Here is a 1153433-nt window from a genome sequence, read left to right on the forward strand (position 1 = left end):
CAATGCAAAAGAAGTAGCAAACACCAGAGGTCGCATAGCTTTGAATGCTTTTTTTAGCTTCACCAGAGGTATGCGTCTTGTAATTTTCAACTCCTGAATTTTCCTTTCCTCATTACAAACCTCACACTTCCTGCCTCGTACTGGGTGATCCAGGAAGCAGTTGATACACTTCGGAGGAAGTGTACAAGAATAGCCAGATTCGTCAGCTAAGCTTCCACAATTTCCACGCATAACCGTCCCGTTACATGCCATAGTAGTAAGACCAAATTTTTGCCTTTTGAAGTATCGCATTGGGTTGAGAAGAAAGTTGGAAACCTAAGAAGGATATAGCCTGCAGTAATATGTCCAGGCAATTTCAGAGTGTTGAACGCTAGAGTAAATATTGCAGTTTTTTTCTAATCTGCTTTAATTTTCCTCATATAGTTCTGCACTTCCAAGGCACCCACATTTTTCCATTCTTCACGCAACTTCTCAAAACCCATCTCCTCTATATCAGAGCAGGTAATTACGCCTTTACAAAAGTAAAGAGGTGTGTACAATTCAGCCACAACAGGGTACTTACCTAAGGCCTTGCATCCCAGAAGTTTGGATACTTTGTTTGATGTGGCAGTTTAAACTAGAGGTGTTCTGTTACGAAGTCGTTTAACAGTTCTTAAACAACCAGCAGTACCATTCAGTGCCTTGTGAATATAGAAGGGGAGACTTTCTCAAAGGTTCCCTTTGCTCTCTAGATTGCAATGAAAGTGTTATGGCGGGCTGGTGCTCTATTACTGCAGTTCTGAGACTACTTCTCAGTCAGACTGACCAACCGAGTTCTTTGTTGGTTGTGAGTCGGTACTACCAGACAGTACACCTGTCCCGTCAGGACCAGATGTTAATTTGTCGTCGATTCATAAGGAATCCAATGAGCCGTTATAAAAACAAATGACAATCCAGACAGACTCCTGCTTGACTGAGCAAGCCTTATACAATTGGACGGGGAGGGGCGGCAGGTTCCCCAGTGGTTGTTCACAAGAGATTTTTACCTCAGCAGACACTCACCTCCTCACCATGTAGCACACCTAGAGGTTGAGAATTGTTTTACAGATGTGTGTGCCTTTCTCACAGTCCAGGTATTGAAATTAAATGATCGTATGGCATTGTTGGCCAGGAGGCCCCATTCGGGGAAGTTCGGCCGCCGTATTGCAAGTCCTTTTTAGTTGACGCCACTTCGCCGACTTGCGAGTCAATGACGATGAAAATGATGATAAAGGACACACAACACCCAGTCCCCTGCCGGGAATCGAACCCGGGCCCCCTGCGTGGTAGGCAGTAACGCTACCGCTACACTACGGAGGCGGACAGTCCAGGTGGTGAAGCCAAGGTCCCCCTTCTCGGAAACACACAAAGTTCTACCTCCGCGCCTAACACTGGGCTATAAAGTATGCCCACAGTTTACAGTAGGAGAGGTCTGGTGGCGCTTGCCAATCCTCAGCTTGGGAAACAGAGCAGCTGTGTCCATACCCAACCTTTGCTGGCAGAGCCCCCTGGAAAAATACAGCCCCCCCCTTCCTTAAGTTTTGGGATTCTCTTCGTCAGGCCCCTATGCTGAGGCCTTTGTTGCTTTGGCGACCCTGTCAGTAGCTATGCTATAGGCTCCACAGCCCTCAGCGTCACTTAGGAACACAAACCCTCCTGCCCAACACCAAAGGTGCCCACACTACGCTAAGGTGGTGTCTCCTGGCAGATCGGAGATTATGGTCCTTCCTGCAGTCGACACAGGCACTTGGTAGTGTGCATGTTTAATGTCCGTGTAGAGGCCGATCTCCACAAATCAAGTCCTGTGTACACTGAAAGACACAAGCCTGAAGCACTGGCATTTACAGAACCTTACGGAGGAGGAGAAGTGCAGTTTTACATTCCAGCGGTAAACCACGATTTTCACTTCCTTTCGAAAAAAATCGCCTCAAATATAGGGTGAAGACCTGGTGTTAGCTTTGTTGTTTGACAGGCGTCGACTAAGTCAACAAACAATATCCGCCTAGAGCGTTAAGTGCTGGTGAAAAATTAAACACTGTTCATGTTTAGTTTCTTATGGGGTGTTTTGGTAACAGAACGATACTAGAGTGTAATTAGTAGTGATTTTCTTTTCATCAGTTTTGTAGCTAGTTGTTACAATGATATATTTAAGTCTTTCACGGAATATGACCAGAATCATTGATTGTTTAAATTGTTTAAAAGCGCGTAATGACCAGGACCGGACAGGACTGGCCATCTTAATTAAGATGGGATCACTTCATCATTTATTAAGAGAAGAGAGTTCGCCAAATACGTTTTCAATATTCCCCTCAAAAACATTGGCTTACCAGAGCACTGAACTAGCATTTGGGAGGACGACGGTTCAATCCCGCGTCCAGCCATCCTGATTAGGTTTTCCGTGATTTCCCTAAATCGCTCAAGGCAAATGCTGGAATGGTTCCTTTGAAGGGGCACGGCCGACTTCCTTCCCCGTCCTTCCCTAATCCGATGAGACCGATGACCTCGCTATCTGGTCTTCTTCCCCAAACAACCCAAATGACACTCCACCTGTTTGGGTACGTACCAGTGAGTGATGGCAGTACATGTCCGCTTGTTACATGGTTTTATTTACCTGCCATGGCGTGGCGAAGAAGGGAAAGTTACCATTATCTTAATGATCTGCACTGAATTGCGGTCTGTTTGAAGAGATTGCCGGAGCCTCGCGGCCACCGGCCACTTTGGTCGCTTCATGACGTCAAATGTCCGCCATGATGGCACCTAGTCCGAATGAAGCAGCCCCCCTGTCCGTGCAACGTTCTGTGCCATCCTGCTCCATTGGTCAGAGACTAGCAGCAGCCAGACTAGGTCCATGAGTAGGCTGCCCTTAACACCAAAACACAAAAGGCTACATTTAGAGTGGTGCTGTGAGCGAGTAGTATGAATTGTTGATGAATGGCGTCGTATTGTGTTCAGTAGTGAATCGTGGTTCTAGACAACCCAGTCTTCCAATGTTTGGAGAGGACAGCAGTGTTACTTCTAGCGTCATGGTCTGGAGAACTATCTGGCCCGACTTCAAATAATAGTTGGTAGTGATTAGGATAACTCTGACGGCACAACAGTACGCCATGGATATATGTTACGCCTAATGCGACTGTATCATGGTGCCATTTTTCAACAGAACACTGCACATACGCTTACGAACTGTCTGCTTAATGCTGAATTATTTTTGTGGTCAGCAAGATCCCCACATCTGTCCCTATAGAACGTGTGTGGGACAAGGTCGAATAAACTCCGTCGCACCTGCAAGTATCGAGGTTATCAAGTACCATTTACAGCAGTTGTGGGTCACATCGCTTCAGGAGAGGATACAATGGGTTTATAAAATCCTCGATGTATGTCTATAGAAACGCATTAGCACTGACTGCCTCTTGTCCGCAACATAACCCCTTTGCCTGACTCATCTTATTTTGTAACTGATAATGACTTGTCACGGACGTTAACAGCCAAATCCAGTGGCAGACGCCGCAAGAGAGGCGTGCAAAATGGTGTGGCATGTGGTTTACCGTTCAAGTTGCAAGAATACACATTCCTAGTAGGGTCAACCGATGAATCGCTCCATGACCATGAAGATAAAATAAGAGACATTCGAGCTCACATGGAGGCTTACCGGCAATCGTTCTTTTTTTACTGGTCTTCAGCTTACACCACACCGACAGCTCATTCTTACGTAAAATATACGGGTATTGACAGAAAATTACTGTTTCTTTGTTTGCTCACACCGCGCGCGCGTGTACACACACACACACACACACACACACACACACACACACACACTTTGTAGATACAACATGCATAGTTACAAAAGTTACAAATAGAGCTTACAAATAGAGCAGCACATCAATACAGTATAATCTCGTTGAAAATGCAGATGCTATGGATCTCTCTTGTAGTTCATTGTCTTCGATATGCTGGTATTAGACACATATCTGGCGACAGTGAACATGTACAATGCGTTGAAATGTTTGCAAACTTGTGTTGCTAACAAAACCACCAAGGAGTTTGGCAACGGATGAGCAAACTTAACAAGTTCTTGTACAAGGTTTCTAGTACTTCCATGTACGTAGTCTGGTGAGTATAAAGAAAAGATTATTTGCAGCCTCTTCATCATTAGAGCAGTAAGCTGTCTCTGCGATGTGCAGCCTGTGAGTATGTTTCTGGAAACATCAGTGTTTAAATATTAGTTTTGCTAATAGAGAGGCGAGATGGCCAGGCACAGATGCGTACGGGATTCCATGGAGTAGCGGGTCGACGGCATACTTTGTGCCTTTGTGACTTCTGATTTCCTCCGATTGCCAATCGACAATCCGTATATGATACGGCAGTCCTCATGGAGTGTCCTGAGTATAGCTGGTCACAAGACGGTTAATCCATTAGTCGTTAGTTAACGAAGTTAACTTTTCGAGTAACAGTTTAACTTATAAGTTCATTAAACACGTTTATCTGGCAATGTTGCTCTCAAGCAACAACAGAATTGCACTCTGTTTTCTGCAACATGTTTCAAGTTCCATTCTTGGATGGTTAATGGTGCTCCCAGGTAACATTTAAGTTCTCATATACAGCAATATTCTGTTGCCTCTGGTGAAAAGTTTCTGAATAGTGTGCATTTTCAGCGGACATCTGGTTATTTTAGTTACCGGTACAGCAGTTTTATTCGCTTTTGCAGAGCTGCTTCTTATTGTGCAATGATGAAAACTGCTCATAAACGAAAAGAGGAAAGCTTGAAGGTGAGTTATTATACAAATGTGATAGCGAAATACTACATGGAACACTTCAAATGGACTTATCTTTCGTTAGGAGAATTGTATTTTATTTATTTACAAGTCAAGTTCCATAGGATCAAATTGAGGAGCAAATCTGCAAGGTCATGGAACGTGTCAGTACATGAAATTGCATCATAAAAATAATAATAGATAAAAACAGAATGTTTATGAACCCCGAAAAAAGTCAGCCCATAAGTTTAAGTAAACGCAATCAACAATACAACAAGAATCAGCTTAATTTTTCAAGGAACTCCTCGACAGAATAGAAGGAGTGGCCCATGAGGAAACCCTTCAGTTTCGATTTCAAAGCACGTGGATTACTGCTGATATTTTCGAATTCGAGTGGCAGCTTACTGCAAATGTATGCAGCAGTATACTGCACAACTTTCTGCACAAGAGTTAAGGTAGACTAATCCAAAAGCAGGTTTGATTTCTGTCGAGTATTAACTGAGTGAAAGCTGTTTCTTCTTGGGAATAAACTAATATTGTTAACAAGAAATGATAGTAAGGAATTTGAAATAAGAACACCATAAATTCATTGTCCCAGGAAGGGGAAACTTATTTGACACATTCCTGGGGTCAGATACATCACATGATCACACTGACAGAACCACAGGCACATAGACACAGGCAACAGAGCATGCACAATGTCGGCACTAGTACAGTGTATATCCACCTTTCACAGCAATGCAGGCTGCTATTCTCCCATGGAGACGATCGTAGAGATGCTGGATGTAGTCCTGTGGAACGGCTTGCCATGCCATTTCCACCTGGCGCCTCAGTTGGACCAGCGTTCGTGCTGGACGTGCAGACCGCGTGAGACGACGGTTCATCCAGTCCCAAACATGCTCAATGGGGGACAGATCCGGAGATCTTGCTGGCCAGGGTAGTTGACTCACACCTTCTAGAGCACGTTGGGTGGCACGGGATACATGCGGACGTGCATTGTCCTGTTGGAACAGCAAGTTCCCTTGCCGGTCTAGGAATGGTAGAACGATGGGTTCGATGACGGTTTGGATGGACCGTGCACTATTCAGTGTCCCCTCGACGATCACCAGAGGTGTATGGCCAGTGTAGGAGATCGCTCCCCACACCATGATGCCGGGTGTTGGCCCTGTGTGCCTCGGTCGTATGCAGTCCTGATTGTGGCGCTCACCTGCACGGCGCCAAACACGCATACGACCATCATTGGCACCAAGGCAGAAGCGACTCTCATCGCTGAAGACGACACGTCTCCATTCGTCCGTCCATTCACGCCTGTCGCGACACCACTGGAGGCGGGCTGCACGATGTTGGGGCGTGAGCGGAAGACGGCCTAACGCTGTGCGGGACCGTAGCCCAGCTTCATGGAGACGGTTGCGAATGGTCCTCGCCGATACCCCAGGAGCAACAGTGTCCCTAATTTGCTGGGAAGTGGCGGTGCGGTCCCCTACGGCACTGCGTAGGATCCTACGGTCTTGGCGTGCATCCGTGCGTCGCTGCGGTCCGGTCCCAGGTCGACGGGCACGTGCACCTTCCGCCGACCACTGGCGACAACATCGATGTACTGTGGAGACCTCACGCCCCACGTGTTGAGCAATTCGGCGGTACGTCCACCCGGCCTCCCGCATTCCCACTATACGCCCTCGCTCAAAGTCCGTCAACTGCACATACGGTTCACGTCCACGCTGTCGCGGCATGCTACCAGTGTTAAAGACTGCGATGGAGCTCCGTATGCCACGGCAAACTGGCTGACACTGACGGCGGCGGTGCACAAATGCTGCGCAGCTAGCGCTATTCGACGGCCAACACCGCGGTTCCTGGTGTGTCCGCTGTGCCGTGGGTGTGATCATTGCTTGTACAGCCCTCTCGTAGTGTCCGGAGCAAGTATGGTGGGTCTGACACACCGGTGTCAGTGTGTTCTTTTTTCCATTTCCAGTAGTATATATATATATATATATATATATATATATATATATATATATATATATATATATATATATATATATATATATATTGAGAGGCCAATGTCAAAATACCCAGACTTGTTAACAGTGGTCGACAAGAGGTTCGCGAACTTACACCATTTAGCCGGCCGGTGTGGCCGTGCGGTTCTAGGCGCTTCAGTCTGGAACCGCGTCACCGCTATGGTCGCAGGTTCGAATCTTGCTTCGGGCCTGGATGTGTGTGATGTCCTTAGGTTAGTTAGGTTTAAGTAGTTCTAAGTTCTAGGGGACTGATGACCACAGAAGTTAAGTCCCATAGTGCTCAGAGCCATTTGAAACTTACACCATTCATTGCCCGAACCACCCGTTTCTGATCCAAAAATATCCTTTTAGAATGGGAAGAGCTACCCCAAAATAAAATACCATACGACATAAGCGAATGAAAATAAGCGAAGTAGACTAATTTTCTTGTCGAACGATTGCTCACTTCAGATACCGTTCGGTAGTAAAAAGGGCAGCACTGACTCTGAACAAGTTTCTGAACGTGGGCTTTCCACGGCAGTTTACTGTCTATCTGAACACCTAGAAATGTGAACTGTGCAGTTTCACTAATCACATGCCCATTCTGTGAAATTAAAACGTCCGGTTTTGTTGAAGTATGTGTTACAAACTGTAAAAACTGAGACTTACTATGATTTAGCGTAAGTTTATTTCCTACAAGCCATGAACTTAGGTCGTGAGCTGCACTATTTGAAACCGAGCCAATGTTGCACACAACATCCTTGACTATCAAGCTGGTGTCATCAGCAAAGAGAAATATTTTAGAGTTACTCGTAATAGTAGTGGGCATATCATTTATGATGATAAGGTCCCATACTCCGAGGAGCGTAGGAAACGATGCGGGATACTCGCACCGGCGACTAGGCAAGGTCCTAGCGGAGGTGCTTTGCCATTGTCTTCTCCGACCGTAAGGGGGATGAATGATGATGATGAAGACGACACAACAATACCCAGTCATCTCGAGGCAGGGAAAATCCCTGACCCGCCCGGAAATCGAACCCGAGGCCCCGTGCGCGGGAATCTCGTGGTCTCGTGATGGCGTCCTCGCTTCCCGAGCACGGAGGAAGGCAATGGCAAACCACCTCCGCTAGGACCTTGCCTAGTACAGCGGTACGGGTCTCCCGCATCGCCCCCACGCTCTGTCAAGGAGTATGGGACGTCAGCATCATATCATTTATATAAATAAGGGACAGGAATGGCCCCAACACTGATCCACTCCCCCACTTGGCCGTACCCCACTCAGACCCCACATGCCGAAACTGGTAGCACATAGAAGTTCACAAAATAAAATAAACTTCTACAAATCGTACGGCTGTTGGTAAATTATTGCCACAAGAAGAGGCAGGTCTTGTTGCAACTGTACATCCTCGTGACCACCGTAGCCAGCAATCGTGTACAGTGGCTACATTTCTGCCAAGTCTTTCTGAAATGTCACAGAAGGGACATCCAGCATCTCGTAGTCCTATTACACACCCTCGTTCTAGTGAGGTGCTGACAATGGCGTCTTTGTCGCCCTAAAAACATTCTTGACAAACATCAACTCAGCGCGTCCAATCTAAACGGTAACTAACGCTCATGACCATTAGAGCGTGTACTGTGTTTAAAGCAAACCTGACTTCCATCCTCATAGAAGCACTTCTAGCACCACTTTTATGCGACTGGCGCGAAATTGGAATAGATATCATAATTCGGATGAAGAAACAGGCCCAACAACTTTATGTCGCACAGCTTCTTGGTATTGCGAACTACAGCGGTCATTAGGGCCCAGACTAAATTACGAATGCACTGCGAGGCACAATGTTAAAACAGTAACTAAAAAGGACAACACTATAAAAGGTACATTAACAGGCAAGGTATTAAAAGAAAACAGCATAATGAAATGTCCTTAGACAGGTTTGTCAAGTGGATAAAACGAAGAACGCGAGCAGCTGCTCCTGGGTCATCCGCTAAAATTTCATCCAGAGTATATGGCAGGCCAATATCAATGCGCAGTGTATTAAAATTCGGACAGAACGTTAAAATGTGGCGTACCGTCAGCAATTGCCCACAAGGGCAGAACGGCGACGGCGCAGCCGTCAGCAGATGGCGGTGGCTGAACCGACAGTGTCCAATCCGTAACCGGGCCAAAACGACCTCCTCCCGCCGAGAAGGGCGTGAAGAGTTCGTCCAAGCAATGGGGAGAGGTTTCAAGGCCCGAAGCTTGTTTTCAGTAAGTGTAGACCAATCGGCATGCCACATCGATAAAATGCGCTGACAAATGACCCTGCTACAATCTGATGAAGGCACACAACAAGAAGCTGTCCGAGGCTGGAGGACCGCAGCCTTGGCCGCGGCATCCGCAGCTTCGTTCCCAGGGATACCGACATGGCCAGGAACCCACATAAAGGTAACCGGAGAACCGTCGTCCGCCAGCTGCTGAAGAGAGCGTTGGATCCGGTGCACGAAAGGGTGAACCGGATACGGATCACTGAGGCACTGCATGGCACTCAGGGGATCAGAGCAGATGACATAAGCAGAACGTCGGTGGCGGCGGATGTAAAGAACAGCCTGATAGAGGGCAAATAGCTCAGCTGTGAAGACCGAACAATGGCCATGGATCCGGTATTTGAAACTGTGTGCCCCGGCAATAAAAGAACACCCGACACCGTCATTGGTCTTAGAACCATCTGTATAAATGAAGATCGTATTAATGAACTTCGACGAAGTTAAAAAAAATTGCTCTGAGCAGTATGGAACTTAACTTCTGAGCTCATCAGTCCCCTAGAACTTACAACTACTTAAACCTAACCTAAGGACATCACACACATCCATGCCCGAGGCAGGATGCGAACCTGCGACTGTAGCGGTCGCGCGGTTCCAGACTGCAGCGCCTAGAAGCGCTCGACCACATCGGTCGGCGAACGAAGTTCGACAAACCGCGACCGTTATACCGAAGCTGGGGAACCTCCTTTGGGAGCGAGCTGAGGTCAAGGTGAACGCGAACCTGAGTGTATTTTTGAAGTAATAATTTCAGCTTTGTAACTATCCTCACGCACGGCCTTGTGGCTCTATTGCGTTCTTTTCCTTCAGATGTATTTAATACTGAGGGGTTTCGGTTCGAACCGCATTCCCCCGAGATACGAGTCCGGTGTGGCATCGGTCAGATTACCGCGAGTGTCGATTATAGATCCCGGAGGGGGCGCGAGCAGGTGGTCGCGGCTCGCCGCGGCCACGTGAGCGATAGATAACACGGCCCCTCCAGGACGCCTGGGCCGCGACGCGCCAGCCGCAGTAGCCAGCTGCGCACAGACAGCGAATCAGTCGCCAACATGTCCAGCCCGCGAGCGCCCATCGTCTTCGGCTCTGTCGCCGCACGCCTGTTGCACAGCTTCAGCCCCGCATCCGCGGCCGGCAAGGTAAGGACGGCACGAGGAGTGCCGCTGACAAACGCTGCGCCCCCACTGAACCCCCAAGGATCCAACCACAGAGCTAATGCCGGCTGTGAGTCAGGGTATTCCACAGCCCCCTTACTATTATAACGCTCAGCACTTCGGCACAACTGCAACGGATTACGATCACGCAAAAACCTACTCGTGCTCTTCACTCGTCACTCCCCACAACCAAGGAAAGAGGTAACCAGATTCTTTCTACACTTGTATCGTGACGAAATGATGCGCCAGCATTACTTATTTTATTCAGACCACTACCAGTATCGGATCCATGCTTTTCTTCAGTCGACTAGAATCTCGTGTCTCATGTTATACACCAATTTGCACATAGTATGACGTCAGTGGCGCGTATTTGTGTTGAGAACTAATCCAGTTTTCGACTCTGCATCCCTCCTCCTGCAGCACTGTTCAACACGAAAGCACACGCAAGGCCATCTCTTTACTCGAAAGCGAGAACAAACTTGAGATTTCACAGACTGTCGCAGCGTGATTGCTCGATGATATGTGTGTGCGATTCTAGGAGAGATGGCGATAACGTTTTATTCTCCATATTTTGACAACTTACCGAGTCTTCGTCTGATGTTCAGAGCAAAAGTCTTACGGGTGTCCGGAGCAAATGCAGAAGCCGTTTAGCCGAGCGGTCTAAGACGCTGCAGTCATGGACTGTGCGGCTGGTCCCGGCGGAGGTTCGAGTCCTCCCTCAGGCATGGGTGTGTGTGTTTGTCCTTAGGATAATTTAGGAAAAGTAGTGTGTAAGTTTAGGGACGGATGACCTTAGCAGTTAAGTGCCATAAGATATCACACACATTTGAACGTTTTGTTGAAGACGTCTAGATTATTTGTCCAAATATTGTTCACAAAACAGAATAGTCCAAACACGAAAACAGATCATCAAAGCGTTACCTTTTGTAGGACATATGTTGGACGCAATGAATAGCGAGAGAGCATAGTTATGAACTGTTTCTGACTGTCAGACGGAAGCAAGTTCAAACATTTTGAGCTACTTTCTTGTCTAGTGCGCGTTTTCGGGAAGACTCGTGCAACGGAAGTTGATCTACAGAATCGGAAACTACAGTCCACCGTAGTGATATAGCATCTGAACCTTTTTAACATCTTTTAGCGGGTTATATAGCCAACAGCTGTAGGAAAAAAGACGCGCGGTCATCGTCACACAAACGGTCCTGTGGCGTGTAACATGGGAACGTAGCCATCTGAAGATGGGCATAGGTGGTCACAACCGATAACACCTTGAATAAAAAATGGTATATTGTCAAATAATAACTGATGGGATTTTAATTCCGTCATCACATGGGATTAAAACTGTAACCGAAATTCGACAAAATGAATTTGTAGAGTTTCAAAAGGCTTTTGATATAATACTACACCAAACTAAACGAAGCATATTCATACGACATGCAAAGCCACATTTTCGACAGGGTCAAAGACATCTTGATAATTAGAAAGCAGCACGTTTTTCTGGATGGAGAATGCTCCAGGGGCATGGGTTTAATTTCTGGTGCGCTTCACGCAAGTGTGAATGGGCTATTACAGTTCATGTTACGCACGGTGTACTAATAATGTGGAACCCTTCGCTAATATTCTGTTGTTATTGCAAGAACGAAACAGGCACAGAAAACGGGAGGGGAGATATGTTAAGGTATGAGTAACGATGTTGGCTTTTTTATCTGTCGGTAAATTAAATATATTATCAGCTTCGTAAACACTTGAAAAGGAGAGTATAGCGGTATGAAAAATATTAGGTTTCTCGTAAAGAAGGAAAGGGAGGGGGGGGGGGGGGGGGTGCTACATACGGTGTCTCAGACTGCAAGTCAGTCAGTTCCATTCCGTCATCCATTGTTTATGAGGTTGAACTGCATAATTTTTGCACACTTGTGTCTCATAATCCCCTCCATATTGAATTCTTACTGGACTCTTATCCTGAAAGGCCAAATCTTGGTCCAGTCACCCACATTTATATTCCCCTAAATTACTTCAGACCAATGCTGGGACAGTTCCTTAAACTAGATCATGGTCTATTACCTGCGTTACCCAACACTAACTTGTGTTCTGCATTACTGGCATTCACGTCGACGGTGCATTAAACTCAGGTCTTCCTGAATGATGAATGAGTGGCAACTGGCACAGTCTAGTCGCACAAATATCTGGGAGCAATGAGCCTATGAAGTGGAAAGATAACATACAATTAGCTACAGATAACGCAAACGACAGGCTCCGATTATTGGTAGTTACCAGAACACGATATTACTGCATTTGGTCTCGCGTGGCCGTTGCCGCAAACATGCGGTGACGTTACAGTAAACAAACGGAGTGGTGACTAAGGAAAACGCTTCACACTGTGAAAGACTTCTAGACAGTTGTGTGTATGCTGTAAAGTGTTTCAGCGTGTCATCATGAAATATCAGGACAAAAATTCGCGATAAGCCGACCGAAGCGGCCTCTCTCCCAGGTGCAATAATATTGTGGTCGACTATTAGCGGAGAACAGCGGCGTGGCCACGAAATGGATTGCTTACAAAACACGGTGATTGTTCTAGAATACTAGTCTAATGTATGGGCTCCATATCAGGTTGGACTAGCAATGCAGAATGAACGTTTACAAAGAAAGTCGACGCTAAAAATCTCCGGCTATTTCATTTGCTTGTGTAACAGGAATGCTACGAAACGTGAACTGGTAGACATTTAGCGAAAGACATCTAACATCCTTCGGAAAACAACTTCCAGAATTATAATACCAGGTTTTCAGACGTGAAATCCGTATATAGTTTTACCACACCTACATGTCGCTGCCATAGGGACTGTAAATGTAAAATTACGCTAGTAGGGGTATGGAAGGAGAATAACAGTAAGTAGTTAATTATCCTCGACGTGCATGAGTGTGATTTTTCGGAATCTAACTTTACACATAGATAAACAGCTTGGCATGTAATATTAACTGTCACGTCAGCTTTCATACATATGGCGAAAATACCTAAAACAAAAATTATATCCAATTTACCGACATCTTAACAATAGCTGAGCCTTGTTGGCTGAAAAATAAACGTACATATTGACAATTATAATGTTGTACTACTTTATAAACGAAAAAAATCGTTGCTTTTGCCTCGAGAATCAATGGCGCGAAATCAAATCCATCGCCTCGTAGCCATACACTATGTGATCAAAAGTATCCGGACACCTGGCTGAAAATAACTTACAAGTTCGTGGCGCGCCCCATCAGTAATGTTGGAACTCAATATGGTGTAGGCCCACCCTTAGCCTTCATGACAGCTCCCACTCTCGCAGGCATACCTTCAATCAGGTTCTGGAAGGTTTCTTGGGGAATGGCGGCAGCCCATTCTTCACGGAGGGCTGCACTGAGGAAAGGTATCGATGTCGGCCGGTGAGGCCTGGCACGAAGTCGGCGTTCCAAAACATGCTCTATATGATTCATGCCAGGACTCTGTGCAGGCCAGTCCATTACAGAGGTGTTATTGTCGTGTAACCACTCCGCCAGAGGCCATGCATTATGAACAGGTGCTCGATCCTGTTGAAAGATGCAATCGCCATCCCCGAATTGCTCTTCAACAGTGCGAAGCAGAAGGTTCTTAAAATATCAGTGTAGGCCTGTGTAGTGATAGTGCCACGCAAAACAACCAGGGGTGCAAGCCAGTCTCCATGAAAAACACGACCACACTAGAACACCACCGCCTCCGAATTTTACTGTTGGCACCACACACGCTGGCAGACGACGTTCACTGGGCATTCACCATACCCACACCCTACCATCGGATCTCCACATTGTGTACCCTGATTCGTCACTCCACACAACGTTTTTCCACTGTTCAAACGTCCTATGTTTACGCTGCTTACACCAAGCAACGTGTCGTTTGGGAGCAGCCGCTCGACCATGAAATCCAAGTTTTCTCACCTCCCGCCTAACTGTCATAGTACTTGTAGTGGATCCTGATGCAGTTTGGAATTCTTGTGTGATGATCTGGACAGATGTCTAACTATTACACATTACGACCCTCTCCGAATGTCAGCGATCTCTGTCAGTCAACAGACGAGGTCGGCTTGTACGCTTTTGTTCTATACGTCTCCCTACACGTTTCCACTTCACGATCACATCGGAAACAGTGGACCTAGGAATGTCTGGGAGCGTGGAAATCTAGCGTACAGGCGTATGATACAAGTGACACCCAATCACCTGACCACGTTGGAAGCCCTTTGAGTTCCGCGGAGCGCCCCATTCTGCTCTCTCTCAGGATGTCTACTGACTACTGAAGTCGCTGATATGAAGTACCTGGCAGTAGGTGGCAGCAAAATACACCTAATATGAAAAACGTATGTTTTTGTGATGTCCGGAAACTTTTCATCACATAGTGTATGTTCTTGGGAACACGAAGTGGACAACTTTATTTTCTACGATAAGCTGTTTACAATTGAGTTTCTCCTATCAAATTTATCTCGTACAGAACTCTTGTAGTGTATAATGCTGGACTATAGTGCTTGGAATTTGTAACAACCGTTTTTAAGAGGTACATTGAAAGAATTTAGGTGATGGGCACACCATGTCTGTTCGTTGTTGGTCATATGGAACACAAACGACAGTGAGCTTCGTTTTATTAAGTGAAGTTAAACATGACATATATTCGCAACTCAGTGGTGTAATGGAATGAAGTGACAACAGTGAAAAGTGGTGCCGGACCGGCGCTCAAACTTGGATTTCTCGCTTTAGGCGTTAGGTCGCTTCGGCTATCCGTGCACAACTCACGGCCAAATTTCCACACGTCGTAGTTCAAACGTTGGAGACTGCAGTTGTGATTCTCGTACACGACGACATTTTAACTGAACGCTGCTGTCTGGGTCAGGGGATAAATACGATACTGCAGTGCCTGCGTTGTTACGAGGTACGATGCAATGCTTCTTCGGACATGCGTGCATTCATAAGTCGGACTAGAAAACGCGGAGAAAAAAGCTTTTAAAAGTGGTTGTACTTCATTGCGCTTGCCGTCGGTTGAATGGTGCGCTACCCAAAAGTTTTGGCCGGCCGATGTGGCCGAGAGGTTCTAGGCGCTTCAGTCTGGAACCGTGCGACCGCTACGGTCGCAGGTTCGAATCCTGCCTCGGGCAAATATGCATGTGATGTCCTTAGGTTAGTTAGGTTTAAGTAGTTCTAAGTTCTAGGGGAGTGATGACCACAGCAGGTAAGTCCCTTAGTGCTTAGAGCCATTTGAACCACTTTTATTTTTATTTTTTTTTCCTTGAAGGGCAACAAAACGGGGTGTAGAATATCGTCGGCTGTATTGTAAGGGTATCACGGATGACCACCAAAGCGTTCCTGGTCTGAAATGAAATGGCACTCCAGACCATAACTCCTACCTGTCGGGCTCTATGACGAGCGACACTCAGATTGGTATTCCATCGCTGTCCGTCGCGTCTCCAGACATGTCTTCGGCCTGGAATCTCATTATATGAAGCATAATATCTCGGGAGATGAGTCCCACTTCGAAGTGAGCCCCGATGATCAGTGAAGACGTGTCTTGAGACGTCCTGGTCAGCGCTGGGATACCAACCTGACTGTCGCCCGCCATACGGCCCGACAACCAGGGGTGATGATTGCCATTTCTTTTCATTGCAGGACTCCGTTGGTAGTCATCCGCGGCACCCCTACGTCGACATGTTCTGTGCCCCGCCTTTTTGTCCTTCCTGGTAGACTATCCTAGGCTTATATTTCAGCAAGACAATGCCCGCCCGCACACGGCGAGAGTTTCTACTACTTGTCTTCGTGCTTGCCAAACCGCCAGGATAGCCGAGAGCACTAACACGCTGCGTTCTGGACTCTGTGGTTAGACATTGGACTCGCATTCGGGAGGACGACGGTTCAATCCCGCGTCCGCCCATCCTGATTTAAGTTTTCCGTGATTTCCCTAAATCTCTCCAGGCAAATGCTGGGATGGCTCCTTTGAAAGGGCACGGCAGACTTCCTTCCCCATCCTTCCATAATTCGATGAGACCGATGACCTCGCTGTCTGGTCTCCTTCCCCAAACAACCCAACCCAACATCCTGGACTCGGATAGGTGCGACGGCCCGGATCCAATCCGCCCGGCGGATTAACGACGACGGCCGGTGTGCCGGCCAGCCTGGATGTGGTTTTTAGGCGGTTTTCCACATCCTACTATGTGAATACCGGGCTGGTCCCCATATCCCCTCTCAGTTACACGACTTGCAGATATTTAAACCACATTCACACTATTTCACTATTTACAGTAGACGCATACAGCTGGGGTACACTAATTCCGTCCCAGGGGGTATGGGGTGGCAGCAGAAAGGGCATCCAGGCACTCCTTAAAAGTTCACCATGCAAATCCGTACTTAGCCCTGCCGACCCTGCGCACAATTCGTTAAAGGCAGTAGCAAAAGAAAAAGCTGCCTTGGCCAGCAAAGTCGTCGCATCTCACCGCAACTGAAATGTTTGAAGCTTCATGGGCAGAGCCCTCAAACCAGCTCGGTATTTTGACAATCTAACGTGTCAACCGAGCAGAATTTGGCAAGTTATCCATCAGGAGGACATCAAACAACTCTGTCAATCAATGCCAAAATGTATGATAGCTTTCATAAGAGCCACTGGTGGACCACCGTGATATTGACGTTCACAATTTGTGAAGCTCTTTCTCTTGAATAAATCATCCAATTTCTGAAATTGTAACGCCGGCCGCGGTGGCCGAGCGGTTCTAGGCGCATCAGTCCGGAACCGCGTGACCGTTACGGTCGCAGGTTCGAATCCTGCCTCTGGCAGACACTGTATAATGTCCTTAGGTTAGTTAGGTTTAAGTAGTTCTAGGTTCAAGGGGACTCAGATGTTAAGTCCCATAGTGCTCAGAGCCATTTGAACCATTTTTGAAATTGTAGTTATTTGTTTGTCTGTACCTGTACGTCTTGTCTATCGATTTCCGCCTCATTCGGATAATTCCCTCGTGTTGCGTCTTTTTTTTATCTTAGAGTGTATTATAACTGCAAAGAAAAATATTGGTTAATCTCTTTGCCTTCGAAGCTATTTTAGTATGCAAATACTTTCACTGAAACGATTACCTACACTGCGGCATTGGAGTTTATTAACAGGTCATTTGTGAAAAAAACGTGAATGTTTCTTCACTACATTTAACCAATGAGGTGCACATAATACGGTGGCGAGTGTTTATATCGCTTAAAATGTGGACATCTTAGTGTGGGAATCGTTCTTCGATAAATATCAGCAAGATTCCAGAACGAGATTTTCACTCTGCAGCGGCGTGTGCGCTGATATGAAACTTCCTGGCAGATTAAAACTGTGTGCCGGATCGAGACTCGAACTCGGGACTCGCGAGTTCGAGTCTCGGTCCTGCACACAGTTTTAATCTGTCAGGAAGTTTCATATCAGCAAGATTCTTGGCTGATCTAGCATTCAAATTCATAAAAAGGCATTTCTGTAAAACGTAAGCAGAAAAATGTCGATGTCTTTCACTTATAACACTGTAGACCATCCAAATCCTTGCCTTTTTCATTTGTAAATACGGTGTATTTCTACCATTAAAAAGGAAGGTCAGCGTTGGCCGTAATATTGATGGTTTATTGATAGCAAAATCGATTTTTAATCACATAGTGATCATCTTCAGCGCTGTGGTGTACAAATTAAACTCATAGGCACTGGTATCAAGTTATCAGTAACCAAAACTGAGAAGCGATCACTGAGTTGTTGTGATCGGTTCTCAGTTTTGGTTACTGATAACTTGATACCAGTGTAATGAGTTTAATTTGTGCACCACAGCACTCAAGATGATCACTATGTGATTGAAAATCGATTTTTCTATCAGTAAATCATAAATATTACGGCCAACGCTGACCTTCCTTTTAATTTACCATATATGGTCGTTGTTCACACAGCACTCCACGGAGTCGCCAATCAACAGTTTTTCTGCCAGTCAGCAACGGAAGGATCAGTTAGTGATAAACACAGAGCAAAGTACACTTTGGGGGAGGGTGGGGGGATTTCGTAGAACGCCTGGATGTTCGATTGTTTGTGAATATTTGAGTTATTTTAATTATTTGAAACAATAATCTGTTTCCCACTGCCCATTCGGTTGGAGCTTCCTGTTACGTGATTAGTGATGAAATACTGCACGGCTAGAAACGCAGCGTCACTGCTTTGGACGAACTGCGAGGCGCCATGTGCTAACAGCAGGCGTGTTGCTCTGGCGTTAGTGTGCACGCACTGAAGTTGTCGCTGCAGCTGGCCGTGGCCAGCAGACGGGGGCTTCATTTGCACCGTGAGTGCTGTACGAACGCCAGCCGCGGTGCTTCGTCATCGCTCCAAGTACTTCCTTATGGCGTCGTAGTTCGCGACGCAGTCTGCGCCTTTACGTCCTTTTACAACACATTCTGCCGCCGTGTGGCTTGGCCTCCCGTCGGGTAGACCGTTCTCCTGGTGCAAGTCTTTCGAGTTGACGCCACTTCGGCGACTTGCGTGTCGAAGGGGATGAGATGATGATAAGGACAACACAATACCCAGTCCCTGAGAGGAAGAATCTCCGACCCCGCCGTGAATCGAACCCGGGCCTTTAGGTATGACATTCCGTCGCATTGAACACTCAGCTACCGGGGGCGGACAACACATTCTGTCAAGTCGTTTGTTCTGCGCAGAGAGAAACGTAGATCAAAAGCCTTGGCGGCGGAATTGTTTTGCGTGTGCTGTGCGGTAGTCTGAGTTATAGAGTCGGATATATGCTACTTAACAGAATAGTCTTAATAGAAACCACATTCTTTCCTTACACATAATTTTAAAACTAGGGCAACCATAGCCAAAATAGATACACATATCTGACGAGACTAATTCATTCAGTCTAACAGGTATTTACGCACAGGTGTTAAAACTATTAAAATATAAAACTGAATGAAAAGTCCAATAGTCCGCTGAAGCTGTATTTATTTAAGTCGACTAGAGGCCCACACGATCGGTTTCGCAGCTTTTAAGTCTACTGATGTATATATGTACAGAAAATTTTATAAATTAATACTTTGATAATGGGAAAATGAAGTTATCTGAGGTATCTTAAAGTACGGTACTGAGTGAATAGACTTAAATGAGGAAGAAAATATTATGCATCTAGTTATGAAACTACGTGTGGATCACATACGGCCCACAAAGAACGAGCCCGTGTAATTTCATACCAAAACAAGGTTACTTACAAATGCTATGGCATATGTTATATGGTTTTGTTACAGAATCCCGCAAAGTAACAGTAGCCGTGGCTAGGTAACTCTTCGTAACAACGCCCTATACCATAAGACATACCATTTGTACGTAACCTTGTTTTGGTACAAAATTACAAATCTTATTTATTAAATACCTACAAGCGCGTTCTTTGTAGGCTGTACGTGATCCACTCCTAGTTGCATAACTAGATGCGTAATATTTTCTCCCTTGTTTAAGACCATTCACTCAGTCAGTGCTTCAATATATCTCAGACAATTTCATTTCCCCAATATCAAAGTATTAATTTATAAAATTTTCTGTACAGATATACACCAAGAGATGCAACTTAAAAGCTGTGAAATAGTTTATGTGGGTCTCTAAACAACTTAAATAACGACGAGTACAGCTACAGGAGACTGTTGGACTTTTCATTCACTTTTATATTTTAATACTTTTAAGACCTGTGTGTAAACACTCTTTCTTCCTCCCATACAGAGTTAACTACATACAATATCAAAACACTAAACAGCTACCGAAAATGAATTCAGCGCACCAACAGTAAACAAACTAAACAACCAAATAAAAAAGCAAGCCGTGGACAAACTACGAGTCACAGCAAAGAGGCAGGAAAACCAGCAGGTGACAAACACACAAGACAAAACAAGAAAAGAACATTTTACCAAAAACAGAGCTAGGCACATACCAATCTACAGTAACAAAATGTCGACAGAATGCGGAAAATATAACAAAAACAATATCTCCAAACAGCGTATCGCACGAACAAGACACCATCGAAATTCCCCATGATAACAAGAAGTCAATTTTACAATGTCTGCGTCCATTAGCTAATTTGCGGTTGATGTTGGCTATGTCTATTCCTCAAACACGTAGATGTTGTAAGCTATTGACCTATACAAAAAACAGTAATACCGCAGGAGAAGGTGATAAATGAGGATACAACGCTATGTTATAAAGTACTAAACATTTCTTTTTATTTTAGGTAATCACATTTAGAATTTTATAACGATCATCATCGGTTCCAGTGATACATTGGCCGTAGGTGAATTTTACAGTAGTAAAACAAAATCTAAATTATAAACAATATCAGGTGTAAATCCAAGCATAATGCAATATAATCATTATTTTAATCTAATTCACAGTAGCGTCTTATGCAATGTGTTTTACAATTCCTATTACAGTCTTCTATGGGTAGAACAAGGGACTTAGTAGAGAAGAGTTTGATAGGAAACCCATGTCCGAAAATGGAGTATTTTAATAGAAAATAAGTCTGAATATCGGTTCCCCTTAAATCTCTCGCTTCACGGTACACACACAGAGGAGACAAAGGGCTGTAGCCAGTGGGCTCTACAAGGGCAGGGTTGCGGGTGCTCGTCGTTGGGTACCCGGACATGGGTTCCTTATCACACCTTCATCTACAAAATCCCTCTGCAACGACTAGAAGCCTGTAATAGGAATTGGGAAACAACCCGTATATTTTTATATAGGGTATAAGAAAACTACTCATACAAAATTTTAGACTGTTGGAGGAGATAAAAAGAAGTACGTTTTTATGTGACATGAATGTTGTTTTAGAGATGTTTACATTAATGCACAACAGGCATCTGAGAGCTAATGACTGTCTAACACACTCAAAAAAACCAAGTGTCTCATGAATAAAGGCTGCAGCTTAAGCAAAACAGGCAACTAGCCCTGCTGTAGTCTATGAGTTTTCTCGTACATCAAACCCTTCATCTCCCCCAACAGAACGAAATCTATACGTATTCAGCAACATATCTAAAACAATACAACCACATGGCACTTTGAACATCGTCTCTGAACATCACCATCGTCAAAATATTCAGGACATCAAGTGGGGAAATGGAGCGCCTGTGACATTTTTAACGCATAAAAAAGTCTTTTTTAATCTCTTCAAAATACTTCGGAATTTTGTATACATAAATTTTTACACTCTATACATTGATTCCTCAGTACCATTCTTACATTTAGTAATACTAAACATCGTATGATAATACTTTCTCCATCAAATGTCACCTATGACCGAATATACAGTGTGTTCACGTATGACGCAAAATTTGTGTCCATCGCCGCGTTGTAACTTTAAACTAATCTGCGTTAGTAAATGATTTAGATTCTGAAATAAACGAGCTGGTGTTACCCACTCATCACCTCAACTAACACATTTTCTTATTACCTATTGTACCATTCAGAATTTGGCCACTGCACACAACAGAAACACTATCGCATTGAAATAACAACGTGCAGTATTTCTGATTATATATCTTGAACAATGGTCGCCTAATCATGGGAGAAGTTATATGAAGCAGCGTTTATTAATGGAATTCGATTTCACAATTATCAAACTTTTTTTCAAATTTAAAAAACAACGTGATATCTTGACGCCATGATCCTCCTGAAAGCAGTGAAAAACTACCATGAAATCGGTACAAAGACTGAAAGAGTAACAAAATCAGCCTTCCTTCTCTGATCAGCTGACATTTTCAAATTAACAAGAGAAATAAGGAAAATGGACTCCGCATCCAAGACGCACAAAGAACCAGTTAAACGTGAGCTGCTCAGGGGGGAGGCCATGCGCAGGATTGGATGGACAGGAATTTTGTGGAGATGGTACGAAATTTATCTAGTTTGAAGGGTGAACAAAGAGAGTGGGATTCTTGTTGACATCCATGCTGAATAGGTACTTGTCACATATATACATTTCCGCCTACATCTACATCTATATTATTATTCTGTACGTCGCAATTAAGTGTCTGGCAGAGAGATCATCGAACCACCTTCAAGCTACTTCTCTGTCGTTCCACTCTCGAACAGCGCGCGGTAGAAACGAACACTTAAATCTTTCCGTGCGAGCTCTGATTATTCGTATTTTATTTGATGATCATCCCTCCCTATGTAAGTGGGCACCAACAAAATATTTTCACACTCTGAGGACAAAGTTTCTGACTGAAATTTCATGAGAAGGTCCCACGGCAACGAAAATGTCTTTATTTAAATGATTGCCACCCCTAACGGCGTATCATATCCTTGACACTCTCTCCCCTATAATACAAAACGACCTGCCGTTCTTCGAACTTTTTCGATGCCCCCGTCAATCTTATATGATGTGGAAACCATGCCTCGCAGTAATTCCCCAGGAGAGAACGGAGCAGAGTACGTTTGGCAGTTTCTTTAGTAGCCATGTTGCATCTTCTAATCTGCCAATAAATCGCAGCCTTTGATTTCCTTTCCCCACTACATTATCTATGAAATCGTTCAAAGTTATTCGTAATTGTAATCCCTAAGTATTTAGTAAAATTTCACAGCCTTTAGATTCATCGTGTAGTCAACGTTCAGTGGATTCCTTTCAGTACCCATGTGCCAAAAGGCCTTGCAGCAGAGGTAACACCGGTTACCGACTGATCACCGAAGTTAATTGCTGTCGGGTTAGGCTAGCAGTTTGATGGGTAACCGTCCAGTTTGCCGAGCACTTTTGGCAAGCTGGGTGCACTCAACCCTTGTGAGACCAATTCAGGAGCTACTGGACTGGGAAGTAGCCACTCCGGTCACGAAAACTAACAACGGCCGGGAGAGCGGTGTTTTGACCACATGCCTCTCCATATCCACATCCAGTGACGCCTGTGAGCTGAGGATGACACGGCGATCGGTCGGTATCATTGGGACTTCAAGGCCTGTTTGGACGGAGTTTAGTTTATAGTACCCACGTGAATGAATTCATAGTTTTCATTATTTACAGTTAGTTGCAGTTTTTGCACCATTGGCTTTAATCGTTTGATAACTTTATAAGCGGTCAGATGAATGCATCATCTACAAACAATCTAAGAGGACTGCTCAGCTAAATCTTTTATATAAATTAGGAACAGCAGAGGGCCTATAACACTTCATAGGGGAACGCCAGATATTACTTCTGTTCCACTCGATAAGTTTACGTCAATTACTATGAACTGTGACCTTTCTGATAGGAAATCACGAAACATGCCGCTCAATTGAGACGGTGCTCCGTAAGCAAGCAACTTAATTAGAAGTTCAAAAGCCTTCAGGAAATCTAAAAATATGGAGTCAATATTTGACATCCCCTGTCAATAAGCTCTCATCACTTCTTGAGAAGTAAAGAGCTAGTTGTGCTTCACAAGAATAATATTTTCTGAGTCCGTGTTGGCTATTTGTCAATAAATCGTTTTCTTCGAGGTAATTCATTATGTTCCAACACAAAGCATATCCTCTAAGATGACGCTATCTGCATTATAAAAAACTGACATTGTTTTGTACATGTTAAAAAAACTTACAAGTTCAAGTTCAAAAATAAATTCTTTGTACTAGCAACGTTTTCAAATTATTAATAAATGCCATGTCTTGTTTTCTACACTTAGACAATGTTCTGTTTATTTATGGAAATTAGTGCTTTGCTTCGAGGTGGAAAACCTTATAACAACGCCTCACTACCTGACACAAAAAGTTTAGCTTTAGGTTGACGAAGGCACCAAAAGAGATGGAGCATAAAGTCGGATTGGTAAAGGCTGCAGCAGGAAATAAGCCGTGGTCTTTTCAGAGGAATTACCCCAGCATTCGCCTTAAGCTGTGTAAGGAAACAGACGTAGTTTTGGAACACCTATCCTCCCAACTGCAAGTCCACTGTTCTAACCCAGCTCTGTAATATAATCGGGTTGCTGTATAAAACAGAACCGACCAAAAGAATGACTAGAAGTTTTTGGCCTGTAGAAGTTATCAAAGATTACTTTCTGCCTTAGTGTACAAGCTTCTAGTCAACCACTGGGAGCTTACGTCGAGGTCGTATTCTCACCAATGGTGCTGTTGTGTCTAGAAGAGGATACATCGTAGCTCAGACTAAACGGCACCTTCCTTCGAAGAAGCATCAGCGTGAAAAAAAAAATAAAGAAATAAAATTTCTTTCGATTATTGTTGTCAAATTTCGAGTTCGAATTTTTGTTTTAATTTCGTAATCTGTTTTGTCTTGTGAAGTTTCGCGTTCCGGCCTTCGCTTTACAAGTAGGCAAAAACCACAAAACGTCTCAGTCGGAACAGTTACTTGTTATTCTTGCGTGCTTGTTTTCCTTAATTTCTGTTCTGTAGTATTTTAAGAAAGTTTATAAAGTTTCCCTTAGATTCCTCCACAGTATCAAAAGGTAGAAATGAGGATTAAGGTTAAGCAATCCGTCGACGATGAGTGATTACAGACAGAGTACAAGTTCGGGTAGGGCAAAGATGAGGAAGGAACAGGGAGGAAACAGCCCGGCACCGGCACTGCTCGATATGGAGAAGGCACGGAAAATTTAAATCAGAATGTTTGGAGTGGATTTCAGCCTAGCTTGTCCACTTCTCCAAAACACTCTTATTCATTCAGTTTCTGCGTGTTTCGCGTCTTCTGGTAAGAGTTGAACTATTTCTTGTGTTACGATATTCTTAGGAAGCGGATAGTGAAATTTTGAAAAATTTTGTTTCATTAAATGCTATTAGAGGCTTTTACGATATCTTCCAAAAGTACACATTGCGCAAATTTCTCGATTATTTCTTTTAGTTGGGTTACTGTTCTGAGTTTAGTGTCTGTTCTCGGTGTGCCGGTTTAATATGCATTCAGTGTGGAGACTTCGGTCAACTGGCACCTCTAAATCGAGAACTCATCACTCACACTAATCGTAAGCTTTTGTTTGGGTTTTTATGTGTTACTCGTGATGTGAGTGATGTTCTTTGTTTGACCACGAAGAGATGTCGTCTGGGCAACAATGCACTGACGACCGAGACAAAAGCAGGGGACTGCTCGACGGTTGTATCCGCGGCAACCGTCAGTTCATCATCTACCGGCAGCGCTCGCAACAGCCACAAAATGTCTCCTTACGGATCTCTAGCGAAGCTGAAATTTTCGTCACGATCTGCCGTGGCTCAAATCCTTATCGGCAGCCATTGGCGACTTCAGAATCGGCATCCGTTATCTCAGGTACGCTAAGATACTATACTTGCGTAACGGCATTTTGTCTTTAGATGTGTGCGTCTTCTTGTGCTCTTCAATAGAACTGACCAAGCTGTGCGCGAGAAGTGTAGTTCGTGGAAGCGGTAGCGAGAATGCAGGATTGCACTTCCTTGAGCTCTTCGTATTCAGCTCATTAAGAAAATTGCATCAGTGTATTTTCAACATCAAGTATTAATGAACGTAGCAAATGTTATTGTTCCAAAGCAATTGCATCTGTATACGATCTTTACTTCTGACTCAGTAATATTTTCTATACTTGTCTGTTTAATAATTCTCCCTCCAATCAGAATTTTCAAAAATGTTAGGTCCTAATTCAAGGTCGTCCTGGTGGTCTTCATTCCTCTGTGAATCCTTCTACCACAATCTTAGTGAATCTGCTTTGTATTTTCATTATACGACCAATCTACTTAGTCATCTCAGTTCCTTTTAGTTTTGCTACATTTTCAGATTGTCATTTGTCATAAAATGTTTTCCTTTTTAAGTAATCACCGGGTCCCACGTCTTACTCGGATAAAAGCCGCCGTCACAATTAACAAGATCTTCCACCAAACATATTCCCATCGATTCCTTGATAACTCAATCCCAGAAGGATCTCATCGAGGCCAAGATTTCCGTGGAAGAATAATCCATGGAATGTCCAGTGGAGATACAATGGTTGGCTATGGTTGCCTTACTGGACTGCGATAGGCGAGTCGGTTCTAGGCGCTTCACTCCGGAACCGCGAGACTGCTACTGTCGCAGGTTCGAATCCTGCCTCGGGCATGGATGTGTGTGATGTCCTTAGGTTAGTTAGGTTTAAGTAGTTCTAAGTGCTAGGGAATACACTTTCCGCATTGTCTGGCCAATGTAGGCTTTGCCATAGTGCCATGGTAGTCTGTAGACTCCAGCCCTCCTTAATCCCAATCCGTCCTTTGCCGAATCGAGAAGAGCACAGGTAGTCATAGGTGGGAGGAACATTACTTTGACTTGATGTTTCCATAAGATTTCCGGCAAATGGGAGGAACGTCCTGAACTTGAACCGCTCCATCTCCTTTTGCTCTTGTGTGTGGTCACGTTTCATTCTTCATAAAGCTGTGCAGATAGTTTCAGCTCACTTGCAAGGCTGTATCCATCAGACATAATGTACCCGGTGCACCAACTATCGAAGGATGTCTGTAGTTTGTGAAGGGTGGTGATAGCTAGACGCCTACAAATACAGGTCTGTATGTATAATGCTCCAATGAACCATCCACTTTCTGACTCACCAAGACATCCAGAAACAGCATACAATAGCGCCTCTCCAACTCCACCGTAAATTTCATATTCTCGTGGACCGAATTCAGGTGCTCCAGAAAGCGTCACAATTCTTCTTGAACGTGAGGCCACACAGCATAAGTATCATCTATACAATGTGGTCCATTGATAGTGACCGGGCCAAATATCTCACGAAATAAGCATCAAACGAAAAAACTACAAAGAACGAAACTCGTCTAGCTTGAATGGGGAAACCAAATGGCGCTATGGTTGGTCCGCTAGATGGCGCTGCCATAGGTCAAACGAATATCAACTGCGTTTTTTAAAAATAGGAACCCCCATTTTTTATTACATATTCGTGTAGCACGTAAAGAAATATGAATGTTTTCGTTGGATCACTGTTTTCGCTTTGTGATGGATGGCGCTGTAATAGTCACAAACGTTTAAGTACGTGGTATCACGTAACATTCCGCCAGTGTGGACGGTTATTTGTTTCGTGATACATTACCCGTGTTAAAATGGACCGTTTTCCAATTGCGAAAAGGGTCGATATCATGTTGATGTATGGCTATTGTGATCAAAATGCCCAACGGGCGTGTGCCATGTATGCTGCTCGGTATCCTGGACGACGTCATCCAAGTGTCCGGAACGTTCGTCGGACAGTCACGTTATTTAAGGAAACAGGAAGTGTGAAATGTCAACCACGATCTGCAACAAATGATGATGCCCAAGTAGGTGTCTTAGCTGCTGTCGCGGCTAATCAGCACATCAGTAGCAGACAAATTGCGCGAGAATCGGGAATCTCAAAAACGTCGGTGTTGAGAATGCTACATGAACATCGATTGCACCCGTACCATATTTATATCACTAGGAATTGCATGGCGACGACTTTGAACGTCATGTACAGTTCTGCCACTGAGCGCAAGAGAAATTACAGGACGATGGCAGATTTTTTGCACTCGTTCTATTTAGCGACGAAGCGTCATTCACCAACAGCGGTAACGTGAACCAGCATAATATGCACTACCGGGCAACGGAAAATCCACGATGGCTGCGACAAGTGGAACATCAGCGACCTTGGCGGGTTAATGGGAGGAAGGATAATTGGGCCCCATTTTATCGTTGGCAATCTAAATGGCCCAATGTATGCTGATTTCCTACGTATTTTTCTATCGATGTTACTAAAAGATGTTTCACTGCATGACAGAATGGCAATGTACTTCCAACATGATGGATGTCCGGCACATATCTCGCGTGCGGTTGAAGCGGTATTAAATAGCATATTTTATGATAGGTGGATTGGTCGTCGAAGCACGTTCACCGTATATGACGTCCCCGGATTTCTTTCTGTGGGAAAAGTTGAGAGATATTTGCCATCGTGATCCACTGACAACGCCTGACAACATGCGTCAGCGCATTGTCGATGCATGTGCGAACATTACGGAAGGCGAACTACTCCCTATTGACAGGAATGTCGTTACACGTATTGCCCAATGCATTGAGGTTGACAGAGATCATTTTGAGCATTTATTGCATTTATGTGGTATTTACAGGTAATCTCGCTGTAACAGCATGAGTTCTTAGACATGATAAGTGCACAAAGGTACATGTATCACATTGGAACAACCGAATAAAATGTTCAAATTTTAATTTAAAAAACCTACCTGTAACCAACTGTTCGTCTAAAATTGTGAGCCATATGTTTGTGACTATTACAGAGCCATCTATCACAAAGCGAAAAAAGTGGTCCAACTAAAATATTCATATTTCTTTACGTACTACGCGAATATGTAATAAAACATGGGGGTTCCCATTTTAAAAAACGCAGTTGATATCCGTTTGCCCTGTGACAGTGCCATCTGGCGGGCCAACCATAGAGCCATCTGGTTTCCCCCTTCAAGCTAGACAAGTTTTGTTCTTTGTAGTTTCTTCATTTGACGCTTATTTCGTGTGATATTTGGCCCGGTCACGATCAATGGACCACCCTGTATATCCACAGAAAACCTTTGGTTTCAGATCTGCCGAATCAAGTGCCCTCTCCTCAAAGTGTTCCATAAAGAAGTTTCCGTCTCCTTGTTAGCTGTGTTCGCACATTCGTTGTACCACACTTTCCGTAGCGCGTGTCCCATTTACAATAGTGGAGAGCTGGAACCGTCTGTTGTGGAGTTATCAACAACAAGACTGGAAGACTATACGCTTAACAGGTGGTTCTCGACCAAGGTTTCTAAATAATTTTCTTTCCCACGTTCCTCTAGAGCAGAAATGGGCACACTTCGTTATTTGTGCGTCAGTTCCAGAGTTCCTAGCTATGCGGGGCCCATGTAGCCAGAATCAGAGAACGACGAATGAGGGGCAGCTCAGCCCAGACAATGACGAAAATAGTAGTCAAGGTTTTGTTTTCCAGGGCGACAGCTGGATTACTGGATTAAAGGAGGAGCAGTGATTGGGGGTGGCAACTGGGTTGACGTGTGCCTTACTAAAGTAGCAAAGCATAGTTCAAGAAGGATTGAAGATTAGGGTCTAACGTCCCGTCGACGACGCGGTCATTAAAGACGGACTACAAGCTCGTATTGGGGAACAATGGCCGAATTTGAATCGCTTGTTTCCGTAATACTATTACTGTGTCCTAAAACTACGTGTCCTCGCTCGGTAGCTAGCTTCAAAATTTACACTTCAAGGGGAAGGGTGGTGAAGCTGGCCACAGCTACTGCCACCGTGTCAGACCTATCAGCATTGTTGGTTTTTCATTTTACTCGTCTTCATTACTCTGTTATTGGCTACCACTAAACAGTGATTCAGAAAAGACGTTCATGAGTTCGTATAATAGAAATGAGTTTTTACGAATATAGGGTATGAACCGCAAAAAAGTACTGAAAAACTAACGTGCTTAGACCCAATGGCTGGAGATCAGGAACTTTACTACACCACCCCTCCTTCCCTTTGTTGGAAAGGAAAAAGGAAAATTGCCAATAGCGCGTCACCCATTGATGTTTACACGAGTCCGTTGGTAATTACCATAGAGTAATTGTTATATTTTTAACGCAAAACCATTCAAAATCTGAACGTTGCTTTTGCGGGCGCTAGAGATATGCACGTTAATCTACCTAACACGACTTTGTTATTGCTCGCTTTTGTCGGAGAAATACTTTACTTCTGCTTCTGATTCCATAAGACAAAAGGGAGACGAAAGATCCCAAATAAACTAGTTCTTAGTCACTTGACTGAGTTATTGCAGAATGTAAATTGTCATAAACATGGACAGTAAGTTGCCGAACTGGATTTTCTTTTATTGTAAGAGCGTTTGTTAAAAATATGGCTCTATCTGAAAATTTGGAATTCAGGCGCGCCATTCACGAAGGAAAGGACGCATTAGTGTCAAAACACGCAACGTGCTGAGAACGAGGAAGTAGCGGAAACGGCAGTGACGTAGCTGTTAGGACTCCGCTGGCCTCAACTTCCTGCAAATAGCTGTGTCTCAATGAGAGCGTGTATGCACCACGCGAAGTGTTTTAAACGGCCAAGGTAATATTTCGAAATTATAGGTTATTTCAGATAAATAATGTCGCAGTATCGATTCCCGGTGACTGCCTCTGAAGTTTTCTAAAGGGAAAATGTGGAATGTAGCTTGAGTAAATAGAGCAGGGAAATAGAAATGCACTATGCCGAAGTATCCTGTGTGAATGAGAATCTTACAGCTACTAGGTAGTCATACACAATTTACTCCTTTTTTTATCGGGAGGTGAAGGTTGATGCCATTCCTATTACCGATAGCCACTCAGTACATTTACATCTACGCTGTGTAGGTCATTATGAAACTTGTGGCATAGCTTATCTCTTATTGTACCATATATGTAGTTTATTTGGCAAGAACCACTGAATAAAGAGTTCAGAGGTGCAATACGTTGTAATGCTTTACACCTCGAAATGAGTAGTACTGCAATCCAAAGTGAAATTAATCCAGAAACATCAGTGACAAATGCAAGAATGCCGGGAAAATACGTTTAAAGACGTCACATATAGATATAAGGGGAAATCAGACAAAAAATACTACCATCGACGATGTTTTAAATGTCTAAAACAATTTTTATTAGTTGCGAAGACAGATTTGAATACTTTTAATAACTGTGAAGCATTTACAGACACTGAAGCCCCACAAATGATGAAAATAAATGAGTGACTACGAAAATAGTCACACCACCTGGAGCATATAATTAAAAATGGCAGACATTACTGAAAAATTGCCCAGTCACGCACTGATGGTTCCCTAAAAACTATATATGTAGACAGTTCATACAGTCCAGGAATCGAAGATCTCGACGATTTTTGTCTGCTGTCGACATTTGTTCTGGCAAGATATCAGTTCATCAATTCCAAGACTTTCGAGAATATTTTGATTTTATGTTTGGAGTCGGATAACAAATAAGAAAAGAAATTTTTTCTGCGATGTAATTATAGATTAACAATTCTCTTTTTTTCCTTTACTTATACTGTGAGACCATACTTCTTGCCAAACTTCATGATACTACGTCAAGGGGAAGTACCTTATACGTTTTAACAAGTAAGCTTGGGAGCATCAAACAACGCGACATAAATCACCGTATCTTTTGGTTGCATTGGCGTAAAAGCCTAAAAGTTTTGCGCCACCAAAGACTGTTGACCACAGTAAGCAACACAACTTTCAAATTGAAGGACGACCCGTTCCTGAGAAATGGAGCGCCAGACAGACTGTCAGATAACGAATGACACAATTTTTTCGGGTGATATAACTGCAAATTAACGACATAGGTTTTTTGCCTTGACTTGTACAGTGAAACCCTGCTTCTTGCGAAATTTCATGACTCTAGACCAACGGAAAGTACCCTACAGGTTTTAATGAGTGGGTTTGCGAGTGTCAAAATATGTGGCATAAACGACCGTATATCTTGATTGCCTTGACTTATTGTTAGAAACTAACGTTTATACACCGCCAAGGGACCATAGCCCTTAGTACGTGACAAATGTTTACTTGGCATGTCTACTCGTTCCTGAGAAAAAGGGGCCTTAAATGTAGTACTGTACACTCATTTGGGCCTAGGGATTTTTAATTCGCCGGTCTGGACATACGGATTTTTAATTTGTCGTAATTTTTTTTACCAATTGTATCAGAAGTGTCTGTTTATCAAAATAACACATCTTATTCATCCATAGATACACACATTGTATGGCTAGTTTCTAACACAGCCGTCCTCTCTCACTTTCTCTCACCCTTCCCCAATCCAAACAAACAAGCAAAAACACAACGCACGCACACACACACACACACACACACACACACACACACACTAACGCGCGCGGCTAGAGCGTGATACTGGACCCACCTCGTAATTTTGTTGCTGTTTTGCTAACAGGCTGTCTGTATCGTAGCCCGAGGTCTAGATTAGGTTAGTAGGTGATCCGAGGTCTAGATTAGGTTAGAAGGTGATCATCTGTTTAGAGTTGGTGAAGCCAAAAAATGTGAATGCCATATAAACGTTATAGTTAGCGCCACATTTAACGCACTTTTTTCCATAAACATATTTTCAGGCAAATTCGAAACCCTGTCTTTGATAATGGGAGAATATTTTGATCAATAGCCTATTATGTACGTAAATCGCACATGAAATACGAAAAATGCGAGGGGAGTCCACTATGTAACTTTTACCGAGAAATCGCGGAAAATATCAAGTAGGATGGCTGGACTGCGATTTAAACTTCGAACTTCACGTATATGAGTGCAGTAGCCTACCTTAATCTAGTTCGATAGTAAACCGATCAAGCATATATCACAACTATCACTAATGCGTGTTAGTAGATACTGGAACTTACTTGCCGGTTCCGTCTTGTCCAGTAACCTGCGAAAAACCTTCGGAACATATCTGCAGTTTCAAAACAAAAATTTCAAGACACACTGAAACAGTGGTAAATATGCAGTGCAGTTTAGAGTGTAACCGTCAACGATAATAGATAAACGCATATGACGTAGCTTCCTTGGAAATATATAGCGCATTTAACAATTTTGTGACTTCATCACTCATCGAAAACGCAATCTTTAAGAAGAATGTCTGAAACGAACTAAAACAAAACCATCACAGTTTTGGATACAATTTCAATTAAAATTCAGCCAGACGCCGTGAATTCGAATATCTTCCTCTTCATCTTCCTGAACGGATCAGCGTGAAACGACATTAGGCAACAAATGGAACGAACGAAGAAACCCGTATTATACACAAAGAGAGAAATATAGAGCTTGAAGAGACACTTAGTTTCGTGCTTTATTTGTTATTATGAAATCACTGATTATTGACGAATGTTATTGTCTACACGTCCTAAAATTAATGACGTTACTGTAGATAACGTTGCTGTTTGCACGTGGCTAAGATGAATCACAGACAGATCTTCAACTAAGGCTGTATATGATGATGAAACTGGAATGTAAGCCAATTTCAATATGTTTACGAATAATACCGAAATAGTGCCATACAGAGACGGTGAGATATTCTGGCCTTAGGTACTTGTGCTACTGTAATCACTAATGAACAACAAGTCAAAACAAGGAGCAATGAAGCTGAACAATCGAAAGGCAGACCAAGATTTCAGAGGCGGAACATGCCAGAAATGGTTTAATTCTTGGCTACGATGATGAATACACAGATATTTGTAACTCAGCTTATCCCAGTATTCGAATTTGTAGCACACATTCCGTACTAATTTACGGAAATACTTTCCTTTGTTCTGTTGCGTCTTCCAAGAGGATATAAAAAATCACAGCAGAACATGTGCAAAAAATTAGTCAGCATGATAACAATGTATATAGGCGTATTTTACGGAATAGCTTGGGTTTCCAAAGTTACTATTGCAGTGAATATTTCAAGTGATAAACTGTACAAATTGTTCATTGTAATTTAGTTCCTGTGATCAGAATTCTCCAAATAAATGTACTGAATCCATACCACTAAAGAGCTATACCATTGCTGGCTGCCTATCTAACGGTATCCAAGAGCAATAAAAATATGATTTTCAATATTTCGCGTAATTATTGACCGCATTGAAACTTTTAAAATGCTGTCATAATCTACACATTAAGATGTTAATAGTTACAAGGTTAATCCAGTAAGGCAAGTACGACATTTAGAAACCGTTTTTTTTGAGGCAGCGTAAACTGACGGACCGCAAATATCAATACTTGAGAATGAAAGCACTTAGCGACGTCCAATACACTTTACACAAAATTTCCAACCTTTACGAATTTTTTTCTCGATGACCCCCCCCCCCTCCTCTCCCACCTCCCCCATAAAAACAATGAAACGAAAAAAGTTCATCGTTTATTACTTTTCTCTGTTCGTGCATTCAGACTTCAGCATCACGCATTAAGTTTTAATTTATTATTTCTTCTCTGCCAGCTCTAGGTCACGTGACTATATCTAGGAGTGTTAGTTTTGATTTCCCATACTCATTTAACAAACAAAATACGTTCCGAGGAATGAAAAATGCTTCCTCTCTCTCTCTCTCTCTCTCTCTCTCTCTCTCTCTCTTTCTCTCTCTCTCTCTCTCTCTTCTTGCGCCGTACCTCATAGGTTACTTTGCTACCTAGGTAGCAGACTTCCTTAACTTCATCTACTTCGTGTCCTCCCCCGGTAGCGTGACGGATTGTCAATCCTCTGGGCCCGGGTTCGATTCCCGGCCGGGTCGGGGAGTTTTCTCCGCCCAGGGACTGGGTGTTGTGCTGTCCTCATCATCATCCTGTCATCCTCATCGACTGCAGGTCGCCGAAGTGGCGTCAAATTGAAAGACCGGCACCCGGCGAACGGCCTGTCCGACGGGGGGCTCTAACCACACGATTAAATAAATAAATAAAAATCAACTTCGTGATCCCCAATTCCGCTATTAAGTTTCTAGCTGTTCTCATTGCTGCTGCTTTTCATTACTTTCGTCTTTCTTCGATTTATTCTCAAATCATTCTCTTAAGAAATCTAAACTACTGCATATAATTTCTTAAGCAACATAATATGAAAGCATTTTCTTAAATAATATTGTACAGGATGTAGCTATACCGTAGTATCTTCAATACTCGGCTACAGCGGAGTTATTCTTGAATAAAGGAATGATATTGGCTCTCAATTCTTCGTGGGATATTCCTTCCTGTTTTGTAACCACTTTCAAACGACTTTGCATGTTCAAATGGTTCGAATGGCTCTGAGCACTATGGGACTTAACATCTATGGTCATCAGTCCCCTAGAACTTAGAACTACTTAAACCTAACTAACCTAAGGACAACACACAACACCCAGTCATCACGACGCAGAGAAAATCCCTGACCCCGCCGGGAATCGAACCCGGGAACCCGGGCGCGGGTAGCGAGGACGCTACCATACGACCACGAGATGCGGGCTTTGCATGTTCCCAACGTGTTTCGCTGCACACCCAATACCGGTTAGTTCCCTTTATTCCTTCAGATTCTTTTTTTGACTTTCCCTCAAATTTTGTAAGTCGCCTAGTCCTTCTATCGAGATCGTCCCATAAATTTCCTGGGAGTCAAGGTATCCTGACTGGGGTGCCATCTCAGTAACTTAAAGCCAGTTATAAAGAAGCAACTTTTTTAAAGATGTGATGTATGCTTCAGGTCTTTACCTTGTAAATGTTCGAATGTAGATCTAACCATCAACGGTTCTGCAGTCCTGCGCAAGTTTTGCCTTAGGGTGTTGAGATACCCTTCCTCGTTTAACGTGTTTTCAAGGAAAGCAATTCGTTCCACATCAGTTGAAGTAACACAGCTACGTTCAAAACGCAGTCTCCGCAGTGTTTTATAGTAGGATGCAAATGTTGAACCTGCAACTCGTCTTCTGTTTTTTGTCTCACCACTGTATTTCAACCGTCGAAAAGACGGCAAATATAACGTCACCCCACATTCTGACCTTTTCAATCTGGTCCCTTGCGAAATGGAGCTTTTCCGCCGGGTCGCTCTGTTCACGGATGTCTTTTTCCGTATCTCTCTTCCGTTTTACAGTTTTTCTGCAATAACCTTCCCGATAACTTAATGGTTTACTTACTTAACACTTTCTTGCAGCAGCTGGAATGCAATTTTAGGCGACGTTCACCGAGTATTACGCTTAATCTTATTTTCCATGAAAACACTTTAAACTAGGACGGATAAGTCAACAGCATGAGGCAAAATTTGCGCAGGTGGACAGAAACGTTGAGCATTAGGTCCGTGCCTCTTTTTGACTTAAATTCCTTGGCTGCCGTTTCCGAGAGTCAGATTCTGTACCATCCTCCTTCCTTAAATCGTTTTACAATATATATAACCGCACCTTTGGGTGTATTCAACAAACGACGAATATCTATGTCACTGTGAACTTTCGCACGGTGGATGACGGCAAGTTGTCGCCGTTCGAATTTACGTTAGTTGCTTTGCGTCCCAGTGCGACCTTGTTGACTTGTTACATAGGTCATGCGACAGCAAGGAATAAAAAGCGAACGGACCGGCAGAAACAGTATGTATACACCACACACAACGCGCATTTACAAAATGAAACTCGAACCATTGTCTTACATGACCGAACGTTGAGGTTTCAGTTCTTTATTGTGGTTCCTAAATAACTCTTTTCAAAAATATGTTTATTCACATTTTTGAATGATTCAATTACGCTTTGCTTTTTAACACCCATCTTTCTACTGATCCGGCCTATTTTCATGTAAATTTAACGGGTAATTAAGTAAATGATATTGAAAATGTTTAAAAATTGTGCCTGATCGATTGTTGGCAGACTCTGTGCCTGCGCCCACAACCATTCGCAGGTGCGCTAGCAAAGGCCCTCTCGCCTTGAACGTCACCAGTAGCAATAAGCCTGCCCTTGCCATATTGTCTGACAGTGCTCATAGGCTTTGCTGGGCACGTCTTGCGTGGGCGGTGGTCTTTATTTTCGTAGCACGGTCGCCAGCGAGTCATTCGCGTGACATCTGAGTGTCTGTGGTTCACGCAACTTGACGTAGCCTTCCACAATAGCTTTTAGGAAAATGAGTGCTCGGCGCGGTTTCCAGTTTAGGGACAGCATGTGACAGTTTACAAACGTCGGTATCAAATGGAGGTTGCTTCTTCCGTTGCTTCTCGCCGTGAAGTACTGGCCTGAACAAAACGGGCTGTACTGACAGATTCAAGCTAATTTTACCAAAATTGAGCTATAAATCATTTCAGGTCCCTTGAACTCGACATTGCATTTCTCTCTGAGCCGGAAATGACTTGGACGGTCAGTTAAACAGAATTAATGGTATTTTAAAAAGAGGTTATAAGATGAATATCAGCGAAAGTAAAACAAGATATATTCGATGGATGACATGCCAGGCGAAATGGCTGACCAGGAAAGCGGTGGTACCCGTCGTTCTTCGAAGAAGCCATGCTACGAGGGTCGCTCCAAAAGAAATGCACACTATTTTTTTAAAAAAATCATCTTTTATTCTACATGTTTGAAAGTTTTACAGTGTGTAGATACATCCTTTAGGAACAATATTTTCATTTCTCCACATAATTTCCATCCCTCTCAACTGCCTTACGCCATCTTGGAACCAGCGACTGTATACCCGCACGGTAAAATTCTGGACTAACCTGTTGGAGCCACTGTTTGGCAGCGTGCGAGCATCATCTTCAAACCTTGTTCCACGAAGAGAGTCTTACAGTTTCCCAAAGATATGACAGTCACATGGAGCCAGGTCAGCACTGTAAGGCGGGTGTTTCAGTGTTGGCCATTCGAGTTTTGTGATCACTTCCATGGTTTTTTGACTGACATGTGGCCGTGCATTGTCGTGCAACAGCAAAACATCCTGCTTTTGCCGATGTGGTCGAACACGACTCACTCGAGCTTGAAGTTTCTTCAGTGTCCTCACATATGCATCAGAATTTATGGTGGTTCTACTTGGCATGATGTCCACAAGCAAGAGTCCTTCGGAATTGAAAAAAACCGTACCCGTAACTTTTCCAGCAGAAGGTGTGGTTTTGAATTTTTTTTTCTTGGGTGAAAATGCATGACGCCACTCCATTGATTGCCTCTTGGTCTCTGCTGAAAAATGATGGAGCCATGTTTCATCACCTGTCACAATTCTTCCAAGAAATTCCTCTACACCATTCTCCTACTGTTCCAAAACTTCGCTGCATACCGTTTTTCTTGTTTCTTTGTGAGCCACTGTCAACATCCTGGGAACCCACCTGGAACAAACCTTTCTTAACGCCAACACTTTCAGTATTCTGCAAACACTTCCTTCCCCTATCCCAACGTAGCGTGACAATTCGTTCACTGTCATGCGTCTGTCAGCAGTCAGCAATTCGTTAACTCTCTGCACATTTTCTGGAGTGTGACCAGTACGAGTCCTGCAGCTGCGAAGACAATCCTCAATATTGCCGTGCCTGCTTTCATCACGTAACCTGCTTTCCCACCGACTAACTGTACTGCGATCGACAGCAGCATCTCCATACACATTTTTCAACCTCTTGTGGATATTTCCCACTGTCTCGTTTCCACAGCACAGGAATTCTATGACAGTACGTTGCTTCTGACGAACGTCAAGAGTAGCAGCCATCTTGAAGACACGCCGTCACGGCGCCACTCACGGGAACAGGTTGAACTAAGTTTGAAAACAAGCGGGAAGGATGTATCTACATACTGTAAAACTTTCACACATGCAGAATGAAAACTGTATTTTTACAAAAATAGTGTGCATTTATTTTGGAATGACCCTCGTACATTCCTCGTCACATGCGACCAAGCGTTATTCTGCTGAAATATGGCATGTGGAATGGCCTGCAGGAGGGGCAGTGCCTAGGGCTGTAAAGCCTCCTTGATGTAGCTGTTCAGACGTAGGAGACTGCATGTTATAGGCCATGGCACCTCAGACCATCACACTTGGCATTTGTCCGTTATGCCGTTCAACCATACAGTCTGGCCGATTGTGTTCACCGCGGCAGCGTAGAATGCTTATGCGGCCATCACTGTAGGATAAGTTGAAGCGGGACTCATCCGAAAACACTGCATTTTACCACTCAGCACGTCAGTCTTGTTGTTATTGGAGTCTGCGGCGTTGGTGAGTTCGATCGGTGGAAGCCGGACGCAGTGACACGAGTGCCACCAGTCCAGGCCGCAGAACAGAGCGTCCAACCGTCGACGCAGAGATGTCCACGCCAGTTGCTGTGCTCCAACACCGTACAGACACTATGGACGAAGCTGTTCTGTCCGCTACGGCCAAGCGGACACGATGGCGGTCATTTTGCGCTGTGGTCACACTGTGTCGCCCAGCACCCCGTCAGCGCTTGTTCCACATCCGCCTCACTGTCGAAGCAAGGTTCCCTGTACCAGCCGCAATGTCACTGACCCGCCTCCTGGAGATCAGTCATACTGCTCCGTTCGAACGCACTCACATGCCTCCACCCTGTGGTGTTGGCGAGGCGTAGTGGCACTTGGTTACACGTCTCCAAATTGTATGAAGTCTTCCCTCCGACTGAGCGTTGCGTAACACTGACGTGTCCGGTCACGCAAAAGAAGGCGCTGTTGGTCCTACGTGCACATCCCCTCTCTGACTTTTAAATCGCTTATTATGGTTCCCGTGTTGTACACGTCCTCTTATCGTGGCGTGTTACAGCCTGCTGCTGCTACTGAGTGTTTCACTTTTTACAAACAGTAGTGTAGATGAGATTCGCTGTTTCGTCAGCATAATAAATGATGACGGTAGAAAATGTAAACTAGGAGTAGCAAGAAAAGCTTTCCCGAAAAACAGAAATGTCTTAACACTGAATTTAAGTCCGGAAGGCTTTCCTGAACTTATTTGTCTAAAATGTAGCATTACTTGGAAGCGAAACGTGAACGGTAAACAGTACATGAAAGAAGAAAACTGGAAGCTCTGGAAATATGCTGCTACAGGAGAATGCTGGAGATTAGGTTGGCAGATAGGATAACTAATGAAGAACTACCAGTCGAATTGGAAGTGAAAAAAATCGTAGTGGCACATCTCTACGAAAAGGAGTGATAGCTTGTTTCTTAGGACTTGCTCTTAGGTGTGAAGGAATAGTTAATTTAACAACGGACGCAAGTGTGGGGGTATACAAATTGTAGAGGGAGACTAATCCTTGAGAACAGTAATCAGGTTCAAATGCTCGCACGTGGCAGTAGTTTAGGAGGGACGGAGAGACTTGCACAGGAGAGAACACGAACAGTAGTTTACAGAGTAAATCATACATCTAAACAAAAATGGACTGTGTAATGTGTTGGAAACTGAAACCGTGCAGAACAGACTAATTTCTCAATTTGTAAATCATCCATAAGCGTAACAACGCAGCTGACAACGTAGCTGAACTAAAGCGTTTCATTCAATTTAAACTGTAGTTTTCTGTTCTAGGCTGCTGTTTATTTCTAGTGGGAAAACAGAACAGTAATAGAAGAAGATTAGTGTTTAACGTTCCGTAGACAACAAGGTCATTAAAGACGGAACACAAGCTCGGATTAGGGAACGGTGGAGCTGGAAATCGGCCGTGCCCTTTCACAGGAACCAACCTGGCAGATGCTTAGAGCGATTTAGGGAAATCGCGGAAAGCCTAAATCAAGATTGCTGGACGTGGATTTGAACCGTCGTCCTCCCGAATGCGAGTCCAATATGCTACCCACTGTGTTACCTCGGTCAGAGGGGAACGGAATGGTTTCACTGTCTTCTATTTCATCGTCTGAAACCATTACACTTATAAATTCTGACTCGTGTGAGAAGTGCAAACTACGTGCTGTATGTTGTCAAAATTTAACGACTTTCCATTTGGCTTAAACCACATGCTCATATTTCCAAATATTTCATTACATTACATTACTCTATCAAATTCAACAATCAGCCACAGTCGCTGTATTTCTTCAAGTAGTTTAATCGACAGTCATGGAGTTCAACCACTAGTTCTGATGGCTAAATTAATGTTACATTAGTTCCTCTAATTGTAAAACAACCATGCAATTCTTAACGTTTTACTTACATAGTCTCCAAAATTACCGAATATGCATCCGGTGACAGTGCAATTGGAAGATCATTAACATATATCTTAAAAGTGACAACTTGGAACGATCATAGAATTGAAAATATGCTCATCTATTCATGTTATACATCTTCTGTTGAGAAATATCTAGAAACCTAATAGTAAACGTTAATGCGTGGTGCGTCCCCCCTTCGCCCTTGTGACAGCTTGAACATTGCTGGAGACATTTTTAGTGTGGTGTCTGAATGTCTGAGGAGGAATGGCTGGAGCAGGCCAATCTGTTTCAGGAATGTTGTTGTCCACATATCATTTCGTGAATGATGCTGCTATATCACAGAGTGCATTGTCGCCCTGCTAACAAACGATCATCGTATCCGAACTGTTCCTCTCCTATATCCAATAAAAAATTCTGTAGCATGTGCTCATATCCTTCCACACTTAAGGTTTTCTTAAACACATCCTAACGACGAGAAACTTCAGCGTACCGTAACACCACCTTGTTCGTACTTCACTTATGGCACTGCATGTACTGGCAGATAACATTCTCCAGGCATTCCCCAAACCCAAACCCTTCCATCGGATTGATACAGAGTACAGCGTGATTCATCACTCCAAATCACTCGTTTTCAGACATTCGCGTCTCTCTTTACGCCACCTCGAGTGTCGCTTAGCAGTTAGTACAGAAATCTGTAGCTTATCAGGTGCTGTTCGACCACTGCATCCAAACCTTTTGGACTCGTTAAGCACAGACGTTGTGCTAACGAAGACTGTTGATGTTTTTAAAAACGTCAGGAATTCGATATATCGATAATTAAAAAATTATCACTACCGGCTCTCGGTACATGGAAGAAAAGTATCGATACATAGACGAAAGAAATATCGATGACTACGCTTGGCGATCACCGTTTTGCTAACGATGGTAACTGCATGAAAGTGCCTCAATAAAAGGTGTCCGATATGTCCGTGGTTCGGTTTCATCACATATCGTATTTGTCTGGAACACTTCTTGCCAACTACCCAATTTTCTACAAACTCCAGCGACCTAGCAGCTGTCGTGTCAAAATTGCGCGATGAAGTTAAACGTCTCAGTTTCTGTTGGTAGCGCCAAACGCCGATTAAGTCAGCATATCCCCTCACACGCCTCCGCCCACCGCGTAAACTAGTCTTGTAATTTAGATTGTGATCCTCTTTCTGAACAACTGTTCTTGAAGAATGCCGATATGATGAAATAGCACACTAGTTGCATTGAAATTGTTTTTAACACAACTGGTGTGCTATTTCTCCACATCGTAAATCTTGTTGTTTCCCTCACACCGCCACCCACCTTAGCAATCGCACTTCTTCTTTGTGCCACCTATCCTTACTTCACTCAGAGAGAAAGATCAGACATGATGGGAGCTCAAAAAGTAGAAAGATTTCTTCACACAGTGAAAGTAAAATTATGTTCTACTACAATTTCAAAAGAACAATTTCATAATTTACCGAAACTGGGAACAAATATAATATAAAATAAAAGTATCGACATTTCGATATCGATATATCAGTGAAGAAAATATAGCAGATATACACCGATATTTTCTTGAAAAAGTATCGATATTACGATATTTTGTCGACAGCTCTAGCTAGCTGGACTGCTGGTAGCACTCTGGAATTCGCGAATGATTCGTTCCGCTGATTTGGTGTGTTTTTTTACAACCACTCACCGCATTGCTCGATATCCCTGTCTGTCAGTACATGTAATCTCCTTTAGCTTCATTCTACCTTCCACTTCACATACGCATCACCAACCGTTGAGTTGGCTAGCTTTAGAAGCGTAAAATGTCCCTGGTGGATGTGTTAGTTAGGTGATATCCAGTGAATGGTCCACTTTGAAGTAACTGAGCTCTACTGACTAATACATTCTGCTGTTACTGAATGTACACTATGTGATCAAAAGTATCCGGACACCTCGTGGCGCCCTCCATCGGCAATGCAGAAATTCAATATGGTGTTGGCCCACCCTTAGTCTTGATGACAGCTTCCACTCTCGCAGACATCGTTCAATCAGGTGCTGCAGGCAGGCATACGTTCAATCAGGTGCTAGAGGTTTCTTGGGGAATGGCAGCCCATTCTACACGAAGTGCTGCAATGAGGAGAGGTGTCGATATCAGTCGGTGATGCCTGGCATGAAGGCGTTCCAAAACATCCCAAAGGTGTTCTGTAGGATTCAGGTCAGGACTCTGTGCAAGTCAGTCCATTACAAGGATGTTATTGTCGTGTAACCATTGCGCCATAGGCCGTGCATTATGAACAGGTACTCGATCCTGTTGAAAGATGTGTAACACCCCACCCGTCCCTTAGTTGGTTTTGGCGTGTATTCACCCCAACTAAATGACTAACAGATCAACAGAGAGTGCAAACTGCCGCAATATCGGATAACGCAAAAAAGTAATATGGCCCTGTGACTCCTGATTGAACTGCGGTGGCAGTGTTGACATTAATTTATTCAGAACTGATCACTTTTAATTAAAAAGGGGTGCACATTGATGTTTTATTCAGCTATTGAACACCAGATGCAAATGTGGAACATAAAATTAATTAAGAAAGTGACTTTGGATTTCAACTACTTGATTGAAAACAGATGCACTGGATTAGCACAAATTTATTTTAACTCAAGACCTTTAATCATGACATTACAAGACTCTCCTATCAGGCAGTGGTAATAAATTGCGTTTGCATGGAGTAAAGCACAATACTCAAAAGTAATTCCTATCGACTGACCCAGGCGTAATGCGAAGTGCGGGAAGAATTCTACAATACACGGCCAATGAAACCCTCATGGAAACTTTGCCCACGTGACCCAACAAATTAATCAGTGGCCAGAGGGGCGCAATATTACCCAATACAGCATGGCGGAGCGTCGTCGTTGTGTGGACGTCGGCCGACCTCGTGGTGCTGCAAGGCTGCGCTCGTCTATTCACTCCTAGCTATTTTGCTCAGTACATAGCTGAACCAAAACCTCCTATTTCCAAGCTCAATCGTTCCCTTTGCTAAGTCCTAAACTGCAGAGATGCTCACTCTTTCTCAGGCAAGCTGAGTCAACAACGCCACGTCCGCGCTCTAGGCAAGTTGGGAACAGAAGACCTCTACAGAAGACTTCTCACAGTCCGCTCTTCACGTCGGTTTCCCCTCCAGCAAAATCACTGACGCCAATTGCAGCGCAAGTCGCATTAATTATGTGTCGCTTCCCAGTGCTGACCTATGCCTGCTCTGGGAAATGAACAAATTCCCACAAAATTTCCCTTCTTCTCAACTTCTGCTATATAGCTCCTCCCAGGCCACCCATCAAGGTTAGTGTCTGCACAAACACCAAGTTTTCCGGAATACGAGATGGCAAGAACTGTGCCCCTTACATGAAGTCATTAAAGATCACCTAACTCACGTTGAGCAAACAGTACTTCAAATGAGAGTACTTCAAATTCCTTGGTCCTACGTTCCCATCGGAGGCCGGCGTATTTCATTCTGTCACTCTTCACCTGATTTACTTCAGACTCTGTGGACCGTGAATTCAGTGTGAAGTTGCTATAGTCCCGAACACGGATATTTTGACCTCTGTTGACCGCTCCACCATACCTTTGCACATGCTTTCTTGCATGTTTCACACGAAACGGGACGACAGACATTTATCAACAGGCGTACAAGTTCTCCTTCTGTTTGCCGGTACACACGCATGGAGTCGGGGTCAACCACCCATGCTGTCACTCATGTTAAGGCGGCTGGAGGCCGCGCCGCGTTACCGCTTTCTCAGAGCTTGAGCCGCCCTAAGCTGCCTATTGTCACTTCCCTTCGCCGTTCGCCATCCGGCCACGGTCAATTCTAAATACTTCCCAGGGGTAAACTAGCGTCCAGTAAATCGACTTGTTTCCACAAAGTTTTCATGTCGTGTCAATTACTTTAAAACCATCACCCGACATTAATTATTCCACTACGTCCATACTATACCCTCTACAAGATGCATTGTGCCTTGTCAGTCATTTTGTTCAGCCCTACTGTTTGCTCAACGTGAGTTAGGTGATCTTTAATGACTTCATGTAAGGGGCACAGTTCTTGCCATCTCGCATACAGACGTATGACACAAGCGACACCCAATCACCTGATCACGTTCGAAAATCACCTGACCACGTTCGAAGTCCGTGAGTTTCGTGGGGCATCCCATTCTGCTCTCTCAAGATCTCTAATGACTACTGAGGTCGCTGATATGGTGTACCTGGCAGTAGGTGGCAGCACAATGCACCTAATGTTTTTGGGGGCGTCCGGATACTTTTGATCACATAGTGTATGTCCGGACAACTCTGCATTGTCCTTCTGAACAGCAAAGGCACTGCAACATCGTATTTATCCACCGCAACCATGCTAGCGACTTTGAATTAAAATGTATCCCCCGTAAAGGTATATTCAGGGTGACAATTAATAAACTAGATGAAAAAAAATGTATGTTAGCTGCACACACTAAATATCGCTACAGTTATTCAGATTTAGGTTATGACATGTTCGATATGCCTGTCATCATTGGCGATGATGTAAAGCAGACGAATAGCGAAATTCTGTATGACCCGCTGAAGTGTCGAAACATTGATGCTGTCGGAGACCTCCTGAATGGCTGTTTTCAGCTCAGCAATGGTTTTGTGGTTATTGTTGTACATCTTTAATATACCCCCTCAAAAATTAGTGGCATGCGTTCAGATCCGGAGAATATGACGACCAATCGAGGCCCATGACAGTGACCTCTGGGTACCTCACAGCCAGAATGCCGTCCACAGAGTACTCCTCCAGGACATCAAACACTCTCCTGCTTCGATGGGGTCGAGCTCCGTCTTACATTAACCACAACTTGTCGAAATTAGGGTAACTTTAGATAATGTGGATGAAATCATCTTCCAAAATCTTCACGCACCGTTTGGTAGTCATCGTGCTATCAAGGAATATCGCACCGATTATTCCGTGACTGGAGATTGCACACCAAACAGTCATCCGTTGAGGTCGAAGAGACTTTTCTATCGCGAAATGCGGATTCTCAGTCCCCCAAATGCGCCAATTTTGGTTAATGACGAACCCATCCAAGTGAAAGTCACTACCCAAACCATAAGCGCATTATAATTCCCACTAACGGACCGCGGCCGATTTAAAGGCTACCACCTAGCAAGTGTGGTGTCTGGCGGTGACACCACAAGTGTATCTTATCAGAATGCACTACGCAGCATCTTGTCGTTCTAGGAAAGTCCATTTTCGAACCATATTGTCTTTCTCATCGACAGAGTACCAGTTGTTGCGCTGTATCTTTTCCACGGATTGTCTATGAGAACTCCCAACTGCGCCATGATCCTCATTCACGACTCTTCATGCGATTCCTCCATGCTGACCATGAAGCCACGGAGCTGTACCTTCAGCCATGACTTCCAAGGAGCCTCTGAGAGAGTTACCGGCAGTTGTGGGTCTAGTGGTCTCTGGTAACGATCAGAAAGCCGATGATTTTTAGTACGAAAGACTTCATGAGGGCCCTTCCATATCTCTTATACGGAATGACCCGACTAAATGCCGGATTTTGTTTAGGAATATTTTCTGCATGTTTTCGTGAAAGGGACTCCGGTGGTTCGTCAAGAGCAATTGCATTTCGCTCGATTTGTTTCCCCACAGTGAAAATTTCAACATTATCCGCTGTGAGAAACAAACTTGTTTCGTTCACTCACGATATTTGCTTTTTGTTCATGTATTTTCTATTTTTCATCATCAGCTTCCATTCCCTATTTCTCGGTTCTCTGTCGGGTTTGTTTTTCCAGCAGTGAAGGCTGTACGTTAACAGCGACACACAGCAGTGTGGACAGGTTTACTAGTGGTGAGTTGGCGCATGTGCACCTCATGTTTGGGTTCGCTGAACGAAATACAAGAGAAGCACATCGACGCTATTCTGAGCTGCTCCCGCAGGGACGGCAGCCCCAACACAGTCCACGTGCACATGTTCGTACTCTGCGTTTAGAGTTGTAGGCGTTGATGGTGCATATTACAAACTTTTCCACTGTTGTGAGCGTACTTTCACAGAAACAATGATAATTGGATAATTAACCGAATAAATTATTCACTGACGCAACAAAATTGCAGCACCAAGGAGTTGTGCGACATAAACGAAAGTTGGTAGGCGTGTTTCTACACTTGAAAGATGATACCTATTTAAATTTCGCGCCAGTTGCATAAAAGTGGCTCCAGTAGCGTCACTATGAGGATGCAAAACAGGTTGGCTTTAAATACAAGCTGTAACGGTCGTGAGCATTAGTTACCTCTTACATTGGACGTGGTGAGTAGACGCTAGTCGAGAATGCCTTTAAGAGACAAAGACTTAATTATCAACACCTCACTGAGTTTGAACGAGGAGGTCCAAAAAGAATGAGCGCCAGACGGCTACGTGGCATTACCGAGAAGGAAGACCATCATGTTCGGCGTATGGCTCAATTTATCATACTGCATTTGTAGCAGTAGTGTGAGCAGCAATTGGCACCACTGTGACAAAACGGACTGTTACACATTAGTTACTTAAAGGGCAGCTCCGAACCAGACGTCCTGTAGCGTGCATCCTACTAACCCCCCAACCATCGCCACTTGCGACTTCAGTGGTGTCAAACAAGAGCTCACTGGAGGGCAGGATGGCGGACCTCTGCGTTTTCTGACGAAAGCTGGTTCTGCCTAGGTGCCAGTGATGGCCGTGTGTTGGCTAGAAGGAGACCAGTTGAGGGCCTGCAACCAACCCGTCTGCGTGCTAGACACACTGGATCTACACCTGGAGTTATGGTCTGGGGTGCGATTTCGTATGACAGCAGGAGCACTCTCGTGTTTATCCCATGCACACTGACTGAAAATTTGTACGTCAGTCTAGTGATTCGACCTGTTGTGCTACCGTTCATGAACATCATTCAGGGGTTGTTTTCCAACACGATGACGCTCACCCACAGTTCGCTGTTGTAACCCAGCATACTCTACAGAGTGTCGACATTTTGTCTTGGGCCCCTCCCGCCAGAGGTTCAAGTCCTCCCTCGGGCATGGGTGTATACGTTGTCGTCAGCATTAGGTTAAATTAAGTAGTGTGTAAGTCTAGGGACCGATGACTTCAGCAGTTTGGTCCCTTAGGAATTCACCCACACACATTTTTTGTCTTGGTCTGCTGATCACCAGGTCTGTCTCCAGTCGAGCACATCTGAGGCATCATCGAACGACAACTCCAGTGTCAAAATTGTGTGCCGGACCGAGACTCGAACTCGGGACCTTTGCCTTTCGCTGGCAAGTGTTCTACCGACTGAGCTACCCAAGCGCGACTCACGCCCCGTCCTTGAGCACTTGCTCGCGAAAGGCAAAGGTCCCGAGTTCGAGTCTCGGTCAGGCACACAGTTTTAATCTGCCAGGAAGTTTCATAACCGCGCACACTCCGCTGCAGAGTGAAAATCTCATTCTGGAAATATTCTCCAGCCTGTGGCTAAGCCATGTCTCCGCAATATCCTTTCTTTCAGGAGTGCTAGTTCTGCAAGGTTCGCAGGAGAGCTTCTGTGAAGTTTGGAAGGTAGGAGACGAGGTACTGGCAGAACTAAAGTTGTGAGGACGGGGCGTGAGTCGTTCTTGGGTAGCTCAGTTGGTGGAGCACTTGCCCGCGAAAGGCAAAGGTCTCGAGTTCGAGTCTCGGTCCGGCACACAGTTTTAATCTGCCAGGAAGTTTCATAATAGCGCACACTCCGCTGCAGAGTGAAAATCTCATTCTGGAAACTCCAGTGTCATCCATAAACAACATTAATCGCCCCTGTAACGTCCGACCAAGTGCAAGAGGCATGGTACTGCATCGCACAAACTGAAATCGGGCACCTGTACAACCCAATGCACGCACGTTTGCATGCTTGCATTCAACATTGTGCCGGTTACACCGGTTATTAATGATTCAGCATTTCACGTTTCCAATAACATATCTCGCGCTTACATTAATCTCTGATCTTGCAATGTTAAGCACCTAAGTATGATACCTACACAACGTACTCCCGAAATTTCATTACACTACATTAACTTATTTCTTATACTGCGATTTTTTTCTGTCAGTGTAATTACAATATCACTCTGTAATGAGCTATTCGAGACCATGGGTCCACAATGCTAAATACTCAGAAGTACACGTGAAAATCCTCCGAAATTTGTCGGTGGTATACGGTTTCACTCTGACCCTTATTGCCGCGACTGTTACGGTTTTTCGTTTACGACATACACAGGCTAGCCGTTTATTGAAAGAACGTGCCAGCGCGAGACCGCTAATGACGCGTCAAGGTGACGGTACTGGTGGGAAGCTCGGCTGCTGCTACTGCGACCGTCTGCCCAACACACACGTTTTCCGCCACATCACAGCTTGTGCAATTCTCTAGCAGAGTTACGAGCGGCTTTTACGCGCTGTGGCTTCTTGCTTACCTCCATCTCCTCTCGGTCATAATGACCTCTACATTCCGTATTTTAGCAAACTGCTGTTTCTTTTCAGAAGAAGAGGCGATGAAACAGTGATTTCGTTTCCAGATGCGCTCATACACAATGGAGCATTTGGCCGTTTGCAGGCAATCGTCTTAAATTGTTCATTATGTTATTTTATGCTCATAACATGCTTCTTTTCCTCATGAATTTTAGTATTTAAATACAAAACAGAAACAAAATACCCATATTTGAAAGCCCACTAAACGCTCCATTTGGGTCAGGTGACACCTGCCAAATCAACTGGCTAGCTGCTGCTACTGCCGTAAAGCCCATTCAAAGTGATATCTTCTTTTGGAATTTACGCTTTGAAAAATAGGTTATAAATGCTATGTAGTACCACGTTGTACAAATTGCGTCCATACCCTCTTGAAAAAGGTTTTTAAGTGTTCCAAGGAGTGAGAAGAAGTGTAAAATTTGGTTGCAATGCACTTGTAGAGATCCAAATGGTCACTACTTGTGTTTATTTATGTGAATGGCCCTGAGCACTATGGGACTTAACTTCTGAGGTCATCAGCCCCTAGAACTTAGAGCTGCTTAAACCTAACCAACCTAAGGAAATCACACACATCCATGCCCAAGGCAGGATTCAAACCTGCGACCGTAGCAGCTGAGCGTTTCCAGACTGTAGCGCCTAGAACCGCTCCGCCACATCGGCAGGCTTACTTATGTGAAGATCCTTTTGATATAAGTAGTGACTTCCTATGAGTATAATGTCGCTTGAAATGTAATAGGTAGTGTGCTTGCCTACAAATGCAATATTCGCGAGATCGATCCTCATTCGAAACGTTCCTCCCCCACTCCCCCACCCCCGCCTCCACTGTCCTGTTCTATTCGCTTAAGTTAACTTTATTCGCAATACGGTTACGTAAGGACTTTAAATTCTATATCATATTACATTCCAATATCAATATTCATTTGTTAGCTTCATTTTACACCTGAACAATTTGAGATTAATCACAAAGCTGGTGTTCGGGAAACAGTATCTCACGCCTGGACCTGTCGTATCCCTTATTCTGAAGCATCTGGGAAACCATTTAACTTTCTGCTACCACAATATTCTTCCCAAACAAATCGTTGAGTACAACATTTGCCACTTCCTACTACCTCCACAGAGAGTATTGCAAATCTCTATGACTCTGACGAAGAGAAAAATTGAACATTGCTTGGAACCTACGAGGAAATGTAAAAAGATCAGGGCAGTTGGTTCGTCCTCCTTAATCAGTTTTAAATAATAGTGTTGCAGCAGCAGTTAAGTATGGTTGGTTGGCTAACTGAGGGGAGGGGACCAAACAGTGAGGTCATCGGTACCACCGGATTAGGGAAGGAAGTCGGCCGTGCCCTTTCAAAGGTAGCATTCCTACATTTGCCTGAAGCGATTTAGGGAAATCACGGAAAACCTAAGTCAGTATGGCCGGACGGGGGTTTGAGCCGTCGTCCTCCCGAATGCGATCTAGTCTGCTAACCAACGAGCCATCTTGCTCGGTTGTTAAGTATGTAGTAGAACAACAGATACCTTAAGGTTCTGCTGCCTCAGCTGCATATTTGATACGTATAATTTTCTAGTGGTTTAAATTAATGATCTGAAGGAACAGAAAAATTGCAATGTTTAAAGTTGCTTGAAGGCAAACACGATGATGCACCACAGTCCACCACGAGTGTTACTACGCTGCCGAGAAATACGAAAATTGAGAAAAGAGGTACCTGGAAAACACTAGCAGTTCTGACAACGGCCACAGAAATTAACAGTCAGAATTATCTTCTGAGTGAATAGGTTTCCACTGTGTTTTATTGTGCAGATTTTGTCAGGTTGCCCTGGAAAAACTTTCCAGCATGGTCCGAGCAAATAATCCAGTTCCAGATTCCCTCAGTTTTAAAACTGTTCTGTGACTTGTTACTGTGTCAGGTTACGTCCGTCCAGTCGCCGTGCGATGCAGTTTTCGAGTTTCATTTTCCCGGAACATAAAAATCTGGGTTTTTTTCAAAAACGAAGGGACCACAGCTGCATGAATTTCGGAACGGTTCTACTATTAGCCTTCACAAAATTCCTTTCAATTATTACTTAAAATATGTAAATGCGTTTTCCATGAGAAAATAACTAAACTGTTTGCTGACAAAGTACGGAAAAACACTAGTAACTTCGGCTAACACTACTATAACAGGTATAGTTTCGTCTTACTCCTAGCCTGTGACGACGCCACAGCTTCAAACCAGAAACAGAGCGTTTTCGATCACATGACCAAATCTCGAAATTTAATGATTTTTTAAGCTTTAGTTATAGAAAAATAACATATTTTGTGAGAATAATGATCGAAAATGCTATTTGAATCTTATATCCATTCAGAATAACAACAATCGGAACAATATTTTTAACATAAGAAAATAGCCTATTTGGGCCTTTGTTTTTGTGAACGTTCCTAGGTTGTCCGTTCATTCTATTCAATACCTCCTCATTAGTTATGTGATCTACCCATCTAATTTTCAGCATTGTACTGTACCACCACATTTCGAAAGCTTCTATTCTCTTCTTGTCCAAACTATTTATCGACCATGTTTCACTTCCATACATGGCTGCACTCCATACAACTACTTTCAGAAACGAATTCCTGACACTTAAATCTATATTCGATGTTAACAAATTTCTCTTCTTCAGAAACGCTTTCCTTGCCATTGCTAGTCTACATTTTATATACTCTCTTCTTCGACCATCAGTCATATTGCTCCCCAACTAGCAAAACTCTTTTCCAAATCTGATTCCCTCAACATCACCTGATTTAATCCGACTACATTCCATTATCCTCATTTTACTTTTGTTGATGTTCCTCTTATATCCCCCTTTCAAGACACTATCCATTTCGTTCAAATGCTCTTGCAGGTGCTTTGCTGTCTGACAGAATGACAATGTCATCGGCAAACCTCAAAGTTTTCATATTTTCTCCATGGATTTTAATTCCTATTCCAAATTTCTCTTTTTATTCCTTTACTGCTTGCTTAATATACAGATTGAATAACGTAAGGGATAGGCTACAACCCAGTCTCACTTCCTTCCCAAACACTGCTTCCCTTTCATACCCCTCGACTCATAACTGCCATCTGGTTTATGTACAAATTGTAAATAGCCTTTCGCTCCCTATATTTGACCCCTGCCACCTTCAGCTCCGTAGGGTCAGTATTGCCTCACGTGTTCCAACATTTCTACGGAATACAAACTGATCTTCCCCGAGGTCGGCTTCTACCAGTTTTTCCATTCGTCTGTAAAGAATTCGTGTTAGTATTTTCATAATACTAAATTATAAGGGGCTTGTCACGAAGCAACAGCTTAGCGTGCGGGGTTCAGGCATAACGTTACAGAAGTTAGGTTGATAGAGAATTCGATTCCTGCTGTATCTGAATTTTTTTAACGTTAGCGTTCTCTAAAAGGTTATGGGATTTTCTTGTTATTGTTGTCATCTTCAGTCCAGAGACTGGTTTGATGCAGCTCTCCATGCTACTCTATCCTGTGCAAGCTTCTTCATCTCCCAGTACCTTCTGCAATCTGCATCCTTCTGAATCTGCTTAGTGTATTCATCTCTTGGTCTCCCTCTACGATTTTTAACCTCCAGGCTGCTCTCCAATACGAAATTGGTGATCCCTTGATGCCTTAGAACATGTCCTACCAACCGCGATCCCTTCTTCTAGTCAAGTTGTGCCACAAACTCCTCCCCAATTCGATTCAACACCTCCTCATTAATTATGTGATCTTCAGTCCATCTAATCTTCAGTCCATGTTTCACTTCCAGAGATGGCTACACTCCATACAAATACTTTCAGAAACGACTTCCTGACGCTTAAATCTATACTCTTCTTCAGAAACGCTTTCGTTCCCATTGCCAGTCTGGATTTTATATCCTCTCTACTTTGACCATCATCAGTTATTTTGCTCCCCAAATAGCAAAACTCCTGTACTACTTTAAGTGTCTCATTTCGTAATCTAATTCCCTCAGCGTGCCCGACTTGATTTTTCTTAAGAGATTAATAGAAATAATTTCTATAATACCTGATGTTATCAGGTTAGTTTTTTAGATTTGGTGACCTTTTTTAATCTGGTGTCCTTACTGACTAGATGTACCTTTTCGTCTTATTACATGTTCACGGGTATAGGACTTTTTATTTATGTATACCACAGACAGAACTACATGACTAGCATATGGGCATGGTAGGAAATGGGCGTTTAATAGAGCTAACTCGTGGATTGTACTTGCGCCGTTTTCGTAAACAAATTATTGTTTGCGAGCCAAATAAAGTCCTGCTGTCGGAGAGCACTGAGAGAGCAAAATCGGGTAAACCAGAGCGTCCTGTGTGCCGGCGCTGTCTCTCGTGACTTTGGATATCCAATCTGCGTGCACATCAACGTTAGCCGCCTCGTTCCGCGTGCCGACGACTTCAGACAAAAGTGATTATACCACTTTAGATCTCTTCGCACTAGTAGTGTAGACAAATTAGACTTTTGCTTCAAAGTTTACATCGGTTCAGCAGTTAGACCACAACCGGTCGTCAAAGATCGGCAGCGTTTACCAACTTGGTGGGCAGGTCAGATATGCTCGTTCTCCAACGGCTGTATTTTACGACTGTTGTTGTTGAGACTCATTTCTCGCCAATAAACCTTTCATTCAAATAGGAACAGCTTGGAACTAAACAAGCACCGACATTGTGTAATGGGTGTGGTTACTTGCGAGGTTGTGACGAATATAGTGCTGACAACGGCAATGTTTCATTCCCAAGAAAATAAAATAAAATAAAAATGAAAATGTTCTGTAGTTTCCTTCAACAAATGTCGCACTTTCTCCACGTTTACGATATTCTTGCTTGAAAAGTGTAACCTATATTCAGAGTCCATAATATATGGACTCATAGATTGCTAGTAAAGTTAAGGTATGTCTGCAGCAATATGTATATTCTGCATCCCATTCGTGTATTGTGAGTGGGAGGAAAGGCTGTCGACAAATCCCCGTATAAAGCTGGAATTTCTTCGACCTTACTGGCGAAGTAATTTCGCGGGATATTTATAGGTGGAGAAAGTACGTGTTTTAAATTTACGAAGCGAGCGATCTCGAGTCTCAATAAAGAACTGGTATGTCGGAGAGCTAGAGAACTGCGTGGGAGCCTATCGACAGGCACTGTGCGGCTATCGATCCCAGTGTTCTCGTGGCGTCATACCCCAGACAACAGACAGCGAATTACTGTCGCAGACTATCGTCCGGCCTCGAAGAGTCTGCCTCCTTTGGCTTCACTATCTAATCGCCCAAAAAGCGCGTGCGATATGTAATCAGTACAGGAGGGCAGAAGGCACACCAGGAAGCTGGGAGCTGTTTCACTTAGAGTCTCTAGAAACATAGGGCTTTACCCGTTGTTTAAGAATCGCATTAAGAGTGTACTGTTTTAGTCTTCAGTGGACTACCTTCAACGGAAGTGCGCGGCATAATCTCGGATGAGCATTTTAGCTGGGGAGAACAAACTGTCGTGGCATTTTGGAAATCTCTCCCTTCCCTGTATGCAAACAAAAATTGGGGAAACTTCGTCCACGCAAAAGTAAAACAAAAAATAGTCCAGTCTGCAGTCTTGCCGAATCTTTACTACTGTGATGAAGATCGTCATGGCAAAAATTGCGAAACTACAGACGACTCGAGCTAGCCATGAATGCTTCGTAGGATATGTGTGTAACATTCTTTGATCACCTCAGTCTTTCCTATGCTCAGTGTGAGAGATACAGGATAGGCGACCAGATTTTCACTCGCTCTGATTTCTTCATCAATTTCTTAGTCACTAGTCTCCTCAATATCTGTGTCGCACATCAGACACCCATCGTAATTCAGTTACTGTAATACATCATACGACTTGGCTATACTCCTATGAATAATACCAGGTCTTTCAGCAACTTTCAGCCGCATGAGTCTGGAACAAACAACTATGTCATCATTTTGCTACCCAAAATAACTATGTATTCAACAGGAGGTTAATGTTTTACATGTTGTCATTAGCCAAACCTGCCTCTCGCCATAGCCCATCCGTCTACGTTGTGTCCAACAGTGAGCAAGTTATTTCCCTCACGTTGTCAACATTACCCACGTTTTCGTTGTCTCTGTCTACAGGGTGCGTTAAAACATATCACACAGGACGAAGACTACATTGGTAGCTTGGTAGTCTTGGCCCGTAGGACAAAGTCGTATTCAGAAATATGACAGGAACGATCATTCGAAGCGCAAAAGGTTAGTACACATGAGTTCTAAAATGCGGACCTTAAGAGGTATGAGCACTTATTCATCTTTGACACTGTGAAACAAACCTCTTCTACCACAAGGACTTTGCTGTCCATATTTTGAGAAGTGGTATTATGGACCAACACAAGAAAAATATGTCCAGGAAACATGGGCTCTATAAAGTGCTTACCTTATAAGGTATGCATTTTAGAGCCAAATGTTTACTAGACTTTTTTGCTTCGAATGATCATTCCTGTCACATCTTTCATTACTATTTTGTCATATGAGCTAAGACTACTGAATCACCAGTGCAGACTTTGTCCTATGGGACATAACTTTTGAAGCACCTTGTATTTCTGTTTTCTTTCCTCTATCTGGTCTGCATACCATACATCTCTGTTAAATGTCGTCACTAGCATGCGAAAAAAACATGACTATGAAATTACTTAACACACTGTTCATCCGACTGAGATTCCTGGAGGAAATTTTAACTCTGCAGTGTAGTGTGCGCTGTTTCGAAACTCCCTAGCAGATTAAATTTGTGTGTTGGACTGCGACTCGAACCTGGAACCTTGCTTTTCACGACCAATGGTCTTAGGCTGAGCTACATTTATTTATGATCTTCAAAGGTCTTTTGTTTTGTTTTTAGAGAAAACAAGAAAAGAGGGACCTGTTGAAGTAGAAGAGGTTCTTTGCTCCTAACAGTTTATTGCTGCGAACTGCAATGGAAAACTGATATCCTCTTGAAAAATGAAACTCAAAATATCCTAAAAATCTAGAATCTTTTGTGTTAATTGTACTCGATAGCTAAACTTTAGAAACGAAAATTCCTCCTGAAGCTAAAATCTGGTGAACTAGCGAAATTATTTTAAAATGCAGCTAATATTAATCCCATGGCCGTTTTTAAGAATAATTCTTGCTGACACCGCTGTTCTTGAAAAACTAAATCTTCTTGGACGCGAAAATTTCGTCTTGAAATATTAAATTAAAAATTCTTCTTCAGTTCAGGAGTGCACAAAGGCGTAAAAATCCTTTGAAACCTTCGCATACTGGCCAATAGAAAAGTTGGAAAAATCCCCTGTGTGAGTCCTCTTCTCATAATTAAATTTCCTCGTTTCGAAAAAGTTCCTGTAAAATAACTCTTCCACGTCTCGTTAACAAGGATTCCATAAAGAGGAATATCTGCCGTAAATTATCTTTTTATATGTAAACGTCTGACCGTCTTCGTAGCCCAATGTAGCCGGCGCATTATCTCGGCGTGTTCGATCAGAGGATTGATCACCATCCCTAATAAAAAACTAAGTGACATTCTACTCGACAGAGTTTTGAAGGCACTGAACCACTGACGAGAAACAACGAAGAAATGAATCGAGAAAGAAAAGAGACGAAAAAAAAAAGTTTTGCGTCGCTGGCCGCGGGCAGAAGGACCGGGGTTCGTTTCCCGGTACCTCCTCAGACTTTTTTCTGAGGTAGGGAGCTTTCGTACGGGGTCCACTATTCGCTTGTGCGGTCAAATGAGGAGCTGCTCGAATAAACAAACAGCGGCATCATCAGGATTCATCTGCTGGCAATAACGGCCGGTGGGATTGGTTGCACGCTGGTCGCATGCTCATGCCCGTAGATCGCACCTCGTAGTGCCTTGTAGGCAGGTGTCGGCTAATCGGAACAGGCCTAAGCTTAATCTGTGAGTGGTGTTTGCGTATGAAAGTGCTCATGTATCCTGTCAGAATGTTGCTACGTTCCAAGATGCTACTCCGAGCGGGTGGTAATGAATGTGCGCAACGGAAAATACTGAACGCTAAAAATGAAGATTTGGCCCTGTCTGACTACCCCCTGAAGCAGATCTTAGGATCTCTTAATGATGTTATCTCCTCCTTCTTGCTCTTTAACTATAAATTACAACATAAACATAAATGGATGATTAAGGGAACTAGTAACCATAAAATGGTAAATGCTGTTTCTGCTTATACCTTTATTGTAGATTAAAACCCCTTTCTTACAGCTGTGTATATGTCAATGTCCAATGGACATAAAGAGATACAAATTAATTTCCTAACTAATACGATTGGTCAATTGCGTAAATCTTCCCCTTTCTACGGTTACGCGATCTAATATAAATAACACGAAATGACTGACATCACCCATGTACAAAACATTAGAAGACACTGCTTTCAGAGATGATTTACAGTGGGTTGCAACCTCAGTGGAAATAAAATGTACGCGATCACAGCTGTTTAGATTTATAGCCCTAATAAGCCGAAGCAATTAGCAATATCACCGTATGTACTGCATCCGGTGTGTCGGAGTGATGGTTCTCGTGCACGTCTGAGACAATGGAAGAACTCCAGCCGTAAAATAAAAACTCTTTCGATCACTAGGACGGCAGAAGGCGGTCCTCTGACTAGTATGATCTAATACTGTCTTCTCCTCTCTGTATTCTACAGACAAGAAACGCGAGTTCCCAGCCGCAAGGACGCAATTCAGATAACGTCTCTACATGAGTATAGACAAAGGAAATGCTCTCAATCACTGAACGATCATACTCAACGACGACTCCCTACCCAGAGGCGAAGTCCAGAATCATATAGGTTCGCAACAGTACAGTGCCTAACCATTCTAAATATAAAATGTCCTGACGGCAAAGACAGCACGTCCGTCTATACCAACAAAAGCTGACATTGAGCGACCGTCCAACATGGGCGCTCAAAACGGAAGACCTCTTCTTTCCACCGCTGGCTTCCCAGCAAAACTAGGCTTCCCTCTCTCGTAACTGCGGAAGGCCAGTCCTATTCTCGAAACCCAGGAATATTCTCCCTCTCTACAGATTCTTCCGAACGCCGACCATCCATATTTTAGTCTTTCGTCGACCAGCATGGGAAGTTTGCGAGAAAAAACCTATACTCATACAATGGTATGCTTCTCTGAGTAAAAATCCTTGGAAATAATTTCTGAGGTGACGCTTCCTCGTTCCTCTCTGTTGCGGCCAAGATTTTCAGAGTTTCCGAAGTATTATGCGGTTATCCTTCGGCCCCAGTACAAAACACGCCGGCCGCCGCTGTATTGTGCTTCAGCGCTCAGGTGCCCCGACCGTCCTCCGTCTTGTCTACTTCCTGTGTTAAGCAGAACCAAAACACCCGCGCAGGCTTTTCCACCCAGGGATTGAGTTCCACTTGCCATTTCATTTCCACTGGCGTTCCAACCTCTACTAGCATAGACAATCATTCATTACTCCGTTTTGCACCCCGTCACCTTTCATGCAATAAGCATTACCAACTATTTACAAGGTGTGTGTGACAATGTCAGTCTTCTTTAAATATTGTGTATAAGATGTACAGCCTACCAAATGACACCTAATTCTGGTTGTAAATCACGGCAAAGTACGTAGATGAGTGTTTGTAAGGTGTGAAATTATAGGCAATTTACAATGTTAACACCTCTGGAAAGATGACAAATTCAAGTATCCATCGCCTTGTAATTTCCTTTTCCTCATGCTTGCCTGCTATAAATTCATCTTCCGTAAGTCACTCTGTATCCACCGCATATAGCAGTAAATTGCCGTAACGGCATAACTTTGATGTCGTTAAGCTTTTTGATTAGTTCCTTATTGCCTTATGTTCTAACTCTATTGTTACTTAGACTCAAGGACCAAACTAAGGAATTTGTGAAAATGTTTCCTGATAGGAAGGGCTGAATGCCGCTGATTAATGTAGTCAAGCTATTTGCTTACAAGCTCGAGATCCTGTCTTTAGGTTCAGACCATAAAGTTCCCCAGTATCCATTCAAGTGCATTCTTACTTGCCGTAGTGAAACGCATCCCATGCGATATTAGAGGTGCCTTCAGTTTGTATGTAATTCCACGATGTCCTGATAATTAATATCAGTTTCACACCCGCCACTGATTCCGAAAAATAAAAAGAAGCGCTTTTGAAACTATCAGATGGCATTCATTACATATTGGGACTCTACCAGACGTATTTAAACCTTTTTTCCTTTGGCATCTTTTATTCTGTTTTTACCTGGAACCTTGCCTTTTACGGGGCAACGCTGTTACCGACTGAGCTATCTACACAGGAGTCACCACCCGCCCTCGCTGCTTTACTTCTGTCAATAAATATCCATCACATTTCAAATTTCACAGAAGTTACCCTACATAGCACTCCTGGAAGGAAGGATATTGTGGAGCTATGGCTTAGTCACAAAATAGGCGATTGGCTCCAAAAAGAATCTTCCGCCCCGAAGTGGAGTGCGTGCTGTTCTGCAACTTCCTGGTAAATTAAACCTGTGTTGATGACCAGGACTCGAACCTGCGACCTTGCCTTTCCTTGCTCAGTACATTCATAAGTCACACTATTGGTAAACTGCCCTGATTCCCGTGAGAACAAAAACTAAACAACAGACTTCGTGCCCTCTATGCCATACTGAGTCGAAGGCTTTGGCTACGTCAAGTAACACTATCCCGCACTAGCCTGTGTGGTTGAAGCCCTCCGTGGCTGCTTCAACCACTCTCATGATCTGTGGTGGGGTAGAGTGGTTCTGCCGGAATCCGAATTGGAAATCCGGCAGAAGTTGCTCTCTGGTAATGTGGTTCTGCATGTGTATTAGCAGGAGGCGCTCATAGATATTGCTGAGAGTTGGCAAGAGGCTAATAGGCCTGTAGTGCTGCGGGAATAGAGGGTCTTTCCCTGGTCTGTGTATCGCGGCCGCTTCCGCGTAGTTACGGAATGTCAACATTCATCGTGTTTGAAAGTCCTTGTCGAACTGAATTTCTCTCCATCAGTTACACGGCCATTCATCGCAAGTCATTACGAGTAGGTCCAAGGAAAGAAACTTCCTTAGCAAGACAATACTACATCAGCTCTTCTTTCATCTTCTTCTTCTGAATTGCGTCAATAACTTTGATCAACCTTTCCCATTATCCTCTAGGAATCTACAAGATAATTCCAAAAAAAATAAGTGTATACTAATATCGGCATACTTTAAACAGGAAAAAGTAATGGGGCCAGTTTAAGCAACGAGGGGGTCTAGTTTATGCACCTGTAGTCTACATTTGTAGGCTTTTAGCCCAATATATATGAGAAATATGAAAAACGTAGCACAACACAAAAAATTTTTCCATTCTCGAAACACGTAGCGGCGAAAATATAAGGAATTGACGCAGACGGCTTGTGCACTCCGCTACAGAGCGGCAGAAGCCTGAATTGCTGTTTGCACTTGGTCCCACTAGTGTTCATGGTAACTTGTGGTCTCATTTCCCATTGCATGCTGTTTGCAGTGCTGAGCAACAAACTGCATATTTTACTGGTTCTTGTATATTCTCTGTAGCCATATTGTGAAGGGCGAAGAAGAATTTTTGAAAAGGGTAGAGAGAAGAATATGGAGAGTTTTATTTGCTTTGTATCGAATTCACCAAAATAAACACGCACCTCCCATATCAATAATATTTTACAGTCGCAGTGTTCAACAATCCATTATGAATTAAATCAGATTTCATTTATTCATCATAATCATCTGACGAAATAGCCGTGTGCTTGTACGCTGAGTTTGCGTCGGAATTACATCTACAGTAAATCTCTCATATAAACAACGGACCCAATCTAACTTAAAATTACTTCTGTTTGCAAGCAGATAGGAAAAAAAATGCGTAAAAACATATACTAATATCATTAAGGTCTGTCTACTGCAATTTGAAGAACAATTTCTGATATGGAATATAATCATGTACGTAGAGAAAAAAAATACTTTCTCTCTAAAAATCAGTACGCGCTAATGCAACACAGCTCGTGTGGAACACAGGTTGCGCCTTTCATACTTGATATTACAAAATTATGGACGAACGCGAAGAGACAGATTAAGTATTCCGAGGTTTCCAAACCGCTTTCAGCGTTGTACTTCTCTGTCGACAAATGTTTGACGAAGCAATAGTCTGCACGTTATTACTAGCACATAAATTGTAAGTTGGTATAAGAAGTTATACACAACTGCAGAAAACATGTACATGTGACAAAATTAGCAGAATATACAAGGTGATTCAGCTGCTGGCCCTAACGCTGTCGTTTTGTGCAACCATCTATAAACCATGCACGAAATTTTCATATTCTCTCTCTTGCCAGTCGCAAACTATTAGTCCTACAGAAAACAAGAACAGAATTTTTTTTTAGGAAATTTAATGAACGATAGTTAAATTTTGTACTGGGATACGTTTTCGCTAGAGGCCGTACTTTTCAAGTTATTTAAGGAAAACGTACAAAAATTACCTCGAGACGCACTCCCACTCCTACACCCAGCACCCACTGGTCGGGGTTTCTAGTATGTTGTTCATGCCATTCCATACTACCACTGCACAAAATTTGCGACTGAAGAAATTATTTCCAATATTCGACTTTTTCCGGTTTTTCATTGACTGCCACAGGCTTAGTGGAGCATTCGCAAATTGTAAAACGGGCATTTACCAAATTTTACCTCACATTTTTGCGAGTTTTAACAGCATAAAATAAACAGTTACATCGTTACATTTGTCAGAGCTTCCCACGACGAAATTTCTGTGCTTGTCAGAGTTGAGTTCGAATCGAATTTTCAACGTAATTAGTTTTAGCGTAACGTTTACAACAGTTGTCTTTCGTTCATTATCCACACGGACACGTTTAAATTAATAATATTAACGGGGTATCCCTTGTGCTGCTGGCGCAATAGCTCAGTCAAAAGAAACCAGAAAAGGTCGAATATCGGGAACAACTCTAGTCAGATATTTTTGAATAGTGGTAGGACGCAGTGCCACCAACAACGTACTAGAAATCCTGACAAGTAAGGCTAGAAATCCTGACAAGTAAGGGAAGACTGGAGGTAGTTTGAAGGTCACGTTTGTACTTTTTTCTTGAGTACTTCGAACACCGCTAGCGAAAACGAGTCCCAGTACATAATTTAACCATATTAAATTTACTACAATAAGGTCCTGCTCATTTTTTTTCTGTACGGCTAATAATTTGAACATAGCGAGCGAGAGAATATGAAAATCAGGCGCATGATTTATGAAGACCAACCATAACACTGTGGGATGCATAAAACGACAACGGTAGAGGCAGCTGAATGACGCAGTATAGCAATTTAGAATACATTTAAAATGTCAATGTAATCAGTATAATAAGTGCAAATAAACTAGGATCGGTAAGAAAGTGTGGGAAGGACAGAGAAATGAGAGAAGTAGATGAAGACCAAACGAACGAAAGTAGTATGATTAGACTGACTGCCTAAAATTAAGTGAGGGTTCTATGACAGATGTTTGTTTACCTCAAGGACCTCCATGACAGCGTGTTTCCACCCTTAGTGCGCCATATGGAATGCAGAAGACTGTGCCTGATAGATATGTCGTGCATACCTTAGCCAGTTTAAAATTGTGAAATTCACAAGCATTTACACATGCATGGATTTTTTTGCTGTCGTTGCAAATGCGGTACAAAACAACATTAGTCAGTGTCGTGTAGACTATTTTGACAAAAAAATAACGTTACTGTAGATAAATGCCATCTACATCGGCAGTGTAATTATCTGTTGTGTCTTCCTACCCCATATTGCCACAGCATGTTGTTTACTATGCTGTACTGAGCTTACACGAGTATTACACTAAGTGTGTAAATTATCCATACTGGTACGAATTCCGTAGCCACACCGACAAGAGAAGAAACTTAGTTAGTGACCCTCAAGGGACATCAATCCATTACTACTTCTAACCCTGATGATGAGTAAGAAAGACCGCAACTCTCTTCAAGAGCGGAGGGGGGGGGGGGGGGGGGGGGCAGGCGGCATTCGATAAGTAATGCAACACATTTTTTTTTCTGAATACAGGTTGCTTTTATTCATGATTCCAACACACCATATTATCCCCCCCTCTTTCGAATGCAAAACTATTTTCAACTTAAACTCCGTCCAATTCGCGCTTACGCCTCCTTACTGGGAAAGCCTGTCCGCTTGCACGGTACCACTCTACTAATCGACGTCAGAGCCAACGTCTTGCTGCATCAACAACCTCCCCAACATGCACTTGCTGCTTCCCGTCGAGTGCATCCATCATTGGGCTAAACAGATGGGAGTCAGAAGTTGCGAGATCCGGGCTGTAGGGTGGATGAAGAAAAATAGTCCAATGAAGTTTCGTGAGCTCCTCTCCGGTGCGCAGGCGTCTGTTAGGCCTTGCGTTGTCATGGGGAGGGAGAAGTTCGTTTGTATTTTTGTGGTGACGAGCACGCGTAAGTCTTTTCTTCAATTTCTTGAGTGTAGCACAATATAGTCCGCAGCTGGTGGTCTCGCGTAGCGTTCTCGCTTCCGGAGCACGGGGTTTGATTCCCGGCGGGGTCAGGGATTTTCACCTGGCCCGATATGACTGGGTGTTGTTGTGTCGTCTTCAACTGCATCATTCATCACCATTACGGTCGGGGAAAGGCAACGGCAAACCTTGCCTGGTACGGCGGTTCGGGTCTCCCGCATCGTTCCTCTACGCTCTGTCAAGAAGCATGGGACTTCATTTCCATTTCCAGCACAATATACTTCAGAGTTTATCGCTGGACCACGAAGGAGGATGGCAACGGCAAAGCACCTCCATTAGGACCTTGCCTAGTACGGCGATTCGGGTCTCCCGCATCGTTCCTCTACGCTCTGTCAAGAAGCATGGGACTTCATTTCCATTTCCAGCACAATATACTTCAGAGTTTATCGCTGGGCCACGAAGGAGGATATCAAACAGAAAACCGCTCTACAGGCCCAGAAGACTGTCGTCGCCATCCATGACTTCATCGGTTGAAGCGCGGCTTTGAATGTTTTCTTCGGAGTGCAGGTGGTGTGGCCCTTCTCCACGGGTTGCCGTTTTGTTTCCAGTTCGAATTGATGTACCCATGTTTCAACGCCAGTGACGATGATCGACAAAAACTGGTCACGATCAACCTCGCACTTCCATACAGATGGTCCTTCGTTGTTTTTTATGATCTTCTATTAGGCAGTGAGAACCCAGCGGACACACACCAGCTGTTGGACGAGTGTGTCAGCACTACCAATAGAGACGTCCAGTTGAGCAGCGCGGTGTTTGATTGTGATCCGTCAATCACCTCGAATGAGAGTGCCCGCACGTTCCAGTATTGCAGGGGTCACAGGGAAACGAAAGAGAAGCGTAACTAGACAGAAATGCAAATGGAATAGCTGTAAAGATACAAACACCTGAGAAAAAAGAGAAGACAAAATCCGCAAAGAAGATCCGTCCACACAGAAATCAATGGTTTATTCGTTTCTCGTTGTCGTAACCTTACAATTGATTCCTGGTCTCCGCTCTCGCTACGTCTCAGATTGTTTCTCTCTCGATTACTCGTTAGACCGTAATTGTAGTACCGTCTCCGCTTGTCCAATTCCTCGTTCTTGTCTTTTTCGTTCCCAGTCAGCGATCGTCTGTTGATGGGTCCCGACTGGAAGATCCAACCTCACTGGGCTTCTCTCGAATCAGTCGGGCAAATCCCCACAGTGATTGGCAGCGAGGTACAAGATTGTCTAAGTACCATAAAAGCAAAGCTCGTGAAACTGTTGGCACAGTAGAAGCAGCAGCTGCAACAGCAGCAGCAGTTGCAAGATCCGTTCCAACTCCAGTTGCAGCAAAAGGAACTACATCAGAAGGTTTCTGAGTTGCCCCATCAAGAAATACAGTTTTCTGAAGGCTCGACTGCAGACACAAGGTGCCCACTCAATTCACTCAGAGGTGAGGCTGGGGTTGGGCTGTTTGGGGGAGGAGACCAGACAGCGAGGTCATCGGACTCATCGGATTAGGGAAGGATGGGGAAGGAAGTCGGACGTGGCCTTTCAAAGGAACCATCCCGGCATTTGCCCTGGAGCGCTTTAGGGAAATCACGGAAAACCTAAATCAGGATGGCCGGACGCGGGATTGAACCGTCGGCCTTCCGAATGCGAGTCCAGTGTCGAACCACTGCGCCACCTCGCTCGGTGATGCTGATGAGGACTGGCACACATATTTACGGGGCGATACACCATTTTGACGCCTAACCATAGTCTCCTACACTCATTCCCCAATCTTGGCCTTCAACAGAAAAATTTTTCTTACTAATGAAATTGGCTTCTCTCTCGAATACAGTCGCCCTCGCCGGCCGCGGTGGCCGTGCGGTTCTAGAGGTGCAGCCCGGAACCGCGGAACTGCTACGGTCGCAGGTTCGAATCCTGCCTCGGGCATGGGTGTGTGTTGTCCTTAGGTTAGTTAGGTTTAAGTAGTTCTAAGTTCTAGGGGACTTATGACCTAAGATGTTGAGTCCCATAGTGCTCAGAGCCATTTGAACCATTTGAACAGTCGCCCTCAAAGTCGAAGAAACGTGCACGTTACTTTCAAATTATTATTCGCATCGTGATTCGTTTCTTATCTGTAACATAAACTAGCGTGTCAATTTTATCTCTCCTGAATGACTGATTCGCAAAGATTAAGTCATTAATGTGATTTAACTTGTGCAGACCCAGCACGGAAAATCCCATAACCAGAAATTTTAATTAGAACCATAGTTCTCCAGTTGGCTCCCGATCTGGAAGTACGCATTTCAGCCCTCAAACTACACAACTAATCATGGGAGATATTCTGACAATCGCGCACTCTTTCAAAATAAGGCAGAAACAGACGATCACGTCATGAGCCAACTGGTACTAGCAACGTTCCAGACGCTACACTGCGCCCCACGATCGCGAGTTACCCGTTAACCACTTCCAAGATGGCGGCGTCGAGATTCATCAATGTCAGCTATGTTAGTGTGTGCAGCGGAGATTCCATTATGCCCAGACCATAACACTTACTTATACTAACACATCTGAAATTACGTTAACATATTGCATTCTACATTCATGCCAATTCGTGTGCCACATTTGGTCTGTTCTTGTATATGGATAATACAAGAAAATAGCAAGTAAACAAATGCTTCATAGCACACGCACGTGCAGAGCGACTAGATAGTTAAGTAAACTGAACCCATTGTGGAAAATGTGAGCATCTCGAAATACTCTGCCATAAACTGACAGGACGATCAGATCCAGTTCCCCGCATGTATCACGGGATGGTGCATGAACTCAAGGCAATAGCTCTCCAGACGATCAATCAGCAAATTAGCAGTTGCGAACAAAGACGTCCACTTACAGGAGGACACAGAGGCCACAACGTCCACTGTAAACCTCCAAACATATGCTCATGTAGGTTCCCCAGACCTAGCTCCACCCTCCTTCACACTGATAGCTTACGAAGACAGTTTGATTGCGGGCCGGAATCACTTAACAGTCGCTGCAGCTTATTAGAAAGTCAGAGCGTTCATAAGACTACATGTTGCCGATACTCATTCAGGCCGGCATGTACCAGATTCCGTGCCAATGTGGGAAGTATTATATTGGACAGACAGTACGCACCATCGAAGATCGTTGCCGAGAACATCAGACGCACACTCGACTTGGATACTCCAACAAGTTTGTCCGAAAATCACGAAATGGACTACCGACATACCAGGGTCTTGCCACAGACATCTAAATACTGGGACAGCGTCGTTAGAGAGGCTATCGAAATTCGTACCAGGGACGGACTCATCAATCGAGATTGCGGCTAAAACCTCAGCAAGACATGGTAACCAGCATTGAGTCTAATTAAAAAGACGCTCAGCAAAGAAATCGAACAGATGACCAGGGCGGATGAGGCAATTACACCGCCGCTACTACAGACGCCGACGGCAGCGTCTCAGCGACCGCTGGCGCGCGAGCGCGGACCGCGGAGAGAACGCCTCGTGAAGGGAGGGGATTTAAGACGGCCTCCCGCTCTCAGGAGCTCAGTTCGTCAGCGCACCTGACGGTGGCGACATGTCTGATCGTCGAAATATTGTTTAGGACATTATGGACAAGCAGTACACCCACGGACTGACCGAGCAAGAAATACGCCGGGAGAAACTGAAGAATCACATTTTCGATCTGGATGTCCTGTCATTGTTTGGATTCTCCATCAATGGTGAAGGGCAGTTCTCCTTTGATACAGTTCCCTATCAGGAACCTGATCACTTATGTACCACATTCGCACCTACACTCCTGGAAATTGAAATAAGAACACCGTGAATTCATTGTCCCAGGAAGGGGAAACTTTATTGACACATTCCTGGGGTCAGATACATCACATGATCACACTGACAGAACCACAGGCACCTAGACACAGGCAACAGAGCATGCACAATGTCGGCACTAGTACAGTGTATATCCACCTTTCGCAGCAATGCAGGCTGCCATTGTCCCATGGAGACGATCGTAGAGATGCTGGATGTAGTCCTGTGGAACGGCTTGCCATGCCATTTCCACCTGGCGCCTCAGTTGGACCAGAGTTCGTGCTGGACGTGCAGACCGCGTGAGACGGCGCTTCATCCAGTCCCAAACATGCTCAATGGGGGACAGATCCGGAGATCTTGCTGGCCAGGGTAGTTGACTTACACCTTCTAGAGCACGTTGGGTGGCACGGGATACATGCGGACGTGCATTGTCCTGTTGGAACAGCAAGTTCCCTTGCCGGTCTAGGAATGGTAGAACGATGGGTTCGATGACGGTTTGGATGTACCGTGCACTATTCAGTGTCCCCTCGACGATCACCAGAGGTGTACGGCCAGTGTAGGAGATCGCTCCCCACACCATGATGCCGGGTGTTGGCCCTATGTGCCTCGGTCGTATGCAGTCCTGATTGTGGCGCTCACCTGCACGGCGCCAAATACGCATACGACCGTCATTGGCACCAAGGCAGAAGCGACTCTCATCGCTGAAGACGACACATCTCCATTCGTCCCTCCATTCACGCCTGTCGCGACACCACTGGAGGCGGGCTGCACGATGTTGAGGCGTGAGCGGAAGACGGCCTAACGGTGTGCGGGACCGTAGCCCAGCTTCATGGAGACGGTTGCGAATGGTCCTCGCCGATACCCCAGGAGCAACAGTGTCCCTAATTTGCTGGGAAGTAGCAGTGCGGTCCCCTACGGCACTGCGTAGGATCCTACGGTCTTGGCGTGCAACCGTGCGTCGCTGCGGTCCGGTCCCAGGTCGACGGGCACGTGCACCTTCCGCTGACCACTGGCGACAACATCGATGTACTGTGGAGACCTCACGCCCCACGTGTTGAGCAATTCGGCGGTACGTCCACCCGGCCTCCCGAATGCCCACTATACGCCCTCGCTCAAAGTCCGTCAACTGCACATACGGTTCACGTCCATGCTGTCGCGGCATGCTACCAGTGTTAAAGACTGCGATGGAGCTCCGTATGTCACGGCAAACTGGCTGACACTGACGGCGGCGGTGCACAAATGCTGCGCAGCTAGCGCCATTCGACGGCCAACACCGCAGTTCCTGGTGTGTCCGCTGTGCCGTGTGTGTGATCATTGCTTGTACAGCCCTCTCGCAGTGTCCGGAGCAAGTATGATGGGTCTGACACGCCGATGTCAATGTGTTCCTTTATCCATTTCCAGGAGTGTTTATTCGAACTTGGCTTGGAGTGTACCACAGATCTTCAAGCGGTACCACAGATTTTCAAGCTCATATCTCCTTGTGGCCAGACCGAAAAGAGACCATTTCCGTCTCCTTTCAGACTGCCATTAAGCAGGAATTCTATCGATTCCACGAGGCTGTGGTGATTGGACCAGTTAAGACAAGCGCTTGTTCTATGCCTCTGGTGGTGGTGAAGAAACCCAGTAACTCCTGACTATGCAAAGACTTTAAATCAACAACCAACGCCCAGGCACAAACAGAAACCTACACTACACCGCGTCCAGAAGCCCTGCTCACAAAACTTGTTGGAGGATAATATTTTTCTAAGGTCGACGTTGCCGACGCATATTTGTAATTATAGGAGGGTCACAAAACATCGCAGTTATCAACACTCGCTTCCGTTGTACAAATACAAGTGTTTGCCTTTACGGATCTCTTCCACTCCCGCAGTCTCCCAGAGATACCTAGAACAGTTGACAATGTCTGTTCCTGCTTTCACTAACTATCTGAACAACTTAACTATCATGGGATCTATGTATCAGGAACAACTGCGTAGCCTTTACACACTATTTGCTACATTACATGATGCAGGGCTTAAGTCTCGCTTAGACAAATGTCATTTTTTCAGGGGAAAGTGGATTTAGTCAAGTACTTACTAAACAAAGAAGGGATCCAGTACATTATCTGACTGTAGCAGCTATGACTCCCTAGCTAGCCCCAAAATTTACCAGAGCTGCAAACTTTTTTGAGAAAGGTGAAATATTATTCAAAGTTCATTCAGTAAGTGACCCACATCATACAACCACTAAGCCAGTAATGGAAGAATGGTGGTCGCTTCAGGTAGACAGCTGCCTATCAGCACGCCTTCACACAGTTAAAAGTGCGTGTAGCGCTCAGCATCCTGCCTTCCACCGCGTTCACCATCGTGTCCATTGAATTTGTCTATGGATGCCTCTCCATCATGGCAGTGGTACAGTACTGGACATACGAAGGATGAAGGTACTGAAAAACTCGTCTGCTTTGCGTCCAAGATGCACGCAGCTGCACAAAAACAGACTACTCAGAGATACAAAATGAGTCGTTACTTATTGTACTTACAATTAAAAAGTTTCATGGCAACAATTCAGGACAAAATTCACTTCAATCACGCACCATATATCGGTCCACACTTTGGACACCAATCAATTAGTTACAATCCAACAGCACAACACGCAAAGTGTCACTGTACCTCGCCTTCTCGCAGGACCAGTCCTGGCCTTTGACCAGTAGAAAATCTCATGTTCCCAAATAGATGCAGAAGGATTACCCGTAATTGTTGTATGACTTGCCGCTGATATGCGACTTGACTCGATCTTTCGATAAGTCGTTCATTAAGTGCTCCATGGGTGGCACACATACATTTTGAAAAACAAAAATCAAGAGCCCCAGACCCGGTCTCCCATATGATATCGCCTTTCAGTCATCAACAATGTCTTCATAATAGACACTGAGGCAGACGGACATCGTCGGCACTGGGAATGTCACGGTTGAAAGCACTATTGAATCGACTCACATATTGGTCAACATTGAGCAGGGATGTGAATGCTATAGTATGTAGCTGTTCAGTTAGTGCATGGCATCAAACAGTACCACCCCAGTCTGTCGTCCCTGGTTTACCCCCTCCCAACCTTGGGACCACATTCATTTGAACTTTGTGGCCCATTTCTGTGCTCTATGTGCGAAAAGTCGTGCATGTCTATTCCAAGTGCCCTTATGTGGTAAGAATGGCGTACAACCACAGCAAACGACAATAAACGCGCTAGTCCATATTCTGCCATCAGAGGGCTTCCTAGAACTATAGTATCGAACAATTCACAGCATCGGCTTTCAAACATTTTTAGTCCTCGATTTCATCTATCCTCTAACAGCGAAGTGGATTGTATGGTGCACCTATTTAAGGAGCAAATGTTGAAAGTGGTGGGAACCACCACTACAACAACACACATGCTGTTGCTGAGCATATACAGAACCACATCCATATAGCATGACTGCCCAGAGGTGCTCCTCCATGAGAGTGAACTGTCAATCCTCCTCCCACACCACAGCCAACAGCGCCTACATCACCACGTCACTACACGGTGCCAGATGTTCCAGTTAGGCACACCACCCAGTCGATTTAAGGGCCAGGACACCAACTGTACCACTAGTCCACCTACTGAAAAATCATCAAGGACACTTCTGGCCACGCGTGCTCATTTCCAGGAGCGCCACTGAAAACCTGTCAGAAAGCATGGAACAGGACCTCGGTCTCATGAGTCACCTACAGGACAAAACAAAAGACATAACTACACTGAAGAGCCAAAGAAGCTGGTACACCTGCCTAATATCGTGTAGGGCCCCGTCGGGCACGCAGAAGATGTCAGCTAATGTCTAAAGTAGTGCTGGAGGAACTGACACCATGAATCCTGCAGGGTTGTCCACAAATCCGTAAGCATACGATAGGGTGGAGATCTAATCTGAACAGCACGTTGCAGAGCATCCCAAATACGCTCAATAATGTTCATGTCTTTGATGCCTGGGAAGTTCGGTGGCCAGCAGAAGTGTTTAATCTCAGAGGAACATTCCTGGAGCCCCTCTGTGGCAATTCGGGATGTGTGGAGTGTCGCATTGTCCTATTGGGATTTCCCAAGTCCGTCGGAATGCACAATGGACATGGATGGATGCAGATGACCAGACAGGATGCTTACGTACGTGTTTTCTGTCAGATTTGTATCTAGACGTATCAGGTGTCTCGTATCACTCCAACTGCACAAGCTCCACATCATTACAGAGCCTCCCCAGTTTGAACTGTCCCCTGCTGACATGCAGGTTCCATGGATTCATGAGGTTGTCTCCATACTCGTACACGTCCACTTTCGAATTTCAAACGAGACTCGTTCGACTAGGCAACATGTTTCCAGTCATCAACAGTCCAATGTCGGTGTTGACGGACCCAGGCGAGGTGTAAATCATCGTTCGTGCAGTCGTCAAGGGTACACGAGTGGACCTTCGGCTCCGAATGTCCATATCGATGATTTTGCGTTGAATGGTTCTCACGCTGACACTTGTTGATGGCCCAGCATTGAAATCTACAGCAATTTGCTGAAGGGTTACACTTCTGTGGCGTTGAACGATTTCTTCAATCGTCGTTGGTCATTTTCCGGCAGCAGCTATGTCGGAGATTCGATGTTTTATCGGATTCCTGATATTCACGGTATACTCGTGAAATGGTCTTAACTTCATCGCTACCTCGGTGATGCTGTGTCCCATCGCTCATGCGCCGACTATAACACCACGTTCAAACTCACTTGAGTCTTGATAACCTGTCATTGTAGCAGCAGTAACCGATGTAACAACTGCGCCCCTCCCCCCCCCCCCCTAAACAAGAGGTGGAGCCCCTCCACGCCCACACCGGCATGATGGCCAACTCAATAGGTCTACTGCCATCTCTGCATCAGGGTTATTTTTCACTGAAGTGAGGTGTCGCAGGATGTGGGTACTGCGATGTTTACGTATGTCTGGTTAAGGTTAACTATTAATAGGCGCTCATCTGGAGGTAGATTGGGTCGAAGTCGAACGAAGGGTAGCGGTTTGAAGGGCAGGAGAAAAAAAGTGTCAAGGCAAGAGCCAAGGGGGAAAAAAAAACCTACGATAGTTAGGTCGGGTGGTAAGAGCAGTAGCGGATGTCTTGCTTCCTGCGATAGGTCGTGCAAGGGTAGGCTTTGTTAGTAGTGGGTATCATGCATGTCGATACCTTGGACGTTTTGCGGTGGTGTTGCTCGGAGGCTCCCGCTGGGTGCCGGTGTAGAGCTCTCGTTCAGCGTCAGCAACCTGCAACAGTTAGGTTTGTTATCGTTTTTGTGTCCGATAGGTCATGTATCGGATGCACAGTGTAAGGTAATGTTGGCGGTTTGTTTGTGCGTCAGTGGGCGAGCGCGTCGGTGTCCCTGCTGTGGCCTGTTGATCGGCTCTAATAGCGGCTGGTAGTTACCAGCCAGTGTTGCTGATATGCAGGAGCTTGCCGACGTTTGTCGCTTGTTAGTGTATGTTAGTTTACCATAGGTGGCTATGCCCTAGCTAGTAGTGTCTTTGGCCGCTTGTGCTTCCACCTATGGTTGCGATCGTAGTTTCCCAGAGTGAGTATGAAAGGATTGTTCGCGTGTCTCGAGTTCCTGTATAGTCGTGTGGAGTGTTTTTTGAATACTTCCTTGAGGGAATCAAGGCGGTATTCTTGGTGAAGATCCACGGTGCGTGTGTAGCGTGGAGCGTTGCTAATGATTCGTAGCTCTTTGTTCTGTATGATCTGCAGGCGGCGCAGTCGTGTAGGAGCTGCATATCCGCCGACGCGAGCTGCGTACGTCATCAGAGGTCTAATCAGTGTCACGTATATGTACCTCGACACCTTGCTATTCAGTGTGCTTTCCCTGTTGAGCATTGGGTAGAGCTGTTCGAGCCTCGCGTGCGCTCTGTTGGCAAAGTACTCGACGTGGTCCCCCCATGCAAGTTTCCGGTTCAGCCAGACACCAAGGTTCCTGACTTTCTCTGGGAAAGACACTTGTTGTCTTATATAGGCGTTGCCGGCGGCAGCGCCGTATTCTGCCTGTTTATATGTCTCTGTACTTAAATACGCACGCCTATACCAGTTTCTTTGACGCTTCAGTATAGCAAGAAATGTAACATGAATCGGAGGAATAACTGCAAGGCTTAAACTCCTAAAACGAGAGGGACGAGAAAATCCCAAAGTACGTCCGTCTGCACAGGACTTAGTGGTGTATGCGCATCGTTTCCATAATTTCACCATTGGTTCCTGCTCTCCGCTTTCGCTACATCTTAGCTTCTCTCTCTCCAGATTACTCGCTGGGCTTTGTCTATGAGTAGTTCTGTCTGTACTTGTCCGTTTCCTCACTGTTGTCTTTTCTGGTCCATTCGGCGATACGAGACTGACGGTTCTCGACTGGTCGTTCCAGACTCGTCGGATTTCTCTCGAGTCGTTCGTGACACGGTCAAATTTCAGTCACAAAATTATTTGTATGAATGCAGAGTCTCGTGGCGACAATTGCTTAAATTGCTTAAATTGCTTAAAAACTATACAAGCTTTCGGCCAAGCACTCCTTGGCCATTGTCAAGTGTTATGACTGCCAGTGGGCTCTTGGTGCGCCCTTATATACGCTAGCTGCCGGCTGTGACGTCACTGGTGTCCGTGACATTGCCATGTATGGGCATATTTTGAGTCGGCGTTCGATGTGCTCTCTTCAACCGCGCGATCGCTCGATACCACGCAGCGCTGAGCTGCTAGCCACCGTCTCTATTCAGGGTGTTTGCGGTAATTTTCATTTCAATAGCTTCCTTTATTAAACTGTCCCAGAAGACGCTAGTGCAGCCACGACAGAGGTATCGTCAAATTTTATGTGGAGACCCGTTTTCTGACACATGCTCAGCTTTCTCTGGATAGCGTAGGCGATAATACCTCTCATGATCTTTACTGGGTTGTTCTACAATGCGCACTGTTTGTCCGATGTAGGGGGAGTGGTCCAACCCACAAGGTATTTCGTAGACTCGTGGTGTTCTGAGACTTACTGCGTCTTTAACTGGTCCCAGTAATTGATTTGACCTTGTGTCTTTTCAACAGGCGGCTTATCTTGCCCGACAAAGAGCCACAGAATGTCAGTAAAGCAAGTTTCTTTTCCTGCTCTTCGTCGGTGGCCTTATTCCGATATTTCCCCGAAATCACTTATTTCACTTGATGGGCGCTGTAGCCATTATTCCTGAAAACCTTGCGTAGGTGGCTCAGTTCATGGGGCAGGCTATCGTCGTCTGATATTACTCTTGCACGATGCACCAATGTTCGTAATACTGTGCGCTTCTGTGCTGGATGATGATGGCCGGTGGCGTGCAGGTACAGGCCTCTGTCGTGGCTCGCACTGACGGCTTCTGGGAGAGTTTAATAAAGGAAGCTATTGAAATGAAAATTACCGCAAACACCCTGAATAGAGACGGTGGCTAGCAGCTCAGCGCTGCGTTGTATCGAGCGATCGCGCGGTTGAAGAGAGCACGTCGAACGCCGACTCAAAATATGCTCATACATGGCAATGTCACGGACACCAGTGACGTCACAACCGGCAGCTAGCGTATATAAGGGCGCACTAACAGCCCACTGGCAGTCATATCGCTTGACAATGGCCAAGGAGTCCTTGGCCGAAAGCTCGTGTAGTTTTAAGCAATTGACGTGGTTGGAACCCCGAGAACATTTTATATAAAATTATTTGTTCTTGCCACACTGATGTGTGGATCTTGACGTGCTACGTTCATATACCATATTTCACTTGGATGATACTAGACAATGCCAAGCGCACTCATTTGAAAAATTACAAAAAACAGCCTTACGGAGTAAAATGGCTTCATTCAACAAATTTGTAGCAACTTTGGGCCCAAACATAAAAAAGACTTTGGGAAGAGAGGACTTGGGAGAGAACTAGCGTCTCAGGGCTGTTATTTGCTTAATATAAGGTTGAACTGCATAACTATGCAATCTCTGAAGACGGAAGTGGACACCGTCGGTAGTGGAAAAACGTAACGAAGCAAAATTTCGAAACAGAAATGGTGAGTGACTGGTTGTTGAAAACCTTCACCAGCAAGTGGAATCTGTTTGAAGATGGCTGCGGGGAGTGAATGGAGCAACTGATGGCGGTCATTAGCAACGTCTGCGGGCTGAGCGCGGGGGAGGGGGCGACGTCCTCGTGGCGGGCCGAACGTATCGATCGGCGGCGCGGCTTCGCGTAGCACGTCGGCCGCGGAGGGCGTGGTCCGCCGTGACGTCATCTGCCCGGGCTTCCCCGCGCGGCTGTCTCGCCGAGGAGCGACGCAGGGCGGCCGCCGTCTTCCCCGCGGCGCGGCAGCCCACCGCGGGGTGCAGTGGTGGCCCGGATCTAACCACAGGACGTGGTTTCCATGTTGGAAAAAAAGATTAAAAATAACGATGATTCCAAAGCCTACGTGCCCGATTACTCGTACTTAGTGGTCGTTACGCTCACTTAATGTTTGTAACAGAAAGGTTGCTAAAATCAGGAGTAAACTGACGCGAAAGCATAATTCCTATTTTAGAGCACAAAAATAGAAAGACACTCTGTGATCCAAATGTGGCTGCGTACTTATTTTCGTCAAAAAGTCAATAATATGTCGTCGTTTTGGTGATCAACCCTGAGGTTGGTTTGATGCACCTCTCCTGTTGCCTGCCAGCTATCCTTTAAATTCAGCGTAGTTGCTGCAATCTAGATCATTCACAGTGTCTCATATACTCATTTCTTGGCCAGCCCCTCCGATTCTTTCCCTTTACTACTCTTTCTTTCTTTTTTTAGGAACGGTTCAAGTCATAACATGAGTCTAATCATTCTCTCTCCTCCTTTCATATCGTACTTTATTAGGCATTTTTTCTCGTCACAGCACGTCTTCGTTTCTGAGTCGATCAATCTATCTCATTTTCAACAGTATTCTGTCGTTGCTGCCTCTGCATCACAGGGCCCCGGCTTCGATTCCTGGTCGGATTGGGGATTTTCTCTACCCACGGACTGGGTGTTTGTGTTGTCCTCATAACTTTATCATCATTCGTGAAAGTGGCGAGATTGGACTCTGTAAAGATTAGGAATTTGTAAGGGCGCTGATAACCGCACAGTTGAGCGCCCTACAAACCGAACATCATCAACAGTAATCTGTACACCTTTTTCTTGTTGACTCGTTGGAGCACGTGTTCGTTACTTACTCGATCAGTCTATCTGATATTCAACAGTATTATGTAACACCACTTCTCAAGGGCTTCGTCTTATTATTCTTCTTCTTCTTCTTCTCTGAACCTTGCTCTCTTCAACAACTCTCCAGCAGATATCACGAAACAACGCTCGAGCTTTCCAATTCCTGTGGCCCATCTTCTGCAAGTCCTCCATGACCCCACCTATCCATCTGCTTCTCGGCCAACCTCGTCCTCCTCGATGCCCTGAATTTGCATCTTCGTTTGAGCCACATGCCCCGCTCCTCTCGGTTTGGCTGATTTCATTATTCAAATGGCTCTGAGCACTATGGGACTTACCATCTGAGGTCATCAGTCCCCTAGAACTTAGAACTAATTAAACCTAACTAACCTATGGACATCGCACATATCCATGCCAGAAGCTGGATTCGAACCTGCGATCGTAGCAGTCGCCCGGTTCCGGACTGAAGCGCCTAGAACCGCTCGGCCCACCGCGGCCAGCTTTCATTATTCGCCTAGTAGGTGTTTATACACAGGGTCATCAGAAACAGTCTGAAAAGTTTGTAAGGGTGTGGCATGGTAGACTGTGATGAGAAATAATTGTTAAGAAAAAATGTGATACGTTGCGCCGTTTCAGAGTTCATTAGCATTGAAGTTGGCCAATCAGGTCGTTGCGTGCGCAAATTCAAGGGGCCAGCCAGAGACGCACATGCCAAACGAGTTCTTCTTTTGGTTTCCTAAAACCGATAAGAGAGCGATACAAAAATTGGACGTGGGACCAAACTCGAGCCAAAGGCTGGGCAGTCTCGTGCGCTGCGATCTATTCTGTGAGAACAAATGACACCTATTGTAAGCGTATCTAGCGGGTCGCTTGAATATGCGCGCTCAACGGCCTGGTTGGCTCACTTCAGTGCTAATTTTCTTAGCAATTGTTTCTCAGCACAATCAACCTGCAACACCCTTACAAGCTTTTCAAACTGTTTCTGACCGCTCTGTGCAGTGTACAGATCATCGTCCTCCATCTTCCACTTTCACACGGTGGGCCAACGATTCTTCGAAGTAGCTACCTCTCAAAGGCATCTAGCATTCCAATATCCTTCGGCGTTAATGTCCAAGTTTCCGAGGCGTTTGTAAGCACTCGTCTTATAAGCATTTAATTAATCGTTCATCTGGTGATACGAGCCTTGAGAAAATAATTTTTTAATGAAAAACAGTCGCTGTTGGGTGCTACTAATCTCTGTTTAACAGCTTCTGACCATTTCATTTCCCACTGTTCACATCCCATGTTCCACATAAATACGAAGTTATGCACCAAATATAACCTTTCCTGATTGTAGTTCTGGTCACACTGTTTATGTTTTTGGGTAGTAAGAGTATTTTTTTTAACAGAAAGCCATTTTGTGTTGAACAGTACTTACATCCTCTACACTGTTTCTGAGAAAACAAAATTCGTCACCCACTTCACGAGTGTGTTACCCAATTTTAACATTTGGGCATCCAACATGGCCACTTACTTCGCACACTAGTGCCTTAGGCTCCTTTTTGTTTACGTATAGATTTTATGCATCAGTCTGCACACGATACTTCTCACTAGGCACCCGACTCCGTTCCTATTCAATGAATTATATGTGAAAAGTTTGATACAGAGTCAGAATGAGACATAATTTGGATGTTTCTACTTACCATTCTCAGTGTCTGCAGCTCAGTGATCAGTGTCTCGCCAGTATGCGTAGGATCCAGGTTCGTTTTCGGTAGCACTAGGGAGTTTCCCCTGGTGTGAGGACTGGAGCAAGGTAAACTCAGCCTTGTGATGCCAACTGAGGAGCTGCTTGAGTGAAAAGTAGCGTCTCCAGAGTCAAGAAAGCCCACAACAGCTGGTAGAGTGATGTGCTGTCCCCGCTACTTTCCATAACACATCCAATTACACCGTTATCAGAGGATGATGCGGTGGTCGGTCGATCCTGATGATCAGATGATCTGATGACCAGAACACGAAGCTTTGCTGTTTCATCTTAGCTTTTATGTCGACCATTGACATCTAATTTGTATTAATGAAGCACTTCAGAGTAAGTTACTAGAAGAAGGAAGAAACTGAGTAACATTTGGACTTACCGATATCGTCAGTATATTCTCTGTTGTAATAATGGGACACTCAGATTTTCCATTATATACTCGAAGAAGCACGTTCTTAGCACTGGTAGAAGACAAAAAGATTCGTGTGACATTGTTCTAAACATTTTTTTAGTATTGTCTTGAGTATGTAGAGATTTTACCTGCAGGGGAAACGTGTTAGGCCTGCTGGCGACAAGCAAGTACAGGAACGAACCAACATTGAGATCGTCTTGAAGAGAACATCATTTCAGATTGGACAAGGATGAGATAATATTTTGGCATGTCATTTCCCAGTGAACCATCCTGCGATTCGTCTTATGTAACATACGAAAAGCTAAAACTAAATTCCCACACGTACTACAACAGAGGGGGAGTAAAAGTCAGGGTTTAACGTTCCGCCGTTAACGACGGGATCATTGAGGATGAAGCTCAAGCTCGGATGCGACAAGGTTGTAGAAGGAGCCAGTCGTGTCCTTTTCAAAGGAACCATCCCGGCATTTGCGCTGAGTGATTTAGGGACCTGATGGACGGGTGGTGATTTAACTCCTCCCAAACAGAGGTGCTCTGCCGTAACCACTACAGCATGCATGCCACTGTACATTCATTGCGCGGAGAGGGATCCTTATGTCAGTGATATCTGTACCAGAGATCCAAATTAAGTCACGTAGAATAGTTGTCCAAGATGTCTGACGGTTGGGTAATACAGTATGCATTTGAATAAAGCGGTCCCTGTCTGGTACTTTATTTGGCACAAAAATTCAAATGGCTCCAAGGAGTATGGGACTTAACATCTGAGGTCATCAGTCCCCTAAACTTAGAACCACTTAAACCTAACTAAGCTAAGGACATCACACACATCCATGCCTGAGGCAGGATTCGAACCTGCGACCGTAGCAGCAGCGCGGTACCCGACTGAAGCGCCTAGAACCGCTCGGCCGCTATTTGGCACACCAGAGTAGGTTTACTGTTGCAAGGCGTTTCCACTTCACAATAGCAAGGGTAACGTGACGTAATGAGACGTGACGTGACGTGACGATACGTAATTTGCTATTAAATCTGTCTAACGGGAGGCCCGCACTACAGCCATAACTGTTCGATGTTATCCAGTTTTCTACGTCGACTTGTTTTTACAGAGACATCGTCTATGATGTTGACGAATTGTCCTACATTTATATAGCCTACGAAACGTGGAAAAGTACTGATGTCTCGTAGAATGCTTTCAACTGGGTGTCTAGAGAGTTTCGGCCACGTACGATATTTCGAGGTCTCAGAGTTTATGAATGCATGGAGGAGGTGCGCGCAGCGATTAGAAATGACTCTCCGCTTTGCTCTGTACACTCTACTATAGATAAATCTTTGAGAGAGCATCGAGGAGGTAACTTCAATGTACAGGACACAGATCGCCAATGGCGATCTTCTGCATCGGCCGGAGACTAGAACAGGATTACCAGTGTGTACACCTCCAAACAGAACAAACTGCAATGTTAACATTTCTGTGCAACCGTTTTAAAGTGAGCAAGCTATGTTCATTGTGTTGGTCACATTGGAAGGAAGAAAGAAAGGAAGATTTGGTTTAACGTTCCGTCGACATCGGGGTCAATAGAGACGGAGCGTAAGCTCGGATGTTGTCAAGGATGAGAAGGGAATAGGCCATGCTGTTACAAAGGAACCATCACGGCATTTGCCTGGAGCGATTTAGAGAAATCACGGAAAACCTAAATCTGGGTGGCCGGATGCGGGTTTGAACCATCGTCCTCCCGAATGCGAGTGTCACATTGGCGAAGAAGCGAGAAGATAATCGGCCATGTCCCTTCCAATGCAGCCTCCCCTACACTTGTCTAAAGCGATTTAGATTACTTTACGTGACTTTACTTATGTGATAAACTGACGTGACAGTATATCGTTGCTTACTTGCTACCTATACATCGAAATATTTCGTTTATGAACTTATACGTGACTGGTTTCTCAGACACATCTGATGACAGAACGCTTATTCCTAAATCAATGTGTGAAAAAACAACTTGAGTTAACGGTATCTTGAGGAAGTCTGAGATCTTCCACACAGTAAAATCCATTGCGGCAGCGATGGAGAGATTGAAATTTTCAATAGTTTCGCAATCGATCCTACTCACGGCTTATGGCCTCCTGTGGAGTTTTTCTCTACCCTAAAAGTAAATGGGATACAAGAGCACTTTGATTTCAGAACGTAAATGAGATGAAATATGGAGCACTACGCCATAAGTCTTCAGATTCTTTAAAAGCTGTTGCCTCTAGTAGCAATAGTCCTGTTGGACATTATGTAGAAGATGATGGAACGTCATATATGTTGTGAGAGATGCAAAATGTGTAGCTCAGTAATTATCGTTACGTTTTGATCATTCTTTGTCCGAATCGAAGTAACACAATACGGCATCGCTAACCATACACACCGTCGTTTTCAGTCGCGAAATCTTTGTTATCGACGCCCAACGGAAGGGTTGGTTTCATTGACACCGTTTATGGCTCCCCATGATGCCTTTCCGTGTCGATGCTAAGCGACGGTGTATCTGCAATGTTTTTCTTGGACGCCCATGAAAAACTGAGTGATTTCAACGCCGGGCGTTACGGTTCTGACCTCCACCGCGGAGACGTCAAAGGAGTGGTGAAATGACGGTAAGAAAGGGGGGGGGGCGGTGACGACCTTCTCATCGTGTGACACTTTCACGGTGGTACTGGGTGGAATTATGGTGAAATTTGGTGCCAATATGACATCATTAATCCGTCTTATACCTCACAAGAATTTCTGAGCTCTGGATCTTTTTTTTTTTTTTACTTTTTTTCCGCGTGTACCGACGCCTTGCTGTTTGAAGGGTTATCGTGCCCGAGAGTGAGGTTCAGGACGCCACGCTTTTGCACGCTTGCAGAGGAAGGTTCTAGGGACCTTTGAGATAAATTTCTTGTTAAGTCATCAGAGTATCAGAACAAATCGCAAAATGATTTACACAAGATATCTATACGGTTCGAAAAGTGACCATTGACTCTAAATAATGAAAAGTATGAAGTCATCCACGTTGTTGATGTGGTCCTCAGTCCGAAAACTGGTGTAATGCAGCTCTCAATGCTACTGTACCCTGTGCAAGCCTCTTCATCTCCGAATAAGTACTGCAACCAACACTCTTCTGAACCTGGTTACTGTATTCATGTCTTGGTCTCCCTCTACGATTTTTACCCGCCACACGTTCCTCCAATACTAGATTGGTGACCCTTTGATGACTCAGAATGTGTCCTATCAAGCGATCCTTTCCTCTAGTCAGGTTGTGCCACTAATTTCGTTTTTCCCCAGTTTCATTCAGTACCTCCACGATAATTAAGTAATCTACTCATCCACTTTTCAGGAAGTTATCCACATGAGTACGAAAAGGAATCCGCTAAATTTCGGTTAGACAGTGAATCACACAAATCTAAAGGTTGTCAATTCAACTAAATTATTACGGATTACAGTTACGAATAACTTAAATTGGAACGAGCACGTAGATAATCTTTTGTGGAAGCCAAACCAAAGACTGTCGCTCTTCTGGAGTATTGGTTTGCGGTGTGGAATCCCATCAGGAGGGTTGATGGAGGACATCGAAATATATTAAAGAAGAGAAGCTTGTTTTATATAATCGCGAAGGAGCTGAGAGAGTGCTACGGACATGGTAGGTGAATTGGGGTAGCGCTCATTAAAACAATGGCATTTTTCGTCTTCGCAGGATAATCTCATAAAATTTCAATCACCAACTTTGTCCTCAGAGCGCGCAGATATTTTGTTGGCGCCCACCTACATTGGATGAAATTATCATCGTAATAAAATAAGAAAAATTAGAGCGCGCACGCAGAGACTGAATTGTTCGTTTTAGAGAAATAGCTCGAAGGTGGTTCGATGAACCCTCTGCTAGGAACTTAATTGTGAACTGCAAGGTCAGCACGTAGATGTAGATGCTGTATTACGAGGTTCCAAAGAAGCGCACCTTTGTGTTGTAAATGACCCTATGGAAGGCTAGACAAAAGTGGACGAAAAGGATGATCAGATAGAACAAAACAAAGAAATACGTTGCCCTCAATGTCAAATGATTTTACAGGGATAACCTGCGTCAAAAATGCAGTCGTCAGAGGGTGGAAACGCATCTTCAGTCTCTGTCTACAATTAAGGTATCGATGGACTGCAGTGCTGTACTCGAATGTTTACATTTAATTAACTGTAGAGATCTAATTTCAAGTAAATCGAATTACTCGGGAAGAGAGTTCCGAGGAGCGGTGCAGCAGGCAGTTGCTCGGCAAGCGAGGACAGCAGTTATCGATAGTCAGTCAGCGAACAAAGAGGAAAGCCCGGGGCCGAGGGGACCAGCTGTCAGCAGTGTGTGATCTATGTAGCCTCCGTCACCGCGCAGCCGCACCTTTCCCTCTTCCCTTCCGGGAAGTCGGCTACTATGGCGGAATCACGCACGGGCAAACGCCTCATCCCGAGACGTGGCGCCTCTCCTGCGGACATTATTCTAAAATACGAGCAATGACTGTGGCTTTCCACAGGCAACTCAACATTATTCAGTTTTCCCGTAGTTTCCTTGAATCGCCTAACGCGAATGCCAGAACTGTTCTCTCGATATGCAACAGACGATTTCCTCCGCCATTTGTATTCATTCTGAATTAGTGCATTGAAACTGATATTAAGAGAACGAACGACGGTAGAGGTTAATATAGCCACCGAGGTATTTTCAGACTGAGAAGCAGCTCGCAGTGGCAAGAATAGCAAAGTTCAAAGACAAGTTTATGCAAGAAAACGGTGGAATGGCTAACTCCGGATGGTCGGACATTGATTTGCAGCCCAACTGTATTACCCACTCGACACTTAACTCGGCTGCAGTTACTATCAGAAAATAAATGAGTCACCCCGTGTTTCCTGGACTGGTTATCACTGATAGAGGCCTACTCAGAATTTAACGTTTATATGAATGATATGGCAGTGAATGCTGGAGGTACAAGTCTGTCAGGTTCCCAGTGTACACGGGGTGGTAGTCCAATCTGTAGGGCTCTGTTGTTTTCTATGTTACACATCACTTCTCTAAATTATCTAAACATCTAACAAGGAAAACACACGGTACGTGAAGTTCAGAACCCAAATACAGTGAAGTCACAAGGGTCATAGGATGGCGATATGCACTTGCACATATACCAGTAGTATCCCGTACACAAGTTGTAAGAGGGCAGTGCATTGGCCGAGCTCTCTTTGGTATTCGGCTGATTTTTGTGGAAAGGTCTGCGACTTAATCATGGGTGCACGACTAGAATTAACAGACTCTGAACGCGGAATGGTAGTTGGAGCCACACGCATGAGACATCCCTTTTCGGAAATCGTTAGGAAATTCAGTATTCCGCAATCCCAAGTGTCACGAGAGTGCCGAGAAAACCACATATCAGGCGTTACCTCTGATGACGGACAACAGACTGCCCGACGTCCTTCACAAAATAACCGAAAACAGCGGTGTCTGCGGAGAGTTGTCACCACTAACAGACAAGCACCATTGCGTGAAATAACCGCAGAAATCAATGTGGGACGTACGACGAACGTATCCGTTAGGACAGTGTGGCGAAATTTGGTATTAATGGCCTATGGCAGCAGACGTCCGACGCGAGTGCCTTTGCTGACAGCACGACATCGCCTGCAGCGCGTCCTGGCCTCGTGACCATGTCGGTTGGACCTTGGACAACTGGAAAACCGTGGCATGGGTAAGAGCTGATGGTAGAGTTCTACTGTGCCGCAGGTATCACGAAACCATACACCCAAACTGTCCAAGCCGGTGGTGGCTCCATAATGGTGTGGGCTGTGTTTACATGTGATGGACTGGGTCCACGGGTCCAACTGAACCGATCAGTGACTGGAAATTGTTATGTTCTGCTACTTGGAGACCATTTGCAGTTATTCATGTGCTTCATGTTCGCAAGCAACGATGGAATTTTAATGGATGACAATGCGCTATTTCACTGAACCACACATGTTCGCGATTGGTTTGAAGAACATTCTGCACAGTTCCAGTGAATTATTGGGACACCCATCGAACATTTATGGGACGTAATCATTAGGTCAGTTCGTGCACAAAATTCTGCACCGCAACACTTTCGCAATTATGGACGGCGGCAGAGGCAGCACGGTTCAGTATTTCTTCACGGGGCTTCCAAAGACTTGTCGAGTCTACTCCACGTCGAGATGCTGCACTACGCCGAACAAAATGAGGTCCGACACGATATTAGGAGATATTCCATGACCTTTGTCACCTCAGTGTATTCTGAAATGTGAGCAATTACTCCAGCTTTGCACAGGCAATCCACCCTCATTTAAGTTTCTCACAGTTTTCCAGAATCGCCTAAGATAAATGCCAGAACTGTTCTGTCTGCCACTGCCTATATCATTCCTAATTACTATTCATTTTGAATTAGTGTACTGAAACTGATATTAAAAGAAAGAACAACGATACAGTTTAACATCCCCGCCAAAGCAATAACAGAGTGATAAGCAGTCAGGAATGACAAGGATAGGAAGCCTACGGGCTCCGAAATTTTGAAAGGAAAATTCGTTCAAGGAAACAGTGGAGTACTTAACTCTAGGTCGCCAGACGTTAGTTTGGAGCACAGTTGTATGAATCACTGCCACTCACTTTAGCTACAGTTAATCAATACACATTGTAAAAATCTATGTATGTAAGTTCGCGTTTGTGTGTGTGTGTGTGTGTGTGTGTGTGTGTGTGTGTGTGTTCGTGTGTGTGTGTTTGTGTGTGTGTGTTCCACATCGCCTCCTAAACCACTGGACAGATTTCAACCAAACTTGGTACACATATCCCTTAATGTAAGGCAACAATCGCTGTGGGGGTAAGAATGATCAAAAGTATCCGGACACCCACAAAAACGTACATTTTTCATATTACGTGCATTGCGCTGCCACCTACCGTCAGGTGCTCCGTATCAGCGACCTCAGTTAGTTATTAGACATCGTGAGAGAGCAGAACGGGGCGCTCCACGGAACTCACGGACTTCGAACGTGGTCAGGTGATTGGGTGTCGTGTCGTACATCTTTACGCGAGATTTCCACACCCCTAAACATCCCTAGGTCCACAGTTTCCGATGTGATTGTGAAGTGGAAACGTGAGGGGACACGTACAGCACAAAAGCGTACAGGACGACCTCGTCTGTTGACTGACAGAGACCGCCGACAGTTGAAGAGGGTCGTAATGTATAATAGGCACACATCTATCCAGAACATCACACAGGAATTCCAAACTGCATCAGGATCCACTGCAAGTACTATGACAGTTAGGCGGGAGATGAGAAACCTTGGATTTCATGGTCGAGCGGCTGCTCATAAGCCACACAACACGCCGGTAAATGCCAAACAACGCCTCGCTTGGTGTATGGAGCGTAAACACTGGACGATTAAACAGTAGAAAAACGTTGTGTGGAGTGACGAATCACGGTACTGAATGTGGTGATCCGACGGTAGGGTGTGGATATGGCAAATGCCCGGTGAACGTCATCTGCCAGCGTGTGTAGTGCCAATAGTAAAATTCGGAGGCGGTGGTGTTATGGTGTGCTTGTCTTTTTCTTGGAGGGTGGCTTGCATCCCTTGTTGTTTTGCGTGGTACTTTCACAGCACAGGCCTACAGTGATGTTTTCAAAAATGGTTCAAATGGCTCTGAGCACTATGGGACTCAACATCTTAGGTCATAAGTCCCCTAGAACTTAGAACTACTTAAACCTAACTAACCTAAGGACATCACACACACCCATGCCCGAGGTAGGATTCGAACCTGCGACCGTAGCAGCCCCGCGGTTCCGGACTGCAGAGCCAGAACAGCACGGCCACCGCGGCCGGCCATTGATGTTTTAAGCACCTACTTGCTTCCCACTGTTGAAGAGCAATTCGGGGATGGCGATTGCATCTTTCAACACGATCGAGCACATGTTCATAATGCACGGCCTGTGTCGGAGTGATTAAATGACAGTAACATCCCTGTAATGGACTGGCCTGCACAGAGTCCTGACCTGAAACCTATAGAAAACTTTTGGGATGTTTTGGAACGCCGACTTTTTGCCAGGCCTCACCAACCGACATAGATACCTCTCCTCAGTGCAGCACTCCATGAAGAATGGGTTGCCATTCCCCAAGAAACCTTCCAACACCTGATTGAACATATGCCTGCGGGAGTGGAAGATGTTATCAAGACTATGGGTAGACCAATACCATACTGAATTCCAGCAGTACCGATGGAGGACGCCATGACCTTGTAAGTCATTTTTATCCAGGTGTCCGGATACTTTTGATCACACAGTGAACCATAGTTCAGGAGATATGACGTCATAAATAATTGCCGCATCATGCCTGACATTTTAATTTATTACTTTTGTGGTACTAACTCCATTCGCAATAAATTTTGCAAACAGTACCCCCATATGCCTCTAAATGCACCCATAAAATTATGCCATGGTACAGCACTTACTTCAGGAGGGAGATATGACGTCAGAAACACTGAGATGCGTGAAAAACTGCGGCATGATGCACGACGTTTAAATTTATTACTTCTTGTTCACTAACTCCGTTCGCAACATATTTCGCAGACTGTATCCACATACGCTGCTAAATGTAGCTATACAAATTCATCATTGTACGACACGTATTTCAAGAGATATTACATCATAAACACTGAGATGTGTGAAAAAATGCCGCAACATGTAAGAAATTTTGATACATTTATTCTTCACTACAAAGACATTCCTCTGTCGAGTCAAGTTAAGAAAATGCCTCTCACTTGTCAGCACTTTTTTCAGCTTTCCACTGCGAAGTGCAAAAGGCTGTGGGCGAAAATAATAGACGTCTATAGAGCTATGAAGAGGCTACAAAAACAGTTCATTTTTCGTTTACGTTTCTAATACAAAATTGCCGAAATGAATACTCGAACAATGCCAGGTTTGTCAGCTAGTATCAGAACAGAAATGAGTTACACCGTGTTTTCTGAGCTGCGTAATACTGGTAGCGGCTTACACAAAATTAAATGTTTGTGTGAATTATATGGTACTGAATGCTGAAGGTACAATTTAGACAGTTCCCCAGTATTCCTGGAGTAATACACCAATCTCTAGAAATATATGTGTTGTTTTGTATGTCGCATATGACTTCTTGTCAAAATTTGAAACACATCTAAGTATGTTTTTTAGAAAGTGGTCAGATGTGATAATAAGCACTTGACTTATGGCTCTCAACCGCATTTAGTGATACAGTAACATTGATCAGGCTAAAACCGATGCATAAAATATCCGTTATAATAGAATTTCATGTATCGTCCTTCCGACCACACAGTGGTCAGGTACTGTTTGTTTTATTCCATGGGTTTCTTGGTTGTTGTTATGATATCTTAAGATTAAGGTCAATGCAACTCGTTTCACGAAGTCTGTAAGCCGGCCGCTGTGGTCGAGTGGTTCTAGGCGCTTGAGTCCGGAACTGCGCTGCTGCTACTGTCGCAGGTTCGAATCCTGCTTCGGGCATGGATATGTGTGATTTCCTAAGGTTAGTAAGATATAAGTAGTTCTAAGCCTAGGGGACTGATGACCTCAGATGTTAAGTCCCATAGTGCTTAGAGCCATTTGAACCCTTTGAATTTAAAATCTGTATGTAGTCAGGAGTTAGGCACTTCAAACAGGGCCGACCGATTCGTCTTGTTACTAATAATTTACTCTCCGCTGCCGCTTTGTAGCTGACTTTCGCATATGGTGTTCAGAAGCCGTTTTCCCGCCACGGAGACGTGATTCGTGGAGAGATGCGATGCGTCACGTCGAAATTTCTTTATCGTTTATACCTGACTTATAATTATTGCCACTGGAAAGTATCTAGAGGTACAAGGCCACTTTCGCACTCGGAGATCGTGCATCTAGTTGCGATAAGCCACTTCCTGCAGCTGGTCTATTGCGCACACAGCCCGAGTCCCACTCACTCACTGTAGCTCAGAAGTTAAGTGGTAGCTTCCGTAACAAATAAACAATTGTACAGCTACAGTATTTGCAGGCCACCAGATTTTAATACTGCTATAGTCACCGAATCTTTGCATCCTGTAAAAATTAAAGTCCACAACAAAATACACCGAGCACAAGGAACTGGCACTTGTAGTTCCAGGAGTGCAGTGTCTTATCACACAGGGTCCAGCCAGTGACACCTGAGAACGACGTGAGTATGCACAGAGTGTTCCACACGTAGCACAGATATCCGGAGGAAATGTTCCCGAGTCCACCACCTGCAGCGGAGCACTACTGGCAGAGTCAAAGTCGCGCTTGAATATAGCACACAGAGTCAAGCAAAGCGGAGCGATGTACTCAGAGCCCAACGGTAGTGGCATTTGTTGTGTCCCCGCCAGACACCACACTTGCTAGGTGGTAGCCTTTATATCGGCCGCGGTCCGGTAGTATACGTCGGACCCGCGTGTCGCCACTATCAGTAATTGCAGACCGAGCGCCGCCACACGGCAGGTCTAGAGAGACTTCCTAGCACTCGCCCAATTGTACGGCCGACTTTGCTAGTGATGGTTCACCGCCTACTTACGTTCTCATTCGCCGAGACGATAGTTTAGCATAGCCTTCAGCTACGTCATTTGCTACGACCTAGCAAGGCGTCCTATTCAGTTATTATTTATATTATGAATCATGTACCGTCAAGAGCGACGTTCGTCGTTAATGGATTAAAGTTAAGTATTCCACCAGCTACGTCCGTTTTTCTAAATTCTAATTTCCTGGTCCTGTTCCAGACCTCACGCCAGCCTACGTGAGCTAAAACGCGTGCCTTTCGGCCTCCTCTAGTAACACGGTGTTGGCTCTCCTGCCAACCACAACAGCATTAACTCCTAAGACAATCATCTTGCGGTAGCTGCTCGAAGAAAACTCACTTCCATACACCTTCTCTGTAGTCGGTTAAATTTCCATTTCCGTAGTTTCTCAGACAGCCGACTTGTCTGGCCGGCGTTCACATCATGTAATCACCGCTTGGTGTGATAGTGCCGCTAAACGTTCAGTGTCGTCGCTCTCTGCCGTCAACACGTATTCATCCATCTGCAGCGAAGATATAAGATACAGGAGGTGGCATGTGAAACCGGCCCGTCGTAGGCAACGATAAATGTTCCAGTGCGTGTGCGAGCGTCATTAGTAATGGAAAACGATTAAAGAGGCTCGTGCAGACGACAATGACAAGAACTCCTTGTAAGTCAACCAGTAGATTGAGGCAATAGGGTCATGCGAGTGAGAGAAGTTGCAGAAGTGTTTTGAGGGTAATGAAGTTAAAACAGTGCCGATAAATTTAAGCAAGAACTGAGGGAGTCTGACCTGCAGAAGAGGGTGCATTTCTGTACATGGCTGTTGAGATATGTTGCCAGTGGTGTCTTTGATCCACTAAGGCTCATCGTAAGAGACGATCTCAAAACAGTCAGTATTGGTCGACAGAAAATCCGCAAGCGATCCACTAGGTACCCTTGCGTGACGAGAGGATTGGTGTGCCACTTCCGCCACACGCGTTATGGAGCCTATATTCTCCGAGACGGCAGTGAAAAATGGCGTGTATTTGGAATTCTGGAGTAGTTTTATTCAAACTTGACAAAAGTGAAAAGTCAGTTACTTTCAGCAGGATGGGGCATCATTGCCCCGTGTGCCCGACATATTTACACCAGTGAGGACAATCGCCAAAGTCCTGTGGCCTCCTCGGTCACCAGACTTGTCCACTTCTGATTTTTACTTGTGGGGACTCTTAAAGGGGACAGTATACGAAACAAACCCACACAAAATTGAAGAACTCAAGACCAGGATCCAGGATATCATTAATAGCATCACAACAAAAGAACTAACAAGGGTGTATATGAATCTCCTCAAGCGTGCTCACGTGTCTGTTGAAGTGGACGGAGGACACTCTCAGCACCTACTGTGGAGGTGAATCAATATAACACATTCATTTTTTGTTTATGTGTTGCCTTTAAGGGCAGATTTTATGTGCTGTACCCGGTACCTCTTCTCCATGACAACGAGTACAGCTCGAACTCTGCTCATCCTCTTGCTATTTGCATGTCATCGATGTGGCCTAGGGTCTGGAGCAGCTACTGATAATTGCTAGTGTTGGTACATCTTCCACCTTGGGGGTGACGGCCATCGTGTGGTTGCTTCTGTCATTTCTACGTCTGGCAGTGTGGACAATTCACATGGTGCTGTGGCTGATGGGCTGACTTCTGTGTCTGATTGTCCTGCTGGTGGTGGTAGTGGATGTCAGGCTGTTGCTAACGGGAACAGTAACTCAAGGAGCCTCTCAACAGGGTATCTCGTTGATGTATCACCGAACCATTCCCACCTGGTTTGTACTACGGTCATTGTTGTACCCTCGAGCTTGAAGATGGCGCCCAGGAGCCAACCAATTTGACGCCCGTGCCCACAAAGAAGGACTCGATGTTGTTCTCTGAGGGCATGCTGGGCTTGTAGTGATTTTTTGTGCGCTTCTGGCTACAGGAGTCCTTGGTTGTGTTCTATGAAGCAGTTCTGCTACCATTTTCAACTGATTTGTATCTTATCACAAGGTTGTGAGGAAGAAAGTAAAAACAATTTTTGAGTATTTATTTTTATTTAGTATTTCAAAAATTGGGAGTCCTTCCAGAAGGACATCAGGACAATAAGGTAACTCTTTTTTTATTATTTTTTTTTAAGAAATGCAGTGACAATTCGACGACGTCAGATGATCTATGGGTTCTTCGTTGTGCGTGTAAAGATCCCAGACATTTTGCTCTGCAATGACTATAAAATGTGCAATGATTGGGAAATACCACTTTTTCCCTCTTACAGAGCATCTATATAGGGATACATTTTGCTCAGCTCGATCTATGCCTCCCATATGAGTATTGCAGGAGTGTAATAAGTTAGGTTGAGGCACGCTAATCCTTTTCTTTTGTTCCCTGGAAAATATTGCTACAGAGCGTAGTGGTTGCACTCTGTCAAAGTTGGTGGCTACAGTAACAACATTGTTGTCATTCCAACGCACAATGGAAATCCCGGATGCTGAGTCAGAAAAAACTTCATATGATCCTCTATTTTCTTTTTATCATTTTATCTACAGATGATAAAGTACAATTCTTAGCTGTTTCCTCTTATTGTTCCTGTTGCTTCCACGCCCCTCTCTTTTACGTCTTGTAGTAGTTCAACGCTGCTAAAAAGGTTATCGAAGTATATTCGATATGGAACATGTCGAAGTAACTGGTCAACATAAGTCATTACCATACCGTACCCCATACCTTTCGTTTCATAATCCTTACTACATGTGCCAGCGTTAGGTATTTCCTCGTCTTTTGATTCTAACATGTCCAAAAGTTCCATCGGTGTACATCATTTTCTGTGAATACAAAATGACAACATATTGCCCTGACGTCATTCTGGAAGGACGGTTGAAAACATTATTGAATTACAACTAACGAAAACTTTCAATCGTAATATGAACCCGTAAATAATACAGGTTAATTCTTGAAGATATTATATGACAAGTTTCAGAATTATTAATGCAATATGAAAGAAAATATACATACACATCGATGATGAGGTCGGTCAGTTCGTCCATGGTAAAATAGGCCCTATTTTCAAGACAGTTTCTCACTCACTATGAACGACAGCGTGAAACTGACTAGGCCTACTTCATATAACAATGCGTCACAGTCCATTGCAACAATGCGTTATTCGCAAAAATAAATCATTTCAACAGTGAGTGACGCCGTCCTTCCAGAAGGACATCAGAGTTATCTGGGTATATAGTTGGTCAGTCCCGTCCCCATTTATTCTCCTTACATAGCGCGCCATGTGTGTATGTCATATCCACACCAGATGTTCCTCTGTAGCATTGGAAAATGGGGAAGAAGGGGTGGTGGCAGGACGTGTAATGGGGAAAATGAAAGGTGCTGTATGCCATGAGGGCACAAAAGTTTAAAAAGAGACCGGAACCACTTGAAACGATAGCTTTAGGGAGGCCTTCAACAGGAGATATATGGAACCAGTAATTGCGTTTGTCAAGATGGAGGACATTTGTTCCACATGTAATAAACATGGCATTCGTTACTACGCTTGACGTGTGAGTTAGTCTTAAAAATGGTCCCCGAGAGTCCATGTGGCGGCGATACTCGGGACCTTGCAACGGTCGCCGTGAATGGAATTCGCTGCCGTGTTATTGACTGGGATGTGGTGCACAGCCGGCCACAGTGGCCGAGCGGTTCAAGGCGCTTCAGTGCGGAACCGCGCTGCTCCTATGGTTGCAGGTTCGAATCCTGCCTCGGGCATGGATGTGTGTGATGTCCTTAGTTTAGTTAGGTTTAAGTAGTTCTAAGTTCTAGGGGACTGATGACCTAAGCTGTTAAGTCCCATAGTGCTCAGAGCCATTTTTTGTCGTGCACACCTGGAGACGGGCAGTCATCTCGGTGGTGTATTGGTTTTTGTGATGCCAGTGTAGATCCGGACGTGCAGTTGTCTGGGTACGCCCCAATACTGTTGATGGAAGAGTTCTAACACCTGTGTCTTCAGGTCTTCTGCAGTAATCACTGAGAGGCATTCTGCGGTCGCCGGTAACAGGAGTACTCATTGACGTACTTTAAGTTGGCCGCCTGCTGTCTTGATAGAAACCATGGTTGACAATCATTGCAAGTGTAAACCCTCATAAGTCATAAAAGACTGTATTTAGCCCCCGCACCTGGTGTTTGTATTGCTGGTGGTTGGTTGTCTATTTGCCGACAGATCTGTGAAGGGGGGGGGGGGGGGGGTGAGGGGGGAAGGGAGGCGTCGAACGCGACGCCAAGACGCTGCTGGTAATCGGGTTAAGGCGCCTGCACTGGCTTGGCGAGTTGTGGATCTATACGTAGTGAGCTTATATTTGTGAATACTCAGAAACAGGGACAAAACTAGGCGTTCAAAAGTGCATACTGTCATACTGACTTTTCTGTAGAAAGCTGAAATGATTCTTAAATTGGATTCCATTATGAAGAAACGTATAGATATAAAGTGGAGAGTGGGTGTGACGTTGAGGAACATACTAAAGACATATAAGTTTTAATTAGAATTGCATTCAATTGTTTGTGGCAAGTATAGCAAACACCAATTAGAGTATATAAAAAAAGTTTTTTTCTGAATTATATAGCTATCAGGATACGGCATCTATTAAAAATCAGTTTTTTCAAACACTCGAAGTTGACGAAAGATGTGTTGCGTTTTCGCTTTCTGAAGTGGGCACCGGGTCGCAGTGTGCACAACGTGCGGGAAGCGGAACACTATAGCGGCGATTCACTTGACGAGCTACACGACAACTGAAGTGAATCGAAGACGGAGGTTGCTTGAGATGATAGCTTTAGGGAGGCCGCGAGGATAAAAGCGTTTTAAAACGATTGGGACCGGAATCGCTTGATAGGTAGCTTTAGGGAGGCCTTCAACTGGAAATATATGCGCTAACGCTCCAGTAGCGGCCTTTGTTGAGATGGAGGACATTGTTTGTACATGTAGGAAATATGACATTCGTTACGACGCTCGACGTATGAGTAAAGCGGAAAATTGTCCTCTAAAGTCCATGTGGAGACGAGACTAGGGACCCTACGGCGGTCGGCAATGAAAAGATACGGCCATTTACGTCAAATATTTTGATATTCGCAAACTCACTCACCAAAACCTATAGCGTACTTCCAGTTGATCTAGATCACGAAATTTGGCAAAAATTCGCAGTGTAAGTAACGGGAAAAAGGCGAAAATTGTTAATTTTTAATTACATAACACGAAAAAAATATTTTTTGTAATTTTTTGTCCGTCTGTCTGCCTGTCCGTCCGTTAAGACCCCTTTTTGTCAGGAATGGGTGGGTATATTTAGTTCAAATTTGTCACGTACTTAGGTCTAAAGTCCCTTGCAAGTGTAAAACATTTAAACTTCTGAGTCAACGCAATAAAGAATGCGCTGTCGTGCTGTGAAAGGGCCGGTCGGTGTGGCCGTGCGGTTCTAGGCGCTTCAGTCTGGAATCGCTTGACCGCTACGGTCGCAGGTTCGAATCCTGCCTCGGGCATGGATGTGTGTGATGTCCTTAGGTTAGTTAGGTTTGAGTTGTTCTAAGTTCTAGGGGACTGATGACCACAGATGTTAAGTCCCATAGTGCTCAGAGCCATTTGAACCATTTTTTTTTTTTTGCTGTGAAAGGACGTGTAATGTTCTAATATGAAGGGAACTGCTTCGGCTATCTGCAGCTGTATGCACGGTCTCCTGTGTGAAAAGGCCCTAACGCTGCTGAAAACCAAACCCAAACAGCTTGGAAGAAAAACAGAACATGTTAGTTTTGTAAAATAGCTACAGGAATATACGCTATCTGATCAAAAGTATCCGGAGACCTATTAGTGGAGATTAAGAACGGGTGCTTCCACCCTTTGCCTTTACGCCGACTTACACCCTGCTGGAGACACTTTTAACGAGGTCTCAGAATGTCTGTGCAGGATTGGCAGCCAGGTCTCCCTCAAAAGCCGAAATCAGAGAAGGTAATGGTGTTGGACAATGGAGTCTGGAGCGAAGTCGACGTTCTAAATCATACTTAAGGTGTCCCATTGAGTTCAGGTCGGAAATCGAGGAAATTCAGTCCAGTTCATGAACGTTATTACCCACATAACATTGCCTCACAGATGCTGCTTTTTGATACAGATCTTCCAAGCGCTCATCTACTATTCGTGGTACATAATGCTGTAAAAATGTGTTCATATCTTTCCGCTTTTATCGTTTTCCTAATCCACCACAGACGGCAAAAAACACCCCGACACCTTAAACACCACTTCACTGCACACCCAAATCGTCCCATCGGATTACCACAGGGTGTAGAGTAATGCATCACTCTAAATCGCTCTTTTCCGGTTATTCACTGCTGTTTACATCACCTCAGGCGCAGCTTAGTACTAACTACAGGAATGCATGGCTAATGAGGAGCTGCCCGACCATTGCGCTCCATCCTTTTCAGCTTCCCACGCAATGTCCTTGCGCTAGATGGATTCCTAGTAGCACTGTGCAGCTCACGCTTATTTCATGCAATCTTTTTACGAGCACTCATCACAGTGCATTCTGTCAGTACATGATGTCCGCCTGGTCTCGATTTTGCTGTAATTGTTCTTTCGTGTTTCCACTTCATAATCACATCACCAACTTTCGACTCCGGCAGATTTAGAAGTGTTGGAATGCTCCTGACGGACTTCTTACTCAGTCCAATGATTAGTGCAATTTAGAAGTCACGGCCGACTCATTTTCCTGTTACTGCTTCTCTACTGACAACACAATAGTTCCTGCCTTTCTTTATCCTGTCAGGTGCGTCTCTTGTGACATACACGAGGGGCGTTTGAAAAGTCCGTGCAAAAATAAAAACTACGTACGTGTTAGAGGTAAACCTTTTTTATTTTTCGACATAGTTTCCTTTTAGACTTAATACACTTCGTCCAACGCTGTTCTAATTTGTTGATCCCTTCCGAATAATAGGAATTGTCCAAGTTTGCAAAATAGCTACTAGTTGCTGCAATCACCTCCTCGTTTGAATAAAATCTTTATCCCGCCAGCCATTTCTTCAAATTGGGGAACAAACAGTAGTCCGAGGGAGCCAAGTCTGCAGAATAGAGGGGATGTGAAACGAGTTGGAATCCTATTTCCATTAATTTTGCGACCACAACTGCTGAGGTGTGTGCTGGTACATTGTCGTGATGGAAAAGGACTTTTTTGCGGTCCAATCACCGGTGTTTTTCTTGCAGCTCGGTTTTTCAACGGTCCAATAACGATGATTAATATGCAACTGTAATAATGTTACCCTTTTCCAGATAGTCGATGAGGATTATTCCTTTCAAATCGCCGGCCGGTGTGGCCGAGCGGTTCTAGGCGCTTTAGTCTGCAACCGCGCGACCACTGCGGTCGCAGGTTCTAATCCTGCCTCGGGCATGGATGTGTGTGATGTCCTTAGGTTAGTCAGGTTTAAGTAGTTCTAAGTTCTAGGGGACTGATGACCTTAAGAAGTTAAGTCCCATAGTACTCAGAGCCGTTTTGAACCTTGCGAATCCCAAAAGACAGTTGCCATAATCTCCCTGGCCGAAGGAATGGTCTTCGCCTTTTTTGGTGCATATTCTCCTTTGTTTAGATTGTTGTTTGCTCACAGGAGTACAGTAATATATCCATGTTTCATACACAGTGACGAAACGACGCGTAAAGATATGCGGATTCTTCCTGAACAGTTTCAAACCATCCTTGCAACACTACACACGATTCCGTTTTTGGTCAAGCGTGAGCAATCGCGGAACCCATCTTACGGATAGCTTTCTCATGTCCAAATGTTTATGCAATATATTATGTACCCGTTTATTTGAGTTGCCCACAGCACTAACAATCTCACGCACTTTAACTATTCTTTTATCCATCACCAGATCATGGATTTTATCAATGATTTCTGGAGTCGTAACCTCCGCAGGGCGTCCAGAACGTTCAGCATCACTTGTGCCCATATGGCCACTCCGAAAATTTTGAAATCACTTCTAAACTGTTCTAATCGAACTGCAGAGTCACCGTAACGTTTATCTAGCTTCTCTGTAGTCTCCTGAGGCGTTTTGCCTTTCATAAAGTAATATTTAATCACCACACGAAATTATTTTTCGTCAATTTTTGACAATCACTGGACTCCCTTGATTCACACGAATTCCAAACACAAAGAAATAGACCAATATGGCTGTAACTTGGTGTGCTTTCTTTCCAAAGATGGCACTAACTAAGCATGACCTCGATAAGCGCCGGTGGTGCCATCTCTCGGACTTTGCACGTACTTTTCAAACGGCCCTCGTAGTAATCAATTTCACTTTACATAGGGGTGTCTGGATACTTTCGATGTGAAAGGGTTGGTCCCGTTACAGATGGTAGCTGATATTCAAAGGATGACTTTCTCACGCTCTAAATTGAGGTCGGTAGTTGCCTGCAGTCTCCATTTCTTTTGTTTTTATCTGGGAGACCGTCGGCCAGCAAGTGTCGCTATGACATTAGAGAAAAATCGATAGCACAACCTTTGCAGCCGGCGTTGTACTGGCCCTCTCCCGGCTGCTCTAGAAATCGTGCGTGATTACTGAAACCTCCACTGGCGAGCGAGGTGGCGCAGTCGTTAGCACAATGGAGTCGCTTTCAGAAGGGGCGGCCTTCAAACCCCTTACCGACCATCCAACTAAATTAAGGCGAATGGCGGGATAGTCATAATCAACATGGCACGGCCGGTTGCGTCCGCCAAGCTCTCCACTCAAGAGATTCTGCCCCGTTCACAACGACCACGTCATGGACGGAAAGTTAAAAACTATTTTTTAGGGTTCCCTACCTCAATTGGTAGAATCGGAGCCCTTACAGGATCAATTTGTTGTTTGTCTGTCGATCTGTCCGACTATTGAGAACCTATATTCTGAGGAATGGGTAGAGCTATCAAGTTGAAATTTATGTCATAAACCAAGATTTATGGTCCTTTGGTGGTGTGAAAAATTTAAGCTTCTAAGTCAATGAAATCAAAGGACACGGACTTATGTGCCACATATTTTGATACTCGCAAACTCAATCGTCAAAGATGCTTCCCATTGACCTAGAATCATGATATTTGGCGAAAAGCTTTGCTTAACGGCGTAGGTAAAGGGAAAATATCCGAAAATCGTTAATTTTTAATTATATCGTACGCCGCGAGGTCTTGGTCGTCTTGTCACGGTCCGCGCGGCTCCCTCCGTCTGAGGTTCGAGTCCTCCCTCGGGCATGGCTGTGTGTGTGTCGCCCTTAGCATAAGTTCGATTACGTTAGATTAGGTAGTGTGTAAGCTTAGGGACCGATGACCTCAGCAGTTTGGTCCCATAAAACCTTACCACAAATTTCCATATTATATCACACGAAAATTTTTATTTTTATTTTTTATCCGTCTGTCTGTCCGTCTGTTAAGGCGCCTTTTTCTCAGCAACGGGTGGCCGTATCAAGTTCAAATTTGTCACGTACTTAGGTCTACAGTGCCTAAGCGGTGTGAAACATTTAAGCTTCTAAGACAATGTAATAAAAAGTACGGCCATTTATGTCACATATTTTCTTATTTGGAAACTCACTTGTCAGAACCCATACGGTACTTCTTACTGACTTAGGATCATCAAATCCAGGAAGAAGCACGGTTTTACAGTTGAAGTAAGGAAAAAATCAGAAAATTGTTAAATAGTAATTATATCATACAAAAGATATATTTTTGCCATTAGAACTTACATCGCACCCACATCATGCGTCAAAAGCATAGTAGAAAAATATTATTGTATGCAAACATAAAATCTAAGCTGTAATCATGTTTTAGTAAAGAAATAAAAATATTTTATTGAATCTCCTCTCTGTACATATACAGGGTGTCTCCCCTAACAGCCATCAGGTGCTTTTTCTCTGGTGCTTCGGCAGATGCATGCAGTTTTGTTTTTGCTACGTGCAGATGGTGTCAGCCCACACAATAGCAGTCATCACTTCTGCCGCGCGACTCCCAGCGCCGGCGGAAACACCGTTACGAACAAAATTATATTTAAAGCGAAATTTTACACGCCCATGCGGTAGAGCGGTCCCACATTACTTTAGTGCGATATTTGTTTTATCGTTATGAATTACAAGGGACAGCAAAAGAGGAAGAATGACCAAAATACTCTCGCAGCGCCAACACCACCACGGCCGGCCACCTTGCAGGAGCTCTCCTCACTGGCTGCTGGCGTACTGGCTGTTCTTACAGTTTTACTGTCCCTGTGAACACGTGTCGATAAAAAGTATCGCACTAGACTCGTTTGGAACAGCGCCATGGCACGAGCCTGTAAAATCCTGCTCCAAAAATCATTTTATATCAACGGGAAATAATCCGACTTCGCATAAAAAACGCAGTGAGCAGTATTTATTTGGGGTGAGTCCAGATACACACCGAAGAAAACGAAATTGCATATATCTGCCTAAACACCAGAGAATAAGTGCGTAACGACTCTTAGGAGAGACACCCTGTACAAACTAAATCCCCTGCACTTCTTTTTGTGTGTGCGTATTAGTCTCACGAACTACTGTAGAGATTTTGATATGGTCTAGGAAATTCCGGGATCGATATCATGCCAGTACCGGTATTAATAACAAGCGAAAATTGTCTAGATTCTCGATTCCCGGGATAAATGTACTATTTATATATTTAAGTTAGTACGAAACCCTCAATGCGCCAGTCCTATTCGCATTTGACCAACCTCTTTTTATTTTATTTTTTTTTACTGCCGCTTTGGGACCGGTAATGTTTATAAAGCTGTAGTCACAGTTAGTTTCTTACGAGAAAATGATAAGCACATTTGAGCAACTTTACCCGAGATCTGAACTTCTGTGATGCCAGATTCAAGTGAAAGACCTTTATTCCTCCACATACAATTATCACTTTCCACGCGGTGTTAGAGGCTCGTGCCAATCGTTCAGACTATAATGGATGTGTTTAAGGGGAGGTTTACTATCTTTTGGTTTAAAAAATCGATTTTTTTTAAATTGCATTTTTGGATCCATAAAAGTGTTTTGAATCCACCCCTGAAACGGTTTTTCCGAATACGGAACGGAAATGTTTGTTATTCGCGGTTGAACAAAAAAAGGCACCTGCCTGAAATCGGCCTTTTTCACGCACCAGTTTTTTCAGGAATTTCGACATTGTAGCCGTGAAAAATTATTCTATCTGCTTGCCCATGACTAAAACTGATAAAGTGATCAAGGGGCTTACGACGTACTACCGCTTGACAATCCGACGGCATTCCAGTTCGGTGGAACAGGTGAAGAAGGCAATTTGGGCAACGTATTTCCACAAGTGTTCGACGGATGACCACCCACAACACCAAAATGGTCCGGCTGGGGAAACTAGTTGGTGCAAGTGGCGCATTGCAGAGGCTACCGGACATCTGGACGAATATCAACACGACGAGCCGCTCTCCAAAGAAGTTCAGAAAGTGATTCATCCGATCAGCGAGGCCCTTACGCAGGACGAGTTATTGTACCAGTGCTTGGGAGGAAACACACAAAATTCAAATGAAAGTTTGAACGCGTGTGTTTGGAAGTTAGCCCCCAAGAATTTGCATTCTGGTGCGAAGACTGTGGAATTGCGAGTTTCCTGGCAGTGAGCAGCTTCAACGAAGCGTATTCAGCAATTCTGAAGACCATGACAAAGATGGACGTCATCCTGGGACTCTATTCGACGCAGTTCGCCAAGCATTCGGACGACCACCGGATTGAAGCGGCCGAAAACCGCTTGTCACCGGCAGTACGAGCGGCTCTGGAGCAGCGCAGGATGGCCCAGATCGAGCAGAACGCCCTCTATGAGGAAGAGGAAGGACTAGTTTATGGACCCGCAATAGCACATTGAACGTACGTTGCATAATACTGCATTTATATGTAGTCAAAACTTCCAACACGTTTTTCTCGAAATGACTTTTTTTTTATCGCGCGGTATGATAACTTCAAATCTACTAAACCGATTGGCATGATTCTTTGTTTCCGACGAAGCTAACTAAATTGTCTAGGAGTTGTACCACTTTTATTCCGATCCATCAACTATAAATATTTTTACGTGGCCGACCAAGTCGAACAATCGATGAAAAAACCCTTTTTTTTTCAAATGCTCACCATTTTGTTTCCTATGATCCAAATAACTTAAGCGAGGTACAACTCCTAAAGAATCTTCTATACTTCGCTAACGTCAAATCAATTTTGCTTTCAGACGAGCCGGCTGACTTGTGACATACCGCGCGTGGAGGTCAACATCGAAATTTTGTTTCGTTCCGACAGCAATTCCGCCTTTGCTCTTCGACATTGCCGGTCGAAAAAATTCCATTTTTTAGAGGAAATATCAATAAATATTTTGACCAAATTTGACATTGATATGGTTCAAATGGCTCTGAGCACTATGCGACTTAACTTCTGAGGTCATCAGTCGCCTAGAACTTAGAACTAATTAAACCTAACTAACGTAAGGACATCACATACATTCATGCCCGAGGTAGGATTCGAACCTGAGACCGTAGCGGTCGCTCGGCTCCAGACTGTAGAGCCTAGAACCGCACGGCCACTCCGGCCGGCTGACATTGATATCTATAACACATTCCGAGAAAAAAATCTCAAAGAACATGCTTTTTTCGGGCCAAAGATAGTAAACCTACCTTTAAAGTCTGGTGTCACGTTTTTGTTGTACTATGGTGAGAGAAAGCAGGCAATGAAACTGCGTGCGTAAGCCTCCTGGCCGCTGATCTTAACATCCCTGTCTGATGGAAGCGCCGTCATCAACAGTGTCACATATGCTCACTGCATGACAAACTGCGGAGACATTGGCAGTTAATCCAGAACATTAGCACAAATTGCAGCATTCGGAAACTTTCTGTCACCATCCATCCTCAGATTGCCAGCCAAATATTGATGATGAAAATGATTTACACCATTAGAATCCGAAGTGGCTAACTCTGAGTGAAACTCAATCCACAGGCGTGCGCAAGCGATGTCGAATTCAGAGGCGAGTTTGAGTGCGAGTGGTTACATTTGACCTATACTCAAGAAAACCGGGTTTCAGATGCCTCTGTCAGTTCGGAGTTAGGCTTCCAGTAGTTTCCTGTCGACAACGAATTTCTGATGAGTGGTGGGATGGTCCTCCAGCCTCCTCTGTAACTGAATGACTGAGCAAGCGGTGGAGGTATCAAGCTACAGACAAAATGGGACACGTATTGCTAAACAACTAATACGGTGCATATCCCAGTTGCAGATTGGTTACATAACGACTACCAATGGTAAAGAAAATTTTATTTCCTATATTTCATATAGGTTTTAAGTTGTAAGACATTTCCAGGGGCAGATGTGGACTCTGACCACAATCTATTGGTTATGACCTGTAGATTAAAACTGAAGAAACTGCAAAAATGTGGGAAATTAAGGAGATGGGACCTGGATAAACTGAAAGAACCAGAGGTTGTACAGAGTTTCAGGGAGAGCATAAGGGAACAATTGACAGGAATAGGGGAAAGAAATACAGTAGAAGAAAAATGGGTAGCTCTGAGGGATGTAGTAGTGAAGGCAGCAGAGGATAAAGTAGGTACAAAGACGAGGGCTGCTAGAAATCCTTGGGTAACAGAAGAAATATTGAATTTAATTGATGAAAGGAGAAAATATAAAAATGCAGTAAATGAAGCAGGCAAAAAGGAATACAAACGTCTCAAAAATGAGATCGACAGGAAGTGCAAAATGGCTAAACAGGGATGGCTAGAGGACAAATGTAAGGATGTAGAAGCTTATCTCACTAGGGGTAAGATAGATACTGCCTACAGGAAAATTAAAGAGACCTTTGGAGAGAAGAGAACCACGTGTATGAATATCAAGAGCTCAGATGGCAGCCCAGTTCTAAGCAAAGAAGGGAAGGCAGAAAGGTGGAAGGAGTATATAGAAGGTTTATACAAGGGCGATGTACTTGAGGACAATATTATGGAAATGGAAGAGGATGTAGATGAAGACGAAATGGGAGATACGATACTGCGTGAAGAGTTTGACAGAGCACTGAAAGACCTGAGTCGAAACAAGGCCCCCGGAGTAGACAACATTCCATTAGAACTACTGACGGCCTTGGGACAACCAGTCCTGACAAAACTCTACCAGCTGGTGAGCAAGATGTATGAGACAGGCGAAATACCCTCAGACTTCAAGAAGAATATAATAATTCCAATCCCAAAGAAAGCAGGTGCTGACAGATGTGAAAATTACCGAACTATCAGTTTAATAAGCCACGGCTGCAAAATACTAATGCGAATTCTTTACAGACGAATTGAAAAACTGGTAGATGCAGACCTCGGGGAGGATCAGTTTGGATTCCGTCGAAATGTTGGAACACGTGAGGCAATACTGACCTTACGACTTATCTTAGAAGAAAGATTAAGAAAAGGCAAACCTACGTTTCTAGCATTTGTAGACTTAGAGAAAGCTTTTGACAATGTTGACTGGAATACTCTTTTTTCAAATTCTAAAGGTGGCAGGGGTAAAATACAGGGAGCGAAAGGCTATTTATAATTTGTACAGAAACCAGATGGCAGTCATAAGAGTCGAGGGGCATGAAAGGGAAGCAGTGGTTGGGAAAGGAGTGAGACAGGGTTGTAGCCTCTCCCCGATGTTATTCAATCTGTATATTGAGCAAGCAGTAAAGGAAACAAAAGAAAAATTCGGAGTAGGTCTTAAAATTCATGGAGACGAAGTAAAAACTTTGAGGTTCGCCGATGACATTGTAATTCTGTCAGAGACAGCAAAGGACTTGGAAGAGCAGTTGAACGGAATGGACAGTGTCTTGAAAGGAGGATATAAGATGAACATTAACAAAAGCAAAACGAGGATAATGGAATGTAGTCAAATTAAATCAGGTGATGCTGAGGGAATTAGATTAGGAAATGAGACACTTAAAGTAGTAAAGGAGTTTTGCTATTTAGGAAGTAAAATAACTGATGATGGTCGAAGTAGAGAGGATATAAAATGTAGACTGGCAATGGCAAGGAAAGCGTTTCTCAAGAAGAGAAATTTGTTAACATCGAATATAGATTTATGTATCAGGAAGTCGTTTATGAAAGTATTTGTTTGGAGTGTAGCCATGTATGGAAGTGAAACATGGACGATAACTAGTTTGGACAAGAAGAGAATAGAAGCTTTCGAAATGTGGTGTTACAGAAGAATGTTGAAGATTAGGTGGGTAGATCACATAACTAAAGAGGAGGTATTGAATAGGATTGGGGAGAAGAGAAGTTTGTGGCACAACTTGACTAGAAGAAGGGATCGGTTGGTAGGACATGTTTTGAGGCATCAAGGGATCACAAATTTAGCATTGGAGGGCAGCGTGGAGGGTAAAAATCGTAGAGGGAGACCGAGAGATGAGTACACTAAGCAGATTCAGAAGGATGTAGGTTGCAGTAGGTACTGGGAGATGAAGCAGCTTGCACAGGATAGAGTAGCATGGAGAGCTGCATCAAACCAGTCTCAGGACTGAAGACAACAACAACAACAACAACAACATATTTCATATAATTACTGACCGAATTCAAAAATTTAAAATGCTGTCATAATCAGTTCATTAAGATGTATAATCTTAATTTGAAGTTTTAACAAGTCACGTACTGTATCAAAGTTACAAGCTGTATACAGTATACGTTTTGAGGCAGGATAACTCACAGCACGCAGATTGCCCAGACTAAACTCATCCAGTACATCTACTACATCTACGAGGTGCTTGAGAAAAGTAATGAGAGTGACTTCGCTGCGAGAGATCTGGGAACACTGTTTTTTTCTACTTCTGTAGACCGCTGCGCTCGTCCCTTCCATAAGATCACTCGGTGTTTCAGTTCCGTAACGCCGTCATGTGATGTTTGAGAGCGCCATCACTGAAGTTGTGTTTTCCTTGTGTGTTACAAAAACGGAACAACGGAATTTAGAGCAACGTTACGCAATCAAGTTCTGTGTTAAACTTGCCGAATCCGCGAGTGAGACCTTTGAAGAGTTGAAACAGACCTATGCGGAACATTGCTTATCAACAGTGCAAGTTTTTCGACGGGAAAAATCATTTTTTGGAAGGGGTAGAACACGTTGAAGAGGGACTCGCTCACGGAGACCTTCAACTACAAAAACTGACAAAAACGTTTCCTGAGAATTTGTTCGTCCAGGACAATTCTCAACCAAGGTTTTGCAAAGATGTCCTAGAAAGGCTCAGGAAAAGGGTGAATCGAATGGGATGGGGCACTGCAGACAAGTGGATGCTGCATCATGACAACGCCCCATGTCGCACGACTACTTCTATCACGGAATTTTTGACCTCAAAAGGCATTGATGTCGTTCCACAGCCGCTGAATCCAACTGATCTGAGTCCTTGTCGCTTTTCGTGTGCAGACATTGAAAAATGTCTTAAAAGGACGTCATTTTGGGACTTTGGAGAACATTCAAAAGAATGTGATCGTTATGTCAAAGGCCCTTCCAGTTGAAGCCTTTCAGAGCTGCTACCAAGACTGGGAACGACTGAGCCAGTGTGTAGCTGCGAAGGGAACTAGTATGAGGGGGACAAAATTGTTGTTGGAAGAAAATGAAAACTTTGGTACATAAAAGATCAGACGCATTCCTTTTCTCACGCAGCTGGTACACACATATACCGTACGTTGCGTGGCGAAGGGTATCCTGTAGCAGCTCTCGTCATTTCCCTTCCTGTTCCACTCGCAAACAGAGGGAGGGGAAAACGGTTATCTATATGTCTCCACATGACCCCTAATTTCTCGTATCTTATCTTCGTGATCCTTATGCAAATCGTGTGTTGGCGAATGAGAACATTAAGCGACTTCCAAAAAACTTTAATGTCAAACCTTTTCGAATTTTTTTCTAGCTGACACCCCGCCACAAAATGATGAAAAACAAAAAGTTTACTGCTTACTACATTTTCGCTGTTCGTCGACTAAAGCATAAGGCATGACGTTTTAATTTATTACTTTCTTACTACTAATTCTATTCACAACACTTGTTTTCAGAAAGTATCCACACATACAACTGAATGTACCACCAAAATTATATCATTGTATGATTCACAGTTCAGGTATTACGATGTCATAAGCACAGAAATGCATGAAATTCACTCATTTGTTAAGTCATCAGCCGTTTGAAGCTGTTTTATAAATGGGCCACTGAGGGTGTTCATAAATTGAGACCACTTCTGCTACTCGGCAGGTGGGTGGTGCTGTAATTTAACTTCATTAGCTGTTATCTAGCTGTTGACGGTTTGGTCTTTTTGGACTAGTTACACACTAGTTGGGCAGTCAGTTAAAGTGGATAATGCCACGAGTTAGTGTGAGTGCTGGCAGGAAAATGGTGAGGACTAGGTATTGAGTGGGTCTTTTAGGAGTGGTTGCCGGCCGTTGTGGTCGTGCGGTTCTAGGCGCTTCAGTCTGGCACCGCGTGACCGCTACGGTCGCAGGTTCGAACCCTGCCTCAGGCATGGCTGTGTGTGATGTCATTAGGTTAGTTAGGTTTAATTAGTTCTAAGTTCTAGGTGACTGATGACCTCAGAAGTTTAGTCGCATAGTGCTCAGAGCCATTTTAGGAGTGGTTGCGCAGTGGAAGGTGTATTTCCATGATTGGCAGTGGCAACTTCGCCATGGGTGGTAGTAATGGAGTTGGCCGTTTGGTGTAGAGTTTACAAAGTCGTGCATATAGATGGTGGCCTTGGAGGAAAGTTTTGTTTGGGCAGGTAAGCATGGACATTGTGTTGTGGGAGGGTATGAGTAAGAAAATGTTTATTGTAACGTATGTTTTGGTACAGGACGTTGACGTCCGTGGGGCTTTTTCGAAAAGCGTTTTTTGCTTGTATGTCTACGTTCTTAACCCTCAGACAATTCGGTGCGGGTCGGATGCGACCCAAAGTTCAGTTTTCTTCTACACCGCTCTACCCACTCAGCGCAGGAAGTCAAGCTGACTAGGAACCCTTCTAGCAAGTCGTGAGGTGACTACTGGAGTGACTGTAGTCGTAATCTTTGGTTGTTGCGTGTATCCCGGGTCGTATCAGACCCGATTGCACCAGTAATGTTACTAATTTTACGATGAATCTTTTTCACAATTTTGATACGAAAACGGCTTGGAGACAACTGTTACACACACCTGAGGCAGTTCTAGCTACGTTAAGCCGCTAGGAGAATCCTGACCCAGAGGAAGGTGATCCTGACCTGGAAGACTCTGCCTCAAAATCTGACGATGGAAGTCTTACGAACAGTGATATGGAAGAGGATGTTTCCGAATGTAATGATGCAGGTGAGAGGTAGAGGAGTGAAGAAGAAGGAACAAAAGACAGAAATCTTGAGTAGGTTATAGACGAGCAAACAATCTGGACCGACAAGCTTTCAGATTCAAAACATTCACGAACTCCTTCTACAAATGTGATTACTCACCTTCCTGGACCTAAAGTGAAGGAGCGAGGGGTTACAAATAAAACACCATTATTTTCACTTTTTATGACCGGTGAAATGACAGAAAACATTGTTCGTCAAACTAAAAACGAGGTAGGACTCTCATAGCTCAAGTACAGTGACCAGAGCGATTCATTGATCTCTTTTTTCAAGAGTGATGTCTTGAAGGATTCTGGCTTATTCCAAGATGATATGTTCTCCGAGATCTATCAAATGGCTCTGAGCACTATGGGACTCAACTTCTGAGGTCATTAGTCCCCTAGAACTTAAAACTAGTTAAATCTAACTAACCTAAGGACGTCATACATATCCATGCCCGAGGCACGATTCGAACCTGCGACCGTAGCGTTACCGCGGTTCCAGACTGCAGCGCCTAGAACCGCACGGCCACTTCGGCCGGCGAAATGCATTGACACCGATCTTTCTTTGTGCTACGAGGCAGAAAAGATTTACATTCCTTGTACAGAATTTGAGATTCTATGATAAAAATACTAGAGAGACGAGAATAGCTAAACATAAATTTGCCGCGATTCGGGAACTATGGGATACTTTTGTAAGCCATTGTTTGCAGTATTATAGCCCCTCAGAGTATTTGACGATGGATGAAACATCACTGAGTTTCCGTGGTCGGTATCTCTTCACAATGTTTATATAATCAAAACCTGATAAGTATGGTCTAAAGATAGTTTAAATGTGTGACACCAGAACATTCTATTTCATTTCAGGCATCCCGTATATTGGAAAAGAACAAACAAACATGAAATATGAGTTCTTCATATCGACTCTGTATGTTCTTACACTAGCTGATTCAGTGACAGGGAACAAAAATGGTTCAAATGGCTCTGAGCACTATGGGACTTAACATCTGAGGTCATCAGTCCCCTAGAACTTAGAACTACTTAAACCAAACTAACCTAAGGACATCACACACAACCATGCCGGAGGCAGGATTCGAAACTGCGACCGTACCGGTCGCGTGGGCCCAGAGTGTTTCGCCTAGAGCCGACAGGGAACAATTGTAATGACGAAACTGATAATTACTTCAATTCATATGTGCTGGCAGAGAAACTGTCTGAAAGAAAACTTCCATTAATCGCTACACTACGTAAAAATTAGCGTGAGATTCTACTATCCATGTCGTCAATGGCCTCAGCTGGAACTGTATGGTTTGTCTATCAAAACAACAAAATGGTGGTTTCTTTCATCCCTAAAAAGAATAAAAAGGTATCCTAATGCCAACAATGCACAACGGTGGAACAATACGCGATGAGTCAAGCAAGTCAGAGATTGTTGAATTCTATAACCTAACAAAAGGTGGAGTAGACGTGTTGGACAAACTTTGCAAAGACAAGACTACCAAACGAAAAATCCGAAGACAATGTACGAGCACGGGCCATGCCCCTAAAAAACCCACGTTGCCATGCCCCTAAAAAACCCACGTTGCGTTTGACCAAACCCATGATGGAAAGAAGAATGCCCAATCCTCGTATTTCGAGAGATTTTCTTTTGACAGTTGTAAAAGTATTATGAAAAACAGGAGGATTCATCAACTGTCATAGACAATTAGAATTTGCAGACAAAACGAAGAAGATGTAACTTGTGTGATCCTTCGAAATGAATATTGTGTCAGCTGCAGTTCATGCGTATTGTATGCTAGGTGTGTGACTGATGAGTCTATCGAGGGAACGGATGTATGATATTCCTTTCTATTTCTGGAAACATTTCATTTTTTCTTTATATTAGTTTGTGTTTTGTCAGAAATACAGGAACTGTTTTTCATGTTGTGTAGGTGCCTTGATTTGGATTTGACCGCCACTAAGTGCTAACGGGTGTGTGTTATGTCTACGAAAAGGAATTTTTTCATATAACATGTTGTTGTTGTTGTTGTGGTCTTCAGTCCTGAGAGTGGTTTGATGCAGCTCTCCATGCTACTCTATCCTGTGCAAACTTCTTCATCTCCCAGTACGTAATGCAGCCTAACCCTTTTGAATCTGCTTAGTGTATTCATCTCTTGGTTTCCCTCTAAGATTTTTACCCTCCATCTGCCCTCCAATACTAAATCCCTTGATTCCTCAAAACATGTCCTAGCGACCGATCCATTCTTCTAGTCAAGTTGTGCCACAAACTCTTCTTCTCCCCAATCCTATTCAGTACCTCCTCATTAGTTATGTGCTCTACCCATCTAATCTTCAGCATTCTTCTGTAGCACCACATTTCGAAAGTTTCTATTCTCTTCTTGTCCAAACTATTTATCGTCCATGTTTCACTTCCATACATGGCTACACTCCATACAAATACTTTCAGAAATGACTTCCTGACACTTAAATCTATACTCGATGTTAACAAATTTCTCTTCTTCAGAAACGCTTTCCTTGCCATTGCCAGTCTACATTTTATATCCTCTCTACTTCGACCATCATCAGTTATTTTGCTCCCCAAATAGCAAAACTCCTTTACTACTTTAAGTGTCTCATTTCCTAATCTAATTCCTTCAGCATCACCCGACTTAATTCGACTACATTCCATTATCCTCGTTTTGCTTTTGTTGATGTTCATCTTATATCCTCCTTTCAAGACACTGTCCATTCCGTTCAACTGCTCTTCCAAGTCCTTTGCTGTCTCTGACAGAATTACAATGTCATCGGCGAACCTCAAAGTTATTATTTCTTCTCCATGGATTTTAATACCTACTCTGAATTTTTCTTTTGTTTCCTCTACTGCTTGATCAGTATACAGATTGAATAACATCGGGGAGAGGCTACAACCTTGTCTTATTCCCTTCCCAACCACTGCTTCCTTTTCGTGCCCCTCAACTCTTATAACTGCCTTCTGGTTTCTGTACAAATTGTAAATAGCCTCTCGCTCCCTGTATTTTACCACTGCCACCTTCAGAATTTGAAAGAGAGTATTCCAGTCAACATTGTCAAAAGCTTTCTCCAAGTCTACAAATGGTAGAAACGTTGATCTGCCTTTTCGTAATCTAGGATACAGCATACTATGAATAAACTTTATTATTCAGTAATAATACTTATTATGTATCTCTATCCACACAAACCTCAACGAAGTGGGAGCGTTTCGGATCCGACCCGATCGTCCCGTGTGAGAGTTATATGCAAGGAAGGTCCGTAGTAAGGGCGGCTCCCATGATCCGAATCTGACAGGAACGTACTGCAGAATAAAGAAATAAATTGTAGAACGTCTGTGGAAGCTGTCGCAAACAAGAGCGAAAAGTCTGGGACGTTTTGTGTCGGAATAGTTGGGGATGAGGTGCGCATAATTGCGTAACTCTGCTCTCGAGCTTCAGGCTCTGCTGTTTACTGGATAAATACTCGAAGGGCGTCGGCGAGGGGAGCAAAAACCGTCAGTTTGCGCGCGCTGGCCTTTTCTTGGACCCCCGCGGAACTTGACATGCATCGGAAGGCTACGGAGTGGGAGTAATGAGCCTCGGCAACTTTTCTAACGAGCGCAGCGCCCGGGGCAGCGCCTCTTAATTTGGAGCCGGCAGCCGGCAGCCGGCAGCCTCCCCCGCCGCCCCCGCCGCCCCCGCCGCCCCCGCCCAGGGAGCGGACGGACGCACCGCAGCCGCGGCGCACTTTGCCGGCGTTCTCGAATTAATGAGCGGCCGACGGCGGTGCGAGCGGTGGCGCCGCGCCGCGGCGGCTGCAGGCACTGCTTCGCGCGCCTTCTGATCGCTCGCCTAAGCATTTAACGTCGGTGTAAGGCCGAAACCTCTGGACGTTTCTTGACTACCTTCCACCACCAGACGGGAAGTCGGTTTCTGGACTGGAGGATCCCCACTTGCTGTGTCTGCACCTACACAAGTACTCTGGACGATACAACGGTGCATCGGCGGAAAGGTATTAAACACGCTGAGCGGTATCGGAACAGGACTACTGCAGATTTTTTTAGAGTGGCCAGTGGTGCAATAAGCGCGAGGTGGAGGGGGCGCCAAATTGCGGGGATTCAAATGGTTCAAATGGCTCTGAGCACTACGGGACTTAACTTCTTAGGTCATCAGTTCCCTACAACTTAGAACTACTTAAACCTAACTAACCTAAGGACACCACACACATCCATGCCCGAGGCAGGATTCGAACCTGCGACCATACGGGTCGCGCGGTTCCATACTGTAGCGCCTAGAACCTCTCGGCCACCGCGGTCGGCCAAATTTCGGGGACCTCCATATCTGGAGGCTTTCAGGACGGGAACATTTTTAATCAAACCCAAATCAATGCCAAAATATCATGGCAGTTGCAATGGATGTATTCAGCGTTTTCAGAATTTTTGTAAAAAGTTGCATCAAATTTAAAAACTGTAGAATGATAACTCGTTGTCTGCTAGATGCAATTATTCTACATGAAACGCTCTGGCTGTAGCGCTGAAGAATCTTGTAGAAACTTACGATAAATTTCATAAGAAGTAGGTGCTGCAAGAAATCCTTCAATTATTAGTTAAATGGGACTTCGGTGAATCAATACCCTATACAACACTTACAACCGAACGGTTCTTGACCATTTACGTTTCAGTCGCATCACGCGAGAATTTTTCTGAACGGAAATTAATAAAAAATTGTCCTTGCCCTACGATGAATCAAGAATGGTTAGCCAGTCTGTCCATTATATCAAATGTTCAAATGTATGTGAAATGTTATGGGACTTAACTGCTAAGGTCTTTAGCCCCTAAGCTTAAACACTACTTAAGATAAATAATCCTAACGACAAACATACACACCAATGCCCAGGGGAGGACTCGAACCTTCGCCGGGATCAGCCGCACAGTCCACGACTGCAGCGCCTGAGACCGCTCGGCTAATCCCACGCGGCTCCAATATATCAATCGAAAGAAAAGTTTCAGATGAAATAGATTTCAGTAACGCTATTGTGACTCTCAGTAAAACGAAGACATGAAGCCGGCCGGAGTGTCCGAGCAGTTATAGGCGCTACAGTCTGGAACCGCGCGACCGCTACGGTCGCACGTTCGAATCCTGCCTCGGGCATGGATGTGTGCGATGTCGTTAGGTTAGTTAAGCAGTTCTAAGTCGTAGGGGACTGATGACCTTAGCAGTTAAGTTCCATTGTGCTCAGAGCCATTTTGAAGACATGAAAAGATGTACAGTACTATAATAATATGAACATTAACTACTGTCTCTACTAAAGTTATGAAAGTATCTTATATTAAAACTCTACAAATTTTGTTTCCAGACTTATAAAGTATTTTTTGAAGTCTACCTGACTTCTTGTGACATATGCTGATTCGTATTATAAGTTTCTCACGTATACTGTATCTTCAAGTATGATTTTCCTGTCAGCCATCGCGTGAGCTTTATTATTCATTTTTTACAAACTTACAGTACAAACGCATCAATTTCTAATCAGACCGCAGACCTCATTTAGTTGCACCGCCATGGGCCTCCAATAGACTTTTTCCGCCACTGGCAATAGTATTTAAATAATCTACGTCCACCTTATTGCATCCCTTTTCATCCAACCACCCACGCTAAGTAATCCTAAATAGCACGAATTCCCCCCTTTTCCACCTCACTGTAGGTGTGCCTCAAAGTTCTATCCTTTCTGCTCTCCTTTATATTCTGTACACTACTGATATAACCCCTCCTCCTGTCTACCTTCTACATCTACATCCATACTGCGCAAGCCACCTGACGCTGTGTGGCGGAGGGTACCCTGAGTACCTCTATCGGTTCTCCCTTCTATTCAAGTCTCGTATTGTTCGTGGAAAGAAGGATTGTCGGTATGCTTCTGTGTGGGCTCTAATCTCTCTGATTTTATCCTCATGGTCTCTTCGCGAGATATACGTAGGAGGGAGCAATATACTGTTTGACTCTTCGGTGACTTTAACAAAAGCAAGTACCGAGCTACTGAGCGCCTCTCCTGCAGAGTCTTCCACTGGAGTTTATTTATCATCTCCGTAACGCTTTCGCGATTACTAAATGATCCTGTAACGAAGCGCGATGCTCTCCGTTGGGTCTTCTCTATCTCTTCTATCAACCCTATCTGGTGCGGATCCCACACTGCTGAGCAGTATTCAAGCAGTGGGCGAACAAGCGTACTGTAACCTACTTCCTTTGTTTTCGGATTGCATTTCCTTAGGATTCTTCCAATGAATCTCAGTCTGGCATTTGCTTTACCGACGATCAACTTTATGTGATCATTCCATTTTAATTCACTTCTAATGTGTACTCCCAGATAATTTATGGAATTAACTGCTTCCAGTTGCTGACCTGCTATTTTTTAGCTAAATGATAAGGAATCTATCTTTCTATGTATTGTCTACATTGAGATTTAATTGCCATTCCGTGCACCATGCGTCGATTCGCTGCAGATCCTCCTGCATTTCAGTACAATTTTCCATTGTTACAACCTCTCGATACACCACAGCATCATCTGCAAAAAGCCTCAGTGAACTTCCGATGTCACCCACCAGGTCATTTGTGTATATTGTGAATAGCAACGGTCCTATGACACTCCCCTGCGGCACACCTGAAATCACTCTTACTTCGGAAGACTTCTCTCCATTGAGAATGACATGTTGCGTTCAGTTATCTAGGAACTCCTCAATCCAATCACACAATTGGTCTGATAGTCCGTATGCTCTTACTTTGTTCATTAAACGACTGTGGGGAACTGTGTCAAACGCCTTGCGGAAGTCAAGAAACACGGCATCTACCTGTGAACCCGTGTCTATGGCCCTCTTGAGTCTCATGGACGAATAGCGCGAGCTGGGTTTCACACGATGGTCTTTTTCGAAACCCATGCTGATTCCTACAGAGTAGATTTCTAGTCTCCTTCCCCAGTACGCTGACACCACCAACTTCCTGGCCCTATGTCCCACTCTACAGGAATCCCAACGATATCTCCAACTCAATCTCAACCAGCCTACCTCCTGGTACAGCCAGTGCATCCTCAATATCGATCTTTTCAGGCTCCAAGCGATAAATGTATCACGAAGTTCTCGTAGCTTTCACCTCTATGACTTCTGCCTTACCATTTAAACCTTCCTATCCAATTAACTACGACATTAAAACACAAGTAACTTTCTGGGGAGAGCATACACAGTTCAGAAACATTGTGGATAACTATAAAAAACACTCATCACTTAGTAACCATTCAAATAAACATAAAAATTAGAACAATAAAACAAGTCGAGAATTGTGAAATATTTCCAAAGCTTCATAAATATATGAAGGTTCTTTATTCGCAACTATGGGTTTCACGTTAGTACAAATGCATCTTCATGTTTATCTGTCAAGAATACTGATCGTTATGTAAAATTTTTGAAATGGTGGAAATACAGAACAGCAGATAGTGCTGGAATCAACAAAAGTACTACAATGGTTATATTTCAATGACGCGAGTTTTGAAAAACCTTTTCATTCTTCTGTGCGGCCGGTCGCGGTGGTCTTGCGGTTCTAGGCGCTCAGTCCGGAACGGCGCGACTGCTACGGTCGCAGGTTCGAATCCTGTCTCGGGCATGGATGTGTGTGATGTCCTTAGGTTAGTTAGGTTTAAGTAGTTCTAAGTTCTAGGGGACTGATGACCACAGATGTTAAGTCCCATAGTGCTCAGAGCCATTTGAACCATTTTTGAATCTTCTGTGCGGCTGGTCCCGGCGAAGGTTCGAGTCCTCCCTCGGGCATGGATGTGTGTGTTTGTCCTTAGGATAATTTAGGTTAAGTAGTGTGTATGCTTAGGGACTGATGATCTTAGCAGTTAAGTCCCATAAGATTTCACACACTTTTTTTTCATTCTTCACTTTTTTAAGTGTTATAATTTTTATCATAATGTGAATTGTTATTGAGTTTTCTATTGTTATTCACACGCTAAAATACCTCGGACTAACCTCTGAACGTACGTTAAAATGGGAACCCACCTATCAGCCATACAACGAAAGGCTAAAAAAGACTAAAACTTCTGATTGCCCAAACACTGCGATTGCATCCTTCCAGGTGCCTACGCACAAATCCTTATCATATGATAAACGGAAAACCCCTAATGCACCATTATTAGTGAACGGTATCGGGCCGTCTGTGTGGCGAGCAGAAGCAGAATCGATCAAGGTTAGCAAGCAGAGAAGTGATCTTGTGCCAGAGCAACGCAACTACTGTCACACAGCTTGTCGAATAGGCTAAAATAAGCGTGTTTGGCTAGGATGAACTGTAGTTGTTCATCCTCTCCAGATGTGGTCTCAGCTGTCTATTTCCTTTTTCTTAAGCTGAAAAAATGGCTTAGCGCTAGGAAATTTTCATCTAAAGACGACGCATTATTCATCATTATGAAGAACCTTCCTTCTTCGTATGCTTATCCTTCTCCTTCTTTGTCTTTTTCTTCTGTAATTTATCGATTAGACTTGGAGCATATTATACAGTCACAAAGTGCCTTTCCTATGTTCAAATGGCTCTAAGCACTATGAGACTTAACATCTGAGGTCATCAGTCCCCTAGACTTAGAACTATTTAAACCTAACTAACCTAAGGGACATCACACACATCCACGCCCGAGGCAGGGTTCGAACCTGCGACCGTAGTAGGAGCGCGGTTCCGGACTGAAGCGCCTAGAACCGCTCGGCCACAACGGTCGGCACCTTTCCTATGTCTCTTGTTCCATTTGGTTTCGGGACCTTTCATTGTCTATGCCACGTGTTCATGAAAGCTGTTGTGGTACCTATTTATTTCTCTTTCAGTTGCATACACTTCCAGTTCTTGACGCTCAGTTTTGATTCTTGTATAACCGCTCTAGAATGCCTCTCTTCTTCTCAATAAAGTGACGTAAAAAAATCGGACCACCAAAATATTAATGTACAGTAATGAAATGTCGGGAATAAATTTTTCTAGGTAACATAGATAAGTGATTCACATTGCACGATCAACAGATTAATGTAAGCGAGAGATAAGATATTGCAAATGCAAAATGCTTGTACGTTAATAACCGGTGTAGCCGCCAGAATGTTGAATGCAAGCTTGCAGACGTGCATGCACTGTGTTGCACAGGCGCCAGATGTCAGTTTATAGGATAAAGTTCCGCGCCTGTTGCGCTTGGTCGGTCAGTACGGGGACGATTACTCCTGTTTGTGGATGACGCTGGAACTCTCGTCCCATGATGACCCCAATGATGGCAGACTGATCTGGTGATCGAGCAGGCCAAGGCAAAATGTAGAGCATGATGAGTTACAACAGCGGCATGTGAGCGAACGTTATCGTGTTGGGAATCATCCCCTGGAAAACTGTCCATGAATGGCAGCACAACAGGTCAAATCACCAGATTGACATATAAATTTGCAGTCAGGGTGCGTGGGATAACGAGAGCCGCCTCCTAACCAACAAATCAGCTTTCAACAGAAAAAACAACAGACCTCCACCCTGCCCTCCAACGAGATCTTGCTTGACGCAACTAACGTCGCAATTGGCGGTGGTTTGGGGTCAGTCGAATGCACACGACAGGACCTTTGACTCGGAGCTGGCCTTTCAACAGTTCGTTGTGCCACTGTGGTGTCTGTTGCTGCTCAGTTTGCTGTGCGCCAGAGCCACATTCCGAACACCCTCTCGGTAGTGTCCCGGCGGAGGTTCGAGTCCTCCCTCGGGCATGGGTGTGTGTGTTTGTCGTTAGGATGATTAAGTAGTGTGTAAGCTTAGGGACTGATGACCTTAGTAGTTAAGTCCTATAAGATTTCACACACATTTGAACATTTTCTCTCGGTATGGCCAGGTGACCGTCCGGAGCCCGTCTTCCTCCTACCACATATTCTCGTGACCACTGCTGCCACCAATCATGTACAGTGTCTACAGTCCTGCCAATTCTTTCTGCAATATCGCTGAAGGAACATGCAGCTTCCTGTAGCTCTATTACACGTCGTCATTCAAACTCAGTGAGGTGTTGATAATGGTGTCTTTGTCGCCTGAAAGACATTCTTGACTAACATAAACGTACTATGTCCAATCTCGAAGGCAAGAAACGCTCGCTGCCAGTACAGCGTATATTTAAAATAAATCTGATTTGCATCCCCATAGAGGCGCTAGTAGTAGCACTCCTATGCGACTGGCGCGAAATTTGAATAGGCGGCATCTTTCAGCTGTAGAAACACACCTGTCGACTTTCGTTTATGTTGCTCAACTGCTTCTTGGTGCTGTGATTTTTTTTTTCGTCAGTGTATCTTTGTTTCTGTTATCTGTAATCTAATCAATGTCTCTTTGCGGGGGCCTAGCACTTGTTACTACGCAGAAATAGTTTTATAAAACTTTATTACTATTTCCTGTTCAATCCTGTTCTTTTGATTGTAGTGGATGATGCAGCTCCCCCCGTCGGAGGTTCGAGTCCTCCCTCGGGCATGGATGTGTGTGTTGTCCTTAGCGTAAGTTAGTTTAAGTTAGCTCAAGTAGTGCGTAAGCTTTCGGACCCATGACCTCAGCAGTTTGATCCCATACGACCTTACCACAAATTTCCAAATTTATGTACCCATAAAAAGCACGAAAAAATATCTCCCTACACATATTTGATCATTATCTGCAGTATTTATCATTTCTCAGCCACCCTGCCATCATACGAAAAACTGATATACAAATTTGTCCCCTCACTAATCACTGAAATTCCTTAACTAATTTTTAGCCACAGGTCCTACATTTTGTTTAGTATAAGTGGTTCTAAAGCTTTATCGCAATCCACTGATGGTGTGGCACCACAGATACTGCCCACAGACTATCTTCTGTACACGCTTAGGTCGGAATGGATAGTCCGTAAATGCGTGCCTAGTGTATTAACTGCTCGGTGGAAATTACTGTACATCAAAAGGCTTCCATAAGTAGGAAATGCAGCATTCATGAGAGCGCCATTGTACAGAGCCTCGGTTACACCTCAGACAACACTTAGGCCAGTAACGCTCGCTGCTAATGTCCCTAAACTAATCATTCTGTAAAGAGAATCGGGAATATGGAGCGGCATTTGCGGTGCACTGCGGTTCGCCAGGATTAGCGCGCGCCTCCGCGCCAACCGTCCGGGACCAGGCCAGCTCGTCTGGATGGGCGGACTCGCAGCGCAGCACAGCATTCCAGCTTACCCTCTGTCTGCGACCAGCCACCGCCGGTGTTTACGGAGGCTGTCGCACGGAGTACCACTAATAGTGAGCTTTCGGGTGTTCAGCTGAGTTGTCGATACCATTTTGTGCACAATATGGTTCAAATGGCTCTTAGCACTATGGGACTTAACTTCTAAGGTCATCAGTCCCCTAGAACTTAGAACTACTTAAACCTAACTAACCTAAGGACATCACACACATCCATGCCCGAGGCAGGATTCGAACCTGCGACCGTAGCGGTCGTGCGGTTCCAGACTGTAGCGCCTAGAACCGCTTGGCCACACCGGCCAGCTGAGCACAATATTTCGACGACTCACCTAGTCATCGTCTTCTGGTGCTGCGAGCCGTGTTGCCATGCCTGTTCGTAGCCTGAATCCAGTAACACTGTGAAGCATAATTATAATTCCAACTACGCTGCTAATTTTGATTACTTTAATTTTACTATAGGCCTGTTTAGGCTGAATTGCCATCATCAGGTTATCTGCAAGTAAATGGCACGTAATTTTGGTACATATTTCTAGTTTTACAGGTAATGGATTCGAATATTACACATTTTACCTATGTCTGATATCCGTGCGATAGCGGTGGGGCAACGGCCTTGCCGCAGTGGATACACCGGTTCCCGTGAGATCACCGAAGTTAAGCGCTGCCGGGCGTGGTCGGCACTTGGATGGGTGACCATCCAGGACCCCATGCGCTGCTGCCATTTTTCGGGATGCACTCAGCCTAGTGATGCCAATTGAAGAGCCACTCGACCGAATAGTAGCGGCTTCGGTCAAGAATATCATCATAACGACCGGGAGAGCGGTGTGCTGACCCACGCCCCTCCTATCTGCGTCCTCGACTGAGGATGACACGGCGGTCGGATGGCCCCGGTAGGCCACTCGTGGCCTGAAGACAGAGTGCTTTTTAATGCGATATCGGTGGTTTTGTAACTTTCTGTTTGCTTGTTAGTTACGTTCCTTTGGTGTTTTTGTAGCAATAGTGGTTGGTTATCACCTTCTCCGAGTTATTACCTCATATAGTTGTCAGATTATAAACTTTATATGGGTATTTTTTGTGACAGCTTGTTTTAGGAGATAATTCAGCGATATTGTAAAGATACAGGCAACACTGTTTGTCATGTACTGTGTGCATGTTTGTATGGCATCGCTGGATGTGTCATGCAAATCAATATCTACACAACAGCAATGATAAACAGTACTGTCTACAACCATAGAATGTCGCTAGATTATCTGTCAAACAACTGCCACGAAGATACCGACATAAATAATGTAATCTGTCAATTACATAAAGCAATAATTCAGATAAGGTGATAACAAACCATTATTAATATAATAATACCAACGGAAGGTAACTAACAAGCAAATGGTGGCACAACCACCGATATCGCCTGGATGTCAAGATCATCAGACGTTTGTAAAAATGTATCATAATGAAACCTAATAATTGCCTATAAAATTAGAAATAATGAACCAAAATTACGTGCCATTTACTTACAGATAACCTGATCATGTCAATTCATCCGAAATATACCTATTTTAAAATAACAGCACTCAAAATTATTAGTGTACGTGGAATTATAACTTATAATTAATAATTCTTAAAACACATATACTAGCAGAGGGCCCAAAAGAATACACAGTGTGAAGCATTGATGGAATCATGTCGCTATTTCTAACAGACGATACACCCCATTTAGAGCCCGTATTATCCTTCCACGAAACGCGCATTCTCTCAGCGTTTTCCAACTCAAGTGGATGAGATATCATGCGAGACATTACTGTTCCCATGATTGTGATTATATTCGGGGCAGTTCTCGTATTTTTAGTCGGCTGTGTCGCTGATGTCTCTTCCTCCTCTCCTCGACTGTTCTAATAGTTTGCAGCACTTAAGACATGCCTTCGCACGGAATGAGGTCAGCACCCGGCATTCGAAGACCTAGATCGTCTTCATCATTAAAAAGGCTTTTTACCTTTGTTGTCTGCTGTGAAATACACTGCTTTGCCATGTTTCCTTAGGTGTCTACCGATCTTTCCGGAGACTGAGGCAGCATGAAACAGATAAGCCATCTTTTCTTCCTCAGTCTCAAAATATTTATCAGGCATTGTTGGTTTTATTAACCTGCGTGTCTGGGCGAACAGACACTGATGACACGGATATCCCACTTATGGCGAGCGGTCTCTTTAATCATTATGTTATCCGTGCACGCCTACCGGACCGATCCAATCTTCCATATGACACGCTGCCTACCATCCCTATGACTACACCGTAGTCTCCTACATGTCTCACATATTGAAGGTTGGGTCGGTCCTGCAGCAGTTCACGCATACCTAATGGTTAAGCCGACTGCTGGCGATAAGGGAGCAATCTACACTCCTGGAAATTGAAATAAGAACACCGTGAATTCATTGTCCCAGGAAGGGGAAACTTTATTGACACATTCCTGGGGTCAGATACATCACATGATCACACTGACAGAACCACAGGCACATAGACACAGGTAACAGAGCATGCACAATGTCGGCACTAGTACAGTGTATATCCACCTTTCGCAGCAATGCAGGCTGCTATTCTCCCATGGAGACGATCGTAGAGATGCTGGATGTAGTCCTGTGGAACGTCTTGCCATGCCATTTCCACCTGGAGCCTCAGTTTGACCAGCGTTCGTGCTGGACGTGCAGACCGCGTGAGACGACGCTTCATCCAGTCCCAAACATGATCAATGGGGGACAGATCCGGAGATCTTGCTGGTCAGGGTAGTTGACTTACACCTTCTAGAGCACGTTGGGTGGCACGGGATACATGCGGACGTGCATTGTCCTGTTGGAACAGCAAGTTCCCTTGCCGGTCTAGGAATGGTAGAACGATGGGTTCGATGACGGTTTGGATGTACCGTGCACTATTCAGTGTCCCCTCGATGATCACCAGAGGTGTGCGGCCAGTGTAGGAGATCGCTCCCCACACCATGATGCCGGGTGTTGGCCCTGTGTGCCTCGGTCGTATGCAGTCCTGATTGTGGCGCTCACCTACACGGCGCCAAACACGCATACGACCATCTTTGGCACCAAGGCAGAAGCGACTCTCATCGCTGAAGACGACACGTCTCCATTCGTCCCTCCATTCACGCCTGTCGCGACACCACTGGAGGCGGGCTGCACGATGTTGGGGCGTGAGCGGAAGACGGCCTAACGGTGTGCGGGACCGTAGCCCAGCTTCATGGAGACGGTTGCGAATGGTCCTCGCCGATACCCCAGGAGCAACAGTGTCCCTAATTTGCTGGGAAGTGGCAGTGCAGTCCCCTACGGCACTGCGTAGGATCCTACGGTCTTGGCGTGCATCCGTGCGTCGCTGCGGTCCGGTCCCAGGTCGACGGGCACGTGCACCTTCCGCCGACCACTGGCGACAACATCGATATACTGTGGAGACCTCACGCCCCACGTGTTGAGCAATTCGGCGGTACGTCCACCCGGCCTCCCGCATGCCCACTATACTCCCTCGCTCAAAGTCCGTCAACTGCACATACGGTTCACGTCCACGCTGTCGCGGCATGCTACCAGTGTTAAAGACTGCGATGGAGCTCCGTATGCCACGGCAAACTGGCTGACACTGACGGCGGCGGTGCACAAATGCTGCGCAGCTAGCGCCATTCGACGTCCAACACCGCGGTTCCTGGTGTGTCCGCTGTGCCGTGCGTGTGATCATTGCTTGTACAGCCCTCTCACAGTGTCCGGAGCAAGTATGGTGGGTCTGACACACCGGTGTCAATGTGTTCTTTTTTGCATTTCCAGGAGTGTAGTTCGAGTCCCACAAATTTTCATATGTCACTTATAGGTTGTACATCTACTATATACTTAACAGAGCTGACGCCAAATTATTCGCATCCAGACGATTTATTTCGAATCAAATGTTAATTTTGACAGCAATGCCCGCTCAGCTTGTCGATTCGAGAACAGCTTCCAAGCTCCGCGTACCGACCACCCGCTGTGTCATCCTCTGCCAACGCCGACATTCGGATGCGGTATGTGGGGCCGTGGAGCCAGCACACTGGAGCCTGGAGCCGTAGGCCTCCGTGAGTAGCTCCTCAACAAGCATCACGTGGTTGAGGACAGCCCGTTCCAGTCCTCCTACCGAGGAAAAATCCTAGCACTGCTGGGAATTGAACCCTGTCGCTTCGCTTAGCAGTCATTCATGTTAACCACTTAGCTACTGAGGCGGACATTTTTGTACCATATTGTGCATAAAGATGGAATCAACAACTTGGCAGGACACCCGGAAGGACACCATTAAGCGACCACGCCGAGAAAACTTGAGAGATCAAGTGGAGTGGCTGCAAAAAAGAGTTATGGTACCGTCAGTTATCTCACCATCAGACTGAGCACTAATGTTGTGGGTTTTATCTTAGACCTCTCCGCAGTGTGTCATGGGGTGCGGCTATTTGACACGGCTGAGTGAGTTTCATCAGCCTCTCTGACTGCCATTTGGGAAGCATCACGCTATATGTTGGCACCGGATTACGCCATACCCCTTTCTCTCGTTTCACACGTGACACATTTACGCTGCACAGGTAATAAGACATCTGCCAGGAAAGGCGCACCTTTAGCACCACTGCACGTAGCATCCCCCCACCCAACCTTAATATGCCGTGGAAAGGAGAGATCCCGTCGAATTGGTCACCGATACATTAGGAAGCGTTGGAGATTTCGTTTGCTGAGGCGAATCGGATTTTTTTCTGAGAGCTAGGAAGGAAAATTAACCAGCTGTTAATCACCTTCTATTCTGGTAACCCGAGACTATAAATAACAATATGCAATTACAGAATACTATTCAACAGCATACGGTAACGTGTGTTGTGTGCACAGAGAATCTGTTCAAATTCCCAACAATGTGGGCGCAAAAACATGCACTGCGCCTAATTACATATCTTTGCTTCCAGAATCCATTCTTTATTTTCAGCGTGGCTCAATGTTTGAAAGGCTTTCTGTTGCACGACAATTCTGTTGCTTACATGTCTAACATATCGGACGTGTAACTATTCTAGTGAGGACATCTCTGAAGAGTGCGCGTAGAGTTCGATGTCGTTTTTGTGAAGAGGACAAACAGACGGAGAGGTGGTGACGTTCTTTGTTGGCGTCGAGCTTGCTCCACTCGGGCAGCGCCAAAGTGGTTGGCATGTTTTAGATTCCCATCCCATGTATGGAGGACTGTCGACTGCTTGATATGTCTTCATTCCGTCCCATTCGAATAATTCCTTCATGGTACGTCTTTTTTTCTTTTCGTTTTTTTCTTAGAGTGGCGATTACAATAGATATGCAGGGATCTACATCTACATCTCTCCGCAAGCCACCTGACGGTGTGTGGCGAAGAGTACTTTGAATACCTCTATCGGTTCTCCCTTCTGTTCCAGTCTAGTATTTATAGAAGAAAGGTCCGAGCAGCTGTTGAAATTTCTAAGAATGCCTCTAATTTCAATAGAGAGGACGGCTATAGGCTTCCGGCATCATGGCTCTCCGCCATCAAGAAGTAAATAAGCAGCCGCGGTGTAAACAACGCGCTGCAAGTCACCTCGGCAAACAATAATTTTTGGGTAAACATTCCCCCTCTCTAGCTCTGTCCGTTTCCAATCTAGCCACTGATGACGCTCAACCAATAGCGGTAGCACGCATTCCAACGAATAACACTTCTCCAGCATAAGTGTGGAATAGTGCCTTTCTGTCTAATGACGATGACCGCCAATGGTATCCACAGGAGATGAGCTACCAACACCCCTTCTTCTGCATTAGCCTATGACTACGGCCCACCAATGGTAGTCATATGAATTTTAACCAATAATATGCGTACTCCAGCACGAACGCCAGAAAACTCCCCCTTTATAAGTGGACGCGACACTCGTCTCTGACAGTGTTCTAGCAGTAGTGGACACCAAAAGATCCTGAAGAAGATCCCAGCAGAGGGAGTCGAAACGTCGACCATTTTGAAGAAAGATGACGCGGCTTAATAACCCAGAAGATTTTAACTTCAAAAATGGGATTTAACTGCTGAGGTCATCAGTCCTCTAGAACTTAGAACTATTTAAACCTAACTAACCTAAGGACATCACACACATCCGTGCCCGAGGAAGGATTCGAACCTGCGACCGTAGCGGTCGCGCGGTTCCAGACTGTAGCGCCCAGAACCGCTCGGCCGGCTTTTAACTTCAGATTTCCCAGTACCCGCAATATTGTCAAATGCCCCTGTGGTTACCGCAGATTCGAAATCCGTGTGACGGATAGCCCTTTGGTAAAACTACCCTTCGCTAAGTGGCCGCGGACAGTTCCCGCAGCTGGAGCCAGCGAGCACGGTGTGTGTAATTCGCGGAATGCCGCTGCCGCGGGTGCGTGGTGCCGTCACAGCGGGCGCCGGCCACACAGCACTCCGCCTCGCCTCTCCACGGCGGCTGCGGCCGGACAAAGGCGGCGCTATCTGCGGCTCCGCGACTCGCGTTTCCGGAAAGCAGGCCGCTGCGACCGGCTCACAGCGCGCCACACCTCCCACCTACCTGCCGACGCGCGCGCGCCCACAAACATCGCTAACGTAGGGTGGCGCGCGAAATGTGTTACCAATTTTTTGTTTCGCAATTTACGACGCACATTAGATATCCCGCTGGGATCTCAACAGCAGTACCAGCACAGCTTGGAAAAAACAAATGAGCTACGAAATGACGTGTAGGGGAGAGTGGGGCACATTGAGCCATAACAAATATTTCTCCATGTTACTCACCCAATAATTTTATTACAGAGTTGTGATTTACAGATGTTACAGTTTAATCGTTCAAGTATCACATGGCCTTATACGATTGCATTGTCATTAATTGTTTTTTAGCTGCAGGCCTTTGAAGAAAATTCGGTAAATGGTTCATTGTGCCCCACATGAGGGGTACAATGAACCACTTTAAACAGGTTCGTTGAAAGAACCTATTTAGCATACAAAGTAAGTGTAAATATACTTTAAACATAATGTGTACATATATTCCACGTGTGAATCATACAATTAAATCTGTAGGCACACAATCATGTTACTTATTTTGGAATTACCGAACATCAATGGACTCGAAGCTGATTCCAAATTTGAAATGTTATTTTTGTTTCTTTGGTTCAAATGGCTCTGAGCACTATGGGACTCAACTGCTGTCGTCATTAGACCCTTAGAACTTAGAACTACTTAAATCTAACTAACCTAAGGACATCACACACATCCACGCCCTAGGCAGGATTCGAACCTGCGACCGTAGCAGTCGCACGGTTCCGGACTGCGCGCCTAGAACCGCGAGACCACCGCGGCCGGCTTTGTTTCTTTGTCACACCATCAGTAGCAGGTCGTGGGAGCACATAAAGTATGTTGCTATCTGGAACAGAAGCTTCATCCTTTACCTAATTCTTTCTCCTGCTCCACAGAAAATACCTTACGATTGTCATAGTTTGGTGTCAATCTTTCCCTGGAACCACATTTAATGTCTTGAACATATTAATGAAGAGTTGGGTAAGGTATTAAATGAGATTTAGCTGCTTCGTGAACTGCCATGCCCTTATTAAGAACATCCTGTACAGCTTCTTGCATAATGTAATGGTCAGTTTTACCTCTGTCCGTCTTCCTGCTGTATGAAAGAACCATCTTCAAACCTGATAATATAAAACAGGACTGCTGAACGTCTGTCATTTAAAAGCCTTAAATTCCTACACATATGTTTTACCCATGCTAAGGAAACAAAGACAGAGTGCTTGTATTGGACACTTAAAAGATTCCTGAGGCATAATGAACCATGGCGCATTGTGACCGGGGGAGCTTGGTTCAATGTGCCCCAACAGTACATATTTCAAACAAAACTCATGTGATGTTATGTATGAACATTGTTAATATAAGAAGATCTATATCATTAAAATACAGTATTGATATCGTTACAATGACTAACTTTCTCAAAAATTTGGTGACAATGGATTGAACAAAATTCAATCTATCTATGTCCCCTGAAAATTACTTCACTGTCGCGAAACTAACGTATCACCAGTACAACATTAATGGCGGGAACTAGATCCTGCAGAAAACAAGTGGCAGTTGGTAGAGCACTACTGACAACATACGCAAAGAGGAAAAAATAATTTACCACCTTATACTGAAATTATGCTACCTGATTCATTGTGTCCCGTGGTTCAGAGTGTCCCACTCTCCCCTAATTCACGATACTGCCGCTAGGAGACTAGTAAAGGCCGGTATGACACTATCAAATTTCTTTGTCAAATATCTTTGTCCAATATCTTTCTCAGGTTCGAATCCTGTCTCGGGCATGGATGTGAGTGATGTCCTTAGGTTAGTCAGGTTTAAGTAGTTCTAAGTTCTAGGGGACTGATGTCGTCCAATTTTTGATCAAATCCAGGGCCTCGCTGTAGATTTGATCAAAGAAGTCGCTTGTCTTCTGTTCACTGCAAAGTGACATGTTACCAGATGGAGCGGTAGCATCGCTGCATTCTGTCGTCTGTAGTGTTTTTATAAACATTGCGGGTAAATACAATTGGTGTGTGCTGACAACTACAAAATTAATAGAGATATATGAAGCTGATGAGGCGCTTTACAACGTGAGGCACGCTGAATACAAAAATAGATTAAGAAGATTGGAGACCTGACCTAACCTAACCTAACCTAACCCTCTTCTGTAGCAAGGAATCGGAGTGTTACAGTGAGCCTGTCTTCCGCAGATGTAGCAGTTCTTAAGTGAATATTGTGCTTTGTTATATGAGGATACGCTTCATTGAGCACATACAGAAAAGTATGCTCATCCATTCTTAAGTAATTGATGTACGACTTGACGTCCTTCACTATAAGCTCACGTAACAAGTTTTGTTGAATGCTTTTATCGTGTCGTCGTAAAACCCACGGCTTCATCCAGGTATGTATCCTTCCCCCCTTCTCCCCCCTCCCCCCCCCCCCCCCCGCTTCTCTTCCGCATATGCACACAGTGCAATTGTGGTACATGCAACTGCTGCGGTTAATAACAAGTTGTTGTTGCCAGCCATCTTGAACTTTGACGTAAAATACGATGACAGTGTAATACCCCTTCTAGCGCTACGTCAAAGATCTTTGTCAAATATATTTGACGGAATATTTGATCGCATCTTTGATCAAATCTTTGACAAAGAAATTTGATAGTGTAATACTGGCCTATAAGCAGCAATGGCTGTCAATGGAAGACTGACGACACAGCAACGATCGGCAATTGTGTTACTTTTTTATGGAACGAAAAGCCTTGTTGTGACTCAGAGGCGTTTTCGACAACAGTTTAACACACGATGGGTCCCTTGCAAGAAGACCATCCACAGGTTGTACGATAAATTTGTACAGGAAGGAGCAGTATTGGAAGCGAAGCGCCCTCGGCCTAAGCCTCTTTGTTCGCTGGGGAACATTGAAGCGGTACTAGTTACTGTACAGACAAGTCCCGGGAAGTCGTGTAGAAAGGCAGCAGTGTAACTGGGGATATCCAGACGCTCCGTTCAACGCATTCTTAAAAGTGACCTCCATATGTACCCATACAAGATTACCTGTGCACAGAAGCTCACTGAAGAACACAAGCCGGCATGTGTGGCCGAGCGGTTCTAGGCGCTGCAGTCTGAAACCGCGCGACGGCTACGGTCACAGATTCGAATCCTATCTCGGGCATGGATGTGTGTGATGTCCTTAGGTTAGTTAGGTTTAAGTAGTTCTAAGTTCTAGGGGACTGATGATCTCAGATGTTAAGTCCCATAGTGCTCCGTGCCATTTGAACCATTTTGAAGAACACAAGCAGCAGAGACTACTGTTTGCTCAGTGGGCGGAGGATAGGGAAGAAACTCTCAACAACGTTTGGTTTTCAGACGAGGCGCATTTTCATTTAGACGATGTGGTTAACAAACAAAATGTACGCTTTTGGGCCACTGAGAATCCACAAGTGCTTCATGAACGACAACATTATGCTCCGAGGATTACAGCGCGTGCAGCAATTTCCAGTCGCTCACTTACTGGACCCTTTTTCATTGAAGAAACTGTGAACAGCGAGCGTTATTTGAGCATGCTTCGCAATAGCTTCATTCCACAGCTTCTTGCTGCTGCCTTGTCCTTCAACACGCAATGCTTCATGCAAGATGGAGCAAGGCCACATGCTGCAAACATTGTGTTGGAGTTTTTACACGAGCATTTCGACATGCGGATCATTTCACTCAGGTTTCCAGGTCGCTTCCATGATGGACAAAATTGGCCCCCCAATAGTCCAGACCTCAATTCGTGTCACTTTTTTCTTTGGGGGTACCTAAAGGAAAAAATTTCCCGAAACGTCCACGTGATTTAATGGTGCTCAGAGGACTTATTCTTCAAGCTTGCAGTAAAATTACGGAAGACATGAGCTGTAGGATAATCACTAACTTCAGTGTTCGTTTGAAGGAAGTTAGGAAACGAAATGGTCGACATATTGAGCATATGCTGAGTTAGAACAAATCTCCATGGACGACTCTTCATTGTAGCATATGTTCCTTTCAGATTGTATGACAACAAAGTTTATATTCAGAAACAAAATGGTAACACATTTCGTGCGCCACTCTTTAGTATAAAAACTATAACTGGCCAAGTGCGAGTAGCACTTGCGCTCTGAGGATTCCGTGCAAACTTAATTATGGTATGCGGATAGTTCATCTATCCTAGGAATCGAGAATGTCGGCGACTTTTGCTTGTTACAGATATCGATACTGGTAATATATCAATCCCGTATATTGCTCGTTTTTAATAATGTTTTAATTTTCATTTTTATTGTAAACTTTTTGTATAATTTTGCATTCGCTATTTTAATTCTTGGGAAAAAGGGCGCTTAACAGGCGGTCAGATAGACAGACAGTCGGATAACAAATGACCAAAATAATATTTTTTTCGTCTGATATAATTACGAATTTTTTTCCATTGATCCTCCTGTGAAACCTTGCTTCTTACCAAATTCCATGATTCTAGATCAACGGGAAGTACCGCGTATTTTTGATGAGTGAGTTTGCGAGTATCCAAATATGTTGACATAAATGGCCGTATCTTTTGACTGGGTTCACTAAGAAGCTTAAATCTTTTGTACCGACAAGGGGCTGTAGACCTCAGTTTGTGGCATACATTTACACGTGATACGTTTAATCGTACCTGAAGAAAAGAGTCCTTAATAGTCCGACAGAAAGACACACAGACAGACAGACACACGAACAACAAAATATACTATAAGGGTTCCTGTATGTCCGTCTTTTCAGAGATGGTTCCGGGACTCGGCTGTTCGATACTGGAGAGCAAATAAAACACCTTTCAGTCGTCTAGTTTCCAAACTTATTTTATTTGGCTATCAGTTCCGGCCATTTACTACGCCATGTTCAGGCCGCTGACCGAAGTGTAGGAAGATGATGGTTGAAGTAATCGCTAGAGCAAGCAGAAATCTACTAATATCAGTATTGCTGGCCCCTGTTTTGATCAGAACCGAGGTGGAATCTTCCTACAGGTCGGTCAGGGGCCTGAAGATGGCGTAATAAATCGCCGAAACTGGTAGCCAAATAAAATAAGTTTGGAAACTAGACTGCTGAAAGTTGTTCAGTTTGACATCCTGTAAGGGTTTACTTATAGACGGTCGGCAACCTAAAAATAACGATAACAAAAGGCACAATAAGGATACCTGTATCAGCCTTCAAAGTAGTCTCAATGGTCATAAAAGAAGGCATAAACTTTAGAAATGACATCATGTAACACCGTGAGCTCATCTTAAAGGTACACAATGTGATCAAAAGCATCCAGATACCTACTAGTGGACGTTAATATGGGGTGGGTCCACCCTTCGCTTTTATTACGGCTTAAACTCTGATGATGACGCTTTTAATGTGTCTGAATGTCTCCAAAGGAATGGCAGTCCATTCTTCCTAGAGACCAGATACCAGAGAAGATAGTGATGTTGACCGCTGAAGACATTCTAACTCATGATAAAGGTGTTCCATTCGGTTTAGGTTGGATCTCGGTGCAGGACGGTCCATTCCATGAAAGTTACTGTCCAGGAAACCTTGCCTCATAGACGCTGTTTCAGACGGAGTGCATTGTCATGCTCATACAAACAGTTAAACAATTTACATCTCCCCTTATATTGTCACTTTTACCATTGGCATAGCACCCCAGCACTGGACGTAATGGGGAAGTGCTGTGCTACATGTGATCGTATAGATCTTAAATTAAATTTTCTCTGAAACATTTAAGTCTCTAATTTATGTACGATAACGTTGGTAGCTGAAGAAGTGATTAAAGTCTGTGCTGCAGCCAGGACTCGAACGCAGATCTTCTTGCTTACTAGGCAGATGTCCTGACCATTCACCACCACCACATTATAGTCAACATACCTGCACGAACTACCCAAGTCAAATACCCTACCCAATTTAACTCCAATTCACATCGCCCCTTATATTGTCACATTTACAAGGGCTCTCCGACATTGGCATAGCACCCCAGGATAATTCTGGAAAAGGTCTTATACCCTTCCACATTTAGCGTTTTCTTAGGCCCGTTAAGGTGACCACACGCTAACCATGAAAAAACCTACGTGCTTCACTGTTGGCGCTGCATGTGGTGGGTGACAACGTTCTCCACTGTTTGCCAAACCCATACCTACCACTGGTTTGCCACAAGATGTGGCGTGATCCGTCACACCAAATCACTCGTTTCCAGTCATCCACTGGCCAGAGACGTTGTTGCTTATACCACCGGAAGTGTCGCTTAGCAGTGACTACACAAATGTGTGACTCGTAAGGACCGCTTGACCATGGCAACCCATTCATTTTAACTCCCTACACACAGGCAATGTGCTAGCTGAACAGCTACTAGCACTGTGCAACTCACGAAGCATTCCCTCCACTGATTTAATGTGATTTTTTTTAAACCAGCCAACCCGGTGCTCCACGGCCCTGCCCGACAGCACATGAGTTATGCTGGCCTTGCTTTAGCTGTGGTCGTTCCTTCGCGTTTCTACTTCCCAATCACATCACCAACAGCCGTCTTAGGCAGCTTTAGAAGGATTAAAATGTCCGTCATGGATTTGTTACTTAGGTCACGTCCAGTGAATACCCATGTTCAAGTCACTGTCCTCTTCTGATCGACCGATTTTGCTTTTACTGTTTCTCTGCTGACAACACAAAATTCGCCGCCGCCTTTTACAGTATCGAGTCCGCCTCTGGCGACATCTACATCTACATCTGCATCCATACTCCGCAAGCCACCTGACGGTGTGTGGCGGAGGGTACCCTGAGTACCGCTATCGGTTCTCCCTTCTATTCCAGTCTCGTATTGTTCGTGAAAAGAAGGATTGTCGGTATGCTTCTGTATGGGCTCTAATCTCTCTGATTTTGTCCTCATGGTCTCTTTGCGAGATATACGTGGGAGGGAGCAATATACTGCTTGACTCTTCGGTGAAGGTATGTTCTCGAAACTTTAACAAAAGCCCGCACCGAGCTACTGAGCGTCTCTCCTGCAGAGTCTTCCACTGGAGTTTATTTATCATCTCCGTAACGCTTTCGAGATTACTAAATGATCCTGTAACGAAGCGCGCTGCTCTCCGTTGGGTCTTCTCTATCTCTTCTGTCAACCCTATCTGGTGCGCATCCCACACTGCTGAGCAGTATTCAAGCAGTGGGCGAACAAGCGTACTGTAACCTACTTCCTTTGTTGTCGGATTGCATTTCCTTAGGATTCTTCCAATGAATCTCAGTCTGGCATCTGCTTTACCGACGATCAACTTTATATGATCATTCCATTTTAAATCACTCCTAATGCGTACTCCCAGATAATTTATGGAATTAACTGCTTCCAGTTGCTGACCTGCTATTTTGTAGCTAAATGATAAGGGACCTACCTTTCTATGTATTCGCAGCACATTACACTTGTCTACATTGAGATTCAATTGCCATTCCGTGCACCATGCCTCAATTCGCTGCAGATCCTCCTGCATTTCAGTACAATTTTTCATTGTTGCAACCTCTCGATACACCACAGCATCATCTGCAAAAAGCCTCAGTGAACTTCCGATGTCACCCACCAGGTCATTTATGTATATTGTGAATAGCAGCGGTCCTATGACACTCCCCTGCGGCACACCTGAAATCACTCTTACTTCCGAAGACGGTGCGTTACATCAGAATACAAGTGGCTATCACCTACCTCATTTTTGGTACCTACTAACACCAAGTGTCCTCCTTCCCATTACCACAGAAAAATAAAATAACGATAGTTCTTCTATAAGCTAGGTACTTTCAGCTAGGTACTTTTTATTTCAAGTTTTTAAAGAAAGAGTATACGCTCTAAGCTACACACAATCACACTTTTCTTTTAGCATTATGATCAGTCCATTACATACATGTTCGCGTTACGAAATCTACACTCCTGGAAATTGAAATAAGAACACCGTGCATTCATTATCCCAGGAAGGGGAAACTTTATTGACACATTCCTGGGTTCAGATACATCACATGATCACACTGACAGAACCACAGGCACATAGACACAGGCAACAGAGCATGCACAATGTCGGCACTAGTACAGAGTATATCCACCTTTCGCAGCAATGCAGGCTGCTATTCTCTCATGGAGACGATCGTAGAGATGCTGGATGTAGTCCTATGGAACGGCTTGCCATGCCATTTCCACCTGGCGCCTCAGTTGGACCAGCGTTCGTGCTGGACGTTCAGACCGCGTGAGACGACGCTTCATCCAGTCCCAAACATGCTCAATGGGGGACAGATCCGGAGATCTTGCTGGCCAGGGTAGTTGACTTACACCTTCTAGAGCACGTTGGGTGGCACGGGATACATGTGGACGTGCATTGTCCTGTTGGAACAGCAAGTTCCCTTGCCGGTCTAGGAATGGTAGAACGATGGGTTCGATGACGGTTTGGATGTACAGTGCACTATTCAGTGTCCCCTCGACGATCACCAGAGGTGTACGGCCAGCGTAGGAGATCGCTCCCCACACCATGATGCCGGGTGTTGGCCCTCTGTGCCTTGGTCGTATGCAGTCCTGATTGTAGCGCTCACCTGCACGGCACCAAACACGCATACGGCCATCATTGGCACCCAGGGAGAAGTGACTCTCATCGCTGAAGACGACACGTCTCCATTCGTCCCTCCATTCACGCCTGTCGCGACACCACTGGAGGCGGGCTGCACGATGTTGGGGCGTGAGTGGAAGACGGCCTAACGGTGTGCGGGACCGTAGCCCAGCTTCATGGAGACGGTTGCGAATGGTCCTCGCCGATACCCCAGGAGCAACAGTGTCCCTAATTTGCTGGGAAGTGGCGGTGCGGTTCCCTACGGCACTGCGTAGGATCCTACGGTCTTGGCGTGCATCCGTGCGTCGCTGCGGTCCGGTCCCAGGTCGACGGGCCTGTGCACCTTCCGCCGACCACTGGCGACAACATCGATGTTCTGTGGAGACCTCACGCCCCACGTGTTGAGCAATTCGGCGGTACGTCCACCCGGCCTCCCGCATGCCCACTATACGCCCTCGCTCAAAGTCCATCAACTGCACATACGGTTCAAATCCACGCTGTCGCGGCATGCTACCAGTGTTAAAGACTGCGATGGAGCTCCGTATGCCACGGCAAACTGGCTGACACTGACGGCGGCGGTGCACAAATGCTGCTGCCATTCGACGGCCAACACCGCGGTTCCTGGTGTGTCCGCTGTGCCGTGCGTGTGATCATTGCTTGTACAGCCCTCTCGCAGTGTCCAGAGCAAGTATGGTGGGTCTGACACACCGGTGTCAATGTGTTCTTTTTTGCATTTCCAGGAGTGTAGTTATTGCGTGATGAGTTTTTCCGATGTAAGCAATTCATATACGATCGACGACAATAGAAATAGTCATGTACTTCAATGGTTGATGCGCGTACGCGAAAGTATCACTCCGCGTTCTGTAACTGGTGATAAACTCGTAATTATTTAGAAATAGCTTCCTGAGAATGCGTACATGTTTCTTCGGCTCTAACACTTCTTCAAAAATCCACGGAGCGGATAGAATAAAACTGGCCAGAAAAATATTTACAATAAAGTTGACGCGGGAAAGAGCCACTTTGACGTTCTATGCAGCACTGTGCTCGATTTATCAAACTGTTCAAATGTATGTGAAATCTTACGGGATTTAACTGCTAAGGTCATCCGTCCCTAAGCTTACACACTACTTACCCTAAATTATCCTAAGGACAAACACACACTTCCATGCCCGAGGGAGGACTCGAACCTCCGTTGGGGTTATTTATCAAACTGTGAGACACAAGTGGCAGCTCTGCTTGAAAGATTGAAGCGTTGTCGCGTTTAGTGTTCTGCTGTCGGTAGCTCTTCCAGTGTGTGATGTTTATTTGAGCACAGCTGACGCTTTAGTCTGCCCCACACGTGAAAGTCACAGGGAAAAGGATGCGTTAATCGAAGGGGCCACGAGTTTTCATTGCTTCTGCTGATCGTCCTCTCCTCACCGAACACCTCAGGCATTCGTGACAAAGTCGTCAACGCTGTGTGTACAGTCGCTCCGTCTTGCTGAAAATATCGATATAGTCGTCCGTCCGCTCTGAGCTGATCCACATGTGGATTAAACAGTTTCAGAACATCCTGGTTGGCATTAACGACTTTTCAAAATACTGATGGGGATTTTCTGACGTACAGTGGCAACAGTTCTGTGGGTTCATATACGTAGGTTGGAACTTAGGAGTCTGCTGTTGTCGCTGACAGCACACGTTGTTGACATACCTACCTCACCTCTGAGCAAATGGATTCTCCCGTCTCAAGTCACCGGCGTGCGCACAATACAGGGATACGCAGTCACTCGTCAGCGAGCGGTCTAATGTAACGGTGTCACTATGTGTTCGAAACGGGAACAACGGAGTTGGATCAAGATACAGGGTGTTTCAAAAATGACCGCTATATTTGAAACGGCAATACAAACTAAACGAGCAGCGATAGAAATACATCGTTTGTTGCAATATGCTTGGGACAACAGTACATTTTCAGGCAGACAAACTTTCGAAATTACAGTAGTTACAATTGTCAACAACAGATGGCGCTGCGGTCTGGGAAACTCTATAGTACGATATTTTCCACATATCCACTATGCGTAGCAATAATATGGCGTAGTCTCTGAATGAAATTACCCGAAACTTTGACAACGTGTCTGGCGGAATGGCTTCAGATGCAGATGAGATGTACTGCTTCAGCTGTTCAATTGTTTCTGGATTCTGGCGGTACACCTGGTCTTTCAAGTGTCCCCACAGAAAGAAGTCACAGGGGTTCATGTCCGGCGAATAGGGAGGCCAATCCACGCCGCCTCCTGTATGTTTCGGATAGCCCAAAGCAATCACACGATCATCGAAATATTCATTCAGGAAATTAAAGACGTCGGCCGTGCGATGTGGCCGGGCACCATCTTGCATAAACCACGAGGTGTTCGCAGTGTCGTCTAAGGCAGTTTGTACCGCCACAAATTCACGAAGAATGTCCAGATAGCGTGATGCAGTAATCGTTTCGGATCTGAAAAATGGGCCAATGATTCCTTTGTAAGAAATGGCGGCCCAGACCAGTACTTTTTGAGGATGCAGGGACGATGGGACTGCAACATGGGGCTTTTCGGTTCCCCATATGCGCCAGTTCTGTTTATTGACGAAGCCGTCCAGGTAAAAATAAGCTTCGTCAGTAAACCAAATGCTGCCCACATGCATATCGCCGTCATCAATCCTGTGCACTATATCGTTAGCGAATGTCTCTCGTGCAGCAATGGTAGCGGCGCTGAGGGGTTGCGGCGCTTGAATTTTGTATGGATAGAGGTGTAAACTCTGGCGCATGAGACGATACGTGGACGTTGGCGTCATTTGGACCGCAGCTGCAACACGGCGAACGGAAACCCGAAGCCGCTGTTGGATCACCTGCTGCACTAGCTGCGCGTTGCCCTCTGTGGTTGCCGTACGCGGTCGCCCTACCTTTCCAGCACGTTCATCCGTCACGTTCCCAGTCCGTTGAAATTTTTCAAACAGATCCTTTATTGTATCGCTTTTCGGTCCTTTGGTTACATTAAACCTCCATTGAAAACTTCGTCTTGTTGCAACAACACTGTGTTCTAGGCGGTGGAATTCCAACACCAGAAAAATCCTCTGTTCTAAGGAATAAACCATGTTGTCCACAGCACACTTGCACGTTGTGAACAGCACACGCTTACAGCAGAAAGACGACGTACAGAATGGCGCACCCACAGACTGCGTTGTCTTCTATATCTTTCACATCACTTGCAGCGCCATCTGTTGTTGAAAATTGTAACTACTGTAATTTCGAAAGTTTGTCCGCCTGAAAATGTACTGTTGTCCCAAGCATATTGCAAAAAAAAAGGTGTATTTGTATCGATGCTCGTTTAGTTTTTATTGCCGTTTCAAATATATCGGTCATTTTTGTAATACCCTGTGAAATGTGCCAGAGGTCGTACAGCACGACGGTGTCATCAAGATGTTCAAGAGGCGTGTGGGGAATCTGCTTTGCCGTACAGAACAGTGGCATGTTGGGTAAAAGCCTTCAACGAAGGTCGGCAAACTGGCAGACATGCATCGGGAAGGTCGTCCTAGCGTCTCTGAAGAAGTGTATGCTGTTGCCGCGTTAGTGGACAGTGATCGACGCCACACGATTCGTGAGCTCGCCCACGAAACCGGATTAGCGCATACGACTGTGCTTCGCACCCTGAAGGAACGCCTGGGCATACGAAAAATTGCATCACAATGGGTTCCGCATGAATTGACGGAAATACAGAAATGGATGCTTTACGACGCTGCTGACACGCACTTGGAGCGCTTTGAGCGCGTAGGAGAGGCTTTCTTACGCCCTATTGTAACACTGGATGAGACATGGGCCACATAGTACGAGCCAAAACTGAAACGCCAATCCAACGAATTGTGTCCTTACGAGTCGCCGCGGAAGTCGAAAGTGCGTCAGAGTTCCAGTATGGTGAAACTTATGGTGATTCTCGTGTACGACTGTGATGATGTTTAACTAACGCCTTACGTTCCTCCACGGCAGACCGTTAATGCACAGTATTACTGTTCGTTTTCGGAGCATCACCTGCGACCAGCTTTGCGAAAGAAGCGGCGACACTTTCTGCACAACCCACCCATCCTTTTGCACGACAATGCGCGGGCGCATACAGCGCAAGCTGTGGCTGCTCTCTTCGGTCCACGAGACTGGAAAGTAATGTACCATCCACCATACTCCCCAGACTTAAGCCCTTGTGACTTTGATTTGATTCTGAAGATGAAGGAACCACTTCGTGCCATTCGCTTCAGAACTGTTCCAGAGATTCGACAGGCAGTAGACCGCTCCATTCGCACCATCAACAGAACAGGATCTGCTAACGGTACACTACGCCTGCAACATCTCTGGCAACCGATTCTACACAACGCTGGTGACTACATTGAAGGACAGTAACAGATGCAAACATGTAAGTCTTTTGTATCGGTTGTGAATGAATAGTAGCCACTATTTAAGTTCCAACCCTCCTACCTTGACAGCTGAAATAGACGTCATCTAAAGAAATGAAAAATTAGTGATCCAAAAGTCCTGATTGTACTTTACTCAGAAACCACCGGCGGAACTCAACACCCGAAAGTTCGTCTGGACGCTTCAACTCATGCACCAAAAGTAAATTTGTTAGGTCCTTTTTGATAACATTCTCACACGGTGCTCTTTAAGTTCCCATTTGCACCGATAAACAGCGTTGACACTTCGTGAAACTTTCTTCCAGTCTTTCATCCACGTGAAGAATATTTTCTTGTGTTCGAACTCTTTCGGATGGTTACGATTTTTACTAGCCACAGAGCTCGTTTCGAACAATTTTGATGCTAAGTTTGGCATTGCACTCTCTGCTGAACGTTTTGCCGAAACGCTTCCAGTCGTAAACCCTGCCACATATATGTCCGCACAGATTTTCCAGGAATTGTGCTTCGCTAACACTCAACAATGAACAAGTATTATTTTATCGGTAACACCATTTTGTCTCTGCGCTGCTCCTCTAGCTTATTCAAACGTATTAAGGCAGCGAAGTACTCCGTCCAGAGCACGCGGAAGATGCGAATGCGCAAACAGGCGACAGCAGCCAATTGACACATTGAAATCACAGGTTCCATTATTTTCCGTGATGAGCAGTTCTCCTGTTCATGAACAACGGTCAATTCCGCGTCAGTCTTATAAATATTTTCCGAGCCAATTTTATTGTGCCTAACCCACAATTTTAACTCTTCTCCGCACATCTGGCCGCAGCCCAGCCATCGTCTCGGACATTTCTCGCTGACTATCGCTCTCCCAAATTCTTAAGACCGCGCGCAGTCTGCACTCGACAATACCAGCGCTAACTGCTAACGTCCAGAACGTGCTTGAAGACCAAATATTCCGCTCGCCGGAAGTGAACCGGTGTGTTGATCGTTGGTAGGGGTATTGATAACGTTACTCATATTAGGTGAAAAATTGTGTTTCAAAATCTAGCAAAAATACGAAGGTACGTGCAATAAATACCGCGCAATTTTTTCTCGGAGTGTATACACTGAACAATCAAAGAAACTGGTACACCTGCCTAATGTCGTGTAGTGCCACCGCGAGCACGCAGAAGTGCCGCAACACGACGTGGCATGGATTTGACTAATGTCTGAAGTAGTGCTGGAGGGAACTGACACCATGAATCCTGCAGGGCTGTCCATAAATATGTAAGAGTACAAGCGGCCGGAGATCTCTTCTGAACAGCACGTTGCAAGGCATCCCAGATGTGCTATATTGTTCATGTCTGGGAAGTTTAGTAACCATCGGAAGTGTTTAAACTCAGAAGAACGTCCCTGGGGGCACACTGAAGGAATTCTGGACTTGTAGGGCGTAGCCTTGTCCTGCTGGAATTGCTCAAGTCCATCGGAATGCACAATGGACATGAACGGTTGCAGGTAACCAGACAGGATGCTTACGGACGTGTCAACTGTCAGAGTCTTATCTAGGCGTATCAGGAGTCCCATATTGCTCCAACTGCACACGCCTCACACCATTACAGAGCCTCCACCAGCTTGAACAGCCCCTGCTGACATGCAGGGTCCGTGGATTCCTGAGGTTGTTTCCATACCGGTACACGTCCATTCGCTCGATACAATCTGAAACGAGACTCGGCCGACCAGGCAACATGTTTCTTTGGCGTTTCAGTACATAAGTCTTTGTAAGAATCAAAAGTGCAAGAAATAATTTTTCCATGCCTCCATGATGTAAAACAAATAGGTAATCGGACAACGCTGAGTCATAAGCTATTAATGTAGATACAGACTTAGTGCCACTATGACCTGTGTTTAGTAGCTGAAGAAGCATGTTGACTATCGGTATCTGTTGCACCTTGTGGCGGAAGATAATTTTGAATATTTACGAAGCGGCGACGTTCTAGAGGATTTCAAATTCCGAGGGAAAATGTAGTTCATTGTAGCAGGCATGTAAGCAATGAACTGCTCTATCCGACGAGAAAGTTCATTGTCGTTAGTAGCTCTAGTGTGGAAATGTGTGTAGGGTACTGCTATTGGTGCACATTCTCGACAAATTATTATTCTGTACTTCACTGGCCCAAAATGTGAATGTGAAAGTTATCAGGTAGGAGATGAAGTAATGCCGGAATTAGAGTTGTGAGGGAGGGTTTGGCCCTGATAGGCAGAAGTTCTAGTTTCGAGTCGCGATCTGGCACACAGTTTTAATCGGCCAAAAAAATTTCAAATCATCACACGTTCTGCTACAGGGCGAAAATGATTCTGGATTCGATCACGATACTCTGCGGGTTCCAGAAAACTCTTAGCACAGATGACACGTCTTCTGCCATACTCGTTCATTACCGCCTGTGGCTCCGCGTTCACAAACGCCAACACTACAGGCTGGATTACCTTAAACACCTCTTGGTGAAATCTCTTCTTGGGCTTCAGGCACAGCTATTGCGACGTAATACACGTCCCTCCGAATATTTAGCAATGCGGATGACTCCAACAGCATCGCGCAGAAAATGAAAGCGCGAAGACTAAGCCTGACGGGGCACGTTACTAAGAGGCCAGACACATGCCGGGCAAAAGATGTGCTCACGAGAAACCCGAACGGAACTCGACCAATCGGAAGACCAAGGAAGCGATGGGTGGATGAACTACAGAAGGACCTTCAGGAGCTCGGTGTCCATGAAAACTGGGTCCAAGGGGCACAAAATCACCATCAACAGAGAGCATTGCAAGGTTGACCCATGATCATCTCGGTCCATGATCGCTGATATGTATGGGTGCCGCCAAAGTAGATTTATAACATAAATTTCCAAATATCTGAAGTTTATATACACTCCGGGAAATGGAAAAAAGAACACGTTGACACCGGTGTGTCAGACCCACCATACTTGCTCCGGACACTGCGAGAGGGCTGTACAAGCAATGATCACACGCACGGCACAGCGGACACACCAGGAACCGCGGTGTTGGCCGTCGAATGACGCTAGCTGCGCAGCATTTGTGCACCGCCGCCGTCAGTGTCAGCCAGTTTGCCGTGGCATACGGAGCTCCATCGCAGTCTTTAACACTGGTAGCATGCCGCGACAGCGTGGACGTGAACCGTATGTGCAGTTGACGGACTTTGTGCGAGGGCGTATAGTGGGCATGCGGGAGGCCGGGTGGACGTACCGCCGAATTGCTCAACACGTGGGGCGTGAGGTCTGCACAGTACATAGATGTCGCCAGTGGTCGGCGGAAGGTGCACGTGCCCGTCGACCTGGGACCGGACCGCAGCGACGCACGGATGCACGCCAAGACCGTAGGATCCTACGCAGTGCCGTAGGGGACCGCACCGCCACTTCCCAGCAAATTAGGGACACTGTTGCTCCTGGGGTATCGGCGAGGACCATTCGCAACCGTCTCCATGAAGCTGGGCTACGGTCCCGCACACCGTTAGGCCGTCTTCCGCTCACGCCCCAACATCGTGCAGCCCGCCTCCAGTGGTGTCGCGACAGGCGTGAATGGAGACGTGTCGTCTTCAGCGATGAGAGTCGCTTCTGCCTTGGTGCCAATGATGGTCGTATGCGTGTTTGGCGCCGTGCAGGTGAGCGCCACAATCAGGACTGCATACGACCGAGGCACACAGGGCCAACACCCGGCATCATGGTGTGGGGAGCGATCTCCTACACTGGCCGTACACCTCTGGTGATCGTCGAGGGGACACTGAATAGTGCACGGTACATCCAAACCGTCATCGAACCCATCGTTCTACCATTCCTAGACCGGCAAGGGAACTTGCTGTTCCAACAGGACAATGCACGTCCGCATGTATCCCGTGCCACCCAACGTGCTCTAGAAGGTGTAAGTCAACTACCCTGGCCAGCAAGATCTCCGGATCTGTCCCCATTGAGCATGTTTGGGACTGGATGAAGCGTCGTCTCACGCGGTCTGCACGTCCAGCACGAACGCTGGTCCAACTGAGGCGCCAGGTGGAAATGGCATGGCAAGCCGTTCCACAGGACTACATCCAGCATCTCTACGATCGTCTCCATGGGAGAATAGCAGCCTGCATTGCTGCGAAAGGTGGATATACACTGTACTAGTGCCGACATTGTGCATGCTCTGTTGCCTGTGTACCAGGCGAACGGTCTACCCGTCGGGAGGCCCTAGCCACACGGCATTTCCATTACCTGTACAGCGCAAAGCATTCACGCTTGTGTGTTTGCATTCAACATTCTGTGTGTTACACCTATTATTGATGTATAAACATTTCGCGTTTGCTACGGCATATCTCGCTCGTTCTTTAACCTGTGATCTTGCAATGTTAATCACTTAAATACGTTACCTAGACAAATGTATTCCAGCAATTTCATTATTCTGCATTAATTATTTTTTGTTGTTGCGATTTTTTCCCGTCAGCGTACATACTCTTCTGTCTCATATTCACTTCAATTTCCTACCGACTTCATCTGTTACCGGCCGGCAGGAGTGGCCGAGCGGTTCTAGGAGCTACAGTCGGGACCCGCGCGACTGCTACGGTCGTAGGTTCGAATCCTGCCTCTGGCATGGATGTGTGTGATGTTCTTAGGTTAGTTAGGTTAAAGTAGTTCTAAGTTCTAGGGGACTGATGACCTCAGAAGTTAAGTCCCATAGTACTCAAAACCATTTGAACCAATCATCTGTTACCGAGTAACGAATAATTAATAATAGGTTAGTATTTAAATCAATTTAAATTTGTTAGGTAACTAAAAACTGAGTGTCATCTCCCACTAACTATTAACAGATTATCTGCGCGTCATATTCGATTTCATTCCGCCATGCCATGTTTCTCCTACGCGACCCCTTCTGCGTCTTTCTAGAAAGCACGCCAGTATATTTTTGGATCTTCTTTTCACCATTCTGATAACATGACCACAGCAAAGCAATTGCAGATTTATCATACACTCTACGATGATGTGACTAACAAGTAACAGAGTCCTGTTTTATCCGTTTATTCCACTGTATAGTGTTCAATATTACTGAATCTCTTTTACTTATCTTATGCTTTTCAGCATTACAATGATCTCTTTCGTATGATTTGTTACGAACCATCAAATACCACGATTAGCAGCAAGGTATATTTCTAACCTTGTCGACCTGCTTGTCAAGCGTCACACAGAAGTATCCGATTTCGATCGCGAGGCGTCCGCTATCTCCTGAAAGCTGATAAGCCTTATCGGTTACGCAAAGAAAGGCTCGTTACGCGAAGAGCAAAACTGAAAGGGCATGTTCGTAGTCGGCCCAATACGGTACTGTCACTCGTGCAAGTCATCGTTTCCATACATTCCTTAGCGGCTCAGCTGTCTTACTTGTCAGACCACTAACCCAATGGTACCACAAGTTTCATGTCTCTTTAGTAGATTTTTTTTTTTTGTGGCTCTTAAAGAACATCTTTCACCTCTCACAAACTTTGAATTATGTGGTTCATACATTATGTTAAACATTTTGTTTCCGTCATAACTATCTTGGTAAGCTGGGTTTCGTGACTCGACCAACAGAACCATGTCCAGTAAAGCACTGTAGCTCGGACAACAGTGCTATTCTTAAGTAGATAGTTTGCATCTAGCGTACTTAGCATACAGAAAAGTCACAAGAAGTGGGACTTTCCAACGTCGCCGTTGGCAGTGGTGGATGGACAGGGCAGCCCGTGGCATGTTTGAGGCAATACTACCGACGATTCAGTGGTTACAAAACATCATTAACTCCGTGTGTGCAACCTTTAAATTATGACAGAAACTATAAGTAAGTGACACGGTAGTGCGGTTGCAGTATCGCAGCCAAGTCTTACGAATTTGGAGAGACATTTTATTACTTTTATCCTCCAAAGCATATTCTGACGGACACAGTGTATGAATAACCAAACTTTCGATCATATCATTCAAAACGGAAAAACCTCCCTGCGACCAGACGGTTAGCCCATGGGTAGTGTAATCTACTGCGTATTGCTTGTACCTTATTACTCTAAAGATCATGGTGCAGCAGTGGCCGTGAGGAAGCAACGCTTGTTGGTTCGAACGGGATAGTTCCATACCTACACGTCTCGACGCTGAATGCTTGTGTTGGAGATTGAAAATCTCTTCCATCAGGATGAGCACGGATTTCGCAAACAGACCATGACATCTCGAGGGCAGTAGATATCGTAGCTCAGGTTGATGCCGTTTTCCTGATTTTCCAGAAGACGTTCGATACAGTTCCGCACTGCTTCTAAGACAACCAAATAATTGTCAGTTTACCGAATATCGGGCCAAGTATTTGACTGTATTCAGGACTTTGAAGCAGTCAAAACTCAACTGACGTTCTCAAGGGGACGAAATCGTCCGACTTAAAGGAACTTCGGAAGTACCCCAAGGGAGTGTTACACGCCCGTTACTGAAAATTACACTACTGGCCATTAAAATTGCTACACCACGAATATGACGTGCTACACACGCGAAATTTAACCGACTGGAAGAAGATGCTGTGATATGCAAATGATTAGCTTTTCAGAGCAGTCACACAAGGCTTGCGCCGGTGGCGACACCTACCACGTGCTGACACGAGGAAAGTTTCCAACCGATTTCTCATACACGAACAACAGTTGGCCGGCGTTGCCTGGTGAAACGTTGTTGTGATGCCTCATGTAAGGAGGAGAAATGCGTACCATCACGTTTCCGACTTTCATAAATGTCGCATTGTAGCCTATCACGATTGCGGTTTATCGTATCGCGACATTGCTGCTCACGTTGGTCAAGATCCAATGAGTGTTAGCAGAATATGGAATCGGTGGGTTCAGGAGGGTAATATGGAACGCCGTGCTGGATCAACGGCCTCATATCACTAGCAGTCGAGTTGACAGGCATCCGCATGGCTGTAACGGATCGTGCAGCAACGTCTCGATCCCTGAGTCAACAGATGGGGACGTTTGAAAGACAACAACCATCTGCACGAACACTTCGACGACGTTTGCAGCGCCATGGACTGTCAGCTCGGAGACCATGGCTACGATTACCCTTGACGCTGCATCACAGACAGGAGCGCCTGCGGTGGTGTACTCAACGACGAACCTGGGTGCACGAATGACAAAACGTCATTTTTTCGGATGAATCCAGGTTCTGTTTAAAGCATCATGATGGTCGCATCCGTGTTTGGCGATATCGCGGTGAACGCACATTGGAAACGTGTATTCGTCATCACCATACTGGCGTATCACCAGGCGTGATGGTACGGGGTGCCATTGGTTACACGACTCGGTCACCTCTTGTTCGCATTGATGGCACTTTGAACAGCGGACGTTACATTTCAGATGTGTTACGACCCGTGGCTCTACCCTTCATTCGATCCCTGCGAAACCCTACATTTCAGCAGGATAATGCACGACCGCATGTTGCAGGTCCTGTACGGGCCTTTCTAGATGTAGAAAATGTTCGGCTGCTGCCCTGGCCAGCACATTCTCCAGATCTCTCTGGTCAACGGTGGCCGAGTAACTGGCTCGTCACAATATGCCAGTCACTACTCTTGATGAACTGTGGTATCGTGTTGAAGCTGCATGGGCAGCTGTACCTGTACACGCCATCCAACCTGTTTGGCTCAATGCCCAGGCGTATCAAGGCCGTTATTACGGCCAGAGGTGGTTGTTTTGGGTACTGATTTCTCAGGATCTATGCACCCAAATTGCGTGTAAATGTTGTCATATGTCAGTTCTAGTGTATTTGTCCAATGAATACCCATTTATCATCTGCATTTCTTCTTGGTGTAGTAACTTCAATGGCCAGTAGTGTATATACTGCCTGACAAAAAAGTGTAATGAGAGGAGAAAACAAAATGAAATTTCGCCGGCTGAGGGAGTGTGTCATGTTACGAGGGGCTTTCAATAGATAATACAGCACATTTCTTTCTCAGTCAGTTTCGACTGAAAAAAATCGGACTTTTATTGTGGGACGTTGTGGAATATTCCCGCTTCAGGCCCTATAGTTTCATGGAGTTCCGACAGGAGGTGGAGCTATGTGTAGCCTTCAAAATGACGTCTGTGACGGAGGTGCGTTCCAAGCAGAGAGTTGTTATGTTTCTTTTGGCGGAAAACCAGAGTAACCGCAGATATTCATAGGCGGTTGCAGAATCTCTGTGGATATCGGACAGTGAACAAAGGCGCAGTGAGGCGATGAAGGAGGCGTCTATCATCATCACAACAAGACTGCTAAAACCGATCCGATCTCCCACGTACCAGCCGTCCTCACACAGCGTCAGGAAACTGAAGAAACGGCTTCAGTGTCTATGTCGCCACAAAACTTCAAACTAACTTCTCCTTGTCCATGACAACACAAGGTCTCACACAAGTCTGCGCACCCGAGAGGAGCTCACGAACCTTCATTGGACTTTTCTTCCTCACCCACACTACAGCCCGCAAATCGCACTTTCCAACCTCCACCCGTTTGGCCCAAGGAATGATGCACTCCGGGGGAAACACTACGTGGATGATGGAGAAGTTACTGATGCAGCAAGACGTTGGCTCCGACGTCGACCAGTAATGGAGTACTATGCTGGCACACAGGAAATCCCAGTAACGTAGCATAAGGCCGTCGCATTGAACGGAAATTGTGTTGAAAAATAAGGTTTTGTAGACAGAAGAGTGGGGGAATGATATGGTATACTGGAATCCTAAATAAAACAACCTGCTTTCAGAAAAAAGTGTTGCATTACTTACTGAACGCCTCTTGTATTTCAGTGATTACAAAAGCGAGTTAAATTTGCAAAGAAGTTCGAGGTATGAGCCCACTAATCAGTATGACGTTGCACCTCATCTGGCCTGGATGCATGCCCTGATTTGGTTGGGAAGGTAGTCATAGAGCCATTGTATCCCCTCCTAAGGTGAGATGGCCCACAAATGTCGTAACTAGTCGTTGCTGTACTGTAAACTGGCATCGGGACAGTGTTGGAATCCGAGCTTGCCCCACACATGTTCCGTCAGGGACTGATCTGGGGGATTTTGCTGGCCACGTGAGTACCTTAATAATACGCAGACATTTCCTGGAGACACATGCCACGTGTGGATGAGAACTGTCCTGTTGAAAAATGGCACCACGATACTTTCACATGAGAAGTAATAAATGATGATGCAGGCCGTCTATGGCGTACGAGGGGGAACCCAAAAGAAACCGGACTCCGAGGGCGCTGTCACTCGTAGACGTACTGCAGGGTTCTCACGCTAGATGGTGTTAGTAAAGACGTTCATGAAGCAGCTGTGCAGACGGCGTCAGTGTAGAGCTGAACGTGCAAGTGTGGTATTGTGTTTCTCTGACTGTTGGCGGGTTACCTCTGCGAAATCGTTATGGCAACTTTAAAAGAACAAAGAATGTGTGTGAAATTTTGTTTCCTGCTTAAAAACACTGCAACGGAGACACACGAAATGCTTCAGGAACCTTTCCAGGAGGACGCTATGAGCCGCACACAGGTTTTCGAGTGGTTTGGGCGCTTTAAACGTGGTGAGAGGTGTGTTGAAGTGCAAGCTTGTTCTGGACGCCCTTCAACATCGCGAAATGAGGAGAACATTGAAAAGGTCCGCCAAAAGATCAACGAGGATCGTCGCCAAACGATCGACCATATTTCAGCACAGACGGGAATCAGTTGGCGCTCGTGCCAGTGGATTTTGAGTGAGGATTCGCACATGAGACGTGTTGCTGCTAAATTTGTTCCACGCCTTCTCACACAGGAGCCTAAAACCATCCGTATGAATGTGTGTCAGGACTTGTAAACAGAAAGTGCATGTGATCAAAACTTCTTGAACAAAGTCATTGCAGGGGATGAGAGTTGGTGTTACGGGTATGACCCAGAAAAAACCAAGCAAGCATCAAGCCAGTGGAGGACTCCAACTCTCCCAGACCAAAAAAAAAAAAAAAAAAAAAAAAAAAAAAAAAAAAAAAAAAAAAAAAAAAATGGAATTGTGCATTGTGCATCGAGAATTCGTACCCCATGGCCAGACTGTTAACCAGCACTTTTACTTGGATGTTTTAAGGCGTCTGCGAGAGGATGTGAGGAGCAAACGCCCTGAACTTTGGCGATCAGGTGACTGGTTTCTGCATCACGATAACGCTCCAGCACACACGGCCTTACGAGTTACCCACTATTTGGCATCTCAGGGGTGGTCTGTCGTTCACCACGCTCCGTATTCGCCGGACCTAGCCCCCTGCGACATTTTCATATTTCCACGAATGAAAAATAAGCTAAAAGGAGAGCGTCATGACGATGTGGAGGCGGTAAAAACAGCTTCGCAAAGGGCACTGGACAATATCAAACTTGAAGAGTTCCAAACATGCTTCCAACAGAGAGATAAGAGACTTGACAAGTGCATCGCATGTAATGGAGAGTATTTTGAAGGTGACTGAAGTAATTTTGTAAAAAGGTTCATTAACTATTTTTTTATGACAACAATCCGGTTTCTTTTGGGTCGCGCCTCGTACCAGTATGCAGCACAATATGATGCGATTCATCAACAGTCCGTGCTTTCTAGTCACGGTACCCTTCCAAATGAATCCATTTGTGCCGTGACGTTAACGACAACTGAACCGTGGGAAGGTAATTCCCAAGTCCAGCTGCTGACCAATGGTGTGGGATGACATGTTGCAGGGATTCCATTACTTGTTCTTCAATGGCAGTTGCAGATGTGAAGGTGCACAATATGGCGATTCGCCCTTTCGGTGGTCAGAGGTGGTCAGCCGGAACCTTGGTGACAAGTATGCCTTCACTCACATTCCCATGCACGTCACTGGCACATCTGAATGCTCCAGAAATCTGGATATTACACGATTCGACCATCTGTCCACATGGAGGCCACATTCAGAGCCCATTCAAGCCGTAAACAGTACAGCAGTACGTGTCATCTCCATGTATATCACAGAGCCCACGCTACATCTGATGCTGTTGATGACCTTTATAGAATGAAGATCCAAAGAACTAAGACACCTACCTAATATCATGAGTCACACAAAAATGTCTAAGGTGTACGTTTGGCGTTAAACAAACTGTTCTACTCAGTGTGCATGGGTGTACAGGTGTCATTATGTTACGTAAGCCCATCCACCAGGGCAAGGTCATATTACATCGGATGGGAAAAATCGGTTTTCAATTGTCCTGAGGCCAAAAACTGCATAAAAAGCATCAAAATCAAATCGGTTTATTAATTTCCGAGTGACTAGTGCAAAACATGTTGCAGAGAACGGTGGACAGCATATTGAACAAGTTTAAATCGAGAAACAGCATGTTCCGCAATTGATCGAAGTGTTTCCATGATCACGTTCAGAATGTGTTGCGCAATGCCAACCTTCAATGCACCTAAGTTTGCGGTCGGAACACTGAACACAACATCTTTCAGATAGCCCCACAGTCAGAAGTCACACGGATCAAGATCAGGTGATCGGGACTGCCGTGTTATACGGAAATGGCGTCTGATAATTCTCGCATTTCCGAAATGGCGCTTCAGCAGCTGCTAAACTGGATTTCCAAAGTGCGGAGGTGCGCCATCTTGCATAAAAATGATCCCATCCACACATCCATGCAACTGGGGAGCTGGAATGACGTGGTTGCGCAAAAGACACTCATAGCGCTTAACAGTAACCGTACAGTTAACAGGTCCGGAAGCACCAGTCTCTTCGAAAAAATATGGCCCAATGATAAATGATGCCGTAAACCCGCACCACACAGTGTCCTTTCCAGGATGCAGTGGTGCTAGTTGATTTGCGTGTGGATTTTCCGCGCCCATTCTGTGTATTGACATAACCTGTTGGATGGAAGCGGGCTTCGTCTGTTCACAAAATCTTCCACGGCGAATTTTTGTCCACTTCACTCAATTCTAAGGCAAAGTCTCTCTTGCTGGCAGGTCAACAGGAAGCAACTCGTGCAAATGGGTGATTTTGAATGGATAGCAAAGAAGGATGTCTCGTAGGATTTTACGCGCCGTGTTCGCGGGTATGTCCAATGTTCGGCAATTCTCCGTGCACTACACGTCTCCTCCTGCACTGCTGTGGCCACTGCTTCCACTGACGTCTAATCAATTCGTTTCCTTCCTCTACCAGGTTGCACACCAAAAGAACACGTCTTTTCGAACTTCTGAATCATTTTCTCCAGGCCCACGGCAGTCATCGGGCCATCGCCCTTTTTCAAACCCTTCGGCGTCCGGAACTTCTGCAGAGCGCCGTGTGCACAGTCATCATTTTTGTAATACAGCTTTACAAGCAGAGCGCGAGCCTGCATTGAGATAGTCATGGCGAACGTCGCAGCTAAAGCCGTGTAGCCGGCGTGTTTATACCAACTTCAGTGGGTCGTGCGCGTGACTTGTGTTTTCATTTACGTATTCTGACACATACAGCGCCATCTATTGATCAATTTTCATACTATTTTTTTCCGTCATTCGACAGGGTTGTAGCCTACAACCGATGTTATTCAATCTGTATATAGAGCAAGCAGTAAAGGAAACAAAAGGAAAGTTCGGAGTAGGTATTAAAATCCATGGAGAAGAAATAAAAAATTTGAGGTTCATCCATGACATTGTAATTCTGTCAGAGACAGCAAAGGACTTGGAGGAGCAGTTGAACGAAATGGACAGTGTCTTGAAAGGAGGGTATAAGATGAACATCAACTAAAGCAAATCGAGGATAATGGATTGTAGTCGAATTAAATCGGGTGACGCTGAGGGAATTAGATTAGGAAATAAGACACTTAAACTAGTAAATGAGTTTTGCTATTTGGGGAGCAAAATAACTGATGATGGTTGAAGTAGGGAGGATATAAAATGTAGACTGGCAATGGCAAGGAAAGCGTTTCTGAAGAAGAGAAATTTGTTAACATCGAGTATAGATATAAGTGTCAGGAAGTCGTTACTGAAAGTATTTGTATGGAAGTGAAACGTGGACGATAAATAGTTTAGACAAGAAGAGAATAGAAGCTTTCGAAATGTGGTGCTACAGAAGAATTCTGAAGATTAGATGGGTAGATCACATAACTAATGAAGAGGTATTGAATAGGATTGGGGAGAAGAGGAACTTGTGGCACGACTTGACTAGAAGAAGGGATCGGTTGGTAGGACATGTTCTGAGACATCGAGGGATCACCAATTTAGTATTGGAGGGCACCGTGGAGAGAGATCAAGAGATGAGTACACTAAACAGATTCAGAAGGATGTAGGCTGCAGTAGGTACTGGGAGATGAAGAAGCTTGTACAGGATAGAGTAGCATAGACAGCTGCATCAAACCAGTCTCAGGACTGAAGACCACAACAACATACGTATTCCACCTTCTCCGATACTATTCCATTGCAAATCGACATCATTCTGACCAATGTTGTTATTTCTACAGCGTTTATGGTTCAAATGGCTCTGAGCACTATGCGACTTAACTTCTGAGGTCATCAGTCGCCTAGAACTTACAAGAAGACGTCACGACCCTGGGGTCCGGGATTTGTCCGAAATTTTGTGTGGTGAACGAGGACCCCTAACACCTCACGTGGTTATAATATTAGGACGCACTACTAGGAAAATCCCGAGAAAAATCGATCCAAAGTTTCTTAGGTGCCTTAAGAGTATAAAATGTTAATCCATTGCCGACCCGCCGTCTGGCCTACACAGTTAGCAGTCGGACCCTCACGACAGAGGTCTCGGGTTCGATTCCTCCTCTGACACTTTTTTTCCTTATGTTGCTTGCAAAATTGCAGCGCATTGTTACAGGAGAATCGTGAAATTAAGTCCAGAAAGACTGTATAAAACTTCATTCTATAATTCACCATCAGTTATCGTCACCAATATTCTGAGACATGATTCAATATGCCTGGTTTGGCTCAAAATTATCAGAAACTCAAAACATTTTCGTAAATGTTAATGGGGCATATTTTTGTACAGATTTATTGCAAACGCCGTGTGATAGTAAAAAAAATCCACTTTCATATGGTGCGCAAGATGTCGCAAAACTTATTGCTTTGTTTGTTTTTACGATAATTACCACTGCGGTTCTTGTTTATAATTATTATATGTATAAAAATTGAATGTTTCCCAATCGAATTTGTTATTCTGACTAAAAACCCAATGATCCAGCTTATATACTTTACAATGAATAATGGAAAACACACCTCCATGAATTGTGTTGTTGGACAAAAAGAAAATAATTTTTGTTCAATAATGTAACAAATTTGTTAAAGATAATGTAGGTTTGGGAAACTTTTTGAATGAAACGGAAGAGAAAAAAAGTGCCAGAGGAGGAATGGAACCCGAGACCTCTGGCGTAAGAGTGCGAGCCCTAAACATCTAGGCCAGATTTTTTTTAAATATTTAAATCTCATTTTGTTCGCTTTTGTTCGTTGAATCTGCGTGGGGCGGACGTCGTAAGACATCCGTTTACGTTCGTTGGTGATCGATTAACTCAGTTTTTTTTTTTTATTATTATTACAGAGAGCAGCTAACCCTCTGACCGAACACGCTGAGCTACCGTGCCGGCGTCAGACGGCGGCTCGGCGATGAACTAACATTTTGTACTCATAAGGCACCTAAGAAACTTTGCATCGATTTTTCCCAGTATTTCCCGGGTAGTGTGTCCTAATATTTTAACCACGTGAGGTGTTAGGGGGTCCTCTTTAACCACACAAAATTTCGGACAAATCCCCGACCCCACGCTCGTGCCGTCTCCTTGTTAGAACTAATTAAACCTAACTAACCTAAGGACATCACACACATCCATACCCGAGGCAGGATTCGAACCTGCGACCGTAGCGGTCGCTCGGTTTCAGACTGTAGCGCCTAGAACCGCACGGCCACTCCGGCCGGCTTACAGCGTTTAGAAAGTTTAACTTTAATTATAACCACCCTGTATCAGTGATGACTAAAGTCTCTGTTATGTCTATCTTTGTGTTGATTAAACCTACGGAAAAAGGCTACGAACTTATGCACCAAGCCAATACATAATTAAGTTCGTAGGGAACTCCCAGAACGCGAGTCCTACTCGCAACCAGCCTATATATATTTTAATTCGGTGCAACCTCTCTATGGATATTCTGTGGTCATAAGCTGTGATGGAGAGAGTTCTGGTTTGGGATGCGACGCTGAGTTTTAAGCCATTTCTGTGGGGTGTGAGGGCGACGTGGGTCAGCTCTGGCAGCGTTCTGCAGCAGGGTGGGGCGAGCAGGAAGCGGGCGCGCTCTGGCTGTGGCCGCGGGCTCGGCGCGCCGTGATTGCCGTGCTAATTCCGCCGCAAGTGTCCCGCTGTAATAACCACTGTATCGGGGGACAATGGGCCAACGGCCTTTGTGCCGATGATCCGCCTGCGAGCTACGCGGGACAAAACCCGACCACGTACGTTCAATCAGCCGGCACTCCCCGTACCTCCTGCACGCCGTGTTTCAGCCGAAATGCTAAATACGTCGGAAGGCAGTGTCGCTGACAATTTTAGAGCAAAAAAGGAATCTAGACACACTGAAAATCTGACACCTATTTCAGGTCGACAGGCCTGGGCCCGTAGCATTTCAACATGCGGGAGGATAGCAATGATTTTATAGCTACCAAAATTTTTATTTTTTTTCAAACAACAGTATCAAACTAAACTGCTCCCGAACAGGCCATGACGGCACAACGGTACCTACCGGCCACCGTGTCATCCTCAGCCCACAGGCGTCGCTGTATGCAGATATCGAGGGGCTTCTGGTCAACACACCGCTCTCCCGGCAGTACATCAGTTTACGAAGTCCGCCCCTGGTAGCTGAGTGGTCAGCGCGACAGACTCAATACTAAGGGCCCGGGTTCGATTCCCGGCTGGGTCGGAGATTTTCTCCGCTCAGGGACTGGGTGTTGTGTTGTCCTAATCATCATCATTTCATCCCCATCGACGCGCAAGTCGCCTAAGTGGCGTCAAATCGAAAGACTTGCACCAGGCGAGCGATCTACCCGACGGGAGCCCCTCGTCACACAACATTTCATATCAGGTTACGAGACCGCGAACAACAATATTGTCCCCTTAAAAGTGTTCCTTTCGGCAGCTGCGCACAGGGGGAGATGATGTCCTCCGTCTTCGTAGTAAGACTGAAGGACTTCAACCGGTAGGGTCTGATCCGCGCGGGATTAGCCGAGCGGTCTAAGGCGCGGCAAAAAAAAAAAAGGTTGAAATGGATCTGAGAACTATGGGACTTAACTTCTGAGGTCATCAGTCCCCTAGATCTTAGAACTACTTAAACCTAACTAACCTAAGACATCAGACACATCCATGCCCGAGCAGGATTCGAACCTGCGACCGTAACGGTTCCAGACTGAAGCTTTCTCTGCCTCGTGATGACTGCGTGTTGTGTGATGTCCTTAGGTTAGTTAGGTTTAAGTAGTTCTAAGTTCTAGGGGACTCATGACCATAGATGTTAAGTCCCATAGTGCTCAGAGCCATTTGAACCAGACTGAAGCGCTTAGAACCGCTCGGCCACTCCGGCCGGCTTAAATGTGTGCCCCGACAGGGACGGCCTAAGGCGCTGCAGTCATGCACTGTGCGGCTGGTCCCGGCGGAGGTTCGAGTCCGCCCTCGGGCATGGGTGTGTGTGTTTGTCCTTACGATAATTTAGGTTAAGTAGCGTGTAAGCTTAGGGACTGATGACCTCAGCAGTTAACTCCCATCAAGTTTCACACACATTTGAACATTTTTGGTAGGGTCTGTAACCTGTCAAGTTACATTCTTTTTAATGTTCTCCAGGGTCTCAGACATTTTTCAATTTCAAAAAAAAGGAAAAGAAATGTCACAATGATTCTGGCCAAGTGAACATAGGGAATGCCTTTTGACGTCAAAAATTCCTCGGTGGAAGTGGCCGTGTGACATACTGCGTCGTCATGATGCACCATCCACTTGTCTGCAACGTCCGGTCCTCTCGATTCACTATTTCCCTGAGCCTTTCAAGGACGTCTTTGTAGAGCACTTGGTTATAAGTTTGTCCTGGACGAAGAAATTCTTTATGCATGATAACCCTGCTGCGGAAAAAGCAAATCAGCACTGTTCTGATCTTTAATTTGCTCATTCGAGCTTTTTCCGGTCGGTGAGATGTCTCAGTGTACCACTCCTCACTTTGACGGTCTGTCTCAGGATCGTACACAAAAATACAGGGTTGATCACGTGTCATCACACGACTGAACCATTTGTGGTCATTGCCATTCTTCTCACGATCAATACGTAAGTTTCTTCGAGTGTCCTTCTGCTCAGTTGTGACGTTTTTCGGCACCATTTTGGCACAAACCTTTTGCACAGGCAAAACTTTGGTCAAACTATGAATTATTACGATGTGTTTAACAGGTCACCTATCATCCTTATTGTTAAACGTTGGTCCGATCTCACAAACACACACACACACACACACACACACACACACACACACACACACACACACACACACACACATTCGACGTTTTCGTCGGATTTTGAAATCGATGTTCTCCTTGAGCGAAGTTCATCCTCAGCCTGTTGTCAACCTTCCAAAAATGATTTGTGCCAGTAAAAACTGGTTCTCTTGATAATGAATGTTCCCCCTTGACCTGTTTCCCCACGTTTAACACGAAAGTTATTGGCATAACGTTAGTCTAAATCCCGCTGCTCCATTTTCGTAACATACATAAAAAACACACCTTCACTGCGCCCTGGAAAGTCACGTTATGGCTGTACGGAGTTAAAACTCAAACTGAGCAGTGTAAGGGATAAACACATCAGTCGTCACAACCAAAACAACACGGCGTTGCCAGTTTGCTCAAAGTGTTCTCAGTCTCATTACTTTCCTCACACTTCGTAAGTGTCAACTAAGACAATATACAGGGCGTCCCATTTAGCTAGACCACCCCAACCAACTTTTCATCCGGAAGCAAAATAAAAACGTATTAAAAAAAACGTTTAGCTACCAGGACATTAACCAGCACGATCGCCTTTTTTTGTAACTTTGTTCGATACGAAGCTAAAAAAACAGTAATACGTCTTTTTGACGAAGCGCCCTATATTTTACATTTGGCAATTTACTTGAGTAAGATGGTTTCACAATTCCTGGTACAGTCCAACGCCATACCCTAATTATCCCAGGCTACTTTCACTTTCAATCTACCGTCCTAACCCAACCCACACATTCGTAAATGTACACTGCCGGTCAAAAGTTTCCGATCACCCATGATAAAAACTATATACTTCATTTCAGTGCACAAACACATCGTACCGGGTGGTTATAATTAAAGTGCAACTACTCACAAAGGTCCTGTAGGGGCTGTAATTATCGTATGGCAACGATGCTTCGTAGATATTCTAATACGGGACGGGACTGATTTACGCTGGAAAAACTACTACCAATTCTGGCCATCAGATGTAAATCTCGCGCTGTGAATGCAAGAAAAACGTACAGAAATGTTTCCATATGGAATAGATTAGCAACGGGAAGTGGGCATAAAAGGACAAACAAACGAGAAGGCGTAATTTTGATTTTATTACTAACCGCCCTATACATTATTTGTTCAATATCAGGAACGGAGACGTCGACAAGATGTTTTACAGCACCAGATTGACACCTGGTGGCCAAAATTGGAACTATTTTTTCTAGGGTAAATCGGTTCTATATTAACACATTAGAATATCTACCAAGTTTCTTTGCCACACCATAATAACAGCCTACACTGAACCTCCACGAGTGTCTGCACTTTAATTATAACTGGTGGTTAAAATAAATAGAACAATAAAAAAACGTATTCTCTATCAAACAATATGATTTGGATTTTTAACCTCTTCAAAGTAAACACCTTTTGCCCTTATAACACCTGCACAAACTTTTGGCATTCTGGAGATATTTTATAGCGTTTTTGCAGATAGTACAATCCAATATATCTAAATTATTCCATAGATCTTCAACATTACATTACTTCAGTTTTCAGATCTCCCTGTCAATTTCATGCCATAAGCGCTCAATGAGATCTGAGCTGGGTAACTGACTTGGCCAAATAGTATTCTGTAGTTGCCCACATTTAACTTTACTAATGACATGTCTTCTGCACGATTTAAAAGCGTGTTTGGGATCATTGTCCTGCTGTGGAACAAACATGCAACCAGTAAGTCTCTTGCCAAATGGATCAGCGTTGTTGATCAGTACCCTGTAATATCCTTCATTTTTTAATGTTCCATTAATTCTTACTACTATCCCCACAGCCGACCCTTGGCGCCACACTGACTCTTCAAGTCAACGAACAAACAATCGGTAATGGCTTCCAGATACTACAGACTTGGATTCGTCCGTGAACAACGCTTTGGACCATTGCTGCACGCTTCAGTTCTTGTGTCGCTGTGCCCTTGGCATTCTGTTCACCTTATCCTGCATGCGCAATAAAGGTTTTTTGACCGATGTGTCGTCCTATAATCCCTGTTCACAATGACGGAGTTGTACTGATGAACAGAAATAGCAGCTACTCCCATACTAATTACGTCCTTGCAAATTCCAGGTGCAATAGAAGTCCTCTGATGTTCACTTTGCACACATATGATCTGATCTTCGCTGTATGATGTTACTTGGGGTCTTCCAGATCGTGAAACACTTGCAGTGGTACTACACCACTGCAGATTGGCTACACCAAATTTTGTTGCTACTGTTCTACCAGGACACTCTTGCTGATGCAGAGCTATCAATTACAGCATGTTTTTCAATTCCCATCCTCTGCTTCGGTCCCATTAGAAGATAATACGGTAGGAACCTGATCAAGTATAGAAAAGCATTACTACACACATCAAAAAAAGTCCTTTCCTGCCTGCTGGTTGTGTAGGGGGTAGCTTCGCCTCCTTAGGCGAGAGTATGATGGTTCGTTGCACAGTAAGACGTCGATGCTAACTTGACCTTGGGCGACTTCACAACCTCATAGCCAAATTTCAGGTCGCATGTCTGTGTGGCAATGTCTTTCACGGGGCGAGAGGTAACAAGAACTGAACTATAGGTGCCAGACGGGAGAACACAGGGTTTGCGACTAGCCAGTAACTTGGGGGGCTACTGGGTAAGGCACTTTTTCCTATACTCAAATCTCTTGAACAGCCCACTCATCTAGATGCAAAGGAAAATCCTGGGAGGATGCGGCATGGTCGCCACCCTATAACGTCACAAGCTTACCCATCTACCTAAATTAAAAACAGCATTAGAACCAGAAGGCTCTGTGTTTGAGTCCCGTCATGTATAACTTTCAGTTAAGTTCCACGAGTTGAAGTCAATGTCGTAGCACAACTGGAACTATCGCATAATGCTTCTATGTCAGTATCTCCAGGTCCCAGCCCTGTACTTGGAAAGTTCAGGATTCACCCCCCATCATGTTCAATGTTCTTAAATTTCATCCGATACCCTCCAAGCAGCAGTAGCAGTTGGATTGAGCGAATGGCAAATACAGTATGTAGATATTGTTACTACTGTGCTCTTTGCATTAGACGTTAATGCCAAATTTCACTTAAACTGGATAAAATTTAATAAAATTCAACATGGTAAGGGTCAGACCCCGAACCTTCCAGCTATAGGGCTGGAGGGGCACCAGTGTAGATGTATTCGCATTATTGCGCTAGACCAATTATACTACGACACCGACATCACTTGTGAAAACTTGTTGAAAATTAATAGTAATGCGACTTGAATTCAGAGCCTTCCAGCTTCAATGCTGCTTCCAATTTGTGGTAAATAGGTAATATTGTGATGTCGTGGGACGTGACCTTGGATTGTCTTATGACCTTTGACTGTCTTAAGGCCAACTGTCTCACATTGTGAGGTGGCGCAGTGGTCAGCACACTGGACTCGCATTCGGGAGGACGACGGTTCAAACACACGTCCGCCCATCCTGATATAGGTTTTCCGTGATTTCCCTAAATCGCTGAAGGCGTCTGCCAGGTTAGTTCCTTTGAAAGAGCACGGCCGATTTCCTTCTCCACACTTCCCTAATGCCAGCTTGTGCTCCGTCTCTAATGACCTCGTTGTCTACGGGACGTTAAATACTAATCTCCTCCTCCGCCAACTGACGCAAAGTGAAAGTAGATCGAAGTAGTAAGTGTGTAACCTCTAACTGGACCAGAAATTGTGAAAACACCATATGATGTGCATTCAAGTAATAAGGCCTCCGATTTTTTTTTCTAATTAACTACTCACCCGAAATCGATGAAACTGGCGTTACTTCTCGACGTAATCGCCCTGCAGACGTACACATTTTTCAGACCACTGGAAAATCGCTGAGGCAATAGCAGCACGGCTGGTGAATGTGCGGCCACGGAGAGTGTCTTTCATTGTTGGAAAAAGTCAAAAGTCACTAGGAGCCAGGTCAGGTGATGTGAGTAGGGAGCATGAGGAATCACTTCAAAGTTGTTATCACGAAGAAACTGTTGCGTAACGTTAGCTCGATGTGCGGGTGCGTTGTCTTGGTGAAACAGCACACGCGCAGCCTTTCTCGGACGTTTTTGTTGCAGTGCAGGAACGAATTTGTTCTTCAAAACATTTTCGTAGGATGCACCTGTTACTGTAGTGCCTTTGGAATGCAATGGATAAGGATTACGCCCTCGCTGTCCCAGCGAGCACTGGCGGTTACCCGATACTTTTTTGGTGGCATTGAATCTGTGCGCTTCCATTGAGGTGACTGGCGCTTTGTTTCTGGATTGAAAAATGGCATCCACGTCTCATCCATTGTCACAACCGACGAAAAGAAAGTCCCATTCATGTTGTCGTTGCGCGTCAACATTGCTTGGCACATTGCCACACGGGCAGCCATGTGGTCGTCCGTCAGCATTCGTGGCACCCACCTGGATGACACTTTTCGCATTTTCAGGTCGTCATGCAGGATTGTGTGCACAGAACCCACAGAAATGCCAACTCTGGAGGCTATCTGTTCAACAGTCATTCGGCGATCCCGCAAAACAATTCTCTCCACTTTCTCGATCATGTCGTCAGACCAGCTTGTGCGAGCCTGAGGTTGTGTCGGTTTGTTGTCACATGATGTTCTGCCTTCATTAAACTGTCGCACCCACGAACGCACTTGCGACACATCCATAACTCCATCACCATATGTCTCCTTCAACTGTCGATGAATTTCAATTGATTTCATACCACGCAAATTCAGAAAACGAATGATTGCACGCTGTTCAAGTAAGGAAAACGTCGCCATTTTAAGTATTTAAAACAGTTCTCATTCTCACCGCTGGCGGTAAAATTCCATCTGCCGTACAGTGCTGCCATCTCTGGGACGTATTGACAATGAACGCGGCCTCTATTTAAAACATTGCACATGTTTCTATCTCTTTCCAGTCTGGAGAAAAAAAAATCGGAGGCCTTAGAACTTGAATGCACCTCGTACTATAGCGTAGTATTCACGTAAACATTATGTTACTAAAAAACCGTGACCCTCCTGTATTAGCATACGGTGCAGGTACCTGGGGTACCATTAATTCGACCGCTTTGGAGATTGCAGCAAACAAATGGTAACATACGGAAATTGCACAACAGCCATCCAGTCAATAGTATTAATATGTAAATTGAAGGGCGAGGGGAGAAAGGAATGGAAAGGGAGGGGATTATTGATGTCAGCTGCATCATGGAATCAACGGCGACGAGTGAATATGTGTGTCCGACTGGGATTCAAACACGGGATCTCCTGCTAATTAGGCACTTGCATTAATCACTGCGTCACCCAGACTAACTCGGCACCCCTCACTCCCACGTCCTCCATCCTCGCCGCGAGGCGAATCAATGATACGAGTGTGTTGTGACTGTTCTTTCGGCTAGGGGGCCTTCGTCGCCCGCGCCCCTCCCCCCAAATGTTTGGGGTTCTCTACGAAGGAAATTTTCTAGTACCAAAATGTTTTCTTAATTTTATTCATTCTTGATTACGACAAAGTCAATTGAAAGGAGTTTCATGTGTACAGAATTTAATGAAAAACAGCAAAGGAAGAATCACAAAACTATGTTAGGCTTCAGCTCCTGTAAAGCAGAGTAGATAGTGAACAGTTTCGTAACATTACTAAATCTGTATTCCCGTGAATATTTCCGTATGGTTGAGAATAAATCGCCCAAGGGCATCTTTAAGCTAATTACCTTCCTGTGTGCCGGCTGGCGTGGCCGAGCGGTTCTAGGTGCTACAGTCTGGAACCGCGCGACCGTTACGTTCACAGGTTCGAATCCTGCCTCGGGCACGGATGTGTGTGATGTCCTTAGGCTAGGTAGGTTTAAGTAGTCTAAGTTCTAGGGGACTGATGACGTCAGAAGTTCCATAGTGCTCAGAGCAATTTGAACCGCCCTTTGTCTCCAGTCTCAGTGCCACACTTAGCCATACAAAGAAAAAAAATTTTAAGTGCGACATGGTTGCGTCTGGGTATTTCGGAACAGAATAGAATAGACTAGACTCAAAACTTGTGTAAAGTAATTAGACTCTTGCACGTTAACGTCAACCCCACCGCTATAACTGACATTTTCGCTACGAAATTTGAGCTATTGACACTTTTGTGGAACATTCAAGAAGAATGAAAACAGCAAATCGATTCTTGTCCGTGTCTCTGACCTATTAAAAGGATTAATACTACCTGTATTTATGCTGCTCAACACAGTAAAATATGCATCTGCACATGCTTTCCTTTCAAACATCTCTGTCCCCTTCCTATTATAGTAACCTACAACCCATTCCCTTCCTCTTAGTATTATTATTCACCTGCTTCTTCTACCCTCCCCCACTTTTATTGCCTGCCATAAAACTGCATCTGGCTGCCGTAATCACGCCTCTGCCTAGCAGAGCTTACCTCGTTTCGGTCTTCAGAACATCTGTAGACACAGCGAGAGCAGAGTGGGTGCTGGCATTTTTTCGAACCCGCTGCCTCGCCTCGACGGCGCCCAGAGGCATCGCTCCCTAATGTATTGATCCCGGCACAAATACTGGCCGAAGCTGACGCAACGGCGTCGAACACGCGCCACGCCACAAACCACACAGCTATGTTATTTTCACGCCTGCACGGCGGAGTACCTGTGGCTGAAATGGGGAATTCCTGACAAAGGCAAAGCACCAGTCGCTCTACAGTCAGCAGGCGCGGATCAGTCGTCATCCTTATCCTTCTCCTACTTTAAAAGTCCAATAATTCATCCTCCATTAATATAGACTAGCACTAGACACCTGGCAGGCAAGTGAATCGAAATGGTCGCAAAACAACAGCATTCCTGGTAATGATAGTAGGAAGGACTGTTAAGCCATTCAAGTTGAGTGACACGTCTCGGCCAACTGATTTCGTGCGCGGTGGTCCGACATTACTGTCGGACACGGCGCACGAAATCAACGTTACATGTTACAACCGTAAATAAATCACTAGTTGTACACTACTGAAGATATAGATTAGTGTAGCCCTCATCTTACATCTGCACTCGGTAAGCCACCTTATGATGGAGGGTACTTCTGGTTCCATTATCACTTCCAGTTTCTTCTTCAAGGATTATGGGTGAATTTCCGTATGAGCCCTAACTTCACAGATTTTTTCTGTCGTGGTCATTTCGTGAAATTTTTGTTGGAGGAACTGAAATGTCGCCCAAAAATTTCAACAGTAACGTTCCCCTGATACACAACGCTTCTCTTCTAGGGTCTGCCACTGCAGTTCACTGAGCTTAGCGTTCTCGAGCTCGCTAAATGACCCAATGCTGGAAAGCGCCTCTCTTCCTTTGGTTTTATCTATTACTTGTATTAATACTACACTACTGGCCATTAAAATTGCTACACCACGAAGATGACGTACTACAGACGCGAAATTTAACCGACTGGAAGAAGATGATGTGATATGCAAATGATAAGGTTCTCAGAGCATTCACACAAGGTTGGCGTCGGTGGCGGCACCTACAACATGCTGACATGAGGAAAGTTCCCAATCTATGTCTCATGAATAAACAGCAGTTGACCGGCGTTGCCTGCTGAAACGTTGTTGTGATGCCTCGTGTAAGGAGAAGAAATGCGTACCATCACCTTTCCGACTTTGATAAAGGTCGGATTGTAGCCTATCGCGGTTGGGGTTTATCGTATCGCGACATTGCTGCTCGCGTTGGTCAAGATCCAATGACTGTAGGAGAATATGGAATCGGTGGGTTCAGGAGGGTAATACAGAACGCCGTGCTCAATTCCAACGGCCTCGTATCACTAGCAGTCGAGATGACAGGCATCTTATCCGCATGGCTGTAACGGATCGTGCAGCAATGTCTCCATCCCTGAGTCAATAGATGGGGACGTTTGCAAGACAAAAACCATCTACACGAACCGTTAGACGACGTTTGCAGCAGCATGGACTATCAGCTCGAAGACCATGGCTGCTGTTACCCTTGACTCTGCATCACAGACAAGAATGCCTGCGATTGTGTACTCAACGACGAACCTGGGTGCACTAATAGCAAAACGTCATTTTTTCGGATGAATCCAGGTTCTGTTTACAGCTTCATGATGGTCGCATCTGTGTTTGGCGACATTGTGGTGAACGCACATTGGAAGCGTGTACTCGTCATCGTCACACTGGCGTATCACCCGGCATGATGGTATGGGGTGCCATTGGTTACACGTCTCGGTCACCTCTTGTACGCATTGACGGCACTTTGAGCAGCGGACGTTACATTTCAGATGTGTTACGACCGGTGGCTCTACCCTTCTTTCGATGCCTGCGAAACCCTACATTTCAGCAGGATAATGCAAAACCGCATGTTGCAGGTCCTGTACGAGCCTTCCTGGATACAGAAAATGTTCGACTGCTGCCCTGGCCGGCACATTCTCCAGATTTCTCAGCAACTGAAAATGTCTGGTCAACGGAGGCCAAGCAACTGGCTCGTCACAATGAGCTAGTCACTACTCTTAATGAACTGTTGTATCGTCTTGAAGCTGCATGGGCAGCTGTACCTGTAAACGCCATCCAAGCTCTGTTTGCTTGAATGCCCGGGCATATCAAGGCCGTTATTACGGCCAGAGGTGGTAGTTCTCAATACCGATTTCGCAGGATCTATGCACCCAAATTGTGTGAAAACGTAATCACATGTCAGTTCTAGTATAATATATTTGTCCAATGAATACCCGCTTGTCAACTGCATTTGTTCTTGGCGTAGCAATTTTAATGGCCAGTAGTGTACGTGGTAACAGCCCCAGACTAATGGGGAATACTGAAGAGTGTTGCACAGATGTTTTATTAGCATCTCTTTTGTGGAAGAATTATATAAGCTTAAAATTCTCACAACGAATCTGCCAAACATCTACGTTCCTTTTTATGTAGTCACGTTAGATCACTCCTAACGATTAGCTCTAGGCATTTTACGGTTGTATTGTACTTTACCTGCGCATCTACAAGATACTCCGCAAGCCATCGTACGGCGTGTGGCGGAGGGAAGGTACCCCGTACTATTTCTATAGTCATTTTCTTTCCTGTTCCACTCGCAAATAGAGAAAAGGAAAAAGGACTGTTTATATGCCTCCGAACGAGCGCTAATTTCTCGATCTTAACTTCGTGGTCCTGTATTTTGGCGGCAGTAGGATCGTTCTGCAGTCAGCTAGAAATGTCGGTTTTCTAAATTTTCTCAACGGTGCTCCTGGAAGTTCGCCTGCCCTCCAGGGGTTCCTATCTGAGTTCCCGAAACATCTCTGTGACACTTGCGTGTTGATCGAACCTACCGGTAACAAATCAGCCCACCTCTGAATTGCTTCGATGTCTTTCCTTTAATCCGACCTGGCACGGATCCCCAAACACTAAAGTAGTATTCAATAACAGGACGCATTAGCGTCCTACATGTGGCCTGCTTTACAGATAAACCATATTTTCCTAAAATGCTCCCCATAAATCGAAGTCGACCATTCGCCTTCCCTACCACAATCCTCAGATTTTTGTTCCATTTCATATCACTTTACAACGTTACGCCCAGATATTTAAACGATGTGACTGTGCCAAAAACTACACTACTAATGTTGTATCCGAACATTACGGTATGTTTTTCGCAGTCATTCGCATTAATTCACATTTTTTCTACATTTGGAGTTACCTGCCATTTATCACACCAACTGGAAATTTTGTGAAAGTCATCCTGTATTCTCCTACAGCCACTGAGCTTCAACACCTTCCCTTAACCACAGCATTACCACCAAACAACCGTCAAATCATTTATGTATACTGAGAAGAATAGCGGTCCTGTCACACTCATCTGGGACACTCCTCACGATACTATCGTGTCTGATGAACACCCACTGCCAAGGGCGACGTACCGGGTTCCGTTACTTAAAGAGTCCTCAGGCCACTCATATGTCTTATTTCATATGCTCAAATACCTTCGTGAACAGCCTGCATGGGGAACCTTGTCAAATTCTTTTCGGAAATCTAGAAGTGTAATCTGCCTGTTGCCCCTCATTCATAGTTCACATCACAAAATGGCAAGGTGAATTTTGCGCAAGTGATTTGTGCCAAGAAAATTTATTGCATACGAAGTGAGAATATGTTCAAGGAGTCTGCGGCAAAAAAAGTTCGGGATATTGTTCTGTTAACTAATGGCAATGAATCCCTTCGACAATTTATGGGCGTACTTATGCTTCTTTACTTACAGTGTCAACCGCCAGTCTCTGCACCAATTATCGATAAGTTAAGAGTTTGGACTCGTGGCTTTGCAACTTTACACAGCATCGACAGCTAACAGTCTCACGCTGCTTCAGACATTATCCACCAGATCAGTGGTCGTGACACTACTTTGCTACAGACCCATTACTGAGGTTGTGGGAGTCCCCAATAGAATAGACAAAGTAAGGGCGCGTTAAACTGTACGCCAGCTCATTGATTTAATTTCGTAGTCCTTGCTATAAGTATGCACCACATCTGAAGACCAACGCTATTATGCGCATTCACGAATCCAAGTTATTCCCATTTGAAATTTATAACATAGCAGCTAATCGGTGAGAATTACTCATGCCCCTGTGTTGTTAGTAACTAAAGACAATGACCGGCAACATTACTTATATCACTGACGAATTCAACGTCAATTACAATTGAGCGCGTGTGAAAATAAGAGGACTACTTGGAAATCAAGTTCCGATCAGTCACGAAATGGAAACCACTGTAAAAATCAAGATTGTTTTATTTGCAACAGTTAGCTACACCTTCCAGTTACTTCTCTACATAGTCGCCACTCTGGTTTAAGACATTTGTCGTAGCGTTGTTCCAACTTTTTAATAGTCTCCGTCATAGAAAGCGCCAATACTGCACCCCAGTATACAGCTCGTTGACTGTGCGAAAGTGCAAAGCCAGCAGTTCATTTGAGCAGAGATGAAACTCAGTGGCAGCCAGTTACGGGCTATATTGTGAGTGCTCAAACACTGCCCATCGAAAACGCTGCTGGCGTATCTTCGACGCCCCTGCAGAGTATGGCCGAGACTAATCATGGAGGAGGAACCGCATGACAGTGTGATGTGGGCTGCATGACATCAGGCGAAATCTCTCACTACGCCCTCAGACTAGCCGGGAGATGCTATTTCCTGAGCATCTTCAAGTGTTCACTGGGCATAACTGAAAAGAGCGACGTGACGCGATCGATGGACATACGAGAAGCATTGCCCAACACATCTGTGGAAAGCTTCGTCGGATTTGGACAGTAGTTTCCATTTCGCGACCCACACTACCAAACTGCCTGTGATCGAAGGTCAGCAACACTAACCCCACGACCACCAGCAGCTAATGCATATCAGTAGCTTTATTCTGAACAGTGATGATCGACAGTATTAAAATAAAACGTGGTTCTCCTAAAAATAGTAAATAGTGTTAAATTGACAAAGAAAACAATTTATAGTTCGGCTCAGCTTAAATTTTATAATCCTTGTACGTGCAATGACGTTAGCTGCCCTCATATGTCTACCTGATGCCCGTGCCTGGGCTTAGACATCAAACGTATCTGGAACTACAAGAGACACATGACGCTCCGTGGCTAAAATGCGAAGGGATTGTGACTGATAATAGTATTTGAATATCGATTAAAAGTGTTTGTACAAGAATTTTATTCATTACAATGAATCTTATGAAGAATATACCAAACGATAAAGCATTTATACAAATATGACGCAATTCAAAACTATCAGGAAATAGCTCTTTTAAGTTGAAATTATTCTCCCATATCTCACGTAATATTCTTCAAACCGATGAATAGTATTTATAATATGTATAATACGGCTGTGAAACTCAGGCTGCATGGGCAGGCAGTTTGACGACTATCGCAGTAGATCCTTTGAATGATGGTGTGCTATGTGAATGCTCTGTAACACTTCACCGATATAAACGTATATTTGTTTGCAACCGCTTCCCTCTGAGTCAATTTTCACCACATTTCTGCGCAGAACTGATTGTACAGTATGAATTCATTTCGACGACGTTGAGTAGTTGGTACAGGTTGACAGCCTGTCCGGAACTCTCACATTGCAGTTCTGCAACAGAATGCCCTTTATAAATTAACTGAACATTTACACTATACGTCGCTATCTTGTAAGAACAGATTACACTGATACTTCCATTTTCGTGAAAGCCTTTCCAAATTGGGAAGGTCGGTAAATTATACCTAGGCTATTGGATTTTCGTTGTATCATTTCGAAGTTGCCCAATGAACTGATGCTCAGATACAAGACCAAGAACACAAGAAACTATATTCAACTTAATAATTAGGTTGCAAATGTACGCACTACATACCTAGACTTGTCTGCCAGTTCTCGGGTCAGGAAACAAATACGACTGTTTCGTATATCCAGAATGTAGCTGACATTGTGTACTGCATATCTTACATGCTATATTCTCTTTCTGGCCTTTTTACAGTACCTTCACGCTGTCAGTGTGTTAGCCTGGCTTCGGCGACGTTAAAGGGTGACCCAATGCCCTACCTGTCGCCACGCACGCCCCCCCCCCCTTTCTCTCTCTCTCTCTCTCTCTCTCTCTCTCTCTCTCTCTCTCTCTCTCTCTCTCTCTCTCGTGGAACTGATGTGACATGTGACATGTGGGTACCTGCCCAATATTCACCTAGACCAGTTATCGTCAAACGGACCAAATTATTTGTGTAGACCGCGGTTCTCAGTCTCTGCCGACGTCAATTAACCGTAAGAGCTTCTCAAGAGCAAGTGTTCTGCTCAGTAAGGAACGAAAATACTGAGTCATATTTTAGAATGTGCTTTATTTTAAGTAACGCTGGTGAATTCGACCGCTTACTTCATAGGCAGAGGGGTAAGTAGAGCGACCACTGGGAGGCTAGAGGGTGTGGAAGGGGGAATGGCTTATTGTCTGTCTTGCATCACTGACAATTCGCGAGCGTGTGCGACAGCTGATATGGAACAAATTTTGACAAGGAACAGAAGTAAGATTGGTTCATGAATGTGCTTTACAGAGATGATCATCTTTAGATGCGGTACCTAAATGTAGCAAGGCTGTTGTAATACAATGCACTGAGTAAAAGAAAAATTAAATTCAAAACATTTAGTAAACAGTTATGACCGTGTCTCATATTGCTTTTAATGGTAAGAACTACTGTTAATCAGTAATCATCTAATCACACAGACAACACAACAGCACTTCCTCGGGAAAATACAGTGTCACAATGTCGGGATCGCTGACGGTGAAACAGAACAAACGACACTAAGTGTTCTTAATGGTGCCGACTTCTAACGATCAGTACTTGGAAACCACCGGTCAATTTATCGCGCCCTCACTGTAGCTCGTTTATCGGGGCTGACAAAATGCTAACTTACGTACTTTGCCTATTATTAATAAGATCGGTACATATGGGGCACGAGGTGCCGCCCCATCGGTGTCAGTATTGGCTCTTGAACAAGGAAGTTTGACGACCCCGACCTAGTGGGATGTGGGGAAACCGCATAAATACATCCACGCAGACTCCTGCCCTTGCTCTTAATCCGCTGGGCGGATTCGATCCGGGCCTGGTGGCCTGCCGTAATTCCGAAAGCGCCGTGCTAAACTGCATCGGTATCTGGATGGATCATACCTCACATGCATTCGTTTTAAAATTTTGTATATGCTGTACGTTGTTTAGTAGTTCTCTCATGGGTCTACACGGTCATCGACAGTCTTCTTCATTACAACCCTTTCAGGATTCAAGCATCAATCCTAAGAACACATCCAAACCATCAATTTTAAGTAAACGTACCGTGAGGGAATAATAAACACACATGCAAATAAATTTTACTGCATCTCAGTTCACATCCTCAGCTACGTTTCAACAGTTGGCCAATACCGATCATCCGTATTTTCACTCTATACGATGTTCTTGCAGTAGTCAGATGCATAATTCCGGAAGTGACAGGGGCTTCGTTGTTAGACTACCTTACCTAATCATTTAGGATGGTTGGTTGATTTGGGAGAGGAGACCTAACAGCGAGATCATCGGATGACAGAAGTATGGGGAAGACGGCGGTGCCCTTTCGGAGGAACCATGCAGCATTTGCATGAAGCGATTAAGGGAAAACGTGTAGAAACTAAATTAGGATGGTAGGGCGCGTGTTTGAACCGTCTTCCTCCCGAATGCGAGTCCAGCATGCTAACCACAGCGCAACCTCGCTCTGTTCCAATCCGTTAGCTAGGAACTCATTTAAGGCTGAACAGACATAAGGGGAACGTGGAGGCGCTATATTCCACATTGAATACTGTCTTATGCCCAGTTACGGCTATCAAACGGTTTTCATGCGAAACAAATTTTATGTGAATTGGGATGAATCAGTCCCATTAAGTTACTCTGCTATGGGGGAGGGAAATTGAACATCTCATCTACTATCATGTCTTTAGAGACCGCGAGGAAAGGATGTGGAATGAAATCGGCCGTGCGCTTTCAATGGACCCGTCTTGGCACTTAAGCGATTAAAGGAAATCACGGAAACCTAAAAATGTGGCCTGAACAGTAGGTCTCCCACATAACATGTCTTTACCACACACTCCGAAGAAGACAGGTCTAACAACGCAATCGTGGAGCAGGCTACATCGCTTTCGAGGGACCACGAATGTGAGGGTGAGTTTCACTTTATTGCTGCGCTCTGAAATGGTGACATCAATTTCCCCTCCGGCTGAACCATACGTGCCGTACACTCTTATGAAGGATATTTTGAATATTAGTTTTTGCTACACCCAATGATAAACTACGAGCAGTCTACTTTTCAGTGCGTCCTCTTATCAACTCAGACTGAACCTACAGTGATAAAAACGCTGCTGAGCTAGTAGATGTGAACCAACAATCCTATTCATTGCACGGAGGGAAAATTTATAACGTTTACTAAATTTGAACAAAAGTTCAAAAATGCATTGTAAAGTTACGTTGCGTTGACATCCATGTCTATCACGTTCACCACACATGAAGTAGGTTTTAGGAAGATACTAATTCACTTCTGCACCAACGGATGTTTTATGTAATCTTACTCCGTTTATTAACATCTGAAAGCGTATTGTGAGGTAGCAGATATCCACCAACCAGCACCTCATGATTTTAATTTACTCGTTTGAGTAAGTGTGTTGGAAGTCTTTGTAGTTGAAGTCACAGATTTCGATATGCAGTGAGCGTAACTAACTTTTTTTTTCCTTGTTTAATTTCTCACTAAAGTTAGTACTGATCAAAATAAGAAACCAGTCTATAAACATTTGTTAGAAATGAAAATTTATGGAGCATCCAGTAAAGTGTCTATGCGGCCGATTGTTGTCGCACATAACGCCTTTAAATCTTCTCCGTGCCTCTCAAGTAAAAATATGGTTGGTTCTACCAAAGCACTCAAATGTATGGACTTAGTAAAGCCGTAGCACGCATAGCAAATGAGAGGATCCATGGTCTTCCAGCATTCATAATCGTTGCTACTTTCTTCGAGAGTAGCATTGTACAATAGGGTGTGTGCAGCGCACATATATATATATATAAACAGCGCTTGTCAATGTCGCCGGTTATCTGCATGGCCCAATGAATCTGTCAATTGCAATTGCTGCCCATACGTTGCTATTACAGCGAAAGCAATGTCTCAGGTCTACTCGCTTATTCTATGCTAGTTCCGCCTCATTCGTGTACTAGGAAACAGGGCAAGTATTGTTATGGCAATATGTTACCAAATCCCTTCTCGTCCCCTTCCCACATTGAACCACAGACAGATTAGTATGCTACAGTCACTTGTTCTCATTTCCCATCAATGCAGCTATCTTCGAAAACACGCGGATGTTTAAACACACCGCCTCCCCCCACAGCATACTGAAGGGAGACAAACTCTTGATCTGTCGAATTTACGGTAGCAAGCTGACTGGGGCTAAGGAGCCGTGTACAGCTATCCGTCCAAGCACATATGTGGGGAGGGGGGGGGGGGGGGAGGGGGGGGGAGAAAACCTATGCAATGAGGGTGTAGGTGCAAACCACAACGGAGGGGTATCTGTTGAGAGGCCAGACAAACGTGTGGTTCCTGAAGAGGGGCAGCAGCTTTTCCAGTAGTTGCAGCGGCAACAGTCTGGATGACTGACTGGTCTGGTCTTGTAACACCAACCAAAACGGCCTTGCTGTGCTGGTACAGCAAACGGCTGAAAGCAAGGGGAAACTATGGCCGTAATTTTTTCCCGAGGGCATGCAGCTTTAATGTATGGTTAAATGATGGCGTCCTCCTGGGTAAAATGGCCCGGAGGTAAAATGGCCCGGAGGTAAAATGGCCCGGAGGTAAAATGGCCCGGAGGTAAAATGGCCCAGAGGTAAAATGGCCCGGAGGTAAAATGGCCCGGAGGTAAAATGGCCCGGAGGTAAAATGGCCCGGAGGTAAAATGGCCCGGAGGTAAAATGGCCCGGAGGTAAAATGGCCCGGAGGTAAAATAGTCCGGAGGTAAAATAGTCCGGAGGTAAAATAGTCCGGAGGTAAAATAGTCCGGAGGTAAAATAGTCCGGAGGTAAAATAGTCCGGAGGTAAAATAGTCCGGAGGTAAAATAGTCCGGAGGTAAAATAGTCCGGAGGTAAAATAGTCCGGAGGTAAAATAGTCCGGAGGTAAAATAGTCCGGAGGTAAAATAGTCCGGAGGTAAAATAGTCCGGAGGTAAAATAGTCCGGAGGTAAAATAGTCCGGAGGTAAAATAGTCCGGAGGTAAAATAGTCCGGAGGTAAAATAGTCCGGAGGTAAAATAGTCCGGAGGTAAAATAGTCCCCCATTCGGATCTCCGGGAGGGGACTACTCAAGACGATGTTATCAGGAGAAAAAACTGGCGTTCTACGGATCGGAGTGTGGAATGTCGGATCCCTTAATCGGGCAGGCAGGTTAGGAAATTTAAAAAGGGAGGTGGATAGGTTAAAGTTAGATATAGTGGGAATTTGTGAAGTTCGGTGGCAGGAAGAACAAGACTTCTGGTCAAGGTGAATACAGGGTTATAAATACAAAATCAAATACGGGTAATGCAGGAGTAGGTTTAATAATGAATAGGAAGATGGTAATGAGGGAAGCTATTACAAACAGCACAGTGAACGCATTATTCTGGCAAGATAGATACGAAGCCCACACCTACCAAAATAGTACAAGTTTATATGCCAACTAGCTCCGCAGATGAAGAGATTGATGAAATGTATGATCAGATAAAAGAAATTAGTCATATAGTGAAGAGACACGAAAATTTAAGTCATTGCTGACCGGAATTCGGTAGTAGAAAAAGGGAGAGAAGGAAACTTAGTACGTGAATATGGATTGGGGCTAAGAATTGAAAGAGGCAGCCGCCTGGTAGAATTTTGCACAGAGCACAACTTAATCATAGCTAACACTTAGTTCAAGAATGATAGAAGGCTGTACATATAGAAGAAGCCTGGAAATAATGGAAGGTATCAGATTATATAATGGTTAACACAGATAATCAGGACCCAGGATTTAAATTTTAAGACATTTCCAGGGGCAGGTGTGGACTCTGACCACAATCTATTGGTTATGAACTGTAGATTAAAACTGAAGAAACTGCAAAAGGTGCGAATTTAATGAGATGGGACCTGGATAAACTGAAAGAACCAGAGGTTGTACAGAGGTCCAGGGAGAGCATAAGAGAACAATTGACAGGAATTGGGGAAAGAAACAGAAGAATGGGTAGTTTTGATGGATGCTGTAGTGAAGGCAGCAGAGGATCAAGTAGGTAAAAAGACGAGGACTAGTACAAATCCTTGGGTGACAAAAGAAATATTGAATTTAATTGATGAAAGGAGAAAATATAATAATTGCAATAAATTAAGCAAACAAAAAGGAATACAAACGTCTCAAAAATGAGATTGACAAAAAGTGCAAAATGGCTAAGCAGGAATGGCTAGATGACAAATGTAAGGATGTAGAGGCACATATCACTAAGGGTAAGATAGATACTGCCTACAGGAAAATTAAAGAGACCTTTGGAGAAAAGAGAACCACTTGTATGTATATCAAGAGCACAGATGGAAACCCAGTACTAAGCAAATAAGGGAAAGGTGGAAGGATTATATAGAGGGTCTATAGAAGGGTGATATTATTGAGGACAATATTATAGAAATTGAAGAGAATGTAGATGAAGAAGAAATGGGAGATATGATACTGCGTGAGGAGTCTGACAGAGTACTGAAAGATCCAAGTCGAAACAAGGCCCCGGGAGTAGACAACATTCCATTAGAACTACTGACGGCCTTGGGAGAGCCAGTCATGACAAAACTCAACCATCTGGTGAGCAAGATGTATGAGACAGGTGAAATACCCTCAGACTTCAAGAAGAATATAATACAACCCCAAAGAAAGCAGGTGTCGACAGATGTGAAAATTACCTAACAATCGGTTTAATGAGACACAGCTGCAAAATACTAACAAGAATTCTTTATAGACGAATCGAAAAACTGGCAAAAGCCAACCTCGGGGAAAGATCAGTTTCGATTCCGCAGAAATGTTGGAACACGTGAGGCAATACTGATCCAACGACTTATCTTAGAAAGAAGATAAAGGTAAGGCAAACCTACGTTTCAAGCATTTGTAGACTTAGAGAAAGCTTTTGACAATGTTGACTGGAATACTCTCTTTCAAATTCTGAAGGTGGCGGGGGTAAGAAGCGAAAGGCTATTTACTATTCGTACAGAAATCAGATGGCAGTTATAAGGGTCGAGGGGCATGAAAGGGAAGCAGCAGTTGGGAAGGGAGTGAGACAGGGTTGTAGTCTCTCCCCGATGTTATTCAATCTGTATATTGAGCAAGCAGTGAAGGAAACAAAAGAAAAATTCGGAGTAGGTATTAAAATCCATGGAGAAGAAATGAAAACTTTGAGGTTCGCCGACGACATTTTAATTCTGCCAGCTAGCAAAGGACCTGAAAGAGCAGTTTAACAGAATGGATAGTGTCTTGAAAGGAGGGTATAAGATGAACATCAACAAAAGCAAATCGAGGATAATGGAATGTAGTCGAATTAAGTCGGGTGATGCTGAGGAAATTAGATTAGGAAATGAGACACAAAGTAGTAAAGGAGTTTTGCTATTTGGGGAGCAAAGTAACTAATGATGGTTGAAGTAGAGAGGATATAAAATGTAGACTGGCAATGGCAAGGAAAGCGTTTCTGAAGAAGAGGAATTTGTTAACATCGAGTTTAGAAATGTCAGGGAATCGTTTGTGAAAGTGTTTGTATGGAAGTTAAACGTGGACGATAAATAATTTAGACAAGGAGAGAATAGAAGCCTTCGAAATCTACTGCTGCAGAAGAATGCTGAAGATTAGATGGGTAGTTCACGTAACTAATGAGGTGGCATTTAATAGAATTGGAGAGAAGAGAAAGCCGTGGCACAACTTGACTGGAAGTAGGGATCGGTTGGTAGGGCATATTCTGAGGCATCAAGGAATCACCAATTTAGTATTGGAGGGCAGCGTGGAGGGTAAAAATCATAGAGGTAGACCAGGGTGTAGGTTGTAGTAGGTACTGGGAGATGAAGCTTGCACAGGATAGAGTAGCATGGAGAACTGCATCAAACCAGTATCTGGACTAAAGACCACAATAACACCGTTGGAGATTTTTTTTGTCAATAAATTCAAGTGTTATGAATTCCGTCTTCGCGTAGAATTTTAAATTTGCCCTCGAATAAGTTCGTAATTTTTACTGTTTCGAGTTCTGTGTTGATAGATTATGTAGGCCATTAGTAGCAATGTTTACTATTCCTTATTACTTACACCACTTTGAAATTGGATTTTACAAAACGGCCTCATTTATCATTGCAACGTCAACAATCACGAACAGTTAAGTCCTGGTTTTGACTGATTTTTTCACTGGAGCCATTTTTTTACAACGCTTAGTTTCCTTTGTTACCGACGTATTAAATGTTTCAGTTCTTAGATTTTTTAAGTTAAAAGTTAATGCTGCTTCATTTTTAGTATCAATTTTTCCGAATGTCCTGATCTAGTTTGCGTGCGGTGCACTGGCATTAGTACATACACCTCCCGGAAACAGCCGTTTCGTCAGCTCTTAAAGGCGATACCTCTATGTTGCACGTCATAAATACATGTAGCATCAAAATGTGGTTCTGCTTTGGTCTGAGATGCTCCATCACTTTCAGCATCTACGTATACGGCAACAGTGCTGCGTAGAAACGCTTAGCAAACCACTTACCTTCAGGTCTTGTGTTTCTTGTACAATCAAAATTTTTTGTGGTATAATAATTTCTTTACAGCCAACAGTCCGTAACTTTCTTCATTTTTCCCTTCCTAGAGCAGTTCAGTTCAAAAGTCATGGGTCCTTAATTTCGGATTTGACATCATGGCTCATGTCAGCGTCCATGGTTTACGGAGGAAAGGTAAATATTATAACAGAAGTAAAACAATGCTGTTACACGGCAGATGATTCCTTAGTTGGAGTTTCGCGTTACTGAATCCTGGAGCCTAATCACACGGGACCAAGATGTGCCCCCGCAAACTGAAGTCATTAGGAGAAATTGTCTGATTCGCACTCTGCAAGTTCTCGGAACTGTTCTGATGACGATCTGGTGTTCGTGAGAGGATCAGCCATAACCGCATCTTTTCCTTGTGGGTTAACTATCGCTTGGGTGCACGAAGTTTCATTGAGGGCTGCTGCCACTTCCTCTTTCGTTACACGCCAGAACCTTTCAGTGCTCTGTTCGTTTGCACGTAGAAATTAATACCATGTCTGCCTTCTATGGTAGTTTAATTAGTTTCCAATTACTTGGCCTGCCCCTTTGCCCACTAGGTCTCCAAAATTTCTACTAAACTTATTCGTAGTACCCTTTTTCCGCTTACAAGCCTTTGATGGGCAGATGTAAACATCACATGGCAGATAGGGGGATGCTAGCTGACTACCTAGCTGTATCTGATGTAACAGTCGAGCCTCATAATAGTAAACCCACGTCTTTTTAATGATGTGTAGGTAGTAAAGGCTGCATTACACTGTGAAATTTGGCTAAGATCTCTTATAAAAATTTACTGTGCACTGGCTTGCTTATATCACTTTGTAAATTTGGAGTGTGATCGTAACTTCATAAATGATTCGTGAATGATCTAAAACAGTAATACTAATATTTGAAAACCTTTTAAGTAGCGACTTCACACATCTGAAAGTGACCATTCACTGAGACTGCTATTTCACACTGCAGCTGCTCAGAAAATAGCTAAATGTTCTGACTCCATTATGGGAAGTTTTGGATCTTAAGAGATCTTGCACCCAAGAAGCACAGAACCCCATTTTTCAGATGGTAATGGAGCAAGGTGGATCAAAATTCACAGACCCTAACAATGATACACTTTTGCTGGTTTATATGACATACCAACAATACCTAAGACCAACTCAAGAGTGGTGACAACAGTATAAATCTAAGTGCCAGTTTGCATCAGTAGCAAGAGCAGTTATGTGAATGATTTTTCATTCTACCGGATCTACTCTAGATAAGTCACATTACGTATAGGTATAGGTACAGGCACATAGACTATGTTCACCTTTTTAAGTAATACTTCGCAAACCTTTGGTATGCATTAATATGTCTGCTACCATTTACAATAGTAAAATTCAGAGTTCTCACAGAACTGTAACTTAGTGAAGGTGGTTTTCCACTGTTCACAGTGTATCTTACCACTGCAGGTTAATAATATCATTCAGTTTTTCTTCACATACTGGAGAAGCTGCCACTGCCAGTTCTCGTTCCTGTATTTGAGGATCAGTGAGTGCCATCATCACGCCTCAGCAAAGTATTTGAAAAGCAACTGTACCAGAATATTCATTACTTTAAAGAAGATTAACTATCCTTGGGCTTTGTCTAGGAATCTGAAGTAGTTCATGTGCTAATACGATGTCTAAAGCACTACTTCAGAGATAGCTGTAATTTAATTACCCAGGAATACACTACAAAGGGCTACTAATGACTTCACAATTACCACAATGAGCCCGTCCTGTGTGATGCTGCATTCGTTGACAGCCAGCCAAGTTAGTCTCCAATTACTTCTTCAGAGTGGTGGAAGAAACTATTCCGGTATCTAAGTACCATACAGACCTGATGTGTACAGAAGGCTGTGACGATCGCGAAGAATACACACAAGTCATACTTGCAACTGTGCAGGCACTCATTTTTGTAGAAGTATTCTGTCATTTCTTGCAAAATAGTTTAACTTGGCTGAGTAAATTTGACTGGCAAGGTACAAAGCAACATAAAGCCATTAAAAATGGCTGTGTTCCTTGCTGCTTATGCCTCACAGGCTGAAAAAACAATTCAGGATATTGCAAAGGTAACAATATCCCTGGAAATTCCAAGTTCACTGCCCAACCTTGTTTGCTTGCTTCCATAGCTTATGTAAAGTAATACAACACTTATATAAATACGAAATTACTTTGAAACTGTTCCAACAAACTTTCTTTTCCAGCAACTGCGCTTTACGGGCAATATTATGCAGCCTCTAAAGAACACTAGGACCTTTACAATGAAGAGCATGTTGAAGAACTATGGGGTAAGTTCAGGAATGACCACTGCCTACTGACAATAGAATCTGCAGTAGTATCTAAGGACATTTGTGTTACATTACATTGTCACAAACTATTATCATCATCATCATTATTATCATTATTATTGAGGAGGAATGGTCATTCAGTGATATGACAGGATTGATAATTTGAAGCAAATGTCTCAAACATGGGCTCTGAAATGCATTCCACATAAGCTATAAGCACTTTAGTGAAAACTGTGTTACATAGTAGGTTAAAATTAACCAGTGTTCATAGCTCTTAAGGTATGCATCTGATCCCACATTTACTACACTTTTGCTTGAAATTATTGTTCCTATCGTATTCTTGACTAGTGAGCATCCCTTCTGGGACACTCTGGATTTAGGAGAAAGTTCATTTAAAGGTGTCAAGCTAGACACCACATGGGTTACTAAAGCAGTATGTTTTGTGTATAATGTTACTAGTTACCTCCTAATATGTTGTCTGTCCTTTGTTCTCCCACTTTATGAGTCGTTTCCAATCAAGACATCCTTATTTTAACACTACATGTCAACTTAAAAAATACTATAAAAATATAAACTCACAGACATACAAGATGTAACAAACTTTAGGACAGTGAGCATATCACAACGACGCAACTGAAGTGATTAGCATGGGAACACACACTTCTGAACGTCTAAATTATTTTTTTTTTAATACAAAATGCTACATAAAATATGTAAAAGATTAACACTGTAGTAAAAATCGATCATTCAGGTGCAGTCTTAATTTAGTGTATAAATTTTACAACTTTAAGATTCTGCCAATAAGTTTGAAACACTATCCTTCCTTTCATCTTTGATGTGAAAGATTCTGGAAACCACCTAACAACTTAAGTGGACCAACTATTTGCAATTATATACGATGTTTTTAACATCCTCTCTCTGGCCAGTTGTTTGGATGAAATATACCAAAAACCTCTCAATAGAGAGTACATGAAGAACAACAGGACACCTAACCACTTAAACAGATAAGTATGATGTAGCTACTTTGAGCAGTCTCTCAAGTTCACTTGCACACTGCCTGTGTAGATTAATGGTCTTACTTGCTCCTGACTACAGGTAACATTTTGAAAGGAGGTCAAATGTGTGAAGGTTGTTACCTCAGGGACAGCTTTCTTATAAAATTTGGATGCACACACACACACACACACACACACACACACACACACACACACACACACACACACACACACACACACACACACACACACTAAATTGTTGGGGACCATTTTGAATTTCGGGGCGTGTGAAATCCCATGTAAGGAAAAAGTACTTGAATAAAATATTATAGATAAGTCGAGCAACCTACTATCAAGGAGAGTGGTCAATTTTCATGTCTCAGGTCTTGGTACAAACTAGTCCAAAGTGAACCCACTTTGGACGGAAGATATATATTTAATATGTAAGGTTCTGAATGTAATGTTTTCACTCACAATTAAAATTCCACAAGTCAGTGAATTGAATATCTTTTATCCTCCACCTGAAGGGCACTCCTTATAACTTATTTAATAGCATTCAGTGATTGAGCAATATATGAATGTGTCATCAAAATCCTATAAGAAAAGGGTGCTAGCCATATCAGAATACACCTCAGTGAATGAAAGTTCTAGTTTTCATGATAGCAAATGGAGAACAATGTTTGTCAATTGAACTGTGGTTCACTGAAACCAACAAGTCTGTTTAAGTTAGTGATTGACAACATGCCAGGAAAATAGTATTGGGTCATCTTACACAATACTATTGAGTCATACAATTGAATCTTTCATTTAACCATGAAACAAATCTAAACCATCAAATAAGTTAGCAATTGGGATGTACAGAATATATGCAACACTAAAATCTTAACACCACAAAACAAATTTACTAGTGAGACTCTAAGCAATGACAGTTATGCTCCAAATTTTTTACTGGTGCACTTGCTTTGAAACCTAGAAGATAAACACATTTTCTTTGTGATCCTGTTAAATAATTCAAGTGATTGTTGTCAACACACACTGAACTCTATACTAACATATCACCTAACAATGCTCAAAAGTAGCAAAATATTTTTGTGAAATGCAAAAAATGCACTGACAAATTCCATTGCATACTAACAAATAACTATACACCAGGTATCATCAAATACAATACTTTGAAGTGTAGAAGCAAGTTAAACATTATACATCGCCTGGAAGTAATATTTTTAACTTGCTTAAAAAAATTCACCGAAGTTAACTGATGAGTCGCATAATTTTCTTATTTTTTAATGTTGAGCAACAGAAATTACAGAAATGTATGTTGAAAGCTATATTTTCTCGATAGTTTAATTTTGCTAGATAATTGAAGACATTAGAAACACTCTTGATAGCCTACACTCTTGATATCTTATAATTAAGACTGCCCTTTCACAAAGTTATGTACAACCAGGCCACGGCGTTGCGAAAGTACTGCTCCACATGTGATTACAGATGCCGAGAAATAAATATTGAGACATGCTATTTTGTCTAAACTGACATGATGAGACCATGGCTGTGTACAATTAATGTAGGTTAATTCTTACAAGAAGACTACTACTTTGTAAGAATTAACCTACATTAATATTAAGACAAAAATTTGATACATGGCACAGAATCAGAGTTAATTAGCAATGAAGTTAGCCACTGACCACTGTCCATGCAAATTCAATCGACCTGCCAGGTACAATTAGTATCAGTAATTCCCCTCATAGTGTAGATGATAGGCCACAATAATGCTCAGTCTCTGGTGATAATGCTCAATCTCTGGCATGGGTTCATTTCTTACTGCCATTCCATGTCCAATTTTTTATTGCCCTCTTGCTCAGTTTTAGGAAACCAAATGGTACTTTAATTTGCATGCCCAAAGGTCTGATTGTTTAACTTCAATGCTAATTAACCTGCATTGAAATGTTTTCTTAATTATTTCTCAGCACATCATACCCTGCAATGCCCTTACAAGCTTATCAGATTTTTTCTTACCACTGTGTGTATTTTCTGTTTCCAACCGATGAATAAGTCCACAGTTGAATGAAACACACTACAGCAGAACATTTTGTTCATTGTCTACAACTGCTCAACTATGTGTATCAGGTCTCAATGACCTAAATGAGGGCTAGTTTTCCCATGAATGGAACATTTGCTGTTATGGTGGCTAAAGTGTTCCCATCTGTCTCAACTGTGGGACAGTGGTAAAACCAACTTTTAAGGAAAATTTCCCACTAAAACTCTTACATCCTAGCTATTCCTAGCACACAGTGCCAGAATAGGATAAATCTGATTCAGTATGTCCCCGTCAAACACTCCTCCACTTCAGATTCCAGGAGACAGGACCAAGTGCCCATGCTATGCCTGACCCTATCGCCTCAAGGACCTAGACTTCTGTAGACACCTGTGACTGTAGCATATGTTGTCGAGTGCAGCTCTTACACATCAGCTTTTAATTCTGTGAACACAAGAAGCTGTTGCTTTCTTGATGTGTTTCACAAGCAAATTCTCGACGATGCTTTCTACCATTATACACTTTTCTCTCCCTCCCAATGACATTTATGTATCTAAATTATTTCACTGTATTGTATAAGTTTAAACCATGTAACTAAGATATTTACATTGCTTAAAGGCATGTACAACTACATGTATGTACTACAGATGATACTTTACTCCTCCCTTTGTCATGAGCGAAACCCATTTCTGAACAATGATGCAAATTTGGGTAAGCATTCAGATTTTTATTAAAATAAAATAAAAATCAGCTTCATTATAAGTTTGACAAATTTAACAAACTGTTGAGATCACAGGCTGCAGTGTTGTATTTTTGCAAGACACTACCAGCTTACCCAAAATATCGATATAAAAATCACTAGCATCTCTTGCTTCATATCAAGAAAACTAAACTTATCACAGTATCATAGACTGTCACTGTTTACTTACTGTTGTTCAACTGTTTAGACATATTTTGTGCTGTTACAACTTTAAGGTTCTTTGAGGCATTAAAATTGTCTTAATTAGGTATTAAACAAAACCCATTTTCGAATGAGGCTCTTTAGTGGTGTGTTCTTCAGTGTTATGCCATAAAATTCAGTCACTACTATAATAGTTTGAGATTTTTTACTTTGACACATATATGCCACTATTTTGAAGTACTCTTCAGCTCCTCACAGTTTACAGGGGAAACTGATTTGGAAATCCACTATTTGCAATTACAAACTGTGTCATATTTAAAGCTGCAGGTGCCTTCCTCAAACATGGTAGATGAAGAATTTAGTTAGCATTACGCACACACTTCATTGTCAAATTAATATTCAGATTTCAATAATAAAGAAGGTGATTAAAGTTTTATTGTTATGCAAACAAAGCAATCCTTGAATGTAAAATGTTAGTAGTTATTCGACCATAAGGGAAACTATAAACCAGGATGACCAGACATGCATTTCAGCGTATTCCTCTTCAGTGCGAGTTGTGTCTCTTGACCATGTCTTTTGTAGAGCTGGAGTTTATTACTAGCACCATTCGTACATCAAGACACACAACTGTATTCCAACACCATGGAAAACACATACTATGTAATATAGTGTTCCTGCACGTAAGAAACATTATAACACATTGGTCCTGCTGGTAACAAGTGTAGTGTTCTGTCAGTTTTCTTTCTTAGAAACTTCACATTTACCAGCATTTAAGGAAGAAATAAAGTTAAGTTGATAGAACACTTCAATTACACACACAATATGCAGAGTAGAGGGCACTAGCTGTAGCAGGCAGTTAAGATGAGGATTGTGCAGTCTGGATGTCTTCATCAAATGATCCAATAGCAGTCCCAAGATTTTATTACAAAACATCCCTGCCAAATGTAAATTTGAGCATTTTCGTACATATTCTAAGTAACTAATACAGAAACTGCGAAAACTCCCATTTAATTAATTTTAGAACATTACATAGAATTATTTCAAATAATATTTTCTTCATACTGATAAATTTTACAAAATGCTGTCAACAGATACACAAAAGTCCAGCACGTTGTACTCATCATACATTAGTATCATCCACAGTATCACTGAGCAACCATCTAGCTAGCGAGCACAATAGTGCTAATGCTATTATAGTGTTAACATAAAATACTCCTCCGAACCAGAATATTGTCGAGCACAAACAGTATTTCACCTGTATAAAACAAAAATATGATTCTTCATATGTACATACATAGGTGAATTATTTATGCGATGTGAGGTCAAAATTTGTAGTGCAGAAATGAAAGATTGAAGAAAAAGACTCCCAATAGTGTGCTTGTAAGCATCATCCTATTACTTATGAGCATTTAAATCCAGTCATGAAATTAATCGTGCAGGTCATAAAATATTCATGCAAGAACAAAAAATCCCACAAACTCTTCAATATCTAACAAAACTGTGTCTCAGGTTGTAGAACAGTAAAAAATGTGTAAACTAACAATCTTAAAATTGTCCTTTATTCTCTCACGAGTGGTATGTAGCTATTTCACAATGAAACCGTAATAATGATTGCTTAAGTACTTCAACCCAATCGTTGCAAGGACTTTCCAATAAGCAACAACTTCTAGTGCATTTCATTCCAATACAAAAATGTTGAAAATAACTGCCATGTTGTTTCTCTGTGAAAGCGTGTGTTTTACATGTAATACGTATATATTTATGTATACATTCACTCACCTGAAAAATGATAAAGCTGACTGAAGACACTGCAGATGTGATGCACCTGTACAACTGTTCAGTTGGTGGGGATAGGCAGGACCAAGGTCTGCTGGCTACTGAGGACACCTAGTATTAAGTCGTGCACCATGCATTTAGATACGAAACATCACTATATCCACCTTCTAAAATTACTGCTCATAAACTATTACACTAATACAGTTCTCTCTATGACAAGTTATGTGCCAGTCTGGGTTTAATACTTTAGAGATGAATGTCATTTAATATATGTATTAAAAAATTAAATATTACTTAGTTTAAGTGGTATTTCTGTTATGTGAGAAATTATCAAGGGCATTCTAATTATGGTCCCACCTCAATTATTTGCAGTACAATTTTAGGAAGACAGGATTGAATACAGCACTTATGGTCTCGAATTAACATTAAAACATTCACAATTTGTACACAACAGGTTCAAGAGTTAAAGTAGGTATTGCATGGGATATGTATATGATCTAAAATATCAACATCAGATATCACATTTTAGTATACAATCACAAGACAGTTTTCTTTTTAAAGGTTGTAACGCATCAACAGACTATTTCTACGTAGGTTGCCTTCACAGCAAAGTGCCTTCAGAAGGTGGTGTGTTGCATTGCTCACAAGCCTCTTGGAAGACTTTACACATTTTTCACGTCTGATTTTACACACATCAACTTCCTTTTTAAGATTTCGGCTACCACAGTTCTAAAGGTGTGTGTGGAACAAACAGTATTCATAAAACTAAGTAAATACTAACCGGATAAAATAAATATCTGTGTTAGTTGAAAGTTGCACTTTTAAGGCCTGTGCTCCAAAAAGTGTAATTCAATGAGCACACCAGTATCTGAAGAAAGTTATCAATAATGTTTCCAAAACTCCTTCAAAAATAATCACAGTACTGTCACATTAAAGGACTACTGGACTAGAGTAGTAGACTAGAAACACAGGGACACCTATTTTAGGCCACATGCAGTTAGCTGCTGACACCAAAGTTTTGTATCCCTTTTTTTTCCTCTTCAGAAGTGATTTCATACAAACCACGTTTCTGCTGTAATCATTATAAATATCTTCCATCTTTCATGGAATTATTTGCTTCTGGGGCCCTTTAACAAGCTTGTGTCCCAAGATATTTTTTATATCTAAAAGATGACAAAGAATTTTAATCTTAGGCCGAACTCTTGGTATTAAACTACTCCCAAATTAAAATTTCAGTCTTAAGCCAGGTACTACAACAGCAACTGCTGTGTACCTTCTTCACTAAATGTGAGTACTTCGTGTTTTTTTCCCCCCAGATCAACACATCCAGTGAACACTTTTGAACTTTAATCATTTTGTTATGTATATCGAGTTGCGTGTTCCATGAGAATTTTTCATTCTACACAAATCAATTTCTAAGCTTTAATTATTCAAGCTTCTGTGTAGCTCAACTATAACTGCACAATACTTCCGATTCACTACAAACTACACTTAACAGGTAATACTAGATATTTATGTATTTCCTAACAGCCTAAATGAGATCTATTACTACGCTGACATGCACAACAAACAGCAGTGAAATTCTGACAATTTAATGTAGTGGTTAACAACGGTTCTCTCCTGTTTTACGAGCTGAAGCTTATTACTTAACCACCAACAACATCCCACACCCCCATTTCTTGTATAGCAGTCTCTCATGCAAACAATGAGCGCTCTTTGTTACGCAGTAGCCAAAAACTCAGGCTGACATGTTGAGACTGTTATGAAAATTACACTCACTTCTACTAAATATGGATGTAGAAGCTGTGTTCTTACTAATGAGCTTAATAAGTACAGCAGTCCAAAAGCTTCTCTGGTCGTGCACATCAACGTAGCATTGTAAGACCTGCTCTTGATTTGCAGGTTAGCATGTATGAAGCTTAACTTGTTGATTGCCCATTGTTGTACTCCATTTAATAAACTAACCTAATAACCGATTAAGTTGTGAGCAAGTTATACTTCAAATAATCAGAAATCTGTACTCTTTAAAAAACATAAAAGCATATCAAAAATTTAATTAAAGTGCTCTACAGGATTTCCAGCAATAATGGGAGCAGCAATAACAAAAATTCATTGTGCTAGAAAAAAATATATATGAGAAGGTGCAAGAAAAGTGTTTGAAGCACTTAACAAAAAACGTTAAGTGCTGAATACTGTCACACTTAGTTTTTACCCTCAGCTACCGTGTAGGGTAAATGAATGTTTAAGTACAGCAGTACCCATACTGCAATTGTAATCCCCTTCCCTGCGTTTATTATACATGCTACCATCAACACATACACTGCATATTTTGCTGGCAATACTCGGGTCTACTATTTTACAGGGAGAACCCCTATTTGCCAAACGCAAGTATTTGGAAGCCAGGTTTAGTGAGGTTTTGTAAAACTAAAAGCAGTACGCACACAAAGGAAAACAAAACTATCCCCGAAATGACAAGGCTTGAAAAACAAAGTACAGCTACTATCAGTACAGTGAACAACGCACACATGACACCAGGGATACTCAAATTATTTTATGTTAAAACTGAGTGCAAACTCCGTGTCGAGATCCAACTGCGGTACACGCCATCCATCAATAAATTAATTCTCGCACACCAAAAAACTTTATAGGAAACTACAGTTGCCGAGTGCATCCAGTGAAAAATTTAAAAATTTTGTTGGAGTCGAGTGTTTCAAGGAGTTTTATCAGGATTAACAAGAGGCATCTACTCCAGGATTAGCACATGCCTGCTGTTATCCCTGAGCACATCTCAGCAACAGGCAATTTACGAAGACACTGCACGATTTCTTTTAAGCACTTAGTGAAGTCACAACAGGGATATTGCTTTGAGGCTGCATGTGAGAAACATATACACATTAGTTTCAGATCCATGTTAGGCATGCTCCGCACTTCAAAACCTACACAAAAGATTAGTTACAACAGGATGCAGGTTTTACACAGAGATGGAGGTCATAGCTTAATTGCACTGAGGATCTGACCCTATAATCGATGCCATGCATATTTGTCAGTACATCTTTGTAAGGCACTGAACCAATGTATTTTATTACACATGTTTTTGGGGAGCTACGACTGGTCGTCCTCAGCTGCAAAAACACTAATGCCATACACATAGAAGGAGTGTAGGCAATGACTTCTGTCACAACATCACAGTAAAGCAGTGATTGGTTAATAGCAGTAACTCCTTTCAACCACTCTCTCCCCCAACTTCCAAAGCTGAAAACAGTTAAGTTCCAGGCCAACCAAGCAAAAATACAAGTAAGGAATAATACCATCAAGCAGCTGGTCTACTATGAAACTACTTTATTCAGAACTGCTCTACAAGTGCAAGTATTTGCTACCAGATGGCAGTCCATCCAGCCCCACTACTACTACACACAGACTACAAAAAACATCTAACACTAAGGAACTAGTAAAGTGTACTTATTACTACAACTTTTAAAATACGACAAACCACCAAAAACAGAAATAACTAGTAGAAGTAAGGATAAGGAGTACATAGTTCTGTTTTTTGTTGTTTTTTCTGTTTTCAGACCAACCCTCTCTTTTAAAATATTTTCCTTCATTGTGGTGCCTGCATGAACACCACAAGAGAGACTTTCAAAGAAAAAATACAAACTTTATTTGCTCTTATCATTTAGAATTAAATACAAAAATAGAGGGTTTCATCCTTTCTTTCCTTAAAACACTTATTGCTGTTTTAATATTATAAAAGGGTATTGTCACCCAAGCAAAAGGAACATATGAACAAAGAGTAGATATAACCATTAATATCGGAGTTATGAGCATGGTAAATGGCACCATGGAAAATAAATTTAACTTTTAATGATAAATTAAAATTACTTGTTAAGCTTAACAAGCTTATAAATTATATCACAAATGCACTCATATCTCCCTTCTGCTTGGGATTAATTCTCTGCGAAAACCCTTTATCTTACCCTATGAAAGCTGGCTGCTTGATTAGCATCCAGTCTTACATCCATTCTAGGATACAAACAAAAACTTCGACTATACATATATTCGTAAGAAACACCTGCCTCAGTCTTTGAATTATCACTACAAAAGAACATACAGAACGCTTTTTTCTTTAAAGAACAAATTACATTACTGGTCACACTTTGCAAGAGAACATACATATCATCACAACACAACCTGACACAGAAAACAATGTATTACATTGTTTATCTACACCTGTAAAGCTAACAAATGAAGTTTTAAGTTAAACCAAAATTGCTGGTAAGTTTTCCTATAACTGTGATCATGGGCTGTGGAAGTCCATGTCTTGGGTTTTGCAGAGAATGTTCAAAAAGTACTTCAGAGTTGGGAAAGACTATCATGTATACACAGAGTAGTAATACCTGCAGTTCCTGATTTTCATGTAGGCAGTTGTATCTACAGTATTACAAAAGGATTTAACACTCAAAAAAATTTTAACCTCTATAGAGGCAAAGCACACTTGTGACCATACATTTGTGACCTGCAGGCATTTCAAATTATGCCTACAATTTCCACTGTCATCTTATGATGCAGGCGAAACTAAGAGCAAACCCTACAAGCACTGGGAACATCAAACATCAGTTCAGTAAAAACAAAATGGTAGGAACTTAAAGTAGTTATTCCGCTTTTCAATTTGGCGACATCTCTTATCCACATACTTAAAAAATTTAAAAAATGAACACAGGAAAATAAAATATATTCTTACAAATAAATATTAGTAACCTTAAAGCAACTAGTAACATTTCAATACCTGCCCTCAGGGAACAGACAGCTTGGAGATATTACTCCCAGGGGAGTAATAAAAAGGCAGCATACATGCTCTTAGTTTCACTGCAGGAACAGTCGGAGCTCCTGTTAATTATTGGTCCGCAAATCTCACATGTTGAAAAATCGATGCATAATAATGAGAGATACACAAGTCCCTCATGTAATTTTGACATGGTACATGAACTATGGAATGTTGACAGGTGAATGAACAAATGTACGTATGTAAGATTTTTTACATTTGAACAACAAACAATTTCGGTTGGTACATAAATAATACTCAGTCCTCCAATAGAACTATTCTACACTAAATTCACTGTGGAACATCGATGGGACACATTACAATTACAATTACTTATGTTTAGATGAGAGATAATGTGGGAAGTGCGAGGCCACTTCAGCCTCCTGACTAGATACTGCAACTTGCAGTTCTTTCAAGGGAAACAGTCTCATTTAGCAAGATTTATAAGCTGCAGCTGTTGGGTCAACAGGATTTAAGTTTTTGCTGGCACAAAAAGTTTCAAAGAAATTTCAAAACATGCCCCCACAGGTAAATGCATATACTTTTTTGTTATGCCACTGTGCCTCTTTAAAGTGGCAACAAAGAACAAAGACTTCTCAAGATCTGTTAATACTTCTCAAATGGAAGAATCTATCACGATGGAGTTTTAATTTTTACTCAAAAGATAGTTATTTTTCCTATCAAATTTAGCGATAGTAATTAATTACCATTGCACATACCAGACCCTAAACGCAATTTGACACTGAAAAGCAGCCTTTAACAAGAGTTATCTTACAGCCCATAATATGTGGGCTGCTGTCACTTTCATATCAGAAGACATCACTCCTCCGTTACAGTTCTGATATCAAATTTTGGGCTTTGCCTTGCATGCAGACTGTGTTCCATAGGAGGATTCTCCATCTGAATCAGTTACAGAGGAAGATGTTTATCAAGACAATAATACTGCTTATTGCAAGTTATTGCTTAATGCTAGGGATGCTCATCAGTCCATGTTGGAACAGTATTGTGAGCAAGCGGGCATGCAATATTGTGCCTGTAACAAGAAGGAATCTGGGTAGGGTGGAGTGGGGGAGGGTACTAATAATTTTTCTACTTTTTTCCTAGACCAAAAGTGGCACCACTATTCACTTGCTATTCACAATTTCTTCTAAAAAAAAGATTAAAGGTTACAGGATAGGGAGCTGACGCTCACAAGTCACACTCGCACTACAATTTTACAAAACCTCCTGTAGCAAATTGCAAGGAATGGCACACTTCAGACGTACATTCCCATTCCGTACATGGACCCCCAGTCCACACCTTGGAAGCTCGACATATCGACGTTGGTCAGACTGTAGCCCTGGTAGGGGTTGGCTGGTAAAGCAGTTGGAGGAGCCAGGGCCGGTGTTGCAGCAGCAGCGGCGGCTGCAGCTGCAGTAGTAGGAGCCGGAGCAGGAGCGGCTGCGGCAGCTGGTAAGGGATACGGAGCATAGCGGTAACTTGCCAGTGCTGGGTATGCTCCGAAGAGTTTTCCATAACCAGCCAGGGCTGCTGCATTCTGCACTTGGGCGGCAGCTTGTACATGAACCTGTGCTGCAGCCAGCTGTCCAGCAGGGGTTAGAGGTGGTGCTGCACCTACCCGGACACCCAGAGGACCCAAAACTACTCTCTTTCCCAGTAGAGCACTTTGAACAGCTTCTTTAGGCTGTGCACGTTTGCATTCTACTTTCTTATTTTTGATGGTATGGAAGTGAATCTCACAGACACGGTCTACCGTGTCTTCGTCTTCAAACGTGACGAAACCAAATCCTCGGTGACGTTTTGTTTGCTGGTCCATCAGCATTACAGTTTCTTCGACTTTTCCGAACTGATTGAAGTATGCTTTCACTTCATCAGATGATGTGTCTTGGCTCACACCACCTACAAATATTTTCTTGGTCCGGTTGGTGACTTTGCCCCTGTTCTTCGGTGTAGCATGTTTTGGATCAATCTTTTTGCCATCCAGTGTATGTATTGGTACTTTGAGCACTTTCTCAACAGTCTGTGGATCCTCGAATGTGATGAAACCAAAGCCACGGCTCCTCTGTAACAAAACCCGAATTTATGAAGGATCAGTCTTAACTGTTGCATTTAGTACAACATTTTAACTAGTGCCAACCAAACAGTAGTAGATTTTATTATACTTTGAGAGCCTACCTGTGTCACTGGATCTTTCATAATCAAAACATCTGTAACAGTTCCAAACATCCCAAAATATTCCTTCAGCTTTTCTGATGACGTCTGCCAGCTGAGACCTCCAACAAATAGCTTTCCTGGTGCTGGATCACCCCCACTGCCACCGCCACCATTTGGCGATGACCTTCCAGAGGTTCCATTCTGATTTCCATTCATTGGTACCAATCCGTTGTGAATCTCGTGTTTCAATATACCGTTTCCTTCCATGCCCGTCCTGCAGAGAGAGAAAGAAATGAAGTAAGATAGTTATAGCAAATACCTTTAAATCATGAAAACAAAACTTAAAATTATTTTACACATTTCTGTTACAGGTTCTCCCACTAGTGGGTATTATGTCTGCTGTACCGGTAGCTGTTGGTGTCTTTTGCATCTACCAAATTGCAACTAGGGATGTGTCGTAAGTATGCAATTATTTGTTAAATATATGACATTTTAATTTAACGTGTTTGGCAGTTCATGTTTATGCATCAATGTAACTAACTTTAAAGGTGTAACATGCAAAATAAACAATTTACATTAAGTAACAGGAAAGAATACTGCGCAAAATGTTTTTGATGTTATATCCCCTCTTGCTTAATTCAGGGTAACTGCTTGACCAACATACCACATTTTTTTTTTTTTTTTTTTTTTTACAATTTTGACACTTAAATTTATGGAAACAGTTTACTTATTTACATTTACACAGTCAGTAAAAACAACTACCATATATTCAATCTATTGAGAAACTCTGAATAAGTATTGTCAGAGTCCATAGAAATACTCCACAAAGTACAGAAAAACCAAATTCAGTTTAAAATTAGTGCTGCTGGGTCTGCTAAACGAAGTGACACTACAGCAGTAACTACGAATACAAGATGACATCCCTCTTCCCTCTCCCACTTTTAAGATTCTTCTAGAGGCTGAACAGCTATTACTAATATACAACACAGCATGAATCTGCATTTTTGTTTGCTTGCTGGCAATGCAAGAGAGATGCGCACGCACGCGATTTGATCGAGGTATATTCAGGAACACGTTGTGGAAGTAAAAATATACTGGTGTTAGATATTTATTATTCATGGGATATAATCAACTTAATAACTTGATATTTTCTGTGAAAGAAACGAAGAAATAAAGTTAATGCCTCATGACAGAATTGGCTACTGGTACAGAATGTTTTCCAGGTGGAAGCCTGATTATATGTATCAGGCTTTCACGTGGAAAATATTCAGTATCAATAGCCAATTCTGTCAAGAGAGACTAACTTTGTTCTTCCCTTTCTTCACAGTAAATATTAAGTTGACTGAATCCCATGAGGATTTAACTCCAGTATTTTTTACTTCCACCATGTGCTCCTGATTATAGTTCTATCATACAACAATTTCCCTTTTAACGAAGCAATGTTACATTAGTTTTAAATGAGTGACTGGTTAAGTTATGGGTGACTCCCTTCCATGTTTAGTGGAAAGGGAAACTTAATAGTTACAAGATGTCTGTAATAAGGATGCTGAGCACAAAATTAAACAGATGGTAGAAGATTTTTTAAACGAGTTCTTATAAAAATCATTGGTCAGAAGTAATTATTTCATATGGTACACATGATTTTGTACAGTTCTTGCAGAATGGAAATTCTTTTGGATTCAAGGAGACAGCTCAATGGAAAGCTGCCAAGTGTCAAGTTGTCCACAAAAACCTTGCTGGCTTTCGGAGTTATCTGTTGACGAAGTGGTTACACATATATACCTCCTCCTTTAAGTCAGCTCTTGTTTATCTTAATTCTTCATACCTGACTTGGTCTTTGTGACACAAAAGTTTACAAGCCTGCCAGCTGATGTCTTTTTGCTACTTCTACAGGAGGGCTACATGAACAGAATACTTCACTGTGGAACACTAGCCAAACATTTTCTGCTTTTCATTTTGTCTCGTTTTGGCCCAATAGTAAATATTATCAACAGTGTAGTATAGCTGGTTTACTTTTGCGATCAGAGCATAGATTGTTATTTTATTTAACTTTTTTATTTGTTAAGCCATTTAATATAGAAGCTAATCAAGTATCTTCAGTGTAAGAGGGTTAAAGAAGACCCTCAAGCAGGAAAGGTTCTATACAAGTCAGCAGATGCTACCATTATTATAATCTACATTTGTTCAAAAATGAGGACAAGGTGTCTCAGGGTATCTGAAATTAAATGGGTAGAGTAAGTTTTATTCCTAGGTCATCAAGATAAAAATCAAAAGTTTCAAGTATTTAATGACAACATAAAGAAAGCCTCAAGGAGATCTGACAGGCACAAATGGATGTTTATTTCCAGCTCTTCTGTGAAGATCAGTTCTATTCATTAATTAGCTTAGTTTATTTTATGTGCAATTATCCAATGGCAGTTTCTTTAGACCACCTTGTACATGAGTAATTAGCTCAATTTGAATATATACAATTCGGGAAAAGCAAAAATATTTAAAAATAGTCACTGGATGATATTTAATGAAGTGAAGATATTTTCAATATATATTTAATCTACCTATACCTCTCACAATCATCATGACAGATTAAATTCATGTGATAAAAAATATTTTTTGATTAAATTTTTTGATCTAAATTTTGTATGCATCCAGCTGTGCATAAAGTATTTTTATAGTTGACACTTTATGCACTTAACCAATCAAATCTTTAAAATTGGGCTATAATCTCTTCCCTGAAAATTTGGAACACTTTTCTAAAAAGCAATATTTCCTATACCATAATGTAATAATTTATTCACTGTAACTTTACTGTGTGGGTGTCTCCAATAGACCTCCTTTGTCAGAACTTAACTGGCTGTTCCAAACAGCCAAGATAAAGAAATGTAATACCATTAAGCCATGAAACCAATATTCTGACAGTGAAGCACAACATACCAATAGTACCATCGATTTTTCCTTCATTTGAGAGAGAGAGAGAGAGAGAGAGAGAGAGAGAGAGAGAGAGAGAGAGAGAGAGAGAGAGAGATGGGGGGCTGAAGCCACCCTCCCCCAGTCTTGCAGAAGGGAGAGCTTAGGGATGCAGGTTGTCGGCTGAGCTCGCCGGGCCAGCGGCAGAGCTTTGTGACGGGGGTTGCACATCGAGGCGCGCTGCGCGGCGAGGGGCAGGGCGAAGGGGGGTTGCCCGGGGAGTGGGGGGTCTCGGCGCACGCGCACAGCCGCGCCCACCAACCCCCAGTCGATACGGCAGCTTTCACTCTCCTGGCAGCAACCGACCGGGCGAGCGCCCTGCTAACACCACGACCGCGCATAACAACACTCCCGTTCGCTTCTGTTCGCAGGTTCAACCGAAAGAAGAAGCCTTCCGTGGAACAGATGGACCTCACGAACCCCAAGTGTTACAAGGTAAGTCCGCAGCGTTTCTACAACTCCCCGAGCAGTGGAAGAGGTGACGGTGCCGCCTAAGCTTGTGGCGGATCTACTGCAGCCTGGTCTCTCCGCTCTTTGGCCGGGGCTGGGATATTGTCCTGTCACAGCAGTACTAAGAAAAAAGCTTACTGCTGTTTCGGGACATAGCCTCAGACCCGGTCGTCCGCAGCTTCTGTGCTATCTGTGTTTTGTGCTTCACTCAGTGGGTGTGCGTAAGGGTGCGCGCGCTTGCGCGTGCGGCAAAATGTGCGAAGTCTGATACTTACATTCAAAATGGCTACCAACAGCGGTGCTACTTCTGCAACTTTAGACTGACGCTCCTGATGCATCTAGTCAAGTGATTCTCGACATTTGTACTAATCTTATTGTTTTATCGAGTGTAGCAGCATTTTAATATAAATCTTCAGGGTATGTACTAATTTCGCTGCTTGTGTTTTATTCGCATACGCAAAAAATAGGTTCTTTCTTCACCGTATAACTAAACTCAAGTACTGTAGAACTATCGCACTATTGCTTTTAAACGTATTGGCCTAAAATGTAAAGAAATAGTACTAGAAATGCCATTTGTCCATCAACTTATCCCTTCCGTATGAACCTTTATTTCTTGCACAGTGTGTTTTAAAACCGCTCCGAAATTTCACTGCATGGGCACTTCCGTTTACAGATCTATAGTTACAAAAGCTTTGTGCATTTGCTATTATCGCCGTATTAATTAGTGCCTAAACTTTACAAGTTAAGCTATTTCCGTGCACAAATGATTATAATCGTCTATTCACAGTACTGGATATAGCTTGTAACACTTTGCTTATATTTTAGATCTTTCGTCGTTCCACGAGAATTTTAATTAGGTCTTTTCCACCAACTTACTTGTTTTACGCGATTACTATTAAAGCAACGATAATCGGAGCTCCTAACCTATATTATTCACAGAAACAGGCATGCAAATAGCTCTTATCTCAGTTGTTTACTCTTCAAAAATATGTATGCTCGTCTGTCAATCCAAAGGAAGCAATATTTTATCCTTTCATTCCTATAAACACCGCAGTAACGTGTAAGAAATGTACTGTACACGCTCTACATTAATTCGAAAGACGTACGTAGTTCTATTTGACGTAACCAAACCCTATGTCCGTCCTTTTATGTATGTCATTTACAGATTGCCGTTCCGTTAACAATTTGTCTTTCTTGAACATACGAGCTTACATGTGGCCCCTAGTATCAGAACAAACAAAATGTTTATCTTGAATGAACACATTCCTTTAGAATCTTAAAGTTTTGGAATAGTCGCTTATTTCCGACTGCCGAAAGCGCTATTGATCTTCCGATTATCCAATGTCGTGTGGACAACAGTTCATACGCTTGCCGCCAGAGGCAGTACTGCCACATGCAGTGGCGGCGCCACGCGGATTCTCGCTGAACTGCGTGCAGACTGTTTGTTAGAAATTTATTGACGAAAAGTAATTTCGCGGGATTCTTAATTGCAACACTGGCAGACTTCCCTAAGACTGTACGGAAATTTTATACTGAATTTACCTTCCGTTACGTCAACGGTGCTGGCGGAACCGCTCTACCAGCTTTTAGTTTCAAGTTAATGAGCAAATAATTATTTAATTATTTCATCATGTGTAGAACACCTACGAAACAAAATCTTTGTCTGGAATTTCAAGGCAGTGTTTGAACCTATTTTCCACAGCATCATAAAGAATAATGTAAGAAATCTCAGCTCAAATTTGCTGTGATGGTAATAATTTCGGAATTAACAACATTCTGGCACACCTGATATCGGCCCAGGCAAGTTTACCGGCAGTGCTTCAAACTATTTCGGATTCCTTTCACCCATTTTCACGGCCGAAGTATTTCCTTCACATCTTAATACTAGAACTAAAGTTACGCTAAGCATCACGGGCACGAAATTTTTAACTGCATGAAGTACTCAATGCAAGCGGTATAAAGTAAAATTTGAGTGCCAATATATTCACATCAGATAAAGTAATTTCATTAAAGTACATCTGCAATAAATAGGTTTGTACACTACGTGGACATATTACGTGGGTTTCTTTTCTTCTGCTTAGCAGGTTTCACGCGGCGAAATTTTTACATCACTTTCTGGCTTCACTGAAATGTTTGCCTTATCTAAACTCCTCAATTTGGTTTCCACTCGCTCCTATATAACTTTACGATGTTTCATATGTCTGCCCAGCCATTATCTTCCAAGAATCTCCAAACATGTTTATTGTTTCACAAGAAATGATTTGTAGAACCATACTCATAAAAAATGCTCGAACCAAGTGTTGTTAAGACTCGTGTTTACATACTTGAACACACAAGAAAACTAAGAATAATGAACCACAGATGACGCAGAACGACATCCTCCTCCTCCTCCTCTCCCCCCCCCCCCCCCCCCACCCAGGCCGTTCCTTCCGTGTGTTAAGGCCGAACTTAAATTAACAAGAACGCCCCCATGCTTACAATAATTCTACCGTATGAGGTCAGTCGCTTCCGATTAAAGTCAAGCAAGAATCTATCAGCATCTGAATGCTTACTCTATCACCAGCCAAAGTTGTTTTTTTTAAATCCATAATAATGAAGCCTAGAAGAGACGAAAGCTTCGAAGCAAAGAAACAACGATGTTTACATTTTTCACAAATACAAGCAACAATTTTACAACGCCGCTCAGCCCTACATATTCTTGATGAAGCAACAAGCAGCGTTAAGTCCTGAGCTGCTCTTCTGTAAAAAGGGGGAAAAAACATCACTAGATTTGAGTGGTCATGTACAATGACTGACTGCAGTTTGCCTCACGCTAGAAAGTTTTATAAAGCCGGCCTGCTCCCATGTGAGTTACTTACATAGTTAGAGGAACAATCTACAATGGCGTTGTCAGCCTGGTCTTCATAAGGACTCAGTCTCCAACCGTCGTCGGACTCCGTCTTCTCTCTTTTTCTTGACCTCTTTATAGGAGTGCTCCGACGTGAAAGAAAATGCTACAAAATAAACCATAACTACGTGAAAGAAGATTTGACTAGTTCCAAGCCGCGGAGATCTGAAATTAGTTTGATATCCCGAAATAAGCAGACGTGGAAGGAAGCCAGTAAATCTAGCCTTTAAAGCTACTGCAAAGCCCCTTTCTCTGATGCTATCAGAAGCTACTAGTAACCACAAGAAATATGTTGTCAATATCTGTTACTGATTTGTATTGGCCATTTGATAAATAACGCTCCAGCATTACTCTTAATTCACAAAGTAAGTCTTCAGCAAGAGATTGATGTATCATTTTGTTTTTTACTTTTATTATTACGTTAAGTGGACGGCCAAAATCCATTGTCTTGCAAAAAACGCAATAACAGTAAATTATTATATTAGGTGCCGAACTATTAAACAGTACAAACAGTAGAAAATGGGCGGGAGAAAGCATGCCACACAGAATACTGGTTTGCATGCATAAGACCTAGGATATGTACGGCTATGAAGAGTTAAGACCTTCAAGAGTTAAAAAGGAGTAACACGTTTCATGCTTGTTAGTCCTTTACGGTGGGCATCCCTAAAGCTAACACACACTGGGCGCAGACCTTCAGATTAAGGTGGAACTCGGAACTCAATAGTTAGGACCGAAATAATGACATACTACCAGTAACTATTATTTGATAGAGACACACAAGTGCGCCTGCCAACAAAATCTACGTAGGAGCTACCATTCATTCCCTAAGTCTACTAAGAACAATGTTTCGACGTGGTCGTGTTAATTGTGCGGGCTATAAAGACGATATCTACGGCTACTTTATTTTACTGTGCTACTAAGTGGCGATACGATAGCCACTGGTCGAACTAGGTACATTATTGAACGCCTGATATTAGTACTGAAGGCTACCAACAATGAATTGAGCCGAACAACGCTGCTGCTGATGCTATAAGGAATACTTTTTGCTAATTCCTTCCACTGTTAGTGTCATTCTGTGCGAGAGGCGAGAGACTAGGAGGCTAGCTAAGACTATGACATGCAACCCAGACCTATGTAAAATTACGTCTATTTTCCAAAGAAATTAGACCCAAAAATATATATAGTACTGCATGAGCATAGATACAAAAAGAACAAGCTGTTTTATGAACTGACCAACGACAACCAACATTTAAAAGTGATCTCTATACATGTAATTCCAGCAACAAGAGTGAGGAAAATGTGTGTAAAAATAAGAGTAACAAAGACTTTATGTACACCAAGTGGTTCACTACGGTAACAAATGTTAATAGTACGAGGAGAAGTGTCCTGCAGTTAGCAATACAACAACACGACGTGTCTACGTTGTCGGGTTGATCGCGTAAAGTGTTACCTGCGCCGACTTCAGAGAACTGCTCGCCAGGCGGATTCCAAGCTCTGCGAAGACCTCCATCGCGGACTCTTCTTCTGGCAAAACAAACGTCACTCAATATTACACACATATCTCATGTGCCGCTGGGCCAACAGCTACTTCATCTACTTAGTTGCGTCTGGTTCTGCTTCTTGCTACCGCGGCCATCCCGTGCAGAGTTAGTTTCGACAAATTACACTTAACTACCCACTACTAAGAAAGAAAAGTAAGTATTTTGCTTTTCGTGTGGCAGCTTCAAGGCCTATTTACAAGGGATAATCGCCAGTAACCATGCCTATTATGAAGAAAAATAAGCATGCACACGAACTGTGAGTAATGTAAACTTTCTGACTAGCGCTTATGCGGCCATTGGCCGTACAGTGTGAAAAAGAGGTAGTATAATAATGTAATTACACCAACAATTATGAAAAATTCTCAAAAATATTCTGTGCTAAAGCTCTATCATATAAGCTTTCTAGGACTAGGCGGAATGACTTAAGTCTGAGGAAAATAAATTTTACTGTATGATCACCATCACCACCACCTCTATTCTGCTCTACACGGTGGTGCAGTTTCTTAAAGATCTTACTACTAATTATTTTTCATTTACTAAACCAATTACTCAAAGTTGTCCACGAGTACTATTTTAATCTTCGTCTAATACATCACGCTTAGGCAACATATACTTTCTATTTAATACAAGTGTCTAAATATACAGAGTGCTACTGTCTAACAAAGAAATAATTCCACTCAGATCACAATTTTCGTTCTTACGTTGGCGCTTAACAATTACGAACGCCATAGTGAATCTTTCGAAGCTTTATTGCTTTAATTGCCGAATGGGCACAAAATCCGAAACCTATTAACTGGGAGGAGTAGGGCTGCCTCCTTTATCTAATGTTTTCCTTCTCTTTTCCTACACTTTCATGTTATGATTGCTAGATGCTTTGATGTGCACAGTGCAAGCCTCTAGGAAAGACGACACTTCTGCAGCTTGCGTACCTGATTGATTAGTTGTGTGATAACGGTGTCTGTAACTGCGCATTCAAGAGCAATACTAGTGTACAGGATAACGTGGTTGAGTCAGTCGGGCTATCAACACACATGTTAATGTTACGTATCTAAGTTTTCATCACATTTTATGCAAACGCTATTAACTTATTCAAGCAGATACGTATGCTGTATTCCACGATTATTTTATTTTGTATTGTAAATGGTTGGTTGCAAATTGTTGCTGAAGCAACAGCGTATCATTACCACGATGTGGTCTGACACGCTAGCTCAAGACGTATATTAGACGTGCGACTTAAGGGAAAAAAAACTGATACGAGTATTGCGTAAATTACACAATTTCACTAGTAGTAAGCGTTCTGATATAAACCAATGACCTGCGTTTACTGTTAGTGATTAATTGTTTGTTTGTTGCAGCTTGTGAACACGAACCCGGACCACTACAAGCCGAATAAGGAGCTAGCTGACTTGCTAAAGGAGATGAGTGAGGCAGAGAAGGCCCAAGACACTTCGCAGTAACCAACTCACGGGCGGCCGCATCTAGTCCACGCACGTGACGTTTGAATTGTCAGTGTAATCAAATTTAAGTCGACAAATTAATAAACGAAAGGTACATAATTGTTATCCCTCTGTACCTGGAAACACTTTCCCCACAATTTTTAAACGAGCTACTATCCTGCTTCAGTAATACCATACAACACATTAAGACAAAAAAAAAAAAACCTTCTCAAGCCAGCTACCTTTGAAATCCAAATGTTAGACTACAGCATTTCGTTAACTTGCAGAGCGTCGACGAACGTACTTTTCGACCGCATGTACGTTTAGGTAAGTTTCAATCACGAAGGGTATCTATTTCCTCGAACTGTATGGGCATTTTTAATGATTGGGTCATGAGAAGACGAACCTAAAAAGTAAACAAGAAGATTGTTGTGCTGCTGTCTAGGTAGGCCAACACTGCAAATAGAGTATTCTGTGATACCACAATCAATTTATACTGTACAGTATTACTAAACACTGGATTTTGCAGGAAAGAGATGGAGGCGCAAGGCTATTAGTTTGCGGATATTCGAAGCAAGTTACTGTCGGCCCTCTGTGTCAGGTTTTTCGAGAAAATACGAGAAGGGAAAAAATACATAGCGCGGTATGGAATCTGTAACCAAATATACTGGAGTCGATACTCGTTTGCCAACTCATGGAGGGGGCACGATTTCCTGGTAAGATTCTGTGAGAATGTCAATTCGATAATGTGATTTAGTAGGTTTAAGTGACACTAGGAAATACATTTCAAAACCATCATCATATAGAAATTTATACGTCAACATTGGTTAAAACTGGACTCAAGTACCTGATTTTTAGACAAGTATATACAGTTTCGTAATCCTCGCCTGATTTTTCAACGTAGCAACGATAATACCAGTTACTACTGTGGATGCTGCTTTGTGATGCCGCGAGTATGTACCATGAACAATTCTTACCAGAGTTTTAGAATAAATTATCTGCGTAGCTTTAAGCTGCTACTAGTCTCTCGCAAAGTTCATGGTTTCGAATGATACTTTCACTCTTTAACGTGCAAGGCACAGACAACCTTCGTAACGAGATAACTGAATGCATAACGAATAATCTTTATTCCTGAATTTCGTGGGCAACTCGAGAAAAGGTATACCTCTTATGGAGGATATTCTGCCCCAAAACTTAGCATTAAAAAAACTGCAGTGTACGTACCGCTCCTGGGATATCAAGCAGTAACTGAATAAGAAGCAAACATGTACTCGTAAACTGGTGGTTTCATTATTTGCGCGACGCGACCTATTAACTTAAGATTAGTACGGTTAAGTCACCAAACAGGTCTAGGGACTGAAGATCAAAACAAAGATTTTCTTTCTTAGAAATTAACGACAAACTGGAAATAAGATTTCCATGAATAAACAAAATATAGAAACACCGTTTCTGTGAATATACTTGGTGCTCCTAAGTTCTGTTCACTTTTCCTACGATGACTGGTTCGTCACAGGCGGCTCGCGACGCATCTCATCGTGCGTGAATTGGATCCAATGGATAGCATGGACAGCTTAACCAGAGTGACCAGGAAAGACGTTTAATCCTAGCCCCAAGGTGAGAACATTATTTACTTTTTTGGATGAACTACACATGGAAATGCAAAAAAGGAACGAAAACCCGTATGAACATGACATTTACAGAAAATTGTTCCGAAATCCTTAATAGTTACATCACTGAACAATAACATGGTCGTAACACTTAGTACATTGTGTGGTGTGTACTATTCACAACTGACGATATATAATATTAACAATTGTCTTTAACAAGATAATGAAATCCAATTGTCTAAATCTCTTAGTACTTTTGCTAGTTATTTGTGACCACATAACTATCAAATCCTCTCATGACTTTTAAACACCAACATGGTTTACAACGAAACCTCGAGAATAGCTTGTTGCCTTACCCAAACTTTGTTTCAGAGCATCAGCCACAGTAAATGGTGATAACCAGTTCTACGTTAGACCAATGTGTTCTTTGTCCCCTTCACAGATCGTAATTGCGTCTCATACTAGCGAGGCAAGATATCCAACGCCAACTGGAAGAGACAGATCCATTTAGGGGGGAAAATGACGCCCTCGCAGAAATACAGTAACCGTGCCATTATAACAAAGAATACTTGCAAATTTAACGATCTGTAGAAAAAAGTAGTCTAACGCATCCGTCATAGCGACAGAAAATATTACACAAATAGAAACGCCACAAGAGCTTTGACACCACAGGATAAAGTGGACAAACTAGTTAAGTCACTTAGAGATATGAAGCGAGAATAGGAACGTCAGTGCAAAATGAAAAATTTCCAAGTACGCAAAATGCTACGAACCCATATAGGACCGAAGACCCACAAGTAGTACCGGAAAAATTGCCATAGAAGAATTTCTTAAATATGTAACCAATGTACGCTATGAACAATAAAGAAAGGACCACGTAGTGGCGGAAACGTATTTAACATATCAGTAGACTACGTATTTGAAAGAAATTAGGGTACTTCCAACAAAACGAATTCAACGTTTTGCACGGATCTGAACTTATAAAGTATACAGAAAATAAACTATTTGGAAACTTTATACTCTTACTCCTAGGTTGATCACTAAAGTCATTACCATAAGCTTTAGTGACACTATGATGAAGTGCTGAAGACTATTTTGTACCTGTATAGCGATTCAGTGAGCTATCTTTAACCTGCACCGGGAAATGTTTAAAAGAATCTATGAACGCTTTTACTGAGCTTCCAATGCGTTGATCAGGCTGCTCTTTGACCACCTACGTAGTACGTTACCGCACATCGTCTACTTAATTCCCGCATTACGCACAGTATTAGCTGTTCATTGTACGCTGCTCTTCGAGAATCGGAAAAAAACTGGACCTTTAGCATCCCAAAACACCTTTAACATGACTTTTCCTGCTGATGCTTTGGTTTTGAATTTTTGCTTGACAGGTGGGTTTATGTGCTTTCACTCCATGCTTTGTCTTTTTGATTCTGGCTCACAATAGTGAAACCAAGTTTCGTCACAAGTTAAAATTTTGTTGAGGGAGTGTTCACCTCTTTCATAACGTTCCAGTAACTGTGCACTCTCTCAACCTTGTTTCCTTGTGAGGCCGCGTAAACTCCTTTGGGGCCAATGTTTCACATGTTCTGCAGTTCTCCAGCTTGTTACAGGTACCATGAACTGTACCAGTACTAACTTGAACCGTATCAGCAATCATTTTCACAGTTGCACGGCGGTCGGCACGAGTAATGTCATCAATTCGACTTTCCAGTGAGGGAGTCGAAACTGCGATTAGTCGGCCCAGAACTGTGTTCGTCAGTCACTGATTCGCGAACATTTTTCAGCTGCTCTACCCACTTGTAAAACTTTGCGCGATTCATGTAACTTTCAACATAAACTTAAGACATTCTACAGAATATATACATTTGTTTCTAGCCTTCAGCAAGTAAAAAAACGGGTAACATAACGTTGTTCAACTATATGGACGTTTCAAGCGGACTCGTCATATTTAAATATATTTTTGAGGTTATAACCAGAACAACGTTGATACATCAGCCTATCAGAGCTCATCCTCGTGAAGCCAACTTGAAGCTGTAAGTACCAAACTTTCCCTACTAACAGTTTTTTCCTCCGACCAATTTGTCTAATTATTGCATGACCCTCGTATATCAAATTTTGCAAATAAATTAACTCGTGGGGTTTCAACTACGGCACATTAGGCCTGCTTTTTTCCCTCTTCATATATACGTTACGTACTTCCGCAGAAACTACTGAATTACAAAAAGTGACATTTTTATTTTTTCGTAGTCTTTGAATTTCTTCGGGCGATCTTCATGTTTGTAAATCAAGTTTTCGCGCAATCACTAGAAAATTAAGTTTGAAAGGAACGACCTCACCATTTGGATATAGTAGTTCAGCGAAAAGAGGGAAGGGAACCGAGTTCCACTGCCAACATTTACAGGGATGTCCCTGTAGTACACATAAACTGTCAATGCAGTATATTTAAAATAATGCGTCAACGGATAAAAATGTACGAGCACTGATCACATAAGGTGCTTTGCATACTATTGCCTGTTTAAGTATTAGATTACACTAGGGCTACGAAAAGGCACAACTGGAAGGTCACCGCTAATCGCAGTCTATTTCACCCAATTTGAATAATTAGCACAGAAGAAACCTTGAATGTAATCATTGCCAAATTGGACTAAAGCGCCTAAGGTGATCATCGCACGATTACTACAAAAATATCTACAATAGTTCACCAACACTCCAAAATCTGCAACTTTACTGAGAATTTCTATGTATATTATGTCGCAACAGCTTTCGTTTGTTAACAAGAGGAATATTTCTGCCTAGTTATGACACCAGCATCAAAAGGAACCCAAAACACGTCTGAATCAGCTTAAAGTGAAAAATTGCAAATATCTGAAATTTAGTTAACAACACTTAAGTACTCCGATAATTGTCTCAAGATCATTTAAAATGAATGTATGCTTTTCGCGGAAGTGTGGCCGGTAGTTTACCTGGGCGAAGAAAAGTTTTTTTTTTTCACGTACCGAGGTGCAACCAAGCATCGAAAGTTATCGGAATTCTTAAAGTCACTTTAATTTTACGAAATCAAAAATTCAGACGGAAGGACCATGTGCCAAGGCCACGCAGTTGTTAATCCTACGAATAAGTTCTAATGTCTGTCAATTTCGGGAGTGTATCGACAGTTTGTAAAGGTGGAACTTTCACATCTAAACTGGTCATATTTTCAGGTGTGAATTATATGTCTCATGCAACAGTCAGTTATCAAATATTCTCTACTTATTGTCATAGATGTGTTACGAATAGGTTATCAGGAAACAATGTCGCATTTGCATTGGCGGGAACGAAGAGCGGCAGCGGAGCCAGCACCGACATAGTACGCGCTGCCGCCGCTAGATGGCTCGCGCGTTGCCCTGGGCAACTTGCGACCACGCACCGTAAGGACCACCGTGCGCGGGAGGGAAACGCACAGTTAACTATATTTGCCACAACCATCACTGTAATACATCATTAGCTTAATATTCTACAGGCTAAAGCACATACTGGTTACAGCTTACCTCCAACAATGAGACAAAAATATTTGCGATTAATAAGGCTCAAGTACCAACAGATATTTCTTACACACGAGTCCATTTCTGCAAACTGTACAAAGCAATTTACATGCTTTAAATTTCTTTAACATTTTAGGCGCTAGAAATTTCATAGCAAATACAAACCTTTAGTACTAATAGAGCGGAAGTAGATATTTACGATGCCTCGGCCTTTTAACAGCACGAGACCGCTGTCTAACTCTACTGGATGTTAAACATTAATCCCATGCAGAGAGGCCCTTGCACCAAGGAAAACTTATACGGGTTATCATGCACGCAGACTTACCGAATGGGCAAGAATGCTGTTGCTGGGTACAGTTTGGCGGCTGCACTATTCCGTCCGTGGAAATCTCCGCTTTCCAGGCTGGTACTGCAACGAAAAGCACAAGCGGGTTACACGCGCCTGCCGAGCAGACGTTCTTTCGCTCACCGTCTTCCGCTTAACTACGGCCAGGCTTCAGTTGTCGCGCACCCCTCCACAGCTGCTCCCCTCCAGGGGCTCACACCAACCACTAAAGCCCCCTTCGGTCTTGTGGGGCTTCCTAAGTTCACTCCTGATCCAACAGCGCTCCGCAAAGTGCGAGAGAATGCGTCACATCACGAACATCGGTTGGATGGATACGAGACGGACACCCCAGACCAGTTAAATTTCGTCCTACAGGTATTTCTACGCGATCACTTCAGTGTGGTGCACCCTAAGTACATGTTGTCAGTGATGAGCAACAAAATAAACGTTAGGTGACTTCTCATGCGAATTTGCAGTTCATCAAACGGCTACTCCTCGAGGTGATCAAACTCCTAAATACTTTCTAGTACTATACACTGTCCACTAAATGTGTTTAGATCTACTTTTTTCTTACCGATGCTCAGAACGCTAGCATGTGAGAAAAACCTTGAAAGATTTTCAGCAATTATCCCATACGCTCTACGCAAACGCCACACTGATTACCACTTCGCTTCAGAACCAACACCAACTTAAGATACTAACACATCCAGAACAGTTCACACAATAAACAAAGATTCCCTCTCATTGGGTAACTGCTGATCTCTCTATTCAATCGCCAAGTGAATTTAGTCTTTCAACAGAAGTACCACAACATGTATGTCTGATTTTTGTACAATACGTTGTCTCTGATACGACGAGGCAAATTGAGAAGAAAACTTACAGGGGAACCTCATTAATCCGGCACTCGATATTCCCGACTTCCTAAGACAGTCTACTACTTGATTCTCCGGAAGTAACAGCGGGTAAAATCGACAAAAACAATCATTAAACTTCAATTCGGCCAACCGCCATCAGTTGACACGGAACTGTATAACAGTGTATCGCCCCCGTTTATAAAATAACAGAAGAGAAAGCAGGTAATAAAGGTATACCGCCGAAGAAAAAGATGCACTGCATCAAACTGATAAATTGTTGCTGAATTTGGTGTTTTATGTCAACGCTGTCAGACCGAACACACAATCCGAAGGAATGTGATTCGTGGCGAAATTTGTATACCTCCGAGAGAACTACGGTAATTGTGGACCTGAGAGCTGAAGGCAATTTATGAGTTTTGTGTTTACGCGAAAATAAATTCAAGGGGGGTAGGCCGTCAAACGGGCCGACTGAGCAGTAGAGTCCCCACAGTACATTTTAATTTCCACTGTCTATACTTCCACAAATTTGTAAAACTGTCAGGATTACCAGGAAGAATTCAGGATTCTCACTCTCAACTGTGGAAGTTCAAAAATATATTTTTTTACTTGTGAAATTTCATCATCTTTTCACTTACTATTTGGCTGCATTTGTTGAAGTAAGAGATTCTTCGATGAATTTTGCACATCATATATATCATACTCACAGGTGTCAAACTCTAGAATATTCCAAATCTATTAAAACTGTGGTAAACATGAATTTTAAAATGTAGCAGTTGATTTCTTCAGACATTAAATAAATTTTAGAGTTTCATGCATCAGAAAGTATAGCTTGTATACTGTGCGAAATTCATCATAGAGTCTCTTAAGGAGAAAAAGTTCATCTATAGCAACAAATGCAGCCGACAGTATCTGAAAAATATGAAATCTCAAATGTAAAAAAAATTATTTTGTTATCTACATCTACGTCCATACTCCGCAAGCCACCCGACGATGTGTGGCGGAGGGTACCCCGAGTACCTCTATCGGATCTCCCTTCTATTCCAGTCTCTTATTGTTTGTGGAAAGAAAGGTTGTCGGTATGCCTCTGTGTGGGCTCTAATCTCTCTGATTTTATCCTCGTGGTCTCCTCGCGAGATATACGTAGGAGGGAGCAATATACTGCTTGACTCCTCGGCGAAGGTATGATCTCGAAACTTCAACAAAAGCCCGTACCGAGCTACTGAGCGTCTCTCCTGCAGCGTCTTCCACTGGAGTTTATCATCTCCGTAACGCTTTCGCGATTACTAAATGATCCTGTAACGAAGCGCGCTCCTCTCCGTTGGATCTTCTCTCTCTCCTTTCAACACTATCTGGTACGGATCTACATCTATACTCCGCAGGTTACCTGACTGTATGGAGGATCCCACACTGCTGAGCAGTATTCAAGCAGTGGGCGAACAAGCGTACTGTAACCTACCTCCTTTGTTTTCGGATTGCATTTCCTTAGGATTCTTCCAATGAATCTCAGTCTGGCATCTGCTTTACCGGCAATTTTTTAACTTTCACTGCTACGAGTGTGAATCCTGAATCCTTCCTGGTCATGTTGGCAGTTTTACGAATTTATTTGTAAAAATATAGACAGAGGAATTTGAAATGTCCTGTGGTGCCTCTCCTGCTCCAAGTCTGCCCGTTTCACATCCCACCCCCACCAACCTATGTGAGTAATTTTTACAGATTTTCCCGATTACTGATAATCCGGAAGACCTATGGTCCCATTAAGTTCGGATTAACGAGGTTCCATGTACGAACTATTTTGGTACTCCCTTGCAACATAAAAAATGCAATGTCACATAAACAATAGACGATATTATTTGGTGAGTTACGAAGAGAGTAAGTGACATTAAGTACTGCGATGCCTCCCTTTTATTTCGATTAAAATTTATTTCCCTTGTAGATCACAAAAGAGCGCACTAGGCGAGAAAAATATATCGCACCAAATCAGTGCCAAATAAAGGCCGTTTTGTCTGTTGGGAGCTGTGTGTTCTAAGCGCTCTTGCGACACCAGCACCACCCTCAAGGTGTAGGTTCGACTGCCATGTTGATAACATCGCCCTCTGGGGGCGCCAAATTCCTTTCAGGTACATCTCAACCTGCGTGACAATCGCTGTGTATCAAAAAGACGGAAACTCTAGTGCCTAAAATGCACACGTATCTGGCAATAGACCATTATCAATTACGTCAAATGTTAACGTATGAACTGCAGCGGATGAGAAAGTGAGAAAGATTGCACCGGACAGGGCGCGTAATGCAGTTAAAGCGTCCGAGGTAATCTTATTACAGTGACTGAGAAGCCCTTCACAGCCACGCCACAAACTGGCTCGAAGGAAATGTGTGACGTATAAAGAAAGTCAATACTTCTTGGGAAGCCAGGTTATGTGACACAGGAGAAGAGGGGAACAGACTAAATAGGTTTAAACATAGACAACTGCAGCCAACTTCCTGAAGAGCACTTGAAGTGAACTTTTGGAAAACTGTGCTGATACGACCTACTATTCTCTAGCAGCACTGTGGGACACCCCGTTCACTCCTTCAAACTTTGGTGAGGTTCTGAGTTTAATCCCTTGTCGATCAAATAGTGACGGTTGGAAGTAACTTCCATCATGGGCTGGTGATCTGGCGTTAAGGGGCGTGCTTAGATCGCACGAATCCCTGTCAAGCCACGGATTTTTAGTCTTCGTTTAAATACAGACTTCACTTCTCAACGATGTGTGGAGCCCGGAAAGTTGTTTTGGAATCTACGTCGAAGTGTAGGTTCCCTTTCCCCGTTTGGATAAATGGGGTAGGTTAGTGACACGCAATTTGCCGAGGTGGCGTCCAATATAAAGACTTGCACCAGGACATAGAGAGACATGAATCTATCATCATCCTTTGTGGAAGATAAGGGGATTAGTGTTCAAAGTACCGTCGACAATGAGGTCATTAGAGACGAAGCACAAGCTCGGTTTAGGAAAGGCTGGAGAACGGCATGTGTGAAGCAATTTAGAAAGCTCACGGAAAACCTTAATGAGGATAGCCGGACACGGGTTTGAACCGTCGTCCTCCCGACAGTGTGTCTCGTGTGCTAACCAGTGCGCCACCTCACTCGGTGTCTGGATTCGTACCAGCGCCAGCCCGCCCGTGCCGCCTACAGAAGTACTGTTACGTGTTTTGAGGCAGTTTTCCAATCACATCCTTGAACTGGCCAGATCTTAATAATGTTCCAACATACAGACTACCGCAATTTGTACGACCGGCCACCTTAGGAATCCAACTGCAGTACTTTCGACCAGTACTAACTGTCCGTGGAAGCTACGCTATCGAGGCAAAACAACTATTGCCTACCGCGACACTGGATCCAATCTGGTGATTAGAGCATGTAACGCATTAGAGGAAGTATATAAGCTGAGCAGAGATGAACAACTAATCATTATAGCAACGATACGGGTCGGTGAAATCCTAGTGCCGTTAAATAAGTGACGTCGGCCAGATTGTTATAGACTAGCGCCTGGACACGATTATCTTTAAATAGTTGAAGTTCATCGGCTGTTCGCGTGCTATTTTATATATGAAGAAAGGCTGAACGGTGAAATTCCGCATAGGTGATGTGCTGGTCATCGGCACATCACAGAATGTGGAGGTAGGAGGCCTGCCCGCGCTGTAAAGCTTAACTGACGACGGAGTATAATGCTGGCGCAAGCTCGGGTGTTCCTCAGACAGTTCAGACCACACGGTTTAACATGTGGTTCCGCAGCAGACAACCCAAACGACACTGTCAATTAAGATTCCAGTGGACAGGAGATAAACGAGATTGAACCGTGGATCAATGAAAAATGTCGCCTGGGCGGATGAATAGCCTTTGTAGTACTAGAACGAATGTCGCGACGAGATACACTGTCATCCAGGAGCTCTGAAACATTCCGATGGGGGCAGTGTTATGTTATGGGGAAATTCATCTGGGTTACCATGGGAGTTGTGGCAGTAAACAGTCACCGTGATAGCTGTGGACTGTGTGAAATTCTTCCTGAACACTTGCATCCCTTCACGCTTTACCTTCCAGCTGCCTAACGATCCCTATGCCAAGGTCAGAATCGTGCTTGCAGTGATTTGAGTAGCACGGTGAACAACCCAAGTTGATACCACCGCCGCCGCCGCCGCCGCCGCCGCCATTGCTGATCATCGTGGCTCCATGAACCAATGGCGCGTCCATCCCGGACGGTTACCAGCTTTTCTCAGACCAGAGATATCTACCCACCCACATGCTCGCTGCTCTTCCCTCCTGCCCTCCATGCTTTTTACTGTAGATCATCTTTCTATCTATTCACACAATATGGCCAAAGGACTGGATTTCTTTTTTCTTGACTGGGTCGCTCAGTAATGGCCAAATTTGTTCTTTCGCTACATTTTATGCGTAGCTTCCTGCGCCAGCAGAAACGCTCAAATGCATCATCAATGCGCTGCTCTCTGGCCTTAATGGCTCATGTTTCGCAAACGTAAAAGACCGGAAATGCGAGTGTTTTAACAAGCCAGACCTTCGTTATGTGCGTTCTGTTTTGACAGATCTTTGCGAACTGCTCCATAGCCAGTCGCCCTGGCGGCGTGATCCTCCTCCTCATATCTTTGCAGCTTCCCGTGTCACAGATAGTTGGCAGGAGACAGGTGAAAGAATGCATGACGACCAGTTCATTTAATCTGTGAGCTGAACCTGTGTTCCTCGATCAGTTACCATGAGTCTGGACTTCCTGAGACTGATGTCTAATCCGTATGATTGACTATGTCCTTCACTTCTGTTAGTAGCTCAGCAAGTTTATTTTCGCTGTTGCCTAAAAGCACAGTAGAATCAGCAAATCAGATTGTTAAGAGGTCTACCATTGAGATGCCTTTAGTCCAATCAAGAGCATTCTTAATGGCATGGTCTGCTGAGATGCTTTAGTTGGGCGACAAGAGCACAACCTTGTGTAACATCCTTTGATACACTACAGATATCAGACGTGCCAACACTTGTCTTCACAGCTGCAAGGTGATAAACAGCACTTATTAGAAGTCGATACAGTACATGTGGCGGGACACCTAACTCTGTCAGAAACTGCCAAAGCTTTTCCTAGACAACAACGTCAAAGTCAAGGAAGCAGATGAAACACACAACTCATTTCTCCATTATTTCCCGTATCTCGAGAACCTCATACGGTTCAAGATGTGGAGCAAATGCTTGCTTGGGATACAAGAGCTATAGTCCGGCAGTTGGAGCAGTTTCTGGCTGACCATTCATGTAGGGGGAAGAAAGGACTTACCAGTCTTCTTGGCCACTCCCCATTTTCCCCATATTCTTTAACACAATGGATGCAGCCTACCAGCCCCATTTCTTTGATCATCTCTCAGATATATTGTTTGGACCATGGGATTTCGAGTTCTGCATATGTCTGGACTGCTTACTCTATTTCGCAGTGTAAGGTTGAAGGTTCAGATATAGGTTGCTAAATTGTTTTACTGTCTGTACTGTAGTTAATGCCAGAATAGAAGTTTTCACAGCATCATCCCTGACTTCGACAACATTCTCATCGTCTACCACCCACGTGAGAGGATTGAAGTTCGTATCTTTACCACCAAATTCCCCCGACCTGAACCCGATGAAACACATGTGGGACGCTATCGTGCGACAGCTCCGAGCCTTAAAACAACAGGCCATCGTTTACAGGAACTGCGTGACCTGTGGGTAGGCATCTGCGACCTCACACATCCAGAAACCTAAGGACTTGTTGAATCCACGCCACGCCAAAGGCTACTATACAGCGTTCCGAAGGTGGAACAACACCCTATTAGGCGGTTGGTCATAATGCTTAGGACAATCAGTGGCCGTTGAGTGCATTTCTTATTTCCAGCACAAGAAGAATTGTCAGTTCTACAATTTACATTTACAGTAAAACAAAAGATAACTTTAGCAGTCGTCGTATTCAGTTTTCGAATCGCAAGTGTTGCGACTGTAGTTTCTGTTGTTCGTAACTACTGCACTGCTAGTGGTTGGCAGCTTATCGTTCAGAACACTTTTGCTTCCTTTTCTATCTATCATGAGTTGCCTCACGAAGTACTTTAACAGTTTTTACAGTGTTGGGGGATGAGGGTTATGCACTCAATGATGGTGGTGACTGAACTGTGATCCCAAGCACGCGAGACGTGACTTATCTTTCAAGGAATTACTAAGTGGGAAGCATTTTATTACTCGCGTGAACAGACGGCAATTTATAATTACTAACACACACACACACACACACACACACACACACACACACACACACACACACACACACACACAGTTCGCCCTCAACAGTACGTACCTCCTCTCCGTATTTGTCGCCATGGAAAAAACGTCAATTAAAATGCAAAACGCATTCCTCTGAACAAGGCAGGCAGAAAAATATTCATGCAGAAAAAAGCAATATCACTGAAAAATTTTTGCGCTGCGAGCATGTGCTAAAAATATAAATTACACATTCGTTCGTAAAATGAATGTCAGTGTCATAAATTCAAAATTGTGTGCTGCCAAGTTTAAAAATGTCAAAACTTTAAAACCATCTTATTTGAACAACACATGTCTGTTTATACGGTAAACAAGTAAAAGCTAAATGCTTACTGAACTTCTTGCAATCACAGACATGCCAGCACACACATCAGCATGCGATGCAAGACGTATACACGTCAAAATTTTCTGCATGAACTTACCTATTCGTAATGGGAACTAGACTATTTAGCAAGCTTACTATTCGCTGGAACAGCTTATTCACCAGTCACACTAGAATGCATTTTGAACTAACCAAGTTGTTCGGTAAGGTTGCAATTACGAAAACAACGTGGTAGTCAATTTATGTTACCTCACCGAATGTGTGAAAATGTCACGATAATTGTGCTCAAGTGTAAATAGTTATGTATACGGTTATAATAGTAATTACGTTTCGCGTCGTCTACTGCTAACACTAACACCACTAACGCAGTATACTGTTTTCCCGAGGTCCGTCCACGTAACACCTGCAGGAGCCCATTAAGGATACTTCGAATGTAATTTCTTCAAAGACACTGATCCAAAAACTAATTACGTTGAGAACAAACTACAACTGGATCCTTGTATGATAAGAGAGAGTGTGGTTAGTACTGCTTGTGTCTCACATTACGGCCTGGCGTGTAATCTCTCTGCTATTACTTTGTATTTGCCTGTTCGACGTATTGTAAATGTTTCTATTTTGCCACGTAGCGGAACTGTTTACGCGAGAGAGCCAACACCACGATCTGAATAATTTGTTTCTATTACTGGTCGCCTAAGACTGTTTCAAACTGTGTCCAGAAAATAACTCTCAGACATATCAAGCGAAAAAATAAGAGTGCGCTGGTATATACGAAAATATCAAAGCCAATATTTATCACAATTTTATCATACTGGTAGTTATTAGACCAAGACTCAAAAATTTATGAACTCTTTTTCATGAACTGCTACCAGCAACGAATTCTTTAACTTCATTGATTTTAAAAAATGCAACATCCTTCGTGTTTTAAACAAGGCAAATAACCGTTAATACAAAATTGTGGAAAAACTCAAGAGAAAATAAGGCTCCGGAACATCTTCCCTTAATGATATATATCCACAGTAGTTCGTATTCTTCTGTGCGTCTAATGTTATCTTTGTTTATTACATGATTGCATCCTCACATACACTGTTCTGTATAAAGAATTCAAAAATCACCATTCTCCAATAGACAAACGCCTCTAAGCTATAATTTGAAGAGATCCATCCATTTAGCTCAGCTACCTGTTACATACGTACTTGTATATCTCCAGAACAAGCTGTTTCCAAAGTTCCAGTTTTTACGTAGAAATTCGTAAATAGAACAGAAGTTTTCCAAGAGAAATGATGTTAATTAAGACTTAAATATTGTTCACCTATCGGTCAGATATTTTCCGTTATTGGGCAAAAGATCAAAAATTTTTGTTGTTGCATACTACCTCATTTCTTAGCCACTGACAGCTATAATAATGGTGTTGGAGGTATGGAAGTCACTGTTAAACTGTTATGGATTATGTATGACGTAGTTCATTTTGTAACGTCGCAGTTAAAATGCCTCGCTCCTTGAAGAGGTACCTACACGACGTCCGTGACTGAATACCAAGTTATTCTTATTGGTAGCTTTTATGCAATAAATACTTATTTTGTTAACTGTTGAGTTACTCCAGAAAATTATTCCATGGGACATTATTGAGTCGAAATACAAAAAATATGTCCAGAGGTTGATTCATTTGTTTCAAAAATTAGCAATTACATGAACATTGCTGAACTTGTTTGAGAATATGCTTTTTCCAATTTAAGTTTTCTTCAATATGCACACCCAAAAATTTGGAGCATTCTACGCCAAATACCGACTCCTGCTCCTGTGCTACATCAATTACTGGTGTGACTCATTGTTGGTTTTCCTTCAAAATTTAGCGATAGTCCATTCTGAGAGTACTAGTTCATTTTTTGGAGAACATCACTTACAATCTTTTTGTTTTCTCTCTAATGGGACTTAGTGCCAATATCGCCTTCAGAAAGCACAAATTCGGCTTGTTGAATGTTGAGGGTCATTCACATGCATAAGGAATAGGAGGAATAGATCCACAACTGGACCCTGTGAGTCTCCGATTTCTCCCGAGTCACTAAAATTTTCTACACTTCAGACATTGTTTGAATTTTTCGGCAAAGCCTGTGGTATTCAGTTTCTTAAATATGATTCAAATTAGCTGTTTTGTAAGTCATTAATTCCATAAAACTTAACTTTTTCTGAGAGAGTAACAAGATCTACACACTCAAACACCTCTCACAGGTCACAAGAAATATTAACTGGCGATATTTTATTATTCACGGCTTGTACAATTTGATGAGTGAATGTAGAAACAGCATTCTCTGTCGAGCAACCCTTGTTGAATCTCAATTATGATATGCTCAATAAGTTGTTCCTACTTTAAGGCTGAGACTTCTCGAGTCCACAGCTTTTCCGCTTTTTCGAGTATTTTGGAAAAATGTCAGTAGCGAAAGTTGTCGGTAATTGTTAAAGTTTGCCACCTTTCCTATGGAGAGGTTTAAGAACTTCACGTTCCATGCCTGTCTGGAAAAAGTTCCTGTGCCAGTGATGCATTCCACTCATCGCTAAGGACATCACTTATTAAGTTGGACTTCAGGTAAGGATACTGGTGCTGTTCCCAGTCGCTTAAAAGTTGTGGAATCACATTTTTAATATATTCTCATGCTTTTTCAACTGAACCATTTAATCTTACTTCTGCTGCTTTTGAAGTCATTAAAAGTGATCTCAACTTATGAATTATCAGTCGCAACACTGTCACTTCGTTTTACTGGCACGGCATCTTCTACAATGACTTGTCTCCCGTCTGACAACATCCGCAAGTTTTTGTCTTATTACCTGCATTGTTTATTCCCGTCAGATGTGTATGCTTTGGACATTTTAATAACTTTCCTTATAATACTAGAGAACTTTCTGCAATATGCAATTACATTTATATAAATTCCCTCTTCCCCTTACACGGCATTTTAATTTCCTTATTTATGGGTCTTCCGGAGAATATTTTAGGAAATCAACTTCAATTTGACATTAGCATCTCATCACTCCTTTCAACATTGCTTTGTATGAACCTGCCTCAGGGCAATAAGATGCCACATTATTTCCATCAATTGTCCATCATGATCAGATAGTCCGTTAATAATTTGGTACAATTTTTTTTTTTTTTTTTTTTTCCAGCATGAGCCCCCTGGCTAAAATGTTAAGAATCAGTGTCCTGTCTACAAGTCAAATACTCTGTTTATAACACCTACCGAACAACATGAGATTCTACAAAATAGGATCTGCAAGTGGAAAGTAATTGGCAGCAGAGAAGCACCAGCACGTCACAACGAAAATTTGTTGTCCGAGACATTTAAATCAGAATCTAGGTTCAACTGAACATACGAAGCATTAGGATGGGCCGTATTATAATTAAAATCACGTTTACGAAGAGGTGAAGAATGAAATTTTGGGGATAAAGACAACCCGGAAAAACAATGACAGTCTGTCAACTGCACTAATCTGCAAACTGATACTCCTGCCAACCAAGGTAGTGGTCGACGAAGTATGTATTTTTAGGTATAGGAGGGTGTACACGGTTTTAATGATCACCTAAAAAAAATAAAGTTCCGTAATTAGTTTGAGGGTACATGCCTGCAGTTTTTGTACGCACTGAAATCCTCACGACGCTCGGTGAGCGAAAATGATATGGCGCCACCAATTCCCACTTTATTCATGGGCTGCGCCATTTATTTTTGCCTTTCTTGCGGTGAGGTAAGGTGCTGTGCTGTGAGGATTTCAATGTGTATTTAACTTTTTTCACAATGAGGTTTACTGTGTCAGCTATAGTGTAAGAAGAACGTACATGCTTTCACTTACAGGCATAAAATATTTGATACCGTAATTATAGGTGTAAGTACAATTACCACAATCAAAATCTTAAGTTTCGCTGATTTATAATTCAACAGCAAGGAATACGGCAAATACTATATTATTGACATCAATTTTAGGGTGCAGAAAACGTTGTCAGGATTACCATCAACACAAATGATATTTATTGCTACAGGATTCTACAGCTTGCATGAGATGCAAATTACGAAAGAAAATGGCGACCATTTACGTCTATATTCAGGTAACGCTGCGGAGAGCCGGTAAAATATCCATACTGCAAGATGGGCCTTATCCAAAATGCTTGTTATTACCATGCACCCAACGAAACAAATTAAATTTGTTCTGAAACAATATGAGAACAAGGAATGTCCGCTTTATAGTGAGACAAAGCGTCGGCATGGAAGACCACGGCTCGTGTTAACTGCTACCAAGCACGAGGAAGGCAAGAACTAACGGTCACTTTCACTGAGGCCGTCCGCAGTGGCGCCCAGAGCAGGCTAGTGGGGCTTCTCGTCTCGCCAGTCTGCGCTGCAAAAAGAACAGGAATATGGGCGGCGTTCCGAGCCTGCTTCTTTATATGGATCTGCAGAGCGGGCCAAAGCTGCAGGCAGAACCTCCCGCCACCGGTCCTTCAGCTGCCACAGCTGGTTATGCTTTTTGGGGAGGGGGTTACTGGGAGATACCTGCTGAAAATGAAGCTACTGGAAAGTGTCATGCGAAACACGTTACCTGAAGGAGGAAAAAACCCAACAACACTGAAGCACCGTGATGATAGTCGGATTTGAATTAACTTCATACACGTACACACCATCGGTTATTCTGTAAATTACTCTTGCTATTCTCTGTAACACGTGGAACGGCCATCATGCATTAGTGCTGTTCGTGTTTAGTGTTTGAGGGACATGAACAGCGTGTTTGTTAATCATTCACTGCACGTCACGAAGATGATGCGTCCTCTTATTACAAATGTGTGTGAATGGGGCCCTATTTTGTATCTCCATTTGGCCGGCAGGTGGAGTCTTGCAATGTCCAGATTTGTGGAGCGTTGGGATGTGACAGTGGACCGACGTTGGACTGCCACATCTGACCACCACAATGCAAAATCGCAATATTATGCGCAAATCACATCGTAACCCTTTCACGGCTGCCCGTCCAATGCGTAGGCTGCAAAACGCCTTAACACAAACGGCTGCGTTAGCAGTTATGTAGTGACCGAGAAGGAAGGGCTGTTTATGAGCGACATCACATAGATCGCGATTCTCCACTACGTTGCCTGACCATTGTCAGCGTGTGTGGGAAACCTGCAAGCGATTCCATTCGTCCAGCCTTTGTGGAGAGGCATAGTGGTGTTTCTCCAGGCATCATGGTGAAGGATGTGACGTTCATGCCCTGTCTCTGTCTACTTGTTATATTTTCATCATTTTACTAGTATGTTTTAATGTACTGTATAGAAAGATTAAGGTCGCTGTAAGCTAGCAAGATGCTGCACGCAGATAGTCGCGGAGCGTGAGAACGATGGGGTGACAAGAAGCGTTGTTGTGGCGGAACCTAGTCACTTTGGGGATTCACCTAAGGGGCATGGCACCAAGAAGCGTATCTTTCATTATTTACATTTACTGTTTGAATGTTAATATGTATCTCCAGCTGTACAGCTGACGTTGTTAAACAATTTTAATAACTCATTTCATACTCAGAAACAAAGTGCAAATTTCATGAATTATTGATAAGGTATGGATAAATGACTGCATCCTCTTGGGAAAATATGGCGGAGGTGAAATAGTCCCCCATTACGTCTCCGAGCGCTGGGGACTACTAGGATGGATATCGTTATCAGAAGAAAGAAATTGGAATTCTGCGAATCGAAGCGTGTAATGCTAAATCACAAAAGAGTAGGTAGGTTAGAAAATTTGAAAACAGAAATGGATAGGTTAAAGTTAGATATAGTGGGAGTTACTGAAGCTCGGTGGCATAAGGAACACGACTTTTCGTCAGGCGAATAAAGAGTTACAAATACAAACGGAACAGACGTAATACAGGAGTAGGTTTAATAACGAATAAAATAATAGCGATGCGGATAAGCTACTATGAACAGCACAGTGAACGCATTATTGTAACCACGATAGACACGAAGCCCGTGTCCACCACAGTAGTATAAGTTTATATGCTAATTAGTTTCGCAGATGACACTAGAAATGCGAGAGAAAAAAAGTATATATTCAAACAACTAAGGGAGACGAAAATTTAATATAGTCATGGGTGACGAATTATATAGTAGGAAAACAAAAGGAGAAATAGTAGGTAAATATGGACTGGGGGAAAGGAATGAAAGAAGAAAACGCCTGGAGGAATTCTGCATAGAGTATAATTTCACCATCGTTAATTCTTTGTTTAAGAATCATGAAGGAAGGTTGTAAACGTGGAAGAGACCTTTAGACACGTAAAGGTTTCAGAATGGTTATGTAATTGTTAAGAGATTTTGGGACTGGATTTTAAATTTACAGACATTTCCAGGGGCAGATGTGGAGTCCGACAACAATTAGTTTGTTATGAACTGTACATTAAAACTGAAGAAACTGCTAAACGGCAGGAATTTAAGATCATGCGACCTGGATACCAGAGGTTGTAAGAGTGTTTCAGACAGTTTTAGAGAACGATTGCCAAGGACAGAGGAAAAGAATACAATTAAAAAAGAATTGGCAGCTTTGAGAGATGAAATAGTGAAGGCAGCAGAGGATCAAGTAGGTAAAAAAAAAATGAGAGCTAGTAGTGATGCTAGGGTAACAAGAGATACTGAATTTAATTGATGAAAGGAGGAAAGACATAATGCAGTAAATGAAGCATGCGAAACGGGATACAAACGTCTAAAGTAGTTTTTGACAGAAGTGCAAATGGCTAAGCGGGAATGGCTAGAGGACAAATAAAATGATTTAGAAGCATATTTCACTATGGGAAAGATAGATGCCACCTACAGGAAACTTTCAGACCTATGGAGAACAGAGAACCACCTGTATGAATATCAACAGCTCAGATGGAAAACCAGTCCTAAGCAAAGATGGGAAAGCTGAAAAGTAGAAGCAGTGTATAGAGTGTCTAGACAAGGCAGTTAACCTTTAAGGCAATATTACAGAAATTGAAATGGGCACAGATAAACATGAGATGGACGCTACGATACTGCGTGAAAAATTTGACTAACCACTGAAAGATCAAAGTCGAAACAAGGCCCTGGGAGTAGACAACATTCCGTTAGAACTACTGATAGCCAGCCATGGCAGAATTCTTCCATCTGGTGAACAAGATATGAGACAGGCGTAATACCCTCAAACTTCAAGAAAAATATAATAATTCCAATTGCAATGAAATCAGGTACTGACAAGTGTGCAAATTACCGAATTATCAGTTTATTAAGTCACGGTTGTGAAATACTAAGACGAATTCTTTACAGAAAATGGAAAACTAATAGAGGCATACCTCGGGGGAGATCAGTTCGATTCTAGAGAAATGTAGGAACACGCGAGACATTACTGATCCTACGTCTTCTCACAGAAGATACGTTAAGGAAAGGCAAACCAACGTTTACTGCATTTGCAGACTTAGAGGAACCCTTTTGACAATATTGACTGGAATACTCTTCTAAATTCTGAGGAACCAGGACTCGCACACAAAAATTCAAGTGCTAGTTTTTCCCGCGCGCCGTTCGAGAGTAAAATGGAAAGAGACATCTTGAAGGTCGTTCACTTAACCCTCTGCCAGGTACTTTATTGTGAATAGCGGAGTAGTCACGTAGATGTACGACGTGCAATCTCGTGGAAAAGGGAATAATTTGTTGGAAATTGCCTTGATGACTTACATGTGCAATCTCATGATATACTATTGCGTGTAGGAGTCTACGATCTGTTCCTGAAGGGGGAGGGGGCAAAAATTAATTATGCCTGTGAATTGTGATTTCGCGTAGTGAAGGAACAATATGTTAAAAGTTGACTAGGAGAACGTACAAGCATGATCTCGAGCATAATGAAACTTTGCTGTGAACATGAGTAGCAGAGTGAGCCATTAGTTTCCTGTCATTTTCGCAGCGTAGGTAGGTTAGAATCCTGCCACTATTATGCGCAGTTGACTGCATGCACCGGTTGCGAGTCGGCGGCCGGCGGAGTGCAAATAAATCGGTACGACGACTACTTGTCACCTTCGCTAAGATACGAGGCAAAGTTGTCTCCAGTTGTACTAAAAGGGATGCCGATGTTACATTCAGAAATCCACTGTGCATGTTGATCTACGCATATCTTTCTGGTGGAATGGTTTAGATCCAAGTACCCAGCACGTTCTCCCTGAACGTTACGATTTTGACGTTTTGGGGAAACAACTAATAGACACTTCTCTTCCGTTAGGAAATAATTTAGCCGTCTCCCTGGATGTTCATAAATATTACTCTTTGCGTACACTCAAATTACAGTCATGTGATAGGATTTCTTGTCACGGTTGGTATTGTGAGGAAACTGACGGCACAACGGGACGTCACGTACCCCCTGGGTAATCATGTTATTACCTGTAAGGTAAGGTAAGTCATTTCTCAATACGATAATGTTCGTCCAAGGGCACGCGTGTGCAATAACTGCCTACGTGATGTTATGCACACCATGGCCAGCAGAGATCCTCAGATCTGCCCCCAATGGAGCATTTATAGGACCAGATCGGACACCTCCGTCACAGAACCCGTGTCCAGGATATCAAAGATCAATTACAACGCTTGTGACCAGCTTGCCTCAGGAGAGTCTACAGCGACTTTATGACACCCTACCCAATCATATCAGGGCATGCATTTAAAGCCATAGTGGGGACGAAGTCATTATGGCATGTGACAAGTTCTTTGTATATTTGAGTATCTGGTAAGCGCTGAATTAACACCACGTATCCTTTAAATCCGTCACAAGTTTATTTCGTTTCCTCCTCCCTTGTGGATGATTCTCACTTTGTCCGACAATGCAGAATGGTTAGAAACTTTACACTTTATGCTCAGAACTATCTTGCTTTTTTACAGAGATTGTTTGATCAAGCGCTCTTCGTTTTGAATGAACATTTTCACCTGTACTATCTTTGTAATCATTGGTCTTATCAAATGGTGATTTTCCTTAACACAGATGGGAGCAATTTGCGAATTGCCAATCGACAAGCTACTACGCTTTACTAAGCATGAATTTCCCCTATCCAATGATATATATATATATATTATTGCCTAATTTCTGGTTTATTCACCTGTTGAGACAGAACGCTGTGTGGGCATGACCATGCACATGACAGTTGACACTAATTTTTTTTAAATCACTAACCTGTGAGGACGTATTTCCCGGACACAACACGCATTATTGCGCTCTGCGTAAATGTGTGTGTAAGCGCAAGATCGCCTTCACTCTGTTTAGGATTTATTCGTGGATTTGTTAGAGTAAGCTTGAAAGTATTAGTTTTTTAGTGTACAGCTGCTGTTTTCTTCTGAATACATAGAATTTATTACTGTTACTAGTATATAGTCTAGTTCATTACGGATAAGTATAATGATAGCAGCGTGTCAGGTATGAGACAAGCTGTATAGGCAGTTTGTTTCACCTCTTCAACAGACAATAAAACCATTCATGGGCTATGTCCCCCGCGAAGTGATGCGTGGTACAAATACAACATAGCAAAATACCTTTTGCCATAGTGGTGGTCTTCAAAGAGACTTTGTAAGATTTGTCAGCAGTTTGACTGTAAGTAGTAGTCCTCATGACCGTTACCAGAATCCTGAAGTCCATTAACTGCATAATCTGGGCCAGAATTTCGAAGACAACGTTTGTGTCAATTACTACACTATATTTTGTTATCTCTGATGCAGCGGCAACGTTCAATGAAGAAAATTTTGCAAGGTGTGAATTCCTGAAAATACTGCTACAACTTGTTGGTGGTTCCACAGTGAAATTCAAAAATTCCTGAAGTTGGTCTTGCTTTAAACTGCTTTTTAGTTCCACGCGCGACAAAAGTAAAGTAGCTGATATTACACAACTGTCTGCAACCCAAAATTGGTAATTTGTTCGACAAATTTATATACCATAGCCTACTTAAAGTTGCTAAATTAAAATTTTATTATTTTCTTTTTTGGGGGGGATGGGGGAGGGAGGATCAGCTAGCAGCGTAGAAGAATGTTCGACATCAAATTGCTGTCCGAAGGGGAACTCTGCGGCCGGAGTGTTTTCTGCAACACTACCGACTAGTCCACAGTTTCCGAAGTATATTTCAGAGGAAAAAAATAAGTGTGTATCATCATCCGTCCTTGCCACAACGTGGTTCTTATGCGCCCGGTGCACACGTTCTTAGTATTTTCTGTGGTCCGACTTACGTCGTCGGGGCCACACACTACCGACGACACCAGATAATCGACAAGTTAACATGTCGGGTACTATGCTACAGGGCAACGGTCTAGTTCGAAATTATGCTTTTCCTAGGCTTGATCTCTGCTGCGTATGCACAACCTGCCAAGTCGTCTGATGAACGAAAGTTCACTACATCATTGTCTATTAGCAGTTTCATTATGAATCACTTAACACACATTATTAACGGCAGCCAACGAAGCTCACAGATTCCGTGAAACACCTTGCTAGCCAAGACGTATCACAATATTTGCTTTAAAGGTCGTTTCAAAATCAGATTGCCTTCTCTAGAGTCTTTATTAGTCATCTCTAAAAGATAACGTCTGTAACTGCAATGTCACATGATTAATATTCGCACTACAAAACGCATCCTGTTGCATAAAAATTACGGGAGTTGTATGCGAAGTGTTATTTAGAGCGACACTATGTAACTAGGCAGGATGAGAGCGATGTATCTGAACACCAATGTAAACACATTTAACAACATTTTGAACAGACGTGCCCAGGGCCAATTTAAATAAAAATATTGCACTAACTAAACGTTATGGGAACCACCACTGACTAGTTCACTTCGGTAATTAAAATTTCTGCTTTAATTGCAGAATTCATTGGTATTGGAACTTCCTTTAAGGCAAACGTTTTACTTCGTTCGTGAGCTTCACTGACGTCTAATATCTTGAAACTTCCTGGCAGATTAAAACTGTGTGCCCGACCGAGACTCGAACTCGGGACCTTTGCCTTTCGCGGGCAAGTGCTCTACCAACTGAGCTACCGAAGCACGACTCACGTCCGGTACTCACAGATTTACTTCTGCCAGTATCCGTCTCCTACCTTCCAAACTTTACAGAAGCAGAAGAGCTTCTGTAAAGTTTGGAAGGTAGGAGACGGATACTGGCAGAAGTAAATCTGTGAGTACCGGACGTGAGTCGTGCTTCGGTAGCTCAGTTGGTAGAGCACTTGCCCGCGAAAGGCAAAGGTCCCGAGTTCGAGTCTCGGTCGGGCACACAGTTTTAATCTGCCAGGAAGTTTCATATCAGCGCACACTCCGCTGCAAAGTGAAAATCTCATTCTGGAAACATCCCCCAGGCTGTGGCTAAGCCATGTCTCCGCAGTATCCTTTCTTTCAGGAGTGCTAGTTCTGCAAGGTTCGCAGAAGAGCTTCTGTAAAGTTTGGAAGGTAGGAGACGGATACTGGCAGAAGTAAATCTGTGAGTACCGGACGTGAGTCGTGCTTCGGTAGCTCAGTTGGTAGAGCACTTGCCCGCGAAAGGCAAAGGTCCCGAGTTCGAGTCTCGGTCGGGCACACAGTTTTAATCTGCCAGGAAGTTTCATATCAGCGCACACTCCGCTGCAGAGTGAAAATCTCATTCTGTCTAATATCTTGTTACGAACAGTGTACCTAAGCAGTACTATCAGCTACGGAATGAAAAGGTATATTCGTTTCCGATTATCAAATAATTCTACACGAAGCAGGAGACAACCTGCAACAAGCTGTATGTTCAATGCAAAATTGTGGCAACTGTTAGATAAGTATACTCTTTGAAAGCAAAGAACGGTTTCTAAACAATATTTCCCAGAAAGTCTTCAGTCTGATCTCTGACTAGTGTCTAAATATCGATAACAGGAATTACGGCATAAACTAGCGCTTAAATAATTATGAGCAACCAAGTTAACGTTTGATGCAGCGTACAGGGTAGAGGGAGACCTATCTGGAGTAATATATCGACTCATTGTGTAGTTGACAACCACGTAGCCGACAGCGTAACTAAGACGAAGGCTTTCAGCTCAATTCAGGACTGATGATTGTTACCTAAATAAGGGCGGCAAAGAGTCGGATGAGATGCATGGAGAGTTGCGAGTAACTTTGACCAGAAGGCACACAATACAGTAGCTGCAGCGCATTCATCACGAGAGCCAGAAGCTCGCCAAAGAAAACTTACAGCGAGAAAAGCAAGCGACGACCTTGGCAACTAGTGTTAATGTCCTCCCGCGCGCCACTGAGGTTGCCTTGGCCGTCTGCTCATTGCCTTTCCTCGAGGAGGCACGCTGCGGTCACTGCGTCCGCAGCCAGGATGGCGCTCAGTAGCTCGGACACAAAATGAAGGCACACCGATTAAGTGTCACTAGTATGACGGTTTCAGTTTCTTTTCCAGTCTACGGTTGTAAAAATGAAGGCCTCCTATACCGTATCTCTTGAGGTTTGAATCAAAAGGCAATATGGTATCGAAGTACATGTGCAACAGCCTTTTGTAGTCACGAAAGTGCTGTTAACGTCGTCGTCGTATCTTCCCTAAGGGCCGATAACGATATGAACGCACTTTGTGCTCTGAGATACATTCTTTTCCACTTTGGGACTGTGATATGCAGGAAGTGGTAGTGATTGTAATGCAACACAAGAGAAGTAACACTTAACACTAGCCTCCAAGCTTAAATGTCAAGTTTTAAAATGAAGCCACAACCTATGTGGAGTTGATCGCCCAGATATATCTATATTGTAATCTCTAACTTAAGCAAGCGAGTGTCCTTATGCTGCCTTGAGCAGGCCTCGGCAAGCAATATTTCGTTTCATCTTTCGCCGAACTGGGGAAAAATACTGACACTGCTAGGATGTGCGTACTGCAAACAAAGAATATGACTACTAGGGGACATTTACTCAGCGAAGTAATATACAAATTTTCGGAAGCAGCAAAATGCTGCAGTTTGAGTGGAAAGTCAACAACTATCATTTTGAAAATATTGTGCCATGTATAATGGACTTCAAAGGTACTTCGGAGAAACTCATCACTTGCGGCAATTTTCAGTCTCAAGTACACCTCTGGCACGCCAACCTCTAATTAAACATGCCCCGCCGGCACATCTGATACAAAAATTCAATGCGAGGGCCCTGGCTGGTTTACGAGCAGCTTCAACGGCGACACACCCATCTGCGAGCTTCGCAAGCTCCTTTCTCAACTCATTAAAAAGTTTGCGCCGTCTGCCGTGAATACAGGTAATGAACGCTGCCTAGCAGCTGCATTCATATAGCACCTGTTCATCAGCAATAAATTATTCCTTCGCAGAGTTGCCAGGAATGCTGCGTGAGAGAACTTAGCAGCCCCGAGCTTATTACTGAACTGGAGCTCAAAGTGAAACAGACTGTGCAATGAAATGCTTTTTCGTTCGCGTAAAATAGTTACAGCTATAAAGAGGGTGCTCACTGTGTGCGAATGAGATTTTTCCATTCAGTTTATTTTCAATGGTGAGAAGTGTGGCAGTTTACAGAAGCCAACCCTACAGAGAGGTCTTTAAACTTGCTTTCGTGTTGCAGTGTGTAAAGTTCATGGAACAACACTGGAGATGAATATGGTACTGTGCACGGCGACGTCTAATAGCGCACAATGATGTTTAGTTTCCCGATGAAATTTAGGCTCTTATTCGTGATGAGTGGTAGGACTGAAGTTTCGGCTAAAAAAGTTTACTTTATTTCAAATGGATAAAGTACTGAACACGATTGTGAGGGTGTTTAAAGAAACGTCACCTATTGAATTCACATTCTCACTTTTAAGTGATACTGGGATACTTCTGTATAGAATACGCGCATATCTGCCATGCCCTGAACATGTGTGCGAGTCAAGAATCGTTAATTCATTGCCTTAAGAAATGAACGCATTAATTAGTCTGACCGCAGCTTTTATGTCTTCTCTTTTTCACGTTCCCTTACCAAATTTTTATCAGCGTGCGCACGACATAAAACTGTTATGAATACATGGATGCCAATTGTTACACACTGTAATACCAGCACTACACCTTATTAACTGTTAGCGTTTTACCATTCGATCCAAAATTTTGTAAAAAATTATTCTACTTCGGTCGTGGAATGAAAAGGTTGAACATAAAGTAGTACGCCGTCGCGGAAGCTAAGATCGTCTCGATGATTTATGACTGCCGTATCTCGCAAAACCATTTCTATACATGGGGATAAACTGATCTAGTCGATAGAGAAATGGTATGACAATGACAACCGTGAAGACAACTATGCAGATGCGTCCACAGAATCTTAAGACATCGTTACAACATCTGGATGTGACACAGTGGAAGGGGAGGAGACTACGGGTCTGCCCCAATCTGCACCTGTTTCCTCAAATTCAAAAAAGTATAGAATATTTAGGAGACAGCTTTCAGACAGTCTTCAGTATTTTCTCACTCTTTTACTAAAATTTCTAAGAGCTCAGTCCCCCTCCCCCCTGCTCTCGCTCTCTCGAATAGAATTCTGGATTGACTGATGTAGGTAGTAAGTAACGCAACCAAACTGTCAGCCAAATAGTTCATATTATGATACGTATTGGAATATAGAATAGGGCGAGCCAAAACTGCAACTGCTGGAAGAAAAAAGTCAACTCCTTATGTTCTATGATAAACATTTCCAATGGAATAAGCGATAATGGAATGTGACACCCTGTGTTTTTTTTAGCGCTTTGCCACAACCACCATGGCGTTTTAAGACATTAAACAATAACGCGATAATTGCGACACATTTTACCGTGTTAGATACCTGCTGTAGCTATGTGAACAGAACAGGTGGAATGAACGAAATATTGTCCGTAAGTTTTCGTTGTATATCATCCTAACGAGGTACAGTGATTCAACTAGGTATTTAAGCGGCTTGCTTAGCTCTGATTTCAGGACTAGCATTGAGTACTGTGATAGTTTCGTATCTCAATAAAATGTGTACAAGTATTACTGACAGAATACCAGAAAACGGTTGTATAAGCGCTATCGGGATTTTGTCGCTGCACCATTCGTGAATTCATTCACAACTTTGAACAAACACGATCTTCAATGTGGTGTTACCATCATCTCCTCGATAGTTACCCCACGGTTAATGCTGTCTGTATCTGCCTATGTAAGGCCAAGGTATTTCACCTTTTTAGCCATTTTTGACATTGCCTTGGTATGTATCTATTACAAGTCCGATCGGATTTGTGAAGTTTCATGCTCGATCGCTGCAGAACACAACGCTTTCGCGGTAATAATAACACCATCTGGATCAGGCAACTTAAACCCGTTTACTGCGTATACATCTTTGTTAAAATTGGTCATCGTCAACGTATGTTTCAAGGTATCCTTGAAAGTGTACATCCTGAGATATCGAAGATTTGTTAATTCTGTAAGACGGGGGCGACGGTAAAATTATAAACGAAGACCAAGGATTGAGTACAGCAAATGGAGTCAATGAAAGCAGGTTACCGCAGTTATGCAGAGATCGAGATTGAACAGGCATTCATACGATTGTCTAGGGTAGAGAGCTGCATCAAAGCAACCATAGAACTAACGACGACGATCAGTAGGAGAAAGTTTCGTTGGCTCTAAGATAATGGTAATACCAATTTTGTTTGCTGTGGAATCTTTCCTGAATTCTGGTGGTTGTGTGGTGTCACCTGTCGTAAAAGCCTGACACTACGCCATCAAAATGTTACACGATGTATAATATATACTCAGGTTTCTGCCGCGTCAATTGAAGATAGAACCCTAAGCTTTCGACTATTACTTCCACCGTCTTCGTCAGGAGCAACTGCCTTTTGTGGCCCCTAGACGGCTTCTGATTGGTCGTTAATTACGTAATGCCGTCGCAGATGGTGTGACCACCGCTCCAGCTGTAGCGTAAACATTGTGACTAATATCTCTGGTTCTTCTCTTCATCAAGAGCTCGCTTCCATACATCGCTTACATAGCATCAGTTGTCACAGCTCACGATTTTCTCACGTTTCTAATTTCTACAGCCTCTGTAATTACAGAACGCCAGTATGCGGAAGTCTGGTGCAAAACTTTTGTTTCCTCAAAGAGTACTTTATGTTTGTTTGCGAAGCTGTCCTCAGCAACAGCAGCAGTGAGCTCTCGATGCAGAGAAGAGCCAGAGGTATTCGTCGCAATGTTTACGCTACGGCCGGTGCGGTGGCGCCACCAGCGCAGAGGTTGACACAATCTGCGAAACAATACGTAATTAACGACCAATCAATTAGAAGCCGTCTATGGCCAAGATAGCAACAGTTGCTTCTGACGAAGACGTTGGAGGTTTTACTCTGAAATGACGCGATCAGAGGTGTGAGAATGTTTTATATAGTAGTGCCGTCGCGAAAGACTTCGTTGTTACGATGCTCGCACAAGAGATCGTTTAAAGTCGGTCGACATGCTAACATACAACCATAATTGGCAATTAACTGTTTCGGCGTGGGATTTACGCAGAGAATTAGTGCGGCTGACATCATTAAGAAGCGGCGGCGCGGCTGCGAGCGCGCTCGGCAGCAGACGGAGGAGCACTGGGGGCTATTCATAGGCTGCGCCGCTATTTATACCGCGCGCAGGCGCCTCCTCTGCCGCCGGCGGACATGCGTGAGCGTCGGCAAGGCACAGCACGCGTGCTGCTCGTCCGAGACATGTGCGCGCGTCACATGCAGCTGACCGAGCTGTCAACATACGTCAGCGGTTTCAGTGCCTCACACCTTGTTACGTGCTCCGCGGTTATTGCTCAACGCGTGCTATCGTACAAAGGCATCTACATTGCCGTTGGTGAAAATCTGTAATACCAATTGAGGTAGAGGCGACTGAAAACATCACTGCGTTTCGTTGGCTTTAGGAATTCATTAAGGTGCTGTCTGACTTGTTAATCGCAATATCATGGGATGTGGGTGGTCCTAGATAGGCTACTGTACAACCCCCACCCGCAGTCAGTTCATAGGCAAACAAAAGGTCACACAGAATAGCTGTAAGAATAAGCTAGCGCTCAAACCATTACATGACGTTTATCCCTACGAAGTTGGGAGCACCGTGACACTGTCGTCAACACTCCTGCATATTACACCGGAGGAATTACCTAGACATACGAAGTTCCAGAGGACGAGACTGTCCCGTGTTAACCGGTCGTGGGAGCCGACAAAGTTCTCCCGAACACCAACCATTCTGCCTCTTGCATTCACATGCTAAAACAGCATCTTTTGACGTCAACTAATCTTACAGCACTTTTTCACATTTCCATGAGCCTAAAGTTCACTGTATGAAGTCTGAATTCACTTAACGGTTTCATTTGGAACTTGAAATTTTCTCAAGGCTTGTGTAGCTAACTTGTGAGAAGGCGCAGTCATGTTATATATACATGGCCATTGACCCAACCTTGAATGGCACTATTGCTTTGAAGCCGTCCTAGGACATTTTTTTTTTCTGTTAAATGACATTACTGCTATCCCTGAACTCTCACAATTAAAATTTATCGCCTCGTTGCATAATGCTACCGTTTGCCGAACCTTTGTAATCCACAGGAATTTTTATCTTTAGAGCAATGGAACGAAGATCCTCATGAAAGAAGACTGTGCGTCACGGACTACGCATAAGAACAACGTAGAGTCGACGGGCAATTTGTGTGTAGTGTTTTCCCTTTCTTACAAACGATTGCTTGTCACAAACTGCAAACAGCCCTCCAAAGAGTAATCTTTCCGTGTTGCCAAGACGGGAGGAGCATAAGAGAAATAGTTTAGTCCGTTATAGACGTATTACGAGCGATGATCAGTGGTTTCCACATCACTTTTTTAACTATCATCACGAACGATTTTTAATTTGGTGTAATTCTGGTAAAGAAAATTAGCTTTCACCGGGAGTGACAACCGAAACAATACGTGCGAGCGAATGAAGAAAGGAAAATACCAATTAACTACGGTATAGCAGTTGTATGTTGCTTATCAAAAACTTATGGCAGTGTGCGTGCAATAATTAAACTCATTTTTGTTATGCACTCAGGCGTCAAGTGGGTGAATGAAAACTTACCGAAAACCTTACTTTCGGATTTACTGACGTTAATATGGAGCCCTGCATGGATCCCCAGCAACAGGGACGGTAATTGCTGTGGAGAAACTGGAACCTGAGCTATTGAAACGTGTGCAAAAAGAAATTTTGACAATGCCCACAATACTTGGTGGAAAAGGCGTAAAAGCCCCGGACAGATATTTTTCCTACAATCGTGGCTAAATGAGTATCGCTGATTTATTATAGCACAGTTGAGGGTACACAGCGAATATAATTGAAATTCGTCAAACCAGGCAAAGTTCAAACCATCTGCGCAAGAAATAATACCAACAGTGTTTTTGGATCAAAGTGGCTTCCATAGAATTAACTGTCTATTTATAAACAGCTGGTATGAGGGATTTTCTTGTCCTACATCAACAGCCGGCAGCAAGCACCCAAGCGATTACGAAGTACAGGGTGAGCTGCACATTAAGGCCAATTCTTTCATGTTTAAAGCAAACGTTTACAGATCGGTATTTCTTTTGCGACTACTGTCTGATGTGGCCGAGGTGATCGTTTGAAATATTACGTGAACTTAGTCGTTTTATCCCATCTCTGTCACAAGGCGACAGAGTGCTTTCCCCAATGCGAATAGGTATGAGGTTAAAATCGTTTTACTGGAGCACGAAGGTGTTTGGGTACACGTCCGCGGAAAAGTGCGATTGTTTCTTTATCACTTAAAATGGGAAAATATTAACCTTTTGGAATGACATGTCACCTACTTCAGTTGCCACTATTTCTGCACACCCTTAAAGGGAGGGTGTGACATGGCCATATAAAACGTGGACGATGTAGTACATCTAATGTCGACGCTTTTATCATAGTTCCCTTCCTGTTTCTTCATGGCCTATTTAATAAAGTCATTCCGAATTTGTCTTTTAAAAATTCGAATGCGATTCCAATGTCGACACAGTCACTGTCGAAACTAACTCTACAATATCAAGTTGTGACATGTCAGTTACACCAAGTGAGCACACGTCATACAGCTAATACAGTAACAAACAGCTAGCATTTTACCGCCCTTGTAATCCATCCACCACACTGGTTAGGGATGGTGATTGTACTTTCATGTTTGCTGTTACTGTATTAGCTACACGTCGTGTGCTCACATGGTTTGGGGAATACCGGATACATTGTATCGTCACATGTATTTGGTTTCCAACAGCTGGGGATAATGTTCCGGCATGTCACTACTTAATGCTATAGAGTGGGTTTAAACGTCCCACGATGCTCGGCAACGACTATATCGAAATATTTTAACAGCCACGTGCCGATTGACTTCATTAAATATTTACAATGAGGCGCAGACCAAGACCACACCATAATAAGGAATTGGGACTGTCTTAAGAAAATAAATACCTAGTGCGAACCGTAAGAAAGAATGCTCGTGACATACGGCAAGATATCGATATTCACGCACACGTTTCACCCTGTAGATCACTGAAAGGGCAAGCAAAATACTTTCCAATGTTTAATGTTACAAAATTTCTGCCCACTTTATGCGGTGCGGTGCCCGGGGCAGGGTGGTAGGGGTACGGCGTGTTCCACCGCGTGGCGGCAGGCAGGTGGAGAGAGGAGCGCGGCGCGGCGCGGCGCGCAGGCGCAGAGACCTGGCAACGCGGCCGCGGCCGCAGCCACAGCAGCCGCGCCGGCCAGACGGCACGCCTGCCCGAGGTCGGCCATTGTCGCGCCGCTGCGGCCGCTGCCACCGCCCGTGCCCGAATTTTCCGCCCCACCAGAACTAAATTGCTTTGACGGCTGACGATCGCGTGTACTGTCCTTCCTAACTCAGCCGTTGCTGTTACGTTTGTGGCAGCAGTCGGCTGGGCAATTCGCAGCTGTGGAGGCAGAGGGTGTGCGGTGATGCATTTCGCTTTGAGGATTTCTTTAGTACTGCGTAACCTAGGAAGAATGTTCAGGGAGTGATTTTCGTTTATATTATAGCCTGTTCTAAAAACAGTACGATATCATAACTCTCAATGAGATTTCTGCAGATTTTTACGGTATGGCAAGGGTTGGAGAATTTAAAACAGAAATGGCAGTTTTTAATAGAAACTATTTCATCGTGTTAAATTTCGCTGAAGTTACTGATGCTCAGTCATGAATTTCATTTGCTGTTCGACAAATCATAGTGGTGCCAGTGACAGCCCTAACAGAATTTTTGTTCAATACTAGGCGTTTCAAAAAACACGCGTTTTAAGGCTCGGTTGAACATTTACTACACTCAACATAGAATAATAAATAAATGAAAGAGCGTTTTTTATAGCTGTGCGCAAGAGGAAAAGTATCCGACTTCTTTAGAAACAGCATTGTTGCAACAATTACTCCATACACTGACAAATGTTTGGGAAGAACTGTGTGTGATAAACTCGCCGTTTAGTGGTAACCCAGCGGATAGCTCGTCAAAGACCAAACAAACATCAAGGATTAAAACAGTGAGAATGTGAATAGAGAGAGAACGTGTGATGTCCAGACCTCTCACAGAAATTTAAAAAAAGGCATGTAACCGGATGTTAACTACAACAAAACAATTCAAGAGTCAAAACATCAAAATCGGAACGCAAGAGTCGTAACATGTGATACTTTTTTACTACGTCTGTAGGTTCCTTCCTTACACCTCGTTGTTGCAAACTTACGTTATACCACAACACAGACAAATTTGAATACAGAGAAACGTCAATGGCCTACGAACAGTTCATAATTTTGTGGAAAAAAAAAAAACCCTAAGGAGATTTGAAAGCGGACCTCCCGCTTCGCAGTCAACACCATGACCATGCAACCACAACGCCGCAGATACGTACGCTCGATGTTGCACATCTTAAGCTTGTGGCGTTCACTGTTTCAAGTTTTCTTTTATCACAGTTCATTATACCTTCTTCCTGTTTCCATGTTTGATTTGTGTACAGCTTCTGACAGGCTATCCGCTGGTCCATGTTACCACTAAATTTGAAGGGTATGCGATGGGAAGTTTCCCTTGTGAAAAAGTTTCCCGTTATCACCGAACTCGGGTCAGAAGTGCGGTGAATTAGCTGAAAACGTGGCTCTACTTACGGGAGTTTCTGAGTATGAGAAATAATACAGCACTTTCAGTTACAGCGTTTCTTCGCTCAGCAGCTTAAACAGTTAAATTTTGCGGGCTGCTCTGAGCTCGTGATATTTGGTCATCGATCGCAGTAAGCAATTTCAAATGGATGTAGCCTGTAGCAGTTATGAGAGGAAGAGGTTCGCACAGGATGGACTAGCGTGTAGCATGGCTTCAAATCAGCCATACTGACTGAAAAATGGGAGAGAAGTAGGAGCGGCAGCAAAAACTGGTGGGCGATTCGTATGTGTTGTAATCACAGATTAGATTACCGAACATTTTACAGAGAGCTAGTTGAATGGTAAGCTGAGAGTGATTGCGTTTTATCTTTTTAATACAATGGTCTGAACTGAGGATTTATCCGACAACTGGGATTGCGAAAGGGCAATGATATTCATGACAGAAAGGCTTTTTTAAACCCGTCTCGCTAGTTTAACGACAGCCTTTTGGAACAACTATAACTAGTACTGCAGTGCGAAGATACAGTTTCCGCAGATTAACAATTCCTCTGCCGACCTTATTGTAATAAGTCTCTCTTAACTGGATCGGGTATGCCGGCAACGCCTTAAGTTCGAGACCGCAGAATGGATTATCACTCACAAAAGGGAAGCAGTTAGCTAAAACTGTACTTTCCTTAGGTGGCGACGAAACTGAGTCGTCACTGCTAGCGCCGGGAACTATTTTTACCAAGGGTGACAACGATGCACCCGAAAACAGTCTCAGTCAGAGTGATTAGGCGGTATGCCGGCACTCAACTTCACATGTAGCAAATTTGTCTGCAGCAATCAACAGTAACGACGGAACTTGGGTCCATTCGCAACTGAATAGTATACGAGTATATAGATCAGTCGCAACGCTATTATGACAGCAGAACACCCAGTCCCTGAACGGAGAAAATCCCCGACCCAGCCGGGAATCGAACCCGGCCCCGTAGGACGGCAATCCGCCACGCTGACACTCAGCTATCGGGGCGGACGTATTGGGCACAAGTAGGACGTAATAGATGTTACTGTTACAAGACAGTAAGATTTAGAGAGTTTAACTTCCCATCGACGGAGCGATCATAAGAGACCGAACCCAGGTTTCCCCCCCTCCTTCCTTTCCTTTCGAATCGATGGGGAAGGAGATGGGTCGTGTCCTTTTCAAAGCCCACTATTCCTGAAGAGATTTACTGAATTCACAGAACACCTAAATCAGGATGGCCAGACGGGGATATGAACCGTCATCCTCCCGAATGCGAGTACAGAAGTTACTGTTGGACAAATAGACTAGTAATGAATGTCTAGACGGAAACCGTTGTATGTATACAGGCATATAAAACCAAAGAAAGCTCGCTATCAAAAACTGTTCGGAACTCTTCCTTTCTGTGAGCCCAACAATTCCTCAGCACATTCCGCCCGTCTTTGGAACCGTACTTCAAGTTCCGACAGGGCACTCATCCCTGCTGTAAACAATGTTGACGAAAGAGGGAAATTTAATTTACCCGTATTCAACACAATCTGTACGGGTACATCCTCATTGACGAGCCTTCTTAAGATCTAAAATGCAGGAAATTGAATAAAAGAGGTGACAATTTTATATTTAAACTTTCATTCTATGATACATACCAATAAAAATTATTTACAGTGTGTATCTGCACCACTTGTGTTTAAATGCAATATGACTTACCGTGAAAATTATCATGTAGCCCACGTGTGTACGCAAATATGGCGTATCACTGGCAACGCTACAGGAACAAGAAAGTAGCTGTATTACGGCTGTCTCAAAACTGGCCACACTATAGCGTTACTGCTACACGAAAATGCTAACTGATAGATGGCGCTACTAACCAATGAAGTTTTCTGAAGTGGTACCACAGAGTCACGTCATGTTAAATATATAACGGTTACAAGGATGGAAGTTAGTGAATAAAATCTTAGTACTTTACACCTAGGTATTTGCTACAGATTGTACTAAGTGATAAGCCATATTTACTTCCACACGGACTATATGGACCACTGCCAATCACTTTATATTTGAAAAAAAGTGTAGCAATATAAGCAATAGAGACGTGGCTAACGTTTTCATTACGTAATCAAAACGATCTACTTGAGCTGAGTTTACAGCTTTATACCATTAATATTTATATTTTTTCAATCTATAAATTTTTTCTGCACGGACAAGGAAACTAAGAGCGCTTCGGCTCAAGATATAACGATTGTAATGGCTGATGGGTGACGAACAATGAATTTTTTTTTTTTTTTTGGCATGTGTCGAAGAATGGAAGCTGAAATATAAAACGAATTACGCTACTATTCACCTCTTATGAAATTTTCTGTATTTTAGATCTGAAAGTGGGTCGCCAATGATCTGAAATTTGTAGTCAATGAAGGAAGCTTGGCTATCTTGACTTAGATTTTTACCCACACATTTTAACTATAATATTTGCTGCAACGGCGGAGTGTATAAAACCACCACTTACTGACTGGTCCCAATGTCTCCTTGAGGCCTATATTCAGGGAGCACTCTAGAAACGAGAGGTGGTTAAGAAGTGACAGTCATTTCGCAGTAGTAGTATTTAGAGCACCCTCCAAGCCAGTCCACTTAGTTATCCGCGGTTTCAGTAAATTACATGGACCTAATTTCGAGACGTTTCCTCTGAAAATACTACGGCCATTTTTCTTTCCATTTCTATTGAGAGCTACGTCTATGGGAACTACGTTCAAACCTTTTTTATCTGTATAATGTAAACTACGACCAGAGTTGATTATTTTACAATATTTGGAAGAGCATGAAATTCACTCCATAAGCTGTACAATGGTTGCTAACTGAAACTCTGAAGTTCTCGCGTCCTCTCCTCCTGTGAGCACATGCAGTAAGACGATCACGAGGAAAGGTCTTCAGTCGCTTCTCCAACGTTCAAAGAAATCGATGCAGATTTTAATATTGGTGTGTGACCTCCCCGTCTCCTAGTACTATTTTGGCAAGGTACATGTACTGAGGATATGTGCATTAATTATTATGTTATGACTTCTTGCAATTTACGCCGTTCTCAACTGAAGATTGAAATACAAATGACCGCCCAGTCTCTCGTCAATGAAACAGTCTCAGCTTTTCTTTTTTACTGAACCATTTTAAGCATCTGTAACGTACGGTAGGATCGTCGAACATTCAGTTGTTCCATTATCTATCCTCTACTAATCTCCCTTTCATAAAGATTATCGTGTAGAAACTTTGGGAGTATGATAAGCGTGACGACTTCAAACTCCCTAATATACATAAATATCTGAAATTCAAATACATTTCTGCTGTTGCTTGTCTTCCTTGAAAGCGTGAAACTGGATCAGAAAGTGAGAGCTCTCTTGAATTTTAGTAGACGTTAAACGACCATATTTTACTGCCTTTCTGTTCTAAAATAGTTACCAATATTATATTTCAGTGGTGGTTGAGCAGCATAAAATAGGCAGATTCGGAATCAGACGTGTGAAATCTACCGTCATTAACATGTGCAATCAATGCAGAGCATTAAAATGCCGAGTCTAACTAGTAAATATCTGCAGCAGGTGTCACAGCCAAGTAATCTGCTTTAAATTGCAGTGATGCAGCCTCCCACGCGAAGGAAACGTGGACAGCTGAGTCCGTGCAACACCTATCAAATGCGGCCCTGCAGATCGAGACCCAGTTACAGCAACGTGGATCAAGGTCAGCCTGCAAAAGCTGGCACGGAACAGCAGCATGCTGTGCCCTCCTTGTTCTTAGCGAGTGCGTTCAGTATGCTCAAGTATCAACACCGCCGTGCAACTGACATACTGGGGTTATTTATTCAGGTATCTATACAGATCATTCAGCATTTCACTGGCAGAAATGGAATCGGCTACATCTGTAATGCATCATAAATACCTAAGTCAAGCGCTGAGAGATTCCAATGCTTACGTAATTGCTCTCTTACAGTACAGTACATTTCATATTGGGATGGGAGGGGGGGGGGGAAAGGAGGAGAGGGGGAGGGGGAGAAACGGCACTCAGGTAATCCCCATACGAACAACTCTTCGGACGGACTTAATGGGACTTGCGGCAGATTTCTTTTTCTTGGAAGGATACTACTGCTTCTATTGCATAAATAGTTGAGCAGGTAAGACAACAGTTTACACCGACCGACAGTGGACCATCTAGAATGCTTTATCCATTACGGATCGGGCCACGTACGTCTCAACAACCCTTGATATTCCGCGCATGAGCGCGACTATCTAGGTCTTGCGATTCGGTGATCGATATACACGCAACAGTGAAGCGCCGGCGGTGACGGAGGAAAGGACGCGATGATTAAAAATACCTGCACGCCGGCCGGGCGCGGCCTCGCAGAATCTGAAAGCGTGCTCACAGCTGCCAGGAATCAGCATACACGCGCCACGCGGATATTTTTACGGCGGCTGCGGACCGCTGACCGGATGAGACGAATGTCGCCAAGCGTCCATCTCGCCACGACGCGCCTAAGATGGCTTGGAAATGAGTTTCCGGGGATGAGAGCTTATTAGCACTGACATGTTTCTATTGCTTCACCTTATAGTAAGAGCGTAATCAGAAATCACACTGTTTGAATTTCGATGACTCTATCATTAGGAGTTCCTAGATACTTCATTCACATCTTTTAGTCGATTTACTTCTCAATTCAAGCTATTCACAGATCAAGTTTTTCCCTTTCAACCTGTTTCTGTATAATTTCCTATTTTTGATACCAGTTTTTTTTCCATTTAAAGATTTCATTTATTTCACTACTAGCCCTACTCTACTGCAATTTTTTTATGACCCACAATAACTTATTTCATAGGTTTGCATTTGATATCTGTCTTACATCATGAGTAATTCGCCACGGGGTGGTCACTTGCCCCCATGACAGTATCGGAGTTCAGAGGGGGGAGGGGGGGAGGGGAGAGAGAGAGAGAGAGAGAGAGAGAGAGAGAGAGAGAGAGAGGGGGGGGGGAATTACTAGATCTAATTATTTAGTTACAGTCGTATTATATAAGGCCTTATGTCTTCTTTAACATAAATCTTTAAATAGCTAACATATTTATCAGGCACGCTAACATGTGAACGAACAAATCAACCGTCCCTCTATGAATTCATTCCGTTCGTAAGCAAAATTTGTTTTAATTCACATTTTGTAGCTTCACTGAACACAAAGTTACATTAATTTTGTTGCGTTATCGTTTGTAGAAATGAACAATCCACTATTCCCTCCCACCCACGAAAGATGTGACCGTAACTAATGGCGTCTGAAATTTCTTTCATGGCAAATTTCCAAAGCCTTGTATTTACGAGCCAGGCAGTCTATGAACTGTATTCAAGGGTCGCCGTAAAATGAACAACGCGCTACCCGCGATGTGGAAGAATGCATTTGCATTTCGCATCCGGCTGACCTAACGCAGAATGCCAACGGCAGTGCGCAGATTCAGACAGATCCGCATTCCGCTGCCAGGACAAATGAATAATCACACTCGGAGGCACCGGCTAGGTCAAACACTATAGACCCCTATTACAAAAACGAGCTTCTGAACAATGCTGAACCAAGTATTTAAGCTATTCACTCAAATCTTCACTGCATTATTACTGAAGTAGTGAACAACGATAAATACAGGCAGATCTTAAACCTCTGGCAATTCTCCGTGTAGTATTACTGCATCCGCTACATAGTATGGTAGAAAGAACTTTCACGGACGTATCATTAAAAAAAGACCGATTTAGTGCAAAATAAGCCTTACAAAATTGCTACTTTTAAGTCGCTTGAGAAACAACCGCGGGTCACCGTAGCTGAAACGAGACGTTTGTTATTTTTTACCTGAAGAAGGCTGGGATGAATGAGGAGATAAGGGCCATGGTTACGGCATACCGCAGTTCGAGTGAGCGGCCGGAAGTTTAGGCTGCTGCATTCAACAAACAGGATGGCTGGCATACAGGGTGCCTTCACTTCTGACGTCACCCAGTTTTATCTTCACCATTGCTTTTAACGGGATGAAAGAATTCTCATGGTGCACTGTAACGACACGCAACATGACTGAGCAGTAACCCGTCGAAAACGCGTGTGTACGGTTTTTGTCAATGGAATATACTTGATAGGCACTGCACTATTTCTCGTGAAAGAAACATTTAGCTGCCGACTTTAGCTAACATAAAATCTGGAGTTCTGTAACGCACACAACAATGACTAATATCAAGTCAATCCCAGTATGATTAAGTGGGTCACACTGTTCTATCAGCAACCTATGAATTCACGAAAACTTAACGAAATGTAAAGGAATTACAAGCAAACTAAAGCGCAACCCTTTTTTTGTAGTAAAAGGTCCGAAGGAAATCAGCAAACCCGCGATTAAGTAAAACAAATAGTGGTCTGGTCCCAGATACGACGATATGAGGACAGAAAATTTTTGAAAAACGTCGCCCTCAGTTCGAGACTGAAGGCAAAAATTTTGTATTATACAACAGTCGCTGATTGACAGTCATGTTAAAATCCTATCCGAGGACAATTTTGAGGCTAAGTCACAAGCTTCACAGAACTCCATTGTTTCACATACCTCCCAGTGGCAAATTCAGATACATGATAATCAGTATTTCTTTCTACAGCAAGCTGGGGATATAACATTAAAACCTCAATATCTACCGACGTAACAATCTAATGTTTTCTCCCCATATCGAGAAATCCTATAACCGTACAAATGAGTTCCATAAATAGGAAGCAAAAGCGTTCTTGTATAGATATGGTAAGTTTTGTTGATTATTTACAGTTTTTGTCGTTACAAATTTGCTTCATTTCTGTCGTCTTTTCAAATTTCCAGTTTGGTTCTTTGTGTATTTTCTTTTTCTCAAATGTCCTTCAGATGGCTAAATAAAACTCAAAATGTTCACAATGTCTAACATTAGCATTAACACAAGCTTCTAACACAGCATCACGTATTGTCCTACTCGCTCCCACAAGCCACGTGTCTGCTGGATGTGGTAAAACCTCTCTTCAACACACTGGCGAATTATGTCACCCTTCGCAATCAGTGATGGATATACGATGTCCTTCAAATGAACCCAAGAATAAAAATCCAATGAATCGAAATCAGATCTAGGAGACCAATATGTTCCTACCCACGACCAATCCACGTTCTGACAGAGATAGTGGGACGTATTCTAGTCTTCCAGCACAGCATTTCAATGTCTTATTAAAAATTCACTGTATATTGATCCAGTCGGAATCCCAAGGAAAATCAAACGATATTAATGTCTTGTCTCCAAAACTGCAGGACGATTCTCATGCATATGTGTATGAATGTTGTGAAAATTCTGCACTCCCATTACGGCGAAATCTTGCTTCATCAGCGAATAGTATGATAGACTGATGTTGATCCTGAGCACACATGCCAATAATCAAGTACAATAAGTTCATCTGGACTGAAAATCTGTTTCAATAAGGTACTGCACTATGAAAATGGTATGGACCTCTCAAGACAGTACAGATAAGGCCCTGTGTCCAAAACGAGTTCTTGGACCTTATTGTTTGGTACATGTCTTTTAGGAAAGCTTTCGACACACAAATGTGCATGTTTTACGAATGTCTGACTTATGACGCAATGCAGTTATCAAGTCCATACAAAGGTGCAGGACCGCCTTAAGAAGTGCTGCCCAGAACACATTTCACACAGAAATGTACAGCACGCACTAGTTCAAAAAGAATGCAGCCGAGCAGAAGTGACGCCCGTGAGTATGTCAGACGCAGAACGTTGCTCTGTTGCTGAGGTTGCTGACTAACATTGTTCGGTGGTGCCGCCCCTCAGCAGATTCAATTCCAGGTAGGGAAAGACACCGGTACACCTTGAACATTGCTCGAATAACAACTGCAGAGTAAGTTTCCACTATTGATAGCGTTCACAATACTAGGAGGATTTGCATATTTTCTAGTACCATGGCAACTATGGTAACCGTAAAAAGACTAAACACTTACAAAAATAAACAACATTTGAAAAAATGCCTGCAGAAGCAAGCTGGAAATTTGAATACAAAATGACATTTAACAAAGTGTTAACTAAAATAATAAAACTGATCATGTGTATGTATTAACATTTTGGTTTCTTTCGAAAATCTTTTATCTATTCCACGTTTGCCGCCGATTATTTGACATGAAGTATATACTGGGTGAACCAGAACCCTACGAACTGACGTTTTGGGATACCTTCCCAGTATTTTGGTATACGGGAACCAAGCTCTCGTCTCTGAAATTAGTTTGGTTTCTTGCCTTAATTAGATTTGCACCTACACTGCGCTGAAAATAGTGTACAGAAATGCAAAAACACACACACACACACACACACACACACACACACACACACACACACACACACACACACACACACACACACACAGAGAGAGAGAGAGAGAGAGAGAGAGAGAGAGAGAGAGAGAGAGAGAATCTCGTAATACGACACGGATAATAGACGATTATGCAAGTAGAGGTTCATGTCTTGAAAACCACATGTCGTGTAGTTAACGAGTGAGGCAACTTTGGCGCATGGATCACGTGAATCAACAAGAATTGGAAATTTAACACTTCTCACTAAACCGCCAAGACCAGCACAAAAAAGCAAGAGGCTCCACACAGAGAATTTGGAATATAATCTGTAACTGTGGTAACAACAGTGACTAAGGAGAAATTGTTAGCTAATAAACGCTTCTTTCAGTGTTTCACATTTAAAATAACTAACCTGGTCGAAACTCTTCATTTAATGTTTGTTTGAAACTGTCACTGTCCACCCGCAGGCAACATGCCTGGTCTACGCGTATAATGGTCAAATGCATGTTTTATTGCACTGCGTGGTTTATCGCCATCAAGTATGTAGTTTTTCGATTTTCACAAAATCCTACCAAGTTTAATGTACAGTAGGCTTTGCCCTGTTTAGCTTTTTTGACTTAGAGAATGGCCACCTGGCTAATGTGAAGTTGTGTTTCCACCCTTAGCGAAAGTGTTGCTACAGCCATTAGAAAACTTAGTTTTCCGACGAGAGCTGTTTGCTTTTCTAGCACTTTGCTATTTCCCAGTTTATGGATATATGGGAAAGGTGAAGTGAATTGAGAGTTACAAACGATGTGCCATCAAACATTTATAACTGACGTGTTTAAATTTTGTTGGTTGTGGAAGACTACAGACTAGAAGTATTCAACAAACTTATCGCAGGCGGCTAGACTGAAAGGTTACCATACTTTCCGCGTGAAAGGCTGGGCATTAGAACAGTTTGCATTGTGTGTCAATGTACAATTTTGATGATAAAAAATTGCCGTGACATTACATTAGAACGCAGAATCAGAGGAAGGTATGGGGAAACACGAAGGTGTACGAGTATATCGCGCAGATGCGCAGTCCCACAATTCTGACAATTACTGATGGGAGTGCTATGGAAAAGTTCTGTTGGTTGGAAATTTGGTAATTAAGCCTGGGACGTAAGGAAATTCGTTTTACAATAACTGCCTACACAGTAGCAACAAATTTATGTAAGTGGGTTGGTTTGATCCAAATTGAGTACGTTACGTAAGCAGATAATTGAAAGTTTTTTTTAAGCTAATTTGAAAATTTGCTTTTATATGAACAAATGTTCATCTACAGGGGAAATCATTGCACTGATAACAGAATTTTGCAGTTTTGTTATGCTATCTGAGAACTTTGGGAACCCTCTGGAGATTGTTTATAATTGTCGAAGGAGATTATGAGAAATGTTTTTATCACACTTCCGGTATGATGCGAAAATATTACTTTTTTTAATTAGAGGAAGCGATAACTTTTAAGAATGCTTATCACCCATAAATTTAAAAGTGTTAACTATAATCGCCGTTCTGCTATACAGTAATCTGGCTTATTGGGCCTGTTTTATGAGATACTACACGAAATCGTTGTCAAATAATGGGATTGTGCCGCCTGCGACCTCTCACTAAACGCTAACTTTTATCTTATGGCGATACGTACAAAATATTTACGTGATGAAGCCACAAACCCTCTCGATTAACGTCCGAAGCACCGTAAGTCAAAATTAAAGCCGACAGTCCTGCGAAAATGGCAATATTCCTCGTAAAGTAGAACAGTGAGGTCTAGAGAAGAGTCAATTACAAATCATCCGAACTGACATGTGATGAATATACTCATCACTGTTGCGCCTGTTAACATTACGGAAGTCCGTCTCAGAGAGCCACAAATATATGTGGTCTCTCGTTTAAGAAAACATATTGAAAATCGATGAAGCACAGATGCTTTGAGCAGTGTCTGTAATATGACCGACGATCACGTCCCGTATTTCCTTTTAGTTATGAGCGTACGATGAGCCCGTGAAAGTGTCTAGATAAAGAGTATCGCCAGCCAAGCAGCCGGCATGGTAGCTCAGCGTATTCTGTCAGAGGGCTGGATGCCCTCTATATTTTATGGAGTGCAGCATTCAACGTTGGATTTAAAGGGTGTCATGTGAGTACCACCCAGACCAAATGAGATTTGGTTAAAGGACGACGACTTTGTTACCGATTTCGTCTTATGTCATGAAGCCCACAAAACTTAACTGACATTCGTTTCTTGCTTCTTGTCAATTCTCAGCCGCGCTCTGCAGGGGTGATGAAGCTCCTGCAGAGTTTTCGATGGGAATGTGTCATCACCCACAACTCAGTCCGTAATAGGTTTCCCCAGTTTTAACTCTGCTCACATGAACCGCTTGTATGAAAATAACATTCTGGCACAGACAACGAGCTGCAGACCAGCTTAAGAGTACTGGCGGAAACGGTTGGCGGCTATCTTCTATGACGGGGCTATTAGAAAGTTGGTGCAACGCTTCGACAAATGTCAAAGATTAAACGGCGAATACGTACAGAAGTAGCTGGAAGATGTAGCTAAGTGTTGTAAATAAATTTACAACAGTGGTTTCCATTTTGTGAGCGATCGAACCTTACAACTTCCCTTCCCTTCCAAATCGCCCTCCAACTACAGATTTGGTGCTCTACACACGCGCATTCAGCTGTTAAATGGAAGTGGGACTTCCTTACACAAACTCAAAAATAAATTGTCGAGCGGGGAATCGTTACATTGTGTCTCCGGGTGTTAAGCGAAGTAGTAGTAGTATACACTTCACGCACAATATTATAATGTTTCTGCGTTGTTTGAACTCGCTGCCTGTAGCCAACGAGACCAGTTCAGCCCAGGCAGCAATTACACATGAGGGATATGCGATGTCGTCCAGTATTATGCTGATTTCTATTTCATCACAGACGTCTAAGCATCAATGGTAGCATCGACCCCAAAACACTGTATTTTAAACACTGATGCTCATTGATGCATCAATAAATACAGCAATAATTAAGTGTGTAGCCTGCAACTTTTCGTATACAGCCTAATCTTCCATAAAATTTTTCCGTTTCAGTTCATCGCGTTGTTGACAAAGAGCTGGCGACCTGGATGTAAAGCTATAAAATTTCGATTCTTTGTATCTTTAAATACGTAGTACCGATGATGTGATCTTGTTCCAAATCTTGAAACAATCTTTCAGTTAATGTGTGTGTGGTGGTAGGTCCGTTTCCGTTCCGGTTTGTAAATTATTCTTTTTTATATTATTTCATAATATTCATTTTATTAAGGTAATTTCTCTGTTTTACTGTAATGTGTCAACGTGTTACCCAATGTCACTGACTGTCTTTTCATCGTCTGCGAGCAAGTTAGCAACATTCCAACTTATATTTTACAGTATATGTTCTTGAATCTGAGGTCTAGCAAATTTAGGGTCAAATGGCAATTACATTTGGATGTTCAGCTGGTATTAACCGCTTTTTTGATTCTATTATGTTTCTCTTCAGATTCTCTCTAATAGTGTGTTATTGTTTGATTACTTTAGTGCTTTATAAGCAAGTTTCACGGGCAGCTCCTTTTACAGGTCGCAGAATGTCACCAAAGTGTGCGACATCTACAATATCTGCATCTTTTGCGTAGATGGAAACTAGCATAGGAGTTAACGGCATCACTAATGGCTTCATGAAGCTCCAGAAACTCTTTCACAAAGGTCATTGACACCCATTTGGTGGAGACTTCGTGAATTGGTCTGAGGTCTGATTCCTTTCTTGTTATCTACAAAAATGGTTCAAATGGCGCTGAGCACTATGGGACCAAACTTCTGGGGTCATCAGTCCCCTGGATCTTAGAACTACTTAAACCTAACTAACCTAAGGACATCACACACATCCATGTCCGAGGCAGGATTCGAATCTGCGACCGTAGCGGTCACTCTGCTGCAGACTGTAGCGCCTAGAACCCCACGGCCACACATTGGGCAACCTACGATTTTTTAAGAATAGGACAACTGTTCTCAGATAAGAACTACATTAATGTTTTTAATGCAGATTAAGCGGTGAAAAGATCCAACTACTTACATGGTGGTCTAATCGACGCACGCTCCAGTTGTTTTGTACTGCAAGAACCGGATCTTTAGCCTTGACTATTCTGGTAAGCTAAAAGGCTCTCAAGAAGTGACGGCAGCAGCAATGGAGTACAAGAAACAATGGCTTCAAGTCTCTGCTTAGGCTTTGATAAGGTAACTAATGAATAGACATGTTTGAATACGAGCAGCATAAACCCAGGACCATAAAATGGTATCTGCAGGTTCTTCTGAAGATAATAGTCTTCTGCATGACAGTATGCTCAAACTATTTCCAGCGCAAAATCAAAAGAGTGCTATAGCCAGTGGTCAAAGATTTACGAGTTTTTTATATTTAACAAAAACGAAGTAACACTGCTGTGGATGGAGCTTGTCTAGTACACGCTTCTGCCGTTAGGCGTGTATAGCGCAACTCAGTTCAGTGCTGCCAGTAGTGTCTGGGTCCGGAAAAACGGTAAGACGCCGACAGCAGTGCACGAGACAACTTTACGGCTGAAAAGGGGAAACCCTGAGCTACAGCCCATGACTGCGTCTTGTGGACGGCTCCCTGTAGGCGACGCTCACCAACACCAATACTGGAGCAGCAGTACGAAATGCTGAAGTAGTCTGCATGCAGAGAAGGTGACAAGAGTACCAGACAGCTGCTGCTAGACCGTTAATGGCCACTAAAAATAGAACGACAGTCAATACAGACCCCTGCGGTACTGCATTCTCCTGGATATGGATGGAAACTGACACGGAAAGTACGGAGCGACAGGAAGTTTTGGATAAAAATCGGGAGCTGGCCCCGGAGACGACACTCAATGTGGCAAGGATATAATGTCGCTAGGTCGTGTGGCGTCGTAAGTCAAAAAAGACGGCAACCAGTTGTTGCCGTCTGGAAAAGGCTGTTCGGATGGCAGACTCGAGGGACACAAGATTGTGAGTGGTTGAGCGACGCTGACGGACGCCGCCCTGACATGGAGCCAGTAGGGCACGTGACTCAGGATCCAACCGAACCACCGACATACCATACATTCCAGCAGCTTACAAAGACCGTTAGTGAGGCTGATTGGTCGATAGCTATCCACATCAACCGTGTTTGAGCAGCAGAATGATGGTGCTCTCCCGCCATTGAGATGGGAAGGCGCCATCGCACCTGATACGGTTGAGCATGAGATGTCGCTTGTAGTGAGACGAGAGATCTTCAATCATCTGGCTGTGGATCCGATCAGGCCTAGGAACTGTGTCGGGGCAATGTGCAAGAGCTCCTACTCAAACGGGGCGTAATACGATTCACTGTAGCGTGTAGTGAAAGAGTACGTTCCCCATCAGCCGCCGCTTGAGAGTGCGAAAGGCTGGGGGTAATTCTACGACACAGAGGCTCCTCGAGCAAAGTGCTCGGAACGCGTGCACGGACCCGTTTGAAGGCTATGAGGTGCTCCACGGAAGAAAGCCGCTTATGCCGGTGTACAGCTCGCCGATGCTCCTTAATTGCTTCAACGACTTCCGGCGACCACCAAGGGACTGCGTTACGCCTTGGGCACCCTAAAGATAGAGGGATCGCGTTTTATGCCGCAGAGACAATTGTAATCACCTGCTCAAACATCACATAGATGTCACCGTGTGGGGGAGATTAAACGGTGACAGCAGAGGTGAAAGTTTCCCAGTCCGCTTTATTTAAAGCCCATCTGTGTTGGCGTCCTAAGGCCTGATGCCGGGGCAGTGACAGGAAGATGGGGAAGTAGTCACAACCACACAGGCGGTCATGTGCTCTCCAGTGGATAGTTGTGAGAAGTTCTGGGCTGAAAATTGATAAATCAATGGCCGAGTAGCTACCATGAGCCACACTGAAATGTGTGGCGGCCCCAGTATTCAAAAGGCAGAGGACGAACTGAGACGTCCCTAGAAAAATTCTCGAAACATCACTGAGATGGCGGAGGTCCCCGCGAGGGAGGGAGGAACAAATTTGCTACGACCGACAGAATGCGTGTCATCCATAAAAAATGGGCACCGAATCAAAAAGTGGCGCGCCGTAAAGGGTTGAGAGCAGTAGGCACAATGTGGGGCAGGTTCGCTACTTAATAAATGGCAGTGACTAAGAAGGCAATTTCCTACACGCAGCAGGGCTAAGATGACCACCCCGCGACGTGAGGGCCCACAAGAAGTTAGCCATGTTACTGAGAGATATTTGATGTCCCCGAGTTGCCCCCCCCCCCCCCCCCGGGGAGAGGAGCATTGTGCACTCCAAAGTGATACTACATGCAGACAGGCAGCGACACGACGAAGATCATCCGAGGGAACAGAATGACTAGCACACCGAGCAAGGAAAGCAGCAGCAGCAGCTTCGTTCCCGCCGATGTGACTAGGAATCCACAGGAACACCTCGTTGGCTCCCCACAGTATGCGAATGGAGGCATTCTTAGGTCCTTTATACTGACTGGGTGAACAAAGTACAGCGCGTTAAGGTTCTGGAGAGCATGAGAGAATCTGAGCAGATGACAATTTGAAGGCCCATTCCGCCGGATGTACTGGGTGGCCTGATAAAGGGCGTACAGCTCCGCACAATCGCACATTGGTCAAGATGCTCATATTGAAAAGGATCATAGCAAAGTACAGACGCACACCCGACACCATGATCGATCTTTGAACCGTCGGTCCAGACGAAAACATTGTCCCCTAGACACGTGCGAGAAACACGCTGCGATGTACCAGGCCAGGAATACTGTCCTTAGGATGCGAACGGAGTCCGAAACGGACAGGTACCGCGGCACGACGCCAGGGAGGTGAAGAGCTCGCGCCCGTAAGCGAACTCCGGGAGGCCACAGAGAAGACGGGCTTAGCCCATACTTGCTGTCACGAGATTCATAAAAAAAGCATAGGATGCATTATCAGGAATAAAAGACAGACGGCTCGCGTAACGACTGAGGAGAACATCCCGCCAGTAGGACAACGGTGAGCCAGCAGCCTCGGCATAAAGACACTCAACGGGAGTAGTACAGAAGGCACCTGTGCATAAACGTATCCCGCAACGGGGGATGGTGTTAAAGACGGACATGGTACCAGTATAAACGGAGGAGGATGGTCCTATCTGCTCTGCACGAGATACCACGTAAAACATGTAGAACACTGAGGGAGCGAGTGAAACGAGCTGCCAGGTAAGAGGTGTGGGCAAGACCAACAAGGTTTCCTATGAAATGCGAGTCCCAAGAGTTTCGTTGTGTTAACGAACGGAAGAAGGAATAGGCAGAGAAGTAGGGGGCGGAGGAAGAAACGCCCGGCGCCGCCAGAAGTTAATACAGACTTGTCAGTGTAAAAGCGGAAGCCGTTGCTGATGTTCCACAAGTAAAGATGATTATGTAATCGCTGAAAGACGCCGCTTAAGTATACGGGTTCGTTGATAGTGGCAACAGACCGCAATGTCATCAACAAAGAGAGAGCCTGAGATACATGGCGGGAGGCAATCCATCACAGGGTTAATTGGTATCGCAAATAAGGCTACGCTGAGTACCGAACCCCTGGGCTCCATGTTCTCTTGAATAAAAGTGTCCGATAGCGCCGGGCCCCACGCGTACTTTAAAAACAAGGTGTTTTAAGTGTCCCAAAACGAAAAGGGCACGCGACCCCGGAAGCCGCACTCTTACATAATACGGAGGATACCCGTCCTCTAGCAGATGTCATACGCCTCCTCAAAATAAAGAAAAAAGAATAAAAAACACGGTTTGGTACTTCCGAAAAGGTAAGCGATGATCAACTTCAGAGCGGTGAGCCTACGGAATCCACACTGGGCGTTAGTGAGGTGGTCATACGTTCAATTACCTTGCAGGCACTACTGGTGAAGAAAATTCGGCTCACGCCAGCGACTGGGAAATGTGCTGTCTGTCCAAATGTGGTTATACGATGGGGCAGAAAGAGTAGGCCCTCTGGAGAGAGCTGTTACAACATCAGAATGTTAATGTCGTCCGGGGCGAATGACCGGGGACAAGCTCCCTCAGAGTAAAAGTATTTTAACATTCATTCACTGGGAGGAGAAAGTTATCGTCCTTGCCTCCGCCGCCCGTTTCAGAGGGAGGAAGGCAGGATGGCAGAGGGTGGAACTAGATGTGTCTCCAAAATATCAGCCTAAGGTGATGGCGCTATCAAGAGGGTCTAGGAGTACATTATTCGCTATGGTCAGACCAGCAACCGTGAAATGAACCGCGGTTCTTCAAAGCCAACGCAGATTACCGCAAACAAGGGAGGAGGCAGTAAGACTTAAAAGAGCATTGAAAAGAAAGTCAACTAGCTTTTTGATATCGCTGAAAATGCGGCGACACTGCGCACCCAGTTCGCCTCCGTGGGATGGCGTTTAAAAATGCCGAGGGCTCGTATCCATGCGCGGATTGCGTCACAATATGCCTCAGTCCATTCGGGGAAGGGGGTACGTCGCGGCGAGGAAGAGGTTGGACGTAAGGAACATTCCGCTGCAGTAAGGATAGCATTTATACGGTATTCTATTTGATCATCAATGTAGGCAACTGGTCACTAAAGTGGCCAGTGAGGAGTACAGCTGCCAGTCAGCTTTGGAAACAACGGAAGCAAAACAAGGATAACGGAATGTACCTTAATTAAATCTGGTGACGCTAAGGTAATTAGATTAGGAAACGCGTCTCTGAAAATAGTGGACGAGTACTGCTGTTTGGCCAGCGAAATAACTGATGATGTCCGAAGTAGACAAGATATAAAACGTAGACGATAGTGACAAGGAAAGCTTTTCAGAAAAAGAGAAATTTAATACAGAATAACGATATCACTGTTGGGAAGACTTTTCAGAGAGCGTTCTTGTAGAGCAGAGTCATGTAAGAAGGTTAAACATAGGCAATAAATAGTTTAGACAAGAGTAGAGAGGTTATTGGAATGCGGCGCTACAGGATGCCGAAGATTACAGGGGTAGATCACGTAACTACTGAGCGAGACTGAATAGAATTAGGGAAAAATAGATCTGTGGCGCACCCTAACTGCAAGAAGGGATAACATCAAGGTATCACCAGTTTAGCACAGGAAGGAACTGTTGGGAGTCAAATTGTCGGGATAGAATTTCGAAAAATAACTCCTCATACGAAGCCTAAAGTATGTGATCAACAATCTCTCGTAAGCTTCAAGCTTCTATTCCTAATGGTTTGGGCTGGTCGATGACGAGTCAGTGTATTAGCCAGGACTAGGGTATGACAACTACGCGTCAACAACGATGCTTCATATAACATTTCACAATGAACCTTTCACTGTGCAGCCCAGTTTGTACTGTTTCGTAGCTTTCTGGCCGTATAAAACTGTGCCGTACCGGGGCACGAATCTGAAACCTTGTCTTTCGTGGGGGCTCCTCTAGATTGAGCTACTCAGACCTCCCCTCACAGCTTCACTTCCGCCACCGATGCACGCGGAATGCAATGATCCATGATAATTTGCCATGAAGTTTCATAAAACATTGTTGGCAGACACTTACTGTTTACGTTTACCCGACTGTTACTCCACTGATCTACCTGCAACCACACGAAACAAGCGTAAGGAAAGTGCAAAGAAGTTAAATACAGAACAGCGACTAGAGAAGACAGGAAATGTCGGATGGCATTCTACGAACAGAGAACGACTGTGATAAAAATTATTCCATTCCATCTTGGCATGGTGGTACGGCAACCACATTATTGCATATATAAAGGGAGAACGAAATTACAAGAAATCGGGCGTGGTCCTGTTCTGGAAACTATAAAAGCAAAATAAGCTTCGAACACAATTCTTAATAAAGCACATTGAGCAAAATGGCTCTGAGCACTATGCGACTTAACTTCTGAGGTCATCAGTCCCCTAGAACCTAGAACTACTTAAACCTAACTAACCTAAGGACATCACACACATCCATGTCCGAGGCAGGATTCGAACCTGTGACCGTAGCGGTCGCTCTGCTGCAGACTGTAGCGACTAGAACCCCACGGCCACACATTGGGCAACCTACGACTTTTTTTTTAAAATAGGACAACTGTTCTCAGATAAGAACTACATTAATATTTTTAATGCAGTTTAAGCGGTCAAAAGATCCAACTACTTACATGGTGGTCTAATCGACGCATGCTCCAGTTTTGTACTGCAAGAACCGAATCTTTAGCCTTGACTATACTGGTAAGCTTGAAGGCTCTCAGAAGTGACGGCAGCAGCAATGGAGTACAGGAAACAATGGCTTCAAGTCTCTGCTTAGGCTTTGATAAGGTAACTAATGAATAGGCATGTTTGAATACGAGCAGCATAAATCCAGCACCATAAAATGGTATCTGCAGGTTCTTCTGAAGAGGATAATCCTCTGCATGCCAGTATGCTCAAACTATTTCCAGCGTAAAATCAAAAGTTCTATAGCCAGTGGTCAAAGATTTACGAGGGTTCTTTTTATTTAACAAAAACGGAGTAACACTGCTGTGGATAGAGCTTGTGTACTACACGTTTCTGCCGTTAGACGTGTATAGCGCAACTCAGTTCAGTGCCACTATTTGTGTCGCCCTGGCTTATTCTGTTCATCTGCAGTGATTGTTTCTGCTAGCCCTGTTTTGTTCTCATATCGTCTTTTACGATCTCCAGTTTAAGTGATCGTGCAACTGTGAAATTTTGTTTTCTACTTGCTAAAAATGCTAATGAAACTTTTGATGTTGAAACAGCTTCCCTAGATGACGCTATAGGGAAACTAGTACATAAGTGGTTTGCTCGGTTTAAAATTGGCGACTTGGTTCTAGACGTTCACCACCTGCTGAATCGATGAAAATATTGAAGAAATTCGAGAGCTTGTGCTGACAGGCCGTCGCCAGACAACTGATCAACTGCCAGATTAGTGGGTTATCTCTAAGCTCGGTTCGGCGAATTTAACGCAAGATTTCGGTACGAACAGGGTTGCTGCCTGGATTGTTCTTCAGGTTCTGACAGAAAAAAAAGGGACGACGAGTTCGTGCTACGAAGCAACAGCTTGAAACTGACATTTTCTGTCAAAGGTTACCACTGGTGATGGGTGAATCATGGTTGTTATATTTACGACCAGAAACGAAGCAACAGTCAAACCACCAGAAAACGTCATCGTCACTTCGTCAAAAAAAAAAAAAAAAAAAAAAAAAAAAAAAAAAAAAAAAAAAAAAAAAAAGTGAAGTCAAATCAAACATCGGAATAGTGTTGATTTGCTTTTTTATTCAAAGGATGAAGTTCGTTCTCCAGGTCAGGCCGTCACTCAAACATTTTATTTGGAAGTTTTGAGAAGACTACACAACAGTGTTCATGAAGACAGACCCGATTTGTGGCAGGATTGGTTCTTCCACTGCGCCAATGCACCTGCACGCACACCGATCTCTGTCAGATACTATTTGGCAAAAAAAAATTCGCATGGTTCCGCTGCCCCATGAATTTTACTCGCCTGACCTAACTCCGTGCGACTTTTTCGATGCATGAAAATAGGCGTGGAAGGACACCGATTTGACAACATTGTAAACAATTTGAAAATATATAGCTTTTAAAATGTAATTTTTTTGTACCACCTCGTATATGCACGTACGCATGATACATTAGGTTAGAAAGCAACAAACACTTCACTAGTGGCTGCACACGGATACTGCAAAGGGTCACAGTAACCCATTTTGCTTATCCTTTCAATTGTTTAAACGTTGCTTCGCAGGACAAAGCCCGTGTCAAGTTTTGTAAGGAAGGTTGTCTATCGCAATCGGCAACTACGAACAATTCTCTAATATCTGGTACTGTCTTATTCCTAGGCTGAGGTTGTCTACTATTCCTGAAAGATGTACGTCGCTGAAGCGCCTAGTATGACGAGTAAACCAATGTACGAAGTGCAGGGCAGACCTCTTTATAAATGTAGCAGTCTGTCATCACAACTGTATGCTAACAAGTATGTCTTAAAGGTTTGTAAGCGCAAAATATTCAGAGTTGCGATATTCGTCATAGGCGTTACAAGCGACGCAGTGCAGTTTGTACAAACTGCCACTCTGACAACAGTGCAGAAGTGGGCAAATTTACTGGTGAAATGGGACTGGAGCTAGCGTATGTCTGCCCCTGCATACCGTAACTTTCTTGCTCTCACTTGCGGACGTTTGTCAAAGAAGACTGTGGAAATCACATTTGAGAGGCGAAGCAAATTTCCTTAAATTGTGAGCTATATACTGCTCAACTAAGCGCTTGTTTAAACTCACCGCTCAATTACTCATGATCCAGGAGTATACTTTTACCGCTTAAATTGTGCCCTCTTAGCTTCCGGCAACGTGAGAAAATTGTGAATATTTTATGCAAAGGGAGAACGTGGGGTATAGAATAGCTACTTAAGAATTACGTGAAGAACTCTGGACCCTTTCAGCCACGCGAAATTTTAAACGCTGACCACTTTTAATTACCTAAACTCAATTTTCTCTATAGTTTCGTAACACTGACTGCGTCTGTTTAATTGACTAAATGTGCTTGTGTAACTGAAAACTATCTACGTCACCTACGTTCGGATTCCTGCTGTTAAGTAATACCGTAAGATGCAGTATTACTTCTTATAACAGCTGGTCGACGAATTTGCTAATTCTTCACAGAAATATTCATCGCAAGTCTATTATTTGAGACAGCCCCTCCCTCTCCGGGGGAGGGCAGAGCTCGGATTGGTGCCATTTTACAGTCAAGATTGCTGGAAGAAAATGCATACTATGTTCCACTATTAAGAGCACTGCTTACATTGGGTATGTTAAATCGAGTACGCCCAATGCATTCAGAGGACGGAGGCAGCGACGTCGATTATTACATCACAGTGCTCTGATGACATCAGTATCTTCATGGCGGCCCTATTCGGAGGAACATGGGAACACTAGCCACCATCTTTAAACCAATTACGCATATACACAGACGTTTACGTAAAATGCAAAAACACAATACGTTTTGGCAGATCAGAACTGTGTACCCGCCTGGCAGCAACTCGGGATATTACAGCTTTACTTCCGCCAATACCTCATCTCCTACCTTCCGAACATAGCAGAAGTTCTCCTAAGAAACTTGAGTCACAGCACTATTGGAAGAAAGGATAACGCGGGTACCTGGTTTAGCCAGTCAGGCGTGGAATTTCACTCTCCAACGGAGTGGACAATGCGGCAAGGTCCCAAGTTAAAGTATCAGTCAGGCACACTGGTTTCATGTGCCAAGTTCCGTATCAGCGGACGCTCCGATGTAGAGGGAAAAATTCCTTCTGGTTTAAGTTTTTTGTCTTTCAGAAGTAAATGAACGCAGCCATTAACGCCTTAGCAGGAAAGTAAGTTATCACAGTTTGACTTTATTAAAAAGCTGATTTTTTTTTTTTGATAACGAGCGGTCGCTGGGGAAGAACAGCTTAGTGAGTGTCAGACTCCAACGTTTATTACATTTCAGATCTGAAGTTTCTCTACTGTTAAAAACGCTGCTGACTGCTGTGGCTCCCAAGGGAAACTCAGCCTTCTTATCAGCTAACGGGGTGTCAGTTGATGGCTGGAGTCATCAAATTAGAATTTCAACTGTTACATGGATCTTAATGACTACAGCAAAGTTCAAGAAGTGAATTTCTTGTGGAATTGCACCAATAACAATAAGTACTTTGTTTTGAGTGCTGCTTAGGTTACCAAATGAGTTCAAGTATTAACAACAGAGTGCTAACGTTCACTTTTCAGTCGCTCTGTTATCTACCGTATTCGTCAAATATGACAATTTCCTGTGATGAAGTTCCCTTGCTTCGTGAGTATGATTACTGCATAATGTATCTGTAAACTAGGAGCTCCACAGTTTTACCTGCAGTCGCTGAATGTTCCGAAACATGTTCTACACGCTAAATATTGGAAGAAAGTAAAAGAAAGCTCTAGACTAAAGCAGTTAAAAGGAATGAAACTTAAAGGCTTATTCATAGGAACCTCAAACGTATGCCTCAGCTTGCACACGTACTTTTGTAGGGTTGCGGCTAAATTTACCTGGAAAACAAAATCGCCTAACATTCTCGCGTGTAACGTATGCTGTAAAGTTTGTCAATTATTTTTCAGTTTACACGCTGAAGTGTGATTCAACACTAGACAATACGCATGGGCTAACAGGGTTAGCAACAGAACCACTTACATGCTTGGTATCGCTGTTGTTCAAGAGAGCAAGACGCGGGCAGGCGGATTTCCGGTTTGTGCGGCTCGTGAATAGCGTTGAAGAGAAGTTACAGAGCGCAGCGGGGTTGTCGTCCTGTTACGGTCCACGGAGAGGCTACTGCGAGGTTCCTTCAAGACCAGCGGGATGGAGCACGAGCCATGCACGGAGTTTTGTTCAGGACATTTAATGCGGAACAAAATTTATCATCAAAGCTGCTCAGACAATTAAAAACTGTATTATACACTCATTAGGCAGTATGTATAATTAAACATTCTACGGAACAGAAGTTCTCAACGCGGTCTTCAGGTAAGCGTACTGTTTTAATTATCGGCATGCCATCAACAGTATGTTTTTACAGTAGTTAAAATGAGCTACTGTAACTTCCAAACATCGCATAGAGAGTGAAGAACTACTTTCCCAAGTTCAATTACTGCTAAATTAGTAACCTAACTTTATCGCAACAGTTACGTTTGAGGTTTACATTAAGTCAAGAAGTTTACAGTATCACTTGTTGCACAACTTATGACAATTCTTTTGCTCTAAATGCTTTGTGTAGATAACGTAGTTACTGCCTTTTGTTTTGATCACAGCCTACGTTGTCTAACTGACTGTTCACGATGGAGAAATACAGGGTAAATATTTTTACCTTCAATTCTCGTTCTCAAGGATGCTAAACAATTTTGTTTGATAACATCTTCATGTGACGTTAAGTATCATTGCTCTTGTCAAACTTCGTACACCTGTAATTTAAAGAGATCCCTTCAGTTTTACTAATTATAGATTGAATTAATTTTCACATCTCGCCTTCCACAACAATACCTTTCTTTTTCAACGATAAGCAACGAAGTATTACTGGCGGTTTCGAAATACAGAAAGCAAAATGAAATTTCATGTAAATCTTGTGATTATTACTCTAGGCAAACGATTTATACAGAAATAGTGATCATATTGTCATCCGCACAAGCCGAAAGTGTTCAGTTGGTGGTTTGAAATGCGATTATGCATTACTACTGTTACGGATATTACTCTTAGTCTACTCTAAAATTTACCTCCTAACACACACACACACACACACACACACACACACTACCGAAGTTAAAAAGCAAATATGAGATACAAAGAATAAATTGTATAATGTGGCCATTATACTGAAACAGTACTGAAATATTAACAGTATAGCTGAAAATTCAATTTTGGAAACTGAATAAAGTGGTGTCTTCCTTTTTTATGAATATATAGGGTGTCCCTGGAGGTATCGTCAGTACTCAGGATATGATAAGAACTATCATTCTAAGGAAACGTACAAAACATGGGCTCTAAAATGTACCATATACCTTACGAGCTATGAGCACTGTTTGCTTCAAATTATCGTTCCCTAAATTTTGACAATTCCTCCTGGCACACCCTGTATTGACGAAACATAGAAAGCGTGGTTTGTATCTTTAGTTATCAGGTTTAACTTCATTTAGCTAAATGTTTTGAACAAGCACTCATGTGCAACCGACTTTAACAACAAGGATTCCACTTATCTATGCAAGTTAGAGACACGAAAATTTAGATGAAGCACTGGAAATTCATACTAAAATTATTAGAACGGATCTGTCACTAATGTTCCCTTTGGCACACCTTTATAGGTAATTGTGACTACTTAATATCCAGGCTGCATCAATCAGAAGACACACAGACACACTATATAGCGGCACTGTGAAACTAGTAACATGACTGGCACCACTGCCGTAGGTAGCATCTGCCAGTTCGGTCAGAAAATTTCTGATTCTGCAGTTCCTGTTCACTCCTTTTCTATGTGGCATCTGTAAGATCCACCACCACCACCACCACCACCACCACCACCACCACCACTGATAATTCAGAAATGTGTGTTTTAATACCCGAATATAATTTTCTCTAAACCCACGATGATCCTGGCCAGATAACTTAGTCTGTCCATCATTTGCCCACGAAAGGCAAGGTTCTTGGTTCGACTCCCGCTCCGTCATGCAGCGCACACTCCGTTGCAGAGTGGAACTTCATTCTTCGAACACAAAGGTGATTAGAAGGAAATTACAGCATAAAAGTAAAGTATTAAATGCGAGACAGTTTCTCGAAAACAAGCAAGAGATTGTCACCATGTTCAATCCATTTGCCTATAAATGAACCATCGTAGCGCTGAAGTATTAAGCACATTGCGTAATACATAACCTGTTGCGATGTCTGATAATAAAGACTTTTGTCGTGGAGCGTAAGATGGTAACAACGAGGAAAGTTCTTGCGTGCAGTTGAGCATTAACATGTACGGAATGAACAACATTTTAATACAGGTTTGCTTAAGTACAATAACAATCGAAGTTTTCGATATACCTTTGAAGATATATGAATATTTGCGTATTTACGACCGTTTAAGCACCTGAAGCCTAAAATAGAAAGGTTTCGACTTCCAATATAGGTAATCTACTAGTTGTTGCATTACACCATCAGGAAGAGATTTGTAATATAGCATATAAATGAGTGAACTATTTACATTAACCTTAATTTTCTGTAAGAGTGATAAGGTTTTGATTTATGGCGCAAAATCCTGACAGCAGAAGTCGATTTAACTCAAAATTCGACAACATTACCAAAATGGGTACACCAGGAAGAACTGGACACATTTTTCTGGAATACGCTTTGTTCGGTTAAAATCATTCATGTTTTTGCTTTATCGAAATTCATAGTCTTGTAGTGGTACTACGGCATGATCTATATTAATACGACACGGTCGAGTAGGTTATCGCAAAGCACAATTAGACGATCTCAGGCGATGGCACGCACTGCTAAAACCGCACTACCTCTGACACGATTGCTGCTGCGCACGCACCGCACGAAGCCCGCACGCGCTGCTGTTGCTGCACACGTCCCACAGATGGCACCGCTACCTCTGGAGCGTTGTTCCGATTAACTCTATAAGGCTGCGACACCGCACAACAATGGATCCCAGTTGTGGGCCGCAGACTGATAACCACCCTTCTTACGTGTCTGGCTTCCAATGCCTGAGCAACCAGCAGCCTTGTGACAAACACTCTTCGTAAGCAACTGGACACAACGTGAAGCCAGATATGAACGTCGGATTTTCTCACTCAGTTTTTCCGATTAATTGTGTGAGAGCTGCTGGCCGAGGCACTCAGGCCAGAAAAACTGTACAGGCACTTTCGGCAGAGCTGACACCCAAATCTCCTGATGTGCGTGCGTGCGTTTTGAACTCGCGCGAGTGAGATTGTAGAACGTTCGGTCTTCGTACCATAGGTCCTGTGTTAAAATCCCACTGACGACAATTTCTTGTAAGTGGACTTTTCGGAGCTTGTAGCAGTGTTTTTTGGCAGTCTGCTTACGCTTCATTAGGTGGACGTTATATACTTGTTGATATTTTGTTTATCATTTATTATCAATACTATTACTTCCCTTGAGGGGTTACTGGTTCCCCATCGGGCGCCTTCCCAGCTGGTGGATAGGGAAACTCATCAGATATGGTGGCTACCGGGGAAATAAAATACCCAGGTCAGACCAAAACCAGCAGCTCCTGCCTTGCACAGAAAGGCATCTCAGGTGAGAACCCCGACAGAAAACTCCCGTGAGCTCACTGCAGTCAAAGGAGCAGCCCTCCATCGAGCTATAGTGTATGGTTCGTGAATCTGAAACCAGAACATCACGAACTGCAACAGAGAAAACCAACAATCGGACGGGCTAAAGATGGCAACCACGGCAATGATGTGACAAGGATAGGGTTCTGAAATGTGAGAACAATGTGGCATCATGTAAACAAGCGGTAGTACAAGAAATGGAACGATACAAATAAGAAATTTTAGGATTAAGTGAACCAAAAGAAGCAAATAGTACGTGGATTTAGAGAAAGAAGAATAAAGGACATATCCTCCTCTATTCTGGAGGTAAGAATGATACCCTCGATGAAGGAGTTGCATTAATACTAGACCGGACATCAAATCAGTCTTTGATAGGGTAGCACCCAATTACAGAGAGAATCCCAGTCGCTCGCTTTGCAACAAGGGTAAGACCAGTGGCCATTGTACAATGTTACACAGCAACGCAAGTGTCCGAGGCTGAAGAGAAAGACAGGCTTTATAGCTAACTCCAAGAAAAACTGCAAAAGTGTCTCAAACTAGGTATCCTCCTTGCCGATGGATGACTAATGCAAAAATTGGGAAGCACAACCATGGGATTGAGCAGATTATCGGGCAACATGAGTTGGTCACCCGAAATGACAATAAAAAACGTGTCAGAATTGTGCGGTATGTTTAACCTGGTTATTAGAACTTCCAGTCACCCCCCCCCCCCTCCCAACAAACGGGGTCACAAAGCGACGTGGATTTCACCAGACGGCAAAACAGAACCAGACAAACCACTTTGCAATTAGCAGGACCGGGCGAAAATCACTCTGATGAGGGAAATAAAAGAGGAGCAAATGTCGGCCGCACCCACCACCTTATGCTAGCAACAGTTCGTCTAAAAATGGCTGCACACAGACATTGCAGGCAGAAAAGGATTAAGTTTAATTTTCGAAAGTTCTCGATCCAACAAAAACGTTTTGCAGTGCTTAGCAGAGGAATCGAAAAGAATGACAATGAGGATCGACGTGATGCAGTGAAAATGACCTATGCACAGACTGCTGAAGAAATTCTTGAAACAAAGGCCCATGGCAGACAAGAATGAATCTCTGACCATACTTGGGATGCAATACAGCAGAGAACGAAGGCAAAACTCGGCTATACTGCGCGCACACAAGGGAAGTAAAAGAAGAAAGCCAACAAGAGCTCTGCATATTGAATAGGATGGTGAAGAGTTTCAGAAAGGATAAGAGAAATTTCTTCAGTGATCTCGCAGCCAATGCGGAGGCAGCACCCAACAGAAGCGATAACAAGACTGTCAAATTTGAGGGTGATATGCCAATCAAGGACAAGCAAGGAAAACTACTCACAAATCGAGATGAACAAGTGCAGAGGTATAAACAACATTTTTAGAACGTTCTAAACCGTGAAACTACATGTGACAATGTAAGAACTCAATGTGGATGGGGAAGGACTTCCGCGACATACGTCAATCAACGTACAATCGCCATCCAAAGAAGAAATCGCTAAAGCAGTTCAAGATATAAGACATGGGAAAGCTCTGGGCCTGGACAACTTCAGTCCAGAGTTACTTTAAGTAGATCCCCTAAAAAGAAAATTTACATCCAGTTTTGAAAACCATACGGATGAATGAAAAAATACGTAACGATTGGAACAGATCGTTTGTTCATCAAGCTCCCAAATAAAGTCCTATCGTTTTGTGATAATTGGAGAGCCATCAGCCTGCTGTAAATTCCAATCAAGATCCTCTCGCGAATAATTCTAATTATGATAAAAGCATATGTAGACAAGAAAACAAAAGAACAAGCAGGATTCAGGTAAGGTCACTCTTGCATTGACCAGATTAACACCTTGAGAATAGCAGCTGAAAATTCGTATAAATACGGAGCTCACGGCACACTTCTGGAATTCCCCCCCCCCCCCCCAAAAAAAAAGGTCTCGTCAAGGGCATATATTATAACTACACGTGCTAGGTTCAACATCTAGGTCTGCTGTCAGATCCAAGAGTACTAAAGCTTGTAATGGCGCAAACAATGGATAAAGTGAGAGTAATAAAATGGAGCAATGGAACACATCTGGAAGACCTAGATTATGCAGATGACCTTTGCTTTCCATCTCTGACATCATGAAAGAGAAAGAAGATATGAAAATCTACAGCTAAGAAAGTCGGTTTGAAAATTATGCCCAAAAAACAAGAGACAGGGCAAATGACAACTCCGCAGAGTTTAAGCTTGGGAGTCAAAGTGGTAAGTTTTGCTATCTTGAAGGCACGATTACACAATATGGTAGAGCAACAGAGGTCATTAACAGCTGCATCAACAAAGCCAAAGGCGCTTTTAAACTCTCCGCTGTATCTGGAGATTGAAGGAAATAACACTGAGGACCAAAATGCGGATATTTGAAAGTAATTTAAAGTCTGTGCTTCTATATGGATGTGAAACATGGAAACTAAGTACCTAATCCATAGGCTGCAGACATTCAACAACAGACATCCGAGAACAACCTGGGGATAAAGTAGCCAAATGTCATCTCTAATGACACACTCTAGGAAAGATCCATCCAGAAGCCAATTGAGCTGCAAATAAGGAACAGTAGTGGAGATGGTTAGGACACACTTAGGAGGCCAAATGAACCTATTGCGAAGAATGCACTCTACTGGATACCGCAGGGACGACGGAGACGAGGCATGCCCAAAATGCCGTGGAGACCATCACTTTAAGCAGAAGGTCAACAGCAATGAATAGGATGAGAAGTGAGAATACTTGCGGAAGACAGAACAAGATGGTGGTATTTTTCGCAGCCATATGCTCCACATAAGGAGTTTATAATGAAATAAAAACTACTTCCGCACGTATGACGCCATTTCTTTATTTTTCTGCTATGCTTGTATATTCTGTGAAACTACAAATGTACTGTACAGGTTCACTACTTTCAAAGAAACGAACCAAAAGCATACTGCCAAAATAACATTGCTGTTAACTCCGGACAGTCCTTTTACATGGCAAAGACGCATAATACATTTTAAAAAAATTGTAATTTGGGTTTGAAACCGGGACGCTTGGCACGAGGGTGGACCGCTCTGGGGATTTCCCCACGGAAGCAACGTGTGTCGCTCACAGCTATGCTTTTCATGTGTTCCGTAGTTCTAGTGTTAAAGTTAACGCTCGTTCTGCTGAACAACATACAGTACGACCTAAATCGTAGTAGTAGCTGATACTTTATCGCCATACAACGTTTGATACCGATCTGAGTGTCCGACATTTGGAAGTTTGGGTGTGAGCGTACTCATAATGGTGAGCAGCCATACTGTGTCCCAGATTCGTGCTGTATTTCATAGTTTGTGCACTACCACATCTTTGTTATCTTTGTTACACATTTTGTCATACTCTAGCACACAATATTAAAGTGCCCACGACACTTTAGTTCTGGAGTTAATGTTACGCAGCAAATAACATAAAAACGTCACAGGCATGTTCTGAAGAATTAAACGAAAATTAAGAAAGTCCCTGAGGAGATTCGATCCCATGTTAACAAGGAGATAGACTAGAACGCTAACTACTACGCACCGTCAACGCTGCAACAAGCTTTCCTATGAACGTGTACCGGCATTGCGGGAGAGTGTAGACGACTGTCGCGGGAGATACGCGATGTGTCGGGGGAAAAAAAAGGAGCTCTGAGAAAAGCTGCCAGGAGGTGACTCAAGACGTAGTTGTGCATCTAATTGGTCCAGGAGGAAAGCCTGCGTTATGGAATGTATAGTTACAGGACTAGAGGAATTTCAGTAGTATGTCAGCTGAAATGGCTACTGACAACTCCATGGAAGAAATTTACCACAATTCAAGAAATCATAGTAGTTTTGTAAGAGATTAACTGGCAGAGTAACAAGTGCAGTTATGTACGAAAACAATCGTCGTCTAACTCTGAGAACTGCCATTTAACTTCAAGTAGCGTAACACAGCTGTATCTATAATTTTATATGCAAACATATTTACTGGTTTTATTAATATATTGGGTGTTTAACAGGCCTTCAGAGATTTACTAGTGGTTCCTGAAGTTAATATAAGTAAAAACGTTAAATATGTACGTCGGGAAATGCTTCATTTATCAGGCACAAGGCCTGTTCGGTTTTTGAAAGTCTTTGCATATCAAGATGAGATTAGAGTAATGTTTCATCGTAATTTTTGTGGTTCTTGAAATTTTCCAGACCTTAAGAACATCGTAAAGTTTATATTCTCGTGGATAGAAGTCAGGTACTGCAGAAAGCGTGACAGTTTTCCTTTACCATGGGGCCACACTATGGAAGTATTGTCCACAAATAGACTGCCGAGCCAATTTACGATGGTACAGGAGAAGAGCGGCTGTCTGCCATTTCTGGACGTTTTGGTCATTCGGCAAGTGGATCGATCACTGGGGCATTCCGTTTAACTCAAGCCCACACACGTAGAACTGTATCTGCAGGCGTCTAGCCTCCACCACCCATCACAAACTGTTGGCATCCTTCGAACGTTTGTGTACTGGGCACATATTGTGGCCGGTGGAGAGAGCCTTGCAAAGACGCTGGGACACCTACCAGCAGTGTTCAAAAATACAGATCTTATCCCCATCTGACCGGCACATCTCTCAGGAAGAAGAAAGTTTACCACCCATGAGATAAAGAGAAGGCCTGGTTCAAGTCCAGCGTGTCTGTTCTGTACGTCAGCGATCTTTCGCCGAAAGGAGGACACATCAAATCAAAGTACGCTTCCGCACATCTAGCAAGGCGTCTGCTCTTCTCCATTCGAAAACGGAATGTCTGGGATTGCAAAAAACCTTGCCAGAGTAGCGAAACTTACATTGGTTAAGCAACGTGGACAGTGTGTGAAACATGCTTTGAACATGGTCGCCACATTCGCTTTTCGCAGCCCAGTAAGTCAGCCACAGCCGAGAACTATCTCCACAGGACATCCCACGAATTATTCTTCCAGGGAAATCATTGCTTGACGATATCCTTCTGGGATTTAATTATTAAGGTATCCATGGAAATACGTGTAGCGTAAAATCTTTTCAATCTTTATGGCGGTTTTCAACTGGGTAAGGCATAAGAGCCTGTGATTTCTTTATCTTGTTCGAAAAAAGTTATGACGAGTTACACATCTAGCTACAATTTTATTAATTCTGACCTCTGAATTTTAATTCTGCTGAATGCGCATTTGGACAGAGGCGCATGTAAGTCACTCATGTAAACGGTTAGCTTGGCGCATATGCGTGTGTGCGCGCGCGCCCCAATGTCTAGTATAAAGCGATGTGAAGTTGCACTTTCCAGTGCAAAACACTCCTCTGAAGATGGTTCAATAGTTGTCAGCCGAAATATCGAGGCAAGATACATTATCAGGCTGCAGTTCCGAAACTTCATAGAATCTTGTTACTTTACCAAATACTGAAGAGAATAAACGTAGATGTTAGAAATAGTGTCACATGCAGTCTGTCTTCAAAAGTAATGGATTTTCGCTTAACAGTATCTAGATTGGTAATTTTGGATCTAACTGCCTTCCATCTCCATCGTTGTCATACTCGTCACATTTCGATATTGTTACGTATTTTCAATCACATGCTATACAATGAGATTCTCGGATGCTCCAAATTCATCCCGCAGCCTAATGCACTCTCTTGTCCAACGCGAACACGGTGGCGTTTATTTAATTAACGGTGCAGCTACAGCCCGACGCTGACTGATCTCTCAGCTCTCACAGGACACTCACCCAGCTATGTATAAACTCTTCTTAAATCTGCTCTCTGAGGACACTCAGAATGTATCCGCAGAGCACTATCTGGCAGTAACTATCACCGAAAATTCGCTCCTAGCGTAAACAATTTTGCGAGTGCTACCCGTGAGTAACGAACTGTCAGAACTCTCACGTGTATCCCAATCCTAACATACTAAGATCATAGGCTGTTACAAGCAACGACATTCTCTAACTGCTCTCCATACCTTATAGACATGTGGGATACACAAATCACGGTTAACACAATATTACTGGTCTTTTATGTTCGACAGTTTCTGGGATGAATTTTGAGCTATTTGTCTATTAATTTTTACAATCATTAAAAAGGTATGTATTTTTAAAAAAGAGGGATCTTCTTCCAATACTGAACAGCAGTCATTAAGTTATTCTGGAAGCTAGATTAACAGTGTGTTTATCGGTTTGACGAAATGAGAACGCACAACTCACTTCCGTCAGCGACCATTTTTAGTTGCACTTTATGGCGGGTCGTGGCCCATCGAACATAGGCCGGTTTGAGGTGGAACCTTACGTTATGCAGTGGTTTTGACTTTGTACATATGTACTGTTTGTGTTTTCCTTTTTTCCGTTTACAAATGTATACCTATGGTGTTCTTTTAATCATTGGCAAAGGTCTTCTTAGGCACTTGTGGGTTTTATTGTTCTGAAGAAGGTGTAGTTATCTATCCCGAAACCTAGGTCAACACTAGGTGCTTTTTTCGCAATCGAGGCGCGTTTCTAGTTTAATACATTTGGCAGGGTCCTGTAAGTGGATGTAACTGCCATTACTGGTGTGACTAAAGTACCACTACTAAAAGAGGCAGTTGAGGAGTTACAGAGCTGTGCGTCGTTACGTCGTGACATCAACGTATGTTGCACGTTTATATCTTCAAAGAGGTCAATACTATGTCAATATCGTTCAAAACTTCATATTCCATAAGAGCTCAATAGGGCAATGCTGTATTTGCATTCATGTCGGTCTGTGCGCATCCCCACTTAGGAATGTGCCAGCTTTTGAAAGAAGGTAAACGTTTGTAGTCTAATCTACGCTAACCAATTTCACTAGATCGTGCACAAGCTCCAACAAGGCACTGACGAGTGCAAGGAAACATTTTATCCGTTACAAAGGAACCACTCGACAATGTTGTTCCAATTTTAAATAAACTTTATAGTTCTGTAAAACGCCCTTCTGATAGTGCGTTTCTCCCTGTAAACGCGACGAGTTGTCATTGTTAAAACAATGTGCGACTGGTAGCAAAATTAATCAATACAATTTATGTCCAGTTTTTCTTTTCACCGAACCGTGTTACGATAAGCCAGAGGAGACGATCTGGGACACTGCGCACGCTTCTGGTGGCGCTGCCGGCACAGCAAGGCCAGGAAGGGCCAACAGATGGCGGCTGGGTGCAGCCTGGAGGCGAACAGCACCCCGTGAGGGTAGCGGCGAGCCGCCGGCACCTGAGAAGAATCTGGCAACTGCGCTGCACCACTATTGACGTTTCTGTGTCTGAACATCTCCCCCGCCACGCCGCTGGCCACGCAGCCCGCTGCCTGCCTGCGTGCCCCGCTTACCCGACAACGATCCCGCTGCCGGCGCAGCTTTATCGCTTAATACGATACACCGTTCCGTATCGGCACCGCGGCCTGATCCTACGATTACCGACCAGTCAGTCATCGGCGACAACGAATTGCGTACATCGGAGACTTATAGCTAAGAATATCCGTCGACTAACCTTGCCAGTAATTTACGCGCACGAACCCAACTCTGCCACCATTTTTTACAATTTTTCAAATTTTATTACGTTGTGCGGTGGCACGAGTTCTAGCACTTATGTAACAATATTTACAAGCTCCTTTTAGGACGTATGCTTTGCAACACGCACTAAAATCCTTATTAAGTAGCTTTTACAGTCTTTCACAGTCTCGTTTGTCGATTAACATTGATTTTATTATGAGTATCGTTAGAAACGGGGAACGCGGCAGCGACCGTGTAAAGCAAAAAACTTTCTTTTCCCCGATACGAAAGTGGCTTTAATTATTCCTTATACGGTACTCACTGATATCCCGTGTTTCCACAAATAGCAGAAGACATCGTCGCCGATTGCTAGAAAAATTTTGAATAATACGCTGGGTTTCCGTTGTACTGGCGAGAAGGTACACTACCTTTACGCGAATCAAATGAACCGGTGAGCACAGGGATTGCAGAAATACGTTGATCTGAATCTAATTTCGCAGACTGTAAATCTGTTTCATGTTTTCAGGTGATGTTACACTATAATAGAACGAAAGATCATTTATTAAACACTATAATTGTTATCTAGGAAGGAAACAAAATAGGTGGAGCAAAGACATCCGTATGTTATAGCTTTCCTGAATATCTGTACTACTGTAAATTATTTCGATGTTCCTGTGACTATCGTCAAAAACTTCCGTCCCAGTTGCAGGGAAACTGAAGACGCTACCACTTATGACCACTCGCCGCGAATCACAACCTTACAACGTATTGCGCCACAGCACGGGCGACACCCATTAGGCTCTGCATCCGTGCACACTACCGTAGTTGCTAGCCGTTATACTGCAGTTCATTTCGAGTACGCATTAACATATCTAATTTTCAACATAGCGCCACCAATTATTTTCACAACTGAACTTCGTCTGATACCTACATAAAATGACAGCCTGTAAGTTAGGTTGTCCACCACAACAGATTGTTGACAGTTGTCTTACGCACAGAGAAGGAACGTCGCGCAAAGAGCCTCTAACAAGAAATCTTCGCTTCAACCATCTGAATGGAGGTAGTATGACATTTCTGTGGCAAGATTTACAACTAAAAAATTATTGCTACTGTATTACTTGGCGCTGATTTTTACCAGAATCTCAATTCTTTTAGACTAGCCTGTTTTATTACGGCTGTACCTAAATCTGCACACGCGATTGCATGTGTAGTACGTATGAAAAACGAAATTAAAAGTACATGTAATGCCATAGTTGCTTGAAACTGATCAGCTATACGACGATTGTTTAAGAGGCGACGAAGCAAGTCTGTCACCGTAGACAATTGTCACACAGTTAACTCTCGGCTCAAATGCTTACAATGACAGCAAAGATGGATATGTGCAATAACCCTCACGTGATGTTTGTTACAGTACAAAATCACTATGATTAATCAGTGTTCGTTGTTTATGCAGGTAGGTGGTGGCCGTTGAATAAAAGTAAGGTAAAATAGGATCTCCGAGCAGTTATCGAGTTAGGTTTTCTATTTTACACCCCAAAAACATGAATACACTTTATGTATCTGATCTGTATTTGTCATAGCCATTTACGTTTGTGCAATGTCTATTTCCAGTATTTAAGGCATTAAAGCATTTCACTACACATACTCTTTGCTGGTCCTTTCTGATAAGATGACTACTGGAGAGCTAGTAGTTACCTCAATGTGACAGTAAGTGGTATATTTACAGAAGACTACCACATGAAAGCAGTGTCACACAATTTGTTTTCTCTCCGAGTGGAAAAACACTGGTTTGTTACAGACAGCGGTGAAAAGGTTATTTACGTGAGGCTACCCGAACTATTACAGCGATAAACAGACGAGTTCAGAAACTACACTGCACAGTTCTACTGTCAGAATAATTATAGTATCTGCTTCATTTCCCCCCCCCCCCCCCCCCCACACACACACACACACACACACACACACACACACACACACACACAAGCGCGCGCGCGAAGAGTTAGGTATAAGCAATAACGGTAAATTTCATCCATTGCGAACATTTTCGGCCTTAGACCGAAAGCCTGCTGTAACTAAAAATCCATTTTTGGATGCTGCACCACTCACGGCTTTAGGCTTCAAGAAAAATGAACCAAACAGCTGACTGTGTTCAGGACGCACGGCGCCTATTTTTGCTGGCACGAGTCCCGCTGAGAACGAGATCAATACACACGCGCTGTAGCCCCACGTTACTCACTTGCGCCCGGGCAGGCACGCCTCCTCCCAACAAATGCGTTGCGTCGGCAAGCAATGCTTTTAACGTTCTATCATGGCAGCTACTTCATTATTAGGCAGTAAGCAGACGACAGATACCCTTTCGTCGATAACAAATTAATCTCTCAATATTACGTTTGGCGTTAACACATCTCTAGATATCTACGACCAATGTTTTTGGTGAGTTCATTTCAGCACTTGCACTGAGCAACTTTAACGTGCGCTGTGACGTCTGATTTCGTACGTAACAGCTTACGGTATGGTAAACAGTTCACTCCCAACAAGCAAATTTGTTAATCAGCAACGACATGGCACTGTACAGGTCACATAACATTCAGTGTCCCGCAGCTGATTCCCGATGACTTCTGGTAATATTCCAAGCAAAGAGATCGCTGGAACCTGTATGGCTACTACTAATAAAATATTTTAATATATCCGCTAGTTCTTTCATATTTAGAATTTGCTGCAGAAATCTCTATGTAACATACCATGGAATTCTATTATATTACTCCATGTGTAAGCTGCTCAAGAACAGTCACACCATCCTCATGTCTTTCATAGTTTGAGCTTGGAGGTGAACGTGCACTTTCTTAGCTGTAAGATATCTGAAGGGGACAATTTAGTTTGTGTGTACTGTTCATTCAGTCTACCTAGATCAATACCAATGTCGTCGGGTTCTCTTCGCCTTACGATCGTCTAAGGTGAGTGTGGCGGCGGCGAGGTACTAATGCCTGTCTGCGACACGCAGTTCATCGACTCAACTGGGAGGAGACCAAATTCTCTCCTTTAACGTCGAATACTACAGTTGACATTTCGACGATAGATTTATCTTTCAGGAGAATAATGCACTAACATACTGTGCGCACTTCGTAAAATACGGGTTCTACACATCACTTAGTTCTCTTTCACACTAATTTCTCCTCATTTTCTGTAAGCAAATCTCATCGTGCAAAACGCCTCTCTTATAGCGTCAGCCACAAGATTGTATTGAACATCTACGTAAAGACGTCTGAACGATCCCGTAACAAGACGCGGCGCTCTTCGTTGAATCTTTGTTCTACACGGTCCAGTCAAATTAATGTTACCACCTGTCAAAAGCCTGAATAACCAACTTCTGCAATGCGAAGGTACAGGATGCGTGGCAACTACGTTCTGGAAAGAACCTACAGTAAAGTGGCCAGCTGCGCTTGGTCTCTTGGTCGAGGCTCCATGGCGGAAAATGTCCGATCGAGGTCGTCCCACAAATTCTCGATTGGATTTATATCGCGGGGTGTGGGGGGAATTCATGGCCAGAGGAGTAGGAAATTCATCCTAGTGCTCTTCGAACCGCGAACGTATACTACAAGCTGTGTAACACCTTGCAGTGGCCTGCTGGTAGTTGCCAGCGTACAGAGGAAAAACGAATTGCATGTAGGGGTGGACGTGGTCTCCAAGGGTAGATGCATACTTGTTTTGACCCTCTATACCTTCCAGAATGACGATATCACGCTGGGGATCCCACGTAAACATTGCCCAGACCATAACGCTTCTTCCTCCGATCTAGACTCTTTCGACGAATGATGCAGCGTGTTTGCTTTCAGACGCTTGAGTCCTTGTTCACTTGAGAAAGTCACCAGTCGCCACTCACAAGTAGAGTTGCAGTCCTGGCGTGTAAATTCCAGCCTTCGTCGCTCATGAACAGCAGTCAGCATGGGTGCATGAACCAAAAGCCTGCTGCAGAGGTCCACACGTGACCAATTCTCTCGAAGCTGGTAGAGGACACACTGTTGGTAGCCCCTTAGATCATCTGGGCGGTCTGTTTAACAGTTTCATGTCGAGTCACCTGCACACATCTCCTGACCCACCATCTATCCCTTTGATCTATGGTCCGTGGTGCACGGAGTCTTTACGCGTGTTTTGGATAGCGCCATTTTGTCATGCACGGTATACTTTGCCCACAATGGCACACAAACAGTTTACTTAGTCTTTTCGGACATACTTCCACCTTTGGCCCGAAAGCCAATGATCATGCCATTTTGGACGTCAGATAAATCGCTCCTTTTCCGCACTGTAACGACTGCACTGTCCAACCCCCACCCCACCCACTCTCTCTCTCTCTCTCTCTCTCTCTCTCTCTCTCTCTCTCTCTCTGATTATATATATATATATATATACCCTCCACTGCTAGTGCTATCACCCGCCGTTTGAGTGGTGATTGCTCGTTGACGTCTAAAGTATGCTGCGGTCAATGTAACTGGATTGCGAATTAATCCAACACGATTAAATTCTCATAACGATGAACAATAATCAAGAATCGCTCGAATGGTGTTTTGTAAGCCACTTCTTACGTGGATAACTCATCATAAGACTTGGCCAACGAATCTGCCTGGTACTGACTTTTTCCTATTTGTTTATGTGGTCATTCCACCTTAGCTCGCTAAACATTGTTACGCCTAGGAATTTAACGATACTTTCTAGTTCACTGATATGTTGCCAACAACGTAACCGGAAATTGGTTGACCTCTTCGCTCACTGACGTCCAATACGATACATCGTTTACGTTAACAGTCAAACGGCAGTCCATGCCGTAATCTACAGCCCCGTTCTGTCTTCTGGGGAGCGACCTTGCATAGATAACAGTATCGTCCGCGAATGTTGCCTCACAGAGCTCTTGACGTTATCTACTAGATCATTAATATAAATTTTATGTATACATTGTAAACAGTGAACTCCCTGGGTGCACTGCCGAAATTACGTTTATGTATGCAAATTTTGTTCCTTTACGAAAGACGTTCATTTCCATGTGCAAGGATGTTCCAAATACAATCAACTCTTGGTTCGATTCATTAACAATGTGTGGAAATACAGGTAGTTAAAACGCGCTCTGCATCGTCGCAGGAACCCTCCCTAACAACTAGACAATCACTGGACGGCTGTCTTAGATTAGTGCGACACGACGTGTCTACCACGTTGTGACAGCTCGCAAAGAAGGATCCAAGCGGGATGCAGCGGAGAGATTATATATTACGTAGCAGACGAATTTGATATATGTAAAGTTATGCACTTTCCACTAAAGTACAAATTTTTTATTTCACAATAAAATATTTTGTAATTGGGTACGTCCAGATATTCAGCTTAGTGTTTCCATTTTATAAACAATATTTAACAAACAGTATTACAAAATATTTTATAATCTAGACTAAATTTAAAAATATTCATATCCGGTTGCTGCAACTGACACCCAAAAATGGAGAACCAACATTTTATACACAGCCGACCTAGTCGTCGTCTTCAGTTGATGCTACTTTTATTTATTAGCGTAATTCTCAGCAGGTGAAGCAGAACACTGAAGTTGGTAGTCGAAATAATGTACATAAAACGAAAAAAAAAACAATAACCTGGAAGTTCACAATCCATCATGCCGAGAAAAACGTTTTTCTTTCATCCCCTGCACCCTTTGAATGTTCGCAGACATGAAGTAGCCACAAAATTATTTTTGGGCACTTCTGTAATATTTAAAGAGCTAATCACATTGCAGCATCTTGCCAGTTAGGTTTTCTAAGTTTTCTCTGTTGGCGCAATTGTCTGTAGCTAATGCAAAGAGAACAATAATCATTTTATTTTCACAGAACACGCTTCTTATCTGCATTAAGTTCAACCAACATTAAACTTAAAAACTGAATAGATCTATAACAAGATACTTGTGCAGTATTTCATAAAGAGTTGCCGGATTCTTCATACGTAAATGGCTGGACTGGCCTAAACCTTCCGCATACGTGGTTTACAAACCACCAAACTAGCACTGAAAAAAGAAAACGCAAAGAAATTTTCTGCCTTTTGGACAAACCTTTACAAAACGAGCGACGAATGGACCACATACCCAAGGGGGAGGGGGAAAAAAAACAATGGGCAAGAAACGTGAAGCCACGAGAGAGTAGCTCTGGAAAGCGTGGCCAATGCGCAAGGCAGTGGAACATTTCCGTTAGAAACTGTGCAGGAAGAGGTGTACAAAAATCTGAGTGTTCTTCGACGTTACCAAGATGTAAGGACTCAGTAGCTGAAGACCGGATGCAGATTTTCATGCAAACGTAGTTCATAGAATGTTCATTTCGGTGCATCAATTATTAGCAACAAAAAATTGCAGTGCAGACAATTGCTAACATTGTTCCTGCGGGTATAAGCTATACGGGGACGACCACAGTGACAATGTCCCATCAGACAATGGGCTTGAGGATATCTGGATGGTTCAAGACGCAATTACTCTGTAGTAGTCATGAAAGGGACAGAAATACACTATAGTTCTTTATCTGGAAGTCCATTGCTTAGGTGTGACTCTTCCAAGTTCGCAGTTCCGCAAATCAATTGTGGATAAAATTATGTATGATAAACAGCAATGTTTTAGAGGCTGAGGTATTCTACCGCTTTGTTAAGTATCAAAGTAGCCTTACAAGACATCAGTACGTCAGAAACCAGAGTTTCTCTCTCAAACGACGCTCCTTCTGGTACCTTTCATTCGGTAAAAACCGTGAAGCTGAACTATAAAACTGGGTACCTAATTTCATTTTGTGTGTCTCATATCTATACGTACGGCGCCAACACCATTAGCCAAAACACACTGAAAAGATGCCTCATCGCTCAATCATCTCTCTTATCACAACACGGCCGCAAGCTACAGACATAACCACGCCATGAATTAAAAGTGGAACTCTTCCGAAACCACCCCACCACTTCAACATGTGTTACGAATTATTCGTATGCAGTCTTCATTCAGAGACGCGACGATCCGAAGAACACACACTCGCTCTCTATGGAAGGGCCAATTTACATGCACTTTTTTGGGCGACATACAATCTTTAGTAATTATCGAAGTATTTGAAAAGTAATGACTTCCCAAACAAAATATTTTCGTTACGAAAAGCTTGTTGACGATTTTAATTTCCTACGAATCTACTCTGTACAACCGTCCTCTTGCAAGCACTTTCTCACTACGTTGTACTGGCTTCAACCTTCTGCACATAATTCTTCCGTCTGCGAGCTGAACTAGCTGACTATAGCCTTCAGCCCTTGCCCGTCAAGCCATCGTTAAAAAAAAAAAACATTAAGTGTGTGAATGCGTGATCGGGAGTGTGGCATGGATGGTGCGCAGACGCTATCTTATCCTCGGATGACGATGACAGTTTCCGTGATATAAATTTTTGATGGCACGTCTCAGTTTGGTAAGCTTTTCGCAGTACTCGTCCGGTGTAATTCTTGGCCTACGATCCATTATGTCATTCTTTGCTCTGAGTTGGTCGATAAATGAGGGGCGCCGGAGCAAAATCGATAAATCCGCTTTGTTGTTAATATAGAAAGTAACAAATAGGTATCTCTAAATGGCTCCACAAGCTATAAAACGAAGAAACACACCATGTCGCGTTGTGCTGAAAATTATTTTGTGGCAGCATGTATTTATTACTCCCGTATCTCCCCCCTATAGCTCTAACACGCGAACGCAGCAAAAGTGGATACATCGGGTTTTGTTCCGGCGCTCCTCAAATACTCACCTTGCTCACAATTTGAGATATCTACGTCTTTGCTGAACAACTGTAATTACTGGTGAGTTCAACATGAGGAAGAGCACTGATTGTCCAAGTTGCAAGATTTCATCGAACTGGTTGCCATGGCTGCCACTGCGCTCTTATTTACGCACATTTGCACGACCACTTTAAACGCCTCGGCACCACTGCGTAACTACTCGTTAAGCATTACTGTCGGCTCTGAAGTTTTAAGCACAAATCCTGACCAACATTAACAGCTTTAAATGACGTTGCACATCAAACTAATTAAAACGTGCATTCTAAAATCAGTAGGTGTAACGACTTTCTAAAGCCACTGTTTGCTTTCGCCCACAATCTAATGATTACTGAGTTTACCTTCACAGGCACTCTATAAACTCTGCTATATTCGTCCAAATATCCCAATATTAAACTGTAAGCAGGCTGCAATTACTTTGCAAATATGCAGCTAGCTTAAAATACTTGTTTTTAGCACTACTATTGTGCTGCCATTTCTGTATGGTACGTACTCATCCCTACCTTGCTCATATTTAGGGATTTTCCGTCTTCTAACGAAGAACTTTTCTCACTGCACTGCCGTTGCTAATAATGGTGTCATTGATCCTGTAAGCGTGAGGACAAAGTAGACGCTACTGAACACAAGGCTCGAATCGAATCTGGGGACTCGAAGCAGGGAGTTAGAACGACATTACCTAACTGTGCACAAACAAGCTAGCCGAACCAACACGCTCAGAATTACTGCGGGCGGAGTATCGTTAAGGTACGCCTACATGGACTGCAACGGCTACTGTCTGCGCTATGTACCACAACGAAAGCAGAAAGCAGTTTTGCTCGTACTGAGTGTTTCTGCGACCCAGATATTGCAGCAACTTTCGCTCCACCGCCCACGCCCCCTACCAGTTAAGCTTAGGTCGGCATGGTCAGTCGGCCGTGAATAATGCGGACCAGCCTCGCGAGAAATCAACCCGGAACAGTCTCAGACTGCTAGAGTAGTTTCATGCCGAACACGATTTATGGAATATCCCAGATCGTTGTGCCTCTGGTCCTGTTTACAAACAGGGAACGAGATGCTTATGAACAAAGCTTGACATCACGAGCTGTATACTACACCTAATAATACTTTGAATAGTAATTTTTACGCAAAGTATGCTCGCCTTTAACAATGGTGATGCATCACGAACTAACGTACAATGGCTGCTAAGTGGATAATTTGAAAAACTAGTATTTAGGAGACAATTTGCACCAGACACTAATTAAGAAACCTTGTTTCATTGGCGGGGGGGAGAGGGAGATGGGGAGAGAATCTACAGGTAAAGCCGCAACTGTTGTAGCACTTATTTCCTTGCTTCTTAAGTTTTGGGGTGATTATTTAGCCGCAAGGGAAGTAACACATTTCTATGCGTTTGTATGTCACAGCCATCTAAGAGAAACCGCGACATTTCTTCTGACCAGCGTGATGCCATCTCTCACTACTGAGTGATTCTTTCGCCTGCATAACGAATGTACCAACGTTTTCGGTAGTGTGCATACGATGCGTCCCACGTTTACCTCTGTTACTCCCTTCATGACTAAGTTAACTTTATAGTTGTCCCAGCCAATACATGTCTCCCACTTGTGTCCTTTTAACGAATCCTTTCCGTCTCTTCCCTTTTCCTCTGAATGTCTGATTTATATCTACATTTCACTCTTAACTGTTTTCTCAGAGCACATTTCACTGTCAGAGCTGTCTCAACTTTTCTACTACATCTAATAGTTTCACCCTTTTTATGCTTTAGTTATTTCGAACACCTGCATTTTTTGTAATTAGTAACAACACTATAATCCCTATGCTGAGAGAAGATCTCTTAAGTGGGAGTGATGTAGCTGCCTTGCACGTAAGGCACGATTAATCACGAAATGGGTGCTGGCGTTTCTGTTATAATCAACTTTTGCTTTCAGTCAGTGTTGCAACAGCACTTACCAATTCATCACTGAAAACTAGAGACAGCGCTGCCACCTGTTAGGAATCTTCCTCACCCGAATACCGCATCATGGCGTTTTCAGATTCTAGGCACATTTGTTTTTATTCTTTGAGTGATTGCTTTTCTTTTCCCAGACAAAATGTGTGATAACTAGGATGCCCATTTCATTCAATAGTCGTACTAAACCATCCTTAGTTCATTCTGAATGGTACTCTCGTCAGCGAAACTTAGCAGCTTTGCCAGCTTCTCTTGTAGCTTCATTCTTATTACAAAATTTATAACATTAACTGCTTCTACGGCATACAAATTAGACATCAGTACAGGGAGTAAATGTAACAGTACCTTCTATCTCTTTACGATGTCTCACTTCAATTTTCACTTCTATTACTCCAACTTTATTACTGTACATAATTTAAGATTGTTCTCATACTTGACTCGTTATGTATTATCGCGAAATAGGGGAGACAGTGCCACAGACGTGATACGAAAATTGGAGTGGCAATCATTAAAACAAAGGTGTTTTTGGTTGCGACATGATCTCATGAAATTTCAATCACCAGTTTTCTCCTCCGATTGCAAAAACATTCTGTTGGCAGCCACCTTCATAGGGAGAAATGATCACGGTAACATAAGAGAAATCAGGGCTCGCACAGAAAAATTTAAGTGCTCGTTTTCCCGCTCGTCATTCGAGAGTCGGCCGGTAGAGAGACAGCTTTAAGATTGTTCATTGAACACTCTGCCAGGCACTTCATTGTGAATAGCAGAGTAATCACGTGGACGAGATGTAGACTACAATTCTACGCGGGGTTCTGCACGTACCACTTGGGATCGTGGAACACTTCGTTATGATTTGTTATGTCCGTAAAATATCAGACATACTTCATTCTGTCTTAGGTCACTAACGGGGAGCTTCCACTTTATTAAATTCGATCAGCGGCAGTGTATGTTCGTCTAGAATTTTCGCCTGATCTTTCGCCCAAATGCAGTGACCTGCCCTGGATTAATATTTGATAAGCACAACTGAAGACATTATCGCATTTCTCGACAGTAGAATATGAGCCAACAAACATGTGATGAAACAACGTTGGCTACAGGAATAAGTAAGAAATGAGGTCTCAGAGCCATGAAACAACAGAAAAGCTCAATGCTGTTAAATAAGAGAAAGCTAGGTTGATTGTGCAAGCATAGTCTTCGGAGAGCCCTCTCGAAAGAAATGATATCATTGTACGCCGGGGAGGGGGGTGTTTTATAGCTAACAAGACTCCGACCAAAGGCGTCATGTACACGCGCAATGGAATTACGCTACTTTCATGTTATGCTCTGTGCCTGCAAGCATAACTATAAATTTCTCTTACTTGGGCAGCCTTTAATCTCCGAAATAACAGCCCACGATGCTGCACCAGCAACGCATCCTTAAACAAGCAACTTTTGCCTCAGCACTGCCATGAAGTATCTAGATTGGTTCACGAAGAAGTCTCCCCCCCCCCCCCCCCCCAAAAAAATTAAAATAGACACACTACATGATTAAAACTAAATTTCTTAACAGTTTTCCCTTCTCAGCTGGTCTTTTACAGGATCGTAGAAACTTAACTGCAAGTCAGCAACTAAGCGTCTTTCAACGATGGAAAATAAGGCGTTGAATTTAATAATTTCATTTTAATGCCAATCATGGCAGGCCTCTATCTCTTCAATCACACAATACCGATTACAATGAGCTATTTACATCATCTCAGTAATAAGCCTTCGCTGAAAGATATCTGGAAAGCCTAACATAGCTATCTAGATGCACTGAAATGAAAACGTGATTAGATTTTTTTGTATCAGTTTTATATAGCAAATTAATACACGGTTACTGTAAATGATACATGAATATGTAACCCCAAGAAGTTTGCATTTTGCACTCTTGAAATTTTATACGAACGTCCTCTGGTCACGAACGGTCATATCGGTAGTCAAGTTCGTTCCGTACCTTATGTAGTAACATCCTGCCAATGGCAATCATGGAACATGCTTTCTCTGACCTGTTTATGTTCTTGTGTGTTGGAAAACGAAAACCCGACCCTTAACGTAGCCCGAATGAAAAAGCCACAGAACCATATGTAAGGTGAACTGCGAGGCTAACAGTACGGACACATCTTACCCATTAAAAATCCAATGCGGAAGCTCTTAGTTTGGGTAGCTACCATCACTAAAGAGGGCCCGACTTGTTGGAAGATTAAATTCTCCGATGAATCAGTCACAGAAACATCCAACCAGAACTGCAACATATCTTGCATATTCCAAATATCTTTTCTTGCTCTTTTCGCCATTACGTCAAGGCGCTGCAATCTTAAGTCCAACTGATAAGCACAAATGCAAACTGAGTGTATGTTCCATTCTGATATCAGTTTAATTTGTAACTAATACTCTGGGAAATATAGAACTGGAAACTAATAAAATCGTTCATAGTAGCCCTGTTTATTTTTAGCAAAGCTTTTATGCTTACAAAGAAATGCACGACTTTTACTAAATTGTTTGAAATAATCACAGCTGGACTTTCACGTCCCAGACTTTAGCACTTAAATTATTACATGTAATATCACAGTAAATCACTATGAATCTAGATCTCAGCCGTTCATAATTTTACACAGTCCTGATTTCTTCTAACTTTTCAATTAACCTTAAAAATTTCGGCAAAATTTAGGAGAATTTCAACGTAAGATACAGCATACAGCACTGGTACATTTTACCTTCCGTATTACTTCAGAGCACAGTTGTGTTCGAATCAAAGAAACACTGCTTGCTGAATTTTTGACTTACACGAATCTATTACACGTAATGAATGGAATGTCTTAACGCTGTACTTTATTAGAGTTTTCAGAGAACAGTAGTGTATAGGAATATTACCAATGACAAGCGTGGAGTATGTTTCACGACGACTTTTAAGTGTGTTAGACAACGATTCCGCAGTACCCATAACGTTTTAGAGCAGTTTAAATTTAAACATAAATATCTGTTATAATAAGTTTAACACCCGAACTTGGTTCGGACGTTACATAGGTATAGTCTCAATAGAACTGGTACCAGGTCTCGGCTCCGGCGCTATGGCAGTACCGGCCGAAACGCTCGACGTAAGCCATCTGGTTTCGCTTAAGCTGTGGCAACGTTGCAAAAGACCACCTCCCCTGTCCTTGGTCCCTTCTGAGCACGTTCGCGAATGTGCTGGTGTTACCTATAATTCACAAGTAAACAGCAGAGTAAGTAACTTCCTGAGATTTTTCATAATTTTCCCCAGAATGTCGAATCCCTGAAAATACGATTTTATTCCATATGTTTGGTTGGGGGCGGGGACGGGCGCTTTGCAACGCCATTACTTTACTAATTTGCTTGCATACGTTTCCTCATGAATTACATTCACAGATATTTGAATCGTTGCATCTAACCTAACCAACTTACTCGTGGTAATAAAGATTTGCATCCCTTTAAATGCACTGGTGAAGAAACTTTATTCGTTTTCATAATTTCACATTATTAACTGATGGATGAACCACCTCCCATTCCATTATGAGCAAATCTCGTGCACGAATTAGTATGTTGCTGGAGAAGCGTACCGAATTCAAAATGAATTATTCTGCTTGAGCAATAGAATCAACTCATTGGCCGGTATGGACACTCACAGAAACAATCCTATCACCCTTTCTGTAACTGTACACTACGCTCTAACCCTGTAGATAATTAACAATAAATGGAAAAATTAGTAAGGCAAATTACTAACTTCGAGACAGCTCTAGGAACATCTTTAACGTCGTCGTGATTACTAAAACACGATACCCTTCCTGGGGAGCACCCAGAAGTGGTGCCCTCGTACAACGCCGGGACAAAATATTGTTTAACATCGTGTATCATTTTGCTGTAGCAGCTGAGGTATTATCCTACTAAAATACCGTAACATTACTCATCCTAATTACACACGAATGGGCGGTGTAATGCAATCGGTAAAATTATTTTAAGAGGGCACTCAATGTGAACGATGTTTTCTATACATGGTGATTCTCATTAACGTTTAAAAACCTCCGAAGTGACATAGATGACGCTGTGCCAAGTAATTAAATGTTAAGACATGGGGTCGCAAATATGGGAAATATCCCGAAAGTGGATGACGAATGTTTGACATGTGCGTCACCAGATGGCGTATCTCGCCGCAGGTGCAGCTGAGCCTTTCTTTCTGTCGCAACTGATAATTCCAAATATTCGCGTCGAGTTTAAGCGCGTGGAGCTCACGGTTCGAATCTTGCGTTTGGCAGGCAGTATTTCTTTCACTGCTTTAGACAATTGTGTGTTTACATTGAAGCAAAATTTATTTTATTTACCGGTTCGCGCGCTCCGCTCGTTGTTTGAAAAACACAGTACAACAGTATCTGCCGTACTGTGACCCAAGTAAATGAGTGTAAGCTCCAGAATTGCGTCGTCACCAGTAAATGGCCGATGTTTTCTTTGCTAAATAAACTCTGGAGGGAAAAAAAGCGACAATACGAACTGGTATTACTTGGTTAGAGCAAGGACAATTTTGTAACATTTTACAACAGATCACATGTACAAAAGGTGTTCGACGTTTGCACCGTTTGCTCAAATGTAAGTACTGTATCGCTCAATCATCTTTTCACGCGAAAGCATAGCCGGGTGGCGAGGCAACGTAATTTCAGTGTCATCTACGTCGCTTCGGAGAGTTTTAAATGGTTAATAAGAATCACCCTGTATAACCTGTCGCTACGCGTTTTGTAAGAACCGAGCTATGTGACAACTTTATCGTGCAATCATGAAGCAGCTGTCTTCATGGCAAATATCGGCTGCTCCCGCCAACTCCACTCACGACTTCGAGCGCAGGTGTCCGCCTCGCCAGTGCCTGCAGCTGACTTTCCCGCGGCAGCAGCTTGCACACGCCTGCCAACCTCTGCACCAAACCCAAACGCCGGCAACGCGTCTCGAGTGCGCTACACGATTTCGTCCAAGTGTTTGATGCTAACACACATTTATACCCTGCAATATCAAGAAGCCCTGAAATTTTGGAGGAAATGCACGTAAACAACGTGCTGGTGCACGTGTTGGTATTGCTGAGGGATACAAGGCAACCAATTCACGACCAATGACGCCTCGCAGGAAACTAATACGTATAACAGCAAGTAAACAACTATGGCATACCTCATGTTGAGGCACAGTTAAAAATGGGTAGAACTGTTTCCAATATTTATGAATAACCAAGTTTTTACAGTTTTCTGCCTACTACTTTCTCTTCATTTTTTTTTTCTTCGATACAGTGGTTCACGTTTAGCCTCTATATAGACGGGGTGTCCACCTTTTTAGCCACTGCCCACTTTTTAATCGTTAGTGAAATTTTCTAACTGCCCACCAGTTGAAAAGTAGTGGTTATTTATATCTGAGATAAGTTACTTTAAACAATATATAAAGCAGAGTTGCCACTACTTTAAGAATATAATAATTACTTACCGAATACTTTGTCAGAAGTTTAAGAAAACCTAATGAAAATGTCCCAACGCACAACCGCCTATCGCTCACCATGAAAGCCGCAACTCCACTAGTAAGCGGTAGGGTCCAGGTTGACCACCACTGATCCAGACTGTTTCCCTAGCCAATTGTCCACATCTTATGCAGATAAGGTAGAGGGGGGCCAGGAAATCGAGCATGAATGTGTCAAGACTGACTCTTGAGTGTCCGAGAGACGCGGTACGGTGAAGCAGGGCTTTTTACAAGCCTGAGGTGGATATGAATAGCTCGTCTACATTTAGATAGCACTGACGCAGCCCAAGGACAGAAATATGTGCCGCCACACGCCTTGTAGGAAGCGAGCTACGCGCTCGTAATTCATAGTCACATCGCGAACACACTGTCAGATCTGTTTAAGGGAAAGAAACGCTCGCTTGCTGAACATTCATTTCTGGAACACTAGATTTCCATTCCACACAGACAACAGATAAGTGACGTAAGTAGTAATTTCATTTTATAACCAAACCATTTACAGTATGGCGCATCTAAAATCGGTAAATACGAAATACAAACGTGCTAATGTTTCGAGGATTATTCTTCAATTAAATGTAGCGTTACTGATCATTTAATATAATGTGCCGATCACCTCGGTCAAAGAAACTTTTCACACGCGAACCTTGTCGAACTTAACGAGCCAGTTTTCTGCAAGCTGGTTCCAAAAACCATGGAACACACTGTAAACGTTGTTCCTTTAAATGTACACATCCATGCAAATGTGCATGCCATACTTATATGTTCCCAATGAATAACCTACTTGGATACGAGTTACAGCAATGTGGTTAAGTAAATGAAGTTGCGGTAGTTTCTCCGTAATATCCGCATTTAACACACCAATAGATTACGCGTAATCAGTAAGTCACAAAAGAACTTTCGTAATTTGGTTTAACATTTCGGCCTTGTCAGCCCCCAATGCTGTCTATTGTTTAAATGACTATGTTCGTGCTAAAAACGTTTGGGATCGTGATTACATTATCGCGAAGAGTGAAATTCAATGCATGCACGCCACTTCTGCATTGATACACTGTAGAATTTATCAGTGTTCAAATTAACCGTAAGTGGCCGTATCATTTAGGCTGAATACGGTATTTTGCGCATATGTTGGTATTCACTACATGAGAGTTCAGAGAACTCAAATAATGTTTAACCCAACTGTAACGGACAATCTAAAGGAGTCCTCTGCGCTCTCAATTTAATAGGTTACAGTTTTTATGAGTGGTATATGAACGACAGACTGCACGTGGACACGGATGGGAAGAGTTCCTCCAGCCGCCGTCACTCCATTTGCCGTGGGCCAAGATAAGCTGCACAGAGGTATCCTTTGTGGAAGGGACTGGCCGATAGATACCAGTCTCGCCCGTGGAAGTTGGCAGCCGTGGCACAGCTGCAGGCTGCAGCCCGCGGACCGAAGGAAGCAGGTCCATTGTGCCGGCCAACACAGCTGTTCGCGAACCCCATTATGCGCCAGCCAGTCCCGGCGGCGACACATGGCGACGGCAGCCGGAGGGGGCTGCTGTTTACGGGGCTTATCGGAAGAAATGTCAATGCCAGCCAATTCCGCTGCCCTTATCTATATTGTGCCCGGTAACCTGTCGAAGAATTCCTGACACCACTCTCGCGATCTTCCTACAGATTCTACCAAGAGAGTAATTGAATTCTACTGACAGGGCTGCCATGTTTCAAATTTTCTAGTTTCTTGCGTTTAACATTAAGATAGCTGGAAACTACATTTTATGATTTTCTACCGTTATTTCTACTCATTTAAGACAAACAACCATCTGTGATTAAGCACTCCAAGTATAGCGGTACGAACGACGCTTGGCTAGCGTGTATCTAAATCTAGCTAAATTACAATTTATACAGGCAATTTAACGGATGGGACTTCAAATCTTATGTTTTCTTAAGGCGCGGGAATTGCCAGCACAAACGAAAAATTAGACTGCGTATCTTTTCTTCACCCCTAAGGAGAAGTGTCTAAGGGAATTTTTGTAATTGTGCAGGTCAGGAGTTGAGAGGGGCTCCAATCAAAAATACTGCACAAAGTGGAAACGCTTTCCGTCGTGTCTCCTACAAGTACTCTCGGACAACAATGACAGCTCCATGTAATTATTAGTTTACACAATCCAAAACGGAAAGGCACTGATGTTCTTAAAACATTATTGTACTTGAATTAGCGACTAAAGTAACAGAAATTCGACTACTACGGCAGTCTACCGTCTTCAAACTTAACGGTCCAATCACCCTGACGTCAGCTCTCCTGCTCTTTTGCTATATATACAGATGGTTCAAGCAGACGAGACATACGGAAGTGAAGCAGAAACGACAAAATCCTAAATTCAATAGCCAGAACATGCATAAATAAGAAATATCGAAAAGATGGACCATGGGGATATTGTCACATTACGTCGTGTACAACGAACAAATACTATAAGGAAAAAATGAAAATTTTTGGACACAGGACGACTCCAGAAACCTGATTACTAAGAAAAATTAGAGAAACATTGGAAAAGGAGACAGCAAGTACGATGGATAAAGGAAATCAAGGAAGACATGAAAGAGCTAGAATTAACCCCAGAATACTTGTAAAACGAAACAGAAAATTAAGAAAACTGAGGAACTTTAAATTTAACCCAGAAAAAAGACGAGAAACGGAAAGGGTGGCAATTCGGAAAGAAAACGTATTGAAGATGACCAGAAAATGACTGACTGTAGTGGTCCAATGAGGCCGTAAAAGAAGTGGGAATCCTATCCACTGCGCTGTCAGTAACCTACATTTTACACTTTCAAACCAAGTCAGTTTCGTGCATCGTTCGTAAAGTTTAGACGGAACATTCAAGCAGTTCAGTTTGTAACATAATATTTTGAGCAGTAATGACAAAAGTACAAATGGTTAGAATTTGAGAAAGGACAGAACATCCAGCTCCTCAGTTATTTACATGTCAGAACAGGTGAACACAATTTTTCGAAACATTCTGCATACCGGCCACGAACAATCTGCCCATTAAGCGCCTTTTCTTAATGTCAGACCAACGAATTATTATATCAGATGTCAGTTCCACCTTTGAGAAAATATGTACTATCTAGTCAACCGCAGTTATAACCGCAAAATCTGTAACTTCTTGACTACTGTCCATCTATTAAAAACGTCCGTGCGTGACACTCCTTAACCCAAGAAGATAGATGAATGACTAAGCTCTCCCTAAAAGTAACTCCGGCCACGGCTATGCATGAAAGAAATGGAAAAGTATTCACTTAAAAAACAATGACAATAAGCAAAAAATCTGATACCAAGTAGGGCGCTTCACAATTTGCGAGTACGAAGTTTGGTCCAGCATTTAACAGCATTTGGCACTTACTGTGTCCTCTTAGAAACTATTGGAGAGCGATCAAAATACGAAATACCGCTCAGCAAACTTCACATGCCATAAAAAGAAACTCCTTTTCAATTACATGGTTACGATGATCTGTGTTGATAAGATTATTGTACAATATTTTAACAAATTTTTCTCAATAGTATACTTACATTTATTTAGAACATGATACTTTTTGACCGGAAGGTCCCCTTCACGTCAATCGTCCGAGATTTTAAGTACAGCTTCTTACCGCTTGCCGCAATGTCACGTTTAAAGACATTTAACACTAACTCTTCAATCTTTCCAATAGGTGCTTAAAAATATTTTTGAATGCACTAAGCTAATGCCATGACGTCAACTTGTTGATAAATTTAAGACCAAGATAAAAGGTATAAGCTACGATTCTGTGTAGGTTGCAGTATTTCTTATTTTGCAGTACATTAACACAGATACATTAATTATATTTAAAACTACCTCTCGTGTATCACTAAGTTACTGTCACGAGTGCTGTTGGTCGCTAATTATAAATCAGGAATTAAAACAGAAGAGAAAGTATATGTACGGTATAAATGTCCCCTTAACAATAAAATAAATCTGCTGAATTAAACGCCAGTCTTAGGGTTGCTGTCTGTCGCTTATCACTCACTCCGTACACCTCCGGCAATGTTTTTGATTCGAACAACGCCGAGTTGCACCCACGTTCGGAGTCCACATTAAACAGTTGATAAGTCAATGATGCAGGAAGAAAACAGCACACCACCTCCAATAAGATCACTACAGCGTCCAAAACCTTCCGATTTTTTAAATGAACACACCCCAAATGTCTTGCTTATTTTCTTTCGACACGTGTTTCAGCCTTTTATGCCATTTTCAAGTGACTGAGTTTATAGTGTAACAGGCTGAAACCTGGGTAGTAATTAAACGACAATACAATCAAACAGCAGTGTGTCCATTTAAAATCATAGGACTGTTCCTCAGCAACATCAAAAATCTTCGAACTGATGAATGCGAACATGAGGTGTCTAAACCTATCTAACGTCCCAGGGCGAGGAACTTTGGGGGAGGAAAAGCAGTGATTAGCAGTGTGTTCTTGACGTTTTAATGGCGTGGAAGCTCTCTAAATTCGCTCTATGCAATAAAACGTTTCGTATATAACCGTGCCTTACTTCATTCGGTAGTTCTAGTTCGCCTTTGTACCTTACTTCCATAATTGCTTTCTTTGTGACTTCAACATTACTTCTGATTATTGCAAAGTAAAAAATTGTCCTGTGCAAATGCACTAGAACTAAAAACAATTATCCCACTAGAACAAGCTGGGACACCTTAGAAAGTAGTAACTTCAACTGTTTCATATAACTTTTCTAATGTGTATTTAGCAGCACTTCTCTCTTTATAGGTGTCTCGAAAAAATTACAGCTGTTCGCAACTTTAAGGTTAGTTTAAAAACCGTGGCCCTTTACTCGATAAGGTCCTGCTAGACATATTTACTATGGCGTTGTTTTGAAGTCACCTACACACCCAGCCTCTGTATGGGGATGCGGTTTATGTGAAACCCACACACACACATTTTATATATATATATATATATATATATATATATATATATATATTATCACTTACATCGCATGATTAATTTATGGTAGACATCTGAAACAAAAATCCAAAACCGCTACTAGGTAGGTTCGAAAGATTATAATGATAGTTTTAAATCCTTTTAAATGTTCGTTGTAAACGACGTCCGACGAACCTATTTTCATATTATTTACCCTCCGCATTACATGTATTTGCAAAAAGCATTAAAATGTGACTAAGAAATCGCTGAGAATCTTAAGGGTAATAAAGTGACATTTTATGGAAGAGATCAAGCGAAATTTTTCGACTCTTAAATCGATTTAGCAATGTATTTATCACAGATGATAAAAAGCGCGCAGGTGTACTGAGATGGGTGATTTTAATGTATTTGTTAGTATAAACGGCCGCCGCTAGATGGCTCTTGCACGAACACTACCTGGAGACTAGCAACGGATCACCAATTCCTTGCAGCTACAAGAGGGATTTTCAATGCCCAGAAGAATGGCAGCGTCGACTACCTGCTCGCCTCCAGTTCGGCAAAGGAAGGAACGCTCACTTTTTGTACAAGAGCGGAGCCGTAGCGACACAAGAGCAACAAAGCCGGCAACCTACTGGCCTTGGGAACGACCGGACAGCCGCCCCCGAGTCGTACAAACCTATCGCGGTGAACTCTGCCCAGAACAAGTATTGGTCCTTATCTGAGCGCAAACACCTACAACGTCAGTTTATGGCTCGTCTTCCTGCATTACCGAAACTTCGGTGCCACATAGCGGAACCATCCGGAACGACTAACACATTTTCTGACAGCTACAACTATTGCAAATAATTACGGCGCGTTGGGCCTCTCTGCAGTCAGCCGGACCTGTAAGTTTTACATATGCACTTTAATTCCAACACTTACATTCCCTTAACTGCTAAATGTTTACATTTATTGGGGTTTTCTTTCTTGAACGTTCAATAAATTTACACATAACCTAGAAAATACTGAAACCTCAAGAATATCTATTGAATGCCGAATACATATTTTGTTTGTTATCTCAGGCTGCGTCACGTAACATGTCTGTACGAGGTAAGACTTTCGTTTATGTCTTACAATTACCACAAGAAGTCACGACGACATAGAACTGCTAGGAACGTAGCCGATACAATCAATACGACGAAAGAACCAAATCAGAACTGAATTTCCCATTACGTCACGTCTCACGCACTCCTCAGATTGTTTTACGTCGTGAGTCGCTTGTTTACACAAATGGAGTGTGAAATAAAATCAGCAAACACCGGCACTAATATTTACTTACAAGCCATGGTGTACACAAACATGCATCCAGCGTTCTCTTAATGTAAATATGAAGGAGTTTGGGGTAATAAACGCAGTAGATTGTGAAATACTGATAACTGAGGCTATGCCATGAAAAATCATTTTTAATCTTTCAGTATACCCAAACGACCTCTTACAAGTGTTTACAACATCGACCCCACCGTTATTTCCAAGCAAGTCGTCGAACGTCAAAAATCAATTGAAATAAACGCCAACAGTGTATTACGTAAGATTTCTACGGGCTACCAAATATGAAGACACGAATTTCAACAACGGCAATTTTTGTAGCAAGGTGTAGAGAAGTTCTTACTCATTACGAAATATCCCACTATTACTCAATATTCCCGGGAGCCGAACGCAAGAGAATGGCTGCCGTGCTTGGTCACCCCTGCGCGTGACTCACGGTCTAACGAAACCGGTGAACAGCTTCCAGGCTTCTACATCCAGTAGGCTGCAGTGGCCAGTAAATCTGAAGTCGTTTCGGTGCAAGAGGCGATGAACAAAATTATCATTTCGGTTCAGTTTCCACTACTGGAAGTTGTTACTGATAAAGCAAAGAATGGTCTCTAGTACTGATAAATCGTCACTACGTAACTCAGGTACGAGACGTTCTAAAATTTTCTTAATGACTCGTTTTCACCTGCAACATCATTTCCCAACATTTACGTTTTTTCGTTATATTTTTATCAAACATTTGTGACGATTTTTGTTTAAATATGTAAGTGTGGACTGACAGTCCTCTTACATAGGAGGGGAAACCACCACTACAAAAAGACAAGTTTAACTGGTGCATAAACAGTACGTCCCAGTCTTTGGTTCAAATTTGTTTTCTTCTACACATAAGCATCATGAATTAACTAGATAAGCTTCACTTATACAAGTTTTCATTTTGTGCAAGTAGTAAACAAATTTACGAAGCAGCACCATGAAAAACGTGCAAAAACTGAAGTGGTGAATTTATTAACAGCGTCAAATGTAATAATCATTTATCCATCTTTACTACTACACAATTGGACTTTCTGATAGATCTAGGTTGTGGAGGGCCACAAGCGCGTAACGCAGCAGCACAGCCGACCGCAGCGTTTATAATACCTAACCGGCCAGCCTACAAGGTCAGCAACAGCGGAGGGTCTTTGTTCGCTGCCGGCTCATACACGGCCGGCTAGCTTCTCCAGCTTGGGCCCGCTAGGCCGGCCGACGCGGCCAACGCCGGCACACGCGCCGGCCGCTATGCCGACGCTGCTGATCAATATGTCTTCGTCAGCGACAGCGGGGAGCCGGCAAACGTACGCCGTGCGTGCTGCACAGACGGCGAGCGAGGACCGAACAAAGACGGCTGGAGGCAAGGCGTGCTGTGCTGCTGCTGGCCGCGACCCACGCTCCCCCCGAGCGGCCCACGCTTCCCTCTGGAAGGCCAGGACGAGTTTTCTTTGTGTTATCGGAACCTGGCCCGCTCTGACAACACAGCCTCGTTCCCCTCCGTCCACACGTGGTCTGCTCAATAGCCTATCCAAACTACTTTGTTTCCTTTTCAAACTCCTGGGCTGAGTCGTACATACTACAAGTGAGCTAACAGTAACACTCAACGTACATTGCTCGCCAAAACTAGAAGGTATCGGTCGTTCTCACAATTTGAATATTCCGCGCATCTGAAATGTTCCGGTTATTACCTAACGTCAGCATATCATGCAAACAATTGCTCATAATAAAAAATCTGAAAAAACTGCTGCTTACAATTCATTATGCGGTTCACAAAATCTCTATGCGTACAATGCAAATTTTGTGTTCGAACATATGCAGATACTACATTCGTATTCTCAACACTTTAGTGCCATTCTTTCCAGCACGATAACCGCAGCTAATTCTTCGAAACAAAAATCAAGATACAGAATATTTATTTGAAATATTAGATTACAAAATACCCGTTAACATTTTACGCCTGGGAATCATATGTGCTATCTAAATACTTTCCAAGAATATTTATATTTACATGACTTCAATCTGTATACACACTTCAGTGTATGGTTCGTTATAGCCTTGCTTGTTACGCGTTTCACGCACGCGTGTCTAATTGGGCATACATTCAGCCGGCTGCCTTGGGAGCCAAGCTTGATAAGACACGTGTTAAACTCACCTGAACAGCTGTTACAGAACTTTGCGAAGAAAAATGTTCCGCATGCCTAGCGACTTAAAGATACATACAACAAACATTCCCGTCAACAAGGAATATTTAATGCTGAAAAGGGTACAAAACATTTGTCAGAAATCTGTTTCGCGTGACCTGACTCCACGGGAGTATTCGTTTGCCTCTTGGCCTTGCCTGCAAAGTGATTCACCACCCTAAAGCAGGAGCTCGCTTGCTATTGATTCTAGCTCCTCCGCGCCGGCGGCGCTCTGCACTGCGTTAGTTGAATACAAACAAGCTACCATGCATTTATAGGCAAGATAGCCAGCGTCAAACTTTCCGGTAAATTGCCATAACAATGTAATACGGAATGAAGAAAGACTAACGTTTCTAAAAACACAGACAGAAAGAGTGAAAACAGGCAAAGCACAAACAAGTAAATAAAAGGCTACTTACCAATACTATAAAGTGAATTGTATCACATGCACCACAGCGCAACGTCGAGTTTCAAACAGCTACCCCTCGTGGACAGACGCAACGGCGTGCACTTCTATAACGATCGGCAATTCGACCTCCAAAAATACTGCGTCACGATAGACAAAATAACAACACAACACCCACTAGACTGTATTGTTGTCACACATGGTGCGTAACCTGGCGATTGTGTGGTGTCTTGCAGAGTTCGCTTGCCCTGTATCCGCGTGAGAGGCTCGCCAGACTGTGTCTGCCTGCTAGTGACTTCAGCAAGCGAGCGGGTGGTCCGTTTCCTCCCTCCTCACTTCTCCCCGCGCAGCCATTCCCTTTCGGCAGACCCCGGTGTTCTCCGAGCTCCACCGAACCGTACCGAAGCGCAGCCGAGGCCACTCGCTGCTTTGCCGAACGCCGTTGTCATGGCAACGCAAGCCGATGCGAGCATTGCAGAGCCGCTAATTCCTGTGAACTATGCTTGAGACTGGATGAATGCACGTCGATCAGTTGATCAAAGTTTTCGTCCCAAATCTTAACATTTACTGTCACTATGATGTGACTATATCAAAACGTATTCGCTAATGTACTGAAGAAACAGAAATAGCCGAAGACTGGATTGTACTACTCTGCACAGAAATGATGGAGCGACCCCTTTTTAATTGTGCCTAATAGTTAACTACTGCTGTATTCCAATGTTTGAGTTTAGCCTCTCTTTGATCTTACAGATATTTCGCCCAACCAGGGGGGGGGGGGGGGGGGAGAGAGACTTTGCGCGTGTGGAAAGTGAATAGTCACGTGTCGTTCCTTTCGTGAAGCACATGCACCGTAAATTGACACATCATCGCTAATGACAAATCGTCAATAGAACGTTCATCATTGATAAATAACAATTTGCAGTGTCGTAGGTATACCATCCATGATAGATTTAGAATGTCAAATTTGTTATTCGTATACGCTACTGCCTGAATCTAGATGATTAGACGCGTACTACGCAACGATCTTTTGCATTTAACAATCAACCTTCCAAATCATCTGTATTTACTTACGTGGTCATGAGAGTCAGACTGCAGAGAGTAAGTTGGAATAAGGATAAAGTATAATAATCTTAGAGAAAATGGCCTCGGCTACAAACGAACATTTAGTTTTGAATACGCAAATGGAGAAATTCAATGAGCATCAAAACCGCTCGCAAAATAATTCTTCATATTCCGAGATAATAGGCTGTAATAAGAAATATGTGACCATTTGAGTATCAATTGTAAAAGTTACAGCGACTGACCTGCGATTCATCCGAGAGTAAACTATTTTTCGATTAATGATAAGCGGCTCCAGTTGCTTTTTTCAGAACTTTTTAAGTTCACTCGTCCGGTTCCAGGCTTTAAATTAGGCCTTTATCAAGTGCATCTGAAACTGACAAGACTTAATACCTAATGACGCGATTACAGATATTTTTGTTTTTTATAGTAGGAGATGGGAGACGATTCTTATAAATGTACAGTACAAGTTCTGAAATAATATACATCTTACTTTACGCTGTAGAGAAGCATCGTCAAATGATGAAAAGAGTAGAAGTCAAGTGGACGTTAAAAATGTTTCGCGCACAAGAAGTCGTGAAAGAAATGCGTGTGCCGTAATTACAAAAACTATACAATCTTTTACTTTAAAACTGTTAATATGGTTTAGCTTAGAAAGAGTTACCAGATGTGTTTCAAAATTACATTGCATGTTTTTCAGATAAAATACTAATAGTGAACCGTAAAACATCGCGAAGATGTAAAAAAGGTTTTGCGCCCAACGTCATGAGAAAATGCATGAGAGTCTTAATTATAAAAACGTACAATACGAAAAACTATTTACAGGCTTTAATTTAAAATTGTGCATGTCTGCCAAATAAAGACTGAAAACAATTATTTGCAATTAATAAAAGAGCAAAAAAGTTGCAAAGAACAACGTGTCTAAGTCGAGCGTAAAAGTAATTATAACGAGTAAACTTTGAACCATCACGAACTGTTGAGGGTTCCGGAGTCTAGTTTACGCTTGGACGCATCGTCGACTGCTTAAAAAAGTATATTTACAAACAAGCTGCGAACTTGTGTATATTCTTTAAAGGAAGCTGTCAGTAACTGGGGAAAAGGAGGCAAGCGCAGATATCCACGAAACCGATGCTCTTTAATGTGCATTGCTCGTTTAGCATCTTGTTCTTGACCTTCTTTCTTCAGTGAGCGCTAAACCTTTTTAAATCCACTTGACTTTTGCTGTTTTACAGTTTACTATTAGCATTTTATCTGAAAATATAGAATGTAATTTGGAAACACATCAAATAATGCTTTCTAAGCTAAACCATTTTAACAGAAAAGTATCGGATTGTACAGTTTTTCTAGTTACGACACGCCCATTAGCCTCATTACGTCTTGGGGATGAAACTTTTTTAAAGCCACTGCTACTGATTTTATCATCTGACGTTCCACCTACACGGCGTAACCTTAAGTTATATTATTTCTGCATTGTTGTGTACATGTATAAACATTCTCTCACGTTAAAAAAATCTATAACCATTGTATTATGTATTAGCATTTGACAGATTCTGATACACTTTGTAATGGCGTAATATAAAGGCAAACCCGATCGTGTGAATTTAGTGAAGTTGTAAGAAAGCAACTGGATCGGCTTTCCATTAATTGAACAAAAGTTGCGGAATCAGCATCATCCAGACATGGAGAATCCAATAATCTACACTACTGGCCCTTAAAATTTCTACACCACGAAGATGACGTGCTACAGACGCGAAATTTTACCGACAGGAAGAAGATACTCTGACATGCAAATGATTAGCTTTTTACAGCATTCACACTAGGTTGGCGCCGGTGGCGAAACCTACAGCGTGCTGACATGACGAAAGTTTCCATCCGATTTCTCATAAACAAACAGCAGTTGATCCACGTTGCCTGGTAAAACATTGTTGTGATGCCTCGTGTAAGGAGGAGAAATGCGTACCATCACGTTTCCGACTTTGATAAAGGTCGGATTGTAGCTTATCGCTATTGTGATTTATCGTATCGCGACATTGCTGCTCCCGTTGGTCTAGATCCAATGCCTGTTAGCAGAATATGGAATCGGTGGGTTAAGGAGGGTAATACGGAACGCCGTGCTGGATCCCAACGGCCTCGTATCACTAGCAGTCGAGATGACAGGCATCTTATCCGCATGGCTGTAACGGATCGTGCAGCCACGTCTCGATCTCTGAGTCACCAGATGGGGACGTCAGCAAGACAACAACCATCTGTACGAACCGTTAGACGACGTTTGCAGCAGCATGGACTGTCAGCTCGGAGACCATGGCTACGATTACCCTTGACGCTGCATCACAGACAGGAGCGCCTGCGATGGTGTACTCAACGACCAACCTGCGTGCACGAATGGCAAAACGTCATTTTTTTCCGGATGAATCCAGGTTCTGTTTACAGCATCATTATGGTCGCATCCGTGTTTGGCGACATCGTGATGAATGCACAATGGAAGCGTGCCGGCGTGATGGTATGGGGTGCCTTTGGTTACACGTCTCGGTCACCTCTTGTTCGCATTGACGGCACTTTGAACAATGGACGTTACATTTCAGATGTGTTACGACCCGTGGCCTTACCCTCCATTCGATCCCTGCAAAACCCTGCATTTGAACAGGATAATGCACGACCGCATGTTGCAGGTCCTGTACGAGACTTTCTGGTTACAGTAAATGTTCGATTGCTGTCCTGGCCAGCACATTCTCCAGATCTCTCACCAATTGAAAACGGCTGGTCAATGGTGGCCGAGCAGCTGGCTCATCACAATACGCCAGTCACTACTCTTGAACTGTGGTTATCGTATTGAAGTTGCATGGGCAGCTGTACCTGTACACGCCATCCAACCTGTTTGGCTCAATGCCCAGGCGTATCAAGGCTGTTATTACGGCTAGAGGTGGTTGTTCTGGGTACTGATTTGTCAGGTTCTATGCACCCGAATTGCGTGAAAATGTAATCACATGTCAGTTCTAGTACAAAATATTTGTCCAGTGAATACCCGTTTATCATCTGCATTTCTTCTTGGTGTAGCAGTTTTAATGGCCAGTAGTGTATGTCAGTTTGGATATTGAATTTTGGAACACCTTGTGTACTGTTAACAAGTTGTTGGCAGTTTAATTTCTGTGTGACTAAAGGAAGAAGCGGCAATCTATCTGTTCTTGATAAGAGTGAAACGTACCGTTACACTGTTACTCCAAGCTAACCGATCAATTGTATGAAATTAAGCACGTGTGCAAATAAATATTAGCGTAATTTTAATTTGATTTATTATATTCAAGAAATATATTAATAAAGTATAAAAAGATAGTGTATGGTATATCTATCAGCAACAGACACGTAAGGTCCTGTACTCACTTTGAAAAATTTAGAAAAAAGGTGCAGAACACAGATGTCAGAGAAGCTGTCTCAATAGATCACAAAATTTGTGACACTGTACCGTACTAGAAGTACCGGATGTAATGTCTAGTGAATAAGTCTAATTTTTTGCAGTACAGTTTTAGGGCAAGGATGTTTCCCCCCAACCCCCACCCCCCTCTCGAGAGTTTGTAATCTATGTAGCCATCGAGAACACATGCTTACAATGAATACAAAAATGGCAAGGCGATACCCACCAATAAAAATATGAGCCCCACAGATTTTTCCCTACACTCTTAAGAAAACTGAAGGTCGTTTTATGCTTTAGAAACCAAAAGAGAACGCGTTGATTGAGGGCGGAGTCTTCAGATATTCCGATCGTTCATTGTTAATCTTGTAACATATCATCTCCTGACTCACAATCACATTCATATGCAGGTGAATAGTAGGTGATTCTATACGGACGTACAGAAAATGAGACATCATTAAAGCGAAGTCGAAGGATGCTGCAGATCGTAGATCGGTCCAAATGCGTCCTCGTACAACACGGCCTTGTAGAAATTTTAGGCTGTAATGCCGAATAATATCGACCTTTCGTTTATTGAGACACATTCCACACCCCTTGCCATTGCTGTTTCCGTCACTCTTGACTTCACGTAAGTAGTCTGTATACGGCAATTTCAAATCGAAAACAGTTCCTATAGACGCACCAGGTCATAAATATACTATTTCTCGTCACCAGTAACGATACTGGGTAGGAATGGGCGGTGTTCTTCACGAGCCAGTTGATGACGAGCAAGCATAGATGCGCATACGGCCAACCGCTGATCTTGGCTTGATGTTGTTAGAGCATGTATACCCACACACCCGATTTTTTAACCTTCCCCATTTCATGCAAACGCCACACGATGACGGAATGATCACAGTTCATCATATTTGCCTGTTCTGGCCCCAGTGACGTGGATCATTGTGGGTTAATGCGTTTGAACGATCTTTATCAAATCCTGGAGAGTCACTAATGCCAAAATTGTCCTTCTTAAAATGAGAAAACCATCTTCTTGCAGCGCTCTGTCCAGTGGTATTATCCACATACAGGGCGTAAATGTTTCCATTTACGTAGTGTCTGTTGTTTCCTCCTTAAAATGAGATTACCATCTTCTTTCAGCGCTCTGTTCAATGGCATTATCCCCATACACGGCGTAAATGTTTCTATATGCATAGTGTCTGTTCTTTCCGGCCTGTCCAAAAGAACAGACATCAGTTTTATCCAGCTATGAATTAAGACATATAGAAATTACAGACTTAAATGCGGATGGGTACTAGTTTAAATAAATGGGGAAAGTTGAAAAGCTATGCCGGACCGAGATTCGATCGCGGGTCTCCTGCTTAACAGGCAGTGCTCTGACTACTGAGCGTACGGCACAGTGGACATCGCGACTGCACGGATTGCTCTAGCACGTCTTCTCAACTTAATGTAGTGCCCCTTGCCCATCATCCACATTACTCGCGGCATTTCGCCGATAGCCGTAAGAGATCGAGCCTGGCGCGCACCCGCACTGAAGACATCTTTGGCTGTCTTCGCCTTAATTATATAATTGAAGAGAGAAATTAGTTCTTTTTAATTTTTTTTTACATTTTTATGCAGCGACAACAACTGATATTGTTTATATAAGAATATACAGCCTACAGTCGCAGGTTAACTTTATCGTTTACCTAGGTTTCGCCATTAGGAATAACGTCTTCTTCAGAACATAAAATATTATTTAAATGTTTCCCTAAAACAAGCTAGGCTGATGTATCAACATAGTTTTGGTTATAACCTCGAAAATAGATTCCAAGATTTATTATTTTCATCATGGCAGTGACAACAGGAACCGTTACGAAATTGTCTCGAATGAAAAACAGCCCACAGTTGCACTAAATTAGGTTTATTCTAAACCTTGACCATGGTTTCTGCTATAATAATGCACCCTTCTCAGGGGACCGTGCGTTCTGGTAATGGAGTTTGAAAGTATACTATGTTGACTTAAGTAGGGTGGACGGCAGCTTGTGCCGAACCACTCTGCTGTTACAGTTATTTGGCTTTGTAGTGATCACTTCATTTCATAAAAAAAACAGTAAAGAAAGGAAAAATTACAATTCCTTTCCGATACATCTGCATAGTGCAACAATGATGTACTCATCATTTTGTAATCATGTATGAAGCAACCATAAGCACAATCTTTTCGTATTATGCAGACGTTTTCTAATTTTATGGATTACACAGCCCAGCCATAGCTGGCTCTTCCACAAAATAGTAAATTTCGAAAGTATTTTGCCAAAAAATGAGTATACAGCTTCTGTATCACTATTTTTTTTTAAAAATGAAAACAGCAGAACTGTATCGTATTTGTAAAATGAAGGTCTTAACAAAATTGTAATATTAACTGTAATAGCAAAAGTTAAATGTTAGTTTCTACCCTGTTTCGATGTAAAAACCGACTCGTGGTTCAAAAATTGATTGTATATAGTGAATGCAATACTAGCTGTTTAGTACACGTTTCAAGGTTATCTAGCCCTTTGAAAGTGTTACCTTTTCATTGTTGTCGCGAGGCAGAGCGTACAAATATCAGCGATGAGAAGAGGAGAAATTCTAGTGTCAGACTGAGCGTGCGAATGCTACATTGACAACTGTCCCATAATTAATGTTTTTCTATAAGGTATATAAGTTCCCGAGACAACAGTGTTGAGAATCACGACTGAAATTTATAATTTACTTGTAAATGCGCGCACCTCCGGTGCCGGAAATGTGTGCACCTTTGGTGCCGAAAATACTTAAAGAATCACGCACTACATGCAGAAACAATTCAAAAATTCGTATGTGAGATTTTTGTTGAGGAAAGATATGTGACGATCGATCATTATTTGGATTATAAAATTTATTTCGTTACCCTTCACCAAATGGTTCAAATGGCTCTGAGCACTATGGGACTTAACTTCTGAGGTTATCAGTCCCCTAGAACTACTTAAACTTAGCAAACCTAAGGACATCACACACATCCATGTCCGAGGCAGGATCCGAACCTGCGACAGTAGCGGTCGCGCGGTTCCAGACTGTAACGCCTAGAACCGCTCGGCTACCCCGGCTGGCCTTACCCTTCACCAGTTTAGTGTTTTCACACCTATCTACAATAAGTGCACACTAAGTACTATCACATGTAACATAATAGGAGCAGTGACATTCGGTCGCATCACTTTTTATCATGTTCTTTATTTTCATATGGGTGGCTACAGCAATCATACAATGCAAATATATACCATTTGTGCGTCCGACATACATGGGATTGCAGAACAATACACGTATTGGACAAGAACAGAAAGTTGACAGGACTTTTTTTCATTATCGACGAGATTATAATTTATCCGATAGACTGCCTTTGTTTGGCAGTATTACCTTTTCTATAAAGAAACTAACTAAAAGTGCAACGTCTGTAGATGGGTGTGAAAATGCCCGAAACTGGTAAAAAATAAAAAAATAGATAAATCCGATAACTTAAATAGTAACTGGTTTCTGCAAATCATCTCTTAGTAATGAACGAAACAGTCACGGTGTTCCTTAATCCGTTTTGGGGAAAAACGCAAGTCTAGGGAGATATTTTTCTGACGATCTCTTTTCATTTATCATCTAATGTTCTGAGTACTTATTTCCTCTGGCCTTTTGAAACAAGTGACGAAAACGTACCTAAAATTCAAGACGGTCTAATTTTATGCAGACTTTCCTAAGAGCCTTGTTTCACAACTTAAAAAGTTTTGTTACATCTTAGTTATTACGTAAAGACAAGGTAAATATGTATTTTCTTGATATCGTTAATATATTTGTCATTTTTTTCAGTAGTATACTTCTTATTACTGGTGTCGTAGACTTAACGACTCGTATCGTCAACCTGGTGTTTTTCGAGGGTAGCTATTTCGACCGAAGCTCGTGCTCTAGTGGTTACCGTTGCTCCCTCTGGATCAGACGGGGGATTTTCTCCCGTGACTGGGTGTTTCTGTTGTCCTCATTAATTCACTATCATATGGGAAGAGCAGCGGAGTGAAATGAGGAGCGCCGGAACAAAACCCGATATATCCACTTTTGCTGTATTCGCGTGTTTGAGCTGTAGGGGGGAGATACGTGAGTAATAACACATGCTGCCACAAAATAATTTTCAGCACAGCGCGACATCAAGTATTTTATAGTGTGTTTCTTCTTTTTATAGCTTGTGGAGCCATTTAGAGATCACTATTTGTTACTTTCTGTATTAACAGCAAATGCAGATTTATCGGTTTTTGTTCCGGCGCTCCTCAACTGTGTTACGGCTGGGAATTTTTAAGGGCGCTCATAATCACGCAAATATCATCATATCGTCAAACGAAGCCGCAACCGTGGGAAACGCTGTGTCGGAAATACCACGGCTCAAAACTGGTTGGTGTTAGCCATTGTTTTTCCGATCGCTGTTCAATGAGCCCTTCATATTTTACCCAGGCTCATGTCTAGCTACGCACATAGTAAACTATGTCGTGTCGGATCCCCTTTTACCCGGTGTAGCGCAGCAACTCGATGTGCCATGGACTCAACATATCATTGGAAGTCCCCTTTAAAAATACTGAGCCATGATGCTGCCTCCATCGCCGTCCATGATTGTGAAAGTGTTGCGGGTGAAGGATTTTGTGAACGAACTGACCTCTCAATTATGTCCCATAAATGTTCCATATTCGTATAGAGCGATATGGATGGCCAAATCATTCACTCGAGCTGTCCAGAATGTTCCTTAAACCAATCACGAGCCCAGTCACATGGTGTACTGTCATCCATGAAAATTACATCGTTGATTGGGAATATTATGTCCACAGCAGCCAAACATAACCGTTTCCAGTCAATTATGGGTTCAGCTGGACCATAGGACCCACCAACAACTTGCACAGTGCCTTGTTGGGGGGGTTGCACCACACTCGAATCCTACCATCGGCTCTTACCAACTAAAATCGGGACTAATCTGACCAGGCACGTGTTTTCCAATCGCTTAGTGTCCAGCCGATATAGTCGCCAGCCCAGGGACGCACTGCAAGCGATGTCGTGCTGTAAGCAAAGGCACTCACGCTGTCCTAACTTGGCCGTACGCCCTACACTGATTTCTGCGGGCATTTCACGCGAATCTGCTTGTCTAAATGGTTCAAATGGCTCTGAGCACAATGGGACTTAACATCTGAGGTCATCAGTCCCCTAAAACTTAGAACTACTTAAACCTAACTAACCTGAGGACATCACACACATCCATGCCCGAGGTAGGATTCGAAACTGCGGCCGCAGCGGTAGCGCGGTTCCAGAATGAAGCACTGACAACTCCACGCGAACCTCGTCAAGCGAGGGTCGTCGGTCATTGTGTTCTCCGTGGTGAGAGCTAATACCTAAAATTTGGTATTCTCGGCGGACTCCTGACACTGTGGATCTCGGAATACTGACTTCTCTAACGATTTCCGAAATGGAATGTCCCATGCATCTAGCTTCAACTACTATTTCGCTTTCAAAGTCTGTTAATTCCCGTCGTGCGGTCATAATCACCTTTTGACATGAATCAGCTGGTACAAATGACAGCACCGTCAATGCACTGCCCTTTTATACCTTGTGTAAGCGATACCACCTCCAACCATGCCAACTTTCAAAAGCGAAAAATCAGGAGAATTTTAGCGCTGTATTATTGTGAATTACAACACGACACTTTGGGGTTTAAGTTTCTGGTTCCGTTCTACACAATGGACACTCTCCTTGTGTTTTTTAGTTTACACATGTTTAAGAATGCTGCATTTCCCGCCATGAACCACTGAAAAGTCACATCTACATACACTACAAAATGCGTAAGTTTGTCCCTTCCTCGATTCACTTAAACATGGAAACTCTTCCTTATATACGTTTCTGAACACTTCATCGTATTTCTTCGCCATCCTGCACAAAAAATAATCAACTCCTCCATGATACGCAGCCAACAACTACTGGAGAGTACATAAATCACGCAGCAGAACCGAGAACACAATGGTCCTACGTTCTAGACAATGGCCATGTAGCAATAATGCCAACCCCGGTGCAACCGTTTTCCCCTATATTGCACTTCAAATTCCCCCTAAATAATTTGTCACACTGTCGGGTAAGTGAGAGGGGGAGGAGGAGGGGGGGGGGGGGTAAACGGGAGTCAACAATGAAATTGTCGAGTGGAGGGGCGGGGAGAGGAGGGTAGTAACCCTAAATATTTTTTTCCCCCTGAAACATTTATCCTTCTAACTTCCCAGGCAGCTTAATTCCCCCTAAATTTAGGAGGAAATCCCCCAACTTGGCAACACTTCCTTGTAGAAAGAGCAACACTAATAACTTCGCTTGGAACTACTATCGGCTACTCCTTGTCCACAATAACTTTACGAGTGCACTGATGCTACCAGAAGTGGAGGAAATTTGCACTGATTGAAAAATATTCATTTGTCTCCGAACGCTGCCAACGCTTCTACACTCCTGGAAATGGAAAAAAGAACACATTGACAACGGTGTGTCAGACCCACCATACTTGCTCCGGACACTGCGAGAGGGCTGTACAAGCAATGATCACACGCACGGCACAGCGGACACACCAGGAACCGCGGTGTTGGCCATCGAATGGCGCTAGTTGCGCAGCATTTGTGCACCGCCGCCGCCAGTGTCAGCCAGTTTGCCGTGGCATACGGAGCTCCATCGCAGTCTTTAACACTGGTAGCATGCCGCGACAGCGTGGACGTGAACCGTATGTGCAGTTGACGGACTTTGAGCGAGGGCGTATAGTGGGCATGCGGAAGGCCGGGTGGACGTACCGCCGAATTGCTCAACACGTGGGGCGTGAGGTCTCCACAGTACATCGATGTTGTCGCCAGTGGTCGGCGGAAGGTGCACGTGCCCGTCGACCTGGAACCGGACCGCAGCGACGCACGGATGCACGCCAAGACCGTAGGATCCTACGCAGTGCCGTAGGGGACCGCACCGCCACTTCCCAGCAAATTAGGGACACTGTTGCTCCTGGGGTATCGACGAGGACCATTCGCAACCGTCTCCATGAAGCTGGGATACGGTCCCGCACACAGTTAGGCCGTCTTCCGCTCACGCTCCAACATCGTGCAGCCCGCCTCCAGTGGTGTCGCGACAGGCGTGAATGGAGGGACGAATGGAGACGTGTCGTCTTCAGCGATGAGAGTCGCTTCTGCCTTGGTGCCAATGATGGTCGTATGCGTGTTTGGCGCCGTGCAGATGAGCGCCACAATCAGGACTGCATACGACCGAGGCACACAGGGCCAACACCCATCACCATGGTGTTGGGAGCGATCTCCTACACTGGCCGTACACCTCTGGTGATCGTCGAGGGGACATTGAATAGTGCACGGTACATCCAAACCGTCATCGAATCCATCGTTCTACCATTCCTAGACCGGCAAGGGAACTTGCTGTTCCAACAGGACAATGCACGTCCGCATGTATCCCGTGCCACCCAACGTGCTCGAGAAAGTGTAAGTCAACTACCCTGGCCAGCAAGATCTCCGAATCTGTCCCCCATTGAGCATGTTTGGGACTGGATGAAGCGTCGTCTCACGCGGTCTGCACGTCCAGCACGAACGCTGGTCCAACTGAGGCGCCAGGTGGAAATGGCATGGCAAGCCGTTCCACAGGACTACATCCAGCATCTCTACGATCGTGTCAATGGGAGAATAGCAGCCTGCATTGCTGCGAAAGGTGGATATAAATTGTACTAGTGCCGACGTTGTCCATGCTCTGTTGCCTGTGTCTATGTGCCTGTGGTTCTGTCAGTATGATCATGTGATGTATCTGACCCCAGGAATGTGTCAATAAAGTTTCCCCTTCCCGGGACAATGAATTCACGGTGTTCTTATTTCAATTTCCAGGAGTGTAGATACGAAGCGCGAGCTACGCCTACTGCCGCTCGCGACAGCCACTGCAGTTATCTTCCAAGTTAACATAGACAAGTAGCTGTCATACATTGTCATCCACCAATATATCGAAGGGGCATGATTTTCAAATAGTAAAGTATTGAAACTGCTCTGAAGATCGGGAGGTCGGTCTTCACGGTCGGGAGACTGGGAGGAAGAAGGAAAAATCGGGAGTCTCCTGCTTAAATCAGGAGAGTTGGCATGTCTGCACCTCCATCCATATATGTCCATGTCGCTATACCATGACTTTTGTCACGCCGTTGTGCAGGGGCTTCTTTCTTTCCACAAACATTTGGTTGTTTTTTTCCGAATATGTTGCGATTTCCGAGTGTGTAGGATAGCAACCTAAGATCACAGCTTAAATTTCTGGGTGTGAAACGAGCAGCTATGCCATTTATATTCTTACTTGTAACAAGGCGTTCATTTGCGAATATGTTTTGGTGTCTCAGGATGTGGTTAAGGAGCAATGACGCTACATCTCTCTGTTGCCGCCCTAAAAAAGCCGCAAAACTGGGGGACGCGCTTGTCGGACATGCTGCGGTGCAAAAATGGTTGTTCGGAAGTGCCACGGTAAGTGCGGCACCAACGAAAGTCTCGGAAGCTCCACTGTTCAAAAGTCCTCGTAGCGTTATTGCTGAGTGCCACTTAAATTAGATCCACGGTCTTACCTACGAAAGAACTTGCAAAAATGGAAAAAGAATATTGGTAGAGACAGTCAAGTAAGACTAGTTTCCATCTAAGCACTAGATAGCAGGTTAGCATCGGACGAGCCTCAACGAGTCCGTGTTATTCGTACCAGGCTGTCTGGCCATTAGCAAAGCCGCTTGTACCAGCAGCTGTGTGGTGTCATCCGTTTGGGGTTGCGACACTTGTGAGGAGCGACAGTTGTGAGGAGCGACACTTGTGAGGAGACCCGGCCGAACAGGTAGCGGCCGGTCTACACGGACACCAAACAGGTAGCACACAGCAGTTCAGTACTGCATCGTCACATCACTGCCGTCACACAGGAGAGCAAAACGATCGCTGCAACGCATCAGGGGAAAAACATGGGCTCTACACAAGATCCGACCGATGGTGCAGGAATATTTCTGCAAGAACATCATTTGCTAATGAATGATGGGAACAAATTTTTACTTGCAGATGACGACAGAGGACCAGATGATAGGATATTGGTGTTCGCCAGCGAAAGGGGGAAATCCTGTTTAACAGACTGCAATTTGTTCTTTGTCGATGGAACATTCAAAAGCTCCAGCAAGCAGTTTGGACAGTTATTTATTGTTCATGCCGACATTTTTAATTCTGAGGAGAAAACAAACACAGTTCCAACCGTGTACGCCTTGCTACCCAATAAAAAGCGAGAAACGTACGATCGCTTTTTCACAACTGTTGAGAGCAACGTACCTGGATGGAATCATACAGCTATCATGATGGAATTTGAAGCTGCACTAATCCAATCAGTAACACATTTTTTTCTTGATGCAAAGATAAATGGCTGCAACTACCATTTCAATCAGTGCTTGTGGAGGCAAGTGCAGAATTGCTTCCTTGTTGCTGCCTACAAGGAAAACGAAGAAATCCGTTTTCACATAAGATTGTGTTCCGCTTTGGTTCACATTCCCCTGGACATGTTAGATGATGGGCGGCACGCCAGATAATGAAAAACTGCAGGACTTTTACGGTTATTTTGTTGAACAATGGCTGGATAATGAAGACATGCCAAGAGGTATATGGAACTGCGCGGGAAGGTGTCACCGCACCAACAGTGTTTCAGAATGATGGAATCGGAGGATAAATACATTAATTTCGAAGGTTCATCCAAATTTTTACTCCTTAGTAAAAATTCTCAGAGACGACGCAGAATATCATGGGCAATGACTAGTTTGTAATCTAGGTAGGAAAAGAAGAAAGAAATCCGCAATTAAGACAGATGAGATAGTTTCTAAGACCCTTACAAGACTCCAAGTTGACGGCAATATAAAATCACTTCTTACTTGCGTGGCTTATGCATAGAAATTACAATGAAAAGGAACTGGCTGAAGCTACAGCAACACTTGTAAATATTGAAAAGGGGTTCAGTGCACGCCAATAGCCCTATTGTAAAAATTGTAAATAAATAATCATCCTGTAAATATTGTAAATAAATAGAGTGCGGGACGAAGAGAGACTACCTCCTCGTGGTGTTCCCTGGAAACGACACAAAGTCGGCTAAATGTCTCTTGCAAATTGTAAAAGATTCACTAATGACGTCTGAAAAGTCATAGCTTTTCTAACAATCACAATCAGTATTTTTGTGTAGAGAATTTTAGAAAAAAATGTCTGTTTGAGTGGATACGATGAATACATCTTGTTTCAATACATAAATTGCATTCCTGAACGCTAATTGCTAGCAGGTCTCACATTAGACTCAGTACACTTCCCTGCGTGGTACGGAAAAATGAGGTTTATTTCGAAATAATTAAAGAAAAAGTTTCTACCGAGAACCAAATTCTTTAGTTGGCTCCTCTTAATATGTGGTATAAGGTTGCACTCCTATCATATCAAATTTTGGGTGAGGGGTTGAAAGATGGAAAACATTTTCGGTTTCTATAGTTTCTGTAAAATACATCGTCAAGTAATGAAAAAGGTCTTACGCATAACTGTGCTGCAACTAATGGTTGACATGATATCTTGGGGCAAAAACAGCTCCGATTTCTAATTTGACTAAGGCTACTCTTCCTTGCCCAAAAAAATTCTGAAATAATGTAACCTGGCTGCACTGGAGGAGTGTGAATGTCTCTCGGCAGCTGCCAGGGCCGGCGCAAGCCGAGCGCTCAGTCACACTAAGCCGAGCAGGTAGTGGCGCAGCATTTGGGACACACCCTGTACCGGTCCCTTAGCATCCCGGATTTCTCACAAGTGTCGCCACATTCCAGTTTCTCACAAGTGTCTACAACTCCATCCGTTTAGCTACACTGGCTGTTTTATGTAAACGATAATTTCGTGAGTAATCTCCCAAGGTGCTTCATTGACCCCAAACCATTGCCGTATGCGACCTCCGTGGTGTCAAGCGAGAGCTCACTGCACGGCAGTGTGGAGGTCTGTTGTGTTTTCTGACGAACGATGGTTCTGCCTCGGTGCCAGCGATATCCATGTATTGGAAAGGAGTAGGCCGCTGAGGGTGTGCACAACCAACCTGTCTGCATGCTAGACACACTCGTCGGGCACTCCGGCCGGCGAAATATGTTTCACACTAATTACTTTTTGGCATTGCTAATTTTTTCCGTAAGTGTCTGTCCTTCCTCTGCGTGTGCGGAGTGTTTCGTGAAAGTCTGGACACATATTTTTGTTACACTCTATACCTCCGTTGAAGCTCCACAGTCCGTATACGAGTGTTACTACTGATGAACTTTGTTGCAAAAGTGTTTCTCCGAACTCCAATGCCGCTGACCGTGACGTATCTCAGTTTAAACATGAAACACAAGAATAACTACACTACTGGCCATTAAAATTGCTACACCAAGAAGAAATGCAGATGATAAAGGAGTATTCACTGAACAAATATATTATACTAGAACTGACATGCGATTACATTTTCACGCAATTTGGGTGCATAGATCCTGAGAAATCAGTGGCCAGAACAACCACTCTCGCCGTAATAACGGCCGTGATACGCCTGGGCATTGAGTCAAACAGAGCTTGGATGGCGTGTACATCTATAGCTGCCAATGCAGCTTCAACACTATACCACAGTTAATCAATATGAACAAGAGGTGACTGAGACGTGTAACCAATGGCACCCCATACCATCACGCCGGGTGATACGTCAGTATGGTGTTGACGAATACACGTTTCCAATGTGCGCTCACCGCGATGTCGTCAAACATGGAAACTGCCGTATTGTGACGAGCCAGTTACTCGGCCACCATTGACCAGACGTTTTCAATTGGCGAGAGATCTGGAGAATGTGTTGGCCAGGGCAGCAGTCGAACATTTTCTGTATCCAGAAAGGCCCGTACAGGACCTGAAACACGCGGTCGTGCATTATACTGCTGAAGTGTAGGGTTTCGCAGGGATCGAATTAAAGGTAGAGCCACGGGTCGTAACACATCTGAATTGTAACGTCCATTGTTCAATGTGCCGTCAATATGAACAAGAGGTGACTGAGAAGTGTAACCAATGGCACCCCATACCATCACGCCGGGTGATACGTCAGTATGGTGTTGACGAATACACGTTTCCAATGTGCGCTCACCGCGATGTCGTCAAACATGGATGCGGCCATAATGATGCTGTAAACAGAACCTGGATTCATCCGAAAAAATGACGTTTTGCCATTCGTGCGCCCAGGATCGTCGTTTAGTACACCATCGCATCCTGTCTGTGATGCAGCTTCAAGGGTAACCGCAGCCATGGTCTCCGAGCTGATAGTTCATGCTGCTGCGAACGTCGCCGAACTGTTCGTGCAGATGGTTGTCTTGCAAACGTCCCCATCTGTTGACTCAGGGATCGAGACGTGGCTGCACGATCCGTTACAGCTATGCGAAAAGGATGCCTGTTATATCGACTGCTAGTGATACGAGGCCGTTGGGATCCAGCACGACGTTCCGTATTACCCTCCTTAACCCACCGATTTCATATTCTGCTAACACTCATTGGATCTCGACCAACGCGAGCAGCAATGTCGCGATACGATAAACCGCAATCGCGATAGGCTACAATCCGACCTTTATCAAAGCCGAAAACGCGATGGTACGAATTTCTCCTCCTTACACGAGGCATCACAACAACGTGAGAAATCGGTTGGAAACTCTCCTCATGTCAGCACGTTGTAGGCGTCGCCACTGGCGCCAACCTTGTGCGAATGTTCTGAAAGGCTAATCATTTGCACATCACAGCATCTTCTTCCTGTCGGTTAAATTTCGCGTCGGTAGTACTTCATCTTCGTGGTGTAGCAATTTTAATGGCCAGTAGTGTATTATTTGAATATAACAAAGATGCCGTCTTTCTGTTGACGCGACAACACTCGACCGACTCACACCGTAATAGGCCGAAGCGTCGTCAGCAGAGCTGCCCTGCCAGTGAAATTACACGTTGTAAGACTAAGAGCTCTCGGAAGCATGACCAAGAAAAACATTTCTGTCTTCCGTTCTGAGCCGCCGCCTAGAGCGGACGCTAAAGGGCTTACTTTCTTTACCTTCGCATTTTCCTTCTCTTTCGACATAGATCTGGTGCTACTGGAGATACTTTCGTTTATCACCCAGGCAGTCCTCACCACGTAATCCAATGAGCAAACGAAACAGTAAGGTTTCTTCTTCCAAAACTGAGTATCACATTTATAACCCCAAACCGCTTTGCAATACTGACTACGCCACAGAGTGGGTGTGCACACCTCTGGGAAGAACTAGAAAGTCAATTTCGCTTCAGACCCCGAGTGTCGAATATCACTTACGTACTCAATTTCAGGTTTTGAGCAAGAACGGACGGCCATTTTCCCGCCGACTTTCAGGCATCTCGTTGAAAGCGTCCACAGCAGAGTTCAAGCCTCATAAAAGCGAACGGTGGACACACCCCATATTAATGTCCACTAATACTTGTCCAGACAGTTTCCATCAGATAGTGTACGTCAGGACCCTTGTACAATAAGCACTGCCACCTCGTGGAATTACCTGTAACTTAATTTTATAACCTGCTGATAACCATCTTTCAGTGAAGTCGATTGAGCTTTTCGAACCATGGACTAAGTATTCATTATCTGCTGAGAGCTTGCACGAGTGTCTCAGAATGCCCTAATTTAAGAAAAATTTCCGCATCTCCACTAAAATCTCAGGTACGGTTCTTAACGTTTTTAAAAATTCATCTGATGTTGACATATTTCTCCATCAGTACTGCGACCGACCGCACCGAAACCGATACAGATACAAGAATTCTCCGACGACCCGTCTCTACTACCGTGTAAGTTATAGGTTGCAGACGTGAACAATACGGCTCTGAGCACTGTGGGACTTAACTTCTGAGGTCATCGGTCCCCTAGAACTTAGAACTACTTAAACCTAACCAGTCCCCTAGAACTTAGGACTACTTAAACCTAACTAACCTAAGGACATCACACACATCCATGCCCGAGGCATGATTCGAACCTGCGACCGTAGCGATCGCGCGGTTCCAGACTGTAGCGCCTAGAAATTTCGGCCACTCCGGTCGGCGGCTCAGTAACAAATCCCGTTTGTTCTCATATCAAGCACAACAAACATGAATTAATAATAGTTCTGAAACCCACTTAGACTTTAAAAAAGGGGGGAGGAGGAAGATCCCATCCACCATGAGCTCATCACAGGAGGAGCGAAAGCACGGTATGTCAACCGTGCCCTTGGCAAAGGATTACGGCATTTTCTTAAGCGATTCTGGCGAAACATAGAAAACCTAACCCTGAATGTTTCAACGGAGACTTGAACAGCAGCCTTCCCGAATCCAGAGTTACCGCTGGCCTTTAGCCGGCATTACCCCACACCTAAGCTGTACAAGTCAGGTGTAGACTGCCTGTCAACTATCGGAAGAAAGGGTGGAGATGCGATTTCAGCAGACGGTTTACTCGCAGGGAGAAACAGGATGCGATTCCTTTTAGCTATACGCAAAATATTCTAAATATTTTTCCGTGAGTAATTCCTTGTAATTACAGTAATAAAATGAATAAAAATTCTTATTTTCTTGTATTTTTGAAATGGTTCATCAGTCCCCTAGAACTTAGAACTACTTAAACCTAACTAACCTAAGGACAACACACAACACCCCGCCATCACGAGGCAGAGAAAATCCCTGACCCCGCCAGGAATCGATCCCGGGACTTGTATTGTTGACAATAGGTCCAAATCTAGTGATAACTTCTAATTGTAGAAAAAGAATGAAATAAAGAAAGTATAAGCGTGCTTATTGAGATATATAACAAGGAAAGGTGTCTATAGGATCTTCAGTCATAATCCGAAACGTGCACATGATTTTATTTTCGTACTTATCATCTTAATTGGTGAAAGTACCACGTGTGTTGATTTCACTGCATATTTTGTATTATTTCAGCGTGCTATGCAGAACAGTGTTGAGGAAATTGCCACAAGAGTCACAGCAGTTTCTGGTGGCCGCGACCAGTAAAGACTGTAAAACGCTGTATTGCATCTCTGGGGTCGCACTATTGTGAAATACCTTCCCTCATTACTGTGTCATCAGCGCAAATCTAGCCGTGTACGATCGACAAGGCACAACCATTCTGAAGAAGTTCCTAAACTCCTGTGGATCTTCGGGCCTCATTAACGGGGAGTATATGTCCCTGCCTTCCGCCCTCTCTCCCCAGCCAGGGTCGAATACAGTTCCTACCCCTGGCATTACGTCGTAGTACGGCCCTTCTCCTAACGACTGAAGCACACAACGTCGTAGCAAATGCTGCACAGGTAACTGCGTCTTCCATGTCTAAAATGTTGTAAAGTATGCAACGATAATCATCTGCTAGTACCAGCATGACATAAAACGAACACACAGTCCATAATTCTGTACGTAATTTCATTGCAGCTGTACGAGACAGCAATAAGTGCTTAATAGATATGAAGATACACTTCTCAGAAGTACCAACGTGAATAAACAACAGCTTTACAAAAACAATAACTTTCACACTCAACGGCGCAACCGACGTGAAGAAGCCTATGGTTCCAATTATATACCCCTGGGGCGCTGGTGCAGAGTTACACGTCAGGCGTATCGAGTAACAGGGCTAACGAAAAGCTGGCAGGTATAGATTTTACGCTTGGGGCCCTGGTGCAGAGTGGTTTAGGCTAATAGAATGAGGCATTGTGGCATGTCTCTTCACGACGCAACGCGAACAACTGACAGATTCAAGACAACACAGTTTTCACAGGTGGCTCCCATAATCAGTTATTCTGTTTCATTCGCAGGCAGGCTCCACTCTCAAACACACATTTTCACTTTTTATGGTCCTGTCTATTTTTAAGTACGATACATGGTAAGTTTCCAAAGTCTCTTTCCCCACCCCACGCTGTCCTCGCACCAAGTAAATTCTAATATCAATGAGTGTATGAGTTACCGTCGTACCAGGAACTCGAGGTACAATAGTCATTAACACCAGTTCCAATCTTCATCACAGAAAAGAGGAAATGGCGGCTTAGGACATGAGAGAATTTGTTACATGAAATCTGCATTCGGAAGTGCTGTACCCAGGTGCAAGGACCACTGCGTGGGGGGAGGGGGTGGTGATTGAGAGAGTTGACCAGCGCTTTTAGAGCAGGGGAGTGCGCGCGCAACGCTCGGGCGATATAGATTATGTAAATGACTGCGGTCGCACAAATAGCGGGCCTTAGCGCCTAATGGATTTCGACTCCACCGCACGAGCGCACAAGTTCATCCGCCTCCTCCGGCACCGGAAAGCCGAGGGCAGCTGCCAAAGAGGGCTGCCCCTGGCCAAAAAACTTTATTGTCGTCTATAGCCCACACGAGTTCTTACCGTGCCAATAACATATTCTCTCATTCTGTTCCGTACGGGCCGGCCGCTGTGGCCGAGCGGTTCTAGGCGCTACGTCGCAGGTTCGAATCCAGCCTCGGGCATGGATGTGTGTGATGTCCTTAGGTTAGTTAGGTTAAAGTAGTTCTAAGTTTTAGGGGACTGATGACCTCAGAAGTTAAGTTCCATAGTGCTCAGAGACATTTGAACCTTTTTTTTTTTTTTTTTTTTTTTTTCGTACGCGGATTAAGGGTGCACATAATGCCTGTCGCTAAATTAAAATGGAATTTTTCATATTTTAATTTTATGAAGCTCATCCGTTAATCCAATAAGGCAGACTGCGTTAAGTTAGATGATGAAATTTTCAATTTCCATCGCTAGGGCGGGTTGCGTGTTTCCTTTGTTTGATTGCAAACGTAATGAAAGAATGACACCTTTGTTCGAAGTTTTACTTGAAGAAAATAGATAACTACAGTCGTAATTTTGTTTCACAATTTAGCTATCAGTTTTGGTGCCTCATTAACACCATCTTCACGCATCTACACTCGTAGTTATATAAGACAGCCTAACGTTTGTGCTCTCATAGGGATCACTATAGCGAACTGGTTTCCGTAGAGTTCACCCCGGTAGACATAGACCCCCCATACCCCTAAATCTGTTGCCGTTCGATGTGCGAAGAGTCCACGTCTACCAAGAAGAAGTCTACAGGAACGAGTTGGATATAGTGGCCCCTATAATAGTACGAGCGTTTGGGTGACATCTCGCTACATGTATTGGGACCTGAGGCACAGAAACTGATAGCTAAATGAAATTATGAAATAAAATTTCGGCTGTTGTTATATATTTTCTTCAAGTCTTCGACCACCCGCAGTGCCATTCGATTTACAAAACATGTAAATACAGAAATTTCGTAAGTTACGTTCCTAGAGAATATAAGGTTACTCCCTTTTATTGCCCTCGTGTAAGCAGAAGTCCTCACCTGACCAGCAATTTCTTATGAGTATTATTATACTCCTGTACCTATGAATTAGAGACATTTGCCAAGCACCATGTGGAAACCATAGTCTTCTTGATGGAGGCAGCTACTCGTCATGGTTTGGATTAAACGAAGCACCGAAAACGGAAGCAATCCTGATCCATGACAGCGGAAGTGAGCGCAAAGCGCACAAACATTCGGTGAGTCCCATACGTGTTCAAAAGAATCGATGTCAGATATCCAGAGGAAGGGGTCACCAGCTCCCTCAAGTCCATGGAGCGCCATTTAACCAATTCTCACTCAAATCGAGAACGATGGGGTGAACGATTGCTGAAACTACAGCCCGCCAGCAAAGTGCTGCAGACAAATAATGTTCTCTTTTGTCTTTCGTAAGTGAGAGACAACGGTAGAGATATCAGTGGTCCCATTGCATCCCTTTTAAATATCCTCCCCGCGATAATACCTCCCATCAGTCTTCTTGAACAGAGACCTGTTGGCAACCAGAATGCGCCACTACGTTTGATTTTCGGGGCACGCACATCTTGACAACTGCACCTAGCTAGTCCAGACGATCTTTCTCATACTCTGAGTCTCTGTTGCTGGCGTTCCTGTGCCCATGCTAAACTTCTGTACCTTGACGTACGGCGACCGAAGGTACGCTTGTGGGAATGAATTCTGTGTCCCACTCAAGGAAATACTTTTAGACGCAATAGTTTTAGGCGTGTAGTTTGCTGCACAGTGGACTGTCCCTCCACTGATACCATCCGTCAACAGCCAGCGCCCTCGGTCATCAATACTTTGTTGGCCACAGTAGTCGACACCCTGGCTGCTGTAGTTCCGCGCAAATCAGACTCCTAACGGGACTCTCCTGGCACGGCGGGGAACTTCTGTTCATCCAAGCGTGGGGAATCCCAGATCCGTCTGCGACGAAACGCGCTCATACTGCACTCTGCTACCTCAGCAGCGCGTAATACAAGGTCTGACGGCTTCCCTCACACGTGTAACAACGAGCTGTTCCACTCGCCAGTACGGCAGAATGTCTCTGTAATTCAATTGTTCAAGGGTGAGCACAAGCTGTTATTCCTGGAGACGCGCCCGTCTCAAAGAAACAGAAAATACTAGTATCTACTGGGTCTACAGGGATCTCCAAGCATTCACCAAACTGACAGTGTCTGATCTCAACTTATATTCATCATTTGTTTCATAAATATAGTGACGAAAGTAACCAACGCCTCTGATGACGTGGGGCAGATCGACCATATAGCCATACGTCAGTGGGCAGTTACTAAACTGTTGTACTATACATGGTGTTGCCGTAAGAACAAAGTGCAAAAATTTAACAGGACATAGAGGATGCTCTGCTGACCAATTTTAAGTAGAGAACCTGTGTCAGAGTAGACAGCTTAAGGAGATAATAGGGATAAAATCACATTACTGTGTACTTTTTTATTTACATTAGCTAACTTCAAATACCATTATTGACACAATGAACGTGCAATTTCTGTTGTATCTTACAAAATATGCTGAAACTGACGGCTGTCAACCTCAACTCAAGCATGACATCGGCGAACAAGATTTTGACAGCCCCTGACAAATATCCGTGGTGTGTTTCGTAGCCGGCTGCGGTGGCCGAGCGGTTCTAGGCGCTTCAGTCTGGAACCGCGCGACCGGTCGCAGGTTCGATTGCTGCCTCGGGCATGGATATGTATGATGTCCTTAGGTTAGTTAGGTTTAAGTAGTTCTAAGTTCTAGGGGACTGATGACCTCAGATGTTAACTCCCATAGTGCTAAGAGCAATTTGAACCAAACCAAACAAGCAACTTCTTTAGTGCCGAGCCTACAGACTGCAGTACAGGCAGTCCTGTTCCTACTTCCCTCTTCGCGTCGGCGCCTTGCAGTGTTGTCGTTATCCTCTTGTATTGCAACATTACCTTCCAATTATACTCTGAAGTAAAATTTTGTACATGGCTGCACGTTCAGAGACAGTGAATAGTTACAATTAAAAGAAAAACAGCCCTCGGTCACTATTTTTACAGAATTCAAAACTGGTTCAAATAGCTCTGAGCACTATGGGACTTAATTTCTGAGGTCATCAGTCTCATAGAACGTAGAACTACTTAAACCTAACCAACCTAAGGACTTCACACACATTCATGCCCGAGGCAGGATTCGAACCTGCGATCGTTTAACGAATTAGCCCGGTTTCAACACTCCTAGCAGTGTTGAAACCGGGTTAATTCGTTAAAAATAGTGACCGATGGCTGTTTGTCTTTCAACTGATACTCTGAAGTGATTAATTATAGTCAGCTTTCCACTCTTATCCAAAGCGTGGCATCACCGGCTCTCTGAAAGATACCTTGATTTCTCACATTATTCTCGCAGATAAATCTATTTGTCAAACTAAATTTTCTATTTTCTTTGGAAACTATATCCTATTACCCACATAAAACGATGAAAATCATGTAATAGTTATTTTATCCTTGTTGGGATCTAGTGAACCTCGCGGCCGTTAATGATAGTTGCTGAATGACGCAACCCATCACATATACTTCTTGAATGTTTCATTTTACTGCAATAACCGCCTTCCCCCCATGAACCATGGACCTTGCCGTTGGTGGGGAGGATTGCGTGCCTCAGCGATACAGATGGCCGTACCGTAGGTGCAACCACAACGGAGGGGTATCTGTTGAGAGGCCAGACAAACGTGTGGTTCCTGAAGAGGGGCAGCAGCCTTTTCAGTAGTTGCATGGTCAACAGTCTGGATGATTGACTGATCTGGCCTTATAACATTGTGCTTTGCTGGTACTGCGAACGGCTGAAAGCAAGGGGAAACTACGGCCGTAATTTTTCCCGAGGGCATCCAGCTTTGCTGTATGATTAAATGATGATGGCGTCCTCTTGGGTAAAATATTCCGGAGGTAAAATAGTCCCCCATTCGGATCTCCGGGCGGGGACAACTCAAGGGGATGTCGTTATCAGGAGAAAGAAAACTGGCGTTCTACGGATAGGAGAGTGGAATGTCAGATCCCTTAATCGGGCAGGTAGGTTAGAAAATTTAAAAAGGGAAATGGATAGGTTAAAGTTAGATATAGTGGGAATTAGTGAAGTTCGGTGGCAGGTGGCAGAAGGAACAAGACTTCTGGTAAGGCGACTAAAGGGTTATAAACACAAAATGCAGGAGTAGGTTTAATAATGAATAGGAAAATAGGAATGCGGGTAAGCTACTACAAACAGCATAGTGAACGCATTATTGTGGCCAAGATAGATACGAAGCCCACACCTACTACAATAGTACAAGATTATATGCCAACTAGCTCTGCAGATGACGAAGAAATTGAAGAAATGTATGATCAAATAAAAGAAATTATTCACATAGTGAAGGGAATGAAAATTTAATAGTCATGGGTGACTGGAATTCGGTAGTAGGAAAAGGTAGAGAAGGAAACGTAGTAGGTGACTATGGACTGGGGCAAAGAAATGAAAAAGGAAGCCGCCTGATAGAATTTTGCACAGAGCACAACTTAATCATAGGTAACACTTCGTTCAAGAATCATAAAAGAAGAAGCCCTGAGACACTAATAGGTATCAGATAGATTATATAACGGTAAGACAGAGATTTAGGAACCAGGTTTTAAATTGTAAGACATTTCCAGGGGCAGATGTGGACTCTGACCACAATCTATTGGTTATGACCTGTAGATTAAAACTGAAGAAACTGCAAAAAGGTGGGAATTTAAGGAGATGGGACATGGATAAACTAAAAGAACCAGAGGCTGTGCAGAGTTTCAGGAAGAGCATAAGGGAGCAATTGACAGGAATGGGGGAAAGAAATACAGTAGAAGAAGAACGGGTTGCTTTGAGGGATGAAGTAGTGAAGGCAGCAGAGGATCAAGTAGGTAAAAAGACGAGGGCTAGTAGAAATCCTTGGGTACAGAAGAAATATTGAATTTAATTGATGACAGGAGAAAATATAAAAATGCAGTAAATGAGGCAGGCAAAAAGGAATACAAACATCTCAAAAATGAGATCGACAGGAAGTGCAAAATGGCTAAGCAGGGATGGCTAGAGGACAAATGTAAGGATGTAGAGGCTTATCTCACTAGGGGTAAGATAGATACCGCCTACAGGAAAATTAAAGAGATATTTGGAGATAAGAGAACCACTTGTATGAACATCAAGGACTCGGATGGAAACCCAGTTCTAAGCAAAGAAGGGAAAGCAGAAAGGTGGAAGGAGTATATAGAGGGTCCATACAAGGGCGATGTACTTGAGGACAATATTATGGAAATGGAAGAGGATGTAGATGAAGATGAAATGGGAAATACGATACTGCGCGAAGAGTTTGACAGAGCACTGAAAGACCTGAGTCGAAACAAGGCCCCCGGAGTAGACAACATTCCATTGGAACTACTGACGGCCTTGGGAGAGCCAGCCCTGACAAAACTCTAGCATCTGGTGAGCAAGATGTATGAAACAGGCGAAATACCCTCAGACTTCAAGAAGAATATAATAATTCCAATCCCAAAGAAAGCAGGTGCTGACAGGTGTGAAAATTACCGAACTATCAGTTTAATAAGTCACAGCTGCAAAATGCTAACGCGAATTCTTTACAGACGAATGGAAAAACTAGTAGAAGCCGACCTCGGGGAAGATCAGTTTGAGTTCCGTAGAAATGTTGGAACACGTGAGGCAATACTGACCCTACGACTTATCTTAGAAGCTAGATTAAGGAAGGTCAAACCAACGTTTCTAGCATTTGTAGACTTAGAGAAAGCTTTAGACAATGTTGACTGGAATACTCTCTTTCAAATTTTGAAGGTGGCAGGGGTAAAATATAGGGAGCGAAAGGCTATTTACAATTTGTACACAAACCAGATGGCAGTTATAAGAGTCGAGGGACATGAAAGGGAATCAGTGGTTGGGAAGGGAGTGAAACAGGGTTGTAATCTCTCCCCGATGTTATTCAATCTGTATATTGAGCAAGCAGTAAATGAAACAAAAGAAAAATTTGGAGTAGGTATTAAAATCCATGGAGAAGAAATAAAAACTTTGAGGTTCGCCGATGACATCGTAATTCTGTCAGAGACAGCAAAGGACTTGGAAGAGCAGTTGAACGGAATCGATAGTGTCTTGAAAGGAGGATATAAGATGAACATCAACAAAAGCAAAAGGAGGATAATGGAATGTAGTCGAATTAAGCCTGGTGATGCTGAGGGAATTAGATTAGGAAATGAGACACTTAAAGTAGTAAAGGAGTTTTGCTATTTGGGGAGCAAAATAACTGATGATGGTCGGAGTAGAGAGGATATAGAATGTAGACTGGCAATGGCAAGGAAAGCGTTTCTGAAGAAGAGAAATTTGTTAACATCGAGTCCAGATTTAAGTGTCAGGAAGTCATTTCTGAAAGTATTTGTATGGAGTGTAGCCATGTATGGAAGTGAAACAAGGACGATAAATAGTTTGGAAAAGAAGAGAATAGAAGCTTTCGAAATGTGGTGCTACAGAAGAATGCTGAAGATTAGATGGGTAGATGACATAACTAATGAGGAAGTATTGAATAGGATTGGGGAGAAGAGAAGTTTGTGGCACAACTCGACCAGAAGAAGGGATCGGTTGGTAGGACATGTTCTGAGGCATCAAAGGATCACCAATTTAGTATTGGAGAGCAGCGTAGAGGGTAAAAATCGTAGAGAGAGACCAAGAGATGACTACACTAAGCAGATTCAGAAGAATGTCGGTTGCAGTGGATTCTGGGAGATGAAGAAGCTTGCACAGGATAGAGTAGCATGGAGAGCTGCATCAAACCAGTCTCAGGACTGAAGACCTCAACAAGAACAACCGCCTATCTTTAGATAGCTAATTTTTTCCTTAAATAGATGTTGGTCAACAGCATGTCGTCTGCTCCGCACTGCGCAAGAAACTTCCTAAAGTGAGATAACCGGGAAGAACACAGGGTACGTGATAAAAATAAATGGATAAACCATTTTATATCACAATTTGGCAATATCAAGAGCACTAATGGTACCTTTTGTAAAGTCGGCTGAACATAAGCAACGGTGTTAATAATTGGGCTGAGGTCTGCTGAACTCCATAGTGCGAAGCATGGACTCCCCACTCAAAAAAGTCTCTGAAAAGAAGCTTCGAACCTCGTCATGCCAGAATGAATTCGATTGAAATACATCCTAAGTGTGCGAAGGAATCAGTTTTGAATCATACATTTTTTCACACGCTCGGCCCCGGCCTGTCACTTCAGTAGCCTCAGCTGCTGTGGTCGAACGACTAGTCCACATTTGTAGCTTTTCTGACCGAACCATACTGCTTTACTGTGTCTCTACTGACAACACAATACTGCTACCCGCCTCCTTTTATACTGATATCTAGTGATCAATTTCGCATATAACATACGTGTGTCAGAAACCTTTGACCATATAGTGTACTCTCTGCAAGCCACCTTAAGGTGAATGGCGTAGCGCACATACGGTACAACTATTACATCCCCACCTTCCCTGATCCACTCACGAGTGGTGAATAGGAAGAACGAATTCCAATGAAACTCCGTATGAGCACCGATTTCTCTCATTTGAATCTCGATCTTCCTTCTGTGTGATTAAATTCCGACGCAATACGGATTATCAGTACGTATAACAAAAAAGCAATTGTAACATTGTAGTGAGACCGGTACAAAAATTTCGGTGTTTGGGTATAATTACACTATCATGTTGTTAAGAAGCGCCATTTGTAGGATTCTGATCAATAACTACGTGCCTCTGCCAAATCAAAGGTCTGTTAAAGTTCAAGTACGTGGTTTAATTTGCCAAATTCCTCTTTATAGTTCTGGATGATATCAGTTACGTGGCGGACTCGTCAATAGTTCAACAAAAGTTTCCACTCGACGTGGAAAACAAAACGTATATTCACTGAGGTTCGCTGTAGGGGCTGGTGGGACGCCAAACGTGCCGACTTGGAGCAGGAGAGGCACCACACGACATTTTAATTTCCACTGTCTATACTTTTACAAATAAATTCATAAAACTTTGTCTGCATGAACAGGAACGATTCAGGTTTCACGCTCACAGCAGTGGAAGTTCAAAAACCTAGCAAAATAAATCTTTTTACATATGAAATTTCATCATTTTTTCACTAACTATTGGCTGCATTTGTTGTTACATGAACACTTTTCTTCATAAGTAAGAGAGATTCTTCGATGAATTTTGCACAACATAGAAATCATACTTACATATGTACGAAACTCTACAGTATTCCAATCTATTGAAAGCTGTGGTAAAAACTGAGATAATGCACTATAAAATTTGAGTTTTTTCTAAACTTGAAGTTTAAAATGTAACAGATCATTCATTTTTCATAAATTAAAGAAATACTAGAGTACCTATAACAACATATGCAGCCAATAGTAAGTGAAAAAAAATGACGAAATTTCACATGTCAAAATAATTATTTTGTTACGATTTTTGAACTTCCACTGCTATAAATGTGAATCCTGAATCCTTCCTTGTCATGCTGACAATGTTTTATGAATTTCTTTGTAAAAGTATAGACAGTGGGCATTAACATGTCTTCTGGTGCCTCTCCTGCTTCAAGTCGGCACGTTTGACGTCCTACCCTCCCTTAAGGAAAAATTCTTTGAATGAAAATTGCAGAAGTATTAAAATGTGATGGTTTAGAAGTTTACCGAAAACACTGACATCTAATTGTCTTCTGCCCAGGAAGATGTTGCAAGAAATGTGTTTCAAAAGTGGTTCAAATGGGTCTGAGCACTATGGGACTTAACATCTGATGTTATCAGATGCACTTAGAACTACTTAAACCTAACTAACCTAAGGATATCACACACATCCATGCCCGAGGCAGGATTCGAACCTGCTACCGTAGCGGTTCGCTCGGCTCCAGACTGAAACGCCTAGAACCGCTCGGTCACACCGGGCACCAAAATGTTTCACAATCGCGTATCTAACGGTCAGAAATACAACTTATCTACGACGACAGTGCTAACGGTATGTACCACAAACAAGGCTGCTATTTCCTTTCCCAGAAGTTGACCAATTGGAGGGCTTTGCTCGGGTAAGAAACAACTGTAACGGCGAAAGGAAGATGAAATAAGATGAGGCTGTATGCACAAAGCGACACCGACGTAAATCTGCATATTTTATCGTTGGCGATATATGTAGCTGTACGTGCTAGATGACACATCGCAACATGACAGCGATGAAATACAGTGTGTTTCAAAGAGAATGATCTCATTTCAAAACTCCGTATGTGTTGATAAAAACATAGCAAAATACCCGCAAAATCTTGAAGTGTTATGTATGCCATTACGAATACTGTATGTATCCACCAGCCGTAGCACGTGTAACATCTAGACGACGGCTAAGTTTATGATAAACTTTACACACTATATCTGCTTTATGTATGTTATGACAGCTTTTATTCTGTTTTTCACCTCTTCTGGATCACAAGGTAAAGGGGATAAGCATGCTTTGCTTCACATATCCAAACAAGAAAAAAAATCACGTGTGGTTATCTGCACAAGGAAAAATTGTATGGGGTATGCCCGGTGATCTTGGAGGCGAAGAATGCAGGGCAGTGTCTCGGGCTCTCGTGCGCCCTGTCCAGCGTTCAAAGCAGCGTGTCGTTCAGAAACACGTGCGTCGCTGTGCCAGTGTGGTGCAGCTCCATCTTGTTGGAAAATGAAGCCTTCAGAGTCTTCCTGAAGTTGTGGAAAAGGCCAATTCGGCAGCAACGCTGGATATGGCGGATGGGAACCGCAAACAGTGCCAGACACTACCTTCAAGGTAGCCAGACATGACCCCATGCAATATTTTCTTGTAGATATGTGTGAAGAAAATGTGTCCATCTCCCCTTTTCCTCGTGACACAGTAGTGAAGAACAGACGACATAAATTCTGTAAAAGCAGATACATTGTATAAAGTTTATGACGACTTTAGCTATCATCTAGCTGTTTTTCGTGATGCTGCTGGTGAACACGTAGAGCATTTGTAATAGCATAGATAAAACCTGAAGATTTCGTGCTTTTCTTGTAATAAATCTCTTGTTAGTATGGAAATTTGAAATCAGGAAATTCCTTTTGAAACACCATGTATGTCTGTGGCGAATTGGACTTGTGTTGAACAAGGAGCCAATGCTGGTTTGACATAGCATATAGTTGCACAAATGAAGCATATAATTAGCGCTGACATGATGTTCGCAATATAGTCAGATGCTGCATACGATGTTCCTGTCTTGTGCTATGGCATGCGAGGTTAGGTTCAAACACGATACCTTGGCACATCCCAACAGTAACGTACAATTCGCCAGGTAATTACCATTACACTACCTTACGGCGAGTAGCTTGTCGGATGATGTAGTCTCTCAATTAGCCGCTTAGTATGCATGATTATATTTCTCTGCTGGAATTGACGACTGGTCGAAGGTTCCAGGCTACATATATTTGCACAATTTTTGCGCCGCCATATGTCGTGATATTTCTCAGCAACGCACGTCTGGTGGTACAATTCATGATTATACGAACACCGGACGTATTACAACGTGTATAAAATAATTACATGCCCATGTATACTGATTTGTAGGCTTCACTTGGAGATTGCAATTGAAACGGATTGATCATTATTTTACAGACGTGTATAAATCGCACTGGGTGCTTTCGGCAAACTAAATTTGGTCGTCAAAGCTTAGCTTCCGATGCTGCTGAACAGGAATGTTGTACAATCAGTTTTGTCTTATGAGAGCGAAATATCTTTGTTTGATGTGAAATATATGCAGAATTGAGACTTTCTGTGCGAGCAGTGTAGATGGATGGATGGATATGGTGGATATGGGCGCTCAACAGTGTAGTCTTTAGCGCCCGAACGGAAACAACAACGGACAAGTGTCACTAAAATGCAGCAAGTGCTAAAATAGGACTAAAATTAAAGGTGAAAGGCTACATAGGCAGTTTGCACGTCAACAGTTGCAAAGTGGAATGCAGCACATAAAGAGGATAACTGCAAGAGAACGTAGGTGAAATGGTTAAAAATGAAACACATAGCACATGTTTGGAACTGGCCTATTAGAAGTATAAAATGGAGTGGTAAGCCACTCGGCAACACACTATAAAAATTCCAACCTAAAATTTTTGGCTGAAGCCCAGAAACATCACAGTAAATTAAAACTTTCTTGACACTCGCCTCGTCATGGGCTAGAATCGAGGGCAGATCCCCACTAATATTAACTTCCGCCCTGACAGAACGATATAAATCACACTCAACTAAAATGTGGCGTACAGTGATTCGTACGCCACAGGCATCACACAGTGGGGGTTCCTCTCGCCGTAGTAAGAAGGCATGTGTAAGAGGACAGTGCCCTATGGGAAGACGTGTAAGGGTCACTTCGTCCCGCCTAGGTGACCGGCACGAGGAACACCACGGCTGGATGGTGGGTTTCACCAACCGCAGCTTATTTTCCCTCACCGCGAGCCATTCCTCCTCCCACAATTGCATATACTTCCGCCGCAGCACAGAAACAATACCTTGCAAAGGAATAGAACATTGTGTCACTTCCGGTAATCTGCAGATGTCCTTGGCAGCTCTATCAACTTGTTCATTTCCCCGTATGCCCACATGCCCTGACACCCAGCAAAAGGACACTTGCTTGCCCTGTCGTTGGAGGATGTACAGTTGGTCGTAAATCAGCTGTTCCAACTTCTCCGCTGGGTACAGGTTCTGCAGTGACTGTAATGCGCTCATTGAGTCAGAGCAAATTAGAAAGTTTTTGCCCTGAGTAGTAGAGGTGCATGTTAGGAACTGCTATTACACACAGGAGAACAAACAAATAGGACAGCAGGAATGGTCACATGTTTGCACACGTGAGAGTGTCACGGAAATAATGAAATACTTGAATAGGCAGGTTCAACTATCCCGCCAACGTTTCAAGAAACTGTATTATACGAGGCATGGCGGGAAAGTAAGAGCAGTTTTGGAAGAAAAGTTCTTTTTTTCTTCTTTTCCCCCAAACTAAAATACATTTTCACAAGAAAGATCATATCTTAAACTATTTTTCTACTAGTTTCCAAATTGTTCAGACATTTTTCAAAGCGGGAAACTGACTTTTATTCGCGCTCTTCAGAGAAACGATGCTACCAGTAAAGACAGCCACTGCTGAACACCATTTTTTTGCGTCATCATCGCTTTGTTGTAGCTGTAAAGCGGGTGCTCGAACTGTTTCCGAGTGAATTGTTCTACGAGGGTTTGAATGACAGTGGGGACGAGCATTCTTATGAAGCAACACAATGCCTTGACTGGACATTCCACGTCTTTTAAACTGCTCCCCAAAAGTTTTCTCAGTGTTTCACAGTATCGCATCGCATTGACGATTCCACCTCTGGGAAGGAACTCAACAATGCCATGTCTGTCCCACAACACAGTGCATATGATTTTTTTGTGCTGACAATGCTGTTTTGTAGTTTTATTTTTTGGAGGATCGTTAAGTGCCTCACTCCATAGCTGTTGTTTTGGTTCTGGAGTGACATGATACCCCAAATTGCATCACCGATCACAATACTGTTTAAGAATTCATCTTCGTCATCGCTGTGCGGGTAAGAAATGTCAAGCACTGCAAAGTCGCTTTCTTTTGTGGACATCTGTGAGCATTTTCGGACCCCAGCGGGAACACAATTTACGAAAATTTAAGCGATTTGTGACGATACAAACAGTTTACAAAATTTGTAGAAACTCCCCACAAAGCACTCTTATCGTGAGCCGTATGTTTTCAAGAATTTTCCCATTAATTTGTTCAAACACACAATCATTGACAATTCCTTCTTCGTCATGAGCACTGGTTCGTCTATCATTGAACTGTCTCGCCCATTTTCTCATCATCATTACACCAGTCAGCACATTTTCACCATACATCTCTACATGTTGACGATGAATCCCAGATGGCTTAACATTCTTTGCCTCTCTCTCTCTCTCTCTCTCTCTATATATATATATATATATATATATATATATATATATATATATATATATATATATATATATATATATATATAAGATTTACAGAGCGCGCTTCAGTCAGCTAGCTCAGAGCTTATTTTAAACATTCTGGACGATCAGTATTATCCGATCCACGAACGTTGGCGGTTCACTCATGTTGATGCACGGAAGGAAGCGGCTTGCATAGTTGACCATTCCAAGCAACAGTTGCGGTACGCGCTTGAAGAAAGCAAATTACGTCTCTTGTTTGCTTATGCAGTATGTATCACTTACTATCAGAAAAAGCGATGACAACTTGCAACAAATGGAATCGATATTCACTAAACAACTTGCTACGATCACGTTTAATGCTCGCATTAGCTACAGCATTCATAGCAGAGCGTTCAGAACATGCTAAACGCTCATTGGCTGTCGGAAAATGCGTGACGTTAAGTGCGCAGAGCAAGTTTAAACTCGACAGCCACCGTTCGTGACTGCAACTATAGCTACAGTGAACACAACACACTCCAGCTGTAATGGCGACAGTGGGAAGACAATGAACGACAGAGAATGTGCCGAACTGCGACACTAGTGCTGCGGTGGCGGTAGAAAGCCTCGTAATAGAAATCTTGGAATATGGTACAATTCCCTACAAACTGTGGTGACAAAGTAAGTCCATTACAGCTATTATAGGAAGTATCTTTTGTATTTCGCTGTGTTTTGCTGCATGGATGTAAATACAGATGAGGGCCGGGCTACAGTAGACGACGTAATTATGAACGTAATGAAAAACGCGGATAGAACACGGACCAAAGAAATTCTTTGCTGGTTCCCAAGAGAGAAGAAAGACCATCGGCTCTCTATGGTAAATTGGTCAGATAACATGGATAAGCAGAGCTGAAGACTGTTATCGATGGAAAAGTCGAGGACATACTTCTATCCAGCGGTAAGGGTGTCAAATGACTGTTACCAATGTAGTAAAAAATAAATAATAAAACAAAAAAATTAGTAATAATAACAAAAATCTGCAGACTTTTCTGTTGGGAACCTCTTGAAATAACTCAAATGTCTATAACAATATTTTTTGCTTCGTGTCATTTCTATCGTCTTCGAGATATTATCTTTTCTTCTACTAACTGTATAGGACAGCCACAGAATGATCTTGTCTTCTTCAACAGTAGGCTAGAATGTCTAATAAGAGTTCAATACCTTTTGTAATCGTCAGATCCAAGAGTTTTCTATAAGCTCGAATCAAAGCAGATTGTGTGTCATACACTACGTCTATAATAAAACCCACATTCGGTTTTCCGTAAACTGATTTCCGAGATTCGCATCCAGCTGTGGTCAAGTAAATACTCCAACATCGATTCCTGCAAGGCGGTTCTGGCTGTGCATATGTAAAACTTAACACCCCTAGAATCAAGGCCTTCTCACATCCGTAAAACCAATTCCTTAAAATAACAGACCATGTTAACAGCTACATGCCGACAGCTATTAAAACGCTCTGTTATTTTAAGAGATTGGTTTTACTGATGTGACAAGCCCTTCATTCTAGGGACATACAAACCATTGCCGACACCTGTCATGTGGAGATAGCTGTACTAACTGAATTGCTAATGTGAAGTTTGTTTGCCCTTCTTAAGAAAAAGGGTTGAAATCCGTTGAAACTATGGTAAAGGTTATTTGAAAACCGCAATCTATTGCAACTGGATGGCTGTATATTAGACCTGCTTAAGATGTGGCTTTAAATTTTCAGAAGGTTTTTAGCCATTCCAAATCTTCAAAACCTTGTAGCATAATGTTTGATTAATTATCATTTCGCACTTTTTACTCAACTCACATGACCTAGAAGGTAACCATAAAACAGTTTCGCACACTTTAACTCTGCGGTTACCACCCTGGGGGTAATTATTCCTTGAAGGGAAAAACGAAAAGGGTTTGATAGTGTTTCAATCGTGAAACCATATTTTTTTAAAAGATTATATTGATTATATAAGTAATCAATAATTACTTTTTCTCAACCAATAGGATTAAGAGTGACACTATGTGGTGGAGGTTACAGACTTTGTGCTTTTTATCATGCATCGATGACGATGAACGAGTCATGGGGGCCTATACGTAACAAACGCTAGGAACATTATAAACTGTCTTCTACAAGTTGTACATATTTCATGCAGCTGACCAGAAATTGCTTCATTACTCACTTCGAAACACGTAAATGGATTAATTGGCAGCATGACACAACAGTAATTATGTAAGGGCTATTGTAATGCTGTACACAGTATTATTATTATTATTATTATTATTAGACACAACGCATTAATAGGCTGCAGTCTTTCAGTTATCCCATTGCAGAAATAAAAGAGTTCAACAATCAAGTGACTTACAAACGATACAATGCACACATTTTAACTTGGTTGATTTCAAACAGGGTTTTGGATGCAGCAAGTTGCCACTAAGGAGAGGAGTTGTGGAAGTGGCAACTTGTTTTGTAGCTAGCGTCTACCCTCGCTGCGGATAGTTGCCTTTCTTATCCGAGGAGTTGTAGCAGCTATCGCGGTGACTGGGAATTGCTTCATCATTCATAGTAAAAACACAGTGCCCCGCGCGCGCGTGCTCGGAAAAGAAGTTCAGCATTCAAAATTTATAGATGTCAAAGTAGGTTTTTTTACTATAACAGTTCATATAACACCAAAGGACTGAATGGATTTGGAACAAGATTTATGATCTGTAGTGACTAAGAAACATTCAAATGTAAAAGGGGGTGTTAGAAACATGCAGTACTAATCGTCTCATTGACTCATAGTCGGTGGCTTAATAAAACACAGAAACTAACTACAATTCATCTTTCGTCATTTCTGAAATAAAAGTATTCAAAGAAAATTCTTTTTCGTACAAAGGTTTAGTTAGGCGCTAAAGCGGATTATGGGGAGGGGGGGGGGGGGACTATCTCATATCTGATCTCACTCAAGGGAATCGTGTATAAAAGGCTGGGAACCATTACCTTAGCTGGTATGAATAAGATTATTAACATCTCTTCTTGGACAGTTTCCCTCTTCTCCTGATTAAATCTCATTGATATCTTTACGGTAATCGTGCTAAGACTTTATTTAATAATGCTACTAAGTTACTGGTAACCTCCAACTCATCAAGCTGGAGAAGTAGGAACAGCTGATCTACGGCCAACAGTCGTGCAAAAAGAGTTGACGATAAAAAAAAAAAAAAAAAAAAAAAACAGTATTTGATCGGGCTAGCAAATTCAGTTCTCGCCTTGCATATCAATAGAAAATAGAAAATCGGTTCGTGAATTTCGGTTTTCGTCTACGCCAAGTTAATGTTGCACATAAACATGGGAAGAGGTAGTCTTACAGGGATCTCTTGCATTGGCGGTGAGTTGGCAGCGTTGTTCGCGAGATGGCGGTTCCACCCGCGGGAAAAGAAACGCTGCCTGCTTCATTGTGCGACAGAAAGAGGCAGGCCCGCTTTCTGGCGTTCCCGGCGGGGCGGGCTGAATGCGTCGTGCCCGCCCCCCTCCTTTTCTTCCTTGTCCAGGTAGTCGGTCTAAGCTGAAACAGGATGCTACCTCCTGCGTCCGGTCCCCTCTTGCTTCTTCATCTGTGATATACCTCCGCTGCAGGCAGGCCAAGTGCTCGCGTAGGCAACTCCTGCAGTTCTTGCTCCACAGCTTTTTGCAGGAGCCGGTACGGCGGGCTCATTGCTACGTACTTCATTTTTCCTTTCTGTCACCTCACCTGTCCTTTCTACGTGGACGCGCGCCTCCTTTAAATAGCACAGAATTAAATCTTAAATAGTTGTTACTTCCCATACTGTTGTGGACACTTTCTCTGCCGGCCGGTGTGGCCGTGCGGTTCTAGGCGCTTCAGTCTGGATCCGCGTGACCGCTACGGTCGCAGGTTCGAATCCTGCCTCGGGCGTGGATATGTGTGATGTCCTTAGTTTAGTTAGGTTTAAGTAGTTCTAAGTTCTAGGGGACCACAGATGTTAAGTCCCATAGTGCTCAGAGCCATTTGAACCATTTTTGAACACCTTCTCTACTTATCCCTTCCAGACCGGAGGAGGCAATTTCCTCTAGCCTACTTAAATTACTTCTCATGTAACTACTTATTTTCCATAAAATGATAATGGCGAGAAAGTGAAACTTCCAGTGCCAATACAGAACAGGAAAACCTGGAGGGAAACTTGATATGATCAGATCAATTTTTTTGTCGTCAACATACACTACTGGCCATTAAATATGCTACACCACGGAGATGACGTGCTACAGACGCGAAATTTAACCGACACAAAGAAGATGCTGTGATAAACAAATGATTAGCTTTTCAGAGCATTCACACAAGCCTGGCGCCGGTGGCGACACCTACACAACGTGCTGACATGAGGAAAGTTTCCAACCGATTTCTCATACACAAACAGCAGTTGGCCGGCGGTGGCTGGTGAAACGTTGTCATGCCTCGTGTAAGGAGGAAAAATGGGTACCATCACGTTTCCGACTTTGATAAAGGTCGGATTGTAGCCTATCGCGATTGCGGTTTATAGTATCGCGACATTGCTGCTCGCGTTGGTCGAGATCCTATGTCTGTTAGCAGAATATGGAATCGGTGGGTGGAGGAGGGTAATACGGAACGCCGTGCTGGATCCTAACGGCCTCGTATCACTAGCAGTCGATATAACAGGCATCCTATTCGCATGGCTGTAACGGATCGTGCAGCCACGTCTCGATCCCTGAGTCAACAGATGGGGACGTTTGCAAGACAACAACCATCTGCACGAACAGTTCGACGACGTTCGCAGCAGTATGAACTATCAGCTCGGAGACCATGGCTGCGGTTATCCTTGACGCTGCACCACAGAAAGGAGCGCCTGCAATGATGTACTCAACGACGAACCTTGGTGCACGAATGGCAAAACGTTATTTTTTCGGATGAATGCAGGTTCTGTTTACAGCATCATGATGGTCGCTTCGTGTTTGGCGCCATCGCGGTGAACGCACATTGGAAGCGTGTATTCGTCATCGCCATACTGGTTACACGTCTCGGGCACCTCTTGTTGGCATTGACGCCACTTTGAACAGTGGACGTTACAAATCAGATGTTTTACGACCGGTGGCTCTACCCTTCATTCGACCCCTGCGGAACCATATCTTTCAGCAGGATAATGCACGACCAAATGTTGCAGGTCCTGTACGGGCCTTTCTGGGTACAAAAAAATGTTCGACTGCTGCCCTGGCCAGCACATTCTCCAGATCTCTCACCAACTGAAAACGTCTGGCCAATGGTGGCCGAGCAACTGGCTCGTCACAATACACCAGTCCCTACTCTTGGTGAACTGTGGTATCGTGCTGTAGCTACATAGGCAGCTGTACCTGTACACGCCATCCAATCTCTGTTTGACTCAATGCCCAGTCGTATCAAGGCTGTTATTACGGCTAGAGGTGGTTGTTCTGGGTACTGTTTTCTCAGGATCTACGTACACAAATTGCGTGAAAATGTAATCACATGTCAGTTCTAGTATAATATATTTGTCCAATGAATACCCGTTTATCATCTGCATTTCTACTTGGTGTAGCAATTTTAATGGCCAGTAGCGTATTACGTTCGTGCAAACGTCCCTGTCGTTTTTGTTTTCCATGTTGGTATTCTAGTTGCTATTGATTTATTTATCGATTGTCATTTTTTATTTGTAGTTCACTGTTGCTATCTGAGTTTACATATAGTCATCTGGAGATAGTACAGCTGTGGATGGTAGAAAATGGAGTGCCAAGTGAGATATTGGAACAATACCGACGTATTCTTCTGCTTGTGTTCAGTAGGAGGGATGGGAGCTGCGGAGGCTGCCAGAATCATTTGCGCAGTGTATGAGGATAATGCAACTTCACAGAGCACGGCAAGAACGAGGATCGTTTTGATATTACTGACTCTCTACGTTCATGAAGATCTTCGGGATTCGGTGGAGGTCGTTTAAACGCATTAATCCATGGCGATCCACGTCAGTGGACTCGAGAACTGGCAAATGTGATGAACTGTGATCGTGCGAAATTTGATGCAATGGGGAAGTTTCAATAATTGGGGATATGGCTATCGCATGCTCTAACAGTAAGCCAAAATCACAAAAATCATCGATTGGCCGTATGTGCATCTCTGCTTGCTCGTCATCGAGTGGCGCTTGAACCACACCGACCATTCCTATCCTGTATCGTTACTGGTGATGGGAAATGACGTCCTTACGGTAACATACGGAAGAGAAAGGAATGGTTGAGCCTAAAGCTGCTACTCCCCATACAAAGACCTACTGGAACACAGGCGTTATGGTGCACTACGAATTCCCCAATGTCTAAAAAATGGCCCTGCGCACTATGGGACTTAACATCTGAGGTAATCAGTCCCCTACTTAAACCTAACCAACCTAAGGACGTCACACACATCCATGCCCGAGGCAGGATTCGAACCTGCGACTGTAGCGGTCGTGCGTTTCCAGACTGAAGCGCCTAGAACCGCTCGGGCACACAGGCCGGCCCCAGTGTGTAACCAACAGTGCTAACATTTATTCTCAACTGAGACGTCTTCCATACGCAAACCAAAAACAAAGATCTGGAAGACTGCATGAAATTGTGCTAGAGTCACAAAAAACACTATAACAGTAGTTGGGTTGGGAAGTAATTCCGCACCCACATTATTCACCTGATCTTGCGCCCTCAGATTTTCATCTTTGCCGCACTCTTAGTATGCTCTGTTACAAGAAAACGTCGGGAAAAGACATATAGGTTCTTAAAAGAGTTACCAACTGCAAATGTAGAATTCATACAGTAATTCTGTTTAAAGTTTGCAACTGCAATTTCTTTTTGGTATAGCTATTCACTCTGTCTAAGCAGACTGCTTCAAGAATCTCTTGCACGAGTATAATAGATGCAAAATGCATATCAAATGCATCTAGGGAAAATATCTGCAATTTTAATTTAGCACCTACACCAATTCACACATTCCCGGACAAAATCAAATTGACATTTATCAACTATCTCGTTAAATGTTTAGTACTGCCAGAAAACGTGTACTATGTTACTATTGCTTAGAGTGAAGAGTAGATTAGCGAGACCACTTTCATGAACTCGACATCGAGATCATTAGAAACTGAGCACAAGATCGAATCGTACCAAGGACGAGGAAGGAAAACGACCGCGCTCTTCCAAAGGAACCATATCGGACATAAGCCTGAAGCGATTTAGGGAAATCTACAGGGGGGCGCACGAAATGTGTTACCATTTTGTTTTTGAATATAAACTTTATTGTCAATACAGCCTGAAAGGAACATATACTACAATGAAGAGCCGTCCATGGAGATTTGTTCTAACTCAGCACATGCTCAATATGTCCACCATTTCGTTTCATAACTTCCTTCAAACGAACACTGAAGTTGGTGATAACCCTGCGGCACATGTCTTCCGTAATTTCACTGCAAGCTTGAAGAATAAGTCTTCTGAGCTCCATTAAATCACGTGGACGTTTCGGGAAAAATTTTTCCGTTAGGTATCCTCAAAGAAAAAATTCACATGGATTGAGGTCTGGACTATTGGGGGAGGGGGGGGGGGGGCAATTTTGTCCGTCATTGAAGCGACCTGCAAACCTGAGTGAAATGATCTGCATGTCGAAATGCTCGTGTAAAAAGTCCAACACAGTGTTTGCAGTTGTGGCCTTGCTCCATCTTGCATGAATTACTGCGTGTTGAAGGGCAAGGCAGTAGCAAGAAGCTGTAGAATGAAGCTATTGCGAAGCATGCTCAAATAACGCTCTCTCTTCACAGTTTCTTCAAAGAAAAAGGGTCCAATAAGTCCGTGACTGGAAATTACTGCCCAAGGTGTAATCCTCGGAGCATAATGTTGTCGTTCATGAAAACTTGGGGGTCTTCAGTGGCCCAAAAGCGTACATTTTGTTTGTTAACCACACAGTCTAAATGAAAATGCGCCTCGTCTTAAAACCAAACGTTGCTCAGAGTTTCTTCCCTATCCTCCGCCCACTAAGCAAACAGTAGTCTCTGCTGCTAGTGTTCTTCAGTGAGCTTCTGTGCACAGGTCATCTTGTATGGGTACATATGGAAGTCACTTTTAAGAATGCGTTGAACGGAGCGTCTGGATATTCCCAGTTGCACTGCTGCCTTTCTACACGACTTCCCGGGACTTCTCTGTACAGCAACTCGTACCGCTTCAATATTCTGCGGCGAACAAACAAGGATTAGGCCGAGGTCGCTTCGCTTCCAATGCTGTTCCCTCCTGTACAAATTTATCGTAGAACTTGTGGATGGTCTTCTTGCAAGGGACCCATCGTGTGTTAAACTGTCGAAAACGCCTCTGAGTCACAACAAGGCTTTTCGTTTCATGAAAGAGTAACACTATTGCCGATCGTTGCTGTGTCGTCAGTCTTCCATTGTAAGCCATTGCTGCTTACTAGTCTCCTAGCGACAGTATCGTAAATTACACGTCATTTCGTAACTCTTTTGTTATTCCAAGATCTGCTGGTACTGCTGTAGAGATCCCAGCGGGATATCTAATGTGCGTCGTAAATTGTGAAAGAAACAATTGGTAACACATTTCGTGGGCCACCCTGTATATAGTCTGAACCGTCGTCCTCGCGAATGCGAGTCCAGTATGCTAACCACTGCACCACCTCGCTCAGTTTCAGCGAAGAATTTACCAGGTCAAGTAACGCTGGGGTCCCAGCTCGACCATCTTCAATTCGTAGAGAATGTACCTAAGAGAATTTCATTAAGTTCTGCCAAGTTGCAGACCTGTCAGTAACGTGATGGAGGTACTGGACTGTTTTCAGGAGGGCCCCTGTCTTCGGAACTGAAAACGCAAGAAAAAATCTCAAGTCTAGCAAGCCATTGTTCCTGACCTAACAAAGCTAGAATACTGTTTCTTGTAATCCTGACACGACAGAATAGTACATAAAGACACAGTGTCACTACTTCTTCTGCAAAGCTCTTTTTTCCAATTTGAAATTACCCTTTTTAAATGAGGAGCCATAAATGGTATTTAATGATGTAGCAATTCCCAATGCATCACAAGTGCTACCTATAGCTCCTTCTCAGAAAAGACAGACACTTGTTACGAAACGTGCTTCCTCTGCGCCACTCCTGTCCCTAGCGAGACACGCGTCACCCAAACTTTAGTAACAAAGTCATAAATATTTACTTATGAATATTATTACACACAGAGCACTCTAGTGAACGCCAAATACTAGTAGCGTGAATAGATACTGCGAATTTTTTTATTTTATTTTATTTTTTGTTAAAGCATGGTCATCTTTGACGACAGTAGTCTGGTAATGTCTGACGTGTGCCTTGTAAGTGGGGTTGCCATACGTCGTGGATTTCGCGGACAGTCCGCGATTTTTTGCTCGAAGACGGGTGTCCTGGACGAAGAGGAAAATGTCCGCGAAAAAAGTGGCGAGTAAGTAAAAAATTTCACGCAACTTTTGCCACTGGCCACCGATCAAGTTGTTCATAACTGCTGCAAACTTGACGATAGCCGTTGAAACCTGTGCTGATATTCCGTGTCACTTCAGAATCGCTCGGCTATTTTCAGAACAGACTGTGGAAGCATTGCAATAATCGATTCTTTGCGATTGTTTCAGCTTTCCGCTGTTGGTTGACAACGTCTCTGCTGTCGGTATCTGATATCCTTTGGTCGTGTAAAGTCTGAGTGTGTGTATAATATAATCTTAGAATTCAACCTTAATGACAGTTTGTGCTTTTGGTGGGGATGATACAAACACTAACTTTGGAGGTGTTGAAAGAAAAGGGGAAAACAATGTATTCAAGAAACTTAAAAACAAACTAAACAGGTCCATAGTAGGGGTAGGTTGTCCAGTTCATGTACTGCATAATGCTATTCAAAGTGGAACCGACATACTTTCACAAGATGCGCGAAGTATAATTATTAAGGTCAATAACCACTTTTTGATTCATATTGTTCGTGTAGCAGCATTAAGGGATTTTTGTGATTTCCTCCATATGACTCACAAACATTTACGTTGGCACGTGAAAACTAGGTGGATGAGCTTATTTCCTGCAATAGAAAGATTCATATACATGTTTCAAGCTCTTAAATCATGCTTCCTGTCTCTCGATAAGTGTCCAAGTCTTCTCAAGTCTTTTTTCTAATGTTTGTGGAGAGATGTATTTACACTTTCTGCTTGCTCAGATTAGTCCATTTCAAAAGGCTATCGCCAACAATGAGAAAGAGGACATCTCTGTGAATGAAGTTAGGTTGGAACTTAAAAACTTTGTGTATGTTTTAGAGGAAAGAAAGAAATGTAAATTAATGACTACGAAAGTAAAAGAGTTAATGTCAGATCTCTCCCAGTATCAGCAGTCAAAATTTCAAGAGGATGTCATGGCATTTTATCAGATAGTTACAGATTATCTGATAAAATGGAGCAAGCCTTTGCCTGATTGGGAAAAAGTTGAATGTACATTGAACTGGATGAAAGAAAACAAAACTTGAAAAGTGGATGAGCGTTTGCTATTTGACCAGATAGTGAAACTGAAATGTTTTCTTACTCAGGAAGATAACCAGAATTTGGAGATGATGCCTCATAAAAAGTGGGTTCAATTTTTTGAGGATTGTGTTTCTAAAGAGCAGTATTCAGAACTGCTTGCTATTGTGCAGTACTATTTCTCCATTCCAGGGCATAATGCCGATGTGGAGAGAGTGTTTTCCCAAGTGAATGCACAATGGACAGAAGAAAGAAACAGGCTAACTTTAACATCAATCAATGCAATGCTCCAAATCCAATATAACGTGAAAAACACAAATTGCACAGATTTTCACAGACTGATTCACAATCGGAGCGAGTTTCTTTCTCCTGCCCAGGGCTCAGAGAAATTTGACTGGTTTAAAGCATAAAGTGAAAGATATATATCAGTTTTAACGGCATGATTATGTACATGTTAATAATCTGTGTTCAGTGCTTCAATTAAAAAGTTATTCAGTGTCAATTGCAATTACTTTTTCATTGATCACTCCTTTATATATACCATTAATCCTTGGATAAATTTTCCTTGTTAATTACAACTTCTTTGCTGACAGAATTACTGTTTGGATTATGCTAATTATGAAGATTTGGCTGACGTGTAGAAAGGTGAAAGGACATTGTGTGATTCCAGGTTTCAACTACATCTTCATAATTACTACTGTAAAGTAATGATGAAGATTCAACTGAAATGCAAACCAATGGTCACTTGCACAACATTTCGGTCTTTGTTTCAACCACATCTTTGTGATCACCGAATTTTGTCCTTGATTATGGCAACCCTACTTGCAAGCCGAAACCTAGGAAATACTTTTCAAGATTATCCTGCTTTCATTAATAAACGCGAAACCGTTGGAATAAACAGTCATAGAAAATCCATTAAGTGATTAATTTTTTATTATAATCGCTAATATAGCATACCTGCCAAAGAACTTAAAGGTTTTCCATGCAATGACGTCTTTTGAATTGTCTCTCCAGTTTAGTATTGCGTTTACTAGTCGTTTCTCTTTCACCGTTTGCAAAAACGACAGAACAGTGAAGCCCTACAGCAACCAGATATTACTTACTGATTACCGAGCGAGGTAGCGCAGTGGTTTCCACACTGAAATCGCATTCGGAAGGACGACGGCTCAAACCCGCGTCCGGCCTTGCTGATTTAGGTTTTCCGCTGTTTGGTCCCCTCCTCCAAATAAATCGAGCAACCAACTGATCTATTAAAATCACGCCCTGGGAAGCATAAACAGCAGTGACCGTCAACTTCCCGTCCTACAGATGTCTCCGCGTCTGTAACACGTGTGACGAATTGTGCTGTAAGCGGACGTAAAGTTACTTATATTGCGCGTTTGATTTATTTTTCCACAACAGTATTAACCCTCGCAATGCGAAGGGTTGGGGGGGGAGGTGTACTTCATACCCAACTTTTGATAAAAATTGTTATCATGTCAATTACTTTATATATTTCAAAATTTTGAAAGAATCTATTGTAATTAATTCTTCTATCTACTCCATATGTGTTTTAAATTTTTCATTTAAACATAACCCATAAATTTCAATGAACGACATTTGCATTTTTAAAATTTTTTTGTTAGTCATTAAGTCGGTACAATACGTTGTTAAAAGTGCATTAATATTGCTAAGTGTGTGCCAGAAGGTATTTTCAGGTTCTGAAACCGACTTACACATTAGCACATACTTGAAAAGTATGTTATCAACATAATTCATCAACAATTAACGACTTTTTGGTACTAAGCATTAACTAGCCTCATTCCTTTGTTAATGCGCGATTTGGAAAATGCCTTGGTATTTCTGGATTAAATCTCTTACACAATGTGCAGGTAGATATCGAAAACTTAACTGGAACTGTAACGAAAAGTTATACATGTCCTTACAATCGCTTTCGAGCTATTCTTCTTTTCATCAAAGGCGATTCGCCTTGTCTTTTTAAGGGTTTAATCCCACTGCAGTGAGCTTAGTGCACCGTGATACTCTTTCAGTGATCTTCGTTAAGAATATACCCTGCTGTGGAGTAGGCTGAGTTTTCAACCCCTGCTGCCATCTAGGGACTCATGTCAAAGCTTGTGCGACTCATCGTTGTGTGAGAAATTCTTTGGAACATACAGTATTTTTTTGCATTTGTACTCGTACTGTACTAGCATAAATGACTTCCACAATCCAGACCCGCTTACGAAAACCGCTGTGCCAGAGCTCGATAAATTAAAGGTGCAGACGACGAAGTTACAGTTCTGGCTGGCTACTGCAGCGGTTCGGCGGGGGCACGCTGATGGCGGCGCTAGAGGGTGCTGGCCATGACAGCTGCCGTCACAAGTGCACCCTGGCGGAATATTCCGCAACTGTGGCCGACCAGGCGCAAAACGCATCAACTGCGAGCAACCCTGTATCAAATGCCTGCTCATTCGCTGCAACCGACTGGTCCGCCACACCACTACATCTCATTTTTTCTTCGTGCTCTTTCCCGTTGCTTCCTCTCTCACCACCCCAGCGGCGACCGCCGCTGATGGGGTTTTCCAAACAGAGTGAAATACGCTTCGGTGACAAGAAGAATAACCGCTCTCATTTCCAGCGACGCGACACCGACCGGATATTAACGCCGAGGCTTAATGATAGCTTAACGCAAATTAGTGGCCCTGCATTCGCAAACGCTACGTTTCGGTACGTGCATCCGAGGGCAGACAATTCGCCCATTGTCACACGCTTGGGACTTGTTTATCTAACAAAAATGAGCTTGTTGATTTCTTTACGGCATGTTTTCTTGTTACCGCCCATGATTAAATGTGAGGCAATATGTTTTGTGAGAGGTCGAATACGTCACCGTAATAATGTGTAAAGTAATTTCGACGCCCGGGATTCTCGTTCAGCGCAAACGAGAACAGTTTCTTGCACTCCTTACCCCTACTGCTAAAAGCTATTACGTTTCGGAAATAAAAACCTATGTAGCTGAACAGTCAATAGATGATTTCACGACTGTGACATGGGTACGTTTAGTTATAATCTCAGATCTGTCAATAACCCAATAATAGAAACAAGCTTTAGGAAATATGGTCAGTTAATTTACTGGTTCACATGTTCTAATTGTAGTTCGAAAATTATTTGCATAACTCATAGAAATTTTACACACGGTTATCTATGTACACCATCATGCTGAACAGGCTACCAGTGACTTACTTAATAATTTACTTTACACTTTGGGGATTACAGTCTGTGACTTCATTTTCTGTGTTGTTCTATTTTTGGACTGGAATACTCTCTTTCAAATTCTGAAGGTGGCAGGGCCAAAATACAGAGAGCAAAAGGCTGTTTACAATTTGTACAGCCTACATCCTTCCTACGCATTCAGATAGCTCTCGTTGTAAGCCCTGCTCAGGATGTTGTTCAAAAATTAAATACTGCTTTATTTACTATAAGAGCAGTATCTGAAATAAGTGGTAGTTCAAAACGAAAATTAGTCTACATTACTTATTTTCATTCGCTTACGACGTATGGCATTAGTTCTTCGGGCTACTCTTCTCATTTAAAAAGAATATGTTTGCCTCTGAAGCTGACAGTTCGAACAGTATGTGGAGTAGGGTCGCGAACCTTTTGTAGACCCCTGTTCAGTACTCTGGGAATTCTGACAATGGTTTCTCAATACACAATATACATTTTTTAAATGTCATTTGTTGTTAAAAATATCAGCTTATTCCCAAGAGTTAGCAGCTTTCACTCAGTTAACACTAGGCAGAAATCGAACCTGCATTTCAAACGCATTTCCTTGATTGTTGTGCAATTCAGTATTCTGCTGCATCCATTTCCAATAATCTGCATCAAGAACTCAAAAATGGTAGCAGTAATCCACACACTTTCAAGTTTAACCAGAAGAGTTTCCTCGAGGCTCACTGTTTTTATTATGTCTAGAAACTCCTCGAAGTATTAAAATTTCCTGTGTTAAGTCGTTGATTACGTTTATTTAAACTAGTGTCCTGTCGTTTTTGTAGGATTCGTTTTATCTATTACTACTCTTTTGTTGTAATTCCATGTACTGACTCGCCGGCCGCGGTGGTCTAGCGGTTCTAGGCACTACAGTCTGGAACCAGGCGAGCGCTACGGTCGCAGGTTCGAATCCTGCCTCGGGCATGGATGTGTGTGATGTCCTTAGGTTAGTTAGGTTTAAGTAGTTCTAAGTTCTAGGAGACTGATGACCTGAGAAGTTTAGTCGCATAGTGCTCAGAGCCATTTTGAACAATGTACTGACTCGTTCCATGACCAAGGAGACTTGCTCCTCAGTTAGGTCCTTCGCAGCCGGCCGAGGTGGCCGAGCGGTTCTAGGCACTACAGTCTGGAACCAGGCGAGCGCTACGGTCGCAGGTTCGAATCCTGCCTCGGGCATGGGTGTGTGTGATGTCCTTAGGTTAGTTAGGTTTAAGTAGTTCTACGTTCTAGGGGACTGATGACCTCAGAAGTTAAGTCCCATAGTGCTCAGAGCCATTTGAAGGTCCTACCGAAGAAGACGTATGAAATATTAAATACCAGGTCCTGTGAGGCAAACAAACCCATGATCATTTTTGCCGCTCTTCATTGTATACCTTCAGTGTCCCCTGTTGGTCCGGGTCCCATACATTTTAGCAGTATTCCAATATGGGATGCACAAATGATTTTTATGCGGCTTTCTTTGTAGACTGACTGTATTTTCCCAGTATCCCATAATTAAACTCCAATAAATCAAGAAATCCATTCAATACAAATGAAGCCTAACCTAGAAACAAGAGTACAAGTACGATTAAGTTATTATCAGTGACTGCCATAGCTAATTACTACGTTTTATTCTTCTGGAGGTCTGTTCAAATGTAGCCGGCCAGTGTGGCCGAGCGGTTCTAGGCGCTATAGTCTGGAACTGCGCGACCACTACGGTCGCACGTTCGTATCCTGCCTCGGGTATGGATGTGTGTGATGTTCTTAGGTTAGTTAGGTGTAATTAGTTCTAAGTTCTAGGGGACTGATGACCTCAGATGTTAAGTCCCATAGTGCTCATAGTTATTTCATTTGTTCAAATGTAGTTCGAAGTCGTATTGAGTACAGGTTAAGTAGAGGCCGGCCGAGCAGGGGGGACAGACAACCTCCGACTACTAAGAGACACTGCAGGCCTTTTTACAAAGGAACAAATACCGGCGCGGGAAGGAGGAGAGCACGTAGAAAGTTCGGACAAGTGTATTGCATGTGGGCTAAATTCTACCAAGGAGACACTATCTCTTAATTGTGTCCCAAACAATGGAAAGCCACTGTATCATGTTTCCAATAAGGATGGTCAATTGACACCCAGGAGATGTGTCACGAGAAGTCAACCTTTCCTATGAAGTACCTAAGAGCAGCTACCATTGGATAATACACTGAAGCGCCAAATAAACTGGTACAGGCATGCGTCTTGAAATATACACACATGCATACAGGCAGAATTCGGCGCTGCGGTCGGAAACGCCTATATAAGACAACAAATGTCGGGCGCAGGTTTTAAGTCAGTTACTGCTGCTGTAATGGCAGGTTATCAAGGCTTAAGTGAGTTTGAACGTGGTGTTACATTCAGTTCACGAGCGACGGGACACAGCATCTCCAAGGTAGCGATGAAGTAAGGATTTTCCCGAACGACCATTTCACTAATGTACCGTGAATATAACGAATCCGGTAAAACATCAAATCTCCGACATCGATGCGGCCGGGAAAGGATCCTGCAGGAACGAGACGAATGACGACTGCAGGAACGAGACGAATGACGATTGAAGAGAATCGTTCAACTTGGCAGATGCGGAGTGGCTGCGCGGTTAGAGGCGCCATGTCACTGACTGCGTGGTCCCTCCCGCCGGAGATTCGAGTCCTCCCTCTGGCAAGTGTATGTGTGTTGTTCTTAGCATAATTTAGTTTAAGTAGTGTGTCAGTCTAGGGACCGATGACCTAAGCAGTTTGGTCCCTTAGAAATTCACACACATACATATAATGAATACATTTATATTGACAAAAAAAGAAAGGGCGTCCTTTAACTGGTAGTTCGGCATAGTAAACTGTATTAAGGGTTGAATCCCGAGGCCAGTCAGTTGAAATGGAATTCTTGAAAGGCAATCGTTTAGCAAACTTCACATTTTCTTTTGATTTAGAGTTTGACATACTGTTTTTTTTTATTTCTGACCTATGACTCATTCGGAGTTAGTTACTTCCTAGTTTGCCGTAGCGTAGTTGACGAATGCCTTTCATGTTCGAGTTTCCTATGCTCTTATTTTCAGCAGTATGTAGAGATTTTAAACGTCCTTTACTTCAGTACCACAGTGTCGATAGTGTACACAGCCAACAGGGAACCCTGTTAACCGCGAACTTCGTTTCCACCTTGTACTGTCGGACCTGCAAAACCTTCGGCATACAGGCACTAGCCACGACGCGCCGCGGACACTCAGACGGTGTCGCAGCTAGAAAGGGCCGGTCAGTGCATGTAGTCAGCTCAGTACAGTGAAATGAAATGTGCGGCTAGGACCTCCCGTCGGGTAGACTGGTCGCCTGGTGCAAGTCTTTTGAGTTGACGCCACTTCGGCGACTTCTGCGTCGATGAGGATGAGATGATGATGATGAAGACAACACGACACCCAGTCCCTGAGCAGAGAAAACCTCCGACCAGGCCGGGACTCGAACCAGGGCTCCTTTTCATGGAATTCCGTGGCGTTGACCACACAGGTGTCGGGGCAGACAGCTCAGTACAGTACTTCTAGGACTATTTACGAAATAACTGGACTGTCGAATGCCTGCTCAGGACTGTCGAGTGTCTGCTCAACTACCGAGAAAGTTCAAAGAAGGGCAGCAAGTTTTGTATCATCGCGAAATAGGGGAGACAGTGTCACTGAGATGATACAGAATTTGCGGTGGACATCATTAAAACAAAGGCGTTTTGTACTATCGCGAAATAGGGGAGAGAGTGTCACTGAAATGATACAGGGTTTGTGGTGGACAACATCAAAACAATGGCGTTTTTCGTTGCGATGGAATGTTCTCACGAAATTTGAGTCACCAACTTTCTCCTCCGAATGCGAAAATATTTTGTTGCCGCCGACCTACATGGAGAGAAATGATCATCCTAATACAACAAGCGAAATCAGAGAACGCACGGAAGACACGCGTGTTCGTTTTTTCCCCCGCGCGCAGTACGTGATTAGAATAATAGACAATTATTATGAAGGTTGTTGGATGACCCTCTGCCTGGCAATTTAATATGATTTGCAGCCCTCTGCCAGGCAATTAAATACGATGTGCAGAGTATCCGTGTAGGTGCGGCTGTGGATGTATATTCATTTCATAGTGACAAATCATAAACTGCCAAGAGACAGTAGAGTTATTTAGACGTAATTGTATCAGGCCTAGGACATCAAGTTCCATGCATCAAATTGTACCAAAGTTACAACATACTATTTATAAGTGTTAATTTGTTATTTTTTATTATGCTCCCACGTCTTCTTGGATAAGTGAGAGTAGAATTGACACGCTGAAGGTTGCGTGCAAGCGTAATTATGTATATAGAGAGTTTATCCATCCCAGATATCGAGAATGTCGACAATTTTTGCCTGTTGTCGATACCGATGCAGGCAAATTACACGTCTACTCATTCGTGACGGTAAGGGAACTTAACTGAAGGGCAGACAGTCGGAGAGTAATCGACAGCAAATATTGTTTCATGTGATGTGAATGGAAATTAATAATTTGCTCGTTTTTTCTTTTCCTTGTACGTTGAAACCTTGCTTCTTACCATATATCGTCATTCTAGATCAATTGGAAGTTTCCTATAGGGTGTGATATGAGTGAGTTAGCTACTATCAAAATGCACTGTCAGCAATGAAAAAATCGAGGCGCCCGTCCTGCAATGTTTCTCAGACGATTTGAAAGGTACTATTCGGTAAAAAAAAACTTTTTCCCTACGTACAGCTTTATGGGTCAGGCTCGTGATGATGTGCCCATATAATCATTAATGGTCTTCGTTACTGTGACATTTAAACGAAAGTGGGACACTGCGCGAGATTCAAAAATGTTTCTCATGAAAAATAGGGACTGCTACGATAATGCGTTTAGTGCATAGTACATAATATGGTGATGCATATTAAATTTAGCTAATATGCTAAATTTTTCATTAGACTTGGGTGGAGATCTCTTTCTGTTACCACTCTTGGGAAAATTGATCTGATGTTGCTCATTCTCTCGCGATCGCTCCGCGCCAGCAATAAAGCCATTTGAGATATCGAAATGAGAATCATTTTGTCAAATGACAGCACGCAAATAGATTATTTTGCCATATGGTTATTAAGCAAAACTTCACTATCTACCATGTTAGTCCACTAATTACAACCTTTTCGATAAAAGAATGTACGTTGTAGGGGCCGGCGATAGCTGGTGGAATGGGAAATGTTATGGGTTTTGGAACAACAGGAGCGAAGACATTACATATTTACTTTGTGCAGCGGATGTGCTTTTTCATAAGTGCACGTGGTAGTGAGGTGACACTGTGTAAACGCCCCTGTGTTTTGAGGTAAAAGAAGCAAATTTTAACAGGGCAACAAGAGAAATGTGTTTGTTTTACTCAAAATTCGCCACTCATGACGCTTCTCTGAAAGTTACAAATCGTTAACAACCCAAGCGAAAAAAAAATCACTGCATTTTCTGCAGAATTCTTTTTAGATCCTAACCGAAGCTGAGGTAACTGTGGATCTTCCTCAAAGTTCACAATGCAAGTGAGGGCGTGGCGGGGCTACATTTAAAATTTACAAATGTGAGCGTAGGCTTCAGTTTAGAACGGCACTTCCCTCAAGCGCTCGGCATTTGTGTGTGCGCTACTGTATTGTATTTTAAAGTTAAAGGAACTGGTTAAAAATCTAAACAGCATTCTCCATGCTGTGATTGTAGAAAAGCAGAAAATTTAATTCCAAAATGTGTTATTTTTTCAAATTACAGAAATGAAATAGTAATGTATTTGTTACATACTTTTTGGTTAGATATTTTCAATGTTTTGGGTATCCCACATCACATTTGTACAACATTTTAAGAGAAACATAGGACAAAGTGTAATTTATATACAGAATACTGTCTTTTCATTTTGCTACCTTGACTAATTTTTGTAATACAGTAACTGGAACGAAACTGTGTCATTCGTGACTGTTATAATATTCAGCACTTACAGTAAGTTTTAAACTTCATTATACAAGACCTTGTGCGACATTACTGAACAAGTTACATTGTTTCTACTTCTTGGAGGGTTTTACATTTTTCAGGCTGTACGTACTGCGCAAACATAAGAAAAATTCCTCTTCAGACCCTCTATAGAAATTTTGTGTTGTAAATACTGTAGGCGAACTGTATTTATGCTACTATTTGAAGTGTTAAGTCTATGGCAGCCCAAAATTTAGAAATGCGAATTTTTTTTGAAAAAAAAAACAAAGCAAAAACCCGGTTTTTGTGACTATCGGCAATAGCGACCGTAAACCGTCGGTCTCTTCGAGGTCGTTATAACTGGTTTCCATTGTAATAGGTTTAATATTATTACAAGAATTTGTGGGGAGAGGAGGATGGTGGGGGAGGGGCGGAAGGGTCTATCACGATTCTATTGAACGGTCAAAAAACGGAGAAAACCGTGACATAGTTAGCTTCAAAATAACTACAGGACTGAATGTGTAGTACAGGATAAACATGAAACTAGAGCTAGCCAAGAGAAATATCACATGAGAAAGAATAACAATGTCAAAGTGAGTGAGTGTGTGTGTGTGTGTGTGAGAGAGAGAGAGAGAGAGAGAGAGAGAGAGAGAGAGAGAGAGACGTCGTTCCCGCTACTTCTAGAACGGAATATGGTAAGTACACAAAATTAAACGGAGCGTAACCAGAAGATGTAGTGCAAAGTCCTGTTAGAAACCTCACACCTTACTACGACCACTCTAACGTAAAAGTTAGAAACTACACAGGAAGTAAGTAACGCAGCTATGTGGTAATTAAGTTTTACGACTTGTAAAATGGCACTGATTGTCGAGGCTAGGGAATACGCAGTTCCTCTGTTAGCTGTGGCTGCTTGGCAACCACAGTCACATAACAGCGCATGAAGCATCAGAATATAGTTCCGTTTCCACAAACTTTGATAATATTCACGTCAAAAACAATGTTCCACAATCGCAGTGGACTCGCGAAACTTTATCGAGATGAAAAGAGAGCTTGCATGTAATTTCAAAGTGTTCTACGAACAGTTGTTGGTGATGGAGTATGGTCATACAGCGCTTACCTTAAGGGGGGTAGGACTTGAAACGGTCCGACTTGGAGCAGGAGAGGCACTACAGGACATTTTAATTTGCACTGTCTATACTTTTGCAAATAAATTCATTAAACTTTGTCAGCATGACCAGGGAGAATTCAGGATTCACACTCATAGCAGAGGAAGTTCAAAAACATAATAAAGCAATTTTTTTTACATGTGATATTTCATCATTTTTTCACTTGGTATTGGCTGCATTTGTTGCTGTAGGTACAGTTTTCTTCATAAGTAAGAGAGATTCGTCGATGAATTTTGAACAGCATACAAACCATACTTACAGGTGTATGACACTCTACAATAACCCAAATTTGTTAAAAACTGTGGTAAAAATTGAGATAATTAACTATAAAATTCGAGTTTTCTCTAAGCACGAAGTTAAAAACGTAACAGCCCATTCATTTTTCCATAGATTAAATGAATTCTAGAGTTTAATTCACCTGTATGTATGGTTTGTAAGCTGTGCAAAATTCATCGAAGGATCTCTCTTACTTATGAAGAAAAGTGTACCTATAGCAACAAATGCATCAAACAATAAGTGAAAAAAATCTTGAAATTTCACATTTAAAAAATATTATTTTTCGTGTTTTTGCACTTCCACTGCTATGAGTGTGAATCCTGAATCCTTCCTGGGCATGCTGACAAAGTTTTATGAATTAATTTGTAAAAGTATAAGTGCAAATTAAAATGTCCTGTAGTGCCTCTCCTTCTCTTGACGTCCTACCCTCCTTAAGATTATGTTGCCGTCAATACTAAGTACACGTAAGATACCCATATTGCGATACTTACACGCGTTTCCTTTCGTGGAGGCTTGTTAAAGCAAATGTACTTACACCAAGGAAGTGGAATACATGAGTAATTAAGATGTAAGAAAAAGTGAGGCTATCGAACTCAAGAAATGAGAAAGCTCGTGGATGAATAGTAATCTGCCTTGCGAAGCTATGGTGGCAAGCATTATTCGAGCAGTGATTATTCGAGATGTGACATCAGGCGATGACCACGCTCAAGTAGGTATAGTACTCAGACTACAGCTGCTAGACGAACTTCATTAACGTGTGCTTGGTCGCTTTTGTCACAATGAAAAGCTTGCATAGCGCAATGAAGCAGACGTGATGAATATTACTGTGTCCTTACTTCTGAACAATGCGCCAGTTCACGTATGGGTCTTCGGAAGGTAACTGTGCACGAGATGGACGTCGAAATAGTCCACCAGACATTCTGCTCTCCAGACAATTACTTCACATGGCTCTAAGCAGTACGGGACTTAGCATCTGAGGTCATCAGTCCCCTACACTTAGAACTAAATAAACCTAAATAACGTAAGGACAACACACACATCCACGCCCGAGGCAGGATTCGAACCTGCGACCGTAGCAGCAGCGCGGTTCCGGACTGAAGTGCCTAGAACCGCTCGGCCACGCGGCTGGCGGACAATTACTTATTTTCTGTTCTTTAATGTTACACAACGCTAGGGAGGGAAGAGCATTCGTCTAGCGAAGAGTGGGCCGTCCATTATTACTAAGGAGACCTTGAAGAAACATTCTAAAGGAAGAAAAAATATTGTGATTGCTCTTGAATAACTGTACTGAGATCAGTGGAGATAATGTGAAGTGATGACTTTCATTTCTGTAAAAATGTTTATTTACTTTTCTTATCGTCCAAAATTTCACTGCTGAGAGTTGCGCAGTAAGATATTTTGTTTTCGTCATTTGTTTTCTGTGACGCTGCTCCCAATGACGTCTGCACCTGGCAGCAGTGAAGATTTGCCATACATTTGCTCAGTGAAGCTGTCAGTGAAGAAGACACAAACCTGCTTAGGGAACCGAGGGGACACCATCAAACAAGAGAATCATAGAACAACAACCACAGAAGACGCTGGAGGAATAGTACTAATGCTTGTACTCCACACATACCAGGCAAGTGGAAAAGAGGGGCAATTTCTGTTGAGATCCGTAAGTGTGTTTTCTGTAGCAGCGTCACTCGGATGACCCTTGACTCCTGTTTATAAAGCGCGCAGTCGCACGATTGGCGACGTGCTGACTCATCCGTAGAGCCGCAGCCACGCCCCCCTCAGGCGGGGCACGAGACGTCATCGCGGAAACGCGAATCCCGCTACACCGCGGCGGACTGACAGTTGCTGCCGGCTGTTGCGTGGGTCGCGCTCTCCACAATGTTGCCACGCAGCGATGAGCGCTTATGACACGTAATGTGACGCGTGGGCTACGTCACCCGGCAAGGACGTTCACTCTCACTAGTTTGCTATTCCGTTGTGAGATTTAGCGCCGTAACAAATATCACGCAACATTTTTCAAACCGAGCGGGATAGCGCGGTGGTTAGGGCACTGGACTCGCATACGACGGTTCAAACCCGCGTCCGGCCATCCTGACTAGGTTTTCCGTTATTTCCCTACATCGCTTCAGGCAAATGCTGGGATGGTCCTTTAGAAAGGGCACGGCCGCTTCCTTTTTCCACCCTTCCCTAATCCGAGTTCGTGCTCCGTCTCTAATGACCTCGTTGTCGACTGGACGTAAAACTCCAACCTCCTACTCCTCCATGAAGAAAGATGCATGTTGAAAAACAAAAGCGAGCAAAGTACGAGGGTAATCCCAAAAGTAAGGTCTCCTATTTTTTTTTTATGAGTACAGATGACAGTTATAAAAGTCGAGGGACATGAAAGGGAAGCAGTGGTTGGGAAGGGAGTGAGACAGGGTTGTAGCCTCCCCCCGATGCTATTCAATCTGTATATTGAGCAAGCAGTGAAGGAAACAAAAGAAAAATTCGAAGTAGGTATTAAAATCCATGGAGAAGAAATAAAAACTTTGAGGTTCGCCGATGACATTGTAATTCTGTCAGAGACAGCAAAGGACTTGGAAGAGCAGTTGAAAGGAATGGATAGTGTCTTGAAAGGATGATATAAGATGAACATCAACAAAAGCAAAACGAGGATAATGAAAATGTAGTCAAATTAAGTCGGGTGATATTGAGGGAATTAGATTAGGAAATGAGACACTTAAAGTAGTAAAGGAGTTTTGCTATTTGGGGAGCAAAATAACTAATGATGGTTGAAGTAGTGAGGATATAAAATGTAGACTGGCAATGGCAAGGAAAGCGTTTCTGAAGAAGAGAAGTTTTTTAACATCGAGCATAGATTTAAGTGTCAGGAAGTTGTTTCTGAAAGTATCTGTATGGAGTGTAGCCATGTTTGGAAGTGAAACATGGACGGACAAGAAGAGAATAGAAGCTTTCGAAATGTGGTGTTACGGAAGAAAGCTCAAGATTAGATTGGTAGATCATAAAACTAATGAGGAGGCATTGGATAGGATTGGGGAGAAGTTTGTGGCACAACTTGACTAGAAGAAGGGATCGGTTAGTAGGACATGTTCTGGGACATCAAGGGACCACCAATTTAGTATTAGAGGGCAGCGTGGAGCGTAAAAATCGTAGAGGGAGACCAAGAGATGAATACAATACACAGATACAGGATGATGTAGGTTGCAGTAGGTGCTGGGAGGTGAAGAAGATTGCACAGGATAGAGTAGCATGGAGAGCTGCATCAAACCAGTCTCAGGACTGAAGACCACAACAACAAGTACGTAACTCTGTTTGGATGGAAGTTGGTCACACTGGTATGAAGAGTGCTTCACGCACTGTCTGTAAACCCGAGCACGCCGCGCTGAGGCGCTCTGTCTTGGCTTGGCAGCCGTTGTGAATGGAGCTCCCGTTGGATGTTACCGCCAAGTGCGACTTTTACGCAATTATTCGGTTTTTGAACGCAAAGGGCACTGCGCCGATTGAAATCCATGGCCAACTGACGTGCATGGATGTCAAAAATGTTGTAAGTGGTGTAGAGAGTTTGCAGCTGGTTGGACCGAAATTCACGAAGGTCAGCTGTACTTGAACTGTGAGTAATCCTAGTAAACTCGATCCCTATCGCTCTATTAGTACCAACAGTGTGAGGCCACCCAAAATACAGGGCCACTATAAATGAGTCATTCGTTTTCAAAGTTTTGTATTTTCCAAAGTATTACATGAACACATTTTATTGATGCATGAATATAATCGTAAACGCACAGTACCTTGACGAAATGGCGACAAAACAAGAAAAGAGTTTTAAAAAATCAACGGTCCGCGAAATCCCCGAACTTGGAACATCGCAGCAATCTGTGTGGAACATCTTTTGACGGCGGTTACATTTCAAACAGTACCGTCTGCAGCTCAGGCAACAATTAAAACTTGAAGATTATGGCAGGCACCTTAATTTTTACATCACGATGCATAAAGCACCTGAGAAAGAACATTTTCCCTCAAGTTAATATTCAGCGATGAAGCAACGTTCCATTTATCTACGGGGGTCGTTCCAAAAGTAAAGCCTCCTATTTTTATTCATGGAATCTACAAGAGATACATAAATTACAATATCACAGCTAATTAGAGTAATATTTCAGCTACAGACTGTCGTTGTTCCACGTAGTCACCACCATTAGTTATGCATTTTTGCCAATCAGGAACCAGAACCTGCATGCCGCACTTGTAAAAATCGGAACCGGCCAAGGCTAACCACTTCATTATAACTTTGACAACAAAGTCCGCCACGTAGTGCATCTTTCAGAGACCCATCGAGATGGAAGTCTGAAGGCGGTAAATCATGACTACACGATGGATGTGATAAGACACTCCACAGCCCAATGTTACAATGAGTTGCATAGTCGCAAAACTGGTGTGGAACCAGGCGTCATCAAGTTGCAGGTGAAAGTTGCTCTTCTTCTCTGGCCTTGCCCGCGAATTTTGGGATTTTTGCTTTGTCAGTGTCGACTTGTAGCGTGCTGAACTGACAGTTGCTCCGGGCTATAGGGCATCCGGGAGAACCACAACCAGGCTATCCCAGAAGACTAAGCACATCATTTTGCCTGCAGACGACTGGGTCTTGAGATTCTTCTTTGACTGAGAATTCGCATGTCACCATTCCATGGACTTTCTTTTGGATTCCAGCTCGCAGTGATGACACCACGTCGCATCTCCGGTGACAATGCTATTCAGAAAATTGTCGCCTTCAGCTTCATATCGGTCCAGCAGGCCCTAACAAATTTCCATTCAATGGATTTTTGTTCTTCTGTAAGCATCCGCGGTACCCATCTCGCACAGACTCTGCGATAACCAAGATGTTCCAACAATGCTCCATGGCATTACAGCCGGCATTCAGGTTTGCCCACAATTCACTGGTCATTATCCGCCGATCAGCTCTTCATTTCGAGGGATGACAGCTGTGCAGGGTCGACTGGACCGTGCGCACCCTTTTCACCATCTTGAAAATGCCGTACCCATAGCCTCACATTGATCGCATCTATTGTATCGTCTCCATACACCTTTAGCAAGAGTCGATGGTTTTCAATCGGCACAATTATTTCAGCAGTAAGGAATTTAATCACACATCGCTGTTTTATACGCTACTTCGTATCAGACTCGATTTTGCAACACTCCTCTGCAGGTGCCAACTACCGCACAACAACGGAACCAGCTGCAAATGAAAGAGGAAGGTTCAAGGATCACCAACCACATCTACTGCGGACATCCAAAGTCACCATTAAAAACTAAAATAGGAGGCATTACTTTCGGAACGACCCTCGTACAAAGATTAATCGCCACAATGTGGGAGAGTGGGTCACTGAAAAGTTCTCATGAAATTGTGGCACATTAACGAGATTCGCCAATGGTTAATTTTTCACTGCAATATCAGAGAAAACTGTATGAGTCGTTTTTCTTCTGTGAGAAGATTAATGTGTGCCTGTTACGATACTATGTTGCAGTTATGGTTATTTCCACAACGGACTGCTGATTCCGAGAATTTCATCTTCCAACAAGGCAGGGCAACCCTCTCAGTAGAGCACCCACGTTCTTGCTATCTAAACGACGAACTTCCGCATCGCTGAGTTGAGCGTAGTGCTGAAAATGACGTAGCTCTGTTGGCTGAACCAAATGTTTCGTGACTTTTTCCTCTGGGAATCCATTAAGGGCCGTGTTTACTACCAAGAACAGTGGAACAACTTAGAAAACGGGTCAAGGCTGCTGTGATGACCACTGACAAGATCTTGTTGCAAAAGGTATTGAACAAACTTGACTACTGCTTAGAAGTGCGTCGGGCGGCCAGGAAGGCACTCATATAGCATTTGTAGAGACAGAAATGCGAAATTAACGAGTTTACGGTGTTATTCATACGTCACTCATATTTGTACACGTAATACTTTGGAAAATACACAGCATCGAAAAAATGATTTATTCAGATTGAGTAAATATACTGAGATGTGGTCTTCATTTTGCTACGGCGGAGAATGTTGCGAATTTTCCGATATACTTAAGTAATTTTTAGGGTTTATAGTAGGCAAATTATGACATAGGCTTGGCTTTTCTATGGAATTATATACTTTTTCTGTGCTTTTGGAATGAGTAGTCGAAGACTTCAACATAACTCGTGCAGAACTTCATCAAATTGTCTCAAAATAACAGCACCGCGAAACTGTTCCGTTTACAAACGTGTGTTCTATTATGAGTAAACACGTACCGGTTGGCATACTTCCTATTGTGACAGTCATATCGAGTGCTCAAAATGTTGACCTTGAACTTTCGTACATTCTACAAAGCGACTACGGATAGACAGTGCAGCACATTGAATTTAACATGGACTCAATCGCAAAAGAGTTTCGTGTTGTAAGGCATTTCATTTCTTCGAGAGAATCATCAGTGTCTGCTCTCAGACATCTTGTTTTAATTTTCGCTGCCAAGAGAAATGTAAAAACGCTAAATCTGGTGAACTTGCAGACAATTTTGTATTTCCCGAACGACCGATCCAACGATCTCCAAATGTTCTGTTAAGAAAGTCTGTAATTAACAGTGCGGAACTTGCGGGACGTCCGTCATGTTGGCACCATGCAAAATGTTTCATGTGCACTGGGGTGTCTTTCATTATCTGCAACAGCCTATTGGTGCGGAACTGTAGATGCTTGCACTTACTTAAAGAGTTCGTCAATACAAGAGCGCATAATAATGCGATTCCTGAAAATCTTGTTCTGCACGTTGGCAATGCAAGATCGTTTATCCATTTTTCTCAGCAGCAATACTGCATATACCGATGATCGATGCGTTAATGGTTTGTAAATAATGTTTCATCTGTAAACAGACTCTTATATAGAAACGCCGCACTACTTTATACTCTTCGTAGCCACCGTTGTTAGAACGGTACCTCATTTTGAAAGCCACTAATGGAGAGAAATATGGAAAAAACGAAGTACGTTTGAGTGTACTATTCGTGTAACACTCCACTGGCTGATTTCACTCACACGATCAACCTGGCTCATAGTGGATTGTGTGTTACCGTTGATAAAATGTTAGTTGTATTTTCTTGTTCTTTTTCGCTGGCGTATTTTATTCTTAACCCTTCCAGTTTTCTGAAACCTTTCTGAAATGTTTGCAAAGACTGATCATAAAGACTTGGCACCATCAGGATATCTTTCATCATACAATTGTATCGTTGCTTCTACAGTTCGGCGAAATTCGCCATAAACGAAAACCATATCCTCTTTCTCGATCATGGTGTACTTTGTGAAGATCTTAATAGCTTCACGAGCAAGTCCTCTGATCGCTAAAATGCTGAACAAACATACCAACCGTTCAGTAGGTTTGGGAACCTCTCCTCTTCAACGGCAGCAAAGTGGTTAGGAGGTGCAATTGTCTTGCTGCTACCGCGAGTTGAATTCCTCCAAGCATCAGAAATTACTTGTATACGTTAGAAAATTTGCAGCCATGTTCGCTAAAACTTATAGAAAACTGCACCTCGTTACAATTACTCGTCCAGATACATTTTGGGAGTCCGGTCTTAGCTGCAAACCGCACTTCGGTATGTGCTAGAGTGCACGCCGTATACCAAACATTCCCTCCAACGCTTTTATTTGCGTAGGTACTGGCTTCGTTAAGGGGAGAAGGTACGTTGTATCTCCACCATGTTAAATTTAACGTTTTCATTATATCTTTTCTAAAGAAGATTTAACAGTAGAACACTACAGTTTTTTTACGTATGTTTACACTATTTCATAACAAGCTGACAACTTTTTAAGAATAAGAATCTTTGTTGAGAATGTCGGAATGAAGATTGAGGCAACTGGTTCCTTGCTTTTCTGTCAGAGTCTTTTTAAGGGGGAAAGTATTCGCCTTTTTGTGCTCCGAGAGGAATCTTTTTTCGCTGGTTCTCTTCTTTTCCCTGCTAAAGCACGGTGCGCTGCTTATATAAAATGAATTATATAGGTTAGCAACGTTTTGACACTTTATTCACAGGCTTACAACTGAGTTCTTTGACACACATAAACAACAAATAATTACGCATAACACGAGGTTAAAATAAAATCGCTTACTTTACATCTTTTGTGAATGCTTTGTTCATTGTTCGCAATTTACTGATAACGTGCGGCTTATGATTTGTGTCTTAAAAAATAAAAATATTATTAGATTTACTGGATTTGCAGTCTTTCCAATTCTACATAATTTTTGGTAGTCATCTGAAGTTCTTTTCAAGCCTGTTAATACCCTTATTAGCCCACTTTTTGTCACTGAAATGTACCATTTTGGACATATTTGTATAGGCGTGAACTGTCCATTGCAGAGATAGCGTGTCACACATAATGTTTTATCGGTTAAAAAACGCTCACTCACAGTTTGGTGACCTCGAAACCTAGTGATGACTCTTGGACTCTTGCCATGTGTTCACTAAGTCAGTTAAAACCATATTTATGCCTCGGATCAGATTTATGTGCATAAGTACAGTAATTTTGAACGTCGAGAAACGTTTCATGGTTCCCGGAGAATATCATCTCAAGAAAAATATGTTAAAAATTTAGACGATTTGCCATGAATAGAACTTACAGAAGTGGCAATCCGCACAACTGGTTTCTCAGTTGTTTTTATTAGCCCCTAAGGTCCACACTAGACCACACATAATGGAAAAAAAATTAAAAAAAACCAATCAATTTGTTCAATTTGCCTGGTCTGTGGGAAGTGTGCAATGTCTAAATTTTGGCCCTGCACTGTAGGATAACTACAGTGTGCCCCTTCTTCTGATAGGTCGCTAGACCAAGGGCTAACTAAAACACTCGACCCCGTCCTCTGTGGTCAACTGAACCCGAGATATGACCGCCTGTACATCATATTTTTCGCCCGCGACTTTATGCACTGTGTATGTGTATATATAGCACTGGAGCTGTATTAACATCTCTATGGTGCTTCGTCGCTTCTTAAACTGTTTTTGGCCACGTGACAAGGCACATTTCGTTGCAGAATAATGCTATCGTCTTCAGGGAAGACAATTTTTATGTACGACTGTACGTAATTTTAAGGATGAATTCATAACCACTTCAGCAAGATACAAATGCTTCAAATGGCTCTGAGCACTATGGGACTTAACATCTGAGGGCATCAGTCCCTTGTCGTCAGTTCTTAGAACTTAGAACTACTTATACCTAACTAACCTAAGGGCATCACACACATCTATGCCCGAGGCAGGATTCGAACCTGCGTCCGTAGCGGTCGCGCGGTTCCAGACTGAAGCGCCTAGAACCAGCCGCTCGGCCACCCCGGCCGGCCAGCAAGATACCTTTCTTACTAATTACTGGTCCAAAGGGTTTCACAGGAACATCCCGAGACCACTGATATGCGCTTATCGTCTAATTTTCTTCCAATGACTGCAAAGCGTTTTATTCTCCGATTTTACTACCAAGCGATTGGGTTCAGATTCGGAGTGCAAGGCAAGCTTAACCATCCAGATTTAGATTTTTTCCATGGTTTCCCTAAAAACACTTAATGTAAATGTCCAGATAGTGTCTTTGAAAAGAACTCGGTCAATTACCTTCCTCATCCTTGTCCAGCCTGACCATGGGTTCAACCTGCAAGGACGATTGCTTTTTCTTTATTTTTTTTCTGTGTTTCTCGTGTGGTACTTCAATAACCAGACAAGTAACGAGCTGTAAGTTGTAAGACATAGGACTTGCATTCTGGGGGGGGACATTAAATCCCCCCCCCCCCCCCTCCGGTCGACTACAGTTAGTTTTTCCATGGCTTACTTAAATCACTTCAGGCAAATAGCGGGATGCTTCCTTACAAAAGAACACTCATGAATGCCTTCCGCAACCTGAGCTTGTACATTACTGTAATGATTTCGTTATCGACGGGAAGCTTAGATTTGAAAAAAAAGTTTTCGATACTGCCAGGCAATTTCAAATTTTCTTCGTCGATCTACTGTCGTTAACATGGGTGCACTTTCGGGATGGCATGAAGCGTATAGAAACAAGGGCGACATGAATGATCTCACGCACGTTGAGTGGCGAGAGGATGTGATAGGTTTGTTGAACAACTGACAGACGGAGATTAGCAAACGATAACGCTATCCTGTTATCTTTCTACCGTATGTTATACACGCCAAGCTCAGGGGCCGAACTGTGCCCTGAGGTATTTGCAACAAAATGTCAACATTGTGGTGACTGAGTTGAGATAGGAACGGATGCAATGCCTGTGGTATCGATAGCAACGCATAGTTTCAAAGGTTGGCACTACCACGAGACACACGACAGCGCCCTCTGGCCGGTGCTGTCGAAGTCCACGAGCTCCGCGACTGCTTCAGCCCATTTCATCAGATGCAACCAGCCAGGTTACTTCGCTTCAGTCTGCTCTCCATACGACGGGTCGAAGACTTCGCATCTGTACAAAGTTACGTATTCTTTCTTGCACCAGTAAACCATTTTTAAACTCACTGGCCGACGTAATTCCCCTGGTGCTCCTTCTCCTAACCACGCGCCGCCTTCCAGGCGGGATACAAAAATGCCTGTGACAACTGTCGTTGTAGGAAAGCTCAAGAGGAGCAGAAATGATTACCGAACCAGTTAACACAGTAAACAGATGGTGTACTTAACTTGTATTTCTCCAAGCATACGAAGCAGCAAGAAACACAATCCAGCTGATACAATAACAGGGTGTATACGAGGACAAGAAAAAAAAAATTCCCGGGTTTTCTCGGATTTCCCGGTTAAAAATACACTGTCTCCGGGATGAAAACACACTTATATCAAGTGACAGTATATTTTCCCTCGGACCTGTAAAACCTATCAGTCCTTTGAATGGTTATGTTCTTATACACGGACGTAGAATTTCCAGGCACTTTAGAAAACCAACCTCAGGGAAGAAAACTCCTTTTGCAAAAATTTTTGATTTGCAGCAATATGTACGCTGCATATTTTCGTATTACGAATGTATAAATTCGAATTCTACCATGTTACTTTCCAAACCATTGTAATCGAGATTGCGATGCGCTTTTGTAAGCCAGTCATAGCTCATGTCACGTGGTCCCGCCAGCCGACGACAGTGGATATTCAGACCAGAGGACACGTGATGTAGTCAGCTGATATCAACATCACTTATGTAGCGCGGATACACAAACAGGAAACTTAATTTTTAACTGTTTTCCGTCTTGTCCTTTAGTTGCTTTAAATTCGTGGAGGTATGTGCCGTCTATGCAACTAAATGAAGGCAGTTTGTTTGTTGCCATACGCGTTTCGCTTCATTTATTTGGGAAGCATCATCAGTGGCCTGAAATACATGTTTCTTTTTATATATACAATAAGCGTATTATCTGCTAGATATAATCTGTTGATATACTACATTTTGTCGGGTTTTTTAGGTTAGAAGCAACTTGTGCTACAAAAGTTGCTTCTAACCTAAAAAACCCGACAAAATGTAGTATATCAACAGATTATATCTAGCAGATAATACGCTTATTGTATATATAAAAAGAAACATGTATTTCAGGCCACTGATGATGCTTCCCAAATAAATGAAGCGAAACGCGTATGGCAACAAACAAACTGCCTTCATTTAGTTGCATAGACGGCACATACCTCCACGAAAGGAAACTTAATGTTTTAAATTAATATACATAGTGTTGCTACAAGAAAAGCAAAGCTTTCACATATAATATTGGTATCTAAGGTTATTAAGCTGCAAGAGAAGCTAAGCTTTCACATATAATATTGATATTTTTTGCGCGTGGTACACTTTAATATATATCACACAAATGTGCCAGTAAAATTTTTAGTCCATTCCAGTGAATTATCCTCAAAGTTTTCCTAAAATAAATTAGCTACCGCAGAGGAGACAGAGTTTCCCGTGGCACTACATCCATTTGCTCATAATGACGACATGAACTCAAAATACTTCTAAATGGTTCGTAATCAAACGCTCTGTGATTTAAGAAATTCATCGTACATTCTCGCACATAGTTCAACTTGCGTAAAAGGAAATCTGCTTTGAAAGTAACGCTTTTCAAACCACCATTAGCAATATTTTCCGGCGACCTGTTAGAAATAGGTTCGTTTCAGTAGTCGTCAGGGAGTGCCAGATAACAGGTGCCACCGCACTTCGGCAGCTGCTATGACGCAGGAAGCCCGTATGTTCGTACGTGTAAAACATTAAAAGATCTTACATTATGTCACAAAAGAAAAAACACATCAGAGGATACTCCAAGAGCATCGGAATTTCGTAAACCATACTGAAATGGCATATTTATTTAAAGTGTATACTTAAAGAACACATTCGTATGTCCAGATTCCCAATGACGTAGGCCTCGACCTGACAGTAAGCTTTTCAGAGTGGGTTTCGGGATGCAAATTTTCTTGGAGTACCAGTACTGTATTATCTCATTTTTTTTCTTTATTATGGCATAATGCCATACGTGCTAGAAGAAGAAAACGTGCACTTGAAATGCAGCGAGCTGTTGAAATTAGCCAATAGTGTGGAAATAAACACTTTGTTTCAAACACGTTGACTGCTTCAGCGTAAAGTATTAATAAAAGCAAAATTTCTTTAGCAAACCGACAAGAATAACTTCATTGTCTACAAGGTGATTAATGCATAGCTGTCAGAAAAGTGGAAATCCTTCCCCACCTCCCAGCCCCACCACCCTCCCTCGTGCGTTTGAGACACGTCAAAAATTTAAAAAATCGAATTTTCAAAAATATTTTCATTTTGTAGCGCACATCTTTCTGAAGAGTCTGATACATAAAACATATATGTTCGAGGAAATGTAAGACATGTTACTTGGTCTTGAGTGTGCCAGAGCGCAGTTCCACCCCTCTTCACACAGCATTCTTTTATCGCACGTCACTGTATTTCGCTCCGTGGGATCGATACGTGTAATTTTGTAGTGGATGCCATCAAACCATATTCAGGACAGTGGAAATTAAAATGTCCTGTGGTCCCTCTCCTGCTCTCAGTCGCCCAATTTGACATAGTGCCCCCCCCCCCCCTTAAAAAAAATAAAACTCGCAGTTAGTACTGGGTGGGAGTACTTGTAACCGGGAGAACAAGAATTCTTCAGAAAATTTTCACTCTTTGTTGCCTATCAGCTAATAACTTTCCGGTTCAAATGGCTCTGAGCACTATGGGACTCAACTTCTGAGGCCATTAGTCCCCTAGAACTTAGAACTAGTTAAACCTAACTAACCTAAGGACGTCACACACACATCCATGCCCGAGGCAGGATTCGAACCTGCGACCGTAGCGGTCCCGCGGTTCCAGACTGTAGCGCCTAGAACCGCACGGCCGCTTCAGCCGGCTAACTTTCCGGTTTGGGTGACATAAAATTAAATATAGGACACATAAAACCAGTAAAGACAAGCAATATAGAACACATTTCTTCAATCCTTAGCTGCTAGCATTGTTTTCTCTCTAATCTTACTACAGCTTTACATAACGTGCTTTCCTTTCTGCGACAGAATCTACTACTTCATCAAAGTTCGTCAAACTTTTTGATACATGAAAAATCGAAATATCGTTGTCTAATACTGCGTAAGCTGTTAATACAAATAGTACCCAAGACTGGTGTGGTTTCTTGATCTGATTACGTCTATTTTGTCACTGTCTGCTAAATAAAACAAAATAGGTCTTTCTAACACTGTAGAAATTGTAACACACACCAAATAAATGAGACTGTTTTGGCACAAATTGTCATTTTTATAACACGTCAGAATATAATTCACGAAGACCAACATAAAATGCCTATTAGGCTTACTACAAACAAAAAGCTTTATGTTAGAAAATAGTTTCACATTTTATTCATACGTTCCAGTTTCTCAAGCATGAGATCGAAAAATAGTAGTACGAGATTTTAATATAAATCGGGAATCGTCATATACTTCCCTAATTTGTGTGATGTCCCTGTTTCTTCTCCTTCCTCGTTCTAACAAAAAACCTTGTCATGACTAATTCTTTGTGAAAACTTATTCGCCGGTTAACTTCACAAACCCTGCCACAATCGCCGGTTTAGTTATCCCTGATTATTCTTCGGTTAGGCGTTGTTATGTTCCTACAAACCACTTTCCAAATTACTTTTTAAAAAAAAAGTTCAAATGGCTCTGAGCACTATGGGACTTAACATCTGAGGTCATCAGTCCCCTGGAACTTAGAACTGCTTAAACCTAACTAACCTAAGAACATCACACACATCCATGCCCGAGGCAGGATTTGAACCTGCGACCGGTCGCGCGGTTCCAGACTGAAGCGCCTAGAACCGCTAGGCCACACCTGCCGGCACGCGTTTTTTCCAGAATAGAACTTAAGCGGCTGCTACATGGGGATTGTACAGCTTGCCCTTACTAGTGTAGCGATCTGACCAAAAATTTTCTGACAAAATTTCATTTTTCTGGATACACTGAGAAGATAATACGTAATCTTTCTTACATGTTATTCCTGTTAGTCGTTTATTTCCACTCTGGTAGTCTGTATATATGTATTTCCCTAGTAATTATGACAACGCTGATCACTCGCAAACCCAATCAATCCCATAATCAGACAGCGATTGGCGTTCACTCGTTCGGCTTTACTCTGCTGGGCTTGTATAGCCCAGTCCCCTTTTGTCTGCAGAAAAGATTATTTCTAGATGTAACGAGGTTTCCCCTGACAGAGACATCACGTACACTATTCACGCATTCAAAAATCAATTTTTTTTTTAAGCCATGGGATCAAACTACTGATGTCATCGGTCTCTAGGCTTACACACTACTTAATCTAACTTATGCTAAGGGCAAAACATACACCCATGCCCGAGGGAGGATTCGAACCTCCGACGGGGAGAGCCGCGCGAACCGTGAGAAGTCGCCCCAGACCGCACGGCTACCCCGCGCGGCTTATGATTCATTCAGAAATCAACTTACAGAGTGTGTTCAAAAACCAACAGGGATGCGCATCAAAATCATATGGGTAATCGATAGGCACGTATGCTGGATGCTAGGCACTTGGTGAAACAACTCTGTTTACTCCTCAAGAGTATGAATTTGGCACCCCTCCCTCATAGTTCCGGGCTCGCTGCGCATGCGTGAATCTGGCGACTTGGTCGCCCCAGTAAAATTTTTCCCGGTTACATTTAGCTGCATGCTGCGACTGCTTACATAGCAGCAGCCACATTTCTGTAGCCAGAGATGGGAGAAGGTACTTCTCATACGCCATTCAACCGCGCATGCACATGAGGCCTCTCATAACTGCTAAAATGAAACAGTTGTGACGTCACGCTCATCGGAGGCAATTTGTTATTATGAAGCATTGCATGGTCTTCCTAAAGCCTTTGACACATTTTGCTGTTGGCAAACGCTTGTATGAGCACTGTGTTCTGTTGTTGTGCATGGCACATTTCCTTTGCAATTTATGTTTTATTTTCATATTTTCCCCCGTTCACGTTTTATTGTTGCAGTATTATTCTGCAGCAGCGGGATACAGTAATATCCTTTATCAGGGTATTGACTCTTTATCAGTCAAAATTACAAAAATTTAACTGAAAACTAAAACAACGAAAAATTTCCGGTTTTCACCTGGATGAAAAAATTCCCGCGTTTTTTCCTGATCTCCCGGTTGTCCCGGCTCGTATAACCATGAATAAAGACAAGTATGAGGCGCTCTGAACTAGAGCACGGATGATGGAGCCGGAGTCACGGCCCATTGCTCAGGAAAACCACACATTGGATCATGTACCACCATACAGCAAGACATTCAGAGGTGGTGGTCCAGACTGCAGTAAACACCGGTACCTCTAATACCCTGTAGCACGTCCTCTTGCATTGCTGCATACCGGTAGTCGTCGTGGCATACTATCCACAAGTTGATCAAGGCACTGTTGCTCCAGATTGTCCCACTCATCAACGGCGATTCGGCATAGATCACTCAGAGTGGTTGGTGGGTCATGTAATCCATAAACAGCCCTCAATCTATCCCAGGTATGTTCGACAGGGTTCACGCCTGAAGAACATGCTGGCCACTCTAGTCGAGCGATGTCGTTATCCTGAAGGAAGTCATTCACAAAATATATACGATGGGGGCGCGAATTGTCGTCCACGTAGATGAATACCTCGCCAATATGCTGCCAATATCGTTGTACTGTTGGTCGCAGGATGGCATTCACTTTTCGTAAATCCGTTACGGCGTCTTCCATGACCACCAGCGGCGTACGGCAGCCCCACATAATGCAACCCCAAAACACCAGGGAACCTCCACCTTGCTGCACTTCTGGACCGTTTGTCTTAAGGTGTTCAGCCTGACCGGGTTGCCTCCAAACATGTCTCCGACGATTGTCTGGTTAAAGGCATATGCGACACTCAACGGTGAAGAGAACGTGGTGCCAATCCTGAGCAGTTCATTCAGCCTGTTGTTGGGCCCATCTGTATCGCGCTGCACGATACAAAGATGGATCTCGCCATGGACGTCAGGAGTGAGTTGCGCATCATGCAGCCTATTGAGCACAGTTTGAGTCCGAACACAACGTCCTGTGGCTGCACGAAAAGCATTATTCAACATGGTGACGTTGCTGTTAGGGTTCCTCTGAGAAATAGCAATAAGTAGGTAGCGGTCATCCACTGTAGTAGGAGCCCTTGGGCGGTCTGAGGGAGGCATGTCATCGACAGTTCCTGTCTCTTTGTATCTCCTCCATGCCCGAACATCGCTTTGTTTCACTCCGAGAACATGAATACTTCCCTTGTTGAGAGCCCTTCCTGTCACAAAGTAACAATGTTGACGCGATAGAAACGCGGTATCGACCGTCTAGGCATGGTTGAGCTACAAACAACACGAGCCGTGTACCTTCTTCCTGGTGGAATGACTGGAACTGATCGGCTGTCGGCCCCGTCCGCCAAATAGGAGCTGCTCATGCATGGTTGTTTACACCTTTGGGTGGGTTTAGTGACATCTTTGAACAGTGAAAGGGACTATGTCTGTGATACAGTATCGACAGTGAACGTCTATCTTCAGGAGTTATGGGAAGCGAGGTAATCCAGAACTGTTTTTGATGTGTGTATATGGTGCGATAAAAGTACTATCAGCCACGCATTTCAGAGCGATTTACAATGCAGAGATGTAAATACATACGTCATCTCCGCACGATCCACTAAATTGTTTTGTTGTGTGCGAGTGTGGCTCTATCGTTTCTTTGTTTCTTAGCATTGCACTATGCCGACTGGTCATCAACACCGTTGCATTCGACGATCGCTTCGGACATCAAGTGAACACGGAGCTTGGCAATTTCCACAATGGGGTCTGTAATCCACTCACGATACAATTTCGCCACGAAGGCACACAAAACAGTTCACAAGTTTCGCCGTTTCAGGAACACTTCTCTTTACGCAGCAAAGCCGATGACCGTCTGTTTTCACCACGCGGACGAAGTGCCTGTTTTATTCACGACAAGGATCAGAGAAAGCCGCACAGACACCCTTTTTTTATCGAATTTGTTTCTGTAGCTCCAAATTATGATCACGTTTTCAATATGTTTAGTAGCACCTTTCATCACTCCCTTTGCAAGAGAGAGGCGGGTTTTCTCAATACCCTTTCCGGTAGCCTTTATGTTCTTTCTATATTTGATTAGATTAGAATGTTGAGCTAAAATGCTAATTTACGGCTGTTAGTTTTGTTTTAATTGTTTTGTAGATGGAGAAAAATATTGCAGTATAATAGTTCAGTGTTATTTTACATATTTTATACGTGATAATTTTTACTGCCCACTGGAAACACCAACGCAACCAGTGCAAAGCTACAAAATTAAAACATCAAAATACTAATGAGGATATGAACAAACTTTCTAAGTAACCAGATCAATGCCATTCTACGTTTAGGGAGGCCATTACGGTTCACGGGTCACCACAGTCGCAGTGTGCTGCTGGCTTCATGTGGATAGTTTAAAGATGCTGACAGGAGCGACCATGGTTGTATTTCAGTCTGGAAATGGTAATCAGATAGTGTTTCGTGTTCGTCAGAGCGTTGGAGCTATCTCTTGCATCTCATGTGCCTGTGCCTTTAATTACCGTGGGTTTCTAAATACAACAACACGACCGAGGGATGAATTGATTTCGAACACTAAGAACACTGATATTAACACCATCAGTGAGCTGTTGTGATCTTCTTCAGCCCTAAGACTGGTTTGATTCAGTTCTCCATGCTGCTCTATCCCGTGCAAGTCCCTTCATCTCCAAATAACTACTGCGACCTACATCCTTCTGAATCTGCTTTCTGTATTTATCTCTTGGCATCCTTCTACGTTTTTCTTCCCCGCACTTCCCTCCAGTGCTAAACTGGTGATCCCTTGATGTCTCAGAATGTGTCCTATCAACAGATTCCTTATTCTACTCGGGTTGTGCCACAAATTTCTTTTCTCCCCAATTCTGTTCAATACCTCTTCATTAATTGCGTTTTTTGAAAGTGTATGCAAAATAAAATATTTAAATAATATATTATCTCACATTTGAAAGTAGTATGTACATAATCGTTGTTTTGGCGTAATTTGTAATTTCCTCTAGATCTTGTGCATGCATATTTTGTGTTATCTGTGAAAGTTCTGTGTGTAGTTCATATTTATACAGTCGTGAAAGAATGTGAAGTTGTATGACTAGAAGATCACGAGGGCTAGACGGAAAGAGACATTTACTATGAGACATCCTCGGCAGAACAAATGTGAACTTCCCGAGCTCATCGCATGCTGCACTATCTGCCGCATTCTCTGTTTCGATTGAATTTCATTAAGATGATGTGCTTTAACATGTTCACAAATTACCAAAGTTCATTATCAAAATTCTTAGCATCGTCTCGTATGAGTATACTACTTTTAACAAAGTATGGTTACGTTAGAGCCTCACAGTGCAGCTAAAACTGCTGTGAGTGAAACGAACAACAACGTTTATTAAAGTTATTTTTTGAAAGTTTTTTACCAATCAGCACCTGCGTTTCCGACGTCATTGTGACTTGAGCTTCTTCTTCTTTTTTATTTTTATTTCTTATTTATTTATTTATTTATTATTATTTTTTTTTGGCGTTGTCCCCTATCGACGCAAGAGTTATTAACGGATTTGGTATGGTTAGTTTTAAGGGGCGGCCGGATGTCCTTCCTATCGACATCCCTCCACGACTGTCTGCGTGCCGTGTTATTCATGTGAAAATGAGCGAAAGTTTAAATGTTTGCGAATCGTGTAACTGAGTTGGGACTTGAGTACCAGCTCGGTATTCACCTAGAGGGACGTGGGAAACCATATAAAAGCCACATCCATACTGGCCGTCACACCGACCCTTGTTAATCCTTCGGGAGGATTCGATCCAGGCCCGACACACCTCACCGTCCTGGAAACGGCGCTTTAGCGTGCAGGACTATCCGGCTGTGTGACATTATGACTCAGGAATATTATTTCTAAATTAGTGTCGCTATTTACATGAAGCGATTACTTTTAACCATTTGACTTGCTTCCTGTAACGGAGCAGAGAACTAATGGCGTGCAGTCTACTTTTTAAAAGGTGATCCTAAATAGCTTCCAGCTTTAGAAAGCGAAATATATCTCACTTTTTAGCAGTATACATATTTTTCTGTGAAAAACGCAATCTAGTGAGAAAGTTTCACCGCACGCTTCAGTTAATTCTATCTGCCTCAATGCTTTGCAGTCTCGCCTTACTGGCCATAGCATGGTGGACTTTCCAGTAAATTTCAATGGAGGTCGCCCCGTCAGGCCGTCTCAGTTTTAAGTTTTGTATATTACTATACGTTTCTTTTAGCATATCATATGGTCATAAGTATCACAAATGTTTACTTTTTGTGTTTGCTGCTAACAGCAGTATTATCTGCTATTCACAACAGCTTCGAAATAACCCATGTAAAGACTTATTGCAGAAAACAAGGCTGAAATATACAGAAAACAGTAACACACACTGTTTACTTTTAATTAGTTAAAACCATAGTATCCCCTTTATCTGCTTGTGCTGCTTCTGTTTACTGCATAGTGACTCATAAATTGTACCGACTCGTTTCATTGGTAGGCTGTGGTAATTTGTAAGATATCAACTACATGATGCCACTTCCTAAGTCGGTCGGTCGCAGTGGCCGAGCGGTTCTAGGCGCTTCAGTCTCGAACCGCGCGACCGCTACGGTCGCAGGTTCGAATCCTGCCTCGGGCATGGATGTGTGTGATGTCCTTAGGTTAGTCAGGTTTAAGTAGTTCTAAGTTCTAGGGGACTGATGACCTCAGATGTTAAGTCCTACAGTACTCAGAGCCATCTGAACCACTTTACCTAAGTCGTTCTTGTATTTACCATTCCTGAATATAGTTCTAACGATATTGTATGTTGTTTTTCATTGGCAGTGCATAACTTACACTAGAATTAGAATTTTTAATTATTAAGCAACGATGTTTGCGAATAAACTTCCATTATTTACACACCTGGCCGTATTATTGCTCGAATATATGTAATACTACATTAAACAGACAACGCTATACTTTAAGTAGTTTTGCCAGGATATATACATAAATAGAACATAACTCCCTTTTAGTGTCAAGCTGTGGCAAAACAGCCGATGATAAGCAATTGAACCCGTGCAGAACAGACAGTGTGAATGAAGACAGGACAGACAGAAGCAGTCCACCATCACACATGTGTGCATTGACACCAACTCATATGATTTTGGTACCATAGAAACCATTTTACTTTAAGTAGGCCTAATTGAATTGTTAACTGAGGAGTGTAACTGTAAGCATTTCACGTACAATATAAAGCTAAGGACACTTTCTAGAAACACGTAGTTTAAAAAACAATAATTAAATGTATGATGTAACTGGTGTGATACCAATAAAAATAATAAAAATTACAGAACAAAACTGGTATTTGCATCAGCCATTTCTTCTTTTGTATATTTGTCTTACAGCAGGGATCAACTGGTCGTTCTCTACTTTTCTCTGTCTTGTGCCTCTTCCTTAATTTGATAGTAGCTTTGTAAATTTCATTCAAGTCTTCTACTTCCTTCCAATCTTTCTATCAGTTCCACTTCGTAACAGGAAATTTCTTCGCAATATGCGTCCTAGTCGAGATGTTTTCCTCTTTCCCATCAGTCCACTAGTTTTCTTTCCTCTCCTTTTCATAGAAATACCTCAAATGTTGCTCTGACAGTCCATTTCACTTTTGGCACTTTCTCCACAATAACATTTCAAAACTGGGCAAGTATTTTTCCTCTTTCTGTTTGTATGTCAATTATTCACTGTCATATATACTACATTCCCGACAAAACACGTGGTGTATCTCTTTTTTTTTTAATGCTATCGGAATTCTTTTAACTGTAAAAGAACGTCTCAGTTTTTCACAAGGTCTTTTATCCACGGGTACTCTACTGGCTATTTCCTCCACACAATTTCCATTTTCTGTTAGCAAACCTCCTAAGAACCAAAAAGAATTTACTTGTTCTTAGTTATTTCCTTCTAAAGATATTTTGACAGAATGTTCACGTCTGCTGATTCTCATCACTCTTTCTTTTCTGTATCTATCCTCACTTTATACTCTTTCCCCATTTCTATTATACCTTCCGTTGTACACTGCAGTTCTTCTGACAAGGCCAATACTGCTCGACCACTTGTACATTAAACTTCCTTTATCCTCGCGTGCTAGTTAATCACCATAAGTATAGAAAAGCGTTGGTTATAAAATGATATCCTTGTCTAATATCTCTTCCAATAACTGATCATCAGTTTCCTCATTGCAATGCTTACTACCACTTTATATCTTGTGCACAGTTTCTCTTATATTTTTTATCGGTCTCACTTCCCCCGAATCTACACCAACGTCTTTCATGGTCTTCAGCAAGGTACTCTCATCAATTCCATCAAACGCCTTTTCCTAGTACACGAAGCATTTGTAAACCCTACACATGCCTTTTAATTATTAGCATTCTTTTTCTCACTTTCTCTCAGACACTCAGTAGCATCTTTTGTTTCTTTTCTTTCTTGAATACAGACTGTTGCCCTCCTATGTGTACCTCAATTTTTGTGTGTAAACTTTTGAGTACAAGAATACATATGGTGGTAATGTGGTATATGAGATATGGTGAGATGCTATTCTAATGCAGTTGGTGAACCTCTGCAATGTTATTCTAGTTTAGAGAGAATACCAGCTGAGCTGAAGCGTGAATTTGGATTGAAGAGGGTGACGTGCTACGGTAGTCCATGCACTTGTGCCAGGGTGGTGTAATGGTTAGCGCACTTACCTAGTGAGCACGAGACCTGATTGCGAATCACTGCCTTGGTACAAATTTTCTTTCATGGCTTCAGTCTACATATATACAACGTATATTAAATTAAACAATTCGACATTATTTAGCGTTGCATTTGTATGGAAACACACAAAAACTATTTCAAACGAATCTTAAAGATCAAATGTCCTAGTCCTATATCCTGCTGAAAAGGTTATCCAGTCCGGATATCACAAACGATTTCTTTACTCTTTCTGAAGCTGTTGAACAGACTTCTCCATGGCACATCTCAATATCTTCGGTCCTCTTTCCAATTCGTCACATTTCAATTAATGCTCCAGTAATGTCTGTAGTGTATGATCTACTTGCATTCCTGTTCTGTCCTACGCATGACGTCATGTTCCAGTTTTATTTGGTATGCTCTGTTTTCCAACTTTTCTTGGATCTTTGTCTGTGAAGTACTTGGCTGTTTTGTAGATTTCTTTTAATTTACTTTCCTTTTTCGGTTCTTCCATCTCCTCACACTCATTCGATCCATCACTCTCTGACCGCTCTATTCTGTATATTTCTTCTAATTTGGTTTGCTTTTCCAGTTCTTCTAACTCCTCACAAGGCATACTTTATTATTCAGCCTTGAATAATGTTTTTTCCGCCTTCTGGATAATGGCCAATTCCATTTCCTACGTTCATCCATTTTATTTAAAATACCTGATGTAATTCACGCCTGTTACACATTTTTTGAAAACACTCACAATGTGTTTTGATGGTTTTCACCCTCGTCTTCACGTAGTACGGTAGATATCTACATAACTTGTTAAGTGCACTTGTATATTTCTTCTGGGTACAGCCAGTCGATTGCTCTGATGCAATGCACCCGTTCACACGTCGTATCATGGATTGCCGAACTTTGACTTACACCATGTTGGCGGGCCACTTGCCTGGGGCTTGTGCCCACTTGCCTGGGGCTTGTGCTAGGGTTCATCTCAATATCCTGCAGAACTCAGTCCTCCAAATCTGGTGTACCCACAGTTGGCCGCTTCCCTGCATGTTCGTCTGTCTGAAAGTACCCGTGATCACACAAACGCCTGAAAATAGATTGAAATGTTGCATGATGTCATTGTTGTCAGTGAGGGTACTTGTTTTGGTATAGCCTTGCTGCCTTTCGATCGTTTCCATCTGCTTGGCCGTACGCTAATACCATCACGGCTTGTTCCCGGCACCATTCTGCTTGTTACAGTAGGCTGCGTCAATCACACAGCCTGCAATACATAATGAACACACGCCGTGTGGTCTGAGGAACCCCATTCATCAGCGCCATCTACCGTGACAATGACGAACTTCCGGACACATGTTCATAGCATCTTTTTCCCTCCATTTCTAATCAGCTCCCATGTGAGGTGTGTGACTAGAGCCTATATCATTGTAAAATAATTACTGGACGAATATTATATTACTACCACTAATATCTGTCAGCTTGATGATGAATCAAGATCTAAACTAGTCGAAAATAAGACAAATTAGTAATATAACAGCTTCTGACGCTTTTCAAGAGTTCTCTGTTCCATTTTATATTGTTCCCTGTTGACGACAAGAATTTTTATAATGAATTCTTTTGCTACATAAGACTTAATTTCTCAACCTTCACAGTTGAAAGAACATACGCCGACCGCAAAAGACTAAAATTACCTAATTCCCCCGAGATTGGAACCATAAATTACAGAGCAATATTTTCGTTTGGAATGACGAGTGTAGCCCGTTTCCTTTACTAGACGTGCACATTTGACACTATGTCCACACTGCTAGTAGCACAGTTCAGGGCACAGGGCATCGATATCTTGTCCAGGAAGCGTGTTTGTAGTCGAGCGGTGGTTCGAGGTTTTTGTAGCTGAAGAGGGGGCCCGCTTGTAGGAAGCAACTCGAGCTAACGGACGGGCGGCCGTCGTGAATCAATGGCCCCTCGCCGCCAGCAGCACACGCCTGCCCCATCGACTTCGCTCCTGCCCACTATTCATGGACGAGCAAGAAAGTTGGCGGAACTGCTGGCGAAATCGGGCACGTCGCAGACAGCACACGTAAGAAACTGGAAAGCTCGGTGTTACTCTGAAGAACACGCCTCCGACCTCTCCCGTTTCATGGAGCCCAATAATGAGAATGCGGACAAAGAATGTGTAGTTCTCGTATGCCTTCGGACTCCATTACTTACAGCATTATACATTATACGAACAAGATTGTTTTGACCGAGGAAATGACTGCGTAAAGACGTTAGAATACTGAAATTCTGTGCGGAATGAGAAAATGTGAACAACAGATAAGCAGGCTGGAGAGTTGAAAATTTCAGTCCGGAAAGGAAAAGGATGCCGCGATTTATACCGAAGCTTTAGTAAATTTCAGTTAAAAATTACGCAGTTTATTAACTCTTACAGGATAATTCCCCATCATGAACCATGGATGGACCTTGCTATGAGGGACAACTCGGCTGCCTCAACGATACAGGAAACCGTACTCTACGTGCAACCACAGCGGAAGGGTATCTGTGGAGAACTAATCCGTCGTTCCTGAAGAGCGGCAAGCAGCCGTTTTTAATAAATGCGGGGGCAACAGGCTGGATGACTGAACGATTTGGCCTTGTAACATAAGCGAACGTGGCCTTGATACAGTGGTACTACGACCAGCTGAAAGCAGGAAAACTACGGTCGTGATTTCTTTCCTAGGGCATGCAGCTCTATTCTATTAATCACGATGCCCTCCTCTTGGATAAAATAATGTGAAGGTAAAATAGTCTTTCATTCAGCTCTTTGGGCGGAGACGACTCAGGAAGAAATTGTCATCAGGAAAACCAAGACTGGCGTTTTATTTGTCGGAATGTCTAAAGTTAGAGCCTTTAAAAGAGGAGATAGTTTAGAGAATTTAAGAAGGGTAATGGACAGGGGTCAAGTCAGATGTAGTGGAAATTACTTAAGTCTGAGGGCAGAACACGACTTCTAGTCAGGTCAGTACAGGGCTATAAACACAAAATAAGATAAGAGGTAATGCAGGTGTAGGCCTAATAATGATTAAAGAAATAGAAATGCGGGGTAGCTACGAACAGCATAGTGAATGCATTACTCTGAGGTGACAATTGTCATGGGTTAGCGATATGCACACATACAGATGGCGGTGGTATCGAGTAAAAGACCAGTACATTGGCGGAGCTGTCTTTTGCACTCAGGTGATTCACGTGAAACGGTATCTGACGCGATTATCGTCGCACGACGGGAATTTACAGATTCTGAACGTGGAATTATAGTAGGCGCGCCGGCTAATGTGGCCGAGCGGTTCTAGGCGCTTCAGTCTGGAACCGCGCGACCACTACGGTCGCAGGTTCGAATCCTGCCTAGTGCATGGATGTGTGTGATGTCCTTAGGTTAGTTAGGTTTAAGTAGTTCTAAGTTCTAGGGGACTGATGTCATCAGATGTTAAGTCCCATAGTGCTCAGAGCTGTCTGAACAATTTTATTTTTATTTTTTATTCTTTTTTATTTTTTTTATAGTAGGAACTACATTCATGGGGCATTCCATTTCGGAAATCATTAGGGAATTCAATATTCCGAAATCCACGGTGTCAAAGAGTGTACCGAGAATACCAAATTTAGGGCATTATATCTTATCACGGACAATGCAGAGGTTGACGGCCTGCACTTAACGACCGAGAGTAGCGGCGTTAGTATAGAGTTGTCAGTGCCAATAGACAAGTGCCTCTTCGTGAAATTACTGCAGAAATCAATCTGGGACGTACGACGAACAAATCCGTTTGGACAGTGTGGCGAAATATGGCATTAACGGGCTGTGGCAGTAGACGACCGACGCGAGCATGACATCCCTGCAAAGCCTCTCCTTGGCTCGCGACCATATCGGTTGGATCCTAGACAACTGGAAAACCGTGGCCTGATCAGATGAGTCACGATTTCAGGCGATAAGATCTGGTGGTATTATTCTAGAGTGACAGCAGACACCATGAAGCCATGAACCCGGGCTGTCGACGAGGCACTGTGCAATCAGGTGACTGCTCCATAAAGGCGTGGGCTGTATGTACATGGAATGAGCTGCGTCCTCTGATCCAACTGAACCCAATATCCTACACCAGCAACATGTCACAAATGTGGACGGCCGTAAAGGCAGGATAGCTCATTATTTCTGCAGGGGTCTTCCATGTCATGTCCGAGTTGCTGCACTATGCCGGCCAAAAGCACGATGTTAGGAGGCATTCCAAGGCTTTTGTCATAGTGTATAGTAGCCCAGATAGACGCAAAGCCAACATTCACCAGGGTGATACAAGTTAGTAGCCTATGTCAAGTACAATCGCAGAGGATGAAAATATTGAACGCATGTCTAATGAGATAGAAGGAAATTATTCATCTGGTTAAAGAAGACGAAAATTTAATTGTAATGGGAGACTGGAATTTGATAGGGGGAAACAAATGGGAGGGAAAATAGTAGAAGATGGACTACGGAAAATAAATGAAAACGGAAGTCACCTAATAAAATTTTGCGAAGAGCATAATCATAAAAGAAGATTGCATGCGCGCAAGACACGTAGGGACACTGGAAGCTTTCAAACTGAGTTTTCGAAACTAGATTTTAAAGTACAAGATATTTCCAGGGGCACATTTTGGCGCTGACTATGTTTTATTGCGTATGAACTGAAGACTAGAACTGAAGAAATTGCAAAAGGATAGGGAGTTTTAAGGAGAAAGAACCTGAATATACTGAAGGAACGAGAGACTGTTCTCGAGCTTCAGATGGTGCTTTGGGCAATGTCAGACTGAAAAAGGAGAAAGGAATGCAACAGAAAACGAATGGGTAGCATCGAGAGACAGAGAAGGGAAGGCAGAAAAAGGTTATACAGTAAAAAGACTACGCGTAGCAGAAATTCTTAGATAGCTCAGGAGGTACTGAATTTAATGGAAGAAAGGAGAAAACGTAGCAACTGATGCAGGCGAAAGGAAATACAGGTATCTAAAAAATGCGACTGGTAGAGAGTGCAAAATGGCTAGAAAACCAATTCAGGGCTGTAGAGTACAGATGCATGCTTTACTAGAGGAAAGATGGATGTCACCTGCAGAAAATTAAAGAGAAAATTGTAGAAGCGAAGCAGCTGTATGAGTATCAAGAGCGCAGATGACAACCCAGTACTAAGTAAAGGAGGGAAAGCTGAAAGATGGAAGAAATACATACACGGAAGTTCTATATAAGGGGAACAAACTAGAGGACAATATTGTAGAAACAGAAGAGGAAGTAGTTGGAGATAAGATGGAAGACAGGACACTGCGAGAACGTCTAAGTGGAAACAAGATCCTTGAAATAGACGTCATTCTCCCACAATTATCCCACCTAGTGTGTGAGACGTATGACACAGGCGAAATAACTTCAGACTTCAGGAAAAATGTAATAATACCATTGCCAGGTGTGAATACTAGCGAACTAATAGTTTAATAAATAGTAACTGCAATATACTGACACTAATCATTTACAGAAGAATGGAAAAAAGTGGAACAGGTCGATATTAAGAAGATCACTTCGGGTTCCTGAACAATGCAGAAGATAGATCAACGAAAGGGGTGTGGTTTTGACAATGTTGACTAGACTACACTCTTTTGAACGTAGCAGGGATAAAATACAGCGACCGACATTGCTTACAATTTGTACGTACAAGAGACTGCAGTTATGAGGAGTCGAAGGCATGAAAGAGAAGCTATAGCTGAGATGGGAGAGAGACAAGGTTGTAGTCTGTCATTGATGTTATTCAATCTTTGCTGTGGAGGAAACAAATGAGAAATTTGGGAAGGATTTTGAAGTTCCGGAAGAATAAATAAAAGCTTTGCGATTTGTCAGGGCCATATTACTTCTGACAGAGAGGCCTAAGGGCCTGGAAGAGCACTGAAACGAAATGGATAATGTCTTGATGGGAGATAAGATGATCATAAATAAAAGTAAACTAAGTACAAATAGTGCAACTAAATCAGGCGATGTTAAGGGAAATAGATTAGGAAATGAGACACTAAAAGTAAGAGATGAGTTTTTCTGTTTGGGACGCAACATAACTGGTACGGCCGAAGTACAGAAAATATAAAACGCAGGATGGCAAAAGAAAGAAACGTATTTGTGAAAAAGAGTAATTTATTAACATACAGTACACATTTTAGTGTTAGAAAGTCTTTTATGAACGAATTTGTCTGGAGTGCAGCCTTGCATGAGAGTGAAACGAGGCCGGGAGGCAATTAAGACAAGAAGAGAATATAAGCTTTTGAAATGTGGTGTTCTAGAAGAATACTGAAAGTCAGATGGGTAAATCAAGGCACTGAAACGAATACGGGAAAAGGAGTTTGTAGCACAACTTGACTAAAAGAAGGAATCGGTTGATAGGACATTGGGAATGGGAGCAAGTGGGGGAGAAACTGCAGTACTAGATAGAGGCTTGAATACAGTAAGCAGGTGCAAATGGATGAAGGCTGCGATAGTTATGAAGAAATGATGAGGCTACCCATGGATACAATAGAATGAAGAGCTGCATCAAATCCACCCTCTGACTGAAGACCAGAAAACTTAGGATAATGTAACCAGTTGGCAGACATACGTAAATTTATGCGATTTGTAGCAACGGCAAATCAGATCAAACGAACTGAAATAAAGAATCAATGCTGTTTATTTTCAACACAAACCTACTGGAAATTATTTTAAGCCTGGGAAAATATGGTATTCAGTACTGTTCGAATGTTATTTTCGCACATTTTAACGCTTTTCACGTTATCATCAAAATTTTGCCTATATATTGTATTGTATTGTATGTTAACCGGGGACCTAGAAACGACGGAAAGGCTCCGTCCCCGCCGCAGCCGCAGTGGTCCACCACCCCACGACGACCACCGCAGTCCACTTCACCCCTCCGCTGCCCCACACCGAACCCAGGGTTATTGCCTATATATAAATGCTAGAGATCAAAGTTCTGCAACTGTGCAGTGGCTACAATTTTAAAGGTCGTGATCTTTGTATACGTTCCTGATACTGTCAGTCTGAGGGGCGATCTGCATTGTATAGTAACGGATGAAAACTTTACACGCCAAGATCGCTAAAAAATCATTTTATTTGATGACTGGTTTCAAAAAAGAGCTAAGCTGTCATCACCGGATCTTATGTTTTTGAGTTTTTGCGTCATATTATCCATCAGTGTTATAAGTCACTTCACACTGCTTTGACATGCCGATGTGTAATGAATGGTCTTCATGGTAGTGAGGTGTACATACGTAATATAAACCGATTTGTAACACTGACGGGCAATATGTTGTAAAAAATCAAATACAAAAGATCCGATGACAGCAGCACAGCTCTTCGAAACCGATCATCCAATAAACGGCTTCTTTAGCGACTTGGCTTGTGAAGTTTTCTTCAGATACAATATGTTGTTTGTGATGATATGATAGATATGAATATAACTAACACGTAGCTACGTTGAGGTTAGAAATGACTGATTTGTAACGAAACAACTTTTCTCTAACGTAGGGCAATGACAAGGCAATCACTGCTTAAAGTCACACTGTTAATGCTGTGACCGTTCCTTGTTGGAGTGCGTACCTTTTTTATCCCCTTACTTTATTTAAATAGATTCATATCAGCTAATGCCTGAGCGCGGATTGACCGCCGGCACTTTATTGCGGGGTCATGCTTACATGGTACGATGTTTCCCTATCCGGGTGAAATGCGTCGTTTTTGAGCCAACAAAGCATTGTGCAACCTAGGTCTGACTTTTTAACATAACATAATATTGCTATACTACCGCGCCACAATGGACTGGAATAAGTCTTATTAATGCCGCGCTATAAAATTAATTTTTGTAAGTGAACGTAACAGGTCAATATACTTAAGACCCTCAATGCATATCTGATACACAAAAAAAGTTTTTCCGCGAAATCTGTTTCCGAAGTTGCTGCTTTTCATGTTTTAGTAACCATACTTGATACGTTAACTTCCGTTAATCTACTAAAATTTACGGGACTATCCGATTCCAAAGCGCAGCGGTGCCGCCTACCACGCAAGGGTTCAAATGGCTCTTAGCACTATATGGCTTATCATCTGAGGTCATCAGTCCCCTAAAACCTAGAACTACTTAAACCTAACTAACCTAATGATATCACACACAACCATGCCCGAGGCAAGATTCGAACCTGCAACCATAGCAGTCGCGCGGTTCCCGGCTGAAGCGCCTAGAATAGCTCGGCCACAGCGGCCGGCCAATGCAAGGGGGCCCGGGTAGGATTCCCGGCAGGGGACTGGGTGTTGTGTGTCCTTCATCATCATTTTCGTCATCATTGACACGCAAGTCGCCGACGTGGCGTCAACTAAAAAGACTTGCAATACGGCAGCCGAACCCAGAAGGGGATATCCCCGCCAATAAATGCCATACCATCATTTCATTTTTTTACGGGACTACACAAAGTAAAAAATGATTGTTCCTATCGAATTGGGAGTGAGTACTTTAATAATGCATGGAATAGGTAGAACGAACCCCCTCTTTTTGTTCGCCTAGTCTGTGCTCATTTTGTAATACAGCATCAGTAAGAGCAAAGAAGGAATGGCACTCTGGGACAAAGATGACTGCATGCATTAAAATGTAAGTATCACACACAAATACAAGATAAACTAAGACAATGCTGCATTACAATCATGAAACTTTTCCATATAGAAATTTACAATAGTACTAATAGGTCTCAAGTGAACATTGGAACACGAATCAACTGTAAATGCATGCAATGGAGAAAATAATTGACAGCAATATTGTTCCTACCTATTCGTAAAGTTGTCACGCTGAACAGTTGTAAACGGGTGTCACATTCAACGATAGTACCAGTCGAGAATTCAGTCTTGAAAGTGGTATTTAGTTGTTGACTGAGATCAAAAGCTTTTGCATTCGGTACGGTAGATTATCTTTCAGCCTCTTCTTTCTGAAGTAATTATAAACATCAGAAAAATACTGAATATAGGCTGCGTTACCCTTCTGTCCCACAGGCTGAATCACGTGGAATTTCCGCTTTATTATATGAATATCTCTGTTCTGGCATTGAAGATAGGTTCGCAGTAGAATTTAACTGTTCTTCCTCTACGAGGTTGAGCAGTCAGGCTATCAGGATTCGGGTACGATTCAAGACATTGCCAATGAGTTTTTCATTCCTTGAGGACAGTACCAAGTTGCCCTTGACCACATGAAGGCATCTAGGGAGGTGTTTGAGTCAGCCCTAGCGAGTCAAAACCAGGCTCACACTCGCCGGATGACTTTCTGGACGCCCTTATGTGGTTAGGGCCGTTAATGTTGGCTAACATTAAAGAGAACGTCATGGCCTCTACTTTTTACTAGTATTTTAAAATTTAAGTTACTCAAAAGCTTTACTAAAGATTGAAATGAAACCTTAACCAAATATTTAGAAGGCCTTTACAGTGACCACTACACGGAAAAAAACCCACACACACACACACAACTGTGAAATACATAGTGAAGTGAGTAGTGATTTTGATCTTACGTACTGAATTACATGTAATTTCTATTTTACGTACACTGTATTTGCACACTATTCAAAATAAATGGTCAAAACAAATTAAATTTTTTAAAATTATTAACTTGTTGAAACAGTAATGCCTGAAATTTGGTATTCTCGGCACACATTCGACATAGACAGCGGAAAAAAATCACAACACAAAAAAACTGTAAGAAATTGCAGAATACTGAAATTTCGGGTATACATTTGTCTAGATAACAAGTGACTAACCCAGCAAGATCACAGCTCAATGAAAGCGCGAGACAAGCCACAGTAAATTTGAAATGCTGATACATTAAATGACCAGTGTAACAGCCAGAATGTTGAATGCAAGCAATCAAAAGTACGTGCAGATGTAAGTTTGTGGGATGCAGTTCCATGCTAGGTGCACTTCGACATTCAATACAGAGATGGTCAATGCCGTTTCCGGGATGACGCTGAAGTTATCGTCCGTCTCCCATATGTGCTAGATTGGAGACAGATCCTGTTATGGAGCAGGCCACGGCAATATGAAGATACTCTGTGGAAAATGTTGGGTTGTGCTGTTCATGAATGGCAGCACAACACACGGAATGACCCGACTGACGTATAATTTTGCAGTCAGTGTGCTTGGGATAAGCACAAGAGTGCTCCTGCTGTCATACGAAATCGCACCCTGGATCATAGATCTAGATATGTCCAACATTCACACAGGTAGGGTGCAGATCCTTAACTGGACTTCTCCTAACTAACACACTGCCATCACTGGCACCGAGGGAGAACTAGCTGTCATCATAAAATTCCATAGACATCCACCCTGCCCTCCAATGCGCTATCGATTGACACCAATGAAGTCGCAAATGGTGGTGGTTTGGGGTCAGTAGGTGCCCAATACAGAGCGTCTGGCTCGGAGCTGTCCTTGAAGTAACCAATTTGTAACAGTTCGTTGTCTCATTGTGGTGCCAATCGCTGCTCAAACTGCTGCTGCAGATGCACTACTATGCACCAGAGCCATACGGTGAATATCAGATGTCCCCTCTCGGCAGTGTCACGTAGTCGTCCAGAGCCCGGTTTTCTTGTGACCGTACATTATCGTGACCACCACTGCCAGCAATCATGTGCAGTGGCTACATTTATGCCGAGTCTGCAGTATCGCAGAAGGTACATCCAGATTCACGTGGCCCTATTACAAGACCTCGTACAAACTCAATGAGGTGTTCATAATGGCGTCAATGTCGCCTTAAAGGCATTCTTGATTACCATCAGCTCACCACATCCGATCTCAAAGGTAACGTCAGCGTGTATTTAAAGCAAACCTGATTTGCATCCTCATACTGGTGCTACTACCATCACTCTTATGTGACTGGCGCGAAATTTGTATAGACATCATCTTTCAGACATAGAAATACACCTACCAACTTTCGTTTATGTCGCACAAGTCCTTCTTGGTGCTGCGATTTTTCTTTCTGTCAGTGTATTACAATACGCGTTTATTCTTTCCTCTATGTACTGTGTGAACTGTGTGTCTATGACAGTGGCACATTCTTGAGCAGTATTGTGCTGAATTTTCGTTGCAAATGTAAATATGAACCACTGCGAAACGAGAGGCCAAAACACAGCATCGGCGAGTAGCTTAATTTTTCGTGTAGGAACGGAACTTAATGTCTCCACGCGATCAAATGTTACGTGCCTCTACTCCATGAGACAATGTGGGAAGGTTTGAGGTCTAACAAGAGTCTGCATGTCATTATACGAGGGTCGTTCGATAAGTAATGCCCCACATTTTTTTCTCAGAACATATTTGTTGTTAAGAGTCAGAATTTGTTAACAATATACATTAACATGTCTTGTCCATGTCCTGTTTTTATACGTATGGTCTCCATACGCCAACGTTGTGAAAGGGTTTGTTTTCCCTACTGGTAAAAGCTCTTGTCCTGTAGGCATAGCCATGTTTTCACTGCATGACTGACACTATCGTCATCTTTAAAGTGTGTTCCCCGTAGAGAACCTTTAAGCGGCCCAAACAGATGTAAGTCCGAAAGTGCCAGGTCTGAACTGTAGGGCGGATGACGCATTGACGTCCAACCCAATTTGGCGACGTGTTCCCGGGTTCTCAGACTGGTGTCTGGGCGTACATTATAGTGTTGGAGAAAGATTTCTGCTGGATTCCTGTCCGATAGAACACGTCGTAAACGGTTCAGCATGTCTGGAGCAGTGGCTGTGACAGGGCGTCCCGAGCGTGGCTGATCATGGTGCTCTGTTTCTGCATTTCCTGAGGCTGTAACTTCCGTTACCCATCGCCCAACTGTACTCCTATCAACTGCAGCATCGCTATACACTGCACACAAACGTTCATGGATGTTCACCACGGTTTCTTTTTCTGCACACAAGAATTCAGTAACAGCACATTGTAACAAGAGTAGTATGTAGATCCCATTTTGATGCTGTGCCACGGCACTGCCATCTGCCAGAACTGTTCGAAACTTCACCGGCGCACAGATCAAACATCAGTATGTGATGCACCCACAAGGACGTTTGTCTACGTATATTAATGGCTTTTTTTTTAATGGGGCGTTACTTATTGAACAACCCTCGTAGTTAAGCTAATTTTGAAAGAATTTTCAAAAAAGTGTGTGCAGTCCTAGGCGTTTATAAGTTTCACTTACGGCCAAACTATTTACCATCAGGATCATCACTATCTTTCTATTTTTCCTGTTCTTGTCTTCTCAATCCGTAGACATTACTGACTATTCTTGTTTCGATAGGTTGTCACAAATTAATTGGGTTCTAAAAAGGTGGTAAATAATATGATTATTGTACGCATAAAATGTAAGAATTGCATTCTATTTACAGTCAAAATGAACACTTATCCCCTGTTATACAACATCATCTTTTTGCTGTGGATCAGAGTGTAGGTATATTTGAATAAATAGACAGAACCAATCGAACACTTGTGACGAATATAGGCTCTCTTTGGTAATGCAACTCGAAGAACTGTTCAACAGAAACTCTTTTTCGTAGCGCTGTTCAAAGATGAAGTTCACAAATACGTGTAAGGACTTGCAGATTAACTGGAAGAGTCTAACTGATTGTCCCTCTGTTGTCGACGGACACAGTACTCTTCTCGCTGCTGGCTGTGGACTCGGCATAGGCTGGACCGGAGCCTCGCGTAGAACTGACCTCGTGTCCGTATGTCGGTCTATTTCAAGAAAGGCCGCCGACGGTGGCGCGAAGAACTTCTCTGGGCGTGTCTTGCTGCTTTCGTCTCATTCATGTGGCCCACGATGCTCCGGTAGCAAAGAGCATCTTTGTGGCGTCGATAGCAGGCGCCAGCCCAACGTCTGTCGACTGCATCACAATTCCGCGTCTGTCGACTGCATCACAATTCCGATCCCAAAAGTATACCCGCTGTCACAAAGGACTCTTTTCCAATTCACTTTGTATTAGCTCTGCCTAGTATTCTGCTCGTTTGCAGATTTTAATTTTTATTATATTCCTTATATTTATTATCTGTTTCAATTTTAATTTTTTGTAAACTTTCTCGTGCCTCTCAAACGTAATTTCTTTTGCTATTCTCCCTTCAATCCCAATATCCCAATACGACTTTCGTGATTCAATACAGTACAGCAGGCAAATTTACAGGTTTCGAAGAATTCAGTTTTATTATCCTCTCTTGCTTTTTCTATTGCATTCCTTTGGTGCGACACGTTTTGACATCAAACGTAATTTCTTTTGCGATTCTCCCTTCAATCCCAATACGACTTTCGTGATTCAATACAGTACAGCAGGTAAATTGTCAGGTTTCGAAGACTTCAGTTTTTTTATCCTCTCTTGCTTTTTCCATTGCATACCCTTGGTGCGACACGTTTTAACATATGTTAAATATATTATTTGCATCATTATTACGTCACTAATGGACACATTATTGTTGTTTAATCTTACGTCATTTCCTTATTTCACTATCTGATTTCATGTCCTCATTGTGTTATCCAGGTGGAAACAATGTTACTCATTTTACTAAGATCTGAAGCTCCTCTGGATGTCCTTCGATGTTTGCGATTTAAAAATTGCGTTGTTTTGAAAATCATTCTTATGCAAACTTAATTAGTTTATTTTTGTATTTACCCAAACATGTTCTAATTTTGAATGTTTCGTCAGTATTGGTGTGACTGCCGGGAGAGGGCTGAATGTGTGTGTGTGTGTGTGTGTGTGTGTGTGGTGTGCGGAATGTGTGTGTGTGTGTGTGTGAGAGAGAGAGAGTGAGAGAGAGAGAGAGAGAGAGAGAGAGAGAGAGAGCTCTGGAAAGAGGGGTGAGGAGGGAACTGAGAAAACAGAAGTCATTTTTTTCTTCCTCTTGACTGTTTGATCGTTACGTTTTATGTGGGGAGGTACCTTTGTATAGTTCATTAAGTGTTCCAAACAGTGTTGCATTTTCATTCACGACGCTCTTTCCTTGTATTATTGCTTTTCGTATGTGGTAGTTCTCCTCTATTGTGGGTTTTTGATAGAGACTGTTGCTTTCTCTGAGGATCTTAAGATCAGTCTGCGGTTTTTTTATGGTAGTTTTCTTGTATAAGATAATCCGCAAAAGTGGAGTGTGTACTATCACTTCTTAGGGCTCTGAGGTGATTGAGCTTCGTTGGAAATTATAAGGTCCTTTTTATTTTAATTTCAGCTCCACTGCATTGACCTTTTTAGTACACGACTTTAGGTATGCCGTTTACTTCTCAAATTGCCACGTTTTCGAAGTCTTAATGTAGCGAAGTAATTTCTTGTAACATACAATTGCTGTAATTCGTTGTAACTTTTTTCGTTAAATTGCTCGCAGAAGAAAATGTCAAAATCCAATTTGCCACTCTCTACCTGTGTTTCAGTTATTACTTTTACCATCCTGTTAAATGTTTCGCCTACTACGTATATCTTTATTTTAGTTAGAATATTAAACACCGTCTAAATGAATCAACAACTCCTAATATAGAGACAGAAAGAGAGAGAAAGGTTGATATTATACGCACTCAGAATTTGCATCTAACGTTAATAATATGAGAGAATTCTAAATGTCTCCCATTTAAAACTGCAGCGTTCATTTAATATAATTAGCCAATTATCTACTTTAATTGTAATACAGACTTCTTCTATTACCCATGACCAATCAATCTACAGAGTTTTTCTAACAGTCGCACATCTACCGAGTTCTTCTTTGTGTGCATACATCGAACAGTTCTCTTATTAACCGCATTATCCGCAAATTAAATATATGCGCCGAGAAAGGAAATTGAATTGTAATATTAAAAGGAATATTCTCGATATTGGCAAGAGTACTTGTAAACGACTGTAGAAATCAAGTTAGGAATTGGAATCACAGAATCGAGAGTGTGTTGTCCGAATATGAGTGCTGCCTGTTGAGACAGCGCAGGGTCTAAAGTTAGGAGAAGCGATAATTACGCCAACAGTTGGCAACAGTCACTTCGTTCGGTAACTCAAGAGGAATGCGTTGTCATCGCTCAATAACGAGCAGGCCAGACCATTGTTCATAAGAAAACGGGCGAAACAGAAATAAATGCCAAAATTAAATTGATATACCGGACACTATGCTCATAAGTGTTCGCAACTATGGCTGAAGTCCATCTAGGTCAGTGTGTACATGACATTTAGGTCATTCTTTGAAGTCGCAGACAGAGACAGATCGAAGTAGACTGGCGCAGAAAGGGAGAGGGAGAGAGAGAGAGGGGGGGGGGGTCTCTAAGTCAGAGCAACAGCCTGGTAGTCACAAGGCGAGCCGTGGGGGACAGACAGCAGAGGGACTGTTTTTTTTTCCCCCTCCACCGTTTTTGATTGCTGTATCTTTTCAACAACTATGTTACGGGCAGTTAAATTGAAAGCTGACCATACTTTTTTCCCTTCAAGATGACCCCCGTCAAGGAGAGACCGTAACTACACATGAACATGTTCATGTAGGTACACAATATTCTATTGTGGGGCTCATTTGCCACAAACAACAAATCGTCGTAACAATAACACGGCTGCTGTTGCACAGCACCTGTTAAGATTCTTTTTTTGAGGAGTACAAGTAGTGCTGATAATGTCATTTTCGTATTCCCTTTTGGCCAGCATCTAATAAATGCGGGAATTTTACTGTACAAAGCTATGCCATCGCCCTTCATGTAAAACTCACCAAACACCTTTTTGTACCCCTATTTAAAATCTTTTAATTCTCTATCGTATAATAAATTAATGTATACCTACTGAACTTTACAGTCCTTTTTGTCATAGTTAAATAATGATTTTAAATACTGTTACTAATCGTTCATGAAATATTTCTTCGAATTATCAGGCGGTTAGAAACGATGAGTACGAGATTTATGAACTCTTTAGTCTCACTATTCCTAGTTCTGACTCGCGTTCGCGCTGATTACATTTCACTAATAATGCAAGTGATATTAAAACGAAGATGTTAGCTCTAATTTAGTACAGACTACTGGGAACTGTTGTGTGCTTTAAGGTAATTATTAATGTTATAAACATTCCAGGTTGTTATCACAAAAGGAAAAATCGTAGCCAAGCGTGTCAGTATATGAGGCTGATAAAACGACAAACTTTTGAGATGTTGGTAAAAGATGTTCACAGACTGAAAGATAGAAGGAAAGAACGTCGACTAGAGCTTAGAGCAATTATTCAGGTAAGGAAGGATGGACGGAAGCCACCGTGTTCAGTTTATGAAATCGACCCAGTGCTTTGGGGAAAGAAGATAATTTCAAAATCTGGTTGGCCCGACGTAGATTTGAACCCCGTTTAACTACCTCACTGAGTTGTGTTTTCACTGAATGGTTTCATAGAAAAAACACAGTGGTTAGTTACAGAGGAAGCGAATGAATACGTCTACAAACTGTTCCTCAAACATTTCCTCTCTCAGACTTAGAAATATGTGCTACTAATATTTTGTTTCGTTTGCTTAGGGGGTTTCAAAGTAGTCATATTGAGGTACATTACGTACACAGATGGTTTGGTGGCGGTTTTGCAGACTGGTCCGTGGAATCGTTTACTTGTGAGCGGCCTTCGGCGACCATCTGGCGCACCCTTCCTGTCACCTGTCCATGTCCTTAGCAGTATACTGAAGGAGGGTGAGTTTACAGTAGACTTGGCGACTGTTTCTATGTTTCGATACAGTGGATCGATACGTGGAACTGATTCAGTGTTTCGGAACGGCTGTGGTTCACTGTTTCAAAACAGTGGTGTCTCATTCCTCTCCTGTCTCGGATAACCGCACCAGATTCGATCTCGAGCCAGACACAGAAACTGTATCGTTGTTTCAAAATAAGGCTGTTTCAGTCCACCTGCGCTTGGAACGGACTAATTGTATCGAAACAGTGATGTTTCATTCCGCTCTGTCTCGTACGAGATTCGGGCTCGGCACAGATACTGAAACACAACATAACACTTCATGAAACACTTTCAAAAGTGTCGAAATCTTTTTGACAAGCAGTAGCATGAAGCTTAAGATATCCGAAACTAAAAAGTTTCGTTTCTAGCTGACTGTCCTATTACGAAATGGCGTAGCATCTGCTTTATAAACACTAACCGAACAATAAAACAACGCATACTATTCACATTCAAAATAATAAATATGTGAAAATCATTCGATTAAATTACATTTCTTTTTATAACATACGCTTCTCTTTTCATGTACAGTAATCGTATTGAGAAACGCAAGTAAGCCTACAACATTTTGAATAAAAAAAAGGCGTAGAGTGACAGTTATTAGACATATACATAAATTTGATCTAGGTATAATTGCAAGCAATCTGTTTGACATATCACTGATATTGTAATTGTGAACGGGAAGGGCTGGGAAGCATGGTGACTTTATGGTAACGGTTCGAAACTCCTTGAAAGACAATTTTTTTGTTATATTTTGTTATTTATTCCAATTATTTGGCGTTTTTAGTGAGTCTATAGTCACTGTGCCTATTATCCATAATTATTCCCTTTGTGTACATGGAAATTAGCAGGATGGGTTATTACCCATACCACGGAATGTGGGAATCCCAGTAGCATATCCGTTGTTTCTGCAGTTTGCTCCTACCTCCAGTTCCGTTCGTGGTGGTTCTTCTGTCTTCATCTATGGCTGTCCTCAGCCAATTGAAAAGTATGAAAGTCACACAACACGAAAGCAGCGCATTTGCTGCAGGAAATACGAAACTGCCGAGACGCCAAAGTGATAGTTTTATACTTTCTGCGAAATGATTAGCGCTCTAGCACCTCATTTGTGTTTATATGGACATACTTATACAGTAGACATCAAGATGATAAACTGTTTCACTGTTTCAAAAAAGTGTGTCGAAACATTACATTGTACTGCTTCATTTGTTTCGCAAAGGTTAAGTGTTGCAGTTTGCCCATCTTTAGTTTACAGGTGAAGGTCTGCGCAAGCAGGTCTCCGCCGAAGGAACAGATGGGGACCGAGTCCAGACCCGAACACGGTCCCATCGTCCACACGCAGGACAAGATCCGTCCGCCAGACGGGGTCATTAGAAATGCAGCTACCAACGACGTTGGATGCTTTCTCCTAGCATGCTACAGTGTGTTCCACAAGCGTGCGTGCATGGCCTGATGTGATCACGTCGATAAACGCTGCGAACGGTTTCTTCAAATAAAAAACGCATACACGAACAGGCACGAACCGAAGAACAAAAATGTAAATGGTCAGCCTGAGGGTCGTTCTGTTACAGACGTAGTATGTTTCACCTGTTTCGGTCATTTGTTCCTGATAACGCAATATTAGTTATAGCTGGCTAATCATTGTTGACTGACATTTCATGGTCACAAGCCTAACATATGAACGTCTAATATGTAGTAACGGTTTACTGGAAAAAAAACTCAAACCATCCAGGAAGCATACCTGAAGAATATGTGACAGTTTGTCGGTGGATTTCATGTACATTAAATACGTTTGCTTACATTTAGACTAAATCAAAATAAAAAAAGGAAGCGAATATAGTAACGTTATCAGCTCCGCGTTCCGGCCCTGGCGAACCACACACTGTCGACCGGCCACGATGTCATCCCCAACCAATGGCGTTTTCGGATGTGATGTGGAGGATGGTCTCTTGGCTGCTGTCAGCTTGGAGCCGCCGCTTCTCACTCAAGTTAACTCCCCAGTTGGCATCACGAGGTTGGGTATACCCCGTTCCAGTCCTCCCGCAAAGGAAAAATCCGTGGCAGTACCTAGACTTTAATTTCAGCTCTGCAGTCAATCACGCTGACCTCTCAGAGACGAAGGCAGGGGTTTTAAGTTTAGTTATCGCGTAGGAATCGTATATCACAAGCACCGTTACTGAGCCGTAGTGAAGATAGTTGATTTATTTGTTGAGAACCTAGCCAGAGGCTCCTGGATCATAAACAACTTCTTTTCTTTGTGTTTGGGGTCCATGGAAGGTCAAAAATACATAAAATAGCGTAAATAATACAGGCTGTTTCCGTAATTAAGGTACAATTGTTCCACTTGGAAATGGGCAACTCTGGTCGGTATACCACTTATTGTGGGCTGAAAGTTATAAGAGAAAATTTCTAATACCGCGTTGGTCTCCTGACATTGACGAAAATAAAGGTAGACACATTTTAAAGTAATATTTTATGCGCAATTTGCACAAAGTGCTACATTCAGAAATGTTGTTCAAAATCGCCGTCCCGTAGACTCTTTGCAGGCAAACCATAATCGCAAAACGTTCTGTCGAACGCATTCGAACAGCCCCGCTGTTGTTCCAACGATGTCACGGAATTCTCAGCAAGAGATCCACGTCAATCTCGGCATGTCACCCGACGAGCGTATTCTTTAAACCAGTACAACAGCATTTCACTAGATATGCAACTTTAGTTCGTAGAACTTCAGTGTGAGTCTCTGGTTTGCCTTTAGAGGTCTAGTTCCTTCGGCATCTACAGGTTGCTTAACTCCCACCCTGAAGCGGCTAAAGTCATGGAATACCTCCTAATATCGTGTCGAACAGCCTTTTGCCCGGCGTAGGACAGTAACTCGACGTGGCATGGGCTCAAACAAGTCGTTGTTTTCGAAGTCCCCCACAGAAATATTGAATCTACAGACGCCCCGAAAGCGTTGCAGGTGCAAGAGTTTGTGCACGAACTGATAATTCGACTACGCCCCATAAATGTACGAATAAATTTCCGTCGAGCGACCTGGGTGGCCAAATGAAATTCGAATGGCTCCAAGCATTATGGGACTTAACGTCTGAGGTCATCAGTCCCAACAGACTTAGAACTACTTAAACCTAGCTAACCTAAGGACAACACACATATCCATGCCCGAGGCAAGATTCGAACCTGCGACAGTAGCAGCAGCGCGGTTCAGGACAGAAGCGCCTAGAACCACTCGGTCACAGCGGCCGGCGTGACCAAATCATTCGCTCGAATGGTTCAAAATGTTCTTCAAACCAATCGCGAACTACGGAGGCCCGTTGACATGGGGCACTGTAATCTATAAAAAAATCCATCATTGTTTGGGAGCATTAAGTCCATAAATGGCTGCAAATGGTCTCCAAGTAGCCAAACATAATAATTTCCGGCCAACGATCGGTTCAGTTGGACCAGAGGACCCACACCATTCCATGTAAACACAGCCCACACCATTATGGAGCCGCCAACTGTTTAAACAATGCCTTCTTGACAACTTGGACCCATGGCTTCGTAGAGTCTGCGCCACACTCGAACGCTATCATCAGCACTTACCAGCTGTTATACGGACTTATCTGCCTAGGTTGCGGTTATCCAGTGATCTAGGGTCCAACAGACAAGGTCACGAGTCCAGGAGAAGCGATGCAGGCGATGTCGTGCTGTTAGCAAAGGCACTCGCGTCGATAGTGTTACCACTGACAACTCTACACTAACACCGCTGCTCTCGGTCGTTAAGTGAGTAGTACAGTATGAAAACATGCTGTCGATGAGAATCCCGAAGGTTAATAATTGCACTCATCTAAATGCCCTTATATATCCCTTTCGATAACAACGAAACAACGTGGTAATGGATATTTTCTTGATACAAATACAGAAAACAGCATCTCACTTTTTTTAAAGTTATTTATTCCATGAACCGGTTTTCGAATTTTCTCAGGCTCGTCTTCAGATGGTGTACAAGACGTTACACAGCTATTCAGAGCGTAACGCTGTAATGACGTTATTACAGTGATTCTGTAAAAGTAAGTGATGTGGTACCAACAGTCCATCACAATAGACGTAGACAAGATTTATATTAACAACAAATACCGTCGCAAACTAGCATCTAGAAATAAGCTTTGTATCCTCCTATACACCATCTGAAGATGAGTCTGAAAAGGTTATAAAACAGGTTCGTGAAATAATAACTATTTCAAAAGTCTGAAAAGGTTATAAAACAGGTTCGTGAAATAATAACTATTTCAAAAGAGTGACTGGTTGCAATTTTTTTGTATATATATCGAATAAACAGTCACGGGTTCATAAACATCCGTAAATGATAAGCGTATTATTTTGCTTAAGGTAATAAGACAACTACAAAAAAATTAGCAACATTAATCGCAACAAATCTTAGATACCTAAAGGCAGAAAAGTGAGTGAGTGAATATAAAACTCTTAGATAGCGAAACAGAAGTGGTATCTGGGGTTCCCAAGGATGTTTTAAAGTCCCAATGCTATCCTAGACCTATATAAATGGTTTAGGAGTCCACCTGAATAGTTCAATTGTTTGCGAATGACGATTGTCATTTAACATCTTGTAAAGAGATTAGAAGATCAAAATGAATTGGTGAGTGATTTAGACACTACATCAGTATGGTGCGCAACGTGCCAATTCACTCCAAACAATAAAAGGTGCGTGGTCCTTTTGAAAAATAATAAAACAAAACAAAAAAACACGTTAAATTTCAGTTACAGGATGAATCACACAACTTTAAAGATTGTCGACACCATTAAATACTTGACAATTGCAACACGAACAACTTCATTTTGGGCCATAACATAGACAATTTTGTGTGAAAGACGGACCAGAGACTATCTCTTATTGGTTGGCCACTGATAAGATACAACAGATCAGACGTCCGTCGTCTTCTAGAGTAATGCTGCGTGGTATGACACCATATATCCTACCAGACAGCACTGACGGAGGAATCGAAAAAGTTCAAAGAAGGACAGCATGATTTGTATTATCGCGAAATAGAGGTGAGAGTGTCACGGACATGATATGCAAGTTGGAGGTGTCAATCATTAAAATACAAGCATTTTTTGTTGCGGCGATATCTTTCCACAAAATTTCATCTACCCACATTATCTTACGAATGCGAAAATATTTAGTTGGTTTCCACCTACCTAGTGAGAAATGACCATCGTGATAAAATAAAAGAAATCAGGGCTGAAACGGTAAGATTAGACTGTCAGATTTCGCCGATCTGTAGCGTCTCTGAATCAATTTCAATGAATTATTGACCATCTAAGCACGCCTACTATCGTTGTGACTAACTTTCAAACATGGAAAGGGAGTTTAAAGGCAACAGCGTTCGCATTGGTTTCAAGGAGAGATAATGGCAGCTGCGTTGATACAATCGGAACCACGGCTTTTTGTAGCTCTGGTGTAACCCACTTCACTTCATGAACAAACTGCCTTGTTCCCGCTGCCCATTGTTCCTTCCAAAGAGCGATCAAGCCTTGCGTCCTTGGTTAGGTATCGCGTACCTCTCTTTTCGGACACAGCTGTTATTTGAAAAGGATTGGCCTGCCGCCATTTAATTCCTATCTTCACATTGATGTTTGATCCTTAAACGCAATATTAGTAAAGTCATATTGTTTTTACTCCTACACCGACGTGACGAAATTATTTTTCTATTTACATCGACTTTTTGCTTCGAAGGAATCAGTCGTGTAGACTATAGATTAATCTCACAGCTGCTACGGCACCGAAGATTCCTTTAACAGTAGCTGTGTGATGTAAAGAGAAACAACGAGTTCTCATCGTCTGTATAACGCATTAATTGTTATCAGTGATGACGAAATATACGCATCTGCCCCTCGTTTAAAGTCAGGACATGGAGTTAAATTGGGCAAAGAAGTTCCTTAGCGATTTATTCGTTGGATCAGCCTAACAATTGCTGCTAATTCAGTTACCAAGCGTACTCATTTAGCACATATGGATGTCCTTCTTTTCATCTGTAGCCAGTTACTGGAAAGTATCACAAATAAATTAATGGTGTACCGCTTCACAGAGAAATGATAGCACTGCAGAATTCCTGAAATTCCGCGTTCACACGAAATTGTTTCATAAAGGTACAATTTTTAGAAATGATGACCACCACATTTATTGAATTTTCCCTTAATACTCGAGTAAAGTGATATAATTAAAAAAAAAACCACTTTCTTAGCGTTCGGCAATTTTTATCTCTCCACTATGCAGTTTTCGGCAGTTCATGCGACAACAGTGTCGGGAAAACTGATTAAAATAACCACGGTACAGGAAGAGATATTCCGTGATACAGATGTTAAACCATTTTAGGTTTTGAAGCTGATCCCACATACACATTCTCCGGAAAATGTAATTTTTACGATAGTGTTATCTCCTTTTCTGATGTAAGCAAAAATGAAACTTATCTCTAGAGGCGCGGAAAACAGCCTACGCTATTACCCTCACGAAAAATTTGATTTATGTGAAATTTAGGGGGATTTATAAACTTTTTGGTGTAAAATATTAATTTAAGATTAACTCCTCAATTTTATATGCCTTAACTTCTGAATCACCCTCGTCTCTGTCCGTCTTGAACGGTTATTTAACGTCTGTTAACACCCTAGTGGGTATAAAACCTATTAGTGAATGAAAAACAACTGTAGCACAACAAAGAGTGCTCATGTTCGGCAGTAACAAACATTGCAGTCATTTAATGTGTTATGTAGATCTCAGGACCAGATAATTTGTGAAAATTCTGCCAACCTGACCAGGACTGCGGTATCAGGCAGCACAAGTCCTGCTTACAAAAAAGATGTGCAGCTGAATGACAATCAACAGGAACGACCCATAAGGTAAGGAACCTATAGTTCAAAGGCGTCCGATGAGATGATATGTGTGTGCTGCAGTATTATTTGTACTTTGTGAGAAGGTCTGACGCATTCACAAACAGAGGATTCAATTATAGCAGTAAATTTATTCAACGTTCAGCTCAGCTTTGTACTTTCAGATCATCAAGGAACTATACTTCTTTAAACTGTCTCTCTTTCCGAGATGTGAGGATCGACGACCTATAGAAAAGTGCATCACAGAAACGATTATTCTGTAAAATCTCTGCAATGAACCAAACGAGAGATACGCTTGTTTATATAGCTCAGAAGCCCATGGAGCGTAGGCGTGAAGTTTCACAGAGACGGGCCGCTTGCGACAGCGAAGACCTAGTTCCTAACTCTGATAAAGCACGCCCGTCTACTACGCTGAGATAGAAAGCTTGCTTGCTGCGTACCGCACGCTTTGCGTGTCTCCCTCTGTTATGAGGGTATGTTCTAAACTGCAGCACGCTACTAGCGAAAGAGTCCATTAGTAAATTACGCCCGTTCATACTTAAACGTAAGTTATATACTAGTATATCCTCCCACCATGAACCTTGGACCCTGCCGTTAGTGGGGAGGCTTGCGTGCCTCAGCGATACAGATAGCCGTACCGTAGGTGCAACCACAACAGAGGAGTACCTGTTGAGGGGCCAGACAAACGTGTGGTTCCTGAAGGGGGGCAGCAGCCTTTTCAGTAGTTGCAGGGGCAACAGTCTGGATGATTGATTGATTTGGCCTTGTAACACTAACCAAAACAAACTTGCTATGCTGGTACAGCGAACGGCTGAAAGCAAGGGGAAGCTACAGGCGTAATTTTTCCCGAGGGCATGCAGCTTTACTGTATGGTTAGAAGATGATAGCATCCTCTTGGGTAAAATATTCCAGAGGTAAAATAGTCCACCATTCAGATCTCCGGGCAGGGACTACTCAGGAGGAAGTCGTTATCAGGAGAAAGAAAACTGGCGTTCTACGGATCGGAGAGTGGAATGTCAGGTCCCTGAAGGCGAGCAGGTAGTTTACAAAATTTAAAAAGGGAATTGGATAGGTTAAAGTCAGATATACTGCGAATTAGTGAGGTTCGGTGGCAGAAGGAACAAGGCTTCTCATCACGTGAACACAGGGTTATAAATACAAAATCGAATAGGTGTAATGCAGGAGTAGGTTTAATAATGAATAAAAAATGGCTACTACAAACAGCATAGTGAATGCATTATTGTAGCCAAGATAGATACGAAGCCCACGCCTACCACAGCAGTACAAGTTTATATGTATAGCTCCGCAGATGATGAAGAGATAGAAGAAATCTAAGATGCTATAAAAGAAATTATTCAGACAGTGAAGGGAGACTAAAATTTAATAGTCATGGGTGACTGGTTTTCGACAATAGGAAAAGGAAGGGAAGGAAAAGTAGTAGGAGAATATGGAATGGGGGTAAGAATGGAAAGAGGGAGCCGCCTGGTAGAAATTTGCACAAAGCATAACTTAATCATAGCTAACACCAGGTTTAAGAATCATGACAGAAGGTTGTATACGTGGAAGACGCCTGGAGACATTGGAAGATTTGAGATAGATTACATAATGATTAGACAGTTATTTAGTAACCACGTTTTAAATTATAAGACTTTTCAGAAGCAGAGGTGGACACTGACCACAATTTATTCGTTATGAGATGTAGATTAAAACTTAATAAACTGAAAAAAGGTGACATTTTAAGGAGATGGGACGTGGACAAACTGAAAGAACCAGAGATTCTAGAGAGAGCGTTAGGGAACGATTGACAAGAACGGAGGAGAGAAATACAGTAGAATAAGAACGGGTAGCTTTGAGATATGAAATAGTGAAGGCAGCAGAGGATCAAGTAGGTAAAGAGACAAGGGCTAGTGAAATCCGTGGGTAACAGAAGAGATATTGTATTTAATTGATGAAAGGAGAACATATAAAAATGCAGTAATTAAAGCAGGCGCAAAGGAATACTTACGTCTCACAAATGAGATCGACAGAAGTGCAAAATGGATAAGCAAGGATGGCTAGAGGACAAATGTAAGGATGTAGAGGCATATATCACTAGGGGTAAGATAGATACAGCCTACAGGAAAATTAATGAGACCATTGAAGAAAAGAGAACTACCTGAATGAATATCAAGAGCTCATGTGGAAAACCAGTTCTAGGCAAAGAAGGGAAAGCAGAAACCTTGGAAGCGCCAACCGTGACAAAACTCTTATCATCTGGTGAGCAAGATGTATGAGACAGGTGAAATACTCTCAGACTTCAAGAAGAATATAATAATTCCAATCCCAAAGAAAGCAGGTGTTGGCAGGTGTGCAAAGTACCGAATTATCAGTTTAATACACTCCTGGAAATTGAAATAAGAACACCGTGAATTCGTTGTCCCAGGAAGGGGAAACTTTAGTGACACATTCCTTGGGTCAGATACATCACATGATCACACTGACAGAACCACAGGCACATAGACACAGGCAACAGAGCATGCACAATATCGGCACTAGTACAGTGTATATCCACCTTTCGCAGCAATGCAGGCTGCTATTCTCCCATGGAGACGATCGTAGAGATGCTGGATGTAGTCCTGTGGAACGGCTTGCCATGCCATTTCCACCTGGCGCCTCAGTTGGACCAGCGTTCGTGCTGGACGTGCAGACCGCGTGAGACGACGCTTTATCCAGTCCCAAACATGCTCAATGGGGGACAGATCCGGAGATCTTGCTGGCCAGGGTAGTTGACTTACACCTTCTAGAGCACGTTGGGTGGCACGGGATACATGCGGACGTGCATTGTTCTGTTGGAACAGCAAGGTCCTTTGCCGGTCTAGGAATGGTAGAACGATGGGTTCGATGACGGTTTGGATGTACCGTGCACTATTCAGTGTCCCCTCGACGATCACCAGAGGTGTACGGCCAGTGTAGGAGATCGCTCCCCACACCATGATGCCGGGTGTTGGCCCTGTGTGCCTCGGTCGTATGCAGTCCTGATTGTGGCGCTCATCTGCACGGCGCCAAACACGCATACGACCATCATTGGCACCAAGGCAGAAGCGACTCTCATCGCTGAAGACGACACGTCTCCATTCGTCCCTCCATTCACGCCTGTCGCGACACCACTGGAGGCGGGCTGCACGATGTTGGGGTGTGAGCGGAAGACGGCCTAACGGTGTGCGGGACCGTAGCCCAGCTTCATGAAGACGGTTGCGAATGGTCCTCGCCGATACCCCAGGAGTAACAGTGTCCCTAATTTGCTGGGAAGTGGCAGTGCGTTCCCCTACGGCACTGCGTAGGATCCTACGGTCTTGGCGTGCATCCGTGCGTCGCTGCGGTCCGGTTCCAGGTCGACGGGCACGTGCACCTTCCGCCGACCACTGGCGACAACATCGATGTACTGTGGAGACCTCACGCCCCACGCGTTGAGCAATTCGGCGGTACGTCCACCCGGCCTCCTGCATGCCCACTATACGCATAAAGTCCGTCAACTGCACATACGGTTCACGTCCACGCTGTCGCGGCATGCTACCAGTGTATGCCACGGCAAACTGGCTGACACTGACGGCGGCGGTGCACAAATGCTCCGCAGCTAGCGCCATTCGACGGCCAACACCGCGGTTCCTAGTATGTCCGCTGTGCCGTGCGTGTGATCATTGCTTGTACAGCCCTCTCCGGAGCAAGTATGGTGGGTCTGACACACCGGTGTCAATGTGTTCTTTTTTCCATTTCCAGGAGTGTATGTTACGGTTGCAAAATACTGGCATGAATTCTGTAAAGACTAATGGAAAAATTGGTAGAAGCCGACCTCGGGGACCATCAGTTTGGATTCAGTCTAAATGTTGGAACACGCGAGGCAATCTTAGAAGTCAGATTAAGGAAAGGCAAACCAACTTTTTTAGCACTTGTAGACTTAGGGGGTGAGACAAGGTTGTAGCCTATCCCCGATGTTATTCAGTCTGTAAATTGAGCAAGCAGTGAAGGAAACAAAAGAAAAGTTCGGAGTAGGAATTAAAATCCATGTAGAAGAAATAAAAACTTTGAGGTTTGCCGATCACATTGTAATTCCGTCAGACACAACGAAGGATCTGGGAGAGTAGTTGAACAGAATGGACATCGTACTGAAAGGAGGATATAAAATGAACATCAACAAAAACAAAACGAGGATAACGGAATGCAGTCGCATTAAGTCGGGTGATGCCGAGGAATTAGATTAGGAAAGGAGACACTTAAAAGTAGTAGATGAGCTGTGCTATTTAGGGAGCATTATAACTGATGATGGTCCAAGTAGAGAGGATATAAAATGTAGACTGGCAATGCGAAGGAAAGCTTTTCTGAAGAGGAGAAATTTGTTAACAACGAGTATAGATTTAAGTCTCAGGAAGCCGTTTCTCAAAGTATTTGTATGGAGTGTAGACATGTATGGAAGTGAAACATGGACGATAAATAGTTTAGACAAGAAGAGAATAGAAGCTTTCGAAATGTGGTGATACAGAAGAATGCTTAGGATTAGATGCGTAGATCACATAACTAATGAGGAGGTACTGAACAGAATTGGGGAGAAGAGGAATTTGTGGCACAACTTGACTAGAAGAAGGGATCGGTTGGTAGGACATGTTCTGAGTTATCAAGGGATCACCAATTTACGAGTAGTACTGGAGGGAAGCGTGGAGGTTAAAAATCGTAGAGGGAGGCCAAGCAGCGTCAGAAGGATGTAGGTTGCAGTAGTTACTGAGAGATGAAGAACCCTGCAGGGATAGGGTAGCGTGGAGAGCTGCATCAAACCAGTCTATGGACTAAAGATCGTAACAACAACAACTAAGTGTATAGGCCCCGTTATAATGGAGGCTGTCACACGATTTTAAGTGGAACTGATTCATGGCACGCTAAACTTGGTTGAAGGCAAGAATGACGCAGTACCATCGCGAGAGAAATTTATGTGATGAGAGAAATAATGTTTACTCTGATGTATCATGGTTGTTCTTTGGAACTATAGAGCGAGGTGGCACAACAATTAAGACGCCGGATTTGTATTCGTGAGGAACGGGGTTCAAATTCGCGTACGTCCATTCTGCCTTAGGTTTCAACACTGTTTGCCTGAGTCAGTACTGGGGCGGTGGTTTCTACAGGGCCTTGAAACTGGGCTGATTCTTTAACAGTTCCAGTAAACAGTCTATAATGATTTATATTACTGTAAAACATTTAATTATTTAAGTTATTTAAATCCTTATGTTCAATTCTTAGACATGCATGTCTATTTTAACATAGCAATGTTCGTTCAGTAAGCTATTAAAGCATAATTTGTAGACATGCACTTTATGACAAAGGTGACGGATACGAAAATGTGTTAAGTCAATTCATCACACTTCAGTTGCTTATATCCCTACTTCAGGACCTATAGCCAAATAAGAACTATAGATGTGTTTGAATCCAGACCAATGACGATATTTCAGTCAAACAGAACGGAATGCCTTAATTTTATCCATTGTTGTCAGCGTTTCTTCCGTCACGATATTACTTTCAAAAAATAAAGAACAGCCGCCTTCAGTCAATGCACGATGCATTTCCAGCTCTGAGGGCTCATCTTTGGTTGATCTGACAGTGTACATAGATTATTTATCCAGATTCAAGTTAATTTTGATCCTGGCAAGATTATAATGATGTATCACAAAGCTGGCACATTCTTAATATAAGTTTTTAATACAAATGTTCCACCACTGAAAACAGTAAGTTATTTTTAAATGTGTATTAATTTATATTCATAATGTGCCCGCTTTGTGAAGCACCATTTTAATGTTACCACGACCAGAATTAACATAAATCTGGAAAAAAAATCGATGTAGACTATCAAAGACCTGAAGATGAGCCCCCAGGGCTGAAATTCATCGCGCCTTGAAATAAAATCACGATTGTGACTCATGGTGCATGCTCTTTATTTTATAAAACTGAATGCGCTTGTTAAAATATTACGCAGTTTTAGTAGACGCACAGAAAGATCTAAAGCATCTTGATTTCTCAGCTACTATAGGCGCCACGGCCAGGCCTTCATTCCTGGAAACAGTATCAGATCACAGATTAGATGTAAAATATGGTCTGTTTCCTTATTTCTTTTGATATTCTCGTAATAACTTCCGTTAATGATATTTGCCAAATTCACAGCTGTATGGAAGCCCTGTGTGCGCGTCCTCTCTTGGTACGAGAAGAAGAGTAACTGAATCCTGTCGCCCAGTAAATTAGTACACGTCTACAAATATATTTCCTAGGGTATTCTTAGACTAATTTTTTAACTATATATTTGTTGGTGAACTTCAAAAATATCTCAGACGAATCCAAACTGGCGTAGCAGCGGTGACCGAAGTTCCCGATGTTTACCGAAGGTGACAAGGCTTGTAGGCATTGTTTTTGAAAGTAAGCTCGCCTTTGATCATCATACCAATAGGCTGACTAGTGAAAGTTGTGCCTTTGAACATAGTGTTCTATTCTTCGACAATTCAACAAAACGAACAATTTATTTTCGTCTACCTTTTCATTATTTATCTCCCCTTGTCTCGTTTGTTGATCATAGTAAGTAATGACTGCAGTAGGATCCGTTGTTACACTGACTGAGGGTGGATCATTTGCTGGTAATATCGCGGTAGGTCCGATAAGTGGCAGTCGATCAAGAATGAATTCTGCACCTGAGAGCTGACCCACAGAACGCTGCGGTGAGCTGTAACAGGCAACAAAACACTGCATGAGCAGAAACTCCACTGCGTTATTAAAAGCCAACTCTTGCAAGTATCGCTATGCAGGTAAGGAGCAGAATGTTGTATAGCGAATATTTGTAAATTTTAGATTTAGTGGACAGTGACAAAATGATTTTCTTCGACATTATATGAGTTCGGTTATTGCCATGGCATATCGGCGATTACTGTCCCTGAGGATCACGGCGTCGACCTTACAGTATTCCTCCATAGAAGGCGATCTCGTGCGCTATGGATCCCCTCTGCTGAAGGATCAGCCTCCCTTCACTTCCTAGTTTAATAACAGAAATTCAAAGCAACCGATGCACTCAACCTATAAATTACACTTATATGTCTCACGTTGAAAGATTTGCTTCTACGGATTCAATTGCAGCAGGCTTGCTGGAGAGACAGGGACGTCAGAAAGACTAGGATCGAAACCGAGCGCGGGCTTCAGTGCAGTTGTGGAGTTTCAGTGAAGTGATTACAACTCAGTGGAATAGAATAGTATGCACACTTCACAAGGGCAATACGTGGATCTTCCCCGGTGTATCCACACTGCAGGAGCCCAATCTCGGAAGCCACAGTGATGACATTATCCAGATCTTTGACACGGGCTGTTTTCCATTTCGCTGGCGTTTCACCACTTCATTAAACTCCGCATTTATTCATCGATGACATATAAAGGGAGTTTCGCACAACAGCAAGGCAACTTACATTTCGGGAAATACGACTCTGTAACCAGTGCATCTGTTAACATACATATCAAGTAAACTTTTAGCTTCTTGCAAGATAATACCTAGTTTATATTTCTTGCAAATATGCTGGCCGTAACTGCCTATTACACGGCATTATTTCTTCAATGATCTAAGTGCTTCTGCACTCTACAGATTCGTCGAGTTTCATTCGTTAATTGTAGAAGACTTACAGATAAAAGACCTAGATGGGTGGTAGAACTAACACCTCTCCGTATTTTAAAATACTTTTTGTTCGCTTTTGGCCGCTCGAGCTGGCGTACCTCCTCTGTAAGACAGGCACAACTGCAAAATCGTAATGCACTGCTATCCTATGTTATGTCAGAGGCGGAATAAATGGTGAAGGAAAGTTAGCTCCGGTATACTATGGTATACCAAAATGCACAAGGCACTAAACTTCAACGTTGCCAGCAGCCACAGTTCACACTGGTATCCTCGTATGGTGAATGTTGTATGTGCTGAAACGGTTTAGCAGTTCCTTCTACCTGTATGTGATGACATAGAGATCTGTTGATAAGATCTAGTACTCGTAAAACCACTCACTTACTAGTTTACACCCTTTGTCATAGCCGCGTACAATCAGCAGGGTAATGTGCTGCTCTGCCTCGAATGCACAGACCTGCAATTACGAGTAAAAACCAGTGGCGCTGTTGTACTGTTGCTTGCTGCTATATGTCGTACTGAACAGTTTCTTGAATACTGATCTGCTGTCTCTGACGTCTAGTAAGTAGGAACGATAAAGGCGATAAAGGTGAAAGAGACCCCCTCCCCAAAAAAGGAAGCAGAGCGTTGTCAGGTACTTCTAGCAAGAACAGAAGTGGCACAGCGACGCTTATCCAACTCTGATGTCGGACTCTACTAGAAAGCTGTTTAACATCACATTGTGATTTGCTGATAATGCATGAGGTACATACAGTCCGGGAACACTTTCAATTATTTATTGCACGAGAACTAAACATTGTGCAGATGTCATACATATTGCATTTTGAAGAGAAATTCGGAAAGGTTTTTTTACAAACATTCGATATGCGAACCATGGAGTGACCCGGCATACGCCAATACGGTAACCGAATTCTTGCCATACCCGTCCCAGCATGGCATCGTCGACTGTGGCAGTCGCTTCCCATATTCTCTCCCGGAGCTCTGCTACATCACATGGTAGAGGCTGCACATACACCAAATCTTTAATGTGTCCCCACAGAACAAAGTCACACGGAGTGAGATCTGGTGATCGAGGACGCCTTTTCATGAAACAGCTCGCTCCGCATCTGAACTCACCAATTTGCGGTAACTATCGGCAAATTACCAAACTAAGCTATAGCGGTACACATGAAATAAAAAAAACTTTCAAGGTTTCTCTTCAAAATGACCTATGTATATCTGTACAATGTTTGGTTCTTGTGCAATAAATAACTGATAGTGTTCCCGGACTTTATGTAAATTCTGTATTAAGAGAACGTGAGTTTCACGAGGAGTCAGGCAAAATATCTCGCGAAATGACTGTCGTAACGGTATGGTTTACTGATAAAATTTCGAGAGTGAATGCTTCAAGAGGAGTGAAACAACATGCCTCGTAAATAACTCGGGCAGTAAAATCAAGGGTTATACGAATATTTTACCTCTAGACAATTCGCTATTGAAAGACGTGCCGGACCACCTTTTGCCAGAGTTGTGCAGCAACTCGGTATAGCATAGCCTCAATACGCCGTTGGAAGTCCCCTGCAGAAATATTGAACCATGCTGCCTCTATGCCCGTCCATAACTGCGAAAGTGTTGCCGGTCAAGGATTTTGTGCACGAAATGACCTATCGATTATGTCCCATGTCGGGCGATAAGAGTGGCCAAATCATTCTCTCGAAATGCCCAGAATGTTCTTCAAACCAATCGTGAACAGTTGTAGCCCGGTGATTTGAAGCACTGTTGGTCTCGAAGTAGCTGAATATAACCATTTCCAGCCAATGATCGGTTCTGTTCGACCAGAGAACCCATTCCATTTCACGTAAACGCAGCTCACACTCGAATGGAGACATCTCCAGCTTGCACAGTGCGGACTCGAATCCTACCATCAGCTCTTACCACCTGAAATCGGGGCTCATCTGACCACACCACGGTTTTTCAAACGTCTAGGGTCCAATCCAACCATCATATTCACGATCCCAGGAGAAGCGATGTGGGCTGTAAGCAAAGGCGTTCTCGTCGGTCGTCTGCTGCCATGGCCCATTAACGCATATTTCACAGCACTATCCTAACGGATGGGTAGATCACATAACTAATGAGGAAGTATTGAATAGGATTGGGGAAAAGAGAAGTTTGTGGCACAACTTGACCAGAAGAAGGGATCGGTTGATAGGACATGTTCTGAGGCATCAAGGGATCACCAATTTAGTATTGGAGGGCAGCGTGGAGGGTAAAAATCGTAGAGGGCGACCAAGAGATGAATACACCAAGCAGATTCAGAAGGCTGTAGGTTGCAGTAGGTACTGGGACATGAAGAAACTTGCACGGGATAGAGTAGCATGGAGAGCTGCATCAAACCAGTATCAGGACTGAAGACCACAACAACAACAACAACATCCTAACGGATATATTTGTCGTACGTCCCATAATGATTCCTGCGGTTATTTGACGCACTGTTGCTTGTCTGTTATTACTGACAACTCTACACTAACACCACTATTCGCGGTCGTTAAGTGAAGGCCGTCGGCCACTGCGTTGTCCACGGTGGGAGGTAATGCATGAAATGTGGTATTCTCGGCACATTCTTGAAGTTTGCATCTCTGAGTGCTGAATTCCTTTACGATTCCCGAAATAGAATGGCCAGTGCGTCCAGCTCCAACTACATATATGCAGGGGCGACTTGGAAGACTATATCTGAAGACTGCAATGCAAATGGCTGATGCTGATCATATTTTCCAGCTTCGGGCGTCTCGAAGACCTTGATGGCGATTGCTCTCATACAGTTTGCATGCGATGAATTTTCATACAATTTTTATCGCACGCTGAACTGTGCACAATTGATAACTCACATGTTCATCCTCAAGACTGGAAGCTGAATTATCCTGTACGACATGCACATGCAGAGACAAATACTTGTCGCAATATTGCTAATTTAACTATTGGAAGCAAAACATACACTATGTGATCAGACGTATCCGGACACCATCAAAAACATACGTGAAAGGGCAACATTTCATTTGGTATACTAATACTTAACTATCCCACATGAAATAACGCATTTTAGTTAGTCAGGAGGCGATTCTACGTGATTTTTTTTTTTTTTTTTTTTTTTTTTTTTTTTTTTTTTTTCGTTCCCATTTTGTGGCGCAGTTATGTGTTATTAAAGGGATGCCGTCTGTCAGCGGCGGCGGAGCATTACCTGTTATACTGAATAACTGTTTCACAGAGAAAATTAGTCAGCCACCTTATAGATCCTGTTGTGCGTTGGCAATATCAATAAACATATAGTGGACGCGTTTCTGCCGAAAGAACGGCACGGAACGCTCAGGAGATTAAAAGATCCAGTAACGGAAACAAATGTAGGATCGAGACGGTCATTTATACGCTCTATAAACAGCAGGGGCTGTCTAGCGGCAATGAAAGAAGAGAAGGAGAAATGAGGTGAGATGGTATCAAGAGAGCGGATACGGGAGTTGCGAAATGAAGCGCTGCCGCTGGCACGTAATGAAGGCGCGGCCAGATTTCTGAAATACTGGCACAGCTAAAACAGGGTTCCCCGCCTCGTCGATAAAATTTACTCCGGGTTATTCCCGGCCAGCCGAGCCAGCCCACACTACGTGGAAGGCGGATATAACGCTTACGTTTACTTTCCGTGTTTATTTCTGCTGCCGTGACAGAACTACACGGAGACAAACTCCTGCTGAGGTTCGGAGCTACGAGAAAATGGCAGAGAGCTGCAGCTGCTGTTGCACACTTCCGCTATTCATTCGAAGATGTACGAACATAATGTAGAGTAACATATGAATAACTCTGCTCGATGAATTTTTTGTCATGCATGTCAAGGCTATGTCATAGACTTCTAAGTGCTTTTCATGTTAAAGTTTAGCGTTATTAGACAACTCTTATAGCCTTGTAGCAAAATACTTCAGCGTTCCTGCCCGTCCCCCTTTTTGCTCCTCTTCCCACGCGTCACTTGTTACGCAGGTAATAAATTTTACACTTGGAATGAAACAGCGCACAAGGCGGAGTTTATGTTTTGAATATTTCGCAGAAGCTTCTCTCAAGTGATGTCAATCTGCAACTGATACTGAATTAGAATGTCTCCACAACGGACTGGCCGGATGTCTCTTTTCTGGAGACAGACACGCCTTCCTTCGCACTCTTTGGGAAGAGGAAGCGTAGTACTTATCTTGCTGTCATTATTACTATTCCAAAATAATTTGTCATTTATCATAAATACGGTACAGGTGTAGCGACTCGTTCAAATCTCTCTGGACTTGGGAGCTTTATTTCCTGTTAGCCGAAAGAAATTTGCGCTCGATGCAAGGAAGGTGAGACACAATCCGTTCTGGGCGGGAGTCAGTAGATGAAAATCCTATGTAAGAATCTATGCTCGGTACCCACACGGAGGATGGTCACCTCATATCTAGGTCTACATTCTGAAAATTACTGCGAAGCGTATGAGATAGGATACTTAGTGTCGTAACATGTGACTTCCCTTTCAATTGAGCGTGAAGAGCATGAAGAGTGACCACTTAAATGCCTCTGAGCTGTAATTAGTCTTATTTAGACTTCATGGTCCTAATGGGAGAACTACTTTGGAGGCTGAAGAATAACGCTGGGTTCGTCACTTAATATTGTTTCTTGAATTTTGTACGTAGGTGCTCACGAGATAATTTGCATCAGTTTTGAAGAGGCTGCCTATTCAAATGTTTCAGTATTTCCGTGACGCTCTCCTGCGAGTAAAACAAAAGTGATCATTTGTGCTGACCTTGTTGAATGGGAATCACGAATGGTTTGTAGTCAGTATAATTTGTAGCATGATTACTTTTTTTCAGTATCCTGTGAATGATCCGGGGTCTGCCACATGCCTTACGTACGACTAAACCTATGCAGAGTGGGCGCAGGATACTGTGATCGATGCGCAGAGACTAAATTTCGTCCATCGTGCTAGACGAGTTCATCCGTTTCGTCGGGAGGGGAAGCCGTCAGCGTTTTCCAGCTTTCAGACGATCAGATATGATAGAACCGAGACGCATACCCTGCAGTCTTTCTCAAACGATTTTACAGAAAATACTCGGTAAAAAAAAGTCATTTTTGCGTTACTTATAGCTTCATATGTCAGGTTTACAATGATATGCTCATCATTTCGTTAATGGTCTTAGTTATTGTGATATTTACATGGAAGAAATACACTGTACGAAATTCGAAAACGGTTGCAGTGAAAAATAAAGGTCGCTGTGATTTTGCGTTTGGTGTGTATTACATAATATGTTGTTGCATATGAAATTTAGCTAACTTACTGAATTTTTCTTTAGACTTGGGTGGGGGTCTCAGCCACCAACCTCGAGAAAACTGATCTGGTATAGCACACTCATTTGCCATCGCGCGCTGCGCTAGTGATAAAGTCTGCGTGTACTATTCACAACATTCATAATATTTCATGAACGGTTGAGCTATCGAAATCAGAGTTTAGCAAATAAAAGCGTGCAACTAGGAGAGTATTTTGCCATTGATTATTATGTGAAACTTGATTATCTACCGTGCTGCTCTACCAACTAATGACTTTTTCAATGAAAGAATGCAATTTTTCAGGGCCAGCGATATCTGGTGACACGAGAAATGCTATGGGTTTTTCATAAATGTGAGAGAAGACTTACACCTTTAATTTGCACCGAGAATGTGTTTTTTCATAAGGTTACATTTTCTCAGTTCCTCACTTAATAAACCACTGTTTTGAATTCTCTCACAACTACGTCTGCGAAATGTGTTAGTGACGTCACACCGTGGTAACTCCGCTGTGTTATGGCAAAAGAAGCAGATTTTAACGTGCTATCAAGGAAAAACGTGTAGCTTTTACTCAAAATTAGCCACTCATGACGCTTCTCTGAAAGGTACAAATAGTTAACAAGCCAGGCGTAAACAAATTGCTGCATTTCCAGGAGAATTCTTCTCAGATACTAAACGAAGCAAATGTGACAGATCTCTTTGAACGGTCACCACGCAAGTGTGACGGCACTTCCCCTCCAGCGCTCGGCATTTTCTCTTACAGCGCCTGCGGCTGCCCCCCCCCCCCCCCTCCCCCGCCCACACACACACACCCGACTGCACATCTATCGGCCACGGTATTCAGTGTGGATTCCTAATCGTTTCATGTAACATACATAATGGTGTTTCACATCCCTTCAAGTTGTTAAACCAAGGTATTTGCATGAGTTGTGTTATTCTGATTGTGAATCATTTTCTTTGTAGTCATAGAATACTACGTTTTTCTTTTCCTGAAGTTCACAATTTTACATTTTAAACAAGCCACTTTGAAATTCTTATCAAGATACGATTCAATATTTCTGCAGCTCTTTCAGGCAATACTTCATAATGGTTAACTGCATCACCTGCATAACGTTTGAGATTGCCATTAACACTGTCTGCCACCTCATTAACATACACCATGAACAACAATTGTTTCCCTGGGACACTCCTGAAATTACTTCTGCTCCTGTCGATGACTGACTATCCAAGACAACAAGCTGTGTCCTTCCTACCTAGAACTTGTCAAGTCAGTTACAAATTTTGTTTGAAATCCATGTAATCATACTTTAGTCAACAAAGAATTGTTTGGTACCGAGACAAATGCTTGTCAAGTGATACTGTATCTATCTGATGGGGTTTCGCTAGATCGACCTTGGTATGGAGGAGTTATTCTGTGCCGGCCGGTGTGACCGAGCGGATCTAGGCGCTTCAGTCTGGAACCGCGCGACCGCCACGGTCGCAGGTTCGAATCCTGCCTCGAGCATGGATGCGTGTGATGTCCTTAGGACAGTTAGGTTTAAGTAGTTCTAAGTTCTAGGGGACTGATGACCTCAGATGTTAAGTCCCGTAGTGCTCAGAGCTATATGAGCCAGTTATTCTGCTCGAGATATTACTTAATGTCTTCTATTTAGCCGGCCGGAGTGGCCGTGCGGTTCTAGGCGCTACAGTCTGGAGCCGCGTGACCGCTACGGTCGCAGGTTCGAATCCTGCCTCGGGCATGGATGTGTGTGATGTCCTTAGGTTAGTTAGGTTTAGGTATTTCTAAGTTCTAGGGGACTGATGACCACAGCAGTTAAGTCCCATAGTGCTCAGAGCTATTTGAACCATTTTCTTCTATTTAAAAACATCCTCGTCGGTTCAATCTACATGATGTTTATCTCCGCGTTCGCGTATTCGTTCTCCAACGAGTGAACGCAGTGTCTATTTTAAAGTTGATATACTTCATCAAGTCGAAGAGAGCCTGTACGAACTACCCAAACCATTGCGCATGACATACATGTGCCTTGCAACACCACTTAATGCATCTACATGAGCAGTACGAACCACAGGAAGATACCTGTCATGATCACAGGGAGGATCTGTACCAAGTCTCAACTTTCCTACAGCGCTGTGTTGATGTTCTTCAGCAGATTCTGGCGAGTTATTTTCAACCGATGAATCGCAGTTCACTAGGGACGCTGCTTCCAAAAGCAGAAAAAAATCTCACTTCAGATGGAGTAAACTATCATGCTTCACATATCTTTCAGCGCATCTTCAGCATCAGTATATGAGCAGATATCAGCAGTTCTAGTTTGATTGGCCTGCACGCCCTGCTGAAAGTTCTGCTTGTAAGTTGTGCCACTAACATTCGGGAAAAATAACGTCATTTAATGTAATACATTGGTAACCCACAGCTAGAATCCTGAAGTTGGACTTTTTTCTTCCTTCAGGACGCACAGTACGTGCTCATTATCAGACAACCTTGCATTAACTTTCACCTGTACGAAAGCACGAACCCATCACTGCCACTTATATAAAATATGCAAATGCCTTTTGCGTATTCGTCTCATTGTTGTCTAAAATAGAGAACAACTTAATGACGCAAATAAATTACTGCCCTCTTTTCAGTATAAAAAATGAATCAAACCAATGCTATTGCAGTTATAATTTTAGTGAAGGGCACACTGTTACCCTACAAATTTTGGACGGTTACAATGAATCAAGGTTACAGAGACGTGCCCGTCGTGAATATTAGGAATAGAGTTACTGACTGACTCGTGCTGAAAGGAACTAAACAGCCGTGTTATTACGTAAAATCTAAATCAGGATGGCCGGACTGGGCTCTGACCCACGGTCCAGTTTTTCTATTCCATATTTTAGTGAATGAGTCGATTTTTATAACTGCCTCACTTTATTTCGGTTTGGCAGATGCGTATTCGCACTCAGTACGAATATTGCCCCCAAATGGCTTTACAACCTGGCTGCCCTTTCGATGTCATCAATATGCGACATACTTACTTCATACTAGCTATTATTGCAATGGTTACACATGGACCGAAAGTGACAACGTAATTGAACAGAAATGACACACAAATGGGCGATGTTGTCGGTGCACACCCAATACGGTTGCAGTTACAACAGCTGCGCAATTCAGTGTTAAATTCTCGTTAATCTACAGAACTGTGTTCACTTTACGGGATCATGACAGCTGAATCAGTCTGCTTCTTGCCATCGCTATTAGCTATAGACATTATTTTGCGTATTATAAAAAAATAGCACAGCACGTGATGAAAAAGAATGATGACAGGCCCGACAACAGCCAAAATTGTTGTCCTCAGAGCAATATGACAACGACGAACAGAAACAGAAAGCGCGACCAAGCTCTTCTCCGGCTGGTTGTTACTATAGTAGCTGCTTTGTAAACGACTAGCTGTCAGTCACTTCACATTCTGACCTGAGTTAGGTACTACCTTATTTGTCGACTATATGCACTAGATACTTATTGCTGGCCATATTATATCAGACATTTTCGTACGAAAGAACGCTAGAATTATAAAAGACTTGGTAACATACGTCTTTGAAATCTGCAGATGTATTTCTAGTTGTGCCTAACACACTGCTATTTTTTGTAATGTTTCAGACCTAATGTAGATACAACAGAAAGAATTGCCATGTATCACATGCAGTTTATTATTCAGTACACTGAGGTGACAGCGAAATGCAAATACTATACAGATGACACTGGTATCGCCAGTTCGGAAATCGTTACGGGGAGTCAATATTCCGAGATTCACAGTGTGAAGAGTGCGCCTAGAATATCAGATTTCGGGCAGTACCTATTACCAGGAGCAACGAAATAGCCGAAGGCATTCACTTAACGAACGAAAGCAGCGGCGTTAGCGTAGAGTTGTCAGTGCTAACCGACAAGCAAACTGCGTGAAATAACCGCAGAAATCAATTTGGGACGTACGACGAACGTATCCGTCAGGACAGTGCGACGCAATTTGGCGTTAATGGACTATGGCAACAGACGACCAAAGCGAGTGCCTTTGCTAAGAGCACGATACGGCCTGCAGCGCCTGTCCTGGGTTCGTGAAAATATCGGTTGGATCCTAGACGTGTGGAAAACCGTGGAGTGGTCGGGTGAGCCCCGACTTCAGTTGGTAAGAGCTGTTGGTAAGGCTCGAGTGTGGCTCAGGGTGCACGAAATCATGGACGATTGTCTACGAGGCACTGTGCAAGCTCGCAGTGGCTCCATAATGGTGTTGCCGATATTTACATTACCTGGAGACCATTTGAAGTCTTCTGGCAAAAGGAGGTCCTCCAGGATATTAGGGAGAATCCCACGACTTTTGCCACCTCAGTGTGAATCATCGGCTAGCATCGACTGCCGGCCGCTTTATACTTTTATCAAACCCTCTTTTTAGCTCTTAGCTTACGGTAAGGAGCAGCAGTGCACTCCCAGTCTAGAACCAAATTGGGACGCTAAAAATGTTTTGGAAAAGATGCGAGAATTCAGTAGTGACGTGAGTAAAGGAACAGACATTTGTCTGGAATAGTTTACTTGGAAAGTATGAGGAACTTATGAATGTGCAAAGGCCGGCAGTTTCAACTATGTTCCTCCTGAATATGAGTCAAACACACTGCTGCAGAATCAGCTCCCTCAGTTTTCACTGAAATATTTATTGTATCATCAGCATCATTATCTTTAACCGTTTCAGCCTCAGGCTGGGTTTGTTTGGAACATAAGCCTTGCCTTCTAGTCCTGTTTTCCTACCATCTTTCTGTGTTCACTCTTGTCCAGTCCTGGCCTCTTTTCATAACACAATCTTCCATACCTTTCAGCCATCTACCTTTTGGTCTTTCTCGTGTTCGTTATTTTCGCATCACTGTTTCGTGTATCGTCATGGGAATCCTCTTGTATTCAGTTCTCTTTTAAGTGTCCATACCGACTTTGTCTACTTATTATTTTGGAATGGATATGCGTTTCAAGAAAGCGAACTGGTCGCTCGGTCTACGCATTACTCGTATTACCTGGAGGCTAAACCTGCTTGAATACAGAAATTCCTCAGAACACGGCTGTGTTTGTGTGCAAACGGCGACGAACACGTATAAATGAGAAAGTACTGAAAAAAGTGTCAAGACAGCTGTTTCATTTTTGGGGCTCTGTAATCCCAACAATTGCAGAAAGGTTAAAATTGTTACACTTTAGTGAATTTTTGTCAATAGGAAACCACAAAAACTAAATTGTTAATTGGTATGATGTGGTGTTAATAAAATTACATGCATACTAATTGCACAGTAAAAGATGAGCAATCTGAAATAACGCTTAAGTTGTAGGTGTATACCATACGAGAATACATATTCCTGTTTCACTGTTTTCTGATAATGAATTCCTACTGAAAATTTGCGTCTAATTTAGTATGCAATTTGTAAAAAATACTATTTATTGTCGAGTCGTCCTTTTTGACGACTTACTTATTCTTCATGTTTTTTTTCTTCTTCTTCTACTTCTTCCCTTCTTTCTAGACTAAAGCCTGTTCCTTCAGCACCCTCAAATCTACCCTGAGGTTGTCGCTACATCTTTCCCTTGGACTGTTGATGTTTCTTTTATCAGCTGGCAATTCACTTCTTACGATTTTCACAATGTTGTTCGTCCTGTCTATGTGTTAGTTCCATTCGTGCTTTCTCTTATGTACCAACCCATTAATGGAATCCAATTTACATCCTTTTCTCTGATGTTTTTACTTCTGTCTGTATCTCGCAGTTTCTTCCCTGCAATCCTTCGCAGAATTTTCCTTTCCGTAGTTTCCAAAAGATTTCTTTGTTTTTTTATGTTTGTGGTCTCGTGTCAGCTGCGCATTTCATAACTGGTCTCACTATTGTTTTGTGTATTCTTGCCTTTACATCTTTTCCTATATGGTTGTTTTTCCAAACAGTATCAGTTAAACACTGTGACACTTCATTTGCTTTTCCTACTTGTTCTCTAACTTCCTTTTCGACATTTCAGCTTTTGAACAGTTCAATATCAAGATGTTTAAATGTCATTGCCTGCTGAATAATTTTTGTGTCCATTTCCAGTTTGCATCTAATTGGTTCCACAGATGTCGTAAAAACATTTGGTTATTTGAGTGACCATATTTTTATTGGCTGCTGCGCTAAATATGTGTAAAAGTTTCTGTAAGTCATCTTCAGTATTTGGCAGCAGAACTGCATCTTCAGAATAACAAATGATTTTTGTTTCTTCGTATCCCGTTGTATAATCATTACCAGCAAATACCTTCTTTATCACCTCGTCCATGACTACATTAAAAAGTAGCGGCCTCAAAGAATCACCTTGTCTAATACCACTATTAACTGCTATGTAGTTGCACTAAAGAGTCAAAGAAACTGGTACACCTATCTGATATCGTGTAGGGCCCCGCGAGCACGCAGAAGTGCCGCTACATGACGTGGCAAGGACTCAACTAATGTCTGTAGTAGTGCTGGAGGGCTATCCATAAATCAGGGGGAGGAGATCTCTTCTGAACAGCACGTTGCAAGGCATCCAGATATGCTCAATAATGTTCACGTCTGGGGAGCTTGGTGGCCAGCGAAGAGCTTAAACTCAGATGAGTGTTCCTGGAGCCACCCTGTAGCAATTTTCGACGTGTGGAGCGTCGCATTGTCCTGCTGGAATTGAACAAGTCCGTCGGAATGCACAATGGGCACGAATGGATGCGGGTGATCATACAGGATGCTTACGTACGTGTCACCTGTCAAGAGTCGTAACTATACGTATCACTCCAACTGCACACGCGCAATACCATTACAGAGCCTCCACGAGCTTGGACAGTCCTCTGCTGACATGGTCCATGGATTCATGAGGTTGTCTCCATACCCGTACACATCCATCCGCTCGATTCAATTTGAAACGAGACTCGTCCGACTAGGCGACATGTTTCCAGTCATCAACAGTCCAATGTCGGTGTTTACGGGCCCAGGTGAGGCATAAAGTTTTATGTCGTGCAGTCATCAAGGGTACACGAGTGGGCCTTCGGCTCCAAAAGCCCATACTGATGATGTTTTGTTGAATGTTTCACGGCACTGATATCTGCAGCAATTTGCGGAAGGGTTGCGCTTCTGTCACGTTGACCGATTCTCTTCAGTCGTCCCATTCTTGCAGGGTCATTTTCCGGCCACAGCGATGTTTTACCGGGTTCCTGATATTATCTGTACACTCATGAAATGGTCATACGAAAAATCCCCACTTCGTCGCTACCTCGGAGATGCTGTGTCCCATGGATCGTGCGCCCACTATGACACCACGTTCAAACCCACTTCAGTCTTGATAGTCTGCCATTGTAGAAGCAGTAACCAATCTAACAACGGCGCCAGACACTTGTCTTATACAGGCGTTGCCGACCGCAGCGCCGTATTCTGCCTGTTATCTCTGTATTTGAATACGCATGCCTAAAACAGTTTCTTTGGCGCTTCAGTGTAGTTAACCTGGGACCAATTTCTTCCTGGATGTAGTTCTTGGAATAAATGTCTTCAATTGTTTTATTAAGTTGGAAGAAATCCCCGAATTGTAGAGCAGGTTTACCACATCTGTTAACTGAATCCTATCGAAACCTTACTGCAAATCAACAAAGACATGCTGGTATTTTTTATTAATGAACTTCTCTAAACCTGTCTAAGAACGAATACTGCAGCTGTGCATGACTTATTGGATCTAATATAGTACTGCTCCTCTGTAAGGGCTGCAATGTTTTTTTAATTTTATTTTTTGTCATTTCTGTTAATTATCCTAATTTATCTAGAAACGAAACACTGCCTTGTTTTCTAACGAACCCAAGAGAAGTCACTTCCACGCAATTTTTTGAAAATTTGGATTTCATTTGCTGCTGACAACGGTGTGCCAAGTTGTCTAGGTTTTCTCCTCGTTTTCAGACGCAAGCAAAATGCAATAAGAGGTGTGTTGATGCTCAGACTACCAGTGTAAACGTGGGGCAGCTCCAACAAAAAACACTGGCAGGCGACGGGCAAATTTCGCTGGCAGGAGCAGGGCCCTTTTTCAAGCAAGACAGTTTAAGCGCTGGCAGCAATCTGCTTACAAGCTTCACTCAACAGGGACAGCGAGCCGGCGACGCTAAAGAACAGCACGCGCGCGCAAAGAACGATTCACAGCGCATCACTCACTGCCAGCACCAGACCCACGCCGGGCCGGCCTTCTCTTTTGCGACGAATACGATTAATCTCTCCTGCTTGCCGGACACAGCTTAATTAACTAACATGACTTTTCTCCTCGACGAAAGTGAACTCAATAAACCAGAGGGTTAATTACACAGTTTACGTCATTTCTGACAACAGAAACACCTGGCAATAATTCTCATTGGATAATTAGTAGGCATACGTGATGTGAGAATATACGCAATTAACCATTACTTCAGTTTGTTTTCCAGCCTGTGCCTCTGGAAACTCGGAATTTAAACAGAAACAATCTCCCTATGTGTATCATGAAATTATTTTTTGCTGCGCTATTAGTTCCACAGTATAACTCTCGTGTTTCAAACAATATTCCACTGGTTTACTTTCGCATTGCGATGTAAATACTGTTATTACTCCAAAAAAGAAATATAAAATCAGCTCCAGTATTCACCAAATAATCGACAACTTGGAGTTAATATTAGGGTGCCTCGGTAGTTAATCCTTAAGCAGTCCAAAATATTTTCTGTAACTTGTGTAAGTCGAAGTTACTCTGTGGTTAATTTTAGGTCCCTCTGTAACAGGCTGCTTGAAACAGCTCAAAGGTTGGAGAAATGGAAAGACAAAACATTCCCAAAGGACCATACCTATTAAAGCACTGGAGTGATCATACTCACGTTCGAGTTGATCTAACATTCACTTTTTAAGGTCCCTTACTGCGTGTAGGTGAGGCACTTTTGGCATCATTATTTCCCACTTTCTACAGGGTGAAGATTATTTAAGGCGACCAACTGTGGGAGGTTTCACGGTACACCGAAACAAGTATTTTTCTCTAGAGTCATATTTTTCTCTGACGATTTTTTAAACTGGTAGAGAGAGTTTTCTCTTGGTAAAACTTAATTAGTTCATCACTCTGAAAGGTTGCATGGGACAATGAGATCATTTTTTTCTGATGTGTTTCCTGTGAGGACAAAAAGGAATGCAAACGATTTTTAATTCTTCCTTACCAAGAGACAACAACATTAACACAACTCAATTACTTCAATTACAGTAGAGGTTAAAAAATGCCTCCACTGTCATGTTCTGACTAACACGGCCAAAGACTGCAGGAGTATCCGTAATTCATACTGCTGCTACTATCCGGACAACGAGATCCTCTTGTTATTCAACAGGGGTTTAGTAAACAAAATTGCACATATTCCCTCATAAAAAAATGTCCAAAGAGGTCAAATCATGGGGATCGGGTAAGAAATTGTAAGGACCACCATTGTCAATCCACTTTCTGGAAACTGTCGGTTCAAGAATCGTCGCACAGGGCGACTGGAATGTGCCGGTGCTCCCTCATGCTCATGTGACGTCTTATAGCGAGTTGCACATCATCCAGCAATTCTGGCGAGGAAATTGTAATCGCCTGTCATTTTATGGCCTAGATAGGGCATACATCTACATCTACATGGATGCTCTGCAAATCACACTTAAGTGCTTGGTAGTGGGTTTGTCGAACTATCTTCGCAATAATTCTCTATTCTTTCACTCTTGAGAAGTGTGCGGAAAAAAAGAACACCCGTATCTTCCCGTGCAAGCTCTGATTTCCCATATTTTGTTATGATTATAGCTCTCCCTATATAGATCGTCGTCAACAAAATATTTTCCCAATCGGAGGAGAGAGCTAGTGATTGAAATTTCGTAAGAAGATTCCGATGCAACGAGAAACGCCTCTGTTTTAAAGATGTCCACCCCAAATCTTGTATCATGTCTGTGACACTCTTTCCCCTATTTCTCGATAACAGAAAACGTCCTGCTTTTCTTTGAACTTCCTCGATCGTTTCTCGTAATGGTCTTATACCGTGCAACAGTGCTCTGCCAATAAAACGAAGTCTTTGATCGCCTTCCCCACAACATTTTCTACGTGTTCTTTTCAATTTATGTTTTTCGTAACTGTATTTAGTCCGCCCACACATTCACATAGAACTGCACTTGATGACTGCGAGTGGCATACGGATTAATCTCACTCGAAACTTGTAATTTGTAGATACTGAAGACCCCCTCGTCCCCGAAAGTTGCTTCATCTGTAAACAGCACAGAGGACGGAAGTATGCGATGCATTTGACACCGTTCCAGGTACCACTGCGAAAATTGTGCTCTGAGAGGACAATCACGTGGTTCCAGGATGTGCAAATACTGAAGTCAAATGGATTAACAACTGCTCATGAAGGACGTTTCTTACATTTGTCTGATTCCTTCCCATGTAATGCACAAATTGCACGAGTGCTGAGAGCGATTACGCCCTGTACCGGATTGGAAAGGTAACTGTGACATTAGAGAAAAGTGTTTGATTTAATGTCCCGTACAACCTCCGAGAATGTGTCGGTTTATGAACTTTTTACCTTGTATGTCCTATTCGTAAATGGTGTATAGGAACGAACGCTAAGCGTCCTTATGAGGTACATTTTCCCTGATTTTCTCGTAGAGGCCGTTTCGCAAAACGTATGTGGAAGGGAATAATATGTTCCCGATTCTTGTTGGACTGTACGCCCTCAAAATTTCATCAGTAAACATCTCCGTGATAAATTGAGGCGTCTCTTGTAGCATCTGTCACTGAAGTTAGTTGACCATCTCCGTAATGCTGTCGCGCTTACGCTGTCCCAAATCGGACGTTTTTCTCATCGCAGCACGTCTGACGTGGTTTTCGTCGTGATAGGTGTACGCTTCAAAAAGTGCTAGCATATCACACGGAACGTGCTCCTCGTCGTGATTTGCAACCGCAGCATTATTTTGTGGCAGTTGTACTGTATATATGGCTAAACAAATAACAGTTTGTTTACGAAAACGGGCGCGCGTAAAATTGCTACGTTAGCTCTATTAAAACGCACTTTTCCACCCTTACCCATATGCTAGCCATGTTTCTCTGACTGTAGTATACATAAATGAAAACTTTAAAATATCCGCCAACATGATGCACCGCAAAAAGGCAGCATTACAAACTGTAGTATACAAATTTATAATAGTCTTCCACATAAGATAAAAACTATTTTATAATTCTCAATTTTTAGTAAAAAGTTGAACTTATTTTGATTAGATCACTGCTTCCACATTAGACAGAGATTAAATTATCACTCTTACTTTTTAGTAAAAAGGCTAAGGTCATTCTTATTACAACATTGGGTTGTACCCGAATTTTTATAACCTGAGAAATACAAGACTTTAAACACGAAAATGAAAAATCTCCTACAGTAAGTAGTGCAACAAGCTTTCTAGAAGAGAAAAACAAAATAAATCTTTTATTCACTCCGTAAACACATCAGGATGTATACACGGACAAGAAAAAAAAAATCTGGATTTTCCCCGATTTTCCCAGCTAATTTTCCCGAGTGAAAATACACTATACCCCGTGCGAAAGCACATTTTTTTCCGTGTTAAGTGGCAATATACTTTCCCTCGGAGTTGTAAAACGTATCAGTTCTTTGAATGGTAAAGGTTTTATTCTCTGGAAAGAACTTCCCGCCACTTTAGTAAACAAAACCCAGCATAACTCATGTTACGTGACCTCGCCATCCAATGACAGGAGGTATTCAGAACATAGGACACGTGATGCAATCTGCCAAGTAACATCACTGTGAAGTAGCGTGAACACAAAAACAGGAAAAGTTAATGGTTCAAATTATCATACATACAGTATAACTACAGGAAAAGCTAAACTTTCACATATAATATTGGTCGTCAAAATTTTTTGCAATTTTTTCAAAATTTTTTGCTACTTTTTCCCGAGGGTGTGGTTAGACAGGATCCTAAGAGGACGCCTTAAGTGGGAGGAACTGAATATTTCTGAAAAGCCCGAATATAAATTTCACTATTGTGCACAGAAAATTTCGTGGGTTACCTGGCTGAATACATGTTCTGTCAAGCGTCTTCAACTTTTCAACAGAAAAGCCAATTGCGTGTGAAATTCCTGAACTCACGTCGCCCTTTTTTTTTTTTTTTTTTTTTTTTTTTTTTTTTTTTTTTTTTTTTTGAGGATAATTATACTTATTTGCCATCTTTATTGCATAACTAAAATAAACTAAATTAAGTATGAAAACTAACCTTTTTAGCGTGTGTTACCCCTTAAGATACATTAAACACAAATGTGTCAGGAAACCTTTAAATAATGGTTCAAATGGCTGTTCTTTTTCTAAGTGGCTGGTCCTCAAAGTGTTAAGATTTGAATGAGTCAGACGTTTCGTGATTTAAGAAATTCATGGCACAATGTCACACGTGGCAAAATTTCATTTCGCTTAAAAGAAAATTTTCTTTGAAAGTATTGCTCCTCAACCTACCATTCACAGTATTTTCCCGCGAACAGTTGTGACGTTCGTTCACCGAAAGGATTTTGTTGTTATGAAGTATTGCAAAGTTTTCGTCGTAAAGCCTTTGACATATTTTGCGATCGGCAGACGCATGTGTGTGCACTGTGTTTTGTCGTTGTAAATGACACACTTTCTTTGCAACTTAAGTTTGATTTTGGTGTTATTCTCTCGTTCATGTTTTATTGCTGCAGTTTTATTCTGCGGAAGCGGGTTAAAGTAAAATTCTTCGTTAGAGTATCAGTTCTCACCAGTCAAAAATACAAAAATTTCAATGAAAATTAAACAATGAAAATACCTGGAATCCTAAATACTTCTCCGGTTTTTCCGGTTATCTCGTGTTTTTACCTATATATTACGTACATCGTATATAACCTAACTAAGTTAATAGTAAGCCCTTAAATGAAATGTTTACAACAAATCTTATCAAGAACGTCGCTTCCTTGATAATTCTTCAGTCTGTAGTTGGCTTGAAACAACGTACTTATCCTATCATTAATACTCAAGTACAATACAAGAAGAAACGAACATGGAAATTCAGTAAGCACCAATACAAAGTTTCTCACCATTTTATTACAAAAAATCGCAGCACCAATGACGCATTTCCGAAAGATCCTCAACGTGCTAGTGCTGTGAGGGAGCATACGTTTATAGGCCGTAGGTTGTAATATAAAACCTACGAAATATTGAGTTTAACTGCTGGCGACGTAGTCCAAGAGGCGTCTCCCGAGTGACGTAAACCAAGATCTTGCATCTTTCTGGGCACCTTTTTCTCCACAGAACAAAAATCCAACTCGTCTGATTCAGTCTTTCACGATTTAGAATGCTGTTTAATGTGAAATTACGCGCTGTGACCTCAAAACTCGAGCAGCTCCTCGTCCACGAATACTTTCACGTCCTATGAGAGAACGGTGTTACTGGACAATCCTGTAATAAAACGGGCTCTTTTATTAATTCAACCCGTAGTAATAGACGGCAAATCATCGAGTAAAACTGAAGTGATATCAGGTGTTCCCCAGGGAAGCGTCCTGGGACCTCTACTGTTCCTGATCTATATAAATGACCTGGGTGACAATCTGAGCAGTTCTCTTAGGTTGTTCGCAGATGATGCTGTAATTTACCGTCTAGTAAGGTCATCCGAAGACCAGTATCAGCTGCAAAGCGATTTAGAAAAGATTGCTGTATGGTGTGTCAGGTGGCAGTTGACGCTAAATAACGAAAAGTGTGAGATGATCCACATGAGTTCCAAAAGAAATCCGTTGGAATTCGATTACTCGATAAATAGTACAATTCTCAAGGCTGTCAATTCAACTAAGTACCTGGGTGTTAAAATTACGAACAACTTCAGTTGGAAGGACCACATAGATAATATTGTCGGGAAGGCGAGCCAAAGGTGCGTTTCATTGGCAGGACACTTAGCAGATGCAACAAGTCCACTAAAGAGACAGCTTACACTACACTCGTTCGTCCTCTGTTAGAATATTGCTGCGCTGTGTGGGATCCTTACCAGGTGGGATTGACGGAGGACATCGAAAGGGTGCAAAAAAGGGCAGCTCGTTTTGTATTATCGCGTTATAGGGGACAGAGTGTGGCAGATATGGTAAGCGAGTTGGGATGGAAGTCATTACAGCATAGACGTTTTTCGTCGCGGCGAGACCTTCTTACGAAATTTCAGTCACCAACTTTCTCTTCCGAATGCGAAAATATTTTGTTGAGCCCAACCTACATAGGTAGGAATGATCATCAAAATAAAATAAGAGAAATCAGAGCTCGAACAGAAAGGTTTAGGTGTTCGTTTTTCCCGCTCGCTGTTCGGGAGTGGAATAGTAGAGAGATAGTATGATTGTGGTTCGATGAACCCTCTGCCAAGCACTTAAATGTGAATTGCAGAGTAGTCATGTAGATGTAGATAAAATTCCCCGACTGATAAGCAATATTCAAGAATCGGTCATTCATAATCTATTTATTTTGTAGATGATTTCTTTACATTTTTTCTAAGTACGCTCTCTAATGTTTAGAGCATCGCTGCATACATGCATCTGAGAGCTGCTCACAAATTATTAGAAGTGCTTGGTCAGATATACGCACTGTGGGCAGTAGCCGCCAGGCGAGCTGTTGTTTCTGCGGTAGTGTGTGCCATTTTATCCTGTGCCTCAAAGCAGACTCCACTGATACCTCGTAGTTTCTGTACTGCCAAGTTACTTGTAGTACATACAGAACGTTGAGCAATTTCTCTTTATTGTACCCTTACGTGGTCCGCCAAGTAGCGAACATGTCCTTATACAGGAAGTCTGTTTGGCAAATACAGTACTGAAGAATAGAAGACCACAGATCCACCTGCCAAGACCCAACTACAATTTTCATCAATATTGGAACAGTCTCTGCAATTAGAATTGATATTCCTCATTTCATTACTGTCCACAATTATCTTGGCGTTCTATATCGCAAGTTTTTCCTGCATGATGTACCCTGGTGGATAATTCGAAAGAAAGCGCCCCCCCTCCCAGGTCATACAGCAATATGGCTTACCGCGGGCCCTCTTGCCAGGACTCTACCGACATCATCACGATGGTCACAGCTGGGCGGTTGTGTCGAGTAATACACGGAGCACGCAGCAGTCGATCATTCCTCAATTAAGTGCTAAATACCACAGGGGCAAGTAAGCAACGACAACATCGGAAATCACATTGTTAATATAGTGTGCACAAGCAAACACTTCACATTAACGGTTATGCTAATGGGTTTCTACTGACCACACAGATGCATAAGGCAATCTGCTGTTTGACTCTCGAAGCACGGAAAACGGTTGCTTATGTGCGTGAATCACAGTAAATCGTAGTTACGAATACGCTGAAGGCAAATCTCTTGCTAATAGGACACAATACTTTGCTAGTTCAAACGGTTCAAATGGCTCTGAGCGCTATGGGACTTAACATCTGAGTTCATCAGTCGCCTAGAACTTAGAACTACTTAAACCTAACTAACCTAAGGACATCACACACATCCATGCCCGAGGCAGGATTCGAACCTGCGACCGTAGCGGTCGCGCGGTTCCAGACTGAAGCGCCTAGAACCACTCGGCCACAACGGCCGGCACTTTGCTAGTGGCACAGTGCCTAACAAGCTGGAGTAATCACAGTCCAGCCATTCTGATCGAAGTTTCCAGCGATTTTCTTTGTAAACAAGAAATATTACTTGAAAAAGCCCGCAGTCGATTTCTTGTCTTATCCTTTCTAATCGACCTTGCGCTTAGAATCTAAAGGATTCGTTGTCAAAGGAACATTAAATCCTCATCTACATTTGCCTTTGTATAGATCATACTATTAAAACGTTTTCCCCTGGTACATCTGGCACAGTCACACCAAAAAGAGACAATGAACTTTCACAGATCACGTTATTTAAGTTCTACACTAGCTTGAGAATTGCCTGTTCAGCAAGGTAATGGAATAGTAATCTCTCCAGAAGTGTGTCGTTGTGTTTTAGCTGCAGTGTTGTCATTCATAAATGTTTCATAGTGATTTATCGATTGTTCCATGAACATCAAAATAATCATTTGCCCACTAAAATCATCTGACATCTGTCCTATTGGACTGATTCGTAACGCAAAAAGGAAAGATTAGGTTCTAACGTCCCGTCGACAACAAGGTCATTAGAGACGCTGCACACATTTGGATTGGAAAGGACAACAGCTTTGTCTTTTACAAAGGAACCATACCATCACAGCGTTTGCCTTAAGTGATTTGTGGGAACCTAAATGTGCAGCACCAGCTGGAGATATAAATTTGCCGGCTGAAATGGGGATTATCTATTTCAATTGATCTTCAGTGTACTAAGAAACTATACTAATCAAAAATTAGTATACAATACGATAAGGGTTTCTGCGACGTAAAACGATGAAACTGAAATGTGGTTTTATATATGACATTAAACGGAAACATTTATTAAGCGAGAAGCTTCGATGTTTGGTTAGAAAGTACTGGTTCCAAAAATTTAAAAAAGTGCTATTCAATTGTTGTCAAAAAATAACGACATATGTTCACAGCTTCACAACTGCTTTAAGCTGGAAGAAAATGCCAATGCTCGTCTAGCGTAGGGGCACTTTCATCTGATTAAGCAAGTTGGAGACTGTTAGCAGAGCTCACTGTTCTACGTAACTAACTTTTTTCGTTTGAATATACATCGAATAACTTGTTTACTGGCCGTTTGATAAGTAGTGATCATTGACTTTACTTTAATAAAAGGCCTTTCAAAGGCTGACGTGATTCCTACAGGCGTATCGTATTTTATTACGGAGACGAATAACAATATATAAATTCTATATAGCACAAACAGGTTCCTGCGTTAAGTTCGTAGCGTTTTTGTTTTGCATGTTGGTATTTCTGTTTCTACGAGTTTATTTGTCAACTCTCATTTTCATTTGTAATTCAGTTTTGCTATATAAGTTTACGTATTGTTATTTTGTATTTGGACACTGGAAAATGGGGTACGAGGGGGAGGAATCGGAACAGTTCCGCATTTGCGTCATGTATGGCGATAATGTTATTGACCACAGGAAGAAAATGATTTTCTCGTTTTGCGGAGATCGTTTTGACATTAGCAACTCTTCACGTTCATGAAGACCATTGGGGTTAGAAGAAGATCGTTTAAACGCATTAATACACAATGATCAGCGTACTCGAGAACTGGAAAATCTGATTAACTGTGGTCACTCCACCATCGTGTAACGTTTGCACGTATTGGGAAGGTTCAAAAATGAGGTGCATGGGTACCACATCCTCTAAGCCAATATCACAAACTGCAGCAGGTGGCCATATGCACAATCTCGTGTTGCTCGTCATCAACTGGCTCGTGAACGACACCGACCATTCCTATCCTGTATCGTTACACATGACGAGAAATGGTGTCTTTATGGTAACATAAGGAAATGAAAGGAATGGTTGAGCGCAAACAAAGCAACAATCCCCTCCCACAGAGACCAGCGAAAATCCAAAAAAGATTGTTATACTGGTGGTGGAACAGCGACGGTACGGTGTGCTACGAAATGCTTCGCCGAGTTGTAACCATCACTGCTGACATTTAGTGTCAATAACTGAGGCGTCGTGCTAACGCAATCCGAGCACAACGACCAGGGCAACTGTGTGAGGTGATGTTACTCCACGATAACGACCGCCCGCATTCTGCTAGACAAACAAAAACACTAAAAGGAGTTGGGTTGGGAAGTCATTCATCTGATATTGCGCCCTCACCTTATCACCTTTTCCGTTCTTTGTTGAACAACCTTCAAGGAACTGCCCCGAACATGGCTCGACGAGTTCTCCGCCTCGAAACCACTTGAATTCTACAGTAGCGTAATCGAGAAGTTATCTCAGCATTGACAGACTGTTGTAAATAGTGAAGGAGAATATATTTTCGATGACTAAAATCTATGTTATGTGCACCTGTTGTGTGCACGAACTTATGCACCAACACAACACAATTATACTCTTGTGCCTTCTTTGTCGACATATGTATCATACCTTTGTCCAGGTTTTTTCTGCACATCTTTCAGTAAATTTTGCTAGGTTCCTAATTGTTCTCCCTGTTTAATAAGCTGTACAGTGTTTCATGACTGCAGCTCTGTTTGATACAGTCATTGTTTAACAAATAACGAGAAGCAGCGTGGGATTAGTCCATTAAAACGAACTGAATGTTAAGTGCTTGGGTTATTTATTAACAACAGAATATCCATTGGCTTACACAGAAACATTTACTTTATCTCCAAACATAATAAGAACGGAAAATGAGGATTTAATGTCCCCAAGACAAAGAGGTCGTAAGATATGATGTACAAGGCCGTACAAGGAACCAGCTGTGTCATGGCATTCACTTTGATCTATTTAGTTAATCCCCGAAAAATCAAAAATTACGACTTCCGGAATGGGACTTGAACTTGCCCCTCCAGAATACAAAATCAGTGTGCTAATCACTGAGATACCTGGCTCGATATTGACAATTACACGTTTTGTTTGGCATCACGGCTTCCTTGGAAACCGCTTCCACGTTCACCATGTCACAGTCTCTCTCTTAAATGACTACCGTAATCAAATTTGGAATCTCACAATAGGAATCATTATATATTCAAAGTTACTATGATCAGGAATAGCATACAGTCGGAAGTTGTCAGTTTAGTGACTGCTCGATGATGTACTACATGCGTGAGGCACCTCTAACGACATGTGGATGCTAGCAGAAACACTATATCCAATTTCTGGTGTACTCGCTACAGTGTAGTCAGAGCAATGGGTTTTCCCTATCGTTAAGCGACCATTGTGTGAAAGCCCTGCGAACCGTATATCGGCCAGTGGCGATAGCAGTTTTCTTTTCTGGCTTTAGACATGCGCCAGTGAGCAGGAAAGGACCTGCTTCGAATATTGGCAGCCAGAGAAAAAAGGAAAAAAAAAAGCGGTGTTGAACCATTCAGAGGTATTGTTTGCACGCGATAGCGGGCGGACGGTAGCGGTGAAGGGACCTTGGAAGTGGGCCGCCAGTCTGTGTATGACACAACAGAACGTGACTGTAAAGTCATGGCGAACTTCCTTATTCTAATAGCTCCCAAACAAAACACGCTACAACAGTCAAACTTTCGCAGCGTAAGAGCATCTCAAACGATTCCGAAAACGGACAGGGCCTCGAATTATGTGCGCTGTTAGTCGATGTAGTAACTCGATCGACTGCTCCGTTCAAGCTGTGACGTATGAACGCTGTAGGGAGAAGATTCAGGTCTCTCAGGCTTCCAAAATTCAAATCAATAACGTGCCCACGTCGTAAATACTACACTGTGTCCCCCCCCCCCCCCCCAACATACTAGCTTTTCCCAGTACGATCAGTGGTATAACTAGACTACGGCAGTCATGTAACGTGACTGGGACGTGGTTTCGTGTGATTTCAACTTTGTAGCGGACTAAAAATAAGAGGAAGGGCGAAATGAAAGGGCTAACAAGAATAACAATAATACGATAATGAAAGGAAGAGGAAGGAAAGGATTTGAGGACAGCAAAGCTAAAAAGATGGTATGAAAGGAAACCTACATCTACATCTACATCTACATCCATAATCCGTAAGCCACCTGACGGTGTGTGGCGGAGGGTACTTTGAGTACCTCTATCGGTTCTCCCTTCTATTCCAGTCTCGTATTGTTCGTGGAAAGAAAGACTGTCGGTATGCCTCTGTGTGGGCTCTAATCTCTCTGATTTTATCCTCATGGTCTCTTCGCGAGATATACGTAGGAGGGAGCAATATACTGCTTGACTCCTCGGTGAAGGTATGTTTTCGAATCTTCAACAAAAGCCCGTACCGAGCTACTGAGCTTCTCTCCTGCAGAGTCTTCCACTGGAGTTTATCTGTCATCTCCGTAATGCTTTCGCGATTGCTAAATGATCCTGTAACGAAGCGCGCTGCTCTCCATTGATCTTCTCTATCTCTTCTATCACCCCTATCTTGTACGGTTCCCACACAGGTGAGCAATATTCAAGCAGTGGGCGAACAAGTGTACTGTAAGCTACTTCCTTTGTTTTCAGATTGCATTTCCTTAGGATTCTTCCAATGAATCTCAGTCTGGTATCTGCTTTACCGACGATCAACTTTATATGATACTCCCAGATAATTTATGGAATTAACTAATTCCAGTTGCTGACCTGCTGTATTGTAGCTAAATGATAACGGATCCTTCTTTCTATGTATTCGCAGCACACTACACTTGTCTACATTGAGATTCAATTGCCATAATGACGAGATTCAGATAGAGCTGCGTTGGGCAGCAGTTCCTTAACACCGCAGTTTCCTTCTGTATGGACAGGCTTCTTCATTCTTTACAGCTACAACATTTCCCATTTTTTGTGATAAAAGTGATTTGAAGAGCTTTTAAGATACATAAATACGTTCCACCCTTTCTATAGATGCAAAATGGGATAAAACGAAAACTAATTTTCTTGTGATGCGTGCTTATGTCGTCAAGATGCAGCGAGTTCTCACAAGGTTTTATGTTAAAAACACATAATTACCACTCAGCGAGGAAAGTATACATTTGTGTAAAAGTTGGAAGCTTCATTGTACACTGAAGCTTCATTGTAACTGATGTCACAAAATCCCTGAGACAGCGATATGTGCATGTACAGATGATGGTAGAATCGAATACACAAGGTATAAAAGGGTAGCACATTGACGGAGATGTCACTTGTACTAACATAATTCATGTGAAAAGGCGTACGGCGTGATTTATTGTCACACGACGGGAATTGACAGACCCGAATCCGGAATGGTAGTTGGAGCTACACGTGTGGGACATTCCATTTTGGAAATCGTTAGGAAATTCACTATTCCGAGATCCACAGTGTCAAGAGTGTGCCGAGAATACAAAATTTTAGGCGTTTCTCACGACGGAAAATGCAGTGGCCGACGGCCTTCACTTAACGACCGACAGCTGCGGCGTTTGCGTGTAGTTGCCGGTGCTAACAGACAAGTAGCATCCCATGAAATAACCGCAGAAACCATTGTGGGACGGACGACGAGCGTATCCGTTAGGACAGTGCGGCGAAATTTGTCGTTAATGAGCTATGGCAGCAGACGACCGACGCGAGTGCCTATGCTAACAGCACCACATCGCCTGCAGCGAGTCTCCTGGGCTCGTGTGACCATATAGGATGAACCCTAAGCCGTGGCCTGCTTAGATGAGTCCCGATTGCAGTTGGGAAGAGCTGATGGTGGGGCTCACGAATTCATGTTCCCAGGTTGTCAGCAAGGCACTGTGGCTCTATGACGGTGTGAGCTACGTTTACCTGGAATGGAATGGGTCCTCTGGTCCAACTGAACCGACCAATAACTGGAAATGGTGTTTAGTTGCTAGAAGACAATTTGCAGCCATTCATGGACTTCACATTCCGAAACAAGGATGAAAATTTTATGGACGACAATGCGCTATGTCTCCGGGCCACAATCAATCGCTCACGATTGGTTTGAAGAGCATTCTGGACAATTCAAGCGAATGATTTGGCCACTCAGATTGCCCGACGTGAATCCCATCGAACATTTACGGGACATAATCGAGAGGTCAGTGCACGCACAAAATCCTGCACCGGCAATACTTTCGCAATAATTTAAAAAAAATGTTTTTGAAGTTGAATGCCCCAGCTTTCTATATTCAATACTACACAATATTACTTCTCTAGTTTTTCACTTCCTGTAGAAAAATATTTCATTATGTTAACAGTATACAAACATTAACTGGTTGTAGGCACACAGACTTACAGACTTTTGCGAGGTTTGTACAAAAGTACCTTTAAGTTAGATTCGAAACACATTTCAGAGTTAATCACATAATTTCACTACAGTTGCCTCACAACAAAAGAATGTGTGGGTCACTTTCAACATCAGGTGAAAATTGCTGATAGTATTAACCACAGATAAAATACTGAATAGATTGCAGATAGTAACACCAAAGAATCATTTTATACATAATCTTCAAAATGAGAGATAGTTTCCTTTTCTTCTTTTTTCCCCATGTTTGACAGCTTTTAATAAATAGTCAGCACTAAAGTTTAATAAGCAGTTATTCGTTTCAAAAGTACAATTTGTGGACCATGTAACAAAATCTAACACTAATATTTTCATGTATAGCAAAATAATAGAAATTCACCTAACTGACTGATTTTGGAGAATCGTGGTAAACATAAAATTGCTTTTGATAGTGGTCCCATGCTCATCCCAAGTTGAAACTTTCAGAATATGTAGATGTAAAGTGTATCTTTCACATATATTTTTTTGAGAATTTTAAAAATACAGTTTTTCAAAATTCGATAAATTCAACAATGTTGTTTTTATAAACAATGTGTATATACATATACTAAACTAATGATGTTTGGTATCATATGAAAGCTCTTTAAAAGAGCTTTCCAATGAAGTAAATGTTATTGTTCTAGCTTAATTAGAACACGAGTTACAAAGAAAACAACATTGTTCCGCGAGTCAAAAATTTGTCATTTTTTTCAATTTTTAATAATCCATTACTCGGTAACTTTTTATCTGATAAATGTGAAAAAAATTAATTTGTGGTACTATTTATGAGTACTATAGGCATACTTAATTGCATTTAAATCCAAGAGGTTAATGTTGAAAATGATGGTTTCATTTGTTGATTTGACATGGAATGACCTCTCAGCATAATGAGAGACTAGTGAGTGGTGAAGAAAGTCAACACAACCCCGAAATCATACTGCACAACAAGAAAACCAAAGCTGCTGTAGATAATGGGGACAAATTGACAAGAGAATACAGTTGTGTTAGAGAAACGAGGCGGTGGCCACCAAGAATCTTCATGGAAATGATAGACGTTGCAGCACTGAATGCATATATTCTATACACTCAAAGATTTCCTGAATGGCAGAAAAATAACCGAAGCCGACGTAAACTCTTCACGACTGAACTGGCATTTGGACCCAGCAAAGGTAACATGGAAGAAAAAGCCAAAAATGTCATTGGTCTTCATAAGGATGTATAAGATGCACTGAAAGCTTGTTGTATTGCAATTCCTACAGCAGTGATCCAGACCCAGTGTTCCAAGTTGCCAACGCCACAAAGATGTCAATATTGCAAGAGAAACGAAGCTCGGAAAACAAGATTCTGTTGTGTAACCTGCAAGAAACCTGTTTGTAATATACAAAGAGAAGAAACTGTTACTGTGACGTGCAAAAATGTACTTCACTGAAAAGTTGAAAAAGTGTTGTGTTATTTTACTGCAGTGACTGTTGAGGTTCATAGATTATTAATTTTCTGTTCATTGAGTACTGAATTTAGCGAAAGGTATAAAAAAGTTTTTGTACTTTGTATCTGTGATCTGATTAAATACTTCTAATAACCTGAAAAGCTGTTTTTCACTTCTAAATAATCCGATTCATTTGAAATAACTAAATCTGAGAACAGATATTACAATAAAACACAATACTCTTTTGGGGTAGTCCAAATATCCCGCTTGGTAAAATAGAGTTGTGAAAAAGCTTGGTAACGGGAAGGTTAAATGTAATTTGGCTGGCAAAAGAATTGGGACAGAATCTGTCACTAGTATTTCGGCTTTAGCTGACCAAGGCGGGGAGGAGACTTCTCCAAGCTGACTAACTGCCAAGTAATCAGTACGTATTACGTATCTTGCAGTTTGCCAATTTCGAGAGAAAGAAAATGAAAATTTAGGGTGGGATGTGGTACAGAGTGAACTATAGCTCAGAAAATATCAGTGTCAGTTTCAAATATCAATGTCAGAAGGCATGAAACTGAAAGTTCTAATATTCCTAGTACATCGTGGAGGGCTTAAGTTCTGATTGTACACTGAGTAGAGTAGGCCACGAACCAAGTACGGAAAAAAATAATAAACTTTTGTATTTGATTATTTAAATGTGACACGATTATTGCTGTTCCTTCTATTCCTCTTGCTGCATAAGTGTTGATGTTAGGTAAATGAAGTGCGCCAGGATTCTCAATATATCTCGACATTATCGGTGAACGAATAGTGTAACATTCCCTAAACGATAGCGTGCTGTGTAATAGTATAGTAGCAACAAGGTTATGAGAAATTCGGCGGAATACTGATTTGTAGGCGAGACTAGGGACTCAGAGACGGAGAAAAATGAGTGGGTGAAGACAGCGGCTAAAAGGGTGGTTGCTACCGTCAATCCGCACAACAGCATTCTGCAGATGTCCTGTGTGCGTGGTCATTGTGTTGCATCGTGGTCTTCAGTCCGATGGCTGATCTGATGCTGCTCTCCAAGCTTCTCTATCCTGTGCAAGCCTCTTCGTCTCCGAATAACTACTGCAACTTACATCCTTCTGAATCTGCTTTTGTATTCATCTCCTCATTCTACTCATCTACTCTTCAGCATTCTTCTGCCAGTACCACATTTCAAAAGCTCCAATTCTCTTCTTTTCTAAAGTACTCCATACGAGTACTTTCGAAAAAGGCTTCCTAACACTTAAATTATTATAAGATGTTAACAAATTACTCATATTCAGAAACGCTGTGCTTGCCATTGCCAGTCAACATTTTTATAGTCTCTCTACTTTGAACGCGATCAGTTATTTTGCTATAGCGAAACTCATCTTCTACTTTCAGAGTCTCGTTTCCTATTCTAATTCCCTCAGCATCACTTGATGTAATTACATCCCATTCCATTATCCTTGTTTTAATTTTGTTGGTGTTCATCATATACCCTCCTTTCAAGACATTGTCCATTGCGTTCAACTGCTGTTCCAAGTCATTTGCTGCCTCTGACAGAATTACAATGTCATCGGCAAACCTCGAAGTTAGAAACTTAAATTCCTACTCCAAATTTTTTCTCTGGCTTCCTTTACTGCTTGCTCAGCGGGCAGATTGAATAAGATAGGGGACAGGCTACATTCCTGTCCCAATTCCTCCTCAGTCACTGCTTCCTATTCATGCCCCTCGATTCTTACAAATGCCGGCTGGTATATGGATAAGATGCAAATAGCCTTTCAGTTCCTGTATTTAACCCCAGGTATCTTCAGAATATCAAAGAGAGTATTCCAGTCAACTCTATCAAAATATTTGCAAATGCTATAAACGTAGATTGTCCATTCCTTACCTTATCTTCTAAGGTAAGTCGTAGGGTAAGTATTGCCTCGCGGGGCCTTGTTTCGACCTAGGTCTTTCAATGCTCTGTCAAATTCTTCTCGGAGTATTGTATCTCCCATCTCATCTTCATCTATGTCTTCATCCATTTCTATAATATTGCCTTCAAGTTCATTTCCCTTGTATAGACCCTCTATGTTAGTCAATTATTGTCTTATGTTCCCTTTCAAACTCTCAACAAACTCTGGTTCTTTCAACTTATCCACGTACCATGTCCCAAATTTCCTCCCTTTATGCAATTTCTTCAGTTTTAATCTACATTTCATAACCAATGAATCTGTCCGCCCCCGGTAGTTGAGTGGTTAGTGCGACATAATGTCAACCCTAAGGGCCTTGGTTCGATTCCCGGCTGGGTCAGAGATTTTCTCCGCTCAGGGACTGGGTGTTGTGTTGTCCTAATCATAACTATTTCGTCCCCATCGATGTGCATGTCGCCAAAGTGGCGTCAAATCGAAAGAGTTGCACCTGGCGAACGATCTACACGACGGGAGGCCCTACTCACAAGACATTTACATTTATTACCAATGAATTGTGCTCAGAATCCATATCTGCCCCTGGAAACGTCGTACTATTTAAAATCTGGCTCCAAATCTCCGTCTTTTCGTTATATAACCAATTTGAAACCTTCCACATGTACAACTTTCATTCATGATTCTTGAGCCAAGTGTTAGCGATGATTAAATTATGCTCTGCGCAGTATTCAACCAGGCACCTTCCTAATTCGTTCACTCTCCCCTCCCCCCTCTCTGTCCATATTCACCTAATTGCCTTCTCTTTCTTTTCCTACTACCGAATTCCTATCCCTCTCCACATTAAACATGCGTCTCTCTTAACGATCTGAATAATTTCTTTTATCTCATCATACAGTTCATAAGTCTCTTCACCACCTACGGAGCTAGTTGGCAGATAAACTTGTGCTGTTGTGGTGGATGTGGGTCTGGTGTTTATGTTTATCTTGGCTAGGACAAAGCGTTCACTATGCTGTACATAGCAGCTTAGTCGCGTTCCTACTTTTTAACCTTTATTAAACCTTCAATAAAAGCAAAACGAGGATAATGGAATGTAGTCGAATTAAGTCTGGTGACGCTGCGGGAATTAGTAAAGTAGTAAAGGAGTTTTACTATTTGGGGAGCAAAATAACTGATGATGGTCGAAGTAGAGAGGATATGAAATGTAGACTGGCAATGGTAAGGAAAGCGTTTCTGAAGAAGAGAAATTTGTTAACATCGATTTAAATGTCAGGAAGTCGTATGGAGTGTAGCTATGTATGGAAGTGAAACATGGACAATAAATAGTTTGGACAAGAAGAGAATAGAAGCTTTTGAAATGTGGTGCTACAGAAGAATGCTGAAGATGAGATGGGTAGATCACATAACTAATGAGGAGGTACTGAATAGAATTGGGGAGAAGAGGAATTTGTGGCACAACTTGACTAAAAGGAGGGATCGGTTGGTAGGACATGTTCTGAGGCATCAAGGGATCACCAATTTAGTACTGGAGGGAAGCGTGGAGGGTAAAAATCGTAGAGGGAGACCAAGAGACGAATACACTAAGTAGATTCAGAAGGATGTAGGTTGTAGTAGCTACTGGGAGATGAAGAAGCTTGCACAGGATAGAGTAGCATGGAGAGCTGCATCAAACCAGTCTGTGGACTGAAGACCACAACAACAACAACAAACCTATTCCTGCATTTCCTCCATTTAATTTTGTATTTTTAACCCTGTATTCTGGAATGTCAGGTCTTAAATGGCTACACAGGATAATTGAAATGTCGTGGTAGTCGGGACAGGTTCCATCAGACTGGAAGAAAGCAGTAATCACACCAATCTTTAAACATGGAAACAGAAAAGATTGTAACAACTACAGAGGTATCTCTTTGATCAGCGTTGTGGGTAAAATCTTCTGAGGTATTGTTGAAAGGAAAGTGCGAGTATTAGTTGAGGACAAATTAGATGAAAATCAGTGTGGGTTTAGGACTCTTAGAGGTTGTCAGGACCAGATCTTTAGCTTACGGCAAATAATGGAGAAGTGTTATGAGTGGAACAGGGAATTGTATCTATGCTTTATAGATCTAGAAAAGGCATATGACTGGGTTCCTAGGAGGAAGTTATTGTCTGTTCTACGTGATTATGGAATAGGAGGCAAACTTTGCAAGCAATTAAAGGTCTTTACATAGATAGTCAGGCAGCACTTAGAGTTGACGGTAAATTGAGCCCATGGTTCAGAGTAGTTTCAGGGGTAAGACAAGGCTGCAACCTGTCTCCACTGTTGTTCATATTATTTATGGAACATATGTTGAAAACAATAGACTGGCTGGGTGAGATTAAGATAGGTGAACACAAAAAGTCATATGCGGATGACTTAGTTGTGATGGCAGATTCTACTGAAAGTTTGCAAAGTAATATTTCAGAGCTAGATCAGAAATGTAAGGACTATGGTATGAAGATTAGCATCTGCAAAACAAAAGTTATGTCAGTGGGAAAGAGATATAAACGGATTGAGTGCCAAATAGGAGGAACAAAGTTAGAACAGGTGGACGGTTTCAAGTACTTAGGATGCATATTCTCACAGGATGGCAACATAGTGAAAGAACTGGAAGCGAGGTGTAGCAAAGTTAATGCAGTGAGCGCTCAGCTACCATCTACTCTCTTCAGCAAGAAGGAAGTCAGTACCAAGACTAAGTTATCTGTGCACCGTTCAATCTTTCGAGCAACTTTGTTGTATGGGAGCGAAAGCTGGGTGGATTCAGATTACCTTATCAATAAGGCTGAGGTTACGGATATGAAAGTAGCTAGGATGATTGCAGGTACTAGTAGATGGAAACAATGGCAGGAGGGTGTGCACAATGAGGAAATCAAAGAAAAACTGGGAATGAACTCTATAGATGTAGCAGTCACGGCGAACAGGCTTAGATGGTGGGGTCATGTTACACGCATGGGAGAAGCAAGGTTACCCAGGAGGCTCATGAATTCAGCAGTAGAGGGTAGGAGGAGTCGGGGTAGACCAAGGAGAAGGTACCTGGATTCGGTTAAGAATGATTTTGTAGTAATAGGCTTAACATCAGAAGAGGCACCAATGTTAGCACTGAATAGGGGATCATGGAGGAATTTTATAAGGGGGATTATGCTCCAGACTGAACGCTGAAAGGCATAATCAGTCTTAAATGATGATGATGATGATGATGATGATGATGATGATGATGATGATGATGAACCCTGTATTCAACTGACCTTAAGTCCTGTTTCGCTTGCCACAGATTAATTCACACTAAAGCTAACTTCGACAAATTTTTTAACATAGGCCTCCCTGTCCGGTTAAGGGATTTTAACATTCCACGCTCCGATCAGTTCTGAACGCCAGTTTTGTTGCTTCTGATGACGACATCCCAATGAGTAGTCCTTGCCCGGAGAGTCGAATGGGACACTACTTTACCTCGGGAATATTTTATCCAATAGGATGCCATCATTATTTAACCGCATAGTAGAGCTGCATGCCCACGGGAAAAATTAGGGCTGTGCTTTCAATCGTTGGCAGTACCATCACAGCAAGGCCGTTTTGGTTAATGTTACAAGGCCAGATCAATCAATCATCCAGACTTTTGCACGTGCAACTACTTAAAAGACTGCTGCCTTTCAACGGATATCCCTCCGTTGTGTTCGTACCTACGACACGGTTATATATGCATACATGGAAGCTAGTCCAGCAACGGCTAGGTCCTTGGTTCAGGAAGGGCAGGATAAAGATATTCCAAACTCATCTACAAACATGCTACAAAGAGTCATCTCAACTGGACTAGCATCGTTGGCGGATACATATTGGGGGGCCGCCCGCATTGCCTCTCGCGCCGTCCTCGCCAGTCAGCCCGCACGCTATTCGTTCGTTTCTTTCGTCAGTCGACTCGAATGAATCGAGTTATCGAATAGTTGTACTTCCCTATGTAGGTCGCGCGTCCGCGTCATCTCATTTTATACGTTTCTGTCTGGCAAATAGATAGCTAACACACATCTACGAGAAAAGTCGCGGCCTTTCTAGTGATCTCGATACGTTATTCTGTCTGGCATTTGTTCGTGAAAAGTCGCAATTTTCTACTGTTTTAATGTACAGAGAACCTTCGATACGTAGCGTTATAAATACGGACTATTCGCCGAATAGGAAGCTACTTTACATTTAGAAGCAGAAATATTAAAACTGAAGAATGAATAAGTAAAAAATCGTAGTTGTAGCACGTGCAAGTGTGAAGATTAGTCAAGAGTGACAGTGATCAGTTGACTGTGAAGTATTAATAATAGTAATTCATAGTAACGTGACAACAGCAATACGAGTTAGGTAAGGGCAACTATCGATGCATAGATCTCCGATAGTAGTGTCTTTCGAGAAGATTCCTAAAAACGCCTTGTTACTATACTGGCCCTCTATCGAACGTACTAGAAAGGAACAGAATCGACAATAAAAGTTCCACACACACATAAATTGCCGGACGTCATCATTAGGAACTCGCCCTTATACGTCACAAGATAGATATTGGCTTGTCGCTTTCACAGTAGTTATTTGTTCACACTCCATAAAAGTCTGGAAGCGAACATTCTGGCAACTAATGTTCTAGATACAACCGAGCCACGTATATCAGGGAAGCAGAGTCGCTGCCAGGTAATCAGTTTGAAAGCTACAATCGTCGTGATAACTTGGAAGTGATGAAAAGTGAACAACTACGATTATTGGCTATTACCACGGAATTCAGTGTTGTGCGGAGTGTGACCGTGTGTGTTTTAGCGCTAAGTGTACTAGTGTTGCATTTTTCAGAGCGAATGAAGTGTTTATTCGAGCATAATTGGCATCTAATTTACCTAATTCGTAACAGTATAATAAAATGAATCGTTATGTAATAAGAAAAAGGTAATCAGAAACATCTTAAGATTTCGGTCACTGTTGTTGTTGTTGTGGTCTTCAGTCCTGAGACTGGTTTGATGCAGCTCTCCATGCTACTCTATCCTGTGCAAGCCTCTTCATCTCCCAGTACCTACTGCAACCTACATCCTTCTGAATCTGCATAGTGTAGTCATGTCTTGGTCTCCCTCTACGATTTTTACCCTCCACGCTGCCCTCCAATACTAAATTGGTGATCCCTTGACGCCTCAGAACATGTCCTACCAACCGATCCCTTCTTCTAGTCAAGTTGTGCCACAAACTTCTCTTCTCCCCAATTCTATTCAATACTTCCTCATTAGTTATGTGATCCACCCATCTAATCTTCAGCATTCTTCTGTAGCACCACATTTCGAAAGTTTCTATTCTCTTCTTGTCCAAACTATTTATCGTCCATGTTTCACTTCCATACATGGCTACACTCCATACAAATACTTTCAGAAACGACTTCCTGACACTTAAATCTATGCTCGATGTTAACAAATTTCTCTTCTTCAGAAACGCTTTCCTTGCCATTGCCAGTCTACATTTTATATCCTCTCTACTTCGACCATCATCAGTTATTTTGCTCCCCAAAAAGCAAAACTCCTTTACTACTTTAAGTGTCTCACTTCCTAATCTAATTTCCTCAGCATCACCCGACTTAATTCGACTACATTCCATTATCCTCGTTTTGCTTTTGTTGATGGTCATCTTATATCCTCCTTTCAAGACACTATCCATTCCGTTCAACTGCTCTTCCAAGTCCTTTGCTGTATCTGACAGAATTACGATGTCATCGGCGAACCTCAAAGTTTTTATTTCTTCTCCATGGAATTTAATACCTACTCCGAATTTTTCTTTTGTTTCCTTCACTGCTTACTCAATATACAGATTGATTAACATCGGGGATAGACTATAGCCCTGTCTCACTCCCTTCCCAACCACTGCTTCCCTTTCATGTCCCTCGACTCTTATAGCTGCCATCTGGTTTCTGTACAAATTGTAAATAGCCTTTCGCTCCCTGTATTTTACCCCTGCCACCTTCAGAATTTGAAAGAGAGTATACAGCCACAAAAACACCACCAGATGAACAGACAGAGCCCAGCACTTGGTCGAAACTTCCACAACAAAGTTCATCGACTGATTGCTTTAATCCCATGGATATTGGCAATTATTTGGATATATTAGCGTCATGAAATATTAGTGATAATGTAAAACACAAGCTCCTCACAGTCCCAAGGAAACCTGAAAAAGGTTATACGAGTATCCTTCCTACTTCCGAGCACAAGAAGAGGGGACGGGTTCAACGCAGACAAGTGCACAATGATCACTTTGAACAGTGTCCATGGCTGGTGTTCTCACAAGTTAAAAAGGGACTTCTTTACATTAATTGTTCAATGTTTGTGAATAATAAAATGGTTCGAGGAAAGAAATCCATTGTCGCCAAGCAACTTGTGACTGACCACTAACAAAGTCTGCCAAATTTACAGGTAAAGATGGTGACCTTGGGACCCACTCTCAGCTTAAGTATGACGTTGAAGCGTCTGCAGATGCAAAATTATTTTAGCGACACGAGAAAACCGCGAACTTAAAGTCATAAATCAATTGTCAAGACAGAGAATGGAAAGCATTACGGAAAAACAGAGACCGTCTTGTACCTATAACAAAAACAATAATATTTTATGGAAAGCAAAATATTCCCTTGCAGCCGGGGCATAGAGGTGATAGTAGTCTATAAGAAAACGAAAACGATCGTGAAAGTACAGTAAGAAACGAAGGAAATTTTAGAGCTCTTCTAAGATTTAGGATTGACGCTAGAGACTTCCAACATTGAGAACATTAAAACCTTGAGAACACACTTACGTAGGTAAAACAACGTGTAACGAACTTATTTCATGCTGCGAAACAGTGATGTTATCGAGAACACTGGAGGAAATAAAATATTCTCGTAATTACAGCATAATCTTCGAAGAGAGTACAGACGTAGCGCACATCGCCCAACTGAGTTTAGCTGCTAGATATGTTGATGGTGACGGCAAATTACACGAAAGATTTTTGGGTTTCGTTGACATCCATAAAGACATGATTGTGGTGGAAACATTGACGTCGAACCTCAAGAGAGCCAAGATGAAGAGCGTAGCGTTACTGGTGAAGTATACGGAATTCTTAATTTTCCATATCAGTCAGCAGTTACATTTCCAACTTGCTCTGAAACTGTTTGTCAGCGTTAACTACAGTCAAATTCTACGTGAATTTAAAAGTTTCCTCATGGTTCAGAACTGCTGAGCACATGCAGTGGCATTCATTCTACAATAAACTCCTGAGTAGTTAAATTAAGTGACACCTATCGAGTATGAAGTCAAGATCCTACGCTGCCGACAGGCGTTGATATACATCAACGAGGACAGTTGAAAATGTGTGCCCCGACCAGGAATCGAACCCAGGATCTGCCGCTTACATGGCAGACGCTCTATCCAGCTGAGACACCGAGGACACAAAGCACAGTGCAACTGCAGGGACTTATCCCTTGCACGCTCCCCGAGACTCACACTCTCAACTTAATGTCCACACACTGCATTCGTAGTGCCCCTACCCACTACACTAATTACTCGCGGCAGACAGTCTTACCGAGTCCCGTAAGAGTTCGGGCAATACGTGTGCATCCAGCACAGAAGGAGGTCAATGGCCGGTTAGCCTTTAACTATATGAAGATATCTATTCTTTCGGGCACACCAAACTTCCACAACAAAGTTCATCAACTGATTGCTTTAATTCCATGGATATTGGCTATTATTTGGATATATTAGCGTTAGGAAATATTAGTGATGATATAAAACACAAGCTTCTCACAGCTACAAGGAAACCTGAAAAAGGTTATATCTTTCCTACTTCCGAGCACAAAAAGAGGGGACGGGTTCAACGCAGACGTGTCCGAAAGAACAGATGCCATCTTCGTATAGTTCAGGCTAACCAGCCATTGACCTTCTTCTTCTGTGCGCATGCACACGTACTGCCAGAACTCTTACGGGACTCGGTAAGATTGTCTGCCCGAGTGATGAGTGTAATGAACAGGGGCACTACGAATGTAGTGTGTGGACATTAAGTTGGGAATGTGAGTCTCACTGGGAGCGTGCACGGGATCGGTCCCTGTAGTCGCAATATTCTCTGTGCCCTTGGTGGCTCAGATGGATTGAGTGTCTACCATTTAAGCAGGAGATCCCGGGCTCGGGTCCCTGTCGGGGCACACACTTCCAATCGTCCCCGTTGATGTATATCAACGCCTGTTGGCAGCGTAGGTTCTTGATTTAATTATCATTTCATTGTAGAGTGCTGCATGGTCACCGATGGTACCTGTTCTTTCGGACATTTCTTCATGTAACTATCGAGTAGGTTGGTAACGGATTTCAAGTTGACGAAGACGTGTCGTGGTTCTCGACTCCACGAAACACGTAACTGATGGAAGTGGGGCGGGTTAATCCTTATTCTCAACGCTGTACAGCAGCACAAAACTTACGGGAACTGATCGCAGCTAAATGCATAGAGCAATAACCCCAGTCTTTGGCTCTCTGATAACCTCTCTAGGACTGGTAGCCAGGGATCACACAAGCATTCGTATGTCCATGAAGTTTTTCTAGAACTATTCCAACACAATTCGGGAGCGATGGAGTGTTGTATTCTGAACATGATCATGCTATGACTAGACAGGACAACAATTGTCCGACTATAACTGTGAGTTCTTTGATTGCTCTTGGAGAGGGTTAATCGAACTACAACATATGAAATTGTAGTTCAATTGACATTAATAAACTTTTCCCTTGTAGTACAATGTTCAACATTTACAAACGTAAATTTCCTCTGAGACTTGAATAACACGTTAGTCCTGTTCGATGAAGTTGCCTGCTTCAGCTGAGGTCACGAACAGGGGCAGACCACTCCCAATCTCGGCTCTATATTGACGTTCGTGCGAGGGTGCTGCTGTATTGAAAGAGAGGGCGTGTCTTCTTCAGCCCCCCCCCCCCCCCCATTCGTCGTTGCGGACTGCAGCGAGACATCGCTAATTTCTGTGGTATCGATGTGCGTTGCCGACTTCCGTGTGGCGCTGCTCTCTTTGGACGATATCGCAGACCAGACAATAAGTTCCTGTGTCATTCGTCAGTGAGAGACCATGACAGACGAATCAGGAGACCCATGTCATCTGATGCAAACTACTTTCACACAAGAATACCTTCAGTACCTGTTTGAACAGCTCGAATGGGGTGTCTGCTACATGTGGATTCTAATATATAAGTATCCAGCTATCTCACTATATGAAAGGGAACCGAGACTCGTTAGTCCAGGGTCTTTTTTTTATGCATCGGGTGTCCCATGGTGACACACTACACTCCCTGCTGTGTGACATGCGGTGATCGGCGGGCCACTGACTTCTATACCCCATAGCGGGGAGGAACTTCTGTCCAGCACTGAGATTCAGAGTGAAAGTGTTATCTGTGGCCCATCTATTCACTATTACAATCGCTAAAGATGACGGTGTGACTGTCATCAACGCGCTGTTGTCCACGGCAGTTGACTCTAGGGGGTACGGTTTTCTATGAATCAAGCCATTCACGATGTGTCCTTAAAATGCTTTGACGCCAAAAGCCCGGATAAAGTGTTCAGTGTGTGAGGTATCCGCGACCTGTCTGTCACGCGTATGGTCCATTTCACTGCTCGACTATCCCGTCGGAGGTCAGTCCACGACCTAACGTCATCGTTGTCACATGACACGCCGCAAAGTCTGTTTCAGTTGCTCATGAGTGTAATTTCCAATGTGCATATGCTTCCCTACCTACAATCGGCATGGCGCTATGGCTAACTTTCGTGGAAGAGCAGATTTGTAAATTCCGTACTGCACTACTATCGGTACAATTGCTGAATGGATTCGACTGCAAGTGCCTGTTCTGGCGCACCCATGTCGTTCCGCAATTCCAGAATCAGGAAACATTTTGCAAAACAAAGGCCCAGCGTGGTCGGCACAGTTTATAGGCAAGTTATGCTCTACAATAAATGCGGTAAATAAAGCCTCGGCATTCCTCACAGAATCTACATTTTGGGGTTTACACAAAAAGTTAAAGTTTCTGGTTCCGTTCTACACAATGGACACTCTCCTGGTGTTTTTTTAGTTTGCACATGTTTAAGAATGTCGGATTTCCCGCCATGAGCTACTGAAAACTCAGAGTGAAAGCCATGGGAACTGAAAGCTTCTTAATGCAAGTGCCAGGTTCCCAATGACCCCCCCCCCCCCCCCAAGTATCAAAAGTCTTTGGTTTAGAGATGAATGAAAACACTTGAAGGTCAAAAATCGACTTATGAAATAGGTAGTGCACTGACAAAGCAAGTTTAACATTTAATGATGCTGGGGCCGCATGCGTGCGCTGTGATTGGTCGACAAAGCTCGCTCCGCGCATGCGTAAAAGGCTTCAGCGCATCTAGCGCCGTGAGCCGGCGACCCCCGTATTGTTGCGAAACAGTCGATCAGAGAAGCCGTATTCTCCGGCACTAAACTGTGTATGCGTCCTCACTTAGGAACCGCAAAGGCTGGTTGGGAATACGACCTGAAGTAAAAGTACACATGTTTTTCACGAGAAAAGTGATGAATTTGATTTTCACATTTTTATTCAATAATTTTACACATTATTTTACACGTTTTGGTGAAAGGTGGCCGCGAACCCCCTAGAAAGAGCCGGCCGACCACTAAGGGGTCCGCGGACCACACGTTGGGAAGCCCTGTTCTAGACAATGGTCTTGTAACAGTCATGCCAACCCTCGCGCACCGTTTCCCCCTATATTGCACTTCAAATTCCTCTAAATAATTTATCACTTGGTCGCGTAAGCAAGCGGGCGGGGTAGTGAGGCGGTAAAAGGGAGTCAAGAATGAAATTTGACGAGCGGGGTGGGGGTGGGGGGTGGGGGTAGTAACCCGAAATATTTTCCCCCCTGAAACATTTATCTCTCTAACGTCCCCCTAGGCAACTTAATTCCCCCTAAATTTAGGGGGAAATCCTCTAACTTGGCAACACTGCCTTTTAGACACAACAATGCTAATCACATCGCTTGGAACAACTATCGACTACTCCTTGTCCACAATGACTTTACGATTGCGCTGGTGCTACCAGAAGCGGAGGAAATTGGCACTAGTTGAAAGATATTCATTTGTCTAACGCTGTCAACGATAATTTCCTTACTTTCTTGTCGATACGAAGCGCGAGCTACGCCTACTGCAGCTCCTGATAGTCACCGCACCAATCTACCAAGTTAACATAGACAAGTAGCAGCCATACCTTGTCATCCACCAATATATCGAAGGCGCAGGATTTTCAAGTAGTAAGGAAAGTATTGAAACTGCTCTGAAAATCGGGAGATCGGGAGGAAGAAGGAAAAATCGAGAGTCTCCCGCTTAAATCAGGATGAGTTGGCACGTCTGCGTAAAACAACTCATGTTTTATTTTCCTCATTTCCCCCAAGTCGCTTAAGACTAATGCCGTAGTATTTTCTTTTATGAGGACCAGGTCGACTGCCGCCCCCTCGTTTTCCGCCTACACCGACCACCCTGGCCACGAGAAGCTGACCTCTAACCTTCCTCTCCCTTCCACGTGTGCCGCTGACAGCTCAGCATCGTCTTCCTCCATCCCCAGAGAACGTCGTATCTGCATTCCCTCTTCTCTCCTTTACTGCGGTGGGTGACTTGCGCCCCGTGTACGACTTTGTGCGCTCTTGCAAATGGCCAAAAGTCTTTTTCCTCACCTTTTTAGAAACTGACCTTTGGCGGAAGTTCGAGACTGGAGTGCAATACTTCCCAGGACGCCGTTGGCCTCCACTCGCTAAAGAGCTGGTTCCAGAACTTTTCGAAGTTACGCCATGAATGAAAAGAACTCTACCGCGTATAGAGAAACTGGACAAGTGAGGCTGAAAACATGAATTAAAAAGGTTAAGTCTTCCATGTTTGCTGTCGTTGCCTTCCGCTTGAGGTTTCAGTTGCTATTTAATGAATAACGTCGTGGTTATTATGTCTTTTGAACTCGCACTGAGTCTAGTTTATGTCAACAAATATGTTCTGCTATGTAGCTTAACTAACGATCTACTGTACTTACAGCTTTCATCTCCATACACTGAAAATGAGTTCTCCAGGCACTCGAGTCATTATTTTTCTTCACACAGGACACATACCGCACAGTACATGCTTTTATTATTCTGCTGTAAAACGTTGCTAATTACAGCAACGAGATTATTTTCTTCTTTATTCCCGTGTGTTCCGCACGAGTTTGTTACTACGGTTCGTGATGAGTTTGTCTTTGTTTCTTTTATGTTTACTAATTTAGAGCTTGTACTCGTAACATTCTCTTTATCCCCGCATGTGTGTATGTGAATATGACGTGTGTGAATGTATGTAGTATTTGAGTTGTGGTTTTAATCGTAATTAGAAAATTTCTTAGTGCGGAGGGAAGAGCAAAGGGGAAGTTAGAACAGATGGGAATGGGTAATGATATGTGGACGCGATTAAATTGTTTCTATAGCAGAGAGTGGGAATTCCGTTTATCATTTAACGATAATATTTGGATAAATAAAGTGTTCTTTCTAATGTTTCATTATTTTTGACTACGTTTCTTTTGCGTTACTGGCGTTTGTATATTGTAATTTTCGTAGAGTGTCAGCAGAAAATTCTTTATAGCGTTGGAGGTATGAATTAAACAACGCCTTCAGTCACAACTTTTTCGTGTTTTGTTAACTGCACGATGGATTTCGTATCCTGTGGATCCATCGTCAGGTGTAATTTGTCTTATTAGATGTTTTATTTCTTCTCCTGAATGAGGTGAAATGCACATTCCTGCCACGAAAAGATTTAAGGTTAGGTTATGAATTTCGTAAGTCGAACGCAGAAAATATGTGTAAAATAGTGGAAAATGAACCACATCATCCAAGGAAAGCATTTTTAACGTTTTAGTACCGACATCCATTCAGGATGTATATTTTCACACGCATGTTTATAAACACTTCACAGATGTTTTTGTACATGGTGTTGTCAAAGATGAATTTATTCTTAGTGCTAAAGACGTTTGCCGGTATTAAAGCGTTTAAAAATGCTTTCCATGGATGATGCAGTAAGTTTACACCGTTTATTTTCCACTATTCTGCACATATTTTCCGCATTCGACTTACGAAATTCATAACCTAACATTAAATCTTTTCGGGACAGGAATGTGCATTCCACCTCGTTCAGAAGAAGAAATAAAACTTGTATTAAGACAAATTAAACCTGACGATGAACCCACAGGGTCCGAAATGCATCATGTAGTTAATAAAACATGAAAAAGTTGTGACTGAAGGTGTTGCTTAATTCATACGTCGAACGATATAAAGAATTTTCTGCTGACACTCTACGAAAATTACAATATACAAAAGCCAGTAACGCAAAAGAAACGTAGTCAAAAATAATGAAACATTAGAAAGAACACTTTATTTAACCAAATATTTTCGTTAAGCTGCAAAATATGGATAAAATGTAAATTCTTTATATTTATTGTTATTTTTAGGTCGATCACATTACTAACAACGCGAATTATCGCAGCACACACACACACTTTCAAGTGTGACCATTACAACTGTAGCAGCCAGCCTATGGTATTCTTGGGAAATGATCCTGTTCGATCAAGGATCGTCATCCATGAGACAAGAAAGGAGCAAATGTCTGATTTCCAGTATCGTGGGTGTTACGTAAATAAGGAAAAACACAAATATACCGTTAACAATTCTACCACCTAACGGAGGACTTATGCCGCTACAGAAACAACTGCAGTAGTCAGGCTATGGTATTCTAGGGAAACGATCCTGTTCGATCAATGACCGTCACCCACGAGACAAGAAATGATTTCCAGTATCGTGGGTATTACGTAAATAAGGAAAAACACAAATATACTGTTAACAATTCTACCACCTAACGGAGAACATATGCCGCTACGGAAACAACTTCAGCAGCCAGGCTATGGAATTTTTCGGAAACGACCCTGTTCGATCAAGGATCGTCATCCACGAGACAAGAAAGGAGCAATGTCTGATTTCCAGTATCGTGGGTTTTACGTAAATAAGGAAAAACACAAATACACTGTTAACAATTCTACCACCGGACAAGAGGACATATGTCGCTACGGTAACAACTCTAGGCCAACTCTAGGGCGCCTTCTCGCAGTCCGCGCTGCTGCCGCAGCCGGAGGGTCGAGTCCTCCCTCGGGCATGGTTGTGTGTGTTCTTAGCGTACTGTAAATTAGTTTAAGTAGTGGGTAAGCTTAGGACCGATGAACTCAGCAGTTTGGTCCCATAAGACCTTACCCCGAAATTCCAAACAACTCTAAAATGGACTGAAAGAAAAGAATCCAAACGAAAATTTACAAGATGTCGCGGGTCCTACGTCATTCCTCAGCTCAAAATGATGGGCCTCGAGGAAAAACGACCACATGCAAATACAAAGACCTCAAGCAATTATAAACATATGAAATTAACTTCCTGAGAGCAGTGAAAGATTGCAGTAAAACAAGTAATCAGAATTAACACTATAAAAAGTGTGGTTGCTACCAATAACAGAAAAAACAGACACAATAAGATTTTGACAAGAATTTAAAAAGTAAATCATAAATTATAAAATGGTTCAAATGGCTCTAGGCACTATGGAACTTAACATCTGAGTTCATCAGTCCCCAAGACTTAGAACTACTTAAACCTAACTAACCCAAGGACATCACACACATCCATGCCCGAGGCACGATTCAAACCTGCGATCGTAGCAGCAGCGTGGTTACGGACTGAAGCGCCTAGAACTGCTTACAATCACGCGAGAAACCATCTGTAGGAAGGTCGAGGATAAGCTGGTGAAACTGGATCAGGCGGTTTCTGTATAAATCTGGCTAATAAGATACGAAATTATACGCAAATAAGAGCAATTAAAACAGTTCAAAGACTCGATCTATAAATGGTGTAAAAGGTTTGTTGAGCTGCATGAAGTTCAAAATCCCTACGTGCCTATCAAGACAGGAGTCTGCATCCTCATTCCATCCGTGACCTAAACATCCCATTTACGACACGCCAAAATACAAAAGGGTCTTGCCATGGCCACAAGAGTGTTTTTCAAATGGCGTCCTTTCATGCCATCGATTCGCGGAAAAACCACTTGAAACACGACTGAGTAGAAGGCTGAATGGTAAGGACAAAAATTTTAATGTATGTTTTGCCAAGAGTAGGTGATACCAAGTCAGAGTTAGGTTTCTGGCCTCAGCAACGCTGGTTAGTCCGGTAGACATTAATCTGATCTCGTGACCATACCGACTAGTCTCTTAGACACGATTCTCTACCCTATCTGTAAATAACATGTTTGTAGTTAATTTCGGATCTCTTGAATTGAGGAACGTCTACTTTCTGCAGAATGTCAACATTAAGAGAATTTTAGCGTGACACAAAAATGTTTGAAGTACCTTCCAACAAACGCAGATAACAAGCACTACAAAGCAGTTGGTAAGAGACCGAACGTAGCTCTAGACACTTTAATAAAATACAAAGAAATGATGTAGCTCAAGAAAGCGAGATCCTAAAGAAGCCGCAAGCTTTGTTAATATTTACTTTTGGATAGAAACGATCCTAAAGAAAACGCGACACCTTACCTTTGAATTTTCATGCCGTAAACTACATTAAACCCTGCCGATGAGATTAATTGACTGGTACGAGGATTGCCCAGAAAGTAATCGTTCAAATGGCTCTGAGCACTATGGGACTTAACTTCTGAGGTCATCAGTCCCCTAGAACTTAGAACTACTTAAACCTAATTAACCTAAGGACATCACACACATCCATGCCAGAGGCAGGATTCGAACCTGCAACCGTAGCGGTGGCGCGGTTCCAGACTGTAGCACCTAGAAACGCTCGGCCACTCTGGCCGGCCATAAATTAATGCACCGCATTTTTCCCCAGCCGAAAACAATGTTACGAATGCGAAACGTTACATGTGTATTATTTAAAGTCTCCTGAGTGAGGGCGGCAAGTTTCCGTCACTTCTGGCAGATAGCATATCTGCCGGGCCGCTTCAAAATGGCGTCTGTATGTGATGTACGTTACAAACAACGTGCCATCATTGAATTTCTCACTGCAGAGAAAGAAATTGTGAGGAATATTCACAAACGCTTGTGCAAAGTCTATGGAGCATCTACTGTCGACAGAAGTACAGTTCGTCATTGGGAGCGTCATCAGAAGGCGGTTCGCCGGAGCTCCACGATTTGCAGCGGTCCGGGAGACCATCCACGGCTGTCACACTTGACATGTTGCAGCGAGCTGATGTCATTCGCGAGGTAGACGCATCACGAGTCGGCATTTGGCGCTGTATCTGTTCCATCAGCACAGAAAGTTCACACAGTGAAGCACTGGCTTCGCCAGCAGGACAAGGATTAGCACCGACAGGGCATACACGCCCTTTTTCCCCGCTGGAGTAAGACCATAGAACGGGATGGAGGTTACGGAAAAATAGGGTGTGAAGATAAAACACCATTCTTTCATGGATGTAATTCTCATTATGATCAATAAAGAAGTGTTGAAGAAAAGAAATGCGGTGCGTAACTTTCTGGGCAACCCTCTTACTCTAAACAATTTTGGTAGTCAACGTGATTTAAGTTGAAAGGGCTCTGCAATAACACCAGGAACCTCTTCGTTTCATGTTGTAAGGTTAAAAGGCCAGGGCGACTTCTCATTCGCTAGGGGTCTGCTTTAAAAGAACTACGCACCTGCCACTTTATTCTCATGCTGAGTATAGCATTCGGGGAAGGAGTACAACATTCGGGGAAGGTGTTTACGCTAAACGTTTATGTCGCAAAAGTATGAATAGACATAGATGAGAAACTGTTTCCCGAGATCGACAGGATTTCTTTCTTACGCTTGATTTTTGGTTCAGCAAATGTGCGCTGATTAAACTATAATCTAACATTTCGATTCCATTTCAGTTAGATGGCGACCCTAACCGAATTGTGACAACGGCGTGGGTTGTGACATTGGTCGTAACAGCCACTTGGTCAGAACTGGCGCCAGCAGTTATTAAGGGATATCACTCTGGGGATGCCCGCAAACATTTCCCACACCATCCTAGCAGAGACACGTCATTTACGGAATAAATGAATCTAACAGTGTTCCATAGATGAAATAAAGTGGAATTTTCCGTAAGGGACAATGTTACAGTGAGCAGGCCAAAAGGTTTAGACACCATTATGAGGCGGATTTTTTATTATGTTGCCAGGTTTACTGCAATATTTTGATAAAAAACGTTGTTTCCTGTCGATAGGATGAACTGTTACCTAACTTCGTCTTCCGTGGTGTGGCGTCGCCAGAATTCTACGCTCGGCGCAGCCGGAACCACGTGCTCCTAGGGATGCCAGCGACTGAGACAAATTTCGCGACGTACAGCATCACTGATTGACAATGAAGCGTTTGGCGATGGATCTATACTTAGGTGACAAAAGTGATGGAATACCTCCTAAAATCGTGTCGGACATACTTTTGCCGTCGTAGTGCAGCAACTCTTTGTGGTATCGACTCAACAAGTCCTTGTAAGTTCCCTGCAGAAATACTGAGCCAGGCAGCCTCTACGAAAGTGCGTAAGTGTTATCGGTGGAGGATTTTGTGCGCAGATTGAACTTTCAATTATGTCTCATAAATGTTAGATGGGATTCATGTCGGGAGATGTGGGGGGCCAAACCATTCGCTCGGATTGTCCAGAATGTTCTTCATACCAATTGCGAACAATCGTGGTCAGGTGAAATGGGCGCATTGTCACACATGAAAGTTCGATCATCGTTTTGTAACAGGAAGTTCATAAAAGAGTGCAAATTGTCTCCAAGCAGCTGAACATAATAATTTCCCGTCAATGAAAAGTTCTATTGGACCTGAGAATCCAATCTATTCCATGTAAACACAGCCCACACCATTGTGGAACCACCATCAGCTCGCACAGTGCCTTGTTGACAACTTGGGTCCATGATTTAGTGGGGTCTGCGCCACATTCGAACCCTACCATAACTTATTACCAACTTAAATCGCGACTCATCTGACCAGGCCACGGTTTTCCAGGCGTCCCAACCGATTTGGTCACGAGGCCTGGAGAGACGCTGTCGTGCTTTAAGCAGATGCAATCGCGACCGTTGTGTGCTTCTACAGCCAAATTTCGTCTCACTGTCCTAACGTTCGGCGTACTTCTCACATTCATTCCTGCAGTTATTTCAGGGAGTGTTGCTTGGCTGTTAGCGTTGATAACTCTACGCAAACGCTGCTCTCGATCGTTAAGGCCGTCGGCCATTGCGATGTCCGTGTTGAGAGATAATGCCTGAAATGTGGTATTCGCATCAAACTTTCCATTATGTGGATCTCGGAATACTGAATTTCCAAACGATTTCCGAAATAGGGTGTCCCATGCGTTTAGCTGCAACTACCATTTCGCAAAAAAAAAAGGGTTCAAATGGCTCTGAGCACTATGGGACTTAACATCTATGGTCATCATTCCCCTAGAACTTAGAACTACTTAAACCTAACTAACCTAAGGACATCACACACATCCATGCCCGAGGCAGGATTCGAACCTGCGACCGTAGCAGTCACGCGGTTCCGGACTGAGCGTCTAGAACCGCGAGACCACCGCGGCCGGCACCATTTCGCATTCAAAGTTGTTGATTCCCATCATGCGGCCATAACCACGTAGGAAATCTTTTCACGTGAATCACCTGAGTACAAATGACAGCTCCGCCAATGTACTGCCTTTTTATACTTTGTGTACGCGATGCTATCGCCATCTGTGTATGTGCACATGGCTACCCATGACTTCTGTCGTCTCAGTATATATTAATTCCAAGCACTACTACACCTATAAAAGAGTCTTAACAATGATTGCCAATCTCGTTTTAACCCGTGAGACAAAATTAAGTAAGTTTCCGCCTCTTAGCTAGTGATATAATTACTCTAAAAAAGATTCTAAGTCCGATCACTGGTCTGCATACTAATAAGAGTCGATACAGCACCTCCAATTGCTTCCGGGTAACTCCTGCAGAAAAACTCATCTAAACAAAACAGTAAAACATTTCAAAGTTAAACTCAGTGAACCACATTATGGAGTGTGACGAAAGGTGTTTCGTGTGTTACTGGCACTCCGCATTTTCCTGACCTAGACGAGAATGACCGGTAGGAAGAACTTTGATAAGCTAATCTCCCTAATTTTACCCTTCTGGCCTAAGCATAGATGGAAGAAATATATTGGTTGACTCTTTGGCAAACGTACGCCCACGGCATTTTTAACAGTAAACCGCTCATGTAGCTCTGACTTTGGAGTTAGCCGAGCATCTCCTTGACGCTGTCGCGATTACTAAATCAACCTGTAATGAAACACACTCTATCTTCTCTTTTTGCTCTATGAACCATATGTTGTACGCGTCCGAGATTAACGAGCAATATTCAAGCATTGGTCGAACGAAATTTTGTAAGTTATCTTCTTTGTGGGTGGACTTTCTGGGGATTCTTCCAATGAGTACGTCTGTTATCTGCCTTACTTGCGTTTAGTTTTATGTGTTTATTCCACTTTAAATCGCTTCGTACGCATATTCACGGCTATTTAACAGATTTGACTGCTTCCTGTGATTGCTCTGCGATCGTGTAATCATATAATATTGTCTTTCTGCTTCTATTTATGCGAAATACATTACATTTGTTTATGAAGGTCAGCTGTCAAAACCTGCATCAAACGTCGATCCTACCATTTTCTACCGTTTTAACTTCTCTGCGTGCTACAGCATTATCCACGAAGAACTTCATGGAACTTCTGATGTTATCCCCTAGGGAATTTACAGTGATAGTAATGTTCCTATAACACTGTTTGGTGTACAGCCAAGGTTGAAGATTTATCTCCTTTAAGGAGGACATATTGGTAATTGGTAACACCAAAGCGTTTCAGGTTTCCACGGAAGCTAGTGCAGTTTATTAATTTTATCTAAAAGACCCTTCTTCTTCTTGCGTATCTGGCTAGGCCGGGAGACACAGAGGCGTTCGGCCATCGCTAGGTGCGGGTTGACTATTCACACCTTGAATAGTAATCCATGGGCAGGACGAAAACCAACCAGCTCGATGCTGAATGGAAGAATGCATCGCAGGGTCTGAGAAGAGGCGTCGTGGAAAAACATCACCTAATCCACGACCCAACCAAAAGGGTTGAAGGCTTCAATCTCAACAGGAAACACTGGTCGGCTCTAAACAGGTTTCGCACGGGTGTTGGTTGATGCAGACAGCAAACAACCAAATGGGGCTACACAGACGGCTCGTGTTGTGACTGTGTCCAGGTACAAACAATGGACCATCTTCTGGTTTGTAATATTCATGGTTCCAGAGACGGCTGTCTGACGTCGCTCCGCAAGTTAACGGACAATGCCAGTAAATGGCTTCATAGTCTTGACGTTACTGTGTAATTAATTGCCTTCAATTTATGTAATTTTTGTTCCATTTAATATAATAATGTAGTTTCCCTGACGTAATTGTAATGTAATAACTGATATAATTTGTTTCCATATTGTAAGCTCCAAACGTTTATTGTGATTTATATTAATTTTATCTGTTCTTTGTAAAATGTATCTGGCAGATCGAACGAGAAATAAATAATAATCTAAAACACCAGACGTCCGTCTTTTCTGTTAACATCTCTGCCAGATAGCTAATAGCTCCAAAATCTGATAAGAAATTCCACGCGTGCACCTTCTGACTCACTTGCAGCCAGCATCACAGAGTACAGCTGCCAGACAGGACCAGCGGCTAATCTAGCAGCGTTGCCGATCGACACTTCGATTTCACGAACCCAAGTTACTGCGAATTTGTTTAACCCTCGCTCGGTGTCGAGGTCTTTTCAGATCCATGGCTCGTTCAAGTACAAAGAAACAGTTTTAATGTAGATGTTGACTTTCTATGGATTTTTTCTTGTAATTAATACTGCGGTTTGAAATTTTTGCAATGGGGTCAGAAAATACCTCAGGTATACAATATGCGCCTATCAATGTAATATTTCAGTCTTATTACGAAAATAAAAGTTCGGCAATAACGCACATTCTAAACCGGCATTTTCATGTCCATTGTTGCAAACAATCGTAGAAAATACATGCACTTTCATCGTTATGAGAAATTCTCAGTTTGGAATTGCGTCTTGTTGAAGTAAGACGCGGTGTTACATTTTATTCGTCACGGATGATGATGATACGTTTTGAACGGGGCTACAGTTCGAGCAGGCTTTAGCAGATTTACTGAAGAGAGATAGTGACAATGAATCAGTTTTTGGAAATGGATATGAGAGAGAGATGCTGATGTAGATATGATAGAGGTCGGAGATGAAGCTGATGTGAGTGAATCAGAAGAAAGTGATAATGGTTTTCAGGACACTAGTGTGCCTACTGCAAATGAATAGATACCATGTGTAATAGTATCATCCGACGCACCAAAGCAAGTTTCAAGGAGTGTAATACGCGAAACTGCACATATCCCACACTACGTTACCTTACACCACTATTATAGACAATGTTACAAATCTGAAAAGAAAAAAAGTGTGATCCCTAACCAAGGTCAAAGGATATGAAAGTGAATGAATGTCACAAGACTGTCAGTAAAGAACACACCGGAGTAAGTACATGGTGTAATGAGTCTTCATCAAATGGACTGAAGAGCGAATAGAAGTTAATTTGTAACACAGTTCCCTGTAAGTGATATTACACGCCATATAAATTAATTACAGTATTGTTACACAGCATATATATTTTGTGTTAAAATAAGTTGGAACTACACAAACTTTTCTAGGGGAACGGCAGTCCATTCTTCACGGAGTGGTACGCTGAGGGGACGTATCGATCTCGGTCGGTGAGACCTGGCACAAGTCAGCGTTCCAAAACATCCCAAAGGTGTTCTATAGGATTCAGGTCAGGACTCTGCGCTGGCCAGTCCATTACGGGGATGATATTATTGTGTAACCACTCCGCCACTGGTCGTGCATTATGAACAGGTGCTCTATCGTGTTGAAAGATGCAATCGCCATCCCCGATTTGCTCTTCAACAGTGAAAAGCAAGTAGATGCTGAAAACATCAATGTAGGCCTAAGCTGTGGTCTTGCCACGCAAAACAACAACGGATTGAAGCCCCCACACGAAAAACACGATCACATCATAACACCACCGCCTCCGAATTTTACTGTTGTCACTACACACGCTGGCAGATGACGGTCACCGGGCATTCGCCATACTCGCACACTGCTGTAGGATCGCCACATTGTGTACCATGATTCGTCACTCCACACGACGTTTTTCCACTGTTCAATCGTCCAATGTTTACTCTGCTTACACCAAGCGAGGCGTCGTTTGGCATTTACCTGCGTGATGTGTGGCTCATGAGCAGCCGCTCGCCCATGAAATCCAAGTTTTCTCACTTCCCGCCTAACTGTCATAGTACTTGCAATGGATCCTGATGCAGTTTGGAATTCCTATGTGATGGTCTAGATAGATGTCTGCCTATTACACATTACGACCCTCTTCAACTGTCTGCGGTCTCTGCCAGTCAATGGACGACGTCGGCCTGTACGCTTTTGTTCTGTGCGTCTCCCTTAACGTTTCCACTTCACCATCACATCGGAAACAATGTACCTAGGAATGTACAGGAGTGTGGAAATTCGCGTATAGACGTATGAAACAAGTGACACCAAAATCACCTGACCACGTTCGAAGTCCGTGAGTTCCGCGGTGCGCCCCATTCTGCCACATGATATCAGCTCTTTAAAAACGTATTGTATGTCTGGTATTTCTAGCAACTTCATGGCGACAAAATTTAAAATATAGCCACAAAATTAATAACGATTTATAGAGACCCATGCACAATGTTGAAATTGCAATTCCGTAGCTGCTTTCAGTAAAAATATACGTTGTAATTAAATACTAGCCATGTTTGAAATATGAAAACATACACTAAGTGATCAAAAGTATACGGACACCCCCAAAATCATACGTTTTACGTATTAGGTCCATTGTGCTGATTATCAGTGACCTCATTAGTTCAAAAAAAGTTCAAATGGCTCTGAGCACTATGGGACTTAAGATCTGTGGTCATCAGTCCCCTAGAACTTAGAACTACTTAAACCTAACCAACTTAAGGACAGCACACACATCCATGCCCGAGGCAGGATTCGAACCTGCGAGCGTAGCGGTCATGCGGTCCCAGACTGAAGCGCCTAGAACCGCATTTCCACACCGGCCAGCACCTCATTAGTCATTAGACATAGAACAACAAGAACATTTACACTAAACTCGAAAAACCAGTTTCCATTTTACAACTTAAATTAACAATCTCAATAAAATAAAATTAGTACGTCACAAGAGTACTGAATAAATGGTTGAAGAGGTATGACATGTGCAGGGTTAATTCTGTGATGATGTTACGAACCTTCACGAATGATGAAGAAGGGTGTATCTAACACTTTCAGGTAAGGGACCCGGGTCTGGAAACGACGGGGTCGCAAAATTAAAGCGAAAATCGTTATGGTACCTTTGACAGGGGAATACCGTTGTTGCTAAGAATGTGAGGCAAGCAACTTTCAGAGGTGGTAGTATGGCCCAAAACACCGAAAAAAAGTCTAGTAAACATGGTCTTTAAAACGTCTACCTTAAAAGCTGTGGGCACCTGTTCAATAGAAGTGATGTATTTCGCAGCAAGGAAGATGAGTAAGTGCTCGTAGCTCTTACGGAACTACGCAACAGTACAGTACCGGCAGATCAATAACTGTCAAAGGTATCAGGATGTTTTTCTCTTATGAGTTCTGACTCGCTCGTTTTCGAGCGAGGGTCTCTTACTTCAGATTGATACATTTACCCTTCTCCATCGTCCCTGTAAGCGTGTACCATCATCTAGTAATCTCCCTGTACATGTACAAAAATAGAGAACAGAGCAGAATTGACACTTGTAAGAAGATAATATGTTGAGTGCATAAGACAATCACAATAAAACGAATATATACATGAAAGATGGAGGAACTGAATGGAACACAGTATGGGCAGCAGTTGAAAACTGAGAGGAAGAGGTGAAGTGTAGAGGAGGAGAAATATTGAGGTGTGTTTGGTAATTTAATATTAAATCATGACTGTGCTCCAGATGATCGATGATTAACAAAATAAATTAATACTGTAGAATATGCACAATACTGTACTCTTCATTTATAATTAGGAAGATATAACCACAAGAAGGTTTTTTTTTCATTCAAGGAATGTACGAATAAAACAGCACTATTAACTTAAGAGATTTTTATTTTTATTTAGTAATCTGTGGTCAATTCCAAAACGGTTTACCTAGTAACTGATCTGTTAAAAAAGTAATCACCTTTCAATTTTCTGCATATCACACGTTACTTTGTGTACGTAAATAACGAATGTGAATGCAGTAGTACTACAGAGCCATTTCATCCACTGTGCATTCACTGCTGCATAAAGACTTCTGGACCTTTCCCATACAGGTGGTTCATCTGTACGTATCGATACTGCTCATGTAGGTAATCCAAAGATATCTTCCATTACATCAAGCAATTGACTTGCATCACTTGGGTACCTGTCCTGACCAACGACTATGAGATCGTATTATTGGAAGCTGAAGTACTGCAAATTACTTGTATAAAGTTTAGAAATATATGGTGGCGCGTCTGAAACTGAATATATTGCAGCTCCGCTATGTGTTAACTGAATGAGAAAAGTATTTTACTGTATTCACTTTGCAGTGCAATTTACAAACGCCATGTTAAATGGAACATGTGAAAGTGAGTTCTGAAATTTTCCAGCAAACTGCTTTTTCGTAACATTTCCTGTAGCAGTGCACGAATACTGAATCCACAAACTTCGTCTATAACAACATAACGCGATTCACTCTACGCTAATTATCGGCTGCGTAATACCTCCAAAGTTCCCCTGAGTTCGCTGCTAGACGGCGCCAGCACTCTCAAACAAGAACTACGTCTGCCACACTTTTCATAGTAATAGCTATTTCATAAGGCATCACGGCGACCTTTATCTTTTGAATGCAATAATGTTAGCTGGGATCTACGTCGAGATCGAGCAACGCAGCTTCGGAACTTCGTTGGCTACCCACCCAAACTCTGCTGACCCAACTATCTTCCAGTGGTGCCGTGCTAAACTAAACAGCGGACGCCGATGAAATTGTAACTTTACAGGTTAATAATATATAACGTAATGAACAGGCTGATAGGCTGTGGTCGGGTTGATTTGCACATCATTCCTGACTTTTCGCTTTGCTGGGAATTTCAGAGATGATACCAAACACGTACCATTTCAATGTAAAAGTAGAGTCAATAAAGTACGTACACCTGGATTCCGATTACTGATGGTCTAAAGACTGTTTATATTGAACAGAAAAGGACCACAGAATAATAACCGAGAATTACATAGAATCTGAACGCTCGCCCGTACGGCCGCGTTTTTAACACACCGCTTACCAGATGCGGGTTGACGCACCGACTCGGGATAGAATTCGCCCGGGGGATAAAAGACGAGAGCCAGCATGCCTAGATGTGGTTTTTAGGCGGTTTCCCACATCCAACTAGATAAATACCGGGCAGGTACAACGTCCTGCCACAGTCGCCCATACGGCAAACATTTCAAAAACGTTTTTCTTCCACTTCCACTTAGGAGAACACTAGAATCAAACAGAAATGATGCACACTACACAGAATACGTCCTGGGGGTGAGGGAGGTGGGGGGGGGGGGGGGTGGTTGAGTGAATGTGTCGACAAGAAGGGCATCGGGTCACCTTCTATGACTAATTTTTCAAGAATAACTGTCAACAATGGGACGACATGAGATAAGACCACGAAAGAGAAGAAACAAGATGTGGAATCTTTGAATGTAAGAGGTAATAATAAAACACACACACACACACACACACACACACACACACACACACACACGACAGTGACACACAGGCACAGAAGCAAAGGAAACCACAGGTCTGAGGTTATCCAGCACAAATCCAGGAGAAGCGTCAAGGTAGAAACGGAAATACAAGGACAATGGCACGCAAAATATCACACATTGTCCATTTGTATAATGCATGGTGTTTTCGAAAGAAGAGATATCAAGGTGAGATGCGCAGCTTTGATACATATTATATAAATTTAATGTGGAGAGGGGAGCATGGAGATCAGCGACATCGGGAGTTTATGAAGTATCAGCAACGACAAGTGAAAATGTGTGCCGGACTCCGACATGAACCCGAGAAGGTTGTGTAATCCACAATCTTCAGTGCGGATGCACATTTACTTCGACCTCCGGCGGGAACCTAAAATTAGCGAGAACATGGACAGGGAATGAAGTTAGCTGGCGCTAGGTGGGAATGTGAGTCAGTCAGGGAGCGTGCCGAGATATTCCGCGCATTTGCGATTAATGCTGTTGCGAGAAGGCGCTTTGGTTAATGCAACTGTCTAGTAAGCAAGAGGACCCATGTTCGAGTCCAGTCTGCTTCAAAAGTTCTCTCGTCACCACTGATTCCGCGTAAAGCCCCGGTGCAGCTCGCATCGTTAGTTCCTTTCTTTCCTTTTCCTTTATCTCCCCTCCATCTTCAATTTACATAAACCATTATTCATGTTAAGAGCGTAAACTTTGAAAAATGCATCTTTAAAGGGAGTTCAATGTAGATCGTTTTTTGAAACTTAAACTCTACTTCTAAATCCCTCTTTCCTGATATCTTGATGATTTTGATGCAGCTCCTTTACACATTTCTGTTTAACATTATCGCTGGCGTGATACCTGTCTCCGGTGCTGAGGTCGTTAACGCATGCCTGTACGGTGGCGCAGGGGTAAGCGGGTTCGAATCCCGATGGTGGATGAAATTTTCACTGCGAGCATTTGGCAGGCAAGCAGAGGAAAGGTTATGCCGTAAACTTTCTGACAACCAGTCTTTGTACCAATGTCCTGGATTAAATTTCCTACCGAGCGAGGTGGCGCAGTGGTTAGCACACTGGACTCGCATTCGGGAGGACGACGGTTCAATCCCGTCTCCAGCCACCCTGATTTAGGTTATCCGTGATTTCCCTAAATCGTTTCAGGCAAATGCCGGGATGGTTCCTTTGAAAGGGCACGACCAATTTCCTTCCCCATCCTTCCCTAACCCGAGCTTGCGCTCCGTCTCTAATGACCTCGTTGTCGACGGGACGTTAAACAACACTAACCTAACCTTAAATTTCTGACCTCTCAGCAGTGTCAGATGAAGTGAGAGTATGTGAAATTGTTAATGGGGATCCGTCTGTCGGATGGAGACGTTAAGCTCTGCAGCCTTTTGGTGCTATTCTAGAAGAATAGACTATGTGTCGCCACTGGGTTTTAACCTCTCCCTTCTCTCACCATCATCATCATCATCATCATACAACACATTCATATAACTAGATAATACCATATAGGCATCCATTACATTAATCTACACTCTACAAATGCACATAAATCACAACTCTCTCATATCTGCAAGGAAATGGGCCAACGAGGGACTAGGGAAAGGAAAACCATATTCTGACAGACGGCTGAACCCACCCACTGGGATATCCCAGCAAACCATTTCTTGCGATATTGATATTTTTCCGCCATGGTGTCAATCTCTTGTACCCCTTTCTTGACCATCTGTCTCATTTGCTAGTCATTCTGAACTCCATGATGTAATGGAATGTCTTTTCGGCCAATCTGTTTTCTCTATCTCTCAAAAAAATAATTTAAAAAAGATGTACAATTTTAATATTTAATTTGTGGCTTTTTTTATCTTTCCGATAGATTTGTGTTTGTTTTCATTCGATGTAGCTGACGGAAAAAAATCTCAACACCAGCACCAAAAAATAATTAAAGTAGCATAATGAAATTTAAGGAATTTAATCGTTTTAAGTAACATATTTCAGTCGTTAACACTACAAGATCACGGATTAATATACGCGAGAGATAAGCCACTGCAAATGTGAAATGCTGGTACATTAATAACCGGTGTAACCGCCGAATGTTGAGTGCAAGCATGTAATCGTGCATGCGTTGTTTTGTACAGGTGCCAGATGTCAGTTTGTAGGATAAAATTCCAAGCTTGTTACACTTGGTCGGTCAATACAGAGACGGTTAATGATGTTTGTGGATGACGCTGGAGTTATCAGCTGATGATGTCTCATATGTGCTCGATTGGGGACAGATCTGATAATCTCATGTAACGTATCTCATATAACATATCGACACTGTAGAGCATGTTACGTTAGTAATTAAATTTCGCACAGAAAAATAGTGATAACATGCCGTATTCCTTACCAACTCCAGTCCAGTTTTATGTAAAACCGAGGAGGTCTTTGGAAGCTTTGTATTAATTTTTCATATTTTTGCAAATTTTACGGGAAGTGATGTTAATGTTGGTGTGTCGGAAATCTTGGGTTTATTTGTATATACGCCTTACCAATTTGTAAATATATCCGAACTGCGTTTTTCTATGAATATTAACTTATATTTCGATCGCTTACAATCTGCGATTCGGTGCTCGTCTCGCAAACCGACTGATACAATAGCGGGAGAGCTTCGCATCGTGCAGCGTGAAAATTTAGGGTTGTGCATCACACCGTTTCAAGCTCGGAAACCAAACGAAAAGTGTCTTACTTCCGAATTATTTCTAAGTAACTTCCAGTTCGTGTTCACATACGGTATCTCTACACTGACTAACAGTGAAAGAAAGAAAACAGGTTTCGACACGAGAAATCTTGATGCGCCATTGCAATATCGTCTAAGGCCATGCTCGAGACTTGCGGAAGAGTATGCCCAAAGACACAAATGACCACTTTCTTGCAGTGCTTCGCGAATGAACTTCTGTTGGTTTCGGTTCATCTGCGAACACTCAAAAAGTAGATTGGTAAAAGTTTCCACGTTCGTACGAATATATCAAACTTTCGTCTCCAGTTACGATGCCGTGTACGGATTTTGCATTTCCTCGGTCGAATTTTATGAACATTTCCTTACACCAATTGACACAAGCCCTTTGTTTGAATTTGGATAAAATTTTGTGGAATCCACGAGAAACAGAACTTTCTCACAGCTTGATGTTAATACTGAATTGAATGTACTGCAACCTTCGATAAATGCTATCTGATCAAAACCATTCGGGCACTCCTGTTTAACGTGGAACTGAGCACTAGGTGTCACGGGAGGCGCACCCGCCAGTATACACGGAGGTGGGGAGTCTTGTGTTGCAGCGGAAAAGCAGGAATAGCAGAATAGCAGTATGGCCCAGTCGCTTCGAACGTGGACTAGTCAGTGGCAGTCACCTGTTTAATAAATTCATCAGGGGTATTTCACACCTTTCTACAGCTGCACAAATAGAATGTTGATGATGTGATAGTGAAGTGGAAAAGTAAAGGAATAACTACAATTAAACCAAGACCAGTTAGACCTCATGTAATGATGGACAGGGACCGTCGTAGCACAGCGACTGTGCATAAGTAATTAAAAAGAATGGCAGAAGAGGTACTGTTCGAAGATGATAATTGTCTGTATCAATATGACAGCTGTCTTAAAGCAGCATATGTGAATCAATGGTTTGCGGGCAATAACATTCCTGAAATGGATGGCATGTTCACGGTCCCAATATGAACCCCATCTCTGGGATGAGTTAGACAATCGACTTTGGTCCAGACCACATCTTCTAACAACGCTACTCCCTCTGGTTTCGACTTACGAGAAAGAACTGGTTGCCATTCATCCAGGCACATAATTTAAAATGTCCCCAGGAATGTTCAACAATCCGTTATAAAGATAAAGGGTGGACACACATCATATTAATTTCTCACTAATTTGTTGCCAGATACTTCTGATAAGATAAGTGTATCTGAAGATGTCTCTGCCCTTTTGAGCCTGCTGCGCAGAAACCGACTCTTTCCAACTTCACGAAATTCATCGCTGACGGGAATAGCAGCATGACAAGAATATGCAGATTTAAAAGGGCCAGTTTTTCAAAAACAGTTTCGTCACATGTGCAAATCAGTAATGGAACTCCCACTTGACGGGAATATTTAAATTTACGTCGATAGAATTGATATATCACTTACCCAGTGATTTTCAGTAGATAACGGACGCAGTCTTGCAGTTCTCTTACCTTTAATTCATATTTGCACGCGATGATGCACTGGGAAATGTTGATAGTACTGCGAGGCAATGAGCAGGGACGCGTACCAGCAAAAGCCAAGAGAGTTGCAACACAGGGACAAGTTCTCGGAAAGTCCGCCGAGGGTGGTCTGAGGAGTCAGTGGCCAATCTACATCACATCATACTCAGCAAGCTACCTATCACATCATACTCAGCAAGCTACCTAATGGCGTGTGGCGGAGGGTACTTTCGGTACCACTACCTGATCCCTCCAACCTTGTTCCTACATCTACATCTACATCCACTCCACTCGCGAATAGTGCATGGGAAGAATGATTGTCGCTAAGCCTCTGTATTGGCTCTAATTTCTCGAACTTTCTCGTCGTGGTCAATATGCAAGATGTATGTAGGATGAAGTACTATGTTGCCCGGAATCCAGAAAAGTGCTGTCCCAAAATTTCAAAAGTAAATCTCTCCGTGATGCACTATGCCTGCCAGTGGAGTTTGTTTAGCATCTCTGTAACGCTCTCTCGACAGATAAACGATCCCGTGACGAAATGCGCCGCTCTTCGTTGGGTCTTCTCCATTTCCTCTATCAGTCCTACCTGATAGGGATCCCAGATAGACGAACAATACTCAAGAATCGGGCGAACAAGCGCCTTATGAGCCACTTCTTTCGTGAATGAGTTATATTTCCTTAAGATTCTTCCGATGAATCACAGTCCGGTGTCTGCTTTTCCCACTATCTGTTTTATATGGTCGTTCCACTTAAAGTAGCTCTGGATAGTTGCGCCTAGATATTTTACGCCAGACGCTATCTCCAGCTGTTTGTCATTAATAGTGTAGCTGTACAGTAGTGGATTTCTTTTCTTTTGTATGCGCAATATGTTGCATTTATTTACGTTCAGGGTCAACTGCCAGAGTCTGCACCATTCATCAATTCACTGTAGGTCGTTCTGAAAATTCTCCTGGCGTAGCTACTTTGGTATAGACAACTGGATCATCTGCGAATAGCGTTAAAGTCTATCCGACGCTTTCTACTAGATCATTTATATAGATTGTAAACAGCAACGGTCTTATCATACTTCCCTGTGGTACTCCGGATATTACCTTTACATATGCCGATTTTATTCCGTTAAAAGCAACGTGTTGAGTTCTATCTGCAAGAAAGTCTTGAATCAAGTCGCAGGTCTGCTCCGATACTCCGTAAACTCGTTTTTTTTTCTTTTTTTTCATTAAACGGCAATGCGGGACGGTCTCAAATGCCTTACTGAAATCAAGGAACACGGCATCACAATGAGCGCCGTTGTCCACTGCGCTGTGAATCTCATGGAGGAACAGCGCGAGCTGAGCTTCGCAAGATCTCTGTTTGCGGAATCCATGTTGATTTTTATAGAGAAGATATTCGTTTTCCAAACACGTCATAATTCTTGAGCATAAAACATGTTCCATAATTCTACAAAAGATTGACGTCAACGAAATAGGTCTGTCGTACGGCCTTTCTTAAAAACGGGAATGGCCTGTGCTTTTTTCGAGTCGTTAGGTACCTTTCGTTGCTCAAGCGATCTACGATAAATTACAGCTAGAAAGTGAGCAAGTTCTTTCGCATAATCTTTATAGAATTTTATAGTTATCTCATCTGGTCCTGAAGCCTTTCCATTAATAAGCAATTGTAGCTTTTCAATTCCACGATCGATCATCTCAATATCTACTATTTCGATGTTCGTACGACGATTGAAAGAAGGGACAGTGTTACGTCTTCCGCGGTGAAACAACTTCGGAAGACCGAATTCAATATTTAGGCGTTCTCTCTGTTATCTTCCGTTTCGGTGCCGGTCTCGTTGCTGAGGGAATGAATAGATAATTTTGACCCACTTACTGATTTTACAGCCGGCCGGCGTGGCCGAGCGGTTCTAGGAGCTTCAATCTGGAACCGCGCAACCGCTACGGTCGCAGGTTCGAATCCTGCCTTGGCCATAGATGTGTGTGTTGTCCTTAGGTCAGTTACGTTTAAGTAGTTGTAAGTTCTAGGAGACTGATGACCTCAGATGTTAAGTCCCATAGTACTCAGAGCCATTTGAACTGATTTTACATACGACCAAATGTCTGAAGAGTTTTTACTGAGGTAGGTTGACAACTTCTTACTTTCAGAATCATTGAAAGCTTCTCTCATTGCTCTCCTTATGCTTATTTTCGTTTCGTTCAGCTTTTGTTTGTCAGTTAGGTTTTTACTTCTTTTGAATCTGAGATGAAGTGCTCTTTGTTTACGTAGCGCTTGTCTAACACGGCTATTAAACCATGGTGTATCTTTCCGATTCCTTAAAACTTTGCTCGGAACATACGTTTCTAGGGCATACTGAACGATGCCTATGAATTTTTCCCATTTGTTCTCCACATCTTCGTTCTCGTCACCAAATATTTGATGCTGACTGTTGAGATATTCTGAAATTCGTAACCTGACATCCTTGCTCAGCAAAGATATCTTCCTACCTTTCTTGACATTCCTGGTAGGAGCCGCCGTCATAAATGCTGTCACAGCCTTATGATCACTGACGCCTTCCTCTAAGTTAACTGATTCAGTTCAGGTCTGTTTGTTGCCAGGAGGTGTAAGACATCCAGAACAATGCCACACGATTCCCTGTCTCTGGCACCAGTTTTGATGGCATAACACTCTCAATCTATACCTGGCATGTTGAAGTCCCCCTATGACAACGGCATGATCAGGAAAATTACTAATGATAGTTTGCAAGTTCTGTCTGAAGCGCTCTACAACTACAGATCCTGACCCAAGTGGTCTATAAAAGCATCCGATCACCATTTTTGACCTTTCTTTGATACTCAGTTTCACCCAGATTAATTCACATTCGGAATCCGTTATAACCTCGTTATATTTTATCAGATTTTTTACTGCAATAAACACGCAGCCACCATTGGCGCCTAACCTATCCTTACGATAAAGACTCCAATCTGAACTTAGGATTTCGTTGTCATTGACGTCTGGCTTCAACAAGCTTTCTGTCCCCAATACCATATGTGCATTATGACCTTCCGTAAGCGATATTAATTCTGGGACGTTTCCTTCGATACTCCTGCAGTTTACTAAAATCATATTAATCTTTCCTATCTCTGAGGTCACTGTGGCTGATTTGCACTACTGGCCACTAAAATTGCTTCACCAAGAAGAAATGCAGATGATAAACGGGTATTCATTGGACAAATATATTATACTAGAACTGACATGTGATTACATTTTCACGCAATTTCGGTGCATAGATCCTGAGAAATCAGCATCCAGAACAACCACCTCTGGCCGTAATAACGGCCTTGATACGCCTGGGCATTGAGTCAAACAGAGCTTGGATGGCGTTTACAGGTACAGCTGCCCATGCAGCTTCAACACGATACAACAGTTCTTCAAGAAAAGTGACTGGCGTATTGTGACGAGCCAGTTGCTCGGACACCATTGAACGTCTTCAATTGATGAGAGATCTGGAGAATGTGCTGGCAAGGGCAGCATTCGAACATTTTCTGTATTCAGAAAGGCCCGTACAGGATCTGCAACATGCGGTCGTGCATTATCCTGGATAAATGTAAGGCTTCACAGGGATCGAATGAAGGGTAGAGCCACGGGTCGTAACACATCTGAAATGTAATGCCCACTGTTCAAAGTGCCGTCAATGCGAACGTGGCCCAGACGTGTAACCAATGGCACCCCATACCATCACACCGGGTGATACGCCAGTATGCCGATGACGAATACACGCTTCCAATGTGCGTTCCCCGCGATGTCACCGACCACGGATGCGACCATCATGATGCTGTAAATAGAACTTGGATTCATCCGAAAAATTTACGTTTTGCCATTCGTGCACCCAAGTTCGTCGTTGAGTACACCATCGCAGGCGCTCCTGTCCCTGATGCAGCGTCAAGGGTAACCGCAGCCATGGTCTCCGAGCTGATAGTCCATGCTGCTGCAAACGTCGTCGAACTGTTCGTGCAGATGGTTGTTGTCTTGAAAACGTCCCCATCTGTTGACTCAGGGATCGAGACATGGCTGCACGATCCGTTACAGCCATGCGGATAAGACGTCTGTCATCTCGACTGCTAGTGATGCGAGGCCGTTGGGATCTAGCACGGCGTTCCGTATTACCCTCCTGAACCCACCGATTCCATATTCTGCTAACAGTCATTGGATTTCGACCAACGCGAGCAGCAATGTCGCGATACGATAAACCGCAATCGCGATAGGCTACACTCCGACCTTTATCAAAGTCGGAAACGTGATGGTACGCATTTCTCCGCCTTACACGAGGCATCACAACAACGTTTCACCAGGCAACGCCGGTGAACTGCTGTTCGTGTATGAGAAATCGGTTGGAAACTTTCCTCATATCAGCACGTTGTAGGTGTCGCCACCGGCGCCAACCTCGTGTGATTGCTCTGAAAAGCTAATGATTTGCATATCACAGCATCTTCTTCCTGTCGGTTAAATTGCGCTTCCGTAGCACGACATCAGCAATTTTAATTACCATTAGTGCAACAGGCAACTCGTCTTTGCTCCAAAAGGGGGAGTTCTCTAACCTAAAAAAGCCACTTGTGCACGTCGCACGTACTCCGCTACCTTATCAGTCGCTTCCTGCGTGTAGTGCACGCCTGAACTATTAAAGGGAACCCTACAATTCTGCACCCGATACCGGAGGTCATGAAATTCGCATCCGACACCGTCGCAGAGTCGTCTGAGCCTCTAGTTTGGACGTTCCACCAAAGGTGGCGCAGGTCTCGTCACTGGCGCCCGACGTCACCGCAACTTCGGGCATTAGCTAGAAGCTTGTCGACGGCAGCCAACGCAGCTTCCAGCTGTTTCCGGACAGAAGCCAACTCTCCTTGTATCCGCCCACAACAAGCACAGTCTCTAGCCATATCGTAATTTGTATGAAATAGATATAAGGTCTCAAATGGCGCTACTGAGTTTGAGAAAAATCCAAAGGAGAATAAAGTAACACTAAAAGTTAACGTGCAGATTTCTCACTGTACTCTGAGACCGCAAGCTATTAAATAGAAACAGATTTCTGTATGGTAGTTTACGTATTTACAGATACCTGATATTAGAAACACTGTTTTCCGAAAAGTCACTGCGCGAGACAAATGTTCAAACTAGAATGCAATGATGTAAACTGTGTGCTGTCTACTAGCACAAAATTAGAACTTAGTGGTGTGACAGAGTTTCTGGCGACGGGAAAATTTACACTAGGGCGCCGCCCTACATAGGGGTATTCACAAGACTTACGCAACAACAAAAACTACGATTAATTTTCTAACCACTAGTCTACACAGTAAAATACACACGTACAGTTCGCTGCTGTGCAGAAGAATGTGAACAAAAAACAACGACTAAATTAATTTACAGTTTGTCAGACAAGTGCTGCTGCAGCTCTGCTGCGAATCCTCTCGGCTCGGCGGCTGCCCGTACACAATGGCGGCCACAGGAATTTGGACAGTTATATAGAAAGGCAGATAGCATCTCCCACACACAACCGCCTGGTAGAAACGTTTCACGACCAGGGAGTGGAGTGAGAACTCGCCAGTTTGGATGAAATCGTCTTTGTACGTGATATGTCGAAAGCTGGCCGTTTTCTCAGAAAAGCAAAGAAAACTTAAGATAGACATCTCCGTAAAGGATAGAAGATTCTCAGCCCTGTGCCTCTGAAATTGTTGGAGACCACCAAAAACTCTGATTTTGAGGAAAAACCGTTTTTATATTTTGTGAAAACTGCTACTATAGGCTAAAGTAAACAAACTCTAAGAGACGGCCGCGCAGAGTGACCGCGCGGTTTGAGGCGCCATGTCACGGACTGTGCGTCCCCTCCCGCCGGAGGTTCGAGTCCTCCCTCGGGCATGGGTGTGTGTCTTGTTCTTAGCAAAAGTTAATTTAAGTAACAGAACCCAGTACGTTGTCCTCGACGGTGAGTCTTCATCGGAGGTGAGGGTATCATCTGGAGTGCCCCAGGGAAGTGTGGTAGGTCCGCTGTTGTTTTCTATCTACATAAATGATTTTTTGGATAGGGTGGATAACAATATGCGGCTGTTTGCTGATGATGCTGTGGTGTACGGGAAGGTGCCGTCGTTGAGTGACTGTAGGAGGATACAAAATGACTTGGACAGGATTTGTGACTGGTGTAAAGAATGGCAGCTAACTCTGAATATAGATAAATGTAAATTAATGCAGATGAATAGGAAAAAGAATCCTGTAATGTTTGAATACTCCGTTATTAGTGTAGCGCTTGACACAGTCACGTCGATTAAATATTTGGGCGCAACATTGGAGAGCGATATGAAGTGGAACAAGCATGTAATGGCAGTTGTGGGGAAGGCGGATAGTCGTCTTCGGTTCATTGGTAGAATTTTGGGAAGATGTGGTTCATCTGTAAAGGAGACCGCTTATAAAACACTAATACGGCCTATTCTTGAGTACTGCCCGAGCGTTTGGGATCCCTATCAGGTCGGATTGAGGGAGGACATAGAAGCAATTCAGATGCGGGCTGCTAGATTTGTTACTGGTAGGTTTGATCATCACGCGAGTGTTACGGAAATGCTTCAGGAACTCGGGTGGGAGTCTCTAGAGAAAAGGAGTCGTTCATTTTGTGAATCGCCACTGGGGAACTTTGGAGAACCAGCATTTGAGGCTGACTGCAGTACAATTTTACTGTCGCCATCTTCCATTTCGCGGAAAGACCACCCTCGTATTGTTTGGGAATGGAACAGGGAGAGAAAATGCTTGTTGTGGTACGAGGTACCCTCCGCCACGAACCGTATGGTGGACTGCGGAGAATGTATGTAGATGTAGATGTAAGTAGTGTGTAAGTCTAGGGACCGTTGACCTTAACAGTTTGATCCCTTAGAAATTCACACACATCTGGCCATTTTTTTTTAGAAAGAGACAACAGACGGTGACCAGGCAGAGCACCTCACTGGCTGAAGAAATAGACGGAGAGAGAATGACAAGAGTTTTTTTAGTAGAGTGTAGTAGGACACAAACCAGTCAGGGGAAGGGGACGAGACTTTGTAACAAGCAGCTTGATCGGTCAGCGCTGGGTAGATTCAAATCTGAGCTGATCAGTTACTGTGAGAGACAAAAGGCGCAGCAATGTGAAGTTTCCCCTTACTTCGCCTTCGATTGGAAATCAGTTGGGAGAGTAGAATTCTGAGGTCAAGATTACGCTACGGAGCCTCCACCATCCAACTTCAACTCTGAGAGCTGCCACAGAGCCTCCTGAGCCGATGCACTGTGGACTTAGAAACATTTGGGGCTAATTTGGACTTAGCCACTTGCGAGGGGCGTTGGTTCCACCATGATAAATTCTACAGCCACTTGAACCATCGCCTGCAATGCTATTGTGAGATCGTACTGCAGCTGTGAGACAAGGCATAGGGAAATTAAAGAATCAGTTTTTCTTAATCCGATTATTTCAGGTTTCACTCCGAAGATTTGCATTGTGTCAATAACGAACAGTTTAATTCCAATTTCGTCCACATGTGTGGCGCTTTTCCTTTCTGTAGTATATGAGTTACTTCCACTAACCTTACGACAATCACTAGGCATTCTGCAATTACAAGTAAATTTCTTACGAGGCATCTCCGAAAGAACAGATACCATCTACCTATATAGTTAAAGCTGACTGGCCATTGACCTTCTTCTTCTGTGCGGATGCACACGCATTGCCCGAACTCTTACGGGACTCCGTCAGATTGTCTGCCGCGAGTAATGAGTGTAGTGGGTAGGGGCACTACGAATGTAGTGTGCGGACAAAAGTTGCGACTGTGGGTCTCACGGGGAGCGTGCGAGGGATAAGTCCCTGCAGTCGCACAGTGGCTCAGATGGATAGAGCGTCTGCCATGTAAGCAAGAAATCCCGGGTTCGAGTCCCACTCGGGGAACACACTTTCAACGCCTGTCGGCAGTGTAGGATCTTGATTTATTTATCATTTCTTTCTAGAGCGCTGCATGGTCACCGATGGTATTTGTTCTTTCACACATCTCCGAAAGGAGAGATACCATCTCCACACAAAGCAGTATATTCCGGCGCCTAAGATCGTGCCTTGACTTCCGGAAGGCTTTCGGTACATTTCCGCACTGCTGCCCAATGAACTATCAGACCAACTGTGTGACTCAGCTGCAGAACTGCTAGCATTCGGAATTAAGCATGTCACTCTTAACAGAGAAATATGTTGAGACTTAAAAGTAACTTCGCATGTACCTTAATTATAGGACCATTAATTTAACAATACTATTGCGGAATGACCACGTAAAATCATTCTAAGAGTCCTCGAGAAATGGAGTCCACCCCTAAAGAAAGTAGATAACAGAACCCTCACTTGACCAATTCCTCCTCAGTCTGGGATAGTACCAGAAGTAGTAGGGCAACAAGGACATCACCCCAATCTGCATTGTTGCCAAATGTATTCAAGATTGCAGATCCAAGATGGAAGCGATAGATATGGCAATGTCGCAATGATGTCATGGTGGGAAGTTCAAATTTTGGCGGGAAAATAGGCCAATTGGGCTACTTCCACTAATCTAACCCCCTCACCAGAAAATGGGGGGAAGTTCGAATTCCAGCAGGAAAATGCAACACACCACTGCTACCTCCACTATCCTCAGAAAATGGCAGGAAAATAGGCCACTTGAGCTACCTCTACTAACCTAAGATCCTACCGCCACCTATTACTAGGAATTGACAGGGAAAGGATTGAGCCTGTGCTGTGATGCTGGATAGGATGGACCCAAGTATTTATTTTGATTGCAGTGTTTATTTAAACAATTTGAGGCAGTAGCTCCATCCAGTGCATTCACCATGAGGTCCGGAGTCCAACTTACCTAGTACACAGTATCGCCACCAGAGGGCACAGTCGTCCCTCCTATGAAGTAATCCAAGATAGCGAGCTGTGGGAAAAATGGCGGGAAAAGGACTCAGTGTGTTCTCGGCTGCTGGAGAGAGGTAGAACTGTACTTTATTTATTTTGGAACGATTTATTTAGCAACGGATTTCGTGTAGTTTATTTACTACCTATTTACTCACTCTGAATTGCTTGGTATCACAATACACTGTATACAGATATACAGACTACTCGTAAATTATCTAAATAATTCAGTACATTGATGAACAGATACGCAAACAACTCATAAATTAAAGAAATAATGCAGTACACAGATGTACAGACATGCAAACAACTCGTAAATTACCGAAATAAAGCAGTACACAGCATACATACACGCATACTACTCCTAAATCACTGAAATAATGAAGTACATTTATGTGCAGACACTAAAACAACTCGTAAATCATCAAAATACCGCATGTAAAACGCTCTTCAGACATGCTCACTAATTTTATGCCCAAATAATGCAGTACATGGCCTACAGACCTGCAAACTACTAGTAAATCCCATGCATAATGCATATAACACTCTGCCAACAAGCTCATAATGCTTAAACAGCCTAAAATAATGTAGTGCAGAAACACTCAGTGCACGTATAAAACGCTTTCGAACTATTGTCAAACGTAATGTATCAGAGGCTCCAACGAGTGCATATGCAGTCGCCGACGCCAGCCTCCACCAGCCGGACGAGCACAGGGGCACAAGCACTCCTCTCAGGCCGCTATCGCCTACAGCCAGCTGGTGAAAGTTGGAAAGTTGCGTCTATTTTCGGGTATACAGTTACCTGAGTCCTTCGAGTGTTATACTGACGTCACATATCTATGTAAATAAGAGCCACCTGATCCTCTGGGCTGCACGCGCGTATTTACCACTGCTGTCGTGATACCTCTCTACCTGTGGATACTAATGTCACAGGTTGTCCTATAGAAATCTGTTCAAATGCTTTCCACAGTAGCACAGGGTGCATTGTTTCTAGCAATCCTAACAGGACACGTGAGATGCCTTCAGCAGCGCATGTGTTTACTGTGACTGATGTGCATGTGAGAGATGTCTGCATAGCAGCACACCCGAACAGGTGCATCTAAAAGGTTCTCAGTGTTACACTGACGTCACATGGCTATGTAAATAAAAGACAAGTCGACCTCTCAGAAACTGTTAAGTGCCCAAGAAATAGTTAACAGTTATTCAGTAGGAGCTTTCGTGATGTCTCCGCTTGTCCACAGGGAAATTCTTGCCCAAACAGGAGCTGTTTATGAAAATAGCTCAGAGTAACACCAAATGCACTCTTTGTGATGGTGCTAACATGGCACCCCTCCCATTACGTGTTACCCTTCCTGGAAATCTTTATATCCTGCTTTCAACAAACATCTCTGAAACAGTAAACGTTCTAACCACTATGGTGGCTTGTATGTCCCAGCACTCCACATACAGTGTCGATGAAGTAAACATACAATTCGGATCCTGCACTCTTTGTGATGGTGCTAACGTGGCACCACTCCCATTACGTGTTATCCTTCCTGGAAATCGTTATGTCCTGCTTTCAACAAACATCTCCAAAACAGTAAACGTTCTCACCGCTATGGTGGCTTGTATATCCCAGCACTCTGCATACCGTGTAGACGGAGTAATCATACAATTCGGTTCCTGCGCCATACAAAATTGCCCCTTTTCCATATAGCTAGCGACTGCCAGACACTCGTACATGTACTGCCAAGAGATCACCGTACATACCAGAGTACCCTCAGTGGACCGAAGTCACTCTCCAAACTGTTGTACAAAGTCAGAGGCGTCACCGTTTCTTCTCCTGGCTTGCTTACTTGTTTTTTACACCAATCGCCAGACTCTGGGATTACAAGAACATTTGTAACTTCACATGGTCTGCCAGAATATCATGCCATTTTCGAAAGACACTCGCACATATACCATGAAGACTGTTGTACAAATGCCAGGTCGGGTCCCCTCAGCGCAAAGGCGTCATCGTTTCTGGTCCAGACTTGCTTGCTTGCTTGTTTTTCACACCGATCTCCAGACTCTGGGATTACAAGAATACATGTATTTTCACATGGTTTGCCAGAATATTATACCATTTACGCGATACTTCTCGATATCAAGTACATAGCAACATCGCTTGCATAGCAGAATCACTCACACCACGTAATTCCAAAGATATAAACTGGAAATTATTTCTCTAGGAATCCGAAACATTAGCGAGGTGGAGCGTGCTGTAAACCACTGAGTAACTTGAAACTTATCCCATCTGCGAAGACCTTTATATCAAAAGTGAAAAAAAATAGAGCAAACTGATATTTCCACTTGTCAATATCGATGTCAGTGACATAACAGATTCCAAATCACCCCTGTAATTCACGAAGTCAACTAAGATGTTTCTCATGTCTAGAGAACCAGCAAACGTGTCTTCCACCTGTCTTTCAGCTGCTAGATGCACACACCACAATCCATGTTCTCTCAATTGAATAAAGACGAGCAATGTAAAGAAGCAGTCAACACATGTCCATATTGAATCTTCTGAAATTTCCATGTGATCACGAAAGCTGTCTCACACATAGTAATTATTAGTTCGCTATTCGGCCATCTAAGGGAGGACACAGTTAACTCAGCTACATTCATGCATCCCAACAGGCCTCTCCAATTTTGACAGCTCCTACGATTAGCCTGAAACGTGCATCATCCCGCCACAGGTCACCGGCGCTGCATGCCAAGCACACATAGACAGAATCATCCTAGGAAATGGGTTAGATATATATATTATCACTGTACTTACAATTATATGTTACGATCGCGGTCTCAATTGGACGACATACGACAATGAGCGAAGTATCGGAAATACACCCTGCTGACGGCTGTGGCTCTGGAAATAGAAATATCTGTACCATTCTTATGCCTAGTCATACTCTTCCCTTTGCTGTCACAGTTTTCCACATCGAATCCATACCTTCCTTACGACTGGACATAGTAATTTTCTTTGCACATGTCGGATCACACATGGTATGCAGTGACATATTGCGGGGTTGGAGCTCTATTTCACGTTCTAATATTCAAGATTCCATTACCTGTGGCTGAGCAGTATAATTGAGCAAGTGTCTTCCTATATTTGACGATCTGTATGCCACTTTTGAAGGGTTTAATTGTCAGTGCAATATGGCGACCTGTACAAAATAATTTTGCCGATGAAAGCCTCATCTGATGGGAAAAAAAGGCGGACAGTGCTCCCGTGCAAGCAGCAGCGGCAGGTTGGTGGATAAAGACGGTAAGAGCCAATCAGAGTACTCCATTCAGTCACAAGACATTCTTTATGCTGGGGCACTTGAGCCTCTACACAGCAGTGAGAGTGTTTGCCGTTTCAGAGAGTTCTGTTGAAAGCAGGCCTTAACGATATCCAGAAAGGGTAACACATGACGGACAGAGTGACAAGTTAGACCTGTCAGAAAGAATGCATTTGGTGTTATTCTGAGCTATTTTCGTAAACAGCTCCTGTTTGGGTAAACATTTTTCCAGTGGACAAGCTGAGACATCACGAATGCTCCTACAAAAGCCACCATTAACTATTTCCTTGGCACTTTACAATTTCCGAGAGGTCGACTTGTCTCTTATTTACATAGCCATGTAACGTCACTATTACACTGAGAACCTTTTAGATGCGCCTGCACGGGTGAGCCACTATGCAGACATCACTCGCTTGATGCTGGACATGGTGGTAGACATCAGTCGCAGTAACCGTGCGCGGATGGAGGCGTCTCACCTGTCCTGTTAGGACTGCTAGGAACAATGCACCCTGTGCTATTGTGGGAAACACTGAGAAAGATTTCTATAGCACGGCCTGTGACATCAGTATGCACAGGTAGAGAGGTATCATGACAGCAGCGGTAAACATGCATGTGCGGCCCATAGGGTGACTCTAACTGTATACCCGAAAATAGGTGCGACTTCACCAGCTGGCTGTAGGCGATAGCGGCCTGAGAGCAATTTTCGCACCCCTGTGCTCGTCTGGCTGGCGGTGGCTTGAGTCAGCGTTGGCATGTACGCTCGTTGGAGCCTCTGATACGTTGCGGTTGGCGATAGTTCGGAAGCGTTTTTTATGTGCACTAAGTGTTTCTGCAGTACATTATTTTCGGCTGTTTAAGCGTTATGAGCGTGTTGGCAGAGCCTTATATATGCATTATTTATGGGATTTTCGAGCAGTTTGCAGGTCTCTAGCTCATGTACTGCATTATTTGGGCTGTTTAAAATTAGTCAGTGCGTCTGCAGAGCGTTTTGCATGCGTTATTTATATGATTTACGAGTTGTTTTAGTGTCTGCACATCAGTGTACTGCATTATTTCGGTGATTTACGAGTAGTTTGTGTGCCTGTATGCTGTATGCTGCATTATTTCGGTAATTTAAGAGTTGTTTGCGTGTCTGTACGTCAGTGTGCTGAATCATTTAGATAATTTACGAATAGTTTGCAGGTCTGTATGCTGTGTATTGCGACACCAAGCATACCAGAGCAAATCTTTTGCATAACTCTAATAAATAAACGATGTGAAATCCGTCGCTAAATAAATTGTCTCTGAATAAATAAAGTACAGTCCTTCGTCTCTTCAGCAGTCCAGAACACACTAGCTACTGCCTCAAATTGTTTTAATAAACATTGCATGCAAAATAAATCCAGCAGCCCAGCACAGGCCGAGTCCTTTCCCTGCCAATTCCTAGGAAGAGGAAGCAGTCGAGTGACTTAGGTTAGTGGAGGTAGTAGTGGTGTGATGCATTGTCTTGCTGGAATTTTAGCTTCCCACCATCTTCTGGGGTGGAGGGGAGGGGCTTACGTTAGTTGAGGCAGCCCAATTCACGTATTTTCCCGCCAAAATTTGAACTTCCTGCCCTAACGTCATTGCTACATTTCCATATCTATCACTGCCATCTTGAATACATTTGGCAACAATGCAGAGTGGGATGACGCCCTTGTTGCCCTACTACTGTCGAGTGGGATTGACAGAGGAAACCGACAAGAGCCAAAGACGAGTAGCATATTTCGATACAGGTAAAAGTACATTTAGTAAGCGTAAAAATCTCGCGAAAATAGTCAACCACCTGCAATTGCAGGCGCTGCAAGAGAAGCGTTCGGCATCATGGCATGCTTTACTGTTAAAAGTTCTGAGAGAGTACCTTGCTGAAGGAGTCAACCGATATATTGCTTCGTCATATATATAATATATCTCGCGGAAAGACAGTGGAGGTAAAATTAGATTCCAACTCACATCGATGTTTGACAACAATCGTTCTTCCCGTGAAACATTTAGGCGTGATGCGTTAAAGTACCCTCCACTAAACACTATATGGTGGCATGCGCAGTACTGATGTAGATGCAGTTTGTTCTGGCAAATTCTTCAGTTAGTTTCCTCTTCGCGTCTGTCATTCCATATCTATTTCTTATGGATGATATTTAAGAGTCAGAATATCATTTTTGTTACCAGTCAAAATATTCTCTTCGTCCGCCATTTGTGAGCTATACACATATGAGTAGGGCGCACTAGCTCGGTATGCAATACTTCGTGGCCAAATTCAGGTCTGTTGTTGTCCTGCTTAAACACCATAAATGCGTGTCAGCATTCGTTTACATCCTTCGTTCAATATCCAGCACAGACTCGGGGAGACGGCCGCGGTGACCTAGCGGTTCTAGGCGCTTCTGTCCGGAACCGCGCGACTGTTACGGTCGCAGGTTCGAATCCTGCCTCGTGCATGGATGTGTGTGATGTCTTCAGGTTAGTTAGGTTTGAGTAGTTCTAAGGGGACTGATGACCTCAAATTTCACGTCCCATAGTGCTCAGAGCTATTTTTTGAACAGACTCGGGAATATGGACACGTTGAACGTAATCTGCTGCATGACCTGCGCCTGATTTTTTTCCCTCCATGAGAACGGGTCAAGAGCGTGGCGCACGTTACTCAAATTGCTACAGAAACTGAACAGATACACCATATTAATGAAACTTGCTTGCTGTGCCCAATAAGAATTGTACCGCCATTGCTGGGAATGATCAAACGACTAATGAAAAAAAAGATAGACTGCTTGAACATTTGCTATAAATTTATTTTTTAAAAAAATCTGAGTTATGTGGTGAAGTTACTATACATTTTCAGAATTTTACCGATAATTCATGAACACAGCCCGTACAAGACAGTTAAAAAAGAACATATCCTCTAGAAAAAAAAAACATCCTTTGTGTGTGGTTTGCCGTTTTTCAAAGTACCGTCGAAATCCTGAAACAACGTTGTGTTTACCAAATATCGACTTTCTAGGCAAAACACTTTTCTCCGCAAAATAAATACGAAGAGCTGTAACAAACAATGAAATTATATTCCAGAAGACACAGTGAATTAAAACGGAATTTGCAAGCTCTGTAATTTCAAAGAGATATCACGACGGAATGCACTGAAAGTGTGCGCACATCGCATCATTAACTCTGTCTCAGAAACTGGTATTCCCAAGATTTTCAGCCATATACTGCAAAATAGCTTCACGGTGAAATCGTGTCAACTATATGGGCGTAAGGCATGGCCAGTAGCGGGCGCATTTGTACGGCCTCAGCCCGTAGAGCCAAGTGACGATTACATAAACAAGCAGAAAGTTCCAGTTCCTTTTGTAACTCAAGTGTTCTTGCAGCTGTTTTGTTCGCAGTCGGAAGTACAATTTTTTAATATCCTGGCAGTATTGAAAATACAGGATCGCTGTTAAGCTAGTAGCATAGTAATTTTTACAAGTGCCGGACATAAGGTTTTAAATATCACCTTAAAAAATAGTCACCTAATTATTTTTTTGTTTGTTTGCAGGTGCATTTCTGTAGTCTTGGTACACAGATTCTCGCTCCATAGAACCGTAGCGGGCAAGCTGAAAGAAAATGGGGCAATCCATTGATAAAGGAAATAACGTACGGTAACTCGTTTTCTGCATCTGTAGCGGAACAAAGTGGCAGACCGCCTCCGTGTGAAGAAACGGGAACAACGAGCTGTGGAAGTCCTGGTGCCCGAAGACCGATGTATTACAATCGAAAAGACAAAGTAAAAAGTGAGAATCAGTCATGAATCAGTTTTCAACATGTTGCAAGACATTTTAAACACGAAGAAGTTTTGCTCCTACTAGATTCCGACTCTCATGCCCATTCTAAATGCCCGCCGATTCGAGACAGCTGCGGAAATGTTGCATATGCGTCAAGCCAATCCAGATGAATATTCACAGAAATTTTTCCGGTGGCGGCCCTATTAGAGCACTGTAATTAATTAATGATGCGAGCTGAAAATTTGTGCCCGACTGGAAGTAGTACCCGAATGAACTGCTTCTCTGCAACGGTTGCCTCAACCGCCTCAGCCATCCGTACATGTTCCTCAGCCGTCCCAAACGTCCAACTCGTCATAGGTTAATTAGCGTTATGCCGATGTCCCCTCGCTCGCAGGGCGAACTGTATTCCAGGGAGAGGAAACGAAACCTGGTGTGCCGCCGCTCTGAAGAAATCATGTCCTGCTGTCAAGCGTATAAAAATGTTACATATAATAGTTTGTGTGATGTGTTTTCTGTCGGGCAGAGCAGACACCGCCCACATATACAGAGTGCTTCTCCCAAGGGTCGTCGACGCATTTTCTCTTGTGTTTCGGCAGCTATCTGCAACTTCGTTTTTTCATTATGTAGCTGGAGTCATCCCAAATACATACTGTTCATCACGTCCTTCATGTGACTCCCAATGTGACAGTAAACGTCGTTTATTTCCCTTTACAAATAAAATGATTCTTAAAGCCGAATTTTACGTGCTAATCGATAAAGCGGCCCCACATTAGTCTATTGCGATATTCGTGTTATAGAGGTGTATTAACAGGAACAGTAAAACACCAAGAATAACAAGTATCATCTCGTGGTCGTGCGGTAGCGTTCTCGCTTCCTGCGCCCGGGTTCGATTCCCGGCGGGGTCAGGGATTTTATCTGCCTCGTGATGGCTGGGTGTTGTGTGTTGTCCTTAGGTTAGTTAGGTTTTAGTTCTAAGTTCTAAAGGACTGATGACCATAGATGTTACGTCCCATAGTGCTCAGAACAATTTGAACCATTTTTTTTAACAAGTATCCGTTTGCATAGAAATGCCGTCACTGCTGGATTAGTGGTTATTCTTCGCGTTTTGCTGTCCCTTTTAATACAGTTCTAAATAAATATAACGAAACATCCATTGATCACTTTAGCATATCTGTTTGTAACAGCACTTCTAATTCCTTGCTTACATTATTCTAAAACAAAAAAGAACCCAGCATATAATACGTACAGAACGTAATGTTTTAAGTGTTGATGCAAACTAATGTGATTAAGTGATAAATGGATGTTACGTTATGTTTCCTTTCGAACTGTTACCTAATAACTGTACTTCGTCACGTCTAATTCAGTTCCTCAAGCAGAAGTGGATGGGTTAAACATTTGGACTGAAATCATTGTAGACATGGGTTCCCATTCAAACTATTATGTGCTCACTCCCCTCTACAAATCCTATAAGTTTGAAACGGGAATTTCTGAACACCATATATAGGAGTATAAAAACACGCGCGTGTTCGAACGTAACGTCATGTCAAAATTTCAAATCAACTGGTGAAGAACTTTCAGAGATTTACGATATTGCACATACGAACATTTACATATTTATTTATATATATTTACAACACTCTCTTGAGATTGAATTACGAGTCGGATCTAATGCTATCGTGTTTCACAGGTAAAACGCAACTGCGTTGGCCATCTATTTTGCACAGACTGTCGTAGAATCTGGTTAACAGTGGCGCAGACACGGGATAAGACCTGAGTAAATTAAGAGATATAATAGCAATGAATTTCATAACAGCTCAGAAGTCTTACAGACACTGACTCTATAGCCAGGCAAAATAAAACTAAACTGGGTGGAAGGAGACACTCTTACCTTACTTACTGTCAATAAATGTGTGACGGCCATCGGAAAAAAAACAGCATGCGCTGGCGGAACAAGATTGCTTTCGGAAGTTTCCGTTGGCGTGGCGTGTGGGAGAGAAGTTCTGGCATCAATTTGTCAACAAACACAACGTAGCGTTTCGCTGACATGTTTGCAACTTTTAACAGAGTGTAAAACTTTTTAGTTCATGCACAATCTCCTGGCTCCTATTTTTGGCTTTTCTTTAGTGTTAAAGAATAGAATTGGCGTCACATGAAAACAGCAGCTTAGTTGGTATTAGAGGCAGTGTTTGACTTCAAGTAACTATAGAAACTTGTCCACTTCCAGTGCCCCAGAAATCACAGCATGCGTATAAAACTGCGCCTTGTTACAGTACAATAATGAAGTGGTCGTCAATGAATGATGTGTAACATTTTACTACAGTTGGCACACGGTAGTAAGCACAGTATCTAAAAATTAGGAAAACACACAACACTGTACGTTCTTCTAAAGACGGTTATTAAGTAGTCTCTAAAGCTAGGTTTTTTAATGAAAATTGACAGGGATGGGCTAAAACAGACTGCGAAGGTTACAAATCAATGCAACTGTTATTTGTGTTGTTTGGTATCAAGGCTATGCATCTAAAACCCAGTGCAAGATCTTGCCTAAGTTGACAGATAATTTACGATCATTATGCTAACACAACTCTCAAATTCATCATCAGTCAGGTCCAGGATGTCGTTAATGTTGACAAGTAGAGGAAAGGAACTGACTACTTCCGTGTTGAAATTCTCAGCCGTGAGTTCCCTCAAAGTCGTTTGGCTTAGATGTAGAAAACCTAAACAGGAAGAGCAAGCCGGAAATAGCTCCCCACTGCTTCTGATCTCAAGAGCCTAAATTCAGCGCCTCTCAACCAACGTTTGTAAGGGAGGCTATTGCTATCGCACTGTGCTACTAGCTTCATGATTGTTGATGTGTGTTAAAGCAGTTATTATTTTGTCTAAAAAAACTGTGCGGCTTGTTTTTAGGAAATTCTATTTCTCCTATTGCAGGGGAACTTTTGTCCATATTCTGTTATTTTTCACATGCAGCGGACGTATTAACGTTAATACGAGTAGTAGAAGACGAAATAGCAGAAATTTGTGGTAATGGAAAAACATTAATTCAAGTAATATACACTGAAGTCATGATATACCGCTATGCACATATACAGATGGCGGTACCACCGCGTATACAAGGTATAAAAAGGCAATGCATCGTCAAAGATGTCATTTATACTCTAGTGATTCATGTGAAAAGCTTTCCGACGTGATTATGGCCGCACGACCGGAATGAACAGACTTTGAAGGTGGAGTGGTAGTTGGGAGTTAGACGCATGGGACATATTGCTTCGGAAATCTTTGGGGAAATCAATATACGGAGATCCACAGCATCAAGAGTGTGCCGAAAATATCAAATTTTACGCATATCTCACGATGGACAATGCGTGGCTGACGGTCGTCACTTAACGACCGAGGGCAACGACGTTTGCGTAGATTTATCAGTGCTATCAGACAAGCAATACTGCCTGAAACAACAAAAGATATCAATGTGTGACGTACGACGAATGTATCCGTTAGGTCAGTGCGGTAAAATTTGGCGTTAATGGGCTGTGGCAGGAGAGGCCCGACGAAGGAGCCTTCACTATCAGCGCCGAATCGCCTGCAGCGCCTCTACTGGGCTCGTGACCATATCGGTTGGACCTAGACTACAGGAAACCGTAGCCTGATAGCGTAAGTCCCCGATTTCGGTTAGTAAGCGCTGATGGTAGGGTTCGAGTGTGGCGCAGACCCCACTAAGCCACCGATCCAAGTTGTCAACAAGGCCTGTGCAAGCTGATGGTGACTCCATAATGACGTGGGCCGTGTATACACGGAATGGACTGGGTTCTCTGGTCCAACTGAACCGATAGTTTATTGAAAATTGTTATGTTCGGCTAATCGAAGACCATTTGCAGCCATTCAGGTTCCCAAACAACGATAGAACTTTTATGGATGATAAATTGCCATGTCACCAGGCAGCAATTGTTCACGATTGATTTGAAGAACATTCTGGACAATTCGAGTGAATGATTTGGCCACTAATCGAACTTTTATTGGACATAATCGAGAGATCAGTTCGTGCTCAAAATTCTGCACCGACAACACTTTCGCAATTATGGACAACTATAGAGGAAGTTGTTTGTTGTTGTGGTCTTCAGTCCTGAGACTGATTTGATGCAGCACTCCATGCTACTCTATCCTGTGCAAGCTTCTTCATCTCCCAGTACCTACTGCAACCTACATCCTTTTGAATCTGCTTAGTGTAGTCATCTCTTGGTCTCCCTCTACGATTTTTACCCTCCACGCTGCCCTCCAATACTAAATTGGTGATCCCTTGACGCCTCAGAACATGTCCTACCAACCTATCCCTTCTTCTAGTCAAGTTGTGCCACAAACTTCTCTTCTCCCCAATTCTATTCAATACCTCCTCATTAGTTATGTGATCTACCCATCTAATCTTCAGCATTCTTCTGTAGCACCACATTTCGAAAGCTTCTATTCTCTTCTTGTCCAAACTATTTATCATCCATGTTTCACTTCCATACATGGATACACTCCATACAAATACTTTCAGAAATGACTTCCTGACACTTAAATCTATATTCGATGTTAACAAATTTCTCTTCTTCAGAAACGCTTTCCTTGCCATTGCCAGTCTACATTTTATATCCTCTCTACTTCGACCATCATCAGTTATTTTGTTCCCCAAATAGCAAGACTCCTTTACTACTTTAAGTGTCTCATTTCCTAATCTAATATCCTCAGCATCACCCGACTTCATTCGACTACATTCCATTATCATGGAAGTATGGCTCAGTATTTCCGCACAGGACTCCAAAAACATGTTGAGTCCATGCTACGTCCAGTTGTTGCACTAAGCCGGCAAAAGGAGGTCCGAAACGATATCTGGAAGTATCCCATGACTTTTAAAAGCTAAGTGCAAAATTTTTCTGTTGTCGAGGTGGTACTTGATAACTGCAGTATCCCAAAACGCCATTCATAGATTAGTAATGTTCCCATAAGGTGATGTTCAACAACCATAAAATATTTGATAAAATGCATTTTAACCATCAGGTGTTTATTTCTCCCATCAGTTTCGGTTATTAATCATCATCCAGGATAGGGTACAACAGATTAGTTAAAAGCGTCCCACATAAAAAAAACTCAGATTAGTCCTTATGCCTGTTTCGAATGGCTGACTGCTGCTTACAAAGCAGAACTATGGGCGATCTACGAGCGTACAACGTTATCAGTATGTCGCCAATCCCTCCAGTCGCTACTGCCATTAGATGAAGCCCGATGGTGCTGCTTCTTTATTCCAGCTACTCCTGGCCTCACCTGGCTGAGTCAATCACTTTCCACACCTCTCTACCTCAGAAAATTGTACAGAGACACCGGGAATAGTACGCGGCTCTTTCGCACCAAAGGTAGTGAAGCTAACCATTCGGATACTGATTCCCAAAACTTTTTGCTGATTATTTCGTGCGTGGCATCCCTAGTTCTTGCTTTAATACCCCGTAACTTGTTTATTTTGCCTACGAACTACGTCACCAGGGAAGCGTCGCTGTAGCAAGTTCAGTAACGTATCTGGCAAAGGGGAAAATCGGCAATCTGATCTAGTAATCTACGGACATGTCATCAATGACTAATTCTAACAATGTGTACTAGCACTGCAAGTGTTATGATGGGAGAGCTGTTAACATATTGAACAACCTCAGACAGGTTGCAAAGCTATACAGAGGAAGAAATCTTTTACACACTTCGTTTGTTGAGGCTCGAGTGATGAGCTGCCACGTCCACAAACCTCAATCCGTGAGGATGGTCCGGAAGTCCGTAAACAATTGAAAAAGCGGTAATTCTCGAAATATGTAGTCCGAGAGGTAAAAATTGGCACACACATGCTCGAAATGAAATGGGGTTTTACTGAAACAAAAAACGAGTGCAAAATCTGGCCAGCAGGTGGCGCCGGGTAGTAACACTTCCGTGACGCCGCGCGAGAATCGTGTATAAAACGACCTGGAAAGATAGAGGGAGTCAGTCGATCCTTAGCCTGGCTGATAAACACTTGCTGAAAGGTACGGCTTTTACGCAGGAAGTCTCTCCACCCCCTATTGCTACATGTGTGGAAAGATCTGTTGCACACTTCGTCTGGTGAGGATCGCGTGATGAGCTGCCACGTCCGTCATGCTTGGCTTTCCAGGTCCACAAACCTGAATCAATAAGAATATTGGGTTGTGATGTTACCTGAGTCGATTGTCCTACCACGCTAACAGACAACATTCTAAGACAATTTCTCACCATACCTACTGATATGCTGTACAATGCTGTTCACAATATTGGCCCTCGACTACAGGTACTGTTGATGAATGAGCGGCAACGTGGTGAGCATCTGTTATACAGAACATCGTGTTTGCTAAAAATCAGTTGCTATGCTAATTCTTGCTTTTATACCATATAAAGCACCATCTGTTGATCACTTGTGTACTTTTTTCGTTTTCAATAAAACCCCATGTCGTATCAAGCATGTGTGTCGATTTTTACCTCTCCTTTGTTTGGGAACATGAAGTCCACCGTATCAGTCCCCTGTTGCTATGCCATTTCGTTCCCAACTGCGATACACCTGTTATCCGTGCCGACGCAGAAATGTCTCTGCAGAAAAGCCACTACTTGGACGCTTCCGATGCGCAATGATTCTAGCGTGAGACGACATGGGTAACTTATTGAAATCCCCAAATATGCAGCAACCAGTCGCAAAATCATGTTTTGTTTATTCACTTTTGCAAACCGATTTCAACTGATTAACAGCCATCACCGATGATGGCTGTTAATCAGTTGAAATCGATTTGCAAAAGTGAATAACTAAAACATGATTAGTTGTTGCATATTTGGTAATTTTATGGTTTACGGTAGCTACACGACTTGGGAACCACTTGGAGCCCACCATTTATTATTGAAATCCGTCGTACACTACAGAGGTTCGAGAGATGTGTTACATTTTTCCATAATTTAATATAATGAATGGTTTTGGAGTATTATGTAATTAATAAAACGTTATTGCTTGAATCAAACAGGAATATACAAATGGTATTACTAGTTTCAAACATATTTTATCATAAAGATAACTGAAGCTATTATTAGCAACTGAGGAAAATGGCTGCAAATATTAACATTCGTATTACTGTCGCCATGCATCAAAATAGGTATTCAGTTGCAGAAGGTGACTACCTGATTTCGAAGATTCCAGTGTAATCCTTGCTGCTCCTTCTTAAATCTCTCACGTACTGAAATGAGTATTCGAGGTCAGGTATCTGATACCTCTCTTCAGGGTAATATGGATGGCTTTAAGTTTTATTTTAGATAGACGGTTCAGCAATGGACGTGATCTAGATATTCCCTAACTGTCGGTACAGTATGGCGCCTGATAGGATTCGAGTGTTAAAAAACCATGACTTCAGTACGACGACTAGCTGAGAACAAAATCTTTCTCTGTGGTTGTTTGTTGTCGTATGTAGGTGGACCATCACATTAGAAAGAGTCTAATTAAGGATCAGTATATAGGAGAGCACTGCTTTGAAGGCGGACTTTGTGGCACCCTCACTTGTTACGTCATTCGCCATTTCATTATGATGGTTGCAAACATAAGGCTCAAGCCGTGCTAAACTTAACTGTACATCTTATTGCTTGCAACGAGAGGTCCCCAGGGTTGAGATTGACTTTTTGATACCATCTATACGGTGATATAGGTTAGGGTCCCAGGTATTTCACCCTATAATCATTCACTCGGGTGGGTTCTAGGTGACGTGTGACTGACGAAAAAAAATTCGTTATTTTATGATATTCTAGACCCTTAACATTGAGAGTGGTATTGTCCATTGGTGCTTTAGCGTAGTCGTTAGCATCCTCGACTGATTTGCAAAAGACTGAGACTTCCATATTCAGTGGTGTTGTAGCGTAGTGGTTTGCATCCACGACTGATCCGCAAAAAATTGTGGGATCAAGTCTTGTCAGTTACTTCGTTTTTTACTTTTAAATAGTTATCGAAATGACTTTGACCATTATTTTTATTCAATTAAAATCGGCTTAAACGTAAATTTTTAAAATTTCCAATCCACTGTCAGATCAATTTAATCAACGCATTTACTTTTTCTTTCGCAATTATTTTTTCCTATCGTTCTGTTTTCTTTTGGAATCTCTGTGCACGTAATTTTAATTCCTTTTAGTCATCTATCACAATATTTAAACGTATGAATATCTCGATCTTTCAGTTAAAAAACGAAAGACGGAATAATCTATTTATATTGGCTGTGCAATGGTGTCCAAAATACATTTTTCGCTACATACAAGGTGTACAATTTCTTGGATGGTAACCGTCAAACCAGCACATAAAACACAAAGTCCTGTTTCACTTTGAACAAAATAACAAAGTTGAAAATTTAAATGAAGCAAGAGATTATAAACAAGTGCGCAAAATGAGAAATAGAAATAATGAATGCATTACTTGGGCGTAAACGTACAATGATAAAAAGGGAACAAATAAAATGAAAATTAACACATAAATTTTTGAAATCACATTTACATCAATGACAACAGAATGATAGCAAGGAAAAATTACACCAAATGAAAAAAAATTACGATGATTACAACGACGTGACAGAGGATTAGAAGTTTTAAATAATTACATTTAAGCCAATTGACTACATGAAAAATTGGGGCACCTGACGAGATTTTAACTCTGGACCATTACACATCAATCTCGTTGGCTAAGCACTACGCTCCTATATCATCACCGATTATTATAGTCAAATTTAAGTCTACAATATCACGCAGACTTACGAAATTATTTTTCGTCGGTAACGCGCTGACGAGGACCCAGCAGGATGAATGGCTGCTGTGTGAGATATCCATCTAGAACCCTAACCTACACTACCATATGTAAGATTTCAAAAGGTCCTGGGGATTTCTCCTTGTTAGATCTGACAATATACAGAGTGAGGCAAATGTCTGTTTACACCCCTGTAAAAGTAGATCGGCGTGAGGAATGGCGTTTATATGGGGTGTCTGTAAGTGGGGGCGCAACTTATAGGAGCTGAGGTGACAACGGCGGCCATCTTGAAATCAATCATTTTGGTCACGAGTCTCAAATGGGAAAAGGATCAAGTGGCATATCATTTTGAACTACCTCTCTCTCAGGAATACACATGTGAAATCTGTTTTAAGATTTCTTTATTTGTGTGGGAGTTGTTGTTGTTGTCTTCAGTCCTGAGACTGGTTTGATGCAGCTCTCCATGCTACTCTATCCTGTGCAAGCTTCTTCATCTCCCAGTACTTGCTGCAACCTACATCCTTCTGAATCTGCTTAGTGTATTCATCTCTTGGTCTCCCTCTACGATTTTTACCCTCCACGCTGCCCTCCAATGCTAAATTTGTGATCCCTTGATGCCTCAAAACAAGTCCTACCAACCGGTCCCTTCTTCTAGGCAAGTTGTGCCACAAACTCCTCTTCTTCCCAATTCTATTCAATACCTCCTCATTAGTTATGTGATCTACCCATCTAATCTTCAGCGTTCTTCTGTAGCACCACATTTCGAAAGCTTCTATTCTCTTCTTGTCCAAACTAGTAATTGTCCATGTTTCACTTCCATACATGGCTACACTCCATACAAATACTTTCAGAAATGACTTCCTGACATTTAAATCTATACTCGATGTTAACAAATTTCTCTTCTTCAGAAACGCTTTCCTTGCCATTGCCAGTCTACATTTTATATCCTCTCTACTTCGACCATCATCAGTTATTTTACTCCCTAAATAGCAAAACTCCTTTACTACTTTAATTGTCTCATTTCCTAATCTAATTCCCTCAGCATCACCCGATTTAATTTGACTACATTCCATTATCCTCGTTTTGCTTTTGTTGATGCTCATCTTATATCCTCCTTTTAAGACACTGTCCATTCCGTTCAACTGCTCTTCCAAGTCCTATGCTGTCTCTGACAGAATTGCAATGTCATCGGCGAACCTCAAAGTTTTTCTTTCTTCTCCTTGAGTTTTAATACCTACTCCAAATTTTTCTTTTGTTTCCTTTACTGCTTGCTCAATATACAGATTGAATAACATCGGGGAGAGGCTACAACCCTGTCTCACTCGTGTGGGAGTTATGACCTGTTAAAAGTTTGATATTGCAAGGAGGTGATCAACTCTGTTTTTTCGTTGCAGGTAATCCATAATGGCACTTACGCACCAGGAACACGCTGAAATTGTGTTAATAAGTTGTGGACGAAGTACCAGAGTGATTGCTGCTTACTTCAGTGCCTGGCATCTTGAGAGAAATGACATTCCACATATGACAGTATCCGACTTATTGGGTAAATTTTTTTCAGCAAGTTCTGAGGTGCACAAGCCACGCAGTGGATGTCCAAGAACAGCCACTGACGATGAGACTGCAACAGCAATTGTGGCATCGTGTGTGAAAAGTTCACACCGATATCAACACTACAAGGTGTCAGTCAGCGCTCAATCTTGCGTGTGTTGCACACACCAATGGCAGCCATACGAGTTACAGTTGCAACATCATTTCCCGGAGGATGACCCAGATCGGCAGTGTAACAGGAATCTAAGCCTCATACGACATATGTTCAGTGACGATGCAAATTAGCGTCGTCACTGAACATATGTCGTATGAGGTTATGTGCAAGGAGAAGTAAATAAACAGAATCACCGTTACTGGTCAGGTGCATATCTGTAAAGGTGATTGTGGTGAAAAAGTGATGGTCTGGTGTGGGATTTGGGACACAAGAATCGTGGGTCTGTTTATTGGTGGAACCTTGAATGGAGAGAGGTATCTTAACGGGTTCCGTGATTATGTTCACCTCCTCACTGTGCTACTGAAATCAGACAGTTTCTGGATAACAGTTTGGAGGTCACTGGATAGGCAGGAGAGGTCCTATCGAACTGCCACCACAGTCCCCTCATCTTACACCTCTTCACTTTTCTCTGTATGGATATTTGAAATCAATGCAGCCCTTCTTTGCTGGTATACTGAAGAGGCGTGTGTGTTGACCCACAAATCCTGTGACGTGTGCAGCACGACTGGCAAAAAAGTCTCTGATTGTGTGTCCAGCCCAATGGCGATCATATGGAGCATATGCTATAAATTCAATCCTGACAAGTTTCCTGAACTTTTAACAGGTTAGGATTGGGGAGAAGAGAAGTTTGTGGCACAACTTGACCAGAAGAAGGGATCGGTTGGTAGGACGTGTTCTGAGGCGTCAAGGGATCACCAATTTAGTACTGGAGGGCAGCGTGGAGGGTAAAAATCGTAGAGGGAGACCAAGAGATGAATACACTAAGCAGATTCAGAAGGATGTAGGTTGCAGTAGGTACTGGGAGATGAAGAAGCTTGCACAGGATAGAGTAGCATGGAGAGCTGCATCAAACCAGTCTCAGGACTGAAGACCACAACAATAACAACTCCAACACAAGTAAAGATATCTTAAAACAGATTCCACGTGTACATTTTTCAGAAGGAGGCAGTTCAAAATACTCTACCACCTGATCCCCTTTTCATTTGAAACATGTAACCCAAATTGAAGACAGCGGATTTCAAGATGGCCACCGCTATCGCCATAGCTCTCTTAAACTGTGGCGCCCTGTAAAAACATCCCATCCTAATATGATTCCTCACACCGTTCTACTTTTACAGGGGTGTATCCAGACTTTTGCCTCACCCTGTATATTAATTCATAATATATCACATATTAATGTTCTTTTTTGTGGTTTTAGCGCGCACAACTACAGTGGTCATTAGCGCCCAGACTAAATTATGAATGCATTGCGAGGCACCATGTTAAAACAGCAACTAAAAAGCACAACACTATAAAAGGCACATTTAAAGGCAAGTTGTATGTTAAACGACACAAATTGCATGAGCAGGAGAAGACTTGTATTATTATTGATGGCCCCTCTTGTTAGATTGCATCCTGTTATATCGATTACCCATTACTTCTAAAGCACATGCCTCCCCTTATTTGTCTACTTACATCATGTGGTGTATATCACGAGGTATGAGTTGTACACGGCACATCTACAAGTAATCATCATTATGCACCCCATCAGCGTGTAGCTAACATAACAACATGAAATTAATAGGTAATTAACATCCTGGACGCCAGGTGTGGCTTGTGTCAATAAACGTCGTAGCTATAATTGAAGATGTGAAAGTTTCGACTGTATGTCGAGAGCAGACAAAGCTGAAACCAAAATAGGTGGAAGTCAGCATTGGCGAGCAGTTCTGCCGGGAATGTCGGGGTCAAACATTTTCCGCTTTCAGCTGGCCGCGCCGACCACGAGCAGATGCGTGGGAGTGTATGGCGGTCCGGTATTGGTTGCAGAACAATGCGCCGGCTGGCGGATGCTCGCACAAAGGGAGGCCACACAAGAGAGGATGCGGGCCGGCGCTCGTGCCGTGGCTCGTGTCTTGCGCTCTTTGTGTCACCTACTCCCCTCACAGCTACGGCTTTCCAGTGAAGTCCACCAGGTCAGTCGATACAATGATTCTTTCCCCTCAATCAGCCTGCCTCTTTTCTCTGTGTATTATGAGTATAGTACGAGGGACTTCCAAAAAGTATTGGAACACATTTTTTTCCTTCGGCCAGTTTCCGCTGAAAAAAAATGTGAAATTTATTGTGGGGCAGCGTGGAATATCCCAGCTTCAGCTCCTACATTTTCATGAAGTTCCGTCTGTAACGGATTTGCATTCCAAACAGCCGGCCGCGGTGGTCTCGCGGTTCTAGGCGCGCAGTCCGGAACCGTGCGACTGCTACGGTCGCAGTTTCGAATCCTGCCTCGGGCATGGATGTGTGTGATGTCCTTAGGTTAGTTAGGTTTAAGTAGTTCTAAGTTCTAGGGGACTAATGACCACAGCAGTTGAGTCCCATAGTGCTCAGAGCCATTCCAAACATGAGAGTGTCATGACTTTCTTTTGGCGGAAAAAACAAAGCACCGCAGGTATTCATAGGCGCTTGTAGAATGTCTACGGAGACCTGGCTGTGAAAAAAAAAAAAGCACAGTGAGTCCTTGGGCGAGGTACCTTTCATCATCGCAACAAGGTCGAGCAAACCTCTCGTGTGCCTGCCGGCGGCACACGGCTGTGGCTGCTGCAATTTTGGAACGTTCGGAAACTCTCGTTCGCGGTGATCGACCATCCAGAAACAAACACAACGCTGCATTCTGGACGTCTCTCTTGGTAGTGCTGACACAGTTTCCCATAGTTGCGATACTCAAGGTGTGCGCCCGAGCTGGGTTCCTCGCAGCCTAACGGAAGACCAGACCATCCATGCGGAATTGCTTGCGCCTTATGAGGCTGATCGTGACAAGTTTTTGTCGAACTTCGTCACAGGCGATGAAGCATGGGTTCATAACTTCGAACCGCAAGAAGAATGACAATCCATGGAGTGATGCCACACCACCTTTCCTATGAAGAAAAAATATCAAAGTCGCACCCGCAGCCGATAAAGTCATGGTGACGGTCTTCTGGGATTCTGAAGGCGATAATCCGTTAGATGTCCTCCGTTATGGTGCAACGATCAACTGTGAAGTGTATTGCGCTACCTTCAGGAAACTGAAGAAACGACTTCGGCCTGTTTGTCACCACAAAAATGTATTCTTCCGCCAAGTCTGTCCACACACGAGAAGCTAACCATATTTCATTGGACTGTTCTTCCTCATTCACCCTACAGCCTGGATCTGGCATCTTTCGAGCTCCATCTGTCTGGCCCAATGAAGGATGCATTCCTAAGGATGCAGTACGTTTATGATGGGAAGGTTATTGATGAAGCAAGCTCTGACGTCGACTAGTAGAGTGGTACCATGCAGGCACACCGGCTCTCCCAGTAAGGTGGCGTATGCCGTCGCATTCGATCGAGGCCAGATTGAAAAATAGGGTTTTCTAGCCAAAAGAGGAGGGAATAATGTGGTGTATTTGACTCCCGAACAAAACCAATCTGCTTTCAGAAAAAAGTGGTGCATTACTTATTGAACACTCCTCGTACATAAAGACACCAAGCAAAATTTTACTGGCCCCCTTAGAAGGAGAACACTAGGGTCTTTGAACCACAGTAGATGGTTTAGGAATGGTTCCAAGCTGTCATGTAACCCTGCACTGCTGTCGTGAATCATGGCACTGAACTGTTGTGTATGTGCCAGACGGTTATATGGAATGGATGGATCAACACAAAGACGTGGCAGAAATATTTTGTGTGTTCGGACATGCCAAAGATTGCGTCGTCAATGAAGTTTCCTGATTTACTGGTTTATCAATGCGAACTGGCCAAGGTGCTTACAAAGAATGGCGTACTACTCGCAGCTACGTTACACGGCGTAAGAACAGTGATGGTTCAGCAATCATAACCTACAGGGACTGGACAAGAGTGTATCGCCTTGTCAAAGACATGACTTCAAACCAAACAGGAATTGTTGCTGTCAGTACATGCAGGCCTATTAACCAGCTTCGGAGGGATAGTACTGAAGGAAACTGAATGCAATTGACATTTGGAGTCGAGTATCTAACAAAAGGCTCAGAGTGGTACATGAAAGTTACACGTCTTCAAGGGGGCGAACAGCAAAGAAATTGGGAAACAGCTGGGCTGAGGAGTGTTGTGTGGTTCGAAAGTCGCGTTTTTGCCTTTTTTTTTAATGAATCATGTCCGTCGGATCAGTAAGTTTAACCTGCAGTGGTTAGAGGCTGTAGATCGGGCTGGAGGTCATACTGAGGTATTTCGGGGGTGTTTTTCGTACCGTGAGTTGTGCCCACTCATTCAGCTTCCGTCACCATTAACCAGGATATTTCTTCTAACATCCTCAGTGACCGAATGTTACCCTTTCCTCTACAACTTCATGGTGAGTATGTATCGGACACTCTCGTGTTTCAAGATGACAACAGGGCTGCCACGCGTAAGTTCCTGGTTTGACGAACTCTCAGACAAGCTTTTGATCCTCTGCCCCGCTTAACCATCCCACATTAATCCGACAGAAAATGTCTGGGACTATTTGGAACAGCGGATGGAATGTAGTGATCAACATTTCCGCAGTTTCGTATTTGTACACGATCTAACACCAGTGAGTTAATTCAGCTGCATATTGTTTACCGGAGGAAACTTGTGATTATTGTGGTGTTACCGCCAGACACCACACTTGCTAGGTGGTAGTCTTTAAATCGGCCGCGGTCCGTTAGTATACGTCGGACCCGGGTGTCGCCACTATCAGTGACTGCAGACCGAGCGCCGCCACACGGCAGGTCTAGTCTAGAGAGACTCCCTAACACTCGCCCCAGTTGTAGAGCCAACTTTGCTAGCGATGGTTCACTGTCTACAAACTCTCATTTGCAGAGACGACAGTTTAGCATAGCCTTCAGCTACGTCATTTGCTACGTCCTAGCAAGGCGCCATATTATTCAAGAATGTATTTTGAACAGATAATTTGTGAATCATGTACCGTCAAAAGCGACGTTCATCATTAATGGATTAAAGTTAAGTATCAAACTAATTACGTTCGCTTTCTGAATTGTCATTCCTTGTCATGTTCCAGATCTCACGTCAGTATAGTTCTTCCCTCCTCACGCCAGCCTGCGTCAGCTAAAACGCGTGCACTTCGGCCTCCACTCGTAACACGGTGTTGGTTCTTCTGCTAACACAAAAAATATCATGTATTCACTCACTCACACACACACACACACACACACACACACACACACACACTTGTAGGCTCAAGCTCACGAACTGATCCTGAATTCGTTGGAGAGTGTACAACCATCGATAAACAGTTTTCATTCGAAATATTTATCCGCACTATTTTCGAAATCCTAACGTCCAATCATCTGAAATTTCCCATGTAATATTTTCACAGTATAGTCACTTTGCTGAGCTGGTCGGCTGCCAATCTACGAATACTAAGGTCAGGCCTTAAATATTCAGTTCATGCTAGAACTTTTTATCTAACTTGTTGCTTATTTCACGTATGACACTGCCGGCCGCGGTGGCCCAGCGGTTCTAGGCGCTTCAGTACGAAACCGCACGACTGCTACGGTCGCAGGTTCGAAACCTGCCTCGGTCATGAATGTGTATGATGTCCATAGGTTAGTTAGGTTTAAGTAGTTTTAAACACTAGGGGACTGATGACCTCAGATGTAAAGTCCCATAGTGCTCAGAGCCATTTGAACCTATGACACTTCTGTAAGAAACGCTAAGTTGCATCGTGGTTCGGAGCGGAAGCTAAGAAGAAACTCCCACTACAAACGCCTCCGTAAGTTAGTTAAAAGGCCGCCTGGATGAGACACTGCACTCATATTCGGGAGGAGGGCAATTCAAATACACGTTCGGTCATCCAGAGTCGTTTTCAGGGGTTTTCCTAAGTAACCTAGGGCAAATGCTGAGATGGTTCTCCTAAAAAGCATACGGTCGATTACTTCTCTGTCCTTCGCTAATCCGAGTTTGCACTCTGTCTCTAATGCCGCGGTCGTCGACGGACATTAAACCCTAATCTTGCTTCTTCCAGTGGCGCCACGCCTAGAAAAGCTCTATTGTGGTCAAAGCAACCTTCGGTTTGAGATCAGATTTACTTATTTATAATTTTCTAACACTGACACACAAGCACACACACACAAATTGTTCATATCTCAATACTCAAGTAAAACCAGACATATTAGATACTCTGGTGTACAAAACTTGAGAACCAAAGTAAATTTCGCATTATGCGTCACTGCCAAGTAACACAGCTCGATGAAACTTTGACCATGCGTAGAAGGAAGTGTTACAGTATAGCACAGAAGGTAACCGAAAGAAATACGCAATGACACGACCAAAAATGACGATTTGAATCAAAGACATTACTTACACTGAAGTCATCCCGATTTTTGATGCTGCCCTTGACATCACAGAAGGCGGGGTATGGTAATTAATAGGGTGCATTATCACCACAGGCAGCAGTGCTTGCTCTGCAACGTGCTCCCGCGCTGGCCACAAAGTTGGTAATGAATTCTTGGGGCAGAGCGTTCAATTCCTCCAGCAGTGCGGTTAACAACTGCTGGATGGTCGTTGGTGCATATGGACGTGCTGCAGTACTTCTCCCAAACGCATCCCACACGTGATAGATTCAATTTAAGTCGGAGGAAAGGGCACACCAATCCATTCGCCAAATATACTCTCAACGCATCCTACTGAAAATCTGCCGTTTGTGTTGTCCAGGGGCCCATCATGAATCGCGGAGACTTCAGTGGCATTGTTGTCTTGTAATAGAAGTGCCATTTCTGTTTGTCTCATTAGGCATTTCTTCAGTTACCTTCTGTACTATGCTTTAGCAGTCCTTTCAGTGTATGGTCCCACTTTCATCGAGCAATGTTACTTGACAGTGACACATCGTGTGAAAGTTACTTTCGTCCTCAAGTTTTACACACCAGTGTGGGTTTTCCTGTTGATGTATAGTGTCGAACAGTTAAGTATAATCAAGTAATGACAATAAATTCCCTAACTACGACATGAGTACGATCACATCTACATTTATCTCTTTATTCTGCAAGCGATGTTTCGGTGTGTGACCGAGGGCAATTCTGATAACATTATGATTTCCTCCCTCACCTATTGCATTTTCGAATCGTGTGGCGAAGACCGAATCTTGGTAAGCCTCCGTATAAGCTGAATTCTATAATGTTTCCCTCAGGGCTATTTCGCGAGATATTCTTGGGAGGAAATCCGCCAGCAAATCTCTCTGTGATACACAACGCTTCTCTTGTAGCATCTGCCACTGGAGTTTTTTGAGCATCTCTTTGACGCTCTCAAGTTCAGTAAACGAACCCGCTACGAAACGTGGATATTCTCTACCCCTGCCCCCTACTAATAATGTCTGATAAGGACCCAGTCTGACAAGCAGTGTCCCAGAATATGTCACACGACAATTATGCAAGTTTCCTCTTTCGTGAGTGAAGTATATTTCCATAGGATTCTCCTATCGAATTTCAGCATGGGATCTGAATTCCCGAAAAGTATTTTTACCCGATTTTTTCCAACTTAAATTGCTCCAGACGGAGTATTAGATTTTTGCAAATTATCACTATTCCAAGTGATATATCATCATTTGTCTAATCGGACACTAATGTATCTCTCCACCTATTTATGCGCTACAATTTCTTGCATTTGCAACTTTCCACGTATAGCCGCATCATCAACAAACCTTGGAAACACGGAAAATTAAACACTTAGCTACCCGAAATATATGACAGCGACGGGGTATGCTCTTTGAGATGTTGTTCAAAAAGTTTATTCGCATCTAATCCCATCCCAGACAATGATTTGTGCGGCAGTAGTCCTTGGACGCACATGATAAGTTGCATACCGTCTTCCCCATACAGGCACGTTTACAAGATTAGTTTAATGGAAACATCACTGCTTGGTCCAACTGCGAGAAATTCCTCTACCAAAGAAGCTCTATACAGGGCGTTTCCGTAAGAGCAACCAAAATTTAACAGAACATAGTGGATGCTCCACTGAACAATCTGAAGTAGGGAACCTGGGGTCAGTGAATCCAGCTTAAGAGAATAATAGGAATAACGTTACAGTTTTTATTTTTTTATTTTCATTAGTTACAGTTACTGCAAATACCATCACTGACACAATGAAAGTACCATTTGTACTATATCTTACAAAATGTGCTGCAACTGCCGGCCATTAACTTCAGTGCAAGGATGACATAGGCGATCAAGATTCTAATGCACTCAGACAAACATCCTAGGTATGTTTCGAATAACATCGGAGGCAGATAAAATCCTGGAAACTAATTCCATTTCCGTATCCACTGAAGTCCTATGCAAAAATGGCTTTAGATATCTCAACAGGAAATAAAGTAGAGGACTGAGGTCAGGTGACCTCGCAGGCCATGGCATAGGACCTCTGCGTCCAATCCAGCGACCCGGAAATACAGAATTGAGATGGTTGCGGACATACACACTGAAGTGAAGCGATGCACCGTCATGTTGCATCCGCATCCTCTCACGAACAGTCAAGGGTACGTTCTCCAACACTCAGGTAGAGATCTTTGCACGAACTTCAAGTACAAGTGGCCATTCAGACGGCCAGGAAGAAGATATGGCCAATGAGATTGTCGCCTACAATGCCAGTCAGATATTCACAGCATAATGTACCTGATGGTATGATTCTATTACAGCTTGAGGTCCTCCTCATCCCATACATTGCTATTCCTGCTGTTAGAAATACCGTCACGACCAAACGAGGAATCGTCAGTACACAGCACGATTTTGAAGAAATGTGATTGGTGTATCCACTGCTGGACCAAACACAGATACCATGAGACCCTTGGTGCAAAGTCAGTCACCAGCATTGTATGCACTCGTTGTGGGTGATATGGGTGTAACTGTTGTTCGTGGAGTACTCGCCACAAGCTGGTATGTGCAGCGCCCATTTGACATGCAATACGAAGAGTACTTTGTAGTGGAGTCCGCTGCAATACGTTCCAATACCTCCTCCTCAAAATCGGGTTTGCGAGTAGTCTTCATGTTGCCAGGTCCCTCGTTTCTGCTTTTCAATCAACCAGTCTCCCGCATTGTCGACCGAGAGAAATAAACACTCGTCATGATGGATGTTAGGAAATCTTTCTCTGTACACCCTTTCAGCAGCGAGAGCATTGCAACATATTTCCCTATAGACAAGTGCATGTTGGCGAGTTCTGTGAAACTGTATCTGTACTGCTCCAGCATATTGTACTGCACGTCTCTGAATAGCGCTGATTTCTCTGCCTCGTGCTGACTAGGTGTTGTGTGATGTCAATAGGTTAGTTAGGTTTAAGTTGTTCTAAGTTCTAGGGGACTTATGACCATGGATGTTAAGTCCCATAGTGCTCAGAGCCATTTGAACCAAATAGTGCTGAGTAATGAATGGGTCTGTCGTTGATTCACAGCACGTTCTGTCATGGGAGAATGTAAATACTATACAACAGAGCCACCTTATGGGCAAGTAAAAAAAACTGAGTGACTTCCTAGTAATCAGGCTCGGCCTCCTTGTTTCCTTGCAGGAAATAAAGAATTCACATGTAAATAAACAGCACAGTACGTGTAAACTTGTAGGCATGTTAGTTGTAAATAAACTGGAAAACAGTAATGCTAGACAAATCGGTAGAAAAGTTTACTTCCTTATCTCTTTAAGCTGGCTGTTCCGACCCAGGTTCCCTACCTCAAATTGATGAGTGTAGCATTCTCTATGTCCTCTTACATTTTTGCACGCTATTACGGACACACTCTGTATAGACGAACATCATCTTTCACCAAAATAGTTATTTCGCACGATGTTTCTCTCGATGTATGGGCTACCAGCTTTCCGTTATACATAGTCCACACAGAAAATATCTTTCAGCTGCGAGAAATTCGTTCACCAAAGCAGCTCCGCATGGACGGCCATTGTCTTTCACCAAAATGGTGCCGATCGGTGTGACCGAGCGGTTCTAGGCGCTTCAGTCTGGAACCGCGCGACCGCTACGGTCGCACGTTCGAATCCTGCCTCGGCCATGGATGTGTGTGCTGTCGTTAGGTTAGTTAGGTTTAAGTAGCTCTAAGTTCTAGGGGACTGATGACTTCAGATGTGAAGTCCCATAGTGCTCAGAGCCATTTGAACCAAATGGTTCTTTTCTATGACTTTCCTGTGGATGTGTGGGCTACGAGTTTCCCAGCATACAAATGTGCGACGAGAGCCACCCAGCAACATGAAGAACATTTTATCTCTGAGAAGGGCATTTGATCTGTCATTCATAGACCAGTTTCGATGTGGCTAACTACATAACAATCGGGTTCGACTCTGCACTGAGGGAGAAACACAGAGGCTGACGTCTGGTATACATTTCAACCGCTCTGAGCTTCGAAACATTGTTGGGCAGTTGCAACACCGTGGCACTGCGAACAAACGTTTTCTATACACACAATGACGGAAAACAATCGCAAAAAAAGGTTTGTTGTAGAGGAATGAAGTTTCGGGAGTACATTTGTGTACCTAACATATGTAAGCGATTAACTCTGCAAGATCACAGGTTAATGTAAATGTGAGATACGCCATTGATAATGCGAAATGCTGGTTCATTAATAACCTGTGTACCGGCCAGAATGTTGAATGCAATCATGCAAACATGCATGCATAGTGTTGTGGATGTGCCGGATGTCAGTTTGTGGGGTGGTGTTCCATGCCTGTTGCACTTGGTTGGTCAATACAGGGACGGTTATCTCCGTTTGAGGATGACGCTGGAGTTGACCTCCCATGATGTCCCATACGTACTCGACTAGAGTCAGATCTGATGAGAGAGCAGGCCAAGGCAACATCTTGACACGCTGTAAAGAATGTTGGGTTACAATAGCAATATGTGGGAGAGCGTTATCCTGTCGGAAAACATTCTGTTGAATGCTGTTCATGAATGACAGCACAACAGGTCGAATCACCACACAGACATATAATTTTGCAGTCAGAGTGAGTGGATATAACACGAGTGTTCTCCTGCTGTAATACGAAATCGCATCCCAGATCATAACTCTATCTGTAGGTCCACTGTGTCTAGCACGCAAACAGGTTGGTTGAAGACCCTCAACTGGCCAACTTCTAACCAAAATACAGCCATAATTGGCACTGACGCAGAACCAACTTTCATCAGAAAGTACAACAGATCGCCCCCCCCCCCCCTTGCCCTTCAGTGAGCTATCGCTTGACAGCAATGAAGTCGCAAATGGTGGTGTTTTCGGGTCAGTGGAATGCACGCTATAGGGCGTCTTGCTCGAGGCTGTCCTTGATGTAACAGCTTTGTAACTGTTAACAGCGTCACTGTGGTGCTAAATACTGTTCAAAATGCTACTGAAGATGCAGTGTCCTGCGCCAGAGCCATAAGCCGAACTTCTTCTTGGTGCTGCGATTTTTTTTTCCGTCAGTGTACTTAGAATTCTTGGCGCAGTGAAGGTCTGGTAACAGTCTTTTTGTGGAGTTGAAACTCTCTAAGTAAGCCTGCCGGAGTGGCCGACCGGTTCTAGGCGCTTCAGTCTGGAGCCGCGCGACCGCTACGGTCGCACGTTCGGCCATGGATGTGTGTGATGTCCTTAGGTTAGTTAGGTTTAAGTAGTTCTAAGTTCTAGGGGACTGATGACCTCAGATGTTAAGTCTCATACTGCTCAGAGTCATTTGAACGATCTGAACCAATAAAGTAACGGCCTACGACGTCCCTCCTTACCGTAGCCACAGGCTTGAAAAACACTTTGTAGCATATTAATCGCTGTTGGAACTGTGTTCTGGCCTGATTTTTTTGAAGACAGTCGTGAATTCTTCACTGAAGAACATGGTCCAAGTGTAGTCTCTGTTGAATGACACTGAAGACTTCACCTAGAGACTACACTAACTTCACAGTTAAAGTGCAAACACGACTGAGCCATAATGGGTTTAATGCACTGTTTTACGTTAAGTATGAACACCGTGTATATTCCGAACACTGAGTTCCGTTTCGCATGTAGACAGCACAATTTCAGTGTTGGCAACTTGTTGGTCATTTCGAGTTACTACTCACATTTCCTATTTTTCACGACTTTTCTTATCGTTTGGATGCTAGTTAATGTCGTTGAAACTGAGAGCTCAATTTTTTCGATTCGGAAAAATATGAGGACAGATATTAAATGCTCTGAACACAGTAAATTCCATCATGGCTTGCAAAACATAATTAAAGAATACCGAATAACGTAAGGCTGTCCTCAAAGAAGTGAACTCTGAAAATCAGGCAAAACGAATGGTTATGGTACATCAGAATTTCATAGCAGTCAAACTGGCTTTTCTTGGAAAAAGACTGGGATAGTGAAATGAGTAGATAACTTAGTAGCGTTTTTACTTCGTCAATGGACTTTTCGAAGCACAGCTTCATCATCAGAGCTTCAGCTGTCATCGAAGCATATTTATTGCGATAGCAACACGCCAGAAGGTGTATCTGTGCGAGTTATAGTGCGTTCTTGACTGCAATTTGCGAAGTTGTACTGGAACGCAAAGAATTACAGAAGAATACACGAGGATTTTTAATAAAAGCTACAATCTACCTGCGAATTTTGCAGATTTCAGTTTTATATTTCATGAAACTGAAGTTCAGATTTATTGAAACAACGAGGAGGCGTCCGAATTAAATGTGGGCAATAAGAAAAAAAAATGGTTCGAATGGCTCTGAACACTACGCGACTTAACTTCTGAGGTCATCAGTCGCCTAGAACTTAGAACTAATTAAACCTAACTAACCTAAGGACATCACACACATCCATGCCAGAGACAGGATTCGAACCTGCGACCGTAGCGGTCGCTCGGTTCCAGACTGTAGCGCCTAGAACCGCACGGCCACTCCGACCGGCGGCAATGAGAAAATATTAAACAAAATGCAGTTCGAAGCTCAAGATTCCGCCGTACAATTTCAGAGGAAAAGAGATCAGATCGTGTCGACATCGCGGTCATTAAGAACAGAAAACCAGTTAGATTTCAAAAACGCTGCAGCATATCGAAACAATGTTTACTTAATACTATTTAATTTTATATCTTGCAAGAAACTGAGGCATCTGCTGTTTTTAATGTAACGACATGCTTTTGAATGACATGAGTTGTTCCTGAGAGGAAAGCACTGATGCACCGTTTGTTGATGCCTGCAGTGAAGCGTGTGGCAAAAACAGTCGGGCAATGCGCCAATTGTGAAGAGAAAGACTGCCAGCAGTTCAGCCCATTAAATGATGTTTACGTGTCAATGAACGTGAAACTATGTTGTGCCAGTACCCTTGGACTCCACATGTTGTATACTGTGAGTCCATTTTTACGAAAATTGCACCTAAATACGCTGAAAAGGACGCTGAGGAACGTTTCATTACTGAACCACCCTTTTCAGGAGCTATCCAAAGTCGTTGCAAAGAAAGCCTCGATCCCTTAAAGAAAAACATAGTCTCTTTTGCTTCTAGTGTATCTACATATATTCTCCGTAGAGCCACTGCACAATGTATGACGGAAGGTATGAATACCAGCGATTTTCAGCCGTTGCCCATTCGCATACTGAGTGCGGAAAAACCATAATGTTTTGTTTCTTGATGAATACTTCGGGAATACAGTCACTGCGTTGGATTATTGCAAATTTACTAGTACAGGGATGGATTGGTCTTAACTCAGTCCTTGCGAGTACTTTTTGTGGGCATATTGGTAGATGGCGTCTAACGGAAGCACCGACCGCACTGGACAAGCTTGAATTGGTGATCTGTGTAGCTTCTGAATCCATTTTTGATGAGACAAAACAGGATGTGATGATAACTTTCGCTGTTCGCTTCCGCCACCTCTATACTGTGGGAGGTTGTCATTTTGGAAAGATTGTGTGATGTAATTGCAAAGAATGATTGCAGTGTAGAGCCGAGTTAATTATGCATGCTGATACTGTACGAGCTGTACAGTGTACAGCACTACCTGTTAGCAGCTTTTCGAACTACACTTCTGGAAATTGAAATAAGAACACCGTGAATTCATTGTCCCAGGAAGGGGAAACTTTATTGACACTTTCCTGGGGTCAGATACATCACATGATCACACTGACAGAACCACAGGCACATAGATACAGGCAACAGAGCATGCACAATGTCGGCACTAGTACAGTGTATATCCACCTTTCGCAGCAATGCAGGCTGCTATTCTCCCATGGAGACGATCGTAGAGATGCTGGATGTAGTCCTGTGGAACGGCTTGCCATGCCATTTCCACCTGGCGCCTCAGTTGGACCAGCGTTCGTGCTGGACGTGCAGAACGCGTGAGACGACGCTTCATCCAGTCCCAAACATGCTCAATGGGGGACAGATCCGGAGATCTTGCTGGCCAGGGTAGTTGACTTACACCTTCATTGTCCTGTTGGAACAGCAAGTTCCCTTGCCGGTCTAGGAATGGTAGAACGATGGGTTCGATGACGGTTTGGATGTACCGTGCATTATTCAGTGTCCCCTCGACGATCACCAGAGGTGTACGGCCAGTGTAGGAGATCGCTCCCCACACCATGATGCCGGGTGTTGGCCCTGTGTGCCTCGGTCGTATGCAGTCCTGATTGTGGCGCTCACCTGCACGGCGCCAAACACGCATACGACCATCATTGGCACCAAGGCAGAAGCGACTCTCATCGCTGAAGACGACACGTCTCCATTCGGCCCTCCATTCACGCCTGTCGCGACACCACTGTAGGCGGGCTGCACGATGTTGGGGCGTGAGCGGAAGACGGCCTAACGGTGTGCGGGACCGTAGCCCAGTTTCATGGAGACGGTTGCGAATGGTCCTTGCCGATACCCCAGGAGCAACAGTGTCTCTAATTTGCTGGGAAGTTGCGGTGCGGTCCCCTTCGGCACTGCGTAGGATCCTACGGTCTTGGCGTGCATCCGTGCGTCGCTGCGGTCCAGTCCCAGGTCGACGGGCACGTGCACCTTCCGCCGACCACTGGCGACAACATCGATGTACTGTGGAGACCTCACGCCCCACGTGTTGAGCAATTCGGCGGTACGTCCACCCGGCCTCCCGCATGCCCACTATACGCCCTCGCTCAAAGTCCGTCAACTGCACATACGATTCACGTCCACGCTGTCGCGGCATGCTACCAGTGTTAAAGACTGCGAGGGAGCTCCGTATGCCACGACAAACTGGCTGACACTGACGGCGGCGGTGTTCAAATGCTGCGCAGCTAGCGCCATTCGACGGCCAACACCGCGGTTCCTGGTGTGTCCGCTGTGCCGTGCGTGTGATCATTGCTTGTACAGCCCTCTCGCAGTGTCCGGAGCAAGTATGGTGGGTCTGACACACCGGTGTCAATGTGTTCTTTTTTCCATTTCCAGGAGTGTATTTCGAAACTTCTGTATAAAATTCTTACACTTTTCACGATGAACATTAGGCTTATTGCACTTGTCTATTGACCTTAATTTTCGAGATACTTAATTTTGAAATCAGGGCCTCCTTCGCTGGAGACCCTGTATGATCCCTACGCGCCATACACTATAGAGGCAGTAGAATTGTCACACAGTCTTTTTGTTCTTACTTCTACATTTACATCTACATCCGTGCTCCGCAAGCCACCTGACGGTGTGTAGCGGAGGGTACCTTGAGTACCTCTATAGGTTCTCCCTTCTATTGTTCGTATTGTTCGTGGAAAGAAGGATTGTCGGTATGCTTCTGAGTGGGCTGTAATCTCTCTGATTTTATCCTCATGGTCTCTTCGCGAGATATACGTAGGAGGGAGCAATATACTGCTTGACTCTTCGGTGAAGGTATGTTCTCGAAACTTTAACAAAAGCTCGTACCGAGCTACTGAGCGACTCTCCTGCAGAGTCTCCCACTGGAGTTTATCCATCATTTCCGTAACGCTTTCGCGATTACAAAATGATACTGTAACGAAGCGCGCTGCTCTCTGTTGGATCTTCTCTTATCTCTTCTATCAACCCTATCTGGCACGGATCCCACACTGCTGAGCAGTATTCAAGCAAGTTCTCAAAACAGGTCACTATAGCTGAAAAAAGTGGTTCAAATGGTTCTGAGCACTATGGGACTTATCATCTGAGGTCATCAGTCGCCTAGACTTAGAACTACTTAAACCTAACTAACCTAAGGACATCACACACATCCATGCCCGAGGCAAGATTTGAACCTGCGACCGTAGCAGCAGCGCGGTTCTGGACTGAAGCGCCTAGAACCGCTCGGCTAGAACGGCCGGCTCACTATAATTGAAGTTCGTGATTATCTACAATGACAAACAACGATTTCTTCTATATTATTTCTTATTTTAAAAGGCTTCATTTATCTTTTTCTGGTTCAGTAACTGACGAGTCCACACCGGTATGATACGTGAAAGAGTGTGTGTGTGTGTGTGTGTGTGTGTGTGTGTGTGTGTGTGTGTGTGTGTGTTTCCAAGTCATGATGAAGAATGTATATGTCTTACAAGCGTTATAGGGTGACAAGTAGTATCAACAGGACATACTGAACGTAAAATTATAACAACAATATCAAACAGTCTGTTAATATTTCTGACAGTTCAAAAATAGCGCATAAGCTTTGTTTACGAGGTAAGTCTTCAGATAAATGCACTGATTTGAATACAGCAGTAAGCGATGTCGAGAAGTGCTGTATCTATGAATGTTGCTCCAAGCTATTTTGGGAACGCTACAGATCAAACACTTGTAGCAGGTATAAGCAGCGACTTTGAAACTGTTGATCGAATTTTAGAAACAGATGTTGGGTGTTGACTTACGTTACAGAAGAAGGAAGTGCTACGTCGCCGACAGATATCTAAACACGAGGATTATACGAGCTATAAACATCTGCGAAGACACATTAAACAACGGCTTTCATGAAATACTATTTCTCTGTTTTCTCATTCGTGCAGGGGAAATTTCTAGTGAGGCCAAGAAAGAATAACATATATCTACAGAATGACAATAATAAAATTTACATGTAAATTTAGCAAGTTAAGCCTCATGACGACTTCATTTATAATCTGGATAATATTTTCAAATGAATTAGAACTGGTGAAATGTAACATTTTTCCTTGGTCATTATATGAACGAAGAACAGAATTTGTGGCATACCTGCTGAGTAACAGAGCTGATCAACTTTACTGCTCACACATAATTTGATTACATTGGCGAGCATGCGCGCTGTTATGAAACGATTTGAGGAACTTAATCTAATCATTAAGGCAAGCAATAGTTTGAGTCACTGAAAGGCATATCTTCTAAATTTGCAAAACTGAATGTAAAACTTCAATAATGACTAGCGGTAGGGAAAATCTGGTGAAGAAATTGCAATATCTGTTGACGTGCCGCGGATATAGCGATATATCCGCGTGGCATATGTAGGCCTAATCGTTAATAATACATTACGCTATCGCATTTTGATACTGTTAATAGAGAGATCGTGAGGTTTCTGTTTCGTCCATCACCTTGGTGGAGGTATAATCGTAAACCTGTCGCTCTGAAAGTAGGTCGAACAAATCACTACATCGATGCAGAACACCACTGCAGCGAAGGGACGGCTGAAAGACCCATGAGAGAGTAAGGCTTCGTTTTTACAGTACATCAGCGAATCCTTCGTTCATGAACCACCGAATTTAACTGAGCAGGCATGGTACCGCGCTCGCATAATCGAATAGTGCTACTGGGAAATATCCGACACCTTGCTGTGCGTGCAAAATCATCGATATCAGAATAATTGATAGCTGCCAGATTTGGGTGATCGTCGTATGGCACCTCCACATCCGACATCCTGCAGCCAATGGATTTTTTTCTAACGCAGTACAACAATTCACTCTGTAATTCAACAACAAACACCTCTTACTCACTCAGCACTACGGAAGCCACTGCTCTGTGGTAGGGAATAGATTAGCATGGGTCCAGGAGCACCGTCAATGAATGCTTGAAGCGAGGATAAAGGTCATATGAACTTACCAGATTCGTAAAACGCCGGTGTAATGCTGCGACCACGATAACCCTCGCAAAGCGACGCTTTCCGTTTCCTAACAGGGTATCGGTCAGACTAGTTATGTAGGTATTCTAGTGTACGAGATATGGGTTTTAAGGACCTATTATATTTACTGTCATCTCCGCAGCGGACGACACAGTCATATGCATCCGTTTGTTTCATTAAAACGCCATACAGGGGACCTGTACTCAAACAAATAAGTCAATATACTAGTTGGCACTCCCAAATTGTGCTAGTAGGACTTGAGAAACTCTTTACATCTCTGGGAATGTTTATGTGTCCCAAAGATCACGTCAATATCATCACGTACGTCTAGGACGCTGTCGAGAATGATGTGCACGTCTTGGTAGCAGCCCCGATCAGGAAGGTAGTTCTGAGGTTGCTCTTGGTAATGAAAGCAGATCTTACGAGAAACGAAAACGCTTTTACAGGATTTGTCGACCTGGAAGCCGCGTAAGGCAGTATTAAAGGGTGCAATATGTTTGACATGCACAGAAAAAGCATAAGCACAAGGAAGACGATTTGTATATGGGCAAGAATAATAAGAAAACGATAAGAATGGAAGATCGAGAGGGAAGTGCTCGGATAGTAAAGAACGTAGGCAGGGATGCAGTTTTCCCCGCTACTGTAGTATTATTAACCAGAAGACGCTGTGTAGGAAACAAAAGAAAGAGTGAGTGAGAAGAAGGGTTATAATTCTGGGTGAAAGGATATCGGTGATAAGACTCGTTGGTGATATTGGTGTCCTTTCTGAAAATGAGGAAGAATTACAGGATAATTTGAATGAGATGGCCGGCCTACTCAGTACAAAATATGGACTGAGAAGAAATTACAGCAAGACAGATGTATTGAAGGACAGCAGAGATTGCGAATCACGAAGTTGACATAGTTAACAATTTTCGCTAACTCGGAAGCAGTATAATAAATTACGAGCGAAGCTAGGACATAAGAAGCACTGTGGGACAGACAAAGAGAGCACGCATCGCTTTTAGTCTACTACTACAAAAAAAGTGTTAATTTGACAAATAAATTTCTGAAAATGCAGGTCAAGAGCACAGAATTGCATGGAAGTCAACTATTGGCCGTGAGGAAAGCGGACACGAAGGGAATCTACACGTTTGAGGTGAAGTGTTTAGAAAACGATGCTGGAAATTATACAGACTGTTAAGATAAGAGACGAAGGAATGTTTTGGATGTAATGGCATGAGCTGTCACTAGCACACTGGTCGGCAAAGATGTAGTGTGAAGATGGATAGTAGGTGCTGAATCAAGGGCGCCTATCACGAGAGAGGCCAAAGACACACAGACAAGCAACACGCCACCAACGCCCTCTCGATAGCAAGAATCTAGGCCGCCGCCGCTGAACGGAGGGCTCAGTCACTATTCACTCACCAGTTTGGCGTCTGTCAGCATATTCGCTCCAGCTACGGCAGTGCATAGCGACCAGATCGAGACTAGCAGCGAGACTAAAGTTTGTAACAGCAAGATTGGTTCAAATGGCTCTGAGCACTATCGGACTCAGCCTCTGAGGTCATCAGTCCCCTAGAACTCAGAACTACTTAAACCTAACTAACCTAAGGACATCAAACACATCCATGCCCGAGGCAGGATTCGAACCTGCGACCGTAGCGGTCGCGCGGTTCTAGACTGTAGCGCCTAGAAGCGCTCGGCCACCCCAGCCGCCAATAGCAAGATTACCGATATTGTCTGCAAAAGGACTATTACAGATGAGCTTGTACCAAACACATGGACTTTATTGAAGTTAAGTAGCAGCAATTTGTTCATGTAAATAAAGAACCGTCTTAATCCACGTGTGAATTTGAGTTGTAGAAAGAAGATACCGCACTCCCGTAACAACATCCTCTCCCTTGCTTCCTTGATATAAGACTTTACATGGGAAATGGCTAACTAGAATAAGGGACAGGATGTTGTTACTAAGACATCAGGCTCAAAAATGGTTCAAATGGTTCTAAGCACTATGGGACTTAACATCTGAACTGAAGCGCGTAGAACCGCTCGGCCACAGCGGCCGGCAAGACATCAAGAATGACTTCCATAATACTAGAAGAGCGCCACGGGAAAAAAATGGGGTTGAGCGTTGATGAGGGGTCAAGCACTATACTAGGTAGATATAAAGAACTCCATAACTCCAGAGTCTAATAGAGGTGTCGCGGGGATAACTGTAACGTGAACAAATCGACTGGTATCTGAGGCAGTTAACACAAAGGATTTTGCAATTTTCAAAAGTATCGTCCAGGTACATTAGACACATTAAACGTGGCGAATTGCGGACGAATTCCACAGAATACAGTAACTGAAAACAGTTATATTCATTAATATGGTATCTGGATGCATGCATACTGTTAGGTTTACTGTGAAGTGACAACATAAAACTAATTATAGGTAATGTAAACGCCAGACAGATCAATTCGAAGAATCTACAGGACGTGTAGTGCAGTATGTTCGATCGATACTTGAGTTCCATTTATTAGTCTGCAACCATAATTCGTTAGGTAATAGAGAAGGTACAAAGCAGAGCAACTCGTTTAGTAGGAACGAAAACGTCTCGGTGAGCTCACCCAACTCCTGTGGAAGTTGTGCGTCGTTGTGTGGTTCACAGGTGGAATTCAGGTACTTTCGTCCGCCTTCTTCGCTGAGTGGTCGGTGCCTCTGACTGCCATGCAGTGTGCCCAGGTTCTATTCCCCGCTGGGTCGGGAATCTTCTCCGCTCGGAGATTAGATATTGTTTTGTCTTCATCATCATCGCCACGCAAGTCGTACGATGTGGCGTCAACTAAAAAGACTTGCAACTGGGGCGGCCGAGCTTCCCCAGGTGGGGCTCCCGGCCATCAAGACATGCCAACATTTTACTTCATTTCTCGTAATTACTGCTTATGGAGTATTCATAAATGCAGATGCAGACTATGTAAATGCTAGTAGTTGCTGCAGTGTCACTCGGCAGTTTTTCAACATAACACTATTCAGTGGCTGGTGTGTTTTCTGAAATCAACGTAACTTGCCAGTGCCAGACGAGGAGCATGGGTCGCACTGTCTGAGCACTTTCGATTACTTTAGCAGATATGCTATTACGACAAACGTGCTTCATAACACCTAAACATCAGTGTACAACAAATTTCAATAAGTTAGACACTTTCACGATACGGAGTGGGTAACAAAATGTTGATGGTTCATGGTGCGAATTCTTAATGGGGCAGCATTCCTCACACTGCTTCTTTGTGTGCACTTTCATGTCAGGTAGTGAAAGTCTGTGAGGAACATGCTGACCAGTTTACAGCGTACTGGCACTATTTCATCTTTTTTATTACACTACTGGCCATTAAAATTGCTACACCACGAAGATGACGTGCTACAGAAGCGAAATTTAACCGACAGCAAGAAGATGCTGCGATATGCAAATCATTAGCTTTTTGGAGCATGCACATAAGGTTGGCGCCGGTGGCGACACCTACAACGTGCTGACACCAGGAAAGTTTCCATCCGATATCTCATACACAAACAGCAGTTGACCGCGTTGCCTGGTAAACCATTGTTGTGGTGCCTCGTGCAAGGAGGAGAAATTCGTACCATCACGTTTCTGACTTTGATAAAGGTCGGAGTGTAGCCTATCGCGATTGCGGTTTATAGTATCGTGACATTGCTGCTCGCGTTGGTCGAGATCCAATGACTGTTAGCAGAATATGGAATCGGTGGGTTCAGGAGGGTAATACGGAACACCGTGCTGGATTCCAACGGCCTCGTATCACTAGTAGTCGAGATGACAGGCATCTTATCCGCATGGCTGTAACGGATCGTGCAGCCACGTCTCGATCCCTGAGGCAACAGATAGAGACGTTTGCAAGAAAACAACCATCTGCACGAACAGTTAGACGACGTTTGCAGCAGGACGAACTATCAGCTCGGAGACCATGGATGCGGTTAACCTTGACGCTGCATCACAGACAGGAGAGCTTGCGATGGTGTGCTCAACGACGAACCTGGGTGCACGACTGGCAAAACGTCATTTTTTCTGATGAATCCAGGTACTGTTTACAGCGTCATCATGGTCGCATCCGTGTTTGGCGACACCACGGTGAACGCACATTGGAAGCGTTTATTCGTCATCGCCATACTGGCGTATCAACCGGCGTGAAGGTATGGGGTGCCATTGGCTACGCGTCTCGTTCACCTCTTGTTCCCATCGACGGCAATTTGAACAAAGGATGTGTTACGACCCGTGGCTCTACCCTTCATTCGATCCCTGCGAAACCCTACATTTCAACAGGATAATGCACGACCGCATGTTGCAGGTCTTGTACGGGCCTTTCTGGAAACAGAAAATGTTCGACTGCTGCCCCGGCCAGCACATTCTCCAGATCTCTCACCAATTGAACACGTCTGGTGAATGGTGGCACAGATCGGAACCGGCTCTTCACAATACGCCAGTCACTACTGTTGATGAACTATGGTATCGTGTTGCACCTGCATGGGCAGCTCTGTGGGACTTAACATCTGTGGTCATCAGTCCTCTAGAACGTAGAACTACTTAAACGTAACTAAGCTAAGGACATCACACACATCCATGCCCGAGGCAGGATTCGAACCTGCGGCTGTAGCGGTCACGCTGTTCCAGACTGAAGCGCCTAGAACCGCACGGCCACACCGGCCGGCGTAAATGTTTACAGTTTTTATCTGACTCATCCTGTTTCCTTTAATACAAAAAATAATTTCAATGCAGAAATACTTCCGACCGATACGACCTTGATTCAGAAAGGTATGATCGCTTTCCTGCCTGATCGTTGTCCTATGTGAACTTGTGTTTGCTCCAATTATGAGCGTGACGTGAAACACCGATATTTCTTCCTAATCGTCTAGTGTAAGACAAATCGCTGACAGCTGCTGGAGGCGGAAGTCTGCTAGAGAGTGTGTCTCAAACCGAAAAACACTTGTTAATACATTTGGTCGTGAAAAATGACCTGGTTAACGGAACGTTCTGTTTAAATACTAAACACGCTATCTAAAGACTCGGCGAGGTAGCAGAATCAATAGAAATCATAACATATTGACCGGTATTGATTGCTTTCAGGTCGCTGCCAACGTGAAGTAGGTGACAACACTGTCTACATCAAGGAAAGCAGGAACGACAAGCTGATTTAACGGGTAATGGAGGGTAATCCAATTAGACGACGCTGAGGAAATTAAATTACGAAATGCCGCGCTAAAAGCAGTAGATGAGTTTTGCTGATTGAGGTGGTAAAGACGATGGCCGAATTAGAGAGAATATAAAAAGCTGACTCGTAATAGCAAGAAAAGCTAAAACAGATGAATTTGTTAACACAGATTATTAATTTGCACGTTCGAAAGTGTTTTGCGAAAGTATTTGTATGGCGTGTATTTTTATATGGAAGTGAACGTGGACAATAAATAGCACAAAGCAATCGAACGTGTTTGTGTATGTGTGGAAACGGGGTGGGCGATTGTAGACGTGATTCAAGGCTCGAAAACAGTATACAAATTCAATGAATGGATGCACTAGTTAAGCAGAGGTGAAAAGTCAGATTAGCGACAGAATTGCATCAAACCAGACTTCCACTGAAGACCACAATAACTCCTACGGGTGACAGGGCTCTGCAAACCTGCATAGTAATGACCAGACATAGCTTAGGCTGCTTACCATCTCATTATTAGCAAATTATTTGTAGGCTGTTAAGACACAAATGTATGAGGCGGCTTTTAACGAGTAGGGGGATTACTTTTGAGATTGTTGGATACTCGCAATCTCATCGTTACGGAGATACGGAGTTGCGCAACGATACATTGTGAACATCTCGTAGACACGAGGTTGAATGTATAAGCTGACTACGTGGTCATAAACGATCAATTCGTGCGCATGAATTATTAAATCCTATCACTTCTAACTGAAGTAATCAGTGTGAATGAAACACGCATCAAAATTTACTTGGTGTGACGCAGTATTTGAATACAATTTGGCGTGTCAAACAGTATCGCGGCCGCGTCATCAGATTGTTTACTATGACACGACGACCCCAGCACGAGGCAAAACAATGAAAATTGATATCTTGCGTGAAGCTCCTGCTCGCGCTGTCGCCAATCAGGCGGAGCAGTTTTAGCGTGGGTGGCCGTGGCGGGGGCGGACCGTACCAGGCTCCGGGGCCGCGGGGACCTCGTCACGCCACCGTTTCTAAAATCACCCGTCACATTTGTTCTGCAAACTTCTTGTCTGCCGTCCAGATCTTTTGTATAATGAGCAACTTTTAGCCGCATCCATTTATTTGTGGGCTAATTCTGGATGCGTTCGTAGCTGATGGCAGGTCCATTCGTATATGCCGGTTTCGAACAGCTACACGAGAGAAACACCACTGCTATTCCTCCTTGATCTGCAATTAGCAAATGAAGTACGAGTTACTCTGTGAACCTGCATAATGCAAATAAATTAAGTGACCCAAACCTGATCAACCTTCGCGCGTGTTTTTAGTGAAATTTTTGCTTTGTTTCCTCTGTGCATTCTGTTCTGGTTTGGGAAGACTGGTTGGTTGGGAAACACTACAGAACACGTATAGTAGAGCTGGTACCTTGTTTGCTAACTGAAGAGAAATAATTATTTTTTTCAACGCAACACTGCGGTTCGAGTTACCCATCAAGTGTTTCCCACGAGTTCGTTTTTTCCACACGCCCCTGTATTCAAATTTACAAATATTTTTTCTCTCAATTTAACGGGAAAACATCAGATAACTCTTATACCGAAGAATAAGGAAAAGTGATAGACTTTGTGCCAATGTCAACAGAATTTAGGAAAGAAATACTAGAAAAGTTTTAACTTCAAGTAACAGTAAGTGGCCCCCTTTCATTCCACCAACAGTATATAAGCAAGTCTGTCAAACATGTCGGCTTCTTTACCTCGATTGTAAATGGGACATCTGAATTGGCTCTCCTTTAAGAATTTCACAAAATATTGTGACTGTCATGAATAGAAACCGTATTCAGAAACCCTACCAAACTACTACCAGATACAGTGGGGAGTCCAATGACCTGAAAACAAGCATCGTTTCCAGCTGAAGAGATCAGCCCGTGACTAAAATAAAATCCATTAAGTAAGTATAGTACGAAGATGGTCATTACGCACACACGATTCATCTCGCCTACCTTTTCACAAACACATGATACTTTCAGATTAAATATGCTCATATCAAAAGAACAAGAAAGGTAAGGCAAGGACAATTGCATCGTCTAATAGACATAATTTTCTTTATAAATCTACAACCTCGGATGGCAGAAGAATGGGGCAAGCGGCTGCAACCTCAGTGGTCGTCCATCTAGTTTCTAGATATTCGCTTATAGTTAGGAAGATAAAGTGCAGAAAATTGGTGAAAACACTGGACTGAAATCCTTTGATACAAACGGACGACAGCGATGGCAATTACACGTTGTCGGTCTGATATAGCTTCTGTATCACAATAAATAAATACAGAACACACCTCTTTCGTTATTATCTTTATCAGTTATTTCGCAGAAAATATGAAACGGTGACTCGTGTTCCATACTGATTATCCATAAACTCATTTAACAACCTTATTATTAAGTATTGTCCTAATCGTTTCACCTCATCTTCACCGACGCGCAAGTCGCCAAAGTGGCGTCAGACCAGTAATGCTATGTAATCACTTATTCAACACTACCACAAAGCAGACAACAGTCTAATTTAAACTCGTTAGTTTTTATGTTAAAGGTCAGAAGTCGCAACGGTAGCACAAGTATCGTCTGCAGGCAACTACCACAACGCTCCCCTCTAAACGCCGATAGAAAATCTCTCTCGTATAACAATCGCGCAAACATTCTGGAATTCAGGTACGGTGTAGATCTCTACATCGTCTCTAAGCGCACAACTGAAAAGATCTGTACCTAGTGACATCAGGACTAACGTCGCTGTAAATTCAGACCTTCGACTTGCATTAAGAAGCCATGACTAAATAAATAAATTGCTAACGAAATCTCTCACAGGGTACTTCTCAAGTTCAAGATACAAAGGAATGTAAGTAAACAGCTGAAGTGTCAAGCTCATGAAAGGTTACTGTAGTTCCATTTTTAGATAGCAGTAAGAGTAATTATTATTACCTAATTTATTAAACTCATATATTTAATAGTGTCCTTAATACTTTGTAACTGCGGATTGTAATTGGAAAAGGTATGCTATTTATTATTGCTGCAGACTTAACATAGTTGGTTGGTAGTAAATCGTGTGCACTTCATAATTTTCGTCCATCTTGTGGACCTTACAACCTACTGGTAATCTGCAAGAGAACTGTACCGTATCCCACAAAAGCATAGGGCTATATCTACAGTGTGGAAATTGTTAATAGGCATAGAGAATACTATGACTAGTTTTATGAGACTGGCACGGATCCAATGTGTAATAGATTATATCTATTTTTTTCGGTTATTAACGTTATCATTATTACTGTGCGAAGCTGAAAACGTCATAAATTTATAAACGTAATGCAGTTATAACATGTGTTTACAAGATCTGTTGCGGGCAACTTGCGGAGTTGTGCATCGCATTACATCTGCGCATGTATAAGCTTCGGAAAACGACATTTCTTTACAATTCTGTCAATATTTAACTCGCAAGACATGTTATGAAGTTTAGTCTGTAGCTCCTCAAACATGACGTAAAAATTCTGAAATTCAGGAATGGTACTGACCTCTTACAGTTCCTAATCCTGTCAAAATCTGTCTTAATGTTGATTAATTTCTTGAACGAACGAATCTTTCGCTTCCGCAAAATTTTCGTACGCAAGAACTGGCAGGCGTAATGCTTTGTGCAGGGGAACCGACAGTGTCACTACAGCTGCCATTGACTGTGCAGACCGTTCGCTGTCAAATGCCAACTCGTTTAAACTGAACAAACAGGAATGTACGTGAGATGCGCCATACTGGAAGGGTGAAACTGCACTGTTGCGTTGTCCATAGGCACGCCTTGTTGTACTGCATGATGCCCGACTTGGCCCATTAATATTTACAATTAACAACTATAATTGTTGTATGTGGAGAGGGGAGGAATTATTAGGCATGTCAGTACCTCACTCGAGGAAGTGACTCCCACTTTTCCAAATATAAATCCAACGTCTTATCCTCGGCGGCGTCTTGTTCGGTTCAAGTGCAAAAACCCGAATACCTTGTAAGATTTTCACTCTTAGACCAGACAGGAGATGATGCATAATTTTTCAAGTGGACGATCACAATATCGTTTCCATACGACAAGAGCATGGACAGTCGAAAAATCACCCGATAGTAATTATTTGTGTGGCTCAAGGGCCTGGTGCAATCTGAAGCACTTCGGCGAATTGCGCTTCCCTAACTTTCCATAGTATTTCTACCAGTGAAACGGGACCAACAATTTAACGAAGAATCTGAACCACTTGTAGTTCCTGGAGAATCTTCACATCGCTGAGAGGCAAAAGGCTGGGTTGCAGACAGACTGAAAATTCTGTGGCTAGACCGGGATCCGATACGCGAACATTCGGTTTCAAGGCATTGGCTTTAGCGGTAAACCATGAGCCCCAACGCCTGATAATGCAACTTACAATAAGACAAAATTGCCGGCCACGGGCGGCGGGGCCTATCATCCACAGTTCTGCTTGTTCGGCAGCAGAATTGTTCGTGTCAGTCTAGTGGTCTCCTTTCTGAGACCCTGAGTGCAACCAGATATTACCTAGTAATCCCCCTATCCCCACCATCACCGTCAGCATTAGCACTTACCTAAACTTTAGAATGAAAAAGTACTTTGAACACTCATTTTTTAAAATGACGAAAGATAAATGATACTTAACTTTCATAGTTGTTTATCAACCCACGAACTAATGAGTAATAAGACAATTGGTAGTGCTTATTTCTAAGAACCTTTTTAATAGAAGGATGAAGCAGTTTTCAGTGCGCTGCGAGTGCTACATACTGCACGTTAGGATAACTGAAAGTCATTCAGTACTCGAAATACAATCACGTTCGAAGTTCTGATACGTAAAATGAGGATAACGTATTGCATGTAACGTATCAAACCTGATGCAAGTCTAAAATTACGACAGGTGTAATTTTCGCTAATCGTTAAGACCTACTGAAGTGATCTTTCACTATTACCTGTCGTACCAATACTTTGTATGCCGAGTCTTCTCAGTTTCATAAATAGTGTGCAAACACTTGCTCCTAAATTAAAATTCACTGACCGATCCATAAATCACTCCTCCACTCGTCAGCTCTTGCCCGTTTTACAAAATTTTCCGTGGACTCAGAATTCGCAGTATCGGCCATAAAATCGGGCGAAGTGAAGAATTTTACGTGTCCGCCAAGCCTTACTCAGATTTGAACTTTTTTGTATTTCTATTACTGCCCGTTATCTGCGGCCAACCCTAATTACTAAACAACCATGCGGCCACATATTCGTAAACAAAACTATATTATTAATTTCAAATATATGGAAACAAGCAATCAGCACACAATGTTGAAAACTGACGTTGGTGGCAAGCAGAAACAAGTGACTATTGAAGACTTCTGCCTTCTGACAAAACAGCCATTGCTGTCAGTTAGTCAGTGACAACGTGTGCAATACAGGCATGAGCAGGCAGCAAGTTCAACCGCATCATCTGAGAGGTGGCATGAGCCCCCTCTCATAGTTCTGTCTTAGTGTGAGTAATTCGATCTTCCTCTCTAATTGCATGTGGTGAAAAGTCGCTATTCCTTCACACGCGGACTTCCCACGCGGCGTCTGTCGTCACCTGGGTGGTCCGGTGACAGGCGGAGTCTGCTGATCTTGAAAGGGTTAAGCCGACGGGTGTGAGAGAGTTGAGTGAATGCCTTCCAGATGCCGACATTGTCATAAGAGCGGCGGAGACACGCCAGCAGGGGCCTGAAGAAGCGGCTGGGCTAGACATTCCATTACTTCGCAGAAACTTAGTGAAAACACTTTCTGGCGGGCTACCAGCGAGGCGTGGGAATGACTTGTGTTCCCAGGCAGTCTTGGCGGGCAAATTCCCGCGTTTTCTGCCAAATCGTAACTGTGATTGGCTTGCTCAGGGCATAGCTCCGTGACGAAGCAAAATCGGCGCAGAAATTGGCGCCAAGAATCTCCATTGTTGGAATGGTAGTTCTTCGGCAATAGAGTGGAATTTTCCGCCGGTTTTCGAGTTGCTGATTGGAACATTTAACCACGGCCACTGTCATCGGGGCGGGAATGTTCTGTGTTCGGCTTGTATGGGTGCTCTTGAGAGAGTCGGCCCTCGCCTTTCAGTCGGAGTAGGTTACAAGACTGAGCTCTCGCTGCTCTGGACCGCCTGCTTTCCGTTGGCTGTCTAATATACTTTTATTTAATTGTAACTGTTTGACGAAGTTGCTGAAGTTTCGACTTTAACGTAACTTTCCGAGTGCAGTTGGAAATTGAGCGTTCTGCGTACAAGCGGCCTTATGTTGTCTGTCTTGAGCAGTTTTGGCTAAAGGTGACTGTATCGGAGTTACTGTGTGACTTCGCTTGTTAAAATCAATCACTGTACCGTCAGTGATTGTGTGGCGAGCCTTCTTCGTCTCCCTCAGAGGCGCATTTGTATTTCTAGGAAGTCTTTAGTCTGGAACAACCAGACCAGGATAATTTGTTTCGAGCTGTACTCGCGACATCATCATCACCACCTCCGGTGCGCCAGATCGTGTCCTTGCAGTTAAGAAGACAGCTTGGTAATGTACGTCCGCAGCACCGGCAAAACAGGCAATTTTGCTAAGTGATAATCAGAGCTCAGCAGAGCGTGCCTGTTCGTCTTTTCTAACTTTGTTCTGTCTTGGGTGTTCATTGTCTGAGTTCTCACTACTGTAGCAGCAATTAGTGATGGGTTGTCTGGGTGTTTCTCTTAAGATTTGAGTTGCAAGGAATTGGCGCCACATACCATTTCGTCATAAATGTCACAATCTAGTTTAGTGACAACTTCACCTTCACAGCATTTATTTTAGTATCTACTTTGAGCCAATTTGATGTATTGTATATGTTTCATGTGTTTTGTTTATTATTTTGAGTTTAGTCATAATAAATCGTATTGTTATTTTGGACAGAAATTTCATTCTGTTAATCGGTAGAGCAACCCTATGATTTCTTACTAAGTGAATGAAACTTTCCTTTATTTAACTTATTTATCAAATTAAATTATTGCAGGTGCCAAACTCTTTTCTTCTCCACTTGTAGAGTTGATTACAGTTCTTTTTAATCCATGTGGAACAGCAAAAGTCGGAGTTAGAATAGGGGGGGCTTAGAGCATCATTTACATATGAAGATTCTAGAAGAATTTAATGTCAAATACATTGCTAGCCCTAGCCCCGGCACCTTGCACATCTCGGAGGGGGAGGGCGGGGGTGAGAAAGTTGCAGAAAAGGGAAACTGCGTGTCGTGAAATACGAGTCTCATAATGGGCAGAATCACACAATTGCCTTGAGCGCAGGGTAGCCAAGTCATTAACAGCATAAAATCAAATTTCTGTATTTCCTGTAATACAGATTTGCGCCCACATTTGCCTCTCCTCCAGATGTTTGTGCCCCAGGCGGCTGCTTAGTTCCCCTGTATGATACAGCAGACACTGGCAGCATATGAGGTGGATGTAGGTACACACTCTATTTTCTCGTACGCCTTTCTTTACAGTTTGACAGCGCATAGCCGCTGCTGATGGACAGATGTTTGGTGCGCAAAAGAGGGTAGTGTGTGTGTGCGCGCGCTGGGTGCGTGTTTGTGTGTGTATGTATGTGTCTGTGTGTGTTTGCGGACGTGTGTGTGGGCGTGCCCAAAACGCCAGAAGGGGAGCGTGCCACTATTGTTCGCCCATTGATCGCACGTCTGGCGTAGGACGGGGCTACTCCATTCTTCTAGCGACCGCGGCCGCGGGCGCTGTCACGCAGATCAGCGACATCCCCACCTCTCCCCGAGGCGCCCAAGGCTAATTTCTAACTCCACCGCTGATAACGCACAGACTTTAAAAACTGCTAGCTTATTACTAAGCTGTTATCACAAATTCTTGGAACATATTAACAACAATAAATGATTTTCTGTGTGTTAAATTCCTTCTAAAACCTTCTAAAGAATTATTTTCGTTTCGCCTGCAGCTCGTGATCTACAACCCGATCCACGAACGATGGAGTGTCACGGAGATCGAGATGGGGATTGCACTGTTGCCGGTTCCAAGCGACAGTTCGCGTAGGCACGTGCTTCGTGTTTGATGCAAGCGTGTGTATCGCAAATAATTTCTTTCGCTTGCTTGTGTAGAACTTGTCACTTACTACTACTATCAGCCATGACAACACGCAACAAATAGAATAAAAAATAGTCAAATAACTCGTTACGATCAAATATAATGCTGGTAATGCACACAACATTCACAGCAGAGCGCCCAGAGCACTACTGAACGGTCATTGGTTGTCGGAGTGCGTGACAGGGACGCAGAACATGTCTACACTCGACCGTCCTCGTTCGTGACTTCGATTTCTGTCCAGCTTGGACGTTTTCGTCGCTCGAGGACTGGGATTTTGTGTTGACCTCATCTTTCAGCTCATATTTATCGACTCGCAATTCGCCGAAGTGATCTCGAATAGGAAGACTTGCACATGCCGGCCGAACTATCCCAAACGGAGACTGAAAAGGTTCAAAGAAGGGCGGCAAGATTCGTGACTGGTACATTTAGCAATCCCGAGAGCGTTACAAATCTCACAGACAGTTTCAAGTGGGAAACACTTGTAGATAGACGACGCGCTAAACGGAAGGGGCTGCTCACTAAACTCCGAAATCTGATCTTCGCCGAGGATGTAGGACATATATTATTACCACTAACTTTCAAATCGCGCAATGATCACCATTTAAAGATAAGGGAAATCAGAGCTCGTACTGAGGCGTTCAGAGAGTCGTTTTTCCCTCGTGCGATCCGCGAGTGGAAAAGAGGGGGAGAAATATGACTTTGGCGCGAACTGTGGTCTCCACTACGCACAGCCTGGTGGCTGGTGGAGTATGTGTGTAGATGTAGAATGGAGGTCTCCCTGCCAATAATGCCATACGATCATTTCGTCTCAGTCTTGTTTAAAAAAATTCAAATAAGACTCTGAAGAGAAAAAAAAGGTTCAAATGTGTGTGAATTCCTATGGAGCCAAACTTCTGAGGTCACCGGTCCCTAGACTTACAATCTACTTAAATTAACTTATGCTAAGAACAACACATACAACCATTCCGAGGGAGGACTCGAACCTCCGGCGGGAGAGACCTCACAATCAGTGAGATGGCGCCTCTAACTGCACACTGTTCGATCAAATCTGAATCCGAATGTCATTGTAACTGTCACAAGTAAGCCATACGCTCCGAGAACAATGGTTCGATACTGATATCGTTCGATTTCTATTGTATTCACAGTCATTCCTCCCCCATCCCTAATCTCTCTCGTATACCTTGTTCACCGTAAGAATAAACCCGATGTAAACATTACACCATGTGCTTTTCCGCGTTTGCTGGAATCTCGTTGGATTTTGTTTCACCCGAAGCAAGGCTGTCTCGGTACAGTCAAGCACGATAGAAGGGATAGGTGTTATGCTGTGCATTACGCGCGCACCGACTGAGCGGTAATATGGGTCAACGGCTTTACCAGTTCACTTAACTTGGACAGGACTGGTCAGTCAGTTGGTCGTTCTAACCTGCAGTGACCTGAGCAACTGTAGTTAAGACGTGAAAAGAGACGAGAAGAGAAACAATATTACTTCGAATGACATTTAATTTTTAAAACGAATGAAATAACATTCGGCGAAATTCCAGCAATATAGCACGCTTATTAAGGGACCAGACAGAAAACATAACATGCTCTCGCTCTTACCTAACGTAGTACGGCAATTAAAAACAATAGTAATGAAAATTTCCGAACTGAACACATAGTAATTTTTCTGCACGAGCTATGTGTTTCTCAAAAGCATATCGCAGGGGTTTCATGATATAGTTCAACATTGAAGCCGCTGAAGTTATTACAGTCTGCCTGGTAATTCCGAACTTTTTTCCCACCGGAATCCGAGAAATACATTTCACAACTAGAAGTGTCACCTGCCATGCTGATAATGAGTCAATCAGCAACAGCATCCACGAGCAATCGAAGTGCCACATTTTCTCCTCTTTCTTTATGATGCGCCGTTCTATATCCCGCCACCGTTCAGCAATGACGGGCGACAAAGCTTCATGCAGTAGTTCCAGTATGTTTGGCAGCTTAAATGTCTCGCTGTTTCTTACAACAAATCTTGGCTCTAGATCAATTCTGTTGTGTCGATATTGCATTGGTACCGTGGCAACGGTAAAAATGCAGCATTTCTGTGGTGTGCTCGAGGCAGTGAAAATTATTGTTTTACATTTTTCTACGACACTAATCATCCTGTCTAGTGTGAGACCACATCTGTGGTATAAAACAATGAACATAGTCTGCATAAAGGGTATCTGATTTTTCATTTTTGGTTGGTTGATTCGGGGAAGGGGACCCAAACAGCGAGGTCATCGGCCCATTGGATTAGAGAAGGATGGAAAAGGAAGTTGGCCGTGCCCTTTCAAAGGAACCATCCGGCATTTGCCTGAAGTGATTAAGGGAAACCACTTTCATTCATGCTCTAAAATTTAATTTGCTTTTTTTTATTAATTTAAATAATCATGGATAAACAAGATTTTATATTTGCAATGGAAACTGGAAATTTGTGCGAAATATGTAATGAGAAGCAAGAATAGTGCATTTTTCATAAAAATATGATTAGATGTGTGTTAATTAGTGTATATTTGATGGATTTTATATTTAAAAGTTGTAGCTCTTCCACACTGAACGAGAAGAAAAAAGAAAACCGAAGAAGGATTTGAACCAGCGGCATATAGTCTACCTCATTTCAGGACTCTACAACACTACTGATTTACCCATGCTTCCCACTCAGAATATTGTCATAAATTCAATCAAAATCGTGGGAAAACTTCAAAGTCCGATTTTTTACTGTGAACTTGTAAAAAATTTCTGGAGCAATCTGTTTCTTGCCACTTTTTACGGGTGGTTCACGAGTATGTCGTCCCGGGGCAGGAAGCGTCCTCCATTTTCACACTACGTATCAAGAGCGCCACAGTAACAGAGATACGACTGTCACGAGTCTTGAAATAAAAAATAAAAATAGCAAAAGTATGATTAAGAAAAACGTTAATGGCTGTTAATATATAAGAATATCTTAAAGTTATATTTACCGCAACAACATATGTAATACATAAATGAGACTACTTTCAAGAACGTAACAAGACTAGTGTGTAGGCATGCTACTGCTGTTGAGCGATCATCGCATTTGTGTTTGTTTATGCCAGGTTTATTCTTATGGTGAACAAGGTACATGGGTAAAATGTTATGGGGCCTGTCACCAGTTAGCCTCGTTGCACCGAAAACTATGGATCCGGCGCTAATATTGGTCGTGCACGATTAGTTTTACATTTCGTCCGAACAGGTTCTAGCAATGTCGCGAGCGACGCTTTTTTCCCGTGTTACTTTTCAACACCAGAAAATACTAAAATGAAGATACAGAATATACTCGCATCTATCTAACCGTTACCTTCCTGACATCAAATCAATATTTACGATTTCATCTAGCCCCACTTGTTTACACTGAAACTGACGACTGAGGCAGCCTTGCCTTTCAATTTGTGCACATTTTCCTGATACTTTTGTGAAAACTTCAAAGTCAACACTAGTAAGCGTCACATTATTCTACTTGCTTTTTGAAGACCTGTCGTATGTTCCATTCAAACAAAACCCGTGCTTGCTTCATATCTCGACTAATACAGGATTTCGAGCTCTCTAGAAGCGTAGCGCTCCAAGGGATCGGAAAAGGGCACACGTCATACCCGTTTTCATGAAGGGACGTCGAACAGGTGTGCAGAACTATAGACCTACATCTCTAACGTCGATCAGTTGTAGAATTTTGGAACACATATTATGTTCTAGTATAATGACTTTCATGGAGCCGAGAAATCTACTCTGTAGGAATCAGCATGGGTTTTGAAAAAGACGATCGTGCGAAACCTAGCTCTTGCAATTCGTCCACGAGACTCAGAGGGCCATAGACACGGGTTCCCAGGTAGATGCCGCGTTTCTTGACTTCCGCAAGGCGTTTGATACAGTTCCCCACAGTCGTTTAATGAACAAAGTAAGAGCATATGGACTATCAGACCAATTGCGTGATTGGATTCAAGAGTTCCTAGATAACAGAACGCAGCGTGTCATTCTCAATGGAGAGAAGTCTTCCGAAGTAAGAGCAATTTCATGTGTGCCGCAGGGGAGTGTCGTAGGACCGTTGCTATACATAATATACATAAATAACCTTGTGGATAACATAGGAAGTTCACTGAGGCTTTTTGCGGATGATGCTGTTGTATATCGAGAGGTAGTAACAATGGAAAATTGTACTGAAATGTAGGAGGATCTGCAACGAGTTGACGCATGGTGCAGGGAATGGCAACTTAATTTCAATGTAGACAAGTGTAATGTGCTATGAATACATAGAAAGAAATATCATTTGTCATTTAGGTACAATATAACACGTCAGCCACTGGAAGCAGTTAATTCCATGAATTATCTGGGAGTAGGCAGTAGGAGTGATTTAAAACGGAATGACCATATAAAATTAATCGTCGGTAAAGCAATTGCCAGACTGAGATTCGCTGGAAGAATCCTAAGGAAATGCAATGCGAAAACAAAGGAAGTAGGTTACAGTACACTTGTTCGCCCACTGCTTGAATACTGCTCACCGGTGTGGCATCCGTACCAGATGGGGTTGACAGAAGAGATAGAGAAGATCCAACGGAGAGCAGCGCGCTTCGTTACAGGATCATTTAGTAATCGCGAAAGTGTTACGGAGATGATAGATAAACTCCAGTGGAAGACTCTGCAAGAGAGACGCTCAAGAACCCATACAGAGGCATACCGACAATCTTTCTTTCCACGAACAATACGAGACTGGAATAGTAGGGAGAACCGATAGAGGTACTCAAAGTACCCTCCGCCACACACCGTCAGGTGGCTCGCGGAGTATGGATGTAGATGTAGAAAATCACTTTTCCCTCTGCGTGTGATCATTTTCCGCTACCTCGAAACGTTTACGAAATAAAATGGTTCAAATGGCTCTGAGCACTATGGGCTTGACGTTTGAGGTCATCAGTCCCCTAGAACCTAGAACTACTTAAACCTATCTAACCTAAGGACATCACACACATCCATGCCCGAGGCAGGATTCGAACCTGCGACCTTAGCGGTCTCGCGGTTCCAGACTGTAGCGCCTAGAACTGCTCGGCCACTCCGGCCGGCTACGAAATAAAAGGGATCTTACGTCTTACGCGACTCACCCTGTATACCAGTAGATTTGAAGCCGAAATCCACCGACAAAATTTCTGTAATAGTTCAGGGATGTTTTCGGAGCATTTTGGTATTTAATACTTACGTGCTGTTTCATACACGTTTACCGAATTTATGAATTCATGCTAATAAAAACAATGAATGACAGCTACTGAAGAGCACATACAAACAATTCCGCGTACTAGCCCTGATCGGCCATTCAGTAGATTCATTGTGTCGTCCTCTGCTCCTCATTCCAGTAGTTTCAGTATTTACAGTAGCTTGACAACTCTTGGTAACTTTTCGATTCCGCGACTGCAGAAATCACTAGGTTTAAGGTGAAGAACTCGACGGACCATGTGCGGATCGTATTTTCATCCGGAAAGGAAACTCCTTGAAGATTCTTCAGTACAGAGCGTGAAAGGTGAAAATCTGAGGGTGAAAGATCAGGTAGATAACGTGAGTGCGAAATGACTTCGCAACCCAACATCTGTTGCCGGCCAGGTGGCCGTGCGGTTCTAGGCGCATCAGTCTATAACCGCCCGACCACTACGGTCGCATGTTCGAATCCTGACTCGGGCATGGATGTGCGTGATGTCCTTTGGTTAGTTAAGTTTAAATAGTTATAAGTTCTAAGGGACTGATGACCTCAGATGTTATAGTGCTCAGAACCATTTGAACCTAACATCTGTACAGTGTTTTTTTGTCAGTTTAGCAGAATGTGGGCGGCCGTTAGTCAAGCAACACACTTCATGAAGTCTTCCTGGTCGTTGTTCTTGGATTGCGTCTGCGAGGCGTCTCACTTGTTGACAATAAATGTCAGCAACGATGGTTACACCTCGGGAAAGCAATTCGTAGTACACCAAACCGTCGTCGTTCCGCCAGTTACGTACAGTAGAACCCCTCTAATACGACCTTGGATGGTCTGTGACTCCGGTTAGTCCGACCATGCTGAGGCTCGCAAGCCTTTGCCGACTTGTCACTGACAGGACGCTCGTCGGGACACTGTTGTGGTGTCTATCGCTGTGCATATTGTTGTACTATACGTTATTGTGCAGTTTTATCCTTTGTTGGGATTAAAAAACTTCGTCGTTTGCTTTATTTCGTGTTCTCTACAGTACTTATTCCTGTAGATTCATTGTGTATACACTTGTCTGTTTTTCAACATGTCTGGATTGAAACGTAAACACGTAACTCTTTCACTAAATGAAAAATTAGCGCTGCTACAAGGACTGGACGAAGGAGAATCACTCCAAAAATTTGCAAAGGAACTGAATGTAGGTGTTAGGACCATTAAGGACTGGAGGAAGAATCGGAAAGACATTGAACCTATACAGTTACGATTGATTGTGAGGCTGGCCGGAGTGGCCGTGCGGTTGTAGGCGCTACAGTCTGGAGCCGAGCGACCGCTGGGGTCGTAGGTTCGAATCCTGCTTCGGGCATAGATGTGTGTGATCTCCTTAGGTTAGTTAGGTTTAATTAGTTCTAGGCGACTGATGACCTCAGAAGTTAAGTCGCATAGTGCTCAGAGCCATTTGAACCATTTTGATTGATGGTAAAAACACAGTGAAGAATAGCAAAACATTAAAAAAACCTAAACTTGAACTGCCTGATAACGCGTTGTGGATGTGGTTTTGTCAAGAAAGAAGGAAAGGAACTACAATATCCGGGCCAAAAGCGATAGTTTTGCACAAAAAACTGGAAGCCGAAAGTAAATTTGCTGTCAGTGAAGACAGTATTGACCGTTGGAAAACTCGTCACGGTGTCCGATTTGTTTCTATTTCTGGTAAAAAAACTATCTGCCGATTCCTCAGATGCTAAGGAGTTTTCTGTTAAGTTTCAAGAAATTGTATATAAGAAAATGAACTGTTACCCTGCCAAGTGTATTATATCGACGAGAAAGGGCTGAACGTCAAAATGTTGCCAACAAAAACGCTCGCAGCTTCAAATGAATCCGTGGTAGGAATGAAACTTGTAAAAGATAGAATAACAGTTATTCCTTGTAGCAACACAGATGGTACCCACAAGCTCCCCTTGTTCGTCATTGGCAAATCTAAGAAGCCAAGGGCATTCAAAAATATAAACTTATCTTCCTTGCCGATTTATTACTGCAATCAAAAATCTGCTTGGATGGACTTCAACCTTTTTAAATCCTGGTTTTTCGACGAGTTTGTGCCATCGGTCGAAAAGTACTTGAAGTAAAAATATCTGCCTGTTCGAGCTCTACTGCTGATGGATAACGCACCATCACATCCATCTGAGGAAGATTTGGTGAAAGGGGACATAAAAGCTCTCTTTCTGGCTCCTAATGTGACCTCACTCATCCAACCAATGGATCAGGGCGTCATCCAATGGTTAAAAAGGCGATATCGCAGAAAGTATATCAGCTCTATCTTGGAAAAATCTGAAGGAGGCCATAACTTATTTGAGGTTATGAAATCCCTGAACGTCAAAGATGCTATCTACACAATCGCTGTAGTATGGGATGAACTGAAACCTAACACACTGCGGAAATTGTGGCGTAAGCTTTGGGCACAAGTTATGACTGAAAATGAGCATACTGAAGATGAGCAAAACAACCACGCACTGGAAATCGTTAAAGACGTACAAACTCTGGAGCCGAACGTCCCTGCCAATGAAGTTGAAGAGTGCATCAATGAATGTGTCAAAGGCTGTGACAGTTTTGAAGATCTCAGTGACGACCAGATTGTTGCCGCTGTTAGCCAGGAAACTGTGAATGAGGACTCGCATGGCGAAGACGAACCCCCCACCCGGATTTCACAAAACGGAAGCAAAAAACAGTTTTGACATCGCTCTTCAATACATCGAGCAGACTCCAACTTCAACTACAATGGACGTTTTGTGGATAAAAAAATGGAGGGACGCTGCAGTTAAATCTAGAATAACATCTGCTAAACAAAAATTTATCACTGACTTTTTTCCAAGTAATTTGTTTCCGTTTTTACTGTAAAAACAATGCAACAGTATAGTTTATTCATACAATAGTTCATTTGTTTGTAAAAAATTTCTTTTTATATACAGTGCTATAAACATTTTTTAGTTTGCAGTATATGTTGTTTATACGTTATTAACTACAGTACAGAAAAGTACTGTAATTTGTTCGTCGTTTTTCCTTTTAAAACCAATACATATTATAGTGTGTGCAGACGTTTTTTAGTTAATATATTGCTTAACATTATGTAAAAAACATCTTTTTATATTACTGTAGACGTCTTTTAGTTCTTAAAACGTTTAATTTTTTGTACTAAACGTCTTTTTATATTTTTTTGCAATAAATATTAGATTTTTCGGATAATCCGACCTTTTTTCGTTCCGACTATGCTCCCAGTCCCGAAGGTGAAGGATTGAAGGGATTCTACTGTAACATAATGTTTTGTGGAGGCGCGCAGGTCTTTGTACGGATAGTTGCTGCTTTGTTTGGGCTCAACAATTCCTTTTGTTACCACAAAGACACTATTTCTCGTTATCGGTAACGATACAGGATAGGAATGGTCGGTGTTGTTCACGAGCCTACTGATGACATGCAAGCAGTGACGCACGTATGGCTACCCGCGGATTTTTGTGATTTTGGCTTAGAGTACGCCCTATTTTTGAACTTTCCTCATTGCACGCAAAGGTCACTCTAAGGTTCACAGTTATCGAAACACGATTCTCCTTAAAACCAGAAAACCATGCTCGAAGTGCTGTGTCCAATGGCATTATACCCACACACGGTGCAAATGTTTCTAGCTGCATCAATTGCTGTCACCTCTCTATTTAATTCAAACACAAGAATGTGTCGTAAATGTTCCGATTTTTTCATTTGGAACTCCATTTTCAAGCGTCCACAGCTCCACTCAAGTTCCCAAAATTTAAAGTTAAATAGCAACAGTGAACTACAAATAAAAAATGTGTATCGGGATATAAAGCCACAGCATACAGAACAGAAACGCTACGAACTTATGGAGCAACCGGAATACCAATACATAGAACACAAACGTTGCGAGACCTTTGCCTTTCGCGGGCAAGTGCTCTACCATCTGAGCTACCGAAGCACGATTCACGCCCGGTACCCACAGCTTTACTTCTGCCAATATCTCGTCTCCTACCTTCCAAACTTTACAGAAGCTCTCCTGCGAACCTTGCAGAACTAGCACTCCTGAAAGAAAGGATATAGCGGAGACATGGCTTAGCCACAGCCTGGGGGATGTTTCCAGAATGAGATTTTCACTCTGCAGCGGAGTGTGCGCTGATATGAAACTTCCTGGCAGATTAAAACTGTGTGCCCGACCGAGACTCGAACTCGGGACCTTTGCCTTTCGCGGGCAAGTGCTCTACCATCTGAGCTACCGAAGTACGACTCACGCCCGGTACTCACAGCTTTACTTCTGCCAGTACCTCGTCTCCTACCTTCCAAACTTTACAGAAGCTCTCCTGCGAACCTTGCAGAACTAGCACTCCTGAAAGAAAGGATATAGCGGAGACATGGCTTAGCCACAGCCTGGGGGATGTTTCCAGAATGAGATTTACACTCTGCAGCGGAGTGTGCGCTGATATGAAACTTCCTGGCAGATTTCAACAGTTTTAATCTGCCAGGAAGTTTCATATCAGCGCACACTCCGTTGCAGAGTGAAAATCTCATTCTACAAACGTTACGAACTTAAGGAGCACCCTAACATGTTGAGAGTGTAATCTTCCGGTTCGTGGCCAACTGGATAAGAGATTATTCATCTAATGGTCTAGATGCTCACTGTTCAATCCTAACTCGGCCCTAGGATTATTTTGGTACTATCACTTCTTTCACCTCTGGTAATCACTTGCATAACATGTGAAAAATGCCACGCTGCACCGTGGTTGGGCATCCACGTTAAACCTTAGGTCCCCCAACAAATGGATGACGACCTTAGGATTGAGCCCACATGTACAGGCTGTTTCAACGTCTTTCTATCAGACGTGTATGGATTGACGATATTGCAATGCCTGTGTTATTCTGATTACGATGCATAGACATGTATGCATGTCCAAGGGAACAGGCACTGCGGCGACTACAGCCGTTATGAAACACATTATATGTATTCGCAATTGCGAATAAGGGCAAACATCAGCGTAGAATGGAATCACGACAATGATAATTTGTGCTGGACTGGGAATCCAGCTCGGTTCAAATGGCTCTGAGCACTATGGGACTTAACTTCTGAGCTCATCAGTCCTCTAGAACTTACAACTACTTAAACCTAAGTGCATCACACACATCCATGCCCGAGGCAGGATTCGAACCTGCGACCGTAGCGGTCGCCCGAGGACTTCAGCTCGAATTGCCGGCCGCGGTGGTCTCGCGGTTCTAGGCGCGCAGTCCGGAACCGTGGGACTGCTACGTCGCAGGTTCGAATCCTGCCTCGGGCATGGATGTGTGTGATGTCCTTAGGTTAGTTAGGTTTAAGTAGTTCTAAGTTCTAGGGGGCTGATGACCACAGCAGTTGAGTCCCATAGTGCTCAGAGCCATTTTTCAGCTCGAATTTCCCGCTTACCGCGAGCGGTCGCCTTACCATTTGGCTATCCGTACACGACCCACGGCTCGACCCAAACTTCCGTATGTCACCAACCATGTGTCTACGACCTGTACCCGTTCATCCATTATGTATATTATCGTACAAGTTAGACGTTGTACTTGATAGTCGCTTGCTCGGTATCGGCAGAGAAATACGATATTGCAGCGTCTGTGTGTTTCTTTTTACGAACCAAAGTTCTTTGGACATGCTTGCACGTCTTAAAGGAAGTTTGGGTTTGGCCATCGGTCGCACAGCGATAGCCAAATGGTAAGGCAACCGCTTGCGATAAGCGGCAAATCTGAATTCCTGTCCCGGTCCGGCACAAATTTCCATTGTCGCACTATTTCTACAGCTTATGGTTATCCTTATTCGCAATTCCGAATAAATTTAATGTATGGATTTAGGTCACGTCGTGGTGAACAACTTTTGCTGGCGACAAAATGTTCACTGACGACTCTAGCTGTCCTTTATTATTCGCTGGGACGGCGAGATTTCACCGAACTAACAGTGTTTACTAACTAGGTGTGCTACATATTCCCTGTACCAGAAAGTTAATGCAGTTTCAAAAAGAAAACATTAAGAATGTGTGAATCTAAGCGGAGAAAAATATTGTAGACGCTAATCGGAGCACGTGGCTGGATTATAAGCAACACACAAGATACACGCGCGTCTCAGACTAATGACCCGTGGCCTCTCAGGGGCATAACCAACATAGAAGGACGCCTTGTGTCGCTGGGAAGCGACAGTGAGCATTTAGTCTCTAACGTAAGTTGTTAGAGACACGATCTATCACCCCTAAAAGTTTGATGCAAATACTTTGAAACCTCGGAGCATTTCAGATTAAAACTAAACAGAAACTAGGTAACGAACATTATCTATTACTTTTCCACTGATGTCACAGTTCCCCCATACTCTGTTTTCCATAGAAAATTAACAAACTGAAGCCTGTACAAAATTTGTCAAAGTAGAAGAATTATTACTGTCAAAGTAGAAGAATTATACTCATTCTAATTTCATGTGTCTCATTCGCCTGGTGCAATTTTTTCTACTGGACGCCACTTCGGCGACTTGTGTGTCCCTAACCTTGTCCCAGTTATCCAACCGGGGAAAGGGGGCATACAGTTTAATGTGGAATCCGAATCAGGTATTGCTTCTGGTGATTCCTCACGTCGTTGAAGGTGAAGGCTAGTTAACCCTAGCACTACCAAGGCATCTTCAATAACGCTCTTAACCAAAGAAAATAGAGTTCATTAATTGTTGCTGAAATATAGTAACTGGTAAGTACGGTCCAGAATCGAAAATATCTTTCAGAACACCGTTAGCAGTATCAACGCACTTTCAATAATGTGTAAGCTCCTACCGACTTCATAACTAGAAAAAAATTAAATAATGCAAATTTCGTTCATTATTGTTGACTTTTACTCTCAACGAACTTCTTGAAGAAATACTGACGTGCTGTTAAGTACGGCCGCGAACCTCGAAGTATTGAATACGGCATTCATTGGGGAAAGTAAGATCTGCTACTGACACTTACAATACAGAGTTAAATTTATTTGAAAAAATTAAAACATATATAGAGCATGGTACAAGAATTCATAAAAAAATATTTTTTCAAAATTTTAAAATATAACGTAACAAATTAGATTACAATTTTTTTCTAAAAGGTGGGCACAAAGTATCCCCCCCCCCCCCCCTCCGCTCCCCTGGTGTTGCGAGGGTTAACGTGCAGAGTGAAAAATCCAACGGCCAACGGGGATTCGATGCTTTACCGATAAGAATTAAATCTTATAAACAAATTGTCAAAGGAGAAATAAAAATTATTAAAATGCCCTCGTCAGTGCTTAGCGTTTCTTGTAGCATGTCTTCCTACACACAAAAATACTGATGAATTTCAATGCGTGACATACGATGGTTGTTTATTACGGTACTGTTAACAGCTTATGAACCTGAATGATAAAACATTTTAATTATAGTACTGTAGATCCATTGTGTCATGAGATTCTGGGTGCAGGAAAAATGTTTAAATTCAACTGCCAATTGTTGACTGTTTCTCACAGCTAACACAGGAATGAAAAGGCAGATGTTCAACAATCCTTAAATAAGCATAACAAGGTTTTAAAAGTTCATTATTGTCCAAGAAATCGGTAAAAGTCCAGTCGTGTCAAGTGTACCATTAATGTAACGCATGACACGCTTTAGGTTTGATGTGATGATATTAAGTTATGCTTTGGTTTGTTGCCACAAGGACTAAATGATGTCTTACGTAACCCCATCAACATTTTCCTAACCAGATTTACATAACAAAGGCCAAATTCAGAGCAGCATAATATGTTGTCAGCAAAAAAGAAAATGTGCCTCCACGCAAGCGCCAATGGCGCGGGAAATAACCTCGTTTCGGTCACGAATCACCGCTATATCTGTCCACAGCCATGCGCGAGAAAAGGCGAAAAATTGACGTGAGGAGTCAACGAAGGGAGCAATGCCAAGCCACGTAGCCCGTTAGTCGTACGTGGCCGCCGTGTTAACCTTACGGAACTTTCGAGCCCTCCGTCTCCTGCTTCTCAGCTACAGCCTTTGCATACGCACAGCCCCATTTCCACCGCGACGTTTGCTATCTTTCCTTCCTTACGTCATTAGCTTCTCAACATGTTAGTCGTCTGCCACATGTTTCCTTAGGAAGACATCGCTTACATTACATTTCATCAATGTTCCGAACACATTTCTTCAATGGCAGAATGAACGCCTTCATTGTCTTGGAGTCTGCATGTGGGAAACCATATGAATCGCAGAGCGTGTGTCACAAATTGAACTGCCTGACACAGTCCATAAAGAGTGCTGTCTGACATTATGGCAGTTACCACGAGCACGCCTTGGCTCCTTTTTTTCTTGCAACAAATTCGATATATGAATGCTGCGCAATTTGTACTGAGTCACAGAATGCAATCAGTACCAACGATACTATTTTGTCTTTTAATACAAAATATAAAACGAAAAATGTTAAAACAGCTGTTTAAATCTCCATCTATGAGCCAACTTATGGCGATATTGGTTGACCATTCTAGGATCGCCTCTCTTGTAGAGTCTGTCACTGGAGTTGGATGAGAATCTGCGTGATGCTTTCAAACTTACTAAACGAACCTGTCACAAAAAGCGCCGCTCTTCTTTGGATTTCCTCAATCCATTATGTCTGTCAATAGTACCTGACTAACAACTCATACTCAGTCATCAGTAGAACAAAGTTTTTGAAACCTACATCCTTCGAGGAAGGACTAGCGACGGCGGTTATTACTGTAACACTTGGTTTTTGGCTGTATCGTTTTTTTCTTTTTTTATGTCAGTTGACGCGTGACTGTAAAACCACTCAAAGTAACCGGTTTCTGAAATAACATATTTTCGGTTTTTTATTCGTATTATTTCTTCTAATAAACGCAGAAATCGATTAAAGATTGAAAAATTTCAAGAAACACAGAATCAAAATATTAAATTAAATGGGGAAATAAAAGAAAACTCAGTCCACTCACCGTTTGCTGCATTGCTCTAAAGTGGTAAGCGGCTGAATACTACAAAAAATCACCCCTGTTCTTGTGTTGATTCTCCTTTTTTTAAACTCTGCTCAAAAATTATATTGTAATCGGAAATCATACCTCTGTTTTGGTATTACGAACAGTCGGTGCTAAAGGAAGGAAACTGGGGTTGAAGAACTTTGTTGATTGCGTTAACTTATCCATTTTCAACGGCTACAAACAGGTTAGGGCATTTTAAGTAGACATAGGCAGCTACTCTCTTCTTTTATTATTGTTACCATAATTTCCTTCCTCTTTTATTATTTCACAGAAATGACAGACAAATTTAAATTTAACTATTCTTTGGTTTATTTGCATTGTCACTCCGTAAACATATTTGCAGACTAGGGTTGGTGCCATTCGGCAATACAACTGATGTCCAGTGATGACAGCGAGAAACTTCCGTACAGATCAGGTCGGGGTAAGTCTTGCACACTGCCCGTACACGCGTACCTTAAGCCACGCACACATGAACGATAGAGGCATTATTGACTCAGCAATGCTGTCCCAATTCTTATGCCATGAGTTTCTTGCTCGTTATGGTCGGCATTGTTATTACAATAGCACTTACTACTTTTTCCGTTTCCTATAAACGTAATATTTCAAACGAATGTAAACGTTAGGTACAAATCTGGTTGACAGCCACAGGGCACACACAACATAAAACTCGTAAAAGGTAGGGTACACATATAGTTTAAACGGCAACAAAATATGATGTATCATTCCCCTTAACCTAAAAATAATCACAATAAGAAAAAAACCCACTGAGGATGTCACAACTGTGGCGAAATATGTTTGGGTGATGAAACAAAACAATAATTTTTGTAATTGTAAAAAGGTGGGCGCATCCTTAATTCATTATTATTTACCTGCATGCGAGGGAACTGAGCTCAAAACTCCAATATAATAGTAAAAATTACTCCTTTTTTAAAAAAGGGTTTATTTAAAAAAGAAAAATTTTATCACTGCTGCTAGGACTGACTGGTATTCCGGTTATTTATTCAGCCATTAGGAAAAAAAACTGTTATAACAGGGGCGAAACAAAGACTGGTATCAGTTTTAACAGGTGGGATTTTCTCGTCCCTAGAGTGACTACGCTTCGTAATAATTCTTTCAATGATGATCAGTCTGTCATCAGTCTTTCTTATGACTATTTTTAGAGTTGCTCCATTTTAAATAATTCCGTGCGAATACTCTCAGAGATTTAATGGATGTGAATGCTTCCAGTGAACGTTCGACAATCGAGCAATAAGGTCTTTGCGACGGTCTATGTGTAGAGTTAGTTTTGGTCATGTCGCGGGTTCCTGCACCAAGTCAGTCTGTCATCAGTCTTTCTTATGATTATTTTTAGAGTTGTTCCACTTTAAATAATTCCATGCGAATACTCTCAGAGATTTAATGGATGTGAATGCTTCCAGTGACCGTTCGACAATCGAGCAATAAGGTCTTTGCGACGGTCTATGTGTAGAGTTAGTTTTGTTCATGTCGCGGGTTCCTGCACCGAGTGTCGATCTGCTTTAGGTCTTCCTGCTGTTCGCTAAAATTTTCTATTGTTGTAATTTATCTACATAGACAAAGAAAAATAATTCCCGGATTTTTCCCGGATTCCCCGGTTGAAAATACACTTTCTCCCGGGTGAAAATACACTTTTTCCGTGTTAAGTGACAGTATACTTTTTCTCGGCACTTATCAATCCTTATATGGTTTATGGTTTTGTACACCGGCGTAGAATTTCCCGGCACTTTATAAAATGAAACTCAGGGGAAAAAAACACGTTTTGGAAAGATCTTTATATGCAGCAACATATACACTGCATATTTCCGTATTACGAAGGTATAAATTAGAATTCCATCAAACACTGTATGTTTCGGAAAGAAGCATTAAAATCGAGTTTGCGACGCGCTTTTGTAAGCCAGTCACAGCTCACGTCACCTGATCTCGCCAGCTGATGACAGCATTTGACACGTGAAGTAATCAGCCAATAGCAAGATCACTCTTAAGTAGCGCGAACACACAAATAAGAGAAATTAATGGCCTAAATTAATGTACAATTGTTGCTACAAGAAAAACAAAGCTATCTCATATAATATTGGTCTCTAAGATTAATAAGCTGCAAGAGAAGCTAAACTTCCACATATATTTTTGATCTTATTTGCGCGTCATACATCACATAAATGTGCCAGTAAAATTTTTTAATAACGATTTAAATGTCTGGATCTTCTGGGCTCGAAATTCTTCATATGGTCGTCCTCAAAGAGTTGATTTTTAAATGAGTCAAACGCTCTGTGATTTAAGAAATTCGTCGTACACTCTCTCACATAGTTTATCTTACATAAAAGGAAATTTACTGTGTGAAACACTGAAAGATCTTGCATTAAAACGAATGTAATGTAAAAAACTGTCACGCCACGCTCATTGGAGGGAATTTGTTGTTCAGAAGCACTGCACAGTCTTCCTAAAGCCTTTCACACACTTTGCTGTTGGCAGACGCTTTCATGAGCACTGTGTTTTGTTGTTGTATATGGCGCATTTTCTTTGCCACTTAAGTTTTATTTTCGTTTTTTTCTCTAGTTCATGTTTTGTTGCTGCAGTATTATTCTGCAGAAGCGGGATACAGTAATTTTTTTGTTAGAGTATTGGTTCTTACCAGTCAAAATCACAAAAATTTAACTGAAAAATAAAACAATGAAAAATTCCCGGAACTCAAAAAGATTCCCGGGCTTTTCCCGGTTTTCTCCCGGATGAAAAAATTCCCGGGTTTTCCCGGATCTTCCGGTTGTCACGGGTCGTAGACACCCTGTACATACTACAGCATCAGCTTTGGATCTGTGCAGCAAATTTATTTTACATCTTTATTTAAGGATAGACCAAGACTTATCTCGGATTTGCAACTTCGATCTTATGCTGGTTTTACTTTCTGTTGATACCTTGTATTACGTTGCTGTCTCTGGATCACTGGTTCCCGGGTTCGATTCCCGGCCGGGTTGAGGATTTTCCCTGCCCGGTGACTGGGTGTTTGTGTTGCCCTCATAATTTCATCGTCGTCATCATCATCATCATTCGTAACCATGGCTAGATTGGATTGTGAAAAAAATTGGACTGTGTTAAAATTGGGAGGGACTTCGTACGGGCGCTGATGACCGCACAGTTGGGCGCCCCAAAAACCAAACATCATCATCATCGTATTACTTTCTATTTGTTGTGTATACAGCACAGATGTTTAAAGGTGTATAACTAGTTTTATTGGGTTTCATCATCTTAGCAATGGACCTTCTGTCCATTCTGGCGTATGGCATTACCAACTTCTTCATTATCACAGCCCCTCCCACACTTATCTTCAAATTCGGTGGACAATGAATCGTTACGTTGCAAATTACAGCCATTTCCCTTTCATACCTCATTTGCTTGTCCTTTCACAACCCTTTCCAGGCTGAGAATAAATTTCGTACATTTTTGTCTGATATGTACCAATTCAAAAATGGTTCAAATGGCTCTGAGCACAATGGGACTTAACTTCTAAGGTCATCAGACCCCTAGAACTTAGAACTAATTAAACCGAACTAACCTAAGGACATCACACACATCCATGCCTGAGGCAGGATTCGAACCTGCGACCGTAGCGTTCGCGCGGTTCCAGACTGTAGCACCTACAACCTCTCTGGCCGGCTACATACCAATTTCTGTCCATTATGTATGACCTGTAGAATCAGGCACAACTACTGAAAAACTCCTCAGGGTAATAGTTTGTTCAAGAAGCATGATCATGCTATTCAAAATACACTCACGTACGAAATCCAATCGGCATTTTGTGGATGTGTTTACTAAAAGACACATCTGTTACATGAAATTTCTCAGTTCAGAATAATCCAGAAATTGTTTTAAACTAACATAATTTAGGAAAAGCAACTGTATTTATCTTGGTGACACAGAGCTTTGTCTTCACACTGAAGTTTGAATGACCTGTTGCGCTATGATAGTCACAATATTAAACAAAACAGCTGCCGAACGGAAACCGGGAACTCACACAACCGTTGCAGTCCGGAGTAACGCAGAAAAACGATGCAGTTTAGCGACAACATATTTAAAACCGAACCCTCATGATCGTGTGGGCCAGGGTGGAAAGTGACATCGCAAGAATTAGAATAACGTGTACCGTAAGATGGGAGAAATTATAAAAGTTTCCGTCATTTGAAAAATAAAAAAGTAGGTTCCCCCCTTTCTCTCCTGCCTTCTTTTTCTATTCTTCAATTATTTTTCTGTCAACGCCCAAGACGAGGCGGATACACCGGTTCACGTCAGTTCAATGAAGTTAAATGGTGTCAGCGTCGCCAGTAAGTGTATCTGGGGCCATCCGGGTACGCAACGCGCTGTTGACAATTTACCCTTTCCCTTTACAGCAGAGGTGACAGGAGGATTGTGACGTAGGTCCCAGACCACAAGTCTTTGCGCAAGTGTCCTGGATTGCATTCCACACCTAACCGCAGTGTCTCATGAAGTGAGGACGTGCGAGACTGGACATGGGAATCCGAGTCAGATGAGGACGTTAAGCTTGGCGGACCCCTTGCTGCTCTTCGGGTGGTGTAGGCTGTGCCAGCGCCAGGTTTCACCCTTTTCTTTATCTCATTGTCTCTAACACGAACACGACACTACACTGCATACACACCGTTACAGTCACCTACACTTCCATACATGGTTCTCACACTACGGGAAGACAAGGGCCTGCGGGCACCGAGGGAAGAAGAAACCTTTCCATTAATGCGGCTGAATCTACCCTATCGTCATTCATGCCATACGATTTTACTTACTTTTTTTCTCTTCGTAAGTTTTAATTTTGCTATCTATATTACAAGTAAGACAGTTATTGTAAAGTATCTGAAAGCCCTATTCCTCCCGGGTAAATAAACAAAGCGAAATACGCTGTTTCAAGAGAGAACAATATAAAACATTCATAAGAAGAATTTTCCTAATAAGAATCCGGTCGGGGCGCATCTTTAAAAATTATCCACATAAATTTTGTAGCCGAGGCTGTTTTTATGTTACTTATTTATATATTGTATGCGACTAAGTTTCTACTACGTTTGTGACAAATTAAGGAGAAGACGGGAACACGATGGGAGAGCGAAGAGAGAAAAACTGATCAACGAGACGCTGCAGAGTCTAGTTACGTTTGTTAACATCCTTTTCTCAAAGTTCTAATAGTGGGAAACATCGTTGCAACGCCTTCTGTTTTAAATCTGTTGAAAAAGTTTTGTTGTTCCCGTTCTTTGTCGTACAGCAGAACAAGGCAGAGCACGCAATGAAAGATTAACAGTTACCAGCCAGGAAACAAGATCGATGCCAAGTTAGCTCGACCAGAGGTAGAACAGAGAAGTCTTTGATACACCTAAGAAAGAAGCTACTCTTCTTTAAAGGAAAGTTCATTGTACTTTAAATCACACTAATTTCTCTTATGTGTCTGGTATTTGTGAACTGCTTAGTCGTCCACAAGCGAGACGAATGACTGTGGATGTCGGTAGCCTGGTCCCGGCGGAGGTTCAAGTCCTCCCTCGGGCATGTGTGTGTGTGTTTGTCCTTACCATAATTTAGCTTAAGTAATGTGTAAGCTTAGGGACTGATGACCTTAGCAGTTCAGTCCCATAAGATTTCACAGACATTTGAACATTTTTTGTCGTTAGTCTCCGTATAGTCAGTATGAAACTTAAATTTTTGAACATCGAATCTTGGTGCCTTGTCACTTTTCGGCAACCAAACTTATATCAGCAGGGTACATTCTTATATCCCTTCGTAAGTGCGACAAAGAGCAGGAAGAGTGGTACGATTCTACAGTTACACTCGACATGAGTAAGCTACTAATTTTTGCTCGAAATCCGAACCATTGTTTGTCAATGAGACGTGTGAAGCTGAAGAAATGTCAGCAGATTGTCTGAAATACTGCCTCTAGCTGTTATTTTCAGAAAAAGTAATCTTTTGTCTAAGACTGACGTTTCCGTATAGCGTAAGATGAAACAAAGATACCCCCACTATGAGGGAAAAAAATTGTAGCGTATTTCAGCAATTGTTTGTATTTGGTATAGTTTTCAATGTGATTTATCTGTTGGTTGTCAGTTCCAGGACCTAGATCACTGTCGAATGTACAATTTTTCCACATAAATAAAAATTTACCTTAATGAAAATAATCAGAAATATCAGGATTCCCCATTCCCCAGTTTCTCATAAACTGTTCAAAAGATCGAATAAGAAACGTGGGCAAACGATAGTACGCAGAGAAAGGTGTGCTTTGCTGTAAGGTTAACACACTTTCTTTTCTACCGAGAATTTGAGGGAACTAAATCCTTTTGAATGTACCTATTTACTGTACAACAACTTCTAGCGTTTCGAAAGCGTAAGTACACTCAGATAACTCTTGCTAATGTTTGTAGTAAAAGATTTGGCTAAAAGAGGCGGAAATTGTGGTAAATTTGTTGGTCAAGTACGCTGAGGCACACAATTTCCGTCGTGTTATGTTTACGTGGCAATAGTTGTAAAATGCCTGCAATCTGGACCATCACAGTTTGCAATCTATCTTTTCTTCCGGGAACTTACACTGCATCATTAACACGCCACTGTTTCACTCTTGGATGCGTTTTGTGTGGCTTGCTGTATCACTGGTTAAGTGCCAGGCTACGGATAACCAAGTGTAGGTTTCGATCCCCTCAAGCCCAATGACTTTTATCTGTCACTCATCACTTCTTTCACCTCTGAGAATGTTTGTTCATCTGAAACCGAGTCGCACCGTAGTTTGGAATTCATAAGTAGCTGTAGGTCCCCATACAACTGGTTCCGTCAGTTCGAAATTTCAAATAAATGCTAAGAGGTATGTGATGGAATATGCTGAATTAAACAAAACTATTCATAAATTTCTTCGAGAGGGCGTGAGGAAATGTAATGCTGATAAAAGAAACAACTAAAAATAATAAAAGGAATAAAAAAACAAGAAAGGAACTATGTTGTGTAGACATCACTTTTCAACAATTAGAATGACAAATGGCACAAAAACTAACACCGGAGGCAAAATTATACAAGCAGTTGAGCTTTCTTTAAATATTTGTATTGTTCAAAATAAGGATCAGAAACACAGATGGTACTGAAAATAATGGTATTATGCTAATGTAAGTACAGAGGAGGGAATGGCAGGTGGTACAGTTTCATTCCACATAGTTAAAGTAACGCAAACGTAGTACAGGGCAACTTACTACATGATTTACAGAACGTAAGCGATTGAAAACAACTAACCGAAACTTCTACAATTTTTGTAGTTAACAAGAAAAGCGACAGGCATGACAAAAAACTTTCAACTCATCAGCCTCCTCTTCGTAACGTACAATATATTTACTACTGCCTGCCGGCCGAGCGGTTCTAGGCACTACAGTGTGTAACTGCGCGACCACTACGGTCGCAGGTTCGAATCCTGGATGTGTGTGATGTCCTTAGGTTACTTAGGTTTAAGTAGTTCTAAGTTCTAGGGGACTGATGACCTCAGAAGTTAAGTCCCATAGTGCTCAGAGCCATTTGAACAAATTTACTACTGTGAGCAACCACACAGAAAAAAAGTCAAGATTTTAATAAGCGGAAGGAACAAATTAGCTTTAGAAGTGTATATCTCGCAAAGCATCACCGCAAGTCACTGACGAAACTATAAAGGGTGAACCTGAATTGCACTGGCAAAATTTCTAAGTTTGCCGCGCGGGGTGGCCGTTCGGTCTCAGCGGTCTCGTCACGGTTCGTGTGGCTCCTCCCGTCGGAGGTTCCAGTCCTCCCTCTGGCATGGCTGTGTGTGTTGTCTTTAGCGTAAGTTAGTGGGTAAGCTTAGGGACCGATTACCTCAGCAGTTTGGTCCCATAGTCCTTACCACAATATTTTCCTGAGCTTGTTCATTGACTGCTTCAGAGTATATTGATAAGAAGGATCCGCGGTCTCCGATGCCTCGTTACAGAGTAATAATACAATTACGACTTGTTCTATTTGTTACTACAATTATCTTTGTTTGTGTGGAAATATCTTTATAACAAGGAAAAGGCTTGTAATATGCAATCATCAAAACATACAGCAGAAAAAGAGTAACGCAACAACCACCCTGTAGATGTGGTTGCCCCGCTACGGAAACAGCTCAGCATAGGGATGTCGGTCATCGCTGAAAATGATCTGTTTCTGAAAACGATTTTCGGTTTTTTACTCCTCTTATTTCCTACGATAAACGTAGAAATCGATAAAAGTCTTTAAAATTTTTTCTCTCTCAGATGAATAGAATCAAAATATTAAAATAAATACGCAAATAAAAGAAAATTTTGTCCGTCCACCTTTTGCTGCTTTTCTCGGAAAGTGGTTAGTGGTAGAACACTATAAAACAAAACAAAAAAGACCCACCAGTATCAGTATTCTCCAACTGCTTCAAATTTTTCGAATATTATGTCCTGATCGGGGGTCATAGCACTATTTGGGCATTATGAGTAGTCAGTGCTAAAGGGTAAAAGCAGATTTCGGAACTCTGTTTTTCGTGTTAATTTTACTGACTTCAAGGGCTACAAGCAGATAAAGACATATTATGTAAGAACTTTCTATTTCTATTGAGTATTATAAACGAACTGTCATTAAGTTTTTAATTTAATATCGTTACCATAATTTCCTTCCTCCTTTGTTATTTCACAGAAGTGGTAGTCAAGCCTTTCTTCCTTTAAAACATGTGGAGCATTGTACTTCATTCCTACGTCACTTCCTAAGAATATTTCCGGCCTAGGGTTGGTGCTATTCTGCAACACAACGGATGTCCGCCGACGAGATTGAGATGCCTACCATATACACCAGTGGGGGTAAGTCTTGCACGATGCACGTACACGGCTAATGTGAGCTATGACACATTGCAACAGGGACATTATTGCCTCAACGATGCTGTACCAATCTTATGCCACGTGACTGCTGGTCGTTTATGTCAAAATGGCCAAATGGCTCTGAGCACTATGGGACTTAAAATCAGAGGTCATCAGTTCCCTAGAACTTAGAACTACTTAAACCCAACTAACCTAAGGACATCACACACATCCATGCCCGAGGCAGGATTCGAACCTGCGAGCGTGACAGTCACTCGGTTCCGAACTGAAGCGCCTAGAACCGCTCGGCCACCATTAGTAACACCAAGTTCTCAACCACCTAAAACTATATTTTGTTTTGAAATGCGAGAATACAAGACCCTAAAAATGAACAACAAGGTGGAAGTCCAACGAAAATGGGCCCATATACGCTTGGTACTCGAATCCGGCTTTTTTTTATGTTCTACAGCTGTTTAGTACTCTTTGTGAAACACAATATGAAAAGTCCTGATCACCAGGAAATGATCTTGAGTCAGAAAAACTGCAAGTAAATAGTTTTTTTGACATTTTATAGCACTCTACAAAATTGTTTTTATAAAAAAATCAAATGGAATAAGGAATCCAATAAAAGATTAGTGTTCTCTTCTTTGTGGATTTACTAATATAAAGTAATACATTACAAAAGTGTAATTTTTTGGGTTCTGTCTTGTCAAAATTTCATAACAAGCAATCCCATCAGCGACATCATCTGGCCAGCTGCATAGTTAGCCTCACGACGTTCTTGAAGTAAACATAAACTTTGAATCCTAAAAGAGACCTCTTCTAGTTTTGGTCCCTGGCACTTCTTGAAATCCTTATTAGGTTACGGAACCTGTGATAAAAAAACTCAGCCTGAATGCTTTCGGTCGTGACCCCTGTGTCAATGGGAATTCACTTTAAAAGAACCTGCAGTGGTTAAGCAGAACCATACCAAAACATTTCTATATTTTTTCATGTGTGCTCTAATGTTCCCCATTAACCACAATGTATGCTAACACAAAGTACGCTACACCTTAAACCAGAATTAAATTAGCACATTACACAATAAAAAGACATACTAATAGTTCTGTATAAGATGAATCCTTCCACAAAACGTTAGGAAGACTGCTGTGAACTTCACCAAAACTTATACAACATGACAGTGGTGTGAAACATACAGGCTATTTATACAATGTGTGCTGCAGCTGTCACGCAAACCATTTTGTAACCATCATCTCCATTGCCAGTTAGGAAATTGTGAGCTTTATATGCAGTTTTATTCTGTAGTTATAGCAGAAAAGGAGAGAGAAATATGCAAGATCAGTCATGATTAAAGACAACCTTTTGTGATTTTTTTTCGAGTTATTCGGATTTTATTTCGCTTAGTAGCTACCAAGACTTTTGATATTGCCTACCCCTGTGAGCCTAAACAATTGTAGAACTTAAAACGAGATGACAGATTCATTTTGAGTACTAACAGAGTATAGGCCGATTTTCACTGCACCTCCACATTGCCGTCGTGTCTCAGGGACGTTTTTTTTTAGGTGGTTTAGAACTTCGGTCATTCTAATAAAACGATTTTCAAGAGTATGCACAAAACATTTTTCTCTGTTTGGAAAAGTGGGTCAAAAAAGCCATTTTTGTCGTTTTACAGAAAAATCGTCGATTTCGCCCTCAGTTTGCACACTACTGGAAACCAGGAGGATAATGAAACTGTATATTCCAAGACCTTGTATTGGTATGATATCATGTGCAAAGTTTCATGTTTATCGTGCAGATAATTTCAGTTTCAGAGGTACAAAAAGCTAAACATCACATTTCTTTCAAACGCCTATTTTTTGGACCGACTTCGCTTCACTTTGTTGCTTTTAGTGACTTGTATGCTCGCATTCCAAAACCAAATATAGTTTTTTGGTGGTTTAGAGCATGGTCTCTCTAATGAAAGAGGTATAAAAGAATTTTCAGAACACTTTCTTTTTAAACGTGAACCAGAAACATCAATTTTCGATGTTTTGAGAAAAATCGTCAACTTTGCCATCAATGTGTAAGCTATTGGAAAGCAGTAGATGAATATAATTTTAAATTCCAAGACCGTTTATTGGTATGTTATTACACGCTAGGTTTAATATGTATTCCACAGTTTCTTTCCAAGTTCTATAAAGCTGAAATTCACGTTTCTTTCGGGCGTTTGCTTTTTGGCCAAGTTCGCTACAATTTATCCAGATGCAAATCACACAGAAAATATTTTTTACTGTTTAGCTTAAGAAAGTTCAAAAAGCTGTATATAATGACCTTGTTTTGTTTCTTTCAAGAAAGTAATACCGGAGATAGTATGTATGAAAATTGCCGAAAACTCAAGGTTGCACTGTTCATACTTACGCTATTTACAATTGCTTCGAGTTTCTAGTGACCATCGATGATAATCTTTTCACCTCATTACTTGCGATTGAATAGAAAAATAAATAATGAACATAAATAATCCGCGCTTTTGCTCAACAACATAAATCGCCAACAATATAAACGATATCTAGAGGATAGTAACTTCACACATTTTCTTCGATTGCTAAAATTACTACTGATAACTTATATTACGCATGCCGTTATGCCGGCATTAACAGCAAGACAACAGCACATCGTTTCAAGTTAACCCGCTGTTTCACCTAATCCTATCTTAAGGTAGTACTATTATTACATCATACTCAAAAGAAGAAGAAACCCGTCATACGATTTGATCCGAATGCACAGTCTAAAGCCAACTGTGAATGATCTACACACTTACACAAGTAACGTCATTAGCTATGTCTGTACACAGAGGCAACTTTCACACTGAAAATACAAAGCACATCCAGTGATTTCTGTTTCACAGAATAAGCCCAAGTTCAAACGCTTAACGATACGTATAATATTCAGAAATGTACTAGGTCACGCACAGAATCAACTAACGCGACATTTCGGCGTTACGTCCGTTCTCACGCTCTTATGACAAGTGTGGAAACTTTCTGGACTCTTACAGGAGAAGGAAATCTTTTGCGTGGTCAGTGTCAGCAAGCAGATGGTGTGAAATCCGTAAATTCATTTTCAGTATGAAGAAACAATCTGTATAATGTTTTAAATGCCATGTCATCTTCGTTCTGATTGACAGATGTCGGAAAAAGTATCTAAATTCGTGCCTTTGCTGTTTGCAGGTCTGCTGTTAAAACACTGCGAGAAACAAAACTATACATCTCGTTTTAATTATTCACAATCATCTTTTTTTAAACGATTTCTTTCCAAACTCACAACTCACCACTTCAGATACAGTCTATGTAATACCCTGTGTTTATGAATACACAAAAGAGTTTCTCTGTGGTTTTTCTAAATTCGCCTCCATAGACGAGGACGCGCACAGAATGGAAAGATTCGTGTGACGGCTTGTTGCCGAGTGGCAATATCCACTGTCTATGCAAAGCACTGATGCTGTTTACTACTGAGCCCCTCGCTTACACAACATACGATTTTTTTACTGAATTAAACAATTACATATACTAATTTACGTTACATAAAATAGAAATGGAAGTAAAAGCAAATACACACCCTGCAAGGATAGAATAAACGACCTTTCTCTTCGCGGCAATAACTCTTCGTACTCTATTTCAGCTACATTCATAGCTGGCAAATTTAGTATGCTTATTCTATTAGCTGTAAATATTAAGTCACAACAACTTGAGCTAATAAGTCAAAATTGTCATGTTCCATCATTTACTTTTATTATAATTCTGAAACTACATCTGTCAATTTTCGAAGTTTGTAGCATTGATGAAAACAACATATCAGGCTAAAGAATAGGAAACTGCATGCATCTAGAAGTACAAAAACTGTAAGAAGTCAATCAGTGACACATTCTTTCGGCAGAAGATGCTGCGAAAATTTCAAGTCTTTCGGCATGTGATGTAAATTTGTAATGGAAATTATAAACGAAATTAGTCAAAAAATGTGTGGTACACTACTGCAACTTCGTATTATGGAGATGGAAAAAGCTATTTTACTGCCGCGGAGGTTGTGATACACAGTGCTGGACTGTGCTGTCGCACGTTACGAAGGGTTACTATCTGAGAAATTAAAGCATTGCTCCTTCTGTCTCCCAAACGGTGAATAATAGTGTAGCAAGAGGTCTAATTTATCTTCGAAGGCGACAGTTTGGCTTTGAGTTTTCGAATGTAAATGCTATAGCCTGGCATTCTTGCATACCTTGGGGTCTAGCTGCCGCGTTACATTTATCAGACATTTCTGTAAAAGTAATTAAAACTAAAAGCCAAATTCAATAACGTTCTTTCACGTAATAGAAAAATCCCTCACACATACTTCGTACACGACGTGTACTATGAAAAATATCAAAGGCGAGGGTAGCGGGTGCTGAGAGCAAATGTTACACAGCGAATATTTGCCTTCATTTTTAATAGTTGTTTATCTACTGAGACAGTGATGCAAAAATTATATTTTACTGAACCCCGTTCACAAGCGTTTGAATAAAACAACATGAAGCTTCTCTTAGCAAATGGGCTATAAGAAGCCAATATTGTTCTCATGACATGGTTCCACACATACTGCGCCAAATAAAAGTTGGATAAAGGAAGGGAATCTGCGATGTAATATCAATTTTGACCTTCGTATTTAATACATCCTCCGTTTTTTTTTACAAAATTATTTTGTCACTAATCATAACAAGCAGCACACCACTACTATAGCAATGGCGTTAAAAAGATATAGTTCAACGTCAAACTATCTTAGTTGGTTCAATGCTGCAAGGTAAAACATGTCACGAAGAGTGCACACACACCAAATATTTGACCCCTGTCTGACGGAAAAATTGTCCCGTCTTCAACACCTACGAAAGTATGTGCCTTTAATACTTCATGAGACGTGACAATGAATGCTGCTGCGCAACAAAAAATAGTGTAATCATTACTTGTATAATTTATTCACAAAAACGAATTACCATGTAGCTGGTTAATAACAATAACAGTTTATCTTTTCTGAAGACTCCATTAACTCTCATCGCTTGCTAAAATTAAAACCCCCTCTTTTCTGAGCAATGAATGGTCCTCCATAGAATTAGCTTTTTTTTTTTAATGGTAGGGGAGTTACGGTAATTTTCGTGATTGTAGGAATAGATTTTAGAAAGACTTCGCTAGCAAGTAACCAGTCTTAATATACGGATTCATTACCCAATAATTAAATCTGGCTACTCAGGTATTAGTCAATGATTAGGTGAATACTAATCAGTGAGCTCAAATAATGTGACCTGTCAGACTGATTCAGCTGTTTGGCAATTTAAAAAAAAGTTTTATTAAGTTAAAATGTACTTCTGGTAATTAAGAAAATAATGGAATTTTCTGTAACAGTTTAAGTGGACATCTTAACTGTTTCTAGACTTCTTAATGTATTTAGAAATTTCATTATAATGCTTGAAGAAGATAGATTATGCATAAATAACATTATTTTTTTGTAATTACTCGAATATCAATGTTTAGTGAAATAACATAATTATCTCTGCATTTAGTTGAACATGTGCGTCCTGTAGAATCTAGCACATCAATCGGGTACAGGGCCCCATAACCGTCTACTACGTGAGTACGCTTCGGCGATTTGTATCAACTGAAACAATTATTTATGTGTAGTACCAAGTCATACTGCAAACTGAAATAAATAATATAGATTCAGTAACTGCCACCGCTAACGCCTGAAAGAACCATGCTTCAAGACGGGCAAAATATCGTCTTACTTTGGATTTTATTCGGCTTCCACTGCATTTAGTATTTCATTTTGTAATATGCGCGTCGCTGTACTGACCAGGGCCTTTTTTCTTACTTTTGTTATACATCTGTTACTACATTGGTAATCAATGAGGTCTTCGTTGATTAGAAACACCGGTTACTTTACCTGTCTTCAGCATGCACTTAATCTTCCTAAACTCGCAGATTTTTTTTATCTTGTTGGTCGTTGGTGTCAGGTGTCAAATTAGGTTTACTTCTTGTATAGGTTTGTAATATTTACCGAAAGTAATAAATTTAATTTGACAACTAGGTAAACAAAAATGATAACCACGCTCTTCTCTATCAGATTTAAATCTTTGTAACTAGGCTGGCAATCGGGATGTAATACTGAATGTACACTTGTTTAAAACCATGTTTATGAACTGTATTCAAGTTAACACATTACTAGCTTGGACGACGAATACGCAAAATGAGTTCAGCTATCGCCTGATTTAACTATGCAGTCTTAATAATAAAATCTGTAATTTTCTTGCTTTAAATTACAATACTCTGGTATTCCGAGGTTCTGGAAATCGATAGTCTAAATTCATATAATGTAAACTTTTTAACTTGTCTGCACGTACGCGCACGAAAACTAAAATTTTAAACGGTATTTATCGCATATAAATCACCCTGAACTCAGTTTACAACCTTTGGATGACGATTCGGGCAGTACTGGCAACCTGTCGGAATTTATTGCATTGAAATAGTTCTCTTATCGGGCGGCTACAAAGCCGCTGTCAGCTCGCCACCAGACAGTCGGTATCTGTTGAAACTCGACATATTTAATTTTATATGTATTACTGGCCGGAGTTTTCGCGCTCATGAAAACAATTTTTCTCAGACGTTATTTGCATCAAGATCAGGTCTCTGTGGACTACTCGTGATCGAGTCTACATCGTTCTAATCTGCCAAAGACCTACTCACTTCCTCCAGATAAGTTTAGGCATAACGCCTTATAAATAATTATTCTTGACGCAGTCCTGGTCTCTTTTTTATTATTTTATTTCCTTGTAGGCTACGACATCTGCCCAACTATAGGAAAATAAAATCGGCCATAAATACTTCTGAACGAACGGTATGATTTGATTTTTTGTAGACTGCAGTGAAAAGTATAATAATTATTATGTTTTACCTATTGCCCGACAAGCAACAGTACATAGACTCTGTTCACCATAAAAAGTCTGTACATTTAACAGCAACGAAGGCTGAATGCGGAAGTGTCCCAGACATCCATTTTTATACCGAAATTCCTTGCGCTTAAGTGTATTACTGTATAATTTCAGTTTAAATTAAGAATCGAGATATGCTGCGTACAGACACAAACTCTAAAAACATTTTCGTATTCAAAAACCGTCATTATCACTCAGAAACAAATAACATTGTGCAGTAAATAAATAACAAATCCGTCACAGCTCTGACCAGAATTTCACGAGTGTTAACAAAACCTTTGTGCATGTGTGTGCACACACAACTCGTTTGAAAAAGACCAAGTTGAAATAACGTTAAAATGTGTTTTTCTGTCATGATTTTAGCTTGATACAAAGAGCTCTGTATGCCATCTGCTCAAATATAGTTCGGAGCATTGCATTCTGAATTTTAGTAAACAATGTAGCGATGATGTGGGTACAAAATATGCACGTCACAAATCCCAAAAATCAGCATTGTTAAAAAAGTCTGAGTGTACTGTAGTTGGTGGTGATAGTTATGACTAAAACCTCGCTGCAGTAAATGCACTTTGTATGGTTACTCTAACAAAATAAGCTTCATTTGCAAAGGATGATTCTACAAGATTTACATGGCATGAAGTGATTCTGTATGTCGAAGCACTATAGCTCCTCTGCTGAAGAAAAAAAGTTATACGAAATGCAAAGACGTTACTTTTTTATACAATTGCTTATACAGCTATATCTATTACAATAATGCCTCGCGGGCAACACAATTCCAAGACATATTTGTCGGTTTGACCCGGTTCATAATGGTGCTGCCACTACGCGGTGGCGGGATGCTAATATGTTGGTTTACCTAAAAATCCTTTGTAAAGTTTCTTCGAAGAAGAGTACTAAAAACGACCTTAGTAATCAGAATGAATGCTTGGACATACACATGCATCCATTGCTAGAACTACTACGGTTACTCTCCATAATTCTGTGGAGATTAAGATATCAAACATTACAATCTACGATGCAATTTAGAAAGCGATGTTACACAAAAACTACACAGAAAGGGTACTGTCTATGGAGTACGCCTTTCAATAATAGAAAGCCACATATGACGATCTACGTCTACAACACGTAGCAAAATTAATGGCGGCTTTACCCGACCAACGTATTAATGTAACAAGATCTGGTTTCCTACCTTCTCGGCGTTCGCCTCCGGAAATGCGGAACTGTAGTAACGACAGAACTTCTGAAAGACAAACAATGCAGAAATCACGATATCCTAAACATATTACTGTTAGTATATCTGCAAATGTCTTATTCTGTAATTTCTACTGTTTTGTTCAAAGATAAAAATGTAGATAAAAACACCTCCTTCTGCGATTGTGTTTGACTAAAATAAGGCGATAAGCACAAGAAAACCAATCTGCGTATACATAATATAATGAGACTGGCATAAAATAATAACGAACCAGATTAAAAAAACAGTGTGCGACTGGGACCTAGTTCTAAATATTTCGACAATAGCGATTAAAAATGCTAAGTGTTCATACATTTTAGAACGTAGTTTCCCATAAATGTTCCATTTTACAAAAAAATAAAATACTTAAGACACTGCTGGATACCGTTAACAGCGCAATTTTACAAACTATGTTAGCACTTCCTGGCTCCTGAAACTATAATACAGAAATAGGTTGGTGTGCTGCTGAAAGTGGAGCATTTCATATCATACGAGATTCACAATATTACGTCATGATTACTGATTAGCTAGTGTCAGGTGCTTTTGACAAACTGCATCCAGTAAGACTAAAGATGGAGGACGAAGGAAACTGAGTACTACAATTTCACAGACTCTTACAGGTTCTCATGTACACAAAGGAAACCTGTAAAATGCCACCAGACTGGGATTTGTATTCTTCAGAACACTGAAGGTGACTGCTTCATAAATAAACTGAAGAGCACACAATGCGTACGACAGAATATAAACTGTGTCTATGTAGCTGCACGCAGACGTGACCTCGAAATTTTAATTTTGTGTGACTAGCAACTGAGAATTGGAATTACAGCAAAAGTGTTTAGTATGGACTTGTTACACCTACCTTATCATTCCTGCTTTGACTACAATGTACGCTGAATATGGTTCGCAGTAAGAAACCATCGCTCTCCTTAACGTGTTTTTTTCACTGGGTTTTAAAAAAACGTCACAGCTGGCGTTAGTCAAAAACATCAGCGACTCCACAATCGTTGCAGGTCGTGTCCACTAGCGCAACCACACTGGCACATGCAACTCTGCCTCTTCTCCCACCAACAGCTGTCGCCTTTATGAACAATTGTCGTCTTCGTGATGCATTGTTGCTCGTTAGAAAGCGACAGTATTCCTTGCGATTCTCCACTACGATGCCCACCTACGTCGATTTAATCATTTATCGTTTCCGGAATAGTCTGTTGGCGTGTTTATTATAAAGTAATTCTCCGCAGATAATATCACAGCACGGAGAGGAGGGTACGAACTCCATTCGTTATACGTAGAGAAGGTAAAGGACGGGCGGTAGGTTTATAAGTTGGAATTTTTCTAAAGTTACCGTACTGGTAGTCTTCATTACGCAATCAATATGTGAGATGTAGTGCGAGATGCGATCATGGCTCCTCTCCGAAAGTGTAAATCAGTATTTTGGTAGCAATTCATTACGTGATGTATACCAACTAAGTTACGCAGATAGCACGTTTACTTTATTTACATCAACAGAACTTGATATGATGGCTGAAACTTTCACTCGCTTTACTCCTTCGAAACAGCATTTTTAGAACGAACACTATACAGTGTACCGATCGCACCGTTTTACTTGGCCCCAGAATGGAGGATGCTGGGAACGGAATCATCGTTCGGCTCGTAGTACACTGGCTGCTGAGACAAGCCCCGCCTCCTTTTTTCCCAGAGCAGCGAGCTCAGAGAAAAAAGGAAGCGACATGTAATTAGTTACTGCGTCACAAACGTTTATAGTGAATCGCTTGAAGGACTAGATACAGCCTCTTTGCTCATTTTTGTAAATATTGTTCAGAATCACTATGCACAGAGAAACACTATACCACAACTGCTACTTTTGTTACGGGACGCAATGCTGTTGCGTAGCTGTGGTTAGCATCGAGAGTAAACATACTGGAGCGGCACGGAGTCACCCGACTCCACCTATCCCAGAACGGGCAAGTAAAGGTGTGCGACCAGTACAAAGCCCGCTGTTCTTGCAGTGTATTCCTACCTACAGAAATCAAAATACGAATGCAAAACACAATACTTAATATATTTCGTTAATTATTATCAAGATTTTGCTTTTAATGCCAGTCTTTTAGTTATGGAAGCACAGGTAATGCGGAAATGGTTGCAGTGAAATTAAATTCATTTTAGATTTTGTTTGTTACTTTTGCTGAAGTATGTCGGTATTTTCCTTTCTCACTTGGCAATACCTTTTTACATGATGCAGTAAGAAAGTAAAGTGGAGTAATAGTGCATAACGACCGACAAATAATTCCTCGTCTGTCAGTCGAAACAAATGTGTGTTACATCTACGGTACTTAAACTTATCCATTTTGTGAAGGCAGAATGGCAGCCTGAGAATAACCAGTGACAAAACGAATGTTCGACATCTTTCACAGTGACTTAAATTATTAGGCACATTACTCGTTTCATAATGTCCGCCTGCTTAGTTGCGTGGTAACGTGGTTGCCTCCCATGCAGCAAGCCCGGTGCGATTACCGACCGTGTTGGAGATTTTCTCCGCTCGTGGACTGGCAGTTAGCGGCCGAACTTCCCCGAATGGGGCCTCCCGGCCTACGACACCATAGGCTCATTTTATTTTTTCCTTTCATAATGCCTGCATTCGTCTTCAGGTGCCATACGGTGCATAATTTAACTACGCTAATGAACTGGTAACCAATATAGGCCACCAGCGACAATTTTTGGAACCATGCAAAAGAAACACATTTCACTGCAAGATTTCAGAAGGTGTCACTGACAATCCACGATGTTTGCGCATTTCTATGATTAGTTTAGGTCCAATGCTTCAGCTTGCTGCACTTCAAGATGGAAGTTAACCTTCACAAACAAATAAGTTAAGTCACTGTACATTTATAGGAGCTCAAATTCGAACGGCATCTCTACTTTCAGCTAACACATATACCCTTATCACATTATTGTTATTATCGTTATCTTCTGTCCAGAGACTGGTTTGGTGCAATTCTCCACGCTAGTCTTCCCTGTACAAGCCTTTTAATCTTTGCATAACTACTGTACCTTCATTATGTTGAATCTTTTTACTCCAACGAAGCCTTGATCTCCCTCTACAATTTCTACCCTTCACACTTTCCACCATTACCAAAATAACTGATTCTTGATCCTGAAGGTGTGTTGTAGCAACCTATCCCTTCTATTAGTCAAGTCGAATAATTAATTTCCTTCCTACCCAATTCGATACAGTAATTCTCTGTCACTTTTCCGATCTAAGGATACTTATGCAGCACGACATTAAAACGTTACTACTTTTATCTCGAATTTATTATTTATTGCCTACGTTCCGCTCCAATATAAGGCTACCAAATACTCCAAGAAGATATTTCTTAACAATTTGCTTTATGTTAGAATGTAACGTATCTCTGCTTTTCAGAAATGCTTTCTTCCTATCGTTAGTCAGTGCTACTGTCATCGTCAGCTACCTTGTTGCACAAATAGCAAAAATCTTCTTCTGCTTTTAGTATCTGATTTATTAATTTAATGCCCTCAGCATCACACTGTTTAATTCGACTACGATCCATTATTCTTGATCTGCTTTTGTTGGTGTTCATTTAACAATTTCTTTCCAAACTACTTTATACTAAGTTTCTCAGTCCTACGGCACCTTTCCACGGTTCGCGTGGCCAATTCCTTCGGATGTTCGAGTCCCTCGGGCATGGACGTGTGTGTTGACTGACAAGGCCACTAACTAATAAAATCCGTCCGGACAGGCCTCAGAAGGCCCAACGAAACCGACCGACAGCCGTGACGTCCTCACAGATAGACGTCACTGGACGCAGATATGGAGCGGCACGTAGGTATCCACACAGCTCTCCTGGCCGCTATTTCCCAGTCAAGTAGCCCCCAAGGGGCCTCACAAGGGCCGAGTGCAACCCCCTTGTCAACAGAGCCCGACAGACCTGGATGGTGACCCATCCAAGTGCTAGGCAAGCCCGATAGCACTTAACTTCGGTGATCTAACAGGAACCAGTGTTACCACTGCGACATGGCCTTGGCTCATAACGTCACTGACAGACTAAGTGGTTTCATTTCTTCTTGTTTAACGGTATTTCGCTCTCAAATTGGTTTTCAATACTACTCGCGGGACAGGCTGAACCTTGTCTCACTCTCATTTCAACTATGGTTCCCATGTCATGTCCGTGTCATATAGCTGCAGTCTGATTTCCGAACAAGTAGATAGCAGGTCGCGCTCAGTATTTTGTTCATGTTAAATTCAGATTTTCAAAGTGTGCATTCAAGTCATTTTCCAAAGATCTACGGCCTTCAGTGCAGGTGCAGATTTACATTCGACCTCGAGCGGAAATCTAAAACTAGCGAGCATGAATGACGTGGACGGGGACTGCAGACAGATGGCGCTAGTTTGGGAACAACCGAATGAAAACAATCGATTCATTCGGTTTAGTGGAAAATCGTTGAGACGGTTGTAATTACATGTATCAGCTGAATTATTCATCCATACTTTTGAGTGAAACTATCGATGGAAGCATCCGAATGAAAACAATCGATTCAGTCAGTGGGACTGCTCATTCATTCTTTTGGGTGAAACCAGTCTATGGGAGCAATCGAATGAAAACAGTCGTTCAGTTTTGCATGTTGCTGAAACTTTTCAAGTGAAAACAGTAAGTTGTTTTTCTGTCGGTTGAATCATGTGTCTACTCTTCTGATTGAAACCACTCTTCAGTGTTTCAGAGGACCGAGCTACCTATTTATTCTTCAGCCTGCAATAATGTAATTGGTTGAACTAAAGCAGTGATACATTGTAATGACAGAGGGTGATACGGTATGAAAACGTGTCTCAGGTGTACGCCAAAGGCAATACAAGTTCTATACATGTTCATTTAATTATATACTGAATGGAGTAATTTTTGACAAACTGCCTATTGGCTTCTGCCTCGGGTTCTTCGGCCGACGTTCATCTAATGATTTTTCTGACGTTTCGCCAGCACGAGTGGCTGTCATTGTCAAAGCTTCACACTCCATTGCTGGTGGTGAACTGTGTGGAGGGTGAAGCTTGGACAATGCCAGCCACTCGTGGTGGCGAAACGTCAGAAAAATCATTAGATGAACGTCGGCCGAAGAACCCGGGACAGGTGCCAATAGGCAGTTTGTCAACAAGTGGCCACCAAAGCCTCAACAATTTTGGAAACATCCCCCAGGCTGTGGCTAAGCCATGTCTCCACTATATCCTTTCTTTGAGGTGTGCTAGTTCTGCAAGGTTCGCAGGAGAGCTTCTGTAAAGTTTGGAAGGTAGGAGACGAGACTGGCAGAAGTAAAGCTGTGAGTACCGGGCGTGAGTCGTGCTTCGGTAGCTCAGATGGTTAGCCGGCACGGTAGCTCAGCGTGTTCGGTCAGAGGGTTAGCTGCCCTCTGTAATAAAAAAAAAAACTGAGTGAATGGATCAATAACGAACTTCAATGGGCGTCAGGTGACGTCCGCCACGAACAACTGAAACGAACAATAACGAACAAAATGAGATTAAAAAAAAAAATGGTAGAGCACTTGCCGCGAAAGGCAAAGGTCCCGAGTTCGAGTCTCGGTCGGGCACACAGTTTTAATCTGCCAGGAAGTTTCATATCAGCGCACACTCCGCTGCAGAGTGTAAATCTCATTCTGGAAACATCCCCCAGGCTGTGGCTAAGCCATGTCTCCACTATATCCTTTCTTTCAGGAGTGCTAGTTCTGCAAGGTTCGCAGGAGAGCTTCTGTAAAGTTTGGAAGGTAGGAGACGAGATACTGGCAGAAGTAAAGCTGTGAGTACCGGGCGTGAGTCGTGCTTCGGTAGCTCAGATGGTAGAGCACTTGCCCGCGAAAGGCAAAGGTCCCGAGTTCGAGTCTCGGTCGGGCACACAGTTTTAATCTGCCAGGAAGTTTCAATTTTGGAGAAATTTTTCTTTTCATCATTTAAAGCTAATGCACGTAGAGTTGTGGATTAAATTGTTCCAGATCATTTGTGGTATCAACGTTCGATACCACACCTGTTAGGGGTTGCTGTTATCGACCGCGGTCTGTATTAGTGTCGTTGGACCCGCGAGTTGCGATCAGCGCCGCTCCGCGGCTTGTATCAGGTTTCTGGTGAGCGATCGTCCACTCTTGCTCGGGACGTCAAGTAGAAAAGTAGCATAGCCTTCAGCTGATAGGAAGCAACCTCTAACAAGGCCTTAGTAACGTATGGCCTAAGTGAGGATTCATTAGCTATCTGGTTATAATTATATGTATGCAGCCAAGAAGAATCCTGTAGAACGAGCTAAGTACAAAATATATTATTTTATATCAACGACATCTAATTCTTTTAGTCGTTGCAGATCCAGAAAATGCAGCCAACACCTTATCAACGTTACTGGCAAACCTGCTGTGATTTATATGTTTCTATTTAATATTGGCCACCAGTCAACATTGGCGATGACTCGTTCGTCGTCATCATAACACCATTAATGCGTGACTAATTAACGTGAAATATCGCTGGGGTAGGCCTGCCTGCACTTAAATTGCCGACCGCAGACAAAACCTTCGATAACTCCGGTCATCTGGATCAAGTCAGATTGTTTTCTCAGACACAAGCAGTCTGTAGACGATAAGTTGGTCAATGACCACGATGCTGTGCTATGTGCGAGGACGTGAGAGGAAGGATGTTTTCTCGCTTGCGTTTCAGTGCCGACAAAGCTAGCGGGTTCACGCCTCCATCCGATCAGTGGCTATAAATTACACACGAGAGTGATACGGATTTGTGGTAGCGCATCATAGAGACGTTCATGTTCAGACGTAGTACTAATTTGCAATAAGGAATATGAAAATAAATGAAAACAGTTTTATATAGCTCTGTGAGTAGAAGAGAAATGTCAAGATATTCAGCTGGCTGGCGCGTGGAGTGGGTTCGTATGGGATCGCCCGTTGCCGACGGCTTCTTTGTCGGCGGCTTCTCATTGTCTCAACAAAGAAGTGTAGAAAATACAGGGTGCTCCAAAACTGTCTGTATAACTTTGATCACATGTATTTCAGAAATGGGGATAGGTAGAAAAGTGCGTTATGCGGCTTAGTGTTCATACATTATTTTCTACAGCCAAAATCCGGGACACATTAAAACAATCTGATACTGCAAAAAAGTCTTAATTGAACGTAATTCATGCAAACTATCACTTTAATTTGTTACAAAAATAACATTAATATATATTTTACTAGAACCTTCTAACATGAAGGAGCGCGAGCAGACATACAGTACTCATCAGTGCTGTAAATTTTCTTCAGTATGTCTGTATTTTTCAACAGCATTATAAAAAATTCAACTCCAGTTTCATCGTAATTCACTCTAGTTACTAACATTGCTTTCGTAGTTTCTACAACTTCTTCTGTCACTGCTCCATAAATTATTCATTTGGCAAAATACCTATTCAGTAACATATACTTCGGGATAAATCGTTTCATAGATGTTAAATCCAGAACAAACATATGTCACGAATTACTTTCGAAAACATTCGGTATAGAGCTAGGAAAATCGTGACTGTCATGAAAAAAAGGGAGACGGAAGCACGGATGGTCACCGCAAATGTTTGCGCCGTCTGTAGCACACAGGTTATCTAAGTGGTATTCCAGTTCCACGTGGGGCCTAGGATGTCCCCATTAAAGTGTGCTACTGCTGCTCTGTGCTCTGTGCACGTTCCATCTGAAGAAAAAAAAAGTATTGGGTTTTCGCAGGACCTGGGTGTCAGATCTCATCTATACCAACCATTCCACATATTGTGTCAACTGCTGGAGGGTGGCCAGTCAATAACTAACATGGGAAAATAAGAAAAAAAGTCAGCTTTAGCTGTGTGTGTGAACATTATGCACTAACCGCACCTTTCTACCTATTCCCATTTATAAAATATACGTGATCAAAGTTGCAAAGATCATTACAGAACGTACTGTGTGCGTAGAGAAGAGCGTCTAAGGGTGCATGCTGATGCGTTTCTAATAAATTAAAACGAAGAAACTATCCGTAGTTCGGTCCTCCTTTAATGAATTTTAATTAAGGTTTATTAAAATCTTTTTCCATTCATTCGAATTTCCACAGAGACGAAGAAAGGTCCAGGTTTACCGTGGACAGTTATATAAAAATCCCCCAGCACGCCTCTGGCCGCCCTCAACATTAGGACCGATCCGAGGAAATCCGAGAGGATTGCAGCCGTAACTGGGGATTTAAAGATGAGGGTAACGGTTCCTTTAATGAAGTACACTGAAGAGCCAAAGAAATTGGTACACCTGAGTAATATCGTCCAGGGCCCCGCGAGCACGCAAAAATGCCGCAACACGACGTGGCATGGACTCGACTAATGTCTGAAGTACAGCTGGAGGGAACTGACACCATGAATCGTGCAGGAATGCCCATAAATCCGTAAGAGTACGATGATGATGATGATGTTTGGTTTGTGTGGCGCTCAACTGCGCGGTCAAAAGCGCCTGTGCAAAGTCCCAATTTCTACACAGTCCATTTTCTTTGCACTATCCAATCTAGTCACTCTCAAAAATAACGATGATGAGAACAACACAAACACTCAGTCCCCGGCGGAGAAAAATCCCCAAACGGGTTGGGAATCGAACCAGGGACCTCGTGATCCAGAAGCCCCTGTGGTGGAGATCTCTTCTGAACAGCACGTTGCAAGGCATCCCAGATATGTTCAATAATATTGATATCTGGAGAGTTTGGCGGCCAGCGGAAGTGTTTAAATTCAGAAGTGCTCCTGGAGCCACTATGTAGCAATTGTGAATGTTTTGGGTGTCGCACTGTCCTGCTGGAATTTCTCAAGTCCGTCGGAATGCATTATGGACATGAATGGATGCGGGTGATCAGATAAGATGCTTACGCACGTATTTTGTCAGATTTGTATCTAGACGTATGAGTGGTCTCATATCACTCCAACTGCACACACCCCACACCATTAAAGAGCCTCCACCAACTTGAACAGTCCCATGCTGACATGCAGGGTGCATGGATTCATGAGGTGGTCTCCATACCCGTCCACGTCCATCCGATCGATACAATTTGAAACGAGACTCGTCCGATCAGGCAACATGTTTCCAGTCTTCAATAGTTCAATGTCCGTGTTGGCGGTCCCAGGATAGGCGTAAAGCTTTGTGTGGTGCAGTCATCAACGGTACACGAGTGGTCCCTCGGCTCCGAACGCCTACATCGATGATGTTTCGTTGAACGGTTCACACTTTGACACTTGTTGATGACCCAGCACTGAAATCTCCAGCAATTTGAGGAAGGATTGCGCGTCTGTCACGTTAACGATTCTCTTCAGTCATCGTTGGTTCGGTTTTGGAGGATTTTTTTTCTTCCGCAGCGATGTCGGGATGATATTTTACCGGATTCCTGATATTCACGGTTCACTCGTGAACTGGTCGTACAGGAAAATCCCCACTTCATCGCTACCTCGGAGATGCTGTGACCCATTGCTAGTGCGCCGACTATAACACCACATTCAAAATCTCTTAAATCGTGATAACTTGCGATTGTAACAGCAGTAAAAAAAAACGATGTAACAACTCTGTATTTGGATACGCATGCGTACACCAATTTGTTCGGCACTTCTGTGTATGAAAAGGGAAAGAATCTTGCCTCTTTTTAGCGACAGTTTGCTTTACGTTTTATGGGCAGTGTGTGATGATGGCCAAAAGCCAAAATCATTTGAATACCCCGTCATTTATTTGTGTGCAAGGTTCATTTTGCACAGAAAATTACTTTACCAGCTACCTACATGCCCCCGAGATTTTTAATTTTACAGGTAGTGTCATAGCTATTAAAAATTCAGAAGCACAGAGTTTCAGGACTCTCTAAATGATCTTAGCAGGGTGTATGGGGCTAACAGAGATTGTTTAATATTTATTTACCCGCTTTAAAACTGTTTTGTATTAAAAAGTTTCTCTATTTAAATAGTGATTTTCTGATTTTTTGTCTCATGTGTATGAAAATTTTCAACTGATTTAAAAAGTTTTAATGAGGTTACAACAGATACATGTGGTAAACTTAAGGTTTATCTCAGTTTCTCTTCAACTGAGTCAACCAATATATTGCTTCCTCAAGGGCATATCTCGCGAAGAGACCGGGAATGTAAAAATGACAGAGACTCGAGCTCACAGGGAAGCTTAGCAGCAATCGTTCTTATTTGCGAAACATTCTCGACTGGACCAAGAAAATAGGGAAATAGAAGTGCTACACCAAGCACCTACTCCCCGCCACACACCGGAAAGAAAAAGCGAGTTAATATTGAATTGTCATCCAATTCTGGGCTAAGTTGAAAATTTCAAGTCTCTAGCTTATCGGGAAGCTAGTTTAAAACCAGTTGCAAAATTTGTACCGAAGAAAAACCAGCCAAGAAACCGACCTAATAGAAACGTGTTAAAAAGGTGTTGTTTATTTATATACACACAACACTACAGTGCAGCACCAGATATTAAGTTTTTGAAACCAACAAAAAAGTGATATTTAATGCCACGAGTACATTAAAATTCATATTTCAGTAAGATCTTTTATTTGTCTCTTAAAAAAGTTGTCAAACCCAGTCATGGTTCATGTATAACCGAAAAGGCTCAAAAATACACTCCTGGAAATTGAAATAAGAACACCGTGAATTCATTGTCCCAGGAAGGGGAAACTTTATTGACACATTCCTGGGGTCAGATAGATCACATGATCACACTGACAGAACCACAGGCAACAGAGCATGCACAATGTCGGCACTAGTACAGTGTATATCCACCTTTCGCAGCAATGCAGGCTGCTATTCTCCCATGGAGACGATCGTAGAGATGCTGGATGTAGTCCTGTGGAACTGCTTGCCATGCCATTTCCACCTGGCGCCTCAGTTGGACCAGCGTTCGTGCTGGACGTGCAGACCGCGTGAGACGACGCTTCATCCAGTCCCAAACATGCTCAATGGGGGACAGATCCGGAGATCTTGCTGGCCAGGGTAGTTGACTTACACCTGCACACCTGCACGGCGCCAAACACTCATACGACCATCATTGGCACCAAGGCAGAAGCGACTCTCATCGCTGAAGACGACACGTCTCCATTCGTCCCTCCATTCACGCCTGTCGCGACACCACTGGAGGCGGGCTGCACGATGTTGGGGCGTGAGCGCAAGACGGCCTAACGGTGTGCGGGACCGTAGCCCAGCTTCATGGAGACGGTTGCGAATGGTCCTCGCCGATACCCCAGGAGCAACAGTGTCCCTAATTTGCTGGGAAGTGGCGGTGCGGTCCCCTACGGCACTGCGTAGGATCCTACGGTCTTGGCGTGCATCCGTGCGTCGCTGCGGTCCGGTCCCAGGTCGACGGGCACGTGCACCTTCCGACGACCACTGGCGACAACATCGATGTACTGTGGAGACCTCACGCACGCCCCACGTGTTGAGCAATTCGGCGGTACGTCCACCCGGCGTCCCGCATGCCCACCATACGCCCTCGCTCAAAGTCCGTCAACTGCACATACGGTTCACGTCCACGCTGTCGCGGCATGCTACCAGTGTTAAAGACTGCGATGGAGCTCCGTATGCCACGGCAAACTGGCTGACACTGACGGCGGCGGTGCACAAATGCTGCGCAGCTAGCGCCATTCGACGGCCAACACCGCGGTTCCTGGTGTGTCCGCTGTGCCGTGCGTGTGATCATTGCTTGTACAGCCCTCTCGCAGTGTCCGGAGCAAGTATGGTGGGTCTGACACACCGGTGTCAATGTGTTCTTTTTTCCATTTCCAGGAGTGTGTGTAACTAAAGTGACTGAAACACTGTCAGTGAGTGAAAACATCTACGCAACGGGCGCAACTGACGAAGACTTGTTTCAGTCGGTTGTTTCACATATCGTGAAACCAGTTAAACTCTGTGAATGAAAACAATTATATAGCTGACATGGTCGCAGATACTAGTTTCATTCGGTTGTTTCATTCGACTGAAAAAGCCGACTGAGCGAAAAAACAATCAGCTGACCAATCGATTGTTAAAAACAGTCGATTGTCCTGTCACTAGTGGGAGTGTGTTGCGGCCGGGGAGCGTGTCGAGACAGTCAGCGCATTTACCGTGGGGCATTTTACTGTGGGGCGCAGTGGATGGCGCAATTGCCTCGTAATCGGGAGATTCGGGTTTGGAGTCACGATCCGGCATACAGTTATTACACTCGTCGCCGCTGATTCGACATAAAGCCCAGATGCAGCTAATGTCATTAGCTACTTCCCTTTCCTTTTCTATCTGCTCTATCGACCTTTAATTTATCTTATATATTATCTTCTGTTTTTGCTATACGTGTAGCGTATTGTCCGGCTGTCATTATTTCCTTCTTTATTTATTTCCTCTCACAGGTATACTCAACCAGAAGCAAGAGAAACAGCTGCCCCTCACCCTCCTTTCCGTCCCACCTCACCCACCTCCACGGAATTCATATTCTGATCCGCCACAGAGACAGGGATATCCTTTCAGTATCCGTTTGAAGAGAGGAGAACCACGTAATGAATATTGGTTGATAGCAAGTGAAGTGTACATTTGTCGTGAAATGTCAAAATTATTCCCCCCCTCCCCCCTCCTAAACACATCAACTAACTCTGATCCCAGGGACCCTCTTGACTTCTACTGTATTATCCCTAAAGTTTTTGCTTAATGCATTGGTCACTGAATTAGAGAATTCTATTTCGCCTCATTCCGCGCTAAATGTTCAGTATTCCATTTATTTGTGTATTCCTTTATCCTCGTGTGCAACATCTACCGGGTTATCAGCAGAGTCTATGTGCGCATCTGAGTAGGCTTTGCACTCCAGAATTTGACATATAAATTTTTATCCAATAATAAAAATGTATGTATCCTTGTGTTTCCTAAGCGTCCCTTCTTTCCAAGTATGTTTACTGAAGCAGTTCAAATCCATTTCAACCCACCATCTTTTAAACACTACAAAAGTAGAAATTCTCCTACGGAATAGAACAAGTTGTCAAGGGGAAAGGTTTTCAATTTGTTTTCAGATTTAATTCTGCTGACTGTCAGAAATTTTATATCACTAGGCAAGTGAACAAAAATTTTGGTTGTAGAATTGTCTAACCTTCTTGTGCTAAAGACAACCTTAACGGGGTGCACCGAAACTGTTTTTTCTCGTGGTATTGTAATTACTTACACCATTGTTCCTTTTGGAGCGCAGTGGTTTATCTAATACAAATTTCATAAGGCAATTAGTATACCGTAAAGCAGTAGCCAGAATACCTAACTCCTTAAACGCACGTTTACAAGATGATCGCTGTGGAACACCGCATATTATTCTTACAGCACATTTTTGAGCAATGAAGACATTTTTAAAGTTGCGTTGTCCCAGAACATTATTGTACAATAGTACTTGGTATTGGTCTACTGTAGTTTCAGTCCTCAGAAGAATAATTCGGTGGTTGCATTTCTCATGAGAACACACCCTGTTACCTAATTTCCTACACACAACGATGCCAACGTCTCTTACACCATTCACTGATGCCGTTGTTTTCGCCTTACACTCATCCGACCAGAAATTTCTTGTCTTTATTCAAATTTCACATTATTTCAGCATGCTCAACTCTTCCAAGGGATTTATATTTATATGTGATATTAAGTGCATTTAAAACAGTCCTAACTTTCCTCTCTGAGCTTTCCGACTAAGCCAAGCTATCACGGTTACAGGACTTTTAAAATAGTTTTACAAAATCTTAATTATGAAATAGTTGGTATGAACCATATTTGTCTTACTGCAAGTAGTAACTATGAGTGAGCCAAATACTGTCATCCCACACTGTCTATAATGCTCCGATAGCAAGCGTCCACTGTGCTGTCACAGGTACTTAATACCTTTGAACAAACCCTGGTCGCAATAACACCTTTCTGGTGAAATTTAACATAAAGTATCATGCTCCCTTGAAAGCCCGAACTTAACACCGAGTGCCTCTGATCTGACTAATAAATCTCTGAAATCGTCTTGTGACGACCTTCCCTCTTACGTCTGACATAGATGAGCAATGTGACACATTAAGGCACCCGCACTCACTCTTACAAATCAATATATACAAATATATAACAACCTAGATAAAAATATACATACATCAGAAACTCTATTGCAGTGTTTATTACAGAGAAGTTAACTGTTTGCAATTGTAAATGGGTATTACGTGTGATGCAACTGAGATGCCAAAGGACAAGTGAATAGGAATGTCGTATTGACAGGTATTATCTGTTCGGTGTTGCATAAGATATTCAGCATAATAGTAAAATGTTGACTGTTGTAAATATCAGTCGCGTATGCTTATACGAAGTAAAACCTAAGTCAAGTTATGGCGGTACAGAAAAAAACTTAGTGCAGTGAATGACAATAGCACGGCTGTGTGAAAACAAAATTCTAAGTTGCAGTCACCTTTAGGTACACTAGGCACTGTCTTTAACAATGTGAAAACTTTTGGTAGTATCTCGTGGCAAACGATGTACAGTGTTTTTTTGTGTATTTTTATGCGGTGGCGGAAGATGTGCTAATAAAACAACAATTGTGGGCCTCCTTATGTTCAAATTTTTACCATCCGAGTTGTTGTCTCTAGAAATCCTGGATACTCGGTTCCCTATACAAACAATCAAACAACTCGTATTAATGAGTTTTTTTTACAACAAGACAAGTACAGATATTTAACTCTTGATCTGAGAATTCTTGTAGTCCTTTATACATGATCATCCACTAGTGCGGGTTTAGCCGCATGGTCTGAGGTGCTTTGTCATGGTTCGTGCAACTCCCCCCGTCGGATGTTCGAGTTCTTCCTTGGGCATGGGTGTGCTTGTTGTCCTTAGTGTTAGTTTAAGTTAGTTTAAGTAGGCCTAGGGGCCGACGACTTTAGCAGTTTGGTCCCATAACACCTTACCACAAACTTCTAAAACTAGTGCAATTTGCCGCAGTGGATACACCGGTTCCTGTGAGATCACCGAAGTTAAGCGCTGTCGGACGTGGTCGGCACTTGTATGGGTGACCATCCAGGCCGCCATGCGCTGTTGCCATTTTTCGGGGTGCACTCAGCCTCGTGATGCCAATTGAGGAGCTATTCGACCGAATAGTAGCGGCTTCGGTCAAGAATACCATCTTACGACCGGGAGAGCGGTGTGCTGACCCCACGCCCCTCCTATCCGCGTCATCCACTGAGGATGACACGGCGGTCGGGTGGTCCCGGTAGGCCACTCGTGGCCTGACGACGGAGTGCTTCTTTGTTTTTTAAGTGCAATTACACAGATGTGTCGCAAGCAAGGCGCAACATACAGAATAATCGGTCTTCTTCAGAATAGACAAACACAAGTAACACTTCTGGTCCTAGCGACCGCTACTAAGAACAGTCTGTCAACCGAACTGCAGTGACTGCTGATCTTCAGCTGAGCTACGTAGAGATTTCTAACGAAGTGGGTAACGTTGAACTTGCTATCGAAGTTGCCACCAGTTGGACACGGCGCTTACGTCGTCTTCACCTAGGGGCCGCTACTGTCGCGTTGTCGTCCTGGAGGGAGGACAGTCAGTGTGCGATTGGCTGACCTCTTCTCACAGCCTTCTCTTCTCTGTCGTTCCCGACTGGCGTGCCGGCGCTGACTTCCCTAACATTCCTGTCCCCCCCCCTCTCCCGCCGCCCCCCCCCCCCCCCAAAGCAATAGACTATCGTCGTGTTTGGAGCACGACAACGAGGGGGATACGCGAATCTGGAGGAAGAGATACAGGAGGATCACCGTGCACATTACAGTAGCGAATTTGATTGTGACGTCGGCGCTGCAGTCCGTCTGGGCCTGAAATGAAATACATACATGCGCGAAGTCGACGAAGGCTCTCACCTCGCGCCCACCGTACGCTGCTGCTAAAAATCCTGAAAAACACATCGTGCGGCGCGAAGCGATACTTGCGGCTTTCCTTTCGGCGTCAGACGCTGAGAAGGGTGGAGCAGGTGGAACAGTGTCCGATAGCGGCGGCCGTGAAGCAATTCCGTCGGCGATGGTCCATCTCGTGGATGCGAACGATAGGACACGAGAAACAGTTGCAATGCTTGGTCCCTGGTGTGTGCTGTGCAAAGTTTGGTCATCTGCTGCTTGGAGATTCTGATGAAGCGTTTCGCTCCGCCGTTGGACTGAGGATGGAACGGTACACTAGTTAGATGCTGTATGCCATTGCGTTCACAGAATATTTTAAATTCTTTTGATGTGAACTGAGGGCTGTCATCCGATACGGCAAACCTTCGAGGCAAAAAATTGAGGACAAAGCCTGAACTGTGCTGTGTGGCGTTGTCGAGTTCATTGGCACAACAAAAGGACACTTGCTATGAGTCTACCGCAATCAACCAACGAATGTTCCAAAAAGGACCCGCAAAGACTAAGTGCACACGTTGCCATAGTGTTTGAGACTTAGACCAAGCATAGAATTTTTGTGGCGGAGCCGACTGATTTTCCGCACATGCGTGACACTATAACGTCATCTGTTCTATTTGGGTGTCCATACCACAAGTACAGTGTCGCCACGCTGTTTTGTACGAACAATCCCCCAGTGTCGTCTTGCAAAGCTTTGGGGATCAGCAAATGTGACTGTGCACTGTTATTTTGAACAAGAATCACACCTTGCTGTATAGCGAGGCTATGCTGACGTGCAAAGTATCGGTGCACTACAGAGTTCTTTGTGCTATGCAATGAGCGAGGCCAAGATGTGCGAATGTATTTTAGCAAAATGTTCATATCGGAATCAGATCCAGTGGCCTGTACAATTTTTCTATAGTTCAGAGGAAAGGACTAAAGCAATTCATAAACGTGAGCATCGATGTGACAACTAGATGCAGCAGAAGCGTCAAAGTCGGTATCAGGGCAAATCGGAAGACGTGAAAGTGCGTCCGCATTACCATGTTGAGCTGTCGGACGATACACAACATCGTAATGGTGTAGAGACAACAACAAAGCCCATACAAACAATTTTTGGGTAGTTCTTACACGAAACCGGCTACTTCGGATGAAACAACGACTGCAATGGCTTTGGTGACACCATACACAATATTTTTCTCTATTCCTGAATAGTTGCACTGAGCTCTGGACAACACTTTTAATGAGAAAGAAGTAGGCCTGTAGTTATCACCAAATCTGTGCGAAAGCACTGCACTGATTCCGTAAGAGGAAGCTTCAACTTGCAACACAGGTGGTTTGTCAGGATCAAAGTGAACCACACATCGATCGTTGAGCAATGCGTCTTTAAGTTTTTGAAAAACTTCTTGGCACTGATCTGTCCAAACAAAGGGGACGTTCTCACGAAGCAAGCGATGCAATGGAACTGCGAATTGTGCAGCATTCGGTATGAACCGAAACTAATAGTTCATTTTCCCTAACTGCAATTCTGTGACATTACGAAGAACTATCAGGTGACGTATGACTAACAAATGTGATTGAAGAGGATGTACACCTTGACCGTTTATGACATGACCAAGATTCTGCAACTTAGGTTTAAAAAATCACACTTGTCCAGTCTTGAATCAGATTACAGACGACACAAAGCACGCAAATTTGCAATGTGTTCTTCAGGTGTACGATATGCTAAGGCAATATCGTCCAAATAGTTTGAACAGGTTGGTACTTGAGCAGTCAGCTATTCCAAATGCCGTAGGAAAATGTGGGTTCGGAAGCACTACCAAAAGGCAACCGCAGATACTCTACTGGCCATTAAAATTGCTACACCACGAAGATGACGTGCTACAGACGCGAAATTTAACCGACAGGAAGAAGATGCAGTGATATGGAAATGTTTAGCTTTTCAGGGCATTCACACAAAGTTGGCGCCGGTGGCGACACCTACAACGTGCTGACATGAGGCAAGTTTCCAACTGACTTCTCATACACAAACAGCAGTTGACCGGCGTTACCTGGTGAAACGTTGTTGTGATGCCTCGTGTAAGGAGGAGAAACGTGTACCATCACGTTTCCGACTTTGATAAAGGTCGGATTGTAGCCTGTCGCGATTGCGGTTTATCGTATCGTGACATTGCTGCTCGCGTTGGCCGAGATCCAGTGACTGTTAGCAGAATATGGAATCGGTGGGTTCAGGGGGGTCATAGGGAACGCCGTGCTGGATTCCAAAGGCCTCGTATCATTAGCAGTCGAGATGACAGGCACCTTATCCGCATGGCTGTAACGGACTGTGCAGCTACACCTCGATCCCTGAGTCAACAGATGGGCAACAACCATCTGCGAGAACAGTTCGACGACGTTTGCAGCAGCATGGACTATCAGCTCGGAGACAATTGCTGCGGTTAACCTTGACGGTGCATCACAGACAGGAGCGCGTGCAATGGTGTACTCGACGACGAACTTGGGTGCACGAGTGGCAACACGTAATTTTTTCCAAAGAATCCGGGTTCTTTTTACAGCATCATGATGGTCGCATCCGTGTTTGGCGACATCGCGGTGCACATACGTTGGAAACGTGTATTCGTCATCGCCATACTGGCGTATCATCCGGCGTGATGGTATGGGGTGCCATTGGTTACACGTCTCGGTCACCTCTTGTTCACATTGACTGCACTTTGAACAGTGGACGTTACATTTCAGATGTGTTACGACCCGAGGCTCTAACCTTCATTCGATCCCTGCAAAACCCTACATTTCAGCACGCTAATGCATGACCGCATGTTGCAGGTCCTGCACAGGATACAGAAAATGTTCGACTGCTGCCCTGGCCAGCACATTCTCCAGATCTCTCACCATCTGAAAACGTCTGGTCAATGATGGCCGAGCAACTGGCTCGTCACAATACGCCAGTCACTGCTCTTGGTGAACTGAGGTATCGTGTTGAAGCTGCACGGGCAGTTGTACCTGTACATGCCATCCAAGTTCTGTTTGACTCAGTGCCCAGTCGTATCTAGGCCGTTATTACGGTCAGAGGTGGTTGTTCTTGGTACTTATTTCTCAGGATCTATGCACCCAAATTGCGTGCAAATGTAATCACATGTCAGTTCTAGTATAATATATTTGTTCAATAAATACCCGTTTATCATCTGCATTTCTTCTTGGTGTAGCAATTTTAATGGCCAGTAGTGTATTTAAACAAGCCCTAATGAGTGTTCACAACACACTCGGTAGGAGATTCTTCATCTAGTGGTATTTGAAGATATGTGTGGCGCAAATCAGTTTTCCAAAAGTAGCGACCAACGCCTAATTTTCCAATGAGGTCCTCTGGGCGTGGCAATGGATAAGTATCAATTACAGTATGTGGGTTGACTGTAGACTTAAAGTCAATAGAGAGGCGACCTGGAGCTTTGGGGAACAAAACCAGTGGACTTGGCCTTTGACTAGCTTGTATGGGCGCAATAGCTCCGCTATCTCGCAATTCTTTACGTTCAGCAGCCACATTGTCCTGCAATGCAATGGGAACAAGTCTGTGACGGTAAAATTTCGGCTGATCATTGTCTTTCATAGTAATGCATGATCAGGGGGTGGGTGAGGTGAGTTGCTTATTTTGGAATAGGCAAATGCAATAAACAGGGAGCGCAAGCAATAAAAATAAGCATACAAGCAAAGAAAATTGCTGCAACGCCCACCTGAAAACAAGGGACCAGCAAAACATAAAATCCCATGACAAAACAAAACAGAGACAGTCTGTGGCAGCTGGTGGCTCTGGGTTCGAAGCATTAACAGGTTGTCACTATGTTATTGTTCCTATATCGTCGGCATCACGTTAATCGTGTATCTCGTCGCCATGTTGTTGTGCCTAGAAATCCTGCATACTCGGTTTGCTAGACAAACAATCAAACAAGTCGTTTTAATGAGTTTTATTTCAACAAGACAGCTACAAACAACTTTGATCTGAGAATTCATGTCCTTTATACATGAGCATCCACTAGGGCAATTACACAGATCTACATCTACATCTACATCCATACTCCGAAAGCCACCCGACGGTGTGTGGCGGAGGGTACCCTGAGTACCTCTATCGGTTCTCCCTTCTATTCCAGTCTCGTATTGTACGTGGAAAGAAGGATTGTCGGTATGCTTCTGTGTGGGCTCTAATCTCTCTGATTTTATCCTCATGGTCTCTTCGCGAGATATACGTAGGAGGGAGCAATATACTGCTTGACTCTTCGGTGAAGGTATGTTCTCGAAACTTTAACAAAAGCCCGTACCGAGCTACTGAGCGTCTTTCCTGCAGAGTCTTCCACTGGAGTTTATCTATCATCTCCGTAACGCTTTCGCAATTACTAAATGATCCTGTAACGAAGCGCGCTGCTCTCCGTTGGATCTTCTCTATCTCTTCTATCAACCCTACCTGGTGCGGATCCCACACTGCTGAGCAGTATTCAAGCATTGGGCGAACAAGCGTACTGTAACGTACTTCCTTTGTTTTCGGATTGCATTTCCTTAGGATTCTTCCAATGAATCTCAGTCTGGCATCTGCTTTACCGTCGATCAACTTTATATGATCATTCCATTTTAAATCACTCCTAATGAGTACTCCCAGATAATTTATGGAAGTAACTGCTTCCAGTTGCTGACCTGCTATTTTGTAGCTAAATGATAAGGGACCTATCTTTCTATGTATTCGCATCACATTACACTTGTCTACATTGAGATTCAATTGCCATTCCGTGCACCATGCGTCAATTCGCTGCAGATCCTCTTGCATTTCAGTACAATTTTCCATTGTTGCAACCTCTCGATACACCACAGCATCATCTGCAAAAAGCCTCAGTGAACTTCCGATGTCATCCACCAGGTCATTTATGTATATTGTGAATAGCAACGGTCCTATGACACTCCCCTGCGGCACACCTGAAATCACTCTTACTTCGGAAGACTTCTCTCCATTGAGAATGACATGCTGCGTTCTGTTATCTAGGAACTCCTCAATCCAATCACACAATTGATCTGATAGTCCGTATGCTCTTACTTTGTTCATTAAACGACTGTGGGGAACTGTGTCAAACGCCTTGCGGAAGTCAAGAAACACGGCATCTACCTCTGAACCCGCGTCTAAGGCCCTCTGAGTCTCGTGGACGAATAGCGCGAGCTGGGTTTCACACGACCGTCTTTTTCGAAACCCATGCTGATTCCTACAGAGTAGATTTCTAGTCTCCAGAAAAGTCATTATACTCGAACATAACACGTGTTCCAAAATTCTACAACTGATCGACGTTAGAGATATAGGTCTATAGTTCTGCACATCTGTTCGACGTCCCTTCTTGAAAACGGGGATGACCTGTGCCCTTTTCCAATCCTTTGGAACGCTTCGCTCTTCTAGAGACCTACGGTACACCGCTGCAAGAAGGGGGGCAAGTTCCTCCGCGTACTCTGTGTAAAATCGAACTGGTATTCAATCAGGACCAGCGGCCTTTCCTCTTTTGAGCGATTTTAATTGTTTCTCTATCCCTCTGTCGTCTACTTCGATATCTACCATTTTGTCAACTGTGCGACAATCTAGAGAAGGAAGCACAGTGCAGTCTTCCTCTGTGAAACAGCTTTGGAAGAAGATATTTAGTAATTCGGCCTTTAGTCTGTCATCCTCTGTTTCAGTACCATTTTGGTCACAGAGTGTCTGGACATTTTGTTTTGATCCACCTACCGCTTTGACATAGGACCAAAATTTCTTAGGATTTTCTGCCAAGTCAGTACATAGAACTTTACTTTCGAATTCATTGAAAGCCTCTCGCATAGCCCTCCTCACACTGCATTTCGCTTCGCGTAATTTTTGTTTGTCTGCAAGGCTTTGGCTATGTTTATGTTTGCTGTGAAGTTCCCTTTGCTTCCGCAGCAGTTTTCTAACTCGGTTGTTGTACCACGGTGGCTCTTTCCCATCTCTTACGATCTTGCTTGGCACATACTCATCTAACGCATATTGTACCATGGTTTTGAACTTTGTCCACTGATCCTCAACACTGTCTGTACTTGAGACAAAACTTTTGTGTTGAGCCACCAAGTACTCTGAAATCTGCTTTTTGTCACTTTTGCTAAACAGAAAAATCTTCCTACCTTTTTTAATATTTCTATTTACGTCTGAAATCATCGATGCAGTAACAGCTTTATGATCGCTGATTCCCTGTTCTGCATTAACTGATTCAAATAGTTCGGGTCTGTTTGTCACCAGAAGGTCTAATATGTTATCGCCACGAGTCGGTTCTCTTTTTAACTGCTCAAGGTAGTTTTCAGATAAAGCACTTAAAAATATTTCACTGGATTCTTTGTCCCTGCCACCCGTTATGAACGTTTGAGTCTCCCAGTCTATATCCGGCAAATTAAAATCTCCACCCAGAACTATAACATGGTGGGGAAATCTACTCGAAATATTTTCCAAATTATTCTTCAGGTGCTGAGCCACAACAGCTGCTGAGCCCGGGGGCCTATAGAGACATCCAATTACCGTGTCTGAGCCTGCTTTAACCGTGACCTTCACCCAAATCATTTCACAATTCGAATCTCCGTCAATTTCCTTCGATACTATTGCAAGCAAAGGGCGACATACAAAATAATCAGTTCTCTTCAGAATAGAAAACACAACGACCACTACTAACAACAGTCTGTCAACTGAACTGCAGTGACTGCTATCTTCAACTGAACTACGTAGAGAGTGCTAATGAAGAGGCTACGATGCGTCGGCTAACGAAGTGGCTAACGTTGAACTTGCTATCGAAGTGGGCCGGCAGCAGTCGGGCGCGTCGTCTTCACCTAGGGGCCTCTTGTGTCGCGTTGTCGTCCTGGAGGGAGGTCGGTCAGCATGCGAATGGCTGACCTCTTGTCACAGCCTTCTCTTCCCTGTCGTTCCCGACTGGTGTGCCGGCGCTTACTTTACGTCGTAACACAAGTCATAATGAAAAAGCAATTGATTTGACAGCAAGCAGCAGAGAGAGGAATAGTACAGACCGCAAGAGACGTCGTTCTGTCTTTTTACATTCTCCAGTCTCCCTACAACACTCTGTTTTCTAGTATTCCTCTCCCTGATTGGTAGAACATCTGCTTAATTACTGGAAACGGGGTACAGCTTACTCCTAGAATTTTTGCAGTGGATATGTTCGTTACTAGATTAAGTCAGAGGACGGCATGTCTTTTGGATACAACTCGTGTGCTTTAATGCAACTGTGTCCGTCGCCCTCTGCTTCCTCTAGCCGTTGATCGTTACGGATTATTCCACCTTTAGCGGCAGATTTCTGCCCCAGCCGCAATAGGGTGTTCTGAATCTCTGTCCGCTCCTCCGCCGTATTTCGGCGAGGCTACTGCCAGAATAACTGTGATTTCTTGCACCAGAAATCTTGCGCCGCCAAAGCTGATTATTCTGATTTAAAGAGTAATGAGTGGCTATGATCGAACCCACAACGCAGCACCTTCAAAACGGTAGTCGAAGTCTTTAATCCAGACCACTGTGATTTCTCTCATTATTCAGAGCATTAAAATTTGTTTATTTGACTTTCCATCATTCCGTATTTCATTGGGTATTAGAATTTGAAAAAAAAATAAAAAAATAAAAGACCGAATGATGAGGCAAAACCTTCACGACACTAATTTCAGGGAAACAAGACAATTTGCACTGAAGCAGACCCGCGAACATTGCCTCACTGTATGACACCTTTCTGTTGTTAATACGTCTTCGATTATCTCGCCCCTTCTATAACATCTTGTAGAGCAGCCACGAGAAAGGTATTGTTCTGCTTGCATAAAATGCTGCGTTGTGGGGACAAAACATTGTTTACCCTGTTATTGTTGTTTACTGCAGTGTCAGACACGAATAATCATCATCAATTCCACCATCATCGTCCTTTTCTCTTGAGGCTTTTGACGTATTTGAAGACGAGACCAGATATAACTCTCTGGTATTCAGTGTTTTCTTGGTCTTTGTAGGCGTATTCGTAGATCCTTACAAAGAAGAACTCAACAGTACTGATAATGCTGTTTACACTCCTGGAAATGGAAAAAAGAACACATTGACACCGGTGTGTCAGACCCACCATACTTGCTCCGGACACTGCGAGAGGGCTGTACAAGCAATGATCACACGCACGGCACAGCGGACACACCAGGAACCGCGGTGTTGGCCGTCGAATGGCGCTAGCTGCGCAGCATTTGTCCACCGCCGCCGTCAGTGTCAGCCAATTTGCCGTGGCATACGGAGCTCCATCGCAGTCTTTAACACTGGTAGCATGCCGCGACAGCGTGGACGTGAACCGTATGTGCAGTTGACGGACTTTGAGCGAGGGCCTATAGTGGGCATACGGGAGGCCGGGTGGACGTACCGCCGAATTGCTCAACACGTGGGGCGTGAGGTCTCCACAGTACATCGATGTTGTCGCCAGTGGTCGGCGGAAGGTGTACGTGCCCGTCGATCTGGGACCGGACCGCAGCGACGCACGGATGCACGCCAAGACCGTAGGATCCTACGCAGTGCCGTAGGGGACCGCACCGCCACTTCCCAGCAAATTAGGGACACTGTTGCTCCTGGGGTATCGACGAGGACCATTCGCAACCTTCTCCATGAAGCTGGGCTACGGTCCCGCACACCGTTAGGCCGTGTTCCGCTCACGCCCCAACATCGTGCAGCCCGCCTCCAGTGGTGTCGCGACAGGCGTGAATGGAGGGACGAATGGAGACGTGTCGTCTTCAGCGATGAGAGTCGCTTCTGCCTTGGTGCCAATGATGGTCGTATGCGTGTTTGGCGCCGTGCAGGTGAGCGCCACAATCAGGACTGCATACGATCGAGGCACACAGGGCCAATACCCGGCATCATGGTGTGGGGAGCGATCTCCTACACTGGCCGTACACCTCTGGTGATCGTCGAGGGGACACTGAATAGTGCACGGTACATCCAAACCGTCATCGAACCCATCGTTCTACCATTCCTAGACCGGCAAGGGAACTTGCTGTTCCAACAGGACGATGCACGTCCGCATGTATCCCGTGCCACCCAACGTGCTCTAGAATGTTTAAGTCAACTACCCTGGCCAGCAAGATCTCCGGATCTGTCCCCCATTGAGCATGTTTGGGACTGGATGAAGCGTCGTCTCACGCGGTCTGCACGTCCAGCACGAACGCTGGTCCAACTGAGGCGCCAGGTGGAAATGGCATGGCAAGCCGTTCCACAGGACTACATCCAGCATCTCTACGATCGTCTCCATGGGAGAATAGCAGCCTGCATTGCTGCGAAAGGTGGATATACACTGTACTAGTGCCGACATTGTGCATGCTCTGTTACCTGTGTCTATGTGCCTGTGGTTCTGTCAGTGTGATCATGTGACGTATCTGACCCCAGGAATGTGTCAATAAAGTTTCCCCTTCCTAGGACAATGAATTCACGGTGTTCTTATTTCAATTTCCAGGAGTGTATATACGTAAATAGTGCCGTAACCGGTTACGAACCGACAGGTTCCTCATAAGACAGCTGTTCCTGTAAAGATGGATATTCGTTGAAGTTAATGTAAGTTTTGGTTCTTTATTTCCTCTTGTGGAGAAAGATTGTTACGATGATGTTGCTGTTGAAAATCCCGCGTAATTTTTCGGCGGCACCACCACACCAAGAACCTCTTACTGCAAAGGGGAATAAAGAGTAAAAAATGTTATTTTGGTGCGAACAGACCTCTCAAAATAAACTTGTCGGTTCGAAATCGATTATCGCCCTTCTTAAGTAAATTAATAATATTATCAATAGTTGCTGGTTGCTGTCTTTTTCTTCGAAAAAAAAAGAAGAAACAAAAAAGACCTACATTTTGTACATAGCAACGATCTCAGGACGTCAGTTTAGGATAAAATAGCATTATAAGTCTTCTGTGTCGTTACATCGATATTTTTCTGTCACTGGAATGTAACTACCAGTTAACTAAGTCACACATGGCTTTCTTATTAACACCATACACACTGTAGAGCCAAAGAAACTGGTACATCTGCCTAATGTCGTGTAGGGCCCCCACGAGCACGCAGAAGTGTCGCATCACTACGTGGCATGGACTCGAGTAATGTCTGAAGTAGTGCTGGAGGGAACTGACACCATGAATTCTGCAAGGCTGACCATAAATCCGTAAGAGTACGAGGGGGTGGAGATCTCTTCTGAACAGCACGTAGCAAGGCATCCCAGATATGATCAATAATGTTCATGTCTGGGGAGTGGGAGTGTTAAACTCAGGAGAGTGTTCCTGGAGCCATTCTGTAGCAATTCTGCACGTGTGGGTTGTCGCATTGTCCTGCTTGAGTTGCTCAAGTCCGTCGGGCAGACAGGGTGCCTATGCATGTATCACCTGTCAGAGTCGTATCTAGATATATCAGGGATCTCATATCACTCCAACTGCACACGCCCCACTCCATTACAGAGGCTCCACCAACTTGAACAGTTCTCTGCTTACATGCATGGTCTATGGATTCATGAGGCTGTCTCCATACCTGCAATCCATCCGCTCGATACAATCTGAAACGAGAATCGTCCGACCAGACATGTCTTCAGTCATAAACTGTCCAATATCGGTGTTGATGGGCTCAGGCGAGGCGTAAAGCGTTGTGTCGTGCAGTCATCAAGGGTACACGAGTGGGCTTTCGGCTCTGAAAGCCCATATCAATGATGTTTTGTTGAATGGTTCGCACACTAACACTTATTGAAGGCTCAGCATTGAAATCTGCAACAGTTTGCGGAAGGAATGCACCTTTCTCAGATTGAACGATCCTCTTTGGTCATCGTTGGTCCCGTTCTTGCAGGATTTTTTTGCGGCGGCAGCGATGTCGGAGATTTGATGTTTTACCGGATTCTTGATATTCATGGTACACTCGTGGAATGGTTGTACGGAAAATCCCCACTTCACCGGACATGCTGTGTCCATTCGTTCGCGCGACGGCTATAACACCACGTTCAAACTAACTTATTTCTTGACAACCTGCCATAGCAGCAATTGCTACCGATCTACCAATTGCGCCAGACACTTGTTGTCTTACATTGGGGTTGCGGACTGCTGCGCGGTATGCTGCCTTGTTGACATATCTCTGTATTTGAATACGCTTGCCTGTACTAGTTTCTTTGGTGGTTCAGCGTATAACTCTTTCTTGACCATTATGTCCTCACTGTCTAACGTTCTGCATGGTGTATGTTTGTTCTATATCGTGTCTCCCTACCACTTTCGCGCAACGACCCTCTGATCTTGTTTTTTAGGGAATTGACTAGTTTGAACCTGGGAACTGTTGCTGGTAAGGAGACGCCAGACCACACATGACATGTAGAGTTCTGAAGAGTTCAGTGGGACTAGCGACGATATAACCAAATACTTAATGATTTCAGCGTCAGCTCCACTGCAGTCCCTGTAAAAGAATCTTAATACTAACTAAATTTAGTGGAAGGGGTTCAAGGCTTTCCTATTGTTTGTTAGCTGGTAAAATAACGTTGAAAAAGCAGTTACATTTACCATTGGAAATTTTATTCTACTCATAAAACGTTGTTTATAAATTGCACTATTGATAAAAGGAAATGTTTCAATACAGGATGATAAAAACCAACTGCATTCAACAAAAATGTGAACGAATATTCCCTGAGTGGGTTACCAAGCTCTACAATGGATCGAAGGATGACCTATGCCATATCACATCTATAATCTAGGTTTAAATTAAGTTTCAAAAGAGAGAAAACTATCAAAATGGTCTACAGTGACCCTCAGTTATCTTTAAATACTTACCTAACTTGTCGTAAGTTACAGTGGCTGGTGTGGCTTCTCAATAACTATATAACAGAAAAATCATCGCGTTTCAGATTTTTATTTCAAGTGAACACCATGAGATTTAATTTACGATCGACACTAGTATTACGCAAAAATGGGATGTAACAGATGAGACTTCTGCAGTTCCGAGTGAAGCCTTATGCGCTCAAAAATGCGCCATCGCGTGCGTTCATTACCTTGTCGGCGTTTAGGCAGCGTCAGGACGGCGGCGGGCAGCACAGCTCCGCTCACCTCGCCATCTCGGAAGTAACTCTTGCCTAACTTGTCCTTACTACAATTTACCGAAGTTGGTTTAAAAAAACTATCTGGCTGTGTTTTCATCTGACCAATCAGGGTCTCAATGTTAACCTTAAGCTTCGCCTACAAAAATTCTGTCTATCCAACGAGAAACGTTATACTTTTCGTGGTGGGGCAATGCTTTTAAAGTCTGCAACGTAACAGAGACGCGAAAAAGTCTCAAGCTAAAACTTGCAGCTGGTGTGGTCCTTTTAGTGTTATCGTAATATCTATACTGTTCTTCTGGGGGGCTATAGCTTTTAACATGGGCTAGGGGGTGGTCCTAGCGGTTAGCTGGCTACGTGGGTGTCCGTCCCTTATCGTAGGGCCTTCAGCTTAACACGGTTCTGCTCTTGGCTTCTGTTCTCGTTTCTCCCCTCGGAACTGCATCTGTCTCACGGTGGGAAGGTATGACATGCATTTAGGCATTCTTGTGTTAGTCTGTGGTATTCCATTTGCTCATTCGTTACTCATATTACTTTGTTTAATTTAACGTCACGATTTATTCTGAGCTATGTGACATACTACTGGATTTGCTTATCATGTCAGGGTTTTCATGGAAGGTGTTGGATTTGCCTGACACCTTACATATCACCACCCTTCAAACTTAATTTTTGTACTGAAGTTAGGCAATGATTGAATCGTTGTCTAAGCCAGTCAAAAATTATTCTGTTATCTAAATTTTGTTGCCTACTGTTCAGTCACATTATTCTGTTCTATGCTAGTTTGTATTACTAATTTATATTTTTATATTTTTCCACATTATTATCAAAAATATGTTTATATTGATAAGGGAAGAATATTTTTAGTCTATTATAATTATTATTTTTAATTATTTTCTTTCTTTATTTAATTGTGTAGTTTGTTTTTTAGGAAGCTTGTTATCGAAAGTGAGGAGTTTTCACATTGATTTTCTTAGAAATATTGTTTTTATATATGTAGTAATTAAGTAAAATCTATTCCTAACACATTTTCTAAATATCATGTACAAGTAAAATGTTTTTGTTTCTAGACACTCATTTCAACATTGTTACACTAACAAATAAGAATGATTTCCAAGAATTGCTTTGACAAAGAAATATACATACACAAGTAGTAAGATATTATCTTAACAAATGGCACAAATGTTTAAAAAAGGAAAACATCCAACAAGATAATTTTTTATTCTTTGTTTTTATAAGGAGAAAATAAAATATAGTTATTCTTTTATTTTTATGAGGAGAAAATAAGTGGCATATAGTTTTAGTGTTTATTATGCCTTACTTTTGTTCTTTATCTACTGTCCATTTCAGAACTAATGACTTATTTTTATCGATAGTCTATTTTTTACTTAAGGCCATAGTAAATGACTGTTATTTTTTAGTTTATTAGCTGTCTGGTGTGCTTATCTTATTTAGTTTTTCACACATTTCTTTTGCACAATTCCTACATCACATAATTTGATTACACATATTCACACAATCCTATGAATGTTTTAGCATGAGGTTGGCGAATGTTTTTTTGCATGAAGGTGATGGACTTGAGCGAGATGGATGTGTGGCATGTATTTGATGTACAACTTCGTTCGTTGTTCCTTGTTGGCTTTGCAAGTGTGTGTTGCTGTTCTGGAGGTCCCATAATGGAATGGAGCTGTGAGTGCAGAATCTCGTGGTTTACTGGCTTTGTATGCGTGAAAGTCATCATTATGTGTCGCTGAAAGTGGTCGTTTTTCGTTGTAATACTTTGCAGACGACTAGTTTACAATAGGATAGGGATTTGGGAAGGTATGTCGTCTATTCTTCACCCATCTTCTTTCTTGGTCTCAATCTTGTGAATCTTCAACTTCTGTTCTTCCTGCTTTTTCTCTGCTTCTTACTTGCTTCTTGGTTCTTCTCTGGGCAGGATATGGAAATATTTATTGATAACTAGTCGCTTTCACGTTCTCCTCCTAGTAACAGTTTGATAAATGGTTTGGGCATGTTATTTCTACTTTGTTGACGTTTTCTTCAGTTCCGTGCATCAGCGTGCTGTTTAATAGCAGTAGTGGGACTTTTACACATATTTTTTGCCAGTGGTTAAAAAATGGCTCTGAGTACTATGAGACTTAACATCTATGGTCATCAGTCCCCTCGAATATAGAACTACTTAAACCTAATTAACTTAAGGACAACACACAATACCCAGCCATCACCAGGCAGAGAATAACCCTGACCCTGCCGGGAATTGAACCCGGGAAGACGGGCGCGGGAAGCGAGAACGCTACCTCACGACCACGAGATGCGTTGCCAGTGGTGGCTTGCCGAAGCCGTCTTCTCGTCAGGCCGTTTTTTGCTCGCTCCGCTGAGTCAGGGCGTCCCTGAGTTTACAAGCGGTGAAAGTCCGGTGTTTGCTTGTCAGTCCCTGCACCGGTCCCTTCCGTGTTCTGCCACTCTGTGGTTCCGTCTTCTGTCCCAGCAGGGTTCCGCCACCCTGTGGTTCAGCAGATTTACTACCCACTTCAGCTACCCTCTGTTGGTCTCGCTGTCCTTTCCCTTCTCTCGACGCTTCTGCCTTGTAGGAATCGTGTCTTGGTAATTATGTCCTTTTCTTTCTTGATACTTCTCACGTTGCAACTTGTGGCTCATTGCATCTGGCTTTGTTGTAGTTTTTCTTACAAAAAGTTTTACTTATAATCATCTGACATATGTCTAGTACCTACATTGTTTTACACCTTCTTGAAAAGCTTTACAAGTTTCGGCGCCCTTTCCATGTTACAATTCTAAGATATTTTGAGTCTTAACTTCTATAAAAATTGTCAAATTCGTATTTTTATTTTTTGTTTAGTGTTGTGGTGTATAGCATTTTAGTATTTCATGCTGTTAGGCTATCTACGCTTTATCCCTTCACCTTAATCTATGGTACTATTGGTGTTATTTTTGTTTTTGTTTTTATTGAAACTGCTTTCATTTTCCCACTTTCCTCCCTCTTCAGTCTTCTTTCTCCTGACGATCTTATCTGCAGCATAATCTTGAAATATTGTGCTGATTATTTACCAGTAATAAAATTAATCTTCAAACTTGTGGAAGTGTTTAATACTGTCAGTCTTAGTTAAAAATACCTCTGCTTTATCTCATAAAATACCCTCTAATTCTCTTTTACTGTGTTCCGAAATACCTTGAACTTCTTGCAATTTTTCGCCGATTTCTTTATGGACTTCTAACATGAGTTGAGACTATTCCCCCTTTTGTGCATACCATTCTAATCCTTCATCCTCTTTATCTCATGTCATTCTTAATTGTTTGTTTATAACTGGTATTTCTTTTAATTGCAGCTTTTGCTCAAAGAGAAGTGTGACTTTCCCGAATGTTACGCTACCTTTCCCCATATATATTATCGCTCGTCTCTCATTTAAAAAATGTGCACCTATAATCAAATCTACAGTTAGTTTAGGTATAATCACGAAATTGGCTTCGATCTTTTGACCTTGACACGAAAGAGTTAACCTTGTTTGTCTCGTAACTTCCGCAGCATTGTTTCTAATAGGACCTCTTACTTTAATCTTACGTGTTTTCAGAACTGGCAATTCCTCATTGGCATTACACTGCATGAATAAATTTTCTGAGATCGCAGTCAGTTCACTTCCGCTATCAATTACAATATTGACTGGGATATGCTTTACCATGGCCTTCACAACTAGTTGAATTTGAAAGGGTTGGTTCTATTCTTCTTCTTCTTGCATTAACGAATCCTCCACTGGATCATACATGAGTCTTTTTAGGAATTTCCCTTGTGAATTCGAACTTTCTGTAGGATAATCTTCGACTGCTACTTCTCTCTCTTTTATTTCCTATTCTCTATTTCTTCCTTCATTTACGCTTTCTTCAACATCCTCTACTTTTTCCTCATCCTTGTCTGTCGTCTCCTTCTTCGTCATTACTTCCACATAATCGCATCTAAATGCTCTAATTATCGCTTCACAACTTCCTTCATTATATACGTTGGGTAGTGTGCCCTCTCGTAACTTATTTTCAACTTCTGTCTGTCCTCATTGAATTCGCTTTCCCTGGTTTGTCGATCTTGTTGTTGAGAAGGGGCGGCCGCCACACAGTTGACCGTTACCTACCGACGTGCATATCCTGAGCGCTGTCGTTGCTGTCTCTTTATTACATAGCATGGGGCCACACTCTTCCCACACCGTACATGGAAGGAAAGTTTTTCATAATCTGGGACGTGAGATTATATACATTGCCATTAATCCTTAACATGGACCACCTACCTCACAGGCGGGTACAGATTCAGCTTGTGGACACTGGAGAGCTGCAGCTTCCTGCATTACGCTCAAAGACCAAGAGAGTCTCAGTCGTTCATATGTTGTTACGAAGTGAACATCTTTGTGTCCGCCATTACTCGACTGGCCCACTGATTTCCTGGAACATATCCCACCTCGTAGCCGGATATATCTCGAAACGTACGTAAATGCGCCAGCTTCCCAGGCGGATATTCCTATTTGTGTAATGTTGTGTCATAGACGTCTGTTCTCAGTGATGTATATCGTCATAAATTACCCGTTTTCTGCTGCAGTAATTACATTTTTTGATCTTTCATCTCATAGAAAGTAGTAATGAAGACCTTCGCTGGCGATTCTGATGAACAATAAGTAGGCTGCCGGGGGTAGTGTCATCTCAAGCAAAACACATTTTGGGTCATTTTCCCTACCCCCACATCCAATGAACCTGAAACCGATATAGAAGTTGATTGTCAAGAGTAATATGTATCAAATATAGACGACACGCAAAATTCTGATCAGAGTTCTCCATCTGAGGTATCGGAAGCAGAATTAGAAGAGTTAACTTCTGGAGCTTCGTCAGGAGATGATCACTACCGACCAGGTGGTGAGGAGAGATGTGAGCAACGATCCAGTGAAGATATATAGCATGCTGTAACCTATTTGAAGAACGGGGGTCTTTTTCTAGGAATTAAAAACCGACTGCGTCGAGAAACAGCAGTTGTGTGACAAATGTTATAAAAATACGGCTTTCATGTCTGTAGGGAGACCTCGAAGATTACAAAATCCCAGTCCTGAAGGTATTTGGCGTATCTACTTCTCTGACAATACAATAGGTGGCATTGTGAGGTGGACTATTTCCAAAATAAAGTCTGTAGGAAAAAATTAGAATACCCGGATAATGTTTCGTGTAAGAACACCTCAAGAGAAGAGATGTCCTCACTTTGTGGTCTCCTTACATTATCGTGAATTTTCGAGGCCTTTTCTTTTTCTAGCTGTGCGACTGATAGTTCAATTTTCCGACCTACTATATCAAAAAGAGGTGAAATTTGTTGATCAGGGCTTTGCGCTTTGATGATTCGACAACGAAAAAGAAGAGAGAATAACTAAATTCACCTGCAGACATTTAATCTCTTTTTGAGAATTCTGTTGAGAACTGTCAGCGGATTTACGAAACTGGAGAATTTGCTTGCATAGGCGAAACCTTCATTCCTTTCAGAAGTCGATACTGGTTCAAAATGTGCCCAACAAACTGGCCAGATATGCGCATATATGTGTTTAACGGACGCGATGAATTCATACATGTATAACGCATATCTGTACGTCGCCAAGGACGGTGACGGGGTAGGGCTCACTGCTGAAGAAAGACAACAAAGCAAGGCCTCTCTAGCATTAGTACGCTTATCGGAATGTATGTACAATACACATAGAAATATCACCTTCGATAACTGGTTTTAGTCGGTGGAAATTACCCAGCGGTTGTGGGACAACGGACTCAGCGATGGTTGGGGCCATTCGGATAAAACAAACCAGAAATCCCTAGGAAATTTCTCCCGGATAGGACCAAAGCAATCGGTTCAAGCATCTACGGATTCATCAAAGATCTGACTCTTTTTTCCTACACACAATAGAAAAACAAGGCTATGATTTTCTTGTCTACAATGCACCATGATGATTTCGTCGACCAAGAGAATAATAAATCCGAAATTATTTCATTTGACAATGCAACGAAGTCAGATGCAGATACACTCGGCATTATTCATGTAATAGAATGAATGAAAGGTGGTCATTGGCTATTTTGTGTCATTCAGTGGCAGTTTCTTGCTGCAATGCCTGTGGTTTTCACAAACAACTCAGGGACAAAGTTGCGTCGCCAAGGTTTTATTTCATATACGCATTAGGTCTCTAACATGTAACCCCACATGAAACAACGATTCCAGTTAAATTCACCAAACCATTTACGAACAATTATTGTGGACATAGTGAAAACAGATGGTGACTGTCACCAAAGAAGACGAAACGTTGAACCAACTCAGTCAAAGAAGGAACCAGTTCGAACCGACCCGCTGGAAAAACGTGATCTGCCGATATTGTCCCTACCATTAGAAAGTGTGACTAACTACCAATTCGTGAAATGCCAAATCACAACCTGCCTGGAATGCTCTAAGAAGCTTTGCAGTACATGTGTATCAGGCGTGTTGATAGACAGTTGTTATCTATTATTAGCTGATTTGTAATAGATAACATTTACTTTCGTATCTGTAACGAAAATAACAAAATATATTTTGCGTTCATCAACTAATTCTGATGACTGAGATTGGTTGGTGGAAACAGCTCATGTATTTCTTTGAGATTCCTTCTAGTTTTCGAATGACTCCATTCGTGAGTGTTATAGTGCATACTTTATTTATGTTTGCTGGTAATTAGTTTTATTTACTACCTAATATTCTGTAAATAGAGTTCACACGAATTTTAGTTATGCCATAAGTGTTTTCTAAAGTTACTGAAAAGGCTGTGTGTTTAAGGATAATTGATCGTTTTATATCACACAATTTGCAATCACATATTCAGTTCGGCTATAGAAGTCGTTTGACAACTGAAAATGCTATATTCTCTTTTCTCTGTGAGGTACTGGATGGGCTAAACAAAAGGTCTCTAACGCTAGGCATACTTTGTGATTGTGTTGATCACAAAATATTGCTCCAGAAGTTGGACCAGTACGGAAAACGGGAAGTAGCTCATTATTGGTTCACCTCTTAGTTTAGCAACAGACAGCAAAATATCATTATGCAAAGTGTTGAGAATGGCTGTGATGTGGGTCTGAAGGGCTGTGGTCAAGTGGGGAGCGGGGGGGGGGGGGGGGGGGGGTGCCCCAGGGGTTAGTGTTGGGTCCACGGGTCCGCTCCTATTCCTTATTTATGTGAATCATACGAGCTCTAGTATTATGGGTAACTCTAAAATATTTCTGTTTGCTGATGACTCTAGCGTGGCAGTAAAGGATATTGTGTGCAACGCTGGCTCTCTTTCCAATAGTGCAGCTCATGACATAAGTTCATGGCTTGTAGAAAATAATAAACTAACGCAAAATCACAATAAGACTTAGTGTTTACAGTTTCTAACACACAGTTCAACAAAACCCGACGTCTTAATTTCACAGAATGGGCATATGATTAGTGAAACTGAACAGTTCAAATTTCTAGGTGTTCAGATAGATAGTAAACTGCTTGGCAGCCCACATTCAGGATCTTGTTCAAAGACTTAATGCTGACATTTTTACTATTCGAGCAGTATCTGAAGCGAGTGATCGTTCGACACGAAAATTAGTCTACTTTTCTTAAATTCATTCGCATATGTCGTATGGTATTATATTTTGGGGTAACTCTTCCCATTCTAAAGGATATTTTTTGCTCAGAAACGAGCGGTTCGAGCAAGTTATCGAACCTCTTGCCGACCACTGTTCACGAGTCTGGGTATTTTGACGTTTACCTCTCAATAAATATATATTCCTTACTGTCATTTCTTGTTAACAATATTAGCTTATTCCCAAGAGTAAGCAGCTTTCACTCAGTTAATACTCGTCAGAAATTAAACCTGCATTTGCATCGGACTTCCTTAACTGTTGTGCAGAAAGATGTGCAGTATACTGATGCATCCATTTTCAGTAAGCTACGACTAGAATACAAAAAAGCTTAGCAGTAATCCATGCGCTTTCAAATCGAAACTGAAGAGTTTCCACATAGGTCACTCCTTCCATTCTGTCGAGAAGTGCCTTGAACAATTAAGCTGATTCTTGTTGTATTGTTGATTGCCTTTACTTAAACTTATGGCTTGACTTTTTCGGGTTCTTAAACATTTTATTATTATCTGTCATTACTTTTTTGTTGTAATTTCATGTACTGACACGTTCCAAGGCCTTGGAGATTTCCTCCTCAGTTTGGTCCTACGGAAATTGACGTGTAAATAAAATAAGTAAATAAATAAAGTTTCCAGTTCTTTGAAGGTGCATAATGTTAAGGACTATTTTTGTTTTCAAAACGATGTTTTTGTGATTCCATTCTCTTTCGTTTCGTATAGAATTTTTCTAATGAAGTGCATGTGATGTAGGTATTTATATCTTGCATGACTATTTTTCACACAAAATAATCACAAAGTTCTTTTTTCACACTTGGCTTACATATCGCATGTTCCTGTTTATCCAAATGTCAATAAATTTGTGTTTAAATTTACTTGTTGTTTCCCTAATATAATGTAAATGTACTAGAAGGGAAAAGATGACACGTTGACCATTGAAACAAAAGTGAAAATCCCCAGAACTTATGACATACTGGTTTAGCAGCCTGAGAGGCGAACGTTCCCTGTAACGTAAGTATCGTACACGTTCCAAGCTAAGCGTTACGTTTTTGTCGGAAGAGGCAAACTAAGAAGCATAAATCTCATTGAAAACAGCCCTTGAGAGCGTTACAGGAGCCGCCTGTTGTTCCAGTCGCACAATAAAGAGAATAAACAAGGAAGGGGGAAACGAAGCTACAACTACTTTCAAAGGGTCGCTGCCTGAAGAGATCTGAGAAGGAACAGAGGAAAATTTCATTTTTAGATAATATTGCTGAACAGGTTATCAGCAGATTGACACATAATTTCCATATGATTTCAGTAAGCGACATTGTCCGCTACAGTACATTTCCTTTTTTGTTTTAAAAGTTCCTTCTGGTGTGTGTCGTCGATCTTGTTTTGCTTTGGTTGTTTGTTTAGGCGACTATTTCCTTTTCAGTACTCTAATGAGCAGCTATTGCGTTTGAACGTGTATATTTTCGAATTATTTGTGATACTGACGTAGTGTGTGAGCTGTTGCTACGCTCTTTGACCGTTACCAAGCAACGGCTTCGCGCGTGGCGCCTTAGAGGACATGTGTGGTGTAATGGTCAAGATGAATGTTATCGGCTGGCAACAAGAGCGCCGTCTCGATTCCCAGGGGACAATCTGGGCAGGCGCTTTCAGATCAGTGCGTGACCGAATTGGCGTCGGGACCTTGTATTCGACCATAAGTTACTAAACTTGGTGATCACGTTGCGGTACACCGTTCCTGTTCACTTGTGCGGGGGAGGTGACTTGAACACACAGTTCAAACACTTTAGCGTTATTTATTCGCTGTTTTTCCGCTGATACTAATTCCGACACACTTGAAAAGAATGAAATATTCATTGTTTGGTGTTATATGACATCCATCAGTTAATTTGGTCTTGTCATTGCAGGCCACAATTAAATTTTTTCTCTTAACGTTTAAATTACGCATTTAGCGGTTTGGTACCGGTGCGGATAGTGAGAAAGAAATTGAGCGGTACAGCTGGTCTGAACCTGCTCAGTGAATGCGTACGGTTTAACACTCTTATATTTGGTTTTTCCGTTACTCGTCTTAGTTGATACTGAATCTTTGCTAAGTTCTGTTTAATCAGACTTCTGTGATCAGCACTGGTTTTTCCACATTTGTATCTAAGGGTACAAATCTTTTTCTAGGTTTATCAGTACTTATTACTGGTGGTTTATTATTGAAAAATTAACAGCTGTTGCCATCAGATGCAACTGCTATTGTATGATTTGTTCTTTTTCTTCTTTGTGGTGTATAGATTATTTATTAAGATCATGAAAGGTTATTTAATACACAAGTCTGAAGACTAACCATTCAACGTCTAATTTGAGTAACTTGGAAGAGCTGCCCGCTTTGTGAATTGGTTGTTATGCGTTTGTTAAATGTATTTTATCTATATGTTTTAGAAAACCAGCAACTGCGCTATTTGACCCTGTACTGTGAACCGGTGCCGGGTTTTGGTTTAGCCCATATTCCGGTGACTGTAAATGGAAGCTAACTGGGCATCTTTTGGTGTATATCATTGGACTGTAATCCTTTGGCCTGCTCTGTGTTTCGTTATTCATGAGCACAGTGCTGGTTCATTTTAATAAAATTTTTGTTGTGTGGACGATGCCTATTTGGCAGCCTTGCCCAACCACTCGTCAAGCACGTAGCTTACTCGCCATTTTAACCTATTAATACGACTGTTTGCAGTCTCGCTAGGTGTAACTTACGAGTTGTGCAAGATGTATGTTCACGTGCAAGCTTCAGCCGTCGATCTGCAACGTCCCTACGGCCCAGTGGTGTTCAGAACGCTGCACAGCTGAAGGCCTATTTATTTTATGTGCATTGTACCTCTTGCTGCTGCGTCTACATTCGCCCCTGTGACGATATTGTATTTGAAAAATAAAAACAAAACCTAATGAGATCGCCTCTGGTGAAGAGCGGAATTACTCACTCACGATGCCAATATGAGAACCAGCATACGATAAAATTGGTAATGCAACCTACTGAAAACACCATCGGAAACTTCGTCCGCAAGACTGTTGCACATTAGTAATGTTTCTGATATTTCGGATATTTGAAAAAAAAAAAAACTTACGAAGCTGAAAGAAGCACCAAGTGTTCGAAAGGCGATAGTTCTGATATTGAATTTGTAACGTCCCCTTAGGAAAATTATAAATGACTGTGCCTCTTACGTTATTTGATTTTCAAACAGCTGAGCAAAACTGAACGTACTCAGACATTTCTCTCTTTACTGATTCTGATCATCACTAAACTGACACACAATTCTTTTTAGCGCAGTCTGACTTTCAATAATCCCTACAAAAGAATGGCCCTGACTAACAATAACCTATACTTTTCTTGAATCACTTACCTCACAAAAATCTTAGTTATTCGAACTACTGCCATACAGCGAGCGCCAATACTGCCAACTAAAGAAAAGATTGTAACTACTGAAGGCACTATTGATAGGCATAGTTAGCAAATGAAAGATTTTGATAGAGAACAAACAATGTCTTTGCCTTAATAGTGTCTCCTTTTTCTGACGTCCGCTCTCAAAATTCTGCCATCTCTCTCCCCACATCCGCCACTGCTGGCGGCTCACCTCCAACTGCGAAACGCTACGCGCTGTTCACATGCAACTGCCCAACACTACACAAGCGAATATTCCAACAATAAGTCCAACCAGCCACATACTGCACACAACACAGTCAGAGCGTTACGTGGCGTTATCAATATAAAAACCTACCCAGTCCACTTACAAACTTCATCACAGCAGGTGATTCTTCTAGCATAAACTGAGCAGTAACTGTATATCTATCTGTTTTCACTACTGCTGTTTACTTTGTTGCAAGATTTTGCTTGTTATGTAGTCGTTAGTGAAGAATGAGATAACCTTATAGTAAAGATTTCAGTGCTAGTTGTTACTGTTCACGTTTTGTGTACTTCGCTATTGTAATAGGGCCACATTCTTGTAATTTTATCTCTTGTTGCCGTCTGTTGGTTCTTTCTCAGTTAGTTGCTGACTGTTTTACTGAGTAACGTTTTTCGTGATATTACACTCCTGGAAATGGAAAAAAGAAAACATTGACACCGGTGTGTCAGACCCACCATACTTGCTCCGGACACTGCGAGAGGGCTGTACAAGCAATGATCACACGCACGGCACAGCGGACACACCAGGAACCGCGGTGTTGGCCGTCGAATGGCGCTAGCTGCGCAGCATTTGTGCACCGCCGCCGTCAGTGTCAGCCAGTTTGCCGTGGCATACGGAGCTCCATCGCAGTCTTTAACACTGGTAGCATGCCGCGACAGCGTGGACGTGAACCGTATGTGCAGTTGATGGACTTTGAGCGAGGGAGTATAGTGGGCATGCCGGAGGCCGGGTGGACGTACCGCCGAATTGCTCAACACGTGGGGCATGAGGTCTCCACAGTATATCGATGTTGTCGCCAGTGGTCGGCGGAAGGTGCACGTGCCCGTCGACCTGGGTCCGGACCGCAGCGACGCACGGATGCACGCCAAGACCGTAGGATCCTACGCAGTGTCGTAGGGGACCGCACCGCCTCTTACCAGCAAATTAGGGACACTGTTGCTCCTGTGGTATCGGCGAGGACCATTCGCAACCGTCTCCATGAAGCTGGGCTACGGTCCCACACACCGTTAGGCCGTCTTTCGCTCACGCCCCAACATCGTGCAGCTCGCCTCCAGTGGTGTCGCGACAGGCGTGAATGGAGGGACGAATGGAGACGTGTCGTCTTCAGCGATGAGAGTCGCTTCTGCCTTGGTGCCAATGATGGTCGTATGCGTGTTTGGCGCCGTGCAGGTGAGCGCCACAATCAGGACTGCATACGACCGAGGCACACAGGGCCAACACCCGGCATCATGGTGTGGGGAGCGATCTCCTACACTGGCCGTACACCTCTGGTGATCGTCGAGGGGACACTGAATAGTGCACGGTACATCCAAACCGTCATCGAACCCATCGTTCTACCATTCCTAGACCGGCAAGGGAACTTGCTGTTCCAACAGGACGATGCACGTCCGCATGTATCCCGTGCCACCCAACGTGCTCTAGAAGGTGTAAGTCAACTACCCTCGCCAGCAAGATCTCCGGATCTGTCCCCCCATTGAGCATGTTTGGGACTGGATGAAGTGTCGTCTCACGCGGTCTGCACGTCCAGCATGAACGCTGGTCCAACTGAGGCGCCAGGTGGAAATGGCATGGCAAGCCGTTCCACAGGACTACATCCAGCAACTCTACGATCGTCTCCATGGGAGAATAGCAGCCTGCATTGCTGCGAAAGGTGGATATACACTGTACTAGTGCCGACATTGTGCATGCTCTCTTGTCTGTGTCTATGTGCCTGTGGTTCTGTCAGTGTGATCATGTGATGTATCTGACCCCAGGAATGTGTCAATAAAGTTTCCCCTTCCTGGGACAATGAATTCACGGTGTTCTTATTTCAATTTCCAGGAGTGTATATAGCTTTTACCCAGTAGGGCATCATTAGGGACAGTGCTCGTCTGCGGACACAAGGAGAATTAGCCGCCGTCCGAAAACTGCTGTCGCTGGCCACGATAAACAGGGTTCAGACTGTCGCTCTAAGCTGCAGCCACGATGGGATTTCAGTAGCAAAACTACGACACCTCTGTTTCCCGTTGGAATCCCCTAGAAACCCCGACGTGACTGAGTCTCCCACTGCACAATATGTACTTTTAGTCCTCATTTGAAACCAGTGTCAGACAGTGGTGGGTACGTGTATCTTCGCGCGAAGGGCGAATGGTACAGGCAAGCACGTCTGTCCCCTTACGCCTTAAGCCGTCCTCACACGGGACGTGTTCCACATCGGGAAGCACGTCAGACGTGGTATCCTACGTGGTTGCTGCTCGCTCCGAAACGACCCGCTACATCACACGGAACGTGCTTCTCATCGTGATTTGCCACCCGACCGCTCTCCAGCAGCAGTTGCATCTGGCCCGCAAATCACACAGTTTCTTCGCGAAAATGGACGCACGTAAAATAGCTGCGTTAACTTTGGCAGCGACAGTCGAAGCGGACCCGTTCTCGGCTTGAACTAGAGGAGCACTACATGATGATGGACATCGATTTGACAACTCGAGGCCACGACGTTGGGATCACTGATTTACTCCAAACTTTCGACACCTTTAGTACGCCATTAAAACACCACAATGTGCAAGTAGTAAGCTGCGCTACTCCAGCTGTTCAGACTGACCTTTAAATCTCTATAATTTGCAAATTATGTCACTTTCTATCGGAAAAATTAGGACAGAAATACAAAAAAAGTCATCTAATCTCAAACTGACATGTTAAACATAAGGCATTTTAATATTACCTGTGTAAAAAATCATCGGTAAGTAATTAAATTTCATAGAACTTGCAGTGAAAGTAGTTGAAAAGTAACTGACATGGCGAGTTGTTTATGCAACTGAATAAGAAAACACAAATGTGTGTGGGATACAAAACAGAAATGTTCTAATAGTAAAGTCATGTGAGGACGGCTGTGGACTGCAAACTGTAACATGTTATGTGGTAATAATAATAATAATAATAATAATTATAATTATAATTATTATTATTATTATTATTATTATTATGTATTATATCGAAGAAGTATTGTATTTAATGTCTAGAGTGTAACTTGAGTCCATTACATTAGATGAGTCTTAATAGAAAAGTTTGCATTTCGAATGCATTAGAACTAAATAGAAAAATATTTGCTTCTATAGTCTGTGGCAGCTCATGACCACATGTTTGCAAATATTTCGAAAACATATCATATGAGGACCCTTGTTTACTGGAAAGTTTTTGCTTCTGTTATTGTACACTTTCACCCACGTCACTTTTCACTACAAATTATGATACACCCTGTGTACAAATTTTCACATGGGCGCCCCTGGCGTCCCTCTCAGTTTGGCACCAGAGCCCACAGTTTATATAGCTTGGGCCCTAAACGACCTCTGGGCTTGCATTAGACAGAAATTTTCTCCAATTTTTCTTTGCAATCAGAGAAATAAAAAGATACTACAAAACTGAAAACATGATTGAACTGCACAGCTATTCTTTACAGGTCTGTATATACGCCAGAAAGAGACTGTATGCTTTTTATTCACTTTTGTTCATACTTTAAATTTATGAAACTTCCTGGCTGATAATGTGCACCTGGCCCAGAAACATGCCTTTCACAATCAAATGCTCACACCGACTGAGCTACTCAAGCAAGACTCAAGACCTGTCCTTGCAGCTTTACTAAAATTGTTTTTGTTGTTGTGTACTTTCATTTGCAGAATTAAATATGCTTCTATTTTTCTTTTATTGAGAGACACTATTTGCTAATAACGAACCAATAATTCTTTTAAACTTACTGTTTACAGTTACCCCATCCCTCTATATCTACTGGAATTATTTATAATACTCTTGTCATCAGAAAAACAACGAATGTAACAGGTATGTAAATGTAAGGCGATTTGTTTATGTCAGAAATAATAGTGAATCTAAGACTGAAAATTGTGGAAATTAAAAAATGATTTTGTTTTGTTTCCCAACTCAAAAATGCGTCCCATATCTACAATTGTTCAACTGCATAACATTACATTCTGCAGTATGACACCAGTGAACACCTGATGCTTTAAAGAATCGAACTCCCATTACTTTGCAAATAAGTTAGCATGTTATTTAATGTTAAGCATGTAAATGAGAAAATTTAAAAAAAATGAAATTATGTTTAAAGTTTGTTGGAAGTCGCCAAGCACTCTCATTCTCAAATAAGAATATAGTCTGGATATTTGTGTGCAGTTACAGTACCTCAAAACATATACACCATTTCTAGCTGTGATGCTTGTCTTATTGCCTTAAAGCTGTAAAATGAGATTCCCCTCTTAATGAGTAAATTATGACAGTGTTTTAAATTTAGGCAGTAATTCAAATTTTTCTTCCTCTGGAAGCCGTTAGATAGGCACTGGATTAGCATGCCCTAAGTTAGTCGCTTAGTATATGGATATGCCACTAATAGTGACGGCAATCCTAACATTGAAACTTGTGGTGCTTCAAAATGATTTATTTTCTTTCGTCTCCCATATCTACAATTCTTTAATTTCATAGCACCACTTTCTACACTCTCTTCATTTAATACGCCATAAATGACTGTTTTCTTCAGCTGAGGGCTTTTAAATTTAGTACACTGGACAGGTCACACAAAATAGAGAGCACTTCTAATCTGGTATTAATGCTTCAAATTTTGGGAGTGAGTAAATGGCATTGTGGGAATTTTGTCCCATCTTATTCCATTTGGTGTATATACCATGTGGCCAACATTATATTACATTAGTAGTAAATCTAATGGGTACAACAATTTTATGTCAGAGCATATTGTAGCTGCCAATCATTTATGGAATGTATAACCTCAGTTTTGCAAGTTTTTCATTTTTTGTAGCTAGTATAATGGTATCATTAATAAGAAACAGGCGTTTCAGTTTGCTTAGTCTCTTGGATCATGTTACTTGCTGATTGCTTTAACCATTCAATAAAAAAAAAGTGATTTGCTTTCTGACCCTGAGTTGCACAAAGAAACTGGGAAGCATCATAGAACATTCAAATTTCGCCTTACAAAAATATTGTCGCATCTAAGGCAGGACAATTCTACAGTAATTTCATTCTTAGGAAGTCCTTAAAAACCTTTGGTGATAAATGATATTCTACTGATACAAATACATGAGAAAAAGGAATTTTATAAGACTAGAACAAGATTTCTATGACCTACAACATTGTACACTTTCACACTTTACGAAATATTTGGATTTATTCATTTAGAAATTGCTGTTTTATTGTCATCTATGAAACATGCCTTAACTTGGTGTCCATAGTTTCTTGCACTGTCTTTTCCCTTTTACTTATTTCCTTTTCTTTTTCTCTGATAGCAAAGGCATGGTCTTTTCTTAACATTGTCAATAAGTAAAGCACATATAGCCCATTATCTCCTTCGCTTTTCATATTGTTGGTTCAGTCTCTGAAGTGCTGTTGCAGCAGAATGTGACTACTATTCAGCTGTACAGATCCATACAGCGTAATTAAAAATAAACAACCCAAGTGAAAAACATACCGTCGATATTATTAAAGCGTGACTCCACCCAAAGATTTAACTTTTCTTCTACCTGCCGATTTCAAACGAATTTTAAAATCATTTCTGTCACTTAAAGGTGCTGCAATATTCAACCTCTGAAGTCCAGAACCTCACTGGTTTTTGTTTTGGATTCTTAGTATGATATTAATGGTGTTTATAAAATACCAACTTTTGGCACTCAGACCACAATTTTCACGGTCCAGAAATGTAAATAAATTGAACAGACCTACGTATTCATTTTATGAGAAATGTTATTTAATTTTCTTTCGGTATTTTTTCAACTTTCAAACTTAAATGTCGCACAATTATTGCTACGTAAATGAGATAATAAAACAGACAAATTTTACATTTTCGTTAATATTAATGAATAGATGTATGCAAATACCTCAAGACTGCTTCCTGCAAAAATTTGACAGTGATTCTTTAATATTTAGAATAAAAAAATATCACTGAACGTAAGAAAACGAACTTACAGGAAAATGGATTTAAAATTTTACTAAAGACTAGATGCTAGTACAAGACCCATACCCACTTGTAGTATGAAGATCATGGTAACGTTCTTCTTGAATTTCTCCTTCTTAAGGCAGCATCTTGTTGACTGGTTGGCCCGTTATTGATCTTCAGATAAGGAGAACTCCTTCTGGAAGTGTGATAAAGGCGTGCTGGTCCTCTTGCTTTCATCAGTCTTCAAAAATCATGTGAACTAAGAAACAGCTTCTATAACTCGCAAAAGTGTTTTTTTTTTCTTTTTTGGGAACTTGGACCAAGGAATACTGTTCTAACTTACATTTTCACTTTATATCTTGCCATCAGTGCATCTTGCCAGTAATGCATCTGATGCAAGTCTCTGATATGCAGTACATATTTCAAGTGTTGCTTAGGTATCGTTGTAATTCGCATAGGGCCAAATCGTTTTGGGACCTATGAGCAAATGCTCCAAAGATGTGAAATAGCCATTAAAATTTTTTTGAAAGAAATTCAAGTTTTAGGGTGGTGTTCGTCTTAAGGTAGTTGACGTAACTGTGGCGATGATTTTCTGGGTGCTTCGTAACGTTGACGTTATGCTGACGTTATGTTGGATGTTGATGTTGGTGCTTCTGCTGATCACCTGAGTGATGATTTTTGGAAGATTGATGACCAGTTTGAGGCAGAGACATCGCTGCAATCGGTCATTAGATTATGAAGACGTAGGTAAAGTGCGACATATGTGAGAAAATAATGTTGGAGATTCGGGAACAGTACGTGTCAGGTTTCATTAGAGTGCTCGGGTAAAGCAACAGCATCTGGTTGTGCTTGTGGCCGGGACAGAGTACAGTAAAATTGGTTACGGTGTGGAAGACAGAGCGGGATTGGGGTTAAAAAAAGGATATCTAGCTACGAGAAAGTGAAAAATCTTGGATCGTGTGAAAATGGCATTCCGGTGAAATAAGAAGTGGGCAGCCAGTGTTTCCGTTTGCCGAATGGTAAGGGGTCACCCATAGGGGTTGATATTTTAGAAGACATTTATGACATCGTGGATTATAGATTCAATGCTGTGGTACGGGTCCTAGGGAGTTGTTTGGCTGAATCAGTGTGTTGATTTGCGGCAAGGGGCAAAATGGTTCAAATGGCTCTGAGCAGTATGGGACTTAACATCTTAGGTCATCAGTCCCCTAGAACTTAGAACTACTTAAACCTAACTAACCTAAGGACATCACAAACATCTATGCCCGAGGCAGGATTCGATCCTGCGACCGTAGCAGTCTCGCGGTTCCGGACTGCAGCGCCTAGAACCGCACGGCCACCACGGCCGGCACAAGGGGACAGTCTTTCCAAGTCTTGTGATGTGAGGTTATGCTGTTCGTAGTAGGATCAATGAGAATTACAAACTATAGGAACGTTCTTGAGTTTAGAGATCAATCTAAGACATTTCCGACAACGATACGCTTGATCTCGGGATCATGGAGGCTCTACTTAGTGCCGTTTTAGGTAAACGACTAGTTACAGCGCAGGCTACTAAAGTAACTCAATGAACATCTGTTAGGTAGTTACCGTGAAACCACACAAATCATACAACTATTTCGTCCAAATGTGTGTTGTTCCGCATTACTTCATCTACCACATTAGAACGCAATTCTAACTCATGAAATCAGTTCCATTGATTAGTATTAACTGACATGGATGCCACTATTATATATGTTTTATTTCGATAGGAGATTGCGTCATCAGTAGGACTAGCACAAATCATTTACCAAGCTGTGTTGCTATTTACATTAACATAATCAGGTAACGACTAATTATGCATCTCAGGGTTCACTCCTTGCATCATTATTACTATTATTATTATTCATTCCTGTTTATTGCCGAACTACTGCAGTCTGATTTCCAATTTTTGTTGAGTCGTTTTTGGCACATGCCGACAATCTTAGCTTTGGCCTTGAAGCCATCCTTGTTCCTTCAGGCACTGCTCTGAATGTCTTCCTAATCATTTCGTCATGAGCTCTGAGGACGTTTTCTGGTCATAGATGTAAACCTGGATTTATATCGTCTGTTACTGCTGTGGAAGCCATCCTTGTTCCTTCAGGCACTGCTCTGAATGTCTTCCTAATCATTTCGTCATGAGCTCTGAGGACGTTTTCTGGTCATAGATGTAAACCTGGATTTATATCGTCTGTTACTGCTGTGGAAGCCATCCTTGTTCCTTCAGGCACTGCTCTGAATGTCTTCCTAATCATTTCGTCATGAGTTCTGAGGACGTTTTCTGGTCATAGTTGTAAACCTGGATTTATATCGTCTGTTACTGCTGGGGAAACACCTTAGTTTTTTCACGAGTGGTAGCGTTGGGATGAATAATGCAGAACATAAAGCTGTTTTTCTACAACTCGTGACTTACACACGCAGCCGATGAGTGGTTGACACTTTAGCTCCGAATACCCCTTTTTCGAACCATTGATTGTTCATCATCATTCTATCCCTCTAGTAGCACTTCAAAACTGTTCTGAAAATTTTTACGCATTTGACTTTGTCGAGGAATGGGCTGCTACTTAAAGTACACTTTGAAAACTAGAAGTTGATATTCCTAACTTCATTAGTAAATGCGACACCAAAAACAAGATATTGGAGGTTGATGCGTGTTATAGACAGTGACCCATTTCGACGAGCGAGATCAACACGTGCAAACATTTTTATTGAAGAAACAATAATATTAAAAACGTGTCCATATGCCACACAAATGGAATAACTACGAGCAATATATCACACAGCTGACGCATTCTGCAGTCACACAGTTTTTTCTCCTTGTGTTTCGCGTGCAACAGCGTGGGCTGTATTGTAAAAACATCAATAAACTGAGCACTCTGAAAGCCAACATATGGTCGGCAAATCAGAGTATTTCCATCTGGTGTCATGTATCAGCAGCAGAACAAATTGGGCGATGGAAGCAGAAGGGACATGGTACCAGAAGGCTTAATAGATAACAGTCAAGCTAGCCTCTCGTCCAGAAGGTTGTTTCTAAACTCACTGGACGAACTATTACAAGTTATACCCAAATGGAAAGGAGACTACAGTCAACATGTAAAGAAATTTTAATAACCATCTTATAATTACAGTTCTTGTGGAACAGCACAACTATACGTAACTGCCATTGACAGTGATATGCCGACCAGCGTTTAGGAAGGGAGTGGATGGCTTCAGTATAGAAACTCTTGGGTTGCTGACGATTTCAGTTTTGTATAGTGTCTGAACTTTCAGAGACTGTTGTAGAGTTCGAAGATATGCGAGTCACATGGGGGAGATATCGCGACCGTTAGGGGATATTCCAGGACCTAACATAGACATTTTTGAAGAAGCTTGGAGGTCTTCTTGGCCACATGTAGCCCAGCCATGTCCTGAAGAAGCACTATCCTATTCGGGAGCTTGCCTCTGGGCTTGTCTTTGATGCCCAGCAGTATGTTACAATACTGATCAGCGTTGACTGTTGCACCCTCTGGTAGCTAGTCGTTGAGTGGAGGCTCTTCTTCGTAGAATTTTGTTTTTCTTACGAGGATAGCTGGGATGTCCCCACTCAATGTTCATCCGTTCGGAGGCAGCGTCGAAGTGATGACACTGAGTTTCATCACATGCCACTATTTGAGCAATGAGATCCTTTCCTTGCTCCTCGTTCTGAAGAGATGGGTAAGGCAAACACATATTCTCGTTGTCTTCTGATTCTCTGAAAGCTGCTTGGGCATCCACTATACACAAACTTTGCCATAAAGAAGCTTCTTGTAGATTATGTGGTGCACTGTTCTTCTGCTTTACCGTTTGGTGGTCCGACAGTTCGTCCGTGTATGCTCCTACACAGCCGAAATCGGTGCACTGGTGGTGACAATGTGCGCCTGTTTACATGTCCTGCTTCATAATGCTGACATCAACAGACTGCTCTCCGTACATTTCTTTCATGCTGTGATAAGTATGTGAAGGATACTTTCTTTCTGCGCGAAGGACTTGGATAATCGCACTTTTTGCTGATCTAGAGGTATGCATCACGCAAGGGACTTCGGAAACACCTCTCCAGAAAGGCGGATAATTGTGCGAAGCCGTTAACACCGCTTGTGCAACTGAGAATACCACTGTGCCACCTCTCGGTAAACACATTTAGTCGTTGGAATTACATGCAAACGCGATGCAGTGAAGGTCTCCTTTTCAGCTTGGCATGCCATAAGTTACCCACTTAAACGAGCACGCTCATGGTTTTTGATGCTGTAGAATGAACGAACGAACACCGTCCGAATAGGCCTTGAAGGTCCGATGGTACCGACCGACTGCCGTGTCGTCCTCATCCCTTAAACATCACCGGCTGCAGATACGGAGAGGCACATGGTCATCACACTACACTCCTGGCTATTGTCAGTTTTCGTGATCAGTGCCGCTGCTTCTCAGTGAAGTAGCTCCTCAGTTGCCCTCACAAAGTTTCAGTGCACCCCGCTTAATAACAGCTCTTGACAGACCTGGACGGTACGCATCCAAGTGCTACCCAAGTCCGACATAGTTAACTTCGATGATCTGACCGTAAGTCCGTTGCCAAAGACTGAAAAACACTGCGGCAAGGCCGTTGGCTCTGCGATGCTGCAGAAGTGACTGCGTTTGACCTTCCACAGCTGACATAAAACATAACAACGAAATGGTACGTATGTGTCAGTCGGTTGTATGGGATCTGTGCAGTATGATCTGTGCAGATGGATTGACACGGAGACTTGACAGTATGGCAGATCCGAGCTATCACATTAGACATGACTACGATTACAGTTTAATTTGAAGTTACCAATTTGTTGCTGCCGCAGTGCGAACGAACCAACACAATTCTCGTCAAACTATTATGTTTAAGAGCTAATATTGATACTGTAGCGCAACACCTTAGGCCGAATCAAAAGATGGAGTGGAGGGGAGGGGGAGGTCCTGTAGAAGCCACTCAGAGAAATTAAATTTTCAGCAAACCATAGTTACTGACAGAAGCTTACCACTTTAGCATTTTGAATTTACATCAGACCAAATATCTTAAATTAGAAAGTAAATTGTCTAACATATTGAACCTACATGCATTTTTCTGAATGCCTACATAGTGGCCAGTTAACCGTACATAAGCGGGAACTGTGGTTAGTGCCATCGCAACAGAATCCCATGTCTATTGTTCTGATTTCTGGGCACATTTTCTAGGCACTTGCACACCATACTATCTGAAAGAATACCAAGCGACAGCCGGAGTGGCCGAGCGGTTCTAGGCGGTGCAGCCTGGAACCGCGCGATCGCTACGGTCGTAGGTTCGAATCCTGCCTCGGGCTTGGACGTGTGTGATGTCTTAGGTTAGTTAGGTTCAAGTAGTTCTAAGTTCTAGGAGACTGATGACGTCAGATGTTAAGTCCCATACTGCTCAGAGTCATTTGAACGATCTGAACCAATAAAGTAACGGCCTACGACGTCCCTCCTTACGGTCAGAACGCCGGACCGCACGAGCACTTCGTTCGGGCCGCATGGACGTTATGACCCAATGCTCAACAACAGCACATAAATCTGCACTTCTTTAGCGGGCCAAACAACGTAGGAAGAAGACAGTAGCTGACTATAGAAGGGGTGTACAGTGGTCTGACAAGTCGCGATTATAACTCTTTTCAAGTGATGCAAGACGTCGAATCACCGTGTTCATCGATAGACTAGCTCTAGTAAGGACATAATACGTCGGCTAGCGGCCACCGAGTACTGATCGTTAAAAGTGGATGATTTCTCATTGTAAGTTTTATCACAAGTTTTAAAAATCGAAACTTGTGATTTTTACGGCTGGGAAGGGGTTGCAGGGGTGAGTTCTGGCACCCAAAATTTTAAAAATTAAGCATTGGGTGGTACTGTTATGCACTGAATGGGGCAGAGCAACTTGCTTATTTAGAAATTCACTTTAAAAAGAAGAAATGGAGATATATACTTAATTCTTTGAACAAGTAAAAGATTTAAAATTTACCTTTACAGAGTTTTAAAGATGATATCAGGCAGATGCCGTCCATTCTTCTCAACACACTACTTTAATCGATCTCGGAAGTTTCCTTCAGCTCTTTCCAGCATATCGACGGGTAATGGCGACATCTTCACGAATGTTATTATTCTGGGTCCTGGGACGACCGTCGTGAACAAGTGAATTTTGGTAGCACCGAAAAGAGTAGCTGCGGGGAGCTGAATCAGTCGATCGTGCTGGCCAGTGCAGATCGCCGCTCAAGCAGCTGAAGCACCCTGGGAAGTGTTGCCGCAAAACAGTCATTGACACACGCGCTGAGTGCGTCGTAGCACCGTCCTGCTGGAACTATATATCTTCCACAGCCACCTCGTTGAGTGTTGACAGGGAAAACTCCTGAATCGTGTGGACGTGAGAGTCAGAAATCATCGAAATTCTCAGTTCGTTTTCTTAAACTCGCGACAGTTCACGCCGAACAGTTACACATTGTAAATGTAGGGGACTTCGACGAAGTTATATGGAGGTATTAGGGCTGCAGTAGTGCATGTTCGGCTTATTTACGTATCTCGAAGCACAGAAGTGAGCCTCATCACTGATGAAAATAAGTGCGCCCTAAGGCACGTCAAGAAGCGCCTCACATACATTTTCTCGAGCAGCAAAATCATCTACATTAAGTCCCTGCACCACAGCCAAATTGGAGCGGTGAAATTTTAGTTCTTGATGAGGGATTCCCTTGACAGAAAGATCAGAGAACCCAACAGCAGCTGCATTTTTGCTGACAGAGCGTTGAGGCAATCGCAAAACAGAAAGCTTTACCATGTCAATGTTTCCGGGTGCCCTTGCAGTTCGTGAAAGCCTAGATTTTCTCTTCACTTCATCAGTTTCCCTGATGTTGTTTACTGATGAAACAATCGACTGCAGGCGTGGAACACGACAACGGTGCCCAGTACTGAAATTGATACTTAATGCACGTCGCGGCCAGTGATTGAGTGACCGAAAAGTATACCCCGGCAGCGAATGCACGCTCCTCTTCGGTCCACTCCATCCGTGACGATAACTAAACCAAACTGAGCGACAACTTTGCGCTCTGCTCTCTCGAATGTGCCTACCGCAACCCTCTTCGTCTCCTCAGTGCGTTAAACTAAAATAAATGAGTTGCTCTGCCCCACACCGTTCACGCAAGTGTTCAGTGCAACTCACGCAACTCACGAGACGCGGTTAGGGTAAAGCCATCGGCACACAGATCGCGCATTCGAACGTCGAGCGTGCCGAGTTTCTGACGTTATAGTGTGGAAAAAGCACGCTGGCGACTCTTTCCGAACGTGCAGAGCAATACCTAGCATGACAGATATTCTGATTGTGCGTCTGAATAAAGACCAATGAGATAGAAGAGCGCCACCTACACCACACGCACGTCAATACAGAGTAGCGAGACGCCATATTGGCTTTCGTACGTATATTTACGTTTCTAAGCACCAACAAATTGAGAATCTCTCGAAAACCCGTCATTAATTGTTCGATTTGTTGTAATAAAATGACGAGAAGCGTCAAAGTGTACGTTGAAGAATTATTGCAAGTTACGTATTATGAAATATACCGCTTCGAGACAACGGCACATTGACGACCCACCAAAAAACGCGTTGTTATTGGTACAGTTTGATATAATTAAATGTCAGTTAATAACACACCTACGATTAAAGCTTGCAGGAGATGAAAAGTATAGTCACTAATGATTCATAGTCGGTGTAGAATAATGGCTAAAGTCGCAGAATTGTAAGGTACCATTTGTGGTGGCTTGCATCTAACTGGATACAAACATGTTTTCACTAATTTTCTCGTTTTCAAAGTTGTGATACAGTTTTGAGCATACGAAAATGCAACTGTCTGGCCACAACTGTAGAGTCTTTGAGTGCCTGGGAGATGGTTCATTTTTAATTACAACAGATAAAATATTAGTTCACTTTATAGCATGAATAAATAAAAAATTACTTAATTTGAGACAGTTCTTTGCCATAGGAGAGCGTAGAATACTTACGAGCTTTATTGACTATGAAATATCAGCATACGGTCACAAACTGTCCTCTTGAAGTTCGACGATCAACTTGAACACCAGTACAAGTTGACCTGAAACTTTAACTAGTCGTTGGTCCTAGACCATGATGCTGGGTGCTGTAGCTGGGGTCACGAATTGGCAGAGCTCTTGCACGCTCGACACCGAATTGACCTAGGTGTGAGGTCGCTGCAATACTGAGAGGAAGGCATGATCTTCAGGAACGCCTCCCATTCGTTGCTGCGGATTGTGGCGAGCCCTCACCAGTGTCTCTGGTATCGATCCTTATTTCAGACTTTGGTGTGGTTCCGCGACCTCACGGCGATACCACGGATGCTTTCTTATTACTTTAATAAACGTATATTCTATATTTGATGTTATGTAAATATAAGTATGCGCTTTCTGATGAGTACATTTGTCATTTTGGCTTTGTCAAAAGGACAGCTTGCACTGCTTGCAGTAAGATATTTTGCACTTCCTTGTTTCAAGTTTTGTATATCATGTGTTGTGAAGATTCAGATGCTGAATAGGAGCAATGATCAAGCAAGAACGGCCTTTGAGTTTACTAAACAGTGAGAATCATGAAATAATTTTAATTTTAATTGAATCAACTGTGAGTTCTTCGTGAAACATTGTAAATTAACTAAACCAACACTATTTTTGCATTGTTTCACAAATTTTATTATTGTTATAGTACAACTTACGTTTTTGGTTATAAGCCCATTTTCAAGTACATTACTGATTACAAGGACGATAATGCACAAATAAACATGATGATAAGGCAAAGATAGTCATCTCAACTTCTCAATGTATCGGTCCTTCGCTTAATGTTAAATTACTTCAATGGCCATTTTGACAAATTACGAACGGAATTACACAATTCAGCAACTACACTAACATGACTAAACATACCTAGGAGTAATGCATCAGCCAAGAATGTTTTATCTACTGGTGACTCCATCCCGGAGTTGTGATATCATCTAAAAGAGGTGAATAAATGAACTGGGTTTGCACGTTTAGTAATAGAAGTGGGGATGTACACATCTGTTTTTTAATTTCTAAAATTTGTAAGTGGCTGAGTTTAGCCCCCTTTTCCCCTGTGTGCACGACTTTGCACCGATCATGTATTTGTGGTTATTGTGAAGGCAATATTCCAGAAAGGCTGAATAAGGCTTCTTCAGTCTCCAGCCTCTACTATGTTCTTTAAGCCTGGTGCAGACTGACCTCCCTGTTTGTCCAGTGTAGCAAGACTGACACTCGCTGCATGTGAATTTGTAATCCGCACTTCTTGTGATGGCTGGTTTTTTGTCTTTTGCATTGAACAAGCAACCACCTTTTGTCTGAGGGACATAGAAAAGTACAGAAAACCCCTTTGCCTTCAAAATGTTACCTATCTTGTTTGACGTTTTCCCTATAAAAGGTAATCTGCACTATTTCTTTTCCAATTTGTGTGTGCTGTCTATTGGGGACAGTAGAGACTGGGCTTTCTTCTTCATCTTTTTATTTAGAATTTTCTCAGTGGTTGACAAAATTATTAACTACCCAGAAAGAAAAAAAAAAGAGGAAGGAAGCCAGGTTCCTACTGTCCGCAATGAACAACACAGACAACTGGAAAAGAAATGGTGCAGACTACCTTTTATAGGGAAAACGTTAAACAGGATGAGTAACGTTCTGATGGCAAAGGGTTTCTCTGTGCTTTTCTGCGTCTTTCAGACAATAGGTAGTTGCTTGTTCAATGCAAAAAACAAACGACAAGCCATCTTAAAAAGTGGGGATTATAAGATCTTATGATGGGAGTGTCAGTCTTGCTACATTGGACCGACGGGACGTCAACAGGCGCGAGGTTTAAAGAACTTCATAGAAGCTGGAGATTGAAGAAGCCTGATTCAGTCTTTGTGGAATATTGCCTTCATAATAACCACAAATACATAATAAATGTACAAGTCCTACAGACAGAGGAAAAAGGAACTAAACTCAGCCACTTAGAAATTTTAGAAATTAAAAAAAAAACCATGTGTACGTCCCCGCACCTGTTACTAAACGAAAAATACCCAGTTCAATTACTCACTTCTTCTATATGATATGACAACTCCGGGATAAAAATAAAACTTTGGGCCTCAATCCATCATAATAAAAAGTTCTTGGCTGATGCGTAACTTCATTCCCAGATACGTTTCGTCATGTTAAATGGTCATTCAAGTAATTTTACATTAAGCCAAGGCTCGATACATTAAGAAGTTCAGATGACTATCTTTGCCTTATCATGATGTTTATCTGTGCATTATCAAGTGTAGAATCAATAGTGTACCTGAAAATGAGCTTATAACACGAAACTAAGTTGTGCATTAACAATAATAAAATTTGTTCAAATGGGTCTGAGCACTATGGGACTGAACTTGTGAGGTTATCAGTCCCCTAGAACTTAGAACTACATAAACCTAACTAAGCTAAGGACATCACACACAACCATGCCCGAGGCAGGATTCGAATCTGCGAGCGTAGCGGTCGCGCGGTTCCAGGCTGTAGCCCCTAGAACCGCTCGGCCACTCTGGCCGGCTAATAAAATTTATGAAACAAGCAAAACAGTATTTGTTTATTTAAATAATTTTTATCCTATGTGGAGAACCATTGTAAATTTGGATCTTACTGTTTGTAATGGAACACTTATAAGCCGATGTCTTTGTTAACTGGACATGGTACTTTCCATTTTGTCTTATGACGTGTTCATGAACGTTTAAGTTTTTATTTATTTGTGTACAGTACAGACAGATCAGCATGACTAGTGTATAGACAAGGGAGGCAACGAGCTAACGTAGAAATTTTACCCCCGTCAATTTCGTTAACAGTGCGATTCGCGAGCCATATGCAGCCGACAGCTGCCGCTGGAGAGCGCTGCTATCGCGTACAGACAGCCGTGGAGTCAGCCGTACCGGAGGCACAACTCGCATCGTTTCTGAGCGTCCCGCAGTACGTTGAACTGCACGCGCTCAGCCTTGACGTACGAAAGCACGGTCCGTGTGGCGACGGCCGGAGATGTGTCCCGAGATGTGAGGAGGCGGGAGGAACGAGTTCCGCGTGGCTGAGTCAGCAGGCGGCGGCCGCTGGAGACTGACCACGGCCAACGCCGGCGGCGCCGCTCTCGAAATAGCGGGCGGAGGCTGTGCTGAACCCGCGTGCCCCGCCGTGCCACGCTGCGCGCCTTTGTCCTCGCCCGCTGGTCGCTGGCCGGCTGCCACGCCCTCCGCCGCTCGCTCAGGCTTCAGCGCGACATCCTCGCCAAGCATTCTGCTCTGCGCCCGTGGGGAATGGCAGCACCACTGCACCTAAGCGGAAAGGAAAATGTCAGCAGTCCTCTCATCTGATACACGTATCCTGCAGCGACCTCTTGTAGGAAGACTGTACTGTAGTTCCCTCTCTAGATTGTCGCACAGATCACAAAATGGTACATATCGAAATAGATGACAGGTGGATAGAGAAACAATTACAGTAGAACTCCTCTCATTCGACCTTGGATGGTCCGTCACTCCGGTTAATCCGACCATGCTCAGGCTTGCGAACCTGTGCCGACTTGTCACTAAGTGGACGCCTGTTGGGCCATTGTTGCGGTGTCTATCGTTGTGCATATTGTTATACTGTACGTTACTGTGCAGTTTTATCCTTTTTTGGGATTAAAAACCTTCGTTGTTTGCTTTATTCCGTGTTCTATAACGTACTTATTACTGTAGATTCACTGCGTGTACAGTTGTCTGTTTTTCAACATCTCTGGATTCGAACGTAAACACGTAACTCTTTCACTAAATGAAAAATTAGCAGTGCTACAAAGACTGGAAGAAGGAGATTCGCTCCAAAAAATTGCAAAGAAACTGAATGTAGGCGTTACGACAATTAAGGATTGGAGGAAGAATCGGAAAGACGTTGACTCCTATACAATTACGATTATGGTGATAACACTCTGAAGAATCGCAAAACATTAAAAAAGCCTAAACTTGAACTGCTTGATAACGCACTATGGATGTGGTTTTGTCAAGAAAGAAGAAAAGGAACTCCAATATCTGGGCCAATTCTCAAATAAAAAGCAATATTTTTGCACAAAAAACTGGAAGCCGAAAGTAAATTTGCTGACAGTGAAGGCTGGATTGATCCTTGGAAAACTTGTCAAAAATGAATCCCTGACTCTTTTTCCAAAAAAATTGTTTTCGTTTTTATTGTAAAAACAATGCATACAGTATAATCATTTCTTAGTTTATACATACATTAGTTTATTTCTTTGTAAAAAATTTCTTTTTTATATACAGTGCTATAAACATTTTTTAGTTTACAGTATATATCGTTTATACGTTATTATGTACAGTACGGTACTGTAATTTGTTTTCGTTTTTCCTTTTAAAACCAATACATATTATAGTGTATGTAGACGTTTTTTAGTTAATATGCTGTTTAACACTGAGTAAAAATCCTCTTTTTATATTACTGTAGACATCTTTTAGTTCTTAAATAGTTTAATTTTTTGTACTAAATGTCTTTTTATATTTTTTGCAATAAATATTAGATTTTTCGGATAATCCGACCTTTTTCTCGTTCCGATCATGGTGACGGATTACAGGGGTTCTACTGTATAATGGTTCAAAAGAGGAAAGGCCGCTGGACCTGATGGGATACCAGTTCGATTTTACACAGAGTACGTGAAGAAGTGGAGCATGAAAGGTAAGTAGTGGTTGGGAGGGGAGTGAGACAGGGTTGTAGCCTCTCACCGATGTTATTCAATCTGTATATTGAGCAAGCAATAAGAAAACAAAAGAAAACTTCGGAGTACGTATTAAAATCCATGGAGAAGAAATAAAATCTTTGAGGTTTGCCGATGACATTGTAATTCTATCAGAGACAGCAAAGGACTTGGAAGAGCAGTTGAACGGAATGGACAGTGTCTTGAAAAGAGGATATAGGATGAACATCAACAAAAGCAAAACGAGAATAATGGAATGTAGTCGAATTAAGTCGGGTGATGCTGAGGGAATTAGATTAGGAAATAAGGCACTTAAAGTAGTAAAAGGGTTTTGCTATTTCGGGAGCAAAATAACTAATGATAGTCGAAGTAGAGAAGATATCAAATGTAGACTGGCAAAGGCAAGGAAAGCGTTTCTGAAGAAGAGAAATTTTTTAACGTCGAGTATAGATTTAAGTGTCAGGAAATCGTTTCTGAAAGTATTTGTATGGAGTGTCACCATGTATGGAACTGAAACGTTGACGATAAATAGTCTGGACAAGAAGAGAATAGAAGCTTTCGAAAAGTGGTGCTACAGAAGAATGCTGAAGATTAGATGGGTAGACCACACAACTAATGATGAAGTATTGAATAGAATTGGGGAGAAGAGGAGTATGTGAGACAACTTGACAAAAAGAATGGACCAGTTAGTAGGACATTTTATGAGGCCTCAAGGGATCACAAATTTAGCATTGGAGGGCAGCGTGGAGGGTAAAAATCGTAGAGGGAGACCAAGACATCAATACACTAAGCAGATTCAGAAGGATGTGTGTTGCAGTAAGTACTGGGAAATGAAGAAGATTGCACAGGATAGGGTAGCATGGAGAGCTGCATCAAATCAGTCTCAGGACTGAAGACCACAACAACAACACGCTACAAGAGCGTAGCGTTCGAAAAGATTGTAAAGGGGCACAGGTCATCCCCGTTTTCAAGAAGGGACGTCGAACAGATGTGCAGAACTATAGACCTATATCTCTAAGGTCGATCAGTTGTAGAATTTTGGAACAGGTATTATGTTCGAGTACAATGACTTTTCTGGAGACTAGATATCTAGTCTGTAGGAAGCAGCATGGGTTTCGTAAAAGACGATTGTGTGAAACCCAGCTCGCGCTATTCGTCCACGAGACTCAGAGGGCGATAGACACGGGTTCCCAGGTAGATGCCGTGTTTCTTGACTTCCGCAAGGCGTTCGATACAGTTCCCCATGGTCGTTTAATGAACAAAGTAAGAGCATACGGAGTACCAGACCAATTGTGTGATTGGATTGAAGAGTTCCTAGATAACAGAACGCAGTATGTCATTCTCAGTGGAGAGAAGTCTTCCGAAGTAAGAGTGATTTCGGGTCTGTCGCAGGGGAGTGTCGTAGGACCGTTGCTTTTCAAAATATACGTAAATGACCTTGTGGATCATATAAAGTTGATCGTCGGTAAAGCAGATGCCAGACTGAGATTCATTGGAAGAATCCTAAGGAAATGCAATGCGAAAACAAAGGAAGTAGGCTGCAGCACACTTGTTCGCCCACTGCTTGAATATTGCTCTCCGGTGTGGGATCCGTGCCAGATAGTGTTGATAGACGAGATAGAGAAGATCCACCGGAGAACAGCGCGAAAGCGTTACGGAGATGATAGATAAACTCCAGTGGAAGACTCTGCAAGGGAGACGCTCAATAGCTCGGTACGGGATTTTGTTGAAGTTTCGAGAAAATACCTTCACCGAGGAGTAAAGCAGCATATTGCTCCCTCCTACGTATATCTCGCGAAGAGACCACGAGGATAAAACCAGAGAAATTAGAGCCCACACAGAGGCATACCGACAATCTTTCTTTCCACGAACAATACGAGACTGAAATAGAAGGGAGAACCCATAGAGGTACTCAAAGTACCCTCCGCCACACCGTCAGGTGGCTTGCGAAGTATGGATGTAGATGTAGATGTGTAATTGAGGGGATGAGAGTACAAGGGGTACAAGTACTTGCTGAAGCACACTGAATAAATTTAATTTCATCCATTTCTGTCAGCATTTCTTCTGTGGCTGTATTACTTTTGCAAAATAAATAGCAACCGCCTTACGCCACAAACGTGATCTTACTTCAATGCACTATGCACTTCAAGCCCTGGCGGCTACCTTCAGGTGTTTTGACAGTCTACATCGATTATTTTTGCAGATTTAGTTTCGTTCTGGTACTGGTAAGATTACACTGGTATACTACTTTAAAGTTCTTATTTTTATTCCCTCAATTATTTAATGCCCGTTTTATTAATGTGATTGTGTATTACTATTAATTGATTTTTATTTATAGGTTGGTTTAGCGATTCCTTTTCACTGTTTGCTCCTTTTATTTGAGTCATTTTAATTACGTTTGCGGTGGTTATGAAGTCTATATTGCTTACTGTTCTCCGTAAGTTAAGGAATACGGTAATACCGTATGCGTTTCGCAGCAGCAGATCTTGTAGTGTCTCCTTGCTGGAACTTCTCCACCTGAATTCGCTAAAGATAATGTACTTCTCTACGGAAATTGATCGGTATAGCCAAGTGTTATGCTGTGTCATGTGTATGTAATGTGGCTTCCAACTTTAGTTCGTGAAATTATTTAGGTCTTCGGAAAATTCTCGACGAATCCCAAAACTGTGTAAAACTGCAGGTTCACACCATCATACCACCCAACACTTCCGAATGATTTGCGTCTTTATGATCACTATTTCTTTTGAAATGATTAAGGGGTGGTGTCACCGCCAGACACCACACTTGCTAGGTGGTAGCCTTTAAATCGGCCGCGGTCTGGCAGTATACGTCGAACCCGCGTGTCGCCACTATCAGTGATTGCAGACCGAGCGCCGCCACACGGCAGGTCTAGAGAGACTTCCTAGCACTCGCCCCAGTTGTACAGCCGACTTTGCTAGCGGTGGTTCACTACCTGCTTACGTTCTCATTTGCCGAGAAGACAGTTTAGCATAGCCTTCAGCTACGACCTAGCAAGGCGCCATTATCAGTTACTTTTGATATTGTGTACTATGTACCGTCAAGAGCGACGTTCGTCATTAATGGATTAAAGTTAAGTATTCTAAATTCTAATTTCCTTGTTCTGTTCCAGACCTCACGCCAGCCTGCGTGAGCTAAAACTCGTGCCGTTTGGCCTCCTCTAGTAACACGGTGTTGGCTCTCCTGCCAACCACAAAATAAGGTTTATAAACTCTACGCACCTAATACTCCTTTTGTGCTTTTATATATATTTATTTTCTTCAATACTGCCTTAATGGCGGCTTCCAAAATCTCCTCTCAATCCGACATAGAACTTCTCTCTTCCAATGTCCAACATGGAATAATTATCTCTTTGCCGTAGCTTAATACAGTCTGTATATCTTTGTTATAAAAGTCGCACGGAGATGCTTAAATTCCACAGAGTATTTATCTCTCGCGCAGGATTTATCGTTGTATTAATAGTCCGTCGCACTTTATTTATTGGCTTTGCATTACGAAACGCTACATTACAAAGCAGGTAAATTCTGAATATGGGTTTACCAAATTAACATCGGGTGAGGCATAAAGGACAGATGTTTTTAGAACAGATAGTATGCAGGCTCACGTAGTAGGAGTGATACGGGAACAGATGTAGTCACATTTTTGGTAGCTCCTGCCATTTTGTTCTGTCGACGTCATGGGTTGTGCGTAATAATGAGTCTATCGTTGCAGTTCAGCGTGGGTTTCGTCTCTATTTCAATCTTGGGAGACGTGATTGCGTTCCCAAGCACAACATGATTTTACGTTGGGCTGAATTATTTTGTTTAGGAGGAACAGTGATGAACAGAAAACTGCCAAGCGGCTCCTCGCTCAGTACTCACGGCGGAAAATGTTAAAAAAGAGTTCGGCAAGCCATACTCTGCAGTCCTGGTCGATATGCTGCCAGACATTCTGCCGAACTTTGCCTCAGTAATCGTTCAATAAGGCGTATTTTGCGTATTTATCTAGGGTTTCATCCCTACAAAACGGCCGTGATGGAACAATTGAACCCTGGTGATAATGCACAGCTGCTAAATTATGCTCGAAAAATGGAGGACATACTTGAGCAAGATGACAACATTATGTTGTTAAAGAATGTTGAAGCTCATTTTCATTTGAACGGCATGATAAATCAGCAGACTGTCGTTATTGGCCCAGTGAAAATCCAAAACTAATGCATGAGAAGCCATTACATTGTCCCAATGTGACTGATGTGCTGTAACCGGTACAAATGTTATTGGCACACACTTTTTCCTAGACGATAACGGAACGCTGTAACTGTAACCTCGGAAAATTATAGCCAGATGATCACCGAATTCTACCTACATGAACTAAGAAAAAAAGAAACATATGCCAATTCGAAGAGTTTGGTTTCAGCAGGACGGATTCACAGCTCACACAGTAAGAATGTCAATGGAAGCTATTCGGACGGTTTTGCGGGGTCGCGTCATTTCCCGGTTTGGTGGCATTAGTTTGGTCTCCTCATTCCCCAGACCTATCCATGTGCGACAACTTTTTGTGGGGTTACCTCAAATCGCGTGTATACGAGCGTAAACCATGTATACTTGAAGAACTGAAGGAAGCAATTCGTGTAGAAGTCTTTCAAATTAACAGAGCAATGTCGGAGGGAGTGGGAGCCAACTTTCAAGAGCCGCTTGAGAAGTGCACCGCTGAAAACGACGGTCACTTGGGAGATGTTGTTTTCGATCATTAAGTTTGTAAAATGACAAAATAATTCGAGAATTTTTCTGTAAAATTATTCTTAAGCACAAGTGACGATATTTTTTTATGCCTTACCCCGTACAAATCAAAAAATATCTTGCTATTTCCAATGGTGGACGCATGGTTTTTGAAGCGTCGTATGAGAAAACATGTTTATGTACATACATACACTTTTAGTTCTAATGCACTTTTTGTGAAAACAAGTAAAACAAGTCAACTAATTTCAAATGTAAAGATGCTGCTTTCCACAAATTCAGAGCAGATACAAAGCAACTTTATTGTTAGTTATATATCATTTACAAAACAAATATTTGTGAATGAATTTGATCTGCTGGAACAACTAGAAATAATGTTACACAAAATCAAATCTTATGAAAACATGTTGAATGAGCAAATACAGTTTAGCAGCCACAGTTTCGTCAGTAGTTTTAAAAGTTTATTTTTCCCTAAGGAAACAGATATTTAATGGTGTACATAGTATGTATTCTCTATAATACAAGAACATGTAAGTAATTAAAGCGAAAGAAATATAAAAAGCTGAAAACAGTAGGTCAATAGCAATTAAAATACCAAAATATAACGGTATTGTTCCAACATATGCAAGAGATTATTCATACTCATTTTCTATAGTGCTCTCGCAGTCAATGTCTATAGAATAATAATAATAATAATAATAATAATAATAATAATAATAATAATAATAATTTCCTGCTGTGGTATCATCAACTGCCTTGCCGCATTGGTAACACCGGTTCCCGTCAGATCACCGAAGTTAAGCACTGTCGGGCTGGGCTAGCACTTGGATGGGTGAGCATCCGGTCTGCCGAGCGCTGTTGGCAAGCTGGTTGCACTCATCCCTTGTGAGGCAAACTGAGGAGCTACTTGATTGAGAAGTAGCGGCTCTGGTCTCGGAAGCTGACACACGGCCGGGAGACCGGTGTGCTGACCACATGCCCCTCCACATCCGCATCCAGTGACTCATGTGGGATGGGGATGACACGGCGGCCGGTCGGTAACTTTACGCCTTCATGGCCTGTTCGGGAGGAGTTTTCTGTGGTACCTCTTGAAGAATGTCTTTCCTGGGCAACACTCGTGATGCTGTACCATTGTGTTCTGACTTTTTCAGCCGGCCCGCGTGACCGAGCGGTTCTAGGCACTTCAGTCTGGAACCGTGCGACCGCTATGATAGCAGGTTTGAATCGTGCCTCGGGCATGGATGTGTGTGATGTAGGTTAGTTAGGTTTAAGTAGTTATAAGTTCTAGGGGACTGATGACCTCAGATGTTACGTCCCATAGTCCTCAGAACAATTTGAACCATTTTTGAGTTTTTCAGTTTTCCTCATTCCCTCCTTCTTCGACCATGTTTTCTTCTTTCTCCATTCCTACTTCTTACGCCAACACTGTCTTCTGTCTGCAAATGAAGTATATTGTTATAGAACTCGTGCTGAAATGGAAGGCTGTAATGCTTTACCTCCTGAAGATTTTCCCACTTCTCAAATTTTATATCAAACTCATCTTGATGCAAAGGCTGCAGAAGAGGCATTTATGTGGAAGAAATAGTGGGCCTTGTAAAGCCCGCTTCTATAAACTCAGAATCACGTTTTACTGAATGCTTGAACTGCATTATTAGAACATTTTATTTCCTGATTCAGACTCTCCTGGCTTTTCTTCTGCGTCTTTAGCAACTTTATGCATTACTATGGCATCCACAGCCTTAATTGAAAGAAAGTTTTCTGTTCTCAGTTCCACTACAAAACATTTTCTGTTGAGCTGCTTCACTGTTTCCATTCTACCTTGATGAACAAAAACATAAGTGTTGCTTTGCCTTTTCAGAGAGACCAAAATCTTTATCAGATTCCTTATACACTACGTGATCAAAAGTATCCGGACACCCCCAAAAACATACGTTTTTCATATTAGCTGCATTGTGCTGCCACCTACTGCCAAGTACTCCATATCAGCGACCTCCGTAGGGGCACTACGCGAAACTCACGAACTTCGAACGTAGTCAGGTGTTTGGGTGCCATACGTCTGTACGTGAGATTTCCACACTACTAAACATTCCTAGGTCCACTGTTTCCGATGTGATAGTGAAGTAGAAACTTGAAGGGACACGTACAGCTCGAAATTGTTCATGGCCGACCTCGTTGTTGGCTGAAAGAGACCGCCGACAGCTGAAGAGGGTCGTAATGTGTAATATGCAGACATATATCCAGACCATCGCACAGGAATTCCACACTGCATCAAGATCCACTGCACGTACTATGACTGTTAGGCGAGAGGTGAGAAAACTTGGATTTCATGGTCGAGCGTCTGCTCATAAGCCACACATCTCGCTCGGCGTAAGGAGCGTAAACATCGGACGATTGAACAGCGGAAAAACGCTGTGTGGAGTGACCAAACACGGTACACAATGTGGCGATCCGATGGCAGGGTGTGGGTATGGCGAATGCCCGGTGAAGACCATCTGCCAACTTGTGTAATGCCTACAGTAAAATTCGGAGGCGGTAGTGTTACAGAGTGGTCGTGCTTTTCATGGAGGGGGCTTGCACCCCTTTTTGTTTTGCGTGGTACTATCACAGTACAGGCCTACACTGATGTTTTAAGCACCTTCTTGCTTCACACTGTAGAAAAGCGGTTTGGGAATGGCGACTGCTTCTTTCAAAACAGTCGAGCACCTGTTCATAATGCGCGGCTTGTGGCGGAGTGGTTGCACGACGGTAACATCCATGTAATCGAGTGGCCTGCACAGAGTCCTGACCTGAATCCTGTAGGACACCTTTGGGATGTTTTGGAACGCCGACTTCGTGCCAGGCCTCACCGACCGACATCGATACCTCTCCTCAGTGCAGCACTCCATGAAGAATGGGCTGCATCTCCCCAAGAAACCTTCCAGCACCTGATTGAACGTATGCCTGCTAGAGTGTAAGCTGTCATGAAGGCTAAGGGTGGGCCATCACCATATTGAATCCCAACATTACCCATGAATGGCGCCATGAACTTGTAAGTCATTTTCAGCCAGGCTTCCGGATTCTTTTGGTCACATAGTGTATGTGTGGCCAGATTCAATAACCTTACGGTCTATTGTGTCAAAACGCTGTTTTTGCCTTAACTTGTGCAAGTGGTATTTCAAAATATGAATGCTTGCAAAAAATACGCATCTGAACCTTCAGTAACGATAGCAGCAATTTTCCTTCTGTATGGTATTTCACTTGCTCTAGTTGTAACTAAAAGCAGCCCAGGCATTGGATTAGAGCTTAAACTTCGTCATCGCACAATGTGGCACTAAGCTGGAAATTACTTGTAGATCTTTTATTCAGGTGATATCGTCACGGCTTCCAAATGCACATTTACCTAATTTTCTTGTGGAATATCACTTTTACCACCTCCGCTCTCAGTCCTTCAATTAATCCATTCAAATGAAGTTCGTTCGCAAACTGCCATGTATTTCAGATGGACGTCGACATCTAGTTCTACATACATACTGTGCAAACTACGGTGTGTGGGCGCAGAATACTTCTAGCAGCATTCTTTTCTTCCCAGAAGAACTAGTGTGTGCGCGACTGTACTTGGAATGTACAGTCTCGGATTTTCAATAATAAACCTCTCCTTGATGCACAACGCCTCTCTTCTGTTGCCTGCCAATGGAGTTTGTTGGACATCACCGTATTGCTCTCGCACGCGAAAATGATCCCATGATGGAACAAGCCTCTCTTCATTGGATATTCACTATCTCTTCCATTACTCCGACCTGGTAAGAGCGCAAGAAAAGTAATACTCAAGAATAGGACGAACAAGAATTTTGTAAGCGACTTTTTTCGGAAATGGATGACAGTGAGATTCTTCTAGTGAATATCAGCGTGACATCCGCTTTTCATGTAATTTGCTGTATGTGCTCATTCCACTTTAGATCGCTCTGGATGTTTACTCCTAGGTATTTTACGTTAGTTTTCCAGTGATTTGTCGCCAGTGAAGTAATCGAACAATTGTGAAATGAAATGACATGATCATGTGGCATTGTTACTCGAGAGGCCCCATCCGGGGAAGTTCGGCCGCCGGGTTACAAGTCTTATTTCAGGTGACGCCACATTGTGGGACTAGCGCATCGTTGATGGTGATATAATGATGATGAGGACAACGCAACACAACAGCCAGTCCACGAGCGGAGAAAATCTCCAACACAGCTGGAAACCGAACCCGGGCCTCCAGCATCGTAGGCCAGCACGTAACCACTCAGCTAAGCACGTGGACAACGATAGTGAAGTTTCTCGCCTGTTTATACGCAACACGTTATATTTATTTACGTTGACGTTCAACTGGTGACCACTGCACAAATCATTGACCCTCTGTGAATCTTCCTGCAATTCGCTACCGTCTTCTGTCGCTGCTGCTTTCCCACAGGAAACTCAATCATCTGCTTCATACAGCTTCCGACGTTATCCACTAGGTCACTTATACATCCTGCAAACAGTAACGACACTACCACATGCCCATGGAGTACTTCTGAAATTACCTTCACAAATGTCGATTCTTTTCCATTAAGAGCGAAGGGAGTCCTAAATCCAATGACAAATCTAGTCCGATACTCAGTAAGCGGGTATTTTGCTCATTAAACAACAATGCTGACCTGTATCTAATGCCAAGGAATAGGGCATCAACCTGGCCCCGGTGTCTGCAGCGACAGAGCGAGCGGAATTTCCATCTCTACTTAAGCATCGCCAGCAGACTTTCGTATAGCAGATACTCAGTCTCAAAGAAAATTGAGATGATTTTATTGTACCACCGGGCCCGAGCCCATTGTATTGACTTCCAAGTTTTACATTTGTGCCCTAAAATATTAACTTTTTGAGATGCATAGTTTAGAAAATGTTTGAATTTGCTTCCTAAAATGTAAACTTTTGTGATACAGAGTTTAGAATATGTTTTACATTTGCGTCCTAAAACGTAACAAGTCTTTTTCGGAAATCGCTAGAGAATGCAATATTCCGAGATCCACAGCGTCAACAGTGTGCTGAGAATTACCTCTCACCATGGGCAACGCAGTGCCCGACAATCTTTACTTAACCACCAAGAGTCGGCGTTTGTGTCAACACACAAGCAACACTGCGCGAAATAACCGAAAAAATCAGTGGAAGACGTACGAAGAACGTATCCGTTAGGACAGTGCGGTGAAATTTTTCGTTAATGGGTTATGGCAGCGGATGACGGACGCGAATGCCTTTGCTAACGGCGCATCACCTGTAGCGCCTCTGCTGGGCTCGTGAGCATACCGGTTGGACCATAGACGACTGGAAAATAGTGTAGTGGCCCCGCCAGATGAGTCCCAGTTTTAGTTGGTAAGAGCTGATGGTAAGGTTCGAGCGTGGCACAACACTCATGAAGTCATGGCTCCAGGCTGGTAACATGGCACTGAGCGAGCTGGTAGTGGCGTGGTTTGTGTTCACTTAGAAGTTGTGGAACGGAGTACGTATGAGTACATTTTGTTAATGCGGGTTGCCTATATTAGAGGCAGGTATGCACTCAAGGGCAAACCTATTGCTCTCCTATGATTGACAGGTACTTAACCTATTGTTCATCTTTGATTGGCAGTTCCTTAACTACCCAAACACCTCTCCCCTTGCTGCTTCAGGTATACTTCAAGGTCTGACTTATTGGAATAGGAAACCCCCCTCTCATACTTATCAATTTGATTGACTACTTAATTCAACTGATCGATTAATTAACTTCTCCTCGTATGATAATCCGCCCCTCATCCCCTCCCACCCTCCATCCCAGAAATTGGAGGGAAAAAGACTCAGTTGATCTGTCATTTTGAGGGAAATCGATTGCTGTTTGTGGAATATTGTTTAGTTTAGCAATTTAGAGGATTCAACGCAGCTCAAGGAATACATGGAAACTGGTGGGGAGGAAGGAAATCCAAGGGTATATTGTTTATTTATAAAAAATTCTGTTTGCAGAGGTTGGATTTCTCTTGCTCATCATTCTCTGCTGTTTGGAAACATGTAGATCTTGCAAGTAGCAGTTACATGGGGTAAACATGCTGCATAACCTAATGTTTGGCACTGTACTCTGGTTGTCTTAACCTAATGTTTTGGCCTTTGTCAGCACTTAACCTATTGATCTGTTAAGTGGTTTTCCATGACACCCCCATTTCCATAAACTATTGTATCGCCTTTGATATCAAATTAATAATCAGTTATGTCCTCCCGCCATTTTCTGGTACACTTTTCGAGTTTTACAAGCTTTTGAACGCAATTTCTCGCGCATTCTTCTTTGTCACCCACCCCCTTAAACTATTGTACTTGGTTTTACATAAAAATTATGCACATTAGCGCAGTGTTCTTCACTTAACTTGCTGTTCTGCTCCATTTCACCCACTCATGCACACCCTCCCATTAACTATTGTACACCTAACACCACCTTGATATAAAAAAAATTATGCAAATTAATTAAATTGTTATTCTTCACATATATGGGGTACTTTTTTAAATTCATGGCATCCTATGGGTCAGTCAAATCGATGGACTATGTTGTTGTTGTGGTCTTCAGTCCTGAGACTGGTTTTATGCAGCTCTCCATGCTACTCTATCCTGTGCGAGCTTCTTCATCTCCCAGTACCTACTGCATCCTACATCCTTCTGAATCTGCTTAGTGTATTCATCTCTTGGTCTCCCTCTACGATTTTTACCCTACACGCTGCCCTCCAGTACTAAATTGGTGATCCCTTGATGCCTCAGAATATGTCCTAAAAACTGATCCCTTCTTCTGGTCAAGTTGTGCCACAAACTCCTCTTCTCCCTAATTCTATTCAATATCCCCTCATTAGTTATGTGATCTACCCATCTAATCTTCAGCATTCTTCTGTAGCACCACATTTCGAAATCTTCTATTCTCTTCTTGTCTAAACTATTTATCGTCCACGTTTCACTTCCATACATGGCTACAGTCCATACAAATACTTTCAGAAACGACCTCATAACACTTCAATCAGTTCTCGATGTTAACAAATTTCTCTTCTTCAGAAACGCTTTCGTTGCCATTGCCGGTCTACATTTTATATCCTCTCTACTTCGACCATCATCAGTTATTTTGCTCCCCAAATAGCAAAACTTCTTTATTATTTTAAGTGTCTCGTTTCCTAATCTAATTCCCTCAGCATCACCCGACTTAATTCGACTACATTCCATTATCCTTGTTTTGCTTTTGTTGATGTTCATCTTATACCCTCCTTTCAAGACACTGTCCATTCCATTCATCTGCTCTTCCAAATCCTTTGCAGTTTCTGACGGAATTACAATGTCATCGGCGAACCTCAAAGTTTTTATTTCTTCTCCAGGGATTTTAATACCTACTCCGAACTTTTCTTTTGTTTCCTTTACTGCTTGCTCAATACACAGATCGAATAGCATCGGGGAGAGGCTACAACCCTGTCTCACTCCCTTCTCAACCACTGCTTCCCTTTACTGTCCCTCGACTCTTATAAGTGCCATCTGCTTTGTGTACAAATTGTAAATAACCTTTCGCTCCCTGTATTTTACCCCTGACACCTTCATAATTTGAAAGAGAGTATTCCAGTCAACATTGTCAAAAGCTTTATCTAAGTCTACAAATGCTAGAAACGTAGGTTTGCCTTTCTTGAATATTTCTTCTAAGATAAGTCGTAGGGTCAGTATTGCCTCACGTGCTCCAACATTTCTACGGAATCCAAACTGATCTTCCCCGAGGTCGGCTTCTACCAGTTTTTCCATTCGTCTCTAAAGAATTCGCGTTAGTATTTTGCAGCTGTGACTTATTAAACTGATTGTTCGATAATTTTCACATCTGTCAACACCTACTTTCTTTGGGATTGGAAATATTATATTCTTCTTGAAGTCTGAGGGAATTTCGCCTGTCTCATACATCTTGCTCACCAGATGGTAGAGTTTTGTCAGGACTGGCTCTCCCAAGGCTGTCAGTAGTTCTAATGGAATGTTGTCTATTCCCGGGGCCTTGTTTCGACTTAGATCTTTCAGTGCTCTGTCAAACTCTTCACGCAGTATCATATCTCCCATTTCATCTTCATCTACATCCTCTTCCATTCCATGATATTGTCCTCAAGAACATCGCCCCTGTATAGACCATGTATATACTCCTTGCACGTTTCTGCTTTCCCATCTTTGCTTAGAACTGGGTGTCCATCTGAGCTCTTGATATTCATGCAAGTGGTTCCCTATAGATTAAACAAAAGATCGCTACTAAAAAAAAGGCTCCAATGTGGACACGCGCCATCCTTCGCCTGCTGTCCACTGGACCACATAGGACACTACAGCACACGTTTCCAGAAGTTGGGATGTACCGGCAGCCCCCACAAAGCTGTGACACGACAGTCAAGTGCCAAGCCACACGCAGGTGCCTGTTCGGATCGCACAGGCATGAGGCAGCGACATCCCTTTCATACTTGACACCTGAGAAATTCCTGTCGAAATACGTATTCACCTAGGCACGGTTGCTGACGTGACCTATTTGCAGAGCGACTCACCCTCACAGACGCTGCTGAAATCAGTTTCCAGAATATCACGGGTAGATTACTCTCTTCCTCGTCATTCTAATGGGACAGCCAGTTCGTCACTGACTTTACCTGTAAGGCTGCTGTTGCTGCAGGTGTGGAGCACCGCCCGCCATTATTTTCTGCAGACGAGACTTGCAGTGGCAAAATTATTTCGCACAGATCGCTAAATTGCACTGAAAGTTAAACCCCGCAAAAGTTGTCTACTGATCATCAAATACATAAGAGACTCACAAGAATATTGGGAGCCATCGTGATGCTAACAGGACATGCGTGACATGTGGCTGACGTATCGCTGCATGTAGCTACATACCATCGCAAACACATCTAGCAATGTTCTCAATGTTATACTGAAGTCACATGGCCATGGAAAATAAGAAAAAAGTCGAACCCCCGGAAATAGTAAAGTGTCACAGAAACACTTAACGTGCACTTTTGTAGGAGCTTTCATGATGTCTCGGCTTGTATGCACGGAAATTCTTGCCCTAACAGAACCTGTTTACGAAAATAGCCGAATGCATTCCTCCTGTGTTTCTTTGACAAAGTAAAGCATTTCACAGTGATTCTCTTAGTGAATGGTCTTGAACACCGAAAAAATAGGAGGTTAAAATAAAACTATTATTCGGATACAGTCGTGGGAAAATATTGCAGATTCTATGGACTGGTTGCGTCTATGTACAGTCAGCCGGGAGAAAATGTAATGTCCACGTATCAGCACGCCCAAGCCATGAGACAAGTCAAAAACTGTGGAATCTGAATAGAGATTCAGGGCCCTTTGCAGTTGAGCAACCCACATGATAACTGACTTTTTGATATCAATATTATTTCGAGTTCCTTTAATTGTCAGTTGCAGTTTAGCCCTGTTAATAAAAATTCCGAGAGGGAAGGTATATTGTAATTATTCCCAAAGAACCGAAATCTGGAAATGGATTTCCGCTGTTGTCATTTTGAGAAAGCTAATAATTCACTCAAAATGGGGACAATGGAGGCGTAGGAATACAATGAGCACCGCTTTTCTGATGGTTGGGACTGAGCCAGAATGTGAAATCCCTGTTCCTACGTCAGAGCAGGTGGCTCTCGTCCCTCGGGTTAAGTTGGCAACGGTCCTACTTTCTGTGGTCATAAACCCACTTGAGATTGGCACCTCTGAGTCACAAAAGGTCGGACTACCGCTACGCCAGCCGCCATTCAGTTTCAGCTTCGATGCCTGCCAGCAGATGCTGCTTCGTCTCCGTGGCGGACGCGCTTTGTAATAGGCGCTTGCCGCCTTGCATTTAGCGACAGTTTAACTTCAACGGAACTCGCATACGCCTACTGCTTCATTCGCACAGCGACTGTGACTGTCTCGTGTCGAGGCCACAGGTTGACGGCGCCAGACATGCTGTAAGATCCCACCGCGACCTACGGATGGGGAAAACCGACAGGTTGAAACCGAGTTTACATTCGAATATCCGAAATTTTTCGGTGTTTCTTTGCTCTCGGTTATAACAAGTGTTTTTTATTTTTTACTGATAACCTAGCATAAAAGGTGAAATATCAATTAGCCATAGCAACAGGGCTAAAATTTTTCGTTTCTAACTAAAACCTTTCTTTAAAAAGAGAAAATTGCATATTTTGCATATTTTGAAATATTGTGTTATTACAAAAATGGGGAAAGCTGTCATTGTTATTTTGATAACAATGCCACCAGAAACGAGGCACCAACCTTAGCCAGGAAATATTTTTACGAAGTGACACAGGAATGAATTAGAATGCTTCATTTGCTTTAAAAGATTAAAGGTTTGTCTGACATTTCCATAAAATAATGCAACAGGAAGGAGATTATGGCAACAGCAATAAACTGAAACTTAACAACTATTCATTCATCACGCACAATAGGGAGTAGCTAATCTGCTGTCGGTAACTACATAATATGCTTTTACCTGCCTGTAGAACTCGAAAACGTACAAATTAACACGAAAAACAGACTTCTTCAACCTCAGTTTTTACCCTTTAGCACTGACTATTCGTAATGCCCAAATAGTGATACGATCCCTGATTAAAACCTGAATTTTGAGGACAGTTTTAAAAAAATGGAATTAGTACGAGTGTGCTGGTGATTTTTTCTGCTTTCATCTGCTCACCACTTTTCTTTGTTCGAGTTCAACGTTTATTACTGGAAGTAGCATTTACAAAAAACCGAGAATAGTTTATTTCAGAAACCGGTTATTCCGAGCGGCTAACAGTCACTTTAAACTCACCACTTTTCTTTGTTCGAGTTCAACGTTTATTACTGGAAGTAGCATTAACAAAAAACCGAGAATAGTTTATTTCAGAAACCGGTTATTCCGAGCGGCTAACAGTCACTTTAAACTCACCACTTTTCTTTGTTCGAGTTCAACGTTTATTACTGGAAATAGCCTTAACAAAAAGCCGAGAATAGTTTATTTCAGAAACCGGTTATTCCGAGCGGCTAACAGTCACTTTAAATTGGCGTGGAAAGGAACAGACATAACTGAAAACTCGTTGCGTCAGCGATAACCACCATCCCTGCCGTGAACTCCCCTTTGTCATTTTCTTCTTGTTCTCTTTCTTGGCCTTCATCTCCTGTCTTCACGGGGCCCACATGTTTTTGTGGATTCGGCAATGGGAGCAGTGGAAGCTGACTTGACCCCTTCCTGCCCCTCTCCCCCTACCCAGAAGGAATTTGTGTACCTCATCTGTCTGCGTCGAGTTTTGTAGTTTCATTGCACTAAAGCTAAATTTTCTGTTCATATACTCTTCTTTATTTATTTTTAACGTTATTGAAGGCTGCTCTCTGTGAAATATTGTGAACCTATAATTCTGAATAGTCCCACATTTTTTCTGTTAAACCTGCTTTTTTCTAGTTTTCTCTTCTCTCCACAATAAGTCTCTATACTAATCAAGAACCGGCTGCAAGTAGGATTGTCCCTGACGCGTTACAAGGTCAGAGACTGATTAGGGAATCCCGGCTGCCTCTACAAACTGGGACAAGCAGCTTTCCTATTACCTGCTTGGGGTGATAGCGCTGTTAACAGACAACGAGGGTACTAACACAACGGCAAAGAGCAGATTATGTGTCGTAACATTTATGTCAGATTTTATCCATGTTAAAGTTGTAAGTAGGCTGTTTAGGTTTTTTTATTGGTAACACCGCCGCCATGTAGCGCTCTGTATAAAAATCACTGGCTGTGCCGTGTGCAGTCTGTGGCTGGTTTGCATTGTTGTCTGCCATTGTAGTGTTGAGCAGAGGCAGCTGGATGCTAATAGCGCGTAGCGTTGCGCAGTTGGAGGTGAGCCGCCAGCAGTGGTGGACGTGGGGAGAGAGATGGCGGAGTTTTGAAATTTGTAAGAATTGGTGTCATGAAGTGATATATATATATTAGGACTACTAAGGTAAATACATTGTTTGTTCTCTATTAAAATCTTTCATTTGCTAACTGTGCCTATCAGTAGTTAGTGACTTCCGTAGTTTGAATCTTTTAGTTAGCTGGTAGTAGTGGCGCTCCCTGTATTGCAGTAGTTCGAGTAACGAAGATTTTTGTGAGGTAAGTGATTTTTGAAACATATAGGTTAATGTTAGTGAGGGCCATTCTTTCGTAGGGATTTTTGAAAGTCAGATTGCGTTGCGCTAAAAACTATTGTGTGTCAGTTTAAGCACAGTCTTGTATAATTTTTCTAAGGGGACGTTTCAAAGTAAATAAGAAGAGTGAAAATCATACCAAAAAAAATTTACTGATGCAACACAATCGATTTTACAGACTTTTTCCGCGAAGTTAATGAGACGACGAAATTCGCCGTTTTTTTAAAAATGTGCTACAGTTTCTTCATTGTGCACTATGTTCATCGCATTCTAACAATGGCTGTGAGCGTTTGTTCAGGAAAGTAAACACGTTAACGGATGCCAAATTACTTGTCTGAACTTGGCTTCAGGTTTTAGAGGGTACATGTAGATCTGTGTATTATGTACTCGACAAGGTACTACACGCTGCATGTTACATTATACATAATGTGTTTCATAATAATTCCTCTTCCGGCACATTTCACTCGTAGACTGTTTTATAGAAGAGTGATTTATTGGCACCTTTGTGGATACGTCTATTCTGCGGCAACTGCTGCAATTTTGGTACACAATTATCTAGTTTACATGTAAAATCATTCAAACTATACATCAACACAGCAAAGAGAAAATGTTGTCCAGGAGGAGTTTAAAATCAATTTATGTCGTTCAGAAAATGATGTTCTTGTGGGTATAAAATGTACACTGAGGTTTTAAACTACTTGTTTTTCTTATCTTTACTTCCTTGTTGAACGCAAGGAATTGGAAGTATTTTAAGTTGATAATTGTTAAGCTTTGAATAAAAACTTGCACAATTTTGCAGTTCACTGCCTTTCAGCACAGCGAAGCTGTGGTGCAAGATTTCGGTGGGACTGGAGTTTGGATGGGGTTGTGAAGGTGTGGACTCTTAAACAAATGTAAATTAATTTTTAAGAGTAATCAGTTTTGTTAACAATATGAATTACACATTAGCAACGTGCATGCGTAAGACAAAACAAACCAGGAAGTCACGCTCAATTTTTCAAATGATGTAGCATCTGATGTAACGATATAAAATTTCAAGAACTTAATCTTTCAGGCGATAATACTAATGACGCCGTAAGCCGGCACCAGTGGATATACAGTGAGAAAATTACATACGTCATGTAATATAAATACTTCGTCTCATAGAAATTAATCTATCAATTGGGTCACTCACTATAACCTACAACCATACATTCTAGTGCTGGCCGGGGTGGCCGACCGGTTCTAGGCGCTACAGTCTGGAACCGCGTGACCGCTACGGTCGCAGGTTCGAATCCTGCCTCGGGCATGGATGTGTGTGATGTCCTTAGGTTAGTTAGGTTTAAGTAGTTCTAAGTTCTAGGGGACTGATGACCTCAGAAGTTAAGTCCCATAGTGCTCAGAGCCATTTTAGCCATACATTCTAGTGAACAACAAAAAGCATGGAGTCAGAGACACCTCAGAAGACGTCCGACGGCAGACTCACCAGGAACTAACGCTACGATCGACATCTTAAGCAAACATGGACGGACAACTTAGACAATCTGCACTCACATTATAACCAAATGTATAACAGTTATCAACGGACACAGAAATGCTACATGAACCACTAAAAGCTTATCGCTAAAATAAATTCCAATAATAGTTGTTTTCTGTACAATATATAGGTCTCATGCAACCTCACTGTGTCATGAAGATACAATACTCTTCTAATTACAGGCCCACAGACGGGCCCGCCATGTTTCATCACTTTAAAACCTTGGCGATACACTAATACCGCCAGAGATTCAAGGCCAGTAAAACAAAGTGGCACAGTCACTCTTATGCACTGCCATGGCCATAGCCATGGCCATGGCCCCAAGCCACTGGCTCCCCAATGCTGTTGATGTGGCCTGTCTTCAGACTGTCCACTGCTATGCTCCACAGTGCATCTTACCGAGGCGTGGCGCTACATCCGCCGAACTCGCACATACGCACCCACAGCAGCGGGAGAGACAGAAGAGCCACACTTGCGCAACCATTATGAGGGGAGGTAAAACGTCTGGGCCACGCATTGCAAGTTCACGTCACGAAGTATTTCTAGGAAAGAAAGGAATCTCGGTGGTACATTGTACACTGCTAGTCTATACAAAGGTTTCAGGTATGATTCGCAATCCATACTAGGCTTATTATCTGTAATTTTTACTTTTTTCATCTCTGGCAATGTTTGTTAAAGTGAAAAATGCGGAGTTGTACTGCGGTTCGGAGACCACATAAGACTTTATGGTCTCCTATAACTGGTTGGGTGTCAGTCAAATGGTCAGAGCAAGGCTTGGGCACACCACCTCCGGTAGGGCCGCTTCAGTAAAACACTGTGGATTCAAACCAACCTTCGTATCGATGACAGCTTTACGTTACCTCCCTGCATAATTCCAAAATAATGTAACTGAACCATCGTGATTATTAAGTTGTGTGTTTGGCAAAAAAAGCAGTGCGTTTCTTGACTGTTAATGGAACGTCCATACTCGACGTTCTATTCTCATAACGTCTTACACTATATACAAGTTTCGTGTGATCCTGCTCATGTTGAATAATTATTGTTGTTGTTGTGGTCTTCAGTCCAGAGACTGGTTTTATGCAGCTCTCCATGCTACTAAATCCTGTGCAAGCTTCTTCATCTCCCAGCACCTACTGCAGCCTACATCCTTCTGAATCTGCTTAGTGTAGTCATCTCTTGGTCTCCCTCTACGATTTTTACCCTCCACGCTGCCATCCAATACTAAATTGGTGATCCCTTGACGCCTCAGAACATGTCCTACCAACCGATCCCTTCTTCTAGTCAAGTTGTGCCACAAACTCCTCTTCTCCCCAATTCTATCCAATACTTTCTCATTAGCTATATGATCTACCCATCAAATCTTCAGCATTCTTCTGTAGCACCACATTTCGAAAGCTTCTATTCGAAGTTTCATCGGTAACCGCTGCACACATGGCCACCTCGCTTCCTCCACTTTACACCACTGGATATTTTTTCTCTGGGGCCACATTACAGAATCTACCAGCCGTTGCAAAATTTATGCCCGACTTTCTGCACCGAGTGTGGGAAGAAATTGGTTACCGGTGGGATGTTTACCGCATCACCAATGGTAGGCCCATCTAACCGAAATGATACTTCACACTTTTATGTGAAACTTAACGTCGTTTGCTACAAAACGCCACATCTGGCTATTCTATAATTTATTTCAATAAATTTCTGTGCCAAAACACAGTTGTGAAGTATTTTTGACTTACCCTATGGTATATCAACATAAGAAAGACTAGACCCAGAGGTAGGTAGTCCATCTCAATACAACTTTACTAACACTTGAAAATGTATGCTGTTACGGGGGCAATCAAGTTTGCGTCCTGCCATAGTGAAATGAGGTACGTGCACATGAACACAACCACTGAACTGTACATTCCCACTCTAACTGCAGTCCTGAAATATCCCTGTTTGAATATTGTAAAAAAATGGTTCAAATGGCTCTGAGCACTATGGGACTTAACGTCTGAGGTCATCAGTCCCCTAGAACTTAGAACTACTTAAACCTAACTAACCTAAGGACATCATACACATCCATGCCCGAGCAGGATTCGAACCTGCGACCGCAGCGGTCGCGCGTTTCCAGACTGTAGTGCCTAGAACCGCTCGGCCACCACGGCCGGCACAAGGGGACAGTCTTTCCAAGCGTAGACTATTGTAAATGTGTGCCAAGTTTTGTTATTATTTATGCAATATTCTACTTTCTATGGTGCATACAGTTAAAAAAAGTTTATGAAAGATAACAGTCTGGCGCACTCTTCTTTTGGTTACTCCATTACTACACAGTTTTGGCTCAGCAGCAAATTTCGACGGTCTGAAATACGTACCAGATGTAACGTAGTTAAAATAGAAATGTAAAATAGCCAGTAACGGCTTAATTGAAAGACTATTCCAATGAACAATTAACTGAGTGCCTGATTCGGGATTGTATACGGTCCCCTGTCTTTCCACCTTCCTTATTTTACCTATTCATCGTGTATCCAGATGATCGTTATTAAGGAACATGATTTAAAATTACGTCCGTGCGTTTCCTCATAATTTATAGCTAGACAACTTTTTAATAAGACGGCTAGTTGACGAGTGTGGAACGCTTTTTTGTTCAAAACTGTTATGTCAGAAGTTGTTTGTTCGCGTGACACGTACATTGTGTACATCCAGACTGTGCAAAATTGAGAGGATGTGAATAAGCACTTGAAAATGGCACATCTCCGAAATCAGCTAATCATGGTAAATAAATAATACATACAATCGTGATACAGCCAAGGAGGGAAACAGAAGTTTCTTTTGCCGCATAGTGATTTTAAATCCATTATTATGCACAAATAACAGCATCCTATATTTGTTTAAGGGAGTAAGCTCCAAAAATTTATTTTTTTTCTTTTAATTTTTATCCGGAGATTCTCCCATGGCTGCTAGAGTGAAAAAGGAAAAAAAGGTGACTTACTGTATTCTTGTATCTATTGCAACGTACCATGTAAAACAACACATGTCGCGAGAAAACGTTTCAGCTCGTACAGGCACGCTGTTACGACAGTGATAAACACACGAGTGGATGACTACCGCCTTATTCACAGGCCCGTAACACATCGTACTGATACATCCACAACGGCGAGAGCGGCTGCGTGCTGGGTGAGACAGCAGGCACAAATATGGGAGAAGTGGAACCTAGCATGCACCGTTTGACCTGCTGTTGGTTCCCTACATCCCTTTACGATAATGCTGGTATGATTGCCTTCAAATAGGTTGGCTTGATGCTCCATCCTTGTGTACTCAGAACTTAAAATACGTCTGTAATGACCACGTTTTCAGCGGCACATTGAACCATGATGTTCCTTTCTATTTTTCCGTTGACGTGTTGGTCTCTAGAGTATTCAACCAAAGCACAAAGCGGTGTAGTATCAGGTTAATATACACTCCTGGAAATGGAAAAAAGAACACATTGACACCGGTGTGTCAGACCCACCATACTTGCTCCGGACACTGCGAGAGGGCTGTACAAGCAATGATCACACGCACGGCACAGTGGACACACCAGGAACCGCGGTGTTGGCCGTCGAATGGCGCTAGCTGCGCAGCATTTGTGCACCGCCGCCGTCAGTGTCAGCCAGTATGCCGTGGCATACGGAGCTCCAGCGCAGTCTTTAACACTGGTAGCATGCAGCGACAGCGTGGACGTGAACCGTATGTGCAGTTGACGGACTTTGAGCGAGGGCGTATAGTGGGCATGCGGGAGGCCGGGTGGACGTATCGCCGAATTGCTCAACACATGGGGCGTGAGGTCTCCACAGTACATCGATGTTGTTGCCAGTGGTCGGCGGAAGGTGCACGTGCCCGTCGACCTGGGACCGGACCGCAGCGACGCACGGATGCACGCCAAGACCGTAGGATCCTACGCAGTGCCGTAGGGGACCGCACCGCCACTTCCCAGCAAATTAGGGACACTGTTGCTCCTGGGGTATCGGCGAGGACCATTCGCAACCGTCTCCATGAAGCTGGGCTACGGTCCCGCACACCGTTAGGCTGTCTTCCGCTCACGCCCCAACATCGTGCAGCCCGACTCCAGTGGTGTCGCGACAGGCGTGAATGGAGGGACGAATGGAGACATGTCGTCTTCAGCGATGAGAGTCGCTTCTGCCTTGGTACCAATGATGGTCGTATGCGTGTTTGGCGCCGTGCAGGTGAGCGCCACAATCAGGACTGCATACGACCGAGGCACACAGGGCCAACACCCGGCCTCATGGTGTGGGGAGCGATCTCCTACACTGGCCGTACACCTCTGGTGATCGTCGAGGGGACGCTGAATAGTGCATGGTACATCCAAACCGTCATCGAACCCATCGTTCTACCATTCCTAGACCGGCAAGGGAACTTGCTGTTCCAACTGGACAATGCACGTCCGCATGTATCCCGTGCCACCCAACGTGCTCTAGAAGGTGTAAGTCAACTACCCTGTCCAGCAAGATCTCCGGATCTGTCCCCCATAGAGCATGTTTGGGACTGGATGAAGCGTCGTCTCACGCGGTCTGCACGTCCAGCACGAACGCTGGTCCAACTGAGGCGCCAGGTGGAAATGGCATGGCAAGCCGTTCCACAGGACTACATCCAGCATCTCTACGATCGTCTCCATGGGAGAATAGCAGCTTGCATTGCTGCGAAAGGTGGATATACACTGTACTAGTGCCGACATTGTGCATGCTCTATTGCCTGTGTCTATGTGCCTGTGGTTCTGTCAGTGTGATCATGTGATGTATCTGACCCCAGGAATGTGTCAATAAAGTTTCCCCTTCCTGGGACAATGAATTCACGGTGTTCTTATTTCAATTTCCAGGAGTGTAGGTGGTTGAGGCCTGGGCTCGCATGTAGCAGAAGCAGGGTTCAGTTCCCCGCCCGGACATCAACATTTTCGTTTCTGTGGTTTCTCTATATCAGGATGAATGTTAAGATCATTTTCTTCAAAAAGCAAAGGTCGAATCCCTACTTCATATTTGTTTAGCATGAACTAGTGCTACATCTGCACTGATCCCATCTTCAACATTAAACATTTATCTCTTCCTGGTTTTCCATCGATTGTGCTGGGTCGACCCTGGAGCAATACAGTGGTTGTAGATTCAGCTGCATGGACGTTTCAACGTAGTGTGGCGTGTGCAGGATTAGTTGCATGCATTGCACTGTGCAAACGTGTCCAAGGAGTCTTGTTTTGAAACCGCGTCTATTGAATAAAATCTTGAGCTTATTCACTGTGAAAAATGTCAAACACATCAGCATATGAACGCCGCTGCCGGGGCGTCGAGTTACAAAATGTAGCACTTAAGTGTGAGGTTACTTCTAACTCTCCTACAGCGATGGCCACGTCTTGTTAGATACAATAGTGCCGATTGCAATCTGGCAGCTGACAGTGTTGAGTGACCTAGTAGTCAATAGGCAAGTATAATGGTCTGAGGAGATTCAACATGTCACCCAGTGGACACGACGTCTATGTGGTTGATGGGTACCAGTCCTCGAGCAACTACTATTGCTGCTTTGTGGACTTCCGAAGGACATATGGAGGTCCCCTTTCGTTTCACGCTACGAAGTTCAAAGGCTCTGGGTACAGTATGCGGGGACTTCATACCAACTGAACTGTCCAAGTCATGCATCCATTGTCATATGCCTAATGTATGGTACAATAATGATTCCAGACACTTTTAGTCTTCCTGGAGTTACAGTTTCCAGTATTGTAAAGAGTAAACGTAACGTGCGCCGGATTGCAGTAACTGAAAGTTTTGAGTCTCACAATAGTCAGAGAGTTACTTACAACGGAATAGCACACATAGCTTCGATACAGCAACCAGCAAACCAGTACATTATTGTGAGAGTTCCGTAGAAGTGCAGAAGTACAAATTACTGTACAACAGTCTGTTTCAAAACAAATGCTCATTCACAACGCGGAAACACTGTCTGTACTTTTCAGAGAAGAGGCGATAAGGAAGTGCGTTAGCACGCGCTGGCCGGCAGCCAATAAATTCACCGGAAGGCATGCCGATTAAACAGTCGTTTCTGCTTTTTACGTTCCTGGTTGTCCGAGTATTCATATACTGTTGACAACATGCGGTTGGGACGAATTGAGGGCGCATCTGCTACCCTGAATAGAACGATGCAGCAGTTAATTGCAGCGTTCCCTCAGATTATGCAGACTAACGCAAGAAATGTCCTCCAGCTCAGGTCAAAGATCAACGGCTTTAACTGCCCTCTTTGACAACTTCACGTACAGAAAGAGACTTGAGTTTTCTTGGCGCTTATTTCTTTTGAAGACAACTGTGTCTGTGCTAAAGTGAGTGTATAGTGTGTGTGTGTGTGTGTGTGTGTGTGTGTGTGGGTGAGAGAGAGAGAGAGAGAGAGAGAGAGAGGACAGAAACGGGAAGGAGAGAGAGAGAGAGAGAGAGAGAGAGAGAGAGAGAGAGAGAGAGAGAGGAGAGAGAGAGAGAGAGAGAGAGAGCACATTCAGGTTTATCGAAACATTACTGCTCGACAACAGACTTTTTTATCCATGCAGCGTAATCTGTCTAGGCGAGTGGCTCGCATCACGGTCTGATCACTCATTTAGGACCAACATTACATTTTCTGAGGGATAAAGAAAGGATTACAATTTAGTCATAACTTTACGATTTTTTCTAAAAAAATAATGTGCTTCATAATTCTTTCATTAGAATATACGAGTAATATGTATAAGACCGTCCTTATATCCTGAGATATTTGACGTCCACTGTTGGTTAAAGGTCTCTTCTTATCCCTTGGAATGCTGCAGAGACCTCTATAGGTTCATTTACCACCCATTTATCTAGCTAGATGTCCCATTCACCTCGATTCCATTTTCATTACAGTTACAATTACGTCACCCACTCCAATGTGTTTCATGATCTAAATGTTTTCCTGCCCGTCTGGTAATTCCTCTCCATTGTTCACTTAGCAGCCTTTAGTTTTGAACGGTTTCTGCTGGTAAAATAGTGATATGTATTCATTTCAATCCTTCAATTTGAAGGATTCTGCTCCACGACAACGCAAAGCCACATACGGCCAACACAGTCGCGGCACTCCTGCAGAAATTCAAATGGGAGGTTCTCGGCCACCCTCCATACAGTCCGAACCTCTGTCCCTGTGATTACGCCATTTTTGATCCCCTTAAAAAGGCTCTGAGGGGCAAACGATTTACCTCGAACGATGAGGTCCAGCTGTACGTGCGGAACCGGTTAATATCGCAGCTCCGGGAATTTGTGCCACAGTGGGACAAGTGTGTCAAGAGCTAGGGTCAATGGATCTTACATACAGTTACTGGATTCTGTAATTACGCCTCCGACTCGTTTCTTTTTGAACGCCCCTTATACCAAAACTGAAGAGAGAATTTACTTGTGTAGACAATATTTCGAGAATTAATCCTTTTGCTAAGAGTTGCGTAATTGGATAGAAAATGCTACAAATGTGCAGCACACTGTTTGATTCTAGTTTGGGCTATTGATTTCAAATAAATGTTTTTTAAAGTTCCTTTTGACATTCGGGAAACCTCCAGTATGTTCTGCTTCCCTAAATCTGTTATTGTTTCAAGTTCCCATACTCTTAAGGTATGCATTTTAGACGCCGTCTTTACTAGACTTTTTTCTCGTTTTGGTCCATACTTCCACATCTGAAAGTGGCCAACTCTACAATCTTAGCAATAACAGTAACATACATGTATTCCACTGTCGGATATAATCTAAGAATTATCAACTTAATTTAACGAGAGAGTATTTTATTAGAGCCAAAAAAAGGGCAGCACTGCAAGAGAAAATTCTCTACTGAATTTGCGACACTACAAGTCACTCCCATCTCGTCCCTTGGAGAGACGGGTACATGAACGCTGGTGCGAGGGCAAATAAAGAAGAAAGCAGCCCCATTTAACTAAAATCAGATTTATAGTTCGTGCGAATTTTTAGTCCCCGTTACAAGAAACGCTCTCGCGATTTTATTTTTTAATATTAGTTATTTAGGTGTTTGCTTAAGTTTAGATTCGGACTTCGCCTCAATGAAAAACCGGAGAATAAAGAGACAATTACAGCCAGATTTCTTACATACCGCAGAGGAGTAACATGGGATCTGCTCTATGACGCGGCCATCAAGAGAGAACAGTTTATCTAAAATGGAAGAAGGAAGAAAGATTAGTGTTCAACGTCCCCTTGACCATGAGGTCATTAGAGACGAGATCAGATTAGGGAAAGTTGGGAAAGAATATCGACCGTGCCCTTTTAAAAGAACCATTCCGGCATTTACCTTAATCAAGTTAGGGAAATTACGGAAAACCTAAATCTGGATGGTCGGACGGGGTTTTGAATTTTCGTTCTTCTGAATGCGAGTCCAGTGTGCTGAAAACTGCGCCACCTCGCTCGGTTCTAAAACAGTGACAGTTCTTAGAATCTACTGGGAGTTTGATCGACTCCTCCTTCTTCAAAAAGACGCCTTGATCCTCCTTTGTCAGCTGGTACGTATGCAAGTTGGGAAACCTATGAGGAACTAAAGCATTACCAACTCACCAAGTCTCAACAAGTATAGTTTGGTCGCTGTCTTTCTCAACAATTGACGTGAATGCTTACTAGGAACTGGTCACTCTAAGGTCATAAAGTTGCGAAACGTGGCTGTATCGCCCATTCTCCTTCTTCAGGCATCGGAGGTTGCAGATAGATAGTAACTTCGCATCAGGCTGAGGTGCTTCCCACCTAGAATGTAATAACAACTCCATTATTAAGTGGCTTAGCGCTTGCTGCACGCTCGCGTAGACAGTATGATCTGCACAGAATTTTTAGTTTTCTTTAATCGAATTTTTATGTTGTTCGCTAAACACTTCATGCTAGTTAAGGCCATAGAAGTACGGTCTTTTCCGAATGTAGTTCTGGCCAAACAGCGATTCAAGTAGCTAGAATCCAAGGCTTTCGTTAATCTTGCCTTTTGTCGTGATATTTCCATAGAAACTTTCTTACCCTAACACATATATCTTTATATCCAACCGAAAAAAAGAAAAAGCAGTTTTCATAGATTTAGCTTTAAACATTTTTTCGTAGAACAAAATATATTCTTAAAAATTTTCATCCCCTATGTCATCCACTTATGGGAATAATTTCCAAAACTAGTATGTTTTATTTATATCCGAGCAGCCAATTTATAGTAACTTTAAAAATGCTTTACTAGTCCTTTAGTATTGGATTATTTTCAATAAAACTTCCATCCACTGTTTTACCTCTCAGTGCTTATTTTCAAAAATGCTGTTACCCGCAGTTTTTTTCTGACTGAGAAATCCAATATCAATTTTCGTAGTTCGAGCTACAAAACTGCCTTAACAGGGACACATTTTCTAAAAGGTTTCATCCCCTGTTTCGCCCCGTTGGGAGCCGGATTTCGAGGTGTCTACAGTACAAACTCCACGACCTCTCCAAATTTCAAGTTTCTATCCTTAGCAGTTTTGGGTGGACGATGATCAGTCAATGAATCACTCTGGTCCTGTTATATCCCCTTAGGGGCTGAAACCCAAAACCAGTGAAGCATGGGTCTTTTCAATGATAATCGAGAAGTCTAATATCAAATTTTATAGATAAAGCTATAAAATAGTATTTCACCCCAATATATGGTTAAATTTCCAAAAATGCTGAAAGACGTATTTCGTTATTTCTGACCAAGAACTAAGAAACAAGGTACCAATTTTCATATGTCTATTTTCAAAGTTTACTTAATAGACACGTATTTTCTAAAATCCTTCATTCCCTATTTCACCCCCTTAAAAGTGGAAGTTCGAAAAATCCCTTCCTAAACGACGACTACAGTATAAAGTCAACATTCTCTCCAAATTTCAACTTTGTATCTTAGCCCAGTTATCTGGGCTATGATAAGTCAGTCAGTCGGGACATTGCCTTTTATGTATACAAACACCTGTAATGACACCCACGGTAAAGCACCATCGTTTTAACGCGATGCATCCGACTATTTCAGGCAGGGGAGTTGTAGCAGCCTGCAGAATGCCGCAAGACACCGACGACATCACCATGTCGTAAGAAGACATCGCAACCTCCACCTTTTAGTGACCTCAACTTAACACTTATGAATTCTACGATCTCCCTGGCTTATCTTGAAACCTTCGAGCAACGCTATCTCCAGCGAAATGGTGCATGGGGGCTTAATTAAATAAAATGCTAATAATTTTAAGTTTTGTCGCTGTTTGTCCGGTTACGCAGTCTCGTAACCGGTTGGCCCTGAATAATATTAGTACGCAATCTGACTGCACAGAATAACAACAAAGAATGAAAAGAAATTTGCGTTAACACAATTAATTAAGCTACGAAACAACAAAGCACAAGTATAACTGTTCTGTGTGTGGAAGTGTGATTCAACTTACACATCTGGCACGGTTCTTCCTCAATACGACAAGATGCTTTAAACGCCATTTACAATGAAGTAATTAAAAAAACAAGAAATACTATGATTGCACATAGAAACGAGAATTACAGTCAAATACAAGAACACGAGCCAGATGCTTTGTTGACTGAACCTGTGACCAAGAGGCATTGTTATTTAGGACGTCTAAAATAAAAATTGTTCTTTCCCTTCATATATATTGACGAAAAATACACTTTGATCATTACAACATCCCGAATCGAATAACATATGGTGTCTTGCCCAACAGAACAACTAGTACTCTATCGACGTCTCAACAAGCACAGATCACGCCTACCTCAGAACTACCACTGCCCACAGAATCTTCTCAGCTGCAACTGCCAGTGGAGGCGGCTGAATAATACCCTTTGGCGCAATCTCTGGCGCTGTGACTCAGTGTAGCCACCTTTCATATGTCCCTCCTCCACAGGCTAGAATTTGATGATATTTTTGCCAGCATTGGTGGTGAAAATACCACCAAATTCGTCCAAAAAATACAGACAAAAATAAAAGGTGATATTAAATAAGTAAATACCACATAACAAAATAAATTTTGGTTTTGCACTGACCCTCCAATAACCTAATTTATAAAATACAGTAAGGAATACAAATGCTTGCATACCTGTGATTTTACATAATATTTTACACAAGTATCATGTGGTTAAACAATCCAATCAATAGCGTCAGCAATGACGAATAGGTGCAGGTAAGAGTCTCATAACATTTCAGAAACAGTAAACACACAAAAAATCAGTTTATGCAAATATTCACATAAAATCCTTTCAATAGTTCAATAAACAAGTAGAGTAGTTGACAGTTCCAGCAGTAGCACCCAGCAATGGTCAACAGGTGCAAATAGCACTCCCATAACATTTCCTCAGTAGTATTTAAACAGCTCCAACAGTGGCACCCAGCAATGTTGAACAGGTGCAGACACCAACAAGTGACATTCAGTAGAAGCAGTTTCATCAGTGGCACCCAGCAATGTTGAACAGGTCCGGACACCAACAAGTGACATCATTTCAGTAGAAGCAGTTCCATCAGTGGTACCCAGCAATGTTGAACAGGTGCAGAGAGCAATAAGTGACATCATTTCAGTAGAAGCAGTTCCATCAGTGGCACCCAGCAATGTTGAACAGGTGCAGACACCAACAAGTGACATCATCTCAGTAGAAGCAGTCCATCAGTGGCACACAGCAATGTTGATCAGGTGCAGATAACTGTTCATAATATTCACTATCACAAATCAGACAGTTCAGCAGAGTTTATCAGCAGAAATTAAACATTTCCAAGTGGCACCCATCAATGTTGAACAGGTGCAAGCACGAACAACAGTTTGAATGCACACACAATTGCTTTTACAAAATTATTATCAATGCTCTTACACTAAACATACAAATTATAGCAAACACACAAATGATATCAGATAATTGTCATATTAACTATTACAATACACAAATAACAGTAAACCTATAATATTTATGGGTGTCAGTGCAAGCCACAACAAACAAGTAAAATAATATTTAGGAGATAGGTCAGTACCAATTATTTGGGATTACGAAAGGAAAACACACAAAACACACTCACTCATCTCTCATCCACATATTAAGTACTACTGTGTAATTGAATAGTGTTAACTGTGTAAATGCAATTCTGTCAAAGATTTGATGTTCGGCATGTGTATCAAGTTGTAGTGGCAGCAATGTATAACAGTCGATAATAGTTAGTCAACGTCATAGTCATCATGTCAATGTTTGCTAAGCCAAATCAATATGTACGGTTGCTGAACAACTGTCAGTGTGCCATGATATGCAAATACTTCCTCTCTCAAAAAAAAGTATATACTGCTTATTGATTTAACAAAGTGTGTGTGTGTGTGTAGACAATCTTCTAGTGTTCTAGTCTGCCATCTTCATCCTCCTTGTTCCATATAAACCAACAAAAAAATAGGCTCCTCACTTACTTTACCTCTTATCCACCAAAACTCCAATAATCAAGGGCATCACATAATCTTAATACTTTAATAAGACCTCTTCAATACATCGATACATATAAACCTTATCACCAATATCATTTACCTAACCTCTTATCCACCAAAACTCCAATAATCATCAACATTACACAATCTCAATACCTCAATAATACCTCTTCAATACGTCGATACATATAAGCCTTATCGCCAATATCATTTCACTTCCATAACAACTCTTTCCTCTAGCCAGTCTCCTCGAACAAGTACAGATAAAATACCTAGTGCAAACTTCAGTTCATCATCCCATACAATCCAAAGACATAATGTCCACACACAACCTCTGTGTAATCCATCTGACCCGAATCTTCTACTGATTATGATTTATAAAATACATTTTGGTTACATTGTCCATCACTAAATAAAAGAAATGCATGCATGACCTCCAACAGCCTTTAGTTTAAATAACTTTCAGTAAGTAAGTAATTACGAGTACAGAGTGTGAATGATCGTAATACTGTACACCTCTTCAAGAATCATGGCAAAACAGAAGCAAAGACGTGGAGTATTTATTGTGTCAAGTGTCACTTGCTACTTCAATTGCTCACGAAGAATGCAGTGTAATGACAGTCAATGGTCTAAACCTAGTGTTGGTATGTCATGTCGTTAGCTTCCTTCCTATTAGCATAAATTTATACAGGTTCCATAAAACCTCCAGCTCATGTGATTTCAATGAAGTTTCTTGTACCAATGTCGTTCGTAGAATTATAGCAGTTCATTTTCTTATCTTAAAATATAAGGCACTGAGCGTAAGCAAAACATGCTATAGCGAGTAAATATACCAGTAGAGAACAAAATGTCAACAAGTGGATGTAGCACAATCCCTACAACGAGGCTCTGCCAATAACTAATACCATAGTGTAACCTAAACTCCATGTTCGTGCACCGTATATCAGCATTCTATATACAAAATTAAAGAATAGTTATGAAAACAAAGCAGGAATGTGTAAATATGCAATCCATACGCAAAGCAGCAAATATATATCTTACATAATGAACAGGTCATTAGCATCATATCAGCATAAGCAAATAAATGTTCATATGTAATCTTAATAAGTAAACATGAAGGCGCAAGCAGATAAATCACAAAGTATGACTTACATACATAACCATATCAGCAAGACTAATCAGGTAACAATCTTAATTTAAATAAATAAGCACAGCAGGCACATAATAAAAAAAATGTGACATCAGTGAAAAAGCAGTGCAGCCAAGCGATGCATAATATTCATAATTAACAACCTTGTTTATTAATCAATCATTGTCAAAATCAGTTAACACAAAGTATAAATCACGTAATCCCCAGCAGCAAAGTACGTCTAAAGTACGTACCTAAGTGGAAATATGTTACCTGAAAAATAAACTCTATTAATAGTTACCTTTTTAGTTATTACTTTCTTCTTCGAAATTACATTCTTCCTGAAATTTTCTCGATAGGAAGTCCTCTTAACGTCGGACACATACAGAATTTACCTGAAGTTCTTAAATATTTTATACAAGCGTATCCTGAAAAATACTGAACGTTAATAACATAATTCATCAAGTCACTATAGCTTGATACTGAATGTATTCGGAGAAATTAGACTGTGTGTTTGTTTACGGCTGTTCGTGCATTTCATATTACTGAAGTAGCAATTTTCTCGTAGTTTATGAAAGCATTTTCTGGGACCAAAGTGTGCATAACTGAAATGTGTATACCAAATCAATTTATTAATCCACTCATCAGGAATGCAAACTAACCAGACAGAGTTGTCGACCGATTTTCGTTTAAAAAGAATATCATTGCGATCTAAATAATACTGTCTAATCACTACGCTTTCCTTTCTCCTCCACTTCTCCTTAATGTCCTTCCAGATTGGATCCTTGTTTTTCTCCTTAGCGATGTCCTGGAGCGAAGACGAAATAAAATTTTCAAACGCAACACCTTGAATATACATCAAATAATAATTGTTTTCTTTGCAGTCCTCCTCAGCACTTTGTTTCAAACCCATAGGTGCACGTGATAAAGCATCCGCAATAATATTTGAAGAACCCTGTATGCAAACAATACTAAAATCAAATTTCTGTAGATACAGCGCCCATCTTGACAATCTGCCATGTGTTAATTTTGTTGACATAAGAAATTCCTGAGCTCGATGATCGGTGTAAACCTTAGTATGTCTGCCGCACAAAAATATGCGAAATTTCGTGAAAGCCCAAACAACAGCCAAGGCTTCAAGTTCCGTAATCGATTAATTCTTTTGTGATTTAGAGAGAACACGACTTCTAAATGCAATATTTTCTGTACTACAACGCCGTTTTCTTCTATCTCTTGAAATAAGTGTGCACCTAGGCCTTTGTATGATGAGTCCGTCGCCAAACAAAAATCTTTAGATAAATCCGGATGTGAAAGAAGTGGAGCAGCAACTAAAGCATCACAAAGATGTTCAAATTCTGCTTGAGCTTCTTCATCCCAACACCAATTAGAATTCTTTCCAGATAGTTCACAAAACGAGGTGTGGCCAAATTGTCCAATCTAACAAAGCGTCTAAGAAAATTACAGACACCAAGGAAACTACGAAAATCACGTTTTGTAGTAGGAACAGCATAATTACGAATAGCGTCTAGTTTCTCTGGATCAGGAAGAATATCTTCTGTAGAAATAATATGACCAAGAAATTTCACCTGAGAACGACCAAATTCAGATTTTTCCCAGTTCACTGTAGTGCCAACTCTTGTAAAAATACCTAATAATGAATCCAAAATTTTGTTATGCTCACTCCAAGAACGTTTAGCAATGAGAATATCGTCAACATATGAAGTAATATTGTCACGAAGATAAACAGGTAAAATTTCGTTTAAACTACGAATGAATGCTGCAGAAGATATAGTAAATCCAAACGGTAATTTCCGAAATCACTTTTGGGTTAAATAGTCATATCCGGTTGTTCTTTACCGACTCTCTAGATAGATTGATAGTTGAAGAGTTGTTTTGATAGATAGAAAGAATAGTAAAAGAGTAGGCAGCGGTGCAGTAAACTAAAAGGGAAATAGCACCACTACAGCTCGGGTCCCTGTGCACGCTACGGCACATATTCACTTAGTGTAGCGAATCCCCTGAGGACATAAATAGCCGCACATAAATTCTAGTTTGTGACTTAGTGGCCAATTTGGTGGAAGTGCGTACATAAATTGATCTAACCATGAACATGTATGTATGTCAATCTTAGAATTGCGAAAGATCTTAAATTTCCGAACAGTCAAGAAGTGTTAACAGTCAAAGTTTTCGCCTCGTGGCGACAAAGGCCTACCGCGTCTGTCCCCGCCCCAATGTCGATTATTGTCAAGTTCGCGCGCCTGGCGCTCTCTTGTTGCATCTCGTAAATGAAATAAATTATTTTCTTCAAAGCTCTCTGCTATCTGTGATTCTAAATTTCTTCTGCTGTCTTTTCTTACTATTTCGCCTTCAATTTGTTTGACTTGCTTTCGTAACGCCTAAAATTCCCTTTTAACGAGTTCATTAAATTTTCCCTGATTTTCAACATTTTTTTTTTTTTTTTTTTTTTTTTTTTTTTTTTTTTTTTTTTTTTTTTTTTTTTTTGTTCTGGTACTCTTCGGTTTCTGCAAATGGCAATGGAGCTGTATCATCTGAATCTCTGTCCCCATTTAAACTAAGACTTGTCAATTTATATGAAATCTCCTCAACTCTTTCCGATAAGTCACCTATTTGTTCTTTCTGTTTATTTACGTCTTCCGTAAGTGTCGCGACTCGGGTTTCAGTATTGACACATTTAGTAGTTAACTGTTCACATTGTTGTGTTAGGTTATTTATTCTTTCATTTTGCACAAATTCCTCGATTCTTTCAAATATATCTTCCATATCGTGTGCGTGTTGTCAATTTAACTCTGAAAATTTTTGTACTATCGCCCGATCTCTTTCTTCCTGTTCTCTATCCTGTTCCTTTTGTCTGATTTCTATTGAAATTAATCTATTATTGTGAGCATTCAAAATCGGTTGTACTTCTCTAATTTGTTTCTTTAATTCATCTGTCATATTTTTAAAACATATCCCTTTTCGTGAATCTAACCGTGTTTCCATTGTTTCCATATTAGTTGCTAAACGTGCTGCCAATGTTCCCATCTCTGTTTTTAATTCAGACCCTAACTGTGATCCCAATGAGTCTAACCGTGTTTTCATTGTTCCCATCTCAGTTTTAATTGTTCCTATTTGTGAGTCTAACCGTGATCCCAAATTTAATATTGCACTCATCAACGGCTCCATATTAACTGGTTCGAAATTCTTTACGCCCCTAACATTTCCCGCAAAACCAACTTCCTTCGTCATAGCTGTAAAGCTATCTGTGTTCGATACTATCTACATCTACATTTATACTCCGCAAGCCACCCAACGGTGTGTGGCGGAGGGCACTTTACGTGTTCCAGTCTTGTATGGTTCGCGGGAAGGACGACTGTCTGAAAGCCTCCGTGCGCGTTCTAATCTCTCTAATTTTACATTCGTGATCTCCTCAGGAGGTATAAGTAGGAGGAAGCAATATATTCGATACCTCATCCAGATACGCACGCTCTCGAAACCTGGCGAGCAAGCTACATCGCGATGCAGAGCGCCTCTCTTGCAGAGTCTGCCACTTGAGTTTGTTAAACATCTCCGTAACGCTATCACGGTTACCAAATAACCCTGTGACGAAACGCGCCGCTCTTTTTTGGATCTTCTCTATCTCCTCCGTCACCCCGATCTGGTACGGATCCCACACTTATGAGCAATACTCAAGTATAGGTCGAACGAGCGTTTTGTAAGCCACCTCCTTTGTTGATGGACTACATTTTCTAAGGACTCTCCCAATGAATCTCAACATGGTACCCGCCTTACCAACAATTAATTTTATATGATCATTCCACTTCAAATCGTTCCGCACGCATACTCCCAGATATTTTACAGAAGTAACTGCTACCAGTGTTTGTTCCGCTATCATATAATCATACAATAAAGGATCCTTCTTTCTATGTATTCGCAATACATTACATTTGTCTATGTTAAGGGTCAGTTGCCACTCCCTGCACCAAGTGCCTATCCGCTGCAGATCTTCCTGCATTTCGCTACACTTTTCTAATGCTGCAACTTCTCTGTATACTACAGCATCATCCGCGAAAAGCCGCATGGAACTTCCGACACTATCTACTAGGTTATTTATATATATTGTGAAAAGCAATGGTCCCATAACACTCCCCTGTGGCACACCAGAGGTTACTTTAACGTGTGTAGACGTCTCTCCATTGATAACAACATGCTGTGTTCTGTTTGCTAAAAACTCTTCAATCCAGCCACACAGCTGGTCTGATATTCCGTAGGCTGTTATTTTGTTTATCAGGCGACAGTGCGGAACTGTATCGAACGCCTTCCGCAAGTCAAGAAAAATAGCACCTACCTGGGAGCCTGTATCTAATATTTTCTGGGTCTCATGCACAAATAAAGCGAGTTGGGTCTCACACGATTTCTGTTTCCGGAATCCATGTTGATTCCTACAGAGTAGATTCTGGGTTTCCAAAAACGACATGATACTCGAGCAAAAAACATGTTCTAAACTTCTACAACAGATCGACGTCAGAGATATAGGTCTATAGTTTTGCGCATCTGCTCGACGACCCTTCTTGAAGACTGGGACTACCTGTGCTCTTTTCCAATCATTTGGAACCTTTCGTTCCTCTAGAGACTTGCGGTACACGGCTGTTAGAAGGGGGGCAAGTTCTTTCGCGTACTCTGTGTAGAATCGAATTGGTATCCCGTCAGGTCCAGTGGTCTTTCCTCTGTTGACTGATTCCAGTTGCTTTTCTATTCTTTGGACACTTATTTCGATGTCAGCCATTTTTTCGTTTGTGCGAGGATTTAGAGAAGGAACTGCAGTGCGGTCTTCCTCTGTGAAACAGCTTTGGAAAAAGGAATTTAGTATTTCAGCTTTACGTGTGTCATCCTCTGTTTCAATGCCATCATCATCCCGGAGTGTCTGGATATGCTGTTTCGAGCCACTTACTGATTTAACGTAAGACCAGCACTTCCTAGGATTTTCTGTCAAGTCGGTACATAGAATTTTACTTTCGAATTCACTGAACGCTTCACGCATAGCCATCCTTACGCTAACTTTTACATCGTTTAGCTTCTGTTTGTCTGAAAGGTTTTGGCTGCGTTTAAACTTGGAGTGAAGCTCTCTTTGCTTTCGCAGTAGTTTCCTAACTTTGTTGTTGTACCACGGTGGGTTTTTCCCGTCCCTCACAGTTTTACTCGGCACGTACCTGTCTAAAACGCATTTTACGATTGCCTTGAACTTTTTCCATAAACACTCAATATTGTCAGTGTCGGAGCAGAAATTTTCGTTTTGATCTGTTAGGTAGTCTGAAATCTGCCTTCTATTACTCTTGCTAAACAGATAAACCTTCCTCCCTTTTTTTATATTCCTATTAACTTCCATATTCAGGGATGCTGCAACGGCCTTATGATCACTGATTCCCTGTTCTGCACATACAGAGTCGAAAAGTTCGGGTCTGTTTGTTATCAGTAGGTCCAAGATGTTATCTCCACGAGTCGGTTCTCTGTTTAATTGCTCGAGGTAATTTTCGGATAGTGCTCTCAGTATAATGTCACTCGTTGCTCTGTCCCTACCACCCGTCCTAAACATCTGAGTGTCCCAGTCTATATCTGGTAAATTGAAATCTCCACCTGAGACTATAACATGCTGAGAAAATTTTTGTGAAATGAATTCCAAATTTTCTCTCAGTTGTTCTGCCACTAATGCTGAGTCGGGAGGTCGGTAAAAGGAGCCAATTATTAACCTAGTTCGATTGTTCAGTGTAACCTCCACCCATAATAATTCACAGGAACTATCCACTTCTACTTCACTACAGGATAAACTACTACTAACAGCGACGAACACTCCACCACCGGTTGCATGCAATCTATCCTTTCTAAACACCTTCTGTACCTTTGTACAAATTTTGGCAGAATTTATCTCTAGCTTCAGCCAACTTTCTGTACCTATAACGATTTCAGCTTCGGTGCTTTCTATCAGCGCTTGAAGTTCCGGTATTTTACCAATGCAGTTTCAACAGTTTACGATTACTATACCGTTTGCTGCTTGGTCCCCGCATGTCCTGACTTTGCGACGCACCCTTTGAGGTTGTTGCCCTTTCTGTACTTACCCGAGGCCATCTAACCTAAAAACCGCCCAATCGACGCCACACAACCCCTGCTACCCTTGTAACCGCTTGTTGCGTGTAGTGGACTCCTGACCTATCCACCGGAACCCGAAACCCCACCACCCTATGGCGCAAGTTGAGGAATCTGCAGCCTACATGGTCGAACCGTCTCAGCCTCTGATTCAGACCCTCTACTCGGCTCTGTACCAAAGGTCCGCAGTCAGACCTGTCGACAATACTGCAGATGGTGAGCTCTGCTTTCATCCCGCTAGCGAGACTGGCAGTTTTCACCAAATCAGATAGCCGCCGGAAGCCAGAGAGGATTTCCTCCGATCCATAGCGACACACATCATTGGTGCCGCCATGAGCGACCACCTGCAGATAGGTGCACCCTGTACCCTTCATGGCATCCGGAAGGACCCTTTCCACATCTGGAATGACTCCCCCCGGTATGCATACGGAGTGCACATTGGTTTCCTTCCCCTCTCTTGCTGCTATATCCCTAAGGGGCCCCATTACGCGCCTGACGTTGGAGCTCCCAACTACCAGTAAGCCCACCCTCTGCGACCGCCCGGATCTTGCAGACTGAGGAGCAACCTCTGGAATAGGACAAGCAGCCATGTCAGGCGGGAGATCAGTATCAGCCTGAGACAGAGCCTGAAACCGGTTCGTCAGACAAACTGGAGAGGCCTTCCGTTCAGCCCTCCGGAATGTCTTTCGTCCCCTTCCACATCTTGATACGACCTCCCACTCTACCACAGGTGAGGGATCAGCCTCAATGCGGGCAGTATCCCGGGCAACCACAGTCTTAGTCCGATCGGGGGATGCGTGGGACGAGCTGGCCGTCCCCGACAAACCCCCATCTGGACCCAGAATCTTCTGTCGTTAATCTCGAATTCTGATAATTTTTTGATTGTGAAAAATTTTGAACTGGTTCCGGACTATTTTCCCGACTTATTAAATTGTTTTCTACTTCATTATTCATCATACTGTTCTCATATGTTGGCGAGTTCGCCATGTTAACAATTTCGTCATTCTCACTATCCAACATTTTTGCCTTTTTCATCGATCGCGTAATCATTTACAAAACATACAAAACTCGTCACTATACGAAAATTACACACAGAATGACACTTTATCACCAACAATACCATTCACACGAAATGCTTCCCGACAAACACGCCTAACGATCACTTAAAACCTTCACAATTGCACAAAATTGTCAAACCTGTGTACGACTCATCAAAAATTAAATTCCACAAAAATACCATCGGAAGAATGACAAGACAACTTCTAATGTTCAATCACAAAATCTATACATGCAGTATAAACTACAATTACTGAACTACAAATCACTACAACAATACTACTGTCTGCTATTTTTACTATCAAAAGAATTCCAAGGGACGATCCGAAGCAGCGGTCGCCACGAACATGGGGGCTTAATTCAATAGAATGCTAATAATTTTAATTTTTGTCGCTGTTTGTCCGGTTACACAGTCTCGTAACCAGTTGGCCCTGAATAATATTAGTACGCAATCTCAATGCACAGAATAACAACAACGAATGAAAGGAAATTTGCGTTAACACAATTAATTAATTAAGTCCCCAGCAACTAGAAAAGCTACGAAACAACAAAGCACAAGTATAACTGTTCTGTGTGTGGAAGTGCGATTCAACTTACACATCTGGCACGGTTCTTCCTCAATACGACAAGATGCTTTAAACGCCATTTACAATGAAGTAATTAAAAAAACCAGAAAAACTATGATTGCACATAGAAACCAGAATTACAGTCAAATACAAGAACACGAGCCAGATGCTTTGTTGACTGAACCTGTGACCAAGAGGCATTGTTATTTAGGACGTCTAAAATAAAAAAATTCTTTCCCTTCATATATATTGACGAAAAATACACTTTGATCATTACAACATCCCGAATCGAATAACATATGGTGTCTTGCCCAACAGAACAACTAGTACTCTATCGACGTCTCAACAAGCACAGATCACGCCTACCTCAGAACTACAACTGCCCACGGCAACTTCTCAGCTCCAACTGCCAGTGGAGGCGGCTGAATAATACTCTTTGGCGCAATCTCTGGCGCTGTGACTCAGTTTATCCACCTTTCAATGGTTGTATTTAGCTTCTAGAGTAGCTGCGTGTTGTCCGACACTCTGTAACCACTATTTATTTAGTAATTAATTGACAATGTCCGTTTCCCTTTAAATATGTGTGCAACTTTGTTGCGTTCCCGAAGAGAGTGTTACAGAATCATTACTTCTCACAATTTATATACAGGGGTGGACAGAAAATACCGGAAACATCACAAACACAACATTTACTCTGCGTTGTACGGTATAAGAAAACCACTAGCATTCGAAACAGCAACCAGTCGCCTCGGTATGAATAAATACAGACCCTGTATGACTTTAAAGGGAATCTTATACCGTTCTTCATGCAGAAGAGTGGGATGTCCAGGTAATGACGATGGAGGTGGATAGCTGTCAGGCAGCCTCTCAACATAGAGCACAAAGGCTCAGAAATACTGAGATATGGTGGCGCAGAGAGGTACAACAAATCATCCTCGTGCTCACAAAAACAGTCCTGGACAATGCGAGCTGTGTGAATGGAGACCCTTTCATCTTGAAACACAGCATCACCATTGGGGAACAAACGTTGAACCGTAGGATGGTGCTGATCAGCCAAAATGTCCACATCATCATTGGCGATAATGGGCCTCGTGGAAAAGCACAATGTGGCTGCCCAAATCATCTCTGAAATCCTGCCATGTCTTACTTTTGGTACGTAAACGCGGCCAGAAGTTGGAAACTGTGCGAAACAGTACTCTCCTGAGCTAATAACATTCTTCCGTTGCTCCATAGTCCAGATTTTCCTGTTAGGCATTTGTATCACTATTGAGTGGCTTTGGAACTCAAACACACCCAGTAATTCACTGAGTCAGGGGCTCTCTTCATGTTTTACTCCTGACAGGGGTCGCGAGTGCGACATTCAGTTCTACAATGACTTTTGCAGCTGTCGTTCACTTATCCCTTGTCACAATCCTCTCGAGTGATCGTTTGTCACGATCAGTCAGCACACTCTTTCGTTTGCGTTTTGCCGCCCGCTGTGGCGAACGGTTCTAGGCGCTTCAGTCTGCAACCACGCGACCGTTACGGTCGCAGTTTTGAATCCTGCCTCAGACATGGATGTGTGTGATGTCCTTAGGTTAGTTAGGTTTAAGTAGTTCTAAGTTCTAGGGGACTGATGACCTCAGATGATAAGTCCCGTAGTGCTCAGAGCCATTTGAACCTTTTTTTTTTTATTCGCGTTTTGACTTAGCAGGTGATGCTTTTCGTCTTCCCTGTATGCAGTGTAAATCTTAGTCTCGTTGCTTCCTAACAAAACACTCTGGCTACCTTGGTTACGAAGCACCAACAAGTTGCGCACCCTCGACTTCACGTCACTACTGCATAATGCACTCGCAGGTATACAGAATACTATTCCGACCACGACTGACGCTTGGAACGTATTGACGACATTGCACAGTTGCCATTCGTGGTCAAATACAACTGCGCAATCGCCGGGCTTGGCTAGCATCTGCATTTACGTTCAAGCATGCATTTCTGCGTATTCCCATACTTCTGCCCAACTTCTGTAAATGACCTAGTGGATAAGATCGGAAGGTCCACATGGCTTTTCGCGGGTAGTGGCGTTGAGTACCGTGAAGTGGCAACACTACAAAAGTAGTAATCCAATGCAGGAAGACCTGTAGGGACTGGCAATTAACGGTTACCATACGAATGTGACGTCTAAGCGCAAATAGGTAGGAAGACCCATTACTGTATGATTACATGTTTGTAGAACAATCACTGGTAGCAATCACATCCATAAAATTTGTGTGTGTGCGCATAGGTAAGGATCTGAAATGCAGCGACCGCATAAAATTTATTGCAGGTAAGACAGATGCCTACTGAGATTCATTGGAAGAATCCTCATGAAATATAGTCCACTCAGATAGGAGGCAGCTTTTAATTCTTTCGACCAATACCGAAATACTGCTTGTCAGTATGGGATCCGTACCATATAGGATTTGTAGAGGAATTAGAGAAGATCTAAAGAAGAGCAGCGCGTTTCTTTACCGTTTCATTTAGTCAACGCGGAACCTTAATGGAGATAGCCAACAGCAGAAGCTGAAAGAGAGGCGTTCTGCACCACGGTGTGATTTACTGTTGAAATTTACTGTTAAAGTAAAAGTGCGCACATTCCTTGACGAGTGACTCAATACTTATATCTCCTGAACAGACCATGAAAGTAGAATTAAAATTCACACAGACGCTTACCAACTATCTTTCTCCTAGCGGAACATTCACGGTTGGAAAAGGGGAGGGGGTGCGTGGCGGTGATAGTCGAAGTACCCTCCGCCACACAAAGTAAGGTGCCTTGCGGAGCGTGATGTATGGCTGTCTGCAGTGAATTCTTGGCTACAACCTTACTTTTGTGAGGGCTCTTCTGAGCAGTGTGATAATTCCTAGTTCTAACACATGAATATTCTAAGTAACATCGGCCTCTGTATCTGAGTGGTTAGCGTGTATTAGTGCCATGCAAAGGGTCCAGATTTGATTCCCGGTACTTCCAGGGATGTTTCCTCGTCGTAAAGACTGGAAAGAGGTACAGTCAGCCTCGTGACGTCAGTTGCACTGCTGTAGTGAGAGGTGGCGATATGAAGGTCTGGAAAGCTGATATCCAAATGACGCCAATGGCAGTGGTTGAAACGGCGCAGGGTCGATACTCAGTGGACCGACAGGTACCGTACGTGGAACTTGTTAACGGCGATCTTCTTCTTTGTATGTTTAACATCTGACCAGATCTCCATTAATAAAACACCATGCAAATAGCGCCGAATTTGGTTGCCTTATATGGCGAAGATTGAGACTCGAAACCTTTATTAATTTTCCACAACAGGAATTCTGGTGAAGGTATTCCAGTTCCTTCAGGTAAAGGGAGTGACATTCAACAATCAAAAGCTGTCAAACAAAGTGATTAAATTTGTTACCGATTAAATACCACTCAGGGTGGGCGTCCATTGATACTGCTTACCGATGATGCCACATTTACGCTTGGACTCGGTAATACATGTATTAATCATCAGCGGTTGCTGGATTACTCAGAGGTACAGGAGAAATAAATTTCACAGTACTGCTGTACATCGTGACTTGTGTATTGGAGGAGCCTACTATAACTGGACACATTTACTGATATTTTTGGAAAACTATTGTGGTTGAATAATTGAAGGAGGTTTCACTATCTGCACGTCCAGAGGGGTTGCCCAAAAATGACGTGACTTCCTGTGAATTTATTGTGAATGTTTAAAAACGTATTTCTCAAATCGTCGGACGTTCCTGCTTCAATGATTGACGAAGAAGGCGTGGGCAGTTTTTGAAATTTCAGTCAGTTTTATTGTCATATAAATAACTTTAATAACAGACAACTAAACAAGGCAATTGAACCTTTTCATATGACGTTAAAGATCTCCGAACCATTCGAAATAAAGCGTAGGTCTATCTGAAGTTTTTTGCTACAAATGATCACTTCTGTTATGTCTTGGAATATTAAAATTTCCCCTTCGAACACTGAAATTTTTAAGAAAGAAATGTAAACTCCTGATTTTCCCTAAGCATTTTCTCAAATTGTTCTCATTCAAATTATAGAAATCGACACCGACATTATGAATGGGTGACTGGATCCCGTCTACTTACATACGAAGACGTATTGAAAACTAACGCCTCCGATTTCTTTTATGTGAATACTCTTAAAGATCTTCAAATAAAACAAAAGTTATTCACATTCTATACGTTTATTCTTCATGTCTACATATTTATTTCTCAACTTACACACTCTGATGACGAACACATTTCGCCGAACGAGAGACCAGTTTTTTGATAGCGTCACCGTATAATGTCTGACTTTGTTGACGGAGCCACAATCTCACTTCTGTCTGCACCACTTCATCACTATCAGAATGGAGTCACGTGGGTGGGTATTCTTTTAAGTTTTGGAAACAAATGAAAGTTGGATGGGGCCAAATTGGGACTGTATAGGGGATGATCGATGACAGTGAACCTAAGGCATCGCATTTTTGCACATGTCGCAGCACTTATGTGTGGTCTGGCATTGCTATGATGAAGTAGAGGGTGCCCATGCGTGAATGAATTCTTCGATTGTCGACGGGACGTTAAAACCAATCTTCCTTCCTTTGCACTCTTCGAAACTCGATTACAGCACGTTGTTTCTCACGCAACTATATATTTACATTACACACTACCTTGTTACAGGCTACAATTCGGAAACCCTGTAGCGGCAGAGGACAACTAACTTGTAGACATGAAGGGCAAAGGTGTAGTTAGTTAATAACGTTTGTTTTATTGAAAAAGATTTAATAGTTTTTATGTAAAAAATTCGGAGAGATTTCTTTTCAACACGCCCTCGAACATGCGTTGCAGATACACTGGGGTATGTGCTTATTGGGCAGTTTTATAAGCTAACCACAAAATGCAGTTTTTCATGTGATTTTTCACTCAGACTAGCTGTGTAGAATGAATTTTAGTGATATTCCAGACAGGAAGTTTGGTAGAGACAACTTGAAGAATATTAATGGAATTATTTGTATTGAAAAGAATTTTCTTAACTGTTAAACATGTCAGAATAAAATGCAACTTTTCAAGGAAGTACTAGGCGACCTGTCAACGGGGCAGAGGCGTTTTGCCTAATAAGAAGGTATTGTCGGAAATGGGGTGGACGGGGGGGAAGGGGGGGCTGTACAGGAACCGTTTTATTTGTCGGAGATTTCTGCATGTATGTTTGTACATTGTTGTGTATGTATGTATGTAGGTTTGAACATTATTGGTTGGTGTCATGCGCCATAGGCTCCCAGCGAATATTTATATAAACTCCTTTGTCTCATGAGCGACTGCGAGAGCATACAACGATTTGCATTCTGATATCAAACATCCCTATCACAATGAAAACCTATCTTATCGATACCAAACGAATGTTTTTCATCCATAGATCTTTTAGTAAAACTCTCGTACACTATGTCACGTCTTGATTCTGGAGCTAGTAATGTTTTCTGTTAATAAGGCGCAGACGGGTGTCTATTCTTTGTTGTCAAGGTCAAGAATGAATAATTCTCAGGGTGGTGCATGGTGTGGATGAAGCAAGCTCCGCACGAGACCGAATATACGGGCTGACGCGGGGGAGGGGGGAGGGGGGGTGGGGGGAATCAGTTCGAGGCGAACAAACTTTCGTTACAATGTACCAGCACTTCACGTGTGCCTCCTGGTTTGGCATGGTACAGCACGACGATTACTTCGTACCGACTATGGTACTCACAGGAGGTGTGTTGTTAAATCGCCGAGTGCGAAACTTTCGTGATCGTTACTCGACCGAATTGAACCGGCCTCAGACGATCGAAAATCGTGGATCCCTTGTTCAGGACATAGAAAAGAAGTTGTGCTACGTCCTCGGATGGCAACAGTCTGTGGCGCTAGCGTTTTTGCGCTTTGATCGTAGGAATGTGTGGCTAGCGCATCACCCGCTCGTTGGCCACCTTCAGTATGAGGCTGTTAAGCCACAGGGCTTCCCGAGCTGCCAAAGCCATCGCTAAGTATTCTGCATACGGCGTAGAAAGTGTTACAGTTCGCCGTCTGTACAAATTCCTTGCTATGATGACTCTCTTTAGTACAAAAACGTAGCCCTTACAGGACTTCTTATATGCTGAAACATTCGCCCGGTCTGCATAGCAATAACTAGTTATTCCTAAGCAGTTCTCCGTAATGAAAGATAGTGGTAATAAGGTCCTTCAGTACTGCCACTGTTTAAAGCAGTGTCATCGAAAGCTAGGTCCGCAGCTCGTGGTGTAGTGGCTAGCTTTGCTGCCTCTGGATCACGGGGTTCCGGGTTCGATCCCCGGCCGTGTTGGGGATTTTCTCTGCCCGAGGACTGGACGTGGGTTGTCCTCATCATTTCATCATCATCATTTGCGACTGGCTAGATTGGACTGTGGAAAAAAACTGAATTGTGTGAAAAGTGGGACTTTGTACGAGCACTGATGACCGCGCAGTTCAGCGCCCCACAAACCAAACATCATCAACATCGAAAGCTGTCTCCAATTTCTCCCAGATTTCTTAAGCTGCAGGTGCTTCTTGTATGTGTGCGTGATTTATTAGACACAACAGTAATATCAGTTTCCATCTCGCCCCGACTACTTTCTTAGTACGAGTGTTGGTGTCACGCAGAAAACGTGAGAGTTCGTCATGTACTAAATACAACGAGAACTTGCAACTAGTATAATTATCACGTCCGGTGAATTTCTTAATATAGAACTGACTCCGCTTAGAACTTGAAATCTCCTTGTGTTAAACAATGAAAAACAATAGACCAACACTCCATGCACACCATAGCTAAAGTTACGTTGACAGCGCCGACTCTAAAGACAACACATTGCAGAATTTTCAGTGAGCTGTTAATCATTTATTGAATCGACAGTCACAAACCAGCCAGATCTCGCTCTGCGTTCCAAGAGTGTATAAAATTATTTGCATTATAATAGCTAACACAATGAAATCTAGGGATTCGAAGCCGGCCGTTGTGGCCGTGCGGTTCTAGGCGCTTCATTCTGGAACCGCGTGACCGCTACAGTCGCAGGTTCGAATCCTGTCTCGGGCATGGATGTGTGTGATGTCCTTGGTTAGATAGGTTTAATTAGTTCTAAGTTCTAGGCGACTGATGACCTCAGTAGTTAAGTCGCATAGTGCTCAGAGCCATTTGAACCATTTGAGGGATTCGAAAGGGTTACCATTTCTGTGAATAGAAAGAAATATTTGTATGGTCGTATCAGAGTTGTGAGGTGCTTGAGCAAGTGAGTGGACTCGACTCTTTGCAAATAATTCTGTTATTCCTTGTACAATACGAGGCGCTTTGTTGTGGCGAAACAGGATCCGACGCTTGTGCGCCTGTGGTTACATACCCTGGATGCTTTCGAAAAGATTACGCCGGAGTACGCCAGCATGCCACCCAGCCGTCACGCTCTCTTCACGCGGGACTTGAGTATTCAGCGTGCAGAGCAACGGTGAGGTTTCCGAACTGCTCGGTCGGCGCTAGCCAGTCTGTAACCACTCACTCCTCCAGTAGCAGTACTCAGCTACACTTGGCGCAAAACCCATACGCAGGTTTCGAACTTCTTAAAAAGGACACGCATTAAACTTTATTAGCATCTGTTAAGGAAATGTGGAGGGAAACTCGAAGAAGGTTGTGAAGACTTTAGTGTACTTATGTAAAACGAACCATTAGAAAAATTTAGAGTGGTCTGACCAGCGATGCCACTGGACAATGGATGACTGAAGACGAGTGATTTGGAGTGATGAATCTACATCTACATCTACATCCATACTCCGCAAGCCACCTGACGGTGTGTGGCGGAGGGTACCCTGAGTACCTCTATCGGTTCTCTCTTCTATTCCAGTCTCGTATTGTTCGTGAAAAGAAGGATTGTCGGTATACTTCTGTGTGGGCTCTAATCTCTCTGATTTTATCCTCATGGTCTCTTCGCGAGATATACATAGGAGAGAGCAATATACTGCTTGACTCTTCGGTGAAGCTATGTTCTCGAAACTTTAACAAAAGCCCTACCAAGCTACTGAGTCTCTCCTGCAGAGTCTTCCACTGGAGTTTATCTATCATCTCCGTAAGACTTTCGCGATTACTAAATGATCCTGTAACGATGCGCGCTGCTCTCCGTTGGATCTTCTCTATCTGTTCTATCAACCCTATCTGGTGCGGATCCCACACTGCTGAGCAGTATTCAAGCAGTGGGCGCACAAGCGTAGTGTAACCTACTTCCTTTGTTGTCGGATTGCATTTCCTTAGGATTCTTCCAATGAATCTCAGTCTGGCATCTGCTTTACCGACCATCAACTTTATATGTTTATTCCATTTTAAATCACTCCTAATGCGTACTCCCAGATAATTTATGGAATTAACTGCTTCCACTTGCTGACATGCTATTTTGTAGCTAAATGATAAGGGATGTATCTTTCTATGTATTCGCAGCACATTACACTTGTCTACATTGAGATTCAATTGCAATTCCCTGCACCATGCGTCAACTCGATGCAGATCCTCCTGCATTTCAGTACAATTTTCCATTTTTACAACCTCTCGATACACCACAGCATCATCTGCAAAAAGCCTCAATGAACTTCCGATGTCATCCACCAGGTCATTTATGTATATTGTGAACAGCAACAGTCCTATGAAACTCCCATGCGGCACACCTGAAATCACTCTTGCTTCGGAAGACTTCTCTCCATTGAGAATGACATGCTGCGTTCTGTTATCTAGGAACTCCTCAGTCCAATCACACAATTGGTCTGATACTCCATATGCTCTTACTTTGTTCATTAAACGACTGTGGGGAACTGTATCGAACGCCTTGCGGAAGTCAAGAAACACGACATCTACCAGTGAACCGGTGTCTATGGCCCTCTGAGTCTCGTGGACGAATAGCACGAGCTTGGTTTCACACGACCGTCTTTTTCGGAACCCATGCTGATTCCTACATAGATTTCTAGTCTCCAGAAAAGTCATTATAATCGAACATAATATGTGTTCCAAAATTCTACAACTGATCGACGTCTAGAGATATACACTCCTGGAAATGGAGTGGCATGCCGCGACAGCGTGCACGTGAACCGTATGTGCAGGTGACGGACTTTGAGCGAGGGCGTATAGTGGGCATGCGGGAGGCCGGGTGGACGCACCGCCGAATTGCTCAACACGTGGGGCGTGAGGTCTTCACAGTACATCAATGTTGTCGCCAGTGGTCGGCGGAAGGTGCACGTGCCCGTCGACCTGGGACCGGACCGCAGCGACGCACGGATGCACGCCAAGACCGTAGGATCCTACGCAGTGCCGTAGGGGACCGCACCGCCACTTCCCAGAAAATTAGGGACACTGTTGCTCCTGGGGTATCGGCGAGGACCATTCGCAACCGTCTCCATGAAGCTGGGCTACGGTCCCGCACACCGTTAGGCCGTCTTCCGCTCACGCCCCAACATCGTGCAGCCCGCCTCCAGTGGTGTCGCGACAGGCGTGAATGGAGGGACGAATGGAGACGTGTCGTCTTCAGCGATGAGAGTCGCTTCTGCCTTGGTGCTAATGATGGTCATGTGCGTGTTTGGCGCCGTGCAGGTGAGCGCCACAATCAGGACTGCATACGACCGAGGCACACAGGGCCAACACCCGGCATCATGGTGTGGGGAGCGATCTCCTACACTGGCCGTACACCTCTGGTGATCGTCGAGGGGACACTGAATAGTGCACGGTACATCCAAACCGTCATCGAACCCATCGTTCTATCATTCCTAGACCGGCAAGGGAACTTGCTGTTCCAACAGGACAGTGCACGTCCACATGTATCCCGTGCCACCCAACGTGCTCTAGAAGGTCTAAGTCAACTACCTGGCCAGCAAGATCTCCGGATCTGTCCCCCATTGAGCATGTTTGGGACTGGATGAAGCGTCGTCTCACGCGGTCTGCACGTCCAGCACGAACGCTGGTCCAACTGAGGCGCCATGTGGAAATGGCATGGCAAGCCGTTCCACAGGACTACATCCAGCATCTCTACGATCGTCTCCATGGGAGAATAGGAGCCTGCATTGCTGCGAAAGGTGGATATACACTGTACTAGTGCCGACATTGTGCATGCTCTGTTGCCTGTGTCTATGTGCCTGTGGTTCTGTCAGTGTGATCATGTGATGTATCTGACCCCAGGAATGTGTCAATAAAGTTTCCCCTTCCTGGGACAATGAATTCACGGTGTTCTTATTTCAATTTCCAGGAGTGTAGGTCTATAGTTCTGCACATCTGTTCGAAGCCCCTTCTTGAAAACGGGTATGGCCTGTGCCCTTTTCTAATCCTCTGGAACGCTACGCTCTTCTTTCATTCTATATGAAGTCATTTAAGAAATAAGAGAAAGATAGGGATGCGTCTTACATAATCTGTCACAGATTAACAGTTGCTGTGCTGCAGCATGAACCTCTTGATTAACCAGCGGGTGTCCAGTCATTGTGTTCATTTGGAGTTAAACGAATTTCCATTGATATTAAAATGAAATTTGCATGAATCTCTACTTTAGGACCTATAGTTTGTGTGCTGGCATAAGCTGTCGCCAGCACACCAGGCGGCAAAGAGGTTACGAGGCGACCGATAGAAGGCGCAAGCAACGCGCCTATCAGGAGAGAGGCCAAAAGCAGACTAGAGGGCAACACGCCGCCAACGCCCTCTCGACCGCCAGTATTTACATTACAGCCGCGGACCGGAGGGCCTGGTAAGTCAGCCAGTGAGTCATCGAGTCGAGTCTTCAGTCGCAGCCCAGTCACAGGCAGATGCAATCAGAATCTCAGTCTCAGGTAGCACATAGCTACTAGAGTTGTGACATAGCGGATTTGTACTTCACAGCAATGAGGCTTACGTGGTCATTACGGAAGAGCTTGGACCACAACACCTGGACTATCTTAAGTAACTTCTTGTTCTTATGAATAAAGAACCCTGTTAATACATGAATGCACTTTGTGTTATAGAAGAGGATACCAACCACCAAACAAATCCTCTGCTTGCTTCCCATGGTGCAAGTCTACAGTGACAACGAGACTACACAATATTTCGGACCTTACTAACCGTTTTATTCGCTACAACAGCGCACATTAAAATTGTTAGCTTAGATTTTAAAGGCGTGCCCAGTTCTCAATTAGTTTTCTTGGACTGCATAGCTTTTCATATGCAAGGTGTTTATCACAGTATAAGAACGTTTTTCGTGGTTACAGTGTGGTCACCTTATTGCACTTAAGAAAATGCTGAATGGGGAAGCATAGGAACGCACTTTACTGCACTGTATACTGCGCAAAGTAGAGGAACAGTTCAGAGAATGAGATCGTATCAGCATTGCAATACACCCTGTTGTAAAGCAACATGTGCGAGACAATGGTTTATGGATAATAACATTCCTGAAATGGACATGCCTGTCCAGTGTCCCGACCTGACCTGAACCCAGTGGAACAACTTTGGGATCAGTTAGAACGATGACTTCCGTCCTGGTCCCCAGAGTCCATCACTACCTTCTCCGATTTCGGCTTTTGATGAAGAATGGGCTGCCATTACTCCACAGATATTCAGACACCTCACTGAAAGTCTCTTCGGCACAGTACAAGCCGTCATAAAAGTGGTGGGCGGACAAACCCCATATTAATGTCCACTAATAGGTGTCTGAAATCTTTTAATCAGTGTATGATATCATTGGGGCAATGCTGGTGCAATTTAGTTTCGTTGCACATTGGTAGGCCAGTAAAAGATGCTAGGTCTTCAGTCAAAAATTCTTCAAATTCTGATCTGATATTCCATACTGACATACGCCTGTCATCACTCAGCAGTGTAGCACAATGCAGAACCCCTTTCAGAAATCTAGTAAGATGAAATCTACTTGTTAGATAGTATCTACACGGCAGTGCACAACGTAGGGACTAGATAGGTAAGGCAACATAAAATATTAAAATCTCGGTGAAAATGAATGAAAGTGCGGAAGTATGGTGCCAGATTTCTCCCATTCGTGCACAGAAAGATGGCCATTACATGGCGTGAGCTCAGGATGACTAGGCGCTTCAGTCTGGAACCGCTCGACCGATACGGTCGCAGGTTCGAATCCTGCCTCGGGCATGGATTGTGTGATGTCCTTAGGTTAGTTGGGGGACTCATGAACTCAGATGTTAAGTCCCATAGTGCTTACAGTCATTTTATTTTCAGGATGACTACAGCGCCAAATAGGGCTGGGCCCGCAACAAGATGCAGCTGAAGGAAAGGGAAAAGACTAGAGAATCTGTGGGACCACTTCGATCGGGCTGTCCGTGCCATGGATCCTCAAGCGAGAAACGTATCGCAGCTAGCTACGGAACTGGAGTCTGCATGGCTCCACGTCCCTGTGGGTACCTGCCAGAACTTCACCGATTACTTTCATGCACGTTTCTCAGCGGTTCGCGCTGCGCGAGGTGGTTATTCAGGCTTTTGACAGTTACTGGACAATGTGACTGGACAATGTAATCGGCAGTAGACGTATTCACAGGTAAATCTTTGGGTCTGTTTCACCGCCCTTCAACAGAACGCTCTGTTATCAGGGTGCCAGAACTAACCAGAGAGTGCGCGATTTGTTCTGCATTGACATTTATACCACTGAAGGAGTCTTGCTACAACAGCTGACATCATTCCCTGGAGATACGACCTAGCGTTCCGAGGAAATGCAGGGTGTTAACTAATACGTGGGAAACCTCTTGGTAATGGATAGAGGACTTGAAAAAAAACGAAAAATTCAGATGAACATATGGTCAATTCTTTTTAATTTTCTTAGTTTTGACACTTTTTTATTGTTGCGTGTTTGCTTCGTTTGTCTTTTTATTTTCAAATTTCCGACTTCATTCGATAGATATTTTCTGTTGTTAAATTTTGTCTTCTAATGGGCAAATGAAATGTTCAAAATGACTAGCATTAGCTGTAACACAAGCTTCTAAATCCAGCATCATGAATTTTCTTGCTCTCACCCATAATGCACGTGACTGTTGTATCTGCCGAAATCGCTCTTGAACAGATTGCTGAAGAAAGTCAACGGCAATAGGTCTCGAATACACAATGTCCTTTAAATACCCACAAAAATAAAAATATAATGGACTGAGCTCAGAAGATCGAGCAGGCCAAGATGTTGCTGCCTCAAAATGTCCATTTACATGGGAAACTCTGATTTAAAATTCATTTTGCAAGCAGAACAAAATGAGCTCCAGTTCCAACGTGCGTAAACCACTTGTTCTGACGCAAGTGAAACGGAACGTCTCCCAGCAAAACATTTAATTGTTCCATTAAAAATTCACTGTTTGATGCTCCACTGTGTTATATAGAAAGGAAAGGTCCATATTATCTCCAGCTGCCAGCCGAGACATTAATACTAATCTGCTGTTGATGCCCAATTTTCAAAACTGCTAAAGAATTCCTATCCGTTCATCATCCCGTTGTCAAAATTCTGCACTGCATTCCTGGTACGCTTTACTTCATCAGTAAATACAGTACAATGGTAGGCATAAGTTGTTGATGCCGAGCACACATCCCCAGTAACCATGTTCAGGAAGCTTTACTGGACTGAAAACCTGTTCCAGTAAGATCTTGCTCTCTTTCAAGACGTGTGGATAAAGGATTCGCTCTTGTAACGCTTTTAGCACTGTCATATGACTCACATGCTTAGTTTCTGCTATTTACTTGACACTGCTGCATTATTATGCTCAAAATGACGAAGTACTCGATCTTATAAATCAGGTGTTTTAACACTATTTGGTGTTCCTCAATGAAATGACGACAAAGCAGTCGGTTTCCACAAGACGTTTGCGTAGTCTTTGTAACGTCTTATTGTTCAGTAAACGCCTATAACGAAATCTTTCAGCATGCAAACATGTGACTTGAGACGCATTGTAGTTTGCTTGTCATCAAGTGCATATTCGCCATGTGCTGAATAGAATGCGTTTCAGACAAAAATGTACAGTACACACTGGCCGAGAAAGAATACGGCCGCGCAGGCTTCACGCCTGTGACTAGAAGTCAGACACAAGGCATCGCTCTTCAGTTGAGGCCGTAACTCACGCCCGTCTCGGGAATAGCCGATTTCATTCCTGATGGGGCAAGTATCTTCAGTACAAACTAGACACTAGTCTAGTACGAACTGTAGACTGAAGTTCCCCTTTTCATTGTGTTCTCAATCTTAGGAGAGTTACTTTATTTAATAATGTTGCATTCATCTTTTGCCATGAGTTTGGTCACAGAGAACAGTCAACGAATTAACAAACGCATGAGTAAACACAACTCTGTTTAACTCCGAAAGAACACTCATCTCTTTTAGGTCACCAGTCTGCTTGTCTATAGGTGACAAGCGTGGGATTAGATAATTTTGCCACAAATACGCGAAGAGGCAGCAGCACAACACTGTGCTGGATTATACTGAAAATCTGTAGTATTTGAAGTTGTGAGTATTCGATTCACCACTATTAACACTCGTCCGCACGACAACTCAGTACGTCGACGTGAGCTCGGGAGAACGAGGGCTCCATGACTCCGAACATACGCAACTAGAAGCAGTGTATACACTCCTGGAAATGGAAAAAAGAACACATTGACACCGGTGTGTCAGACCCACCATACTTGCTCCGGACACTGCGAGAGGGCTGTACAAGCAATGATCACACGCACGGCACATCGGACACACCAGGAACCGCGGTGTTGGCTGTCGAATGGCGCTAGCTGCGCAGCATTTGTGCACCGCCGAAGTCAGTGTCAGCCAGTTTGCCGTGGCATACGGAGCTCCATCGCAGTCTTTAACACTGGTAGCATGCCGCGACAGCGTGGACGTGAACCGTATGTGCAGTTGACGGACTTTGAGCGAGGACGTATAGTGGGCATGCGGGAGGTCGGGTGGACGTACCGCCGAATTGCTCAACACGTGGGGCGTGAGGTCTCCACAGTACATCGATGTTGTCGCCAGTGGTCGGCGGAAGGTGCACGTGCCCGTCGACCTGGGACCGGACCGCAGCGACGCACGGATGCACGCCAAGACCGTAGGATCCTACGCAGTGCCGTAGGGGACCGCACCGCCACTTCCCAGCAAATTAGGGACACTGTTGCTCCTGGGGTATCGGCGAGGACCATTCGCAACCGTCTCCATGAAGCTGGGCTACGGTTCCGCACACCGTTAGGCCGTCTTCCGCTCACGCCCCAACATCGTGTAGCCCGCCTCCAGTGGTGTCGCGACAGGCGTGAATGGAGGGACGAATGGAGACGTATCGTCTTCAGCGATGAGAGTCGCTTCTGCCTTGGTGCCAATGATGGTCGTATACGTGTTTGGCGCCGTGCAGGTGAGCGCCACAATCAGGACTGCATACGACCGAGGCACACAGGGCCAACACCCGGCATCATGGTGTGGGGAGCGATCTCCTACACTGGCCGTACACCTCTGGTGATCGTCGAGGGGACACTGAATAGTGCACGGTACATCCAAACCGTTATCGAACCCATCGTTCTACCATTCCTAGACCGGCACGGGAACTTGCTGTTCCAACAGGACAATGCACGTCCGCATGTATCCCGTGCCACCCAACGTGCTCTAGAAGGTGTAAGTCAACTACCCTGGCCAGCAAGATCTCCGGATCTGTCCCCCATTGAGCATGTTTGGGACTGGATGAAGCGTCGTCTCACGCGGTCTGCACGTCCAGCACGAACGCTGGTCCAACTGAGGCGCCATGTGGAAATGGCATGGCAAGCCGTTCCACAGGACTACATCCAGCATCTCTACGATCGTCTCCATGGGAGAATAGGAGCCTGCATTGCTGCGAAAGGTGGATATACACTGTACTAGTGCCGACATTGTGCATGCTCTGTTGCCTGTGTCTATGTGCCTGTGGTTCTGTCAGTGTGATCATGTGATGTATCTGACCCCAGGAATGTGTCAATAAAGTTTCCCCTTCCTGGGACAATGAATTCACGGTGTTCTTATTTCAATTTCCAGGAGTGTAACTGTAACTGTCAGTTTGTCTCCTGCAGTCGTATTTCACGGCAGGCTGCGCAGCGATGGCCCCAAGTGACTCCGGGAGGCGTGGCTCGAGTATCAGTCGCGAAGCCGTCGATAATTGATGACACCGCAGGTAGTAGCATGGCAGCTGAGGTAAAAACGTAACAAGGCTTTGACTTAACACTTTCCAAAACAAACAACATTTGAAAAGAAAAAATACTTGTAGATCCGAGATGGAAATTTGAAAACGGAAAGACAAATCAGCAAAAAGTGTCTGAAATTAAAAAAAAATAAAATATGATTGACCATATGTATGTGTGAACCCTTTTGCTACATTTTAAGGACCCTGTCCATTCCGCTGAGGTTTCCCATATATTAATCAGCACCCACCATAGTTCAGTTCGGGCAGCACCACCCGTTGCAATGCCCTCGAGTCTCAGCCACATTTATAACACACATTCAAATGCAAATGATACAGATAGAAAAAAAGTAAGCAAACTGTTGGGAGGTAAGATGGTCAATGCCTTCATGAAAAAGTGTTTTCGGTGGCATACAGAACTGTCATTGTACCCAGGCGGGCACCTCTTCGTCCGAAGCAAATCGACGGCCACGTATGTCTTCCTTTAGGTCTCCAGAATACGGGAATCGCATGGCGGAGAGATTGGGACTGTATGGAGGAAGTGTAAGGGCTTCCGAGTGAAACTGCTGCAGTGTAGTCGAAACAGCTCCTGATGTGGGCAGGCCCACATGTGACGAAGGTTGTTCTCTCCCCCATGCGATTTCCATATCTTTGGAGACCTGAAGAAAGACATTCGTGGCTGTCGATTTGCTTCGGGTGAAGAGGGGCACTCCTGGATACAATCACGGTTCCGTAAGCAACTGCAAACATTTTTCCATGAAGGCACTGACCATCTTGTCTCACAGTGGGACAAATGTAATTTCTCTTCTTTTCATTTGATTCCTCCTTGCACCGGATGCTTGTAATTAAACTGACCGTGTTTCCAGTGGTGCAATGCAGACTGTATACATCGCAGGAAGCTGAAACGTCGTAAGCATGTTCATTAATCGGTTTGCTGTGCGGAGTATGTGCTGTATCGGGTTATGCTGGAAAAAAGTAATACGAGTGTTACTCGGAAAGCAAGCTCCGATTGTTCGCGAAGTGGAAACAGCAGTGAAAATTGGATGAAGCTTTGCATTGGTGTGTTCGGCAGTGTCTGTAGTATGCCCTCCGTTCGCGTCACGTTGCACTTTGCAGTTCTGAGCGAACAATCAGCACGTAAAGATGTCTAGAAAACTGTGGCTCCCGCCAAGTATGGGTCCTACCAAGAGATTTCGCCTGATTTCATGCAACCGCACATAACGTAATTATCATAAATTTCCTTCATTACATTTCTTGGTCGCACAGTGCAGGAGCAATGAAGACATTCCTACAGCGTTTCCAAAGGGAAGTTGTGATGTTGTTGCTTTAATTTGTTATGTGAAAGCGGTGCTGATAGACAATAAAAGAGGTTTAAAAGCTGTGAGCTATCTGAGGAAGTTAACGTTGCATTACTGAGCAACTGTTTCACCAGGTATCCAGTCTAGCTTACCAAATTTACAACCAGACTAACATTAATTATAATCTTTTAATAGAATTTAAATAAAAATAAATAAATCAGTTTATACTGGAAATTTATTTTAACATTGATCATTGAAATTTCAGCATATTAAACTTGAGTCATAACTAAGATGGTGCCTTATTTAGGATTGTGAAAATGTGAGTTTGTAATCTTACGGAACACATCAAATAGGGAGCCAAGATTGGGAGACTGCATACAACACTACATTCATAAAATAACACACGAAGAACATTGAAACATATGTAAGAGGAAATTAACCACAACCAACCGATTCAATTTTCACCCAAAGAAGTAACGTTCCTAGCGCAATCCTGTCCGTCATGTAATTACCACACACTGGTATACTAAATTCATACTAACTCTCTGTGAAATCTTCCCGAAAAGAATAGCTGAGAGCTACTTTGATGATTACACCACATGCTTCACGTGGTTAACTTGGTTTACACAAAGAGTGTAACTCCACAATAATTTTGATAATTAAAATAAATTAGATCGAAAAGCAATTTACAAAAGAAAAACCTCGAACTGGTTACTATCGTCTTACTATTAACCTGATGGGTCAAACAATTGTATAAGCACGTGGTACTGGTCTCACGAAGTACACCCCACGTGGGTTGAACATAACGGAAAGTTGCTATGTTGAAAAATATTGTTAAGGCGAGACGTTATAATCTCACGCACATTCGCATTTAAGATTGATGATCTTAGTTAGAGTTACTGATCAACATGTGGTTCCACTTTACTCACAAAGTAGTGACAAAGCAACTACTGTAAAATATTCTGAAGTTCACACTCGAAATACACTGCGTTGCAATTTAAGATAACATTAGATATTTTAGAGCTAAACCTGAAATAAAGTTGATTAAATTTTCAGTTAGGCTGAACTTAAGAAATCCATTGTCCTGCGGACTTAGCAGACACGCGCTTAGCCGAAGGTCTTACCATTTCAGACGCTCGCCGCGGACAGACTGACCTGCGCTCCTACCAAGGGTGCTTCCGTATACAAAACGGAAGTGACCAGAGGAGCAGCTTCCTATACCAACATGACAAGGGACGGACAGAACCATACTAAGGATAGAAACCTCTTTGCTTTTAGAAAGCGTAGCTACCTGTTCCGACGTTGGTCCTACTGTTCTCTAGCAGACAGGCTTGTCTGCTACCATCCAGCATGCAACTAGAAATACATTTGCTCATTCATCCTCTCACACAGAAGGGAAGGGGGATGACAGTATCTTATCATATACAGTATATAATAGAAATCGGATGTAGGTTCCGTATGAGACTGTGTGTCATGAATTACATATAAACTGTGTTTAAAGTGTAGTAGTGTGACAGATCGTTCTTGTTTATGTGTAAAAGTAACACGTTCCACTACTCAGTCTCCTCGCAGATAGTCAGAAACGCCACAATAAATTTAGAAGAGGAATTTATGCCGTAAATGACAACAGATTTAAGAAATTAACATGAAAGGAATCCAACAGAGACCTTTCAAAGTGTTTGATCATCCACCGTAGAGGCCATGCATGGCTTCCTCTGATGTTCACCTGCGCTGACATAAACCAATGGATACGAATGGTTTTTCATCTAACGATCTGCTGAGGACTTAAATGACAGTGAAACTGACACTCATACAACATGCACACAGTGTTATGCAGGTTAGATTCCGTTTACTGATAGCTCAGGTTGCTTATATTCCATTTTCACTGACGAACATAGCCATATTTGTTGTAGCTATGTTACACATTAGTTGCATATACGTTACATACGCTGTATAAGGAGTGTGTCAGAACTCTCCATTACATTGAAAACAATATAGGCAACTTAACATTGTTCTTTGGATGGTGTAAGATGAGAAATAAGCACTCAGATATCGATAGTAACAATCTCAAGGAGAATCATGGGAGCCCGATACTAAGAATTGTTGTGAGATGAGGTCTGTCTGTCAGAGCGGAAATAGTAGTGTCGGTCGAGAGCTCGGATACAGAAGACGTGTCACGCTGCCCTCACGTCGGTGTGGCAGATCTTACCACACTCAAGGCCTGATTTAATTTATACTGCCCGGAGGGATCTGGATGGCTTAACTTCACTTGAAGATGGTATTCAAGGAAAAATTCGCAAGCATAGCGCAAAAGCAATTGCAGGGTTAGGCTCGTGATTTAGTCCGAATTTGGAATAATCCCATGTTTTGCTTGTCAGTTAAAGAAGCCTTCTTATCATCCAGTCAATAATAATTATTCTCCACATCTAACTGATAAATAAATGCTGTGATTATTAAATGTTAATGTAACTTTGAAATTGAAATAATTTGTTAGTCCGGTATTTGTTAATCTGGCACTCAGCCATACCTACGTCATTGTCTATTATTGGTTATAGATTATGATTATGCTGAAGTTTTAAATAGACTTAATTTAGGAAATCCCTTCTCAGAAGTTATTTAGTAATTAACAGGACCCAAGCAAAATCCTTTTTATTAAATTCATTCTTAGCAACAATAAGCTTTAGCCGCTACTGCTGCATGCTGCTGCGAATTGCTTTAAACCACATGGAAAAAGGCACTCATCTAAAGAGGCGAGTGAAAAACGTAGTGCGAAAACAGAGATACTGACACACCTCAATATGTCAGGTACTCTAATCCCGTAAATTCCATTGCGCAAGTCAGATTTTGTATCACTTGTAAATTCTTGTTCAAAAACACAATCAGATAGCTTAGGTATTCATTGTTACAGGTTCATTTGTTTCCGTAGTTTTTCGTAGTCAAATACGCAGTCAGATAGCTTATCCAAATGTCTGATTTATGTTTTTCATGTGACGGTCTGTTGGGGGCTTAAATGACAGTGAAACTGACACTCATACAACATGTACACAGTGTTATTCAGGTTACATTCCGTTTACTGATATCTCAGGTTGCTTCCAGAGTCCATTTTCACAGAAGAACATAGACAGTATTGGTAGCATATACGTTACTATAGTCGACCGATGCTCAGAATATAGCCAGTGTAATCGGAGTGATATCCCATCGTATGCTATCCGTCTGACCAGGACGAGTCCAGATACATCAGTGATCCTGATATCTACACAACCAGACGTCACATGGATTTAAGTGCGAGGATCGGGAAGGCCACACATCTTGAATCTGCCTAGAGATGATGCAATCGTTATTGAAAGTTCCTCCAAACAAACAATTCATCTGGGAAGCGACATTTGGTGTCACACCATCTTGCAAGAAAATAGTGCTGTGTACTTAGTCACGTTCTTGCAAAGCTGTAATCACGTGTTGCGCAAGGAGGTGCTCATACGATGCAAATGTCACTGTACACCGAACATAACCATAAGGTATCACCTCCTCAAAACAGACAGATAATAAACGAAGTCGTCAAACCACACTACACAGTCACGTCATTTGAGTGTAGTGGACGTTCCTGGACAACATGTAGTGAAGAAACTCATATGAGACAGTTTTAGGTATCCACGGCACCGTCCAGAGTAAAACGTGTCGTCCATCCGAAGAGTAGTCATTGGCCACATTTGATCCATTTCCATGCCTACCGAATGCAACCACGTTGGGGCTTGATTTGGAGAATTTTCTCAAGCTTGTCGGGGTACCAGTGTAAAATGCACCGCAAAATCTTTTGAACGGTTGGTCGGGGAGAGAGAATTCCCGTGACACAGTTCGAGCACTGGCTACAGAATTTGATGCATGTGCTACACGGGCAGGTGTAGATACAGCAACTTCGTCATCAAATGCCATGGTTCAAATGGTTCAAATGACTCTGAGCACTATGGGACTCAACATCTGTGGTCATCAGTCCCCTAGAACTTAGAACTACTTAAACCTAAGGACATCACACACACCCATGCCCGAGGCAGGATTCGAACCTGCGACCGTAGCAGTCACACGGTCCCGGACTGAGTGCCTAGAACAGCACGGCCACCGCGGCCGGCCAACTGCAATGGTAATGGACCGACACACTCTCCCTGCTTCACCACCTAGTTCACCCTTCTCCAGTTTTCTTGATCATATTCTTTAGACTATGTATTGACTTGTGACCTCACCGCATCTATTTCTGTCGGCAATATTCCCGCAATGCAGCGCTGCTATTTCTACGGATCTGAGAAAACAACTTTACCAGTAGTACACTGTCTTTCACTTCAATACCCAAGGCGTTCGCTGCCGAAACCCTCAACCTTCTCAACCCTTTAAGACAACAGTCACTTGACAAAAGAAACCCACATCCGTTGCATAGCGACAAAGAGCATTCTGATACCAAAACAGAAAACATTTCACATTCTGACTGCTTACAGAGGCATCTTTTCACCTGGTGACACAAAGAAGAATTTTGCATTACTGGACATTAAAATTGCTACACCACGAAGATGACGTGCTACAGACGCGAAATTTAACCGTCAGGAAGAAGATGCTGTGATATGCAAATCATTAGCTTTTCAGAGCATTTACACAAGGTTGGCGTCGGTGGCGAGACCTACAACGTGCTGACATGAGGAAAGTTTCCAACCGATTTCTCATACACAAACAGCAGTTGACCGGCGTTGCCTGGTGAAACGTTGTTGTGATGCCTCGTGTAAGGATGAGAAATGCGTACCATCATGATTCCGACTTTGATAAAGGTCGGATTGTAGCCTATCACTATTGCGGTTTATCGTATCGCGTCATTGCTGCTCGCGTTTGTGGAGATCCAATGACTGTTAGCAGAATATGGAATCGGTGGTTTCAGTGGGGTAATACGGAACGGCGTGCTGGATCCCAACGGCCACGTATCACTAGCAGTCGAGATGACAAGCATCTTATCCGCATGGCTTAACGGATCGTGCAGCCACGTCTCGAACCCTGAGTCAACAGATGGGGACGTTTGCAAGACAACAACCATCTGCACGAACAGTTCGACGACGTTTGCAGCGCCATGGACTATCAGGTCGGAGACCATGGCTGCGGTTACCCTTGAAGGTGCATCACAGACAGGAGCGCCTGCGGTGGTGTACTCAACGACGAACCTGGGTGCACGAATGGCAAAACGTCATTTTTTCGGATGAATCCAGGTTCTGTTTACAGCATTATGATTGTCGCATAGGTGTTTCGCGATATCACGATGAACACACATTTGAAGCGTGTATTCGTCATCGCCATACTGGCGTATCACTCGGCGTGATGGTATGGTGTGCCACTGGTTACACGTCTCGGTCATCTCTTGTTCGCATTGGCGGCACTTTGAACAGTGGACGTTACATTTCAGATGTGTTACGACCCGTGGTTCTACCCTTCATTCGATCCCTGCGAAAGACTACATTTCAGCAGAATAATGCACGACCGCACGTTGCAGGTCCTGTAGGGGCCTCTCTGGATACAGGAAATGTTCGACTACTGCCCTGGCCAGCACATTCTCCAGATCTCTCACCAATTGAAAGTGTCTGGTCAATGGTGGCCGAGCAACTGGCTCGTCACAATACGCCAGTCACTACTCTTGATGAACTGTGGTATCGTGTGAAAGATGCATGGGCAGATGTAACTGTAGACGCCATACAAGCTCTGTTTGACTCAATGCCCAGGCGTATCAAGGCCGTTATTACGGCCAGAGGTGGTTCTTCTGGGTACTGATTGCTCAGGATGTGTGCATCTAAATTGTGTGAAAATGTAATCACATGTCAGTTCTAGTATAATATATTTGTCCAATGAATACCCGTTTATCATCTGCATTTATTCTTAGTGTAGCGATTTTAATGGCCAGTAGTGTATTTTCTCAGCGTACTCCGCGAGTGCACCGATTAATGAACATACCTACCAGGCCTTTGCGTCCTGGTATGTCGGGACAGCACACGTACATTCTCTTCTCAGACCACATTCGGAATGCATCCATTTACTCTATACTTGGGTACAGAATCTACCCCAGTGGTCACTGTAATGACGGACAATGTTTTTGGCACCTGCAGCGCTGGCTGAACACTCCGTCCGCCTACGTGGCGCGCCGGGTGTCACTCTGCCGGCGGCCTCGGCCCACCTTTGAAGAAAGAGCCTTTTGCCCCGCATGTGGGCCGCCGCAGCTGCTTCCCCGTGGCCGAGTGCTTACGAGCCAATGTAATATTTATAAGTAACAGCGGCGCACGGAAGGTCCATTCTACGAACGTACGGGAGGTTTGCAGTTAGAGCGGCCTTTATAGCGGGATGTGGCTTCTCACAGTCTGGTAGCGGACGGGAATTATAAACGTGTTCACGGGGAGCCTGCCGCACCGTAACATCTACATATTATCGTATTCATATTTCCTGTTAAGAGCACGTTGCTCTGGTCCCAGCTGGGAACACTTCTGCACTTACGGTGAATGTAGAGTTTCGTTACACTTCCCTTTGAATCTAACATTTATGAATGCCCATCAGATTCTAAATTTATAGTAATCAGCATTGCGTACGACAAAATTATATGTTTGGTGATATTTTTCCAATTCGGAAAAAATTGTCTATTTTTCCAGCCCTATGTCGCAACGTTAGAAGATAAAAAAAAGGTAACAATTTAGCGACAACTAAACACAAGCATTTTTTTTAATGGTAGAATGCAAACAGAAGTAAAGTTAAGGAGATTCATCACTGAACCAGTAACTCCACACCAGCGAATTTTAAAGAATCTTACTCCCATATATAAAACGTCATGCATGACGTTGAAGTTTTACTGCGTGAACACCGAAAAATGTAGTTAGGAATCGATTTGTCACCTTTCATTATTTTTGTGTGCCGCACGAAAATACAGTCGCCAACACAACGATGACTTCTTTGATTTGCTCAGTCAGGAGACTGAGTGGAACTTCAGCGTTCACTGAAGAGCCAAAGAAACTGGTACACCTGCCTGATATTGTGTAGGACCCCCGCGAGCACGCAGAAGTGCAGCAAAACGACATGGCATGGACTTGACTAAAGTCTGAAGTAGTGCTGGTGGAAATTGACATCATGAATGCCACAGGGCTGTCCATAAATCCGTCAGAGTACGAGGAGGTAGAGATCTCTTATGAACAGCACGTTGCAAGGCATCCCAAATATGCTCAATAATGTTCGGTGTCTGGGGTGTTTGGTGGCCAGCGGAAGTATTTAAAGTCAGAAGAGTGTTCCTGGAGACAAAATTTAGCAACAACTTTGGGTGTCTGGGGTGTTGCATTGTCCTGCTGGAATTGCCCAAGTCCGTCGGAATGCACAATGGACATGAATGAATGCAGGTGATCAGACATGATGCCTACGACCGTGTGGCATGTCAGAGTCGTATCTAGACGTATCAGGGGGTCCGATATCACTCTAACTGCACACGCATTACTCCATTAAAGAGCCTCCAAAAACTTAAACAGTCCTCTGCTGCCTTGTGGGTTCCGTGGATTCATGAGGTTGTCTCCATATCCGTACTCATCCATCTGCTCGATACAATTTGAAATGGGACTCGCCCGACCAGGCAACATGTTTCCAGTCATAAACAGTCCAATGCCGGTGTTGACAAGCCCAGGCGAGGGGTAAAGCTTTGTAACTACACTGAAATGAATACCCTTAGCTGCATACAGTCGTTGATGTAAGCAACGGGGACAGTTGAAAATGTGTGCCCTGACCGGGACTCGAACGCGAAATCTCCTGCTTACATGGCAGACGCTCCATCCATCTGAGCCACCGAGGACGCAGAGCATATTGCGACTGCAGGGACTTACTTCTGGCACGCCTCGCGTGAGACCCACTTCTACAGCTTATTGTTCCGCACTATATTCATAGTCCCCGTGCCCATCATACTCATTATTCGCGGCTTTACTGCCGACTCCCGTAAGAGATCGGGCACTCTTTGTGCATCCGCACAGAATGTGGTCAAATGGCCGGTGAGCCTTGACTATGTATATGAAGATAATATCAGATACCATCTTCATACATGTAAAGCTTTGTGCCGTGCACCCTTCGAGGGTGCATGAGTGGCCCTTCGGCTTCGAGATTCACAGTACACTCGTGGAATGGTCTGTTAAGACACAGTTAAATCTTGATAACCTGCCATTGTAGCAGCAGTAACCGATGTAACAACTGCGCCAGACACTTGTCTTATATAGGCGTTGTCGAGGGCAGCGCCGTGTTATGCCTGTTTATATAGCTCTGTATTTGAATGCGCATGCCTATACGTTTCTTTGGCACTTCAGTGTATAAAATAGTAGTTCACTTCATTACATTATAGTTATGAAGATTTATTTAACTTCGTACAATCCATTTCCACAGGAATAGAATACTCCGTTTATTTATCACTTGATATAGACAAATTTAAAAGATCCTTCACTTGAAGAAAACTGTCATAACGTTCACATTTAATACTCTGGTGGCCTATTTACGGCGAAGCTGTCGTCTTGAACGTCGACTGCGAACTGGGTCAAGCGTTCCTCTGCTCAGCTTTAACGAGACGAGTTGTGGTGGCGTAGCAAAGTTTTAGCGGGCGCGGCTGTGCCGTCGTTGCTATCGTCGGCGCTTCGTGGCGTACTATTCTGTGGTTTGGCATCTTGCTCTTCGGATGACACCACAATTTTATAAGGAGTGCCTGCGAGAAGAACTTTCGAAAAGGTTTGAAGTTATTTGTAAATGAAGTTGCTAAGTGTTCTCTCTCTGAAATACTGGGTGAAACTCGTAGCCGGCCGTGGTGGCCGAGCGGTTCTAGGCGTTATACAGTCTGGAACCGTGCCACCGCTACGGTCGCCGGTTCGAATCCTGCCTCGGTCATGGATGTGTGTGATGTCCTTAGGTTAGTTAGGTTTAAGTAGTTCTAAGTTCTAGGAGACTTATGACCTCAGAAGTTAAGTCCCATAGTGCTCAGAGGCATTTGAAACTCGTAGTATGGGTAATTTGCGCGTTGTGAACTACGCTAGCCCAAGACATACACAGTTTCTAACTTTAATACTTGACTTACAGCTTAAAGTCTTTAACATAAGATTATATGCCTTAGTGAGTAGATTGCAACACTATTTTACATTTTTAAACTCAGTCAGTAATTATAGAAGACTTTGAGAACAAAATTTTTGTCCCTGCAAGTTGTTAGGCAGCCAATTTGCAACTGGAAGAGTGCAGCGTTTTAGCCTTTTAGTAATACAGACTTTGATCAAAATGAGTATCTTCAAGAGCTGATGATTTAGAGATACCCGCTGCGTCAAGTAGAAATAATAATTTTACTAGTTACATGACAAAGTTTGAATTATACCTTACATTGTTCGCCCGCCGTGAGAAGGAGGTTGCTGAACAAGAAAGATTTTCTGCTATTCCCGATATGAGACATTGCAGCTTCTGCTGAGATGGATTCTGGTTCGAGAGCTATGCTGGAAGATTTCTGCTTCAGTTCGATTGGGACGTTTGCAGTGAACGTTGGTGATAAGAGTTATAGCTAACAGATGGCCGGTCCAGCGCAACCGGGCTACAGCCACCTCCTGTACATCTAAATGGAGTGTGTACTCTGCAAAGAAGTGTGAGGTATGCGGCATACTTACCATCGTGTTTCCTTCCCTTTCTTTCGCATTGGAGAGGTAAAATAATGACTGTTTAAACGGGCGATGTAATTAGTCTAATCTTGTCCGCGCACTCACTACGGGAGCAATATGAAGGATTACACGTATTCCTAGATTCTTCGCTTAACACTAGTTCTCACAAGTTTATAATAAACACTTATTCTGAAGAGTTCGCCAGTTCAGATTTTTCTAAATTTCGTGCTCCATTCCTTTGTATAGGTTCGATACCCCTCTTGGTCCTCTTTGGTATGGATCCCACACATTTGCGCAGTGTTGAACTGAGGTCAACCACCTACTTTACCGACAGCTGGGTCTGTGTGATCATTATATTTCACATCTCACAATTTGTTACACCTAGATATTTGTATGAGGGATGATTCTGATTGTGACTGATTGATATTACAGTCACAGGATATTGGTTTTCTGTCTTCTGTGAAGTAACTATATTACATGTCTGAACTTTTGAAGCAAGTTGTCAGTCTTTGCATCACTTCAAAATCCTCCCAAGATCTCAATAGTTGAGCAATTTTTAGACAGTTTTTCATTATATAAAGTGCGATCAAGAAGTTTCCTTTCGCTTGCCGTACAGTCCAGAATCAATATGCCAATCGGGCAAAATCGCCTTGAGCGCTTATGCAAGCATCCCACCGATGCACTAGGTGTAAGATACCCGTTTGGTGAAACACGAGTCCTGTTGCGTGAGGAAGTCCGTAGCTGCCTGATACACATCCTCGTCCGACAGAAATCATAGACCCTTCAAGGTCTTTTTGAAGCGACCAAAGGCGTGATAATAGCAAGTAGAGACGTTCAAATGGCTCTGAGTACTATGGGTCTTGACATCTGAGGTCATCAGTCCCCTAGACTTAGAACTACTTAAACCTAACTAACCTAAGGACATCACACACATCAATGACCGAGGCAGTATTCGAACCTGCGACCGCAGCAGTCGCGCTGTTCCAGACTGAAGCGCCTAGAACCGCTCGGTCACAAAGGCCGGCGCAGGGAGGTCAAGACTGTAGAGCGGGTGCTCGGGTATTTCCTACTTCAGTTGGCGTAACTTCTGCGTTACTTACGGCATTTGCGATATAGGGACATGCATCAGCAGCAGCACACCTTGTCGCAGATTTCTCAGACGTTTCGCGATAATGGGTCATACACATTCCTCGTTCTCCGAAGGGAGTCTACCGGCGTTTGTCCTTCGGTAGCCAAGAAAAGACTTAGCAGCAAGTTTGTCCAGTTTCAACGATTTTGGTAATAACGTCGCCATCGTTCGTGTTTCGTCATTTACCGCACGCACATCGGAACGGCACGAATGCCACACTAATCCCTTGCCTACGTGTCGGTGCTTATATACCCGCATCGGAGTCGCGCTACGTCGCATGTATGTTGTATTAACACCAACAGACGGAAAATTTTTGAGCGCCTCATGTGGACTACTTCATCATCCGTGAAAAGTCTGAAGTTACTACTTATTTTGACTACAAGATCATTAATATACAAAATGAGCAGCAACGTCTTCAGCACACTTTCTTGGGGCACACTTGAAGTTTCTTCAGCATTTGTCGATCATTCTTCATACAAGTTAACATTTTGTGACCTGTTTGAGAAGTCAGAAATTTCTCTTGATACCCCGTACGATATAACTTTCTATAATAAGCCTGTGAGTGATACTGGGTCAAGAAATTGGAAGGTCTTTATGAGAGCCATTTCATAATGTTTAATTTTCTATACCTTTAGCACCTCACTTGTTCGGAGCATTCAGTAATTACGGACGGGATAAAGAGTGAGCGGCTGAGTGTATCCTTATCAGCCACGGCTTCACACACTTTCTGTAGTCATGTCTGTTTTGTGTCTGGTTTAGACGTATATATGTAGATTAATCGTCTGTGTTTCCTCTACCTTTCACATCCTTGTTTACGGTATTCTAAAGTTGTATTTCTACATTTCTCTCCCATTCCTCCCGTCTTTGACAGTGAGATAATCTGTAGGCGTATTGCGTGTTCAAAGTGTGTAAGTATGTTTTCCGTCTGCTGCTGTGGTATTTTAGTCAGCTCTTGTGTAAAATTAGAGTGGGGCAAAGAGGCATGGTTGCCTCTGGTCGATGCGCTATTGTGCTTAAGTTGGCGCGGTACGAAAAGGGTTTCTCTAGCCACTTCCGCTACCTGTGCAGGTCCCCATTTTGCTAGCGTACTGAGCCACTCGTCCCTGGATTCCTGGTGGGTTATGTTGCTCATGAGACCTCGTCTTTAGTAAATTAATTACGGTAATTGAGATTTTGTAATGTTTCATCCTAGTTTTCTTTTGCAGTCTTGAATCTGTATAATCATGCGGTATAGCTTACTCAGGACATCAAATGCTAGGGTCTTTACTATTATTCGAAATTTATAAGTAGTTTCATCCAGAACTTAGGGATGTGGAAGTGTGGTGGACGAATTATGCTTGGATTTGCTAGCGCTTCTGATTCCTTTTTTTTTTTGTGAATGTGTATGTGTTGTGTGTATTAGATTTATTGCATTTTAATTCGTCCTTTTCGTTAGTTTCCTTTTATTTCGCTATATCTATCTGTTCGTTTGTGTGTATTTTCTACTTGATTCCACGTTTCAAATTATGGTTTAGACAGCCTTCAGTTCTCTGAATCTATTTCGTTTGTAATTACTTTGCAATAATATTTTTATGTGGATAAATCTCTCGCCAGAATAATCATTTTCTCAGGATTTTCATGTTTTCTCATAGTATTGCTTTGTGTAACATGCACCACGTCATAGTTTTTTCAGTTCCTTTCTTTATCAGTAGACGTCGAATTAAATCCCATTCGCGTGTGTGATATTTCTGGTCTGTATACCTCACCGTTCGTAATTTTCCGTGAATTCTTCTTTTTGTGATCCTTCCAGAGGATTTGGTTAGCTTACATTTGAGGTTGTGGTTATATCCGCATTGCAGTGTCCTTTTAAGTTTGTGGTTTGTTGTAGATTCTTTTTATTGCTTTCGGAATTGTGGAATTTTCACGGTTTACTCTGCATATTAACCTGTCTGATCATGTAGTTCTTTTCTGGTCTGTAGGATGAATCCGTGCATCTGTTCATTACTGAGTCTCTATCTCTTATGCCGTGATTTTTCATTCTGTTCTACGGTATGAATTTTCTGTGTTCATCACTGATGCCTTAGGCCGGTGAGATCATACGTTTTTGCCGCTTACATGTGGTTTTGGCGTATGTTTCAACTCTTTTATTTTCTCTCTATGGTGTCAGTATGGACGTGGAAGTCCGTCTGTGATACCTACCCATGAAACTATACTTATTTTACGAGTTATCAATGATTTATGAGCCCAGGAGGCAAGTTGTTTTGTTAAGTTTCGTGCCCAGTTCCTTATTAAATCGGGCTGCGGCAACCTGTTATATTCTTAGGTACATTTTTAGTGCTTTTCTATCTGAAATTCTGGATTTAACAAATGTTCAGTCCAATTTTAACTGAGCTTCACTCTCATTGCTAGTAACTTATTGCTAACTTGTTCCACACAAGCCAATGCCCGTTCTCTACGGTACATCATACGGCGATTTCCTTTGCGTAAATAACACTTGGTTTAAGAATCATGAAAGAAGGTTGTATACGTGGAAGAACCCTGGAGATACTAAAAGGAATCAGATAGATTATATAATGGTAAGACAGAGATTTAGGAACCAGGTTTTAAGTTGTAAGACATTTCCAGGGGCAGATGTGGACTCTGACCACAATCTATTGGTTATGACCTGTAGATTAAAACTGAAGAAACTGCAAAAATGTGGGAAATTAAGGAGATGGGACCTAGATAAACTGAAAGAACCAGAGGCTGTACAGACTTTCAGAGAGAGCATAAGGGAACAATTGACAGGAATAGGGGAAAGAAATACAGTAGAAGAAGAATGGGTAGCTCTGAGGGATGTAGTAGTGAAGGCAGCAGAGGATAAAGTAGGTACAAAGACGAGGGCTGCTAGAAATCCTTGGGTAACAGAAGAAATATTGAATTTAATTGATGAAAGGAGAAAATATAAAAATGCAGTAAATGAAGCAGGCAAAAAGGAATACAAACGTCTCAAAAATGAGATCGACAGGAAGTGCAAAATGGCTAAACAGGGATGGCTAGAGGACAAATGTAAGGATCTAGAAGCTTATCTCACTAGGGGTAAGATAGATACTGCCTACAGGAAAATTAAAGAGACCTTTGGAGAGAAGAGAACCACGTGTATGAATATCAAGAGCTCAGATGGCAGCCCAGTTCTAAGCAAAGAAGGGAAGGCAGAAAGGTGGAAGGAGTATATAGAAGGTTTATACAAGGGCGATGTACTTGAGGACAATATTATGGAAATAGAAGAGGATGTAGATGAAGACGAAATGGGAGATACGATACTGCGTGAAGAGTTTGACAGAGCACTGAAAGACCTGAGTCGAAACAAGGCCCCCGGAGTAGACAACATTCCATTAGAACTACTGACGGCCTTGGGAGAGCCAGTCATGACAAAACTCTACCAGCTGGTGAGCAAGATGTATGAGACAGGCGAAATACCCTCAGACTTCAAGAAGAATATAATAATTCCAATCCCAAAGAAAGCAGGTGCTGACAGATGTGAAAATTACCGAACTATCAGTTTAATAAGCCACGGCTGCAAAATACTAACGCGAATTCTTTACATACGAATGGAAAAACTGGTAGATGCAGACCTCGGGGAGGATCAGTTTGGATTCCGTCGAAATGTTGGAACACGTGAGGCAATACTGACCTTACGACTTATCTTAGAAGAAAGATTAAGAAAAGGCAAACCTACGTTTCTAGCATTTGTAGACTTAGAGAAAGCTTTTGACAATGTTGACTGGAATACTCTTTTTCAAATTCTAAAGGTGGCAGGGGTAAAATACAGGGAGCGAAAGGCTATTTACAATTTGTACAGAAACCAGTTGGCAGTCATAAGAGTCGAGGGGCATGAAAGGGAAGCAGTGGTTGGGAAAGGAGTGAGACAGGGTTGTAGCCTCTCCCCGATGTTATTCAATCTGTATATTGAGCAAGCAGTAAAGGAAACAAAAGAAAAATTTGGAGTAGGTATTAAAATTCATGGAGACGAAGTAAAAACTTTGAGGTTCGCCGATGACATTGTAATTCTGTCAGAGACGGCAAAGGACTTGGAAAAGCAGTTGAACGGAATGGACAGTGTCTTGAAAGGAGGATATAAGATGAACATCAACAAAAGCAAAACGAGGATAATGGAATGTAGTCAAATTAAATCGGGTGATGCTGAGGGAATTAGATTAGGAAATGAGACACTTAAAGTAGTAAAGGAGTTTTGCTATTTAGGAAGTAAAATAACTGATGATGGTCGAAGTAGAGAGGATATAAAATGTAGACTGGCAATGGCAAGGAAAGCATTTCTGAAGAAGAGAAATTTGTTAACATCGAATATAGATTTATGTATCAGGAAGTCGTTTCTGAAAGTATTTGTTTGGAGTGTAGCCATGTATGGAAGTGAAACATGGACGATAACTAGTTTGGACAAGAAGAGAATAGAAGCTTTCGAAATGTGGTGCTACAGAAGAATACTGAAGATAAGGTGGATAGATCACGTAACTAATGAGGAGGTATTGAATAGGATTGGGGAGAAGAGAAGTTTGTGGCACAACTTGACTAGAAGAAGGGATCGGTTGGTAGGACATGTTTTGAGGCATCAAGGGATCACAAATTTAGCATTGGAGGGCAGCGTGGAGGGTAAAAATCGTAGAGGGAGACCGAGAAATGAGTACACTAAGTAGATTCAGAAGGATGTAGGTTGCAGTAGGTACTGGGAGATGAAGCAGCTTGCACAGGATAGAGTAGCATGGAGAGCTGCATCAAACCAGTCTCAGGACTGAAGACAACAACAACAACAAATGTTTATAGGGACACATATTTTTCGTATCAAGTAGAAGATTATTGTTAAGAAATGATAATCCTATAATCTGATAAGTTATCTGAATACTAATGTGTTTACGCTGTTCGTCACCTACTTTCAGCCTTCCATATGCCCAAAAGAAACAGTTAATTTGAATCTGTACTGTTTTTTCCTGGCCGAGGCTTATACTCTGCTCGTCGACTTTTTGATCGTTTGTTGTAAAATTAAGAGAGTCAGGTGATTTGCAGATTTTTTAGTTAATTCTTAAAATTTATTGCGTAATTATACCACTGGATCACTTTAATCTACCATTTCATTTAATTCAAGTGGTCAGTCAACATTCATGCAAATCAAAACAAAATATCCACAGATCTCGTTTGTATTTCAATTAACTGAGTTGATCAGTCAGCGTTCATGCAAATAAAAACTAAAAATCAACAATTATCTTTTATACGGCGACGCCACCGCATCTGAGTGTATTGACTCATGGCTTTCAGTATGTCATGTGAAAAAAGCTCGAGTTACGGTTCATGTGACCTACGTTTTCTGAATCCATGCAGCTATTCTTGGAGGAGGCCGTTCTGTTCGAGACAGCTCATTACATTTGGACTCAAAACATGATCTAAAATTCTACAACGAACAGGATACTCTACAAGGACATTGGACGGTAGTTTTGCGTATCACTTCTGCTGCTCTTCTTGTAGACCGAGAATATAAGAAATAATTCTCTTTGCAGAATCCGCAAGGAAAGGAATTTTTGGAAAGCACTGCCAAGAAGATTAGACTGTAATACCGCTAGTTTTTTATTTACGTGCCACCCCCCCCCCCCTCCTCACTATTAGTAGTGCTAGTGATGTCATAAGCCGGCAATATTTTCTTTCCAGTTCATTACTGACACTATTGAGAGTATTACCGACTGCGAAAGAAGCGGCTACATACCGTTTCTCAGGCTTACAATAACTGCTGGCAGGTTCCGTTGGATGAAATGAAATAACAAAAATCTTCAGATGACAGTAGCTACGAAATAAATGAAATCTGTATTTGTTTTAGTAACGAGAAATAAATTCATTTGGGTCCGAAAATATTTCGAAATGTGTTAGTGTCCTTATCGTAATGATTTGTCAGTTGTTAGCAGGATTTTGTCAGGTAGAGATATTTACCACTGTTGGAGATTGATACTAATTTGTGTTCAGGGAGAGGGTAACACTGTCGCAATAAATTTTGTGTTGAAGTGACTAGTTTATTATAAAACGGTAGGCCAATTAACTCTTACTGAGTGCTGCACTGTACTTCAGGGTGACTTAGGCACATGACCCTATTTTTCAACATAGTCACCGAGGTATTGTAAACGACGGTCAGAACATTCTACTAATCGATCCGTTCCTAGGCTACAGAAATCCTCTCCTTGGTCACGGAGCCATTCGAGAACCGCTGTGTGAACATCCTCATCGTTGGATCGTTGGACAATCTGTGAATCAGTTCTCTGATTGCCTGGGGATTACCGCCTATGACTGACGTCGGTGGCCTTCCTAATTGATCAGATGACTCACGCCTGGGTGGCCTCGGTCAAACTGTTGGCTCCATTTATCTACTGCCAGATGCTATACTGCATTTGGCCCCAAAACCGCCAGATTTTTACAATAAATCTGTGTACAATTTAGATGTTCGGCCCACAAGAATCGTACTGTTCCGCTCACTTGAACTTTGGAGTACACTGGTACTTGAGGCACCATTTGACGCCCACACTGTAATGCACCTGTTAACAGTACCGCAGCAAACCTGTGTGTGCGGGAAACACTGCTAACTGGTCTTAGCGCGGAACGAAATGTTTAACTTACTTTGTAAAGTGCTTTACCCCCATATGAAGTTAATCGAAGCCACAGAGCGACGCCTATCATCTACGAAGGCAGTCGACAGAGAGGACTTTCAAACTTGTTACATTCTTTTATAATCTGGACTTCAATAAAAATGGCAAAGGTAATGCTAATCAGAACACAGGGAGGAGTTGTGATCTAAATAACAATAGACTTATTCATTATTAACATCACAATACAAAAAAATGGCAAAAGAAGCGACATACAATCATTTTCATTTGACAATCGCTTTCACTTGTATGGGGTCTAAGATGGACAAAGTGATCAGCTGGGGATCGATACACGTCACTAACCAGAACATTAATCGTTTTATGTGACTTCATACATATGAATCCGGGGAATGGCACAAAAACGATGCCACCATCAAGCATCTATACTCCAATATTCCAAAAGGAAAAATACGGCTCGAAAGAACAGGGTGCTGAGGACATATATTGGAGCCCTACGCCGTAGCAGCGAATACGTGACCCTTTCCCTGGTCAGGGAGGCACACTGCGGTGCGTTCGGGGCCTGAAGTGATGGACGGCAGCAACCTGTTATTAATGGTACGCGCCCGAAAAATGCAAGTACGCGGTCTCGCATTCGGCTAATTCGGAATGCAGGTAATTCCCTATGAGCCCCTGAAACCCCAGTGGATTCCAGTGTGCAGGTGGACCCGTTTGCTGGTCTGTCATAGCAATTTGACTCTGACCCACGATTATGCGTGACGGAACATGTCAAATGTTTAGAGGGCCTACTCAAGATAAGTAAGTACATCCACGCATCACTCGTTGTCTGCATGATGCTGGAAGCAGTAACTCTGATGGTTCAGAAGGTGACTTGCACAGGCTCTAAGTGGCACACTAGCAAAAGACACAAGTCTCACCATTTAGGCAGAGACCTCCAGTTCTTTACTAGCGAAGAGAGTACAAGAGTGACTACTCCTCTTTCTCTCCACTTTCCTAGACAGCTTGGTAACAAAGCACATTTACATCTTAGAATACTCCCACTTTAGCACAAGCTAATCATTAGCTGCAGCGCCGCATTCTAAGATGGGAGACCGCTCCTGACTCTGCGTACACCAATTTTACCCATCAGAGACTTTAAAGTTAATTGGCAGAAGAGAAAAAAAGATTCAGCTTTGCGGCCTCTTTCTTTTGCTAACAACATGACCAGGATGGAACCGCAGCCCTCCATAAAAAGATTATCTCCCCTGTTCCGTCCATTTTCGAAGTTTCCAAAGAATGGCTAAAAGCTCGCTAAAAAACTTGTGCCTTCACAAGTATGTTTTGTAACAGAGTCTGGACGCCTGGGCGCCAGTGACCTGTCCCACAGAAGTTTGCAGAAAGCTCACAGGCGTATCATAGGTCTCCTGCCTAACAAGGACCCATCCTCTGCTTTATTGCCGGTCTTCAATGCCTTGCCTATTGCAGCAGCATCTCCAAGGCACTAGTCAGCCTACCTGGACACGACTAGCGACCGATCGGCGCCATCCAACATGTCTGCATTATGAGACTGCGGAACTCGGCAGTTCCGAAATGTTTTCACCCAGGTTCTGCAAAAAAAACCGCTCCCCTCGGCGCTCAGCCGCCGTACGCTTTTACTGCAGTCGTATAAATCGGCACCCTATTCCTTTGAACACAGGTAAAGCTTACTGCCTTTCGTTGACCAGAGCACACAAGCAAAAGCATTAAGTATTGCCCACCATTTCATCATGCTCTATGAAGTTAGATCGTAATAAAGATAATCTTTCCTAAGAACGTTAAGCGGCATGACACCGTATCAGAAATGAGAGTGCCCTACAATCTCTCAAACTATATGAGATAATAGCGTTATAATTTCTGACCGATTTGAGTTACGACGTTTAACTTCATGGATGGCCGTGGGGCACGATGGAAATTAGTATGCGCATGCATGATTTGGCTTAGCGGCGAAGCCGACTTTCATTTCGATGGCTTCATCAATAAGCAAAATTGGCGCATTTGGGGGACTGAGATGTGCATTTTGCGATCGAGTAGTCTCTTCACCCTCAATGGGTGACTGTGTGGTGTGCAGTGTCCAGTCACGGAATAATCGGTGCCACATTCCTTGACGGCACAGTGACTACTGAAGATGACTTCAGCCTCATCACGTGACCCCGATTTTAACAAGATATGGTTCATGGAAGTCAGAGCTCGACCCCAACGAAGTAGGAGAGTAATGTCCAGGAGAAGCACCTTGGGAACCAGATTCTCATTCTGGGGTACCCAGAGGCAACTGGCATGGGCCTTGTTGGCCGCCATATTCCCCGGATCAGCAGACATGCGGCTGTTTTTTATGGGGCTATATTAAAGACAAGGCGTACAGCAATAGTCCCAGAACTATTGTTGAGCTGAAAACAGCCATTCAGGCCATCGACGGGATCTATTTAACGACACTTGAGCGGATGGCGGGACGAATTCCGCTATTCGTCTGCGCAACATCATCGCCAATGATGGCAGCCATATGTAACATGTCATAATCTAAATCCAGAAACCTGCAGTGACTACCACATATTGAATAAATCGTGTGCACGCTGTGTTTTGTAACTAATTTACATTTTTGTCATGTAGTTCAATAATTATCACCCTGCCACCGTGCTTTACAGAGATCAGTGACCTTGTTGGTCTTTATAGTAAAGGTTCAGCCTCGGTTGCAGTTAAATAATATAATTATACAGTTAACGTTTAATGTCATCGCCAAAAATAAATACACTACTGGCCATTAAAATTGCTACACCAAGAAGAAATGCAGATGATAAATAGGTATTCATTGGACAAATATATTATACTAGAACTGACATGTGACTACATTTTCACGCAATTCGGCTGCGTAGGTCATGCGAAGTGGCCGTACGGTTCTAGGAGCTACAGTCTGGAACCGAGCGACCGCTACGGTCGCGGGTTCGAAACCTGCCTCGAGCATGGAAGTGTGTGATGTCCTTAGAATAGTTAGGTTTAACTGGTCCTAAGTTCTAGTCGACTGATGACCTCAGAAGTTAAGTCGCATAGTGTTCATAGAAATTTGAACCATTTTTGAAACTTGGGTGCATAGATCCTGAGAAATCATTACCAAGAACAACCACCTCTGGCCTTAATAACGACCTTGATACGCCTGGGCATTGAGTCAAACAGAGCTTGGATGGCGTCTACAGGTACAGCTGCCCATGCAGCTTCAACACGATACCACAGTTCACCATGAGTAGTGACTAGCGTATTGTGACGAGCCAGTTGCTCGGCCACCATTGACCAGACGTTTTCAATTGGTGAGAGATCAGGAGAATGTGCTGGTCAGGGCAGCAGTCGAACATTTTCTGTATCCAAAAAGGCCCGTACAGGACCTGAACACGCGGTCGTGCATTATCCTGCTGAAATGTATGGTTTCGCAGGGGTCGAAGGAAAGGTAGAGCCACGGGTCGTAACACATCTGAAATGTAACGTCCACTGTTCAAAGTGCCGTCAATGCGAACAAGAGGTGACCGAGACGTGTAACCAATGGCACTCCATACCATCAGGCCGGGTGATACGCCAGTATGACGATGACGAATACACGCTTCCAATGTGCGTTCACCGCGATGTCGCCAAACATGGATGCGACCATCATAATGCTGTAAACACAAACTGGATTCATCCGAAAAAAATGACGTTTTGTCATTCGTGCACCCAAGTTCGTACACCATCGCAGGCGCTCCTGTCTGTGATGCAGCGCCATTGGTAACCGCAGCCATGGTCTCCGAGCTGATAGTCCATATTGCTGCAAACGTCGTCGAACTGTTCGTGCCGGCCGCGGTGGTCTCGCGGTTCTAGGCGCGCAGTCCGGAACCGTGCGTCTGCTACGGTCGCAGGTTCGAATCCTGCCTCGGGCATGGATGTGTGTGATGTCCTTAGGTTAGTTAGGTTTAAGTAGTTCTAAGTTCTAGGGGACTGATGACCACAGCAGTTGAGTCCCATAGCGCTCAGAGCCAGTTGAACCATTTTTGAAATGTTCGTGCAGATGGTTGTTGTCTTACATCTGTTGACTCAGGGATCGAGACGCGGCTGCACGATCCATTATAGCCATGCGGATAAGATGGCTGTCATCTCGACTGCTAGAGATACGAGGCCGTTGGGATCCAGTACGGCGTTGCGTATTACCCTCCTCAACCCACCGATTCCATATATTGCTAACAGTCATTGGATCTCGACCAACGCGAGGAGCAATGTCGCGATACGATAAACCGCAAACGCTATAGCCTACAATCCGACCTTTATCAAAGTCGGAAACGTGATGGTACTCATTTCTCCTCCTTACACGAGGCATGACAACAACGTTTCAGTAGGCAACGCCGGTCAACTGCTGTTTGTGTATGAGAAATCGGTTGGAAACTTTCCTCATGTCAGCACGTTGTGGGTGTCGCCACCGGCGTCAACCTTGTGTGAATGCTCTGAAAAGCTAATGATTTGCATATCACAGCATCTTCTTCCTGTCGGTTAAATTTCGCGTCTGTAGCGTGTCATCTTGGTGGTGTAGCAATTCTAATGGCCACTGGTGGAGAAGAGATTCAGAGTTTCACTTCAGGATTAGTAACTCGGTGTATCATCCATAGTAATTGCATCAGAGGATTAATAAAATAGTAATATTCCTTCACTGTTTTAAAAACTTTCTCTTCAGATATTAGATTTGTTGCTGGTGTCAGGGCAAGGAAGCTGTAAACTCTGCTAGTGGTGAGCGCTCTCTTGGGTGCTGAAAATCACCCGAGATTTACGCCTCCTATCACTGCTGTGTCAGCCTCCCGTTTTGTGATCGTCTGTTGTGGTTTGCAGACTTTTATCGCACGCGGCTGTGTCTGTTCCGTCCTTCTTCTCGGCATGTTCGGAACATTAGCGGTTTCAACCGGAATAACATTAGCGCAGTGGCTATTGCGTGTCGCTATGTTCTTAGCAGTGGCGTGCAGCGGTGCGCTTACACGGGCAGTGGACTCCGCTCCGCTGCTCGCCTCTAATTTGAACACAACATGAGAGCACCCGACACGGGCCTTGCTCCTCAAACCAAGTCGGCTTCACAATACAAGGCGACAATGTGTGGCGGCTTCGTGAGACCACAACTGATGTTGGTATTCACAACTTTCTTTCTTTCTTTCTCGGGACTTTGTTCCGCTCCAACACGGGGTTGGCTTTGTTATGACGGATTTGGCAGTGTTAGTGGCAGAGTGTGGCCGGATGCCCTTCCTGCCGCCACCCCGAGCCCCCCCCCCCCCCCCCCCCCCCTCCGGGACGGAAGTAGTGTACCCCAGCTGTCTGCATCTAGTGTAAGTCATCTAATAGTGCGAACAGTTTCAAATGTCTGCGAGTCGTGTAACTGAGGCGGGACGTGGAGACCCGCCCGGTATGCACCCAGCGGGATGTGGGAAACCGCCTAAAAACCACATCCAGGCCGGGCGGATTCGATCTGGGGCCGGCGCGCCTACCCGAGTCCAGGACGCAGCGCGTTAGCGCTCTCCGCTGCTGCCCTGGCGGGTCGTTGGTTTTCATAACTATGGACATAAAAAGAGTTCCATTGAAATGCAGAGTGAACTACCTACGCTGTTAATCTCAGGTATTTCCGAAGTAATTTAAGACATGACAGAGTCTTCAATAATTAAGTGCCAAAGGCCGCGACTGGCTTGCTGTGTGGTCAAAGCTCACAACATTTTTATCTGCAGTCATAATGAGGCAAGTATGTTTTTCGTGACAAATCTACGACAATTCGCAGTAGTAAGATATTTACGATAGTGCAGTACCTTTGTTATTCCGAATTACGATGCAATGTTCCTTTGGACATGCCCGCATGACGACGATGAAAATTTGTGCCAGACTGGGATTCGAACTCGGACTTCCCGTTTATCCGAGCGTGACTCACGGTCAGACCAAAACTTTCATATGTCATCAACGATGTGTCTACAACCTGCTCTCGTACTTTCCCCAGTACGGGAATATACACTACTGTCCATTAAAATTGGTACACCACGAAGATGACGTGCTAAAGACGCGAAATTCAGGAAGAAGATGCTATGATATGCAAATAATTAGCTTTTCAGAGCATTCAAAGAAGGTTGGCGCCGGTGCCGACACCTACAACATGCTGACAGGAGGAAAGTTTCCAACCGATTTCTCATACACAAAGAGCAGGTGACCGGCGTCACCTGGTGTACCGGTGTTGTCATGCCTCGTGTAAGGAGGAGAAATGCGTACCATCACGTTTCCGACTTTGATAAAGGTCTCATTGCAGCCTACCGCGATTGCGGTTTATCGTATCGCGACCTTGCTGCTTGCGTTGGTCGAGATCCAATGACTGTTAGCAGAATATGAAATCGGTGGGTTCAGGAGGTTAATACAGAACGCCGTGCTGAATCCCAATGGAGTCGTATCACTAGCAGTCGAGATGACAGGCATCTTATCCGCATGGCTTTAATGGATTGTGCAGCCACTTCTCGATCCCTGAGTCAACAGATGAGGACGTTTGCATGACAACAACCATATGTACGAACAGTTCGACGACGTTTGCAGCAGCATGGATTATCAGCTCGGACATCATGGGTGCGGTTGCCATTGACACTGCATCACAGACAAGAGCGCCTGCGATGGTGTACTCAACGACGAACCTGGCTTCACGAATGGCGAAACGTCATTTTTTCGGATGAATACAGGTTCTGTTTACAGCATCATGATGGCTGCATCCGTGTTATGATGGCCCCATCCGTGTTTGGCGACATCGCGGTGAACGCACATTGGAAGCGTGTATTCGTCATCGTCATACTGGCGTATCACCCGGTCTGATGGTATGGGGTGCCATTGGTTACACGTCTCGGTCACCTCTTGTTCGCATTGACGGCACTTTGAACAGTGGACGTTACATTTCAGATGTGTTACGACCCGTGGCTCTACCCTTTATTCGATCCCTGCGAAACCCTACATTTGAGCTGGATATTGCATGTTGCACGTCCTGTACGGGTCTTTCTGGATACAGAAAATGTCCGACTGCTGCCCTGGCCAGCACATTCTTCATATCTCTCACCAATTGAAAACGTTTGGTCAATGGTGGCCGTGCAACTGGTTCGTCCCAATACGCCAGTCACTACTCTTGGTGAACTGTGGTATCGTGTTGAAGCTGCATGGACAGCTGTACCTGTAGAAGCCATCCAAGCTCTGTTTGACTCAAATCCCAGGCGTATCAAGGCCGTTATTACGACCAGAGGTGGTTGTTCTGGATGCTGATTTCTCAGGATCTATGCACCCAAATTGCGTGCAAATGTAATCACATGTCATTTCTAGTATAATATATTTGTCGAATCAATACCCGTTTATAATCTGCATTTCTTCTTGGTGTAACAATTTTAATTTCCTGTAGTGTACATAACGGATGTACGAGTACAAGTTGTAGACACATAGCTGACGACATATGGATGTTCGGGCCTTGTCGTAAGTCTTGTTCGTGTAGCTTCGTGGTAGGCGCCCAATTGCGATAAGCGGGAAATGAGGGCTCGAGACCTAATCGGGCACACATTTCCATTGTCGACCTTCCGTTAGATAGCTGAAGTTTGTTCATATTCGCAACTGCCAATACATTTCATCTAATACGCAGTAAAGTCGATTATGATAATGATGGGGGTTGATAACCACTTGGTCGAAAGGAGAAATGCTCCCTGGCACTGTACATAAGCTCCAATCGTGACAGGTCGCTAGCTGAGGCCATGCGACACCGTCTGTGGAAGAAGTGGTAATCGATGGGCCCAGTCCAGCTTCGTTCACTGCTGTACCTGTGAATTCGTTTTCATAAGAATTAATACAGTCGCATGGACCTGTGATACAAGTTTTAACACTCACAGCTTCCACCTCAGTTATACAAAATCTGTAGCACTCTGGCTACATTCATCGGAACATCACTGGAACTATGGGAGAGGGGAAGGGGCTGAAACATCCGCTTAATCCTTAAAAAGAATGAGAGTCGAAAGATCGTGCCAAATAGGACACTTCACTTTCCACAGAAACAACACAGTTTCTTCAATGTACTCAACCTTGCTAAATTTGTTGTTTCGGCCAAAACCTTCGCCAGCCAATTTGTAATGTCACCCTCTCAAGCCCCTTTCTTGTATCAATTGATTACTGGAGACAAGTGAATGTACCACAGTGCTCCCTCGCGTTTTACTCCTGTTCAGACCCTCGTCTGTTTCGAGTAGTCATTTTCGTTGACACGTCAGCGTCCAAATTGCGTGTGTTGCGGGATCTGTCTGCTGTGCAGTTTGGTATCTTAACGGTGAAAGTGAGGCTAGGAGGGACTAACGTTTTACAAAAATAACAGAAATATAGTAGCAAAATATTAGGACAAACAATGATGATGAAGATTGTCGTGTCCACAGCAGAGCTCACAGTGTAAGTTCTTGTCAAAGGTCGTGTGGTAATAGAACAGGAAAAGTGTCATCCAAACATTTCAGAATATCCCAGCATACATTTATTTGGTCGAGAAAATATATACTTGCAAGGTGCTCATACATCAAACAATATGCAGAAAGCAGTAAATAGCTTCTTTTTGCTTTATCATTTATGTCTTGTTTTCTCGCTAAGAGTCAAATTACATAGATAATTATTTTTCTCGTCAAATGTCTCTAACCTTTTCGCGGTTAAAATAATTTTCATTAAAGCACTTTATCTATTTACGTTGTTATTTCTGCACAGTGTAAGCTTTTTCTCTGTAACCAGAACAGGTTAACTTTGGATTTCAACAACGCCCCAAAAAATCCTTGCATCCGCGTTCTCACGTTGTGCACCATACTCGGAAATTTAGAACTCTACAATCAGCACAATCTATATATCACTGACGTCATAGACACACTCGCGTCGTGCTTGGTTGCTGATTTACGCGCAAGCACAAAAGATGCACGCACTTTGAGTAGTCGGTTTTGACAAGAAAGTCGCTCGTGTAAAACGGGCTTTGCGCAATAATGTTGCTGGATATTACGGGCTCTTCTACAAATCGCAACCGTTTTTGCCATTCGAACGTAGATGGACATGTCTTGATCGAAACTTTAGCTTGTTGTAGACATAACATGTTTCAAAAACATCATCCCTCAAACCCTATCATTTAAATGTAGAAAATTTGCTTGTAGTGCTATAAAACATATTTTCTGTGTTCCTGTGCGTGTATAATTATGTGATATTTCGGCCCTTATTTTGTAACAACATTACTGATGTACAGGCCATGAGCTTTAATCTTCCGCCATCTAGCGTCTAATTCCGTTTCTCTTGTGTATGTGTTTAAAGTTATAGGCTTGCCATTTCTGGCTACACAGCTGCCTGTATGGGAAGTTCCTCCACTATGGTGCCAAGTGCAGAGTCAAGGATGGATACTCAACAGGAGATTTCTTATTAACTGAGGCCTTCCATACTGCAGTACGACAGCGGTGGTCCATTTGTCACTCGTGGCTAGTACGTAGCCAGTGTCATCTCCAGCAGGTTGCTGAGATAGTGTTGGCAGGCGATTTTTCCTCATGCTGACGTAAAACCGTGACAGGTGGCGGTCGCGTAACAATGACGGTATGTATCACTTGCAGGACGTGCACAGACCCCCATGTTTAACCCAGGAGCCTCTCCTCAACTTATCCACTTTATAGGTTGCAACCTGGAGTGCTACTTAACGGCTCGTATATGAACAGCTTCGCCTAGTTACTGCTGCGTGATGAAGTTGGACTAGCTCAGCGGTATATTCCGCAATGGACTGTCATGGAGAATGTGCATTTCGAATGGATGATTTAGAAGGAATGATGATACCAGATGAGCTGGGAACATTTGCATGCATCAAAAGAGTTTAGCATCACCTCGGTTCCGAGAGTTCCGGAACGTGTACAGAAAGTTGGAATAGAGATAAACATAAACATCATTTCCGCCCTTTTTATTGCTCATGCATGTTGTACCACCATACAGCGAGACCTTCAGAGGTGATGGTCCAGATTGCTGTAAACACCTGTACCTCTAATACCTGGTAGCACGTCCTCTTGCATAGATGCATACCTGTATTCGTTGTGGCATAATATCCACAAGTTCATCAAGGCACTGTTGGTCCAGTTGTCCCGCTCCTCAACGGCGATTCGCCGTAGATCCCTCAGAGTGGTTGGTGGGTCACGAAGTTCATAAACAGCCCTTTTTCAATCTGTGCCAGGCATGTTCGATGGCCTTCAAGTCTGGAGAACATGCTGACCACTCTAGTCTAGCGATGTCGTTATCCTGTAGGAAGTCATTCAAAAGATGTGCACGATGGGGGTGCGAATTGTCGTCCATGAAGACGAACGCCTCGGCAATATGCTGCCGACATGGTTGTATTGTCCGTCGGGGGATGGCATCGTACACCTGTTATGGCGCCTTCAATGACCACCAGTAGCGTACGTCGGCAACATATAATGCCACCCCAAAACAGCAGGGAACCTCCAACTTGTTGCATTCGCTGGTCAGTGTGTCAAAGGTGTTCATCCTGACTGGGTTGTCTCCAAACACATCTCTGACGATTGTCTGGTTGAAGGCATATGCGACATTCATCGGTAAAGGGAACTTAATGCCGATCCTGAGCGGTTCATTCGGCCTGTTGTTGTGCCCATCTGTACCGTGCAGCATGGTGTCGTGGTTGCAAAGATGGACCTCGCCATGGACGTCAGGAGTGAAATTACCCGTCATGCAGCCTATTGCGCACAGTCTGAGTTGTAACACGACGTCCTGTGGCTGCACGGAAAGTATTATTCAACATGGTGACGTTGCTGTGACGGTTTCTCCGAGCCATAATCCCTAGGTAGCGGTCATCCACTACAGTACTAGCTCTTGGGCGGCCTGAGCGAGGCATGTCATCGAAAGTTCCTGTATCTCTGTGTCTTCTCCATGACCGAACAACATCACTTTGGTTCACTCCGAGACGCCTGGACACTTCCCTTGTTGAGAGTTCTTCCTGGCACCAAGTAACAATGCGGACGCGATCGAACCGCGGTATTGACCGTCTAGGCATGGTTGAACTACTACAACACGAGCCATGTACCTCCTTCCTGATGGAAAGACTGGAACTGATCGGCTGTCGGACCCCCTCCGTCTAATAGGCGCTGCTCATGCATGGTTATTTACATGTTTGGACGAGTTTAGTGACATCTCTGAACAGTCAAAGGGACTGTGTCTGTGATACAATATCCACAGTCTACGTCTATCTTCAGGAGTTCTGGGAACCAGGGTGATGCAATGCTTTGTTTGATGTGTGTATATTCCTGCAAGCTGAGAGTGCTGTGATAGGTGGCAGGTTTCCACCGTGCACTCGCCTGTGGGAATGTTGTTTTGTGCTACACCATATAGCAGCACGGTCTACGTCTGACGGCATAGCACCGCACTGCGGGCTGCTGGCCCATCACTACCGCTGCTGCCGCCTTCTGCAGAGTTATATGGATGGCTGGCCCGCATATCTCTTGGCTCGTTGTGAAGACAAGCGTGAAGCTCAGACCGCAACACGCGGGACTCAATGTCTCCACACAGCTCAACATTTTTGGTCAAGTGTTTGAGCTTGGGATTTCTGCACTTGTTTGCAGTTCTTTGTTACTGTATGATTGAAACGCAACAGATGGTCCAGACTGTCATCGGTCTTGTGACACACTTTACATTTGTTTTCTTATCGATTAATTCACACTTTGGTATCGAGATGATTTCAGAGATCAAGCTATCCATTTATAAAGTAAATCTGATTCACTCTTAATATTTAATTGCATGTAGTACAGGGCCAGAGAATTTGTTCAAGTCTTGGGGAACCAGTTGGTAGCCGCCGGCCAACCAAGTGGCCCTGGGGGAAAAGTTAACTTGAGAATTAAAGACCCTCAATGGACGCAGCAAATGGTTCACACTGTCGTTACACTGACATTAACAATAGTTATTCATCGGCCTTGTGACAAACGTTTCCCTTCTTTTCTTATCGATTAATTCACACTTTGGTATCGAGATGATTTCAGGGATCAGGCCATCCATGTATTAAGTAAATTTCATTCACTCTTATTATTTAATTGCATGTAGTAAAGGGCCAGAGAATTGGTCAAGTCCTGGGGAACCATAAGTTTACTAACCAGTTGGTAGCCGGCAGCCAACCAAGTGGCCCTGGGGGAAAACATAACCTGAGATATAAAGACTCTCAGTGGATGCTGCAGGGCAATGACCTCTAGCAGATATTCACTTAGGCAGGCCATCGCCAGATCAGTGCTATCATTTGTTCGGCCCCAAGGTGGCATTGAATGCTGGCTTTTTAGAGTAACTGCAGATGGAACTCACAGACAGGCATTACCGAATAGCCCACAGCAGCGTACAGTACAGAGAAAGCTGGGGCAGTGTGGCACCTAAGCATTTTCTTTGAATGGTGGCCTATTCAGCTGAAATGATCTGATGTGCTTGCTGGCCACAGGCTAGACGCTGGTTGTAAAAGAATAGTGCGACTGTGGTTCGAAAGGTAACTAAATCTCTTTTTGCTCGTGAGAGAGCGAAACGTGTGTATACGAATGGAATGTTGGCCACTTTTTAAAGTCATCAGTGTGTCATCATTTGCTCACCAGGCCACAATATGTGCTCATCTGAGCGCTGCGGATAATAGTGGGAAGAAAGATAGTTGAATGGTGTTAACAAGATGAGTGGAGGATGGAATGTCGTTTTCCAGAAAGGACAGCTAGGCTGCTGCTCATGTTAGCTAGCGCACTGATATACTTGGCCCTTGGCTTTTAGTCGAAAAAGTATCAGGACAACTGAAAGGGGCACTTCAACTTCGACTACCAGCTTTGACTTGGGCTCGAGACTTGGAGTTATCGAGCGATGGAGAGAGACACATTCGTAGACTGCAATCTTCAGATGGGGCTCACATCCATCACCTATAATGCAGTAGTGGGTGGCAAGGTGGCGTATGTAGTTCACGTTGCAGCAGAGAGGAAATATGGAAAGCTCTTGCTGCCAAGGTGAAGGGGAGTTGAGAGTGGTTAGGAATATATTGACATGTTTCTATAACTTAAGGCGATCTAGTTTCAGAATTGCGCTAAGTAATTGCTACTCACTAACGATTCAGGCATTCTGAGGTTTTGCATCTGATATCCTTTACCCAACAGCAGATCAAAGCAGTCATCATGCTCTCATAGAAATCGTGTGTACATTTGTTTGTGTCGATGAATTGTGATTTAATAATCTGATGTCTTGCTTTACCCAACCCAGACAAGCTTTGTCGAACTACAGTCGTATCTGGTTAAGCCTGTTCAAAGATTTTGGTTCAATTGTGTTTCATTTCTGGTCATCCGGTATTAATGCTGTACCATTGTAAAACCATGTTTTTGTCCTTGATTGAACTTATGATGACAATTAATTTGGACTGCTTCGGACCTCTTTTTGTTTTCAGTTTCCAAGTGAACCCCCTCCAACACTCCATTATTACTACTAATTTTTATAAGAACCACATACAAGGCTCACTTGTAATAGTTACTAATTATTTAACATTTCCCTTGTGTGACAGTTTTTGATGTAAGATCTGAGTCTGTGGAGAGCTATCACCATCTCTATAGCGTTCAGCCGCTACAGATCATAACGGCAGGCGTTAACTGGCCCCGAGCTCGGTGGAACCATACAATAAATTAGCGATTCCTTTCAGGATCTCTTTCCGTCAGCTTGGTCTTTTCAGATAATTTATGTTTCCATGAAATTGCTTAATCTATGATTTTCTTCGATTCGGAATCTGATGATTGTTTTAGTTACAATTTTGGGTGTTGTGATCGCACTATAACTGTACACATGCGGAAAAATGAGAAATTTTGTTTTCAAAGAAAATTATATGGACCGATTGAACACTGAATCAGTGGGAGGATTGTTCAGAAGAAGGTCGAGAAATTTTAGTAATGATTTTGAGGAAATTTGCATAGTGGGAGAAGTCTTTCAAGTTCCTAATACATTTTATATATATAGCCATGCGATTTTTCTTTTCAGTGTTTTTGGAGTTTGGTGGTTGATTGCTTGTGTCTGGTACACTTGTTTGTTCTGATCAGCTTTGATATGGCTTTGCAGTTGTGGAAAGGTCCCTCTTAATGTGTTGTGTGTGGTTGTAGATTTGATTAGTACACGTGTGAAATTAGAACAGCTGTGGCGACGATGATCGTTCTTTTGAGTTCAATTTGTATCGAATGCGAACGTGGAACCAATGTAGTATAAGAGGGAATTAAGAAGTTACTTCCTAGTAACAAGCATAGAAGAAACTTGCAGTGGAAAGGAAGTTGCAGAGAGATAGGCACTTCGGTGACGTTCCCGGGAGGAAATGTAAAGATGGTTGGGAGTGGTAGTGCTCCTGGTATTTAGAACAGAGAATAAACTGCGGATAGCAGAACCGATTGAAAAGTGGACGAGAATGAAGATGTGTTTGCAAATTCAGATACTAGCGTGTCTTCTGCAAAATTTGACGCAGAGGTCAGCACTGGACATAACTCAGCTACAACTGATGAGACTCAGGTCAGCCAACCAGGTACATCGTCGCGGAAACCAGCTGACAAAGAAGAGGAGATGGGCTTCAACAACTTGTAGGATAGAGATGAGAGATTACGAAGAGAAGCGAAGCAAACGAAAGAAAATATGAAAAATGTGAGCAAGAAGACAAAAGAGGTTTTAGCAAAACAGGAGAAACGGCTGGTAGGGGCTGGACTGCATTTAGAGCAAACTTAGCTGATGCGGCAACAGATCTGTGACGTGGAGCATTAGCAAGACGAGCAAGGAAACCTAACTGAAAATGTTGAGAAACGCGTGAATGTAATAGCAAAAAAGTAAAAGAGACGCCAGTAGAAACAGAACATCTCCTGTCTACCGTCACAGATCAGTTTAAGATTGAAATGGAATGAAGTCCCGTGCTTCTTGACAGAGCGTAGGGGAACGATGCGGGAGACCCGAACCGCTTTAGAAGGCAAGGTCCTCGTGGAGGTGGTTTGCCGTTGCCTTCCCCCGACCGTAATGGGGAAGAATGATGATGATGAAGACGACACAACAACACCCAAACACCTCGGTGGAGGTGAAAATCCCTGATCCCGCCGGCGCCGTAAATCGAACCTGGGACCTTGAGCTCGGGAAGCGAGAACGCTACCGCGAGACCACGAGCTGCGGACAGTTTAAGATTACCGGCTGGGAAATATTTAAGAAGTAACGAGAGTTTGGCTTATAGAATCAGATGGTACGTGTCCTTAACTAGTGGGAGAAATAGCCGGAGTTGTACCATTACTTCTTGTGCTTAAGTAGCAGCAAGAGGATATGAACAAAATCGGCACCAAAAGAAGGCTTGCTACTTAGCGAACGATTATGGAGGGTTTAAAGCGAAGGCAGTGGAAGCGTTAGGACGCTACCGTGAATAACTGCAAGCACTCGCCAGGAATGGTTTGTATGGGATCGGACAAGGTGTTCCGCAATTAAGCGATGACAGTATCATCAAGAGTTGGAAAAGATCAATACCTGGGTACTTATGGTCAGGTGATGACATCAGATACTGAACAGTTTGATTACAAACACTACCTGTCGGTATGCAGTTTTCAGTCTTTTAAACATAACAGCTACATTCTGCTCCCAAATTAGGGTGAAACAATTTGACCATTGTTTCCCGCCTTTTTAGTCTTTAATGTATTGTCTTGAATTCTTCTGCGGACGTCTTAAAACGAAATTGTTGTAAGGATGCGTCCGACTGTGATTACCCTATGAAAGAATCAAACACATGTTTTGGCTAAGTATGGTAGCAGACCTAACAAAAGAGAGAAAAGGCAGAAATAATTCTGGGACAAGACCTGGAGGGGTCTGAAATTCGAAATCCAGTAAAGCTGCAGATTCAAATGTAATTACGGTAGAGACGATTAAATCTCAGAAATATTATGGAACACATTACATTTGCAACACTAAATTTCTTCTTCGGATGAACATCAGAAAGGCGAGACAAAGAATATAAAATGAATTGGTAAGGAGAGTAACCAAGCATTAGCTCAAAAACTGGTTCCAAGCACTATAGGGCTTAACAAATGGCTCTGAGCACTATGGGACTTAACTGCTGTAGTCATCAATCCCCTAGAACTTAGAACTACTGAAACCTAACTAACCTAAGGACTTCACACACATCCATGCCCGAGACAGGATTCGAACCTGCGACCGTAGCGGTCGCGAGGTTCCAGGCTGTACCGCCTAGAACCGTTCGGCCACACAGGCCGGCCAGGGTTTAACATCTGAGGTCATCGGTCCCCTAGACTTAGAACTACTTAAACCTGACTAACCTAAGGACATCACACACACCAATGCCAGAGGCAGGATTCGTAACTGCGACCGTAGCAGCCGCATGGATCCGGACTGAAGCGCCTAGAACCGCTCGGCCACAGCGGCTGGCCAAACATTAGCACCTACATGCATGTTAAAGTCTGAAGAAACTGTTTAAGTTGTAAGTAGGTGGTTGTAGCGCATTATTGATTTCGTTTAGTACTCTGTCATTGTTTAATGGATTGCTGTGTAATCTTGTTTCCCACTAACAAATTATAATAATGTTTTGTCAAAGGGTTCCAACCTCCTTTTGATCGTTTTGGAAGTATAGACAGTGGAGTAGGCACTGCAAGGAAGTAAATAGCTTGGATGAAGTTGTGATCATGGCGGGCTCATGCCAGATGAGAAATGATTAAGCAGATAGTCTCATGAACAATGTGAAGATGCAAATTAGTGTGCGATAAGAGCATGTAATGAAAAGATGAGTAGAAAGATAGAGCACTAGTCAAATAGAAACAAGTTTTTCTCTAGTATCTTGTTTTGTGATGTTTGTAGTTAGTAGAGGGAGGGAGTTTGTTTTAGGGAGAGTGTAAGGTATTTCACGTCCGTGACAACGAAACGTTTGGACCTGTTGATGATGTATATGATATCCAACGTTGATAACATGTGTCGATCCTGTTTTGAGAGTTGTGATGATTTTTTTATTGAGATCTGGAAGGGGGCACGAAGAGATATAATCAGCAAGAAAGTTCCTTGCGTTGCAGGTTAGTAGATAGGGATCGCAGACAACAGAGTAGTACACCGGAACGAATGAGTGAGAGGTCCAGTAGCTAGAAGCAGAACACACGAGGGTAACGCGAAGTCTGTACTAGCTTAATGGAGATGCTCGATGTTCCTTTCTTGCGACTCGATGGACACGCCAGCATTCCGCAGCTGCCAGCTGCGCAACTCTTGAATTTCGAGGCGGCTCGCCAAGCCCCGGATCGGCGCAAGAGGGCGCGCGAAGACCGTGCAATCTAGAGAGCCTGTATAGGCTGAGAGTGGCCAACTGGACGATACGGCGGCCATTTTTGTGCCAAACTGCGGGAGGGGCTCTTGAATGGCCAGTAGTGGAGTAGTGGAGTACACACTAACCGAATCAAAAGCACAAGACAATAAGGCGCAATAATTCGTTAAATGCCTTTGTTTATAAGAATAATGTGTTATAATAATTTTCACACAGCCAATTTACAGGTCTGTTTTCAAATTTAACTATGTATATTGCAAGTTTTATATGTAGTAAAAAGCAAAAACGACTTACTTCGCATAGATAAGAGTACTTGGTTGGTTTCCACAAGGCTCCTGTTTGATTTATGTCAGCCCTGTTGACTGCGACTGCCCACTGCTTTTTTCTTTCTTCATTGCGTGGAAATGTTAACATGCGAAATCCACCTTCGCCTCTATTGGAACAACCACATGCAGCACAACCTGGCATCGTTTACGAACGTCTGCAGAACTAATTAAAGATGTCAAAAACAATACTGTAGAATTACTAACGTGTTTACTTCAAACAAGTAGGCCTACCGACTTCATCACAAAACGCTTCTTTATTTCAACTCGTATTTAAGATCGCAAAAGCTAATTACGTACCATAAACGATATACAACTAAATCGAATATATGCATGCACAACTCATAACAAGTCTCTCAATAATTCAAATACCTTTTAATCGTTTCCAAAAGTCCTCTGAACTTCAGTTCAACTCAAAAGCACGGCGAACATAGGAAGCGCGAGAGACGTTTGATGCCATTTTTCTGCCAAAGCTAGTCAACCAATCACGGGCAACTTCAGCTATGGCCACTCTCTCTGTATACAGATTCTCTAGTGCAATGTGGAGCAGCGAGCATTCGCGGTCATTCTGGCGCCGAGCTGATGTGGTGAAAAATGCATAGGCGCCCGACCGCGATCGCTAGCCTTTGGGCCTTATGTCTGAATTCGAATTGCTACCTGTCATAGTACCTGCGTGTCTGATTTGTTAAATTTTGTTTTCAAATATCTTTTACAATTCAAGGATACTGTGCCCAAGAATGATTGTGTTAGTTTCATTTAAATTAAGTAAAAGTTGTTAAGAATAATCTATATAATCAGTCAGCCCTTTCATACTTCCTACACTCTGGTAGACAATGGTAGAAGTAGCGCAGGATACCGTCGCCAATGCGCAGTGACCAATTTTCGTCCAAAGCATTTGATTGTCTGCCAACTTTCGGCCAATCAGTGATGACAGAATCGAAGCGCACGCTCTGCAATCTTTTTCTTTCGATTTTACATAAACTATTCGATAAAAAACTTCATTTTTGCGTTACTTGTAACTTCATATGTCAGGTTCATTAACCGTGCCCATCATTTAGTTAATGGTCATAGTTATTGTGATATTTACGTGGAAGTAAACCACTGCCCAAAATTAAAAAATGTTTACAATGAAGAATTGGAGTAACTATGATATTGCGTTTGGTGCATATTACATAATATGTTGCCGCATACGAAATTTAGCTAACCTTACCTTATGTGTGTGAAACCTTATGGGACTTAACTGCTAAGGCCATCAGTTCCTAAGCTTGCACACGACTTAACCTAAATTATCCTAAGGACAAACACACACACACCCATGCCCGAAGGAGGACTCGAACCTCCGCCGGGACCAGCCGCACAGTCCATGACTGCAGCGCCCTAAGACCGCTCGGCTAATCCCGCGCGGCATTTAGCTAATATAACCAATTTTTCTTTAGACTTGGATGGAGAACTCTATGTGTCACCAATCTCGAGAAAACTGATCTGACGCAGCACAATTAATTGCGATCGCACTGCGCCGGCGTTAAAGCCAGAGTGAAATATTCATAACGTTCTTCATATTTCATAAATGATTTGAGATATCGAAATGATATTCTCTCAAACGATAGCGCACAAAGAGGAGAGAATATTTTGCGGTATGATTATTATGCATAACTTCATTGTCTATCTCTTTATTCCGCTAACTACAAACTTTTTCGATGAAAGAATGTTATTTTTAAGGGCTATTGATAGATAGGTAAACGTGAAATGCAATGGGTTTTGGAACAACCTAAGTGAAGACATTACACTTTTATTTTGTACTGAGGATGTGTTGTTTCATAAGACACTGACCTCATTGTTACTCAGTTTCTCACTTAATAAACTTAATGAACCACTGTTTCAGAATTCTCTCGCAATTCCTCTGCACAGAATGTTACTGACATGTTGCGTAAACGTCGCTCTGTTTTGGCAAAAGAAGCAAATTTTAACGTGGCAACAACAGAAATGTTTAGGCTTTACTAAAAATTCACCATTCGTGACACTTCTCGAAAACTTACGAATGGTTAACAAACCAAGCGACAATAAATCGCTCAATTTTCATGGAATCCTCTTTAGATACTAACCGAAGCAAAGGTGGCAGATCTTTTTGAATAGTCACCGTGCAAGTGTGGACGTCGAGGGGCCCAGCTTCACATTTACCAAAAATGTGAGTGTCGGGTTGGCAACTGGAATAAAACAATAACTGGATCATTCTACCGACCTCCCAGTTCAGATGAAACAGTTGCTGAAGGGTTCAAAGAAAACTTGAGTTCGATTTGAGACACGAAGTCGACTCATACGATAATAGTTGGTGATGACTTTAATTTGCCCTCGATATGTTGCGAAAGTACATGTTCACTTCCGGAGGTACGCATAAAATATCATCCGAAATTGTGCTAAACGCATTCTCTGAAAATTATTTCGAGCAGTTAGTTTATGAGCCCACGCGAATAGTAAACGGTTATGAAAACACACTTGACCTCTTATCAAGAAATAATCCTGAATTAATAGCGAGCATCAAAACCGATTCAGGGATTAGTGAACACAGGGTTGTCTTGGAGAGATTGAATATTGTAGTCCCCAGATCCTCGAGAAATAAGCGAAAAATATACCTATTCAAAAAATCGGATAAAAATTCACTTGACGCCTTCCTGAGAGACAATCTCCATTAATTCCAAATTAATAATATAAGTGTAGATCAGATGTGGCTTAAATTCAAAGAAATAGTATCGGCAGCAATTGAGAGATTTATACTAAATAAATTAACAAACGACGGAGCTGATCCTCCTTGGTACACAAAACGGGTTAGAATACTGTTGCAGAAACAACGAAACAAACATGCCAAATTTAAACAGACGCTAAATCCCAAGATTGGCGATCTTTTACAGAAGCTTGAAATTTAGAGCGGAATTTAATGCGAGATTCTTATAAGTATCCACAACGAAACTTTGTCTCGAAACCTGGCAGCAAATCCAAAGAGATTCTGGTTGTGCGTGAAGTATGTTGGCGGCAAGAAACAATCAATACCTTCTCTGCGCGATACCGATGGAGATACTGTCGAAGACAATGCTGCCAAAGCACAGTTAGTAAACACAGCCTTCCGAAATCCTTTCACAAAAGCAAACGAAGTAAATGTCCCAGAATTCGAATCTAGAACAGCTGCCAACATGAGTAGAGTAGAAGTAAATATCCTCGAAGTAGTGAAGCAACTTATATCACTTAATAAAAGCAAATCTTCTGGTCCAGAATGTATACCAATTAGGTTCCTTTCGAAGTATGCTGATGCATTAGCTCCATACAACCGCTCGCTCGACGAAAGATCCGTACCCAAAGACTGGAAAGTTGCGCAGGTTACACCAATATTGAAGAAAGGTAGTAGGTGTAATCCACTAAATTACAGGCCCACATCGTTAACGTCGATATGCGTCGATATGTTATAACATTATGAATTACCTCGAAGAAAACGGTCTATTGACACGCAGTCAATATGGGTTTAGAAAACATAATTTCTGTGAAACATGACTAGCTCTTTATTCACATGAGGTGCTGAGTGCTATTGACGAGGGATTTCAGATCGATTCCGCATTTCTGGATTTTCGGAAGGCCTTTGAGACGGTACCAAACAAGCGGCTCGTAGTGAAATTGCGTGCTTATGATATATCGGCTCAGTTATGTGACTGGATTTGTGATTTCCTGTCAGAGAGGTCACAGTTCATAGTAACTGACGAAAAGTCATCGAGTAAAACAGAAGTGATTCTGGCGTTCCCCAAGGTAGTGTTGTACCTTTGCTGTTCCTTGTCTATACAAACGATTTGGGAGACAATCTGAGCAGCCGTCTTCGGTTGTTTGCAGTTGACGCTGTCGTTTATCTATTAATAAAGTCATCAGAAGATCAAAACAAACTGCAAAACGATTCAGAAAAAATATATGAATGGTGCGAAAAGTGGCAGTTGACCCTAAATAACGAAAAGTGTGAGGTCATCCACATGTGTGCTAAAAGGAACTAGTTAAACTTCGGTTACACGATAAATCAGTCTAATCTAAAAGCCGTAAATTCAACTAAATACCTATGCATTACAGTTACGAACAACTTAAATTGAAAAGAACACACAGAAAATGTTGTGGGGAAGGCTAACCAAAGACTGTGTTTTATTGGCAGGACACTTAGAAAATATAACTGACCTACTAAGGAGACTGCCTGCACTACGCTTCTCCATCCTCTTTTAGAATACTGTTGCACAGTGTGGGATCCTTACCAGATAGAACTGACGAAGTACATCGAAAAAGTTAAAGAAAGGCAGCACATTTTGTATTATCGCGAAATATGAGAGAGAATGTCACAGAAATGGTACAGGATTTGGGCTGGACATCATTAAAAGAAAGGCATTTTTCATTACGACGGAATCTTCTCACGAAATTCCAATCCTCAAATTTCTCCTCCGATTGCGAAAATATTTTGTTGACACCGACCTACATAGGGAGGAACGATCACCACGATAAAATAAGGGAAATCAGAGCTCGTACGTAAAGGCAGGAATAGGTTGAAATAAAAGAGAATTGTGAAGATGGTTCGATGAACCCTCTGCCAGGCACTTAAGTGTGATTTGTAGAGTATCCATGTAGATGTAGGGTTCAGCTTAGAATGGCTCTTCCCCTCCAGCGCTCGGCATTCCCCCTACAGCGCCTGCCTGCAGCCTCCCCCACTAACGTTCTCCCCCTGCGTGCCCTGTTGTCTGCACATCTTTCGGCCACGGTATTCTGCGTGGACTCTAGCACAATGCAGTTGCTTTTGATTGTGTAATTTATTGTGGAGTAGTACATTATTCTGTGTTGATAATATTAGAACACACAAATTAGAACATGTGTATTGGAATATAATGGTCGAAATTTGTTTATTTATGGATGTGTCACAAAGAAATCCCTGAGTTAGAGACCTGAGAAAAGAAGAATTACCATATGAACTTAGAATTAGGGGCTGCGAACCTCCTGCGAGTGTTGTCGACCAACTACGAATTCTGAAGGAAGTATTGCACTGCCTGTTGTCATAACACCGACGCATCCGAATGACGTGAGTGGGGCTGTCGACTCTGTTCAATAATCTTTCGCTGAAATAGCGTCGGTTGTGCAGTTTTTTGAAATAAGCAAACCCTCCAGTGCGCAAGTCAGGTGTTTGAGGGTCCGAATAACGCATTATTTGAGTAGGTCGCGCGATTTGCGTTGCATCGAAGAGAGCGAGCAGCTGGGTGAACAGGCGGACCAGCTACAGAGATAAGCTTCTGCTCTCTCTGGAAATGTCATCTCCGAATCTACCCGAGCAATCAAAAGTGAAGCGCGTGAAAGCTACCGGAGAGTAAACTGAGGACCGTAGTCAGATCGAGTGCCTTGCTTTATTTGCTGAGCCACTGTTACATGGGTTGTTACAAGAGAGTAGGAAATAGACGGTCGACTCCTTAGCCCAGATTTTGTAACTGCTGTCGTCCCCAGTTGAGTTATAAGAACAAGGCGGAAATTGTGGACAGAAGTTTTATAAGTTGCTGTATCCAAAATGTGTAGGGTATTTAGCGGATTGTATTAATACAGCTAGTGTGGTGCAATATACTATTGTCGTCCCCATTTGAGTTACAGGAACAAGGCGAAAATTGTGAACTGAGAGGTCAAAAGTTTTGTAAGACGGTGTATCCGAAGTGTGCGGGATGATTAACGGATTATACTAATACAACTAGAGTGGCGCAATATAGCCTTAGCGACTTTCGGGACTATTTGTGCAAGCAGCTGGTACCCCCATTGGCACGGCAGGAATTAGAACAAATGCACTGCTGTCTGGTACAACAAAATGGGGAGCCATTAGCAAGGTATGTGTGGGAGATCAGGCGCAAAGTAAAGGAGTTGCGTTTGCCGCATAGTGAAACAAAGATTATTAGCAATATTTTCGAAGAGATAAATACGGAGGATAGCTCTAAGTTGCTACCTGTGGCAAGGTCACATTCATTCAGTGTGTTACGCCAGGTGGACGCTTTCCATTATATAGATCTGAAGCAAAAGACAAAGACCAGGCTACAGGATTCGAAGGAGCCTAAGGGAGGCGGAAAAGTGTGCTGTACAGTTAACAGGACGCCGTGTATGTGTTTCAGATGTGGGTGTCCTGACCATTTTAAAACGGAATGTCCAGGCATTCATCCAAAGAACAGAGATAATTCTGACTAAAAGCTGGGAATAAGGGTAAGGCTTGGGTGAACAGATCCGTAGGGTGTAACAGATCAATGGCTTTGCCTATTGCTCCTATTTCCATTTACATGCCTTAGTTTGTCACATAATGGAGCTCATTCTCACCAATTTGCAAAGAATGGTACCACAAATGTCAGTCACCATACTGATTTCCTCCACTGAGTACTGAAGTACTTCGCTGCAGGATAACAAACTGCTGTACAGCGAGCTACCTTAATTTAAGTATTAACTGTATTTTTCTTACTTGTCACTTCTTCTTCCGTGTGTTTTTGCTTTTAGGAAGCTTTAATTGTCGAGTGCTAGTAATAGTGTTCCATAGATTTCGTGTTTGTTTTGAATACAGCCCGAAAGAGTCCCTTTAGTCAGCCATAGTGGCAGTAGTGTTAGTGTTTGTTTTCAATACAGTCCAGAGACAAGTAGTACTATTTTCATTATTTTCTACAAGAAGTGGCTAGCAACCACAGTTTAGTGAACAATCAGCCGCCTTCAGTGAATTAGCAGTCTAGTTAAAAGTTGATTAACTCTCTACAGTAAATTGATTTCTTAGAATGGATAGGATGTGTGACTGCTGTGTACGGACGCAGGAGGAGTTGGCCACTGTTCGCGAACAGCTGAGCGTGTTGATGGCCGCGGTCAGCCGTCTTCAGGCTGCTGCCTCGGAGTGTAGCGGCAGTGGGGAGTCTGGTGCGTCCCATGGTAGCCCCCAGGTGTTACATGCTTCACCCACTGTCCCTGCTGCCGAGACATCTTCGCGGGTACCGGGCGCGGTTGGGCCACCCTCTCCTCATGGGGTGTGGCAGGTTCAGCGGCGTTCGCGGCGCACGAGGCGGAGGGTCAATGTAGAGGCTGGCCGTGTGGCATCGCCCGCTCTGCCTGTGAGTGGACATGTGGCCGCTCCTTCAGCAAGGTCCGAAGAGGCACACAGGGTGGTGGTTTATTAGTTATTGGGAGCTCCAACGTTAGTCGGGTGATGGAGCCCCTTAGGGAAATAGCGGAAAGGTCGGGGAAGAAGGCCAGTGTTCACTCTGTCTGCTTGCCGGGGGTCTCATCTGGGATGTGGAGGAAGCCCTACCGGCGGCGATAGAAGGCACTGGGTGCACCCGACTGCAAATTGTTGCTCATGTCGGCACCAATGACTCCTGCCGTCTGGGTTCAGAGGTCATCCTCAGTTCGTACAGGCAGTTGGAGGAACTGAAGGCGGAAAGCCTCGCTCGCGGGGTGGAATCAGAGTTAACTATTTGTAGTATCGTTCCCAGAACCGATCGCGGTCCTCTGGTTTGGAGGCGAGTATAAGGCTTAAACTAGAGGCTCAGACGATTCTGCGGAGATCTGGGGTGCAAATTTCTCGACCTCCACTATCGGGTGGAGAAATTTAGGCTCCCACTGAATAGGTCAGGCGTGCACTACACGCCAGAAGCGGCTACAGGGGTAGCGGAGTACGTGTGGAGTGCACATATGAGTTTTTTAGGTTAGACAATTCCCTCCCTAGGCCCGACAAGACGCCACCTGAGACGCGGCAAGGTAAGGGTAGGCAAAATGCAACAGGGAATAACAATATTAATGTGCTAATAGTAAACTGCAGGAGCGTCTACAGAAAGGTCCCAGAACTGCTCTCATTAATAAACGGTCACAACGCCCATATAGTACTAGGGACAGAACGTTGGCTGAAACCAGACGTAAACAGTAATGAAATCCTAAACTCAGATTGGAATGTATACCACAGAGACAGGCTGGACAGTGAAGGCGGAGGCGTGTTTATAGCGATTAGAAGTGCAATAGTATCGAAGGAAATTGACGGAGATCCGAAATGTGAAATAATTGGGGCGAAGGTCACGGTTAAAGCAGGCTCAGACATGGTAATTGGATGTCTCTATAGGCCCCCTGGCTCAACAGCTGTTGAGGCTGAGCAGCTGAAGGATGATTTGGAAAATATTTCGAGTAGATTTCCCCTCCATGTTATAGTTCTGGGTGGAGATTTTAATTTGCCGGATATAGACTGGGAGACTCAAACATTCATAACGGGTGGCAGGGACAAAGAATCCAGTGAATTTTTTTTAAGTGCTTTATCTGAAAACTACCTTGAACAGTTAAACAGAGAACCGACTCGTGGCGATAACATATTAGACCTTCTGGTGACAAACAGGCCCGAACTATTTGAAACAGCTATCGCAGAACAGGGAATCAACGATCATAAAGCTGTTACTGCATCGATGATTTCAGCCTTAAACAGAAATATTAACAAAGGTAGGAAGATTTTTCTGTTTAGCAAAAGTGACAAAAAGCAGATTACAGAGTACCTGATGGCTCAACACAAAAGTTTTGTCTCAAGTACAGATAGTGTTGAGGATCAGTGGACAAAGTTCAAAACCATCGTACAATATGCGTTAGATGAGTATGTGCCAAGCAAGATCGTAAGAGATGGAAAAGAGCCACCGTGGTACAACAACCGAGTTAGAAAACTGCTGCGGAAGCAAAGGGAACTTCACAGCAAACATAAACATAGCCAAAGCCTTGCAGACAAACAAAAACTACGCGAAGCGAAATGTAGTGTGAGGAGAGCTATGCGAAAGGCGTTCAGTGAATTTTAAAGTAAAGATCTATGTACTGACTTGGCAGAAAATCCTAAGAAATTTTGATCTTATGTCAAAGCGGTATGTGGATCAAAACAAAATGTCCAGACACTCTGTGACAAAAATAGTACTGAAACAGAGGATGACAGACTAAAGGTCGAAATACTAAATGTCTTTTTCCAAAGCTGTTTCACAGAGGAAGACTGCACTGTAGTTCCTTTTCTAGATTGTCGCACAGATGACAAAATGGTAGATATCGAAATAGACGACAGAGGTATAGAGAAACAATTAAAATCGCTCAAAAGAGGATAGGCCGCTGGACCTGATGGGATACCAGTTCGATTTTACACAGAGTACGCGAAGGAACTTAAACCCCCTTCTTCCAGCGGTGTACCGTAGGTCTCTAGAAGAGCGTAGCGTTCCAAAGGATTGGAAAAGGGCACAGGTCATCCCCGTTTTCAAGAAGGGACGTCTAACAGATGTGCAGAACTATAGACCTATATCTCTAACGTCGATCAGTTGTAGAATTTTGGAACACGTAATATGTTCGGGTATAATGACTTTTCTGGAGACTAGAAATCTACTCTGTAGGAATCAGCATGGGTTTCGAAAAGACGATCGTGCGAAACCCAGCTCTCACTATTCGTCCACGGGACTCAGAGGGCCATAGACACGGGTTCACAGGTAGATGCCGTGTTTCTTGACTTCGGCAAGGCGTTCGATACAGTCCCCCACAGTCGTTTAATGAACAAAGTAGGATCATATGGACTATCAGACCAATTGTGTGATTGGATTGAAGAGTTCCTAGATAACAGAACGCAGCATGTCATTCTCAATGGAGAGAAGTCTTCCGAAGTAAGAGTGATTTCAGATGTGCCGCAGTGAAGTGTCGTAGGACCGTTGCTACTCACAATATACATAAATGACCTTGTGGATGACATCGGAAGTTCACTGAGGCTTTTTTCAGATGATGCTGTGGTGTTTTAACAATGGAGGTTTTAACAATGGAAAATTGTACTGAAATGCAGGAGGATCTGCAGCGAATTGACGCATGGTGCAGGGAATGGCAATTGAATCTTAATGTAGACAAGTGTAATGTGCTGCGAATACATAGAAACATAGATCCCGTATCATTCAGCTACAAAATAGCAGGTCAGCAACTGAAAGCAGTTAATTCCATAGTACGCATTAGTAGTGATTTAAATTGGACTGATCATATAAAGTTGACCGTCGGCAAAGCAGATGCCAGACTGAGATTCATTGAAAGAATCGTAAGGAAATGCAATCCGAAAACAAAGGAAGTAGGTTACAGTACGCTTGTTCGCCCAGTGCTTGAATACTGCTCAGCAGTGTGGGATCCGTACCAGATAGGGTTGATAGAAGAGATAGAGAAGATCCAACGGAGAGCAGCGCGTTCATTACAGGATCATTTAGTAATCGCGAAAGCGTTACGGAGATGATAAACTCCAGTGGAAGACTCTGCAGGAGAGACGCTCAGTAGCTCGGTACGGGCTTTCGTTAAAGTTTCGAGAACATACCTTCACCGAAGAGTCAAGCAGTATCTTGATCCCTCCTACATATATCTCGCGAAGAGACCATGAGGATAAAATCAGAGAGATTAGAGCCCACACAGAAGCATACCGTCAATCCTTCTGTCCACGAACAATACGAGACTGGAATAGAAGGGAGAACTGATAGAGGTACTCAGGGTACCCTCCGCCACACACCGTCAGGTGGCTTGCGGATTATGGATGTAGATGTAGATGTAGATGTCAGTAACATGTCAGGGGAATTCACCATTAAGTAGAGGACCCAGGGTTTCACTTGGTATGCACTTGGAATGCAAGGCGTCAATTAGTTATCCCAGTGCTTCTCCGATCTGACTTTATCCAACAAACGGGATTATTATTAGTTGGTGGGAACGAAAATTTTCTTTCCAGTTCGCTAGTGAGTGATCTCATAAATTTTGTAACCGTTATCGTGGGGCACTGGCATAAGCTGACGTGGTCAGAGAAACAGATCAACCAGAGATAGATAATTTTAGCCAGTTTCCTGCCGACGAGACCCTGCAACTACGAATTGCATGTCAGGCATATCATGATGTGCTTACCGATATTTTGGGGCTTCCTAAATTCGATGGGTACCATATAAAACTTGCTGACAATATTCTACTCAGGCATCCGCCATTCAGGCTTTCTACTCCAAGGATGAAAAGATCAAGTCGCTCATTGAGGAAATGCTTAAGGACAGTACAATTAGACGTTCGCATTCTCCGTACCCTTCACCCATAGTTTTGGTTCCGAAAGTAGATAAGGAGATAAGGGGGGGGGGGGGGGGATTTGGCCTCTTCTACATCACCGTGCCTTGAATAAAAATACAACTTTACACTTCATTCCGTTGCCACGGCTAAATTTCTGTTTCACCTGGTTTTGTAGGGCTAAATTCTTCACTACTATGGTTCTCGATCAGGCCCATTATCAGATTCTGTTGTCTGAAGACGCCAAGCCAATCACAGCTTTTGCAACGGCTTGGAACCTCTATGAGTTTGCCTGAGTCCCATTCTGACACTCGACAGAAATGGCAGTGTTGTCCCATCTTCTGGATAATATTTTTCAGTCATCAAATTTAAATTTGTCTATCACTACTTGGGTGAAATGATTATCTTTAGCTAGGATTTCTACGAGCATGTTATGCTAGTTGAGGGAGTCTTTTTCCCGTTCTGGGGGCAGGGATCAGAGTCACGCCTTCTTAGAGAAAGTTTGCTCAAACACACATGTCGTGTTTGGAACGCATGTTTTCTTCCCAGGGTATTACTTCTGATCAGAACAGCACTGATGCTATTCACAGTTATCTGCTACCTGAGAGTTGCAAAGCTGTTGAAAGGTTCATCGGCATGATTAACTTTTTCCAAAGTTGATACCTAACTTAGTCCAAATAGCAGGTCCGTTGAATGAATTAAGAAAGAAAGGAAGAAAATTTGAATGGGTTCCTTCCCAACAAGATATCTTCGAGAGTCATAAGGTGGCATTAGCAACAGCCCCGTATTGATGACTCCTGACTGTCCTTTTGCTAGAACACTGCTCAGATAGAAGACCTATAGGGTACACCACTAGCTGTTTGTTAAGTTCAAGGAGAGTCATTGACTCTGTACTCACCAATCTACCGGTGTTGTTTAAGGACACTGTGGGGCATCGGTATTTCAATGGTGGATTAATGGAAATCCGGAATATCCTTCTTCCAGGGGTGCTAGTCCTGTGAATTTTGTAAGAGAACTTCTGTGAAATATGGAAGGTAGGGAGATGATGTACTAGCGGAAGTAAACTTGTGAAGCCCGCGAAAAGGAAAGGTCCCGAGTTTGAGTCTCCATCCGGCACACAGTTTCAATCTTCCAACGAATTTAACATCCTTTTCCTTCTCAGTATGGGAAGCACCTGTTATCGATAACAACTGAAATGATCAAGGAAATCCTGAACTTTGCAATAAGCCCTGGACAGAATACTGTGTAAGATATCAACTTCTTCCTAGGCTCCATGAGAGCGAAACTAGCACCTAACTATTGACAAAAGGTTCGAGAAGCAACTCCGTATCGACTGATGTCAGCATCCAGCCTACCGCAAAAGTAGCGTCATGAACTGCAAACTTCCGCTCTGTGGAGAGACACCTAGCTTCAGCAAAATAGTAAGGGAATGGCGCAGAATTGAGTGTTACATTGTGCCTCAATCATGATGTCTGTGAACCTACTGCAACCTTGACAGGCAGTAACAAGTTATCGGACTTCACGATCTTACGTGTGAGAGAGAACTACTCAAGAGATAATGAACTTTTCGACAGACATCTCCCGAGGCAATGGAAGCAACTGTCAGCAGTTCAGCCGTACGAACTGATCTACCTCACATACGTCCAAAGTGTGTCTGTGTCTACAAGTGAGATGCGTGTGCCAAACTAAAACGTGTTACAATGCGATGAACACACATTCAAAGTAAAATTACGAAGTGTTTTTTCTGGCAAACTGTAGCACACTGTTTATAGGGTTGTATTGTTTCGGTTATTAATTTTTTTCGGTAAATATTAATTAAACAAAGAAATGAGATTGACTGATTAGATCAGATGCCGACAAAATATATTCTATTGATTCTCTGTTTTTTTATGTTATGGAGTTTCGTGTTATTTTTATACATAAGGCTAGACCATCAATCAAAAGGGTGCTGAATAAGGCATTGGAGTAGTGTGGGGAGGTTTTGAATTTGGTGGGATGTAAATGATGTCATTAGCTAAAAAATTACATAAAAACTGACTTAATTTCTAGCTTATTCCACGTTTCTTATTTTTTACAATCTAGGCTAAAATTTTTATTTGTGAAAGTAATTCGCTTTACTTAAAGATTACGATTATCTTTCCTGAATGCTAAAACATCAAAAGTTAAAGATTTATTATGTGGCATGTCCTGTATGTTATTGTAGTGTGTAATCTAGCTGTCAAGCGATGTTCCTAATTGTATATACATTATTTTCCGATGTAACTGTTGATCCATGTGTTAAGAAATGAATATTGCATATTGTGACAGTCATAGGATGAATAGAGAAGTGTTTGTGACACATAAGGGTGAGTATTTTCAGCTTCACTAGAGTGAAAAGGACTTAAGATACGGACCTTTGTAACAGCATTTTGATCTTCAAAGTGAATGGTCTGTGAGCTGGTTTTTGTACCTATATAACAAAAATAAAGTTCTTAACTCACACCAGCATACAGAGTGGAAGAGAGCGGTGGCTTCAAATTAATGTAAATGCGTGTTGCTGAAATACAAACAAAGAAACACAAGCTGACTTGTCAAAGAACCACTTTCCGTATTTAACTTCTCTTCCCCCTTTTTAATTAACAGTAGGAGACTTGAATTTTTTATTTTGTTTGGCGATTGCCGCAGTATGATTTATCTAAGTACAACATCAGCTCCACAATTTTTTCCCCAGGTTGTAATATTATGAAACGCATCAGGCTGTTGGCAGACTGTCGTCGAACTTTGATTACAATTAATTACACTAAGCTGCATTTTAAAACTTTTGGAACGATGTTTCATGACTGTAAGAAAATATTTGAAGTATTTTTCCCTCTGATTTTTGTACAATAACTTTTTTCTAAAAGGAAATTATTTTAATTGCACTGAAGTAAACTATTTTGTAACGTCATACAGAACTACTGCACATTGCATTAGTGCAGACTGTGGTATATGTTCGTATGACAATTTAAGTTCCCTTTACTCGTTTCATTGCATCAAGTTCTTTCTGACATGGGACGAAACTTCTGTTCCTTGATTATCTCCGTTCATCAGTACAACCTCTCTTTAGCAGCACAAAACTGTTCTCAACCGTCATGTCTACAATCCACCTGCCTTGGTATCTCTTTTCTATGTCCTTGATGTTTTGATGAAATCGTTCTCCTTGTTCTTCAGTGATACCACAAAACTTCATAACGTAAACATAAGTATGTGAATGGAGAAAATGAAGCTTAACACCCACTTGAACCTAATTTCAGGAAACTCTAGAACATTGTTTTAAACGTGGTGTCATAATTTGGAGGTTTGTTCTTGCTCAAAAAGTCGGACACTATTTCTTTGAACGAAACTCAAGCCCTTTTTTCCAATGCGTTCATTGCATTTTCTAATAAATTGTCATTTACTAAGTTTCTAATCAATGGCCCACAAAGAATCCTTATTTTAGTTTCTCATAAGATACTTTTTCAGAATTTTGTTACCAGTACAGCAAGCTGTCACTATCTTTTCGAAGTGCTGTAGTGTCCTGTTTCATTAACCCAAGCTCGTGTGATTAAGAGGCACTAATATCTTGCTTGGTTGAAGCAATTGGTTCGTTTATTATATTATGTGAATCGGGCTGCAGGGTTTTGCTTTCGAGACGGTTAATTATCTTCCAAAGCTTATATCTGATTCAGCAGTTCCACTCACATATAACACACGACATTTTTGTGTATCGGGGTTGTTTACCAAGTAAAAAGCCAACTACGATAGTGTGCTTAAAAGTAATGCCTCCGAAACTTTTATGTGAAAACACTTAAAGCTTTTTAACAAAACAAACGTTACTAATATTCGACATATTTCTCTCTTCGTGTTTATATATTTATTTCTCAACGTCGTCTCCCTGGCGACGAACACATTTCTCCCAACGAGAGACCAGTTTGTTGATACCGTCACTGTAGATTGACTTTGTTGACAGAGCTACAACCTCATCTCTACTTGTACCGCTTCATCATTATCAAACTGAAGTCCTCGAAGGTAAGTTCTGAAAACAGATGAAAATGGGATGGGGCCAAGTCGGGACAGTATGCGGGATAATTGATGACAGTGAACCCAAGGCTTCGGTTTCTTACAGCTGTTACAGTGTCGTAGTGCCCGTGTGTGGGCCGGCCACGGTGGTTTCGCGGTTCTAGGCCCACAGTCCGGAACCGTGCGACTGCTACGGTCGCAGGTTCGAATCCTGCCTCGGTTAGTTAGGTTTAAGTAGCTCTAAGTTCTAGGGGACTAATGACCACAGCAGTTGAGTCCCATAGTGCTCAGAGCCATTTGAACCCTTTTTTTTTTTTTTTTTTTTTTTTTTTTTTTTTTTTTTTTTTTTTTTTTTTTTTTTGAACCCGTGTGTGGCTTGGCATTGTCATGCTGAAGAAGGGTTGCTCTATATGTGGATGAACTCTCCGAATTCGAATCTGTGTTACAACATAGTTTTCTCACTCACCGACGTACACTACACACCGCCATGTTACACGCCTCTAGTGGCAGAGGATTGCAAATATGTTGACATGAAGGACAAAGATGTAGAATGTTAATAATGATTGTTTTATTTAAAAAGCTTTTATTTAAAGAATTTCCTGGGATTCCCACTTGAGGTCCCGAAGTATCATAGTAATATATGTTATTCGAACCTACCGGCAACAAATCCAGAAGCCCGCCTTGGAATTGCTTCGACGTCTTCCTCTAATCCGACCTGATAAGGATCCCAAACAGTCAAGCAGTCCCCTTTGAACGTGAACCACGCTTTCCCAAATTCTTCCAATAAACAGAAGTCGACCATTCGCCTTCCGTATCACAATTCTCATATACTTGTTCCATTTCACATCGCTTTGCAACATTGCAGCTGGATATTTAATCGACTTTACTGAAGTCAATTTTTATGACCACGTCAATATAAACATTAAATAGCCTAGATGAAAGCGGACACCATGGTCTGATTGCTGTGTTAATATGTGCTGAGATTGATTCACGTTACAGAGGATGAATCTTTATGTTACACTACAAACAGCTGAAACTAAGTGTCCTGAGATTTCTATACTTTAAAGGACTTCCCACTACAAAATTTGACATTAGCTTACCAAACGCTCTCCTGTAGTCTATGAACACATAGTAAATGGTTATATTGACGTCTCTTTCTTCAGGTTAGTTGTGTGAGTATAAAAATAGAGTCTGTAAACGATTTTCCCTTTCTGGAGCCACGTTGGATCTCTGAAGTTCAAGCATCAACAATGGGAACTAATTTTATACAAATTATTTTGACATGTACACCGCCAGACTAAAAAGCGAAGCCTCCGGAAGAGAAGGAGAAGACGTAATGAATATGGGTTGAGAGGTTGAGTGACGTTATTTCTAGGGTTCAAAATCGAATCAAATTTGCAAAAAGCTTGTCACTAGGAGCCCACTTACCAGTATAAAACTGTACCTCCTCTGGCCTGGAAAAATGCACTGAATCGATTTGGAGGGGTGTCATAAACCCTCTGGGTGCTCTCCTGAGACAAACTGCCCACAACTGTTACTACCGGTTCTTCATATCCTAGATACTATCACTAAGGTGGAGCTGACGTCCGAGCTGATACCACATATCTTCTACCAGCGCCAGATCTGGAGATCTTGCTGGCTTTGAAAGTAACTCAGCACCAAGCATGCAGTTCATAGAGACACGTGCATGCATGGAGGAGCTTTATCCCGTTGAAAATGGTACCACGGTACTGACGCATGAAAGCTAACACTTGAGAACGCAGGACGTCCCTGACATACCACTGTGCCGTCAGAATTCCCTCAATCACTACCAATGGTGAGCTGACGCTATGGCAACCAACCCATGACACTGCTATGCCTGTCTAAAATATTAGAAAAAAAACACTCTCCTGAGGCCCCTCTCATTCCCGTCGGCAATGGTTATACGGGTTGGTGCAGATCCATGAGTCATCGCTGAACACAGTGTCATGGAATACATCAGCAGTGTTGTGTACACAGTTCCGCATAGTCAGCGCGTACACAACTTTCCCACTAGAGCGCGCCCCACTAACCGCAACAGCGCAGGCGCAGCACTCGTCCATCTCCGCACTACGAGATGGCGCTGTCTTAGAGACGGACCAAATTCTGATTCCGCCGATCTGCGTATTAATATGTAACGCAGCCAATGAGATTGCTGCTAATGTAGAACCTTTTCTCCTAATGGGTCACACTCTCGCAGTGATGCCTGAACGGTCGAGGTATTATAACGAGTGCACAGACCTTGGATTAGTCTGAATTAGTCTGCACTAGTCTGTAGTCAAGTTTCAGTCTGTGCCTAATAAGAGTATCATATTCCTGTACATAGCCATGAAGATAAATGAATAGACACTTTGTCAAGTATCAAAGATATGTGAGAATAAGATTAACATGCCAAGACCAAAGGAACTTCAGATTGTCAATTGTAAACAGCATCCAGAATCCAGTTACGTAATATCTATGCTTTTTATTATTTTAATAAATGTGTGTGAAAATTAATCAAGTTCTGTTTAAAGTTGGTCACCGTCAATCTGCTACTCTAAGTGTGCAAGTGGCATTTCTATCGTCTGACCTAACGGCAGAAAATAAACACGCCACGATAAGACCACGAGACATATTCCTGATGGTGTGTGTACCGAAGGTCTCACAGTACGCCCACCACAAGCAGTTGGTGCTTCCCAATTACAGCACCACACCAAACATAGCCGTTTATGTTGTGGTGGTAGAGCCAATCTACGCATGACATGGTAAGACTGTACTCTGCCTACTGCTAGTCTCCGACCAATGACTTAAAATGTAGAGGAAACCCATTACTTATTCTCGGGTGGCAGGTACAGACCTAAAGCGGTCACGATGCGCTTTGTGCATAACATAGGGATCATCCCTTGTGAGGGGCCGGCCGGAGTGGGCGAGCGGTTCTAGGCGCTACAGTCAGGAACCGCGCGACCGCTACGGTCGCAGGTTCGAATCCTGCCTCGGGCATGGATATGTGTGATGTTCTTAGGTTAGTTAGGTTTAAGTAGTTCTAAGTTCTAGGGGACTGCTGACCTCAGAAATCAAGTCCCGTATTGCACAGAGCCATTTGAACCATTTGAACCTTGTGGGGGTAGACGTGGTCGACCAGAACCTTATCAATGAGTACGCCTGCTTTCCTGTTCCATTCAGTGAAAAACTGGGCCACTGTCACACCCAAACGCCCCACAAATATGGATATTGCACGATTCGACAAACTGACCAAATGGAGGTCCTCAGTGAAGCATCTCTCAAACTCTGTCAGGTACTGACGACACTGTTTCACATGTGGTTTCGCCGTGTCCTTCACTAAGATCGCTCAACATCTGACACTGCTCACACCCCTTGTAATTATATACCCTACCAGGCCTGGTAACAACACGAACAGGAACACACTAATGTACTCTGGTGGCCATTGTACCTGTCACAGAGAAGTGTAACTCTAATCATTAACGTAATAGCTTATGATGCGTGCGTGTACGAAGTTACATTGACATCCAACCATGTCTTCTGGGTTCTTAACTCTTTTTACCAGACGGTGTATTTTATAACAGGAACCTTGGAGATGTATTCCTCTATAGTTTGTACATAGTGACATCGTGTTTCCTAGGCAGTAGATATAATAGGGTATCATTCTTTTGTATCTCGCCCAGATAACGACATCGATTTCACCATAGGAAATATCAACGTTATCGATTCAAAGGGAATGCGAGGCCTAGCAGCTCAAAATAGTCGGCATTTCCAGTGACTCTTCTGACCTCGCCAACTATAGAGAGGTCAGAATGCCATTCCATGCACTGACATGTCGTCAGTGGAAACTGTGGCTTGCTACTGGTTTGGAGTGCGCATTGTTATAAGGACTATTAATTGCTGCGCTGATAACGACTTTAGATTAGATTAGATTAGTTTTTCGTTCCATAGATCCGTGTTGAGGAGATCCTCGTGGATGTGGACAGGATGTACTGGCTGTCTGGTATTATTCTTCCAGCATCAAGTTTGCACACTCACACTGACCTAGCTCTAGCAGGTTTAGTAAATTTTAACCTAGCTTCGTTTCTGTTCAGTTGAGAATTAATAATAGTTGCACACATTGGTACACAGAATCTAAGCAAGGATGCTCAAAACGTTCCACTTTTTTGGAACATTTCCAGTTACTTCCTATCACAGATCCAATCACCAGCTTAGAGGAAGATGTGGACTGCTTAGTGTAATCAGGATGTTGACGACAGTAATTTTATAGTTAGTTGATGCCTATTAAGTCATCCTTAACTGAGTGAGAGAGAGAAAGTCTCCAAGGATGCTTAGCACAGGTGATTCAGGAAGAGAGGAAAAGTTGTGATTTGTAAGAAGTGTATAAGAGTGCTGATACTTACGGATTCCACTGAAGAATAATTTATTGTCCTGGTAGCTTAACCTTATTTGGACAGATATCTTGCAGAGGCTGTACGATTTTCCATATGAGTGAGTACACCCTACTACTCTATAAGTTACGCCTTTCGGTTCCTGATTTCTACCCTGCTCTGTCAGAGACGAGAGCCCTCCTTGCCACTCATTTCAACAATACACAATCAGATATCTTGATCATGACTGGAGAGGTGTTAGACAGCTCTTCTTCTTCTTTACATTTTGACAAAATATATCAAGCATTACCACTTCTAGAGAAAAATTATCTAGTGCTTATTGTTCTTTAACAGTCAGAAAATTCGGTACAATAACTATTACTGGATACTTATTAAAGCTCAGTTGTGCTTTCTCAAGTGAATACAGACTTTTTGGGATTGTACTGCAGCAACATTGAAGGGTCACACTAAAGCGACTTTGAGGCTCAGCTGTGGCACCACACCCAACTGCTACTCACTGTTATTTCTTCGACTACTTCCTGGTAATGGGTACCAAGTGACTTGGCTCGCTGCACTTCCTGTTTACATACTCTTGAACGAGTTCCCCTCTGACTACGTTTTTCTGCAACGTTTTGGCTTGTTCGGATGTATTACTTTTGCTGATTACAGTCACCTTGGCGCCTCCAAGCTACCATTGGGTTGTTGTGTCCGCCGGGAGTTACTGCACCGATCCTGTCTCGCTGGCCACCAATATGTCTTACTTCACATGGAGTTCTGTCTCACTTCCTCATGCCTAAGTTACACCAGGCCCATGAATTCTCTTAACATCTTTAGCATAGTTTCTTAAATTTGCTAAGAGCCGTGATATGCGGAGGGACATTCATAAATTTTAGAAGTCTCTGTGACTGTGTGATGCGTATTTGATTAGTTTGACATGGATATCGTGAGCGTCTGGTGAATTCTCATTTATCACATCTTTCACTACCTGGTTCTACAGAGATGGGATTCAGAGTGTCACACATATTTTAATTTCAGTTTTTTTCTTGTTTGTCCATAAAGATTTAAAATAATTTAGATATACAGGCTCTGGTATTACGTCAGGCAGTACTGCATGTGGTTCTTATTTGTTCTATCACTCTCTCTTCTGTAATCATTTTGCTCAATTTTGACCTCGATCATGTTGCTAGATGCTTCTTAGCAAGTGAACTAAAGGTTATTTGCTCATCTCTGAATCAAACCATACCAAAAATGTATGGTTTGAAACATTTTCAGTAGGTCACACAAAGCATTTTTTACTGATTACTGCAAAATAATAGGGTGGTCTCCGGTCCATATCGGACATATATTTTAGTAAACATGTCAATTACAATCATTAAACTCAAGATTTCAGTAGGTAAATTAAATGTCTTCAGTCATACTAAGAGAACTACACTACTGCAAAAAATTTGTAAACCCTTTTGAATCTACAAACAAACACTGTCCGAAGAGGCCACAAAGGCCCAGTGGTATCGACCGGCCGCCGTGTCATCCTGAGCCCTCAGGCGTCACCGGATGCGGATACGGAGGGCCATGTGGTCAGCACTCCACTCTTCTTTCCGTTCTGTTTTTGTGACCAATGCCTCTATTTCTCAGTCATGTAGCTACTCAATTGGCCTTAAAAGAGCTGAGTGCACCCCACTTGGCAACAGCACCCGGCAGACCCTGACGGCGCTTAACTTCGGTGATCGGACAGGAAGCAGTCTTACCACTGCGGCACGTCCATTAGTACGCCCTTGTAGAGGTTTCCAATTCACTCAAGATTTATTGTCACAACAGTGCATATGGAGTAAATGAAATGATTACATGTACAAATCAACAGTCAAGCGGCTTTGAGGGACTGGGTATCGACCTATGCTGAAACTACCATATTAGTACGTGGTTAAGCGTCAACAGGTTGCAATGCAGGGGATGACTCAGGCATCCAGTCGATCGTACAGATAGCGAATACTGTCCTGGGTTAGGTTATACTTCGCTTGGTCAATCTCTTCACGTAGATATGTAAAGAGTTGTTAGTTGTTGGTTGACAGGTTGCGTAAGTCACTTCTTGGCCCATCATATCCTACTCATCCTCGACTGGCGGTTCTAGGCGCCTCAGTCTGGAACCGCGCGACCGCTACGGTCGCTGGACAGAATTCTGCATCGGGCATGGATGTGTGTGATGTCCTTAGGTTAGTTAGGTTTAAGTAGTTCTAAGTTCTAGGGGACTGATGACCTCAGATGTCTCATAGTGCTCAGAGCCATTTGAACCTAAGGACATCACACACATCTATGCCCGAGGCAAGACTCGAACCTGCGACCGTAGCAGCCGCGTGGTTCCAGAGTGGAGCTCCTAGAACCGCCAGTCGAGCATGAGTAGGATATGATGGGCCAAGAAGTGACTTACGCAACCTGTCAACCAACAATTAACAACTCTTTACATATCTACACGAAGAGGTTGACCAAGCGAAGTATAACGTAACCCAGGACAGCTACTCCGGCCGGCTATGTCCTTAGGTACGGATGACCTCAGATGTTAAGTCCCATAGTGCTGAGAGCCATTTGAACCGTGCTCGACTGGAGACAGGTTCAGAGATGGAGCTGGCCAAAGAATTTGCTGGACATCCCGCATAGGACTTTGTGTTTCATGGGCAATGTGTGGGCGAGCATTATGCTGTTGGGACAACACATCACCTTCCTGTTGCACGAAAGGCAAAAGAACGGGTCTAACAACATTCTCCGCCGCGCGGAGTGCCCGCATTGTTTGGGGCGTGATGCCATAGATTGCGCGGCTCTTAGCGCCGGAGGTTCGAGTACTCCCTCGGGCAAGGGTGTGTGTGTTGTTCTTAGTATAAGTTAGTTTAAGTAGCCTGCAAGTCAAGGAATTCACACACGTTTTTAACAATCTGCTGGTTAGCGTCCTCTCCAGGAACGCCAAAAGTGCTTGTCGCACCAAAGATCAAGAGGCCAGGAGAGGGGACAGTGTGTCTTGGAGCAATATACCCTATGAGACAGTGCTCACCGTGTTTACGTCCTACGCACAAAGGACCATCACTTGCACGCAGGCAGAATTTGCTTCCGTCACAAGAGACCACGGCGCGCCATGGTGATCTTCCAAGTGATCCTCTGACGGCAACAGTCGAGTCGTGCATGCCGATGCCGTGGCGAGAGGGAAAGACGGGCTAGAAGTGTGTTAGACCGTAATCCCACTACAAATTAGTGGTTCGCAACAGTTCGTGTCGACACGTCTGGGCTCACAAGCCCTGTTATCTGTGCTGTCGTAGCTGTACGATCTGCCACTGCTGCCCTTACAATGCGACGATCATGGGGGACGTCTGTACTGCGAGGGCGTCCAGAACCTCGTCTACACGTCTGAGAATGTTTACATGACCACCGGCATCAGCGTCGTTGCACAATCGACGCAGCACGTCCAGTTTGTGTGGCAATTCTCCGAAAGGACTGTCCCACCACACGGAAGGCTAGAATTTGACCCTTTTGAACTCGCTTAGTTGATTGTAGGAAGCATGAGTGCGTCTCTGTGGCATGGCTTCTTGCTTGCTTCACACATTTGCACCACACTGAGCCTTCCATCAGTGAGCATTCCCTGTTAAAGGGCAGACATAGATGGCGCCCTGGTGGCTATCTGTTAGCGGACGACGTTGAAACCAATATTATTACATCTGCTTTCCACCAGATGGCATATGCGGTCATTGGATCAAAAACGACGTCGTCTTTCCAGTGTAGTTTTTTTCCGCTAGTGTATTTCGCGGAATCAACTTTTCATTACAGTATTAATTTTGCCGTTTACCATTGCGATACGAATGAACAAGAAAAATAACTTCCTCACACTGTTCTAAAAGCATCTGAATGGTTTTGAATAAATCAACATTCCACAGTTGTCATGGAACTTAACCTGTAGATCTACTTTCCTTACGTAGGTACTCTATTATCACAAGTACACGTTGATGAATGTATTAGTGCCATACATGAAACCGTGGAATGTTAAACAGTTTTTAAACATATGTCTTAAATTTTTTAATATCAGCTTTATATTGACACTGTTTTGAAATTAATGACAGTTTTTAGTGAACTTTAATCTTTGCTTCATTATTGTGTACTGATTCACGTGAAACTTTTTACTTCTTTTCTCACTCTGTAAAACACTTCTCAAGCATTTCTACTAATTTCATTTCTCTGTAATAGTTCTTGATACAACACTAGCAAGGTACCTCTTGAATGCGAGGTCACAGAAGGCCAACGATGTTAACTGCGTCAGGCGCTCCGCATATTGTTTGCCACACAACCATAATATTGGCTGCTAAGGGCAACAGGAGGAAGGACTGGAGGTATTTAATGGCGAGCACAGCGGGAGAATACGGAGTGTAGTTGAACTGCTTAGTCGACGGCTAAAGAACAGTGCCACAGTGCTAGTGGTGTTGACAAAAAGCAGAGCAATGCCAACGATAAACAAAGCAAACATTCGATTATATCTACAACAGCTGCCGAAGAGTAAGAGAGGAATCCAAGCAATTTCTCAGAGTGACGTAGAAGTGGCAGATGAAATATAGCGTTTCTGCAAGATGCGGCGTGGAATATGTGGTGTCGTATGTGCTCGACTGTGTAGATAGTCTACATGATAACAATACGTGCTTAACAGGTGAAAGTGATATTAAAACGGGTGTCGAGCCATGTAGTTCATCACCCTTATCGCAGAGGGAGCCACGAATCCTGTCTTCAGTGAAACGTGGTAAAGGATAATCGTTATCCTGAAAGCAGGTACTAAATATAAAATCATCCACAGAATAGAAAAAACACAATTATGAACATATTTCGAAGAAGTCGGCAGGAATACGACTGTGTGCTGAATTAAAAAAACGCGGATTTTCAAAAGAGGCCAAAGCACATTTCTTACAAAAACTTATGTTTCCTTGTTTCAAGGATGCTCGATACAATTTATAGGATGCACATGATAGTGACCTACTATGTTATGCACATCAAATACCGTGCGACGTAGATTATAGTGATTTCAAGGGAAGCAGTGGGCAGCTGCATAACTTCTAACAGTGCTACTGATTTGGAACACATAAGGTAAAGAAATTTCAAACAAAGCGTCAACTTGACGATGCACAATAATCGGCCTCGAAAATTTGTAGACTGGGTAAACTACCTTATCCCATCGTTCAGGTAACGAATTTCTTTTCAACTCCAACCAAACGGGACTTGAAATGAAAGGAATATATGAAGTTAGAGGTAACGTGGGAGTTATCTGAAGATCAACTAACATCAATGCCTTAACGCATCCGTATACAATCATGCCGACTCTTAATCTGTATGGCAAATTGGCTGGGAAGTTATTTATTGTGCTGCGAGAAGTTCGAGGTGCTCTGCCCTCTACGATTCTTTCTCGTATGCGTAAACTGGCGATGGCCATAGGGAAAATTTACGTCACAGAAAGCAAGAGTGGGAAATGGGCGTAGGAGAACTACAACTATAGTATGAACACTGCTTTAAACACTGCTTTTGGCCAGTAGCTGGTGAAAATAGCTTGCTTTTGCTTGATTCCTGCTCTGCATATAAAAATCGTACTCCTTTAGAGCAACCTATCTGTTGTGTACGTAGTTCCGCGTAGTCAGCGCGTACACAACTTTCCCACTAGAGCGCGCCCCACTAAGCACAACAGCGCAGGCGCAGCGCTCGTCTGTCTCCGCACTACAAGATGGCGCTGCCTTAGAGACGGGCCAAATTCTGCTTCCGCCGATCCGCGTATTAATATGTAACGCAGCCAATGAGATTGCTGCTAACGTAGAACCTTTTCTCCTCGTGGATCACACTCGCGCAGTGATGCCTGAACGCTCGAGGTATTATAACGAGTGCACAGACCTTGGATTAGTCTGCATTTGTCTGTACCAGCCTATAGTCAAATTTCAGTCTGTGCCTAATAAGATTACCATAATCCTGTACTTAGCCATGAAGATAATTATATAGACACTTTGTCAAGTATCAGAGATATGTGAGAATAAGATTAATGTACCAAGACCAAAGGAACTTCAGATTGTCAATTTTAAATAGCATCCAGAATCAAGTTAAGTAATTTTTATGCTTGTTATTATTTTAATAAATGTGTGTGAAAAATTAATCAAGTTATGTTTAAAGCTGGTCACCGTCAATCTGCTACTCTAAGGGTGCAAGTGGCATTTCTATCGTCTGACCTAACGGCAGAAGATAAACATGCCACGATAACGAGACATATTGCTGACACTCGCCAACTTCGTTAGAGCGACGAGTCAAATAACCTGATGGTGTGTCTACCGAAGGTCTTACAGCAAGCACACCACACTATCCCGCCTGAAAAGTGCGTGTGCAATTTATTCTATCTGGAACCAAAGGACAAATTTAGCCTCTGATTATTTATTTTTTACGTGCCTGTACAACATATTATTATTGTTATCTGCAGCTACATCTTAAAGGATAGCCAGTTTCATGATAAGCTCCAAAACAAACTCTTTCGCTTTCGGTTGCATGCCAGCTCTCATTCCTCCGTTACACCAATATCATTCTCAAGGGATATGAGTGGATTGAAACATCCCCTTAGAAAAATTTATACAAGACTGTGCTTAAACTGACTCACAATATTTTTAGCGCAACGCAATCTGACTTCCAAAAATCCCTACGAAAGAATGGCCCTGACTAACATTAACCTATACGTTTCACAAATCACTTACCTCACAAAAATCTTCGTTACTCAAGCTACTGCAATACAGCGAGCGCCACTACTGCCAGCTAAATAAAAGATTCAAACTACGGAAGGCACTAACTACTGATAGGTATAGTTAGCAAATGAAAGATTTTAATACAGAACAAACAATGCATTTACCTTAGTAGTCATAATATATATATCACTTCATGATACCAATTCTTACAAATTTCAAAACTCTACCATCTCTCTCCCCACGTCCACCACTGCTGGCGGCTCACCTCCAACTGCGCAACGCTACCCGCTGTTAGCATCCAGCTGCCGCTGCCCAACACTACAATGGCAGACAACAATGCAAACCAGCCACAGACTGCATACGGCACAGCCAGTGATTTTTCATAGAGAGCGCTACGTGGTGTTGGCGTTACCAATAAAAATACTTAAACAGCCTACTTACAGGATATATGAATGGATACCTTTGAACGTCTTGCACGGTTTTAATTCCCAAGGAGTTTGCCTTTGACCTTGATTGTGCTAAACTTTGCGATCACTATGGAGCGCCATTTTCCATTTCATTTTCATGGTGCATGTTAGTGGTTTGTTTTGAACATCTCTTGAATGTCGACGATGTCCATCTTGTGAAGTGTAATACATGCTTTCCACACAACTTTCATTCATCTCGGCACCTTCCGGACCTCTGACGCCCATGGTGAGTCATCGGCAGGAAATATTTTTCCTGTCATAATTGTTAACTCAACACCTTCAACTGAGCCTCATCAGAGACTGAACTGGCAACCTCGTAGTGAAAGAGTTCCTTGTAATGTAGATTTTAGGATTCGGACCAGGATCCTGTCACAGGTAATGTGGCTTGGATCAGTGACAGTCTGGATACACTTATAAGCGAAACTCTGTCAGTGTATTCACAAAATGCACAACATAAACATAGATCCATACATTTTTACAGTTATAATAAAAATAGTATTCAGCCTGGAGGAGAAAATACTAAGGGTTAAATTGTCGAGTATTACGTGCACACATTACATGGCTCATGCATTGTTAGTAAGGGGAATAACCGAATGAAAACAGTCTTTTGACCAGCTGTCGGAAAACAGGCTACTGATGCGGTTGTAGTTTTACGTTTCGGTTGAAATATTAAATCATTGTTTTGAGCGAAACCTGTCTGTGGGAGTAACCGGATGAAAACAGTAGAAGCAGTCCGTTGCAATCAGTCCCGAGCGGAAACATCCGGTTGTTTGCCATTGTTCAATCATTATCGTTCACTGGACTCCGTTATCCCCTTTCGTCACTGTTACTGCTGTTCTGATATTTGATTTTTATTGAGTGCTAATAAGTTGATTTTAGTTCAGTTTTTCGTCGACGTTTACTAGTAGGCGATTTCTTAATAGTGAACTTCGTGTCTATACCAGAATACTGAAACCCTCAGTGACCTGGGAAGGGAAGAAATCGTATGACTGAATGAAAAATTAACCTCAAGATAAATTCATTGCGATATACAGTACCCGCAAGTCTGATTCATGCTATGAAACTACATTAAAGAAATTTCAAGAAAATTAACAAATGATGACAAATATTTCTCACAAAAAACTTACAAGTGACAGTATATGCTCAAAAAGCAAGTGAATAAGTCACCAAACAACTTAAAAAATAATATTTTACATTCTGTTTGTTCACAACACCTCAGCATTTACCAAAATGGAATGACAGGTGACAGCTGCAAACCAATTTGAAGAGAGATATAGAGTTTCAGTAAATATAAACAAAAATTAATTGCTCATTTACTTAAACATAAATTTATAACTTATGACAAATTATTACCCTTCTGAAACCAACAAATATTCTGTACATAACACCAAAAGTACGAAAAATTCATATGTAAGTCAATAAATTCTACATTTTAAGGTATATCCTTTTTGTTCTCCTCTCCCTGAAAGAAGATAAATTATTAGTCTTCAAAACGCAAAAAGGTGAAAAAGTTTGTAGATAAAATTATTGGAACACAGAGACTGAGTAAACATTCTTATACCAGAGACTTGTGTCAGTCGATTGCCTCACATTGAGTAAAACCACTCAAACCCGAAGAGTGAGAAGAAAAATTGGTCCAGCTGACGTGGCTAGCTTCATTTGACTGAAAAAACAGCCTGATCGAAAAAAAACAATCGACTGAGCAGTCGGTTGTTAAAACGAGTCTGTTGTTTCACCGCTTCACACTGTTCTTCCGATTACCAAGTACCGTGTAGCAGAATATCAGGTTTCACATCTTTAAATGCAGAACAAATATACATCCGAACATTTACGTACTAATCAGTGGTGTAATTACGCCGCACAATTCGACTCGCGTGCCGCGCAACACTTCTAGCGAGTGGATACCGGTCTCGGACGAAAGTTTGATTCATGGCGACAGCATGACTGGTTGGAGGACGAAGCAAATAAGTGTTTTCGCGATAAGATTGTCACATGTTCATGAGGTGTTCGCTGAAGAGCAGTCAGTCAGAAAATGCAGTAGAATCTCCTGGCCTCTGAGTTCGCCTGATCTCTCCCAGTAAACTTTGCCTATGGCGCAAGTTGGAAGAAAGTTGAACCTAAATAATCATCATATACTGCAAAAAAGTTGGTGACGCTGCTGCTGCCACCCACACAGCTGCAGGACCTGTAGCGCAGTTTGATAAATGGCACACAGCGCTCCATCGACATCTCAGTGTCCATTCTCAGCATCTCCCATAAAGAGCAATTCTCCTCATCGTTGTCTAGAGTCAAGTCTTTTGTGCCAGGCGAAACCCCTGTCAGACTTTCAAACATCTTCAGGGTCAATTTTGCCCAAGCAATATGACCTGGTATTCGTTCCCTGGTGCGACACAGCCTCCTGTCACGAAGTATCATAGAAGGAAAGGAAGAAATATTAGTGGTTAATATACCATCTGTTTCGAGATCATGAGAGACGATGCACAGTCTCATAGTGGGGAAGGGTGAGCGATGCAATCTGCTTTGTTCTTTTCAAAGCAAACACCTTCTGTTTTACCTTTAGCAGTTTAGCGAAACCACGGAAAAAGCAAAGCTGGATGTTCATTCAGGCACCGGAATCGCCGTCGTCCTTAATACACGACAATTGTCCTATCAAGGCGCCATCTCGCTCGTTGTAGCGAACTGCAGTGCCAATTTACACACATCTGACACAGCTGTATATTTGTTTTGTCCAATGTAGTTCTATTTATCAAAATACTATTTATTGTATTTATTGATTCTATATGATTATTGTACTTCATTGCTTTGCTGTTTTTCTATGTAAATTATACCAACAGAAATGTGTAGTAATTACAGCAAAGAAATTTTAATGATCAAAGAGATTCTGTAATTTCACTCTGGAAACTTAAATAATTTGTAAATCTTTGGATATATCCGGACGATACAAGTTGGGGAACCCCATATGGCGCACTGTATACTGGCACGAGCAAAAAGCTCAGCATATAACAGTCCGTAATTTTGTGCACTCTTGGAAAGACACAGCTCTTCTGCACTGCATGGAGTAAAAAAAAGCAGATCACATTTGGTTGCGTTTTGCTCGAGATTATAATTATTAGCCTTGGATCTAAGTCCTGTAATAAGCACAAATGTTGGAATAATACTTGTGCATAAACAGAAGTCCAAGAAAGAACAATGTGCAAATGGTACGTGAAGTTCATAATATATAGCAAAATGTGGAGTAAATAAACGCAAAGTTTTATTAAACCGATTTTTTTATAGGTGAACCAGTTCGATAGTAGTTGTACGTTTCCGGAAGCATTAGTTAACTCATGATGTCCCTGTCTCTTCTTCATCTGATTGAGGAACGGATGTCCATATCTTTCATGATTCTAAATACACCCATTTTTATAAATTTATAGAAGCCAGGATATCTTCTCTACCTTGTGTATACGTCATACAATAGTCAATTTATGTTTTTGTTCTGTTCAAGGTGTAAGTTACCGTGTGTAAAAAACCGGGACGTTAGGTAAATAGTAGTAATGCTTGATTTTCAATTATCAGATAGCTTGAATTCTTCTCCAGATCCGTTTTATGCTTGCTTGTAGTTCTAGATAATAAAGCGAGGTGTTGCTAGTTGAACAGGTGTCTGGGGTCCACACATAGCGCGATGTCTGAGGAAGTATTAGATGTTCAAACAGCTGTCATGTGTGGAAACTTAATGATAGGGATGTACACACTACTTCTCACACCCATATACCCAGCACAATTTTTTTGCTTCTCTTATTCGTCTCCTACTGTCTACGAGTCATTATCAGCTGCGCTTATAACTAGAAACAGCTCCCGTCCGCTACATGATAACATGTTATTTATCTTCAGAGAAGCCCATTAACATTCTGAGTGGCATATACGCACTAAGGTAAAGTAGTAGATGAATTTTGCTATTTGAGCAGCAAAATAACTGATGATGGTCGAGGTAGAGAGGAAGTAAAATGTACATTGACAATGGAAAGAAAAGCATTTCTGAAACAGATAAATTTGGCAACATCGCGTATAGATTTAAATGTTAGGAAGTCACTCCTGAAGGTATTTGTCTGGAGTGCAGTCATTTATGGAAGTGAAACATGGACCTTCAACGTTTTAGATAAAAGGAGAGTAGAAGCTTCCAAAATGTTGTGCTACAGAAGAATGCTGAAGATTTGATGGGTTGATTGCGTAACTATCGAGGAAGTACTGAACAGTATTGTGGAGACAAGAAATTTGTGCCACAACTTGACAAAAAGGAGGATCTGTTGATGGCACACATTCTGAGACATCAAGTGATCATCAGTTTAGTACTGGAGGGAAATGTGGCGAGTAAAAATTGCGGTGGGGGACCAAGAGGTGAATACATTAAGCAGATTCAGAAAGATGTAGGTTACACTAGTTATTCGCAGATGAAGAGGCCCACACAGGAAGAGTAGCATGGAGAGCTGCATCAAACCAGTCTTCGGAATGAAGACCACAAAATGAATAACACACGCACTAAAGCAGTCATCTATTGATTCATCTATGAAGAGTACAGTGTTTAGTAAGGCAGTCACATCCGATGATGTTGTAAACAGGCATGTTTTGAGAGTCTACGTGATTGCAATTTTCTGGTGCGGTCGATTTTTACGCGATTAAGTTCCTGTCTTATTTCTTCAGACAGAAATTCATTATGTGTAAAGTGTGATGTCATTGCTGGTATTGGAGTCTTCTTGGGGGTAGGTATGCCTTCAATATATATTAAGCTCTTACTTGTAATTGTTAAACCATTTTGATATTGAAGAAGAATCCTTATCTCTTCATTATTATTGAATGTTGCTGTGAAACGTCCCCTTAGAAAAATTATACATGACTGCGGTTTTTTTTTAGCGCAACGCATTCTGACTTTCAGTAATCCCTACAAGAGAATGGCCCTAACTAAATTAACCTACACGTTTCACAAGTCACTTACGTCACAAAAATCTTCGTTATTCGAACTACTGCTATACAGCGACCGCCACTACTGCCAGCTAAGTAAAAGATTCAGACTACTGAAGGCACTAACTACTGATAGGCATAGTTAGCAAACGAAAGATTTTGATAGAGAACAAACAATGTGTTTACCTCAATAGTGTTCAAAAGTCATAATGTGTATAGCAGTTCATGACATCCAGTCTTACAAATTTCAAAACTCCGCCATCTCTCTCCCCACATCCACCACCGCTGGCAGCTCACCTCCAACTGCGCAACGCTACATGCTGTTATCATCCAGCTGCCCAACACTACAATGGCAGACAAGAATGCAAACTAGCCACAAACTGCACACAGCACAGCCAGTGATTTTCATACAGAGCGCTACGTGGCGTTACCAATAAGAAAACCTAAACAGCCTACTTACACAGCCCCCATGCTCACCACAAAAAGTTTTACAATTTTTTTTGGGCAGTGGCCAATGCAGGTTTGAAAAAAATTTTCATAATTACAATAACAAAGAAATCGAATTCACACACTTATCGATGCAATGTTGGTCAAAAGCTAAAATTTTCTCACAGTCCATAAAGACAGTCCTGATCATTCATCACAGTAAAATAGCAGTGTTTTTCTCAATGTCTGAGCAGTAAAAGAAAATGCACACGGAAGTAGTGGATTTCAATGCAGTCTTGAAGAAGTAGTGTTGTCCTTCCAACGGAAAGACAGTGCTGACTCTTGACATGCAGAATGGAAATGGGCCACAACAGAGTAAACCCACTGCAGAGACAGTCGAAGTTTGGAAGAATATTGGCAGGTAGGTCATCACAGAACAGACCACTGTAGTCTTGTTAGAGATTACGATATTGGTGGGCCACCAGAGGTGCAGACCCACTGCAGTCCTTGTACAAATAATGGTATTGGTAGGCCCATCAAAGATGCAGACCTACTGTAGTCCATATAGAGAGAGCCAGCAGCCATCTGTTGCGACTGTGCAGGTGCACAATCACCATCGAAGAGTCTTGCGGAGAATATAGCAAGTTCATAAACCACCACTCGTCCACTCACAAAAAATTTGTTTGAAATGTCCTTAGAACCAGCAGTGCTGTTATCCAGTCCCTTGCTGAATTATTAACACACGTGCAAACACTATCAGTCCCTACTTCTCACATACTATCCATATATGACCAACAGAAACGTGTGCAGTGAAATGTAACTTACAAGTTACTTAATTTGATGAACTGGTATCAATTACAATTTTATAACATAAGAATACAATAACAAAGGTACAAAATACATCATTAAAGAACATAACAATACAGATAACATTTGTAGTAAAACAGGCTTTACAAAAGACTAGAAATAAACATGTACATCAGTGTTACAGGAATTATAACATAAGTAAATATATAAAAGATCAGAATAACTTTTGAAACATCAACTTCACACATGAGCATTAAAACAAAACAGAATTAATAATGTCTAACATCTTTACAAAGTAAATAACATATTATTAATGCAAATTATATTTGAGGATAACAGTATTGCTCATCATAGTTCATGCAGCTGAGTATTAGAAAAATTGTACAACATAAGTCTTATCAGATAAACATATAAAGACAGGAAAACATAAATACACAAGGATACACAAACACATAGCGGGATAACACAAGGAAAGGACAGGGTTTGTTTTACTGCAGTATTTTGCAAACAAAACTTTCTTTACTTCTCGGAGATCTCCCTTCGTTCTTCATTATTTCGAAAAAGTCCTATCTATACCTACTTTCTGTACTTTTTTCGTATAACTTCTCAATGCATTTCTTCCAATTCATTGCAACTCATTCTCTTATATAGTCTACCCTCTCTTAAGCTAACTTAAATCTACTGAGCTCAGATGCATAAACTAAGGGACGAGGTAATGCAGGAGCACAAAACAATTAATACAAGCGACAATGACAAAAATGCAAATTGGCAAAGCAAGGAGCAGCAGAAAATGCAATAACTTATACCTAAACATGATAAAGCTCAAGCAGAAAAAATAGTACACTAAAGACAACAATGCAGATAAGGGAAATGTATATTCACATCTTAATGTCTATATAATTAAAGTGGTGCACCACCACTTATTCTACAAATTAAATTACCAAGTACTTGAAAAGAAAATTATGTATGCAGTTACTGTTATTAGTCCTTATTGTTCTTTCCTTTCCAAGAGCTCCTTTTTCAAAGAATGTGGATCAAAAAATAATTATTTAATAGATCTGTTGACAGATTAGCAAATGCATCTAAGTTTATTTTGTAAAACCAATGCTGCAACACAGCTGGAAACGATATATTAAACAAAAAGAGCAATCTCTCAACTAGAAAGACAATAGATGTAAAAATGTTTCTCATCATTTGATTTGGCATTTTAGTAAATATCATAAATTAAGAGCTCCACAGTGTAATCCTATGTTTTCAAGTTTGAGCGAGTCGTATTTGCGATGCTTTCGACAAAGTAATGTCAATAGCGAGGACAATGGCCTCCTTTTCTTTTCACCTGTGCCTCTGAAAGGCACACACTAATGGCTTTTTTCCAGGCGACTGTCGCGCAGCTGGGTGCCCACGACGCATTACGTGCAGGTGGTCACTTAACTATCTTACCGAAATATTTACGACACCAGTTTCCGCTACAGTGGTAGTCTCATATAAAAAATTTCACAGGTCAAGAATTTGCGTTACAAATCTGTAGAAACAAAATTCTATTGATATAACAGTGTCCAAAAAACTTTCGCCAGCATAGTGATACATTCACGCATATACACACATTTCATAACTCTTAAAGTACGATTCTCGGTTTCCAACATCCTTTTTCACAAACCAGACTCTCTAACCACTACTCATTCCTTGCTTTATTACACATATACATATTCATAGACACTTCTTCAATATTTCATCATAACAAATACGTCGCATTATCAAATTCCTCATATAGCATCAGCTTATTGATCATAAACATACCGGCAACAGCGTAAGAAACATTGTCATCATAACATCATAAAACCTCAGCCAAATCTCAAAATCGTCGTAGCTTCATTCAATAATTTCAAAACCTAAAAAATTCTTTGCTCATGTCAAAAGTGTCATCTACCTCAAACGTACTTTAAAAATTCCTGATCCCATACCAAATATGTCATTCAAAGCTCTCATAGTATCACAATGGTTCCGAAAAAAATATGAACAGTTCACAAAGTACAATTTCATGAGTGTGAAAGTATCCAGCTGTGTAATTGCATAAACATGTGTCACGGATGTAGTAAAAAAAATGTTATTTCTCTGTTAAATGATCAGATAGCTGTCTAATTCTGTGTTAGAGAAATATGGTACTGATGTGTAAAGTTGTATAAGCAAATACCATATTACCTAGGGCTCCTTGTGCGGAAAACCTAAATCAGGATGGCCGGAGACGGGATTGAACCGTCGTCCTCCCGAATGCGAGTCCAGTGTGCTAACCACTGCGCCACCTCGTTCGGTTGCGTGACAGATGTGACCTGTAATTGTTGTGCTTCTGTTTTCGCGTTCCGCGATTGTCATTGTCAATTTCCAGTTCTTGTAACAGTCCCTGAAAAGCTTCAATGTCGTCTTTGCAACGTCCTGCTAAAATAATATGTCGTAATTGTTCAGGCAATTTGATTAAGCAAATGCGGATGAGTTTTGAGGGGCTGTATGGGTTTGAAAGATACTGATTCTTACGCAACATGTCTTCAAAATATTTCATAAGACTGGAAAATTCAGATTGTTCTTAACGTTTCATCATTATGATGCTATGTTTTACTCGGTCTTGTGTAGCTTGAGACCAATACGCTGAGAGGAAGGCATGATAAAATTCTCCTTCACTGTGACAATCGTGAATGACCGATCGCATTCTTACAGCTGGTTCATTCTCCAAGTAGCCACACATAAATTCTAACCTGTGCTCCAATGACGAGTTGGGAGGAAAACAATGAGAGAATTGATGATGCCACGCTTGTGGATGAATGTCGTTGCTAGGATTCTTAAATGGTTTGAATTTGCGTGTAGTAATGAACAGCTCATAGTCAAAATCATCGTGTCGGCGAGTAGCATATCGATCATTATTACGTCGTGTCGGCGGTTCCATCTCAAAATTCGGTGCACCTTGCCAATTTCTTTCATAATTTCCGAAATGCCCTGTGTTATTATTTTGTTGCTTTTCCGTATTTCTCAGTCCCTCTTCCCGTGTTGGAGGGCGAGTGTCCTCTGAAATACATAATTCTTGTATTACCTGTGTCAGCTGATCTTGTACTTCCCGGATTTCTCTTTGGTGTTGCGTATTAATTTGATTCTGATATTGTTTGAATTTCCTAATTTGTTCGCACTCTTCTGTGTCATTCGGATCATCATCTACATTTGCAGATAAGTTAATGAACTGATCCGAAAGTTCGGCTACTTTCTCCGATAGTATACTTATTTCCTCAGTGTGTTTTTCTGAACCAAATTTCAGAGTGTCCAGTTGTGTTGAAATCGTATCTACTGTGTCCTTTAAGCTTTCCTGAGTTTTTGCAAGTTGCGTAACCGAATCGGTAGATACAAATGAGTCAATTTTAGCTTGCAAGGTCTCATGATTTTCATGAACAATAGTTTGCAGTTCTTTTATGGCTGCTTCGTGATTCTGTTATGCATTTTCATGCAGCGAAAAAATAGGTTGAAAATGCTCACAAATTTGTGTTTTTACGTCATTACAGACTTTTTGACATTTCGATTCGATTCTATGTAACTAAGTAGTTAAATCTTCACGTGTTTGTTCAAGTGTATGTTCCACTGAGTCTAGCTTTTGAAGCTTCTGTTCCATTGTGTCTAACTTTTGAAGCTTTTGTTCCATTGTGTCTAACTTTTGAAGATTTTGTCCCATTTGTTTCTGATTTTGTTCAAGCGTTGTGTCTAACTTTTGTAGCCTTTGTCCCATTTGTTGCATTAACTGTAATAACAGTGCACTGGTGTCTGAAACATGTTACTCAGTGCTATTCGGCAGTGCATTTGAACGTGCAATATTCGCATTTTGAAAAGCAGAGAATGTGTCTTGATTTATTTGAGAAAACGGTGAGGACGCAAAATCTGAATCTACAGTATTTGCAAGATTGTGTCCTGTCATTTCGGAATCCTGAGGCGAGCTGTTGCCGACCGATCGATCGATAATGCTACCCTGTTCACCAATTGTTTCACTGCCTACACCATTATTTGCAGCCCGCTCCATTTCCCTATGCACAATTACCAAATTACTACTTTGAACATTAGTTAATTCATTACATGGTGGCGCTAACACACTGCTTTCGTCTTCACTGTCACTTCTCAGTTTACTTTTGAGCCTAGTATTACGTTTTTCACACGCCATTATTGTCACAATATTTCACACGACAACACATAAAAACACAATTTGAAGAGCATAAATAAGAGAACACATTAACATAGCACTGAAAATAATATCTAGTTAATTGCAAGCGCAGCTGCGAAATACTTGGTGCAAATTTACATGTGTGCAACACCTGTTTTACTGTACAACAATGAAAGACTGCAACTACAAAGGAGATTCTCTCTACAATTACGCGCTAGCAATAAACAAAATCTACAGTAATTACACAAACTACAAGAAAAAATCAGAAGATTCCAGTGAGGTATCCTCGGCTAAGGGTCGACATATGAAACGTCCCCCTAGAAAAATTATACATAACTGCGGTTAAACTGACACACAATATTTTTTTAATTTTTTTAGCGCAACGCATTCTGACTTTCAGTGATCCCTACAAGAGAAAGGCCCTGACTAAATTAACCTATACGTTTCACAAATCACTTACGTCACAAAAATCTTCGTTACTCGAACTGCACTATACAGCTAGCGCCACTACTGCCAGCTAAATAAAAGATTCAAACTACTGAAGGCACTAACTACTGATAGACATATTTAGCAAATGAAAGATTTTGATAGAGAACAAACAATGTATTTACCTCTATAGTGTTCAAAAGTCATAATGTATATAGCACTTCATGACATCCAGTCTTACAAATTTCAAAACTTCGCCATCTCTCTCCCCACATCCACCTCCAACTGCGCAACGCTACGCGCTATTCTCATCCAGCTGCCCAACACTACAATGGCAGACAAGAATGCAAACTAGCCACAGACTGCACACAGCACAGCCAGAGCACTACGTGGCGTTACGAATAAGAAAACCTAAACAGCCTACTTACAGCTGAAACAACAGATTCGTAGAAAAAATATTGCTGACTAATGATACGCTCATCATATTGAACTGTAGTTGTTATATCGAGTGACGTCATTGTGAGGTTTCAAACCTATGGCTTTGTGAAACTCATAATTATTGTGTGTTAACACTTTCTGCTTCTGCTGCAAAGTGGTCTTCTGATGGTCACGTTGTATTTATGCTTTACATCTATGATGCTGCTTCAGATAAAGATGTACTATAATTTCCTCATAACGAAAATCGACTAGATTCAGGTTCTGATGTACGACATTCAGCTCGAGATGGTCGAATGTCTGAACAGTCATTGGGAGATCTGTTGGATTACTGGGAACCTTCACAATTTCATGTCCGCCCATGGTAGCTGAGTGGTCAGCGCGCCGGAATGTCATACCTAACAGCCCGGGTTCGATTCTCCGGTCAGGGACTGTGTGTTGTGTTGCCCTAATTTTCACCATTTCGTCCTCATCGACACGCAAGTCGCGTGGATTTGCATCAGGCGATTGGTCTATCTGCCGGGAGGCGTAGGCCACATGGCATTTACATTTTTCCCAATGACTCACTAAAGGAAAAAATCCGTATTTAATATGGATTATCCTGTATTTAGTGCGAATTTACTGTGATATTGCACTCAACACAAATCATAGTGCCTGACAGTATATCAACTCGTAAATTTTATCCGTATTATTCTCCACCACTTGACGCCTTGGGAAACCTAATAGTGATCCTATTGAACCTTTGTGGTTAAAATCCACTGTCTCTTCCACTGTTTATATTTCTGTTTTAAATGTATTTACATTTTCATTTAGCTCAACCCCATTTGCAAATCGTTTTATGTACACTTTAAGCCGCCAGTGTTGTAGGAGCCAGGAGGTATTGCCACAACTTCCCCACTTCCTTGATGCACTATGACATTAGCTATGTTAGTGTATGTTATACCGAGCGAGGTGGAGCAGTTGTTAGACACTAGACTCGCGTTCGGGTGGACGACGGTTCAATCCCGCGTCCGGCCATCCTGATTTAGGTTTTTCGTGATTTCCCTAAATCGCTCCAGGCAAATGCCGGGATGGTTCCTTTCAAAGGGCACGGCCGACTTCCTTCCCCGTCCTTCCCTAGTCCAGTGAGACCGATGACCTCGCTGTCTGGTCTCCTTCCCCAAAACAGCCAACCAACCAACCAACCTACTGTATGTTCCCAGACCGATCACACATTACTCCACTTCCCCTTGCTTAGATTACTGGAGGGATGTAGTTCACTTTTAATGTAGACCAATGTTCTTTTAAAGCTAGAATGTACTATATTGTATCTAACCCTAACTGATACAGTGATGTGCTTACTCCTTGTTTTTATGCAATTATCAGGAGAAACATTAGATACAGGTGGCTACAGAGATATGAATTCAAGTCCAAAATTGTAGAACAGCTGTTGCTTATCAATAAAGTATCAACCAAATTCTTTGGTGGTCTTAAATCCCCGAATGAATCAAAGAAGTAGATGGTATTCCGCCTTTTTTAACGTACATAATCTAATGAGTCGCATACCCTCCGAGAGCATCTAAACTCACAGTCCCATTGTCTTCGTATTTCCACATCATCTTTGGCAATGTATTCTACATAAATACATAACGAAACCTTGGGATTGTGAATTTTATGACGAGTTTAAGCATATATGTGTTTGTAAGCAGTCTGTCTGGTAGTATCACTATGAGCTTTATTTATGAACGTCCCCTGCTCTTCCCTGTATGTTTTTAAATATAACCCTTCACTGATAGCAATGGCCTTCATTGTAATACTATGTATATCTTTTAGCCTCGTGTAGTTGCTAATCTGCGTTTTGTGTATTCTTTACTGGCTGTGGCTCCTCAAACTAACAAACCAATGGCTGACAGCCCAGGAAATGCAGGAATTAGAAATGGAATAATTACATCAGATGTCGTAAGTATCAGCTGAAGCAAGGCATTTTAAAACATCTTTTTGTTCCACCTTTTTTCCTCAAGTCACCTTTCGCTGGTGCCACCACTGATTGGATGCAGTTTCTAAAAATCTTTCAGATTTCTTCTCTTTCTTTAGTGTACAATTAATAATTTGGCAGAAATTTATTCCACCAGACAATTTAAGTTTGGCATGCATTGCTTTGTTGACTCCAAATGCAGCAATATATCGTCCTATCCCAGTGTTCCTTCTTCAACGTATTTACTTGGCTTTATCAGCTCAAATTTGCTCCATGGTGTGACAATGTTTATTTGTGTTGTAAGCAATGTTGTGCGCCTTGCACGCTTCGTCTCGTATGGAGGTCACCAAACTTGTTTTGCAGTGGGCCGGATAACTAACAAAATGACGAGTGCGAGCCTAACCATCACTTTGTACTATATCTAGACGAATAATTTAAAACTGAAACTGGTAAATTTAAAACAAATAGCAGCCAGTAGGTCTCCTGTTATTTTAAAAATAATATTTGAGGTCTCCTTTTGTTCTAAAAATAATATTTAAATTGTCTCACATTGTCTTGTTTCCCATATGTTTTATGAAGCACATTAAGAAAATTGGTGGTCCAGATAAACTGACGTCTTGGGCCAGATTTGGGCGTGGACCACAGTTTGGAGAACCCTGGTCTAGTGTATTAATTCCCTTATCACCACTAGCTAGATGCTTTCTGAGTTTTGCTCCAGATCCACAGATATTCTATCGAGCGATATGAACTTCAACTGGTAGGTTATCACCTCTACTAATGCTTTTCCTAGCATCCATGTGCTACCGTGTGGTCTGAGATTTGTGTGTCCTATTACACACATCAAAAAAGTTGTGCATGACCTCGATTTCGGGAGTTACGGAACCTGTACAGAATATTGGAATAGAGACCAACATGAACATCATCTCCGCTCTTTTTATCATTCATGAAAACCACGCATTGCGTGTTGCACCACCATACAGCGAGACGTTCAGAGGTAGTAGTCCAGAGTACTTTACACAACGGTACCTCTAATACGCAGTAGCACATCCTCTTGCATTGATGCATGCCTGTATTCGTTGTGGCACACAATCCACAGGTTCATTAAGGCACGGTTGGTCCAGATTGTCCCACTCTTCAGCGGCGATTCGGCGTAGGTCCCTCAGAATGGTTGGTGGGTCACGTAGTCCATAAACAGTCCTTCTCTGGCATGTTCGATAGGCTTCATGTCTGGAAACATGCTGGCCACTCTAGTCGAGCGATGAGGTTATCCTGAAGGAAGTCATTCACAAGATGTGCACTATGGAGTCCCGAACTGGCGTCCATAAAGACGAATGCCTCACCAATATTCTGCCGATATGGTTGCACTATCGGTCGGAGGATGGTATTCACGGATCGTACAGCCGTTACGGCGCCTTCCATGACCACCAGCGGCGTACGTCGGTCCCACACAAAGCCACCCCAAAACATCAGGGAACCTCTACCTTGCCGCACTTGTTGGACAGTGTGTCTAAGGCGTTCAGCCCTTTCCGAGTTACCTCCAAACACGTCTCCGACGATTGTCTGATTGAAGACACTCATCGGTGAAGAGAACGTAATGCCAGTCCTGAATTGTCCATTCGGCATGTTGCTGGGCCCACCTGTACTGCGCTGCATGGTGTGGTTGCGAAGATGGTCCTCGTCATGGACGTCGGAAGTGAAGTTGCGAGTCATGCAGCCTATTGCGCAGTGTTTGCGTCGTAACACGACGCCTGTGGCTGCAGGAAAAGCATTATTCAACATGGTGGCGTTGCTGTCAGGGTTCCTCCGAGCCATAATCCGCAGTTAGCGGCCTGAGCGAGGCATGTCATCGACAGTCCCTGCCCCTCTGTATCTCCTCTATGTTCGAACAATATCGCTTTGGTCCACTCCGAGACGCCTGGACACTTTCCTTGTTGAGAGCCCTTCCTGGCGGACGCGATCAAACTGCAGTACTGACCATCTAGGCATGGATGAACTAGAGGCAACACTATCCGTGTACCTCCTTCCTGGTGCAATGGCTGGAACTGATCGGCTGTCAGACCCCCTCCGTCTACTAGGCGCTGCTCATGTATGACTTTTTACATCATTGGGTGGGTTTAGTGACATCTCTGAAGAGTCAAAGGGACTGTGTCTGTGATCCACAGTCAACGACTATCATCAGGAGTTCTGGGAGCCGGGGTGATGGAAAACCTTTTGATGTGTGTTTAAGTAAAGCTCACATTTCGTGTACAACTGAAGCTGATATTTACGAAGGGCAATACGTACTGGTTTGTGGTATACTTCAGCTGCCTGAAGATGAGTAGTAATATCCGAAGTTGCAAAAATGCTTCAAATGGCTTTGAGATCTATGGGACAACTGCTGTGGTTATCAGTCCCCTAGAACTTAGAACTACTTAAACCTAACCTAACATCACACACATCCATGCCCAAGGCAGGATTCGAACCTGCAACCATAGCGGTCGTGCAGTTCCAAACAGTAGCGCCTAGAACCGCTCGGCCACTCCGGCCGGCTCGAAGTTGCAATCGCAGTAACTAAGAAATAAATTATATGCCAGTTGTAAGCGGAAACAAACTGCAAAATCAAGTTCTGAGCACCAGCGAGGATATTGCTTTTAACAATTAAGTTTATTGCAATCAAATGCTCTATCAGACATTTCAAAGGCAAAACCTGTTTCGTTTTATCAGTCATTTTGAATATCACATGTATAATATATTGACCTAAGACTACGTCAAAATACTCCGTGCGAAAAAAGTATAAATTTTCCGAAACCACATAATTGGATCCCACTGGGGAACATGAGTTTGAAATTGGGTTCAAAGGTGCCTACAACCTTCCTCTGTAATGAAATATTGCAGTGCCTATGTTATTCTGAATTAAGATTCAAAGTTAGTTTGGATATGCATGCATGCCGAAAGGAAGTTTGCATCGTGAATCAGAATAACGCAGGCACTGCAAAATCACATTCATCTGCTGACAACGGGTAAGCGACTTTCAAGCAAAATGTCTCAGCTGCACGGGAGTATACATAATGGATGTCCGAATACAGGTTGTCGACACATGGTTGAGCACATTTTGAAGTTTGGGTCTGGTCGCGAGTCGTGCGTGGAAAGCCAAATAGTAAGGCGACCGCCAGCGATAGGAGGGAAATCGAGGTTCGAAGCCCGGTCCAGCACAAATTTTCACTGTCGTCATTCCATTCTACAGCTGATTGTTGTCTATATTCGCAATTGGGAGTACATTAATTTGTAAGGTGGCTATAATTTCACATCTTGCAAGCACTCATCTACATACTTTGCCGTAATCTACAACCACAATTAGGTATCATTTGATAGGTTGTACAACGATATAAGAATTTTTAAAGAAGACCAGCATTGTCACGTACGCCTTGCAAACAATTGTTAACGCTTTTGCATGAAAGGTGACAGAGTGTCTTTATTATCAAAACGGTGTAATGGATGTTTGCATATACTAGTAGAGGTTGGAACGCCAGTGGAGATTAAACGGCAGGCAGAACTCAAGCTCTGGGTGAAAAAAGCCCTCACAGGTGTGTTGGTCCTGCCTGACACAGGAAGTGTCAAAATCTTGGACTCAGCTGAGAGGAACGAGAAAGCGTCACCTAGTAAATCACGCAGGCTGATTTCCCAGGATTTTTACACAGAAGCGTACCACTGTATGAGTGTAGGTATTTCAAAGCAAACTTTCCGCACTGGGCGATAAAAGACTAACATATGGAAGAAGAATCTGTACAGAGGTTTCATGAAGAGGGTTCGGATTCTGGCTGAGTTTTGCTGGGAAGCCAGCAGTGGAGAGGAAGAGGTCTTCCGTTTTGAGCGCCCATCTGTGATGGTCGCTCAGTATCAGCTTTGTTGGAACAGACGGAGGAGAGTTTATAGTTAGAACAGTTAGGCACTGTACTGTTGCGAACTTATATGATTCTGGTCTTCGTCTCCGGGTAGGAAGTCGTCGTTGAGTACGCAGCGTTCAGTGATTGGGAGCTCTTCTTCTGCCGTTGAGACGTTATTTGAACTCCATTCTTGTGGCTGGAAGTTCGAGTTTCTTGTCTGTAGCACACGGAGAGGAGAAAATATTAGAGTATATTAGCCAGAGGACCGCTTTCTGCCGTCCTAGTGTTTGAAAGAGTTTTATTCTGTGGCGGGAGTTCTGCCATCGTCGCAAACATGTACGAGAACCATCACTCCGACGCACTGGGCGCAGTACATACGGTGATATTGCTAATTTCTTTGGCTTATTAGGGCTATAAAGCTAAACAGCTGTGATCACGCTATTTTATTCTCACTGAAGTTCCACACCACCGTAGGTCATCTTTGAAAGTAGTGTCTTGGTACGAAGAAGATGTCAGTCATTTCGCGTTATTTATGGTAGATCGTGTGGCCATAAAAAGGGGCAGAGTTGGGCAACTGATCAGCAATTTTTAGTCAGGAAATATAGACGTTGTTTTTTAATCTACAATAAATGTAGCCCATAATGAGAAACAACGTTTATCATTTAGTAGTAGTGGTTGCAATAATCATTCATTTATGTTTAGGTTGTAATTTATATGCTAAAGAGCATTAAGAGATCCTAAGATCTACTTCAGGGGGTAGTCAGGCAGGGCCAAATCATCATTTCAGCGTTCAATATTTTCCGCTGCGCATATGCATTTTACGTCCGCCTGGAATGTATCATGGGAATTGTATTCCTGTGTAACGGTGCAAAAGCGTGGCGCGCCGCGATGTCAGCCTCGGGCTCGGTGGCGCTTCAGACAGCACGTTGTCGACAGATGCGACAAAAAAGGCCAGAGCTCAGAATTTCTTGTTAAGTGTGAAGTGGGATAACGACGTCACATCGGCACCAAATTTCACCACAGTTCTGCGCAATGCCACCGTGGGCGTGTCATACGATGAGAAAGTCGTCACGACGTCTCTTATCCACATCCCCCCCCCCCCCCTTCTTTTGATGCCTCTGCGATGGAGGTCAGAAACGCGACACCCAGAGCTGAAATCAGACGGTTTTCTTATGGGTGGCCGAGTAAAATATTTTCGACACACCACCACCCAGAATCGACACCCAAAGCCCTCAGGAGGTGGAATAAAGGGCGTCAATAAACCTCCCCTTTTCTTGGGGCGTTGAATTTAACACATTTCGCGATCGAAAATGACATTTCGCAGAGCGATGTGCAACAGGACGAAGTTATTAGCAACGTTCGCCACTTTTGATAATCCGCGGATCATTAAAGTCACCTAAAACCGCCGGCGCACGACCGTGATGTCAGAAGCCAACGTTGAGCGTGGCGATCTCGACGTGCTGCTGAACGCACGGAAGTGGTGCTGCCCGTGCATACGTCATGCGCTCTCCACACTCGGTATTATGTGCAATCGCAACGCGCTGCAGCGGCAGTTGTTTACTATATCTGGCTCGCACACGCGATGTTTGTTTACCAAATGGACGGGTGTAAAATTCCTACCTTGGATCTGTTAACAAGCACATTTCCTCCCTTGTTCATATGATAGTCGCGTTGCTCTGTCTATAGTATACGTAAATAAAAGCGTCAATAACCACAGAGAGGTTTTAAGGCAAAAAGGAAAGTACCATGTCCAGTCAGTAAGGACATTAACTTATAAAAGTTCCGTTAGAGATAGTGCGATACAAATCTGAAATAGTTTTCCACATAACATAAAAATTATTCTATCAGTCTCACTTTTTAGTAAACTGCTAAGGTCATTCTTACTTGATGCCGGCCGCGGTGGTCTCGCGGTTCTAGGCGCGCAGTCTGGAAGCGTGCGACTGCTACGGTCGCAGGTTCGAATACTGCCTCGGGCGTGGATGTGTCTGGTGTCCTTAGGTTAGTTAGGTTTAAGTAGTTCTAGGAGACTGATGACCACAGAAGTTATGTCGCATAGTGCTCAGAGCCAGAGCCAGAGCCTTACTTGATCACTGTTTCTGTTCAATAGCAGAATCCTTACAACATCTGAATTACAAAACTTCAAAGGAAAAAGGACGAAATATCCTACTGCAAATAGTGCAAACTGTCTGTAGATTAAGCCAATCGAACAAACTCACTCCTAAAATAAAAAAAAAGAAGAGTACACTTACATTGACATAACATCGAACATTGCAGTATATACTTACATTAAAACCGAACGAGGTGGCGCAGTGGTTAGCACACTGGACTCGCATTCGGTAGGACGACGGTTCAATCCCACTTCTGGCCATCCTGATTTAGGTTCTCCGTGATTTTTATAAATCGCTACAGGAAAATGCCGGTATGGTCCCTCTGAAAGGGCACGGTCGACTTCCTTCTCCGTCCTTCCCTAATCCGATGAGACTAATGACCTCACTGTTTGGTCTCTTTCCCAAAACAACCCAGCCCAAGTTACTTTAAACGAATAGGAAAGTATCAGAACCTGTTAAAAAAATAGGAAAGTTAGAATGAAACTGGAGGCGATGGGACGCGAACCACCAACACATCATACACTTCCTTAGATTCTACGCCGGCAGGAGTGGCCGTGCGGTTCTAGGCACTACAGTCTGGAACCGAGCGACCGCTACGGTTGCAGGTTCGAATCCTCGGGCATGGGTGTGTTTGATGTCCTTAGGTTAGTTAGGTTTAATTAGTTCTAAGTTCTAGCGGACTGATGACCTTAGAACCGTTTGATCCTTAGATTCTATAGTGTTATTCGTTGCACCAAATCGGTCAATGCCTTTCGGAGACTATATACCACTCACTGAGAGCTTTAATCGTAGTTATATTACTAACTGAAATTTAACTGTAACAAACCTTACCGAGAACAATGCGTCTTTGATGGATCGTCAACATGCTGTTGCCTTCAAATTGCATTCATAATATGCGAGTTACAATTACTCTAATATATATGGGCTTTAATTTAAAGCCAGTCCGCCCCCGGTAGCTGAGTGGTCAGCGCGACGGACTGTCAATCCTAAGGGCCCGCGTGCGATTCCCGGCTGGGTCGGAGATTTTCTCCGCTCAGGGACTGGTGTTGTCCTAATCACCATCATTTCATCCCTATCGATGCACAAGTCGCCGAAGTGTCGTCAAATCGAAAGCCTTGCATCCGGCGAACGGCTACCCGACGGGAGGCCCTAGTCACACAACATTATCATTATTATTTAAAGTCAATATGTCGCCTCACAATTCTGCACTGAAGGGAGATGGCGTACGTGTCACGTAGTTGGCGTTCTGCCATCTCATTGGTCAACGTCCAAATTCATGTTCAGAACATGTGACGTGCTAAGTATTGCTCTTCACATTCGGAGAGACCTCCCAACGTGCTATTCCACGGAATGACGTCAGAAGCTCGAGACGCTCAACGTACGGATGCACGGCCCGGTGCTGACGGCTTAATGGGTTTCCTGCCCTTAGGCGTTAGAACAGCCGTGAGGCACTGTTCAACTGGGTGGGTGTAGAAGTCTCTGACAGCTATGTTTTCAACGTGCTCGAAGCCCATAGGTGGCACCTAGTAGGTTTCTGAACTAGGTGGTTTTAGACGTACCCTTTTCCATTTTTTTTTACGCCTATGTCCATACCCCATCTGTTCGTGATCACTCTACAGGAGGGCGTGAGACAGGAGGTCTGAGAAAGCGTAAACACTCTTTGCTGCTTTGAATTGTCAAATGGTTTTAAACGGTCCCTGGCGGTTCCACCCTGTACACCAGAGCGAAAATTGCGCTCACACTGATCCATGGCGGCTTCCTTCTTTCAAGTCTCCCACGGTGCGCACCAGATGACAGCGATTTCTCGCCACAGAGGCGCTATCCAACTAGGCGACGCGCCGCTCCGCCATGGGAGGCCAGGCGGTAGCTGTCGGCAGCAGTGTGGTTCGCGGTGTCAGGTCAGACTCTGCTCGGCTGGGAATGATGCACTGTGCGGGGCCCGTGTTTGGTCACGTTGAGTGTTATTATTTGGTACGAAGCCTACTGACACGCGGTTATCCGACGTTTTTCCCGAATGCGCATTATTGTAAGCGATACGTGTCCCTTAAGCGCCAAAATTTATTTTATTGGTACGTTAGTTTTTCTCTCATTTGGGCACTTCGTTTGCATGAACTAATGTACAAAGAGTCTGGCGTTTTGCCTACTCTGGTTCATTAGGTGCTTTGACCTTTGGATTATGCAATTACCATGCTGTTTGTTGGCCCAGTGAGCTTTTAGCTGGTTAAGCACTTTAGAGGGGCTAAGTCAGGATCGTTTCATGTCTCGGTATCTTGCATCTGGGTGCCTAGCAGAATCAAAGGGCTGCAATGTCTGATATGTGGTTCTACTGTTGTTCGTTGTTATGCTCAGCAGTAAATCTGGAAGGGTAAAAATATTTAAAATAGTGTAAATGATTGGTGACTCCTTGAGCGGGCAACTGTCGGCTTTTACGATGGTGGTGCATGTAAACGGAATCATTTTTTTACTGAACACCAGATTGCGGGAGATTAAGAAAGGGGTTAATCGTACCACAATTCAGACGCTCCCTTAGTTTGTTCCAGACCTACCGCTGTTGCGACACTTGCAGACTACAACCAGCCTGTTGGCTCCATAGTTCTTTTGTGGACTGGCCGTCTGTGTGCATCGGTTTCCGGCATCGCCTCCGTCGAACCTGCCGCCTGCTCATCACCTCACGCTACTGAGCATTAAGTTATGTAATTTTGTTACGAGCGTCTGCCGCAGTAACTGCAATATTTTTTATTTATTTCCATTTTTAAGAGAGATATTATCCTCTTTCGTGTTTTAATTAATGTGAGTTTAAGATTTCGCTCTCCTGGGATAATGTTTCACAGGCCCGTGGACGGCCTTTGCTCAGGTTGTTAAATTTCTAAATTTTATTACCTGGCGCTGGCTGGTTAAAATTTTTGAAGAGCCATGATTTATCATTTCTTATTTTTTTTTAGGTTTTGTTATCTGGCACTGACCAAGGTTCTTAACTAAAGAGGGTTTTAGAAGAAGAGGCAATATGTTAATGGGGTCAATATACCCATCATGCTCTTGGTTTCATATTAGTAGGCATCCCGCTTGTGTATCTGATATACGAGGATTGATTGAAGTAATGCCTCCGCCTTCGTAATTCTTCAACAGTTGGCAGCATTGGTATGCGGCAGGTACTGGCTCGTTCTGTAGCCTCTTCTCTACAGCTCCAGTTGGAGGGAAGCCTTAGCACTGGACGGTTGTGTTGCTACAGTGTGAAGTATGAAACCCTGCGCAGACGATATGTCAATGCGATTTAACCAACGTGCAGTCATTGAACTTTTGACAGAAGAAGGTGCCACTCCAAAGGAGATTGATCGGACAATAAAGCAGTTTATGGTGATTGTGTTGATGTGAGTACTGTGCGTCGTTGGGCGAGTAAGTTTAAAGATGTTGAGGCGGAGCCATCTGACCTGCGTAAAAACAAAGAGTTGGACGTCCTGTGACAGCAACAGCGAGTTTCACAAGCAAAATGGTGACAGATTGATTCAGGACGATCATCGTATCACTCAGAGAGAAACTGCAAGCACAATCGGCGTGTGGGGCATGTTATTGTTTTGCTTGGCCATAGGAAGATCTGTGAACGATGGGCACCCCGGATGCTGACTTCTGAAATGAAAGTGCACAGACTTGAAATTTGCCTGGCACTCCTCTCGCGTTACGAGAATGAAGGTGACACCTTTCTCCATTCAATTCTGATAGAGACGAAACGTGGGTACACCATTACGAGAGGACTGTGAGACTGTGGTTGGGGAAACACAGTGTCGACTTCTTGCGTGACCGCTTCAGAAAACTTGTTCATCGTTAGCAGGAATGTATCCAATTGGCGGGTGATTATGTGGAAATGATTGTTTCTGCAGTTGATTTGTTAAAATATTCCCATCCAAACCCAATTAACGAAGGTGGAGGCATTACTTTTCATTCAACCCTCGTAAGATTCTAGATTGCCAGCTGGTCCTTTATATCAGAATAATTAAGGCGCATGTTGGTGTTGATAGTTTTTTTTCCTTTTCTTTCCTAAATCTGTAAACTCAAAATTAGAATAAATTCCTTTATTTCTTGTTCGTTACTGGTCATAAAATGAATGGTAAAGTCATACTGGTGGTTGAAGAATTTTCATGTTTAGTCACTTTCGCATTATAGCTTGTGTGTAATGAGAGTAAGTCGTTTTAAACCAAGAACCCATAAATACGTGTTCATGAAAACACGTCGTCCTTATTATTATTAATTATATAATTAAGAATAAGTTCATTCCGGAGAATAAAATGCAAAAAGTGGCGTACTTGGTTAAGGCACTGCCTCAGATAACTTAAAACGGGTTGGAAACGGGTTCGCGTCCCGTTTCGTCCGGTTTTTTCCCACTTCAGTGCTTTACAAGAGGTTGTGGGAGTTTAATTAAAAACTAATAGAAATAATTTCTCTAATATTTGATGCTATGTAAATATTGGTGTGCTCTCTGTCAGAAGTGAGAATGTTTGATTTGGCGAACTTTCATAAGCTGGTGTCCTTCCTGACTAGACATGTATCTTCCATTTTTGTCTTATTACGCGTTCACGAATATTAAAATTTTTATTTATGTATCGCACAGAGAAAAAACATGACTAGCATACAGTTAGGAAAAGAAATGTTTGTTTTAATAGAGATAAGGTAGGATTCTACACGTATCCATTTTTGTGAACAAACTGTATGGTTTGCGAGCAAAGAAGTCCGACAACCGCCGATGGAGAGCGCTAAGAGCGCAAAAATCTTGTCAGCCAGCTCTTGCCGAGTCCCGACGACGCTGCGCCTCGTGACGTGGGATATCTCAGCTGCCTCGTCCCGTGTGCCTGCGGCTTCAGAAACAAACACCGAGCAGAAAAGGAGAGAAGGCTTAGAACTGCACAACAGCCAACTATGTGCTGGGTGCTATCCCTTGCCTACCATAAATACGTGTTATCCTACCGTTTTGGGAGCTTTTGTATGTCACTGAACAATCTGTTCCTTTTCGATAGCCGGCCAGAGTGGCCGAAAGGTTCTAGGCGCTACAGTCTGGAACCGCGCGACCGCTACTGTCGCAGGTTCGAATCCTTCCTCGGGCATGGATGTGTATGATGTCCTTAGGTTAGTTAGGTTTAAGTAGTTCTACGTTCTAGGGGACTGATGACCTCAGCAATTAAGTCCCATAGTGCTCAGAGCCATTTGAACCTTTTCGATGATTTTCATTAGCGAGTCTGATGCACATCACAGCCTGGTCAACGACGACTTCGGTCTCTCCTGAAGCGGATGCTGACCTTCCTGGTCAGCAGGTAGGGTCGGCGCAGTTCAGCTCTCAGGCGTCCACAAGGGGCCATTCCTGTTATTGGCTTATCTCTCACGCCAAAGTGCACTCGTTAACAGCTCAGTTTCACGAGTTTTATGACCTATTCTATCAGTAGAGTTTTAGAGTAGTTCTTCTGTCGAAGGCGTGACTCATACCAAACCTCTTCCGACTGTTCGCCTCACAGGTTATACGCTTCTAACGGTTGGCTGCGTAAACCATCGTGCGGGAACTACCGATGTTTATTCTCGCTGTGGTATAAAACCCTAGATAATAAGTTCATTGGCTGCCAGTAGTGAAAGAGGAGCCAAGTTCTTGTTTCTCTAAATGAAGGTTAAGGTAAATTAAGAAAAAATCCACGTTCTGGCACTAGAAGAGCCGATCGGGCCCCACCGACCGACATGTCGTCCTCTGCCAGTGACAGATGTAGTATCGAGGAGCATGTGGTCGCCAGACCGCTCTTGCTGACGCTGTCAGCTTACTTGACCTTGCAAGCGCTTCTATTCGGTCGAGTACCTCCTCAGTGGATGTCACCAGGTTGAATCCACTCTTCACCAGTCCTCCCAGCACGGAAAAGTCCCTGCCAGTATCGTGATCGAACCAGGGTCCGCCGCATGGAGGTCAGCCTCGTTCGCCAGTCAGCTATAGAGGCGAACCTCGAAATAAACGTAGCTAATCAGGAGTTTCTAAATGAACTATAAGCCTCACGAAATCGGCGAGGTATCATCTTTACAATCAGCCTTGTCCTCGATAATGTCAAAGTGAGTGCATGTAATCGGTATGCAAACGAACAAACACCATCAGAACAAGCCTTCAAGGCCCAACGGTACCGACCGGCCGCCGTGTCATGCTTAGCTGTTTGGGGTCAGGGATGTGGGTACGGAGGGGCATGTGGTCAGCACACAACTCTCCTGGAGGTTGTCAATTTTCGTGACCGATGCCACTATTTCTCAAGTAAGTCCTCAATTGGCCTCACGAGGCTGAGTGAACCCCGCTTGCCAACAGCACTCGGCAGACCCGGACGGCGACCCATCCAAATGCTAGCCAAGCCCGACAGCGCCTTAACTTCGGCGATCCGATGGGAACCGGTGTTACCTCTTCGTCAAGGCCGTTACCATGTAATCGTTATAGGAGGCATGCACTTAAAATCTCGTTCTGCAGAGAATCTAATGATCCCGTTCCCGTCTATTATACCCTTGGATCAAATTCATCACTATCCACGCAGCCACACTCTTACAAATGTAACAGCAACGTAGAGGACAGATAAAGTAATTCACGCCAGTCAGACTTCTGCCCCATGCTTTCTGCCCGTAATGTTATTTTATTAGTGTACTTCATGCACACGGCCGGAAAAAATCTCACGTAATAAACAACAGATATTTAAAACATGTCAACCACGTTGCCCTACAACTGGACTACTCAGATGCTTCACGGCGTGTCAGAGCCAATGAATCTACGTTAGATGGTGAAATTATAGAATTCACACTTATAGAATTATACGATAAGCATCCCCCTAAACGTTCTTTCAAAGTAAAGATCGCTCGTGTTCCATGTTTGACTAAGGGACAATTCCAGACAATGAATTTAGAAGACTCTATATAGAGATTCAAGCGAAATCAAATACCTCAACTGTATGACGTAGACGGTAATCTATGGAGCAAAGCGAAACAAAACGTTTACAACGCGGTGATCAGCCACGTCTTCTGTTTTGTTTGCAGCGCATCTGGTCCTGAAGTCTTGAGGACAAAACACAGCGACTTCGGCATAGGAAGACCAAACTGTTAATTATCAACCACAAGACGTTTTTCTGGAGCTGGGTATCGACTGCAAGAGGCAGCTGCCTGCTTCAGCCATCGCAATATTCTGCCTCGCGTTAGAAACGACACTGACAGAAAAAAATTGCAACAACGAAAAATAATTAATGTAGGATAATGAAATTTCGGAAATACATCTGTCTAGATAAAACATTTAAGTGATTAACATTGCAAGATCAACAGTTAATATAAGCGCTAGATAATCCTTTTCAAATGTGATATGCTGGTACATTAACAACTGGTGTAGCTGCTAGAATGTTCACAGCAAGCATGTAAACGTGCATTCATTGTTCCGTACAAGTGATGGATGTCAGTTTGTGGAATGGAGTTCTATGACTTTTGCAATTCGTCTGTCAGAACAGGGACGATAAACGATGTTTGTGGATGACGCTGGAGTTATCGTGCCATATGTGTTTGATTGGAGACAGATCTGGTGATCGAGCAGGTCAAGGAAACATGTCGACACTCTGCAGAGCATGTTCGGTTACAACAGCGGTATGTGAGCGAGCATTATCGTGTTGGAAAACACCCCCTGGAATACTGTTCGTGAATGACAGAACAACATATCGCATCAGAAGATTGACGTCCAAATTTGCAGTCAGTGTGCGTGGGATAACCTCAAGAACGCTCCTGCTGTCATACGAAATCGCACCCCAGACCATAACTCCAGGTTTGTCTAGCAGACAGGTTGGTTTCAGGCTCCCAACTGGCCTGCTCCTAACCAACACACGGCCGTCACTGACACCGAGGAAGTACCAGCTTTCATCAGAAAACACAACAGACCTCCACCTTGCCTACCTACGAGCTCTCCTACCTACTGAAGTCACAAATGGCGATGGTTTAGGGTCACTGGAATATGCGATACAGGGTGTCTGGGTCGGAACTGTCCAATTTGTAACAGTTCGTTGTGACACTGTGGTGCCAACTACTGTTCAAATTGCTCCTGCAGACGTAGTACGTTGCGCCAGGGCCATAATTGGAACGCGACGGCCTTTCCTCTCGCTACTGCCACACAGCCGTCCGGAGCGCGGTCTGCTTGCGACCGTACATTCCCGTGGCCACCGCTGCCAGCAGTCATGGACATTGGCTACATTCCTGCCAAGCCTTTCCGCAGTATCGCAGAAGGAACATCCAACTTCTCGTACCGCTATTACGTGACCTCGCTCAAACTCAGTAAGGTATTGGCAATGGTGTCTTTGTCACCTTAAAGACGTTCTTGACAAACATCGACTCACCACGTCCAGTCTCGAAGGTAACAAACGTTCACCACCGTTACAGCGTGCATTTAAAGCAATCCAGATTTGCATCATTTTAGTGGCGCCACTCTTGAGCGATTGGGCCGAAATGGTAATGGACATAATTTTTCAGATGTAGAAAAACGCTTACCACCTTTTGTTTGCCGGCCGGTGTGGCCGATCGCTTCTAGGCGCTTCAGTCCGGAACCACACGACTGCTACGGTCGCAGGTTCGAATCCTGCCTCGGGCATGGATGTGTATGATGTCCTTAGGTTAGTTAGATTTAAGTAGTTCTAAGTTCTAGGGGACTGATGACCTCAGATGTAAATCCCATAGTGTCCAGAGCCATTTGAACCATTTTTCAACCAACTTTTGTTTATGTCGGACAACTCCTTCATGGTGGTGCGATTTTTTTCCCGTTAATGTTTGTTGCAGCTTGTGGCTACTGCAGTCGAACATGCCGCGCACCGATGCGATACGGAGCGATCTGTCGTCCGGTGGCATTGAGATTTTAGTGTGCTCCATTGGTGCAGTCGAGATCGTAGTTCAGCTGTTTGTGCACGTCAAAAATAAACAACGAGATGGGTCTTACACTATGAGAACTGTACAAAACAAAAAAGCTGTTGTGTAACTCAAAGAACACAGACTCCCACAACAAAAATACACGCGTGGACGCATGGAAGGGTGTAAGCAGCGAAATGAAGGTACCAATTCAGCTTTATGGCTTCTTCCAGCAGAGAGGTCCAGAATGAAAGTTCTGTTGTGTACGTGTATATTAAGTTTATAGGGACTTTACAGTTACTATTATTTGCAATTTTGCAATCACACCAATAAACACTGACACCGTGACACGTCACCTTACCTCTCTGTACAACTGCTAGATGCGAGTTTTCCACAATATAAACTGTTCGTTTTATTGGCCTGCAAATTGCAAATACTTTACAATTTTTTTAGATGCAAAAAATGGAGTGACGATGTCTCATAAAAGAGCTTATAATTAAAGTTTTTCTTGAGACATTTGTGTTGGGGGAAGGCAATCGACTTGAGTAGTTCGCGCAGCAATGTTGACCACAGTGGTGCGGTGGAATAATGGTTAGCATTTCTGACTGCTAAACAAGAAAACACGGGTTCGAGTCCCGGAGGCTATATAAAATTTAATTCCTTACTTCTGCTTCCATCATTATCTCATAAAAGAGTATAAAATGTAAGTAATTCGCAGACCGCTGACGATATTTCAATAAAACGAAACGTGTATGGTGAAAAAAACTTGTATTTCTTGTTTCGTAGTTTTACAGCTGTACAGTTCATTTGTTCAGCAACTACAGATACCGCGGCCACACGACTTTAAAAGTTTGTTTTTTATTCATAGGTGCAGGAATTGGTTATGTTTCCCAATGGTTTGCTTTCCATGAGTTCGAGGTTCTTGCAGACAAAAATGGTCCCAACGACATTGCCTTTTAACTATCTATATCAGTATGAAGACAACCACTTCATGGTGTTCTTGCATGCAGCAGCAAACCGTCAGCAGGGAACACCCGTCACTGAGTGAAGTCGTGCATTGGCTGACCGCGGCTACCGCTTGCGAAGACGTTCTGGTTTGCGACACACCATGCACACTCAATATCCAGCCTTAGAACATGTTTCTCCATACACATCACGTAAAGAATTCATGAGTAATAAGTAATAGTGGAGTGAGCAAAGGTATGTGTATTATTCCATAGTGCTCCCACACATCGACAATCTGTCTCTTGCGGGCGGTATATATCCTGCTGAGTGAAAGCAAAGCTCAGTTCGACCAGTAACCAAGAATGATAATCCAAAAGCACGAGTTTTCTGCAAGGCTTTGCTTACTGTTATTTCCATACATTAGTTAAGAAGCACCTGAAATTCTCTAACAGTGCAATACTATGGTTCGACAGATATTTCAAAAACAAATGACAACGAGTCGTCTGTGAATCAGTGAAATCACCCCCGAAACATGTACTCCCTGGAGGGCTGCAGGTTTCAATCCTTGATCCGCTGCTTTTCTCGTTTTATATCACAGATACTTCATCTGTGCTTCATTCTTGTAACTTTCAGTTATACGCGGCCGACCTCTAGTTGTATCTAAGCGCCTGTCATAACAAGATTGCTTCTCCTGTAGCAGGCATGAGTGACGACATTCGCATGTATCACAATAGGCACAAAATCGAAGTATTATTCTAAACACATAGAAGTCACAGGTAATTTTCTTTCACACCAAACATTGATCAGCAGATAGTCGTATTATTGTCAACCCATTCTTCCAATACTTCTCGTTGGTGCACAATTACCATATAAAAAAATGAAAGATCGCAGATTAGATGCAGATTGGTAAGACCAAGTTATTACAGCATGCAAGAAATGTCTCTGTTGCTTGTATGCTATCCAAAAAATGAGAAACGTATTTTGTATCTTCGAACAACAAAAAATCTTTCTCTGTCTTCTGCCACTGTCAACACAAGTATCCTTCTATCCTTGGAGATCATGTTCAGGCCTACATACAGTATGTTTTCCCCCTCGGGACGATTATATATATTAGCAGCACAGTGCAATGTGTCACACAACTCGCAGTGGTCCGAAGAGCACCAGGATGGGTTCACCGTATTCCCCTGGCCAACCAATCGACAATCTTTAAGAGCATCTCAGGCGGGTTGTTCACGTCATAAATCAAAAATGGTTCAAATGGCTCTGAGCACTATGGGACTTGACATCTGAGGTCATCAGTCCCCTAGAACTTAGAACTACTTAAACCTAACTAACCTAAGGACATCACACAACACCCAGTCCTCAAGAGGCACACGCCATAAATACTCAACAGAGAACACTAGTGCAGCTGACCACAGCAGTGGTGTCGGCATGGCTCTACAACCCTGTCGATGCCTTTCAGAACCGCACTGACACTCTTCCTGTACTTGTGCGCGGCAAAAGTTGGTTGTACTGTTAATGCGACTGAACCCTGTCATTAAAATCACCAGTGAACAGCTGAAGGACCCCCAGCAATGCGCGGGACACACTTAAACGACAGGACGGCCCTATTAGCTGCAGCATTACATGCTTCATTGTCATTTACTGCTCCACATCTCCCCATGACAAAAATGGCGTAACTTTTCGCGGTACACTCCTACTGAAGATATTTTGTAAACACCCACTACCCACTACAGAAACTGCAGTATTCTCACATGAAGTGGCTCACAGAAAAGGAAACTGAAGTAAGGAGAAAACGTTATTCTCGCCCAGGAGTGAACGGGGGACTCGCTGCGTGTGAAGCAGGCGTGAGCATTTACAGTAGCCTCAACTTCTCAAGTGTTCGCACGCACGACACTTGATTAACAACACCTATGATCGTTTGAAATTTTTCTCTGTGACTGTGACACAGAAACAGACTGAAATAGTCCCAATCCACCGGTGCCGATCTAGGGTTTTGGGAGGTCTCCTTTGTTTGTAGGGCGAATTCCAGAACTGGCAATCCGCTCTCAAATCTTCCCGATTGGGGATACTTCTGCTCGACTTTGAGCCTACCGAGGTAGTTATCTATAAAGAACAAGTTCTACAACAGCCCGCTCAATTGTTGTAGGGATAAACGCGTAAAAAAATACAATTTGACATACACTAGTAATTCATTTTATTTGTATTGGATATACCGTCCCAGAATTAAATTAAAAATAGTTATTAACCTTTGTTTCTGATCAAGGTTTTCGGGAGGTCGCCCTTGATTCTAAGATAAACAGTGGGCTCGAAATATCTTTCCTGAACATTCACTTGTGGGATTCTCACTGCCGCACTACAAACTCGCTTGATATTTTATTGTCGAGTACTGACTGAACCATTGATCATTCCTCAAACAGCTCGCCTTACCTAGAGCGGTTTAAAAAAAAAAAAAAAAAGAAAAGTGGCGACCGTGAATTCACGTCCTCCTCATGCACTCTAAGAAACACAAACCAGCGAAACGTGAAGGAATTATCGGAATGGGGTACAAATCGGTAGATGTCGTGTTCATTTACAGCAGTACAAATGATGATAGTTTTCAAAAAAATACTGGATGATTTATTCAAGAGAAAGCGCTTCACAAGCTCAGCAGGTCAATAACACATTGGTCCTTCTCTGTCCCTTATACAAGCAATTATTCGGCTTAGCATAGATTGATAGAATTGTTGGATGCCCTCCTGAGAGAAGTCCTGCCAAATTCTGTCCAATTCACGGGTTTGATCATCAAAATCCCGAGCTGGCTGGACGGCCCTGCACAGAATGCTCCAAACATTCGGCTACTTTGCTGGCCAAGGTAGGGATTGGCAACCACGGAGACAAACAGTAGAAACTCTCGCCGTGAACGTGCGGGCATTGTCTTGTTAGAATACAGACCCATGACGGGTTGCCAAGAAGGACAACACTTCCAGTTCTTAGACCGTACGGCGGGGCAATAGTCAGGTTGGTATCCAACCGCTGTCGGGGAAGTCTCCAGACACGTCTTCGCTGGTTATAGAGGTTCAGTTTGAAGTGGGAGTCAACACGGAGGACAGTTCTACTCCAGTCAATGAGATTACAGATCGAAGACATGTCTGGAGACTCCCTGGACAGCAGTGGGATACCAACTTGACTGTTGCTCGCCATACGGCCTGACAACCGGGAGTGATGATCTGGGGTGTCATTTCTTCTCGTAGCAGAATCCCCTTGGTTGTGAACCGTAGCACTCATACATCATAGCGGTACGTCGACCATATTTTACGCTCCGTTTTGTTGCGTTTTATGGTAAGCCATCCTCGATTTACAATTCAGCAAGATAATGCCTGCCCACACGCAGTGGTAGTTTCTACTGCTTATCTTCGTCCTTGTCAAACCCCGCCTTGGCCAGAAAGGTTGCCGGATCTCAGCACGACTGACAACGTTTGGAGAATTATGGGCAGGGCCCTCCAGCCAGCTTGGGATTTTGACGATCTAATGAGACAGTTCCACATAATTTGGCTCGGTATCCATGCATTCAGCAACTCTATTAACCTGTGCCGAGACAAATAAGTGCTTGCAAAAGGGTCAGGTTATTGACTAGCTCAGTTTGAGAAGCTCTTTCCCTTGAATAGGTCATCCAGTTTTACTGAAAGTGTAATAGTTTGTTTATCTGCACATGTACATCACATCTACCGATTTTCACCCCATTCAGATAATTCCTTCGTGGTGCGTCGTTTATTTTGTCTTAGGATATACATTACGCATGTGTTGCGTGGAAACATCTTGCAGGTTCTAAACTGCACGTGGCGACTTTTTCAAAAAGAAAGAGAGAAAATGAGAGGATGGGGACGAAGAGTGTTGAATGTGACAGAGGGAGCGAACGCTAGCCGCTTGCGGTGAGGTGATCCGCACAGGGGGAGCCGCCATTATTTCCCGCGGGAGCCAGCGGACAGGGCCGGTGTCCGGCCGTGCGCGACACACGAGCCGGCCTGAAGCCTGAAGCCCGACGGCTGAAAGCTGAAGCCCCGCGCCGCCTGTCGCGGATTGTCGGCGGCCCTTCCTATGTGAGGCTTCCGCCGGGCTCACTGCGCAGCGCCGACAGCCGGCCGTTCCAGGTCACACGGCCGCACGCTCCCCAGCAAACGTCGTTTCACCGGAAACCGATATTCCAGAGCTACTCGCTATTTTTTTCACTTGACCCTCCCAGCGAACCATTGCAACTTCTCGGGACTTCGAGAACGTTAAAACCGAATATTCCACGAAGGTGCTGACGTTCCTCGAATGATCGCTTTTAACATTCTGCGGATGACACCTCTACCGTTGAAAGAGCCTATGATATTCGGAAACATCCGAGGTAAGTTCTTTAAACTACTGCTTTCACTGTCTAGCGGTGCTTCAGTGACAGCGTTGGAAAATTTTGTCCATAAAGCTGAGAGATACATCAACCTTCAAAGCCGCCTGTTAGAAACGTCTTTCATGTTATGTACTAGGGGCGTTAAATAAATAATGCAACACTTTTTTCTGGAAGCAGGTTTGTTTTATTAGGGATTTTAATATACAGGGTGTCCACAATGAGACTCCAACATTTGAACTCATAAAATCTTAGAGGAAACACAATTTATTGACGAACAAGTACAGGGAAATCATACAGCAGCTCATCTAGTTTTCATATATAGGTGGACGGTTCAGTAGACTTGAACATGGGCGCCACGGGTAGCGCGAAGAACATCAAGTCTATAATCGATTTCGTGCCATGTGTTGCGGAGCATCTGTTCTGCGACAGAATTGATGACATTTCTTATGCGCTGTTTCAAGTCTTGCAGGTTGTTTACTGGTGTAGCGTATACCCAGTCTTTCACATAACCCCACAAGAAAAAATCGAGGGGGTTTATATCGGGCGAACGTGGCGGCCAAGGAATTGGACCTCCACGGCCAATCCATCGTTGCGGGAACGAGTCATTTAAAAATTTTCGGACATCAAGGCTCCAGTGGGGTGGTGCACCGTCCTGTTGAAACATCACTTTTGGCTGCAGGTCTGTTATCTGTGGCACTGCATATTGTTGCAACATGTCCAGGTAGATGGGTCCATCCACAGTCGGCTCCGGAAAGAAAAACGGCCCAACAATATGATTTATCATCAAACCACACCACACATTAACTTTCGGACTGTCGCGCATGTGTTCCCTAGGTGCATGTGGATTTTCGGAGAAATCCAGTTGTGCAGCGAGGTGTTTGTGATTCATCGATCACCTCGAACGAAAGTGTCAGCACGTTCCAACATTGCAGGGGTCACAGCTGTGAGTGTGCGGCAAGCACACAGGAGATCGGGCAGGTCTGCTCGATCTTGTTGCGGAGATGACAGACACCTCGTGCAGCGACTCACCGTACTTTTGCTCACTACCAGTTGTGCGTAGACGTTCTACAAGCGCCTATGAATATCTACCAAGTTGTAGTTTTCTCCCAAAAGAAACTCGACGACAGCTCTCCGCCTGCAACGCACCTTTTTACAGGCGTTATTTTGAAGGTTACGTACAGCGGAGCCACCTACTGGAAATTCATCAACTATGCGGGTTGAAAAAGGAATATTGCACCATGTACCACAACAAATTCCGAATTTTTTCGATCGAAACTGTCAGAGAAAACAATTGGCTAGCCTTAATTACTGAACGCCTCTCGATAAATAGTATCTTTGGTTGTGTAGTGAGAAGCATGCCTCCGGGCCGTACTTCCAGCACAGAGCCTTGTGAGCCTGGTGGTTGCTTACTAGAGAGTTAAAAGTTCGAATAGGACCGTGTAGAAACACTCTTTCCGTGGTCGCTGCCTGGAGCTGTTAGCATCGTTTTCTACCTGCTAACAGCTGGTTAAGTTCGCACGTTTCGTGCATCACTAAGAGGGTCATTTCTAAACCGTAACGTTGGTGGGAGCGTTGCTTGCTGGCGTTGCATTGGCGTAATTATATGTTAGTTGATTTCAAATGTATGTTCGTGTGAGCGAGGACAGTCCTTTGCTCTATTAGCGTCTTTGCCTAGCTTAGCCACAATCAGAATCTACTTTTGCTTCAGGCATCTTCATATACCAGTCGCTTTTCTTTTTGCCTTTCCACTCGCTAAGTAGTATTACGGGGGACGGAAAGCATAATGGGTTAATTTTCGGCTTTTGTGAGTTTCTGGTGTTGCATATGGACGTGGCACGTGGTCCCTTGGAGGACACTTGTATCTACCGTTCGTGCAATTTCATGCCTGGTTATTGAGTAGTAAATGAAGTTAATTTCAAATCTCTTATAAATTATTTTCCTCCTGAACTCATCTCTCTGTCTTACGAAATTTTATTTTGTACCGCATGTGTGCTCTTTGTTCACGTTAGCAGCTGATGCGAGCACAGCTTCTTGGAAATGATCTGCCTTCAGCGGAATAGTACTACAAACTGAATTCAGGAAACAAAGTTTTTCTTTTTTATGTATTTTTAGCCATCCAAGGAATGTCTAAGTTGCAGAAACGTGTGTTGCTGTCCTGAATACAACTAGATGCTGCACGTTTGAGGTTCATGCTTCTTGGCTATAGGTACTACGCCATGGAAAGCGTAGTCACATGTGCTTTGCAGTTGTTCCTTCTACAACAAGAGACGCATTTACTCTTACGGGCCGCATTACAACAGCTAAAGATCTTGGTTGTCAGTTCGTTATCTTTGTTACATGGCCCCTTTACATGTTCAGTTGCACTATGAAAGCATAAACAGTGGACAGATGCGTTCTTTTTCATTCGTGGGTAAATACACAAAGGAATATATTTTCAGGACACTGATACACGAGTCATAACTGCCACGCGCTCTTAGGTAGCAGCGCTTTGAATCTAAATGAGGGCAGGACGACCCCACTGCATTGGTTGCTTGTGTTAATAACATTACTCCTGGAGATCTTGCAAGAAAAGTAACCAAATCACTGCATTGCGGCACTGTGATCACACAACGTACCCCAGTCCTCTCGCCAAACCTTGTTGGGTGAATCTAGAAATCCTGTATTCCGAGAAGACAGTGCGGCCATTATGGTGGCTACAAGATTGGTACTTGATTATACGAGGTCGCAGTATTAAGCAGAGAAACAGACTGCTTGCTGGTGCTATCGCTAGCTCGCGCACGTTACGAGAATATGCTCCCAAGAAGGCTTGGGTTTGGTTGTTAAGGCGGTGCATTTAGGAATATAAGATCCAGACTATCTAAACTTAAGCTCATTTAAATAATTCGTAATTTATGAGCAACAGTGGCCTGTGTTCAATTATTGTGAAAGGAATTACTGTGCCCTGGATCAGAGGTGTCAGTTTGAATTTCAGTTGTGGAAAGCCTGAATATAATTACGGGTAAAAATGAGCATTTATTGACTTTGGTAACTTAACGAAAACTCCTGTGAACACAATAAAATGGGACGACTGCTGGTGCCTGATATAAATTCCACAGTTGATAAATCTTAAACCCTGTTTCTGAGTCCTCTACTAAATTTGTGGGATATGGAACGGAAATAAACAACGATCGGTTAACCATACGTCCACTTAAAACCTATATGCAGTTGATGAGGTTTCGCACAAAGGAGAAAAGTGAAGAAGAAAGGCCTTCCACCAACACCACACGTGGCTAGAAAAGAGACTTTGTTCCTGCGATATTAAAACGCGGAATGAATATATAAAGTTATCGTGGAAACACTCCAACGAAGATCAGAACATGAGCTAATAAATTTTAAATACACAGTGCAACAGGAAGATTACAGAAGCTACAGCATAAAAGGCCATTAAACAAGAACACGAGCACGTGCTGGTAACGAAAGTAACTACCGAACAAAGAGCAATTTAAGGATAAACGGATTAAAATGTCACTGAATTTATCGTAAAGTAACAAGATGGGAAAGCTGAATGTTCTTAAACATGAACACTAACACGTGGTGGAAATCCAGTTCCGAACAATGGAGGGTGCAGAAGAAATCGGGCTGAAAAATCAGTGGCAAAATCACAGTGGTATCATATGATGCACATGCATTCGCGCTTAGAAAAATGAGAAGATTATTGAACTGAAACGAAACATTACTCATTCAGCACACCTCCATGTGTTTAAGTGGCTACTCGAGTAAAAAACTAGCCTACGAAATCACCTAAATTTCAAAGTATTCAGTACTCTCGATGTAAAAATAAAACCCGTCACACAAAGTAATAGATTACAAATGTATAAGACAAAGGAGTTAGGGCTTTAGTTAGACTGTAGCTAGTACAAGTTCAAACATTAACTAAGCCATCGAGAAGAAGCTCTTACGAACAATCGATCTCACCAAGCTCCCAGCGAACAATTGAAAGCTCCACTAACGAAACCTGGTGGCATTTATCTCACGCCAGGTGAGGAGAGCCCTACGTCATAGTGACGTGACGCTACGTCATCGTGACGTAAATAAACCTAAATCGACTTCATCAGTACGTATATCGATCTTTGCAGTTGTACCACATAGGTTGCACGGTAACGTGAAAGCTAAATGTAAATACAGGTGTAGAAGCGAATTTTCAGCAGTTGTGTGGTATGTTCATCCCAGTTGAACAACTTATTAAGCTGTAATCTCAACAGTTTTGGATGTTATTGTCTGTTTCTTGATGTAATGAATGTCTGAACAAAGGAACCATAACAATAACGACAGCCAAAAACAGCGTCTAGTCGTTTTTTAAAAAATTCCGATTAATTGTGCATAAATCATGTGGACAGAAAAGTGAAATAGCGATAAAGTGTTTCATATTTTTATAATCATCAGCAATAATTTATTTCTGAATAGCAAAAGTTTCTGTGCTGATCTACAGCATGTAGGCAAAACTAAAATTCCAGCAACATTCGGAATTACCTGTGGAACCACATCAACTTCTCGCTTTAACGTTTCTACCCAGAAAAATTACGTACAATCCATTGGCTTTTATAAAAATACGAAACACTTTAATTTCTCCCTGTTTCACGTTTCTGTCCACATGACTTATGCGCAATTAATCGGATTTTTTTTAAAAAAATGCCTACTCGCTTTTTTTGACTTTCGTTGTGGTTATAATTCCTTCGTTCAGATATTCAATATGTTCATGAAACACACAATAACATCCCACATTCTTCGGATTAATCTTAATAATTAATTATTTCAGGTTTCTGTCGACCTGATTAATGAAGATTCATCGGATTTTTAAAAAAATGACTACAAGCGTTTCTTTTTTTCTTTCGCTATGGTTCCTTCTTTCAGACTTTCATTATGTTCAAGAAACACACAATAACGTCCAAAATTGTTGGGATTCCAGCTTAATAACTAATTCAACTGGGCTGAACATACCACACAACTGCTGTAACTTCACTTCGACACCTGTATTTACATTCAGCTTTCACATTACCGTGCAACCTCTGTGGTACAACTACAAAGATCGATATACGTATTCATGTAGTCGATTTAGGTTTATTTACATCGCGATGACGTAACGTTGGACTCTCTTTACCTAGCGTGAGATGAATGCTATCCAACGAAACCAGGGCTTATACCTCCAACGGAAGTGACCAGAGACCATGTATTGTGCCAATCTACACAAAATATTCGACAAAGGCAAACAGAAACCTCTTTGCTATCGGCCGGGCATCTTCTAAAGTTGACCATAATGTCCATAATGTCATAGCAGCACACTACTCATTGTTATGCCATAGAACTCGTAACTGCACACACACACACACACACACACACACACACACGCACGCACGTTCATTCGTTTTATTATTTCGGGAGTGAAAGAAAAGGCTAGATACAGTAGAATATGGCACTGAGACATTGTAAGCATGAGTATGGGAGCAAAACTTAACGGACCTTGCAAACGTCTCTGAGCTAGGCAATTTGCAGACACGTTCAGCGTAAAATATGAGAAATATGTAAACTGTGGCTTACGTGAACGCGCTCAGTTTCTCACTCTATCTATATGGGAGGAAATTTACTAACTGCACCGTATACTGAGGTACCAGAAATACTGAGATGAGGTTACTTTAAACAAATCTCTCGAAGAGGTTCACGTAGAGTCCCTGGCACCGTCGTATGTCTTGCATACAGGGGTCATGAGAATAGAATAAGAGTGACTAAAGTATGTACAGATGCATCATCTGTGCAGTCATTATTCTCTCTGTCAATACACAAATGGAAGAGGACAGAAAACCGTTAATATTGAAGAGATGCACCCTCCACCATGTACTGAACATTTGTTTGCGGAGTAAGTATGAAGATATTCAAAATTAGACTGATGGTACAAGATGCCTAACTGGCTGCTTTGAGGTAAAAAATTAATAATCAGAAATGTTTATTTAGTTAAATATTCACGTAAACAACTAAAGTCTAACAGCAACAGCTTAAGCTTACAAATACTGTTCAAAGTGAAGCTCTCAATATACGCAGTACAACAGCACATAATATTTTGCCGTACCCTCTCAAATACCCCTGATGCCTGTAATACAATGAGACAGGCGGTTATAACTCTACCAACCAGATACTCTTCAATTTCTACATTCACCAACGACTTCATGTAACCCCATAGAGAAACTCAAAGGCGGTCACTTCGTCACGATCTCCTTTCATACATCGCGCACTCACAGGCGATGTCACATTCCGCCCTCTCCGCGGGTGTGGTTCACCATTGCAAAAGAGGAAAGAGCAAAAATTTCTTGTAGCTTTGACCGGTGCTGGCCATTCAGAGAACTGCCCGATAATATCTCGGTTGGTCGCTATCTGCATTTTGAAGCACAGCACTTTACGTCTCGTCTCTCTACCGGGACAGCAAACCGATACAGAAGTTTTCGGAATCTTGTCTTTTGTGATTGATATGGGCGCATTCAACCAGCAGCTTTGAACAAAATGGTCAGATTCCAGCAAGGTGGAAGTATTGGGGTAGCATTCACAAGATTGGAAATCGCAAAGGTGTTGAAGTTAGGTAACATCATGTTCTTTTTCCTCTTACCTTTTGCCCGTGCACGTCCGAGCATGACGTGTCTTTGTTATCGTTTACCTTTGCTTCTGAACATGTAGTGATCGTTATCTGTCTCTAAATTAACCATCTGCAGAATGAAGTGACTTACAGGTTCTCTCACTCGCTAGTCTCTTTATGAACGCCTTGTAAAATGGTTTTTAGGTAATTTTGTGTCGTAATGTTAGGAAGGGGTGTTCAACATTCTGATTCAATTTGGCCTTCGTGAAATCAGTATCTTACATCTTTCCTTTTCTCACTAATTCTACCACATGAACCTTACCTCCGTGTCTGAATACTTATTTTTTTCATACAAAATGTGCCCCACCCACCTTTGTCACACACAATCTGCTCAGGATATACGCTGCGCGTGTTTGCAGTGATTGCATTTATTTTCCGTAAGATCTTAAGCGATCTAGTTAACACGGCGCTGCCGCGCGGGATTAGCCAAGCGGTCTTAGGCGCTGCAGTCATGGACTGTGCGGCTGGTCCCGGCGGAAGTTCGAGTCCTCCCTCGGGCATGGGTGTGTGTCATTTAAGTTGTGTGTAAGCTTAGGGACTGATGACCTTATCAGTGAAGTCCCATGAGATTTCACACACATAAGACGGCGCTGATGCACTTCTTCGAGATGTACGGTGGCGGAGACGCGCTATCGTAAATTAATGCTTTCGTCAAATAAGCTCTCTATTTTCAGGTCATTAGGCAAGGTAGGCAACAGATAACTAACACATTTTTCCTGGCCAAATCGAGTGTATAAGCCCGTTTATTAATAAATGGTTCAAATGGCTCTGAGCACTATGGGACTTAACTGCTGAGGTCACCAGTCCCCTAGAACTTAGAACTACTTAAACCTAACTAACCTAAGGACATCACACACATCCATGCCCAAGGCAGGATTCGAACCTGCGACCGTAGCGGTCGCGCACTTCCAAGCTGTAGCACCTAGAACCGCTCGGCCACTCTGGCCGACGTTTAATTAATATTCTGGTTCAATACTCATTTGTGTTACTTCATTGTAGCCCCACTTTCGTTGCACTTTGTGTAAGCTTTGCCATCTTCGAACTCAATCTTCGGAGTTAGACTGAGTTATTAATGGGTCACATTCACTACCATGGGGAACACAAGTATTTTAGGATATAAATCGTGTTCATAATCTTGTACGAACAGTCACGTACTGTTTTAAAGGGAGAGGTGGGCCTCTCCAACCATGACACTATCTGCTATTCAGATGCACATGGAACCGGACATAGAAAAAAGGCTTTTGTATTGCAGTAACATCTTCTCGCGGGGAACAAGACGAAGTCTTCAACAACTGTGGCAGCACATCTACAGTGAACACCGGGTAACATGCACCATTAAAACAAGGTGAGACCGGTTAATCTTTTACAATCCTAGACCACCGGATGGTAGATAACCGTTGCTAGTGAGCCGAAAAAAGACGTGACGTATGCATTTTCCCTAATCCAGATGCAGCTGCTGAAAATACCGTTACCGTCGAAAGAGACTGCATCCTTGACCTATACGAACTGCAGAAATTTTGATACTGCAGTAATGTGCTGAATAACCCATTGACAGAACTAAAATCAGTGTTCTAAATCTTTGGTGCCTTTAGTTTCAGAGTCCATGATAAGGGCGTAAGCAGTGTTTCACTAGCAGGTCTACTCAACACACTGTGTTTTTCCAAGAACGTATTTCACGAGGCCGTTGATGTTGCGCTTTTTATGATTCGTGACCCATATTATCCATATCGATCTCAGATCCTACCGTACGAAAAAATATTTACGGGAACCTTGCCATCGGTGTCTTGTACAGTTCAGTTTGTACCCACTTCGCAAAACTTTTTCCTATTTCGATGACGAACGTTCCTAAATTTTTATGCTTATATTGTTTTGGCTTTTAACACTACATCCTGCTGCACCATACATTAAAAGCTTGGCTGTAAGTTCCTGTAACGATCAGTGTATCATCTCCGACGTCCAACCATAAACTGAAAACAGTGGTAAACTGCGCCATGGCCACATCGCTGGATGGTCGCGTATTGTTGCTGCAGGAAGATCCATCAACGTCGATGTGGCAGGAATCATGTCTTGTGGAACGCAAGTACTTTACAAAGACGTGGTTGATATCCATTGGTCATTCTAGACTTCAAATCGCCTAAAATATCCAGTTCACTCCATTACTTTCTTACGTCAAAAATACTAGATTTAAGATGCTTTGCTGTGTATCAGTTTTCACCCTAAATGTTTGGAACAGCTTTGTAGATTTTTTGGCCGATGACGATACGAACGGCAGGGATGATCGTGGTTTATAAATGTGAGTCTCAGATGAGGAACTCTGATCCTAACACGACTGGAGCGAAAATGAAAAGCAAAAATATAAAAATTTTAAATCGAAAGTAAGAAAATTTTAAAATTGCTGTTGGTATAAAAGCAAGTAGACGAAGCGCGCAGACAGAAGGCGGACATGTAGTTTTCACCTTTACGCATGTGCCTGCGCTCCACAGATAGAACAGTTGCTCCATAGGGCGCGGATTTCGATAGAGGACGCTCCTGTGACGGTGGCCAATGCGTATGCGTTTTCGCACCAATTTTTTGCTATAAAGTTGACTCCGGGAACTTGCAGTCTCCAGTGACGGGCACTCACCTGAAGATGGCTGGACGATTGCCAGCCGAAATATCGTGGCAAGAAGTCAACGTGATCCGGCTGCAATCCAGAAACCTCATCGCACAAGTAGACAAAGGTTTGTAAAAGTTTTATTTCTCTGCAAAACTTGAACAATATACTGATTACACAACAGTTCTTGAAAGTGCCATCCACTAGCTTTTATGTAGGCGTGAGATCGACTTCCGTCGGGTACACTGTTTTAATCTGCAAGGAAGTTTCATATTTGAACTACCGGATTGTTCGCACAACGTCCAGAGCAAGGAGAATTCTTGGAGATACCCTTCAATCTCCTCAAACTGTCGGTTTCCCATACTTGAAATATCTGCTGATTCTGTGACCGGGCACTATGACTGGCCTCCAGGTCTGACAGAATGTAGAGATCCACTTGTAACGACAGACTGAAGACCTATAGAGGCTTATACCGTGGTTGGCGATGTCATTGTACGCATCGTTCCACATTCCCCCCATGGCTATATACAGTGTGTTTGGGGAAGAAAGGTCAATATTTTACACAGTAATAGTAAAAGTAATTCTGAACAAAAAATGTTATATGAACATAGGTCCGCATATCCTTCGTTAGGGAGGTAGGGGTCTTGAAAGGAACGTTAATTCTGCAAAATTGATGTGCACAATGTGAACGTATACGCAACACAACTGGACCGTAACGTGATTTTTTCGAAAACGATGTTACAGTGAAGTGCAGGTATGTCACACATTTCTGCATAATTTATATTTAATTTGTATTTAGTACATAATGTATTACAAAATGCATGTTACATGTATCCAGCTGAAAAAGACGTACCACGTCTTTTAAACGGCTTTAACATTTATCGTACAGATGTTTTGCAGTTCACAGACCAGGTTCGAATATCCCACCATGAACGTCAAAGCACTTTTGCGATCTAGCGATAACATGTTGTGTTGCTTGTTCAGTTGCCTGTGGTTGGTTCCTAATCAATTCAGCAGCGTGCATGATGCGTCGAAGCAGTTCATCTCGTGTATTTACCTTCACTCTGTGCACCACTGACTTCATACATAAACAGAAATGTAAAAGTGTGAGGTTAGGTGATCTTGGACGCCAGTTAATAGCACCGCCACGACCAATCCAGCGATTAGGGTAGGTGCGGTTGAGATGGTCCCTCACACGTAAGGTAACGTGTGGAGGGCAACGTCATGTTAAAAGTTCATTCCAGTTCGCTTGGCTAAAGGAATGTCTTTCAATAGTTCCACAAATGAATTTTCCGAAAAATGCAGTTACCTCCCGCCTGTCAACCACTGATTGATAATAAATGGACCTATCAAAAGGTTACTGATCATACCGCGCCAAACATTTATGGCAAAACGAACATGGAAATTGCTATGCACTGAAGCGTGAGTATTTTCCCGTGACCATCGATGATTATTGCGTGTGTTGTTTATTCAATGTCATGAAAACTGGGCTTCGTCAGTGAATAGTATGTATGGAGTCAAATGACTGTTCTCAGTTGCCCAGTGACAAAATTGAAGTCGTTGGGCATTGTCGCCAACGTGGAAATTTTGGACACGCCGTATGTGAAATGGATACAGGTTTTCCGCATGTAATGCTTCCGTTACACGTTCTGTGGAACATTCATATGCAGGGACATTCTTCGTATGCTCGTACTGGGCTTTGTTCAACACTTGGCGATAATTTCTTCCTCTTCTTGCAAAGTTTGTTGACGCGCAAGATCGGACGAAAAAGTCTACTTCGAAGAGAGCCTGTTGCACTCAAAGTGATAAACACTTTGGCAAACCTTCGTACATCCATATTTAAATTGGATGATGGTGGGACATCAGCTGGTATAATTTTTGATTGAAAATGAAATTCCTCCATCTGTACTTCAGATTTCATATTTATTTGGCTACTAGTTTCGACGTTTGATCCAATGTCGAAAATAGTAGCCAATAAATATGAAATCTTAAGTACAGCTGGAGGAGTTTCATTTTTAATTAAAAAAACTTTGCTAAACGCCCTGTGGTCAGGTAATCGTCGATTCGGAAACCACCTGTGGTATTTTCCTCTTGCAGCGGTAGCACTACCGTCGCAGCAGCCATAAACATATACCATATCTGCGGATTCCTCGTTACTGTAGACGTGTGGCATTGTTAGCAGCGCTTGTACGATCATAGTTAACAACATACACTACACAGCTAACCTATCAGTAGCCAATACGCTACACAATGCGGCTTACACGGCAAAACGGCGCAAATAACTGGTGTTTGTATTACTTACTACGTACGCCACATGACCATAATACGTGGTAAGTTGCATAGCATAAACGTGGCATGTATCCGTGCATTGTTTGTAAGAAAATCACGTCACGGTCCAGTTGTATTGCGTATATGTTCACGTTGTGCGCATCAGTTTTACAGAATTAAAGTTCCTTTCAGTACCTATGCCTCACTAACGAACCATTTGAGGACCTATGTTCGTATAACATATTTTATTCAGAATTGCTTATACTATCACTGTTTAAAATATTGAACTTTCCTCCCCAAACACTCTGTATAGGTCTAATTTGCCTCCCTGCTCTCCCCCACCCCTCCCCACATTGTCACATTGTTACACCTACGTACGTCATAGGTAGCAGACTAGAAGGGGCAAAGAGGACATTCATCTTCAAAAGATGTCTGCCATAATCAAACACCAGCCATCCACTTGAGGAAGAAATGCCTGAGAATGTACGTTTGATGCACATTATTGTTTTGTTGTGAGTCATGGACTGCGGGAAAATCGAACCAGAAGACAATCGAAGTGTTAGAGCTGTGTTGTAGAAGGATGTTGAAAATTAGATGGACTGATAAGAAATGAGGAGGTTCTCCGCAGAATCGCCGAAGAGAGTAGCAGAACATGTGATAAACATTCACAATAAGAACAGAAAGGAATGACAGGATATGTCTCATGATATAAAGGAATAACTTCCACGGTAGTTGAGGGAGATGTCGAGCGTAAAATCTATAGGGAAAGACAGAGATTGGAATTTAGTCAATTAATAATCCAGAACGTTGGACATGAGTCTACTGTGATATGAAGAAGCTGGGAAAAGAGAGGAATTTGTGGCGGGTCGCATCGAACAATTTTTTTTATCACGGAATAAGTTTCGTTAGGGAGGTATGGGTATTGAAAGGAAATTTAATTCTGCAAAATTGATGTGCACAACGTGAACATATACGCAATACAACTAGACCGTAACAAGTTTTTCTTGAAAACAATGTTACAGAGAAGTAAAGTTAAGTTACACGTTTTTACATAGTGTTTATTTTCTTTGCATTAAGTACATAATGCATTACAATATGCATGTTAGGTGTATTCAATTGAAAAAGACGTACCACGTCTTTTAGAAACGGCTTTAACACTTATCTTACAGATAAGATTCATCTTAAATTCTTGTAACCAGTTTCGGTCCATACGACCATCTTCAGATCAAAGAACGTCAAATATTATTAGATTATCAAACCACTCAGAGAACTGATAAAAATTTTTGATTTGACCTCGTAACTTTAGACATCATCGTTTTATTTCTTTTGTTCCATTACTTATCTTGGACTTGTGTTCGTTCAAATTAATTATGTTTTCTTTACACAATACTTATATTGTATAAATAATGATGTAATCTTGCATTACTGACCCATCAGGCTAGGCGTGCATGTTAAAGCGCTTCCAGCATGGGATTCCAGGTCGAATCCGTCGGGCGAATTAACAACAAAGTGTCGTTACGCTGGCCAGCCTGGATGTGGTTTTTAGGCGGTGTCCCACAACCCACGCGGTGAATACCGGCTGGTATCCAAGTCCCGCCTCAGTTACACGATTCGCAAAAAACGAGAAAACTTTCATTCACTTTCACATGCATAACACTATATGCAGGCAGTTTGGGTTCACATATTCCATACTATGGAATAACTAGATGGCGACAGAAAATGGCATCCGGTCATCCCTTACACTAAGCATGCATGCTACATCCGTTAATAAGCAAGCGGACCATCCGCCGATGCAGGATAACGCTCAAGAAAATGAAGAATATTGCATTACTACAGTTAAGACAAAAATTTATAGTATAATATAGAAAATTTTCATTGTATTGAGTGTATTGTACAACTTGTATTACACACAGGAGGGCAGCTTTTGTGGTTGCAATAAATTAATAAGAATAAATAAAAAAAATGGTTTCCCTACCTCAAAGTGATAGATTTATCCTTCTCCACATCGTTCAAAGTGAATAGCATCAATGAGGAAACACGCTGTATACAAGACTGGACGAGGTCTTTATCAATCAGTGTCTGACAGGTTGGTGGTAATGAGGATGTCTTTTAAATACATCCAATGGGGAGAGGGGGGGGGGGGAGGGAAGAGCCACTGGGTTTAGCCTAACGTATTATAAAAGCACCACCTTTTGTAACCTTTAACTATTACTATATTTTTGTAAAAATTTACGTTGTATTTAAACTGCTGCACTCGTCTTTGCTTAATGGAAAGATTCTTTTGACCTCTTTGTGTTGCCGGCCGCGGTGGTCTTACGGTTCTAGGCGCTGCAGTCCGGAAACGCGGGACTGCTACGGGCGCAGGTTCGAATCCTGCCTCGGGCATGGATGGGTGTGATGTCCTTAGGTTAGTTAGGTTTAAGTAGTTCTAAGTTCTAGGGGACTGATGACCACCGATGTTAAGTCCCATAGTGCTCAGAGCCATTTGAACCATTTTTGAACCATCTTTGTGTAATACTAAATAGTTGTCTGGGAATCGAAACATTACTTATGAAGCACGCGTGTAACATTCCGAATTGCTGGATAAAATCATGAAGTGTTCATATAGGATATTTAAATAGAGTGCGTAAGCTTATGGTTCGTAGACTTTTTGCACGGCATCTGGTTTCACTACATTTCGTATTGACACAGTCTGATTACGAACATGGAGCACAGGGAGACACTATATCCTATACACTCACTGCGCTCTTCGATGATTAAAACTGCATGTTACGCACGAACATTAGCTTTTTAATTCATTTAAATCATTCCAATATTATGAAAAATCGTGCTAGACGCGCTGGTACTGTATCCTCAAAGTATTGGTTAAGACATTAACCGTATGTAACATTGTAGCCGTGCGGAGACAGGCACTGCTGCACACGATCGGTAATGGTAATAGCACGATTTTATGTAATGTGTGCTATCATTCTCCTAAAGTTGGCAGCGGCCGTTCTGGTGGTGCCGCCGTGGGTTTTGGTGAAGCTGCTTCTAGTGCTTCTAGATGTGAGCTAGGGCGTTCCCGAGGAGTTGGTATGTGTCAATGTTTACCTGGTATCTGTGCCCAGAGTCCGTAAGGAATGTAGGCGCAGCCGTGGTAACTCTGACGTCCGAGTTTGCCAGGTGCAAGGGGCAAACCTGATTCTCAGGTAGCTGTGGGCAGGCTATCTTTTCTTGGGCCCAGTATCACTTGTTGTTTATGGGGTGTCTTGGTAGAACTGAGCCATCTGTTGGACGTCGAACGTATTTGATTATTTTGGGACGATGTGTGACCTGGTACACTCTACAGTATGGTGGCATGAGCTGTTCGCTTGAAAACAAGCTGTTTGCCTGGGCTACTTTCTCCTCATGTTACTGTTCTAAGGATTCACCTTGAATACTGTTTGTATATATTACTTTCATTTTAATTATCAGTTTCTGATGCCCGTTTTCCTCTCTGCTTAACTTCTAAGTTGCTGAAAACTAATCTTACCACGAACTGTAAGTTGTGGAACTCAGATTTCTTGCTTACTTCATTGTGAAATTTTGTGTACTATCACAGCTTCATGACTGTTAGTAATTAATAAGTAAGCTGTTTGCTATAAATCATTTATTTGCTGTGGCGGAGTAACAGAGTTACTGAGTTTACTGTAAAGTTTATCTTAGTTAAATTCAGAAAGTTGAAATTTTCCAGTAGTCATTGTTATTTCAATGTTCTTAAAGTGTTCATTAATTACAGTTAAGATCACAAGTCTTAAATTTTACTTGTTTCTTAGTTGTTTTAATATAACTTCTTTTAAAGATTTTTTAATTATCTACAGCTAAACTTAAAGGTTTCATTGTTTGTGGTCTTGTTGCTCCTGATCTCCTTAGAATTTCACTATATAGTTTATTTGTGGCCGATTCTGTGTGGCCTTACGATTTTGCCTTTTGCATCTTTTACAATGTACGTTCTCTCAGTTTTAGCTGAGCCTTAACTATCCAAGGGGCCAATCTGAGATTCTGTTCCCTATGTATTGGAACTGCATGATTGCAAAATTAAATTTGAAGTGTTCTTCGTGTTATGAAATGCTAACTTTTGTTAATGAGATGTTGCCCTCATTGTTCATTGACTCACTTGGGCTGGGTGTATTAAATATTCTCCAGGATCAATAGAGAGACTGTTTAGTTTTGTTAAGCATCTTCGTGGCCTAGACGCTTACTGCGCAACCTAAACCCTCGGTCTACACCACAAAATTTTGTTGAAGACCCTACAAGTCCGTTTGTAGTGGAACGAATTAGTTGTCTGTAGTTTCGTCTTTGAATCTGTGGAAACATGCAATTTCAGTTCTCTTAAAAGGCGTCCTTAGTAGAAACCTGATCAACTGAATTATTTTCCACGCGTTACACACAGACATGTGTAGGATAACTGACTCAGTGATAATGAATTATTTGTTACGTTTTTTTTTCATTTGTTGCAGAGGCTGGACGAAGAGAGTCGAGTTTGCAGATCATGTTCTCACCGGTCGGAAGCGAGAAGACTCCGAGTAGCATCATGCACCACAGCGTCAGCTCTGCCTCTCCACACACTGATGAGCCAGAACGTTATGAGCACCTGCTTAGTGGCGTTTTGATCCACCTTTGGAACGGAATACAAGAGCGATTTCACAAGTCCTTGGTGGGTTTCTGAACGTATGTGACACCAGGCGTGCACGCATAGGTCACGCAATTCCAGTAAATTGTGGACACGGTGCTGCTGCTCGATAACGTCCCACATGTGCTCCATCGGTTTCAGATCTGGCGAATTCGGTGCCCAAGACATCAACGTGAGTACACTGTCTTGATTCTCAAACCACTGTAGGACGATTGTGACCTGTGGTAGGACAGTTACCCTGATGGAACATGCCATCGCTGGTAGAGAAGACCTTACGCAATAAGATATACAGGTGGTCCGCAATAATCTTCACGTAGTCCACAGCTGCCATGGTCCCTTCGATTACTGCCACAGGTCCCATGGAAACCCAGGGCGAAAGTTCTCCGTTCCGTAAAACTGCTCCCACCGGCCTGGATCCGTGGTGTGGTGCATGTTTCGAGCGTGTTCGCCTGGATAACAGTATACGCAGACACAGTTATCGACATGGCGTAATAGTAGGCATTATTCGTCTAAACAGATGACTCGTTTCTATTGATCCATGGTCCAGTTTCGGCGATCACCTGACCTCTGCAGTCGTAATTGAAGATATTGTTTCTATACTCTGAGCTCAAACATAATGAAGTACCACAGAAGTCTTCTCAATGCCAAGCACTGTGGATGCCAAAAACATGGACTATGTGAAACAAGCTCTTGTCTCACATGACATACTGAAAGCTGTGGATCAAGACACCGGGTAGATGGAGTATTTCTTTATTTCCGAAAAGCATTTATCTCATTACAACACATACGCTTATTGTCAAAAATACGATCATGTGGGGTATGAAGTGAGATTTGTCACTGGACTGAGGACTTTTTGGCAGTGAGATCACAGAATGTTATCTTGGATGGACAGTCATTGTCAGATGTAGAAGTACTAGTTATAGAACTTTGCTTCCGCAGTTTTTTCTCGAAGTTCGAGACTTTATTAAAAAATTTACGATTCAAAGTATTGGCCATCGTTGGCCACTACTTTCTCCTAGCTTTAGGCAGCATACGAATCCCGCAGTGTATGAACTGGGCATCTTTTGAGGGGATCCATGAATCGATCCAATTTTGCACCTGTTCACATGACCGCAAGTGCTAGTCACCTAGGTCGTGTGTCATAGATCGAGAAACGTGACAGTCAGAGGGAGGAATATCTGTAGAATACAGCGGTTGAGGTATAACTTCTCATTTCGACGTTTCCAATAATGAGGAATTTTCGACATGGGGTCGTGCACTGTCATGCTGCAAATTCATTTTTTCGTGTCTGTCGCTGTAGTGTGGCCTTTCGTCTTTCAGTGCTCGGCTGAAACACATCAACTGCTTATCCCGTCGGTTGCAGTAGCATCGAAAGCTTTCTCTCTTTCACAACCAAGCCGGTTATCAACGTCAAAACCACCATTCTTGAAGCATACATACGATTTTCTGCGAAGTCTGTCACTAATAGGCGTCTCATCATAGGTCTTACCCAGCTTTTTATGAGCCTGAGCCGCAGATTTCTTCATATCAAAGCAGAAAATTAAAACCTCCCGCAGATGACGGGACTTGGGCTCATAAGTTGACGTATTCAGTCGAGAAAAACTTTATGATGCAATCAAAAATCGACTGATTTTTTGGTGACGTTATGTTCTCAGATGCCTAACCTTACTGTATGACACTTACGACGAACGACTTGCACCTCTACTTTTCACTACTGCCGTCTACTGCAAAACGACGGAAACAAAGTTGTAGACCTAATAACTTCGGGTGTGCCCCAATGAAGTGTGTTGGGAGCCTTTCTGTTCAAGTTGTATATTAATGATCTTGCAGACACCATTAATACAGTAGTAACATCAGAAATTTTGGAGATGATGCAGTTATTATAATGAAGTAATATCTGAAAGAAGGTGCATAAATATTCAGTCAGATCTCGATGAGATTTCAAAGACGTGCAAAGATTGGCAACTTGCTTCGCTGTGGGCAGCGCTCATTATGCGTCGGCTAGTCTGTGGACATGCTGCATAATACTGGGAACAGCGAACGGGGCTTCGTATCGATATTACCCACTTTCATTTGTATCCCGTTCGCGTTTAGAATATCGGGATAACGAACGTCTGAATCAGTTTAGTCTTATGAGCCTTGCATGGTATATACCGTAGAGTAGTCTATGTCGTACCAAGTTTCTGCTAACAGTGAGAACAACGTCACCTTCTTCCAAAGATTCCTATTCAGATTTCTTGCGTACGTACTATGACGACATGTCACTATCCTAGCAGCACGCCTCAAAATTCAGGTGTACTTCATAGGAACCGTTATTCTGTACACTCGCCGGCACAACGGTGGCTTCTTTGGTTTGCTCAGGGAGGTGGCTAAGTGGAACTAAAGCATGTAAAATATTAGCTCAATTTATTATCCTGTACCGAGCGAGGTGTCGCAGTGATTAGCACACTGGACTCACATTTGGGAGGACGATGGTTGAAACCTGCGTCTGACCGTTCTAATTTAGGTTTCCGTGATTTCCCTAAATCGCTTAAGGCAATTGCCGGGATGGTTCCTTTTAACCAGCATGGCCCACTTCCTTCCACATCTTTTCCCAATCCGATGGGAGCGGTGACTTCGCTGTTTGGTCCCCTTCCCAAAATAACCAACCGACCAACTTTATTGCAATATAAATTTAAAGATTTATTTGTCTCCGTACAATCTATTTCTAGTGAAACGTCTGAGTACTTACAAACTGTCTTTGAATATTAACTTATCACTGACAAAATCCGCCTCCGTAGCGTAGCGATAGCGTTACCGCCTACCACGCAGGGGGCCTGGGTTCGATTCGCGGCAGGCGACTGGGTGTTGTGTGTCTTTCATCATCATTGAGTCCCAAGGCGCCGAAGTGGCGTCAACTAAAAAGGCAATACGGCGGCCGATCTCCCACGAAAGGGTCCTCCCAGCCAATAATGCCATCCGATCAATTTTTTTCACTGACAAAATTACAAGACTCTTCACGTGAAGAATGACTGACATAATGTTCACGTTAATGTTGCGCTGATACACCGGTCGCCTCTCTAAGACCATGCTGTCGTCTCGGTCGTTGACTTTTAATTGGGCCAAGCTTTCCTCTGCTCAGCCGTAAGTAGACGAAACGTTGAGATGGCGCGGACAAGCTGAAGGTGGTGTGGCCACGCCTGTGTTGCTCATTTGTCGGTGGCGCCATTCAGCGACTGCACTCTTCCGCGTCTTCGTTGCAAGGTCACAACCCTGCGTCAGCACCCCGCTCTTCGTACGGCACAAGGAATTCTAATAACAATATCGCGAATGGGTATTAAAACTGATTATTCACTGAAGGATGGATGTCACAACACTACGTCCGGAACCGACACCTCTGAGAAGAGCTAAACAGTAATATACACACATAAAAAAGTTTTGCATCACCTCGGTTCCGAGAGTTCCGGAACCTGTACAGAAAATTGGAATAGAGATCAACACAAACATCATTTCTGCCCTTCTTATTGCTCATGAAAACCACACATTGCATGTTGTACCAACATACAGCGAGACCTTCAGAGGTGGTGTTCCAGATTGCCGCACACACCGGTACCTCTGATACCCAGTAGCACGTCCTCCTGCATTGATGCATGCCTGTATTCGTCGTAGAATACTATCCACAAGTTCATCAAGGCATTGTTGGTCCAGATTGTCCCAATCCTCAACGGCGATTCGACGTAGATCCCTCAGAGTGGTTAGTGGGTCAAGTCGTCCATAAACAGCCCTTTTCAATCAATCTCAGACATGTTCGATAGGGTTCATGACTGGAGAACATGCTGACCACTCTAATCAAACGATGTCGTTATCCTGAAGCAAGTCAAGCACAAGATGTGCAGGATAGGGCGCGAACTGTCGTCAATGAAGACGAATGCCTCGCCAATATGCTGCTGATATGGTTGCACCATCGGTCGGAGGATGGCATTCACGTATCGTGCTGCACTCGCTGGACATTGTGTCTAAGGCGTTCAGCCTGAGCTGGTTGCCTCCAAACACGTCTCCGACGATTGTCTGTTTGAAGGCATATGCGACACTCATCGGCGAAGGGAACGTATTGCCAATCATAAGCGGTCCATTCGGTATGTTGTTGGGCCCATCTGTACCGCGCTGCATGGTGTCGTAGTTGCAAGGATGGACCTCGCCATGGAAGTCGGGAGTGAAGTTGTGCATCAAGCAGCCTATTGCGCACAGTTTGAGTCATAACACGACGTCCTGTGTCTGCACGAAGAGCATTATTCAACATGGTGGCGTTGCTATCAGGATTCCTTCGAACCATAATCCGTACGTAGCAGTCATCCATTGCAGTAGTAGCCCTTCGGCGGCCTGAGCGAGGCATGTCATCGACAGTTCCTGTCTCTCTGTATCTCCTCCAAGTCTGAACAACATCGCTTTGGTTCACTCCGAGACGCCTGAACACTTCCCTTGTTGAGAGCCCTTCCTGGCACAAAGTAACAATGCTGACGCGATCGAAACGCGTCATTGACCGTCTAGGCATGGTTGAACTATAGACCATACAAGCCATGTACCTCCTACCTGGTGGAATGACTGGAACTGATCGGCTGTCGGACCCCCTCTGTCTAATGCCATATTTTATCTGGGCGGAACATTACTCCAAACCACAACCAATTGTGGCATATCTACTCTATACACACAAGTTGTCGGGGTTTCTGTCCCACAAACATAATGAAATTGCTCCTAAGAGGCAGATGTGATTTTTGTACCTCAATAGAAACTCACGTCATGTATGAAGGAGAGCCAAGTATTTTTGATGGGTGTTGACTGTTGACACATCCACACACACACACACACACACACACACACACACACACACACACACACACACACACACATACATACGATATACATGTTTTTTAGTCTTATCCATCCAGTATCAAATTCTTCTGTGTCCTGTCCTCGTTTGTTGGCTGAGAGTCAGTAGTCTATTGCCGACCAGAGGACCCATGTTAGACCTGCAGTACCGATAATACAGTCGGTTGAATGAGGCGAACGGAAATAGAGAAGACAACTGAGGTGCCTCTTGAAGGAGATGCACACATTAATGGCTCTGACATGCCGCTGTCAACCAGCATTACTGTGAGCGGTACCTAATGTGAAGTACAGGCTAGCGATCGCTCAGCAGCCTACGGTCCTTCACATACAGCTATTGCCAAATGCAGCGCATCCGACTGCATACGTCCTTACAAGTGCAACAGTACTAGCCATTCAAAGACTAAGAGATACACTTTATGCTGTCAAGGATTTCAATAAATCTTTATCCTCCAACTGTTTATCTGTTATCATCTACCGTGAAGAGTTTCAATAGTTGCGGCTTCAGCCAGGTTTAAATTTTTCAAATAAGTAACTCGACCACACAACAAATGTTGAGTACTGTTACAAACATAGCCTTCACACGCTTTCTTTCTGTCAGGCGGATGTTTTAAGCATAATTGGAATGTAATTAGTACCATATTTTCATCTGTTATTGCACTCCAACGTGTACAGCAGCTAGTCACGTGATGCCGGTTTCCGGTCCGAAACGTCAACACAAGTAGGTGTTTTACTGGCGCGAGACAATCCGTGCAAAATCGCCCGCTAGCGCGTCGTGTCTTTGGAGAACACCGCATTGTGTGTGTTGATCGTTTCGGAGTTTTGGCCCGCTGACGACCAATTACGTCGCTAGTCCTCAAAATTCGTTTTATAAAACCTGGTGTGTCTCTGTCTCTATCTTCGTCGGGAGGATCTAATAGGCGCTTGTCTTCTGTGTTTTGAGATGAGCACATTCAACCCGCTGCTTCACAGGATTTGATGATATCGCAGCATGCCTTGTGTATTCGAATTTCATTTACACTACTCGTAGGTAAAAAGACAAGGGCTGGTAGAAATCCTTGGGTAACAGAAGATGTATTGAATTTAATTGATGAAAGGAGAAAATATAAAAATGCAGTAAATGAAGCAGGCAAAAAGGAATATAAACGTCTCAAAAAATGAGGTCGACAGGATGTGCAAAATGGCTAAGTAGGGACAAATGTAAGGAAGTAGATGTTTATCTCATTAGGTATAAGATAATTACTGCCTACAGGAAAAGTAAAGAGACCTTTGGAGAAAAGAGAACCACTTGTATGAATATCAAGAGCTCAGATGGAAACCCAGTTCTAAGCAAAGAAGGGAAAGCAGAAAGATGGAAGGAGTATATATAGGGTCTACACAAGGGCGATGTGCTTGAGGACAATATTATGGACATGGAAGAGATGAAGATGAAATGGGAGATATGATACTGCGTGAAGAGTTTGACAGCGCACTGAAAGACCTAAGTCAAAACAAGGCCCCGGGAGTAGACAACACTCCATTAAAACTACTGACAGTCTTGGGAGAGCCAGTCCTGACAAAACTCTACCATCTGGTGAGCAAGATGTATGAGACAGGCGAAATACACCCAGACGTCAAGAAGAATATAATAATTCCAATCCTAAAGAAAGCACGTGTTGGCAGACGTGAAAATTACCTGACTATTAGTTTAATAAGTCACGGCTGCAAAATACTAACGCGAATTTTTAACAGACGAATGGAAAAACTAGTAGAGGCTGACCTCGGGGAAGATCAGTTTGGATTCCGCATAAATACTGGAACACGTGAGGCAATACTGACGACTTATCTTAGAAGTTAGATTAAGGAAAGGCAAACCTACGTTTCTAGCATGAGTAGACTTAGAGAAAGCTTTTGATAATGTTGACTTGAATGCTCTCTTTCAAATTATGAAGGTGGTAGGGGTCAAAAACAGGGAGTAAAAGGCTATTTACAATTTGTACGGAAACCAGATGGCAGTTATAAGAGCCGAGGGACATGAAAGGGAAGCAGTGGTTGGGAAGGGAGTGAGACACGGTTGTAACCTGTCCCCGATGTTATTCAATCTGTATATTGAGCAAGCAGTGAAGGAAACAAAAGAAAAATTCGGAGTAGGTATTCAAATCCATGGAGAAGAAACAAAAACTTTTAGGTTTGCCGATGACATTGTAATTCTGTCAGAGACAGCAAAGGACTTGGAAGAGCAGTCGAACGGAATGGATAGTGTCTTGAAAGGAGGCTATAAGATTAACATCAACAAAAGCAAAGCTAGGATAATGGAATGTAGTCGAATTAAGTCGGGTGATGCTGAGGGAATTAGGTTAGGAAATGAGACAATGTAGTAAAGGAGTTTTGCTATTCGGGGAGCAAAATAACCGATGATTGTCGAAGTAGAGAGGATGAAAATGTAGACTGGGAATGGAAAGGAAAGCGTTTCTGAAGAAGAGAAATTTGTTAACATCGAGTTTAGACTTAAGTGTCAGGAAGCCGTTTCTGAAAGTATGGAAGTGAAACGCGGACGGTAAATAGTTTGGACAATAAGAGAATAGAAGCTTTCGAAATGTGGCGCTACAGAAATATGCCGAAGATTAGATGGGTAGATCACATAACTAATGAGGACGTATTGAATAGGGTTGGGGAGAAGAGAAGTTTGTGGCACAACTTGACTAGAAGATGGGATCGGTTGGTAACACAAGTTCTGAAGCATCAAGGGATGACCAATTTAGTATTAGAGGGCAGCTTGGAGGGTAAAAATCGTAGAGGGAGACCAAGAGATGAATACACCAAGCGCATTCAGAAGGATGTAAGTTGCAGTAGATACTGGGAGATGAAGAAGGTTGCACAGGATAGAGTGGCATGGAGAGCTGCATCAAACCAGTCTCAGGGCTAAAAACCACAACAACAACTGGAATTTATGTATGATTCAAGGCTATGAAAGTCGAACTAACTTCTCGTGTCGCATTTTCATTCTTGTTACTGGGAGAGTTTTGTGGTCCACTCTATTTCACAGCAGCATGTGAAAGCAAATATCCGGTTTTAGTCCATGCATCCATGGATATAAGTGACACAATTTCTCTCTCTCACGCGTAAAATTTTAAAGTTCACATGTAATATTATTTCGGAATTATCTCTTGTATCGTCATAGAGTTGTGATGTTGAAACTCTGGACATGACGTATCATATTCGCACGTAAGGGGTAATTCATTCTGCAGAATCATATTTTGTTCGTTATAATGCCTTTTCAGAATTTATTGGCGTTCGTAAATTAATTATTTTTCCTTTTAGCCTTTGTGTATTATTCCAACTATATGTCCCTTACTTGCTCCGACACTTATTTAGAATTCCGTCTTGAAAATGAGTCCCATTCACTTACACTGCGTGACCTTCACAGCACTTAATTTTGCAGCGATTTTGCCGCAGCATAAGACCACGTGTTCTAGCCTCTAAGAGACACGCAGCTGCAGAAACAGCATAAGCAGAATTCTCTTTCATCACACCAGCTCATAGATTATTAGGCTCTTAGTGCCTTGTAAGCTACAAATGACAATGACAATTGCCTTGTACAAGTCGGGCCTTTTATGGCAACGCTTAATACACGACGATAGTTTACTTTACAGTATTTGCAGTCACTGTCGATGCCTAAAATCTTTTATTATCATTTCATAGTAGCCGCTTTGTTGCCCTTGTGATAGTTCTATCACTTCAGAAATATTTCTCTTCAAGCCAGATTGCGTTTCTAAGGGTCCATATTTAATAACGTCGCTCAAATTTCAGAGCAAAGCATTTTCAGGAATTTTCATGAACATCTAGGTAAAGTTTTCAAGACGTAATAGGGTTTCAGATTTTACGTAAATTTTCGCAATGATGCGTGTGGAAATCACGCGCTTTGCTGTTTCCGTCTTAAGAGTGTTAAAAGTACTTACGAATATGTCACGTCAAAAGTCTTTAGTGTACCAGATTCCACCGTATGTTACGCACTGAAAAAATAAGTAGAAAGAATGTATATCTTTTTCTTACCAAAGCTATAATGCTACCAGCGTAGGCAGGATATCTTTAAATCAAAAGCATTAAGAAAGAGGCTCTTTTAACTTAGAGCCGGTAAGGGAGCTAGAGAAATAAGCGTTCTGTTTCCCTATACGGACATAAGATTCATTTGATTACTCAAGCGGTGCTTTAAAACTGCCTGTGTTTCTGGCAGCTGCACGCCTTTGGGCTCACGAAACTGCTGGTCGGTGTTGATGGGAGTTGCGTGTACCTTGAAGGCATAATGAGCCGCGTGACAAGTTCGTTGCCGCGCTGCAACGAGACGGACACGCTATCGAAGTTCACGACTTGTTAGTGCGGTTTGCTAACATTCCCGTGCCGTACTCCAGAAGGCTCAGGCCAATGTCTGAGAGACCTGTATTCGACACGTCTTTTATGTGCGCTCGTAACGATTTATTGTCAACGAGTGAGAATCTCACTTATCATATTCTGAGGAAATTCTAGCTCTACTTGAGCTGTTCTCGATATTTTCTCTTTTTCTTTGGACGCCGCTTTCTGTGTACCAGACTGGCAACTATCCGTTTACTGGCTATACAATGAGGTGACAAAAATTATACCTCTTGAGATGCTCATTGGGTTTCATGTCGGGCCATCTGGGTGGAAAAATCATTCGCTCGAATTGTCCAGAACGTTCTCCAAACCAAACGCGTGCAATTATGGCCTAGTGACACGGCGCATTATCATCCACAAATATCCATCGTTGTTTAGGAACACGAAGTCCATGAATGATTGCAAATGGTCTCCATGTAGCCAGACATAACCATTTCCAGTCAATTATCGGTTAACTTGGAAAAGAAGACCCACGTAAACACAGCCCACAGTATTACGGAGCCACCAATAGATTGCACACTGTCTTGTTGACAATTTAGATCCATGGCCACACACGAAACCTACCATCAGCTCTTACCATCTGAAATCGGGACTCATCTGAAAAAAGGCCACCATTTACCAATCGTATAGGCTCCAATCGATATGCTCACTCGCCCGGGAGAGCCACTTCAAGCGAGTCGTGCTGGTATCAAAGGCGCTGGCGTCGGTCGTCCGCTGCCATAGCCCTTGAAACGTCCCCTTACAAAAATTAAGAATGACAGTGCTGGTAAACCTCTTACGTTATTTGTTTTTCAAACAGCTGAGCAAAACTGAACGTACTCAGACATTTCTCTCTTTACTTATTCTGATCAACACTAAACTGACACACAATATTTTTTTTATAGCGCAACGCAATCTGACTTTCAATAATCCCTACAAAAGAATGGCCCTGACTGACAATAACCTATACCTTTCATGAATCACAATAATCTTCGTTACTCGAACTACTGCAATACAGCAAGCGCCAATACTGTCGGCTAAATAAAAGATTCTAACTACTGAAGGCATTAACTACTGATAGGCATAGGTACAAATGACTTATATATATATATATACATATATATATATATATATATATATATATATATATATATATATATATATATATATATATATATAATCACCTGTGCAACGCTACGCGCTGTTCACATTCAACTGCACAACACTACAATAGCAAATATTCCAACAATGCCAACCAGCCACAGACTGCACACAGCACAGTCAGTGATTTTCATACAGAGCGCTACGTGGCGTTACCAACATAAAAACCTAAACAGCCTACTTACACCCCTAAACGCCAAATTTCGCCTCGCCGTACTAACGGACACGTTTGTCGTACGTTCCTTATTGATTGCTGCGGTTATTTCACGCAGTGTTGCTTGTATCTTAGCACTGACAACCGTACGCAAACGCCGCTACTCTGAGTCTTTACATGAAGGCCGTCAGCCACTGCTTTCTCTGCGGTGAGAGGCAATGCTCGAAATGTGCTATTCTCCGCATACTTTTGACACTCAGGATCTCGGAATTTTGAATTCTGTACCTTTTCCTGAAATGAAATGTCTCGTGTGACTATTTCCGACTACCATTCCGCGTCGATAATCTGTTTATTCCCGGCGTGGGGCCATAATCAGGTCGGAAATCTTTTAACATTAATCACCTGAGTACAAATAACAACTCCACCAATGCACTGTCATTATATACGACTTGTGGACACGATATTACCGCCACCTGTAGTTGTGCACATCGCTATCGCATGATTTTGTATTTTCAGTGTACATTAGTCCTTCGATACATACATTCCTTTTTTAATCAAGTGTGACTATTTTATGGAGACCAATCGAAGAATACCTATCTCCATGTTAAGTCGGTCAAGCTTCTACGATTACATGACGTTGTGCTGTTTAAATTATGCTTCTTATTCCGAATGTAGGTCGCAAATCCATACAAGTGTAGCCTCTCCTCCGGATGACTATTCATATTTTAGAAAACAAAATGAAAATAAAGTACTTGTCAATGTAATTGTTTTTCTCATTAAATAATTTCGACTTTTACCAGACACGTTACCAGAGAGAACCCGCCAGGTTAGCCGAGAGCGCTAACGCGCTGCTTCCTGGACTCGGGTAGTCGCACCGGCCCCGGATCGGATACGCTCGGCGGCTTAACGACGGAGGCCGGTGTGCTGGCCAACCTGGATGTGGTTTTTAGGCGGTTTTCCACATCCCACTAGGTGAATACCGTGTTGGTCTCCACGTCCCGCCTCCGTTACACGGCTTGCAGACATCTGAACACATTCGCACTATTCCATGGATTACACTAGAAGCAGAAACTAATTCCGTCCTGGGAGAGGGGGGGGGGGGGGGGGGGGGTACGGGATGGCGGCAGGAAGGACATTCGGCCACCCCTTAAATTAACCTTGCCAAATCCGATTAACCATGCCGACCCTGCGTCATTGCGGGAAAAAGGCACAAGCAAAACAAAGAAAGACCAAACAGCTGACTTTAAAACGTATTGGGGTGGCAATGCATTGAAAGCCTTTAGATCACCTCCAGACTGTGAATTCATTTGCTGTCTTTCCCTGTAGTTCATAATGTATCGAGAACGCAAGTCAGATTTCGTATGACTGGTAGTTTTCGTAGTCTATGCTGTTTCCCATGGAGGACATGATTCTGTGAAAGTGTGCCATTAACTTGAACTCAGGATATGTTCTAGAAATTTCATACATATGTAGATGAGTGGTATTGAGCAATAGTTCCGTAGATATTCTCTGCTGCCTTACTTGTAGATGTGGATCATCTCCACTATTTTGAAAGCATTAGTCAGGGAATGTGTGGTACATTATAAACTGCATTCAAAAAGCAGGCTGTAAAATGAAAACCGCCGAAGAGGACGTAATGCTGTTCCCTACGAAGAACAGCTGATCCCTATACGAGCGTTGGGGCCCGAAGCTCGCTGCTTGACGGACATGGGAGCAAAGCCAAAGGACGATAGAGTGAGCATGTTCAAACGTCGACCGCCCACTGTCGTGCTGAAAACAGGCAAATGGAGGCTTCAAAAGAAGAGCAAAAAGGTGTAGTGCGTTTACTAACAGCGGAAGAAATACGGGGAACGGGAGTTCATCGAATAGGGGCACAAGTGTACGGGGAGCACTGGATAACTGTTGCAGTTTTGGCGTTCAATCTGACTTCTGGGGAAACGGCTGCTACCGTCACTCTGCGGTCTTCAATAATGATGGCATCCATCTGATGGACAATGGCATCGGTAGTGCCGTGCGGCGCTGCACATCGGCCAGCGACTTCCGTCCTTCCTCGTACCGCTTCTCACCCTTTGAGCCTTGCAACTGACATGCCATTATTCGGTGAACTCCCGTTCCCCGCAAACCTTCCGCTGTTAGGAAACGAATGGCTCTGAGGACTATGGGACTTAAAATGCTGAGGTCATCAGTCCCCTAGGACTTAGAACTACACTACTGGCCATTAAAATTGCTACTCCAAGAATGCAGATGATAAACGGGTATTAATTGGACAAGTATATTATACTAGACCTGACATGTGATTACATTTTCACGCAATTTGGGTGAATAGATCCTGAGAAATCAGCACCCAGAACAACCATACCTCGCCGTAATAACGGCCTTGATACGCCTAGGCATTGAGTCAAACAGAGCTTGGATGGCGTGTACAGGTACAGCTGCCCATGCAGTTTCAACACGGTACCACAGTTCATCAAGAGTAGTGACTGGTATATTGTGACGAGCCAGTTGCTCGCCACCATTGACCAGACGTTTTCAGTTGGTGAGAGATCTGGAGAATGTGCTGGCCAGGGCAGCAGTCGAACATTTTTTATATCCAGAAAGGCCAGTATAGGACCTGCAACATGCGGTCGCGCATTATCCTGCTGAAATGTAGCGTTTCGCAGGGGTCGTAACACATCTGAAATGGAACATCCACTGTTCTAAGTGCCGTCAATGTGAACAAGAGGTGGCCGAGACGTGTAACCATTGGCACCCCATACCATCACGCCGGTTGATACGCCAGTATGACAACGACGAATACACGCTTCCAATGTGCGTTCACCGCGATGTCGCCAAACACGGATTCGACTATCATGATGCTGTAGACAGAACCTGGATTCATCCGAAAAAATGTCGTTTTGCCATTCGTGCACCCAGATTCGTCGTTGAGTACACAAACGCAGGCACTCCTGTCTGTGAAGCAGCGTCAAGGGTAACCGCAGCCATGGTCTCCGAGCTGATAGTCCATGCTGCTGCAAACGTCGTCGAACTGTTCCTGCAGATGGTTGTTGTCTTGCAAACGTCCCCATCTGTTGACTCTGGGATCGAGACGAGGCTGCATGATCCATTACAGCCATGCGGATAAGATGCCTATCATCTATACTGCTAGTGATACGAGGCCGTTCGGATCCAGAACGGCGTTCCGTATTACCCTCCTGAACCCACCGACGCCATATTCTGCTAACAGTTATTGGATCTCGACCAATGCGAGCAGCAATGTTGCGATACAATAAACCGCAATCGCGATAGGCTACAATCCGACCTTTATCAAAGTCGGAAACGTGATTATACGCATTTCTCCTCCTTACACGAGGCATCACAACAACGTTTCACCAGGCAACACCGGTCAACTGCTGTTTGTGTATGAGAAATCATTTGCATATCACAGCATCTTCTTGCAGTCGGTTAAATTTCGCTTCCGTAGCTCGTGATCTTCGTGGTGCAGCAATTTTAATGTCCAGTAGTGTACTTAATCCTAACTAACCTAAGGACATCACACACATCCATGCCCGAGGCAGCATTCGAACCTGGGACCGCAGCAATCGCGCGGTTCCGGACTGAAGCGCCTAGAACCGCTCGGCCACAGCGGCCGGCTGTTATAAGCGCCTTACACCATTTACTCTAGTGCTGAAGCCTCCAGTTCACCCTTTTCAGCACGACTGAGTGCCGTGGACGACCGATGCGTGCACGTTTTCGCTCTCTCGCCATGTGGGTGTGCACCTGAGTCCTTCCAGCGACAAGTATGGAGCCTCACTTTTTTTTAGGGACCGCGGCTTCTTCTTCTACAGGCAATGATGCGATCCCTTCAGCGGTCTTCGTTTTACCGCTTGCAGGTCGCTCCTTTCGACTGCACGTCATGTAACTCAGAGCGGGGCTAATTCTGCATGGTGCCCAACAGGAGCTTCGTCTGAAACTGGGGTCTGTCATACACTCACGCTACTGGGCTCGCATTTGAATGCAGCGGAATTCAAATCCCCGTCCTATCATGCTTTTATTTTCCGTGATTTACCTAAATCGATTAGGCGAGTGCTGGGATGCTTCCTTTCAAAGGAACACATCTTATTTCTGAAAGATAGCAATATGCCGTACTGGTTGTCACCCTCTGGATTTAAATATAGTTTTCTTTCCCAGTCACAACTTCTGCGCAGTTTCTACTGCGTAATCGTTTGGAAGGAGTTCTCTAAAATACATTCCACGTCTAGCACAGTAAAAGTACAAAATGTAAAACAGCCATTGCTTGTTTAGTCGAAAGAATCAAAAGCGGACTTATTCCACATCCATGAGGACCATTTCATTTTGGATCTATGGGAGGTACATTAACATATTCGTATTTGTTTGTAAATATTTATCTTGTATTCTTGTTTTTCTGACGTATTCTGTATTCTGGAGGATCTCTTCACTATGGCTCTGTAGGGAGGAAATGTGCACCGAATCTAATACAATAGTATAACCCACCAAATGGACATTCTTTGGCAACAGACGAAGTGTCCATCAAGCCATACGATATACGACACATAAAGGGTTGACTTGCATGCAGTAAAATTGAACACAAGTTAATTAGAATTAAAAATAGTGGCATACAGTAAAGTAGAACATCATTTAATAAAATTTTACAATTGCGGAAATTATTTAAAATGTTAAAATTATAAAATAACCGACGTGTCGGCCGTGTTGCAGGGACCTCCCTCAGGTCAAAGACTAATTGGTTGGCGAGTGGGTGCAGAAATATTTTTATTTTAGTTCAATAAATGTAAACATGTTCCGTAGTAGGCCTTAATGCGATTTTTATTTAATCGTGCGATTAGCTAATTTCTACTGCTTTTCATTCTCAAGCACCTGTAAAACCAACATCGAAAAGCACAACATTATATGCATACATCGTCATGTTAGAATAACACTTTACTAACCTCACATTAAGAAAAAAGATAATGCAGTAATGTTTTGTCTTAATGCGAGGTGTGTAAGGTCTTATTTATACATCACGATGTATGCGGACAATGTTGTGCTTTTCGATGCTGATTTTACAGGTGCTTGACAATGACAAGCTGTAGAAATTAGTTAATCTTACGATTAAATAAAAATCGGATTACACACTACTGCAGACCACGTTTGCGTTTATTAAACGCCTGGCGCTTGTGGATCCCCATAAACACAAATTTTGTTTTAGTATGTTAGCTTTTTAAGTATTTTTTAAGGTGATACTACCGTAAACCCAGAAGCATTTTGAAGAAACTGACATCGGGTGGCGAAGCACACGCATTAATTGACTCAAAGCGTTTCCTAAACAGCTGTAAGGCAGCACACCAATTAGCAGTATAATAGGAAACGGGACTGTGGTTAGCGACACCTCGCGACCAGCTGACCAGAAATAAACGTATGCTCTGTTTGACGAGGAAATAAAAAAGTCTTTGCTAACTTATCAAAATAACATGGCAGGAATGTGTAACCAGGAAAACATAGATTAGTGTTTCTTTATTCTGTCTGCACAGTTCATAGCGAGGTCATATCTACTGCCATCTTAACACAGAAATATCCGATATTATAATTACAAGTTGGTACGATATTAATTAAATATGATAATATTTTTGTAATAATTTTATTTTAGACATAATGCAATAACAAAATATAAAACAAACCCATGCATAACTTCCTGTCTTCTACCTTAGAAATAGCAGCAGCGGAGGAACATTGGGAAAAATATAACAATATCTACGTGAAAGTTTTTGTTGTAGTTGATATGCTACTTCAGACACAAGAAAAGTGTACGCCGAATCTTCTTCACTAATAACAGCAGCCACGGAAAGGTGTCTGAATAAAATTATTAAAAGATAAAGAGTCGTGGACTTACGCCCTTACAATAAACAGGGACTTTATTAACTGCATACAATCATATAAGACGAAGTTTTATTAATATCAAGTACATTAAAACAAAATGAGGCGACGCGCAGACTCAGTCCTCTATTTCCCCTTAAGAACATAGCAAAGAAAGAACATCTCGATAATGAATGACTAGATAAATACAAAAAAAAAAAAACATTAAAAGGTAGGGGCCTGTTCTCTAGCACGAATCAGTCGTCAACTTACCTCTCCGTAACAATAGACGTAACAGTCAGGATGTAATTAAAATATAGTAAACCAGAATGATAAAATGGTGTACAAGGTAATGCCCACATGGATTTCTCTTCCTTCTCCTTAATAAGTGCAATAATAAAAATTACCAGGTAAAAGACAAAGGGAAATGTAAAGGTAGAACGGTAACTTAATAAATGATATAAGGCACGTACTCGTGTACTGCAAACAAGTCGACCAGTTGTAACATCTCGTATACATTCCAAATTCCACCGTACATAGAAATTAGATCGTAAGTTTTCAGTAAAACGTGTAAGTAGTAATCCAATTGGTAACCTCGAACTGAGATACGGTAAGGTCACTGATGAGGAAGAAATGTACATTTCTGTCTACATTCTTATATTTTTCTCTACCGTTATGGGAAACGATGATTATTGTTTCAGTGTGGTAGTGTGGGCAGGGAGTTAGATTCCTCCAGTACAGACATGCACAGACAAATGGTCTACAGTTTGCATTGTATCAATATGAAGAACTAGCGGATATATCTGACATTAACCCAGACTGACTGACTTAATGATACAAAGGATTAGACGACCCATACTGAAACATTTTTGAACGAGTCTTGGAGAAAAAAATACAAGGAAAAAGTATATGAAATATTTTTTATTATTTTATTTTTACAGACCATATTAATCCCAGTTACAGTTGAGTTGTGTTCCCAGATTCTGTTTGTAACATCTGCTCCACATCTAACAGCCCACCTTTGAGTTCACGGATTGTAAAACAAAAAAGCAAGGCTGGTGGTAGCCCTTAGACGCTGTTAGTTGTAACTTTGAAATGCCAGAATCAGGTAGGAAAGGAGCCCAGCAATCAGAACTTAGAAAAGCAGCAGGAGAATAGACCAACTCGAAACAGACAACTTGAAGCTGACATATGATAAACAACTGTTTCAAAATACACTCCTGGAAATGGAAAAAAGAACACATTGACACCGGTGTGTCAGACCCACCATACTTCCTCCGGACACTGCGAGAGGGCTGTACAAGCAATGATCACACGCACGGCACAGCGGACACACCAGGAACCGCGGTGTTGGCCGTCGAATGGCGCTAGCTGCGCAGCATTTGTGCACCGCCGCCGTCAGTGTCAGCCAGTTTGCCGTGGCATACGGAGCTCCATCGCACTCTTTAACACTGGTAGCATGCCGCGACAGCGTGGACGTGAACCGTATGTGCAGTTGACGGACTTTGAGCGAGGGTGTATAGTGGACATGCGGGAGGCCGGGTGGACGTACCGCCGAATTGCTCAACACGTGGGGCGTGAGGTCTCCACAGTACATCGATGTTGTCGCCAGTGGTCGGCGGAAGGTGCACGTGCCCGTCGACCTGGGACCGGACCGCAGCGACGCACGGATGCACGCCAAGACCGTAGGATCCTACGCAGTGCCGTAGGGGACCGCACCGCCACTTCCCAGCAAATTAGGGACACTGTTGCTCCTGGTGTATCGGCGAGGACCATTCGCAACCGTCTCCATGAAGCTGGGCTAAGGTCCCGCACACCGTTAGGCCGTCTTCCTCTCACGCCCCAACATCGTGCAGCCCGCCTCCAGTGGTGTCGCGACAGGCGTGAATGGAGGGACGAATGGAGACGTGTCGTCTTCAGCGATGAGATTCGCTTGTGCCTTGGTGCCAATGACGGTCGTATGCGTGTTTGGCGCCGTGCAGGTGAGCGCCACAATCAGGAATGCATACGACCGAGGCACACAGGGCCAACACCCAGCATCATGGTGTGGGGAGCGATCTCCTACACTGGCCGTACACCTCTGGTGATCGTCGTGGGGACACTGAATAGTGCACGGTACATCCAAACCGTCATCGAACCCATCGTTCTACCATTCCTAGACCGGCAAGGGAACTTGCTGTTCCAACAGGACAATGCACGTCCACATGTATCCCGTGCCACCCAACGTGCTCTAGAAGGTGTAAGTCAACTACCCTGGCCAGCAAGATCTCCGGATCTGTCCCCCATTGAGCATGTTTGGGACTGGATGAAGCGTCGTCTCACGCGGTCTGCACGTCCAGCACGAACGCTGGTCCAACTGAGGCGCCAGGTGGAAATGGCATGGCAAGCCGTTCCACAGGACTACATCCAGCATCTCTATGATCGTCTCCATGGGAGAATAGCAGCCTGCATTGCTGCGAAAGGTGGATATACACTGTACTAGTGCCGACATTGTGCATGCTCTGTTGCCTGTGTCTATGTGCCTGTGGTTCTGTCAGTGTGATCATGTGATGTATCTGACCCCAGGAATGTGTCAATAAAGTTTCCCCTTCCTGGGACAATGAATTCACGGTGTTCTTATTTCAATTTCCAGGAGTGTATAAAGTAAACGAGCCTAAAGAAACGAAATCGTTGGTATTTAAATTATAAAAACTTTCCTGTGTGGCACGTGCGGTAAGGCAAAAGGCAACACGAGGAATGGAACAGAGGGCGCATTTCTGAACTGCGGAGCATGGCACAGAAGCAAGCCCACCACCGCTAGGATGCCACGCCGTTGCGAAGCAGCACAGGAAGTTAGAGCACTCTCCTTTTGTGTTTTATGTCATTTAATCTTTATAATGAGGAAACAGTAAAGGAAACAAAAGAAAAATTAGCAATAGTAATTAAAATACCGGGAGAAGAAATAAAAACCTCGAGGTTTGCGATGACATTGTAACATGGACGATAAACAGTTTATACAGGAACAGAATAGAAGCTTTTGAAATGTGGTGCTACAGAAGAATGCTGAAGATTAGATTGGTAGATCACGTAACTAATGAGGACTTACTGAATAGAACTGGTGAGAAGAGCCATTTGTGGCACAGATTGACTAGAAGAAGGAATCGCTTGGTAGAACACGTTCTGAGGCATCAAGGGACCACCAATTTAGTATTGGAGGGAAGCGTGGGGATAAAAATGTAGAGGAAGAAGTGGGTTGTTTTGGGGGAGGAGACCGGACAGCGAGGTCGTCGGTCTCATCGGATTAGGGAAGGACAGGTTAGGAAGTCGGCCGTGCCCTTTCAAAGGAACCATCCCGGTATTTTCCTGGGACGATTTAGGGAAGTCACGGAAAACCTAAATCTGGATGGCTAGAGGCGGGATTGAACTGTCGTCCTCTCAAATGCGAGTCCAGTGTGCTAGCCACTGCGCCACCTCGCTCAGTAGTGTAGAGGAAGACCAAGACATGAATACACTAACCAGATTCACAGGGATGTGAGTTGCAGTAGTTGCTCGGAGATGAAGAGGCTTGCACATGATAGAGTACCGTGGAGAGCTGCCCCAAGCCAGTCTTTGGACTAAGGACCACAACAACAGATATGGAATGTATATTTTTCTGATACCAACTTGTAAGCGGCTGCATAGTTGGAGCTGCGCAGTGGTAGTGAAATAAAAGATTGTTTTAACCCAACCAATGACGGGCAGTACGACAGACTGTTATCATTCGGAAAGTTTTTTCTATAAAATTCATTTTAACCATCAGCTGTTTAATTATTCCATTAGTCATCTACTGGTTTCGTTTATTAGCCATCATCCAGGATGTAGAGTACAACAGATTAGTTGAAAGCATCTCATATTCCTTTGAAGCTGAACAATATCGAAATTATCCAGTACCGTTATAGAAACACCTGACATAATTTCTCTTAGAATACTGACAACCATATCTCATGTCAAATACACAGGCATCCCGTGAAGTCGCATTACCATTCAGAAAGTTTCTTTTGACTGAGGAGACCATTACAACTAAAATATTCGACGAGTTATTTCCTTCCCGATCCTGTCCTTCGCAACTTGTGTAGTAGTCGACGAGATTTAGAAAAACCAATCTTACTCTCTTCGTTTATTTTTCTATCACACTCTCATCTTAAGACGTCACTTAAAACGTGATACTACATTAGGTAATTATTTCATTTGTTAACTACGATATTGTCTAAGAACAGGGTCTCCATACTTAATGCTCCAGTTTCGAAACACTGCAGAAAGGGAACCGCTGCTCAGAATATCGAATTTGAAGAGCATATTATTAACGGAAACGTCATGAAGAAAGGAACATTTTACCAACAGATGGCGCTAAAGCCGTCTTAACACAAACAAGATTGGCTAAAATGAAGGATTAAGCGCAATACGACAGCTATGGTTTAATTTGTACTTTACACCGTCCGTACTATTCAATGAGCACGGCTACGTGTTCGGTGGTCAACATTTCTGGCAAAGTTATTTAGGTAAGCCCATACACCAGAGCAAGACTGTACCACATCGAAAAGGAAAAATCGATTTTTAATTTTCCTGAGCCAAAAAACAGCAAAAAGCAAAATGACATTAGTTTGTCGAGAGACTGCCACAAGACGTGTCCAAATGCTGTCCAGCATTGTCTGCCACAAGCTGAACTGGAGAGGCAGCGTATTCCAGAACAGATCGGAGTGTCTCGGGGGTCACGTTTAGAATGTGTTGCGCAATGTTTGTCTTCAAGTCAGCCACATTTGTAATTAGAGCTCTGGACACAAGATCTTACAGGTAACCGCACAGCAAAAAGCACAGTGACTTGGACGACCAGATTGAAGGAAAACGACGGCTGATAATTCTAGAATTTCCGAATCGCCTCTTCAGCATCCGTTTCACAGGCTGTGCAATATGCGGAGTGCCATCTTGTGTAAAAATGATCCTACCTACACATCCACACTGTTGAAGGGATGGAATGACACTGGTGCACAAAATACTCTCATTGCGTTTGCCAGTAACGGTATAGGTAAGAGGACTCATCTCCTCGAAAAAATACGACCCTACGATAAACGATGCCGTCAATGTGCACCTTCACAGATTGAAGTGGTGTCAAATGATGTGCGTGCGGATTTTCCGTTACCCATAATCTGCAATTATGCATATTGACATCCTTGGGGATGGAAATGAACCCCATCAGTACAGAGAATGTTTCGTGGCCATTCATTGTCCACATTCATGCAAGCAAGAAAGTCCAGAGCGAACACTTGCAGGTCAGCAGGAAGCAACTCCTGAGCGTGGGTGATGTATGGAAACAATACAGGATGTTTCCTGGTATTTTATACACTGTGCTCGGAGGCTTGTCCAACGTTCGGGCAGTGCTCTGCATGTGTGCACACCGTCCTTCGATCCCGTCTGCAAAACTGTGGCCTGATGTTTGACAGATATCGGATCAATTACTTTCCTTCCTCTGCCACGCGACGCTTCAAAAGAATCTGTCTTTCAGAATTCCATAATCATTTTCTGCAGACGCTTGCCAGACATTGGACCAATGCGTCTTTTTCATAACCTTGAGTGCTCGGAACTTCTGCAAGTTTACTGGCGCATAGTCACCGTTCTTGTGAAAGAGTTTTAACAGCATCGCGCGATTCTCCAAGGAGACGATTTTGTTGGTCGTCTCGGGTGCAAACTGAGGAAGAACCGTACGCCACGCGTCTGTTAGTGTTCATATTCTGACTCTTACAGCGCCGTGTATTGGTCGAATTTTCGTTAAATTTTTTTGTTCCATGAGGCTTGCCCCTGCATCAATAACATGTTGTTCAAATTTGACCTCATACTGAAACTACGCCGTTCTTAACCTGGAGCTTTAACTATGGAAACCGTGTATAACATTTATTTCTATCAACTAAGCATATGTCTTTCACTATACTAACGAGGCGTACTGAACTGTATCATTGAATTAGGGCTGAAGCGGACAGAGCGGATAGGCAGGTACCGCACGTCGATTTTCTCTGGACTTAGTTTTACGTGGTCGATGCGATGTACTATCCATAAAGGCAAACCCCCACGCGCTGTGCCGCCTCCACCACACAATACTGAACCGGCAGCCTGTATTGTGCACTACCGTCTCCACAGTGCGCTAGTATTCCAGTTTGCATAAGACCGTGGAACAATATATACTATTGGGTGGACGTCGCGATATTTTGTTCTTATGAGATGTCACATAGCATTTTCTTACTATCCAGCATTACTATTTAACCTGACTCAGCCTATATAGTGTAGTATAATAAAGTTTCTACGATGTTACCTTCTCCAATTAGGGGCATGGGTGTGTGTATTGTCCATAGCGTATGTTAGTTTAAGTTAGATTAAGTAGTGTGTAGGCATAGGGACCGATGATCTCAGCAGTTTGTCCCAATAAGACCTTACCACAAATTTCCAGCTCTCCAATTAGCACTATTGTCTATTCAAATTTCGCGCCAGTGGCACAAGAGTGCCACTAGTAGCGTCACTACGAGGATGCAAAACAAGTTTGGTTCAAATGCACGCTACAACGGTTGTGAACGTTAGGTATCTTTGAGACGGACGAGACGAGTTGATGTTAGTGAAGAACGCCTGTGCGGCGACAAAGACAACATCATCACCACCTCACTGAGTTTGAACGAGGTCGTGTAATAGCACTACAAGAAGCTGGAAGTTCCTTCTGCGATGTTACAAAATGATTTGCCAGGAATATACACTCCTGGAAATTGAATTAAGAACACCGTGAATTCATTGTCCCAGGAAGGGGAAACTTTATTGACACATTCCTGGGGTCAGATACATCACATGATCACACTGACAGAACCACAGGCACATAGACACAGGCAACAGAGCATGCACAATGTCGGCACTAGTACAGTGTATATCCACCTTTCGCAGCAATGCAGGCTGCTATTCTCCCATGGAGACGATCATAGAGATGCTGGATGTAGTCCTGTGGAACGGCTTACCATGCCATTTCCACCTGGCGCCTCAGTTGGACCAGCGTTCGTGCTGGACGTGGAGACCGCGTGAGACGACGCTTCATCCAGTCCCAAACATGCTCAATGGGGGACAGATCCGGAGATCTTGCTGGCCAGGGTAGTTGACTTACACCTTCTAGAGCACGTTGGGTGGCACGGGATACATGTGGACGTGCATTGTCCTGTTGGAACAGCAAGTTCCCTTGCCGGTCTAGGAATGGTAGAACGATGGGTTCGATGACGGTTTGGATGTACCGCGCACTATTCAGTGTCCCCTCGACGATCACCAGAGGTGTACGGCCAGTGTAGGAGATCGCTCCCCACACCATGATGCCGGGTGTTGGCCCTGTGTGCCTCGGTCGTATGCATTCCTGATTGTGGCGCTCACCTGCACGGCGCCAAACACGCATACCAAGGCACAAGCGACTCTCATCGCTGAAGACGACACGTCTCCATTCGTCCCTCCATTCACGCCTGTTGTGACACCTCTGGAGGCGGGCTGCACGATTTTGGGGCGTGAGCGGAAGACGGCCTAACGGTGTGCAGGACCGTAGCCCAGCTTCATGGAGACGATTGCGAATGGTCCTTGCCGATACCCCAGGAGCAACAATGTCCCTAATTTGCTGGGAAGTGGCGGTGCGGTCCCCTACGGCACTGCGTAGGATCCTACGGTCTTGGCGTGCATCCGTGCGTCGCTGCGGTCCGGTCCCAGGTCGACGGGCACGTGCACCTTCCGCCTACCACTGGCGACAACATCGATGTACTGTGGAGACCTCACGCCCCACGTGTTGAGCAATTCGGCGGTACGTCCACCCAGCCTCCCGCATGCCCACTATACGCCCTCGCTCAAAGTCCGTCAACTGCACATACGGTTCACGTCCACGCTGTCGCGGCATGCTACAAGTGTTAAAGAGTGCGATGGAGCTCCGTATGCCACGGCAAACTGGCTGACACTGACGGCGGCGGTGCACAAATGCTGCGCAGCTAGCGCCATTCGACGGCCAACACCGCGGTTCCTGGTGTGTCCGCTGTGCCGTGCGTGTGATCATTGCTTGTACAGCCCTCTCGCAGTGTCCGGAGCAAGTATGGTGGGTCTGACACACCGGTGTCAATGTGTTCTTTTTTCCATTTCCAGGAGTGTAGTTGCTGCACATGAATGCTGGCGACTGTGGTCGCCATAATGTACGGTACCAAGAAGGCCACGTTCCTGACGGCCACCTGGCACTACCGAGAGGGAAGACCATCGTGTTATGTGTGTAGATCTGGCGCCTCGTACTGCATCTGCAGCAGCAGTATGAGCAGCAGTTGGCAACACAGTGACACAACGAACTCTTAGAACTCGGTTACTTCATGGACAGCTCCGAGCCAGAAGACCTGTAGCGTGCATTCAATTCACCTCAAACCACCGCCATTTGTTACTTCAGTGGTGTCAATCAAGAATTCATTGGAGGGCAGGGTGGAGGTCTGTTATGTTTTCTGGTGAAAGCTAGTTCTACCTCGATGCCAGCGATGGCCGCGCGTTCGTTAGCAGGAGGCCAATTGAAGGCCTAATTTCAGTAGTGGTTCTGATATCTCAACTGCAGATTTTTCAGCGCTCGTTTAACTTTAGCACTCTGTATCTCAGAATGAACAAAAATGGACTTGTGCCACTATTGAATTAAGCCCATCAATTGAGGCGCTGCAACCAACCAGGCTACGTGCTAGACACACTTGATCTACATCTGGAGTTATGGTGTAGGGTACGATTTCGTATGACAGCAGGAGCACTCTCGAGGTTACCCCACGCAACCTGACTGCAGATTTGAACGATAGTCTGGTGATTCGACTTGTTGTGCTACCATTCGTGAACAGCATGCCAGAGGGTGTTTCCCAACAGAATAATGCTGGCCACATACCGTCGTTGTAATCCAACATGATCTACAGAGTATCAGCATGTTGACTTGGTCTGCTACATCACCAGGTCTGTCTCCAGTCCGAAACATATGGGATATTATCGGACGGCAGTTCCAGTGTCATCCACAGACAGCAGTAACCGTCCCCGTATTGAGCAGCAGGCATGCACCTCTATCCCCGAAACTGACATTTGTCATCTGTACAGCACGATAAATGCACATTTGCAAGCTTCTATTACACATTCTGCTTGTTAATGTACCAGCATTTCACATTGCAATGGTATATCTCACGCTTACATTAACCTTTCACCTTGCAATGTTAATCACTTAAATGTGTTACCTAGAAAAATGTGTTCCCGAAATTTCATTACTCTACATTTATTATTCCTTGATGGTGCGATTGTTTCTTTCAGTGTATTTGTAAGTTTCAAGTATTACACTTCATTATTATTTACCGCATTTTGTATCAGGTACACATACTCTGAATCGGATTTCAATTTTGCAAGAGGGCAAACTGCATGGTCAAACGAGTACCACATAATCCCTAAAAGACTCGTCAGAGTAAGTGGTCTAAGACTGGAAAGGCAGTTTTGTACTAAGAAAGTTCTGAAATGCACGATTGCAACTTGTTATTACAAGAAAAATTTCAGAGCAACAGTTTTAACTAATATGGTCATGATAGTTGAGTTTTGGGATTTTAAGGATGTCAAACACCCTGATATAATGCCAGGAGGCAGAACTTTGATTCTGAAGCACTGTGAACACATTAATCAAACCCAAGAAGCGCATCTAATTGTTTAATTCAGCATGATAACGCTCGACCTCACACATTTTGGACTTTTGAACACATCACTAAACAGCGTTGGACAGTGTTCCCCAATCTACCCTGCAGCCCTGACCTAGCTCCCTCGGTCTTCCCCTTCTTTGGGCCATAAAGGATGCCATTCGTGGAAGGTATTTTGAGAATGCCGAAGAGTGATTTGCGCAGTCGAGAAATGACTTCGTGACCGGAACAAGGGGTGCTTACGACAGGGCTTATGCTCCCTTGTGTCTCGCTGGCGGAAGGCCGTAGAATGGGAATGCGATTACGTGGGAGAATAGTGAGTATAGAGGAAACACCATTCTTCCTCGTGTGCACGTTTCACTGTGTTCAATAGACAACTGTCGAAGGAAAAAAAAAATGCAATACTTTCTGGGTGACCGTCGTAGGAAACAAAACTGCCAAGATTGCCGAAGCTAGGAAAATATCAAAACTAAATTAGAGAAGGCGAAGAAAACTTGCCTCAATGAAACAGCATTGCTGATATCACGTATGGAACAATTCGAGTAATGCAGCTGGTATTGCTGAGAGCGTATGTCTGCGAGAGAGCATTGCGTGGAACGTGAATAGCACGAAAAGTGAAGACAAAGGAACCGGAAGCGTTTGAAATCAGGAGCTATAGTGAAATATTCAAAATACACGGTAACGTATAAAATAAGTAGGTACGGCAATGAGGTCTATGAAAAGCATTCAACTGAAGAGTAGATTTCTGCTAAGTAACTTGTCGATGGAAGAAATTGTAAAAGGAGAAAAATGTAGGGAAATGCGATAACTGAATATTTAGAACTGATCGTTGAGGATGTTGGATGTAATAAGAATGTAGTAACGAAAATGATAGGACAAGTTATGGACATACAAAGGTCGATTTCAAAACAATCGAAAGAGCGATGGCTACTTTGCCGCAAACTTGAGCTGTGTTGTCCAAATCGAAAAGCTTCGTAATGCAATGCAAGGAAACATTCTATGGAAGAGGATATCATGATCCTGTTTAAACAGAACATATGTTGCAAACTTACGGTGATTAGATTTTGATGATCTTTTTTTGTCTGCTTAACAAATCATTTTCAGATTCTCTAGTACGACAGTAGTATGTCTAATCAATAACTGAAGAGAGGAAATGTCGAACGCTCAAACTGACAATTCTAAAATTTGTCGGGATAATCAAGAAATCATGTCCCTAACTTTTGTACATCAGTTACTTGTGTCCAAAATGTTGAGGAGGTATTGTGATAACAAAAAATATTGGTGCTCGCCTCATCACTGCGAGAAATGTGACAAATTGGAAAATAAATGATTTATTAAAATTGTTCTTGGTGACGACTGGCTTTAAGTGAAAATAAGGAAGTTTTGTTTCAAGTGCCATTAATAGTGAGTTAAGCAAAAGAGCCAGTGACAAAGATTGGTAGTGTTTACGAGACGGCAAATTAGTTGTTTTTGAAGAGGGAACCCTTGCGTAAGAAAGGTACAGTTTGGGAAGTGAGGAATGTCGGGCCTTAAGATCGGCAGCATCAACGTTGCTTTCGATTGTATCCGGATTATTAACGTTGTCCATTGGAAATCAGTGTAAGATGACTTGCACAGGCTGTACCTAATAGCCTTCCCGGGCATGTGTTGCATGTTTTTCTTCGTTATCGCCATAAGTGAGTAGTTTTTTGGTGACTTAAAGAATTGTAGAACGCGTACCCAACACCATAGCCGAACAATTCTGAACTTTTACGCCCCACGATGGCCAAACTGAGAATTTTCAGAGCGGAACCGCCTTGAAAGAAAAGAAGCCTGAGCTCCTGCAAATGTATAAGAAACACCGGTTGTTTTCCTATACATTTTGAAAGATGGCACTATATCGAGGAAAATGACTGCTATAAAAAGACATCTCTGTGCAAGCATGTTGCCTTCTGATGCGCCGTCTTCTTGCGTGTCTATGGCAACGCTTTCCTCTCGTTTGTCCCCTGGCAGTAAAGGGTGGTCAGCAATCGTGCATCGCGTCTTTGTGTAGATGCCTGTTTTTCATTTCTATTATCGCTTTCGTGAGTAGCCCTTGGTGGCCTCTTTCCTCTAAAAAAAATGGTTCAAATGGCTCTAAGCACTATGGGATTTAACATAGTCCCCTGGACTAAAAAATTACTTAAACTTAACTAACGTAAGGACATCACACACATCCATGCCCGAACCTGCGACCGTACCAGCAGCGCGGTTTCGGACTGAGGAGCGTAGAACCGCTCAGCCACAGCGACCAGCCTCTTTCCTCTGTCTCATAATCATGAGGATACCCAACTGCCTTGAAATACGTTTAAGTGCTACTTTATTTAATCCTGAAGTACAGCACATCATATCTTATTATCAGGATGAGTCACATGATAACTGTATTTGGGTAATAAGAAACAAATATTGGTCAGCATCTATTAAGTCGGTTGGGCCGCACCGTGATTCCTCAAACAAACTGTTGTTTGAATCAGCTAAACACTTCTCATTTCAACACACATGTGTGGTAGCCGGCACGGTAGCTCAGCGTGTTTGGTCAGAGGCTTTAGCTACCCTCTGTAATAAAGAACTGAGTGAACGAATCAACGAACAACCTTAAGGGGTGTCATCGGATGTCCGCCACGAACAAATTCAACGTACAAAACGAGATAAAAAAAAGTGGTCAGCGCGACAGGATGTCAATCCTCAGGGCCCAAGTTCGATTCCCGGTTGGGTTGCAGATTTTCTCCGCTCAGTGACTAGATGTAGTGTTGTCCTAATCATCATCATTCCATCTCCATCGACGCGCAAGTCGCCGAAGTGGCGTCATATCGAATGACTTGCACCCGGCGAATGGTCTACGCGACAGGAGGTTCTAGTGACACGACATTTAAATTTTTTGCACATATATACCTATGAGGTCTCACCTTGCGACTTTCCTAATAATTAAAACAGTTGAAGCTATTAATTTTAGGGAGAGAAAATTGATATGAGGAAGATAATATTAATTTTTGTGGAAACTAGACTGTAAGTCAACATTCACTACTAGGCACGCCCCTACATAAACGTTCGCGAGGATCACAGGTACCGCAAGTAACATTAAACTCGGTTCCAGTTCAGTTATCGGGGTCTACCAGCCCTACTTCATTGCTTTTCTTACTGCACGACGCAGGACGTCTCTGTCAGACGTAAGCGAACTTATCTTGCACAATGATGAAATGCAGAGATCTCAGTTACCTGAGGCACGAGTTGTGTTGTGAAACCAGGATGGCTGACGAAAGTGGTACGCAGTAAACAGGTGTCGTATCCGGCTGCTCAAAGCCTTAGAGAGCCGCAGCATCTGGAGAGCTATATCCGCTGCGGGATGTCTACCGCCGCCGCCGGCCGTGAGGCCGCGACGTCAGTGTCGTAACACACGGAGTACCGCGAGGGGCAGCGTTGCAGTAATACGCAGGAGCCGTCGTGAGTTGGGTAGCTGGTGTCTCTGGGTCATTCTCTCTTGCGGTCATACACGTCGCTGCCGCCGGCTGAAGTTAGCCCTTCAAAAGTTGCACAACGAAAAAACTCTCTCTCTCTCTCTCTCTCTCTCTCTCTCTCTCTCTCTCTATATATATATATATATACATATATATATATATATATATATATATATATATATATATATTCCTGGAAATGGAAAAAAGAACACATTGACACCGGTGTGTCAGACCCACCATACTTGCTCCGGACACTGCGAGAGGGCTGTACAAGCAATGATCACACGCACGGCACAGCGGACACACCAGGAACAGCGGTGTTGGCCGTCGAATGGCGCTAGCTGCGCAGCATTTGTGCACCGCCGCCGTCAGTGTCAGCCAGTTTGCCGTGGCATACTGAGCTCCATCGCAGTCTTTAACACTGGTAGCATGCCGCCACAGCGTGGACGTGAACCGTATGTGCAGTTGACGGACTTTGAGCGAGGGCGTATAGTGGGCATGCGGGAGGCCGGGTGGACGTACCGCCGAATTGCTCAACACGTGGGGCGTGAGGTCTCCACAGTACATCGATGTTGTCGCCAGTGGTCGGCGGAAGGTGCACGTGCCCGTCGACCTGGGACCGGACCGCAGCGACGCACGGATGCACGCCAAGACCGTAGGATCCTACGCAGTGCCGTAGGGGACCGCACCGCCACTTCCCAGCAAATTAGGGACACTGTTGCTCCTGGGGTATCGGCGAGGACCATTCGCAACCGTCTCCATGAAGCTGGGCTACGGTCCCGCACACCGTTCGGCCGTCTTCCGCTCATGCCCCAACATCGTGCAGCCCGCCTCCAGTGGTGTCGCGAGAGGCGTGAATGGAGGGACGAATGGAGGGAGACGTGTCGTCTTCAGCGATGAGAGTCGCTTCTGCCTTGGTGCCAATGATGGTCGTATGCGTGTTTGGCGCCGTGCAGGTGAGCGCCACAATCAGGACTGCATACGACAGAGGCACACAAGGCCAACACCCGGCATCATGGTGTGGGGAGCGATCTCCTACACTGGCCGTACACCTCTGGTGATCGTCGAGGGGACACTGAATAGTGCATGGTACATCCAAACCGTCATCGAACCCATCGTTCTACCATTCCTAGACCGGCAAGGGAACTTGCTGTTCCAACAGGACAATGCACGTCTGCATGTATCCCGTGCCACCCAACGTGCTCTAGAAGGTGTAAGTCAACTACCCTGGCCAGCAAGATCTCCGGATCTGTCCCCCATTGAGCATGTTTGGGACTGGATGAAGCGTCGTCTCACGCGGTCTGCACGTCCAGCACGAACGCTGGTCCAACTGAGGCGCCAGGTGGAAATGGCATGGTAAGCCGTTCCACAGGACTACATCCAGAATCTCTACGATCGTCTCCATGGGAGAATAGCAGCCTGCATTGCTGCGAAAGGTGGATATACACTGTACTAGTGCCGACATTGTGCATGCTCTGTTGCCTGTGTCTATGTGCCTGTGGTTCTGTCAGTGTGATCATGTGATGTATCTGACCCCAGGAATGTGTCAATAAAGTTTCCCTTTCCTGGGACAATGAATTCACGGTGTCCTTATTTCAATTTCTAGGAGTATATATATGTTGAAGGTATTAATATACATGGTGATCCACTGATCCTGACCGGGCCAAATATCTCACGAAATAAGCGTCAAACGAAAAAACTACAAAGATCGAAACTAGTCTAGCTTGAAGGGGGAGACCAGATGGCACTATGGTTGGTCCGCTAGATGGCGCTGCCATAATTCAAACGGATATCAACTGCGGTTTTTAAATAGGAATCCCCATTTTTTTACTACATATTCGTGTAGTACGTGAAGAAATAGGAAAGTTTTAGTTGGATCACTTTTTTCGCTTTGTGATAGATGGAATGAGTATTCCACGAACTTTCTACAAAGCCAGACCAACAGGCATAACATGCATTGACCAAAAAAGGATAGAGCATTGAGAATGGCTAGTCGCTAGCCGAAATCTAGATCTGGCAATAAAAATTCAAATGGTTCTGAGCACTATGGGACTCAACTGCTGTGGTCATTAGTCCCCTAGAACTTAAAACTACTTAAACCTAACTAACCTAAGGACATCACACACATCCATGCCCGAGGCAGGATTCGAACCTGCGACCGTTGCAGTTGCACGGTTCCGGACTGCGCGCCTAGAACCGCGAGACCACCGCGGCCGGCCAATAAAAATTCCAAAGGACGACTGATAGCTGAAATCTATTATTTACAAATCAAAATAACGTTGCTGCGTGCAACAGCCTCTGAATGGAGGCAAACCTGATGAAGTTTTACTTGTTCTGTCTCTGGGTGAAACCGTGGGAGGTACCCTTTGTTGTCTTGTGATAAGGCTGCCGTCTGACTGACGTCCACGCAGTTATACACATGTAACTTCGTGAGATCATTACAGTTTATATGCTAAAATGGAAGAAGTTTTCGTAACACTATTTACCCAAGATAGCTCCTATGTAGGTATCGGAGCGAGTGCTTGCGCACTGTGAAATACGTGCCCATACACTGTCCATTACCACCTGTCAGAAGCCTGAGTAACGACCTTTTGCAATACGAGACGTGCAGGACGAGAGTCAATACGGCTCTGGAAGGTACCGACAGGAATGCAGAACCATGTCTACTCCAGGGCCGCGGCTTGTTGTGCTAGGTTTATCGGTTCAGGATCCATGCCACGAACTGCCCGATTGAGGTGATCCTACAGATTTGATAAACTCATCTTGATGCTCTTCGAACTCTGCACGTTCACTGCATGCTGTGTGACACGTTGCATCGTGCTCCTGGTGGACGCCATCGTGACGTGGAGAAACATGGTCCCCAAGGGTAGATATGTACTTGCACTCGTCCATTGTGCCTTCCAGACTGACGAGATCATGCAGGGAATGCCTTCCGAGCTGGAATCTTCCGACGTATATGTTCGATGGTGCGTAAAACGTGATTACTCTCAAACGGCCACCTGTCGCCACTCAGCTGACGTTCAGTTGCATTACTAGGGTGCAAATTTCAGTCTTCGTCTCCGATTAACAGCACTCAGCATAGGTGCATAAACTAGGTGTTTCCTGCGGAGGCCAACATGCAGCAACGTTCGCAGGTTTGTCATTGAGAGGACACAAGGCAGTCTCCTTGTTCATCTGGGGCCGAGCGGTTCTAGGCGCTTCATTCCGGAACCTCGTGACTGCTACGATCGCAAATTCGAATCCTGCCTCGGGCATGGATGTGTGTGATGTCAAATGGTTCAAATGGGTCTGAACACTATGGGACTTAACAGCTATGGTCATCAGTCCCCTAGAACGTAGAACTACTTAAACCTAATTAACCTAAGGACATCACACAACACCCAGTCATCACGAGGCAGAGAAAATCCCTGACCCCGCCGGGAATCGAACCCGGGATCCCGGGCGCGGGAAGCGAGAATGCTACCGCACGACCACGAGCTGCGGACTGTGTGATGTCCTTAGGTTAGTTAGGTTTAAGTAGTTTTAAGTTCTAGGGGACTGATGACCTCAGATGTTACGTCCCATAGTGCTTAGAGCCATTTGAACCATTTGTTCACCTGGACGGGAAGCTGCTCAACAGATGCACGTCCATTCGCTCGTGCACACCTCCGCAGCGGTTTTGGACAGCGCTAGCTTGTCATACACTGTGTACTTTAACCACGGCGGCACGCGAACAATATTCAGACTTGTCCGTTTCGGAAATGTTTCCACCCTTGGTTCGAAAGCCAATGATCATTCCCTTTTGGGCTCTGTTTCCGCATTACTACAACGGCTACACTATTTACTGCTGCTCCTAACACGCCTTATGTACTGAGCTGACAAAAGTCATGAAGTAATGTTATGCGGTAGTATGGCGTACACAAGATATAAAAAGGCAGTGCAATGGCGGAGTTGGATGTACTCAGGTTATTCATATGAAATAGTTGCCGACGTGATCATGGCCACGCGACGGGAATTAGCAGACTTTTAACGCGGAATACTAGTAGGCGCGAAAGGCTATTTACAATTTGTACAGAAACCAGATGGTAGCTATAAGAGTCGACGGGCATGAAAGGGAATCAGTGGTTGGGAAGGGAGTGAGACAGGGTTGTAGCCTATCCCCGATGTTATTCAATTTGTATATTGAGCAAGCGGCAAAGGAAACTAAAGAAAAATTCGGAGAAGGAATTAAAATTCATAGAGACGAAATAAAAAGTTTGAGCTTCACCGATGGCATTGTAATTATATCAGAGACAACAAAGCACCTGGAAGAGCAGTTGAACGGTATGGACAGTGTCTTGAAAGGAGAATATAAGATGAACATCAACAAAAGCAAAACGAGGATAATGAAATGTAGTTGAACTACGTCGGGTATGCTGAGGGCATTAGATTAGATTAAAGTAGTAGATGAGTTTTGCTATTTGGGGAGCAAAATAATTGATGATGGTCGAAGTAGAGAGGATATAAAATGTAGACTGGCAATGGCAACTAAAGCGTTTCTGAAGAAGAGAAATTCGTTAACGTCGAGTATAGGTTTAAGTGTCAGGAAGTCGTTTCTGAAAATATTTGTATGGAGAGCAACCATGAATGGAAGTGAGACATGGACGATAAATAGTTTGGAAAAGAAGAGAATAAAAGCTTTCGAAACGTGTTACTACAGAAGAATGCTGAAGATTAGATAGGAGTTTGTGGCACAACTTGACTAGAAGAAGGAATCGGTTGGTAGGACATGTTTTTAGGCATCAAGGGATCACCAATTTAGTACTGGAGGACAGCGTGGAGAGTAAAAATCGTAGAGGGAGACCAAGAGATGATTACACTAAGTAGATTCAGAAGGATGCAGGTTGCAGTAGGTACTGAGAGATGAAGAAGCTTGCAAGGATAGAGTGGCATTGAGAGCTGCATCAAACCAGTCTCTGGACTGAAGACCACAACAACAACAACAGTATGAGACATCGCGTTTCGTAAATCGTTACGGGATTCAATATTCCGACATCCATAATGTCAAGAGTGTGCCGAGAATAGCAAATATCAGGCATTACCTTTCACCATGGACAAGGCAGCAGAAGACGGCCTTCACTTAACGGCCGAGAGCAGAGGCGAATGCGTAGAGTTGTCAGTGTTAACATACAAGCGCCACTGCTGAAACAACCGCTGAGATCAGTGTAGGACGTATGATGAACGTATCCGTTAGAACAGTACGGTGAAATTTGGCCTTAATAAGATACTGCATCAGACGACAGACGCGAGTGCCTTTGTTACAGCACGACATCGCCAGCAGGGCCTCTCCAGGACTCAAGGCCATATCGGTTGGACCGTAGACGACTGGACAACCGTGGACTGGTCAGATGGTACGAGCTGATGTTAGGGTTCGAGTGTGGCCCAGAGCCGACGAACACACGGACCCAAGCTGTGAACAAGGCACTGTGCAAGCTGATGTTGCTCCGTAATGGTGTGGGTTCTCCGGTCCAAATGGACTGTTAGTCAGTGAACTAGAACTGGTTATGTTTTGCTTCTTGGAGACCACTTGCAACCGTTCATAGACTTCATGTTCCCATATAACGATGGAATTTTTCTGGATGGCAATGCGCTATTTCACCAGCGATTGGTTTGAAGAACATCCTGGACACATCGAGTGAATAATTTGGCCACCCAGATTGCACAACGTAAATACCTTCGCACGTTTATGAGACATAATCGAGAGATCAGTTCGTGCACAAAATCTTGCGCTGGCAATCATGGACAGCTATAGAGGCAACACGGCTCAATATTTCTGCATGGAACTTCCAACGACTTTTTGAGCCCATGCCACGTCGTGTTGCAGCACTTGGCTGGGCAAAAGGAGGTCCGACACGATGTTAGGAGATATCCCACGATTTTTGTCGCCTTAGAGTGTACTCTCCGCTGTTAAAGCTGCTACCTGCTGTCTGTCAGTGGTTATTGCACTGTGACGTCCATCGTAGGCTGTGACTGTACCATGTAGACTACTTATGCGTAACTGTTTGGAAGCTAGTTATTACATCTCGCTTGCATTATTTCGTTCGTTCATATTGTAAATGTAAGGAAATTACCCTCTGATGGAGTATAACGATAGATTTCTCATTCACTTACGATTATGGGTTACAAAGGCCATGTTCCTTCTGTTTGTAAATTCAAATCTCGCAATTGTAGGTATCCCTAAGGGGCTGTAAAGTTATCTTATTGTATTTAATAACGATTAAATATTCTTTACAAAGAGCACACGCTATGTGTCCAGCAGACTTTCCACAACGCGTCGCATTCTGCACATGGTTCCTACACCGTTGCATCGACGCGGCCCTGTTTCCACGTCGAGTTCTTTTCACAGATGTGTGTCGGTTCACATGGGATTGTGTTCTGAATGCTCGAAATAGCCATGCCTGGGCGGAAGAAAACCCTCATGCCACGCATGTTCAGGGATTTCAAGTTAGGTTTGGACTTAACGTGTGGGCAGGTATTCTCGACGGTCATGTGATTGGACCATACCTCCTTCCATCCAAGTTCACGAGTCCTTCATACTTAGTCTTCCTACGACACGTAATGACCCGTTCTTGGCAGCTGTGCCATTGAATGTCGGTCAGGAAATGTGGTTTCAGCGTCATGGAGCACCACCTCACTTTTCACTGGCTGTCCGGAGACATCTCAACAGACGGTTTAGTGAAAGATGGATAGGCCGTGGTGGTCCAACCGCGTGGCTGCCATGCTCACCGGATTTAACCCCTATGTACCACTTCTTGTGTGGTCGTATGAAGAGCCTAATTTATGGGACACCTGTAGAGAGAGAGTAAGATCTGCTGGCACGAGTTCAGCCGTTGCACAAGACATTGAGACACCAGGTGAGTTGGAGAGAGTGTACCAGAACATGCTTCGGAGGTAAAGTGTGTGTAACAACGTTGGTGGTCGCCACATCGATCCGCTACTGTAATGCATCGGTACGTTGCGGCTGATGCCGTAAATTCTGGGTTCTTGTTGTTGTCGACTAATGTAAACGATAAGGTGTAAGTTGTAATGCAAATGCGTAAGTAATAACGGAACGAGTCAGTATTCTTTTCAGATGGATTGCAACAATTGTACTGGGTCACGCCTAAGTACATTCCTCACATAGGTGTGGATGAGATAATCATCTGAACTGAAACTGTCGTAGAACGGAAACGATTCGTTTCCGGACATGGGTTCTTACTCAAAATGCTATGTACTCACTACCCTCTACGTGTCCTAGAAGTTTGTAACAGGAATTTCCGACCACCCTGTATATCACCCAATCCCTCCCTCTCTCTCTCTCTCTTTTTCAACTTTCCTTACATGGGATCCCTAGTGGGGAATAATCGTTGCAGTCGAAGTGCATTGGAAATATGGGGTTAGATTTTATTAGTGAGAACTGTGAACTGTAACTGACCAGAGAGCTGTGTAAGAACTGTAGTGCGTGTGAATTATGAATGACCAGAGAACTGTATGAGAACTGTGATAAGTAATTTTTGCATAGTGTTGGAACAATTTTTGAACTTTAGTTGAACTACAATACAGTGAAAGTAGTATCGGTAATTTAGAAATAGCAAGTGCTAAAGTGCTACGAGAATAAAAGTTAATGTTGCGTGCGCGATCCATGGGATTAAATTATTAATCATCACTTCAAGATTCTTCATGGTACGGAATGGCGCAGCGTGCAGAGCAACGTGAGGCAGCGACAGACAACGAGAGCGGCCGCAGCGGGCAACGGCGGGCAACGGCGCGTGGGCACTGACAGCTTCAGGACAGCACGACGGTGGAACTGCAGGTAGAGGCGCAGCCCACAGCTACGAGAATCAGCGGCTACGTCGAGGAAGAAAAATAGTGCAAATGTTGCGCTTGCCTATAGCAGTCTGAGATCTGTAATTCCAACATTAGTGTTATTAAATGTGTGGAGAAAAGAAATAAGAAATGGCAAAGCATCAGCTGACACTTTGCAGGATAAAAGCTCTATAAAAAAAAAAAAAAAAAACAGTCCGTCTACAGGCCACAAGTGGCCCATCGGGACCATCCGACCGCCGCGTCATTCTCAGCGGAAGATGCGGATAGGAGGGGCGTGGGGTCAGCACACTGCTCTCCCGGTCGTTATGATGGTATTCTTGACCGAAGCCACTACTGATCGGTCGAGTAGCTCCTCAATTGGCATCACCAGGCTGAGTGTAACTCGAAAAATGGCAACAGCATATGGCGGCCTGGATGGTCACCCATGCACTTGCCGACCACACCCGACACCGCTTAACTTTGGTGATCTCACGGGAACCGGTGTAGCCACTGCAGCACTGTGGTGGCATGTAAACTATACCCTAAAATTTATTTTTCAAGAACAAAAAGTAATACAAAATAAATAAATGGTTAAAAGAAATCAGTGTAGGAATAGCTCAAATTAACGGTAGGCCCAAAGCTTTGGAACAAAAGGTACAAATCCGGAAGTTAAAACTGAGATATGTTGGAAGAAAATAGATTATGAAACGAAAGAATGGGGTAAAAAATTAGTACTCAGAAATAAAACGGTTGGCCATGAAATTCTTAGTTGTAACATTTCACAAGTAGGATCATCTTGTAAAGGCAATACAATATCGATTCAGGGCAAACTGAGAGAAACAGAGCAAAACATACTTTCTGAGCTGCAAGAGAAAATAAAAAATAAAATTACACAAAAGTTGATATTTATCCTCAATTTGAAAGAAAGAAAAGTATTATTCATCTAAGTGGCGCAGAAATTTACGCTAATGCATATAAATTCCATCATTTCTCTAGTAAGGGTATTATCTGCATCCATTAGCGTTCATTGGACAGTTCGAGGGCATTGTTCCTGAAAACACGACTGAGTAACAAAAAATCGAATTCGTGGCCAATGTGTTAGAAGGAGAACAAAATCGTGGGAAACAGGGGTCAGGAACACATGTAAAACATATAAATAATTTTTGCAGGCATTTTTCAATCTGTACTGGTCTTCCAGCACACACAATAGTCTTTGTACGTTGCTGACAGTACAGTTAGCCTTCTCCGCCGAGCAGTGTGTCAGCAGTGCGCAAGTAGCAGCATTACTGCATTTACTAGGCAGTCTTGTATTTTAACAACCGTTTAAATTTTGTGACGAATTGTTTGTGCTCTCTGTAGATGGTTCAGATGTTCTTTGCACAACAGTATTTAGCATGGATACGGACTGCGACTGCTGTGTTCGGAGCTGAGTTGGCCTCCCTTCGCTCCCAGCTGCAGGCAGTGTTGGCTTCGGTCTCACAGCTTGTGGCTGTTCCCAGTGGGCATCACTGTGGGGGTCCGGACAGGGGTTTGTCAGGGAAGGCCAGTTCGTCCCACGCATCCCCCAATCAGACTATGGCTGTGGCTGCCCGGGATACTGCCCACACTGAGGCTGACCCCTCACCTGTGGTAGAGTGGGAGGTCATCTCGAGGTGTGGCAGCGTGCGAAAGACAATCTGGAGGGCTGAACGGAAGGCCTCTCCAGTTTGTCTGATGAACCGGTTTCAGGCTCGGTCTCCGGCTGATACTGATCTTCGGCCAGACATGGCTGCTTGTCCTGTTCCAGAGGTTGCCCCTCAGTCTGTCAGATCCGGGCGGTCGCAGAGGTTGGGCTTACTTGTAGTCGGGAGCTCCAATGTCAGGCGCGTAATGGGGCCCCTTAGGGATATGGCAGGAAGAGAGGGGAAGAAAACCAATGTGCACTCCGTGTGCATACCGGGGGGAGTCATTTCAGATGTGGAAATGGTCCTTCCAGATGCCATGAAGACTGCCAGTCTCGCTAGTGGGATGAAAGCAGAGCTCATCATCTGCAGCATCGTCGAAAGGACTGACTGCAGACCTTTGGTACAGAGCCGAGTGGAGGGTCTGAATCAGAGGCTGAGACGGTTCTGTGACCATGTGGGGTGCAGATTCCACGACTTGCGCCATAGGGTGGTGGGGTTTCGGGTTCCGCTGGATAGTTCAGGAGCCCACTACACACAGCAGGCGGCTACACGGGTAGCAGGGGTTGTGTGGCGTCGATTGGACGGTTTTTTAGGTTAGATGGCCTCGGGCAAGTACAGAAAGGGCAACAACCTCAAAGAGTGCGGGACAAAGTCAGGACATGCGGGGACCAAGCAGCAATTGGTATTGTAATCGTAAACTGTTGAAGCTGCATTGATAAAGTACCGGAACTTCAAGCGCTGATAGAATGCACCGAAGCTGAAATCGTTATAGGTACGGAAAGCTGTCTGAAGCCAAAATTCTGCCGAAATTTTTACAAAGGCACAGACGGTGTTTAGAAAGGATAGATTGCATGTAACCGGTGGTGGCGTGTTTCACGCTGTTAGTAGTAGTTTATCCTGTAGTGAAATAGAAGTGGATAGCCCCTGTGAATTATTATGGGCGGAGGTTATACTCAACAACCGAGCTAGGTTAATAATTGGCTCCTTTTACCGACATCCCAACTCAGCAGCATTAGTGGCAGGTCAACTGAGAGAAAATTTGGAATACATTTCACATAAATTTCCTCAGCATGTTATGGTCGTGGGTCGAGATTTCAATTTGCCAGATATAGACTGGGACACTCAGATGTTAAGGACGGTTGGTAGGGACAGAGCATCGAGTGACATTATACTGAGAGCACTATCCGAAAATTACCTCGAGCAATTAAACGGAGAACCGACTCGTGGAGATAACATCTTGGACCTACTGATAACAAACAGACCCGAACTTTTCGACTCTGTAAGCGCAGAACAGGGAATCAGTGATCATAAGGCCGTTGCAGCATGCCTGAATATGGAAGTGGCTCTGAGCACTATGGGACTTAAAAACAGCGGAGGTCATCAGTCCCCTAGAACTACTCAAACCTAACTAACCTAAGGACATCACACACATCCATATCCGAGGTAGGATTCGAACCTGCGACCGTAGCGGTCGCGCAGTTCCAAACTGAAGCGTCTAGATCCGCTCGGTCACTCCGGCCGGCCAATATCGAAGTAATAGGAATATAATAAAAGGGAGGAAGGTTTATCTGTTTAGCAAGTGTAATAGGAGGAAGATTTCAGAGCACCTAACAGATCAAAACGAAAATTTCTGTTCCGACACTGACAATGTTGAGTGTTTATGGAAAAACGACTAAATAAATTTCAGGTGAACAGCCTGGTGTGAGTGTGCATAGACAACGTGGTCGATTGCCTAAATATTGTGTCCCACGCACACTCACACCAGGCTGTTCACCCGAGACTTATTTTGTCATAAAATACGCCTGGAGAAATTGAAGAATCACACTTTATGGAAAAAGCTCAAGGCAATCGTAAAACGCGTTTTAGACAGGTACGTGCCGAGTAAAACTGTGAAGGACGGGAAAAACCCAGCGTCGTTCAACAACAAAGTTAGGAAACTACTGCGAAAGCAAAGAGAGCTTCACTGCAAATTTAAAAGCAGCTAAAATCTCACAGACAAACAGAAGCTAAACGATGTCAGAGTTAGCGTAAGGAGGGCTATGCGTGAAGCGTTCAGTGAATTCGAAAGTAAAATTCTATGTACCGACTTGACAGAAAATCCTAGGAAGGTCTGGTCTTACGTTAAAACAGTAAGTGGATCGAAACAGCATATCCAGACACTCTGGGATGGTGATGACACTGAAACAGAGGATGACACGCGTAAAGCTGAAATACTAAACACCTTTTTCCAAAGCTGTTTTACAGAGGAAGACCGCACTGCAATTCCTTCTCTAAATTCTCGCACGAACGAAAAAAATGGCTGACATCGAAATAACTGTCAAAGGAATAGAAAAGCAACTGAAATCACTCAACATAGAAAAGTCCACTGGACCTGACGGGCTACCAATTCGATTCTACACAGAGTACGCGAAAGGCTCCCCTTCTAACAGCCGTGTACCGCAAACCTCTAGAGGAACGGAAGGTTCCAAATGATTGGAAAAGAGCACAGGTAGTTCCAGTTTTCAAGAAGGGTCGTCGAGAAGATGCGCAAAACTGTAGGCCTATATCTCTGATATCGATCTTTTGTAGAATTTTAGATGTTTTTTGCTCGCATATCATGTCATTTCTGGAAACACAGAATCTACTCCGTAGGAATCAACATGGATTCCGGAAACAGCGATCGTGTGATACCCAACTAGCTTCATTTGTTCATGAGACCCAGAAAATATTGGATACAGGCTCCCAGGTAGATGCCATTTTCCTTGACTTCCGGAAGGCGTTCATTACAGTTCCGCACTGTCGCCTGATAAACAAAGTAAGAGCCTACGGAATATCAGACCAGCTGTGTGGCTGGATTGAAGAGTTTTTAGCAAACAGAACACAGCATGTTGTTCTCAATGGAGAGACGTCTACAGACGTTAAAGTAACCTCTGGTGTACCACAGGGGAGTGTTATGGGACCATTGCTTTTCACAATATATATAAATGACCTAGTAGATAGTGTTGGAAGTTCCATGCGGCTTTTCGCGAATGATGCAGTAGTAACCTGAGAAGTTGCAGCATTAGAAAATTGTAGCAAAATGCAGGAAGATCTGCAGCGGATAGGCACTTGGTGCAGGGAGTGGCAACTGACCCTTCACATAGACAAATGTAATGTATTGCGATTACATAGAAAGAAGGATCCTTTATTGTATGATTATATGAACAAACACTGGTAGCAGTTACTTCTGAATGCATAGGGAATGATTTGAAGTGGAATGATCATATAAAATTAATTGTTGGTAAGGCGGGTGCCAGGTTGAGATTCATTGAGAGAGTCCTTAGAAAATGTAGTCCATCAGTAAAGGAGGTGGCTTTCAAAACACTCGTTCGACCTATACTTGGGTAATACTCATCACTGTGGGATCCGTACCATGTCGGATTGACAGAGGACGTAGATCGAAAGAAGAGCGGCGCGTTTCGTCACAGGGTTATTTGGTAAGCGTGACAGCGTTACGGAGATGTTTGGCAAACTCAAGTGGCAGACTCAACAAGAGAGGCGCTCTGCATCGCGGTGTAGCTCGCTGTCCAGGTTTCGAGAGGGTGCGTTTCTGGATGAGGCATCGAATATATTGCTTCCCCCTAATTATACCTCCCGAGGGAGATCACGAATGTAAAATTAGAGAGATTCGAGCGCGCACGGAGGCTTTCCGGCAGTCGTTCTTCCCTCGAACCATACGCGACTGGAACAGGAAAGGGACTTAATGACAGTGGCATGTAAAGTGCCCTCCGCCACACACTGTTGGGTGCAGATATAGGTGTACATGAAAAACGAGCGAGAGGTGAAGTATTGGTCGACGGAAGGCTTGATAGTGAATAAGTCGTATCACAAATGGATAGGAGTAACAAATGAATAGGAGTAACATACTAGAGGGCCACGTACTGAAGTTCAACGGCGCCAAGATATCAATCTACACAGACTTGACAGCCAGCTTCTGTCAGAGGCCGCTTGCAAAAAATGGTCAGATGTATAATTCATTCGTCTATGGGATACCAAGTTGCCAGTTCAGTTCTAAGAAGCGTCATATGGGAGTAGATTACATGGTTGAATCTGTAGAAGTTGTGCTAGAAGTGGCTCATTATACCACGGGAACTGACGATTACCAAGTGCCGGGCAGGTCGAACTGGCCGTGCGTTTATAGGCGCTGCAGTCTGGAACCGCGAGACCGCTTCGGTCGCAGGTTCGAATCCTGCCTCGGGCATGGATGTGTGTGGTGTCCTTAGGTTAGTTAGGTTTAACTAGTTCTAAGTTCTGACCTAAGAAGTTGAGTCCCATAGTACTCAGAGCAATTTGAACCAAGTGCCGGAGTTACCTGATAGCATATTTCCTTTTCTTTTCCTGCTGTTAGTTCTTCCCCTTCTTTGATTCAGCATTACATCTGTTTTCTTCAACATTATTCATTATAAGGGTTGAGATGAGCAAATTTTGTTACACTGAATATGAGAACAAAGAAACAAACTATCACACAAACAAGGTAACGCAGCAGATTAAACATCTGCATAGCAGGGGTGAAAGACGTTGGCGGAATGTGGCAGGCCAGAATATACGATACACCAACGAGAGAATACGGCATATTGTCACAAAAAGGTGTGTCATACAGTGTGTAGTGGAACAGTTTTTAAATATTTGTTACGATACACAAACCGTCATGTTTGAAAATACACAGGAAAGGGAGATGAGGGCTATTATATATAACACAGGTAAAATAACGCTTACAAATAAGCTGAAGGCTGCAGAAGAAGAGGACGACACCAAACCAGGCAATTGATCATGACAACGTACAATAGAAGCAATTTCGGTGGCAAAAATAACGGAAATAACTAAATGTTGTATTGATATGATGTATAGATTGTATCAAGAGCATGAATGGAAACAGCAAAGTGGTTTACGCTGTAATTAATTATGATACACTGATACGCCAGGAACAGTCCTCACAAATCGGTTTATGGTAAATGGAGAGTTACAGTTATTAGGCGACAGAAAAACCAGCTAATTATTAACGTAGAGGGAGAAAGGAGAAGTATTGTTTTTTGGAGACAGGGAAATCGGCCAATCATTTATGAAGGGTGAGGAAGAAAAGGCAAAAGGCGACGGGTAATTCGGTCGTTAAGTAGTATTTATGGGGAAGTGGTTTCCACCAACTATTCTATGACGTGCAAGGGAATAGACATAATGTCGACTTAAGACACAACTCTGACATGGAAATCTCATCAAAGACATATGCGTAGTAAATAAAGTTTCAATAGAACGCGACGTAATATGCATTACTGAGAGTAAAAACGCATCCTGGTTTTAAATATGAAAAGACGGTAGAATAAATGTCTAGCTAAGAATAAATAGCCCCTACATGTTACAAAGTCACACAATGTTCGTATATAGAAGTCAGCAGAAAATACAGTGTCGTTATATGAATAGAGTTACACTAGCACTTTTTGCAGCAATAGCGACACAGGTATACAAGGAATAAGACCTCATACTGTGGAATGAAGCAGCGAATTGATAACTGAATATTTGTGCATTATGTTCAACGAAAGATGCTAAAAGTTTCTGTCGATGTATCTGTGAATCGCAATTGTAAACCTCCGTAGGTAAAATTTAACGTGCGCAGCATGTGACACCATCTAGTGTCGTGGGTCATTAGCGAAGCAGATGGTGCGAGCACACACAGCGAGTACGAAGTGCAGTGCCCCAGCTGTATGTAGCTACAGCTGTGACAAAAACAAAAACACTGATGAATCATTGACGTTGTAAGACGTAAACATTGGCTTTGTTTATAAACACCCTAAATCAAAACAAAACATTACGTATTATATATTTACAGTGTAATAGTGTAAAAAACATGTTTATTCAAAATTTGTTTAAAATTATTAGGAATCTAATTTGAGGCATTTTGTAATGTTTCATGGAATTGTAATGGAATCGTGTGCTGAGGTTGGAGATGGGAGAATGAACTGACAATTGTTGATCTCAACACCGCTTCAGGAAGTCTAGAGTTTTACAACACAAGACCACATCATGGACAACAAAATCATCAAAAAATGGCTCTGAGCACTATGGGACTTCACATCTGTGGTCATCAGTCCCCTAGAACGTAGAACTAATTGAACCTAACTAACCTAAGGACATCACACACATCCATGCCCGAGGCAGGATTGGAACCTGCGACCGTAGCAGTTGCGCGGTTCCGGACTGAGCGCCTGAACCGCTAGACCACCGCGGCCGGCCTAAAATCATCATTATGGGTTGCTGTTGTGGACTGCTTGCGTACTTCCTGGTAAAAGGTGTGAGTGTAATGTTCTTCCGTCTCCACATACGTGTGGAATGTGTAGGTGTTGTGTTTATTTTATTTGTAACCAAGTGAAGCGGACGTCTTTATGGTGCATTCATATTAAGAAGTGTAGAATGGTATGGTGCCAACATAATGCCGAGGAAAAGTGTAATGTGTAAGGAATGTTTTATCGAATTGAAAGGACGGCAATGCGCTGATAGTACTACAGCAGTTGGCCTATTTAAAGAACGGCAATGTACCAAAAGTAAATAATATAAATTCTTCTCGAGAAGTAGTTTGTTGAATTTAATGGACGGCAATGCGCCGATAGCAGCTTAACAGCAGTTTAAAATTGCTGATTGGTTATAACATGGCTAGAACATAGCGGACTGCTGTAGAGTATTCTAGCAGAAATGATAGATTCTAAGTTAAAAATAGAAAAAGATTTTCAACAACATAGAGATGCTGAATAATACTGCTTTTACTATTAAAAGAATAATGTATATGGTATGCAGAGTGTTTCTAAAGATTAATCATTTTGGGATATAAGGTTATACACAAATTTACTGAGGTTAACAATTAGTATTTTCTAATCACAAAATACTTAACTCTATGATTATGTAAGCTCATTAATAATCTGAGAATGAAAATACGTAAGAAGATTCTATTTTTGAGAAACAATATCAAATAAGAAATATAATATAATGTTATGGCTTTGCAGATAGCTGAAAAAGTTATAAAAATTTGAGTAAAAGTTTGCTTATTTCCCATGTTGATTGTAGTCTGCTATAACGTTCCAATTTTTGGAAATCTCAGAAGTTCGAGGATGAGTCATATTTCTGGATTGCCAGCCATTATGTTCAGGTACAAGAAGCTCTGTACAAGAAGCTCTTTTTAGAGCAGCTGAGAAGTTAACAAGACGACGCAAGGTGGTGTGAAGTTCCGTGGACAGATGGTTTGCTGGGTGAGGGTATCGTGAGAAAGACCGCCTAAATCGTGGTAGTCCTCTACGATTGGCTGCTGCGTTCGGAAGTTGCGCGCCAATGTGATAGTCTTCTGTTATTAATATTAGAAAAAGTAAACAGCGTATTTACTTGAATTTCAAATTAAAGCATCTCTCAATAACGTGCTATCATTCCATTATATGACAAGTATTAATAACCAGCAGAATAGTAAACAACTACTAAACGAAAAGGCACACGTAGCATTTCGGTGATCTTCGGATGGCGCTTAACTTGGATGTTGGGCGAAGTGCTCCGGGTGCTAGATCAAAGCTGGTTCGGCAGTGTCGGAGGACAGATATGTTGTCTGCCTCAGTCAGTGTCAAGACTTTATTACAATGAATGGTTGTATAGTCGTGTAGTTGAAAACAGTGTGATAGTAATTACAGGAATACGCTGTTCATTATTTTGTTGTAGAATGGGAAGTATTTGTGAATCTAAAGTAGAATGTAATTGTGCAGTTTTTCGTTCTGTTAACAAAAAACGAGTGGCATCCTGCATAAACGAAGTGATTGGAAATTTAATTATTTCTAGAATAACAGTTCCCCGCTAAGAGTTTCTTTCCGTGTCAAGGTAAAGGATTCACGATCTACGTGGTGTTTTCTGCGCAGGAGACCACAATTACAGAAGACTGCAGGTTGGTGAATATTTATTCGAACTTATGCATTCCACTCAGGACGATGGAAGCAAATAGGCACGTCGTGTATACTGCAACCTTAGTACAAAGGAGATCAGTCAAATGAGATGTCACATGGTAACACAGAGGAGGTATGGAGGAGAGAGATATTTTTGAGGGAAGGGGTATGTCATACGCACGTATATATACTGAAGAGCCAAAGAAATTGGTACACCTGTCTAACACCGCGAGCCTGCAGAAGTGCCGCAACACGACGTGGCATGGACTCGTCTAATGTCTGAAGTAGTGCTGGAGGGAAATGAGACCACGAATCCTGCAAGGATGTCCGTTAGTCGCTAAGAGTACGAGGGCTTGGGGATCTCTTCTGAACAACACGTTTTAAGGCATCCCAGATATGCTCAATAATGTTCATTTCTGGGGAGTTTGGTGGCCAGCGGAAGTTTTTAAAATCAGAAGTGTGTTCCTGGAGCCTCTCTGTAGCAATTCTGGACATGTGGATTGTCGCATTGTCCTGCTGGAATTGCCCAAGTCCGACGGAATGCCCAGTGGACGTGAATGGATGCAGGTGATCAGACAGGATACTTACGTACGTGTCTCCCCTCAGAGTCGTATCTAGGCGTATCAGGGGTCCCATATCACTTCACCTGCAGACGCCCCACTGTATTACAGAGCCTACACCAGTTTTAACACTCCCCTGGTGATATGCAGGGTCCACGGATTCATGAGGTTGTCTCCGTACCCGTACCCCTCCATCTCCTCGATAGAATCTGCAACGAGATTCGTCCGACCAGGCAGCATGTTTCCAGTCATCAATAAAAATGGTTCAAATGGCTGTGAGCACTATGGGACTTAACATCTATGGTCATCAGCCCATAGAACTTAGAACTACTTAAACCTAACTAACCTAAGGACATCACACAACACCCAGTCATCACGAGGCAGAGAAAATCCCTGACCCCGCCGGAAATCGAATCCGGGAGCCCGGGCGTGGGAACCAGTCATAAATAGTCCATTGCCGATGTTGATGGGCCTAGGTGATGTGTAAGGCTTCGTGTCGTGCAGCCGTCAAGGGTAAACGAGTGGACCTTCGTCTCCGAAAGCCCATATCGATAATATTTTGTTGAATGGTTCGCACGCTGACACTTGTTGATGGCCCAGCATTGAAATCTGCATCAATTTGGGAAAGGGATGCACTTCTGTCACTTTAAACGATCTCTTGAGTCGTCGTTGGTCCCGTTCTTGCACAATTTTCTCCGGCCGCAGCGATGTCGGAGATTTGATGCTTTACGGGATTCGCGATATTACGGTACAGTCGTGAAATGATCGCATGAAAAAATCCACACTTCATCGCTGCATTGGGGATGCTGTGTCCCGCCGGTCGCACTTAAATCTTGATAACCTGCCGTTGTAGCAGCAGTAATCGATCTAACAACTGCGCCACACACTTGTTGTAAGATATAGGTGTTGTCGACCGCAGCGCGGTATTCAGCCCATTTACATATCTCTGTATTTAAATACGCATGTCTATACCAGTATCTTTGGCGCTTCAGTGTGTATCAACCAATCTCTCCCTCCCAGTCTCCCTCTCTGTCTCTTTTTCAACTTGTCAGTAACTCGCTCACTATTACGAGACTATGTAGGAAGCAGAGTCAAGATTTAAAGCTTTAACTGATGATTAATTGTCACTTTATAATTAATCCATGCTTAGTATTTTCTGTTCAATTCGAAAGTCAGATCGCGTTACCAAATTGTTTGTGTGTCATTAGAATTACTCATTTTACCAGTCTTGAAAGCATCAGTATGTAATCATCAGTTATTGTGGAGAAAGTCTATGCATTTTTAAACACACACACACACACACACACACACACACACACACACACACTTACATACACGCACCTTTCACATTCAAGTTTGTGATCTTTTGAGAAATGGGGAACAATATTGTTTTCAGAACGGCATCCATTTGCAGTCTACCCGTGTACAATAAAAGTTTAGAAATAGTTTCGTATGGTGTGGAATATTGCTATAACAAAAACTTATGATTAAATGTTGCCCATAAATGAAGTTCATAACTTGGGTGAATAACTGAAATGTCTCCCGGAAGACGATGAGGGCTTGTTCGTTGCAGGAACGACTCATCTACCCAGCCACTGGAACTTCCTCTCTTGGCCAGACACAAAAGTTCCATGCGACCAACATACGACGTTGTAATATCGCTTCTGGCTGTAGGACTGGCACGCTTCACGTGGAATTCAGGCTACGGCTTTTGCCTGCGACCGCTGTAACCTGGCGCTTTTGTGCGAGCGTGAGTCGGCAGACGTTGGCTGTGTTAGGAGGCCGCCCACTTCAAAATTCAGTCATCGCCGCGCTTTGCGTTGCAGATGTAGGTGGCAGGTGATTTATTACATTCTTCCAGAGACACGATGGTAATTCAGGGGTATCTCCAATGTGTGCGTGATTCATCACATCCCACTGTTTAATATTAATTTTTATCGGCTGAATCGCACAAGAGGAAACCGGGAAGGTGCTCTTTCGTGTATTTTCTCCATCTAATACAAGAATACCACGACACTGCGAATAAAGAAGAAGGTTATAGGGAAAAGTAGATATCAAACGTAATGATACACTACTGTGAATAAGTTGGCTGCAAAATCTACTGTAAGAAAATATTGAAACTCCTATCTCGTAACTTATCCTCACAACCGACCGAGCTTTATACAAATTTAGTTACAAATTTCCACAAGTACGAGAACCTTCGTGAAAAATATATCGTACAATAACTGCAGCGGTAACGAAGTTTATCTGCCCGCTTTTTTTATAGGCATTAAAGGCGTACGAAAGAGAAACACATGATCAGCTACTTTTCTCTGTAGCAACTGTCTCACGAGAGGGAGTCAACGAACTTAATTAGTGGCCTGCCTCTCCTGTTCTCTGACTACTTCACGAATGTGGTACTCGTTTGGAATTTTATATTACATACGTCTTAATAAAAAAAAAATCACAAAATCATTCATATGTTTTTGTCTTGCAAATAATGATCTAGTTCATGAGTAAATAAGAATTATACAGGGTGGTCCATTAATAGTGACCGGGCCAAATATCTCACGTAATAAGCATCAAGCTAAAAAACTACAAAGAACAAAATTCGTCTAGCTTGAAGGGGGAAACCAGATTGCGCTATGGTTGGCCCGCTAGATGGAGCTGCCATAGGTCAAACGGATATGAACCGCGGTTTTTTAAGATAGGGACCCTCATTTTTATTACATATTAGGGTAGTACGTAAAGAAATATGAATGTTTTAGTTGGGACCTCTTTTTTCGCTTTGTGATAGATGGCGCAGTAATAGTCACAAACGTGTAAGTACGTGGTATCACGTAACATTCCGCCAGTGCCGACGGTATTTGCTTCGTGTTACATTACCCGTGTTAAAATGGACCGTTTACCAATTGTGGAAAAGGTCGAAATCGTGTTGATGTATGGCTATTGTGATTAAAATGCCCAACGAGCGTGTGCCATGTATGCTGCTCGGTATCCTGGACGACATCATCCCAGTGTCCGGACCGTTCACAGGATAGTTACGTTTTTTAAGTCAACCACGATGATGATGGCCAAGTAGGTGTTTTAGCTGCTGTCGCGGCTAATCCGCACATCAGTAGCAGACAAATTGCGCGAGAATAGGGAATCTCAAAAACATAGGTGTTGAGAATGCTACTTCAACATCGATTGCACCCGTACCATATTTCTATGCACCAGGAATTGCATGGCGACGACTTTGAACGTCGTGTATAGTTCTGCCACTGGGCACAAGAGAAATTACGGGACGATGCAAAATGTTTTGCACGCGTTTTGTTTAGCGACGAAGCGTCAATCACCAACAGCGGTAACGTAAACCGGCATAATATGCACTATTGGGCAACGGAAAATCCACGATGGCTGCGACACGTGGAATATCAGGGACCTTGGCGGGTTAATGTAAGGTGTGGCATTATGGGAGGAAGGATAATAGGCCCCTACGTTATAGATGGCAATCTAAATGGTGCAATGTATGCTGATTTCCTACGTAATGTTCTACCGATGTTACTACAAGATGTTTCACTGCATGACAGAATGGCGATGTACTTCCAACATGATGGATGTGCGGCACATAGCTCGAGTGCGGTTGAAGCGGTATTGAATAGCATATTTCATGACAGGTAGAGTGGTCGTGGAAGCATCGGATTTGACGTCCCCTGATTTCTTTCTGTGAGGAAAGTTGAAGGATATTTGCTATCGTGATCCTCCGACAACGCCTGACAACATGCGTCAGCGCACTGTCAATGCATGTGCGAACATTACGGAAGGCGAACTACTCGCTGTTGAGAGGAATGTCGTTACATGTATTGCCAAATGCCTTGAGGTTGACGGACATCATTTTGAGCATTTATTGCGGTATTTACAGGTAATCAGGCTGTAACAGCATGCGTTCTCAGAAATGATAAGTTCAAACAGGTACATGTATCACATTTGAACAACCAAAATAAAATGTTCAAACGTACTTACGTGCTGTATTTTAGTTTAAAAAACCTAAATTTATCAACTGTTCGTCTGAAATTATGAGCCATATGTTAGTGACTATTACAGCGCCATCTATCACAAAGCGAAAATGTGGTGCAACTAACATTCATATTTCTTTGCGTACTACACTAATATGTAATAAAAAATGGGGGTTCCTATTTTAAAAAACGCAGTTGATATCCGTTTGACCTATGGCAGCGCCATATAGTGGGCCAACCATAGTGCAATGTGGTTTCCCCCTTCAAGCTAAACATGTTTCGTTCTTTGTTGTTTTTTGGTTTGATGCTTATTTCGTGAGATATTTGGCCCGGTCAGTGCATCACCATGTATATTAATACCTTCAACTGCTCACGGGTGGTGATATATATCAACGGGGACAGGGCAAAATGTGTGCCCCGACCGGGACTCGAACCCGTGATCTCCTGCTTACATGGCAGGCGATACATCCATCTTTTTTTTTTTCTTCATTTTGTTCGATATAGTTCGTTGCTTTTGGTCTGGGCGGACGTCACAAGACATCCCTTCAAGTTGAAAGTTGGTTCCTTTACTCAGTTTTCTTATTACAGAGAGCACGCAGCCCTCTGAGCGAGCACGCTGAGCTACCGTGCCGGCATACATCTGAGCCACGGAGGGCACAGAGGCGAACATTACGGAAGGCGAACTACTCGCTGTTGAGAGGGATGCGACTTCAGGAACATGAACAGACACCATATCCATATTAGTATATAGTACTGGCAATACTGGGCATGACCTTTTTGTCTTCTGTGCCGATGCGAACCGTTACAGGACTGGTAATAATGTCTTCCACTAGTAATGAGGGAGCTGGGCTAGGGACACTACGAATGTAGTGTGTGGACATATAAGGTGAGAATGTGGGTCTCGCGGGAGGCGTGCGCGAGATAGTCCCTGCAGTCGCACTGTCCTCTGTGCCCTCGGTGGCTCAGATGGATAGCGCGTCTGGCAGGTAAGTAGAAGACCCCTGGGTTCGAGTCCCGGTCGGGGCACACATTTTCACCTGTCCCCGTTGATATATATCAAGGCCCGTCAGCAGCCGAAGGTATTAATATGTAATTCTAATTTAGTTCTAGACGGCTGCAGGTTATCAATGGTGTCTTTTCTTTCGGACGTGTCCGAAAGAACAAACACCATATCCATGTAAGTATATAATTCACGAGTATTCTGAAAGTTATTGTTGTGGCGTTTGATTTAAATCACCTAAAATCGAATAACAGTTATTACGATGGTAATTGTTAAAATGAACGTTTTCATTTGAATAGAATCAGAAAAAAAGCTATTACTGCAGCAGGTTAAAGTTAGGTACTGCCTTTGCAAGGAAAGCACTGATTTTGAGTTTCGTTGATGTGTGGCGGATATCTTGTACTAAAATCCGGTAAAAGGGGGATCAAATGTGCGATATGAGGTGTACATGAGTCCACTCAGTTGTAAGCTTTGTTAAAGTCTCAAAAAGGCATGGCTACCCATCTGTTAGAATTGCAGAAGTCCATCCCTACAGTTTTTCAGTTTTATTAATGTTCTCCCCATATGGAGGACACGTACAGACGCCCTATACGCAATTAGAGAAGAGAAAGGAAGTCGAAAATATTGCTACGATATTCTGTCCACCGTGACTGTGCAGTGACTTGCAGGGTACTCAGTATATGTGGAAGTAGGCGGGTAGCGTTTCTGTGATGGGCGATGTCACGGGTGTGCCTCAAATGGATCCGCAGTTAGGGTGCCTGAATTAGTAGGTAAAACTGTAATCTGCCATTCAATGCTCTCGCAAGCAACTTAAAATTTGCATTAATCAGTATGATTTGGTGAAAGTACTATCGCCCTAGCCAGGGCGACTTTCCGGGTATAAACTGTAAATCCATGTGTGAAGGTGGCAGGAACAAGTAGCGTGTTAATAATTTCGATGACATTTTTCACCTATAAGATACCGGCAATGGGAACGAAATTCGCCGGCCGCATTGGTCTCTCGGTTCTAGGCGCTCAGTCCTGAACTGTGCGACTGCTGCGGTCTCAGGTTCGAATCCTGCCTCGGGCATGGCTGTGTGTGATGTCCTTACGTTAGTTAGGTTGAAGTAGTCCTAAGTTCTAGGGAATGATGACCACAGGTGTTAAGTCCCATAGTGCTCAGAGCCATTTGAACCATTTTTGAACAAAATTCGTTTGGGACAACGTCCGTAGCAGCTGATTTATGACCTGGACCCGATTTGAGAATTTTACGCTGCTCTTCCATGGCAAACAGAGCGTTCAGCGCTTCTGTGAGTGACTGAAAGTGAGCGATATGCGACGCCAAGCAACAGTGCATTTTCAGGTGTGTTCACATCTGTGCGCCGTGCGCCTAAACACCGCGTGACTGTGCTTGCCCCAGACACAAGTAGAGGCACGAGTGCAGTTTGCATGCCTCTTACTCGCCATGTGCGTGCGAGTGACTCCACCCACACCTGTGTTCACACTGGGCGCTTCTACTTCCGTGTGGGACAAACTACAGCCGCACAGCGACTATCCGCAAGGCGCACAGGTGTAGTGAACACATCTCAGGCTTACCTTCAGATGAATGTGTAAGAGCGTGAAACAGTTCTTACAACGCTTCTTGACAGCCGTCAGCGTTGTGGCGAGACGTCCTGTAGCAGTATGCGGGTCATGTCAGGTGATGCCGCGCTCCCTTTTTCTTCTGCACCAGACGATCGACATAGAAAGTCTCATAATAGCTGATTTAGCTTCTCGAGATCGAATTTAGTAGCCTGCGGATTGCTGTCGGATAATAACCGTAAGCTTGACTTTGATTCGTTTAAGAGTAATTTCATCATGTACTGACGAGGTATTTGCTGCATATGCATGACGGAAGGAATGAAAGTAAAATTCTTTCGTGCGTTTTGTGCTAGGTGGTCGATCGGTGGCGCACTGCCTTAGGCATGTAACTACACTTATGCTACACTCATACTCATAAATTAAGGATAATGCTAATACATGGGGAAACAACGCTCGGGGGGGCGATTTGAGGGTATAAATCACCTCGGGGTATGACCATGCTGTGCATTTGACCTGCGGTCGTCGCACGGTGGCGCTGGCAGCAGTCCACATATGCAGAGGTGTTTTGGTGCATGACAGAGTACGGTGCAGCGAGTAAGTGTGCAGACGTTTTCAGACGTGCTAATGCCGACTGTGTTGAAAATGGCTCAAAGAACACATATTGATGAAGTTATGAGGCAAAGAATACTAGGGCGACTAGAGGCTAGTCAAACACAGCAAGTCGTAGCACGGGCCCTCCGTCTGACACAAAGTGTGATCTTAAGGTTATGGCAACGATTCCAACAGACAACAAACTTGTCCAGGCGCTACAGTACAGGACGTCCACAGTGTGCAACACAAGAAGACCGGTATCTCACCGCCAGTGCCCGCAGACGGCCACGGAGTACTGCAGGTAGCCTTGCTCGGGACCTTACCGCAACCACTGGAACAGTTGTCTCCAGACACAAGGTCTACAGACGACTGAACAGACATGGTTTATTCGTCCGGAGACGTGCAAGGTGCATACAACTGACGCCTGGTCACAGGAGAGCCCGTAAACCATGGTGTCAAGAACACAATACATGGTCATAGGAACAGTGGACCCAGGTTCTGTTCACGGACGAGTCCAGGAATACTCTGAACAGTGATTCTCGCAGGGTTTTCATCTGGCATGAACCAGGAATCATATACCAACCCCTTAATGTCCTTGAAAGGGACCTGTATGGAGGTCGTGGTTTGACGGTGTGGGGTGGGATTAAGATTGGTGCACGTACACCCCTGCATGTCTTTGAAAGAGGAACTGTAACAGGTCAGGTGTACCGGGACTTTATTTTGCACCAGTATGTCCGCCTTTTCAGGGGTGCGCCCTGATGGATGATAACGCACGGCCCCACCGAGCTGCCACTGTGAAGTACCTTAAAACAAAAGATATCAGACGAATGGAGTGGCCTTCCTGTTCTCCAGACCTAACTCCTATCGTGCACGTCTGGGATGCTCTCGGTCGACGTATCGCTGCACGTCTTCAAACCCATAGGCCACTTCAGGAGCTCCGACAGGCACTGGAACAAGAAGGAGAGGCTATACTCCAGCAGCTGCTCGACCACCTGATCCAGAGTATGCCAACACGCAATTATCCTTAATTTATGAGCCTAAATGTAGATGTGTCAACTACTGGATAATTGAGGATGTTCTAGTTCGTGTCTGCAGGCACGTGAGTCAGGTCTGATTTGGGTGTCCATTTTTGGCCTCTCTCTTCGCTCTGTAGTTAAGCAGCCATAGCCCTCGATCTTGGTGCATTTCCTGCGGTCATTGTTATAAAGTAATATGAAAGGCGGTACGGTCGGAAAACGTGCACTGGCTTTCGTTTATAATCACCAACAGACGCCAAAAGGGTATTGTAGGATCCTGACCACTCGTGTAATATAGGATGACCAGGAAGCTGTGTACTCGGATAGCTAGACAACATACAAGCAAATCATATTAATGTTTATTACAGTAATTGAGTTGACCACACTTAACTTGCGTTTCTACCATGAAGTGTCGCAAGCAGTTGGTGACATGCAAATAATCAATGTCCTTCGCTATATACAATTTCCATGCAAGCAATTAATAAAGGTACAAGTCTCAACTAAACAGTGAGGATGACGGCTCGTCTTCTAGAGCAGCTCTTCTAGTGCGGCCGTGGCTTGGCTGGAGCGGCGCTTATATTCTCTTCGGATAGAGGCCGCTCCTGTGGTGGTGCAGCTCTAGTCAGCTTACTATTGGCTGACGCCGTCTCACAGCCCTCTCTGCGGTGACGTTCCACGCCGACGTGCCGGCGCTAGATGTGACGCCGGAACAGGCATGTGGTTCATAAAGCCACTACTGCTGGCCACACTCTGCAGGTGAATAACAGTGTCCAGTCGCCTGCCCTGGCACAGGTCAAAAATCTGCTATTTGCTAACGAATCTTATCAGATGTTCCAAAAAGTGAATCCTGACGTTCAGTCCACGAGCAGAAGCGCACAATCAAAGTCATTAAAATCACTTGTAAAAAGCGGCATGCGTAATCTGCCAAACAAGTCCAAAATGGGAATGATATTTTTCTGACAGCCGATGTGTTCAACGAGACATTGCACGAATGAAGTGAGCTGAGATACTATGCGTAGAAGATATTATAGCGATCGGGCTGTAGGTCACGGCCACACCTATGTCTGGGCTTAGTGCAGCGCCGCACTTCAACCAGACATTGCTGCGAAGACGTGCAATTCTATGTCCAGTAATTCCATGAACTGACGATAACTTGATCCGGGTAAGCACGCTGGAAAAGTGTAGGGGGTAGGAGATGATCGCGAACCATTCCATCATCTTCACCCCGTACCTATGTTGGCGAGATCTGAAAGTAGTCTCTCCAGTGTTCTCACAGTTCCAGGCTATCCCAAAAGTTAAAATGATCAATATACGTAAAATAGAACTCATATGTGAACGGCACGCGTCCGTCTTCGCGAACCACTATTAGCGTAGTGATGAAGAAACAATTCAGTACGAGGTGCGAGATCGGCCGGTCATCACTCCTTCAGTACACTACAAACGGCTGTTCGACGTGTACTTGTAACACGTATTGCAGTACGCAGCACACAGCCTACCTTGGCATCCCCAGCTGCTCCACGCATCACACCTTTCACCGCCAACATGCGCACGACGTCGACTGCCTGTTTATAGAATATGTCGACATAATGTAGCATTTTTTCTATGACGAGGAAACCGATTCCCATAATAAAAAGCCTTTCTTCCGTAACCGTTCATCTCACCGTAAAAACACAACCTTGTCAATGAGTTAAATAATGGGCTGTCCATCTTATGTCGAGAGTGAATCGCGTAATCAACAACTAATTAGGGAAACTGACAATTTACAACCACCGCAATTATTAATTACGAACTTTTTACGTTACGTAGCTTACTATGACTAATGTGCCTCCCTAACGCACAGAACACATAAACGGATAACCCGAAAGAATATCTTTCTTCAATGAATCATCCTACATGTTTGACCTGTAGCCAGTCAAAGTTGGTCGTCAGGTCTTGAAACTTTCCATAGTACTTTAGTGTTAGCAGTTCTAAGCAGTTTATGAGGCACACGGAGGGCAGTAAATGGCAACAAGACCGATGTGGCCTATTCTGTGTCGAAATTGTCTGTAATCTGAGAAGGTCGTTATAAAGTACACAAAACATTTTGCGCCACACTCATGACTTTACTTAAAATGATTCAAATGGCTCTGAGTACTACGGGACTTAACTTCTGAGGTCATTAGTCCCCTAGAAGTTAGAACTACTTAAACCTAACTAACCTAAGGACATCACAGACATCCATGTCCGAGGCGGGATTCGAACCTGCGACCGTAGCGGTCGCGCGGTTCCAGACGGAATCACTTAGAACCGCTCGGCCACCCCGGCCGGCATGACTTTACTAGTTTATTATTTTCTCAATACAGTTTTGATCACGGGGACTGCTACGTCCAGCACCCAATGTAGCGGACGTAAAGATAAACTACCATTCTCAGTATAGTTCAGGAGAACGTGCTCTGTCTGCGTTGAAAACGGTTAGACCATACGAGGCACATGCGCATATAGGCCGCACACACCCGCATCTCTGCCGTGTTAGGGTATGGCACAAATATCTAAGTTACGTGACTTAGGCCGAACAGCCGAGTCTCTGTCATTACTCACTAATCTGTAGCTGAAATCAAGCGTTGATCTAAACCGTTGGACGACTTGTTGTGTTAGAATTGCCAATATTAATATGTCGGTCACCGTTTTAGCAGTTTGGCAGGTAAAATGTTGACAAACAATTTGAAACTTTGTATTGACGTTTGTCTCCTGTGACAGAACTATAGTTCTTCCCTGGGTTCCTGTATTTGTTGCACTGCGAGTTATTTAGTTCACTGATTTCACAGCAGTAGAAGGCAAAGTATCAGGTGATCAGAAACAATTTAGTTTTATGACGATTCGTCAACAGTACGTGTGACGTGTTTCATTATGCGTTTATGAGAAATAGCATCCGTTTGTATCCATAATGTCCAGCTTTTTACAAAATAATCGTTTATGTTTTGTGGCGTTTGCTTACTGCAGTGCAGACACCGAAACTATGTCATGTTAGGAAGCATAATCTATTAGAAAACGTCGATAAAAGAGGTAACTCTTCTAATGAGATGTTAACATTCAAATCTCTCAAAATTCGTTCTCATTCATAGCCTTTTATACCTGAGGAACAACATACATTGTCTCAACAAACATGTTCGCAATATATTTTTGTTTTCTTCAAACAGGCCGGCCGTTGCGACCGAGCGGTTCTAGGCGCTTCAATCTGGAACCGCGCGACCGCTACGGTCGTAGGTTCGAATCCTGCCTCGGGAATGGGTGTGTGTGTGCCGTCCTTAGGTTAGTTACGTTTAAGTAGTTCTAAGTTCTAGGGGACTGATGACCTCAGATGTTAAGTCCCAAAGTGCTCGGAGCCATTTGAATCATATTTTTCAGTGTTACCAAAGGAACGAAATGTTACATGCTTTCACATACAAGGGGCGGACAAAAATACGCAAACGCCGAAAACTCAACACATAACCTTGACTTATATTGTGTAGATAAACCGTTCGTGTCCAAAACAACGTACAGTCACCTCGTAATGGATAAATACAAGTCCTGTACGGTTTTCAAGAGAAGACATTCTGCAAAATAGTGGCACGGTCAGGTGACGCTGGTGGATTTTGAGAGCGATCACTCACCCACCTTTCGAAAGTGCACCACAGAGGCTCAATAATATCGGGTTCTGATGACTGTTGTGGCCAGAGAAGATTCGACAATTCGTCCTCATGCTCACAAAATCAGCGCTAGAAAATCCGAACTGTGTGGGGCCTGTCGTCTTGGAACAAAGCATCACCACTGGAATGTACCCAAGATGGTCGCGTAATGCTTGGCAGTAAAGCATTCCTGCAAAGTAACTGTGGGGCCCGTGGAATACCATGCTGCGGCTGCCCAAACAAACTGCGAACCCCCGTCTTTCATTCTTGGGACGTAACTCGGCCATAAAGTGGAAATAGTGTGAAATGAAATTCATACAACCACAAGACATTCTTCCATTGCTCCATAGTCCAGATTTTATGGCTTCGGAACCATGTTCCCCTGTTACGGTCATTTGCTTCACTGATTAGTGGCTTTAGAGTTCCAGTTCGCCTACAGTTCCCGCCTTATGGAGCTCACTTCCCGCTGTTTTGGTGGCGACAGTGTTCCCTGCGACATTCAGTTCTGCAGTGAGTTTTGCAGCTGTCATTCCTCTGTGAAACCTTGGATGAATTGGCAGATGGGCATCCGATCCGAAGCATGCATGGACAGTTTTGGAGGTATTTTACTGATCATGCATGGTTCGGATCGGATGCCCATGTGCCGATTCATCGAAGATTTCACAGAGGAGTGATACGTTTTCATGCGCACTTGCACTTTGGAAGTCATGGCGAGTGAAATATTAGTTTTGTGAGTACATTGCTTTACTGTCTACTGTGCTCGGTAGGTTATGCGGACAATTAGCGCTTTTCTTACGTAGTTTCATTCTGTATGCAGATATGATCTGAAGATGAGTGTCGTCGTAACTGCCGTCTGCTTCACATCTGCTGTGCGGCAAGCTACGTAAATTTAAGTATTAACTGTGTTTTTCTTACTTGTCACTACTTTCCGTGTGTTTTTGATTTTAGGAAGCTTTAATTTACGAGTACTAGTAATAGCGTTCCATAGATGTCGTGTTTGTTTTGGATACAGTCCAGAGACAGGTAGTGCTTATTTTCATTGTTTCCAACGAGAAGTGTCTAGTAACCACAGTGTAGTCAGCATCAGCCGCCTTTAGTGAATTAGCAGTCTAGTTAAAAGTTGATTAACTCTCTAAAGCAATTGTTGATTTCTTAGGATGGATAGGATGTGTGACTGCTGTGTACGGACGCAGGAGGAGCTGGCCACTGTTCGCGAACAGCTGAACGTGCTGATGGCCGCGGTCAGCCGTCTTTAGGCTGCTGCCTCGGAGTGTAGCGCCACTGGGGAGTCTGGTGCGTCGCAAGGTACACCCCAGGTGTTACATGCTTCACCCACTGTCCCTGCTGTCGAGACAACTTCGCGTGTACCGGGCGCGGTTGGGCCGCCCTCTCCCCAAGGGGAGAGGCGGGTTCAGCGGCGTTCGCGTCGCAGGAGGCGGAGGGTAAATGTGGAGGCTGGCCGTGTGGCGTCGCCCGCTCTGCCTGTGAGTGGACATGTGGCCGCTCCTGGAGCAAGGTCCGAGCAGGCACACGAGGGGAGGGGTTTATTAGTGACTGGGAGCTCCAATGTTAGGCGGGTGATGGAGCCCCTTAGGGAAATAGCGGAAAGGTCGCGGAAGAAGGCCAGTGTCTCATCCAAGATGGGGAGGAGGCCCTGCCGGCGGTGATGCACCCAACTGCAAACTGTTGCTCATGTCGGCACCAATGACTCCTGCCGTCTGGGTTCAGAGGTCATCCTCAGTTCGTACAGGCGGTTGGAGGAATTGGTGAAGGCGGAAAGCCTCGCTCGAGGGGTGGAATGAGAGCTAACTATTTGTTGTATCGTTCCCAGAACCGATCGCAGTCCTCTGATTTGGAGCCGAGTGGAAGGCTTAAATCAGAAGCCCAGACGGTTCTACGGAGATCTGGGGTGCAAATTTCTCGAACTCCGCTATCGGGTGGAGAAATGTTGGGTCCCCCTGAATAGGTCAGACGTACACTACACGCAGGAAGCGGCTACGAGGGTAGCGGAGTACGTGTGGAGTGCACATGCGGGTTTTTTAGGTTAGAGAATTCCCTCCCTAGGCCCGACAAGACGCCACCTGAGATGCGGCAAGGTAGGAGTAGGCAAAATGCAACAGGGAATAACAATATTAATGTGCTAATAGTAAACTGCAGGAGCGTCTATAGAAAGGTCCCAGAACTGCTCTCATTAATGAACAGTCACAACGCCCATATAGTACTAGGGACAGACAGTTGGCTGAAACCAGACGTAAACAGTAATGAAATCCTAAACTCAGATTGGAATGTATACCGCAGAGACAGACTGGTCAGTGAAAGGGGGGGGGGGGGGCGTGTTTATAGCGATAAGAAGTGCAATAGTATCGAAGGAAATTGACGGAGATCCGAAATGTGAAATAATTTGGGTGAAGGTCACGGTTAAAGCAGGCACAGACATGGTAATTGGAGGTCTATATAGCCCCCTGGTTCAGCAGCTGTTGTGGCTGAGCACCTGAAGGATAATTTGGAAAATATTTTGAGTAGATTTCCCCACCATGTTATAGTTCTGGGTGGAAATTTTAATTTGCCGGATGGGAGACTCAAACGTTCATAACGGGTGGCAGGAACAAAGAATCCAGTGAATTTTTTTTAAGTGCATTATCTGAAAACTACCTTGAGCAGTTAAACAGAGAACCGATTTTTCTGTTTAGCAAAGTGACAAAACCAGATTTCAAAGTACTTGACGGCTCAACACATAAGTTTTATCTCAAGTACAGATAGTGTTGAGGATCAGTGGACAAAGTTCAAAACCATCGTACAATATGCATTAGATGAGTATGTGCCAAGCAAGATCGTAAGAGATGGAAACAAGCCACCGTGCTACAACAACCGAATTAGAAAACTGCTACATAAGCAAAGGCAACTTCACAGCAAACATAAACGTAGCCAAAGCCTTGCAGACAAACAAAAATAACACGAAGCGAAATGTAGTGTGGGGAAGGCTATGCGAGAGGCGTTCAGTGTATTCGAAAGTAAAGCTCTTGACTGAAAATACTTAGAAATTTTGGTCTTATGTCAAAGCGGTAGGTGGATCAAAACAAAATGTCCAGACACTCTGTGACCAAACTGGTACTGAAACATGGAATGACAGACTAAACGCCGAAATACTAACGTTTTTTTTCAAAAGCTGTTTCACTGAAGAAGACTACACTGTAGTTCCTTCTCTAGATTGCCGCACAGATGACAAGATGGTTGATATCGAAACAGATGAGAGAGGGATAGGAGAACAATTAAAATCGCTCAAAAGAGGAAAGGGCGCTGGACCTGATGGGATACCAGTTCGATTTTACACAGAGTACGCGAAGGAACTTGCCCCCCCCCCCCCCCCCCCCCCTTCTTGCAGTGGTGTACCATAGGTCTCTAGAAGAGCGTAGCGTTCCAAAAGATTGGAAAAGGGCACAGGTCATCCCCGTTTTCAAGAAGGGACGTCGAACAGATGTGCAGAACCATAGACATATATCACTAATGTCGATCAGTTGTAGAATTTTGGAGCACGTATTATGTTCGAGTATGACTTTTCTGGAGACTTGAAATCTACTTTGTAGGAATCAGCATGGGTTTCGAAAAAGACGATCGTGTGAAACCCAGCTCGCGCTATTCGTCCACGAGACTCAGAGGGCCTTAGACACGGGTTCACAGGTAGATGCCGTGTTTCTTGACTTCCGTACGACGTTTGATACAGTTTCCCACAATCGTTTAATGGTCAAAGTAAGAGCGTATGGACTGTCAGACCAATTGTGTGATTGGATTGAAGAGTTCCTAGATAACAGAACGCAGCAAGAGTGATTTCAGATGTGCCACAGGGAAGTGTCGTAGGACCGTCACTATTCAAAATATGTAAATGACGTTGTGGATAACATCGGAAGATCACTGAGGCTTTGTGCAGATGATGCTGTAGTATATCGAGAGGTTGTAACAATGGAAACTTGTACTGAGATGCAGGAGGATCTGCAACGAATGACACATGGTTCAGGGAATGGCAATTGAATGTGCTGCGAATACATAGAAAGAAAGGTCCTTTATCATCTAGCTATAATATAGCATGCCAGCAACTGGAAGCAGTTAATTCCATAAATTATCTAGGAGTAGGCATTAAGAGTGATTTAAAATGGAATGACCATATGTAGTTAATCGTCGGTAAAGCAGATGCCAGACTGAGATTCATTGGAATAATTCTAAGGAATTGCAGTCCAAAAACAAAGGAAGTAGGGTACAGTGCACTTCTTCGCCCACTGCTTGAATACTGCTCGCTGGTATGGGATCCGTACCAGATGGGGTTGATAGAGAAGATCCAACGGAGGGCAGTGCGCTTTGTTATAGGATCATTTAGTAATCGTGAAAGCGTTACCTAGATGACAGATAATCTCCAGTGGAAGACTCTGCTGGAGAGACGCTCAGTAGCTCGGTACGGGCTTTTGTTAAAGTTTCGAGAACATACCTTCACCGAGGAGTCAAGCACTATACTGCTCCCTCCTACGTATATCTCGCGAAGAGACCATGAGGATAAAATCAGAGATATTAGAGCCCACACATAGGCATACCGACATTCTTTCCACGAACAATACGAGACTCTAATAGAAGGGAGAACATATAGAGGTACTCAAGGTAACGTCCGCCACACACCGCCAGGTGGCTTGCGGAGTATGGATGTTGATGTAGATGTAGATGTAGATGTAGAAGGTATATCTCCAGTGTATGAAACCGAATGTCATAGAGTGAAAACACAATAAACAGCTATTGCAGATTTGGTTTGTCATTCAGTTTAACATGGAGTATTTTACTATCTCTGATTTTAAATTTTTTGTTGTTGTTCACATTATGTACAAGTTCTTTAGCTGTGGTTGCCCGACCTATAAGGTTACTGGAAGAATGTTCTGATCGTTCTTTACAGAGAATTGAAAACTATATTGTGAAACTGTCATGTATTTGTGCCACTTTGAGGTGTAATGCAGTATTCAATAAAAATTACGTTGTCTGCCATAATAATATGTAACTTACTTTTTGAAGTCCACTCGTACATCCGTGATATGCCATAAGAGTGTCTAATGGTTTACTGGCAACGAGACCGCTTCTCGCTGTAAATAGATCCATTATGCCGGAGAAATCATGCTGCTGTTAAGTTATCAGTAATCAGTATATTCATAATTCTATCAAATCCAGTTATTTAAGAAGTATAATTGGTGTGTTAGGACAGGGCAGCGAGCGAGGAACGATTGCGAATAACAATTTAATACATTGATTTTTGCTGCATGGAGAACTACAAGGTGGTTATAATTAAAGAACAGCTATACACGGATATCCAGCCCGAGCTTTAATTATGGTATGGCAGCGAAACTTGCTAACTATGCTAATGTATTAATGCAGAGCAGATTTACGCTGGAAAAAAATTAGTTCCGATTTTGGTTACCAGGTGCAAATCTGGCGCTGTACAGCATCTCTTTGACGTCTCCGGTGCTGATAATGAACAAGTCGCCTGAGCGGTGGTTAATAATAAAACCAACATAATGCCTTTCTGACTTGCTTGACCATTTCTACCCACATGATGTTTCTAATCCATTACATATGGAAACATTTCTATACGTCTTTCTTGCATTTACAGCACCAGATTTGCATCTGGTGGTCAAAATTGGAACTAATTTTCTTCTAGTGTAAAACAGGTTCCTCATTAACGCATGATAATGTCTACCAAGTTTTGCTGTCATACGATAATTATAGTCCATACTGAAGCTCTGTGAGTAGCTGTACTTTAATTATAATCACCTGCTAATTCGGTATTCAACAAAAATGGTTGGTCCTGAGCAGCACTAGGTAGATCGACTACATCGCTAAATAAGTCTTATTAGTAGCTGTATCCCCAGGGGCATACATGGCTTCCACTGAATTTTCTATAAATACACAATAGGGGCATGAGTAGATTAGCCTAAGTCGCCGATTATGTAGAAACATTAACCAATAAATTGCTTTTGTTTAGTTTAAAGTTTGATACTGATTTAACCATAAAGAAACAAGGCGAAGTCATTAGAAACGCAGCTCAAATTTGCACTGGATATGGATGGGGGATGAAATGAACCATGCTCTTTTCAGAGAAACAATCCTGCATGTATCTTAAACGATTTAGCGGCACCAAGGAAAACCTACAACCTGGACGGTCGTACAAGAATTTGCACCACCATCTTCCGTGAGTCCAATCTTTATTTTTTTACCACTGCGCCACCTCGCTCTGTGTAACTATTCGGGTTTTCAATTACATAGATGTGAGATTTGGCATTTAAAAACCTTTCACGATTGTTTGCAGTGCAAGTCAAAAGAGCACGTGACATTTCAGAGGAGGTTAACGACTCAGTTCGAAGGAAAGTATGAAACGTAGAATTTAATGTGACCCTAGCGTAGGTCACTGAAGAAAGTTCGCTATACCGTCTGAACAAGGTTGCCGGAGGAAATCGTATTACGTTTTCATCCAGGAACCATCACGGATGTCGTCTGCAGTGATAGAAAGGTCAATGAAACACTTAAAATGGGAAGGACCTGGCGGGAATTTAATCCTTGTTCCTCCAACATCGCTGTAGTCACCCAAGAGTTAAGTTAGAGAAAGGCCTAGCCAGTATTCTTTCAGTCTATTTTCGATTACAGTAACCAAGAGTATTTTTCGAACAGCTATACCCGTTAGTCAGTACTTTATAGAATGCTCACATAAAAGAGAAATTGTAGGTGACGTTTTGAATTTCTCAAATAAACTCGTGAACATAGCTGTGACAACTTCCTACGTAGGTCACATTCATTAAACCATAGGAGCAGTGATCATCGGGATGTATTAATTTTGTTCAAAAACAGCAATATTTGCCCAAGTCCTTCCTGTCTTGGGTCAAGCGGAATGATGTGCACTATATGTTGTGGTTGGCAGGAGAGCCAACACCGTGTTACTAGAGGAGGCCGAAATGCACGCACTTTAGCTCACGCAGGCTGGCGTGAGGTCTGGAACAGGACAAGGAAATTAGAATTTAGAAAAACGGACGTAGCTGGTGGAATACTTAACTTTAATCCATTAATGATGAACGTCGCTCTTGACGGAACATGACTCACAATATCAATAGTAACTGAATATGGCGCCTTGCTAGGTCGTAGCAAATGACGTAGCTGAAGGCTATGCTAAAATATCGTCTCGGCAAATAAGAGCGTATTTAGTCAGCGAACCATCGCTAGAAAAGTCGGCTGTACAACTGGGGCGAGTGATAGGAAGTCTCTCTAGACCTGCCGTGTGGCGGCGCTCGGTGTGCAATCACTGATAGTGGCGACAAGCGGGTCCGACGTATACTAATGGACCGCGGCCGATTTAAAGACTACCACCTAGCAAGTGTTGTGTCTTGCGGTGACACCACGCTATACTCTGCGAAGAAGGCGATAAAAGGAAATTAATGACGATTCAAATGATCGTTCAGGCCATGCAACAATACGAGTGCTACTCATCCCAGTCGCATATTACCGAAATGTGATTTTACGGTTTCCCGGAGTATAAAGAATTGCAGCTGCCTTCGTCAGAACTTCTGAGGATGGCAACAAGCCAGCCTACCGAAATATCGCAAAAAAATTTGCACGACGATGCTTGGCAACATACCCGAGAGCAGTTTAGAATCGCCCAAATCTTATATACAACCGCGCTGACCTCAACACTTGATATGCTGTGTACGTAAGTATCTCTATTTTACCTGGAGGGGGGGAGGAGGGGGGAGGGGAGAGATAATCTGTTTTCTGAAGGATTTGTTGTAGCCCCCAATGACCACCGTTTCTTTTCCGACTCCTTCATTTCAGACTAGCCCTAAACATCCAACGCTTACAGTTATTTGTTCAATATATTCCAGTCTCTTTCTGTACATCTTTTTCACTCTGCAGTTCGCTCTAAAACCACTTCATTTCTGGCGTCTACATCATCATATTATACCTTCTTCTAGTCTGAGTTTCCTGTATAGACATTTCCTCCCCGATTATGCGTAGAACATAATTTATTTTTCAGCAACCTTCCATAACATTACATCTCAAACGTTTAGATCCGTTGTTTTCCGATTTTTCGACTATCGATCATTCACTTCCATACAGTGTTGTGCTTCAAACGTACCTTCTCAGAAATTTCCTCCTCAAATCAACATCTGCATCTACATCTTCATCTACACTCAAGAACCTATCTGATGGAGAGTGGTAGAGGTTTCTTTTGGTACCATTATTATTTCCCCGCTTTTGACTCACGACTCCTCTCTTGTAACGTCTGCCTCTGGAACTGAAAGAGCATCTCCTCGGCTCATTCACGCTTACGAAACTGCTCTTCTTTACATCTTCATCGGGCTTTCCCAGCCTTATACCAGGAAGACAACTTTTCAACACTCCCTTCCTAGGATAGGCAGGAAGACAATATTTTAACCCTATCGGCAGTGATCTTCAGTTGAATCCTTGTTTGCTTTTCTCATAGGACGAGGGTCTTCAGTGTGCAACGCAATTAATTGTTTTTAGATGTTGTTGAGCATTCAGAAACTCTGGGCACATATCAACGGTAAGTGACAATAAACATAAGTTAAAGATCAAGGTGAGCGTCAAATAACTGCGTTAATTTTGACAGCAGTTGTTGAAAATTGCCTTATGGTAGGATTCGAGTGTGACACAGGCCCCACAAAGCCATGGACCCAGGTTGTCAACTAGGCACCGTGCAGATTGGTGGTTTGGGTTATGTTTTCGTGGAATGGACTGGGTCTTCTGGTCCAACTGAACCGACCGTTGGCTGGAAATGATTATGTTCGGCTACCTGGAGACAATTTGCAGTCATGTCGCCCGGCCACAATTGTTCGCGATTGATTTGAAGAACATTCTGGACAACTCGAGCGAATAATTTTGCCACCCAGATCGCCCTACATGAATCCCATCGAACACTTATGTCACGTAACCGATAGATCAGTTTGTGTACATCATCTTGCACCGGCAACTCTTTCGCATCTATGGACGGCTGTAGAGGCAGCTTGCCTCAGTATTTTTGCACGGGACTTGCAACAACTTGTTGAGTCCATGCCACGTTGATTTGCTGCACGGCGCGGGACAAGAAGTCTGACACGATACTAACAGGTTTCCATGATTTTTGTCACCTCAGTGTCTTTCATTTGTCAGATGGTTACCTACAAGTTCTAGGATGATATTGGACAGTTCGAAGTAAAGATTTCTATGGAGGGGTGGCTACTGCTTGTGGCACTGTGGTGGTCGGTTGGTAGGGAATAGCGAATTGACAACAGACTTTGATGTCGCAGTTCGGTTCTCTTGTGGCCGGTTGTATATTCTGTTCAACCCGGGTCATGTGGAGCCACTGACCAGCGATCAACACACGCGGCCCGATGGACCGGGATCGCTGGCAGCCAGACTTCGGTAACTTGCAGCCATCTTCCCTGTTCATGCGGTGAAGGCTTTCACGACCGGATGTTTCACCGCAGCAGTCTGGTCCCTTCAATCCCAGGGACTGATGACCACAGTAGTTAAGTCCCATAGTGCTGAGAGCCATTTGAACCATTTGAACCGTCAATCCCACAAACCAACCGGATGTTTCAGCTGCTGAGAATTCTTCCGGGTTGCATGGTCGTGCTCCATGGAAATGTACAATCCCTGACGTTTCGCCCAAAGTTACGTTGGACATCGTCGGAGGTGCTCCTGGTTGTTCTGAGTCTTGCCGACTGACGAATCGGATGTCGAAGAACGGCCTAAATACCGTGGAAAGTGGACGTGGTCCGGATTTCTCGTGAAAGCAGAGATAAACATTGTCAAGGATAAAATATAACTATCGATCATAGTACGTCAAAACTGAAAACTTCTCAACGATTCTGCAGTGCCACCGTCCATATATAGCTGAGTTTCATAGCTCCTTCTTTTCTGTTAAAATTATCCCCATGTTTATATATTTCGATGGCTTCTCTGTATAGCAGTGGATAATAGTTCGTCATAATACATAAAACGTCAGTTTACGAAAATTTCACTACGTGATCACCCGTCTGCAGAGCATATTCCGCCACGGCAGGCTTGTCTGTTATCCCTAGTCGGAAAGGACTTTTCTGTTCCTTCAATCGTGTATTCACACTTCTCTTTGTAGTTCCATTGTAGACCCTACCGCATGTACACGGAATCTTGTATACACCACTTGCACACAGAGGGGGACGTTTATCCTTAACGGAACCAAGTGCTTGGCCTATTTTGTTAGTTGCTCAGAAAATCGGCCGAAAGTTATGTGTCCTTAAAATCTTGCCGACTTGATCCGTTAGTTTTTGATGAAGGGTAGAGAAACAATGTTCTTGCATTGCTGTGTCCTATCGTTGTCCTTAGGCCTCCTGATATTCGGTAGCAAAACTATTTGTTTTCCTACTACAGTACCCATTCTTCTCAAAACCTGCTTTAGATGTTTTAAGTCAGCGTCCAGGTATTCCGGCGCACAAATCCTTTTTAGCTCTGTTCACTAGACTTTTAATAACACCTCTTTCTGTTGTGGTTACTCATACCGACAGATACTTGCATGAGGATTGCGATCATCATCCACAACAGAAGGTGTAACTAGAAGTCTAGTGGACAGAGCTAAAAGGATTTGTGCGCCGGAATACCTGGACGCCAAAAATGTCCAATATAGCTTTAGACGAAACGTCAGGGATTGTAGAGTTCCATGCACCACGGCCATACAACCCCGAATAATTCTCGGCAGCGGTTAGAGTCTTATATTAATTCGATATCCTCTCTTATTTTTCCCTGCTGCATCGACAGCTGCCGAGCAAGCACCTGGAGCTCTTGAAAATTAATAGATGGGCGACAGTATTCTGCTACAGCTGACTTGTTGTTTTGTCCCAGTCGTTCGTAGTGTCTCTCTGTTTAACCAAGGTAGATTCAGCCGCATTCACATCGAAGTGTGTAGATGCCTGCAGCGTGCAGGACATTTACGGCATCCATCGTCGGCCTCTCGATTACGGTCGCTCTGAAATACACTCCTGGAAATGGAAAAAGAACACATTGACACCGGTGTGTCAGACCCACCACCCTTGCTCCGGAAACTGCGAGAGGGCTGTACAAGCAATGAACACACGCACGGCACAGCGGACACACCAGGAACCGCGGTGTTGGCCGTCGAATGGCGCTAGCTGCGCAGCATTTGTGCACCGCCGCCGTCAGTGTCAGCCAGTTTGCCGTGGCATACGGAGCTCCATCGCAGTCTTTAAAACTGGTAGCATGCCGCGACAGCGTGGACGTGAACCGTATGTGCAGTTGACGGACTTTGAGTGAGGGCGTATAGTGGGCATGCGGGAGGCCGGGTGGACGTACCGCCGAATTGCTCAACATGTGGGGCGTGAGGTCTCCACAGTACATCGATGTTGTCGCCAGTGGTCGGCGGAAGGTGCACGTGCCCGTCGACCTGGGACCGGACCGCAGCGACGCACGGATGCACTCCAAGACCGTAGGATCCTACGCAGTGCCGTAGGGGACCGCACCGCCACTTCCCAGCAAATTAGGGACACTGTTGCTCCTGGGGTATCGGCGAGGACCATTCGCAACCGTCTCCATGAAGCTGGGCTACGGTCCCGCACACCGTTAGGCCGTCTTCCGCTCACGCCCCAACATCGTGCAACCCGCCTCCAGTGGTGTCGCGACAGGCGTGAATGGAGGGACGAATGGCGACGTGTCGTCTTCAGCGATGAGAGTCGCTTCTGCCTTGGTGCCAATGATGGTCGTATGCGTGTTTGGCGCCGTGCAGGTGAGCGCCACAATCAGGACTGCATACGACCGAGGCACACAGGGCCAACACCCGGCATCATGGTGTGGGGAGCGATCTCCTACACTGGCCGTACACCTCTGGTGATCGTCGAGGGGACACTGAATAGTGCATGGTACATCCAAACCGTCATCGAACCCATCGTTCTACCATTCCTAGACCGGCAAGGGAACTTGCTGTTCCAACAGGACAATGCACGTCCGCATGTATCCCGTGCCACCTAACGTGCTCTAGAAGGTGTAAGTCAACTACCCTGGCCAGCAAGATCTCCGGATCTGTCCCCCATTGAGCATGTTTGGGACTGGATGAAGCGTCGTCTCACGCGGTCTGCACGTCTAGCACGAACGCTGGTCCAACTGAGGCGCCAGGTGGAAATGGCATGGCAAGCCGTTCCACAGGACTACATCCAACATCTCTACGATCGTCTCCATGGGAGAATAGCAGCCTGTATTGCTGCGAAAGGTGGATATACACTGTACTAGTGCCGACATTGTGCATGCTCTGTTGCCTGTGTCTATGTGCCTGTGGTTGTGTCAGTGTGATCATGTGATGTATCTGACCCCAGGAATGTGTCAATAAAGTTTCCCCTTCCTGGGACAATGAATTCACGGTGTTCTTATTTCAATTTGAGTGTACATGTTTAATTCCTCCTCTGCGCATCACCTCTCATTTAAGGTTTGCGAGTGATATGAAGAGTCTCTCCTGTTCGTCTCTCTTTTTTGTCTTCACTATACCTCATACCTCGTATGTCCTTGTTGCTATATCCACTCGCACAGAATACTGTCCGGAGTTCAGTTCACGTTGTGGTTATTAGCGTCACGAAGGTAATGAGCTCGGGCTGTCAGCATTCGTAGTTTACGTTGGTGAAACAGAGAGAGCGTTTACCTCTCAAGTCTACGAGCATGAACGCTACGTGCGACTGGAGCAACACAACAAATCAGCTGTAACTGAACACCACAAGGACTGTGACCGATATATTAATTTAGTGCCGAGTCCTGGTGTGCGTGCTCGGCAGCCATGGATGTAGCAACGAAAAATAAGAGATCCTATCGGAAAAATTAAACGCTCTAGCAACGTGAATAGGGAGGATGACTACAAGTTACCTACGGCCTGGTTGCCAGGGATCCCAGTGCATCGTGCCTCGTGTGTTGTCCGCCAGCCAGCTGCCCCACTTGACCTGGGTTCAATGGTAGTATGAACGAGCAGCCACAAGACAACTTCCGAGTTGTTTCAAACGTCATCCTGCAGGGAAACATTACCACTGGCCACAAGCTGCTGATTCTCTATCGCCTGCCAATCACCCGCCAGAATACTACACTCTTCGTATTGTCGAACGGCATCCTAGAATATGACGTCGGTAGCTACCTGACAACTGAAGTACGACAGTATATCGGATGATTCAGCTGCCCGTACCGATGTCGTTTTATGCAACCTGCAACACGCGAAGTTTTTATATTCCCTGGTTCGCCGCAGGCAAATTGTTAGTCCTAGAGAAAAAAACGAACAGCACATTTTTGTAAGAAAGTTTACATAGTCAAATTCTGTTCTGGGCTACGCTTTCGTAAGAGACCGTAGTTTTCAGGTCATTCAAGACAAACGTACAAAAATTATCTTCAAACGCATCTCAATCCCACACACAGCCACTACTGGTCGAGATTTCTAGTATGTTTTTCATCACTCCCTCCTACGACTGTACAAAAATTTGCCACTGCGCGAAATATTTCCCACATTCGACCATTCTTTTGTCTTCGTTGACTGACGCTGTTGCCACCATTTTAGTCCATCAGTTACAAAATGTAAAACTATTGTTTATGAAAATTCTCCATAACAATTATGCGAATTTTAACAACATAAAATAAACAACGACATCATTGTATTCGTCAGGACCTCAGACTACAAAACTACTGTGTTTGTTACGGTTAAGTCTCGATCGAATTGTCAATGTAAATAGTTTTAGCATAACATTTGCAAAAGTTGCTTTTCTTTCATTACCCTCACGAGCACGTTTAAATTAATAATGTTGACGAAATAGCCTACTATGCTGGTGGCGTCATAGCCCAGTCAATGGAGACCAAAGAAGATCAAATATCGGTAACAGTTCGTGTAGTCGGAAACTATTGTACAGTTTCAGGAGGGAGAAAAAAATGGTTCAAAGGCTCTGAGGACTATGGGACTTAACTTCTGAGGCCATCGGTCCCCTAGACCTTAGAACTACATAAACCTAACTAACCTAAGGACATCACACGCATCCATGCCCGAGGCAGAATTCGAACCTGCGACCGTAGCAGTCGCGCGGTTCCAGACTGTAGCGCCTAGAACCGCTCGGCCACCCCGGCCGGTCAGGAGGGAGAGCTACGAACAACATACTAGATATGCTGACCGGTGAGGGATGAGTATGGGGTTGCAGGTGCGTTTGAAAGTCACTTTTGTACGTTTTTCTTGCATAACTCGAAAACTGTGATCTCTGCCGGAAACGTATTCCAGTACAAAGTTTAATTAAATTACATTTCCTACAAAAATGTCCTGTTCATTTTTTCCGTGGGATTAACAGTTTGCGCGTAGCGTGCGAGAGGATATGAAAATCTCGCTCGTGGTTTTTTGAGGCCAGATATTCCATAACACAACATATGTAGGAGCAGCTGAATCGCCCTGGTATAATGATGCGGCCCAATACACAATATGTTTTTATTCAAATTGACACTGGCTGTGGACTCCCACGAACTAACATCTCCGACATGATGTTTGTCGATATCGTATTACAGTAAATAACACGAAAAGCATACAATCAAACAGTATGTTTGTAAACTACGTGACATACAGTGCAAAAACCGCCATAAATGGCCATTGCGCTTCTGAACAATGTAATTCTACTTAGTGTTTGTTCGATTTAGACTGCGTTGTGCAATACGTAACATATAGTTCAATAAAACAATTAAAAAATTTAAAAAATGCACATAATCGCCGGCCGACGTGGGCGAGCAGTTCTAGGCGCTTAAATCTGGAACCGCGAGACCGCTACGGTCGCAGGTTCGAATCCTGCCTCGGTCATGGATGTGTGTGATAGGTTAGTTAGGTTTAAGTAGTTCTACGTTCTAGGGGACTGATTACCTCAGAAGTTAAGTCGCATAGTGCTCAGAGCCGGTTGAACCATTTGCACATCATCTTCTGGACGACGTAATAGTACATGGCGTTTTTCAGATTCAACCTGTGACATACAATGTGAGTTTGCGTCATTTTGGTCCATGTCCACTGTACATCCAAAAATATTCCACCCTTAATCTCCTGTTCATTCTAGAAACAGCAGGCAGCGCGATTGTTACACGTTATGACGTCACAAGTTCAATGCTTTATGCGTTCACAATCCACGTGAACACTGTCTTGACATGTGTATTTGCAAACCCCTCATCGGTTTCAAAATTATCGCTGGGCGAATACCACAGACCTCCGTTAAACTTGCTCCCTCATTGCCAGCTAACAACTACTGATCAAGCTTTAATGACGCCCGATTGCTGCCACGACTCAGTTTAGAACTACCTTGTAATCATTTATATCGACACGGCAACTTAATTCAGCTTCGCCAGACAAACACAGCACGTCGAATTACCGTATAAATCAGTCTGGTGCATGGATGCTCTTGTGGCATGTAACTTTCCCCGAAAGTCATCATTTGCGGTGCAGTCGCCGAGATAGGCCTCTCAGTGCCCGTAAACTCTCTGCTCTCGACAGCAAGCTCTGGCGTGGCTTCGCAATTGACCCGTAGCTGCCGGATCGTGCCTGTGACATCAGATAGCCTATGCAGTTGGCGTCACTGATCTGCACCGACTTGCAGCCGCTTTCTCTTTGAATTGGATTTACTGCGTGAAGTGTTTCAGCGCTTAGTGAACGGTTTACAAACCGTGTGAGATGTATTTTAGTTATTTATCCTGACAAGATCAGGTACATCACGTACTCTCATCAATCTAACCAGGCCTTATACATGTTTTACATTATGTTCGTAATGACACCCAGGTTATAAAATGGCAGACGTGTAATGTGATACGGTGTGGTCGTGCGGTTCTAGGCGCTTCAGTCTGGAACCGCGTGACCGGTACGGTCGCAGGTTCGAATCCAGCCTCGGGTATAGATGTGTGTGATGTCCTTAGGTTAGTTAGGTTTAAGTAGTTCTAAGTTCTAGGGGACTGATGACCACAGATGTTAAGTCCAATAGTGCTCAGAGCCATTTTTTTTTTTTTTTGTAATGTGAGTTGCTAAAAATAGAAGTAAGTGTAGCGTAAATAGCAGAAAAAGTAGTAGATACAGGGGAAAAAATTGGCCAAGACTGAGCAGGACTAGCAGACTGAGGGTTCTGTACATATACAGTACTGGCCATTAAAATTGTTACACCAAGGAGAAATGCAGGTGAAAAACGGGTATTCATTGGACAAATAAATTATACTAGAACTGACATGTGATTACATTTTCACGCAATTTGAGTGCATAGATCCTGAGAAATCTGTAACCAGGACAACCACCTCTGGCCGTAATAACGGCCTTGATATGCCTGGGCATCATGTCAACCACAACTTGGATGGCGTGATCAGGTACAGCTGCCCATGCAGATTCAACACGATACCACAGTTAATCAAGAGAAGTGACTGGCGTATTGTGACGAGCGAGTTGCTCGGCCACCATTGACCAGACGCCTGGGCATCAAGTCAACCACAGCTTGGATGGCGTGTACAGGTACAGCTGCCCATGCAGCTTCAACACGGTACCACAGTTCATCAATAGTAGTGACTGGCCTATTGTGACGAGCCAGTTGCTCGGCCACCATTGACCAGACGTTTTCAGTTGGTGAGAGACCTACAGAATGTGCTGGCCAGGGCAGCAGTCGAACTTTTTCTGTAACCAGAAAGGTCCGTACAGGACCTGCAACATGCGGTCGTGCATTATCCTGCTGAAATGTAGGGTTTCGCAGGGATCGTATGAAGGGTAGAGCCACGGGTCGTAACACATCTGAAATGTAACGTCCGCTGTTCAAAGTGCCGTCAATACGAACAAGAGGTGACCGAGACGTGTAACCAATGGCACCCCATACCATCACGCCGAGTGATACGCCAGTATGGCGATGACGAACACACGCTTCCAATGTGCATTCACCGCGATGTCGCCAAACACGGATGCGACCATCATGATGCTGTAAACTGTACTTCGATTCATCCGAAAAAATTACGTTTTGCCATTCGTGCACCCAGATTCGTCGTTAAGTACACCAACGCAGGCACTCCTGTCTGTGAAGCAGCGTCAAGGGTAACCGCAGCCATGGTCTCCGAGCTGATAGTCCATGCTGCTGCAAACGTCGTCGAACTGTTCGTGCAGATGGTTGTTGTCTTGCAAGCGTCCCCATCTGTTGAGTCAGGAATCGAGACGTGGCTGCACGATCCGTAACAGCCATGCGGATAAGATGCCTATCATCTCGACTGCTAGTGATACGAAGCCGTTGGGATCCAGTACGGCGTTCCGTTTTACCCTCCTGAACCCTCCGATTCCATATCCTGCTAACAGTCATTGGATCTCGACAAACGCGAGCAGCAATGTCGCGATACGATAAACCGCAATCGTGATGGGCTACAATCCGACCTTTATCAAAGTAGGAAACGTGATGATACGCATTTCTCCTCCTTACACGAGGCACCACAACAACGTTTCACCAGGCAACGCTGTTTGTGTATGAGAAATCGGTTGGAAACTTTCCTCATGTCAGCACGTTTTAGATGTCGCCACCGGCGCCAACCTTGTGTGAATGCTCTGGAAAGCTAATCATTTGCATATCACAGCATCTTCTTCCTCTCGGTTAAATTTCGCGTCTGTAGCACATCATCTTCGTGGTGTAGCAATTTTAATGGCCAGTAGTGCAGGTTCTGCATTTATAGTTCATCCAGGCTCGGAATCTAGAATCTTAACGGTTTTTGCTTGTTATCGATATCAGCTCTGCCAAGATATTGTTCCCCAGACTGACCCGCACATAAAAAAGAAGCGAGCAGGGGACTTCGGTTTATATTTGTAGAGAGAAAATTTAATTAAAACATGACTACGACTTACATTTTATGTTTTCGTGCAGTGATGTTCGTCTGTTATGCTTTTGACGGATGATGAATGCAGTGTATGTTCAAATGGCATTAGCCGTCTTTTATATGATACGTTTACAATTTAACAAGTTACAGATTTTTGCTTTGCTTGTACTACGAAATCTGCTTCTTGCCAAATTTCGTGATTCTGGGTCAACAGGAAGCACCTAGTAGGTTTTGATGAGTGAATTTTAGAGTGTCAAAATATGTGACATAAAGCCGCATCGTTTGGTTGCATTTAGTTAGAAGCTTACAATCTTTTCAGTGTCCAGGGACCACATACCTTAGTAAGTAACAAAAATTGGAACTTCACACGTCTACACGATCACGAGAAAATAGACAGACGGATAAAAAATTACAAAATATATTACTTAGTATTATATGGTTGCAAATGATCGATTTTCAGATTTTTTCTGTACTTGTGCTGTGGAACCTTGCTTCCTGCCAAATCAACAGGAAGCATCCTATAGGTTTCGATGAGTGAGTTCGCGAGTATCAAAATATCTGACATAAGTGGCCGTATGTTTTGCCTGAAGTAACTTAGAATCTTATTTTTTTTACATCGCCAAGGTACCGTAAACCTTTGCATCTGACATAAATTTCAGCTTAATACGTCTACTAGTTCCTGAGAAAAAGGATTCTTAACAGGTAGACGGGAAGACGGAAAGACGGACAACGAAGCGATCCTATGACGGTTCTGTTTTTACAAATTGAGGCAAGGAACTCTAAAAATGACTTACATTTAACATCGGCTAAATAGCTCTAAAACAGTAGTAGCCGGCCGGGGTGGCTGAGCGGTTCTAGGCGCTACAGTAGGGAACCGCACGACCGCTATGGTCACAGGTCCGAAACTTGCCTCGGGCTCGGATGTGTGTGATGTCAGGTTAGTTAGGTTTAAGTGGTTCTAAATTATAGGGGACTGATGACCTTATGAGTTAAGTACCATAGTGCTCAGAGCCATTTGAACCATTTTTTGAATTTGAATTTGAACAGTAGTAGCTTGAGTAGAAAAAAAGCGGTTCTTATATTATAGAAAGAAAAATAGAAGAACAAAGACTACAACCAGACAGATTTAAACCGAAGCCACTGGCAGCAGTGGAGGTGAGGAAACTGTTTGAAGAAAGAAGGGAACAGAAACGTGATAGAGCACAACTAATGAAGATGGGGTTAAAGAAAGTTACGGGAGACGCAAAGAGAAAGAAGCGAAACTGGGAGAAGATGGAAGCGTTTTGGTTTAATTTTTTCATGGAGGGACTGACTAATTGTGATAATTTTTTAGGGAAATATTATGAGGCTGACTTACAGGAGGGTTTCAGATTTTTCTTAAGTGCAACTGGACATCGAATTGTGCACAGAGCACAGGGTAGCATGTTCCAGAGGCGGACAATAGCAGCGGAGAAGTAATTTTGGAAGTATTTCGATCGCACTTGATCTCTGATTTGAGATATTGTGATGCATGTACACCGAGGAGCCGATGAAGTAAACATGGCGTGTAGTAGTTACGTAACTTGTCTGGTCGCAACCATCCTAACTGGAAGTATGAAACACTGACATCGTCAAATAGAAGGTTGATTCAGGTGGAACACACAGAAGCATCAATGCTCAATTTTAACCATCTGAAGTTATGACTACTCGTGTCGAGTATCGATTTGTGTTGCACGGATTGTCTGTTAACTCTAGACATAAACAAATGTTACCTACTCCACATAATTAGGAAGAATGATCTGCTACTGTTCGATTACACGGTTGCCGAACATTCACTAGAACCTTTTACATTCGCTAAATATCTTGGAATACATGAGTGAAGCGATTGAATGTGAAACGACCTCTTAAAGCAAATCGTAGTAAAAGCAGGAGCCACACAGATTCATTGGGACAATCCACGGGTGCCGGCCGGTGTGGCCGTGCGGTTCTAGGCGCTGCAGTCTGGAACCGAGCGACCGCTACGGTCGCAGGTTCGAATCCTGTCTCGGGCATGGATGTGTGTGCTGTCCTTAGGTTAGTTAGGTTTAATGACTTCTAAGTTCTAGGCGACTGATGACATAGTAAGTTAAGTCGCATAGTGCTCAGAGCCAATTTTTTGTTCGTTAGTGTTCGTTGTATTTGTTCGGGGTGGACGTCCCATGATGCTTATTGATGCTTGTTGGAGTTCATCGTTCATCCATTAACTGAGTTGTTTTTTTATTATGGAGGGCAACTAACCCTCTGACCGATCACTCTGAGCTACACATGTGCGTTAGCCACTAAGCCACCCTCCCACAGCGGTTCATACAACTGCACGGAATAACCTGGTACGCCTCCATTCTCGATCCAAATTCTCACGGACGTCCCCAGCCTACTTTAAATTCCCCCTTCCACACGAAAAGATTCGCCTTGGTTCTCAATGTTCTGGAATACTACCTCAGCATCGGACGTAAATACGGAAATTCTGGAACAGCACCTGAGCATCGAACGTAAATGGAGAGCTTAGTAAGCAGGAAACCCGAGTTCGATTCCTGGCCTTGGTACAAATTTTCACTCGACGCTTCAGTCTGTATGCATAAAATCATGTATGTATGAAACCATTACAAGTCTCTGAAATTGTGTTATTTTACTTGTAAAGGAAATATGTAAGAAAATCCTCAGATATTGTAATAAGTATTTTATTTTCAGTGAACTTGAAACTTATCATCTGTATTTCACTATAGTAGACACAGAAGTCATAAATAAACACTGAAAATGAAATATTTGAAAACTAAAAACATGTGTCATCGGAATAGTCAAGGCGACTGGTTAACTTAATCGGGGTAGGCAGTTTCCGTGAATGTGCTGTAGACTAATAGCTGTTAAATAATACATACATGTAAAGAAATGTCAATACATTTCATGTTTTTGGCGTCTGTATCCAAACAACATCTGTTCGAAACAAAGGTAGTTAAAAGTAGAAATGCCGCCTTCGAAGGAAAAAAAATTGATTATCAAAATACTTAAAAACTATTAGAAAACATATAATGTTTTAATTTTACTCGTAGTGGCCTGCTTAGGATTATGAGTGGACAAAATTCTATGTGCCTCATTCAGGTCAACTCGCGCTGCACCACTTAACAATACCTAGTTTCCGTCCACATTACGTAACTTTTTGTTGTGAATTTGATAAAACTCTGTGAGTTGTTCGTAATTTCGAGTGAGGACCGCAGAACTGAATCACTGGCACCATCAGTATGACGTCTCAATCATCGATACTAGTCAATTACAAGAACATAGTGCACATCCTACCTTTTTTCACTGTTGCTTTGTGTCTTCGTGGAACAACTCACAACTAAGTTGGCGGACGTTTGGGAATACGGGAAAGTGCCTATTGTCAGTATTCATTAGTCTGTCTTCTGACCTGTTTGATCCAACCAGTCGGTATTTCGTCACATGTGTGAGCCCCTTCATCTCAGGGCACCACTTGCACCCAACGTCCTGATTTACTGTCTGCATGTGTTCCAGTGTCTGCCTTTCCTAAAGTTTTCAGTCTCTATGGGTCCCAATAATACAATGGAAGTTATTCTCTACTCCTAAGGCACGTTCCATCACCCTGCTACATTTTATACATTCTCCCTCCTTACCTCCCCGGTTCACCGGAGGAACCCCATTATTGATCAGCACGTTTTCTGTAACACCATATCTTAAGAGCTTAGATTCTTTTCTTGTTGACCCATGGCCCAGGCTGTGCTCCAAACTTTCATTTTTCAGTGATACAAGTAGCCTTATTTTGGTGAGGAATTCTCTCTTTGAGCGTGCTAATCTGCTTCTTCCATTCTCCTCTCTTTCTCCATCGTAAGCTATTTTTGCTACTACGATATCACACTACCTTTACTTCCTCTATCACTTGTCGTAGATTTTGATACGTTTACGGTTAATTTGTTTATACTGATGTTCATTACTTTCTTCTTTCTTTGCTTTACTCTCAATCTGTGTTCTGGGCTCAGCCTCATTTTCCCCAACGATAACGACCGTCACCGGAAAACCTTGTCACTGAATTCATCCAGAATTTTAATCTTGCGCCTAGTACACTTCACAGCTCAAAATCCTCACCGCAAACAAGGCTTTTTAGACGTCACATGAAGACCAGTGGGGAATAACAGTGAATCTCACATTTTAATATTAGTGATATGTTTGAATTTTAAAGTTTGAAACGCTTCATTATTTATGACTGAAGTAATAGGAAGGCACTAGGCAAACCTCTGGGTCTTAACAATGTAGTGAAAAAGTTTCAGGAATGTCTCACCCATAACAACGGAGAAAATGCAAGAATGAGATGTCAATGACCAAACACAAGTGGGAAGAACGGTGCATGTACTCCAAGTCGTTTACACGAAACTTTCATTTTAAGCTAGTTAAACCAATGAACACGTTCGTCTTTAAACCATAAGTACCGTAATTTAACGCTGACGCATAACACCACAGTTTAAATATTGTGTTCACCCATAATTTTCGCATATTCTTATATAAGATTTTGATTCCTCTCCTGCTGGAAGCGCGGACAGTTCCTGGAAACCAGTACCAAGGAAGTTTGAGGAGTTTACTGTTTCATCACTATTAATAATAAAAATAATAATAATAACAGTAGCATGAGGCGTGTTTTTTTTAAGTGCTGTTTTGAAATTTAAAAAAGACGTGCTAAGATATCTCAATAATTATATTTTTACATGAAAGCCTGTACCTTAATCTACTTTTGTGCATAATTTCCGTCAATATTTAGGCACTTGTTATAACGTTGTACCAGGTTTTGAACACCCTCCTCATAGAAGTCTGCCGCCTGACTTGTTAACCACTGCATCCCCACTGTTTTGACTTCGTCATCGTCTTGAAGACGCTGAGGGCCCAGGTGTTTCTTCACGTGCAGCAACAGATGGTAGTCACTAGGCGCAAGATCGGGGCTGTACGGAGGATGGTCTAGAGTTTCCCATCGGAAAGATGTGATGAGACCTTTGGTCGATTCGCCACATACGGACGGACATTGTCTTGCAGCAAAACGATGCCCTTGCTCAACTTCCATGTACCGTTGGTTTGATTCTGGTGTGACGTAGGCCACCCATGTTTCATCGCCCTTAACAATTTGGATTAAGAATTCATCACAGTCGTTGTGGTACCGCTCAAGGAAAGTCAATGCACTGTCTGAACGTTTGGTTTATTTTTGCGCTTCCGTCAACATTTTCGGTACCCAACGTGCGCACAATTTTCGGTAATTCAATTGCTCTGTCACAATGCCATACAAAACACTACGAGAAACATTAGGAAAGTCATCCCGCAAGGAGGAAATGGTAAAGCGTCTGTTTTATCCCACCTTATTGTCCACTTCCTGCACCAAACTTTATTAACGACCGATGCCCACTCCCTAGTTCAGCATGCACATTTGTGCGGCCATCTTTAAATACTGTCACCCACTTTCTTACCATTCCATCACTTATAAAATTTTCTCCGTAAACTGCACAGATCTCGCGATGAATATCGAACGCTTTTAAGCCTTTAGAACTAAGAAATCTTATAACAGCCCGTTGTTTTTTTCTTATAGAGTAGGTGGGACTCAACGATTATCGGAAGCATCTTAAACACGCAGTACACAACGTAAACAAGGAAGAATCAGACTGTAATGGCGTCAGTGCGTAGATTAAGGTACAGGCTTTCATGTAAAATAAAATTATTGAGATATCTTAGCTCGTCTTCTTTTAATTTCAAAACCGTTCTTAGTTAAAAACCACGCCTCGTAGTAGTCATAGTAGTTACTGCAAGTCTATAAAATAATCTGTAGACAGACCCGCAAAATCTTCCCATTTTAGGATAGCAATAGGCAAGATCGTCCAGTAGGCTGGTACCGGTAGCGAAAACTCTAGTCATGGGAGGCTTGATAAATTCTTCTTATTCACCTCTGTGATTAACACTGAATCCCACAAACTGTTGTACCTTCCAGACCTCAGTGACATAATGCGTGGCTGATTAGTCTCTGCCTTTCCTCCCTTCAGCGGTCTCGAAGGTGCAGGCAATGCCTTTTTGTACAATGCGTTAGATGAAAATAAAGACGTCTACTGTAGAAATAATGACTGATCGCGTTCCACAACTTGAAATGGACACACTTTCAAGTGACTGCGACGTCATACCAGTCTTTCGGTACCGTCGTGTGAGCAGTTCGTGATATCAACCGCACATTCTTGTCACGCTCGAGGTATGAGTTCACTTTTTCTGGAAATGCCATCGTAACGCTCTCAAGGTGCTGGTCACCCGTCACAATGTAATGAATGTATATGAAAACAGCAAAGTTCCTATTTTGTCCAGCGCACAAATCGCAGAATATGTACAGTATTTTACATCCGTCGGAAGAATGTGAAATGTAAAATGGTGAAGCTTCGATACAACTTTCCCTGCACCTTTCTTTGCTACAGTCTCATCATAAAAATAAAATATTGACTCCCCCGATGCTAAAACATGGATGTTAACGAAATGTATCATTAGCTGACGATTGTAGAACACCATGTTACTTGCTATATTTGGAACTGGCACATTCCCTTGAAAATCCATGACAGTAGCTTATTTTTCTTTCCTTGTAGCACCCTGTTGCTTGCAAAGACATTTCTTATCATAAAATGTTTGGGCTCTCCTTGAATGAAGTTCCTTGTCTGTTTTCAGACTTTTCCGTTTCTTCGTCAGTTGTTGGTTAAGGCTTGGAACATTCATATTTTTTTGCTTGTATTTGAATCTCTCGTGCATTCGTTGTATCACATTGACTACATTTATCTCGTCAAGTATACTAAAAAGAAATATTGTAATCTGCATTAAAAATTCTCAAATACGCAAATACGATTGTTGAGGCATTTATCCATGCACAACTGAAGAAGCTTCTTTCCATCAGACCTTCTGGAAGGTAAGTTTCACATATCTTATTCCAAGAACAGTGCGAGTGGCGGCGTTGGAGAGACCGAATATGCATTCTTTGTGTCATCGCTCGAAGCATGAGCCGATTTTTGTGCTTGCCCCTTTCGTCTGATACAACACTGGCACATGCTTTTAAATGTTCCTGAATAGTCTCTAATGTTCTAGGAGATATCCCATGAAGCGCCAGGAAAGGTCACTAGCAAACAAGAATTTCCCTCACAGCATTATCTTTCTTCACTCTTATTTTGTGTGTGTATTTATGATCGTGAAGAAGAGATTCGATAGGACCTTTTAGAGGACGCCTTCTCTGTACAAGTTTCACGTCAATCAAATCTCTTAAATATGTCCTCTGTGCATCGCGATCACTAAGGCATTGAACTGTTTTATGATAACACATCAATAAATTTCATTCACACTTTCAAAACATTTTAATCTGGCACACTTACAGTCCTCACATGTTTTAAGCGTTTGTACCATCATTGTTTTCTGTACGTCCGATAATCTACCGTTCTTTCGCCTTTTCTTAGGATTCTGAGTTTGTTGTGGACTTGTATCTTCATCCATTTTTACAGCAGTCTTCAAACCTTGTGACTACAGACAACAGTAACACAGCTTCACTAACAATGATCAAATCAACAGATCTTTCCTTGAATTCGATAATAAAATAAAGGAAAGTTACCAACCAGTCCCAGAAACCCATAAGCTATAAGTTTATATTCTAAGAAAGAAAGGGAAATGGACCATCATAATTTTTTCATCAGACTCAAGGACTCTCATCGGTTTTCCATCTTCTCAGGTATTTCTATTTGCTATTAAGACAGGACCCCAAGCATTTTTAGCGCCAAAGAATGCCTCAACAGATACTACACGCAGACCTCTACAACATGTCACCATAATCTCAAAACCACAAAAAAGGACATTCATCTTTATTCCCTCAGATCTTCACATATTTCAAACGTGCCACATTACGAAGCAAACTGCAAGAACTGCCAGTGTGGTGAAATGGCAGGCCACTCCGCTAGCAGGACGCTTTAGCTGCTATTACAGTTGTGAAAGAAGATCTGTTACCGGCCGCAAAGGACACGTCAGGATAATAAAAGAGCCGCACGCAAGCACACACACACACACACACACACACACACACACACACAAGGACTCGCCTGGCCTGCCCTCTGGTGTAAAAGGAGAGCAGCATTGCCGCCCTACTCCAGCACATGACACGCTGGCTGGCAGGTACTACCAAACACACACACTTTCGGGAATCAGAGGCTGAGCAAAATCGTTCGTATACTAGTATAGGAAATGTTATATATTTCCGTCTGCATCCCTTAGTAAAACGATCACACCACTGTATCCTGAATTAAGCACGAATGAAATCAAATGGATTCATCCACATCATGAACACATACGAGGTATGTCCACAAAGTAAGTTCCGTTTGGCTATATAAAAATACGTGTACAGATACAGAAAAAATATTTATTGTACAAAAATCTACAACTGTTAAACTACTTTTCTACATGGCTTCCGAAATTTTATAGGCACTTGTCATAGCGTGGCACAAGTTTTTGTACGCCTTCTTTATAGAAGGTTGCCGCCTGTGTTTCAACCATGTGGTAATATGTTTTTGAAGTGTTGATCATCAAGGACAGATTTTAGGTGAAAGAAGAGATAAAAGTCACTAGGAGCGAGGTCCGGGCTGTACGGAGGAGTCCCAGTGAAATTCCCGTAAGAGTCGTTTGGTCACATTTGCCCTGTGAGGTCGTGCACTTTATCACATCGTTCATTGAACAGTCTGACCCATCTTCTAACCACTGAATCTCTCATACCATTTTGTGCTTAAACCTCGCAGATTTGCCGATGAATTTCCTTTGTTCTTTGCATTTAGAAAACGAATCACAGATATGATTTCACACAAGGCGGCGTTTTCAATTGCGGCTGACATCGTAAAGAAGCACTACAAAGCACACATCGGCGGCAGCGATCTGAAAATGGCGTACATGTCTTCTCCTTGAGTCAGAGTGACTGCTGCGCGTTCTCGGAACTACGACCGCGGATAGAAATAGAAACGGAACTTACTTTGTGGACGGCCGTCGCACATTGCTTCTGTACGGTTTTGTCAACTTCTAAATAATTACTTTGATTTTGATAAAAATGTCATGAGCGATACTTTAGGCTTCGAGTGAAGTGTTGATCTCAGTGCATATCAGAAACACCTTAAGCACATAGTCTTCAATGAGCCCTTTTATATTTGTTTCCACTCAAAAGATTTTAGTGCTGAAAGTCAGAAATTTTTCATATTTTTTGGGGTGTGGTAATGATGGAATTAATTGCAGCCTAGGAGGGTAATTGAGAAGCTATCTGAAGAAAACAGTAATGTTATCGTTACGTATGCAGACAAACTCGCGTCTGATTGGTGAGCATTAATTCACAGGCCTACATGTTTGATGGGATGTTCTGTCGATGTTCAGTAACAAGTCTATTCCACCGCTTTCTACTGCACTGTCTACTACTCATCCTTTCTTCGTTCCTGTACTGCTCTGCTGCAGACGATTCAGTAGAAACGTAGCGTTAAGTTATGGAAGAGCCAGTTTATTTTCGATCTTACAATATTCTTGTAAGTTTCTGTCACCTTTGTTATCTAGATTATACGAATGCTACAGTATTCCCTTTGTTAATTCAATACTCATTCATTAGCGCTTGATAAATTCGAGCAAGTTTATTTTTTCAGTAACACAGTTCTAACCCACCGTTTTTTTTTAATGATCGATTACGATAGTTACGTATTCCTTAGGAAAAGTAAATTACGCCTTGGTACTGTTTGCAAGATTTGTGTGCGTCATTTGTGTGATCTCTCTTCCACGTGCTTTTTCCATTCGAGTGTTTTTCTTTCTTTCCATTCGAAAATGGTCCAGTTACACTGCCTGCCAGGCAATGTAGCTCACCCAGAAGGGAAGAACGAAACGAAACTTCACTGGTGAGAGGGTATGTGATGTTATTTCAGTGGTTACAAAATAGATTCAAATTTGCAAAGATCATGGCAGTGTGAAACCATTTCAGTAAACTTTGCACTCACTCTGACCTAGGTGCATGCACTGATTCGATTGAGTAGGGTGTCGGAGGCACTCCAACTGCTTTTGTAAAGACTCTGAGATGCGAGCGCTGGACTGGAGTTTGTTCACCGCTAACAGTTCAATACACCGTCCCGAACTGGCCCCTAACAACTCCAATCGATAATCACCATACAACAAAACAGAAACTGTTTCAATGTCAATTACGGAAAACTTGTCACAAAAAAGACCACACTCAAATTCTCATGGCAACAAATGAAATTTATTGGCACGAAATAGTGCTAACCAAATCCGACACTTTTATTCAATACCACCTCCAGCTAGCTAATGACTCCACACTCTGCTTTGAGGCCTTTTTTGACAGAACACACTCTCTAATCGACGAGACTGACTGACAAAGATAGCAAAGAACCTAAGAATAATTCGACACCCGCGCCCGGGAAAGCAGTTTCTAATGCTTTTTATGCGTTTCGCACTAGTAAAGTAATCTTGTTGACCGCGGAAGTTCACTAACTCCGGAACTCCTAAATGATAATCAATGCCGAACATACATTCCGCCCCAGACAGTCGTCGGCTCGCCACCCCCGCTGCACCAGGACTGCCGGCCGACTCTCCGATTCCACTCCCGGAATTATTTAACACAGAGGCCTCTGAGCCATTCAGAGTCAAGAGCACAATTGGCTCTGACCACTATGGGACTTAACTTCTTAGGTCATCAGTCCCCTAAACTTAGAACTACTTAAACCTAACTAACGTAAGGATATCACACACATCCATGCCCGAAGCAGGATTCGAATCTGCGACCGTAGCGGTCTCGCGGTTCCGGACTGTAGCGCCTAGAACCGCTCGGCCACCCCGGCCGGCCAAGAGCAGATTTCAGGCATTCTAATTGGCCGTTTCCGGCTGCTGCCTACGGCGCTTCTGTAAGATGCTAGCTTCTGGCAGGATGTTAAGTAATGTTTCTGCAACAGACTGGAAACCACCGGCCTTCATCGGGAAGCTACTCACTCTAAAATCAGTCTAGCCAATTTCGACCGCCAACATTCGGGAGCATTAAGGAAAACTCAGTCTATCATTTTCAGCTGGAAAAAACGCCCCTCCCCCCTGCAAACGGAAACTGGCCGATGCAACTATAACGCGAAATATGGCTATCACACGTTGGTGGTTAGGAAGTGATATGTAAGAAACCCTCACATCAAATATAAATCATCCCACCACTTTCCCTATCAGTTTACGTGTCTACACCATTTCATATCACTTCATACTATTAAACCGAGATATCAAAACTAAATCTTCAATTCGTATTACCACAAAACTAGTACTGCAACATTTTGTTCACTACCGAGGGCATCTGTGGACAAGATGGCGCCATGAACTTAGGAAAGACTATCACTTTTTATTGTGTTATTCCCGCAATACTTTAGTCGCTCATCATCAATATCAATTTGGACTCAATGTGAACTCATTTCGCTTTCAACGGAGGATTATACAGCCTGCACCTTTGTCCCTTGACAACCTTAATGAAGAGCCGAACACGTTCTCGCGTAACCACAAGCGCTGGAACGAAGACGAAGAACGATAACTAGAGAAGGCGATGAAGCGACGTTGGCCAATAGTGCGCTTATCAGGACAGCGCCACGACAGGAGCGGCGCCTGCAAGAAGTGAATATACACTGTTGTAGTGGTCTTCAGTCCTGAGACTGGTTTGATGCAGCTCTCCATGCTACTCTATCCTGTGCAAGCTGCTTCATATCCCAGTACCTACTGCAACCTACTTCCTTCTGTATCTGTTGAGTGTATTCATCTCTTGGTCTCCCTCTACGATTTTTACCCTCCTCGCTGCCCTCCAGTACTAAATTGGTGATTCCTTCACGCCTCAGAACATGTCCTACCAACCGATCCCTTCTTCTAGTCAAGGTGTGCCACAAACTCCTCTTCTCCGCAATTCTATCCAATACTTCCTCATTAGCTATCTGATCTACCCATCAAATCTTCAGCATTCTTCTGTAGCACCACATTTCGAAAGCTTCTATTCTCTTCTTGTCCAAACTAGTTATTGTCCATGTTTCACTTCCATACAAGGCTGCACTCCATACAAATTCTTTCAGAAACGCTTTCCTTACCTTTGCCAGTCTACATTTTATATCTTCTCTAGTTCGACCATCATCAGTTATTTTGCTCCCCAAATAGCAAAATTCCTTTACTACTTTGTCTCATTTCCTAATCTAATTCCTTGAGCATCACCCGACTTAATTCGACTACATTCCATTATACTCGTTTTGCTTTTCTTGGCGTTCATCTTATATCTTCCTTCAAGACACTGTCCATTCCGTTCCACTGCTCTTCCAAGTCCTTTGCTGTCTCTGACAGAATTACAATGTCATCGGCGAACCTCAAAGTTTTGATTTCTTCTCTATCGATTTTAATATATACTCCGAATTTTTCTTTTGTTGCCTGTACTGCTTGTTCAATATACAGATTGAATAACATCGGGGAGAGGCTACAACCCTTACATGCCCCTCGACTCTTATAAATGCCATCTGGTTTCTGTACAAATTGTAAATAGCCTTTCGCTCCCTGTATTTTATCCCTGCCGCCTTTAGAATTTGAAAGAGAGTATTCCAGTCAACATTGTCAAAAGCTTTCTCTAAGTCTACCAATGCTAGAAACGTAGGTTTGCCTTTCCGTAATCTTTCTCCTAATATAAGTCGTAAGGTCAGTATTGCCTACGTGTTCCAATATTTCTACGGAATCCAAACTGATCTTCCCGAGGTCGGCTTCTACTAGTTTTTCCATTCGTCTGTAAAGAATTCGCGTTAGCATTTTGCAGCTGTGATTTATTAAACTGATAGTTCGGTAATTTTCACATCTGTCAACACCTGCTTTCTTTTGGATTGGAATTATTATATTCTTCTTGAAGTCTGACGGTATTTCGCCTGTCTCATACATCTTGCTCACCAGATGGTAGAGTTTTGTCATGACTGGCTCTCCCAAGGCCGTCAGTAGTTCTAATGGAATGTTGTCTACTCCAGGGGCCTTGTTTTGACTCAGGTCTTTCAGTGCTCTGTCAAACTCTTCACGCAATATCGTATCTCCCATTTCATCTTCATCTACATCCTCTTTCATTTCCATAATATTGTCCTCAAGTACATCGCCCTTGTATAGACCCTCTAAATACTCCTTCCACCTTTCTGCTTTCCCTTCTTTACTTAGAACTGGGTTTCCATCTGAGCGCTTGATATTCATACAAGTGGGTCTCTTTAATTTTCCTGTACACAGTATCTATCTTACCCCTAGTGAGATAAGCCTCTACATCCTTACACTTGTCCTCCAGCCATCCCTGCTTAGCCATTTTGCACTTTCTGTCGATCTTATTTTTGAGACGTTTGTATTCCTTTTTACCTGCTTCATTTACTGCATTTTTATATTTTCGCCTTCCATGAATTAAATTCATATAGTCACACGACGAAGCCCATACGACGGGCTTAAAGTGAATTTGCTCAGCTTGTTTAATAGAAGTGATAAAACCTTATGATTATGCATCAAGTTCTATAAATTTGACTTAGGACACGGCTTGTTTTAGGCAAACATTTAAATAATATTTTATATTCTGAAGAAGACGTTATTACTAACGTTGAAACCTAAGTAAACGATAAAGTTAACCTGCAACTGTAGGCTGTATATTCTTATATAAACAATAACAGTTGCTGCCGCTGCATAAAAATGATAAAAATTATGAATTAAATTCAATATTTCTTCTGTTACCGAAGGATTTCTACTAGCCCTCATCTTTTTCCCTTCTTGATCCTCTGCTGCCTTCACTACTTTATCCCTCAGAGCTACCCATTCTTCTTCTATTGTATTTCTTTCCCCCATTCCTGTCAATTGTTCCCTTATGCTCTTCCTGAAACTCTGTAAAACCTGTGGTTTGGTCAGTTTATCCAGGTCCCATCTCTTTAAATTCCCACCTTTTTGCTGTTTCTTCAGTTTTCATCTACAGTTCATAACCAATAGATTGAGGTCAGAGTCCACATCTGCCCCTGGAAATGTCTTACAATTTAAAACCTGGTTCCTAAATCTCTGTCTTTCCATTATATAATCTATCTGATAGCTTCTAGTATACACTATGTGATCAAAAGTATTCCGATACCTCGCTGAAAATGACTTACAAGTTCGTGGCGTCCTCCATCGGTAATGCTTGAATTCAGTATTGTGTTGGCCCAGCATTAGCCTTCATGGCAGCTTCCACTCTGGCAGGCATCCTTTTAATCAGGTGCTGGAAGTTTTCTTGGGGAATGGCAGTCCATTCTTCACGGAGTGCTGCACTGGGGAGAGATATCAATGTCGGTTGGTGAGGCCTGGCACGAAGTCGGCGTTCGAAAACCTCACAAAGGTGTTCTATAGGATTCAGGTCATGACTCTGCGCAGGCCAACCCATTACATGGATGTTACTGTCGTGTAACCACTCCGCCAGAGGGCGTGCATTATGAACAGGCGCTCCATCGTGTTGAAAGATGCAATCGCCATCCCCGAATTGCTCTTCAACCATGGGAAACAAGAAGGTGCCTAAAAAACATCTATTTAGGCCTGTGCTGTGATAGTGCCAAGCAAACCGACAAAGGCTGCATACCTTAGGTACCCTACAGGAGGTGAGTTCGAGAGACCTAACAGAACATAATAATAATAACGGCTATGATCCCACGTTAGTTGACAAGATCTTCAAATTAAAACCTGACGCTAAAGGATCCACTTCAGGCATACCTTAGGTACCCTACAGGAGGTGAGTTCGAGAGACCTAACAGAACATAATAATAACGGCTATGATCCCACGTTAGTTGACAAGATCTTCAAATTAAAACCTGACGCTAAAGGATCCACTTCAGGCAGCTGTGCTATTCCTGACAGTAACGAGAACGGAAATGTTTTCTCGATTCCATTTGTAGGCCCTATTTCGTATAAAATTCGTCGTCTTATAACGATAACTTGCAAAAAAATCTCGTTCACAATCTGAAGTCCACAGTTTCCCCGATACACAATTCAGGAGTGTATGAAATCACTTGTGATGCTTGTCCTGTTTATTATATAGGAAAAATTGGAAGATCTTTTAGTGTCAGGCGCAACGAATATTTGTTCGGAAAAAGAGGCACTGATGTACACAATTCCACTTTTGCTGATTATCTGCTAACTTGCGGACACAAACAGAAACACGTTGAAGAAATTTCCATTTTACATAGAGAAAAGAAAGGTATAGGCTCCATGTACTTGAAGAGCTGGAGATTTTCAAGCGTATTTCTAAGAACGATGGCCTCATCTTCAATGAATAGTAACAGTTATGTGGGAAAAAGTTTTTCGGCGGTTTCAATCCACTGCTCGCGGAATTTTGATTCCTCTATTTATATTTTACTATATTTTTCCTGCTTCTGGTTTCGAAACATCATTTTCTTCTAATCTCGTAGATATGTGCTGCTGAAGTTACCTTAATGCATATATTTTCTGGATTGTGCAGCTGTTTGTAATTTTTTTCCTATAACAACCGTCCTTTACGTAACAGTAATTTCTTTAAATCCTAACAGTTGGCTAAATTATACTTAATCTGCATGACTACGTATTTTCAAAAAGACATTAAGCTCTCTTTCTTTATACTTTGTTTTTAAAATTAACTGTCTTTTTTCAATTATTTGTTACAAAACTTGAAATGGACACATGTTACCGTCCTCGCCTTATAGGCGGTGTAACTTGTAATGTTTTCGTGGCAGCAATGTACGCTACTGGGCCGATGTGTGTAATGTTATTCCCAGCTGGGCAGCCGTGGGAAAGGCTAGAACGTTTTATTTCACTTTTGGCTTGAGCAATTTCATAGGATTTAACAAAATTTCATTGTGCTGAAGACACCCCTACTAGTTGTCGAATCCTAGGTCAGTGTACCTACTAGTTACGTGCAACCGGTTGGCTGTATGATCCTCTGCTGAAACTAGTGTACGGTTGCTGTGTAAGAACCATGTTCAAAATGTTGAAAACTCTATCGTTTCACTTTTTTAATAGAAGAATTAGTGCCAGGCATGTGTTACAAGTTTACCAAAAATTAAAAGCTGTGAGTTACAGAATGGAATGCAGATCTATGCCTACATCACTTTCTGAGCACAGTAAAGGCTGTACTTAACAACTTCTGACTACCAGACCGTTTCTCTCACACGTCGTTAACTCGAGAAACTTTACCTCGCCGTGCCTAGAAAATAACGTCTGAAAAAGGCGGGGAACGGTTGTACTTAAAGTTACGCTCTTCCGTAGAGTGTCACTAACGGTAAATCAGAGTTTAACATCTCATCAACTTAGAGGTCGGTAGAGATAAGGAGAAAGCGTTCTCGCCTACAAGCAGTAAGCGGCTATATACTGATTCGGGCTTTTCGGTCGGTAAAACAAATATCCGAGTTCGACTACCTTTGTAGTACACAATTTTAAAATGTCAGTTAATGCAGACCGAAAAAATTAACAAAAGCCCATCGTACAACTGAGGTCTGTAACCGCTCAGGTTATGGCATATCTGCCAACTCTTCCGCACTCTTGCAGTTGGACGGTTAAAATGTTCGGTCTATGTCTTATTCTCGAAGATGCTGAGAACATATTTTTCTTACCGTTTTGTAAATAAAAATCGCCTTTCTCTTACAGCAACGTATTTTATTTGTTCCAGACAATTTCTGCCGTTCACTTTAAGCATCTTCACTGGAATCTAGAATGATACAGTTTTGTTTTGATATTCGATATTTGTAGATTATAAAACAGTTCAGTCATATTTTTTACGTAAATAAGTCATTACTTACAGTTATTCGAGGTTTTAACCAGCATCTGCGTTACCTCTCATCTGGTCACATGCTGGAAGTCGCACTATAACTTCACTTATGAAACATAGACGATTTTCACGAACTTTTTCTTCACAATTTCCATGTTCTTCGTGCTAATTGCTGTCGTGCACTATCAGTAATCTGTCACTAATTGCAGCTACTTTACCGAAAACTGTGATTTAAAGTCGTAGTTTTGGTTTCAAAAAATGGTTCAAATGGCTCTGAGCACTATGGGACTTAACATCTATGGTCATCAGTCCCCTAGAACTACTTAAACCTAACTAACCCAAGGACATCACACAACACCTAGTCATCACGAGGCAGAGAAAATCCCTGACCCCGGTTTTGGTTTCATGGAAGAATGAGGGGAAAAGGGTTGGGTGGTATTATTAAGAGAATAATCATCTGTTGGAGTGTTACTGTACTGTTTTATCTGTTAGAGTAACCAGTGAGTTGTTGTTATATGTACTTGATCATTCAACAGGATTTTCTTTTCTGCTTTAGTTTTGTTGTATGTGGTAATTTCCTTGCAGGGTTCGAAGGTGTTTTTAGTGGTTTACTCTATCTAGAAGAACAATGGTGCTCCATAGCAATCTGTTTTCAGCATATACTTCGTTAGGTGGCAACATGTACACAAACAAACCAAACAGGAAGAGACATAAAATGAAGACCGAGGCATGTGCTGCTCTTCGATAGTCGGTTGTGCCGTTGTGTGGCCATCTTTGCCCGTGCGCGACTCTGCGGCACCACAGTGTCGTATTGGTAGTTGGCAGGAGGGCTCCAAGGAGTAGGGAGGAAGGACCGCGTCATGAGGGGAGTGGCGACGGAGCGCTGCACTGTTGGTGGAGAAAGAGAAGCAGTGAGCATGTTGGGACAGGCGGGTGTTTTGGACGGTCAGAGGAGGTGTGTGCAAGGAACGCGACGGTGACTGAACCGCATCCGCTGTTTGTGATTGCCGGGCTGTGTCACGGGCAAGTAAGCGTAAGGAAACGTGGATTTGCGGCCATCACACGAAAAAAAAACCACCCGGTGAGCGATATGAGACTTTTTTTTGCTTTGTGGTTTGTTGGTGCTTTGTTGTCGTAGTGCTGTCTGAACCCTGCTTTAGTGAACTACAATTGTGACCTTTTATATGAATCTCGCGGTCATTAAATTGCGAGCATTTATTGTGCGTTGGGCCGTAAGGCGTTCTATTAGAATAGGTCAAAGGCTGTGCCCCTCTAAATTGTGATTTTCCCGGAAGTTTAAATTACTGTTCTGCTTGTTTAAATGGCATTTTAGAACACACTATCGAGCCCCTCTCTGGGCCTCCTCCTAACGATTTATTGCTTTGCGTGTTAATCAGCCTGTAATTGGGTAATATAACTTTAGTTTTCTATAGATTTCGGCAGTGCACTATCTGGTCTGGTCCGTCGGACCCGGCATTTTGTTTCCCGGGTAGTTACGCCGACGTCCTACCTGACTGCAACGTCACTCTGGCTTTACAGGTTATTACAAAAAGTAACGGCCAAACTTTCAGGAAACATTCCTCACACACAAATAAAGAATATATGTTATGTGGACATGTGTCTGGAAACGCTCAATTTCCATGTTAGAGCTCATTTTAGTTTCGTCAGTATGTACTGTACTCCCTCGATTCACCGCTAGTTGGCCCAATTGAAGGAAGGTAATCTTGACTTTGCTTGTGTTGACATGCGACTCATTGCTCTACAGTACTAGCACCAAGCACATCAGTACGTAGCATCAACAGGTTAGTTTTCATCACGAACGTGGTTTTGCAGTCAGTGCAATGTTTACAAATGCGGAGTTGGCAGATGCCCATTTGATGTATGGATTAGCACGGGGCAATAGCCGTGGCGCGGTACGTTTGTATGGAGACAGATTTCCAGAACGAAGGTGTCCCGACAGGAAGACGTTTGAAGCAATTGATCGGCGTCTTATATAGCACGGAACGTTCCAGCCTATGACTCGCGACTGGGCGAGATCTAGAAAGACAAGGACACCTGCAACGGACGAGGCAATTCTTCGTACAGTTGACGATAACCCTAATTTCAGCGTCAAAGAAGTTGCTGCTGTACAAGGTAACGTTGACCACGTCACTGTATGGAGAGTGCTACGGGAGAACATGTTGTTTCCGTACCATTTACAGCGTGTGCAGGCACTGTCAGCAGCTGATTGGCCTCCACGGGTACACTTCTGCGAATGGTTCATGCAACAATGTGTCAATCCTTATTTCAGTGCAAATCTTTTCTTTACGTATGAAACTTCATCCCAACGTGATAAAATTGTAAATTTTCAGAGTCAACATGTGTGGGCTGACGAGAAACCGCACGCAATTCTGCAATCAAATCATCAACACAGATTTTCTGTGAACGTTTGGGCACGCATTGTTGGTGATGTCTTGATTGGGCCCCATGTTCTTCCACCTACGCTCAATGGAGCACGTTATCATGATTTCATACGGGATACTCTACCTGTGCTGCTAGAACATGTGCCTTTACAAGTACGACACAACATGTGGTTCATGCACGATGGAGTTCCTGCACACTTCAGTCGAAGTGTTCGTACGCTTCTCAACAACAGATTCGGTGACCGACGGATTGGTAGAGGCGGACCAATTACATGGCCTCCACGCTCTCCTGACCTCAACCCTCTTGAATTTCATTTATGGGGGCGTTTGAAAGCTCTTGTCTACCCTACCCCGGTACTAAATGTAGAGCCTCTTCGTGCTCGTATTGTGAACGGTTGTGATACAATACGCCATTCTCCAGGGCTGCATCAGCGCATCAGGGATTCCATGCGACGGAGGGTGGATGCATGTATTCTCGCTAACGGAGGTACGTTCTGTTGCTGTGTGTTTCCATTCCATTCCATTCGAGTTTTTGTTTAGCTGAGTGCTGCTTGTAAAATGGTTCATTTATTTTCTCGTCGCTTATCCACTCAACTACTGGTGCACACTATCACAATATAGTGAAACAGTTCGTATTTATTCGAACCAATTCACGGTCCGCTGTAAGATAGTGGTATTTAAAGAACAACTACGAACATGTGTTCGAGGCTTTCTCTTCTAGACACACACCCCAACCACTACTAAACCACTTCAGAAAAACGGCTGGCGACCCATCTACCCCTGGGCGAGCCGCGACCACTAATGGTACAACACGGACAGGATATCGGTTCCAGCGATTCCCAGAAACTCAGCACCTACAAACTACTTTTCTCTCCAGCTCACGCTGGATTACCACAGCAAACTTTACTACCGAAAATGTCCACGAGACGACAATCAATTGGTAGCTCGTGCACCTAAGTTGACCAAAACCGGTGTATCACCAGCGACTATTCACAAAATCCCACAGAATCTCTGTATATTCGTTGCTCAGCTTTGGGAGGAAGCAACCGTCAGAGCCACGTATATGACTAGGGGCCTAACAGACTAAATAGCCACGCTGCCTACGCGAACTGAACCCAAATTAAAGTACTAGTACTACCCATCCAAACTCCTTTCCCTCTCCCAAGCCTTAACCGCCAGCTGCAGTGCCTCACTGCACCACGCAGTGGGTCGCTCTACTATCGACCTAGACGCACACCGATATATCCACTTAGTCGGTGAGTGGCCTACATAGGAACTATCTAACTCTTTATGTCATCCCATAGGAACCATTTGAAACGAACAAACAAGCGGCGCCACGCCAACTTTTGACAATTAATTATTATACATCCACACCCGGAATCTTTGTTCCTTGTTGAAGCATCAGAAATTTTATTTCTAATAACGAAGCTGTGTAATTTCTTTTTGTCGTAGGGATGAATTTTCTTCAGTTATAATGATGTAGTGCAGAGATACAGCCAGCATTACATCAAGGTGCATAAAAGCTAATATTCACTGCGAATTGCAGATGCTCATTTATATGCACTTAAGTTATATATCAGTATAATGGAATGATTTATTAAGACTATTTTCTATTATGTTACTGCTTCCTCTGTCCCAAAGGAAGTAGTAACATAATATTTCGAAAGGAAAGTGATGGTTTTTGGAAGTGTTTAATGTATTTTACGTGAAGCAAGTATTGTATTTACGGTGACTTTTTGTAACTTTATATTGTCTTAGGCACTGTGTGGAGAACGTTTGATTTATTTCGCATCAGTTTATACTGAAGAAGTTAATTATCATCGTGATGCTAACCTCCTACTAACGTTTTCTCTAAAAATGAAAATATGCAACAATTTTTTTAAAATTTGTTTCTGGACCGGTGAGTTGCAGTGAGATTGGACAGAAGCAGAGAGTATATACTTCAGTGCTGAGGGAGATGATTTTTTATGTGGATTACAAAACAACGTCCGCCTAAAACCCCGATCGGCATTCGGTAATCACATAAACGCAAACGTAACAGCACACCCCGCAGGTAGCATTCGAATCAGTACCACGTGTACGCCAAATGCGATTGTCTGCTCTGGTAGTGATATCAGCTGCCTGAATACACGCACAGTGAGTTAGGACGAATGTCACATAATTTCTGAGGTGATTCTGCATGTGAAAATAAGCCGAAAAAGTCCTATGAATGTGTGCCCGATTTTCGGTGGTTACGGAACTGGAGTGGGTTGAAGTCTCCACACATCCATGAATGATTGTGAAGACAAGCGTGAATGTTACTTGCCGAAATTCTGTGCATTTCGGTGATGGCCCCTGTAAGTAACAGCGAACGTGCAACGAAAGGATGCCAGATGAAAATACATTTATACTGAAATGTTATGCCGAGGTCGCCGTGAGTGTGAACATTCCAGTGAAAACAATTGTTCATTATGCTTCTTTACTTTTACTTTACGCTTTTAGTATAAAGTTAGAATAGTAGCTACTAAAAACTTCATTACGTTTAATACTTTTCTTGTAACAACGCACATTTCTAATGTTGCCTTTCCACAAACTTCTCACAAGGGTAGTTGAAATACAGCCTGGGCAACTAGGAACGAGTACCAGCCAAATCACCACTTATACCATTTCTCTCTGAACTGCAGCCTACCAAGTCTCCTCTAGAAGTGAACGGCAACCAGCCTACATGAGACGGAAGCCTTACCACCTCTATATGGGACGTAAGGACAAGTCAAGGACGTATCGTACGGTTTGTTAGATAAGTACTCATTGAGAAGCGCTAGCCAATCAATTAGCGACCAGTCCCCCACGCTGACAACTTTTACTAATGGGAGGCTGCTGTATTCTTACGTCTGTCAGCCTTGTATCGATCTAAAGTCTGTATTTCCGTGATTGTAACTAGTACTATACGACTAATCACTCCTGTTTTTCGATTTGCTGAGACGAAATTTCGCGTCAACTCTCAGCTACTTCCCCCCTGGAGAACACCGTTTAGTGTCCTTGCAGCTCGGTGATTTTCATCGGAGTCAATATCCAGTCCTCCTGGGTCGAGTTTCTAGATGACGCGTGATCGCTTTTACCGGCCTCTAGGCGAGGCCTCACCCTTGTTGTCCCCCCTCCCCCCCCCCCCACCCCCTCCTTCCCACAGGGCAGAAGACCCAACTTACAGAATTGAAATCCCTTGCATCTTTAATTTACATGTTTAATAGTTGCACTGTAGGCTTGTTTCATTCCAAGATATGACTACTATATCTGGCAGTGATCCCAACACGTTGGGTACTTGTGTGTATTTGTTCAAATGGATCCAATTGATGATCGACCTATAATTTAAAAAACAGCAAGAGAAACGTTGATGGGATCGAACTGACCACAGTTATCAAATGTGTGATCAACAATGGAAAATCTCCGCAGAAATGGATGCACCTCTTAGTTTAAAACTGTACTCTGCTAATTTCAGTAAAGGACTGACATAAAATTATTTTGAGTGAAATAAGTTTACAAATGCGTCCATGACGTGAAAGATTCTCCATGTTCTTCGTTTATCTACTACGGTACTGTAACTCTCCACATTACCGTGCTGTAGCTCCATATCCTCTTATCCTTTTTTGTGAGTCTTTAGTCTTCTAACGGGTTTGATTCGGCCCGCCACGAATTCCTCTCCATGCCAACTTTTTGATCTCAGTATAGCACTTGCGACCTACGTCCTCAATTTTTTACTGGGTGTATTCCAGTCTGTCTTCCTCTACAGCTTCCTCTAGTGTCATGGGAAGTAGAAAGTTTTCAATGGTGTTGTGCTACAGTCTTGTCATATTTTTTGACAGAATAAACCGCCGACTGACTGATTTGGACCGCCTTAACAGATATGACATGTTAATGCCTCAAATGGCCCTGAGCACTATGGAACTTAACATCTGAGATCATCAGTCCCCTCGAAATGGTTCAAATGGCTCTGAGCACTATGCGACTTAACTTCTGAGGTTCAAAAATGGTTAAAATGGCTCTGAGTACTATGGGACTTAACAGCTGTGGTCATCAGTCCCCTAGAACTTAGAACTACTTAAACCTAACTAACCTAAGGACATCACACACATCCATGCCCGAGGCAGGATTCGAACCTGCGAGCGTAGCGGTCGCTCGGTTCCAGATTGTAGCGCCTAGAACCGCACGGCCACTCCGGCCGGATAGTCTCCTAGAACTTAGAACTACTTAAACCTAACCAACCTAAGGACGTCCACACATTCATGCCCGAGGCAGAATTCGAACCTGCGACCGTAGCTGTCGCGCGGTTCCAGACTGAAGCGCCTAGAACCGCTCGGCCACACCGGCCGCCGACATGTTAGTGGTCTAACAACATTTAGCATTGTACTTGATAATGGCATAAAAGCCGAAATCTACACAGTACACAAGATAAATACCGTAATACACAGTCAGATGGAGATTTATTCTTTCAATGAATTATGTGAGTTATTCTCTGATGTCTTAACAGAAGTCCTATCATCCTGTCTCGTCTTGTTGTTAGCGTTTTCCATACATTCCGTTCCTCGCCGATTATGCGGAGAACCTCCTATTTCCTTATTTTATCGAATCGATCTAAATTTCAACATTCTTTTGCAGCGTCACAAACCAAACGCTTCGATTCTCGTCTGTTCGGGATTTCCTATAGAGCATGTTTTACTACCGTACAATGTTGTCCTTCAAATGCACATTCTCAGAAATTTCTTCCTCCTATAAAGATCTTTATTTGATACCAGTCGACTGCTCTTGGCTAGGTATGCTCCTTTTGCCAGTGATAGTCTGATTTTTATGTCCTGCTTGCTCCATCCATCTTGGGTTACTTTGGTGCCTAGGTGGAAAAACTCCATAACTTCATGTACCTCGTGGTTCCCAGTTGTGATGTTAAGTTAGTCGCTGTTCCCAATACTGATACTTCTCATATATCAGTGTTTCTTCAACTTACTCTCAAGCTGTATTGTCTACTGATTAAATCATTCTGTTCAACAGACACTGTAATTCTTCTTCATTTTCACTGACGAAAGCAATGCCATCAGCGACTCACCATTGGACTCCTTTTACCCCGAATTTTAATCCCTATTTTTAACCTCTCTTTTATTTCCGTCATTGCGTCTTCGACATACACAGTAGAACTTCGTTCTTGGTTTCCCAGTCTTACTGTTCCATCTTGGTTCTTGTACATACTCCATACTATCCGCCTTCCCCTATAACTTATCTGTATTTTTTATCATAATGTCGAATATCTGGTACCATTTTTCATTGTCGAACGCTTTTGGAGGGTCGACTAATCCTATGAACATGTCCTAATTTATCTTCAATCTTGCTTCCCTTACCAACTGCGACGTCAGAACCGCCACACAGGTGCCAGTGTCCTTCCTGAAGCCAACCTGATCATCGTCTTATACGTTTTCAGTTTCATTTGCCTTCTTCTTAATAACATCTGCTCTTTACACTGATATCCGTTAAACCAAACTAGCTCCAGCTGTTTTCAGCAACAGCTCCCACTTGCTGCTTAGAATGACGAAGGTGCGTCACAGCCTACTTTGCTTTTGATAAAATTTTCTTTTCATTACCCAAATTTTTTTTGTACAAAGGGACACAAGATACGTCTTTGAAGGGTGTACTTGATAGCTCACAAACACGTGGCGAAAGGCTACGGCGGCTATGTCAAGTCAAGCAGACAGTACCGAACAAGACTACAAACGGCCACATTTTCACTGTGCGGTTTCTTAGTTGAACAATATCTCACACAGATCTTAATTTAAATGGAAGCTGTAGGTTCTGATTAGGACTGTCACGATACAAATATGGCAAAGTGATGGTACCATTTCAACTACCGTAGGCTGTCAGTTTATTTCTTTAATGCATCATGGGGGAGCGAGTGGCTTGTTGTAACAGATTTCATGAAAACTAATATACACTCCTGGAAATTGAAATAAGAACACCGTGAATTCATTGTCCCAGGTAGGGGAAACTTTATTGACACATTCCTGGGGACAGATACGTCACATGATCACACTGACAGAACCACAGGCACACAGACACAGGCAACAGAGCATGCACAATGTCGGCACTAGTACAGTGTATATCCACCTTTCGCAGCAATGCAGGCTGCTATTCTCCCATGGAGACGATCGTAGAGGTGCTGGTTGTAGTCCTGTGGAACGGCTTGCCATGCCATTTCCACCTGGCGCCTCAGTTGGACCAGCGTTCGTGCTGGACGTGCAGACCGCGTGAGACGACGCTTCATCCAGTCCCAAACATGCTCAATGGGGGACAGATCCGTTGGTCCTGTGTGCCTCGGTCGTGTGCAGTCCTGATTGTGGCGCTCACCTGCACGGCGCCAAACACACATACGACCATCATTGGCACCAAGGCAGAAGCGACTCTCATCGCTGAAGAAGACACGTCTCCATTCGTCCCTCCATTCACGCCTGTCGCGAAACCACTGGAGGCGGGCTGCACGATGTTGGGGCGTGAGCGGAAGACGGCTAACGATGTGCGAGACCGTAGCCCAGCTTCATGGAGACGGTTGCGAATGGTCCTCGCCGATACCCCAGGAGCAACAGTGTCCCTAATTTGCTGGAAAGTGGCGGTGCGGTCCCCTACGGCACTGCGTAGGATCCTACGGTTTTGGCGTGCATCCGTGCGTCGCTGCGGTCCGGTCCCAGGTCGACGGGCACGTGCACCTTCCGCCGACTACTGGCGACAACATCGATGTACTGTGGAGACCTCACGCCCCACATGTTGAGCAATTCGGCGGTACGTCCACCCGGCCTCCCGCATGCCCACTATACGCCCTCGCTCTAAGTCCGTCAACTGCACATACGGTTCACGTCCACGCTGTCGCGGCATGCTACCAGTGTTAAAGACCTCGATGGAGCTCCGTATGTCACGGCAAACTGGCTGACACTGACGGCGGCGGTGCACAAATGCTGTGCAGCTAGCGCCATTCGACGGCCAACACCGCGGTTCCTGGTGTGTCCGCTGTGCCGTGCGTGTGATCATTGCTTGTACAGCCCTCTCGCAGTGTCCGGAGCAAGTATGGTGGGTCTGATACACCGGTGTCAATGTGTTCTTTTTTCCATTTCCAGGAGTGTAGATTGTATCAACAGCATGAATTGAAACGGCAAAGTGGTTTACGCTGTAATTAATTATGATACACTGATAAGCCAGGAATAGTCCTGCCAAATCGGTTTATGATAAATGGAGAGTTACAGTTATTAGGCGACAGAAAAGCCAGCTAATTATTAAGGTAGAGTGTATATTGAGTTCCAATGATGAAATTTCTACTAAATAAAGATGGATGGGTGCTGTAACTCTTCCTCTACCAAACCAAGTAAAAATAATACCATAACTATTGGTCATTATTTTACAATCAATTATTTGCTAGAAGAAGTGCGGTGATACAACTTACATCATGCTTGGGGCAAGTTGTAACGTCTACCGGAGCAAGTAGTAACGACAAAAAAAAAAACCACAATAATACCTCTAATCATTTATTCTTAGTTTATTGTTACCAAAATTGACATCTTTCTAAAGTAGGTATTATGTAATTCTTATAAAAAATCAACTTAAATACAATTTTTAAGTAATCAACACCTAAAAATTAAGTAATTAACAGTTTTATTTAGTTAATCACTACTTATAATCATCATGGCACTTTTCGATCACAGTAAGTAATTAAATTATTTATATCTAACATATGCTTCGTAATTATCTCTTTTTAATATCTATCTAACAAAGTATTGCACTTATATACGAATCAAGAATTGGTGCCGGCCGAAGTGGCCGAGCGGTTCTATGCGCTACAGTCTGGAACAGCGCGACTACTACGTTCGCAGGTTCGAATCCTGCCTTGGGCATGGATGTGTGTGATGTCCTTAGGTTAGTTTGGTTTAAGTAGTTCTAAGTTCTAGGGGACTGATGACCTCAGAATTTAAGTCCCATAGTGCTCAGAGCCATTTGAATGAACATTTGGTGGGTTTCATTCTAATTAAATTCAGTCTTCATCTGAGCTACAATTAATACAATATAAAAGATATAATGTCTCCTGTAACACATCCTACATGTGGCCACATCTTACAAATGCAACACTCTACGCAATCTTCTTTATTTGAATCTCTGTAAGCGTCACCACATACCATACAATACCACTCTTCTGATTCAGATTCTGAATCTGAACATAAAACCTTTTTTTTTTTTAGCTCTGTCCACACCGCTTTTATGTTTTGTTGATTTACCTTTGCCTTTCCTCTTCCCCTTTCCTTTACCTTTTCCTTTAATTTTGTCATCGTTTTTCTGGTTTTTCTTCGTCTTTTCCTCATATTCCTTTTGTAAAGATTCTATTTCAGGGGTGTCCGTCAGTACTGTAGATTTTCTTTTGCGTCTGCAATTTGTATTAGTTTTTCTTGGTGGCGCCTTGGTAGAGGTCTAATCTTCGATGGCGTAAAAGGTTTTTGTCGACTGGAGCAACTCGGAGTTGGTTCGTTCGCAGTTTCGATTTGGCTTGTAATTTCCATGGTGCTGATATCTAATTCAGGGGCAAAATCTTATAGTTATCGATTTCCAAGATTCAGTGATAAATTTTCTGTGACATTTACGATATCTGGCTCTTGTGTAGGATCTGGACGATCAGTAACATAAGATGGCGCAAAGTCGGAGTCTTGGAAAATATCAGCATTCAAATGCCACACACCAGCTTTAAATCCACTCATAAAATTAGTAGGGTTTAAGGCAAGCGGTAACGACTCTTTCCCACTACTTGGGATATCATGTATTGTCATAGTTTTCCTCGGATTCTTGTGCATCCATGCTGTCTGTGTCCTATTTATGTAATTTTTAAAAGGGCTGTACACTCCTACGTCTAAAGGTTGCAAATTGTGGGAGCAATGTGGGGGAAACGATAACATGATGACATTATTTTCTTTGGCTTTTTCAACAACTCCAATATTCATGTGTGAGCTACGGTTATCAAGCAGCAACAGAACTGGCTCTTCCGTGGTGGGTTTGGCGTGTTTGATAAAATGATCGATAAAAATTATAAATACTTTTTCGGTCATCAATCCAGAGGAATTACCAACTCCAATGCAATCTGGAGGTCCACCACGAATAAACATTTCAGAATATATGAGCCTGGAAAGAACGAACATCGGTGGGATAAAATTAGCGTTAGAGGCACAAGCAAGTATTACAAGAGTTCCCCCTCAGCCGATATGACAGCTCCAATTTGCTCTTGGCCACGAGCAGCTACTATTTTCTTAGATTTTTGAACCGTTGTGACCACTGTTTCATCAATGTTCCACATTCGAGAAGCATTAAACTGATATTTTTAGAGAAGTCGTTGATATATTGCAAAGAATGAATTAACGTTACTCTTATTGAACGACGTCGCTCGACTTATAGACGTCGCTTCTGGTATCCTGAAAGATAAGTGTGAATTTCTGCTCATAAAATTTTGGAACCAGTCAGTACCAGCCATGTTATTTTGATGCCAAGGAGGAGGAATGTTTTTAGCATTAAGCTGCACGCCGCATTGGTAAGCTAGTTTCTGTACTTCTATAGGAAGTAGTCCAAAATACATTTCGGCGCACTTGAGTAGGAAGGAAGCCATCTTACCCTCTTCTTCTGCAGTAAATACTTGTCTAGGCTTAACATAACCAACTCTTAAACATTCATTATTCTTTTTCTTTATGTCCGTATAAAAAGAGATGTGACATAAACCGAAAGTCTGACTAGCTTTCCGAATACTGCGTTTTTTTTCTACAACTTCAGCTGCCACTAACTCGTACACTTCTTGGTTTTGTGTTGCCCGCTCTGACTTTCTTTTATACACCCTCATTCTAGAAGAAAGAAAAAAAATAGGTATCTACATCATAACGTGGGGCATGTTGTAACACGTTACAAGCCCAGGGATTTTGTTACAACGAACCCCATGGTATGATTCTTAACATGATGATGATGGTATGATTTTAACATTTATCAAGATACCTATTTAAACAATTTAACAAGCTTAAAAACTGTTACACATTATCAGAGATAGATAAATTTGAATGTAAATAATATATATATATATATATATATATATATATATATATATATATAAGTTTGCAATTGTCGATAATAATAACACAAACCAAAATATTACGTGGCAAAAGTGGAGCGCGTGCACAGTTCCGCTCACTGCGCCGGCCGGCGGGACACTGGCTCTGGCAGCATGATGCGGCGTGGTTTACAGGTCAAATCGAGTCCAAGGAATACGCTAATAAAGTTTACGATTCCAGTGAAAAGAGCCTGTTACTACTTACCACTGTTACAACAAGCCCCTCGCTCCCCTACATCTAAATTACATAACCAAGCAGTTTCGGCTGTAGGCCATTATCAAGTGTCTGCAATATAATTTCAAAAGTACAGTGTAGCATGTTAGTGGAGAACATTAAACTCGCATATTACAATTGTTGTTTAAATTATTTAAATGATACTGTTGCTGTGTGTGTGTGTGTGTGTGTGTGTGTGTGTCACATTAAAAAAAAAGCTGTGTGTGTGTGTGTGTGTGTGTGTGTGTGTGTGTGTGTGTCACATAAAAAAAAAATGTTCCTTGCGTGTTATATGCGGACAAAGAACTTCCCACACAATTTTTAAACGTGACGCACACTTCTGCAATATCATGTAAGTAATTTACACAATAATTGTAATATGCGAGCGTACCGTTATCCACTATTACCTATTTACTGTACTTTTGGTATTACGTTGGAGACATTTGATAATGGCCTAGGGTCGAAATTGGGCAGTAACGTAATTTATATGCGTGATGCATTAAAGGAATGAACCGACAGCCTACGGTGGTTAAAATGTTTTCCGTCATTTAGACGCTACATTGGGGCTGTGGGATTGTACATGACGACATTGAACAAACATATGCTCAAGTTACGACCAGTTCACCTGCTGCTGTTGAAACGTCCCCTTAAAACAATTTATACACGACTGTGCTTAAACTGACACACAATATTTTTGGCGCAACGCAATCTGACTTCCAAAAATCCCCACGAAAGAATGGCCCTGACTAACATTAACCTATACGTTTCACAAATCACTTACCTCACAAAAATCATCGTTACTCGAACTACTGCAATACAGCGAGCGCCACTACTGCCAGCTAACTAAAAGTTTCAAACTATGGAAGTCACTAACTGATGATAGGCACAGTTAGTAAATGAAAGATTTTAATAGAGAACAAACAATGTATTTACCTTTATAGTCACAATATATATATCAGTTCATGATACCAATTCTTACAAATTTCAAAACTCCGCCATCTCTCTCCCCACATCCACTACTGCTGGCGGCTCACCTCCAACTGCGCAACGCTTCGCGCTGTTAGCATCCAGCTGTCGCTGCCCAACACTACAATGGCGAGTATTACAACAATGCCAACCAGCCACAGACTGCACACGGCACAGCCAGTGATTTTCATACAGAGCGCTACGTGGCGGCGGCGTTACCAATTAAAAAAAACCTAAACATCCTACTTACATAGCCCCCATGCTCCCCACAAAAAAATTTACAAATTGTTTTGGGCAGTGGCTAATACAGATTTGAAAAATTTTTTCATAATTACAATAACAAAGATATCAAATGCACACACTTATCGATACAATGTTGGTCAAAAGCTAAAATTTTCTCACAGTCCATAAAGACAGTCCTGATCATTCATCAAAGTAAAATTGCAGTGTTTTTCTCAAAGTCTTAGTAGTAAAAGAAAATGCACTTGGAAGTAGTGGATTTCTAAGCAGTCTTGAAGAAGTAGTGTTGTCCTTCCAATGGACAGACAGTGCTGACTCTTGAAATGCAGACAGGTAATGGGCCACTGCAGAGTCAGTCAACGTTGAAGACTATCGGTAGGTAGGTCATCACAGAGCAGACCCACTGTAGTCCTGGTAGAGATTACTATTGGTGGGCCACCAGAGGTGCAGACCCACTGCAGTCCTTGTAGAAATAATGGTATTGGTGTGTCATCAAAGGTGTAGACCCACTGTAGTCCTTGTAGAGATGGCCAGCAGCCATCTGTTTGACTGTGCAGGTGCACAATCACCATTGAAGAGTCTTGTGGATAATATAGCAAGTCCATAACCACCACTTGTGCACTCACAAAAATTGTTTTTGAAATGTCCTTAGAACCAGCAATGCTGTTATCCAGTCCCTTACTGAATTATTAACACACGTGCAAACACTATCAGTCCCTACTTCTCACATATTGTCCATATACTATGACCAACAGAAACGTGTGCAGTGAAATGTAATTTACAAATTACTTAATTTGATGAACTGGTGTCAATTACAATTTTATAACATAAGAATACAATTACAAAGGCACAAAATATCATTAAAGAACATAATAGTACAGATAACATTTGCAGTAATACAGGCTTTACAAAAGAATCGAAATAACATATACATCAGTGTTACAGGAATTATGACAGGAGCACATACATAAAAAATCAGAATAAATTTCGAAACATCAACTTCACGAATGAGCATTAGAACAAAACAGAATAAATAATGTGTAAACATCTTTACAAAGTAAATAACACGTTATTAATACAAATTATATTTGAGGATAACAGTATTCCTCATCATAGTGAATGTAGCTTAGTATTAGAAAAATTCTGCAACATAAGTCTTATCAGATAAACATATAAAGACAGGAAGAACATAAATACACAAGAGTACACAAACACATAGTGGGATAACACAAGGAAAGGACAGGGTTTGTTTTACTGCAGTACTTTGCAAACAAAACTTTCTTTACTTCTCGGAGATCTCCCTTTGTTCTTCATTATTTCCAAAAAGTCCTATCTATACCTTCTTTCTGTACTTTTCTCGTATAACCTCTCAGTGCATTTCTTCAAATTCATCACAACTCCTTCTCTTATATAGGCTACCCCCTCTTAAGCTAACTTAAATCTACTGAGCTCAGATGCTTAACTAAGGGACAAGGCAGCAGCAGCAGCAGCACAAAACAATTAATACAAACAGCAATGACAAAAAAATGCAAGTAAGCATAGCGAGCAGCAATAAATGTAATAATTTATATCTAAACATGACAAAGCTGAAGCAGAAAAAATATTACAGTAAAAATGTTTAATACCTATGTAACATCTTAACACTAGAGTGATGCATCACGAGAACATACGCTAGCAGATAAGTTACCAAATCGTAAAAAAATTATTTTTGTAAGTCCTGTGAAGGGAAATGTCTATTTGTGCTCTCTTTTCTAAGGAAGTACACCATAAAATGATTCTTTACTGGGTCTGTAGACAGAAAGTAGTTATATTAGTACATGTATTAAATTTTAATTTAAACAATGCTGCGTTGCAATAAGAAACTAGATATTAAACAAAATAAGCAAAGCAAGGCGTGAAACGTCATTCGCTAGCCATAAGGCATTTCATAATGCAGTAAACAATCTTCCAGCTAGCAAGACAATAGACATGAAACGTTTCTCATCATTTTATTTCAGTAAATATCATAAATTAAGAACTCTACAGTGTAATCTTGTTTTCAAGTTTGAGGGTGTCGTATTTACGATGCTTTCTACAAAGGAATGTCAATAGCGAGGATAATGGCCTATTTTTTTTCTCCACCTGTGCCTCTGACAGGCACACACTAATGGCTTTTTTTCCAGGCGCCTGTCGCGCAGCTGGGTGCCCACGACGCATTACGTGCAAGTGGTCACTTACCTTTCTTACTGAAAAATTTACGACATCAGTTTCCGCTACAGTGACAGTCACATATAAAAATATTTTCACAGGTTGAGAATTTGCGTTACAAATCTGTAGAAACAAAATCCTTTAAATATAATAGTGTCCAAAAAATTTTCATCGGCGTTTTAATACATTCACGCAATTACATACATTTCATAACTCTTAAAGTACGATTCTTGGTTTCCAACAACCTTTTGCACAAACCAGAGTCCCTAACCACTACTCATTATTCCTTGCTTTATTACACATATACATATTTGTCGACACTTCTTCAATATTTAATCATAAGAAATACGTAGCATAATCAAATTCCTCACATAGCATCAGCCTATTGATCATAAACATACCACAACAGCGTAATACACATCGTCATCAGAACATCATAAAACCTCAGCCAAATCTCAAAATCGTCGTGGCTTCCTATTTCAAAACCTTAAAAAAAATCTGTGCTCATGTCAAAAGTGTCATCTACCTCAAACGTACTTTAAAAATCATGACCCCATACCAAATACATCATTCAAAGCTCTCATAGTATCACAATGGTTCTGAAAAAATATGAACAGTTCACAAAGTACAGACAAAATACAACTTCGTAAGTGTGAAGTTATCCAATGGTGTAATTACGTAAACATCTGTCACTGATGTAGTAAAGTAAATGTTTGTCTCTCTCAGTTAAATGATCAGATAGCTGTGTAATTTATGTGTTAGAGAAATATGGTACCGATGTGTAAAGTTGTATAAACAAATACCATATTAGCTAGGGCTCCTTGTGCTTGCCAAACACATGGTACACAAAGTAAGCGTGTACCCCCCTGAGGAATAATGTAATTATATCCTCAGGTGTTACAGATTACAGCAATGGAATGAAATGTATCACGGAAAACTTTCTTTGTAATTCAAATATGTTGTAAAATAAATAGTTTAATGCGTGTCCTGTAGCGCTAAATGTGCGTCTTGCTGTAAGACAATCTTTGTGGAAGTGTCGTAGTTATTGTCCTCCGAAAGCTAAGTTCTGCAGAAGTCAATGTATTTACCTCATGATAAACGAAACTGAAACGCTTTGCGTATAGATATCTTAGTTATTACTCTTATTACCGTGATGAAGTAAGTACTGTACTGTACGTATTGTTGTGCTACAGAAAAGGCTGTCTCATTGTAGCTATACCACAAACGTTACTATTAAAACATGTTTTACTTTCCAGAAAAATTCAGATAAACTGTGCAGATATAAAACAGATAAACTGCAAAAGCAACATTGTAAATTGTCACTCATTAGTAGCGTCGTGATAAAATCGTGTAGCTGTCATATAAACTAACCACTGAGTCATCTGGTATCTCACAGAAAGTACTTTAAATCCAGAATCTATTTTCAAGTAAACCAAAATGTTGCATATAAAATCTCATTAGCAATACTGGTAAATGTTATAAGTATGTGAGCCTTATAGTCGTTACGTAATCGTGCAACTAACAAGCAAGAATGTACACACGAAATAACACAGTGATGTCTGTTCACTATAACAATGCACTCGTAAATACTGTCTAAATATGTTCCGTAGGTTCTAGACTGGATAGTGAACTTCAAAACATTGTTGCATGTTAACAGTTTCTCAGTGTGACAAAGCATACTAGAAATGTGAAGTGAAATGTTTTATGGCAAAGACAAAGTTAAAAAGGAGATTATCTTTCAATAAACGGTTTTACATGCGAAATGTAGTACAATCCTTTACTCTTCCTAGTACGCAGACTGTCAACTGAAAAGCAATTATCATGTTTTATACGTCGGTGAGGAATGCTAAATCTTTTCTCAAGGTTAGTGTCTCTTGTTATTTTTCTCTGAGCCAGCCGGCGCAGGTGGCTGCCTGCGGTGCGAGTCATTGTCTGTTTCTTTGTTGGCGCGCGCCGTTATTGGGATTAGGAGACCTAACTTCTACAAATTCACCTTGCCGAGAGGGCCCTGCTCTGTTTGAATCCCGCCAGTTCTGATGAAATTCCGGTCTGTCGTTACGATCATATCGTCTGTCATCATGTCGGTAGTTCCTGTAGTTTCTTTCTTGTCGGTTAAGTGGTGGAGAATTTCTCCCTGAATTATCACTGAACGGTGTACTGTTGCGTCTGAAGTTATTCTGTCTCCCGTGATAATAATAATAGTTCTGGTTGCCATATTGTCTGTTTCTATGATGTCTCTGTCATGTTCATTACTAAGGAAATACGATCTTTCTCTGTAACTATTATTCTGCCAGTGGTTGTCATATGGGTGGTGTCTGTTTTGGTCACGATTTGCGTTGTAAGAATAGACCTGTCGTGTCTAGTTGTTATTTCTTTCATCGCGGAATTGCGACGGATATGACCTGTAATTATTGTGCTTCTGTTTTTGCGTTCCGTGATTGTCAGTGTCAATTTCCAGTTCTTGTAAGAGTCGCTGAAAAGCTTCAATGTCGTCTTTGCAACGTCCTGCCAAAATAATATGTCGTAAATGTTCAGGCAATTTCATTAAGCAAATGTGGATGAGTTCTGTGGGGCTGTATGGGTTTGAAAGATATTGATTCTTATGTAACATGTCTTCAAAATATTTCACAAGACTTGAAAATTCAGATTGTTCGAAATTTTTCATCATTATGATGCCATGTTTTAGTCGGTCTTGTGTGGCTTGAGACCAATATGCTGAGAGGAAGGCATGGTAAAATTCTCCTTCACTGTGGCAATCGTGAATGACCGATCGCATTCTTACAGCTGGTTCATTCTCTAAATAGCCACACATAAATTCTAATCTGTGCTCTAATGACCAGTTGGGGGGGAAACAATGAGAGAATTGATGAAGCCACGCTTGTGGATGAATGTCGTTGCCAGAATTCTTAAATGTTTTGAATTTACGTGTAGTAATGAACAGCTTATAGTCAAAATCATCGTGTCGGCGGGTAGCATATCGTTCATTGTTACGTCGTGTCAGCAGTTCCATCTCAAAATTCGGTGCACCTTGCCAATTTCTTTCACAATTTCCGAAATGCCCTGTGTTATTATTTTGTGGCTTTTCCGTATTTATAAGTCCCTCCTCCCGTGTTGGAGCGCGACTGTCCTCTGAAATACGTAATTGTTGTATTACCTGTGTCAGCTGATCTTGTACTTCCCGGATTTCTCTTTGGTGTTGCGTACTAATTTGATTCAGACTTTGTTTGAATTTCCTAATTTGTTCGCACTCTTCTGTGTCATTAAAGACTACCGGTTTTGTGTCATTCAGATTATCATCTACCTTCGTAGATAAATTAGTGAACTGATCCGAAAGTTCGGCTACTTTCTCCGATAGTGAACACATTTCCTCAGTGTGTTTTTCTGAACCAAGTTTCAGAGTGTCCATTTGTGTTGAAATCGAATCTACTGTGTCCTTTAAGTTTTCCTGAGTTCTTGCAAGTTGCGCAACCGAATCGGTGGATGCAAATGAGTCCATTTTAGCTTGCAAGGTGTCGTGATTTTCACGAACAACAGTTTGCAATTCTTTTATGGCTGCTTCGTGATTCTGTAATGAGTTTTCATGCCGAGAAAAAATAGGTTGAAAATGCTCACAAATTTGTGTTTTTACGTCATTACAGATTTTTTGACATTTCGATTCAATGTTATGTAACACAGTAGTTAAATCTTCACGTGTTTGTTCAAGTGTGGTGTCTAACCTCCGAAGATTTTGTTCCATTGTGTCTAACTTTTGAAGATTTTGTTCCATTGTGTCTAACTTTTGAAGCTTTTGCTGTGTTTGTCTCTGATTTTGTTCCATTGTGTCTAACTTTTGAAGCTTTTGCTGTGTTTGTCTCTGATTTTGTTCCATTGTGTCTAACTTTTGAAGTTTTTGCTGTGTTTGTCTCTGATTTTGTTCCATTGTGTCTAACTTTTGAAGATTTTGACCCATTTGTTTCTGATTTTGTTCAAGCATTGTGTCTAACTTTTGTAGCCTTTGTCCCATTTGTTGCATTAACTGTAATAACAGTGCACTGGTGTCAGAAACATGTTCCTCAGTGCTTTTCGGCAGTGCATTTGAACCGGCAATATTCGCATTTTGAAAAGCAGAAAATGTGTCTTGATTTATTTGAGAAAACGGTGAGGACGCAAAATCTGAATCTACAGTATTTGCAAGATTGTGTCCTGTCATTTCGGAATCCTGAGGCGAGCTGTTGCCGACCGATCGATCGATAATGCTTCCCTGTTCACTAATTGTTTCACTGCCTACACCATTATTTGCAGCCCGCTCCATTTCCCTACGCGCTATTACCAAATTACTACTTTGAACTTTAGTGAATTCACTACATGGTGGCGCTAACACACTGCTTTCGTCTTCACTGTCATTTCTCAGTTTACTTTGGAGCCTAGTATTACGTTTTTCACACGCCATTATTGTCACAATATTTCACACGACAACAGAGAAAAACACAATTTGAAGACCAAAAATAAGAGAACACATCAACATAGCACTGAAAACAATATCTAGTTAATTGCAAGCGCAGCTGCGAAATACTTGGTGCAATTCTACATGCATGCCACAACTGTTTTACTGTACAACAATGAAAGACTGCAACTACAAAAGAAATTCTCTCTATGATTACCCGCTACCAATAAACAAAGGCTACACTAACTACACAAACTACAAGAAAAAAATCAGAAGATTCCAGTGATGTATCGGTGGCTAAGGGTCGACATATGAAACGTCCCCTTAGAAAAATTGTACACGACTGTGCTTAAACTGACACACAATATTTTTTTAGCGCAACGCAATCTGACTTTCAAAAATCCCTACAAAAGAATGGCCCTGACTAAATTAACCTATACGTTTCAAAAATCACTTACCTCACAAAAATCTTCGTTACTCAAGCTACTGCTATACCGCGAGCACCACTACTGCCAGCTAACTAAAAGTTTCAAACTACAGAAGTCACTAACTAATGATAGGCACAGTTAGTAAATGAAAGATTTTAATAGAGAACAAACAATGTATTTACCTTTATAGTCACAATACATATATCTGTTCATGACACCAATTCTTACAAATTTCAAAACTCCGCCATCTCTCTCCCCACGTCCACCACTGCTGGCGGCTCACCTCCAACTGCGCAACGCTACGCGCTGTTAGCATCCAGCTGCCGCTGCCCAACACTACAATGGCGAGTATTACAACAATGCCAACCAGCCACAGACTGCACACGGCACAGCCAGTGATTTTCATACAGAGCGCTACGTGGCGGTGGCGTTACCAATTAAAAAAAACCTAAACATCCTACTTACACTGTATTCCTTGGTTCCTCTTTATTATAAGGACTTGAATAAATATCTGTTAGTACTTTTAAATCCCCTGTAATGATCAATCTGAGGATATAAAGCCACGATCACGTCGACGGAAAAAAAGCTGTGTGCTGAACAGAGATACTATTCTAGTTCTTGATAAGTCTCCTACTACATTACAAACTGTTCTTAAGTACTTTATTGGGGGCTACGAACAACATTACTGGAAGTATTAACAAATGAACGTAATACAACATTATCTTTGCATCGTGTCGAACAGCACGTCGGTTTCCTCGTCTCCAGAGTTTTGTTTCAAGTCGTGTGTGGCATTCGTACCACAAGATGGCGGACAGAGCGGGCCGTGTGATGGACGCGAGCGTCGCCACCGCCAGTCTGGGAACATGCGTGAAAGGCTACGGCGTTCAGCTTCAGCGATAGAAAACAGCTAGACCTTCAAAAATGGTTCAAATGGCTCTGATCACTATGGGACTTAACTTCTAAGGTTTTAGTGATTTACTGCCGATCAACAATAACTATAATTTTGTTTCTGTTGCAAACAAGTGAAAAGTATGACAAGTTACGTCTGTAAATGTTTAATGTTCTTTGTAGGCTTTCTTTATGACGATGGTTGTCCTCTAGATTACAGGGAAAGCACTTATTTAATGTCTCCTATTAATGAAAGGAAAAATATATCTTCTGTTTGGAAATGAGACTCGTCTTCTATCCGCGATTGTATTGAAATATCATTTTACTTTCCAAGTGCTTTATGAATTTAGCTGTGACATGTACATGTTCTAGCAAACATTACTTTTGTATTGAAAGAGAGGGAGACAGATATAAATACATTGTGTGTGTGTGTGTGTGTGAGAGAGAGAGAGAGAGAGAGAGAGAGAGAGAGAGAGATAGAGAGAGAGAGAGAGAGAGAGAGAGATCGAGGCGTTGGATTTGTACAGTACAGTGCAGCGAGACGGGGCGAGGCGAGCTGAGACGTCAGCGGTAACCGCTCAGTCCGCAGCTCCTGGTCGTGCGGTAGCGTTCTCGCTTCCCGCGCCCGGGTTCCCAGGTTCGATTCCCGGCGGGGTCACGGATTTTCTCTGCCTCGTGATGACTGGGTGTTGTGCGCTGTCCTTAGGTTAGTTAGGTTTAACTAGTTCTAAGTTCTAGGAGATTGATGACCACAGATGTTAAGTCCCATAGTGCTCAGAGCCATTTGAACCACTTGGTAATACTCGGTTATCCGTGTGCCGGAATCCGGACATGGGGCGAGTCCGTGACCGAGCCGAGTCGTGTGGGGCCGGACACGAGCGCCTCGGCCCTCCTGTCAACAGGCGGGCCGTGTCCGGTCAAACATTGAGCGTTGCAGCAGTCTAGTCGGCGGCTTGGGCTGTGCTTGGAGATTGGCAACGAAGTGAAGTCTTGGGCTGTGCGGCACACGAGCGGAGTGACATTAGCGTGGTTGGTTGTCGGAGTGACACGAAGCAGCGAGTCTCGGGCGGAGCCAAGTCTAAGGGCCGTCGAGAACTGGTGCGTGCAGGACGATTGTCGGACGAGACAGCGGTCAGCACCGATTGGCATGCCGTGTGTGGACAACAGCCTGGGAGAGCGGTCGCTGCCTTTACATGGCCGCACGCCCAGCACTTCCACGGGAGGCGAAGGAGCGGTTTCTCCTGGAGGTAAGGAGCGCTACACTATGTGCGAAAGTGCTTTGACTGTTTCTTTTCTTTTTTTCTTTTTTTGAGTCATCAGTCTTCTGTTGGTTTGATGCGGCCCGCCACGAATTCCTCTCCTGTGCCAACCTCTTCATCTGAGTAGCACTTGCGGCCTACGTCCTCAATTATTTGCTGGACGTATTCCAATCTCTGTCTCGCTCTACAGTTTTCGCCCTCTTAATCTTTCTTTGGTACCATGGAAGTCGTTCCCTGCTATCTTAAAAGATGTCCCATCATTCCGTGCCTTCTTCTTGTCATATTTTCCACGTGTTCCTTTCCTCTCCTATTCTGCTCACAACCTCCTCAACTTTTACCTTATCAGTCCACCTAATCTTGCACCTTCTTCCGTAGCACATCGCAAATCCTTCGTTTTTCTCACAGTCTGTATTTCACTGCTATACAATGCCGTGCTCCAAACGTACATTCTCAGTAATTTATTCCTCAAACAGAGGCCTATGTTTGATACTAGTAAGCTTTTCTTGGTGAGGAATGCTCTTTCTGCCAGTGCTACACGGTTTTTAATGTCCTGTTTGCTCTTTCTGGCATTGGTTTGCTGCCTAGGTAGTAGTATTCCTTAATTTCATCCACTTCGTGACCGTCAATCTTGATGTTACGTTTCTCTCTGTTCTTATTTCTGCTACATATCATTACTTTCGTCTTTCTTCGATTTACTCTTAATCCATATTCAGTACTCATGAGACTGTTCATTCCATACAGAAAATCATGTAATTCTTCTTCACTTTCATTCAGGATAGCAATGTCGTCAGTGCATCGCATCATTGATATCCTTCTTTTATTTCCACCATTGATTTTTCGATGTACAGATTGAATCCTTTTTAATCTGACCACTTCTTGGTCGTCCACTCTTATTATTCCCTCTAGGCTCTTGTACATAGTGTATATTACCTGCTTCTTCCTATAGCTTACTTCTGTTTTGATTGTAGCCACTTGTAAAACAATTTCCTGAACGCAAGACTACAAGCACTGAGTAATAGCTTGTTTGTATTTATGGCGCACGGGGGATGATATAGAGTGGACATAGCAGTGTCATTGCACACAGTGAGCGTGATGAAGCAAGTTACTGAGAAGGTTATTGTTCTTCATAATTAGTGTAACTCCGCTGTTTATTCAGTGGTTTCTTTGTGTATAGAATTTCTTGTGACTGAACATTTGGTTCGCTCTTGTGGACTGAGACTGTTTCGTTATTGGCCTATGGGCTTGAATTGTCATATTTGTAATCACTTGGTCATATATACTGTTTAAGAGTTTACTCAGACATAAGTGCGTGTAGCTGGTGTCTTTGTTGTGAGTGTCGGTAGTAGTAGCAGAGCAAGGAGTAGTTAGAAATCTCTGTTACTGATTCTGCATAAGCAAAGTACTCTTTTTGCTTTCTGTTGTTATTTTTGGTTTTGGCAGGGTAACAAACATTTTAATGTATATGGTGTTGCCTGGTGGCCCGTTATATGGCCAGATTCAAACTGTTAAACATTTGAACTTGTTTTGTTGTTTTCAGAAGGATACTTCGCACTTGATTACTTTAACTTTATTTCAGTTCTTTTTTTTCTACAGAGAATTGCGTTTATTTTATTGTAACCGGTTTCTGTTCTTTAAGTAACAGTTTAATGGTAGATAAAACAAACAGAGTCCGACATCTGCACAAACTCGAGGTCGGACACCATTCCACCTCGGTAAAATCTCCATTGGTTTCTGGTTATTCTAATGACTTGTCTCAAAATCGTTATTCTAGCATTTCGCAGAGCTTTTTAATAAATCGACGATATGAATTGACTTTTCTACGAGGGTTGTTTACCAGAAATTTCCGAATAACCCTTTCCACATCAATAATTTTTGAATTTTGAGGCACAAAGCTGTGTTCATGAGCAACGATTTTGTGCGTATTAAAGACTGTAAAAATAAAGAAGTACTTATAAATAATGTGTATATATTTTTCTACTTCAGCCTGACCACAAATCATTCATTTGGTGATATTCGAGTATATCGGCCTTTAACAGCCGACATCATGACTCCTTCGTGTTTTTCGTATGTATTTCACTTCTTGATAATACAAACGTAATTTAATGGGTAAGTTATGTATATACCAATTTAAGCGGAACTTCAGTTCTTTCCCTCTACTTCTACCGCACTCAGCCAATGTTGTTCTAACTAGAATTTAGGATTTACAGGACAAGCGGCACCTAGTTTCACAGAGGATTCAACCAGCCTTTGTCTTCATGGTTGCTGAAAGAAATTTGTGTTTAGTAAGTGTGCTATTAACTTGTACGACAGCACATCATAGGAGTCGGTCCGGGTGATCAAGAGAATCCGGACTCTGAGTAGTTTTTACTTGCTTCTTGTCCCTAGTAAATAAAGGAAAACACATTGCCAAATTGCCCTTTACAATCATTACTTTCTTAACAAGTTACTGGACAACAGCCAGCAAACCTCGGGATCCCCATCCACTCATTTATTACGCTAGTAAAATCCACCTAGAAATCACGTTGCTGCAGTATGTGTAACACTAACAAAATAAATCGGCCACATATTGGGACACAAAAGAAATCACCCTGCAGCCCCAGCGAGCGGCGCGTTGTTGCGGCCGTAGCTAAGCCTCTTTCCAGAAATAAGCCTCTTTTCCTCCTAATATGAGTGTGAGCTCCAGAAGCAAAGGAAAAGCTGTCGTAAACTCGAAGACTAATTTGAACACTGCAGTGGTTTACAAGGCATTGTACTATTGCGAGTCTTGGGCACTTGTCTTCCTCTGCACCTTTGAGCTGGCTTTTCTATTTAGTTAGAGGGGTTCTCCTTTTCGTCGTTGACTCCAAACTACAGGTGAGAACTTGCATTTGTCACGTTATGTGAATTATTGCTTGAGGATAAGGAAGTGATAAATGGTAGAGAAAAACAAACGTTGGACCGACTGAGAAATGAATCGTCGACATTATGATTTGTGTTTTGAAAAATTGAAAATAATTTGATTTTACGACAGAGTTTTCCCTCACTACTATTATGCCACTGTGGAAGTAGGGCTGTTGTCCTAAGTATAAATCAGTCGAAAATTCAAAAATCCAAGATTTTGCATTGACCTGTTGGTATAAAATTCAAAAAATTCTAGATGGCGATCCGAGATGACTGAGATACTAGCGCAGCTGTACGACATCAGAAACCAAAATGGTAATCCAAGATGGCTGATGTAGGATACTGAACAGCCATCATGGTTGTTAATTTTCCCCTAGGCCTACGACGTCAGAATCAAAAATGGCTGACCCTGGGCTACTGACGTCACCTGCATGGTTGTCAGGCTGCTTGTTATAAGTATAAAATTCAGGTTGGTCATTGGGATTTTCCTTGACATCACACATACTACTTCCTCTAGGCCTACATCTATTAGTACTGCATTTAAATTCACTTCAATTCAGTTCAGCTGAATTCATGTTCAAATCTAATTCAGTTCAATCCAAAATCAGGAGCCCACTTTCCATGAGCCGTCAAAATCCCAGCTGTCCAAAGCTCCAGCAATTGCCCCTTCTGAAGCTGAAGTTCAAACAGTTCGCCCCATCCTTCTGACATCATGTTGTTGTTGTTGTGGTCTTCAGTCCTGAGACTGGTTTGATGCAGCTCTCCATGCTACTCTATCCTGTGCAAGCTTCTTCATCTCCCAGTACCTACTGCAACCTACATCCTTCTGAATCTGTTTAGCGTATTCATCCCTTGGTCTCCCTCTACTATTTTTACCCTCCACGCTGCCCTCCAGTACTAAATTGGTGATCCCTTGATGCCTCAGAACATGTCCTACCAACCGAACCCTTCTTCTAGTGAAGTTGTGCCACAAACTTCTCTTCTCCCCAATCCTATTCAATACCTCCTCATTAGTTATATGATATACCCATCTAATCTTCAGCATGTTTCTGTACCACCACATTTCAAAAGCTTCTATTCTCTTCTTTTCCAAACTAGTTACCGTCCATGTTTCACTTCCATACATGGCTACGCTCCATACAAATACTTTCAGAAACGACTTCCTGACACTTAAATCAATACTCGATGTTAACAAATTTCTCTTCTTCAGAAACGCTTTCCTTGCCATTGCCAGTCTACATTTTATATCCTCTCTACTTCGACCATTCTCAGTTATTTTGCTCCCCAAATAGCAAAACTCCTTTACTACTTTACGTGTCTCATTTCCTAATCCAATTCCCTCAGCATCATCCGACTTAATTCGACTACATTCCATTATCTTTGTTTTGCTTTTATTAATGTTCATCTTATACCCTAGTTTCAAGACACTGTCCATTGCGTTTAACTCCTCTTCCAAGTCCTTCGCTGTCTCTGATAGAATTACGATGTCATCGGCGAACCTCAAAGTTTTTATTTCTACTCCATGGATTTTAATACCTACTCCAAATTTTTCTTTTGTTTCCTTCACTGCTTGCTCAATATACAGATTGAATAACATCGGGGATAGGCTACAACCCTGTCTCATTCCCTTCCCAACCACTGCTTCCCTTTCATGCCCCTCAACTCTTGTAACTGCCATCTGGTTTCTGTACAAATTACAAATAGCCTTTCTGTCCCTGTATTGTACCCCTGCCACCTTCAGAATTTGAAAGAGAGTATTAGAGTCAACATTGTCAAAAGCTTTCTCTATGTCTACAAATGCTAGAAACTTAGGTTTACCTTTCTTTAATCTAGCTTCTAAGATAAGTCGTAGGGTCAGTATTGCCTCACGTGTTCCAGTGTTTCTACGGAATTCAAACTGATCTTGCCCGAGGTCGGCTTCTACCAGTATTTCTATTCGTCAGTAGAGAATACCCGTTAGTATTTTGCATCTGTGACTTATTAAACTGATTGTTCGGTAATTTTCCCATCTGTCAGCACAAGCTTTCTTTGGGATCGGAATTATTATATTCTTCTTGAAGTCTGAGGGTATTTCGCCTGTCTCATACATCTTGCTCACCAGATGGTAGAGTTTTGTCAGGACTGGCTCTCCCATGACCGTCAGTAGTTCTAACGGAATGTTGTCTACTCCGGGGGCCTTGTTTCCACTCAGGTCTTTCAGTGCTCTGTCAAACTCTTCATGCAATATCGTATCTCCCATTTCATCTTCATCTACATCCTCTTCCATTTCCATAATATTGTCCTCAAGTACATCGCCCTTGTATAGACCCTCTAAATACTCCTTCCACCTTTCTGCTTTCCCTTCTTTACTTAGAACTGGGTTTCCATCTGAGCGCTTGATATTCATACAAGTGGTTCTCTTTAATTTTCCTGTACACAGTATCTATCTTACCCCTAGTGAGATAAGCCTCTACATCCTTACACTTGTCCTCCAGCCATCCCTGCTTAGCCATTTTGCACTTCCTGTCGATCTCGTTTTGGAGACGTTTGTATTCCTATTTGCCTGCTTCATTTACTGCATTTTTATATTTTTTCCTTTCATCAATTAAATTCAATATTTCTTCTGTTACCCAAGGATTTCTACTAGCCCTCGTCTTTTTACCTACTAAGTCCTCTGCTGCCTTCACTACTTCATCTCTCAAAGCTACCCATTCTTCTTCTACTCTATTTCTTTCCCCCATTCCTGTCAATTGTTCCCTTATGCTCTCCCTGAAATTCTGTACAACCTCTGGTTCTTTCAGTCCATACAGGTCCCATCATTTTAAATTCCCACCTTTTTGCAGTTTCTTCAGTTTTAATCTACAGTTCATAACCAATAGATTGTGCTCAGAGTCCACATCTGCCCCTGGGAAGTCTTACAATTTAAAACCTGGTTCCTAAATCTCTGTCTTACCATTATGTAATCTATCTGAAACCTGTCAGTATCTCCAGGCTTCTTCCATGCATACAACCTTCTTTTATCATTCTTGAACCAAGTGTTAGCTATGATTAAGTTGTGCTCTGTGCAAAATTCTATCAGGCGGCTTCCTCTTTCATTTCTTAGCCCCAATCCATATTCACCTACCACGTTTCCTTCTCCTCCTTTTCCTACTACTGAATTCCAGTCACCCATGACTATTAAATTTTCGTCTCCCTTCACTATTTGAATAATTTCTTTTATTTCATCATACTTTTCTTCAATTTCTTCGTCATCTGCGGAGCTAGTTGGCATATAAACTTGTACTACTGTAGTAGGCATGGGCTTCGTGTCTATCTTGGCCACAATAATGCGTTTACTATGCTGCTTGCAGTAGCCTCCCCGCACCCCTATTTTTTTTATTCAATAATAAACCGACTGCTGCGTTACCCCTATTTGATTTTGTATTTATAACTCTGTATTCACCTGACCAGAAGTCTTGTTCCTCCTGCCACCGAACCTCACTAATTCGCACTATATCTAACTTTAACCTATCCATTTCCCTTTTTAAATTTTCTAACCTACCTGCCCGATTAAGGGATCTGACATTCCACGCTCCGATCCGTAGAACGCCAGTTTTCTTTCTCCTGATAACGACATCCTCCTGAGTAGTCCCCGCCCAGAGAGCCTGACATCACTAAGTTTGGGCTTAATTACCTTCAGTTTAAGTCAATTCTGTATACTGCAATTGCCTCATTGCCCACAGCAGATAGACGATCCCAGTACCACCATCAGTAATGTAGCTGGGCGTCACTTCACCATTGGCCAATGACAGCTCTCAGATCGGCCGTGAGCATAAAGTGCCATTCTCCCTGGACTCATTCCACCCTCTGCCAGTGATAGCTCCATGCACAGAGAGGCTGCATGCATACCGCCAGTACAAGTACGTAATTGTGAAACTCAGAGTAGCGATTTCAGTTTCTACCACTAGTATGCTGTTTGTGATGGACCTGCAGTCACAGACCAATGTGACCTAAGTTAAAACCATGGGGAAAATTGGCTAAATCACCTAAATTTAAAATGACCTGCAGCCACACTACAATGTGCTCAGGGAATCAAAAACGCACGGATATGCACTCTTGTTTTTCTGAGGGGGTGAGACTTGTGCAGTGGCTCAGAAGCCTAAAGAAGAAAGTTCTATGCTTATAAAATTCGCCGCAACTAAATATATGTGTGGAATGGATGACAGATATTACACTGGCAGCATGCTAGTCAGCCACCACACATCTGACAGACATGTTAACTTAACATGCAGCAAGAATGAAGCAAGAACATGTAAGATATAAACGCGTTACTGTGAAGGGGGAAGGTGAATTGTAATGATAAAAAACGCATCAAGTACTTACGACCGGAGAGAAGAGTATTTGTTACGACATTAGAGGTTGATACCGTAGGATTATGCGAGGAAGTGCTAACTGTATATTTAATTATTTATTTATTCTTGATAATTACAGCCTATTATCTAAAAAGCTGAAACAGGCCATACAAATAACATTTCCTTGGATAGTTGTAAGTAATGTATCACTTATTTGTTTCTTTTAAAAAAAAGATAGATTAAAAAAGAAAAAACTGCAACTACTTCTACTACTACAAAACTAAATTAAAACCTTGTACACCAAGAGTATGATTCACCGGTCCAGCGGAGAAAAGCAACGGCATGGTTCTTCTTTCATGGGACGATTATCTAGGGAAAATGGATCATTGCATATCGAAGTTTGCAAAAAAACTGAAGGTATAAAACGGAAGAGCCTTTCACTTCTGAAGAGGATTTCTTTACCTGACGATGTGCTTGAAAAACTTGGTCCTGGTCCTGCCATTCCGCCGAGATTATATGGTGAACCCAAGGTACATAAACAAGCGGTTCCTCTTCGGCGAGTTGTTAATAATTTTGGTGCTCCCCCTAACAACTTGGTCAGGTATTTAGCGTCTGTTCTTGGTCCTCATGTCGTAACTTCTAAACATCATATTTCCAGTTCCATGATTTTTATACAGGGATTGAAGTCTTTATGGATGGTCCTTCGAATTTGCTTGCCAGCTTCGCTGTAGGCCCGCTTTTTACCCGAGTTCCTGTTGAAGAATCCTTGTAGTTAGTTGGTGAAAAACTGGACGAGGAAATGACTAAGCTTTATCACCATGTGCTGACGTCGATGTCCTTTGCATTCGATGACAAATTTTTCGAACAAACTGACACAGTGGCTGTGGGAATCCCATTATGCCAAATAATGGCCAATTTATTTACGTTGGCGATACGTTCATGGTATGGTCACGTGAGAGAGACGCTCTTAACCCGTTCCTAAATCATTTTACTTGCCTTCATCCCAGCCTCAAGTTCATGATGGAGGTTGAAAGGGATGGTAAGCTTCCGTTTCTAGATGTCTTGGTTTGCAGAAGGGGTGATGTGTCACTGGGACAGACTGCTTGTCGAAAGCCCATGCACAAGGACCATTACCTGCAAGCATCGCGCTGTCACCCATCGTTCTAATACACGAGTGTCCTGCGGACATTGGCAAAGCTTACGCCATTTCAGTCGCAGAAAGCCTGACACAGGAGCGGGGTCATCTTAAAGTTGGGTTCAAGCAGAATGGCTATACAGACTAACAGAGCCGTCGTGCTTTCCAGTTTGGACCTTCGCGAGAACCATTAGAAGCTACGTGTAAATCGGTGGCTCTCCTACCTTTGGCTGGGAGCACATCTTCGAAAAGAGGAAGAATTTTAAAAAGATGTGAGTTTAAAAGTGTTTCTCGTCCTCCAGCCCAGGTTAGAGCGCTCTTTGTCTCTCTAAAAGATGACCTGGGACTGAGGAACCTGGGTATGCACGAAATCCCCTTACTTTGAGAGAAAGCTTATATTTGCCAAACAATTCGTACAATTCAGGTCCTATGTATTGAGCACTAGCGCCCCACACGTTTGTTTCAGCCTGAAATACTTGTGGTGGCAGAACATTGTCTAACCTGGGGACTTAAAATGTTTGTTTTAGAAGAATCCATTAAACATCATATAAATAGAGACAAGGGTTACCTTTTGGTTATATTTGGAACCCTGTTTTATCAGACACTAAAAAACAACGGTTTTAGACTCAGTTGGAGTAATTTTTGACAGCAATTTACCGATCTCGCCACCTTCCACCACTGGGATGCTATATGTTCACTTGAGCTAGAGATAAATTACGATTTCTTGCGCACGCGCTGTTGGCCTTCCGTGGCGTATAAAGGAGCCGTCGCTCGTACTTCTGGCGAGTTCGTGGAACAACTTGCCTGTAGATGGCGACCCAGTGGACAACGGAAATATTGTGTCTAGGTGACATCATGATCAGCCTGCAGACCTTAGATGATGATTATTATTATTATTGTTATCATTATTTCCCCGTTTGATCGAAAATAATGCAGCAGACATATAATATCCTATTAGAAAATATCTGTCCCTCCACTCCAATAAGTATCTTGTCATCTATATCCTCTGACAATAAGATATCCATGTCCTCCCAACGAAACAAATTTTTCCTCCAACTCCAGCACTTCAATGCATGTCTCCTCACAACCTATATCGAACTGATAATCGCAGTACTAATACCTGTGGCGGAGTAGATAGCAACCATCTTCGAACTATCTCTTCTACACCCCAACTGCTCTTAAATGGTCCAGCTGAGCACATCATCCTAACCATCTTTCTCCCAAAACTCAAACTAACCCCTGACACTACATACATCCGCTATTACCGTGCCATCTCTTACGATTCCCTACCCCACACAGACAAAACTTTTTCCACATACATAAAAGCTGCCGATCTTAACATGCAACCACGCACATCTTACGAAAAAAAAAGCGGTGGCATCATTTTATCAATACCGACAGCCCGGCTCACACCCGGACTTGCAGAGATACCAACCCCGGTGCCATTATTGCCTCCTGAGCCACACTGCAGCGGAAGTCCTAGATGCAACTGGAAGTGATCACCCACCTGTCCTTCTCCAGATCTCATACTGTGTACCAAATCCAACCCAACCTTCTCCTAGTCATCCACCCTGACAAATCAGGGATTGTTCCTGTGCAGAGTGGAATGCCTGGCACACCCAAATCCATGCCCTAATAAAAATATCGAGCATGAGGTTGATTTCCTGCGCCACACCGTTATCAAATGCAATTTACAGTCATATCCCATTCCAAACCACCTACTATGACAATCCCACCGTTCCTCCACGTTCTCTTGCTCTGATTCAAGAACCCGTCTAGTCTACAGAGAATTTCTTTGTACTCGGTGTTGGGACTCGCTCATAAACCATCGGCAGCTCCAGAGACTGTTCGCAGTTACTATCAAGTAAACGACATTGGAGCTGGCACGTGACATGCGCTAAACTAAACAAAGTACTGGAAAGCAATACATAGGCTCTCCCACTCTTACACGACAGACCACTTCTTGACCACCTCATCAAAGTAAATTACTGGGAATCCTATCTGAAAGACAAAATTCATCATCCCACATGTTCCCAACTTTGATCACTCGACGGATCCCAATGCACGCACTATTTTGTATGAGGGACACCCACATCCATAAGTAGACATCTCGAATAATAACCAGCCAGCTGCTTTTGTAAATAATTTATTTAACGACAGGTTTCGTAGCCTAGAAGCCACATCATCAGGTTAGGTGCGTGACTCTTGAGATTAAAGTTGCAACATGAGAGGTATCGATCATTCCTTTTCTATGATCATTGGACAAGCTAATTGAGTCATTTATTGATAAACCAGGAATGTTCAGTCTCTTCCAGGTCGCAACTATAATATCGTGATTCACACATCTAGTCTGATGATGTGGCTTTTAAACTACGAAATCAGTCGTTAAATATATAACAGACAAGAGCAGCCATGTGGTTATTATTCGAGATGTATCACTGTGTGCATGAATATAGAAATATAGCTATTTCATATCTCGTACCAAAGTTCAAGTACTGGTACAACGCTCCATGGACAGGATTAAACTCGCCAATAACAGGTGAAGATGTTCTGGCGTAACCACAAGCGCCGAAACGAAGACGAAGAAGCAAGACCAGAGAAAGCGGTCAAACGACGTCGGCCAACGATGCACAGAATAGGACCGCACCACGACAGCAGCGCCCCCTGCAAGAAGTGAATATAAGCGCCGCTCCTGACAGCCTCGGCCGCTCATATCGGCTCCGTGGACATCAGTGGACAGGATTCGCTGAGCAGTATTAACGATGTGTGTCAACTTTTAGGAACATTACACATATCCAAGGACTCTAAATTATATTACATGTCGCCCCTCGCTTGCGACAACATTTCGTGCATTCAAGTTAGGTATTATCAATTCTGTTTCATAGAAATAAAACTACTAATGTTATTTGCTTGAATAATTGTATAGCATTCCGGGAACGCAGCACCCCTTAGGCACCCTATACGAGACGAATGGGCAAGACCCAACACAGGACATTATACAAACACAAAAATCCAGAATACTGCAACTGAGCACGATAATTACTTATGGCCAACTCTAGGTTCAAATGGCTCTGAGCACTGTGGGACTTAACATCTGAGGTCATCAGTTCCTAGAACTTAGAACTATGTAAACCTAACTAACCTGAGGACATCACCCACATCGATGCTCGAGGCAGGATTCGAACCTGCGACCATAGCAGTCGCGAGATTCCAGACCCAACTCTGGGAATGTCCCTTAGTCTATCACAAAATCCTTGCCATCCTCTACACAGGGTGTTATCCAGAATAGTGGGGAGCCTCCAAAGTCTTTACCGAGTCTTGTACTGTAAGGAAGCAAGGGAGAGGATGTTGTTATGTGTCACCGGTATTCTCTTTCTACAACACAAATGCACACGTGGCTTAACACGGTTCTTTGTTTACATTAACCAGAAACATTTACAGAGTGCATGTGTTGTGGTAAAAGCTCCTCAATAACAGTCTTCTTGCAGACACTATTGGTAATCTCGCTATTACGAAATTTAGTCTCACTGCTTGTCCCGCAATAGGTACTAATGTGGTGGCTATGTGCTGTTGTAGTCTGTGACGTGAAATGCGCCCGGTCTGCTAACGTACATCAGACGCCAAACTGGACGAGTGAATCAATGAGGCCTCCAGTCAGCAGCTGCAGCCTGAATACATGCTGTTGAGAGAGCGTTGGCACCGTGTTGCTTGTCGGTGTGTCTCTGGTATCGTGATAGGCTCGCTTGATCCAGCACCTACTATCGATCTTCGCGCTACATCTTTGCCTATCGGTGTGCTGGTGATAGTTTACACCAGCATAGTCTTCCTCTTCCTGAACCTGATAAACAATCCCCATACACCTTATTTAGGCTTTCAGCAAAATCGTTGAAACCAACTTTACCGATTGAATCCATCGGTACCTTGCACGCCGTCTACCTAACATCGAATGTGGCATTCATCCCAGCTGTTCCATCGACAGTCAACTTCTTTACTTTACTCAAGTTATTTCCCATCAATTAAAAAAAAAAAAAGAAAATTCGTCTTGACATATAAAATGCGTTTGACTAGGTGTGGCATTCAGCACTGCTCTTCCAGTTATCTCTGTCCACCTTATAATATCTTCCCTTCACCACTGACCTACATACATCACGATCGACCACACCTGCTGCCACGTATTTCACCGCACTGCAGCTGTGCCTCAAGGCCCTTTCCTGCCCCCTCCTTAACATCCTATACGCTGCAGACCTACCCAGACAATCATCCCCCCACTACATGCTACAACATGTCGTAGACACCACCTACCTAGCCACTCATGCCTCTTTCCAAATGCACTGGAATCTCGTGATTGGGTAGTGTAATAAGTAGAAATTTCAAGTAGATCCACAGAAACGGATGCAGCATTTGGTGATTTCGTCTTCCACATTTCCATCTCTCCATCAATAACCAAACTATCTCTCCGAATAACACAGTTCACTATTTAAGACTTCTTGAGATAAAACAAGCAGGGAATGCACACCTTCTTAACATTGAACGAAAGCCTGAAACCGATTAAAAATATTAACAGGCCACACCTGGGGACTGCATCCTTCTGCCATTATCCTCACCTATAAATAACTTATCCACCCGATCCTCACCTACACCAACGTTGCCTGGATCTTTGTCTCACCTAAATTAAGTCCCTTGAAATCCTGGAAATGAACTCTACCTCGCCTTCCTCATTCATCTGGGTTCCCCAATTTTCCTCCTATCCCAACGGATCCACTTCCCACTCCCTCTTCTATAACCGGGGCATCTAAAGGTCCAATATATTAATCTTAAAACCCAGTCCCGGCATTCAGTATCCACCCACTGGTAACCTGCTGTTCCACTACGTCCATATTCCACCATTCACGCACATACATGCCCTATACATCCTCTCCCGCCGTAATTTCAACCATCGTCCGCTACCCAATGAACAAATCAGTCCCGAGATATACCCCTGCTTCCTACCCTGGCCATAACACTCCACCTCATACCACCCTTCCTCCACCTACATTCACCCATCCGTTAAAAGAAATGTGTTTTAAAATTTTTATTATTATCATCTTTTTTATATATTTTCATCACATTTTAAACACCTGTAACTGTATGTGGGTCTCTTCAAGAGATCTTATTTAAAGCAACATCATGTTAATATCTCTGGCACATCAATCTGCGGTGCAGTTAGTAACTTTCCTCTGGTATAAAAAGAGTAAGTAAATGAGCGCGTTTATTTAGCTTCAGACTATATATTTTCCCTGTTTATCCGATTCAGATGCACTGCTGCTGCGAATTCCTTTGAGTTTTGTTACGTCTCTGAGTCCCACACTGATGTTTACAATATCTTAGTGGCATATTCTGCTGTATCTGACCTTTCATTTACCTCCTGGAATAACAAAACGACATAATGTGTGTGTGCAGTTACGTATTCTATGAGCATAGCTATAGGAGAAGAGTGGTCTACTACTGAAACATTAGGAGCAACTGAATAGTTGCTTGGTGGTTAGCAAAGCGGTTTCTGCTTGCCTTTGTCGAACCTTTCGTGTAGCTTGTCATTTCCCCGGTCCACTGGGTGCTTAGTAAGTTCAGTTCCCCGTAAGAGCTTCTCCAGGATAGTTTATTTAATATTTGAATTTGCGTAAGTTTTTGGTCTAACTGAAATCCTAATGCTTTCCTCTCTTAGAACTTTATAGTCTATTAGTTCGAGTGACTAATTTTACTTTAATATCGCTGTTTTGAATACTTTGAAAATTACGTGGTTTCGTAGGCTACTGTTATATTCTACTTGTCACTTGAACACGTGGGGGTGTGTTGAATGGGTAACGGTTTTGTTTGATCAACTTCTCATCTTTCTAACCACGGATTCTCGTGTTTTATATGATACCACTGCGATTTTGCCACTGATTTTTTAATCCGTTTTATTCCTTACCTTCCAGTGGTCAGTACTTGCTTTGTTCATTACCACCATGTCTTAACGTTCATGTTTAAGAGCTTTCAGTTCTCAAATCTTGTTATATTTGTGATAAATTTGTAAGATGGCAAGAACTATGCCATTAAGTCATTAAAGATCACACTGAGCGAACAGTAGGGCTGAACAAAAATGACTAAGGCACAATGTATCTTGTAGAGGGTATAGTACAGACGTATTGGAATAATTAATGTCGGGTGATGGTTTTAAAGTAAATCACACAACATGAAAAACTTTGTGGAAACGCATCGATTTACTGAAGGCAACTTTATCCCAGGGAAGTATACAGAGTTGACCGTGGCCAGCTGGGGAACGGCGAAGGGAAGCGACAATACGCAGCTTAGGGCAGCTCAAGCTCTGAGAAAGCGGTAACGGGGCACAGCCTCCAGCTGCCTTAAAATGAGTGACAGTGAGTGGGTGGTTGACCCCATGCTGGTGTACCGGGAAGCAGATGGAGAACTTGTACACCTCTTGATAAATGTCCGTCATCCCATTTTCAGTGAAACATGCGAGTAAGCCGCGCAAAGCTACGGTGGAGCGGTAAACAGAGGCCAAAATATGCGTGTTCGTGACTATAGCAACTTCACGCTGAATTCATAGTCTTCAGAGTCTGAAGTAAATCAGGTGAAGAGCGTCAGAATGAAATACGCCGGCCCCCGATGTGAACATAGCACCAAGGAATTTGAAGTACTCTCCTGGGAATCAGAATTCCAGAAAAATTGGTGTTTTGTGCAGATGCTGACTTTGATGGGTGGCCTGGGAGGAGCTAAATAGCAGAAATTGAGAGGAAGGGAAATTTTGTGGGAATTTGTTCACTTCCCAGAGCAGGCATTGGTAGGCGCTTTGAAGCGAGGCATAATTAACACGACTTACGCTGCAATTGGCGTAAGTGATTTTGCTGAAGGGGAAACTGAGGCGAAGAGCGGACTGGGAGAAGCCTCCATAGAGGTCTTCTGTTCCCAGCTTGCCTAGAGTGCGGACGTGGCGTTCTTTACTCAGCTTGCCTGAGAGATTTTGAGCATCACTGCAGTTTAGGACTTAGCAAACGGAACGATTGAGCTTGGAGATAGAAAGTTTTCGTTCAGCTATGTACTGAGCAAGATAGCTAGAAGTGAATAGACGAGTGCAGCCTTGCAGCACCACGAGGTCGGCCAACGTCTGCATAACGATGCCACTCTGCCACACTGTATTCGGTGATATTGCGCCCCTCTGGCCACTGATTAATTTGTTGTATCACGTCGGCAAAGTTTCCACGAGGGTATCATGGGCAGTGTATTGTAGAATTCAACTCGCACTTCGCATTACACCTGGGTCAGTCGATAGGAATTACTTTTGATTTATCACGCTTTACTCCACGCAAATGCAATTTATTACCACTGCCTGTTAGAAGAGTCATGTAATGTGATGATTGAAGTTGGTGAGTTAAAATAAATCTGTGCTGATCGACTGCATCTACACTCCTGGAAATGGAAAAAAGAACACATTGACACCGGTGTGTCAGACCCACCATACTTGCTCCGGACACTGCGAGAGGGCTGTACAAGCAATGATCACACGCACGGCACAGCGGACACACCAGGAACCGCGGTGTTGGCCGTCGAATGGCGCTAGCTGCGCAGCATTTGTGCACCGCCGCCGTCAGTGTCAGCCAGTTTGCCGTGGCATACAGAGCTCCATCGCAGTCTTTAACACTGGTAGCATGCCGCGACAGCGTGGACGTGAACAGTATGTGCAGTTGACGGACTTTGAGCGAGGGCGTATAGTGGGCATGCGGGAGGCCGGGTGGACGTACCGCCGAATTGCTAAACACGTGGGGCGTGAGGTCTCCACAGTACATCGATGTTGTCGCCAGTGGTCGGCGGAAGGTGCACGTGCCCGTCGACCTGGGACCGGACCGCAGCGACGCACGGATGTACGCCAAGACTGTAGGATCCTATGCAGTGCCGTAGGGGACCGCACCGCCACTTCCCAGCAAATTAGGGACACTGTTGCTCCTGGGGTATCGGCGAGGACCATTCGCAACCGTCTCCATGAAGCTGGGCTACGGTCCCGCACACCGTTAGGCCGTCTTCCGCTCACCCCCCAACATCGTGCAGCCCGCCTCCAGTGGTGTCGCGACAGGCGTGAATGGAGGGACTAGGGGAGACGTGTCGTCTTCAGCGACGAGAGTCGCTTCTGCCTTGGTGCCAATGATGGTCGTATGCGTGTTTGGCGCCGTGCAGGTGAGCGCCACAATCAGGACTGCATACGACCTAGGCACACAGGGCCAACACCCGGCATCATGGTGTGGGGAGCTATCTCCTTCACTGGCCGTACACCTCTGGTGATCGTCGAGGGGACACTGAATAGTGCACGGTACATCCAAACCGTCATCGAACCCATCGTTCTACCATTCCTAGACCGGCAAGGGAACTTGCTGTTCCAACAGGACAATGCACGTCCGCATGTATCCCGTGCCACCCAACGTGCTCTAGAAGGTGTAAGTCAACTACCCTGGCCAGCAAGATCTCCGGATCTGTCCCCCAATTGAGCATGTTTGGGACTGGATGAAGCGTCGTCTCACGCGGTCTGCACGTCCAGCACGAACGCTGGTCCAACTGAGGCGCCAGGTGGAAATGGCATGGCAAGCCGTTCCACAGGACTACATCCAGCATCTCTACGATCGTCTCCATGGGAGAATAACAGCTTGCATTGCTGCGAAAGGTGGATATACACTGTACTAGTGCCGACATTGTGCATGCTCTGTTGCCTGTGTCTATGTGCCTGTGGTTCTGTCAGTGTGATCATGTGATGTATCTGACCCCAGGAATGTATCAATAAAGTTTCCGCTTCCTGGGACAATGAATTCACGGTGTTCTTATTTCAATTTCCAGGAGTGTATTTTCAATCAAGTAGTGAAATCCCTATTCACTTTCTTAATTAATAATATGTTCAACATTTTCATCTGGTGTTTAATAGGTGAATATAACATCCATGTGCACCTCTTTTTAATTAAAAGGGATCAATTCTGAATCAAATAATGTCAAAACTGCCACCACAGTTCTATCAGGAGTTGCATTATCCTACATTGCGGCAGTTTTGCACACTCTGTTCATCTGTTAGTCAATTACCTGGGGTGAATACATGCCAAAACCAGATAAGTGACGGTTGGGGTGTTACATATGGCTGACCCATTCCAGGATACGATACTTTGGGATTTGCTAGGAACTAGTCTTGAAAAAGGAATTTTTTCCAAGTGATCCACTGCTTAGTCATTTTTAATTGAAAAACGGATAGCATTAGTTACAATGTTACATTATCTTCTTCATGTGCTGTCCTTTCAAGTTGACATTTATAGATGCCTCTGCATTGTATTTGTAATTTGTTGGAGTACTTATGATGTGCAGTGCCGTAATCAGCCGATGCTGAGCACACAGAACACAATCTTTGGTACTAGCCCTTTTGGGGAAATGCTTCATGGTCGGGTCGCTGCTCACACTCAGTTCAAATGGTTCAAATGGCTCTGAGCACTATGGGACTCAACTGCTGTGGTCATCAGTCCCCTAGAACTTAGAACTACTTAAACCTAACTAACCTAAGGACAACACACACATCCATGCCCGAGGCAGGATTCGAACCTGCGACCGTAGCAGTCGCACGGTTCCGGACTGCGCGCCTAGAATCACACTCAGTGCATCATTTTGTGTCCCGATATATGTTTTGCGTTATCTAATTATTGAGTGTAAGGGGTAATTGGGTTTTTAGTTTTCGTGTAACATAAAAGTGCAAATGATAACGAGGAGAAAATCCAAGACAACGGCAGAATATAATCAGATTGTTACTCGGGAGAACATGGGTGATAGTAGGGAAAGCTCTACCGTTGAGCGCGACGAGCACGAGTTGGAACTTTGTGAAATTAGGTCTCACAACCGGTTTAGTCCGGTGAATAGCAAGGACGTTGATTAAGGCAGTAATACTGAGGGCTCGGAGGACGCAGGGAGTACAGGATTAATCCATAAGTATGGAAGATCCAGTCTAAGAAGCCAGAGTGTGTTGGAACAAAACGGTGTCCGACCATTATCAAACGATTCATTCACAAGTGATCCGACGGGAGCGCGGTGACGGTACTTGTCTCGATATCGAAGGGTTCCTCAGAACAGAGGGGAAGAGTCGGATTTTCAGCCACAAAAGAACGACGATCAAAATGCGGCTACTCTCAAAAATATTACTGACCTCTTGCAACAGATGCAAACGGTGAACTTAGAGCAGAGCGCCAACCTTAATGCCGAAATTAAAAATGCGGATTCGGAGCTGAACTATAGGCTCACAGAAGTTCATAGGGAAGTAAAAGAGGAGGTAAAGAATCTCGGCGTCAAAATAGAGAAAGACATTGCCATCATCAAACGAACGGCAATTGAAGCCAAATTAATTGCGAAAGGGGCAAGGAAAACGGCGAGAGAAACTCGGGACTCCACGCAAAGCACGGCAAAAGTAGGAAAGATCATGTTATCAAGGCTAAAAAGCCGGATAAAACGTGTCGAAGAATAGCAACAAGAGCAACCGGACATATGGCCTAACGAGATGTTGAAAGAGGAGGTGGTGAAATTAAAAAGAAATTTAGAGGACGAGGTAAAACGTCTCATTACAGAGACATTAGGAAGAAGGGTGTAATTACTGCGTCGACTGAACCGTCACTTGCCGGAACACAGATAACCGCTTCACGGTGAGGCAAAGTTGACGGTATAAGCAACGGGAGCCATGCCTTGATTCACAGCTCTGAGGCAACGACCGATGTAAACACCGACAGCGCGCAGCTGTCCAGTAAGCACAATTGCTGTCGGCAGATTAGATGTACCGAACAACTGTCGAACATACAGAGGGGGAGAGATGACGATAGCGTGTCGGAACGAATTATTCCACATCCCGAAGTTCATACAAATCGTAAGAACGGGTGAAATGATAACTGGAATGATGACCGTTTTGACTACAAGCATTTTGTATCAGTTCGAAAGTTCCATCACTACAAGGACGAAGGTAATAGCCTGCATCCAAAACCTTTTATGGGACAATTCGAGTTATCTTTGCCCCCACACTGGCCATTGATGTACCAGCTGGATTTTGTGTGCTCCCATATGGGAGTACATGAGAAATGTAGCGAAGACGAGCGTCTAGTTCGAAGAATTCAAAAATGCCTTCTTGGGCAAGTATTGGTCTAAAGAAACCCAAGAAAGGATCAAACAAGAAATTATGATTGTCAGAGATATGGAAGGGGCAGGGTACCGGGGCCCGGTCATATGTTTTGAAAATATGACAAAAAGGAACCAGTACCTAGACAACCCATGTAGCGGTGCGGAAATCATCAGATTGTGCTACATGAAACTTCCCATCTCGTATCACCAATCACTTGCCGGTCGTTGTGGTAGCGATACTGAGGTATTTAAGGGCATTTTGCGCGAACTGGAATTCGCATTTTAAGAGGAACAGGCGCGGGAGAAACACCGACAGCGAGAACAAAATTACAACCGTCGCAATAATGGACCCTAGTGGGATAGTAGGCCAGTACCGAACTACACCGGCCACAATCAAGATAAGAGTAATGGCAACTCGAAAAGAAGGTACACGGAAGAGCGACACTCGCCGGTGCAACATCGTAAATCACAAAGGACCTGGGGCGGTAATCAGCAATCGGGAAGGAACGGGAATAATGGTTACCAAAATAACAACCAGGAAAAGGTCGAAGTCCGCCCTCTGAAGCCTGGTCCATCCCACCTTCACGGGCAGGATTACGGATGACTAGACCAGAGCCCGGACATAGTAAATATAGACTTAGAATAAGGATTTTTGCTAAAGTGTCTATTTTGTTTGTGTATGTACTGATCTTAGTGGTAGAATGTCTCGTTTATATGTGCCTATATTTCGTATTTTTATTATTAGTAATGATATCTCGCCTCTCGATGCTGTGAAAGTGAAGTACACTAGATCATTTTGTAAAAACACATGATTAAAGAATGGAAAACAAGCATTTCTGAGCGTACCCCTAGAAAAAGATAGATTAGGGACTCCGTAAGTTACAGGAAGGTTCACCGTAATTGTATCTCCGTCATTGGAGAACATATTTAAGGTGGCCAGTCCCGTAGGTTGTTACGAGGAAGAACCGACGCATCTCGTATGCCCCTGAATACGTAAGAGGTGGACAGCTACGTGCAGTTGCGTGAATTAGCGTCCTAGGGCATGTTAAAATGAACCGGATGTAATAATCTACAGAGCGAACAGCAACATTACTACGCCAGAAATACTTGTTGATACCAAGATAGTGTAACAACTGCGAGCGTGAGCAGTGAACTATATTTGTGTTGTGCCATTGTGTCACTGCTAATCTGAAACATGTTCACAGGTCTCATGAAACAATTCGTGACAAAAGGAGAAAACGGGAAGAAAATAGAGGAGAGAAGAGGTGTCGCAATAGAACACGAAAAAGGACGCTATCCTAACTTCCAACAACAACAACAACAACAACAACAAAATCTTGGTAAGACTGACACATGTCTAAGTTTGTTGTGTTTTATATATGTTTGCAGGCACAATAAGAGGGACGTCTGCCACATAGGGAATTCAGAAGAAAAAACAAGATTAGAGATAAAAAGTAGTAAATAGTAAATATGTAATCGGGTTGGCCAACACCGTGTTAGTCGTAGGAATTGGTAGTTAGAAGTGGCGATTGTATCCTGTCCAGATAATCTTGATTCCCTATCCCTTGACTGTGTGTGTGTGAATGTCTGTGAAGCAAGCTGTCTTGTATATTTTTTATGTTTATGTATAAAAAAAGTTCTGTTACATTTCAGTTTTAATTGATCCTGAAGTTGATTTACAAACAAGAAATTCAATCCTTTTGTAATGAGACAATTTCAAGGTCTTCAGAAAAAAAAGTATGGTACTGATGGTTAAACATCAGCACTTTCCATGTACTAAAATTAGTTGTCTTAGTTTGTTAAGGAAGCGTAACTGAGCGAGAGGGAGTTGAAGCTACGACACCTGGCACACCAAACACGAGCTGACAAGGAACGAGGACGACAGCAATGAGGGGAGCACACAGTTGACGATGATGATGGCATGCAGACCACCGCCTGAATCGACGGGGCCGGTGGCCAACTGAGCAGCCAAGGAGAGGTGAGATCCAGCACCTCTATGTACAACAAAGAGGTCGGTCCTGGTATCTGTTCACGGTGCGGCAGCAATGAAGAGGTCCAAGAAGGTTTCTATATTTGTTGCTCGCCACGTCAGGTGGAGCGACAGCCCAGCTAACCTTTTGTGCCTAATAATACCAACTTTGAGCACCTGAGCTAAAAATAGGCTCTCGTCTGATCACGGTCCCTCTCTTGCCCTAAAGCGTACATAGAAGGGGCAATGACCTGTGGCTGAGCTGCGAGAGGTCACCGATCATAGACGCACCAATGGGATCTTGGGCCTGTCAGACAAGATGTCAAGAACGAGCTTTTAGGTGAGAGCCATTCTGCCTCAAGAAGATGCGGGCGCCTGTGGCGCCATCACGGTAATCGACGTTGATCTCTTCTCAGCCGTTAGCCATCCCTCAACTTGCTAGTCAGAGCTAATGTCACTTCCGTTCCTGAAAGAAACTTGTGCCGTGTGTGTGAGTGTGTCAGTGTGGATTCAAAATGAATAACATGCATCTCAACGAACGTAAAGTACTCATTCGTTCTGTTTATGAATTATGTTATAAGAAGGTTATGTTTTTATAAATGTGCCATTTGTTGAAACGTCATATACACTCCTGGAAATGGAAAAAAGAACACATTGACACCGGTGTGTCAGACCCACCATACTTGCTCCGGACACTGCCAGAGGGCTGTACAAGCAATGATCACACGCACGGCACAGCGGACACACCAGGAACCGCGGTGTTGGCCGTCGAATGGCGCTAGCTGCGCAGCATTTGTGCACCGCCGCCGTCAGTGTCAGCCAGTTTGCCGTGGCATACGGAGCTCCATCGCAGTCTTTAACACTGGTAGCATGCCGCGACAGAGTGGACGTGAACCGTATGTGCAGTTGACGGACTTTGAGCGAGGGCGTATAGTGGGCATGCGGGAGGCCGGTTGGACGTACCGCCGAATTGTTCAACACGTGGGGCGTGAGGTCTCCATAGTACATGGATGTTGTCGCCAGTGGTCGGCGGAAGGTGCACGTGCCCGTCGATCTGGGACCGGACCGCAGCGACGCACGGATGCATGCCAAGGCCGTAGGATCATACGCAGTGCCGTAGGGGACCGCACCGCCACTTCCCAGCAAATTAGGGACACTGTTGGTCCTGGGGTATCGGCGAGGACCATTCGCAACCGTCTCCATGAAGCTGGGCTACGGTCCCGCACACCGTTAGACCGTCTTCCGCTCACGCCCCAACATCGTGCAGCCCGCCTCCAGTGGTGTCGCGACAGGCGTGAATGGAGGGGCGAATGGAAACGTGTCGTCTTCAGCGATGAGAGTCGCTTCTGCCTTGGTGCCAATGATGGTCGTATGTGTGTTTGGCGCCGTGCAGGTGAGCGCCACAATCAGGACTGCATACGACCGAGGCACACAGGGCCAACACCCATCACCATGGTGTGGGGAGCGATCTCCTACACTGGCCGTACACCTCTGGTGATCGTCGAGGGGACTCTGAATAGTGCACGGTACATCCAAACCGTCATCGAACCCATCGTTCTACCATTCCTAGACGGGCAAGGGAACTTGCTGTTCCAACAGGACAATGCACGTCCGCATGTATCCCGTGCCACCCAACGTGCTCTAGAAGGTGTAAGTCAACTACCCTGGCCAGCAAGATCTCCGGATCTGTCCCCCATTGAGCATGTTTGGGACTGGATGAAGCGTCGTCTCACGCGGTCTGCACGTCCAGCACGAACGCTGGTCCAACTGAGGCGCCAGGTGGAAATGGCATGGCAAGCCGTTCCACAGGACTACATCCAGCATCTCTACGATCGTCTCCATGGGAGAATAGCAGCCTGCATTGCTGCGAAAGGTGGATATACACTGTACTATTGCCGACATTGTGCATGCTCTGTTGCCTGTGTCTATGTGCCTGTGGTTCTGTCAGTGTGATCATGTGATGTATCTGACCCCAGGAATGTGTCAATAAAGTTTCCCCTTCCTGGGACAATGAATTCACGGTGTTCTTATTTCAATTTCCAGGAGTGTATTTGTGATGCCATGTATCTTTGTGTTAGAATAAGATTTCATACTTATACCTTGTTACAAATACACAACAGTAGTTGCCCAATACACAATGATTCTTGTTATTTTGGTTGTTTTATAGATATGTATATATAAAAAAGGGTACATGTGTGTACACAATTCCAGACACTGGACTGGGCCAGACCTTGTTGAATTGTGTAAAGATGACACTTACACCATGCACAATATAAACGTCCAGAGACAGTGAGACACAAAAAAAACTTTATTTATAAAATGTCAAACGGGCGTTCACATGTAATTGAATGAGAGCAACCATTATCAACTTCACAAAATGTTACACGAATATTGTTCACGTATGTTTTTAGTAATTTAAGTCGGGTAGGGATGGATAACTGAATGTGAATGGACCTTAAGTTATAATTGCGGGTCTTGCTATTCAAATGACAAGCACAGAGGTGGATAAACATCGGTATTTGCCCTTTGCGACATGTGTCCTTGTAATGTAACTGTAGTTTTCTTTTGAGTACTCTGACAAATAATTATCTCAGGAGTCAGCAGAGTTTAAAGTAAAATTAGAGTAAATAATGACCACGTCTTTAACATTAAATCCAGTCATTGAAGGCAGGTACCCTAGGAATGAGTGGGAGTTTGCATCAGAGAGGAGGTAGTGGTAATCAATCGCCCATAAATAATCACGCGAGCGGATTAAAATACCAGTTACGGAGATATTAATTATGTACCACAGGTAAGGAGTAATCGCCTGTAATACAAAATTGATTTGAAGAGAGGGGCTATGTAAGTTGGCAAGAACTATGCCCCTTACATGAAGTCATTAAAGATTACCTCACTCACGCTGAGCGAACAGTAGGGCTGAACAAAAGTGAATGACAAGGCACAATGAAGGAATTTGAAGTACTGTCCTGGGAATCAGAATTCCGGAAAAATTGGTGTTTTTGTGCAGACGCTAACCTTGATGGGTAGCCTGGGAGGAGCTAAATAGCAGAAGTTGAGAGGAAGGGAAATTTTCTGGGAATTTGTTCACTTCCCAGAGCAGGCATTGGTTGGCACTGAAAAGTGACGCATAATTAACGCGACTTGCTCTGCAGTTGGCGTAAGTGATTTTGCTGGAGGAGATACTGAGACGAAAACTTGGAGAAGTCTCCGTAGAGGTCCTCCATTCCCAGCTTGCCTAGAGGGCCGACGTGGCCTTCTTTACTCAGCTTGCCTGAGAGAGGGTGAGCATCTCTGCAGTTTACGACTTAGCAAACGGAACGATTGAGCTTGGAGATAGAAAGTTTTCGTTCAGCTATGTACTGAGAAAGATAGCTAGAAGTGAATAGTAGAGCGCAGCCTTGCAGCACCACGAGGTCGGTCGACGTCCCCATAACGACGTCGCTCCGCCACACTGTATTCGGTGATATTGCGCCCGCTCTGACCACTGATTAATTTGTGGGATCAGGTTGGCAAAGTTTCCACAAGGGTTTCATGGGCCGTGTATTGTAGAATTCTTCTCGCACTTCACATTACGCCTGGATCAGTTGATAGGAATTACTTTTGATTTATCACGCTTTACTCCACGCAAATGCAATTTATTACCACTGCCTGTTAGGAGAGTTATGTGATGATTGAAGGTCGTGAGTTAAAATAAGTCTGTGCTAATCGACTGCATCTGTTTTCAATCAAGTAGTTTAAATCCCAAGTCACTTTCTTAATTAATTTTTTGTTCAACATTTTCATCTGGTGTTCAATAGCTAAACATGACATCAATGTGCACCCCTGTTTAATGAAAAGGGATCAATTCTGAATCAATTAATGTCAACACTGCCACCGAAGTTCAATCAGGAGTCACAGGGCCTTATTACTTTCTTTGCGTTATCCGACATTGTGGCAGTTTTGCACTCTCTGTTGATCTGTTGGTCAATTACCTGGGGTGAACAAACGACAAAACCATATACGTGACGGGTGGAGTGTTACAAATTCAAAGCGGATCTGATTCATTTATCCTGAAGTTCCAATCTGTGCACTACTTGCTTTGTTCGTTATCCCTACGAGCTCGTGTTCTGGTTTAAGAGCTTTTCGTGTTGTAGATTTCGTAATCCTTCTCTTACACTGTGCATTTAAATCAAGTGTTTTTCTTAGCATATGTTTTGATCCCTATTCGTGCTTTTCTCAACGTGTGTTTTACATATACGTTCCGCGTATTAAAACTGAGGAAGCAACTTAGTGGAGGGCCTTTGTTCTTTTCCTTTCTCCTCTTATCAACAGCATGTTGGTATTTATTGAGTGTATGGTTAAGCCATTCGTTGATAATTGCCGTTCCATAAACTATAAATTTATTGTCGGACTCGGAACCAAGGTTTAAGATATATCATGTATGGAACTTAATATACAGGGAGATTATAATTAAAGTCAAAATTTCAAACCGTTGTAGAAATAAACCATCGTTCAGAATCACGTCAAATTACAGCGGAATATTATCAGAGAAGGCGAATAACGTATGGCAGAAGAAAAAGAAATAGTTACAAAATGTAGAAATAGATGGCGCTTTAAGCATCATAATTTAATAGTGGTCGACCAAAAATGACAAATGAGTCATACAACAATGCCTAAGGTGCACGTTTGACGTTAAACAAACTCTACTACACAGTGTGCTTGGGTGTACAGGTGTGATACTGTTAGTTACGCAAGCCCATCCACCAGGGCAAGGCCACATCACATCGGACGGGAAAATAGCCCTGAGGCCAAAAACCGCATAAAAACCATCACTCACATCGGTTTTTAACTGAGGCCAAAAACCGCATAAAGAGCATCAATAAAAACCAAATCGGATTATTAATTTCCGTGAGACTGGAGCAAAACATGCTCAATATGCTGTCCACCGTTTTCTGCAACAAGATGAAATCGAGAAACAGCATGTTCCACAACTGATAGAAGTGTTTCCAGGATCACATTCAGAAATTGTTGCGCAATGGGTGCCTTCATTGCAGCTAAGTTTGCAATCGGAACACTGAACACAACATCTTTCAGATTGCCCCACAGCCAGAAGTCACACGGATTAAGATCAGGTGATCGGGATGGCCATGATATATGGAAATGGCGGTTTATAATTCTAGCATTTTCGAATAAGCGCTTCAGCAGCTGCTTAACTGGATTTGCAAAGTGCGGAGGTGCGCCATCTTGCATACAAATGATCCCATCTACACATTGGAGAGCTGGAACGATGCGGTTGAGCAAAAGAAACTCACAGCACTTACCAATGACTGTACAGGTAACAGGACCGGAAGCACCTAACCCTTCGAAAAAATATGGCCCTATGATAAATGATGCAGTAATCCCGCACCACACACTGACCTTTTCAGGATGAAGTGGATTTTCCGCTGCCCATATTCGACAATTCTGTGTATTGACATATCCTGTCAGATGGAAGTGGGCTTCATCTGTCCACAAAATCTTCCTTGGCCAATAATTGTCCACTGCCATGCGAGCAAGAAATTCTATGGCAAAGGTCTCTCTTGCTGACAGGTCAACAGGAAGCAACTCGTGCATATGGGTAATTTTGAATGGATAGCAAAGAAGGATGTTTCGTAGGATTTTACGTGCCGTGGTCACGGGTATGTCTAATATTCGGGCAATTCTCCGTGTACTACACGTTTGCACACCACCACTCGTCCCTCTTGCATTGCTGTGGCCACTGCTTCAATTACTTTCCTCCCTCTACCAGGTTGCACACCAAAAGAACCCGTATGTTCGAATTTCCGAATCACTTTCTCCAGACCCACGGCAGTCATTGGACCAACGCCGTTTTTAAAAACCTTCAGTTTCCGAACTTCTGCAGAGTGACGTGTGTACAGTCAACATTCTTGTAATACAGCTTCACAAGCTGAGAGCGATCCTGCAGTGAGACAGTCATGGCGAACGTCGCAGACGCGAAAGGAGGAAAAGCCGTGTACCCGACGTGTTTATACCAACTTCAGTGGGTATGTATATATACCAACTTCAGTGGGTCGTGCGCATGAAAGGTGTTTTACGGGAATGTACGTAATGAACGTATGAGTGCAGGTTGCTGACGCATGGCTGACGACACATGGAATTTGGATCTGGCCATGAGTCGTGTCCGATAGCCTAATGGTATTCCGGCACGGCAGCTCTGAGTGTTCGGTCAGAGGGCTGACTGGATATGTAAAAAAATAATGTATAAAACGATGAACTGAACTGGTGTCAAGTGACACTCACCCAGACCAAATGAGAACAATCACGAACAAAATGAAGAAGACGAAAGAAAAACAATGGTAAGGCGACAGCTCGCCATGATAATTGGGTAATCCGGGTTCGAGTCCCCGTTCGTCACAAATTTTCATTGTTGTCACTCCATTAAGAAGCTGACTGTTGTCCATATTATCAACTGCGAATACATTTCATGTTTCTAGTTAAGTTATCGAAGTCAATAAGTGTTTATTTTTACCCGTAAATATACTCAGGCTTACCAAACCTGAAATTCATGCCACGCCCTATCCACCTCTGATCCAGTGCGCATTTCCTTGTGCAGTGATTGAATACAGGCTATTGTTTTTCATGAATTATGAGTCATTTAAATTAGCCCAAGGTGAGATAGGTTGGATCTTACATTTTTAACTACATGGCCATACCTATCAGAGCCAAAACTATTCAGGCTGCATCCGCAACCTTATTTAATACTACAACCTCTTACAACTACCATAGCAACATTCTGTTGCCTTTGCCTGAAGAGTTGTTTTTATCCGCTTCTCCTTTGCAGGAATTGCAGTAACAATAAAGGATAAAAAGCTATAGCTTCGGTCTTTTGGTTCATTCTGAAGATGGCTGGAATAAATATTTCCTAATATTACAAGAAAAAACGGAATTTTGCGGCTGCGCTCCAGAAATGTAATGGACCAATCAATTCGCCGCTAAAACATGAAAATGCACACCAAGTGACTCCGCAAAAACATGAAGATGCACACCAAGAGACATATTGACATCAGCATAGCTTTAACTATGCGTGTAGGTATTGAGGGTGAACTTTTGTACAAAGTCCCTCTTCTTCAGTGCAGGGAATAGCTGAACAGCTGAGCTGACGAGCTATGGACAGTATGCTACCTTAGCACAGTTAAGGGGGCTGCGGTCTACACCGGGTGGACTGTCATCGATGGAGTGTCATCTATCGTCCTCCATACAGTCCCAACTTGCCCCGTTAGATTTTTGTCTGTTCCCAAAACTTAAAGAACGCCTTCGAGGACTTCGCTTCGATACTGATGAAGCTGTGCAAGTGCGCTTGAGGTGGCTGCGTCAACAAAGTCAGACGTTCTACAGTGACGGTGTCGACGAAATGGTCTCACGATGGGACAAATGTGTTCTTCGCCAAGGTGACTATGTTGAGAAATAAATATATAGATATGAAGAATAAAGGTGTAGAATGTTAACAAAGCTTGTTTTATTTAAAAAGCTTTAGGAAGTTCTACTGTCTGTGTCTTTGTTGTGTGATTGTAATTTGAGTGTATATGCAAAAGTTTTGTTATGTTCTTACCGTATGTAAAGGTTTTCAGAAATTACTGCAACCAGTCGCCTTTTATGTAGATGTATTTTATTTAATCATGACCGGTTTCGAGCTGCCTAGCAACTCATCATCAGATGGTATATACATTGCTAGGCAGCTCGAAACCGGTCATGGTTAAATAAAATACATCTACATAAAAGGCGACTGGTTGCAGTAATTTCTGAAAACCTTTTCACACCACAGTCGCAGTGTTCCACATCCACAATGGATAAAAGTCTTATTTTGCTATCTAGCCAGGCACAGATACTCAACCACCCACACAATGGGTACAAAAAAGCACTGAATGTATATACCATCTGATGATGAGTTGCTAGGCAGCTCGAAACCGGTCATGGTTAAATAAAATACATCTGCATAAAAGGCGACTGGTTGCAGTAATTTCTGAAAACCTTTTCACACCACAGTCGCAGTGTTCCACATCCACAATGGATAAAAGTCTTACCGTATGTATTTGAACCATCTTTCCTTGGCCCAGCTGACTTAGAAACACTAGCTAAACTTACCAAGTTTGTCAAGGTGACACACTGTACTGTAGGCAGTTTTGCCAAGGACAGAGAATTTGCATGTATACTGGAAGAACAGAACGAACATTTTATACTACACTCAAATTACTTTAAAGTCACATGAGAAAGACGTTGGCAATGGGTTAGAAGCGAGCAAAATCGTTCCAAACTAGTCGGCATCCCGGAATATGTATGCAACTGTGGTACGAACCTAAATGAACCATTAAGAATTATCTTAAATCCACTGTGAGTCAACAGCGAGTATGTAGTTTGGTGCGTCCACAACATTTTATATCGAGTGACTATTCATACCGCATTGCAGTGATGCTTTCTACTGTATCGAGTGACTATTCATACCGCATTGCAGTGATGCTTTCTACTGTCTCGGAATATATACTCAGAATATATACTCTGAAATGACTGCCTATTAGACGTATCAAAGTTAAGAGGGCAAGTGCCACACCGTGTTTAACGGAGAAACTCACTTCCTGGGCTCAAGAAGATGGTGCCCCTGGCTTCAGTCGCTGGCCGTACTCGGCATAGGTAGTGCCATCTCCCATTATTCTAACCTCCATGGGCAAGCCACATGTTAAGGTCGGGTGTCAATAAGAAGTTCTCTGGCTATTTGTACTGCTTGATTAATAATCAATTAAAGTACGTTATTTATAAAAATGCGTTTTACTAATTTGTTTCCATTGACAAAAGCTGTTTACAAAATAGTTATATTACCCTCTTCAACTTTTGTAGTCCTATCTTCCTCAGTTACATGTTCATTTTTACTCGTTGAGCATCTAACTGCAACTGAATGAAACACAATTCTCATGCTATACGCGTTTCTCTTCAAGACGCCTTCCATGGCCTGGAATATGTACATATTTTCACTATTTGGTTTACATTTTGGGGCAATTTATACAGGGTGTTACAAAAAGGTACGGCCAAATTTTCACGAAACATTCCTCACTTACAAATAAAGAAAAGATGTTATGTGGACATATGTCCGAAAACGCTTAATTTCCATGTTAGAGCTCATTTTAGTTACGTCAGTATGTACTGTACTTCCTCGATTCACCGCCATGATTTCATACGAGATACTCTACCTGTGCTGCTAGAACATATGCCTTTACAAGTACGACACAACATGTGGTTCATGCACGATGGAGCTACTGCACATTTCAGTCGAAGTGTTCGTACGCTTGTCAACAACAGATTCGGTGACCGACGGATTGGTAGAGGCGGACCAACTCCATGGTCTCCACGCTCTCCTGACCTCAACCCTCTTGACTTTCATTTATGGGGGCATTTGAAAGCTCTTGTCTACGCAACCCCGGTACCAAATGTAGAGACTCTTCGTGCTCGTATTGTGGACGGCTGTGATGCAATACGCCATTCTCCAGGGCTGCATCAGCGCATCAGGGATTTCATGCGACGCAGGGTGGATGCACGTATCCTCGCTAACGGAGGACATTTTGAACATTTGCTGTAACTAAGTGTTTGAAGTCACGCTGGTACGTTCTGTTGCTGTGTGTTTCCATTCCATGATTAACATGATTTGAAGAGAAGTAATAAAATGAACTCTAACATGGAAAGTAAGCGTTTCCAGACACATGTCTACATAACATATTTTCTTTTTTTGTGTGTGAGAAATGTTTCCTGAAAGTTTGGCCGTACCTTTTTGTAACACCCTGTATACTGATTATAAATAGTTCTGGTGGTTGGTTTCTCTATGGCGTAGTTATATTTTAAATTCTACTTATAGGTTCCATGGATCATTTTCTACATTTTGTGTTTTAGTTCCTTCTGGCGCTGTTCTTCTTCTTATAGTTGCCATTTGAGATTTTGTTTTCCACACTTCACAGCACTACGAACTGATCATTTATTTTGACGCCTTTTTTGGTTTGTGTTGCCGACTGTCAGTTGTTATTGCCAAAGATCAAATGTTATTGCCAACTTTCGTGTGTAATTTTTTTTTGTGAGATATCTGTAATCTGATTGCGTAGGGATGTGTGTGTGTGTGTGTTCACTCGCAGTCACACCTAAATATACAATGTCCCAAAACGTAATCCAAATAGTAAAAATATGTACATATTCCAGGCCACTGAAATGTATTGCAGAGAATAAAGGCGAAACGCAATGGCACGAAAATAGTTTCATTCACCTGTAATCAGATTGTCAACAATTAAAAGTTTATAGTATACTTTCCTTACTTAACAAAATGTATCAAAAAAACTACTGCCTTCAAAAAAATTGTTTGACGTTTCCGTGGGGCTGGTGGCAATTTGAAACTCCGTACCGGGTGCCAAACTACGAGGGTCACTTCAAAAGAAATGCGCACTATTTTTGTAAAAATAGAGTTTTCATTCTGCATGTGTGAAAGTTTTGCAGTATGTAAATACATCCTTCCTGCTTGTTTTCAAACTTAAAACATCGTTTCCCGTGAGTGCCGTCGTCACAGCATGTCTTCAAGATGGCTGCTACACTTGACGTTCGTCAGAAGCAACGTGCTGTCATAGAATTCCTGTGCTGTGAAAACGAGACAGTGGGAAACAGCCACAAGAGGTAGAAAAAGGTGTATGAGATGGTGCTGTCGATCGCAGTACAGTTAGTCGGTGGGCAAGCAGGTTACGTGACGAAAGCGGGCACGGCAATATTGAGGATTGTCCTCGCAACGGCAGGCCTCGTACTGCACACACTCCAGACAATGTGCAGAGAGTTAACAAATTGGTGACTGCTGACAGACGCATCACAGTGAACGAATTGCCACGCTACGTTGGGATAGGGGAAGGAAGTGTTTCCAGAGTACTGAAAGTGTTGCCGTTAAAAAAGATATGTGCCGGGTGGGTTCCCAGGATGTTGACAGTGGCTCACAAAGAAACAAGAAAAACGGCATGCAGCGAACAATTGGAACAGTACGCAAATAGTGGAGATGAATTTCTTGGAAGAATTGTGACATGGCTCCATAATTTTTCACCAGAGACGAAGAGGCAATCAATGGAGTGGCATCATGAAAATTCACCCACGAAAAAAATTCAAAACTGCACCTTCTGCTGGAAAAGTTATGGCTACGGTGTTATTCGATTTCGAAGGACTCTTGCTTGTGGATATCATGCTAAGTGGAACGACCATAAATTCTGATGCATAGTCTTGAAAGGAGGATATAAGATGAACATCAACAAAAGCAAAACGAGGATAATGGAATGTAGTAGGATTAATTCGGGTGATGCTGAGGGAATTAGATTAGGAAATGAGACACTTAACGTAGTAAAGGAGTTTTGCTATTTGGGGAGCAAAATAACTGATGATGGTCGAAGTAGAGAGGATATATGATGTAGACTGGCAATAGCAAGGAAAGCGTTTTTGAAGAGGAATTTGTCAACATCGAGTATAGATTTAAGCGCCAGGAAGTCGTTTCTAAAAGTATTCGTATGGAGTGTAGTCATGTATGGAAGTGAGACGTGGACGATAAATTGTTTGCACGAGAAGAGAATAGAAGCTTTCGAAATGTGGTGCTACAGAAGAATGCTGAAGATTAGATGGGTAGATCACATAACTAATGAGGAGGTATTGAATAGAATTGGGGAGGAGTTTGTGGCATAACTTGACTAGGAGAAGGGATCGGTTGGTAGGACATGTTCTAAGGCATCAAGGGATCACCAATTTAGTACTGGAGGGCAGCGTGGAGGGTAAATGTCATAGATGGAGACCAAGATATGAATACACTAAGCAGATTCAGAAGGATGTAGGTTGCAGTAGGTACTGGGAGATGAAAAAGCTTGCACAGGATAGAGTAGCATGGAGAGCTGCATCGAACCTGTCTCAGGACTGAAGACCACAACAACAACAACAACATGTGACGACAGTGAAGAAACTTAACGCTAGACTGAGTAGTGTTCGACCACATCGGCAAAAGCAGGATGTTTTCCTGTTGCACGACAATGCACGGCCACAGGTCAGTCACAAAAGCCATGAAAGCGATCACGAAACTCGGATGGACAACACTGAAACATCCGCCTTACAGTTCTGACTTGACTCCATGTGAGTATCATCTCTTTGGGAAACTGAAAGACTCTGTTCGTGGAACAAGGTTTGAAGATTATGACTCCCTTGTGCACGCTGCCAAACAGTGGCTCCAACAGGTTGGTCCAGAATTTTACCGTGCGGGTACACAGGCGCTGGTTCCAAGATGGCGTAAGGCAGTTCAGAGGGATGGAAATTATGTGAAGAAATGAAAATGTTGTTCCTAAAGGATGTAGCTACACAGTATAAAACTTTCAAACCAGTCGAATAAAAGACGGATTTAAAAAAAAAAAGTAGTGTGAATTTCCTTAGGAGCAGGGCTTCCCAACGTGTGGTCCGCGGGGTCCGCCGGCTCTTTCTAGGGGGTCCGCGGCCACCTTTCAAAAAATCGTGTAAAGTAATGAGTAAAATTATTGAATAAAAATGTGAAAATCAAATTCATCACTATTTTTTTCGTGTGAAAAACATGTGTACTTTTACTTCAGGTCGTATCCCCAAGTAGCCTTTGCAGTTCCTAAGTGAGAACGCATACACAGTTTAGTGCCGGAGAATGCGGTTTGTCTGATCGACTGTGTCGCAACAATACGGGGGTCGTTTGTGCGCCGGCTCACGGCGCTAGATGCGCTGAAACCTTTTACGCATGCGCGGAGCGAGCTTTGTCGACCAATCACAGCGCTCGCTGGCACTTCTGCGGCCCCAGCATCATTAAATGTTAAACTTGCTTTGTCAGTGCACTACCTATCTCATAAGTCTATTTTTATTACTTCTAACGTGGGTCGGTGTCTGAAGCCAGGATCATTGAAGAAGGGTGTAGTTTCTCCATAGTCTTCACAACAAGGGAAGTTTCCAGTTGAAATGAATGAGGAGGACGACCAAAGGAAGACTTTACATACATTTGAACATTTTTCTTTGGATTTCACGAAAAAACACATACACACACACATACACACACACACACACACACACACACACACACACACACACACACACACACACACACACACACGACTGTTACGAAATATGCATGCTCCTTACACAACAGTAGCCAAATAGTGGAAGTGAACAGACCATAAGAGGCAGCTTGTCAACAGCGAATAGTTTGGACGTGAGGTTGATTGCTCTTGGAGGAAGACATCTCCATCGTGTTGAACAAAGGGAGTAAATCCACTTGTAAGTGTCTGGATACAGTGGGAATTCAAATTGGATCGTTAATTTCAAGTTGTTTCCATTCATCTTTAAACCAAAGAATATTGGTACTTCCGGGGGGGGGGGGGGGGCGGGGGCTTTGGGAACATGGCACTTGCATTAAGAAGCTTTCAGTTCCCATGGGTTTTGCTCTGAAATTTAATGTGCTCTTGACTGACTAGGGGTCCACCACAGATTTTCGCCTGAAAAAGTGGCCCGCCAGCTGGAAAGGTTGAGAAGCGCTGCTTTGGAGTGACCCTCGTACCTAGCCGCGCCACTGGTAATGTGAGTTGCAGTGTACAACTGCAGATGGAGGTAGAGAGCAGCGGCGACAGAAGATGGAGAAAAGAAGCCGGTGAAGCACGCTCTCCACCGCGCCAGGCCGCAGTGCCAGGCGGTGGACGGCTACCGTATGCGCAGCAGTAGTGGCGCTAGGTACACGTGCAACTGGCGAGTAGAAAGCGTTGCGTGTAACAGGGTCAGCAGCGCGGGCAGTCCCGTTTGACCGGCCGCGGCCGTGGGCAGAGCTGAGCTGGGCTGGCCTGCTGAGCTGCCGCCGAGCTGCCCGCCTGCCTGCCTGCCTGCCCGCCGGCCGCCGTATAGGTCAGCGCGGCCTTGGCTGCCGCCCCGCCCCGCCCCGCCCCGCCTCAGACCAGGCGGAGGCAGCGTCCCCGCCCACACGCCTCCTCAAGCAAGGCCGCGACACGCTGCGCACTGCACAGTTATACGCGGGCCACGCGGTTCACGCCGGCACAGCGTCACCTCGAGTCACGATTGGTTCGTACTAGACCTGTCGAAGCGTTGCGTCACATCACGTCACATCGCACGTGCACCGACGACTGAATGTGCGCTTACGGGTAGGGGCTTCCCCGTAACACATCGCTATATCGATACCAGTTTATCCAACTATATCGATATGTTGATACATCGATATCGAGACGACCCAAACACAAAGTAACATTTTTGGTACCGCACTGTATAATACTGTTCCTATATCGCACCAGTCTTTAGATTATCTGTGCCTGACAAAGGAAACAAACAAGAACACACTTACAAATCCGGTAATTAGAATTGTCCTCTACTAAAACTACTGTTCGGTAGTTTTCGTACTATATATGTAGTAAATGGTAGGGATTACTGATAGTACATCTACGTGGATACTCTGCAAATCACGTTCAAGTGCCTGGCAGAGGGTTCATCGAACCACCTTCACAATTCTCTATTATTCCAATCTCGTACAGCGCATGGAAAGAATGAACACCTATATCTTTCTGTACGAGCTCTGATTTTCCTTATTTTATCTGTGTGATCGTTCCTCCCTATGTAGGTCGGTATCAACAAAATATTTTCGCATTCGGAGGAGAAGGTTGGTGATTGGAATTTCGTGAGAAGATACCGTCGCAACGAAAAACACGTTTCTCTTAATTATTTCCAACCCAAATCATGTATCATTTCTGTGACACTCTCTTCCATATTACGCGATAATACAAAACGTGCTGCCTTTCTTTGAACTTTTTCGATGGACTCCGTCAGTACTACCTTGTAAGGATGCCACACCGCGCAGCAGTATTCTAAAAGATGACGGACAAGCGTTGTGTAAGCAGTCTCCTTAGTAGGCCTGTAACATTTTCTAAATGTCCTGCCAGATAAACGCAGTCTTTGGTTAGACTTCTCCACAAAATTTTCTATGTGTTCCTTCCCATTTCCGAGCGACCGCTACGGTTGCAGGTTCGAATCCTGCCTCGGGCATGGAAGTGTGTGATGTCCTTAGGTTAGTTAGGTTTAATAAGTTCTATGTTCTAGGCGACTGATCACCTCAGAAGTTAAGTCGCATAGTGCTCAGAGCCATTTGAACCTTCCAATTTAAGTTGTTCGTTATTGTAATAACTAGGTATTTAGTGAATTTGGGGCTTTTAGATTATAACCGAAGTTTAACGAATTCCTTTTACCACTCATGTGGATGATCTTACACTTTTCGTTATTTAGGGTCAATTGCCACTTTTCGCACCATTCATATATCTTTTATAAATCATTTTGCAGTTTGTTTTGAGCTTCTGATGATTTTATTAGTCGATAAACGACAGCATAATCTGCAAACAACCGAAGACGGCTGCTCAGATTGTCTCCAAAATCTTTTATATAGATTAGATACAGTTAGCATTGGTAGAGAAAAGACATAGTTTAAATTAGTGAGAGAGAAATTGCGAGCCGACGATGTTTGTTTTGCACGTAATTAGAACCACACTTAGTCCCTTCTGTGTTTTATATTATTAATTTTATAAGTAATGAAAATAAGTTGATCGAGTAACTTCTGCACTTTTTTGTACTCAAAGCAATTCCTTTTGATGCAAAAACACTTTACAAGCACAAATATAAAAAATCTATGTAATTATTGTTATTTTGTATGCAATAGGATATTGTTTACCATGACCAGAAGCACGATTTTCCTGTTATTACTAATAAGTGTGAAAGTTGTATATGAACAACCGAAACATGTTTCATATAAGCTCCACGAACTATTGAAATTATGTCTGATACCTTTTTGTTTTATGTTTTTTTTTTAGTTTTAATTTTTTTCCCGGAATTGCGTTTCCTGCCACTATTTGATAAATTAATATTGTCTTTTATTTTTGTTTCATTTTACAAATCAACAATTTTCGAATAAAACCGAAATGAGCACTGACAGTTTATATTTTGCTATGAATACTGTTAATTTTTAAGTAAAACACAGGAGGATAAGTATGTAGAAGAAAAATATTCATTAATTAAATAATTCTCTTAGATGCCCTCAGTTTTTCGACAGTTCACTGCTTCTGGTTTTTAGAGAACTGTAGTAAGACATTGGTCACAAACACAATAAAAAGAATCGAAATGAGATAATGCCCGACAGATACGCGACACATCAGTTCTACCGGTAACGCGATTGCGATCTGAGCTGACCAATGCTACTCGCCAGATTACTGCGGTCTAAGCTCAATTATGATAGTCTACGATTGCCTACGGTAGTTTTTAAACTCTAGCAGTAATCAGTTTAGCACCCTGTAATTGAGACTCTTAATCATAAATTTGAAACCTTCCATTTCGGTAAAGTCTGCAGGAAAGGTTATCCTTCATCAGAGCCTTCACTACTATGTAACACGAGCGGATCTGAACCACGTGGTCTGTATGCTGCTTAAACCTGTTCAAAGAACCCATGCTAGAGACTAAAACCATTCCACATGCTTTGAAAGTTAATACATTTCGATCAGCACTAAGCCAAAGATGCCAAATCCTACTGAAGTCCTACTGTTGTATATTATTTCAGAGACCAAGCAGGACGTTTGTCCCTTGCGTCACATAGCTGCAACTAATAAAATCATGAAAAATCAATCTATCAAAACACAATAATAATTCCGCGAGGCTTAACGACCTGATGCGACCCTTTGTATTGGACGCCAATTGCGCGATTTGCAGGTCCCTAACCTACGCCATCAATTCTAGCGGGAAGTGGATCTACAGTTTAACGTAGAAAACCGAGTCATCTTCGAATATACACGTAACGGAAGGAAAGAAACGGAAACTTCTCGTACATATAAACTAAAATAGTTTCATAAGACACAGTTGCATAGTATCACCTCTCGTCATAGGTAAAATGCATTTACACGAGTTATCGTAATACAGTGTTGATTTTTAGGTTCCCTGTTATTTTATGAAATCCTTATATTGACGAACTGGACATCTGGTTTTCTGTTTACCAAAGAATGCAAAGGTGATCCGGTGTAGTGTCCAGAGAGCTATTCGTACTTCAAGCGAAGCTGCCACTGCAGATGTTTATTATAGTATTATAACGTAATTTTATATGGAGTTGTGTATGAAGCATAATTCGTATATATGACTGCCACAAACTTTTGTAGCTGTCATATGTTTACACGGCATGTGTCTACATAGAGCCGTGCGGCTGCTACGGTCGCAGGTTCGAATCCCGCCCCGGGCATGGATGTGTGTGATGTCCTTAGGTTAGTTAGGTTTAAGTAGTTCTGAGTTCTAGGGGACTGATGCCCTCAGATGTTAAGTCCCAGAGTCCTCAGAGCCATTTGAACCATCTACATAGAAAATCGTAAACATAGCAGTTATTGGACTTTTTTCTACTTAAGTATCGAATACTAGATACTGTGCCATCTTTGCAGGTAAAAAGATTAGGTTTCATAAAAAAAACTGCTTGTCACATCGATGTTGTGTGGATCTGCATCCTTACAATTGCTTGCGAATCACTCCTCACGATAACAACATGCACTTAGTCCACGGCCGGCCGGGTGGCCGAGCGGTTCTAGGCGCTACAGCCTGGAACCGCGCGACCGCTACGGTCGCAGGTTCAAATTCTGCCACGGGCATGGATGTGTGTGATGTCTTTAGGTTAGTTAGGTTTAAGTAGTTCCATGTTCTAAGGGACTGATGAACTCAGAAGTTAAGTCCCATAGTGCTCAGAGCCATTTTTTTGAACTTAGTCCACGCGACATTTTCCCATTCTTCTACTACTCTCTGTCGCTGCTACGTCCGTATCTCGTGGACTGTGTGCTTGTGTTGTCCTCATCATTTCATCATCATCATCATCATCATACTCCATTGGATTGTGTAAAAATTGGACTGTGTAGAAATTGGGACATTGCACGGGCGCAGATGAGCGCCTCACAAATCATCATCATCTCTCCGTTGCTGGTGACGTGCGAGCAGAGAGACATGTGTCAGGTGTTCGCTGCTGTGTTCTACAGTGAAGAGATGTCTCCCTGGATAGCTGGGGTGCTTACCAGTTGCTGATGCTCAGTATTAACTTGCCCATTAATTGTCAGTCGTCTGTAGCAGTCGGTGACCTCTGTCAGCAAGACATGGTTGTCCACGGCAGCTGCTTTTTGCAGCGGCAGGTTTCCCTGGATCGAGGCGCTATAGGTGCACCCTTGACATGGTTTGACGCGAAACGCGCAGCGCCTTTGTGACCTCGCCGTGTCCCGGGTGTCTGGCAGCTACGGCCTGTCCGCAAGTCGTTCGCTTTCTCTCTCACACAGCAGCTTTCTTTAAATGGACTGTTCATGGGTATATTATGTTATTAACTTGTAGCTCAATAAAAATGTCAAATGACATACAAAAATGCTCTTCATAATTATACTGAAACATATATACGTAGGTGGTAAATATTTAAAAAATCAAATGACTTACCACCAAGATTTGCTCATAAAAATTTCGTTATTGTACAGATAATTTTGGTCCATTCTAAAGAGCGACTTCTCATAACGTTGTAGGCTGACTGCTAGTATAACATGGAGAGTAGAGTATGGTACATTTTTACTATTGACGATGTCTTTTGATTTATTATTTGACAACAGTGACGAATCATGGATTTTATATTATATGGCACCATTGATTTTTTATTACTTTGTATGCTGTAAATATTTCATGACATCTGATGATGGTCTGTGGACCGAATATACATTATGTGCTCAAAAGTATCCGGAAACCTGGCTGAAAATGACTTAAGAGTTCGTGGCGCCCTCCATCGGTAATGCTGAAATTCAATAAGGCGGTGGCCCTTCCTTAGCCTCCATGACAGCTTCCACTCTCACAGGCATACGTTCAAGCAGGTACTGGAAGGTTTCTTGGGGAATGGCAGACCATTCTTCACACAGTGCTGCACTGAGGAGAGGTATCCATGTCGGTCGGTGAGGCCTGGCACGAAGTCGACGTTCCAAAACATCCTAGAGATGTTCTTTAGGATTCAGGTCAGGACTCCGTGCAGGCCAGTCCATTACAGAGATGTTATTGTCGTGTAACCACTCCGCCACACGCCGTGCATTATGAGCAGGTGTTCGATCGCGTTGAAATATGCAATCGCCATCCCCGAATTGCTCTTCAACAGTGGAAAGCAAAAAGCTGCTTAAAACATCAGTGTAGGATTGTGCTGTGAAAGTGCCACGCTAACCAACAACGGGTGCAAGCGCCCTCCGTGAAAAACAAGACCACACGATAACACAACCACCTCCGAATTATACTGTTGGCACTACACAGGCTGGCAGATGACGTTCGCGTTCATTCTCCATACCCCAACCCTGCCATCGGATCGCCACATCGTGTACGTTGATTCGTCACTCCACACAACGATTTCCCACTGTTCAATCGTCCAATGTTAATGCTTCTGACACAAAACCTTCCCTTTAGCCAGCCATAGTGCCAGTAGTGTCAGTGTCGCCCTAACCGCCGTCTGCTTCGCGTCTGCTGTGCAGCGAGCTACCTTAATTTAAGTATTAACTGTATTTTTCTTACTTGTCACTTCTTCTTCTGTGTGTTTTTGCTTTTAGGAAGATTTAATTGTCGAGTGCTATTAATAGTGTTCCATAGATTTCGTTTGTTTTGAATACAGAGTCCCTTTACTCAGCCATAGTGGCAGTAGTGTTAGACTTTGTTTTGAATACAGTCCAGAGACAGTTAGTGCTTATTTTGTTTCCAACGAGAAGTGTCTAGTAACCACAGTGTAGTCAGCATCAGCCGCCTTTAGTGAATTAGCAGTCTAGTTAAAAGTTGATTAACTCTCTAAAGCAATTGTTGATTTCTTAGGATGGATAGGATGTGTGACTGCTGTGTACGGACGCAGGAGGAGCTGGCCACTGTTCGCGAACAGCTGAACGTGCTGATGGCCGCGGTCAGCCGTCTTCAGGCTGCTGCCTCGGAGTGTAGCGGCAGTGGGGAGTCTGGGTTCAGAGGTCATCCTCAGTTCGTACAGGCGGTTGGCGGAATTGGTGAAGGCGGAAAGCCTCGCTCGCGGGGTGGAATCTGAGCTAACTATTTGTAGTATCGATCCCAGAACCGATCGCGGTCCTCTGGTTTGGAGCCGAGAGGAAGGCTTAAACCAGAGGCTGACTATTCTGCGGAGAGGTGGGGTGCAAATTTCTCGACCTCCGCTATCGGGTGGAGAAATGTAGGGTCCCCATGAATAGGTCAGGCGTGCACTACACGCCGGAAGCGGCTACAAGGGTAGCGGAGTACGTGTGGATTGCACATGAGGGTTTTTTAGGTTAGAGAATTCCCTCTCTAGGCCCGACAAGACGCCACCTGAGACGCGGCAAGGTAGGAGTAGCCAAATGCAAGAGGGAATAACAATATTAATGTGCTAATAGTAAACTGCAGGAGCGTCTATAGAAAGGTCCCAGAACTATTCTCATTAATAAACGGCCACGGCGCCCAGATAGTACTAGGGACAGAAAGTTGGCTGAAACCAGACGTAAACAGTAATGAAATCCTAAACTCAGATTGGAATGTATACCGCAGAGACAGGCTGGAGATTGAAGGGGGAGGCGTGTTTATAGCGATTAGAAGTGCAATAGTATCGAAGGAAATTGACGGAGATCCGAAATGTGAAATAATTTGGGTGAAGGTCACGGTTAAAGCAGGCTCAGACATTGTAATTGGATGTCTCTATAGTCCTCCGGACTCAGCAGCTGTTGTGGCTGAGCACCTGAAGAATAATTTGGAAAATATTTAGAGTAGATTTCCCCACCATGTTATAGTTATGGGCGGGGAGTTTAATATGCCGAAAATAGACTGGGAGACTCAAACGTTTATAACGGGCGCAGGGAAAAAGAATCCAGTGAAATTTTTTTAAGTGCTTTAACTGAAAATTACCTTGAGCAGTTAAACAGAGAACCGACTCGTGGCGATAACATATTAGACCTTCTGGTGACAGAACCGAACTACTTGAATCAGTTAATGGAGAACAGGGAATCGGCGATCATAAAGCGGTTACTGCATCGATGATTTCAGCCGTAAATAGAAATATTAATAAAGGTAGGAAGATTTTTCTGTTTAGCAAAAGTGACAAAAAGCGGATTACAGAGTACCTGACGGCTGAACACAAAAGTTTTGTCTCAAGTACAGATAGTGTTGAGGATCAGTGGACAAAGTTCAAAACCATAGTGCAATATGCGTTAGATGAGTATGTGCCAAGCAAGATCGTAAGAGATGGAAAAGAGCCACGTGGTACAACAACCGAGTTAGAAAACTGCTGCGGAAGCAAAGGGAACTTCACAGCAAACATAAACATAGCCAAAGCCTTGCAGACCTTCACAAATTACGCGAAGTGTGAGGAGGGCTATGCGAGAGGCGTTCAGTTACACTCCTGGAAATTGAAATAAGAACACCGTGAATTCATTGTCCCAGGAAGAGGAAACTTTATTGACACATTCCTGGGGTCAGATACATCACATGATCACACTGACAGAACCACAGGCACATAGACACAGGCAACAGAGCATGCACAATGTCGGCACTAGTACAGTGTATATCCACCTTTCGCAGCAAAGCAGGCTGCTATTCTCCCATGGAGACGATCGTAGAGATGCTGGATGTATCCTGTGGAACGGCTTGCCATGCCAATTCCACCTGGCGCCACAGTTGGACCAGCGTTCGTGCTGGACATGCAGACCGCGTGAGACGACGCTTCATCCAGTCCCAAACATGCTCAATGGGGGACAGATCCGGAGATCTTGCTGGCCAGGGTAGTTGACTTACACCTTCTAGAGCACGTTGGGTGGCACGGGATACATGCGGACGTGCATTGTCCTGTTGGAACAGCAAGTTCCCTAGCCGGTCTAGGAATGGTAGAACGATGGGTTCGATGACGGTTTGGATGTACCGTGCACTATTCAGTGTCCCCTCGACGATCACCAGAGGTGTACGGCCAGTGTAGGAGATCGCTCCCCACACCATGATGCCGGGTGTTGTCCCTGTGTGCCTCGGTCGTATGCAGTCCTGATTGTGGCGCTCACCTGCACGGCGCCAAACACGCATACGACCATCATTGGCACCAAGGCAGAAGCGACTCTCATCGCTGAAGACGACACGTCTCCATTCGTCCCTCCATTCACAGCTGTCGCGACACCACTGGAGGTGGGCTGCACGATGTTGGGGCGTGAGCGGAAGACGGTCTAACGGTGTGCGGGACCGTAGCCCAGCTTCATGGAGACGGTTGCGAATGGTCCTCGCCGATACGCCAGGAGCAACAGTGTCCCTAATTTGCCGGGAAGTGGCGGTGCGGTCTCCTACGGCACTGCGTAGGATCCTACGGTCTTGGCGTGCATCCGTGCGTCGCTGCGGTCCGGTCCCAGGTCGACTGACACGTGCACCTTCCGCCGACCACTGGCGACAACATCGATGTACTGTGGAGACCTCACGCCCCACGTGTTGAGCAATTCGGCGGTACGTCCACCCGGCCTCCCGCATGCCCACTATACGCCCTCGCTCAAAGTCCGTCAACTGCACATACGGTTCACGTCCACGCTGTCGCGGCATGCTACCAGTGTTAAAGACTGCGATGGAGCTCCGTATGCCACGGCAAACTTTCTGACACTGACGGCGGCGGTGCACAAATGCTGCGCAGCAAGCGCCATTCGACGGCCAACACCGCGATTCCTGGTGTGTCCGCTGTGCCGTGCGTGTGATCACTGCTTGTACAGCCCTCTCGCAGTGTCCGGAGCAAGTATGGTGGGTCTGACACACCGGTGTCAATGTGTTCTTTTTTCCATTTCCAGGAGTGTAGACGACAGAGGGATAGAGAAACAATTAAAATTCCTCAAAAGAGGAAAGGTCGCTGGACCTGATGGGATACCATTTCGACTTTACACAGAGTACGCGAAGGAACTTGTCCCCCTTCTTGCAGCGGTGTACCGTAGGTCTCTAGAAGAGCGTAGCGTTCCAAAGGATTGGAAAAGGGCCCAGGTCATCCCCGTTTTCAAGAAGGGACGTCGAATAGATGTGCAGAACTATATACCTATATCTCTAACGTTGATCAGTTGTAGAATTTTTGAACACGTATTATATTCGAGTTTAATGACTTTCCTGGATACTAGAAATCTGCGCTGTAGGAATCAGCATGGCTATCGAAAATGGTGACGGTCGTGTGAAACCCAGCTAGCGCTATTCGTCCACGAGACTCAGAGGGCCTTAGACACGGGTTCACAGGTAGATGCCGTGTTTCTTGACTTCCGCAAGGCGTTTGACACAGTTCCCCACAGTCGGTTAATGAACAAAGTAAGAGCATACGGACTATCAGATCAATTGTGTGATTGGATTGAGGAGTTCCTAGATAACAGAACGCAGCATGTTATTCTCAATGGAGAGAAGTCTTCCGAAGTAAGAGTGATTTCAGGTGTGCCGCAGGGGAGTGTCATAGGACCGTTGCTATTCACAATATACATAAATGACTTGGTGGATGACATCGGAAGTTCACTGAGGCTTTTTGAAGATGATGCTGTGGTGTATCGAGAGGTTGGAACAATGAAAAATTGTACTGAAATGCAGGAGGATCTGCAGCGAATTGGCGCATGGTACGGGGAATGGCAATTGAATCTCAATGTAGACAAGTGTAATGTGCTGCGAATACGTAGAAAGATAGATCCCTTATCATTTAGCTACAAAATAGGTCAGCAACTGGAACAGTTAATTCCATAAATTATCTGGGAGTACGCATTAGGAGTGATTTAAAATTGAATGATCGTATAAAGTTGATCGTCGGTAAAGCAGATGCCAGACTGAGATTCATTGGAAGAATCCTAAGGAAATGCAATCCGAAAACAAAGGAAGTAGGTTACTGTACGCTTGTTCGCCCACTGCTTGAATACTGCTCAACAGTGTGGGATCCGTACCAGATAGGGCTGATAGAAGAGAGAGAGAAGATCCAATGGAGAGCAGCGCGCTTCGTTACACGATCATTTAGTAATCGCGAAAGCGTTACGGAGATAAACTACAGTGGAAGACTCTGCAGGAGAGACGCTCAGTAGCTCGGTACGGGCTTTTGTTGAAGTTTCGAGAACATACCTTCACCGAGGAGTCAAGCAGTATATTGCTCCCTCTGGAATAGAAGGGAGAACAGATAGAGGTACTCAGGGTACCCTCCGCCACACACCGTCAGGTGGCTTGAGGAGTATGGATGTAGATAGAAGCGAGGCGTCGTTCGGCATTTACCGGCGTGATGTGTGGCTTATCGGCAGCCACTCGACCATGAAATCCAAGTTTTCTCACCGCCCGCCTGTTACAGTACTTCAGGTGGAACCAGATGCACTTTGGAATGCTTTGTGATGGTATGGATAGATGTCTATTACACATTACAATCCGTCTTCAACTGTCGGCCGTCGTTGTCATTCAACGGAGGTCGGCCATGGACGATTTTGTGCTGTACGTGCTCTTTCACGTTTCCACTTTTCTATGAAATCGGTAATAGTAGACGTAGGGATGCGTAGAAGTACGGGAGTCGTGCGTACAGACGTATGACAAGTGAAACTAAATCACCAGAGCATGTTCGAAGTCCATGAGTTCCGCGGAGCACCCCATCCTGCTCTCTCACAATGTATTGTGTTGGCAGAAGACCCAACACCGTGTTACTAGTGGAGGCCGAAATGCACGCGTTTTAGCTCACGTAGGCTGGCGTGAGGGACTATACTGAGGTGAGGTCTGGAACATGACAAGGAATTAGAATTCAGAAAGCGGACGTAATTAGTTTGATACTTAATTTTAATCCATCAGTGATGAACGTCGCTCTTGATTCACAATAATTGTTCAGACTATAGTAACTGAAAATGGCGCCTTGCTAGGTCGTAGCAAATGACTTAGCTGAAGGCTATGCTAAACTGTCGTCTCTGCAAATGAGAGCTTATGTAGACAGTGAACCATCTCTTAGAAAAGTCGGGGCGAGCGCTAGGGTGTCTCTCTAGACCTGCCGTGTGGCGGCGCTCCGTCTGGAATCACTGATAGTGGCGACACGCGGGTCCGACGTATACTAAGGGACCGCGGTCGATTTAAAGGCTACCACCTAACAAGTGTGGTGTCTGGCGGTGACGCCAGACAATGTATAATAACTGAAGTCGCTGATATGGAGTACCTGGCAGCAGGTGGCAGCACAATGCACCTAATATGAAAAACGTATGTTTTTGGAGGTGTTCAGATACTTTTGATGTTAGTCTGTTGACAGGCTGCTCTTCGTTTTTGTCATCTACTGTAAGTTTGGAAGTACCGCTTGCACAATAATAATTGTGTAGCAGTAGCACAGTCATTTTTAAGAATCTTGGGAACCAGTCATTAAAACATCAAGGAAAGTCAGTCAATTAAAATAAATTTCGTCTCGCAGGTGCTAGAATTGACGGGTGTATTATACTGTCGATATGTGCTACGGGTGGGAAGACTCGTAGACAGAATGATGGATGCTACTACTCTATTGCTGTCTCTCCTAACGCGATTCGCCAACCGAATATGTAGGCTGAACAATGGACTTCATGGACGTCCCTATATCGCATTTCACTTGCCCACAGAAACATCAGAAGGCTGAACAGTGTCTTGTTAACATGAACTGGCCGCAGTCCCCTGCGGTACTGTGCCATATCCAAATCGGTCTGCTGGAGCGAGGTAACCGGTACCGTGAGTCACTCCAAGCCATAAGTGTCCAGCAGCCTGTGCTCCAGGGAGCGGCTTCGCGAACCCAGGGGCGTTGGCCGCAGTAGGAACAGCCACATGGGTGCCCACCTCACACATCCTCATCTACACTAGCTACACTACCGCTTCTCATTCTTCTTCTACTCCCTGCAGTAGATTTTGACATTGTACTCGATTCTATAATGGGGTTGTGGGATTTAGTGCCCGGTTTTGACGCGTGTAGTTTTAAGCCATGAGATCTAGCCGGAAGATTCGATAGGGTATGAAAACGTGAACAGAGTATAATAGATCATGCGAAGGACACTGACAGCAAGTCGTATTACCTAATACTCTAGAAGCACATTTATTGGAGATACGTTGAACGTGCGATACGTATGGTTGCTGCGCAATGAAACGGAAGTTTTTAAAATTTCCGATAGCACACGTCCGGACTTTAGTATCAGAAATGTACCAATACGAATTATAGATCTAGGAGAATAGTACGTCCTAAGTTCAGCTTTGAAGCTGAGTTCAGGCCATATTCATCTGCCTGAAGAGAGCAGTCACTAAAAAAGTTCATATGGCCTCCCAAAATGTTATGATGTACCCGTAATGATTTATACAAACTAGTCAGATGAGAAAAATAAGTCTGTATTGGATCACTGCCCATGGATGTCCCTTTCACACTTTGTAGCTCTCATTATTTCCCACCTAGACGTGCAGGTTATGCCTCGTTCGTTTAAGCTGCTTTTAGCAGAAACGTGCGAGAATAACCGTCAGTTGCTCTTATTAAATCAGAATTGGCTGTTTTCTAATACGTAAGCAATCGTTTTTGTTGAATTTCTGATGAGATTTATTTTCTGTACCACTGAACTAGTCTTCAAACCACTGCAGGCTCATCAGATAGAGGTGTTACAGGAACATTACCTGGGCCACATGGTGTTGCTGCAGCGGTTGCACTACCTCTTGGTATCCAGTACACTGTGTGTGTGTGTGTGTGTGTGTGTGTGTGTACACACACAACCTCAAAATGTACGGTATCAAAACGGATCTGCCATGGATACCACAAGACAGTTCAGTCACTACATCCACAGCTTCTATCTGCACATAGTCCAGACAATGCTCCTGTAACACCTTTATCTCTAGATGAGCCTACAGAGGCTTCAAAACTACACTCCTGGAAATGGAAAAAAGAACACATTGACACCGGTGCGTCAGACCCACCATACTTGCTCCGGACACTGCCAGAGGGCTATACAAGCAATGATCACACGCACGGCACAGCGGACACACCAGGAACCGCGGTGTTGGCCGTCGAATGGCGCTAGCTGCGCAGCATTTGTGCACCGCCGCCGTCAGTGTCAGCCAGTTTACCGTGGCATACGGAGCTCCATCGCAGTCTTTAACACTGGTAGCATGCCGCGACAGCGTGGACGTGAACCGTATGTGCAGTTGACGGACTTTGAGCGAGGGCGTATAGTGGGCATGCAGGAGGCCGGATGGACGTACCGCCGAATTGCTCAACACGTGGGGCGTGAGGTCTCCACAGTACATCGATGTTGTCGCCAGTGGTCGGCGGAAGGTGCACGTGCCCGTCGACCTGGGACCGGACCGCAGCGACGCACGGGTGCACGCCAAGACCGTAGGATCCTACGCAGTGCCGTAGGGGACCGCACCGCCACTTCCCAGCAAATTAAGGACACTGTTGCTCCTGGGGTATCGGCGAGGACCATTCGCAACCGTCTCCATGAAGCTGGGCTACGGTCCCGCACACTGTTAGGCCGTCTTCCGCTCACGCCCCAACATCGTGCAGCCCGCCTCCAGTGGTGTCGCGACGGGCGTGAATGGAGGGACGAATGGAGACGTATCATCTTCAGCGATGAGAGTCGCTTCTGCCTTGGTGCCAATGATGGTCGTATGCGTGTTTGGCGCCGTGCAGGTGAGCGCCACAATCAGGACTGCATACGACCGAGGCACACAGGGTCAACACCCGGCATCATGGTGTGGGGAGCGATCTCCTACACTGGCCGTACACCTCTGGTGATCGTCGAGGGGACACTGAATAGTGCACGGTACATCCAAACCGTCATCGAACCCATCGTTCTACCATTCCTAAACCGGAAAGGGAACTTGCTGTTCCAACAGGACAATGCACGTCCGGATGTATCCCGTGCCACCCAACGTGCTCTAGAAGGTGTAAGTCAACTACCCTGGCCAGCAAGATCTCCGGATCTGTCCCCCATTGAGCATGTTTGGGACTGGATGAAGCGTCGTCTCACGCGGTCTGCACGTCCAGCACGAACGCTGGTCCAACTGAGGCGCCAGGTGGAAATGGCATGGCAAGCCGTTCCACAGGACTACATCCAGCATCTCTACGGTCGTCTCCATGGGAGAATAGCAGCCTGCATTGCTGCGAAAGGTGGATATACACTGTACTAGTGCCGACATTGTGCATGCTCTGTTTCCTGTGTCTATGTGCCTGTGGTTCTGTCAGTGTGATCATGTGATGTATCTGACCCCAGGAATGTGTCCATAAAGTTTCCCCTTCCTGGGACAATGAATTCACGGTGTTCTTATTTCAATTTCCAGGAGTGTACTTAATGGTACAGAAAATAAATCGTTTCAAAACTCAAAGGTAGCTGCTTGCATATTGTTTTGTTGTTTTTGCTGTTCTGGTTTTCAGTCCGAAGACTGGTTTAATGCAGCTCTCCATCCTAATCTATCTTGTGCTAGTTTCTTCACCTCCGAATATCTACTGTAACTTACATCCTTCTACGTCTGCTTACCGTATTCATCTCTCGTTCTCCCTCTACTATTTATACCCCACACACTTTCCTCCAGTACTAAGTTGGTGATCCCTTGACGTCTCAGAATGTGTTCTATAAAGCATTCCCTTCTTCTAGTTAGGTTATACCATACATTTCTTTTCCCTAGTTCTATTCAGTACCTTCTCATTAGGTGCGTGATCTACCCGTCTAACGTTCAGTATCCTCCTAAAACACAAAATTTTAAAAGCTATTCTCTTCTGGTTTAAACTGTTTACATGGCTACACTCTGTATAAATACTATAAGAAAAGACTTCCTAACACTTAAAATCTACATTCGATGTTAACAAATTTCTCTTCAGAAAATCTGTCCTTGACATTGCAAGTCTACATTTTATATGCTCTCAACTTAGATCATCATTCGTTATCTTACTGCCCAAATAGCAAAACTCCTCTACTACTTTGTCTCGTTTCCTAATCTAATCCCTTAGCTCCACCTGGTTTAATTCGACTACATTCCTCTATCCTCATGCTTTTGTTGATGTTCCATTTTATATCCAGCTATCAAGATACTATCCTTCCGTTCAACCGCTCTTCCAAGTCCTTTGCTGTCTGACAAAATTACAATGTCATCGGGAAAACTCAGTTTTTATTCCCGCTCCCTGAACTTTAATTTCTTCTCTAATTTCTTCTACGGTTATCTTTAGCGCTTGTTCAGTGTACATATTGAATAACATTAGGGATAGGCTACAACCCTGTCTCACTCCCTTCGCCGTCATTGTTTCCTTTTCATGCCCCTCCACTCTTAAAACGGTCGTCTGGTTTCTGAGCAAGTTGTAAGTAGCATTTTACTCCCTGTATTTTACTCCTGCCACCTTTACAATTTGAAACAGACAATTCCAGTCTACATTGTCAAAATATTTCCCTGAATCTACAAGTTCTATAATTGTAAAATGGCTCTGAGCACTATGGGACTTGACATCTATGGTCATCAGTCCCCTAGAACTTAGAACTACTTAAACCTAACCTAAGGACATCATCCAACACCCAGCCATCACGAGACAGAGAAAATCCCTGACCCCGCCGGGAATCGAACCCGGGAACCCGGGCGTGGGAAGCAAGACCACGAGATGCGGGCGCTATAATTGTAGGTCAGTCTTTCCTTAACACATCTTCTAAGAGAAGTCGTAGGGTCAGTACTATCCAGCGTGTTCTTACATTTCTTGTAAATCAAACTGATATTCCTCGAGGTCAGTTTCCACAAGTTTTTCTATTCTTTTGGTGAAGAATTCGTGCTCGCATGTTGCAACCCTCATTAAACTGATAGTTAGGTAAAATTCACACCTGTGAACAATTGCTTTCTTTAGAATTTGAATTATATTCTTCTTGAGGTGTGACGATATTTCGTCTGTCTCATACATATTGCACACCAGATGGAATAATTTTGTCTTGGCTGGCTCTCGGAAGTCTATCAGCAGTTCTGATAAAACTTCGTCTACTTCTGAAGACATTCCACTTCTATAAGATTGCTTACATCTCCCTTGTATAAACCGCTTAAATACTCCTTCCACCTTTCAGCATTCCCTTCTTTGCTTAGTACTGGTTTTCCACCTGAGCTCTTGATACTCATGCTGGCCATCCTCTTTTCTCCAAAGGTCTCTTTAATTTTCCTGTAGGCGGTTTCTACCTTTTCCTAGTGATACATGCTTCTAAATACTTATATATGTTCTCTTGCCATTCCTGATAAGCAATTTTGCACCTTCATCGATCTCATTTTTTGAGACGTTCGTGTTCCCTTTCGCCTACTTCATTTCCTGCATTTTTATATTTTATCCTTTCATTAGTTAATCTCAATATCTCCTATGTCACCCGAAGATTTCCACTAGGCTTTGTCGTTTTATGTATTTGATCCTCAGCTGCCTTAACTATTTCTTCTCTCAAAGCTCCCGTTCCTCTTCCACAGTATTCCTTTCCCCTGTCCTAGTCAATCATTCCCTAATGCTCTCTCTGAAACTCTCAACAGCTTCGGGTTCTGTCAACTTATCCAGGTTCCATCTCGTTAATTTCCTACCTTTTTGCAATTTCTCTAGTTTCAATTTACTGTTCATAACCAATTAACTGTGGTCGGTCCACACATTTGCCACTGGAAATGTCCTACAACTTAAAAGCTTGTTCGTAAATCACTCTCTTACCATTATATAATCAATCTGAAACTCCACGCTGTTTCTAGGTCTCTTTCCCGTATGCAACGTTCTTTCAAGATTCTTAAACCAAGAGTTAGCGACAATTAAAGTATGCCAGGCGGCTTCCTCTTTCATTTCTTAGTCTCTTCCTTTTCCTACTATCGAATTCCAGACACCATCACAATTACGTTTTCATCTCCCTGAACTATTTCTTTTATCTGGCCATTTATTCAGTTTCATCATCTGCGGATCTACTTGGCATAAACTTGTACTACTGTGGTTGGCGTGGATTTTGTCTACCTTGGTTACAATAATGCATTCACTATGCTGTTCATACTAGCTTACCCGCATTCCTATTCCCTTATTCATTACTAAACCTGCTCGTGCATTACACCTATTAGATTTTGTATTTATAACTGTATTCACTTTACCAAAAGTCCTGTTCCTCCTGCCGCTGAACTTCACTAATTCCCACTATATCTATTTGTGAGCTATTCATTTCCTTTTTTAATTTTCTAACCTACCTGCCCGATTAAGGCATCTAACTTTTCACGCTCCGATCCGTATAATGCCAGTTTTGTTTCTCCTGATGACGTCGTCCTGAGTACTCCCTGTCCGGAAATGGGAATAGGAGACTATTTTTAACTCCAAAATATTTTAGCCGAGAGGGAGCCATCATTTTTTAGCCATACAGTCATGCCCCCAGGAAAACTTACGGCTGTAGTTTCCCCTTGATGTCAGCCGTTGGCAGTACCAGCAGAGCAAGGAAGCTTTGGTTGATGTAACAAGGCCAAATCAGTCAATCATGAAGACCGTTGCTCCTGCAACTATTGTAAATGTTGCAGCACCTCTTGAGAAACCACACGTCTGTCTGGTCTCTCAACAAATATCTCTTCAAGTGGTTTTGCCCTTTTTTTTTTTTTTTTTTTTTGCTGCTGCTCGCCACGAATTTCTCTCCTGTGCCAACCTTCTCATCTCAGAGTAGCAATTGCACCTTACGTCCTCCATTATTTGCAGGATGTATCCAATCTCTGTTTTACTCAACAGTTTTTACCCTGTACAGTTCCCTTAGTACCATGAAAGTTATCCCTTTACGCCTTAATAGATGTGCTATCGTCCTGTACCTTCCTCTTGTCAGTATTCTCCATGATTGTGCGCAGAACCTCCACATTCCTTACCTTATTAGTCCACCTACATTTTAACATCTGTTTTTAGTACCACATGTCAAATGTTTCGATTCTCTTCTGTTCCGCTTTTTCCACAGTCCATGTTTTAGTACCATACACTGCTGTACTCCAGACGTACATCCTCAGAAATTTCCTCCTCAAATTAGGGCCTATGTTTGATACGAGCAGACTTCTGTTGCCCAGGAATGCCCTTTCTGCCAGCGCTACTCGGCTTCTTATGTCCTCCTTGCTTCGTCAGTCACTGGTTATTTTGCTTCCTAGGTAGCAGAATTCCTCAACTTCGTCTCCTCAGCAAGCCCCCAATTGTAATGTTAAGTCTCTCGATGTTATCATGTCTAATACTTATCATTACTTTAGTCTTTCTTCGATTTACTCTGAATCCATATTCTGTACTCATAACACTGTTCGTTCCATTTAACGCAAACTGCAATACTTCACTTTCTCTGAGGGTGTGAAGATGGGAATATCATCAGCGAATCTTGTAGTTGATATCCGTTGACCCTGACTTTTAATCCCACTTCTAAACCTTGCTTTTATTTCATTGCTTGTTCGATGTACAGACTGAATAGGGGCAAAGCTTACATCCCTTTTTAATACCAGCACTAAGTTCTAGGTCTTCCAGTCTTATTGTTCCCTCTTGGTTGTTGTAAATATTGTATATTGCCCCGCCTTTCCCTGTAGCTTACCCCTATTTTTCTAAGAATTTCGGAAGTGCTGCGCTAATTTAAATTATCGAATGATTTTTCCTGGTCGACATATCCTATGAACGTGTCTTGGTTTTCTGCAGCCATGCTTCTATTACCAAAGGCAGCTTCAGACCTGCCTCTCTGGTGCCTAAAGCTAGACTCTCATACATTAAACACACCAGCGTGAATAGTCGTTTTGTTGCCACTTCCCCAACGATTTTAGAAATTCCAGTGGGACGTTATATATTCCTTCTGCCTTATTTGATCTTAAGTCTTCCAAAGCTCTTTTAAATTTTGATTCCAATACGGATTCCTTAACTCTTCCATGTCGGCTCCTGTTTCTCCTTCGATTAAGTCATCAAATAACTAGTCTCCTTGTAGAGGCATTCGTGTACTATTTTCATATATCTGCACTTTACGCTGCATTTAACAGCGGAATTCCCACTGAATTAATGATACCACCCTTGCTATTAATTTTATTGAAGGTTGTTTAGACTTTCCTGTATGCTGAGTCAATCCTTCCTACAGTCAATTCGTTCTTGATTTGTCCACATTTTTCATGCAGTCATTTCGTCTTAACTTCCCTACACCTCCTATTTAGTTCATTCCTCAGTGACTTGTATTTATGTATTGCTGAATTTCTCTGAACATTTTTGTACTTTTTTCTTTCATCGATAAAGTATTTTTTCTATTACCAATGGTTTCTTCTCTGTACCTGTGTTCTTCTTTGTGATCTGAGTCTGTCTACCCCTGAGTGCGCGTTACAATCCAGTATCTGATGTCGTAATCTCTGCCTGACCACGATGTAATCTAACTAAATCTTCCTTCTGTGATTCTTGAACAGAGTATTCTCTATTACTAACTAAACTCCAGTAGTATTTCTCCTCTCTTGTTTCTACTATACTGTCCCGTACCCCTTTCTTCTATTCCCTCTCCTAAACCGCATTCAAATCGCCCAAAACTATTAAATTTTTATCTATCTTTACGTACTGAATTATCAATTCAGTATCCTCACATACTTTCACTATCTCTTCGTCTTCTGATTGCGACGTCGGTTGTAAGTAGGCTGTTCAGGTTTTTTATTGGTAACGCCGCGTAGCGCTCTGTATGAAAAATCACTGGCTGTGCTGTGCGCAGTCTGTGGCTAGTTGGCATTGTCTGCCATTGTAGTGTTGGGCAGCTGGATGTTAACAGCGCGTAGCGTTGCGCAGTTGGAGGTGAGCTGCCAGCAGTGGTGGATGTGCGGAGAGAAATGGCGGAGTTTTGAAATTTTTAAGAATTGGTGTCATGAACTGCTGACTAAGGCAAATACATTGTTTGTTCTCTATTAAAATCTTTCATATGCTAGCTATGCATATCAGTAGTTAGTGCCTTCAGTAATTTGAATCTTTTATTTAGCTGGCAGTAGTGGCGCTCGCTGTATTGCAGTGGTTTGAGTAACGAAGATTTTTGTGAGAAGTGATTTGTGAAACGCCATTCTTTTGCAGGGTTTATTGAAAGTCAGATTGCGTTGCGCTAAAAAAATATTGTCAGGTTAAGCAGAGTCTTGTAAAATTGTTCAAGGGGACGTTTCATATGTCGACCCTTAGCCGAGGATACCTCACTGGAATCTTCTGATTTTTTCTTGTAGTTTGTGTAATTAGTGTAGCTTTTGTTTATTGCTAGCGCGTAATTATAGACAGAAATTACTTTGTAGTTGTAGTTTTTCATTGTTGTACAGTAAAACAGTTGTGGCATGCATGTAAATTTGCAGCAACTATTTCGTAGCTGCGCTTGCAATTAACGAGATATTATTTTCAGTGCTACGTTAATGTGTTCTTACTTTTGCTCTTCAAATTGTGCTTTTCTGTGTTATCGTGTGAAATATTGTGACAATTATGGCGTGTGAAAAACGTAATACTAGGCTTCAAAGTAAACTGAGAAATGACAGTGAAGACGAAAGCAGTGTTAGCGCCACCGTGTAACGAATTAACTAATGTTCAACATAGTAATTTGGTAATTGTGCATGGGGAAATGGAGCGGGCTGCAAATAATGGTGTAGGCAGTGAAACAATTAGTGAACAGGGAAGCATTATCGATCGATCGGTTGGCAACAGCTCGCCTCAGGAAACCGATATGACAGGACAAAATATTGCAAATACTGTAGATTCAGGTTTCGGATCCTCACCGTTTTCTCAAATAAGTCAAGACACATTTTCTGCTTCACAAAATGTGAATGTTCCCGGTGCAAATGCACTGCCGAAAGGCATAGAGGAACAGATTCCAGACACTAATACGTTATTATTGCAACAAATGAATCAAAATCAGACACACAGCAACAGTTAGACAAAATGGAACAAAATTAAAGACAAACACAGCAAAAGCTTCAAAAGTTAGACACGACACTTGAACAAACACGTGAAGATTTAACTGCTGAGTTAAATAATATTGAATGGAAATGTCAAAAAGTCTGTAATGGCGTAAAAACACAGATTTGTGAGCATTTTCAACCTATTTTTTGGTGGCATCAAAATGCATTACAAAATCACGAAACGGCCATAAAAGAACTGCAAACTATTCATGAAAATCATGAGACCTGGCAAGCTAAAATTGACTCAGTTGCATCTACCGATTCAGTTACGCAACTTGCAAAAACTCAAAACTTAAAGGACACAGTAGATACTCTGAAAAATGGTTCAGAAAGACACATAGAGGAAATTAGTTCATTATCAGAGAAAGTAGTTGAACTTTCGGATCAGATAAATAATTTATTTACGAAGATAGAAGATAATCTGAATGACATAAAACCGGAAGTCTTTAATGACTCAGAAGAGTGCCAACAAATTAGGAAACATGGGAAGAGGGACTGAGAAATACGGAACAGCCACAAAATAACACAGGGCACTTCGGAAATAATGAAACAAATTGGCAAGGTACACCGAATTTTGAGATGGAACCGACGAAACGACGTAACAATGACCGACATGCGACTCGCCGACATGATGATTTTGACTATAAGCTGTTCATTACTACACGTAGATTCAAAACATTTAAGAATTCTGGCAACGACATTCATCCACAAGCATGGCTTCATCAATTCTCTCATTGTTTTCCTCCCAAATGGTCATTAGAACACAGATTAGAATTTATGTGTGGCTACTTGGAGGATGAACCAGCTGTAAGAATGCGATCGGTCATTCACGATTGCCACAGTGAAGGAGAATTTTACCATGCCTTCCTCTCAGCATATTGGTCTCAAGCCACACAAGACCGAGTAAAAACATGTAATCATAATGGTGAAACATTTCGAACAATCTGAATTTAACAGTCTTGTGAAATATTTTGACGACACGTTGCACAAGAATCAGTACCTGTCAAACCCATACAGCCCCTCAGAACTCATCCGCATTTGCTTAATCAAATTGCCTGAACATTTACGACATTATTTTGGCAGGACGTTGCAAAGAGGACATTGAAGCTTTTCAGGGACTCTTACAAGAATTAGAAATTGACACTGACAATCGCGGAACGCGAAAACAGGAACACAACAATTACAGGTCACATCCATCGCAATTCCGCGATGAAAGAAATAACTGGACACAAGGCTATTCTCACAACACAAATCGTGACCAAAACACACCACCCGTATGACAACCGTTGGCAGAGTAGTAATAATTACATGGAAAGATCACCTCTCCGCGGTAATGACTATCACAGACAATCAGAGAAACAGATAATATGGGAACCAAAATAATTTTCAAGGGAGACAGAATAACTTCAGACGCAACGGTCCAGCGCGCAGTTATGATTCAGGGAGAAATTCTCCACCACGTGACTGACAAACTATGGAATCTACCGACATGACGACAGACGATATGATCGTAATGACAGACCTGAATTGCATCAGAACTGGCGGGATTCAAACAGGGCGGGGCCCTCTCGACAAGGTGAATTTGTAGAAGTTAGGTCTCCAAATCCCAATAACGATGCGCGCCAACAGAGACAATAGGCAATGACTCATACCGCTGGCAGCCACAAAACCTACGTATGAAACTGACGACGCAGCTGCCGTAGCTAGTAATTACGTAAAAATAGAAGACATTAGGGACATCTTACTCCAGGAACACGACGTAAAACATAACATTGCATATCCGGTGATTCACATTACAGTAAAGGACGTAAAACTTACGGTAGCACTTGACTCTGGCAGTCCCATTTCAGTAATTAGTGAAACAGCCTTTAGCAAATGCAACAAATCGATTGCCCCAGACTGCCGTTACGTAAGATTCAATTACAAGTTGCAATCTTTGGGAAAAGTGTAGATGTACGCCAACAAACCAACTTAGAATTCTCTTGTCAAAGCCACAGCTTCTCTATGAACTTTCTTATTGTTCCATTATTGTCGACGGAAATTATACTGGGTGTAGACTTTTTGAATGAATACAAAGCAATCTTAAACTTTCACGATGCTGAAATAAGTTTAGAGAAAGAAGGTAAGTCAATAGCTTTGAAATTTGAAGATTGGCTGTCAAATCATGACGAGGAAATTAATCGGCTTTACCTTCTGTTAGACAACATTTCGGAATTTTCTACGGAACTAGACACTAACAATGTCTATGCAAGTACTGACAGGGACGATATCGACGGCATATTTGAAACTAATGAGTTAATTCAGAATAAAATTCAAACACTTGAGAATTGTAATGACACTGATAGGCAGGACCTTTTTGAGATTTTACAAGCACATTCCACAGTTTTTACTCACAAAACAGGAACAATCAAGGGACTTCAGTACCAATTTCGTGTTAGTGAGCATACTAAATTTTGTGTTCGACGATACGTAATTCAAGCACATTATAGGGACCGTGTTGGAACAGAAATACAATCTATGCTTGACGAGGGCATTATTGAGCCTGCAGTATGCTCATACAACAATCCATTACATGTTAAGAAAAATGGATCGATCAGGCTTGTCTTAGATTCGAGACAAATCAATACTATCATTATTCCTTAAACACAGGCCGCCAACGTTGGAAGAACTTCTTCAAAATTTTAATGGTGTAAGTGTTGTCTCCCATTGATCTCAGATCCAGCTTTTATCAGATCGAACTTCATCCAGAATGTAGAAAATACACAGCTTTCCTTTGTTTCGGCGTTCGTTATCAGTTTCGGAAACTTCCTTTTGGTTTGAACGTTTCTTCGGCAGCATTCATTAGTGGGCTAAATTCTATATCACCTGATTTCTTAAAACGTCACATCCTTATATGTGGATGATATTGAAATAGCAGAAGCCTCATGGGAACAACATAATCGCACCCTCAACAGCGTGTTACATATTTTTGCAGAATCTGGAAATACCGTTAACTTGGAAAAGTCTGAATTCGGTAGGTCAAAGGTGAGGTTTTTGGGACATATTATTTCTTCTGAAGGCATTCAACCGGATCCTGAAGTTAGAAGCAATCAGAGCCATTCCAGTCCCATCCACAAAAAACAAGTCCGCAGTTTTCTAGGTCTCGTAAATTTTTACCGTAGTTTTCTGAATACGCAAATTCTAGTTACACCAAAACTTTGTTCTCTCACTGGAAAAAATACTATTTGGAACTGGGACGAACAAGCACAGTTGGAATTCAATTCTTTGAAAGAATCGCTTCTTAACGCGCCAATACTAGCTCATCCGGATCTGTCACAAGATTTTTGCCTTAGCACGGGTTCTTCTAAAGTCGGTCTTGGTGCCCATTTATTTCAAGAAGCCACAGAAATTGACATTACTGTTCAGAAAACCATTGCTTTTGCTAGCCGAGTGCTAACAAAATCTGAAAAAAATTATTCCGTTACTGAATTAGAAGCTTTAGCTATCGTTCAGGCATTTAACAAATTCCGTTTCTTTCTTTATGGTAAGCACGTAAAAGCATACAGTGATCATCGTGCATTACAATTTCTTATGTCTTCAAAATTAAATCATGACAGGTTAAAACGTTGGGCATTGTTTCTGCAAGAATTCCACTTCACAATAGTCTACATTCCCGGCAAGGAGAACATTGTTGCGGACGCTCTGTCACGCGCACCGGCTGGGCTTGAGAAAAGTAACATAGAAAGCAACCTCGAGAAAAATTTCAGTATTCTTTACATTCGGAAAGTCGCCTTTGAAAACTTCATCACCACATCTTTAAAGGACATTGCTCATGAACAAGATAAAGATCCGATTTGGAAAGACATCAAAAGCAAATGGCATGAAAAGACACACACAAACAAATTCGGCATTATTGTCTGGTTAGGAACAACATACTGTTCAAACGCTGCACTGTTGACAAGCTATGGGTACTTCGCATTCCAGACGATTTCGTTAATAAGCTCATTTGATACATTCATTTCAGCTATGCACATTTTGGTCCACGAAAATGTTACCATATTCTTCGAACGACTTGTTATTTTAACAATATGGAAAAGAGAATTCGAAGAGTCTTGCCTATTTGTAAACTTTGTCAAAATGCGAAACCATCTACTGCCTCGCATCATGCTCCATTGTTTCCTATCATTCCTTCTAAATTAAAAGAATTTGCTGCTGTTGATCTCTTGGGACCGCTTGTCAGAACATATAATGGATTTTCGTACGTTCTAGTCACTGTTGAACTTAGTTCAAAATTTTTCACTCCGTTACGTAAAGCCACTGGACGGTCTGTATCCAGCGCCTTTGTTAAAAATTTCTTACGTGAAGTTGGACACGTTAGTAAAGTAATTTCAGATAACGGACCGCAATTCAGATCTGCTGTTTGGTCACGCATGCTTCGTAACCATAAAATCAAATCTGTTTTTATTTCATTGTACTCACCGCATTGTAACCCGTCTGAACGGATTATGAAAGAAATCAATAAGCTTTGCAGACTTTGTCACAGGAAGCATAAGCATTGGGACAGATACTTCCTTATTTCAAAACGTGCTGAATGAAATGCCTCATGACTCCACTGCTTTACCACCTGTTCTTGTACTGAAGAATAAAGAACCACCGATCAGAATCAGAGCTTGTACCTTTTCCGAATACACGTAAACTTCGACACAGACATAATTGATTTGGCTATTAAAAATATAAATTCTGCTGCAAACAAAAGGAGAAAATTACATGGTAAAGCAAATGCAAAGAAATTATGTATTGGTCAGAAAGTTCTCATAACTCATTCATTGTCACATAAGAAGGAACACTTGTCACAAATTCTTCCTAGTTTACAATGGACATTACAGAATCCGACGTATACCACATAATTGCGTTGAAGTTGAAACTCTGCGTACTAGGAAGAGTAAAGGTTTACACCACATTTCACATGTAAAACCGTTTATTGAAATATAATCTGCTTTTTAACTTTGTCTTTGCCATAAAACATTTGACTTCACATTTTTAGTATGCGTTGTTACACTGGGAAACTTAAAATGCAACAATGTTTTGGAGTTAACTATCCAGTCTAGAACCTAGGGAACATTTTTAAACAGAAATTACGAATGCATTGTTATAGTGAACAGACGACACAGTGTTGTGTACATTCTTGTTTGATAGTTGCACGATTACTAACGACTATAAGGCTTACACACTTAGAACATAGTGCTAATGAGATTTTAATGCAACATTTTGGTTTACTTGAAAAGACATTCCTTATTTCAAGTAGTTTTTATGACATTAAAGGTGACTTAGTATTTGGTTTATTTGACAGCCACACGATTTTATCACGACGCTACTGAGTGACAATTTACAATGTTGCTTTTGCGGTGTTTGTTTTATATCTGCACAGTTTTTCTGAAATCTTCTGGAAAGTATAACATGTTTTAGTAGTAACTTTTGTGGCATAGCTACAATGAGACAGCCTTTTCTGTAGCACAATACGTTACAATATAGTACATTCTTGATCACGATAAGGTACGTAATAACTACGATATCTATACGCATAGCATTTCACTTTCGTTTATCATAAGGTAAGTGCATTGACTTCTGCAGAACTTAGCTTTCGGAGGACGATAACTACACTTCCACAGAGATTATCTTACAACACGACGCACAGTTTAGCGCTACAGTACGCGTATTTGAGTGACTAATTTTGTACGTGAAACATTTATATTTAAAGATATTTAAAATACAATGATACAAAGGTTTTCCGTGATAAATTTCATTCCATTGCTGTAATCTGTAACACCTGAGGATATAATTTCATTAATCCTCAGGGGTACACGCTTACTTTGTGTACCATGTGTATGGCAAGCACAAGGAGTCCTAGCTAATATGGTATTTGCTTATACAACTTCACGCATCGGTACCATATTTCTCTAACACAGAATTACACAGCTATCTGATCATTTAACTGAGGAGACAAATATTTATTTTACTACATCAGTGACAGATGTTTACGTAATTACACGGTTGGATAACTTCACACTTATGAAATTGTATTTTGTCTGTACTTTGTGAAATGTTCATATTTTTTCGGAACCATTAGGATACTATGAGAGCTTTGACTGATGTATTTGGTATGGGATCATGATTTTTAAAGTACGTTTGAGGCAGATGACACTTTTGACACGAGCAGAGAATTTTTTTAGGTTTTGAAATTATTGGAGGAAGCTACAATGATTTTGAGTTGACTTAGGTGTTATGATATTATTACGATGACTGCGTATTATGCTGTTGCGGTATGTTTATAATCAATAAGCTAATGCTATGAGTTATTTGATTATGCTACGTATCTGTTATGATGAAATATTGAAGTGTCGACGAATAAGGTAAGGAATAATGAGCAGTGGTTAGGGACTCTGGTTTGTGAAAAAGGTTGTTGGAAACAAAGAATCGTACTTTAAGAGTTATGAAATGTATGTAAATGTGTGAATGTATTAAAATGCCGACAAAATTTTTTGGACACTATTTTATTTAAAGGATTTTGTTTCTACAGATTTGAAACGCAAATTCTCGATCTGTGAAATTTTTGAGACTGCCACTGTAGTGCAAACTGCTGTCGTAAATATTTCGGTAAGAAAGTTGAGTAACCTGCATGTAATGCGTCGTGGGCGCCCAGCGATGCTACCTGCCTGGAGAAAAAGCCATTAGTGTGTGCCTTTCAGAGACACAGGTGGAAAGAGAGGCCATTATCCTCGCTATTGACATGCTTTCCTTTGTAGAAAGCATCGCAAATACGACACGCTCAAACTTGAAAACATATGATTACACTGTGGAGCTCTTAATTGATATTTATTAAAATGCCTAATGAAACAAGAAACATTTCACGTCTGTTGTCTTGCTGGTTGAAAGATTGTTTACTGCATTATGAAACGCCATATGGCTAGCGAATGACGTTTCACGCCTTGCTTCGCCTATTTTGTTTAATACCTAGTTTCTAGCTGCACTGCGGCATTGGTTACTATAAAAATTTAATGGATGTACTAATATAAATATTTTTTGATGTACTTAAAAAAACGGAGCTCAGACATTTCCCTTCACAGGAATTGCATACAGAATTTTCTTTTAAAGTACATGGTAATATTTTTTTACAATAAGTTTTTGTGGTGCACCACTTTAATTATATAGACATTAAGATGTGAATAAACATTTCCCTTATCTGCATTGTTGTCTTTAGTATAATATTTTTTCTGCTTGAGCTTTGTCATGTTTACATATGTTATTGTATTTGCTGCTGCTGCTGTTTGCCAGGCATAGTGCTACTAAATTTCACTTCGTATTACTCTGTTAAGCTAGTTTCACTACTGATTTATTTTTCTTGTTGCTGCGCATTTGTTCATATCAGTTGTAATGTTGCATTGCTTGGTAATTTAGATTTACTGTAGCTTGCTTTGCAAATTGTCATTTTTTTTGTCATTGCTGTTTGTGTTAATTGTTTTGTGCTGCTGCATTGCGTCGTTCCTTTAGTTTAGCATCTGAGCTCAGGTTTGTTAGCTTAAGAGGGGGTAGACTATACAAGAAACTATGATGAATTGGAAGAAAAGCATTGAGAAGCTATAAGAAAATGGTGTGGCTAAAGAAAGTAGTGTACAGTGGAGGAAAAATTATTTTTGAAAGAGGATGAGAACAGAATACAGAAAGCATGCTTGGATAGGATTCCTTTGGCTGGAGCAAATGTTGAAATAAGAGGGACGATCTATGGAATGAGGTTTTGGGTTGGACTGCTGTACCAAATGTTACACTGAAAACAAACCCTGTCCTTTCCTTTTGTTATCCCACTGCGTGTTTGTGTACCCTTGTGTATTTGTTTCCTGTCTCTGTGTACTGTTTCATAGAATTTTTTCACTTCTAATACTAAGCTACATTCACTATGATGAGGAATACCGTTCTCCCCAAATATAATTTGCATTGACATGTTATTTACTTCGTAAAGATGTTTGCACATTATTTGTTTTATTCTAATGCTCATGTGTGAAGTTGATGCTTCAAGTCATTCCGATCTATTATGTATGTACTTACATCATAATTCCTGTAACACTGATGTATGTTATTTCGATTCTTTTGTAAAGCCTGTATTACTGCAAATGTTATCTGTACTATTTTGTTCTTCAATTATATATTTTGTACCTTTGTTATTGTATTCTCATGTTATAAAATTGGAATTGACACCAGTTCATCAAATTAAGTAACTTCTAAATTACATTTCACTGCACACGCTTCTGTTGGTCATAGTATATGGACAATATGTCAGAGGTAGGGACTGATAGTGCTTGCACGTGTGTTAATAATTCAGCAAGGGACTGGGTAACAGCATTGCTGGTTCTAAGGACATTCCAAACAAATTCTTTGAGTGGACAAGTGGTGGTTTATGGACTTGATATACTCAGCAAGACTCTTCGATGGTGATTGTGCACCTGCACAGTCGTAACAAATGGCTGCTGGCCATCACTACCAGGACTACAGCGGGTCTGCTCTGTGACGATCTACCTGTCTATATTCTTCAAAACTTCGACTGACTCTGCTGTGGGTTTGCTCTGTTGTGGCCCATTACCTGCCAGCATGTCAAGAGTCAGCACTGTCTTTCCGTTGGTAGGACAACACTACTTCAAGACTCCATGGAAATCCACTACTTCCGTGTGCATTTTCTTTTACTGCTCAGACATTGAGCAAAGACACTATTTTACTGTGATGAACGATCAGGACTGTCTTTATGGACTGTGACAAAATTTTAGTTTTTGGCCAACAGTGTATCAATAAGTGTGCATTTGATTTCTTTGTTATTGTAATCATAATTATTAAAAAAAGTTCAATCTTTATTGGCCAGTGCCCAAAGCAATTTGTAAATTCTTTTTTGTGGGAGCATGGGGGCTATGTAAGTAGGCTGTTTAAGTATTTTATTGGTAACGCCACGTAGCGCTCTGTATGAAAAATCACTGGCTGTGCTGTGCGCAGTCTGTGGCTAGTTTGCATTGTCTGCCATTGTAGTGTTGGGCAGCTGGATGTTAACAGCGCGTAGCGTTGCGCAGTTGGAGGTGAGCTGCCAGCAGTGGTGGATGTGCGGAGAGAAATGGCGGAGTTTTGACATTTGTAAGACTGGAAGCCACCCCATGAACCATGGACCTTGCCGTTGGTGGGGAGGCTTGCGTGCCTCAGCGATACAGATGGCCGTACCGTAGGTGCAACCACAACGGAGGGGTATCTGTTGAGAGGCCAGACAAACGTGTGGTTCCTGAAGAGGGGCAGCAGCCTTTTCAGTAGTTGCAGGGGCAACAGTCTGGATGATTGGCTCATCTGGCCTTGCAACATTAACCAAAGTGGCCTTGCTGTGCTGGTACTGCGAACGGCTGAAAGCAAGGGGAAACTACAGCCGTAATTTTTCCCGAGGACATGCAGCTTTACTGTATGATTAAATGACGATGGCATCCTCTTGGGTAACATATTCCGGAGGTAAAATAGTCCCCCATTCGGATCTCTGGGCGGGGACTACTCAGGAGGATGTCGTTATCAGGAGAAAGAAAACTGGCATTCTACGGATCGGAGCGTGGAATGTCAGATCCCTTAATTGGGCAGGTAGGTTAGAAAATTTAAAAAGGGAAATGGATAGGTTAAAGTTAGATATAGTGGGAATTAGTGAGGTTCGGTGGCAGGAGGAACAAGATTTCTGGTCAGGTGACTACAGGGTTATAAACACAAAATCAAATAGGGGTAATGCAGGAGTAGGTTTAATAATGAATAGGAAAATAGGAATGCGGGTAAGCTACTACAAACAGCATAGTGAACGCATTATTGTGGCCAAGATAGATACGAAGCCCACACCTACTACAGTAGTACAAGTTTATATGCCAACTAGCTCTGCAGATGATGAAGAAATTGAAGAAATGTACGATGAAATAAAAGAAATTATTCAGATAGTGAAGGGAGACGAAAATTTAATAGTAATGGGTGACTGGAATTCGAGTGTAGGAAAAGGGAGAGAAGGAAACATAGTAGGTGAATATGGATTGGGGCTAAAAAATGAAAGATGAAGCCGCCTAGTAGAATTTTGCACAGAGCACAACTTAATCATAGCTAACACTTGGTTTAAGAATCATGAAAGAAGGTTGTATACGTGGAAGAACCCTGGAGATACTAAAAGGTACCAGATAGATTATATAATGGTAAGACATAGATTTAGGAACCAGGTTTTAAGTTGTAAGACATTTCCAGGGGCAGATGTGGACTCTGACCACAATCTATTGGTTATGACCTGTAGATTAAAACTGAAGAAACTGCAAAAATGTGAGAAATTAAGGAGATGGGACCTGGATAAACTGAAAGAACCAGAGGTTGTACAGAGTTTCAGAGAGCATAAGGGAACAATTGACAGGAATAGGGGAAAGAAATACAGTAGAAGAAGAATGGGTAGCTTTGAGGGATGTAGTAGTGAAGGCAGCAGAGGATAAAGTAGGTACAAAGACGAGGGCTGCTAGAAATTCTTGGGTAACAGAAGAAATATTGAATTTAATTGATGAAAGGAGAAAATATAAAAATGCAGTAAATGAAGCAGGCAAAAAGGAATACAAACGTCTCAAAAATGAGATCGACAGGAAGTGCAAAATGGCTAAACAGGGATGGCTAGAGGACAAATGTAAGGATGTAGAAGCTTATCTCACTAGGGGTAAGATAGATACTGCCTACAGGAAAATTAAAGAGACCTTTGGAGAGAAGAGAACCACGTGTATGAATATCAAGAGCTCAGATGGCAGCCCAGTTCTAAGCAAAGAAGGGAAGGCAGAAAGGTGGAAGGAGTATATAGAAGGCTTATACAAGGGCGATGTACTTGAGGACAATATTATGGAAATAGAAGAGGATGTAGATGAAGACGAAATGGGAGATACGATACTGCGCGAAGAGTTTGACAGAGCACTGAAAGACCTGAGTCGAAACAAGGCCCCGGGAGTAGACAACATTCCATTAGAACTAGTGACGGCCTTGGGAGAGCCAGTCATGACAAAACTCTACCAGCTGGTGAGCAAGATGTATGAGACAGGCGAAATACCCTCAGACTTCAAGAAGAATATAATAATTCCAATCCCAAAGAAAGCAGGTGCTGACAGATGTGAAAATTACCGAACTATCAGTTTAATAAGCCACGGCTGCAAAATACTAACGCGAATTCTTTACAGACGAATGGAAAAACTGGTAGATGCAGACCTCGGGGAGGATCAGTTTGGATTCCGTCGAAATGTTGGAACACGTGAGGCAATACTGACCTTACGACTTATCTTAGAAGAAAGATTAAGAAAAGGCAAACCTACGTTTATAGCATTTGTAGACTTAGAGAAAGCTTTTGACAATGTTGACTGGAATACTCTTTTTCAAATTCTAAAGGTGGCAGGGGTAAAATACAGGGAGCGAAAGGCTATTTATAATTTGTACAGAAACCAGATGGCAGTCATAAGAGTCGAGGGGCATGAAAGGGAAGCAGTGGTTGGGAAAGGAGTGAGACAGGGTTGTAGCCTCTCCCCGATGTTATTCAATCTGTATATTGAGCAAGCAGTAAAGGAAACAAAAGAAAAATTTGGAGTAGGTATTAAAATTCATGGAGAAGAAATAAAAACTTTGAGGTTCGCCGATGACATTGTAATTCTGTCAGAGACGGCAAAGGACTTGGAAGAGCAGTTGAACGGAATGGACAGTGTCTTGAAAGGAGGATATAAGATGAACATTAACAAAAGCAAAACGAGGATAATGGAATGTAGTCAAATTAAATCGGGTGACGCTGAGGGAATTTGATTAGGAAATGAGACACTTAAAGTAGTAAAGGAGTATAAAATGTAGACTGGCAATGGCAAGGAAAGCGTTTCTGAAGAAGAGAAATTTGTTAACAACGAATATAGATTTATGTATCAGGAAGTCGTTTCTGAAAGTATTTGTTTGGAGTGTAGCCATGTATGGAAGTGAAACATGGACGATAACTAGTTTGGACAAGAAGAGAATAGAAGCTTTCGAAATGTGGTGCTACAGAAGAATACTGAAGATAAGGTGGATAGATCACGTAACTAATGAGGAGGTATTGAATAGGATTGGGGAGAAGAGACGTTTGTGGCACAACTTGACTAGAAGAAGGGATCGGTTGGTAGGACATGTTTTGAGGCATCAAGGGATCACAAATTTAGCATTGGAGGGCAGCGTGGAGGGTAAAAATCGTAGAGGGAGACCGAGAGATGAGTACACTAAGCAGATTCAGAAGGATGTAGGTTGCAGTAGGTACTGGGAGATGAAGCAGTTTGCACAGGATAGAGTAGCATGGAGAGCTGCATCAAACCAGTCTCAGGACTGAAGACAACAACAACAACAAAGACTGGAAGTCATGAACTGCTATTTATATTTTGACTAAGGTAAATACATTGTTTGTTCTCTATTAAAATCTTTCATATGCTAACTATGCATATAAGTAGTTAATGCCTTCAGTAATTCGAATCTTTCATTTACCTGGCAGTAGAAGCGCTGGCTATATTGCAGTGGTTTGAGTAACGACCGTAGAGATCGCGCGGTTCCAGACTGAAGTGCAGAACCGCCGTCCTGCACAACTGAAAAATTTGAAAGCAAATAAACAACCATGTCCGGATGGAATCCCAGTTAGATTTCGCAAAGAGTACTTTATGACTTTGGTTCCTTACCCAGCCTGCATTTATCGCGAATCTCTCGCTGAGCACAAAGTCCCAAGCGACTAGAAAATAGCGCATGTGACTCCAGAATATATGAATGGTAAAAGAAAGACCTGCAAAGCTACAAATATCCCTAACTTCAGATTGCTACAGTACCGACCGAACACCGTGTCATCCTCAGACGATAGGAGTCAGTGGATGAGGATATGGAGGGGGCATGCGGTCAGCCATCCGCTCTCACGGCCGTTGTCATTTTCGTGAGAGGGGCCGCTACTGCTCAGTCACGTAGCGCCTCAAATGACCTCACAAGGGCTGAGTGCGTCCGCTTGTCAACAGCGCTCACCATGTCCAGACTGTCACTTAACAAAGTGCTAGCCAAGTCCGAAATGGTTAATTTCGGTAATCTGACGGCAAGGCTCTGTTTAGGGAAATCTCTGAACACCTAAATGTGGAAGATCAGGTGTGTATATAAACCGACGTTCGCCCGAGAACGAATCCACTGTGTGACCAGAGCTGCTTCGTTCTTTATGTACTGCACTGTGGAGGACTTGGAAAATGCCTCTGGCGTAGATTCGCGGAACACGTTATAACTTGCCATTTTGAAATTAACTGTTTATGCTGTTATTTTTTTATTGATGTTCTGTCATAAGGCAAATGTGTGGGTTTTACTTGTGCCGGTGCAGGAAGCCAGGTATAGCTTGGAGTTACTTTACTAAGCTCTTTATGAAAGTTAAGTGTTTATTTTAGAAATGTTTACTTGCACAACGTATTTTGTACCTTGTATTACCTGTTACACATTGTTATTAAATGAATCAGCTACACGCAAGCTTTTAATTCTACTCTCGGAAATTCTCGGGTGTTTCTTTGAAGAATTACTCAGTTAAACCTGCATAAAATTTGCTCTGTTCTTTTAACATGATGGTGAGCTCAGGTTCAGTGCATCGATCTTTTCTTCAGGTAATATCCTATATGTATGATTAAAAAAAATGTCAGACCCTGTTTTCCACCGATTGCACTCATGGCCACCCTTACGATGTGCCGAGAAGTACAGTATTCTTCAAACAATATACACTACTGGCCATTAAAATTGCTACACCACGAAGATGACCTGCTACAGACGCGAAATTTAACCGACAGGAAGATGATGCTGTGATATGCAAATTATTAGCTTTTCAGAGCATTCACACAAGGTTGGTGCCGGTGGCGACACCTACAACGTGCTGACATGAGGAAAGTTTCCAACCGATTTCTCATACAAAAACAGTTCACCGGCGTTGCCTGGTGAAACGTTGTTGTGATGCCTCGTGTAAGGAAGAGAAATGCGTACCATCATGTTTCCGACTTTGATAAAGGTCGGATTGTAGCCTATCACGATTGCGGTTTATCGTATCGCGACATTGCTTCTCGCGTTGGTCGAGATCCCATGACTATTAGTAGAATATGGAATCGGTGGGTTCAGGAGGGTAATACAGAACGCCGTACTGGATCCTAATGGCCTCGTATCATTAACAGTCGAGATGACAGCCATCTTATCCGCATGCCTGTAACGGATCGTGAAGCCACGTCTCGATATGAGTCAACAGATGGGGACGTTTGCGAGACAACAACCATCTACACGAACAGTTCGATGACGTTTGCAGCAGCATGGACTATCAGCTCGGAGACCATAGCTGCGGTTACCCTTGATGCTACATCACAGACAGGAGCGCCTGCGATGGTGTACTCAAAGACGAACCTGGGTGCACGAATGGCAAAACGTCATTTTTTCGGATGAATCCAGATTCTGTTTACAGCATCATGATGGTCGCATCCGTGTTTGGCGACATCTCGGTGAACGCACATTGGTAGAGTGTATTCGTCACCGCCATACAGGCGTATCGCCTGGCGTGATGATATGGAGTGCTATTGGTTCGAGTCTCGGTCACCTCTTGTTCGCATTGACGGCACTTTGAACAGTGTACGTTGCATTTCAGATGTATTACGAGCCGTGGCTCTACCCTTCATTCGATCCCTGCGAAACCATACATTCCAGCACGATAATGCACGGCCGCATGTTGCAGGTCCTGTACTGGCCTTTCTGGATACAGAAAATGTTAGAGTGCTGCTCTGGCCAGCACATTATTCAGATCTCTCACCAATTGAAAACGTCCAGTCAATGGTGGCCGAGCAACTGGCTCGTCACAATACGCCAGTCACTACTGTTGAACTGTGGTATCGTGTTGAACCTGCATGGGCAGCTGTACCTGTACACGCCATCCAAGCTCTGTTTGACTCAATGCTCAGGCGTATCAAGGCCGTTATTACGGCCAGAGTGGGTTGTTCTGGGTACTGCTTTCTCAGGAACTATGAACCCAAATTGCGTGAAGAAGTAATCACATGTCAATTCTAGTATAATATAATTGTCCAATGAATACCCGTTTATCATCTGCATTTCTTGTTGGTGTATCCATTTTAATGGCCAGTAGGGTACTTTCCCTTCATTTGCTTTGTGTTATCTGCTGAGTTCCAGATGGATTTATTTGGACGAGAGTTTAAATTATTCAGCAATTAATAAAAATATGAAGATGCTGTCAACTTCAAATGCTAGAACATACATTTGCCTCTTCTCGAGAAGTTACAAAGAACGTCCCTTGCCAGCCTGAACTCTGTCCACGCACTGTATAACGCACGTTATTGCGCCACTGAAACATTTGATAGGCGGACTGAGATTCTTTCTACTCTCCTGCGCTAAATTGTAGACCTGACCTGAAATACGTAAACATGAAACGGGTGGTTGAATCTGATAATGTATCATTATACACTTGCCGCCCCCCCCCCCCTCCAAATCACTTTTCGGGCACTAATTTACTTAAAGAATACGCGTTGCACATTTTCACGTGATTAATCACTAATCTTGTGGGGATGAGTTAATGCTACCGCTACTATGGTGAATGGAAAGTGGCTGACGAACCGTAACAAGTCATTGCTTCGACAGCAGAATGCACGCTGAAAAAGCGCGATATCCAGCGCAGCTCACCGCGATCAGACGGTCAGTACCCGAAGCACGGGAGATTTTGTAGCTATTGCAGATACGAAAAACATTGACACACGAGAGCAGAAACGCCCACGAGAATGCCAGGGTTGTGGGGTAATGCAAACTGTCCAATAACTACTGTGGAAGCCAAACCCATGCAAGCACTTTTTTTCTTCAGCATGCAATTATGGTGCGAACTATCAAGCTTCATAAGCGGCAGTGATCTGGTTCGACTGGTGTGGTGGTCAGATACGAAACGGAATAGCTCCACCCTTTTCACAGACAGTTGAATTACCGGCAGGCGAAGTGAGAGTCGCAGGCTTACAGGTACGTCGGCCGCCAAGTCATGTTGACATCATTGTCTGGTGTGGATACAAGAATAATCACTGAAGAAGCTGCACTCAGTGTGGGAGTTAGCATGTCGGAAAGCGAAATAGCTTCTTGTATAATAAATAATATAAAATAACTGTTTTCACTTGACACGCGGTCATTTCACGCAAGTAGTTGCCAGCAGTGTTCAAAGTGGAGTGCGGCCTCGCCGCAAACGTTTAAAAGGTTGCGAAAATAACTGTCAAGGTACTACAGAAATACAAACGCCAGTTTTATTCCATTTTTGTTGTTTCTCAGAATGAGTGGAATTATTTATATGTTAACGACAGGATGTTGGTCCGTGGTGGCTGTCTTGTATTTAGTCTTTCATGGTAATGACAACTATTCGTTAGCGTGTGTGCAGTTTGGTTGGTAACTGCCTGTTCCCTAAGGTAAACTACTGTTTTAACGAAAATAACTTTCACGAGCAACTGATCGTTGTTCCAGATGGTGTAATGACCTTTCTATAATGAATATTCTGTCTACAATTGGGCGAATACGTCTGAGCCGTGCTTGGCTCGTGTTCCCGCCATCATGTATTTTACGCCCTGTTTTTAACGTAATTCCACCTCACTACGTTCATTTACTGAGGTCCTGCTTTGCCTGACCGTGAGCGGTGTTATCAGCGCGTATCGACATATCCCCCCTCTAGTATCTTTGCTTGACTGCTAATACTGCCCGGTCGTTGTCTGTCGTAAGCAGTACGTCACTTGTGTTTGGGTTGCCAATTCGGGTCAGCCAGTCAGTGGGAACGCGTCTGGAGCTCAGTCCGGACCTGCCAGCCGGGAGTTGCAATGCGGCACTAGTGCAGTCGGGTTGGAAGAGCAGTGAGGTCTGCGTCGACATGGCTCGCCCGACCACTGCCGCCACGCATCACTTGAGTCGAGCCACGGTCTTGGTGGATCGTCGCTCCGGTCGTCCAACCGGACGACGCGTTTTGGCTCGCCGATCGTACCTGAGTAGGCTGTGTTTGTGTGTTTGTGTGTTTGTGTGTGTTTGTGTGTGTGTTTGTGTGTTTGTGTGTGTGTTTGTGTGTGTGTTTGTGTGTTTGTGTGTGTGTTTGTGTATTTGTGTGTGTGTTTGTGTGTTTGTGTGTGTGTTTGTGTGTTTGTTTGTGTGTTTGTTTGTGTGTTTGTTTGTGTGTTTGTGTGTGTGTGCTTAGTTACTGTTGTGTATCGTTCACGTCTTCACGCAAGTATTTGTCAGGTTGTGTGTGTGTGTAGTTCGCGTTATTTCCTTTGACTGATTTAAACTTGAAAGATACATTTAACTGTGAATTTTTCAGAATTTTAAAGAAACAAATACCATAAGACTAAAATTCAAATTATCTGACAACAGATAAACACAGGTGGCACTCAGCCTCCAGGGAGGTCGGTCTGCCCTCGTTCACTTAGGCGCGACGGGTGGTGAACCGAACTGTACTTGATACGTCGGAACCCAACCATGGGACAGCCACGGACCGACCGACACAACGACTTGCTTGCCACCAATCGGTACATGAGAACTCACACACACGAAAGTTAAGAAGCACAAAAAATGAATGGACGAGGCTTGGGTACTGAGAACCGCACTCAACTTTGACGTCCTGGGTCGGTGAACCACGAAGCTCGTAACGATCAGACAGCTCCACACACTGCGCAGGGACCGGCAGCGGACCCAGCGACTGCAACGCGTGGGGATGACTTTCCTGGTCAGCAGCAACCGACCGACTGCTTGCTGGCCCGTCCGCGACTGATGCTCCATCGCGACTGAACTGTTGGTGCATCTCCCACTCGCTTCCAGACACACGACGGCGGAAATACCGGCTTGGATACAAACATGCAGAGGAAACATGCGCACTGGCTGAGACACCTCCCTGCACCAGGAAAGGACCGACCCAAGTTCGACAACATGGTAATTGAACATGCCCAGAAGCGCTCGGAGACCCAGTTAAACGTCGCCCGATGAGACGACCGACCTCTCAGTGACAGTACGCCCACAACATTTAAGATAACGAGTCAAAGGAAATAACGCGAACTACACACACACACAACCTGACAAACACTTGCATGAAGACTTGAACGATACGCAACAGTAACTAAGCACACACGAAGACAAATCGGGAGTCGATGCACACACACACACATAAACACAGCCTACTCATGTACGATCGGCGAGACAAAACGCTTCGTCCGGTTGGACGACCGACCAACGTTCCACCAAGACCGTGGCTCTGCTCAAGTGATGCGTGGCGGCAATGGCCGGGCGAGCCATGTCGACGCAGACCTCACTGCTCCAACCCGCCTGCACTACTGCCGCATTGCAACTCCCGACTGGCAGGTGCGGACTGCGCTTGAGACGCTTTCCCACTGACTGGCAGACGACCAGGAGTAATAGCAGTCAAGCAAAGATACTACGAGAGGGGATATACCGATACGCACTAATACCGCCGCTCACGGCCAGGCAAAGCAGCAACTCAGCGACAGTAGTAATTTAAATTAACGTAGTGAGATGGAAGTACTTTGAAAACAGCGTGTAAAATACATGATGGCGACAACACGAGCCACGCACGGCTCAACGCCATCGCGATGTGATGTGATGTGATGTGATGTGATGTGATGTGATGTCAGAGACTGTGTCGTTCCCTGCGTCTGAAGGATGCTGGTGGCTTCGCATACAAGGTGTAGTTTTCTGCATCTTTTTTCCCACCAAATTAACCGTTAGCAGAATTCGAAGCACGTCCTAATGTATTTGTTCTGTAGTAGCTGTCTGAAGGGATTAAACCATTTCCGTCGCAAATTGTTGTACAGGATGGTTATAATCATAATGACAGCGTTAGAAGAGCAGGAGTGCGGGCTGTATACCTAGCAGGATGCTGAAACAGCGTAGGCATGGTCACTGTCGGTCTGCTCGCGGAGTGTGCTGAAAAAAATAAGTTCCACTTTCTGCAACCTAGTGAAAATAATGATGCACTAAGCAGTCGGAATGTGGTGTGGGTGCAGGGAAACGGGAGGAACGATCAAACACATGATAACGGTGACTCTGGCACGTTTATTAGGATATGGTTACACGTTACCTGCGGTTCAGTGCGGTCTCCCGACTCGGCAACATGCAACGTCCGTAATTCAACATGGTTAACAGTTGCTCGAGAGCTGGGGAGCTGCATCAAACCACTCTCTCGATTGACCACCACAACCACAACCTGCATCATCATCCGGTACAATCAAGTGATACGTTGTCGAATGCTATTATTTAGATCAGGAAGAATCCGGATACATACCTGATGGACGCCATCTTCCATACACCCATTCAGCCAGAAGTCACGTAGGCTTAGGTCTGGCGACCTGGAAGGCCACACATCTTGAAATCGCACAGAGACGATCCGGTCGTTAGCGAAGGTTTCTCGAAGCAAATCTTCCACCTGCCAAGCGACATGCGGTCTCGCCTGATGTTGCATGAAAATAGTGAAGTGGACGCAGTTGCTTTCTTGCAAAACTGAACTCACCTGCTGTACAAGGAGGCCTTTATAACGTGCAGAGGTCACTGTACGCCTCACAGGCCCGCCAGGTGTCATCCCCTTCGAAGAACAACGGACTGACAGTGAAGGCGCTTATGAGACCACACCACACAGCCACATAGTTGAGTGCAGTGGTTGTTCCTGCACAACGCGTCTCGGCCCATGTGTCCAAATAATACTCCCCATCCAGGTGTCATCCGTTTCCAGGCGTGCCAAAAATCAAAGAGCAAAGTCACGGCGATGTAGTCCATGATGGCGCTTCATTTGGTGCACATTCTGAGTCTTGTACGGATACCGATGTAAAATGCTCCACAAAATCTTTTCAAGTGTTGACCTTGGGAGACGCAGTTCCAGTGACACACTCGAGTACTGGCGGCAGAATTTGAGGCGTGTGCTGTACGGTGAGTTCGAGGTCCTGCTGGAACATCCAGATTCACAAGTCCGCATTCTCCTTATTTCCACATATTCTTTGGTAATGTATTCGGCATAAACACACCTCGGAATGTTAAATGTCTTCTTAACAAACTTAAGTAGATCCGCATTTGCAAGCGCACTTTTGGTAGGACTGCTAGGGGCTATTTTTTCTTGTTCTTATTCTTGTTTATGAAGAGACTTTGTCATTTCTTGTACGGTTTCAAGTATAGACCTTTTCCGATGGCTGCTGCCTCAATCACGCGGTTACGTCTTCGTGTCTCCTGCCGTCGCTACTGAGAGTGCATTCTTCACTGTTCTGCCAACAGCCACAGCACGTCCAGCCAGTGAGCCCACACCTGAGAGACCGACTAAGGCAAGAATGAGGCAGGGAATAATACCACCCGACGTCTTGGGTATTGGTAGAACCCTGGGTAGTTTAATCGATCATTTTACCACGCCTTTCTGATCGGACGATTTTAGTTGCATAAAACGCTGTCAGGATAATTTTTTCTTGCACCCCATTGTCATTTTCTTCCTTAGCGCCGATGTGCAGCGCTCATAACTTGGCTGAACCTCTTCGCACCCAAGCCCACCTTTACCACGCATAGTTTTTTTTTCAGATGCAAATGCTGCAGTGTGTTGACCTATACCAGTATCCTTTCTCTCACGTATTATCTTAGCTTAATCAATTAAAATTCGATCGGCGGTGTGACGATCCTTATTTACCGCTTAATTGTCCTGTTCTTATACGCTTCGTCGAGCAGATTTGTCCACTTATCACCGCGTGCCAATCGTCACAACTTTTGTTCCACGTCCACAGTAGTTATATCCAGTGTAATTAGACTGGTAGTTTGTCGATAATACCGCCTCCTCCTCTGATGCGTCTCCTATCACGCATATTATTCTACCGAGGTGATTGTGGTCTGCGCACCTGTTACATAGCAAATCGTCAGCGTCGATCCAGCTGTTTTGTGATGCAGAAAAATGAAGCCATTAACGCTTTATTCCCTCGACGCCGTATGACCCTCTCTAGGGGATACGCATCTGGTTCCGAGCTCTTCTGTAGCTCTTATGTGAAAAACCATCCTGCAATTTCAGTACCACTACTTTCCTTAAGAGGCAGGTTCTAGGATTCGTTCTCTGCACTTTGGAAATTGTGAATATCTCGGTTGACCAGTTTGCGTGGATCCAGCATTTTAATACCATAGTACAGCACATCCCGAAGTCCATTATCACGAACATCGATTGGTCTTATTTTATTGTGGGATTTTTGGTTAGGTTATACTGCGCAATTATTTGCGGGAGGATATCGGTCCATTTGTGTGAGCCACGAAGATCGAAACGCACCCTCATTTGGGTTTTAACTGTTTTGCTCAGACGTTCCAAGATACCCGTCCCCAGTTGGATGAACTTCAAGTAGCGATGTATTCCATACCGCTCCATCAAAGTGGAGAAAACTATTGTAAGACTCGCTGCTATGATCTGTTTGAAGGTTGTCTGGGCTTTGATCCGTCCCCGTGTGCAGCTATCCCTCACACATGCGCAAAATCCTTCCCTGTTCTCGCTTTCACGGGTAATGCCAAGGCATATTTAGAATAAGTATCAAAGACCATAAAAAATATTTCAATCCATTATTCACACGTGAATATTCCCTCATGTCGACAAAATCCGCCTGCTCCACGTCGCATAAACATTTAACCGTAACACATCTTCGAGGGTGTGTTTTGCGTGCTGGTTTGTGGATACCCCCTCTCTCTACGCTCATAAATTATTGAAACAACTCCATTCTAATGAGCAGTGTTACTCATGGCAGCAGATACCATGAGCAGTCGCGGCGAGTGTAATAACTCATTGGGGTCGTTATAAAATATTCAATGCACGAGTCAACTGTTCACTCTTCTATGCTGAATGTCAGTACCATCACCACCGCTGTTTCTTCCACCATGCAATACAGGTTTTACAATTGATTTGTATTTCACATTGCTTCGGCGTTTTGCATTCTAATGCAGATCTGGCAGAAGCAATATTTCGCGATACGTTTCCAGATCATTAGGCGATTAATTTACAGTTTTGGTGGGTCTTAGGAAAATAAGTTTCGGTAAACCGGATGTTCTCTGAAACCGTTTATCGCCGATCTGTATTGTTTTTCATTTAAAGTTATAGTCTGTGTGCCCAACATGTATGGTTTTTCCCCACGGTCACCAAATATTTTGTCTATCCTAACGTCGCTGTGGCGGTCAGTGGAACAAGCAATAGCGTCATCGTCGTCGTTGTGGAATTTCGCTGAGAGTTTATCGAGAGAGTCAATAACTGGTTTAGAGGCTTCTCACGGTGTCTGCTCCCGCTTCAAATGCCCTAAACTCAGCAACAGTAACTTCACGCGAACGGACTTCCGTGCCTGTATTACTTTATTCTTAGTCGACATCTCGTTATATACTAATAATATCTGTGCAGCGTGAGGTTTTATGTGTCTACTTTTCTTCCTCTTCTTACGCTGCTCCCCCTTCTCGATCAATGCTGTTTTCCCTTCAATTAAGTCGCCTACATTTTTAACAATTGCGTTAACCCGTTTCACGCAATGACCCATTGTCAATAACAGCTATTTCCCCGTCTGTTAAAACGTTTACACCATCCTCGTTTGCGTTAACTCGATCATTCAGTGCATTTTTCAATCTCAGAGGGTATGACAATTACATTTCTAGTTCCTTGCGTACGCCTCCAACTTTGGGTTCGAGAATTTTAATTTTCGCGTCCATGTTCAAGCAAATGTTTTGTCTACGCATACCTATTCTATCAAACTGGGCTCCCGGCATGCGTGCGAATTTATCCACGATGATGGGTTTACCGATGTACTAACCTCTTTGCATGGATATATGTATATATAGGAACTCCTGGAAGTTCCATCTATACCTACCATAATTTAGTTTTGTTGTTTTATCAATAAAGAGAAACCCATACTGTGAGTGATTACAGCAATCGGCACCTATCTCTAAAAAATCATTGAACGACACACAGTTTCCTGCCTGAACCTGGTAAATGTGTTTTAAATTCAGACTGTTCAGTCTGAATGCTATAATTAGGTCTGCATTATCCCTCACCAGCTGTTTTGGGATTCCGCGCGACCGCTACGGTCGCAGGTTCGAATCCTGCTTCGGGCGTGGATGTGTGTGATGTCCTTAGGTTAGTTAGGTTTAAGTAGTTCTAAGTTCTAGGGGACTGATGATCTCAGATGTTAAGTCCCATAGTGCTCAGAGCCATTTGAACCATTTTTGTTTTGGGATTGTGGAATATGTCTGACTCAGATAAAATACCTCAACAGTCAAATGGCGACCCAAGCATAAATGTCGCCGAATTTGATCTTAGTTTTACACTGCAACATCGACAAGTATGAATACTGTGTTTGGATTTACTTTTTCCGGTGAAGGGATATCACTATTCACTGAAAGTTGTGTAGGTCACACTATCCATACGATGCAATATCTTCTATAATAGTTGGTATTTGGGCTAAAACAGTGTTTTTGAAAATACACATACGTCGTCAAAGCGGATTCCATCCGGATGTGTTAGCAGCGATATGAGAGCATTTGTCTTACCACAATTGGATGAACCTACAGTTATTTTACATATGTTGTCAGGAAGAAGTCAGGAAGCATCCATGATGCCAACTGTCAGATATTGAAATGCAACGGGCTCTTGCGAAGAATTTGTTTAAAGAACAAATTTTTCTGCTGCTGGGTGTTTGTAGTGCAAATACTGGCGGCAATAGATTTAGTACTTACAATATAATGAGACATAAAAAATAAAAAATACAATTTTATGCAGAAATCATACACAGGTTGCACTACAGTACAAAATATAGAAAATGAAGCCTTCTTTTAAGCACTGAATACAGCATGTATTTTTTCAAACTTATTGGCAGTATATGAGTTTTCGTTGGTACCACACTGACACACTGTTCGGTGTCTACATGCTCACTGTTCATTCTTAGATACACATCTTTAACACAAGTCAAACATCTGTTCAGTCTTTCCAACGCAATAGATAACACCATCTGTAGACCGAACAAGTTTTTAACAGTGTAGCGCTGTAGATAAATGGATGTGTCGCCCGATTTTACACTGAGTGCAGACTCATCGTACACAGTTGTAATGGACAGAGTTAGAGCAGCACTGTCAACGTCCGGAAGACAATGTTACGGATGATACTCAGCGGTCAAACGCTGCTTAATGTAGGCTTCTGTACGACACAGTTCATCCCATTCCAGGTCTGTAAACGGACATCAATAATTGTAGCTGAATTCTTTATCACAGCATACCAGTCACTATCTGCAGTTCCCTATATACCAATATAACGCCTGGAACCATTAGCTGTTAAATTATGCGCTGAAGTTGCTAGTTTACCCCCTGCTCATTATTATGTCTGTTAATTTTCTGAATACGTCTGAGATACCGCGACTTATATTGTGCCTTTAACTGGAATTCTGCAATAGCTTTATTTGGCACTGTTTCAACTCACGACCTTCATATTGCTACATGCTGAGGTTGAGTGTGCAAAACCAGTGGCGTTCTGGTACATTTTTTAATAATTAGGCCCGAAATTAATTACTATAGTAACAAAACGTAAATATGCGCAATGGATAATGATATCCATGCACACAAAACCGACGCGTGTAGCCTGAAGGCCGTAACCGTGTGCTATTTGCGTCTCAACCCAGAATTTCTTTCCATTACCGAAAGATCAGACGAAGGGGCAAAAGCAATTTAAAATTTTATATGATTGACATTTATTCACTGAAAAATGGACCCTTTTCGTTTACAACTACGTTCACAATATATATTAAAATACCTGATCGGTCTCCTAATCTAGTTCACATTTGTCACATTGTTGGGAAACAGTATGTATAAAATTTCTCACATTACCACAGCACACCCATGCATTTTCATGCAATTGTACACTAAAAATTTTACGTATGCGCCCGCACTATCTGGCATACCAGACCGCAACCCAAGAAATTAGCAAGATTTTTTACAGAGATTACTTTTTTAAAGTATTAAAGTAAGTACCGCGCTTATCTTCTAACAAACACGTGGCGTGAACACAACATTAAAAACAGAAAATATTTTAAGCAAGCAAATAACTACATGAAAATTATTACAAAAGCGTATGACCCATGATATTAACCCACTCTTTTATTCCGTTTATCAAAAAAAGTTTACTCCATGCACTGGTGTGCCATGAGAACAAAGCGCGCCAAATATGCGCTGGACAGTAGATCACGCAAGAAAATTCCCTAAAGAAATTTATTAAGCAACGTAGAATATTCCTGCACCAGTATTTACCAACTTTGCTGCATCTTACCGTATTCACTGACGAGCACCATGACGTCCGCGTCCCAGCCAGCAGTGTCACCAACATGGCTACTCGACGTCCCTTATTTCAAATCCTTTGCACTCATTGGCTGATTGTCCAGCCTGCGCCCTCTACACTCCAACGATCTGATCCTTCCGGGTCTTTACAACCATCCCTGTTCTGAACCTTGCTAGTTACTTCTGTGAAAAGCCTACTGCTGCTTCCTGCTGCCTTTGGATCAACCTACACCTTTTCTATAGCCCATTTTATCTATTCTCACACACACGGAAAACAAAAAGGACTAGGAAGTGTGAAGTGTGACCCACGTGCGATTTAGCAAAATAAAACACCTTTCTTGTTCCATTTCTAAGTTCAATAGCTGGTTCCGATTCATAGTGAAAGAGTGGTGGTGCACAGGACTTAATAGGTATCTTCTCATCAGCTACAGCCTCACTTGGTCCATGCAGTATCACTGAAATATTTTGCGATGCGCGTATGATGGGGTCCAGTAGCGACCTACCTCGTGCTGATTAGGCCCCCCCCCCCCAGCGCAATTCAGCGAGTCACGGGCTTTCTGGGTGTCTTCAACAGACAATAACAGCTGATTTTCCTGCTCCAAGAAACTGACCAGGGGCGTAACAGGATCCTAGGGTGGTGCCACTGCTTAGAGTCCCGACGGGCTGGGACACGTGGCTGTTACAGACCCAGTTATGCTGGAGGACGTCGCAGCCACTGACGAGCAAACAAGAAAAACCGTAACAAGCGATGATAATACAACAAAGACTTCTTCTTCCTCATGTAATAGTAAAAACAGACATTAAGCAGGGGTACTTACTCCTCTGCGGCCTTTTCCTATTCTGTTGTTGCTGTGGCTGGGCAGTGTTGGATAATCTCGGCTGGGGCTTCATGCTGACTGACTAAAACTGAGGCTGCAGAGCTGCCGCAATCGCCTTTTTTTTCCCTGATGTGATCGGATGCCGCGTTCCTATTGGCTAGACGGCCGGAGTGGCCGAGCGGTTCTAGGCGCTACAGTCTGGAAGCGCACTACCGCTACTGTCACAGGTTCGAATCCTGCCTCGGGCTTGAATGTGTGTGACGTCCTTAGGTTAGTTAGGTTTAAGTAGTTCTAAGCTCTAGGGGACTGATGACCTCAGAAGTTAAGTCCAATAGCGCTCAGAGCCATTTTTTGAACCTATTGGCTGCTGCCAATTTCACGTGCCTCTAGTGGTATAACTGTTTTAGGGGGGGCGTACTTGAGCTTTCTTTCCAGGAGGACCAGTGTTCAAGTCCCAAAAAGGGAACCACCATTTTTAATTTCTCGCCATTTGCCGGGTGGGGAGTGGGGAGGGACGTGGGCACAGCCCTGGGAGAAAGAACTTCCCACCAAAATTCGAAATTCCCGCAAAAATTAGAAATTGCCACTGGAATTCGAATTTCCCGCCAATACGGCAGGTGGGGATAGGGAGGCTGTCCATGTGCTGGCTGAGGAAAACACGTGACGTCATCTGGGTTTTGGGGGGGGGGGTGTTGGGGTGAGCGTTGTTGTGTGGGAGTTACTTAGTTGTTCAATTTAACTAATTTGCATAAAATTAGATATGAAAAGTGGGCTCATGGTCGCCTTAACCTAAACTGCCCTACTGCTGTTGCTGTTGCTGTGGCTGTGGGTTTGGGTTTGGGGAAGAACGAAATCTCACTTGGTCATTTGGGATCACACATTGCTGAATGCACTTTGTGGTATGGAATCTGGTAAAAATCTGTATGTGAATCTTTGGTTGGTCTTCAGCCTGCTTCTGGTTCGAGTGGATAAAGATATAAATTTCGAGATCACGTTTCATATTATCTTGTGTCATCGAGTCTTAGTTAAGCTACTTTTCAGCGAGCACATGGGTTATGTCGAAAAATTAAATCTGTGTTTCGCTGTGTCACTGCCGATGATACATAAGGCCTCCACTTTTGCTAATTACTCGGAAAAAGTAAATACATCGTTTGGTCGGAGTGTTGATTCCACGGTTTCCATGGTTAAACGGCAGTCATGGACATGAACTCGTAATGAGTTTTGTGTATCAGCTGACTGGTAATTTAATTCATATGAAAGTCTTTTTGATCTTCTCCAGTTTTCGGCCTTTTATGATAGTTTCAGGTTAGCAACTCATATTCAAGTGACTGTGTTGCAAATCTGGGTCAAATGGCTGTGCTTTCATTTAGAAATTGTTGTATGACTGTTGCTCAGCAACACCAAAAACTGTGTTTTCCATACTCTTTTACACAGGTTTTAGGTCCTTTTTTCACAAATTTTTGGTGGTTAATGAGTGAATACTCAGCAACATATTGCTGAAGTGATATTTGACTATGAAACTATTCACTTTATTATGAGACCTCTGATGTTGAAATTAATAGTGTACTTTAGTACCCCATATTTGTTCCTTTTTGGTAGTATACATCTATCAGAGTGATGTACTTTGGGCAAGTGAGACAGTTTGTTTACTCTTAGGACAATGTATCTTTGACTTCTTGTATTGTATGTTCTGTGACTATGTAATAAAGTGTCCTTGGACTGCTAATCGCTGCTCTAGTGTGATTCACGACGTAAGAATTTGGTGCCGAAACCCGGGATCGAACCAGGAGCACAGTTACACTACCTAAAGAGAACGTATGAGAGAAAGAGCAAACATTACGCGACTCGTAGCGGAAGTTGCAAGGTTGTCAGACGCATCGGAAATCGCGGATTATAAATGTTACTATGACAGATTGGGAAGCGTTCTGGACCGCCTCGTTAAATTAGGTGAGGATATTCACGAGTTGTTAGACGATGACGAATACGAAGATGATGATGTTAAATGCGAAGATCATATAGACACCGCGAAACTCACAATTTCTCGATTGTCTCACGAAATAGAGAAACAGCTTGCGAAATCGATAGCAGACATAAAGATTCCCAACAATCCACCGGTACAAACTGTAAGAATGAGTGTACCCACAGCTTCAATAAAACTTCCGCCGATAAAACTTGAGCATTTTTCAGGCGATATCGAGACATGGGCACGATTCTGGGAGCAGTTTGAGCAGTCGGTTGACAACGATCCGACGGAAACTACGATTAATAAGCACATTTTTCTTCGCGGCTATCTCTCGGGAGAACCAAAGCATTTAGTGGACGGTATTGCGGTGACGGCTGACACGTACACAGAAACGAAGAGGATTCTCAGTTTGTTATGGCAGCAAGGATCGAATAATTCAAACCCACTTAGATTATCTCGAAGCCATAAAACCAATTCAGCTGTCCAACTCAGAGGAACTTAATTCAACATTCATTGAATGCCAGCGACGTATTCAAGCTCCCCGGGCACTCGGGTAAGACGTAAATGGATACGATAGAGTCCTCGCGCCGAAGATTTTACGCGCTTTTCCGGATGGCATATGCCGCCGCTGGATAAATCATGCCAAGCGTACGGGAATGTCCGAAGGGGACGTTTTGCAACTGATGGAGTTTCTGAACGAGGAAGTCGACGGGGCGCTTACCATGCAGAAGATACGCGGTGAATTTTCCAGCACTTCTAGTAACCTTCCCACAGCGTCCGCACGCGAAATCTAAAAGATCGACTCCGAAGGAGTAAAGGAACCATCCTGCGTGTTTTGCGAATCTTGAGGTAATTGGGCGTAATACTGTAAGAAGATCGTATGCGTTAATGATCGACTAGATAAATTGAAACTAGCAAACAGATGCTTCCTTTGTCTCCAACGTGGGCACAAATTGCAAAAAGAAAGAAAACCCTCAGTGTGTTAACTGTAAAACGAAAGGATATTACGGATATTACGGATATTACGGGTCTTGCGGGTCAGACAAACGTTACTTCCGTGGGAAAGGTATCTGTTGCTCCCCACGGATACACGTACCTTCAGACAGCCCAGTTATGTCTCGGGACCTACAGGATTGAGTAGGACAACGCGATGTCTACTGGACGCAGGTAGTCAGTCCAGCTTCATAGCAAAATCGCTGATGATCTCAAACTGCAAATGGTAGACCGACAACATCAATTAATCAAACGTAGATAACTGCAATCCAAGGCCAATGTCTCTCACTTCCTCTTAACAACCATTTCTTTATACACAATAACATCAACACCCATATTTCGACGAAACTGTTTTCCTTTGCAGGTAAGTGTTACCGCAGACAGAGGCTACGAGTGCCAGAACAAGGCTGCAGTGGGGCTAAATTACACTGATCGTGTTTATGCGGATATTAACCGCGTTGACTGAGTTCAGTGCTCTACACGGTAGGTATGATCATAAGATTAATATCACAGTGGGTATTCCGGGGTGACATGTGATTATGTTCAGCCTGTGCCAGTTATTTGATGCATTCGAATGAGACTCAGCGTTACCTAACAAGGCCTTCACTCTTGGCTACAGGTAGTGTCTGTTTTCAATGACATATTTTATGAAAACGCACAATATAGAAATAGGAATGTGGAAATGGATTAATAATTGCTTAAATAATTGGAAAACTTTATTGCAAAGAATAGCTGAGAAAATTTTGAAGATAGTTTATGAATCTGTGCACAATCTTGGATGAACTGTAATTGATACCAGTATCAACAGACCTTGCATGTCGTTACATTCAAATTCAGTAAACATAATTTGCATTACGTACTGCTGCTTCCAGTAGCGTGCGGTACCAAATAATCAACGCAACCATTGAAATTGTCGATCTGTCTAAGTTCTTAAACACACTATGCACAATATATTTAGTATAAGCAAACCAAGTTCAGTAGGTACCTATCAAGTCTGAGTCATTACCTTCACATCAATTCCATTGTGTTTGGTCTTGAGTGTGACGATGTCGACTCAGGAACGCTTCTCCAGATAAGGCGTCAATAATTCTTGAGCCAACGAACCTCTTGATGCAGAATCTCGGTGGCGAGTGAAATGAACAGATAGGAGTTGAACTTATAATCGGGCGAATAAACATTCCTTTTCCAATAACTTCTTATAATACTTTCAATGAACGGTTAAAAGAAACATTTTTGGCAATGCTGGTGCAAGCATACGTCGGTACTCCATCACTTCTTGAAACAAAACGGTGAAGGTACATGAATCAATTAACTGAAGAGCGTATTTCCTACTTTGTTTCATACAGATATTTAAATGTGTATCAAAACATTACCCTTGCCACCGAACAACTCTTTACTTTTGGCGGTGTCTTTAGTTTATAGCTCATTCAGTTTACATATAGCTTGTGTATAAGAAAAGAAAAGGAAAGAAAGAAAAATAAATAAGTGGTTTAATGCTGTATCCAACAGCACTCCCTTAGAAACCACTGAAACTACCTTGACGTCTGTTGATTCCGTTCCATTAAGTGTGGAGTGTTGAGTTCTGTCTGCAGATGTTGCACTGTGCCATTGTGTAATGTTGAATCCATGTCCCATCTGAATAAACCACTGGCTTTAATGTCACACTGAAAAAAAGTGGTATGTTCCTAAACAGTCTAATGTACATACCAGCTTTTGCCGTTTACCGCTTTATCAGCAAGAGTGCATCAGAAGCAGGCAAGTGTCACAATAAACTGGAATTTGGCCTGTAGTGAACTCAACATCGGGGGAACAGCTGTGGTAGAAAATTTATGCAGCATGTCAACAGAATGCGTAAATACCTTCGTTCTTCCTCACTGGACTAATTATTCTAATTCAAGTCACGACAGGGGCCACTTCTAACGTTCGTGATTTTTGTACAGTCATAGTACCATTTTAACTTTGTGTAATAATTCTCTGTTGCATTTAGCGTTGGTACTCAGTTTTTCCATCATTTATTCGTCAGTGAGCTTTAACAGTGTTTGCAGCATCTCGTCGCACCTTACTGGCACAGGATTTGCTTCGTTCGGTTTCAACACTCATTACCGAGCTTGGTAGCGCAGCGATCAAACACTGGACGCGTCTTCTGCAGGCCGTCGTTTCAGATCCCCGTCCGGCCATCCGATTTCAGATTTTCTCCACTTTTCTCAATACGTTTGGTAAAATATTAATGTGACTCCATGCAAGAGAATACTTTACCAAGCCAAGCTTGTTCTGTCTCTACCGTCGACGTCATCGACTTTTCATCCCTGGTACGCTTATACTGCGGAATAACAGTGCGTCTCTCACGTGTCCATCTTAGTTCTGAGTTCTGTCGGCTCACAATTCGCTTTCTGACCTAACAGACAAACTTACTGCCCTTTGAACGGAGAGCGATCTGATATTTATTTTATTCCTTCTTATTTTCCCTTCCGTTGACGAGAATAATTCACATCCAATCTCCTCGCTTTGACTGTAAAAGTAAATTCATTAATTTCCTCCTAAAATACATGCAGTGTGTAAGCTGTCCTCTATGTGCAGACACTTCGTTTGTTCGGCCTTCAGGAATTTCGCTCCAAATAGTGCATGATTGAATACCATTATTCGAGCAGCTACATTAGTCTGTTCCTTTTTTTAACAAAACTATGACGTGAATTAGTTTTGTCATAAGGCATCTAAACCTTAGCACGAGTCCTTGATTTCCATATATCAAAACAGAAACAACTGTTTAATATCTCTGTGGGTCAGTTTTGTAGTAAAAAATTTAACTTACATTTGTGTCTAAGTCTTCCATATGACACCTTATTAAACTGAACTACATTCACTTTCTTTTTTAAACTTGAAACCGTAAGAAGTGCCTGGAGGGTACTTCGAAAAGATTTGCAACTGAACGGACTGTATTCAAGCTGAAGAAGCAATAAAGTATTGTTTATTAACAGAAAATGTCTAACCACGTTTCTTTTGATAACCTCATTGTAATATTTACCTCTACCGCTCGTAACATTCAGCAACGTCAGTTGCTTCGCTGCACTCTTTTTCGATATTGCGTGGCACAATAACGTTCTTTGAGGTAGTTATTTATGTGATACGCCGAAGAATTTTCCCTATTCATTATTATTTGTGTCTCTTCTCTACAGCAGCATATTCAAGGTTACACAGCATGCGAAAAGATCTCAAAGGGTATTCTGGTGTCTGTTACAGTGCCGTGTTCAAAGACACTTATACCGCTTTCTTTTAGCTGTTTTGCCTTCCTGTAAGCATCAAGTACACACGCAACGTCATCCCGCTGAGTGGTTGCGAGAGGTGCACTTACACAGGAGGTACGCAGCAGGTACACACTGGAGAGCTCTCAACGAACGTGGCTCTGTTCCTCTTTCTTTCAATTCTGGGATCCGCACAAGAACAGCTTCATCTTGCGTATCTTTTAGGTCCCGTATTTAATAAAGCTTCGAAAATTAGCTCATTACCACTGTAGCTCTGTAAGAAACAGTCAGAGGAGAACTTAAGCTTATTTCGAAACAGGATACGACATAGTGAGACCACGATAATACCGGTTGACGATTAGGTACACATGTTCGAAACACAGCTCCAAATAATTCCAGTCCAACTATTTTACCAACACATTTTCGTACTTGATCCATAGTGCACTATTTGTTAAGACTATGACTAATTAAGTGATACACACACACAAAAAAATCATAAATCTACTGCAGCAGTCATTTTTCAGTACGGTTACATGTTTTAGAGGCCATGGATCATCATATTGTGGATAAAAGTTTTTGCGTCGTGAAATGTACTTGTGATGTAATTGTGTGTCATCTGATGATAGCGATATGGCACGAAAGTTATGTGTCGGCTTGCACTGGTGAAGAAACCTTAGCGTCATTTGCAGCACTTAAAGGTGCTCTCCACATTACTAATAGTATGTGGAACCTGTGCTTACTGTGTATATGGCTGGATACACTTTCTGTTAGCCACCATAGCCCACCATACGTTGTCACTATCGTCTCAAAATAGTTTTTGCAAAGATGTAGCTGGTACATTGAAGAGAAGCATTTCAAAGAGAACGAGGTAAATAAATGTATAAATTTTTTATTATGGTCACATAAAATACGTTATTTTAACTTTAATACAAAACGAACGTGTGATTAAAATTATTAATATGGATATGCAGAGTTTGGTAGATATATATTATTGCATCACAGACCTTAGTATACTTACAAAATTTACTTCTGTTAAAACAAGTAAAAATGATATGTGTGAGAAATGTCTAATAGGCGACGCATTTGTAACTAACTCTGTATTTAATTCATAGTAACGGTGTGACCACTTGTGCCATTATTTAAACTACTGAAGAAGTAAAGTGATGATTGTTGACGGAGCACATCCATATTTCTTCAAGCTTTTCGACACGTAACTTTAGAACTGCGTATTGATATGTAGGGAACGACTGACAAGAACAAGAGAAAGGTAAACAGTAGAAGAAGAATGGGAAGCAGAGGATCAAGCACGTAAAAAGACTAGGGCTAGTGCAAATCCTTGAGTAACACAAAAGATACTGAATTTAATTGATGAAAGGAGAAAATACAAAAATGCAGTAAGTGAACCAGGCGAAAGGGAATACAAACGCCTAAGAAACGAGACTACCAGCTAGTGCAATATTGCTAAGCAGGAATGTGCAGAGAACAAATGTAAGGAGTTAGAAGCAAATATCACTAGGGGAAAGATAGATGCCACCTACAGGAAAATTAGAGACCTCTGGAGAAGCAGCTGTATGAATATCAAAAGCTCAGATAGAAATCCAGTTCTAAGCAAAGAAGGGAAATCAGAAACGTGGAAGGATTATGTAAACGATCTATACAAGGGAGATGTACTTTAGGACAATATTATGCTAATGGAATAGGATGTAGATGAAGACGATATGGGAGACATGACAACACGTGGAGAATTTGACAGATTACTGAAACACCGAAGTCAAAACAAGGCCCCGGGAGTAGACAACGTTTAGCTAGGACTGCTGATAGCTTTGGGAGAGCTAGCTATGAGAAAACACTTCCATCTGTTGAGCAAGATGTTTGAGACAGATGAAACGCCCTCAGACTTCAGGTAGAATATAATAATTCAAATTCCAAAAAGGTAGGTGCTGACAGATGTGAAAATTACCGAACTATCAGTTTAATAAGTCACGGTTGCAAAATACCAATACGAATTCTTTGCAGAATAATGGAAAAGCTGATGGAAGCCGACCTCGAGAAAGACTAGTTCGGATTCCGGAGAAATGTAGGAACACGCGAGGCAATACTGACTGTATGGCTTCTCATAGAAGACAGGTAAAGGAAAGGCAAACCGAAGTTTGTATCTTTTGCTGACTTAGATAAAGCTTTTGAAAATACTGACTGGAATACTCTCTTACAAATTCTAAAGGTGGCAGGGCTTAATTACAGACAGCGAAAGGCTATTTACAATTTGTACAGAAACCATATTTTTGTTTATTGATATATTTAACCTGGTAAGATTGGGGCCATCAGGCCCTCCTACGTCTAACCAGGCATTCTACTTATTTTACATTCATATGTTTTAGTAGGCATGTTAAACTACATCTAGTACAAAAAGTGAAATAAACAATCAGAAAGGCACACCTGGAAAAATACATACATATGGAGTTTATATTCGTAGAACATAAGTACTGTCATAATTAGACATTATTGAAGAGACAGATTTTAGATAGGAGTGCTAGCAGCAGGGAGTATGAGGGAGACTCATGGTGAAGGGAGGAGGAGAATAGAGACATGATGAAACATAATTAAGGAAATATAAAGGAAAAGATTGCGTGGCTAATAGAGATAGATGAAGAGGGAGGCATCTCAGGAGCAAGATAGGAGACTCTTGCTTTGCTATTTGACAGATGAGAGGATTGACCTTGTACATTAATTTTGTGGAGAACGTTATTAGGATGATAGTAGGAAATGCTTCAACTTCTTCTTAAAAGCAGCAGTAGATTGAATTTTGCGCAAGGTAAGGGGCAGTTTGTTCCAGAGGCGGACAGCGGCCACTGAGGACTTCGCAAAAAGTTTTTGTTTTGTGAGTGGGCACAGTTAGGATACCAAATAAGAGTGACCTCGTGTTTCGATTATGATGGCATGACAGGTTTTTAATCTCTGAAGCAAGGTATTGGGGTGCTTGCGCGACGAGGGGTCGGTGAAGTAGACATAGTGTGGCAGTCACGCAATTTGTGCGGCCGCAGCCACCCTAGCTCGGAGTATGAAGCACTAACATGATCATATCGGCGAATGTTGCAGGTGTAACTCACACAGGCATTCGTGGTTAGTTCTAGCCGTCTTTTGTTTTCACTATTCATGCCTTGCTGAATCACATCACAATAGTGGAGGTTCGGTAGAACGAGTGCTTGCACGAGCTGGCGTTTCAAGTCCTGTGGAAATATATTCCGAAACTTTTTGGTAGCATAGTCTTTCGGCACACTGCGACTGTATTCTCCGCCCAGTTGAGATGCTCATCCAAAGTTACACCCAAGTTCTTAAGTGTTTACTGATATGGTATTGGAGTACCGTCTAGCAGATTAGGAGGTAGCCGTTCGCCGAAATCTGAACTTATTAATTTCTGATGGGCTATTAAGATTACTTGCGTCTTTTTTTGCATTTAGTTTAAGCCCCAGGTTTTTCGCCCATGTCACTACTAAAGACAGATCATTCATCTGAGCGATTGCAGTGTTTACATCTTCAGGTCTGACGCTTAGGTAGAGGTGGAGGTCGTCGGCATAGAAATGATATTTACAGGAGGACAGAACCGACGAAATATCGTTGACATATAAAAAAATACAAAAGTGGTCCTAAGACTGATCCTTGTGGCACTCCCGAGGAAATATGTTTCTAGGAAGATTTTTCATTTACGCAGACAACACATTACTGTCTGTCTTTTAAGTAGCTTTCAAACCATCTCATTGCACTATCTGATAAATTAAGCTGTTGCATTTTTCTGAGCAATATGTCAAAGATAACAGCATATACAAGGCGTACAGCTTTGCTTCTGCCTTTTTTTTTTACCCATCATTTGAACCTTTAATGACGCAAATTGGTTACACATGTATCATTCAAAGTATTTTCCATCGCTGGCCACTAGTTTATCCCATCTTTCGGGCAGTGTACGAACCCCGAATCGAAAAAATTGTTCATCTTTTGAAGCGATCCACGAATCGATCCAATTTGTGACTTCATGAGATCGGAAGTGTTGGTCAGCCAGGCCATGCTACATTGATCAAGCAGGTGACAACCAGGGGGGAGCAATGTCTGGAAAATACGGCGAGTGGGGTAGGACTTTTCATTTTAACGTTTCCAAGTACGTTTAGACCTCTTTTGCAACGTGGGGTCTAGCGTTGTGCTGCAAAATCACTTTATCGTGCCTCTCGCAGTATTGCGGCCGTTTGTCTTTTAATGCTCTGTTCAAATACATTTATTGCGTTCGGTAACGATCAGCTGTGATACACTCCTGGAAATTGAAATAAGAACACCGTGAATTCATTGTCCCAGGAAAGGGAAACTTTATTGACACATTCCTGGGGTCAGATACATCACATGATCACAATGACAGAACCACAGGCACATAGACACAGGCAACAGAGCAAACACAATGTCGGCACTAGTACAGTGTATATCCACCTTTCACAGCAATGCAGGCTGCTATTCTCCCATGGAGACGATCGTAGAGATGCTGGATGTAGTTCTGTGGAACGGCTTGCCATGCCATTTCCACCTGGCGCCTCAGTTGGACCAGCGTTCGTGCTGGACGTGCAGACCGCGTGAGACAACGCTTCATCCAGTCCCAAACATGCTCAATGGGGGACAGATCCGGAGATCTTGCTGGCCAGGGTAGTTGACTTACACCTTCTAGAGCACGTTGGGTGGCACGGGATACATGCGGACGTGCATTGTCCTGTTGGAACAGCAAGTTCCCTTGCCGGTCTAGGAATGGTAGAACGATGGGTTCGATGACGGTTTGGATGTACCGTGCCTATTCAGTGTCTCCTCGACGATCACCAGAGGTGTACGGCCAGTGTAGGATATCGCTCCCCACACCATGATGCCGGGTGTTGGCCCTGTGTGCCTCGGTCGTATGCAGTCCTGATTGTGGCGCTCACCTGCACGGTGCCAAACACGCATACGACCATCATTGGCACCAAGGCAGAAGCGACTCTCATCGCTGAAGACGACACGTCTCCATTCGTCCCTCCATTCACACCTGTCGCGACACCACTGGAGGCGGGCTGCACGATGTTGGGGCGTGAGCGGAAGACGGCCTAACGGTGTGCGGGACCGAAGCCCAGCTTCATGGAGACGGTTGCGAATGGTCCTCGCCGATACCCCAGGAGCAACAGTGTCCCTAACTTGCTGGAAGGTGCGGTGTGGTCCCCTACGGCACTGCGTAGGATCCTACGGTCTTGGCGTGCATCTGTGCGTCGCTGCGGTCCGGTCCCAGGTCGACGGGCACGTGCACCTTCCGCCGACCACTGGCGACAACATCGATGTACTGTGGAGACCTCACGCCCCACGTGTTGAGCAATTCGGCGGTACGTCCACCCGGCCTCCCGCATGCCCACTATACGCCCTCGCCCAAAGTCCGTCAACTGCACATACGGTTCACGTCCACGATGTCGCGGCATGCTACCAGTGTTAAAGACTGCGATGGAGCTCCGTATGCCACGGCAAACTGGCTGACACTGACGGTGGCGGTGCACAAATGCTGCGCAGCTAGCGCCATTCGACGGCCAACACCGCGGTTCCTGGTGTGTCCGCTGTGCCGTGCGTGTGATCATTGCTTGTACAGCCCTCTCGCAGTGTCCGGAGCAAGTATGGTGGGTCTGACACACCAGTGTCAATGTGTTCTTTTTTCCATTTCCAGGAGTGTAGTTTCACTTGGTTTTAACACCTCATAGTACACGACGCGGAGCTGGTCCCACTAATGCATGATCTTGGAGCCGTGAGTATTATGTTTGGCCGTCGTCGTGGAAGCATGGCCGGGATATCCTCATGTTTTTTTGCGTTTAGGGCTATCGCAATGAACCAATTTTTCGTCCCTGGCCACAATGTGATCCATAATTCCCTTCCGTTTTTGTCTCTGAAGCAACTGTACACAAACACACAAACGCCGTTCAACGTCTCTTGGTTTCAGGACACATGGGACCCCAAGTTCCTTCTTTCTGAATTATGCCCATAGACTTGAGACGTTTTGAAGTGGCTTGCTGTTTCACTCTCACTAATGGTGCCAGTTCTTCTTGAGTTTGATGCGAGTCTTCACTCAGCAATGTCTCCAATTCTGCATCTTCGAAAACATTCTCTCTTCCACCACTATGCCGTAATATGAAAATCACCGTTCTTGAAACGTTAAAACCACTCACGACACGTTCTTTCACTAATAGCGCCCTTGCCACAAGAACCTGAGGGCATTCTATGACACTCAGCCCGTGTTTTCTTCATATTGAAACAAAACGATAACATGTCCCGCATATGACGAGAATTAGGCTCGTAAACTGACATTTTCAATCAAGGACAACTTAATGACGCAGACACAAATCGACTAATGTTGGAATGAGGTTATGTTGACCGAGGTCCAAGCTAACTACCTGACGTGTGCGATCTGTTTCTTTCGGCCGCTACTTACCGTTGTCGCCACCTATCGGCAAACGGCGGAAGCAGAGTTGTACACCTTGTAAGATTCACTTGAAGCGATTTGAAAATATGCAGTACACTGTACAGAAAACACGAGCCTCACGTACGCTAACGACACCTTCACTGACATCTCACCTGAAAGCTCTGCGGTAACGTCAAGCGCACAGCAATGGAAACGTGTTTTTCTTCCGTGCCTCGACCCTTGTGCCTCCATGGGTTAACTGTTTGCTAACGATAATTTTCAAGATCCGTTAACCTTGCTGGAAGCTTCTGCCATGATTCCACTGGATCACTAAACTGCAGTGGAAATGACGCTCAGAAGTAGCAAGGCTTCGTGTACAATGACGGTCGTGTTCGCATGTGGTAGCAAAGAACATGAAACGAATTTCTTTTAGTCACGAACAGCTCGAGGTCAAACAATAAGCAGCTCTCATAGATAATTTCCGCTCCTAGTTTCTTTTTTCAATAATATTTTATCGACAACAGAAAGGTACGAATTTTCAATAAAATGTTATTAAAGTGACAGGCTGCGGATGTTATAAATAATTTTTTGGTACACTATCGCTATACCTAAATAGGTCACAATGACCAATAATAATAATAATAATACGAAATTCACTTCGTACGCGCTGTTGCAGCGCCAGTCGGAGTTAGGTGGAACAGGTTCGCAATCATTGGGAACGACACAAAACCTGCAGGATTCTGTGAACAAGTTGTGATCACGTGCATAGCGCACCAGGCCCATATTTAGTATGGCTACCATCATAAAAGAAAAACGTCCAAAGGCAAAGCAATTGCGAAACAAAAGCACGACACGATAATATCCACAAGAGTTCGTCAGAAAAATCCGTCAGTTATTCAAATTTTTTTCACCGTTTTCTCCTGATTCTGAACGTTTGGATCTGACCAGAAATACATTAACACTTGACAACACTGTGAATTAACTCAATGTTTATTTACAAACTTTAAGAGCGACACAGGCGTTGTGCCTTTCGGTTACGGACAGAAGAAACGGAACGAGGCGTGCGAAAATATTTTGCCTACAAGACCAAGGGTGGTGAGAGGGGGGATGGTTGGCAAAATTTCACCACCACTGCTAGTCATCCACGGATGGCTCGCACCGAGCAGCAACTAAGATAGTTATATTTTACACACAAGAGTAAAAATGGTTCTCTAAAAGCGCATTATTTCTACCAAAAATTGTAAAATTAAGGTAAGCTTGTTGTGATACAGTTCTAGTGCAAGGAACTGAATAAAATGGCATTTGAGGCATTTATTAATTATGAATGACCATGAAGCATTATGTTGTAAGGAACTTGCAGTCTTGGACTGGAACATATCAGATAAATTACTGTGTTAGCCACACCAAACTTTACATTTATAAATACAGTTACAGTCATTATTAAATGAATTAATCACTAGCACCACTGCATATTTTTATGATTGTAGCAATGTATCAATTATCTGACCATTCCGTTCTCCAGACTGCAGCATTCAGGCAACCGAATAATTATTTTTCTCGCCCCACTGCGAGTTAAACTTTCCATAAAATTCCGTACACTTCTCGGTGGTGTAGGGGATGACCTAGATGGGCCAGCAATGGCTTTATCATCACTCATTATTTTGAAATACCTTTTCCCAGTTCCCAAGCAGCCGCTACTGTTAGATAGCTAAGATTAACAGCAATGGAAGAGAGAAGACAGTCGGCATGAAACGTTCCGAATACTGTCGACGCTACAAGGAGAATAAGCCACCTTATTTCTTTAACCGAACTGAACTATTCGGCAAAAGTTATTAAAGACTCGTTCCGTATTACACCTGTCGTGAAATGGATAAAACTGAGTGGCTAGATGTTCTTTTATATTTGGCCATACGTTTTCCTAAAATATTACAAGCCGCACCCGTAAATGTTCTGGGGCGCACCCTTGTGCCTTGGCGCACACTTTGAGAACCACTGCCCCAAACCATCACTATTGGTTGCCGGGCCGTTTGGTGAGTGCCATTCAGGTTGGTATCCACCACTGTCCGGGCCGTCTCCAGACATGTCTTCGGCCTGTAAACTCTTTGGTTGAAGTTGAATTGTCTTCAGTGATGAGTTCCACTTCGAATTGAGTTCCAGTGACCAAGAAGCCTAATAACTGCTTGCATAAGGCCAGAGGTGGAGCAACGCTTTACTGACTTGCTCAGTTTATGAAGCTCTTTTTCTTGTATAAATCATCTAATTTTTCTGAAATTATCATTTATTTGCCTGTACATAAACATCAAATTTATCGATTTCCATCCAATTCGCATAATTCCTTCGTGTTACGTCTTTTTTTCCCTTACCTTTTATATTATTAAGCCAACTGCCTTGCCGCATTGGTGATAACAGTTTCCGTCAGATCACCGAAGCTAAGCGCTATCGGGCTGGTCTAGCAGTTGAATGGGTGACCGTTCGGTCCGCCGAGCACTGTTGGCAAGCTGGCTGCACTCAGCCCTTGTGAGGCAAACTGAGCAGCTACTTGATTAAAAAATAGCGGCTCCGGTAACGAAAGCTGACAACGGCCGGCAGAGCAGTGTGCAGACTACACGCCCCTCTGTATCCGCGTCCAGTGACGCCTATAGTTTGAGGGGAACCGGTCCAGATCAAAATTTCTGAAAACACGACTGATAAAGACGGCGATCTGAAGTTATGCGCAGTTTGGGGCCCACTAATCTGAAGGCTTAAGGGGGGGAGGGGGGGCAGCAATTGCACGACCAAAGCATTACCTTATATGGCACTCGACTGGGTACCAATGATATCACAGGCGGTAACACAGATGAAGAAAGACGGCAGGAACATTCACAGGTTGACGATGGCCGAGGTGTACTCAGTTGGAAGGTCATGGATTCTAAATCAATTGACGCAGCTGGAAGCCCAAGACAATTTTGTTAGTATATATCATTGCTAAACCGTGCGTTCGTATGTTCACTCCTCTTTTTGGTAACTGTTCCTTTTTATTGCTTCATAAATATTCCTGAACGCCGAGTATTTTATATCTAGATCTTTATCATAGTCACACGTTAGATCACATTCTGATGATTAATTCAAAAAGTAATTCAAAAACCTTGCACTGTTATTTGTTTTCTTATGACAATGTATATTCTTTTAGGGTATCTTCCAATAATGTTTCTTCTCTGATAGTTTCTGTCAATTTCTACTAACCTTTTCACCAGAATGTAGATTTCCTTTTGTGGATCATCTTCTTTTGCCGTCATTAGTTGGGATCACTCTGTATAAAAGACTATTTAACGTTGCATGCACATCTATGCAAGCCTATATTTGAACGCGTTTTGAGTGACAGTATTTTTTGGATTTCTTCTTTATTAATGTTAGTACCAGAAGGCTCTCCTTTACATTTAAACAGGAATACTGCAGGTTTTTATAGTTTTTTTGCATCAGAACACATATGTGTTGACAAAAAAACTTTAGATTCGTTAGGGAGCATCAAACTTCCTTCAAACTTCTTAACTGCTCAGTCTTTTGAAAAACTGGTCGGATCCTCATGAGGAATCGACAAGGGTCCCCCCCCCCCCCCCATGGCGCTGAACAGAAAGATGACTGACAGAAAGAGTAAGAAGAGAAATGAAATCGGGTTTAATATTATAAGAGCTGCAGAGCCAATTTACAACAGCGCCTGTCATGACGTGGTAAATGTGACGCGAGCCAGGTGTGCGGGCCATGTACGGACCTTTCTCGCCTTGGTTTGTGGGCTGCTCAACTGTGCGGTGATCAGCGCCCGTACAAACCCCCAAATATTACACTGTCCAATTTACCCACTGTCACGAATGATGATGATGATATAATGAGGACAAAGCAAACATCCACTCCCCGGGCAGAGAAAAAACCCATCCCGGCCGGGACTCGAACACGGGAAGCCATGATCCAGAAGTAGCAACGCTAGCCAATAGGCCGCGAGCTGCGGCTTTGCTCGCTCCTTCTTGAAGCGCGGCATTTCATTTAGTGTTGCTGTGTGACATTCGATCGGCACAACTCTCTACAATTTGGCAGAATCGTGTCGTCACCGCTGTTTTCCCTTTCCTGTTTGTTCGTTGTATGAAGGCTGTTCACAGGTCTATTGGCTGTTGGCACAAAAAACGGGAGTTAGCGATCTATCGTCAGAAGCCTTTAAAACAGAAATGGGATGATAAAACAGAGAGATGAGAATTCTTAACATCTTTTATGCGGTCTTATAATCGACATGTACTGCATATTACGAAACAACATTATAATACCAAGGATTTAAAGATTTAGTTGCCAAAGAGGAAAAAATTATGACCGCTAGACGAGATTCATTGTTCTGCGCATCAAGAAGCACTATATGTTAAATTTACTGGCATGGAGCATGTGAGGAAGTTGGTGGTAAGAAATGTAAGATTTATGAAGTCAGTTACAACAAATTTTTATGTAACTCCATACTGTTTGTCCAGTTTGTACAGATATCATACATATGTCATTTTGAAGAAAAACCCTGAAAGCTTTTATTTTCATGTACACCGCCGTAGTTTGGTAATTTGCCGATAGTCAGCGCTAGTTGCAAACATGGCGAGTCCAGGTGAGGAGCGAGCTTTCTGTGTGTTGGAGTTCGACAAAAACAAGTGTACTACAGCTGTTCAACGGATGTTTGGAACCAAGTACGGTGGGAAGCCACCAACAAAGATCTGGTGATGTATCGCCTCTACCACGTCATGTAGCAGAGCTCCGGGAGAGAATATGGGAAGTGACTGCCACAATCGACGATGCCATGCTGGGACGGGTACGGCAAGAATTCTATTACTGTATTGACGTCTGCCGGCTCACTCATGGTTCGCATATCGAATGTTCGCAAAAAAAAAAAAAAAAAAAAAAAAAAAAAAAAAAAAAAAAAAAAAAAAGAACCACGAAGGTTCTCTTCAAAATGCAATATGTGTGACATCTGTACAATGTTTAGTTCTTGTGCAATAAATAATCGAAAGCTTTCCCAGACTTTTGTGTACATCCTGCAAAGTACGTTTGCTAAGTCCAGGTGCACCGGTATTCCATTTAAAGCCCGTTATAGGTGAAGTTATGAAGGAGAAAGAAGTGCACGAACGGAAATTAGAACATCTGGAATCGTATGCACACCTTTTAAGTGGACTTGACTGCACGTTGCTCACACAAAGACGCAGCAGAGTGAGGGACAACTAATTTTTAATTTGATGGGGATGTACTTCAAATGAAAATCACGTTGTGGAAATAAAAACTTTGACAAAAAATACCGTCTGTTTCTCTGAGCTCCGTGGTACTAAACAAAACACGATGCTTGAAGAATTCAATGTAACTTTTAAAGAATTAGGATAGCTTCTAAGCGTTTTGAAGACACTGCAATCTTTTATCTGATTTAGAGCAGTTCTCGCGACTTTTGAAAGGGCCCTTGTGTATTTGTACATATAACTGATCTACAGCCGAATTCCCGTTTTAAGATAAATTCTTTTACATTGAAACTGTCCAGGACTTGTACATTGTTTCCCTCAGGTACAGTATCATGTGTCCGTAATGAGATTGTAAAAACCCTACAATATTTCGATCAGCATATATGTGCGAAAGAGATTTTTCGATTACAAAACTAAATAAGTCACGACTACGCGGTAACGTGAATGTAAAAATCTGTGAAATTATCAGCATCTGTCCATATGCCGACAATTCGTAACAGATAAAAATTTTATTATTTCTTCAGTGCACCAAAAATAATTAAATAATAATGGAAATTTGTTTCATTTGTGATCTATGTTGAGAAACGTGAAATATAAGAGCAAGTCGTATGTAGTGAGACTGCATTGCCATTTAAATGTGGTGTGTTCCCAGTTTCACCCTCCTCACACTGTGCCATAGTAGTGGGGGAAATGTGCAAATAGGCTGAGCGCTGTGGCACTCAAGCCGAGGCATGGCTCGCGAGCTATATTCATGGCTACCCCTGATTTACAGTCGCCGTAGGTACTTTTAAAAAAAATTGTCCATCGTGACTACAATGAATAGAAGAGGAAAAAACTGGAGAGGGGAAAATGATGTTGCTAAGTAGTGAGGTGAAGATAAAAAAACAAGATTAGATGGGTAGCTGAAAAGGGAAATCAAAAGATAACCGACTAGCATAGTCGTGAGAAGTTAGAATCTTCTTGGAAAAAGTGAAATGGGCATTTTGTTGGACTTTGGGGCACAAATTTGGATGATGACAGAACATACTAGTTGTTGAATTATGTGTAGAACGCAGGGTAATTTGTTCGAAAGGAGGAAACAGCAATGGAAAAAGAGATTCATAATGTTACTGTCTTATGGAAGAACACAGGCAGGTAAAATACTCTATGATGATCACTGGTTTGTAATGTTGGACGTCAGCGCGCAACCTATTGGTAGCATACTTGGACCTCAATTCGTTAACAACTCAGTGTAGTTGCTCTATATGTACGACACAAACAGGCTCGGTAACGTCCACAAAACAAGTCTGATGTGGGGATCGTTTAGAAAATAACTTCGTACAAAGTTTTCTGCGCATCGACTGCGGGCTGTAGAAAGTGTATTTCTCAGTTTCATTTCCTCCCTCACAGCACCCTATTTCGGATGACGGAGGTGTAGTAAATTGCTAAAATGGCCTCTGTTGCAGGAGCTATAATTAAATTCTTCGTTCTCGGAAGCGAAAAATGCGATGAGACCCATAAAAGTTTACGGGCAGCATTATGGAGTCTTCATGAACGCAGCTGGGCCATAGATTCGGAGGGATGAGGCGTCAGAGATGCCGGAGTGTTGGGTGCCGCCTTGCCGCTACCAGGAGCTGCACGTGCAGCCACCTGTGTTGAAGCTTTTTCTCCCACCGTCACAGAAGAGATCAACGCTTCAACATTGCGGGTATCCTGAATTCTGCTATATATACTTTCTGCATAGACTAGAAGAGGAAATCCTGGCGCACAATTTTCCGAAACGAATGAATGGACAGTTACTATCCATATTATTTACATTTACTTGAATTTTAAGGGAAGTCATTGAAATGATCTTAATTACACTAAGGTGACAAACGTCATGTGGTAGCCTGCCGATATGCACACATACAGATGACGGTAGTATCGCATACACAGGGTATAAAATGGCAATGCACTGAAGTAACTGTCGTTTGTACTCAGGTGATGTGTGTGAAAATGTTTCCGACGTGATTATGACCACACGACGGGAATTACCAGACTTTGAACGAGGAATGGTAGTCGCAACTAGACACAGGGGACATTCCATTTCGGAAATCGTTAGGGAATTCAGTATTCCAAGATCCACAGTGTCAAGAGCGTGCCGGCAATCCAGATTTCAGGCATTGCCTCTCGCCACAGACAGAGGCCGACGGCCTTCATTTAACGACCGAGAGCCGCGGCATTTGCGAAGATTTGTCGTTATTAACAACAAGCAACAATCCAGAATGAGATTTTCACTATACACCGGAGTGTGCGCTGATATGAAACTTCTTGGCAGATTAAAACTGTGTGCCGGACCGAGACTCGAACTCAGAAGGTAGAGCGCTTGCCCGCGAAAGGCAAAGGTCCCGAGTTCGAGTCTCGGTCCGGCACACAGTTTTAATCTGCCAGGAAGTTTCAAACAAGGAACAATTCTTGAAATAACCGCAGTACGCAGTGTGGGGCGAACGGCGAACGTATCCGTTAGAACATGCGGTGAAATTTGGCGTTAATGCGCTATGGCAGCAAACGACCGACGCGAGTGCCTTTGCTAACAGTACGACATCGCCTGCAGCGCCTCTCCTGGGCTAGTGACTATATGGGTTGGACCCTGAAAAACCGAAGCCTGGTCAGATGAGCCCTGATTTCAGTGGGTAAGAGCTTATGGCAGGGTTCGAGTGTGGCGCAAATCCCACGAAGCCATGGATCCAGTTTCTCAACAAGGCACTGTGCAAGTTGTGGTGTCAACATGGTAATGTACCCATAATGGTGTGAGCTGTGTTTATATGGAATGGAGTGGGTCCTCTGGTCCAACTGAACCGATCATTGACTCGAAATTGTTATGGTCGGCTACTTGGAGACCATTTGCAACTATTCATGGACTTCATGTTCCCAAAGAAAGATGGAATTTTATGGCTGACAATGCGCCATGTCATTGGGCCACAAGTGTTCGCAATTCGTTTTAAGACCATTCTTGATAATTCGAGCGAATAATTTGGCCACCCATACCGCCATACATAAATCCAATCGAACATTTATCGGACATAATCGAGAGGTGAGTTCGTGCATGAACTCCAGCACCGGCAACTCTTTCACAGTTACGGATAGCTTGAAAAGCGTCAAAGCTTTTATTGTTTATAATTAAAGGCGATAATTGCTTTTAAAATCGGTCACTAGTTTATTGCAATATATGAAGTGTGATGGAGAAGAATTATTGTGTCATTAAGCATCGGTAAAGGGGTATGATTCTTCTCTTTGCAAACTTGGTACACTTTGTGCATGGAAGGAATTCTTCTGACGCGTTCCTAGCTGGGAAGCCCGGCGACCAGGTGGACACAGGTAGCGCCCACGGGCGAGCGGCGGTCGCGCGCCCATGTCGGCACGCCTCACAGAGGGCAGGCCCCCAGAGGATTAGCGACAGGCGGAGACGCAGCATACATCAACACGCTGCCAAGGGAAGCCACGGACATACGCACGTGTGCCCGAGGCAGCGGAAACTACAAACTTAGAGCGAAAAACAACTTCGCCACGATTCTAAGTAACACGGACAGAGCGGCGAGTTGAATAGCAACAGCATGACTTGGGTGTCCAAGAATCTCAAGTGGCCCGGGTAATTTTGGCCGTTTCCCGCGAGCAGAACACCTGGGAACGTAGCGGCAATACTCAAAAGGGAGAAGTCTTGGTTTATTTGTATACTCTGTCTCACACAGGGTATCGCTCTCTTTTCCTCGCGGAATGCGACGGCAAGGAAGGAGGAAATTTTGAAACGGACCTCTTCATTGGGAAGAATCTAATGTTCGCTTTGAAAAATAGTACGAGCTACGCAATTTGCGGAAGGGCGGAGACAAGACGCTGGAGGGAAGCGGCTCTCTCTCTCCAGGTGCGAGGAGCGCTCTAGTATGAGAGCATTCCGAATTTTGCTTCTGAGGAGGCAGGAGTTCACTCTTGACTGCTTCCGATAAGTCGCAACGATTGTCTTATCGCTAGTCATGAGACAATGCACTATGCATTCGTCGCAAACAGCGTAGAGAGCAAAGTTTGTGAGATCCAAGTAGGCGAGCTTCACTCACAGTGCGCGTTATCAGGAGCTTAACTCAGGATCATTTTGATTTACTACATGGCCGATGACGGTAGTACTGTTAGAACAGTTTTGAGCTTTGTTTAATGCAGTTTCACGTAAGTTTGCACTTGCAGATGGACGCATACCGTCGTCCAGTAATGATAACTTCCAGTAGCAGGTTTCGGTCACTATTTTCAGCGTAGGGTATGTTAGACGCTATCAACTACGACGCCGGCAGAGTCTTGATGCAGCCGCACGCAATCAGCCGACACCACCGTCACGCCGACCACGCTATGAACATGGTAATACAGAAAACGCCCGCCTTCCTAGCTGCACATTCTTCTTTCGCTTTCTTCAATTTCTTTGCAATGTGTTAGATGCTCATATAGACGCAAGGCACAGTATTCACCGTTTGCCCGTTAAGAGAGTCAAATGTTCAGCTGTTTTTTTTTTTTTATTATTCCTTCCTCCTTTAATACACCAGGTCAACCCGTCTCGCGTAAGTTATTTATATGTTAATTTAGAATGAAGTCATACAATGCTCATGTTAAAAGGTAAATACCAGGGCAGTCACCTTATATAATTCACTTGTTGTGTGCTCTTGGTGCCAATTCAATTCTATTTGTTGTTTTTTTTTATTTGATACTTTCTACAGTGTCTGGCGACCAAAATTTTTTATTTTTGTTTATCATTATTTGAATAATTTGTGAGAGATTGCTAAATGAATTTGATAAAATTTCAATAATTATTCCATGTGCCGTTTAATGCAGTTTCACTGAATAAACCACCTATGTGTTGAACAGCACTCCTTGCGTTTCATTTAAAGAATTTAAACAAATTTCACATCTTTTTCTCCCTCCCACACGCGGTATTTTGTAAGCTGTAGAGACAGCATTACTGAATATTTCTTTAGAGGACTTCCAACGAATTGTTGAGTCCATGCCACGTCGAGCTGCTGCACGACGCCGCGAAAAGGAGGTCCGACACGGCATTGGGAGGTAGCCCACTACATGCACATACTGACAAAAATTAATTTCGCGGATAATAAGATCTGGGATGTTATCAAATGGGTGAGTAAATGCCCCAGTTGAAGCAGCAAGAGGATACATCAAATATGTAACTCCACAACGCTTTAAGCAAGTAGGAGTATCACAAACAGACTTCACCCAAAAGAATATAATTCTAAAAATTCTAAAAGCAAACGTTCCTACGCTGTTGACGAAATTTCATGCAGTTAAGTTGTTCTAACTTAATAATGTCCTCCTTGAGATAGGTAGTGCATTATGGGCAGAGGGAATTTTTTCAAACTCATAAAATATGCATTTGTTTAAACCTCTTTATAAGAATAGTCAAAAGAAAGACTTAAATAAGGATCGTACCATTTCCTTACTGACATCCTTTTCCAAAATATTGGAAAAAGTAATACACTCCAGAGTAGTTTAACCTTTAGGTAGAAACAACTGATTTACCTTATCACAATTGTACGAGTACCCTGGAAGCGTCGACATTCACTCACCAAATATTACAATCCTTAAATAAGAAATTATCTCAGGTGCTACTTTTTGTGATCTCCCCAAGGCAGTTGATTTCATAGTTGTTACCCTCTTAAAAAATTAAGTTTTGTGTAACTAATTTGAGTGTTACTTAATAAACATCACGCAAACAGTTGTGCTGAATAATTCAGGAAGTGCTAGGACAAGAGAAAACTGTAGTGGCTGGGGAGACATCACAAAGGAAGTCCCACCGTGTTTAATTTTGGGTTCACTCCTTTTATTTATGCATGTGAATGATCTCCCAGTTAACATTCAACAAGCAGAACTAGTACCTTTTTCAGGCGGCACTAGTGTTATCATAAGTTCCATAAGACAAAATGCAACATAAGAGATTGTTAAAAATGGTTTTCGATTTATGCAGCACATGAATAGGAGTCAGTAAACACGGTAGAATGCTCCAGATTATTGGATGTAGATACTGATGAAAACTTGAACTGTAAGAAGCGTAGTACGGAGCTTCTCAAACTATTAAATTGATCTACTTTTGCTCTTCGTATAATTGGTAGTCCTCGAAACAAACGAATCAACCTTCTGACATGTTTTACATATTTCCACTCAGCAATGTCTTACTGAATAATTTTTTTGGATTACCCATCACTCAGAAAGAAAGTGCTGATTGCTAAAACACGAGCAAGAAAATAATGTGTGTTGTTCAACTCCGGTCTCATATAAGTATCTCTTGATGGAAATGGGTATTTTTACTATACCATCACAATACATATATTCGCATATGAAATTCATCTGAAATATTCCATCACAATTTGAGAAGAATAGTGATGTCCACATCGGCAATATTAGAGGAATAAATGACCTTTATTACCAATGATAAAAGGTGACAGTGGCTCAGAAACGAGGTCGATATGCAGCAAACAACAATTTTCGATCATTTGCCCAATAATATAAAATACGTGCCTGGTAGTAAAGCAAGTTTCATATCTAACCTAAAATAATTTCTCCTGGACAACTATCTCCATTACATAGTCGATTTTCTTTTGGGAAACTATTAGTGTGAAGAAAAGTAATTTTTAATTATAGTGGTATGACTACAGGTAAAAAATGGACTCATTCATGGTAACACTAATCATAGACACACATCCTATAAATTGACTTTTTCCGCATCATTTCGATAAGAACAGTCGTTCAAATGATGTATGGAACATATAATTAACTAACTTCGCACGTAGAGGAAATTCAAAAGCAGAAAAGTCTATATGTACTGTAAAATGAGGACTCCTTAGGTTGTGTAATATGTTCATCGGTAGGTGGAAGATTTTAGTTAGAGTAAATAACACGTGGACCAAGTTGAGGTGAGTAGTTGACCAAAGTCTCCAGAAGCATGTACATTATATAATAGTTAACGATGTCACAGACCATCGATCCAGCACTGCATACAGTGTATTAGGAAAGTTCTAAAATACGCAGTGCAGTTGCACAATGTTGTGGAACCAGTTGCAGAACTGTTGATAGTTACCAGAAGGACCATGTCAGAGATTATTACCAATGAACTCTTTTAAAGTAGTAAGGTTGAAATGCCTCAGCTTGCAGGACAGAGCGGATTAGGTTGTGGAAAGGGGCCAAAATTAGCTGCTGTCAGATGCACTCAACATACAAACTTTATTTATCAACACAGAATATTACAAGAATACAAGAACATTACAAGAATGCAAAATACCCAATACTTTAATCGACCTCCTTTGATTAACTTAAGATTGGCTGAATGCCACACTCAAAAACCAAGACACAAGGCCTAAGCAAAAATTGAAATACAAGGTTCTTCTGGAGGTTTCACCCAAAAATATTTTCTAAATCTTCACTCTAAACAGGCTGAAGGCCTTAGCAATTTAATTTTAATGGAACTAGAGCGGAGGTCGCATATTAAGCAATAAGAGGTATTTCAATCAAAAGGCAGAAGGCCTTACCTTAAAACAGTTCATGCAAATTGGGCTGAAGACCCCATTCAAAAGCATAACAATGCCTTAAGGGCAAGACAAGGACATTATTTTAAGAGATAATGATACTCGGCTGAAGGCCATGCATCAACCATATAAGTCAAACCCAATCAGGGAAATTACTATGTAACACACAAGGAATGGTGAAGTTTCCAAGAGTCGGTCTGATATTATAACACTAACGCCCGTTTAGGTGAGACAGGCAGTCTGTCCAACGACTTCTTGATCTGAAAGCAAACCAACCGACAGACAGCCGACAGACCAATCAACAAAATCAATTCCGCTCCACGCAACCAGAAAACTATCACAAGATTTAAATACAACGACCAACAACACCTCAGCTGTCGAACTACACGCCGCGCTGGACAGCAACAACACGACGAGGAAAATACACTGCCGCAAATTTCGTCAACGACCAGGGCAGGTAACCGGAACGTCAACGGCCACAAAGCAGAAGATACCGCTGGTCAACTTCAATAACAGGGAATAAATGAAGTTAAACTCCGCAGGTAGACGACTGGAATCTTAGCCGATTTGATCACGTTGTTGCTCATGGGAATGTCCCAAAAGCCACAAGCAGGATCAAACGACGAAATGTAAAAAGTTGAGGGTCGATAGTAGGTTAAGTGAGGACTCAACTTTCGTGTCGAAGATCGGTGGGCGACGAACTTCGTAGCACCCTGAAGCAGCACCTCACACTACCACCTGCGTGTGCACACCGCCAGCGGCCCTGGCCAGAGTACGCGCGACGGAGACTTCCTTGCTGCTGCACGCCACCGACCGGTCGGTCACACACCACCCAGCCGGTAACTATATCCGCCACATCAGAGATAGTACAGCGGTACTAGTATCTATACACGCTGCTGCGGCCACTCATGGAGAGGTCAACAACATTATCGCGATAACCGCAGGAGAAATAAAACCACAGGACTGCAACCAAGGTTTTAAACATGACAAAGGTTTTTTAGTCGTATTTAAAGCTCGAAGTTGGTGTCAACTCAATTGTCAGAGACATGTGAATCTCAAGAGGCCGAAGCAAAATAGGAACTAAACTGCTAACACTCAATATTCCAATTGCTCATATCGCTATGTACGTTAACCAGACAATCGCTGATAGCAAGTCGAAACGCTGATTGCGTGTCCTATTCTTCCTCTTGTGGTCTGTCTAGATGGTTGCCACTTCCACATCAGTCCAGTCTGGGCTTCTACCTGCATACTACCTACTTTACGTATGCCTAGGTTCAATATTCCCGACAGCCCCAATTTCGATCATTCCATGTCCTCGAACGTCCGTTTCTGCACCAGTGCAGTTTTTCCACCATTTCTCCTCACCTGTTAATGCTTACGAAAAAGAAAGCTAAACACATGGATCGCAGCTCCACATATTAAAATGATAGAAGTGAGGAAAAAATACAAAGTAGTGTCATGAGTTCGGCACCTACCACCACCTAAAAGCATGCCCTTTACCTTTTTGCAAGCCCCCATCACGTTATGTAAGGTATCACGGGTAAAAGTGCAGATATTTTTATCGGTGTACCTTAATATATACACACATCACTGTGTTGTTTATTTTTTTCTCTGCGGCGAGCAGTCTTCCCACAAACACGTCACAAACTTTACGACCTGATGTTTCCTGTATGGTCGTAAATGCACTACTGAGTGGAGTACGCCTGTCAGTACGAACTAACCGGTTTGCGACCACGCATCCGCACTTCAACACCTGACTCGCTGGCCAGGGGAAATTAAGCATTAACGGCTTGCACACGTACTTGGACGTGCTAAACAACCTAATAACATACTACTTGTCGTAGCTACAATTATTAGTCTGCAAATGATGTGAATACTGATGTAATTTTGTTCAGTACAACGTCATCAGTTACCAATAGAAATATCTGCGCTTTTACCCTTTACACCAGGTTCCATGTTGAGCCATGGAAGAGGCAAAACAATTGGTCTGGCAGGCACTTGTAAGTAGTGACGTGCGAGAAAGAGCGCATCCTGAAAGTTTGAAAGTAATGTGGACACAAAGAAAAGCTAAAATAAAAACAAAAAAAGGTTCAAATGGCTCTGAGCATTACGCGACTTAACTTCTCAGGTCATCAGTCGCCTAGAGCTTAGAACTAATTAAACCTAACTAACCTAAGGACATCACACACATCCATGCCCGAGGCAGGATTCGAACCTCGGCTCCAGACTGTAGCTCCTAGAACCGCACGACCACTCCGGCCGGCGTTAAAACAAGACTCTGAAAATGCCTTATGTTCTACATCACGTGATGCAGTGGGCACCAAACGTGATTAGTGATAATAATAATAATTTGTTTAGACTTGGGTTTAGTACATTACTTTAGGTTACTAGCAAGCAATAGACGTGAAGAAAAATATATCATTCTAAAAGCAAAACTTTAGTTCAAGTGTCAAGCAATTGAAGAACTATAGTAGCAACAAACTCTCGTGCCTTGGGTACCGTCATAATTTATACGGGATAGAACTTGTATGTGCACTCAACAATTACCAGTTTTCACTCAGCACTACGACTGTGAACATACACTAACGACCATTAAAATTGCTACACCACGAAGATAACGTGCTACAGACGGGAAATTTAGCCGGCAGGAAGAAGATGCTGGGATACGAAAGTGATTAGCTTTTCAGAGCATTCACACAAGGTTGGCGCCGGTGGCGACACCTACAACGTGCTGACATGAGGAAAGTTCCCAGCCGATTTCTCATACACAAACAGCAGTTGACCGGCGTTGCCTGGTGAAACGTTGTTGTGATGCCTCATGTAAGGAGGAGAAATGCGTACCATCACGTTTCCGACTTTGATAAAGGTCAAATTGTAGCCTAACGCGATTGCGGTTTATCGTATCGCGACACTGCTGCTCGCGTTGGTCGAGATCCAATGACTGTTAGCAGGATATGGAATCGGTTGGTTCAGGAGGGTAATACACTGTGCTGGATCCCAACGTATCACTAACAGTCGAGATGACAGGCATCTTATCCGCATGGCTGTAACGGATCGTGCAGCCACGTCTCGATCCCTGAGCCAAGAGATGGCGACGTTTGCAAGGCAACGAACAGCTAGACGACGTTTGCAACAGCATGGACTATCAAATCGGAGACCATGGCTGCGGTTACCGTTTACGCTACATCACAGACAGGAACGCCTGCGATGGTGTATTCAGGGACGAACCTGGGTGCACGAAAGGCAACACGTCATTTTTTCGGATGAACCCAGGTTCTGTTTAAGGCATCATGATGGTCGCATCCGTGTTTGACGACATCGCGGTGAACGCACATTGGAAGCGTGTATTCGTCACCGCCATACTTGCGTATTACCCGGCGTGATGGTATGGGGTGCCATTGGCTACACGTCTCCGTCACCTCTTGTTCGCATTGACGGCACTTTGAACAGAGGACGTTACATTTAAGATGTGTTACGACCCGGGCTCTACCCTTCATTCAATCCCTGCGAAACCCTACATTTCAGCAGGATAATACACGACCGCATGTTGCAGGTCCTGTACGGGACTTCCTGGATACAGAAAATGTTCGACTGTTGCCCTGGCCAGCACATTCTCAAGATCTGCCACCAACTGAAAGCGTCTGGTCAATGGTGGCCGAGCAACTGGCTCATCACAATGCGCCAGTCACTACTCGTGATGAACTGTGGTATCGTGTTGAAGCTGTACGGACAGTTGTACCTGTACACGCCACCCAAGCTCTGTTTGACTCAATGCCCAGGCGAATCAAGACCGTTATTATTGCCAGAAGTGGTTTTTCTGGGTACTGATTTCTCAGGATCTATGCATCCAAATTGCGTGAAAATGTAATCACATGTGAGTTCTAGTATAATATGTTTGTCCAATGAATACCCGTTTATCATCTGCATTTCTTCTTGCTGTAGCAATTTTAATGACCAGTAGGGTATGTCTGCAGATAACAGGTATGCGAGATTGAAAATACTACGTCTTTCAGTTGTTTGAAAATTAGTATTTATGTCATTTCTGTTTTCCCTTTGTGGAGGATTTTTTCTCTTCCTATCTTGCTTCTCACAACCTCCTGTGGTTTCCGGATTCTTTCTGTGGTCTCACGAACCATGTTGCTTTTGTTGTTGACAGCAGCACCGTCAGTGTATGAATGGACGCAGTTTTCTAGCTGGGATTTATTCCACTAGCAATCAGTCATGTGGTCAACCCCCTAGGCGAGCAGCTGAGGAGTGAAGACCTCCCTCAAAGAAGCCTGTACATCACATTTTGACAATATTGAGTTTTCACTGGAATGAAGAGATACATTACATGAGACATGATACCATAGAAAAGGATGTTTTTGTTTGTTTTGATTACAAGTTGACCGTTCTGGAAGAACATTGTATGTCAATGAAAGGTTGTGTCGTTAAATAAAAGCTCAGAGAGGAATATAGATCAGAACGTCAAGGAAAGTAGGAGGAATAGTGGAAAATCTTGGTTCAAATGGCTCTGAGCACTATGAGACTTAACTTTTGAGGTCATCAGTCCCCTAGAACGTAGAACTACTTAAACCTAACTAACCTAAGGACATTACACACATCCATGCCCGAGGTAGGATTCGAACCTGCGACCGTAGTGGTCGCGCGGTTTCAGACTGTAGCGCCTAGAACCGCTCGGCCACCCCAGCCGGCTGGAAAAGCTTGCATTTCTACAGTTGGTAATGACATGCACGAAGAAACGGCGTCAAATATGGTACTTGTATATAGTTATGACGTAAAACCTATACGCTAATTTGTTTCGTCTGGCCGTTGGTTTCGGCAAAAAAAAAAAAAAAAACAAAGGGGCAATGATACTGTTGTTTTGCCAGGATATTTTACAACGGTCTAGCAAAAGCTTATTGTTTTGGGACATAATTTTCTGCCCTGGGACCATAATTTTGCATTAATCGAAAACAGAAGAGTAATGGATGTCATGATTAAGTGTGAATGGAAGTATGTCATATATGAAGCTTGTTTAAGTACACCTTGCGCCATAAATGAAATAACTAGAATGAATTTGTTGATGTCAATGTTCTTGAAGGAATTAGGGACTGTGGCCCAAATTTGTTACACTGTTGAGTATCAATGTAGGTGATCCAAATTCAGTGTGTCTGCGTCTTAGTCATAATTCTATGCTAAAAACAAAAGAGAAAATCAGCTTCAAGTTCAAATTACTATACCTGTTATGAAGTTTCCTATACATCTGGAAGATTAGCGTGCAATTCACACTTAAATGCCTGGCAGATGGTTCATCTCACCACTTACACACTATTTCTCTACCGTTGCCCTCTCTATCAGTACTCGGGAAAAACGGACACTTAAATCTTTCTCCCTTTATGGTTAGGTGCCAACGAAGTATTTTCGCACTCGGAGGAGAACGTTGCACTGAAATTTCGTGAAGGGATCTGGTCACAGTGAAACACGTCCTTGTTTTTAACATATCCACCCCAGCTCTCGTGTCAAGTCCGTGACACTCTATCCCCTATTCCGCTATGATACAATATGAGTTGCCCTTCTTTGAACGTTTTCGATATCCTCCGTCAATCTTAAATTCCTTTATTGTACAAAGAGCTTCATCCTCGGCAGAAGATATGAGAGATTTGTTGTTTACCTATAAGTACCTTTATGTACAATGTAGGGAATTTTATGTCCTCCTACCTTCTGAGTGAGCAGCTGAATTCCTTTTTCCTGCGGTTAAATTTTTCTTTGTTATTGTTTCTTAATTAGTATTTATGTTTGGAGGTTAATTAAATAAATGTATTGTATTATTTCCGTATAGTAGATAATATATTGTTAAGACTTTTCATTATTTTTGCCACTGTTAGAGAAAATCACATTTTTATGTATAACGCTATTCCGCAATATACGTTTACACTATATGCATCGTTCTTACACGTAAAGTTACATAAAAATTAAGATAACTTGTTAAGTATTGTAAATGTTCATGTTCTATAATGCATACTGGATCACTTGATCACACACAATGAAACGTATCAATAGATGGAGCCAAAGGGAACTACAACAATTTTTACTTGCTGAAAAATTATGGAACTCTGATGTAGAGTCTTGCCGGCCGCGGCGGTCTCGCGGTTCTAGGCGCGCAGTCCGGAACCGTGCAACTGCTACGGTCGCAGGTTCGAATACTGCCTCGGGCATGGATGTGTGTGATGTCCTTAGGTTAGTTAGGTTTAAGTAGTTCTAAGTTCTAGGGGACTGATGACCACAGCATAGTGCTCAGAGCCATTTGAACAATTTTGCACAGTCTTCTTTGAGGGAGTTTATCAGGTGTCCAATGTCACACCCGTCTCTCCAATTCCGCGACTCTTAGTTTCCTTGCTATTTTATTTTAGCTGATAAATTTGGAAATTGGTATACGTAAAAATAAAAACGCTTTTAACAAAATGTTCTTTGCGGGGACGGAGGTCCAGACATGCCTCCTGAAGATGTGGCGGTCATGACATCCTCCCTGAAGGTGTGGCTGCCATTTAACTTACAACAGCACCAAAACAACGCCTACTAACCCGGGAAAACCACGTACTGTGCAAATGCACCACTTCTCAGTCTAGTGACACTGGGTACTGAACTGCAACAAAGCAGTGTCTCTCCCGCCCTCTCTATACCGCTCACTTCCATAGAGGAGCTGTCTAAAGCACCATCTAGGCTGGCAATAATACTGGAAAATAATACTGTGCGTATATTGATGCCTGGCAGCAGACAGCGAATAGATATCGCCCAATAGTGGTGTGAAATCTCTGAGGTGCAAACATGGCGGATAAGGACGCAGCTGTTATTTGACTCTTGGGCTGGTTTTGCGATCACGTACGGGAAAGAGGAAGCGCAGATCGGTGAAGGAGTCTTATAAGAAGGGAGGAAGGCTGACGCATGAAAATGTGAGAGGATAAGCGAGACAACTGATTTTCGGAACTGATTATTGGGCACTTGCTCATTTCATGCACTTTTGCAAATGGTTACAATCATAATTGTGATTATATTTGCGTAATATTTATTTATTTAGATCCAATTTTAAAAACAAAAAGTTACATATTTCTATTTAAATTGCGCTAAAAAAGTTCTTGCTCTTGCAATAATTTTATGGCATAAAGGTGTCGAAGTGTTGGCTCCTGTAGCTCGTCACCACCAGCTCCGCTTTTCAATGAAGTTCAGTTTTTTTATTTATTTCCTATAATTTGTCGGCAACAAATTTAATGTCTTTACAAATTCAAGCTCATCAGTTTCCGGGTGCATTTCCCTACATGGGCTGGCAAATCCTATATACTTTCAGTAATTCTCAAATGAACGTTCGTTCCGCAGATTTCGGAGCCATTTTCACTTCGCAATACAACAAATCGCGCAAAATAAACAATAAAGCATACGAGACTGTGCTGACAAAGTTATATAATGCTAGCCAGAGGCTGTGCCATAAAAACCTAATTTCAGTTGATCCTCCAGTATATTTCACAGCGTATCGCACAACCCTCAATTTTATCTCCATATGATCAATAATACTGCGCGATATGAAACATTGCACAATTTTATGAGAGTGTAGGGGCGGCTTCATGAAACTTTTTGTAAGTTTACTTCCTGGATACTGACATTTCTTATTTAGGAGTACAGTATATGCTGATCTCTATGGCATATTCTCTCGAATTCGGCTGCGTTCTCCTACAGACACATTATAAAATCATAATAATCAGTCCACCTCGACTATTGCTTGTACTACTACGCGCCTTTGCATGCCATTTTAACACCTTTCTACAGAAGAAACTGAGTGTCAAGCGCTTTGGTCTTGGCGGTAGATGCCCCCTTTTTTTGTCAATTTGACCGATTTTCTCTCATTGCAACCGTAACACCTACATGACTTTTCTTTCAAATATCTACCGAGCTATTTTAAACTAATATCATAGGCACTACTGCGACTGCAGCCATTATGAAATGCATGAAATGTATTCGCACTTGCGATTACGAACAACCATCAGCTCTGTAAGGGAAGGACGAAAATGGAAATTCGTGCCGGAACAAGAGTTGAAACTGGATTTCCTGCCTTACTCCAGTGATCGTCTTAACCCGTCTGGCCAGCCTTGTACGACTCACGGCCAGATCCAGTCTCCCATACATCGCCGTTCCTGCTCCACAACATGTAGTCGTACAGGCATTATGTCATTCCCGTATAGGGGAATTTTCGCGGTCTACCTTGCCGCCATCACCAGATAAGAAAAGCTAAGCCGCTCTCGCATATATCGTACACCACTGGCCATTAAAATTACTACACCAGGAAGAAATGCAGATGATAAACGGGAATTCATTGGACAAATATATTATACCAGAACTGAGAGGTGATTGCATTTTCACGCAATTTGGGTGCATACATCCTGAGAAATCAGTACCCAGGACAATCACCTCTGGCCGTAATAACGGCCTTGATACGCCTGGGCATTGTGTCAAACAGAGCTTGGATGGCGTGTACAGCTTCAACACGATACCACAGTTCATCAAGAGTAGAGACTGGCGATTTGTGACGCGCCAGTTGCTCGGCTACCATTGACCAAACGTTTTCAGTTGGTGAGAGATTGGAGAATGTGCTGGCCAGGTCAGCAGTCGAACATTTTCTGTATCGAGAAAGGCCCGTACAGGACCTACAACATGCGGTCATGCATTATCCTGCCGAAATGTAGGCTTTCGCAGGGGGCGAATGAAGGGTAGAGTCACGGGTCGTAACATACCTGAAATGTAACGTTCACTGTTCAAAGTCCTGTCACTGCGAACAAGAGGTGACCGAGACGTGTAGCCAATGGCACCCCATACCATCACGCTGGGTAATACGCAAGTATGGCGATGACGAATACACGCTTCCAATGTGCGTTCACCGCGATGTCTCCAAACACTCATGCGACCATCATGATGCTGTACACAGAACCTGGATTCATCCGAAAAAATGACGTTTTGCCATTCGTGCATCCAGGTTCGTCGTTGAGTACAATATCGCAGGCGCTCCTGTCTGTGATGACGCAGCGTCAAGGGTAACCGCAGCCATGGTCTCCGAGCTGATAGTCCATGCTGCTCCGAACCTCTTCGAACTGTTCGTGCAGATGGTTGTCTTGCAAACGTCCCCATCTGTTGACTCAGGAATCGAGACGTGGCTGCATGATCCGTTACAGCCATGCGGATAAGATGCCTGTCATCTCGACTACTAATGATACGAGGCCGTTGGGATCCAGCACGAAGTTCCGTATTACCCTCCTGAACCCACCGATTCCATATTCTGCTAACAGTTATTGGATCTCGACCAACACGAGCAACAGTGTCGCGATACGATAAACCGCAATCGCGATAGGTTACAATTCGACCTTTATCAAAGTCGGAAACGTGAAGGTACGTATTTCTCCTCCTTACACAAGGCATCACAACAACGTTTCACCAGGCAACGCCTGTCAACTGTTTTTTTTTTAATGAGAAATCCGTTGGAAACTTTCCTCATGTCAGCACGTTGTAGGTGTCGCCACCGGCGCCAACCTTGTGTGAATGCCCTGAAAAGCTAATCATTTTCATGTCACAGCATCTTCTTCCTGGCGGTTAAATTTTGCGTCTGTAGCACGTCATCTTTGTGGTGTAGCAATTTGAATGGCCAGTACTGTACTTACTCGCCGATACCAACAGCGACTTTCAGTTAAAATGTCCTCCCCTAACAACGGTTGCGACGCAGGAACGACGACATATTGAAGTTTGGATCTTGCCTTGAGTCGTGCACGGATAGTCAAAGCTATCCAAACGACCGCTCGCGTAAAACGGGAAATCCGACCAAATTGTCATTCTCGTCATTCCCCAATACAGCTCGTGGTCCTTTGTAACGCAACTGAAAATACATTTTATGTAAGACTTTATTTCTCAGCTCACTCACACTGTATTAATCATCGATGATATTCTCTCATAGGAATCCAATTGTAGTTAAGTAGTGATATTTCACAGTTCGCGTCTTGTTACATCACCGCTCACTTATCATACCTTAAGCTTTGTACGCATTTCGTGTGACGCGTGCTAGGAAGTCTATATCCAGACCTCATGCCACTGCAGCGCAACTGCGCTATCCATAAAGTAACGCCGGCATCCGTTTGTCTCTGGAGAAAAGGCTTTTATCGACTGTTGTGGCGCTACAAAGTTTTCTACTGCCTTCACAGTAGCCAATGAAGAATGCCTTATGTCTGTGCTGAGAGAATGGAAATTGGTGAGGGACTTGAACCTTCCAAAGGTGTAGCTAATATTGTGAGAGTCTGTGAAGGGAACAAATGGCTCACGCGGTTTGAAGAACAGTTACAGTTTTTTTTCCAAGGGTCTTGGGGTTTTAAGGAAACGAGAATTCTGTTCTCGAGAAGTAGAAGTTGTAAACACATACAATAAACAATTGACTGGTCTCGAATGCCGCAGACTCAGGGGACTGCAATATGAAACGGGAGAACTTGTTATCAAAATTGTATTTGGGATATTGGACAGAAGTTCACGAGAACTCGAAGAACACTTTGGCTGGCTGAAGAGCAGCGCACATTTTGCTGAAGCCCAGAAACCCGCCCCATACACCCCCCTCCCCCCCCCCCCCCCCCCCAGATCACCACCCTCAGTGAACTTTCTTCCAACCGACCACCGACTTCCCAGTTTAAGATATACTATCAACGTTCCTGAATCACCAACATGACATCAGCTATGGAAATGATTTAATAATATGTAATATACACGTTTATTAAATGTTCCTGAGAACGCTATCCAATTTTTGCCCCGTAGGAGGCACTGCTGTTTTCGTAGCATAATTCACAAAACCGCTTCCTATGCGTATGTCTATTGTTGGTGATATGTTGTTTACGAAGCGTTGTGTGCTCACTTGCAAACTGAATGACCTGACTTGAGTGTTTGCAAAATGAAAGTTTGAACTGAATATTTATATGTGAATTTATCACCACCATGGACATTTAAGTGACAACATTTCTGTTACAGTTGGTGGTAACTTCAATTTACCCTCGATATGTTGGCGAAAATACATCATCCGAAATTGAGTTACACACATTCTCTAAAAATTATTTCGAGCAGTTAGTTCACGAGCCCTCTCGAACAGTAAACAGTTTTGGAAACATACTTGAACTCTTAGCAACAAATAATCCTAATAACGAGCATCAAAACGGATTCAGGGATTAGCGAACACAGGATTGTCGGCACGACACTGAATACCGTAACTTACAAATTCTCCAAAAATAAACGAAAAACATATCTATTCAGAAAATCAGGTAAAATTCCGTTTGACGCCTTCCTTCCAAAGTAACAATGTAATAGTATCGACAGCATCTGAGAGATTTACATCAAATAAATTAACAAACGACGGAGCTGGTACCCTATCATACACAAAAGAGGTCAGAACACTGTTGCAGAAACAATGAAAAAAGCATGCCAAATTTAAACGAAAGCAAATTCCCCAAGATTGGCGATCTTTTGCAGAAGCTTGAAAATTAGTGCGAGCGTTGGTAGAGATGCCTATAATAGTTGCCACAACGAAACTTTCTCTCGAAACCTGGCAGAAAATCCCAAGAGATTCTGGTTGTATGTAAAACATGCTAGCAGCAAGACACAGTCAATGCCTTCTCTGTGTGATAGCAAGTTACTGAACACAGCATTCCGAAGCTCCCTCATCAAAGAAGGCGAAGTAAATACTCCAGGATTTGAATGAAGAACAGCTACCAACACGAGAAACTTAGGTGTAGATATTCCCGGAGTAGTGAGGCTACTTAAATCACTCTATAAAAGGAAGTCTTCCGTGTCCTTTCAGTGTACGCTGATGCAATAACCCATACTTAAAAACCACATACAACCGCGCGCTTGATGAAAGATCCGTACCCAAAACTGGAAAGTTGCACAGATCACATCAATCTTAAAGAAAGGCACAAGGTAAATTACAGGCCCACATCATTAACATCGATATGCAGCTGTATTTTGGAACATATATTGTGTTCGAACATTGCGAATTACCTCGAAGAGAACGGTCTACTGACACACAGTCAACACAGATTTAGAAAACATTGTTCTTGTGAAACACAACTAGCTCATTACTCACACGAAGCATTGATTGCTATCGACAAGGGATTTCGAATTGATTACGTATTTCTAGATTTATAGAAGGCTTTTGACACCGTACCTCACAAACGGCTTATAATCAAATTGCGGGTTATGGAATATCATCTCAGTTATGTGAATGGATTCGTGATTTCCTGTCAGAAAGATGGCAGTTCATAGTTACGGACGGAAAGTCATCTAGTAAAACACAAATGATTTCTGGCGTTCCCAAAGGTAGTGTTATAGGCCCTCTGCTGTTCCTTGTCTGTATAAACGATTCAGGAGATAATCTAAGCAGCCGCCTTTGATTGTTTGCAGATGATGTCGTTCATCGTCTACTAAAGTCATCAGAAGAACGATGTAGAAAAGTTATCCGTGTTTTGCGAGAATTGGCAGTTGACCCTAAATAATGGAAATTGTGAGATCATCCACGTCAGTGTTACAAGAAATCCTTTACACTTCGGTTACATAATAAATTAATCAAATCTAAAACCCGCAAATTCAACTATAGTCCTATGAATTACAATTACGAACAACTCGTAAATTGGAAAGACCGCACACAGAAAATTTTGTGGTGAATGCAAACCAAAGACTGAGTTTTATTGGAAAAATAAACAGATCTATTAAAGAGACTGCCTGCACTACGCTTGTCCGTCGTCTTTTGGGGTACAGCTGCACGGTCTGGGATCCTTATCAGATAGGAGAACATCGAGAAAGTTGAAAGAAGGGCAGATGGTTTTGTATTATACAGGAACAGGAGAGTGAGTGTCACGGCCCATGAAAAAGTATTTGGTGTTGACACTATTAAAACAAAGGCGTTTCTCGTTGCGGCGGTTCTTCTGATGAAATTTCAGCCACCATCTTTCTCCTCCCAATGCGAAAATATTTTATTGACGCCTACTGACGCAGGGAGAAACGATCATCATAATAAAATAAGCGAAGTATGAGCACGCGCGGAAACATATAGGTGTTCGTCTTTTCCGCGTGCTGTTCGATAGTTGATTAATAGAGAATTATTACGAAGGTGGTTCGATGAGTCCTTCGCCGAGTACCTATGTAGATGTAGATGCTGATATTTTTAAAAAAAATATTCAAATGTATGTGAAATCTTATGGGACTTAACTGCTAAGGTCATCAATCCCTAAGCTTACACACTACTTAACCTAAATTATCCTAAGGACAAACACACACACCTATGCCCGAGGAAGGACTCGAACCTCCGGCGGGACCAGACGCCAGATATTTTAATCTAAACTTAAATACGAGTTGATTGATAGTGATTACAGTTATGAAGCGAGTGAGACACTGCCGTAGATAAGACAATACACTCCTACTTAGGAAAAGTCCAGTTAAAATCACTTTGTGATGTATGATTCCTGTGGTTCAAATGGCTCTGAGCACTATAGAACTCAACTGCTGTGCTCATCAGTCCCCTAGAACTTAGAACTACTTAAACCTAACTAACCTAAGGACATCACACACATCCATGCCCGAGGCAGGATTCTAACCTGCGACCGTAGCAGTCGCACGGTTCCGGACTGAGCGCCTAGAACCGCGATACCACCGCGGCCGGCTATGATTCCTGTGGTTTCATTAAATCACACATGAGAGTGGCGGAAAGTTTCAGTTAACGACCTATGTGTGATTAACGGATGAGTCCGTGAATCGGAGTTGGTGTCCATGCTCTAATGACGTATACGACTCATTTACTTTAATCGTGATTTCCCTTTTCGTATAAACATTTGTTTGAGAAAATTCTTTTTAAGTGGACCTTCAAATAAACACTCGCCTGAGTAAATGTCACTTCTGCTACATAGAACTATAAAGATATAGACTCAATTGTAAATGTGTTATGATTGTCGAAATGTGTTTGTTTGCAGTAGATTCTGTGATTTCGAGCAGTCAAAGTGGCAGGTTGTACAGGAGAGGCTCGATATTAGCATCTTGTGGGTCGCGGAAAGCCGTGATGACTGCATCACAAATTTCCTGTCCTGTTTCTAAATTGTTAAATAGGACTGTTCAGCCGTACAGCGTTATCAGCTAACTTCGCCAATTTTTTGTCACTTAGCTCTGGTGAGTATGGAAAAATTTCTTTTCATCTGAGGATGTCCTTTGATCAAAAAGTTGATCACTTATTTTTTAAATTTATCTTAGTTTTGTGTTCTTTAATATCTGCCTTCTCTTCCATTGCCTGCTGTAACACACTGTTTTCTCGTGTGTTGCTTTGGCGCTGTCTCCTTTCTTTAGTTTATTTACTTTTTGTGCCTCACAATCCACGTAGCCTAAAAAGTGTAACGATAACAGTGACCGTGGAACACGTTTAATTGCCTATTCTGACATGTGTTCAACATATGTCAACGCATGTTCAACAAGTGTTCTCATATTGGAGTGTGAACATTGGCTACGCAATGTTCCACCCCTTTCTGTTTTGTAGTGACATGTTGCAAGCAATCTACCGGTACGCCCAGCTCTGTTGCGATCAATTCAGTCACCAATATTAATTTGAAGGGAAGGGACAAATCAAGTGAGTGGACGTCCAACTTCGCGAAATCCCACCAAGTCTTCAGCAGGACTGAGTTTTGACGAGTATCGAACCCGCTTTGTAAACAGTAACACAAAGACAACGATCGTAACAGTTAGTGAGTAAACGGTACACTTTAGACATAGCGTTGGCATCTGAAAAGTGGTGGTTTCTGTGTACTTAAAAAAAACTAAGGGAGTGAATAACTCCGCAGGTTCTCACAACCAATAGAACCGATCCGCTCTATCTTTTACTGACATACGAACCCTCCGCCGCTGTGGCCGAGCGGTTCTAGGCTCTTCAATCCGGAACAGCGCTGCTGCTACGGTCGCAGGTTCGAATCCTGCCTCTGGCATGGATGTGTGTGATGTCCTTAGGTTAGTTAGGTTTAAGTCGTTCTAAGTCTAGGGGACTGATGACCACAGATGTAAAGTCCCATAGTGCTCAGAGCCATTTGAACCATTTGAACCTTTCGCGGCAACGCCACTCTTCAGGATGGAACTTAGTTTGACCACTTCATAATAGAATGAAAACTGAGGTTATTTTTCAGGAAATTTCTCCCCTGTTTTCCCAATCTAAGCAAGGTTCGCTTTTATATATTTTGTATCATGTATTTACTATCAAGGGTCTCTATTACCCTATATTCGTAAGATTCATCTATGTGAGCAGTGGAGAATATAGAGCTAATTAATGAGGCAAAATGAGTAAAACGAATACTAAATAATTCTAATACTATCAGTAGTGACAGTAGTTTTGGCATTTTGCTGTAAGTTCCTATGGAACCAAACTGCTGAGGTCATCGGTCTCTAGGCTTACACACTATTTAATCTAACTTAGCTAAGGACAACACACACACACACTCTTGCCGGAGGGAGGACTCGAACCTCCGATGGGGGGAGCCGCGCGATTTTTGGCATGGTGCCACAGACCGCATGGCTATCCCGCGCGGCTGATAGTAGTTGCTAGGTGTTCAGAATAGAATAATATTAATAACATCAGTACATATGACACACTATTAGTATTGCATGAAGCAGGAGAAGTTACGACAGAGGCACTGAAATAACAATCCAGTCTCTACATTACATTTTTATTTACCACTAATTTGCGTCAGTGTTTCAGTTTTCACGTACTGCTCGTTTCCGATATACACTAACTGATCAAAAGTACCCGGACACATATTAGTGGATATTAACATGGATGGTGTCCACCGTTTGCCTTTACGACGGCTTGATATCTGTTGTGAAGCTTTCAGTGAGGTGTTTGAGTATCTGTGGAGCAGTGGTAGACCATTCTCCCTCAGGGATCACGACAGAGAAGGTAGTCATGTTGGATACAGGCACCTGAAGCGAAGTCGACGTTCTAATTCATCGCAAACGTCTTCCACTCGGCTCATGTCGTGACTCTGGGCAGACCAGTCCATTGCAGGAATGTTACTCTCGACAGACCTCTATCTCACAGATGCTGCTTTATGAGAGGCTGCACTGCCGTGCTCACTCACTCATCGTTACCGAACTCTTCCTCTACTGTACGCAGTACACAGTATTGTAAAATGTGTTCATATCCTTCCGCATTCAGCATTTTGTTAAGCGCGATAATGGACCTGTACCCTGATAATGAAAAACAAGCCATACCTTACCACCACCCCCTCTATACTTCACTGTTGGCACAACACATGATGGCAGCTAACTTTCTACACGCGTTCGGCAAGCGCAAACCCTTCCATCGGATTATCCCAGGTTACACCGATTCGTAATCCGAAGTCACTCGTTTCCAGTCCGCCACCGTCCAGTAGCGTCGCTCTTTACAACAATTCAGCGTCACTTAACACTGACTTCAGACATCTTTAGCTTATGACGAGCTGGTCAACCATTGCATCGCATTCCTTTAAACTTCCTACGCACATCCAGCGTTAACTCGACTGTTGCTACCACGAGTGATTCCTTCCTTAAATTTCGTACCATATTTTAAAAACCCCCGTAATGATTGAGCCGTGCTCGGCTCGTGTTCGTGCCGTTATTGCTTGTCGTGGCGGTACACTTGTCTCGTTTCTTATTCGATTTTCTGGCGTCACTAAGTTGCTGGCTTACGTGCCTGTGAGTGGCAGCACCAGCGCTTATCGATAAGAGCACTGTCGTATTATTTTTGGAGCGACCCCTAATATTTCCGGGTCGTCGTGTGTCGGGAGCCAGTGGGGATGGAGCAGCAGTGAGGTCCGAACAGCCATGACTCGCCCCACCGTTGCCGGCACACATGGCTTCAGTGGGGACGACCCTTGGTTGGTCATTCGGTCAGTCGTCTCATCGGACGACGTGTATTTGGTCGCCGATGCTTCCAGGTTCTCTGTGTGTATCGACTTGTGATTTCTCCTAGTTGTTCCACCATGGCTAGTTTTAGTATTGTTCGAGTTGTTTGTGGAAGCGTTTCACGGAACAGTGTGTAGGTTGTGTGGTTTTGACTGAGCAGTTATTTTAATGCTGTCCGTGAGCTGAAATGGGGTCAGTCGGTTGGGACAAAGCAGCGAGGAAGTCTCCACTGTGCAAGGCCAGGCCGGGACCATTGGCGGCATGCGCCTGCTGTTGGATCGTGAGGTGCTAGCAAAAAATTGTACAAATTGATCTGAGCACTATGAGGCTTGACATCTGAGGTCATCAGTCCCCTAGAACCACTTAAACCTAACTAACCTAAGGACATCACACACACATCCATGCCCCAGGCAGGATTCGAACCTGCGACCGTAGCAGCAGCGCGGTTCCGGACTGAAGCGCCTAGAACCGCATGGCCACCCCGGCAGGCGAGGCGCTAGCTGTGAGAGCGACAAAGTTCGTTGTTCACCGAATCTGGACGCTGAAGCTGAGTGATCAGTTAACCTGTTATGAAACCTCAACTATTGTGACATCTCTTGATTCATTTGTGGGTTGTTGCTCCCTGGGCTGTTTGGTCTATGAACAACGTATGATGTGTCAGAGTCGGCGAAATCTTGCAACCGTCTTCCTATATTGTGATTAATTATTAAATTGTCTGTTGCTTGCCAGTGAAGCGCACCAGTTGCAGTTTCTGCACTGTGGCCGTTAACGTCCCAGTTACCTGCCCTGGTCTTTAGCATAGTTTTCCGGCAGTGTACCTTTCCTCGTCGTGTTGATGCTGTCCGGCATGGCATGTAGTTAAACAGCCTTTAAGTTGCTTGGTTCATATTTTACTTGGAGCGGTTATTTTTCCCTTGGCTCCTTTTAGACGCCAATTTCTGAAGACTTAGTGCTGTTCGTATCCTCGTCCTCGGCTGATATTTTTCCATCGCTGTGCCGTTGGTCGGACGGAAGGGAATTGGTTAAACTGTTGGTCGGTCATTGAGCCATCTCTAGTTTGGGCTGCCATCTGATTATTTAACTTCAACTCTTGGATGCTGTCTCACCTCTCCTTACGTTTGAGTTACCTTCTCAGGCCGACCCTTGGAACACTTCCGAGCACCACCTGTTTGTTTTAGATTGTGACTTTCATTTTAGATTGAAGTATTGTGCGAGACCTTCAGCCGTGTATTAATTCAGTTCCTTTAAATTTTACATAAAGGCCTTCAGCCATGTTACATTAGAATTTTGATGATTGATTTTATTTAAAAAGATTTTTTTTTCCTTAAAATTTGCTCTATTTGAAATTGATTGTAATCCAGGTCCTAAGCTGTTAGTTGTTCGATGTGTTATGTGTGGCCTTCAGCCGAGGATTTACGTGAACCCCTTTTAATAAGGCCTTCAGCCGTGCGTATTCTTTAAAGGATTTTTTTATAAGAAAAAAAGGGGTTTATTTTAAATAGTGTGTCTGACTTTTTGTTCAGGACTTCAGCCGTTGTTTCAAATTTGTTTGTGGCCTTCAGCCGTGCAGTAAGTTAATATTTCTTTAATTAGGCTTTTGGCCAGTCTGTTGTAAGTTTAAAAAAATTTCTTGGTTAGAAAATTTGTTTATTAACGTGTTTTAATTATAGTTGTTCTTCAGACGTGTAGTGTAGGCTTTCAGCAGCTAATTGTTTTCAATTGCAATTTACCTTCTATTTTTAATTGCTTTTGATTTTTAAGCCAGGTCTTCAGCCGTTCTTATTTTTGGTGTGGCTTTGGGCCTTCAACCCAGAAAGCATCTCTTCTTTAACTAGGCCTTCAGCTGTATTGTCTGATTGTGAACTTCTAAAGCAGTGTCTAAATAAGTGGTTCTTAGAAAATAAAGTTGTGAATTTGATTGTGCAACGTACAGTAACTGCCCGTCAGTCTCGGTTTAGCAACAACGGTTGCTTTGCGTTTCCACTTCACAAGGACATCAATGACAGTCAACCTAGGCAGCATAAGAGCGTTCAAATAGTGATGAATCTGTTACTCCGGTGACATCCAGTGGCTAGTCCACACTTGAAGTGGCTTAGCCCTCCTTTCTACCCGTTATGCTGTTACTGGTTTTCTACTGACTACACAATACTTTCACCTCCTTTTATGTTGGCAAGTCTGCGCTCAATTCAGAATTACTTAAGAGTGTCCTGATACTTTTGATAACGTAGTATATATTCCAATTTCAATAGGTTTTGTAAACAAGAAATATTATTTGCTTTACACGGCTTTCTATATATCTCCGTCTGTCTGAAATAAATTACAGCTTTTGTGTAGTGTGAGTGTTAATATTGTAATGGTTTCCGAAAAATGGCTAGCTTGTGACTATGAAAACATTGGAACAGATTAAAGGCAACAAAAATGTCATTTAAATATTTGTTGGTTGCAACACATGAAGTCCACGAAACATTCGACAGTCATAAAAGAGAAGACATACTTCTTCAGTACATGGCTCATGCATCACGAACACGAAGGTGAGGTACACTCTATAATGAGCAATTTTATTATGACAGAGAGCGGAAAGTCTGTAACTTCTTTACGATAAAAAATGTAGTTAATGTGTTACGGAGAAGTACGGAAAGTAATTTGTTCCGAGTTATTGTAAAAAAATATACTTAATGTGGTACGGAGAAGTACAGAGAGTGATTTGTTCGGAGTGATCATGTCTGTTACGTTGTTCAAACAGAAATGGCAGAGCCAAACATAAATAATATCGCTTCCGGAAATCAATCACACAGTAAAACTATCAGTATGGCACCATCAACGATTGTCTGCACTTAATGAAGATAGTAACTGTAGGATAGTGTAATGTGATCGAGAAGGCGAACATGTCAAACGCACCATACACCATCATTTGTCTCTGGTTTCAGTCGGCTCGGTCTCTATGACGACAGCCCATTCAGTGCAGTGTCGCCGTAATCAAGAGTACCTGGAGCGCGCGTGGAGTCGATGCCGTCTGTTTACAGCGGTGCCTTTACTCCATTATAGGCGTCTATCCAACGAAGAAAAGATATTTCTGTACCATTGAGAATTAGTGGTGGAGGAGATTCTGGGAACTAATAGGTACTACACTGAGGTGACAAAAGTCACGGGATATCTCCCAGTATAGTGTCGGACCTCCTTTCTCGCGGCGCAGTGCAACAACTGGACGCGGCATGGTTTACACAAGTCGTTTGACGTCCTCTGTAAAAATATTGAGTCATAATGCACCTATGAATGTATATGAGTGCGAAAGTGTTGCCGGTCCAGGAGTTTGTGCACGAACTGACCTCTCGATTATATCCCATAAGTATTCGAGGCGATTCAAGTCGGACGGTATGGGTCGACAAATTATTCGGTCGAATTGTCCAAAATGTTCTTGAAAACCAGTCGCGAACCGTTGTGGCCCGGTGACATGGCTCATTGTCATCCATAAAAATGTTATCGATATTTGGGAACATGAAGCTCATGAATGGCTGGAAATGGTCTCCAAGTAGCAGAGCGCAACCATTTGAAGTGAATGATCGGCTCAGTCAGACCAGAGGACCCAGTCCATTCCACGTAAACATAGAGCATTCCATTATGGAATCACCACCAGCTTATTGACAACTTAGGTCTATGGCTTCAAGGTGTCTGCGCCAAACTCGAAACCTACCATTAGACCCTATCAACTGGAACAGGAACTAATCTCAACACGTTATGGTTTTCCAGACGTCTAGGGTCCAGTCGATATGGTCACGAGCGCAGGAGAGGTGCTGCAGGCGATGTCGTGCTGTTAGCAAAGGTACTCGCTTCGGTCTTTTGTTGCCACAGCCAATGAAAGCCAAATTTCGCCTCACTTTCCTGACGAATACGTTCGTCGTACGTTCCACCTTGATTTCTGCCGTTATTTCACGCAGTGTTGCTTGTCTTTTATCGCAGACGATTCTACGAAAACACTGCAGCTCTCAGTCGTTAAATGAAGGCCATCGCCCACTGCAGTGTCCATGGTGAGAGGTAATGCCTGAAATTCTGTATTCTCGGCACGCTCTTGAGACCGTGGATCTCGTAATACTGAATTTCCTATCGATTTGCGAACTGGAATGTCCCTTGCGTCTAGCTCCAACCACCATTGCGTGTTCAAAGTAACAAATGTTTCAGTGTGCGTCGTGGTATGACGATCATGTTAACACGTTAGTCAATGTGTAGCGTCCCTGTTCGGGCTTTGACATGAAGATCAGCTGAACTTCCTTTCATATTTTTCCAGGTGACAAAGTGCAACCATCTTATAAAAAACAGTTGATTTGTCTATATTATATTACAGAGCCTAACTGCTTTATGACGAACTATAATCAATTTACAGTGTGACAAGCTGTGGTGCATATTGGCAAGGAAATGCGAAAGAAATAAATGTCAAAATGTCACAATCTCCCAAGATATCTGTGTAACCCCACAATCTTTAAGGTTCAAATAAATGGTTCAAATGGCTTTGAGCACTATGGGAGTTTATCAGTCCCCTAGAACTTAGAACTACTTAAACCTAACTAACCTAAGGACATCACACACATCCATGACCGAGGTAGGATTCGAACCTGCAACAGTAGCGGTCGCGCGGTTCCAGACTGTAGCGCCTTGAACCGCTCGGCCACTCCGGCCGGCGAATATTTGAAGGCATTTGTGTCTGCTTTTAAGGTCCGTGCACTGGGAAAAGAGTTAAAAAAAATATTTTTATTGTTTTTAGTAATGTCGTCAATAACTATTTTCAGAGCAGTCTCGCTCCGAGGAAACTGGGCGAAGTAGCAGTGAATAACAAATGAAACGGTACTAGCAGAGCGAGGACAGCCAGTTGTTTAACTCCGTGTCAGGCTGCCTTCCTGCAGCTGAAGCTCAGACACCTATTCGCGTGCCTGTTTTGACCGCAGCTGATGTCCGCGGTTGCACGGCCCTAGCGATTGATTCCCGGCACGGAACGCCCAGAAGAGAAGCCCCTCCCCCCTCCCCCCTCCCACAACCCCCTGCCCCAGAATTCAGACCGTTGTGTGGCGAGGGAGGCAATTGTGGCGCGGCTCGTTACGGCCTCCCCAATTACCGCGAGCTCTCGCCGCCCACGCGATAGCTGCCTGGCTGGTTGCCTACCTAGCGGGCGCTGCCTTTACCCTTTGGGCGAATCCCGGCCGTACCTGGGCCAAGGGCCGCATCCCCCGACCCCGTCGCGTGCGCAGCCGAGCCACTGCCGTGTAATAAAACCCGTCGGCCGGCAGCGACTCCGCCGTTCGCTACGTCAGTTCGCGGCAAGCTTGCCGTAAGGTAGTAAACCGCAATGCTCCACGAAGTATCGGCTCTGCTTCGACCTTCAGGTGGGCACTGTCTACTGTATCAGGTTCTGCAGTCATCACTTCTGGGTTATTAGTGACAACCAAGATACAGAGTGCATTAAATGGCCATTCTCAACACCGCAAAACAAGAGTGACAATATCAGTCCAAAATAATGACAGAACTAGCAAGACTTACACTTTGTTTGTCCCATCTATCTACTCTAACACTGCCTCAATTATCAGTGTATTCCTCATTCATTACGAATATGTTGATCAGTAATACTGTGTTATCCATAACTACCTCCAAGGTTTCAGGAGACGATTGTCTGAAAACTACAAAACGCACAGAAGAACACGTATCAGTACAGCATCACTACCACATTCGATCAGTAATACGCGCCGGGTGATAGTTGCACCAGGAAGTAGGCACGTCAGAACAAGATGACCATGGCTCGCCGTGTGCAGGTCGAGGCTCCACTTTACTCGGTCATTTTAGAAAGTGCCAAATATAACGCGACATCACATTTAGCTTTCCGATGTGGCACTTTTCGGTCGACACAACTCTCTTCAATTCGATGTAATCGTGGTTCAGCGCTGCCTTTTCTTTTTTTGAGTCATCAGTTCCTCTCTTGTGCCAAATTCTTCATCTCACAGTAGTCCTTGCAGCCTACGTCCTCAACTATTTTCTGGGCGTATTCCAATCTCTGTCTTCCACTACCATTTTTACACTTAACAGCTCCCTCTAGTACCATGGAAGTGGTTCCCTGATGCGTTAACAGATGTTCTATCATCGTGTCCCTTAGACTTGTCAGTGTTATCCATGTATTCTTTTCCTCTCCTATTCTGTCCAGAACCTCCTTATTACTCACCATATCAGTCCACATAATTTTCAACATTCGTCTGTAGCACCACGTCACAAATTCTCTTCCGGTTTGACTACAGTCCATGTTTCAGTGCCACACAATGTTGTACTCCAACCGCACGTTCTCAGAAATTTGCTCCTCAAATTAAGGCTTATGTTTGATACTAGTAGACTTCTCTTGGCCAAGAATGCTCTTTCTTCCAGTGGTAAGCTGCTTTTGATGACCTCCTTGCTCCGACCGTCATGTATTATTTTGCTACCTCACTAGTAGAATTCCTTAACTTCACATAATTCTTTACCATCAATCCTGACATTAAGTTTCTCGCTGTAGTCGTTTCTCCTAATTCACATTACTTTAGTCTTTCTTCGATTTACCCTCAGTCCACGTTCTGTACTCCTTCCACTGTTCATCCCATTCAGGTCATCATGTAATTCTTCTTCACTTTCACTCAGAATAACAATGTCGTCAGCGAATCGTATCACTGATATCATTACATCTTGAACCTTAATTTCACTTCTGAACCATTGTTTTACTTCTGTCATTGCTTCGTCGATGTACAGGATGAAGAAGAGACGAAAGACTACATCTTTATCTTATACCCTTTTTAATCCGTTGTTAATCTCATTGTTCCCTCTTGACTCTTGAACATGTTGTATGCTACTCATCTCTCCCTATTTTCCTTAGAAATTCGAACATTTTGCAGTATTTGACACTGTCTAACGCTTTTTCCAGGTCGAAAAAACCAATGAACGTGTCCTGACTTTTCTTTACCCTTGCTTCCATTATCAACCGCGTCAGAATTGCTTCTCTGGTGCCAATATCTTTCCTAAAGCGAAACTGATCGTCATCTAAAACAGCCTTAATTTTCTTTACCATTCTTCTGTAGATTATTCTTATCAGAAACTTGGATGCATGAGTTGTTATGCTGATTGTGCGACAATTCTCACACTTGACAGCTCTTGCAGTCTTCCGTATTCTGTGGATGATATTTTTCCGGAAGTCAGGTAAAGAAACTCATACATTCTACACACCAACATGAATAGTCGTTTTGTTGCCACTTCCCCCAATGATTTTAGAAATTCTTATGGAATGTTATTCAATCCCTTTTGCCTTATTTGATCTTAAGTCTTCCAAAGCTCTTTTAAATTCTTATTCTAATACTGGATCGCCCTTTTTGATAAATCGACTTATGTTTCTTCTTCTATCACACAAGACAAATTTTACCCTTATAGAGGCCTTCAGTGCACTCTTTCCACTTACCCGCTCTCTCCTCTGATTTTAATTTCACTGAAGGTTGCTCTGACTTTCTTATTTGCTGAGTAAGCCCTTCCGAACATCATTTCTTTTTCGATTTACTCAAATTTTTCGTGCAGCCATTTCGTCTTAGTGTCCCTGTACTTCCTATTTATTTCATTCCTCAGTGACCTGCATTTCTGTATTCCTGAATTCCCCTGAACATTTTTGTACTCCCTTCTTCCATCGATAACTGAAGCACTTCTTGTGTTACCCATGATTTGTTCGCAGTTACCTTCTTTGTACCTATGGTTTTCTTTCAAACTTCTGTGATCGTCCTTTTTAGAGATGTCCACTTCCATTCAACTGTACTGCCTACTAAGCTGTTCCTTATTGCAGCTTCAGAGAATTTCAAGCGTATCTCTTGCATTCTTTAGTACTTTGGTATCCCACTTATTTGCGCATTTATTCTTCCTGACTAATGTCTTAAACTTCAGCCTACTTTTCATCACTACTAGATTGTGATCTGAGTCTGTATCTGCTCCTGAGTACGCCTTACGATCCAGTATCTGATTACGGAATTTCTGCCTATTACTAGCTGAAATTTATTACAGAACTTGATTAGTCTTTCTCCTCTCTCATTCCTAGCGCGAAGCCCATATTCTCCCGTATCTCTTCCTTCTATTCATTTCGATGCTACCACGTTCCAGTTCCGCATGACTATTAGATTTTCATCTCCCTTCACGTACTGAATCACCGTTCAGTATCCTCACATAATTTCTCTATCTCTCCATTTTGTGCTTGCACCGTCGGCTTCTTTGCCTGAATTCTCGCTGTCGGTGCTGGTTTGCTATCGATTCTGATAAGAAGAACCTGTTACTGAATAGTTCATGGTAACACACTCTCTGCCCTACCTTCCTATTCATAACGAATGCTACTCCCATTATATAATTTTCTGCTGTTGTTGATGTTATCGTATAGTCATACGACCAGAAATCCTTGTCTTCTTTCCATTTCACTTCACTGATCTTCCCCCCCCCCCCCCCCCCCCCGCTCTCTCTATCTCTCTATATCTAGGATCTAGGCTGAGACTCTGCATTTCCCCTTTCAGATTTTCTAGCTTACCTACCATATTCAAACTTCTGACAATCCACGTCCCGACTTGTAGAACGTTATCCTTTAGTTGACAGTTCAGTCGTTTTCTCATGGTTACTCCCCCATGGGCAGTCTCCTCCCGGAGATCAGAATGGGGCTCTTTTGCCGATGGAGAGTACATCGTAACACCTTTTCAGTTGAATGCCACATGTCCTGTGCGTCTTTAACGCAGTGATTTCCGTTGCCTTGTGCATCTCTTGTGCCGTTGACCATTGCTGATTCTTGAGCCTTTAGGGACAGTTTCCCACCCCAAGGACAAGAGAGTGCCTTAAACCTCTATCCACTCCTCCGCCCTCTTTGACAAAGTCGTTGGCAGAATGAGGATGACTTCCTATGCTGATGTCTTCGACCAACAATGCTGATAATTATTCAAAATTTAAGCGGTGGCGTGGTTCGAACGCAGCAGTGCTGTATGCCGTTCGCTATTTGTTTGTGATATGATGAGGTTCACAGGTCCAGCGGCTGTTTACACTAAAAGAGGAAGTCCAGCGACCTGTAATCACAAGCGCACAGTCACACTGACTCAAACACACACACACACACACACACACACACACACACACACACACACACACACACACACACACACGAGGCATTTGATTTTTGTCTGGGACAGTTGATAACACTGTTCCTAGTTCCAACCAAAGTTTTCAGGGAGTTTGCCTTGGTCATCAGGCGAATGTCAGAACTGGAAATGCCCTCCAAAAGATTTTCAGTTAGGACTCCTGTTCCCCACACCCAGCTGAAAAGAACGCGGTAAAACTGAATTAGGATGACAGAAAAGAGGGATGAGAAACCTCAGTATCTGTTATGCCCTCACATAATGCAAGGGTGCTGCAAATTTTCTCTGAGAGTACATTACAAAAATGTGCACAAAAAATTTAAAGATCTAGCTGAAAATGAAAGAGCAAACACAACGGTCGACTGACGGGATTCCTTGTTCTGTAGTCTTGGGACGACGTAAGTGAAGAAGTTGTTGGTATTAATAGTAAAATCGTTCACATCATTCCACTGTTTTCGATAGAATCGAACGAATCGTATAGAGACTTTATGTATTACTGAAAAGTACGTTGATTAAGTCAGGGGTCATGCCTGAAATGATTTTTCGATTAAAACCTCGCCCATATTGAATTTATGGAGAAAACGTAGTGCAGGAATGAAAATAGAACATCTGGAAGGATTGCGCACATAGCACTCGACTGCACACTGCTCACAGTAAGACGTTGCAAGGTGAGAAACATCTCATTTCTGACCGACTCACATTTCCACGTAACGCCACCTCTCCCCAGTCCTCATCTGTGTCCTCCGTGCTCGCTAATTTTAGAATCCCACTGGAGTTTGAACGTAAATGTGCATCCATACCGACGCTTGGATTCATTGCCCATCGAGGCGAATCAATTACACTCCTGGAAATGGAAAAAAGAACACATTGACACCGGTGTGTCAGACCCACCATACTTGCTCCGGACACTGCGAGAGGGCTGTACAATCAATGATCACACGCACGGCACAGCGGACACACCAGGAACCGCGGTGTTGGCCGTCGAATGGCTCTAGCTGCGCAGTATTTGTGCACCGCCGCCGTCAGTGTCAGCCAGTTTGCCGTGGCATACGGAGCTCCATCGCAGTCTTTAACACTGGTAGCATGCCGCGACAGCGTGGACGTGAACCGTATGTGCAGTTGACGGACTTTGAGCGAGGGCGTATGGTGGGCATGCGGGAGGCCGGGTGGACGTACCGCCGAATTGCTCAACACGTGGGGCGTGAGGTCTCCACAGTACATCGATGTTGTCGCCAGTGGTCGGCGGAAGGTGCACGTGCCCGTCGACCTGGGACCGGACCGCAGCGACGCACGGATGCACGCCAAGACCGTAGGATCCTACGCAGTGCCGTAGGGGACCGCACCGCCACTTCGCAGCAAATTAGGGACACTGTTGCTCCTGGGGTATCGGCGAGGACCATTCGCAACCGTCTCCATGAAGCTGGGCTACGGTCCCGCACACCGTTATGCCGTCTTCCGCTCACGCCCCAACATCGTGCAGCCCGCCTCCAGTGGTGTCGCGACAGGCGTGAATGGAGGGACGAATGGAGACGTGTCGTCTTCAGCGATGAGAGTCGCTTCTGCCTTGGTGCCAATGATGGTCGTATGCGTGTTTGGCGCCGTGCAGGTGAGCGCCACAATCAGGACTGCATACGACCGAGGCACACAGGGCCAACACCCGGCATCATGGTGTGGGGAGCGATCTCCTACACTGGCCGTACACCTCTGGTGATCGTCGAGGGGACACTGAATAGTGCACGGTACATCCAAACCGTCATCGAACCCATCGTTCTACCATTCCTAGACCGGCAAGGGAACTTGCTGTTCCAACAGGACAATGCACGTCCGCATGTATCCCGTGCAACCCAACGTGCTCTAGAAGCTGTAAGTCAACTACCCTGGCCAGCAAGATCTCCGGATCTGTCCCCCATTGAGCATGTTTGGGACTGGATGAAGCGTCGTCTCACGCGGTCTGCACTTCCAGCACGAATGCTGGTCCAACTGAAGCACCAGGTGGAAATGGCATGGCAAGCCGTTCCACAGGACTACATCCAGCATCTCTACGATCGTCTCCATGGGAGAATAGCAGCCTGCTTTGCTGCGAAAGGTGGATATACACTGTACTAGTACCGACATTATGCATGCTCTGTTGCCTGTGTCTATGTGCCTGTGGTTCTGTCCGTGTGATCATGTGATGTATCTGACCCCAGGAATGTGTCAATAAAGTTTCCCCTTCCTGGGACAATGAATTCACGGTGTTCTTATTTCAATTTCCAGGAGTGTATATGAATACGTGGTGTCTGTTCTCTTCGACATGTCCAAAAGATCAGACACTAGGCATTCATATAATTGATTCGCCTCGATGGGCAATTAATCGGACGTGTCTGAAAGAAGACACCACGCATTCATAGAATCGATTCGTCCCGATTAGCAATGAATCCACAACCTTCAGCTCGAATGCACATTTAAGTTCGACCTTCAGCAAGAATCTAAAATTAGCGGACGTAGAGGACATGGACGGATACTGTGGGCGCTAGGTGGGTAGCGTGCAGAAATGGTCCGCGCATTTGCGATAAACACAGTGTCTGGGAAGTGCAGGGGTTAATGGAGTGAGCAGGAGACGCCGTGTTGAGATCCCTGTCCGGCGCGCATTTTCACTCGTTGCCGTTGATTCCCCATAACGTGCCGATTCAGCTGATATTATTAGTTCCTTCCCTTCCCTTTCTTCCCTTTCCTTTCTTCCACCTACACCTTCAATTTCTTTTATATGTATCACAGCTGCACATTTCGCGTGGTGTCTGTTCTTTCGGATGTGTCCGAAGAAACAGGCGCTACATGTTGATATGATTAACAAGAAGTAACACACTTGCCAATTACAAGAACAGAGCATAGCCAATGCGCTCGCACAGGTCGAGAACACACAACATTACAGTGCAGTGTCTCTCAATAACGAATGCCGGCCGCGTTGGCCGAGCGGTTCTAGGCGCTTCAGTCAGGAACCGCGCGACGTCTACGGTCGTAGGTTCGAATCCTGCCTCGGTCATGGATGTGTGTTATCCTTGGGTTACTTAGGCTTAAGTAGTTCTAAGTTCTGTGGGACTGATGACCTCAGATGTTAAGTCCCGTAGTGCTCAGAGCTATTTGAACCATTTTTTAGATAACGAAGATAGAGGAACCTTACTACAGAGCACAGTTTTATTTTTTCAAAATTTCCCTCCTACCACCTGATGGCTATAAAACAGATGCAAACTGTAATTTCTACGTTGCTCCTGGATGAAATGAAAACCGACGCGGGCTCCACGTCCACCAGGCCCTTGCAGGGTATTGAGGGTCTTGGACCCATACACACGACTCTCCGCTGCCGAAGCATGAAGCAAACAACTACTCCCATCAGCATGGCCAACTCGTCAACCGTCAACATGTCCGGCCGGATACTGGAAGCGTACCTAGTTGCCGAAGCCAGTCCCTCTGCCGTTAAACGAAGATGTCGCCCACAAGTTGCAGTAGCGCAGCAGATGCTCAACGAGCCTCCTTGCCGTAGTTACCAGACAACGGGCCAAAAGCATTACGCTAGACAGGCGTGTACCAATAAAGGCATTCGCATGGTCCACTGCCGTTGTTGCGGCTTCCCCGGAGACTTTGGCAGAGACTTCAAAGAAATGCACACACGTATTGATGTTTGCCGCATTGAAAATCATGCCTGTATTGAGCACAGTTAATGTGTGTCAAAAGCTTGGAAAGATTTTCTATCCAGTGATAAGTGTTTTTGAGCCATGCGTGGCTCGTGTTCCGGCCATCATGTATTTTACACCCTGTTTTTAACGTACTTCCACCTCACTACGTTAATTTTAATTACCACTGTCAATGAGTTGTTGCTTTGCCTCACCGTTAGCGGCGTTAGCAGCGCGTATCGATAAACCCCCTCTCGTAGTATCTTTGCTCGTTGTCTGTCGTACGCCAGTTCGAGTTGCGAGATCGGGTCCGCCAGTCACTTGGAATGTGTCTGGAGCGCAGTCCGGACCTGCCAGTCAGAGAGTGGCAATGCGGCACTAGTGCAGTCGTTTCAAAATGGTTCAAATGGCTCTGAGCACTATTGGACTTAACTTCTGAGGTCACCAGTCCCCTAGAACTTAGAACTACTTAAACGTAAGTAATCTAAGGACACATCCATGCCCTAGGCAGTATTCGAACCTGCAACCGTAGCTGTCACGCGGTTCCTGACTGTACCGCCTAGAACCGCTCGGCCACTCTGGTCGGCAGTACAGTCGGGTTGGAGCAGCAGTGAGGCCTGCGTCGACATGGCTCGCCCGACCATTGCCACCACGTATCACCTGAGCCGGGCCACCGTCTTGGAGGATTGTCTGTCGGTCGTCCTACCGGACGACCCGTTTTGGCTCGCCGATTGTTCGTGAGTCGGCTGTGTGTGTGTGTGTGTGTGTGTGTGTGTGTGTGTGTGTGTGTGTGTGTGTGAGTGTGTGCGTGTGTGTGTACGTGCGTCGACTCCCGATTTGTCATCATGCGTGCTTAGTTATTGTTGGGTATCGTTCCGATTTTCGTGCAAGTGTTTGTCAGCTTGTGTGTGTAGTTTGCGTTATGTCCACTGACGGCTATTTTAGATGTTGTCGGCATTTGCGAGTCAGTCGGTTGCTGCCGGCCAGGGAAGTTACCTTCGCGCGGTGCCCGGTGCAGTCGGCTGGGTCCGCTGGCGCAGTGTCGGAGCGTGTGTGCTGTCCGATCGCTACGAGCTTCGTTGTTCACCGACCCAGGACGTCAAAGTTGAGTAGTGGTTTCAACTACCCAAGCCACGTCCATTCATGTTGTAGTGTTTCATTTCGGTGGTTTGCTGTTGGGGAGGTTTTCCCGTGAGCAACACAGTGCTTCTAATGCTGAAATTTGGCCGCCATGCGGTGCAATTAACTATTTTGGTTGGCTACAATTCTAGTGCACCAGCGGAGTTTTCTGCCTTGTGGCCGTTAGTGTTCTGGTTACCTGCCCTGGCCGCTAACGTAATTTTTAGGCAGTGTCTTTTCCTCACCGGTTGTTGCTGCCCAACATGGTCTGTAGTTTTAGCAGCTCAGTTCACATACGCGTGTGTTTGCCTCGTGATGGCTGGGTGTTGTGTGATGTCCTTGGGTTAGTTAGGTTTAAGTAGTTCTAAGTTCAAGGGGACTGATGACCATAGATGTTAAGTTCCATAGTGCTCAGAGCCCTTTGAACCATTTTGATACTTGTAACTTTTTTGGGGCCTTGAATTCTCGTGTACTCCGTCGTGGCAAGCAAGCGGTTGGTCGGTCGGTCTGTGACTGTCCCTTTGTTGGGTTCGGACGAATCGGGTGTCGCTTAAGTGATCGAGGGCGGACCGATCCGCTTGAGACTCATGAGTGTTGTTCTCTTAATTATCCTTTTGACACTGTTAATGTAGTTGTAATTTAGCTGTATTTTGTTCTTTTTTTTAATTTTTCAGGGTTAGTTGTGGTCCTTCAGCTCTGGAAACGTGTTCTCAGAGTTTCCTTCAAGTCCAAACATTATCGCCTTCTGCTCTTGAAAGGTTATTGTAATTTCCTCTGAAAGATTTTACAAGTTATTGTGGTCATTCCACCGTTAGTGTTGCAAAAAGGAAATTTTTAAACTTAATATATTGTTTTACCGATTGTTGCAATATTTATTTCCTTAATTTGCAGATTCTAACTTTGCGGCTTTCAGCCGTCTTATTGCGTTTGTTTATCTCTTTCTGTGCACCTTGCGGGCCATCAGCCCTGTTAGCATCTTAAAACATTGTGGCCTTCTGCCTTCAGTAGTCGTCATAGTATATCTGGAATTTTGAAGATTTAATTCGGTGGCCTTCAGCCACTCCGCATGCTGATCTCATATATGTATGCGCTTTATCTTATTCGTAAATTTAACTGTGTGTCATGTCTTTTCAAAATTGAACTCATTCTAAAGCATCTGTTTCGAGGCCTTCAGCCGCGAAGCAAATTTAATTCTCTTAAAAGTGTATTTGTGAACTAAATGATAATAAATTACAATTGTGAAATGAATCCGACCGCAACAACCTTGGCCCTTTCCACGATCCTAATTACCTGTTAGCCCTCCGTGATTTAGCGCGCGTTTTAGTCTATTTCCAGTATGTCTTCTAGTTTGAGAGCAGTCATCTTCTGAACCCTGGAGGTACTTACGAATAACCGTGTATCATATTTTCCATTTATTCTCGTCTGGCCTCCGGTTTGAACATACAGTCATCCGACGCAGTATTTGAACAGTCCATCCGGCAGGCTTTCTTCAAATGGCAGCCAAAAGAGCCGCTAAAATACTGTGTGATGATGACTCTATGATCTGGGTGCGAACTAGATAAGACTATAATCAATGAATCGGATGGGGAAGTTTACATACTCAAACTAGAATTTCCTGTGTTAGTCCAATGCGTTTCTAGCTGCAACTGCATTTTCGAGAATGACTTCGACATTTTACACGTGCTACATCTCTTTCAATTTCTCACCTTCACTTGGTGACGAAATATTTGTCTTCCGCTTCGGTGCAAAATCCTACATTTCCACGTGCACTTCATACTACGTGATATGTTTATTCCCCGTTGGTGTCGTGCAGTTTCATGTGCACTGTAGTAAGGTCAGAGAGATTTCTTTCGGTAAACATTGACAGGGTTTCCAGACGGAATTTCTCAGTCTGCAGCATAGTGTACGCTGTTTCCAAGTTTCTGGTAGGTTAAAACTGTGAGCCAGACCGGCGCTTGAATCAGGAACCACGCCTTTTGCGGACAATGCTGTTATTGACTTCATTTTTAACCGTCCTTTTGCTGTTTAGTTACGCCTTCATCGGCGTGTTTCTCCGCTATATTCTTAGATTCAACAAAAATAAAATACAAAATAAAAAAATCTCCTATATACAGTAGGTGTTCTTCGTTTAAGTTATCTGTGCACATTTATAAATGTGTTTAATAAATAAAACGAGCACTTCTTCGTGAAGTAAATTAAATGTGACATAGCCAGATAAAATTAAAATCCTTTTCTTGTTAGTCTCACAACTTTACGAACAATCTGGTAGCACTGCTTTGGGTTCACCTTTGTCGCTACTAGCAAGTGACATTTTTATGGAACATTTTGAACAATAGGTGTTACGTAATGAGCCACTTGACATCACTATAAGGATGATACGTGTTTTTATATGGTTACGCAGTAAATCAGAGCTTCTCAGATTTCACAGTTTCTTAAATGGGGCGCATTCCAAAATCAATTTCATTTTAGAGTTAGAGAGTGAGGACGACCTTCTGTTCCTAGATGTGATACGATAATACAGGATCTGACACCACTCTAGGAAACAGATTGTATAAAGGCAATAAACAGAAACACGTGCCACTTTACACCACCGCCCAGTTCAGAAGCCAGCAGTGTTCAGCACTATGAAATCAGGTTCTTTCCATATCATTAACAGTAACAGCTTGGAATCGGAGTTGGATATCTCAAAGAAGACAATGGAGGCGAATTAGTCGATACACAGGGCTTTCGAAAGAGATTTTATTAATTATACTAGTAAGAGTTTGCCTCGGTAGCTGAGTGGTCGACATGGATGGCTGCCATGCATGATTCTTGGTACTGCCAAGGATTTTCTCTTCTTGGGAGTACTGATACGGTGAGCACGAAGTTTCATGATGCCAAATGAGGAGCTACTTGATTGTGCACTAGAGGTTCACTGTCTGGAAAGTCTGCAAAATGGGCGGGAGAGTGGTGTGTTCAGTACATGCCCTCCTTATGGCATCCGCGTGAATTCGAGTGGCGGAGGATGACACGGCGGCCGGTCGACGTCCCTTGGGCCTTCACGGTCTGGTCAGGAGCTGTTATAAGCTAACAAGAAGGACGAGGACCGCCATCTCACTCCGTTAGGTTCCCGTTCGTGTCTAGAGCTACTGACCGCATTATGGGAAAATGCTAGATAGAACATATTTTTTTCCAGGAGAAAACTGAAAATTTTTCAGACGCGAAACGGACATGCCAGATTACGTCCAGACTGCATGAGTCTGTGATGTAATACGTGGCTGCGGCAGAGTATATATAGACGAAACGGGAAAAACTGTAAAACAACGTATTAAAGAGCGCGAACGCCACCCGCGTGTTAAACAGTGAAATAAGCGATAGCGGAACGCCAGGAGAACTAAGACCACGGCATTAATTTCAGCAACGTACGTGTACTGGTCAAACAAAACAACATTTGTGGAAGGAATGTCAGTGAGCGATTTAGGTTTCCGAGAAAAAAATGTAGCTTTAATAGAGAAGCCGGATGTAGGCTAGCAGTTTCGTGGCGTCTCCTCACCAAGAACGTAAATACCAGCCACGATGCGTGAGCTATGTGAACAACGACAATGAATCTACGTGACAATAATATTTTGATAGACATTCCCCCACTCAGATGTCCCTGTTCCGCTTTCTGTCTAATGACGATGGCCCACCAAGGTCCAGATTGTATACCGATTAGGTTCCTTTCAGATTACGCTGATACTATAGCTCCCTACTTAGCACTCATATACAACCGCTCGCTCACCGATAGATCTGTGCCTACAGATTGGAAAATTGCGCAGGTCGCACCAGTGTTCAAGAAGGGTAGTAGGAGTAATCCATTCAACTACAGACCTATATCATTGACGTCGGTTTGCAGTAGGGTTTTGGAGCATATACTGTATTCAAACATTATGAATCACCTCGAAGCGAACGATCTATTGACACGTAATCAGCATGGCTTCAGAAAACATCGCTCTTGTGCAACGTAGCTAGCTCTTTATTCGCACGAAGTAATGGCCGCTATCGACAGGGGATCTCAAGTTGATTCCGTATTTCTAGATTTCCGGAAAGCTTTTGACACCGTTCCTCACAAGCGACTTCTAATCAAGCTGCCGAGCTATGGGGTATCGTCTCAGTTGTGCGACTGGATTCGTGATTTCCTGTCAGGAAGGTCGCAGTTCGTAGTAATAGACGGCAAATCATCGAGTAAAACTGAAGTGATATCAGGTGTTCCCCAGGGAAGCGTCCTGGGACCTCTGCTGTTCCTGATCTATATAAATGACCTGGGTGACAATCTGAGCAGTTCTCTTAGATTGTTCGCAGATGATGCTGTAATTTACCGTCTAGTAAGGTCATCCGAAGACCAGTATCAGTTGCAAAGCGATTTAGAAAAGATTGCTGTATGGTGTGTCAGGTGGCAGTTGACGCTAAATAACGAAAAGTGTGAGATGATCCACATGAGTTCCAAAAGAAATCCGTTGGAATTCGATTACTCGATAAATAGTATAGTTCTCAAGGCTGTCAATGCAACTAAGTACCTGGGTGTTAAAATTACGAACAACTTCAGTTGGAAGGACCACATAGATAATATTGTCGGGAAGGCGAGCCAAAGGTTGCGTTTCATTGGCAGGACACCTAGAAGATGCAACAAGTCAACTAAAGAGACAGCTTATACTACACTCGTTCGTCCTCTGTTAGAATATTGCTGCGCAGTGTGGGATCCTTACCAGGTGGGATTGACGGAGGACATCGAAAGGGTGCAAAAAAGGGCAGCTCGTTTTGTATTACCACGTTATAGGGGAGAGAGTGTGGCAGATATGATACACGAGTTGGGATGGAAGTCATTACAGCATAGACGTTTTTCGTCGCGGCGAGACCTTTTTACGAAATTTCAGTCACCAACTTTCTCTTCCGAATGCGAAAATATTTTGTTGAGACCAACCTACATAGGTAGGAATGATCATCAAAATAAAATAAGAGAAATCAGAGCTCGAACAGAAAGGTTTAGGTGTTCATTTTTCCCGCTCGCTGTTCGGGAGTGGAATGGTAGAGAGATAGTATGATTGTGGTTCGATGAACCCTCTGCGAAGCACTTAAATGTGAATTTCAGAGTAGTCATGTAGATGTAGATGTAGATGTAGATGTAGATGTAGATAGATGCAGCGGTGACATATCAAGCTAAAACTAAACAAAGGTCGCTACACTATGCATACATTGACTACCGAAAAGCTTTTGGTAGTGTACCCCACTCATGGTTACTACAAATATTGGAAATATACAAAGTAGATCCTAAATTGGTACAGTTCCTAAACATAGTAATGAAAAATTGGAAAACCGCACTTAATATCCAAACAAATTCAAATAACATCACATCACAGCCAATACAGATTAAGCATGGAATATACCAAGGAGACTCATTAAGTCCTTTCTGGTTCTGCCTTGCTCTGAACCCACTATCCAACATGCTAAATAATACAAATTATGGATACAATATTACTGGAACATACCCACACAAAATCACACATTTGCTATACATGGATGATCTAAAACTACTGGCAGCAACAAATCAACAACTCAACCAATTACTAAAGATAACAGAAGTATTCAGCAATGATATAAATATGGCTTTTGCAATAGACAAGTGTAAGAAAAATAGCATAGTCAAGGGAAAACACACTAAACAAGAAGATTACATATTGGATAACTACAGCGACTGCATAGAAGCGATGGAAAAAACAGATGGCTATAAATATCTAGGATACAGACACAAAATAGTAATAGATAATACAAATATTAAAGAAGAACTAAAAGAAAAATATAGACAAAGACTAACAAAAATACTGAAAACAGAATTGACAGCAAGAAACAAAACAAAAGCTATAAATACTTATGCTATACCAATATTGACCTACTCATTTGGAGTAGTGAAATGGAGTAACACAGACCTAGAAGCACTCAATACACTTACACGATCACAATGCCAAAAATATAGAATACATCACATACATTCAGCAACAGGAAGATTCACATTAAGCAGAAAGGAAGGAAGAAGGGGATTTATCGACATAAAAAACTTACATTATGGACAGGTAGACAATTTAAGAAAATTCTTTCTAGAACGAGCAGAAACTAGCAAAATACACAAAGCAATCACTCATATAAATACATCGGCTACACCACTGCAATTTCATAACCACTTCTACAACCCTTTAGATCACATAACATCAACGGATACGAAGAAAGTAAATTGGAAAAAGAAAACACTACATGGCAAGCACCCGTATCATCTAACACAGCCACACATCGATCAAGACGCTTCCAACACATGGCTAAGAAAAGGCAATATATACAGTGAGACGGAAGGATTCATGATTGCAATACAGGATCAAACAATAAACACCAGATATTACAGCAAGCATATTATTACAGGTCCCAATACCACAACAGATAAATGCAGACTTTGCAAACAACAAATAGAAACAGTAGATCACATCACAAGCGGATGTACAATACTAGCAAATACAGAATACCCCAGAAGACATGACAATGTAGCAAAAATTATATATCAACAGCTTGCCTTACAACATAAACTTATAAAACAACACGTTCCCACATACAAGTATTCACCACAAAATGTACTGGAGAATGATGAATACAAATTATACTGGAACAGAACCATTATAATAGATAAAACAACACCACATAACAAACCTGACATCATACTCACCAATAAAAAGAAGAAATTAACACAACTAATAGAAAAATCCATACGCAATACAACTATATACAAAAGAAAACTGGAGGAAAAATTGAAAAATACATCCAACTGGCTGAGGAAGTCAAGGATATGTGGCATCAGGATAAAGTTGACATTATACCAATTATACTATCAACTACAGGAGTCATACCACACAATATCCACCAGTACATCAATGCAATACAGCTACATCCAAACTTATATATACAACTACAGAAATCCATAATTATTTATACATGTTCAATTACCCGAAAGTTCCTAAATGCAATATAACATATACCGTACAGTTAAGAGGAAGTCACGCTTGATCAAGGTCCGCGTCACTTTCCACTTTTGACCAGACATAAGAAAGAAATAATAACAATAACAGTAATAATAATAATAATGACAATAATAACAATAATGGTAGTGGCAAATATGAAAAGAATTTATAGCTGTATGAAATAGATCTATTCTGATATAGTGAGATTGGTAGAAGGAGATTTAAGGAGATTGCACCAGCTAAGAATATTGGGAAATGATGCAAATTTGGTTGTAAAGAAAGATGTACAGGGTAACATATATATGTAGGGACAACCGTAATCATTACTATTGTGTTAGTAGCCATGAATTAACCGTTTTCTGAATCTGGAGGTGTTATTCAGTAATCTAATATTATGCGGAATGTTATTCCAGAGTTGGGTTCCTGCTACTGAGAAGAACTTTGCGAATGTGGCTGACCGATAGATTGGGTCAGAAAGGATTTTGTTCTGACCGAAACGGCTGTTTCTGCCATGTTGTTCAGGCAAGTGCGCCAGGGTCGAGGAGAGGTATAAGGAACTGTTTACGTTGATAAGACACTAAGGAGCACAGGAGGCATGGAAATCACTGCGCTTGTCTGGACACAGCCAGGATAACTGTGTATGACGATGAAATACGATCAGACACAAATAACAAACACAGGCATTCCTAAGTAGGTAGATAAGAGGTGTTGCAGGGTAACATCGCTGTAATCAACAATTTAGTGTTTTTTTTAGATGAATGGATAGATGACTCTATAGAAAGATTTGAGGTAGAAGGCAAGCTTGAGAGATTGCAGAGCACTCTCACTTCTGATACGGTGTTATGAAGTGTAGTGTTCTTATGGAAGTCCATCTTTCTTACTTGGTTGCTATACTTGGATACGATCTGACTTCATTCATATGGTGAAATGGTTGGCAGTAGTTAACGCTCTTGCTTGTGTGCTCTAGTGAACGAATAGCAGTAAGCTTGACCTGTGTTCAAAGGAAGAGGGTGCCGATTGAAAAGACTGCACTAAAAGCGTACAGCAGCTGAGAGCCGAGGGCAGAACCTGAGTGAAAACATTTGTGGGCTGTCCAGTCCCTCGGTCTCATTGTGCAGACACGCTGAGTGGCGACGGTCAGTCGGCGACCGCGTCGAGGTAGGCTGACCAGGGCCAAGGAGTCGCTGCTGCTATGGGCAGAGCATTGATGACTGGCAATAAAGCACAGGATTTGCTCTTGTTAGGCAGGAAGCTGATGAGATGACTGTCTGTTCCTGCGAATTTCCAGGGACAGGTCAGTGGCGCCCAGACGTCCAGACTCTGTTGTTGTTGTTGTTGTTGTTGTTGTTGTCTTCAGTCCTGCGAATGGTTTGATGCAGCTCTCCATCCTACTCTATCCTGTGCAAGCTTCTTCATGCCCTAGTACCTACTGCAACCTACATCCTTATGAACCTGCTTAGTGTATTCATCTCTTGGTCTCCCTCTACGATTTTTACCCTCCACGCTGCCCTCCAGTACTAAACTGGTGATCCCTTGATGCCTCAGAACAAGTCCTACCTACCGATTATTTCTTCTAGTCAAGTTGTGCCACAAACTTTCCCCAATCCTATACAATACTTATTCATTAGTTATGTGATCTACCCGTCTAATCTTCAGCATTCTTCTGTAGCACCACATTTCCAAAGCTTCTATTCTCTTCTTGTCCAAACTATTTATCCTACTTCATTTAGTGCATTTTTATATTTTCTCCTTTCATCAATTAAATTCAATATTCCTTCTGTTACCCAAGGATTTCTACTAGCCCTAGTCTTTTTACCTACTTGATCCTCTGCTGCCTTCACCACTTCATCCCTCAAAGCTACTGTATTCCTTTCCCCCATTTTTGTCAGTTGTTCCCTTATGCTCGCCCTGAAATTCTTTACAACCTCTAGTTTAGTCAGTTTATCCAGGTTCCATCTCCTTAAATTCAGTTTTAATCTACAGTTCAAAACAAATACATTGTGGTCGGAGTCCACATCTGCCCCTAGAAATGTCTTACAGTTTAAAACCTGGTTCCTAAATCTCTGTCTTACCACTATATAATCTATCTGAAACCTGCCAGTATCTCGAAGCTTCTTCCATGTATACAATCTTCTTTTATGATTCTTGAACCAAGTGTGATTAGGTTGTGCTCTGTGCAAAATTCAACCAGACGGCTTCCTCTTTCGTTTCTTACCCCCAATCCATATTCACCTACTACGTTTCCTTCTCTCCCTTTTTCTACTGACGAATTCCAGTCACCCATAACTATTCAGTTTTCATCTCCCTTCTCTATCCGAATAATTTCTTTCATTTCATCATACATTTCTTCAATTTCTTCGTCACCTGAAGAGCCAGTTGGCATATAAACTTGTACTACTGTGGTACGCGTGGGCTTCGTATCTATCTTGGTCACAATAATGCGTTCACTATGCTGTTTGTAGTAGCTTACTCGTATTCCTATTTTACTATTCATTATTAAACCTACTCCTGCATTACCCCTATTTTATTTTGTGTTTATAACCCTGTAGTCACCTGACCAGAAGTCTTGTTCCTCCTGCCACCGAACTTCACTAATTCCCACTATATCTAACTTTAACCTATCCATTTCCCTTTTTAAATTTTCTAACCGACCTGCCCAATTAAGGGATCTGACATTCCACGCTCCGATCCGTAGAACGCCAGTTTTCTTACTCCTGATAACGACGTCCTCTTGAATAGTCCCCGTCCGGAGATCCGAATGGGGGACTATTTTACCTCCGGAATATTTTACCCAAGAGGACGCCATCATCATTTAATCGCACAGTAAAGCTGCATGCCCTCGGGAAAAATTACGGCCGTTCGCAGTAGCGGCACAGCATGGCCGTTTTGGTTAGTGTTACAAGGCTAGATCAGTCAATCATCCAGACTGTTGCCCCTGCAACTACTGAAAAGGCTGCTGCCCCTCTTCAGGAACCACACGTTTGTCAGGCCTCTCAACAGATACCCCTCCGTTGTGGTTGCACCTATGGTACGGCTATCTGTATCGCTGAGGCGCGCAAGCTTCCCCACCAACGGCAAGGTCCATTGTTCATGGGGATAGACTCTTCTACAAAACACATTTGTGAAGACACGAGGCTTTTAGCTAGTTTATGGCCGTTCATTGGAAAGTTCGAAAGGGACGCAACAGGGGAGATAACGATCTTTTTATGGAGGGCTGTGGTTCCATCCAGGTCTGTCTTTTAGCAAAAGACACGGTGTAACGCATGGGAGAGAGCCCGCGAAACTGAATATCTTTTCCTTTTCTCCCAATTAATTTTTAAAGTCGCTGATTGGTCAAATCTGTGTATGCAAAGCAGGGGGCGGTCTCTCAGCTTCGAGTACTGCACTCCAGCTTGTTAATTGGCTTGGCCTAAAGTGGGAGTCGTCTAAGATGTAAATGTGCTAGGCTAGCGAGCTGGCGAGGAAAGCTGAGAGAAAGAGAAGAGGAGACTCTTGTCCTGGTGCTTTGTTCGTAAAGATCTGCAGGTCTTTACCTGAACGGCGACACTTGTGTCCTTTGCTAGTATGTCACTTAGAGCATGTGCCAGTCAAAATTTGAACTGTCGGTGTTACTGCTTCTAGCATCACGCACACAGCGAGTGATGCATAGGTTGTACTTATTTGTTTTGACTTGGCTGTCTAAACATTTGACTTATTCCGCCACGCATTGTCGTAGCAAGGAGTCAAATTGGTTTGGCAGGCCAGCAAATGGGTCCACCTGCACACTGGGATCCACCGGGGTTTCGAAGGCTCATAGGGAAGTACCTGTGTTCCGAATTAGCCGAACGCCAAACCGTATACTTCCATATGCGATTGCTGTCTTTCTCAGCGTATTCCACTGACGAATTCTTCTCGGGGTGGCATCGTCAGAAGATGATTGGTACGAAACTCATCGAAACGATGCAACCAGACGACGCCACTACCCGGCTGATAATCCTAGAAGAGCTCATCTATGTTCTTGCATTTTTCGGGCGTGGACCATTAATAACAGATTGCTGCCGTCCATGAGTACAGTTGCCGAGCGCTTCGTGGTGTGTCTCCCTGACAGCAGGAGGGTAAAGGTATTTGCTACTAGGGCGTAGAGCTCCAATATATGCTTCTCAGTACCCTGTTCTTTCGAACCATATATTTCTTTTTGGAATACTATAGATGCTTGTCTGTAGCGTAGTTTTCGGGCCATACCACGGATTCACTTGTATGAAGTCATGTTAGTGTTGTGTGATGACCCCTAGGTGATCACTGCGTTCACCATTGGCCGCATATTAGTGAAAGCGTTTGTCGAGAAAAAAGTGTTTGTGTGATGTTTCTTCACCAGTTTTTTTTTGTCTTGTGGAGTTGAATAAATCTATTGTTATTTAGATCACAACTTCTCCCAGTGTTCTGATTAACATTACAATTTTTATTAAAGTCTTGATTGCAATTGAAAGTAGGAAGCTTGCAAGCTTTCTTGCGGAATGGAGAGGCAATAATCTCTTGGGACTCAAGTTTCTAAGGGATCTAGGAGAGGCGAAGATGCTCTAGGAGTTTGAGGAGATGCGGGCTTTTAGGAGCTGGTACAATACACGAAAGGTACAAAGTGGCTGTGGACGGAGAGACTGAGTGAATGTCGCTTCAGGATTCGAAGGGAGTGCTAAAACTTGGGAGGAAAGAAAGTCTATGTTAAGTTGTCATAGTTAAGAATTTTTAAGTATGAATGACAGTCGTAGGATTTAATGGTCACATTTTAGTAGGTGTAGTCTATTGTGAACTTTGTTTTAGGTGAGAGTTCATGTAAGTCTTTGATCGAGTGTTAGTTTTGTTTTGTGTTTTAGATATGTGGACTAGACGGTTATGGAAAGTCAGATACATGTCTCGGCTGGGATGCTCGGATGACGTTTTCCATTTTTTTTATTTTTTAAAGAGCTGAGGGAAAGATACGAGTGGACATACCATGAGACGGAGTTGTCGAAATGGAGTTGAAAGAATCGTTGTGATGGACGTTGGGTGGAACGGACTGCAGGGAAGTCTGTGTCTTCATGATAACGGGGAAGGTGCAGACAACGATGTGATTTGGGGATGATGACTGTGTATAGGACTTTTGGGGGTTGAGAAGTGGTGATAGGTCTGATTGATTGTTCGGGTACACTTATGACTGGATGGAAAATTCCGGAGTGTATGTTATTGACTGTTACGTAGGATGAGCGGTTAGTCAGAAAGGATGCAGTTACGTGGATGTAATTGATCAGAATGAATAGCTGTGAAGTATGAACAGGAATGAGAATTCCAGACACGGTTGTGGACATTTTCGATGTTTGTGGAGAAGAAGAGAGAGGACGGCTTTTTTGTGTTGTTGGAATAAGAGATAATCTAGGCGAAAGTGTAGATCATCGAGAGAGGACAAAAATCGGTACCAAAGATGATGTTCAGTAGATCTCTTGGGGATTTTAAGAAAGAGTGGAAAGTCCTAGATTCTTGATCGAGGACTGTGTCGTGTTTCTTTGCAACAGCGGTTTGAGTATTGTATTCTGTAATTAGTGTGTTTAAATTTGTTTGTGATGTGGAGTGTTACGTACTAGAAGCTGGGACCGAGAGGAGCAACAAATGTGTCTGTACGATAGTAGTCACAGGGGAACATAGAGTGATAAAACCGAGAATCTACCTTTACGTCTACGTACACACTCCGTAAGCCGTCGTAGGGTGCATTGTACCGCTACTAGTCACTGCCTTTCCCGTCCGACTCGCAAATGGAGTGGGGAAAAACGCCAGTCTGTGTACCTCCGTCCGAGCCCAAATTTCTCTTGTCTTCGAGGTCCTCGCGTGAAATTGATGATGGTGGCAGTAGAATCATTGTGGTATCAACCGCAAATGCAGGTTCTCTCAATTCTCTCAACAGTGTTTCTCGAAAAGAACGTCTCCTTCCTTCAGACATTCCCATTTTAGTTCACGAAGCATCTCCGTAGCATTCACGTACTGATCGAGGCTACAGCTAGCACCACGCCTCTAAATTGCATCGATTTCTACCTGGGTCACACTAGGTGAGCTACGCTTTCCTATAAGTCTCCCAACAAACGGGAGCCGACCACTTGCCTTTCCTGGTATTTACCTTACCTGCTGCTTCTTTTTTATACCTCTTTGCAATTTTATGCCTAGATATTTTATCGACGTGGCTGCCAGGATGCATATCGCTGACGCTGTATTCCTACTCATCTGCATTAATTTACAATTTTCTACATTTAGAGCAAGCTGCCATTCATTGCACAAATAGAAATTCTGTCTAAGTTATCCAGTATTCATCTATTGTCAGTCAAGGGTGACACGTCCCCGTACACAACAATGTCATAGCAAAAAGCCGCAGACCGCTGCTCACCCTATCCGTCAGATCGTTTACTTACACAGAGCACTCCTGTCACATTTGTCTGGCGCACTTCTGCCTCTGGTCAACACTCCCCGCCCAGGACAACGTACTGGGTTATGTTATTTGAGAAGTCACCGAGCCACTCATACTGTATATCTGAGAGACTACTACCTATGTACGGTCATCTGTCAAAAGACTCGCCTCGGACTGGCCCCTCCTTGCCTTGTGCATCTCTTCCCACTTCCATCAACTCCAGCACCTGCTCTCGATAATCAATACTCAGTCCAGCAAGGGCAGTGGGTCACTGTGTCAAACGATTTCCGTACGTCTAAGAATATGGAGTCCGCCTGTTGCCCTTCATTCACGGTTCACAAGATGTCACGTGAAGAACGAGCAAGCTGAGTTTCGCACGAGGGATGCTGTCTAAGTGCGTACCGATTTGTGGACAGAAGCTCTTCTGTTTCAAGAAAATTTATTACATTCGGAATTACAATAAGCTGAAGAATTCTCAGGTAAACCGATGTTAGTCCGGAACCACGCGGCTGCTACTGTCGGAGGATCGAATCCTGCCTCGGGCGTGGATGTGTGCGACGTCCTTAGGTTGGTTAGGTTTAAGTAGTTCTAAGGGACTCATGACCTCAGACGTTAAGTCACATGGTGCTTAGAGCCATATGAACCATTTTAAACCATTGTTAAGGATATTGCCTGCAGTTTTTTTAGGTCCGATCTTTTACGCTTCCTATATACAAGATTCATTTTTGCTTTTTACCAGTCGCTTGGGACTTAGCGCTGCGCGAGAGATTCGCGATAAATGGAGGCCAGTAAAGGGCCAAAGCCAAAGAATGCTGTCTGTAAAAGCGAACTGGTATTCTATCCTGACTTGGCGACTTATTTGCTTTCAACTCTTTCAGATGCTTCTCAGCGCCGAGAATGCCTATTTTTACGTCCTCTATATAGAAGCCTGTGTGACGGTCAATCGGTACATTTTGTAAGGTCCCACACAGCTCGTGGTCTGTCAGTAGTTGCCTCTCTGGACTACACCAACTAAACCGTATCAATGTACAGACAGCTCCACATTGACTCAGACGTCACATGAGAAACTGTCGCACAATGGAAACGTTAGAAAACTAATAGCCTTTACAAATGAGTGGAGGGTGTGATCCTTACAAAAATCAGCAGTAATAAAGGGGGTGCTTGGGGGAGGCGTGTGTTCATGTATCTAATGAAGTTAAAGAGTCGTCCAAAATAACTCAAACTCACTACAATCAGAAACTTAACCACAGACAAAACATGGTTTGACAACAGCACAGCATTAATTCCATATGATCGGAAATAAAAGGAAACTTAAACATTAAATCTTTCAACAGGCTGAATCAGATGTACAGTAGTACAAACAAATAAATACATGACTCTGATGAGGACATGAAGATTGCTTTCGTTTGCCGAAGGGTAAAGGATATCATATGCAAAACGCAAGCGTGCCTGAATCGTTAGAGAGTCACCAGTTATCTAGTGTAATTCTGAAACAACATACCATTAAGTTATAGAAACGTGCATACATATTCCTATCTGCTCTCATGTCCGCTTATGCTTGGCAGTGAGGTCTCATATTTCCTCTCTGCTGCAACGTGGACTTCACGCTATCTTCCCACTAACGTCTGCATTATAGGTGATGGATGTGAGCCCCATCTGAAGATTTCATTGTACGAATGTGTCTGTCTGCACCGTCCCGATACCTCAGAGTCTGGAGCTCAGGTCTAAATTGACACTCAAAGCCGAAGGGTGGCTGTCAGTTGTCTGGTACTTCCTCGTCTAAAAGCCGAAGTGTCTTTAAAAATCCGCTCTGCTCCCAGTTCTTCAAGGTAACCACGCCAAGTATACTCGCCTTCCAATTACAAAATTCGTTAAATTCGTTAGCCGTTCTCCCAGTAGGTAATCTCTTAACGAAACTTGACCTCTTTCTCCTCTGTAAAAGTTGGGCAGTCACTTATTTTTTCCAGCTGACAAGTTATTAACAGTTTAGCACTCTTGAGAAGAGTTTCTTCGCTAGCTGACACGAACAGCAGCTGCGCTGTCTTTTCTCGGAAAACAGCGTCAGACCCCCACTCAAGCTCCTCTTCTTAGCACTGTCCAGTCAGCTTTCCTTCCCTTGTTTTCTGTATTGCTTGGTTGAATAAACTACTTGGCCTGGCGACATAGTGATGGCACATCGGGACTTTACAAAGTGACCAACATTCCATTTCCAAACACGACTTTTGTCCCGCCACGAGACCTTATCTACCTTCCGAGCTACCATCGCACTATTCTTTTACGAGTAGTGTCTGGCCTGCGGGCAGCAGCCACTGCATGTTACTATTTTAGCTGAATACGGCACCACGCACAGAAAACGCACAGGTCGCACGCTGGCCCAGCTTTCTTTTCACCACACACTGCTTAGGGCTATTCGGTGATACCAGTCCACCAGTTGCCTCTGTAGTTTCTCCGAATAATCAGTGTGCCGTGCTACCTGCACCGAACACACGAAACAAAACGTGTCAACCACCTGACGTATTTCGCATTTCCACTCAATTACGTCTAATGGAATCATTTTCTGGAGTAACTCATCACTTAGAAAGAAAGTTTCATTGCATTAAAGCGAGCAGTAAGAATAATATGTGGTGTTCACCAAAGGACATCATGTAGCGACCTCTTCAAGGAGCTATACGTTTTAACATTGCCGTCACAATACATACATTCGCTAATGAAATTCGTCATAAATAACCCACAACAATTTGAGAAGAACAGTGATGTCCATCCAGTATTAAAGCTGTCAGCGGCTCACAAAGCAGTCCAATATGCAACAACAAAAATCTTTATCATTTGCCAGATAACAAAAAATGTCTGACAGGTAGCAAAGCAAATTTTAATTCTAACTTAAACTCACTTCTTCTGGACAACGCTTTCTATTCCACTGAATAAAAACCTTGGTTGTAAATGGAGTTGCATGAACACGACTGGAATAATATGTCCGTTAATGTTAACACCAATCATTTATGAATGTTCTATAAATTCAATCATTCATTTCGATAAAAGAATCCTTCAAATGACGTATGTAACATGTAAATAAGTAACTAACCAGCACTGACCCAGCGATCGCCTGGTTATGTGACCAGTTGCTACAGGGCGTTGTCCTTCCCCACGCAGCGGGCGTCTTTATATCTCAGGTAAAGTTATCCCCTCGGGCAACTCCCCACACCTGATTAGCAAGTGACTCCTAGCTGAATTGCTCCCCAGGAATTAGCCAAATTCTCCAACCCAGCACAACATGCATCTAACTGTGAGAGTTAATCAGATTTACTCTACCTTTTATGTTGTATTGCCACTGAGATTGGTCAAAAAGTAATTGAACATAAACTTTCAATCCGCTTACTGATTATACCCCCCCCCCCCCCCCATGAACCATGGACCTTGCCGTTGGTGGGGAGTCTTGCGTGCCTCAGCGATACAGATGGCCGTACCGTAGGTGCAACCACAACGGAGGGGTATCTGTTGAGAGGCCAGACAAACAAGTGGTTCCTGAAGAAGGGCAGCAGCCTTTTCAGTAGTTACAGGGGCAACAGTCTGGGTGATTGACTGATCTGGCCTTGCAACATTAACCAAAACGGCCTTGCTGTGCTGGTACTGCGAACGGCTGAAAGCAAGGGGAAACTACAGCCGTAATTTTTCCCGAGGACATGCAGCTTTACTGTATGATTAAATGATGATGGCGTCCTCTTGGGTAAAATATTCCGGAGGTAAAATAGTCCCCCATTCGGATCTCCGGGCGGGGACTACTCAGGAGGACATCGTTATCGGAGCGTGGAATGTCAGATCCCTTAATCGGGCAGGTAGGTTAGAAAATTTAAAAAGGGAAATGGAGAAGTTAAAGTTAGATATAGTGGGAATTAGTGAAGTTCGGTGGCACGAGGAACAAGACTTTTGGTTAGGTGAATACAGGGTTATAAATACAAAATCAAATAGGGGTAATGCAGGAGTAGGTTTAATAATGAATAAAAAATAGGAGTGCGGGTAAGCTACTACAAACAGCATAGTGAACGCATTATTGTGGCCAAGATAGACACAAAGCCCATGCCTACTACAGTTTTACAAGTTTATATGCCAACTAGCTCTGCATATGACGAAGAAATTGATGAAATGTATGATAAGATAAAAGAAATTATTCAAGCAGTGAAGGGAGACGAAAATTTAATAGTCATGGGTCACTGGAATTCGTCAGTAGGAAAAGGGAGAGAAGGAAACATAGAGGTGATTATGGATTGGGGCTAAGGAATGAAACAGGAAGCCGTCTGGTAGAATTTTGCACAGAGCATAACTTAATCATAGCTAACACTTGGTTCAAGAATCATAAAAGAAGGTTGTATACATGGAAGAATCCTGGAGATACTAAAAGGTATCAGATAGATTATATAATGGTAAGACAGAGATTTAGGAATCAGGTTTTGAATTGTAGGACATTTCCAGGGGCAGATGTGGACTCTAACCACAATCTATTGGTTATGACCTTTAGGTTAAAACTGAAGAAACTGCAAAAAGGTGGGAATTTAAGGACATGGAATCTGGATAAGCTGAAAGAACCAGAGGTTGTACAGAGTTTCAAGAAGAGTATAAGGGAACAATTGACAGGAATGGGGGAAAGAAACACAGTAGAAGAAGAATGGGTAGCTCTGAGGGATGAAGTAGTGAATGCAGCAGAGGATAAAGTAGGTAAAAAGACGAGGGCTCCTAGAAATCCTTGGGTAACAGAAGAAATATTGAATTTAACTGATGAAAGGAGGAAATATAAAAATGCAGTAAATGAAGCAGGCAAAAAAGAATACAAACGTCTCAAAAATGAGATCGACAGGAAGTGGAAAATGGCTAAGCAGGGATGGCTAGAGGACAAATGTAAGGATGTAGAAGCTTATCTCACTAGGGGTAAGATAGATACTGCCTACAGGAAATTAAAGAGACCTTTGGAGAGACGAGAACCACGTGTATGAATATCAAGAGCTCAGATGGCAACCCAGTTCTAAGCAAAGAAGGGAAGGCAGAAAGGTGGAGGGAGTATATAGATGGTTTATACAAGGGCGACGTACTTGAGGACAATTTTATGGAAATGGAAGATGATGTAGATGAAGACGAAATGGGAGATACGATACTGCGTGAAGAGTTTGACAGAGCACTGAAAGACCTTAGTCGAAACAAGGCCCCCGGAGTAGACAACATTCCATTAGAACTACTGACAGCCTTGGGAGAGCCAGTCCTGACAAAACTCTACCATCTGGTGAGCAAGATGTATGAGACAGGCGAAATACCCTCAGACTTCAAGAAGAATATAATAATTCCAATCCCAAAGAAAGCAGATGTTGACAAATGTGAAAATTACCGAACTATCAGTTTAATAAGTCACAGCTGCAAAATACTAACGCGAATTCTTTACAGATGAATGGAAAAACTGGTAGAAGCGGACCTCGGGGAAGATCAGTTTGGATTCCGTAGAAACACTGGAACACGCGAGGCAATACTGACCTTACGATTTATCTTAGAATAAAGATTAAGAAAAGGCAAACATACGTTTCTAGCATTTGTAGACTTAGAGAAAGCTTTTGAAATGTTGACTGGAATACTCTCTTTCAAAATGTAAAGGTGGCAGGGGTAAAATACAGGGAGCGAAAGGCTATTTACAATTTGTACAGAAACCAGTTGTCAGTCATAAGAGTCGAGGGGCATGAAAGGGAAGCAGTGGTTGGGAAAGGAGTGAGACAGGGTTGTAGCCTCTACACGATGTTATTCAATCTGTATATTGATCAAGCAGTAAAGGAAACAAAAGAAAAATTTGGAGTAGGTATTAAAATTCATCTAGAAGAAGTAAAAACTTTGAGGTTCGCCGATGACATTGTAATTCTGTTAGAGACGGCAAAGGACTTGGAAGAGCAGTTGAACGGAATGGACAGTGTCTTGAAAGGAGGAATAAGATGAACATCAACAAAAGCAAAAAGAGGATAATGGAATGTAGTCAAATTAAATCGGGTGATGCTGAGGGAATTAGATTAGGAAATGAGACACTTAAAGTAGTAAAAGAGTTTTGCTGTTTAGGAAGTAAAATAACTGATGATGGTCGAAGTAGAGAAGATATAAAATGTAGACTGGCAATGGCAAGGAAAGCGTTTCTGAAGAAGAGAAATTTGTTAACATCGAATATAGATTTAAGTGTGAGGAAGTCTATTCTGAAAGTATTTGTATGGAGTGTAACCATGTATGGAAGTGAAACATGGACGATAACTAGTTTGGACAAGAAGAGAATAGAGGCTTTCGAAATGTGGTGCTACAGAAGAATGCTGAAGATAAGGTGGATAGATCACGTAACTAATGAGGAGGTATTGAATAGGATTGGAGAGAAGAGAAGTTTGTGGCACAACTTGACTAGACGAAGGGATCGGTAGGTAGGACATGTTTTGAGGCATCAAGGGATCACAAATTTAGCATTGGAGGGCCAGGTGGAAGGTAAAAATCGTAGAGGGAGACCAAGAGATGAATACACTAAGCAGATTCAGAAGGGTTTAGGTTGCAGTAGGTACTGGGAGATGAAGAAGCTTGCACAGGATAGGGTAGCACGGAGAGCTGCATCAAACCAGTCTCAGGACTGAAGACAACAACAACAACAACATACTGTTTATGCAAGGGACGATTGTTTCCTTGGATTCTCGGCAAAACGGTGCTACATGTTTTGCCCATCGATCTTTTTATGGACGCCCAATTTCTACTAACTTTTGCCTGTCAACATGTAACACACCCTGGGGTTGTAATGGCAGGGGTCCCATAAACCGTTTTCACGTTTCGCTTCTTGACCGTGCGCCCTGCCTTCACCACGTACCTGATACTCCCGCAGCGGTCGTATTGTTCTGCTCCACACTGGTGCTGGCTTGCCTGAAATTATGTATGTAAATATGCAGGTGAGTTTAGGGGAGCCACCCAAAGTTAAGCAGAACACTATCCTATGTCTGGTATGGACATCTATATTCTGAGACAATAAGAAAATCGCTGGTTGCTCTGTTTACACTCTAAGTCGTAAGAGTTTATGTCAATTGACATATTGATGATTATCTGTCCACAATATCACTTGGACGAGCGTACGAGTAACCGACACGACGCGGGTGATTGTTGAAGATGCGGAGACCGTATCATCGACCGAAAGTTCTTACGCTCGTCACGCATACACAGATATCTGGCACCAGTCCTCCTCGTCACTAGTAATAATGTAACATTGTTCATGAAATTAATTTTTCAGTTCTCAGTTCTCACTTGTACGAGCGTGCGTGTAACCGTCGCGGTGCGGCTGATTATGGATGAAGCTGAAACGCAATGACCGAACGCACGTTCTCGCGCTCGCTACAAGGCACTGGCACTTGATTGCACTCCTTCGCGGTAACTATTTTGACTGATTCACATCAGTTCATTCCAAGAGGCCAAACACGGCGCACATGACTGATGTACGGTACGACACGCAAACGGACGGATACTTAAAATGTTATCGGCGGCACTGCACACACTTAATTTGCGCGCTTTTCACTGAATCCACTTCCATATCTAAAAAAAAGATATTCCGCAACCAAGTCAGCGATAAGACAATACGCTTACAAACATCATCGTGAAGTAAGAGAGTGTCTCGCGGGTAGGATGTGACAGGTTTGCTGTACTTAGGTCGTCGTGGAAGGGTCGTTTGCTGTGGAAGAGTGGGTAGTGTGGAGAAAACTTGTAGTCGGTAACACGATGGAAGGCTTTTCAGTATTTAGGTGACCTTAGAGCAAGGGTCTATTGATTAGATGTCTGTCTGCAATCCAGGCGTCTTTTTGCATACGATAAATTACAGAAGTGTCTTTGTGGAGTGTTAGTGTGTACCGATCATGGGTGCGGACGCAAGAGCGTGCACATCGTAATAGTGAAATATGCAGCTAAGCTTTATAAAACTGAAATATGGACGTAAAATGATAATAAGTGTTTAACTAAGTGGAAAACCTGTCACCACAGCGTAATTATAATAATGCTGCTTCATCTTTATGTGAGTACAGATATATCTTCAACATATTCTGCCTTGCCACTTACAATTGTCCCACTTGTATCTGTTCAGTCACGAGCAAATAATTTTTTCGTATTTATTCAGTGATCTCCAGCAATATAAACATGTACATGAATGGATGAACACCTGAGGATAGTGCAAGCCCGAAACAGGTCGTGTGACCTTTTATTGTGACTGGTGGCAGAAATTTTTCTATGTCCTATAAAGGAACAGTCACGGAGTTCAACAGCATCTACTATGGATAAAATTCAGCAAAGGACTTGGAAGAGCAGCTGAACGGAACGGGCAGTAGTATTCAATGAACTGTGGATGAAGCCCAACCAACAGGCTTTACATGCATTGATCAAAATTGATAGTGCCTCGAGAATGGCCAGTTTCTAGCTGAAATCTAGATCTGCCAATAAAATTTAAAAAGGGCGACTGATAGCTGAAATCTATTATTTACAATTCATTATAACAGTCGCTGCGTGCAACAGCCTTCTGAACGGAAGGTAACCTGAGGAACGGGCAGTGTCTTGAAAGGAGGATATAAAATGATCATCAACGAGAGGACGAGACACTTACAATAGTAGATACATTTTGCTATCTGGGTAGTCGAAGTAGAGAGGATATAAAATATTGACTGGCAATGGCAACAACAGCTTTTCTAAAGAAGAGGAATTTGTTAACATCGAATATAGATTTAACTGTCAGGTTACCTTCCGTTCAGAAGGCTGTTGCACGCAGCGACTGTTATAATGAAAATCTTGTTGTAGCCATGTGCGGCACCGAAACATGGAGGATAAACACATTAGACAAGAAGAGAATAGAAGCCTTTGAAAGGGGATCTACAGAAGAATACTGAATATCAGATGGGCAGATCAAATAACTAACGAGGAGATACCGAATAGAACTGGGGAAAAAAGAAACTTAGGCCACAACCCGACTAGATGAAGAGATAAATTGATAGGACTAATTATGAGACATGAATGGATTACCAATTTAGTATTGGAGGTATGTGTGGGGAGTTAAAGTTTTACAGGGAGACAAACAGATGAACACAGTAAGCAGATACAGAAGTATGTAGGTTGTAGAAGTTACTGGGAGATGAGGCTTGCACAGGATAGAGCAGCATGGAGAGCTGCATCAAACCAGTCTTCGTACTGAAGACCACAACAACAACAACTCTCGTGAGTGTCTAACACTTTAAAGAAAAAATCAAAACGTGTAAACACAATTATCGTTATTCATGGAACGCGAAAGTTACCCGAATTTTTCGTTCTTTGTTCCAGCAGTCGTATTTACGAGGAGACGTTACGTACTCTTTTATTGTGAAAGCTTCCCTGAATACCTCCACGGCTCGCCGCGGCTGTCGGCGACGGCATTCGCAAAGCGCGCTGTCCGCGCGGAACACCTGCGTCTGGAGGCTCGGCGGCCACCCCGCCACCCCTCCGGACAGAGGCACAACAGCCTGGGCGACAGTGCCGAAATCCGCGCAGCCGTGCCGTGTCGCCATAAATTCCACAGTCTCCGCGACGCCGAGTATTAATTCGAAATAGCCCACCAATCAAGTGCGATATTATGTGCGTGGCACGTAAGCTTGGTAATGCTGAATTCGGCTGAGTTATGGGCCGGTATCGATTCGGGCGACGTTTGTTTCACCCGCTAAGACCGCCGCGGCCATTCATCAGTACTGGCGGCGCTCCATTACAGGTACGGGGCCACGTGCCTTGAGCCTGTCTTCCTCCGTAGCTGTCAGCTGTGTCGGACTGTTTACTATTTCTGCTTCGCTGGCTGTTGAAGAGGGAAAACGTTCAGCCCACGTGCGCTAAACGGGAAAAGTTATGGTAACTTTTCTTTTGTTTCTTGTTTTTTTTTCTTTTTTTTCTTTCTATGCCGTGTTGTAGTGTACGGAAAGAGTCACCAAAAACTTGGTCAATGGAACTAAGAGTCGATACATTATTATAAAAATGAATGCGTGTGTACATGTATGTATCATGAATGCATCTACGTTCCACATCTCCTAAAGCACTGGACCAATTTCTTTAACCAAACTCAGTACTCCTATCACTTATTATCTGGAAATCATCACTGTGCGTATACGGGTGAAAAGCAACATTACCCTACGATGCCCGAATACTGTAATAGGTTTTTGGAGTTCTGTTTAAAGTTGTTGTGGTGATGTGCACGTGTTATTGTAAAACGTTTGAAAATGTAGCAGAGAGAATAACAGTATTATTTGAAAGAAAGAAATAATCTCCGATAAGGCCATTGTGGCCGAGCGGTTCTAGGCACTTCAGTCCGGAACCGCGCTGCTGCTACGGTCGCAGGTTGGACTCCTACCTCGGGCATGGATGTGTGTGATGTCCTTAGATTAGTTAGGTTTACGTAGTTCTAAGTCTATGGGACTGATGACCTCAGACGTTAAGTCTCTTAATGCTTAGAGCCATTTGAATCTCTGATAATTCTTATTTACGTGCTGCTGAGCCCGACTATAATGAATTGCTTTATCATACCTTATCACTACAAATGAATATTGAAACGCTGTTTCAGTAATTTACTACGTGTCATTAAAATGTGTGCAACAAATAATTAATAAAAAATGGTTCAAATGGCTCTGAGCGCTATGAGGTCATCAGTCCCCTAGAACTTAGAACTACTTAAACCTAACTAACCTAAGGACATCAATACATTCATGACCGAGGCAGGATTCGAACCTGCGACCGTAGCGGTCGCGCGGTTCCAGATTGTAGCGCCTAGAACCGCTCGGCCACCCCGGCCGGCAATAATTAATATATCACACCACAATCTCTACCCATAAAAACAATGGTGTAGTAAATATTTTTATTTAAAGTCACTGATAAATTATTCTGAGAAAAATTAACCTTACGCACCAGCCATAAAAATTATTTCATTTACGTAAAGTCTAAGATTGTTCTACAGAATGTTATTTTCACTGTTAGAATATTGAAAAATAATAAATTCCTCTGGTTTCTTGTCTTCGGAGTCAAAATATTGTAATATCGATCGAAAGAAGTAATGTCTGATCAGTTCTGCAGTTTGAAATTTCCGCACCATAAGCTCACGTAATGGTGGCAGTAAAGGCATTGTCTGGACTGCTGCCGACACAAAACTTAAAACATTCTTAGTTGGTTATCTAGTTACAAATGAAAGTCCGTACACTAGCACCCCATTTAGTAAATTGTACTTACATTTTTCTTTTCATCACTTATGACTACTTTTACAATTATTAAAAAAACAGACCTCAACTTATCTTCGATCTCATCCGCTACATAAGTCACAGAGAACAACAGAAGAAAAAAGATTTAACAGACTATACAATACCAATACATTCTTTTAGTGGTGTTAGGTCTAGTTATATGATTATTCCTTTTAGAAAACTGGTTATAAAATAATAAAACATACAGTTGTTGGACATTTCACAATACAGTAATAAGTCACAATATAATTATAAGTCTTTTCTCAGTCCTCACATATAGGCTTAAAAACCATTTCTGCAAAATTATTAATCACTTCATAAATCTCGAGCACTGTCACATACAATGGCGACACAAAATATTGGCGTTGACATTTCACTGCCCCTTGGTCTGGGAAATAAAGCATTTGTTCATAAATAAGTTTTTTTTTTTTTACAGTCTCTAACCTTCATGGTGGTCTCTGTTCGTTCTATGTCGTGTCTCCCAACCACTTTCGCGCAACGACGCTCTGAACGTGTTTTTTAGGGAATTGACTAGTTTGAACCTGGGACCTGTTACTGGTAAGGAGACGTCAGACCACACATGACATGTAGAATTCAGAAGATTCATAAGAGTTTAGTGAGACTAGCAATGATATAATCAAATACTTAATGATCTCAGCGTCAGCTCCACTGCACTCCCTGTAAAAGAATCTTAATTCTAACTAAATTTAGTGTAAGGGGTTCAAGGCTTTCCTATTTTTAGTTAGCTGGTAAAATGACGTCGAAAAAGCAGTTACTTTTACCACTGGAAATTTTATTCTACTCACAAACCATTGTTTATAAATTGCACTATTGATAAAAGGAAATGTTTTAATACAGGATGGTAAAAACCAACTGCGTTCAACAAAAATGTGAACGAATAGTCCCTGAGTGGGTTTCCAAGTTCTACAATGGATCGAAGGATGACCTATGCCATATCACATCTATAATCTAGGTTTAAATTAAGTTTCACAAAAGAGCAAACTATCAAAATGGTCTACAGTGACCCTCAATTATCTTTAATTACTAATCTAACTTGTCGTAAATTACAGTGGCTGATGTGGCTTCTCAATAACTATATAACAGAAAAATCATCGCTTTTCAGATATGTACTTCAAGTGGCAAATGTGAACACCATGAGTTTTAATTAACGATCGACACTAGTATTACGCAAAAAGGGGGTGTAACAGATGAGACTTCTGTAGTTCTGAGTGAAGCCTTATGCGCTCAAAAATGCGGCATCGCGTGCGTTCATTGCCTTGTCAGTGTTTAGGCAGTGTCACGGCGGCAACGGCCGGCGCAGCAGCCATTCAGCTCGCCGTCTCGGAACTAACTCTGTCCTAACTTCTCCTTACTACAATTTATCGAAGTTGGTTTAAAAAAAAAAATCTGGCTGTGTTTTCATCTGACCAATCAGGGTCTCAATGTTAACCTTAAGCTCCGCCTACAAAAATTCTGTCTATCCAATGAGAAATGTTATACTTTTCGTGGTGGGACAATGTTTTTAAAGTTTGCAACGTAACAGAGACGCGAAAAAGTCTCACGTTAAAACCTGCAGCTGGTGTGGACCTTTTAGCGTTATCGTAAGATCTATACTGTTTTTCTGGAGGGCTCTATCTTTTAACATGGGCTGGGGCTGGTCCTAGTGTAACAGAGACGTGAGAAAGTCTCACGCTAAAACTTGTGGGTGGTGTGGCCCTTTTTGTGTTATCGTAAGATCTATACTGTTTTTCTGGAGGGCTCTAGCTTTTAACATGGGCTGGCGAGTGGTCCTGGAGTTAACAAGGACGCGAAAAAGTCTCATGCTAAAACTTGCGGGTGGTGTCGTCCTAATGGTTAGCTGGCGACGTGGGTGTCCAGTCCGTCCCTTATCGTAGGGCCTTCTAGCTTAACATGGTTCTGCTCTCGGCTTCTGTTATCGTTTCTCCCCTCGGAACTGCGTCAGTTCTCACAGGTGGAAAGGTACAACATGCATTTAGGCATTCTTGTGTTAGTCTGTGGTATTCCATTTGCTCACTCGTTACTCGTATTACTTTGGTTAATTTAATGTCACGATTTATTCGGAGCTATGTGACATACTACTGGATTCGCTTATGATGTCGGGTTTTCATGGAAGGTGTTGGATTTACCTGACACCTTACATATCACCACTCTTCGAACTTAATTTTTGCACTGAATTTAGGCAATGATTGAATCGTTGTCTAAGACAGTCTAAAATTTTCTAATTTATCTAAATTTTGTTGTGTACTGTTCAGCCACATTATTCTGTTCGATGCTAGTTTGTATTACTAATTTATACTTTTATATTTTTCCACATTATAATTAAAAATGACATGAGAAGAAAATTTTTATGCTATTATTAATTTTTAATTATTTTTTTTCTTTATTTAAGTGTGAAGCTTGTTTTTTTACGAAGGTTGTTGTCGAAAGTGAGGAGTCTTTCACATCGATTTTCTTAGAAATATTGTTTTTATAAATGTAGTAATTAAGTATCTATTCGTAACACATATTCTAAATATCATGTACAAGTAAAATGTTTTTGTTTCTAGACACTCATTTCAACATTGTTACACTAACATATAAGAATTATTTCCAAGAATTGCTTTGAAAAAGAAATATACATACACAAGTATTGAGATATTATCCTAATAAATGGTACAAATGTTAAAAAAAGGGAAAACATCCAACAAGATAATTTTTTTATTCTTTGTTTTTATAAGGAGAAAATAAGTAAAATATAGTTATTCTTTTATTTTTATGAGGAGAAAATAAGTGGCATATTGTTTCTTTATATACTGTCCATTTCAGAACTAATGACTTATTTTTATCGATAGTCCATTTTTTACTTAAGTCCATTGTCAATGACTTATTTTGTAGTTTTTTAGCTGTCTGGTGTGCTTAACTTATTTAGTTTTTTTACATGTTTTTTTTGCACAATTCGTACATCACATAATTTGATTTCTTATATTCACACAATCCTATGAATGTTTAAGCATGAGGTTGGCGAATGTTTTTGCACGAAGGTGATGGTCTTGAGCGAGATGGATGTGGGCAAGTATTTGATGTACAGCTTCCTTCGTCGTTCCTTGTTGGCTTTGCAAGTGTGTGTTGCTGTTGTGGGTGTCCCACAATGGAATGGAGCTGTGGGTGCAGAATCTCGTGGTTTACTGGCTTTGTATGCACGGAAGTCATTGTTATGTGGCGCTGAAAGTGGTCGTTTTTCGTTGTAATACTTCGCAGACGACTAGTTTACAATAGGATAGGGATTTGGGAAGGTATGTCGTCTATTCTTCACCCATCTTCTTTCTTGGTCTCAATCTTGCGAATCTTCAACTTCTGTTCTTCCTGCTTTTTCTCTGCTTCGTACTTGCTTCTTGGTTCTTCTCTGGGCAGGATATGGAAATATTTATTGATAACTGGTCGCTTTGAAGTTCTTCTCCTAGTAACAGTTCGATAAATTGTTCGGGCGTGTCATTTTTAATTTGTGGAAGTTCTTCTTCAGTTTTGTGCATCTGTGTGCTGTTTAATAACAGTAGTGTGACTTTTACGCATATTTTTTGCCAGTGGTGGCTTGCCCAAGCGGTCTTCTCGTCGGACCGTTTTTCGCTCGCTCAGATGAGTGGGGGCGCCCCAGGGTTTACGAGCGGCGAAAATCGGGTGTCTGCTTGCCTGTCTGTGCACCAGTCCCTACTGACGTTCGGCGTCCCGTCGCGTCTCAGCAGAGTTCCCCCTAGCGGGCAAATTTATTGCCCACTTTCGCTACAAGAAGGTCACTCTGTTGGTCTCGCTGTCCTCATCTCTTGCTAATTACGTCCTTTTCTTTCTTGGTACTTCTGGCGTTGCAACTTGTGGGTCGTTGCATCTCTTCCTTGCTGGAGGTTTTACAATGGTTCTTAGAAAAAGTTTTTCTTATAATCATCTAACATGTGTCTAGTATCCACTTGTTTTACGCCTTGTTAAAAAGCTTTACAAATTTCGGCGCCCTTCCATTGTTTCAATTCTAAGATATTTGGAGTCTTAACATCTACTCAGGAATCCTCAAATTCGTTTTTAATTTTTTGTAGTGTCGTGGTGTATAGCATTTTAGTATTTCATGCTGTTAGACTGTCTACACTTTATCCCTTCACCTTAATCTATGGTACTATTGGTGTTATTATTGAAACTACTTTCTTTTTCCCACCTTCCTCTCTCTTCATTCTTCTTTCTCCTGACGATCTTATCTCCAACATAATCCTGAAATATTGTGCTGATTACTTACTAGTAATAAAATTAATCTACAAACTTGTACTGAAAGTGTTTAATACTGCCAGTCTTAGGTAAAAATAACTCTGCTTTATCTCGTAAAATACCCTCTGATTCTCTTTTACTGTGTTCTGAAATACCGTGAACTTCTTTCAATTTTTCGTCTATTTCTTTATGGACTTCTAACATGAGTTGAGGCGATTCCCTCTTTTGTGCATACCATTCTAATTCTTCATCCTCTTTATCTCGCGTCATTCTTAATTGTTTGTTTATAACTGGTATTTCTTCTAATTTTAGCTTTTGCCCAAAGAGAAGTGTGACATTCCCGAATGTTGCGCTACCTTTCCCCATATCTACTATCGCTCGTCTCTCAGTTAAAAAATCAGCACCTATAATCAAATCTACAGTTAGTTTAGGTATAATCACGAAGTTGGCTCCGACCTTTTGACCTTGGCACGAAAGAGTTAACCTTGTTTGTCTCGTAACTTCCGCAGCATTGTTTCTAATATGACCTCTTACTTTAATCTTATGTGTTTTCAGAACTGGCAATTCCTCATTGGCATTACACTGCATGAATAAATTTTCTGAGATCGCAGTCAGTTCATTTCCGCTATCAATTACAATATTCACTGGGATATGTATTAGAATGGCCTTCACAACTGGTTGAATTTGAAAGGGTTGGTTCTGTTCTTCTTCCTCTTGCATCAACGAATCCTCCACTGAATCATACATGAGTATTTTCCCTTGTGAATTCGAACTTTCTGTAGGATAAGCTTCGACTGCTACTTCTCTCTCTTTTATTTCCTCTTCTCTATTTCTTCTTTCATTTACGCTTTCTTCTACATCCTCTACGTTTTCCCCATCCTCGTCTATCTTCACCTTCTGCGTCGCTACTTCCACATAATCGCATCTAAATTCTCTAATTATCGCTACATAACTTCCTTTATTATATACGTTGGGGTGTGTAACTTATTTTCAACTTCTGTCGACTGCGCATTATCCTCATTGAATTTGGTTTCCCTGGTTTCCATCTCAAATAGCTCTGCAATACTCATTTCTTCGTCCTTTTCTCCTACATTCGTTGTGCATGCCTCTGGTAATTCATCTTCCTCGTCAGAATTCTCCCAATTAATTTCGTCCCAACACGATATTGTTATTTTCTTGTCTTCGTTTTCATCTGTTCCCTGCGGATTTGTTTCTTCCTTCTTCTCTTCTCGTGATAAGATTTTTACTTCTCTGTTCAAGGTGCTGCAATTGTCCTGAATCGTTGCGTCATTCTCTTTGGCATGGGCGCTTAGCTGTCAACTCGAACGTTTATTGGGGTTTGGTGGGCTTACTTCCACGCCTTCTATCTGTATTCGCTTTTCTTGTTCTGCTTGTAGATAGTGGTTTCTTTGTTGATAATTTGTCGGTCTATTGGTTCTCCAGTACCCGTTCCGGTTGTTGTTATTCTCTCTGTAATAGTTGTTGCCGTTCCTGGGTGAATTATAGTTATTGCCATATACTCTCCTAATCCATAACCGGTTCTTTGTTGAAATCTATTGTCGTTTCTTGGTGCGAAGTTATCACGTGGTTCGTAATTATTGTTTCTTCGTACTGTGTCTTGTGGATTCCACTGCTTTTTGCTTTCGTTTTCACGTGCGCTTCGCTTTTTTCTTGCGTCATCTTCCGAAAATATGAATTCTAGTTCCCTTAGAATACCTTTAAATGCTTCGACGTCATTGCCTCCGCGACCTACTAATGATTGCTGGTACTTCAATGGTAGCTTCATCGCGCATGATTTAATCAACTCTCCGTCACTGTATGGTACATCTAAGCATTGATTTTTGTTTGCCATTACTTCGAAAAATTTCACGGGACTCTTCTCTCCTGAATTTTCAAAATATGGTTTCTGCAATAATTCGTACTTCACTCTGTTTTTTGCTTCGCTGGACCAATATCGTGAGAGAAACTTCTCTCTGAAATCTTGGTACGATCGGCATGTCGCTGCAACAATCTGTATGGTTTCTGCGACTGTTCCTGACATGCTTGCACATATAAAGTATAATTTGTGTGCTAGTGTCCAGTGTTCTGGTAATCCTACTCGGAATTGATCAATAAAAGTTCGTGAATGTAATGAGTTTCCTCCTCGAAAGTGTTGAAATTTTCTGACTGTGAGGAAATGATCGTTGTCGTACTTCGTCATAGTTCCATATGAAATTCGCGATTCTTCGCCACTTTTGTTTCTGATCATTTCTCCCGTCGTTCTTTCCGGTTGTGTTAGATCCATTGGATATTGTCCACTGTAACTTTCGCGTAACCGCGGTGCAGGCTGTCTGATTTCACATATGCTACTTTCCGCCTGTGATTGGAATCGCAAATGCATAATATCTTCGTTAACTGCTTGTTTTTCCGGTGCTGTTACAGATACGGATGTGGTTGCAGACTCTGTGCTTGTTCGATTCTGTTCACTACGCTCTTCAATGGTTTGCAACAACTCTGTTCGCAATTTCTGAAATTGTCGCTTCGTTTGCGCTTCTATTTTGTCTATGCGGTTATCATATCTTTTCAGCGCTGCTTTTGTGATACGTTTGTGTAACACACCGTTTTCAACAATTTCACGCGCTGTACCTGCTGCTTGTCTAGCAATTTCGTTTATCTGTTTCTTTAGTTTCTTGAGTTCTCCCTGGGTGTTGTTATGTAATGTTTTGATCTCGTCCTGAGTGTCATTACGCAATGTTTGTACGTGCACTTGTACCTTGTCAATGTCTGTTCTCAATTGATTGTGACCTGTTATTAAGTTTCATATCGCTTGTCGAGATTCTTATGCCTCGTCTTCAACACGACTTAGGTGTAACTGAATTTTTTTGTTTTGTTCTTTAATCTCACGCATTTGTCTCGTGGTGTCTGCATTCTGAATTTGAATTTGGTTCGCTATGTCTTTATTTTGCCTTGTCATGGTTTCCGTAATTTGTTGTAATAATTCTGCCAGATTGGTGGGTCCCATTGCGTTTTGTTCCGACGTCCTACGCTCTATGTTTCCGCCCAAGTGTTGGTTCGCAACCGATTACATTGAACTGTGCTATGACACGTTTCTGCTCGCATTCCTTGTACTCTGTGGTGAGAGGGCTCTGATTACTTGTACTATGGGTTCTAAGTATTCAAGACGCAAGTTAGAATCCTCATCGACTGGCTCTCTACTCCTCTGTCGTATGCTGACCTAGGTTTTCTGTGCCTTGGCGTACATTATCCTCGTTATGGTGCGTTATATATCCTATTTCTCGCGATACTGCATCGTCTGTTGTACTGTCCTCTATTCTCTGTCCATTTTCATGCTGGGTCTCTACCTCAATTCGGTCAAGGTCTCGATCTGCCATTGCTAATCTTTCCGAATCCCTTATTTTCTGTTTTAAAAGCAATTCACGAGCCCTACTTCAAGTCAACATGCGCTCATACGATCTCATGCGTTTCATAAACTTTTTGTTCACACGACTTGATAAACCGTTCACTTACTTGTTGGGTCAGAACCAACTTATCAACGATGTATCCGCCACCTGTGCGCTTGCATTGGAGAGAAAACTTAATTCTAACAATTTTTCAAAATTCATAACTTAATTAATTTGTCTTTGCTAGAATTCTCCCTTTTTCTAGAATGCTTTTACTATCTATCGCTGCAGACACTGTTTTCAGCTATGTATAACTTTTTTAAAAAAATTTTTACTACGAAAATTTTTCAGCAGGATATTTTTCTGACCTAGTTAGGCATGTGGTCGACCTTCAGTCATGGTATTAAACCATCCCGGCAGGGTCGCCATTTTCTAACATTCATGGTGGTCTCTGTTTGTTCTATATCGTGTCTCTCTACCACTTTCGCGCAACGACGCTCTGAGCGTGTTTTTTAGGGAATTGAGTAGTTGGCCCTGGGACCTGTTGCTGGTAAGGAGAAGCCAGACCACACATGACATGTAGAATTCAGAAGAGTTCAGTGAGACTAGCGATGATGTATTATAAATTGCACTATTGATAAAAGGAAATGTTTAATACAGGATGGTAAAAACCAACTGCGTTCAACAAAAATGTGAACGAATATTCCCTGAGTGGGTTTCCAAGTTCTACAATGGATCGAAGGATGACCTATGTCATATCACATCTATAATCTAGGTTTAAATTAAGTTTCACAAAAGCCGGCCGCGGCGGTCTCGCGGTTCTAGGCGCTCAGTCCGGAACCGCGCGACTGCTACGGTCGCACGTTCGAATCCTGCCTCGGGCATGGATGTGTGTGATGTCCTCAGATTATTTAGGTTTAATTACTTCTAGGTTATAGGCGACTGATGATCACAGATGTTAAGTCGCGTAGTGCTTAGAGCCATTTGAACCATTTAAGTTTCACAAAAGAGCAAACTATCAAAATGGTCTTCAGTGACCTTCAGTTATCTTCAATTACTTATCTATCTTGTCGTAAATTACAGTGGCTGATGTGGCTTCTCAATAACTATATAACAGAAAAATCATCGCTTTTCAGATATGTACTTCAAGTGGCAAATGTGAACACCATGAGTTTTAATTAACGATCGACACTAGTATTACGCAAAAAGGGGATGCAACAAATGAGACTTCTGCAGTTCTGAGTGAAGCCTTATGCGCTCAAAAATGCGGCATCGCGTGCGTTCATTGCCTTGTCGGTGTTTAGGCAGTGTCACGGCGGCAACGGCCGGCGCAGCAGCCATTCATCTCGCCGTCTCGGAACTAACTCTGTCCTAACTTCTCCTTACTACAGTTTACCGAAATGGTTTAAAAAAAAAACTATCTGGCTGTGTTTTCATCTGACCAATCAGGGTCTCAATGTTAACCTTAAACTCCGCCTACAAAAATTTTGTCCATCCAATGAGAAACGTTATACTTTTCGTGGTGGGGCAATGTTTTTAAAGTTTGCAACGTAACAGAGACGCAAAAAAGTCTCACGATAAAACTTGCAGGTGGTGTGGCCCTTTTTGTGTTATCGTAAGATCTATACTGTTTTCTGGAGGGCTCTAACTTTTAGCATGGGCTGGCGGGTGGTCCTGGAGTTAAGAAGGACGCGAAAAAGTCTCACGCTGAAAGTTGCGGGTGGTGTCGCCCTAATGGTTAGCTGGCGACGTGGGTGTCCAGTCCGTCCCTTACCGTAGGGCCTTCTAGCTCAACACGGATCTGCTCTCGGCTTCTGTTCTCGTTTCTTCCCTCGGAACTGCGTTGGTCTCACGGTGGGAGGGTACGACATGCATTTAGGCATTCTTGTGTTAGTCTGTGGTATTCCATTTGCTCACTCGTTACTCGAATTACTTTGGTTAATTTAATGTCATGATTTATTCGGAGCTATGTGACATACTACTGGATTTGCTATCATGTCAGGGTTTTCATGGAAGATGTTGGATTTACCTGACACCTTACAAGTCCACTTATTCTTGTAATGGTTTCCCCAAGTTGTGTCAAATGTTCAAATGGCTCTGAGACTTAACATCTGAGGTCTTCAGTCCCCTGGAACTTAGAACGACTTAAACCTAAATAACGTAAGGACATCACACACATCCATGGCCGAGGCAGGATTCTAACCTGCGACCGTAGCAGTCGCACGGTCCCGGACTGAAGCGCCTAGAATCACTCGGCCGCCGGGCCAGCAAGCTCAATCAGTGGAGAGGTGTTAAGGTAAGTGAGAAATGGAAATAAACAACCAGTGCTGTGATCAGATGAAACTTCAATCACCCGGCGACAACTGTGGGCCCTTCGATTGCTCTGAGAGAAGGCTCATCACACTACAACACATGAAATAATCGTTCACTTTAGTACAAAAATAAATAAAAGATGTACTTAACTTTGACATACTTCTTTGCAATAGGAGTACAGGATAATTTACAAGTCATGGACTAGAAAAGCATCACCTGATTCACTAATTAACAGACTGTACACTTGAGGCAAAATATTCAACATTAACAACTCTAGAAGTTTAGAACGGTCACTGTGCTACTCGATGACGTTGACTGCAGTAGCTGAGTTCTCGAACTGGAACGATGCTCTTGTTACCTCGACACTATATTGACCTCAGTATGAGGGCGCTGCGGCTGGGGTGGCCGAGCGGTTCTAGGCGCTACAGTCTGGAACCGCGCGACCGCTACGGCACAAGTTCGAATTCTGCCTCGGGCATGGATGTGTGTGATGTCCTTAGGTTAGTTAGGTTTAAGTAGTTCTAAGGTCTAGGGGACTTATGACCTCAGAAGTTGAGTCCCATAGTGCTCAGAGCCATTTGAACCATTTGAGGGCGCTTGAGTGCTGAGAGGGGGGCGTGGTCTTCAGGAGCACCTTCCATACGTCGTTGCGGATTGCTGAGAGACATCATCAGCGTCTGTGGTATCTATTCGACTTGTGAATTTCGGCGTGGCAACGCAATCTATGTACGATAACGCTACCAGTATCTTTTGTCGGCATAAAGCAACTACTATCATCTCTTTGTGACAGGAAAACGTTTTCAAGGTGCACAGCACACGTGGCGATGTCATGATGGATGTCCAGAGTAGTCTGTGCCACAAAGAAAGAGAGACGAAAAAAAATAGTTTCGCAATTTCAGTCATAGGCTGCAGTTGTTTGCAAAATTCTGAATTCACTGATACTAATCTCTGAGCGGGCTGTTAATTAATTAAAAAGTATTAAACTAAATCGGAGAGGCAGGTGGTTATAGAGTTTAACGTCCTGTCAACAACGAGGTCATTAAAGACGGAGCAGAAACTCGGATTAGGGAATGATGGGGTAGGAAATCGACCGTGCCCTTTCAAAGGAACCATGTCGGCATTTGCCTGAAGCGATTTAGGGAAATCACGGAAAACCTGTCAGGATGGGCAGATGCGGGTTTGAGCCGTCGTCCTCCCAAATGCGAGTCCTTTGTTAACCTAAATCATTCATTTTATTCTAAGAAGGTTAAATTTCACCAGTCAACGGACACCACCGATGTCTTGCCTGCATGGAGGACCATCGTTTGGATAGAGCAAAGAAAGTTTCACGTGCACTTCTTAATTAATTTAGAAAACATGCAAAGTTCCGTGGCCCTTAACTTTTGGATTTAAGTGGACGTTACGCCGTTGCTGAGGCATACTAATTGCCCTGGCGTTCGCCGAACGGTTGTCCAGACAGGTGTACCAACATGAGTGCCAAGAGTCCTTGCCGCCCCCATCGGGCCAAGGCAGCAGCAACGGCTCCGTCTGCCGCTCTTGTCATGTTGGCTACGGTGTGGCGCCCGAGTTTACAAATAACAGAACAGCATGGGAGAACCGCTTTCCTCTCCAGTTCTGTTTCATATCCTGATTGTCTTCACTTCAAGGATAGCAGTATTGAGGAAGTTACTGCCATTTTGATATGCAAGCGTTGTCTTCCAGGGAGAAGCCTTGGGCAAAGTTCATCCCGTCCTGAGACAGGAAACACTGCAACATCTAAAATGGTTGCTTCCCGGCAATCGCGCCGTTCGCACCCTGTTTTCCGTTATCACGACTCTCCCGATCGTAATGCGGGATGGTTTGTTGTTCAACCCCTGTCTCTTTGATCGTATTTCGGAACTGAAGGGTAACGTCTCTCATTATCTTGATTCATCTCGGTTAAACAATTCTCACTCCCTCCAAGGATTGGACATATTCTTGTTTAGTTTCCACTGTGTCTCGATGAATTTCTTATTTCATTACTTGCCCTATCAGCAAGATGGCAGTTCCCCAGGATACTCAAAATTGAGAGTGAACGTGTTAAAACATTGTGCGGAACTACGGTACCTCACTTTTATGTCGCCTTCTGCAGCATATTCGAAGTTAATCTATTTACTGGCTGTTATTGATGTATAGCTTTCCCACTACCCTTTCTTCGTTGATTATAATATCAATTTCGGCCACAGAGCACTTGCAGTAAGTGACGAATACAAACTCCTTCATGGCCCGGGGACAGATGATTAGCACACCAGTGCAACTTCCTGTCTGACAGGGAAGCAATGGTTCAAAAATGGTTCAAATGGCTCTGAGCACTATGGGACTTAGAACTACTTAAACCTAACTAACCTAAGGACATCACACACACCCATGCCCGAGGCAGGATTCGAACCTGCGACCGTAGCAGCCCCGCGGTTCCGGACTGCAGCGCCATAACCGCACGGCCACCGCGGGCGGCGAAAGCAGTGGTAGACAGTACGTTCCACAGTCTTTATCCACTGTGATGCAGACAACGTGACATATCTGTCCGTTATCACACCTTGTAGATATCAAGCGGCCCAATGCCAACTCGTGAATCACACTGTGACATTTTGGTTGACACACTGTACGTTGCTACATCTTTGTCGAATCATTGGACAGAAATGACTCATACTCAGTGACAAGCAGTTGCTGGAAAATCCGGCCATGGTCTTTCATGCGTAGGCGCAATGGGCTGTGGCGTTTCGCCCACGGTGCACCACTGCAGCTATGATGGTCTCTGCATCGACGTTTCCACGCTGACTTCAACAGTTGTAGAAACAGCGTTGTACGCAAAGGCAAATTCCACACGCAGCGACAGGCCTGTGGAAACACCAAGTGGCAAAATACACACATACACTGGAACATACCATGGTATTTACAATTTATATTGAGTAGTTATGTCATTTTTATCTACAAATTTACGTAAACTTCCACATTCTCCCGCTGTATTTTGACTGTCATCAGCAGCCGCAAATGAAATTAAAGACAGTCGGAAATTATTTAGGGGGGGGGGGGTGAGGTTGGAGAGCTAACATACGCATAAAGAAGGGAAAGCTAAGAGCTGTGAACGAGCGCCTAGCGTCAGTGACATGTTATTTCTATCTTTCGGCACAGTTCAACAAAGCTGCACCGTATTTACGCGGATCTAATGTTCCATCGAATTTAATGCGCACCCCTATTTTAAAAATTAAATTAATAAAGAAATAAAGAAATTTTGCTACACTGCTTGTAGGATATTTTTGTGTTGCCGAAATTTATTTTACAATGCTAACTTTATTTCAAACAATAAGGAATGTATACATGAACTATAAAAAACAACAATAATTTATTTTTAAGTTACTCATGACGGTAATAAGTGACATTTTCCTTATTAAAAAAGAAATTACCTACATGGCATTCAAAGAAACATACTGTAATTACAGGCATTACTCATCATTATTCACTAATCTCATCATTACTGGAATCTTCGGAAGAGTACATCAGAAAAAGATTCATTTCCTCCTTCCCCGCCATCCTCGGTGTCGTTCCAAAGTATTTGAAATACGGCATTTCGTGAATGATTTTACGGTCATTGGTGCTTCGATGCGTTTCCAGGCAGCCGAAACCCAGTGCGCAATAATGTAGGATGGAACGCGTTTAATTTTTTTCTGTTGGAGTCAGTTCACGGTTAGGTTCGCAAAATCATTTCTAATACTGGTCCTGCACGTAACCTTTGAAAGATTTATTTAAACTAACGTCGAGGGGTGGAAATGCAGAAGTTATTTCCCAGGAATAATAACAAGGTTACTGGGTAGGCTGCGGCTCTTTTATTTTACGTCGTCACTGAGACGACCACGAAATGCATTAAGACAAATCATTGATGGTTACTTGGAAAACCCATCAGATCGGAGTTCCCACACGTTTAGGAGCCAGTCAGTCATCAAAGTTTGTCATCCATCCCCTCTCTTGATACTGAACAGGGAATAGCTTTTCGTTTTTGGAGTCTCGGGGCTTGTTTTTCGCTTGAAGATTAAAAAAGGGGGAAGTTTGTTCCCATCTGCTTTGATTGCCAGTATCACTGTTACGCCCTGTTTTTCACACCCAGATAGTTTTATGGAAACTTCTTTTGTACTCTTATCGTCAATCCTGTAACTACGTGGCATATCAAACCAAATTGGAGTCTCATCAGAGTTGTCTATTTGGCTCATTGAAAAATTCTTCTCTTTCTGAAGCGTAATAACATGCCGATGAAATTCTTGAAGTTTGTTCTCAAAATCCTGCGGAAGCTTTTGGCATATTGTTGTGCTGCGTCGCAGAGATAAGCCCGCTCCTTTCATTAAGCGATAAACCCATACCCGGCTAGCCTTAAACTCTTGCGTCGGCATATTGAGCTGCAGCCACCTATTTTGTTTTTTTTATTATGGTGTCTCTGGTTACAGGTTGCTCATTCTTCCTCCTTTTTCGGAAGAATTCCAAAACATTGACTTCGACGTCAGTATGTTTTCTGTGGGAGGTCCAGTGAATTTCGTTCTAGTAACTGCAAATAACCCCAATTTCGGTTTCTTCCATAAGCGAACGTCACTCTCAGCTACATGGAACTCTCTTCCTGACCTTCTGTTACAATATTTTTCCGCATAAAAAATTACTTAACACTTGAAAATAGTTTCATACGATATTCTTTTCTGCTTGCCTTCCATTTCCTGAGTGCGTAGTGCAAACACAGCGCAAAGTATTGTAGTAGGCCAAAAATAATGAAAGCAGGTTGAGGAGTACAGCAGTGCGTTGCAATGTACGAGATGGTACCTAAATTTCTGTGAGCAAATAAGAAACAAAAACAACCAACAAGATCTATTTGAACCGACAACTAAAGACAATTTCCTCTCGTGGCAGTAATGGAGTTTGTTGTGACACTTACGAACAGAATTTAGAACTGAAAATATATACCAGCTCTTTTACCTAAATTTCAATGAGCAAGTAAAAAACAAACAAAACCGACAAGTTGTGTTTGAACCAACGACTAAGAGAATTTCTTCTCGTGGCAGTAATGGATTTTGTTCTGATGCTTGCCAACAGAATTCAGAACTGGAAACATACACCAGCTCTTTTAACTCGGTAACCTCTTACCCGATTAAGTCTTCCTTCGTTTAATTCATAGATACAGCACCTATATTTTCTTGCTACAGTTTAATAAATGTTTTGCTGCTTCAGATCACATAGGGTAGGAAATACCTGTGAACGATTCAAGTTTGTTCTCGAATGTAATGCACCATCGAATCTTATGCGGCCCCAATTTTGAGTATTTCGTATGGAAAAGAAAATTACAAACTAGATTCACGTAAATAATGTATATTCAGTCATCAAAAAGGAACACCTGTAATTACAGACGGCATCAATTAGATAAAAAGTTCGATCCATAGAAGTTTCTGTTTTTGTAAGTGTTTTTCTTTAGAATACTATCTTTACTCTGGTTAGCGCATTTCTGGAAATTTCCCTATGAAAATGACTAAAGTTTAGTCTGAAACCTCGTATAATACAATTATGTACACCTGATTATTAACCTTCAACATTTAACCCACTAAAACCAGCAAGCACCTTTTTCAGGACATCTCTTAAAGGGCAGTAACAGAAGTTGGACAGACAAATGTCAGTACAAGGAAGCCAACAGTGAATAAATCTTAGGTAACAAAAGAAATACTGCAGTTCGTCGGCGAAATAGGAAAGTGTAGAAAAACTCAGTGGGAATGTAGCAATACAAGCCACTTAGGAATGAAATAGACAGTGAATGCGGGGAAGGCAAGGCGAATCGGCTGCAGGAAAAATGCGAAGTAATAAAATGATAGTCGGAAGGACTGATTTAGCATATAAAAAAATCAAAACGCCCTTCGATGAAACCAAAGTAAGGGCGCCAACACTAAGAATGCAAGAGGAATTTCACTGTTAAACGCAAGAGAGAGAACGGATGGTTGGACAAAGCACACTGAAGGCACGTAGGAGAGGGAAGAGCAGTCTGAAGACATGATAGAGGAAGAAAAGACGTAGGGAGTCACGTATTAGTCAAGTTTCAAAAGAGCTCTGGAAGACATGAGATCAAATAAGGCATGAGGGATGGATATAATTTCCACCGGAATTTCTAAACTCTTTGGGTGACGTAGCAGCTAAATAACTATTCAAGATGGCTTGTAGAGTGCATGATTTTGAGGACAATCCACCAGAATTTCGGAAAAATATCATCCATAAATTCCCGAAGATAGCGAGGGCAGATTTATGCGAGAATTATCGCACAATCGTCTTAACAGCTCGGTAATATACAGAAGAAGGGAAAAGAAAACTGAGGATTTGTTATGGCGCGGTCACTTTGGTTTTGACGTCGCGCTTGATAATGCAAGCAAGAATTAAGAAAAACCAAGACACTATATAGGATTCATCAATCTAGAAAAATGCTTCGACATGCATGGTACAAGATGTTCGATAGTCTTAGAAAAATATTTGTAAGCTATAGGGAAAGACGGGTAATATGGAATATGTACAAGAACCAAGGGAGAATAATAAGAGGGGAAGATTAAGAACGAAGTGCTCGGATTAGAAACGTTGTAACACAGAGATCCAGTCTCTCTGCTCTACGGCCAAACAATGACGGAAATAAAAGAAATGTCCAGTAGTGGGATTAAAATTCCGGCAGAAGGGATCTCAGTGATAAGATTCGCTGATGACATTTCTGCCCTCAGTGAAAGTTAGGAAGAATTACAGGATTTATTGAGTGGAAAGAGCAGTCTAATGAGTACAGAATATGTACTGGGAGAATAAATCGAAGGAAGAACGAAGAAAAGAAGAGAAGCAGATATGAGGTTAGCGATAAACTTACATCAGAAATCGGAACCACGAAGTAGACGATGTGAAGCGATTTTCGGGGATTTTAAAGGTCAATTCGGTTTTGTAAACTATTTTTTAAAATCTGGTTTTGCATCTAATAATAAAACTTGTGAACATATTGGTTTTTGAAAAATCGCTTATAAGTTAAGCTGTGTCTTGTAGACCATAAAATACGGTACTTGTGAGTGATGGCAGATTTTTTTTTTTTTTTTACGCGTACCTTCTGCTCAGATGGTTCAAATGGCTCTGAGCACTATGGGACGTAACATCTCTGGTCATCAGTCCCCTAGAACTTAGAACTACTTAAACCTAACCAACCTAAGGACATCACACACATCCATGCCCGAGGCAGGATTCGAACCTGCGACCGTAGCAGTCGCACGGTTCCGGACTGGGTGCCTTAACCGCGAGATCACCGCGGCCGGCGTACCTTCTGCACTGCATGTACTATGCCATTTCCACCTGTTGTTTATTCGTGAAACTAGGCGCGACTACGTATCTGGCCTCTCAACGTCACGCCGCAGCCTCCCACAGCATTTGCCCGTTCCACAGAGACTGCCGGGCGCAACGCCCGCGGCTCGCCCAGCCTGTGCAGCGTCGTTACGGGCAGTCTTCACGGGTGAAATACGCGCCCGCTTTCTGTTATTACGGGCGCACGCAGCGCGCGCGTCCCGCCTGATCGATGCAGTCCGGGACACATATTATCCCAGTGTCTCGTATTGTTTCCCCGGCTGCTTCATTGCATGCTCCAATACAGGCGCAGCGCCGAGCCGCGCTGTGGCCCAGCGAACCGATGAATTGGGATCTGCCCGCGCCGCGCCGGCTGCAGCAGAATGGGGTCTGAGCCGGCTGCTAGCTGTGTACCCGCGCGGTTCCCGGTGCTCCTAATACTGCTAATGGGCTCTGTCAGGTGCTGCAGCCGATCCCATCACGCAGACCTCGTCTCGGCAAAGCTTGTTTACCAGGCCAACTGCGACGCTAACACCTTTTTACACACACACACACACACACACACACACACCACAAGTAATCAACTGCAACGTGTCGCTTTATTTCAGTAACTTTGTCCAGTCGGATACAGCCAGCGTACCGTTTCGAGAACTGTCCATCGGATAACAACGAGGGTTGAATGTGAAGCACTGCAAGGGGGCTAGTTGTAAAGTTTCGACTATCAGCTCAGGTAGTGCACTTATGGCACCTCTGGATCGTGATCTAGATTTTTTGTTTACATTACATAACTGAGGCCTTGGAGTTCTCTACGATGTCGTCACGACCCACGTCCTTCATCAATGACGTCACCAAGCCACACCCCATTTCCCTCTTCCCCCTCCCCTCCCCTTCCAATCACAATGTGGTAATAAAATGAAGTAAACAATCTAAATATAAGGCCGGAAGGTGGTACCGCATGTTTTTAGGATTCCGTACCCCACTAGGTAAGAACGAAAACAGTACAGGGTCACATTGTTGTCCGTTTGTTTGTTGTCTGTCTGTGCAACTGTTAAGATCATTTTCCCTCACGATCGGGCAGAGGTTTAAGTTGAGATTTATTTCACATACCGAAGCTATGATCCGTTGACTGTGTAAAAGATTTAAGTTTCAGTCAATGCAAATGAAGCAACGGCTGTTTTTGATACTCGTAAACTCACTCATCAAAACCTTTATGACCTACAATCAGTAAATTTGCAAGAAGCAAGTAAAGAAAATACTGGAAAATTGTTCATCTGTAATTATATCACATAAACAATATTTTTGCCACTACAGACTTACATTGCATTCGTAATCCGTCAAAAATCTGAAGAAACACTGTAGGGATTATATGATCTGCTTTTCAGTAAGACATAAAGTGATTCAGAAGGAAGGTTTTTGTATACAACTTACAAATATTTCGGGGTAACTGGCTGATCTACGATGAAATGAAGTACCTTGCTGCTGTGGAAACGGTGCCTTTGCCATCTAGCAGTAAAGGCCGTCCCACTACCAGCCACGCCAGTACTATCTTCGCAGGCCCTTCGCGAACTGTTCATTCTACATACAGATGTTGCCCAACAGTCTATACCTAGGACACTTACAGCATATGTAATGTTTCAAAGTAATACTGGGAACTGATACAGGATCGCACTTCCATTGTTTGCCGGCCGGGGTGGCCGAGCGGCTATAGGCATTACAGTCTGGAATCGCGCGACCGCTACTGTCGCAGGTTCGAATCCTGCCTCGGGCATGGAAGTGTGTGATGTCCTTAGATGGGTTCGGTTTAAGTAGTTCTAAGTTCTAGGGGACTGATGACCTCAGATGTGCTTAGAGCCGTTTGATCCATTTGAACTGGTTATTAGCAGTGGGACTACAGGCACGCGCATCTACAGCCTGTCTTCCACTCACGTCACACAATGAACATGCACGGTTCAGCTGGTGCTGTCAGAGGGCCACTTGGAAGATGGAATGGTGCGCCGTCGTCTTCAGCGATGAAAGAAGAGTCAGCCCTCGTCAAGTAATGGCCACTCATGCATACGATGTAGACCTGGGAAGCACTGTCTTGTAGAGAGCATTTGCCCAAGACACATTGACCCCAGCCGATGCCTTGTGGTCTGGAGTGCGATAAGCTTCAACTCTCGTTCATCTTTCGTGTTTCAGGAGAGATGCCAACCAACGCTCAGTATGTGCAGACTGTTGTTAGATCTGTCCTTACGCCTTTCTTACAACGTGAAGGCGATGTGTTGTTACAGGAGGATAATGCACATCCACACACTGCACGTGAAACTCAATGTTTTCTGCAAGACATGCAACAACTTCTGTGACCCGCACGATCTCCAGACTTATCCCCAATCTACGAGGGTCATTTCAAAAGAAATGCACACTGTTTTGTTTAAATCCATCTTTTATTCTACATGTTTGAAAGTCTTACAGTGTGTAGATACATCCTTTAGGAACAATATTTTCATTTATCCACATAATTTCCTTCCCTCTCAACTGCCTTACGCCATCTTGGAACCAGCGTCTGTATACACTCACGGTAAAATTCTGCACCAACCTGTTGGAACCACTGTTTGGCAGCGTGCACAAGGCAGTCATCATCTTCAAACCTTGTTCCACGAAGAGAGTCTTTCAGTTTCCCAAGGAGATGATAGTCACATGGAACCATGTCAGGACTGTAAGGCGGGTGTTTCAGTGTTGTCCATCCGAGTTTCGTGATCGCTTCCATGGCCTTTTTGACTGACATGTGGCCGTGCATTGTCGTGCAACAGCAAAACATCCTGCTTTTGCCGATGTGGTCGAACACCTCAGTGGACTTTGAAGTTTCTTCAGTGACGTCCCATTTGCATCAGAATTTATTGTGGTTCCACTTCGCATGATGTCCACAAACAAGAGTCCTTCGGAATCGAAAAACACCGTAGCCATAACTTTTCCAGCAGGAGGTGTGGTTTTGATTTTTTTTTCCTTGGGTGAATTTGCATGATGCCTCTTCGTCCCTGGTGAAAAATGATGGAGCCATTGTTCATCATCTGTCACAATTGTTTCAAGAAATTCATCTCCACCATTCTTGTACTGTTCCAAAAGTTCGCTGCATACCGTTTTTCTTGTTTCTTTGTGAGCCACTGTCAACATCCTGGGAACCCACCTGGCACAAACCTTTCTTAACGCCAACACTTTCAGTATTCTGCAAACACTTCCTTCCCCTATCCCAACGTAGCATGACAATTCGTTCACTGTGATGCGTCTGTCAGCAGTTACCAATTCGTTAACTCTCTGCACATTGTCTGGAGTGTGTGCAGTACGAGGCCTGCCGCTGCGAGGACAATCCTCAATATTGCCGTGCCCACTTTCATCACGTAACCTGCTTGCCCACCGACTAACTGTACTGCGATCGACAGCAGCATCTCCATACACCTTTTTCAACCTCTTATGGATGTTTCCCACTGTCTCGTTTTCACAGCACAGGAATTCTACGAAAGCACATTGCTTCTGACGAACTTCAAGTGTAGCAGCCATCTTGAAGACGTTCTGTGACGGCGCCACTCACCGGAACAGGTTGACCTAAGTAGAAAACAAGCGGGAAGGATGTATCTACACGCTGTACAACTTTCACACATCCAGAATGAAAACTGTATTTTTACAAAAATAGTGTGCATTTCTTTTGGAGTGACCTTTGTAGCACATGTGGGATATGATGGGACGAGAAGCGACTCACAGAAAAAAGTGACTTCCAGAACTACAATATATACTAGAAATGACCTAGTAGATAGTGTCGGAAGTTCCATGCGGCTTTTCGCGAATGATATTGTAGTATACAGAGAAGTTGCAGCATTAGAAAATTGCAGCGAAATGCAGGAAGATCTGCAGCGGATAGGCACTGGGTGCAGGGAGTGGCTACTGACCCTTAAGATAGACAAATGTAATGTATTGCGAATACATAGAAAGAAGGATCCTTTATTTTATATGATAGCGGAACAAACACTAGTAGCAATTACTTCCGTAAAATATCTGGGAGTGTGCGTACGGAACGATTTGAAGTGGAATGATCATATAAAATTAACTGTTGGTTAGGCGGGTGCCAGGTTGAGATACATTGGTAGAGTCCTTAGAAAATGTAGTCCATCAACAAAGGAGGTGGCTTACAAAACGCTCGTTCGGCCTATACTTGAGTGTTGCTCATCAGTGTGGGATCCGTACCAGATCGGTTTGACTGAGGAGGTAGAGAAGATCCAAAGAAGAGCGGCGCGTTTCGTCACATGGTTGTTTGGTAAGCTTGATAGCGTTACGGAGATGTTTAGCAAATTCAAGTGACAGACTCTTGAAGAGAGGTGCTCTGCATCTCGGTGTAGCTTTCCGTCCAAGTTTCGAGAGGGTGCGTTTCTGGATCTCCCGAGGAGATCACGAATGCAAAATTAGAGAGGTTCGAGCGCGCACGGAGGCTTTCCGGCAGTCGTTCTTCCCGCGAACCATACGCGACTGGATCAGGATAGGGAGGTAATGACAGTGGCACGTAAAGTGCCCTCCGCGACACACGTTTGGGTGGCTTGCGGAGTATAAATGTTTATGTAGATGTAGATGAAAGAGTCGAGCAGGGATTGCACAACCTATCACGCCCAACGTATCCAGCCTGTGGAGGCTACACCACGTCCCAGTACCGGTGCTCCAGCATGGGTCGAGACCTGGCACCTCAGAACCGCTTTGGTACTGATCTGTAAATGTAATCAAGTCATGCACTCCATCAACACAGTTGCAACAATAAATCTTGAGTGAACTGGAAACCTGTAAAAAGGTGTACTTTTCTACTTGCAGTGTATTTATAAAAAAAAGTTCTATGTGATGTATGGGTGCTGGAAGATGCAGCGGCAAGACTGGGGCAATGTCGACTGCTGGGAAAGAAGGCCGGAACGGAGGGCGGAGCGGCACCTGGGAAACAAAGAGCGCAGCACGCCGCTGTTGGGGTGGTCGGGTGGGTTGGCGGTGGCGCTCGCTCATCAGGCGACTGGGGGGCCTCGGATGGCAGATGGCTGAGCGGGGTCGTCTGACTAACCTTTGTTCCCGGCACTCGGTGCCACAAAGAAGTGCGAAACAATGGCGGCCGCCAGCAGTTTGCAGGCGCCACGAGAGGTCGCGCCTATCGATTCCCGGGGCAGCTCCTCTCCTCGAGATAGCCCGCTAAAGCGTGCCGCGGATGTCGGCTGACGAGGGCCGCCCGAGTGCGTCATCACCACCTCCACCAGTCACGGGGTCGATATTCTCCAGAGCGGCTCGCACGTATGTCGTTAACAGGCGAAGTAGTACTTACAACTCACCTTCTTTCCGTACTTAAACTTCCAGATCCTCTGCTTTCCGCACCGTTGACTATCAAAGCCACAATTTGATTTTTCAACAAATACAATGGACGCTTTTAGGGCCAGTGTTTATTTCAATTAAACTATGGGAGTGAACACGGGCAGTGCACAAAAGTAAAATATTTGACATTTCAACTCAGATTCATTAACGAAACTTCCTGGCAGATCAAAACTCTGTGCCGGACCGAGACTCGAACTCGGGACCTTGCCTGTCGCGGGCAAGTGCTCTACCATGTTTATTTTTTTTTTTTAATCTCATTTTGTTCGTTTTCGTTCGTTGTATCTGCTCTGGACGGACGTCGAAAGACACCCGTTTCACTTTGTTGTTGATCCATTAACTCAGTTGTTTTTATTATAGAGGACAGCTAGCCGTCTGACCGAACACGCTGAGCTACAGTGCCGGCCATGTGAGCTACCGAAGCACGACTCACACCCAGTCCTCACCGCTTTACTTCCGCCAGTACCTCGTCTCCTACCTTCCAAACTTTGCAGAAGATCTCCTGCGAAGGTAGGGGACGAGGTACGGGCGGAAGTAAAGCTATGAGGACGGGGCGTCAGTCGTGCTTGGGTAGCTCAGATGATAGAACACTTGCCCGCGAAAGGAAAAGGTCCCGAATTCGAGTCTCGGTCCGGCACACAGTTTTAATCTGCCAGGAAGTTTCGTATCAGCCCACACTCCGCTGCAGAGTAAAAATCTCATTCCAGATTTATTAACGTTGCCAGTTTCATGAAATGAACCACGACTATGTCTCTTGAGCTCCAAAACTTAGTCAAGATGAATTTAAGTGGAGACTGTTTTTCTTAGAACTTTTTAGGTTTTGCGTGATTACGATTCCAAAACGGGTGCTGAGTCAGATCAAAACAGCCATCGTCATGTTGTGTCTGTTGCATTTGACATCCATACTCTATCGTGGTTCTGTCACTGTCTCTTTGTTTTGATTACACTCCGTTAGTTTTCTTGTAATAATAACGGTTCGTTATGTTAGTTACGACTTCTTGGCAGATATAATTTTCAGATCGTCTTCCTGTTCTTTAGAGATGCCACGTCAGTACAAAGACGCCCTAGCCTACAGCAAGTTTACCGGTACTGTATTACTATTACTTACTGGCCATCACCCATTATTACAAACTAAGTCGACAGATCGTTGCTTCTAGGAAAAGTTAAAGTTGACCAACCAATAACTAAAGCAGAGGGTGAGGAATACAAAACTGATCCGTAAAATATATCAGGCACCACTCCTTTAGGGGAGGTTGACTATCTTTGGGCCGGAAAATTATTTGAGAATTTTTTTCTCGGTATGTGTTATAGATATCATTGTCAAATTTGGTCAAAATGTTTATTGATATTTGCTCTAAACTGGAAGTTTTTCGACCGGAAATGTCTAAGAACAAAGGCGGAAGTACCGTTGGAACGAAACAAAATTTCGCTGAAGACCTCCAGGCACGCCGGCCGTTTTGTCCGAGCGGTTCTAGGCGCTACAGTCTGGAACCGCGCGACCGCTACGGTCGCAAGTTCGAATCTTGCCTCGGGCATGGATGTGTGTGATGTCCTTAGTTAGGTTTAAGTAGTTCTAAGTACTAGGGTACTGATGACCTTAGACGTTAAGTTCCATAGTGCTCAGAGCCATTTTTGAACCTCCACGCGCGATATGTCACAGGTCAGCCGGCTCGTCTGAAATCAAAATTGAATTGACTATAGCGAAGTATATAAGATTTTTTTTAGGAGTTTTACCTCGCTTAAGTTATTTGGACCATAGGAAACAATGGTGGCCATTTGAAAAGAAAGGGTTTTTTCATAGATTTTTGGACTTCGTCGGCCAAGTAAAAAAAAATTTTTTAGTTGATGGACCGGAATAACAGTGGTACTGCTCCTATACAATTTAATTAAATTCGTCGGAAACAAAGAATCATGCCAATCGGTTCGGTAGATTTGAAGTTATCATACCGCGCGATAAAGGAAAAGTCATTTCGAGAAAAACGGATTTGAAGTTTTGTCTTTATATAAATGCAATATTATGCAACCTACGTTCAATCTGCTATTCCGGGTCCATAAACTACTCCTTCCTCTTCCTCAGAGAAGGCGTTCTGCTCGATGTGGGCCATCCTGTGCTGCTCCAGAGCCGCTCGTACGGCCAGTGACAAGCGCTTTTCGGCAGCTTGAATCCGGTGGTCGTCCGAATGCTTGGCGAACTGCGTCGTATAGAGACCCAGGGTGACGACCATCGTTGTCATGGTCTTCAGAATTGCTGAATATACACTCCTGGAAATAGAAAAAAGAACACATTGACAACGGTGTGTCAGACCCACCATACTTGCTCTGGACACTGCGAGAGGGCTGTACAAGCAATGATCACACGCACGGCACAGCGGACACACCAGGAACCGCGGTGTTGGCCGTCGAATGGCGCTAGCTGCGCAGCATTTGTGCACCGCCGCCGTCAGTGTCAGCCAGTTTGCCGTGGCATACGGAGCTCCATCGCAGTCTTTAACACTGGTAGCATGCCGCGACAGCGTGGACGTGAACCGTATGTGCAGTTGACGGACTTTGAGCGAGGGCGTATAGTGGGCATGCGGGAGGCTGGGTGGACGTACCGCCGAATTGCTCAACACGTGGGGCGTGAGGTCTCCACAGTACATCGATGTTGTCGCCAGTGGTCGGCGTAGGTGCACGTGCCCGTCGACCTGGGACCGGACCGCAGCGACGCACGGATGCACGCCAAGACCGTAGGATCCTACGCAGTGCCGTAGGGAACCGCATCGCCACTTCCCAGCAAATTAGGGACACTGTTGCTCCTGGGGTATCGGCGAGGACCATTCGCAACCGTCTCCATGAAGCTGGGCTACGGTCCCGCACACCGTTAGGCCGTCTTCCGCTCACGCCCCAACATCGTGCAGCCCGCCTCCAGTGGTGTCGCGACAGGCATGAATGGAGGGATGAATGGAGACGTGTCGTCTTCAGCGATGAGAGTCGCTTCTGCCTTGGTGCCAATGATGGTCGTATGCGTGTTTGGCGCCGTGCAGGTGAGCGCCACAATCAGGACTGCATACGACCGAGGCACACAGGGCCAACACCCGGCATCATGGTGTGGGGAGCGATCTCCTACACTGGCCGTACACCTTTGGTGATGGTCGAGGGGACACTGAATAGTGCACGGTACATCCAAACCGTCATCGAACCCATCGTTCTACCATTCCTAGACCGGCAAGGGAACTTGCTGTTCCAACAGGACAATGCACGTCCGCATGTATCCCGTGCCACCCAACGTGCTCTAGAAGGTGTAAGTCAACTACCCTGGCCAGCAAGATCTCCGGATGTGTCCCCCATTGAGCATGTTTGGGACTGGATGAAGCGTCGTCTCACGCGGTCTGCACTTCCAGCACGAACGCTGGTCCAACTGAGGCGCCAGGTGGAAATGGCATGGCAAGCCGTTCTACAGGACTACATCCAGCATCTCTACGATCGTCTCCATGGGAGAATAGCAGCCTGCATTGCTGCGAAAGGTGGATATACACTGTACTAGTGCCGACATTGTGCATGCTCCGTTGCCTGTGTGTATGTGCCTGTGGTTCTGTCAGTGTGATCATGTGATGTATCTGACCCCAGGAATGTGTCAATAAAGTTTCCCCTTCCTGGGACAATGAATTCACAGTGTTCTTATTTCAGTTTCCAGGAGTGTACTTCGTTGAAGCTGCTCACTGTCAGGAAAGTCGCAATCTCCACAGTCTTCGCACCAGAATGCAAATGCTTGGAGGCGAACTTCCAAACACACGCGCTCAAACTTCCATTTGAATTTTGTGTGTCCTCCGAAGCACAGATACAATAACTCGTCCACAGAAAAGGCCTCGTAGATCGGATGAATCACTTTTTGACCTTCATTGGAGAGCGGCTGGTCGTGCTGATATTCGTCCAGATGTCCGGTAGCCTCTGCAGTGCGCCACTTGCACCAACTAGTTTCCCCAGCCGGACAGTTTTGCTGTTGTGGGTGGTCATCCGTCGAACACTTGAGGAAATACGTTGCCCAAATTGCCTTCTTCATCTGTTCCACCGAATTGGAATACCTTCGGATTGCCAAGCCGTAGTACGTCGTAAGCTGCTTGATCACTTTATTAGTTTCAGTCATTGGCAAGTACACAGAATAATTTTTCGCTACTACAGAGTCGAAATTCCCGAAAAAGACTGGTGCGTGGAAAAGGCCGATTTCAGGCAGGTGCATTTCTTTGTTCAACTGCGAATAACAAACATTTCCGTTCCGTATTCGGAAAAACCGTTTCAGGGGTGGATTCTAAACACTTTTATGGCTCCAAAAATGCAATTTTAAAAAATCGATTTTTTGACCCAAAAATTAGTAAACCTCCCCTTAAGGTAGGCAAACCATCTTACGCCATATGCAACTGGGGAGGAGCGGATAAGCTATCTTAAGGTGAATGCAGTTTTTGTGAGCTAATTTTACACGCTACGAGAAAAAAAGGTTTTTGACTCTAAGACAAAAATGACTCACCATCAAGCAATTGTCCGAATGGGACGATAATTGGTAATTGTACATATAGACGAAGAAACGATTACAGTTTCAGGAAAATTGGATGATTTATTCAACAGAAAGAGATTCACAAATTGAGCAAGTCAATAATCCATTGATCCACGTCTGGCCGTCATGCAAGCAGTTATTCGGCCTGGCATTGATTGAAAGAATTGTTGGTTAGCGTCATGAGGGGCATCGCCCAAACTATATCCAAGTGGTGCGTTAGATCGTCAAAATACAGAAATGGTTGGCGGACCGGCCTATAATGCTCCGCGACCTTACTGGCCACGGTAGGATAGGCAAACACAAAGACAAGTGATACAAACACTCGCCATGTGCGGGCGGTAATTGTCTTGCCGAAAGCCAACTCCAGGACACGGCGACAAAACGGGTCGTAGAATATCATCGACGTATCTTCGTGCTGTAAGGATGCTGCAGATGACAATCAAGATGGGCACAGACCATGACTCGTGGTTGTTGGCCGTATGACACACGATAGTCATGTTAGTATCCTACAGCTATCTGGGGCGTTCCACACACGTCTTCGGCTTGGAATGTAATTTCTGCTGTAGATCTGTAGTCCGTGACGAGTGTCGCTTCGAATCGAACCCCGGTGACCAGCGTAAAGGCGTCTGAAGATGCCCCGTACAGCGGTATAGGGGTACTCGAAGATTTGTACTCCCCGTTTTGTTTCCCTTCATGGCAAGCCGTGCTGGGCTTACATTTCTGCCCGCTCACACACACACAGCGAGAGTTACTAGTTCTAGTCTTCGTGCTTGCCAAATCCTATCTTGACCTACAAGGTCGCCAGAGCATTATGGGCAGGGCCCTCCAACTATCTCGAGCTCTTCAGAATCCAATGCGCCACTTGGACGTAATTTGGACGATATCTCTCAGGATAAAGAGCAACAACTCTGTCAATCAATACCAAGCCGAGTATCTGCTTGCATAAGGGCCAGAGGTGGACCATAGGTTTATGGACTAGCTGAATGGTCAGCGTAACGGACTGTCGTCCTAAGGGGCCTTTCCTGGAGGAGCACTTTGGGGCTCGCATTCTGGCACTGGGGTACCCAGAGGCCACTGGCATGGGCCTCGATTGGCCGCCATATTTCTGGATCTGAACACATGCGACTCCTTTTTGTGGGGCTTTATTAAAGACAAGGTGTACAGCAATAACCCTAAAACCATTGCTGAGGTGAAAACAGCCAGTCAGGGCCACGGGTCATGCAGACTTTCGCTATTCGTCTGCACCACATCACTTCCAATGATGGCAGTTAATTCCATAAATTATCTGAGCGTAGGCATTAGGAGTGATTTAAAATGGAATGACCATATAAAATTAGTCGTCGGTAAAGCAAATGACAGACTGAGATTCATTGGAAGAATCCTAAGGAAATGCAGTCCGAAAACAAAGGAAGTAGGTTACAGTACACTTGTTCGTCCACTGCCTGAATACTGCTCACTGGTGTGGGATCCGTATCAGATAGGGTTGATAGAAGAGATAGAGAAGATCCAACAGAGAGCAGCGCGCTTCGTTACAGGATCATTTAGTAATCGCGAAATCGTTACGGAGATGATAGATAAACTCCAGTAGAAGACTCTGCAAGAGAGACGCTCAGTAAATCGGTAAGGAGTCAAGCAGTATATTGCTCCCTCCTAGTATATCTCGCGAAGAGACCATGAGGATAGAATGAGAGAGATTAGAGCCCACACAGAGGCATACCGACAATCTTTCTTTCCACGAACAATACGAGACTGGAATAGAAGGGTGTACTGATAGAGGTACTTAAGGTACCCTCCGCCACACACTGTCAGGTGGCTTGCGGAGTATGGATGCAGATGTAGATGTAGATCGAACATGTCATAACCAAAATCTGAATATCTGTAGTGACGTTTACTTGTTGAATAAAGTGTGTGCGCGCCGTAGTTTGTAACTAATTTACGTTTTTTTCCATATACACTCATGCCTGAAACGATTTTTCGATTAAAACCTCGCCCATGTTGAATTTATGAAGAAAACGTAGTGCAGGAATGAAAATTAGAACATCTGGAAGGATTGCACACATAGCACTCGACTGCACACTGCTCAAAGTAAGACGTCGCAAGGTGAGAAACATCTCATTTCTGACCGACTCACATTTCCACGTAACGCCACATTTCCCCAGTCCTCATCTGTGTCCTCCGTGCTCGCTAATTTTAGAATCCCACTGGAGTTTGCACGTAAATGTGCATCCACACCGACGCTTGGATTCATTACCCATCGAGGCGAATCAATTACACTCTTGGAAATGGAAAAAAGATCACATTGACACCGGTGTGTCAGACCCACCATACTTCCTCCGGACACTGCGAGAGGGCTGTACAAGCAATGATCACACGCACGACACAGCGGACACACCAGGAACCGCGGTGTTGGCCGTCGAATGGCGCTAGCTGCGCAGCAATTGTGCACCGCCGCCGTCAGTGTCAGCCAGTTTGCCGTGGCATACGGAGCTCCATCGCAGTCTTTAACACTGGTAGCATGCCGCGACAGCGTGGACGTGAACCGTATGTGCAGTTAACGGACTTTGAGCGAGGGCGTATAGTGGGCATGCGGGAGGCTGGGTGGACGTACCGCCGAATTTCTCAACACGTGGGGCGTGAGGTCTCCACAGTACATCGATGTTGTCGACAGTGGTCGGCGGAAGGTGCACGTGCCCGTCGACCTGGGACCGGACCGCAGCGACGCACGGATGCACGCCAAGACCGTAGGATCCTACGCAGTGCCGTAGGGGACCGCACCGCCACTTCCCAGCAAATTAGGGACACTGTTGCTCCTGGGGTATCGGCGAGGACCATTCGCAACCGTCTCCATTAAGCTGGGCTACCGTCCCGCACACCGTTAGGCCGTCTTCCGCGCACGCCACAACATCGTGCAGCCCGCCTCCAGTGGTGTCGCGACAGGCGTGAATGGAGGGACGAATGGAGACGTGTCGTCTTCAGCGATGAGAGTCGCTTCTGCCTTGGTGCCAATGATGGTCGTATGCGTGTTTGGCGCCGTGCAGGTGAGCGCCACAGTCAGGACTGCATACGAACGAGGCACACAGGGCCAACACCCAGCATCATGGTGTGGGGAGCGATCTCCTACACTGGCTGTACACCTCTGGTGATAGTCGAGGGGACACTGAATAGTGCACGGTACATCCAAACAGTCATCGAACCCATCGTTCTACCATTCCTAGACCGGCAAGGGAACTTGCTGTTCCAACAGGACAATGCACGTCCGCATGTATCCCGTGCCACCCAACGTGCTCTAGAAGATGTAAGTCAACTACCCTGGCCAGCAAGATCTCCGGATGTGTCCCCCATTGAGCATGTTTGGGACTGGATGAAGCGTCGTCTCACGCGGTCTGCACGTCCAGCACGAACGCTGGTCCAACTGAGGCGCCAGGTGGAAATGGCATGGCAAGCCGTTCCACAGGACTACATCCAGCATCTCTACGATCGTCTCCATGGGAGAAAAGCAGCCTGCATTGCTGCGAAAGGTGGATATACACTGTACTAGTGCCGACATTGTGCATGCTCTGTTGCCTGTGTGTATGTGCCTGTGGTTCTGTCAGTGTGATCATGTGATGTATCTGACCCCAGGAATGTGTCAATAAAGTTTCCCCTTCCTATGATAATGAATTCACGGTGTTCTTATTTCAATTTACAGGAGTGTAGTTCAATGATTGTCACCCTGTACATGTGTTTAACACGCTGTTTCCATGAATGGTTAAATTCCTAATAGAAAACACAACGTAACAAGTCACTAAATTTTAATTTTCTTACGACTCATTTTCGAGTCTTTGCTGTACCATCAGGTGGTAGGTCTGGAATTTAGTCTTAGCTCAGCTGAACACCGTAATTCTCTTCTTAGAATGCTCTAAATAAAAAGCTGTCAGTTTAGTACTAATTATTATAAGTTTTTGCGTTTGTATAATACTGATGTATTTAATGTAACATAACGGATGTACTCTAATGAAGATGATCTCTACATGCAGGGTGGAGCAAATAAAAGTGACCTGGACGAGTGGATACGACTGGATGTGATCCAGACCGATAGACCGGTTCACAATGGAGTTCGGGCTGTGTCACTGTGAGGGGAGAAGTGTGCAGGAGTCGATGGTATTCAGAGTGCAGCAGCACGTGTTCCTTGTGGAAAGGTGTGTGACAGCAAAGTAGTGGAAACGGTGTGGTCAGTTGTTTCCTGAGAAGTTTAATAGTGTCAAATTCCCAGCAAGAAGTGGCATGTAGCGCTTAGTCCGAAAATAACGTCAGGCAGAATCTGTTTTGAACAAATCAAAAAAACATTCCTAGATGAGCCGGCACACCAGAAAATGTGGCTGTAGTTCACCAGAAAATGCTGCAGAGTCCTACCAGATCAACCCAATGCCTGTCAAAACCGACCGGCACAACACGTCAATCATGTGGACGAATACCACACCTGGACCTGCACATGCATCCCTACCGAATGTCTGTTGTTCATGCATTAAAACCAGCAGATGCCCCTCAGGGCTTACAGTGAGCGGCTGTTCGCTAACAATGAATGGCTTGGACATGGACAGGTTCTTTATGTCTGATGAAGGCTAGTTTCATCTGAGTATTTATGTCAGCTCACAGATTGACTAGTTCTGGGCAGTAGATTATCCGCATAATTTCTACGAAACACCACTGTGTGATCAGAAGGTCGTGGTTTGATGTACAGTGTTTGCATGCTGCGTTATTGATCCCATTTTCTTTCACGAGACGGTGACTTTGGCGCGTTACGTAGCCAGCGTTTTGAAACCATTTCTGACAGCATTAACATAGGAGGAAAAGATCCACATTTACTTCCATCAGGATGGAGCAACTGCCTATACAGTCGCCGAACCTTGGGGAACATTTACACAATCTTCACACCTGACATAGGTATTGCAGAGGTCACTGACCTGTCAGTGTGCTACTCCTATGTGTGGCGAGCCCTCAAGTCTAAAGTGTATCGCAACAGACCTCATTGTCTTCAAGAAATAAGGGAGAACATTTCGAATGAGACTGTAGCAATTCCAGGAGTCCAGCTTCCATCCGCCTTTAGCAAATCGCTGACCAGTGACCAAAAGTGCCAAGAGATGATTGGTAGTCGGGTTAGTACTGTATTTTCTGTTTTCTGGGCCACTTTTATTTGCTGCACCCCATATACAGTGGTGTCCAAAATTAGAGCAACAAACCGCTACTTCCCTGTCCAGTGTCTAATTCACGATATAATCATACAAACTGTCAACCAGATGTCCATACAATTGTGTTCTGCACGGAAGATGGCATTGCAGTCAACGGACAACCATTACATAGATTATGTCAGGGCACCTATTAGACGAGGTAGTGTTTGCCGGGTAGCCCCAAATCCACAATCGCTGTGTTGATGGCCACAATTTGGCACAGAAATATGCCTACCAGACCCTCTGCGGTGGAAGACCATAGAAAGACAGGAAGGAAGTAAGACTTGCAAACTGATGCGGCCCGATGACTTAGCGTGAATCGTTCTGTCGTTTGACGGATATGGCGACATTGAACACCGATTGGAACTGTGTCCCGAAGACCAGGTCAGAGCTGACCATGTGTGACTTCAGAAGAGAGGACAGTTCTTTGGCTGTAAGGGCAGGACAGTACCACCTTAGTAGAGCACGACAAATGGCATGTGAGCTTGCAGCACCCACTGGCCATATCGAGGCAAACGGTGGCAGAAGGCTTCAGCACAGTGGCCTTTGTTGTCAGAGACCTTCTATGTCTACCTCCGACGCGTCTTCAGAGAAAGCAACGTCTAGATTCGAGTCATCAACATGTCACTTAGACAGTCAAGAAGTGGGCCAATGTTTTTTTCACACATGAGTACCAATTTAGTCTGGAGAGTGATTCTCAATGGATTCATAGCTGGAGGGCACGTGGAAGACGATTTCGGGACCCAATCATTATGGAAAGAGGCCGATATTGAGGAGAGTACCCTAATGGTGTGGACCGACATCAGCATCATTTTGGCGGCTAAATTTAGTAAGAGCCAATCAGAATGCTCCATTCATTCACGACATCCTTGTGTGGGACATGGTGGCCTCTACAGCCTGGATCGAACAGGGTGGCTGGATCGAATTTTCAGAGACATGTTCAAGCAGGCCATCCATCACTGGTGGGATGCTGTCCCTCCAAATAATGAGAACGCTTTTACGATTGCTGGTGTTATTGCAAACATGCACATACATGATGAAGGCTTTTAGCAGTGAGAATAACAGCGAATGTTTACCGTTTCTGAGTCGTTTGTTGAAAGCACGACGTTACAATTTCCAGCAAGGGTAACACATGATGGGTGGGGTCCCTCGTTAAGACCATCTGGAAGAATGCATTTGGTGTTATTCTGGGATTTTTTGTAAGCAGTTTCTGAAAGCAGTGCAGAAGACTTCTGTAGTATGCATCTGTGCAAAGAGAGATTTGATTGTCGGGTACATCGACATGAGACGTCTATATAACATTGACAACGTGTTAGTTCTGCCTTGCCTTTGTTCTTCGAAGGCAGGTTCCCACAGACGACAATGAACTGTGCTGACCCATGTTTCGAACAGGCTGGCTATCCTGTTAGGACAAGAATTTCCATGCAGACATGCAGAGACATCACGAAAGCTCCTACAACAACAGCGATCATTAACTATCTGTGCGGCACTTTACAGTTTCTGGGAAGGGGCTGATATGTAATAGGTGGACTGTCTAGTTAGGATCGCTAGGAAGAATGCATTCTGTGTTATTCTGGGATATTTTCATGAACAGTTTCTGATAACAGTGCGAAAGATTTCTATAGCATGTCCAAAGTAAGACTTGGCTGTCATTTACATAGACATGAGTCGTCAGTATAACACTGAAACTTCTTAGTCGCGCCTGTGAGGATGGGCCCCTAGGAAAACATCTCGCTAACAATTAGGCCGGCGCTGGATCCTCAGGTACAAAGGCGGTACGTCAGCGCAACAGCCAGGATGGCAAGGTAAACACATTACTGCCCTCTCCAGATGTGCGCACGCCACCCAGGCATGCAGACATGGACCTCCATAAGGAGCAGATCACTGATGTGTTACGGTCACATTTCTTAACGATAGTTCGAAATGAATGTTTGTGCACTGCATTATTTTGGCTGTTTAAGCTTTGTGAGCATGTCTGCAGAGCGTTTTATATGCCTTATTTTGACCTTTTGGGTGTCTGTACATCAGTGTACTGCATTATTTCGCTAATTTAAGAGTAGTCTGCAGGTCTGTAGGCTATGTATTGTGACCCCAAGCACAACAGAGCGAAAGTTTTGTATCAGCGTAATACAGGGTGGGTCACCTAACGTTACCGCTGGATATATTTCGTAAACCACATCAAATACTGACGAACCGATTCCACAGACCGAACGTGAGGAAAGGCGCTAGTGTATTTGTTTAATACAAACCATACAAAAATGCACGGAAGTATGTTTTTTAACACAAACCTACGTTTTTTTAAATGGAACCACGTTAGTTTTGTTAGCACATCTGAACATATAAACAAATACGTAATCAGTGACGTTTGTTGCATTGTAAAATGTTAATTACATCCGGAGATATTGTAACCTAAAGTTGACGCTTGAAACCTCTGCCGTTCAGTTGCGTGTTGTAACAAACACGGGCAACGGTCGGCGAGCAGCATCTGCACGGACATCTTTACGATGACGACCGTGTTTACGAGTGTGGCTGTAGTGCACTGTTGTGGTTTGGTCTAGCTGTCGCAGTGTCCGCATGTAGCGCTTGCCGCTATTGTTATTCTGCATTCGTCTCCGCACGCAGACCAACTTCAGTACACCGTGTTACCAGACGTCTGTGATAGTGTAGTGTTGTAGGAACTGTGACCATGGTGTATTCGAACTCTGAAAAGGCGGAGATGATACTCATCTATGGTGAGTGTCGACGAAATGCAGCTGAAGCCTGCAGGGTGTACGCAGAACGGTACCCGGACAGAGAGCTACCAACGTGCCGCACATTGAAAAACATCTACCGCCAACTGTATGCAACAGGTATGGTCGTAGCACGCAAACGGGTCCGTAACAGGCCAGTCACAGGAGAAACGGGTGCAGTTGGTGTGTTAGCTGCTGTTGCCATGAACCCACACATGAGTACACGGGACGTTGCGAGAGACGATGGACTGAGTCAAAGTAGTGTCATGCGCATATTGCATCGTCACCGCTTTCACCCGTTTCATGTGTCGCTACATCAGCAATTACATGGTGATGACTTTAATCATCGAGTGCAATTCTCTCGATGGGCATTAACAGAGAATTCGTTGTAGTTCTACCTGTTTATCGATGAAGCGGGTTTCACAAACCACGGGATAGTGAATCTACGGAAAATGCATTACTGGTCCGTTGACAATCCTCGCTAGCTCAGACAGGTAGAGCGACAGCGACCGTGGACTGTAAATGTATGGTGCGGAATGATTGGCGACCACCTCATTGGTCCTCACTTCATTGCAGGGGCCCAAACAGCTGCAACGTACATCGCGTTTCTACAGAATGATCTGCCGACGTTGCTCGAAAATGTCCCATTGGAAACGCGTCGACGTATGTGGTATCAGCATGAAGGTGCACCTGCACATTCCGCAATTAAAACTAGGCTGATCCTTGACAGGATGTTCGACGGGGGTTTCATAGGACGTGGACGACGCATAAATTGGCCAGCCCGTTCTCCTGATGTTACACCTCTGGACTTCTTTCTGTGGGGTACGTTAAAGGAGAATGTGTACAGTGATGTGCCTACAACCCCAGAAGATATGAAACAACGTATTGTGGCAGCCTGCGGCAACATTACACCAGATGTACTGCGGCGTGTACGACATTCATTACGTCAGAGATTGCAGTTGTGTGCAGCAAATGATGGCCACCACATTGAACATCTATTGGCCTGACACGTCGGGACACAGTCTATTCCTTTTCATAATTGAAAACGGAAACCACGTGTGCACGTGTACCTCACCCCTCATGGTAATGTACATGTGCGTCAGTGAAAAAGACCAATAAAAAGGTGTTAGCATGTGGACGTAATGTGCTGTTCTAGTATCTTCTGTATCTAAGGTCCATTACCGTTCCCTTTGGATCCCTACATAATTCGGTGCTCTCCGATACACACGATCGAACAGCGGAGTAGTGGTACTCAAGCGTCAACTTTAGGTTACAATATCTCCGGATGTAATTAACATTTTACAATGCAACAAACGGAACTTTTTACGTATTTGTTTATATGTTCAGATGTGCTAACAAAACTAACGGGGTTCCATTTAAAAGAACGTAGGTTTGTGTTAAAAAACATACTACCGTGCATTTTTTATGGTTTGTATTAAACAGTTACACCTCTCCTCACGTTCGGTCTGTGGAATCGATTCGTCAGTATTTGATGTGGTTTACGAAATACATTCAGCGGTAATGTTAGGTGACTCACCCTGCATATGAACATGAAATCCACTCCTAAATAAATCATTCCAGCTTGCCACTGAAAATAAGTAAAGTACCCTCCTTCGTCTCCAGCTGCCGCACAAAGACCATTTCCTGCCAATTGCAAGGAAGAGGTGGTGGTTGGATGACTTAGGTTAGTGGAATTAGTGGGGATTACCGAGTTGACCTATTTTCCCTCCAAAATTTGAACTTCCAGCCAAAAGTTTGTATTTAGCTCTTGTCAGGAATACAAAATTCGTGCTTCAGAGTTTTTTCAAAGTCAGCCCTTAAGCTGGTGAACAATCTGAGGAAAATTGTCATGGAAGTAGTTCATTCTGAAAGCATTTTCGAAGATAAAACTACGAAAATTTGTGTTTGGGTTCTTGGTTAGAAATTAAAAAATTAGTGTTTTGCAGTTTTTTTTAAATTCAACCGATAAGGGGATGAAATAAGGGACCAAAGATTTTATAAAAATAGTTATATTAAATCATTTTTGAAGTCAAATCTATGAAAACAGTTATTTGATTTCTCAGATATTTTAGGGAATGAAAGTTTGTACAGAACTATCATCACAAGAGCTCAAAGTGAGGATGAATAAAAACCTATGTCTCCAGCTTCCAGAATAGCGTTTTGGTCAGAAGTAAAATCGGGAAAGAGCATACTTATGTCGCCTTAACCATCGTGATATGTTTAGAAAGTGTTACAATTTGTGAACTATATCAAAGAAAGTTATTTAACGGTCATCACGACAAATCAGCTTTGTCAGAATTGAACAGAAAAAGAAACTTCTCTTTAATACAGTAGCTTTTCAGCTGGACTCATATATTATATTTGTTGTAAATACTACGCAAACGCGAGCGAAGCAGAATAAACAAATGAAAACAGTGTCCAGAAATCTTGTCATCGCACAGTGGAAACCTTTTTCTCAGCTCTCTTTTTTCCATAGGAAACGCTGGGTAGGGCCACTTGTGTGGTGGAGTGCATGTCTCTCTAGTTGTGAATGGGCAATGCAGCTTGTATACAGTATCTGATCAAAAGTATCCGGACGCCTCAATGTAATGGGAATCGACAACCAGACCTCACGAGAGGCGGATGTGCCAGTATCAAAGGCGGCAGGGAGTACTGTGTCGCTAGCCGTGAAGGGTTAGTAGCAGAATGCGTGATTCAGCAGAACTTGTCGCCTGTGGACTTGCACTGCTCATTGGATTTCACTTGAGTAACAGTCCGCCCCAATAGCTGATTGGTCAGCCGTCCTGCGGGCCTGGGTTCGATTCCCGGCTGGTCGGAGATTTTCTCCGCTCAGGGACTGGGTGGTGTGTTGTATTCATCATCATTTCATCCCGATCCGGCGTGCAGGTCGCCCAATGTGGCGTCGACTGTAATAAGACCTGCACCAAGGCGGCCGGACCTGCCCCGTAAGGGGCCTCCCGGCCAATGACGCCAAACGCTCATTTCCATTACATGAGTAACAAATAAATCATCGACGTTTGAACTCTTGTAAAGCTGCCCGAGTCGACTGTTAGTGATGTTAAATCGAAACGAGAAAGAACTAAAAGAGCTAAACAAAGACCAGGCAGACAGGATCCACTGATGGACGGGGACCATGAAGCATTGCAGAGAGTGGTTGCGAAAATGAATGAAATCAGGGCAACGAGTCACTTGTGAGTTCGAAGGTGCTACCAGCCGAACATTAGCAAAATGAGCGTGCTTAAGCAGATAAAAATAGTTTTCAGTCGAACAGCTCCTCATAAGCCACACATTTCTGTCCTCGTTATTAGGCGACGCTTTGGGTGGTGTGAAGAGCAACGCTACTGGGTACTGGGTCACTGGAAACGAGAAATTTGTAGTGTTGAGTCACTGTATACCTCATGGCAATCCGATGGAATTGTTTGGGTTTGATGAATGTATGGAGAACGTTAGCGGCCAGCATGTGTAGACCAAAGTGAAATGTGGAGGAGGTATGGGGATGTTCCCGTTTTCACGTTGTGGTCTTATTGCGCTAAAGGAAATGATAATTAAGGGAGGATTGAACGCGTTTTACGGCATTGCATAGTGCGTTCAATCGGGGAAGAGTTCGGAAATGATGACTGTATCAGCATGACAATTCACTTTTCATGAAGCAGCAGCTGTGACGCTATTGTCTGTAGACAATAACATTTCTGATATGGACTGTCCTGACCTGAACCCAATGGAACATCTTTGGGAAGAGCTGGCATGTCGACTTCGCTCCCGACTGCAGCATCCGACACCACTACATGGTTCTGGTTTCGGCTCTTGAGGAAGAATGGGCTGGCATTCCTCCACAGCTACACAGACACCTTCTTGAAAGTGTCCCCATCAAGCCATCATATAGGGGAAGGATGGACACATACCATACGAATGCCCAGTAACAGCTGCCTGGACACATTTGGTGAGACAGGGAACATAATTTAATCTGTCAACATGCCTCAAAGGGTCATTCCAAACTTAAATAGTGCATACATAATCACTTTAAGGCAATAAACGTTGTCAGTACTGGAAATTCTCTTCGAATTCGGGTACACCGCAGTGACATCACTCGAGCATTGACCCACTGTTGAGAGACACAAAGCACTGAAGATTTTCCTTTCAGTCAAAATGAGCGCTAAGTAGAAAACGTGCCTCGTTGGTACCCCAGAAAGAATACAGGCTGCATTTCTGGAAGCAACTAGAAGGGTTATGTTGGCCCATGTAGAAAGCAACCGTGTCCACACGATCTTTGTAGCCCCTAGGTGTCCACTACGAACGGCAGTACAAACCTTCCTAGCACCATTATGCGCAAAGATAGAAAGTAAGGGAACATCTGAAACGGAACCTGGATGGTTGGCATCCGGTTCTCTGCATGGGAAAGTGCAGGCTTCATCTGACAGCTGCAGGCTGTCGGAGGAAAGTGTGGAGCCAGCCGTGTACGGTTACACATCTAAGGCATGCAGTACATGTGTTCAGCTCGACGGTGGGTCAGTCATATTTTGGGCTGGTCAGACGTCTGTTGTCGATGTCGAGAGTAACGTAAGCGCTGTACAGTAATGGGTCAAGAACCTCTGTCCTATTTTCCAGCCATACTGTGGACATTCCGACAGTAGGTCCGTCTTTTTACGTGATGATGCACTCGAATACCACCTTCCCCCAGCAAGCAGGAATGAATCGAAAGGAATTTGCGGTATCTGTTGTAATGAATTCGGCAGGGCATGCCTGAGACCATTTGAAACTTTTTGTGTGTCAACACAGGAAACCTCGCAACATGCTCGTTGGCTTCATGGCCTCAGAAGGGGCACCACTAAAGAGTGGGATGGGCTTGAGCGACACTGTCTCAATACATTATGGACTGCAAGCCGCCCAGCATTCAAACATGTTACTACGCACGAGCGCGATCGCCATGTTATTGAATGTTGCCCAGCGCCAGATTCTGATTTCGTATATATTCAAAGACATTTGCCTTAATTTTGGTTACTGTTTTGTTTTTATTTCATATTAATATTATTTTTAATTCCATATGATCTATTCTTTCATTCCTTACTTCCCTTGTACCTACATCCATACACATTAGTGGATATGCAGGTAGTGCAACATTTTATACTGGGTGATTATAACTAAAGGGCAGCTATCCAAGGAGGTCTAGCGTAGGCTGTAATTATCGTATGGCAACGACACTGGTTAGATATGCTAATGGGCTGATGTGGAACCAATTTACACTGGAAAAAAAGTTAGTTCCAATTTGGCCTCGAGGTGCAAATCTGGCACTGTGCAGCATCTCGTCGATGACTCTAGTGCTCATACAGTAAGTGGCGGTTAATAATAAAATTAACATTATGTCTTTCTCAGTTGTTTGACCATTTCTGCTCACGTTACGTTCCTAATCCATTACATATGGAAATATTTCTATACATATTTCCTGCATTTACAGCACCAGATTTGTATCTGGTGACCAAAACTGGAACTAATTTTTTCCAGCGAAAATGTATTCCGCATTACCCCATTAGAATAGCAACAGGACGAAAAATATGTAAGTACAGAAACGCATACAACCTCTACCCACGAAACAGTTGTTGGTAAATACTCATTAATTTTCTTCATGGCTAGTTTGCAGATGACATGCTGTCAAAAAAACGACAAAAAGAGCACAAAAACTGGTGTATAATAATGCAAATTCATTTAGCGATGCAGTTTTAAGGAAAGCGTCTAAACAAACCGAAGCAAATAACACATATTGCAATTCTTAGGCCTACAACAGTTAAAGTGTCATGAATTTCATATTGTACTTTACAGAAATAAAGATTTTACCCACAGAAGATTACACAGGTGTCGAAACATATGTGGGTAAATAAAAAAAAATGTGTTTGCATAAGGCTGCTTTTCAAAACAACCCATTTTTAAATTGCAAACACGGAAGAATATTAAGAGGAGCTTCAAACCTTAGCAAAATGTGCACCTTAAATGTTTTTTCTTGTCCTTAGTCCCTGAGGGCGAAGTATTAACTATATCATCATTACAGTACGCATGTGCAAGTGGCTTGTAGAGAACTACTTCCCGGGAAAATATGCCAATTTTATTCTCTCATTTCCACAAGCAAGCTTTTAAGCTGTTTCTGTATTTAAGGGTTCTTATGAAGCGACGATTATCCGCTAGACAATGACGATTCACGTATCTGAAACCATTGGAGCTCTGATACGTGATGGAGTGGAACTGCCCACAAGAACTTTCTACACCTAATCCGAAAGATATTTGAGTGACTGACGGAGCCATGTGGTAAAGAAAGAGCAATGGAATTTGAGAGATTCACTTGGCCATGTAATGTAATTGGAAAGAGACGACTATGAAATTTAATTCATTTATAGAAGCTCGTCTGTGTGAATCGGTGAACTCAACGCAGCTTTAACTAGCTGCTGGATGCACACAAGCTATGGGCCAGCTTAACGCCTTTGTATGCCTGAGAAGCGAGCACTCAACAACAACTCAGCCATGCGATAGACCAGAGTATGATCAGAAAGGGAGACATTAGGAGTCTGCTAAATTTTAGGAGCAACCCTCAAGCACGAATCAGAGGCGAGCACTGAGTGCTAGCTGCTAATTTAATATCAGAAGTTGTTGGGAATGTGCAAAAGCTGTCTGAATTGAGACCAACATTCTGACGGATACACCAGAGAAACATAAAAGTGATTGCAGTTGCTAGTAAATACATTACTGGCCATTAAATTTGCTACACCACGAAGATGACGTGTTACAGACGCGAAATTTAACCGACAGGAAGAAGATGCTGTGATATGCAAATGATTAGCTTTTCAGAGCACACACAAGGTTGGCGCCGGTGGCGACACCTACAACGTGCTGACATACACAAACAACAGTTGACCGGCGTTGCCTGGTGAAACGTTGTTGTGATGCCTCGTGTAAGGAGGAGAAATGCGTTCAATCACGTTTCCGACTTTGATAAACGTCGGATTGTAGCCTATCGCGATTGCGGTTTATCGTATTGCGACATTGTTGCTCGCGTTGGTTGAGATCCAATGTCTGTTAGCAGAATATGGAATCGGAGGGCTCAGGAGGGTAAAACAGAACTCCGTGCTGGATCCCAACGGCCTCGTATCACTAGCAGTCGAGATGACAGGCATCTTATCCGCATGGCTATGAAGGATCGTGCAGCCACGTGGCGACCGCTGCTTCGGATCGTCCCTTGGAATTCTTTTGATAGTAAAAGTAACAAACAGTAGTATTGTGGTAATTTGTAGTTTAGTAACTGTAGTCTATATTTCATGTGTAGATTTGGTAATGAACATTTGTAGTTGTCTTGTCTTTCTTCTAATGGTATCTTTGCAGAATTTAATTTTTGATGTCTTATATACGGTTTTGACAATTTTGTGCAATTATGAACATTTCAATTGTTCGTTAATCGTGTTTGTCGGAAGCATTTCGTGTGAATGGTATTGTTGGTGATAAATTGTCATATTGTGTGTAATTTTCGTATAGTGACGAGTTTTGTATGTTTTGTAAATGATTACGCGATCGATGAAAAAGGCAAAAATGATGGATAGGGAGAATGAAGAAAATGTTAACATGGCGAACTCGCCAACACAGGAGAACAGTATGATGAATAATGTAGCAGAAAACAATTTAATAAGTCGGGAAAATAGTCCGGAACCAGTTCAAAATTTTTCACAATCAAAAAATTTTCAGAATATAAGATTAACGATAGAAGATTCTGAAATAGTATCGAACACAGATAGCTTTACGGATATGCCGAAGGAAGTTAGTTTTACGGGAAATGTTAGGGGCGAAAAGAATTTCGAACAAGTTAATATGGAGCAGTTGATGAGTGCAATATTAAATGTGGGATCACGGTTAGACTTACAAATAGGAACAATTAAAACAGAGATGGGAACATTGGGAACACGGTTAGAAACTGATATGGGAACAATGGAAACACGGTTAGACTCACGAATAGGGACATGTTTTAAAAACATGAAAGATGAATTAAAGAAAGAAATTAGAGAAGAAGTACAACCGATTTTTAATGCTCACAATAATAGATTAATTTCAATAGAAATCAGACAAAAGGAACAGGACAGAGAACAGGAAAAAGAGATCGCGTGATAGTGCAAAAACTTTCAGAGTTAAATTTACAACGCGCACACGATAAGGAAGAAATATTTGAAAGAATCGAGGAATCTGTACCAAATGAAAGCATAAATAACCTAACACAACAATATGAACAGTTAACTACTAAAAGTGTCAATACTGAAACCCGAGTGGCGACACTTACGGAAGACGTTAATAAACAGAAAGAAAAAAAGGCGACTTATCGGAAACAGTTGAGGAGATTTCAGATAAATTGACAAATCTTAGATTAAATGGGGACAGAGACTCAGATGATGCAGCTCCATTGCCATTTGTAGAAACCGAAGAGTACCAGAGCATAAATAAACATGGTGAAAATCAGGGAAAATTTAATGAACGCGTTAAAAGGGAATTTGAGGCATTACGAAAGCAAGTCAAACAAATTGAAGGCGAAATAGTAGGAAAAGACAGCAGAAGAAATTTAGAATCACAGATAGCAGAGGGCTGTGAAGAAAATAATTTATTTCCTTTACGAGATGCAACAAGAGAGCGCCAGGCGCGCAAACTTGACAATAATCGACATTGGGGCGGGGACAGACGCGGTAGGCCTTTGTCGCCACGAGGCGAAAACTTTGACTATAAACACTTTTTAACTGTTCGGAAATTTAAGATATTTCGAAATTCTAAGAATGACATACATCCATGTTCATGGTTAGATCAATTTATGTACGCACTTCCACCAAATTGGCCACTAAGTCACAAACTGGAATTTATGTGCGGCTATTTAAGTCCTCAGGGGATTCGCTACACTAAGTGAATATGTGCCGTAGCGTGCACAGGGCCCCGAGCTGTAGTGGCGCTATTTCCCTTTTAGTTTTCTGCACCGCTGCCTACTCTTTTACTATTCTTTGTATCCATCAAAACAACTCTTCAACTATCAATCTATCTAGAGAGTCGATAAAGAATAACCGGATATGACTATTTTACCCAAAAGTAACTTCGGAAAAAAACCGTTTGGACTTACTGTATCTTCAGCAGTATTCATTCGTTGTTTAAACGAAATATTACTTCATATGTTGACGATATTCTTATTGCTAAACGTTCTTGGAGTGAGCATAATAAACTTTTGGATTTATTATTATGTATTTTTGCAAGAGCTGGCATTACAGTGAACTTGGAAAAATCTGAATTTGGTCGTTCTCAGGTGAAATTTCTTGGTCATATTATTTCTACAGAAGGTATTCTTCCTGATCCAGAGAAACTAGACGCTATTCGTAATTATGCTGTTCCTACTACAAAACGTGATGTTCGTAGCTTCCTTGGTGTCTGCAATTTTCTTAGACACTTTGTTAGATTGGACGATTTGGCCACACCTCGTTTATGTGAACTATCTGGAAAGAATTCTAGTTGGTGTTGGGATGAGGAAGATCAGTCAGAATTTGAACAACTTCGTGATGCTTTAGTTGCTGCTCCACTTCTTTCACATACGGATTTATCTAAAGATTTTTGTTTGGCGACGGACTCATCATAAAAGGCATAGGTGCACATTTATTTCAAGAGATAGAAGAAAACGGCGTTGTAGTACAGAAAACTATTGCATTTGGAAGTCGTGTTCTCTCTAAATCAGAAAAGAATTATTCGATTACGGAACTTGAAGCCTTGGCTGTTGTTTGGGCTTTCACAAAATGTCGCATATTTTTGTATGGCAGATATACTGAGGTTTAAAACCGATCATCGAGCTCAGGAATTTCTTATGTCAGCAAAATTAACACACGGAAGATTGTCACGATGGGCGCTGTGTCTACAGGAATTTGATTTTAGTATTGTTTACATACAGGGTTCTTCAAATATTATTGCTGATACTTTATCACGTGCACCTATGGGTTTGAAACAAAGTGCTGAGGAGGACTGCAAAGAAAAAAATTATTGTCTGATGTATATTCAAGGTGTTACGTTTGAAAATTTTATTTCGTCTTCGCTCCAGGACATCGCAAAGGAGCAAAACAAGGATCCAATCTGGAAGGACATTAAGGAGAAGTGGAGGAGAAAGGAAAGCGTAGCGATTAGACAGTATTATTTAGTTCGCAATTATATTCTTTTTAAAGGAAAATCGGTCGACAACTCTGGTTAGTTTGCATTCCTGATGAGTGGGTTAATAAATTGATTTGGTATACACATTTCAGTTATGCACACTTTGGTCCCAGAAAATGCTTTCATAAATTACGAGAAAACTGCTACTTCAGTAATATGGAAAAACGTATTCGATCTGTTCTTACCAAATGCAAATTATGTCAAAAGGCTAAGTCGCCAACTATTTCTCACAGAGCACCGTTGTTTCCTATCATTCCAGCGGAATTAAAGGACATGGCTGCAGTCGATTTGTTCGGTCCAGTGGTTCGTTCTACTAATGGTTTTGCGTACATTTTGGTAGCAGTGGAACTGACATCAAAATATGTGTGTTTTACACCTTTACGCAAAGCAACAGCTCGTTCAGTATCTAATGCTTTTATAAAACATTTTCTTAAAGAAGTGGGACATGTTGATAAGGTTATATCAGATAATGGATCACAGTTTCGCTCTAAAATTTGGCTTCGTACTCTACAGCGTCGTAAGATTAAACCAATTTTCATTTCACTTTTTCACCCTCAATCTAACGCTTCAGAGACATGGATGAAGGAAATCAATAAATTGTGTCGAGTTTATTGTCAGCAGAATCATAGAACGTGGGATCAGTATCTTCATATTTATCAAAACATTCTGAATGAACTCCCTAATGATTCAACTTCTTTGCCGCCTATATTGATATTAAAAAATAAAGCACCGACAAATCGCATTTCTGAAATCGTTACTTTTCGGCCTTCACGGAAACTCCGGCATTCTGAAGTTGTCAACCTGGCTCTACAAAATATTGCATCTGCGGCTGCTAGAAGAGAGAAATCAGCTAAACGTCCTGGTCGTTTAAAAACCTTGTCAGTTGGTCAAAAGGTGTTAATTAAGTCTCATCGTTTGTCTCACTAAGGAAAAGGCTTGTTTCGCCAATTTTATCTACTTCATAACGGCCCATATAGGGTTCGCAAAATTATTCATGATAACACTGTCGAAGTAGAAACTCTTAAATCATGGTGCTCTAAGGGAATACATTATATATCGAACGTTAAAATTTTTGTGGAATGACATACTTTTGAGAAACTAACAGTTATACGTAAACACGCAGAGGATACAAGGATACCGCGCCGTGTTGCGGCGGCGGCACATACTCAAAGCAACAGTCAAGTCTGCGCGCCACAGAAGGCAGTCGTTGACCGCAAACAATTATTTCCTACGTCACGCGTACCTACAGCTGATCGAGCGCTCAGTGCGAATGCACTGACAGCCGTAAACAAATACACAGTCTAATTTCTCTGATTAAATTCAGTATAAAGCTGTAGTGACTTGATGAATTATGTTATTAACGTTCAGTATTTTTCAGGATACGTTTGTATAAAATATTTAAGAACTTCAGGTAAATTCTGTGTGTCCGACGTTAGAAGGACTTGCTATCGAGAAAATTTCAGGAAGAATGTCATTTCGAAGGAGAAAGTAATAAACTAAAAAGGTAACTATTAATTTAGTTTATTTTTCAGGAAACATATTTCCACTTAGGTACGTACTTCAGACGTAATTTGCTGCTCGCGATTACGTGATTTATACTTTGTGTTAACTGATTTTGAGAATGATTGATTAATGAATGGGGTTGTTAATTTTGTATATTATGCATCGCTTGGCTGCACTGCTTTTTCACTGTCGTCACATTTTTTTTAATTATGTGCCTGCTGTGCTTATTTATTTAAATTATAATTGTCACCTGATTAGTTGTGCTGATATGGTTATGTATGTAAGTTATACTTTGTGATTTATCTGCTTGCGCCTTCATGTTTACTTATTAAGATTAAATATGAACATTTATTTGCTTATGCTGATATGATGCTAATGACCTGTTTATTATATATATATTTGCTGCTTTGCGTATGGATTGCATATTTACACATTTCTGTTTTTTTGTCATAACTACTCTTTAATTTGGTATATAGAAATGCTGATATACGGTGCACGAACATGGAGTTTAGGTTACACTATGGTATTAGTTATAGATTGTTCGTTTGGCAGAGCCTCGTTGTAGGAACTGTGCTGCATCCACTTGTTGACATTTTGTTCTCTACTGGTATATTTACTCGCTATAGCATATTTTGCTTACGCTCAGTGCTTTATACTTTAAGATAAGATAATGAACTGCTATAATTCTACGAACGACATTGGTACAAGAAACTTCATTGAAGTCACATGAGCAGGAGGTTTTATGGAAGCTGCAAAAATTTATGCTAATAGGAAGGAAGCTAACGACATGACATACCAACACTAGGTTTAGACCATTGACAGTTATTACACTGCATTCTCCGTGAGCAATTGAAATAGCAAATGACACTTGACACAAGAAATACTCCACATGTTTGCTTCTGTTTTGTCATGATTCGTGAAGTGGTGTATACACTGTGAATTATTACGATCATTCACACTCCGTACTCGTACTTACTTCCTGAGAGTTATTCAAACTAAGGACTGTTAGAGGTCATGTATGAATTTCTTTTATTTAATGATGGACAAGGTAACCGAAATGTATTTTATAATTCATAATGAGTAGAAGATTTGGGTCAGATGGATTAGACAGAGGTTGTGTGTGGACATTGTGTCTTCGGATTGTATGGGATGATGAATTGAAGTTTGCATTAGGATTTTATCTGTACTTGTTCGAGGAGACTGACTAGAGGAAAGAGTTGTTATGGAAGTGAAATGATATTGGTATATGTATCGACGTATTGAAGAGGTATTATTGAGGTATTGAGATTGTGTGAAGGTGATGATTATTGGAGTTTTGGTGGACAAGAGGTAAGATAAATGATATTGATAATAAGGTTTATATGTACTGACATAAGAGGTATTACTGAAGTATTGAGATTATGTGATGCTGATGATTATAGGAGTTTTGGTGGATAAGAGGTAAAGTAAGTGTGGAGAATATTTTTTTGTTGCTTTATGTGGAACAAGGAGGATGAAGAGGGCAGACTAGAACACTCAAGTGGAAGGAAGATTGTCTACACACACACACTTTGTTAAATCAATAAGCAGTATATACTTTTTTTTGGAGAGGGGAAGTATTTGCATATCTTGGCACACTAACAGTTGTTCAGAAAAAGTTGGCTTGGCAAACATTGGTCTTGACATGATGACTATGACGTTGACTAACTGTTATTGACTGTTATACACTATACCACTACTACTTGATACACATATTGAGCATCAAATTTTGAAATAATTGCATTTACACAGTTAACACTATTCAGTTACACAGTAGTACTTGAATGTGGATGAAAGATGAGTGAGTGTGTTTTGTGTGTTTTCCTTTCTCAATCCCAAATAAGTGGTACCGACCTACATCCTAAATATTATTTTACTTGTTTGTTGTGGCTTGCACGACCACCCATAAATATTATAAGTTTACTGTTATTTGTGTATTGTAATAGTTAATATGATAATTATCTGATGTCATTTGTGTGTTTGCTATAATTTGCATGTTTAGTGTAAGAGCATTGATAATGATTTTGTAAAAGCAGTTGTGTGTGCATTCAAACTGTTGTTCGTGCTTACACGTATTAACATCGCTGGGTGCCACTGATGGAACTGCTTCTACTGAGACAATGTCAGTTGTTGGTGTCTGCACCTGCTCAACACTGCTGGGTGCCACTAATGGAACTGCTTCTACTGAGATAATGTTAATTGTTGGTGACTGCACCTGTTCAACATTGCTGGGTGCCACTGATGGACTGCTTCTAATGTGATGGTGTCACTTGTTGCTGTCTGCACCTGCTCAACATTGCTGGGTGCCACTGATGGAACTGCTTCTACTGGAATGATGTCACTTGTTGGTTTCTGCACCTGTTCAACATTGCTGTGTGTCACTAATGGAACTGCTTCTACTGAGATAATGTCACTTGTTGGTGTCTGCGCCTGCTTGCCATTTTTGGGTGCCACTGTTGGAGCTGTTTAAATACTGCTGATGAAATGTTATGAGGCTGCTATTTGCACCTGTTGACCATTGCTGGGTGCTACTGCTGGGACTGTCAACTACTCTACTTGTTTATTGAACTACTGAAAGGATTTTATGTGAATATTTGTATAAACTGATTTTTTGTGTGTTTACTGTTTATGAAATGTTATGAGACTCTTACCTGCACCTATTCGTCATTGCTGACGGTATTGATTGAATTGTTAAACCACATGATACTTGTGTAAACTATTATGTAAAATCATATTTATGCAAGCATTTGTATTCCTTACTGTATTTTATATATACGGTTATTGAAGGGTCAGTGCAAGGCCAAAATTTATTTATTTACTATTTAATATTATCTTATTTTTGTCTGTATTTTTTTGGACGAATTTGGTGGTATTTTCACCACCAATGCTGGCAAAAATACCATCAAATTCTAGCCCGTGGAGGAGGGGCAGATGAAAGGTGGCTACACTGAGTCACAGCGCCTGAGATTGCTCCAAAGAGTATTATTCAGCCGCCTCAACTGGCAGTTGCAGCTGAGAAGTTGCTGAGGGCAGTAGTAGTTCAGAGGTAGGCGTGATCTGTTCTTGTTGAGACGTCGATAGAGTACTAGTTGTTCTGTTGGGCAAGACACCATATGTTATTCGATTGGAGATGTTGTAATGATCAAAGTGTGTTTTTTGTCAATATATATGAAGGTAAAGAATTTTTTTAATTTTAGACGTCCTAAATAACAAAGCCTCTTGGTCAAAGTGTTCAGTCAACAGAGCATCTGGCTCGTGTTCTTGTATTTGATTGTAATTCTGGTTTCTACGTGCAATCATAGTACTTCTGGTATTTTTAAATTACTCCAATGTAAATGGCGTTTAAAGCATCTTGTCGTACTGAGGGAGAACCGTGCCAGATGTGTACGTTGAATCACACTTCCGCACACAGAACAGCTATACTTGTGCTTTGTTGTTTCGTAGCTTGTATAGTTGCTGGGGACTTAATTAATTGTGCTAACTCAAAGTTCCTTGCATTCCTTGTTGTTATTCTATGCAGTCAGATTGCGGAGCAATACTGATATTATTCAGGGCCAACCGGTTACGAGACAGCGTAATCGGAAAAACAGCGACTAAAATTAAAATTATTAGCATTTTATTTAATTAAGCCCCCATGCACTGTTTACAGCATCATGATGATCGCATCCGTGTTTGGCGACATCGCGGTGAACGCACATTGGAAGCGTGTATTCGTCATAGCTATACTGGCGTATCACCCGGCGTGATGGTATGGGGTGCTATTGGTTACACGTCTTGGTCCCCTCTTATTCGCAATGACGGCACTTTGAACAGTGGACTTTACATTTGAGATGTGTTACGATCCGTGGCTCTACCCTTCATTCGATCCCTTCGAAACCCTACATTTCAGCATGATATTGCACGACCGCATGTTGCAGGTCCTGTACGGGCCTTCCTGGGTACAGAAAATGTTCGACTGCTGCCCTGACCAGCACATTCTCTAGATGTCTCACCAACTGAAAACGTCTGGTCAATGGTGGCCGAGACACTGGCTCGTCACAATACGCAAGTCACTACTCTTGATTAACTCTGGTATCGTGTTGAAGCTGCATGGGCAGCTGTACCTGTGCACGCCATCCAAGCTCTGTTTGACTCAATGCCCAGGCGTATAAAGGCCGTTATTATGGCCAGAAGTGGTTGTTCTGGGTACTGATTTCTCAGGATCTATGCACCCAAATTGCGTGTAAATGTAATCACATGTCAGTTCTAGTATAGTATGTTTGTCCAATGAATACCTGTTATCAAGTGCATTTCTTCTTGGTGTAGCAATTTTAATGACCAGTAGTGTATTTATCATTTTGAGGCTGACAACAGTGGTATTTGGTATGCTAAACGGTACTGATATCGTTAAAACACGGTGACTGGCAGTAGAGTGCCCTGTGTAATTTGCGTCCCTCTTTACTAGGTAGACTATGAACGTCCGGGATACGTGTGAATATGCAGAGACTCGAGAGAGAGTGACAGGAAACGCTTCTGTAAGCAACTCGATGACGTATGGACGGGACCACAACGGCTGGCGTAAGATTCCAGGAAGTGAGGACGGGCCAAAACCCCCAAGGGGCGGCAAGCATTCTTCTCTTACAGCGGCTGCTGGCGGCTACGTAGATCCTGCCAAGCGCGGTACGGCGCCACGGTCAGCAGTCGGGGGCCTCTTCCCATGTTTTCTCACTCCTTTTGACGAGTAGCAAATGCCGCTCTTAGAATCGCAGGCCACCGGAAACAAACTCTCGCCCCGTACCCAGTTCTCTCCGAATTTCTCGAATGCTGTTGCGAGGTTATGGGGAGAACGTATGGTCGGCGTAATGAAATTTGACGTCAGATCACTGTGTTGAGATGAATCGTTTCTGGTTGAAGGGGAGAGCTTCAAAGTTGTCACTGGAGACTGGAAAAGACGTTCTACTTTTGGCGGGATTCTCTGTTGGAGGTAATCCTCGCCGTTGAACCGCTGCGGTTCGTAATTTTGTGATTGGCGACTGGCTCTCTTTTGTTGGCAAGGAATAGGCACGGCGTAAGTGAGCACCGCATAAAAGAAGCTCCTGCCTGTCGGAAGCAAAGGCGTCCTTATCGATGTGGCGTAGCAGCGTGGCAGATGGTGCAGCGTATTGGGAACCCTACTCAGGTGCTAGGGATTCGTCTTTAACTTCATCGCATAGCTCGGCGCATCACACTTAGGTGAGGATAATTGGCAGTACTGGTGAGTCTAGTGAAACTGTTATCACACTTTTGCAACCCAGGACAATCTCCTATATCATCTCCTTTGCACTGGTAATGAGTAAGTGGCCACCTGGCTTTTAGTTACCAACTTCCGGTCATTGTACTGATCAAGCATTACGAGATTTGATAGTCGTCAGATAACAAGAAACATCGGGAGAGAGTAAGATTTTAGGAGGGCAAGAAGTAATGATTGATAGGGGAACGACACTGCTTTCCATGTAATCTTTAAATAAATTTGGATACAGCTAATTATCACAGATTTCGATCATTCATTAATATGCCAGGAAGTTTCATTCATTGATATGTTGATTTTATACATATGAATAAATGTGAATATTGAGATTAATAATTGTTTCTGTTGTATCCTTTCGCATACATTAAGTTGAAGGCTTCTGATCTATATTCTGTAACATTTTAGAAGTTAGCTCAAATTCATCACCAACATATTACTGCAATGAGATAGCAGTAAGCAGGGTGAGATATTTGTTTTGGAAATTCCCCACTTTAAGAGCTATGCCTGGGGCCGTAATTTTCACGTTATTCATTTACCTTTGCACACAAGCATTTAGGGGTTAATTTTGGAGAGTTAAGGGAAATTCGTCACTGCAGAGTTTTGCACTGTGATGTATTCACGTAATAATGAGAATAACTATAAGGTGGATTTCAGCCATAACATCGATGAAGAACCATGGTCAAATCGTTGGTTTTATCCAATAGTGTTTTGGGCTGACTAGATTTTTATTTCCTTGCATGGGCTTTATCTAAATATTTTTCCATGTCACCACAATCACTTTGCACAGCCACTTACTTGGATTTTTCTAGGTCTCGTCGGTGTGCACAGTCCAAATAGCTCAAGAGGTCGATACTTTATAGTACGATCTGAACCTTAGCTCATACTCAACTATTCTAATCTCAGAAAAAAGTTCTTACACTGTTATTGGAATATTTATTACGGGAAAGCAGGTGCTCCTGGAGATATTTTATCCTCATTTACATTAAGCATAAAAAATAAGACACTCATTTCACTGATCTCTCTCTCTCTCTCTCTCTCTCTCTCTCTCTCTCTCTCTCTCTCTCTCTCTCTCAGAATGAAAAAAACTCCTGTCATAAAACAAAAATGGCGAAAATATCCTCGGCAGAGTGAGGGATGTAGACGAAGGGATCTTCCTTTTCAACTTATATGGCAGCTTCAAAGATTTTTGAATCAAAACATCTTGATATATTCGCGCTTTTTTACTTGCTAATGTTAGTATGCATGTCATGTAATAGAACGCATAGTGTCAAGTAAAGTAAAATGATGTCATCCCCCTCAGGAATAAATCCACCCCTAGAAATTATATAACCTCAGGAATTTTTTTTATCTGTTACATCTTCAACTCCACCACTGCCGGTCCCAAGTCCGGGGCCTCACTTTGCAAGTGATGAGGAAGGAGGAGGGGGAGGAGTAACACCTCGTTAAAAAACCTGGGTCCACCTGGCTCCGGATGGTAGCACCCTGTAAGGGCCCCTGCCTAGGGTTACTGGGTGAAACCTGGTCAACGGTCTCAAAGGCGGAAGAGGAAGTTCAGATTCCCAACGGCGGAGAGAGCGGAAGAGCTACCTCCAGGGCTCACAATCTTGGTTGTATATTTTGTGGCCTTTGGACCACACTCAAAATAACTTTCATCAATCATGGAAGTGTGTGATGTAAACTATTTTACCCCAAGTGGACGATCCACCGTATGCCAGTACGTCAGCAGACATTCAGACCCTGGGGAGTCTGCAACATTGCACAAAGAAAAGTCGGAGTGTCTTGGAATCTCATCCAAATTTCAACATAGGCAATCAACATACCTAGCAACTATCAATGCAAACTCATTGTTGAAAACCGGAAAACTAAAACATCTAACAGATACGCTAAAGAACCACAACGTACTCATAACAGTCATTCAAGAAACACGAAACATGGATACAGATACCTTCGATTCCGAAGGTTTTAGGATATACAAAGGGAAAGTGGGACCGAGAGTAATGAAAAATGTACCACATCTTGGGACAGCCTTTATAATCAACAAACAAATCTTGAACTCAATAGTTGACTTTGATTCACAATCAGAAATAATCTCAAGTCTTACATTCACAAGCACAAACAAAATCTACACAATTATCAATGCACATGGCCCTATACACGAGGATAACAGGAAAAACAAAGAAAAAGTGGAGGCCTTTTGGAATCATCTAGATGACATTCTTCAGAAAATTCCAGATAAAAACATCATCATTCTTCTTGGAGATTTTAATGCACAAGTTGGTAAAGAAAAAAGATATAAGAAAATAGTTGGAAACTATCCTGCACACAAGAGAACAAACAGAAATGGTGTGAGACTAATAGAACTTTGCCAAGCACACAATTTAATTCTTAAATCCACAGCTTTCAAGAAACTACCACGAAGACAAAAGACATGGGTATCTCCAAATCCTAGCCTTGGGGAATTTCAACTTGATCATGTGGGAATCAAGAAGATTTCTAGCAAAGAAATCATGAATGTTAGGGTACTCAGGGGTGCAAACTTGGATTCAGACCACTACCTTTCTAAAATTAAGTTCAATGTCATCCCAAACAGGAAACGCAGAATGAAACAAATTAAGGATCGGAAGTATAGCACAGAAAAGATATTAAAAACAGATGAATTCACAAAAGCAACAGTAACCATTCAGACACAAAGCTGGGGGGATATCAAGGAAAACCTCATTACTACAGCTGAACGGATAGCACCTAACAAAAAAAGGAAAAACATGCCTGGTGGTCGCTGGAATATGATGCCCTCGTTGAAACAAGAAAACAGGCATGGCAAAATTGGCAATCACAGAAAACAGAAGAAAGTAGACTGAATTGCATTACAGTTAGAAAACTGGTAGATAAAAATATAAAAAGGATTAAGAAGACACATGAAAACAAAAATCTCCTCCAAATTGATAAAGAATTTGCTAAAAACAACACAAGCTTTTACAGAACTTTCAAACAAAGGTTATCAAAATACAAAGCACCCACCCTCCAATTTAGAGATGTAAATGGGACCATCGCTCACAACAACATGGAAAACTGCAAAATACTAGCAGGCTACTTTGAGAAACTCTTGAATTGTGAACCCATCCTTGAAAAATTTGAATCCATCCCAAACAACCGTGAGAAGCCGGATTCAGAACCATCGACGACTGAAGAACTACAGAAGGTCATTTCAAAACTTAAAAACAACAAGGCGTCCGGAGAAAATCAAATAGTGGCGGAACTACGGAAAAAGGCTGACAAAAATGCAGTTACATCCCTAAAGTGTGTTTTCGATCAAATATGGAAAGAAGAAGAGATCCCCGCAGAATGGAGAACAGCTCTCATCCACCCTATCCACAAGAAAGGTTTGAAGATAGACCCCAACAATTACAGAGGGGTATCACTGCTGGATATAACGTACAAGATTCTTTCTAAAGTCCTTTTGAACAGGGCAGCGCCGCAATTGGATCCGCAAATCGGGGAATGCCAGGGGGGTTTTAGAAAAGGCAGATCATGTTCGGAGCAAATACTAAACCTCAAAAACATTATGGCATACCAAAAATCAAGGGCAAACACATACGTAATCTCCTTCATTGATTTAAAAAAAAGCATATGATTAGATTGATAGAGAATCTCTGTTGTCAGTCCTGGAAGAAATGGGTTTGGATAAAACAACTAATATTATAAAAGCGACCCTTACAAATACATTTTCGAAAGTTAAATTTATGGGCGAACTATCGGAACCCTTTGAAATAAAAACGGGAGTGCGACAGGGTGATGGGCTCTCGCCGTTGCTGTTCAATTGTGCGCTTGAGAAAGTAGTCAGAGAATGGAACACAAATATTAAGAGTGGTATAAGACTGGGTTGCAAAAAGAAGAACCTTAAAGTAAATTGCATTGCTTTTGCAGATGATATGGCCCTGTTTGCTGAAACAATGGAAGAAGCACGGGAGCAAATACTTGAACTAAAGAAACAAGCAGCTAAAATTGGTCTTCGCATCTCCTCTGAAAAAACTAAGATATTGACAAACATCAAACACTCATGTAAATACCTCATCGTTCAAGAACGGAAGATTGAAATAGTAAAAGAATTCAAATATCTCGGAGAATGGATTAGTTGGAATGCTGGGGAAAGCAAAGCAATGGAATCCAGAAAAAATAAACTTGAATTGGCCTTCAAACTAACAAAAAATACATACAACAAAAAATCCCATTCATGGGGGTCCAAAATTACACATTACAAAATAGTGATTAAACCAGAAGCACTGTATGCAGTAGAAACACTTAACATGAATTTCAAAGGCCAAATGGAGAAACTTGAGGTAAAGGAAAGAAAAATTTTAAGAAAAATCATTGGGCCAAAATTTCAAGACAATAAGATTATATACAAAAAAAAAAAAAATGAAACTCTCTACAAGAAAATTGAAAAACGTTCAGATTCTATGCGAAAAAGGAGAATAAATTTTTATGGTCATCTTCTCAGAATGAATTCCAACAGATTAACTAAACAAATCTTTGACTTCTTCAGTAACCGAAAAACGAAGCCCAACTGGTTTAAAGAAACTGAGAAAGACCTAGTGGAATTAAAGATTTCAGAAAATTCGCTTATTGATCGAACTGCTAAATTAATTACATAAGGTTCCAAGACAAATCCACACAAAAGTCCAAACCCTTCATCTCGGAAGAAGAGAGGAGAAGAAGATCAGAAAGAATGAAGAAATACTGGGCCCTAAGAAAAGAACAACGCACAATGAAATTATTGATCCAGCGTACCCCCAAAGAGGGTGAAACGAAAGAAGAGAAAATATATGCTCTTCAGTCACGTACTATAGCAGGCGAATCTCCTGGATTTTGCGCACGGGATCACAGACACTAGCTTATAGATTGTAAGATGAATGCGTGCTAACACTTTATAGCTACGAGAGTTCACTGCGATGGGGAGTAGGGTTTAATGTCAACATCTGAAGCTGCCAAATAAGCCAAAAAGCTAGTTTCTAGTCTTCTACACCCCCCAACTCTGCCCAGATATATTCGCTTTCTTGTGCTATAGTAGAAGAATATTTCATTCTGGTTCCCAACTTTCACTCTACCGTAATTTGGACATTAAACTGCCATACCCTGGCAACCGGTGTGCATTTTTGTTGACTCGGGTGCCGACTGATCCAGTGTAGATTTTTTTATTGTCTTTCGAAGCGCGTTGCTTATGTCGTGGCAACGGACAAAGGTTTCACAAAACAACAGTACGACCATTAATTATATCTTTTTGTCTACCTTCTTACAAATTTGCACCTAGTCACACTAGTTTGAAACATTTGAGAGGCACTATACCAAGAAATCTCATTTACATTAAAATCCGAATGAAGCTAGATTTTTGAAAGCAAATTTTCAATTTTATTTTAAGAATGCATTTTTGTTTTATCTGAATCACTTTATTCCGTTTCCGCGCATTCAGCTTACTTAAAAATGTTTTTTATGTGCCAAAGGTACCTCGACTTTAGACCATCGTACTTCGACGACGGATAAAGTTTATTGTATAACAAAATTTCGTCTTGACGTTATTCATTTATCTACCTTACTACAAAGTTTGAACCGATTCGTAGAAGTCTGAAGTACAGAAACGGTGCACTTCAAAAACCTTCCAGAAAAACGTGTTTATTTGCACATAATTTGAAGCATAGAAGTGGCTTGCGTAGTAAATACTCCGAAAAAATATGTTTGTTGCACGTAAAATCCGGATGAAGCGAGACCTTTGAAAGAGAGTTTTCAGTGCCATTTTAAGAGTGCACTTTTTATTTATCTGAATCACTTTAAACCGTTTTGGCGCATTCGATTCACGTAAGAATGAATTTTACGTGCTACATTTAGCCCGACTTTAAAATATTGAATAAAGATTAAAGAATTTAATTTTCAGTTTATTCATTTATTTACCTTAGCGCAAAATTTGAACCGATACGTATAAGTTTAAAGTGTTCAAGTAGCGCGCGTGACAAACTTCCCAGAAAAACATGTCTTTTGCATCTATTTGCATATAAAATCCGAACGGAGCACATAAAAGTGGTGCCATTGGCTGAGCATTCATTTCAACTCTATTAACATCTTTTGCAAAAGGAATTAAACGATTCACACAATTTACCTTGGGGCCAGCTTCAGTCCGTCGTTCAGACCTTACTTAACTTACTGTAACTCAACTACAGTAAGACAGATGTCCGAATGACTATGCAAATGGCCGCTGGTCCGAGGTGACCCAAAAACTTTTGCCCCATTTACTAACTCAAACGGGAATCGAGTACCGCGACATCTCCAAACCACGATTCTGCGCGCGGCCTTCTATAAACATTAATAAAACAGACAAACAGCAGGGACCGATTCCTGAAGGGAAACGGACGAAAAAACGTTTTATGATCAAGTGTCCGGAAATGCATCGTTGCTACTGTAGATGGCGCTGTCGAATGAAAGTTCCTTCGACCACGTGCCGCGTCTGTAGCCCACAGATGACGATTATGCAGATTGATGATACCAGTTCTGGTAAAACTTGCTTCGCCAGTAAAGAAGACTGATCATACAATTCCCATAATTGTGATGGTCTGGTCCAAAAACCATAGACAAAATCGTTCCCGTAGAGGGAAATCCGCTGCTGACAGTCCTTGCTCTCGTTGCAGATGATATGTATAGTAGTCACGCAGGAAACACATAACTGTACTTGGTTTACATCATGTTGACGGGCCACTTGTCTGGAGCTTGTGCTAGAGTTCGTCTCTATATCCTGTACAACCCAGTCCTCCAAATTTCGTGTACGCGAAGTCCTCCCCCCTCCCCCCCCCCCCTCCAGCCCCCAACCCCTCTCCCGGCAAGTCCGTTGTTAGTCGGTCTCAAAGAAGGACCCTTGATCATACAAAAGTCCAAAAATGGCTTGAAATGTTGTGTGATGTGGTTGGTGTCTGTGAGGGTACTTGTTTTGATGTAGCCGCGCTGCCCTCGACCGTTTCCACCTGCGCGGCCGTACACAAACGCCACACCTGCTTCCCTCTTTCTGACATGAATACCGGACCCTTCTGCTGCTTACAGTACGATAGGTGAATCACACAACCCGCAACGCACAAGCAACACACAGCACATGGTCAGGGGAAATCTCACTCGTCACTGCCATCTACCGTGACAACGCTGCATTTCCGGACGCGCGTTCCACCGCAAATATTGTCGTAAGTGCTACTGACGCGTGGTTTTTACAGATTGGATTGATAGTTAGAGGCTCTTTCCGTTAGCCGAACAACAGATTGTAATAATTATTAGAAATGGTATTTCCTTTGCAAACATACGCTTTTTATACGAAACAAAGCCTACTGACGGTAAAAAAATTAAAATCAAGGTTAATTAGAGTGTCAGTAGTATTTGTTGCAGGATTCTAGTGCTAGTCGTTTATGAGATATCATGTTTTAAAAAGGTCCCAAACCAACATTTTTAAAATACCTGTCGTAGCACTAAAGAACAACACTAGTGCAGAGTCTAATTTTGCGGATTTAGACCAGCAACGAGACACTTGACCATCACAAATTATCTTCAAACTGACCATAGGCAGCGACAATAAACGCTTACAGCCTGGTATGGAACGACTGCTCCAAACCAGCTAGCATTCCAGCGGAGATGTCCGAGCATATTACAGTAAAACGGCGTTGCATATCAGCGGGAATAATTGGTACGTCCTTGTAGACAGCGTCTTTAAGCTTTCCCCACAAAAAAAGTCTACAGGCCCCAAATTCGGGAAACAGGTCGGTCAAAGTTCAGGTCCTCCGTGTCCATCCAACGATTTGGAAGGACATGCTGTAGTACACGGCGCGCTATATGCTGGACAGTCGTCATGTTGGTACCACAGGTTCCTCCTAGTCTGCAGAGGGAAGTCTTCTAGCATCCGTGGCAGATCGTCTGTTAGAATGCTGCGACACTTGTGTGCGTGAAGTGTTCTGTTTAAGGACGGGCCTATGAGCTGATGGTTCACTATCCCAAAAGTACACTTTTACACTCCATGGACGCTGGCGTACCACCTGATGACACCAAAGGCGATTGTCGAAAGCCCAGCAGTGCATGTTTCGGCGGTTTACCTCGGCATGTTTCGTGAATGTGGCTTCATCACTAAACAACATATATGGAGTATCCTGACGTAATGCCCATGTCTAAAAGTTGCTATATTTATCTTAATAGTTTCCATGCAGCTCTTCATGGAGACAGCTGTGATAGGGATCGAGCCTATGTCGACGAAGAGTGCGTAGGAAACTTGGCTGGCTCATGCCATTTCCTCTTGCGATCGCTGGGGAGGTAACATGTGCATCATCTGCAACAGAGCAAGAACTTCGACTTCCTCCTCTTCTGTCACCATTTGTTTCCTTCTGTTATGTTGTCTAGATACTACAATACCACTTTAACGTGACTGGTTTTAGATGTTAGTAAATAATTGCCAGGATAGCTGATGTTACGGCGTAAAGTCATGCGCCGGCACGCCAATCGGGAACGATAGACAAGAGAAGGCTGTGTGAATACACCAGCCAATCGCACACTGACTGTCCTCTCTCCAGGACGACAACGCCACATCTGCGGCCTCTATGTAAAGAGGACATAAGCGCAATGCCTGACTGGTCGCGGCCCAGCTCCATAGCATCTGCGAGATTAGGCGTGTAGCAGCGACTTGCTTATACTGAAGATCATTGCTTATTTTGCATGTCGCCCTTTGCTTGCGACACATCTGTGCAACCTTTTCCTTTTGTAATAAAACTCATTAATACCATCTGAATATTATCTAGTGATCTGAGAAAGTAGGTTTCCTAAACACCTCATATTTAACATTTGGCGACGAGGTGTAAGAAGAACCCAGCGCCTGGCTGCCACAAATCTTCCTTTTGTCATGGCTTTTGTGTTTTACTGGCGCCTTAACTCTACCTTGTCTTTTCTTTGCAGCAGTGTGTTTACATGTTTTCATAACATCTCTTATAGTGTTTTTGCTAATCAGTGTTTTCATGTGGGCGTTGCGGAAATTTTCTTTCCTAGTGTGCTTATTTTTGTTGCTGGGATTGTCTGTTTGTTGCATTCGCCTCTTGCACCATGAGCAACCCCTCTCCCATCCTCTTCTCAGGAGCCTCAGCTGCAAGCTGCAAGCGATAGATGCAACCCACCTAACACAGATGTTTCAAAATGGTTCAAATGGCTTTGAGCACTATGGAACTTAACATCTGAGGTCATCAGTCCCCTAGAACTTAGAATTACTTAAACCTAACTAACCTAAGGACTTCACACACATCCATGCCCGAGGCAGGATTCGAGCCTGCGACCGTAGCAGCCGTGGGGTTACGGATTGAAGCGCCTACAACCGCTCGGTCACAGTGGCAGGCACAGATGTTTCAGTTTCAGGCCCAACAGACTGCCATGCTGCTAAATGCTAAATGACAGTAAGACCCAGTTTTTACAGTTTCTAACTCACAATTCAACAAGAACCGATATTTTGATCAGGCAGAATGGGCATATTATATGCGAGACGGAACAGTTCAAGTTCCTAGGCGTTCGGATAGATAGTAAGCTGTTGTGGAAAGCCCACGTCCAGGATCTTGTTCAGATACTAAATGCTGCTTTATTTACCATTAGAACAGTATCTGAAATAAGGGACAGATCAACACGAAAAGTAGTCTACTTCGCATATTTTCATACACTTATGCCGTATGATATTATTTTTTGGGGTAATTCTTCTGATTCAAAAAGGATATTTTTGGCTCAAAAGCGGGCTGTTCGAGCTATGTGTGGTGTATGTTCGAGAACCTCTTGTCGACCTCGATTCTGTAGTCTGGGAATTCTGACATTGCCCTCACAGTATATATTTTCTTTAATGTCGTTTGTTGTTAGCAATATTAGCCTATTCCCAAGAGTTAGCAGCTTTCACTTAGTTCATTTTAGGCAGAAATCAAATCTGCATGTGGAATGCACTTCCTTGACTCTCGTGCAGAAAGGAGTGCAGTATTCTGCTGCATCCATTTTCAATAAGCTACCACAAGGTCTCAAAAATCTTGGCAGTAGCCCAAACTCAAGTGTAAACTGAAGAGTTTCCTCATGGCTCACTCCTTCTATTCTGTCGAGGAGCTCCTGGAAGAGCTAAAAAATTAAGCAAATTCCAGTGTTACATTGTTGATTTTCTTTATTTAAACTTAAGACTTATCGCCTGAATATGTTTTTTATATTTCATTTTATCTGTTTCTACTATCGTGTTATAATTCCATGTATTGACTCGTTCCATGACCATGGAGACTTCACCTTAATTTGTTCCCAAGGAACAATAAATAAATAAAAAATAAATAAAAATGGTAGAACAGCTCCTCGCCAATCAAGTCACCAATACAGCACGACAGGCAACAGCCATAGGTTCGAGTGCCTTGCCACCTTTTCGCCAGTTTCACGAAAAAGACGAGGACAGGCTCGAGTGCTTGCAACGGTATAAACAGGCGTAATTGCTCACAACGAACCAGGTACTGTGAAACCACATTATTTTTTGTCGGCGATAGGAAATGCAGTTTTTCGTCACTCGGAATGAACTTTCCTATGTTCAGGATGTAGATTCACTAACTAACTATTGAGACTAGGTACTAATTCTTTCATTGCAAGAAAAGCTAAGAACAAACTTATCGCTAGTGGGTAACAGATTTTCAGGGTATGACGAGGAAATGCCGATTCAAACGTGCTTGTGGTGCTTTATATTCCAATGTTACGTTGCGTGATGTGATCATGTACAATGTAATTGATGTCAAACTTAGAGAGCAGTTTTTGAAACAGTCAGATTCATCATTTCAACATGTCATGCAAACTCTAGACCGTACGATTCAGGTGCCATGTCAGACATGTTTGAGCAGCCATCAATTTGTCGGGTTGAGTCATCCCTTATTTACGACTGGCTCATTAGGCAGGAGCAACCTGTGCGCGCCACGCTGCGTAGAGAATTCTCGAAACAGGCAAACAGAATTAAGTCGTGGTCTCGGTGCTATTCACAGCACAAACGCCATGACTGCCCGTGTTACGCTTGTGGCAAGAAAGGTCACATGCAGCCCGTATGTTTGCAACGGAACAAACATAAGAATTCTGCCCACTCACAGAAATCTAGTCACTAGGCCCATGTAATACGAGATACAGTGTATTACAAGCAAGCTGTAGGAATTAGCAAAACTAGCAGGAAAACATTCAGTGCTACGTGAGTACAGAAAACTTTTTGCTGATTTGCTTCTTAGTGGAGGACATGTGAAATTTCTGTTGGACACTTGTGCCTCTGTTACATTGCTGAATAGTAACACATATAACCTCTTAGGCTTCCCACACCTGTCTAAAACTAGCACGCACCTGACGACTTATACTGGACAAGACATTCCTGTTCTCGGAATGTATCACTCACATACGCGAACCGTGAATTTCACTGTGCTACAATCACCCGCTCATGAGACCATATTTGGCCTTGATTCGTTTGGTTTTCAAATTCGGGACAATATGTTGTCAATGACTGCATTCAATGCTGAAGACAGTGCAGCTAGCTTGCTGAAAGACTTCCCTGAACTCTTTTCTGAAGGTTTAGGCAAGACTAACAATTTTGAATTTTGTTGCACATCTTACTATGAAAGATACTGCTCAGCCGATATATTGCCGGGCCAAAACTGTTCCCATTGCATTACGGGACAACGTCGCTGCTGTACTCAAAGAACTGCTAAATAGCGCGGCCATACCGGAAAGTCAATGGGCAATTCCACTGGTTTTGTTCCCCAAACCGTCAGGTCGCATTAGCCTCTGTATTGACTTTAAGCCTACAGTCAATACACAAACTGTCATTTATACTTATTCATTGCCACATCAAGGCCGCGCTGTCTTGGACGCCTTACCACGGTTCGCGCGGCTGCCCCCGTCGGCGATTCGAGTCCTCCATTAGTTACTTTAAGTTAAGTTAAATAGCGTCTAAGCCTAGGGATTGATGACCTTCGCAGTTTGATCCCATAGGAACTTACCACCATTACCACTCCTATCACAGCCACACCCAGAGGTTCTCGTGGACAGAATAGGCGCTGGATGCTACTTTTCAAAAATTGATTTGCGCGACGCGTATCTTCAAATACCACTAGATAAAGAACTCTGTAGTGCGCCGATTGCACGTCGGCATAGCCACGCTATACAGCAAGGTGTGATTCTTGTTCGAAATGACAGTGGACAGTCACGTGTGTTGAACCCTAAAGCTCTGCAAAAAGAAGTGTTGCAGTTACTTTACTAAGGACACTGGGGCATTGTTCGTACGGAACAGTTAGCGCGTCGACACTGTACTTGGCAGGGTGTGGACACACAAATAGAACAGATGACGTCACAGTGTCACGCCTCTGTGCGGAAAATCAGTCGGCTCCGCTTCAAAAATTCTCTGCTTTGCCTAAGACTCTATCACCATGGCAAAGTGTGCACATAGACTTTGCGGGACCTTTTTGGAACATTCGTTGGTTGATTGTGGTATACTCTTGAAGCAAGTTTCCTTTTGGTGTGCCAATGAACTCGAGACCGTCACATAGCACAGTTCAGACGTTATCCTCTATTTTTTACCTCGAAGGCTTGTCTGAAGTCATACTGTTGGACATCTGTCCTCAGTTAACGTGAAATGAATTTCTTAACGCAATAGCAGAAAGCATCTAACTAGTGCACCGTTCCATCCACAGTCCAACGGCGAAGCGGAACGTTTTGTCAGAACCTTCAAGCAGCAGGACTGGTCGCGGCCCAGTTCAATAGCACCTTCGAAATTAGGCACCTGTGTAGAGCGACTTGGATTGTTTATACTGAAGAACGTTGCTTGTTTTGCATGTCGCTCTTTGCTTGCGACGCGTCTGTGTAATTGACAAAGCTAAATATTGTAATCTTTTCCTTTTGCAATAAAACTCATTAATAAGATTTGTTTGAATGTTGTCTAGTGATCCGAGAAAGCAGGTTTCCCAGACATCCCATATTTCACGATTAAGCTAGATTTAACAGTTGACGTCTATTGGGATATCTTGCCGCGTACACCATACGAGAACGAACTAAACTATCTTATCAAAAGTATCCGGACACCCCCAAAAACATACGTTTTTCATATTAGGTGCACTGTGCTGCCGTTTTCGAAGATTTTTCCAGATCGACAAATCTTGTGTCTTTCCTTCCATACTCATGCTCCACATCTCTGAAGTAACATAGTTAAAAAATAAATTTCTCCAATGCTGAGCCTTGCCAGCTATAAAAGAAGAAAAGTTACTACAAGGCTGTGTCGGCGACCATCCACCCGACTGATGCCGCTTACCAGGTTATTATTATTTTTATTATTATTATTACGAATTGATCTATTGCTGATCTCGGTCCTTGTGCTGAGCATACCCTAATGTATGTACCTGCTGATGGTATTCTTGTGTTGCAAAACCGAAAGTCAAATATTCATTGTATACATTCATTGTAAAGGATGGTTCCAATGTTTCTATTACAAGGTTCTAGAGAGATGTGAGGGACTCAGTATATAAAGTTTTGATAAAGTACCCAAGTCCGGCTGTGTACTGTTTGGATATAAACGAAATGTGAAGATGTCCCACTTCATGGTACGCACACAGAGAACAGGGTGCTGTCTTCAGCTCCTGTTGTAATTATGACATCGCATACCACTTCCGTCCCACTGAAAAAACTGCTGCGAGGACTGATATGTTGGCAACCAGTGCTTGTTGCTGTGGTGCTCAACGGACGCGCCGGTCACTCGAGTTACAGGGCGTCCTTCGTTTCTTAGAAAATAACGAGCACCACGTCCATGCCATGAGCTCCTGTAAAGCACACCCGTCTGAGCTCACTGTCTCCACTGTGCGCTTGCTGTAGAGGGGAAGGTTTCAAACTAATCCAGCCCCCAAAATTATTTTACTTGATAACCGTATGTTTCCAGACATGAGTTGTCTATCGAAATTTTATCTAATAAGTCCACTTTACTGCTGCCAGAAGTCTGTTAAACACCTGTATAATTTCTTAGTTGAACATAAGACCTATTAGGGTCACGTCAAAAATCACAAATGGTCAAGAAAAGAGTTTTTATTTTTTGGACCATCTGTCTTCTCATGAAGATTAGCATCTCCAAAACGAAAGTAATGTCAGTGGGAAAGAGATATAAACGGAATGAGTGCCAAATAGGAGTAACAAAGTTAGAACGGGCGGACGGTTTCAAGTACTTAGGATGCATATTCTTACAGGATGGCAACATAGTGAAAGAACTGGAAGCGAGGTGTAGCAAAGCTAATGCAGTGAGCTCTCAGCTACGATCTACTCTTTTCTGCAAGAAGGAAGTCAGTATCAAGACTAAGTTATCTGTGCACCGTTCAATCTTTCGACCAACTTTGTTGTGTGGGAGCGAAAGCTGGGTGGATTCAGGTTCCTTATCAATAAGGTTGAAGTTACGGATATGAAAGTAGCTAGAATGATTGCAGGGACTAGTAGATGGAAATAATGGCAGGAGAGTTTCCGCAATGAGGAAATCAAAGAAAAATTGGGAATGAACTCTATAGATGTAGCAGTAAGATCGAACAGGCTTAGATGGTTGGGTCATGTTACACGCATGGGAGAAGCAAGGTTACCCGAGAGACTCATGGGTTCAGCAATAGAGTGTAGGAGGAGTCGGAGTAGACCAAGGAGAAGGTACCTGGATTCGGTTAAGAATGATTTTAAAGTAACAGGCTTAACATCAGAAGAGGCACAAATGTTAGCACTGAATAGGGGATCATGGAGGAATTTTATAAGGGGGACTATGCTCCAGACTGAACGTTGAAAGGCACAATCAGTCTTAAATGATGATGATGATGATGATCAGTCTTCTCATTCCTTTGGTGTGGCCCTCCACGGATTGCTCTTCTGCGCCAACCTCTTCGTTTCGGAGTAACACTTGCAACCTACATCCTCAATTATCTGCTGAATGTATTCCAATCTCTGTCTTCCTCTCCAGTTTTCGCCTCTGCAGCTCCCTCTAGCATGGAAGTCGTTTCGTGATATCTAACAGATGTCCTACCATCCTCACAATTCACCTTGCCTGTGCTTTCAACATATTCCTTTCCTCTCCGATTCTACGCAGAAACTCCTCATTCCTTACCTTTTCAGTCCATCTAATTTTCAACATTCGGCTGTACCAGCACATCTCAAATGCTTCGATTCTCTTCTGTTCCATGTCTCACTGCCGTACAATGCTGTGCTGGAAACGTACGTTCTCAGAAATTTCATACTCAAATTAAGGACGATGTTTTATACTAGTGGACTTCTCTCGGTCAGGAATGCCCTTTTTGCCAGTGCCAGTCTGCTTTTGACGTCCTCCTTACTCCGTCCGTCATTTGCTATTTTGCTGCTTATGTAGCAGAATTTCTTAACTTCATGTTCTTCGTAAACATAATACATTATGTTCAGTTTCTCCCAGTTCTCATTTCGGCTACTTTTCATTACTTTCCCCTTTGTTCGATTTACTCTCAGTCAATATTCTCTACTCATTACAATGTTCATTCTATTCAGCAGATCATTTAATTCTTCTTCACTTTCACTCAGGATATCAATGGTAGCAGCGAATCATATTATTGATGCTATTTCACCTTGAATTTTAATTCCAATCCTGGAAACTTTGTTTTATTTCGACCATTGATTCTTCGATGTATAGATTGAACAATAGGGGTGAAAGATTACATACCTGTCTACCACTTTTTTTAATCCGAGCACTTTGTTTTTGGTCGTCCACTCGTATTATTCCCTCTTGGAACTTATTCACACTGTGTATTATCGGTCTCTTTCTATAACTTACCCGTGTTCCTCTCTGTATTTCGAACATCTTGAACCAATTTATTTTATCTAACGCTTTTTCCAGGGCGACTAATCCTATGAACGAGTCTAGATTTTTCTTTATCTTTGGTTTTATTATCAACCGCAACGTGAGAACTGCCTCTCTGGTACTTTTACCTTTCCTAAAGCTAAACTGATCTTCTAACACATCCTCAATTTTCTTTTCCATGCGTCTGTGTCTTATTTTTGTCAGCAACTTGGATACATGAGATGTTAAGCAGATTCTCCGAGAATTCTCGCACTTGCCAGCTCTTGAAATCTTCGAAATGTGTGGATCATGTTTTTCCGAAAGTCAGATGGTATGTCGCCGTACTTATACATTCTGCACACCAACATGAATAGTCGTTCTGTTGACACTTAGCCCAATGATTTTAAAAACTCTGATGGAATGTCATTTACCCCTTCTGCCTTATTTGATCTCAAGTCCTCCAAAACTCTCTTAAATTCTGATTGTAATAGTGGATCCCTGATATCTTCTGAATCGATTCTTGTTTGTTCTTCTATCACATCAAACCTCCCCCCTCATAAAGGCCTTCAATGTACTCTTCCCACCTATCGTCTCTCTCGTCTGCGTTTAACTGTGGAATGTCTGTTGCACTCTTAATTTTAGAATCCTTCCTCTCTGTTTCACCGAAGCTCTTTTGACTTTCCTAATTGCTGAGTCCTTCCGACAATCATTTTTTTTTATTCTTAACTTTTTCATGCAGACATTTTGTTTTAGCTTCTCTGCACTTCCTGTTTGTTTCATTCCTCAGCGACTTATTTTTCTCTGTTCCTGAATTTACCTGCACAGTTTCATGGCTCAACTGAAGTATTTCTTCTGTTACCCATGGTTTCTTTGCAGTTACATTTTTGTGTCTACGTTTTTCTTTACAACTTCTGTGATTGTCCTTTTTGGACAACTGTACTGCATACTGAGCTAGGACTTATTACTGTATCTCGTATCAAGTGTATCTCGTCATTCCTTACTACTTACGTATCCCACTTCTTTGCGTATTGATTTTTCCTGACTAATCTCGTAAACTTCAGCGTATTCTTCATCACTACTATATTGTGATCCTGCGTACACCTTACAAACCAGTATCTGATTACGGAATCTCTGTGTGACCATAGTGTAATATTGTGATCCAGGTCTATATCTACTCCTGCGTACACCTGACAAACCAGTATCTGATTTCGGAATCTCTGTCTGACCATAGTGTAATCTAAGTGAAATCTTTCCGTATCATCCAGCCTTTTCCAAGTATACCTCCTTCTCTTGTGATTCTTGAACAGAGTACTCGCTATTAATAACTGAAATTTATTACAGAACTCAATCAGTCTTTCCTCTCTCTCACTGCTTGTGCCAAGCACACATTCTCCTGTAACGTTTTCTTCTACTCCTTCCACTACAACAGCATTCCAGCACCCATGAATATTAGATTTTCATCTCTATTTAAGCACTGTATTACCCTTTCAATATCCTCATATACTTTCTCCATCTCTTGCTATGTTGTCATGTATGCCTGACCTATCGTTGTTGGTGCTGGTTTTTTCGTCGGTTCTCATAAGAATAATCCTATCACTAAACTGCTCAGAATTACACTCTCTCTGCCCTACCATCCTATTCACAACCAATCCCATTCCTGTTATACCATTTTCTTCTGCTGTTGCCCTATACTCGTCTGATCAGGAATCCTTGCCTTCTTTCCATTTCACTTCACTGTATCTAGATTGAGCCTTTGCATTTTCTTTTTCAGATTTTCTAGCTTCACTTCCACATTTAAGCTTTTGACCTTCCAGTTCCCGACTCGTAGAACGTTATCTTTTCGTTGGTTATTCAATATTTGTCTCATGGTTACCTCCCCTTTAACAGTCGCCTCCCAGAGATCTGAATAGGGGCTATTCTGGAATCTTGTACCAATGCAGATATCATTATAATACTTTTTCAATCACAGGCCACATATCCTATGGATACATGTTATTTGTCTGTAATGCAGTAGTTTCCAATGTCCTCTGCGTTCTCAAGCTGTTGATCATTGCTGATTCTTCTGCCTTTAGGGGCCCACCGCAAGGACAAGAGAGTGCCCTGAGCCTCTGTCTGCCCTTCCATCCTTTTTGACAAAGCCGTTGGCGGAATGTGACTTCTTATGCTGGAAATCTTCGACAGTCAATGCTGATTATTGTTAAGACCACTTTTTGCAGCAGGGGCTGCTGAGAGACGTAGAGGAAGTGAGTCAGCGAGGTTCTGGAAGATACTGACAGGGATGTAGGAATGTAAGTATTGGGGCAACCTGCACTCTGGCGCACTCTGCATTGTTGCCAGATGAATCCAAGATGACGGCAATGCTGTCATCCAAGATGGTGGCATGTAGACTCGGCAACAGCGCAAGACGTCATCCAAGATGGTGGATTTTGATGGGAAGTTTGAAGTTTGGCGGGAAGATAGGTAAATTGTCCACTGTCATAACTTGCAAATGTGTCAAACAACGTTTACTAACCCCTTTTGATTACTGTGCTGTTCATCTGTCGTTGCATTCTTGAGTTGCCACTTAACCAATTTTTTACTTGATGTAGCATTGCATTTCCTTACACTTACTGAGGGATGGGTATAAATTCGTTATTCATTGATTTTATCTAGTCAAATATTCTGACCAGGTCTTAGGTACCATGACATTTTGCCCCATACAGACAGCTCCCGAATCATTAAGGTCATTATACAGAATATGATGACACTGGATGATGTACTTAAGATCCTGATAGTCGTCTTATACATTACTTCACCCAGCCTTAATGCAATTTGACATGGTTATAGGTGGTACCCTTAGCCTTAGGTATACATTTCATTTTGAGGTTTATGTTTGGATTAATAGGTGGCCTCCTATATTTTTCTTTTTCTTCTTTTCCTTTTTATTCATTCGATTCCACTGGGTATAACCCTACGTAATTATATAGGACTTACGTGTAGGGAATTTTCTGATATGCGGAGATCGAGAAGCTTCTTTGTAACTATGACTATATGACGCAGCTACTGTCAATGCATTAATCCACTCAGCACAGTGAGGGATGGTCTTACATAGCGGTTCGAATGAAGTGCCTATGGGACCAGGTGTTTGATGATTTTTATAGTACAATTGCATTGGTTTAATTTGTGAATGCAATTGGGTTTTAAGACAAACTATTTTATGCTTTTTATCGTTAATATTGCGGCAGCTATTTGTCGTACCACACATAATACGACCTAGGCTACATATATGTAACTTATGTATTCTGACATGGTTGTGGCACATTTTATTGTATTTTAATTGATTTTATTATTTATTTATAGTAGTTAATTATTTAAAAAAATATTCTTCTACTGGACATATGATTGTATGCAGTACATTTGATTGTTGTTTTGCATGGCATATTATAGCTGTGTGGTACAGATTCATGAATAATAGCGTATACATATGTTAATCTATTATGCTATATTCGGATAAAACATTGAAAACTATTAACAACAGCATGACATAGGCAGAAACATATTTGCCCTAATGTTACATATAGTTTTAATGATATACAATATGTCTTTTGAGCCACTTACATAGTTAACATGATACTTGTCAATTGTTAACGTATGTTCTATATTTTTTATAATAGTACATTTGTTCTACTCATTGTACAGGGCCTGAATGTAATGTCGAAACTGGCAGCACATAAGAAGTTCATAAAATAAATTTCTACCATACATACGACTGTTGGTAAATTATTGCATCAAAAAAACATGCCAGCCGTTGTCCCATGGTCCGTAATGGATGAACGAAGATCAGATGAGTGTCTCCGTTTCCGCATTACGACACGATTGCACAGTCTTCCGCGTTCCCCGACACATTTTATGTATCTGCACCGCTAATTGCTACCAGTGGCGGTTACGTATGGGCACTGGACGTTGACTGAATATAGTCAGTGGTCACATTACTGTGACTGGGCCGTACAGATATCGATAGAAATGAATCGTATGTTTTCACAATGAGCATCACAACCACAAACATTTGAGTATCCATTATGTCCTTCGTCAGTCACAAAATTAGTTTCGGCTTGTATGGTCATTTTCCTGTGTTTCTACATTCTGGTGTTAATATCTACGTCAACAATCGAAAGTCGCAATACGTTTGACTACTACAGTATGTATTAATGACATCGTAGACATGAAAAAATCAGCGAACTCACACGACTTGGTATCGTTTGTGGTAGTTTGCAAACAACAAAACAAAACGACCATCATCATAGCTGTATAAACGTTTTCGAGAAGTTCAAACCAGTCATAAATTAAATAATGCTTTAAACTATTACGTTTTTGTAATTTCACGTGACATTTCTTGCATTATTGTAGGTGGCAGTGTATTTTACGTCAGGCGCGACTTCACCGATGATACATCTTTTGTTCGCTTCCCTGGAAGCGCCAACAGGCCATTTCTTCGAGCCGCGACAGATTCGTAATCTCAAAAGGGTGTGCTAGCTCGTTACAATCTATTATTATCGTGCTCAGGAAATAGCTTTTCGCTGTGTGTAAGCGGAAGGACAACTCTGGCGCGAGCAAATATTGGTCCACGGCGCCGAGGAGAGCTCTTTAAGCTCCGGCAGACTCTGCAGGTGGGAGCGCGGAGCCTAAGCGACAGATGATGGCGGCTGGGAAGCGTCGAGTGACGGTCGCCACTGCCAACTTTCCTCACTGCAACCCGCCGACATTTTCCTCGGCCCGTTTATTCGTACTAACTTTCTGAGAAGCTACTGGAACAGCTTTCCTATACGACAACAAAAACGTTCGAGGAGAGATAGTTTTTGTAACGTAGCGATGATGGTATCACCAGCTGCCAGCAACGTATAGAAAAATGCATTGCTAGGCAATGACTGCCAAAGCAAATGAGATTTACGTGTACGAATCATTACCAACGTGTTTCACTGCTGTTACTAATAATGCGTGTTAGCTTAACGACGATGCAATTTGCCCAGTGTAGCATACTGCAGCTTTCAAACAATAAATGAAATGATGTGTAGCCCTCAACTACGCACCCTCAGACTCAACGTTGAAATATCAAAAGTTTTGGCTGGTTTCGTTGTCTGGGGGCTGGGACACGTAGTTGCCGCATTACAGGCCAAATACTGCTGAGTCTACAGTATACGCTATGGATATACACATGAATCGTATGATCGAGGGTTCCTATCACTCGGCACTTGCGATCTTTTAATGCAACATACTAGTTTATAAAAGAAAGATTGCAATTAAATAAAATCTGCAGGTACTATCGTAGCGACTTTAAATCATAATTACGATAGTAGAAGTACTTTTGAGAATGCGGTATATTTCTGCAAAACACTTATTGATGTCAATGGTCAAGCAATTAAATAAAATATAAGTTGAATAACAGGGAACCAATAGACTCCTACAGCAGGTAATTAGTTATGGATAACAACGCAGCTCGTGAGATATTCACTTCTAAACACACACTACGTCTTCACTGTAAAAGCCACGGAAATTTCACAAGTGCACAAGTCGGCACTCCAAAGTATTTCTATCTGCCGCGACCACGGGCAAAACCACTTCACACTCTCCAAGTCTCTCCCGCGACTGTGCGTCCGTCGCGCTGTACCATCCACGTCCAGCACTCACTCCCGCCCTGTCCTGCGCCGTCCTGTCCAGAACTGCCCTTCCACCCAGTCTCCCCATTCACGAGCGCTGTGATTGTGAGAGTTCGTAATACTCTTATTAGGATTTAATGGTTGGCTACAGCGCGCGTACACAAGCTCTGGAATCTAAGATATTGTTGTCGCGCTTCCCAGCGCACGGATTAATTATTGGCTGTTTGGAAGCCAGCGTAGGAGCCAGCCTGCTGTGGTGTGTTGGGCGAGGGGTCGTCGCCGAGCTGCCGTACTGCCGTGTCCGACAGCAGCGACACAGGATTTGGTATTGAGTTGATATTTTTTATAATTTGGAGCGGGCTTATTAATTTAAAGAAAAGGGTATGTGCGCTGTAGCCAACCTTTAAATCCTAAGAGAGTATTGCCAGCTCTCAATTGGCTAGAGCACTCCCGCCATGTCTCCAAGCGATCGCACACTCACGGACATATTTAAGCACATACTAAACAGTGGATTTACGTTTAAATACTTGAAATTAAATAAATATTCCTACGGCTGGACCATAAACACACTGTAACACACATTATTAAATACATAAACAATTAAATAACCAGATATAAAAAAAAGAAGGTAGGCCAGGAGCCTAATGTATCTGTGCTTTCTAAAACACAGTAAATAATTGACCAGTTTCTTCATGAATGGCATACATAGGATATAAACAAAGATTAATAAATATATTTATAAGCATGATGCTACCGTTTTTTTTTTGTGTAACTGTTGAGTACTTATGGCCTGACGCGATCGATAGTAATCGGCCAGTTTGACCTCCAATAACTCTTGCACTATTCAAGTTACATGCCTGTAATTCATACCAATTTAGGTTTACACTAATAGCTTTCTAAAGACGCCGCGATCTACAAAATCGGATGAAGCGTTTATACTTTCAAAATTCGTTGCTTGTATAATTTACAGCCAGATACTAAACTTTAAACTAATAAATAAATTGAAAAACTGATTACACCATTGGAGGCCGGCCGGCGTGGCCGAGCGGTTGGGGGGGGGGGGGGGTTGTTTTGGGAAAGGAGACCAGACAGCGAGGTCCTCGGTCTCATCGGATTAGGGAAGGACGGGTAAGGAAGTCGGCCATGTCTTTTCAAAGGAACCATCCCGGCATTTGCCTGGAGCGATTTAGGGAAAACACGGAAAACCTAAATCAGGCAAGTGTCCTACACTTTCTTCATCGATGTTGGTTTCACCTTTAAGACATCTCTCTCCGTCAAGAGCTACATGGAAACGGTTATGAGAATCGTGTTAACTTCTGTAAGTGGGGAAAGGGGGGGGGGGTTAAGACAGGATACTCCAGATGTATATCATGTATCTTGTTTAATGACGATGCCTAGGTAAACCGATGAACATTCATCGTTGGTCTGTTCACAGTCCCCTTTGGCTTCGTCAGGTGGAACGTCAGCGTCCATGGAGTGTAAACGTGTGGTGTGGGATAGTGAACCATCAGCTCATAGGCTGGTGTTCCATAAACGGGACACTGAGCACACATAAGTATCGCTAGAGTCTGTACATGGTAGAACCGTGCGCCGCTCCTGTTCATGGCGTTTATTGCTTGGCATCTTGGCATTGTGGTTATGGCATCTCGTTTCTTATTTTTCTTATTGTATTTACTGCCATCACTAAGTTGCTAGTTTACCTGCCCGTGAGTTGCAGCAGCAGCACTTATCGATGTGAGTACTGTGGTTCTATCTTTGGAGCGACCGCTAGTATATCCGGGTCGCGTTGTGTGCAGCAGGGAGTTGCGAAAGGAGGTAAGTCGGTTGGGGTGCAGCAGCGAGTAGGTTCGTTCAGCGCAAGGGCAAGCCGGGACCACTGCTAACGTGCAGCCACTGCCGGAATGAGGAGGGGGAGCTGCGAGAGCGTTGCACAGCGAACCCTGGACGTTTATGTTGAGTAAAGAGTTAACTCCTAATGCAACCTCGACTCTTCTCAGGTCTCGCCTTTGGTCAGCGGGTTGTTGCTGCCGGGACTGCTGAGCCTGGCGGCAGCGAGTGCGGTGTTTCGAGGCGGTGAAAAATTGCGGCCGTCTTTCTCTATTTGATATTCATAATTGAATTTAATGTTATTCTTATTAGCGATGTGCAACCAGTGGTATTTTCTGCCTTGTGGCCGCTAACGCCCCATTTGTTATTTGAAACTGTTTGTGGCCTTCAGCCGAATGATAATTTCACTTCTTTTATTATAAGGCCTTCAACCGTTTTACAGTTTGTTTAAAACGAAGAATTTATCTCAATATGTGCTATTTGAAATTGTTCTTCTAATTCAGGCCTTCAGCCGTTTATTCTTTGAGGCTACTGTTTGTTGCCCTCGGCCCTAAAATTGTGGAATTTTTTTCTGTGATAAGGACTTCAGCTGTCATACAGTCAATTGTGTCTTTTTTAAGAGATTGTTTTAAAATATTAATTTGTTTAAATAAAGTTTACGTATTTGTTGTGCAACTGAGAGTAACTGATTATGACCCATCCACAATCGTAACCTTATCCTGCCCCATCCTGAGAATCCAGCTCTCAATGGTGAAAAAATCACTCTCTATATATAAACAAGAAAACCATGTTGACAGCAGTAGGTTAGGCTAGATGTGAGTAGAAAACTTGAGAGGCTTTTGAAATTTTTAGGACTCAGTTTGGCTTTGTGGCTGTTACTTCCATAATGAATTGGATGGCAACGCTAGGAAGAGATATAATTCCCAGAAGTTTTGATCACAATACAGTCATTAACTGTTGTACATGAACCACTGATGGATCCTGGCAAATTTCTGCTTCCAGCGCTACATACAGGGTGTTTCAAAAATGACCGGTATATTTGAAACGGCAACACAAACTAAACGAGCAGCGATAGAAATACACCGTTTGTTGCAATATGCTTGGGACAACAGTACATTTTCAGGCAGACAAACTTTCGAAATTACAGTAGTTACAATTGTCAACAACAGATGGCGCTGCGGTCTGGGAAACTCTATAGTACGATATTTTCCACATATCCACCATGCGTAGCAATAATATGGCGTAGTCTCTGAATGAAATTACCCGAAACCTTTGACAACGTGTCTGGCGGAATGGCTTCACATGCAGATGAGATGTACTGCTTCAGCTGTTCAATTGTTTCTGGATTCTGGCGGTACACCTGGTCTTTCAAGCGTCCCCACAGAAAGAAGTCACAGGGGTTCATGTCTGGCGAATAGGGAGGCCAATCCACGCCGCCTCCTGTATGTTTCGGATAGCCCAAAGCAATCACACGATCATCGAAATATTCATTCAGGAAATTAAAGACGTCGGCCGTGCGATGTGGCCGGGCACCATCTTGCATAAACCACGAGGTGTTCGCAGTGTCGTCTAAGGCAGTTTGTACCGCCACAAATTCACGAAGAATGTCCAGATAGCGTGATGCAGTAATCGTTTTGGATCTGAAAAATGGGCCAATGATTCCTTTGGAAGAAATGGCGGCCCAGACCAGTACTTTTTGAGGGTGAAGGGACGATGGGACTGCAACATGGGGCTTTTCGGTTCCCCATATGCGCCAGTTCTGTTTATTGACGAAGCCGTCCAGGTAAAAATAAGCTTCGTCCGTAAACCAAATGCTGCCCACATGCATATCGCCGTCATCAATCCTGTGCACTATATCGTTAGCGAATGTCTCTTGTGCAGCAATGGTAGAGGCGCTGAGGGGTTGCCGCGTTTGAATTTTGTATGGATAGAGGTGTAAACTCTGGCGCATTAAACGATACGTGGACGTTGGCGTCATTTGGACGGCAGCTGCAGCACGGCGAACGGAAACCCGAGGCCGCTGTTGGATCACCTGCTGCACTAGCTGCGCGTTGCCCTCTGTGGTTGCCGTACGCGGTCGCCCTCCCTTTCCAGCACGTTTATCCGTCACGTTCCCAGTCTGTTGAAATTTTTCAAACAGATCCTTTATTGTATCGCTTTTCGGTCCTTTGGTTACATTAAACCTCCGTTGAAAACTTCGTGTTGTTGCAACAACACTGTGTTCTAGGCGGTGGAATTCCAACACCAGAAAAATCCTCTGTTCTAAGGAATAAACCATGTTGTCCACAGCACACTTGCACGTTGTGAACAGCACACGCTTACAGCAGAAAGACGACGTACAGAATGGCGCACCCACAGACTGCGTTGTCTTCTATATGTTTCACATCACTTGCAGCGCCATCTGTTGTTGAAAATTGTAACTACTGTAATTTCGAAAGTTTGTCCGGCTGAAAATGTACTGTTGTCCCAAGCATATTGCAACAAACGGTGTATTTCTATCGCTGCTCGTTTAGTTTTTATTGCCGTTTCAAATATACCGGTCATTTTTCAAAAACACTGTATAAAGTTGAACCTAATATGGATGGTTATTAAAGCTTTCATTTTTAAATAGCTTTACATACAGTTGATTACGTCAAAATTACCCAATGTCAGTTTGTAAAAAAGTGAAAGCATGTGTGTTTATCAGTCCATAGATCTGTTTACCTGCAGTAAAAATTAGTGCTTAAATAGAAAGAAGAAAACCTGGCAATACCTGAATGAAGTTTCGAATAGTTTTCTAGGGAACGTCAAAGCAGAAAATTTAAAATAACTTATAAATGATTTGATGCAGTCGTACTAATAGCTGAATTGTAACAAGTCACTGAAAATGTGCTTTTTCCGGTCACACCTCGATTTCTTCCCATCAAATTTTAGGTATTTGTCAAGTGAAGATGGTGACCGTTTTCGCCAGAATATTTCACCAGCGCAACTAAGGTGCGAAAGAAAATTGGAGAACCGCCACGTTAAGTGATTATAGCTGGATGGTGTAAGGGGAGACGATTCTGCAACACTGCAAGCAAGCGAAAATGAGGCTCACGGAAGGTACTCCTCATCTTGCGTCTTTTTTTTTTTTTTTGAAAATACACGCAATAAACTTCATATTTTGAAAAATGAGAGCCAGTCAACAAATTTGAACTTTATTTTTATGTTCTGTGACCAAATAATAATAAAAGTAGTTAGTCTGTTCACCATAATATACAGCACTTCAAAATCTGTACAACAGATAGTAGTAAAACGATATTAACAACACTGAAACGCACTAACTCCTCATGTCAAGTCACTTCACAAAAGCTTTGTTTCGATCGTTTACGAAATATTCTGCTGATCATTAAAATTACAACATTAGGAAATATAGCAAATCCCGAAATTTAGTTTATTGTGTGCATACAGCTAGTTGGTAGAATATAAGTTTCAGTTTTTTGGTGATGTGGAGGTTTACAAGGTGTGACATTTCACCTTGGTGGCTGTTAAGTGGAGGCGCCCCAGACTATTGACAGCCAGTGACCGGCTGTTTCAGTGTGAGAGGAGTCTGGAGAAGGTGCTGGTCAGCGCAACAGTCGAACTGTGTGGAGGTAGCTGACGGCAGCATAAATAACATACCGTCTTGCGTTATCTTATTGAGTTATTATGCCACGGAGATATCGAGGATAGGGTACTGCCATAGGGCTTAACACGACAGATAAATAGCACCTGCTGTCCAAATTACTGTGTATGCGAACCAGAAGTGGTTGTTTTGTGTACCCAGTGGCATCTAATATCATCCCGCCAGGTCCTAAACCCTTACAACTACGACGAATGCTAACTGGCTACATTCATTCTCCTGGCAGAATCCACACACAGATTTTTCCGTCGTGATGCTGCATGCAGAACCACAACTCGTCTAGAAAGACGACGTGGTGGCACACCTGTGTGCGATGTCGTCAGTGGTCGCAGCACTGTCCTCGCGTCTTTCTATGCTGCCGCCTCAAGGAAAGTCGCAATAACGGTCGCTATTGTGTTCCAGACGTCACATTGTCTGTCTGAATACTCGCTTTGCCGTAAATAAGTCCAAGTCATGAGTCAAGGCACACAACGTTGCTCTATGATCCTGCATGGCCCAGTGAACAATACGTCTTTCCTCTTGGGCGCTAGACGCATGGTGCCGTTGAGATCCTGCAAGGCGTTTAGTGCGGCCAGCCTGAACCCATCGATTCCATATTCGCATGATAGTCACAGCATTCCTCCCAAGAATAGCAGCAATATTGCGGAACAATAAACTTCAGTACCATTAAGTCACGATACTGCCACAGTCGAATTTTCACACGTACTGATAGACGTGTCTTCTCCTTGCATGAGGCATAACACGATCGCCTCACTGTCAGCCATAACTGAAATTTGATGTCTAGACATGGAAAGCTGTTAGGTAACCTCTACTTATAAATAGAATACCCACAGCGTTGCTACTATTTACTTTATTAGGTTGTAATGAACTCCAATCATTATTAAATTCAAGATATTATATTTCAGTAGCTCGGCTGTTTACATTTTTTTAGGTTTTTACGTCACTTAAAATCAATCAGCATTTTTCAGTAGTATACAGGGTGAACCACCTAAAAATCGCACCTGAAATATTGCGGAAATGGAAAATCCTATTAATCTGCCGCTTTCACAAAATGATTTGGCAGACAGGCGCTCTTATTGTTAGCCAATCAACAGATAGTATTAATATTTAGAAAGCGTATTTCTTGTGCAAACATAAGCTTTTTAAATAGAACAATGCCCATTGACAGTAACAAAGTAAAAATAGGGTAAATTAGGATGTCAGTGGTGTTTGCTGAGGGATTCTAGTGCTAGTCGTTTAAGGGATTTCGTATTTTGAAAATTTCATACACTGACACATGTACAATACCTGTTGTAGCACACTAAACAATAGCACAAGTGCACAGACTAGTTACGTGGATTCTAACCGGTAACAAGATCGTCACATGTTGCGTTTAAAATGACCACCGGCCATGGCAATAAACACTTTCAGTCTGGTATCGAATGACTGCTCAAGACGTGCTATCATTTCAGCGGAGATGTCCGAGCAGGCTACAGTAACATGTCGTTGCATATCACCGGGTATAGTTGGTATGTCCTTGCTGACAGCGTCTTTCGGCATTTCCCAGAGAAAAAGTCTACAGGCATCAAATCCGGGGAACAGTTCCACCAAGGTACATTACTCTGTGTCCGCGTTACAGCAGAAGAAGAATGAGTAGCTCTGAGGGATGAAGTAGTGAAGGCAGCAGACGATCAAGTAGGTAAAAAGACGAGGGCTGGTAGAAATCCTTGGGTAAGAGAAGAGATATTGAATTTAATTGATGAAAGGAGAAAATATAAAAATGCAGTAAATGAAGCTGGCAAAAAGGAATACAAACGTTTCAAAAATGAGATCGACAGGAAGTACAAAACTGCTAAGTAGCGATGGCTACAGGACAAATGTAAGGATGTAGAGGTTTATCTCACTAGGGGTAAGATAGATACCGTATACAGGAAAATTAAAGAGACCTTTGGAGAAAAGAGAACTACTTGTATGAATATCAAGAGCTCAGATGGAAACCCAGTTCTAAGGAAAGAAGGGAAAGCAGAAAAGTGGAAAGAGTATATACAGGGTCTATACAAGGGCGATGTACTTGAGAACAATATTATGGATTTAGAAGAAGATCAAATGGGAGATACGATACTGCGTGAAGAGTTTGACAGAGCACTGAAAGACCTGAGTCGTAACAAGGCCCCGGGAGTAGACAACATTCCATTAGAACTACTGACGGCCTTGGGAGAGCCAGTCCCGACAAAACTCTACCATCTGTTGAGCAAGATGTATGAGACAAGCGAAATACCTTCAGACTTCAAGAAGAATATAACAATTCCAATCCCAAAGAAAGCAGGTGTTGACAGATGTGAAAATTACCGAACTATCAGTCTAATAAGTCACAGCTGCAAAATACTAACGCGAATTATTTATAACCGAATAGAAAAACTGGTAGAAGTCGACCTCGGGGAAGATCAGTTTGGATTCCGTAGAAATGTTGAAACACGTGAGGCAATACTGATCTTACGCCTTATCTTAGAAGAAAGATCAAGAAAAGCCAAACCTACGTTTCTAGCATTTGTAGACTTAGAGAAAGCTTTTGACAATGTTGACTGGAATGCTCTCTTTCAAATTCTGAAGATGGCAGGGGTAAAATACAGGGAGTGAAAGACTATTTACAATTTGTACAGAAACCAGATGGCAGTTATAAGAGTCGAGGGACATGAAAGGGAAGCAGTGGTTGGGAAGGGAGTGAGACAGGGTTGTAGCCTCTCCCCGGTGTTATCATTCTGTATATTGAGCAAGCAGTAAATGAAAAAAAAGAAAATTTCGGAGTAGGTATTAAAATCCATGGATAAGAAATAAAAACTTTGAGGTTCGCCGATGACATTGTAGTTCTGTCAGAGACGGCAAAGGACTTCGATGAGCAGTTTAACGGAATGGACAGTGTCTTGAAAGGAGGGTATAAGATGAACATCAACAAAAGCAAAACGAGGGTAATGGAATGTAGCCGAATTAAGTCGTTTGATGCTGAGGGAATTAGATTAGGAAATGAGACACTTAAAGTAGTAAACGAGTTTTGCTATTTGGGGAGCAAAATAACTGATGATGGTCGAAGTAGAGAGGATATAAAATGTAGACTGGCAATGGCAAGGAAAGCGTTTCTGAAGAAGTGAAATTTGTTAACTTCGAGTATAGATTTAAGTGTCTGGATGTCGTTTCTGAAAGTATTTGTATGGAGTGTAGCCATGTATGGAAGTGAAACATGGACGATTAATAGTTTGGACAAAAAGAGAATAGAAGATTTCGAAATGTGGTGTTACAGAAGAATGCTGAAGATTAGATGAGTAGATCACGTAACTAATGAGGAGGTACTGAATAGAATAGGGGAGAAGAAGTGTTAGTGGCACAACTTGACAATAAGAAGGGATCGATTGGTAGGGCAAGTTCTGAGACATCAAAACCTGTGTTTACCGGTGCCAGTGATTCTTCTCTTTCCTCTGTGATACTTGTGTCACCAAAGTGTGGCTTCGGAAACTGTTACGAAATTCAGTGTTGCGTCACCCACAGTGTCAAAAGTGTGTCGAGAATACTAAATTTCAGGCATTACCTCTCACCACGGACAACGCAATGGCCGACGGCTTTCACTCAACAGCCGAGAGCAATGGTATACGCGTATAGTTATCAGTGCTAACAGACAAGCAACACTGCGTGAAATAACTGCAGAAACCAATGTCGGACGTACGACGAACGTATCCGTTAAGACAGTGCCGCTAAATTTGGTGCTAATGGGCTATGGCAGCAGTCGACCGTCGTGAGTGTCTTTGGTAACAGCACAACGTCGCCTGCAGCGCCTCTCCTGGGCTCGTGACCGTGTCGGTTGGCTCCTAGAGGACTGGAAAACCGTGGCCTGGTCATATTTCAGGTGGTAAGAGCTGACGGTAGGGTTGGAGTGTGGCGCAGATTCCACGAAGCCGAGGACCCAAGCTTTCAACAAGGCGCTGTGCAAGCTGGTAGTGGCTCCATAAAGGCGTGGGTTGTCTTTACATGGAGTGGACTGGGTCCTCTGGTCCAACTGAACCGATCACTGACTGGAAATGCTTTCTTTCGGCTACTTGGAGACCATTTGCAGCCACTGATGAATTTCATGTTCCTGAAAAACGATGGAATTTTTATGGATGACACTATGCCATGGCAATTGTTCACGACTAGTTTAAAGGACATTAAAGAACATGAATCCCATCCAACATTTGTGGGATGTAATCGAGAGTCCAGTTCGTGCACAAAATTCTGCACTGGCAACAGTTTCGCAATTATGACGGCTATATAGGCAGATGGCTCAGTATTTCAGCAGGGGACTTCTAAAGACTTGTTGAGTCCATGCCACGTCGAGCTGCTGCACTATGCCGGGCAAAATGATACCCGACACGACATTAGAAGGTATCTAATGACTTTTATCACCTCAGTGTATAGCACCCTGACTGACAGGCTGAACAGTTCTCCTCAGTCCCATGCGAAATGTCTGAGAGTATTTGGGATAGCTGGTGAAAAGCAGGAATCCAATCAACATCTCAGCAATTTGGTACTGTAGGGGAGCGCTTCATCAGTGAGCAGCTTGAGCTGGGTATGGAATACCTGTAGAAACTTACGGGGTTCCTCATCGCCGAGCTGTGCCCATTATTAAGGCAGGAGACTGTGTAAAACTGGCGTGACGTCTCCTGCGAGTGTCTCCTTATACCGCATCAGTTGGCCAGAAATACTAATTGATGGATTTCCAACAAAAATTTTGTTTTCGGAGAGATAGGTAACAGAGTGTAATATCGATGGGGAAGTGTTTTAGTGGTATATTGCTAAAGGATTCAAAGTAAGAGGCCACAATATCTTCTAAATCGCCACTTCTGGAGGAAATACATTGCCGGAAAAAGTTTAGTACGCCTGGAAAAACGACGATGATGGCGTATGCCATCTGGGGACAGTAGATGTGTTGCTAACGGTGTCCACGTCGTCCGCTAGCAGAGTACCATCTGTCTAGCGTTTAATAGGATACTCTCACAGCCAGAAGCCTCAGCCTGGTACAAACGTGTGAAGCAGGCTGACAACGATACCATGGAGACGTACCCATATTTCGTACAGTCAATTGAGCGAGGTTGATGAGGGCCATATTGTGACGACCGAGTGGCGGGATGGTCCTTTCGGAGAACTGCCAACAGGTAGGACGTACTGCATCAGTTGTGCAACAGTGCTGGTATCAGTGGTCACGTGAACATTCTGATGTCTGTGCACGAGGTTCTGAGCGTCCAATCAGCACAGAAGCCCACTAGGATCGTCGTATTGTAGGTGAAGCAGTGGCAGACCGTGCAGGTTCAGCTGCATAGACCAAAGGGCCTGTGAGCCCAGACGTGTCAACACAACACAACTATTGGGACTACGTATCTCTAGCTCGTCTTCCACTCACGATTCAGCAACGACGTGGACAGCTCAACTGGTGACGGCAGAGGATCACTTGGAAGATGGAAAGACGCGGCGTGGTTTTCAGCTATGAAGGCAGATCCTATCCGCACGCAAGTGATGGCCATTTGCGCGAACGATGTAGATCTGCTTCCCCCCATGAACCATGGACCTTTCCGTTGGTGGGGAGGCTTACTTGCCTCAGCGATACAGATAGCCGTACCACAACGGAGGGGTATCTGTTGAGAGGCCAGACAAACGTGTGGTTCCTGAAGAGGGGCAGCAGCCTTTTCAGTAGTTGCAAGGGCAACAGTCTGGATGATTGGCTGATCTGGCCCTGTAACAATAACCAAAACGGCCTTGCTGTGCTGGTACTGCGAACGGCTGAAAGCAAGGGGAAACTACGGCCGTAATTATTCCCGAGGGCATGCAGCTTTACTGAATGAGAGCTGCATGAAACCAGTCTCAGAACTGAAGACCACAACAACAACAACAACAACAACAACATGTAGATCTGGTGAGTTCTCTCTCATAGAGTGTATTCGTGCAGGACACAATGGCCCCACCCCCAGGACTGTTGTCTGGGGTGCGAAAACTTACAACTCTGGTTCACCTTTGGAGTTTGTAGAAGGGACGCTAACCAATGCTCAGTACATGCAGAACGTTGTAAGGCCCGTTCTTTTGCCGTTCTTTGAACAGGAAGGTGAGTTGTTATTCTAACAGCCGGCCGGTGTGACAGAGCGATTCTAGGCGCTTCAGTTTAGAAGCGCGTGACCGCTACGGTCGCAGGATCGAATCCTGCCTGGGGCATGGATGTGTGTGATCTCCTTAGGTTAGTTAGGTTTAAGTAGTTCTAAGTTCTAGGGGACTGATGACCTCAGATGTTAAATCCCATAGTGCTCAGAGACATCTGAACCATCTGTTGTTCTAACAGGATAACGCTCGGCCACACACTGCCTGTGAAACTCAACGTGCTCTTCAAGACGGGTAGCAATTCCCTGGCGAGCACGATATCCAAACTTTTCTCCAGTCTAGCACGTGTTGGACGAGAAGCCAATAACTCTTACAGAATTACGTGAACAGATTGAGCAGGCGTGGCATAACGTATTCCTGCACAGTATTCGCCATCTTTACGACCGACTGGATTCCAGATTCAGGGCCTACACTGCCTGCAGGCGAGACTACACCACGTACTAATATGTAACGCCGGCCGTTCTGGCCCAACGGTCCTAGGCGATTCAGTCTGGAACCGCGCTGCTGCTACGGTCGCAGGTTCGAATCTTGCCTCGGAGATGGATGTGTGTGATGTCCTTAGGTTAGTTAGGTTCAAGTAGTTCTAAGTCTATGGGGACGATGACCTCAGATGGTAAGTGCCATAGTGCTTAGAGCCATTTGAACCAGTTGATACCTGTACTTCAGAACGGCTTGTGCTGCTGATTTGCTGATGTAATCGTTTCTTGGACTCATTATACACTGTTCCAGCAATAAATCCTGAGTGATTTGGAGGTCTCTCACACATACTAATTTTTTCCCCATCGCTGTATTTTACCGGCGTGCGCGCCGCGCGCAGCGGTAGTTGGGCAGCTGGATGGCTGCCACGGCGAGTTGGCCCCTCCCACCCGTGCTGCGACCTTCGGCCCCGCCCGTGTCCCACAAGTCACGGCCTCTAACAGGGGAACCTTGCCGTCGCGACATCCGACAAGCAACCTGAATTCAAATGCCCGTCTTCATCATGCCAGACCGGCCCACGCGCTCCGTTTAACGCCTAAAAAGGAACCAACCGAACAAACAGCGACGTGGACAGCAGTTGACAGGCCTGTTAACATTAGACACACCGAATGCTGAGAACATAAATTTACACCGGAGTGAGTATCAGAGGACGACTGGACGCAGGAAACAATGCTTTGTTTGAAAGCGACCTCCGTCACGAAAATGTTACGAGACAGAAAGTTGTGTCTGAGAAATTACTTCCTCCGTGAGGAACCTGTTGAGCTACCTCGAATTTATTTTGCCAGCTCCAATGCTTTCTAACTACCGTTACATGTCTCAGTTTTTTTCCCAATAAACAGTTTTCAAGCAGACCACAGAGAAGGAAAGAATGGCAAGTCTTATTGTGGTGTGCGTACTGTAAGACCTTCGGTACACACACCATCAGATTATTTGACTTGTCGCTCTAACGAAATAGGCGAGTGTCAGCAATATGTCTCGTGGTCTTATCGTCGCGTGTTTATCTTCTGCCGTTAGGTCAGACGATAGAAATGCCACTTGCACGCTCAGAGTAGCAGATTGACGATGACCAACTTTAAACAGAACTTGATTAATTTTCACACACATTTATTAAAATAATAACAATAATAAACCTTAATTAACTTGATTGTGGATGCTATTTACAATTGACAATCTGAAGTTCCTTTGGTCTTGGTACGTTAATCTTATTCTCACATATCTCTGACACTTGACAGAGTGTCTATACATTTATCTTCATGGCTATGTAGAGGAATATGATAATCTTATTAGGTGCAGACTGAAACTTGACTACAGACTAATGCCGACTAATGCAGACTGAGGCAGACTGAGTAATCACAGGTCTGTACACTCGTTATAATACCTCGAGCGTTCAGGTATCACTGCGCGAGCGTGATCCGCGAGGAGAAAAGGTTCTACGATAGCAGCAATCTCATTGGCTGCGTTACATATTAATACGCGGATTGGCGGAAGCAGAATTTGGTCCGTCACTAAGACAGCGCCATCTCGTATTGCGGAGACGGACGAGCACTGCGCCTGCGCTGTTGTGCTTAGCGGGGCTCTCTATTGGGAAAGCTGTGTACGCACTGCTACGCGGAACTAGGTACACAACACTTATCTTCTTGAGGTGTGATCAAGTGGAGTTTAGGCAGCGCTGGATTAGCCGAGCGATCTAGGGCGCTGCAGTCATGGACTGTGCGGCTGGTTCCGGCGGAGGTTCGAGTCCTCCCTCGGGCATGTGTGTTTGTCCTTAGGAGAATTTCGGTCAAGCAGTCTGTAAGCTTGGGGACTGATGAACTTAGCAGTTAAGTCCCATAAGATTTGACACACATTTGAACTTTTTTTTTGGAGTTTTAATTGAGTTTAAGAGTACGCGTCCTGTGCGTTACTGCTCTATTTAGATCTGATGATGGCTGTAAAGTCGAAACCACTTATCTGCTCAAGCACATCAAAATGTGAACAAGAGTATTAATTTTCAGTTCATTTATTTTTTCTAGAACATTTTTAAAACATGACCAAGTGAAATCAAATTCTCTGTTTCAAATCTTCGGTTGGTATTTAGTTACAGTAATGTTGGTGAAAACTGTAGCACTAAGAAGAATACACCTGAGTGAAATAAACCTTGTAAGCCGGATTAGATACGTAAAATATGTGTGTTGGAAAAAAACCTCCAGTGCTGTAAATATAATGTTGCAAATATAACTTAAAAGGTCGTGGAAGCAATATAGGCTTGAGGTGTCTACAGACTTTTAACAGTGGTTGCTCGTGACGAACAAGCTACCGACGTGTTCGATGGCTGACGTATCAGGCGAATAAGCAGGCCAGGCAAACAGCTGTACTGGGTTCATGGAAGTATGCTTGACGCGGGAGACGGCCTCGGGTCATTCGTAGTGCACTGCTTTCAGTAATTGTGTTCTTCATCAGTCTCATGATTAACATTTTAGTTCGTTACTGTTTTGTTTATGTTTGTCCGTCAGTTATCTTGTTGGCTTAATGTCCATGTCTAAGTCCTCTGGAGTCTTCCATGTGTCCCATATCTCACTGAATTGTAAAGCCAATGATTTTATTTCTGGAGTTCATATCTGAAATGTTACACATTCACGCCGTTTTTTATTGCTTTGTGTGCTGCTTCTAATGCTGCACTGGAACTATAGTTGCATTTTATGGGTCTTTCTGACTGGCCTACAGTTCTCTATAACGATTTATCTGTTCTTCAGTTGATTGGCGACTCCATGGAATGCCGCGTGCACAACGACCATATATGCGAAATTAGAAGGAAGGTCAGCGTTGGCCGTAGTATTGATGGTTTATTGACAGCAAAATAGATTTTACGGTCAACGCTGACCTTCCTTCTAATATTCTTCAGGTGTAATAGACTGGAGCCCTTCTTTATCTCTCAGCTCGAAGCTTAGGTTATAGAGTCCCGTAAAACTATATCTCTGTGAAACCTTTGGTCTCACTTCATTCTTTGGACAAAAGCTTCCGAGCAGTTTCTGTAATTTTTTATTGGTATATTACACATTATCGCACGTTTCTTTTCTTACTCAATGTGATTCTCATAGCTTTTACTATTTAGTCATCTTAGGTACACATCTTCATTATTAGTTTTACTAGATTCTCATTTACCAATTTCATTTTATGCCACTTTCTCCTTCTCGCGTCTCCAAAGCCTCTCTTGATTTTTTGTTTAAACCAGCATCTTTACTACTTGGTTGTTGTAATAGTTGAATTTCACACTTCAGTTCTTCAGGTTCGTTATTTATTTTTCAGATTTTTTTTGTGATCTTATTATGCTGAGTGATAAGTGTATCCTAGTGTCCACTGTACAAGACCAGACTGCATCATTGACTACGAAACATTTTATTATAGATTTCTCTCCACTATTAATTCTTAATTTATTACGTGAGCAAAAATCCTTCGACACTTTTAATTTGCCTATGATGTTTCATTGCCACATGACACTAATAATTTCAGGATTGTTGTATTACAAATGCCAGATTGAGGTCACCGGTTATCGCCAAACCAGTTACACCCACACCTGATCCTTTAAAGAATCTAACTGCCCTCGAATAAACCAGCTTTATTATCGAACACTGGATGCTTGTAACTGTGGCAGTTTGTGCGTCGTGAGTTGTACTGCCTCAAGTTTCTGATTTGATACTTGAAATCTTGTGTTAATTTTTTAACGTAAGAACATACATCATAATGAGAGACTATGACAGCATTTTTCATTTTTAAATACGGTCCATGATTACATGAACTGCTGAAAATGAAATGTTGATTGCCGCTGGAAGCATTTAGATAGGCAACCTGCAACTGGCAGGAGGTGACCGGGTAACCATTTTAGCCGATTAGTAATAAACATAATCTTTTTCTGCTACCCTGTTAACAAATTCTTGACAGGGTGAGTAGAAGCCGCTTCTCGAGTTTGTCTCTCGACAGGCGCACAGATGCAAATTATACAGTAGTGAGATATACCAGACTTCAACTTTATAGCAATGGGATATTCATTATACCACATATAACTAGTTATTCTGAATCCCTTTCTTGTTAATACACCAAGTCCTGCCGACGCTCTCACACTTTTTAGTCTGGAGTGCAAAAATGTGTTGTATGGTGGGAACATTTTGCACCTTACACTGCCTTCGAAGCACACTATGACATCGAACATAGATTGGGTTTTGGTATCATTTGATAAAAGCACCGCCGTTTTATCATGAATATACGATGGGAAGACAAAAAGTAAATGGACTTTTGCAATTGTTGCCGTGGAGTTTCGCAATACTGCTGGTATCCAGGGCTGAAGTATTGTCGTCCGCAGAAATTCTACACAACGGGTCACTCTTATGTCGCCCTAGTCATTGTATTATAGCAGACCGTGAAACATGGCATCTCCATTGTCGATCAGCACCAGTGAGGAAATAAGGGCAGTGATTTGCTTTTCGTTTGTGGAAGGTGTTAAACCTGCGAAAATTATTCGCCAAACGCAAGTGCAGTGTGGTGACAACTGTTTATCGTGAAGCAAGATCTACAAATAGACAGAGCGCTTCAGACAGCGTATAACTTCTCTATTTGATCATTTGTGGTGTGTCTCTCTCTCTGTAATCATGCAGTGCGAGGAAGCCAGTGCAGTAAGACGTAAGATTGAAACCAATGTTTATATATTGAAGAGATGGGAAGGTCAAAAAAGCCAAGTATGGAGCACATTTTTGTTGGTTGTAGACGAAAACAGTGCGTCTACTGGGTACTTTTCGTGCATAAACTGCTCCACATTATTGTGTTTCCAATCGGGAACCACTCATTTAAAGAAACACAGTTGGAAGAAACCTCACAAAGAAACAGCTCCTTCAGGGATACAGGCAGTAATAAAAAAACGGTATTACAGCAAAGTGTGTTGCAGTGTGTGCTAAAAATATGAGACCTTTTAATGCTGTTTGCGGTGAAGGTTTCAGAGGACTAGGCCAAGCACTAATACATCTAGGTGCGCATTATGGAGAAGTTAACGTGGCAGATGTCACGCCACATCCCTCTACAATAAGAAGGCATGTAAAAGAACAAGCTGATGCTACACGAAACAGCACAATGCCTTCTGTTATTGCAGAAGTTATTAATAAAACATGTGCTGCGACAGTTGATTATGTGGACTGATTCGCATAATCAGGTGCACTATTTGACGCTTACAACACATTACATTAACACAGATTGGTCTCTTGTGATCAATGTTTTATTTACAACAAAATTCCCGGACGTTAGGAAGACGGGAGAAAATATTATAAAAGAAAGAGATCTATGAATTTAGCTGTTTTACGCACCCGCTCTTGGAAACGTTACTTTTGCATTAAAAGAGAGAGAGAGAGAGAGAGAGAGAGAGAGAGAGAGAGAGCTATATACCTTGTGTGTGTGTGTGTGTGTGTGTGTGTGTGAGAGAGAGAGAGAGAGAGAGAGAGAGATAGAGAGAGAGAAGCTTTGGATTTGTACAGTACAGTGCAGCGAGCCGGGGCGAGGCGAGGTGAGACGCCAGCGGTGACCGGTCATGCTCGGTTATTCGCGTGTCTGGAATCCGGACATCAGACATGGGGAGAGTACGTGACCGAGCCGAGTCGTATGGGGCCAGACACTAGCGGCTCGGTCCCCCCGTCAACAGGCGAGCCGTGACCGGTCAAACATTGAGCGTTGCAGCACTCTAGTAGAAGAGCACCAGGTCCAGAGTGCAGTCAGAAGCGGGCGAACAGGAAAGACAGCGGGGAGTCAGTCGACGGCTGGGCGCACAAAGGTTCTTTCTACAGCGGCACGCCACACCAGCGCTCTCTAGGGATGCAACACCGGCACGACTATTGTAAGCGAGTAGTCGCTGATCCCAGAGATGCCGACGGCGCCGGCTCCCACGAGGATGTGGCCGGAACGGAATGCGAGGGCAGGAGGCGTACAGTGATGGGCGGCAAATTTTTTAGACAGTGCAGAAGCCGCCTGGAATGTGTCGGCAGCGGTCCTGCATCACCAGCCGTTGTTAGCGCAGAGTCAAGTCCGCCAGCGCGCATCTCGCGAAAATACACTCCTGGCAATTGAAATAAGAACACCGTGAATTCATTGTCCCAGGAAGGGGAAACTTTATTGACACATTCCTGGCGTCAGATACATCACATGATCATACTGACAGAACCACAGGCACATAGACACAGGCAACAGAGCATGCACAATGTCGGCACTAGTGTATATCCACCTTTCGCAGCAATGCAGGCTGCTATTCTCCCATGGAGACGATCGTAGAGATGCTGGATGTAGTCCTGTGGAACGGCTTGCCATGCCATTTCCACCTGGCGCCTCAGTTGGACCAGCGTTCGTGCTGGAAGTGTAGAGCGCGTGAGACGACGCTTCATCCAGTCCCAAACATGCTCAATGGGGGACAGATCCGGAGATCTTGCTGGCCAGGGTAGTTGACTTACACCTTCTAGAGCACGTTGGGTGGCACGGGATACATGCGGACGTGCATTGTCCTGTTGGAACAGCAAGTTCCCTTGCCGGTCTAGGAATGGTAGAACGATGGGTTCGATGACGGTTTGGATGTATCGTGCACTATTCAGTGTCCCCTCGACGATCACCAGAGGTGTACGGCCAGTGTAGGAGATCGCTCCCCACAACATGATGCCGGGTGTTGGCCCTGTGTGCCTCGGTCGTATGCAGTCCTGATTGTGGCGCTCACCTGCACGGCGCCAAACACGCATACGACCATCATTGGCACCAAGGCAGAAGCGACTCTCATCGCTGAAGACGTCACGTCTCCATTCGTCCCTCCATTCACGCCTGTCGCGACACCACTGGAGGCGGGCTGCACGATGTTGGGGCGTGAGCGGAAGACGGCCTAACGGTGTGCGGGACCGTAGCCCAGCTTCATGGAGACGGTTGCGAATGGTCCTCGCCGATACCCCAGGAGCAACAGTGTCCCTAATTTGCTGGGAAGTGGCGGTGCGGTCCCCTACGGCACTGCGTAGGATCCTACAGTCTTGGCGTGCATCCGTGCGTCGCTGCGGTCCGGTCCCAGGTCGACGGGCACGTGCACCTTCCGCCGACCACTGGCGACAACATCGATGTACTGTGGAGACCTCACGCCCCACGTGTTGAGCAATTCGGCGGTACGTCCACCCGGCCTCCCGCATGCCCACTATACGCCCTCGCTCAAAGTCCGTCAACTGCACATACGATTCACGTCCACGCTGTCGCGGCATGCTACCAGTGTTAAAGACTGAGATGGAGCTCCGTATGCTACGGCAAACTGGCTGACACTGACGGCGGCGGTGCACAAATGCTACGCAGCTAGCGCCATTCGACGGCCAACACCGCGGTTCCTGGTGTGTCCGCTGTGCCGTGCGTGTGATCATTGCTTGTACAGCTCTTTCGCAGTGTCCGGAGCAAGTATGGTGGGTCTGATACACCGGTGTCAATGTGTTCTTTTTTCCATTTCCAAGAGTGCAGTTCAAATGGCTCTGAGCACTATGGGACTCAACTGCTGTAGTCATTAGTCCCCTAGAACTTAGAACTACTTAAACCTAACGAACCTAAGGACATCACACACACCCATGCCCGAGGCAGGATTCGAACCTGCGACCGTAGCAGTCGCACGGTTCCGGACTGCGCGCCTAGAACTGCGAGACCACCGCGGCCGGCCATCTCGCGATTTTTAACGAGGACGTTTCCAATTGGTAAATTTATATGAAGCGCAGGGAGAGAAAATTTTCATCTAGAGGATTCGACAGGAGAAAGGAAACCTGAATTTGTGGTTGGCCAGAGATTCCTTAGAGTGAGGAGAATGGGAGTATTAACAGAATGTACGTTGATTCCCCCGCTCCCACTTACAGGTAACCAGACGTGAACTGGAGAGCCAGCAGGTTTTAGAATAGGAGACTTGCCTGAGCCACCGAGTTGAGCAGATTTTGTCAGAGCCCTAGGACTGGATAGGACTGTTACAGGAGGTAGCTTACATAGAGAACTTTGCTACTCGTTTAAGACGATTCTGAACTTTAGCTCTTGTCTGGAGTCCTCATCTAGCGTCTTGCATTCGGTTTTCTGTAGAGCTCTATCTCTGTTATACACCTACAATTAAGACCTACCTGAATTTCGCCTCTTTGGCTGAGAGTTCACGACTTACGTTGGTTGTTGGCAATGAAACTATTTTTATAGATTGGGCTTAGCATTTTCTCGCTAGTACTCTGCTGTCTGAGGATTCAGCCTTGCTCGTAGCGCACAGTACTTCGAGAGTCGTCACTGCATGCCACGCTTTCTGAGACGGTGAAGTAGATACCTGCTCCGACAATCAGAGAAGATAGTTTAAAATTTTAGAAAACATTCTGTAATTTGAGCAGAGCAGCGATCGGTATGAAATGCTAAAAATCAAATAAAAATAGATTCGATCGCATTTGCAGAGTTTTATTCGTTAGCAAGCGATTCCAGCCTGGAAGGGACGAAACCGTTTGATACCGAACAAAAATTTGAAAACGCGATAGAGGCTGTTTATATTTGATTTTTAGCAGATAGTTTAAATTTCTGGCATCCCTTGTAAAGCGTTCTCAACTAACGTTTCACGTCAGTTGACTGGAGTCCATCCTTCCAGTTCTTCAACACGGAAGCGATCATTCCATGTAGAAATTCTCGGATCGCGTTATTCACAACTAGGCAGACTTAAGCAGAAGATAGCGAATATTAGTTTATTGCAGCCACTTCATGTTTATGAGCCTGCTGTTCGTTCTTTAACTTACTCAGTGTTCATGTACATTAAATGCGTTTTACTCCAAATAAAATATTATGTCAACACTAGAATTTATCCTTTAGTAGAAGTGTAGCTCGTCCTTCATCATTTAATTTGTCCATCTTTTCAGACAGCGATTTTAAAAAACTTTCCAGTGCGTAATTAACGGAATGATAGATACCATTAGCACATATATCTCGAAATTTTACAGGGGAGATGTATAAAATCAAAACAGATAAATAAATAAGAAGAATATATTCTTCCCTGTTGTCTGATCCTTAGCATTTCAGTTTCGATGCTGTTTTTATGAAGACATCACTCTTCCCGTTCGTTACTTCTTGTATAATTTCATACACCTTTAGATTTATTCCCCTCAAGTTTCAAGTCGTCCATTTTTCATTTGGAGGTTCAGAGCCTGCTATGTCCTACACAAGATACGGGACACAGACTGTAGAGGGGAGCGCCGGGCTGTCTACGACTCAGGCATAATTTCACTAAACCGAAGCTTTGAAGAAGGCAACACGGGAACGACTATGTTACGCAACTGACGTAAGTCCAAGTGGCTGTTCATCGGGCGTTCCTAAATGTAAGTAGACACACGGCTCGATTCAGCCGATAGTACCTCAAGACAACCGTTGGAAAATAGACATGTTGAGGACAGTCCACAGAGTGTGGCTCATGTATACATCCGACGCCAAGAAATGCCAACGGAGATTATACAAGTAGTTTCTTTATCATTCACTGGGTTCAGGACTACAACAGTGTTTAAAGACAGATCAGTTCAAGAGAACATTTAACTATACTGCCACGTACAACCTTTTATAATCCAGGTAAGTGTAGTGTAGGATGTCCATAATTAAAGTTCCAGTTTGAAAACGCTTTAGAAAGAGAACCGCTGCTCAGTACGACGTCAAATTTGAACAATATGTTATTGACGCAGGCGAAACCTCGTGAAACGAAAAGGTTTCAGCAAAATTTTACCAATAGATGGCGATATAAGCATCAGAATATGCACAGCATCAGACGCGTGGTGCAAGGCTGTTCCTCAGTTTGCTTCCGACACGCCCAACGTGACTGCTGAAGTGAAACTCTGAAGAAGGCAAACACGGGAAGGACTATATTACGCAACTGACGTAATAAATGGTTCAAATGGCTCTGAGCACTATGCGACTTAACTTCTGAGGTCATCAGTCGCCCAGAACTTAGAACTAATTAAACCTAACCAACCTAAGGACATCACACACATCCATGCCCGAGGCAGGATTCGAACCTGCGACAGTAGTGGTCGCTCGGCTCCAGACTGTAGCGCCTAGAACCACACGGCCACTCCGCCCGGCAACTGACGTCAGTTCAAGTGGCTAGTTATCGGACGTATCTGTATGTAAGCAGACACGCTGCAGATAAAACTCTTTTACAAGAACGATGACTATGAGCCAGTAACCCTGCAGAAGCTCCGGACACTAAAGAGTGTGGTCCGATGTATGCTAATCGCCTGGAAAAAACGATTACAAAATTCGAAGAGACAAATTCTTCTGAAGTGCAGTATGGCAAAGTGAGGAAAGCAGTTGATCCAATATCTGTCGAAGATACGGCCACAGCACTGCAGAAGGGGTCGAGTGGTGGTGACAGACATGCAGTGCACGTGCAACAGCCCGAACGTTGGATATGCCTGTGAGCACGCCGCATAAAATCTTGTAAAACATCCTGCTTGCTGAAACTTCCTGGCAGATTAAATCTGTGTGTCGGACCGAGACTCGAACTCGGGACCT

The 1153433-nt window shown here is 43.0% G+C and overlaps 2 protein-coding genes, 1 non-coding gene and 1 pseudogene across 10 annotated transcripts; 2 read left to right on the forward strand and 2 right to left on the reverse strand.

The window, feature by feature from the left end:
* Nucleotides 1-1266: 1266 nt before the first annotated feature.
* Nucleotides 1267-1338, reverse strand: Trnag-acc (transfer RNA glycine (anticodon ACC)). Its single transcript has one exon. It is a non-coding gene; the product is annotated as a tRNA-Gly (tRNA).
* Nucleotides 1339-10059: 8721 nt separating this feature from the next.
* Nucleotides 10060-200541, forward strand: LOC126334976 (uncharacterized). The gene is made up of 5 exons (XM_049997771.1): nucleotides 10060-10197; nucleotides 178374-178457; nucleotides 191509-191594; nucleotides 194473-194536; nucleotides 200335-200541. The coding sequence occupies exons 1-5, from the start codon at nucleotides 10111-10113 to the stop codon at nucleotides 200434-200436; spliced, it is 423 nt and encodes a 140-aa protein (XP_049853728.1). The 5' UTR covers nucleotides 10060-10110; the 3' UTR covers nucleotides 200437-200541.
* LOC126287914 (5S ribosomal RNA) lies at nucleotides 119570-119687 on the forward strand (annotated as a pseudogene).
* LOC126334946 (RNA-binding protein Musashi homolog 2) lies at nucleotides 187487-551470 on the reverse strand. 8 transcript variants are annotated; one of them, XM_049997722.1, is made up of 6 exons: nucleotides 292243-292556; nucleotides 205869-205952; nucleotides 198889-198962; nucleotides 197410-197544; nucleotides 191159-191411; nucleotides 187487-191045 (listed from the first exon to the last, which is right to left on the reverse strand). In XM_049997722.1, coding segments are annotated over exons 4-6 (1062 nt in total). In that variant the 5' UTR covers nucleotides 197412-197544; nucleotides 198889-198962; nucleotides 205869-205952; nucleotides 292243-292556; the 3' UTR covers nucleotides 187487-190238. The 8 variants fall into 8 exon arrangements, with proteins under 8 accessions (XP_049853679.1, XP_049853668.1, XP_049853659.1 ...); XM_049997711.1 differs by lacking the exon at nucleotides 205869-205952; XM_049997702.1 differs by lacking the exon at nucleotides 198889-198962.
* Nucleotides 551471-1153433: the final 601963 nt, after the last annotated feature.

This window comes from Schistocerca gregaria, chromosome 1 (assembly GCF_023897955.1).
Source record: "Schistocerca gregaria isolate iqSchGreg1 chromosome 1, iqSchGreg1.2, whole genome shotgun sequence".
NCBI lineage: Eukaryota > Metazoa > Arthropoda > Insecta > Orthoptera > Acrididae > Schistocerca > Schistocerca gregaria.

Bases quoted from the DNA above. Each gene is read 5' to 3' on its own strand.
- LOC126334976 (XM_049997771.1), top strand. From the start codon at position 10,111: ATGTCCAGCCCGCGAGCGCCCATCGTCTTCGGCTCTGTCGCCGCACGC. The intron at 10,198-178,373 runs GTAAGGACGGCA...TTTCTTTTCCAG, and splicing joins CCGCATCCGCGGCCGGCAAG to CAACTGCGCTTTACGGGCAA. The intron at 178,458-191,508 runs GTAAGTTCAGGA...TTTCTGTTACAG, and splicing joins GCATGTTGAAGAACTATGGG to GTTCTCCCACTAGTGGGTAT.
- LOC126334946 (XM_049997694.1), bottom strand. From the start codon at position 551,373: ATGTTTTTGACTAACGCCAGCTGTGACGTTTTTTTAAAACCCAGTGAA. The intron at 191,412-550,344 runs GTAGGAAACCAG...CTCTCTCTGCAG, and splicing joins CGGAGGCGAACGCCGAGAAG to GACGGGCATGGAAGGAAACG. The intron at 191,046-191,158 runs GTAGGCTCTCAA...GTTTTGTTACAG, and splicing joins TGAAAGATCCAGTGACACAG to AGGAGCCGTGGCTTTGGTTT.